This window comes from Manacus candei, unplaced genomic scaffold, assembly GCF_025592945.1.
Source record: "Manacus candei isolate 608988 ecotype Guabito, Panama unplaced genomic scaffold, ASM2559294v1 h1tg000028l, whole genome shotgun sequence".
Lineage (NCBI taxonomy): Eukaryota > Metazoa > Chordata > Aves > Passeriformes > Pipridae > Manacus > Manacus candei.
Window position 1 is genome coordinate 42,266,771 of NW_026138076.1, and position 1,121,704 is coordinate 43,388,474.

At 39.5% G+C, this 1,121,704-nt stretch overlaps 11 protein-coding genes and 1 long non-coding RNA gene across 34 annotated transcripts; 5 read left to right on the forward strand and 7 right to left on the reverse strand.

The window, feature by feature from the left end:
* The first annotated feature begins 47,331 nt into the window (after positions 1-47,331).
* NR3C2 (nuclear receptor subfamily 3 group C member 2) lies at positions 47,332-252,972 on the forward strand. Of its 7 annotated transcripts, XM_051790912.1 has the most exons (10): positions 47,332-48,022; positions 51,304-51,372; positions 52,766-54,530; positions 164,927-165,066; positions 197,643-197,759; positions 217,581-217,919; positions 218,323-218,467; positions 235,470-235,600; positions 239,800-239,957; positions 249,213-252,972. In XM_051790912.1, exons 3-10 carry the CDS (start codon positions 52,768-52,770, stop codon positions 249,366-249,368), a joined length of 2,949 nt encoding a protein of 982 aa, XP_051646872.1. In that variant the 5' UTR covers positions 47,332-48,022; positions 51,304-51,372; positions 52,766-52,767; the 3' UTR covers positions 249,369-252,972. The 7 variants fall into 7 exon arrangements, with proteins under 7 accessions (XP_051646872.1, XP_051646874.1, XP_051646871.1 ...); XM_051790914.1 differs by lacking the exon at positions 51,304-51,372 and having other exon boundaries at positions 52,862-54,530; XM_051790911.1 differs by lacking the exon at positions 51,304-51,372 and having other exon boundaries at positions 47,333-48,022.
* Positions 250,706-404,785, reverse strand: ARHGAP10 (Rho GTPase activating protein 10). 3 transcript variants are annotated; one of them, XM_051790925.1, is made up of 23 exons: positions 404,339-404,784; positions 362,035-362,130; positions 361,882-361,943; positions 349,412-349,483; positions 346,093-346,194; positions 342,748-342,858; positions 340,708-340,812; positions 336,466-336,595; positions 335,066-335,172; positions 333,311-333,405; positions 329,571-329,652; positions 328,414-328,456; positions 327,050-327,115; positions 320,686-320,760; positions 315,430-315,517; positions 314,050-314,108; positions 311,411-311,516; positions 310,627-310,786; positions 296,721-296,871; positions 281,522-281,684; positions 270,992-271,123; positions 269,440-269,531; positions 250,706-258,302 (listed from the first exon to the last, which is right to left on the reverse strand). In XM_051790925.1, exons 1-23 carry the CDS (start codon positions 404,490-404,492, stop codon positions 258,214-258,216), a joined length of 2,340 nt encoding a protein of 779 aa, XP_051646885.1. In that variant the 5' UTR covers positions 404,493-404,784; the 3' UTR covers positions 250,706-258,213. The 3 variants fall into 3 exon arrangements, with proteins under 3 accessions (XP_051646885.1, XP_051646886.1, XP_051646887.1); XM_051790926.1 differs by lacking the exon at positions 349,412-349,483; XM_051790927.1 differs by lacking the exons at positions 250,706-258,302; positions 269,440-269,531; positions 270,992-271,123; positions 281,522-281,684; positions 296,721-296,871 and adding an exon at positions 297,663-310,236 and having other exon boundaries at positions 404,339-404,785.
* A 5,183-nt stretch (positions 404,786-409,968) lies between these two features.
* PRMT9 (protein arginine methyltransferase 9) lies at positions 409,969-429,790 on the forward strand. The gene is made up of 14 exons (XM_051790916.1): positions 409,969-410,129; positions 410,360-410,439; positions 410,999-411,202; positions 411,727-411,875; positions 413,060-413,296; positions 413,803-413,970; positions 415,067-415,169; positions 417,117-417,223; positions 420,731-420,923; positions 424,465-424,648; positions 426,732-427,443; positions 428,578-428,731; positions 429,131-429,253; positions 429,461-429,790. The coding sequence occupies exons 3-14, from the start codon at positions 411,026-411,028 to the stop codon at positions 429,674-429,676; spliced, it is 2,523 nt and encodes an 840-aa protein (XP_051646876.1). The 5' UTR covers positions 409,969-410,129; positions 410,360-410,439; positions 410,999-411,025; the 3' UTR covers positions 429,677-429,790.
* A 2,296-nt stretch (positions 429,791-432,086) lies between these two features.
* TMEM184C (transmembrane protein 184C) lies at positions 432,087-442,580 on the reverse strand. 2 transcript variants are annotated; one of them, XM_051790966.1, is made up of 10 exons: positions 442,280-442,580; positions 440,421-440,551; positions 440,287-440,323; positions 439,005-439,210; positions 438,154-438,228; positions 437,314-437,407; positions 435,962-436,074; positions 435,156-435,255; positions 434,312-434,483; positions 432,087-433,881 (listed from the first exon to the last, which is right to left on the reverse strand). In XM_051790966.1, the coding sequence occupies exons 1-10, from the start codon at positions 442,394-442,396 to the stop codon at positions 433,589-433,591; spliced, it is 1,338 nt and encodes a 445-aa protein (XP_051646926.1). In that variant the 5' UTR covers positions 442,397-442,580; the 3' UTR covers positions 432,087-433,588. The 2 variants fall into 2 exon arrangements, with proteins under 2 accessions (XP_051646926.1, XP_051646927.1); XM_051790967.1 differs by lacking the exon at positions 442,280-442,580 and having other exon boundaries at positions 440,287-440,355; positions 440,421-440,529.
* Positions 442,581-442,730: 150 nt separating this feature from the next.
* Positions 442,731-823,174, forward strand: TTC29 (tetratricopeptide repeat domain 29). 9 transcript variants are annotated; one of them, XM_051790953.1, is made up of 15 exons: positions 442,731-443,387; positions 447,560-447,623; positions 547,878-547,948; positions 628,423-628,675; positions 700,448-700,544; positions 704,289-704,372; positions 718,181-718,404; positions 728,477-728,662; positions 746,283-746,495; positions 751,163-751,248; positions 766,106-766,197; positions 771,727-771,850; positions 774,427-774,658; positions 821,822-821,895; positions 822,270-823,157. In XM_051790953.1, exons 5-14 carry the CDS (start codon positions 700,453-700,455, stop codon positions 821,857-821,859), a joined length of 1,371 nt encoding a protein of 456 aa, XP_051646913.1. In that variant the 5' UTR covers positions 442,731-443,387; positions 447,560-447,623; positions 547,878-547,948; positions 628,423-628,675; positions 700,448-700,452; the 3' UTR covers positions 821,860-821,895; positions 822,270-823,157. The 9 variants fall into 9 exon arrangements, with proteins under 9 accessions (XP_051646913.1, XP_051646915.1, XP_051646919.1 ...); XM_051790955.1 differs by having other exon boundaries at positions 442,731-442,859; XM_051790951.1 differs by lacking the exons at positions 442,731-443,387; positions 447,560-447,623; positions 547,878-547,948; positions 628,423-628,675 and adding an exon at positions 695,814-697,349 and having other exon boundaries at positions 751,166-751,248; positions 822,270-823,166.
* On the reverse strand, positions 465,268-497,377 carry EDNRA (endothelin receptor type A). Its single transcript, XM_051790969.1, has 8 exons — positions 497,152-497,377; positions 493,822-494,305; positions 481,255-481,382; positions 475,683-475,881; positions 471,788-471,940; positions 469,534-469,667; positions 469,051-469,159; positions 465,268-467,136 (listed from the first exon to the last, which is right to left on the reverse strand). Exons 2-8 carry the CDS (start codon positions 494,221-494,223, stop codon positions 466,996-466,998), a joined length of 1,266 nt encoding a protein of 421 aa, XP_051646929.1. The 5' UTR covers positions 494,224-494,305; positions 497,152-497,377; the 3' UTR covers positions 465,268-466,995.
* A 19,055-nt stretch (positions 823,175-842,229) lies between the features above and the next one.
* On the reverse strand, positions 842,230-844,036 carry POU4F2 (POU class 4 homeobox 2). 2 transcript variants are annotated; one of them, XM_051790978.1, is made up of 3 exons: positions 843,933-844,033; positions 843,744-843,788; positions 842,230-843,305 (listed from the first exon to the last, which is right to left on the reverse strand). In XM_051790978.1, the coding sequence occupies exons 1-3, from the start codon at positions 844,031-844,033 to the stop codon at positions 842,354-842,356; spliced, it is 1,098 nt and encodes a 365-aa protein (XP_051646938.1). In that variant the 3' UTR covers positions 842,230-842,353. The 2 variants fall into 2 exon arrangements, with proteins under 2 accessions (XP_051646938.1, XP_051646937.1); XM_051790977.1 differs by having other exon boundaries at positions 842,230-843,295; positions 843,740-844,036.
* Positions 844,037-874,268: 30,232 nt separating this feature from the next.
* Positions 874,269-1,021,352, forward strand: SLC10A7 (solute carrier family 10 member 7). 3 transcript variants are annotated; one of them, XM_051790982.1, is made up of 12 exons: positions 874,276-874,488; positions 877,856-877,938; positions 882,876-883,012; positions 887,570-887,645; positions 923,905-923,943; positions 970,266-970,301; positions 982,891-982,974; positions 993,467-993,632; positions 996,465-996,516; positions 998,035-998,108; positions 1,014,213-1,014,358; positions 1,017,634-1,021,352. In XM_051790982.1, exons 1-12 carry the CDS (start codon positions 874,389-874,391, stop codon positions 1,017,676-1,017,678), a joined length of 1,038 nt encoding a protein of 345 aa, XP_051646942.1. In that variant the 5' UTR covers positions 874,276-874,388; the 3' UTR covers positions 1,017,679-1,021,352. The 3 variants fall into 3 exon arrangements, with proteins under 3 accessions (XP_051646944.1, XP_051646943.1, XP_051646942.1); XM_051790983.1 differs by lacking the exon at positions 923,905-923,943 and having other exon boundaries at positions 874,274-874,488; XM_051790984.1 differs by lacking the exons at positions 882,876-883,012; positions 923,905-923,943; positions 970,266-970,301; ... (4 more) ...; positions 1,014,213-1,014,358; positions 1,017,634-1,021,352 and having other exon boundaries at positions 874,269-874,488; positions 887,570-887,644.
* Positions 1,021,353-1,025,872: 4,520 nt separating this feature from the next.
* LOC127472559 (uncharacterized) lies at positions 1,025,873-1,029,001 on the reverse strand. The gene is made up of 3 exons (XR_007905051.1): positions 1,028,883-1,029,001; positions 1,028,657-1,028,767; positions 1,025,873-1,027,428 (listed from the first exon to the last, which is right to left on the reverse strand). It is a non-coding gene; the product is annotated as an uncharacterized LOC127472559 (long non-coding RNA).
* A 198-nt stretch (positions 1,029,002-1,029,199) lies between these two features.
* On the forward strand, positions 1,029,200-1,038,547 carry LOC127472538 (acrosin-like). The gene is made up of 6 exons (XM_051790960.1): positions 1,029,200-1,029,315; positions 1,029,571-1,029,777; positions 1,030,133-1,030,398; positions 1,030,632-1,030,777; positions 1,031,245-1,032,761; positions 1,038,446-1,038,547. Exons 1-5 carry the CDS (start codon positions 1,029,245-1,029,247, stop codon positions 1,032,016-1,032,018), a joined length of 1,464 nt encoding a protein of 487 aa, XP_051646920.1. The 5' UTR covers positions 1,029,200-1,029,244; the 3' UTR covers positions 1,032,019-1,032,761; positions 1,038,446-1,038,547.
* Positions 1,038,548-1,041,205: 2,658 nt separating this feature from the next.
* Positions 1,041,206-1,050,065, reverse strand: REELD1 (reeler domain containing 1). Of its 2 annotated transcripts, none has more exons than XM_051790939.1 (7): positions 1,049,045-1,050,065; positions 1,048,677-1,048,897; positions 1,047,873-1,048,095; positions 1,046,106-1,046,278; positions 1,045,118-1,045,391; positions 1,044,378-1,044,441; positions 1,041,206-1,041,811 (listed from the first exon to the last, which is right to left on the reverse strand). In XM_051790939.1, exons 1-7 carry the CDS (start codon positions 1,049,242-1,049,244, stop codon positions 1,041,227-1,041,229), a joined length of 1,740 nt encoding a protein of 579 aa, XP_051646899.1. In that variant the 5' UTR covers positions 1,049,245-1,050,065; the 3' UTR covers positions 1,041,206-1,041,226. The 2 variants fall into 2 exon arrangements, with proteins under 2 accessions (XP_051646899.1, XP_051646898.1); XM_051790938.1 differs by having other exon boundaries at positions 1,045,118-1,045,409.
* Positions 1,050,066-1,058,420: 8,355 nt separating this feature from the next.
* On the reverse strand, positions 1,058,421-1,064,749 carry LSM6 (LSM6 homolog, U6 small nuclear RNA and mRNA degradation associated). Of its 2 annotated transcripts, none has more exons than XM_051790993.1 (4): positions 1,064,641-1,064,749; positions 1,063,582-1,063,694; positions 1,060,092-1,060,205; positions 1,058,421-1,058,593 (listed from the first exon to the last, which is right to left on the reverse strand). In XM_051790993.1, the coding sequence occupies exons 2-4, from the start codon at positions 1,063,673-1,063,675 to the stop codon at positions 1,058,559-1,058,561; spliced, it is 243 nt and encodes an 80-aa protein (XP_051646953.1). In that variant the 5' UTR covers positions 1,063,676-1,063,694; positions 1,064,641-1,064,749; the 3' UTR covers positions 1,058,421-1,058,558. The 2 variants fall into 2 exon arrangements, with proteins under 2 accessions (XP_051646953.1, XP_051646952.1); XM_051790992.1 differs by lacking the exon at positions 1,064,641-1,064,749 and adding an exon at positions 1,064,482-1,064,500.
* Between the last annotated feature and the right edge of the window lie 56,955 nt (positions 1,064,750-1,121,704).

Sequence of the window (1,121,704 nt, forward strand, 5' to 3'; positions counted from 1 at the left end):
GACTGGCTTATAATACCCATATGTAGTGAGAAATGGTCACCTAACTCCGGATCATTACGTCCATTTCCTGTGACACTAGAACATGGTCCACCAGATGGGAGACACATGAAATTTTAAAAAGATACTAAACATGTACTTTAACTTTAGGCAGAAAGCCAAGGCTAGTAGGAGCACGGTCAGGCAGCTCAAAAGGAGGACTGAGGAGGTAAGAGTTCCTCAGCTGAAATCCGTGGTTCAAATTCTGTGCAATGCAATTTTTATATCTGCTAAAGAAAGTGCTTTCTTTTATTTTCTTTTTTTTTTTTTCTTTTTTTTGGCTTATTTTTTTCTTTTTCTGGTATAGGGAGCAGTAGAAGAGAGCGAGAGAATTAAAAATGGAAAGCTTTAAAGCACAGTTCAAAATGTTAAAAGATAAAGGAAAATTCTATTACTTTAAGCTAAGAGAGACAGAGTTTTGGAAATAAAGATTTTTCTTTTTTTTTTTTTTTTTAATTATCAGAGATTTTCCTGTCCTTGCACAGACACCAGGCTGCTAATCAGGGGCATTCACAGCAGTTAATTCCACTTTGAGTAGGATTAGCCCTAATATTTAAATAAATAATCTCCACGGCTTTGCAGTTTTTGGGTGACAGGAGTCTGGGGAGGAGAAAGTTGGTAAGAACAGAAAAAAATTAAGTATGTCCTCCAGCAAATCTGGAAGCTAAGCAGCAAAACTGGGGGACATCTCAAAGGGCTCCACAGCCCCGGAGAAAATTTCAGAGGAACTGGTCATCTAGTTGCAATAAATATAATTTTGGGTTGTTCTTGGAGGAGAAAAGATATTCACAAATATCTCCATGTCTATTAAGTCTTTCCAGAAAGAATACTTGTTCATAGGGAATAAGAAGTCTCCAAAGTATTTTTGAAACTGTATATAAATACTGTTTCGACTTATACAAAATCATCTGTGGTGTGCACTGATTTTCTCCCTTTTTGTTGTCAGATGTACACAGTACCACAAAAATACTATGTTTGTTCAGTTGATTTTCATATTTAACGAATTATTTACCACCAATTTAAATATTTTTACCAAAAAAGTCACTTAAATATGACTTGGGGTTTTTTCCCTTTCTGTATAGAATAACTTTTCACTTCTGTATGTTTTGAACTTCTAACAGACCATCATAACAACGTTTTCAGTACATCATGGTCACAAGTAGAAGTATTGCTGCACTACTGCCTTTTATAATATAGACTGATATTTTATGTAATATCCTTTTTCAATCGCATGAGAAAGATATTCAACCCGGTTTGGAATCAGAAAGGATAACCCATTTCCTTGGTTAATTGTAGCTTACTTATAACAACAGGCTTTGAGAAGGAAGTAAATTTTGGTAGCAATTTAAATGGAATGCAAGATTTTGCAATAGGAATTTCACCGTCAAGATGTTTTTTTAGAACAATCCTGTTAAATTAGAATGAAACATAAGCTATTGCAAGAAGGGAACAAGAAAAGTTGGGTCAAGAGAAGTGACCAGAGCTTATACTTACTCAGGGGTCATCCATCCTTAACTGGCACCAGCACAAGCTTTGTTACAGCCTTGCACTGTCTCCAGGGAGGGATCATAGCAGATTAACCCCTCCCCAACCCTACTCCTCGCTGCATGGCCCCACACATCAGTGGGCTCAGGGGACAGGCATTTGCAGGAAGGGGTACAAGTGAGGGCATAGACAGTCCTGCCACTGCCACCAGCTTTTGCCTGGTTTGCAGACCTGTGACCTAATACACATTCTTAGGACAAAGGGTAAGATTTTCTATTTTCGTCTGTCTGCTTCGAACAAAACTGGGAAAATGTGGAGTGCTCCAAGCTTCTTAGCTTTCCAGGACTGCAGATCCTAGGAGAATCATCCTAGAGGGAAAAATTCTCGTTTTTACTGAAGTCTCCAGTAAAGTACTCTGGGTGAGGAGTCACAGAACTACTGATGTCAACTACAGTTAGATTGGCTCTTTTGGCATTACTAGAATGAAGAAAAAAGAAAGAAAGAGAAGCTGACTTCTAGGTTGAAATTTGTTGCATATGTTCAAAAAATACAAGTGACATTTGCTCCCATGTATCGCAGGCAGCAGTAACAGAAATTTGACATGTCAAATAGAGTACATGCCACTTAATCTTTCCAGCTTGAGATCTGGAACACAGTGTGTTACAAAGACCTGAGGAAAAAAAAAAAGAAACACTAAATATATGTGAAATGCTGTGGGAAAAAAAGTGTAAATTCTGTTTTTCAGCCCCCAGCTTCACAATTCTTTCTTTCTGATGTAAATAGCTTCCAGCAGAAAGATTTGGGAGTGCAAATTTGTATGAAATGTTGGCAATTCAAAAAAAAAAAAGTTGAGAGAAATGACATAGTTTGCTTCCTTCAAAATTTCTAAAGTTCTTTTTTTTTTTTTTGAACTATCAGGAGAGATTTCATAACAGGTCAGAACTAAACCTCCCTCAAATGTGTGCATTAGCTTTCTCTTCTGTCCTTCAACAGAACAAGGTGGCACAAAAATCTAAAAAAAGTCTATATTAAAAAAAAAATTTAAACTAATTCAAAGAGTTAACAACCACTGCAGATAGATTTACTGTACTTCATTATAAAGTTAAAGTAAATTGAGCATTTAAAAAGAAATAACAGATGCCATCATCCTGGATGGATAATTAACAGCAGACTCTTTAACACTTATATTTAAATGGGACTGAAACATTTCAAAAAGATTTTTTTTCTGTTGCAAAACATTCAGATGTAAAAAAAAGACCATTCTCCTCCAACAACCTCCCTAGGGAAATGAACTGAAGAAAACTGGTAGAACACTTTGGCAGTCCAGGTTTCCACATTTTTTGAGAGGAGCGTGGGCAGCATGTTGAGTTCCTGGATGTAGAAGAACACTGAAGGTAATACCTAACCCACTGCCATTCCTTTTGGGCAGAGTTTACCCTCCTCAACCTTGCAGAACTCCACAATCCAGCTTCCCTGCCTCTGGTGGGCTTCCCAGGGCAGCTCTGCCTAGCCTGCTCTGAAACAGGTGCTGACATAGAGCCAAGATGACACTGTCACCTTCTGCACCATCATCTCAGGTACAGCTGCATGGAGACACCGTCCTTTAGCAGGTGCTTGATAACAAAAATAATATTTCATTTCCATATGCATTTTTCCTCTACCTTCGCTTGAACAACTCTGCTTTTTTTTCCATCCCCCTGGTTTTGCAGAGATGCACAAAGCCAAGGTTTGCTCAAACCTATTCATTACAAAACTACACCTAGTTTGCCGTCACTTGGCACCTTTTTTTGGCTGCAACAGTAGAAAAACTGGCTCACGCTGACAGAGAGGTTGGAACCCTCCTCTGTTTTCTAGAGGTGATCTCTCAAGGTAAGGATTAACACATTGTTCAGACAGTCTGTGGGAACAAAGGTGCCTTTGCCGTTCTCTGTGCCATTTCAAGGCATCGGATAACACCTTTCGCTTTAATTTTGAGGAATACAAAAACCTTTTAAAAGACAGCAAAACCATCAGCTGCCAGGTTGTGAAACTTGCTCCAAGTTACCTCCTCTGAATGTTGAAACTGGTGTGTAATACGTGGCTGCCCAGAGGCTGGGTATATACCTGGTAAGGGTGGGCAGTCATCCAGGCAGGATATTTTACTCCCATCCTGGGTGTCTTCAAAACATGGCACGGTTCAGCCATCAGCTACCTCCATATATCATTTCAGGTTATGAGCATACATTGCCTATAAAACACAGCCTTTCAGATAAACACAGGTTTCTCACTTTCTTTTTTTTGTGTTTAGCAGACTGTATGTGTTACAGATTATTTTCTGAGTCAAGACACACAGATGCTCTCCTTATTAATGTGAGAAAATAATAGTGCCAAGGGGCATTATAGATCTTTTCATTAAGGTGGGGGGAAAAAGATTACACAACGTGATGGAGTCAGACAAATACCAGGAAATTAAGGACAGCCCCTCCCTTCAACTATTCACTTGTCAAATTGATCTTAAGTTTGAATATGTGGTCTGCATATATAGTCTCTGTATTAGCAGGTGCAAATTAATAATTGAAACTTTTGACAATCCTAGCATTAGAAACTTAATGTACGGCAATAGCAAAGTGTGTAGTTTGTTCCTGGCTTGGTAAAAAAACCGAACCAAGACTCTGAACAATAGTTAAAAACGGGCTCTATCTCAGAATCAGAAACAACTGGGTTTGCCTGTTCCTACATAGAAAGCAAAGCTGCAGCTCGAAGCATGCAGAGGGTAACTGATGAATATGAACATCCAAGAACTACGATGACAGGAAGTTTACATAATGGTAACAGTATCTGTCATACTTTGCGATTCTCCCACATGTGATATCTGATGTCTAACAGTGACTCATGGGCCATGGCTCTCATGTGGCTGCTCAGTTAGGTATGACTAAAAAACAAACTGGAATCATGCAAACGGCATGCACGTGTGCCCCGATGCTGACAGATCTGTGGGTGTTTATTGGTGCTGGTGTCAGACACCTGTATGTGTCATCAATGTTTAGAGGAAGGCACACGGGCACTAAATTGCATCTTTTACATAACAGTGATTTTGAGTTGTCTGGGAAGAGAAGTGATACTCAGAGTCACAGCCTCCCCCCCCCCCCCCCCCCGATAAGTCGATAAGTTAGCATTTTTCTCTCATTTTCATTTTCCCAAACTTCTACGTGTATGAAATTGCTATAGGCAACTGCCCAATGCCTTTGCATCTGCTAGAGCTGTTAAGTAGCTGATGAGGTCTTTTTCACAAGATCTGGCTTTTATTTAATTAATTATTTAGATTTTCTTTTTTTTTTTTTTTACAATTTTTGAAGATATAGAATCTGTTTCAGCAATATGGCTAGTGCAAATGCTCCTATTGGAGATCTGCTGATATCCAAGAAGATGTCTTAGTCCTGCTCATAAAATTATCTTTTGAGTATAAAAGTGTGAATAAGTACATATAGATATATGTGAGGAAAAGGGATATTAAGACACATAAATATCCAGTATCAGAGATTTGTCTATGGCTCCCATGACAGAGATTCATTTTAATGGAAATTGCTAAAGAACAGTCAGCTTCTTCATGATATTGATATTGAATATCAATATATTCAATGATAAATAGAGAAGGCAGTGGGCTATATTCAGTCCTTAGTGCATGGTAAATCTACCACTGAAATTGGAAACTCTTGACTACATTCAGTTAACATTGATTGCATTAGTTGATTACATTTAGCTAACTTGAAAAACCGGAGGAAAAAAAACCCCACATTATTTTTCATAGTTAGTGGGATTTTTAAAATATTATTCATAGCACTTTCATGACTGGACGGCTTCCCAGGAATCCTATGAATTGTTATAAACAATGTTTCACGGATATTTTCTCACACAGGTTTAAGTTCCCTGAAATGCAGCCCGACTTCACAGGTTCCTTCCTTGTAAACTTATTTGTGAAGGGAGGATCTCTGCAGTTCGATGGCTGTCTGCTGCAGATGAAAGTGAGGTAAAGCGCTGTAAAGCAAATAAAAAAGGGAGGGGCAAGATCAAAGTACCTCATTAAGAGCAGTACATTACAGCCTTGTCCAACCTCTGCCTGCAGAGATTGGATATATCTGTCCTCAGTTAACTGATAGCTTGGTTCTGACAGGGAGGAGAGGCTGGAAGCAGGAACACATGGGTGCTAAAATTACCTGTGCTTCCCCACATGAGCTGTATTCTGAGCCATCCTCTCAGCAGTTAGATACAGGGGCCAGCTCCCTTGCTTGATTTTCGAGGAAGTTGTGAGGCTGTCTGTGATGTTCTCTAGCAGCTGAGTTGCATTTCTACCTGAGTACTCCTGGAGACATACAAAAGATATTGAATATTTATCTTAACAGAGATTCCTAATTGTGTTTGATTGTGTAGGCCCACATGCTTACACTCTTCCGACAAGTGCATGTCAAGGAGAAGATCTGTAAATTTCTGCATCTACATAATTTCCCGCCCAAGTCAGCAACTGAGCACATGTGGCTGAGCTCTGCCCTTGCCCTCATGTTTTGGCTGTCTCTTGTTAATGCCAGGCTGCTCCCCAGCAGTGATATCCAGCCACATGTTGAACTTTCCATGATGAGGGCCTCCTCACATGAGCGTGAGGGTATGGCCTGCCTTTCCTTCTCTGCACTGCCAGAGCCAGGAGGACTTCGGACCCATCCTTCCTGCCTGACAACTGTTTTTTATTTCTGAACAGAAGCCAGGAACTCTTCTGAGCTGACAATTCCTCTGGGGCAAGTTTCACACCCAAACCTTGTGAGTGCTCCTCCAGGCTGGTATAGGCTCCTCCAGGCTGTCACGTGCCCAGTGGAGCCCTTAGGAAGGAGGATACATGCCTAGGACTTGAACTATCTTTCCAGTAGTGTAGCAATGCTGGTCTAAGGAGATCCAGGTGGAAGAGGCATGTTGGGATTTGCTCCTCTGTTGAAAAGAGGTAATCAGGAGCAAAAGCAATCGGTTTTCCATTGTGCTGTGTGAACTAGCTTCTGTCCTGCCTTGTACCAGGACATCCTGGCTGCTTTGCTGCCTGTTGAAATTCCCAGGCATTTGGTTTGGATTAAAAGAAAGTTCAGTAGTAAGTAACCCTTGCCTTCACTGCCTTTCATCAGGCACAGTATGTCAGCACAAGAGGTGATTCTGCTGTACCTCAGGACACTTCAGCTACTGCTTTGGGTGATGTGGTACTGCCTGAGCAGGAATAACTGTGGCTTGAAAAGGGTTTTCAAAGGCTAATGACCCTTTTGCACAGCTTACACGGGACACGTCTGCTACAATAAGTAATGATCTTGTTGCGCACACTGGCCTGACGAGGTGTAGTCACCATGGTCTCCTCTCAAAGCTGCTCCACCAAGGAGATAAGAGGCACTAGCACTAGGGCTCTATGAAGGGCTGGATGCTAATCATCCTAAGTTGCAATGCTCTGGGTCTTTCTTGGTATTTTGGATTTGACTTGAAGATAAAATCTGTGTCGTCATAAAACAACAACAGGGCAAGCTTGGCAATCAGGCCCAGGGTTCAGATGTGGTAAGCTCCTTGCAGTAAAGGTAGTTCTTTAGAAAAGACCCTGTTCCTCTCATATTTCTAGTGAAATGTGCCTGTTGCAGCATGTGGGTTTACAGCACAGCATGTCATGAAGTTACTGGTGAAACCGAGTCAAACACCTGATCATCTGCTCAGGTGGCTACAGCCCTGGCCATAAACTGGCTTATGTGTCCCTGTTCATCATTTCCCACACTGCAGGTATACAGCATACATCAGCATACCTCAAATCCTCTCTGAAACACAAAATTCACATGTCCTTATGCAGAAGAAAGGCAAAGACAATGGTACAGCCACCACCACAGCAGCTGCTCACTGCCACATCCCAGGGGGACACCTCCAGAGCCCCGTCCCAGAGTTGCCCAGCTGGATTCACTGCAGACCTCACATGGGTAATTATGAATAGATTGCAAACAAGGAATCTAGAGGCTTAGAGACAGGAGGTGGATTGCCTTAGGACTTGGCTGTTGGTGTGGTGATTCAGCAGCCTTGGCTGTTTGACACGTGAGAATGGCACTTAGGTTTCTCTGCATGTTTGAATGTTGGGGTGCTGCTCTCCTTGAGATGTAGGCTGATATTTATTTAGACATCTAGCCTTGGGCTTGTGGTGACTATGGAAGCAAGAGAAATCACGAAGATAAATTCCTGCCAAAGAGATAGATGACTAAGCAGTTTTAGATGCCTAAATTGCTAAGATTAATCATATCCTTGATGCTTCCTAGACATACTGGTTGCACCTACCCATGGCTCCTGAGCAGAGGTGCAGCAGGCCCTACATCCCTTCAGAGACGAAGGCAGAGTCTGTCATTTCATTTTACGCCCTACCTAAGACATTGTTAACCAAATCACAAGTGATGCCTTGCAGACTATATTGTTGTATAAATAACTACTAATAACAGTAGTTCAAATATTTGTCAAGCTATAAAATTCTCCTTGCCACACCCACAAGAACACGATCTGATTCCACTGGAGTGACATCTCGCTCCTAAGCAATCAGCCTTGGCAGGTTTGCTCTTCCACGGCAGCCGTTCACCCGGCCTGCCTGAGCAATGAAGACCATGACACCTCTGTAGCATGGACTCAAGGAAGTTCATGGCTGATCCCTTCTTTTTTTGTTGTATTTTTGGTTGGTTGGTTTTGGGTGGGGTTTTTTTAATTACTTACTAATTACCTACTAATAGCCTTACTAAAAGCTCCACTGGTTCTCCTCCAGCTGGATAAGTCAGTTTGTAATGCAACTTACGAGAATTAGGTCTTCGATCAAAAATGGGAAAAACAGATGGTCTCTGCAGTAAAGAATTTAAAAAGAGGGTGAGTTACACTTTTTAGGGAATAGATATGTATTGAGGATGATTGTGAATGCACTCTCTCCCCCTCGTTATTTTTTCTCTCTCCTGTCCCCGGTCAATCCAACTTCTCCTAGGAGACAGGAACCACTTGAGGGCATCTTCACATCCCGGTGGTGGCTGTAGCGCAAGGTGGCACTGGAGTATTTTTACACCTTTTAGGTGACTGCTGGTTTCCTTTCTAGAAACTAGGATTATTCCCATAGGGAATACAAACAAATTAGTGTACCATATAAATAATTACCTTTATGTAAATGCATGTGATAAGATAAATGGAATCTGAAATGATTAACTAACCTTCCATTTAACAACATTTCTGACATTTGATTTGAGGAATGAAGTCCAACCAGCTTTCCTGCGCCTTTTACTGGGGAATAGCAAGGATGTGTAGTGGGCATTAAAGTGACTCCACCGTGCTTTGCTCTTCTTTCTCACACAGGCTGAAAATATGAAAAATGAGGAGAAAAAATTAAGGAAGCAAAAAAGTCAGCAATTTCTGATGTCCAACCAGAGTCAGCTGCCACTAGGGGAGAAGCACCTTCTTCTCCATGCTTCATCTTCATCAATTGTTTTCGATGTGTGCTTCAAGTTAGACTCAGGTTGACGCGAAATCTTGAGTCTCAGCATCATCCAACCAGCGCAGCACCGCATGGTGGCCAGCTGGGAAGCTGGTAGTCCAGCAGCATTTTCCCAGGGTTGGTCTCGAGCTTACTGAAGCTTGCTGGCAGTAGCTCCATGCAAACATGGCTGTTTTGGTTCAAGGTCTGGAGCTAGATCGTTCAGCGTTCATCTGGGGATTTCTGCACCACACCTTCCTGCCCAGTGTAGACATGTCCCAGGTCTATCATGATTTTCATCTGCCAAGCATTCAGACAAAATAATTAACTTACCTTTGCTGGCACACATTCTTCACTCTAAATAATTTGTATCAAAGAGCATTATTTCACCAAAATCTTTATATTTAAATGATGAAAAAAAAACAAACATGAGAAGACTCAACAGTAACAACAGTGATTAAAAATGTACAAGGAATTGACTGCGTTTTCTAACACACATAGATAAGTAAGAGGATTTTTAAGGGTTTTTTTTTGTACCAGGTAGAGATTTAGTGGCATTTTGTGTTAATCACCTCTAGGCTGCAGAGACAATACCACTGCATAGAGCAAAATAAATGACCAGAAGGCTTAATGTTTTTTGTGATTTTATGCAAAGTTATTTCATATTGCAAGCTCATGCCAAAAGGTTCATTTGTTTCTGAGTTTCTGGCTCTGAGGACTGTTATCCACACTGTGAATGTACCACTGTTTGTCCACACAGTTATTGGAGTGCCTGTGAATAGTTTGCAGGTGCCATTCAAGCTTGTCTCTTGTTTGGTCCCAAAAGCACTTTTTACGGTTACTGATCAGTTCATTTTAACTACCTGCAATGTTGTATCTGCTGTGAAGATTACTGTGAAAAAAAAGTCTCTTATCAGGCTACGAATATCTTTTGCATAAGAGCATACCTGCTGTAGGAGTGTTATACAACACCTCCTGCAATAGGTGGAGGAGTCTTACCAGTCACTTCCCTACACTGTGAATTAAGTCCTAAATCGCTTGTGTAAGCTCTTTTATACATGAGTGTTTTGAAGGAATCATTCTTTTTATGTTTCCCAGCTAGAGTTTCAACCCCTTTTCTTTTTATTTCTGTACATTATGTTCTCACACCAGGATTTGATGCCTTTTGCCATACGCCTCTTCTGTTGCAAAGTTCCCAAAGGGGAGCCTGAGACACCTTTGAGTAAGACACAAGGTGACATTAGCCACAGCCATCCAGATGGTGTTGTTGGAGGCTATTACAGTTGCAAAGTCAGATACACAAATTTGAAGTATTTCCCAAGTGTTTGAGAACCCCAAGGATCTGTGCAGCTGAATGTGTCACACTCCAGCTTCACTCCTTGGTAGCCCCCTTTTCTTTGAAAGGCAGCAAGAAACTGTGGCTCATTCTTCTGCTTTCAAAAGTGGTAGGGGAGGAGGCACCAAAAATTTGGGGGTTTGTGTTACAGGTTCATTATTTCAGGTCCTTCTGCTTGATGCCCTGCTTGTTATGCCAACTTTCCATAAACAAACTTTGGGAATCCTTGTTCTAATAGTATCTTTCCATCTTCTTAATGGCTATGTTTTTTCACTCCATATGGCCACTTCATCTGCATTAAGCCTCCTCACTTATAACAAAAAATCCTTCTGTCGCTTCTGTGTTTAGCCAGGTCTGTTGCTCAGATGGTGCAACCACTGAATGCTTAAACTGAGTCTGTGTAAAATGTTGTTTCCCTAGCTATAGGCAAGGTTAGAAATAAATATATTTGGTACCATATCTATTTAACTGAAAATCTAACTAGACCTTCAAATCTGTGCACTTGGTTGCATATGTTAGAAACAGATCCTCTATGAATCGATTTGTAATAGCCATTCCTAGCACCACCTCCTCCTCCCCAGAAGCCTGACTGCTCTTGATCATCTCCTAATTGTGTCCAAGGAAAATTGTCTGGATTGAGTGAGGCTGAGAGAGAAATTTAATGCTGTTTTAATTCCTTAACCAAAGGTCCAATAGCTGACCTGTCATTAGCTGACAAGGAATGTAAGTAAAACAGATAAGTGCAGTGGAGCAGAGTGAACCTGTGACAGTGCTTCTCTATACAACCTTCTCTGTTCCAGGTATCTCTGCCCATTCTAAGCAGTATAAAATGTTCTTGCACATATAGGTCTTCCTATCCCATGTGTCTTTTTGATTACTGTTCTCCGTTTCTCTTCCAGTTCTGCTTTATTTTTTATGAGAAAAAGATCACAACTACACGTGGTAGCAAGACCAGGAATTTAAAGTGACAGAAATACATCTCTCCTCTTCTCTTCTCTCTTCTCTTCTCTTCTCTTCTCTTCTCTTCTCTTCTCTTCTCTTCTCTTCTCTTCTCTTCTCTTCTCTTCTCTTCTCTTCTCTTCTCTTCTCTTCTCTTCTCTTCTCTTCTCTTCTCTTCTCTTCTCTTCTCTTCTCTTCTCTTCTCTTCTCTTCTCTTCTCTTCTCTTCTCTTCTCTTCTCTTCTCTTCTCTCTTCTCTTTCACTTCACTTCTCTGCTCCTCTCCTATTAACTCTAAGCTGAATGTGTTCATTAAAGACCTTGCCCAAATTACCTTTTGCTCATGAAAAAGGTTCCCATTAACTTAGAAATGAGTCAGGTGTAGGATTTCCTACTGTCTGAAGATGGAACAACAAAAGCGTGAAAACACATTGTTGCGGTGAGCCAGTTGAACAAATGTAGTATCACACTCACTTTATTCTGTGCAGTGGTCACACCAGAAAAAGCCCAATCCATAAATCTAACAGACAAACCTGGATTTTATGATGTTAAAAAGAACCATGCCATTGATTTCATTATGGTCAGGCTCTCTCTCCAGGTCTTTATTTCCCTCTAAGAGTCAGGAGTAAAGTCATTGAGTGCTGCAATGCTGTACCTATGACAGCACCCTGGTTGCCTCAGTCCCCAGATGACTGGACATGCTCTCCATCCCTGTAAAGAAAACCAGAATATTTTAAATTCATTGACAGATTAGCTGCAAACAGACTGGTTATTTTGTTGTGGCACTCAAAGACTTTTTCTAGGTAGGGAAAGACTATTTTTATTTTGAGGTGATCATGAGTGATTGTCTCTACTGTATAATCTTCTTTTTCATCTTTTAAAATGTTGTCTTATATCTTTGTTCCAGGCAGCCTTCTTTTGCCTAAAGTCATGCTTACTCTTGACACCTGTGTCTAGAGAGACCTGTGGGACTTTTCTTACAGAATCACAGAATATGCCAAGTTGGAAGGGACTCACAAGGATCATTGGGTCCAGTTCTTAGCCTTGCACCCAATAGCAAAGGAAGATGATTCAGCTGGGGACTGGGAAGATGTAGCAGTAGTTTGGCTGTTTCATGCTCAGAATTCTTCTCTTGGGCATTATTTCTGAATTTGTCCTTGCATGCTTTCTCTTAAGAATTCCACTTTCCAACATTAACTCACACTTTCATTACCTGAGAGCCATAAACATGTCTCCCGCAGCCTCCATGGCAAAGTGCTGCTGCAAGGCATGATGCCTTTTTCACTATATCACCAGGTGTGTCTGGAAACTTTGCCTCCCCTTTCTACCCTTGCCTTCCCTCTTGTCAGGAAAGCAGATTTTTCAATCAGAGTATCTGGGCAGCCAGTTCAAAGGCAGGCTAATTCTTCAGAAGCCCTATAAATAAGCCTGTCTCTCTCTGCTCCTCCAGTTCAGTAGCTCAGGCCTCCTGGTACCATAAAAGTCACTGTCATTGGAACCTTTGCTCCATGGCTGCACATTTTTGGGCAATAGGGCATGTAACACACTTTTGAGTCTTCATATGCCAAGATGCAGAAAATCAATTTTAATGTCCCTACCCTACAAAGAAGAACTACTGAAGCGAAATGCTATCAATATTGCCAGACACTCTCCTGAGCTGGAGGTATGAAGAGAAACACTACAAAAATAAAAATCAGTGCTTTCTTTAGCCCATTACTGTTGTGAGAGTGATCAGCTGTATAACACTCAGGAGTGCAGGAGAATGGAAGTGGAAAATTAGTGTCTTCTTCACTGTTTCTTTAAGAAATATTTGTGTCAATAAAATGGGAAATTGAAGGATTATGATTTCTTTGCCTATTATCATAGAATCATAGAATCATGTAATGGTTTGGGTTGGAAGGGGCCTTAAAGATCAACTAATTCCAGCCTCCCTGCCATGGGGGGTGGGAGGAGTCCATTAGTAGATTTTATTCTGTTCATGTCAGCACCAGATCAGTGATCAAATGAGAAAATTGAAAAGCTTCATCTAGAAACCTACAGTGCCTAAAGACAAAGCATTGAGAAGAATTTCCAAAGACAGAAGTAATTAGATAGTAAAGTAATACTACTATAAGTATCTCCTTGTAGTTTTAATTAAAATCTCTAGTTCATGTTACTCAGTAATAATTAGCTTCATTGTATCTTGTTGCATCTGAGGCATAAAACTACCCATATCTTGATTTTTTAAACCCTCATACTAGATTCAAGATTCATAATGGTTGAAATCCACAGATGAGAAAATAGAAAGTGAAAAGCAGAGAGAGAAAAAAATCAAAGCAATCAATTAAAATATAACTGGTTTTTATACCAGCTGAACAGTAAATGTCTTCAGAATGTTTCACTTCAGGTTTTTGACAGAGGCAAATTCTAAAATCTTGGAATACACGGCAGAAAATAAGTCAACAGTTTTGCCAGCAAGTAACACATAAATGGGAATTATTTCAATCATACGAGAATCTTAACCTTTGCAACTGTGCCTTTCTAGGGATATTTCGAGTTGAGCCTGAACTGACACTCTTTTGTATGTTCACACAAGGCATGTTCTTGTTCTTCCAGTTTTCTTCGACGCGTCTGCTGCCACTAACCTCTTCCTTCCCGACTGCATCCTGAAACAATTTCTCAGTGCAGCCTGAGCATTGCACATGGTTATCTGCTGGCTTTATTTAGCAATGGGGAAGAGTTGTGCTGTGCAAGTCTTCTCTGTTAATGTGCAAATACCGATACCCACAAAATATTAGCACAGCATTTGGCAGAGTGAAAGTCTTTTCAGGCTGGCTATGTATCTAATATAAATGTATGTTCAACAGGTGGATTTAGCTGGTGTTTTCCACTAAATATCCTCTTAGTAGCAGCATCATTTAAGCAACTTCAGAAAGAAATAATGTTGAGTGAGAAGAGACAAATATATTAAAGCTGTGAGAAACATGTTCACACAGTGCATTTAAATTTGTACTGGATTGTAAACAAGGTGATTCCACAGAAACACCTACAACGAAAAAAAGTTTGGTGTGAATAGCTCTTTCTATTATGAACCAGCCCTTTGCAGAATTTTGCAGGTATCATTGTGCAACACATTAAAAAAAAAAAGAACAACATAGCTTGAGAAAGATTAAAAAAGAACAAGTTTGAGGGATTATATCAGAAAAAAATGCTCAAGTAAAAAAAAATAATTGTAAGCACACCAAACAGGGACCTAAAAGCACTTAAAACACAGCATCCTATAGGATAAAAAACATTCAAACATGGCATCAGAAAAATAAGTCAGGCATTTTGAGTGCTGCGCATCCTCAAAATATATAAAGTTGAAAATAGATATTAAATATGTAATGCAAAAAAATTCTGAATTATTAAATGCCTGCTGTTTTTCTCTGAGCAATGCTTGCTTATAACAGCTACTTCAATGAAGCTTACTAAAAGTACTGAAATAGTCACAGCTTTTACTACATTATTTCATAAAATAATCATAGCTTAGTGTTTTGATGTGGCGTGTGAAATAATTTTAATATTCGTACCACTGGAAGACATGGTCAGTGTTCCATTACCACAAATAGCTATATTTTATTAGAAATTCGCTGGTGATAGGATGATTGGTGGCTGTGAATGCATGTGTAAATAATGTACTCAGAGTGCACAGAGCTGTCAGTTTCTGGAAATAAATAAATCACACCCTGAGTTATTTTACTAAATGATAGTGTGTACATCACTTCGATATGCAAAGTAATATTATATTTCTATCTGAGATAGAGAAAAGTTTCCCAATATTTATTTTTAAATATATATTGCAAAATATACATATAGACATGAAAAACATTCTGAGAAACATGGGGTAGTTTGGCAGAGATATTTTTCCCAACAGTAGGAAGAATTCATATCCCTAAAATATTGCTTTTAAATACAAAATCCTAGGGAAGCAGGGAGACAAAACTATTCTGGGAAAATCAGATAGTTTTGGAAGTGAGAGAGAGCAGCCATCAGCTCTTCCTCCAGAGTGAGAAACATGCAGAGCCTTGCTGGCACACAGGTACCATTGATGCCCAGGGTGGGAGGGCTGCCCCAAAGCAGACCCTCCTGGACAAGCATCAGGAGTATGCCGCCCTGTGAGAGGACAGGGATGCCCAGGGGGTCTCCCAGAACCTGTCACTCACAGTACAGCCACCCCTCGGTGGGACCTGGGGTCATCACAGCATTCATGCATCTGCTGCAGTTCAGCCTAGGTTCTAGCAAGGGTTTAACCTCTCTGCTTCCCAACACATCTCCGTTTTGAAAAATATGCATTATTTCCATTGGAAAGCTATTTCTTGTAAAATTCCCAGCCAGTTGTAATCAGGAGTTATGGCTATTTCCTTCCAGAGTTTGTTTTCTACAACAAAGCAGTACAAGTTGCAAGGCTTCTGAGAAATATGTCTTTAACATCAGTGGCATGCCAGGCAACTGCTTTTCATCTGTGTGTGCCAAGCTGTGCAGGATCAGGTGCTCGTTCTTCTTATGCCCCATTTTAAAAGCAAGTGTGTGAGCTATTACTGCAAAATTCACCTCTGTCACAAAATAATATAATATAGTAACACTAGGAGTGTCACTGCTTTTCACACAGTATATACATACTATTATGAGGTTTTGCTCACTGGTGAAGCCAAACTAGTTTCTGATATAAATCTACAGACCTACACGCCTTTTTTGGTTTTGTTTTTCTCACATTAGGAAAAAATTCATTTCATGGTGTTTATGAACTGTTGAAAATAACTATACCTACTTTTCTCCTTTCTACAGTCTCAGTTCTCTGCAGAGGATACCACAAGGAAATACAGTGACACAAATCTAGATGAACCTGCAGATACATTTATTCTTGATGCATTTTAAGAGCTTAAAGAACAAATGCAATGCAGCTCATTAGCTTTCCTTTCAGTGGTCCTGAGGCATATAGCAATAGCTTATTATACTGATGTACTATACAGCTTGTTTTTTGCCAGTCCTCAAAAAACAAGCAGGCCTATACAAACAAAACTTAAATTATAACTTTTTGATTCACTTCTCTTTATCTTTCTACTTGCAACATGTATGTACTGCAACATATTTGCTCTAATCACTTGGTATTTATCAGCACTGTGAATAATTCTTACCCAATTTGTGTATTAATTTGGGTGACTGGCAGAAGCTCTAGCTAGCATGTTTTCAGGTGTTCAGTTCAGTTAGAAATGCATCCTGTAGAAATACCTACCAGCACTAATCTCTCAGGGCATGTACGTATGACTATGGGTGCAGGTAGGATTAAGGTTAGCTATTTTTTGACTCAGTGGCATCTGGCAGAGCATTTCTTGCAATTCCATGTACACCTGCAAGACTAGTTAACATGGCACAAGAACCAGTATAAGTGTGAGATTTTTGTTAGCCTCTAACTTAACATCAGTTACATGTTTCCAGAAGCCTAACTGAAGTTAGGAGCGAGCTGACTACTTACATTAAGAAAAGAAAAAAATCCACCAAGGTGGTATGTCCTTTCTTTCATATTTCTCCTCTCTGGTCGATCAAGTAGTATTCTCACCATCAGTGAGAAATAGTGGCCATAATGTTGCTCTAAAGGAGCAAGAGAAGGATTGGAAGAAGAGAAAAGGCAGAAATTTAGAGAGTGCAGAAGACACACACCTTAGTGCAGCCTCTGCAGCTGTATGAGGAAGAGAATGGATGGAAAATAATTTCAATCCCAGCTCCCTTTTCTTCCCACTGGCTTTCTTTTCAGTTTAAGAAACAAGAGGTCACAGTGCTTTATTCAAAGCTTTTCAAGTCATCAGACAGCTGTTTATCCATCAGGAGCCTCAATGCTCTGACAGAGATCAGTGAAAACAGTCACCATCCTCCTATTTCCTTCTCAACCTGAATTTGAGAGCGTTCCTGATCAGAGGGGTAAAAACCCTCTCTAAGTATTCTGAGTCACAACCCTGCATTCAAACAGCTCCTTTCAAAGGTGTAGTATATTTTTATATAGCAAGAGACTTTGATTTGGAAGAAGCTACTTTGGCTCTAGAAAGCACCACTGAATACTTGTCCTACATTGCTCCCTGAAAGGAAGCATTTCAGCTGCCACTGAGTCTGAAGGACCAGGGATGCTGCAGGATGACTGCCAAAGGACAGTAAACATCGGTCCAGTGCAGGACAATTACAGCACCCTTACCATCCAGCATGGATACCTGTGCATCCTGTCCTGTGGCTTAGAATATTAGAAAAATTGAAAAATCCCTCTAGACAAGCAGTTATTTAGAGAAAGCCTCCTTCCCTGGGTCTCTCTCCAGGTCTCATTGCTTCATGCCCTTTTCAGCCACTCCTCCTCCCTGCCTAGATACATTCCTTCCCATCCCCTCCCACACCCCAAGCCAAGGGCTTGAGAGCCTCCACAGGAGCCCTGGGTTCCTTGCATGACTGAATGGCTACAACATCCTCAAATATGGTGACTCCCATACACTGAAAACAGTTTTCTTTATCCTGAGGGAAATATTATTATTTAGATACGACTTTCTTAATGCTTTTATTCCTCTGTTTCCCACCTTACAAACAGCAAATGAAATAAAACTCTCAGACAGCTGTTGATTTGGGAGAGGAAGAGCAAACACTGATGTGTATATACACACTTCTGGAGGATCTGCCTCTTATTTTAACAAAAACAACCTTCTGTTATTCAGCCTTAGTATGCCTGGATGATTTGAACAAAAGGTTTGCAGCACTGCTCCTTCTTCCCTAAGGGGAATGTGAGGAGAGCAGAAGCCTTCCATGCATCTCTAAATCCACAGTTAAGGTTTTGTTCATCCAAAGGAAGAACTCAAGCACACGGGGGAAAAAACCCTAAAACCTTATTTCCAGAACACGGGCTTTTCTAGGCATTTCCCACAGGGTCCATGAGGTGCAAGAGACATAGCTCAGCACCACAGCATGGTTGCAAAGCAGCTCATGGGGGAACTGAAGACCCCGAGGAGACACCATCCTGCAGGCACAGAACAGCAAAGAGCCACTCTTTGGACACAGCCCAGTCACTGAAAAGGCAAAAGTTGCCCCTAGACATCCTTATGCCACTGCCACATATAGGATGGTGTAGGATGACTGCAAGCATTTCCCTGGAAGCCTCTTCCCCAACCAGGGCAGCTTCCCAAGCCCCACCATGCTGGGCGTCTCCTCTTCCCACAGGCCCTTGCTCCAGAGGGCTGTCCATGGGTGTTGGTTTTTATTTTCGAAGTTGAAACATTTCCTGAAATGTCAAAACTTGTCATCAGTAACTAGGTCAGACTGGCTGGAGCACTGTGTAGGCTCCTCCTGAAACCTCACCAATGCGTCTCAACCAATGTCATTTCATTCCTGGTCTTTTTTGCCATGTTCAAACTCAAGCCATACTGACGAATAAAAGTTAACTCTGAAACTCACTCTAACTTTTGTCCTAATGTGGCTTCAAGCCAAAGGCAAAGAGTTAGTGCTTTAATCCACTTCACCATCTCTCCCTCTGGGGGTTCATAACTCAGCCATGAATGTTTGTTTTGAGCTGAAACTTGCAGTGCAGGTTCTCCACCGAAGAGCCGCGGCGGGGTGGAGGGCAGCTGCTCTCCGGCAAGCACTGTGGCACCCCGCAGGGAAAGCAGCGAGGGAGGTGAAGGAGAGGAAGGGCAGAGCCCCTCTGCAGGGAGAGAGGTGGGAAGCGAGGCAAGGTGCAATCTGGAAAGGGAGGGAAGGAGGGAAACACTACAAGACAGAAATGCAACAACACATTCATATTTGACTTGCGTATTCTTGCTTTGTTATGGTTTGTTCACCTCGACTTCTCAGTCTGTGCACAGAGGCTGGGACTTACTTTCTCCTGATCCTGATTAGGTGTTGTTGGTGTCAGTATAATGCTCTGAATCATCATACCAAAGATAATGTCAGTGTGACTGTTTTGTATTTCTGAAACAGACCCCATTTGTATTTGTGAGCATACATCTCTACATTTCTGCAAGTTTTATGCAGATTTTTACAAGATTGAAACAAAACTGCACTTTATCTGAGATCCTACCACTGGACTGTCTGCATTTCTCAGGCTTTAGGGTATGGGGGTTTTTTTTATAATGCCCTGAAGAAGAGTGGAAATGCTACCTCCGTTTTACAGAAGAGGAACTGAGGTACAGAGAAACTAAATGACTTCCCTGAGACCAGGTAGGATGTCTCAAGCAAAGCACAGAAGGGAAATGTTTCACGGAATCCAGATTGCTGAAGTCCTGTGGTGGATTTCCAAGCACAGGGGTGCTGAGATGTGAACTCTGACCTTTACTGACTAAAAAATAAAATTAGACATTCTCTTATCAGAACATAAAGTACTTATGTATGCCATGTTTACCGACAATTTTCTTCGATCTTGATTTCTAGAGTAACATCTTTCATCTCTTTAATGCAAAGCTTGGTGGAATTATAACATTAATGGACCTAATGAAAGATTTTCCATTTCTAAAATCCTTTTTCTGTTCTGACATGAACCTTCTAAACACATCTTATTGAGCACCTCTCTTGTTTTTCTTATGTAGCTACTCCTTACTCTGAAAATCTTTCCATAGGTACAATTAGTTAATCTGCATTTTGAAACTCCATACGGAAAACAATCTTTATAACCTAATGTCATCTATTTATGGGTATACCTACCACTATACCTCATGACAGGTATGCCACCAAAGATTGTTGTGGATGTAAGCACATTAAATAGTGTTTTATTAACACATTTAACATTTATTTAACAGGGGCACAGTCACTGAAGCCGTAAACTTCCTGAAAACTTTTTGATTGATCTAAGCTGTTTGATTTGCAGCAGGGACCAAGTTTCAGTACAAAAGTATGTTGGAAAACCACACTTTTAAAAACTACTGACAAGTCAGTGTGAGGATAAGCATGATTAAGCAAGTGAATGAACATGAAGAGATGAAAAGCTGCAGTGTTTTTGGAAATGCAACTCTTGGTGCACAATGCTGCAGAAAGATCTGTCCGCTTAAATCTGTCTGAGAGAGCGTTAAATGGTCAGTCAACAGCTCATCCACACCTCCATTTACCTTTAATGGAGAAAGGGACAGAGCTTGCATAGGAAGAAGAGCCACCTCCTCAGACAGGCAGTTGCAGAAGCTGAGAAGCTGGACGAGGAACAGTTCTGATGGGAAAAGCACATCCCAGTTTCCCATGGTACCTCAGTTTCATCTGCAACAAGATGTACCAAACTGAATGACTGGCACAGCTTACATAACTCTGTGCTTTGTACAGGAAAATGGCCACAAAAAGGTGTCAAAGGAACACAGCAGCCATAATCGACCACCTGCACAGGCTCTTGCAACAGAATATAATCAGCAGGTTCGCAGTCCTCTTTGTTGTGAGTCCTCATCACACTCGCATCAGTATGCAAATAACAGCACTTCATCTGTGGTCATGCTGATGAGGCATTGGCTCCGGGCCATCCAGCTACATCTCTGACCTTCTGACATCAGCAAGCCCACTTTTGCCAGATACATTGCACAAGCACGGCTTTTGCCAGATACCACTTAGCAGGTCAAAACCACAACAAGTGGTCACTCCCACATCTTGAGCAGCTGAGTCATTAGCAGGAAAAATAGGCAATGATTCACCATATATGCATAGGATGGGTGCATTGCAGTGGCTACGCTGTGCCTGGTTTACCAGCTGGCATACCACAAAGAGAAATCTTTGCATACTTTCCAAACAGTATTTCACTATATGCTAATGACATAAAAAGCCAGAAAGCTTATTGAGACATCACCATTGAAGACTACAGATGACCCAGAAGTCTGGGACTTGTAGATCCTTATCTATAGGTACTTTGCACTGTAGGCACATACAGCAGTATACCACCAATAAACACGGATTTGCACAGAAGAGACATTGGAGTCATTTTAGGAATATTAACTTAAACTTCTTGAAAGTCATGCTCGCATTTCAAGCACATCTAATACCTGTGAATACACGACTGATTCCTCTTCTACATTTTACTCTGTCCCACTTGTGGCATTACAAAAAGTGGCTCAGCTTTGTTCCCTAATGTATGCAATGAATACTTCACCTGCACAAGTGAGAAACTGAGCCTGCAGGCGGGCAGAATAAGGCATTACTGAGGATTCCCTTTGAGATGGAAAAATGAACAATCATCAAACCCCAGTATTAATGCAGGATATCAAAAGACGCCTCAGCGGAGGTCATGCAACTTACCTGTCTTCTCATTTCCAAAGCCAAATTAGCACAAACATTCTTTGAAGTACCAGTGTTTACCCAGGAGCTGTTAAATCATCGCTGGGTACTAGCAAAGACCTAATGACTAAGCATAAACATTTTGCACCTCATTTCACCTGTGCATGCTGCTTTGAACACGTGCTGTAGTCACAGAGTGTGCTCTGGTCCCCCAGCGTTCAACTGCAGAAAAGGGCTTGTGGTCCACCAAAGAAAAGACTGTTCTGGGAAAGTCTTCAGACCACAGGATCACACACCGGCAGTCATTACTCACCTGCCAGCACAGGCAGCATGTCACCTACCCCCTTTCTCACCTGTGTTTATCTGGCAGCTGGTCTGTTTTTCATTAAATAGCACGAAAGCAATATAAGTTGACCTCCTTGCACCCAGTTCCTGGAGTTGTCTGTTTAGTCCTTCTCCGCTGCCATGTTCTCACAAAAGAAGTAGAAAAAACCAACCAAACAAAAATTCTTGAGAGAAAGAGAGACAAGGAGACAGCTGCTTGTGGAACATCCTATCTCCCCAGCTCCCAGGAACTAGCATTTGCTCTTCCCAGAGTCCCTCTCTGGATGCAGCAGCACTGGATGACATACAGTGGGATTTTGTGCTCTGGCTTTTTTGGTGCTTTTTCTCTTTCCTTTGGATGATTATTAAATGTGTTCACTTCTCCAATATTTGTCTCTTTGGTCTAGAAATAGAACAGAAATAATATTTCAACTGAGTGAGAAAATGCTGACTTCTGATGTTTTCCACAATAGATGGGTTGATGTGAATATGAAAGATGATGTACTTGATTTGCTTTGCTTTCACCATCCTCTAGAGACTTTAATCTATCCAGAAAAGAAGTGTCTGCTTTTCTCTTCCTATGAGACTGGCAGTTCATCATCTTGTAAGACAGAGTTATTCTAAAAACAAAAAAGAATTCATAAGGCAACTTGATGAGTTTGACTCATCCTCTTTGTAGTCAACTTCCTCTATGAGGTTATGATGAGATATGTTTAATTGGCCAGCTACCATCAAAAAGGTGACACTGGATTCAGTGCTCAAACTTTGAAAGAAAGGTCTGTTACCAATTTGTTGAACTGAAATGGTCAAGTTCGGCTCTTAAAACTGGCCTAAAGCAACACGTTAACTTCATGTTTGATTACGAATGTAAGCATATTTGCATACTTCCAAATATTTGGTTTTGCTCATTTTGTTTCCCAAAGGGAAGAAGAAAATGCTTCAAACATCATACAACAAAATAAATATTTCTGAAGCCATGTTTTCTTATTTTCATAAAGCTTTTTTTAAAATTCTCACAGTAGGAAAGTTATACATATTAAATGTTATTAACAAGGATGTTCCTGATTCACTTATATATGAGGATAAGTTTGACCAGCACAGAAAAAGCTGTAAGATGGTGCAGAACAAGAGATCTCTTGCTCGATAAACACCAGCAGACATCCCCCAGAGAGCCATGGCACCTCCTTACACATGACAACCTGTCCTTTACCTGATGGAGCACCACTTGCAGCCATTCAGCTTTAAGGTTTTCCATCAGCAAAAAAAAGCAGGAGACTTACTCTTCAGTTTAGTTCCCGGTACCTCTAGCTCAAATTCTGGTAAATACAGCCTTTCCCTGCTTTTATCGGACACACAAAGCCCCAGGTGGCACAAAAAAATATGTAAGGGCATAAAACAAATGGATGTTGAGCAAGAGCTTCTGCTTTTCTTCCCTAGTCATATGAGGATAAGGTGACATTCAATTACATTAAAAATTGGCAGGTTTGACTAAAGGAGGTCCTCTTTCACATAATTAATGGATGGAAGTCCTGGCCCCAGGATGTCATTGAAAAGAAGTGCTACTGCTTGACTCCAGTGAATCTGCACATGCTCCAAACCCAGACCTTGGAATGCAGTCATTTCCCTGGGACTCCCCAGGATCAATAGTCTGCAAGACCCAGAGATGACTCTTTGAAAGGATTTTACAGGAAAAGAACCAGAAAAAAAGGCCTCCTTTGACATGTCACTAAATGTTTGTTACATACAACATCTGTACAGCAATTCTGAAGATCTAATTCATCAGCAGCAAGTAGTAACGTGTAGCTTTTCACAACTAGCAGAGTACTGACAGTTCTGCCAAAGCTAGGGGATTCATTGCTAACAATTTAAGAATTTAAGATGATTAGTGCTTTTGGACAACCTTTATCAGCTACAAAATCTTTAGAAATTCTACATTTTCATTTTCATCATGGACTGCATTTCTTCTGTTGACATCGATGTTTATTTTGATGACCTAAAATCAGATCAGACATCTGCTTCAAGTAGCACATCAGCAAAATCAATAATAAAGTAAACAAATGTCTCCTGTCAGGTGGATAGTTTTTGAAGGAATACTGAGTATACCCTGTGACTAGGGACAATAGGTAGGTAGTCCCGGTTCCTTAGTAACCAGCAACTTTTTTGCCATGTTTTTAGCAAGCATTTTCAGACACATCTAATTGCATGATAAAAGTAACATCTTCAAGGGGTTGGAAGACACCCGTGAAGCTGTCTGATTTGTCTCCCCGAGACCTAGAGTGGTATGAATTGGGTATGTTCTGCAGTAACACAATAGTCTTTCATTTCAAGTTTTATTTATAACAGAAGGAGGTGCCTTTGAGAGTGCTGGCATCCAGATAACTAATGGGGAGAATGAAACAACAGGTGGAGCCAGTATCTGCCCAAATTGCAGCACAAGTGCACCAGAGTTGTTGACAGGGTGTCCTTTTCAGCGTATAAGAAATACCAGACTGGAATTTAATTTTGTAGTTCAAGTAACATGAAAGTATCGTACATCACAGCTTGACTAAGAAGAGGGAGAGATTATGTTGGATATCTTTACTAGATACTGCACCTATAAAAACTGAGGCATACAAACAGTTTTAGTAGGTAAAACAAAGCTGTGTCTCACTCAATCTTCTACTCCCAGCTCTAGGAATGCCCACAGAAGAGTAGGACAAGCAACAGCTCCAGTACAAAGATGTGGTAGCTTGTCTTAGAAGACCAGCTCCTGAATTTCTGTACTTCAAAGTAACTGTTGGAGCAGGAAGATTAAGGACCCGCTTTTCCTCAGAAACACTCATGAGAAGTAGATACACAGAGAGAGATGTCATTTTCAATGCTGTAACCCAAGTAATTTGAAATTAGTACAGCTATATTGTTTGAGGTTGAAAGGGACACATGATTATTAAAAAAAATCAGCTTCACCAAACCATTTATCTTATTTTCTCCACTTACAGAAGATAAGATCATGACAGTGTGATGAGGCAATTGCTCCTCTCTCCTTGCAGAATGTCTCTCCAGGTTCTTTTGGACAGGAAATAAAACTGCAGAGAGGTGCAAGGCACTGCTACCCCTGATGCCAGCAGCAGGCACCCACAAACCCACTGGACAGCCCAAAACTGAAGCAGTCTTGGGAGTGTTGGTGAGCTGGTCGCATTTGTCCCAATGATCAGAATACTCCAAATACCAGCTTCTGTGAGAGCCTTTAATCCTTACAAAAACTTTATGTATATAAGAAGGGATGGAGAATTTAGGCAGAGCACCTAAATATTATTTTAATTGATATTTGCCCTTTGTAGCAATTCAGCCCAGTGCCTGAAGTGCTAAAATACCAAACCGAAACGCATCTGACATGCCAAATACACCCAGTCAAGATAAGCACCTGAAAGTTAGGATTTCCACCTGAATTAAAAGCACTTTATCTATCGAGGTTTGCAGTTCACTATTTATAGCACAGCTAGGTGGGTCCAGGTTCTTGCAGCCTTAAGCATATGAATAGTTCCATTCACTACCATTGCTTAGGAGGGCAAGGACTGTAACAGCATCTTTCACTGTCTCCTTCACCATTAGCAACTGCCGGTGCCAAGGCTACTGAGCAGATGTGTGATAACCCACTACCCCATCTCAATCCCAGTTTACGGTGGCAAACCATGGCTAAATCCATGGCAGTCGCTGCTGTTATGGCAGGAGTCAAACAGCTGTGAGTTAAGTGGCATCAGGATCAGATCATCTGCTTACAGCCTCATATGTTTCCACAACATTCTCTGATGGGGCTGAAATTTTCCATGATTGATCTCTGGCCAAAGGCAACTTCTCTTTTTTTGTTTGTTTGTTTTCTTTTAAGTATAAGTAAACCCTTCATTTTCAAGAGAGAAGATGTTGGAAAGAGGGCAGAGCAATCCTGTGAGGAACAATTCTGTAACCCACAGCCTTTGTATCCTCATAATGAAAAATATGATTTATTACCATAAGACAGCTAACTACTAAAAAAGGCCAGAAAAAGTGCTATTGGACTGTTTTTATTGTGCTTCTTATAGAAGAACAACTCCTGCATATATTTTTCCTGTAATTGTATGTATTGTGGAACAGTGGAAATCAGAAAGTAATCACTATACAGCTTTAAACAGAATGGAAGCTAATAAACCTGATTACAAAACAAATAAATCTTTCTCTCTGTAGTTCCAAGAGTGTAAAAGTATCCTTTATTTTGCAGAGCTTATGCAGGGGTCTAACCCCCTAGTCCCACATCCACGAGAAAGAACAAACTCAAAGCTAGCCATCAGAACAGACCTGAAGAGAAGGCCAGCTCATTTGCAAGTGAACAGTTTACACAAACACCAAAAAGTGCAGACCCATTTTAAAAAGTGGTATAACTGTTAAAAATAATTTAAAAAAGGAAATCTATGAATGCATCTTCTACCATTTGTTGCTGACTTTTGGATAAACTATCTCTTTACTAACTTGGAGCAGAAGATGGAGAGCCTGCTTTAGTTTCTCCAGGTTTTTGTTTCCAGCTCAGTGGTTTCTGTCTGAGCGCAGCCCAGATTCCCCGCGAGGTCAGCAGCCATTCAAAATCACTCCTGCTCCCGAGGACCAGCCAAGCCTCATTATATTTCTGTGCAAACATCCTCCTGAAATCACAGCTCCACTGACAAACAGTTTTGCACAGCAGAAAACAACGGGGTAAATCACACTGAGCTACAAGTCGCCACTTTAGAGTTCCCAGCGAATCTATAAAAAGCATGTAAGAGCATAGAGGCACAAAATCTTTAAACATGACAAAAGCAGGCAGTGCCTGTGTGTTGGTCTAAGGAGATGTTCAGGAAGCATGCAAGGGTCGATTTGATAAGATGGTCACACATCTAATGGGTTCCAAATGCACACAGTGCCCTGGCTCAATAGCAGCATGAGTTGATCAGCAAAAAGGCTGGTCTACAAGGGAGTCTAAGACAGAAGGGGAAAAAAATCCCCTTAGTTCACAATGGGAAGATATAGAGCTGCTTGAAGGGGAGGTCTCATTTCCTAGAGATGATAGTAGGCACTGACCCCCTCCCATGCTTCCTCTGCCTCCATCTCTCTCTGTTGGTGTTTGTGGTCCCCATTAAGTCACATCTCCTTCCCACACTTGGAAAATGAAGGATGGATTTTGTTGGATTTCAGTTATTTATTGTTTGTATATCCAAAGATAGAAATTACATTACATTCATGGCAAACACAAGTGGTGTATAGGTATACCATGACACAAATGTCATCTGGGCAGCACCAGTGAAGCAGCCTCAAACCTGGCGAGTTACCTAATCAATCACAGACAGCCTGTGAAGTCTCAGGCAAATCACACACCTGCAGTACAGGATCCGGCAGCAGGACTGTATCAGATGCCTGTATCCCCAAATTCCTGCCTCACTGTCCTTTAAGGGCTATTTCTACACAATCCCAGACTCTTTCAATAGTGCTGATATCTCACTCTTAAGCATCGCACAAGCTTCTCCTCAGCTCCCCCGACAACTCAATTAAATACATTTCACATTTTAATAGTTCTTTAAAAAGAGAGATCAAGTGAAATGAGGATTTTTCTTTCCACCCAGGGATGCCATAAACACCAGGCTTCAGAGTCAACCTCACTGACATTGGACATCTTTGTCTCTGCACTACATTGCTTCAGCAAAGGCCGTGGGGAATGCAACCTCCCCCAGACCCTACAGAATCACAGAACCACAGAATGGTTTGGGTTGGAAGGAACATCATAGATCATTTAGTTCCAAACCTCCTGCCATGGTCAGGGACACCTTCCACTAGACCAAATTGCTCAAAGCCCCATCCAGCCTGGTCTTGAACACTGCCAGGCATAGGGCATCCACATTTTCTCTGTGCCAGCATCTCACCATCGTTGCAGTAAAGAATTTTTTCTTAATATCTAATCTAAACCTACTTTCAGTTTAAAGCTGTTCCCCCTTTTTCTATCACTACATGCTCTTGTAAAAAGTCCCTCTTCATCTTTTCAAGGTTGGAGATTCCAGCCCCATAAAGCACAGGATGCTCTGAGACCAAACTTCCTTCATTAAGGGGGAATGACATCCAAAGACACTGTCTTTCTTCCCCAGCCGAAAGGAAAGAGCTGACCTCCAGGTGGAGAGCAGGAGTCAGGACTTCTTTCCGCAGGGGGCTGGGTGGCAAAGGCTGCCAGGGGCCAGGGGGTGGCTGCTTGGTCAATGTGGCTGCTGACTGCAGTGCTCTGTGTGGACAGCCAGTGTGAGTGGGGAAAGCAGTGGCTGCTGAGTCTGGCTGTGCTGGGGACATGGGGTGCTGCTCCTGTGGTGTGGGTTGCTGCCAGAGTCCAGAAATCACACTCAGACCTTGCTGCAGCAGCAATGCTGGGTGGCATTGCTGAGATACAAGTCTTTGCTGCTGACTTGTATGACTAATGTCAAGAGAGGGCTTTGGTTTATGATTCTGGATTTCATCAAGAATCCTTCCTAAAGTCTAAATTTAAGCTTCTGCCTTCTGTCGGCAAGCTGGGGAGAGCTGCCTCCTCTGCCGCAGGGACTGCGCGCTTAACGCGGGTTAAGGAAGAGAGGCACAAAAATAGTGTGGCAATGAGTGACCACAGAAGCACCATAGTTAGACATGGTTTCTTTAGTGCCAGAAGTATGCAACTCATTTTGCCAGACAAGAATATTCCTCCCAGAGAGGCTCCCAAAGAGCCTATCATCAGTTTTTTAAACTGTTTGCAGTTTGCTGGCTGAAGCTTTCCAGTGGAGTTGGTCTTGCCTAGGGGCTGTAAACTTGCAGGGTTGGAAAACACAGTGTTGATGTATTCTTGCCAAATCCAGCTTGTTCCTTGGATTGTTTCCTTCCTCTAATCACTGTTTATCTTTACATGGGCCAGATTGGCCCATTTCTTCCACTCTTTCACTAGTCTCTGCAACAGATATATGATCTCCGAAATTCTTTCTTTGGCTGACCACGATTCATTCATCAGGGAATAAATTTATCCTCTTTTTTAGAAATTAATTACCACTGAGTGAATTTCCAAAGGCAATTCTAACACTTCAGTCACCTTGGATTTCCAGGTGTCACACAAGCACTACCCTGTGTGCATCCAGGATTTCCTCTTTTAGCAAAGCATCTGCCACCAACATCCCACAAAAGCCCTAGACTCCAGCTTTAGGAGAGGAGTCAGATCCTGTGCACTTCCCCCAACTCTGGTAGGCACTGAAAAGAGCTACCCAAAACCTGCCCTCGGCTGAGTTTCTAAGCAAGGATTTTCACTGAGCCAACTGCATTTCTGATTTCTACTTTCTTTCTCATGATATTTGTTTTGATTCTTTCTACTGACCTCTGTTGCTCCTATACTCCCATTTGCTTAATGTTCTGTTATTGTTACTTACATTTCAGTATATATTCTGCTCTTAATAGGTAAGATAGATGAACAAAAGATTATCATCCCTTTTGGCAGATAAACAAGTGAGAAAGTGGGAAAATTAGGTTGTTCCCTCACAGATTGCAGCACAGTCACTAGGAGAGCCTCAGCCCCTTGCATTTGGTACACTGATCCTGATTATGATCCCATAATTTTCCACCTGAACCCATTCCAGCTTGTACTGATTCGGAAGAGATGAGTGTTCTTTAATGGTACCTCTAGCTGCCTGGGACAGCAATACTTTTATACTGAAGAGAGGGGAAGTAACTGGCCACTAAAACAACAGGAGGCAGATTCAGCCCTCACATAAGTGAAAGCAACTCTGTTTTGCCAAGCCTGAATTTGCCTCCGTATCCATAGCATTGCATTTTTTAAGTTCCTCTGGCCAGAATGAAAAGGGGTTTGGTAACCCAAAGAAACCATAAAGCCCAGCTCTGAACTGGCTATAACACAGCCGGCTGCCATCTATGACAGCTGGAGATCATTGGGCTGCGGACGCGGTGCCAGCGTGCAGATCCATCACCCATTGCCCCCCGCAGGGAAGCGAGGACCATCGCCAGACTATTCCCATCTTGCAGCCAGAACCATGAGGCTGAAGCAGCTCTGCTGCCATCTCACGCTGTGCTTCTTCTGGCCTGCCTCCCCCGAGAGCCTGCTCTCCGCCGACGGGAGCGGAAGCCGGGGCTGAGCACAGCAGTGCTGCACAGGGCCCCGTGGGCCACACCGTGGGAATTTTCACACATTAGCCTCTGCAGAACTCCCACTTAAGAATAGAAATCGCAAGTTTGGGGCAAAAAGCCTTTGCCAAGGCCCCTTAATTGGATGAGTTTGTATTCAATTTCCCGGTGGCTGTGAGGTATATTTATATACCATTTCCAACTTCTTTCCTCTTGAGCACATATTAAACATTTGGGTGAGCAGATCCTTATGGAAGAATTGATATGAAGAATTTATGAAAGTCTTGTAAATACTGCCCGTGTAAGAGGGCACAGAGAGGGGTGATGTCCAGGCAGCTGGAATAAATGGGTGGGTTCCTGTCATTGCCGGAGTCATCTCTGCCAGCAGTGAGTTAGACTTCATTCAAAACAGTGACATCAACTTGCAGGTAGTAAAAGCATAAAAATTTCTCGGGACTTCCATGGCAGTGTTCAAGGCCAGGCTGGATGAGGCTTTGAGCAACCTGGTGTTTTCAAGGTTTCTTTAGGTGTCTTTAAGGTCCCTTGCAACCCAAACTCTTTTATGATTCTACGGCATCTGAAGCTGTCGTGAAATGCTTATGATATAATTGTGTTACCCTACCTGTGCTTTTTTCCATGTAAATAAAATTACTAAACTTACTTTTTTAATGTAATCTTCTTTCCCATTAAAAAAAAAAAAAAGAGAGAGGCACAAATGCAGCATATACAAATGCAACAGTATTTACAAAATGCAAAGCTCCAGCAAACATAAGACAGTGATCCAGAATAACTGATTCTCCAGAGAAAACAGGAGAAATGAAAAAAAAAGATGATGATCCCTGTGATGCTGAGGCTGGCCATGAGCGAGAAGCAACAAAACCTCTCCGCTGACCTTGGTGAGAAGTCCTTCCTGTCCTCTTCCCTACAGCAGCCTCAGCCAAATTCAAAGATACCACAGATGGCAACATACCCCTTGTCCACAGCTCATAGCCAAAAGGCTACACCCTTTTGTGGTCTTGATTCCATTGGCCAGTGTGGTATCTCAATTTAGGCTCTTAGAGCCTTGTGAAAATTGTGGAAGGTGACTGCTGCACGTAGGAGGAATTTTCCTGTGCCCCATTTCCTCTCCAAGACACCTGCACTATGGAGAACTCTATAAAAGGCCACCATTTCATTTAAGAAAAAGAAAAAAAGAAAAAAAAAAAAAAGAAAAAAAAAGTAAATGCTTTCAAGAAAGGGTCTAATCAGATTCAGTTCCTTCAGTGCTTGCTGGAATAATCATGATGAACTCTGTCAGTGTTAATGGGGGTGTTATAAGTATCTGTGTAGGACTGCCTCTGTAATTCAGCATTAATTAGCTGAATCATTATTTTAGAGTGTTACTGAATTATCTTATAATTACTACCTAACTTGGTGCTTGTAAATGAGGCAACAGAAGGAAATGGCAATTCTTTTAAATGTACTTAAAATTAAGAAGGCATAATAAACACTCCATTCTGTCCTTTTGAGAAGATTTTTTATCTTCTGCAAGATGTAAGGCTAGTACAACTGCTTTCATCTATGCCTTGTAGATTTATTACAATCATTATAACAAATGGAAATGAATATTATTCAGGTTTATTACCCCATAGTATATCTTTATGAGCATGCAGGAAACCATGTTGCTTCTTTATCCACTGCCTATAAAGAGAAAGAAAAAAAATCCTGCCTGGGAAAACAGACTATTGTGATTAAAAAAAGATCATTTGATTCTCCTAACATAACTGTTTTGCTAATAACTTATCTGCTCTGATTCCCAACACAATCAGACCTAATTGTTACTCACTAAGAAGCCTCATTACAGCTTGACTGGGAAGGTAGTTAGGAAATACCATGTACATTTTTGTTGTCACGGATTCTTCTCTGGAAGTGCTAATTCTGTGGTACAAAGTCTATCTCACCGTATTCCCCGGCCTCAAGTGTGCCGAAGCAAGGGGGAAGAAAGGGAATATACTTGTCACCAGGCAAATCAGAAAAGCTTCTCACACCTCACTGGTTTGGGTTCAGGAGCTTGGGATTGTCTTTGAATGCTGGGGGCAAGCACTTTTGCTCAGATTGTCATATGTTCCCAAAAGACTATTCTCCATAATTTTTCGCAGGATTTTTCAATGCCACAGACACATGTTTATAAAGTCATGAAGAAGCATGCCAAGCAAACTTCTCCTTATTCTCAGGCTTTTACTGGAAAGTACTTTTCGTAACTTCTCTGCTCAGACTCAAAGAGATTGTCCAGGTCAACAGATCTGAGTTCTGCAAGACCAAAGGGGAGTCAATGTTGTGCAACCAGTTGTACCAGCAACCAGACATTTTTGGCGTGCTTTAGTTTTTCAGGGTGTATTCAGAAGTTTGCAGCAGGCACTCACAGTCTGCATTCTCTTACCACATACTTCTTATGCAGGACTCACAGCATACCTATAACCTCCATTTTCTTGATATTTTGCTGTCAGAGCTTGGGGCATGTTAGTACTTGAATTCTTTATCATCTAAGTGGTTCTAATCTGAAACAAAAATCAATACATATACACATATATATACATACATATATATACATACATATATATACATACATATATATACATACATATATATATATATATGTGAGGAATAGAGATACTTGAAAAATAGAGACACTGTTCACTTGTGGTGAACAGATTTCCAGCCTGACTATTCTCAAATGCATTGCTTCTGCAACACTAAATATTATATGCAGTTTGAAATAGTGTAATAGTTTATTGTGGATGATTGCTGGGAGGACGTTACTGATAGAATGAAGGTATGAAACATTAAATCACACTTAACTTTTATATCTATGAAAAAAAGATGATGTTCATACCCTGGCATGTTTACTGCTTTGAGACGCAGCCTGTTATTTATTGGGGTTCACTCTGTAGTTCTTAGAAATGGCAGAATATTACTATTGTGATCGTTCTTCTTGCTCGAATCATGATGATATTCATGCTCTATACAGAGCAGCTTAAATCATGGGAAAAATGCATAACATGGTTAAACAATATGGTGGCAAACATAGTCCACAAATAACCACAACTCACGTGTAGTACTCTTCAACACGTGAAAGGAGAACATTTTTCTTTCCTTAAGTTTCTCAGCCCTCTTATCAAAGATCAGTCGATTAAAAATGTGTATCATAGTTGGTCTTCAAAAGTAACCTTCTAAATAGGCAGCAGCGGTCCATTATTAGGAAACACAACCTGAAAAGTAGAATATAAAACATTTGAAAGTTTAAATGATGGAAATATGATGGAAAAATTTTGGTTGGAAAAGACTTTGGGAACTGATCTCATTCTCAGTGCAGGACTAACTGTAACGTTTTGTTAAACGTTAACTAACTTCAACGTTTCGTTAAGCATTATATGAGACCTCAAGATCTCACATAAGCAATTTGCCTACTTCTCAAACTTTCCAAAGCTCCAAGTGGTAAAATGCATCTCTCTGTTCAGCTTACATCCAGAACAACCCAGTTTGGGTGCATTTAGATTTGTGACTCCTACCTGCACTGCTAATATCAGCACAGCAGCAGTTTTACATATTAGTAAAGCTGCCAACCACCTTGAAGATCCCACTTCCAATCGTGTATGACATTTCTGAACACTACAAAACATCTCCACAGTGAGTGAATTCTTCTTTTTGCTTTCATTTTAAAATACAAATTTCAGCTGAATTAGCTCAGCTGTTTCTAAGGAACAGACACAAGAACAAGCTTTCTGCTGAAAAACCTAGTACCCTCCCATAACTCTGGAGCAAGGACAAGAAACTCTGTCAAAGAACAGTTTCTCTGTGCAGTTTCTGTGCAGGTCCACCCACATTTTGTTAAAGGATGAACTCTATAAAAATTGTGATTGAATCCACTCAGTGTGGGCTTGTTAAACTTTAACAGATACTGCCTGTGAGGATGCCAGACTCATGGGGGTATGTCTGAACCTCTCTCCACTTTTATGGAGAGAGTCAGGGTGGGACTCCTGCACAAGAAAGACAGGAGTTGATCTGCACACCAATCCCTGCTGCCAGGGGATGAAAGCCTGGTCACAGGGAGTGGCCAGGAGTTTGCTGTCACATGCACCATGTTGGCTGCAGGACATGGACACTAAGTGGAGGATGATAGAAAGTGGGTGGGGAGCAACTGTGGCACAGGGAGAAGGAAGCCTAGGACAAAAGTCCAGAGACTGCTACTGGTGGAACCAGAAGGAGCAAAGCATGGATGGGGAGGCTGGAGAGGGAAGAGAGCAGGTACTGAGCAAGGAGCCTATGGCGGGGAGTGGAACCTTGCTATCAAGCCTTGGACCAACCAAGTGGGCAGAGTCCAAGGGGCCAACACTGAGAGAGGGACCATGAAGTCAGGAATGAGCTAGAAAATACAAGGAAGGCAGAATAGTTTGCTCATGGTGCTCATCACTACCAGTCCTGAGTGCTCTACAAACATCAATGATTTCATTTTCACAGCACGCTGTGAACTGTGGTGATGCTATTAACAACATTTTAAAAGAAAATCTAAAACCTGGGGAGAAGGAGTTCCAAAGTTTCTACTGTTCTTGTTGTCTGTTCTGAGTCATTATTTGTTTTTCTCAAAGCATTTACCACTACATATTTCAGGTGTTCATAGTTCATTACAGATGTAGCTGCTCATATGTCTGAAAACCAGAAGCCACAGCCAAATGTCTGTAAAAGACTAAATTAAGGATAACCTGTGAAAAAATAGGTACAAGCAACTACGTAACATCCTAATGGGACTCTTTGGTAGAGCTGGAATAGGAACCAGTTCCCACAGTGCAACGCTCAGCTGAGGCTCCCTGTGCTCCAGACTTTCTAGCACGCCTCCACTTTCAGTTGGGCACCCTAGAAAAATCTATCGTAGGCTGGTTTAGAAGAAGGAATTTTTCAAGATGGAAAGATAATTTAAAAAGTTATGAGAAGAAAAAAATGGCAGGAAATAGTATCAAAATGTTGACGAATATGCTTAGTTTTCCCTACTGCTACATCATCTCACTGCTCGGTCTGACTTGTGACTCTAACTTTCTCCAGCAAAGGCAAAACCCAGAGAGCTCTCAATGACATCTTCCCTGCTCCCATAAGCTATTTAGCCATCCAGAATAAATCTCCTGGGAGGTGTTTTTCTTCTCTAGCCCACAATTAAATGACTTCTTCTTTACTGCCTCTTCCTGTTTATGCATTCCTCCTTCCCAGTGATTGGGCTCAGTGGCTGAAGCGTCACGTCTTTCTGCAAGGGGTGACATCCTTCCTTCCCTCCCTCCTGAAAGTCACTCCCTTAAATTTTCTGCTGTGTATTTTAATTAGCACATTGCCATCTTTAGGCATCAGGACACTTTCTCCTACTTAAAACCTCCCTGAAATACAGTCACGTTACCTTGCACATTATAGAGTATGAAAACGTTTAATGATGAAAGCTCTTTTTAAGGTTTAGTCTGTTGAACCTGATGAGATTTTTCAATACCCCGCTGTGTTAAATCTCCATGTACACAGACAAATGGAACAAAAGGTTTAAGAACAAAATAGTCTAGGCTGCACAGTCGACATCTCAATTTGTTAGATTAGGGAAATGGTCTTGCACCTGCCCTGATTTTAGCACTGGGAGGTTAACTCTAGTTTCAAGGCATTAGCTTGAAAGCAAATAAAATATGTTTACTCAGTTAGGTTTGAACATGTGTTACCTCAGTTGCCTGATAGCCTACCATGACATTTATAATCATGTTGATTCTTACTATTAGGTTAAATCTTTGTACTGTAACTTTTGTGGTATTTTTTTGTGTGCAAATGCCAAAGGAAAAAAAAAAAGAAAAAATATGCAGAAGTACAGTATGTTTGATTTCTCTTAGATTCATCTAGTGCTCAGATAAAATGGTCTTATTTCCTCTTGGGTTTCTTATTAAGAATCTCATTTTAGGAAACATTTTACATCCATTTCACACTCTTTCAGGCATGAAACTATTTGCCTGTGAGCTGGTGCCATCACTGAAAAAATCTTAATTCCTGATTTCTGATGATCTTTTTGTTGGGATTTACTGACAGCAGCCATTGCTCATCTCAGCATTCCATTTCTGCAGAGTAGGGTAGCTCTTTGTAGCCCACCAGAAGGAGGCTCATAGCAAAAGTCAAACAATGGTTACTCTAAAAAAGTTTGTCTGACAGATCCTCATACGTCATTTCTTGGCATCTATCTGTCAAATTATTTGGCAGTTCTCTCCATATGAATTGTAGCAGTTTAGCTGTAACAATTTCCAGATCAAAGCTGTCAATCACTAGGCAATTCCCACAAGGACATGGAAAAGGACCTGACAGGAAAATTAGCTAAAGCTGCAATAATCTAGAAGATGTGAAAAAGGTTGGAAAAAATAATTCCCAAGTTATACTGATTGAAGTTCAATTACTGTTTTCCTTGGTACAATTTAAGACAGTGAGCTATCATAGCCAATAGATCTGCAGGCAAAAATCTAGAAAGTGAATTGCAATTCATCTATTTCCTTGGCATTCCCTCCTTTTCCAATTAAATATGCTTTTCTTTTCTTCTCCATTATTCTGAGGAGGCAGTAAACCTCAGTCTAAATGAGCATTTACATGAAAATCAGAGCTCTCCAAGGCATCCACTGAAACTCCTTTAATACAATATTTGCTTTAATTTGATTTTCTTTCTTGCTTGTGGGAGAGTTTTAATCACATTTGGTATGATTTATAATTGTATGCCCCCTTGTCCTGCAGAGGTCATTCCTTTCCTAAAACTGCATCATTTGACTAGAAAGAATTCCTTTTACAGCTCAGCAATCAATACTGTCCACAGGTGATAGCGAGCACAGTGCATTTTTTTAAAAGAGTCTCTCAAATGTCAAAAACCTCATTTTAATCTCCAAGAAATATAATCTGTTTACATCACCTGCAGCCTCTTGGTTGTCTCCTTCAGGAAGACTTTCTTGGGCTCACTGAATAATCTCTTCTACTTTATTTTATGAAAAATCCAGCTTCATCATACATATTTCAAGCAAGCTTTACCTTCCTGAATACACGTGAATCAGGGAATCATATTCTGTGATACTCCTTTATTTATCTCTCCAAGATATAAAACCACATACAAAGGGTTAGGATGCAAGCATCTTCTTAGAGATATTTAATCCTGCTTCCATGATATTGATCTCACTTTGTTTTATTAAAATAATCTGCCACATGCTATTGAAACTGTCTTTCAAAGAAACAAATACTTCTAAAGAGGGTACATTGAGGAAACATATTGCTCAAGTTATTAAAAATTAGCATTTAGCATTGTATTTATACAGATACACTAAACCTTTACCAAGCATAGCATGATGTGCAACAAAATAAAAGCTAAAATCATCAGCAGAAGAGTCAAATTCTAGTATAAAAAATAACTAATTTTTCTATTGCTAATCTATGCTATGACATACCAAAGCACTACCATGCCTGATGGAATACTGAACTCAAAGTTAAAAAAAATAATTATGTAAAATACATATTCTGGGTCAGATTTTCTGTCCCCACATTTATCTCCACATATTTTGTTGCATGTCTGCATGGTATTACATAAATATTTCATTAATTCAGTAAAGTAAGCACCTAGACATCTCTGCATGTGTATCTTCTGCTGAGCTGTGTGTGGTTGTGTTCTTACTGATCAGCCATATAACTGATAGAAAAATTAGGGTTCATCTCTTTCAGTCAATGTGTATCCACATGATCTTGGAGTCTGAATTTTGTTAAGTTCCTCTTCCTTACAATCTGAAGCTCTTAACAAGTCATTATTTATCTCCTAAACCAAACGATTTCCATTATTCACCTATCTCAGCTTCAGGACTTAGAGCTGTGGGAAACCCCAGATGATTTCTACATAGTTCTTTGGCTTCTTCTGGGGAAATTTGGGCTTTCTTTCAGAAACAGTGTGCATTACCCAGTCTCAGGTCAGCTATTCCATCTGAGTTATTCACTGGCTTAAAAGTGTTTCCCTCCCTATGTTGTAAATTATATCAGCCTTTCCAATTTTTTTTTTCTCTTCTTGCTCTTAATAGAATATCCTTACAAGAAAGACAACAAACTTTGCATGAAAAAAGTAGTACACAGACAGTTAACCTTTCTCCAGAAACCAGGTGAGGGACCAAAGTATGGCTCCTCATGAGTTAACATAGTCTGTAAAATAAATGGATATGCATTTCTGTAATGTATGTACTCTAACTTGTTCTACTTGCTTTTAGAGTGGCTATAGCCCAGTTGTGCATAAAGAATATACATATATATTTGCACACTGCTGTTTCACTTATTAAAGATAAGGTAGAAAACCACAGAGAAAACCTGCCAAGCACTGAGACAGAGTAAGAGCTGCAGCCTCTTGGGCTTGCTGTGCTTGCAGGAGGGGACATTCCCAAAGAAATTGCAAACATTTTCCTAACCAGAAATCCCCTGCACCGCTCAGGAAATCCTGCCAGCCAGCAACAAAACACCCAGAGCCACTGGCAACTGAAGAGGTGAGTGAAACCACTTCACTCCATGCCAGAGACACTATCTTACCCCGTGGTTCTTGGGGAAAGGTAAAACTCCTGCAGTCCCCTTCCTAGGGATATGGCTTTTGGCTGGACTACTCTAGCTGACAGAACTTATCAGTCACATTATTGAGTGGGAGACCCTGAAAAATATCATTCCCAAATCAAAGTTGAGTATCAACAATATAACTGTCCATATGCTGCTCAGAAATGAACGCTCACACAGATGGTGCAAAGATATTAAGGGGTAAATCCAGAGAAGTAGTGTCCCCCAATTCTCTGAGCCACCAATTTAGTCACTGCCTGTCCTCATAATGCACCCCAAAACCTATTCCACCAGAGCATGGGATTTACTTTAAGGCTTCCAGTCTAACTGAAACCCTATCAGTCTGCTCAGCATCACAATCTCAAAATGTCCCTTTGTTTTTTCATCATCCTAGTAACGTGAAGCTTCCTGTTTCCAGATGTGCCACTGCCCTGAAAGCAGAAGGCACCTTATGGATCGATGCACAGTCTCTGTTCCTCTGTGAGGATACAAGAAAGTTGTAATGCTCTGTGAGGATTACTTTGTTGCCTGACAGTAACTTCTGCTGTGCCTTCGACTACCTTTACCAATGCTTTTATGAATGTGTCTCCTGTGATAAGCAACATTTTGAAGAGTGCTCATTTCCATCTATAGGCATTAGCTGTGGGAAAAATCTGGTTTTGCTTATAGAAAACCCATTGTCCTTGAAAAAAAAGAAACCCATTCACCTGAACCAGGGTTATGTCAGAATATTATTAACTTTATTCCAACGAGTAAAAATAGAAAGGATGCACACCAATAACTGGAATCATATTTAATATTATGTTCTAGCAAGCCCCAAAGCAACATAATTATGTGGCCACTGCTGCATCAAACAAGGAATAACCACGGAACACACTTGAAGGCATAAACTGTCATTTACAGATGGGCTTTGGATAAGATTTGCAACATGCAAGTCTGAGTCTCCCTTTCAGTTATTGAGGTGCAGGGAGCTGGGGAAGCAGAGGCAAGGGAGGATGATGGAGAGCCAGTTCTCTGATTTTGATCAACTCTCTTATCTTTCACCTCCAACTAAGGTTTCTTTGAACTTCTCTCTCTACTGGTCTACAAAAACAGTGGAGTGTCGTGTTTTATTCTTCACCAAGGTCACTGGACAGTGTTGGAGAGCCTCACCTCAAATGCTGGCTATGAAGGCACCTTGTAAGAAGCACCTTTCTCACTTCACGTGAACCATACAACATTACCTTCCCGAGAACTGATATGCCTTTGCCAATCCTGTCCCACCTTCACGGAAATAAACTTTCAGGATGGGAGTTGTGAATGATTGCCCCTCTGTTACAATCCCTAAGGTGGTTCTCAAAAACCGCTGCCAGCCTCTTCCCACCAATCTGCACCCCTGAGGCCCGGACCCAGACTGAACTAACGGGAAATTATCAAATCGATATTTCAAATGAAGAACATTTCTGCTGCCCCCTTTTTCCAGTTCCACCTTCATCCTATTTTGACCACCACTGTTCTCAACTCTCTGTCTCCCCAGGGCAGCGGTCCTGGGTCACACACTACAGAACTCTCACCCACACTGTACTTAGAGCTTTGCCTCACCATTGACTCTCCATCTGCTGCAGGTGAAAGGGGCTCACAGGGAGAGGGGCCAACTTGAGACTGTAGACATCCCCTTGCTCTCCCAGTCAGAATGCTGAGCCCCCCACATCAACACTGGCACTGGCTCTCTTTCAGTTCAGGGCCTTGTAAAAACAGAGTCTCTCCTCTCCTGAAGGAATGCTCCAAGCCTCCCACATTTCATTGGTCAGATTTTCCAAAGACTTCTGGTATTTTCCCCAGTATTGCTATCCTTAGTATACATAATTAAAAAACCTCCACAAAGACACAAATGGAAATAGAAAACATCAGGCTTTTGTTAGTGTGCTTCAAATGTTCATTATCTTCTTAATTTTGCTTTTGCAGCCTAAATTGTAGTCAACTTATAATGTCATTACTGGTATGAAAACCATCCTGTCAGGTTTCATGTACTCTATAAAGGTCATAGATACCCATTAATTTATACCACATTTCCTTTTTGTTCTTAATTACCCAAATACTTTCCGGATTTTATATACATGCTTTCTGGGTTATGTGGCACCAAATTACTCTTCACTGTCCATCAAAAGGAAATGCATTCTTCATATTGCCCTAAGTATTAGAATTTTTCATATTAATCTGGATTACCTGCAATCCCTCCCTCTCTTCAATTTACAGATTATCAAGATAGATGGGGAAGTTTTTAACTCAGTATCTATTTTGGTTTGTAAGGCAGGAGGTTGCATCATCTCTTTTATGAAGTATTACAGTAATCTCTGGATTCAGAAATTTCTTGCCTGTGTCAATTTGTCTTCTTTTTTATTTTAATCAGAACTGGCATAGGGAAGTACCTTAGGTTGTTTTGACCAATTACACCTTCAATCCTAGAAATCATATTTTTGGCATGTTTGATTAAAATGGATCGATTAAAGGGGACATTTTGCCATTCCTTGACATGAACTCCTCACTTTTGATCCCATCCCCTATTTTATTTCCCAAGAGTCACGGCACAATTAGAAGATTTTTTTTTTTCCGTAATCAAACTGTAATAATTCTTTTTATAATGGTGCAATTATCTACTCTCATCTGGTTTCACCTCAGCTAGTTCAGTGAGTCATAGACCTTTACATCTACTGCATCTACGCCCACTGATGATCAACAAGGAACGACAGTCCCTGGGACTCATTTGCTCTCCACAATGGGTTTACAAGGAAGCACTTGCTCAGAACTAGACACCCTTCAGTATAAGCTCTGAAATAAAAACGTGCACGCACAGTGTACTGCCTACTTTATTTATCCATTTGTTTATGATCCCCAGTAAAAGAAGGTCTAATTCTTTCTCTCCTGACAGTGTAAATCTTGTTACAGTCACTATTGTTGCAAGTATATAAAACTAATATAAATACTGTGAATTCAGCTGAGCATCCCTACTTCCTTAACAATCCTGTGTCTCCTTTCACTGTTCTTATGCATTCCTTTTACAGAAAAGCATAAAGGTTAGGACTTGAAAAGTGAAGCAACTCTGCAGGACCAGCATCACAGTGACAGTGTCTTCTCCCTGGAACAGAACCAAAGGAACCAGATTGAAAAGATCAGTACCTGCTCTTACATTATAAGTAGTCATGTCTTCCATGCAGCTGTTGAACATGAAAGATTTCTGATAGGCTCACGTTGTCAATTTTAAGTCACGCATAGAGGACATAACTGAACCACGCCAGAAGAAATTCTTGTTTGCTAAAGCCTCTGTCAGTCTTGCCCTGAACCAACTTTGACTCTTAAACAAGCAAGATTTCCTTTGAGTCCTGGTTGATCTTCCTTTAGAAATCCTGAGAGGGCTACATAGTTTCTACTCTGTGACTGTCTAACCAGAGCTTAGAATGGAATGCAAAATGAATAAATAAAGAAAAAACATATGAAATTGCTTTCATTTGGTCTTTTATGCATTTGCTTTCCCTGTATACACAAAGGAGCGAATTTTGTTGTCGGAATTACTCACGAAAAGCACAGTTCAAAGTGGTGAGTGCATGAACAGCATGCATAGAAGCCAAAATGTAAATGTGCATGTACAAGAATGCGTGCCAGAAATTCTTGCACATTCATGGAAGTGACTCTTCTGACCAGGTTCGAGCAGGCAAGGTAACGTCAATCTTTAGCAGCTGCTGCTAATCCATACAATAAAAGCCCTGATAGTATGGGTTTTCTAAACTCATTTCAATAATGAATACATTCAAACAGACCATGGTGCATTTTCCTTCCCCAGACAACAACCAAATGTGTTTTAACTTTACGTCACTCATGCTCATGCAGCAATTTCGGGAAGGCAAGGGCTGAAAAGGAAATCTGGCCCTGCAATGAAAGGCAGTGAGTGAGCTGTGATTTGGGAAGTACTGAGCTTTGCACTTTGTAGCCTTCTTAGGGGACCTGACATAAATCCTGCAATCTCTTTATTTCTCCACTCCCTGTCTATAAAATGGTGATAATACTTCTCTTCTTTCCAGAGCTCAGAAGAAATACATCTGTGTGGTACTTGGATGCTGCAGGCGCCAGGATTGTACAAGCACTGATAGAGACAGCACTGTTTGTGGAAACCAAGCTGAGTGATTGTCACTTAAACCAAAAGAGAATAAACCATAGCCAGGCAACTGGGTTGGTGAGGTTATCAACTTTCACCTATGAATCAGTCTGTGTATTTACATATCTTTGGGTTCATTAGGGACAAACCCATTCAATGTGCCAAAATTTCTGTCACTCCTGGCTTGTGGGCCAAGTATTGGTGAGTTCAGTGGGAAAACAATGGAATACATGACCTTTCATTACCAGATATTTAGTCTAGGCCAGAAAAACTCTAGTGTGACCTTTATCTTCAAAGCCAGGACACTTCCTCAGAATGCTAACTTATGGTTCCTTGTGACAAATCTGTATAAATCAACATGCACCTGACAAGGACCAGCTCTCTATGTTGTATAAGATTAACTGTCCAGCTTAGGCCCAGGTGACACATGAATGAGCTCCTTGAGTGGGACCATAGCCTACACAGGAAGTGAGCATTAAATATACAAAAAAAATCAACAAAATAAATCTATTTAAGTACTGCAACTTCCACCAAAATCAATAGATTTTTTTTTTCCTTTTCTGTCTTGGCACATGTTAAATTAACACTTTTCTTGCGCATTCTCTTAATTCAGGTTCATAGCAATGTTCTCTTTGGTAGGTTCTTCACTGTACACTTCAGGGAGAGCCCAGCCAAAATCTCTCTTCTCCTGGAAATAAACATTTTTTAAAAAGTCAGAAAACAAAGGTCTTTCAAGTCTCAATATGAACATGATCTTGCAGGTTAATACCAAACCATCTCTCATTGCATAATATCTGAGAGCAGGTAATTTTAGGATTATAGAATAATCTGGAAAATTACATAAAAATTCTCCTTTTGCTGTAGGAGCTTTAAAGCTGCACCTTCATTCAATCAGGAAGATAATTTTCTCTATGCAGCAAGTTTTGAATTCTGCTTATGACCTTGGTGTCATGACAATTTTGGTATTAACTTATTCCACACTAAAGTATTGCTACTAGAACTGTGAATAATCATCAAAATTAACTAGCCTATAGAGTGATTAAATAATTTTCTCCAATTTGCATTTGATATGTTTATTAAGTGCTGGAGGGTGCTATTTGCACTCTTATTTTTACTGCTGTTAAACACTGCGTCTGGATTTTTGGCATAGGTGCAGTACTATTACGGTTACTACAAAATTTTTATCAGATTACAGCATGAGTTACCATTTGATACTGTAAAAATGCCAGCAGGTAGCAGATAAATATTAAGATGCAATTAGCTGCCACTACCTTTCACTGCTTTGAATTCATTAATATCAAGATAAGGCTGCATTCTGTGGCAATGATAATTTTTTTACAAATCGCATTTTCTTACAAGTAACAGTGCAAGTAGTAAACAAGAGAGGAGTTGATGACAAACAGTGTAAACATATACAGCCATATTAAAGCCACAAAAATACAAAGTACTGCCTATGTGTTATTCTTTACGCTTTGTTTGCCCTACCATTGTCTACAAGACCTATTACCCACAACAAGTAATTCTTTGTGAGATGACTTCATTTTGAAGTGGATGAAACTATCGGTGCTAATAGTCAATAAAAACTGTGATTTTTTAAATGTATTGGAAATATGTATTTTTAAATGCATGTTTTGGCCCTTTACACAAGCAAGTGGTTGCTAATGCAAATGTGTATTAGAAATGCAACTGTACTATACTTAGATGTGGTTCAACCACAGTTATAACAGGGCCATTAAAGAGCATTAAAAAAAAAAAAAGAAAGACAAAAGGTAGAAAAGAAAGAATACAGAATACAGGTTAAAAGGGAACATGTTCTCTTGCTCAGCTAAAAGATTTATCTATAATTAGAAAAACAAAATTGTTCAACATTTGACTAGATAAATAAAATATTTATATCTCAGAGAACATAAGCATACCATACAGAAAACATGCTTACTTACAGTTTGTCTTGTAAAGAACTCTAAAGACTTTCATCATGGCTTGAGAAATTAGCTTTAACACAATTAGCTGGTGAGTTGGAGAAAACTGTGGACTCCTCTCTCAGAAGACTCACATCTGCTAGTCAGGGAAAGTAAACTCTCATCTGTCATCCCCAACGTTTTTCCAGCGTCTTCCCAAAATGCAACTACTCCTGACAAGCCGTAAATCTCAAATAATCAAAACTACATGAGCTAAATGGCATAAAAATTAAATCTCCGGTGAATAATGTCAGGTAAGGGAATAATATGTGTGACCATGTGATTGCCTGCATTCCTGGGCTGGAGCTGGAGAGAAGTGGGAAATGCCCAGCTGCCTTAGTTGGAACCAACTCAAAACTTCATCCGCTTTGGTTCAGTTCTCAAAATAGGGCACATGACCTCTAAGTAAGATAGTACAGTATGCTGCTTTTACACTCCATTGCTGCTCCTGCAGCCCCTAACACCAATTCACTCACTTTACCAAGCATATGAGGAGGTAAAATTTGACACTTGCTGAGTTTCAGCGTTATCTTGTTTTGTAATGCATTATCCATAGCAAATTTACCACTATCTTCAGGAACAGAGATGACATCTGCTACAGAGTGGCTTACACTTGTCTGTCTGCTGCTTTCAGTGTCATGTGTCTGACATGAGTTAACCTCTCATAAAATCTAACGTGAGGGAAGAGAATTGCTTGTTGGAGGTGTCCATGCTGCTCCTCTTGACCTACTTGGAAAACTATGACTCGACTCTTTGCGGCTTCCCCCATCGCAACACAGCTGCAGAAGGCAGTAAAACAGGACCACTTTTAAACGAATCAGAAATGTGCTATAAATACATTGTATGCCTTTGAATAACATTATTTCCAAACCTTGCAAAGCCCTTTAGTTACTTTATCAAGCCCACTACAGATCCTTTTTTCCCCCATGGAATTGGTATAATGAGAAAAGATAGCCTTTTCTCTTCACAGATAAAGATCCAAATTGCATTTTATAATCTGACAATTATGTAGTTTGATTTTTTTTTTTAAATAAAACAGATAAACTCTCCTCCCTGTTCAAGATGAGATCTTAGTTGTTAGTGACAGCTGTTAAAATCCTGCTAAAAATAGATATGGTGTCAACCACTAAAAAGCTAAGTGCTCCTGTTAACCACAAGCAGAAAACAAATGAGGTTTCTACTGAATTTGTGGAAAATCTGTGAGCATCTTGCATGTACCACGAAAGGTGCCTTATTCTTCCAGCAGCCATCGCTGTCTGTAACACAAGGGGAATGGAGGGGATCAGACGACTGGTATTAAGACAGAAGAATGGTATATTCCCTCAATTTTATTTTCTCTCTTCTTTTTGTCCCCAAAAATATAATAAAAAAGATGATGCAACACAAAGACTGAGGCTACCTCCAAGCATTTCAGATGTCTTTTTCATTTATACCTTTGCCCTGAAGGAAAAAAAAAAAATCAGGAAGAGTAAAACAAAAAAAGTGCAACCAAAACCAAGTACACTGATACTATAAACTAACAAAAAAATAGTTGTTCTGTCTACATCAGTTATTAACAGCTAATAGAGCAGCTAATGTACATAGGTGCTTTTTTCGTGGCTGTGATTTGCCAGGTTCCTCACAGAGTTGTGTGGAACTTTTCTCTGCCTTGGAATTGCAGCCTCCAATCCGTCCACAGTAGCTCTGTTCAATTAATAAATGAGCTGTATTCTAAACCAGATGCATGACATGAAATGAGTAAAGAGAGAGAGAACAGAATTGTTCACATTCAATGTTATAATATATCTCAGTAGGTTCCTCCTTTTTAGCTACATTATGGCTAAAAATAGAGCACTAGTGTAGGCACAGTGAAATATGATTTGCTTCCAATAATACAGTAAACTAATTGTGAAATTAAGCTATTGAATGTGCCGTTATCTCCGAGTCTGGCCTCACCAGCACTTTCTGCTTCCCTGTTTAACATTTATCAAGTTACCCACAAACTTTGACGGATGCAAACAACAGCTGATAAAATATCACCTTTTCCAAGGCCCCGATCCTACAGAGACTTCGGCACAGGTAAAATTCCCGGCGAGCAGCCCTTTCCCACGTTTAAAGACTTCACTGAGGGTATTAAAATAGGGCCAAGTTTTTCCTCCCTACAACGCCTCGTTTTTTCCTTAAAGATGTTTAAATGAAGAGACATTCAATGCCTTGATCTTAAAACACAATCGGTTTCAAAAGACTTCAGCCACAAGTGAAATATTAATTTAAAACCAGCATCGCTGTTAGCACCGATTTTTTGTGGTTTGTTTTTCTTTTTTTTCGTTGATGCCTGAAATCGGGGCAGATTTGCCCCACCGCAGCCCGGCGAGTGCAGCGCGGTCGCTCCCCCTTCCCACCCGTACCCCCGGGACCCAAGGGCACGGCGCGGGGCAGGAGGGACCCGGTTCCCCCCGCCTGGCAGCAGCGGGGATGAGCGGGACGGAAGGCGCAGGCCCGGCGCGGGCGAGGGGTTGCAGCCTCCTCCCGCAATCCTGTCCAGGGGCGCTCCGCTCCCCGCAGCCCGCCCGGGGGCCGAGCGGGGCGGTCGGAGCGGGGAGAGGAGGGGTGTTCCGCCGCCGCCGCCAGGGCCGGGAGAGACGCTCCGCCTGGGGAAGGGCACGGGGAGACACTCCTCCTCCCCCGCCGCCCGCCCTGCCGCCCGCCCTCCTTCCCTTCCTCCGGCGGCTCCGCGAACCAGGAACCGCGGCGGCGGCGGGCTCCGTGCGTGAGAAACCCCGCGGCGCCGGGAGCCGCCGGGAGCCGCCGGGGCGGGCGGCGCGGGAGGGGGCGGCGGGGGCGCTGCGAGGGGCCGGGCAGCACCGGAGGGGGCGGGAGGGGGGGGAGAGGAAAAAGTTTACACCCTCGCCACTCTCCTCCCTCCTCTTCCTTGGTGGCGCAGATGGGAGTTTTACCTGGAATGACATAAGTTTGCTTTTTTTTTTTTTTTTTAAGGGTCTGTTTTTTAATTTTTTTTTTTTTTTGGAGGGTATCTCCCTCCCTCTCCGCCCCCTTTTCTCTACTCTCCCCCCCTCCCCAAAATCCCCTTTCCTCCCTCGCCGGTGCTGGATCCACCCCCCGCTCCCCTCCGCCGGCGGGCGAGGGTGTGACCCGCGGGAACACCCACCCACCTAGGCGTCCATGGTGGGAGCTGTCCGCCGAGCTGAGCCGAGCCGAGCCGCGGGCACCCCGCCTGCCGCCGCAGCCCCCTCCTGCCGCCCGGCCGCGCTCCCGGCGCTTGCTCCGCGTACTTTTTTTTCCTCTTTTCTTTTTTTTTTTTTCTTTTCCCTGGGTGGTGGTGCGGGCTCCCGGATGGTTCGCTGCCAGTAGCCGGGGGCCGCGCCTCCTCCCCCCGCCGCGCCACCATGTCGTAGGGGAGGTGAGTGCAGCGCGGAGCCTTGCGCGGGGCGAGGAGCGGCGCGGGGGGCAGCGGGGTGGGTGCCCGACGCACCGTCCGGCGTATCCAGGTCACGGCCAGTCCCGTCCCCATCCGTGAAAACTTCGCGGGAAGGACACGTCCATTGCTCGGCAGCGCCCGCGGGGAAGCGCGGCGGCGGCGGCTGCCGCTCCGCGGGTCACGCCGCGGGCGCTGGGAGCCGCCGCCTCGGCCCGTGAGTGCGGGTCGATATTTGGCAGAATAGGAGAAACGAGAGGGGCACGTGACACCCCCAAATCCTGGGGATGTTGGCGCTTTCGCCGTGACTCTGGGGTACAAACCCCGCAGCGCACGCAGGTCCCTGCGGGCGCGCACGGGCGATTGCGGGAGAAGGTGCGCGGTGCCCGGCGCTGCCGCTGCCCGGCGGGCTCAGCCCCCCGCCCCGCTCCCGGCGGCGCCGCTGTCACCCTGCGGGGCTGCGGAGCTGTCCCCGCCGGGCCGTGGGCGCACCTGGGGGCCGGGAGCGGGGCTCTGAGGGGCCGCTGACCGGGGGCTGGGGGCGGTATTTAGGGAGCGAGTTGGGAGCGCATCGCCTGAAAGTTTGCTCGGCGGCTTTTTTCTTTTTTACGCTTGTCTCGGAAAAGGGTATTCCTGCAGCCGGGACGCGGGCGCCGAGGGGGACACCGGGGAGTGGGAGGTGGCAGCACCCCGGAGGCAGGGGTCGTCCCGGCGGCGGCTCCTCTGATCGCCCCTGGGCGGGGGGAGGCAGCAGGCGGAGGCGCCCGGCGGGATGCGCGGCTGCCGCGGAGCGGAGCCAGCCCGGCGGGGAGCGGAGGACGAGTCCTTGAACCCTCCCGCGCTCCGCCGCCGTCGCTCCGCTCTTTTTTTTTTTTTCCCCTCCAATTATTTTTATTAATTTTTTTTTTTTTTTGTTAAATCACCGCTGCACCGGCACGGTGCGCATTCACGCGCCCGCTGACAGGCGGAAACCCCGGGCGGGCGGAGAAGGCGATGCCCGGCCCTGCCGCCGGCTCGGCGCGGGCACCGGGCGGGGGCGGCCGCGCCCCGCGCACCTCACCTGTCCGCGGGGGACCCCCCGGGCCGCCGCCCCGCCACCCCACCCACGAGGGTCTGCCGGTGGCGGGCGGGGGGACCGCGGCGTGCGGCGGAGCGCGGGGGTCGCGCGGCCCCTGCGGCTTTAAGGAGATGCGTTTCCCAGCCTGTGTCGCAGCAACTTTGTATCAGTCATGTCGCCCGGCGGGTGAGTGACGGCGCGGCCCGGCCAATGGCGCGGCGGGACGGGCCCGGCCGCGCGCCGCTCCGCGCCCCGCCCGCCAATCGGGGCGGGCGGCGGGCGGGACGTAAACTTGAACTTTATGTGGGCATGTGACATGTTTTTAAAGGACTTGGCACCTTTTCCCGTCCCCTCCCGGGTGCCGCTCCGTGTCACCGGGCGGCGCGGCGCGCCTCGGCCGGGCGGGCAGGCGGGGGAGGCGGGCGGGAAGCTGCGCCGCCCGCCCTGCCGCTCCGCTCTGCGCCGCCCTCCGCTCCGCTCGGCTCCGCGCCGCGCCGCGGGGGCGCGGGGGACGCGCTCCGCCGCAACAGGTACCCGGGGGCGGGGGGCGCCGCGACCCGCAGCGGGAAGGTGGGGCTGGCGGGGTGTGGCGGGAGGCTCTTGGCGCTGGGAAACCCCCGCTTTGGAGGTTGGGGGAGCGGCGTTTGCACGGGGCGAAAAAAGCGCTTTTCTGCATCGCTCGGGGGTCGGGCGGCGAGGAGAGAGCGCAGGAGGGGCGGGCTCGGCCGAGAGCGGGTTTGGGCTCTGGGATCCCGCCCCCGCCGCGGACTCCTGGGATGGAGGGAGGGAGGGAGTGGGCTCCCCCACGCGTGACAGCCCGGATTGCACCTGCGGGGAAAGCAGACAGGGGCGGGGGTGGTGGTGGTGGTGGTGGTGGGAAGGGGTGCAGAGCGGTGCCCGCTGCCCGGGAGCTGCGGTGATGCTCCACGTAGCGTAGGGTAAAAATAGGAAAATAAGCGTGCGCGCTGCTTGCGTGGGTGTTTACACGCGTGTGTGCGTGTGCCTGTGTGTGCGAGCACGGGGGGAGCAGCCCCCGCCGCGGGGACCCGCGCCCGGCGCCGCTCGGGGTCCGTGGGCGGCGGTGCCGGGGCTGCCCGTGCCGCCAGCCGCGCTCCGCTGCCCTGGAGAAAGCGGGGGAAACCCCAGCCCGGCGATGAAACTCTGGTCCCCTGGGCAGTTTTCTGTCAGCGAGGTGGCTGGCAGACGGTGAAACTTAGAGAAAATTTCGTTTACAAGCACCGAGAAATAAGAAGTGTGTGGCCGCTTGAGCCATCAGTTTATTTTTTTTATGAAACTGGGTTTACTTCAGATTTTCCCGTATCTAGGTGACCTTTTGGTTGCAGGGATACCAGGTACCATTTGATTTTTTATTTGGCTGTTGCTGTGAGACTGGTTTCATGCCTGATTGATTGGAGACCTGTGCTGCAGAGGGCTGTGTTTGTTGATATGTTTGGGGTGAAATACATAACTCGGAGTGTCTAAGTAGTTCTTGGGGGAGGGAGTCTGGAGAACCTGCTATGCTCATAATATATCTTCCTTTGCAAAATACCAGATATAGATAGTCTTGGTTCCAATAAGCTTTTGTTGTGGTCTGTGGATGTTTTAGCCCACCGTCAAATTTGTTTAGTGAAAGTTAGTAAAAAAGGCATGTCTGTGTAGTAGGTGAAGTGTGGATACCGTGGATAAATGTGCGAGTCAAGTTGGAATAAGTTCTGCTTAAAAGAACAAAACCAAACCCTAATGCCAGCAGCAATCTGTGAGATGATTAATTCGGTTCTGGTATCCACTGAGGCGCTTGGAGGTGACAGAAACCAGCACTCCTAAAAAATCTTTTTGCTGCTGCATTTACGTCTGTCATTTTAAACAGAACTTGTATCAGGCCACAAATAATCTCTGCTGGTTTTTGGTCCTCTCGTCTATATTTACCAGCCTCTGGAAGTGCAGGATCAGGGCATTTTCCAATTTTTTTTTTCCTTTGTGTGACCCAGATTTTTATTCACTGAAGTCTTAAAGTATGCTCACCTATTGATTATATATGAAGTTCGAATTTTACTGCCATGGGAGAAGTTGCTACAAAGCTCAAGTACTAGTGTAATGTTAGGCCTATAACTGAGATTTCTTGGTACACAGTGGTTCTGCTGGTGTTTCTGAGGGTTAAAATTCACTTATATCCTAATTTTAAACCTTAACTAAGTTTCCTGGTTTTCAGAAATGCGGGTCACTCACAGCTGCAATTGATTTCTGTAGGAATTAGACTTGGTCAGCACTTCAATCAGGGGTAGGTGATTGTTTGGGAGTGACTTTATATGAAATTAGGCACTTTTGTCTGAAAATTTTAGACTATAGGAATGTGATTTGATACACACTATGATGTGAGACACATGATTCTATGTTCTAATAAAATTTGTGCTTGAGGGGAATGTAGGCATAGGGCCATAGTTCTAACTAAGGGCAAAGAAGTATTTAAGTAATTCATATTAAGGTTCTTTGTTTTTATAATTTTGCTTAAAATAGTGTTGTTAAGTAGTGTTCAGTAAAGAGATTAAACACTGAATTAAATATTGAATACATTCAGAAAAGAAAAAATATTTGCTTGATATTCTAGCTGCTGGCACTTGAGTTTCTACAGTTCTAATGATACTGTGAGCCAAATCCTTAAAAAATTAAAAATTGTTGTTACTTTTATGTGATTTTTAGATTATTGGAGACTAGGTCATGCATTTTGCACCCTGCCTTGAGAGAGTGGTAGGTGGGATGGAAGGGATTTTTTTTTAGGGTCCATTTTAGAACAAGGTTTACTTTTCTTTATCTATTCCTCTTGCCATGGAGGTTTGCAGAATTTGCAGAATTATGGATCCACTTAACAGCCAGGCATCCCTGCCTAATCTGGTCCCCTTCCTCTGTGGCAGAAACGTTTCCTATTCAACTTTTGCTCTACTTCTCTCCCCTCTCCATGTCTCCTTGTATGAGGAGCTAGTATAAGAAGTTTGTATAGCTGTGAAGGGGCAAGTCAACTCCCAGCCCCTCAGAATCGCTGCTTCCTTCTCAAGCATCTTATGTTATGCTGGATGATGAGGGCTATGAAGAGAAACCCCCGTAGCACACCAGCCTCCCTTGCTTTGCTGTCCCTGTAGCATGGCAGTGGAAGGTACTTGGAGGAGCAGAGCTGTGATGAGCAATTTCCACAGGGTTTACATCCCACCACCATGTCCTCCTTCCAGGACCTCTCTGGATCCCCTCCTTCCTTTTTACTCCCTTCCTTTTTTTCCTTCCGGGTCTCTGGGTGAGGGACAACCCATGGTGCTGCTGGCTCTGGCCACGGGGCTGCAGCCAGCGAGAGTGGGCGGTTGTTGTGCTGACCTTGCTGAGCTGTTCATTTTGGGGCAGGGCTGGGAGCAATAATTTGGGTGTTTCCTAACTGCTGAGCGGTTTTCTCTCTGAACCCATGGGGCTGTCCTACCCATGAGACCTTTCCCCTCAGTTTGATTGAAATTGGACAAATGCTTGAGAGATGATGGATGGGGCAGGAAAATGGGACTGGCAGGCAGACAGAGAGGATAGACAGAGAGAGCGGATACGCCTTGTTTCCTTAGGAAATTAGGAAATTTCCTTAGGAAGTCACACTGTCCTGTCATTTATTAATTTTACTTTTTTGTATATGTCTTTGCTAGTTATGGAGACAAAAGGATACCAGAGCTACCCAGAAGGCTTAGATATGGAGAGACGGTGGGGTCAAGTTTCTCAGTCTGTGGAGTATTCTTCCATAGGTGCTGGAGAGCAGACTGATGACAGTAACTACATGGAGATTGTCAACGTAAGCTGCTCCGCCGGCTCTTTTGCAAACAGCAGCACTCAAGGAAACAACAAAGAAAAACCTGAGCTACTCTCCTGCCTGCAGCAAGACAACAGTCAGCCTGGTCTTCTCCCCTCTGACATCAAGACTGAAACGGAGTCGAAGGAGCTGTCAGCGACGGTGGCCGAATCCATGGGTTTATATATGGATTCGATAAGAGATGCCGAGTACCACTATGATCAGCAGAACCAGGGGAGCCCGGGAAAGATCTACCAGAATGTGGAGCAGCTGGTGAAGCTCTACAAGGAGAACGGCCATTGCTCCTCTCCCCTCCACAGCGCCAGCAGGCCCTTGAGGTCTTTGATGTCGGACTCTGGGAGCACTGTGAATGGTGGTGCCATGCACACGATTGTCAAAAGCCCTATCATGTGTCAAGAGAAGAGCCCTTCGGGCTGCAGCCCTCAGAACATGGCCTCCTCAGTGTGTAGTCCTGCGGGGGTGAACTCTGTGTCCTCAACTACTGCAAACTTTGGGAACTTTGCCATGCACAGCCCCATCGGCCAGGGAACCCCTCTGTCGCGCTCGCCGAATGTTGAAAACCGGGGGTCTATGTTGCACAGTCCTGCACACGTCAGCAACGTGGGGTCTCCGCTTTCCAGCCCTATAAGTAGCATGAAGTCACCGATTTCTAGTCCTCCCAGTCACTGCAGCGTGAAATCTCCCGTCTCGAGTCCCAGTAATATCACTATGCGGTCTTCTGTGTCCAGTCCTGCGAACCTGAACTCCAGGAGCTCCATTGCCAGCCCTTCCAATGCCAATAATAGGTCCACTCGTTCTAGTCCAGCGGTTAGCACTGTGGGATCGTCCATCTGTAGCCCTGTAAACAACTCCATAGGATTCCCAGCTTCCAGCACGCCAGTGGGACCTAGCAGAAGCCAAGATACCGTTCCTAGTCCAGAAACAAAAGACAAGGGTCCTCAAGAACTCACGTTTCCTAAGATGGAGGAAATGGAGAACGCCATCTCCAACAACAGTCAGATGAACCTTGTTCAGTTCATAAAACCTGAGCCAGACGGGTCGTTCGGCAGCGCCTGCATTGGTGACAGCAGCAGCAAAATAAACTCAGATTCCCCCTTTTCAGTACCAGTGAAACAAGAGGCAGCCAAACATGCTTGTTCTGGTGCCTCTTTTAAAGGGAATCAAACAGTAAATCCTTTCCCCTTTACAGATGGCTCATATTTTTCTTTTATGGACGACAAAGACTATTACTCTCTTTCTGGGATTTTAGGACCACCCGTTTCTTCATTTGACGGAAATTGTGAAGGTAGCGGTTTTCCAAATCCAGGCCTACGTGTGGGGATTAAGCAGGAGCCTGACGATGGCAGCTATTACCAAGAAAACAGTATACCATCCTCTGCCATTGTGGGTGTAAATTCAGGTGGACAGTCATTTCACTACAGGATCGGTGCCCAAGGCACCATATCCTTGTCGCGGCCGGTTGCTCGAGAGCAGACATTTCAGCACTTGAGCTCATTCCCTGCCGTCAGCACCCTCGTGGAGACCTGGAAGTCGCATTCAGAGTTGGCATCCAGAAGAAGTGATGGGTATCCAGTTCTAGAATACATTCCAGAAAATGTGTCCAGGTGAGCTGGCAAATTTCTTCTTTTTTTTTTTTTTTTTCCCCTTTCATCTCCTCCATTAAACAAACAAGGCATGAATTAAGATGGGGACCAGGGTGGTATTTCTCAAGCTGATGTGTAATTCTTGGTTTGAATTTCAGTTATTATCATTAAATTTGTTGCTATCTTGCTGGTTTTTATTCTGCCTTTAATAAAAACAAAGTGCTGGCTTTAGTATTTAAGAAGAACATATTATATTCTATTGTTATTAGGTTTGAAGGTATAGCTTTAATATGTTTATGAGCTCTTACTACTACAAATGTTGTTTTTCCCATAATGAGAGCTTAGTAAAATTGCTCTCTTGTGTCCTATAATAGTTATTCTTCCTTAGCTAGTGCTTGAATGTGTTGTACCTCAGATGAAATGTTGAGATGAGGATAAGAAAATGATAGTGCCAGGAATCTGTTTTTGTAAAGAAGTATGGTTCTATGTTTCCACTAGACTTTAACTGGTTAAGTTTAAAAAAACCAAACATTACAAGCCTGTGGCAATGTATTATTTCTGTATTTTAACTGTAGGAACATTTGGTTTGTATATATAGAAAAATGACTCCAGAAGGAGGAGGGCTGTTAAAACTTGATGCATTTGAAAGGGAGAAATGGATAAACTAATCTCCTCACTTTTCATGGAAGAGAAATATGCAAGTGTCATTTGATTTTGGGTTTCTTGGCTGATTCCTGGAAGCACGTACCTCTTCAACAAGCAAGTGTCCGTGTATCTTACCAGGGAGTTTTACTTTCATAAACCCTGTAGTTTCATAGTCAATATTACAAGTTATTAGGCCCTCTGACAGCGTGACAGAGTTGAAATAGTTACGTAGTCTTTTCGTGTATCCAACAGGGTCCTGAAGGCTTTTGCTAAAGCTCCAATAGCCGGTAACAGAGTTGCATTTACCTTTCTCAAGTATTTTTTTTCTCCTCATGAGATGTGCAGGTGCTGTCAGTGAATGAGTGGAGGGGAGTGGAAGTGGAGTGGAGTGAAAAGGGATGCGTGGGGTTTTCCGTATTTGTATGATACTAAATATTTCTGAAAATACAATGTCAGTGAAAAACATAATATCTAAAACAATGGTGCTTTTGAGGAGTAAAAACAGCCACTGAGGTAAAAAAAGAGTTTAAATGCTTTATCCTCATGTCTGTCCAGCACTTCTAGAATCTCCTTATCATTTTGCAAGCCATACCTCACTTTTTCTTTGGTCATTTCCAGTATGGTCTCTAAAAATGCACTTTTTAATATATCTTTCTCAGGTTTAAAGGGCTGTATCCCACCATCATGCCGAGCTTTGCATGTAGCTGGATATTTGTTATCATCCAGTCTTGGCTTAAATGTACTTTCTTGGATCAAGGAAGATGGAGTTACTGTTTTCTAGTTGCTTTACCTGATGAAATTATTGTAAATTGCATTATTTATATAGTGAGAAAAGTTCGCCAGAAGACTGATGGAATGCCTGAAAAGAAGGACCCAATATTTTACTGCCTTTGTGGTTGAGCATTGTTGCTTGGGCAAGTAGCTCCTGCCAGCTGTGAGAGCTCTTGTGTGACTAAAAGCTTGCGCTCAGTCAAGGTTGTCATCCATTGCAGGGGGAGGCACAAGAAACAGGGAGATGCAGGTAGAAGCAGAGTTGTCACCAATAGCTGTGTTTTGAGTGACAGTTTCTCATAAGGCTTTTAAAGGAGTCTTCTGGTCTGACATTAGTCCATGGTAGCTCTAGACCATGGCTAATCTATGTCATCAGACTTGGTGATGACACAGGCTCGATATGATACACTTTCCTGTCTTTGTTCTCTAAGCTGGTATATGTAGGGTATGCAGGTGAATGTAGCTGTTAACTTTGCAGGATTGAAGTCCTGAAATTTTTAGTGCTCAGAGTTGTTACGTGTGGAATTCTGTTTAGGTGATGGAGATCTTCAGGATTGCGACACTTCAGGCATCCTGATCTGTACTTGAGATTAGGACATGTGTCATCCTTTCAAATCTCTTAACTCAACCCCATTATTTAACTAAATGTTGTTCTTAATCTGCTTGGCAATGGCTTTATGCCAACAGTTGCAGCTGGTCACCTGTGCAAAGCCCTTAAAATTTTCAAGGTAAATTGATGTAGAAGTTGTTTTAGCAGTGCAGATTTGAATGCGGGGGTGCTTGCTTGAGTTTGTCTGCTGATGAGACAAGTCATAAAGAATCAACGTAAGATGTCACGCGTGTAAAAGCTCGCTCTTGCTGTTGAACCTCAAACTGATCTTCACTTATTATTTTTGTGCTGTGTTCCAGCTAAAACGGAGGAAATCATGCTCAAGTTAGTTAATGCTCTAAAGTGTTGTATTAAAACATGCATAGTTTAAAACCATGTCAGATCCAACATCCCAAGGTGGGTTTCAGCTGTCCCATGTCCACATGGTAGTGGGATTCCAAAGTATCTCTTCCCTTCATATGTCAAAACAGCAGCATCAAGCCTCGAGATCCAAATCAGATCCTTGTTACTTCTAGTCAGGTTTTTTCTGATGTGTCAAGCATATCAGGCATCATACATTTTGCAGACTTCTATAGCATATGATTAACCCTTTGAAATCTGCAATATTTTAAGGTTTCTAGTATTCTAAGTCTTCATCTTTTTTCAGGTATATGGATCTTTCAATATAAATTGCTGTAAGCAAAGATTAGGTGAAGGGAAAAAGTAGGCCACATGGTTCTCTAAAGCCAATATATAACCAGCATGGAATATATCTTGTTAAAGCAGCATTATTTTCTAAACCTTGATGTCATACCCTTTCTGAACTGCTTCAGACTTGCAGTTTACATGGTGAAAAGAAGTGAGTGGCCAAATGAAGACATCTTTTTATGTTGAGAATGACTCTTTAGAATAGTACTGTAAAAAAAAAAATATTTTCCTATGAGGGTATCACTTTTCTTCAATCAGTTACATTTACTAGTAGTGTCTAATAACCGTAGCTGAGCATTTAAAATGCCTTGCTACCTTGTTGACTGTGCCAAGCACCCACTGTCAACTAGAACATTTATCTTTTTCTCCTTAAGTTACTTTTATTAGATGTACACAGTTATGGTTTTGTTCTTTTTGAGTTAGTAGTAACTTTGTTTTATAACACTACAGCTTTTGGTGTTTGGGGAGTGAGAGCCTCTTAAGCAAAACCAAGTTCCCTTTTATTCCCTTTTAAATTTTTTTTTCTGCTAATACACACGCAGAACATGTCTTTGTTTTTGAAAGATTTTTGCATGTTTAATTTTTAATAAAGGGTGAATCATGCTTGTCTGTCTGTGTGTATAGATTTCCACTCTCCGTGAAAGGTGTTTCTAAGAAATAATGGTTTCCAAACTAAATGATAGCAAAGTGGTCTTGAAAAAGAAGTTGTGTCCAATTGTGTGATGTCATTGATGAAAAACCTACACTAAGAATTCAGCTAAGATTTCACTTCAAGGGGATTAGTGCTCATCTGAATCACGGTACTAGCCTAAACCTCATGGTCGTGCCAATGTGATTTTCAAAATGGCCTAGGAAAATGTCATGGTTGCTTGAAACAACAGTAAATATTGAGGAGGATGACCTTTCTGCTGCATTAGCTCTCACCTAAAGCTTCTTCTGCAAATGTGCCTTTTCCCTCTAATTTCCATATTAACTCATGTATGTGCACATACATACTCGCTTTTCTCAGTGGTTGTGGTGGAAACAGAGGGCAGATACTCCTACTTTCATTTTTTTCCTGGCAATTCCACTGGTGTAATCCAGTGTGGGAAGAATTCACAAAGTTTGAGCTGTTGTTATTCAGAAAGTTTAGTATTTTAACATAAATTGGGTATGTTTATTTATAATTGTGTTTCAATTGTTGTCATTCAAACAAGAAGATTTAGAATCTAATTTATGTCTGTTAAAAGGAGTTGAAAGATTGTCACTTCTTGGGGTTTATGGTGAATTTTTTGATCAAACATTAACAATATTTTATGGACTTCTTATATCTATCTGTTCCTGAGCCATTCACATGAATCAGTATTTTTTTCATAGACCCTACTTGAAACAGCTCCCAAAAAACCCACCCCCACTCAACCAAAAATCAGAAAGCAACCCGACAACATGATCTTCACTTACCTGTAACCTTTATTGACTTGAATAATTGATTCTGGTTAAAATCAGATTTCAGGCTATTGCGAGTATTTTTGTAAATAAACTTTTATGTTAAATATTATCTAGAATAGTCACTTATCAGAATTATACCTGCCAGGAAGATAAAGGTCTGGTAAATATTATTTTTTGAATTTGTGAATGGCCTTGACCTCTGTTTGTTTGCTGACGGACTTTATGAGAAAAGGACCATGCTGTTAAAATATTCTCCATGCTTGGCAGGGCTCTTTTCCCCTTTAGCTTCCCTCAAATTTACTGTGCAAACTTCTTTCACAAATGATTCTTTAATGTCATAGACCATAGCCTTAAATCTGTATTTTTCCTTAATTTCAGTTTGGGAATTAATTTCCTTAATTTCAACTTGGTTTTGTAGGTTCTTGTATAATTTGGTGTAATTTTTTTTTTAAACAGCTTTGGGTATAATCTTGACGTAACAGAGACCTCTGCATATTCTTTATTTCTCACTGAAGAAGTTAGGAGTCTGTATTAATATGTCAGGCAAGGAGGTTGAAAGGTTCTCCTTGGCATACCAGCATGCATTGAACAGCCTCAGACTTTCTACAGCTTTCTTTGTTGTTATTTTGGTGAGGGTGCTGGGTTTTTATATTGTTTTTTATTGAGGAGTTCAAAGTCTGTGTAAAGTATTTTCCCGTAAAATGTGACTGCTAATGATGCCTTATTTTCCCTTAAAATTATACACATCAGTTGACTTCTGTGCTGTGACAGCAAGAAGTCCACATAACTGGAAAACTGTATTCCATAAATGAGTGGGTCTTCCAAATCTGAGGAAATAAGAGCTCTGTTGTCAGTCCATGTGCTTGGGCTTGATTGTTTCTTTTTGTGTGGGGGTGAGTAATGTTATATATTACCAAAACATTTTGATTGATGGTCGATATCACTAAACTTTGCAATACTTGGCTGTTGGAAATCAGTTGGCCATATTTCATTCTGATAGTAGCTAATAGTTTTTGCTTGGTTTTTATGTCGCTTTTGGTAGCACGGAATCTCACTATGATATCTTCTTTTGATGGTGTTCTGAAAAAGGGGAAGGTGGAGTTACCTTCATGCACAGAATTTAGCAAGCAAAAGAAATTTTGATTATGCATTTTTTGACAGTGTACAGGGATCAGCCCATTTTCATGAGGACTAGAAGACACATCAATATGTACTGTATGAAACCATGCCCATCCTATTTTATGGGGTGTGTGCTGCAGTTAGGCAGGTAAGCATGCCCAGGGGTTGCTGCAGCAGATTCAGTACTCATGCAGTACTCCTGTTGTCTGCAGAGGGAGTAAATTGTTAAGTTGTGGTTCAATAACCTGTCCTTACTCAACCAGCACTTAACATTAATGGAGCTACAACCTGCTGTGAAGTGCTCTGCCCAGATGAATCAGATTTCTAGATACTTATTGGTGCTTTGCTGATCCCAGGCTTGAGTAGTGGTTGCTGTTGGGTATCATTTGTAGCTGAACAGTACATTGTTTGCAGTGGTGAAGTACTGTGTTGGGCCCTGCCTTGTCTGCTCTCGCTCTGGTTTTGCCCTTTGATTGGGTGTGTTGTATGTGAGAGCCAGGTCTGGTTCCTGATCCAGTTAATTCTGAACCTCTAAAAACCAACAGGACAGTGAAACTTGGTGAGCAGTGTGATGTGATCTGGATATGGGAACAAACTGAAGGGATGGAAGGAGAAAGGAGCCTATGAAATATCCTAAATGCACCTTTCTGCTAAAAGATGTGTTGTCAAGCCATAATCCTAACGCTTATATTTTCAGGGTACAGTTTTAAAAGGCGATTTCTCTTTTTTAACTGTGTGTCTTGAGTCATCGAACAGAGTTGTAGGGGCTGGGATTAATGAGGGACTTACTTGACCAAAACTTCTTGGAAAACAGTGGAATGCTGTGATTTCAGATTTAAGATCTTAGAGGTCAGAAAATACCCCAGTTTAGGATTAATATAGAAGCATGACTTTTTCTCTGGAAAATGTGTCTTAAAATATGGCCGTATAAGAGTGATAAAAATGGTCCAACGAGGAAACTAAAAAGAGCGTGCGAAAAACAGGTATTAAATCCATCTAAGTTTAGTACTTTTATCAGCTTTCACATGCAGCTGGTTTCTACACAGTGCTTGGTGCTCAGCATATGAATTACTTGACTTCAGTTTCCTCTGAGTGAGAGATCTGTGGAGGAAAAAAAAAACCGAGCAGTATTTCCATCGTGTGCAATTGACCAAGTTCTTGCAGCGTTATTGGGCACGTTTGAATGCACCCTAAATAGACCATGGCATGATTTGACTGCTCGCTGCCCTACCAGTGTAAACTGCAGGGGAAGGTCGCTGTCTGATGGGTCCTCCGAAAGCCCTCTCCTGCTGGAGCCACCTTGGCTTGGTTGCTGGAGGAGACAGGCTGACCTTGGAGGAAGGCATGTTTTTTGCTTTACGCTGCAGAGGAGGGGATTGCAGGTCAGGAAGTCCCTGTTTATCCATGCCAGCAGTTCCCAGTGTAGCCTGCTCCAATACCACTGCTGGCAAAAGGAGCAGCAGCATCTCTCTCTCCCTCTCTCCTTCTGCGTGGGAGGAGGCACTCCCTTCTCAGACTTGGAAGCAGGATGCGTGCGCATCCTTAGTAATACATGTCTTTCTCTTCAGGAACCCTGGAATTCTACAAAACCCTGAGGGTTTATGTACTTTCCAGACAAAGTTTTCAGATAAATTGTCTCTTTAGATGGGAAGCTTCGTGACCTTGTTTGGGGTTGTTTTATTTGTTTTTGTTGTTTTGTTTGGTTTTCCAGCTGAGGCTTATTAATGTGGTTTAGCAGAGCTTTGTGATGTGTTTTCTGAAAGGAAGTGATCTGGGGGTTTCCCTTTTTCTCTGATTTCTTTGCTGAAATCAATGCTGAAGGACTTAGAAGACAAAAAACACCCCCACTCCCCCACATCCCCCAGAACCCTCTCCCAAAGCAAACAAACAAACAGAAGTGCAGAAAACCAAACCCATGCCGTTCATTCTGGATTCTTAAAAATATAGGTAACACTGGTTGTATCTATTCAGTATGTGAACAAGGATTTTTGCAAGACACTGTTTATTTAGTGAGTTGTATTATAGCAAAAGTTCCCACGTTGCTGGGTGGTCACAAGAAAATGAAGTAGAATTTTATTTCTTTATCTTAAACAGTGAATTAAGCTCCTGCAATTAAATTAGAATGTGTTGTTAGCTGGTTGCTAAATTAAATTTTGCAAAATCTGCAGTCTCTAAACTGCGTATTGGCTTCCTGAACAAATTGATAACTTAAATTTCATATTGGGAGGTGGGGTAACTTAGGCTTAATATGGTATTTTTTGAAGAAGAAAAAAAGTAAACTTTGGTTAGAACACTGGAGCAGTAACAGAATCCAGTATTTGTGGATAATAATGTAAAATGGCTTATAGGAATTTGTACGCTCCCCTAAGATGCATGAGTACACTGCTGATTGTGGTTAGTGATAATAATAGATCAAAGAGTTAGAGCCCTGAGGTTAGAAAGCAAATTTCAGACTAATTGCTGAATGTTTCTGACAATTTTTATATCACTTCACTCGTTTCCATTCTCTCTTCTGAACAATACTTTCTGCTTGCATCTGGAGGTAAAATAACTTTTTGAACGGGCTTTCAGGCTAAAATTTGGACTCAATATATGAGTCTTTTCTATTGCGCTTTTCATTCCATGTCTGCTTTCAAGAGGTGTTATCCCAAGTTTCTGAAAGTGGCAGCTTTATAAACCAATTCCATAGCAATTAGGTTTCTGGAAAAAAAAGCAAATAAAAAACCTTTCCATGTTTAACAATGTTTTCTGAATCTTTTGGATTTGTGAGAATATCTTAATTCCATTTTTGTGTATGTGTTTGACCATGTCAGGTGCATGTTCAGTTTTGAGTCTACAAAACAAACACTTATTTTAGAGGTTTTCTTTTGTGCAGTGTAATCTGTCTGTGGTCTTTTAATCACAGGTCAGAATTGGGAAGTAAGTAGCTGTGTTTGTCCTGACCAGCATTTTGCCTGTCCCAGCTGCTGAACTGTAGGGTCTCACTGACTTTTTTGGCAATGGTTTTCTGACTACTGTGTTGTGCTGACATCATGCAGTCCTGCAAATCCTGTTGCTACAGTACTTAATTTCTTTTGTTCTCTTCTTCTGTACCTGCCTCAAAGGATGGTGCAGGGAAACTGTCCCGGTCTCGGCTTGGGAGTTCCCCAAGGAGATTGGAGCGGTTACAAAGCAAAGCAGTGCTCTGCTTAATAATTTTTTACGTCATGCTTTGCTTCTTGATGGTGGATTCAGGCCATAGAGCGAAAGGGGGCTGAGAAGTCTGGCTGGCATGGGAAGGACCCACGGCCCTGCCATGCCCCTCATCCCCGCCCGCTTGCGCAAGGCAGCCGGGTCCGTGTACCCGTGTGAATGCGTCACCTGGCGTGTCCTTACCCAGACCTGCGTTCTCCGAGCCCTTTGGAAACCTGGTTTCACAACTGTCGAGACCCAGTTTACTCTGGCAGTGTCTCACCTTGAAAAAATCAATTGTGTTTGTGTCTTTAGATCTCTCTTAGTGCTGCTGCGGGTAAGAGAGTGGGGAGGGGACTCTTCGTAGTATCATGGAATGGTTTGGGTTGGAAGGGACAAGAAAGATCACCTAGTTCCAACCCCCCTGCCAGAGACCTTCCACTAGACCAGGTTACTGTAAGCCGTGTCCAACCTGGCCTTGAACACTTCCACAGGTGTGGCATCCACAGCTGCTCTGGACAGCCTGTTTCAGTGCCTCACCACCCTCACAGTAAAGAATTTTTTCATAATGTCTAATCTAAATCTACCCTCCTTCAGTTAAAGCCATCCCTCTCCCCCCTGCCCTCCCTTGTTCTATCACTGCATGCCTGTGTAAAAAGTCCCTCTCCAGGCTTTGGTAGGTGGTTCACCACATTCTCCATTCACATACAGCCTCTTGTCTGACAGGAGCAGTGCTGGAGGTAGGACCTGGTCTCCTAGTCAAGCTTCATCTAGGTCACTGCCCTCAGACTAGGAGCAGGAAAGGGATTGCTTCTGGAAGTACCTTAAGGTTGGGGCATCATGACAGCAACCTTTCTTTTCTCTCAGGAGGCATGAGTTCAAATATGAGCTGCTCCGAAAGGTCGGAGATCTCACTTTTAGTGCTGCTGAAGACTTGTCTCTAGAAACCTGTCATGCACTTCAGCATTTTTGAAGACTGGAGTGCCAGGGACCTTGCAAATGAAGGTGGGCGGGAAATTTGCACAGTTTCCAGGCAGACTATCTGAGCTGTCAGCTTCATTATTTTAAACTAAATTAAATTTGTGCTAGAGAGTGCAGTATGTTGGAGCAGTTAGAGAGCTCTTCCTCTAATGGTAGCTTTGGAGATACTTTGCTAGACATAACTGTGTTAACTTCCAAACTCATTTGGATAAAATAAATTAAACAACTAAAACCTTGCACAGGTGTGGGTCCTGGGATAGGGGAGAACTTCCTGGAAAAGTTCAAGAGTCTGTCTTGAAGACAATATACTTTTATGTTTGCCATTTCTAAGGCTCAAGGTCCATTCTTTTTTATTGTTTGGTAGAAATTGAGCACGTGGCATCGCTTCTGGACCACTGCACGTGTCGCCTGCCATAACTGGCAAGAAGTCTTGTCCCAGACTTATGCACAGTCCTTTGTTTATGTGTCTGTCCACGTCCTTACATTTGGGTAGTAAACCCGCTCTCTGAAGCTGTGTATGGCAGTGGACTCTCTGGGCACCCTGAGCCCAGCAGGGAGAGAACAGGATGCCCTGGGCTGCAGTGAAGGTTCTTTTCCCCCATTTCTTCAGAATTGCCCCCCAGCTAGTAGCCTGTTTGCTTGGATTTAGGGTACCTCATGTTTGGTTTTGAGCACTAAGGCTTTCTCAAGTTAATAATTAAAAACAAATATTGGCCAATAAATATTCCTCAAGGATAAGAAAAAGTTACTGAACGAGACTGGCTTGTCAAAATTCTGCATAGAACCTTTGTTGCAGACTACCCTGCTGGAAAATGCATGAAGTAAACCCACATTGCTGCAGAATTAGCTCTACGAACCCTGCACAGCTTTACCGTACTCTTCCTTCAGATACACAGTGGCAAAGCAGAATAATTCCAATTGATACCATTAGGATTTTTAAATCCTTATTTTAATCTGAATCTGTGTAAATTAGCTGGAAGATGAACAAAGTGTGTGTGGGGGGTTAAACGTGTCAGCTTCTGCTCAGTGCATGGAAGTAAATGTTGGAAGTGGTCCAGAGCTTTATGACTGCTGCCAACTAATGACATAAGATAATGTTGCAATGAAACAATGCACTTGATTTGCACTTGTTTCCCAACTAACCTTTCTGATTCTTGAGACTGCTTGAAATTTGTGTTTCTGGAGATTTGACAGTAAAAAGGAGATTAGGCATTGAAAATTTTGACTGATTAAATATGCAGTAATGACAACTTCAAACTGCACATGCAGATAATAAGATAAAGAACGGTTACTCGCTTCATATTAAACCCATTTGGTGAAAGAAGCAAGGAGGATGAGTGTTTTGGATGGACATGTTATCTTAAAAAGGGAAAAAAGTCAGAGGAGCTAATGTATATAGAAATAGAAGTGAAAACAGTGAGTTGCTGATTTCCTTTTTTTGTTTTTTTTCTGGAACTAAAACTGCATCCATTGTGGGTCTTTCCTAACATAAACACAAATTAACTGCAGAAGGTTACTAATAGACTTAGTAGGGTTTTGTTAGCATTTTTTAATTGGATGAGAAATGTGCTTTTGAAGCGAATCTTCCAGTTGCCACCTTCTTCTGTGCTGTGGTTCACATCATGGGGCAGCTGAGAAGTGAAAAAACAGATACTTCTGAGCCAGCAGGGGATGAAAAAAGTGCTCCAGGAGCCACCCATGGCACTCCAGCCTCTACTGGCTTCTGTCCATGGGACCCCACTGGAGCTGGCCTGAAGCATAACCCTTGTGACACCTATAAATGGGTGGTGGATACTCAGGACCGACCACTCCTCTTGATAGATCTCCTATCACGCCCTTCTACCCATAATGTAGGTGCTGCCTCTGTGCTAATTGCATTTTCACCTGTTAGCTCAAGCATCTGTAATTGCAACAAGATCCAGGGTTACCGGCAGAGGAAATTATTCCACAATAAAATCGGAGGCACCGTTTTCAGCAGATGTGTTTGTTCATAAGTTGTGTCCAGAATGAGCAGAGTGCATACTTAGTCATCCTTCACAGCACTCTAGAAATCCTAAAAACAGCTGAATTAAATCCTGGAAGTAGGAAGTGAAACTGAAGTGACAAATAGGCTGTATGCTTTTTTTTTTTCATTAAGTGAATTTTACTTCTCTTCAGCTAGATATGGTTTAAGGATATTCTGATATTTATTACAATACTAATCTGTAAAGGCAAACAAAATTGTTTTGATTATGGGCAGCTGCCTTAAGTATTTACAAGCAGCTGTAACAGGCAAACTAATTTAACAACTTACAATTGTAATTTTGGAGAAAAAAAACTGCTTTGTGGATCAATAATTTTTTGTAAAGTAAACCTATTGATTTGCAGCTAATTGTATATTGTAGATGTCTGATAAATTAATTTTAATATGAGGCTAACTGAGTTGACTAGGTGATGTATTTGTGGTTGTAAATGACTTACAGTCGTTAAGTCTATTTATAAGATAGCTACAGGAAAAAAAGAGTTATAAACCTATCTTAATTTCGAATGAATCAGCACTGTAATATCAGGATGCAGATGAGGTTTGAGCTTATAAGAGGGACTTCATGTTTTTCTTCTTTTCATACCCTCCATACTGTGATGAACAAGATACTCCATGTCCTCCACTATTGTTCCGTGTCCTTCCACCTGTATTAGCCCTTTCCATGATCTCAAGATGCTTCAGGTTCTGCTTGCTTCAGCACTAACACCTGATATTGTGCTTATTAAAAGAAAGTCTCACTAAGGTTATAGCAAGGTCCATGAAGCCGACTCTGTTGGTGCACAGAATCCGGGTCCTCCATCTGCCAAGCTCCTGTTCAAAGCTGGAATGCTTCAAAGCATAAGGAGATGGCAGTTCCAGCCGTGGTTTTGGGGGGATAGCAGTGATAGGGATCAGTAGATGTTCCTGGGGACTTCAAAGTCTACACCAGTGCCCGCAGTGTGAATGTTTATAGTTCTTTCTAAATTTTGCTTGAGGTACCTGAGGCTTCGAGCTTGTGCTGTGTCTAACTCTGTAAGAAGCAGAGTTGCTGCTGATTGGAATGTATATTGGCTTTTTTCCATCACGTGGCGTATCCCAAACACAGAGGTGATATTGATTTTGGCATGACTTAAATCAGTAATTTAGTACAAGTGAACGCAATTTTCATGCTGAGTGAAAAAAAATTATTGGAGACCAAATAGGAATGAGCTTGGGATCAGGAATGCAGAGGAATAAGAAATATGATCTAATGGAAAAGAAGAGAAGGATTATAGGAGCAAGGAAAATAGCAGGCACAAGAGGATATAAGCTTCAGCATAGTGCAGTAGGTCCTAGGAAAACTTTTGGTTTTGTCTGACACGACTAAAAATTAAGAATATTCAGCATCTCTGCTGATAACTCATAACTGATGAGTTAGGTTTACAAGAAATAGGTTTGACTGATTTTTACAGATATATTTCATGGAATCAATTTGAAAGACAGCAGTAAATACAGAAATGTTTCCCATTTATTGATTTTGGTACAATCTAGCCTTTTTCTGATGTTTCTCTGTACTAGACATGAGAGTCGATGGTGAAATTTGTTAAATTACCCACTGTTCACAGAAATGTAAAAATAATCTGTCATTTGTAGAAAACTTTACGTTAATGTTGTAGCTTTTTTTTTTTTTTTTAATTAAATACACATAAACACAAGCAGTAGAGCAGAACTTTGTTACTTTCTTTGCACTGCCTGCAGTGTCCAAAATACCCATGCTGTTACAAGTCCTGCAAATGTAAGGTAACTACATATCCAACTCTTAATTATATTTCTATATTACATCAGCTCTGTGGATTAGGAAAGTGAGATGTCAAGAGTAAATTTAGGTTGGGGCTTCTCCGCCAAGTCTCCAATGCTCCCACCAGTAGCTTAGTATGAATGAGTCTGTTTCTTTAAAGGCTTGAAATAAATATTGAGTAAGGTTTCCTAGCAACATTTGTAAGGTTAAGTAAAAATCAGATTTGCCAGGTATTGCTTCCAAAGTGCACTAGTCTTTCTATTTCAAAATTTATACTTTTGATACATTATCTGCAGTGTGAAATACTGAACAGAATCTGGTAGGATTGCAAATAGATAATTTTTCAGAATCGTATGTTCAAGGGCAAGCCGGCTGAAATATTGTTCTTACTTTGGGACACAGATTTTCTTTTGCTGTATATTCGTACTGTACTTAAAGTAATGGGGACCAACCTTACTTGACTTATGCAGGTATTGGCTATACATATATGTGTGTATGTATGTACTAAAAATAAAAGAATAAATGCTAGTAAGTATTTTTACTGTTTAAACCTGCTAAAAAAAAATAATTCTTGTTTATGGTTGGTTTTCTCACAGTAAACAAAGAAATTATAGGCAAGTCCAAACTGGTCTGATGAGTCTGCAGAGATTTTAGGTACAGATTGTAAAATCTCTTACAGAAATCTTGATTTTTCTTCAGCTTTGATTTATAGTGACAGGAGAGAAGATCATCCTGAATACTTTCTACAGTGACATAAAAGTAGAGGTTTCATGCTATTTTAGTCTGTTCAGTAAATTGCATGCAAGGGTCTCCACAGGTGCTTTGGGATGTGTAAGGGGGTTGTGTTTGGCTGTTGTATACCTGTTCTGGGTAGGATAGTTAGGATAGAGAAACACATAAGGCTGAAATTTAGGGTAGCTGAGGACAGACAGATAGATAGGTAGATAGGTAGGTAGATAGATAGATAGATAGATGGATAGATAGTAGAGGGGAGAAAGGAATGGAAAAATTTGGTTGGCTGCTTCCAGTCCTAAGTTTTTGAGTCTATAAATAGAGTCTATCAGAATATTTCTAGTTAGTTCTGGGGAAAGTCAGCTGCTGTGCTGAGGATTGGCTGTGATCCCAGAATGAGGAGGGGAAGGGAAGGGAAAAAAAAAAGTATGATAGGAGGCCTATTGAAAATCTACCAACTGACACCAGTGAAATTGAGAAATGGGAAGATCCTGTATTTGGGCTTCAGTTTATTTTTCTGCAGCCTGTGTCAGTGCTGGATATTCTGCAGATATCTACTTGCTCTGTAGGCTAATGAGAGCCTCTGAGTTTTCCGAGCCCAGGAGGCAGGTCCATGTGCAACACCCGTGAGGGTTCAGAGTTCAGAAACCAGGACTAAAGCCTGATATGAAGAATGAGCATGGAAATATAAGGAAGCAGCATATTAGCCTCATTTCATGCTGCAGTAGCAAGCCTGAACAGCCTGCCCTCTCTCTGGGTTAGGTGCATTATATAAAGGGAAACAGAGAAGTGGAAACAAAAGCTGAATTCTGACCTAATAAAATTAAGTTATCATGTAAACTGTGACTCTCTCAAATAAATAAAATCTTATTGATAATGTAGCATGTAAACTACTTGAGGTATATTATGATACCAGAAATAGACATTTAAAGGAGTGATGGTGAGCCTTGCAAACAGTTCTGATGCTTTCTAGGAAATGTAAATGATATACTTGAAAAATATTCTGAGTTGAGATTCAAGCACAATGTACAGCTAGTGTATAAACAACTATTAAGTAAAAAAAATACAGTATTTTTAGAAGTTTCTTGCAATAACAGTAACAGATAACCTTTCAGCAAAACTCCTTCTACCCTTGTGCCCCCCACTCCCGCCCCCCAGCCCTCTAATCACAGAAGGGTGATCCTTCATATTGTAAGTGGAAAAAGTAGCTTTGGTCAAATGAACAGCTTTATGCAGGTAAGCTGAACCAGAGTACTCAGAGGAGCATTTATTCACATGTCAGAGTTCATAGGAGCTGAAATTGTCTGAGCAGTAAATGAGCTTTTCCAGCGCTGAACTAATCCCACAAAAGTCTGTGCTCATGTTGAGAATAAAAGTGTTCATGACAACGGTTTTGCTGCTTAGGCTTTACTAGCAACTCATTTTTTCCTTCGTCATTTTTAGAGATATTGTGAAAAGTGGTTATATTGTATGTTTATGGCAGGAGGAGAAGGGATAGAGCAGTCAGTCTTTCCCAGAGGTGCATGCTGCCTTTGAGATCCATTCATGTCATGTGCCAATAAGATGCTTATTTGCTGCTTCTAGATTTCCATAAACATTAGATAAAAAGGTCCCATCCATGTTTCTTTGTTTCATTTTTATTATTATTGTTTTGGGGTTTTTTTTAATTTAATACCTTTTGTTCATCTTTGTGTTTGTAATATATCATGGAACTTATAAAGCAATTTTAACTCTGTTTCATCAGTAGGTGCTGCAACTTCTCTATATTAGCTGGAATAAAATCTCACACTAACTGACTTCCTCAGCTTTCTTATTAAGCTTTTTTGATTATTTAAATATTAATAACAGTAGAACCATTTTAGACATTCTCGAGTGATTTTAAATGGATAAATGTAGGTAAGATTTTCGTCAGACACCCAGAAAAAGGCAAGTATTTTGTTTTTGAGGAAATGATTTCAATAAATACTATTATTGGCAGCTCTTGAAGAAAATGAAGTAAAATGGTAAAGAACGATATATTTTTATCTCATTAGGATGTGGGAAAACAGCTCCTTAAAAAAAACTCGTTGCCATTAACAAGGAAGAAAATCTTTCAGGAGGTTGAAATCTGCCCTCATGGGAATCGACGACTGTTCCCACTCACTTTCCATAGGGTTAGTATTTTACTCAGCATTTCACCAGAGGATGGCTGTGGGAATTAAAACTCTAATTCATTGTGACCATGTACATTGCCTTGAAGAAATGCTGAGGAGCAGTTCACCAATGGAGGTAGGAAAGGAAAATCAACCTCTGTATAGCCAAGGTAGATTTAACTTAGAATAATGCGCTAAATTTGAAAAAAAAAACTAACAATATCAGCTATCTGTGTTGGAAAGGCTCAAGGAATATTTCTACTTACAATTCCGTTTGTCAAAATCTGAGAAATTGGAAACAGAAGATAAACAACTTATTGTATTTCTTTTTCAGATAAAGTTCTGTCATGTATTTGGAAACTTTATTGAAATATTGGTCTCATTAAAGTAAGCAGCTCAAAATTGATGTTAACTATTTATTGTGCCACTTAATAATTTAGATTGTGCAAACCAATGTGATAAACTGATCTGGAATGAAACTGGAATAGAGTTCTAAAATGATGCTTGTAAATAGGTCTGATGACAGTGAATGTTTTACCTCTTTCCAGAGCAGTACATTTAAGATGTATGTCACATATCAAAAAAAAAACCAAAACAACCAAATGAGGCCCCAAGCTCCCCAAACAAACCAAATCAGCTCTGGATTTAATGGTGAATTATAATTCACATTTTCTGAAATAGCATCTGCTCAAAGTTTTAGAAGCAGACAGAATTGTGTCTTTAGAGGGAGGATTTGATCTCGCATCATTTAAAGTCCTGACAGCTTCTCCTGACACGTTGCTTGATGCATGGTCTGGCAGACAGGCTCCTGCGTGGAGCTTTTCTACTTGCAGCAGTGGCCCCATTAAAATCAGTGGGACTGGCCATATACAAAGACTCTGCTTAAGCTGCTGCAGGTTGAAAGTTTCCAGTGTTTCTAACTTATATCAACTGGTTTATATTATGCTTTTTTCCCCGAGTTGTTCTGGCACTTTGATTCTTGTCATGCACAGCATGCATCTTTTCACACTCCCAATCCCTGACTGTGATCGCTTGAATTCTTCATTATTTTGTGATTAATTGTAGAGATACAAACATTATCAAATCAAAATCCCCGAAAGGCCTTTTTTAAAGGATCAGCCTAGCTATTTGATTGAGCTGCCCCACAAATTACTTATCTGGTGGCTGTGTGGTTTTTAACATCCTGCTAAATTTGGAACAAGTCCATGAAATACTTTCTGCAATATCTGGGGAATAGAAAAGCTTGATAAGTTATTTTGTCCATTGCTTGGGTTAAGCCTTTAAAGAGATGGCAATACTGTGTTGAATCCATTAAGTATGAAGGGGTGGGTGCACAGGATCACGATTTGTATTGTCAGGGATTGTGTTAGGGTGTTCAGTGCAGATTTTCAGATGCTAGAAGTCCAATTTTTGTCTTTCAGATACGTGTAAACTCATAAACTGCAATTGCAACTGTACAGGAGAAAATTGTGATGCAGGTGAGAAATAGCAGGGCAAGGAAAGCACTTTGCATTAGCTCTTTTATGCGTTGCTACGTGTGGTGGTTTTTTAAAACAGATTTTATCCCTTGGGATCTAATAAAAGCCTAGAGAGTTATTTGGTTTATAAACCTATGTGGTATATTATTTAGATATTCAGAAGGAAAAGGTCAAAGAATGTCTCCTGTGTTATCAATTCCTCAGTGGGAAACTATATTAAAAACTTGAAAATATAATACTATATAATTTAGAAACACAATGTATAATGTGGGTTGAGAGACAATTACTGTGTTGTATTTCTCTGTATTTTCCATTTTACTGAATGCATTTCAGCAACAATTGGGTTTTGGCTATAATGCTATTTGTAGCAGTTTCATGAAGCTGCACAGCAAATTACTGTGGTGTACCAGATAAAATCAACTCCTCACTTCATTCGTGAAAGTCTCATTATGAAAAGCTCTTACTACTTGCTCATGTAGGTAACAGCAGGTTTTGTCCATATTTATACAGTTTTGTTAAATCCCCATTATAAGTTTTAGAGCAGTTTTAAGATAGACATACTTACATATCTAATCAGTCATATTTTTCAAAGTTTTTTCATTTAGAACTGCCTAATTTAATTAATGCACAGACACGTAGAATGTGTCTGTTTCTCACAAAATACTGTTGCCTGGGATGCAAATGTATCTCAAGTCTTCAGCAGCTAAACCTGGCAAGAAATTAAAAGTGTATTGGGTATAACTGTTTAAAACTGTTTTCTGTCTGTAGCCTTCTTGGTATTCGTCTTCCTGTACCTACGTTGGTAGGTATTTTCCTGGTTTTGATGACCAGTCTTGCAATGCTAAATGGCTCACACTGCCATGTTAGGAAGTTAGGCAGGTTGAATTAAAAAAGGAAGTTTGGGTTGCTGTCAGGTGCTGCTTTATTCCAGGATCTTGGTATTGCATCCATGGCATGTGTCCCAAAGAACTAACATTCCACTTGTGTGTGGTTTGGGACAAAATGGGATTGCAGGAGAGGGGTTAAAGGAGTTAAAGTTTACTTCAAACAAAGAAGTCAAATGGATCCATTTAGAGAAAGAAGGCAGATATGTTAAAGATGTATTGTAATGAATGGCAGTTTGCTGCTTGCTTGCTGCTTAACACTGTTGCAGGAAAGTCTAGGAGTAAATTGTTTTTCCTTACTAGAAGTTCATGCTGGGCATTCCCAGTGACATGCTGAAGATGTTTGGGCAGCAATTGTGACCAACCATCCCCATCCTTGGTGTCCATGAAGACATGAACCCTGCTGATGAGTTTGGGTTAGTGGAGCAGATTTGGCTGCTGGGCATTACTGACTTCTGCAGACATGTGAGAAGTTGTCCACTCCACCCTTTGGAGACACTCAGAAAGATCTAGAAAGGCTGGAAAATGTTCTTGGTGCTCCCTTCTGAGGGGAGCAGAAGTTTTGGAGTCAAAGAGGTGGGACACAGTTTTGACATAGAAGATGTTATTTACATCTGGGCAAAGGTCCAATGTTTATTTTTGGTGATGGACTCGATCATGGTTTGATTGAAGCGGGCAAACCAGATATAGGAGATTGCTGATGACTGCAAGTAGCTCAGGAGAAGGGATGCTGAAATGGGAGTCCATATTTATTCTGTGATATGTATCCCAGAAATTTACCTTTTTTTTCCTGTCTGCATATACGGATTTCCCTCTTTTTCCCTCTGCCCATTCACTGGTGGCTAAGGGTTGCCCTCAGGAGTGTCCACATCTTCTACCACATGAAGAAGAAATATGAGGACTCCTGACCAAATATGGCCTTGGTGAATGGAGTTCCTTATTGTCATCTTCACTTAAGACTGTGTACGTTCCCACGTGTGTTCCTTCAGGTTTCACTACTGGATCAACGTCCTGATGGCCTTTTAATTAGAGCAACAAGGAACTGGTCTGTCCAGATTTTCTGGTCTCATCAGGAAAGCTTTAGGACACTTTCTCTGCAAAATTTCCACATGACCTGGATCTGAAATACACTGTGGAAGTGTATTCTCCTCCGGTAAAGCAAAATACATGCACAGAAGTCTCCTGCTGGCCATGAGTCTGAAGTTTTTCTGTCTCTGTAGTCAACAGGAAATTTTGGATACAAAATGTGATTTTTTACAGAGAGATTCTATGTTGAGAGGTGTGTGTGTATGTTTAAAAGATATTCCTATCTGTCTTCCTGGCAGGAGTGGGATGGAGGTGCAGCCATTCTGTGCCCCAGACCAGTCTAGGGTTCATGGGCAATGTATCCCCTTTCTGTACTTTCCCAAACTCAGCAAATGAAGTTTTAAGGTAACTAGTATGCAACTTTTGTTTTCTGCCCAACCCAAATTTTATAACGTCATAAAATCAAAATTTATCTGATCTAGGGAATTAATTTTAATTTAGAATGGGTTAAAATGGATTTTGCTGCCACTTTTGTTTATATAATATAAAACCAGTGTAGTAATGCTTGTAAATAATTTCCCCTAATATGTAAACAACTCACTTTCCTGGTGATACTGACCTGTCATGAAACCAAGCCTGAGTGGTAGGGGAAAGTTTGTCTTGCAATATAAATTTCAATTTTTCTTGCTGCTCAAAGTATATTTTCATGCTTACCAAGGAGAAGTAGAGAGCAGTGTTGTCTTTTTATTTTAGGACCTTCTGGGTTTAATTAAAATTAATATTTTTTTTAAGCATTAGATAGAGTTTGACTATTCATTGTATGGAAATACATGCTCATTGTTATTTTTCTTCATGCGGAATTCAAAGTAGCTTAAAATTATTTTTAATATTTGTATTTTTAATACTTAGCCTTTTATTTTCTATCTGTTCTTTCTCCCCCGTAAAGGCAGTCCTTTTTCAATTTTTATAAACCATGGCATCACAGATGACATGTCTTCATGTGTAAGTTTAGTTCAGGAAGTGGGTATATTTTGTAAGAAGAAGGGGAGAGGCAAAAAAAGAGTTAACATCAATTTTCATGACATTTTCCATTTTTTTATTCTACCAAAATGATTTTGTATAAAGCACATATTAAACCATTGCAGATTTGTTGTTCCATTCTACTTTATTCCCTTTTTTCCTCTTCCACCGTTTCAGTACAATACACATACATATTTCCACTAATGAAATTTTAAATGCGGAACCTATCTCAAGTTGTTGATCACAAAACAGTAAACGGGCTTTTCCTCTCTTACTCAAAAAACTCTTCTAGCTAATTTCCCTTGCGTGTCTTGTGAATCCCCAGCAGGGCATAAATGTGTATGGCCACATTGAAGGGTAAATTAAGAACTGCAGATAATACCAGTCTAAGCCTGCCCTGTTTGTACAGCTCCTTATTCCTCCAGTAAACCTTGGGGAAGATTTTATTTACTTGCTAGGAAATCCAGGAAGTGTAATTAAATGGCAATTAAAGCATGGAAGTTATTTCATGGCGCTATCGCCTTGTTTGAACTCAGTGAGTTTCTTTAAGAAAATACTGAAATACTGTGCTCGAGTGAGCTGCTACTGCAAATGAGACAGGAATAAAAATTACTCCGGCTGGCCAAGGGAGGGATGCAGTTGGTCGAAAACTTGTGTGGTTTTGTAGGAATACTGGAGCAGATGAATGCAGACACTCAAAATACCGTCGTTGGAGGGATGGTGTGTAGGGTCCCAGGTTGAAGCTACTGTGAACAGAATTATAAATAGCAAGTATGAGAGACCCATTAATTTGTGAACATAATTTATGTTTTGGAAAATAAAAACAAAAGCTAAAGTTTAAATGAGATTTGTCCTTGAATTGGTAATAGCATTCAAATGGAAATCCTAGCAATGTGAGGTTGCTCTATGGAGCATAAGAGGAGCTCCAATGAATAATTAAACAAGTGATAGCTAATAAAATATACAGCACATTGCTTCAAACTTAGAAATTGTAACTCTGCCTAAGGGATGAATGTTTTTCATTACTTTTTAATTGTTGCCAGTGTTGACCTTCAAGGCCTTTTTCTGGCAGATAATTTGTTATGGTAAGGATGAGATCATTAAGTATTTTAGCACAAGCCGCATGATGCAAATAGTTTCCTAATATTATAGAATGCTGATGTGGTAAGGGTTTGTTTTCTCAGGAATTTGTTCTCCATATTTAGTGATATTTCGGATCACATCTTAAAAGAGCAATTCTACTGTAACCCTGCAGGACTGGTTGTAGGTAGTACAGTAGCAAACGTCAGCAGTTTCTGTGGCGAGATTGTTGTGACGGGTTTTGAACTGTAATAAAATGGTATTACTGTAAAGAGTCGGCATGTTTTTTTGGCTCCTAATGATATTTGTATATTACAAGAACAAATAGTGACTCTAGTCTTTTGCTGGGTTCGTGAAAGCATCCGCATAGCAGCCTGCAGGTTTTCCCCACGCTGAAGTGAACCTCTGTTGTTCCAGGGTCCATGTGCAAGGAATTAAGCATTACTAATTTTTACTAGTTTTGTAGTGTAACTCTGTTTGTACTATTTTAGTGTTTGCATAGGTAGGCACTAAAAATATGTATTGGGTAAACATCAAATGCTATCAGATTTATGTTGACAAATTTTAGTTTAAATTCTCTACAAGTAAATGCTTAGCCTTAAACTTTTTTTCTTTTTTTGTCATAAATGACTGCTTAGAGCAAAAATGGCGGTGGGGAGGAGCAAGGCAGAGTATAATCTCTTATCTATAAGTTTGCTTGCTGATATTATTTTTCTAGCCTAAGGTGCTTGGAACAAACTGAAGCAGTTGTTTGCTCAAATGTTTGTTGATAGAAACGTTTATTGGTTGCACAGTCACAGATGGAAGATGAACAGAGCTATTGTCTTGTGTTCATCAAAGCTATGGGAAGTCACTTGCAGGAAGTCTATAAATAATTCTTAGCATATAATTTACCTTGGGACTCCTCAGAATCTGAAGAGAAAAGCCTGGTGACGTGTGGGACTGGGGCAGAGGGCTCCGGCTTGCAGGTCATCCATCTGCTGGCAGCTCCCTGCAGAAAGGACTCTCAGGTCCAGCCAGACTGTTCCTAAAGAAGAGCTGGAAGGAGGGGAGGAAGGGCCACCAGCAGAGCCTGTACTTTGATGGATAGGTAAGGGTGACCAATGTGAGCTGCTTGTACCGTAGGGAGAGCACAGGAGTGGGCTGTGGGATGGGTCAGTGAGCTGGGAGGGGCTGGCCAAACAGGGAGTCCCTATGGAGGGGAGCGGGATTGGCCTGAGCTTTCAGCGCAGGAAGAGGGCTAAATGTCAGGAATGGAGCCCTTTCCCACTCAGCCCTGTCCCTGTGCCCACCCTGTGCCAAGGGCTCACTGGGAAGTGGTGAGCTTTCCTCTGTGCCAGAAACAGGGCAAAGAGAGGTCCCAGCTCTGTGCTCAGGTGTGAGCTGAGCAGCATCTTTCAGTTGCAGCCACACGTTGTTCCAACCTCAGGTTTTCCTGCAGGAAATGCACTGCCATGGTTTGAGGTGGTTGCTCTTGGCCAGCCTTCTCCTGTACTGGCTTTCATGTTTGTGTCCTTCTAAATCAAGGGGGAGCCCCAGCAGGAGCACCTAGCCCAGTTCATCCCTATTTCTGTTTAGCCTGGTGTTGCCCCTTACTGAGCTGCATGAGTAGCTGTTTTATGGAAATTATTTGAATGTTTTAAATCTGCCACATCATGTAGATTGGAGGGGAAAAAAAGTCATTGCTGCAAATGGTAGTAGTTTGTCCTTTGCTAATCTGCAGACTCAGTAATTTTTCACATGAAAATATTTTTCCTCTACTCTTTGGTGATTGAAAATCCTGCATGTAATTTTCTGTCTTCTTGTGCAGAGATCCTAGAATCAGATCTGTCACTAAGACTTGTGAGTAAGCCCCATGCCCTGTAGGGAGCTCCCTGTTTCCAAATCAATAAGGTTGGGATGTTTTTCCCCAAATACTAATTCTGGAGAACAGTCCAATAAACATAAGTGGATACAGGGGTCTTTTGATGGTGACCATCAAACACATTCTAGCATTATCATTGCAGAGAGAATGAGCTAGCTAAGGGGTCTGAGGGGCGAAGGGAGTGGCGGAGCTGTGATGGTGCGGTCATCTCTGGAGCGACCTGGGCAGTCATCAGTACTGCTGTGACATGCACAAATGCACATAACTTGCACTGAGCACTGTGCACATGGATAAAGTGAGACACCCAAACTGGCCAGTGATTTCCCTGGCAGTGAGAGACCTTTTCGCTTACCTGAGGTTTGAAGTACCAACTCCCAATCCTGACCTTTTTTCATTCGCCTTCACTTTTCAGAGCAAAGGCTTTGTTGGTGGATGTAGATGATAAGAAGCACATTAAAAGAAGGTAGAGTTTTCCAGTGCTCAGAGGTGTACAGCAGTGATATAAGGTGATCTGAACATGTAAATTGTGTTGTTTAGTTACTTTCGGCTTACTTTCGGTGATTTCCCACTTACATGTGTCTCAGAAAGGTTAAATAGATATTTGTCTAACTTTTTTATGATCAGAGTGAAGACTAGAAGCCATAGGATTGTCAAAGTTATTGACAGCTTTAGAAGAGGAGGTATTGCTGATTGAAATGAGCCTCCTTTATTACAGAGCTCTGGCAAAGGACAGATTAACACTTGCAACGATATCAGTGTGTTGTGTCTGCTGAAAAAGGCAGGCAGTTTAGCCATGGAAATACATTGTGTGTATTGGAGGCCATACAGCCTCCCTGCTGCTCTAAAGATGTCCTATCTCCCCAGGGACTGGAGATAGGAAAAGCTGGGTGAGGGAGATGCCTCTGGACTCCAGACCCTCTTCCTCTAGGTTAGTTGGAAAGGAAACCAATGCAAAGGGTTGTGTTGCAGCTTAGTAACTGGTTCCATTGGACCTTTTCTACTGCTGTCAGTACCGTAGCATCATTGAAAAAGCAGAGATGCAAAACAGTGATGAAATAGCATTAATAGCTGACTGTGACTTGGGATTGCTGGGTATTCAGTACACCATCCATCTTCCTTCCTGCATTTTTGACTCAGCAAATGGCTACAGTAGAGGACAAGAGTAAGAACTGGAAAGTAACAAGCCTTGAAGACTTACATTGCAGTTTGTTGGTGTATGTTACTTGTCATACCTTCCAAGGGTTTTCTTGTTGTTGTCATTCTTGTTGTTTGCATTCATGATCTAAATGTGATGTGTGTTGTTAAATTCAAACAAGGATGTCTGAGCCCATCAGAAAATGTTCTTTTTGGAACATTCACCTCAAAAAAAGTCAAATGCTGACTTTCAAGAAACTTATGGTTTTGAACCCAAATGAATCAGGTATTTGAATAACATATTCTGGAAACATACTTTCTCAAGTCAAGTAGGGAAGGTGCTGCTTGATGCAGCATGCATAATGGCGAAGAACCGAGGGAACTATCAGGAATGCAGTCTCAGAGCTTGAGCAAAATTAAGCATCATCTAACCGAATTATACACCCTGCAAAACAGTAGATTAGAAATGATAATTATTATCAAAACTCTCTTTGGATTAAAAATAGTATTAACTCGTTAAGAGGAAGCACTGTTAATCAACTTGTACTCCAACAAGGAATTCAAAAACACTGGCAGATATTTTATTGCATGCAGAAAATTCGCTACTGCAAAAATCCAGGAGCATAAGACAATGATTTGATATAGATTCTTATGTGGTGGAGAATTTAGATGCCTCTATTTGTTGCTTAACTTGAAGTGCACTTCATAACAATGAACTTCATGTTGTTCCTGAATTTATTCAGAGGCGAAACTAAAAAGCACTTAAAAAAAATCAACCCTAAAATGCCATAAATGACACACGAGAGCTGAGACTCCTTCAGAAAATAGTCAGCAGTTTTAAAAGTGTCCCATTGACATGTAAAATATTCCCTTTACTTGTGAAGTTGTTCTGTTAGCCCACTGACAGTCCCTACTGTTTATGCATTTATTTCTCAAGCACTGCAAAGAACACTGCTAAATCAGAACTGTGATTTAGCACACTGCAATTAATTTGTATTATGGTTTTCATACGAAGGGAAAAAATTTGCCAGTTGTGTGTTTCCTGGGCCTGTTAAACAGTGTCTGGTTTACTAAATACAATTTCCTTTGCCTATGGTGTTGTAGGAGAGTTATCGCTTGTATTTGTCTTGCAACCTTGGTGCCCTCTTCTCTCCCCCACGTTCTTTTAGTGGTAGACCGACTTAATTTGTAGCTGCAGTCTAATAAATCTGTGTTAGAGGATGTAGCAATGATGCCCTTTTATGAGTTTTTGCAAATAGTTTATTATTTGTGCTTATGAACTGAAATGAACTCTGCTAGTGTTTACTTACATGCATGTATGTCTATATGTATCTATCTGGTGTCTGTGTGTGTATATATATGTATATGTACTGCAGCGTTTAGAATTTTTTTTCAACAGCTAGAGTTACGTATTTTTTTTCCCAGTTTGTGTAATCCAATAGCTCTTTACTCTAATAAATCACAGACAAAATGCTGTGTGACAAGGGAGGGAACTGCTGCCTCTTTGGAGTGCATGGTGCATGTGCCTGAATTCCTTCAGCATCAGAGTAGCCCGCACAGCAAAGGCTTCACATTGTCTCTGGTTCCCAGCTGAAGCAATTTCTTACATTCCCCTTATTTTGAGCTTTGGGTATTTGTACAAGATGAATGCTTTTTTTCCCCCCCATGTGTTTATATCTGTAAAGTGGGTGTAGGGAGAGCAAATGCCTGAAGTATCAGGAACTGAAACGGGATGTCTCAAGGCTGGCTTAAGGCCAAGATGAAATGCATCTCTCTTGGCAGCAGGGGTGCTTGAGACAGCCCTGTGATACTGGATAACTTATTTTTTTTAATCGGTTAGTCCCGTCCCTACCTCAGCTGACCTCCTTTGTTGGGCAGCGGGCAGGTCCATGCTCGGCCGTCAGGGCCTCACGTGTCCCTCCTGGTGTGAGAGCAGGAGGAGAGGAGGTGCATGGAGTGAGCAATGCTCTTGGCGTGTTTGATGTTATGTCTGTGGTTCTCTTAGAAGATGTCCCATGTACCTGAGGATGGACCAGCCAACACTTGGCCCAGGGAAGCCGCCGCGTGCCAGCGAAGGACAGAGCAAAGCCTGCTGTTGCCCCCTACCTTCCATGGTGTGCTGACTGGAAATGGTGCCCTCTGGGTTTGTGGTGCCTGCCCCGTTGGGCATCCTGGAGATGACCATGTTCCCCCATGCCACTGTGCTGTCTGTCACCTGCGTCCCTGTCGGGCACCGCCGAGTCCTGCCGAGCTCTGTGCCCGGCTGGCTTGGGTGTTTCGGTGTCAGTGACAGGCAGCAGCTGTCAGAGTGTCTCACCCCTCCTTGGGATGAGTGTCCGCTCTGCTCGGTCGGGAATGCATTTATAGCATGTTTTGCTTTCTGTGCCAGAGACAATCAGTGAGGAATATGGTTCAGGTTAGTATTTTCATGGGGACCTTTCCAGAGAAATGCGACATATGTCTGCTGGCCCAGGGGAGCTCTGCAGCCCCTGTGAGCCCTTCAGCTGCAAGGAGCTGTGACAGGCCCAGGAAGATGCTTTTCTGAAAATTTTGATGAGGCAGAAAGTAGAAGGAAGGATTAGTGTCAATAAGTGGCTGTAAACAGTTTTCAAGGTTCCCCCTGCCAGCAGTAGAGCTGAGTGTCCAGCCTATATGCTTGGCACCCTTCCTCTCCAGGCTTTGAAAATGTTGCTGGAAGTTCATGCTTCCACTGCTGATTTTCTTTTTTTCTTTTTTTTTCCTTTTTTTTCTTCCCCCCCCCCCCCTATTTTCTACTTCTGCATAGGGATGCTGGCAGGAAGGGAGATTCAGGTGAAAGCAGGAAAATGTCAACACAAGACAAGTCTCCTAGAGAGAGCAGGGCGGAGGTGCCTGGGAAGGCAGTAGGGTCCTCATCTTCAGCAAATCCAGAGGTTCTTGACAGCTGTTTGTTTCTGCACTCACTGCTTGCTGGCAGGAGCATGATCATCCAGCCCTTAATTACTATGCGAGTTTCACCTTTCAGTTGTAAAGGAACAGACAGTGGTTTTAATGCCAAAAAAAAAAAAAAGGTGGGGCAATCAGGATATTAATGAGCTGTTGCATTAAAATGTTGATAACTTACTGATTTTAATAAGTTTTTGAATACTTCAGAATAACTGCTGCAGTCTCTGTGCAACACAGTCATGCACGTGGTAGAACAAATGGGGGAGAGAACCTAGTGAGTATATTTAACCAAAAATGTGAACGTTTTTGCTTATAGCACTTTGTTGCCTAGGGTGAAATCAATGGCATTTCATAAAATATCTAACTGAAATAATTAGTAGGGTAGTTAGAAGTTTCAATGTCTTCAAAAACATTTCTCATTGTTTTATAATGTCTGTAGAATAATACTACAACTGTCGTATAACAGCAAAATACATATAATTGTTTAATTGTCTAATTGTATAATATAATAATGTGCAAGATGCATTGTTATTTAAGTTTTTCCAGCTCCTATTTTTTAAAAAATGAACTGTAGCATTTCTACCTTTATGGAATTCTACAAACAAAGATTTAAAGGTTTAAAGAAACTTTTTTTTTCCCATAAAGTTTTCAACCACAAGAAGTACAAGTAAAAGATTTCGTGTTTCAGACATAGTATAAGTGGAATTTTTTTAAAAAGTAAAAACCTGCTTTCATTTGACAGAACAGAAACATTCTGGTTTGTTTAAAGAAACGTTTCACTTTTATTTAATTGACAAAAGACTCAGTAGAAAGAGAGGTGCTTAACCTGGGGCAGGATAATCAAAATTGAGTGCTGGTAAGATTAAGTGTGTACTTTGTAAGTCGTTTGTTTGTATAAACAAGAACCTGTTGCTATAGCTGATGTGATTCCAAAGAATCTTAAACCTTGAAAAGTCCAACAAGAGTAAAAAAATGGTTGATTTCATGCATTTCCATGGTTTGATGTACAGTTCCTTTCTCAAAGCTACCCAGGTCAGTTCTCTGGCAACCTGATGGGAGGAACGCTGAAATCAACTGGAAGTAGGCTGTTAACTTTTAGTATGTTTTGGATCAGAGCTCTGGTGAATTCCTTTGTTCCTTGTAGGAGACACTTCAGCGCTGTGTCAGAATAATTAAAAAAAAAAAAAAAAAGGAAGAAGAGTCTTTACAAGGTTTATTTTATTTTTTTTTTTTAATTTAAGCAGTGAGGGAAATTTGTAATTGGACATGCTTATCAAAATATGTAAAAATGGTGCCTAAAAATGTGTTCTTATCTCATGTAATTGCTCTGTAATTGTTGGGGAGGGGAATCAGATTAGGGAGGCTAAGTATTTCCAATGCCGAAGTTAATGTATTTTTGCAAATAGTGACTCTAAGTCTGCATTCCTTGAAGTCAGTGGGAGTTTGGGTGTTTTGCAGAACTGGCGCTAGTATCTGCAAGTTCTCAGCTTTATGTAAGGAGGTTTGTGGGGTTTTTTTCAAGGAATAATAAAAACTTTTAATCAAAGGATTCATTTATGTTTAAAATATTTTTTGAAGTAGGAAGTGTTAATCTTGAAGACATAATTTATTTTTTTCGTGACTTCTCTTTCTCTCCTACTCTGCATTAACTCATGTAAAACTAAAATACAGAAACACTTCCATCAAGCTTAAAAATCAGTAAATTAGTGAATTTTTTCATGCATACTTTCTTTTCTTTTGTTTTGTTTTTTTGTTCCTCGAGTATGTTGTTATGAAACTCACCAGCATTTGCTGCATTTTGTACCTGAAATTAAAATATTGATGTGGCACATTAATTGTTGAGTAGCTTTAGTGATTTTTTTTTTTTGCCAATTGCTACCTTTAAACTAAAATTTTGTGTATGTAAGGTTACTTTTTTCATGTCAATAACTTCATTTGGGAGAATAAATTATTCTTTAATGCCAGTAACTTTTCTATACTCCTCCAAAGATAAAAATAGCAGGCAAACACATCAAAACTTGTGCTGTAGGTTATAGTCTAGATGAAGATTAGAAAGGTAAAACTGACCTTCTGTGGAAGCTATGCTTCACAACCATTATGAAACTTCTGAAAAACATACAACTTCCAGCAAAAAATTGTTTCCTTGAATTTGGTAGAAGAGCAAGTATTTTTTCTCCTGTGGAAGCTGGTTTAGTTTTGTTGCCATGCTAACCAAGTTTGCACTTCACTTGGCACTGCATGTGGTGCTTCTCTGTCCCCTTGCTGCTGGGTAACTGCAGCAGTTCTAATATACGTGTAGTAGACACTGTGTCTATGAGGTACTGGTGTCCTGAGTCCTGTAGTCTGCTTTGAAAGTCCAGGAGAGTTCTCGAGCAAGAGGAAGTCTTACCAGTTCTGTGAATGCAGAAACGGAGATGTGGTTTTCCTAAAACCATCCAGGGGTGACCTGCAGTTTGGGGACAGAAACTGGCCCATCATCCTAAGCTGACACCTGGCCCCCTGCTGTTCCCATCAGCATCACCTATGACTGGTGGGCACCTGCCAGCTGAGCCTCCCACCTGCCCCAGGAATGGGAATGGTGCCCCTGTATGGTGCTCTGGTCTGTGCCTGTCCCAGAAGGGCACATAGCAGGCCTCCAGGAAGCAAATGTGTTTGGTCATCTGTTCAGAAATCCTGTTTGGGGGAAAGTGGAGCTTGGGCTTCTTTATCCTTGTTAGGGATTGTTTGTTCTGGAGTATTTCGGTATTTTTGTTGTCCACTTGTGCGGTCTGGGAAGGAATTGGCCACATAATGTGCAGAATTTATGCTCTGTATCGAAGCAGTTTTGCTGTTGGCATCCTTGACTTTTTGTGTGAAAAGGAAGTGTACTTATTCTGTACTTGCCAAAAATCAAATACTTGTTACAGCAAGATGCATGTCAAACAGTGATTTTCATATCTTTGCAACCTTTACTAGTATCTTGCAGAATTGGGATCTAATGTGAGACGTTTAGTAAGATGCAAAGGTCATTTAAACAAGGCTGTTGCTGACTTGCAGTACTTACTCTGGGCAATTTTACGTTCTTAGCTGGGGGGGGTGGGGTGGGGGCGGTGATGGGGAAGACTGTCAGGAGCTTGAAAATCAGTATTTCCAGCCCTTCCAGGACTGGAAGCAAAAGCTGTCTGTTTTATGAAAACTAAAAATCCCTCCATTCTCTTCTATTTAAGCCGAAAATTAATGTTTAGACTAGAGAGACTTCAAGATAGCAAAGTTTAAAGATTGAATACTATTAAATTCAGAGGTAAAAAAAGCATTTAATTTTTGGAAATCGTGCACGGAAGTCAGAGAATCCGATAAAAATGCTGCAGTTTGGAGAAAAGAAAATAACCCTGTTCTGAAAGGAGGTTTTTGTTTGGTTTTTTTAATGTCATGAAGCTTATAGGAATATTAAGAATGTCTCCAGACATAATATGGGCAGGGTAGGAGTGGAATAGTCGGAAATTCACAGAAAATTTCAAGGCTACATAATAAAACAAAGGCAGGTCACATGGATGTTCACTTCATGTAGGTGGAAGCAGTGTTCCTTTTATTTTTGTTTTAATAGTGGAAGGAGCATTCAGGCTGTACGAATTTATAATCGTTGATCCTTAACTCTCATCCATACTCTCTGTATTTACACATATGTTCTCCCTCATAATGCAGCATGGCTGTTTTCTTTGTCCTTTAATGACTTGTTTCCTCTTCAGTCATGCTTTCATTCACTTCCTTTTGGCTCTTTCTATTAACTCTAACCTATTCTAATTCCCTCTTGTTGCTGGTTTTAACCCTGTCTTTCCTTTTCTCCCCAGCCCTTAATTCCTCCCATCTTTCTGTTCTTCCTTCCTTCCTGCCTCCTGCCACTGGCTTGGATGGTTTTGAGTGACCGAGATGTGGGAATATTGCATGACGCGTGTGGAATAGAGCAGTGCACTGAGAAAGTTGTCCTCAGAAGTCAGCGCTCCTTTCAGATTTCCCCATTGCTGGCAAACAGCTGCTGTTATAGACTAGGAAGCCTTAGGAATGAGCCCTCGGAAGACAGGGTTCCCTGTGGCACAGTCCTGCTGAAGCCCTTCTGTAGAAGTGGGTACTGGCATCTCTACAGCTGTAGGAGTCATGAAGCAGTAATGTGCACTCGTGCCTTGAGGAAATAGAAATATGGACCAAACTGCTTAACCCAGCACCTTATACTTCTGCTGGAGTAACTTGATTTAGTAAGTTAAAATGTCAGTGCTGTGGCTGTAGCACTGCTATTTCCTTTCTCTGCTTTCTTGACGATGGTACTACAGGGCTTTTTTAAAAACATCCACCAAAAGAGGAAAGGATCACGAAAAACATGCTCTTAATTGCACGCAGTTTTTAATATTCCTGGGATCTGTTTTGAAGGGTACATTTGACAGAGAGAAACCCAGCAGCCCCACACTGAATCCTTTGTCCTTCCTGCGGGGTGAAACAGTAGATAGCTTACTGTAAGTGTGGCTGCCTGCCAACCCGTGGCGCAGATTCTTTTTTTAATACTGTAAACTGGCAAGAAATCAAGAATTGCTGTTCTTCCTTTTATTTACTTTCCCTTCTGTATTAAAGAGCTCAGTAAATAAGAGAAAGTTAAATGTTGAGTGAAGGTTTCATACTGATTAATCATTAAATAGCAAAGAGTTATCAGCTGGGGGGGGGGCTTGCCCCCTTTTTTTCCATTTCTTTTTGGTTGAAACTGGAAATATCAGTTGCTTCATCTGGAATAGATTATCGCAAGGAAAAGTCTGTGCAGAGTTTGAAATGAGGACAGAGCAGAATGCATCCATCATGGATAGTTTAAAATAATCTGCAAGACTGCTTCTGATTTGATTCTTAGATGTACTTCCTCCCGATTTTCTTCAAAACTTGTGTTAATAATGAGTACTCTGTCTCTAGAAAAGGCTTTTTTGTAAAGTGTACCCCCAGCCTCTGCTTGTAAGTATTTTCTTATTTGAACAACTAAGCTTCCTGAAATAGCTGCTGAGTTTTTTGTTTTGCTGTTATATTTAAAAGTGGTAGAGGGGTGTGGAGTTCCTTCTGCTGCTTCTCAAATCCAAGGCATGCCTTGCAAGCTACTTTGCTTTAACGCTGGAAAGGGAATCGGCATTACTGTTTTTCTGATGATTGTATCGCAAAATTATTGGCAAAATAATCCCCAAGGAAAAAAATGATGTTGATATTGATATTGTGCACATTTGAATGGTTTATCTTGAGAGAAGTATATTTCTATGTGAATGACACAGAAGGTCAAATTAAATTTAAAAATTACTGTTGCTGTTAAATTCGGTCCTAATGTGAAAAATTAGCCCACAACAGATTGTTTTAAATCCCGAAGCGTACTGTGGTTCATTCAGAGGTCAATCTTGCTTAAAACATGTTAAACATTTAGTAATATCAATGTGTATCTGACTGACGAACCTACCATATAGGTCATGAATGTACTATTAAAGGCATTGTTGAAAGAAAGCATGGATTCACGTTTTGTTTCTTTTATACTTCATGGCTAATTGGAAGTTAAGGTTTCTGGAAATGATAAGGAATATTTTTGCTTTAAAAGCAGGGGACTGTGACTGAAAAAATCTGGACTTGATCTACCAGATTTCTTGAAATAACTTGGTCAAGTCCTGGGTTTTTTGGGGGCTTTTTGTTTGTTTGGTTGGTTGGTTTTTTTCCCCTGAGTTCTTCATCTGTAAAATGGAGATAATCCCATTCCCTTACCAGACGGCAGTATGTTACAGATAAATTAATGAATGTTTGTGGGACAAAGCAGTAGTACTTAATGTATTCAGCATAAGTATTCACATTAATGATTCATGTTAAAGAATAATTGAAAAACTGCATTAACTTGAAATTTGGGAGTATGCTCTCTCAGAAGCAGAGGCTTAGTTTCCAATCTGAAATACCCAAATGAGGGACACAAGACATATTTATGCAGGAAATTTAGTAGTTTACAAGTTTCCTTCCTTTGGTTCCTTCCTTCCTTTAGTTAGAAAGAATTTTTTTTTTCAGACTTTGCTGGGCAAGTCAGGATTTCTGAAGTAAAATATGTTCAAATATAAAACAAATATTTTTGTGGATGTTTGTGTAGGTGACTTGGCACAAAATTTAATGAGTAAATAAACTATTTCAAGATGATTAAATTTGAGACATGTTCTGATAAATTTGAGAGACGATCCAAAGAAATGAGAACAACTTTTCTAAGCAATTATTAAAAAAACCCAATTCTCTCCTGCAAAAGCACAGATCAGAAAATATCCCATTTCAATCATAGCCATCAGAAATCTTCCCCCCATTCTCCCTTTTCTTTTGAAACTGTATTTTGAGCTGATTCAAGATATGTAGGGAAGTTTCCTTGCAAAGTGACAGGTAGAACTATCACAAACTTGTTACTATTTTAGGGGTGTTGGATAAGATGCATAATTATCTTGAATACAGTTTCGATTTTGCTGCCTTTTCAATGTAGCATGCCACAGGGAAAGCACAAATTCAAGGATCTTCAAGGAAGAAATAAATAGGTAACAACTCTATTTTCACTTGTGTTTTACAGTCTTTATTTTTTATAAATGTGGTTGGTTATTTTAAGTGTTAGTGGCATTAGTTTCATCCCTGTCTTATCCACATTGAGGGAAAATAAAAAAATATCTGCACAGAGTTTGAATTATAATGTGGCCGTGTGACTTAAGAGGAGTCTACTAATACGTGTTTCTCCTTTGATACTTTGAGTACATTATCTGCAATAACTAGCAGATTTCTGTATATATTTTTAAAATGCAGGAATAAGTGCTTGATATAAATATTACAGTGACTTCGTTTAATGAAGAACAGTGCACTGCAGTAGCATTTCAGAATTACTCTTACCATCTTCAGATAGTTCTCTTGTGGATCTCAAAATCTCGGGTTTTGTGATTCTTTAACTATATATTTGGGAGAAACAGAAAATGGTTTTATCACTTGCTTCCTACTGACATACTCAGTTCTTACAGTAACAATTTTCCTTGGCTGTTGCAGCTGTGCCAGGAGATTGCAGATCCTGTATCTGTACGTAGACCTGATACCTCAGAAACCGTGTTTTATCCGATATGCCTGTAAGGCAATTACCATGAGTCAGATGAACCTTCCACCCCAGGTTCCTTGTTATGGGTCAGGCCAGAGCAAGACCTTTTCTGGTCAGGGAGCCAGTCTGTGAATTAATGTCAGTGAGAATTACGGGTAAAATCCCCAGCCATGGCTAGCGTCCAAAATCGGTAGCAAGACTGGTAATTTAAATGTCTGCCCCTCCTGGACAAAAATAAGCTGCTTGCGTCTCGTTCTTTCTCTCATCCTAACAAGACCGTTTCAGATTTCTCCAAATAAAACCAAGCAAATTGAAGTTGAAGGAGGAGGAAAAAGTGTCCCTTCCTCCTTCCCTTCAGTAGTTTCATGTCTGTCCATGTTTTTTCCCCAGCTCCTTAAACTGGAGGAAGGATGTCCCACTCATTGTCTCTCTCAGCAGGTCACAGCGTAAGCTGCTCTCTGTTTTATCCCTCCGGCGAGGCCATGTACCACTCGCCGCATTCACTCTTTCCTTTCCTTTGCCATGTCACGTTTGATTTTCTCCTCTTGAATAGGGTCAGACCAACCACAGACCTGGCCAGCTCCCCACTCCCTTTGCAGAGCCAGGGGGTGCTGGGCAGAGCGACGCTTGCGGCCCCAGGACCTGCTTCGCCTCCCTGGCTGCCTCCTCTCCGCAATGGCACCTGTGACAGTATCGGCCACAAAGGGATTTTCTTTATTGCATTAAGCTTGCGAGAGAAGATTTAGTAGGTGTGTCACAGTGCCATTAGCCCTTGTGACCCGGTGTCTCAGCAAATCCTTTCGTGGCTGTGAAGAATTTGTTTTAGTTTGAGCAAATTCAGCTTTAAGTATTAGAGCCATTTTGAGGGAAACTTTTCTCTACCCACGGTGCCATCTTCTTCATTCTGGGTGGCTGGACCTCCTGCTGATATTGGAATCATTATGCCAGTCTTGAGTAACATCCCATCTGGCAATGGGAAATTCAAAAGTACAATTAATTGAGTTTCCTTATATCATAGGGTTGTGAAATCTTTTCTAACAAACTTTGACACAGAAACAGAAGCCTTATGCTTGTGATAATAACGTTCATAAAAAATGTTTTGGCGTAGTCAGTGCAAAGTAACATTGCAACTTTTGGAGGACAACCACAAAATGTATTAAAAAAAATACAAACATGTTGGCAGACACATAGGCAAAGGAAATCTATCTTTGTTGATGTTTGTATACAGTGCAGACTAGTTAACGAGTTCCTTCCCTTCATGAATGAGCAACATCTTTTTACAACACCTCGATATTTTTAAATAACTTAAAGGCTCTTTTCTTTGATGTGAAGTTCACTTTGCAACACCTTGGTGCCAGGGATATTATTTAATTATTATCTTTATTACAGGTATGACCTGATTTAAATATCTGCATAAAATATCTTGTCTTTGGCACACTGGTGCTGCTTGAGCACGTGTACCTGTTTACATGAGCCACCTTCAGATGGGACATGCTCAAAATGAAGAACAGAAAATGTTTTACTATCCTTCAGATCCTAAATGGAGCTCTGCTGAAATGTCATTGGAAGAGATGGAACAATCTGGGCCTAACTTGGGAAAAAAGTGAACAAAATAGGATATTTAGGTAGGATGCAGGGAGAAAATGCCTGCACAAATACAAAAATGGGACCTGCTGGTTGCTGAATTTCAGGTGACAGGGAATAGAAATGACTTGGTCTGGGTCTTTTGGTGTGAAAATCCCTGTTTCATCTGTGACTGCAGGGTTTTGTTTTGTTTTGTTTTTTTTTTTTTCCTAGGAATTGCTCATTCTTAGAATCATGGGTTGGGTTGGAAGGGACATCAAAGATCATCCACTTTTAACCCCTCTGCCATGGACAGGGATACCCTCCACTGAACCAGGTTGCTCAAAGCCCCATCCAGGCTGGCCTTGAACACTTCCAGTGATGGGGCTTCCACAGCTTTTCTGGGCAACCTGTTCCTGAGCCTCACCACCCTCACAGTAAAGAGTTTTTCCTTATGTATCATTATACCTGGGGTATTGGATTCTGCGCAGATATACAGGAGAGCTTTCTAGTGATCTTTGGAAAAATCATCAGAGGAAGGGATATCAGTGTCTCACCTCAGTAAGACCTACTGCCCAGTATTGGGGTCTGAGGTCCAGTCACTGCCTTTAAGGCATTCCTGCATTTTTTCACAGGTGAGCATCCAGGGTCTAGTGTCAATCCCAGAGCAAGTGCACTTGACTGAAAGTAATTCCTTTTGATCCCATAAATCTTTATTTAGGCAGAGGCAGAGACTTGCTCTGGCCATGTGATCAGGAAAGTGGCTCACAAGTTCCAGCTCCTATTCCAAAGACTTTTCATAAACCTGACATGCATCATGGCTGGGCTTCGCGAACGAACATTTGGGAAGGGCTCTACCCACGTTTGTTGCAAGCGTGTTGGTGGCTAAAAAGGCCAATACGAGACAGGCATGTCCAGTTGCAAGATACTTTTGAGAAAGCACGCAGGATCACCCTTGAGGAGAAAAGGCAACGCAGAAAGAATCGTGCCTTGCAGAATATACCATCCAAGGAGTCTTTCTGCTGTGCCTTTTGACATGCATTGGCTATTGGATAAAATGTGGACCCAAAGAGAAAGGATGTACTGCTAAGATAATTTTAATTGCCAGATGTGGGAAGGATTTAAGACCTGTTCCCAGCATTTTTTTCTCATAACAAATGCACAAAGCTTTCTACTTAGCTTGATAATTTTGGGGGATGTTACTCTGAAGTTTTCATTCTCCTTGTACATTGCTTAGGAAGAATAAGCACATAACTTTTGGCTATGGATGCTTGTTGGAATTAATGGAATTTAATGCTGTTTAATTGAGATAATCAAAAGGTCAAATAATCTCGTGAATTGTTTCATCTTTAGTTTCATCTTTAGTACAGTGACTGTGGTCCCTGGGGTTGTTATGGTTCTTTTACCATCTGGCACTGTGACAAGAATACCCTGTCTTGTATTGCTCTACATGATGAAAAAAATAGACAAATAAATAGGATTTATCAGTTTTCTTTATGAGGCTTTTCCACAGGGCAAGTGATTTTATTTTAGCCTGTACAAGACAGACCAAGATAAGAAAAAAACCCTGTATTTTTCTCTCTTGCTTTCCCAGATCGGGTGTAAATGAAACAAGACTGATATGCACTCACAGATCTTTAAAATGCTTTAACAGTTTTTCTTTGGCTTTCTGAAGAGAAGATTCTGGTCCTGTTGTTAGTTCTGCAGAAGGAATTTTTTTTTTTTTAATAATTTTGAATGCCCTTGGGCCCTCTTACATAGAACTCTATAATTCTTCATGACAAGAACCTTGCACAAGGCTTTTTGAGGTGGGAACCTTTCTTTTTAATTAGGTTGCAGATAAAGCAAAGGTTCAGTTTAGTCATGTTAATCTGTTGGAAGTTTCTTCGGTGACTTTTCCCATCAATAATATATTGTATGTCAAGGTCAAAAGTATCACTGTTCTTCGAAAATGAACATATAACCTTTTGTTTAAGGAAGTAGTAGTCTGCTTTAAAAGAGGCTTATACAAAAGATTAAATTGGTAGAACCAGGAATTCAGGGTAAATCAAAAGGCTTTTTATCCGTGTGAAGACATTCCATTTAACACTCAGATGAGGTTTTCCACTTTGCATGATTAGGCAAATGCAAATTGAGTAACAGAAGTCAGGATCAGACACATTTTGAAGGTTTATTTTTAAGGTGTATTGTTCTTTCTAGGAGAATATGCTTCATATAAATACCAGATCTGTCAGTAAACTGCAAAATCAACTTCTCGTCTTACTTAAAAGATGACTTTGTATTAAAGGCAATATAACAGCATTAAAACAGTGTTTGCCATAAAGAGAAATGCGATGTCATGCTATATTTAACTACTTTGTAAGAGTCAAGCTGTTGTGATGAGAAAATTTCAATAAAGTTTCTAATATTAAAATATATTTTGCAAGTCTGTAACCTTCTTTGGCATCTATCAGTTGGAATTATATACTGGTGGTCTTCTTGGAAAGAGGCATGGAAGTTTTTAATAATTTTCAGAATATGGATAGAATTATAAATTTCTTATTATAAGAAGGGTACCAGTTGCATTTTTTTAGTGTAGAGACAGTTAAAAGCTGGTCATCACAGATCAGCATATATGTGTATTTGTGAGGTGAAAAGTAGCTGTTTGCTACATGAAGGATATTAAGGTTAGAAATGTGCAGATGACAGTTTCCTTATGTCTATAGCTTTATGCTTAGAGGCCTAATTCTGTAGTTGTACCCAGAGAGCAATAAGCAGAGTGGGATGTAGCTGAGAAGATGCTTCAGGACCAATCCCGTAGGAAGAGCTGGTTCAGCCCCAGTCCCCCTTTGGGGCATGGCACGTTCTGAAAGGCACATGCTGGATGCAGGAGGATCGCCGCTTCAGGAGAGCGGTCAGACTCTCAGGCGAGGGTGTGTTTCGCTGGGCACAGGTGTATCTGCGGGAACGTTTCGGTGTGGGTTAGGAGTGTACTTCTGAAGCAAGTCCGCTCATTGTCCCCGCTTCCTGCCGACGTGCACATCTGTCCGAGCGGGCTCCGAGTGCGCAGGCAAGTTTCGTTTTGGGTGCTGCTAAACCAGAAGATGTTCTCAACTTCAGCCCATTCAGTCAGCGGGACCGGTCTGGTTCAAGCTGAAAGTGAAACCATCTGACTGAACTGTGGACTCTGGGTGTCCTATTTGTCCTCAAGGTCAACTCCTGTGGAGCTGCATGACTGGATGTTGTCATAGCCTATCCTGTCTCAGCCAGGGACTGGCAGCAGATGCCTAGTGAAGACAGTAAAAGGCAAGCATGTAATAGTGCTTTCCCAGTATATTTTCCCAGCTTTCAGCAATCTGCATCTCACAAACTTCCTGAAGCAGAGATGGTATCTTCAGTTTAATAGCCCTTGATAGATTTTTCTTCCATTAGTTTGTCTTATTGTTTTTAAAACCATGTGCATTTTTATCATCCACAATATCCTGTGCAGTGAGTCCTAAGGTAGAACAATATATGTGTAAAGAAGTACCTTCTTTTGTTTTGAATTTACTACCTGATAGTTTCATTTGATACTCCTTTGTTCTTATCTTGTAAGAGACAAATGATTCCTTACCCACTGCCTTTATGGTGCTCCATTTATCACAGATCTCTTTGATACCACCTTGATTGTCTTCCAGGCTGGAAAATCCATGTCTGTTTAGTTCCTTGATCAGAACCCATTTCATACCTTTGATCATCCTTGTTCTTCTGTCTGCCTTTCCTTGTTCTGTTAGGTCTTGCTGGGATTGGAGGACTGTGTGCAAGCTAGATAGCATATTCAGTGTGTGGCATCTGTCGTTTAAGTGCTGGCTTAAGGGTGTATTCTGTGGTGGTCTACATTCCTCATAATTTTTAACAATATTTGATTTATTTTTTATTAATACTGCTGAAACTAAACCATCATTTTCTTATGTATGTCCCTAATGAAGGCAGGATCTTTCCCTGTGGTGGTAACAGCTCACCCAGAGCCGGTATTGGATACATAGGGTTGGAGTTGTTTTCCTCCCCACCCATCCTCCCCACCACTCCCTACAATTACTTTATACCTGCCAACACTGAGATTTGTCTTCCATTTTACAATTTATTCCTTTGCTATATGAGATCATTTGCAGTTTTCTCAGTAAGCCTCCATCTGTATTGCTATGAGTGACTTGGTATCAGTAGGGTACTCTTTCTGCACACCCTTCTTCCATCTTTTCCAACCCATTTATTCAACAGTGTCCTGCAAAACTCCTGTGGACCACTGGTAGTGACCTACTTTTATAGAGAAACTGAATGTTTAATACCATTTTTTTAATTTCCCATCTTTTAACTAGTTAGTTATTTGTTTGGAAATCAAACAAGTGGATTGATTGGATCATGTTTGTCCTCACACACATTGATTCTCTAGCATGTTAATGGATTTATGAAGCAATTTTTCAAATGCTGTGTGGACTCTTCCCCAGCATGTGGTATCTAGCTCTCTGTTCTTTGTAACAGTTCCTATCAATTTGCTCAATGTGTACGTCAAATTAATTGTTTTGTAGTTTTCTGGATCCTCCTGAGAGCCCTATTAGGAGATTGGCAATGTGTGTGCTATCTCACACTTCTCTGGTACAGAGATGGGTTTAAATAAGATTACCATGAGCAGTAATAGGTCAGCTGTGTGTACGTGAGTTCCTGTGAAAGTCGAGGGAACACCATCTCACGCTTGTGGTCTGTTACCTATCGTTTTGTCCGTATTTCTCTGCTGACTTTTATCACTGGTGCTTAAATTTCAGGCTGATTCTCAACCCACAGACAAAAGAAATCCTCCACTCAGGGTTCATCTACCTAACCTCTTTCATAGCAAGTGCAGAGCAAAACAGTTGTTTACTTTTGCTGTTGTTGAATGAGGTTGGGTTGGTTTGGTTTAATTCTCTTTCTGCTTCAGTCTATTTAACTCTGTGTAGATTCATAGGCAGACCCATGCCAAAGTTTGTTTTCATATAGAGATATGTTAGATTATCCAGAGACAGGATGGATAGACTTTGCTCCTCTGGTACTGTCCATCAGCTTCCTGTTCCCTTTAACCTCGACAAGAAGACAAGAAGGGACCAGAGCAGAACTCAAGCTGAAATCTGTGAGTGAACCTCCTTCGATAATGCACTGGTGAGATGGAGAAACTTGAAAAATTTCTGAGTTGTGTGGGCTTTTTCTGTTGTTCATTGCTGTTTGTGTTGAGTGGGGTTTTTTTTCTTTTGGTGGTTGTGTTTGGTTGGAGTTTTGGAGTAGGTTTTTTTGCCGTTGTTGTGTTTTAATTCTCTTTAATATTTCCTTTAAAGACAGCTAGGAAACTAAACATGGCAGTTATCTTAGTGCAACATTATGATTTCATAATTAAAGTCACAATGGCAGGAAATGCAGAAGTTTAGGTTTCGGTAGCAATATTAGCTACATATGGACTGTTTTCACTTCCTGCCTTTCATAATCAATTCTTATTTACGTACTTTGTGACCTACATTAAGAGCTGAGAGTCTGGAAAAACGTGATGATTTTTATCCTAGTGGTGTTCCTGAGAAGTGCTTGTGTGTAAAATCAGTTTTCTAGTAAAGAATTCAGATGCGAGAAGTGTGAGTGAGTTACTGTATTTTGTGTATGAAGTTTACGGAACTTGGAAGTGAATGCAGACTTCTGAGTCCTCCCCCAAGGTTAAAATGCTTGCTTTTATTTCCAATAATATCAGTAACTTTGCTGAGATTCTCAGTAAGAAACATCCCTGTAAGCAGTGTAGAGCAAGGAGGAGGTGTTTGGATTATGAATGACTCTCCAAGAAGGAGATCTAAAGGTTGACGAAAGGGTGAATATTTTGAATTCCCTGGTAGACAAGGGCATGTCTTGAGAGAGGCTGGAATTATCTGTAGGGAGACAACAGGTGACTCACAGATAACTATGTGGAGCTTTGTTTGTCAAGGAGACTGGGTAAAAATGAGCTGCCATCTTAGGCACAAGGTCATTTCAAACTATGCTAATAAGTTAGAGATCATACGCTGCAGGAAAGCAGTGTATGAAACAATTTAATGTGCCCTGTGTGTTAAAGCAATAGGCATGAACAAACAGGGTGGGAAAATAAATGGGTTTGAAACACGTTTTTTTTTGTTTTCAGTTAGCTCATATAGAGGAAGCCTGTTGGGAATCTGCATGATGGGAATTTTAGTTGTATTGCTCTCCCCTAACACAGGTGACAGACCGCAAGAACCTGGAAATGGAGAGATTTGTGACAAACCTAGGGCTGAGGAGTGAGGCAGAGGAGCAGCTGAAGACTGGCTTTGAAATCTTCAAAGTTCAGGGACTGTATAAGAACTAGGGTTAACTTCACCAAAACCACTAGAATTTTTCAGGACTGGAAACAGAAGGCAATGATTTGAGAAACTGAAGTTACAGGTTGCAGACCAAGGATCTTGGCGGATACTTGTGAGGAGGGTCTTCGTGCCTTCAAATATTGTTTATACTGCGTATGGTTGTATCCTGGCTGGGATAATCAGATCACTGTGGGATTTTTTTTTATAGTTGTCCCACAGTTGTAACTCAGTAGTGAGTATATGGTGTGTAGAGCCATTCTTTTTCTGTCTTCTGTCATTTTTCAAGTAACCTCAAGTGTGACTCCTTTATAATATGAATGGTATATTTTTCCAGTTGTGATGTAATGGTTTGGCTAGTGGCTAAGATAATGAGCAGAAGGACCTAAGTTGATGATCTCATCTTTCAGCCTGCCAGCCTTTCTGAAATTTTTTGCTAATCACTGCTCATACATGAATACTCACTCAACTAGAATATTGCTTGGTACTTCAAAATTTTTCGTATCAAGCAGGGGGTGAATTTTATAATGATTCAAATGAGACTTTCTATTATTTGAAAGAATTTTCTTGTACCTCCCTTCTTCACTTGATAGCTTTAGAGAATTTTTGAGCAGTGAAGGTCAGGCACAGTGTTCGATGGGAAAAAAAAAAGATTTATTTCTGAAGAGAGTTTACATCTGATTGTGCAGAGCCTCTCAGTGTGCTAAAACTGCTGTATGGCGTATTTCATAAAAGTAATATTTTAGTAAAGGAGGATCTTGTATGACAGTGGTTTTCATCTTTGTTGAGAAACAGTGACGTTCCTCTTTTGGGCGAGAGCCACAGCAAAGATTTGTGGAATGACTGTTTATATACTCAGAGTATTCGTGCACTTGTTGGGTTTTTTTGTTCTTGTTTGTTTTTCCAGAGTTGGCTGAATCAAATTGATTTAACTCTGCATGTAATATGTAGATGTTTTGGTAGGTATATTAAAGGTCTGCATTCATGCCACAGACGGATTTTTGGACTATACTGAGGCATCCAAGCTAGCGATGCAGCTGCTGTGGTCTCTATCTGTAATCCATAGAAGCAGGGAGGTCCTGCCAGAGGGTAATTTGCAGGTGCCTTTGTTTCTGTTCTCAGCGCACAGATAATGAAGAAGAGAGCAAATCACTTACTTCCCTTCTTTTTTAATTCTGAAGTACTGTCATCTTTTCAGCAGTGGGATTTGGCTTCCTACCTCCAGAGAGGTTTGCTCAGTCACAGCCTAGTCTGTGTAGGATGCTGTTCTCATACTGTTGTTTTTTCTTGTTAGAGCTTTGATAATGTGACTGTCAGGTTGGCATCTTGCTCTGTTTTGTATCTACAACGAGCAGAGCTTCATTTTTGCATCTCTGTCATGTACTAATGAACTGAGTCTTGAATTCTGCTGTTGCTCCTTGAAAACTAAGTGCCAAATTTGTTTCCACACAAAGCTCCTTCACTCAAGATGTGAAGTAGATTCAGATGTGCTAGCATATACACTTTGTAAAGTTTGTCTTTCCCTGTTTTCTGGCTACTGATGAAAAAATTTGATTGCGAATCACTTTCTGACTATGCAGACTTCCTCCATACAGAGGTTTGTAAGAGCAATGGGATGGATTTTTATCACTGGTAAATATTCTCAGGAGCATATGGCACTTGCAAACTTTAAACACTAATAAAATACAAACTTTAGAAAGATGCCAATATAAGGAGGGATGTTAACTACCAAATAATTTTGCCCTTAAATTAGTTCAGAAATTGTAATATTCAGGAACAATGTCTTTACTAATGGTGTGTTATGGATTGCTTTGTTTGTGTTGTGCTCTACAAACCTGGCCGTATGATATTTGTAATGTGACTGGACTTCTGTAATTTTGCTGCTCTTTCTAAAATTGAACATTGAAAACACATTAAAGGAGTCTGCAAATAGCCTTGCTGTTATCAAGTGAGAAGTCTGGTGACAGTCTCTGATGCTTTTTGAATGAGCTGTGGAAGGGATGACGTGGCTTAAGGTCAGCGTTTTGGATGAGTGTTGTTAGAAGAGTTGAGCTACAGAACATACTAAGATTTTTTTGAGATCTGGGTAGTTGATCCATTTCAGGGGCTACATCCTCAATACTTAATTGGAAACCAAGTGCTGATCTTTTTGGATACAGCAGATTGCCCCTTTTTAGTGCCTTACACGTACACTACTTATGTTTGTTTTAGCTAAATTAACAGGTGAATTTTGCCTGCCCTTTTTGGTCACCCACCACTTAAACATACTTCCACTTAAGTGAGAGATGCAAGGGTGGAGTATTGCTCTCCTTATGTTGCCTGTGCTATTTATGAAAGTGAATAGCCTCGATTCCCCAATTTCTGACTGATTAAATTTCTGTAATTATTTACAGTTTTATGAAAATCAAACAGTATGAGAGGCCTAATCTCTTGTAATACAGTCAGTGCACTGGGCACAGGAGCCAGCCATAAGGCAATTATTCAGCTGTTGGATGAAGAGCTTTGGTTTCTCTTCCTGGATCTTGATACCAGGGTAGGGGAATGTTTATGGTATAATGCAAGTGCAAAAGTTTGCCTCTTGGCTTGTGACTGAAGAGGTTTTAATGTAGCCCTTTGATGGGTAGAGGAACAGAAAGCTTTATAATTTTGACAATGAACTTTTATCAGTTTTTATAAAAATGATGACAGGACAGGATTACCTCTAGTAGGAGAGAGCTGAGCTTGGTTACTTGAAAGGTCCCTCCAAGTCTTATGTTTTATGTTTTTGGCTAGAGAAGAAAGATGACCTGCCTGCATGAAGGAAGTTCATGTTGTCAACAGTCATATACCTGGGGGGAGCCTGTGAGAGGAGGGGCTTTTCTTTGCAGAGGAAAATGGAAGTTTGTCCACAATTCCCTACAGTTCCCTACAAATTTTTCCTACAAGTCGGCTTAACTGCAGCTTACTTTACATAAATAAGAGTTTGAGACTGTTAAAATATATTATTTTATTTTATTTGTTTTCCAAGGATTTTTATTTGGTCCTGGATTTTATTCTTTTATAGGTCAGTGAAAGATGTGGTGAACTTTGGAAGTTCATTAGAAGTATTGTTGTTAGGTTTCCTATGCTTTAATTCAGATGTAAATCTCAATGGGAAAAATGGTGCTTCTGGTATAATAGTGATATTTCCCAAAAATGAAAGTGCCTCTTAAAGGTCATTGATTTTATTAATGACTTATTGTTCTTCACACATGCACTTTTCATTTCATTGACAGGGATCAATTAGAAGCTGAATTTTGCCTTGAAATAAGAAAATGAAAAATATTTTGAGTGCTCTAAGTGGCACTTTTTGTTATGTGTATCCTTATATATTCCCATATATTTTATAGCAATTTTGATATTTTCTGCAATAAAACATAAAGAGACATGTCAAATGATAGGAAACAGTAATACATTCAAGAGTACTGAGTAAACAGTCTGTGTTCATCAAGTAAAGGGAGGAATATATGTGTGTAAAAGAGATCTTAAAACCTTCGGGCAGCATTTGCACTGTTTTGATTTCAGTGAAAGATCCAAGTGAGTTTTAAAAGAAAAAGTTCATAGTATTTACGGAAGTGTTGATCTTAATAATGGAATGCATTTGCGTAGTTTGTAAAATCCATTCTTTATTCCATTGAATATTATATATTTAGAAGTATAAAATACAAATGCATTAAGAAAGCACACAATCAAAATGGTAGGAAATACTGCTGTTCTGGGTAAACTAAGAAAATATTTGCATTCTCTGCTAGCCAAACATCACCCTTTTACCAATACAGATGAAAACATATTATCTGAGTCATTGTACTTCAGTTGCTAATTCAACATTTTTCATTAAAATGAAAGTGCTTAACAGTGAAAATAAGAACTAGGAAAAGGAACGTCACGTAAGGGTTAATGAGATTATTGATAAAATGTTAGTTCATAATGCTTTTTCTATAATATGTTCGCAGACATCCTTTGATATGAGAAAAAATAACTAAAAGTTAATCTAGAATTTCATCTGAATAAAAATGCAGCTTTGCTCCTTATCACTTCAGTAAAAGCATTTTAACAGAATCTTTTTTTTTTTCTTCACGGAGCAGGGGGAGCTTAGGATATACTTGGAGATGATTAATTTTCCGTGGCAAAAGCTAAAGTTGAAATAAATATTTTGAAAAAACCAAGGGCTAACCAACATTCTTGGGTTATGTACGAGATATTTCAGGGTATATCGGTTTGGTTTTAGTTCAGGTTTTGGTGTGTTAGTTGTCTCTCCTAAGTCGTGTTCGCTCTTACTTACCAGCTGTGATGAAAGACTTAAAAGTTCAATATGCTTCCACATGAGAACTTGCTGGCAAAATAATAGCGGTCTTTGGCCGGAGTCTGAGTCCCAGCTGTTCAGTCATATCTAAACTCATGGGAGGAAAAAAGTGGAGGTCAGTTTTCAAAATACTAAGAACCCATATAATATGTAAGATTATTAGTTACTTGTCTTTTAACCCTTTTGAAGTAGACACACATTTTTGGAAGGATTTACTTCTTAGGAGCTCCTCTTGAAACTTACTGAGCAGTAGAAGGGTGTAGAAAGACACTTAAAACACTGTGCTTTAAGGCTGCATTAAATACTTCACTTGCAAAGAAAATCACAGAGAGAAAGTACCGACCAGCGTGGTGTTTTCATGTCGTTCGGTCCCCACATGCATACAGATACTGCTCTTTCTCGGGTTAATATTTCTGATGTGCTTTTCAAAATGGAATTTAAATACTCCTGGAGTATTTTCATTTTTCATGCTGTTTCCTGTGTCTAATCCCACGGGATGGGATGTAGAGCCGCTAGTAAAGTTTGTTTGTTTTTGTAGGCTTAGGGGGGTAGGTGGGGGTTAGTTGCATTTCCTTAGGCATTGTTAACTATGTGTTTAAACATTGGAGCTGGGCCAAGAAGTTCCACCTCATAATTACATTTGTGGTTTAGTGGCAGGACATATTACCACTGCCTTTAATAGCAGATAGGGGAGAACACACAGAAAAACCCTCTTATAAGTCTGTGAAGCACAGACCTCAGGGATAAAGACCTGGTTTTGAATACGAAAATCACATTCCTAAATTTACTTTCAGTGCTTAAGGGAGATAATAGAACAAATGGTTGATTAATGAAGTGATTTTATGAAAGATTGTTTGAAATATCTTAATTCCGAGTTACAAAGTAATATATTAGAGTAGTAATAACAAGAATGAGGATGTGTTACAGTAGGCCAAGTTGTTGACTTTCAGATTATTTGTTCTATTTCGACAAAAAAGTAGCATCATTACAAATACTGGAAGATGTGTGTTCAGAGCAGTCCTCCTGAAGCCCTGATACTACTACTAAATATTGAAACAAGGGTTATTTTTCCTTTATTTCTTCATATTTAATTTCTGGACATTGTAATCCTCTACATTCTGTGTCTCTAGCATAGCAGCCGTAGGGAACACAAAATGTCAAGCCACCAAAAGGAGTTTTCCTGCATTTAATGTGCTAGTGGCTGTCATGCTGCATTCAGTAGGACCTCCCCAACTGCTCTACCAGAAGAGGAGCTCCCAGAGATGTGATCTGACTCACCTGAGAGTCAGAGTTCTTCCCTTTTCTGGGGCCAGCAAAGCTGACACATACGTAATAAAATACAGAGAGCTGTGCAAAAGCAAGGGGGCAAATAATCCCCTAGTATATATTAGTTGCACAAGTCAACTAGTCGTGGATGGAGCCACTCCTTAGCACCAGGAGGAGGAAATTAGTAGGTACTTCATTCCTGTTTCTACAAACCGAAACCAAGAGGTGCTGTACCTACAAATGAGAAGGGGTCTTTTTGTCCCAGCATGTTCCTGTTCCAAGAGCCCAAGATGCAGCAGGAATTCAATGTTCATGGAAAAAGCGGATGATAAGTTATGTTATTAGTTATTATTTTACTGGGCTTGTCTGATGAGTTCATCACAGGTAGAACAGTTCCCTCTTCTGTCTGGGCATTAGAAAGTGTCAATTAGATACTTCTTAAGTATCTAATAGAAATTTTCATGGGCCTGTGCTAGCATTATTTCTGTTAACATGCAATTAAACAAGTCATTCTTCACATAAGTTAAGTCTCTATCAGAATTAATGAAAAAAGAAGGGACTTAATGTTATCCCAAGTTGGTTAATGTTTTTAGGATTATGTTGTTCTGTATTTGCACACCTCAAGCAGATCAATGTCTTCACCTTTGTGTTGGTTCAGCAACAGTCTTCATCACAGTTGTGTCCAAGGATGAAATCTTAGGGTCTAGATTCTCAAGGTATGCAGACACCTGCAGATGACAGCAGTCCTAGTCAAATTTTTTTAAGTTATTTATGCAGAGTGGATGGGCTTACTAATGGTATAGGCATCCAGCCCATTTAGACTTTTTTATTCCCTGTATATGAATTTTGAGGTATTGGAAAAAACTTGTAAATCCAACCCTAGAGACCCCAGAGAAGCACATAAGCTTTCTAATCCATATTTGTTACATACTTCACTTTTAATAGGGAGCAGCATCAGTTTTTGTGCCTCCCAAACTATTTGGCCTTGATCTGGGAGATGGACTAGATTAATCTCTCTGCTTGTGAAATGGATGTTTTAATAACAGCATGAATTTAGTTGAGAAAGCACAAGTCACTATTGGATTTGAGGCATAGTTTACCCCAGTCTGGGCTTAATTCAGCATGTAATTAAACACATTTATAACTTTAAGCATATGAATAGTTCTAATTAAATTACCAGGTCTCAATGCAGTTGCGTGATTCTGCCTGCCTGAAACAGACTACAGGATTAGGACCTTAATTTAAAGATTGTGCTTTACAGAGTGCCAGAGTTCATCCCTGTTCTTATTAGAAACATTAGACTATTGTAACATCTCAGAATCAATATTCCTGTTGCAGAAAAAGATAAATGCCAGTTTGTTGTAGCTTTTCTGAAGATTTTACCTATTTGTTTTTACATAGGGTTAGGAAAACAGCACTGATAAGTAATAACAAATGTGGTTTTGTGGTTTCCAGTCTGCCACATCAATGTGTTCTCCAAATGAATTTGGTTTGCAGCAGACACTGCAGACTGTAAACTGTTTCTGAGGCAATATTTAAATGCATTTCCCTGGCAGCACAGAAATATAAATAAACATGCGGTGTTAACTTGTAATATTATTAATCTGAGTGAACTTCAAAAGGAGCTTACCAAAACTGCAGCATTATTTTTGTTGGATTTCAAAAGAGATGTGCTGTACAGATAGCAATGTTTTATCAATCACACAATGAAATAAAAGCGGAAACAAGGTTTGCAAAAAGCCTTGTAGAGTTTTGTACTGATGTGCTAATCCATTCAAATTTTATTGTTAACATCTGTACTGAGTGATTGGAAGAATTACTACATTAGGGGCCCTTGAGACAAGTATTATTTACATTTGTGTCAATGAATCTGATAAATACATTTTAAAATGTAGCGAATTGGGCAGTTAAGCTATTAATAAAAGTAAAATAATATTAAATGTGAGAAGATGATACTACTGCTAATCATTGTTGTTGTTGTTATTATTATTAAGATAATATTCCAGATAAACATCCCTATGTTGTTTAGCTAGAGCTTCTGCATTTGTTAAATGATAATGGTATTTGTGAAGAGCAAGGAAGAGTACATTATAAATTAATTAGCAGATGATGACCTTCCTCCATTTCAACCAGCTGCATAGATTTGCTGTCCACATCTCTCAAAGCTGTATCTTTGCTGCTGATACAGTTTTCCTGGTGCATCAGGGAATTTGTGGCAAACTGTTCTAATGGTATTTCCCTACACATGGTGGCAGTGTGGAAGATCTCACCACACAGAAACAATACTTGCTCTATTTGCTTTTTGTTCGATAAGCCTCAGTATAAAGAAGTGGCCTTCTTTTGTTGTTGTTTTGGGGTTGGCATTTTTGTGTTCACGCTCACTGATGAATAAGGTGACTGTTGTCTGTGTGTATTCGCAGCATGCAAATATAACTCTGCTGTCACACTTAATAGAGGTTGTTTATGTGTCGTTGTGATGTTTCTAGTTAGCAGTGTTACCTGACCAAGTAAGTTAGGCTTAGAGTGATTAACTTCATAAACATTTTAAGTGTGTGTGTACTTCAAAGACAAGTCTATGCAGTCCTCCAGTCTCTTTAGAAATAGCACGGTACTGAAAATCACACACACTGGGTAGAAGGAAGGATTTCCACACTGCTGTTTTGCAGATGTGGCAGTGCATTTGCAACATTTGCAGTGCATTAAGAAAAGTGCTTCACTGAATAAAACTAATAGTAAAAGCTGTCAGAACTTACCAAATATTTTCCTCTTTTTCTCCACCACTTTTGAGTGTCTCAAAGACTAACCTTGCTGACATTTTTAAATAAAACGAAGGTATTCAGTGGAGAAAATGCTAATTTATGCTACTTATGCTTTATGTAGGAAAGGGTATTTCTTTCAAAAGGTTACATTTACCAAAGTCCTTACAGCAGCAACCTTTTTTTGTATTGCTGTACAGGGTGAAGGCAGGGGGAACCCCAGGAGGGAGCTGTGCAGCTGTTGCCAGCTGGGTCTGGGAAGGTGCCACATCAGGCAGCACTAAGACAAGGGATGTGCACTACCCTCCTCCCCATTAGTCTTTCCACCAATAAAGTCATGGCTGGCCAGAAATAATCGCCTGTAACACAACAGCAAGTGATCCAAAAACTAGATGGATTTCATAAACAGCTGTAACAGTTACAGCCGTGTTTCTATGTTTGGTGTTGTTTATTTGTTTGTTTCTGTTACTAAAAGTCCAGCAATTGATGCATATTTTAAAAAAATAAGCTCTTTAAAGAGAAAATGTCCATGGCAAGATTAAAACACTAAACACTTGTACTGTGATATAAGCATAGCCTTCTGATTTCAGCAGACTCCTCCCTTTGACAGATGTATTCTAACAAGAGCTATCCAATTAAGAAATCTTGTGGGTTTTCCAGTAGAATTGGTTTATTTTATTTTATTTTATTTTCAATAGGGAAATGAATGTATTTCTGTGGGGGTTTTTATATAAGGGTGAGAAGACACATGTGCCTTTTCTCAGAAATCTTCTATATGGCTTTGTGAGAGTACTGTTTGCATCACATTGGAATACAGAAATAAAATGTCTTAACAGTGGAATTTGGTCTTGGTGCAAATATCTGCAGACCAATTATGTTTGCAGCCTACCCTGTATTTCCTGTGGTCTTCTGTTGTTAAATTATGATCTCTGTCATGTAGTTCAGAAGTACCAATTGCTTTCATATGGTAATATGGAAAAGAATCATAGTTAAATAAGTTGCTTCTTTGGTACTTACTTTTGGAAATACTTGATTGTGTAATTCCTGGGTAAGTTTGAGTTATGTCCTCAGGTATTCTAGTTTTTCTCCTTTTCTGCACTGTTGAACATCTCGGTAATTTACTGCTCTCACAGCCTCCTTTTCAGCCCAGTAAAGCTGTAGATCCTGCCTCCTTCCACGCACCCCTGTGTTTCAGGCTACTGAATAATTGACTGTTGTGCAAATGTTTTTACCTCTCATGCTCTTAAGAGTCTTGCAGGCAGAAGCTGGGACAGAAGAGCCCCAATTTCACACGAGGAGCCTGCCCTTTTCTCCCTTACCCTCAGCAGATCTGAGAACTGGGCTCACAATAAGGTTGAGAAGGAACTCAGTGATCTGAACTTTTCTTGCCTTGCTCTCAACTTCTTAGATCTGTGAAGCTTACTTTCTGTAGTAAAGATGGTCTTAAAGACTGAGCATCTTGAAAGTAGGGCATACCTTGCTCCTGGACAGAACCCTTTGTGTACATGAAGGAGCAGTGTAATTAAATCCTGCTCTGAGTCCAGTATTGAGAATTACTGAAATAGCCAGCACCAACTTTGAAAATTACTTTGTGTCCTAGAATTTTTAGCTGTAGGAGTTCATCAGCCTATGGGTCTTGCCTACTGGCATCTCTTAAATCATTAACCCCCAGATCCAGCATCTTTTTGCTCTGTAGAAAATTATTCTGTAAGCGTTTGATTACTCTCTGCAGAGAGATTGCAAGCTTTTTCCATGAATGAACAGATACAAATGATGTAACAGATATTTAATTGTCTAAAAGCTCACAGAAGGTTTAGCAAACTACCAAAAATTCAACAGTGAAATAAATAACTGGAAACATTACACTTTGGTGCACCTGTTTTATTTGAACATAAAGTTACTATTTTGGAGAGTTTATGTCTGTAGTTTGAGTTGCAATATGTAAAAGTGTTTTGTATTAAAAACAAAACAGTACAATCTCACAAACTGAGGACATTACACCACAACTTTGACTAAGCAGTGATTCACAGCTATCCTCAAAAAACTATGTTATAAGAAGTTATAAAAAAGTATCCTACAAAGTTTCATTTGGCAAGCAGAAGTAGCTCAGCCACATTAAAATTTGTTTCTAAGTTGTCACTAAAATGTATGTGCAGTGTGTTTGTAGCATATGCTGTAGTTCAACTGTATTTTTAATAGCCGTGTAACTGTTTTTCTCTCTACTTCACCATATGAATTCTTATCAGTTTGAAAACTGTTATGCTTGCATTCGTCCCAAGAAAGGAATTATTTTGGGAAAGTTGAGAAAAATGTGTTTAAGCATTCTGTGGAAAAAAAAAAGGTTATTTTGAGTCCTTAATGGTTGTAATTGAAAGTTTCAGGAAATAAAACCAAATCCTCTGTCTGTCCTGGGCTGGGAGGACATGGCAAGAAGCACAGCTATGAATGTGGCAGAGCTTTGTTCCAGGTAAGGGAAGTTCTTCATATGCTGTTGTAGGATGGACCCTCACCACAGCGATCTTGATTTCCAGTTCTGAGAACAGGCCAGGATTGTGAAAAGCATTTTGCTTAGCGTGGACTTCAAATGAATTAACTTATCCCACCTTTTTATGGGCTGAGATTTGTGAGGAGAGATTCCCTCACCACAAGGATTTCTTGTTTTATGTGCTGTCATGCAAGGATATAGGAAAAACCTTCAAGAATCCAAGGAAAACCGAGTTTGGTCCAGTGGTCGTGAATAATTAAATCGGTAGCTTCTGAACCACCATTGGGTCTTTTTTTTTTTTTTCTTGTTTTCAGAATTTTTTGGACGTTTTTTAAGGCCCCTCTTATAAGACTCTCTGCAGTCAGGAAAAGTGACTTAAATTTCCATGGGAATTTCACTCCTCAAGGTTCCTCTGAAAGCTGATGTCTTTCACAGCACCCCAGGGTACCACTGCCCCCCATCATGTGCTTTGACCATGTTGCTGATTAAGCTTAAGCAGAAAAGCCCGTGATAAATACACAGGTGCAAGGACTTCTTGTGGCATCTGATGGCTTTAGCTCAGGTCTGCTGTCAGCCTGTTTCTCTTTCATGCTTTCAATGTACCTGGGGGGGAAGAAGTGTGGCTAACTGAAAGTAGACTGCATAGGGGAAACACTATAATGCAGGAGTTATTGCTTTCTAAATAAGGCATTTCTGTATCTCTTGAGAGAAATTAGGAAAAGGACCATAAAGTTTCTGTTGGCCAGCAGAAGAGAACCATCTGCTGGAGTTAGGAACAGTTGACTGCATTTAATGTCCAGTGGTTGATGGTCCCTGCTCTAACTAGGAGGAATTAGTTTATTCAATGCACGTGATTGAAAGTGTAGAATAACACACCAGAATTAAGAAAAGGAAAAAAGAAAAGCGGATAAAAGCTGTTTAAAAACAAAGATATGGTTCCACAAGGACGGTATTTTTCTATTTCAGGTTTTTTTTATTGTAAATTTCTCAAGTCATTAAAAGACACTTGCGCATGGTATGCGATGATGTTGGTGAATCATTAGCTTCCTCTTCAGGGAAAATACGGCATTTTGGCACTTCCTTTTCTTTTTCCTTTCTTTCTTTGTGGTTTTCCATTTCTATTCTGCAGACAGTTAGGATGAACTAAAGCTTTCTCTGTTTTCCACTAGGTCTCATTTGCTACAGCTTTCTGCCTTTAAATTACTTCTGAACCACAGAATCTGGCAGGGCTCATTGGAAGGCATTTGAGGACAACTACTTGATCTGGAGTACAGCCATGTACGGTACTTGAAGGCATAGAACAAAGCAGTATAAATTGAGATTATTTTACTCAATGTTTATGGCTCTTCCAGGACAGCCAGCAGAATTATAGAAAAAAAATCTTAATTAGGGCATAGCATGTAAATACTCCCTTTTTATTGCATCAAGGAATGCTTTTACCTTCTCTGTCTTAAAACAAAGGCCTGTTTAATAGATTTTCCTTAGTTGTGTCCCTAATCTAACATTTCTCATTTAATTGTTGGAGATCAACAACATGTAAAGCATTGCTAACATCAGGGGCATTGAATAAGTGATTTAAGGAGGACTGGCTGGGATAGTAGATGAATCACACTTCTGCAGCTTTGCAGCCCAGTTTAAGCTCCATACTGAGGGGGGAAAAAAAAGTAATTGCAAATTTTAGTAATACCTAATAGCAGCCACACAACCTCAGGAGATCCTGTGAACTCTTGCTGTGCATTGCAGGTACACGTATGCAGAAAGTGGATACCTCCAGTCATCTTGAATGAATCAGAAAAAGTAACTTAGTAGAAGTAATGATGACTGACAAAGTCTAGCAATACCATATTTAGCATCAGAATAGAGAAGGTTTTACACTGTATTAAAAAGGAATGCTGTCCTTGGAGAAAGTGAGGCAGTGGGAAGGGAGAAGTAATGCACTCAAAATTGCAGGGAGAGTTGGACTTGAGGAGGTGTGACTTGTGTGCCCAGCTTCTACCTGTTCCTCTAGACCATGTCATCCTCCCCTGGCAGTGGACCAGTCAGTCAGTCAGTCCTGGAGGCACCACATTCGATGTAATTCTGACTGGGTGGCTGAGAGAGGAAGAAAGAGCTCAGTAGGTGGTAAAGCAAAATTAAAGGTAAGATTCCCCTACCTTGTTTAGCTGTTGTGCAACAGAGAAATTTAAGCCATGCAAGGTGTTAGGTCATATTTTTCACCTCTTGCCCGTTATGGTTTATGTTCTTCCTGCAACAAACTCTGTGTGTATTCAAGAACTTTAAATATATAGAAACATGTTTCCAAAACTTGGCTAGTTACTTGAGTGCAAATAAGAGGGATCAAGGTTTTTTATATAGTTTTCCAGAGGCAAAAGAAAGTACCCATGCAAATAATGTAGATCAGGTTATTCCTAGGTGGATTCTAATCTGCTCATGTGTTACAGGTTAAAAATCATGAGTACAATTGGAGATTGGCTTGAACTCTTGGGGGATTTTGATAAATAGACAGTACTGCATTTTCTATGTGTAAGTGTTATTTCTTGTTATAAAAGGAACAAGTACATGCTTAAGGGAAATTCTTTCATTTTAGCATTGAACATCTTTGGTTTTAGTATTAAGATGTATCTGTTGCTGGAAACAATACCTTTGTATTTAAAGCACGCTTTTTAGGTCTTTACTAACAATGTGGTTATTTAGTGTTTTAAATTCATTATACTCATTCAATAATTTTGTGGCTTCCCTGCAATTGGTAATAATGCAGTAATAAAAATGATATGCGATGCTTGAAAGGTTAATGCTACCAGCTTGATTAAAATACAGCAATTGTGCCTTAGAGATGGATGCTGTTTCTTTATTTTCTGTGAAGTTTACAGTCCTCCAGCTGAGGAGATGCTGGCTTGTGAAGTGTGCCATCAGTACCTGAGTGTTCCACCCCTCTGGTCTCTATAGTTTTGTATATTTGCCCCAAATTGTATCAAATGGCTTTTGAAGGGTCTGAATGCTTTCTCTTGTTGTGGATTTAGTACACACAAAGCAGTACCCAGTGTGAAGCACCGAAGGTACTCCTGGGGTCATGTCCCGGGTTGTGAGAGTGAGTATTTGGAGGAATGTTGCCTGTGAAATCATGAAGACACTTTGCATATGTACCTGTAGCACTGTTTTCACTTGAGAAAGGCCAGTAATGAATGTTTTTGTTCTGTTTTCTTTACGCTGTGAGTTCTGGCCAAAGGCAAATGCTGCTAATGAAAAAAGTAGGAAGACATATTGCTGATTTTAATTCACAGCCATGCTTTTCTACTTTAATAATGGCATGTCCTACAATTCTGTTTCTTTTATGCATCTTGTTAATGAATAGAATATTTCATGGAGAAGCAGAGTTTAGTTATCTTGTAACTAATTGGGAAAAAATTACTGTTGTGTCAGTGTTATTTGTGATGTAGCGAGGGTTCACAGAGAAGGGAATCTGTTTTTGCTTTAGTAAAATCTAGAATGCTATTTTTCTTACTCTCCAAGAACAGGTTGAAATCCTGTGTGTCTTACTTCATTGGGCCAAATGTGGAATTTATTTAGATCTGAATTAGATACATAGTAACACATTCACTTTCGGCAGTAGGAAATTTCCCAGACTACTTTAAGTGATGCCAATTAAGTTCACAGCTACATGAGTCACCTAGAATAAAAAAGAGAGGAAAGTGACCAAAAAAGCACATAACCATCTTTGCATGCCAGAGATTTAGGAGGTATGTCTGAATGTAAGAAATATGTGTGAATTTTATTAATTTTATACTCTAAAGTGCCAGTTAAATAAATGCTGGTGAAAAGCATATTGATTTTGAAAGGTAAATAGCAAATCCAGATATATTCTACCAGTATTAGAGACAGGACACTTAACATGCATCAGACTTCATTTTATGAAACAGAAGGCAAGACAGCTAAATGCAAAATTTTCTGGAGTTGTTCCTTCTTTTGAATGTGCTGTCCAATGAGCTGTATGTAAAAAGAATTCATAATAAGCATAGAAGTCGCCAGGTAAGGTTTGCCTCTTAGCATAGGCACTTTGGAAAAAGGCTGTAAATGTTACATGATAAGCAAGTTTAGCATAAAGAAGAAAGGTTTTACAAAAATACCTCTTTCTTTCTGCCCTGGTTGAAAATTCATCCTCTGTGCCACTGGGATTGACTATGAGCTTTTCTTTGTTCGACTTTGTGTCCAACTGCCCCCTTCTGCTCAGCATGGCATCTCAGTACTTTACAGAAAGTAATTCTGCTTGGGAAAAATAAAAAAAAAAAGGTGCGAAGGTGATTTCTACAAATCCTTTGTATTTTCTGTAAAAGCAGAGAGCTGTTTAAGTACCAAGGAGAAACTTGGCAATGTTCAGTGCATTCCTGATTTCAGTTGAGCTGCAAAAGAATGAGAGGGAGAAGGGAGCAATATAGTGGCATTATTAAAGATATTGCTGTCCTGTCTTGATAGTGTGATACAGTGTCAGTGTATGACTCAGTGTTAAGGGAATGTGATTGGAATTACTGTATTTGATGTAGTATACTTCTCTGCAAGATGCAGGCATACATTTATGTATACTGGCAAAATATAGACATGGGTAGAATGTAACTATAAAGCTACAAAGAAATGTGCACATTGGCTACTTGGAAAGCAAAAAGGGAATGAAACACTTTATGAATGGAATAAAATAAAACAGAAATGAAATGCAAAAGCAGGAAAGGCCCAAGTATTTTTGTTGTCTGCTGTGACCTTGTTGGGGGCAGGATAAAAGCCACGTGGGATGTAGTGGATGACTGTAAGTGAATGTGTATGTATGCACGTAAAGGTGAGAACCAAGAAGAGGAATCAGGCTGGAGAAAGGGAATTCCAGACAGATGAGGCAGCATATGCTGAAGGGCAACCCCAGCTGCATGGTCATAAGAATGGGACAGGGAGGAATGCATGAGTGGGCAGTAATGGGATGATGGACACAAGATTGGAGAGGACGGATGGAGGGGGGCCAAAAAGAGGTTTTGAAAAAACCCAGGATGCTAAATATAAATAGGATTCATACATTAACTGTGTCACAGTGATATAATTATGGCTGTTATATTGTTTTGGTCTGGAAGGACGCAACTTCAGTCCTTAAGGTTTCAGGTTACAGGGACTGAGCGACAAAGTTGAGAGAAAGAAAAAGTATGAATGGAGACAGGAAATTACAAGACCACGAGTGGTGATGTAGATGGAGCAGGTTGCTAATGAATTAAGTAAATAAATCCAGTTCTATTTAGTTACTTAGTTTTAAATTTAGAGTAATTTGGAAAAATTCCAAAATAAATTTTCGAGCTTTTTCTAAAGATAAAACTGAAAAGATTGTTTTTTGTTGATAGTTTTTTTTTAGATTTTCATATTCACTGATGTGTTTTCAACATATCTGCTAACTTAAATGTGTTATCTCAAAGTCCGTTAATTCATTTAAAAAACTGTCATTCAGATTCTGTGATGTGAATGTGTTTTAAATCCCTAGATGGGTTTATTAGGACAAATTGCATTTCAAATCTTGGACAATCATTGTCTTGTATTTATTGACTGGAGAAAAAAAAAAAGTGTTGAAATACCTGATTACTTCTGGTTGAAAAATGTACCAATCTAATTTTCAGGTGGTAAAAATGTACTCATAATTGAATTTAAAACTAGTCAAGGCACTTACCAGATACTGACTTTTCATGTACACAGAAAATTGTGCAAATAATGAAATCAGTTATCTCTAATATTTTGTAATTGTAGCCTGTGTTCTCCTTCAAATGACAGTTGGTTTGTTTTTTTTTTCTGAACCAAGTTCACAGGTGTCTTACACTCCTCTGCTTGCTCTATACAGCTGGGAGGATTTTTTTTTTTTTAAAAACTTTTAAGGGTGGTACTGCAGACAATTTTCTAAATCCTCAGCAGCTGCAAGGCTGCTTTGTGCGGAGTGAAGTGCCCTCTCTCGGGGTGGGCTGGCTCTGCTGGATGACCCGCTCCAGTTGGGAGGCAGGAGGTTGTGAGAGGGTCAGGGAGATCAGTTACGGCAGCTGTGGGATGCAGGCAGACTGTTGATAGTGGGGGGGAAGTCTGCAGCCTCCTCCTCACAGAGGCTGCTGGATCGGGAGCAGTGCTGGTGGTTATCCTGAGCTGCGATGGACAGGTTAGTAATCTCTCCATGGGAAGACTTGGAAAGGGTTTTTGGCAGTGTATTGGATCTCTCTGGGCTGTGGCAGGGGTCGGCAGAGCACTAACTTGACAAAGCAGCAAAGGAGACATGGTTAAGGTTAGTCTTGTTCAGGCAACCGCCTGCTAAAACTAATACTTTAGATTTTGAGGGCTGGGGAGTTACCACTTTTTTTTTAAAGGAGACTGCTGACATGCTTGCACCTCTTGTGGGTGGTCAATGTGTGCAGCCTTTGAGCTTCCAACCTCTGATGGTCTGTTTCCACTGCTCCTCCCCTCAGTTACTCTGTCCAGTAGAAAGTCAGGAGGATGGTGGGATTTTCATTAGCTGGCGACACATTTGGTAGCTGCAGTGCCATGTCTCTGTATGGGAGAGCAGCTCTCGAGCTGGGGGAGCAACCTGGGAGCAATGCCTTCCCTGAGGTGGCTGGGCTGCCATGGGAGTTCCCATCCCTGTAGAGTAGCAGGTCCTGTTGGGGCAGAATGAAACTCCAGCACTACATTACCAGATTCTTTCATCAGTTAAAGAATGGATGTGTTGATATATTGATTGACTCAGCAAATGCTGCTGGGAAAATAAAGGTGATAAGAAATTACCCCTGGGACTGCAGTGCTGGATCATGGTATGAGGATTTCTCTTGGCCCTGCTGTGCAGCCATGCTGAGCTGTGTTGTAATTCTTTACTCTCTCTTATATGAACATCATATTTAGGTTGGAAGCTTAAGACAGAAAATGTGTGGGATTTTCTTTTTTCTGTAAGCTCCTAGACAGAAATCCAAAATCAGATGTGACGTAATACAGCACTGGGTTCACTATGGGCCATGGGCTCTACTGTATTCCAAATAGTAGTTGAAAGTCAGTGTGTTCTGGTAGCCTGACAAAAGACTTTATTACTCTGTACTAGCCTTTCCACTGACAAAATTCTAGTTTTGGTTTTCTGTTAACCTTCTGAAAACTTGAGAGATAAGCACACTCAATTTGCCTGCTCTTCCTGTGATAAAGATATTTTGTCCATTAAAAACTTTGCCAAACTACTTCAAGTGGTTACATCACAGAAGTTACATCTTGCCTTTGAGGGGGCAGGTTGTTAAATTTTACCTTGTTATTTATCCTGTTCTGTTTTAATGCCACTGCAACGTTACCCCTCGGTCGGACTGGAGAGCACTAGTGTGAGGGACCATGGCCTGGGAGAGGACTATGAGGAGGTTGTTGTTAATGACCTTACAGAAAAAGCAGGTTGGGTTTTTTGTGGCTTTGTTCTTGGTTAATTCCAGGTTACCTGCGGCCTTTGTGAGCTGCTGTGCTGTTGTTGCTGTCTGATCTCTCCTTATATTTCTGCTGCCTTAAGGTATATGTTTATTTAAGCAGCAAAAGGGTGGTAGTTTTTTATGGCACATGGGTGTGTCCCTGTGCTAGCTCAGTTTAGCTGCTGAAAATAACATAAATAGCAAATATGCAGGGACATGGGAGTATTAGGCTGGTACTTAGGACGTGGGTGCCCCGGGATGTTGGTACGTGTCCTGGCTGCCAGTTGTGGCCACTGCTGGCAATCCTGTGGAGTCATGCCTGCTCTCACTTCACTGTATGGTGTTGGTGCAAGTGTTGGTCTGGCACTCCTTTAAAACCATAATAAAGTTATACCACTCCTTCTCTTACTGTAGATGTGAACCTCTCTGGTTCTGCCTCCCCTGTTTTCTTCTCATCCCTTCGCACTTGTGTGCAGTCACCAACAAGTCTGCTGCCCTTTTTTCTCACACCTGTGATGATACTCCTTCGGCGTTTGATTAAATTTAGTCGATATGCCGATGGGTGCATTGATTAAATACTCCCATTGGTGCCAAAATACTTATCTCCGCTCATCAACTGGGCCTTGCTTGCTCTTTCTGAAAGAAAAGTGTGCTCATGATTTTCAGCTTGTTATGGTGCATGCCTTGCTGCTAAGAGCTGGTGCCATGGCTGAATCTACTGTAGCGATCTGGTGCTACAGCAGGAGGAGTCTGGAGTGGTTTTGTTTAGAGTAGGTTACTACAAAGTGAGCTGCTTGAGGAGGGCAGGCAGCCTCAGGACAGTATCTCCAGTGACTGATTCTTTTTCAAGTCAGTTTTTACAGAGGCCACTGTTGTGTTGCTGGCTTGCAAAACAACCTTTACTTCTCTTTCCTTCTTTCAGTGATGCCAGTCTGGAGATGCTGTTTGATTGCATCCTGTGTTTCTTGAATCATGTGCTTTTTGTGTGTGTCCTCCTGCAAAGAAGATGTGAATCAAAAAACACATGGAAATGCATCTCAGTACATTGCCCAATCTGCTTGTATCATCTATGTTTAGCTTCTCTTTTACATTATCACTTCTATCCCCGAGGCAGCCTTAATTTTTATCTGTTAATTATTTTTCTGCACCCTAACATGTTGAAAGAAGAGAGACTGAAAACCCAGAAAAAGGTGCTAAAGTGGAGATGAATGAGAATATCTACTCTGCATGTCCAGAACTTAAAATGGAAGCAAATAGAAACAAGTTCTTCGGGATGTTATCTGCCTCTCTTTGTATTTCTAACTCAGTGCTGAGGCATCTGATGACATACTTTGAAAAGTGAGAATATGTAAGTGTCTGTAAATCACTGTGGCTTGACATATGAGACTACTCATGTCTTTTGGTTTGTAAATATGATTTATATTATGTTGCAGAGGATTTGAAAAGTCCTCCCTAAGCCAAAAATGAACAAACCGTTGGCATCTGCAGTTTTTTGGCTCACCACTGCACTTAATAATACTCACAGTTTGGAATACTACGTGTTAATGGTTTCATGTGTGTGAAATGCCAGTAAACTTGCTCTTCTGCTCGTGGAAAAGACCTCAGTGTTGGGAGGCTATTTGATGGGCCTTTTTAGTTAAAGAGTGGTGCTGTTTCTCACAGGTGTAAATTCACGATGTGTTTGTTTCCCTACAACTTGTGATCCGTCCAGTAAATTGCAGCTGGCTTGTAACAGACAGCAGAGCGGGTGAGTCAGCCCATGAAGGCACTCTCTGCAAGCCCTTCTTGGGAAGGCTGATGTGCCAGCACGGCTGCTGCCGATTCTTGCTACAGACAGTCTTGAGCTGGAATCAAGAAGTAACATTGTCCTCTTGACACCATTTATTATAATAGGCTTAAATGCGTGTGACACCTATTCAGAGTTTAAAATCACTGCAAATACTTCTAAAGGCATATTGGCCAGAGCCACTGTTGCTGTACATGACATGCCTTATGTCTGGGTGAGTGTTTAGTCCTGTCCTTGTGGCTGGAGCTCATTTCTTAAAAAGGTCTAAAGTTTTTTCTCTCACTGCAGGGTTTTTTAGAATTGGTAGTGGAAAAACCATGTATAAATGCATAGGAGTACTTTGGGGACTGTTGGTGTCTGTATAACTTGTAGTATCTTATTTTTTCAGCCTTTTTTTTCAAAAGTACGCCCCTCATTCAGGCAGCTTTTCTGAGATGAGTGTGATTTTGGGCTACTTGGCTTGTGTGGCATGATGAGGGCTAGACACATCTGCTGAGGCTCCTTGGTAGTGCTTTTCTCTGAGTGGGGCTTTTCTCTGAGTGATGGAGTACATGGATATACTATAGGTCACAGGACTTTCCTGTCGCTGCCCAGGAGTGGGGGAAAAAAAACAAGTAGGTATTATAAGACAGAGTTGAAAAAGTAATTAAGGTGCCTGAGTATGTAATTCCGCATATGGTAGGATTTCCAGAAACACCCACCATTCCAGATGCACAAACAAGTTACAGTTCATCAGCTATTTATGGTAATTGCATGTGCATTATTAGCCCCTGGCAAAAGCAGGGTCAGTTGAGTTAAAGAGCGTGCATGTGCAATTACTGTGCTTGGCAGTTGATTCACAGCAACTTGTTATCGCACAGCGTTTGAGTTTTTTTGGTCTTTCCCAACTTTCAGCAGAGGTGGTGGTGTATTTAAATAAAGGCTTTGTGAACCTGGCCCAAAGTGAGTTTCCCACCGGGTGCTTCCCCTTCACGGGGACAGGCGGCCTCCTGCACCAGGAGCTGCAGCTGCATCCGCCATGCCAGGCACCGCCTCTGTCCCACCAGAATTATTTCTAGCAGAAAAGTCCATATCGCTGCAAACAAAGTGAAAACTTGGCTAAGCCAGGTTTGATTACTGCATCTGTTTTTGGACTGTTGGCAATGGCACGCAGGCAGTGAAATGCTTGTTTGTGGCATTGAGCGGCTACGTTTCCACGGATGGGATCTGAGCCTGTTGGAGGGTTGGGAGAGCACGACGTTGCCCACTTCATCCTGGGAAACCACCTGGGTTGAAGCCAGCTTTATTGTGTGTGTTTTTTTATTAAAAGCCTCCTTTATAATTTCTTTTGGAAAATAGAGGAGCCTTTCAGTTCATATATGAAGAAATATCTCTGAATGGTTCAGTGTGTCAAACTTGGAGCTTCTGGGATGCTTTCTGTTTTATACATGGTGTTTTAAAAACAACTTCAAGAACAGTGGGAAAAGCAGCTACAGTAAAAGAAAAATAAATTTATTTGCTGTACCCTGTCTTTCTCTGCTGAGGGCAGTTAATTCTGTTCCTGATTCTTTAATCACAAGAAAGTTACATAAAGGCTTGAGTAGTATGCAGAGTCCTTGTCTGACTCTACCATTCTTGAGAGGACTTCAGTGAAAGTATAGGCAGAAATTATGGCATGAGGCATGAAGATGTATTACTACAGTTGTGTGGTAAAAGTGCATTCAAGGTGTTGCATGGAGATGTTTATATAGTGCTCAGATCAAGAGCCACACGTGGCATTATGCTTTTGGGCCATGTGGGAGGCAGATCACTAGGGATGATATCCAGTGCCAGCTGAAGTTGCATTTGTTCAGTATCACCAAGGGAGTTAAAAACCCACAAATTGAAATTTTTAGTTAAAAATTCAGCTTTTTTTTTTTTAATTTGACAGGCCATCAGCAGTCTTCATCAAAGCCAAAGCAGAGAGGAGGATTAAAAAAAAAAATAAAAATCATGTAATTGCATTGCTTGTTCTGATGAAAGTTGTTTTGTTTTGACATCTCTGAAAGCATTGGTGTTTTGTACCAGCTTTGTTGAGTTGGATAGAAAGCTATAAAATAGGATGTGCTAGAGGAATAGATTGGTATATTAAAAATATTGTAATGACACCATGCAAAAAGCAGTTTGTACCTGGATCCGTATTTTTTACCTATATTACAAACATGACTAACTTCATAAGTGATCTAAGCAAGCTTCTTGAAGTACAACAATAACATAACACACGAAAACAGAATATATAAAAATACTTGATATCCATGTGGCTTCCTCTTGGTTGACAACTCTGCAGCCTCTCAGCTGGGAAGGAGTCTGGGAAGCAGCCCTCCAACCCTCTGTATGCTCAACCCTCTGTATGCTCAGAGGAGCTGGGGCAATGATTTTCTCGAGGGTTTGCCTTCTGTAGAGGGGAGGTCTGTCAGCAAAAGGTTGTTGAGAGGGCTGACTGAGAGCTTGCTTTTCCTTTCTTGTACTAAAGGGAAACCTGGAACCTTTGTGCTCCTGCGGGGTTAGCTGGGTAGGCTTTTTTGGTTTGGTTTTTGGTCTTTTTTGGATGCTGTGGTATTTTGTCTGAGAGATAAGAATTCCTTACTAATCTAAAATTAAAAAGGGGAAGAAAAGGTCATCTTTACAAGCAAATGTTTACTCTGCAGCTTACCTCGAATCTGTGCTGGGTCATTAATTAATTAATCACTGTTAATTTTTGCATCTTTAGAGAATTTTTACTCTTTGGACTTGTTACTCCTGCATTTATTCTTTCAGTTATTGATGCCTATGTTCTTGCTACATATGTAAATTAGTTTGATTCTCTTTCTAGGTCTTGCCTTTGCATAGTACATTTGGCAGTTTCGCTTTGCAAATTAATAGAAGGCACAGACAGAGGGATCTTAAAAGGCCCAGAGCCTGCAGAAGAGTGCAGATTGTAGTAAGAAGTGGTCTTCATCAGGTTGCCGTTAATTTCTTGACGTATTCTCCTTCAGAAATAATTGCCTAGGCAAACTGTGAGGCAAGGAAAAAAGACCAAAAACCAGCACTTTCACCTTTTCCATGTTAATCATTTGGCAACTAAACTCCAACTCAAGTGAATCTGGAAAATTGTGTAGCAATACATAGTATAGACACTACAAATATGAAAATACCTCTGAAGAATTGATTGTTCTTTGTTTGTATAAACATATATATACTGCCTTCATGTACATTATAGAAATAACTCATCAGAAGGGCCTAAGTCAAGAAATGTCATCTGATGATGTGACCAGCAGGATTGTGATGATAAAAAGAGGGATACCTTGCTTTGGGCACTGTTGGCTTGTTGGGTTTTTTTAAGGGATATTCCACATCAGAAGATTTTACCAAGTCAGAAGGAGGGATTCTGTTGCTGCAATTGCTTGAATTTAATTGTGCTTTCTTATCTCCTGTCTCAGTCTAAATAAGACATCTGTTTATTTTGTGTCAGTAAAATAATATTTTGGTAGCAGAATGTGTCCGTCTGGCTATGTCCTGATTTGTAGGGGCTAGTTGGCAGCCAACCTCTAGCTAAAGAATGTTTACAGAGTATGTTGTAAAGCCTGAATACAGTAAATTTAGGTCATACTTGAGTTGTAATTTTTTTTTTTTTAAACTTACACAGTTTTTAATAGGGGTTTATACTTCCAGAGAAGCCTGAGCTGCATATTTAAAGAGTTTTGTTCTTATTCATTCTGTTTTCATGACATTTTTGTGAAATACTTTTGCGTGGATCTCCTTGAAGATCCATCCACTGTTGCTATGCATTTAACTTCACAAGTAGAATAGCATCTTTTTGATAACTGTTTTCAACAGTATCCTATAATTTGTTTTTTAGCCCTTTCTAGAAGTGCAGTGAAGTGGTTTTTTTTTTCTGTTGTTGAAGCCTATAACTAAACAATTCTTGAACTTTTTTCTACTCTAGTAATTTGGGTCAAGATTATAGGCATCCAGCAGGATGACTGCAAAAATCTTTCTATCTGATTGCTTTGAGAATTTGAGATGCAGAAAGAGTTTATTTGGTTTTTTCATATAAAGTCTACAGGAATTGTTAATTTCTTATTTGATAGAGCAACTAATATAGTTTGAAATAATGTAGAGCCAAAAATTCCTTCTTTTTGACTAGTGTGTGGAATTTCCCACATGCATCCTTAGTGGTTTTGTTATATTTTAAGAATATATTAGAAAAGTCTTTTATTGAAACAGTAATATCAATAGGTTTCTGTAGCACCTGTGCATTTGGCAAAAGTCTGTGAAATGGTCATTATTTTTGGCATTCTAATTTAGTTTCACTTCCACCTTGAAATAAAACTGTGGAAAGGTTGAATAGGCTTCACTGTATACTGTTCACTGTAAGAAAAAAAATAAAATTGATACCAAACTGTGTGGTGCAGCCTGACATGCTGGAGGGAAGGGGTGCCATCCAGAGGGACCCTGGGAGGTGGACTTGTGTGAACCTCATGAAGTTTCACAAGGCCAGATCTTGCATGGGGATTGGGGCAATCCCAAACATGGATACAGGAGGGGTGAAAAATGGGCTGGCGGCAGCACTGGGGAGAAGGACTTGGGGATGCTGGTGGATGAGAAGCTCAAAATGAGCCAACAGTGTGTCCAGCAGGTCAAGGCAGGTGATTCTGCCCCTCTGCTCTGATGAGATTTCACCTGGAATACTGCATCCAGATCTGGGGCCCCCAACATAGGAAGAATATAGACCTCTTGGAGCAAGTCCAGAGGAGGTCATGAAGATGTTCAGGGGACTGGAGCACTTCTCCTGTGAAGACAGGCTGAGAGAGTTGGGGCTGTTCAATCTGGAGAAGAGAAGGCTCCAAGGAGACCTTACAGCAGCCTGTCAGTACCTAGAGGGGCTCCAAGAGAGATGGAGAGGGACTTTTTACAAGGGCATGTAGTGATGGGACAAGGGGAAATGGCTTTAAACTGAAAGAAAGCAGGTTTAGCGTTAGGTGCTGGGAAGAAATTCTTCATTGTGAGGGTGGTGAGGCGCTGGCACAAATTGCCCAGAGAAGTTGTGGGTGCCCCATCCCTGGAAGTGTTCAAGGCAAGATTGGATAGAGCTTTGAGCAACCTGGTTTAGTGAAAACTGTCCTGGCCCATGGCAGGGGGGTTTGAACAAGATGACTTTAGAGGTCTCTTCCAACCCAAACCATTCTGTGGTTCTATGATACCTTTTACCACTGGCAATAGCTTTCAAGATGACTTAAGAGTACTTAAAACTCTTTTTCCAACATATCTTCTAGCATTGGAAAAATGTTATAGGCAGTGTTGCTTTAACTGTTGCTTTAACTGTTGCTGATATACCTACAATGCATGTTTTACATGTATTAAGAGCAATTTGGTTATTTCCAGAGATCTTTAACTTCAAAAATGTGCTTATTGAGGAAGCATAATAAAATAAAAGTCTGAGGAGGTTGTATTTTAGCGGGGGTTCTATTATACTGCTTAGACACTCCGACAATGTATAATTTGGTACTATTTATGTTGGTATTTAGTCACACTTTTGGAACTCAAAAAATGCAGGAAAAAGACAGACATGTACTTATCCACCGGGTGCCAAGCTTAGAGTTGGAAAATGAGAATATTCAAGCAGTTGCAGAGGGTCTCATTTACTTTGTTTTAGCCTCCGTGCAATAATTTCATATACAGGTTCCTCAAGCTTCTTTTGAATTTTGCAATGCAGTTTCTGCCTTATTTCTGACTGTTTGATTTTTCAGTTTGTCTTGGCTTCTCTTCTATCAGTTTTGGTTTTGAGTGTTTAATTTTCTTGCTTAAAAGTCACCATTTTGGCACTTGAAAATCAAAGGTCAGTTGGAATCCAGACTCATAGAGTCACAGAATCATTAAGGTTGGAAAAGGCGCTTGAGTCCAACAGTTAACACAGCTCTGCTGTGTTCACCACTAAACCATGTTCCCAGGTGCCACATCCAGACATCTTTTGAACGCTTCCAGGGATGATGATTCTTCCGTTTCCTTGGACAGCCCGTTACAATGTCTGGTAACCCTTTTTGTGAAGAATTTTTCCTAATATCCAATCTAAACCTTCCCTGTTGAACTTGAGGCCATTTCCTCTTGTCCTATCGCTTGTTACCTGGGAGAAGAGACTGACCCCCACCTTGCTACAACTTCTTTTCAGGTAGTTATAGGAAGTGATAAGGTTCCACCTGAGCCCTTGGTTCCCTCAGCCACTCTGAGACTTGGGCTCTAGTTCTTTGTTGCCCTTCTTTGGGCACACTTCAGCACCAGAAGCCCATTTGGGGCTTGGTTAAGTCTCCAAAACCAACCTGTTAGGTTTGGGATTTTTTTTAATTGAGGAGAAGAGCAGGAAAGGTTTAGACATAAAGGGAGAAATTGTGTCTCTGCTTCCAAACAAAGTGGAGAAATCGTTGCAAAAGCAAGAACTCATGATGGTGCCTGTCCTTGCATCAAACACTAAGCTGTTAACAACCTTTATCTTTCAGAAAACTTATTTAGCTCTCAGTTAAGGATATGTGGAAATAGTGCAAGACAAGATGAACAAAGATGGAAGCCACTGGGTGTTTTATTCTGATGAGTTGCTTGGGTATTTAATATTTAATTCAGTCAATATTTTCTTTTGAGGTATGTTTAGAGGGTATTGTGAAAATGAGAACGGCAGTTTTGTGCGGTTGCACAAGCAAAAGAGAATCGTTCTCATCTTTTGTTTTATTTTCAGCTTTTTTTTTTTTTGATAAACTGAGTTTTCTAGACAAGTGCTTGGTAAACGCACAGTGCCTCAAAATACTAGGGATCTATACAGAAAACCCTTAAAAGCAAAAATAAAGCTTCTGAAGCCATGCTCCAGTGGGTTACAATCTATGCCAGTGCACGAGAAACAACTTTTTGTAAGCTTGTTGAAGGAAAGCAAAATGTACTTCAGTTTTGCTCAGAAGGCTTTTTCCAACTTCTAGGCAGTGGATTTTTACTACGCTTGTAAAAGACATTTCTGTAATAAAATTTTGCTCCACACACATGTGCTGGGAAGTTGCTGAAGGTCCCCAGGGCTGAGTTGGACAGACCAAGCTCCACGAGACTCTCTCTCCCATGGTGTCAATAGCCAGCTCTATAGGGCCCCTCTTGAAGGAGTCCATCCCAGAGGTGGTCTCTTACCACTGCATTTTCTGCCTTGCACATCACCTCTCAGCCTGCCTACCAGTCTGTTTTAGTATTTGCTGGTGCTTTTTTTTTTTAATCTTCCTATTTTCTTAATCAAGATGTTGTGCGGAACTGAGTCAAGTTCCGTGCAGAAGCAGCATATCTCATCAATGCTTGTCTTTGCAGCTAAAAACACGTAAAAAAACTAAAGTTCTGTCAAAAAAAATTAATTAGTTTGACAGGACTTACTTTTCATGAGCTTGTTTGATATTAATTGCTTTAATTACTTGATGCTTATTAATTAAAGTCTTTTTTAATAAAATCCTAAATCAAACTTCTCACTATTTTGGATGGGCTCAGTATTCAGATGACAGGCTATCATAAAATTATTCTCCCCAATTATCATTTTAAGTACTGCAGCAACCCTAGTTTTCTTCCAGGCTTTTGGAACTTCTCTGCTGCTCTAGGACTTTCTGAAAAGGGGTATTAATAACCTAGAAAAATCTCTTGAGTTTTTGTTGTTACAAGTTATTTGAACCTAATGATCTCAAAGAGTTAAATGTTAATAGCCACTGTCTAACATTGTTTAACTCATCACATGGTGAACAAAAATATCTCTTGTATGTCTCTGCCTTTTTTTCCCTTTTTTCTGCCTTTGTGCCTTTTTTTTTTCGCTATTAGCAACAGTTCTACAATTTTAATATGGCTATTGGTTCCTCTTTTTGCTTGTTCCAGTAAAATTAAATGAGCCTTTTTCTTTTATTCATGTTAATGATGATTAGTACTTTGCCTTTCTTCTGTTTTAACACTTCTAATTAATAAAACTTTCTGTTGGCTTCCATTTTTTCACATGTATACCAGGGTGAGAAGCATTGTTGGGAGCTGCTTTTTCTGCTACATTTAACTAAGTTGTTTTTCTTACTAATTTTGCAATGCAATGTTTAGTATTAAAAGTTCCAAGTTACCATTTGCATCCCTAATTATTCCTTCAGTAGTGTTGTCTCAGAACTCTTCTCATTTTTACAGAACTGCGTCTGGTAAGGCACTGTGTATGGATTACAGGATTGGATTTATTTTGCTTACTTGTACTTGATCCCTAATTGTTATAGTATGGGAATTGGTATCTTAACCAAGGTGGCAACTACAATAAATTTTCTGTATATTGATCTTTAGGGTCACTTCCAACCCAAACCATTCTCAGATTTTATTATATTTGCTGAGTTAGAAAACAGGTGCCCAAATATACAGGGATGTCAAGTAGTGCTATTGCTTGTAGCACTTAAATTCCAATTAACACATTATTTTGTAAAAGGTTAAAGCAGGATTTTGGCCTTTTCTCTGTAACAGATGACAACCTGGATCTGAAGGAGATGGTCATACCGGACTGTTATTGTGTATTTTGGGAAGGATGGGTGTGGAGGGTGTTTGATCTTTATCAAATGCAGCTCATGTTTGTCTCAGCTGCTTAGATCGAGCTAAGCAGTGGAATCCTGTAGAGGCCCCATACTGTCTGCTGCTTTTCTGTGCATCACCTCCTGAGCAGTCTCCAGCCGTTCCTCCTTGCCATTCCAGTTGTGCCGTCCTTTGCAATATATAAGGACTTCCCAGCAGCTCTCCTTGTGCCCTTTCCATGTTAAGAATCAGGCATTTGGGTTGAGAGCAAGGAGATGATGCTGAAGAAAAGATGAGGATTCAGACCCTGGGTGATGAGAACTGACTTAATCTCCTGGCCAGGAAGAACTTTAGGTTGCTTTTTCTTTTTTTTTTTTTTTTCCCCTCCTACAAGCTTTATTTGGATACATTTTTTTAATGAAAAAAAGTATTTCTGGTGGGTTTGTCATTTTAATGAGTTTACAGGGAATTTTCTTTATTTTTTTAATGAGCAGTAAATCCATGGAGAATATTTTTACAGAGATTATTGTTTATTTGCGTGTGGAAAGAAAGACTTATAACAATCCTTATAGCATTCAACACCTGAAAAGCTTTATACCACAAGCAAAGCAAAACTTTGCAAGTAGGCTAAAAACATAGTCTTATTTTTATTTTTTTAATGACATTTACATAATGGAGGATTTAATTCCAGAGAGGCGTTGAGATGTTTTTCCCCATGTGCTGAGTACCATTCTTAGCAGAGTGAGACCACGGTCCAGATTTTGGCAAACCCTTAAAGATGTTGCGATCCTGCCTTTATAACTATAACAGAAACCTAAGAGGATGCTGCAAAGCAAAAGCTGACATTTGTACAATGTTCTGCTTCGTCATCTGTTGTTTGCAAGGTCTCCCTTTTAAAATACGAAACAGGTTTTTTCATATAAAAGACTCGCTTGACTGTAGTTTGTGCTTTACTTCTGCAGTTGAAGGGCATTTCAAGGACCAGGTGTTGTGCAGGTAGGGTTGGAGCACTGAGGAAAGCTATGGGAATGTTGCTGTAAGACTTGAAATGTCTTTTGCAACTTTGACTTGTTCTAATATTAAGTTATATTAAAGGGGTAGAGAATATGTTAATTAACACCATTGATAGTGTGGACTTGTTTTCTTTGACTGATACTGAAGCTATGTAACCTCCCTGCCAAGCCCAAGCATGTGCAGAAAATACATGTTGGGAAGCTATTAGCCCTGCAGTTTCAGGGTAGTGTTTTGGGATATGCCTGGATCTGCTAAACGTGCATCTCTGAAGCATATTTGCTGGCACAGTGACACTTTAACTTGTGATACTTAAATATTTTTATAGCTCTGAAGAGAGCATTGCTGCTGTCTTGTGCCTTCTCAACTTCCCAGGGCTTTTGTAGAAATGTATCTCATGTGGCCACTGCTCACCTCTCACTTTCATTTTCTTTGTGTGACTGACTCATGTCAGTCAATAGGCAAACCAGCAGGAAATGATATTTCTCATAAATATGTATATGAACATCCACAGTAAGTGTTCAGGGCTGCTCATATTGTGCAGGGAATATTTATGTTGAGGCAATATGAATTTTTGTCTAGGTCACAACAGGAGGATTTGACTAAGTTATTTATAGTATATTCATAAATAATAATTCTCTCCCATTTAAAGATTTATCTCCTTAAATGCTCTTTGTTATAGAGGCTCTTTCTCATCATTGTGATGTTCTTTACAGGAAGTTCTCCTTAAGCTATTGAAGTATATGGAACTGACTTATGTTTCTCTCCATTCCCAGATTTAATGGCTGAAGAAAGCAAATGAAAAGATGCTGTCATTTTTCTTTAATGTTAGGCTGTTGTTTTCAGGTGTTTTTTTAAATAAAAAGCTGGATAATATTCATTAGGCATGAATATAGTATTCAATAAGCAATGCTTGCTGTACGGAATACCATCATCCAGTGAATTCTCCAAACTGAAACTATCTTGCAAAGTCTTATATATTTTATTTTAAAAAGAAAATATTTACAAAAAAAAAAAATTCAGACTTTTTTTCCTGTTGCTGCTGTCACCTAAGGTGACCTGTCAGCATCGTGACTCGGAGCTCAATGGGGATGCAACTTGCAGATTTTTGAGGAAAGATGTAATTTAATGTGAAGAGCAAGGATTCTTGTGCTTTCAAACCAGAATTTCTGCGTTTTAAATTCATGAGGCCGTTCTTTCCTGCACTGCAAGGAGACCAGGGTGAAGCTGTTTCCCCTCTCAGCCCATGGTGCCGTGACAAGGTGCTTTCCAGTGGCGTGGGCCACCTGCACGAGTGGCAGATCCTCAGGGCTGGATTGTGCTCTCCTCTGCTGAATGGAGGGAATGTGTGGCAGGAGGCAGGTGTGCATGAGTGCCTCTTCTTTCCTAATTTTGTTAAACACTTCCCAGATTTCCACCTGTGCCAGGTGGAATTGAGGTTTTGAAAAACTGATGGGCAGTGTGGCAGATTTTGGTATTAAGGAGTCTGAGGTTGGGTAGGCATCTGGTGAAGGAGGCGACACTGTAGATTGCACTCTGTGTGCCCAAAATGCTTTGGTTTTGGTTCTTTTTGCAGACCCACTCTTAATTTTATAAATACATGTCAATGCTGTGAAAATTGAGTACAGTTCCACTTAAAAAATGTTCATAACCCCAATGTGGTGTTAGCAGTTTCTTTCATTTGACTTCCTCTCTCTTCAGCTAGTTGGGTGATGTTTTATCTTGCTGCAGTCCGATTCTGAGGTCAGAAAGTCAGGTTTCCTTCCTGCGGTTGGTGCTTCTTCATCAGCAGTATGAATTCTTTAGATGAGCCTTGTCCCAAGCCAAGTCTGGGCAGCCCTTCTGTTTTCAGGTTGTGCAACCCTTCAACACAGATGCATTCAAGCAGGTATCTGGGACCAGATGAACAGGTCTTGATGTGAAAAACAGTATTTCATTTTTTTCTGGAGAGGCTTTGTCCTGCGAGAATAAACAATAAGATGTTTCCGGGGTTAATTTTAATATTTATTTTTTTTTAATCTACTGGTGAGTGATGTTATTTGTGGTGCCCACAGGAAGCTCAGTTGCTGGGGTCAAGGTTTGTTTTTTTTCTGAATGAGGTTTTTGAGACTCAACTACAGTTGATGCATATGTACTTATTTAATGCATGTAGATGTGTTTTATTTTAAGGAAGTGTTAGCTTTAAATTAAATATTAGCAGTTAAATATTCGTTCTACAGCAGCAAATACACACTGGCTGCAAGTTTTGGTTGGTGTTAGAGCATCAGCAAGTAATTTCAGCCATGCAGTTGAAGATTTTAACCCTTTGTAGCTTGCATGAGCTGCTGGCAGGCTAAGGAAGAAAAGACGAGACATCAGTTTTTATGGAAAGCTTGTGGACTCTTAATTGGAGATCGTTCCTGATGGGTTAACATTTGTGTATTGATCCCATTTACTGAAAAGATGTTTCCCAGCTGAGGATCTGCATATGGGCGAGTACAAGCTGGTGATTGCTTTGGGCAAGCCTGTATGAAATGCTGGTTAAGCCTCAAGAACTGTAACACGTACGTGAAGCGTTTTCCATTGAAGCAGCTTCCTCTGTGTGACAGTGCCTTACTTCTCTGAAACACCATTGTGACATCCTGGGGAACCAAGAAAAGAATTAGGAGGAGATAATACAGTGTAAATTTTTTTTATTATTTACATAAAAATATTTAGATCGTGTTTTTAATATTAGAGTGGGGAGACATGGAGAGACTTTGCTCATGTATTTGCAAGTCCCAACAGGAATGCCTTTGTTGAGGAAATCTAACTTGAAGCTTTTATAGTACCTTTCTGTTGTAAATTATGCTTGAGATAGCCAGGCATGATTTCCCACTTAACTGGATAGAAAAAGAACAGTGTCCATGATACCATGTGTGAAATGATTGCAAGAATTGTTTCTGCTGTCTTGAATGGAGAATTCACCACAACACAGCCAAGAATGGGGATTTAACCCTACTCAGAAGAGGGGTGTACTCTTGGTATACGCTTCAGTTTCTCTTTAGCATTGTGAAATAAGCTCATTTATAGCCAGTTTCTTAATGCTGTCTTTGAAAAACTGAGAAATAATGAAAGTTTAGCAAAAAGTTTTTTCTCTGCAGAGAGAGGACCAGCTTTATGAATATTAAATTAACATTGAATATGGCCCTGTAATATGCTTTCTTCGTGTGTGAGGACTCTGAAAATAGTGTTCATGTGTCTTTATTTGTCTTCTGGGTAGAAACAAAGTGAATAATAAATTGGGAGTCATCTATTTTTTCCTTTTCCTTTTTTATTTTCTTTTTTCTTTTTTTAAGAAAAAAAGAAAATTAGGTGACCCAAGCAGCTTAAGCCAGGAAAAAACCCTGTTGCTTCCATGATGTTAACTAAGGTAAAATAGCTGAAATGGCATTTTAACATTTAAAGAAGGCTATGAGCCCAGAAGAAATCAGCCTTCTAAAAGGAGGTGGGGAACTCAAAGCCTGTGTTCCCAGCAAAAGGAGTTTGGGAGCCTGATGGCAGGTTTTTCAGATCCTGGCTGCTGAATTCTGCCTTCTGACCCCACCACTGTGCAGCACTAAACTCAACACTGCATGCTTAAACAAAAGCACTTCTTTAGTTGAGGTATCTTCCAGATGAGATCATATGTCTTTTTTAGAGTATAATAAAAAATGGAGGATCTACAGCTTCCCTTCCTGGCTTGTTTCTGTGGTTTATTACCCTGCCTGTTAAAAGCTTTTCTCCTGATTTGGTCACAAATGCTTGTTTAAAAGCTCTTTAAAAGTCTTTTGAGTATGTAGGGTTTCTCTTAAGAAAAGTGAAGTGACCTATTTTTAAATTTTCTGTTATCTTCAATCCTCAAATAATTCTTTTCTGCACCTTTCCCACAAATGTGTTTGCTGTGGAAGTTTGTATTGTGTATTGACTGTTAGTTTGCTTTCACTCATTTCATAATTGAGTACACTAAATAAATATGTCTAAAGATTACCAATGTGTGGTTTACTCCAGCAGGTCATGGTGACCTCCTTTGGAGTTGCTCTTGCCCATTTTAGCCACCCTAAAAAAAGACAACAGCAAAAAGGAGGGAGAAGAGAGAGAGAGGCAGTTCCATGGGTGGCACTCCTTTATAAATGGGTATCAAATGGCAACATTTATGTGTTTGTTACCAGTCCAGAGAGCACTGCCATGCTTATGCTGTATCCTCTCTCAGTCTTTAAATTCATTGTTAATCAAATATCCAGGGAAATATTTGTGATTTGAGAGTAAGTACAGTGCAGTGCCAGGCCCAGACGCCGAGTCCTGCAGAGCCAGATGTGGCAGCGTGCAGTGTGGCTCCCTCACCTGCAGCTGCCTGTGGAGATGGCAGCCTATTATTAATCTGTTGTGTAATGAGTACTTTTTCTGGTTTGTACACTAAGTTGAAGTATCTTGAAGAATAAGAGAATTCATTTTTCAGAAACCTTGAGTCCATATTTACTTGTGAACTTTTTTATTTATACTGAGCCCCCGACAGTAATGGATTGTATGTGTGTGTTTTGAGGCTTGTCTTGCAACAGCCTGGAAGCTTTTCATTGCATTTCTTTCTTTTTATTGGCTTTTTCCCTAAACTTCTTTTAAAGCTATATTCTTTGGGACAGATCTTAGTCAAACTCCTGAATACGGGCTTCTTACAGCCTAGTCAGGGTTGCTAATTTCAGTGTGCATGTCCCTAACAGACGTAAATTAGGAGGATGCTTAAACAACCAATGGACTGGAAATTATTTGTTGCCCTCCTGTGATGCAGGGCTCTCATTCTGGATCTAAGTAATCTGCTGCTTTCTGTTCAGCAGGTCTTCTGTGCCCAGTTGTTAACAACTTACCTAGCAGTGGGGCTGTTCTTTTGGGATTTTCCTGGGCTTTCTGTTCTTATTGTCAGTTTTGTTCATAAAGCATGTCATCTGGGGAAAATTGGCCAACGTCTTTATTTTTCCTAATGAATTTCCTATTCTTTTTTGTTCTGTCGCTTGTTCCTTGGTATCCTTCATTTTTCGGTGCGGCCTCTCATTTGTTACCAAACCAACATGGGCTTCTACCCAATGTCTGTGCCATTATTTTACAAAGTGGAGCTGTGAATTGGAGTCCCTATCTGGCTGATTCAGAGCTGGTTCCCTATCTCTCATGGCCTGACCATTGGCAATACCAGCACTATGCTTGCTAGAGCAAGTCTTGCCAGTTCTGAAGGGACTTACCAGGTTGGGCATGACCCTGCAGTTAGCATTTGGGATTCCCAGTTGGGTTTGGATGACAGAGAGGACTGAGCAGCTATTGTCTAGGTATGGATGTGCAGAAATGTGAGTGCCTGAGGGATGTAATCACCAGTGGGCTTACTGGCACCTGTAAAGCCTGTAAACTGTCCCCTTAGTATTTTATTTTAGACAGGGGGCAACAAAGATGGCAGTTTAGCTGAGTGTTGGCTCATGTGTGTGACCTGACACACATGAGCAGTGATTCTCTATAGACAATTGCTGGTTACTAATGTGGTATCTCAGTTGCTTATTTTTAGCACTGGAAAGCAACCCATGCATTTAGAAACTCAGATGGATTGTTACAGGCTGTAGGAAGTCTAGAGTATGCATCTTCAAAGCCGAGGACTTCTGTTTCTGCAGCATAATTCTTTTCATTTATTTGCTAGCTGCTTAGTTGATGACATCCATTCTCTAACACAGTTGGATCACAGACTTCTCTCGGCGCCCCTGTGCTTCAGAGAGTTAGCCTGCTGATCTATCCGAGTGCAAGATCCAAGTAGGCAACTGAGTCATCCGCATATGTAAAACAGAAAGCGAGGTTTCATGTAAAATGTCATGTGTGTCTCATAACCTGTTTAGGAATAGTAGAACCTATGTCTTTAATGTGTGGAGGATGTGAATTATTGCGCCCCTTTTCTCACCCTATTTGTGTTAATACTTCTCTAAAGGAAGAATTTTCATTTCTTTTTTTTCTTCCTTTTAGCCAAGCACCCTGCACTGGTGTATAAGCAAGTAGGGAACAGGTGAGGAGAATGTGTTAGTATTTTCAGCAGCATTGCTTTGTGTGTCACATAGTTTGTACCATAGCTTTTGCCTTCGGTCTGAGGTCCTTCTGGCTAGTCAACTTAATCCTCAACTGGAGAATTTAGGAATACTGGAGATGCAACCACAGAATGTATCTCATGCCATACTCATTTTGGTGCGAAAGAGTTGACTATGGATTTCAATCAAGAAAAAACAACAGACCTCAGTCTGTGAAATACGAGTGGTTGCATTTGTACTGCTCCTTTCCATGCCTAAACTTCAAGAAGTGGTTTAATATTCTCTGTTGCAGTTTTCTTTTTTAATTTTAAAAAGGAAACATTTTAATCACTTCCATACATGTGGTAACTTGAAAGGGTAAAATTATTGCATCATCATTTTATAGCACTTGGCAAAGATACTATTCTTGCTAATTTTATCCCAAATCATACCAACTTAAAGCACTTTTCATGCAATCTTGATTTTTTCAGTACATTTTTTATACTTAACGCACAATTTAAATGCTCTCCATAAAGATTCAGAAGTCTGAATGACCTTGTCCCTGTTTGGATGCCCTTCATTTTATCTAGTGCAGACTGTCAAATGTAATGTGGTGGCTCTTATGATGGAGTAGTCCCAAAAGTGATGGTTCTGTGAGAAAAATCCATCAGGATGAGAGTGGCAGACGACAGAGAGAAGGAACTGATTATAATTTTTCATACTGAAAAATGCCAAATGGCCCCATTACAAATCCGCTTGTAAAAAAAAAAAAAAAAAAAAAAGTTGGGGGAAGGGGAACATGCCTCTCCAGGAATTGTTTTGAATTCATGAATTCAGTTTTGATTTGCTTCTTTTTTCTGTTCCTATGATTGCAGAAACTTTCCCAAGAAGAAATAAACCTTTGCTTTGAATAGTTCAAAAAGTAGCTTCTGATTTGTAGAAAGTGGGGTGCAACATTTTCCCACTCTTCTGACTGTAATAGAACCCCCAACGCTTTCAAGGTACAGAGGGCATATATATAAAACCGCTCCTGTATGGGTTTTTTGTTTGCCTTGAAATTTACCGTGTCCTTTCCCTTCCTCGGAAAGGAACTTCCTTAATGTCACGTATTTAAAACCAGCCATAAAGACGGAGCAGTTGGTGCCCTGTGCTGTTTGGAGCGTGTGTCTCACGACCAGACCTGACTGGTTTCTGTCCTTGCAACCAATGATGAAAATCCGAGGCTGAAGTTCACCAAGTTGGCTGTGCTGGAAAGGGTTGCACTCAAATTTATTCTTGCTTTCATTGCTTCTGAGTGAGGTAATGCAGCTTTTTATACACACTGAATCTATGAGTTTTCTTGGGTTTGATAGAGACATTAATGATTTTGGGGAAGTTTGGCAGCACATTAGTGCTTCAACCGCATATTTCTTCCTGGTCAGTTGTTTTATTCCTGTTTAATTTTTGCAATGGTTTTATTTAATTTCAAATATCTTTTTAACATAAACCTTTTATCATATGAAGAATAAAATCCTGTGCCAAAGAACGAGTGAGAACACTTTCATTTGAAGCAAAAAGGTGTTCCCAGTGCTCAGGTTTCCATCCTTCACAGGGAAGTAAAAAATGGTCATTTTGTTGTTCATGCACTGCACTTCATGACCTTCCATTGTTGAACTTCAATAATTAATAGTGTTTAAGAGAACTTGTAAACAGATCTTGGGCATGAGTTTATTTAGTCTGTCAAGTGGTAGAATCTTTTATTGCATATTGCCCTGAGCATAACATGCAGATCTCATAACAGACATGTGAGCTATTTGTGTGAACTAGAAGACTATTAGCTCAAAATTCTGTGCCTGAAGACTTGTTTCCTGCAATGAGTTTTTCTTCTGATTTAAACCCCTGGTATATTATATATTTGTATCTGTGGGGGGAGACAGAGCAAAAGGAAATAATTCCTATGTGAATCACATATCTTCCTTCACTGGAGAATAGAATTAATAAAACGTCGTTTCTTGCTCTTGTAACCGATGCAGGTGAAACTCATGTATGTGTATTCATTTAGGTAACCTCCAGAGAAGGTCTTTATTACAGACTTCTTGTTTGGAAGCAAAAGTTGCTTGGAATGAAATTTATCTTTGAAGAAGTAATAAAATGTAGTCATGGTTATTCTTAGGACTGCTCTTCCATTTGTGTCCTTACAAAGTTTTAGGGAGCTTTGTTGGCAGAGACCTTCATGTTGCATCAAAATCAATGGGCTCATTCCTTTTTTGATTTCAGTCCCAGATTGGAGGAAGAGGTTTTGCATATTTGCTAATGAAATTAATGTGAAACCTTTGCCATAAATATTGAACTTTGAGAAACAGAATGCATTAATCCCCATAACTACAAGCCTACAAACCTGAAGTGCATCATACACAAAGCACCAGAACAGCATTTGTTGGAAAAATAGGCAGATGCAAAGTAATTGGAATAAAATGTTTGCCAAAACTAATCCTACCAGACTAAGACAAAAATTCAGTGGAGCCTTTGGTAGAGTGGCAAATTGAAAATGTATGACTTTAAACTAGAGAGGAGTAAGAAAAAAGGAGAGATGTTGGATTAAGCCTGTCTCATGGGGAGACACAAATGGGTTGTGCTAGAGAATGCTTATTAGTAGATACAAGCTGGTCTTTGTCATTTTCTGCTGCCCAAGCTTATGACAACAACTAAGAGTCAAGAACAACTAAATGCATGATCTTGCATTTCCTACATTTGAGCCTCATCCCACTTCTATAATTAGGTATTCAGTGCTTGTACGTGACTCTGATCCTTTTGTGTGGTGATGATAATCCTCAACAGTGTGCTACGGGAGCATTTTAGTAGAACAGTACTATTTTTATGAAAATGTGAAGAAGAAAGACTTGGGACACCAGTAGACCACATACAGGTGGTGTTCTGAAAATAAATGAGAAGCTCCATGCTGTAGGGATTGTATGATGTTTACTTGCAAGCTGAGAAGATCAGTCCTCTTATGCCTTGAGGCTAGAAAAGCAGGTAATATCTGTCTGAAGAAAGGAAGGCTGAGAGAATGTATGGGGAGTGTGTCGGGGGTTCTTTTGTTTTTAAATAAAGCTTTTAGAGGGAGTAAGAACTATTCTAAAATGTTTTTGGTGGTGGTTGTTTGTTTTTTTTTTTGAAGGTGAAGAGTAGCAATGGTGGGACTGGGATGAGTGCATACAGTTTAGGTTCTGTGCATTTGGAGATTAAAAGTCTTGTCATTGGAAAGGCAGCATTCAGAAACAACTCTTTGGAGGGAAGTCATAAGATCAAAATACTTGATTAGTTTTAAAATAAGGCTTGGCAATTTATGAAAGGGGTTACCTTGTGAGATGGAGGATGGCACAAACTGTGGAGTCTCTAACCAGAGCTCAGTGGAGCATAGAACAACTTTGGTGCTATAACAGAAAGATAACCTGTCTGCTCATTTCTTTTGTGCTGATATAAATAGGGAAAAGATGAAATTCAGTCTTGTCATTCGTTACAATTCAATGATGGAAATATCTGTTTTACTTATCAAGAAAATGCCCCAGAAAAAATCTACTCTAGTACAATATGGACAATTCAGTTATGGTCAAAAATGTTAGGGTATGTTTATAATCTGTTTTGTCTAAATACAGCTTGCAAGCCACATAATGAAACAGTTCAGGCAGTCATACTGAACAACCCTACTACAGCAATCTTAAAGGAACTTAAATAGAATTTCAGAATAGTTTAATGATTGCTGTATTACTATTTTTTCCTAACATCCTACCTAAGATTAGTATTTTTAATCCCAGACTGAACAAGGTAATTTCTTTATCATTTCATAATTGCTTTTAATTTTACAAAGGCTGTAAACTGTGAGTAGGCACTTCTTATGCACTGAAGCAATGTAGCTGAATCTAGTGCTTCAGTTTTGATTTCAGAAGATTTCTTTTTCTGGATTACTGCAATGACCCAGCAGAGATTGGAGGGAAAAAACCCAACAGATTAATTTCATTCATTTTACTTCTGTGTTTTCTGTGGTAGTAAATTCTGTGGTTTTGGCTTGGTGCAGGAACATGCAGAATTGTATTTCTGGGTAGATTATCAACTTATTTTTTTCCAGTAGGAACTTGAATTAAAAAGATGAAACTTTTAAAGACACTTGAGGAGCAAGGTTGAATGTGTATATATGAGTCTTATTTTTCTGCAATGCAGTTAGAGGGCTGTGCAGAGAATGTGGAAAACCCTTGGCAGAATTTTCAGAGCAGAGTACTCGTGCTGAATAGAAACTAAGCAGTCAAGAGAAAAAAGAGAACAAGAGAGTAAAAAAAAAAATTGCCTTCCAAATAGAGTCTGGAAAGCTAATGAGCATATGACATCATTTAACTAGTTATAAAAAGATTACAGTTCCTCTGATCCAAGAAACAGACCCTCAAGGTTTCTGATGTTCTCTAGATGAAGGAGGTCTAGCGTTGCACTGCTGAAGTTTGTCCTTGCCAGGAACAAAGCCCCTTGGTGCTGGCACAGAGGGCTGCTGCTGGTTCTCCTTAGGAGCAGCACCTGTTCCTGGGGTTGGCAGCAAAGGGCTGTGGCTCATCTCAGCTGGGACAGGCAACAGCAGCCCGACATGGTCAGCCAGAAATAGTCCTCTGCTCTTGGAGTGCCTCCATCTGTTCTCGGAGAGTGGGAGTTGCTGGAGATGACCTTGTGTGCAGCTTGCACACGTGCGTGGTTGCCCATGAGCCCCTTCAGGGTGCTACAAGTTGTGCAGGGCCGAGAAGGGCATGTCTGCTATGGGTGCAGCACCCACCCCAGGGACCCTTGAGCCATATCCTCTGCCCCCAGTGATCAGAGTGAGCACCTGATCCAGGGTGGATCACCTCCTCTGGAACCCAGAGAGCCCTCCAGCAGACTTTATTCATGTTGGCTGTGCCACTCCAGTGAAGGGGGCAGGTCCCCAAGGCTGTAGGTGAGCAGTCAGACAGCAGCATTTCAGATAAAAGCCAGCACTCTTTGCACAGTTGTCAGCTCTTTCTTGGTGCTGTGCATCTTCCTCCATCCTGATGCAATGCTGCTGCTGCTGTTCCCTTTGCATTTCCCCACAGAGGCTTTCTTCCGAAGGCCTCCATGTTTCAACCTAAGAGCTACTAAAAACCATGGAAACACCATTTTATTTTTTCATACTTAATAATTATATTTCAAGCAAAGAATGTATTTTTAGGAGGGGGGAAAAAAAAAGAAGTTATGTAACTCTTGATTTATTGCATTGGCTTAAAGAGCCAGCGAACCTGGGATTTTCCTCTCATCTCTGTGCTGTGAGCATTTCCCTTTATGGCAACAGGGAGGCCGGTGGATGACTGTTCTCCAGAGCAATTAAAACTTTTTATAAATCTGCTGAACGTGTTCTTCTCCGTCACGTCTAGATTGCATAGCGGGAAACAGCCACTGCATCAGAGTGAACCTCGGAGTGGTGACGTACCTGGATGTGAAGGGAGCACCTTGGAAGGCAGGGAAAGCATCTCAGTCCCTCGTTCTGTGGGTGGAGGTAGTTTCAAGGCAGTAGGTAGTTTTGTTCCAAATTAGAGAATTTTGAAATCAGTTACGTAGGAAAAGTGCCCTTACCTATAATGTGGGTATGGAGATATTTAGGAGTAACTCTGCGGAGAAATCCTGAAGTTGGACAATGTGTTGGAGCCAAGACAGAGAGAAGTGAATTACGGTTCTGTAAAAACAAAATTGTAGGTTAGGAAGTGCGTGTCTGTGCGTGTGACTTGTTGGGAATAATTTGCATAGTAGAAACAACTTGAGAAAAGCAGCATGGAAGTTAACATGCATTTTGTCTGCTTCAGCTGAGATTTGCTTTTATTCTTGTCCAGCAACTACAAACCAAAGAAAACTTTCAGTGTTCAGAGAAGAGACACAGTGGGGGGGGGAACTACAAAAGAAAAATAAGTACTGGATATAATTCAGAAAAGACACGCAATCAAACTGAACAGATTGCTCAGGAAAAGATCTATTCTGTTGCTGAAATCCAAGAAAATGGGGGAAAAACAGGAAATAGTGAAATCTGTTATCGACCATCTGCTAAGCCTAGGAACTTGAGAACCATTCCCATGACAAAAATACTAGATTGTGAACTTAATTTATATTTCATAATACTTAAAGTATAGACACAGAAGTCCTATGGAGAGTCTAGTATTACTAAATGTTTAAAAGATATTTAAAATTCTACTTATAAATTAGAATATTAGCAGGCTTGAATCTTTTTTCTGAGATCTTTATTGATGGATCTTAAAGATCGTGCCTTGTAAGGACAGGGCAGCCTTTTCAAACTTTCAAGAGGAGAGGTGAAACGGGCAAGCTGAATTTTCCTTGGAAAAGGAGACAGTGGTCTTTCTCTTTGAGCTCCCATCGCCCTACTGCTTTATTTCTTCCTCCTGAGTGTTGCCACATCTGTGGACATCCAGGGAGGACCTCGTAATCATTACCATCCAGCAGTGGGTCATGTGGCTGCTCAGCGGGAACTGTTCGCGTGCTCTGATGTTCAGGAGCGGCGTGCTTCCCCTTCCCAGTGCCGCCTTCGTGGTGGAGGCCGTGTTTGTTCTGGCCTGCCCTCCTCTTGCCTCTCCTTTTACCTGGCAGAGCTGGAGAAAACGCGGTCCAAAATAATTCAAACAGTTTGGGGTGCTGTAAGCAAGCCATACATTCTTCTGGACTCTGTGCATTTGCAATTACTCCATATGGTAAAGGTGTAAGCACTGTTTTCTGTAAGCATTTTTCCAAGTATGCAGATGGATTTTAATTGCAGAAAATTGTAATCAATGTGGCTATTCAAAGGCTGCTTTTGTAATTAAATTTTCAGTATTAATGAACTTGGTGCAAAGTTTGCAAATTGCCTTAAATGTAGGCTATTGGCTAGCTTAACTTTTTGGAGTCTTTTCACAGTTCAAAGATAAAAGTGAGAGAAATCTTTGGCAAAAGCATGCGTTTTCATGAAAAGTATTATTATATAGCATGTGGAAAAGTTATGATAAATTCAGGTCTTTGTAGTGATACTGTGCTTTCTTAACTCAGATCAGTCATTTTCTGCCGAAACTTTCCAACCTCATTCAGGTTTCTGAAATGAAGGAGGCACAGTCTTCTTCCTAATGCTAGATTTTTCCAGTTATAGAATATACTTGAGTTTGCTCCTCCAGATTTGCTGTTCAGGTAATGGTTTGTTCAGCCAGTGCACAAAGCAGAGTTGTAGTAGCTAAGGTTGCATACAGTCACAAAGCTGTACTATCACAAGCACTTCTGAGACCTCTTAAGAAAGTAGGTGGAAATGAATTCCATTTCATGGAACAGCATTGCCATCTGTGTGGCTCATTGAACCTTAAAAATGGACCTTGCTGCTTTTGCTAACAGACTTGCTGTAGAAAGAGGCCCTAAGTGGTAAGAAGGTGCAGGGAGATGTTCATGATGTCATGGAGTCTTCACCTCTCCACCTAATCTTGTACTCTGTTCTAAATAACCCTATATTTCAACCCACGTTGCTGCAGAACTTTTTGTCACTCTTCCCAATAGTCTGTCTCTTCTTTTCTTCTGCTTACAAGGTTTCACCTTGTGATACTGCGTTTACATCCACTTGTTGCAACTCAGCAGACTCAAGTAAATATAATTGCATTGCCTGTCCTGGTCCCTTTGTGTTTGGGTTGGGACCTTCCCTACCTTTTCAGTCTGCATAGCAGCAAGGCATTTGCAGAGATGAGATGGGATTTAAGTGCCCTTCATCTCAGTTCAGGTGCGGCAGTTCACAACAGCAAGAATGAGCATCTGTGCAGGGGGAGGAAGGGAGAAGAATGAACTTTGTCCAACCCTCATCTGCAGCTTGCTCAGTGTAGCTAAGATGGAGGGAATGCTGCTGCCAAATACTGCAAACCACTATGGAGTGCATGCAAACACTGCTTTTAGGAGGTGGGTTTGAATGGATTTTCCCTCTGCTGGAAAAAGCACCACGTTTGACTCCAAGGTCAATTCAAAGTCTGCACACTAAAACATGGAAATACTGGTTTTCAAAGGGTCAATTGTAGGAAATATGAAAACTGTCAAAACAGTGTTTCCCCCTCACTTTGTTTTCTTAAGGAACACCTATAGCATTTTTGCTGCAACACAGATTCTTTTGGACTGAAACACACCCATGCTTAGTTTTAAACAAAGAACCAACTTTACTTTTTCTATTAATAAGTGGAGAGTTGTTTGGCAACTTTAGTTATCTTTGTGTTCCACTGGTGTTACTTTGCCACAAAATTAAAAAATGCAAAATGGGTTTCAGGAACAGTTAAAGTATTATCTTTAAAATTTTATGGTATTTTGCAGTTGTAACTGTAGAACATGTCATCAAGCTGAGCACATACCAGATGTTGGTTTTCATGAAGATTTGGGGGTGATGGTGGTGTTCTTTCCTTCTTTCTTCTAAATTCTTTCAACAGACCCTAGTCTATCATACGCTGCCCACAGGAGGGCAGGCGACCACGCAGGGGTGTCTGCAGGGATTGCTGATTCAGTCAGGGAAACTCTGTAATGTGATAAACTTCTGGAGAGCTGTGTACCAGCATTATACAGTTTGGGTGCAGCAGGGCCTCCATGCAGCTCCTGCCTCTTGGCAAGTTGTGTCAGAGCCTGTGCCCTAATGACATTTAGCTTCTGGCTCCCAGCAGTGACAGCTTGTGCCTTTGATGGAGAAGTAAACTTTGCAGACAGTTTATTTGGTGACATATCTATATATGGTGTGTGTATACACATACATACGTATAATTTTAAAAAGACTTAGATGGGGTTCACGTGCAAGCTTTGTCACACTGCGAGTGCTTACCTTGCTGCTTGACTCTCATGCCAGCTGCCATGTCCTTTAGGAGTGTGGAAGAGATGGAATAAAACATCATCTCTTCCACTTCAACCCGCTGCCCAGATGTACAGTTATTACAGTTCCTCTCTGCATACTCTAAATTATAATCACTGCTTAACTATTCCCTAGCTTCAAGTAACACTGAAATGTGTGTGTTAAATAAACCTCTACCCTGAAACCACTTCAGGCTTTGATTTTGGTTTTTGTGGTGTTTGTTTGTTTGTTTTCATTCTCCAGCTCTGAACCAGAAGAAATTACAGTATGAAGGATGGGAATATAACTAAAATTAAGGTTAAAAAAAAAATAAAATCTTTGCTCCCTTGACCTTGAAAGTTTAGGGGGATGAGGAGGGAAAGTATGTGTAGTTCACTAGTATTTAATATATTTAAGCTTATTTTTACCTAATTGCAAAAAAAAGGCTCTTTTGTGAGGATAAAATTTCTGCCAGGGGTACGTGTGCCTCCTGGCTGCTTACTTGAACATTGCTGATGTTCTTGCTCTGGCTTTGTGGCTAAAACTTTCTCAGAGTTGGTTTGAGGGAAGGATTTCATTGTAATGCAGCCCAGTAGCTGGTCTGGCATCCTATGTCAGTCATAAAGTGAATTTCTGGCCCACACTAAATGGTAGGAATGTTCTCGTGGCTCATGGTCAGATCTGAGACTCAGATCTTACTGTAAGATTGTGAAACTAGGACTTAAATAAGTGCTCAGAACTTGCTGAAATTGATTCTTTGTATTTAAGTTGTATTTTTTTCTCTTGTATTAGGTTTTTTTGTATGATTTTTTGCTTTTTCGTAATACTCTTAACTTTTATAGTTTGTGATTCCTGGTGGATTGACAAGTGTGTTCTCTGGATTTGAGTAGATGGATATAAGGCTTTATAAATACTGTTGTGTGAGCCTCTGAATTTATGTGTGTTTTGTTTTGTTTTTCAACCTGCTGTGCATCTATGTTGATGGTAGTTAAATTGGTCTTGCATTCTGGCTGGATGCAATATAACTCTACTGAAGAGGTTTTCCTCTTGTGATCTTCAGAGTTTGGGTATTCCACAAATAATAGCAACCTGGGCTTCATCTGGACTCAGAGATTTTCCTGCCCATCCAGCTACTGGATCAAAGCATCTGAGATTATACACTTATATTGCTCACCTCTGTGACGCCTCTGTTGGAAGCAGTGGTTGGCCCCATAGTGGAGAGTGGCTGCAGAGGCAGAGCTCTGGGTTTGCTTGTGCTAACAGTCCTTGTAAAACTAAAATCTTATGTGTTTAAATTAAATATTCAATTTAGTTATAATTGATAGCTCTTTAATTCTTAGGCTCAGAGACCAGAGTACCCTGAGTCGAAGCAGGGCAAATTCGCATCACCATAAGCCAGAAATGGAAACGTCTCAAGACTTACTTAAGCTCGAGACTTACCTGTCACTTTCTTTGGCTGATAAATAGAAATACGAATCCTTGCAGAAAAATTTCTAGTATTGTCATAGAATGGATGATTTGGGATTCTGTTTCTATTCTTAACTATACCAATGGCTTATCCCATCTCAAAGGATGTCCATTTGGCATGGAGGAGTAGTGTTCCTTCAGAGTTCACAGGTGCTTCACAGGGGAAAACAGTTCCCTGACATACAGTTTGTTTGACTTTCTGGTCTTTCTGTTTCTCCAGGAACACGTTGGTAGGGAGTGCTGAATGAGACGAATTCCTACAGCATCTAGGCTGTATTTGTGTTTGAATGAGATATTTGATTTATACAATATAGGGAGACAGAAAAATACATGATGAAGGACTAGGTGTATGTTTCCAGAATTTTGGTCTGTGTTTCTCCATTTGGGTCAACCCTGATTGTTGAGGACTGATACTGCAGTATCTTCTGCTGAACACAAAATCTCTGCAGTGTTCTCCCTTGTCAAGTTCTCCTGTTATGCCATCTTCCATGAAATGGCCAGCACAAGACCCTTTCCAATATACTTAAATGTTGTTTTTTTTCTTTCTTTCTTTTTTTTTTAATGTTTTATTATTATGTATTTCATATCTGGTGAGGTGGGAGCACATCACTGTCAGGTTATCTAGTAGCTATCACAGACCTTGGTAAGGAGTCATTGTTTCTGTGCCCGAAGTTCCTCATGATATTTCATTGTTATCTCTCTATTTGGTGTCTTAGTGGTCTGTTTCAAGATGGAGATTAGGAAAAAAAAAAAAAGGAGGAAACAGACTCCATATTTCATAGACACTTAATTTGATCATTATTCATGGAGTAAAATGGCAGGATTGAATTTATAAGTAGTGTAGAATTGAGTTGATTTAAGATCTTCTGTCCACTGTTAATCTTCAAGGAAACCAATAACAGAAAGGAAATATTGCTGTCCCACCTGTCTCCATAATTACTTTTTTTAATATATTATATTTTCCTCATTCTGACACCTAGAAGTAAATGGTATTGTACAGTAAAAAACCCAAACAACTGTATGGTACTGTATCTCCTATATATGTACATATTTATATTTGCTGTTCTAATAATAATTTTAATTACATAGATATATGTATATATTGAGTCTGAACGTGATCATCAAACCCATGACACTAAGGCAAAGCAGCCTTCATTGTGCACATGGTGACTTTGTCACATAGAACCAGTTTTCAAGGCCCTGTGGACGTTGGTACCAAGGCATCCTAATGATCCTCCATCCAACGTGGCCTCCTTACCTTCTGGACTGGCCTTTTAAGTTGCTGCAGCAGGCTTGAGATGACTTTAATTTGCGATGAGAGATGATGTTAAAAATTACCTTGTCTCCCTCGTTGAATATACAAGTCACTTGGAAGATTTGCCTCACCAGTCATCTGCATGCTCTGATTTTGCAGTGTTATGAGATCCTCTTAGGAGCACTGTACCCAGGAAACTGTGTTAGCATGGCTAACTACAAAGTTGTTGTGATGGCATCAAATCTGATTTTTCTTGCTTCCTCAGTCTTCAACTGCTACTTCTTAGTAAGCGAGTTTGCAGAATTTTGACCTTGATTTCTGTCAGAAAAATGAGTTGCTGGTCTTCGTTCCCCAAAAATAAGTCTGACTATCCAAGCTAGATTTTTGAGATACACATGTAGTCTAAGTAGTATATTTGCATTTATCATTTAAAACTGTGAATTGTGAAGAACTGACACTATGTTGAATGTTGCATGTTTATAGAAATATTGCATAACTACTTTCTTCATGGATGCCTGAAAAGCAGTGCCCACCATGGTGACCAGGTTAGTTTTAGATGTACTCTGTTGGGATTTGAGGAAACGTTTAAAAAGAGGTAAAAATGGTGGTGGAGTGGAAGTTGTCTTTTTTTTTTTTTTTTTTTTTTTCCACCAAACTGATATTCTAACTTTTCTAACCATATCTCTTGATATTTGATGTCTTATAAATTTCAAACATCTTGCCTGGAGGTTGTCCTACTCATTATAGTTTTGTTTTTTTTTTTTTTTTTGAAACTGAAAATATTGGCATTACTTACTGAAACCAATCTCAGCTCTTTCAGTATAGGATTTGCAAGTACAGGATATTTTTGCCGGCCCCAGCTCCAAACAGTTTACTTAAGTATCAGGTTGTTAATACAAACCCAACAGGTGCTGCCTCTGAATTATGGATGATGGCAGAGTCACTTTAGTTTGAATAAAGGTCTGGGATAAAATGCTTTGGGTTATACACAAAAGTAATCTTCAGCAGGCAACCACAAATGCCAAAGACAGTTTTTTACTTTAGTGCAGGCATTGCGTATATGATTTCTGACTTAGTTGGGAAGAGGAAAGAGTAGCTCTGAGTTTTGTATTTATATGAAAATATTCAGAAGAAACCTGGGAAACCGTATATGAACGTGTAGTGCAGTATATTCAAATTTAATGATGACACACCTTAGCAAAAAGGTCAATGAATACAACATTTCTTATTTCACTGTAGCCAGGATTTTCAAGATGTTGTTGCTGATAAAAGAGAATAAAACTTGAAGGCAAGTTTCTGCCTCAAATACACTTATCTTTGAAATAGCGTAATGTGCCAATTCTGCTCTTAAAGGAAAAATAGTTTACATACCTGACATCTGAGCCCTTTAAATCCTACCCAAAGATGTGTTTAGCATGCTGAAGTGTAGAGGAAAATGTCTGAATCTTGAGAGAAAAGCTTGAGGAAATAAGGAAGGGAATACAAACTAAGGCAGTCACAAGGGAAAAACTCTTAAACTGAAAGCTTAGAAGTGAGAAGTATATGTAACTCTTCTAGTCTACTTAACAGATTGAAATTGAATGCTTAAATTATGCTATAACACTGCAGAAGAGGTAGTTCAATCTAAAATAATTAACAGATACTGACCAAATACTGGGGATAAGTTTTAAAAGATTTTGTGACTTCATCCCTAGCCATAATAGGGAGATGAAAAGAGAGCAAAGAATTATTTGCAATCTGTGAAATCCCCTCAAATAATTGGAATATTAGCTATAAAAGGAGTAAACATCCAGTGGAGAGAAGGGCTTTCTTGCCTGTTTCGGTCCATATATAAATTTTCAGAAAAACTTGTACAGAATTACAGTTAGTGCTTGTAACTCTTGAATGGGACATTCAACCCCTTTCTCAGTTGAACAGACACATTCAACTTCTAGCACTTGCAGAAGTATTCTGCATATCAAGATAGCATCCTTGTCAATTCATACACAAATGTCTTCATAGAGCACACACGGAGCAAACAAGTGATATCTCTCTCCTGGGAAACCAGTAGTCCTGTTTTGTGCACGTATTGACGGGCTTGTTTGGAATGTCACCAAGTATATTTAATCCAAAGTAAAATGGAGTTTTGCCATGGACTGTCGTGAACTTTTACAGATTTGGTATTTAGCATCCTTTCAGATCTGTGAATCTCACTGTTAGGGAAGGGAAAAAAAAAAGAAGACCATACAAATTTCATGAAGTATGCATTGTATAAAGGATAAATGATTATAAGCATATGGTACCTTTCCATGAACAGACTTGCATGAGCACAAAACTTTCTTTAGAAGTAGCCTTGGAAGCATGTAGAGCTTCCAGTATATCATTTAGACCACTAAATTAGACTATCTCCCCCCCCTTTCCCTTCATGTTGTGGTAAAATGGTAAGAGATAGGACCAGATATACTCCTTAATTTCTTGCTTCCCTAAATTTTCCCTCTCTTCATCCAAGAAATTTCAGGGAATCATTGTTAAACACTGACACCCGTTTTGGCTCCATTATGCATAAAATGTGAAGAGATTACCTTCAGCTGAAAGGCAAAAAGCTAGAAGGTTATTAAAAAATATAGGAAGAGAATAGCTATATAAATAAACTATATGGTTGTACACTAAGGAGCTGATCACACAGCTCAACACTAATTTTGTCTTACTGGGAAAACCAGGAGAGAGCAAATATTTTTATTATTATTTTATTCTTTTAAGGTGGTATCTGTATGACCTATGCTGTATTTCGCATACATTCCTTGTAGAGAATTAAGGAGGTTTGTGGTGAGGGAGGATCATGCATGTCATTTGTCCTCTGCTCTGTTAGCTCCCCTCTGGAGGCTGGCAGGGAACTGTAACAAAACTCTGGAGCAGCTCAGAATTTTGTTTCTGTATCTAATCTGAGGCAGTTTTGAAGCTGGCCCTAACAGGACTGGAGTTAGCAGCATGTAGCAGCTGTAAATGTCATACTTTGACTCTGTTGCTGGGCTAAGTCTCGCTGTTGCCCATTGTTATTCTTGCATATAATTTTGTTTTTAGGTGGTATTGTTTATGAGGACATAGAGAAGAGAGGTGGGAGACAGAGAGGAAAAGAAAGGCTGTTGGACTGTCAACTTTAATGTACATAAGTAAGCTCGTGAGGTGTTGGATCCCTAGAGTCATCCTTGGAGATCTGGACATGTAGGGGGGTAAATGTTAAGATCAAGTGTGAGCAGCAAGTTAACAATGAAGTGTTAGCAATTTACAACAAGGTTTTTCATTTATGACATTTTCGGGTAGTGTGTCCTCACACAGATGATGGTTATTTGCATTCTTTGTTGCAGGAAAATGTTATTCTGATAAATTCACAGCAGGGGAGGATGCTGCAAAATAACGTGAGAGCTTGAGACAGGTAAACATACCAGACAGCATTTCTGATGGGCTCCATCATCTTATTTTCCAGGAACAAATGTGTGGGATGCAGGAGTATTTTAAGCAACAAGCTCATTTGGACTAAGAAAACTACATGTGTTTGAAACAACTGGGTAGACAGTAATTTAAAAGGTGATGTTCAGTAACAATTTGACAGGTCGTGCTCTAGTGTCACTCATCGATCTGATAATTAAGTTATGAAATATATCAGATAAGATGGCTTCTTGGGTACTTTTAATAAGGAAATTGCAGAAAACTGGGAATGAAGGGCACGGCTTCAAATATTACTGATTGTTTTACATGTGTAAATTTCTCAAAAGACTTAAGGAGTGCAGTAATACAGAAGTGATGTATGTAATCTTTCTGTACTATCAGTAATAACCAGAGCACCTCAGAGCACTCTCAAGAGTTTAGCAACTCGCTGGTTGGTAGAGTTGATTGACCAGGACAGGTTTGCCATATTCCCTCATTCTCCCCCTCTTTTTTTCCCTCTCCTCTGCTTAGCATAATCAGGAGAGAATAATTTTGCCACTTCTTCACTTAAATAATTTAAAATTTTCTCCATTTGATAGAGGAGGAGTTTCAGCTTAGGAGTGCAGAGTTATTTCCAGTAGTGTTGAGGATGTGAAGGGAAGCTGTAGAAGAGATTCCCTTACAGGAGAAGCCACCTGGAAGTAGCACTCAGTCCCTGCTTCCCTGCCAGTCTTCAGACTCAATGGAAGCATATGCGTGCCCGTGCCCAGGGTAAAAGGGCACAGAAGTAAGAGATGGAAAGATCTGCAGGACTGTCTTAACTACATTTCTGTCAATGAGACATTGTTTCCTATAATACAATCTTAAATCCTTTCTTCATTAAAATTTTAAACCACTCAGCTCCAGAGTAAAATGCTTCGGTTCCTCTTCTCCTTAAAAAATAATGTGCATGTGCCTACTGAAATTGCATTGTTATATTTAAAAATACCTTAACAGGCTGCTTTCTAATGAGCAGGTTTTTTCTGGTAGCAGTGCATTTTTTCTAGAGCAGTGGAACAGCTCATAAATAGTTAATTGGGGTGATGGCTGTACTTGTGCACTTGAGTAACAGTCTTGGTGGGTAACTTCTCAATCATGTATACAGGCCACTGTAACCTTATCAGGAACAGCAAAAATATATCAAATTTTGAAGAGGAATAGGAGACACTGACAAAATTTGCCATCTAATTCTAATTAAGTATAGAGCTGAAGTGTATTTGCTTAAGACAACAATATCCAAAGTAATACATATTTTTTCTGTAAACTTTTTTTTCATGACATAATGCCCATTAAAATAAATTTGGACTAAGTTAAAATGTTGAAGCCCTTTCTTTATAGATAAGATTTTGAGTTTCTTTTATATCATCTGGATTCCAGCTATTTAGTTTATCCCTGTCATCTCTTTCACAGCATTGGAATTTAAATATGTATATCATGTTTTGTTAATAGTATGTCAGTGAATTGAATTACTCTATTTTTAATGAAAGCTCTTCAGGTTTAATGAGTAAAGAAACAATGTAGAATATAATAACCCAAGACTTAATATTTTCTTGATCACAAGTCAAGCCTTCTATATAATTTATTAAAGTAGCATAATGTCCTTAAATTCGAGGTCAAGATTTTGCAGGCTTAGCAGAGATTTTTATGCATAAGGGAAAGATGAAACTTCAAAAAAATATTATTTCAGCAGTTTCATAATTTAGGATTGTGACCTCATGCTCTAAGAATAATTATGGCACATCATGATCAGCAGTTTATCAATATTCATTCATAGACTTAGACTCTCTTCATACCATAGTTTGTAGGGTGTTTTTTTTCTTTTCATGCAACCATAGTAACTTTAAAATAGTTAGTAAATGCCTTTAGGAGCACAGCCAGTTGCATTATTTGGGGGTTGTGCTTTTAGCAGTATCTATAACATTTATGAAAGCCACTTTTATTCTGTTCTTTTCCTGAATTTTAATGTAGTTGTTATACCTTCTGCTGCCAGGTGAGACCAGTGTTTCTAAGGAGCTTTCACAGTGATCACAGGCAACCTATGGCTGCCTGGTAAAAGCTTACCAACTCTGCTTTCACAGTGGCCACCATGAATTTGTTGTGGTTGCATGTGCGATTCCTGCGAAAAACAAGGGCAGGGGAGGTTTGCCGTTGGTTTAAGATGTAACTATAATGGCAGAAAAGGCATAAGAACAGACATGAAGTTCTGTGGCTGCTTAAAACTAATCTGTGGCTGTAAATTCAGTGGTGTTGCATCGATCCATAATCAAAATGATCAAACACTGAGAGCCAGCTACAAGGAAATGCCGAATCAATGGAGTGCACCAATTTATTAAAATTTCTATCTAGCATCTCTAAGGAAGCATTGAACAAAGTTTTCCGACCTACCCAGCCAAGAACAGCAGGCAGCAAAATAGCATGGACTCTTCTGTCTGTCCTGTAAATACCCTAAAGAAGGGCAGCAGGTGCTTGTGGTAATTCTGCCAGAGTAGATGGCCAGAGAGCACCACCTGGCCTGACAAAAGCACAACTGTCTGCAGGCATCAGGGACTAGAAGATGATTCCTCAGGAGCTCAGGGTGGAGAGATTCAACTCTACAAAAAGAGTAGAGCTCGTGCTTTAGAAAATGGTGTCATCGTTCACTTCTTGCAGGAAAAAGAAACTTCTACCTTTACTGGAATAATTGTCAGCAGACTGGAGGTTTGTTTTGATTGAGGAAGAGCTAATGCAATTTTTCAGCCAAGGACATCTTAGAAAATTTGAGAATAAAGGCCTGTACATTTTCTTTGTCAAGTAAATCAAGGCCTGTAACACCATCAGTTTCAAGGAGGTTTCTTTAGGATTTGGTAAAATTCAGCTGTTTGGGCAAGCTCTTGAATTGGCAGCTTTGGTGAGTACATTCAGTCAGACCAGAACATCACAGTTTTCCTCTGTCAGGAAGACACGGGGCTTTTTCCCTGCCCTGATCTGCCTTGGTGTCTTGTAGGCAGGGCTGCTTCTTGACAAGTTTGATGACTGCGGTAGGTGAAACTGCCTTCCATGTCACAGGGTTCTTGGAATTTTCAACTTCAAGCGGTTTTGCATCAAACCAATGTTGCGCAGCTGATAACCTGCAGCCCACTCCATGCCAGCGACTGCAGTTGGTTCCCAAATGGTGGAGAGCAGGAGGGACTGACTCTCCAGATTATCCTGCCAAACAGCTTGGCCTGAGTATTATTGTGTTGAAAACTTGAGGTCCTGCCTCAGCCTCGCTCTGCTAGAAGACACCACTCATGTTGGTGGTGTAGGCTTGACATTTGTAGGCGATTTCTGCTCCTCCTGCAGCAAGTTTGCCTGAGTGCTGTGCTTGACAACACAGTCACGAAAGGGGATAACAAAAGGCAGAGCAGCATTTGCGAGATTAAAGCAGTGTTTCTGGAATGAAAGAAGCGTTGAACTTCAAACAAGTGCTTGGTATGCATTTACTTTTATTAACATTCCTCTGTGTGACTGTGAAATTTGGATAACAGCCTTGTTTCTTCCAAGCATTAGCGGGTTCTTCTTGGGGTGTCTTTGAGTCCTTCCTGGTGTAAAAAGCCTGGAAAAGATTTTAGGTGTCAAGTTCTTGCAAGTGTTTTCAAATAGTTTAGAAACACTGTTTCTGTAGATACAGGAGCACAGATTTTTGAAGAGGAGGATGGACAGTGTGTTGCCTGAAGCTGCTTTCTATGGGCTCATTAAAATCAGAATGGCTCTGAGGCAAGCCCAGGAAATATTGCTAGGATGTGTTCAAGGGAAGTCCACGTTTGGAGTGCAAAACCACACAAAAGACAGTGATACTATCCACTGCAGGCAAGCTTTTGGAAATTCAGTAACCAGACATCTATAGGTATGTGCAAAACTAGAACACTTTACTTGAGGAAAACGAACAAAAATAGGTGAATCTGGTGAGTATCTGTGACTGATAACGTGCTGCAAACAGTTAGAGCTTTCTGGTAGCAAGTCCAGCAGAACCCCAGACAGAGCCTAAGGAGATTTTTATGTAACTGAGCTGTCTGTGTGTTCCCGCCTAATAAGTTTTGAATGTCAGCCAACTTCAACTAAATTTGACAGTGGGTAGCTATTACAGCTATTCAATTTTAGCTGTTATCTCTTACCAGTTCCATTAAAAGAAGTGACTAGAAGGAGGAAAGGCACCCAATTAGTGGCCCCACTAAAGGAAAGGGGCTAGTTAGCATTTTTCTCCTATTAAACGTTGCAAGCAGGAAGGAGAAAGACTAAGGAAACAAGGTTTCATTATTCCTGCTCCTGAATTAGAACTTAATAATTTTTAAAAATGGCAAAACCATTTTCTTCATATACTTTGTAGCTCAGCACTTGCTTTATTCTGTGTATATTATTGGGGAATACAGAAAGCAAATAGGGAAGTAAGAAGTTGTCTCTTACTGCTTCGTGACAGTGGTGGGCTCCCATGCCAGGAGTTGCATGGAATGAAGTGGTCTGAAGCCTGAAGGTTTGCAAGTGGGGATAGTGGGGACTTCTTGGACCTTCCAGCCATGTAATAAAATTAAGTTACACTGTAATTGCTGCAGCATTTGAAACTGTGGGTGCTCAAAGCTTACTCTTCGTTGAGTCATCTTTTTTCTTCCCCAAGTGCTTATTCTGCGTATTGCACACCTGTTTTTAACAGAAATAATTTTGATGGCTACAGGAGGGAAAAAGAAGCAGATTGTTTTAGAATAGGCAGAAATTCAAAGCCAGGTTGAATGGGGCTTTGAGCAACCTGGTCGAGTGGAAGGTGTCCTTGCCCATGCCAGGGGGGTTGGCACCAGATGATGTTTAAGGTCCTTTCCAACCCAGTCCATTCAGTGGTTCTATGAAATTGGTTAATGAAGCAAAGAGTGTATGTCATCAGGTTCTTTCTCTTTGGTTTTAATTGCGCTCCGTGTGGGACCTGTTGTGTCAGTGAGCAATATTTGTGGTACAACAATAAATGTAAATATTGTGGTCCTTGCTAAATGAGATTGAAAGTCTGTGCCTCAGGCTGCATAAATGAGTTCTGGGGGGTGATGGTTTAGCAAGTAATAATGTTTGCTCACTCTGCTATACACCTTGATTTCTATATAAATTGTGTAAATTTATGCATAAGCACATAATTATGCACACTTAACTGCCAGTTTGCCTCTGCAGTAATGTGCTTTTGCTCATAAACAGTTAAACATCCTTTTCCTGAAATGGGAGGAATGGTGGTGTTTTTAATTATTGTACCAGCTCTTATTCCCACCGAAGTTAAATTCAAGCTGCCTTCCAAAATCAAGGCCTGCTATATATTGCAAGAGAATTTTGACAGTATGTAGCAGAGGATTTGGGAGATGAACTGGGGCTGTGTTAGTTGTAGAACATAACTTTCCCGGTCGGTATTTTGCTTAGTGTTCCCATTTTCCTTTAGTTTTTGCTATATGGATTTTGGCTATTCAGCCAAGAGAGAGTGGTAGGTACAGTACTGTATATCATTAGTATGTGAGCAGTAGAGTGAATTTCAGCTGAATAAAAATGAATTCTTTGACTTGCAATTGTGAACGTTTCTAGTTTGCCTTGACAATCCTGTCAAGACAAATTTGAACTTTGTCAGCAATTGTGATTGCTTGTGGGAGAATTACCAAAAGCCTTTGCTCTAGGTATCAGTCAGTGATTGCAGCCCTCGTCTGCTATTTGACCAAAATTTTCCATGGCACTCAGCAGGCTATTACTTGTCACTCTGACATATAATGGAGGAGTATTTTAATTGATTTAAAAGTTAAAATTTATAGTTATTTATTACAGTATAGCTGTATTACATGTCAGCAGTTACGCTTGCTGTGAAAATAGGGAAAGAGGAGTTGAAAGGACTCGGGGTTTAGAATATTTTAAAAACATGTGCAGTTGAGTTTACCTTCCGCTTCTACAGGCTATCAATAGAATTTTTATTTAGTTAATGGGAACAGAGTTTTCCTATTATGTAATACTGTGGATTTTAAAAGGGATTCTTGAATGTTAACTGTGCATCTAGTTTCTAAAACTGTTTCTCCCATGTGCAATTCTCCACTTTCATAGTGAACTCTGAACAACTGCCTTTTGGATCTAATGCTGTTTTGGTTTATGACCTAAACCATTCCTCTGTCATGGTCTCCAGATGTCTAAAATAGGTATAATTATACCCAAATTGAAGGGTTATGTGAAATTAAAAATTGTGAATCGCTCTTAAGGCTGTACAGCATAAGTGCTGTTGGTGCATTTGGAGGTTATGTGTGTGCTGGAGTGTGAGATCAGATGCTCTGGCAATACTGTCTTCCTGATTGCTCTTGTGGATGCAAGTGTCTTTCTAACTGGTGATGATTAGTCTAAAGAGTCTTTTTCTGTGTGCCCATTTCAAAACAAGCTCTTTGGCAAGAAAGTGAAGAGAGGAAGGCACCACAATGATGAGTGGCTTGCATCTCTCTTCTCTCCACCCTGCTTATCATTCAGCTTACCTGACTTTCTAAGTTAAGAAGAAGGATGGAAAGAATATCTGCATTGCATCTACAAGAATAGGATGGGAAATGGGCTTGTTGTATACTCATTAATGTACCCCTCTTTTGGCCTGTACTTCCTGACCCTCCACATAAACCAGAGGCAGGGGAAAATGGGGGAACTTGAAGTGTCCAAATAAATGTGGTAATCAACAATATCACCAGGATCAGGATTGACTTGGTGTAAATAGAAGAGTAAGGATCTCTGCAAATTGACACTTTATGTAGTGGAGGTGGCACAAGTGAGAAGTGATGTCCCTGTCTGAACTGGAGCTGCTGCTTGCCACGTCCTCTGCTAATCACAATTTTTAAAAGCAGATACGAAGCCCAAGAAGGCTGTTTCTCCTGTGACCAAATTCACAGGTTGGATTGGGATCATTATTATTGGAGGAAATCCAATTGCATCCTGTTGGTAAGCATCCTGAGAGCCAGAGAGACTGGGAAGGGAATCAGAATATGCTGAGTTGGAAGGGACCTTTAGCCCTGCACAGGACCATTCCCAAGAGTCACGTGTGTGCCTGAAGGCTAGATTGTGTTTACAGTAGGCACAGGCAGAGGCCACTGGAGATGTAATTGGCCGAGCAAAGAAGCCACAGTCAGAAAAATGAAGGATTGCTGCACTAGGGCCAGCTTCACCACTCGCAGAGATAGGTCTGCCAGAATACCCATTCCTATCCCATTTTTCCTTCTTTGCTTTTTCTCCTTATTCCAGAAGCTGATGGATATGAATCCCACATCTATTTGCCTACTTAAAGCAGGTGTATCCTGCTCACAGTAATCTTGCAGATTCCCCAAACATCATGACTGTTTTTTATTACACTGTCTAAAGGTAGCAAAAGCCCATTAAGGGAACAAGAGGGGAACAATAATGGAGACAGAAGTGGAAATTGCTCTGGCTTTTCTACCTTATAGTTTTAGGAGGATATTTGGGTTGGGCTGTGGGACCAGGAAGGTGTCAAAGACAAATTTCCAAACTACCTCAGTATCTGTGTACGTAGAGCTGCAGGAGTTGTCTTATTTCTTGTATCAAGTGATAGTTGTATGCATTAAAATGCCATGAACAGGTTGAATTTCTTAAAAAATGAAAAAAATGTTAGTGAAAATGAAGCCTTCATTATTTCAAATAGAGGTTTTAGAAGTGACAGAAGATGTTTCAAAATAATGTGACTATTTGTCTTTTAAAATATCTGTTAATCAGAGATGGTGGTAAAATTGGGGTTTGTCTCTTACTGTATCATCTGAAACAAGTGCCAAGCTGGAAACTTCCAGTAAAAAATGTAAGCTCTGTGCTTAACCTTATTAAGGATTATTACTTTTTGATTAGTGAGATCATCTTCGGCAGATTATTTCTTTTTCCAACCTTCCTTTTACAAATATAGACAAAACTCCCTGCATGTTGCAAGATACTTAAGTCTGTTCATGTTAGGAATTTCCCTGAAAAGCTTATGTGCTACAGTCCTATTACTTAATTCTGTGTTGGTAACTTGTACTAAATAATACTGTGAGCTGTCTGTTGCCTTTCTTTTTTCCCTGCCTCCTGTTTATGAAGTTTAGGTTTTGCAGACTTTCCTACTTCTATTTTCGGTTCCTATGTGGTATTGTAATGTAGCAGACGCTGGTACAGTAATGCTAATACGCTTTCAACATCCATACTAATTTTGTCTTGTTGGATGGGGGGCATAAAGGAGTTGAAAGGCCAAACCCCCCATTCCATCCTCCCATTAGATTCTTTCAGCTCAAGTAATAATTTTACATGTTGCCTTTCTAAGCCTGTGGGATTGCTCTTATGAGTAAAGGTCTTCCATACTGGGGCTATTATGTGACAAGTTGGAAAATAGCCTTTGTTCCCATGGTAACCTTTTTTTTGTGCCTTGGTGCGTTTTTTCCCTATGGTTTCATGGTTGCTCTGGAGGTTTTTCTGTTGTGGTATTTTAATCCCCAGTAGACCATGGATGGCAGTGCAGTTTACTTTTTTTGCTATTATGAAATAATTTGATTTTTTTAAAAAATTATTTGATTATGGAACTCTTGTAAACTTTTTATATTGTGTGGTTAGGGCATTAATGGTGTGGTGACTTTCTCTGGGAGCAGATCATGCACTCAAAAGTTAAAACAAACATTTTGTAATAGGAAAGTATGTCCAACTGGACCAAACTGCTTCTGTTATAAACTAATATCTTTAATATAGGTATTCTTTTAGGACTTTTGGGGCCAAGCCCTTGCCCGATGTACCAGGTAGATTTTTGTCTCTGCAACAGAATGACATTTCTTAAGGTCATTAATGGTCAATACTCTGGTCATCGATGTCATTTCAGGTTGCTGTATTAAGGGTTTCATAAAATAAACCTTCAAGCAAAGGCAGGTATTTTTAGGAGTTGCTTGTTTAGACTCTGAGGGAAGAACTTGAAAAAAAGTAGTGAGCTTTCGTTTGAAATTAGGAGGCTTTTTAAAGATATGTCTTATTAGCATCTCCCTGCTACTATGTCTTCTATGTATATTTTTCTTCTTCCTTTTTTGTTCGCTATTTCTTTGTCTTAGAAGTCTTCAGTAGCAGAGCAATATAGTCACATGGTCTTGTCTTGCCTCTATCTCCTCATGGTAATGATTTCCCACTGGTGGCCCCATCCAGCAGGTGAACCTCACTTGCACTTTATGCAGCTCAAAATATTGCTGACTGATAAAGCAGCAGACTCACCAGGTAAACACTACTGTGCTCTCCTAAGAGAGTTACCAGGATGCATACTGGTTCACATGTTTGCCAATGGTGAAAACTGGGATGGTGCTATGAAAAATTGAATTTTTCAAAGCTGTTTGTCTCCTTTTATTTGTGGCAGGTGGGCAGGTGCAGGAAAAGAAAGAGTTAAACGTACTCCCTGCCCCCCCTCAAGTAGACTTTCAATAATTAACTAGATAATTTTCCAGATAAACTGTTCCTGCCTTATCTTGCTATACATAGCAGTTTATAATCAGCACCACAAACACCAACATTGCATGCATTTAAACTGCACTAATTCTATAAGTGGACAAAATATGAAAAGTTAGAGCAAATGCACTGTGAGGCTTACTAGTATTCTCTGGCTTCCAAAGCTGAAGGCTTATTCCTGATTGGAAACTCCCTATCTAGGTTAACCATTCAATTTCAATAGATAACTATATTTATGTACTAAAAAACCTGCAGAGCAAGTAAATTTTATTTCCCTGGGGCAGTTGTGGCTTTGTACCTTGTGAGAGTAGTTAGAAGAGAAAAGAGCATTGCAGAGGAATAGTAGGAGGATGTTATAGTTCTCTGATCACTAAATCAGTGGGTAAAAACTAGATTTATTTCCCTGGGAGATAAGTGCTCTTCAGTTTCAGTCCACCACAACACACTTTTGTTTATGCTTAAATTTATATTTTTCTGTAGTCAACGGATTATTGGGAGGTAAAATTTGGATAGCCAGCTGTAGTTGTTACCAAACGATTTCAGGAGAGAAGGTCAAGGAAAAGTCAAGGTTTACAGCTGGATGGAGGAAAATGCTGGGTCCTGTCAGCATCCACTAAGGTAAATGGGAACTGAAGGAGCATAGCACACTTGCTTCATTTTGTAAAATCAACATATGCCTTAAGGTTAGACTAAATACAGGAACCTGTTCATTGGTGACTGCAGCACAGAACCCATCAGCTTCTATTTGCCGAATAAACATTGGAATTTAAATGCTTTTTTAAAATCCCAAGTGCATCTTTTTATATTTGCTGGGGCTTGAGAGGAAGGTTGGAGCCTTTTCTATTAGTGCACGTCAGAGTTTGCTTGTTATCATAATTAAGATCCAGGTATGAAAGGTGGTGTATGACCCTTAGGCATCGCTAAATAAAGTAACTTAATGTGAAAGCTGGAGTTGCTGAGGAAAGAAACCATCCAAGTTCTCAGTTTGCTTTTTCTTAACTAAATGCACTTTCCTCTCTGATTCCTACATGTTCCATCATACTAAGCATTTCCTAAGATTAAATGTAATATCACAGCTGCTGAGTTTTCTCTTTGTTGTTGTTGGGTTGGGGTTTTTTGTTTGTTTATTTGTTTGTTTGCATTTTAATTTCTTTGAAATATATCCTCGAAGTTGAAAGTGGCAAAATAAGTTTATCTTGGTGACACAGTGGTCCATTTTTTAAATTACAGTGGGTAATAGTGGAATGCAGGGGTAGTTCATCATCAGCTGAAACAAAACAAAGGTGAGCAAATGGTAATCTAAGTATGAGCTTCAGGATCCTGAAGTTTGGGACATTTCAAAAATAATTGATTTATAACACAAGAAGATGCTATTTTCTAGGTAGATTTTTGTGTCCTTAATTAAATTTCCTGAATATTTTACATTGGAAATGTATTTTCAATTTGTATTTTTTGTTATTTATGTTATTCTAGTGGAGAGAAGACATTAAAGGAGTAATTAATTCTTTCCCTAACCACTTACATTACTTATGGACTTAGACAATACTCCAGATGTCAGAGCAAGCGTGCACTGATTCAGATGTTATGCTTGGCAACTATCATCCATAATACGCACTAAAGTACATAGTTAGCTTTCCTAAAATATTTAAACCTTGTTCAAAGTTTGAGTTTAAAACTTTTTGTTTGTTTGTTTTAATGTTTACTCTTAAAACCAGTAATTTTAGCCTTTTTTTTTAAGGTTGAGGGTGTAAGGGTTGGTAGTGGCCATAAGAGTCCTATTGTTTTATGCAAGGAAACATAATTTCTGTATTGCTTTTATAATTTCTGTCTTCATCTCTGTAGGCCCTGAGAAACTCAGGCAGCATTATTTGCAGCTAGGTTATTTATCAGTTTACCAAACTTCAGAAGGTAAATGTTGCTCCCCCTGCACACAGGAGTGTTGCTGCTGAGGCTCAGGGGTGGTTTGGTTCCAGCGGTTCTTCCTTAGCTCAGCGTTCAGGAGGTCCCACGTGACTGCCTTCCCCTCCAAAAATCTGGTCGTTTCATCTCTGCACATTTTCACTTCTCTCTGCTTTCTTGGTCTGCTGACAAGAAGATTGGTTTATATACTCTGACATTTAAGAAATACCATTTTCCAGTCTGCTAATCTGCTTTATTCAAGTACTTATAGGAGAGAGCCAGGATGCCTTCCTGCAGTGAAGCTTTTTAAAAATTTGTGTTACACAAGCAGAAACTGATACTGGCCAAACATTAGTATTGACAGTTAAAATGAGCAGCATGTAGCAAAACATGGGAGATGATGAAAGGCACTGGTGGAGGCTGTGACTAACATCGTTGTGCAGTGGTCAAGTAATCTGTTGGACATCTTTTGACCAGTATAACATTTTCCAAATGACTAGTAGAGTTATCTTGGGCAATGAAATTATTGTTTCTATGTGAATGTGCACAAAAATAACAGAGGTAATGTGAAGAGGAGATGGTTGTGCTGTCTACTCTGATAGCTGAGTTGTTGATGAGTTAAAGAAAGAAAGGTACTTAAGAGCTGCTAAAAGAACTAAGCAGTCAAAAGGAAGCACTTAAGGATGTAAAGATTATCTGTGGAACCAAGAAAGAATTCAGGGACCTATTTGGAGGGGCGAAAGAGTATATTTCCGGGGTAGCATTACCTTCATAATAATCAGTGTCTTGATTTTAGTGCCAGGTGGCAAGGAGCTGTATTGTTGTTCATAGTGGGACTTTCTTGTCTCCTTGGGCATGACTGACTGGCCTTCTGCATGGAGGTTGGTGAAGGCCAGGCCATGTGAGTGTGCTCCTGCAGCATCACAACCAGCTCTGCAGCTCTTGGTGGGTGGCTCTTGGTCAACTCCTGGCTGCCTCCTGACCGTCTGAACCTCCTCGCGTGGGAGAGGTGGGCCCAAGCTCTGGTCTCTGTGCTCAGCCAGACCAACCACATCCTGGTTGTGAAATACCATTTGAAATACACAGCTCTTGTTTTGGGCCACAGGGAGGGTAGTTTCAGGATTTCTGTGTGCAAAGTTAACTATCATGTTTTTGTCTGCCAGTCCCCAGTAGAAGATGACTCTTGCTGGAGAAATGAGGTGAGCAGGTAGAAGTAAGCTGCAGGCAGCCTTTGCATCTTGAATATCCTAACTATTCTTCCTCTTAGAAGTTGGGGCTTTTTTTCCCTGTGGTAAAAATATGATTTGATGATCTCACCTTCTTTTTTCCTTTGTTTTTGCATCACTTTATTTATCGAGGTGTACCCAGGTTCCTTCTGTTAGTTTTACTGCCAGAGAATTTCAATATGAAAAAGAAAAGTCAATGACGTGGAATTAAAAAGGACTCATCTAGATCTCATAATAATAAAAGTGCTTGGAACAAATGAGTTTGGAATTCATATTGTGGCTTATGCTTCTTTGGAGCGCTTTGTTTTATCATCAGAGAGGCATCATTTGTTTAAACTGTGCTCCTGTCTGACATCTGGTTTGAAAAGCATAATAACCTATATAATCAGCTTTTAAAATGCTGGATTATCTGTGGGTTTATTGACTCTTCTTTACAAAATCTGTTATTTCTAATTAATTCTCCATATAACTATTACTAAAGCCAACTCTCAGACACACAAATGGGCTTGATGGCAATGGCTAGTCAAGGTCAGCATTTAACTGCCAGCATTTGCACTGTTGAGGATAATAAATCAGGCTTATTCTTAATCACATACCCCACAACGTGACGAATGTTAGCGGAGCCATCTAAGCAACCATTTTACAAATCATTTAGAAGATACATTTGGCACTGTTAAACTGGTCCATGCTGCCCTTGGCTGTAAAAGCATTGTGATAAAATATGTATGCTGTGTTAGATCTCCTTTGTTTGAATCCTGCAGAGTCTGTGTGTGTATGGGGATGTGTGTATGTGTTTGCTTATTTTTTTCTTTGTATTAGAAATAACAAGAGAGGCATGAAAGTAATATTACCTAATCAACCTATGGAAGCCACTGGCTTCTGAAAGTGGGGATGAGTAGCCAGCTCTGTGGCACTATTTTCTATTTCTTGTGTTTTTCATTAGGAGTTTAGATTGAGAGTAGCTTGCCACCCACAAGGAATGTTCTGGGTCAAAAAAAGTCTATTGTGTGAAAATTTTACAAACCCCTGTTAAATATCAGAGCAATATGTTTTAGGCACTAATTTGATTTCGGGCAAATGTGTAAATACAGTGTTTTCACTTGATCTAAATTTTAAGACTCAAACCTGCTGTGACCCACAGATGCCATTAGATTTAGCATGTCATAGCTATTTGGCAATAGGCTAATTACTCTCCAGGGAGTCAATTGTAAAGTTTTTAATCTTTTTTTATGGTATTTGTTCTTATATGGACCAGCTCTTGTATATTTCAAAACAGAGAATGACTCAATTACTTAAGTAACTTTGATTATTTTAACTAAACTTTTCATCTGGAGCCAAAAAATCAAACTGAACTCCAGAAAAACAGCTAAAATTAAATTAATGGAGATATCTCTGTTACAGTCAACTGAATTTAACACTGAGTTTTTTGCTTTTTAAGTGTTACCTGCCTGTAACTTCTCCCAAATGCCAGTTTACATTAGGATTACTTGATAAAAATTCATGGCATGTTGCTGTAGAAAATTAATGCAAAGGGAAATATTTAACTTGGAGCATGCATGAAAAGCACTTTCAATGTGGGGGGTTTAGTGTAGGTTTTCTGCCTGTACATACTATAGAATACAGAGCTAAGATGATTAATGAAAGAATTGGTTTAATAAAAGTAATGAATAAGTAAAGTGTCATTCTGTGTCATAAACACTGGATGTCTGGCCTTGAAATAAAGGCTTGATCACGCCTCAGATCTTGATGCAGGTCTTGTTCACAGTGGTCAAAGTCACTAAGAAAGGGATGACAGCCTGAACCAAGAGAGATTTAGGAGGAAAAAGTATAACTATCTGTGTGTACCTTGTTGAGAAATAAAAGCTTCCATGGAGAGAACGACTTAACCTGAGGTTTAGCTGTGTGGTTTGAGCATGTTTTTGTGCTCAGGCTGTTATTATTTGCAGGTATGTACAAACACCACTCTACCTTTGTATGAGGTACTATAATAACATTTTGACTTGGCAAATGCTCAGGTATAGCATGGGTGAAAGAGAACATGAGAGAGTTTAAAAACAAGCCAAACATTGTTTATTAGAAGACAATCATAGCTAGAGCTGGCACAAGGTGGCGGAGATTTGAGTACCAACAGCTAATATGAATGTTTCTTTGCAATGAAGTATTTGAGAACTGCTCCATGTTGGATAGTCCTGTTAAATGACAATACCTCGTTTGTGTTTTAAGCTATTCCACTTTTAAACTGATTACAAGAATGAGTTAATTGAATTTCATTCCAGAATGTTAAGTTTCCACCTGTGATGATGTGGCTGAGTAGCCGAATACATGCTTTGTATTCAAACTTTACCTCTGCCTTTCAGCTGCATTCAAGTCTTTAGTTTAGAGAAACGCTGTATAAAATATGCTGTAGATTACGTCTTAAGTAGGCATTTAATAATAGTCATGGATCAACTGGTGTCTCAATGTGTCTTTTTGCTGGCTTTTTTTACCTAATAATTCTGTGTAAGTGCAATTTTGTAGGGTAGCTTGTATCTAAAAAAAGGCTCTCCCACCTTGTGCAAATCCTACATGACAATTTATTTTCAACTAAAAATAATACATAATTATATATATATGCAATATGTATATATAGAGAAGCATGTGTGTGCGTATATGTATAAAAATAAAAAATCATGCACACTGCTGTGATACCCTGGAAACTTCCATTTCTCTACAGGAAGAGCTCTCTTAACAAAATTACCTATTTTTTTTTTTTAGATATGAAAAATATACACTGACCTTTTTCAAGGTGGAAAGACTAGGAGAGTTTTTGCTAGTCTTAGGAAGAAATGGGAACATGCAGCATCAAAATTACAAATCCCTGGAGACATTTTTGTGTTATGTCAGAATGGAAATGTTACCTTCTTCAGCAAAATACTGACATATGCAATGAAAAAAAGAAAAAAAAAAGAATTTTCAACGGTAGTTTTCCAGGTTATTGACATTTTCTCTAGAAAGCAGATACCTTTTGAAGAATTTTTTTTAATGAGAGCTTAATTTTTTTTCGTGTAGTAGGGAACATGCTGGAGGGAGAAAGTCCTGTTCTTTGCCTAAACACATCCAAAAGCAGAGCTGAATACCAGCACAGCCTTGGCAAATCCTGAAGAAGTTATCTTTCCCTAGGGTAGATTAATGCAGCATGCACAGGTATGACTGTGACTCGAGCTCACAGAACTTATTTTAACATAAATTTGGTGAGGCTTTCTCTTGAACAGATGAGCTAATGCCATCACCTAGCAATTATCAAGTAGTGTGATGTTATGTAATGAAAGTATAAATAGCACAAGGGCTAAAACTAGTAAATCTAACAGACTAGCGAGCAGACAAGAGCAGGAATACTATTTGGAACATTTTGATTAACATCTGAACACTGTCATTTAAAAAGACATTTAGATTTGATGTTACAGTAAAGCTGTAGGCCAGGAGAGTTGCGCTCCTTCATTTGGAGTGACGTTCGAGCTGTGCCCCCTGGATAAATCACTTGGCCTCTGTATAACTCCTTAAAGGAAGTTAGAAATTTGGAAAAAGGCAAGAGTGCATACTTGAAATTTCTTAAACAGGTTCGTTGTCTTATGTTTGAATTAAGACTGCCTGTGCACTGTGTTTTCCCGATGTCTGATGGACAAATAGCCTGTGACTTGCAGTTTGAACTACTTGATTATTTCCCCATCAGTGTCTTTCAGGGTTGTTTTTGTAGTTGTTTGGCAGCGTTCAGAGGGATAATGGGTAAGAAATGTAAGAGGTCATGTTTACCTGGAGGAGAGAGGTTGTGTGGAAGGAGAGACTCTCTCCAGCCCTACGGAGACATGGGAGGGATCCAAAGCTTTCATCTCCTTCAGGATCTGGCATGTTTCTCCAAGCATGCTGATTACACTAGGGTGGCATTTCCAGTTCCTGGGGGAAGAAGGGAGGGAGGAAACTCACAGCATCTTGAAATGTGACTTGTTTTTGAAGATCACTGTCTTTTAGAGGTGCCAATGGAAAATACTTCCTAAAGCCACTGTTGGAGAGTTATGGCTTAAAAAGAACCAACCACAGAAGTGCCCTGTCATTTAAGAAGGCAGTAGATGATTGAAGTGGGGCTTGCAAGGTGTGTCAGTCTGCAAAACTTTGGGATGGTCTGAACGTCCAGTGCTGCTTTTCTGGCACTCACAGTCATATGGAAGGGTTTTCTGCGCTTGCAGAAAGTAAAAAGGCTCCAAAACTCTATAGGAGGTAATCTGTTAAATTACAGAAATATTGGAAATATTTCAAGGACCACTGCAGTGATAAGCAGAAATATGGACAGGAGAGTGCACTTTGCTGTGTTACTTTATAAAATGGCCTTTGAGGTTTTTGTACGGGTGTTCCTCAGCTGTGAAGGCTTCAAACAAAGAAAAGGAAAGAAAATTTATAGCTACCAGGTTGCTGCCAGAGTGGTTGGTCGGTTTATTTGTTGTTTATTTTCAATTTTAATCATCTGCTACCAATAAGTTACCACTGCCCTTGTGGTAACTTCTCACATTAACATTGATATATTATGGGTGTTGTTTTAAAACAGACAATAAAAATGTTGCACTTACTAATTAAAGCAATTCATGTATCCAACCAGGCACTGCCAGAAAGAGTTGTGGTTTCCTAATTGTTAGGTGCCTTGAGCGGTATACCTGTTATAAATTCTTAATTGAACTTTGTATTATGGCCAGTGTGATTTGAAATATTCATAGCTGCTTTGTTTGATTGTTTTTACTCCAGCTCTTCATTGAGAAGTGTATCAACTGGATCATCAAGACCTTCCAAAGTGTGTTTGGTGTGTGGAGATGAGGCATCTGGATGTCATTATGGCGTGGTTACATGTGGCAGCTGTAAAGTTTTCTTCAAGAGAGCAGTAGAAGGTAAGAAAACACAAAACAAAAAAATGTCAACACAAAAGAAAAGACAAAAAAAGTTGAATGAACTCCAATTAAATTTGGTATAACTTAGGTAGAATGTGCCAGGGTGTTCTGCAATGTACATCTTCTAAAAGATGCATTGTTTTACTTTAAACCACTGCTGAATCAGGCTGCTTTTCCACCACTTCAAGGGGATTTTTGTAATTTTTAGTTCACAAAGATACAATTGATGTAAACATACTCCTGCTTCTCCTGTACTGGAGGATGAATACACTTGTCTCATCATACTTTGGCAACCTTACATGACAATGGAGTTCTAGTCTTTCCTGGGCATCTCAGTAGAAAGAAGTTAGGATTACTCAGTAGTGCTATAGTACCTCTAGTAGATGTCGTCTCTTGGTGACTTGGTTTATTAGGGTAAAAGAAAATGTTTGATCTTTACAGACTTTGTAAGCCACTTCTTCAAGTGATTAAAAAAATTAAGTTTTTAATGTCTGATAATAAGAGTTCCTGACATGCAAAGGAAGTAAAAACGGTGTAGGTTTTTTTGAAGTCTTTGCTGATGAGTAGATGTTGTTACAACCACGGATGGAGCAAGACATACCTACTTAGTGATTTATTTTCATGAAGAAAAACCTAGAAGGAAGAAAATAGGCTCTTAGTATGGTGTCCACTGAGAAGAGTGAGGCAGTGTCTGATGTGATTAATTTCTTCTGTAATCATTAAATCTACTGCTGATGGCAATAAGGATTTAGCTCTTTGTTAAATAGACCTGGAGGGCTTGTGCATCACTGAAGTCAAGACCTTCATGTAATATCTCTCTATCAATTTATCTATCATTGAAAGTGTTGATCTAATTGAAATGAACCTTCCAAAGTTATAAGGACATGGAAAAGGTTTCCCCCTGCTTGAAAGCACTTTCTCGTGCAGTTCTGCAATAGCTGACCTTGATGCCTTCATTCCCCAACTTCTTCCTTGAGAATTTAATTGCTTGATGTAGCACATGGACTGGAAAACCTTACTTATAGTCACTGAGTGATTTCCTCTGTATGATTCCACACCACATCATGGGTGGGTCTTCAGACATCCATATCTAAGCTGGTCTCTGAATCATGAGGATCTATCTTTTGGATTTATGGTGGATATACTGTGTGAAGTGACAACACCTTTTGTTATCTTCCTTCCTCCTTTCCTGCCTCCCAGGAAAGCTTTCTTCCCATTCTTGAATCACTATAATTTCAAGGTGCTACGTATCTACGTTTACTGCCTTCCTGTCTTTTGATGTCTATTCTGATATGATGTCCCTATCCAATTTTATAGGAATTTATGAGAAAGACTATGTTTCTGAGCCTCAGAAGCCAAAATTGTTAGGAAAGGATCACTCTCTGTGATCAGGCATAAAAATACATTTTTAAAGCGTAATTAAAAGTGATCAGTAATTACTGAAAGTTTACAAGTTAAGCAAAAAAAAAACCTCAAAAAAATGAAAGACAAAGCTACCCTGTCATCCCTAAAAATGTATGATGTCTTAAAATTAATGTACATTTTTTGGAGTCATTATATTAACATACATGTTCCTACCAGTGGTATGTGAGCACTGTCTAGACGTCTGCTTGGTATGCACGAGACTGAGCTCTTGATGCTACCACTACCGTTGTTGTTGTGCAAACACTGAAGTTTTGTCTTGGCTTGCACTTTTATGTTTAGATATATATAATATACATACATAAAAGTACATTGTAGGGTATTAGCCACAAAAGAACATAACAAAAATATAATATACATTTTGGCTTCGGGTATACTGAGACTGTAAATATGAATAAAATTTTATGGGGGTAGTTTTGTAACAACAAGTTTATTGTGGAGTCATCATAAATTTTTCAGTCAGGAACATGACTAGTAAAGCACCCTATTCTGAGGTTTCCTGATTGAAAGAAAATATTTGTAATAATTATTCTGTGTCATATGTTCAGGAGGATGTTTTTAAAACTATGGTAGTGCAGAGCATGGTATAAATAAATAAATAAATCAAAGTGGAAGAACTGCTTTAAATGTAGATCCTGGGCATGCATGTCTCAGCACTACCTAAAGTTGTGTTCTTTAGCAAAGGTGGCAAAAGAAGTTGTAGTCTTTCAAAAATGGCCTCCTCTTCCAATTGTTATTTAATACAGTAACTACAGCTGGTGTCATTTTCACAGAACCACAGAATGGCTGAGGTTGAAAGGAACTTCCGAGGGTCATCTGTGCAGCCCCCCTGCTCAAGCAGGGCCACTTAGAGCCAATTGCCCAGGCCTGTGTCCAGATGACCTTTGAATATCCCCAAGCATAGAAACTCCACAGTGGGTCTAGGTAACTTCTGCCAGGGATTGGTCATCCTCACCATAAATGTGTTTCCTGGTGTACAGATGGACCATCCTGTGTTGCAGTTTGTGCCCTCTTTGAATGGAACAACTCCTCCTTTAGTCGTTGGTTTCTGCTGATTAAATGCAAGTATTATTTAGTTTAATTTAGAGAGTTACATACTGATAGTTCTTCAAAAGAGGTGGTGGGGTGGAAAATCATGGGAGAGAACACATGGTATTCAGGTGGAAGGAGGAGGAGAAGTGATGTAGTTGAAGATGTCCTGCTCTTTGCAAGAGACATTCCATTTAAGGGTGCATTCCAACTCAGCCATTCTGTGAGTCTATAAAGTGGGGAGACAAATTGTGTCAAAAAGCATGAAAGCAGAGAGAAGGGGGATTTGAAGAGGGGGACCCCTGCACACCACTCAGTTCTTTGGGTCTGGCTAACGTCATCAGCCCACCTTGAACAGCTTTTGAGTGCCAATTCCTTTGTGCTCCTTTGAAATATTATAAAACCAAAGCGATTATAACAGAAAATAACAACTGTATTGGAATTTAAACACAAGAAACTAACAAGAAACACAAGAACAAAGAGACTACAGCTTGCATTTCCAATTATAAATCTGGTAATTGTATTCCCAGTTCATCGTATCTTGGAACTTGCAGGAAATGTCTAATGAATTTATGAGAAGGAAAGCTGTAGACCAAAAAAGTATTAAAATGGGTTTATTGGTGAAATTTCAAAAGTAATTTCAGATGGAATTAATTACAGGGCTGTAAATTATCAAAATACAAGTTTTGATATTAAGTAGGCGTGGACGTTTTGCTGACTGACTTGATGAACAGGAATCTGATCTGAAAAAAAGTGATTTTGTCATTAATGTAAATTTGATCTGCCTTGCAAACGCTAAAGTCCTTTAACTGTAAAAGTTTTGATAACTGGTGTCAATGCAAAAGTTAAGATGTATATATTTAGAATACATTTTTACGTAGGATAATTGTCTGGGGCTTTTTTTTCTGAATTACAAATATGGCAAATCATAAAGTTATCCGAACTTTAATTTGTCATCATAATAGAGTCATATGATGAAAATACACTGTACTTTGAGGGAACTTAAAGCACCTGGCTAGTCTTGTCTTCTCTTTTTCCACTGAAGCAGCTTTCTCTAAGGAGAGTAACAGGCTTGAAGTCAGAAATCACATCTGTTCTTGCCTATGCTTTGCATTTTCAATCTTCATTTGTTCAAGTTCCAGACAAGTATGAGGTAATCTCTCCTAAATCAAAATTTATATTGTCTCTTAAATTGCTAATCCTTTATTCTTCCTTTGGCTTGAAGGTAGGAAAAAAGGAAGGCACTTTTTTGTCTCCATATGGGGCTAAAGACTGCAGTACAAATGACCATTTTCTTCCAGTTATTTTACAAATTTGCTTGGAAATTTTTGGCTACTTAAAATGGGAGAATTAAAAAATTATGTTGTTTTAGTTATGGGTAAGCTTGTCCTCTTTTAAAATACAAAGATGTGATATTCAATAAACATCAGATTCTGCTGTTGATTTCTGCTCCAGGAGGTTCACCTTGAAGCTAGTTCTTCTATTTTAAGTCAAAAAAATAGATTTCTCTTCACTTCTGAAGTAGAAACAAAGTCACAGCAACAAGTTTTTTTTTTTCCCCCACTTGACCTTTTGCTATTTGCTGACTTAAAGTGGGGGATAATTTGGCTGAAGGAAACCTCAAAATCTGATCTGATGCCTCCTGGATATAGTAAATGTGCTGTGCACCTCGGTGAGCAGCTGGTAACAAAGAAACCCTACCTCCACTGGTGTTCGAACAGCAGGTTATCCAAGAGTTGGCTTTAATAGTGGGAGGGATGAAATTTCTTGTGTAGCAACGTGCAGGGTCTCAGCACAGCTGTGGGAGCTGAGATTGCCTCAGAGACAGGGTTACGGAAAAGTGGTGCCATCCTCCCTCTCCCTTTGTGCTCGGCTGCTCTGAAAACGCAGACACGGAACAGCCTGGGCTGCAAGACCAGGGGTCCAACCCAGCAGTCACCTTGCCAGGCTACGAGGCCAATCCTTGTACCATAACCAAGAGGATCCAGCAGCTTTAAGAGGCTCGGCTTCGCGTGAAGGGTTAAAAGCTATTGCCAGGCTGAAAATCCAGTGGTAGATAAATCCAGTTCTTTGGCAAGCAGAGGCACTGTGCGACTGCTTAACAAGGGGTTAGATGCATAATATCCCAGGGATGCTCTTGGTTTTGGGTGCTTTGGTTTTGTTTTTTTTTTCTTTTGGAAGTATTCTGTAGTCTCTGTGTCCAGTAGGCCACACAAGATGGAAAGCAATATATGTAACACGTTATTTTCAGAAACAGTTAATCTTCCTATGGTTTTCCTATGCACTGTAAGTGAAAGAGCTTCCCAAGACTTTACAATCTCCAGTAGAAAATAAAGAGAAACTAAAGCCTCTGTGTGTGCCTCATTTTTTTATTTTTTTTTTTTCACTTCAATTGAAGTGGAAAAATTATCAAGGTATGAGAAATACTGACATACCTAACTCTTGAATGATTTTCTTAATTAGCCTAACTTAAATTTTTATAGAATACTGGTAAACAGGGAAATTTACCTTATTGATAATTTAAGGAAACAATATTTCTTTATGCTGTATGAAGCTGAAATTGATACATAAGACAAAGGCATTTTGCACACCATTTTGCAGTGTGTGCACCCATGAATTTTGTAGGTCTGTATTACTATAATTAATTATACATACAGTTCTTCACTCTCCACTCTTCTGTTCATTCACTGTAATGGAGTCAGTGTTTTTCTGTAACAGGCTGCAATTTTCCTTTTATCCACTTTCATAAGGTCAGTGGCCTCTCTAAATTCGACATCACTCAGTATAGATGTCCATATGTTTTCATAGAAATTTCTGTGTGGGATTTGAAGTTGACTCTGTTCCTGACCTGTTGCAAGAATCTGTTTTACAACCTATCAAACAGAAATATTAGGTGAAGAGCAAGCAGATGGGTGATCTGCTGAGGGCAAGTGAGCTGGTCAAATTCATGTAGCAGCTGCTACTCTTACTTGATATGCTATGGTTAATAGGTGTAAAATCAAATTTAAATAATTAAGTCATCATAGGTTTGAAGCTGCCACCAGCCTTCCATGCTTTCATAGATATGTAAAAAGGAGTTTTCCTGATTTTTTTTGCTCTGCCAGGCAGTATTGCCTTGTGAAATGAAGTCTTCATTCCTCCTCCTGGGCTGGTTTTAGTAGGGACTCAGAGTTCAGGAGACTGGTAGGGGGAAGGAATTAAAAAAGTTTGCAGCGTGACCCCAAAAAGGGGAGCAAAAAATCAAGCAGCAAGAAGTGCAACATAAAAAAAAAGGAAAGAATAAAGGGTAGAGCATATATTACAGTTGAATATTTTAACGCTGGGGAGAGGCGAAGCATGAGGAAAATCTTTCCTTGAAATATGTGGCCTGCACAAAAAACACTGCTTGATGCTCAATAAAATAAAAATGCTGGGTGCATGGTAAATGTGAAGTGGAACACTAGTAGACCAAGCATAATGTGGTAGCTTTTCAGAAAGGAGGGCGTAGATTTGGGAACCACCCAGGCCATACGGTGTCGTGGTTGGAAAACAAGCACAGAACGGGTGGTTTTAGCAGCTGCAGTGCCACAAAGAGCCCTAAGTTGCTTAATAGATGTGAAAACTATATGAAAAAATATTTTATATCAAGGAAACTAAAAATCCACATTCATTCCTTTCTGAAAGCTTTAAAAATTTCTTCCCTCCCCAAGACTTTCCAATGTCTGCAGTTTTTTTGATTGTAACTTCTTTACCATGTAAGCGAGTGTTGGTGTAGAGAGGGACAGATAAGTTATGAGGATGAGAATTTACATATGGACTGCTGTCTAGCTTTTAAAAATGCATGCACAAGGCCAGAAGGACTGCATGCAACTATTCTTCTCCTGCACTCTACTGTTTGTCTTTCGTTCTTTGTTTTATGAATACTAATTTCTAGGCTGCTTCATCTATAAAATAATATATTCAGTAGGTGGTACCAGTCTGAACAAGCTCAATATGCAGTAAATGGAACATTGATGCAGAGGTAAGATTGGTTTATCTTGGGTAAAAGCCTTTCGTTGCCACAAATTCAAGCATCACACAGGCTTTGAAGGGCTTACCTTCTACATTCTTATGAAGGGGAGGGAAGATGTGATAGGGAACTCAGTTGCAGTAATATTTTATTGTTGTGGTTTTCTTTTTTAGCACATCACAGGGTAATATGCCAGCAGGTCAGTCTTCATGGAGGTGGGATGGTCCTGTGAATGCAGGCTGAGTTAACGTAGCCACAAATACATGGCTAACAAATGTTCAAATGTCACAGCCATTAGTTTAGTGTTTTCTTGAGTATGTCAACTGCCTTTTCTTTAAAAAGGAAGTTCCAAGGTGGCTGAGCCACTTGCCCATATATTGTGTATATATTTGTTTAACATGGTCACACAAAATCAGTATGTTTGGATGCACCAAGTATTTCAAGCAATCGGGGAAGTATTCACAGCATCATGGCACAAATGGTGCTGGGAATGCTTATCTGGAGTATTGTATTTACTTCTGGTCACCAGTATGTTAAAGGCAGTTTGATTCAGAGTCGCATAAACACACTAGGAGGGCTCCTAAAATGATCTGGGGAATAAAAATTTATCTTAGGTCAGGTGACTGAATGCTTTTAGCTTTTTTTAGCCTACTCAAAAAGAGTCTGAGTTGGGACATGATTGCTGTCTATAAATATTTCACAGTTGAGGAATAGACAACCGAGAGGGAGGAGAACTTATTTTGAACTAAGAACTGTACTGAAATAAGAGCAAATGGGTAAAAATTACATTAGTTAGTTTGCTATTTTGAGAATGCTGCAAACCACCAGAGGAGGGACTTTTAGGGGCCCTTTCCTGAAAAACATCAAAATGATTTAAGTACCTACTTTGAAATTGAGCATAAGAGAAGTAGCTGATGTATAATATAATTTCGTTATCTGTGATAGTAAAGGATAAACCAAAGAGGTCTCTTTTGGTTAATATTGCAATGCTGGAGAGTTCAGCTGACTCCAAAAATGAGGGAAGTAGGAGTAATAGAGAGGGTGAACTAACTAAGACATTTTTAGAATATTCCATTTGTAATGATGGTGAATGACTAAATCTTCACAGGGATTACAGAACTTCAGTTTTTAAAAATTGATGTGAAGTGCTAAGATCTTGCATAGGGCAGAATTGCTTTGTATTTGTACTAACAGATGAATGTCTGTCTCCTGCAATGACTTCTCTTGTTTTGAGTTCAGAAAAAAGCTCAGGAGAGTGAAGTCCTTTTGAAATAACTCCATCCTATCCAACTAAGGCTCTGCAGGTACCCCCAGACCCCATCAGGTGACCTCACGCTGGTTACATTCACCTGTAATCCCCTCAAGCAAGGGCCTGGCTACTGAGAAATTACCTGTCATTGAAGTATAATTGATCTGGCTTCTTGGACACTGTGCTGCTGGGTTGTTGGGTTTGTTGTTTTTTTTTTTCTGATGCCTGGTAGAATACAACTGAATGGATAACTATAGCGTGAACAACTGGAATTTGCAACTGGACATAAATATATGGACAAGATCTTCTATATCAAACAGCATCAAGCACATCATATACCATAAAACATCCTTAATCAGATGCTTTAGCTCCTTGTATGGTACTACTTTCTAAAATGCTGTTATCTGCCTGCCTTGGCAGCCTCTAGAAGCAGTGTTATAATTTTCACTTTTAGTGGAAAATGGCACTTCTCTTCTACAACCCTCAAGGTTCAGAGAATTTTCAGAGCCTGAAATGGCTCTTCCAGTCTCAGGTTAAGTAGTTAAGAGCCAAAAGGGGATAATGCTGCAAGGTGCCTTTAACACCACAGTGTTAGAGATAAGGGATTTTGCAGCATTGTGGCTGAAAGAAATTCTTAATAGATAAAACTTCAAAATAAATATATGAATACATAAATCTAGAAACAAAGCATCTTTTTGTACCTCCTAAGCCTGTTTTAAATAAGGATATGGGAAAACAGTCTCCAGACAAAAAAAAAAGATATAAAATGTACATACAGATCTGTCTGTTATAGACAGAGGGAACAAGGCATCTGCTAGCATCTTGGATATAAATAGAGTGGGAAAGGTAATGGCAAATCTCCCATTGCCTTGAATGAAGCCAGGATTTCAGCCTTTTTTTGGAGCACAGTTTTAGGTTGTTGAAGTTTGGGAGTGCCTTTGTTAGGTTTAAAGTCTAGACTTAGACTGAAGCATTTTTGTCAGGCTTTTTAGGAACAGTAGTGGCCTGTGGTCAGCATTGAAACCCACAGCTCTTCATTGTTTAAGCAGAGAAAATTCTGTTAAATAGAAATATTACCTGTTTTTAACCTTCAAAATTATTTGGTGCCCTTTCTCACAGTCGAGTTGCCAAACCCAGGGCCCTAAGAAAGAGAATATGGGATATCCATTCCTTCCTATTTCAAGAGTGATGAGATGTGGGGCTTTTGTATGTACCTCATCCATGCTAAGAGCAAGCAGAAGCAAGCAGTTTAGAGCTCCTGTGTCCCCTCTCACCCCTTTCTGCTCCTCTTTGTGGGTTCTTACGGTGCAATGGTGGGTTTCAGGGGGTTTGAGCACTTGGGTTTTTTTCAGGTTGGTATTTTTAAAATACGTTTGGGAGAAAAAAATTAAGTTTGCAAAATCATAACTAAATATGAAAGTAATGAATGTTACTGGCCCGCGTGCTCTTTGTTCATCTGCACCACACGTAATGATTTCTAATTCAACCTTAATTACACAGTCCCATACAACTTTTTCCATTACACCTCTGCCTTGCTCATTGAACAGATTGGATAAGGTTCAATTAATGAGCAGCTATTCAATATCTTGTATTCTTCTCATTGCTCCATGTATGGTCCTGTGCCTTCACTGCTGATTACTATTCATCCCTTGCTCATAATACATAATTACTCAATTCTTACAGAGCTTTTTTATGGTGCTCACTACTAATATCTAAGTGCTTTACAAACATTGTTTAATTTGTGAGATGAGTAGTTATAACCCTTATTTTACAGCTGACGAGTTAAGGCGCAGATTAAGCTCAGACCTATCCACTGATTTGAGGTTCATGATTTATGAAATTTAGGACCTCAGGAAGCAGAAGTGCTTGGCATTTTACAGTATTTAGTATATTCAAAGTGCAATATCCATTGATTTTACTTATGACCATGGTCACTTAAACCACTGCAAATCAAACTCTGGATCGCAAGTTGGATACTCAGAAAACAAGAAGGATAATTAGTGTTTTTTCTTACTTATTATAAAGTATGTCCATAGCAGAGGAGGTGCAGTCCAATTCTCTGGGGCACTGTTCAACTGCCTCAGGTATTGAATTTCTCTCTCCTTTCTCTCTTTCTCTTTCTTCTTTAAATCCCCGTAATCCTTTGTGCATTTTGTTTTCAGTAGCATGCCAGTGTGAACTCCAAGGACAAGAATCCTTTTGACTTTGGTCCTGATTCATCCTAAATCACCATCTACGTTGTCCCCAGAGGAGGGTGTAGAAGTAAGGCAAAATGTAGTGAGAGACATGGAGAGTCAGATCAAAATTCAGGTTTTGAGGTGTTGGGAAGTCTAAGACTTCTTACCTGTTCAGCAACAGCAACTGGAGCAAGGTTCCTAGGTGGTCGTGTGCAGGAAACATTGATGGTGCTTCCTAAGAAAGGTACTTGCAGATAAATAGTGATAAGGTGCCTCAAGGTCTTAGGAGCTGTGCCTAAACCATTTAAACTGAGGTGAATTTGGGGAGACTGTAATTCAGCTTCTCTAGTACATGCTGATACTTGCATTAGTGGGAGTTTTTGTTACAGCTCCTCAAATTCATCCTTCCTTACCTTTGTTCACAAAGTACATCCCAACATGTTTAATGTTTTAGTTTGAGCCTTTCCACTGTTTAAATTTTCTGCGTAGGTTATCGAAATGCATAATTATGATGTGGTTAATTTACCACCTTTTCTGAATATTGTGCAGTATAATTTTTTTCTTTTTTGGAAGCTTCACTTTTCCTGTTGTTTTGTTTTAATCTTCCTTGTGTAAAGCTTTGTTTGAGTATGGCATTTCTTTGGTATGGCAGATATGCCTTAATCACTTTGTGCCTTCAGCACTATTAAAGACCGTGCTAAGGTTCATGGTTTATGAAAAGAGCAAATTTCATGTGGATTAACTTTGTCCAGGTGAGAGAACGTTGTCACAGAGTCACAGAATTGCTGAAGTTGGAGGAGACCTCTGGAGCTTATCTGGTCTAACCCTCCTACTTGGAACAGGTTGCTCAGCACTTTGTCCAGATGGGTTTTGGGTATCTTAAGAGTGGTGGTCGTAGGGCAGAGACTCCATATTTCCTCAGGGCAACCTGTTTGACCCTCCTCTCCATTAAAAAAGCGAAAGTATCCTTGCTCTTCTTGAAGACAAAAGTGACACCTGCATCCTTCTAGTCCGTGGGCATCTTGATTACCATGATCTTTCAAAGATAATCGGGAGGGATCTTGGTGAGGTGAATCATCTCCCTCAGTACTCAGGGGTGTAGTCTGTGATGTTCCATTTGTTATATGCTCCCTAGGCTGATCCTTCTTTTCTCAGGGTGAGTTTTCCTTGCTCCAGGCTGTCCCTCCACTGTTGCTTTTCAAGGCAAAAGGAAGTGCTTTGCATCTGGTTGATTCTCATCTAGAAAACAGGACATTTTTTATTCTATCAAAACATTGCTTTCCAATGGGCATTGCAATCTATTAGTTGAAAAGTAAATAGCTCTGACCAAAGGAAGTGTGTTGGGAGAAAACCAGCCTAAAGTTACCCTTCTGGAGGTTGGCTAATTGTTAGAGGAGCTCAGGCTCATGCCCTGACCTATCAAAGACCTCCTGCTGACTCACACTGCTAGTTAATATGAGTTTGTAAATGGGAAACTCAGACTTAAGAGCTCTGTCAAGTTTGAATGATATTTTGCAGTTCAAGATTGAGTCTCATGATTCCTAACAGATTTTTTTTTCTGATTTATTAAGTCATAATTTTAAAGAAGGTCCAGATGACCAGTAATAAGAGCAAAAGGCTGTAATGGAATTACTGTTTTAGACTGTAGGTTTTTATGTTTAATGAAATTACTCAGTGCCTCTCGCCTGGAAAAGAATGTCTGAAAAAATTCAAAAGGACTAAATAAATGCCTCAGAAAATAAATGTGGAAGGGTTATGTTTTTGAAATGTATTCTAGAGATGTAGAACGTAGGCTGACTTACAAGTCACAGGGTGAGAAAAATACCAAAATGGGAATAGTTCTGCAATAGAAAGACAGATGCATTATTTTAAAACACAATGTGATGTCCATAAAACAGAAAAAGAGTATAACAGTGATTTAAAAGAAAATTGTGTTTCTTTGAAACTTTTGGTACTGTTCTTGCAAGATGCCAGCAAAAGGCATTGCTGTTTGTGTGTCACTGAACATTATGATAAACAGAATATTTTGAGTTCTTATAATTTAATGTTTCACACCTTTTCCAGAAAAGGGGTCATTACTTTCGGCATTAAAGCAGTTGTATCAGGTTTCTACATCTCATCTTATTTGCCTTTAATTCTTCTTGATTCTTGCTGAAAACCATATCCAGAGTAGTGAAATTTTCTCCACACCTTTCCTATTCGTGGTGTATTTGGATTCATTTGAGCTATCAGGCCTAAGAACTAGAGCATGATTGTCTCATTTGTACCCACCCATTTATTTTACTTCCTCTGGAAATCAGGTTATGTTGCACTTTAATACAGAAAAGGCCTGGACCTGATGTTTTGAACTCACTGTTGCAAAACCTGCTTCCTCATGTAGCAAGTAACTAACAGGGACTGGTGTTGGAAGGAGACATATGGCAAACAATTCTTGCGGTGTCAGAGCAGGGTGATAGATGGCATTAAAAAAGGTAACTTTACTTTCTTAGGGAGAGACCGAACGATACGATGTGTGGGAACAGAGCTGAATAACTGAGCTGTATGGTTCTTCTACCAGGAACAAGTTGAACCGTGGTTTGAAGGTTTACAAACCTTTTCCATGCTCTGCACAAGTTCTGATGAGACTCTTCTTGATTAGGCTGGGAGAATGTTTTTAATTTAAAGCTAATGCCGGTGGGGAAGAAGTGCCATAGTTCTGTACTTTCAAAACTTGGGCTTTTATGCAAGTTTTCTATAAACATTTCAGGAATCCAACTATATCATTCCGTTTCTGAAAGGGCATTTTTTGTCTTGGGTATTTAGCTGTAGATGATTATTATTACATGTATTTTCACAGACTCATGCTCTAATTTTTTTTCTAAGAATAATTATATATTTGGAGCTAAGCATTCAATTATTTATTCATCCCTTTTACCACGTGGACGTAGCAAATGGACTTGTGTTAGCCTATACACCATATCATGCATGCAAATTCCACTCTTAACAATACTGCTTGAAATTATGTAAGTGATAGGTGCTAATTTTCTCTGATACAACAGAATGATAATGATGGACTATTGGGAAAAAATAATAATAAGTACTTCTTAGGTTGTGTGCACTAGCATACTAAACTATTCATAAAAATTAAAAAAAGGGAATGAAAAGACACTAACCTACTTAAAAATTATGTCTTTTACTTTCAGTCTTTTTAGTAATAACAGGAAGACAGTATTCCTACAGTGATAGCACCATATTCCTGAATGAAGCTATCAGGTTGTACATTCATTTCTGTTTGGGGAGGGTGGTTGTTATGAAGGTGCACACAGACAGCCAGTTGAATATTAGATTTTCAAGTGGTTTAAAGAGTCCTGAGAACTACAAGTGATATTTCATATTCTGTACTTCTGCAATGTCATCATGCAGGTACTCTGTGCTGAATGTAGGGCAGCAGGCAGTCTGTCAAGTACAGTATATTTTAATACAGCAACATTGCATACAGCTTTATTAAATAAATTAGGGTGCTGGATAATAGTGCAAGCACTTGGATACAGTGGACGCACCAAGCTGTATCTTTTTCTTGTTTTACTTCTGTTTTCTGAAGGAATCCACTTCCATGTAAGAAGTTGAGACAGAATACCTAGCAATTATTCCTTATTAATTATTCATTTCAAAGTAGGAAGAGGAAATATGACAAGGATGAGTTCTTTCACTGACTGTTTAATAATAAAAGATCCTTCGTGGAAAGCTTATGAAAAAGTGAAGGACATAAAAGCACAAGCAAAACATATGTATTAGTTCATGCTAAAAGAGTTCTGCGATGAGACAGAACAGAGTTGAGCAGCAGAAGGTTTTTGGACAGTATTTAGGTAAATTTGCTTACTTGAGCATCCCTTTTTTCATTGAGTTAGAAAATGTTCCAGAAATAGAGAACTGAAGGACAGTATCATCTTTCTGACGTTCATTTCATCCCTTCCTATTGCCATTCTCACACTCGCTGTATGTTCTGTTACCATTCCACTATGAACAGGAGAAAGGCCTTGTTACTGTCACTATTCTTTGTGTCCTTGAAGCCTTCAATAACAAGCTCACTATGCAAGAACACCCTTTTTTTTCCACAGTGGAATAAGGTGGGAAATGCTGTGTTTGCTTCTGCAATCAAAGGTGTGCACTTAGATTCCACAGTCAAAGATAGATCTAAAGTATTGCCAGATAATGCAGGTGGGGCTAATCCGAAATCCATATGCATGCACGTTATGTGGATTATGCAATCCATAATCCAAAATCAGTATGCATGTGGATTTCTTGGAGGTTTCACTTAAAATGAAGGTTGTCAATTGAAGAAGTGAGGGAAATCCTTAAAATTAAACTATTCCCATCCAGTTATGGGACAAATTTAAGATTTCAGCTGAAATCAGATCAGAAACAAAGGTTTAGAAAAAGAGAGGAGAAGGGCCTCTGGCACCCAGGAAGGGGCACAGAGCAGGCCACAGCAAAAAACATTTCTCCCGTTCCAGGCATGGAGGTCACGCCTTACAGTGGGTCTTGCCAAGACCAATAAAGGAAGATTAAATTTAAAGTGAGAGGAAGATACTTGTTCAGAAAAAAACCCTGGTGCTCAAGCCCATCACGTCTTTGTCAGAGTCTGAGCTGGCATGTGCTCGTGTGCATGTTTGGCTTGTGTGTCTCTGCTGTGCTTTTTTCATTTGCTCTGTGTGCTTCCTCAGCTTTCTGGGTCTGATCGGAGAAGGGTTTACAAACAGCAAATGCATTTGGAAACGTGAGGAATACGTGTGATAAACAAGGCCTGAGGGACTTAGGAGCCATGTAGCTGAGTCTGTAAAGGGGTAAAATAGCAAACCTGTCTGCGTAGGAGGGCAGTCAGAAAGGATTTCCGAAACAGAGGTCTAAACAGAGTCATCTGCAGCAGTGCAGTAGCTGTCCTGGAGCATGTTTTAGAAGATTGCTGAAGTCATCCTATTGCTTTTCTTTCCCCCTGGACTTTTTCTCAGTAAATATGTGCAGTGCAGGTATTATGTTTATTCACTGTTTGGTCAAATTTATTGTATGTATTCATTTTCATTAATCAGCCTGTCAGGGTTTGGACTTTTTTGGTTTTTTTCCATGGCATGTAAACATACTGTACCTTTTGTTTCCCGGGAACCCTTGACCCTCAGCAGAACCGTGGCTTCTCAGTGCTCGATTAGCTGGGTTAATTTCATTTTGCACAACTGTAACTAATGGCCATTTAAAACTGCCAGAAGCCCGCCGTGGGTTTCTCCTCGTGCCTGACCCTATTGGTGAGCAGCACATTAATCAGCGCTCTCTGTCATGGTTTATTGCTTAATGATGAGGGTTAACTGACCACTTCCTAGGAATAATGAAAAACAGAGGTCAGCAGTCACTGACTGAACAAAGAGAGGAGCTCTTTCGACTTGTGCTTCTACTCTTTCGTCCTCGGGCAGCGACAAATGTGTCTGCTCCACCACTTAAACGTGAACACTTATCTTTAAAGCTCATCTTAATTATACATCAATCCCTGTCACGTGTTTACCCAATTGAAACAATCAAAACCACTGAGCCAGTTACCTAATTAAAGTCAAAGCAATCATATGTGCAGGAAAACATTGCTTGGTTTGGCAAAGTCGGTTCTAGGAGTTTAGAACAGCCATGGTGTAACGTGTGGATGCAGCACTGGAACTCCCCAGACCAAACATTTTTATGATGGTTCAGTAATCCATGTCTCTCCTAAGTGCTGTACTTTAATTTTTGCTTGCAGATACAGAAGCTGCCATAATAACCCTTACTTGCAGGTTCTGATGATACTGGTTCACAAATTCACGTTAAAGGATACTTCTAATTTTCTTTTTCTCAGGTTTGTGGTTTTACTACTGGCTTTGGTTCGTGCAGGCTTCCCATAAATGGGATATCACTCTTGCTGCTGTGGTGGATGGCCTTGCTGGCTAGTGGGCACCCATGGCGAGGTGGGCAGAAGTTACCCCCTAGTTGAAAGGGCTGGGCAGGGAGTGTACCCTGGGAGAGAGCCCACATTCCTCTGCCCCCCTTCAGCTATAGGGTGTGCTTGGCTCTGCCTCCCAGCCAGAGGGGGCAGGCTGGGACTGCACAGCAGGAGTGGGAGCACAGAGCCTGCTCCTACAGAGCTGCTCTGCTCAGTGGTTAGGATCTTAAAATCCCATTTCCTCTTCCTGTGAAGTTTTAGAAAAGTAGAGAACATAAATTAAAAGTCAGTGGTTGTCACGTTTTCTAAGGTTATTTTTTTAACTTCTGAAGCTGAACTTCAGATTATGAGGGAAATTTTTCAGTCCCCTGTACAAGCACAGCATATCAAGTACTGTGGAACTGCTGTAACGTCTTCTGCTCTTCTCAGGAGCACGTGGGTCAAAGTGGGAGAGGTGAAATGGGATATATGGGGAACATCCATCTCTTGGTGTAGCACTCGCCTACTACAGCAGCATGTGATAGACCACTGTGAGGCCATGTAGAAGTACCCTGGGGGTTACTTCTGTTAGAAGTCTCTTGGGGGCCAAACAGTGATTCTTGAGGTCTATCTTGCATCCTTAAGTTTCTGTGGCTGCCATTAGCTGTTTTCCCTATGCTTACAGAGAGCAGCAGAGCATGGCATCAGGCTGTTTTGGGCTTTCCCCCTCAGACAGGCTCAACAAATGAAGTCCCAAGGACCATGAAAGCTTGTGGGCAGAGCAGCAGTTGTGTGCACGGGCACCTGGCTCCAGTTGCCTCGCATGGAGATCAGTACCCCAACCTGGGGGTAGTCAACCTCCTTGGAAATCAATCTCTTTTAAAAATCCTAAACACTCAGAAGAATCAAGTTGTGGGTGTGACAGATCAGGCTCAATGCATTTAGTAGACACTTATTTTTTGCCTTCCTCTTTGCTTCCCTTTGCTTTTGCAACCTGTGCCTTATTCCTCTTTCCTCCAAGGTTTTCCCTTGCTGCGTCTTGAGAGTGTGATGGGGATTTTCTGCATGGAGTCCCTGTGCCAAAGCATTGCTTGGCACATGGAAGAGGTGGCTGGAGCACTAGCTCAGCTCAGACCCGCTGCCCTGGTCCATGCTCTTTGCAGAAGGGAACTTTGGAGGTTGGCAGCCAACCTCCACCAAAACCTTTGCAAATCATATCACGTACAAACTGCAACTTTTCAGTATTTTATACTGTGATCCGTTATAATTTTAAGTGATAATGTATGAGATGGCAAAAGGCACATCTGTGGTATCAGAGCAGTGATGCTTCAAAGGGTCTGTCTCAAAGTGTGAAGGCTCTTGAGCTTCTCAAATATGTCTGTGAAATATGTAACACGGGAGAAAACCAACATGTTCCTCCCTACCCTTATTCACAAACTTACTTTGCACCGAGCTTGGGGCTTCTAGCTGATACATTCTTATACTCGCAAAATAAAATTCAGCCTGAGGCAGACATACAGCATGGAAAATTTCAGCCCCAACTGCTAATGTGTGGTAAAGTTATAAGCAATAGAAAATGAGGTCTTAAAATGAGAAGTGTCAGGCAAGCTTAACTATATGTAGACCTACCATATTCACTGATGATAATTTGGTTTTTGACAGATTTCAACCAATTTGCAGACTCATTTTGACATATACTATACAAAGAATGGGGAAAAAAAAGTTCCTGGAGTAGGACTCTCAGGCTTATAGGTATCACTTTGTAAGTAGTGAAAGCAATGATCAACCACATAGTCATTTTACCTTCTGCCAAACCTTTAAAACTGTATTGCATTAAGTCCATACAAAAAAAAAATCATAATATAAAATCAAGGCACTGATGCACTGAAGCTGAGACCTGTTGACTTTGTGCCAGTTCTTATCTCATTCTCATAAGTCTAAACGTAGGTTGCAGAAAAATGTTGAATTATAAAAATGTTGCAAAGCTTGCATTACTGCATAAACAAAAGCCTAGGCTAGCATGCTATTCAGGTATGCATATCCAACATAATTTTACTAACAAATGCTGACTTTCCAGAAAACACTGCAGACCTCTCTTTTGCCTTCCATAGCTGATTTTTTTTTCCTCCCCATTTATGATCTAAGAATCTGTCTAGGGTATTTCTCCAGAGTGGAACTACGAACTTCGCTTATTTGGAGCATCAAGAAGTGATTTTAAGACCAAACTAGGGGGCTTTGGATGAGGAGTAGGGGCACAGGGTTACCTTTAAGGTAATGTTTCTGGGAGGCCTTGTCTATCGGTTGAGAGGCTCGGGAATCCTATGGGCCCAAACGTGGCATTGGTCTGGAATGTTGTTTGGGGATTATATAGCAGGCTACATCCCAGCAGGGTTGTTTGCAGACTGCCTTCAGCTGGGCTTTGCTTTTTTTTTTTTTGGTTTGTTTTTTTGGGGGGTTTTTTTGTGGTTGGTTGTTTTGAGGAGTTTTTCCCAGGTGACATACAAAACGTGTGTGAACGGTAATCGCTCGTTCCCTGGATCAGGCCCTGGCAATCACTACATGACTTTTAAAGTGTCTTTCAGTAGAGCCCTGCTGACAGCTCAACAGTTATATAAAATGCTGCCTTCCTAAAAATCACTTCCCAGCAATGTCAGTGTGTGAAGAGCTAGGTGAATCCAGTTACTTTCCTGCTGGGATATAATTTGTTATTTTTCAGAACCATTCCATCTGGCTTACACAGTCTGGGGTAAAAATGTTTGCCTAATCGTATCTCTTTACCTGGGCAGATTAACTTGATGCTATATGTTTGTGGCAAAGTCTTGTGTACATGGGTAATGCTGTTCATGTTGAACAGTCCTGTTGTTTCACGGAAGATAAACTTTAGATGTGAATAACTCTTTTCACTCTCAACAGTAAAATGTGAAATTTGAAGCAATCTCCATCTTTTATGGTAGCTCATTTAGTCATAATTAATTCCTGTGAGGATTTCACTCGTATGTAGCCTAAATTTTTTTTCCTTCTTTAATCTTATTCTCATCATCAGGTCAAAATCTTTGTGTACTCTGCATTCTTAAAACTGGGCACATGCTTAGGTGCCCAAGGCAAAAGGGCTTAAAGCACATGACTGGAGACTTGAACTAGGCTGTTATCATTTCCCGTCTCTAATTATCAGAGAAGTTACAGGCGGGCAAAGGGCTACTTTAAATTTTCTTGGTAAATCAGTCCCTCTGGCTTCTAATCATTTCCGTTCCACTTCTCTGGACTTCCTCCAGTTTGTTTATATCTTCCAATAATGAAGTGCCTGAACTGCATACAATATTCCAGGTGTGGCTGCAAAAGAAATGCATAAAGAGAGCACTGCCATGCCAGGCTGCTCCACTGTGTAATGCTTCTACAGAAAGAGCCAGGGGTATTATTGGCACTTAATTCTCCTCTGCCGCATTGCTTCTTACATGCAGGTTATCCTCTCATTCCTAGGTGTCTTTTGATGGTGATGCTTTCCAAATTTTGCATTGTTACTGTGCCTTGTTGTTAACTCTTTATTTTGGATTTCTCTCTTGGTACATGCCGCAGCATTTTTTCCAACTGCAATTTTATTACTTGTTTCCTGTCTTTGCTTCCAGTTTCACTACACCCTTTTGTATTATTTTTCTCTCCATACTTATGCTGGCAACTCCTCCTCCTTTCTTCCTACTTCCAATGAAAAGATCAAAATAAGCAGTAGTCCCTCTGATACTTCACAGGATCTCTTCACGGTGTGATAAACTGTTTGAATCTGGCTGTCACTTATTCTCAGTAGGAATTTGCTGTAGAAGTTCCTAATGACAGAATTGGTGTAGGGTCTTTTCATCCCGTAAATCTTGCCAGATGATAACAGTGAAGTGGATTCTAGATTTCTTACTCGCTGTATAAACAGCTTTTTCAGGTGAGGAATAGGAGTAAAGAGAGGTTAGTGGATGAGAAGTGTAGTGGTTAAAATGAACTGGGCATTGTGCATCACCAAATAAATAAAATACATTTTCTGCATGGGTGCATCTCCCAACGGTGTTTCCATATTTGTGTACTTCACCCTTTAAAGTAAGTATTCGTGACCTACTGGGTGGATCAACATCTTCAGGGACCATTACCTTAGAACTACAAGGGGTAAGGATGCTCCTAGAGGCAGCAAGAGTGTGCTGTGCCCAGGAGGGAACTGCCAACCAGCACTATATTTTTCTGAAAAGAAATGGTGGGTTTTGTACACTGACGGCCTGATTTCCCCTTTTACTTGGTGTAGACATCTAACCTTGGGAAAAACAGAGGTAAAACACTGTCACTCCTATCCTGCAGTGTCTTCTGCTTGACTGTACCAGGTATAAATGGCTTTGTACTCTTGGACTAGTTTCAACTTTACCTTACCAAAAACACTAGTGCAGGAGAAAGTGTGGACCTTCAGGCAGCCCTAGAAAGCCCATGGGGATGATGCTTTGCTTCTTTCAGAGGAGAAGCTTTGCTATGATCATCTTCTACACTTTGTCTCGTGTTACAGCTACTTTAACTTTGGTCTTCTGGTTAACTGAAAGTTGGTGTGTCTCTTTGGAAACCCCCTGAAAACCAGCAAAGACCAATCTTTCCACATAACTTCTTAATTATTTCTGCATGTGAGTTTTGGCTGTGCTCCAACATTGAAATCATTATGCTGTTTCAGAGTGTAAATAAGTGGGACTGGATTAATAAATTGTATGAAACATGGTGCCACACTTCATTATAATTCACTTATCAAAGTGGAAAAACCTTTTAGTACATAAAGTGCATCTGCTTTCAATTTTCATTTTGATCTTTTCTTCGTGTGTTTTCAGTGTACCTTTTCAGGGAGGTTTTTAATGCTGTTGCCTGGCAGTTTCAAAGTTACTTCTGAAGATGGCAAAACAGAGCCTAGCAAATTTGGAATGTATAAGGAAAAGCACAGAACTGGATTATCCTCTCATAATTATAAATTGGGATGCAATACATCACAAGGAAATATGGCACAAGTAGAAAGTAGATTGGTTTTTTTATGTTAGCGACCTTTTTAAAATTTCCTTTTTCTTAGTGCAAATTTTATAATTTTTTTTCTCACAAAACATGTTTCAGACGAGTGGATTTTGCCTTTAGTCACTATCATTTTCCCAAGATAAAACAATGGCTTTTGATGCCAGTAGTGAAACCCACAATTTATAGAATACAAAAATACGTTGGCAACCACGAGAACTGTGGTTAAGCTCATACTATGGCTTTACACCAAGTGACCACCACCCTCATTATCCCTCTCCTTCACTGACCTCCCTTGCAAGCCTTAGATCCAGCAGCTGTTGCTGAAGAAACTGAACTCTGGCAATGGCTGGCTCCTGTCCCTTTAATGAGAAAATTGCTGTGTTTTCTGAAGATTAATCCAAAGTATTTTTGTGCTGTTGATACACTTCTTGTAAGCAATGACATTTCAGTTCACGTGAGTTTGTATTAAATAGCTACTTGCAGGAAACTAAAATGAGTCCAATCTGCTCGACACTACAAGGATTTTAATTATGAAAATTGAACTAGAACTCTAAGAAATCTGTGTTCAGACCTGCCCATTATGAAATTAATTGTGAATAGACTGAGGAGTTTTCTGGTTTGTTTTTCTTAAATGTACTGAATGCAAGGGGTAAGGATACATAACGTGGAGGGGCAGCTACCCTAATCCAGGGGTGAATTCTGGATATAAATGAAATATTAATTGTTTAGTTTTCACCAAGCACAACAAATTTTGAAACAGCAATTGCATCAATTCAGCAGAATGATATTTGAAAGCAAAATAAAAAAATTGGATTTATGTCTTGGTGGTATTGTATTTATGCCCCAAGATGCCTTTTTTCCTGTGGTCCTATGCCCCTTTTTTCCAGTTTTGTTTTCAGTGGCTGACGTCATTTGGACTGAAATTTCACATATTCAGTTTTACCTGAATATCCGTTCCCTTCTAATGAAAAGAAAGTTTGATCCCTTCAAGATGTCACTCTGGCATATGAATTGTGTGTCTGAAAAGTTTTGTGTGCTTCAAAAGAAGATGACTAGTCTATTTGTTTTTAACTTCCTGTGGCAACTTTATATGTGTCAAAAATGTCAGATGCAGATCAAATAATCTATGGCTTCAGTTGCTCAGGACCTAGAATGATTCCACTATGAAAGGTCACTTTCTGTGGCAAAGCAAATTGCAATTCCTGTTGAAAAGGTGCAGTAAGGCAGGCATGGGTCCGGCACCCGGTGTGGCAGCTGCCACTGAAAGGCAAGCTTTGCTCTTGCTTTGAGGTCACTCAGGTGCTGGTACCACGGCTAAGGTGTCAGATCCACCATCCCTGGCTGAAGGGGGTCCTGGGGCATCACTTCTGAGATCATCTCCAATAAAATTTGGGGTAATTAGACAAACCTTTGATTCATCAGTGTTTTTGCTGCTCTGTGATACTTTGCTCAGCCTCTGGAGGTCAGATGAGTAAGGCAAGGGTGAAGGAGATGTTTCCAGGTCCCGTTCAGGGGTTTTGTGGACAAGGGCCTGTGGCTTCCCAGCCCTGAAATTCTGCACCTGCTTTGGGGAGTGGTACTTGGAAAATCCTGCTCATCCAATTAAAGATGGAAATAGCAATCATAATTGGTGTAATACCCTTTCTGCTACTTTGCACCTTTTGTTTTAGGTGGTTGTAGTATTTTAACAGTAAACATACTGTGAAATTTCATTATAATTGTCAGATCTTCTTTCTGCTATCCCCTAATCCTCTTCCTTCTGAGTATTTCTTCAGATTCATCTGGATAACAGAGCTGAGATTCCTGATAAAAACAAACAAATGGAGAGAGAAAAAGAAGAAAATAAATAGGCAGACAAGTACCTATTGCAAAGGGTAAAACAGACCCCTTCTCAAAAAGTCAGCAAACAAGTACAGAGAACTTTTAAGTTCACTTTGGTGAACATCTGATATTACTTTGGTCAACATTTCTGTGTTTGGGATCTCAATAGATACTTCTAAAAGGCTCTGTTGTGATAGTATTGCTTGCAGCCTTTAAAAGAAAATTATTACTGACCAGGGTTCTAGAAGAAAATATTTGTCAACGTATGTGCTGGCAATATTTTAAATCGCTGCTATTATACATAATAATATTCATTATTATAAATTTAGCATATTTCCAGACTGAGCTGTAGTAAACTGTACATGAAAAATGCAAGAGAAAAATATGCTTTGAAGATAATGTGTCATTCACACAGAATAAAATTTATGATCTGCTGAGCATGCTAAATGCAAGAACATAGCAGAGTTGAGCTTCAGAATGTTTGCAAAAACCAAAGGGTAGCTAGTGTAAAAAAAAATTAACAGAACATTTTTTCATGGAGATCAAGAGTTGTGGAAAGTTTTACTTTGTGAAACAAACTGCCTATTTTTCTAGTAATATCTTATATAAATAGCATGCATCTTAGTGGAGTCAGCCTTGAATTGCAAATTATAAAATGGAGTTGAAAAAACACAGAATAATGTCGTGCATCTTATTTTTGTGTCTGTCCTACGAGAAGTTCTCTCTTAGTTTGCCTGTTCTGTATTATTGCTGCAAAGACATTTTGATACGTGAGAGTATCAGCAGGATGGTGGGGCAAACTAAGCAGTTTGAAGGAATGAACAGAGGGTAACAGGCTTCAGCCTCATGTGTGCTTACAAATACAGATAATTTTGTAGAGGTGAATATTTTCAGTATAGTATTCACTGAAGGATCATGGCTCAGGGAGCCATAGAGTCATTCAGAAATCCTTACATTACGAATTAGCACTCCATATTCCAGAATACGCCCCCCACACCCTCTCGAGCATTTCCTTGAATGAACTTGGTATTTCACACAAATCTGATTTTACACTGTGTACTTCCTGAAATCCAGTTGTAACAGTGAGCTATTTGTAGAGCAGGTTACTACATCGCGTATGTGAATGTAGCAGATTGGTTGGCCACTTTTTATCAGCAAAAACGGAAGGGCATTTCAGTTGCAATTTAAGACTTTTGCATGATGCTTATTTAAAAAGTCTTTCCAGACTTTTTAGACCATCTCCTGTGCGTTGAAATTTTCCACTAAAGTGCATTGAAATTTGTAGCATGTCAGGAATGCCTTATCAGATTTTTAGCATGGGAAAGAAAAAGTGTACATCATGCATGCAACATGATCTCTGTCACATGCACTACTCTGCAGATAACAACATCTAAAGACTTCAAAAATATTCAGTTAAAATTTAAGCTAAAGTGGAAATTTGGAAACTTGCTGTGAGAGGAAATGCTGTAAAGCATTTGATGTGTGATTTTTGTCAAAACAGCATCCTCTAAAGCTCTAATTCTCACTCTCGGTATCACTGTATCCATTATAATCTAAAATCAAAAGCAATTGAACTGAAAACTAGTTTCAAAACAGAAACAAATGATTTCTTTCAATAACATGATTATTCTGGTATTTGTAGATATTTTTCCTTGGTTTTCCTTCTAAACAGATTTCCAGTGCTGTGTGATCTCACTGAATTGGAAATGCTTTGCAAAGATCAGATACTTTTCCTATTCCTTTTCTCTGCTGTCTAGCATCATTCAGCATTTCTCTGACCACATGAAAAGGGAATTATCTCATAGTCCATCATGCGGTTGTGTTCAGACTTCCAGCAAACTGAACTGGAAGCTTACTTAGGTCTTCCGGATTTCAGGAGGCCCTGGTTGTCCTCTGTGACCGATTGTTGATACGGCTGGTTGGCATGAGTTCTGCCTTCCGTGGAGATGACAGTGGGAGCCCTGGGGATGGTTTCAGGACCAGTTTGGGGCATATCATGTGGTGGTGGGCTCATTCTGTCTGGATAAGAGGATGGTTGGAGCACCAGGCACAGGCTTGGAGGGTTTTCAAAATTCTGCATTGTATTTTAAGCATGGCATAAGAAAATGTGCCCATGGACCTCAAATGTGATGTGTATACAAATACTTTCACGATCACTTGTCTCGCTGTCGTTAGCAGGTTTCGTCCCTGCTGGATGGTTTCTCCTGCAGAAAATAGTAGCCTCTTTTGGGCTACATCCCATGCTACCTTGCCAAATTTCCTCTCCCTCCTTGATCCCTCTCATCGGTGCCCTTTCAGTCTGCTTAAAATAGTGAGTGAGAACCATTTTGATGACTTCTCGTCTCCTTTGCCAGGATCACCAGACCGTTCCAATTGTTTTTGTTAACCTGGTCTCAGCCCAGTGTGAAAGCAAGTTTCAGGAGAACGTGAAGGAGCAGGAGACAGTCTTCATTTCAAAACTGGCAGAAAACTGGAGTTTGTGCTCTTTGGTGTACATAGGAAGGGCATAACAATATGGTAATTTGGAAAGTGTTATGCTTATTAAGCATCAGGGAACACAGCCCTCCTTGCTTCAGTTCCAGAAAAAAGGGGAATCAGCCTTATATCTGTGGTCACTGTCGGAGGAAGCTCTGGTAGTTCATCTGTGAGCACCAACGGATGTGCCTGTGCTTTTAAATAGGCCCAAACTGGGGTTTCTAGACCCTGCAGGAAATGGTGCTGTTAACACTCTGTTTTTATCCCTGTCATCAGTAATTTTAGTATACTTTGCTTGGGTATATTAAATCAGATGTAGCCATACCTTTTACTAAACTGTAAATGTACAATATGAAATTACCAGTTACTGGCTGAATGGAGGAAATAATACATTTAGAAGGTAAACGTGAAGACTGAAGAAAGAGTTTATAGAACAGGGGAGGGGTAAAAGTCTTGAGGATGAAAGTAGGTAAAGAAAATGGTTGGAAAATAAATTTTATTGAAGGAAAGAAAAAGGAGGGGGGAGTAGAAAGTAAGGAGACTTATGAAAATATCATTAAAATGGTAGCTAAAAAATAATCCAGTAAGATAAAAGGGTAAAGAAACTGAAAGATATCTTGGGATCTAGAAGTAGCAGAAGGTAATTTAGAATGAGAAGCAAGCAGGAAATATCCCAGATGTGATGAATATTTTGCCAAAGTAAAAGCAAATTTTAATTAAGCCTCTAATTTATTATAAAGGAGGTAAAACTCTAAATTCTTGTTTCAGGGAAGGATTTAGTTTATACCTATGCTATAAGCATAATGTGATAATGTTAATAATAGACCAGTATTGTCAGCTTGAGTGATTGTCAGATCAGCCTTTGTCTGCAGCCAAAAAGCATGTTGTCTGGGAATGATAGAGGCTGTGGAGTAATAAGGGAGATAGACCCTGAAGTCAGACTGAATTTTGGGAAACCCTGAGATTCAGTATCTTAAATACAAACCCTGAGCATTTGCTGTATAAAATGAAGGGTCAATGTTCATATCTAAGTTCTGTACCATGGCTGTGGCATTTATAAGCCTATTCTGAATTTACACATCAATCTCAGCATGAGGAATCAAGTTTATTAGTTTGCCGTGGTCAGACTGGACTGGTTTAAACAGAGCTGAGGAAGTTAATTATCCAATGTCTCAGGTGGGTCTAGCAATAAGTAACTAGTTATGGAGAGAGGGACTGGCCGTGGGTGCAGCCTTTGGAGCGGTGGTGGGGGACAGGTCCCGCCGTTGCACGTGGATGGATGGCGGACTGGGAGGGACTGCCCTAATCTGTTTCCCAGGTTGTTCGAACCAGTTCAAGAGCAGTAAAACAAGGTTATGTAATTGACATGTGATGTAGCCTAAAATAGTGACTGCAAACATAGGCTGCTGTTGCTGGGCAGTTGTCAACTGCTTAAAAAAAAAAAAAAAGAAAACAAAAAAAAAAAAAAAACAGAAAACACTCCCTTAACTGTGTAACAAATGGGCCTTTGAAATGAAAATGCAGCTCTGATTTCCATTGACTAGCAGGCATTTTCTTTTTTTTTTAATTGCAAGAAATAGAGGCTTTGTGAAAACTGAAATTTGAAAAGAGATTCATCATCGTGCTTATCGTGCTGATCTATCTGAGAGTACCTGCCTGCTGCAGATGGGGAAATAAAAACCTCAGGTATATGCAGTTTGTTTCTTGATAGTGTGATACAACTCCTGTCAAATAGGAAATCCTTTTCTGTGTATGGAAAATAATTGTGGCAAGTCTTAGCAGTAATTTTGTTTGTATACTGGCCATTAAAGGGTAGAAATAGTTTATTTTTATTAATTGAAAGAACTTATATGGATACAGAGGCAACATCCATTCCACAAAATCTGCGAGGGTTTTGGAGCTGGTTGAAAGGAACATATCACATCACAGTGAGCACAAACGAGAGGTTAGGATGTGCAGATTATGTGATTTCTTGCTGTAGGAGGAAAAGCCCTTGATCTGGGCTATATAAGAAAGCAGAAAAACCTGATGTTAAGTTCTGTTTGCTGACCAGATATTCTTGAGGTGAGAGGCTTCCCTCAGAAAATCCTGGTGATTTTCTGCAGCATGTTTGCTTTGTCTTTCCTTTAGCAGGGAAGGTCTGTAGCTCAGGTTGGAAGGGATGCACAGGCTCGTGCAGTCTGACAGGCTGGTGGGTAAAGGGAAGGGACAGTGTTAAGAAATAAGAAATATTATACATATACATTATTGTGGAGATAATCTTCCCAGTTGGGAAATATGGAGAAACTAAGCGCTTATTCCAGCCCGGAAGCTGCTTTTGAAAGGGATTCTAGCTCTTAACTGCAGGTCTGCAAAGCAGGGCCTGGAGGTGGCTTCCAGCTCCTCCCTCCTCAAACCCTGGAAGAAGGCTTGGCTTTCTGGCAGCCTGCAAGGAGAAGACAATTTTGCCTGCAGTTTTCTGAGTCAAAGGCTTAATTCTCATTGTGGAGGAAGAAGGAAAATTTTACATGCGTTTTGATGCGCTTCAGTGAGACACTATTTTAAAAGCTGAGGTTTTTTTTTCAAACTACTTCTGCTTCATTTGGTCCTCAGCTGCCACTCCTGTTTTCTCACTTTCCTGCCCTTTTGCGAGGCTTCCTCAATCATGTCTTTGTCTTGGGACCCACAGGCACACTCCCGTTTCAGACCTTGTACGCGGAGTGGATTTTGGACTTTTTCCTTCCCTCTCTCAGTGGCTTTTGCAGTGAGTGTGTAGCTCTAGCAGAGGGGCAAAAAGAGAGTTGCCTGCCCAGGTAAAATCAGGAAAGAACGTGTGGAAGGCAGCGGTGCCGCAGGAGAGGCGCTGGTTGTTAGTGGCACACAAGTGAGCATGAGTCAACAGCCTAATGCCATTGCCAAAGGCCAGCTCTGGTCCAGGATTGCATTAGCAGGGCTGTTGTGTGCAAGATGCAGGAAATAACCATTTTATTGGCCTTAGTGATGGTGAAACTCGGCAAGAAAAATGCTCTCTGTTTTATGAAAGAAGCTGGAGCAGAATAAGAGGGATGACGACAGATTTAGAAAACATGACCTATGAGGAAAGATTGAGAGAACTGGATTTGTTTAGTCCAGCAAAGAAATGGGGAACATAAATCTTTTGATAGGCAGGAGATTGTTCTGAGAAGGTGGTGATCTATTGCTGTGTATGTCTTAGGGGAAGTGTGAACGTCTCTTTCAGTTGCAAAAAGTATTCCCATTTGGGTGAAATTTAAAGTTAAAACTAACCAGTTTCAAGTATGGCTAATCACTAGCCTAATCATGTAGGAAAGTTGCAGAATACCTTTCCTCAGATTTTAATACAAATATAAAGAAAAGAAAAACCCTGCCTGAACTGTGAAGCTAGTCTTATCATGCTTCCATGAGTGGGCTTGAGTTAAACATTCTTTGGATCCTCTTCTAGCACTATACCTTTTTTCCTTACGAAATTTAACATTTGATCGTAGTAGTTGCTATTTTAACAGGAGAGCAGAAATGTAGAATACTAGTTAATGACTTGCAGTTCCTGACTTTGACTTCAAAAACATGGGGGTGAAAAAAAGGATTTTTAGGAGGAAGATAAAACATGTGGAATGTTTCAGAAATTTCTGTAATTTTCTAATTTTGCCATAGACAGTAACAGAAATTATACTGACAAGAAATATCTATATCCTGCTCTTTTTGCAGCCTTACCTGTATGGAAGTGTGGCCGCCCTTAAAGAGTGCAGCAGTGCTCTGCACATGTACATAAGTTTATCTTAGCAAGTCAAGTTTTGGGACTGGTGGCTCAGTCACTCTGGTGGAGTTTTAGAATGGGGAAAGGCACAACTTCTGCTGTAGCCTAATTCATCGGCCGAATAAGAGCAGCTGCTTTTCTCCCCTCCTTTGCTGCTGAATTTTGCTTATTCAAGAAAATGCAGTAAGAGGGAAGGCTGGATTTCATGACTACTTCCTTTTTGTTTTCTTTTGTAAGCCTATAAAAAGCAAGGAATTAGAGAGTCTTCAGAGGTGAGAGAGTTAGAAACATATAGTGTTTTTGTGTGTACATTTGGATGTGTCATTCCATAGTATGCAGTGGCACAGTAACCTGGAAGATGTAAACTTTAATTTTCCTGTAGCTCTACTGCTAACAGGACAGATCTCCCTTTCTTCTTAGTGTGTAACTGTGTAGTACCTATTCATTATTTATTTTGAACAGAAAATTTTCCTCCCATCTTTTGTAACTCAGTATTTTAGATGGAACAGGAATTAGCTCATGTAAGTGCACTTAATGATGGCATATATAAAAATTACTTTTATCTTAAGGCATTTAGCACATGGGAGATGAAAATCAATACCTACTCTGTCACTTTCCAGCCCACTTGTGGGTGATTGAACAGGATAAAAAGAACAACAGGATTAAGCTAAACACAAACCGCACAAGAAGATCGATACAACTCTTGAAAAAGTCGGAGATCTAGCACCACAAGAACATCACCCTCTTTTCAGGATGGTTCCATCACCTCATTGAGATCCTGAAGAACCCTAGAGGTCTTAAGAGTGCTGCATCAGTTTCAGATATGTGGGGTTTTGATTTGATTCTGAAGTTGAGGGGCCTTGGAGAGGTGCAAGCTACACAAATGGGACGTACTGATTCATTATGAGTGTCTTTGCTTTTACTTACTGTACAAAATTGATTTTATTTTAAATATTCCATACTTGATTGTGTGGAAATCTGAAGCCATTTTTTTCATTATAGATGACAAACTTTTTAACTGAAAAATTGTCTGTTATTTTTTTTAGCTGTACTCTGCATAGAGGGTTTGCTGGAGTGTTGATCCGTTCTGGTTTTTTTAAGGGTTTTCAAGTTACTTCCATTAATGTAAGCTTTAAGATGACTGAGATTATATAATTTTTTTTTAATTAAAAAAATTGAATAATTGATCTTTGCTTTTTAGAAAGCAAAAGAAAAGAATCTGATACCTACTCTGTCAAGATTTTGAACCATACATTATTACTCAGAGGTGCATGATTCAAAAATTGATGAACCTTTGCTAAGTTATGTTTTCTGAAATTGTCTGATCTAGAGTTGACAGACCAGAAAGCAATAATTGCAGGCTACCTAAATCATTTGAAGGGAGACTTATGGAATATTTTGCTATTGTGGGAATATTTCTTATAAAGTTACACAGTGACAGTATATGAATCAAATAAGCATTTCCACAATATTTAAGAATGCAACCCGAGTCATTATTCTGCAGTACATAAATGTTAACTTCTTTTTATTAAGCCCATTAGCTTTTTAAAGCAATAGTGAAAAATGTTGACTTAACAGGTGTACAGTTTTGTAGAGCAAACTGCTTTCGGGGTTATTCTGCAATAGGGTTCATTTTGCAGTGTTAGATCTGACTTGTCATATTAATAGCCTGCACCCGCCTGTGGAAACCTAAAAATGGTATTGCAGTTACTCTATGATGTACAAAGGACATTGTACCAGCACTGAGAAATTGTACCTGCATTCCTGGCAGAAAATAACCGTTTTTTCCCTCATTCCGCCCCCCCCCCCCCCCCAAAGAAAAGATAGTATGCTAGTATTTCTAGGGGCATATAAACCACCTTTATGCTATATATCATCATTTTAAATGCTTTTGTTTTCTCCTTTAATGTTAGTTTCATGCTGTCTGCATGATAGTTCTTTGGGAAATGTGCTCAAGTCAGTACAGAGCAAAAATGCAAATAGGAATGAAGTTGACTCTTTCTGTGTGTATCTTGATTTTGTATAGATCACATCATAAAATAAACATTGTGTGATGAGCAGGTTTTCATTTTGTGATTAGCTGAGAACTTTGTTTTTCTTGTTTAGCAGGCCTGCTTAAAAACCAGCTGATAGATACTGGTGCTGTCACTACACTGTATTATTGATTTTAAGCCTGATCTAACTTATTCATTAATTATTTTGCCTAAGTTTTATTCTTTTTCATCTGTGTCACAGTACTAGATAAAGTCCCTTAATAAAACCCTTATTTCCCCGTCTGCTTGTTCTTTAAACATCTAAAGCATCATCTAAATGATGATACCTTTGTGATACTACAGTAACACTTAGTTTACTTAAATAAAATTGCTTTTCTTTGTGGGAAGTGCTCAGTGAAGAGGTTCAAGAAACAACCCAAGCTTCAGTTCGTCGTCTAGATAGATAACATTGGGTAAGGGGAAGGGAAGTCAGATGCAGAGATGTAAAACGACTTATCTGAAATTTTAAGGCAAATTCCTGAAAGAACCTAAAACAGAAGCCAGGTCTCCTGTGTCCCATGAATATTCTCTTTGTCTTTCCCTGGGGAAACATATGTGTATTATGGAAAATATCTTGGCAGACATATTTTATACCTCTTGTCCTACAGCAGCTCTGTCCCTGTATCAAGCTACATCTTTGCTCCCCCTCCCCGCACACATTGGCCCGTGCCCATTACAGTGCAGCTCTGATCCTGAGCTCTGCCTGGACTTCTCCTCCCCTCCTACAGCTCCTACTCCTTTCGGTCATTGGCGTCAACTTTAGCATTATTTTCACAGCTCTGGGGTTTCTGCACATTTGTTCTGGCCACCCCAGATCCCTGTGTGCCACCTCTGGATCAAGGCGCCTAAAATAATCTTTTCCTCTCGCTTCTGCTGTCACACTACACCAACCCCTCCTGGCTTCCTTTATTCTTCTGCATCAAATTCAAGCACTGAGCTTTGAAAAGTCCACGTGGGAGTGCCCTTGCCTGAGACACTGCATCCGTTTGCTCCACCTGTGTTCCTCCCATGGAGTGAAATGCCTTTTGAGTCTGCAAGTTCTCAAATGCCAGCTTATTTCCCTGGTTGCCATGTATTTCCCTTCTGCTAAATGTTGTGCATTAAATACCTGCTGTTTCTTCAGGAGTGCTTCTGTGGGGCTTTACATAAATGAAATAATACAGTTGTGATTTAAGCCTGTTTTGGTAAACCATTTAGAAACCTTCTGCTATATAGAAAGTAACTGATTAAATCAGCAATCAAGTACTTGGTGAACTGGTTGAAGAGAGTGGAATATACTGGGAAAGTTAACCCCTGCTATGCGTTTCTGCTTTATATCCTGAACTTCTTGAGCATGAGAATGTACCAAAATTTAGAGTTGTCAGAGTGCTTTGTGATACAGTACATGTAAAAAGATTTGAAAAAGCTCAAACTAATAGTTTTTTTTTCACTAAAAGAAAAACTCCAGTGTTGTGTAGAAAAAAAAGGTAATGAGATCTCTCTTGAGAGTGACACACCAAAACTTTTTCCTGAATTAAAAAGGAGAGATGCTCCTAGTAAAGACCTGTGACAACTCACCAAGATCATTTGGAAAGGCTAAAGAATGAAATTTGAAATGTCTTCATTAATAAGAATCTTTAAATGACTGCAGAACAGCAGAGAAGAACAAATTTGAATTCTGTAAATATATCCTCTAATAATGCATTTTATTTTTGGTCCATTCAGGACAGCACAATTACCTGTGTGCGGGAAGGAATGACTGCATAATTGATAAGATTCGAAGGAAGAACTGCCCAGCCTGTCGATTACAGAAATGTCTGCAAGCTGGAATGAATTTAGGAGGTAAGCAGAATATTAATAGTTTGGTCTCTTAATTTGATTAGGCGAAAACAGTGGAAATGTGCAGCCTTTTTACGGTTCTGGCAGCTGCATAATCTCAAAAGTTTAAGGTGGAGTTATCCTGAAAAAGTGCTTAACAGCTGATAAACTCAATTGCCATTCTAAATCAGGTTTTGGAGATATATATTTTATGGCCCAGAAGACAAAAAAGAAAAGTGGGTGTTCTATGATGACAGTAATTTTAGTGGAATGTCGTAAGCTAAAAGTGTTAAGGTTTCAAATATTGCATGCCTTTTTTTTTGTGATGAGCATTCTCTTGAATTCTGAAAAACATTTTGCGCTATCATGAAAGCAAATAAGCACATGGTGAAACTTCTCAACTTTTTTTGTTGCGTATTTGGAATTTTTGTGGATTTATTTCTCTGACTGTTAGGATATGCAATAATTTTGATGATGTTACTCCATCATTCATGTACCAAGAAAAAAAGGCAAAATTTTTCTTATTAATTTTCAAAAGTATTTTGAAAACAGCATGATAACAAAATCTTTAGTAGTTTTCTCTGTTATTTTAATTCTTCAATTGCAATGTCTGCACCTTTCTGACTGTGCTTCAGTGGGCATCATGTTTCAAACCATCATCTGAGCAAATGGTAGTATACATCCCTTTTTCCTACCACTCTTATGTTTATTATGTTGACTGTGAACAGGGATTTGGATACTGCTGCAGGTCCTTTCTCTGATGCACAGAGTAACCCTTCCCTTAGAGTGTTTTCACTATACAGAAAATTACAACATGGATATATTAATTTCTTCCTGTATCATTTCCTATCTGACAATTTGCTTTTTGTCCTTCTGGATCTGTTCTCCTAGCAGCTCAGTTTAGTTCTACAGACAGATTTAGCTGCTTGTCTTTCATAGGTTATATGCAAAATCTTGGTTTCTGCCTGCTGCCTGGTACCTCTTCCTTCCTTGTAGACTTCTTTTTCTGTCTTGTCTCCTGGCAGAAATACTCAGACAAGCCACACCTTACTTTTTGGGGGAAAGTAGCCCTGTTAAGATCTCTTTCAGCCGCTTTCCCAGTTTTGAGATACTGCCCTACCCTCTAGGCCCCTTGTTTCTTTTTCCCAAGGGAAAACAGGGCCCCATTGTGCCTGCTGGGGAGGTGGCAGCTTTCCCTTAGTTTTGACCTGGACTATTGAATCTAGGAAGGGAAACAGAATGCACCTTTGTTTGAGGAAGCAGAAGCTCCATGGTAGTAGCTCCTTCATCCCAGAAAATAGCGCTGAAAATATGTGTGGAGCAGGAAGGTCAGCTCTCTGGAGTGCTGGAAATGTTACTGCCTCCCACCAGCAGCTGGTGCAGGGCCTCCTCCCTGGATGTGCCCTGTGCAGCACCAGTGGAGCTCCTGCAAGATCTATATGTGCTTAGACCTTCAGCAGAACACAGGGCTGCCATTGGACTTGATAACCTTCCAAAACAGCAGCACGTGACACTTTGTCTGCAGCGTCATGAGTTCATCGCCGTGATGTCCTGGTGTGTTTTGAAAGACGTGTTCACACAGCATCCTCTGCAAGAAAACAAGGCAGGAGGGAAACTTTGCTACAGGGGGTTGCTTTTTTTTTTTCTTTTTTCTTATATTGACTGGAATGCTGTAAATGAGGAATGCATTGGAAAATCTTCCCTTGTGTTGGAGCTTGGTAGACTGCTGGAAATTGTAAACAGTGATGTGCCTTTAATGCAGTTCTGGGTCCCTCACTACCAGAAGGACATTGAGGTGCTGGAGTGTGTCCAGAGAAGGGCAAGGAGGCTGGTGAAAGGTCTGGAGCACAAGTCTGATGAGGAGTGGCTGAGGGAGTTGGGGGTGTTTAACCTCAAGAAAAGGAGGTTTAGAGGAGACCTTATCACCCTCTACAGCTACCTGAAAGGAGATTGTAGCAGTCGGTGTCAGTCTCTTGTCTCAAGTAACAAATGAGAGGATGAGAAGAAATGGCCTCAGATTGTGCCAGGTGACATCTATATAGGATATCAGGAACAATGTCTTCACTGAAAGGGTGGTCAGACACTGGCATGGGCTACCCAGGAAAGCAGTGGAATCACCATCCCTGGAAGTGTTCAAAAAATGCATAGATGTGGCACTTTGGGACATGGTTGAGTGATGGGCTTGACAGTGCTGGGTTAATGGTTGGACTTGATGGTCTCAGAGGTCTTTTCCCAACCTCAGTGATTCTGTGATTCTATGATCTGGAAGGCCAGATCTGCCTCTGCAGTGTACAGCTGGCATGTGGTTGAGCTTTACAGTTTAGCTGTTTCGGTGATTTTCATCACATAGAGAAAGTGAAGGTGAAATTATCAGTCCTGATTTGACCCCTTTATGCCACATAAAGGAGCTAAAATGGCATGAGAAGGTCTTTCCAATCACTGCCTTGAATGAGATAGCGGGGAAATGGTTCTGGGTGTCAGTGCAGTGCCTTCTGTGTGGTTGAGGACAGAAAGGGCAGGTTGGAGGCAGAGGGAGAGGCTACCAGGGAGAAGTAAAGCCCCTGCAGCCCAGAGACACCATTACTGTTTAGAGAATGAGAACCCCAGGGGCTGCCAAATCATACTGATGGACCTCCCAGCCTGTGAGCCAGTCCAACTCTGGCAGGAAATGCTGATAGTTTAAGGACTTCTACTGCTTAGGCCATCTGTCTCTGGTGGTGAGCTCTGCACTGGACATCCATGGCATCTCAAACTTAGTTTTGGGACCTTCTGTGTGCTGTTGCAAGGGATTTCTGATGTGGTGGTGATCAGCGGAGGTGAAAAGGAGGTGGAAATGACAAGAAGAGGTATTAATGGGTACTTGAAAACAGTAATGTTCATATAAAATTCCAAGGTTTGATATTAAATAACATTTTTTCATAATTAGTTTGAATAGAATGAGTATGGTCGTATTATTATGAAGTTACATTGTGGATTGTAGTTTCATGTGGTCAGCCTAGTTTTGCCAAGAATATACATTACTCCAGTGAAAATGGGCTTTTACCTGCTTCTAGCTTGGACTTATAGGCAAAATGGGCAAGTATTTTATTAGGCTGTGCGATCAGTAAGGAGCTGGAGAAAACTGAATTTATAAATGCAATTTAAGTCCTCTTTGTAGTACAGTACTGTAACAGTAGCTGTGTTACAGTGCACGGTGCTGTGCTCTCTGTGCAGCAGATCTGAGTTAAGCTCTCACCCTCCAAAGGGAAGCACATGTAAACATACACCCCAAACTGTATCAGAGGTGCCAATGTGCTTTGATTTGTGAGAAATAGAGTAAGATGATATGCAAAAGGGTCATCAGCGTAGCTCAGGGCTGAAATGTGTGCAAGCTGCTGAAGCTATGGACATTTATTTTCCATTTGTATATAACTATGATGTTTTATCCACTTCTTTAAAAAAGGAAAAAAAACAACCAGCCTCCAGTTGATCAAGAAGAAATGCTGCCTTAGGGAACAAGACCTTGTCTCCCTTAGGCTGGAAAGGAACTTGACTCTCCTTTGCCACCCTCCCCATGTACAGGTGGGAGTCTTAAGACCCCAGGCTGCCACCCACCCAGCTCCTCCCAGTTACTGAAATAGGGGGGGTTATGAAGCAAATTTTGTAGTTTGACGGTTTGAGATTGTCTTCCTACTGTTACTGAAGATACTAATCTCCGTAATGGAAAACTGCAAATCGGAAATAGTGTTTCCATGTTTCCTGCAGCAGATTTTTACACTATTTCTGATTAATCTGCTGATCTTTTTCTTAGTTTTTTTTTTCTTTTCTCTTTTGATAATGCTCTTTCTCAATATTTTAAAAACAGTAAAATAGAGTGCTTTCGTATTCTGTCAAAGTCTTACGGGTTTGTTTTGATGGCATATCTTCTACTTCCCAGCATGCTAAAATTTTTTCTAAATTAAAAAAAAGACTATTTTGATAGGTGGCAGCATGCCATGATTAAGCACCTTGTAAAAAAATATGTGCAATACAGTAATACAAAATACACCTTTTCATGAATGCTCAGCCAAAATAATTTGGCAGTTTTATTGTTTACCTCCTCCTTTTGTTTGCTGAAAAATTGGAGTGTTTTCCAATCTCTTATATCCTCTAATAATCTTTAGAAAATTATTCATCAAGTCAGCAAATAATTTACCTAATTATCTTATTTTCTCAATTTTTGTTTTGATTTTATAAGAAGCATCTGCAACCTGTAATTTCTGCAAAGCTGAAGTTACCAAGTATCATGTTAAATCATCCTCCTCATTCTAGAAAGTATGTGTGTGCGCTGCAGACAGACGTACCCCTTCAGCAAGTAGGGCTCAAACTTTTTTGGGAATCATATTTTGTTTGTTGTTTTGTTACCTTTTTTTTTAACTCCAGTGACATATGCTAGGCTTAATTATTGGAAGAGATTCAGAGTGAGCAACTGCACTATGAAGGTATGCTGGCCCATTTTTGGTTTCTGCTCTTTTCAAGATTCTGTAATTAATTTTCAGTTAATTATGGACCAGAACGACTTCACGAATTGGGAAGTTTCTTCCAGCATACACTGTGATCGGACTTGGCGAGTCTCTCGCTTCCGCACGAGACATTTTCATCTGACTCCCACCTCATGCTGCTGTTCCTTAGTTGTGTCTGTCCCCATGGTAACGCTTGGGGGGGTGTGTCATGGTGAGACCCCCAGCCCCACACTGATGTGGGAATGGTGTCTTATGCCACCACCAGCAGCATCCCCTAAGGCAGCAGTCCCTGGGATGTATCGCATGGCAACCAGGGTGGCACAGAGCCTCCTGTGTCCTTCCTGCTGTGTGCCACGCTCTGTGCTGAAGCCTGGAGAATGGAAATGATTGATAGGGTGTCACTTGAGGGGACCACCACCCCCTTTTGGTTGGAAGGTTGGTCCTTGCCCTTCTAATGTGACGTAGTAACCAGGCATCCCTCCCTCTTCTGCTGCGTGATCAGAGAAGATCTCTCTTCTGCCCTGTGATGTCCCATGTGTGCAGAGGGGATGGAAAGTGGGGAAAGGTCAGTAGCATGCAGGACTGCAGTCCTTTCCTGCTTCAGCTCCCATATGAAACACCACTGAGACTCACCAGAACTGGTCTCCCACAACAGTAAGAAGCAGCTTGCTGAAGGACCCTTTGGATCTCGAAGGGACATAAAGTAGATTTCACCTTGCAAATTACATAGTTCATCATTCTGTCTGCAGAGATTGCCTGTGAAATCTGAGTCTTGGGTCTGCATACATTTACATATGTAAGACACTTCATGCACAACATGCTGTGTGTGATTTGTAGTCTTCACTTGCAGATACCCTTATTTTTTATACAGTAAAATATTTCAATAATCTGAAAAACAGGTTAAATGAGAGAATCAGTAATAAGATACAGTACTTCACCTTTTTGCCAGCTTTCTGTTTTCTGTTTAATACTCATACTAGTAGGGATTTAAGACTGCAGTATTATTTTCAGTTACTGGAGCTTATGTGGCTTTTATTATCATTGTTCCTATCTTTTTGAGAAAAAAGAAAGCAAGAGGGAGAAAAGGAAGAGGGAAAATCTGAGTATTCAAAAACTGAAAACTAAGAAAAAATTAAATACAGCAAAAATGCATCCTCTTGGTTTTCTTTAAACATTTCTGCTAACCAAGATTTCATAAATTTTAAAGGAAAATAAACCCCTCTGTGTAAGACACAAGCAACTTGGTGTATGTGTGTTTAACTTTTATGTTTTCATTTAGGCTTTAACTGCAAAGTATTTTGAAATGCCATTAACTTTAATGCATTTTTATTTGCATTTATTATGTAGCATTTTCTTCTGAGGGAATCTAGTCAATATTCTTTTTAACTTGAGCATTCAGCTGAGTTTGTGTCAGTTCTTCCAAGAAATTTCTATCAGCAGTATATTAAAGTAATTTGTGGGTTTTGTGAAGCAAATGTTGTAAATTTTTCTTGCATTTTAGCTGGACAACTTAGTTGTGGTACTTGTAGCTGCCAGTGTCTAGATTATCATTAATATGCATCACCACCCCACACCCCATGAATATATTTAAAAAAAAAAAAGAAAAAGAAAAAAAAGTGAGTCCTACTGCTTAAGATCTTGTAGCAACCAATGTGTTCAGCAATGAACTTTTCCTATTCTTTTGTCCATCTTCCATGTTATACTGCTCTTGCCCTGCTCTCAGTGTGACCCTCTAACTTTTCAGCTTGAACCATCTTCACGAATAGGATGTTTAGATTGGATGTTAGGAAAAATACCTTCACCGAAAGGGCTGTCAAGCATTTTAACAGGGAAGAGGTGGAATCACTGTCCTTGGAAGGGTTCAGAAAACATGTAGATCTGGTGCTTAGAGACCGTGGTTTAGTGGTGGACTTGACAGTGTTGGGTTAATGGTTGGACTCGATGGTCTTAAAGGTCTTTTCTAATCTAAATGATTCTGTGATTCTGTGATTACAGATAATTGAGAACAGTCACTCACTACAACTATTAAGAAACTATTTGTGAATGATGATTAAAAATGTAGAATTTTGAAGAGGACTGGTAATGTCAGAGTAATCTCTCGGGCATCAGTTAAAAGCAATATTGAAAGTGTGTCCTTATACTTGGCATTTGGCTGATGATTTTATTTCATATGTGAAAGCAGCTTGAGAAGGTGCACTGCACTCCTCTGAAAGCACACAGCTCACATCCAGCAATCCTTGATCAAACTCCTAATCAGGTTCATGCTTTGTTTTTGCAAGTTTTCCTGGTTCCAGCTCTGCCTTCTGCAAGCACCCAGCTGCCAGCAACATTTGTGTTTGCTCCCGGAACAGCCTTTCAGGCTTTTGGCGTGGGTCTGCTGAACTCCAGACTTCCCTGTTTTATCTGCTGGACTCTCCATCGTACCATTCACGGTGTAACACCCTTGGTTGCCGGCCTTGCAAAGGAGCTGCAACTTTCCAGGGCTCCTGCTGGGAGTGCGTGTCCCAGCCTGCCTCGTGTCACATGGCAGTACAGTGCATGGAGGCTCTGTGGGGTGTTGTCTGGTTTTGGTACTGCACAGCACTCCGTGTACAGGCTCAGAGGTCACTCTTTCCCCAGCGCTTCAGATTCTGTACCATGGTGTCTTGCTGTGGTCCAAAACACAAGATGGAAATGGGTGATTGCAGTTTTCTGAGAGGAAGGTTCAGGTCCTCCCAGAAGAGGTGCAAAACTGTCTCCCACCATTGTGCTGTTGTTGGGTGATAGGACTGAAGCATAGCAGTGGCTCTTGTTTGGATGCCTTCTGCCAGACATTCCCTGACAGGCTTGCCTGGGCCCCCTGTGCAGTGCCTATCAGCTTTTGAGCTTTTCTGTCAGGGCTCCAGCTTTCACCTCCAGGAGGCACCCTGGGGTAGATGAGATTTGTGACCTCTTGACTCCCCAGAACCAAGGCTGACCCCCCTTTTTCCTCTCTGCAGGATATTTAAATTTAACAGCCTGTTTTCCTGAGGATCTGGAATGAATTTTTATTTAGCTTTATTCCTCATACAGATCTATAAAAGCAAGCAAACCCATAACACTGCTGTTTATTGCTTTGCCTCATCGTGCTGGAATAGACCAGAGCGCTTCAGCATTTCCAAAATTTGTTACACACAGCTCTTGGTGATATTCTGTTTTTCCTGGAATCACCAAATTATCATGCTTTGCTTCCACAGTGCTATAAGTCCATATCCTTTTCAGTCTTCCCCACAGTTAAAGTGGAGTCCTTGCTGTGAAAGCCTGCCTCTGTCTCCCCTTCCTCTTTCCAGAGCTTCTGGTTATCACCAGAATCCTTCTGAAACCTCTCCCTGTGGTCTCCGGTGGTTCGTTTCCATTTCTCGCTTCCCTATCACTGTGAGAAGCTGTAGGAGCAGGAGGAACTTGTCCTTTTAGCTTCTGCTGAGCCATTGCTTGACAGAGTTTCCACCTGAGTAAGAGGGCATGGAAGACTTAACTTGCCATGCTTGACACAACCTTGGACAAAGTATGGTCTGTGTGCTGAATTGTGGTTTTTGTTAAAACCCTCATTCGTTGCCTCCAACAAGTGGACCAATTCAGGGGAGCCTGGAGTAGGGCAATGAGGGTGATCAGTAGCCTTTAGAACTTAACTGCTGGGGACAGATTGATTTGGTATTGTTTAGTCAAAAAATGGCTGGAAGGAGGGTTGAAGAGGAGGACAACAAGTTTTGCTTTATCAACAAGCGTTGGTAAAGAGAAGAGGGAGATGATCTGCTTTCCATGTCTGTGAAAAGCAGGACAGGAAGTCATGAGCAGCAAGGAAGATGCAAGTGAGGAGATGGGAAAGTACCTGTTTCTGTAAGGCCAGGGAAGCACTCAAATAAATGGTCTGGGCAAGATTTGAAGTCTGTCATTGGGCGTCTTAAAGAGCAAATAAACATTTGAGTGAAGTGGTGAGGGTACACTTGGCTCTGGTCTGAACAAGAGGATGGATCGTGCAACTCTCCCAGGTCTCTTCCAGACTATGATTAATGTCAGGTAAGTGGAGTTAAGCTAGATAATGTGTGTGCGAATCTAAAAATAAAATAAATTTTTAAAAAAGTGAAAATGTTGTTTCAATGTACAAAAAGCCTTCTTAGATTTTGACATCACTGATCCTCATTGTATGAGCTACTCTGTATGTCTATGCTCTGTGTGAGAGTACGTTTTTGAGGAAACAGTGATGCTAAGGCTGTGCAAGCTGTGCTCTTATTCTTCTGACATTGTGTTGCTCTTTTGATTGTCTGCTACTTTGGCAGTTCACAGGTTTTAAATTGACGAATTGACTCTAGAGATGTGGTTTACTCCAGCGATGTCACAAGGAAAATTTATTCAATCACAGATTATGCCTTAGCACATGAACCTGTTGTTCTTTCCTCTTGTCTTCTCATATGTCTTCACAATTACCTTAGAAACTTGTATTTTGTTTTGAATCTTGTTTCCTACTTTTTCCTCCCCACCAATTCCCAAGTGGACAGCTTTCCATTTTTAGTATCTGTGTTTTACTAAAATAAGTGTGAGATGCAGCAAGCATACCTGACAAAAAGCAGCCTTTGCAGTTCTCTGCCGTCAGTTTTTCCGGATCATATATAAGGGTAACGTTAGAGAATTGCATTTTCCCTGGAAAAGTGGCTGATATCACATACAGGGTGTTTTCAGTAACATTCAAGGAGATTTATTAAAGCAGGAGATTAACATGGTTATACTCCTTTTTTCTTTTTTAATGACTAATCATGAACTAGATGGTGAAAAATATGGCCGAGATGACTGCAGAAGATAAACAGCCAGCTTGTATTTCAGAGGTAGCGTTGCTGTTCTGGGAAGCGGGGCAGATAATTTCTAGAAGATGAGGGACAGGCCAGCAGCACTGAATGTATTTGGAGTAAGGCCATTGGAGAGAAATCTGAGTTAATAAAAACTGGGGATATAGAAGTCATACAGGTGAGGAGATTAAAGGATCTCAAAATGTTTGTTACTTGGGGAAAATTCTGGTGGGAATATGGTGCGTTATGGCGTAACCAGAAAGACCACAGAGGGAAGTATGACACTTAGAAAGCTTAGTTCTAGCAATAGTAGAACAAAAATGAAGCGTTAAAAACATGGCACAGTCTTTAGCATAGAGTGGAAGCGTGAGCACTCAAGATATGGAATGAGAGGTGCTGTGGCAGAGTTTGCTTGTCGATGCCTTCAAGGAACTCTGAATAGCTTGTTGAGAACCCGTGTCTCCAATGCAAATACAAAGAGGAAATTTTATGTATGGTAAGTGTCTACAGGACTGTAACAGGGCAATCAAGATGTCTTTGTGTTGCGGGATAGGGATGAAAGGCACATAAATAGTGGAACAGAGTTAGCGTTGGGTATCAACCCAAATAAAAGCAGGAGAGACTTGGATGAGGAACTCTTGCAGAAGGTTGGATGGGAATGGGTGTCTTGGGAGGGAAGGTTGTCACTTGGCGCAAGGCAGAAACCAGTAATCATAGCCAAGAGTATTCAGTCTGGTACAGTGGAAGATTTCAAAATCTGTTCTCCAAAGTTTCCTTAACTTTGTTTTTAATCAAATTATTACCAGCGCTTGCAGTTCAAGTATTTCATTGCTACAGGTGTCATAGAGTTGTAAGTGACAAATACTGGAGCTGTAAGTAACCTCCTCTTCATGTTTGTTTTGGCATTTTACTGCCTGTCTTTAGATCTGTTTGATAAATAGTCAAAACCACTGATGCATTTGGTAGACAACGCTTAGCTCCAAAATGATTGAATTTGCCATACATTTGAGAAATGAATAAGTAAAAAATTAGTTTTGGGAACATCTGAAAAGGACTGATTAAGATTGGCTTTCATTAACATCATTAACAATTTTCTTTTGTGAGCTTTTTTTAAGGCTTTGTTTATTGGATGATTTAAATATTTAGTAAATACATTTCTTTTGAAATTAATGAAGAAATACAAGAGGGAGTTTTATATACCAATAATGTTAACTGTGAGATTCTGTTATGCCAGTTTGGGATTTTATATGAAGTATATGTGAGGAAAATTTTCATACTTCATCCATTTCTCATTAAAAAGCTTTATCAAAACCAGCTTGATTTGATTTTAACAGGAAACCACTAATTGGCATTTGGTGAAAGTTGTTCCCACACAGGGAGGAGTACCCCTATGAAACTGTTATTTTTCATTTAATTATCACTTTGAGGATTGCTGAGAAACAAGCAAATGTGTTAGACATTTTCCCTGACAACCTAAATATTCCTGTAAAATGCACTTTGGATCTCAGCTTTCTTTTGTCACTTTTGCCTGCTATCTCTTCACAAATGCCTAGCCTGAAGCTCAGCAGAACTGAAAAAAAGATTAATTCCCTCTGTCTCTTACCCAAACCCTCCTCAGTGCCTTGCCTTCTTAATTTCCATGGACATCACTGTCCCATGTGTTAGACCGGTAGGTAGCCTGAATCGAATCAGACCTCAAAATTCACAATATTTAATCTAGGCTTTCACCTTAGTTTTTTTGAGACAATCGAGATGGCACCTCCTGTGCCATCTTCATGCTACAAAGGCCATCCCTGCACGCAGATCTTTGTGGCTGTGGATCCACAGTCCTGAATCCTGTGTGTACAAGGCAGTGCACTTCAGAGGAATAGCATCTGTTCCGTGCAAGCACTGGTGTGAGGTGCCACCTCCCTGTAGGTGTTTGTATTTCACCACTCAATATCTCGAGCCATAAGTATAATCAGAAGGAAATGCAGAGTTCTCATTAAAATATTATAATATTTCTCATTAAGTGGCACATAGTTACTGAAAACAGCATTCTTCTGAAGTAGGTGTGAGTGGTTTGTTGTTGGACTGAAAGGACGTCTGAGGTAGGGTCCTATTGGGGTTCATTCTTGGTCTACTAGTAATTTTAGTAATTACATGTATAACAAAGTAGAGAACAAATACATAAATCTACAGATCTGGAAATTCTCCTTTGTGGACAGAATCAGAACTCAGAAGCATCTTCAGTTCTAGTGTCTGAAACCAGCCAACATGATGGCATTTTTGGTGCAGTGCAGAGGGTGATGTTGAGAAGTGCAAGTGGAGGTATGAAGAAATGAGATACCTGAGAGCAGCTGTTGAGGGACTGCAGTGAAGAAAGGAGCACGGTTGTGTGATGATTTTAAGTTAAATTTAGAGTCAGCAATGTAAAACTGTTGCAAAAATAGGCAAGTCTTGTTTGATACCAAGGAATTATTCTGTTCCTTGTCAGAGCTGGCAAGTGTGGGCCTGATGATTGTGTCTGGTTTCAGCACTTCTGGACAGGGTGGAGGGGGTGGAGGAGCCTGGCAAAATTGTCACCTACATTCCTGTCCTGGTTAGTGGGATTAGTAGTGCCTGTGTCCTTCCTAAAATGAAGGACACATCTCTTAACTCTTCTCAGAGTTGTTCAGTGTGGAAGTATCTGCTGTGTCCCTTGATAACCTATTCCATTTTTTCACATCAGAGCTTTACATTTAGAAAGGTTCTCTTAACATCTAAACTGAATCTTCCTTCCTGAAATTTCATATCATGTGCCTGAAGAAAGGTGTATACAGACTAGAGACCTCCCAAGGAAGAACAAGGATAATAAGAAACTTAGGGGAAAAAAACCCCAAAAACATATATCTGTAAGGAAGAACTGAAGAAACTTATTTTATTGTGGTGTAGAAGGGAGAAACATATTAAGAAGACCATGATACCAGTCAATTCAAAAAGTGGTGTAAAATGGGACAGGAGTGGTAAGTTCTTTATGGCCGCTGGGGGAATGATGAAGAGAAATCAACTTTACTGCAGAAAAAATGATGCAAAATTGGGAGATATTGGGAGAAAACTGAGTGGTTAGATGTTGGAGGAAGATTGGAGATATTGTGGAATTCCTATTATTGGAGATTAATGACATACTGACTTGGGCAAAGTACGGCTTATCCTGCTCAGGGCAATAGGATAAACTTTTTCAGATATATTGTTTCTGTACTTTACAGTCCTGTACTGGAGCAGCATTGCACTGCTTCATGTACTAGAATCTGTTCCAAACAAAACAAGATGCAAACACTTCCAAAATTGTCCTATAAACAAGCAAAGTAATAAGCAGGAAATATTGATCTAGTTACAGTCTAACTTTTATTAGCAGTTTAAATTCAACTTGAATAGAGAACCAAAATACATTTAAGTGAACACAATGAAAATAGTGTACAATTACGTGGATTAAAATGTACATTAGAAGCTCTTTCTTCCATCCGTGCTGTGCTTCCCTTTTTGGTATATCAAATGTGAATCAAGAACAAGAATCACATTTCTGGATGGGCCTGGATCTTTGCAGAGTCTGACCAAAGGCAAATAAAATGTAACATTTCCATAGATCAGACTTCATGTTTATTTCTTGTCTTTAGGTTGTCCAATCCTGTCAGATTAACGTGTTACTTATTAATTAGTAAACAGTTGTAAATGATGTTGACAGTACCAAACTATGTCATTGTTTCAGTTATGCCTACCATTTCATTCTGCTGAATTCAGTCATTGGTTTTCAGCTTATTCTCCAGTTAAAGCTTGCTTCTGCTGGCAGAGGATAAGGAATTGGGAAATTTTCATTGCTTTGTTAATTAGACTACTGATTTCTCAGACTCAACAGCAAGTGATAGCATTTTCTATCACTTTCTATCTCCTCTGGGTCACAGTTGTCAGAAACAGATTTTAAAATTTATTTTGCTGTGTGAAGCCAGGAACCTTTGTTTTCTTCCTCACCAGCTGCAGTCTTCCTTTCTTTGCATATCTAGGCAGACTACTTGGTCGCTTCAGCATATCCCAAATGCCACTGTAAAAATCACCCTTGAAAGGCCTCTGCTTTGCAAGAGTGAAGTCCTCTTGGTAGTCTGTCTTACATGATAAGGTGATCTTGTGCTCTCCTTTTCAGTCCCTGTACAACTCGTCCCCTGCTTCAGTAGCTGCTTTTCATTTACTTCCTCCCGTTGGTTTATCCAGTTAAAGCAGTGACTCATCCACTTGTCTGTGTGTCTCCCAGATTTGTACCTGATCCTTGCTCTTACATATGGCACACCAGGAGTTGGACTTGAGGATCCTTGTGGGTCCCTTCCAACTCACGATATTCTATGATTCTAACGCTTAGGGTCACATTTAGAGGTTCTTCATCCACCACAGCTCTACCTGAAAATCAGTGATTTGCTTCCCAGAGTGTGTAATCAGTTTTATGGAAGCTTTAGGATCCTGTCTTGCTCATTTCTTCTGTTTCCTGAATAAAGGTGTATGCCTGAGTGCACTTTGTAGGGTGAATGGGATGATGCTGTAAGATCTCGTTTTCATTCCTGCTTTGCACTTTATTCCATGTGTTTCCATGCATATGTGTGTCTGTGTATATATCTATATAAAGTCTGTGTTATTGTCTAGAAATTTCTCAGCAAAATCTCATTTCCCATTGTGCTAGACACTTAAGTGAAAAAATGTCTGTACCAAGATAGCTCAAAATTTTCATATATGTCAAGATACAACAGATTGGGGGGGAAGGGAAACACTATTTGTGGTAGCAGTAAAATAGCTAATGAGAACAGATGTCAGTTCATTGAAGTAAGTGAGACAAAGTCACCAGGCAAACACGATGAAAAGATTCAGAGGAGGAAAAACTGGCATTTTAATGGAGCATTTATCTATACAAAGGTGGAAATGCTTGGTGAGGGCTCAGAGGAGAGCCTGCCCAAAGGCTGTTACAGCTGCCTCAAGGGGAGAATTGGCAGCTTTGTACCTTTGGTAGCTGTGGTGCAGCAAGGTGCTGTAGGTTGCTTTTGGAGAGCAGAGGCAGGTGGCAGTGGAAGGGTGTGCAGGAAAGCTCTCCAGCATTTGGCATGGGGTGGAAGGGAGAAAGCTGACAGCTGTTGAGGTTGGAAAGGTGGTGGTGGTTGTAGCTCAGCTGCAGTGCTCGGGCACTGAAGTTGGGACTTGAATGGAAAAGCTCACGTATTTGAAATGCAGATGTACACTGGCATGGCATACAGAGCCAGCACAGTTAAAGGTGGTCAGAGTTGGGTTTGTTTTGCAGCATATTGTCTACCCTCAGGCTGCCTAGACCACTAGTAGTGTAGTGCATACTTTGAAATAATCCCAAATTATACCTTGTTTGAAGTAATCTTTTTTTCCCTTGTGTCTTTTACGTTTTTTGTATTTACTCCAATTGCCACTTTCTCTTCTCCTCTTCTTTTTTTAAACCTCCATCACTTTCTGTGTCCTGTGCTGTGTCCATTTTGGTTTCCCCTTTCCTTCTGCTTTGCACTAGAGGTAGCATATGTTCTTTTAATGTGCTTTTGATATCACTTGCAGATCCAGGTATGTCCTGCAACATGAATAAAGATCTGTTGGGTCAGGATCAGTTTGGTCCTGGCTCTGGCAGAGCTTTACACATGTGATAAAACAAGATCTTTGTAATCAATATTATGTCTTTAGCTATACAAATAATAAATATCTTTTTGATAGACATCAAGGCAAGCTCTGAATATCATCTTTAAAAAAAAAATCTGATTCAAGGGCATTATCATTGCAAGTCTTATAATTCCCTCTACATAGAAATATGACTAATTTTCTAAACTTCACATTTCACTTTAAAGAACTGGAAGCCAGCATGAATTTGCAGAGCATTTTACATTGTTTATTTGCTAAATTTGAACACTGATACAATTCTACAAACAAGATATTACTCTTTTAAAACTACTGAATTAAATCATAATATTTACAGGGGTTTATCTACTATTTGATAGCATTTTGTTCTCTAGCATTTCTGGATCCTGTATTTTTAACAATAATACTGATGAAAACTATTAATTTTGAGCTTATGAAAAATAGTTATCAAGTGTCTAGATTCCATAACTTCATTTGTGTATATTGTCTGGGCACAAAGGGAGTATAGATTAGCTTCCTCTAGACCCAACTTGTATAGCATGTGTAAGTTTACTATGATATTTTTAAAAAGAGAGTATAGTAATTTACCTATCTTGTAACTACACTTCCAGGTAAATGTCTTGTTATTTGACTTAGAGTAGCATTCCCTGAAGAACAGAAACCTATTTAGTGTTTTACACATGGCACAAAAACTCTCAATCCTGAGATCACAGACCTCCTTGTGCCTCCTTGAGACAGGAGTCTTTACATGTGAAGGATCAATACTAAGGAACCAGTTGTCTGTCACTTGTGGTTTATTTCTTCCTCTATTATACTGTAATTTATTGTTAGAGCTACAGAGGAGGTCTTTTGGAAGTGCCTTTTTAAAAATCCAACATCATGACTTTTCAAATGCTTCACCTTATTTTACTTTTTTTTAATTATTTTTATTGGAATGTACGAGACCTTCTAAAATACTTATTCAACCAAAGTCGTGTCAGATTTTTGAAGTATTAACCTCAGGTATATAGGCAGTGTCTTTCATTATTGGATTTTTCCTTCAATTACTATCTATCTCAGGTGATTTAAAGATACAAGGATTATAATATGATATCCTGGCTGCAGTAACACTGAACAGGAGGGGCAAGGCGTCCTGCAGTTATAGATAATACACAGTCACTGCTGTGCAGCCATTTGGATGAAATTCTTGTCCTAACCCCAAACAGGCTTCAGACTTCAGCTTTGTCACGTGAAATGCCCCATGCCTGCCCCATCCTGTGGTCTCTGTGGAGAGTCAGAGCATTTCCAGGGGGCAATCCTGATGAACATGGCTTTTGCACTCAGTTTTGCCCCCGATTCAGAGGTGGCTTAGTCGGTTTTGTAGTTGGTATCGCAGTTAGAGAGGAAATGTGAAAAATAGCTTCTAAAGACCGACTTGGAGTACGTACTGCTCAGAGTTTGTATTTAATCTTTAGTTGTTGGTTTCTGTGGGAGTTACCAAACCAGTTGAGCTACAGCACTGGCATAAAGCCAAATGAAAAATACAGTTTTCTTCACTGTAAACATGACTGTCAAGCAGTAATGTTTTTCTCAGCTTCATTTTAAAGGCATTATAATGGAAGAAAATGAAACTAAAACACATTTTAATGCCAGTTTTATATGTCGAAGAATGTTATTTCTTTTTTCTTTTAATGAAAAACTCTTGAAGAATAGAATATAAAAAATTATGCCTAAGTATGTAATCAATTATATATGTTGCTAGATACTTGATGGGGCTGGTAAACCAATACATTTTTTTGTTATGGTGTAGTTATGGCATGAATGCATTTTTTTGCCTCTGCAAACATGAAAGATATGTAAAGTTCTTTATTTTTAGTCCTGTTTTGATAACAGAAAAAAATAGTGCCTGATAAACTTAATGAATAATAATAGCAAACATCAATCTCTATCCACTCCTTCAGGCTTATTTTTAAACTGTTTTCAATGGCCAATGGCTCCGTTAACTCATCATCAGACATTCTGCTGAACTTGGCCATCCTTGCTTTGCTTTTCGGGTTTATTTTGTTGAAAAATCTGTAAATTCTGCTTTGCCTTTCTAAGATAAATGTAAACTGTCTTTAATGATCACAGTGATTTCACCAGGATGTCGTCATATAGGTACAACCGCACCAAATGGGGAACAACAGTATTTTCACATACTTTTCAGGATTAAATTTGTTAGGGTTGCCTGCTTTGCCTGTAACTCTCTCTGTTTTATTTTGCAGAGTGAGGAAAAGGCTTGTTTAACAAAATGTTTGATCAGCTGCTGCTTTGTAAGATGGCTTTTGGGTGCTAGTATCAGAAATTAGATCTTGAAGAGTAGATGCCATATCCGTCTAACTTGATGCATCAGAGAATAAAAAATCCTTCAGTTCTGCTTCATTGTTTAAATGAGCTTTTTTAAGAGTTTCATAATAGAAAAGTAAGAAATAGGATTTGAAGGGACTTTTTAGAAGGATCTTCTCATCTGTCCTGTCTCTTGAGACAGAATAAGGTACAGTGAAACCTTTCCTGACAGATACTTGTTTCACTTCTTCCTTATAATCTCAAATGACAGCTATTCCTCTGTAACCTGTGCTAACACTTCCAATAATTAGGAAGTTTTTAAGTATGTGTGGTTAGTTGAACAAAAGAATTTTAAACTAAATTTTATTAGGACCAGCACATCTTTATTTGCATATTCAAACCTTTTATTAAAAAATTTAACCTGCCTCACTTGGTCTGGATATCTGCAGGCAGGGGGAAAATAAGGAACTGCTGAAAGCAGACATACATCAATTAATGAAATTAATTTCCTTCAGCTCTCTGAAGGAAAGGCAATGAAAGTTACACAAAGATCTCTGAAGTTTTCTGTAGGTCACCTGAGGGTTGTTGGTGCTGAGATCAGCCGTGAAGATCCCTTACAGTGTAGTGGAAACAACACCAAACTGATGTTGAGATTTTGGACTCACTGCTCCGTGCAGTATGTGCTGCAGTACTAATGAATTGTATTCAGGTTTTGAAGACAATAGTCAAGGAGCATCTCTTTTTGACTGGGCACCTTCAAGATCTTCTGTATGATTAGTAACATTGCTGTTTTCTGTAGCAATGTCCCATGTTTACCCTAATAAATAAATTTTTCTGTTGAATCTTGAGATGAACCAGCTCCTCGGAGTTCAAGGTACTGTCCCAGCAAGGAAGTGTTGAAAACAACAGGCTATTGTTGCACTTGGGTGTGCATTGTCCTGGACCCTGGGCGTCTGTATCCTGCCTCACTCATTCCCAGCCTCTGGCTCTGGGCAGGCAGCCCCAGTGTCAAGGAAGCAGTAAAACATTAATGGCTGCTGTCACCAGCAGTGGTCTGAGAGCAGTAGCAGCTCCACTGTTGAAGAGAATTTTCTTAAAACAGTGGTTTGTAAAAGAGCAGTGAGGTAGTTCTGTGGGTCTTACTGGGGAGTTTTCTGCACCGTAATAGGAGGAGCAGGAACAAGCACATAGAGCAAGCTTTGAAAACTTCCCAGGAGGCAGTGGCGTGGCATGTTGAGTTGGAGTGGAAGTGAATGTTTTGATAATGGAGAAGAGAGGAGGGATGAGATGGAGGTTGGCCAGAAAGGATCCTAAAACTACAAAAAGGTGCTATATTTAAGGAAAGATGAGGGAGGGGAATTGATGGCACGGAAAAAAACTTGAGGAGGTAGACTTGGGAAAGGACACAGACTAAGAAGGATATTTGCAATAGTATTCCAGGTAGGAGTGAGATAGGCTTCCTTTTACTGATGCCGGTAAAAGGAATGTTGTAATAATCAAGAGACAGGAAGATAAAAGTCCAGAGAAGGGTTTTAGGTGTGAACAGATAGATAAGAAAAACTGTATTTGAGAGAAGTTAACTCTGAAAGAGCTGCAAACATTTAAATTTAGTTCATTATTTACTGATTTTAAAGATTTTATTTTTTTTATGTTTCCCTACAGTGAAAAGGGTGGTGGTGGGTTTTTTGTTTGGTTCTTTATGTGTGTTTTTTTAATTGAATTGTCTTGATTTTTAATTCCCATTCCTCCCTCATGCTACAAGATCATTTTGCTGGGGCAGGAGCAGAGCTTTCTGCTGGCTTTCATATCTCTGATTCACATGGCAAAGTTGGGTATGCAGCCCACAGAGAATGTCTGGCGTCTCTTCAACAAGTGGAAGCACCGTAGCATTGCTGTCTTCTAAGAATACTTAGTAAAGAAAAGTAGGAAGGGTAGCATTAAAGAAAAAAAAAGGAAATTAAAAGAAAAGGGGAGGCAAATCATCTGAGAAATGTTGATAGCAGTGAGAAAGGTGTTACACAAGGCCCAGTTGTTTAAGTGGGTGGATATTTTTAGCATTATTTCAGAATTACTCAAGAGAAGGGGCAGAAGTCTTATGGAAGTATCAAAGAGGCAAAAGCAAATGGACTTGACTAGCTTGGGCTGTTCAGAATAGGTTGACTACATTTCCAGCTGAGGCAAAAGCTTAGGAATGCTCTGGATCTGCTTATTTTTGGCAGATTTCTTTTGATGGCCAAATGCAACTGAGAACACGAATTGCAGTCTTGTAGGTGATAAGTGATTAATTTAAGCTACAAAACAGATACAGTTCTGAAATTTTTAGTTGGCACCGACCACAATAACTAGAATGTTTTATGCATGTCTGCATGGAGACAGATACTGGACATTTTGTCATCTATAAAAACATCCAGTAAAGCAATGAAAATGAGCTTATAGGTTTGTTTTGGTCATCTTTCCAGTGTGCCAATGCTGCAGGCAGTGAAGTATTTCTTAAGGTTCCGCACCTGTTTCTCTTAAAAACTTTGATAGTATACTTCTGCTTCCATTTTCTATAAAGCCAAGGGTTTTGCCGGCTTTCTGTACTGACTTTGCTCTTGCACTGCTCATTTTCACAGCCCGGAAGTCCAAAAAGTTGGGGAAATTGAAAGGGATGCACGAGGAGCAGCCACAGCAGCGGCAGCAGCCACCACCCCAGAGCCCCGAGGAAGGGACGACGTACATTGCACCTGTGACCGAGCCCTCTGTAAACACTGCACTTGTCCCCCACATGTCTGCTATCTCACCAGCACTTACTCCCTCTCCTGTTAAGATCCTCGAAAGCATTGAACCGGAGATCGTGTACGCAGGATACGACAGCTCGAAGCCAGACACAGCGGAGTACCTGCTTTCCACCTTAAACCGCCTGGCCGGCAAGCAGATGATTCAGGTGGTGAAGTGGGCAAAGATACTTCCAGGTAGGACCATGAGTCGTTTGGTGAAATGTCACTTGACTGTTTCTTTTAGGTCAAAGAACTATTTGCTTGACAAATTGGGTCTTTAATCTATGGAGTCTGTTTGAAAAAATGCGCAATGGGAGGTGCAGGATGAACATCTGAGAGAAGATTGTTGCGGGTTTTTTGATTTATGTAATGTTTGTTTCATATGTCTGTGACTGATATTTAAAAAGCTTTCATTCTGAATAACAGTCTCTTCGAGTTCTGTCACTGGAATGAAAAATTACAGATTTGTTTTTTCAGAAGTATCCTTTGTGGGAGCGTTGCTCTTGTTTGTGGACTCTAGAAGAGTAATGAGCAATGTATTCAGTGATGGTTTGACCAACCTTTGTTGTTTATGGGTATTTTCTGTTTTCGTCTGTAGGATTTAGAAACTTGCCTCTTGAGGACCAAATTACTTTAATTCAGTATTCATGGATGTGTCTGTCGTCGTTTGCCTTGAGTTGGAGATCATACAAACACACAAACAGCCAGTTCCTCTATTTTGCTCCAGACCTGATCTTCGATGAGTAAGTATTCCTTAATGGCCCTTTCTGGTACAGGCTGGAAGGTTTCCTCTGTCTTTATTTGGTTTTCAGGCTTAAAAAGTAGCTAAATTTTGGGGGTTTTTTTCAGTGACTCACTTTTCAGTTGCCAAAGCTTTGATACTGCCATCCACTTCTCCTTATGTATGTGGATGTGTTTTCAAATTAGGACCATCCTACTGGCTTGAAATATGACTGATACATGACCAAGATTTATAGGAAAGAACATTTTTTGGTATCTACTGGAGCTTGGAAAAATGTCTAACTTCTAGGAAATGTGAATGTTTAAATTACTGGGTTTTTCAGTGCAGTCATATAATGGTGCTTTTGTTAACAATATACAGCTGTTCAATGTGTTTTCTTGACAGTCTTAATTACCCTTCTTTGCAACCATGAAAGAAGCCGAAATGTTTTTTTCAGTAATGAAACATAACTTCTTTTATGATGCATTCAGACAAAAAGAAGGATCAGACATTCTGTCTGAGTATGTGTTCTTTCATATTTTAAGTTTGTGTGTGTTTAGTGCTTTGCTTTTGATGACTATAATTTAATTTCTGTTCCATTCTCCTAGTGTTTATTACAAGACAGTAAAGTCAAAATCTAAGTGAATACACAGGCAGTCAAATGAGGGTCGCATCATTTTCTTATCCCAGAAGGTTGAGGGTTTTTTTCTAGAGGTAAAAATGAGACATAATCAATAAGATGTGAGTGTACTTGAAGGAAAAAAAAAAAACAAACCAGGAAAAAAATTATCAAAAAATAACTTACCACTCAATCCCCTAAAGCATTCTGAAATCTTTTTCTTGGAGAAGATGCTTTGTCGCTGTCCGTCTTAATAGTCTGTCTTTGATTTAGGAATTCCTAAATAATTAATGAGTATGAGATTGGTCCCCAAGCAGTGAGCAATATCAAAGGAGGATTCTTTGGTTTGGTTTGTTTTTAAGAGGGTGGACTGGTGATTCATTGCATGTGGTTGAAAATGTAATGTCAGCCATTTTCCTTGTTGAAAGCACCTCCATTACGACTCGGACATTAGAGAATTATCACAGAAGAAAAATAGTATCTGCAGCTAAAGCTAAGTGAAAATGTGAACTTTGAAGAGTTTAGTTCTCCTGGGGAAATGCAGACTAAAAGTTCAAACACAAAAGCAGCTTTCCCTCATCTGAAGAAAATCAGTCAGGGGGTCAAAATTTATTGGACAGGGAAATCAATCCTGCTTGCAAACAGACGAGTGTGTGCATTGCTAGCATTTGTGATACTACAGATAGAAGCAACTTCCAGAAGTTGAGATCAATTGTGAGTTTTATGCTGCAAGCCTGGAATGGAGGTGCCTGCAGAGTTATATTGAGGTTGAGGTTAGAAAAAGGGAATGCAGTGTCATCATGGAGTGCAAAATTAAAACATCCCACATCAGATATATATATATATGTAAGGTAGTGGTCTGGCCTTCTACATATTTAGTAATGTACTCGTTGCAAAGCTCCCAAAGGGAGCAGAAGGCAATTGCTTCTAAATAGACAAAAATTCACTACCAGGAGCTGTGAGAAGGGGACAGGGGCTTTTGAAGTAGCTAATCAGGGCAAGAAATTTCCTTGGAGATAAAAGAGTAGGAGAACAGTGTTTACTCCGAAACAGTAATGGCCACATTGCTGGAATAGGAGGGGTTTTTGTCATTTTGCTCATGTTTCATACTTGATGGGAATCATAGCTGATATTTGTTCTCAGTTTCTCATGTTGCCACTCAGGATGGTCTTTGGGACTGCATTTAGAGTCCAAGTTTTGGGCTCTCCAACCAAGTTGTTTTTGGAAGTTGTTGAGAAACTGCACAGAGCCCGTGGAGGTTGGCCAAGGTGGTTGGGGGCTGACTGGGACAGTGAGGGATCTGGGCTCATGCAGCCAGGAGAATACTGTGCTGGGTGCAGTGGGGATTTAATTGCAGTCTTCAGCTTCTGGAGGAGTTGTTGTAGAAAAGATGAAATCAGGCTCTTTATAGAGGTGCTCAGTGGAAAAATGAGTTTTTGATTGCAAGTCTAGCACAACAAACTGCCTCCTGGGCAGCAGGAGAAGACATTTCATAAAGAGATGGTGAAATAGCAGAGCAAGTGCCCAGAAGGACCTTGGAGTCTTTGGCTTAGAAGATGTCCAAGCCTTCACTGGGCAAAGCCTGTGCCAGCTTTGATATTAGCCCTGCTGTGAGCAGGGATTTGGACTTGAAACCTCTAGAGGTCCCTCCCAAGCTACTGTGTCATGATTCTAAGTTCAAGAGATGCAGTCCTTTTCCCAGTTTTGAAGTAAAGTAAGAGAATTGCTGGGATTATGCAAGTTGGCCAAGACAACTCAGTGTAGAAAACATTCAGATAGGCAAAAAGCATAATACTGTTTGTGAAGTGCTTTGAGGGTTTGCTCTGGAGTTGCTGAAGGCTAATCTTACATTACTTTTTGAGTACCATCAACTTGGAAATGTAATGTGTAGTTCTAAGTATTGGCTTCTGTTTCTGTGCCACAAGGTTTTATCAGACCTCCCTAAAGTTCATTGCGTGCCACTTTTTGAGTGTTTTACTGTCCTCAGCATTTTAGGACTGTATTAATTGATGCAGAATGAAAGGGAGATGCTTTACAGTGACTTTTCCTTCTGCTGGCTTGAGTGAGTAATCTTTCTGTTATCACCTGGCCAAGATTTTCTTGGTATTTCTTCATATTGTGTCTGCAGAGGTCATTTCCCGTCTCCATGCAAGAAAAAATCAGGAATGTCCCTGGCCAGTAGCATACACTCAGTGCCCCAGAGGGTTCAGCATTTTCTTCAATGAACAGTTAAAAAAGAGTGAAAGTAGAGGTTGGCATTAGCAGAATTATGTGGCTTTGTTTTATGTTAAATGAATTTTCCGTTTACTCTTAACTACTGTGAATAAAAGGAAGTCGTAATGTTTCTGGAAGGCCATGATATATGATCTTATTTTCTTTCTTATTCTGAAGGCCTGTAAACAAGGCAAATAAAAAATGAGGATCCCTGTTGTTAATAGCTGTTAAATGTAACTTTGATTGTATAAATACACTGCAAAATGCCTCCCTACTCATATGTGGTTTGATTTCCTGTTAGGCTTATGGAAGGCTGGAAATATTTGTCCGCCTTCATTTAGTCATGCTACATGTCTAATTAAGTGTACTGTTTGTCTCTATGGATCAGGCATATATTCCATTGATTTAATTGGGTTTAAGTAAACATGCAGATTTCAACTGAGGGATAAGAAAATGGCTGCTCGACCTGTTGCAGAAATGCCTAAAAACAGCTTGAAAAGAGGCATAAAACAGAACAGTGTATATTTTATGTTGTGTTTGTGTAAGTTATGGCATGTGTGGTTTTTTAGTCCATTTCTTTTGTAGCGTAGTAGTTGCAATCAAAAATATTCTGTAGGCACAAGCTTTGGGTTTAATCCACAGTAAATTGTTAAAAAGACTGTTGTATACATGACACCGCATAATTCCTATGGTGGGTAAACACTCTTAAAGAATGATTGTTGCATATGTAATAACACTCAAAAGGTGTTGCAGTTATGTTCCTAAAGCTGTGCAAACTCAAATTCAGGAAGTTGCAAAATTCCAAAATTAAGGTGGTCCACGAAGTCATAGTTTAAACCTTTTGGGCACATGCATTGAAGAATGTATCCCTAACCAAATCCTTAAGTTATGCTACCCCATAATATTTTTCTCATGTGACTCCTTTGATCAGGTTGGATGAAATGTAGGGATGATACAGGATTATGTAGTAAGAGACTATTGGTGTTTTTCTTCATTTGTTACCGTTGAGGAAGCCTTACCTTGAATGGATCTAGGGATTTGGGAGAACAGAGGGATATTAATGGGGAAGATTTTCTTAAGACGTGGCAAAAGACTGTCCCTAATTCAAACCCTGAGCTCTGAGACTTTTCAGATTCTTACTGCAAAAGTAACAGAAATCCTACAGAAAAAAAAAGTCTGTTGTTTATTTAACTCGTGGGAGGGAGAAAATTTCTCTTTAAGGCTTAACCAAAGACTTTAGCTGAAATTTTCTAATCTAATTCAACCTGAGGCAGGCATATGCATGGACAATTTAAATCCAGAGCATTAAATGGGTAGAATTACCCACAATTGAAAGCAGGAAACTGAGCGGTGCTGCCTGGAATGGGTGCAAGAACAAAGCAAGGGATGTAGCAAAACAAAATGGTTTGTAACACTACCTTGTTTTCAGGCATTCTGACTGAAACTATGCACAGTACACTGTTTACTACAGGGAACAGCCTAAAATGTGATTTTTAAGATATGGTCCTTTAAGGCAGGGAAGTTAGTTGCGAATTCCATTCGTCTTTCCCTTACTGGATGGATTAATCAGTGAACTAATAGCTAAGTTAGTGGCCTTTTGAAGGAAAAGTCCTCAACATTTTTGAAAAGAGGTGGTGTGACAGTTCATGTCTAGAAGAAATCCAGTCTTTCAATAGTAGGAGCTTGTCTTTGCAGTTGAAAAGTCAGATGCCTAAATTCCAGAGAAAGGCAAAGGATGGTTCTTCTTGCTCACGTTGTAATGGGCTCAGACACTGCTGTCCCGCCGGCTAGTGGTGGCAACATCCCAGGTATCTGCTTCCACCCATACATTAAGTCAGGGCATTGGCTGGCAACCTTTCAGAGGCTCAGGAAGGAATAAAAACCATTTATGAGTGCAGCACTGCCAACAGAAACCTGACAGGAGCCAAGACATGGAATGGCAGGGATCCTCGCTCCCACAACGTGGGAAACCAGTGGGAGCAGTGGGACATGGGCTGCCTTTGGAGCCATGGCTTTTGCTCCCAGCACGTCTCCTCCTCCCAGCTGGAAGCCAGAAACTGCATCCCTCATGGCAAACTGCACTGGAAGAGGTATGGTGACTTCTTATTTCTCCGTTGGGCAAAAACCCAGCTGTGGAATTGCTGACGACTGTTAAAACTCAAGCCCTGCTCCTCTTTGGCATGTGTTGGTTTCTGCTGGCTTAAAAACCCCAAAAGGACAGCCTGACCCCAGAGTTCCCCCACAGGTCTTGATATATCTTTTGATTTTAAGTTTTGCATGATCTCTTTGTGGATTTCTGAATCCTTGGGGACTTCTGAAGAGGCTCAAGATTCCACGATCATTTACTATGTTTAGAGAATTTACCCTAAAATTACCTTATTTACCATTCCAGCCTTATCTAACTGTAAAACAGCAATGATGTGGGATACTGGCAGAATTCAGTAATGCTGAGACACACCATGTTGAGACTCTTTAGTACATTAAAGTACAGCATCAATATTTCAACAGTATTTTGCAAATGCACTGAATGACTAATGTGCTGTGTGTTTTCTTTCTCCTTTGATTTTTCTTGATTTGTCATCTGCAGCATAAAGAATAAATCATAGGTGCATAAGTATGCAGGTTCTGAATTTCCTGGCCATTGTACTTTATTCTGTCATTGTTTTTTTTTACCCCAGTCAAGGACTTGAGGATTTGCCTGATAAGAACAGCACTAGGAATTGCATGAGGTACCTGAAAGTATTGAAGTGAACTTGAAAAGCTGAGTCTAAAAACTGGGACCAGTTTTCACAAGCATTTGGATCAGTGATGTCTCTTTTCAATCTCTGAAATTGTTGTATTAAGTCATATGCAGCTCAGTCTTTACAGTAAAAGGGTTTCAGTAGAGGCTGAATATTATGTACAAAACATTAAGAGCAGAATATACCAATTGATATATTGGTTGGTGTTTTTGACTGATAAGGTGAGGCTTCAGGCCATGGATTTTGAATGCAGAAGTGGCTGTCCTTTCATTATTTCCATTTCAGGCAATTGTGACATTACTGGCTATTATAGTTTGTAGTGCAGTACGGATGGATTTTTTCATTACAAAATTCAATCATCTACTCCAAATATTTTTAAATAATACATACTATGTATGTAGTGTAGTTTAACAAACTAAGTTTATTACAAATTAATATAAATACACCCTTTAAAGTGCAAGATTTAAATTCAGTAAAATCAAACTGTAGTATTTCAAGCATGTCTCATGCTATGCTTTTGATAATTGTCCCAAGTGTGAGGTTTTAACATTTAAAAGGAGACAGAGGTTGATATTAGCAATAGAGTAGAAAAACAGAGCATACATTTTTCAAATAAGAAAGTTGTTGTAGAGCAAATGAGGTAGAGAGAGGCAGGGAAAATAGCTTCAGTACATTGGGATTTCTGAGAAGTTTCTATGGTAGTGTTGTCATGGGATGTGGATGGGCAGAGGATTTTGTAACATTGAGGAAAGTCATAAAATTAAAGTGAGAATTAAGATGTAGCTCAGCTGAATAGCTAAGATTTTCTTTTAAATCTACATTTAATAACTATATTTTATTAGTAAATAAAATGTTCATCGTCTTTTCATTATGTTTCTAATATCCTCTCACAATATATGCTTGTGGAAACTGGGACCATTAGGATTTGGTATTGCATAAGGCAGTGCAAGGATGCAGCAGCCTCTCTGTGCCCTTTCTGTGCTGAAGCCTGTAAGTCTTCCTGGTATTCTGATTTCTATGGTAACAGCAGGAAGATAGACGTAATAAAATAAGCTGAATATTTAAGAACAGCTTTTTTTTAACCTTATATACCTTGAGGGTTTGAGGGGGGATGATTACTTAGATCATCTGTGAATAGTGATAAAACCAATAAGTAACTTTTTTATTGCTTAAATGATTACTTTTTTGCTTTTATGTTCTGCAGGATGGTGACTGTTAACCCTTTTGGCTTCTTTTGCAATCTGTTAATCCTGTAGTTTCTAAATTTAGGTACATATTTGTAATCTCTTTCATCTGGCAGTCTCCAAATCCCTCATTTTTAATTAGTGCTACCGGAACAATGGTTGATGGGAGTTGTCAATGTTCACTCTTTGCTAATAAATTGTGTGTGTGATCCCTGATCTTGTTAAAAGGTCATCAAGCACTCCTTGATGATCCTCCCTGCATGATTTTTGTATGCATATATTATTTTGATGAGGAGTACTGCATTCATACAAACTGTCAGCGCAGTAAGAAGTATCTTTATCAGTATTTTTTTTATATATGTTGTTACTATTATTTACTTTTTCATTAAGTGCAGCTTAGTTCCCATCCAGAGATGTACATGAAAGGATTTTGTTACATGGCCACCCCACGATAGTGCAGACACAGAAGGAAATTTTGAAAAGCTGCTGTCATAATGGATGTAATATGCTTCAGCTAGATTTTCCAAGTCTTTATTTTGCTTTTTCTTTGTAAGCAGGTCATTTGTTGGGCAAAGCAATAGATTTGATTTCTTTGCATAAATTTCTAAAGTCTCTGCCTTTTAATGCCTCTATCTCTAAACATTTCCTAAATTTCTAGAGTGTTTTTGTTCAAACTGTGAAACTGTAAGGGAAAACAGGAGATGAAGTATTTTTAAGGAGATCTGTAAAAGTGTGGAAACCGCTAGAAGAAAGGTCCATCTAGCACAGTTTCTCATCCTTTAAACTGGCCAGTTGCAAAGAAAGCTTAAGATCAGGACAAGGGTAAAATGATACTTCTTCATTTGCCTGTTACAGCAGTCAGTGATTTGGGTACTTTCTGAATGTGAGATTGCATTTGGACAGTTGTGCTTAATAACCCTTTTGTACCTTTCTTCTGTGAATTTGCCCAATAACTTTTCGAATGCATTTATAATCTTGACATCTAAAATGTTCCGTGACAGTCGCTTCTGCAGTTTAATCATGCATATTTGGTTGTTGGAGATGTTTCTAAAGCAGGTGGCTGATAATTTCATGGAGTGCCACTTCATTCCTGTGTTTGTAGTAGTAGTGGATATAATCCTTCTCATCCTGTGTGTGGCATTCGTCACTTAGATCACCGTCAAGTCCTGTTGTTTCTTCTATGAGCTGAAGAATCAGGTAGTCAGTGTAATCCTCCCTTGTATATCAGTTGTCTGCAATCCCTGACCATCCTCAGCTCTTCCCTCCATGCTTTTGCCAGCCCATTGTATTAATTCTGGGAGGAGACCAGACTGACATGCTGATTTCAGGGCACAGTGGACGCAGTAGCAAAATTACAAATTCTGTCTTGCTTTTGACTCTTCTCTCACGTCTTCACTTTTTTTTTTTTTTGACAAACACTGAGCAAACATTTTCAAAAGGCAGAAGCCCCCAGAAACCTGTCCTAGGTTATGCCTAGATCTCTTTACTGTGTGATGTTTGTTAATCTTGTTGTTTTGTATGTATGATGGGAGGTCATTATACTGTCTGCATTGTCCATGTAGTGGTTTTCACCTTCCATTTTGTCAGCCAGCCACACAGACTTGCAGGATTTTTCAGTCTTTCACAGGCAGCTCTGGATTTCATTACCTGGAGTCATCAGCGAGCCCTATCACTTCCATAGGTCTGATTTTTTTTTTTTCAGGTGATATATGAGCACAGTTCTCAGTCCTTGCCCCAGCGTGTAGCTCTGTGAGACTTCCCTGGTAACCTCCATTACTTGTGGAAGATGTCCATTTGTTATGACCCTCAGTCTCCTATTTTTAAGCTGCTAATAATCCCTGAAGAGACCTCCTTCTTATCCCTAAGCTCTCTTTAAGAGCTTTCAGGAGATCTTTTTAATAGCTTTAAAATCCAACCTTGCCAGGATTGCATCCCCACATACCTCTTCATGCAAAGCAGTGTGCAGGTCCTAGACCAGTAATTACCCGTGCTGGCACACTGACAGATGGTATTAGAGCCCATACCCACGATACACGCCCCAGTTTCCTTTGTGTGGAAACCAGGGCAGAGGAGAGGAGGAGGAGAGGGTTGGTGTTTGCTTAGGTCTCACCCCATATGGCTGTGGGATGCAGCTAGACCTGGCATGTGCAAAGCATTTCCGTCGTACAGACGTTGCCTGTATCCACGAGAACATCCTTGTGCTGTCTTTGGAGTGCTCTTACAGATTCGTGAGACGTGACCTCTCTCTGCCGAAGTTCTGCTGACTTTCTTCCCGTACAGCATATTTATTTATCTATTCATGCTTCTCTTTCAATCGTTTTGCTAGATATAGAAACGAGACTTACTAGCCTCTGGTCTCTGGAGTGCTCCCTTCCCACTCTCAGACCCATTTTAAGAAATCAGTCACGTTTGTCGCCTTCCATGACTTTTATAAGGGCAATTTAAGCAATAAGCTGCACAGCACGGTTAGTAGTTCAGCAATTCCGTATTTAAGTTGCTTTACAGCTCGTGGATGGATGCCATCTGGTCTTGGTGATTTATTACTATTCATTTTACTGCTTTTTTTTTTTTCTGGTCTTTCTAAACCCTCTTTTACTTACACTTTAGTCTGAAACTAGTTCTCATACTTTGCTTACTGAAAAGGCTCTGGTGCAGAGCATTCCTGGACTCCTCTATGGAAAGCACTCATGCAAAGATTTCATTTAACTTTTCTGATCTTTCTCAAACACTTCTTTTTCATCTTGATCATCAGTTGGCCCAGTGAATGTTCTGGCAGGTTTCCGGCTTGTGATGTGTTCAAAAGGATTTGACTGTTACTTTTTATGACTTTAACCTGAAGACTTGCCCAATGATTTTACATTTAACATGGCATAATTATGCTCTCTTAGTATTGTCTCAGCATGATTTTGGGACATCCACAAGCCTTTTTTGGAGGGTTTCTTTTCACTTCTCTCGAGGTCCTTGGCCAGGAGGATTAGGATAGGGGTTTGTTCCTTGCAAGTGTCTCTCTGAACATGGTGCTGCGTTAATCTTTCTACACATCGATGAGTTATTTGCTGGCATCTCCAAATGCCTTTCACATGCTTTGATTTGCTACTTCCTCTGTAGAGTTAAATGTGATTTAAAGAAAAATTAGGAAGTCATTTTTCTAGGCTGGTATGAGATGAAGACATGCCTCAGTTGACTTCCAGAAAATGCCAGGCTCTATGTGACACCATGAGTAAAGTCTTGATTTTTGAGGCATTGTTGGTGTAAGAGGAGAATTGCCTCTGCATGTGGAATTAGCAGTAATTTTGTTGATGAACCACTGCAAGTGGCAATGAGCCCTGGCAGAATGGATGTATAAAACAATACCTGATGAGCACCTTTTCTGGCTGTCAATACCTTTCTCTGATGAACTTTAAAACAGAGTATTTATTGTCATGTGTACATTTTCATCACTTATTATTGAATGTGGTATTGAAAAAGCTTTTTGGTAAAGGCATAATTATGTATTTTCTAATTAAAACTGTGGTTTGTTTTTTTTGAAATGCAAATGCAAATCAAAAGAGAGTATTTGGTATCAGCATTCAGCTAACTGCATAATTAACTGTTAATACCAGCAGATACTTGGGGGTTTTTTTGCTGTTGATATGCTTAGGATTTTAGGGTTACATAACTTGGTGATTATTAAGTTGGATTTTAGCACAGGTTCTCTGTTAGTGATTGCGAGCTGAAACTCTCCTTTGGCAATCATTATCCATGGGCTGTTGCCAATTCCTTTGTTGATAGGCATATAACAGGAGGACACTTGGCTGAAACTCTTAAAGCAGCTCTAAATTTCTTAGTTGTCTGGGATGGTATTCTGTAGGATCACCATGAGGATTTTCTTGGGAGAAAGCTAATTTTCAGACTTGACTCCTTTAAGTTCAGTTTAAAATTGCCAAATTGAGTTTAAAAATTGCCGGTTGCTTTGGTGGCTAAAGCCCACAAAATACTAGCTCATGTCTGCAGATCTGTTTTAATATGAAATGATCCTCCTTGTCTGACTGTCAGTGTTCAGCACTGGTAGTCTAAAGTCCAGTCCCTGTTTTTTGTTCTGGGTTTGGCAGGTTCTCCTGCCAAGGTCATTGTAGTGACCTTGTGACGTGTAGTGCTGGTGCTCCCAGGTACACACCCCTCAGTCTGCAGCAGCCCTGTCACCTGGGGAGAAACTTGTGGGATTAAATGATCCTTATCAGAAGGAAGAAAGGTTGCTGGTGGTGCCAAAGATGGGGTATTTATTTCTAATGGCTTACTGACAAGTTGCAGGGAAAAAGGACGTGACCCAAATTTCTCTCCGGTAGAAACTGATGACAGAACTGCCATGAATTTCAACGGGCTTGAGTGCCTGCATTTGCCATTGCTGCAAGGTAACAGGTATTTTTGCCTTCCTGGAAGGAAATTACTCTAAAGCTTTGCTTTAAGAGTTGAAGGCAATGTGTTGAAGTGAGTATGTTTTGTCTCTTTCTGCCGTGGCTTGCAGAGTAAGCAGAGATTAGAGAGTGCTGAATAAGACATAAGTACTGAATGAAAAGTCATAATTGAATTTTACCTGAATTCTGCATGTTTTTTTTTGCTTGGATTTTGATCAGTGCAATAACTTAATGATGCTGCTCCAGTACTGCTGACTTTGGTTGCGTTTATAATGGCTTCTAGATGGGAAACAGGTGTCTGTGTACAGTCCATTGTGCAGAGTAATGCACAGTGTGTCCCAATGCTGCTGAACATGCAGCAGTGCAGGGACTGCCCCTTTGCATGGAAGAGTTGGTTCAGTTTTATTCTAGGTGGTGTCTGTTGCCCCTGTTGGAGCTGTTGAAGTATAATACTCCCTCAAGAAACAGTAAATTGTTGTGAAATAATATGTCTATTTTTTTTTCTTTCTCCAAGAACCTCAAAACTTTTTCCAGTCAAAGAAGCCCTCTCAAGGCAGGTAAGATAATTCAGGCCAAGGGCTTTTCTGATTAGATGGTTCGAGCAGCTGAACAAGGGATGCTGTGATCCCACGTCCCTGCTATTTTTCCCTCTTTATCCACAGCATCTCTGCCTTGCCCTCAAGGTGTCTGGTGATATTTTGCTCCTCTCTCTGCCAAGTTCAAACTGACTTCTTCTGGCATGGGGGAAAGCGTAACTTGTTTTCTGAGGGTTCCAAACAAGTTTTGACCTTCAGGCCTTTGGCAGGTTTTGTTGTTGGGTTGCATTTGTTTGATTGGTTATTTGTTTTGTTTTTGTTACAGTATAATGTGCTTTATGAATTTCCCTGAAATAATTAAAGTGGTGGGCAACCTTCAAATGGATACAGGTTTTAGTCTAGCAAAGGAAAGGCTCTTGGTTATAAAATTGGTTCTTACAGTGGTAAAAAGTGTAAAATCAGAAAACACAAAAAATATCTTTGACATCAGATTTTTTGCTACAAATCTTGCTTGGTCTTCTCCTCAGTCTTTTGAGCTGCAGAGGCCAAGGGACTAAGTCAGCTGCATGTTTGTTCCTTTGAGGTGCTGTGAAAAGGGATGACTTGGCTCATTTTTTTCTTGGGATTATCAGCAAGCCACTTAAGTCCTGATGAAACTTCAACACACCCACCACAGCTTTCCCTTTCTTTGCTTTCCTGTCTTAATTTAGGAAGATGCCTTGTGCTGCAGCTTTGAATAGTATCCATGAGAAAGTAAATAAAACATAGTATCATGTTTGGTTTGGGGCTGAGTTTCGCCTGTCAGTGAATATTTTGTGATGCGTGGTTCCTCTTCTTGGTTATGGTCAGTGGAGTTGCAGTTTCCACCCTCAACACGGAGATTTACGATACTAGACTTTGTGATGACTTCATAAATGATAATTTACTTAGTCATAGCAAGTTGTTTCTATTCAGCATGCCTTTAGTTTCACAGTTTTTGATGTGGCTATTTGGTTTCCATGGAGGTCACATAAGGGTATTAGTGAGATATAAGACTGGTTTGGTATTTAGGATGCCTTATCTTAAATAGTTTCCTCAAACCTCCCTCCTCTCACGGTGTGACTGCTCAACTCCTTACATATCTGTTGTAGTTGAGTGGTTCATCCCTTGTTGATGTGGATCATCAGTTCCATACCAGCCAGGTGCTCAAGCCATTTGTCTCGTCACTCATCCACAGAGCAGGGGAGCAGGAGGAGCTGGGTTGGTCTGCCACTTTTTCATCCATGTATTCAGTTCTCAGTGATTACATCTTGAGAAGGAAACAGGGTGAGGCATTGGGCTGGTACCACAGAGCTGGTCTCCATGCAGCCTGCCCTTGAAAGCAGGATTGGAGATCTGGAGTCAATTTGATAGCAGAAATGAGAGAGGTGAGGATGTAAAGTTCACATGGGGTGAGGGGAAGATCCCAGATCAAATGGGGAGAAAGAAAAGACCAGGGAAAGTACGAGGGAGTCTCTCAACTAGGAATGTGTCTGGTGCAGTTCATGGAGAGAAACCCAACAGCAGGAACAAAACCTCTCTTCCCACCAAGGTGGAGATGCCTTGGAGGGCTTTGCCAGCAGAAGTGCCCACCTTGTCTCCTCCTGAGGGAAAGGGGGAAAATGCAGCAGCAGTGGGGATGTGATGAGCAAATCAGTGACCAGTTAACACAAGGTTCCCGTGGTCAGAGAGGCTGTGCAGGAGCAGGTGGGAATTGGGCAGAGCAGTAACTGGGGGGATTGGGCTGGTGGCAGCTGCTCTGCCCATCCACAGGGCTGCAGGAAAGGTCAGACAGAATGTGAGCCAGGCATTAAATTAAGCCTGTAAGGAGACACTTGGGGAACTTAAGATGGATTAACTTAAGGTGTAAAGTTTAAAGCGTATTATTATGAAGGAGGATTAAGCTAAACTGAGCTAATGACACCACTTTTGAATGCGTATCCATGTAGCGGATTCAGAGCTTTGGCTCCATGCCTTTTATTACTTAAATGTACTTACCTTCTTAAATGTCCTCATAAAGATACATACCCTTATATTCCAGGTCTTCATATTCCCCGTTTTCGATGTTGAGAAGTTTAGATGTTGTGTCAGAGGCAGGACTGGGTTTGGTTAGTTGGGTTTTGCCTTTTTGTTTTTTCCCCTCCTCTTTTTTAAAAAAAAAAAAATAAAGGTAATGGGGAAGACAACATAGAAGATTGTTTTAAATTTTCCCTGTGATGGTAATGGCATTTGTGATGACTTGATGATATTTATTCTTAGATGATGCATTTGGGAAGGAGGATATAACTTTGTTCATGTTACGTTGACATCCCTTAATTTCTCTGTGCTGCTTCTCTTTTAACATATTCTATTGCTTTATTTTGTTGTTACTCTCATGGTATTGGGGTATCTGTGATGTCAGCATCTGAATTTTTCAAAAACTCTGTACCCTCTTATTTTACACAGTGTGGGTTAAAAATCAAATGCAAAGTTGAGTACTATGAACTCCCACAAAATTTTGCCCTAAACAGAGTCATGAATTAACTAACATAATTTATAGTTAGTAATAATTTGTAAATAAGTAATAAATCAACTGAATTGATTTTTCAAGAGGGAAAATGATTTGAAATTACAAGTTTGCCGTACATTAAACAAACCACAAAGTAACTTGTTCTGTGTATAATTTTATCTCACTATTAACAATGCCATCAGGTTTTCCTTGAGGGTAACCTAGAGATCAATATTTGTAAGTAGATGAAAGACTGAATATTTTAAAGGTAGACAGAAAAATAACTAACCAAAAAAACCCTATTACTGAAATTCTTCTGTCTAGGCAATCATATAAAAGCAAAACAAGTGCAAAGAAAAACATAAGGTAGAAAAAGTAAAATGTCAAAAAAATTGCAATGCAATATAAAAAAAGGTTTTGAGTCAGAATACTTTTATGTTGGCTCTCACAGAGACTGTTTAGCCACACTGTTTAGTGAAAGCATGAGAAACCTGAGATAAAGCATCAAAATGTTTCATTTTATTTGCTATGTGGTTTGTGGTATCTGATGAAAGGTCTGGCGCTTCTCCTCTCTGTGGAGGTCAAACACAGACAGGGATGGTGGCAGCAACTTTGTGTTCTGAGGCTGGAGAAACTAACCCTGGTGTCCTGCAAAAGTAAGGATGGATGTAATAGACTGTTCTTATTTTGAATCCTTCTGTCTTTGGCAGCCTGAGATATACCTTAAAATTTATTTTTTAAAATACAAGCATTCATTATTAATCATATGCCTTTCGACTTCAGTATGTATCCCTCTTAACCTCCTGGGAGAGGTCAGTTAAAAGCCACTTTTACCTATGTCCTAGATGTGCATTTAGTAAGTCTGAGAAGAGGGAGGGAAGGAGGAGGAGCAGGAGGGAGATCACTCTCTGGGGTTTTTCAGGGCCCTTTTCCCCAGGTGTGTTTGGGGTCAGCTCAGAGGTGGCTGCAGCCATTTGTTCTCTGGGCAATAACAACCTGTCAGGCAGGAGGACCTGGGGCTGGTTTAGGGGAATGTCCCCATTGGGGAGTGGGCTGTCCTGCAGTGACCACAAGAGAAGGAGCCCCCATCCCTGGCACACTGGCCCTCCATCCTAAGGGCACATTCACACACCATGAGAGATCTAGGTGCTGCTGTGCCCACAACCCTTGGCAGACCTGGGGCTGGAGCAGGACCAGCAGGGCACAGCAGCTTCAGAAATGCCCATGTTATGTGTATCTGGTGTCTTTTAATTTTGCAAATCCTTTTCTGTTCCATCCAGTGCCAGTTACTCTGGGTCACTCTGTTTATATGACACCACAGGCACTGAGACTCTCTGGGCTTGTGTGCATCCAGTCTCTCAAACAGAGCACCAAGTGGCATTTCGGCCAGCATCCAAAGCATTCAAAGACTATTTTCTATTCATTTTCTTCCGTGCAGTCCATGATGCATTATAAAAATAAGTACATATGGCATTACAGCTACTATATTAAATTAAAAAAAAAAGCTGGAAGTTCTTAGTCTCAAGAAAAGGGTGGAGCAGGGTAAAAGTGCAGAACCCATATAACAATGGGGAGTCCACTTTATTAGTATTAAGGAGGAAAATAAAATCTGCTCTGGCAGTAGTGAAATGAAACACCAGGAAGATTATGTCAGTCTTTGTTTGCACACAGTATGATTCTTCTCTTTCACCAGCCAATTTGTATATTTGAAAAGGCAGTTGCTTGGTTAAAATAACGAGCTGAACTTCATCCAGTTCCATCCAATTCCCCAATTATGTGAAAAAAATGTTAGAATATAGACAATTGGTTTTGAGAAATTAAAAAAAAAAAAAGTGGTGGTCAATGAACAATTATAGCACCTCATCTAAGTACCCAGACAGATAGATAGATAGATTGATATGTATGTATCACAGTTTCAGTTGAGATGGGCAATTCTCACTGACTGATTGCTGTAGTTGTTGTGGATTGGGATGGCAACTTTAGAATTTTAGCAAAAATTCTAACTAATTCTGCCCGAAACTTCAGCAGGATAGGTTAGCCTAGGATTATGTCAGAGAAGAGAGATGAGGTCTGAAGCTAAATTTATGAAAATGAATTTAAAGAAAAAAATAAGTTATCTAGGATACAAGTCATGTATCCTAACTAGTTTGTGATTTAACAGGCAAAAGTCTGTGTTAATAAATGATTTTTTTGTCCTTTATTCCAGATTATTTTAGATTATTATTTTGGAAAAAAAATACCCATTAGTTTTGAATATTTCAGTTTGTTCAGTTTGAACAAGATATGTCAACTGATGGGAGAGTGTATCATTTAGAACATGTATGCACTGGGTGTAGGTTCCTCTGTTGCACCACTTCTGACCTCTTCAGCAGGCATGTTTCCATCAACCAGGGCAGAGCTGCACAAGCACTGACAATTCGAATACATTTTAAAACATTTTTGCCAGTTCATTGGCATCAACAGTGTATAAAACTCAAATTACGTTTGTTGCTATTCCTTTTAGGGGAGTGGATGTTAATGTTGCCTTTGGTCTGCTGGGTAGTGAAGTGAACTCCTACAGCATTGCACATGGTGTAGGAGCAAGGTGATGCCCAGGTCTCCCAAAGTTCACAGGCACTGGGGGCACAGGGACCAGGCAACCCTCCAGGGATGGCAGGGCTCCAGCTTCTACTCCGTGTTCCTCAACTCCTTTACAGTGTTTCCTCCTGACCTCTGTGTGATCAGCTCTTGGTTTCTAGGTCACACCTCACTTTCCTCGTGCGTGACCTCCCCCACGCATGTTGTGCTCTCCCATATTTATCCTCTGGATTTTGTTTCTCTTTCTTTGCAGGGAGCGGATGCGCCAGTCTGCGATGTTCGAACTGTGCCAGGGGATGCACCAGATCAGTCTGCAGTTTGTCCGCTTGCAGCTCAGCTTTGAGGAGTACACTATAATGAAAGTTTTGCTGCTGTTAAGCACAGGTAAGTTGGATTCGTGGTTACATGGGAATACTTGAAAATATTCCAGTTCACAGAGAGATGCAGTGATTTTAACTATGTGATAAAAGTGCCGAACTGTTTCCAGCTGGGCCGCAGGAATAAGCCTAGGTTTATGTCTTGGGGTTTATCTGCAGTTAGCATGGGAAGTGTCTTTGCAATTTGAATGTGTCACACACGTTGGAGGGACAGGAGTGGACAGGCACGGGACTTTGGCCCTCTGCTCCTTAGGGGAACCACATGAGTAGACCAGACATGCCAAGAAAGTGCTACAGCTGTGGGGACTGAGGCAAAATCCCTGCTCAACATTCAAAGCCACCAAAGTTTAGCTGACTTTGCATTACCTTCAAGATCGAAAGATGTGCATTGCCAGTACGGCAGAGCAGGTGATTTTGTAATGCCAAGTGATTTTAGAATGGTAAGCTCTTCTACAGGCTTCTGAAAGTTTAACAAATGACAGTACCTGCTTTATTTTTTTCTTGAGCGTCCTGCTTGGAGTTTTAAGGTACAAAATTACATCTTAGTGTTTGTTACAGCACCGTGTAGTAATTAGCATGTCTCTTGGTCTTATCTTACCGAAAATATTGAAAAACTCCTGTCCCAGTACAATTGTACAAATATACAGGCAGTTAGTACATTACTTTTCCATCAGTCTTGATGAAAAAGCCAGTTACTTATAAACAAACTTTTCTCTGTAGAACCACGTTCCTTTTTGTGGGATCCACTTGGTGACATCATGATGAGCTAACACATCAGTTTGATGGGCAGATGTTCATGATGTCACTTCAGTGAACTCACCAGGGAAGAATTCCCCTGACAGTAGGAGGCTGGAGGAGATCAAAGGGGCCACTGCGTTTATTCTGGCCTTCATTCACAAGCTGTCAGCAGCGGGACACGGGGGCCAGGGGCTGCCAGGGCTCATGTTGCACAGAGCACCTCCCTGTTTGGTGGTGAGTGGAGCCCTCTGAGATCCCGCTGCCTTCTCCCATCACCTGCTGCCAGAGATGAGGGAAGAAGCAAATGGCAAGCAGGAGGCATGAGTTGTGCAGCACTGGCCGGTGCCCATCGCTGAAACCACTAGAGACCAGAGCAGATGGGTGCAGTGGCAGATTTAGGCGCCCAGGAGCCTCCCAAGTCCCCATCCATGGCATGGGCATGTTGGCTGCAGGAACAATTTGGTGCCTACAAAGGGATTTGCAGCATCCAGCAAAGCTGAGTGGCCACCCCTTCGGGTGAGGTGCTGGGATGGGCACTTTCTCCCTCCCCACAGTGCCTTTTGCCCATCCCATCGAGCTGGTAGCTCTGTGGTTAAAGTACCTGCCCTTGAGGGAGGTCGTGAAGCTGCAGTTCCTGTCCATGCTGGAGGGGATTTGCATCAGCTAACAGAAACCTCTTGGAGCTGTAAGTTTTTTGGACCCAGCTGTCTCCCTCCCTCCTGATTGAAGCTGTTCCAGCTCGCTGGGATGGGGAGAGACACTGCTGGTTGGGGAGCACTTTCTGTCCTGGTCCACAGAACCTGACCTCCAGGTCCCACTCCACCAAGGGGTGGAGGAGATGGTGTGCCAGTGAAACAGGAACAGTGGGGAGTTGATACACTCCTGGGTTGCCCTGAGGGGTAAGTGGGCTTTTTTAAAGATTGCCACTCAGGGTCTTTTCAGAAGCAACTAGCAGTGCTTAACGTGGATGTGCTCAGGGGGGTTGGCTCCCAAAACGTTCCTGAGAGAGTGTCTGGATTGGAGATCTGCCTCTGCAACTTTTTAATCAACCCTAAAGGGGGAGAATCTTTAGAAAAAGAACCTGAAGGCATTCTAAAAATGTAGCAAAGTGTCTTTAAGCTAGGTATTTATTATTCTACCCTCTTGAGAGCATAAACTAATGAGTTATTGCAAGAATCTGTTAGGCGAGATCAGCCTGGCCAATTAACATCAGTGAGCTGGGTCCCTTTGAAACACACACCACAGTCACTAGAAAACCTGCTAAAAATAGTTTGTTTTGAGAGAATCAGGATATTTATGAGAGAGAGAGAGAGAGAAGAATGAAATGGAAATGAAGACAGTAACAAAACCCAGAAAGTGTCATGTGAAGGGCAGCAAACCTGTTTTTGAATGATTGCACCTTTGTACAGTCTTATGACAGAAAACACCAGGTTTGTTTTTATTTAATTTTTTTTATTGAGTCATGTGATGAGCAGAGTACAGGTTATTCTGAAACTTTCATGGTGACCACATCAAGGAAGTTTCACTCCATTTACATGTGGAAGAAACCACACATTACAACTCAATTGTTTTCTTGCTTTCCACAGACCATAGATTTTGGGAGCTTGCCAACAGCATTGCTGCATTTAATAAGTAAAATCAGAAACACTGGGCAAATCTCCAGAATTTCATGTTTTGCTTGAGTTCTCTTTATTTGTGGTCTTTCTTTCTTTCTTAATAATCTGGCTGGGGTGATGGTATAATAATTTTCAGACAGAACAGTAAAATACATAGTAGTAGACAAAGAAAGAGTGGCTCTGACAGTCTTTAAGCAGCATGTAGGAATACAGGCCTGTAAATATTAAAGGAACTGTAAAGCCCATGTAGATTTGTGTGAGGGCCACAGAATGCCCTGTTGGCTTTAGTCATCTTGATGGGTGCATCTGTATTCCTCCAACTTGAATTGAATGTATAGATTTGTTCCAGACAGTTTCTTTTATCTGTCAACTGTTTGCATCTATAATTTAAAAATTAAATATTATGTTCATTTAATATGAATATACAGTGTTTATATTGTGATTATATAATATAAATATATAATATTTACCAAGAAGTAGTCAGAATGGTGTATTACCTCCTAGGCTTTTTCTAAAGATTCTTTCTTGTGCCCCCTTCCAGCACTTGATGGTCTCAAGTCCTTGCTGTTCTTATGGTGGTACAGCTCCTCCTTGTTTTGCATTGCTAAATCGCTCTGGGAGATATTGATGCTTTTTCTTAAAGCTTCAACTCTGGAGCTGTTTGGGTGGTTGTTACATGCTTATAATGTGGTTTCAGTGGGACAGAGGGCAGTTAACAGGATCGCAAAGAGAAGGGAATGGATGAACAAGACAATTTCTGTCAAGATGTTAAGTCAGGATAAGCTAAATTGGAAGATCACCTTTTTTTTCTTTGCTTTTTTTCATAGATAACTTCCCATTTAGCTTATTTTGACATGAGTTTTCTGGCTTGCTTAGGAAGTAAACTCATTCCTGTTACAGTGTAGTATTATATCTTCTTTCAGTGGACTACCACTGGGAGATACAGAGAAAAAAACATTCCATGGTCAAGCAGTGTTCAACCAATTCAGATACTAAACACCAGAACATATTGAGTAATGTTATAAATAACCTCTTTGGGATTTTCATAAGGATCTGATCCATTTCTCTTTGGGGCAGAACCTGCTGGAGTGCAACAGTATTTGCAGCCTGCTTTTGCAATTAGCCTTGCTGACATCAGTCACAGTAAAAAGTATCAGAAAACTCTACTTTTAGCCCTTCTGTGAAATGATGATTCCCTGATCCTGATTCCATCTCCCTCTGGCAGATGGAAACTTCATTAGGACACTACAAATGCTTGCAACTGTATGTTGTGGTCAAACACTGGGTCAGGATGCCTGTTTGGAAAACAGTCTTCTGTTCTGTGCAGAATAATGGCTCTGTTTGTTCTAGGTGGTACACAGATGCTTGCTAACATTCAAGGAAATTTTAGATCTTACTTGATGGCTTAAAAATGTGTCACTTGGTCTAGCATTTCTGCAGATAACAGCTGTAGTTCTGTACTTTCTCCTCCTCTGCCAAGTGTGGAGAATCATTCAAGAATGATAAATCACGTCTTCAACTTTAAAAAAAAATATCCTTGATCCATCTGCCTTTTTTATGTGGTTGGATTGTATTAAAAACAGTTCAGACATGAGGTTAGCATGTGTCATATTTCTGAGATATTATCTTGTCCTCTGCCACAGCTTCTGCAATCACACATCTGGAGAGGATGCCTGAATCGCTTGAAAATCTGTATGATGTTGTTGCTCCCTTACCAGTGTCTATAAAATTATGGACTTTGCTTAAAGATTTAATTCCTTCATCCATTAACTTGTGTAACTGTTTAAGTATGCACATCAAAAGAATAAGCAATGCAGTTAATATTAATTTAAGACTGTCTTTTCAATGACAGTTCCCAAGGATGGTCTCAAAAGCCAAGCTGCATTTGAAGAAATGAGGGCAAATTACATTAAAGAACTAAAGAAGATGGTAACTAAATGTCCAAGTAACTCTGGGCAAAGCTGGCAGAGATTCTACCAACTGACTAAACTTCTTGACTCCATGCATGATGTAAGTATAACTCCTCAGGGAGTGCAGAAAAGTTAAGCAAAAAATCTCTCCATTAAGGTAAACCAGTAGTCTTTAACTGTGTTAACTGATAAGGAAGAAAAAATTGAAATTCTTTTTTAAAGGAACATCTGAGAGAAGTTGTTAGATGAATTTAAGGACAAGTGCCAAGTAAAATAAGAAGATATAAGTCATTAAGGGCTGGGTCCTGACGCCTTCTCCTAAGTTAAATGGTGGCGTGTTCCTCCAATGATTCACATAAGGTCAGAGCTGTTGGTGGGGCCACAGGCTGTGCAGCAGGAGAGGTGACGTGAGCTGTGATCCTCTTGGACACAGCGCGAGTGCGCCACGTGGAGTATCCGTGAGTCGCTTCCCAGAGAAAGGTGCCGGATTGGTGTCACGCATCTCACATGCCTGATGTGCTAACAAATGTTCATTTAATTTAGTCATCTTTTACAGCTGGGATTGTAATAAGGATGGCTTTCAAAGGTGTATTAAGATCTTGAAGCCATCTTGGGTATTTGAAGCTTTATTTAAGTTTTTCAAGTACAAGATTCCTTGTTAGGTTATTTCTACTCTGATCTACCTCATTCCAGTGCAAGGTGCTTATTTTACATGTGCCAGGTGTGAGGTGTGGTGAATGACATGGGAAACGAAAGCTTTAGTCTCAAAGCACCCCAGCTGTTGATGCCTCCTCCCAGAGTGACTCTGAGGGGCTGTGGCAGATGCATGGAACCAGCTCGTGATTTCAGAAGGGGTATCCATAATGTTGAGCTGTTTAGTAGGGAGCAACCTGGTTCTAGCCAGGTAAGGGCAAAGATTTACCTTTCCAGGTGCTTTGAGCAGCAGGAGGACTCTGTGCAGTCCCCATAGAGGACCCAGGTGCTATGGTCTCCCCAAGCTGAGGGGTTTTCCCAGTGCCCCCTGAGAGTGCCCTGGGGACCAGCCCATTGCCTGGGCCAGCAGGGCTGGCACCCATCCTCTCTGAAGCTGTGCCACCGTGCAGCAAGTGACTGGAGACTCCTGGGGCCAGTGAATGTGACCTTTAGTTGTGTTTGGGTACATGAGAGGAGGGCTCCTGTGAGCAGAGGCTGAAGCCCTGCAGCACGGTGATCACCTCCTAGTAAAAAATGGTAAACTGCAGCAAAAGGGAAGACTGTCCCACTCTACCCTGGGTGGGCAGGGAAGGAACTTTTCTGCATGAAAAACCTACTGCACAAATAACCTACTGCTTATAAATGTATTTCTTTGTACTTGACTTAAATTTCATTTTGTAGAGACGGTACAGTACAGTGCACTTCAGGTCAAAGCAGTATAAGAGCCTGAGGTCTGTTTACAGAATGTACATATGGAATTATTTTTCAAATATTGTTCTGTTGTTCATTAAAACATTGCAAATCTTAGTGGGAGGCAGGGAGAGTATTATTAGTACTGCAGTAATAGCTCATTCTTCAGAGATCAGGTTTCACTTGCTCGGTGCCAGCAAAGGAAGTTGTAGTGTTTTAGTGGAAAGAAAAGGGGTCAGTGATAAAATTGTTTGCAAGAATTTACATCTGAACCTGGAGGCAGCATAACAAACCCCTGCATTTATGGAGTTTTCTAATCCTCTTCAGGATAGGCAGTGTCTGTGATTTGTTATTGTAATGGGTGTGTTTGTGAGGTTAAGGTGACTGGATGACAGACTTGCGCTTACTGAGAATGCTACCGTGTCCTACAGACATTTTCCAAAACACAGCATTAACCATTGGGAGCTGAACTAACCAGAGGAAGCAGACTGCTCCTGCATTTTATTTAATTTTTAATTAAGCTATTTTTACATCACTTTTGTTTTAATAGAGCACTTTGTTTCAAAGGACTTTTTAAAGAAAGTCCCATTGTCAGCATTCTCCGTTAAAAAGGCTGGTTGTCTGCACAACAGTGCTTCCTTTCAGAGACGATGCTGGAGACTTGTTCAACAAAGGCGCTTGTTTATTTTTTCTCTTTAAAACTGATTTTTGGCTTTTTTGGTTTTGAAATCCATCAGAATAAATTTAGAGTAGCAATAATATTAATGAGAAGTGAGAATTATTATTCTCTCACCACTGCCTGTTAGTGCAGAATTTCTCCGTTCAGTTGATGTAAATGCAAATGCTTCTCAGTTCCTTAGTACAGGAGGAGTGTGTTTTCAGCTGTCACCTATGTATTTTTAACTTACTCCATTATGATTTTAGAGGATCAGTATATATTTGGTGCTGAGCAATCTAGCTGGAGCTGAGGGCCCCATGTTTACATGCTGCTGTGGCCACAGCATTGGCATTTGCAGGGCAAGCCTGAAGGGACTGACTGGTGCAGAATTCATGCATGCTCAACCCTCCTGCTGCATCCAGCTTTTCCATCAGAGCAGAGCAGCTTCTCATCACTCGTGGAATTCTCTTTACCTGAGTGTAGCGACAAACAATAAAAAAACCTTCTCCTTTGCACCTTCACACTTGCTTTCATCGACCTCATTTTTGAGTAGTCTTTCTGAGGACTATGTGAAACAAAGTGCATGGAAATAACAGTATGCTTGGCTTATGTAATATGAGGAAGAAAAAGAAACCCAAACAAGATGGTTTTATTTTACATTGCTCAGTATACGAAATCACTCATCCACGCAGTGAACATATGTGCAGGTAGAAAAGTGCCGAGCTGAGGAAAAACAGACATTTTCAAGAAGGCCAGGTCTAGGCACTTAAGTATTTTAAAACATCAGCAACTTTATTTAATGATCCATAAAGCCTCAAAGCACCAAAAGTGCAACCGAAATATAAGAGATCGAAACCCATCCCGAGCAGACAAGATGAACAGGGTTTAGCGCACATGTGTGTGCACACCTGTGCTTGCCCCTAGGAGCCCTGGCATCTGTGTCATTGCTGCCCTGCACCAAAATGCTCTTTATTTGCACGATGCAGTGTGGAAGCAGTGGTTGCTGATACAGCAGGCACAGGCTGACAGCGTCTGTCCAGTTGCACAGCGTGCCCTTCCTCTCCCTCGGCACGAGGTGACAGGGAGGAGGAGGGTGTTGCTGTTTACTTGCTATTGTGCTGTGGCTCAGCGTTGATTGGGTGGTTGGACCCCAGCATGAGTAGCTTCTGGGAGCACTGAGGGCAGCAAGGCAATCAACATACCATCCCTGGAAGCGTTCAGAAAACACACAGATGTGGCACTGACGGACATGGTTTAGTGGTGGACCTGGCAGTGCTGGGTTAGCGGTTGGACTTCATGATCTTTGAGGTCTCTTCCAACCTTAATGATTTAGTGATGCCGTGTTTCCTTCTTGTAGTGATTGTATTTCTTACCACTGTGGCTGGCTCACGTGCATCATTTCCCAAAGCAGCCTTATGTGTTAAAGAACTGCAGCATAGCGAGGACAACCCACCTCTCTACCCAGAACATAAAGGTTTCAGTCTTGTGCCCATGAATGGCCATGGGCATTTTGGGGAGAGATGCATATGCAGCACTTGGATGTAGGTGAACTGCCTTATGGGATCAGACAAACGGCATGCAGGAACATTAGAAACAGATGTACTGCACATGGTATCAGAAACTTCATTTGGATCCTCCTCAGCATCTCCTGTTAGCTTTGGCAGGGAGGGTTGTATCTTGCATGGCAAGCCTCATTTCATATAGAGACCATAGTGTATGGTTAGGCAGTTTGCAGAACAAAAGCTGAATTTGGTTTCAATCTGGCTGATGCTAAACAGACTTTGAGTGAAGAGGGCTTTTGTTTCGATGCCATGACATTAAACCCTAATGTGAACCTTCCCCTTGTCTTGGCAAGGCAGCACCCTGCGCTGTCATTCGCTTGTTGACATCTTCTGCCAAACAAAAATAAATTCTTTAAGGCTCATGCTGCTGAATAATTAATTTTTTATGGTTCCTGAAGGGAATACTTTATAGCTGAGGTAGATCTTTCCATAGGCTGAGAGCGCCAGGATTTCACTCCCTGAAAAAGCTGACAGTGGGAAGAAGGGCACGGATCCTCGAGGGGCAGGTTTGCAAAGGCATGCTGTGCTGGATGCAAATGTGCCTCTGCAGGTGCCTAATCCTGCAGATAGGAAGCTGCAGATGAGCCCCTCGGCTGTCACCAACACCTCTGGGTGCACTTACTTCTGCTACTGATTTGCTGAAGTTGTGTCTCACAGATGATGAGCTGTTTGGAGCCTTGTTTTAGTCCCAGTGCCTGAATTCTCAGGGTGAGCATTTTCTCTGTTTATTCAGAGGATAGATCCAGTCCCTACTCCCAGTGTGGCTCCTAGCAGAGCAGCAGCAATGTAGGAGTGTGCGAGGTGTGTGTTGCAGCAGCTAATGTGCATCTGTTAAGTAAGAAGTTGATTCCCAGCTCCCTAATGTAGACAGAAGCTACTCTGAGAGGCTTCTTGCTCTGTTTGTGATGGTTGGATCTTTTTTCCTTCATGTTAATAGGTGTTTGTTGGAGAAGGGCAGAACCCTGCTACTGTTGATAGAAGAGCAAGGGAGACTTGGTTCAAAATGTGCCTCGGCCAAGGGCTGAGGATGCTTCACTGCTGTGTGATGCTCTGGGTTTGCAAGCATCCTCTAGGCATACAAAATGAGTTTAACTCAGGTTCCCTTATGTCATGTCCAGGTGTCAGGTGCTGTGGTTTCAGCGTGCACGTGTTTATGAAGAGAACTCAAAGACATGAGTGCAGTTCCTCAATCAGAAATGCATTTGTCCAGGCAGAACTAGGGTTCACACTTCCTCTGGTCAGATACTGTTAGTCCCTAATCCATTTTATCCACCTTTTACTCCTTGCTAGCATGAGGTAAATATACCGCATAGGTGTGATCAGAGGCTTCACCCCTTGGTCTTACCTTGTGTTCCCTGTATTTGTGGAAAGTTTTACTCTTGGGTTAAAGATTTCATAGGCACTTAGGAATTGGCCACTGTGGGCAACAAAGGACATAGTTACTTCTGAGAATCAGCCTGGGAGCCATCTCAGGAGGGAATAACTTTATTCATGAGTCCTCAGAGTAATAATTAATTTACATCATGGGATTTTCATAGGACTAGGAGCAAAAAGGAATATAGTGGTAAGGGAATAATCAAGACCTGGTTGGCAGTGGTTTTCTTTAACCTGGTTGTTAAATCAGGAGCTTTGTATCCACTGCACAGAGGGGAAATAGCAGGAAGTGACAATAGTCCCAAACTCACCAAGGCCTCTTTGCTGGGTGAACAAAGAGCTGGGTGGGCAGAGACCCATTCGTGAAAGGGACAGAAAAAGGTTTTGGAGTGGTTTTTTTAATATATATATAAAGGAGAACACTGAGGTTTCTTACAGTAATAGCTGTAGCTAATAATAGGAAGAAATTACTCAGCATTGTGTTGTTACCCTAGTGCTGTCTTAATTGCAGTCTCAGTAGGCTTAATCACAAAGATGCTCCTGATAGAGAAGTGACTGTGGGCTTTCATACCTCACTCAGAGATTGAGAGAATTTGAAGTCAGAAAACTAAGCACAGAAATGTGCACCCTTGCAAATCCAACAGTTCTAACCATTTCTGGAAATGCAGAGGCATGGTGAGATTTCTAAACTAAAATAACTTCGTTTTGCTCTAAAAATTCTGCAAGTTCTCAAAGGTCACTGTAACTGTATTAACTTCAGGGACTTCATTAAAGGATTCATTTTTTTTAATTATGGAGAACAGTATGGGTGAGAAAGTCCATTTTATGGAAACCCCGCCCTAATAACAGAAAATTACGTTTGATTAATACTCCTGTTTCTCAGAGGTGCTTAATACAGCATACAAATGCAAAGATTGATTAAGTAAAAATCTCAGAATTACTAAGACTGCTCTAGCCTTGAAAATGTTTAAGTGCAGCACACTCTCTGCAGGGTAGTGATGAGAGAAAGCTTCATAATTAATCACTGAAGTGGTGAAGGGTTACAGTGAGCAGCTGATCTGCTTGCTGGCAGAAGAGCTGTCATGTCTTGCAGCAGTCTGGGTGACATGGATGCGATTATTCTGACCTGTGTTTCTCCATCCCCCCAACCCAGCTCATGCTAACTTATTTAGTGGTATTTTCCCACGCAGAGAGGCTGCAGTCTCCATTCTGGGAGCCCAGCACTGCCCACCAGGGGCAGGCAGTACCTGAGCTCCCCTCCCCTGCACTGCTCTGATTCTACCATGTGTAGAGCGAGGCTTGGAGTGCTGTCAGAAGGTACTGAGCCATGTTTCATTGCCCTCTCCAAAGAGAGTTGAACACCTCCCTACTAAAGAGGTAAGAATAGTGTCCTGATTGCATCCCAGGGAAACAGGAATTGTTTAAGTCGTGGCCTTAAGTGCACTGTCTGCGCTCTGCTAGGCTGTAGCTCTTCAGAAGTGTGCTTCAGCAGCTGAAATAATTGAGATTGTAAAAGCAAATATGTTTCTAGTCACTACTTTCACTGCTTGTGAAAACAGTGGTGCTTTCGCTCTTCACTGCTTAATTGGAGTTGTCTTTTATGCTGTTGGACTGGAGGAAGTGTCAGCATTTTAGGTATAAACTACCAGAAGCAGAGAGTAAAAGAGATCAGGTAAAGTGTAGTCAGGAGTTCTTAGAGCACAGGGCTTTTACAAGCCTTTAAAAAACAACCAGAAGTATATTTGATCTAGGAAATCCATAAGCCACATTTAAAGGTGCTGGATAGCTTGCATTACCTTGCTTGTAACTTGTGGTGCATCAGTCGCTGTCACTGCAATGACAGAGCTTGTGTATTCCAAGAGAAAACAAAGGTTTTCATTTCCTTACTGAAGAGAAAGCTTCTCTTTTAAAGCAAAAGACTAGCTAAATTATTTACCTGTTCAGACAGATGTTGCTTGGGATGCAGAGGCAGGGACTTAAATTTCAAAATTAGTATTGCCTGTGGAACCTGAATTTTTCCTCCCTTTAGTGCATCTTCATGCCAAGGCTGCTGGGCTGGCAGGGAGGGAGGATACCTTTGAAAATGTATGAGAACACGCCTGCAGTAAAGAGCACTGCTCATGGCACAGTTTTCAGCCTCACAGCTTTCTCTGTCTGACCTTATCTTAGTGTTTACGTTTTAGTATTTCTGAGTTGGCCTTCAATTCTCCCACATTCGTTCCTCTTTATTTTAAAATAATGCTTCCCCAGCCCCAAAAGCCATGCAGCTTTTAAGGGTGAAATTAAAAAGATCCTGACCGCAGCCCTGTGTTCCTGGTGACACGCATGGTCACATGTGTGACACGCATGCTTCCTATTACTCCCATTTTCTTTAAGTGGATGATTATTGTCAAGTATGTTAAAGCTGCTAATTTACCTAAGAAAGAAAAGATCAAATGTTTTAGCAGACTAAGTAGGTATAGAAAATATATTATCTTTGAGGCTTCAAAGCCAAGTGTTACATGATAGGAGGGTTTTCTTTTAAATTGTTTTGTAAACTTTACCTTTTTCCTCTGTGGTGAGACTCATAATGTGCTATGCTGTGAGCATATCCATGATGGCATCCTGGTTTTCACCCACTGGACTGCTCACTCATTTATTGAATAGAATAGATTGCACTTCCTTCATTAATGTTATTATTCTTCATTTCCCCTTGTCTGCCTACTCACCAGATACCTACTGGATACTACTAAAAGCTTGCAAAGAAGTCAGAATTAGTAATTTCTACTTAGGCTTTCCTGTAATCCCTGTCTCATTGCATTCAGAGGCTTCACAGGAGTGCGGTGAGGCAGGAATTAGCTTGTACTGCACAGAAGGTGAGCCATCAGCACAGTAAGGATGGTTGGCAGTGGGACAGAGGTGACCCCAACAAGTTTAGGAAAAGCAGCACATTCACCAGGTCATTGTCAAGGCTGTGTTGGGGCACAAAGCTTACTTTGCTTAGGTTCTGGTATTTGATGCCTGAGTGATGATTACACCAAAAGAGTTTCCTTTACTTTGGTTTCGTGTTGTTTGGAATATTTCTGGCACGCAGTTACTGAATACAGTAACAACTTCCTCCTAATGGGTAAAGTAAACCTTTGAACATCAGCATTTTTTTCCCTTGAAAACCAGATTATGTCTGTGCTACTTATTTAGGCATGCATCTGTTTAATTAATTAGCATTGCTTCATGACATGCCAGATCATCGGGAATGAACTAAGCCACAGCAGACAGACTCACATAGTGCTCAATAGCAGAAAGTCATGTATTTGAATGATCTCAGCACTTCTCTGTGTGTTCATAAATTGCTTACATGTTTGTGAGAACAGCTGTGAAAGTCCTGAAAATAAGCAATCAGGTATGGAGCTACAGGATGGTAGTGTTGCTGTCCATATTTTTTTATTTATTTCTGCCTTCCAGAAGTCCACTTTTATTTGCTCTCTCTTTAATAGGGGCTTTACAGCAGAGTGCAAATCCACATGTTAAGAACTGAAACGACAAACCTGTGTTTGATAAATTACACCAGCAGAAGTGGTTTAAGTCTTTGCAAGGGCATAGGCCACCAAAATTAAGCTGTGCTTAACTTTTGAATTTTTAAACAGCAGACACTCTTAGCTTTTCTTTAATCACACAACACAGTGATTTGCTGAACTGCAGTGGAAGTTCATACACTGAAATCTGGACGCACCTCATTCACGGGTACCTCAGAAGCTGACGTGCCTCTGCCTCATGACTGACGTGTTGTGTTTTTCTTAAAAACACAACACAACACAGAAAGACTGCAAAGAGTCCAAAGTACTGGAAGGCTTTAGGAGGTGCATTTAGATCACAGCCACAAAAAAAACGTGTACACTGTGATGGTGTAAAACCTGAAATGCCACCATGTGACACAGCATTAGTGTTGTTGAGCTGAAAACATCAGCTGCTCTGGCAGTTGTAGGTTGCAGGCCCTGGAGAATGCACTGAAGTTAAGCAAATAATCTGATTTAATGAATGTGTGTCCCCCTGAAATCTAGAGATACAACAGTTTATTGCTGATCTTTTCCCTCTGGGCAGAAGGCTTTATTTTCATAGAGAGTGAGTACCTAAAGTTTTCATGGTGGCCAGTTGCTATTAGTGAAATGAAAAGTGCAGTTAGGCTGAAAAATCAAATCTGTGGTATCTTGGTTTTCCCTAGTTCACTGATTTTTAATGAGTTAAATAGCCCTTTGGCACTGGAGTTCTTTTGTTTGCTTTATAACCCTATAAATGGACTGCCAAGTCAGATGCCATGTCTTGAATCAATTATCAATAAGCTGTTGTTTGCATGCAAAAATCTGTGTGTTTTTCCTAAAAAGTGTTTCTTTCTGTATTTCAGCTTGTTAGTGACTTATTGGAATTCTGCTTCTACACCTTCCGAGAGTCTCAGGCACTGAAAGTAGAGTTTCCAGCCATGCTGGTGGAAATCATCAGTGACCAGCTACCAAAGGTGGAATCTGGGAATGCCAAGCCCCTGTACTTTCACAGGAAGTGATAGAAAATGTCTTAAATGGAAGAACTTTGCCTTAAGTTTCCCTGTGTTATTCCACACCCATGAAGGACCCAAGAAACCATATTTTAAACATGCTATTTACACTCGTTCAGCAGTCTCTGAATAGTCTAAAATCATAAGAAGGGTTTGGGGAATGGAAAGCAGTTGACTTGGATTTGGCAAGACCTAGATGTTTGGAAACTACCCCATAACCCTAAAACACTTAGAAAATGTTCCTGTTCCTCTGGATGAAAAGCCATATCTAGTCAATAACTCTTTGATTTTGATATTTTAACAGATGGAGTTTTAAATATGCCATGTAGTTTCTGGTATTGTTTGCTTGTTTTAAAAGGGTTCGAGAACTAATGAGAACTTTTTAAAGTTACCCTTGGTTTGCACATAAAACGTAAAGTCAATATGGGGCATTAATATTCTTTTCTTGTAAAAAAAAAACAAACAAAAACTATATATATACACATATATACACACACACAAACCCTAACGTGTAAAGTAATAACAGAACATTTGGTGTGGAATACTCTGTTATCCCCACCTGTGGCATTTGTTATCCCATGTTATCCCACCATAGATGATATACACTGTGTTAAGTGTCCATTTACTATTTAATTAAAAAGGATAAGATGTGAAAAACAAATGCCCTGGTATCGATTTATAGTATCTATTGTGCTGGCTTTACAAATAATTTTTTGCAGTCTTTTGCTGTACTGTACATTGCTGTATGTATAAATTGTGAAGGACCTGAAATAAGGTGTAAGGAACTTTTGTAAATGAGACAAAAAATCTTTAATGGTTAATAGGATGAACGGGAAAGTATTTTTGAAAGAACTCTATTTTGCTGGAGACTATTTAAGTACTATCTTTGTCTAAACAAACAAGGTAATTTTTTTGTAAAGTGAAATGTTCTGCATGCATAATGAACCGTTTACAGTGTATTTAAGAAAGGGAAAGCTGTGCCTTTTTTAGCATCATATCTAATTTACCATCCTACAGTATCTGTTGTAAATAACCACGCTTAACCTTTTCAGTTGTGTTTTAAGCCTTTCTATTTTCCTCTATATTTTTTCTCCCTTTTTGTCTCTCTTGCAAAGCGTATGTGACTTGAGCACATCTTAGAAATCCGTAGGAAACTACACTATGTTGTGTTTGCCACTTTACGGAGGTTTCATTTAACAAGACAAATTACGGTCTCTCTCCAAAGCTTTTGCCAGCCTAATGACCTAGTGAGTTCTTGCCCTCTATTCCCTTTCTCTCTCAGGGGAATGGGGGTGAGCAACGTGTTGAATGATTTTTCTTTTTTTAACTAAGGTTTCCCAGATTGATTGTTTTTTTTTTTTTTCCTTTGAATACTGGATATATGAAACATCTTAAAAGGTCAGATTATTATTTCAGAGAGGGGAGGGCGATTTCTGATTGTGATGAAGGGAACATGCAGATCATTACAGTAAGTATGCCGAAGACGTTTGTACTGGTGAGAGGGATGGTAAGGTATTGATATGGGCAGATTAGCTGAGTAGAATTTTTAGTGACAAACTAAAAAGCATGTACTTTTCTAAGCACTTTTGTAATAACCAGAATACATCTGAGAAGACAAATGTTCACACTACAAGTTCAACTCAGTTGGTCTGATTTTGTCTCAAAACTGTTTTCTCTAGAATAAGACTGCAAAGAAAAGAATTTTTGAGGTGATTTTCACTATGTCACAATTTATAAGCGAATACAAAATTTTGGAGTAGAATAGAGGACAGGTGAACTTTTCTGAGGCACAACTGTTGCTACCATATGCTCATGTTTAAATAGAATAGTTTTTCAGAGTCCTAATCTGTAGTGTTCTCTCTGGGTGCCACTGATATTTTTGAGCCCTAGTGTGTCCCTTGGCCGGTCGGAATGTAGCATTTCTTGTAAATGGTGGTCAAATTAAGAATTCTACACCCTTTCTGAACCCAAATTTTGAGGTGCACTTCGGTGCACTGAAGACAGTCAGCGCTACTTGTCTTTTTAAATGACACCTGCCTTATGCAATGGGTAATCTGTAAAGACTGTATTCAGAGAGGTTTTTTATATATAAATATATACATACATATATTATTTGCATTTTGGAAGTCTAATTCATAGGCAGATCTTTAAATACTGACCTGCACAGCAATATGAAAGCCAAACTTCCAACGTGAGATATACAGCATGCAGACTGGTTGTTTACAGTAAAGACACAGTCATACATCCATCTTTTAATTTACTTTTTTTTAAAAAGTCTAAAATAGAAAATTTCAAAGCCAGGTTCTGGGTGAATACAGTCTGCAGCAGCTTTTTATATTAACAAAGTTACTGCCTCCTTTTCTGTCTCAGAGTAACTTTGCTTGACTAAAATAGCAAAGCCATATTCTACACTTCACTGTTAAATGCCTGTCCCAGTCCAAATTGTTGTCTGTTTTCTCCTATTTTTGTACCTTATTACTTTTAATCTTGGTTTGGTACAATTCATAATTCACAGAAACTTCATATAATTAAACACACTAAATTAGTTTTAAAAAGCAATTTATATCTTTATGCAAAAACGTATGTCTGTCTTTGCAAACAACTGTAAGCAGATTATAATAAATCCTTTACTTTAATCACCTGTTGTTTATGAAACCATTCATTGATTATTATTTTTTGCTAGAGATCATTGAAGTAATAGATACAATTGGATATAGATGTTGTAAGAGGCAGTATTCTCTCATCAAGGACACTTAAGCAGAATAGCCATCACTTTTTTTATCTAAACCTGTGTACAGGAAAAAAAAAAACAAAAACAAAAACAAAAACCAACCCTAGTTTTTAGCTACCGGGAAGTTAGTTACGTTCTTTTGAATTTGTTTAGAATGAAATAGGCATTTGTCTCCTGCAAAATACAAGACAAACTATAACAGCTTTTAGAGGTGGGCTTCTGTTCATTGAGCTAAATTATTTTGTTGTCAGAAGGAACAGGGATATGCAGCAAGAGCATTGTATACACAGTTGAAATGTAAAATAGTGTTAATGTACTGCAGTGGGTATTTCAGGAATACTACACATCGTGCAACTTGAGCAGTTGCACAGAGTAAAATAGAAAAGACTAAAGTTTGCAATATCAAAATCTTATTAAAAAGATACTTTACAATCAATAATGCAAAAAGCTAATTCACAGGGTGGTGTTTTTCACTGACTTGTTTAAACATTTATGAAATTAAACAATTCTACAGTTAATGCACTTTTAATTGTTTATTAAAGATTTGACTTTTTTTAGAGCAATGTTTTCAGCTGGAGGTCAATGACTTGATAAGACAGACAGCAGTTCTGAGGCCAGGAAGCTCAGAGGAATGTTTAAGAATTCTTGGAGTTTAAATAGATTCCTGGATGAAAAATAAAAGCAGCCAGCAGTATGGTGTAAACAGTAAAATCTATGCATAATGATGCATTTATAATTAGGGGTTTGCTTCTGTATGTTTAAAGCTTTTTAAATAAATAGAAAATATTGTTTGGTCTTTATGTTAATGTCTGCAAGTACCTATTTTTCTTTTTTTTATACAAATTGTACAAATATACATGAATTAAACTGGTTTGATTGCAAGTATTTCTTGCATTTTAATCTCAGATAGGTGCTGGTGCATTGCTATCCTTAGAGACAAGCTTCTGCTCATCTAGAAACAATACAGAACCATGGAATGGTTTGGGTTGGAAGGGACCTTAAAAAACCATCTAGTTCCAACTCCGCCAGCCATGGGCAGGGACACCTTCCACTGGACCAGGTTGCTCAGAGCCCCATCCAACCCAGCCTTGAACTCTTCAACATAAAGCAACCTAAAATGCAATGTAACATCTTTCTTCATACATATAGTGTCTTAGTTTCCTCAAGCTCTATTACTTTGGATGATGCAGCACGTCCAAGGGCTTCAGCCAGGGAGCGGCTACTCACACTGTGGAAAAAGGAATGCCCAAGGGTGAGGAATGTGGTTCACTTCACCTGGGTAACTGTGCTTGACAAATGACGTGCTGGCACTGTTATGGGCACAAGCTACATCCCACTAAAACAAACAAACCCAGCAACCTTCAGCAGCCAGACCAGTCTGGCTTCCAGTTCCCCTTAACCTATGGGCTGCTGTACCCCTTGTCCAAAGTTAGAATCTCTCTCCTGGAAAGAGGTATTCCCTATTTTATATATGCAAGGTCTCCCTAGTGACTAATCAAGCTGCCTTCTGAGGGTCAGACCTTTTCTAGTTGTAATTATAGTAAGACAGAAGGGGAAATAAAACTCCTGCTATCCTGGTTTGTTCTCTGCACTGCCTATCTCAAAAATTCAACACCAAGTTCTGCGCAAAGCCAGGTCTGCGCTGTAAGACCACCATTAAATTGCATTTTGTTCTTTTAATAACGAATTACATAAACTTTTTATTGCCGAAAAATCCTTGCACCTGCTTTCTGTTTGCTGAATTGTCAGAAGGAAAGAATAGTAGAGGATCAGCAGAGTTAAGAAAAATTTCCCATATGTTTACAAGCAGATGTATCTGTCATATGCTGTTCTAGAAATAAGACGATGCTATCTCTACTTAAAAACATAACCAAACTTGTAATCTGACCTCAAGCTGGGTAACTGCTTTCTTTCAGGTGTCTTCAGAGACTGGGAGTTTATGATGAGTACAATATTACTAAGGTAGAAAGGAGTGGAAAAAATGCCCTTTCATGTCATAGATTTTCCTAGGTAAAATGTGCCATGTCGTAAGGTTTTTAAGGTGCTCTTACTTTAATTGTAGATGTTGATAGGATGAAGTTTCTGGAGCTTACCTGTGGCTACTGCAAGGACAGATGAGGGCACAGTTGGACTCTGATGTAGAAAACAATGTCCAAGGCACATTCAGTTTAAAAGGTGACGCTCCAGTGAAGACTTTCAGTGAAACCCAGTTTAGCACTGGTGCATTTCCAGTGCTAAAGCCCTCTGTCATAAGCCCTCTGTCAGCAATTTCTCTCTTAAAATTGCAAACCAGGTAAGAATTGTGAAATGGGTTAAGAGAACAAGGAACCAAGCATTGAGGAAGGCAAGTTTCTGCCCAAGTGTCTTCTGTGACACAATTACAGAGGCTCAGCTAGCAAAAGCTGCAAGCAGTATAGCTGGAACACTTATTTTCATTACAGAGCAGATAAATCAGCTAATGAGATTTTTTTTCTTTCATTTCTGATGAAAGACAGCATCAGAAGGAAACCTGCCACGAAGATCAGCTGGGACAGCGCTTAACAACATTCAGCAGCCTGAAAACCCCGGGGCTTTTCACCCAGCAGAGTGAAAATGCTGCCTGGCCAAGGCGCAGGGCTGAGCACTGTCCAGTGACTAACACAGACTATAAATTTCTGCTGATCCCAGCTAGTCAGGAGTCTCAGCTTTTCCATTAATTATTCAGCAAACACATTCGACCTTAATCCCCAGGCTGGGGGATTCAGTCTCGGGCCCCATAGTGATGGCAAGGCCAGCGTCATTTTGCATAAAAAGCACATTTGTTTTCTTGGGTTTGGGTGGTGGTGGGGGTTTTATTCCCTAATTCACACTCTGTAATTTCCAGCCCATGTCCTGTGTTCACTACCAAGCAGTCTTGGCTTTTGCAAACTGACAAGTCCATGCCCCTGTGCACAGTAACCAGCACAGAGGAAGGGAGGGGGAACCCAACCTGAGGATTAAGCTGAACCAGTACCCACAGCTGTGACAGGAGAGCTGTGAGAGGATGGAGTTAGGCCAGACCCACGGAAACGACCACTCCTGCTGCTGGGCCAAAAGAGAAGAAATCGTCAACCAGCTTCCTCCACAATGGACTCCCTGTGCTTCCTGCCCCAAGTTAACAGCATGTTACTCTGCTCCTCCCAAGTCTACCAAGCCACGGAAAAGACAGACAAGAGGCATGTCCTAAGGCCAGCTTCAGGAAAGCAAGCAATCTCAAAGGATGGGAAAGGGGCCTGACTTTCTTAATATGGTTTTTTCATTTTTAGCATCTTTGAATCTCTACTTCCAAGCAGTCAGTACGAGGCATTGTTGGCAGTGCAGTTCAGCAGTGAGGGTGAAGAATGGGCTGCTCAGCTGGACAAGTCTGTACTCAGCCTTAGTATAGCTGGGCTGATGTGGAAACCCACATGGTGGGTAGCAGTTCCCACAACTATATTCCTAACAGGCAGTGTGGTTAGCCTGAAAGCCAGATCTGATCTGGCTCAGCTCACACCACTGCCTTCAGACAATGTTTAGGACGTGAGAAAGTTTGGGTTAGTATTACCTCTGCTCAGCTGTATCATTTCTCAGTAGAAAAGTTTTCTCCTTCTTTGGGCTCTACATGGCCCCAGGAGCAACAGGAGTCTCAAAACATCTCACCTAAAGGCAAAACAGGGTCACAGGACTGGATGGAATAGGCACTAAGTCTTTTATTCCTTGTCTATATATCTACCTTTTTAAACCGCTTCAGTTAAAAGGAAAAAAAAAAAAAAACAAACAACCCAAACACAGAGCTAGAGCTGAGAAATATTGAGAACTTTGGAAGACAGAAGCCAGAACAAGATCAAACATGCACTGCAGGTTTAAAACAACAACAAAACTAATGGAAGCACCTTCCAAAGCTTGTCAGCTTCAAGTTATCAGAGCTTCACTATCTGACAAGCCAGCATACCTCGTTGCCACACCTGTGAGGCCAATACCAAAGGTTTACATTCCCCCTCTTCTTCCAGCATTTTCCACCAACTGGTAGCCATGAAAACTGAGTTTGGCACACAAAAACCATCCTGCTTCCTGAATGACTCCAAGACCACAAATGAGTTGATAAATCTGCAGGCAACAACATGATAAATCTGCAGGCAACAACATGATACCCAGCCAGAACAGTAGAACAGTGCTTTGCCACATGAACAAATATGAGCAAGGAAACCTTCAATCTGGTGCCCTAGGTATTGGTACAACTATTTCCTTAACACTGAGCGAAGGAGCAAATTAAGGAACTTTGTCTCCTTCACAAAAGTCCAAAAGTCATCTCCAGTGCTTGGGTCACTTAGCCACTATGCCAAGACAAGAACTGCCTAAAAGCTGTATGGCAGAGAGTCACTGCTCAATACCAGGAGAATACACCAAATGAAATTCCTCCAAGCAATGAGGGTTAGTGCTGGAGAGCTGTACTGACTTGGCCCACCATTGCTCCATCTGGAGATGATTTGTGTACACTCCAATGGTCTGTGCAGTCTGGGCAAAGGAACAAAATAATACTGTGGAGTTAAATCTTTGGGGGGGGGGAAAGCCATTCCAACCTTAAAGCAGCATTAACCATTAACTGGTTTACTAATCCCATTTGTTAGAAAAACTTGCAAGCTAAGTAAATTACTCAAAATTCACAGAGTCCAATTTAACAAAGAAGTGAGCCTGTATTGTATGTCATCCTGTCATATTTTCCTGCATCCTCTCCACTGCCTCCCAGAGGGTCTTCCTTAAAGGAGAGAAAAATACAAAGATTAGTGATAAATTGCATGTAATGTTTGTTTTTTTTTTAAAACACAAGCTACGTATTTATAGACCACAAGATTTCTGGAAGCTTTTTCTATGACCACAGATAACACTCTCACTACTCAAATAATTCTACAAATTTTGAGGCAGCTATTGAGGATTCCAATACCTTGGTGCATCCATAAGACCTTACAGTTGACAAGAACAGGGAAGGAAGAAAGGCAAGGTCAGTGACCAGCTAGACAGACAGACAACAGATAAAATACAAGATGCCTCCAGGATGCAAAAGCCAGAGATTCTCTTTTCCTTTTGGCTTGAGCTTGCAGAGTTACCTATTTTAAGTGAGGAAAGGTCCCCATTCATTTTGGAGCCTGCTTAAGATTGACTGCAAACAGCTGCCAATAATTATTGCATGTCACAACTTTCAGAAGCAGAGCAAAATATTCTGCAACATAGGAATGACAAGTCAAATAGCAAATAACGTTTTATTTCATTTACAGTGATATTTTTGAGTAGCGAAGAAACCATGACATATAGGAGCCTGTAATAAAAGTTCATGTGTCTTATCTTTATAAAATAAATGAAATCATACACACAACATAAACGAATGTGCTCTTTGAAGACATTTGAAAAATGTCATGTCTTAGTAACTATTATTTTACTTACAAATGTCTGTTCCGTACTGGCTATTCCACTTTGAAATATAATTTAACTGTCAGCATGATAGCCTTTTTTATCCAGCAGTATCTTCCAAACCCAAATTATCATAGAATCATAGAATGGATTGGGTTGGAAGTGACCTTAGAGATCATCTAAATCCAACCCACCTGCCATGAGCAGGGACACTTTCCACCAGACCAGGTTGCTGAGAGCCCCATCCAACCTGGTCTTGAACACTGTCAGGGATGGGGCATCCACAGCTTCTCTGGGCAACCTGTGCCAGTGCCTCACCATCTTCACATTCTTTTAAAAAGGCTGGTTATTGAAGCATAATCTCCAGGACACTAAGTTGAGTCACAGATCAACCAAATACTTGACTTAAAATGCTAATTATTTTGCAAACAAATATACCACTACTGTTCTTTACAATTGAAAAAAAGCACCCTATTAAAAAATTAATCTATTCCTCCATCCCCCTTACTTGTCCCCCCCACTCATTCCAACCCTCAAAGAATCTTTTTTTTTTTTTTTTGTAATTCATATTTGGCAACACAATATCTTTATACAGATTAGGATCTTCAATCCATAGTCCAGCTCTTCATTGATTAAAAGCAGTCACAAAAGTAGAGACAAGTGACTAGAACAAAAATCCATGGATACCATGTACACCTTCTTGGCGTTCAATGCACAAAGCTATAAAAACTGAACATAATTTTGTGGAATAAGTCCTCTCTTGCCATTTAACGTGCCTTCTAGCCATCCTGGTTCTCTGGAAAATTGCACTGCAAAAGAAAAAGAAAAAAAAATTACTGCATCTTTTTATATTGGAATTAGTACTTTTTAGTTTTAGCTCTGTGACACCAGGCAAAGTATCTATAAAAACAACCCATCATCTGCAATGGCCAGTTAAAGAATCTGGCAAGGAAAGATAAAGATGATTATTGACTTAAATACTTCATAATATTCTGCACAGTGTGCATGGTGAAATAGCTTTTAGGTGCAGGAGACTTTCTTAAGGAAATGGTTAATGGAGCTTAGGACAGATTTATAAAAAGAAAATCTGTGCCTTCAGGGAAAAGTCAGGATTCATATAAAAACAGTGGAAAACAATTTCAGTAGGTGGGGCAAAGCATGACAAAGACCTGTCTTGAGCAGCAGGGGTGAATCTGGAATCTCAGAGCCAGAGAAGAATGGCATAGGGCCTTACTTGGCATGAAAAGTAAGCATGAAAAGGATTATAGGGGAAATAGAAATGAGCCAGATTTTGCTCCAAGTATCATCTCTTCAGAATAGAGCTGCTATTGGAAGTGACCAGTGGACAAAATCTGAATCATTCTTCTGGTTAAATCCTCTCTCTGAAATTCAAATACACAGTGCAATTAAAAAAAAACAAACAACCAACTAAGAAAAAGCTTGAAGAGTTCCTTGTTCCTTGTGCCATCCTAAGGGTTTGCCATCAGTGTTGCTGATCCAAAATTTTATGCAAGAGTATCCATTAATCTAAAATAAGAAATATCAGCTTGGACTCTCAATGCCCCACAAGTTACTCTGTGAGCACAGCTAATGAAATCTGACTTCCTATATATTTTTTCATAGAATCATAGAATCAGCTGGGTTGGAAGGGGCCTCTGAGATCATCAAGTCCAACCCTTGATCCAACACTGCCATGGTTGCTAGACCATGGCAATAAGTGCCACATCCAGTGTCATCTTAAAAACCTCCAGGGACAAAGAATCCACCACTTCCCTGGGCAGCCCATTCCAATGCCTGATTATCCTCTCTGTAAAGAATTTCTTCCTAATAACTAACCTAAACCTCCCCTGGCACAGCTTAAGACCATGCCTTCTTGTCTTACTGAGAGCTGCCTGGGAGAAGAGACCAACCCCCACCTGGCTACAACCTCCTTTCAGGGAATTGCAGAGAGTGATGAGGTCTCCCCTGAGCCTCCTCTTCTCCAGGCTGAACAGCCCCAGCTCCCTCAGCCTCTCCTCATAGGACTTGTGCTCCAGTCCCTTCCCCAGCCTTGTTGCTCTTCTCTGGACCTGCTCCAGCACCTCAATGTCCTTCCTGAACTGAGGGGCCCAGAACTGGACACAGCACTCCAGGTGTGGCCTCACCAGCACTGAGTCCAGGGGAAGAATCACTTCCCTGGTCCTGCTGCCACACTGTTCCTGATCCAGGCCAGGATGCCATTGGCCTTCTTGGCCACCTGGGCACACTGCTGGCTCATGTTCAGCTTCCTGTCAAACCAAATTCCAGGTCCCTTTCTTCCTGGCTGCTCTCCAGCCACTCTGTTCCCAGCCTGTAGCACTGCAGGGGGTTGTTGTGGCCAAAGTGCAGGACCTGGCACTTGGCCTTGTTGTACCTCATCCCATTGGAATCAGACCATCTCTCCAGCCTGTTCAGGTCCCTCCAGAGCCCTCCTGCCTTCCAGCTGATTGACACTCCCTCCCAACTTGATGTCATCTGCAAATTTGCTTATGGTGGACTCAATCCCCTCATCTAAATCATTGATAAAGATATTAAACAGAACTGGGCCCAACACTGATCCCTGGGGGCCACCACTAGTGACTGGATCCCAACTGGATGCAGCACCATTCCTGTTTCCACTCCCCCAGTCTACTTGGTTTGCTCCACCTACCTGATGGCAGGAGGGGCAGGGCTTCACCGTCTCCTGCTGAACTTCTTTTGGGGGTGAAAGGGTGTGACTCCACCAGTCCATTTCCCTTTCACTTTCCCTAATGCTTCTTAGCCTCTCTACCTCTTCCTTGAGCTCTGCCACCAGGCACAGCAAATCATTCACCTGCTCGCATCGTACACAGACCCCACTCACACTGTCCCCTGGTACTAACGCCAGGCTCAAACACTCTGTGCAGCCAGAGACCTGAACAGCTGCGGCCGTCTTGGTGTCCTTCTTGGGGTGTTCCGTCTGTGTGAACACACCCCTTGTGATAACAGCAGCACCAATGACTTTTGCTTTTTTGGAAACCATTGCTGGCTTTCGTTGAGTTGTGGGGAGGAAAAAAAAAAAAAGATCACCTGAGAGAGCTGGGAGGTGGCTGTGCCCCGCCTGCTTGCCCTTCCTGCGCTAACTGCTGTCAAAAAGTGCCACGTGAAAAAGTGTCACGTGAAAAAGTGCCACGTGAAAAAGTGCCACGTGAAAAAGTGCCACGTGAAAAAGTGCCACGTGAAAAAGTGCCACGTGAAAAAGTGCCACGTGAAAAAGTGCCACGTGAAAAAGTGCCACGTGAAAAAGTGCCACGTGAAAAAGTGCCACGTGGGGAAAGGTGCCACGTGGGGAAAGGTGCCACGTGGAGGGAAAAATGCCACATGGGGGAAAGTGCCACGTGGGAAAAAAGTGCCACGTGGGAAAAAGTGCCACGTGGGAAAAAGTGCCACATCAAAAGGTGTTTGTCCGCTCCTGTTCACCGCGCTTCGGGTCGCTGGCGCTCCCAGCAGCCATTGAAATCCCTCGTGGATGGGCTGGGTTCCACCCCCTAGTCAGCTGATTTGCCTCGCAGGAGATCTCCAGCAGACCACGTGCAGCTCCAGCAGCCCTTTAAATCCCATTTGACCACATTTGACAGGAAGTTGAAGCACAAGCCACATTTCTTTGGAAAACAGACCAAGAAGTCCTCAAATTCCCTTATAAGATGTCTTATGAGGATATGATACAGGTATCTACCTACCTATGTAACTGCAAAATCCCACACTTTTTAGCAACCTACGATACTCTCTACTGTATTAATTTATCCTCACAGTGCTTCTGAGACAGACAGTATTTAGGGAAGAGATCAGACAAATGCTGAAACATGCTGCCAGCCATGTCAGTACTTTATTTAAAACACATTAACACATTGGGGAATGTGATATTTGTAGCCTTCTACATATCAGGGAAATAACAGCTAAGAGAGAGCAACATGTTAAGTCTCACTTTCAAAAGCATTGTAAGGCTCCTCTAAATTTGAGCACTTAAAAAACATACTTTCCCCTACTTTTTTCCTTGTGTCCTATTATTGTCAGACAGCGAAGCTAGAAGCTTCAGAAACCACACTTTAAACAACAGCTATTCCTCCAACAAACCCAGAAAACAAAACTGCTTTCAAGTGATACTGATAGTTTAGATTCAGAACAGAAGTCTGGGCTTACACTCGTAATGAAAGTGTTCGAGAGAAAGATTCCAAAGGAAAAACACACATAGAAAATTACCTTTTAGGATCTCTGCACACACAGTAACTTACATTACTATTAGTAATTAGCAGGCCCTCCTCTCCCTTTGTCATTTTTATTCCACAATTACAGAGTACACATGCATTTGAAACCGCATTGCTGACACCACCACAAGCCTCCCTCCGGCAGTGGAGCTGTAATTCTGCTCGTTCCAGCAAATGTGCCAGCAGCCAGCCAAACCTCTCCCCGAAGTCTCCCATACCTACTGAGCACATCTGTATTACAGGAAACAAAACTTGAAAAAATGACAGGTCAGGAAGAAAAATAACTAGAAAACCTGAAAGTAGGAAATTTCTACTAGTCCTCTGGAGCTCAACCTCAGTTTATATTAGAAAGAGGATAGATATCACTGGCATGTGAGTGTCTATAAATCAAAGGCCTGTTCAAAATGAGGGAAGCCCTAATCTAAGGGGATCACACTGAAATTTAAATTCACCTAAAATGTACCCAGGGAGGAAATGTTCAGACTATGCTGAATCACTTGACTCTACACAACAGCAAATTTCAAAAAGAAATATTTTCTAAACAAGTTTGATAATAGTAAACTCTGAGACAAATACCATTTTCAGCCCAGAAGATGAGACATAAACGGTACAACTGAGCTCTATGCTTGGGAAATTAAATACCCTCTGTGCACATCCCACAGCTCAGGGTCTCACTTGTTGGCATAAGTTTCTTTTAGACTCAATGAAGACTGAAAAGATAATTATCACTCTGATTACTCCTAAGATCACCATTTTTTAGAGATCAGTCTTTATTTAAAAAAAAACCACACTAAAAAGTAATTCCTAATATTCAGCAGCTGTGGTGACACGTCAGGTAAGATTTCTGCCCCCCGTTCAAATCACCATATGCAAGAAGGGTTAAGGATACCTACGTACATCACTGACTTCTTATGCAGGTACATGATACTAATCAGGATGCCATCCAAGTGTCAAGCTGCTTTAAGCTCCAGTGATCCTGTTTTCTTTGCTAATCCATTTCCAAAGTATTGGGTACAAGAGCACGCGTTCATTTAAAATCAAAACCACTTAACCACACACAGAAAAAAGAAAAGCCATTTTTCTATCGTGCACAGCTCTTCTTAAACCCAGGACACAGGCTATTTCTGAAAAAATACCCTGCTCAAGAGAAGATGTTCCATAGTGTCCCCTTTCTGTCATTTCTTCTCAGTCAACAACGATTACAGTTCTTAGCACTTTCTCAGGCCTGCATCATATAAAAATACCTTGCTGCAGAAACTACACATTTGGCCTTAAAACTACAACTCGTTACTAGACCAGTCATCCCATGGGAATAAGTCTTAAGTCAGCTATGGACAGGAGGAGTGGATACTTGTAGTATAAAAGGTACAGAGCAGAGAATTAAAAATTAAGTATTCTCAGCAAGGTTTAATGAGTGTATAGCAAGACTGAACAACAAGACCAATTATAGAAACACCACTAAAAGCTATCACCTCCTAGGACAGTGGAAATAGCAGCAAAGTTGAAAGCTCAGAGTGGGACATTGGCTTCCTCAGTAGTCTCACTATAGTGGAGGCAAAGGGTAGAGAAGGAAGTTGTCTGACCATCAGTATTACAAGCAAGTGCTCTGGAACAATCACTCAACTCAAATGGGAAAAAAAAACTCTACAGGCTTGCAACTTGTAACGAGATCTTTAAGTAAAAGCTTTTCCGATTTCACCTAATCAAGAAACGCAATAAAATCAACTTGGCATTTGCAGCACTTCTTATTTTTCTGTATGCTCCATAGGAAATAGCTTTCATATTGCCAATGTTACAATTATCTAACTGCAAATACATAAAAGTTGCAAACAGCAGTTCACAAAGACCCAATGCTACAAGCAGACCTCGCTCTGCTTTGGCAGCTCAAACATTTCACAGCTCTCAAGCACACATGACAGCAAGACTCATCTCCACAGCACTATTAGTTCATTGTCTAGGTGCCACTAACTTCAGCAAGATCAATTCAGACACTGATTCACACTTGATTTCCCCATCTTTGTGGAAACTAGCAATTTTGGGAAGAAATCTAACATGCAGGGTGCCTGGCACAAGAAGATCTCCCTTTCTGAAGGACTATTTTGCCAATCAGAGCAATAACCCCAAAAAACTACATAAATGAGGATTCACATTCTGAGAACAACAGAAATCTCACTGCTAAAACCACAACAGCACCAGAATTCAATTCCATAGAACTCAATCACACTGGCCAAGTTTTCATTAGGAAATTAAATTAAAAAGACAATATATGTTTGCAAGCCTTCTGTGTTTAGAAATCCCTCTGGGTTTTTCAAACAATCCCTATGGATAAAGCTGCTTGGAGAAATACAGAAACATTTAGCATGCTTAGGGTTAGCATAGAATTTGGAATTTCAGAACTTGCTGTTTCCCTTAATTATGCTGTGAGAAGCAGAATTATCTTGTGGACAGGACAGAGGGCTGGGAGTCAGGGGATCTTCTTCCTGACCTGCCGAAAATTTACTGTGTGCCCACAAATAAAACAGTCTGCCCATAAGGGTTCAGGCTTGTGAACAAAAGCAAACACACTGATACACCATGACAAACTAGTGAAGGTGGAATTCAGCTTACAGACTTCCCAAGTGTCTATTACAGCTGGTGGAGATCTAGTCAGTACGATGAATGGAGTGTCTAAAGAATAACTTGGCTCACTCTAAAGCAGTAAATGGTTGGTCAAGCTGAGTTCCTGCAATACAAGTTAGTGACCTGTGTCACCAACATAAAACCTCACCAATCTGTGAGACTTGGGGTCTTTCTCCTGAAATGATTCCCACCCACCCGACAGCTGAACATGTCCAACAGTCTTGCACACACACCAACTACAAGGTAAAATGCATCAGGTGTAACATCTTCCACTTTAACATTTCTCTCCTGAAGATCACTGCTTCCACAACTATTATTGCAGGAGCAAAGTCAGACTGGTTAAGGTCAAACTACCTTCAGTGACATGTAAAAACTTCTAGCAATGTCAGTAGGGATTTGGTATTGCTCATCTGGTACTTGTTATTGGTGAAGGAATTGTAACTTTCAGCAGCAGTTTGAGATAACTACCTCCAAAAGGCATGGACTTCTCTGAAAAGGAGAACATCTGTCCACAGCCTGTACACCCACAGTTTCTCCAGATGTAAAATGAAGATAATTAATTCACATGAATGTTTCCAAGTGCTTTGAAATCCACAGACAAAAGGTACACAAAGAAGTAGCTCTATCCTCATTTTTTACCTCAGGAAAAGAACAATTTGCACGTACAAGGAAATACAGTATTTTGGGAGCACCACTTCTCTTTGAATGAATCCTTCATTTGTCAGTACCATGAAGACAGACAGTCCAGAAGCCACAGCATCAATTAGAGGGCAGAGAGTGCCTTGGAGTCAAAACTAGGGACATTAACTAAGCCTGGCACTTTGTTACACTAGGAGAGATAGAGGGGGATGACAACGGCCATGTGAACATGGCTTTTTGTGTTCCTTTTATACTTGGTAGGAATGATGGGTGCCCCACTTTTCCTGAGGAAAAAAACATTTTCTCAGTTTTCCTCATACTTCCTCTCCCCTAAAACCTGATTTTAAAAATTGTAAAAAGCCTTGATAAGAGCTATCTTGACAAGCTTTCAGGAAGCCTTCCTGCTAGCAATACTGCCAAGGAATTTTTGTTGTGTAAACACCATTTACTCTATCTAAAACACTTCTCCCGAGTGAAATTCCCATTTACTGAATTTTAAGCAGTCTCTTTCAAGAACCAGAAATTTAATAACACTTGGCTCCAAGGCTGGCAAAATTTCAATGCCAGGCAGTCTGATTATTCTTTCCATGGTTATTGGGAATATCTGCCTCAACAACAACAGAAATATACAGCCAGCATATGTCTCTCTCAATCTCAGATCATACTCTGCTTCTTCCCATATGTGCCCTTATCCAGCTGCAAACTCTTCAAGCTTTGCCTCTAACCACTTGAATTATATTGTTATGTGCTGTCAATAATACAGCCTGTAACAACTGGGAAAGAAAAATATTGGCACAGCCTAAGGCAAATTGAATTGAAGATTTTAAAAAAAAAAATACAGTGGATATTGTTCAGATTACATTATTCATTTTCTTACACAATTCAATTAAATAGAAAACTTTGCCTTTTCTTTTTAACTTACCAGATGGTGCCTTAGCATTTATATTCTATGTCACTAATGGAAAGACTGTGGAATTCAGGGTAGCACAATGTACATGCACTAGTGAAAACTCCTGAACATGAAAATGCTAAGATTCTATACAGATTCCTATCAGGTGACATAAAGTTGAATTTAAAATATTAGCAAATCTAACCTTGGAAGAGTGAGACAAACAGATTTTTTTTCTCATTTAGAAACAGGAAATGGCGATGGGAGCAAAGGTTAAACCCTTACCTTCTTGCACCAACATTACCAACATTACATTTAGCAGCTATGACAGATGCAAGACTGTACTTCACTAAATGCCATTATCCTGTCTGAGGCTAGAGCAGCCAGAAGGACTCATCCAGAGTAAGGACAGGTAAGAGAGAACCACTGCAATCAACATCCATGGACCAAGAGACACAGACCAAGAAGAACAGGGAAGGGAAAAAAAAAAGAAACAAAGCAGAAAAGACAGGTAAGAAAAAGGAAAAAAATTCAATAACCAAATAGTGAGAGGTGAAAGAAACAGGATTAGAAAAGTGAGACATGCAGGGTGGAGAAGGGAGAGATGGATAAAACCCTCACTAATGGAAGCAGCACTTTTTAGTAGACATTAATTTAACAGTTACTTTAATGGTTGATACTAGCTGTATGTCAACTTGATTGATGCGTTGTCACTTTGATAGTTAAGGTTATTGGTAGAGCTGCAGAATTGATGTATTATTACTTTAATTCTTCATTTGGGGGCTTTATTAGGGCATATGGGAATTTAAATTGAGTAACTAAAGAACCTGAATTGATTCACTGGAATCTGATTCCAGCATAGACACAAGGGTGCCTAGTACAAAAAGAAACAGAGGTTTCAAGTGTGGAGACTGGTCTGCACTCTGCACGAGAATAACTTTTCATATTGACAGAGCCATCCATGACATAATCTATTGGGAACCATGTGAAATGACCATGAACTTATTACATACATCCAGTTGCTGCCTTATTACTTTCATGCTCTCCCTCTTTATTCTGCCAATCCACAGCCTACCCAATCACAGCAGGGTGAGAGCCCTGCAGGGCAAGGACAACACCTATAAAATAACCAAGATACAGTGGAACAAATCAAAACAAATGTATTTAAGGAAACGTGATCTTTGCCATTGGAAATCTGCAATTAGGTTTTCAAAATGCAATCCGTCCAACCTTTTCTCAAGCTTCCAACCTTACTTGTAGGATGAGCTGGAAAAAGAGTCTTACAGTTGAAATAGTTTTCAGCACATGCCAGAGTCAAATTCCATACTTGTTCTCGGACAATCCAACTCTCCAGTTGAAAAACTCAACTGAGGCTGTAATGCAACAAATCACAGTAGCTTTGCCACCACTTCTAGAGATCTCATTACACAAGAAGAGAATCCTGGCATTGCTCTCACACAAAACAACTGTTTCTTGAAAGAATTTCTTATCCCATGCCAACACAACAGGTGTGCAACCCTAGATGTTCTGCATCAGAAATGCCTCTCCTAGACATCAAATATTTTCCACCATGCACTTGATTTTTCTTTCCTGTACACAGTTTTATGTCTGCTGAAGATCCCTATCAGTCATGTTTTTAAAAACTTAAATTAAAATAGCTGGTGTTAAGAACTTCAAAAAGAGCAATCACTTAGCTAATTCATCTTTAAAAGGTTTCCCACCTAACTTGATTCAGACATGATTTGCCTGCAAGGCAGCTCTAATAGGAAACATCAAGAATGATTTTGTAAAGTGTGTGCTAGTAGGGAACAATCTAGTGGGCAGCCCAGACCACTTTATGCTGCAAAAAAATCAGAACTGGAGCCTGGACCAGGCTTGCTACTTACTTGTCTGGGAGGAGGCAGAGGACAAGATTGTCCTATGCTCTGCCTGCTTTAAAATAAGCATCACAAAAAAGGGGAAGGAAATATCTATGCCTGTGCAATGTTTTCACTGTTGTTATACACACTAAAAAAATAAGATTTTTGCTGAGCTTCCCATTTGTTTCATCTTGTGAAACAAATTAGGAACATCCTATTGGAGTTGAAAAGATTTTCACTTACGAGAAAAACTTTCCCCCCACACACTTTTGATCCAGTGCTAAGAGTTAACAGGGTGCATTTTGGGAAATATAAGAAATACTTAGTTAGCTTTTTAATGCCTGCAGGTTGATGTTTTCCATCTGTGTACACTTTTTCCCTGCTGGATGTAAACTGGAAATTTGGAATACTCCTTCACTGGGCATGCAACGAAAGATTATCACATAGTATTTGAATGACTGGGCAGTACCTCCCCTACGTGTGTTTGGTCATGCTGTATTAAATACCTCTTTCCCTCTGGAAATCACATATCAGATTTCTGACCTGATAGCAAACTAAAAGCTGACAACGGATGAGAAGAGTCAGCACTGCAGAATTTCCAGATTTTTTAAAGATCAAGATGACTCTTACTGGCCCCCTGCCTCTAGAATGAAAAACTGAAATACTAAACTCAGAAGGTCCTTAGGGACAGAATTCTCAGATCACTTTGAATTCCCCAGTCTGCACCAAACTTGGATGAGTATTTGGCCAAATCTAAGAGTCTTCTGGTTTTCAGTATGAATGTAATTTTTTACCAAGTTCTTCCAATTAACAGCAGTCGTACCCTGCTGCTGCTAAGAACTAATTTCTGCTTAGAATTATTATTAAACTGCATTAAAGTAACAAGAATTTCTGAATTTGTCCAGCTCATGTTGAGCCATTCCATACTATCTGTTTCTTATATTAGGAATTTCCTTGTGAGAAGAAGAAACTGTAACATTGCCTTCAGCATCTTCAGAGTTTGTATTAAAGTAGGCATAAGGTTTAAAACCTAAAACTTTTCCTTTGAGTTTGAAGTGCCTGTGAAGTTACTGAAGGATAGATACATGGAAGCTCACTAAGCAACACAGTCTTGAGCAGAGGAACCACTCTCCAGGTGTTCATATGTAATGCTATATTTGGGTCCGTAGAAATCTTTAAACACAGGTCTTCATTCTGCACCTCAGTGAATATTCCTTTTTCTACAAGTACATACACACACTAACACAAACCTTGACCCAAACAGCAAGCACTGTCTTTTCTCTCCAGTGTTCACTTGATTTACCTAGCACTCTGATTGAAAATCCTTAAATAGTTATTTTTAATTTAAATGAAACCCCACATGTTATTTTACAACAGTAGTTCACATTTTAAAAAACACATTTTCATAGGCCAAGATGTTCTCTTCTATTACTGAATAACCTTTTTTTGGTACAACACATTCAAATGATGCTGAAAAATTCAACCAATTGAAAGCTCACCCAAAATCAAAAGCATTGCCTCACAGAGCTAAGGATATGTTAAATAGCTTCCTCACACCAGAAAACATCTCCATCACCAACTGTGTGCCATCAGTAACATTGGCAGAATAGCACTCAGACTTGTATTTTTATCCAAAGCCATTTTAGCAGTTTTGTCAATTTGTTTTTCATTGCTTTATATTTACTGAAGCAGTACTTACCATCCTCAAATATTGCTCCTATCTGAAATGACAATTCAGAGCTGTGTTCTGCTTCACATGGATAAACTGCTCTTGCTTTTCGGTGGGCAGCACTGAAAAATGAAATTATGAATTACGGCGACTTTTTGCTATTATGAAGACACTCTCTCAACCATTCTCTTTCCATTCATATTTGAATATGATTGAAAGTTTAAACACAATTTCACATGCATCCTTAAAGGCTTGTAATACATACACACAGCCAAAGCCAAAGCTTCACACCTTACTGCTGGTATTTCTGAATATCATACTCCTAACTTCATGCACACTTATTTTTATGACAAACTAGACTTTCAACTGCAGTTAAAATTTTTTTAAGTGTTAATCAGCAAAGAAATCAATAGTAAGCAAAGCATATGATACTTAATTTACAGACTAATCATCGTTATATCTTCTGAAACATTTTTTCATGAATCTTGCACTTCAGCTTTTCACCATCACTGCTCAGAATGCACATTTTATGTTTGTTTACAATACAACATTACTAGTCTACCAAAGATGGTGTTTTTTCTTAAATTCCTCAAGATTTCTAACATCTCAGGCAGTCTTGTAGAGGTGTTCTCAGGATGCTCAGTAATAAGCCCTCAATATGAATTTCTCCACAGTACTCATTTTCTCGAAGTACCATAAGCAGAGATCTTTGAATATGTAAATATTATTGGCATGGCTTAATTAATCATGCCTTTGCAAACTGACAGTCTGCTGCTGCCCAATAATGCTGTGTTTAGACACAGCACCCACACTATTAAATCATCTTTTGTTGAGCCCAGGCAACAACAACAACTACACAGTAGGAAAGATTCTTCCTGCCCCAAGGAACTTGCAGTCAAACAGACAATGCAGTTGTGGTGCAAAATGCAACCAGTACTGAGAAATGGGATTTTTGCTACAAAGTGTTGGGAATAAATTGTGAATACATCCAACTACTTGAATTAGAAAAGAAAATATTATTAATAAATAAAAATATTTTCCTTCAAATATTACGAAGGGAAAAGCTGAGATGGTGAAGACCTTCAAAGGAAAAATTGAGAATACTTCAAAAGATGGACAAAAACATGGAAGGAAGCAGAAACAGGATGGAAGGAAAGCAGGACAAAAGCGTGAAAGAAAAGAATGAAACAACAGAAAAAGGTAAAAACAAAGGAAAGTTTCAGAGGCAAGTAGGTTAGAAAGAGAAACTTACATCTGACAAACGTGGCTACAGAAAAGAAAGAATCTGTATTTTAAAAGACACTAAGAGAAACACTGTGGGAGAGAGACACTATGAACTGCCCACCCTGCTTGTAGTGACCAGCAAGCCACTGGCTCAATCTGTCTGCCTTCTACCAAGGAAGGTGTTCAAAGGAAAAGTAAGACAGACAGTGATTTTATTCTGTCAATATTGCTAACACTGCATTTCCTGATTTGAGATAATCATTCACATAACACAGGAGACGTGCATTAGCTATTTTTAAAAACATACAGAAAAAGGAGGTAAATAAATAGCCAGCAAAAGTTGTAGTGTACACCGTACCTTTCCACTGCTCTCTCACTCCCAGTGGCAGGGTTGGGGAAGAAGAAAGTGGATAGTGCAGTATTTGTGGCAGCTGGGTTAGCAGATGGAACATTCATCCACGAGACCATCGATGGGCGGCTTTGACCGGGGCTAAGAGGAAATACATTCAAGGCAGAATTAATAATGTGAATAAAACTTATTATTTTACCAAAATGTTTGAATCTTTATAACTAGACAACTCGTTAGACCTTCAAATTCAAACCCAAAAATATTGTCGAGTTGATTTTGCAGAAATGGCCACCGTATGATTCTGCATTTCCTCCTTGAAGACCTTCCTCCTACATTCCCTACATCCTAAGCTAAGACAAATTACCTGAGAGGTATGACATAAGCAATAAAAAGGCAAAATTCCCCATTCCTTATCTAATAAAGACAGATACAGTGAAACTGCATGTAGCAGGCTATTATTTGAGCTGCCACTTTGCCTTCACAAGTTTTGACGAATCTATTTAAAAACCTTCTCAGTGCTATACTAAGGCTGGGAAGATTTCTAACGAGGCTGCAGCTATTACAACACTGGGATCACAATGCTGGCTCTGGATTGAGATCTCATTCTCATAGCTGGGTAAATACTGCCTCAGTGGCTGCCCTCACCAACATGCTGCTCAAATAGGCATTAACTTAATGGCTGAGCACACAGTTGCTCTTCTGGAGGAGAAGAAATAGCAGCCAAAATTAAAACTTTTCTTAGTCGCTGAAAAACACACAAAGTCATCCCTAACATAAAGGAGGCTCCTAATTTCCCTAAAGAACTAAAACGTTTCAGGGTTGCACGGACAAAACAACAAACAGTCCAAACATTTAATGGCAGTATATCTTTGGAGCAAAGAGTTGGACTTCAAGCAGTTTCTAAGCAGAAACAGAATTAAAATCATTCACAAACAGCATTCAGGCAGGAATCATCACTCAGAAGTACTGACTTCACAATACAGTGCTTATGAGTTCGTCTTATTCCAATATTAACCTCTCAGATAACATAAATCTGCAAAATACCACCAAAGTCTAGGAATTCAGTCAAGATTTTTGTGGAGGTCTAAATTCACACCTAATCAAGGTGGATTGACTGAAAGCAAAAAAGGGATCAACAATCACCCTAGTTATAACTGTAAATGATTAAAAGAAAGCAGGAAACCTAATTCAGATAGCTGATTTTAATCTGCTATTAAAATTATTAAAATTAAATATCTGGGATATTTGTTGGTTTGCATAATGTGGTTTATAATCAAATTCAACTTTCACAAACTGTTTCTCCTAGCTAATATATCTCATAGTCATTCTAGCAATTGCATATTTAGCAGACATTAATTTTGATCGTTAATTTTTAAATTTAGTACATTGTAAAGTGGTGAATGTCACATTCCTTACTTAACAAGACAATAGCTTTTCCTTTGGATCTGTGTCAGGAAGCATTTGGATGAAAACTGGAATTCACAGCGTATGAAACAGCATTCTACAGTTAATGCCCCTAATAAAAATGAAACTTCAGTGTGCTGAGATCACAACCAGAAGGGTTTATCAAAACATGCTCTGCTTTTAAAAATTATCAGATTTACCAAGTAAAGAAAGGAATCATAAGTATTAAGCTGAATGATGAGCTGGATTATGCTGACTATAACCATATTTCATGCTTAACTTTGGGAAGAGAATGAGTAGTCTTCTTTACTGCATGTGAATCTTCCACTACACAATTTTTTACATTTTCCAATAATGACATACCTTTGAAGAACAGCACCTACATAATTTAGGGTTTTTTGCTTTTACTTGAACTTGTTCTCTTCCTCCCATTTTTATAATAATTGAAAAATTTTCCTCAGATAAAACAAAATCCTTCTGCTAAAAGTGACCTCATTCAGAGACAAAAACGAAAAAATGAAAAACCAGCATTTGTATCCTTTTCTCTAAATAATGAGGACAAAAAAATTCTCAGTGGTACTGTAAATTTTATAAAGTTAGCCAGAAAGCAAATTATTTCTTCACCATTCACCACACCTAATGTATACATGCAGAATTAATTTTAACTCAGTCGGTGAACTTAAGACAGAAGTTTTTCAAAAGTGAATTTAAAAAAAAAGTATCCTACTTGAATAGGCTAAACTATTCTATGTAAAACAACTCTGAGACTTAAAGGAAAAATATTTTCCTTGTGTTCCTATTTATTAAATTCAAATTGATTAAATTCAAACAGAAGGGGGTTTGGAATGAGATGGACTTTAAGTTCCCTTCCAAGCCATTCGATGATTCTGTGATTAAGATTGGTGTCAGACTCATTTCTGAAACCTGTGAAGCTATAGAAAATAGGAGAATAATATTCCAAGCATATCACCACCAGAGTATTAAAATATCTCTAATGCAAACTAATCACCATTCAAGAATATTCCACCAAGTGGCCTTCTCGTGCCTACCTCAGATGTATGCTGTTTGATTTTCAGCAAGTGAATATTAAATCTTCCACTTAATAAATGTTTCATTGCTACATGCATCACTTTAATCTATGCAATTTACTTGATTGTCTCTAGAAAAACAAAAAACACCTGCACCTAAGATACAGAATTAACAACTTCAAAGATACTCAGAATAGAGAAGACACAAAAGGAACTCTCCAACCCAGGAAAGCAGTGGTCATTCATAAGAATACTTGTAATAAATAACAGATGGTTTCTTGCTGAGACTTGGAGAGGAAAGAAAAAAAAAAACCACAAAAGAAAAGGTGTGCAAGTAAAGGAACAGAAGATGAAATAAAATCTTCAGATCCATGTCATGGCATGTTTATTTCTCAAGTTACAGAGACTCAACAAGAAGTGTTATCTATCAACAAGTAAGACTACACTGTCCTGTACCAGACAGCATTATACAAAAGCATGTTAAAACTGGCAGGTTTTCTACAAATTCTGAGCCACTCCAACAGTTCTAGTGGAAAAACACTCCAGAAGTGCAGGTACGTGGAGTGCCAGGCTGTTCCCTTCCCCACTTTTTTGATGAATTCCCTTAATACATTTCAGCTGTAGGGAAAGCACTGCAGCACGGCTCCTGAATTCGCCTGCCACTTTAGGCTCCTGGTTACCCAGCAAGAGATCATACCCTAGGAGCCAGCAGGGAAACAAAAAAAACCCCTCTTTTCAACAGCAATAGATTCACCATATTAAGAAGGGGGAAAAATTTATAGCTTTAACTACTAAGCACATTCTAGAATTTATGGGTTTGGTTTTGTTCTTTTTTATTTACTGTACTTGGCTATCTCAGGAACCACTTAATTTTGTTGTTAAAACAGAAGGTTTTACTCAATAAGAAAAATAATTTCCAATGTTGTGGTGTGTAAGCAAGAAACTGGCTAGATTTTACTGTTTTTTCCTTGAAAATATTCTTGTGATAGCAAGACTATCCTGCTATAAAGCTTTGCACACCTTGTTTATCAAGATGACGACATATTAGAAAGTATTGCACACCTTATCATAGAGCATCTCAACTTTAAGAAGGTATCTTGAAGAAATCCTTTCTCCCAAAGGCTAAAATGAAGGAAATGCATTTTCCTGAGGGTAGGGAAAAAAGAAAAAAAAAACAGCCTCACATAACCATCTCTGTCTGAGGAAAAAAATGTTATTGTCTAGCATACTGAGCATTGGGAAAAGGGAGGAGGGGGAATAGCTTTACTGAAAATAAGCTAGAGATTTTGCACTGATACTCAGAAACAAACTCCTGAAAACAAGATTTTATTGGATGTTTATCTTGCTGGTTCCTAAGGTAACACAGCTAAAGAGCAGTCTCTTATCTTGAGAGCAAGGCAGAGACTCTGAAAAGAATCTACATGGCAACTCCTGAGGGGAAAAAAAAAAAAAAGAAGAGTTGTTTCATAGACAAGTTTGGCAGCCCCATGGCTGTCGTATCACAGCGTCTGGCTGACAAACTCAGTGAAGGTGTTCTTGAAAGATTTCATTGTAAGACAACAGCGTATATGAAAAGGTTCAGCTATTTCTGATTCAATATGCAACTCAGTACTGTCCACCACCAGATCTTCCTGCAAGTTAAGAACCCCTATGCCTTGGTGAGCGGGGAGGAGAAAAATACACGGGCAAAATTCTAGAAATGGTCGTAGCTGCAGAAAAGCTGGAGGCAAAATAGAAGGACGGAATTTCCTCAGCTTTGTTCCCCCTGAAAAGAAACTCTATCCTCAAAATTTAAAGTATGTGACATGCACACAACATTCCAGAACCCTCATTTATACAGAACACATCAGTCAGCAATGAAATAGAGGTTTTGTTAAACTTGGATTGTGAAGTCTCAGTGAAGCAGCTAACACATTAGTGAAATGATCTTTCACGCCAGTCTGGTAAATCCAAAGCTAATGCCTACAGCAGCTGTCCTAAGTTAAAGCATTTTTAAATGATAATGCAGACAAAGCAAAAGTGAAGTATGTACATCTATAAGCTTATGGCACACCGCTGTTTCCTTTAAGGAAAAAAAAAAAAAAGAAGGGGCTGTGTTCACTGGAATCATGCAAAGAAAATAAAAGAAAAAGAGAGGAGAAAAAAAAACCACAAATGACAGAACTTTAGCTCATCACAGTGGTTGCATCCACATCATCCCCTGCCCTGAGCACACACACAACTTATCCTGTGCTCACACAGCAGTGCTGCTGTCAAGCCCAGTGGAAGACAAGGAGATGGCAAGGACTATTTTGTATGAACCACATGACTAAGTTACATTATGCCTGTTTCAAAGGAGCTGCAAAATGAGGGCTCTTGCTCTGCTTGCATAATAATAGGGTACAAAAAGAAGTGCCTGCTCCGCTAAACTGGCTCCCAAACTGCTGAGTCACCGAAGAGGTGGTAGTTGAAACAAAAACAAACTGCAAAATAAGCACAATGACCGAACAGCTGTTAAAGCACCTTCTTTTAATAAAATAGGATGATGACACTAGATATTATAAGAAGTTTTCAAGACACCGAAAGTGAAGTCACTCATCATTTATGTAAAGTTGCAAATTCACACCACTGCCAGAAAGTAAAAAAGAAACTACTACAATTTTAAGGAGACTACATGCAGTCTACTGATGTAAATATAACAAGGCTGATGGGAGTTCAGTCAGCAGTCAAACAAAATTAATAACTATGTCAAAGGGTTCTGTTATGTTCAGAGCATCACTGTCTCTGCCCTCCCTTGCCATCTGATGGTTCTTTTAATATCAGTGTGCTCACCAGGAATTTGAACAGCTTGAGATTTCATGAAGAATGAGTAGCTTCTTTCCAGCCTGGTCACAAAGACCCTGAAAGCGCTCAGGATGCTGCATAGCACAGCTCTCATCACCATTTTAAAAGCCTCTGTGGATATTAAAATCCAAAAATGATGCCCATAGTGTAGCACTTACATACCATTGAGCTGGGTAACAGAATACTTTAGTATCACGGGAACTAATAAAGAAAAATGTATAAGAAATTAAAGAAAGACTCGATTATTTATCTGCCACTGGCCCCTTGCATGTTCCTGAAAAGCCATTTACATTGGTGCTTCTATTTTTCCTCTGGTCTTTGAGCACCTTCAGCATTTGGGCTGTCAGGACTGTATCTTGCATGCTCCAATAGCAGCATCCAAGGTGGGATTCAGTTTGGAAACTATGAATCTTACTATTCTTAGCCCAGAAATGTAATTGCTTTAACAAGCCGTGCACCCACCCACACACACTCATACACACGCTCAGTGAAAAGGTTTGAGGGACAGGAATGCTTTCCATCCCCTCCAATTGCAAAATCCCAAAGGCTTAGAGAGGGAAAGAAGAACAGGCAAGGTAAACAGATACTCAGACAGTATCATCTTGAGGAAGGCTACTCCACATCCTGCATCATACCTCCACCCAGAACAACCATCAGAAGTCACCATGTTCCACCTCTCTGGGAAACCCAGAGACCCTGAAGTCTCAGATCCCAAAAATGAACTCTCCAGCTGAGGAACAAGACAGTTTTCATGATGTGAATGAAGAAGTGATCATGCAGATAATGTAGGGGACTTGCAAATGAAAAGGAAGACTCTGGCCCAGTTCTGAAAACCCAGCACCATGAGGGGTAAGTCTGTAAGGTCTGTATATACACCCTGGCATAGGGCATTGTACTGTAAAAGCACAGAGAAATCTCATGACAACAAGGGACCAGTTACAGTAACAAATCTTTCCTTATCAGAAAGAGGTCCACAGAAAGATTGATTACAGCACATACCAAGTCCAGGGAATACCAAGTGTTCAGGATTTTTTGGTTCATTCTGAGGTCAAGTGAAAACAGACCAAAGGCATCCCATAGTATTTTAGGATGTGATTTGTAATCCACCTTTTGATAAATCAGTCATTGCAATAAGGGAAACCTGCCCTAATCCTTTGGAGGTGAGCTCCCATTATAGTCAGTACTCTGGGAAAGGCTAAATAAGACAGACCTCATGTCAATAAATGGTTCCATAAGTAAATTCTATAATCAAACCACAGCAGCTGCTAAGAAGTTTCCCTTGCCCTTTTTTAATTTTATTATGTGACTCCATGTCTGATGCTTCATCGTTTGCACTACCCCCTACTTCACTACAAGAGGACTTTAATGGAAAAAAAATGTTGTCTTTTACAGACTTTAACTTACACTGTATCTTTACTTGCTTAGATATATTTATTGGACACTGATGTTTATATCTAGTTTAGCTACCACTGTTACCTTTTACATGTGAAAAGCCATAATATAGAGTGAAAGTCAAACCATGCATCGCTGAGTTTCAACTGCATGTAAAAGGGCAGACTGACTATTGTTCGTTCCACAGTTCAAATGCAGTTTAAGAGCTATCCATATCCCCTTGTAATACATATCTCCAAACCCAAGACCATCACCATTATCAAAACAGTTTGGGGACTAGCTTAGAAAGGCTACTCAGCTTCTTCGCATCTGAAATCCTGAACTCCTCTTTGGAAACTACATACTTTGAATTATTAAAAAGTTGAGTTTTGTACACCACAGGAATAAAAATCTAAGTGACTAAGGCACGTGTTTTTCAGTGCCAATCAGGAAGGCAGAAAGCAATGTCAGGGTCACATCCTCCAGCAAAAAGATATCAAGCCTCTTGAAAAAAAGCTTTGGCAGATTTATTTACTTTTTGGGCAAATGCAATAGAAAAACCAGAAACTGAGTACGACAAGAGTCTGCATAGGTACTTTCATCAGAGAGGAAAATGAAAGAATGCAAACGCTTTGGTTAACATTGAGATTGTCATTGCTGCTCTGCCTTAAAGGGAAAAAGTGCCCAAACTAGTGGAGAGCCCTCCAAGGGAGCAATACTCTACACAGCTCACAACCACAATTATCAGTTTATGTCTGAGATCAGCTTGTGCTAAGCATCCTTGGATAGAAGGGGTTTTCAAACAGTATATGTTTGTGACACAGTGCTTCATCAAGTAGAAATGGCAATTTGTCCATCTTAGGTTATCTGGGGTTTGAATCTCGCATCTACAGAAACTACTCTGTAACTTTGTCATTGACAGAGGAAAAAAAGCTCTCTATATTCTACCATAGAGTGTATGCAAAAATAAGGCATATTTATTTTTAGTATTTGGCTCTAGATGGAAGCGTGAGGTTAAAAATAACTTCAGGAAAAAGGTTAAAAAAAGTTTAGGGTGCAAAATAGCCTTAAAGCAGCAAACTCAGGTCTCCACTGAGAACCACCCCTGCCCTGGGCAATGAGAACCAACTAACGCCCAACTCTCTACTCACCCCTACAGCAGTACATGACAACACAGGACATATGTCTGATCCACACAGATCTTTCAAAGAAAATCTAGCATCAGGCACACACACACTTATAGACATGAAAACCAACAGCTTAACGGGGCTTCAAAATGACACATATGTGAAACATCACCTTCGAGTTACACCGTATGCACAGCACATCTTTAAATACTGATATGACAATTGAGCAGTCAGGGCTTTGTGAGATATTTAAGACTGGTGGTATAGCCCTTGCCCTCTTAGCTTCTTTAACCACTCTGGCCATGTGGTCCCCTCCGAGTGCCAGTCAGGAGGTGAGGGTGTATTTGCCATGCTGGAAGCTGTAGCTCCTTTTGTTTTTAAAGGTGGGACAAGGAAAGGGCACGCATCACAGAAAACCCTGCCAGGAAACATCATGGTGACAACAGCTATCATTCCGGAAAAAGCAAGCTTTTCCTTTCTTGGAAACAAATACCACAAGAAGTGTTCTTGCTATCCATCACGTACTCTTGCTTAAAGCAAACTACTGGTATAAATGAGCCTTGGAATATCTGACACATTTTGACCCACAGTGCAACATCGCTCCCCCGGGAAACAATGCAAGAAACTCTTCTACCACAAAGAAGTCACCGTCACCTTGTTGACTGCATAACTCCAGAGTGATCGATCTCTGACAAGAGTAACACCCATGTGTTATAAACATCAGCAGAAACTTGAGAAACCGGATCCTCCTGTATATTTTCATTTCCCCTAGACTCAGTATGGCATTTGCTATATCTCAGTGAAGACCTGCAATACCATTTTAGAGAGGATACTGAGACTTTAGGAATTGATTTTTTTCCAATTTGGCACAAAATACAAAACGTTTTGAAATCCTGCACAAACAAAGGATTGTTCTCCACCTAACTCTGGGATAGTCCGATTTGTGAGAACAGTCTATGACCAAAGCAGAGTTCAACAGCCAATGCCACATTTCCTGGAGCTGTGAGAGCTACCAGAGCTACACGAGGTCCAGTCAAACACAGTCTTTCCTTGCCCACAGGACAATGTGGGACCCCCTGATGCACAATGATTGCTCAAGTACAGCAGGTACATTCTCCACTCCTCTGCCATCAACACACTGGGGCTGTTCCAGGTTGTGGTTTGGGTTTGGCTTTTATTTGTTAAGGCAAGGTCCTCTCAGTCATCAGAACTAGAAGGGAAGAGAAGCCAGTTTGGGGTGAGAAAGTAGAGGAAAGAAAGAATGTAACATTCACAGACTACTCTCTGTCACTGTCCAGGCTTGTTACAGAGGTAATTCCTAAGCAAACTTCACAGACAAGCAAATGGAAGAAAGAAACTACTTTTGACAAATAATCTAAATGCACGTACCATGCACCCTTTTATTCCTTCCAAAGAGAACTCTAAGTACTGTTTCCAACTGAGTAGAAAACTTCAAGCCATCAAGAAAAATTTCCAAAACAGCAGTACAGTTTAATTTTTCATGAAAATCAACAAATGCAAAACAATGCAACGTTTCTTCAAATACATGGAGTTCCCAAACTCTCTGGATAAAATCAAAACTCCTTCTTTTATTCTCTGAAGTGACATTATCAATGTTCTGCTAACCCTGTGTTTCTTAATTAGCTATGCTTGCTTTTACCAACAGTCCAGTTTTATACCAGCTACAGCATCTTTTCCACACATGCACCTCTCTTTCTCCAATACAACTTATTGCTGATTCCACCCAATTCTAGAGGACAGTAACAAGAGGAATAAGGAAAGAGTAACTTCAGACCTCTACTAAAGAAACAATATTTATGTACAATACCTATAAATCTGGAATTATTTCAATACATACAAGAAAAAAAATTGTTCTAGTTAATAAGTACTCTAATCAATTATTTGTGTGTGCATTTAGAAATATAAACTCATTATATGACTATCTGTATATTCTCATGTGTTACATACATCTACACACTTGCTCCATCAGCAGAGCAGGCTACTCAGAATGCCATTATGGAAAATATTTGTAACAGATCTTTTCTCCAGACCTGCTTCTTCAACTCTTCTTGGCACTGAAGGCTGGAAAACTTTGACTTGATATTGGTTAAAGTTTGTATGAATAGCAAACCAGAGAATTCAATTCAGGTTCAACTCTGATTTAAAAACAAGTTATGGTCAGTTTTTTATGTATCAAACCTGAATTTGTATTACAGAGAGAGCAATGTCAATTTTTGCTAAAATAAAGTCATGCTTAAAAACTGAACATCCTCAGAATCTACTGAAAGTGACAGACTGAACTTTCATTGGAAAACAGGCCTTTAATTTGTTAAGAAGAGATTAACAAAGATAATGTTCTTAGACAACAGGATCTGAGCACATACTTATTACAGTGTTTGTCCAAACTCAAAATTTGGCCCATAACCTTAATAGCATGGCATCTAAGTGTAGCTTAACAGTCTTGAAATAAAAGTAGGGTAATATATCATATAGAGAATAACTTAAATATTCTTTGCTTAAATAAATAACATTTAAAATTTTATAACAGGTTACAGGAAAATGAATTAGGTTTCAGTAGAAAAATAACATTTCTTTCTCACAAGCATTCAAGTGGTCTCTAAGCTCCACCCCAACATATAAAGACATATCTTTTTGAAGCAGAAGGAAACAAACACAATTATATGCAATTTCTAATATTCACTCGTCACAAACTGAAAAGGAAAAGGTGTTTCATGTGCACAGTCATACTAGTGGAAAAATTGTTACTTAATATTCAGGTTACTTACAGATTTGTTGTCCAGCCTGCAAGATCTCCACTGTCCATGATAAGGTGATTTCCATCCAAGAGCACAGGTGGGCTGCTAGAGAAGGCAGGTGTTGGAGACTGGGAAGAAAGAGAATCTATGCTCCCAGTTGGGGTGTCTTCTCTGGGAAAGCTGTGACTGTCAGCTATAAGAGAGAGCAAAAGTTAGAAGGAGAGTCAAAGAATCTTCTCATGAGCCAAAGCATCTGCTTTGGTGATAATGTCCTGAAATATATATGAGAAGAAACTTTACTGCCCCATCTTCACAGGATATTTTGTAGGATAAGCAATCTCCCAGTATTTTCCCAAAAGGTATCACTGCACAATTTCTCCCATTTTTATCACCAGGCTATCTTCACAACACAATGTATTCCCAGTGCTTTCTGCAGCATGTGTTTTCTGTGAATGAAATGCTAAATTTTGGGGGGATATTTTTAGACAAAGGCATCATTTCAGATAAGAAAATAGTTTAGGCTATACACATTTGCTTGTCTCTCTAAAAACACAATCTCTAAAGATAATGTAATACCCATTTGAGGATTGCTCTCAAGTACCGCAAGCACAATCTTACCAAACATGAAACACTGACATTTAGAAAGGTCAGAATAAGCAGGAGATTTCTAACAAACACACAATACCCAAGAATGTTAAACCTTTTTAATGGTGTTACTTTTAAGGGAACTCATCATATTTTGATCTACTACTCATTTTCACAAGCTACTCTTAGAATATCATCATTCAGATATGATTGATTGAGAAGACATTAAAGGAACACCAATCCTATCCCAAGGACAGTAAGATAAAGTTACCAGCGTGTCACAGCACTCACTGCAAACCATGCTGACACATCTAGCCAAACAGCACGTTCTGCACTGAAAAACTAACCTTCACCCACATAGCTTTTCCCTTCCAAACTTTCATTTAAACATCTTACAAATTCTAAAAGAGGTGTACAAAATGAGGATGTTCGTAAACAATAAAGTACCCAGGACAGATAAGCCAGCAGTCTCAAATGGGGCCTCTGGCTGTTCTCAAAATACTAATATTTAACTGTAATAAATGTCATTTCCAGACACCCTTTACAAGGTTCCCTGCATCCTTTCTTCTGTCCATCCTACTCCCACTAGCACTCGTGACCATGGCCCACAGGCCTGCCAAATAACATCATCACAAAAGTCTAGAGTGGATTAGATATCATTGACCCCACAGTCTTTGTAAAAGAGTTCTGGTCTCTTAAGGACAACAGTTTTGGGAGAAAAAAATGAACAACCAAGTCCTAACACATCACAATAATATGATCACAAGCTGCTAAAGTATCATGCTTGCTTGACAACCTGTATCTCCCGTGTACAGTAATATACAAGATGAAGTCCTGTACAAGGTTACTTTCCAATTCTAAACAAATAAGCATCTGCTCAATGAAAAATTGAGCTTAATTCTACTCCATTGAGGTAAGCAGTACTATTGCATTGATTTCTTTAATTTACTTTTTTTTTTTAATTAATTAAAAGTGCAACAATAAAAAGACATGGACAATGAAAAGGCACCCTCACTGGATAAAAATCCTTCTCACAACTTTATTACTGCCTCAACCAGCTCAATTCCTTCTGCTTCAAAAGCAGAAAATTAGTAAAGCACTTGCCTGCTTCCCCAGCCATCTCAAACTCACCCCCTCCCAACAGCTCTCAGAGAACAACTTCCCTAGAGAGTAAAATGACATACAACTAAAAACAGTGAAATGATAAAAGTGATCATCTGGAAATTTCTCCCTAAGCAGCTGCTAATTTAAGGATCTAAATTAGCCCATAGTAACAAAGTGTGATAAGCTCTGAGGAGGAGAATGTTAACCTGGGAAAGTGAGTCACTCACTGTGGCCCAATCCTGCTCAACTCACAGCTCCCCACTGCACCCAGGACACGACGCTGCCTCTCACATTTACATGACGTGACATGAGAATTGCAGGAGTGTCAGGTAAAAACTAATTAATTACATCTCGTTTGCAGATGTATCTGTCACGATGATAAACATCTAAGAGATTAGACAGTGATACTGCAACCTTACTTCATAAGTTCCTTAAAACTAGACTTAAGTCCTTTTAATCCATCATAGTTTATTTTCAAAGTAGTACTATTAAGACAACCAAGAATATCAAACCACATACACTACCAGAAGGCCACATTTACCACAACCATTCACTTAGCATCACTAAAACACAGTAGAAATCTGCATTAATCTGTTCATTAATATTATGAATATGACCAACTCACTGCACCTCCCTACAGAAAGCAGAGGATTTTCCATTGAATTGTTTCTCAGAACACACAGAAAAAGTAAAAAAATATTAAACGCTTCAGTCACGCACAGCAGAGTCAACACTGGAGACTGTAGTACACAGGCAATTACATCTGACATTATCATAAATTAAACTGTGTGTTAAATCTTTCCTCAAATTTTACTTCTTCCTTCCTGAGTCAGTGTTTTCTCACAGTCAGTACTGCATTGCACTCTCAAGACTAAGATTGGGTTTACAACACTAAAAACAAATCAAGTATTTAAACAGGAAAATGCCTGCTAAATTCTAAACACCCTCTAAAAACGTACAAAGACACTTGACATTCTGATTTCTTCAATTATCTCCTTTTGTAAAGCAAAACAGTACTTTTATTGAGGAAGAGGCAATTGTGTATAACTGAAAAACAGATGACTAATGACCATCTAGCACATTTTCATTATTAAAAACAATATATGCTCAAAACCTAAGTCTTGGAAATATGGGGTCATTGCTACGATTTCAACACTACAAAGATTTCATCCTTTTTGTTGGTGCCAAAAGTTCTGCTAACTTCAGAAATTACAGTGACACCTGTACATGGCAGAGGCCATAGAACTGTCTCATTATCTCTTTATTACGCTTAATAACCTGCTTTTGATTAATGCTCATCTCATGTTGGGCCAAACTGCATCTTCCAAACAGTCATTGTCTCCAGACTTCAGTAGATGATAAAAGGAATGGAGAATCAATTGGCTGCTAATTAATATACTTGCCAACAATTACCTTCACTTTGTTAGGCTTTATTTTCAGGCATGATCCATTTAATATCCCTTACTAATTATTATATTATCTCTCATATCCAGTTTTTGTGTTGTGTGAAGGTATTTAAACGATCTCCTTTTTAAGTTTAACACTGAATCTCTTACTGTAAGGGATTTTGCAGCTTTGGAATCATGCATCTGTTCTATAAAACTGTTCTATAAACCAGTATTTTTTCTGAAGAGCATACATCAGATATGATTCTATGATTTTTTATTGTGGTCTCACGAGAACCACATTAAGTGTTAAGCTCCACCACTTACTTCTATTCATTAATCCCCTGTTTGTACTTCCAAGGCTGGCACTTTTTTTTGCCATTGCTTTAAATGAATAATATGATGAGCTGATTGCCCACCATGAGCAACAGACTTAGAGTCACCATTTCTTAGGATGTAGTGATCCATTCTGTAGCTATGGGCTACATCTTCCCTCTAAAATCTGTAAATTTATTTCTCAATACAACCACATTTATTTTATTTGTATGGGTGTGTCTTAGCACATGAACACAACTCCTCCTTGACTGCCTTTGTCATTATTTGCAATTCCTCCTTTGTCCCATGTGTAAATATATCATCAAGAATTTGTATTTACCTTTCTAAATATTGCTACTCCATTAGCATTCCTCCAGTTTCTTCCCACTTCTTCAGCAAGCTACAAGATGTTTTCAAAATTAACAGTGCCAAGCTATGCAACCCCTTGACCAGAAAGCTTTTTTAGGACAAGTTAGGTGGCTTTGCACTATTCAAAGTATTCACCTAACAAAAGGCCTACCTGTGAACATTTCTGTTTGATGCTGCTGATCCTAAATCCCACATCGATTATCATGACTAAGTTCCTTCAAACGCTTCTTCAAAACCTGTAAGATACAGTGACTGCTAGATATTTCTTCTTTTTTATCCCCCTGCCCTCTTCCTCTGTTTTGCTTTGTAGAGCCAGTAAAGGTCCTAAACTGCTGGAGATTAAAAATCCTTTTAAGTTTTCACATGCTTTGTTTGTTAAAGCGTGCGTTAAGGACATTGCTGGAATTGAAACAGCTTTAAGGGTTTCATCATACCTCAGAATTCAGGGACTCTTAATATTGATAGTCTAATATTTTTTTAATGTTTCTCTCTTCTGACTCCTCTTTACCTCCAACATTGTTCTCCAGTGAGCAGCATTGTCAGGTTTCCCACTTCTATGAAAAAGTTGAATGCCACATTGGACTGACAGGTCCTTTCGAAGAGGAGCTCCAGAAACTTCCTATTCTTTTCTAACCACTTGAATTCTAATGAGCTCTTACATTATAAAACAGGCAGGATGTGATTTCCTTTAAAGCTCATTTATATTATTCTTTGAGCATACAGTTTGGTGTTCTTGGGGCCTTCATTTTCTCCTTCTAAAAATGGCAAATCTTTTTTCTCCCCTGTTACACTCATCTTTGGGTGCCAGAACAGATGAAGGACATGAGGGTTCTCAGTGTAAAAGCAGCAAATCTGTATGACATCTCACAAGTTTTTGTCAACACTCCAGCCATCAGCTCTTCACCTTTTCTTCTTCATAATTGTGGAAAGGCTCTGAGTGCCTTCAGCTTGGCCATCTTTCTAGAGTTGCCATCAAGCTGCTTCTACAATTCATCTCCCCATCCTACGCAAATAGGTGTAAGATCCAATTCTACTCTCAAGAGAGTTAAAACTTGTTTCATATTCTCACCACCTTTTGCATACTATTTAAATTTTTTGACTGCTCCGATCCTTTTAAACTGTCATGTAAATCATCTTCTTGTTTCACTGATCTAATCACAACACTCATCCAAGCCTTTGAGCTTTCACTGTGCCTCTGCAACAGATACCTGTGCTTTGCCTTTATGGCTGTTTGTGGTTCAGACCAGCCCTATCTAGAAAATTAGATAGCTTAGGCTGATCCTAATAATTTACTGGTGTGTCTAGCTGGTACTACTTACCATTCACTTTCTAACCCAAATCTCTTTCCTCCCTCCCCATCTCCCCGCCTCTTTACACCCTTTCTCATAATAACAAATCCCCACAAAGTTAAGTGAGTAGCTGTATAGACTAAGACCTACCTCATCCAGCTTTTCTCTGTGTAACCCTCAGTTCCTTCTCCCTTTTGTTTGGATGAGCCTCAGATAATAAAGGCTCTCAGATCCTCCATACCAGAAATCTGAACTCAGCTTTTACCTAACTGAACATGACATGCCTCCCCATCGCCTTTTTTTCTCCTTTTTCCATCTGGCTAGTCTAAGAATATTTTTTGTTGGCATCCAAAGTTGAAAAAAAAAAAAAAACCTGAAATACTTTGGCAGTGTCAATAATCAGATCCTTACTTTACTCCGAGAATCCTAAATAAGAAAAAACATTTGTAATAAGAGTGACAAAAAGCAGAGAGCTAACACTTTTAGTTACTTGCTTAGGTGACAGAGTTGCCTTCCAACTTCAGCTTAAGTAAACTAATGAATTGCATGCTTTAATGTTAAAAGCAAGACTAATCTTTAAAGTCAACACTACAACCAACACCTATAGTTTGAGGGTAACCAGAGAATTAAAACAGTTTATGAAAATGACTGTTTCTGGAGTAAATGAGAAACACTTATGACTGTTTCTGTTCAGATACGTAGAATAGGCAGAACAGAACTGTCATACAGGTTTTAAGTGGTCATTGCATACACAAATAGTGGTAAAATAAGAGGATAAAAACCTATGTCTAATTCCACTTTGACACAGTCAAACAAGGGATGATGGAGAGAGTTTCTGAGGAGAGTAGATTAAAGATGCTGCAAAATCCCCATTACCACCTTCAAGCTTGACATTTTTTGCATCATGAGATGGGGAAGCAGCAGCTGCACTGCTGTGCAGCCACCCATCCTCCCCCATCAGCATCACAGCTGCATCCAGCTCTGTGATAACAAACACAAATAGCTAACTTCCCACAATAATAGAGAAGTTTAACCAAGTAGAAAGTAGCTTTGCTTTTATGTTAATTTGTGGGTATGTACTATGTTTTCTTTTTAATAGGAATCTCATATATTAATATCATCTACCAAGCAAGAACTTAGTTCCGTGTGCTAGAGCTTCAGCATTCATAGAAAACAGGCACGAAAAACATATCAAAACATAAGTTGCCTCACACAGTTAATAAATCTTGAAATGATCCCAGGAAACAACATTCCACTCTGGAAAGGATTCAGCCATTCCTGGAAAGCTAGAAGTAACTCCATTAGAGAAAGCTTTCTGTGACAGTCAGTGTGATTAGAGGACCCTGCAATCAAAAATAGCCTTTTCTAGATGCAGGGCTGCACCCTTTGTTCACTACTTACAGTACAATTCACCCTGTGGTAATCACACCAAACACCAGATAAACTCAGACATTCCTCTACTCCTCCAAATTTTTAAAGTTTTCTGAATTAATGAAGTAAATTAATAAACTGTGTACTTTTGTTTAACACACCACCGAAACTGGTCAATTGTTTATTACTCACCTTCAGACCACATAAATTGTGCTATTTAAAGACATTTCCAAATCAAGGTGAAAGCCTGATTGAAAGCTAATAGTGACCTATTCTTTGGTTAAAAAAATAATCATAGATAATGCTAGAACTAAACAAGAGAGTTACTTCTTCACTGCTCCTGAATACTGGGTATATTGGAGGGTAGATTCTTGTAAATGCTCAGAAAAACAGATTTGTATCACTGCATTTCATTATCAAAAGGTACCCATTACTACCCTCAATGTGTAGCAAATCCTTTGCACTGCAGCACTGCCTCAGTAGGCAGTCAGTTCTTACATAAATCTAGACATCATAGCCTCATACAGCCCGGAGCCAGTGCAGTTTTCGTGGAGCAAACGGACAGCAGACAGCCCACATACCCATCAGATTCATGCTGCCTTGAAGAACACACACAGTAAGAATCAGATCTCTATGCCAGCTATTTTTTTCTCTCAGACAAAATAATTGCCACAATTATTAGAGTTGACTACAGTTTTTCCTAGATAAAGAGCAACTTTGATATATTTCTCAGATTTGTGCATGTACCAGCATGTGTATCTTGGGCACGGAGGAGCTTTCCTGGAGAAAGATTGTTTTTCCCAACTCCATAATGATTCAAACACGTCAGAAAAAGAAGGAAGCTGCACTAGACAGAATTTGCCTCAAGACTGACTGACGCAACTCAAGAGTTGTATCCAGAAAGCTGGGTGTTTGAGCTGGGGCTTGGAAAGGGAAAGAAATGTGCTCATCTGCAAGCTACTTAGGGGTTAGCAGGGTTTGGGGACCATGCCCCTGCCCTGCCCTCCTTCTTTTTCACAATTTTTTTGTTTATTTCTAAAATGCAAAGTTCAATTTCAAACAAGTATCTTTCTAGATATACACTTACCCTGTATTATTATGCAATTAACTTGCAAAAATTAAGCAGTTATTTAAAATAATACCTCCCTTACTGCAGGTCATCTCTCAAAATTCAGGAGAAATACTGCTTGGATTATTTTACATCAATAGAATCCCAAAGATAAATAGCCCTTTGCTGAGCAAGCTAAAACTAAAATGGGTAAAGAATCCCAATTTATTCCACAAGTTGTGGAAAAACCACTTCAAGACAGAACCACTGATACGATGTTGGGGTGCTAAATTATATTACATAATTAAATTTTGAAACTCAACAGAAATCAGATACAAGCATGCAGAGGGGTTCCTCTTTTGATTTGTGTTACACAACGATAACAAGAGCAGTATCAAAACTCAAAGATTACTCATTTTTTACCAGAGTTTGCTTGGCAGGAAACCACATATGACCTCCAGCCTTACCAGGCTGGCCAGATGCCACAAAATTTCATGGCTGAAAAATGCAATGATGAACTGAAGCCACTTCCTGAAAACTCTGACATACAGCAAGATAAACAGACTGTCCCACTGCTTTCATATTTTTTTTGGTAGCACTGAGTGTTTTGGGTTTCCACCAGTCCAGACAACATTAACCTATGGTCCAGCCCTGTATTGGAACACACCAACAAAACAGCTCTAGTCTAATCAATGAGAATAAGAACTGTGAAAAACCAGAGCAGATCAAAAAGGGGTACAATCACCAGGGCTAAGAGTTCCCTAATTCAGCAGCACCTCTTAAATGACATCAAAAACTCCCAAGTCCATGAAAATATTCTTCCGTGTTTCCTTATCTGTTTTGCTGGCAATTCAGCCACCAGTCACCTGGAAAATGTGTCTGTAAGGGTCCTTCCAACCCCAAAAGGTAAGATGTTCAAAAAATCTTTCCCTGAGCTGTCAAACAGAGATAATGTCATGCTGTTTTCTCCTCTTCTCTTGTATTTAGATTGCTTCACTGGCAATTACTTCCTATGGCTTATTAAAAGAAGACGTTTCTTACCAATAATTCCACAACCCACGGAGGTACTTGGATAATGACAAAGACTAACTGCTACCACACTGGTTATGTGATGGGTCTCTTATAAGAAAGCCACTCTGAAACATTTCCAATATGCTGCTGACACCTGGCTGTGCCTCCTTCCTCATTTTGTTCACCTCTCTCCTTTTGCCATAACAGTGACTTCAACAGAGGAATGAAGGAAGCAGGATGCCTATGGCTTACTAAAAAAAAAAAAACAAACAACTGGAAACAAGCTAAGAAGCCCTTAAGGAAATTTTGTCAGCTCTTTCAACAGAACATCCAGGTGACACGTTTGTTGAGGAACCTCCTAATTTCCCCACTGGTAGTTTAAAACGCAGTAATTAGGAAGACAGACTTTGCTACTCCAATGTAGTTAAGTCAATATTGTCTTCCATGCCTGGATTCTTCTACCACTATCCATGAGGTCTCTGAGGCTAATTTGCTTAGCCCCAGTCATGTAGTCTTAGATGAGACTGCAATCCTAGCCAAGCCAGTCCCACTACTGTTACTTCTTGTGATATCCCCTAAGTACACCTTCAATCTCCCTCTTGGTTCAGCAACTCGCAAGAACAGTGGGAAGGAAAGAAGTGGTAGTAACGTGATTCACCTTGCACTGAGTGCAACTTTCAAAAGAAGAAAACAGAAAATAGGAGAGAGAAAGAACAGCAAATAAGACAGAGAATTCCAGAAGCTAATGGCAGGACACGAATACGTCTTTTTCTGACAGAATGAAAAACACTGATGGAGGGGAACAAAACAGGAAGAGGAATATTCTCTAAGTTGCATATCAGCCTTCCAGGAAGTTCATCAGCTCTCTCCTGCAAGATCTTCTCTGCTATTCTTGTCACCAGTGAAGGGGAGCAAGAGTGCCCCACATGAGGAAACACCTAATTCAGTGCAATGCACACTCTCATCCGTAGGAAAGTGACTGGAGAGCTGAACAGCTATAAGTCTTTGTTTTTACTTATACTCTTGTGTGCTGCTGGGTGAGAGAATTTTCTTTAACCAACAGGGGTTGGCCAGGGCACAGCTGGCACACAGCAAAGATACATCAGTGACTTCCATGCCTGGGATTAATGGCTTTTAGCATGCCAAATTGGCCTTCTTACAGTATTATGTGCCCCTGCATGTCTGTGTGCAGAAGGTAGAGAATTAAAGAGATGAAGGATTATTACAGGAGATCAGAGGTTTTTAATAATGTCTGGCCTCAAGGAAAGACTGACCCTTTCTCCTGAACTCCTTACTCTTTCTTTTAATTCAGATTTTAGTTTAAAGCCTATTTAAGTTCCCTTTCCCTGCCCCTCTGACTCCTGTTCTATGCATGTGTGTGAACATGTGGATGTGTTTACTTTGAACATTTCTACAGCCTCTAGATTTCATACACTGAAAGCAGACAAGCACTGGCAATGATACTGAGGCAATTCTCACACCAACCATGAAGATCTGACACACCTCATTCTAAAAGATGTAAAATTTAGATGTTTACTACATCATGACACTTAAATTTGCTTTTTGATAACTGTGCAGCAAGTAGGCTGCAGCAAGTAGACTACTCACAGGGATAACAATGGCCAGACAATGTATATTGCATATACAAAGTATGGACCCAGATTATTTCAAATCTCTGAGAAAATAAGTACCTTGTATGGACCCAGAACTTTCCAAGCAGAAGACGATTATCTGATAGGAAAGTAGGCCCTCTATACATACCCACTATTACATAAGAAAAAGCTTCACCTTTACTGACAGTAGCTCAAAAGCGCTTTTAAATCTGTATAGCACTCATCCTACTCGGAGCCATCAGGTGGAAAAAGCTGTGATAGATCACATAGAATCATAGGAACTATTCTTGCAGCAAGACGAAATACAAACTGTCTTAAATTCTGCATGGCAAACAGCAGTCATCCTGCCTGATCTCCCCCTCATGACTAACATTGCTGCACTTATTTTGTGACAGCGTAGCTTGTGTTCTGCTCAGCTGTTAACAATAGCTTTGTAAGCAAGTGTTGCAAGCCCTTATGGCTTTTTGATATGCCTATGTAGCTGCTTTTCTTTCCATTTCCCCTACTATGTGCCAGGTTACAGAAACACTTCCAAGCAGCAGATTCAGAAATAGAAAGAGTTCAAGGCCAGGTTTCACACCTGCAACCTTGCAGCTCTGGGCTGTTCCAGCCCTGAAGACCAGTCTCCTTATAAATCCAAGGCTTTCTCTAACATCCCAGGTTTATGTTCAGTAATTCCAAATGAAGTTTATGATTTTTTTACTTATGTGTTTGGGGCAGGAAGCAATGGGAGGGGAAGGGAGAGGGACTATTGCATGGAAGCCATGTAGCCATTACGTGTATCATGTTTTACTTTGATGAAGTAATGTAATTGAATTCATGCAAATTAATTTATCCCCCAAATTAGGACGCTGTCTCACTCCAATTCCCACAAAAAAATCAAAACCAGCTACTCCTATTCAACATTAAATTCCATTCATACTTATGCTACCCTAAATACTTCAAGGGTAATATAAGTTAGCACAAAGTTTTAAAGGGTTAAGTAGCAGTTCTAATTCTTATTTCTTTTAGAATTCTTGACAAATACCTGCTTTCTAAATCACTATAAATACAGTATTTAGCTTAGAGCAGCAACAAAAAGCTATCACAAAACACCTCATATGAGTTCCAGAGTGGGGGGATTGGACATAAATGCCTTAAAAACAGAACAATGCAGCCCCCCCATGATGCTGTTGTGCTGTGTCCACGTATGTGCCAATGAGAAACTTTGACTCCTAAAGTGTGTTCAAATAGAATAAGGCATCAGCAAGCACTGTGGTTTAAAAAGTATATTTTGGTTTGTTTAGAAAACAAGTAGTTCTTTAGTTGGACAAATTGCTACACGAGACCCATTTTTTGACTCCAGGTGTGATTTATGCAACCTGTGCTGATTCTCTCTTCATCTTGGATGGACTGCATTATTCTCCCTACCTTACACAGGACTTTTCTCCCCATGTTGTTCTAGTAGCCCTGCAAAATAGTTTAATAATCTCTAAGTCTCTGGCACTGAAAAAAATTGCATGAAACAACCAAACAGAAAAACCAAAACAGAAAAACCAAAACAAAACAACTCCCCCCAAAAAACCCAAACCTGTTTATTTTGCTACAAGATGAGAAAGGTATACAAATTTTAAATAAAATTGTAAGGGAACGAAACTAAAATTCTGCATTGCCCTCTAGAAGAAGTATAAACAGAGCTCTCTTCTGATATATATTGACTGTCCAAATGGAAAATAAAGACATTTTTAGAAGAACAGGATAAACATCTCCCTGTTCAAGCTAATAGTCCTTCCCTCTCTGCATAGAGAGACAGAGAGAGAATGAAAAGTCATTTGTATACAGTTGAGACTGTAAGCCACGGGAGTTTCTGCATTGCTACTTAATTCACCTAAAATTCATTCAGATAATGGGGGGGAGGGGGAAAGAAAAAAGCAATTTCCAAAAATAGAAAAAAAAAGAAAAACCAAACCAAACCAAAAAAAATCCCAACAACAAAACCAAAAACCAAATCCCATGTCTCCATTTTAGAAGACTAGAAAGCTCTGGAATTGATCCTAATGTAAATCTCAGACAAATCTGCAATTTTCTGAAACAAGAACTTTGGATTTAGGCCATGTATGAAAGCAGCTCAGAGTTCCCCATTAGGTCTAGTTCTACTTGAGACACAGGGATGTCGAAAAACTTCAGAGTGAAAATTTAGTAACTGGTTTACCACAGAGGAAAGAAGTTGAAAGAAAAACAGACAGTATCCTCTGTGACTTGGTCTTTCAGGAAATGAAGACCCTTTTGGTAGTAAATATAACACTTGAATTGTTTGCAAATAGGTTTAATCATCTCATTTCCATATACAAGGAAGGAAAATCTATGTGTTATCAGAATTCAGTACAGCTAATTACTAGAAGGCAAAATAAAGATTTTTATCAAACATAGTGTGTGTTCTTCAGTTATTGTATCTATCAATATTTATGTCACTTACAGCTCTTTCTGGCTGGTTGCTGCATACGTTTTGTGTGCAGTCAAGAAGCTTCTCGACTGCAAACGTGCTTTTAAAAAGAAACCTGGCCCGAACCCTGCATTTCCAATTCAAGCAGTGGATTCTGAAGCCTGTTAACTCCCTGGAGCAGCTGATAGCTAAAGACTTGTTTCCGCTTTTCTAACAATTTCCTGGTTTGCATAACAATCCTAAAAGAAACACACTCAAGAAGTTTTCCAGCACAGAGAGATTTTTGTCTCCAACATACTTCTAGTTTCAAGGCATAGAGAATATTTATATATAATTACAATAACTTTAGAGATACATTTGTCTACAAATATATTTATGTATAAATATGTATCAGCTGCTTGTTTAAAACAAGATTATGATAATTTTGCCATATCCAGGAAATACAAAACACTGACTTGTGCCTGGTGCTTAACTCATGCCATTGTGAATAAAGAGGGGGGGGAGGGAAGGGGTTTAATGTTTAATTTCCTGTTAAAAACACACACAGGATAAAAATCTTCCAAAGAGCAGTTATAAAACATGCATTTGTTAGCCAAGAAACTAGGTAAATATGGAATGAAGCCCAGGCTCACTTTTATTCCTTCCCCCCCTCTCCAAAGAACAAAGTAACTGAAGGCCACGAAGCGTATTTGGAGGCACTGAGCTCTACTCAGTGACTAGATAATTCATGAGCCTGGATATTTTACAGACCCTGGATCCACTGGGGTAGTTCTTCAGACCGTGCAATGGCACAGTTGGGCTCAGGGTACTGCACACTGCATGCATATGGCACACGTGCCAAACAGCCTCTGTCCTGACTGCTTCCCACCTCACTGACACAACCATCTGCCTAAACACAAGTCAAATGAGCATCAGCCTGCAGTCAGGACCCACCAACAGCCAGTTTCTAGCAACAACAGACTGAGAACACTGGTACCTTCAGCGGCAGCTTCAGAGACTACAGAGGACATTTTTTCCCCACAGTTACAAGGGGAAATATTATCATCAGATCCCACTGAAATTTTACCTGTAGCAATTCAGCCTTCATCACAGTTCTACCACGGAAAATGACATATTGGGTTATTCTGCAATTCACCCCACTAGAATTCCCAGACAAGTACCAAAGTTCTGTATGATATATAACTATTACAGCCTTTAGCAATCCCAGTTCTTCTCTTTGTCAAGATGCCCAAATTGGACAAGAATATGGACTGAATTTAGGAGAAATTGAACTTTTATAACCATTTTCAACAGTAACACTGTATTTTTGGCTCTTAAAATAAATTAATCCATCAAATACTTTCTGCCCACTGTGTTTGGGTCACAGCTGTGTTGAGAGGTCCTCAGTGCACACCTTGCAGCATGGAATTGGAGTAGTTGTGGTACTTCTTGCAGTCTGCTGGGATTCACATTCAAATTTAAATGTGAACAGCTCTGTGAATGGCTTCAATTTTGTTTTGTTTTTCAAATGAGGATAAATGTATTATTGTAGATATAGCTCAACAGCTTTCTTACTTTTGGTAGCATATTATTCAAATTAACACAGCTTAAGCTTTTTAAGTAGCTACACCTTAAACATCTTCTAGTCAAGGCATTTAGTTTCATATTTCATGCAAGAAAGGCACAGAGATTATGTATCTCTCTGGTGAATTAAATCCAATGGCAGGAATGCTGAATTTCTTGCTGACTCCTTGTAAAACTGGCTTTGAGACTATAAACAGTCCTGAGTTTATTTCTAAAACCTGCACTTAATATCTGTTGTAAGTATTTGTGCTCTTTCCTTACAAAATCCAAAACTGTTGACCACCAATTTAATGACAGTTCACCAGTGAATCTCATACTGCAGCAGGAGTTCAAAATCTTCCTGTTTATTTCCACGTGCTGTTACTGGACTTTGTGCCCTGATCCCATGGTTCTTCATGTGAAAAGAAATTCACTAAAAACATTAGGAGAGGGAAAGGGAATAGGGTGGAGAAAATCTGTAACACAAAATGAGCCCTGACTTGCCTCCTCAGTACTGTACGTACCCCCAAGCAATGATATTTCAGGAAAATCATTATGTTTCTGGCCAACAGTCAGAATACATAAGATGTTATACACCCTTTGCCTCACTGTATGTTGCTGCTGCAGACTCCATGCAAAAACAAGACCGTTGTAGGTTTTTTTTCCCCATTGCTTCTCAACAGAAAGGCAAGTTGACAAGTATTTACTGCTAGTTACAGCAAGGTATTAAAGATTCAAGTGAAGTAGTGGTATTCTCCAGTGCAGTGGTGACCTGAGCCTTTAATCCAGATGAATTTAACTGTAAAGTGCATTAGCTCTTCTCATAAAAGATTTGCTTTAATTTTAGTTCTCTCTCCATTTATCTTATGGCTGTGTAATCTTCAGTAGAGGTCAAAGAGATTTCCCCAAAGAAACAAGAGCTGCTTCTTTTTTAGAGGAGAAGAGCATATTTAAGACAGTTCGTCCTACTTTTAAACATATGTCACAGGACAGCACTCCCTGCTCTCCTTTCTCTGGAGCTCTCCTTGCTTCTCTGCATGTTCCAAAGCAATTAAACAAGCATGCATGTGCACGCACACACGTATACAAATTGAAACATGAAATGAAAACACCTTCTGTAGATAGGATACGCAGCCCATCTGATGCAAGGACTGAAATTATTACTAACATCTTACCATCATCCAACTCAAGGCAGAGATTGTAAACAGCCAGAGGCCTCTTAATACGTTGTCCTTGTCTTCTCGACTGCCTTGGTGGGGCATTTGGAGGAGACACTGACATAGAGATTGGCTCAGGGAAAGTGGTATCAGGCAGGGTTTTGAAAATCTGCAATCAAGAACACAAAGGGTGTTAATTATTTATCATGAAGAGCAACCTGTGTAATGCAACTGTAAACCATTATCAAACAACATTTGTTTTGGATTTCATTCAAAGCAGACAGGAGCCAAAAAATCCATTCCTTCAAGTTTGGGAGTATGCCGTGGGTTTTTAATGAGTGCTTTTAAAATAAATAAATAAGTAGATAAATAAAATAACCAAGAGCACTGTCTACACATTAACCAAGCTGCCAGTCAGTTAATTCAAAGACAAAATATTTGCAGCCACATTTACCAGCCAGGATGGAGGGGAAGGAGAAAAAGAAGGATACTAACTTTAGGAACCAGTAACCAAAAAGCTTCATAGCTTTAGCTAAAACTTATGATTTTGCCAGAATATCAATTTTAATTTTCAAAACTTGTGATATCATTTTATCAGCCATTTTAATTAAGGAAAACACCATACTCTCTAAGAGAGCAAGGGGAAAATTTTGTGGGCAGGGGTTTGCAGTGAGAAATACCATAGTAACAAAACATGTGAGAATTTATTCAGTTAACTATTGCATATTGAGACAAATTTATATTAAATGCTGACATCCACAAAGATGCATATAAAAAGGATTGCATTTCTTGTCATCATTTTATCTTTTGAGCCATGACCCTTAGTACATCACCACTCCACACAAAATACCATGACATTTCTCTCTGAATGAATTAACCAGCAATGCAGATTTGCTGTACCTGATAGCACCTTTACTTTAACTGACACATACAGTCTAATGATGCTGATTTACTTGTAGAAAACCATCAGTATGCTTATGCACAATTTAAACAGCAGCCTTTTACAAGTGATCATGGCAGACTCACATGAACAAACCAACTTAATATGTATTTCATCAAAGACAAAGCAGTAGATTAAGAAAAACACAAACAGAAGCTGTGTAAGAAAAGCCCTGTGTCTGTATGGCACCTCACAACACGGTAATACAGCAAGGTATAATGAAATATTATATGATGTTCTTGCAACTTTACATTATAATATTTACTATAAGGATATATGACAAAGAAGAGAGTTGTAATGAATCTTTGAAGGAGAAGCTTTTCATGAAGTAGAAATTCATGTGGAAAGCATAAAGAGACAACACGGATAACACATTTTTGGATTATCACAGCACATGTCAGGTGCAGTATGAAGCTAAAAGCCAGCCAGGCTCTGTACAGGTGAGAAAAAAGTGCCATAAGCATCCTGTACTAACGCACTCAAGACATCATGTTAAAAGTACTAGAAACTCTAAATATCATCATATCCTGGCTTGTTAACCCTGAATATCAATGTGAAGGAATAAGATGACCCAAGAACCCACATACATGCTGATTTACTTAATCATCATTCTTGTTCTGGCAGGTACAAAGTAATCAAGAAATCCCACTTTACTGTGGAAAAGTTAGCATATTCCCAAAACTGGGCAGCAGCGGGCCAGAAGCCTCTATACAGTGTGCAAAGAAAACCACCAGCGAAAATACTACCTTCCTTCCCAACAAGTGAACGTTGCTGTGCGGGAGGTAAAATGATGTCATCTGAAGTTGCCCATACCAGCATTAAGAAAACTGTCTCTCCTTCCTTCACATGCCTGTGAACAAGGGATTACGAGAGGGCGCCAAAATAGTGCAAGGAACTCTCTAAAAACAAAATGTTTACAAAGAAGAAAGGAAACAGTCCAACCTGGTTCTCCCCAGGACAGACACGGCAGCACTCTCAGGCAGTGACAAAGCTCTAATTGTGCTCAGAGTTCTAAAGCCATTTCTTAAAACATGATGCAATATATAATAACGAAATCCAATGTGCACCTACATGGCACTTGGCTAACAGTACCACACTGCCCCCTTATGTGTAAAAACAAGGCTAGATTGAGCAGTTTTAGGGATAAATATTTGCTTCTGAAAAATTCAAAAGTACCAAAACTTTAAATGCCATCTTTTCCACGGACTAAGTGTTGCATTTGGGCTCTCTGGCAAAAAACTCTCTGCCAAGAGGTTTCAGCATGTTGCTTACTATGTCACATTCCACAGCTGTGTTTATTTGCACAGCCTTATCCACAGATCTCTGCTGAAATTAATGATGGTGAGAAGAACAAGTATTCCCCAGGAGTACTTTATAAGAGATGAGCTTTCTTGTGTGAACTTAGGTGACTTGCACAGGTTGCAGTGAAGTTCTTCAGTGCTTTTTACTTGTCTCTCACAAATAATGCAATAGACTCCTCCAAAAGTATTAGCATCAGAAACTAAGAGTCAGAAAAGCAGAAGACAAAAAGACTTTTTGCTCTTTCAAGCACTGCATAGCTGTGTTCATCCATACTTTGGTATTTTCATTTTGTCTTTTTAGTAGGAAAATCCAGTCCAGCCCAGCCATAACTAGGCCTATTTTTTTTCAGTAGCAGAAATCTCTTTCTGTTGCAGGCCAAAGCCTCAGCAGGTACCAGTTTTGCAAAGGTGAGCATCTGAAAAGCAAGCAGAACATCAGCCTCTGCCTTAAGAAGTGCACATACAGCATTCAGCTTCTCTTTCTTGCTTCATTTTCATTTAAATAGGCAAGCACTTTTCATCATTCCTTGGGTATTTGTCTGCTGCATTGACAGAGGTATTGTAAGGTCTGCCTGGGAATGGGGGGATAGAGACCTGCTTTATTTCAGCAGTGGGGAGAAAAGTTTTTTTGTTTTATTAAAATTTACTTTTAGCCTTATTAATTATTTAAATGTCACTGAAATATAAACGTTTCACAGCTAATAAAAGATACCTGCTGTCAGAAGCCCACTGTTTATGCACAGAAGACTGAATTAAAAATCATACACACACAATACAAGCACCTGAAACGGTACCAACACTGTTGTGTGTTGACTGACTAGCACAAAAGCATGGGACCACAGATGACCAACTTTCAGAGAACCTGCTTGCACTGCAGATGCATGGCGAGGCAATCACACATATCCAATGGGAGTGAAACCCTCCCATGGAAAAACAGGATTGCAATGTGCTATTTAACAGATGATCTTTTTGCTACTCAAAAAAACCCCTCCCTTAAAGTCAGATCCACCAGTATCATTCATCTGGACTGCAGAAATTACCAAAGCTTGGATTAATGCCTGTTATAAAGCCAAGAACAAAGTCCACTCATTGCATTACGTCACTCAAGAAACAATAAAAATATACTAAACCAACCTCAAAGTTTAAAAGATTTCACAGTCACATCCAGTGTTACGGTTTTTGAGACTGTGGCCAAACTGCATTAGAACTGCATCAGTTCTCTACAGTTTAGTTCTTAAAAGCACTGGCATCCTGCTATCCACCTAACTGGGGGCAAACTCAGAAGATAAGTGTAATAATTTAAATCTGGGAGAAGACTAACGCATGTAGCACTCAAAATTTTAATCAAGCAACAAATCCAACAGTTAGTTGGATGAGTTAGTCAGTCCCAGTTAGCCCACTATTATAAGTGGTTCTTTAGGTCTAACCTTACATGAAAGCAGAATCTCAAAGTGCACACTGACTGAAGCGGTGGATTAGTGTCCAAACCTGCAGCGTAAAAGTTACAACAAAAAAGATCAAGCTTTTGTGGAGCAATTTAAAACACGGGTAAGTCTGACCTATTTCTCTCTATTCAGTAGTATAAAATGCATATTGGGACTAAACAAACCACAAACCATCTTGGATATACAGCGCTAATACCAGCTCTGTCTAGAGCAGTGAGCCCAAGACCATCCCTACATATAACCATTCCAATTCCTAAATATGTATCCCACAAAGTCTATGGCAGCATTTCTTGAGGGTAATGAGCCAAATTCAACATATTATCGTACTGTATTCTACCAGCAGATCCACATGGCAGCAGCCCAAGGAATTTTGCCAGATTCTCCTTAATCTGCAACAACAGCGTTGGACTCTAGATCCTGAGCTCTTACTAGAGCTGATTTTAGATATTCAAAAAACCCATGGCTGGGAGGATTTAACTTGGCCTAGTCCACAAGTTTATGACTAGATGTATAGCTGTACACAGAAATGTAGATTAGATTCTGCTGCTACAAGAGAATACTGATCTGTTCTTTCTGGTCTCAAGCAGAACTAATTAATGATTTTCAGTATGTTTGCCAGGAATCACTTTAGGAAAAGACCCAGACATCAGGTCATCTCTGTCTGCTTTGTTTCACTGGGGTAATTAAAATTTCCTCTAAAAATCAGTGGGAGGCAAACAGCAAGGACAGAGTGGGATGAAAAAGAGGGGAAAAAAAAATGGAGGTTTAGTAATAGAGCTAATGAGGATAAACTTATAAAAAAATCATTAACAGCTTAAAGCTGTACCATGATTTTGTTGCAAGACAAAACCCCTATGACTCCCATAACACCTGCCATACAGGACATGAATCTATTTCCTTTGAAGATACAAACACAAATCAGACTACCAGAAGTCACTGTCTAATGCAAAGGAGGCAAGAATGTGCAAGGTCATTCCAAATTCTTTGAAATTTGGCTAGTGGTTTAGCCTCCACTACTACAATCATATGTTTTAGAGGACTGTATTTCTCATGACAAAAATAACATCCGTTCAGGCGTTTATTTTGGTAATTTCCCTTCAATACAGACTTGATTTGCCACTGGTAAGGAAAAGAAACACACAGACACTTCAACTAATGTTTATTGAACATTATAAGACACCTTTCACCTAGGCCACATACACTGCTCTGCCCTTATACACTTCATGGCTAGGTACTCCTTGCATTTCCATGACAACTGGCTATAATATATGCTGATCAAAGAACATTTTATAAGTTAACTAATAGGATAGAGCAAGAGAAACTTATCACCATGGTCTTTCCTTGACTTAGCTTCTTTTCAACATAACGCAAACCCAATTCAGGTTAAACCCAGCAATCTGTACAAAACCAAAAACCAGATATCTAGAATAGAGACAAAAATGCTCAGAAAAAGAGGTCAACTGTCTTCCTGGTTCACAGTGTGCTCTTACTCTGATAAATTTTCTAAGCTTTTTTCCCCGTAAGATAATGAAGACAGTGGTTTTACCAGTCTTTTTTTCACTTTCTGCAAACATAAAGCAACAATGTATTTTATGTCAAATTATAATTTTACTGTTGATATAGGCATTTCAGGAATTTCAAGGTGAAACTAAGCATTGTAAAATACATTGCAGTAGCTCGGCCACTAATTATTACCACTAACCACTAATTGTACACTGATTGTAATCCATTTTTTAACAATAAAACCCACATTCAATAAGAGAACAGTTCTAGGGTTTTTATTCCCTATTTGAATGGATTACATAAGCTAATGGGAGGTATTAAAAGTTTAATAATATTAGAAATTACAAAATATCTACTTCTAGAGAGCTAGGACAAAATTTTTATTTCGAAACTGATTTCTGCACCAATTCTAACAATTTTATAAAACTTCTAGAGTACTGAAATCTCTAAAAAAAATAATCCTTTGTCACTGTGGTTTCTTACTGGTTTACATTTTTACTTTACTACGGACAATATTAGATCAACCTGTTGCATTTCTGGTTTTAGTCGACATGATCTTTTTTTTCCTGGTTCTCAAACACGATTCAATAAATAAAAAAGACACGTCCCAGAAATTCTTGACATTTAAACAGAATCTGTGTTCAGTGTGAAAAATATGATGAAGTTGATTATTTCTAAAAATTAATTCAATATTTTAAAAATCTTTACAAAATCTTCAATAAAAATTATCAAAAATGTAATTAGAATTCTTAAACAACTTACCTCCCTCCAAGGTGTGTCCACTCTAATTCAGGTGTTCCTGCCTCAAAGTAGTTATCCTGAGTTTTGCACTTTAGCACCTATACACTGTAAAATATGACTTGCTGTGCACTGGCCTATATGAGATTGCAGAGGATGCAGATTTTCTGAGGCTTTGGATTTTGAGGCTTGAATTCCACTACAAACCACAAAAAAACTTTGCACAATATTCACAATCCCTATATTGGGAGGGGGGGAGCGCAGAATCAGATCCAGAGTGAAAGCTCCCTGAAGCCAAGTCTCTAGAGGGCCACCAACAAGAAAGCATCAATAATGCTCTTGATGTTGCCTGGCACACACTGTTGGATTACAGTGCAACAGGGGAGGCAGCCTGGAAAGTAACCAGGTATAAGTCAACACCAGAAACAGGAAACATCCTTGGCTGTGAGCCAGACCAGAGAGCTCAATAAATAAAACTTACATCCAACCAAGACAGCCTTTTCTTCATTACAAAGATATCATTTGCTGAGACCATCTGCCTAACAGCCTGACTACCCCTAACTAAATGAAATATTGTTTATAGGGATTTCTGGACACTGGGAGTCTCAATCTCCTACTGAGACTGGAGTATCTCCTATCTGCTCTTCTTATACAAAACCTACAGATCTGGACAATCTGCAAACTACAAGAGTGACAAAAGAACTGAGGGAATTTTCAGACAAACCTGATGTATCCATAGACTCTAATATCCACTCATTTTCCCTGGCTACCTTGAACCGTGTAGTTCACATTTGAGATTTAATGAAGAAACTAAACAGCCTGCAAAACACGACATTACAGTCTGGAGGACAGCTGTGAAAGGCTGGAAGGAAAAAACATCCCAAGGTCAAAAACGTGCGTCCTTTGATCACTTTCGAATTATGAGTTTGTTGACTCAGCCTTTCTAAAAGTAGCACTCCTGATACAAAGACTGCAGCTCCCCCTGTATCACATCTCCCTCCATCTTTTAACAATTCATGAGAAGAACACTCCTGATGGCAGCCCATTTACTGCTGTCAACCAAGCCATTTTATTCATTGAGGGAAATGAGAGAGTTAACCATATTTCCAGGCTTGGAATACTTACTCATTTGTCCACTGCACCAGCAGGAACACCAGATTCACCTTCTCTTCTGTGCTCACCTACTCTAACTCACACCAAGGAGAGTATTCTAAAAAGGTTGTCTTTTCCTATTACACATAATAGCTATGTGTATCTTGCTGAGTTGCAGGAACTACTTAAAACAACAGAAAAATGCCTAAAAATTAAAAGATTGAATACTCAATCTCATTACCTAGCTTTCTAAAACATAACATATCCCTAAATAGAAAATAATGCAGAAGAAGAACGTTTGCAGTATCTTCTCTTACAAAGAGAAGATAAAAGATGGCACTTGGAAACCTAAGTCAGGACCCAGCAAAAGCAGCAACCATGGCCAAACACAGCACAGGTAAACATGATCTCCCCTTCATTTGTAAGAAATATAAATATATGAACATATATACAGTGTGCGCCCACACACACACAAACACAACTAAATATATATGCCACACCTAGTTCTTTACAAATTTTATAAACAGAAATATAAATAATGATATATTGAGAATAAAAACCTACATCTGACCCCTTGTCATTGAGCAAAGCATCAGAATGAAATGACAAGATCTTCAAGATCTTTGCAAATGACACTGTTCCAACTGTAGCCAACCACATAGCCTCACTAGCACCTTCTTTTTTTCACAGATTTCCTTGCTGCCATTACATGGATTTGCCCATTATTGCTTTGTAGATTATTTTCTGCTCTTTGTTCTTGTTAAAATACATATTTTTTATCTTACATTATGACTACATGGTCTTTGGAGGCAAAAGAACATACTTATTCCATTGTAAGTCTAAATGAAGTACTGATGCTTTATTAGTCTAAGTGGCATGCACGCAAAAATATTGGACGTAAAGTATTATCAGCTGACTGCTACATATTGTTTATACAAAAATCTGTTTAATGGTTTGAAATACACTAACCTTTCTGGTAAGGCAACAGCCTACTAGAATTCTAAAGAGTACATGCATATACATAAGCACATATTGTACTATTATCCATTACCAATGATCATACACGATGACATTCAGGTCAGTTTGGCCACTATAAACAAAAATAAGTTTGTAAATTCAAAACTTCACTTGCCATTGAAAACTGTGATATGGTATAGTTCTTACATAACAGTTTCTGCATAAGAATTTACTTTTTAAACTCTTCAGAAGCACAACAACTTTCTCCTCTCCATGCCCCTTGCAACATTTTATAGAATATTTTCTTTGACTAACAAAATTTTATTTAAGAGCACCCACTTCAGCAGTTTTCATAAGGACTTCTCCCTTGCTGCCTTCTCCATCAAGACTGAAGCAAATATTAGTCAACTAATACTGAATTCCACTCCCTTATCATCCTTTCTGTTTACTTACTTGAGAACACTGCTTGTGGGCAGTGGAAGATGAGATCTGTATCACTTGGAAATTTCATATGAAGTTGAGGGAAGTTTCCCCAAATTAATCAGAAATAAGGGAAATCGAGAAATCAGAAATCTGTGTATTATTTATAGTACAGCACCTCAGCAGACCTATTCTATCCCTGAGAACATGACTTTTTTTTTATTTTCTTTATTAATCTAATATGGTTTCTCACAATACATGTTTTGTTTCTGTTGGACCAGTCTAACAGCATACCAATCCAGGTATTGATCCAGACTCCTTCTAATGTCATCAACTGCAGCCACAAACGTGAGTAGAGATTTGATATACACTCTCCTTACTATGCATAAACTATATTAAGACTTAGAAAACTACAGTCTTTTAAACAAAACAAAACAAAAAAACGCAGTCAGTTTACCAGATCACATGTGTGTGTGTGTCACATGGAAGGGCTTTCTCCAATCCACAGGGCAGAGAAAGGGTTTAAAGAGCTTGCACACACTACAGTGGAATGAAAGAGCTGCTCTGACTCCTACCAGAATTTCTTTCTTGTGCCTGTTGCCCTTTCTGCTTCAGATTCAGCCAATCATTAAGGCATGTAATTAGAATTAAGTTCAGGCATAGTTCCAATGACACTTGTGATTAGTTACATGCTTGAAGTCTAGCACATGCTGAATAACTTCCTGAACTGAAGCTCACGTGTCTTTTCACAGACTCTGCCCTAATGGAGATACTTTAATGTAATTTTTCCCCCCTCCAAGTCAAACGCTTGTTGACTTGAGAAACATTCAGCTTGGGGAGGTTTCAAATTGCTGCACCACAGCAAACCACCACAATTACACCACATTGCTTCTTGGTCCTCCTTTGCAGTCAAAGGCAAAGCAACAGGAAAGCTGAAACAAGCCCTCTTCAGTACTTCTCGTGTCCCTTCAGTGTGCCTTCAAAAGATCTGCTGTGTTGCCAAAAAGTAGCCTTAAGTTTACATGATTGCAGGGCCACTTTCCCCTAAAGCATTCACCTGCAGCAGAACTGCTTGATTGCCATGTGGAGACACCTGACTGTGCTGCTTCCATACTCTAAAACAAACAACTGACTACACCTGCTTCCATTTCTTCTCTTTCACCAATAGTGCATGTATTATGCACTGTAATACATTTTAAGACTAAAGATTTTTCAGGGATTGCTACATGAAGTTGATGTTGGCTTAAGGTCTCTTCCCTTTAGTTTAAAAAAAAAAAATCATACACGTGTCCAAAGTAAGAAAAATTAAAACATTTATTTTTCCTTTAAAAAATTCAACATAAAACTGTTTTGAGCAAATCAAAGCTAAAAGAAAGACATGTTTTGTCTAAAGTACATAAAATATTTCCCCTTTATAAAAAGATTAATAGAGAAAAGTGTATCAGCCTTATATATAGGAACCACTGAGCTTTTCAGAATTAATGTCTTTGAGAACGTTTTGCCCACAGGTTGTTTGAATTCTAGAAAAAGGTATCTTTCACCAAACTTATTCCCTTTCATCAGACTCTCAGTCTGCAGAAGGGACCTCTGTCTAGCCCCTCATTTTTTCTTCTAATTTTCTTTCACTGTAATTTTCATCTTCTTTCTGTTTTTGTAATCTTGCTATTTGTACTCACTATTCTTTCCTCCCCCATATGCTGGTTTAAATATTCCAGTCCCACTGAGATTTTTATTCCAACCTCCTCCCTCATCTTCTTTCATTTCTTGGACTTTTTTTATCCCGGTGCGGTTTTTTTTCCTTCTTAAAATAATGTTCAGGGAATTGAGAAACCAAAATGGCTCACATTACCACTGAGACATCTTTACATGACAAATAAATAAGCCCTTTGAATAGTGACATTCATTCTAACAGGGTGCCAAAACATTATAACAGCAAAATGAACATGTGCATGCTCTTCATGCTGCTGTGGAGTGGACCACCCTTCTTCCTCACTGTGAGTCAGAGAAAAGACCAGAAGAGCAGATATGTCCCAGATTTCCAAACTGCAAAATCCTTGAGAAGAAAAACTAATTTAAACCCTTGAAACTCATGTTGGGGAGGCAGAGAAATCAGAACCTCTTTAGGGGAGGCCAAGTTGACTAATTAATTAGAGGATTACCTAAAGGCCAAGATTGTCCCAAGCACTGCACAAGCACAGCTGAGCCTGTTACCTCAAAGCAAAACGAACACAACGATGAGACACAAACAGGAATTTCTTGAGGCTTTTTTAGTGAAGGGAAAGATATGGGACATAAAAATTAAAGGAGACCAGACAGACATGGTCAGGTCATGGACAAGACAGCCCAGTAGGAAAGGACGTTGACCTCAAAGACCTGCAAAGCAAAGGGAAACAAGAGTGCTGGTACACACAGCCCAGCCAGCACAAAACATGAAAACTCCAGGCAAAACTATGGAATAATCAAACCTGAACATGCTCCTGCTTTACATGGCATATCTGGCTGGCCTTCCCCTATAGCTGTATGACAGCTCACAGGTCTAGTTTTCATCCAGACTGGCCTCACTTCCACAGGTGGTTCTGAGGGTCCTGGGAAAATATTGTCTCAACTTGGGTCTAGTTTTTTTCCTTCTTTCATCTGCTTCTACAGCTCACCTTCTCACTGGACACTGAGAAATACTCTGCCTGGAGGAGACTTTTCCATAACTGACAAGAAAAAAAGGTAAACAATTGTCTCCCTGATGCTCTTCTATTCCCTTCCTAGTCTTAATCATTGTGTAATTCTAATGCCATTTAATCAACACATCAGGCTGCATGATCTAGTTTCAGTATTCCAGTCTTGGCATTGGTCTGATTTTGCAAAACATCCCCTCCTCAACCTACTATAATTGGTTCACAGGCATGGTTTGGGAGTATACATGCAGCCTGTAAACAAGGTGAGAGTGGTACTGACTGGTTTCTAGCCATTAGGAAATAAATGTACATACCAACAATGCTTAAAAAAAATCCACCCTAGCTTATTCACTAGGCATTATATTCTTGTCTCAGGGCAAGTCCTCATATTCAGGTTTCCATACAGAAACTGCATAAAAATTCTCTAATTAGAACCCAGCAGAGTGATGATAGTGGAATGACTGCACCAGGATTTCAAAGCTAGTAACCTAATTATGTCTCCTCCTAAAACTGAAAAGTGAATCTTGTTCAATAAAGCTATCCACATGAGACATAATGATCATCAATGAAATTTAAAAATATTTGAGGAATCATAACAATTTTTTACCATTTCGCCTACCGAGTTACTGTATTTAAACTAGAAATGCTGACAGCTGTTGCTTCTGCAGTTTAAAAGTTTGTTAGTCATTTCATTTGCTATAGGGGAAAAGAAATGCCTCACTGCAGAGTACCAGAGCCATATTTATGCATGCACGAAGTGTGAAGTGTTGCTTCAAGTCTGTTTGTGTCAGTGTACCTCCATCTTGACTCCCTCACTCTCCTACAATTCCAAACTTTACTTCTATTAGCAGAAGCCGCTAAAAATTAGCAGAGGTGGAGCAGTGGCTGAATGAAGTATTTTAAAACATTTTAACCTACAGCTGGTGACTTTTCCTAGAACTTCGCTAGGGCTATAAATAAAATATCTAATGCAAGTCTCTCAGAAAGTCTGAAACACATAGAAATTCAAAATAGCAATATAAAATGAACATTAGACTGCCAATTACGGCACCTGCCTTTTAAAGTAAGTCCTTGGTCTGCCCCAAATCAAGGAGGCTCACTGTAAAAGTAACATGTTCAGTTCTACTATAAAATTTTTGTAATGCCTTAACACACTATTGCCTTTGTCATAAATACAGAGGTCACACTCGGGGCTGCCTTCTACCTTGGAAGCGGTGCTAGCGTGGGAGAGGTTGCTGCAGGCAGACCACTGATGGCAAGTTCACTGTTAGAAATGGCAGTGAAATGAAAGAAATCCCTTAAAAATTACACCCTTCTAGTTCTAAAAAAGGCATAAAACCAAGGAATTATGGAAAATGATGCAGTATTACATTGATGTACTTTCCATTCCCTGCTTCTCTACATTTTCAGAGGAGCAAGAAAGGCCACTAAACTGATGTTTCAAATGTAAAATTGATGTCCAGTTATTAAAAACATGTGACTGAGCTGGCATAAGAAAACAATGGTGATAATCTGTGGTGATCCAGTGATTTGAATAAGCATAAGTCAACCTCCATATGTCATTAAAACACCCTGGCTCTGATCGCTCTCCCTCTTGACTTTCTTAAATTTATGTGGTCACTGCAATAGCTTTAAAATCATGAGCTTATTGCAAGGTTTACTTTCATTTATAAGGTCTAAAATTAATAGCATGGGTTACAGCTCTTGGAATATTTATTGCTTAGAACCTGAGCCACATCTGCAGCCCAGTATTTTTCCAACAGAACAATATCATATCTGCTCAATGTGCGTGTGAGGACAGCATTACACCCTGAGTCAACTCAGCCAACAAAACCCACCATGTGGACACAGCTATGCCAACAGAAGCTTTGTCCAGCCTGTATCAATCAGGGAGGAAATGTAATTACATTGTCAAGAAAACTTGAGACATATATTATTTTCAGTAGATAACACTTGACTTAGATAGCCAATTTCAACAATGTTAACCTTTAAAGGAAATAACTATTTCAATGCTTGGAGTGCTTAAGACAGACAAGAGGGAAAAGCACATCTTGGGATTTTTCCAAAGCACTTTTTTTTGACAGTAAGAGTGAGGGAGATGCTTTCCATCTCCCAGTAAACAGTACCTCAAACATCCAGTTACAGAAGTCAGCTTAGACCCAAGGGACTCCCAAAGGAGTCCCCAAATAAAGAGACCAATAAAGGACTTTTTAATTTTTCTTTTTAATTTTAGATCCTAGATTACATGCAGTGATATTCTGGACAGCACCTTATACATGCAAGGCTCTTTAGCAACTGGCAACTGCTACAGCAGCAACAACAACTTCTATTTTCAGCATTACCTCAAATACAAAGGCTTAAAATAACACACATTCAGCTGAAAACAAAGGAAATGTTAATACCTGGCTCTCTGATAATGCTTTTTACACATAAAATTCACAGTAAAGTCTTCTTTTTACTCTGTGAACTCTGAGAAAAGATGAAGACATAAAACAATGAATTCAAACCCTGGTCAAAGTACTTAATGGAAGAGCTAAAAATCAAGCCTGGGCTTTCTATATCCAGTTTTGTATCACTTTTGCTCATCAAAAAACACATGCAAACATCATAATGTAAATCTATTGATGTGCTATACACACATAAGCACTTACACGGCCAGAAAATATGCATTATGAAATGTCAGTTCACCTATGAACAGGAATAACTATCAAGTATAAACAACCAAAAGCATACAGTGTACAGAGGATACTCCTTAGAATTAAGCTATTTGTAACATCATCCTTAACTCCACACTACACATTTAGGCTAACAGATTGGTTTAGACAATTCTCAGAAATGCAAAGATGTAGCAAAACTTACCTTCTCGTGATTTTCTATCAGGATTTCAACCACGATATTCTGAAACTTCAGGTCCATGATGGCTGCTACAGTTTCTTCCTGCGGCCTCATTAAGGTTGGTCCAAACACTACCCCTAGGTTTGCCACAGTCATTAGATTCCTCTTGGCATGCTTTGAAACGCTTTTGGAAAAGAATTGAAGGAAAAAACAGGAAATGGGTTATGAAAAATTTCCATTACTGTTGGAAATTGCAGTCTACAAATGAAAACATTACGTTTCCTCAATCTATGTTTTAGAAGTTTGGTTTTTTTGCGGAGTTTCTTCAAATAAAGTATTACTAAATTCTGGAAAACTGAAAAGCCATTCTTCCACTGGCAATTTAAAAGCCAAACCAGTCTCTTACTGAACTTAACTATATAAAACGCACTTAGCCTTGGACCAGGGCAAGTGTGAAACCAACTTAAATTTGCTAACAGATCTCCACTATTCCCTTTGCCAGAATCTGCAAAAAGAAAGTATAATGTTCCCTTTCTCACTTCAATCAAGCCCTCAACTGCTGGCAGGAGTGCTAAAGTAAATACTTATATGGCTTCATTAAGGTATTAGATTTCTGCCTTTCCCGCCAAAACACACACAGCATGAGTCAAACGTCTTGTCTGCTTTTGCACGTTTGGTTCTTGGTATTATGTGTGACAGCATCAAATTGGGCTCTGGCTCCAGCCACACTTAACTAAGGCCCTTTGTAGTTAAACTGAGGCAAAGACAAGAATTCTGACAAGGTAGGAAAGCAGGTCATAACACTCACTTGGCTAAATGTTTCACCAAGATTTCCAGCATCTCTTTGTTCTTTTCTGGCAGTTTATGGACCAAGAAGTGAACAGCATTGACTCGAGATTCGGGACTCCCACTTTCTACGGGACAGAGAAATACATAACTATCTCAAAAAATAAAAATAAAATCCCCAGAAACACAATCCTTCTCCCACCCCTGCATGGAAACATACTGCACACACTTTGCTTCACCACTTATGTATCTCCAAACATAGCAATACTGAACATATGTGCTTTGTTTTCACGAGTAATATTGTTCTAGAATTCTCAACTTATTTGCTTATTTTGAGAACTCATCTTTCAATCCACCTGCAAAAGGATGCCTTTGTTCATCTATTTTTAAAAACCGACAGACACAGCAATTGTTTTGCTGCATTGGACTCATCTGCTTAGAAACCTACTGCAAGGTGAAATCTACTGGGGGCCACAGAGAGGAACTGTACTACTTTACATTTTAGCATCATTAACTGATTGTCCTCATGATTGGAATTCAGTTTTGTTGGTACTGTGCAGCTAATGATACTGCATTTATGTTACTTGCACTGGAAACTGCATAAGTTAACACAGGCAAAAGATTTATATGCTTAGAAAATCTAATTACCTCTGAAGACACAGAAGAATAAACACGCAAAAAAACCCTACTGAAATTACTATGACAAAGGCTCTGAATAACAGTGGAATCCATCTCTAGTACAGTACAAAAATAAAAATAAGCAAAGAGCTTTTTATTTTTGTCTGTTGCAAGTAGAATAATTTTGGCCCCGACAGGTTTCACTGTACACAGATGAAAACAAGAATCTGTAAAAGATGAAAATAAACCAACTTCCTATTTCTCAAAGTTGCACTAAATCACAAAATTACATCTTAGCAGTGGTTACAATGAGAGGAATGGAAGTATTTCCGTTTACTAGAAGGCACAGAAAGAGAAAAATTTAGAACCTATTCTGAATGCAAGAAATTTTGACACCAGGACCACTGACCAGGTCCCATTTTACTGTAAAGCAAGTTTGATTGCTAAATGTATTTCATATAAAATACCATCATATTTCTTCAGTGCATATTGCTTCATTCAGATTTTTTTTTCTTTGCACATTGCTACAGATTTTAGGGCCGTGTTTTATTCTTTTGCAGTGAACACCCCTGCGCAGATTGCAAGAGACAAGGCTCCCAAAAAGCAAAACATTTTACTTCTAGTGAGTTAATCAAAATTCCGACAGCCAGAAAAATGTAGGCCTTCTTTAAAGCAAGACTATTTCACAAATATATGTGAAATCAAAAACTCTAATTAAAGAATGGCTAAGCAACTTAATCACAAGATACAGTCAAAGCTCAAATAGTTTCAATCTGGACTGATATGTATAAAGAAAACAAAATCGAAAGAACGTTTTAATTTTGGCTCCTCCCCCAGTAGCTTCAGAGAAAAGGATATTCCTTACTATTTCCAGTGTTGCTGGTTTTTTATAGCCAAGATAGGAAACAACATTGACTACCTATTTTTAAGTACACCGTAACTCAGATCTGCAATGCTGATTAAATTTCCCTCCCCAGAATCAACTCCCCTACGGAATTGTTTACTACTTATGAACACTGCACTGTTTGAAAAAATGTAACTTCAACTGAATTCCCTTATTGAAAGAGACTATAAAATAGAGAAAGAAAAATAAACTGAGAAACTGCTGGCAAAACTTCGTAAGTCAAGAAATTATTTTAACACTTTCCAATACAAACGAGAAGACTCACCACCTAGGTAAGGATGTTGAATTTTGTTTAAGCACTTGGCCTCTCGCATGTGCTTTGGCAATGAATTTCCTGAGCTAATTCTCATTTTGAATTTAGGACCACAAGCAAACACATTCTGCAGTCCTGGAAAGTCATTATAGCAATCTGAAGATGATAAAGCAATTGTCTCAAAGTTTATTTTAATTTTGCTTTCCACAGTTTGCCAGAAGTGCTACAGGCTGGAAAGAAAATCAGCTAAATATCTGTTTGATACTTAGCCAAAAATTTTCTTCCACAGTTTCCCTCTATCCTCTTCCAAAAAAATTCCATGTACACTAGATACCATGTACAGCTACAAATGCTGTTGTGTCTTCTCCAAGTCTGTATTTGAACTACCACGGTGTAATCTGGTTGGTTCTTTTCTTTCTTCTACTAATACATGAGGAACATTCAAGCCATCCTGAATACAGAGCTAACAAGGCACTGAAAACAAGGGTCAGGCAGCTGTGCTCTAAGGACTCAAATGAGCTCAAATTAGTGTATTTTCTTTTACTAAGCTTCATACTCTTTATAAATGGAAGGCAAAAAAAAATATCACAGATTAAGTAGATGTTCATCATTACACAATTAAGACAATAAGAATGAATGTTTACAATGGCTATCCAAAATTCTTCCATAAAAATTAAAACTGCTCTACGCCGTCCCATTACATGTGACACATACTAGAACTGAAAACTGCTTAAAACCTACATATTTTTAAATAACTTATTATTTCTTGTTCCTGTATTTTTACTGTGTTGAGGTATTTTTCTGAAATTGCATTTGCAGAGAGCTCCTAAGGTCATAACAGTACAACAGCAAAAGATTTCTATTTGAACTACAGTCATTTATTTACTGGCAGGAACGATGAATTCTCCATGCAACTCATATGTCATCAGTGGCTCTGGAAGGCTTCTGTAAAACAAGGATGACATAATAAATTTAACTATATTCTCTTCTATCTTTATTTACTCTAAGCAGGAAACCTTTTTAACATTCAGTAGTATAATCCTTGTACTGGAAGTAATCATTTTTACAGGGGCTGTTGAATGCAGTGGTTTCCAGCACAAACAGAAAACTCAGTATTATCAGGAAAATAAGACTAAATGCATCCATTCACCTTCCATGAGATGAAGTGATGCCTCCAGTCTATCATAAGGTACCTTTCCCAATTACAACACCAAGGCTGTTTCTCAACTGAAGAGTGTACACATATACTGTGCAATTAATTCTTCACTAGTGTTTCTAAAATATTAAGATTCACAACTCAATGCCTTACTGGAAAGACACCAAGGTCCTACAACAGTTAAGCTGACTTAACAGCAGCCATCCAAAATTCTAAAGTATTTCAAATAGAATAACTGAAATTGAAAACTTCAGTCCTCAGTGAAAATGCATTGAATAAAGGAAATCAGAGTTAAAACATCAGAGTTAAAACCTTTAACATAACAAGAACCCCCATCACTACCAGACTTGAAACCATTTATTAACTGATGTTTATGAAATATTGGAATAAACGCTCAGATGGGAAGAAAAAACTTAATCATGTGCACTTTTTTCTTTGTTTTTTTTAATTCTTTTCTACACTCCGTAAGACTTGTTCTGCAGAATTCTTTGATATCAGTTGTAGTAATATTTTCTTTTAATAAAAATAGCAGATTAAAAATACTGTATTTGTGTTACACTACAAGAGATACACAAAACTTCTACGTTTTATGATCCCAGGCAATTTAGGAAAATAACTTGATCGGGAATTGGCAAAATAATTTAAATAGAGAACACATTTAAAATTCTTATTTAAAATATTCAACACTCAAAATATTATCACTATTGCAGAACATCAGAGCAAGGGTCAGAAGGGAGAGGAAAATATTAAAAATTTCCCAACCTTTTCATTCTACCACACTGAAATACAAAAAGGCAAAAATTTTAACAATCTCAGCTAGCTTTCAGCAGCAGCTCTTAGCAAGTTGACTAACAATTCATGTCTGAACCATCAGTGAAATGCTTATATGTCTAAGACAAAAATATCTTGGGGCTTGTCTCGTGAACATGAGTACCAGTGTTTCTACATAATTTTGCTTCCCTCAAGACAAATAAAAAACTGGTATTTGCACAAAATGAATTTCTATTCTAAAATATAGGAAATATAAGTAATATAGCATAACACAACGCACAGGAGAATTAGAATAAGAATTCGTAGTCTAAAAAATGAATAAATGAGAGAGAGACTTACCGCAGATATTGCTTCATAGCACTAGTAATTGTCTTTACTTCCCAATCTACAGGGTTTTCCAGGTCAACTTCATTGCAGGTTTTTGCATCTAGAAAATAATCAGAAAGAAAAGAGGGATGTGAATAAAGGGAATTCTAAATCAATATGCCCTACATGAACAAAAACACATTGAATTTGAGCATGTATTTGCTCATATAAACATAGAAGCAGTACATCCTTTTTATTATTAATACTAAGAAGACTTAATATCCAAACCCCTTTATATACTCTATTTCCATATTTTGTTCTTAGAACTATTTACTGCTAATTTTTTTCTTTAATGAAGGATTAAAAATCTCTTCCATGTAAGAAGATCTCTATAGCAATTGAAATTTTCACACCTTTAATTAAACAGGCCCATGCACACAAACACAGAAAGATGTACAAAAATGGTTTAGAAAAAAAAAAAAAGACCCTCTAAGCACAACTTATCCTTTCCTCCTTTCTTTCATTATTTAAAGTGCAAGTACACTAATAAATATTTTCAAATTTTCTCCATAGTTTTGCTTGTAAACTGTCGATGAAAACAGTTTACTGCCAAAGTGCAGTATGACCCTCCATATTGCGTGAAAACCTTTAAGAAGAGGTGCTTCAAAAGTAAAAAAAAAGACTCCTTGCTGTCAGTAAGTTTTGTCTACAAGATGGCCTGAATTTTTTCGCCCACAGGACAAAAAAATACTCGTTGGCTTGACCATTTGTCAGGTTCACAGAACTCCCACCTTTTACCAGGTTAGTTGGTAGAGTCTTGTAACAAGAGCGGTCAAACTGAATAGTTTGTCTGATTGACCCATAAGGTTAAAGAGTTTTTGACAGAAGACAGAAAACAACACAGCACACTGGAATGTTGTGCAATCAAAAAAAACCCCTTTTTGACCTCAAAACCGCAATCAAGAGCTAGCTGACGTGAGAGGATCACATGTATACGGCCAGACTAGCCCAGTGTATTTGCTAACTTAAAGGGCTTGAGCTTCTCTTATTATTACTGCTACATATTTCTGTCAGTCATTACAGCCAACTGCAGCAGTAGCTGACACAGATTACGTGTTGACCAGTTCATACAATTCAGAATTCATTTGTTACTTGGCTTGTCAGACAAACGACAGACCCATCTAAAAAATCAAATTAGGATCCCTGATTAAAGGTGCAGTCCTTTTACTGGGACTAAATAATTTTGTTCTAAAAGCTGTGCCAAGCAATTATTTCTGTAACTGAATATTCTCCCTCATTATATCAATTATTTAAATCTCATTTTAAAATACAAGTCAGATAACATTTTCTAGCAAACTGTTACTAGACAACCACCACCCAAACTACTCAAGATTGTCACAGGAATAAGCTTCTTTTTCCCTCTTTTTTAGCATGCTAGCTGTTTCCATGTTCAAATTCTCTTTTTTGAGAAGAAAACCTGTCTACTGAATTGATTAAACAAAAACTGCCATCACATCAGAAACTGGCAAAATCTATGGGGATTTTGCCACTGAAACACTATGTAATATCCATTTTTTAAATAGCTGCTTCATAATGATCAACCTCCTTTACATTCAAAGTATGTGCTCTGTTCATTGAAATTTGTTGATGAATTTCGAGAGGAAAACAACAAGCATCTGAATTCCAAAGCAAGCCTCTTGAAATAAAAAATAGAAAGTATTGTTGAAACATTTCATTATCTCTTGGTGAACAAAAGAAAACAACAAAAAAACCCCTGGCCCTACTACCAATCCCCAGGAACCCCAAATTGACTGTAGAAGCCATAAAGGCTTAAAGACTTTTTCCACTTTGGGTTTGACAGTTGCTCTGTGCCCCACCACCCAACGCATTTCACTGTGCCTGCTCCACTTTTCCCCCTTACTTCAAACACCCCAGACCATTATAAGAACTGGATCTTCAATCAGAATTTAAAAAAAAAAACCTACTCTACTAGTTTTCATGTTACTTGTTCACATAGCAGCCGCTGTGCACTGAATGGCAACTTTACGCATATAAAAATAACTGTGCACATTTATGAAACAGCTTCTGACAGATCAGCTCTAAATTTTATGCAAATCTTTCTGACAATAAGGGAGCCAGAGTTTATAAAAACAGTCCAGTTCACTAAACTAGGTTAGGAGGAGACTCACTCTGCTTTCATATGCAATATGCCCCACTGTAGGTCTGTATGCACTGTCATCTACTGTATATAAAACAATAAGGAATTTGGTGTAATTGTTTTGGAATCTGCTCGTTTTGAAAAGGCAGAAGCACCTGAAAAGTCTGGCAACACGACAAGTCTGGCATTTTTCACGCCAGAGAGTATCAGAAATCAAACCTGAACTCATCAGTAGAAACTGCAAGTCCTCAGCAGTCTCTTCCCCACAAGCGATGGGCTGTATGAAAGCTGACCTATGGAGTGGTTTGTATGAAATCTGTGTGGGCAGTGCATGAAATGAACCACATCAGATCTATAATCAGATCATAGATCTAAATCTATAGATCACAGACGAAAGAGGAATCCATCCCTGACACATTTCCAAAACTGAGACTCCTGATGGCTGACAACACTCTCTGCATTGCTTAGAACAGATACCCAAAATACTGGAAGTTCTAACTCTGTACCTCTGTTTACAATGAGATATTCCGTTATTTTAACATTTTCCCTTAAAAAGTAATTACTGTTTTCCTTAGCAAATGCCTCTCTTAAATTTAAACCAGATCATTGCCACAAAATAGATCATCATAGCACAATGCCAGTTACAGATAACTTCAAAAACTAAGTTAATTGAAAAATTAACCTTTTTTTAAAAAAAAGAAAGAATTCTATATTTAATTGTTGAGCCTTTTTTTACAGAAGACTAAGTTTCACTAGATTTTTGCATTACAGATGAAAATCTATGCAGTCCTAGTATTAGAAAAGCATACATTGGTCTTCTCAGACTCTCTTGACTCTTCATGTACTTTCCAAAATTCTATAGAAAGTATTCTGAAAAAGAGACAAAACTAAATGCTATTATGTCCCTGGTTACCTTTAGGAAGACTTTTTTTGCACACTGGGCCTTTCCAACTGTGAACCTCATGGTCAATGACAGGTAGCTTAAAATACTTTGAAATCTTATCAAACATTTTAAAATATAGAAAGTTAATATGAGGTTTTTATGATTCTGAAAAAATCTTTCATATAAAAAGGTATCTAAGAGTATGCCCAGAGACAAAGGATTAAAGATTAATCAGTCATTTTAAATTCTCTGTACCACTGTATATCAAAAAGAAACCCTCTTTATTCTTCTCTGAGGACAGACAGATAAAGAACACAGATAGGATCACTTTCAACAAATCATCAGAGAAGAGCACCTGCTTGCACCCTAACTTTTTCCTGTTCAGTATTTTGCCTTGTCTTGATACCACTGTACTCTTCCTATGTCAAGTAAATATATGAATCTTGGGAACGACAAAAAAAATGGTTTTGATTTAAAAAAAAAAATAACTAAAAGCAGATGCTGGAATCCCCAGTAAACTCTTCCAGCTGCTACTGAACCACTGGCAACCTGAGTATATTTAATTTGGATACCAATAATGGCAACAAGGAAAATCTTTCTGCCAGACCTGCATGCCCAAGCTAAGCCAGTAAGTACAAAACTGAGAAGCACCTTATTATACCAAATACATTTAATCGAGTCTCCCTGAGTGACACCACATCAATTCTTCCTATGGTCAGTGGCTAAAGGTGGTTATTGTTTACTGAGGCTAACTCCAACACAGGGCCAGGAGCTGGACTTGATGAACCTGATGGGCCCCTTCCAACTCAGCATATTCTATGAACTATGAGAATCTGTTATAGATCAGTCATTTTTATTAATCCCAGTTCGTATTTCCAAAAAGAGCCTTTTTTCTACAATACTTTAAAGATATAGGCAGGTTTACGTGCACTAATGGAGTACTTCAGGGTGCTGTTAATATTGATTAAAGTAAGACATCATAAATTAATATTTAGCAAGGTCATTATGACAGATTGATATGACATGCAGGTCCTCAAGCCTCAAGATGTCTTATCATTTCTGAAGAGACAGCCTGTTTGAAAAAATAAAGGAAGGAAAAGAAAAAGTCTTACAGGTGGCACTGAACTGACAGCAGCATATAATATAAAAGCGCTTTGTCATTCACATAATGTCTGGGGTAATGAAATGAATTCACTTTCTGGCTTCCTCCAGTTTGCAGTGCCAAAGAACACTGTGTTATCAGCACAGATGGAGCATGCATGGTTCTGGAGAAGAGCCTGGTGCAAACTGCAAACAAGCTTCTTTGCATACCAATGAATCCCTGAGAATCAGACCTTTGCTGTCAAGTGACAGGTTTGGAAGCTCTATAAAAATGAACTAATCCCAGTGGTCTTGTCTGACTGCATGTACTGTCAGTGCTCAGGACAAGAAATGGGGAAACACGGCACATTTTGCAGTCATGGCCACTACTTTGGTGAGAGATATCAGGCAGATGAGGGATTTCATCCAGGTGCCAATACTTTTTTTTTTTCCCCCTAGGGACAGCAGAGTGGTAAAAGAAGTACAGTCACTGGGATTGAAGATGCATCAAAATTTCCAGAAAAAAAGGGAGAAAAAAGTCGCTGAGAACTATTTTAGCTAACTAGGTACATAAAAGAGCCTAAGACTAACCACACATAAGAGTTAAGTTTATAAAAACAAATCCTTTCTCCATCTGTCTCCTGCCTTGACACATAGTTATTATTAATACGTATATCATATTCCTCCTCTTAAACCAAAGAGCTCTTTGCCAGTGGGCTTAAACTAAATGTCTGATTTTGCACAGTGATTAACTAAAGACATGCACGGGCGTGTACACCTGTACATCCTAGACAAGGGAGGAGGAAGGTGGGAACTTCAAACAATGAAGCAATAAGCTTCAAGCTTTCTTGAATGGGGTGTTTTGAATTTTCTGTTCAGTCTTCAACTTAGGTTGCTTTAATCTCACTTCCATCAACCTCGCACGAAGCCCATGATTTGCTCCTGCAAGTCCCATGGCAGTTCTCTGAGTGTATTCCTACCAACTGATCTAGGTCTTTCTAAACTAGGGGAACTTAAAATGATATGGTGATTATTTGCATGGACTAAAGCAAACTAGATTTGGCACATATAAAGAACAAGTACTAGTAGATGTTTTAAAAACTAAATATTGACAGTGAAACAGCATGAAATAAAATATTGAAAAAATATTTGTAAAATAGAGGCATACCCATCAACAAACTCAGAAGTCTCTGGACCTTTGAACTCACCCCCACAACTCTGTACAGTCCTTGGTCATTTATACCTATTAAGCAAAGGGAGAAATAAAAAAAAAAAGGCATGAGATCAACCACAGTCAAATTTAGCATTAAAATTTTTCCCCAGGCAACGAATTCTCCTCAAAGACAGACAGACTAAGCAGTAGCATTAGCAGTCCTGAGAACAATGTTATAAATAAAATATTACAAAAATCCTTTCGTTGTTCTGTGTTTTTAAGATAAGTTCCTGTTATGTTTTGATAAAGGTTTCATGTGCCTCGATTACACTTCAGAAACTAGGAGTAGAAGTAAGCAGGGATAAACCTTTGCTTGAAAAAAATACATAAATAAACCATTGTCTGTTTTCAAATTTTTTAACTTACATTTTGGATACATCAGTATCCACATTCTGACAATGCAAGAACTGAACCAACAAATGCTAAATTAAGATTTCTTTAATAAATTTAATTTTACTTCTTTTTTCCCCCAATATGTGGCGACAGAAAGAGTTTGGATGAAGAAAAATTTGAGCTTATTCTCAGTCCTCAAAACCAATGCTTTTTCAAGGTTGTAAATGCTTTCCATTTACGATACAAGGCCTCATTCCAACCCACTGTGGTCCACACAGTAGTTACATCCAGAGGCACCACCACAGGTTACTGAAAGCAGTACTTCTGGTTTTGTTTGGGATGAATAGAGTAGCCATAACCAGCATAGTATTTTCAGTCCTTTACTCCCATTCTACATGGACACTGGACCGCTTTCCTGTCATTCCTCTGAGCCCTTCTGTCCCTTTTGCACACCCTCACTTCTCTACTACCCCTTTTCTTCCCTTGCTTTTGCTTTCCTTTACAACACCCAGTTTTATCCTCAGGGAAGTAAAACTATGAATATAAATTGAAGGAAAATGAGAGGGAGAGAAGGGGCAGGGAAGAAGAAGGGCAAAATAAGGTATGTCTTTGTCTGATGCATTTTTTCAGAGCCCATATAGTGGGAGGTAAAATACTGCAGTCCTGAAGCTGACACAGATGTTTGAGAGGCCACATAATAAGCAGCCAATCTACAAACCCAACCATACTCTACCTTCATAATCACATTGGCCTGGAAGAGTAGAAATGACACAAAATACCTGTGTTTCCACTCCAAGGAAATCTTTTCAAATAACAGATTATGTGGTATTCTTATTCAAAATATCCTTCAACAAAGGAAGACTTGTGGAGAATTCCCAGCTTCAATACCAAGCTGTTCCGACCCAGAGAAGGAAAATTAAAACCAGTCATATGAGAAAAAGTTTCTTCCCAAATAAATATTAGATGAAGTATGTAAAAATCATTAGCCTTTTAATGAATTACTGTCAGACACAGCCATAATACACAGCAATAATTCTCAATACGGTAGAGGGAACTTGGCATTTTTTACCTACTCCTCCTGCCTAGCCATGCTAAATCTTTTCCTTCTTCTCTCTGCAGCCTCCTCAGCCATCCCGGAACTTTGAGCCTGCTGAACTAGTCCTCCCTGTTAGCACTGCTCCTTCCTCTGTCCCAGCAGGGAGCTGACAGGCCAAGGCTGCAGCTTGGTTGCTCCACCTGGGCAAAACCAGCCCTTTTCTCTCCCCAGGATGCAGGCACCACTGTAGTGGTGCTGAGTCTTAAGCTAGATGTCATGTTCAGAGCTGGCTTTATTTTACCTGTGGTCATCAAAAAACACAACCCTAGAGTATGCTCGTAGTTTAGCTGTGCACAAAAGAAAGAACTGAAAAAAACCCAGCTCTGTGGCCACAGTATTCCTCTCAAAATATGAAGTTATCAACCCAAACAAATAAGTTTTCCATTGATCCCTAGAACAACTGTTATAGCATGCTATACACCACTTGGAGACACACACGAAAAAAACCCCAAAACCCAAGACCAACAACATAGTCCTTAATACACTCCAAGGATGCACTTGAAATCTGTCCTGAGAGCAGCAATTACTTTTTACTTCAAACTTCTCAGAGGTGTCCAGGAAAATTCTGGTACCAGAGTAACATCAAGCTTTTTAATGCTTTGCCAAAAGGCATCACACTTTTTTTATACAATGACACCACAGGACAAGCCTTCTGCATCATATGCAAGATGCTAAAAAGCTGAATAAATACTGTCACACTCAGCTTTTGCTTATCTAGGAAGTTGATTCGTGACTTCCTGTGCTTCTAACAATAAAACTGGGGGGAACCAACTGTGCTGACCCCAAACATACATTTACGGGCTTAAAAGTAATTAGGTCAAACCACAAAAACTAGTGCTTGGTATTAAAACAGACATGATATGCAAAAGTTTCTGAAATAATGGCAGTATTGAAACCAAGACAATCTTCCAGCAATAATCATGAGTCTGTGATAGTGATTATCAGATAATTGATCGGTTTCAAATTCATCAACCTGAAAAAAGCACAGCTAATTGCTAGCAGACATCAAGGAGTGCAAAGAGGCATTAATATTTCAACACAGTTTTAGATGATACCTTTAAACATACTTTTGAATGATGTTTTATTTAAAATATACAAAGCCGGGTTTGAAACGGAACTATTTCTGATTTAATCTGCACATCTCGGATCTTCAGCACATCCAACACTGATAGTGCCTGGCATTTACAGAACACAATTGACAAGATGACTCATTGCGAGGAATAGCTCACCACTGACTGAAACGCTGAAGGGTTCAGACGCTGTGTCTGCCGGCTCAACCACTACTGGCAACTCGGAGCGGCAAAGCCCCGCAGCACAGTTTCCTTCATATTTACCTTATCTCAAGATGCTTGGCTGTCTGATACCGGAATTTGGCACAGGTACACAGTTTGGGAAACATGCTTAGAAATATAAGGTATTGTAAGCAAAACAGTAATCTATACCATTGTAAGCAAGGTATGTAGGCAAGTTTACTTTGTGACTGGCACTGTACATGAGGCTGACACGGACTTGTAACATAGCTGCAAATACAACTTTTTATATCAAACTCCATAGCACGGCAACAGCCATACAAGTGGCGCTCTAAATTCAAGGTAATGCCAGATATTTTTTTTTTGATTTTTTTTTTTTTTTTTTTTTTTTTTGTTATGTGTAAAGGTTTTCTACTTCCTCCTCACCGTCTATTCTCCGCCTCAGGAGCAGACAGCCTGGAGACTCAGCTCAATGCTGCCATCTCTCTCTGCAGCTCAGATTAGCAGCTACGGTAGTTCTGAACTCGACAAACACTGCTCTGGCAAACACTTTACCTACCACATCCCCACAGAAGGTGCAACCAACTACTTGCACGCAAAAACACGCACAGAGTCTTTAACACCGACATAAAAAGCTCCTCGATGTTTTTTAAACATTTACCCAATTCTCAGTAGCTAATTCTAAATTAAATACTCCAAACAGAATCCCAAAATGCTCTCTCCAAGACAAAACATAGGTGTGCATCCAACCAGCATTGTGTTCCATACAGGAGAGACAGGATGCATATCCTGGTGCCTCAGCATCTCCTACCAGGTAAAGCACAGCCAATGTCTTATAAGGCAATGCTGAACCAGAAGCTCATATGCATTTTAACCAAGGCACTGCTTTTGATGCTTCTAATTCATTCAGAGCAAATAATTTCCTTCTTGGCTTTATTAAAGGGAACATAACCCAGAAAAAAATTATCCAGCCATTGACAAGTTTGTGCTCAATATCTCTGCTATGCTCTTCTCTCTCTGAATACCAGACTACTTCTGCTATGACATGACAAGACTATTCTCAGTTTCCACCCACACTAGACTGTCCTCTCTTTCCACCCACGCCAACCTCACACCCATTATGATTAAAAGAGATAAAAACATGGCACACAAGCACCGTCTCTGAAGAAGCATCTGTCCTGTTTTCTTCTGCTGAACATAACTTGCCTTTGATATATTATCATTAAAGTAAAATAACCAAGTAAAAATTGTTTTTAAGAATAAGTACAGGTATAAAATCCTGCACCCTGAAAGATGGATTTTCTTCATCGTACAATTATTTGGCCAAACTCTTGAGGCAAACAACTGAATGCTCTCCTGGCATTTGTTTAGCACAGCAGACAGCAGCAGAAGGTCCTCTAGGGGTTTTTTTGTTTTGGTTTTGGGATTTTGTTTGTTTTGGTTTTAAATGCAGTTAATGTTAAGTTCACAATCAGTAAACAGAAAATCATCAACAACTGTTTGGAACGTAATGGACAAATCAAGCTTATTGAAACAGAGCTAAGTGGATACTGAGTTCCTGGAAGATAGTACCTCACCTAAATCCATTCTTGAAACCCTGGGAAAAGAAATATTAATCAAACGTGGATTGATGTTTATTTCTTGAATACTCCCCAAAACAAAGTTAATAGGTAGAAGTCTTTTCCATCGGAAGAAATTACCACACTCTGCTAACTGCAGGCCTCCTTTGGTAACTTTAATTCTCTTCCAACTGTGCTGAGAGGCAGATCCCACTACAGGGAGACATGTCTCTAACCCATGAAAGCTCATCATCTGTCTTGAACAACAAGAGGGTTACACATAAATTTTGCATCTTCTTACATGCCCCTAAATGAAGGCATAAAGGGCAGAGTGGACTTAAAATTTCCACTCAGTTTAGCCTACCTACCCACAGCCAAGAGAAAAAAGAAACAAAACATATTTTCAAATAGTCACTTCATGAAAAAAGTGTTCACACAATTTCCACAGTTATGTTCTTGTTTTTCTTTCCTTGCAGGGTATCAGAGAAAGAAGGGGAAAAAAAAAGACTACTCGAAGAAAACTATAGGAACACACAAATAATAAACCAAAATATAGTGTACCATAGACCAAAACTAGCCTTTCGTTACATGACCACATGCAAGTCTTTCCATGAAATCTGCCTCACCCACTGCAAAGAGAAGATCTATATTGAAGCAGGGCTTTACAGAGAAGGCAACTTATCTGTAGGACACCAGCTTTATCTGCAATGTTTCCCTGCTGAAATATTCAGATTGTAAATGCCAGTAACTGAAATTTAAAGTGATGAGACAGGCAAACCTTATCTGAAAAATATTCAAAAGAACAGAATGAACAAAAATAACACCAGACAGAATATGGTCTAATCTGGAATAACATCTTTAATGCATCAGACAGGGCTGATACAAAAAAGCCGAAGAGAAAAAGGATTTCAGATATTTCTTACTGTTTAAATGCAAAATTCTCAGTATCACAAAGGCTGCTTGGCCTTACTAATAATACTGTATAGTAAGTGTATACATAGCAAACACTGTTTTTCAGTAATGCCCTGCACTGACAGCAAGTATGAACAAACCATTCTTCTGTTCAGCTACCTTATTTAAGCTGGACAGTGATACAAAGAAAGATATAAGTATTCTGCCCTGTGCAATGTCAGATCTCTAGGAAAAAACAGATACAATTCCTGAAAAACCCTCAGTCTCCCCTTTGGGAGTGGAAAGCAAGGTCGGCATTTTAGGAGAAAAACAAAATGCACACAGAGAAATTTCAACATCTCTTTTAACAAACTAAGAAATATACAGCAACCAACTACCTATTTTCAGCTCTTCGCCTCTTTTTTTTAAACAGACACAACAAAATAAGCAGGTTCTCCACACAATACCGTGTACAATGCAGTGAGCCTTAAGAGTGGCTGGTCACCTCACGTTTCAACATGTCCATACAAGGACTGTTTTCTCCTCACAGGGCAGTGATATCAAAAGCTGATGTCACCCAGTGCCCAAGTTACACAAGGTCTGTGACACAAAGCCTGTCCACAATCAATCCAAACTACTTCCTGAATACTGTCTGCATACTAACCTCTCTCTTCCATCTCCTAATTTTGGGAGGTACAACAATGAGGATATGCAACAGTAATCCTGGCAGCATGTTTGTCTCTGGTGTGATACTAACTCCACCAAAAGGACTTCAATACTTTTTGTAAGTCACTTGCCTGCTCAGCTCCTGTTCTTTCGTCTTAAAGCAACTAAACAGAAATGGAATTCTAAAATAACTTAGTCTGTTCAAACGCCCAGCAAAGGTACTGTGCCTACAAGACACAGGTTTCTCTTTTGTTGCTGTTGCACACAAACATTGGCTGCCTTTGTCAAGAGAGGTGCTATTTCCTGCTTATGAGCACTTCTTGAAAATACATCTCTTGAGGGAAAGCCATACACAAAAGGCTGGAACTGGACTCCTGACCTGGTCAGTGTAGTCAGTGAAATGTCTACTATGGAAAAGTCTTTTCCAGAGATCTACAGGACACTTTATCACACAAGCCTTCTTCAAAGAGCAGACCCTTCAAAGAGCTTCACCCTCTTCACTAACAGGTTGGGTTGATCATTACCTCGTGTTTCAACAGCACTGATGCACTTTTTGATGACAGTGAATCCTATTTTATCCAATTGTGCACCTACAAGACAGAAAAAAAAAAAAAGGTTTGAACAGTTTTAAAGCATCATTGCAATTACGTCTTTTCAATGAAAATAAGGTTGGACTTTATCATATAGCTAATACTTCTGAAGCAAAACTGTAAATATTCTGGAACAGAAATACTCTATCACTTTTTCTAAAAAATTCTGCTTTCTCCTTCACAACCCTGCCTAGCCCAGCTAAAGGCTCATTCTTATGGTAGTGGCTTCACTGAATCTGTTCACAGCAGCATCCTTTGAAGAATGGGATCTCTGATTAGTTACATATGTTGGCAGATGCAAAATTGAATTTAACAGTACTTACTGCAACATCGACAATATCTGAGAGAGTTCACCAAATGGGACAAGGAAGTACTTATGATGAAAAAACATAATCATCAACAGAAGGGCTTTTACTGAGTCCTACCCTGAGCCAAAGAAATTCCCACACTAAAGATACAGGACACATGTATATAATTTCACAGCAGTTAATGATCTGACTACATGGAAGCAGATGCATTAACAGGACAACAGCTGAGCTCCAGCATTCCTTTGTTGTTCCTATCTTACACTTTTTCTCTACATCAAAACTTCATTTAAATGCTTATATTGCAAAACTGCCCTTCCCCCAAACATCTGGCCTTCTTGCTCCTGGGGACCTGGTCTTGCACGATGAAAAGAAAACTCTGTGGAAAAAATTCTATTAATAACACCATGATCCAGCTTTAACCAGTAATTTAATTACTTTTTTTTTAAAAAAAAAACAAGCATAAATTCCCTGATAATAAAAGAAGGATACCTGTTTTCATTCATTCACTTAGCTAACAGAAGAAAGCTGATGTCTAAAGAAAGCCTTTTCTTCTACTTCCATTTTGGTTTATATTTTAAATGCATGCATTCAGCTTTTTTGCTGACCTTTATGTTCAGCCCCAATTGCTTTTAAAAGCACACTTACACATTCTAACAGATGTGTGCACACAGTCTGGATTAAGAAATTGTGATGCATTTACATACAAATTCAGCCAGTTTTGAGTCGATTTCAAGCATGAAGTAAATTGGCAAAAACAATCAGACTGATTCTCTAGCTTATGTCCAGTGCTATAATTCTTATATATGCACTAAACTGAGTAACTGTGAAACTCCATTAATTACAAAATCCCCAAATATATTCAGAACTCAAGATTTAAGAGTAAAATATTTAATTAAGTTAAATCCACTGGGGAAAAAAACCCCTACCTTTGCCTTTCTCAATTGTAAAATGTTAACAGAAATCAGCTTTAATATTAATCTAAATACTTACTTCCCTCTCGTTTTGCATTTGGTTTATTCAAATTGATGAACAGCTAAGACAAAAAGAGTAAAAAGACATCAATTATTTTAAAACTTTTATGAAATCAGTTAAAAGGCATCCCCAATCTTAATCCTCAGTAGGCACAAATACAGCTGTTTACAGCTAAAACGTATCACCTTAACTGCAATGGCTCTAACAGAGGTCCATGCCCCCTCAGATAGTAGATAACTGCACGTTTTAGGGAGTAAAAGTTATTAAAAATTCCCAACAAATACAGTTCCTTGGGGAACAGAACAATGTTAGCTACAGCCACTGAAATTAATTGTGATTTACATGCTCCACGTTCCTATGTTTTTTGGCAGTTTAATTTCCCACAGTTGCAAGCTCACTCATATTGTTGAGAAGTGCTTTCATGAATCCTGGGACTTAATGTCCCAGTTTGGCATTCCCAGAAGTTGTAAACTTACTGGGGAGTCCAGCTCAGACAACGTGGCATGGTAATAAACACCTCTGCAAACGAAACCAGATTTAGGTAACAATGATGTCAATAAAACTTCCTGCTAAAATTCCCATTAGCCAACTACTGGGGACAGGCATGTGGCTGTCATTGTCTAGAAAACCCCATTCTTTCTGGCCCACGAGACCAATATATTTATGATTGCAAGAATAATCTACAGAGTGTTTCCATTCTACAGTTCACATCCATTTCCTTATGTGAGCCAGAAATTAAGCAAATTCAAGCACAGCCTCAGTCCCATTGAGAAGAACTGTTTTGATCTAGTTTAAAAAAAAAATAATACCATGTAACTCACTCAAATTTTGCCATTGGAATAAAGTATGCCAGCATAAGACTAAGTGAACATGCTTATACTAGACATTTTCTAGAACACCAATATCATCATTGCGATGGGAAACCTTTTATAAAAATTGATGCTGTCATCACAATGAAAAATATCTCATATCAGCATTAGCAGTTATCCACATTGAGCTTTACCAAGTTACTCATCTCTCCTGAGTTTTATTTCACTTTTATTCTTTATTCATTGAATCTATCATTTTGCAAACTACATAATCCCAGTTTACTAAAGTATAAATGGGATCAGAAAGCAGAGGGTGAGAGAATTCTCCATTATACTATTAAAGAATATTTAAAAAATGACAGTTACAGCTTCTTTTCCATCCAAGGCTTCCATCCATAGCTTCCTGTCTTCCTCAGAAAATGCCTGCATGGTCACAGGAACTCCAGGCCTGCAAATGTACCAACAACACAGAGTAACTGCACTCACCAGCAACCAAAAAATTCTTGTCAAAGTCTACTTCCAACTACAAGCAAAAGCCCATTGTATTAAAAGTCAGGAAGTTTGTTTGTTCATTTTTTGCTCAAGAACTAAGCACTGCTCACCTTGAAAATAAAAGGTGTAGAAGGGATACACACTGTAGGAAATAGGGAGAACAGGGAAGAAAGAGGAAAGCAAATGTAATCTGCAAACTATTTCAAATAGCTCATTGTTGATCACTTGCTGATTCTGACACTTGCTAGGAGTTACTGAGTTTTCTGAATTGTAAATAAACTTGGTCTTGCATTGCCACTAGATAAAAAATTTGTTAACTTGCTCAATACATGATCTTTTGCTTTAAAGTAGCAACAATGATTGCACTTTGCCACTAAATATCTTATAAAAATAACCAAGTCAGTGCAGGATCTCATTACAAAACTCCACTATTACAACTTTCCTAAAAAGGCAGGGTACCTGTGGGATGTAGGAATTAGTGGAACAGACATTAACAGAAATCTACTTTTGAGTTTATATCATAGAAAAGTAAACAGAGTAATTGTGTGGTTCAGCATAGCATACAAAGCAAGGAGAGTTAAAAGCAGAACAGGCTATTTGGGTAATTATTTCTCTACCAATTAAAAAAAAATCATTTTATTCAGCCTGCCAGTACTTTTGGCAAATTTGTAAATCTCATTATATAGAGATGGATAGAAACGAAGAACTAAATCATAACATTTTCTCTCTTTTGTACAATATCTATCTTCAAGTAGCAAAATAGCCATAGGGGAAAATGTTGTATGAAAATAACAGCACAGAGAAAACCAGCACAAATCCCACTTTTATGTAAAACTGTAACAGTCTACACACCACATTCACATTTTTACAGCTAGAGAAACTTCTAGTTCATTTTCACCTTGCTATAAATTTTATCAAACCACAAGATTTAGTCACAGCATAGAACTCCACAAATACAAATACCTCCTGCTCAAAATCTCCTTTCAGACAACATGTGATGACATTAATTTCTGCAATTAATAACCTTTAAGACTAAAACAATGTAATACTGGTACTAGTAATGACAGTAAGCAAGGCAGCTTCTCAAGCCATACCAGTTTTTTTCCAGTGGGAATGGGTCTGGCTGCAGTGCAGAACTGCAGCCATCATAAACATGCAAACTTAATCACTCACTGAAAAAAACATCCACAGTAAACTAACTAAAAAACCCCACGTGCTCATTTGTTTCTTTCTTGTCTACTTCCTTTTACTAGTTTAAACTACAACTTATGCAGGGAAAATATTCCTTCTTTTCACTAAATTACAACAGTCAAAGTATCCAAGAGTATCACTTAAAGGCAATACCTCAAACTCAATATATGCTGCATGAAATACTATTTACTTGCCTGCAAACTAAAGTCAAAAGAGACAAAGCCTTCCCTCCTCCTTGTCCTGCATTAGAAAAATTAAAATCTAAGTAGTATTTCAGCTCTTCATCAATAGAATATCTTTTTCCTACACCAGAAGACCTCTGCTGTCTCCTTAAGATTTAAATTTCTCTACATTTACCACTAGTCACCTTCAACTAAACATGATGGAGTAGCACAAACAGAACAAAAACATCACTTCCCAGAGACCTAGCCCCTCAGAGCTTATAGTCATAAGTATCAGATTTTAAAACAAAAAAAAAAAAAAACAAAACAAAAAACCATCTCAGCTTTCCTTTTGAAAGAAAAATACGTAAATTTTCAGCTAGCTCCAAGTAATGCTCAAGTCACACACAAGGCTGAATGTTTGTTACTGAAAAGTCTTTCCTAAAATTTTATGACCTTGCCTCCTTCCAAAGTACAGTAACAAAGAAAACCCCATGCCCAGCCATCAATCTGTATGTTATTTTTTAACTTGGACAAGCTGAGGGATAAGTGTGCCCTGAACTGATACCAAGGAAACAAGCTAATGGCCTGCAGCACAGAACTAATCTCCATGGGAACACCTCAGTACTACACACATATATTATTAAAAGAAAAATGTCTGATATCAAGGTCACAGTGGACCAGTTGTGTCTATTATATCTAGACAGAAAGACGAATTAGACTTTTCTCACTTTTACCAGAGAAAAAAATGAGAAAATGTTTTGGAGGATCAAGGAAGCACTGCTCTCCATCCTTCTCTGTTTAAACTTGAGGTACCCCATCGAGCAGATGACGCACGGGGTGGGGACAGACTAAAATTTCTCATGCTACTTTTTAACAACTTTAGCAGACTCAGTTTGAATTCTGTTATCCAAACTGACCAATAGACTGACACAAGAGGAGCTGCTTCCAAGAGTATAAATCTTTACTCTCTTTCCTACTCTTGGAACACTGTGGTAGAATAGTTAAGCCATATCCTTCTCAAGTTAAAAATGCAAGTTCAAACCATGCTGTAGACTGGTGGCAAATGCCACCTGAGCTGTAAATGAGTATCTTGTCATCTGCCACGTGAGCTAGAAGTTTTCTGATGCAGTGGTAGTTTGACATCCTTTGACCCATTGCTTGTTATAGGAATGGACATGCCTCAGGCAAGCCAGTCTCACTAGGCATAGCCTTGGATCTAAGTTTGTGCTCGTGCACATCATCCTTATCACAGACACATTCACAGATCACTAGCAGTCATAGGAGAGAGGGGCCTGACAGCACTGGCCACTTCAGCCTTTGAAGTGAAAAGCACTAAGAATTTGATAGGAAAAAAACCAAACAAACAAAAATCCTACAAAGCTTGAAGACCTACTATGCTATAAATTAGAATATAGTTAATTGGTATAAGTAAAGAGCAAATGTATACATTAAAAACAGTTCAGAGCAGAGGGGGGTGGAAATGTTAAAACACAGTGACAGTCCACTAGTTTATATCTAGCATTTAATTCTAGATGTGATCCATTTCTGCATAAATACAATCTGAATCAAGAAAATGTAGCATTACCACACCTGTATTTATTTGCAGTGCCCTATTAAGTTGGATTCTCTCATCTTCATAAATGAAGGAGACTACCATGCCATTGAAAACAAATATTTATCATATTTTGAGAGCCTCTAGTGAAAAAAGGGCACAATTATTTTCTTTTGAAATAGAGCAACAAAATGGTGGTGCTTCAGAACAACAGTGGCAATGACGTTCAAGATGCAGTGGATGATTATACCAGCCACAAAAAGCCTCAAAATCTTATTTTCAATCTGAAAATCCAGCATTTATCTTTAGCACCATATCATTTTGGAAAGCGGGATTGTAGCACAAAATGGTCACGATTATATGAATTATTACTGTGACCTCAGTCTTTCATCAGAGCAACACGTATTTCAATTTAAGCCATATATCTTCACTACCATAACAACAACTCTTAAGAGTTTCTCAATTTTTTTTCAGTGTTTTTCTTTCATGCGAGCTCAGAGGACATCTACATTTCAGCTTAATTCCTCCCTGCTTCATCTACACACAGCTGAGGTAAAATTCAGTAAGCCATGGCAGCGCTTGTCTGCCCCTCCAGTGACCATTTCCCACTGGCAGTCTGAACGAGCACTGAGGAAATCAGAAGAAAACACAACAGTAATTTTACTGTAGCAGTTTTAACTACTTCTTAGTGTGTTTCACAAGCTTACCTGTCTGAAGCTTCTAAGTCAAAACAGAATCGTCTGTCTATTGTATCTATATTTCTTTTGGTACAGTAGGTAAGGACAAACAGCTCCTCATCACCCTGTGAAAAGAAAGATTTTATGTGCTTAACCTAGTAATTGAAAGCTCCAATTAGCCAGCTGTACAAAACAAGTAAGACAAATTTATATTAAAATAATGGTAAAAGCTATGCTGAAAACTGACGCTTGCAAAAGAATTCATTCATGTTTGCTGTTCACTTCTCTGCACAACAACAAGTTCTGTGGCCATTTATGGGACATAAATGCAAAAGTATCGAGTCCATTTCAGCTGGAACTTTACAGCATGACTCAGTACCACAGTAAGTTGAACTAACAAAAACTATTTTGCCACAAAGATTTTGCACCTGTTACAATATAAGCACACAATGAGTTGTAAGAGACTTCTCCCATTTTTTGTCAGACACAGTGATCAGTGCTTTCTGTAGTAAAGGTTATTGCTACACCAACTAGAACAGTGCTCTTTACTATCTATAACCTGTCTTACAGAAGCATTTCTCTCTTCAAGACCAATCAGCACTACGATCTTTTTTTACCCAGAAATCACATAAACTCATCTGTGAATGAGTTGTATCAGATTTAATCAGGACTAACTGTACATTTTAATTATTTATTGTCTTTTTCAGCATCTCTGACACAGAAGATTGTCACTGAAGGAGTAATTGCGTTGTGGGTTTCCAAATGGGAGGTCTTTTAATATAGCAAAAATGGCTTCAAAAGTGTTTCAGAATGCTGAATGCTTAGACACATACTATATATTATATTAACTAAAAAGGCTTATTACAATTAGAGTAAATCAGGATAAAAAATTCATAGAAGTACTGATGTGATTAAGGAAGCCAAATACCACTAATTTTCAGTACATCAGGTTTTCCAGAGCTTTTGAAAGGTTCTTCCAAGTTCAATACATGTGTAAATATACACGTCCTCAAAATGATGAAAGCTATCTCCCCTCTGCTCAAACTAATAAGATATAATAACTTGATAAAATTACAACAACATGATCTTCATCCAAATTTGAAGACAGGACAAGGTGCTGCATCTACAGGTATATTGACTCAAGCATTATTTTCCAGCTTCAGATATCCTTTTTCCTTGCAACAAAATGCATTTCATCCATATTAATGCATTTATTCAATGTGTCATCTCTGAAGGTGCTGAGTGCCATCAATTCCCAACTACTTCAGAAGGAATTAAAGCCATTTAAAGATCAACAAAGTTTCAGGTCTTGAATATTTCAGATACTATCAAAGATACCTGAAATTACATTCAGTTATCAGTATGAATTATATCCCTATGAAAATCCATTTTTCCAATCCCACTTCTACTTCCTACATCTCTAAAAAAAAATAAAAAATCTAACTGGAGCATGTAAGAAAGAAATTTTTAAGTCTATTATATTTTCCTGATTTATACTTTCATAAGTTAAATGCCTCATGAATAAACCAGATTCTAAATAGTGAAACATTGCATGTTATCGGTACCATGTCCTCTGGTCTTCTAAAAGGAAGCAGCTGGAAAGTCTACAGAATTCCCATCTATTAACCCATCCATAACTTAAATGGCAGAATGAATTGCGTGAGGAAAGAAGAAAAAAAGGGGCAAGGAGGGTAGAGAGGGAGATTTCTTGACACATTTTATCTGACACATCCTCTGATCTTGATACAGGACGAATATAAGAGTGGAATACAAAAATATACTCACAACTTTCCCTCCTGATCTGTGTTCAAATGGGATCATTGTGAACTTCTTTGTCTCTTTCCTATACATGCAGTAGTGCTTCACCCAACTGGAACCAAAGGGAGCGGGTCCTACATAACACAAAAGCATTAAATAAGATGTATTTTTTCCAGCTCCTGTGTTTTCTTCTCCCACTTTTTAAAATGATACTTCAGAGCCTAACAATTAACTCCTAATAATGCAGTATTTAAAACAAAGGTATGAATTAATAATATAATACAACATAATACAAATGTTAATAGGTGCTTACTATTCTAAAAACTGATAAATGTAGTATTTCACATTTATGCTTAATGACAATTGTAAAGAATTATTACATATCTTTGTTTCACTACTACAGACAAAATAATATTTCCCTATAAAATAAACACCCCTTGGAAACTTTATTTAGCAGAACATGGAAAGCTAGATTTACACTTGGTAACTTGAAGCTAAATAACCACAGATTGCAACCTGTGTTGCAAGTTCTACACTATCTACCGATTAATCTACTGATTAAGGTCTGATCACAACTTCTGAAACCTAAAGTCACTTCTAACTACTTAGCAGTGCACACCCTACATAGAATATACACACTTAAGAGCCCAGTTTACTGCATGGAGTATTGTTGAGATTTGCATCATGATGTTAACTGTTCAAACTTGGATTCTGACCCTACTTATCTGCTCACTTCTATCAATTCCCTTTTCCTAAAAAAGGTCTGCAAAGGAATCTTCTCCTTCTATAAGGGCAGACATCTTAAAAATATGACTTAGGCAAAATGTTTAAAAAAAGATTACTTTGTTGTCATTCCTTGAGCAGCAAGTGCTCTGCATTTGGCTTTTTTACTAGCGTGAGAAAGATTTATAATTGTTTGAAGTATTGCCAGGATATTATTTGTGAGACATACACCTTCATGGCAAGATTTTTAACAGCAGCTACCTAACATATGGCCTGCTTTATTTGACTTTATGATCACAATTAGGTACTGAGAGCATATCACTGAATCAAGGAAATGACCCTCAATTTCAGCATACTAAACTAGCCCAATTTTCAGTGGCTCATTTGACAACTCATGTTGTCTGACAAAAAAAATGTTTGATAGTTCTAGGGGAGGTCATTAGTAGGGGATTAAAAATAACATGAAATCCATTCTTTGGTCAACTAAAACTTCCCCAAATTCAGACACGTTTACTAAGAACTGTCACACTTTCAGTTCCATGTCCTTTTTATGAGCCACAGTAACACTTGATTAGAGGCTTTGAACATTTACTGGGATGACTGTTTAATAAACTGTAAACACTTTGCTTCTTTCTGTTACCTGTAGAAATAAGACTTGCCTATATGCACAATATGGGCACTATGGAATACAAAATACACCTTACTTTTTTCCTGTACATAGAGGTAGCCTTCCATCGTGAAGTGATTTGCTCTTTTATGCTCCTGAGGATTCCTTCTGATCTTGTTCATCAGCTCCTCTACCTCTGACCTTGTTCCTTCAAAACGATTTCGTGTCTAAAAGACGACAGCAAAAGCTCTTTAGTAATGAGAGTGGAAGAAGGAGTTACTCTTTCTGGCAGATAGGAGTTATAATCATGAAATGGGTTTGCATGGTAAGGTTTTGGTGTGCAGGGGTGCTACAGAAGGGGCCTTTGTGAGAAGCCGTCCCCCCTGCACCACTGAGGGGGAGAAGGCAGAGAAAATCAGCAGTAGAGCTAAGCTTGGGAGAAGGGAAGGGTGATGGAAAGGTATATTTAAGATTTGGGTTTTATTTCTTGTTACCCTGCCCTAATATGATAATAACTTAAACTGACTTTCCCCTGTCAAGTCTGTTTTGCCTGTGATGGTAATTGGTGAGTGATCTCTCCCTGTCCTGATCTCAACCCACAAACTCTACAGCTGAGGAGGGGAGTGACAGAGCAGCTCTGGTGCTCACCTGCCATCCAGCCAGGGTCAACTCATCAAAAATAACTATAAAATGAGAGAATGACTCAGGTTATTTTAGGACAGTCAGTGCACAATTTCCATATATATTTACTCTCTGGGTTTTCTGATATGCTTCAAAATTAATGTATGGTTTAGATATTGGCTGCTATGACTGTGGAAAGCATACAAAAAGTGCCAGAGTAGATTTCTAGAACAACGTGCTGACCTGTTCAGAAAGAAGGGAAATACTGAATGCAAAATTAATTTGAATATTCAAGTTTCCTTACAGAAATATTACTACAGATACTGGCTTAATTCCTGATATTCTTACTAGTTCTCAGGAAGTAGAGGATTTTCTGTGGTTTTTGAGGAAGAAAAAAAAATGATAGGAAGGTGATCAACATATACATGCCAAATGTTTTGAGCACACACATGCAGAAGCAAAAACAAATCCAAAAAAAACCCTGAAAGTCCAGTTGATTATTATTTCTGAATGTCACTCCCAAAGTCAGCAGGCAGTCAGAAAAGATTTATTAGAACATTAATAAAAACAAATGGAAAGTAACCATACAATCCACGAATTATACAATGGGACTACACAAAATAAAAGAGCAGTGCACACCTCACACAAGAAACTCTTCAGTTTGCTCTGAAAAACACTGATAAGTGGCCAATGAGCAAATAAAACCAAAACAATCACTGTAATAACTCATTTTCTCCACATATGCACCTGTCCAAACAGCAAACACTGAAAATACACATTTAAATTCTATCAGGTACTCTGCCCAGCTGGTACATGTGTTTTGAGGAAAGCACATACTTCCAGATGTATGCTTATGTGTCTTCTTGTTTCCTGAAAGCACCTTTACTTTTCTGAAAACGGATGAGCTTCTGAAGATGTTGCCTCACCTATTTTATTTTTTCCCCAGGATAAGGATACATTGACACGAGTATAAACAAGCCTCAGTGTTTGTATATAGACAGTTCCAACACCATACTCCTGACTGGCCATCTGTACATGCAGATTTCAGATTTATGTGTAGAAGTTTATTCATGGGCACAAATACAGTCTATGCAAGCAGATCTGAGCAGCCACCCATATCCACATGTTTTACAGAGGAAAGCTGAAGATATTCGTTAGGTGATGACTAGAGAAAATGGCCTATCTTATCTCCAGGCAAAACAACTGCTCTAAACTCTTCCCATACCCATCATCCCAATTTCTGCTCACATCTGCTTGCAAATTTTGGAGTTAGACCCTGCCCATAACTAATTTCCAAGGTTCTCAACAATTTTATAAGCTTCTTTTCATAATTTCCTAGAAGAGCTGCATCAAAAAACACATTCTGTCCACAGGACAAAGGCAAAAAAATTGATAGTGACAGACTATTCATACCTAAACCTTCCTGACTGAGCATTGATCACTTCAAGGTTAGATACTTTAAATGATCCTGCCAGGGCCTTTGTCCAAGCTGTGCAGCAATCACAAATTCAGATGTGTAAAATGCATCCTGGGAATGGTGGGATGAAGCACCATGGGCTCCAGGAACCTGAAGGAAATTTCTATCTTCCTTTTGTGCTATGACAAAGCTGAGCTTAACCAGGAGTCAACCACAGCTGCTAAACCAGTGTGGCTATGCCCCCTCTTCCCAGGGAAGGTTTTTTAGCAAGGAGAAGTCCTGATAGTGCAGCAGTATCTAGTTGGAGATGTGGGGTTCTATAAAAGAAGACTTTTGGAAGAATCAGCTTTCTAGTGCTTGGGCTGCAAGGCTGGGGTGGGTCTTTTTGGTTCTTTCATTTGGGGGGGCGCAGAGGGGCAGTGAGGGGAAAGCAGGGTATGGGGCAGCGTGGGCAGAGGAAATCCACAGCATAATTCTCAAAGTAAAGACAACCTGAAAGAAAGGGAAGGCAATTACTAGAGCTACACTGGCAACTCTCAAATCACTCTCCATATCCAGTTAGGCTCTCCATGCTGAACCTTGTACCCTTCAATTTCTAACACATCAAGCCAGTGTTCTGCCAGCAGCTCAGCTGTACCATAGCCAAGCCTCAGCTCATTTTTCCCTTGGGAAGTTTTGTTCAACACAGCGGAGAATGTACCGTGCCCTCTCGTGATCTTTTCAGATGCTTCCTTCTATTCTCCTCTTACCTCAAATAGTTGTTAATCCTTGTCCTCCTTTCTTTCTACAGCTTCTTTCTATCTATTCAAAACATTTGAGCTGTAATGTTCAACCTCTTTAGAATTTGCTGGGGCACACTGTAATACCATTCAGCCAATTGGAACTGCAGCTGTTGAGATTAGTTTACTTTCTTAACGCTCATCACTTCTTCAGATCACTTCACTGGCTCTTTTCCATCCTTAATCTGAAATCTAGCTCTTCAAAACCATATCACAGCTTCTCTCTCATGTTTCATTTCTTGCCCATCTTGCATCACCTCCCCTCTATCCACTGCAGCTCCACGCTGCTCCTCCCTCTGTCAAGCTAAGCATACAAAAGAAGCAAGTCTGTCTTAAACTTTCCTCCAGAAGCATTGACTTCTGCCACAAAAGTCTGCTTATGAAGTTACCACTAATCAGTTCCCCTTCCCAAACCAAACAACAGCTCAAAAGGAAACTTGAGACTTAAACATATGGGAAGAAAATTAAAGGAATGGTACCATGACACATGAATCACGTCACTATGTGTTACAACAACTGTAATCCTCTCTTCCGCCTTTCCGCCTCCCTGCTAGTTAAGCCATTTCTAAAAACAGACTGCCATCTCCAAGAAGTAGTTTCTGTGCCCAGATGCCCTCAGAGGTCAACAAAGCAGATGCACTATCAGGAACTGATTGTTTGCAGTAAGGTACATGGTTTGCTTCGTACCAACAGGCACATGCGAGTTCCTCTGAGAAAGTCTTATTCTTCAACAAATCCCAAGGAAGAATATGGACCACCTGAGTAGTGACTCTGTCAGTCCCATTGTTTCAGCCTGTCACCTTGCTCCCTGCTCTCCCATTCCTGACCAGATCACACTGGGCAATCTGGTAGGAGGGTACAATAAACTAGCAGTGGCCCCCTTTAGCCTGCCCTTGAAGGAACACATCGTTTTGTCACAGACATCACGGGTGCTAACACCAAGATGTTCCTCGCCTGAAAGGGCAGCTGCAAGACAAATAGAAACTCCAAGTCACACACCTGGCAGAGATACCAAAAAAGAAAAAAAAAAAAAAAGAAAAAAGAATTCTCAGCTATTTTTCTTCTCTTTTCTTAGCTATGGATAACAGAGTCCTATCAAGGACTTTCAGACATCACCACCACACACTCGATTTCAAAACACACCTAAAATACTGAAAATCTTGGCATTTCATTACCCAGCCTCTGAATTCTGCAGTGCTGCATGCATTTTTACAGACTTTATCCATTTTTCAACTCTTTCATGATAATCCTTGTGCTATTTCTCTATTAAAAAAATAAAAAAAGGAGAGGGGGCCTTTTACTTGGTGCTTATTTATTTACAATACTATTAGAAATGACAAAAGAACTCGCTGGAATTAGCAACGATTTGCTCAGTGATGTGGCTGATTATCCAGGAGATGGCACCATATCCCCAAAGTTCCCAAGCAATGCACTAACACCGCGGCAAGTATTGGCAGTACAGATACTGCACATGCAGCAACCTTAGAGGGTGATTTTACTCACATAAATAGACTCAACTTACATTTTGTATATTTATCTGCAGGGCCATTTTGTAATGATTGAAGTCTTTAGCAAGTTCATATCCCTGATGATAGAAAGTGAACAAACCCTGGAAAAACGACAGCACCTGAAACAGAAATACAACTTGTTAGAACGAAAAACTCCATTTCCTTGTATACAATTGCTGCATACAGGCACTTTTGGGCAGTCCTGCCTCTGGAATTTCACAGCTGATCTCTACTTTCCTTTTGACCACAGGGAATGTATATTCCTTATCTCCCAAACTTTCCTATTTAACGTTTTCCTACAGGTGGTCTATACCAATGATGTCTGGAATAAATGTTTGTGCACAAGGATCATCCTGTCTTTTAGTCACCATTTGCCTGGTCATTCCTCTCTCTACTAATGACCATGTGGAGATGACTTTCTAGTCAGAGTCATCTGGCTTGTTCAAAGAAGGAAGCTTTCCATCCAGTAACTCCACCCATCACTGCTTTTTTGTGCACAGGTCTGACCTCCTGTCAGCATCAGCAAATGATCAACTTTGCAGTTTCTGACTTCAGCACCTCAATTTAAAAGAAAGAATGAGTTATACTATGCTGGTACAACGTGCAGTCCTGTCTAACTCTCCCATTTGGTTCAGGCTGTTGGAAAGAAGCAAGTGACACATGAAGTAACAACTCTCTAAAGAGAACAAACCAAAGAACCTATTTAATAAACTCTGAAGTCATATGCAAATAAACAGTTTTCAAAAATGCTAAAAACCACATAAAGTATTATTAAGGGAAAAGGGAATAAGAATTTGGTACTAAATTTCAGCTTACTACTCTAGTGTAAACTGTAAATCCAAATTAAGCAACATGAAGTTCAGCCCCATCCAGAGGGAGTTTTCAGAATTGAGAAGGGAACATGTTTCTAACACATCATTTGAAGATTTGTTACTCTAGCGTGGCTCTGAGGAAACTTCAAATGGTTTTTAACATAATAACCAAATGAAAAACTATTTAGGATTTAAAAAATCTTTTTTTTTAATTAACAAATAAAAATCCAACACAATTTTTTAATGCTTTTTTAAATGCTTATTTTCCACAGCATTTTTCTGTTCCTTGAACAATGTTAATATAAATACAGCAATTTATTCCCCCTTAGGGATTTTAGCAATTTCTTCACACAGGGATAAACTATATCAAAACAGACAGTTCTTATAAGCTCCATAATGACCAACTACTTTGACTGGAGTCATTTGGAACTTCTTTCATTATTATGCTAAAGTAATTGTATCAGAATAAAGGACAGACTTGGCACAAAAAAACAGACTTCAGAGCATGAGCAAATTAAACACTTATACAATCCATCTCCCCTTTATCTCAGTATTACACCTACTGTTCTCTTACTGTATGATAAATTTCATTTATACTACAAAGCTAATGCACATTTCAGAAAATTTTAGAATAAGCTCTTCTCAGAGATTTAAGTAAGTCTGGTTAGTGCACATAAGATTTTCACCTAATTCAGTGAAACCCCTTGATTTCTACCCAGATTCAATTGCAAGTGATTTTTAAACATATCAGGCTACCAAATAATGGGCTTTCTATAAAGCAGCATGCTCAATTAATTTAAATCTGCAGTTCTTCCCTAGCAGGTCTCTAAGTCCTACATTCATACTGAAAATTAGATTCCTTACATTAGTCAGCAATTATTATTTCATGGGTAAAAAAAATCCCAATGCAAGAAGCCTGATACCAACCTAATCTTGAACCCTCTGTCCTATCACACATGGTAAATTGAGGGGTTTGCAGTACAGCCAAAGGTTTCACACATTTTCTGACAATCTGCATCAGTGGTTCCAAATCCGCTGTAATTACTGAGGTAAGCTTTGAGGTGCCTGGTTATCTGTATCTATACCAGCAATTTGTGCAGATGTAACAAGTTGCTTTAAATTCTGCTAAGTCACACAATTGCACGTGTTTTCCAGAAAACAGAGCTTGGCTGTTGCCCACTTGCATTCCTTCTCAGCCTACCCCTATGAAACACAGTGTAGGCTGAAGTCACTGGTACTTACAGGTTCCACACACTCAAATTTCTTCCGCTCCTGTATCTCTTGCAACTTGCACACATACTCAAGGGACAGCTCGTAGAAGTGTTTTCTGTTCTGCTCCACTAGGTTATCAGCCTGCACACAGAACACATCCAATGATGTTTCAAAGGCATTTGCAGACAGCTTCAAGATGACACACACAGAGCGTACAAGTGGCAAGCGGATAAGATAATTTTCTCCAAATTGGGATTTGTTCCTTTACAATACAGATAATTCATTTACTTTGGAACTGCAGCAGCAATTCCCTTTTACTAGGTAACATGTTGTTTTGAATAATGAGGCTAATTTTTTTAGAAAAGTTCCAATAACACCTCTTTAAGCTTCTTTTCTATGGAATCCAAGCCAGATATACAAGAGCAGGAACTTGTGCACTGCTTTAATAGCATTGCAAAAGTCCCTCCCTAAACAGAGAGAGGGAGCTGGGAGCATCCTCCATTATAAAAGGGAGAAATCATCTCTCCAGCCAAATTAAGGAAGAAAATATTGTCTTTGAAAACTACATTGCTGGTACTGTAAGTTTTACTCTATAACCCAAATAACTGCTGTAAGTAGCTATAATGTTACTGTACCCATGCCACACCTGTGCCCACTCTGATTGGCAAGAAATGCAATAGAAAAAAGTTCACTTTTTGGTACAACACAAGTTTCCACAGAGCATCAAATATTTTAAAATGCAGCCTTTACTAGCTGCAGCTGATACTTAGCACAGCTTGGCTGGAATGACAACATCATATTGATGGTGAACAGTTACTTTTTCAGCTGCCATCCATCTGTACAAAAATATTTAATTTTCCAGCATCTATGTATTATTTTATGAAGTTATTATTAAAGGTACATGAGGCCCTTCTTAAACTTAAATTGGGTAATAGAAACTTTTATTAAAACACATTAAAGAAAGGCTACAAGGGGTTACTAAAAGTAACTAACACTTAGTCTTTGCCAATGTAATGATACCAAACGTTTCTACACTAAATTACAAAAGGAAAAGGAGAAAGGGTTAGGTGAAAGGACCAGACTTACTATCATGGACTCTCTCTTAACTGCTGAGACTATATCCTTCAGGCAGAACAGTGACTGCTAAGCTTTAAGAGGATAAGTCAAATCAGCTTTAAGACAGTTTTGCCTTAAGACGTGCTTGGCTTTACTGCTCTGTGCTAGAAGTCTGTCAGCAGTTAAAGGGGAATAACCACAAATACCATTAAAAAAATAAAGCTCTGATATATATATATATCAGTAAGCAAATGATATATATATCAGTAAGCAAGCCATGCCACTTCAATGTATTCTATAAACCGTGCACCTCGGCAATTGTTTGAGTTGTCAGCAAAGCTTCTAATGATATAAACATGATATACATATATATGTGTGTGTATATATGTATATATATATATGGCCACGACACCATAGAAAAAGATTATAAAGTGGGTCTACAAGGACATTTGGCTCATCAACTGGAAGACTGCCCTATATACCCCAAAGCCCCACGTAAGTCCGTTCCTGTCTCTCTTCTTTGTTTTTCAGCTGTGTGGTTTGGTTGCCTCCCCACGCAACCCAGAATACAATATTCAGCACAGCCATTTTATTGCTTCATCTCAATTCCCCTGTAAATAAATTATCACACCTCTCCTCAGTTTTTTGAGGCACAAGCCTCGGGGTGCACCCAGCAAGTTCACTCACTGTTGCATTGTACTTTGTGTGTTACTGAAGAAACACACAAATAAGACACAATAAAACAGAAATAAGACTGTGTCTCACTGAAATTATAGGAATATCCCTCCACCAACAGAGTCAAAGACTGTGTTAATCTAAGACACACTCCAAATCATGGCACGTTATTCAACAAATTTTTGTCAAATTTATCCCTGTATCCTTTATTTACTCCAGTCAGGAACTGACACAACCAGCCATATATAATACTAAATTAGGAAGCTCCAGTGCAATTATATACACCTATTCTTTAAGCTTGAGCAAGAGAGTGCTTTCTATTTAGCACTCTGACAACATGCTGCAAGGGCCTTTTTTTTCCCCAAATGCTTATACATTTATACTCCAAAATTAAATGCACAAATGAAAGAGCCTGACTGAAGACTTTAAAAATTTTTGTTCATGAAACTTTCAAGGACATTTGAAACAAATCTATTTGCTTATTCTAGACTTTGCACAGACTTTAAAGCTTCAGACCATATTTTATACGGCTTCAAAATGCCTCTTGCAGGTATTTTGTATTTTTCCATTGAGGTTAGGTCTCATTTTAGATTTGATATTGAGAACCGTATTTCATCAAGATGTCACACTTAATCCTTTATCATTTTTTTCTGCATCAAGTTCTTTGGCAGCTGATCAGTTTGATAAAAGTACAGGTCCTGATGCATAAGCAATGCCCAGTAACTTCACCAAGACAACTCAATTCCCCAAAAGACACTTGTTTACACATCTGAGGGCCTATGTTACAAATGCAGTAGGGCAAAGTAACATCCTAGTGAAACTTGAGAGCAATCAGAGTTTTTAAGTTCTTAGATAACTTTGTCAGTTACATTAACCATTTTTATGAAAAATGGTATAGACCATTTGGGATGGGGTAGAGGGCAGGGAGAAGTGTTATCTCTGAGGAAGACATTGGGGTTTTTTTATAGTCTAAGCATTAATAATTCTGACATAATTACATTTATCTGGGGAAAAAAAAATCCTTCTGGCTACAGCAAGTCTCTGCAAGATTTCTCTGCAGTCTTCTCACACACTATTTGTTGTTGTCCCAGCAATATAAACTATTACAAGTAAGTATGACGATAAAAAACCCAGAGGGACAAAAGGAATGCCAGGCAAAACAGATCTGGTTTTAAGTTATAAATTGCCAACAGATTTTTTTGTAGCATTACTCAAAAATTCCCCAAACAAATCTTCAAAATGTGAGAAAAAGCACAAACCCACTTTTATTCAGGAACAGAGGTCTTGCTGTGCTTTGCATAAAGTATTATCACAGGACACTTAGTCAATACACTTAGCCAATTACATCCATGGTAAAGCCTGATAAGAAATATAGAGTTTTTCACCATATGTTTGCATTTTGCTATTGCCTTAATTATACATAAAAAATAACATGATGTTCATTGCTTCATGCACACACAAAGCCCTTGATTCAGAAAATGGCAGGGGTACATCACTAAGTTCAGCATATACTACTGATTTTCTCACCAACCTTTCCAGTGGAAATTTATTTTTATTTTACCACTATGAATGCTGGTTTTACATTTGCTTATTATACTTATTCAAAAGCCTTTAGCTTGAATAAAAATAGAGAGGTAACAATACCTCTTGTAATTGTAGCTCTTTCTTCTTAGCTGACAAATTCAAATGTTTTTCTAACAAACTGTAGTTCTTCTCTGTCTCTTTATCAAACTTCTTCTTTTCCTCCTACAACAGAAACGAAGTAGCAATGATTTATATATAAAAAATAAGACTCTTTCTTTTAAAATTCTAGTTAATCAGAAACAAAGAGAAAAAAACTATCATAGCTCCGATAAGTAAAGGAAGGGATGTTTCCATCTCATTTAAAAAATTAATTTAAAGGCTAACTTGAAATGAAATCCCATTGTATCATTATGGTGTAGCTTATCACACAGATGCTTACATCTTTAAAGTCAAAAGAGCAAAAAACCAGACCTCTTTCTGATTTATTGCATTTTTCATTACTTTCAGGGATCATTCACACCACCTTGTTTTTGAATAGAGATCTTAAATGGAACTATTGGATTCCCTGAAAAAAAAAACAACCAAAAAACCTTTCTAAAATTGACAGGGGGAAAGTTCCAACAGTTCAAAACCCAGAGAAAATACACCTCCATATTCCACAGGATTTCTTGACTTTAAAGCCATACAACGACCTCTCCGCTGAATTCTTGTTCCTACCAGTTTTATTGTGCACAGGACAAAAAAAAAAGACTTTTTAAAATAAAGAAAAATATCCATAAAACATAAAATCATACTAGGAAAAGAAAAATTCTCACAGACACATACGAATATCATTTGCACATGCAAATCCATTTCTCTGACCACCAAAAGCAACATACTGGAAGAAGGATGGTCAGCAAATATTTCTAGGAAATCTGAGTTCCTGGATCTAATTTAGTAGAAGACATTGTAAAACAAATTGTTTCCTCAGTTCTAATTTCCTAACAGTGTGTAAAGGTAAAAATCAGTATTGATGAATTCAACCAACCAGTTTTGAAGCTATTTTTACTATATCTAATTGCAGTAGAAAATAACCTCAAATAAGTAAAATCAAGCACTACGTATTCAAGAACTGACACAGATTTACTCATCAGAAAGGTACCAGTTCAATCACAATATTTTTCTGTCAACTGTAGTTTTGGAATTTAATTTGTATGTATTCTACCCAAAATCCTGGTTAAACTAAACAGACATACTTGCTCTTTTTTTTTTTTTCTCTTAACCTTTCACTTTTAATAATATTATATATACACTATAAGCAATACACATTTTTGTTCTCTGAACCATTAGATTCTGAAAATGGCATTTTATTTAAGGGAGATGTAAGATGTTTAGGATTGCTTCTCAGAAAGTGCTTTTGCAAAAAATGGTGTTTTTTCCCTCCATTATGAGTCTAAGACCTTCCTGTAAAAAAGGAGCCACAATACTAGTTATCAACTGAGAAATATTAAGATATATAGATGATATCAGTGTGATCAGACATAACACATTAGCATTTGGAGAATTAGGAAGAAAGTAGAGTGTGGGGTAGGGGTGGATCTCTGTGGTTTCCATTGATATGGTGAATATTTGAGTGCTGCCAGAAAAAAAAAAAGAGTTCTCTTAACTTTTTAATAGGCAAAGCCAGAAACTTTACACAAGTAGTTTGGGATTAGAGCAATAATACCTTTTATTGAGGGGTAATTGAATAAGATATCTCAGCTTCCAGCACTATGGAGTTAAACTTTTATCTTATTCTTTTTCTTCTTAAGCCTAACTCAGACCATTTCATCAGTGGGGGATGTAAGATACAGGAAAATCTGAGGCAGTACATTCAGATTTTAGTTTGTAATGGTAGCGTATAAATCTTTCCTAAAGTAAATACTGCACAATGTTCCAGATATATTTCACCACTAGGTGCCATAACTTCGTTTTCAGAGCTAAGTAGTATTATATTTCCAGTGTCAGTGCTTTGATTATATTGAATAAATATTCAGTTAAGAATATTCCAAGAGCTAAATATTTTTAAAGGATATTATACAATTATGTAAGACTGTTCTATTTAAAGGTCAAATTCCGTCAAAAAAAAAAAAAGATCACAAATAATAGCTACAGCTTCACAGAAACAGCAGGGACACAAGGAATGAAACATCCATCCAAGAAAATGGATCCAATGTCAATGTAATTTGCCTTAGAACCATCAGGAACAAAATCCTGACTAGGAAATGAGTGAAGATATGAGATAATTTAAAGCATTAGGAGTTCTCACACCCAAAATAGCAATGCTCTTTAACAGCAAAAATACTGCTGAAATAATCCATTCATTAAACAGCTGCTTCTGTGACAATAGGTTACATTTAGAATGAATTTTTTCTTCCCTTGGTCCCTCACAGACTAAGTTTTCATTGTATGTTGGTTGGGTCATCTAATATACTTCTCTCAAGTCCATAGAATTACACAAAGCTCGTTGTATTATTAAACTGAAAGGATTTATGCTGAACAGAGCATTTTCAATTCATGAACACTGAAATCATATGCAGAACATGCTAATCATTCCTGCTAAACTCAAAATGTATACTGCTCTTGTAATTGAAACATTGTCTTAGCTATTAAATATCACTGGTAATTACATCATTATTATAAAATAAAACATGTGCAGGTAGTTTGAAAATGTAGTAATTGAGTTTTGCAACAGAAAACTGTAATAAATAGCTGGGGTTTTTTTCTTTTCCTTTTTTTTTTAATAAGCATTTAAATTCCTCACTGCAAGAAGGAAGATAGGTACGAAAAGGTCAAATTTGTCCTTGTTACTTTTATCCAAAGCTAGTCTTTATTTAATACATGAAGTTTACTGTGCCATTTTTTTAAAATATACACAACTTCGTGACAATCTTAAAAAAACTACCACTTTCACCAAAAAGAGGAACTTTAAATGAGATCTCATCTTTAAGCTCTCCATCCCTATTTTTTCCACTCACACAGAGACAATGAGTTATTTATGCAAAAGAAAATAAAAATAAAATAAAGGCAGTTTTCACTTTTCAGGTAGCAAAAATGCAGTTAAAGGTACATGATGAGCAAGCTCCTTTAGGTAGTTAATATTTTTCAGCCTTTGTTGTGCAACTGCAAGCAAATACAAGGCAGAACAGGATTACCCATTAGGAAGGGGGGCAGGTTGTTAGCAGGATTGTTCCTATTCCAGACATAAGAGATAAGAGAGGTGACAAGAAAGAATGGAGAAGACACATTCTTCTCTTCTTGAAACATTCCATTTGTTTCTGAAGCAAGTTCTCAAAATAGAAACAAAAAAGTGTGAATACATGAAATCTAAACAGTATGTTTCTGCCAATTACATGTCATTACTGCAATGCAATCCAAGTAGAGAAATTAAACAAACTTATAAAGGCAACAAGGGACAAACCTTTACAGCTCCTAGCTGCTCTTTCCTAAATCTTTCCAAAGGTTTGATCAGAGTTTCAGTAACACTGAGTGCCTAAAGAAAAAAAAGCATGGGTTAGGTTTCCATAGCCAGACTGACAAGTCACTTTAGCATCAGCAATAAAAAGAAAAAAGGAAGCAAGCTCCAGGGTAAAATAACAGAGAAGCATGCAAGTTAGGAGTCCTAACTCAAAAAAAAAATCACATCTCTTGAGTTCATTCAAGCTTTCAAAATTTCAATCCCTTATTTCAATCCACTATCAGGAAAATTAAATCTAAAACAAATGCAGGAGTTTCAGAAATTTCAAGGCTGCAGCCAAACTTCAACTGTTTTCTTTGTGCCACTCTTGCAGATCAGGTTGATGGTCTCAGTGACTGAAGATCAGAATGAGACGGAGGACAAATCACTTTCATTTGGTTTCTGCAACAAGAAGCACTACAAACATGTTGAATTGAATACTGAATAGCAAATAATAATCTCTTCAGACACAGTTAAAGCCATTAGGCATTGATATATATTTCCAAATATTTACAGTTCAGTACATTAAGAAGACCTTAAGTTAACCTAAGTTACAAAATCAAGAGATTCAAAGTCAATAAACAAGAAGTTTATTTGACAGGGTGAGCATTCACCAGTGCACTTACAATATGTACAGCCTCATAGCCATACTAAAGAGAAAGAAAAAGGACACTATTCCATCATACCAATGATGCCTAGGACTGGGCTTAGCACAGCCACTGGGCTAAGATGCCAGGAGTTCAGGCAGAGTTCCTTGCAAGCTGCCCTGAGATACAACAGAAGGCTTTCTCTCTTTTTCATCCCCTTTCCCCCACCCCTTCATAGGTGAAAAGCTTCAGATAAAACATCACAGGCTTAATCTAACCTTCTGGAACACTTCTGAAAAGTTTTTATCATAAAACACACATGGGATGTACTGGAGATCTGGCACAACACGAATCTGCACACCACTGTCTGCTCCCACCCAACCCTGGAGCCATGCAGGGATTACTGTGGGAGTCATCCTGCCAATTCACTGTAACCAGAGCAATCCACATTTTTCAACAGCCAGGGCAGCTCACTAACCTGTAGCTAACTGGAAACCCAAATATCTGGCAAGTCTGGGCCAAACTGGGTGTTGCACAGTCATCCCTGTAACAGCTATGTCCTAACTTCAGAGTACTTCTCCTTATGGCCCAAATTTTTTCTTTCAGCATCCATTTCCTAATTTTGCCAAAAACACCCAAAGCACCCCTCAGCACACCCTTGGTGGGAGCAAAAGGAAAAGGAATCCTGACAATTTTTTCTTTCAAACGCGTACAAGCAGCACTGGCCTAACCACGACAGAGGAGACCCTTGCAGTAAGCTGGAGGGTGGAGAAGGACAAGCAGCTTCTGCCAAGTCTCCAGTACAGCCAAGAGATATCCAGAAGAGTCCATCCCAAGGCTTTGTGAATACTCTTGGCAGCTGGAGAACCACTAATTCCCTAAACTATCTCCAGTCCCACCAAACGAAGACAGCTGAATGCCCCAAGCAGGAGCTGAACTGTGGTTCTAGGAAGGATTTAGCCCACCCAGCAGCCTGTGCAATATGTACCCTAACTACTCAAGCAGTTAGCAGGAGTCTCCAGGGCAGGTTTTAGAATATTCAGATTTTTCAAATTTTTTCAGAACTTTCCTAGGGGCTGAAATGAAAGAGCAATTTGGGTTTATAATTGGATCGAGCACCAGAAACAGGTCCCTGGGACACAGCACCTGAGGACTGAAAGATCTCTTCTTGCTGACTGCAAGAGTTCTCAAGTCAGAGTGAAGAACTGCTTGTGGAAATCAAAGAATAGTCCTTCTATACTGGAAAACTTCAAAAAGCTTAAATTGGTTCTGCCAGTTTCCCCTCTAGTAACAAAGCAAGGCAGAAAGCTGTGAGGCCTCCTCAGAGAAGAAGACACGAGCTGCCAGGAGGCAGAGCAGCACAGGTACTAGAGTCATTTTAAAGCATTTAAAGGCAGCAACTGAGCACTTAAATGGTCTGAAGGTTAAAAATAAATAACAAACGACAAGTTGCTTATTAGTTGTTTGAACTTTTACTCAAAAGAGTGACACGTAAGATTAACGGGAATTGAACATGTGCTGAACACAAAGTCCGAGTCAAAGAAAACCACAGCACCTTGATGTGATGAAGAAAAAAAGAAGAGGAAAACATTCACAGAAAAGGCTGTGCTTTATAAACCAGCAGAGCTGTCTGTAAATCACTGCTCTGCTACTCCTGTGCAGTACTAACCATGGGAACCACTACAGGAATTTGTTTGAAGCAGAAAATAATCTTTAAATCAAAATGGGATGTTCTCTTCAGCAACTGCCAAGAAACAGATTCCACTGCTGCCAGTGGTATGATATGCCAGTAATTCTTTCATTAAAAGAAAAACAAGCTCCCCCTCCTTCCAAAAAAGACATTTATCATTTTGTGCAACTTAAACTTTTGTTAATAGATGCATCCCCAGATGCCTTCCATACAGGTATTTATGATTTGTCACCCCCTTTGCTTTCTGTGCCTGGGTTACATAACAGGACTCTTGATTATTTCAAGAGGGTGGAGTGAGATTTTGCAGATCTTTGGTCAAACTCTCATGGAGCTTCATACCATGCTCAAACATAAAAATACAAGACTGGTAAGTTCAACAGTGAATTACAGAGATGTTCTTCTGACTGGTAGTGATAGTTAAATATGTCCAATACAAGACTAAACAGAGAGGCATTCCCACTGTTTTCCAGTACTTAGAATCCAGTGCTCGTCATGAAAAGATACAAAAATATGTGTATTTATTTATAGAACAAAAACATTATTTACGCTGCTATTCATTCTTTGCTTATTTATAACTTGGCAACTCAAAACAACATCTTTTTTCCTTTTTTTTTTTTAAACCATGGATAACAGACTAGAAAATAGGAAATAAGCTAAGGATTGCTTGAATATGTTTGTAATTATCACTTGTACCCTCCTTAAGAAATAGGATCATGTTAAAATGTAAAATTTCCAGGAAAAGTTATATTAGGTATTTAAGTTAAATATTCATTAATACAAAATTACTTGTTCCTTCACTTGTTCCTTCCTTTTTCAACTTCTGTCTTGATTCTTAAATTAATTTTCACCACTCTGCTTCTCTAATCAGATTATGACAGGAATGCACTATTTAAAGGGCACAAAAAATTCCTTTCTTTACTTTACATCTCTGATCTGCCTAAATCCATCTGAAAGAAATATATATATTCAATTATAAGGCCTGGCAGGCAAACTATGGCATGTAACTAATAAGTGAATCAATATAAAGAGGTCATGTCTCAGGTAACAGTATCTTAACCAGCTTTATGAATGCCAAAGTCTCAGGAATGCTTTAAGAAATGTTTAACCTGATGTGCACACGTGTCCAGGCAGACAGTCTGGAACTGCCTACACTATTCCTGTTCTATCTGCAACATCTATGGAAAGGTCAAAGAATTACCTTAACTTGAACATAAACCTGGCAATAGCAGCAATAAAATCATCATTGCCATCATCACCCCAGAAGATCGCTGTATCCAACATTTCCAACAACACCCTAAAGCAGGCTTTCAGCTTTGTGTATATCTCCTTATTTCAGATGCCTTCAGGAAACTCCACCTGCTCAGAGAAGTCATATAAAATGGTGCTAATCCTGACTTCTCCAGCTTCATTTCTTTCAAAGAAATAAGCAACAGGCCATAGATTAAGGGGCCCAAACCAACATTTCCTAGTGCAGACTAGGAAAGGCACAGACTAAATCCATCAGCAAGCTCGTTCACAGCTGTTGGGTACCTCCAGTCAAGTCAACAAGATCCAACAGGTCACCTACCAGTCAGCACCAGTCCCCAAAGATGACTCCATTTAGACTGTCACTTCCTCCCTTCTCAGAGGAGTTCAGGGAGACACTGCTTCCCCAAACTCCTCCTACGCACTGCAACCTGACATAAAAGACCATGCTCCAGCAATCAACGCTCCTCTTGCCTTCTCGCCCTCCTGCAGTAGGCAGGAGCACGTCCTCTAAGTTCCTGCTCTCTTTGTAGGGGAGCTTGTCTACTTGTCTTGCAGAGGAGCAAGGCTCCTTGTACAGCCTGCAGAGGAGCAACCATCCACAGGAGTTCTCCCAGTTCAGTCCAGCCCCTGTGGCTAAAAAGGCTAGACCAACCCAAGTTAATCAAAATTTGCTTTTCTTATTAGACAAATGCAGCACTGGCCTCACAGCCTTCACCCTAAAAATGTCCTTAGGCCTCAGCCCTTACTTGAAGCACTGGAAATTACACACTGCTCATCAACAACTCCAGTGGCGAGGTAAATACGCATCCTGACTCTGCTCCATTCTGAACCTAAGCATTCTCCCATAAAAGACAGGTTTACTGAGAAAGAAAAAAACCAAAGCCATAAACATACACCTTCCTGCAAACTGCACAGCAGCACAGTTCCCAATTCACATCCCAAGAACTGGAATGCAGATTGGATGCCATACCTAAACGAGGGGGTTTAGTTTCCCAGAATACCAAGTGGAAAGGTTTATTTGTAGTCAGGGGCAGGACTGTTTCTCCCCTCAACAAAGCACAGAGAGAGGCTGCCAGTCAGTAGGGCAAAGCTCATGAAACTAAGTAAGTGTCAATGAAACTAGATCTGGGAAGGAAGTGTTGCCTTACTGAGTGCAACAGAGAATGCAGAAAGGAAGACATACCTACCAGTGATTCAATAACACAGTAGTTAACAATGCTGCTAAATAAAGAAGTTTACTTTCTAATAAAGAAATTTAGCACCAACAGCTGCACTTCTACTTACAGAGGACAGAGCTCTTCTGTGGTTTTTTTCTAAGAAATTGCAACATTCAGCTTAATAAAAAAGCCAATTCTGATATCTCCAATGCTGGAAACTTATAAAGAATGTTATGTCCTCGAAAAACCTTTAGTAGTTTGCATAGTGATTTGCTACTGAAATTTCTCAAAGAATTAAGACCCATGCCTGAAACCCTGCATTATGAAACTTTGAAGATACAATTCCACTACTGAGGACATCGAGTGTTACTTATGAAGCTTTATCCTCTATTCTCTCTTTTCCCAAGACAATATGGTTTGCACTTACAGTTAAGATATGCTCCCAGTTGGCTGCACGGCCACTTCTGCTGCCAGCAAGCCCTGCAGATAGAGGGGTGCATCTCTAACTACTTCTCACCACTGGTTTTGTATTTAGGTGGAGCACTGTTGACTGCAGGCACTGCAGTCCACGCCCAAGGGTCATTTGTTTGTTTTCAAATCATATTTTCTTCTAGTAAGAGTCTGGATTTTCTCTCTGCACTAGAGTTTTCCCTGTAGCTTTACAATCCTAAATAATGCAAGGCCTCAGCCACGCATTGGGCATACAGACATGGGTGTTTGAGGGGTTTTGGGTTTAAGGTTGGAACCTATAGACTAAAGGATTTTTAAGGGGGTCTCATAGCACATTAATACTTGTATGTCTTTGCATGTGTGCAGAGGCTATAAAATAGAAGTGATGTGCATTGCTCTGTATTCATTTGCTGTGGAGGAAGCCATCTGGTAACAAAAAAGCCAGGTGGACAGGCGATACATCTGTCTTAGACAACTTATTTTGTGCATTTCTGAGGTACCAGAAGTACCTTCCTCTTAAGTGTTCCAGAAAACTGCTCCCAGGATTTGGTAAGACAACAAGAAGTTTCTCAAATCGGTTCCATGGGGAATTTCCCAGACCATTGATCCCCTGCAACACAAGTTGCAACACAGGGAGGATCCTGTGCCCTGCACTTGCTGGCTCTTTCAAAAGCAGCAGCCTTGCCTTACAGACAATACAACAGCAGGACTCCTGAGTTCACTCTTTCAATCAAAGGTTATTTCCTGTTCAGTGGAAGTTCATGACTGATCTAAAGGACAGAGACAGCTAAAAGGGCCTCCTATGACCCATCTGCTAAGCCGTGCTCTGCTCTGAAAGGCTGTCTGCAATGATTCTCTTGCTATGAGACTGCTGACCTCAAAAATTAAATTGGTATCATTAGCAAATGACAAATTATTACACTTAAAAAAAAAAAGGTGAAGACAGGCAGTGAGTGTTAGTAAAGATTGTTTACTAAAAGCTATTTAATAGTCCCATTTCTGAATAAGTTTATTCTTACGAAATACATTCCACTAAAAATATAAAAATACTACAAAGCCATAAACATAACAAATAGGAAAACAAAATAAAGAGAGTGACTCTCACAAACAGTAACAAATCAGCTTTTCCCCAGCTGCAGTGGAGGAAAGCTGGGGATAACTCCTCCAAGGAAGTCCTTCCTTTAGCAAACCCAAAACACAAGAGTTGAACAGTGTAACACACCAGAACATTGCTCTGGTTCTCATACCAGCAGAAAACCACTTCCAGTCTACCCTGGTCACATAATGATCCTGACAAGGCAAAAAGGCTCCTCAGAAAAGAAAACAGCATAATGCCCATTTTCTTCCTGCATGGCAAAGCTCACCAGGGAGCAAAAAGATGCCACTGAAAGGCGAGGACTCCAACAGCAAACAACGGCTTCAGTGTTCAGTCAAGAATGAACTGCTCAATTGTCAGCGCCTTCCTCCACAAGAAACAGTGGTGTTATTAACAACCAGCAGAATCCAAACTGGTGACAGTTTTACAATGCAAATTCCAAACATTTCCCATTGATGAACTAACAGAATGAAAACTCTCCAGTGAGTTATGTTGATGCATGCGAGACCACAGAGTTATCTGGAAGTGGAAGCTCTAGTGGTAACAGAACATGTCAGCCATATTCACTCAGAGGTGGGAGGAACACACCCAGAATTGGCTTTGCACTTTTTTTTTTTCTACTCTATAGACAAGTCACTTTTATTTTAGAGATTAATGCACACAAGTTCATAGATGACTCACAAAACTATTTCAGAAAGGCTGTATATGACATTGAAAAATAAACAAATAAACATTTGATGTCAGGAATCACCAAAACAGACCAAAATGTGCCTGAAATAGTCATAGTTCTACATTCATGTTCCATATTCCAATAATTTAATGACTGTCATCTGGTCTCATGCCACACAGAAGAAAAGTGAAGGCTGAGCAATAAGACATAGCAGCAATTGTTCTGCTTGTTTCTAAAGCTGGAAAATGTTTTATTAAAATGGATAATTTACACAAGAAAAGGATCTAGATCCTGCAATTAAGGAAGTCAAGTGTTGTTCCTGAAATATTTTATCTATGCCTCTATCTCTGCATCTGAGATGTTCAATATGCTGTTGGCAGCCTAATTTTTCAAAAGTGATCACCAATTCCATCTTTTCTACTGTCCTGGCAGATATATTTAGTAGCCTGTGCTGTCAGCAGACTTAAAAGGATCTGAACATATGGAGTACTACATAATGCCTTGAACTCCTATTGAACAGATCCTGAATACACCACACACCCAAGGCTATGGGGTACTTTTTTACCCTACATCAGTGAGTAAACTGATTGCTCCTTCACACAGATTTCTTCAGATTACTGTCAAGATAGATTAAGACATAGAAACCCTTAAATACCCATGTGCAGAGTGCCAAAGGAAAGCCCAGAAAAACTAATACCACCATCTTCACAGCAGACTCAACTAGTGTAAACTAGATACAAAGAGGCACTGAACAAAAGGTAATAGAGTAAGCTATTCAGGAACACTGTGTGTTAAGTGAGCACTTAACCTGTGAAATAAATACTTGTGCACCTAAATACTTCATTGTAAGAGGTAAGTATAAGTAAGTATAAATAAGTGTATGTACATATTTGTACAGATTATTTAGATTTTACCTCTAACCTTTTTGAGTGCATGCATTTGAACCTTAACAACTTCTCAACTTCTTTTAACTGAGGAAACCACAACTGGAAACCCTCTCCTCCATCTTTCTTTTTTTTTTTTTTTTTTTTTGTTTTTGTTTTTGTTTTTGTTTTGTTTTGTTTTTAAGAGGAAGAAAAGGAAAGACTAAAATAGTGACTTGACTGAGATATTTTTTTAAAAATCCATAGAGTAACTGTTTCTTGTGTTCCTGATATATGCCGGGAATAACTCTGCTTTTCAGAGAGAAGCTAATCTGGATTCAATGCTGCCAACCTGGTAAAACTGACAAGGAATGCAAAAGGATTTTTGAGAGGCCAAAACCACAAAAATACCTTTGGTACAAGAAGTAGCCTTTCTCTTTTGCAAAAAAAAAAAAAAAAAAAAGTAAAAAAGGAGAAAAAGGACTTAAAAAATAACTACATAGCACGCCTTCTCTTAAATTATCTGAAGGAATAGAAGTGTGCAAAAACTGTAGCAAGAAATAGAAGAGAACATATCAAAATAAACCAGTTAATTTATATTGCCTTTGGGAATGACAGGAAATAGAGTAAGGTGAATATAATTGTGTCAGAAATCTTATACAAAGAGAAATGTGATGGAGTAAAAAGGAAACAACAAGTACTTCAGGGTAAAGTTAGAAAGACAAAGGCAAAAGCACATTTTATTTGGCAAGGGGCAAAGAAAACTCTAAAGAAAAGAGGTTCTTCATATATATCTCCAAAAACAGAGAGGAAGGAAGCTATAAAACCATTATGTACTGGAAAGAGAGTTAAAGCAACAACGAAGTGTAAAACAACAGCAGATTTTAATAATCTTCACAAAGGAAAAAAACCTCAGTTAATTATAGCAAATTATCTGACAAAGTGGAAAAAAATGGATGTTAATGGAAGCAAGGATTCCTTAAGAGCAATTAGATGTATTCCTACATTACGCAACTAAAGAATTAATTGCATTCAAGTCAGAAGGGGTTTTGTTTCAAAGTAGTTTAGGAACTCAGCAAACCAAACTAAAGAGAGAGCAAGCAAGGCCCCAGAGGATGATAGAAGAGCAAACACAGCAGCAACTTAAAAGGGAGAAGAGAAGGAGAAAGCAAGAACTGAGTAAGTTATAGAAGAGACATAGCAACTCTGATACTCACAGGTCCTGGAACTATAGAAACTTAAAGGCTACTCTGCATTTGTTAAGAACAACATCCAGCTTCCTTTTTCAGATCAGCACAGTAGCTCACCTCCTCAACAAAGTCTTTGATGCCAACCCACATAGCATTCTCAAAAGCAAAGGTGGTGACCTGGTCTTAAATAAATTGTAGGAATAATGAGAGAACAACATCCTGGTTGCAAAACTACCCTGAAGAATACCTGTTCAGCTAAGAGGACATTTCAAGTACCACCCAGGAAACAACAGCCAAGTTTCCTGCATGATTCAGTTTTCAGAAGGAATTTCTGGAGTGACTTACAAGTAACTCCATCACACTAACATACATGTGGAGCAAATCCAAGCCAAAATGTCAGCGCTTTCATAAAACAGGATTAAAAATAATTTTGACATAAAAGAGAGAAGGTCTAAACTCAGTGTAATTAAATTGAACAAGGAAAAATACAGATGTTAAATACCACTATGAAGGAAAAAAGAGTTTTTCCCCGTGACTACTTCAGAAACATTCTCTGAGATTCACCACCTTAACTTACAGCAACAGCAAACTTAACTTACAGAGACTCAATATGGATATCAGGTGAAAAAAACCGAAGAATAAACATTGGAGTAAAGAGAAATCCATATTGCTGGAACTTTTTAAAGAATAGGTTAGACCAGCACTTGAAAAGGATCATCGAGGTACATGTGACACTGCTGCAACTCACACCCCTGGCAGAGCTGGAGGTAAATGCAGCCAACTCAGTCCTGGCATAGGAGCAAACAAACCCAACAGGACATGAGACACTACTAAATAGGACCTGAGAGCTTGCTGGACACTGCCCATAAGTGTGAGAGACGCTGACAAGAGTTACAGGCAGTGCCGTGAGGGCTGACTGGACTTCAAGCATGGTTAAGGAAGAGTTATGGGAGAACCTGCTTTCTGCTATCAGGGGAACCAGGGCTGAGAGGGAGGTTTGGTGCTCGCCCTGGCAAGCAGGAGAGTGGCCAGGTAGTGGGACAGAGCATGGGAGCATGACCACATTGAGCCTCGTCCATCCCCACCTTTTCAGACTAGTCTCGCAAAGTTCCCTTTCATCCCTGAACTTCCACAACACTTGTGTAATGCCAAAGGAGCAGAATCAAAGTCCTATGATTCCACTCACCCTTAACACGTGAAAAAAACTTCCAGAATATTCTCAAGGACAAAGTCATCTATTTCGTGTCTGCCCTGGGGAATGTCACCAAGCTACCATGCTATGGAAAAATTAAAATGCATGGCAGCATCTGAAATGCCCTCAGTTCTGTAATTCTTCATTGATTTCCTTAATTTTAGTTTATGTGACTGAATTTTTTCTTCAATTGTGCATTGAAACTGAAGGGGGCAGTTAGAAATCTTCTGGTCATCTTTGAAATAGTGAGGGGAAAAATTCTCAACAGCAAGCATTCTTAACAAAGAAGACTGAACGCTTTTGAAAAAAATCCTGCTGTATACTTTGCATCTTAATGGAAAGTCTTTGGATCCCTGACCTGATTCCAAACATCTGTGAATGCAACATGCCCTAATATTCTCCATGGGAGTATCCCTAGAGCTCATGCCACTGTTAAAACATCCACTGCGCAGTCTTAAAAAAAAAAAAAAGTCAGAGCAGCAGACGTTGAAAATGATCTTTTCCAGTCACCACACAATCATTTTCTCAGAGACTTATGGCCACTGTTATACTGACTCACTCCAGAAATGATACATAACATTTGCTGGACTGCAATTCAATAAAAGGCCACGTATCTGGTAACTCAGAGAATATATTCTGTTTCTATTTGGTATTAAAGATTTGCCCCTTAACATTTTATACTCCCTGTTTTTTCATCAAACTGTCACTGTTCTAACAAATACTGCATTTTATTCTTCTCCTACCAAGAAATTGACATTAATGAGCTTTTAGTGAGACAACACCTTCTGTGCAAGCATGGACATCATACCAAAAAAAATAGGTAATACTATTTCATGGCATTCAGTTTGAACAACTGAAGTGTTTTACTATGCAGACAGACAGCACTGGATTCTCCACAGCCTACTGTGCTGGTAATCTATCCCTGCTGAAGATCTGTTGATACAGCCACTGAAATGTGCCACATAATTCTGAAGTCCTGAAGATGACATCCCTAAAAAGCCTGATATTAAAATAACATGACAGTCCATAAAGTATTTTTTGTTTTAAGACTTCCCTAAGATTTTCGCTAATTAGATTTATGCAAATTCATTAAATAAAATACAGTTATGGATGGCAAGAAAAAGCAGAAGAAAAACTATATTGCAGAATTATGAAAAACAAAAGAAGTATTGAAACATACTTGAGCAAATCCCTAAAATTTGGCAAAACAACTCAGGACACTGAAAAATTGTCTCTACTATGTAAAGAGTACTCTTTAGGAACGTGTGAGGCATCACACTGACCCTAATTCAGACCCAAGTGTGGTTCCAGATCAGAGCAACACACCAGAACATAGCACACACAAGAAACCATGACTGTTAGTGGGCTCAGGACTGCTGGAGAGAGGAACATTAAAAAATAATGGTTCATAAGTTCTTCTCTCACTTATCTACATACTCCTACACTGCAGGCACAGCTTCTGGCAGAGAGAAACACAGAAGACAGATAAGTCTCAGCTTCCTGTCAGTGGTGCCAAATGGTCACTGATTTCCAAGAAGACAAAGATATAATCACACGACAAATACTGAGAAACGCAACTGCTATCAAGGCAGATCTGAGCACACTTCCTAGATGCAGAGCCTGACAACACTCAGATGAAAACTGGGTACACAGCACCTGTTCTATGAATTCCTGCTCTGAAACAAAAGCTGGGCATGCAGCTGCTGAGGAGAGTCATAGTACCACCCAGAAAGAAAGCCCCCCTCCTCTGGAAAATTTAGGAAATCCAGATAGCAAGGTGCATTGAAGAGCTCTCATGTGCAGACAACATGTGCAGCTCCAACCCTCCACCAGGAAGTTCACCTACAAAGTAAAGGTTTCTAAGTCTGCTACTACATACAGACAACAGATTGCATCCCAGATTCACAGAGGCACTGAAGCTGGAGATACAGTGGACAACTGCCAAACCTTGGGTGTGCTGATGCAGCATTAACTCTTTCAGCTTCCTTTTGACTGTAAATGTAAACAACTTCATGGTGGTTTTCACCCCAGCCATACTTCTATCAGGACACTATCATTTTAAACCACATAGTACTTATCAACCCCTACAATACAGATTTCTTCTTTAATGAGAACTAGTTTCTGTCTCTAACTCCAGACTACAGAACCAGAGGCTGCACAATGAGAACTCCCCCTGTTTAGTCAGTGATATAAACATCTTGGTGGTTAACAAAGCAGTAGGCAACTTCAACTAACTTTGATTTTATTCTTTGCTAAACGCACAGCTTTTTAAATCTTTTATTGCAACTCACCAAAATTTCTCTTTGTTCTTCAAGATTTTTTAAAAAGTTTGAAAACTCATGAAGTGATGCATCTGTAATACAAAACCAGAAAAAAAAAAAGGTTTAATCATGTTGCAGGATGGCAAGGCAAAATGTAGCCACTTATAACCATTTCTTACCTACCTATGTATCTTTCATCATCTGTCTCTGCATCACCAATGAATTCAAATTTAAAGTCTCTCAGAGAATGGGCAAATTTTCTCTGGGCTGCTGAAAGGTCTGCAATGACAAAAAGGACAGGTTGAAGGTTAGGCTATCTTTTTAAGTAGGCCAGAAGGTCCTCTATCCGTAGAATAATCAACTTTTACAAGAAACTCTTAACTCAAGTCTAATGACATTACAAGACATCAGGTGTTGTTTAACCCTCTGCTGATCACATCTGGGAATTTGCCACACAGATTTCTTTATGCAAAGCTATATAGTAGAAAGCACATGTGTACAAATTAACCTATCATTACACTTCCCTGTAAATTAGGGTACAGGCCATACAAACAGATCTGTAACTACAGAAGTTACAGGCACAACACTCAATGTAAACTGTGCCAGTTTTCTCACTCTGCTAACCTAAATTCACTAGTACATTCATCAGCACAAATACACTCTTAGAATTTTCTACATAGTTAGCTCTGCTAGTGAAACACTTATACATAAGCCAAATATAAATATAAAAAATATAAAAGAATTGTTGCACTGGAACTATAAAGTCCATAGAGTTAAACTGTGCCAAAAGGTAACTAAGTTAAACGCACAGAATTCAAATTAATTTTATATAATAATTCTTTTATAATAGCTCTAAAACATTTTCAGCAATCCAATTTTTACCTATTAATGTTAGACAATTTGGAGTTGGAGAGTGCCCACTTACATCCCTCAGGAAGTTATCAGACTCCATGTCCAGCCACAATATCATCATTATAAACTCATATTAAAATTCATAAAGCTGTAAATAAAGAGTGTACACACACTTTTCTGTTGAGCTGGCATGTGCAGGTTGGCAATGTCACAAGCTCTGGAAGGATGGAATTGCTCAGTGGAAAAAAAAAAGGATGCATATCCTGGTACACCTCTACCCGGTAGTAAAGGTTTTACTCGCATTTTTGTTGTCAGTCAAAGTTAAGGATGATTTAAAATATTTAGTTAATCTATAATCTTTTTCTTATCACATGCAGTTCTGAGGGGCTAAGAACTACGCTTTTAACAGACCAGCTCTTTAATATTAACAGGCACTAAAAGATTACCAACTCGAGCTGGTTTTGTTGTTCTAGTTTTGAGGGGGTTTGTTGTTGGTTTGGGGGTTTTTTTTGAACCAAAAGCAAACAAAAGACTCCCCTCCTTTATTATAGGTCCCACATCCAGCACATTATGTATTTTACTATGTGTCATAGATAAGTACAACTTTGACATACAGTGCTGCACTGAAAGTTCGGTTCAACCACTTAAAGGGTTAAGTCACAAATGCTGTACAAACAGCAAAACACTGTCTAAAATGAAAAGGAAAAAAAAAATGCTTTCTGTTCCTTGTCACTTCTTTTTTTTCACCCTTTTCCCACCAGTCCTTTCCTCAAGCTGTTGTGTAACAGCACCAGTCCCTGTGATGCCGTGTTGCCAGGTACTTGCTTCCCTTTTGCAACTTCTCCTTCAACACATGATGGAGCAGGATGCTGCACAGGGTTGAAATAATACGGATAAGAAGGCTGAAGGAAAAAGTAACGTAATTCCCATGTGAAAGGAAACATGAGTGTTTTAATTCAAATGTCTTGTGGGCTAAACAGCTGCTCATAAAGCAGGCAGCAAAAGAAACAGGGTCTGTTGGCCGTGAAAGGCTTAAATATGGAGAATAACATAAGGTTCTTAACCATCTAATGTTACACTTATTTGTGAGCCAGGTCACAACACAAGGCTGAAGACAGTTTATTTATGGGAGAATGGCTCCAACAACACACACTCTCCCAAACTTATTTAATTTTCTTGAATATGATAATTCCCTACCAAAGCCCTGTCACATGAGAGGTAGCCCCAACGCTGGAAGAAGGAATTGTTTATTATGTTTTCTCCCACTTGTAGAGGTGAAGTATTCAAATAATGTTGAGCAAGGTACATGTTATGAGCCACATGCAGCACCATACACACACACACACAATCTTCTTTTCCCTTCACAGATTGAAAGGGTACTGAATTTAGGAGCCTTTCTAGAGGGCTGTGAAACTGCCTCCTGCATGGCTCCATATCCCTCCTCTCCACCAAAAACCACCTCTCTGGTCACAGTGACAGCAAACAGAACCTATGCTCACAACCAGACTCTTTCAGTGCAAAGGCATCTTCTGTCAATTTGAGAAGAGGCTGAGCTAAAACACTGAGCTTCTCACAGCATCAGAAATCCACACTGACGCCTTTCTTTTTACTCAATCTGCTCAGGGATTGGAAATTACTGACCAAAGGACTGTGTTACTGCATTAACACATTAAATCTAGATTTGCAGAGTTCCTTATTAAAACCATAAGGACAAATTATACTTTTGCAACGTCTCTCCACAAATAATTTCTGAAACATTTAAGAACCACTCCAGAAAATTTTGGAAACCATCAGTGGGTGCAAGGAAGTTGGGGATTTGGGTCACAGAATAATGACCGTCTTGACCTGATGGGTCAAGAAAAGATACTTGGCTTTGAACCATCACCTAGAAGAAAACACAAGAAAATAGGAAGAGATTTTCTGAAGAATTTTAAGAACTTGGCACTTTCAAAATGGGTGAGAAGTCACTGGAGCAAAATAAAAGCCAATCATAAGTTGCAAGATGTAACTGGGATGAAATACATCTCCTGACTGGGGGAAGAAGACTTCAGTCATATGGTTTAAAAGACTGCTGCAATGACCTGAGTCCTAACTGTTGCAGAACAAGAGATTTTAAACCCTGCTTAGTCAGCAGGTGTTAACTACAAAATTCACTTTTCAATGTTTATGTATCATCCATCACTCTTGTATTATTTTAGCAAAACTTACATTTAAGAACACATTCTGTTTTCATTCTCTACACCAAAACAGTACTAGTCTAGCACAAAACTAGCACCTTGCTAGGCAGAACTACTGGTGCCCAGCTAGTCACAGGAACGAAAGTCTGAACTGGCTTTTGCTAACCTAAAAGAACAAAACTGAGTAGCAAGTAGAGATGGAGGAAAACTTCCTCAGAAGGTCAGAGCAAGAATTTTTTCTGCTACAGCACAGGAAAAATTACAAGGATGGGGGTTGGACACAAAAAAGATAACATAGCCCTATGCTGGATTTTCTTGCCACCTGACAAACCATAGCCAGAGTGAGACCACCTGCAGTCAAACCTCCCACTGTGAGACAAACAGCATGAAACTGCTCCAGTTTTTACCCTGAGAAATTCCTCGTAACCTACAGTACATATACAGAAGTTCACACAATTATAAGCATTTATAAAAGTCTATAAAAACAAACTAGGTGCTGATATCATCATAAGTACTATAGTCTCTCACTACTGTGTTACAATGTAAATGCTGAGCTTGGTTGCTTAAATTGGAAATTTCGTAAAGGTAACTTGGCTTTCTTCCATGCTGTGTCAGAAGACCTTTACTACGGTGAAATTATTTGGCTGGCACTGACAGATACATCCCAGTATTGTTCCACACCAGCACTAGAGCTTGCAAGACCAGTATGGTGTTATGTAACAGACTGTAAACATATATGGATTTCAGTTATGGACATTAGAATAAGACAGCACATGAGTACAGTATGTATCAAACAGCATGACCAGTGCTGCTGGTTATGTGAATAATGCTGTATAAGGTTTATATGAATAAGGTTATGTGAATAATGCTGTATACTAAAAACCAAAGGATTTAGGGGGCCAGAAACTAACTATTTTACTCTCTTTAATCTCTGCATTCTACACTGTAACACTAAATAGAAAGATACAGAAAGCAGCAACAGGACTGTTGCTCCTGAAAAGCTACTGTTATCATTTAAAGGGAGGAACAGGGCATTCAAGATCAAAGAGCGTTTTAAATATCAACCAAACACTAACACTGCTGAATACAATGGAATCCTGGCAAACCCATAAGGCAGAGTCATTTCAAAGACTCACCTAAAACACTAAAAAGAAACCAAGCATCTGCTAAATGTTTTCAGCAAAAGGCTGAAAACACATTTCCAAGGAGAGACAGGAGGGACATAAAGACACCAGGGCTTTTAATTTTCTCTCTCTGCCATTGTTCATATCAGTACACTGTACTTGTTTGATGTTTGGATGCAACTACTTAAAAACACAGTAGAAGAAACACGAGCAGCTGCCTGCTTCCCCTCCTCTCGGGAACACTTCAGAAACAAGAGCTCCTGTGAGTTTGTCCTGTGCCAGGTGCACTGCCAGTGCCCCACACAAATACCTCAATATTTTTTCCATTTGGATTTGAAGGAAAATACTTTTGTTCCTTATCTGAGTTGAGCTGAGCCAACACAACACCATTAGTTGCTGGGTGGTGGCCAGGCCTGACTTATAGGACCAGACTCCAATCTCTTCCTTTAAGATTAATACTAACCTCAGTGCTAGCCACACAAACTAAGTCTTGCACAAAGCCAGACAATATTGCTTCCTAAGGCTATCCTAGATCACTTGTGGATGGTAGAAGAATTACCCATTTGTTCTGTATTAGTGTTAATATTTTTCTACAACAATATGTAGGTTTCTGCATCAAGCTTTGAAGAAGGACTGGAATTACATTGCCATTCCTTATCCCTTACTACAAATCTCACTGACTCTAACAAAATCTCCAGGAATGACAGCTTTCTAGCTGCTTTATTTAACATGAGTTAAAACTGCTCTGGTTTCATTGAACAACATTCTCCCCAAAAAGCTAAAGGGTTAAAACACCACTTAGATTTAACTGCAAATTTCATCTTCAAGCTACATTACTACATTAAGGCCTAATATTACACTTCTCAATGTATTTTCCTCAGAATAGGCCAAGATCAGGCAAGCTACATGCTGTCATGAAACAGGAAAGAACAAGCTGAGTGAGTCTTGGCCTCTCCCCTCTCCTTCCCAGGCATCAATCTCCTTGCAAGAGCTAACAAAGCAGCTTCAGAGGAAGCACTTAAAATTAGTTTGTCCAAGAGCTGCAGTACAGACTTGTACGACGTTTTGTACAAAACATGCTCCATCTCAACACTTAAAAGTAACTTCGTGTTCCTCTTCTGTGTCCAAGGTGGACAATGAATCTAATATAATCCATGACACTGAGAACAGAAACGGGATTTAGTTACTACCTGAGTAAGGTGGATAAAACAGGATTTACTTAGTAACTTAGCAGATGCAATCCATGGGACAGAACTGTTAAGAGCACCAACATGTTCCAACTCCCTAAAACCAAATAAACTTTTTCAATATATTTGTGAGATAAAAATGAATATTAAGAAAATTTACAATAAAACTAAAATACAAAGTTATTAATTTCCATCCAAAACCAGAATGGAAATCAAGTTCAAAGACTAAAAAGCTTCTGGAGTTCCATTTTGATAATGTCACATTACCCATGGCAGCTCATGAGTTTCTGAAAGCTTAGCAAATTCGGGTATGAGGATTAAAAAGCAATGTATTACTGACTTGTCAAGTACCTCAACCTCCCTGGGCCCCAATTCCCCAGCATAATACAGTGTATTTGGTCCATCCCACACCTTTAAAACAAATAAGGAAAACCACAACCTCTCACCATTTCAGTTTAATTTAACCGGCATTCGGCTCCCGCTGGCCCAAAGGCACCTTTCCAATGGCTCCCGACTGTCCAGCAGTTCCCAGCTTCACACTCTCCACATTCATATATTCCCAGGTCTGAGACACCTCCACACCAACTATACCAAAGTTAGGATGTGATTTATTATTTACAAAAAACCCTCAGAAATTTGGTGTCAGAATGACACCAAGTTGCTCTAGATCCAGTCTCCAGACACATGTGCACACTCAAAAGAGAGTTTAAATTTTCAAAGTACAACAAAAAAGAGGAAGAGCTAACAAAGAGCAGAAGCAATATTTTAGGTAAGTCTTTCAAATTTTAACATGGAAGGGGTTCTGGTTACCAAATTTAAAAAAAGAAAGAACACACATCAAACCAAAAACTTGGCATTTCAGTATCAGAGAAAAAAAGAAGACTGCGAGAGTAAAATGAAAACCAAACAACCCTAGAGTAATTTATGTGTAAATACAAGAAATCAATAACAAATCTTAATCTTAGGAATCTTAATCTCTACTGGAATTTTTCTTTTTAACTTGTCATAGGTAGGAACTGATGCCATTCTACTATTACACTTAAGTCCAAACTTTCTCATGACTCTCCCAGTTAAGGACAACAGGAAGTGAACACCTAGAAGCCAAAACAGAAAAGTATGTTCTTATTGTTCATGTTTTTACTTTTCAATCTAAGAAAGAGAGAGAAAAATAACTACTGGGGCAATGAATATCATTGCAGAACAGTGCCTCTGTTAGGAACTCACTGGTCTTAAGTTTTCTTCCACAGTGTTGGACATTCCCTATTACCAGTTTTACTGCATGCTGAGGTCATTAATTGTGGCATAATTCTGTTACAAGTAAAAACCAGCTCTTTAGCCTGAACAAGTCATGTAAATAGCACAACAGAGTGATTCTAACCTCCTCACTTCTTAAAAGAGAGAATCCAATTCTTGCAAGTTTCTATTTCATAGGTTATTTCTGTCATATTTTATGATTTTCCTTCTTTCAAATGCATAAACCCATTGTCTAAACACCACTCACTATTCACCGTATCAATCAAAACAGGCAAGTTGAGAAAGCTTTCAGATTTTAGCAGTCATTTTTTTCATAGATATGCAAAATGTTTTAGATGCCATAACCTCCAACCATTGTTTTCTCCTCTAGAAAGTATGCAGTACAACAACATAAAATGCATATCATCTTATCTACCTTCTCTGGTTCTACAACTTTTATCAGTGAAAACAGACTTGACTCATTTCTCTTCTTTCCACCCTTGCCAGTGAAAGGGTACAAACTCCACATTCCCCCACATCAAGAAACATCTAATTAACATGTTAATTACCATATATTAAATATCACAAAGTAGTATCTTATGCAAGTATGGGCAAAGTGCCAAATCTTGTTCATATTGTCCCTGAGCTGCACCACACCTTTCTGGGCTCTGGTTATTTGCCTTTTTAGCTGGATCTTTGAAATTGGGCAGCCAGCCCTACTGCACCCTGCCAAGGGCATTTTCCTCTTTGCATCACAAGCATTAGGCAAAACAGCACATTTAGTATCTCAGCAGAGACTAAGGTTCTCCTAGAGCATTTCCAACAGCTCTGACAAAAAGGTACATCCCACTGTCAGCTCAGATGGTGACTACATCTTTCAGTTCTGCTCTCCAGGAACACAGCATAAAGTCACATCATGAAAGAAAATGACAAGCTCCATCCTAGCCCCACAACCCTGCCAATAAATTCACTGCTTCAGGGGTGGAGAAACATTCCTGTAACCACCCTGATATAAGTATCCCAAAGTCTCTGCAGAAGGGTCTTGCAACTGTGGTGGAAGTTCCTGTGGAGTACCACAAAGATAATTTGTCTTCAAAGGAATCAAAACCATCTTCCTAATCCTTACAAACTCTGTGTCTCTTACAACAAAAGACCAAAAGAAACAATAAATTAGAAAGCAAGCACTGAGAAAAACAAATTTGCAATGCAGAAAATTATGAGATCATTCCACAAAGTTTACTGCTGGTAAAAACCAGCAGTTCAGGATTTGCTGCAAAGGTTTCCCTGTATTATCCTGCACCAAAGGGTGGCAACAGGGACACCCAGGTTAGGTATATACTCTGTTCCCAAAAGAAAACTCTGCATCAATCCAGAAGCAACAGTTGGAATATACAAAAGCAAAACAGTTGTACAGTCAAAGCTTTCACTGGTAAATCTTTCTACAATACCTTCAGCTCTTCAAGTAGCACAGACCAGGGGATTGTCTTCCAGAAGTGACTGAATTAGAAAACATGAGATGAAAACATATCTCTTCAGAAATCAGAATTTTACTATTCCTAAAGACATATGAATTCAGAAGATAAGATTACACGTCTAGTAATGAATTTTGAAGAAGAAAATTAAAACTGATTTAAGATGTTTATAAGAAAACTCTGATCACTAAATAGAACAAGTTTCCAAATTTTGTATTCTTCAATTATAATTCCTGTCAAACACCACAGATTTGAGGGCCTTCCTGCATTTCTGCTGCTCAGTAGCAAGTAAATCAGAAGCTTAAGGATGAAAAATTGTGCTAGTTAACTGAAAACATTCTCCTCAACTGGGAAACTCTGCAAAAGACAAAAAGAAGTTACAGGAAAAAAATGTGATTATTGTACAGATACTTATCCAATGTCAGCATTCTGAATGTTTTAATTCTGGAGTACTGCTTTCTTTCCCAGACTGATTTCCCAGACAATAACTATAATGATTACATGAAAAATACTATATTGTATTGAAATAGTATTTTCATTGCAAAAGAAAATAACAATTCACTGTTGGCCAGAAGATAAATTTTGCCATTTTATTCTCCAAATTATAAAAGAGTTTTGTGGTTGGGAGGCAACCTCACATAGTAAAATCTATACTCTACAGGCAATGAAACATTAACCCCTCACAACTCATCTTAAATGAAATACTCTCTGAATTCAAGGTATATTTTTTAAAATCCAAATAACTGACGGGACATGCCCACCTAATTTCTTCAGTCATGAAAATTTGCTCATGGCAGTCAGGTAAACTTGTTACATCAGCATAGGAGAGGTCCTGACCCATCACCAAGGCACGGAGATTTCCCCCTTCCAAGAAACAGGACTGACTTCATCATTTGAAGTCTATTGTCTTCAAAAGCACACAGATGACTGCAACTTCACCTGGTTGAGCAAGCTGGAGGGGAAGCACAGCCCATCCTGGGATGGGAACATCACAGCAAACACAACTTGCAGGTTTTCCACATGCCACATCTGCTGGCATTGGGCATGACCATCATCTCAGAGTTCATATCCAATACAGATTTTCAGCAAGATCTTTTTTCCTCTACAGCAGCAAGCAAGGAAGGGGGGGGGGGGGGGGGAAACCAAGCCCCAAAAAATCAACCTTTTCCCCTGTTTTTAGTTAAATGAATCCTGAACAGGATTTCACACAGGAAAGGCCTTTTCCCAGACAGAGCTCTCTTGCCTGCTTGGTTCCAGTTGTTTGGTGGTGCTTTTCACAAGAAGTCAGATGACAGCTCCAGAGAGGGAAGTGGGCAGCCAAAACACAAGAAGAACTGGTAGCCACCTCCCTAATGAATGACTAGAGCAAGTTTTTTTATCATCTTTAAAACCACATGCTGTTCACTGACTGTTTGAAATGTATTTATGAGGCTGGATATCAAGTCTGCAGAAATGTCAGCATGAAACACCTCCAGAAAACAAAAATAATTCACAATGTTTTGTGTCTTTAAAATGGCAGATATCTCAAAACTCTGTCACTTGTATGGAATTACTGCCTAAACATTTGCATATATAGACAAAAACCCAAAAGGAGATCAAACTGTGCCTTCTCCACAGCAAGATATGTCCAAACATGCACTCAGCACAAGCGCACACCTAAAATTAGGGTGTTATATGAAATGGCTACCAAATACTTTGTCATCAGTAAGACCATAAAAGGCTCAGAAAATAAAGTTTTATTTTCACCAATTCCTCTGCTCATGAGTCATGAAAATTAAGTTAATTCTTCCAGTGGGAAAAGACCTCAGACAGTACAGCTTTATTTTTCCAAGTGCAAGAGGATTCAAGTGGGAAAGGACAGAGGAAAACAATCAGAAATCAGATAAATAAGCAGCTGAGATCTATAATTCAACACAGAGTCCAAGTGCCCAACCTTTGGGGTACTTATTTATTTATTTAAAGGTGAGAATATTAGTGTATTTTGGAAAATACTTGACAATTTAGTCTGTTTCTATTAAAAAAAAACCAACCAAACAAACAACCCAAACTCAAAATCCCAATTAAAAATGCAGAGAATAGGAGTTCTGGCAAGATTTGCATTAAACTCCTTTTATTGAGGTATAGACTTTTTTGTCCACTATAGACATATCAAGGTGAATCTTCAGCATCAAGAACGATGGGATGAGCACACCAGACCCCCAAAGATGGAAGAGTTCAAGAATAACTTTGCTGCATCTTGACACACAAGTGAAACTAATCCAAGGTTTGATAGAGCAAACAGCTGACAGCAACTGTGGGGCAGAGGACAGCCTGTACTTACCTCATACATAGTTTCCAGAAAAAACACCAGACAGCATAGCAGTGGGTGACTTAACTAGATGCTCCAATTAAAAAAAAATAGTTTTACTCTCCACTTTTCCAAAACTGTCAAACGGACACCAGAGAATATTTCAACATCCTTATTCTGATTACAGGAGTCCATTAAATAAATAAAACGGACAAAAAGCACTGATATATGTCAAACATGCAAGTAAAGGATGAATTTTACACTTCCCTGTCGCTGCTCTCACTGTTTGTCTTTTAAAGTTATTGCTAGAGAAAGCTCTGATGCTCCAACATCATTTCACCTGCCAGCTTCTCCAGTTATTGCAATTTATTTGCTTGGGCAGAAGAATAAAGTTATTGCTCCAATTACTTCTGAGAGAACTTAACAGGAAATACTTATTTAAATAGTCAACTATGTAGTACAGTAAATGCCAAAACAGAAACTTCACTCATCTCTGGTCTGGATATTTGTGCAACAGTTGAACTCTACGCATAAAGAAATGCTGTAAATCCTTCTGACAGTTTCAGATTAGAAATTTTACAAGAGGCCAATGATTCAATTGTAAGCTAATACTCTGCATTGAAAGGAGACACCCAGTCAAACTCACTGGCTCTGACTGGGAAAAAACTTTTGATCCTAAAGTTTCTGGCATACAAGCACTTGTAAGCCTCACTGCTTTGGGATTTCCGTACATTTCTCCAAAATGAGTTTCCAACCTAGATATCAGTGGCAATGTGTCCCTGAATAAAAGATCAAAAATCAAAACAATTGAGCAAAAGCAATCTAGGATAGTCAAGAACAATCACCATACCCTCATGCAAAGTACAGCATGAAAGAAACATCTTGCAATCCCACACAGGAAACAAAAAATTCTTGTTTAGTCTTCTAATGCAATTTCAGATCTCATTCTGTTTTCAGACAAAAGGAAGACTTACAGTATATAACACAGGAAGAATCTTTTTTACATTACTTACATCCTTTATGCTTTGACACAAGAATTAGCTTAAATTTACCATCACAGATTTAAAGAAAAGTCAAGCTGGTTTTGTTTCTAAATAAGCATAACATGTAAAATTTCTGAGTGGAAGGACAAGGCTATGTAACTTCTGGATTTTTCCTTCACTTGACCTGCTTCAGCTGCATTACTGTGCACTCTGCATGTCTGACACAAGGCACTCTCAGAAGAGAGTAGATAATGCTGTTCCTTGCATAAGATGAGCAATAACCACAGAAGTATCCACAGTTTCCCTTAGAAACTACTGTATATTTCCTGCAGTGGAAGTGACTCTTCTCACCACCCTGATAATATGAGGAACACTTTGTATGACAGACTAGGAGTACAGAAGTGCAGCACTCGGTTCAGTCATGTTTGAGTTTCATTCGTGCAAGTGAGGAAAAAAGAGCGAGTCAGCATTTCCAAATAGAAAGCCATTTTCTAAAATGTTTGGATTTTTAAATTTTCCATTGCCATTTCTGGGGTTGAGGTGTTACTAAGCTTGGTAAAACAGGAAGTATTGATTTTCCCTTTGTCTCTTTTCCCTGGCCCCAACAGTCCATATTCAACTACTGTCCCTCCTTATCATCAGCCAAAAGGATCCACAAGCTTGCCTTGCTAACCCAGATTTATTCAGTACACTTGTAGCTTTAACTACACATGTCAGAACAGGTAAGAAGCAGACAAAAAGGGAGTAGACTAAACTGACTGACAACAAATGTTGCTAATTGAGTATTCTAGACATGGGTTCCCTTCTCTAAAACAAGACAAAATGAAAAAAAACTATTTTACCAGACTAATAGATAAAATGAGGAGCTGCTTGGACTGTGACAATCTATGTTATAAAGTCATAGAATCATTTTGGTTGGAAAAGACCCTTAAACATTGAGTCCAACCATAAACCTAACACTTCCAGGTCCACCACTAAACTGTGTCCCTGAGTACCTACACATCTTTTAAATGCCTCCAAGGATTGTGGACTCTACCACTCCCAAGGGCAGCCTGTTCCAATGCTTCACAACCCTTTTGGTGAAGAATCTTTTCCTAACACCTAATCTAAACCTTCCCTGGTGCAACCTGAGGCCATTTCCTCTTGTCCTGTCATTTTCTATATGGGAGAAGGGACTGACCCCCACCTGGCTACAACCTCCTTCCAGGTAGTTGTAGAGAGAGATAGGGACTCCTCTGAGCCTCCTCTTCTCCAGGCTGAACAACCCCAGCTCCCCCAGTCACTCCTCTTAAGACTTTTGCTCCAGACCCTTCACCAGCTCTGTTGCCCTTTTCTGGACATGCTCCAGCACCTCAATGTGTTTCTTGTAGTGAAGGACCCAAACTGAACACAGGACTGGAGATGCAGCCTCACCAGTGCCAAGTCGAGGAGAATGATCTCTGCCCTGGTCCTGCTGGCCACACTATTCCTGATATAGGCCAGGATGCCACTGGTCTTCCTGCCCACATGAGCACACTTATATGTACTATACTCACAGAAGAACCCCAAATTTCAAATTTTGGGAACGATAAATATATCAAATAATATATACAAATACGGGATGATAAATTACAGGAAAAGCTTCCTCTTTCATCAGTGAGCACACTGCATCTGTACTACAGAGGGAAGGGACTCACAGACAGCATGTACACCTACCTACACTGAATTGTTCTATGAGGGGAAAGAAACACTGTGTTCTGCACTCCAGCTGTACTGGCTTCATAGCTCAAGCTTTTAGCACTCAGTGGTACAAAGTGTCCTGGCTGCTCACAAAACTCTAGACAGGCATGCCTTTTATAGCTGATTATTTATTCATAGATCAAGCTTGGAAGCAAGCAGAAAACAATCATGATGACAGAAGAAGGGAAAGTAATTAACTAATAATCCCTGGACACCAAACAAAACAAAAATTTGAAAAAGGTACCACATGTGAAATATCATTACAACTGCGGGGTATAATTGCCTGACTAGGTCCATATTTTATCAGGCTGCTAGGGAAGACTAAGTAATTGTCCTCTGTTTCTCTGACCCTCTGCCACAACACACACTACCAAAAAAAATAAAAGATTAAAATGTTACCAGTTAACACCATCTTTCAACTTGCTCAACTGTCATGTGGTTCACTTCAGCTAATGCATTTAGAGTATAAATCAACAAGAAAACAATTTGCTTGGCTGACATTTCAGTGAAAAGGGCTCTTTTGTAAACAATAATCAGATTTAAACAATTTTCTGTGGATCACACTAAAGAGGTGGTGCTTAAATACTCTCCAATCTCCAGTTTGGAGCAAATGAAGAGACTCAATCTCAAGTGATCAAGCCTGTGTATTTTGAAACAGAAGGAGACAAGACTACTCCATGGAAACTACTGATTTCTGGGGGGGTGTGGAAGAACCATAGGCTGCTAATAAAAATATGCACTTAAGTCTATGTTTTTATAACCTTTCTTCAGGATATAACAGGTATTCAGAAAAATAAACACTTTGTTTATTTGAAATAAGCTAGGAATTACCTTGGACAGTAGAAGAAACCCCTTTCTCCTTTTCTAAAGCTCTTTAACAAGTGACAAGAATGGTCACAGAGGCAGAGCAGTGTATATTTTCATATATTCCTAAAAGCATGTAAAAGTATATTAGGAAGAATGGATAGTATTGCTAGAGAGTTACTTATAAACATTAAAAATAACCTGATCTTGGTGACTGGGAGGGGGGATGGTTTGTTATTTTTTTAGTCCTTTTCCCTTTAAGATAACAAATCTGAGTCTTCCCTAATGCAACACTCCTTGTTCTCTCATAAATTTAATATTACATTTATTCCAGCTGCAAAACCAAAACCTTTACAAAACGAACAAACTATGAGATAAGAGTCATTTGAGCAGCGAAGAACACCCTAAAATTAACCTGGGTAATAACATTAACGCCACATTTCAACAGATATGGGAGTGGCAGAGTTATTAGACAACGTAACATGCATATTTCCCAAAATTAGACCTTTGCATCTCACTGTTCAGTAGCCTGTTTCTTCCCACACTCAAAGGATAAAGAAAACCTACAACTTGGGCTAACATGAAAGAGGCACAGACTTTCCACATATTCAAAGTCATAAGCTGAGAGCAAGACAGTGAAAAAGAGACTGACCATGAGTGCAGTGATTACTCAGTTAAGTCAGTCACAGGACAGCACGGGTTTTACCTACAACACAGTATTTTTCCCCATTAAGTGCCTAGCATAGTATTAAAAAAGATGTACTATCAAAAATATCTTGTTCTGGAGAACTGAAGTAATTGTATTCTCCTCCTTTACTCCCTCAGAAGGATAAAATCCAGGAGAAAGCATTACTAGAACTACTTGAACGAGTTCTGTAGCTGGAGAAACATCAACCAACCCCAACACCAGGCATAAAAGTGTCCCCTCAGGTTTTGGCCTCTGGTCTCCCCACAACTATGCTCGGTCTTGCTCCGCAGGTAACAGTTCCTGAAGTGGCCACCTGAGATGCAGAATACAAACTAGGGATTTAATCCCACCCTGCCTTTCCAAGTGTCACTGCAACCTAAAGACCTTCATTTTACATGGCACACAAGAGACACACACTGTATGTACAGCTACACAGTTACTCTGGTTGGACATCCCGCCATGCTTTCCACATAAAAAACCCAAACCCAAATGAACCAACAAAGAAAACAAATCCACCAGGAGACAACGCAAACATTTCACAGTTGGGCTCCTTAATGGAAGATAACCATCTATTAGCATACTTGAAGAGGCTGTTCTTTCCCCTGAAGAACCACCATGAATGAACACAGTATCCTTGGATCCAGCTACAACTCACGGCAGCCTCTGCTCTACAACAGGTAAAGCCTGCTCCTGAAATTCTGATCCTACTTTTCACAAGTAGTTTCAGCTGGATAACCAGAAGAATCCATGGAGAATATTTTTTTACCTTTGGAAACAGTTCACTTTGTGTATCATCTGGAACATTACCTTTAGGAAAATAACTTCCAAGCACCTGGAAAAACAGCTATACATTGCTGATGCAGAGCAGTAACACAAATGGTCTGAATATCAAGCTCATTCTTGCAAAAATGGCATGCTCAAGAGCTACTCAACACACATGTATTTAAAAAGCAAACATAATTAGTAGAATATTGTGAAGCAGTTATCCCCTGGTAAGCTTTTGAAAAGCTGGCAGTGGTTTTCTGATGAAAGAGAAGAGTCTGTCAGGCAACAAATCAAGTATACTTTCATTTTCTCAAACCCTGTTTTGAATAATTCCCAGCTCCTTTGCCATACAGACCAGAAGGAAGGAGTCGGGTATCCCAGCCTTGGGAGATGCAGCACATCTCACTTGTGCTGCACAACTGCTCTGTAAATGTAGGACTACACTTATCAATGAAATGTCAACAAAAAACCCCAAACAAAAGTCAACAAAAAGTCTGTACAACAAAGGAGCTGGCCTCATTCAATCTACCACATATGGAAATAAGGCAGTAAAATACTGAAAACCCCCAAGTGTTCAGTGAATGCATTTGCTGATGACAGCTGGAAAAGAAATTTGCTAATTTCTGAAGGAAGCAGGAGATTCCAAACCAGTCCTAATGATTTAAATCAGAGCAGTTTGACAAAAGTTGTCCACAGTTTGTCCTCAGAACCACAGTGAACAACCCAATGTGCTGTACTGCTACTAGCAACTATCCTACTAGGTCACATCATTAACTACACTTTTACGTTAGCACAAGGGAATGAGAGATGCATGCTTAGCTCCCCTAAAGAAATAATAGTTGAAATAAGCATTGAAGACAGTGTCAGTTCATGTTTTCTTGCTTTTTCTTCGGCTCCTCACAAACAAAAGCCCTTTATGAATGCTGCAAAAAGCTGCAACATATGTGAAAGACCCCACGGTCAACTAATGCATTTGCTTTAAAATTCTTTGTTGAGCTCATTTTCTAGTCCCAGTTAGCACCAGAAAATAACTCCTACGCTAAAAGTTCCTCAGTGCATTTCTCCCTTCATTTACTAATGTTTCTTCTCATGTCCAGGTTTTGTATCAAAATTGCTGCTGAAGCAGGGGAAAAGAAGCCCCGTTTTAACACATCGGCTGGGATATTCCAAAATAAATTGGTTTCTTAAGCAGGATTAGGCTTAAAAATCAGACTACCGTTTTGTGCCCTGCTCACTTTAACTGGCACTTTGGCACGACTCACAGGAAAAGGTGCAATACATTTAAAAACACAACTCAGTGAAAAGCAGCCGTGCAAGGTCGAGGCTGTTCCAGCCTGTTCCATGGCTGCTCTGAGCATGCCCAGGACAGACCACAGCAGCGGACAATTAGCACCTTCCACACTCTGGGAAAGGGAGAGGCAGATGAAGCAGCCCAGTGGGGCTCAGCAGCACAGGTCAGACCACTAATAGAGCCACAGTAGGTTGATACTTGCTCTTGTTGGTATCACGATAATTTAGGAGTATCTGCACTTTAAAAACACTACAATATCACGGCAGCACTGTTTCTTGCTGTCCTGCACAGACAAAGGCCAGGCTGGCACGAAAATCTCAGACAGGATCAGTCAGAAGCTAGTAACAAAGAACATTAAGCCTTTAAAGATGATTAGCTTCAGCAGCTAAGGCTGCTTTACTTTTGAATTGGCACTTTCAGTCCCAGTTCACCCTGTTGTTAAAGCTTTAGAGCCAGTCTGCCCAGCCTATGCTTGTGATTCTCCAACTGCAGTCCCCTGGACCTCTAGTAACCTGCAAAGCCTGTTAGATGTGGTTCAATGCGACTCCACACAATTATAAGCTCCCCTACCTTTCCATCCAAAAGACCAAAGTCCATGAGAAATTTTGAGGGTTGACACCAGCCAAAACAAACGGGGGGGGAGTTTTTAGAGTGGCTGTATATGATACAAACTCCACAGGGAAAAAAAAAAAATAAAAGAGCATGTGCAGACCTGTAAGTGCCACTTCATCTTATGACAGAGGTGTTTTGCAATTCAAGAGCAGGAGTGTTCAACTAAGAGAAATATAAAAGACTCTCTGACTTTTATTTACCTTTCTTCTTACTTTTGTTGATGGAGAAAAAGATGAGAAAATCCAGAAAATCCACGTGTCTGCTGGAGAACAGATATCAAGGATATTTGCTGGTCAATAATAAAACTTTCCATACCAGCATTAGATCTCCAGAAGTAACAGATCTATGGAGAAAACTGACTGTAAATTGTTGTATTGGTTTGGTTTTTTTATCAAATTCATTCTATCAAGTCAGGATATTTACAGCTATACCAGAAATCAGTATGATACATAGCTAAGACACAGATATTTTGTTTGAATCTCCTAGCTTACATGTCTACAAGCATTTCCTAGTTATCAACAAAGGTGGAATCAGAACAAGAACCTTTCACTGAATAGGAAAGTAATCCTGACTGTTTGGACTACCTGAAGAAATTTCAAATGTAATAGAGGGGGAATAGGGAAGAAAAAAAAAATGAAGGCAGGATACACAAATTTGAAGAGTGTTGGCCTGCCTCAACATGCAGATGGCTAGTTTTAATGATATATAAAAATGTACTGCTGGATACACAGTGTAGTCTATCCATAATATAAACATGCTCAAAGCAGACCTTTATGACTCACTTTTTCCAATTCTGTAATCTCTTTGTTTCATTATGCACTCTAGAGCATCGTGATAAGTTATGCTTCATATCACTATCACAGCATTATACTTCACAGAGTCATAGAATGCCCAGGGTTGGAAGAGACCTACAAGATCCCTTGTCCTATGGTGAGGGACACCTTTTATTAAATGAGTTTGCTCAGAACCCCATGCAATCTGGCCCTAATCACTTCCACGGATGGGGCATCCACAACTTCCATGGGCGACCTGTGCTAGTGCCTCACCACCCTCACAGTAAAGAATTTTTTTCTAACATCTAACATAAACCTGCCCTCCTTCATCTTGAAGTCATTCCCCCCTGTCCTGTCACTACATGCCCTTATAAATAGTCCCTCTCCATCTTCCTTGTAAGCTCCCTTCAGATACTGCAAGTCTGCAATTACGTCACCTCAAAGCCTTCCCTTTTTCAGGCTGAACAATCCCAATTCTCTCAGCCTTTCCTCATAGGAGAGGTGTTCATCCCTCTAGTCAACTTGGTGGCCCTTCTCTGGACTCAATCCAACAGATCCATGTCCTTCCTGTGCTGGGGACCCCAGAGCTGGATTCAGTACCCCAGGTGGGGTCTCACCAGAGCAGAGTAGAGGAGCAGAATCACCTCCCTCAACCTGCTGGACAAGCTGCTTTTGATGCAGCCCAGGATACTGCAGTCATCAGCATGCAGACCTACAATGTGCCTGTGACCTAAAGAAATGAAACTTAATTTTCTCATCTTATTTTCATGGCACTGAAAGATGCCACCTAACCATGAGAACCACTGAGATAAGGCATCTGGAGGTAACACAAGTACAGTGTTGCACTGATCAGCATGTTGAACTACATTTGCACCACAAAACATCAAAGAGCATGTCGCTCCTCCCCACCTTCCTCCACCAATTCATTCAGGTGAAAGCAGGCCTGTAGCCCTGAAGAGCAGAACACAAAAGTCCAGCCAGCTCCCTTGCTTCCATGTCATGAAGTAACAGGAAATACAACTCCCCTCACACAGCCAGTTCCCACTTCAAAACCAAACACTGATGACCTGTACTTTCATTAACTGCTGTCATGTTGATCCTGGAGCATTTAACACATTCAAAAGACAGAACAAAGTTCAAACCAGGATGATAACCCCTGCACATGTGACTGCTGAGTATTTGAGCTGGAAAAACGCCAACACAGAGAAAGAAAACTTCTCTGCCCTGGTTCTCCAAGTATTTCCAAAAGTATATTGGGGAAAAATTACAGTGCATTTTGTGGAAACAAAAAGAGCAGTTAAAAACGCAGAATTCCCTTCTCAGAGGGCAGAGACATAATTAGCAGAAATATATGCACAAAAGTGGTTCTGCAGTTAGCATCCCAAACCAATATTTCATAATATATCTCAAAGTCTTTGTATCCATCACTCCCAAGCCTGGTAGTAATGTTAGAAGATGATGTGTGAAATAGATTTAAAAAAACCCAAAGAACAATTTTTCCTTTTCATTTCCTTTTTTTTTTAAACACTGAGACACTATTTTGTGACACAAACCCTGTACACGTAACATCAGCGGGACTTATTTTCCAAAAAAGACTATATGTTAGAACCAGTGAGTCGGTAATTTAAGGAAAATAGCATGTTCAACAGACAGCACTGGAATCCCTGATCAATGGACAGCACTACCTTTATTTCTGCTCCTTCCCCCATGTGCAAATATAACTGCACAACTAAACATGCAAACACCCACCCCTGAGCTTGTGTAAATCCTGCACCCATGGGAAAAGAACTGCCAAGGACACACAGCACACACGGAGGAAGCAACACACCACGCTCTTCCTTTTAAAAACCACAAGAGCAAATTGATGTGGCAACACTGCAAGGAAGACTGGATTCAAACATGAAGCAAGTCCAACCTGCTGCTGGTTAAAGACAAGTCATGAACCCGCAGCAAGACACACACAAAGGATGACTCTGCTGATATAATTTATATCATTTGCAGCTGGCAAATGCTGCACACATCCGTGTCCTGTGCACACACCACATGGCTGAGAGTCCCTTGGCAGGCTGCAGCCTTGCCATAGCACTGGGACACACCATTTTAACTTGGGAAGAAGGTATCTGCATGCTGAGTGTCACAAAAGTCTCTCAGCATACTCCCAGCTGCAAAGGACCTGCCTAGCTTCCATACACCTGTCACCATTGGAGCATCCCGAGCTCAAAACAGCTGTGGTTAGGCAGGAATTTTGAAGGGGCAGGGAGCAATGATTTCAGGCTAGTGAAACAGCCTGGAAAATTAATTAAATAAATAAAAGTAGTGCGTGTCTACCACTACTCAAGTATCTTGGCATAAATGTTTAAAAGTAGAAACAAATATATTGAATTAGGCAAACTGACTTCATGCACAAAGCAATAGAATAGGGCTCCAGAGACTTTGTTTCATGTTCCAGCCCTTGAACAGACTTTGACAAAGTCACTGACTCACACTGTGCCCCAGCTATTACACAGGAAGGTACCTCAGCCTCTTATCAGCAGGATAAAATCTATTACTGAATAACATACTCAGCTATTCAGGTCATTACATCTTACTCTCACCACTTCTGCTACAGGTAATGAAACACGGTACAGCTGTTTCACTAGAGTATACTCATGAATCTTAAACACCTGAGTTTTAAAACAGTGGATAGAATGTACACTGTTTACATGGCAAAGGGAATAGAAATTATTCTTCAGGAAAAATGATACACAAAATCACAATTAAAACCTTTGAAAAGAAATCTGTACAATGAAAAAAACAATCAAACTTTGAGGATTGAGGGATCTATCTTTTCAAGCAAATCGGACTACAGGCACTGGAATAATCCCAATGCAACCTGGAGGTAGAACCATAACAAATATTTAATCAGATCTTCTATTTTAAGAGATAGACACCCACTACAAATCTTAACCTTGCTGACTCGATATAGCATGGTTAAAGAAGCAATAGCTTCCACTACAGATAAAAAATTAGTATCCTCATCAGTACTCTTCACTCTTTTTAAATGTCAAGTGAACCAAACTTATAACCTGATAGTAAGGCAAATGTCTTCATATATAATTTTGTTTGATTTCTTGGCTGTATTTCACAATAACATTTTAAAAGAGTTTTTTAAAGGTCTTTTCAACACTACAACAGAAAAAAATCCTGATGATGCTGCAACTCTACACTTCTACGTATGCACAGAGCTGTAATTTACAGCGAAGATCCACTGCATGGTATCTGTCAACGGTTTGAGGGTTTATTATCCAGATCACCACATTCATATCTGACCCAGATCACAAGCAACTAAGATGATGTTTAATCCTCTACCGGCCAAATTCTTCATCATGCTGTGAAGACATGCCCATCAAGCTACATTCACATTGTGCAAATATGTGAGATAAAGTTTTCAATAATATTGATTGATTTAACAACTTAGCAAACAAGGGATTATTTTAGGAGCTTAGGATTTCTGAAAGCTGGTAACAGTTTACTTTGCTCATAGCCACACCTGAACTTCCGCCAGCATTTTCTAAGTATTAGTCTTTCACTAGAGACAGAAGTTGTCACTGTTTCCACTCTTACATACCATGCTGTGTCACTGGTTCACTATATCCTCTTTGACAGTTAAAGGACATGTGGAATGTTGGGATTCTCTTCTGCAGTACTGATACGATTGAAGTAATTGAGGGGAGGGAAATTTCATTAGGCATCAGGCAACGTTTCCCTATCCATTCTGCTCACCACCTTTATGGTGGACAGTTTAGCTAAGTATGAACTGGCAAAACCAGAAAGAATTACAGTACTTTTCAGGATATCTAGCCATCTTCAGGAGGGGGAAAAAAAGTGTTGAAGTTTGTATAAATAATATTCTAACATTTTTATAGCACTAATTCTCTCGTGGATCATTTCTTCACTTCTGCACCTAATATTTACGTACTAGTAAGAAACTCCCTTTCCCTGATAATTTTGCTTTATATTCAGCCAAGAAAAGAAGTTTAACAACATCATAGAAATTGGAGAGAAACAAAAAGACAACAAAGGAAACAACAAGAGAGTGAGCAATACACTAGGGGAAAAAAAATAACATCACAGTACCAATTCCTGTGACGCAACTTAAATAATATGCTGTGGAATGGCCAAACAGACCAAATAAGAATAATATACAAACATTTGTTCCAGTTCTATTTATTTGAAACAGCAATGGGGTTGACGACTCAATAAACCAGAATTAACACTTCTTCAGTGAAGCTCAACTATAACCTCCTGTCAGCTGGACCAAAGGAACCTTTGGCTGCTCATAGCACACAACACTGCACCAGAGCAGTCTAGCAGCCAGATTTGTATAATAAAGAACAGGGTGTGACAAAGCCAGGCTATCAGTTGGAAGTTGCTTTAGACAGCTGCAAACCTAGCTTTTCTCTGGTATTCTTCATGCTTTCAAAGGGGTTCCAGCCACAGACACTCAAGTTCTCTTTGTGCCCAAAGCTTGACCGAGTTTGATAAAGCTGGAAATACCAAAGAAAAAAGGAAACTACACATAATGCAAGTCACAAGCTCACCACCTTTTTTTTTTTTTAATTTGTGTTTTGCATATTTGAAGTTTCATTCAACTCCAGGAATTTCATATTCCACTCTGTGGCTCCAAGCAAAACATTAACAGGCAAAGTTGTTTTGCTCAACTTATGCAACTCCTGCTACCTGTAGGAATGTGCAATTCAGAAAAATGCCAGTGACTGTTCCAATTTCTTCTTTCCTTGAATTGTGAACTTTTCTTTGGGGCTAGAAAAGAAGGAACAGCCAACCAAATTTAAAAGTGGAGGAAAGAATCATGGGGATAACTGAACAACTGGCCATGTTTGGTTGAAAGCAACCACAACTATTTCTGACTATATCCAGTTAGCCTGTTTGCCACAGTAATGCAGAAAGACTTCTCCTCTGATAGTGGGAAATTAAAATTAAGTAAGTCTTTGAGCTAGAAAGCAACAAAACACACCCATGCAAAGGTCTTTTAAAGGAAAGGAGAAAAGACTCTTTATTTCAGGTTGCATCATGCACTTATCTTCCCAGCATCTCCCTTAGGAATTTGCTTACAATATAAATAATGAAGCTCTCTTATTAGCAAGCTAAATATATTTTCATTTCTTAATATAAATGAGAAAATTTTGATCTAAAAATCACAGAAAGGCAATATGGGAACAGAAAATAATACTTAGTGCTTTTTCTTAAACTTAAAAGCCAGGATTTGCACATTGTATATTTATTCTGGAGAAATGATGCCAATAGAAATCTCAGGTTGCTGGAGGATTATTTTATCCAATGCAAAAGTTAAATTATCTTGGTCATGTTATCTACAATTTCAGCAGTCATGCACAGGGACACTTCTGCACACTTATGCTTTAGTTGCTTTCTATTTCTAAATTGCTTCCCTCCCTTGCCATTTAAGAAAGCAACAGCAGCCCCTAACACATTGCATGACAGTTTTACTTAATCCAGCGCTATAATCCATTTAAAAAAAAAACCACAAGCGAGGAAACACGAGGTCAAGAGTAAACTAAAAAGATAACATGGTTAAATGTTGCTGCACCCCAGCACTGGGAAGGATGGACAACAGTCACAGGATGTGCCTATCGGATACTCCGAGTCAACCTGTTTGCAGTCCTTTACAACATCTGCACAGCTGCTTATCAAACAAGGAATGTTCTTATGCTCTAGTCAAATATATAAATAGCAGTTTGGCGTGGAAGAACGATAACCTTTTATTTCAGCACAGAATGGACCGAGTATCTACAGAATTTTTTCTAGATGTTCTTTTATGCAATGCTCCCTTCACAAAAACAACACAGGCAGCTCAATACAAACACATTCGCTGCTGACAAGCCATGATTTGGCCACATGACTGTCCCGCCTGTGTTTCAGGTATTAGCTGTGTCAAATCTAATTATCAGAGACAGCTTGACAAGGTCTTTCACAGTATTCGGGAAAGGTGCACTTGCCAAAGCCCTAGTGGAGGCCATGGTGTATTGCAAATCCAACCCAGCTCAACCGAGGCTTGTAGTTTTGCTGACAGTTTTTCCCCCAATAAATTACATAAATAATCACTGACCAGCAAGCCTTTACAAGGACTGCCAGGAATTCAGTGACCCATGATGTATAAGAAATACTGCCTGTCGTGTTTACAATCACATGTATGAGGTTGTCTTTCTACATGATGGCTGCTACAGAAATTATACTGGTTTTAATTGTACCAATTACGAAGGCTTCTGTATTAGTTTGACAGAGTGCTTTAGGCTATTCTGCCCTTACCTTTAGATCCTGCAATTCAAATAGCAACCCTGTCTAGGAAGGGACAGCATATCAAAGAAGGTATATGGACTGAATTACAAGTTTTTCTAGTTAGTGGGTGTTTGCTCCTTTCATTACCTGTCATGGGTGAAGGGTACACAGATACCAGGATGCAACACACAAGTACATGTACAAATACCAGTGGCAGCTCATAGGAACACAATATGAACATTACTCATACTACCCGAAATACCCACCCAAAACAATTAAATGTTCAGGCAGTATTTTAAGCATAAATGTCTATCTTAAGAGTACAAGGAAGATTATTCAAGGAGAAGCATATTGGCACATCTGATTTAAGCAAGGATCCAGTGTAATGGATACATGCTGCAGCCACACATGCAAGAAGGGAGAGCACAATATCCACTTTCCTCAGAGACTTAGAATAGTTCTGAGATAACTTATACTTCAACTCCTTTGCTTCAGTGTACAGAGGAGAGATTATACAAAGAATTGTTTAAATAGAAATGATAGCTGTATCTTACAGGAGAAGAGGCAGAGCAGGCACAGAAAGCAAACATTCTGCAAGGACACACGAGAGCAAAGAGCAGGAAGCACAGCTCTGCAGTCCTTAGTCACGTACAGGTTGTGTGAGATGCCCCTACATCCAGGGTCTAATAGCAAACCTATTTGTGCTAACAACAGGTGACATACCAAGAGCGTGGCGACACTGAAATTCAAATGTATACAGCATGGGAGCCATTAAAACATCCAAACTATCATCACACCCAAGATACTGTGTCACTAAACCACACACAGAAGGCCTGAAAGCCAAGGTGGGGATGTGGGTGGAAAAGTGTCAAGAAGGAAGAGGGAGTTGCAGTGCCTGAGACTCCGGCGCAGGACAAAGTCTCTCACAAGCAGGCTCTGGGCCTTACAGAAGTTGTGTTAACGAGAGACTAGGGAGGGTGCACTTGCAGCAAGAGATAGTATCTAACCCCAGGCCTAGTTCTGTAAAGCATTATTAGCTTTTCCTCTGGAAGCTCCAGCAGGGCCTTTCTATCTTCTGCCATCACAGTTTCACACATAGGATGTATAAGACTTGGAATACAAATGTGCATCCAGATGAACATAGGTCCTTGGTACTCTCAAATACTTGTTTCTTTTTTCATCTTCACTTCTTAAGAGGCACATTTAAAGCTGGGAGTCCAACTTGTACTAATATATGTTGCTGACCACAAGAATGCTCACAAGTGTTGTATAACCGTGGGGTGATGCAAGAGAAAGAAGAGATGCCATGGGATGTCAAGAGACAGAAATCTGAAGAGAAAGAAATCTCTAAAGAAAAACAGAAATAAGATAAGATTCACTCCTTTGAGAAGACTGCTCTGTTCCTGTGGCCAAAACCCACAGCACAACATTATGGCTTTTCTCCAACACAGCCCACTCTTTCAAAACAAGTCATTTGATCCCACATTTATTTAGAGTATAGAGTAAGCAATAACAGACACAAAATAAAACCAAACATAAGTATCACAAGCTGATTCCCCACAGTTTCTACATCTCAGCAACCTACACCAAAACAAAGTAAAGCACACCAAAGACTAGTGCAGGAACCTCAGACAAAGGTAGTACAGTAAGTTTTGAACAGTGCTCACAGTTGCACAGATTATATAAAACTGAGGACAGAAAATAGACAGTGATTTCCTAATTACAGCCTGGTAAACGAAGGGAGTTTTCTCCACAGAAATTAATTTCTCTCAGTAAAAGATACATAAAGTCATTATCTAATCCCTCTGTATTTAAAACTTTAAACACAGTGCCATCAAGACAGATGAGACATAAAATTGGCTATATGGATACAAATGGAAAGGAAAAGCACTTGTTTTCTTTCACATATAAGGTTATGGGAGGGAGGGGGAAGGGAATCTTCCCTTGCTATCTGTCTCAATCCCACAGCAGGCATCTGCAAATGGGAACCTCTGCATAAATAGTCTTCTTGCATTCTTGGTCTGATGTCAACTCAGAGCACAACTATCCTTTTCTCCTTATTAGTAACAGAAATTAAGAAAATGCTTTATAAGGCACGTAATACTAATACCAAATTACCTTAAAAATTGAAAACTTTGTGACTATTGGCAACTTACAATTAAGCTGATTGTTGCTCATGAAAAATCCAACTCACTTCTGATTCTCATTTTGTCATCTTCTTTCCTATTGGTGTAAACACACTGGGTTTACAAATATTTTATAATCTTCACTTCTGTTTTCCAAAGATTCATGCTACTCTAAGACATTTGTCTATAATTAACCAATGTAAAACAATGGAACCAAGTTTTAGTTCATGCATCTTTTAGCAGTTCAGTGGGAGCCACCTGCTTTGTGTTAGGGCAAGACTTGAGCTAGGATTCACTTGCAGGGTTGTCAGATAATCTTTTTTTTCTGTTATTAGTTACCACTGTCAACACACAGAAAAAGAAGGATCCAAGAATTCAGTCAATTACTTTTAGGGCTGGGTAGCAGCCAGCAGGAATACTCATTGCTAGGTTCAGCAGAGGTTTGCCAGATGATGACATTAGCATCAGCAGGGAAAACTTCCTTTCTTGGCTTGTATCTGCTAAAGGCTGCAGTCACCAAATTAGGACTAAGGATGGGTCCAGAAGGAACAATTTAGGGCTAAATTTAGGACTGGTGTCAATAGAAACCATCTGTTAAGACAGAGACTAGGTTGGGTAGGGTCACTGACATAGGAAGAGGAGAAAAGTGAGCCACAGCTGGCAGTGAGCTTGAAAGGGTGCAGCTGGCTATGGCTGTGTCTGGGGCAGACTGTAGCAAGGAGCAGTGGGGAGGCAGGACTAAGCCAGGGGACACAGCCAGGACCAGCAGCAGGGTCAGCATGTGCACAGGGTGGGACAGCCACCTGCACCTTCAGCCAGAAAGATCTGCCAGGCACAAGGCAAGGTTTGGATAAGCCAAGCCAAAGCCACTATACTATGACTAGTACAGTTTCTATAGACTATTGCCTGACTAGATGTACCTCTGGAACCAACTGCTAGATTTGGGGTACATTTCCACCCACCAGAAGCCTGCACATTCCCAATTCTAACATGGCACCAAGGTAAGCACAGTCCCACAACCTTCATATTCCAGAAAGTGCAAAGAATCAAACAGGTGCATTCACTGCCTCACTGGAACATTTAACATGCAATAAAACCAAGCATTTCAAATCCAACATCTTCAAATCCAGTCATCTTCAAATCTGTATGCACCTACACCAAACCAGTTCTGATTAGGGAATCACTGGTTAGGGAATTGAATGGGTAGTCTGAAATTGTCATACAATTCCCAATACAATCCCAGTGTCTCCAAGTTATCTTACAAAACAAAATCATAGAATCAGCCAGGTTGGAAGGGACCTCTGAGATCATCAAGTCCAACCCTTGATCCACTACCACTGTGGTTACTAGACCATGGCACTCAGTGCCACATCCAGTCTCATCTTAAAAACCTCCAGGGATGGAGAATCCACCACCTCCCTTGGCAGCCCATTCCAATGGCTGATTACCCTCTCTGTAAAGAATTTCTTCCTAATATCCAACCTGAAACTCCTCTGGCAGAGCTTAAGACCATGCCCTCTTGTCTTACTGACAGATGCCTGGGACAAGAGACCAACCTCCACCTGGCTACAACCTCCTTTCAGGGAGTTGTAGAGAGTGATGATACGATGAATATGCTAATGCACAGGCAATAAGGTTAAATGGCAGGGCCTCCTAATAACTAACTCCATCTCCAGTGATGCCTCGATGTGCAATCCTATCTAATCACTTGGCCTCTCACTTCACCCATCTGTAAACAGAACCAGCAGCCCAACCTACTTCACAGCATGTTGAAAGGCTACCATCCAAAATGCTTCACACACTTTGGATTTTTTTTTAAGTGCTATATAGGTTAAGAGGTTTGTTTGTTTATTTTTAAGACTAATCTCCTATTAATGTGTTTTAAAGTGAACATACTTTACCTGACCAAAAAAAAGCAATGCTACAAATAGAACACCGGACGTCATTACCAGGACTTTAAAACGGGTTGTGACTTGGCTGATCATAAGCAAGCAAATTCACCTTTCGTTTTCCTGATGACATTTCTTGCACACAGATCCTACTACTGGGTTTTTTTCTAGTGGCAACCCTAAATAAGCAACCTCTTGCTATCAAGAGTCCCTAGCACACCAAGCTGTTCACTGCAGGAGCATAGGGCAAAGCAGGAATTCAGGTCCAAAGAAAATGCTTTAATTATTTCATATCACTAACAGTATGCAGAGGGATTAGTCATTGCCAGACAGACGTGCTTCATTTTACTTAGACACAGAACAACAACTCTCAATTCTCTCCATTCACATTCATTATCCACTTAAAACAGTAACTATGTATCTTCCTGAAATGAAAACAAACATTAAACCAGCTCACAGACAAACATCATTATAACTTAAGAAAACAAACAAAAATTAATTGAACTGTTTACTGACACCAAGGAATTCTCAGCTCCCAATACTGCACATACCAATGAAACATTCCCATGGGCTTTGATCCAAAAAGTATGAGAAGTCCACACAGCATCAAAAGGCAATTTGAGAAAAGTGACTGCCAGAAATCAAACCTAACACATTTAAGCAAACAAAAAAAACACATGGGAAAAGGAAAACAAATGCACAAGTTCACTCAATAATGCTCAATAAATGAATGCTACCACAGCATTATTACATAACGTTGTACAAAACAGTATAGTTTTTTTTTTCCCTGGAAAAAGTTACAGAATCCTTTCCTCTGAAAAGGCTGAGGAAAACTGCACTAGAGAGCATCATAAGGAGTCCCTCTCTTAAAGCAAAGCAATTGGGAATAAGTAAGTGACTTAAAAAAAAAACAAAACAAAACCAAGCAAGAGAGAAATCCCAGCACCCCCCTCCTTAGAAGAGAACTGACATGCTGTCTTTCTCTGACATTACTAATTACTGACATCAATGTATTCCATCTGCTATTTTATAGAGATACAAAAGCCCTGTCTTTTTCTCCTCTAATTGTTCTCCTGTGACTAAAAATTCAACTGACATTGGCAACACTTAAGGTTTTGTAAGGGAGGGATGCAACCAGGAAAGATGGCAGTTTACTCTGGGGAAAAAAAAAGAAAAATAAAACCTGGGAACAACATTTCTACTGGTTTTGTCATTAACTTGCCAGCAGAGAATCCTCTGCTCTGTAACATCCATGGCCTGTGGCAATGCTGTGGCAACCACCAGACAGTATTTATTCTGCTCTTGGTCTTTCAGTAAATTATTCCTACTCAATAAACTCTAACCAGGTAGGGAAAAAACAACGGTAGATGCATGGAAACACAGGAAAAATTATTTTAAAAATCCAAACCATAATTTTCCAAAGCCTAGCAAGGAATTAGAAGTTCCTACTTCAGAGAGGACTTGATTCAGCCTTTGTTCTGCCCTACAAGTTCTGTTCCAAACACTCTTAGGAACCCCAAGCATGTTTCCATGCTAGCAAGTGCTAAACCCCATGCCTATTGGACCTTTCCTGCTCATCCTTAATACTCAAACTAGAACATTCACATAAATTTTCTTTATAAACTTTAACCAGAACAGGCAGCTAAAGACATCAAATGAGGTGAAGCAGACAGCAGTTTCTGGTGGCTACAGCAAGACTCATCTGAAAAGTCATGCTACTAAGACCTCTCAGAAGGGAGACAGAGAGAAAAGATAGAATCACAAACCACTGAGCTAATGTCAACTATTTTCCAATCAAAAATCCATCCTGGCATCCCCCAGTGTCTCTACTTGTCACTTTGTGAATGTCACCCCAACACACCCATCCAGGCAGTCAGAACAAAATTCGGCAGCTGCTCATATCTCTCTCGACTACTACACTAATAATAGTGTATAGGAAGCAATGTTCCAATAAGGCCATTCAATAATATCCTCATGAAACGTGAGATCACCTCCTCACCACTATTAAAATACAGGAATTTTCTATATTTAAAAGAGAAACTGAAAGAAAGGGCTTCAGAGGAAAAAAAAAATCTATGAAGAAGAGCATCCTTACTCAAAAGATAATGCTCTTTACACTTAAAGACACAAATTTCCTTGACAGGGATTTACTATCAAATCTGAGACATCAAAAGCATACAGTCCTTTTTGTCTGCTCACAGGTCTTCAAGATCTTAAAAGCAAGCAAACCATAGCTATCACTACAGGAACAGAAAGCATACACAGCAAACTTTATTTATAAAGGGACTGAAACTGAAATAAATATTGATAGAATTATTTGGGGGTTATTTGACACTTTTGCAGCATCAGAAGCTTTTGTTCCAGGAGAGGCTTTGATTACTTGTTTCTGTTACATGTTGCTTACAAACCCAGTTAAGTTCCATTTAGAGAAACTTTTTCCTGTACCAGAGAGAAGTGTCAGGGAGATACTATCAGATTAATTGCTATGTGGTCCAGTTGCTTCCTCCATCCAAAAAAATGCTGCTACTTTTCTTGACTGACATCTTAATTCCTAACTGTATTTTTAAATGCATTAATGGTAATAATGCCAAACTAATTTTCAAGAAGGTATCAAAGCCACCTTTCTTGCAAACACTTTCATTTAAAGAACTACAAACAAAAGGTACAATGAGGGAAAATAAAAACTTTTCAGTGAAGCAAGCTTTGCAATAACTTCACAAATCTGAAGTGGCTTTCACCATGTCCAGAAAGTGTTATTGCAAGGTTGGCATACCTGTTTTTCTTCACATAAGGATACTTTCTATAAAAAAAGTGAATTATGATATGCTACAAACCTTAGAAAAGCCAAACTGCTGACTTAAATTTCCACTTGAATAATCTGCATGTCAAAAGCAGAACAGCTGCTTTCTGAGCTCAGAGTGCCACACCCTCCATACTGAGATGTCCAACACGAGTGTAGGAGAATATGGTACATTCTCCTACTGGATTCTATATTATGTTAATTTACTTGAAGAGGATACAAGAGGTTTATAACTATTGCTCAATTCAAATAATGACTACAGAAAAAGAGCAGTGGGTGCAGTCTTCCCTAGTGAAGAAGGGAATGATACAAAACACTTCTCTGTGATATTCCAATATCCATGAAATGCTGAAATCTGAGATATAAAAAGGTGAAGGGCTTGCCCAAAGCTGCTCAGAAAATCACTTCTCTAGACAGCTTGCCTCTTTAGTTCACACCATAAAACTATTCATGTCTGTGAAACAACATCTAAGCTTGCAGACACGAAACATGTCCACTAGAGCAAGATTCTCAGGACTGACCTGAGGAGGAAGCTATAGCAGCAATTAAAAAAAAAAAAGGCCCCATATACAATACAAACTATGTTATATCAAAATATAAAGTATTTTTGTAAATAAAAAAGAGGAATTTATATCTAAGACACATTCGAATTACAGATATATGAAAGTTGTTAATAGAGGCAGGAAGGGAAATTTAAAATTTCCAGATAAGTAAAAAGAAACATTTCCATTGAGTCTCAAAGCTACATTTTCCAATAATATTTGCATGTAGGATATCACATACTACATGTATTGTGTAATAGTTGCATACGCATGACAAAATGCATTTTCTGTTAGGTCAATCAGACCCAACCTCTCATGGATCTTCCAATCCGCTTGGCATCAGATCTCAGCCCTCCAGGAGGGCATTTCTAGTCATCAGGATCTTCAGATACTCACTGCTTGAGCACTATCTAGAGAAAATGGCCATCAGTCCTCAGGTGCTTGGGCTCTGCAACAGATTGATGAGTCAGAGAACACACTTCAGTTCTTCTTAAGCCACAGTATCTTGTCTCACTGGATTCTAATGTCCTTCAGTTTTGCTACAGGCCTTCAGTAAAGCTCATCTAAACGGAGAACCAAGTTCCTACACACGACATTCAAGGACGTAACACAAATATTTGTCTAGTTCATTATACTAGCTACACAAAAACTTTAGCTGCATGTCTGGAGCTTAGCACCATTCCTCCACAAAACATTGCAAAAAACTCCAGTGAGAGAAGAGAAGCAGGTGCCAACATTAAATTTCCATGCTCGACTAGTTAATTCCCTACCCCTCAGGATGGCAGCCTTTCCCCTCAGGTGCAACCCTACAAAACCCCACAGGACCAGCAGTAATGGAAGACACACAGATGTGTCTTGTGAAACAAAAAAAAATGGTCATGGGACAGAGAAGTTTTCCTAGATTCTTTTTTGCATAAGATTCTTTTACTTTTTGTGTTGTTTTTGGCTGAGATAGTTAAGTTTCTTCACAGTGGCTGGTATGGGGCTGAGTTTTGAATTTGTGCTGAACACAGAGATGATAATGGAGCTGTTTTTCTTATTACTGAGCGGGGCTTACACAGAGCCAAGGCTTTTTCTTCTTTTTGTACTGCCATGCCAGCAAGGAAGCTGGAGGTGCATGGAAAGCTGGGATGAGACACAGCCAGGACAGGTGACCCAAGCTGACCAAAGGGATATTCCAGATAATATGAAGTCATGCTCAGTATATAAAGGGGGGGGAGGTTTGGAGTGATGACATTTGTCTTCCCAAGTAACTGCCACGCATGATGGGGCCCTGCTCTCCTGGAGATGGCTGAGCACCTGCATGGCCATGGGAAGTAGTGAATGAATTCCCTGTGTTGCTTTGCTTTTGTGTACAGCTTTTAGCTTCCCTATTAAACTGTCAATATCCTAACCCACGAGTTTTCTGCCTTTTACCCTTCTGATTCTCCTCCCGATCCCACTGGTGGGGGAGTGAGTGAGGAGCTGCATGGGGCTTGGTTTCTAAAAATAAAAAGAATAAAATAAAAAAAAATAATAATAAAAGTCAAACAAAGAAACAAAACCTCACAAAAAAAAAACCAAACAAAAAACCACAAAGGATGCAATACTTCCAGGTTCTTTTATTTCCAGGTACTTTTATTTCTTATAGCAAAGATGTTTAATCTGTTGGAACAAGGGAGCAACTAGGCAAGAGGCACAACAGAAATTTGAAACTGTGCATTTTGAAATGACTGAAAACAAAGAAAAATGAAGCACAATACAAGCGCAGTAATATTACCACAGAGCAAGTGTTTAAGAGCAGACTAGACAAAGTCAGCTTTGTTCCTGAAAAGCTTCCAGGTCGAGAAGCTGAACAGACAAAAGCTTTGGAAGAACAGTCATCTGGCTCATGACTGAGTTTGTCAGTTGGTCCAGGCCTCTTCAACAGCAATAGCTCACAACCTGATATCTTAACAGGAAAAAAGTATGGACAAGTTATACTGCTTTGTTCTCAGAGTGCTGACGTATTCCAAAGGCTGAAACTGTGCAGCATTCCCAGTCTGCTAATCCACATAAACTACAAGCTCAGCCCCATGACAGATTTCTAAGAACTGCAACCCACTGTCAAAATGATATTTCCAGAAGTTTTTCTCAGGTCCTTAGTGACCTGGTAGCCTGTTCCCTCCACCTGTTTGCAAGATAGTAGGATTTCTTTTGAAGAAGCATAACTATATTAACTTAAAACTGCTACAAAATTTATTTTTTTTCTTGTTCCATCATACCCACATTCAAATATTATTAATATTTTTCAAAGCATGCAACTCTTTCTAATGACTGACAAAATAACAGAAGAAGACAAACAAAAATAAGGTGCTTGGAAAGAGAGCACAGCTTTTGAGATTAGATACATACAGTCCAATTTTTCTTAAGGCTGAAATGCTTGAAGTGCAACGAGCTTCAGACTCTTCACCATTGATTCATTCATCATTTCTAAGCCTCCACACATCAGCCTAATGGAGGAAATGGAGAAATTTCCAAGCTAAAAAATGCTCATTAGCAACAAAGTGGCTGAGAACCTACTCCTGTCCACCACACACACTACAATGTCCTTCAAGGCCCAGGCCTGGTACACAGCCCAGCTCAGTTTCATCCTGGATACTCAATTTTCCCTGCCAAATTAAACAAAGCATTGTTTTTCTTCTTCAAGGACATGCAGTCCCAACCAGCCAGGTGCATATACAAAAGCTGAGGAGAACTGAGAGAAGCTGTAAAAACCAGATCTGAGAGGCGAAGCCTCTCTCTGACCTATTTATTGAGCAGATAACCCCCACCTACCCAGTCCTCTCAATTAAAGAGGTAACAACAGGACATTTATTCAAAGGTGTGGGCTATTAAACCACAGTCTGTTTAATAACACTGTGATTTTCCATCTCTGTAGATCATTTTTTCCCCCCACGCTGCTCCTTTCCCACAGAGGACAAGCCTAACACGAATGATTTACAGGAACTTCTGATCTGGCCTTGGCCTGTGATGGCCACATTGCTTCTGAGGGCTTGGATGTTTTCTCTCTATTTTTATCCTGAAAGATGAGCAAACACACAGGATGGAAAAGAACAACAAAGGAAGGAAACAAAAACAGAGCAGAAGGAGTAACAGGCATTCACAAAGAACAGGGTATCTGCAAGAAGCTCCATCCATAGTTACGAGCTGGTATGGAAAAGCAATAACACGACATTGAGGCTGTCAAAAAATCCCAAAAATGTCTGTTTAGAAAAAGAATTTGAGGATAGTGTAAACTCAGCCACAGACTTCTCTTTCCAGTGTCTTATTTCCCAGTGAGATAGCTAAACATGCACTTTGGACAGAAGGCACACATCTATCCCAGATGTATAACATGGGGCATTATAAATTACTGCCCTCTCTTCTATCAAAGTCACACCCAAAGGGCAACAACAACCTCCAAAGGAACTGCTGGGATGGAGCACATGAGCTTGCCTCACTCAACTCATTGCAAAATTGATGGCTTAGTTTAAACTTGGCAAAGAAGATGAGTTTGACTTAGCAACAAGGCAGATTTTGGGTGCTGATTAAGACTGACAACTACAGTGGGTGGCAGCAACTACCAGCAGAGAGATGTTAAATTCCCTGAACTGTAGTTTCTTAAAACTATTCTGCCAATGTTGTGCCCAAGTTTATTTGAACATATATTTTACATTCACTAGATATTCCAGAAAGCATTCAACTTTGTTCAAAGTGCCTTTGATAGCCAACTCAAAATCTTGAAGACATTTAAAAGATAAGCAAAACACTGGGAATGTTGTAACATGTTAAGAACCACTGTCAAAGAACAACAGTAAGTCTGGTCTCGAAACTTAAAAAAGTGACATTAAACCCAAAAGGAAACCCTAGCAGACATAAGCAAGTCATAAAAATTATCTAAAGAAGCCACAACCCACACTATCAAAACATTAAGCATATTGCCAAGATTGACACACTGTGGACTGTCTCCCTCCAACAGCCAAGCCTCTGCTTTTTAGATTAACACATTAAGTGCTGCAGCAGGGACTGAAGCTGGCATTGTAAAACAAAAGCACTGAAGTCAACGTAAACTATAGACATTAATTACGTAATGTTAAAAGACAGCTGGGGAGGAGGAGAGAAGCACTGGGATGTAGTTCTTCAGTGCCATTCCAAGCATGTTTCCACATGCTCCTTTCTAAAACCAGGGCAGAACACCCGGCCTGTTTGCTACTCCCCTTGCTGTACACTAGGGGAAAAATAAATAAAACGAATAAAAGTATCAACATAGCACTGTCCCCTCTGCCACCCTGGAAAAAGAATCTGTGTCAATCAGAAGGAGACGTTCTGCCCCAATAAAACGTTATGAAGTTATTTTAGACTTGATTTGAGAACTGTTATCAGTGTCATAAGCTCTGCTTGTTAAAATTTGAAACATTTTTGCAATACACAGCTGGCAAGCACAGGATAATTTTAGGTACAGCACACACCTGCAGCCTTAGCAGTGGGCCTATTTTTCTTCACTTAATTGCAAGCAGGTGTTTACATTTTACAGACTGTAAGGCAAATCCACCCTTTATTCCAACTCTTTAAGACAGACTGAGATTCCATGTAATTCTAAAATTACATTTCTATAACATTTGTTGTTTTTAAAAAACAAACAAACAAACAACAAAACCCAACAACAACAACCAAAAAACCAACAAAAACTTTTCAACATGATCAACCAGGCAATTTCTCTAAAAATTACAAATTTATTTCTGTTGGTTTTGCCCTGAAGACTGACAGCTACACTGATCGCTGACATTCTCTTTAATGACTGCTTACACATTTTATCTAGAGCTGAAAAATGATGTGTTTTCCCCAAAAGATTAAAAGACGTTCATTTAACAACAGCCTGTCACATCCCTCCAGCACCAAGAACATCCATATAAATTCATGAAATTTCATATTATTTCATATTATCGTGAAAATTTCATATTATCTGACATCACATTTTCTAGCTCACTTTTAATATGGAAAAAAAAAAAAAGAACAGTGGAACATCTACAGGACAAAGATGGTAATGGAGTCAGTAAGTAAATCAAGCTGAAGAGACGAGATTCAAGATGACAAACTGGCATCCTCCACAGAATGAGTCTGACACTTTTTATAGCTACTGACACAGTAACGAATGCTTTACTTGGGGTGGAGCTAAACACAATGTTCTTCAGAGTACTTTCTCAAAAGAAAGCACTTGCCTGATCCTTAAAACAAGCAACTTTTTTGACAAGCAGAGGGGAAAAAAGAAAAGTACTGCCATAGTTAATTAGGCCCCAGCTGTGGCAATTATCTTGAAGGGAAAGCAAAAGCAACATTCTATTATAAGCAGCTCTTTCTTAAGGGAAAGCTTTATCAGATGGGCCCCAAAGTACCTGTTTGCCTTAGTTTTCTAATGTTTCCATTATTGAGCTTAATTCCAATCGAAAGTGGGGGGTTTTTTTAAAGGTACATCTTACTCAGTAGTCTTTGCAACAGTATCTAGTGCTGTCCTGGTAGAAATTTGTATCTAGCTTGGCCCTAGCAAAGTATATTTCAGATTTAAATCCCAGAGTGTTCACTAATGGCATTGATTTGCTTATGGTTATGACACCTAAAGCATGCCTTACAATAGAAATAAAGCTTGGGTTTGAGGTACTAATTGAAAAATAAAATAGCTTTCTAAAACACTAAATGTGAAGATCTATTACTTTCAGAGCTGTCACTGAATTCAAGGTGGATTAATCAGTGTCCTAAATAACCACAGTTGATTTAAGAAACTTTCCACTCAAGTTCAACTAAGGCCCTCTCACAATAATCCCCTCTCCCCTGGAATGACATTAGTTTTTACTCAGTCTTTAGATTCTTCCTAAATCTTTAGTGAATGCCCATTTCTTCTCTAGAAGTTATTAATAAGTTATTAAAGCTATATTAATAGTTTTACCTTACTTCTTTGACATGTACTAGAGTGTAGCAGAACAACATTTTTGTTGCAGAAAATTCCTAAGACTGAGAGCTGGCACACACTGTACGTGGTTTTGTAACTGCAGATTATACTAAGGAAAGCTTTAAAAAATGGACAATTAGTCCTTAAGAAAAAAAAAAAGCACCATGGTTCAAGTGATCTGAGAGGCTTTCATGTGGTGTTATTATGTGGATTACCACAGCCTTTACATTTACATAATAATGTACATTCCAGGTCAGACCAAAACCCTACTGTAGAGCAGTGTCTGAAAGGTCAACCACCACCACACACTAAGAGAACTGGCCAAGAAAAGAGATTATGGGGTTGGACAACACAGACATCAGAGTGGTTCTTGAGACTGGATTAGGTTCTTAGTCAACTTTGTTAAAAGAAAGATTCAGTATATTCTCCTAGGTTGGAGATGGGACTGGGAGTGGCTTTATTCCTCTTGCTGACAAGATTTCCTGTCTCCTTTACTTCTTGCTGGCAAACCTGTAAACAACCAATGACTAAAAACACTTCAGAGGAGAGGAAAGAGAACTATCAACTTTTTTTTCTCTTGAATGCAGATATACTCCCTGAAGTAAACCAGCATTCTCTAGTAACAATTAGCAATAACTCTTTATTTTCCAACCAGCTCTTTCGGTAGATTAAATAAATATAGTTCTAGTTTTGTATTCTGTCTGGAAGAATGCAAGAAGCAACTCTTCTCTGAAAAACATAAAACAAAAATAGCAATAAAAGATAGTCATCAGAAGTCTGAGCACATCGAGCTGTCTGCAGAGATCAGAACTGGGTAGCCAGGATGCCCACTGCATCAGATACAATGCCTAAGACACCACAGAACCAAGTTTACAACCCAAAACCTCAGGGTACAGGAGGAACTACCCTGCACTCAGCTCAAACAGAGACAGCAGTGGAATGAGAGACAGACCTGCTCCAGTGACAAGCACACAATGGGGCCGCTGGGTAGCAAGTTTTGCAGGATGCAAGCGGAGGGAGGTGGCTGCTCTGCATTCTAGCAGGAGTGACAAGAGTATTTGAACACTGTGGTGTCACACAGCAGTAGTTGATCCTGACTTGATGAAAGGCCAAGAGGCCCATGTGAGGTATCCTTCCCCATCAAACTTCGTCTAGGCTTCCCTCAGATGGGCACTGCGGACAGGACACCTCTTGAAAGCCTCCTGAGGAACTCAGCTTTCCTGTTGTCTTGGCTTTTCCATCCATCTTCCATCTTCACTAGCCCATTATAAAATCACTGCAGTTGACCCACACAGAATTCTGCTCTGATTTGAGCCTAAATCCAAGAATGGGGAGGCTGTGCTTTCAGGCATGTGGAATAGCTGTGAGCACGCACTCACGAGTATCCTTTGCAAACCCCCAGTGAGATGCCCAGGGCCAAAACCTATTCTCCTGCTGACTCTTCCTACTCCACCCTGATGTCTCATAAGAAGTGGCAGCTCCTACTACGGGTTTAGGGAAAAGTCTTACCTTCAAAAAAATATCTTCAAAAAACCCAAATAAATCTCACACTCATCAAGAGACCCAGAGTTGGACTAATATAGAAGCAAATACATAGTGTTTGTACATAATATCTAGTGTATCCTCTAGCTTCAAACAATTTGCATCTCAGATTTTTAAGAGCTTAGAACTAAGAGCTCAAGTTCCTTTCATGATTCAAAATAAGAACTCTCTGATCAGGCATCTTTAAATTCGGTTTCTCTCAACAGAAGCCCAACTAGCTCCATCCAGAAGTTATTTACAAACTATTTTGATCCTAACTTGTTTAACTGAACTGGAATCCCCTGAGAAATACTACATTTCTATTTTAAAAAGCACACCTGTATACCACTTGTATTTAATGATTACTAAGAGTGGCAAAAAATCTCTTTCTGTACTCCTTGTAAACGTATTTAACTGCTGCAAAATAGAGAAAGAGCCACCTATTGTTTATTCATTTTCCAAAATGAAGGTTGAACTAGACAACTCAGTGATTCAAACCATTACACAGGAAACAGACAGCTTTGAGTCAGTCTTGTTTATCTTTCTATCACATTCTTGAAACTACTGAAACTTTAAAGTGCAAAGATACACTTGAAGTATGCTTCACTCTGGAAATTCAACAATTAAGAATGTAAAAGATCCTCCTTTTTTCATTGTCTCTCTTTTTTTTTTTTTTTAAGCACCATAGTCCTGTACAAACAAAAATCAATTCTTTGGAGATTCAGGTGAAAAGTACAATCCCATACAACCGAGGAGACAAATGGAAGAGAGCTAAAGAGAGGATCCACATCATTATACTCTTTTGTCCTGTGACACACTGACAGCTCCTGTGAAATAGGGGGAGTGGTAGCAGTATCTGCTTCCAGTTGTCAAGATGTAACCCAGTGCAGCACCAAAGTCACTTACAGGGCTGTCTGTCAAGCAGGAAGTGGGATCTATTCAATTACATCAGTTATTCACACCTAAAGAATCCCTGCAACGTTTGTTGTAAGTGGCTGCTTTACAAGTGAAATAAGGAAAGCACTAAGGGGGGAGGGGGAGAATGCAGGTGGTGTCTATTGCAGTCCCTTAATTTCCCACAAATTTAAGAACAATAGTGCACCTACCACATTTTATATTTTACAGACCATTCAGAGAACCTTATTATGCTCAGAAATCAATTAAACCAGATACAAATCCCATAATCTACCTGGTTCTAGAAATAGAGAAATATTTTAGCTATTGTTAAGATGACATTTTTTGTTCAAAAGACTAAAACAATTTTCTAAAAGTTGTAATCAACTGTTGTCTAAGAGGCAGTCACCTAAGCTTGCTATGCCCTGCTTTATTATCACATTCTCTAAATTGCAGTAAGCCTGTCTTTGTGCAGAAAATGCAGTTCTGACAGAAGTGAATAGCTAGCTCTGTGTCTAGACCACTTCTCAAGCTTGCTTTTTTGGATCAAATACTAATCCCATTCGGTTTCCTGACAGCAAATGAATCAGGCTCTTCAAAGAATTCAGATGCTGATGTTTTCTTCTGAAAACACAAGAAGGACCAATACCCTAACCACTGGGGTTCTGGAGGGTTTTAACTTCTCCTTGTGTTTCCTCCGGTTCAATTTATATTTAATGCCTGTTGAACTGTGGCAATGCTTCACCAGCACCAGAGGAAGGTATCTCAACTTCAACCCCGTCACTCAGGGCACTGTAAAGGGGAGAGACAACTGCAGAAAACTGAAATGTAAGGAAGGGTCCATCCTGTTTCTACTTTTCAAACAAGTATGATGAGGCACACGTTTGTTAGAATAAGGTACAGCAACTACACTCAAGAATAAAACTTCTGACTCATCTCAGAAAGGAAGGCATTGCTTAGACCTGAACACAGGGCAGGGTCTCAAATAGCTTCTCGAAATATTTCTCACCGGCTAGCCCTAAGTATTTCATCAAGCACTGTCAGGCCAGGTGGCTCTGGTCAGCACACTGACTCCCTTGGATGCCAACACACACAGGAAAGCACATGGAGCACTGCACTCAGGGCCAAAAATTACCAACGGAGGATTCTGCTGTGGCCAGGAGGCTCATTCGAGTTAGGACTTTCCTCACCACCATCCCCACTTTCCAATTAAGTTCTGTATACGTAACAATACATGAGAAACTAAGGGCTTGGGGCAGTTGCCAAAATACTCTCTCAATGCTTGAGAAATAGAATTGGAATGATTTCCCTCTACTGTTCTTATCCAAGTTTAGGGACACTTTTTTACTTTTTTACTTTACACTCTAAGTTAAGATGATTTATACCAACACTTCAAGTCACAAATTTCAAATGATGCTCTAAGATCATGATTTGCAATAAGTGAATGTAAATTGGCCAAAGAATAACAGCTACAAATGAGTGAAATTAAATATGGCATTTTCTACCTTTTTATCCAGGCATACCAAACAGAGGCAGCAGCAGTAAATGATGTTTCCTTATTTGCACAAAATGAGTTAAATATGTGTTTTATAATTTCACCATATCTCAGCAGCTACACTGCTCAAACCATTGGCCAAATGCCTACCAGTTTAAGGGAAGTATCTTGACAGCATTGTTGCCCACTTTCAGAAGCTTACCATGATACCAAAGATGCTGCACACTTTTGAGAACACAGTGCCAGAGCACTGTATTAGTGTTTTAGTTGAATAATCTGTATAGACGATCATCCTATTAGATATTTAGGGGACTACACCACTGTATCTTAAGTTAAATGGTAAAAATCATATTAGTACAATACTCCATCAAGAACGTGCATTAACATGGTCATTCAAGGAAAAGGACATGATTCTTACATAAACTACAGCAGAGCTAACCCTATATATACAGTATACACATATTCAACGAGTAAAACACAAAATTAACAAAACACTACCACAAATTAAGAGACCAAAACCATAGAATTGGTAACTACTGCTGTCACCGCAGCACTACAAGTCTGGTAATTCCCGACCACACGTAGACTTCTGACAAAGGGGTATTTTTCATCAGCCTCTTCACAGACTGCAAATGCACATACACGACAGGGTTACGTTCAGGTATGCCATTCACAGACGCTCAGCTTGCAGCGCACCGAGAACGCCTGAAATCGAGTCCCCCCAGGGGATTTCACACGGCAGCCGGCTCGGGACGCGGCACCGCCGAACACACAAGCCAGGCCCGGCAACAGGCGATACCAAGGGAAATGTAGCCGCCTCTGTCCCCTATCCCCCCTCCGCGGCGAAGGGCTGGAGAGGACCCACGTCTCCGCAGCTGCTGACGCGGGACCCCAGGCAGAGGCTGGAGCACGCCGGTGCGAAGCCCTCTGGCACACCAGCGAGGCAAAAGCGCCCGGCGCCGGGCCCCGCGCCGCCGGCAGCCGCCCCCGCCGCTCCCCCGCACCCTCCACTCACTCTTGGTCGCGGCGATCAGGTTCTTCCCATCCTTCAGCAACTCCTTGATAAACTTATTGGTCTTCTCCAGCTCCGCCTCGTGAGCTCTCACCCGCTCCCTGAACCAGGGGCTGTCCAGGTAGCAGTCGCTAAACTCCAGGGGCTGCAGCCCCATGGCTGCTGCTGCGGCGGCTGCTGCTGCTGCTACTGCTGCTGCTGCTACTACTACTGCTGCTGCTGCTGCTGCTGCTGCTGCTGCTGCCGCCGCTGCCGCCGCCGCGCCGGGGCTCGGCTCCCCGCGAACCGCAGCACCGCCGGCGAGCCCTCAGCAGCAGCAGCTGAGCCCTCAGCAGCAGTGGCCGCGGCCACAAAGAGAGAGCGGCAGCTCGGTTCGCCCCGCACGGCGCCGGGCGCGGGCACAGCCAAGCTCGGCGGAGCCGCCCTCCCCGCGGCCGGGGACGCCCCGCTCCCGGCAGCCCCGCCGGGACACGCCCGGCCGGGCGGGGCGGGCAGAGCCCCGGGCCCGCCCGCAGACCGCCCCTTCCGACCGCCCCGCGGCGGCGGCGACACCGTGCGGGTTGGGGGGGCCGCGCCGGGGCTCCCGGGGCTCGGGCGGAGCTGCTGCTGGAGCACCGCGGGCGTCCCCGAGCGGGTAAGGCGGGCGGGCACTGCCCTGCCGGAGAGAGCCCCCTGCCCTGCAGAGGCACGGCAGGCAGGCAGGCAGAGAGGTGGGCAATCGCCAGCCGTAGTTTAACAAGGGCGAGTGTCGAGTTCTGCACCTGGAACGGGGCAACCCTGGTTGTGTGTACAGGCTGAGGGATGAGATGCTGGAAAGCGGTGCCGCAGAAAGGGCCCTGGAGGTCCTGGTCGATGGCAAGTTGAATCTGAGTCAGCAGTGCCCTGGCAGCCAGGAGGGGCAACAGTGTCCTGGGGGCATCAGGCAAAGCATCACCAGCTGGGAGAGGGAGGGGGATTGTCCCGCTCTGCTCTGCACTTGGACGGCCTCACCTTGAATATTGTGGCAGTTTTGGGCACCGCAATAGAAGAAAGATATTAAGTTATTAGGGAGCATCCAAAGGAGGATAATGAAGATGAAGGGCCTTGAGGGGAACCTGTATGAGGAGCGGCTGAGGTCACTTAATCTGCTCAGCCTGGAGGAGACTGAGGGGAGACCTCGTTGCAGTTACAACTTCCTAGTGAGGGGAAGAGGAGGGGCAGACACTGATCTCTTCTCCGTGGTGACCAGTGACAGAATCCAAGAAAACAGCATGAAGCTGAGTCAAGGGAGGTTTAGGCTGGATATCAGGAGGAGATTCTTCACCCACTGGGTGATCCGGCACTGGAACAGACTCCTCAGGGAAGTGGTCACAGCACCAAGCCTGACAGAGTTCAAGAAGAGTTTGGACAATGCTCTCAGGCATGTGGTGTGATTTTTGGGATGTCCTGTGCAGGGCCAGGAGTTGGACTTCATGATTCTGATGGGTCCCTTCCAACTCAGCATACGCTATGAGTTTACCAGCTGCCAGCCCCCCTCCACTTCACAAAAACGTTCATGGGCTTTAGGAAGGGGCTGAGCAGGCTCTCACTGGGAGGATGCACAGAGCTGCACACAGGCTGCTTGATCCATAATCGGCCATGGTGGTCTGCTGGCTGAGAAGGCTGGCACTGCTCGCCTGCCCCATCCTGCTTCTGTGTCTGGCCGTGAAATGCTCAGTACAGTAGAGGCAGACTCACCTTTATGTCTTCATTCAATAAACTAATACAAACAGTTTTTGTGAACAAGTACTGCATGCAGCGAGAGCAAGACCTTGAGAAGACAACTCAAATTATTTCAGTTCAGAATGCTGGGAAACTCATGAAAAAAAAACAGAAGAAGGCTTGTAGTTATACTTTTATTTATACTTTAGCTATAAGTTCATGGTTTTAATGTTTTGACCATAGTGCAATTCATAGTGCCTTGGTGTGACCCTATTAGAGGATTGGGGGGTATATATTTTAAAAGTCATAAATGTATGTGATCTCTCCATTTGAAACAATGAGCTTTGGTATTAATTAAATGTATTATTGTTGAGCCCACAGTTAAACCTAATCTGCATGTCTGAGATGAAGATAACTGGCGGTGTACCTATCAACCCCTTTCTGTATGACCCCAGGCACCGACCTGCAGAAGTCAACTATGGAAATAGGGGGGCACATCATGAATCTCATTTTAAATTAATCTGCAAGATCACATTGTCTGCTGTGACACTTATTTTCTAATATTACTTAACTGAGAAACTATGTTATTCAAAACTCAGTTTAAAAATAATTAAAAAAAACCCCCACCCTAAAGAAATAACAAACAATCCTTATCTCTGTTTAGATTACTGGAGCAGCATTTCAAGAGTAAGTATGCCTTCCATGAATAGTTTGTTTACTTTGACCTGTAGTTGTCCTTGGCATTAGTTGGAATAATATTTTTCATGCTTGTTTATAGTTACTGTAGTTTTCCTGTTATAATTTCACTAAAGTGTTGTGAAGTAATTGGATCCCATGCTTTGTGTGGATTTCTGTTTGCATTCAAATTAAAAATGGGGGGGGAAAGAATGTTTAGCTTAGTACTGAGCTTTTTAGCTGGCAAAAAAACATCAGGTCTAAAGTTTAGGTTTGTCCTACCATGACAAGCCCATTAAGGAAAATTGGTCCACCTGGCTCAATCATGTAAAGTAAAAATGTATTTCATTCTAGTTGCACTTAAAAGGAGCAGTTGTAGTCCGACAGAAATACATACATAAACATAACACATTTTTTTCCCAGAATAGAGTTAACTTGTTTTTACATAATAAAGCAAGGAACCAAAATCACTATTAATTATATCAATATTCTACACTGTTTATCCAGTGTTGGTATCCAGACAACATTTTGGATTCTGACCACCAAAATTATTAAATATATCTTTTCCTAAACCTGACCCACCAGTCAAACTCTAAAACTGCAGAATTGTGATTTAAAAAAAAAAAAAAAAAAGATGGCAGACTAGGGAGAAATACTAACCCATTTCTATATGGACAATTACATATCTAATGAGCAATAAAAGGAGTTGCCCTTTTGTAACTAAGGCTTGAAGTGTCTTTATAGCAGCAGTTTAGAAAAATCTCCTCTCTTCTGCCTTTCCCTACTCAAGGTCATCAAATTTTACAGCCTTATTGTAGCCTCTTTTAAGAGACTCTGACATAGGTTGACTATGTGAAGCCCTAGAAATGTCTTGTCCATAAATAGCATATTTATCTTTCCTTTGGCTATTTTTCCTTGGCATTCATTGCATGCATGGTATCAGGAAATACCCTCTTCAAATCATTTTATATGATAGGGATACACCAGCATATATGTTTTGTTCCATCTTCCCTTCCTTATGTTCTTGTCTGATCACCATTCTGATTTTCATGAAAGATGGTATTCTGATCTGTGGCTGATTGTGTCTCCAGGCTGTATGTTATGCAGAGATGGGTTAGAAATGAGTGAATTTAACTTTCAGTTTTATTGACATTTTATTAGAGAGCAGTGATATCAGCTCCCAGCATTTTCACAGTTGTGTTGTTGAAAACTTCATTAGCAACAGCATCTTTCCAAGGAATTATAGTTTCTTTTCTTGTCTATGCACTTTTAGCTCTGTTAGTCCTGTTATGAGTTTAACAGAAATTTTATAGAATTTCCTTCTAACTCCCATCTTGCTTATGACTGTGACATCACTGTTGGCTTGCAAGATCTTAAGGGTCTCATGCATATGTGAGGTACCACTGGGCTGCCTGTTCCCTCTGCTCTCATCCATCAAGAGTGCAAATAGGAACTGACTGATCTCTGACCACCCACGATGCAGAACAACATTGTTTATTCTACTGTCAACCAATTTCATTATTATTATTATAGCAATCATATATATATCTGATAAGATGGACATTCCTTTCTGGCACTCCCTTACAGCAAAATCTTTATCCAACAAATTATTTTAGAATGCAGCTCTGTGCCTTTTCTGTGTTATAAACATTGTATTCTGTGGCCATTTTTTCCCTGAAGTGTTCCACCAAAAAGCAGTATGAGATTAACAAATATCCTCCCCAGCCTTTGAACTGAACTGAGTCTTGCGAATTCCAAGGATTTTACACTGCTACTTTTTAGTAATTGTCCTCCACAAATGGGTTGAATTAGCACACGGTACTACTTCATTTATGCTTAAAAGTAGGCACTGTAAAGAATTTATGCTATCCGTTTGGCATTTATTTGCTCTGACAAAAAAAATAGTTGAACTAGTTTGGAGAATCATGGAATGTCACAGATACTTACTCATTACAATATTTGGTACAATCTAGCTCCTGTTACACCTTACTGTCTGCAGGTGATAATTGCCAGTAGGTTTTTTTAAGTCTTTCCCCCTACAACCCACAGATGCTAGTATTTTCTTTTCCCCATACTATCATCCTCTAGCTGGAAAGCATAATTAAGCTAAAGTCAGAGAAGGTTGTTCCCTACCTGTAACTAATTTAAAGTTCATAGCTTTTTTTTTTTCGTCAAAACTGGAGGAAGGCTTTGTTGGTACCAGTTGATTTAATAAGATATTATATCCTCCTTTAGAGCTCAGTCCTCATATAAAATATGTGATGCTTTCTGATACTAATGGTTGCACATCCTCATGGACTTCAGCCCAAGTGCTTTGACCAATTACTGAATGTTTTTTCTAGCATGACTTTCCTCTATCAGAAGTTGATTCTATCATCATTCAGTTTGCCTGTTCTGGGTTTTTTCCTTTGGGTCACTTCTCTCAAAATGTTTGTAGACTTGCCCTCTCTTACAATATCATAGAGCAATAATGAAGTTTGCCATGGATTACAGCTTAACTACTATTATGTTTCATCTAGATTCATGTTCCCACTCTGTGTGTGCTATTTTAATCTTGTTCAAAATGTTGGCCTGACATTTTTAGATGATGCTCATTTGTTTCTCGAAAGGGAATGCGCGTACAATAAATATCCACAGCTATAAAAGCCTGGAGGAGCTGCATTCATGCTTTAGAGCACGAAAGTGAGGATGAGCAGCTTCCAGACATTTCCTAATTAGTGAACAAAGCCGTGGCCTGTTCTTGTCCCAGAAGTAGGACATGACCAAATGAACTCTGCCTTTTTAAGAAAAGATGTGCGCTCCGGGGCTCTGCATGGGGCTGTTTCCCCGGAGCAGACAGTCTGCCGGGTTCCACAAAGAAGGGAAGTGGTGTCCTAAGCATGGGAGGGAACGAAATTAGGGACTGGAGACGCTGAGAAAAGCTCTAAATTTTGCTCCTTGCAATCTCTTGTTGCAGAGCGGAGTTGTTAGACAAAGACAACTAGGCCTTGTTCGTGACTTAAACCTGGCGTCGTGAGCGTTCTCATCTGTCGCTCGTTGGATTTACCAAGAGTGGAATTACACTTAGGTTTTAGGAACAGCCTAACTACAGTGTGTGCGCAGCGTGCAGCCCTCACACTGCAGCTGGTGAACATTTAAGGTGGCGCTGCTTTCGTGGTGGGAGCGTAGACCCGAACAGCACGGACGGGCAAGGGACTGGATGGGGAACATCGCTGGGAATCACTTCCACGGCCCTGCGCTTGCAAGAGCTGAATTAACGCATTTTAAGGGGCTGGATGCGGGTGGAGGAAGAGCGCGGATAATGAAAAGCACCTTTTTTCCATAGCGCCGGCTCCCGCCGGGCACCGCCCAGCGCCTGCGCGATCCCGGCACTGGGATGGCGGCGGCGGGCTGGGAATGTTGGTCCGTGCCCCGCAGGGGATGGATGGCCCTGGAGCAGGTGATGGATGTCCCCAAGGCAGGGGAAGCCCCCCCCAGGTACCCCGCAGCTTCCCGGGGCGGCGGTCCCGGGGTTGCCTGCCCCGGCCCCCGCATCCCACGGCGGGTGAGGGCGCCCGGCCCGCCCTGGCTTTGCGCGTCCCTGTGGGCGCTGCCGGTACTCGGTGGGTTTCTGGATTGGAATAAACCAACAAAACAAGCCTTGTCGTGATGGTGCTGTGTTTCTTGCAGTCCCTCTCCGTGTAAACTTCGTGTTCTTCGGCTTTGGGGACTCATCTGGAAATACCGAAGGCGGTATTAGCCCTTCTCGGGTAAGTAGCTTTAAAAGTTGCAGCGGTGACCGAGGCAGGTATAAAAATGCGCATATTGGTTCTGGTAACTCTTTTTTTAAGCAGAAAAAACGTCACTCTACTCTCTGTAAAATAAACTGCGAGCTCATTGGTTCGCTTTGCTTTATGGAGATACTGTTGTTCAACGAGAAAAATTTTAACCTGCAGATTTTGTGGTTGATTTTGAAATTTATGAGTGCACGAACATCTAGTGTGCAAAGCTGTTGGGTCAGAGACGTGATAAAATGTCTATTACAGAAATACATATTACAAAGAGAAAAACACGATCTGTTTCCAGGACCTGGTCTAACACAGACATGATGCACTCTTGACTTTTGAATGGTGAACACTGAGAGCTGATGGAATTATCAGTGTCACAAAGATGAGCATGTTCTCGAGTGTTTAGGATTTGGGCGAGGGAGGATGTCTTTACAAACTCCAGTGAAAATTTAAAGTGTTTTTTGATCTGTCAACTTTGTGTACAAGCTTTTTGGCCTACAGTATGCTGTATGTGTGACTTTTTTGCCTTTTTTTTTTTTAGGAGAAGTGAGTATTTATATTCTTCAGAATGCCCAACTCCAATGCCAAATTTCACAGAGGTGGTCGGGAAGCCAGCAGGCGGGAGTTGGTTTCCAGATCTTTGCAGAGTGCTCAGCATTGCTTGGAGGAGCACGATTTTGGAACTGCATATGCTCACTATCTCCTGGTACTAAATCTGGCTCCCGAGTTAAAAACTAGCGTCAAAGTGAGTGCTCTTTGAATTACATGAAACAATTTTATGTATCCTATTCCCTTGAGGTCTTTGTGACATGTTTTGTACTTGTGATTTGTTGTATGTAACTGATTTCTACTTTTATTTTGAAGACAGAATTGGAAAATTAGTAGTGATGGAGATGGCCAGTGCCTTGTTTAATAAGCTCTGTATGCTTATATGAAGGGAATTCATACACTTTTAGTCCCTGTGTGTGAATCAAGTTTAATAAAAATAGGGCCCTGTTAGTATTGGAGCATGCATTAATATACACGCAGGCTCTTAGTAAACACTGCTGGGTGATGATCCTCTTGGTCCTCCTCAGATATCAAAGAGCTTATTTCTACTTCTTCCAGGTGAGCCAACTACCATTTTATGATAGCAAACAGTTGTATGCTGCTGCTTAGGGAGATGAGGATGTTCAGGTGCATGTCAGGATACTTCCAGATGTTTTCAGGGCTCCCTTCCCTGCTTCTGGTAACTCCCAGCAACTCAGCGGTATATGTTTTATTTTCTAGGAAACATTTCAGTTTACTCTCTTCAAATGGGCAGAAGAGCTAGATTCTCTGGCACGGATTCAAGATCTGTTTAACTGTTATGAACAAGCACTTGAACTATATCCAAATGATGAAGTGATATGTAATAGCATGGGAGAACATCTCTTCAGGTTTGTAGTAATGTATATTCAGTTTTTGTAAAGTTCACACTGTAAATGCAAGCACATGCTTCATGCTGTGTAGTGGGTACTGTTGAACTTAAATCTGTTTGTCAGCTTAAATAGAGTAGCCAAAGCTAAAATATAAATGTTGGTAGTCACAGCAAAAGTAAAATAAAAAAAAAGAAAGGTACTTTTACTAAAGTAAAAAAGTTAAAAACAAAAATGCTGTCTTCAAATATTTTCTAACAATTTATTTAGGAATTACTAAACGAAAAAGAGACCGAAGTTGTTCAGAGTCACAATAGCGGTTAACGTACAGTTTTTGAAGTTCTTCCTTTCTTGCCTGTTAGATCCCATCAGAATTACAACCTCTGAATGCTGTCTCTTAATTCTGGTCCTTCTTGGGGTGACATATAACAGACCTTTGAAGTGAGGAGAAGCTGCTTGTGTATCTTGTACCGTGTAGGGCTGTTCTTAAATGGTTTGAGCTTATGCTTGTGTTTATTAATGTAAAGCAGAAAAGTGTTTTCTGTTGCTCAACTCTTTGAGACTGAAATCATAGGTCATAATTGAGATAGTTTTCATTAGGTTTACTTTTTGTGATTACTTTCTTTGTTTCAAAGGAACACCCCTCCCAACATTGTATTAAAGTATATATGTATCTTTGATAGTTTTGGGGCTTTTTTCATTGCTGTCTGATTTGAGAATATGCCATAGGTATTATAAAAACTTGCTTCAAGTTCACAATTTGGTTTCTTTTTAGTTTTTTCCTTTTTTTTTTTTCCAAAATTGGCACTTAATGCAAGAGCTGGCAACTCAAAATTTGATAGTTTTGCAGTATGTTCCAGTTAAATATGGTAAAGCACTTTTGAGGTTTATGGCATTCTCTTGACTTGAACATCTGTGAGACTGGATTGCAGAGTTGCTGCTGTCATACTGTTGCAGCAAATTCTTGTAAAACCTGTTTTACTTCGTCAAAGGCTGCAGTAGTGGATTGTTGGTGCACACAGTGGTATTTTTGGACTGCCTTTGCCTTTTACAGTGACTTGATGTAAAGCTGTACATCATTCTTTTTCATAAGGCAATGCCAGTGTTTCTAAAGATAATCTTTCCAACTAATGGAAAATACTTCCACAGACTCACAGATACAGCTGAAGGCATGCTTTCTATTTATTTGTCATTTTTGCTCTCAGAATGGGCTTCAGAGATGAAGCAGCTGGGTATTTTCACAAGGCAGTGAAGCTCAACCCAGACTTCGCTGATGCAAAGGAAAACTTCTACCGTGTTGCAAACTGGCTGGTGGAACGCTGGCACTTCATCATGCTCAATGATGCCAAGAGGAACCTCACCTACCTGAAGGCCATTGAGAATGCTGTCCACTCAGGGTGCAGCTCTGTCCTTGATATTGGCACGGGAACAGGAATTTTAAGGTATGCCACAAGTGCACATTTTTAACTTGAGTTTAATAGAAACATACTTGTTGTCTAACAAAATTTGATTGCTAGCAGAAAATATAATTACTTTCATGCCTTTATGGGGACAAAACTAAAGGAAGAAACCAAAGTTTTCAGAAATCAGTGAGTCTGGAGTTCAGTGTTTAATAGTGGTTTTTGGAACCTTTTTTATTATTTGTTGCAGATACTTTTTGTGCCAATAAGTGCCGTATAAATTGAATTACTCATGTTGGTTTTGGAATTGTAATGCCATTTGTCCTGTCTTTTGAGTCTGAAGAGTTACTTAGCATAGCTGAGGGAGTATCCTTATGCTAACTCTGGTGGTTTCTTTGATATCCTCTTGATATGCTATCAACAACTTGTGCGATATCAATGTTCACACAATAGATACTAATTCACTTAATGATGATTTTTAGACTTGAGCTGGTAGAAATATGAAGCAGATGTGGAGGAGGGGAAAAACCCTTATTCTTGTTTTTCAGTATGTTTGCAAAAAAGGCAGGAGCGTCGTGTGTCTATGCCTGCGAATTATCGAAAACCATGTATGAACTTGCCTGTGATGTGGTGGCAGCAAATAATATGGAAAGAGAGATCAAACTTCTGCATTTGAAGTCACTTGATATAGAAATTCCAAAGCACATACCTGAAAGGTACGTTGTTGCTTTCTGTTGTGACAGTATTTGAATTTGCTCTTAATTTTAAGGAAATGGTAAATGCTTTGTGACCTAAACAGGAAATAACACTGCTGTGGTATTACCCAGAATGTGAGAAGGTTCTCTGTGTGTTTTGTGCTTTTATAGAGCAGTGCAGAAATGACAACATTTTCTTCAGATTGTACTAATCTCTATGGTAGATCAACAGTGTCATAAATTAAGGAGTTTAATTCTTTGATGGTGGGAGCTTTGGGGCATATGTAATTATATTGCAGCAACAGGAAAAGAGAGATTAGATTACTGTGTAGATTACTGTGTCCTAAAACTAATTTTAACACAGTTTTATACTTAACAACTTGTGTCTCACTTCTGCAGCCTCTGAATAGGATGGAGATACAAACATTTATAGTAAAGTGTCTGGTGATGGTACAGGCTCATGATGGGAAATGATGAAGCTCCTGTGGTTTAGCCACATGGTTTAGGCCAGTCAAGCCTTGTATAATTGTGCCAGCTGAGCTACAGTAAAATATATGTCCTTTTAATTTATATAATGAGTTACTAGATGTCGCCTGTCAGGAGTAAATTCCTACTGTTCTAGAAATGTCTTCTCTTATCATACTGTATGCTTTTTTGGTTTAATTCCAGAGGATTTAGGATTTTAGTGTTTTTAATCTGTGTAATAATTTTATTGTGCTCTGATTATAGCTTTGGGATTTTTAATTCCTTTTTATACACATGCATGAATGCATACTCTTGCACAAAATAAATATTCTGCAATATCACTGGCTGTGTGCCCAGGCTGAAACATCTTCCTGTTTTGGCTAGATTCTTCCCACACAATTTATTTATAAATGCTGAACAAGAGGCTTTATGGTAAATTCTTGCTCAATATTTATTCTCTTTTATCTGCATCTTTAATAACTTCTAGCAACAATTCAAAACATTTAATTTTTTGGAAGAACTAAATTACCCATCTGTATTGAAACATCAGAACACTGGTAAAAGTTTTTTACTCTGAGCTACATTAAAGAATGATTGTTAACAGGAACGTGTGTTATACATTATATTTCATGGTGTTCTTTTTCTTATGTAGGGTATCCTTGGTTGTCACAGAAACAGTAGATGCTGGTTTATTTGGAGAAGGAATTGTGGAGAGCTTGATACATGCTTGGGAACATCTACTTTTACAGCCAAAGGTAGGTGATGTTGGTACATGTGTATATGTATTTTTTATATATATATATATATATATGTACACACACACACACACACATAGTAGCACATGTGTGTGTGTATGAGTGCATGTGCACACATTCTGGACCTATGTGAATGAGAAACTTTTGTAGGTATTCCTTTTGTTATGCTAAAAATGAGTGGTCTGTGTTTGTTCCATGAATTTGGTTTTGGTGAATGGCACTGAGGCAGCAGCACACGTTGTCCTTCTGTGAGCTCGTGTTCTGAGTAGACAGGTACTTGGCCACAGCAACCCCCTGCAACACTACAGGCTGGGGACAGAGTGGCTGGAGAGCAGCCAGGCAGAAAGGGATCTGGAGTTTGGATTGCCAGGAAGCTGAACATGAGCCAGCAGTGTGCCCAGGTGGCCAAGAAGGCCAATGGCATCCTGGCCTGGATCAGGAACAGTGTGGTCAGCAGGACCAGGGAAGTGATTCTTCCCCTGTACTCAGCGCTGGTGAGGCCACACCTGGAGTACTGTGTCCAGTTCTGGGCCCCTCAGTTCAGGAAGGATATTGAGGTGCTGGAGCAGGTCCAGAGAAGAGCAACGAGGCTGGTGAAGGGACTCGAGCACAAGTCCTACGAGGAGAGGCTGAGGGAGCTGGGGCTGTTCAGCCTGGAGAAGAGGAGGCTCAGGGGAGACCTCATCACTCTCTGCAACTCCCTGAAAGGAGGTTGTAGCCAGGTGGGGGTTGGTCTCTTGTCCCAGGCAGCTCTCAGTAAGACAAGAGGGCATGGTCTTAAGCTGTACCAGGGGAAGTTTAGGTTGGATATTAGGAAGAAATTTTTTACAGAGAGAGTAATCAGCCATTGGAATGGGCTGCCCAGGGAGTTGGTGGATTCTCCGTCCCTGGAGGTTTTTAAGATAAGACTGGATGTGGCACTGAGTGCCATGGTCTGGTAACCATGGCAGTGTTGGATCAAGGGTTGGACTTGATGATCTTGGAGGTCTTTTCCAACCCAGTTAATTCTGTGATTCTGTGATACTTGCAGTGAATGTTTCCCCCGTGTAACCTTCTGTCATACAGAGATGGTTCACTCTTGATCACTGTTCATTTATTTTGGTTTAATCCTTTTTTTGTCCCCTGACTTTTTAAGTAACACCAAAGGGGTTTATGTGAATTTTAAACACACTATTTTCCTGCAAGTTTGATTACAACCTGGTCATTCTGAGATACCAACTAGTAGCAGAAAGTCATGTCAGTCTAAGCAGAAAATGCTGAATTACAGAAGAATTATTTCTCATTGTGACACTAGGGAACACTCAGTTATAATTTTGTAATTATGCCATATGCTTCTGCTCTTAATTTATTTTTGCTGATTTGAACCTTTTTGGGAGACTGAACAATTCCACTGAGTCTTGGATTTTACTTTTTACTATATGTATTTTTCATTTTAGTTACCATACATCAAGCAAAGTAATATGACAAGGAGTTTTATACAGGTTAACCTCTGTTAAATCTTATGAAATAGGGGGACTTGCCTTTATTTTGTCGTTGCTTTGATTCTAACTAATTTTAAAAGGTTTTAGCTGGCTTAAACCTATTGTATTGAATTGAAACTGATGACCTCTAGTGTTAAGTGTAGGAATGATGCATAAAAGAAAAGTCCTCAAATGTTTCAATATACTCTAATAGAATACAAATTAAAAAAAACATGTTAGAGTTGCACAAGGGAAGTAGTAGACTGAAAAGTAAAGCTGAAGCCTGGATATATTGAAACACTGTATTTAAGAAACTTCTTTCATGGTCAACAGAATACCAAAGACCAGAATCTTTACTAATCACTAAGAACTTAGTGGTGTTCTGACTGTCACTTGAATGGCTCACTAATATGTAACCCCTAGGCTTTTCAGTAATGGTAGAAATAGGTCACCATCTCATTGCATGTTCCTGTTCGTGTTTTCACAGCCTAAAAATCAAGAGGTCAGTGCTGGAGACTATGGCAGAGTTATTCCTGCAAGTGCCACAGTATTTGGGATGGCAGTGGAATGCAAAGAGATACGTAGGCATCACAGGTATGTGATGTTTGAACCCATATTTGTTATTTGGGAAGAGAAACCGGTTGTTTTTATTGAGGATTTCTCATTTACTGTTCTCTTTATTTTTTGAATGGCTGATTGTCTGATTAACTAAACAGATTTTCTGCTCTCACTCTCCCCACTCCACCCCTTTTCCAGGCTTTTTTAGTTTTTTTAACACCTCCCTACCTCTTTGAGGTTCAGATTTTCTGGATCACTTAATCAGAAACTCCTGATTTACACTTATGCTGAAGTACATGCCTCTAATACATCCGAAAGAAATTAAATTCCTTAATAGTAAAATTATGTCTCAATTTCTGTATTGTAGATCCTTGGATTAACACTTAGCCTTTAACCTCATTTTACCCCCTTTATAATCTACTTCATACCTCACTGCTGAATCTAACCCTTCCAGAAGATGAGGACAGGATTGTGTAAAGCCTAAGTGTTGATAACCCCAGCTAGCATTATCTGTCTGAATATGTCCTTTGCCTGGCTGTGAACTGGCACAGAATAAGGTTTCTTTGCTGAGACCAGCTCTCAGACTTCTTTCATATTTCATATTCCCCTCATTGCTTTCATATTCATTTTTATTCTCCTCTTTTAGAACAGTATCACTGTATGAAGACAGTCCCTGTCTGAGAGGTTTGGATTGATGTATTTTGTTTAGGATTAATCTTGTTGTACATTAAAGAAAACACTAACTTCTACAGGAGCTTCAGTGCACAGTAGCCAGGCTGCAATCAGCAATTTTTCTAATGTGCTAGGCCAGGACAGTGGCCAGAAAGAGACTGAAGTTCCCATGGTAGATGGTCACAGAATAATTTCTTGTAGAAGTTAATTATTCATCAATTAAAAGAAGTTTTGCCTTGAAACAGGGCATTGACTGTTCCTTACAAAATTTACACAGAATGCAAGTTAATGTCCTGCTAACTTTGGATTGTTGAGTTGACATTCCATTTTAATAGCTTGAGATGACTAGCAGGACTGAAGTGATTGTCACAAATCAATTATATGCTGTTGAAAGAGGAAAAATGTTACTTTTAAATTTCTTGCCTCTGTAGTTTGAGATCCCCCTTTGCTATTGTAAGAATACTTAAGTCTATTTTAACAAGTGCTGTTAAGTTTTATGTAAAACACTTCTTATCTCTTCTCAGAATTAAACTATCCAGGTCTCTTTGAATTATTTTGATGTGCATGTCTTCACATTACCTAAAGTGTTTTCACCATCTACAGTAAAACTTTGGGGTTTGGATGTTTTTCTTCTAATGAGCCTAATGAAGTAGCAGTGTGAAAGTATCTCTTTTCTCATGCTTTTTATATCATCCTGGACAGTTTCTGTCTTGTACAGTTAGTACAGCTTTGAGCTTTTCCTCATGCTTTAATTTTTTTTGAGTGCTTAGAAGTAGATGTAGAGCCCAGAATTGTATGAATACTTGAGGGTTTTTTCCCTGAAGTACATTTAAAAGGGTGTTTAATCTATCATCAAACACTGATTCATCTTGCTGAGAGGGGGAATCCATTTTGAGTCCAGCTGTTGGTAATCTTGCATATCACAGTCATCTATCTGTGTTTGATCTGAGCTTCTACTTTGTATTCTGTCCCATTGTTTTCTTGTGCTCTGATTATTTTGGGTTTTTTTCCCTAGGATATAGTGAAATTCTAGATAAATCTTACCAGTTTTCTTGTAGTGTTATTTTTTGGTGCACTTAGGCCAACTTTACAAAAGGTTTTGTGCTGATTTACTCCTTATTGTAGCTTTATTACTTGATGTTTTAGTGACATTTGTAATGTTTCTTTGCTATAACTGGTGCTGCTTTTACCTGCTGCTTATGTTCCCTAGAATGACTAGGGTCTAACTCTACTGTGGTGTTATGTCAGTTTTTAAAATATTTTTATGGCATGTTTTAATTTTCTCCTGAAGTCACTGTAAGAATTGCAGTGATTTAGTACTTCTTTACAGGTTTCAAGTTTTTTTAGTGTTTTATTTTTAGTCAGTCCCCAGAAAGAGAGGCAATAGAGTGACTATACCTCCGTGCTTGTGTATTGAAGCCAGAAGGGCTCATGATAATATATCTGAATAATCTTCTGAGCTCTTCCACAATACAGGCCTTGTACAGCAGCTGATCTCTTTTAGTGATAGTATTTATTTTAAAATAATACATGGATTCAGTTTCAAATGCAGGGGACTATGTTCTCATCCTCATTGTTAAAATATTTGTTACTTCACTGAGCAGGTGAGAAGACTGCAATCGTTGACAATGTTGCAGAATTCTTTAGTATTTATTGTGAAGTACTTACTACTTGTGCTTTCTATTGCTGTGGAATCTGCTCCAAAGATGGAGTCCAATGTCTTTTAGCTTTGCATAATGGTTAAAATATACTTACCTAAGAACATGACAAAGGGCAACTTACTCAATTCTGCAATTATGAGTTTCAAGGACATGACCATATGTGATGAGAATATTATCAGACAGCCTGTCTAGTCATGCTTAGTTGTAGGGAGATCTCTTGCAGGGAGAGGAGGCTCCTGAAAAAGTGATTTAGAACTAAAAGTAGTTCTAGAAATAGAAATTTAAATAGTTGTTATTTGAACTGAATACAAGATCTCACTATAAGAGTGTAGATTTGCTGGATAGCTGTCACTTAAATGGGAAGCACTAAGTGCTTCTCAGGCAAATGTACTTTTTCAAAATAATCTAAAATGTAGCTTGTACAAGACTTAGGTCCTGACTCATACTTTGAAAATGAGATATATTTTAAGTCCTCAAACCTAAGAGATGGACAGTGTGAGTAATTGTTTTAAAGCAGTTTAGCAGTTGTCTTTGAAGTTTTTTGTATAAGGTCATTTCTAAAAATCCAGATGATCTTCTGTCTTACAAGAGAGGATATATGTGTTCTGAGTTGTAAAAACATTTTCCACCAAGAAATCAGCACTGAGGCTTTTCTTGCAGCTATGTAACTGTGAAAAATGACATATTCTGCATGGATTGTGGTTGATAAATACATAAACATACTGCAAAATGAAAGGTTACCTCTAAGAGCCTCCCAAAATGCATCTTCCTGTTGCATATCTATCTTTGTTCAACTATTCTGTTCACCTGAAAGAAACACCTTTGTTATCTGTGCAGTGTAGCAGAAGAAAAGCTTTATTTGTTCTTATTATCACAGGATTTATTTTTCTTTAGCTCTCTGTCAAGACTCAGTGAGTTGTACTTAAAGGAGCAAAAGTCTGTGGCCTTTGACAAAGGACACATTTGGCTGTTTCTCAGTTTCTGGTGACAGATTTCAGTTCTGATTCTTGAAAATGATGTGCATTTTCTGTGCTTTGGAGCTGCTCTGAATACAAAAAAACCCCCACAGAATTGTTTTAGTATTTTTTAGCTTTTCTATTCTAACGCTCTGTACCTTTTAAAATACTTAGCCAGCCTAGGGAGAATTTCCTTCAGGTTTTTGATCGAATGACTTGAAGTTTCATTTCTTCTCTTTTTGCCTTCACTCCAGAGTGGGAATGCAAGAAGTTGCTGGTGTGTGCTTGTCCAGTTCAGTGCAGTTCTTCAGCCCAACATACGCTTTTGCTGGTTCAGAGGACACCGTCGAGCCTTACACCACTGAGAAGCTCAGTCGTATTCCTGGAGGTTACATCCCCCTGACAGAACCCTGTCAAGTAATGACAGTAGATTTCAATGATCTGCAGGTAATGTTTTTGGGGGGGGTTTTACATCCTTTATAAGTAATTGTTTGATGAATAGCAAGAGTGCCTTATTTTATTTGCTTTCGGGTTCAACTTCACAAGTGCGAAGGTGGCAGGGCTGCACTGAAATCCTCTCCTGTTTTTGATGCTTGTCTGGTTGTGTGATTCATCAAATGACATTTTCTGAGTTTTTGAAGGTGAAGGTTTTTTGTTGGTTGGGCAGAGTTTTGGGAACTTCATAAACTACCTCACCATAAGATCAAACAGCTGCCAGCCTCAGTACGTAGAGGAGGAGGAAGAGTGCAATAGACCCATCTTAAATGATTTATGCAGTTGTGGAGCTGACTTAGTTTATTCCTCTAAAGTTAGAGTCTTCAAGAAACTCTTGAAGACAGGAGAAGGGGTGTGTATTTTACATCTGGCATAAAAATGTCTCTGAGTGCTGATGGGTCAGTGTAAAAGAGAGGGAGATGAAGACGTTATCCTGTTCAGTTGATTCCACCCTTCAGCTCCTTTGTACCTTAGGGTATTTCTGTAATATGGCATTCTAAAACATAGTAGCATTATTTTGTGTATTTAACACAAACTACATTTGAATGCATATGGAAATAGGCCTGGACTGTAAGGCAAAGACCTCAGCCACCCACAGCTGGGCATGCTAAAAAGATGATACATCTGATCTCTGCTGTGCTTCTTGCTCGTTGACCTGTGGTGAGGAGTTACAATTGACTCAGAGCTTAAAATAGATTCTGTTATATAAATGAAATTATTCTTGGCTACTGCTTGGCCAGGAATTGCAGTGTTTCTGAATCAATAGCTTTTCCTAGTTGGCTTGTCTGACATCCTGAGATTAAAAATGAAATAAGACAAGGCTCTTCAGTATACTACTGGGAGCAATCTCTCTGACCTAATGTTGCTTCTGCTTCTAGCATCAATAAGAAACTATTACTCTCATCTGAGAGATGTCTGTTCTTAAGCATCTGCCTGCTGGCAAACATGTAAAGATAATTTGAAAGAGTAAAGAACAGTGTTACTCTTTAAATCATGTTTCAGAACTGCTCCTTTGAAGTTTCAGTTAGACTAATGGAGTGTTCTGTCATGAAACATTAAGATATCATAAGTAAAAAGGGAGAAATGCCACTGATGTGAATCACTGATGTGGTTGGGAATCGTTGGTTACTGTTTGTTGTTATGTTGTCACTGGGCAAATGTGGCAGTTCCAGAGCAGAACAGCAGAATTACCTACTAAAGACTGAAATTCAGATAAGAAATCACAGAGCACTAGTAAGGTAATTTCAGAGACATAATTCCTAAATTCGTATTTTGAAGACTGAGAGGGATGTTGCATTTTTTCTCCTTGTACCAACTGTCCAGACCTAAACTAACAGAACTGAGAACCAGACTTAAAATGTGGAACAATAGTGTTTGTCAAACTGAGTTGTGGGAGGCTTCTAAGACAAATTTCTAGTGCAAATAATAAGTCAAAATAAAACAAATTAAAAAAAAAAAAAGGCAGCTGCTTTATGCTGATGACTTTATCACTGCTCTTGTTAACAGCAGCTCAGTTCCTCCCAGGCAGGGGAATGAGGTGTGGCTGTAATTAGAGGCTGCAGGCACTTGTACCTCACCAGGTCCCACCTGTGTGCCTGTTTGCTGGCAGCAGATCAGTGCCATTGGGAGGGGAAGTGAGTGTTTACCTCTGCAGCCAGTAATTAAAGCTCAATCTCACTTTCAGGCCCTAAAGGAACTGTGCTTTTGCCAGCAATTACAGATACTGGCTCTTTGTAATTCTCACGAGAAGTTACGGTGTGGAATATTTGAGAAATTGTGGATCAAGACATAGGAAACTCAATAACTGCATTCTTTCTGTAGTTTTGCCTTCTGTTTGTCATCCCATTTAGTACTGTTAATGCAAGTTATCCTTTTCTCATTCAGAGGATATATGTGGCATAGCATCATTTTGGGGTTTTACTGCATATTCCTGCATCATTGCTTTATTTTCTATGCTTTCTCTTTAATAGGACTAGTTGATAAATTGCCATCCTTATGTGGTAGGGCTGTTCAAATTAGTAATTGTCATAAATGATAGAAAAAAGTTTATAAAGTGGCTAAAAGAAGAATAAATGTGGGTTAAGCAGTATGACAGAGAGCAGGGAAGGCTTAAATAACTGCCTTCAATTGTTTTTTTAAGTGATGAGGGTGTAACACTGCAATTACTAAAACTTAGCAGATAAGAACCTTGGGCCTGCTGTTCTTGAGGGATGATCAGGAAGAATGTTTTTCATGTCAAATATACTTCTAAACGTCTATAACTTCACAGAAACAGAAGAAACAGATGCATGTTTGTGCTCTTGCTGTCTTGCTTCAAGGAGCTTGATGCTAACAAAGTTTCAACTTAACTATTCTTTTCCTCTCCAGCTGAGGACGTACCAAAAATGGTTGGCAGCAAAGCACTTTTGTTGAAGAGCAGTGAGATCTTCCTATGAACTTTGTTGGCATCCAGTAATTTTAACATGTGCATTGTTCAGCCACCTGTCAGTTGTGAGAAGAGAGGTAGACCAAATTTTGGAGGACACAATGAGAATGAAGAAGGGGAAAAAAAAAGGCAGCATGTGGAGCTACTCATGTTCTTAGAGTGCAACTTCTCTTTTGCCCTGTGTATTTTGAGATTGAAACTTTAAGAGTACAAGTGTTGAGATAAGCAGATCAGGAAGATGATAAATGTTTAGGAAGGGCTGTTACTAATCAGAATGGTTGTGACTAAGAAAACCTTTGGTCTTTTGTGCTTGACCTCCTGGTAACTGGCTTATGCCGGAACTAAGACATTAGAGCTGGTTTTTTTACATTTATAAATGTGGGTAGCAGGAGGTAATTCCTGAGAAAAATAAATTGTACATGGAAAAAGACATAATTCCTGTTACATATTCAAAACTTTTTAGGAGTATCAGAAGATGTATAATTGATTCCTTCTGGGAGACCTTAGTTCTTCCCAGCAGTGCAGTTGCATGTGTCTGACCTTTTACACAAGGCCTATAGCCCGAGGTAGCAGAGAAAACATCCTGAAAGGTGTTTGATTTTACTGGTTTTATAATGATTTTTTTCTGAATCTCTGAGTGAATTCGGTGCTTGCACGCAGTATTTCCAGAACTCATTGAACACAGGTTTAAAGTGAAGCCTGTGCCTAAGCATTGGCTTGAAGCCAGCTCAAAAAAATGGCTCTGATTTTATTACTTCTCACAAAGCAAGCCTTGCCAGTCTGAAGTCTTTCTTGATGTTTTCAGTGGTTTAAAATATGTGTTCTTAGATGTAGGTGTTTGCTTCTGTGGCTAATGGATGCAGATTGTTCGTGTGGGAAGACAGTTCCTAGGCTAGTGAGTACTAATGATGGTGATTGGTATTGTAGAAGCTCATTAAGTTCAAGTTTCCATTGGGTGCCCTCATGGATTGGTGCTGAAATTTTGGGTGATTTAGTTTAATAAAAACAATTTTTTATTTATGGAAGTAAACTCTCACACTTTTTTTCCCCTCTTTCCGTTTTGCTCAGGAGCTGAAAAGCCTTGCAACTAGAAAGCCCTGGAAGCTCAGCCTACCAGTCACTGGAGGAGGAATACTGGATGCTATTGTGGTGTGGTTTGTACTACAGCTCGATGATGAACATGCTCTGTCTACAAGTCCCAGTGAGGAAACTTGCTGGGAACAGGCAGTTTATCCTGTGCAGGGCCTCCCTGGTACGACCTGTGGCTTTTCTTCTTGTGGTACATTAATTGGGTTTCATTTTGATTTTGAGCTGATTAGGTTATGTCAGAAACCTAGGAAGTGGGAGCAGATAGGATTAGGAGAAGTTCAACAGCAAGTAGCTGTGAGATGGTTCCTGGTCATGTTTCTGGTCTGTAGTGCATAGTCCCTGCATCAGGGCTTGTTCTTGGAACTCTGCTGTGAAGCAGATAAGGCACCTGCTTAAGATCTGGGAGAATGCTTTTCATGAAGTTGTTTTTTTTCTCTATACTGAATTAAATACATTGTGGAGTAACTCCAAAAAGTGGGCCTACGGTCTGGCTCTGCTTACTGAAGATGTGACTTAGGAAAGGGAGGTGGGAGAGGTGAGGTAGGAATTGCTAGCTGCTACTGCCACAAAACCAAAACTAAACATTCCCACCTACCCCTCACCCTCATTTTGGGCCCAACTTGTATACTGTTCTCCACATACAAGCATTAGTAGTGCCATTTTCAGCATCCTCTACTCTCCAATCACCGATTTTTTATTCTCCTGTTTCCTAGAACATCTTGAGTTGGAAGGGACCCATAAGGATCACAGAGCCCAGCTTCCTGCTTCTCACAGGACTACCCAAAATTAAATCACATGACTGAGAACATTGTCCAAATGCTCCTTGAATTATGGCAGGCTTGGTGCTGTTACTACATCCCTGGGGAACCTCTTCCAGTGACTGATTATTCTCTGGGTGAAAATCTTTTCCTAGCATCCAATTGAACTTCCCTGACACAGCTTCATTCCATTTCCTCATGTCCTGTCTCCAGGACACCAGAGAAAGTTGATCAGCACCTCCCCCTGCACTGCCACCCTTGAGGAAGTTGTAGACTGCTATGAGGTTTCCCCTCAGCCTTCTCCAAGCTGAACAAGTCGAGTGATCTCAGCCACTCTTCTTAGGTCTTGCCTTTCAGGCCTTTCACTACCTTGGTCACCCTCCTCTGGACACACTGTAGTGGTTTGATGTCCTTCTTATATTGTGATGCCCCAAACTGCCATAATATTCCAGGTGAGGCTGCAGCAGTGCAGAGCAGAGCAGGACAGTCATTTCCCTCGATCAGCTGGCAATGCTGCCCCCCAGGACACAGTTGGCCCTTTTGGCTCTTGGGGCACACTGCTGGCTCCTACTCAATTTGCCATTCACCCAAACCCCCAAATCTCCTTCTGCAGGGCTGCTCTCCAGCCTCTTGTACCCCAAATTGTACATACAACCAGAGTTCCCCCATCCCACGTGGAGAATCTGGTACTTGGCCTTGTTAAATTTCATAGGGTTGGTAATTGCCCAGCTCTCTAGTTTAGCCAGAGCTTTCTGTAAGGCCTGTCTACCCCTGGGGTAGTCCACAGCTCCTAATTCAGTATCCATAGACAGTAGGGACAGCTGTGCCACAGATTGGTTCAACTGAAAGCATAGGGGAGGGAAGAGCCTCTTTTAGCTTATGTTGCCATTGAAAGAAATGTTTGTCAAACTATAACAGTTTTGTTTTGAAATTCTGGTCTGTATCCGTGGATTTACTTTCTTGGAATGTACACACAGAGTATCCAAAAACCATCTTGAGCTGCACACCATAAATGTTCCAGTAAAATTTATTTTGAATCCATTACCCATTCTAAACTGTAGCTGTTGTTTTCCATCTAACTACAAATTTACCTTTGATTACAGGAGGTATTAAAAGGTTAAATATTTAATATTTAGCATTTTAAAGCAAAAGCAGTTTCTTTACCAGTACATTTTTTTTCTGCTCTGCTATCAGCATAACACTTAAGCATGTCTATGAGAAAGAGATATTACTTTATTTTGAGAATAAATGGATTTTGCCTAGAGTGAGGCAGCTTAAGGCAAACGTTAATGCACAATGGCAGATTTCAGCTTGTGGGTACAGACAAGAGCAGCTCCTTCATACACACTAGTAACAACTGATGAACAAATGAGATAATGGGTGGGTGGGTTGGGTGGCTTGTTTGTTTGTTTTAAGCACTGTATGGCTGCTTCAGTGATGTTTGTGTGGAGTGACTGACATGACTTTTTTTTATGCTCCTTTGCCAAGATTATTCTGTGAAGACTGGAGATACTGTGGTGATGGAGGTTTGCTGCCAAGATTGCTACTTGAAGATCCAGAAGATTTCTTCTTTGACTTCAGAGTGTGGGATGGATTTCAGTGACAGAGACAACACGCTGAGTTTGGGCAATGAGGCTGAATTATGTAATGCTCTGGCTGGACTTCAGACAACCAGCAAACAGGCTGGCAGCAGTCAAGTGTGTGTGCTGGAATCCACAGAAATAGCCCTGCTGAATGACGTACCCTACCATGAATGCTTTAAAGCTGCCATGAGCAAAGTGCTGCTGTCATTAAATCCAAGTAAGGACTTGCAGTCTATGGATGTTGATGGACATGGCAGTGGGATAAACCTCCAAGAGAATCAAAACAAGGGCTCTCTAGATGAGGCTCCTGACCCTTTGTACATTTTAGATGTATCTGAAGGCTTCTCCATTCTGCCCATTATAGCTGGCAAACTTGGACCAGTCAGAGCCTACAGTTCTGTTGAAAAAGAACAGCATCAGGCAGCACTGAATATCATTTCAGAAGCTAACCATTTCCCTAAGGAAACATTGGAGTTCTGGCTCAGCCACTTAGAAGAAGAAAGTGTGATGCTGCAGAGACCCAAATCAGACAAATTGTGGAGTATTATCATCTTGGATGTTATAGAGACATCAGGTTTAATCCAGCAGGAGGTGATGGAAAAGGCTGCAATATCCAGGTACAGTATAAATGAACAAAATTATTTCTAGGAATCCGTAATTATCTGAAAAAAATTGAGAATATTCCTTCTAACTACAAAATTACGGTCACGTTGGTTCTGTAGAGCAGAAAAAGCTGCTTTTCTTTGCATGGACTGAACCTCCCAGAGCGTTTCTGGCATGACCATTGTATACAATGTACACAATGCTGTTCCCCACGGCAGAAGGGGTGGGAAAGAAGGCAGAGCAAGAGCAATAAAATAAGGGAAATGGGCAACAAAGTAAGTGTGAAATGAATTTATCCCCTTTTGTGGTGCTAGGGAAGCTTCTCTGTTAATCTCTGTGCTTAGTGAGGGCAGAATATTCCAGACAATTTATGCCCATTACCTTTTCTAAGTTTTGAATAAATCTTTGGATGACTTGAAAGATTTTTTTGCTGCAAGAACAAATGGAAAAATTACTCTTGACTTTTGTCATATGACAAGACTCAAATTTGTTGGCGTGAAAACATGTTGAATAGTGTCCTGCTTAGCTACCCAATTCCTGTGATGAGGTCTGCTCCAGGAAAAGGAAACCTAAGCCAATCTGTGTTGAATTGGAGGTGTTTGATACTGTGCTGAATGAAAGCTGCTGTGGTGTTGCTGCTCTCAGCACCATGATGCTCTATAGCGAAAGACCAAGCAAGGCTCAGGTGTTTTCTCAGGAAAAACTGTTATCCCCTGTCTTGTTGTCAGTTTTAGTTTAACACTTAAATTCTCACAGGGTTTTGTTTCCTTATGGCTATGCTGCCTCCTTAACCAGTGCCTCCCAACAGTATATGCTTCCAGACTTCCAGTTTTATTCAGCATTTCTGCCAGTCCTTCAGTGTTAGATGATGTTGCTATGAATAGACCCCGCTGTCTTCATTGTGAAATATCACCATATCCAATACTGTCACTGAGAAGAGATTATATAGTTTCATAATTTTAGTACTGTGTGACAAGTTTCCCCTTTTTTGGTATGATGCAGCTGTTGGTCAAATGGGATCAAACTCAAATGCTTAGGAGCACATGACTTTAGGGGAAGAACTAGTGTACCTTTCTTAAATGTAGTTAATGTTCTTTCATTACTGCTGAACGATATGCTTTACAGGTGAAATCTCTCTCATTTTACAGATGTTTACTTCACAGTGGAGGGAAGATTTTCCCACAGTATGTGCTAGTATATGGGATGCTTGTAGAGTCGGAGTCTCTGTTACTGGAGAGTGCTGTTCAAGGAACAGAACCAACTCTGGGGTTTAATATAGCCCCTTTTATCAACCAGTTCAAGGTATGAAGGTGGTGGGTGTCTCCCAGGCACTGCTTCAAAGCCTGCAGCTGTCTAGCTGTTTAGATTTGGTGTAAACTGAAAGAAAACATTGTTGAAGTTATCAAGAGAGGTTTGTGTGACCAGACAGCAACCTTGAGATAATCTAAAATGGGTGACACTGGTTTTAGAACTGGTTTGGGTTTTGTCCCAGCAATGACAGATACAATGTTATTGCACAGAAGAGACTGTGCTGTTATTATTCCCATCGTTACCTTGTATCCCAGTGGTGTACCTTATATTTTTATCTGTCTCTGGCAGGTATTACAGTAATTCCTGGCAACTCTTATGTTATGATTAAGTTTTCTAACTCTTCACTTTTTAATGGTTATTGATGCCTGAAGTTCTGGTATATACTCTCAGGTACCTGTTCGTGTGTATTTGGATCTCTCTACATTACCATGTGTACCCTTGAGCAAGCCAGCAGAGCTTTTAAGGCTGGATCTCATGAACCCTCTGTTGAACACCCCCAGCAGAGAACTGAAGGTGAGTTGTGTGTACAAGAAGCCCGAAGCACATTTTTAACTGCTGCTCTGCAGAGCTGCCCATTAAGTGTTCACCTGGGCTGAAAATTTCAATGTGGAATTTACTTGTGTGCAGGTATCTCTGAAAAGGATTTAAATTGTTTGAACTACTTCCTTTTCAAAGAAGTAAGAAAACAGTATAACTGATGAATATTTTAAATATTTTCAGGTACAAATCTGTAAGTCTGGCCGAGTCACTGCAATTCCCTTCTGGTATCACATCCATCTAGATGAAGACCATACCTTGAACACATCTGATGAGTCCTCACACTGGAAACAAGCTGCAGTTGTTCTTGATGAGCCCATCCCAGTTCAGGCTGGAGATGAACTTGTGCTTGATGTTCAACACCATAAAAGCAATATCAGCATTACAGTCAAGCGGTGAAGAATGTCATGTGTGAGCAGCCTTGGGGTTAATTACCTGTGCATAAACTGACTGTTTGTAACATGACTGCTCTTCCTTTGTATTAAAGGCTAAACTTTATCTACTGGTCAAAAAGGCTTTTTTGTTGCTTTAATAATTGATACTTAGGTTCCACTGGTGGACTAAAATTTGCACTATAAGGGTCTTACCAACCAGCTGGGGAGGTATTGTCTTCACTGCAGCAGAAACTTGATTGCTAGTTAGTATACTGATTACAGTAGGGATAGACTTCTGCTACTCTGTTAACTGTAGTAAGAAAAAAAGCATCCAGCTGCCTGTGCCAGAAATAAACAGCTGTGGCTGTGTGGAACAGAGTCCTTGTTTCTCAAACTGTAGTTGCACTTCTCCATTGCCAAAGCCTCCTCCTTCAGAGTATTGAGATGTTAGTCTGGTAGTGGGACTGTAACAGCATTCCAGTTGCAGTATCACAGGTCTGTGTTGCACACAGACAATCCTAAAAGGCTGTACAGGAGTGCTGTTGGATAACTCAGGTTGTATAGTGGAAGACAAAGCTAGGAAACTTGTTAGAATTCCCCCCAGAATTATTTCCGGTAATACAATGGGCCTGAACTCTCGTCTGTATGAAAGTTGTATAAAACACATCAGTCACCACGGTACTCCTGAATATCTCTTACAGCATGGCATCTTAGTATAATGCAGGTAACAAGTTCCTTCTATTATATTTATATCCAAATGGAAGACTAATAAATAAACTTTGACCTCAGCACTGACTCTACCTCTGTAGAGAGAGGAGGAAGACTGTTAGCAAGATATTTCTGTAGCAAAGCTGCTTTATACTGTGCTGTCTATTCAGTGGAGAAGAGGCACTTCTATGAACTTTCCTTAACAGCAGACTGTATAAAGAGCCATCCACAAATGATTGTTCTAGAATCTCAGGGCCTGCTAAAGTAGTTTTGTACTCTTCGTTGGGTCAAATGTTCCAGATGGGCCCTCTCAGTTTAAGCTGAGGGACTGTTGGAGCTGTGGTTGTCCCAGCCTGCAGCTGAACCCTGCACCTGACAAATTGCTGTAATAAAGCTCCTTTTAGAAGGGTGGAGGAAAGCTCTCCACTTTATTTGTTTTTCCTAAACAGTGGTAATGACAGTGTCAGGTTTTGTGAAGATAAAGTACGTGGATACCATCCTTCATCCAAGGGGTACAATGTATAACATAAGTGAATTAGAGCAGGACAGAGGCTTTTCATACTACACAGAAGACAGTGTTTCTTAAAAACCCCAAAAACATGATCCATAAAATTGAAAGTTACTGCCTGACCCAACTAAACCTAGTAGGTGCATGGTAACTTCACCAGAGTGCAGTTTTATAAAGAAGTGTTTAGGTTTCTGGTGCAGGAAGACCTCTAATAAAAGCAAAAACTATTAAGAGTGGGTAGGTGTATTTATTAAGATTCTTAGTAATTAATATGACAGCAAAATGACTTAAGAGAAAAATCGAAGACATATTCTAGTCTCCTTGAGTAAGGCAAGAGCAATACTTAAAACTTCTTATTAAAAAACTTAGGAGAAGATTGGGCATAAGACAGAGGAATAAATATGGTTAAAAGGAAGATGAACTGTTTGTAAATTAACTTTTTGTATAATCCTGATAGGTCATGCTGTGGAATATTGTGGTAGTAGTTTTCAAAAGCCAAGGTAGGTGTCACTGCAAGATTTCCATTTGTTTTGGAAATTCAGTAGCAATTTTTATGAAAAGGTATGCTCATATAAGCTACTGCAATGAAAAAATAACTTTTCTCCCAGAAAAAAAAAAAAGCAAGCAGGAATATTGTGCCAATGGAATAACTGAGTAATAACAAAAAAACATAGTAGCTTTCCAGAAACACTCTGAAAGAAGACACTTAAATAGCTGCTCTCCTATCAAAGTCCCTTCTGTACCTTATTTAAGTTTTACACCAAACAGCTGTATTAAAAAACAAATCCCTTCAGTGTGAGGTTATGAAAAGCCAGAGCACAGTAGCTACTCAGCTTCCAGCAGCTCTGATCCTTCAGATATTACTTCTGCCACTGCCCCTTTTTTTACCTGTGTGCATGCAGGAAATCAGATTATTTATAGTGGGGGCTACAGTGGGCACTGAAGTCCCAAGAAATTGTGAACTTCTACAAGTTGTTTTGTTGTAGAAGATAGCTGTTACATGGATGATACCTAGAATCAAGCATAAATAAGTAGATTCTCATTCTTCACAAGCCCAAACAAAAACTCCCTTTTCAGTATGAGCCATATAATAGTGAAAGCACAAACTCCTGTAGGAGTTATACTTAAGATCCCCTTCTTCCCTGAGGAGGACAGTTGTAGCCATGTGTCATTCACACCCTTAAGTTACTGTAGCAGCAAATCAAATTGATACAAGGTGAACAGTTTAAATAAAATCTTTAATTGCTTATTTACAACAAAGGCAATGACTTGGCAAATTGAAAAGTATGATTTTCAGTTTCTCACTAACTTCAGATACAGCAAGTACATAACTATAAAATATGCAGCCTAGTGAGTAAGGCGCCATATTTACATCACACTAGTACTGCAAAAAAAGCACTTAAGATGAACTTACTGACAGCCAGAAGTTAAACATTTATCCTGTAAATGCTAACAATGCTGAAAAAGAAACTTAAGATCTTGTCATTTGAAAGGTCAGTGCTCTACTGGTTTGGGGTTTGTTTGGTCAGGTTGCAAACATGCAGTAGTAGTAAAAATCTGATGAATGGGACAAAAATGATAACCGTCTGACACTGTCAGTTTTTGCAAAATAACGTTTTGATACAAGTGTACTGCTCCTTGGTCTGAAATCTAATGCTAGTAACTCCAGTATTAGATCAGCTACATAGTTTTACCTTGGCAAAGGTCTTCTCTGTGGTGGTGGTGGGAAAAAACAGCTATTGCATTTGAATCCAGGCAAATGTATTATATACTAGAAGCATAACACAATCACACACAGACACAAATTTAAGAATACAAATTACTACAGACACATTGCCAAGAAATCCTGCTTTAACAGCTTAAAAAAAACTTAAGTGTTAAAGAATTTACTGCAGCCCAAAATAAATCGATTTTGTTTTCTACTTCTGTTTTTTGACATCCTTTATTCCCCCTCCATGTATTTTAAGGTAGGAACCAGTATTCTTATTTTGGAAGGGTAGGAAAAAAAGGAGTCAAGGTATTAATCCAAAACTTACCATCCTGGCTGTCTCTTCTGAATGTAAAAGACTTACAAACTATGAACTACAAGGACAACAGATACGCCAACCCTATGATCTGGGCATGGAATTTGATAGCAAGGCCTGTAGGGAATGCTTTCTTTGTACAGATTCTTTACTGATGCTCTGTAGTTACTATCTTCATGAAAGAGCTACGCAGGAAAGGGAAGAAGATGACATCTGTACAGAAGTTACCACTTCATTCACACTCCATTCAGCATTGGGGTATGGAAGTTAACCATCATTAAGAGGACAAAGTTAATACAAACTGTTTTTGTTACTGCCCTCCTTAAATTACATTCTTGAAATGTAGTTTTCCCATTGCTAGTAGTACTTGCATTTCATTTTTAGAAGAGCAGAGTATTTTTTCAAATGTTTCTTTTGAATTAATGGAAGTCACTGTAATTCTGATATGATGTGGAAGTGTTTAGCAGTTTAAGGAGTTGACTCTTCCATTTATGCAGAAACCTTTCCAGTGTGCGTGTTTTATATCCACGGGGTGCTCACAGATCCTCACATCCATTATAGGTTCCAAATTCAGATGTCAGTTCCAGCCATATCCTCCTCCCATCCACGCAGCGGCTTTTCCAAGCCTTTCAATCTTCATCACTAATAGTACATGTAAATAGGACACATGTGGCAAATTTGCAAAGAAAAGCTGAGCTTAACTTTTATCCAAAGCTCTCTCTGATGAATCGTGCTCTAGTTCAGGTGATTCCTCAGCATCCTGAATGGCAGAAGGGTTATAAATGCCATCGACTGCAGGGGCTGTCGTCGGTGTTGTGAGAGGTGTCACAGTGTGTCCAAACCCCTGGTAGTGACCCATGGGGGAAGATGGCATTGAAGAAGCATCAGAAATTGGGTCTTGAGTAGATGAAGACAGTAAACTTGTATGCTCATTTTGTTCATGATCCTCAGGAAAAAACATTTTCCTCGGCTGGCCCAAAACAGTCCTTCCTAGAATTAATGAAGCCAAATGAAAATATTTTTTAATCCTTCCAGCACTGTACTGGTCTTTGAACACACCAACTCTAAAACAGGCATGTTAAATTAGAAGATAAGTCTTTGTTTTGTGTCGGTTTTACATGGGCATTGTTAGTTTTAATAAATAAAAGTATGTCTTTCCATCCAAAAGAAAAGCAGAAAGTACCTCTCTTTACATAACACATCTGAAACTTTTAAAAGAAAAATTAAAAACTAGACTTTAAATCAGTCAGGAGTACTGAAAAGAGCAAAGTGCCAAATAAGCCATGAAATTCTCTAAAGATGCAGATGCTACTAATTTGGTAATAGAGTGTTCTCAAGATACTACAGAGATGAAGCTGGAAATATATACAACAGATTAATAGATTGTTAACAGATTGTACAAGTCTCATCTGTCACTTACCAACATTTCGAACCTGTTCTGATATATCTGCCCTTAGATCAGAAATATCCCACATGGCAAGAAAGGAGTCAAAGCATGACCCTTCTTCAGCTTCTTGAACATAAGGTTTGTAGGAAAAACTGTAGTGATGGGCAATAGCAGCCAGAAACATCTCCACACAAATGATGAAATCCTGCAGCAAGAGAGACACTGACTTAATCACTCATAACTGGAGAAAAATAGTTCTGGGTTTCTTCTGCAATTGCAAGACTGCAATTGCCCTGGGATGCTTTTCCACCAGAAGCAGGATATTCATGGCAGGCTTCAGAGAGCCATATGTACTACATTCATACAGGAACCAGCGCCCTGAGGGGCTGTAGGAGACTGGAGAAATTATTACTGGCTCAAAACAACTAAAGTTGGGGTGGGGGGTGGGGGAAAACAGGGTAAGTTCTGCATACGTGGGGTAGGGCCTCTGGTCCAGCCCTGAAGTGGCTACCACGCCATTGGCACACAGACCAGGGCAGATAAAAAGGTCATTGACATGGGTGTGACCTGATAAGACCCACTACCTTGGGACCTCACTGGATCCAAAGTGGTGACTCTTTATCTTTCTCTCTCCCTCTCTCCTTTTCCTCTCTCTCTCCTTCTTCTCCTAACTTCTTGAAATCTGGGTAACCTAAAGTTGGACGCGTTAGAGTTTGCTAAAACTCACTCGGGTGACTGGCTGAAACTTAGCCCAACTCAAAATAAAACCAGGACTAATCTAGCCTGTGTTAATTACAGTGAGTATGATAATAATTGCTTGAGATCACCTACATTATCTTACATATAACCATTCCTCCCCAAAAGTAACTGCTCTTACCTGTAGGCCTGTAGCCACAGCTTCCACACTCTGCCATTCCCAGGTGTGTTTCTCAGAAATAACACCAACTTTCACCAACAATGCAATGAGGACAGCCTGCCTATAAAGATTATTTATTATTATTATTATTATTATTATTATTGTAACAGTAGTGCCAAAAAAATCTGCAAGCAAATCTGGTAAACAAGGCCTGTTCATATGTGTACATAGGAAGAATCTTATAAAAAACTTACTGTTTATATATTTAGATTTTAAGAGGAAGAAACAGACTTAAAAAGAGAGGTCATTCATCCATGACCCTGAAGACCAGCAGAATCAACAGAGAAAACAACTTGGTTGCTCCAGTCAGTCATTAGAACAAGTTGCTTCTCTTTCATGGTATTGCTGCAGCCCACAGAGTAAAGGTCAGGTAGTCAAATACACTCACTCAGCAGCAGATAAGTGTGAGCAATGCTTAGACAGCAATTTGTAGTTAACTTTCAGTAACTTACTTTGAAAAAGTAATTTTTTTACTTTAAAAAGTAAAAAAAAAGAAAAAAATTAGTTTTGAAATAACTGCAAGTGGAGATTCTAAAATAAGTTATGTTCTTGAGAATCACCTTACAAAACAGCAAGTCTAAAAAATAATCTTAAGTGAACAAGACTGCTCTGTCCAACATACTGGTTCCCTTTTCCCTTCACTGCATTTCACTAAGATTATGGGTAGATTTTTTTAAGGCCTCTAACTCCAGTAATAAGTCCAGCCTTTTTAGCTCTTTTATGATTCACCTTAAGAGCAAGAAGTAATGAGTAAATAATTCACTTACCAGAAGGAAACAAAAACTACCATCTTCACACAAAGGAACTTTCCAACAGGTTGGATAGGGTTCAGTTCCTCACGTAGTACTTTATAAAACAGCACCAGACAATACATAGCAAACTGACAAGGAAAAGAAAATGAAGGAAAGCTTTCAAATCCTTGTTTATTTTGTGAGGGGTTGTTGTCTTCAGTTAAAAAATGTATCACAGTATGATACAAACTTTAAAAGCTATCTATTTTTAAAAAAGAGGCTTTGGATTTATGTAATCTTTGCCTTAGTGTTTTAAAGCACTCTTTTGTTTGCCTGACATTGTATTTCTGAAATGCATGGTATTGGCAGAGACTGAGGTCACCTATCTACACACTCTACAAAGCATAGGAAGGTGCCATGAAATCTTTTCAGTGCCAAGCTCATCTCTAGGGAAAATGGCATAAAAAGCATATGTTCTTTCAGATTTCTGTTAATAACACCTATTTAATAATAATGTTGCCTCTTTATGAGACTGGGCAATGAATGCAACCTTCACTGCAAATCTGAACTAATGCATAGCCAAACCTAAGGAATTGAACTCCCCTTTTTACACACATTCTCCTGCTCTCTTAATAGTAAGTTTCTATAAGGAATCATGTCAACCAAGACACACAGAGGTACATGCTGCTGCTGGGATTGTTGTCCCACCTCCTTCCATACCAGTCCCCCATCAAACACAGGGGTGGCAGTGGGGGGAGGACACAGTTTCCAAGTGATCCCAGTTGTTGTGCTGTTCTGATTCCTGCTGCTGTTGTCAAGAGATGTAAAAGCAATCCGTGACCTCTAAAATGAAACTTTCCATTTTAGGGGCTGACATCTTACCCTGACATCATCTGGCAGCTGACCCAACAAGAAAACATGTTAGGCAGGCCAGAATCTTTGCACTGCACACACCGTTTCCATTTTTTCCTGCTAATGTCTTTATCATCAGCTTTGTAACACAGAATGTTTAACATGGTCACTGTTGATTCTTTGTATGTGTGCTGAGAGGAAGCTGCAGGGGCAAGGGAAGTCATCTCTTCTGCAGCTCTAATACCCGGGCCATAACCACCTCACCCATCAAATGACATGGGGTAGAGAGGTGGGACACTTCATTGCTTTATGGAGCTTTCTAGTAAAACTAATAAAAATGTTTAGATTATCTGTTTTTCTAGTGTTTTTCATATATAGTACTTAACAGATAGTAATTTTGACTTACAGTGGAAAATATTCTACCCATAAGAATTACCAGACATTAACACAATTACTGTCAATAGTTCACATAAAAAGTTCACACAATACTAATAAGATGACTTAAAAGAGCAGAAAGATGTATTCTTGATACTCACTAGCTGTGACATGTTGTTAAGTATAACCAAGTAAGTCCAAGCATTGTTGAAGCTGAAGTTTCCTTCATCATACACTCCCACTAGTTCACAAATCCTGAAAGAATTTTTTGAGTTAATCACTATGTGGTAACAGATCATGTTCTTGGAGTGCTACATATTCATTACAACCCTTAGAATCCAAGACCTCTTTTGGTACTCAAATATGGGCACTGGGGGCCTGCACAAGCATTAGTTTCCAACAGCATATATATATCATATATAATATAAATATTTATATGGATATTCATTGTGAGTAGCAACTTTTTCCACAGTCCCACAGAACTAGCAGCAACACAAAGTTCATGAAATTAAGCTGTCTGCATCAGCATGCAGAGCTGCCTACTATTCCTTTAAAACCACAGTCTACATGATATGTATGAAGGCTCACAGTCAACCTTGTCACATGCAAACTTTAATAAAATTTTAAAATTCACGTGAAACTTGTCTTTAAAAACACCCAGTTTTTGAAGGCAATGAGAGAAGGGAGGAAGGAAAAATCATCTAAAAATTAAAAGATCATAAAACTGTCTTTCCCACCCTAACAGTACTTCACATTCTCTCCCACAGATTTCAGCAGCAGGCATTAAGTATTTATTATTTCAATTCTGTAAATAGTAATTTGCTATAGAGAAGCCATAAAGAAATCATAAGTTGGATCAAATTGTCGGGACCCATTTAGTATGTAACACGAGTCTGCTTTCAAACTGCCTTGATCCAATAAAAAGGGCATGAAAATTCTTTCCAGTGTAACTCAAAATTACATCCTGAAGATCAATATTAATTATTCATGAGCATACTTACAAAGCAATAATAGTAGTAAATGGTCTGACAACAGTGTACTGCAAAACACCCAGTTTACATCTAAATAATAAAACTCTGCAAGAAAAACACAAAATTCATTGTACAAGGATTTAAATACAATTCACTTATGGAAGTTTCCTGTTCTCAGTAGATTCACTAAAGTAAATTTTTATTTTATGATAATCTCAACTTCTGCTTCCAGGACTTCAGATGCTACACAGTGTGTATACACAAAATACACAAAAGACCTGAACTTTTACAGGCACATAACAGGAAATACTCAATGATTCACTTATTTTAGCCATGAAAAGTTTCTGTCGGGGCTACACAAAGATAATGCAATTTTTGCCATATTTGAAGATGCTTAAGAATGACTTAGATTCATAGTTTAGTCTTCAGCATTTTATCAAAACCTCTTGAGAGATTTTACCAGTTTAAGCATGCAGAAATAGTTTAGATGCATAAAGCCTTTCTTCCCTCACCTGTGGAAGTAAAAGCAACAGGCTATCTGGCCTACACGCAGTTCCACGTGAGGTTTTTGGCAAATATGATAGCAAAAGAAGCAAATTCAAAGGTCAAAGAGACCTTTTCCCAATATTTTCCAAAAATGAGAAAGTTTCCTTCAGCATCATTTGAGCCAATGAATGTTAGTAACCAAGTGCAATTCACAGGATGTAACAATTTACAGATGACAAATGTGTTCACAACCACTTTCAGCAGAGGTCCGTGGTGCTTACAAACCATAAACTGACTCTTGTCAAGCAACAACAGTTATGCTGCTAAATATCAAACCAAAATCTTTGTATCTGACTACCCAGCCTAAAGCTATAAGACGCCATCAATATACTCACTCTCCCATAGCCCAGGAGGGACAGCAGCACAGAGGGGGCAGATGTCTCTGCTGATCTTTCGCTTCTATTATTAATACGAGGTTTGGGTACCGGTTGGTTAGATAATTTGAAAGAAAAACCATAAAATTATAGATGACATAAGCTTCATAGCATTCTCGACATGTATCCACATATATTGCAATGTTGGGGTATTTCAAAGCTATCCACTGCAAGAAGAGAGGTACACAAGAGGTTACGTGCAAGAAAGACGAGCGATTCCAATGACAACACTGGCTGGGTAGTTCAGCGAGCAATACCTCATGAGACAGCAGGCACTAATTAGACAGGGCTTGAAGCATTGGCTACTAAGAAACCAATGCTACAGCTAGAAAGTAACATTCTGTAAACATACACACAAGAACTCCAAACTGCACCTCTGCCCCTTCAACTGGAAGCGGCTCAAAGCAGGGCACAAGAGATGCTTTGTACCTTTGATAAGACAATTCAGTCTTTCACTCAGAAGTAACCAACTGTGTGAGTAACTACACATAACCTCTTCCTGTTAGGTGGAGACAAGATAAAACTGTTTCCTGAAATTCACATATTCATTGTCAAGGTGGGTTTGAGAAGTTTTAGTCCATAAAGTTGATTTCCTTTGGTATCTGATGTTGTAAATGTTTGCTCTGACATGTTCACAAAATACAGAAGAAAGAACAGATTAGCCTTGAAGTGGTAGCCAACTCTCTAAACCATAATTTCTGACAGAAGAGGGATATTTTTTAGCAAAACTGTGATTAAGGATCAGCTGTCAGAGCTTTCAATTTCTGGGTGTCACACTGCTTTTGCACTGTTCAAAGGACCTCATCCTTTGCCCCCTGAAGCAAAGAGGAATAATTTTAGCACTAAACACAACTCAGGAAATAATTTTAGTTGTAAGCCTAACTTGGGAAAGAAAGGTAAGGCATTGAATTTGAGTCAGTACTTGGATTAGTCAAGTTTCCAGTTCTGCTGTTAAGATGGAAGGATCAAAAGCAGGCTCTTGTCATACCCCTTTCAACATCTGTCATAAAGGATACTCCAGGACAGGGTTAAGAAGGGTTAGCAAAAGCAACCCCTGAAGCTCCACAGGAAGAATATATTATCCCTAGAACTATGTTTCTGATGTACTCCATAAACAGGAATGCCCAGAAGCTTCTAGGACTACCACTCTCCCTGCAGTATAGTTTCTGCTGTCACACTGTTTTCCCTCACTCCCACAGCAAACAGAATTTTATTGAGCTGTTAACAGTAAGAGGACACTTACACTGTCTAAACTGTAAATCGGCACCATCCATAGAATCCTGTTACAATAACAAAAGAACATTCAATATTACTAGAAGTATTTTTAGTCTGAATTAAATTCAACATTTGTAGCACAGGTAAAATGTGAAATGTTACCTTATTATTGGTTTCTGTAATTCAGGTTGAGTATAATGGACTAAGTGTTGTAGTATGCCCCAGAGAGATATTGGTATAGTCATCAGCAGAAATATCCCAGCGATAAACCATGCCTTGGTATGAATTCCAACCTTGTAAAGAAGAAGAAAAATGCAAGATCAAAGTTTCAGTCTTAATACTTTAAAGTATTTTCAAGTACACAAAACATTCTACAAAAACAGACCAACGCACACTACTGAATTTACTGAAACCCACAACAGATTCTTTGCTTTAATTCTGGAACCTGCCTCAGTTCAGTGCTGCATTATAAAGTTTCTGAAAGCTTGTGAATTTAAAGAGCTTTTAGCTTTAAAATCGAGTTCCAAAAAGTAATCAATTAGTCTCATATAACAAACTCAAAATACATAAAAACATAATGTCAGCTAAAACACGGGGCTGAAATTTTAAACCAAAGCTCTCTGAAAAATAACTACATTAATAACCCTAAGTACCAAAACCTGAGAAACATAGTAGACTATTCTCTGATTTTTTTGCTGAGAATTTCTTCTCTGATCCCCTACATCAACATCACATGTTTTGTGTTGCTTTCCAGTTTTCTTCTCTACAAGTATCAGACTTAATGGTATGAACTTTAATATAAACATCCATTATGCATCAGAACAGGATTTCAAAAGCAAAAATTTTAAACATGCTCAAGACAGATCTTACTGTCACAAATTATACCGCAAAAAAAGCTTACCTCCAGTGGCACAGGCCTGTATCACATTGAACAATACATATATTTTAAAGTTAAAATTTTATTTCCTGTTAGAGAAGCAGTTGTATCACATGAGTGTGCAATTCATACATCACTGTTGCGTGAGAAAAGAGTTTTTCTCTATCAGTAGAGACGCTCTACTCAATTCTCCCTGATCAGACAGAATCACCTTTATGAATGCCACTATTACTGCTAAGTTTCAATGCATAAATTCTGGGATGAACTTATGGAGAGAGCCAGTCTCTCCTTGGTGGTGCCAACCACCAGGACACAAGGCAAGGGGCAGAAACTGATGCACAGGAACTTCCACCTGTACAGGAGGAAGAACTTCTTTACTGTGGAGTGGAATAGATCGTCCATAGAGGTTGTGGAGTTTGCATCACTGGAGATATTCAAGAACCATTTAGACACAATCCTGTGGCATGTGCTCTGGGATGACCCTGCTTGAGCAGGAAGGTTGGACCGGGTGACCCACTGTGGTCCCTTCCAACCTGACCCATTCTGTGATTCTGTGACACTTGGCTGATTTCTTCAGCATCAGCATCCTGTTCAAACTGTTCAGACATCAACTACTACAGGACTCCAAGAGGAAAGAAATCCTGCTCTGTCCCACTGCGCTTTGATGGGGCTTGAGCAGCAGGACAAAAGTGCCCAGCAGCACCGTGGCACTTCTTCAGCCTTTCCTTTCACAGGGTCACAGAGCGGGTCACGTTGGAAAGGACCACAGTGGGTCACCTGACCCAACCTCACTGCTCAAGCAGGGTCATCCTATAGCACATGCCACAGGATTGCGTCCAGAGGGTTTTGAATATCTCCAGTGAGGGAGACTCCACACCCTCTCTGGACAATCTGTTCCAGTGTTTGCTCATCGGCACAGTAAAGAAGTTCTTCCTCATATTCAGGTGGAACTTCCTGTACCTCAGTTTCTGCCTGTTGCCCCTTGTCCTATCGCTTGGCACCACTGGGAAGAGGCTGACTCCACCCTCCCGCACCCTCCCTTCGGTTATGGGCACTGATGAGGTAACACCTTTCCCCGCCGGGTCCCCCCCGGGTCTCTCCCGCGGCCCCAGCGGAGCGCACCGGGCCGGGCCGCGCCCCTCACCTCCAGCTTCTGCAGCTCCCACACGCAGAGTGGCACCACCACCAGCAGCCCCACGATGTAGAGCAGCACCACGAGCGGCCGGATCCAGCGCCGCCAGTTCCCGCAGGTGCACGGCATGGCCGCGGCACCGCCGGGGCGCTCCTCGCACCCACCTCAGCGGGCCGGCAGCGCCCGCGGGGCGCGCATCACCGGCGAGGCCACCGCCTCACATCAGCCGCTGCCGCCTCGCCTCGGCTGGGTTTAGGTGCGGCTCAGGCACTGTTTAGGCTCGGCTTAGCCCGTCCCGCCCCAGCGCTCCCTGCCCTGCCCCGCACACGCCCCCGCCCCCGCGGCGCTTCCGCCCGGCACCGCTTCCGGCTGCCCCGCCCCAACCCGCCGGCCGCGCCCATTGGTCGTCGGCCCTGCCCATCACCGCTGCCCCGCCCACCAGGGCACGGCGGAGGGGGATCGGCGCGGCCATGTCACCCCCCCCCCGCGGAAGGGTTGGTCTCTTCCACCTCCCCGCCCCGCGCCCTGCCCCGCCGCAATGGTCTGTTCCGCGGGGGGAGGGAGAGGTGTTTCCGCGGTTGGAGATTGGGAAGTGCGTGTCAAGGGAGCGCGTGGGAGTGGCGGGAATAGCGGGAAAGGCAAAGGCAACCGGTCTAACCGCACAGCTGAGCAAAGCCCCTGCCTCCAACGCCTCCCCTGAGGGCAGCCCAGGGTGAGCGATCCCCTGGAGGGGAGACGCCTCACAGCGCCCGGGAGCGGGTTGTGACGTGGAGAATCCAGCGGGCATACGAGCAGTGCAAAAACACGTGTTAAACTTCGAGGATTTGTGGGACGAATAATGGAAAATACGTGTTAAACTTCAAGGATTTGTTGGACTGCCCCCCTCCCTCCCAGCCGCCACCACCCACGCTGTGTAAAAGCTGCTAAATCGCCACTTAACTCCGCAGAGGTCACTTGGGAAAACCCAGGACCTCGGATGCGGGGCTAAATTAGGACCGCAGGTGGTATAGTCTTGCCAAATATTCAAGGGACTGCTGCTCTTTGGAAGGAGGCAAATGCAGATTTTAGTCAAAGGCCTGACTGAGTCGTGTGTACTGGAAGAAACCCCATGGAGTAAGAGGTAGTAAGGAATAGGGTCTCGTTTTTCTCTCTAGTGATAAATTCCTGAGGGTTTGGGGGTTTTTTCCCTCCCCCCACCCCTCCCCTCGCTTCCCACCATGAAGTTACCAGTGGTGCCGTGGTGTACTATTCAAACAGTAAAGCTACGCGGTTTATTGAATAGTTGCTGTCTCTGTATTGTGGGACTGACTGGAAACACGTTTTCATTGGATGTATGCACGGTTAAAGGAAGTTTCCCACTCAGAAAATTCCAAACCCCCAGAACTTGTCAGGCTGCTTATCCCAGATAATCGGTAGTATGAGGCCAGATTCCTGTTTGTGAGACCTTTTCCCTTCACATGCTGCACTGATGTGGCATCCAGTACTCCACAGGATGAGGCAGGAGCTCCTCTTGGAAGTGTTCAGGAGTCTGAATCTCAGCAGCCCTGACCACCTTAAGTTAAAAGTCTGATACCCCAATTGCCATTTCTACCATTTTCTACCAGTCAGTGAATTAGCTATAAATTCAACATTAAAGTTTAAGGGTAAGAAACATTTTAAGGGAACTGAAAGATCATCCCTGTGTTACATCAAAAACAGAAGTTCAGAAGGGGTAAGTGATTTGCTAGAGGTTATGGCAAGTGTGTGAACAGAATCTTATTCACTGATACTGGCACTAAAGAACAGTTCTTCCCAAACTGTTTTGAGCTGAGATACTACATTTCTATATTGTATTACCAAGTCAATACTAAGATGGCTATTCTATTCACCTTTGTTCTTTGTATGTGACCTATTCTTGGCAAGATGATACAAGAAACAGGCCAATTAGAAGCTAACAAGCTCAGTCATATTGAATAATAAAAAGTACATGCATATACAGTACATACATATAAATACTTTTTTCAAACAGGCACAAACACATATGATGGTAACATATCCATAATTAATATCTCCAAAATGACAAACAACATTTTACACCGTTACTGAACAAATACAATATTTTTTTAAAGTTCAGGATTTTTTAATTTTTTTTTTTGATTTCACCATACTTTGGTTCAAGCACTGGTTTGGTTTTTCAGTTTGGGTTTCTTTTTTTTGTTTTACTTCCCTGAGAATATGCAGCTGAGAGCTGGTTCTTAGTGATGTTTTTGATGCAAGTTCTTGCATTGTTTATATGACTCAAAGGCAATAGAGCTGGTGAAGGGTCTAGAGAGTAAGTCCTATGAGGAAGAGCTGAGGGAGCTGGGGTTGTTTAGCCTGGAGAAAAGGAGGTTCAGGGATGACCTTATCACTCTTTACAACTACCTGAGGGGAGGTTGTAGCCAAGTGGGCGTCAGTCTCTTCTCCCAGGTAACTAATGACAGGACAAGAGGATGTACCTCAAGCCACACCAGGGGAGGTTCAGGTTGGACATCAGGAGGAATTTCTTGGTTGGCCAGCACTGCAATGGGCTGCTTAGCAAGGTGGTGGAGTCACTGTCCCTGGAGGTGTTTAAGAAAAGACTGGATGTGGCACTTAGTGCCATGGTCTGGTTGACATGGTGGTGTTGGGTCAAAGGTTGGACTCGACAATCTCAGAGACCTTTTCCAACCCAATTGATTCTGTGACTCTGTGACTCTCAGGCATTCTTCACCACTGACTGCCCTAAAAAATCCTTGGGGAGAACTTCAACACTTCACAAACTGAAAATCATTGTTTTGAGCTTATTCAGTCTTTTTCTGTCTACCAGTGGTTTGTGTGCTTGCCTTGGGCTCCAAAGGAGGCACCTTTGCCAGAACAAGCTGGTCTCTTTGTAGTTAGATTTCTTAGAAAGCAAAGCTTAACACAATTGTGTCACTTGGTTACCGGCCTGGCCTCCTCCTCTAGTGAACTCGAATCTTTTGGACAATTTCAGCCAAATCTGAGTTGAGAGTCAAAGCCCCAACCTCCAAAACCTCCTTTAAGCTGTGTGAAGACTGGTAAAGGCTAAACAGCTGAACTAGTGCTCACCTCTTCCCTCCTGAAGGAAAGAGCCTCATTTTCTTGATGCTGCTTACCACAAGCAACTCGCTGGCCAGCCACTGTAGATTGTTTTTAAATAATATTTCATTAGAATAACTTTGGACTAGAAAACCTAATAAATCTTTTCAACCCTGCTGTCTTTGATTTTCTATGATGCTCTAGGGGATTGATACACTAGCCTGAATCTATGCAAGAAAGGTAATAAAGTTATTAAATTGAGTACTCCACTCCAATGGCACTTGTTACATAAAGCCATACTTTAAATAAATATAAATCCTGAAAAAAATGCATCTCTCTAAATATATTGTTTTGAATACTTTCAGAAAGTTTTCCTACAAAAGTAGATTTTTTTTTTTTAGCATAAATCCAAGGCTCTAGGGTATTTTAACAATCTAGAGGGAAAGCAGGTTTTCCACCAACTCAAGTCAAAATATGTGAGCAAGTAATACTCAGGTAACTTTGGAAAGTGCCAGCACTGTACTAGGATATGTAAATAAAAGTTTCTTTCACGGGAGAGGTGAAAAAAATATCATTCCATTCTACTTAGCATTGGTAAAGGCTGACTGGAAAATTGTGCATTGTGTTAAAAATACAAAAAAAACCAAAAACTGTGTCTGCTGAGAAGCAACCAGCATGATCAGAAGTTAAAAATGGGGACTTTCAGGAAAGACTAAAGTAACTGTATTTAGAGAAGATTTCAAGGAAACATGATAAATGTGTATCAGCACAAGTGTGCTGAAACTGTGACAAGAGGAATTGTGTACACTTAAGCAGTGAAGTAGTTTGTGGTTTCAGTGATCTCCACTGTTGAAAGTTCTTTTGGGAAATCTTCCACTTCATGTCCCAGGGAAGATTCTGGGGTTTGGTCAGAAGAAGCACTGTTCTGATTTGTGAGGTTCTAGTCTTGTGTTAGGAAATCTCCTTTTTCATTACTCTCAACTTTTAAGAGAACTGAGGGCACGTTCTGTCTCTGTTGTGCCAAGCTTCCTTTGTCAAGGACCAATTCTGCTTCTAAAATAACTTCATAAACAAAAACTATTTTGTTACAGAAATTAATATGAGTTAATAACAATATGACCCTCAAATGTAGCATTGTTGTGAGCTGAGTTACAAATATTCTTGTTTCTCAGTTGTGTTTCAGTAACACAGGAAACAACTGTATGAAATCTCATCCTCACACATAGATTCATGATCAGGAATTTATAATTTTTCCAAGTATTTTGCCATGAAAAAGTCACCACTGACACATAAGAAAAGGGATTGTTTTCCAAACTGTTGTATGGGTTGTCAGTGAACTATCAGCATGTGTGGAACTCATTCCATCTCCAGAACACACGTAATCTTCCTTGTTTTCAGCAAGAAGCCACATGTGAAGTATTGGTGAAAACCAAACTGACAGAGTTCACCTTCACTAACTATTAAGGCTTCTAATACTGGAGAAAAGAGTAACAAAGCTACTTCCCAGAACTTGGAGATAACAGCTGTACTAGCAGCATTCTCTGCTACTGGAAAGACTGATGTGAATTATTGTTGATGTCAATCATTATGTACATTCTGCTCTCATGAATTTCAGATTTATTTAAAAGAGAGTTATGTCAAAAGATAATAAACTGGGATTATTCCTTAGTATATGGAATCCTATAAATAATTTACTAAAGTAAAATGGCAAAGAAAATAGGGTATTTTATAATTGTGGTTGGAAAACTATGTGGTATTTATTATTCATGAATTATATTTTTATTTGTATGCCATTTTGTTTCATAGGTTTCCTCATCTTTTGTTCTTACTTTGTATTATGCAAGTGATAACTAAGTGATAACTGGGCTATCCATCTTGACCGATCAGAATTTCACTGTGAAGTGGACAGCAAGGATTAAATTCAAATTCTCATATAGTGAAAATCACAGATTTCCCCTCACCTTATGGTGGCATTACTATCAGCTCTTTGGGATGCACATCCAACAGCACACAGCTGATTAGTTCACACTTCACTCTGGGGTTGCTCCAGCAACCTTTCTAGTGTGTTTTTATTTCATTTTATTAAAACTTAATGAGAGTTAAAATCTCAATTTAGTTTCTTTTTGCCTGTCCATCATCAATTTTCTGTCAGAGCGCTGTCATCAGTTCTGACATTGACCTTTGCTATGGGAATGCTGCCACCACATTCTGATTACTTCCTTGGTTCTTTTGCAGATGATCATTGAAGGGAAAGGCTGTTTTTTGGATCCAGAAGCATCTGTGACCAGCAGTTTGGATGGTAACTTTTCTGGTGTGGTTTCTTTGTTTTTATGGTTACTGAGATTTTCCCATGTTAGCTTGCTGGGGACTTGTTAGCTGCCTCCCATCACTGGGCTGGTTGGCACTTTAAAATGTGAGCTCCTCTTGCAGTGAAGGGAATTAATGGGCATCCATCTTTGCTTGACAACGAGTTTTATTCATTTATTTTATGTGTGATGCCTCAAAATATATTTAGCAACGTAACAGGGTCTGTATAAAAGGAGGTAGTGAACATGAAATAATCAAGTGTAAATAACCCTCATAAACAGCTCCTCAGATGGGCACATCTATAATTCACATGAAAGAATGGAAAGAATGTGTGCCAAGTGTTTGGAAACTCTGCAAGATTATTCTGAAGTCTTCCTGCCACTTGGCTCTCAAAGGAAGGATTTCCCCATAGAATTCTGTAGTATAAAAACCTTCCCAACATTTTATCAGAAACCACTTGCAGTAAAGAACAAACAACACCTAGATTCAGTTTTAACTGAGACAATACAGCTCTCTGCTAAAAATCCATGCTCCAGGTGAAGGGCAAATCAAAATTCACAGAGTTTTGAGATGTTTTATGCAAACAGGAGGAATGTCTGGCATGATTTGTTAAGGAAGCACTTATTTAATGTCAGACTGAGCATTGGAACAGGTTCCCTGGAGAGACTGGAGTTTCCATCCTTGGAGATACTCAGGACCTAAGTGAACGTGGTCCTGGACAACTGACTCGATGCAGCCCTGCTTGAGCAGGAGGGTTTGGACAACATGACTTCATAAGTCCCTTCAAACCTCCAGTTATGGCATTCCTAGGAATAAAATCGATGTCAGAATAATATGGTGGAAAAGATGCTGCTCAACACCTTCTCTACAACAAAATTTTTCAATTCTGACAAATATATAAAAAAATCACTCCCATATCCCATCAGCTGTGAAGAAAGAAAACTGTCATGTGGGCCATGACAAGAGGTCTCTTCCAACTACAGATTTTTTCATTAAGCATAAAAATATATTTATTTATTTATTTACATAAAAAAGCATTACCTGAAGAGCATCTTTTCTACTGAGAAGTTATGTGCCTTTCTGTTGAGCAGGTAACAGATTTTTACTGACAACTCCTTATGTTACTGTTTTGTTTACGACAAGGATTCCTGAACTCTGGTAAGTTATTCCAGAAGATGATCTGACCTGGTAAAGAAGCAGGCAGTACCATTGTTTAGGTATTTGCTGTTACAGCCACTGTCAATGCTCATTTAGAAAATGGTTGGGAACTGATAAAAAACCCTCTCTGTTATCTCTTGCCTTGCGGCTACAGCTTTAAAACACGGTGTATGTACCCATCTGGGCTTGTTAACAAAGGTGAGACTGCTGGAGCCTCTCTCTTCTTTTACTCCCCTTCTTAGGAGAGAATATGAGAGACCTGCATGTGTTCCTCAGCATTACAGTGAGTGATGGATTCGCCTGTAGATGGGGCACAGGGACTATTTCTGGGCAAGTTTTCATCTCAGCCAAATTGAGACGTTAGCACACTGCCAGTAACATATTGAGTCAAGCAGCAGAAGACCATGAAGCTAAACTAAGAAATGGGGATCCTTTTTAACTGAGTTCTGATTTTTGAGCCTTTGGAAAACTCATATATTAGTAGCAGAAAATGTGTTTCCCTAATATAATGATTATAAACAGTTTGACCATGAACAAAATATCAAAAATACATTAGGCAAAAAAAATTACCCTAGAATAACTGAAAGTAATTCGAGAAGGGGAAAGAAATATGTGAACCCAAGTATGAGGGAAGAACAACATGGAAGGGTCAAGTCCATTATCACTACTTTCCCTCCTTCTCGATATCAGGTTCTGCTGTAAAAGTGTGCTTCCTTCTGATTATTACTGCCACAGCAGGAGGCTGATATTCAGCAGGAAAATGGAATAGAATAGAATGGATTATTTCACTTGGAAGGGACCTACAATTAACTCCCTGATGACTTCAGGGCTGACCAAAACTTAAAGTATGTTATTATGGGCATTATCCAGATACCTCTAAAACAGTGACAGACTTGGGGCAACTCACTAGGAGCCCTGTTCCAGTGTTTCACTACTCTCTCAGTAAAGAAATGCTTCCTGATATCTAGTCTAAACCTCCTCTGATGCAGCTTTGAACCATTCCCACATGTCCTATCAGTGGATACCAGGGAGAAGAGCTCAGCACCTCCCTCTCTACTTCCTCTCCTCAGGAAGCTGTAGAGAGCAAGGAGGTCACCCCTCAGCCTCCTTTTCTTTCAAACCAGATAATCCCAGAGTTCTTAGGCACTCCTCATAGGGCTAAGGTCACTTGGTCTGTTCAGCCTGGAGAATATGAGACTGAGGGGAGACCTCACTGCAGTTACAACTTCCTTGGGAGGGAGAGGAGAGGCAGACACTGATCTCTGCTCTGTGGTGACCAGGGACAGGACCTGAGGGAATGGCCTGAAATTTTGTCAGGGAAGGTTTAGATTGGGTATCAGGAAAAGGTTCTTCACCCAGAGGGTGGTTGGACACTGGAACAGGCTCCCCAGGGAAGTGGTCACGGCACCAAGATTGACAGAGTTTAAGAAGCATTTGGACAATACTCTCATGCACGTGGTGTGACTCTTGGGGATGGTCCTGTGCAGGCTAAGGGTTGAACTCGATGATCCTTGTGGGTCCCTTCTGATTCTGCATATTCTGTGCTTCTTTGATTCTGTGATATCCCTTCCAGACCCCCTTTCACCAACAATTCAGCCTGTAGAGCCTGTCAAGGATACAACATTCCATTCACAGGTCTGCTCCTTTAAGAGATATACATGTTACCTGATATTTCCTACAGAGAAGATATAAGTTATAAATATGACTATATCAGAGAGTGAGAAAGATGCTGAAAAATCTTGCAACTATGCAAAATTGTGAACTTGCCTGGGAGAAAATATCTCAAAGTATGTGGATATCCCGTATTTCACAATCTTTCACATAAGAAGTCATTTAAAAATCTCTAAATGGGGCTCTTACAAACTGTAACATGGTTAAGCAGCATTTTATTTCCATTTTCTCTTGATTTCTGTCTGCTTCAACAGACAGCTCTCTGATTGTGCTGCATACTTGACTGACAAAACCCCACATTAAAATGCTATAATAGATGCATTTTTGATGACTAAATGTGTAGTTTTATTAACTAAGTACTTAATAATGTGTATAGCCCTTTGCTCATATTTCTCAGGTAAAGCTGCCCAGATGAAACTGAATTTGCTTTTTCCTATTAGCAAATGAAAACAAAAGGACAAACTACACTACCATTCATTGTATGTTCTGCCTAAAAGCAGCTAAAATTATACATATCCATAAGCACATTTTTACTTTAAAGATGTATGGAACCAATTTTAAATTATTCTGTGTCCCTGAATTATCTCAGTTTTATTAATTGGCACGTACTTCCAAATTCCCAACCTCATTCTTAGTTGTTCCATATAAGGAAAGAAGAAAAGTGCATGCACTGAAGGATATCAGGAGAGTATTTATGCAGCTGTGATTGGGGGGTGTGTAATCCAAACGTGGAATTGTGTGAGTACCCACTAGGATGCGCTGTCGGCCTAAAATTGGAGCCGTGGTTTGTGGAGACTGAAGTTTCAAAATTCTCAAGTGTGATGTAAACATAACCCCCGGGGTATTCTCATTTGGAGATCTCAGAGAAGAAGTACAAAATATAGGGGTTTGTAAGGAAAGGCATGCAGTGGTTGAATGATAGGCAACTTTTCCTATCTTACAATTATCCTTAGCTGGCATACTTGAAAGGAGAATTTACTCAAAGAGTGTCACAACCATGACCATATTCAGTACATTGAATATCTAACATTAGAACTTTTATTGCTGGAAATAATTGTTGCAAGGTGTGATCTCTGCACTAAGACCTCCTGTGTGTATCATATGTGCAATACATGCAACACCTTTACACAAAAAGACATTACGTGTGTTCTATAACAAAGTACTTGTGTTGCTTGTTGTGAATGTAAACATATATTAAACAGCATTCAGCTAAGATTTGTGGATTTAAACTGATACACTGAATTACTGGCTGTAAAACAAGGTACTTTATCAAGATGTAGAGTTCTGAAAATTGATAGGATGTAAATATTTGAACCATGGTCGTTCAAGTTTGCAGTTTGTCACGTCAGTTATACTGATGTGTTTTGTTGGTTTTGATACTTTACCCTAGAAAGGATTTCATATGTTAGAATTTTCCAGCACTTGTGACTTTATAGTGGCTAATATATTTTTAAGTTGGGTATGTAGAAAGTAGATTGATAAGCCGTGCAAGAGAACCTCTGGAGGGATCTGTTTGAACTGTTCAAGCACAGAATGTGAAGGAGTTGGTAGCTGGCACTCCTTTCAAGACAGCAACAGTTCTTGTATAGAATATAGTTCTTATAGAATTCCTTCAGCAACGAAAGGAGAAAGAATTCTACTGTTTGGGTTTTTTTTCTTCCGGATTTTCCAACTTAAAAACCATAGCAGGAGCGTAAAATGTTAAAGATTCCTAAAATACCTCAATGTCTATGTAGTACAGACAATGCTGCCACTGGTAGTGATTAAGTGATCTAGCAAGCCTTTTCTTTAATTTGAGTGATTTCCTAACTGATGCATCAGGCTTGCATAATATTAAATACAGTCTTTCCAATCATTGCTTTCTAAAATCAGACAAAAACTGAGGTTTACTGAAGATAAGTTTTGGTCATGCTTTCTCAGTTATTTACCTATCAGTGTTGCTAAGTCTAACAGAATTGTAAGGTAATGCTGCAAAGTTTTGTGTATACTTTGAAAAAAAAAACCCAATCTACAACTTTGAAAGAAAAAGTCTTCAGTCAATTAAAATGTGTCAACATAACAACTCTTTCTTCTGAAGAGTGAGATTTTTACTCCTTTCTTCTGAGAGGCATGAGCTAAGTTCTAGTCTGAGAGCCAGGAATTCCTCCATTCTCATTCTGATACTGACTCTGTTGCAGCCTGTGGCAATTTATCACAATTTTTTGTGTATGTAAAATGGAAATATTTGCCCAGGGGCAATATGAAGATTAATTACTTAATATTTATAAATTGTTCTGAAAATCAGCATTATGCAGATATTATGATTATTTCTGAGCCATGGATTCTAATCTGGGATGAGACCCAGAAAAGGACATAGCTGATGCTCAAATCAGGTGGAATTTAGATGCCCTGGGTCAAAATTGCAGTCCTAAAAATGTTTACACATCTGCCATAAAACCCTGGAGGTACATAAGGTTGACTGGAAGCTCAGGCATTTTTTATTATGAGGTGCATAAAATACTCCAGCAGTGCTCATTCGTGCTCTCAAAGGTACTTAAGCCTTAATAGGACTAAACAGTCTTGTAATTAACTCAGACTAATGCCCAGTAGGTGTCCAGAAGTGAAACATTCCCTCACATGTCTCCCTGGAGAGTTCAATCCAGTAGGTGAGCTCTGAAAATGCAACAGCTGGCCCCACAGCGGAAAACTCTGTTTCCCTTCAGACTGTAGCTCAGGGCTTAGTACAGACAGAAATATGGATGAGGTCCAGGTTCAATTCCCTTGTCTGTCTGAAAGGATTCCACCCCTCCTCTGGACCATGCTTTAGTCAGCAGGCAGAAGACTTCTTAGAATGTGGGAAAGATTCTCCCATCCTCAATTCCCTTTTCCGAAGAAGATACTCACTGTTCACTGTCAGCACTTAAGTCTTGCAGTTGTGGCACATTGGTGAGAAAGAGGAACTGTTGTGAAATTTTACAGAAAATAGAGAAATACTTAGTCCTGGATAAGTACCAAAATAGTTGTAGGAGCAGGGACTAGAGCCTAGGGTAAAGTGCTCTTCAGTGAGTGCCTGCTTGATTAGTCTGCTCCTTATACAACATGATGACTTTTGTGGGGGCACCAAATGCAAAAGCCTTTCTTCATGCACTGTATGAAGATTCTAAACTCTGGATTCAATTATGCAGGCCAGGAAAATGAAAATCAGATGGTGTGGTACTTGGGAGTGCAGTGCTTTGTCTTTTTCTAGATCTCTCCCAGGTCCAGCAATAGGGATCTGCCAGATACAACTAAACAAACAGGATCTTCCTCCCTTTCTCTCTTGCTTCCTTTCTGTTTCTCTCCATGTTTGTCATCAGTCCTTAAAATGAACAGATAAGAAGCATAGTCTGAGCCTGATCTTCTTCTTCAGAAGTCAAAGAAAAAAATCCTTGTGATGTTAATTATATTAAAATTAGGCTCTAAGTATAAGTGGAAGAAGATTTTTTGGAGAAGTTTCCTGTATAGTACCCATTATACCTAAAACTAATGCATTTCTGCTGGGATTTGTCAAAGCTGCTATTCCTACCAAGTCAACATCTGTCGCAATACTTTAAAACAGATTAATTTAAAAGGAATTTTATAGTGATTTAAACTCAAATTCTCTGAAATATGGTCTGTTAATTGACTAAAAAGACAACTAAAAAGGAGAAAAATAAAAATAAATATGCTTTTCTTTCCAGAATACGTGCATGTTTTTGCTTTTATCCTTGTGAGGATATGTTTAGCTAACACATTTGTAACAGCTTGGGTATATGCCTAGGCAGTCAGTGTGGCACAAAATTGTACAGACAAAGTTTTCACTTTTTGAGAAATGTTGGTATAAAGAAACATGAAGAGTTGGAGATGAAATGGACTTTAAACCCTTCCAACATGTAAACAGTAATGTGACTGGAAGATACTTTTCACACTAAATAAATTTCTGCATTTCTGCATACAGATAGCTATTAACTATTAGTGCAAAAAAACCAGCTTTTCAATAATCATGAAAAACTATAAAACCAAAACTTTGCCTTCTAAAGCAGCATTTTTGTTTAAACATGATAATATTAAAGGCTTTTTTTTTTTTTTTGTACTGCAGCCTAGAAAAATTCATGAAACAGACTGAAACCCCCTGAACTGGGCCCCTGGAAAAAAAAAAAAAAAAAGCTTTTCCATATTTTAAAGTGGCTTTTTAGGCCTCCCGAGTCTTTCTGGCACATCATTCTCAGACCCTTATGGACTGGGATGCTGCCAAACAGCTTTTTTCCCACAAAACTTTAATAAACTTTGAGTGCTGGACAGAAGAGTAGTGCAATTCCCAAAGAGAGATTTCACTACAGGATTCCAAAATGTGTACAGTATAGAAACTAGCCTCTGAATGAACCCAGCAAAACTTTTCCTTGGAGTTCTTAAAAATGCAAGAAATTTGGTTCTGTGTCTTACACTGGTTTAGCATTTTGCTTTTCTCTTACCAGCAATATGATTCCTAATATTGTTTTATAAATCAAATGTGCTTATCCTAATGCAGGTATACTTTCTTTTTTTTTTGCCAGACATTAAGGCATACTTACATTTACTGACAACCATATGAAAATATTTCTAACTATGAAGTGTTTAGAACACAGTACTCAGGAGAAGAAATGTACGGGGGACATCGTGGGCCAAGTTCAGCTCTTAGTTACCATGAGTAGAGGAAGTGAATCCAAGCAAGTCTGTAGCATTTTTCTGGACTATTATCCACTGCTGGACCTTGCCAAAATTTAACATCATCTAATTTTCTATTAGAAACAAGAATATCACTGCCATTGAAAATGAAGCTTTTCTGTATAATTGCTTTTTCTCTCCTACACTTGCCTCTAACTCCTGTGCTACCTGGTGTTTGGGGTTAGCTCATTTCATGTTCCAGATAGGCATTTGTTTGTTCTGTGTGTGCTTGAAGTAGTTCAAAGCTAAAGCATTACCAAATTTCCTCTGATGTATTTTGGAGGAAGGCCGTAGGAGATGGGGAATAGAGAACTACAGCAAAAAGATCCACATTAGTCATCTCAGACTCCCCGTCAGTGGTACAGCTGCTATTCCAGTTGTGGGGCAGCAACCCTGAACTTGATTGTTTCAGTTAATTTGTAGAGTGTTCATATATCAATACACATGGAGCATTTCTACATCAGGGGGTCATTGTCACAAGCTTGGTCCTGTGTTCTGAGCCAGCATTCCCAGGTGCATGTGAGCCAATCTGTGGATTTGTGTGGGAGCTGCTTTCACATAATTTAGAACAAAATTTTGAGTCAAATGGTTAATACAGTTCTGAAAGGCACTCAGACAATACCTGAAAGAAGACATCAGCTCGTCTCTTAAGTATCTCGTCCTTACCCTGCTTACTCAGGCAAAGCTTCCACTGATTTCCAAGAATACAGTTCAGTATGTAAAACAGCAGTTAGTTCCATCTGCTGTGAGCTTTGCTAGAGTAAAGAGAACATAATTGTCTTCCAAATTATATACTTCCCTTGCAAAACTGTATTTTTATTTACTTCCATGATTCTTCAATAATACATTTTGTAGACAAAGTCTTCCATGCTTTGTCATCCCTGAGCTGTATCCTTTTGGAAAGCTTAAAGGAAAATTTATTCAGCTACGGTTACAGATATAGTTTAAGAAAAAATATATAATCAGCTTCAGAAATGTACATTTCTGTGATTTTGCAGTATTCAGAAACCAGTCACTCCTAACACATTTACACCTCATAAATTGAAGTAAGCAAGGAGAAATATCTTTGGTATTTGAGAGACAGATGCAAGGTCCAGAATAATTTAATTTATGAGACTGTGTGCAATTGGGAACTTACAGAGGCAGGTGTGAACAGGGTACACATGTGCTCAGTACATATATAGAATCATAGAATGGTTTGGGTGGGAAGAGACCTTGAAGATCATCTAGTTCCAACCCCTCTGCCATGGGCAGAGATGCCCCCCAGTAGACCAGTTTACTCAGGGGTCCACCCAACCTGGTCTTGCACTGTGAAAGGCCTATTACTCTGAGTATTATCTGAGTTTAAGAACCCCAAATACAGAAGTTTTAAAAGGAGTTACAGCAAAAAACCTCTTCCATCTTGAAAATAGCACAGACAAAAGGGCAAAAGATGATCAATGTTAGGAAACAGCTTTCATACAACATATGAGTTAGCAGACTAGTCAGCCTGGAAAAGACATTTGAATCTATAAACTCATGAGTAGCAACGTAATGAACAGCAATTGTTTGCTGTCTCTTAATGCAAGAACCAGGTGATATTGAAGGAAATGATCAAATGGCAAGTTCATAGCATAACCTCACACAATGTAAGTTAAATCCCTATATTCATTCCTCAAGATGCTATGGATTAAAGGATTCCGTAAGCTCAAAAAGATAAATTCATGGAGGAATACCTATCATTTACCCAAAATGTACCAATTCTCACCTCAGTTTGGTCAAGGCTTAGGCAGTCTACCAATGCAGTGCTATTGTATGCTTATCCTGTCCTTCCACCCTTCCCTGGGTGTCTGCTGTTGGTCACCATGGGTGACAGGAAGGTCTGACTCAGGAAAACTGCTTTAGGTTTTTAGATCCTTTTGATCATTAACACAAAGAAGGACTGCTCATACATATACCAAACAGAGGTGAGTCTTGTGCTGGACAGAAGTGTCTTAATTTTACATGGAGAGTTCTAATCTATTTTTATAGTGTTAATTTTTCCTGTACCATTTTTTAAAAAAACTACATTTGCTTTTAAAGGACCTCTCAAGAAACAGGCTTGTTCACTGCCTAAACTATGTGCTACCAAAACTGAATGTTTCAAATCACAATTGTGCAGTCTGAGTGCAAGTATTTCACATACAATCACACCACAGTCACATATTAAATCCATATCTTCTGACACTTAATGTCTTTATGTATTAATCCCAAACTGCATTTCACTTTCTTGGTGCCATATTTCAAGTGCAGGCACATCACTTACTTGGTGATCACAGTCACTTGGAGGTCTGTTTCCATGATTCCATCTTCCCATTAGAGAGTAGTTTCTGATTATCTTCTTTAGATGAATCCCTTTCCTTTTTTACAAATTGATACCATTTATCTTCTGTCTGTATTTATCTTTTTAGGGTTTAATCTGTTCAATGAATTTATTATAAAATTAAATTGATTTACTGTCTTGTTTATAGTAAATCCATCATTTTCTAAATCCTTTTGGGTTTTTTTAAAGTAATACTTTTGAAAGGTGTCAGGCTGATTGTCCTAAAACATAAATTCTCTATCTATGCTGGCATTATGAACAATACAGCAAGAGCTGTAAACTCCCACACTGATAAATTCCACACATTACTCTGTTAATACACTTCAAGTTTGACTTGAAAGGGCTTTTTCTAGGCAGTCTTTATATTGGTCAATCTTTATATTGGTAGAGTTTCTTATGCAGCACCCTTTCAACTCCACAGATAGAAACAAATATTTTAGGTTTGGGTTTTCTTTCTTTTTCTTGTAAACATGCAATTTTGGGATAAAAAGCTAGTTAGCTTCCTCTTTAAGGAGAAATTTTGTAATTGGAGTCCAGAAGAGATTTTGTTTTCTGGATCTCTGTTTCTTCCATAAAATTCATAACAAAAATCATGACTACCAAAGCTGTGCTTGATCTAGTTCTAAATAAATTCATTTGGGTACCTGTAACCATTAAATGTGGTTGTATATCATATTGTTTGCTGTGCTGCTGAGCAAAGTTTGGGCTGTCTAGGCTGAACTTTCTGTCTGTGTACTGAGATTACAAATACTGAATCTAGATTAAAATTACTTTGGCTATTTCTGTTTATATCTGTAGTTTGACAGTTCTGAAACTAATCCATTGCAAATTGGACACCAAAGACCTCTATACTATGTATATCTAAAAGTTTAAAATGTTGTTTATTAGTTTAGTGTAAGGACTGCATAACACCTTTTGGTTCCTTGATGTGAGTCCTAAGCATTCATCTTTTTATTGATTGTGATTCAGAAGAGGCTTTGAGAGAAAAGTTGTGGAAAATTCATAGAAAGCTTCTCTTGAAGATGGAAAACTCATTTCAATACCAATATTTAATTGCATTTTCCCCCATTAATTTTACACTGTTTCCTATAATTGCCTGCCCTAAAACTGTTACATTTTAATCACTTTCTCTTCAGGAACTGCATGGACAATTCAATGTTCACACTGGAACTTTTGGTATAGGGGAGTAATAGCTTAGACCAACTTTACACCTGGATAACACTGGCATTGGAAGTAGTGGAAGCAATCAAACATAAGTTTATAAGTTCAACATAAGTTAACTCATCCTGCTTATTGGCACTGATAAGTCATGGATGAGAAAGTATCTCAGAAAGAAGGACAGGATAATAAAAAAGATGTCAAGAGCAAACTGTAAGCACGGAGTCAGAGAAACTGGAATTTGGAAATTTTCAAATCAGATTTTCAAATTTTCAGTTTAGGCTCAATTGTCAAATCCCAATTTCTCTAACTTGTGTATTAGACTATTCACATAGACTGGAATTTTCAACCTCCAATTTCTGTAACTTATGTATTAAGCTGTTTAGAGAAGGTTTCTTCAGAGTTGTCAGGGTTCTGTAGAGTTTGGATAATGAAAAATAGTTAACACTCAAAATGCATATCAGTACTCATCATCAAACTTGTAGTACTAAACATTATAAAGTTTTGGTTTTAGTGGTTCATAAAATTGCTATGCAGCCTATGTTGCCCTGGGCTTGCAGAGCATAGTTTTGGGAAAAAAAAAAATTATTACAGTATTTATACAACACGTAGTTAAAGTAGCATTTGGAATAGATTTTCAACTCCCTGGTGAGCTCAAAATCATTCTTGAATTTCATTGTTTGTTTGGATTGGTCTCTCCTTTCCATTTTCCATCTCGGCACCCACTGTGACAAATTGTTGTTAAAACGTCTGGAACTGTGAACCAGTTCTATGGGTAGCACGGCAATTCGGGTTACAAAGTCGTGCTGAGGTAACCTTGCTTGAACTAAGGCATAAGCAGTATATTAAATTAGTTATCTGTATTCAATTTTGAGACTCAATATGGAAAAAGTTAGCCAGTTATCCAAAAAGTTAAGCATTGTGTGGCATTCTTGCTTTCGGTTCAAGGGACTGATTATCAAAATTTATGAGCAAATCAAGTCAAAAGTGATCTACTGTTACCAAGTGGATCTTTATAAGAAGTATGTCAGGTTGGCTTAGATATAGAGAGCTCCTTTTCTTGTAACATCTAATTATTTTTCATGTAATACATTTTCCATATTATTTTGCTTATTTTATTTGCATACACAACAATGTTTACGAAATCCCATATCCGTGGCAAAAAAACTGCAAAGTGGGAATGACTGTACGTGACAGTTCTCATGCAGTGCTTAGTTAGTGCAAACTGTGTTTTCCCAGAGCCTAGAAAATACATCCTTAGAACAGCTAAATATGTAATCAGCTACAGAAGATGAAGTTTTCTGAAAGGAGGCAGATCCCAAAGGTCTGTATATGAGGAGAATTGTAAGGGTTTTCAGGTTGAGTCAGCAGGGTAAACCCCCACAGAGATATCTTTCTCTTGTATATATCAAATTCTTGGAATACAGCATGCTACATCCCCTGCAGTAATAAATATTGATCCCGTGATTCCTCTGACATAGGATTACTTTATTTCTGAGAGATAAGTGCTCACACTATAATATGTCCACTTTGATTTCAGTCTCGGCCAGAATTGTTTCAGTAAAACTGTTCTGCATAATTGCAGTGGGCATGTCAGGGATCCACATTGTTAGGATGTTGCAGCCAACAGTACATGCCCAATATCTGCCTGAACTGTGAAGAGGACACATGCAATAAGGGCATTGACACAGATCATTCTACTGTTATATGTGCAATAACTGGTGTGAGTTACACCTTGGAGGAAGGATAGGATCAGGACAATACTCTGGATCTTCAGAATAGCAGTGTTCTATCATGCAGATTGTTCCCTACAAGTAGACAATCTTCCTGTTGTCCTGTTCTGGCCACCTGGCTCTGTTGGTGGGGTGGTGTGAGGGGGGAACCCTGTTACCCCTTTCCATTAAGCTGATTTTATGGGAGAAAAAAATGTGCCTAAGCTTCTTCCCCCACCTGAGCACATGAGATGATAATTTCATAAGTATTCATCCAAGGCACACAAAATCTTTCACTTTTCTCCTGCTTAGCTATGGTGGGCTTGTCCACAGTGCTACAGTTACCATTCCAATGGGCTCCATCAGACATTCTGACTGAAACCCCAGTCCTACTGAAGTGATGAAGTGGAAACTTTATCTTTTACTTCAGTAGGTTCAGCATTTTATCCCAAGTTACTACTTGAAACCTGACATTACTTTAATGTCTAGTTTTAACTTCAATTGAGGTAATACCTTCAGCTGACAAATAAAATAGCATCCTTCCTAGTTTTTTTCTTATTTCAATCAGTGTAGATACATTCAATTCTTTTGTGAATTATAATCTTGGGTAAGTAAAACTAGACTGACTGTCTTGACATTTTCATACTTACCAAGCAGATTATATAAAATAAAATAAAACAAAACAAAATTGATAAAATATATGGAAGTCCTTAGCTGGAAATATGAATTAGTTGGGTATCCCATGTCAGAAATACAGTTCATATTTAAGACCAATTGTAGTCTGAAAAATTTGACAGTCTTAAAAGTGAATTTGATCTTTCTTTAGCTCCATTTTTATACTGAAGTTGTAGCCCATGATTTTCTTTGTAGATCAAACTCATGCCTTTATCCCAGTGGTATTTCAAACATAAGCTTAAACGACTTGGGGTGTCCAGGCCAAAATTCTTGTATTTGTCGTCAAGTGAATTTAACCAATTTTGAAATTATATACTGTGCTAGTCTCTTCTCTAGAATATTGAATATTGAACAAACTTTGATTGTTCTGAATGTATTAATCCTTTTCTATTTCTTAACAAGCACTTTTATGTGAAAACATTTTGGTATTTGATTCACATCTTTGCTTATCACAGTGTACAGTCATATGTGGTATGGAAGTGCTCATAGTTCAATTACACTTTTATTTCTGTTTTATCTCTAAATAGCTCACATTTTTAAAGCAAATGGAAGATCAGTTTGCTGGGGTTTTTTTATATTAATGAACTTTATATGGAAGAACAACTACTGGTTAAAGTTTTGAATTAACAAAAGTGATATAGTTTCTACTTTTTCTACTAAAAAAATCAATGTATTTTCCACCAGTAGTACTGAACTGTAGTGTTCATTTGTCCCAAGAGTAGTATGTTAATTTTGTGTTTAAAACTACTTTTCTAGTAGTGTGCTTTAATTGTGCTTCTATATTGGAATATACCATGTATCTGGAGATGAATGCTTTATTCATACTGGGCAGATATTTGAAAAAAAACTAATCCAAATGTATACTTTATTCAGAGTCAATACCAAGGAGACAACTGTACAACAATTTTAGAGGGAAAAGACAACAAAAATTTTAGACACAGGCAGTTCAATAAATATGAAGTGTGGCTACAGGTTTGCACAGTGGTGTCTAGTAATGATGGATTTCTAATCTTCCCCTCAGTTAAAAATATATAGCAGAATGCATGTTCTCTTGGATGGCTTAGAAATGCTTCTCATTAATTGTTTTGGATGCTTGATTCAGTAACTTGCATATTCAGTCTTTTGACTCCCAAGGACTAAGGCAGTGTGAGATTAAAGTAAAAGCCTTATTCTGAGATGCACCAAGTTATTTCCAAGTCACTGACTTCAGAGCAGTTTGCAGACACTCAGTTTCTCTGAGAAATGTGGGCAGAGTGCTGCTGAACTACAGATGAAGTTCTTTTTTCTTATCAGTTATAACACTTATTATGTTGAGCTTTATTATTGTAATAATAAGCTAGTGTACTAATAGGACTAAAAACTGTGACAGAGGCAGTGGTTTCTGAACAGGGAAAAAGCTGATTCTAGATGAGATACCAGAGGTCAATTAATTTTGTCTTCCTTTAAAGAAACTGGAGATGACCTACATTTTTTTATTTAGTTCTTATCTTCCTTTCCCACACTTGGACTAATGATAAGTTGTGTTTCTTTCAGAGCCACATTTTAAACATGTCTGGTTTTGGTTGTTTGTTTTTTTTTTTCCTTATGCAACTTGAGAGCTGTTTCTGGTCTATACACTTTTTATGTATCTTCTTTTACTCTGATTTCGGAGATAATTGCCTTTATTTAGTCCCTGAAAGAGTGAGGAGCGGAAATTAGGAATACTTTGCTGAGCCAAGCTTTGCACAACTGATTGTCTGGAAGAAACTCTGCAAGGCAATGTTAGCAGGCAGTCCCGGTGTTTCTTCTAATGAAAGCAGATACTTTGCCTCGGGGGCATTTGAGCAGAAATCTGTTCATAAAAGTGCAGCAGAATTTGAATTTGTACCATGTCTTCTCACAAACTGAAACCCATAAGGCTTTCACAGAATCAAATGATACAGTCACAAGATTGCAGTGAATATGTAAATGATGAAAGAGAAACAGAAAAAAAATAACTAAAAATTTTAAAAGTAAGTAATTCTACAAGCAACAGAACTTACAAATACTGGCTTCCAAGGATTTGTGTGTTGAAGTTTGATTCTCAGATGTCTTACAGGTTGCAGGCTCTGGTCAAGGCTTTTTCTGCATCTGTAATGTTCATAACATCTTTCTATCAAGCGAATTTATTCAGTAGGTGTAAACTACATTTCAGAAATTTCTGCATACAGCACAAGTAGAATTTTGTTCTTCCACCCATCCTGCAGTTTTGGTGAAATTCTCTGTAGCTTCATAGTGATGATAACTGTTCTGTAAAATGGATTGAAATGGGATAGGGGTCCATAGTTGTTTTTGAAGGATGCAGGGAAAGACAGGTAAACACCTGAAACATATTCAGATATAAAGGTTGCATAAGTATCTTTTCACAGAACTGAGCTAATAGTTCTGTCAGGTGAGATTTATGATGAACTACATAAGCACTTTTTTCCAGAGCACAGGAGCTGGCTAGGTCAGGTCTGAAGCACAGTTTCCTGTGTAAATAAATAGATACAAACATATATAGAAGTGAAAACCTATGTATGGTCTATCTTTGAGGCAAATAGGTATCAAATATATCGAAGAGGAAATATTTACTGAGGTAGTTTGCAAAAAAAATGCATAACGAAAATGAGGAGAATAGCTGTATTCTAAAATTAAAGAAAACTCTGCAAAGTGTTTGAAGTTAGGATATGAGACTGCCAATGAAATTTTACACTGATTGGACTGAAAGGAGTTGTAAATTCTGAAGTCCACAAAAAAAGATGAATGTGGTAGTTAAATGGATTTTGATTACAATGAACAGATGTTACAAAAAAGCTTATAAGTTAATCTGTCAGCTGCGGAGAGAAGCTGAACTTGGTTTAGCTGAGAGGAATGCAAACAGCAGGCATAAAAACATCTATGAAAGTAAGAGGAGGATGGAAGGATACTTGTTGTGGAAAGCTGTTCTGATGCAAAAGAGAAAGCAGCTTCTGTGAATAACAGAGGAAAATCCCAACTAAATCTACATTGGGTTTGATGCACAAAGAGAAGAACCGGAGCACCTTTTGCAGAAATTGGCTGCAAAAGGAAAGGTTAAAATTCAAAAAGGTTTAATTTCAGTATTGTGGAAGACTGTTGGTTCTTTTGGAAAGGCAGCTTTTTCACAGTACTAGGAGGAATATTTAGTATTCTGAGTGGAAAGAAGAAGAGAGAATTAAGGAAGTAAGTACCTTAGCAAGTTTTGGAGAAACAGTTCCCCCCTCACCACAGCTGCCACATCATAACACCCTTTGTCCTTGTGAGTGGGAGCAGCAGCCACCACTGAACATACAAGAGCAAACATGGCAAAAAAGAGTATGACACCTCCTAAGACCTCAATTATTACTGCTATTTAGACTCTTTCTGTCCTTCCACAGTCTGGAGGAGGTGAAATGAGGATCACTAATTGGTTTTTGCAGGCTTTGATCCATAAGTAAGCTTAAAAAAATAATTCTAAAGGGTTCTAAAAAATACCTCTCACAGTATATATCTACTCTCTTTACCCTCTTCTTTCCTTTAAAAAAGTTTTGTATTTTACAATGCTGCTGCTAAGGCCAGTCAGCTCTTTGGGGAGTAGGAAGCTGGTTTTTCCATCTAGGCTGAACTGGTTTGGAGTATGCTTTGTGTGTGCACATACACGTATCTTTGCTACATGAGAGAGCCAACTATTGGGTTGAAAGCAATAGCTGTTGGAATGTTAATGCTGGAAGGAAAACTGTTTGATTTTCATGACTCAAGGTTTGCATCAGTGCAGGTAAAGCATAAAAATGGGCTGTTTCAGGGTCTGAAACTTTCAGGTAGGTGGGATTTTTTTTTTTTGTAGAAGAGCCATGAAGTTTCTGACCTAGGTTGTCTCTACTGCTCACAGGTAGAAATATTGTCTCTAGCAATCACATGATTAGTTTGCTGGTGTATGATTTTTTTGCTTTATCCACCCATCAGATAGATAGCAGAAAAGGGGAATGGGCACAAAACTTCTTCCTGCTTTGAAATAAAGAAGGGGCAATTTGCAACTTAAATCCATTCCTCGTGTCTGTTTTCTATTTAGCTTTTATCATCTCCTCAATATGCTCTGTCAAAGAAGCAGGGAAGGTTTCAGGGTGTAAAGACACTCAGTAACTCAATCTTTTTTACTCATTTACTATGATTTTTTGATACAGTTTGAGGATGAAGTGTTTTGAGTAAAATTCAGCCAAGTTTCATTCCATACCATGCTCTTAGGCACTACCACAGAGCACTGTCAGAAAACTGTATTTAGGTTTATAACATATGAACATAGATTTATATGTATTTATACACGCATATATGTCACAGAGACAAAAGCACACAAAAATACATAAACCAATTTAAAGAACCTTTTTTTAAATACACTTTGAAAATTTGTGTGAATGTAAACATTGGGGGAACTCGTGCAGCAGAAGCCACTGTAGGTGCTAGCATTTTGACCTCTTAAATAAAAATATGCAGGATTATATCTTTCCCTTGAAATGAAACGGATGTTTAAGAATTTGTGGAATTTTGATTACTGCTTTTTAGCCTAGCACAAAGGATGCTGTAAATTGCCTAGCAGATTTGTGCATGAGGCATATTATATATGACATCATGCTATTTAATTCCACTTTTTAGTGAAAGGCTACATATTAAAAATTTTTATAGCCAAACAAGGAATCTCTTGCCACGTAGTCTTAATTGATGGAAGTACTAAGGAAATCATCAGTTTAAGTGTATGCAAGCAATAGTTTCTATATATTATTAATAGCATTTGTATGGTTAACAATGCTGATAACCTACTAAACCCCCTTAAAATCTTTGAACATTGTGTAGACAAAGAACTCTGTAAGCAATAAGGCACAAAGTATCCTTCTGCACGTCCAACTGTTCTGGACTTCCACAGTTCTACATTCACTAAGACTATAACCTCATGTTCACAATATGCAAGTGGTGTTGTGCATAGTTGCTCTGATAATAACTGTATTCTCAGAACTCTTTGGACAGCTTTAATAATGCTTCACTCTGTTCCACTGACCCTCATTTGAACTTAGATTTAACACAGCTATAGTCTAAATAGATTAAAAGGTTCATATAGTTTAAGAATTAACATGGTAGGTTAATTAAAAACACATTGTAAGGTGCCCCTCTGTGAGCATCTTTCATTCTTTTTGCTGATACAGATTATGTTTATTTTGTACAGAGCATTAGAATAAATAACACAGTATAGTACTGTATTATTAATACCTTTTTTTGGTATTAATCTGTGCTTAAGTGCCAAATGTTGATGCTATTTAAATGGTATCTTCCTATATTTGAATACTGAAGTGCTACAAATGTGAACTGCCCAGGTAATGTCCTGACCCATTGTAACATAAGTAAATAAAATGCTGCTGTGGACTAAAACATTTTACGACATACACCTGAAAAACGGCAACAACAACAACATGCAAAACATACTGGGGTTTTTTCCATACTGGTGCATGGAATATATCCACCACACAAATGAAAGTTAAAAGACAAATGGGCAGAGAGAAAATATAGTCACAGATAGATTCCATTTTGATATCTTCTGAAAAATTCCAGAGTGATTAATTCTAGGTGACAATCAGGTGAAATGATTGTATTCTACCAGTCACAGACACTGGACAGTTCCTGCCTGGTTCAGAAGAGCAAACCACCTGTGCAGTTCAAGCCAGTTTTTTTGGTGTCATAATCACATCAAAATCATTTCCAAAGGCAAATTCATCATCCAGTGGATCTCAGTTCCCAGAACATCACAGTTATAGTCAGTCCATCTACTCAGTCACCTCTAGAATTAGGTACAATGGTGCACATGTCTGAATTATTATGGAACAGTCACTGGGCTTCCTGTTGCAACAGCTTCGTAGTGACTTTTTTTTTCCTGTTTCATTCCAAAATGGTATGAGAGTCCTTAATTTTCAGTTTATGCTGTCTTTATGGCTGCTTCGATCTGTATTGTGATTGTTTAATTCTTGATTTTTCCATTGAATGCTTGTTCCATTCATAGGCATTGAAGTCACCAGACTCTTAGATTGGGAGCAGCAACAGCAAAGACATGACTGGAAATAAATTTAAAAATAAATAAATAAATAAAAGTTTAAGACAAATCTATCAATTCTATGCAGATAGCCAGCCATATTTTTCATTTAGAAATGAAAAGACAATTCTAGCTGAAGAGAGTGGTAGCTGCATTCAGAGAAATTTTTATCCTAGGATGCAAACAATTCTTGTGTTTAAACATCACAAATGCAGCAAATTAGGCCCAGCCTGTGCCTCTTATTTAAGAAAAACTTTCACAGTATGAAAATGGAAATTTGTTAGACTAAAGTAAGTAGATTGGGAACTGACAGAATTCAATGCATATTGTTAAGGGCTGCGTTGATGTTTTTTCCCCCTCTTTATCACTGTACTTCAAGCTTGGGGATCAGTATGCTGCTTAGCATGTAGGAGAAAAGAAGAAAATTCCCCAGCCTGTGACTTGGGTCTCTTCTGACATCTTAGAGAAGATAGAATTGTTTAGGAGAAGGGACAGTGAACATACTGAGGTGTATCATTTGGCACAATTAAGAACAGAAGGCCATTCAGGACCACACTCCCAGGTTGTTCACAGGATGCTGTGTTCAGTTGTGTCTTCTGAAAGGAGCAGAAAGGATTCCTCAGCTATCCTCCCATCCCTTCACAAAAACTAGGGCCTAATTCTGGGTAGTTGGAATCTCTGCTTGAGGGGAAGGAGGGAGGGCCTCAGAGGAGCAATGCCAATAACAGCAGCAGATCCATGGCTTCTGTGAACTCAACGAGAAGGGGGTGTTGCAGAGAGGTAAAGCCAGACTTAAGATCTAGGTACGATCTATCTATGGGTGGGTATGTAAAACAGCAACAGAGGCAGGGTGAGAAACACGAATACAAAACTGAATTAATGACCTTGATACTAGGAGGCAAAGGGAAAGCTGTAATGAGAAGCTGGGAAGGATTAAAAAAATTGCTGAAAATTCTTTAACTAGAGTTTTTGGGTGGCAGTTATATTTGGAAGGACAAATGGGAAGAATGAATTAACATCATGAAGAGCAGCCTGATAATACCCTCTGTTACTTCTCCCTTTCACCTGAGGACAAGTTCAGGCCTATTATCCTCTCCACAGTTCCCAAATGAAGTAGGGGACAGTAAAAAGCAAAGCTGACTTCTTATTTATCATGTAAAAATACTCCCTTAAAATAGTTTGTAAATCTGAGCAGGCTATAAATAACAGGTATTGCCTAGTCTAGAAATTCATTGTTTTTTTCAGTAGCTTGGGTTCTGCCTATTCTCAGACTTAAAGTTTAGTGCTACAGTCCTGTCATCTTTTGTTTTAATTTGTGGGTAGTTATTTTAGTCTTCCTTTTCTGTTTCATTCCTTTCTTTACCTCTCATTTTTTTTCTTCCTGTATTGCCTTTACTAAGGGGACAAGGACTCGCAGAGAGGCACATTGTCACAAAGAAATTGTTTTAGCCTTAAAATATATTTGCATGTGTAGGAACTGGAAAAATACAAGTAGAAGACATAATGTGTATTTAATTGCCAAAGTCAACTCAGGTACCAGGTTTGGTACCTGGCATTCAAGGCTGAAAATTTTAGTTGTTAATGGGATTGTTTAATGCAGGCATCTTGGTGTCATCGAGAGTGGAAAGTATGTTATCAACCAAATTCTATTCCATGTAACAAGTCACACTGCAGTATTTATAAAAGCATGTCTATCTCAGTTTACATGTTTGCATATGAGGACTATGTCAAACTTATTTATTGGTTTAGCATTTCACATAAGTGGATAGTTCCTCTTTCAGTTTGGTATGTGTGCTATGTGAGCTGCTGAACTGGACAATTTATAATCTTTCATTCCTTTGCATGCCTCTTCTCCCAGCTGTTAGAAATAGATAACAACTAAGTGGTTTAATACAGTTAGTTAACTGGACATGAAATCTTATCAGGAAGATCTTACCTGGAAACAGTTTTTAAACTTCTTGCTCACAAAATACAGAGCTATGGGGTTTATACAAGAGTTCATGGTTGCCAGGTTGATGCTGATATAATCCAAGGGCAACAAGAAACTAGGAAAGAGAAAGCAAAACATTTAAACAGCTCATATGCTACAGAAGCATCCGTGCTCTTTGTGGTTACAGTCTCTTCTGTCACAGAAACTAATTCTCTCTTACCTAACTCCCTCAATCTAATCTTGTACCATGCCACATCTATAATAATCTGTCTCACAGAACTTCAAAGAAGCCAGAGGAAAGTGATTGAAGTGGTGACAGACAACATTTATTGAAATTATGCTACCCCATTACCACTGAAACTGCTGAAAATGGCTGCAGCTGAAGATCAAAACCACGGTTGCAAGCACAGTGACATCACTCGTATCAATTCCAAGTAGGCAGCATTATATTTTTTTCAGTATTGACTGTTGACACAGAAAATCAAGTACCTGAGCAGTTCACATCTGCTGGGGTCTTTTTCATTGTATACCATTTTCTTCAAAATTCGGCTCAAATGGAGAGGGAACCAGCAAAGAGCAAAAATCACCACTAAACAGAAAACTGTCTTTGCAACTTCTCGCCGCTAGAAAAAGAAGATAACAGTGTACGTTGAGTGCCTAATTCATATTGGCAGGTGATTGTAGTGTAGGAATGTTGGCAGCAAAGTGAGTCATCTCGATAAAGCATGCAAGATTCCCAAAATGAAGCTTCCAGACTACCTGATATCTCTGAGTTCTTTTTTATAGGACTTGTCCTGTTCTTGATTCTGAGCGTCCTCAACGCAGCCTGCTCATCACTGGAGCAGCTGGAGCACACAGGTCATTGCCAGAGCATTGTAGAAGTTAGCCCAGGAAAATCCATTGCTGGTCTTTCCTGAACCTGATTACTTTGCCAGTACTTCTTATTCCTTTATACTGGATTAGTTTTCTGGCAATCCCTCAGATAACCTTCTTTTGTCAAAAAGATACATAACCTGCAAGAAAACCTTTTCATGCGTGAGGCAGCAGAGTTCACACCTGCTTGATAAATGAGTTGTACCTAATCCTTGATGTGGGGCAATCCATAAACCCGAGGCACCTAAATCAACTTGCAATAAAAGTTCCATTCAACCACATACCAAGCCAGGATGTCAAATTCTCCTGATATATTCTTTTTTATTTAATATGTATAGTGTTACATAAAGGGATACTACACAGTATATTAATTTTGTGATCCTCACTGTGTGATCTTGATGTTCTCAAGCAAATAGTTCCTCTACAAACAGCATTTTAGAAATGTCTGTATTACAGCTTAATCTCGTAATACTTAGTCAGGAACTAATTTCGATTTAATGGGTATTTTATGTGGCTCTAGAGAGTTACAGATGTTTTAGTGGACTCTTGACAATGCATACCAGTGGTGTTTGGTAGGCATGGGTTTAATAAAGAGAAGCATATGAAGGAATAAGGATACTACTTCTGAAATTGCCACTGTAATGTAACAGTAAAGCACTGCAAGACTGTCATTAAAAAACTTAAAGTCGTATGTGTGGTTACAGTCTTGTTAGGCTTTGAATACGACTATTATAGTTTCCTCTTTTTTATAAAAGCAGTTTTTATCAAAATATGAGAAGTATTGTGACTAGACATTACTGTGGACAAGGCTGGAGGGAAGGTAGGAAGGAAGGAAGAGGGGCAAAAGGCGATAGTTAAAAAGCATTTGTAAACTGTGGCATAGAGTCATCCTCCAGCACCCAGTGTGAGTGGCTTACTGGGCACTGCACGTCAGATGGGAAAGCTGGAGGGTGGATTTCCCCACCTCATACATACTATTCTTGTTCTAATGGGTGGAGTAGCTCGTGTGTGGCCCTGGGACAGACTGTGCTCCGGGCCCTGGGGCCTGATGAGGGGAAAAAGTGGAGGAACTGCACAAGGGGAGGATTTTCCGGTCAGCCCTGGTCTGGAATGAACCAGCAGAGGAGGAACCTCTGAGAGAACTCACTCTGATGCAGAGAGGACAGCTTTAGGGATTCACATCCATGAATATGGCATTTGAAAGAAAAAGTGGGATCTAAAGGGCTGATGTTATCGCAGGGAAAAAGCTGTGGATTGTTTTTTAAATTTGAGTTAGGCACTAAACATCAGACAGTGCTGCAAAAACAGCAAAGCGAGGCCTGACGGGTCTGTGAGCGACTTTGTTCTGTGATCGTTTGTTTGTGCTGTTCTCCCGCTGCTCTTTTCAAAGCAGCTACAGCAGTGCCACTGCAGCAGTGCAATAACCCTGAAAAACAAAATCCACTCTGTTCTAAACTAGGTTATTGCTTTTTATATGAAACTAAAGTTACATATCAAAGACTGCCAAAAGGAGGGAGGTTCCACAGAGTCATATCTTTATAAATAAGAAGAAACATTTTTTTGGCAAATCTTTGTAGTTAAATTTCAAAGCATTTAGCCAGTAGGGATTTGAGGTTAAAGAGCACGACTGTCATACATAGAAAAAGAAAGAAACTGGCTAGTTTTCTGAGCATACTGTCTTCAATCCCTCCTTATACTGCGATTTAGTCTTTTGTTCCAGGTTTAAATAGATATTTAACATCATAAACAACCTACATCCTCACTTTCCACTTCTGTAGTTTGCTGTATTCAAGTACACTTTGAAACATTTCTAGGCTAACCCACAGAGAGAAGAACAGTATGTTCAGACAACGGTGTTTCTAATATTTACCTGCTTAAGGTGTTCACTGAGAGCAATTCTCAAGTTGCTGTTTCTTCTGTTTAACATTTCACAAGTCATTAACGTGTAAAAGATGGCAGTACACATCAGTGGCATGCAGAAATAGAAACCAAACAGCCACCAATCCTTTGCATCTTTGTAAAACTGTAGATAAAGTAAAGAAAAGAGAAGATATTTTCTTATGATTCGATACAAAATACCACAGAAAGGTCCTGGAAAGCGTGACAGTGCACTTTTATCTGTCTGTTTTCTTACTGTTGATCTGGTTTAGACCAACATCAAAATGAGGATTGTGGCATTGTAAACGTTAACTTACAGATAGCCTGCTTGTACTTTTGTAGCAGTCTGTCTGTAGTTGGAATTAATTTTTGTTGGTTGTGCTTTCTGAACATTTACGCTCCTTCATGAAAACTGGAATCCAGTTTCATGAAAAAGACATGCCCAAATGTAGACAGTGTCAGTTTGAGATAACAAACCTTACTAAAAGCCTGTCTCAGGAAATGCCATTTACCTCCACAGCTTCTGTCCTGATTCCAAAAAAGGAAAATCCAAAATGTCTTGTAAGTTTAATCACCTTTTGTTATCAGTGAAAAGGTTGGCAGTGGGTTTGCTTATGTACTGGGCAGATAGGAGCCACTTCATAAGTGCTTGTCTGATATTTGCAAAGCTTGGGGTGGCTTCTGGTGGTACAGTTACTTTTAACCCTTTGCCTGCCATTCATACCATCTGATAGAGTGGTACTTGACAGAATAGCAGTACTTTGCTGTGTAATTTTAAGTATTAGCTGTGACATCAGCAGTGCTGTAACTTAATACGTTTACATATTGTGGGAAATACTCCATTTGACCAAACATGAAATTACTGTTTTCTGTAGACTTTCGAAAATATCGTATCTTGGTTTTTAACTTTTGTGCTCAGCCAAAAGTTTGCACTAAAATATGGCATTTTAAACACTTCCTGTCTGTGTTATTAGTGTAAAAGGGATGTGTCATACTCTTTCCCCTATCTTGTTTATTCCGAGCGGATGTGCTCTGGTAACATCTCAGTTCCCACACCAAATGTCAAAATGCTTATGACTGAGGATTTTATGAATCCTCTTTGAAAAAGCCAAACTTTTGACATCTTGTTTGCAGTTAAAACCAAACAGTACTAAACTTTGAAAGATGAAAAAAAATCAATGTGATTCATACAATAGTATATGTTAATTTAAAAATCCACTTTAGTTATACTAGAAAGTTGATTTACTCAGAAATAGGGAATGCTTTTGATTTTTCTCCCTCTGCCCCAACACAGCTGCATACAAAATTTGCTAATTTAGTTTATGCTGCTGGTGTCTAGGCCACAATCCCACCTCACTTTGGGACACTGCCTCGAGTTGATTAACTTGTTTCCTCCTCCTCATTAGCCTCCTCCCTGAGGAGGAGCTGCAGTCTGCTGCATAGTTGCACTTTCCTTGGGGGCAGAATTTCCCCTACTGGGAACGGATCTTCTGCCAGCAGAAAACTGGAAAACAATATGCCTTGTATTTGAAGAGTTTGTACTGAGGGCAAATGTAATTGCTGCTCCTTCTGCAGAGAAAGGGATTACAAATACATGGAGACAATTATATTTTCCGTGGCAAATTCTTCCAACTCAGACTAGAATCGTATTGGCTGGGCAGCACAAAATGTGTACTGCATGAATCCATGCCATGTTTACAAGGAAAACTTCCTCTCCCATCAGTCTGCCAGGCTGCATGGGCATTGCCTGTCTGTCAGGAAAACACACACTGAGGTCTGTGTCACAACCCTGACCATCAATTCTGGGTGAGGACCTGGCTTTGTGAAGTTATAAAACCTACTCAAAAATGTCTGTAAATGATTAATTGTGGAATCTGAGTTTCACAAAGCTTACATCAAAGCACAAAAATGGGTTGATTTAAGAGAAGTAGACATTCTTTTGTTTGTCTTGAAAGCCCACATGGAACTGGTTTTCTACAGGAAATGTGCATTTTAAACAAGTTTCCTAGTGCACTCAGCCTCTTGGGACTCATGGTCTAGCATGAATCTTTTGAGTCTTTCAAGGATAGTTTTAAGCAGAAATAAAACTCCTACTAAAAACAAAAGTTAATAATAAATCCTTCCCAAAGTTTAGTAATTGTTTGTTGTGGTGTTTGTGGTAGTAAATACTATAGTTAAGGTTAAAATGGTATTCCCATTTTAATCTCATGTTTGTACTTGTTTGCAAAACCTTGAAACACAAAGCTCTCCATTTTGACTGACACATCCAACATTTACTCTCAGCTTGGGCATAACTGCTGGTTTGTTTCCTTGAAAATCAAACCGGTGTGGGGAGATTTGGCACTTTTGAATTATACTGGGCAAGTAAAAGATATTAATTCCTACTAATAAAACATACCACACTATTCAACTTCCAACATTCAGGCCATTAAGTTAGCATGCCTGTGGAAGACCTGAACTATAGTGCTTTTGAGGAGAGGGAAGAGAAAACTGTTCCTTTTCTTAGGCAGAGTGGAAATGAAGATTAAACCATTTAATCCAGGTGCATTTGTGGAGAAAAACAGCCATTACAAAAATGGAAATTTGCTGCAGTGAGCATTTCATAGATCAGAGTCTAATAACTACACTATATACAGTCATATAGTCTGTGGAGTTTAGAAACAAAGATATAGTAATTCCTGAGCAATTCCACTCCATCTTCACCTGCATTAATTATTTCCATTAGGGGATTCCTTTTGTCTTCTCTTGCAATTGTCTCTTGTTCTTTCTGCCATTCCTGCAGTCTGTGTAACCCTACCAAAGTGGAGGATGTTCCTCCGAAAAACACTAACCATCCACACTTTTCATCTTCCAAAATGCCTAGCTCTATTTTGCCCTATCCTTCCCAATTCTAGGCCAAGCCATGTTCTGTTCACTAAAAGGAGAAGTGCCAGACGTTCAAAAAAGAGAAACTTGCACTCTATCATGAAAAAAACTAGTCTAGAAAAAAATACAGTTTGTCTCAAGACTTGAGACCTGGTGCTATCTGCCTTCTCTGCAACAAATCAGAATATTACTCCTTTTGTTTTTTTCATTACTGGGTGAATGGTGCCTGGCTCTTCTGTGGGTTCCCAAAGAAAATATTAAGATTTTTTTTAGTGTAAGGTAGAAAATCACTGTCCCCCTATGCATTAATCTATTAATTCTAGAAGTGACTTCTCACCTGACTTGCTTTGAACAAGCTAATGTGGGTATTGGCAACTGTTAAGCTGCAGGAGTCTAGAGGATGAGGGCTATGAAACATGCCAAAGCATCCTGGTGTGTCTCAGGCACTTCTCTTGCTCTTGACATGCTGTATGTAGATGACAGCTGACAGTGCACAAGCTACCCAAGCTGGAGATGTGGGTCTGTCAGCTTTGTAGTCATGATTCCTTGTAAAGGAAAGGATTATGTTTTATTTGACTCTGTTAGTGTGTACAGCATGGCCCCACCATTTTCATTACGTGCCAAAAGATCTGGCTACTGCCTGTAAAATGATGGCTAATCATGGTAAAACGTGTTTTGACAGTTACAAGCTCCAAGGCGTTGTACCTGGAAACTCAAAACCTTCCAAGGCTCTGACTACCCTGATACATCCCCGATTGTACTTTCAGCAGTCCTTAATTGCAAATGTCTGTATTAAGAATCCTTGGTAGTGAAGAAATGAAAATGTTGTAAAGTCCCAGTTAGTCTCTCTGGCTAAAAGTAGAGACAAGTCACTGTAAACATAGGATCCTCTTTGCACCAATATACACTAGAATACATTTTGCACTTTTGTGCATTAATAAAACCTATTATAATCCAATATCTTAATTGTCTGACCTATATATACTGTGGATTGCAGAAAGAAAAGAAAGGATGTTACTTACCAACATAAAATTATTTGTAGGCTTGAGCATACAGGTAACATAACTTTCATCCTTGTATCTGAAAGGTACCACAGCAAAACCAATTGCTTCTGGGATAGCCAGTATGAAGGACAGAAGCCAAATGGAGAAAATTTCAATAGCAGTGATCATAGGGATTCCAATTCCCTGAACACGGCTCCAGGAGGCAACTGCTCTGTACCTGGAAGAGACAGGCATTAGTTTCTAAACTGCTTATTTTACTTCCCTAAAGTAATAGCACCTTCCTGTTTGGAATTACAGTGCTACACGGATATATCATGGCATCCACTGGCAAAATAGTCTTCTTTAGTTGAGGAGAAAAGTAGTTAAGAAAGGTTGTTCAGCTGCTTTAAAAAAACTGTCAGAATAAGAAGTCACTGAAGTAGATTAGAAATTGTAAGGACCTGTGTCATTTAACTGTCCTGCAAGTATTATATTCTTCCTCAGGCATGCCCTCATTTTCTGCCCCCTTAAATCCTGGCAGATACTTTTGGATATGTGCAGATGCCACCTCTATTCTTAACAACTTCCCAAGATGTGAGCCAAGATTAAAGTCTTCAGAGAAAGGCAAATGGGGTGGTGATTTTAGTGATGACAGCAGTGTGGAGTATGAAAGGGCACCAGCAGGCACAAGAAGGTGAAAGGTGTGGGGAAAGAGATGCCCTCAAGAGACCAGGAGGATTCAGCTTGTAAGTATGTGGCTCTGAAATGCAAAGATGTGTGTGAGCTTTGGCAAGGCAAGGAAAGAAGGGGAAATTAGAAGGCTTTAGGTTGGAGGATTAGGTTGTGGAAGGATTAGGGTGGGATGGTAGAGAGGTAATAGGGCAGAGTACAGAATTTTGGCATGGGTTTGAAGGATTGGAGATAATAAAGGTTTAAGGAGTAGTTAAGGACTCTGGATTAGGATGCTTTGAGTGTACTGGGAAGTATTGGATTTTGAATTTCTGAGACGGAAGGAATGAAGAGCTTCCAATGGAAAAAATATTAGTTAAGGGCTGTAGGACCTAGGCTACAGAGATCAGTAAAATTTAGCTATTAAAAGGCTTCCTCACTCTTTCTTTAACTAACACACTAATATGGGATTCACACACAAAGCATTTCTTCTCATTTCTTGTATCACACCCTTTTTTTGGTTTGGAAGGATGCTTATCAGCTGGATGGAAAACTTGTGAATTGAATCCCCTGTAGCCTTGGTGTTGGAGGAAGGAAGAAGGGATGAAGGCAAGTCTGTCCAGGCTGTAAGCCCCTCACAAAACCTTCAGAAAGCACTGTTACAGAACATCACTGGAAGGTGTCAGAGCCTGGTGTGCCATCATTTCTGCAGTAAACAGAGTAGAAACCTTTGCTTTGATATCTATAGCAACACCACGTGCAGCACAGGCACAAGTGTGTACTATGGAGAGGCTCTCACTACAGAAATGTATGTATAAATACTCTGAACGTGCTATGGCAAACTAGAATTTGGACTTGCAGATTAAAAATAAAAACATTTTCTAAAGGCATCCTTATCTTCAAAGAATATGAAAAAGAAGGAAGGCAGTGGTTCACACATGGAAAGGAGGTCTCTGAGATTAGAATTTTGAGACCATCTGAACAAATAAAACTATACTGGGAGAATTAAGAAATTAATATCCAGTATCATATCTTCTCATAAATATTCATATTAAAATCCAGATTTAATTTTAAGTAATTTGTCATCCTATCCTGTTTCATTTTGCCGAATACAAAATTTTGGCTTTGATGACTAAACGGAATATTCAGAGAAACTTAACCTTTTACACAAATGCTCAAATATTTGTGAACTTTGGACATTTAACAATCAGTTTGAAGTTTACTTTCTACAGACTGGCAGTATTATGACTGGCCCCACCAGCTGCACAAGGTACTGTCCCTTCCTTGACTGACTGATGCTCTTGGCAAGCAGGGACCTGGACACCGTATATATTTTTCAAGCAGCAAATGTAAAGTTTGTGTTGTGCCACTGGTGTAACTATGTAAGTGACAACAAATAGGTTGCAAATGGTGAATCCAGTTATTTTCTTTCTTGCAGTTTTGTACCTGTTCTTTTTGAGTTGCGTCTTTTTGAGTTTTGCACAGGAGAAGATCGGTATGCACAGCAGTAAGGATCTGGGTGCCATATGTATTTTATTAGACTTTTTTTTTCAGTTCACGATTCAAATAACTATCAGATAAGGAATTATTAGCTGAATAGTTTTATGACTGGTTTCAGCTAAAGCGTAAGAAGCTCAATAATTAGATCATAATCTGCTGAATGCATATTAACCTACAATTACTTGGTCTCTTTACTCTCCGCTGTAGGAGTAATTTGAAAAATAGTGGTAGTATAACTTTTCAAGTGGGTGTTCTGTGAGTTATGTAATATATAGGATCTTTGTCTAGCCACAAACCTCCTGTAATTAGGAGTGAGAAAATACTGCAGGGTTTATTTCCCCTCATACTTGGAAAATACAGGATGTCTTCCAGGGAACTGGCAGAAAATACACGCATAATGCATTACATTTAGTTCCTCGATCTAAAATCTGTGTGTGATTTGTGTAACTTTTCTTTTCTTTCTGTTTATTTCCCTCTTTTCTCCAACCTTATCTAAAATACTCACATTTTCCCCAGGTCACTTCCTTTTCTCTGTTTAATGTTGTGGCTCCTCTTTTTTCTCCCCTTTTCATTTTCTATTGCTCATGCATGTGCTGTCAACTTTAGTATATTGTGTCCTTCAACTACTCTCTCCCCTCTGTTTTCTTCTTCTCCCTCTTCCTCTGTTCTTAGCTGCTTATTCCAACTTGGTTTTCAAGGACTCTACAGTCCCTCCTGCTATTTAGAGATACACAGTGTTTAACAACAAGGGATCATTACATCATAAGTATACATATAAGCAATTAAATATAATTAGCTGTAATTTCCTTAAAGCATTTCTTTCAGAAGGACATCTTGTCTGGAGCTGAGAACATCAGTAGGTGCTTTTGCTTTCCTGTTCCTTTTAACTACCTTAGAAAATTAGGTGTTCAAAGCACCCACTAGTATAACATGTTTCTGTTCTGCAAGTGTCATCAGGCAGTAAGAGTGAAAAGCCACGCAGGGAAGATCAGAGACTAGATAAAGGATCTAAGAAGCAGTCACTACCAAGATTAGTGTCAGAAATGTTCCTAAATGGCACTAGTCTTGATGGTACCAAACTGTTGCACTTCATTATTAGGGATCACAGCTGTTCTTCATTTTAAAGATAAGCAGTAGTGTGTTGATTGCAAAGCTCTTAATTCAATAAAACTCTTATACTTTTGTTTTGGTGGTGAAATCTTCACTTATACACTTGCTGGAAGTTGGTCCAGATGAAAGTATCTACCCTGGGATTACTGTTCTATGCAATTTGCCATGCAGAGGAGGCAAGAAGAGGGTGTTTACACATTAAATGAGATCCGTATCTTCACTCTTCTTAAACTAATTTCTTCATCAAAACTATTATGCTCGGGACATAGGCAAGAGTAAAAGCTCAAGAAGGAACATATCTTTAGTTTTAGTCACAGTCAGGCACTGTTTAGAAAGACAGTCACACTGTTGTCACCAGCATGATCTAGAGTTTAAAAACGCCTGAGAGGCATCTGAAGCAAATGGGAGCTTCCTCTGAAGGGTGAATGGCTGGTTTTTAAAAAACAGCCTCTTAAAAACCTCTCCACGTGTGAGTGGACATCATTCCTCTTGGGCATGCACAGTTAAACCTTCATACCCTGTCAGGCCAGGTCACTTTGTTTGAAGGGCAGTAGTAATAAGTGGAATCTCCAAATAGGATGTAGTTAAAGCAGAGAACTGTCCTTGTAGGAAAAAAATAATCCTGATCTGAATTAAGGTTGTAGTCTGCAAGAGGGACAGACAGTCAACAATTATCAAAGCTATGGAGCTCTGAATTCATTATACCAATTGACTCCATCTTTTTCTACATGGTAGAATGCAATTCCACATATAGACACCCAAAATAATTATATATTTTCAGGAGCTTTTTTAAGCAAACATTAAGTTGCCTATAGATCAAATACAGTCCAGCTGTGACAGCACACTCATTTTCCATTTAATGGAAATTTTATTTCATTCCCATTATTTACTCATTTTCCATTCTAAAAAGCAACTATTTGCTAATGTGGAATTTTGTACTGATGTGACTATGCCACTTCCAGTGCCCAGTCTGACTTGTTGAAGGTGCTCTCAGATTTCATGGTGATTTAACTTATATTCAATTCATGCTAGCCAGTCTCAGAATCCGGCTGTTTTCTAACACATCCTCTGCAAGCATTTACTAGAGTAGTACCAGATGATAAAGAATATGTCCTTGGCAAAGCATGTAAGCTGGGGGAGGAAATTAAATAGTTTAAATCTGATCCCACACAAGACTTTATAATCAAATGGAAACAACATTTGCTTGTTGTGAGGATTAGCAAATCACTTCTTGTAAAAGTATATATATTCATACACAAACAGGTAGCATCAGCTGAGTTACTTCCAATTTATGAATATGTATATACAAGTAGAACTTCATCTGCTGAAAAAACTGCAGTTGTCAGAATTTATCTAACAAACAGTCTCTTTCGTGTGCTTGACCTATGATTTATTCCTTAGAGTAGTCCATGGGATTTTATTTTATGGTGGGCAGATATTGTTTGAAAAATAGAATTCTTTTTATAGTTTGCAGACTCAAAAGGGGAAATAGAACAGTTGCCTGTGTTACATTTTTTTGTTTCTGGCTTTGGCTAATGAGGTACTAATACAGTAAGGAATTGTATTTCAGGTGTGGATACTAGTCAGTGACTCATCCATTGTACATTACCTTTAAAATTAACCAAAATTAATTTTAAAGTTTCTTTTAACTTTGCATCACGGTACTAATACACATAGTGCATTTTTTTTTACAGTATCTTCTGTATCAGAGTTACTGATATTTTGGAGTAGAACTTGATCAAGTAAACTCAAGACCAATAAAAATAGCTTTTACAGAACTCAAGTATTCATCTGCTATTGCATTATATGTATGAAGAAAAAATAGCAGAGGAATTAATTTTCAAACTATCAATGTCAATCTATCAAAGCAAGTTTCCAACATGCTTTTAAGTACAACACAATTAGTTATAAAAGTTATCAAAATAAACCCTGTAATTGTGGTCTACAGGCAGGGAGTTGAAAAAATAATTTTTAAGACTAAAGATTATGATCTTATTCCAATACAAAACAAACATGAGTTCATATGAAGGAAAGAAGTCTGAATACTCAGTCAAATCCCAATAAATTTTTGTCTGGTAAAGGAAGTTGAAATAATGCTTTACTAGAGCTTTTAAATACCTTTAAAAAACATGTAAAGTTCATTAGTCCAATGACTTAATATTATACTTTGAGCCACAGATGTGGTGCTTTGTTATAGCGAGGATATCAAAACCCAGAATCTAAATTGCATCTATACTGTAATCTGCCTACTGAGAAGACCATACCAAGTGCTCCCAGTTTTAGGAAAACTGCAAGGGCAAGAACAGTATCAAATGATTCAAATATACTGTACCTGTCCACACTAAGGGCACAGAGGTTAAGGACTGTGATTCCCACTGATGCCTTCTGGATAAAGGGAAGGAATTTGCAAAGAAACTGTCCAAAATCCGTATCTCCAAAAGGCCACTTCTGAGCAAGAAGCTAAAGAGAAGATATGAAATAATCAGAATATTTAAACAGTAACCTAGCAAGTATGTCACATTTGTAGTTATTTCTTAGCTTAGACACAGCCATTGCAACCTTGAATTCTCCATACCTTAAGCATATCCTTAGCACCCAGTGAATCTGGGAAGTGACTGCTACTACAGAAGCACAGAGGGTGAAACTTTAAACTTCAGTGTTGACCTTGCATTGTTAAAAGGTTTTTTTTAATTATTGTGCATCATCCACCAGTACTGAATGATGAAAATCCAGCTCAACCCTGTCATACATGGTTGCAATTGCAGTGTCCCAGATCCAAGCAGTGAAAACATAACTCGGTGTTCATAAGGCAATACCTCGGAGCCAAACTCTGGTGCTGCACGCAAGCAGATTCTTTTCATTGTAAATGTACCACTGTGTAGCTCATGACTATTCACTGCCAGATTCTTAAATGTGTGAAGAAAATATTGTGCAGACATAATTTGTTCCATATTGTGTTTTGGAGGACTAGCATCATGCCTACGTGTGGGCTGTACTTCAAGGCAACAGAAAGGCATCCATTGGAAAGATGTGAGTGAGTGGCTGGGATTTAGATTAATATTTCTAAGGAAGCATTTTCATAACAAATATGAGTACAGTGATTCATGTGCATAGTTGTGAAGAATTAGTATATAAATAGTAGTATTTCTAGTTATAACCATTAAAACTTTGATCATGCCTTTGAACAAAGCTTTGATAGCACGTACACGTGCAAAATACAGGATAAAAAATTATTCAGGATAGTCAAATCTGCAACTGGCTGCAGAGTCACAGAAGATCTCCCTTTACTGGTGCTGACAGTAAATTGGCAGATTACAATCAATGTAAGTAAGTGTAATAAATGAAAAACTATTGAGTCCATACAAAGTACTGACCCCTAATTTAGCTATTTCCACTCATGTAAGGGGTGTTTCAGCCACTGTGAATAGTTCTTTTGAAAAACAAAGTCACTAAACCTTCTCAGTCTTGCACTACCATTTTTTTCATCTTCCCTAAATCTGAGCCTTTCTCAGGAGTAAGATACAGGATAAGAGGTCAGATGAATTCCTTGTATTATATGGCACACCAGTTCTTATAATCTTACCAACTTCTATTAAAATGGTTGTGAATAGAAAGCATAACATTTGAAATGAAAATATTAAATGTTTGAGCCAGATACATCACTTTGACAACATCAAAGTTGGACACCTCAACTTTTCATCAACATCCTAGTGAATGCTGTATCCCCTATATAGCCAGGGGGCACATTTTTAAAGGCAGCAATAAATAATAATTGACTTGCTGGATGACTGACTGTTTATACCATGCAGTCATTGGATTTACATTAAACCTTACTGAATGAAGGCTAGAACACAGAATATTTTGATGGTACTGTCAAATTTGAAGATATTTTTATTTGCTTCAGAGAAAGACAGCAAATGATCCGCTAAGGAATAACAATTATAAGCAAAACCCAAGCTTATCCAAAGCTTTTAAAACCTGATTTTGCTGAATTGTTGAAGACTGTTGAATCCAGACTTGGGACTGTTTGTGGAACTAAAATTGATTTAAGCTTCGCAACAGTTTTATTTTCAAGTGAATCAGATGGAGGTAAACTGATGGCACAACAACCATTCCAATAAATACAGTTTGTGCAATGTGGCACAGTCTTGCTGCCCCTGGGCAAGAGTGCAACATGGAAAGGAGAGAACAAGGAACCATACTTTCATCTGCACAAAAGTGCTGGAGGGCTGATGCATGCAAAAATCAGTTGTGTTTTTTCAATGATAAACACAGCCTGTGAATCGTGTTTTTAATATTTTTACAGTTGAAACCAAAAAAATGTGGAATATGATTAAATCAAAATTGTTATTTCTAGAGTTTACTTTTTTGCAGACCTGTTCTGCCAGGCCCTCTTCATCTTGGGCAGACTTCTCTGCTTACAGGCAGTCCATGTTTTGAGAGTTAGCTCTGCAACCACAAGGACTAGAAAATTTTTTTCAGTAGAAGCTTAGGCTCTGGAACACACTCATTTAGTAAGAGTGGGTGGATTCTGTCTGCAGAATTAGAAAAGCAAATTATGGTTGTAGCTTGGGATTACAGAATGCAAAGTAAACGTTTTATCTATTTAAATTAATGTTAAATTGAAACATAGTAATAATCACTACAGTAATATAAATATTAACTATGGGAAGTTCAAATTCACAACTGTCTTTGTCTCAGTTAAGGTAGGAGTTACCTTTCTGTTTTCTCATAGCACGAGTTTTCCAAAGTTTAGCACTTTGCTGTAGAGTACAGGGTGTTTATCACAGAATGCCAAATTTGTGGGAATTCATCTTCTTCTCATAGTCCTGCCTCGGCTTTTCCACATCCCTTCTGTTTTATAGCTGTTCTTCACAATGCTGAATTACTTGTGTTTTTTCCCCAAATGATACCTCAAAAAATGCTGGAAGCAGCTATGTACTACACATTGCCCATGTCTCTCTAGGACCATATTAATACATTTGATAACTTGTATTTCAAGACAGATTTTAGCAATTCACAGCTTTCAGCCAACGAGGTGCTGATACTGTGAAGCAAACCTATGTGTGCTACTGCTTGTTGAACAGGAAAGATGTTAGCTGTTATCTGCATTATTTTTTCTCTCCAGCTGAATAGTAAAATGAGATCTCTCAACATAAGCTATAGGATCAATCCCCATTTATCTACTTCCTGTTTCTTGAGTGTTAGAATATCCTCCACATGTGGTTCCATTTGCTCTTGTTCTGTTACTCTATGTTGGTTTGTATTCTCTGGCATATTGAGAGCTCTCACCTCCTCTCTCTCAAGGAGAGCTGAATATCTTATTTACCATCAAGACCACAGCAGAGACACTGCAAGCACCTTTGCAGTGGTTTCCCAGTTTAGGACAGTCATATTTGATGAAAGCAAATCCCCCTTTTGCCAGAAGGTTAGGAAATGGATCACTAGGATTGGTGATTTAACTGTAGTTAGTACCTTCAGTAACAAAGGTGATAAGTTGATGTCTGCAAGCTCTTGATTAGTTCCTCTGATTTTATCTTTGTTTACAGACTGTATGCTTTAATTATAGACTGAATGAAATACAGTGAAAGCACCAGAAAAATTATTTTCTAGATACATTTGCAATAGTATAACAAATGTTTGCAGGGTATATTTTCGCCTTTTGCCTAGAACTCGTGTATGAAGCTTTAGTTCATGTAGAGCAGCAGAAAAAAATGGAAAAAGAAGGGATGATCAGAACAAATGGTAATCTGTCAATCCCCTGTGCTGAGGAGAGCCCCAAAAGTCATTTATCATTATAGATCACACTTTAAAAAGGCAACTGAAAGGTTGCCTATTCATTTTGGTGCACCTATTCATTTTGATGCATTGACTGTGGCTGCAGCATATGCCCAGCAATGGAAATGAACAAGCACTTTGTAGTGACTGTGAAACTCTGTTACTACAAGGCAAACATTAGCTTCAAAAAGAAAAGTGTTGCACTTGAAAAAGGTTCATTAACTCATTACTCATGGCAGGGAAGCGTTATCATGGTTCCAGCATGTACTCTTCTTCCCCACACCCCAGGAAGCTCTCCTTTTTTGAGATTAAAAGTGTTTCATTCTTTTTGTTTCTTACACTTTCCACTAATTGAAGTAATATCAGTACCAAATCATTAGACATTCTTTTCAAGTTGATTTTAATCAAAATCCCTGGGATCAGAATTACGTTTTTTCATAAGATTCACTTTGCAATCGTTTCTGTGGGTGTACTCCATTATCACTCCACATTAGCTATGCATTCATTACTTCCTCTTGGATCAGGTGCCAGGTTTTTTTCTTCTGTAGATATTTTTAGTCAGCAAATCTGATCCTGTCTTTGGTTTTACTAATTTTTACATCAAAACAAGTCAAGTGCCCTCTGTTCTGCCCTGACATGGTGTAGAAACTTCAGAGGGAAGTAACACATGTATTTTGAATTAAAAAATGGGCCCAGGAATTTAATTGAACTAGTCCTGATTTACTTAGGTACAATATAAGAACTGGAACTACAGGCTCTGCTCTTCAAGTGCTTTTGCATATTTTAATATTCAAACAAAATGATTCTAAAACGTTAGCAAATTACATTTTCTCTCAAGGCACTGGGATAGGAGAAATCAGACTGATTATCCCAACTTGTATCCCAGTTCTTCACGAGCTGGTCAAATGGATTGTGCTTTTGCAAACCCAGAGTTACAAAATCTCTGAGGTTTCAAAACAAGACATGCAGCAAAGGAAATGCACTTTTTCCCTTGTGCAGTTTGCCACTTAGAAGTATTTCATACTGTGGTGCAATTCCTGAGAAAAGAGCATAGTCAACATGTATTTTTCCACTGAAATTGGAAAATGAGATTTCAAGATTCTACTGCTGGTCTTAAAAAGCTCAGCAAAGTGACCAGACAGCCACAACTTCCTTGAGCATCCCCCCTTCTCTGCTGCTTTATAAGGCCTCTCTGCCCTGACACTGCAGCTTGTAACAAACAAGACATCAGCACTGAGAACATTCCTTTGCAATGATTTTTAAATGTCACTCAGTGGATTTTATTCTACTGCTGCTGCTATTTTCTAACCCCCATCAGCGTGGTAGCTGATGTACAAAACATGAAGTCCCACTGTGCATCCCCAGCAATTTATAGATGGTCTAAAAGAGAGAATGTTGTTGAATGAGTATTCACCAGAATATGCTCATGTGCATCCACAGTGTTTATCTAGTACTAGGCTGATCCTGTGTGTTTACAGGCAGATGGTGACCCTGGGGCTCAGCCCAAAATAGATGGGCTGGTTTAGGTGCTAGATATGAACCAGCTCTGAGCTGCTCCATCATACTGCTTTGGTTCAACGAGTACAGGTCAGGAGGTCCTTGCTCTTTGCCCCATGGTATTGAGGATGGAAGCAAAGGTTTCATACCTGCCCTTTCCTGCTCTCATCTCATCTTAGTGCTCTAGAGACTTTCTCTTCCTATATCCACTTGGGACCATTGTTGTGCTGACACACAAGATCTGCTTCCCAGAAATGGAAACACGTTCCTCACAGGTAGTGCTTGCCCCTCATGCCACCCACATGCAGGATACTCTCCTGAGTTTCATGGCATTTAAATGTTCAGAGATACTGAGGGAACAGCTCTGGCACAACCCTGGGAGTCAATTTCTGCTCTGTCTTCAGCAGAACAAACAGAAATAACTTCTTTATTCTGTGACTTAAGTTAAACACTTGTGCAGTAATGGAAAAAGGGACCAAACCAGCAGATTTCTGTCTGTATAAATAAAATCTAGTTGTATAACTGACCAGCACCTCCTAACCGGGGATGCTGAAAACCAGTGTAGGCTGTGGTGATTTTCTTTCCTTGCCACATGGTCTGGAATGAAAGACAAGAGAAATTCCTCTGTTTTTTTTAAATCAGCACATTTGGCTTTTGTTGTTGGTTTTTGTTTTCCTATTGTTTTTTTAAAGGCTAATTTCCTCTAGGAATCGTTGAGCTGGCTTGATAAAGCTCTGTCTGAAATTGTGTTCTACAGTTGTATATGCCCTTGTCTGCTTAAGGCATGGGCCAAACATGGTACCTGGTGTTTTGGGTGAATCCAGCTGAAATCTGACTGAACACAGGAGTGTTGAAGGTCTGTACCACTGAGCTGTCTGCATTAAATGACAAAAGCTGATGATTCTGGCTGAAGTTTCTCTCCTATCCCTGCTCTGTAAGACTGTTTAGTGTAGGAATAAGGGTGTATTGAGTCTTCTGCTCTGTTATTTTGAATGTGGTGACTCAAACAGGACCCTTCTGTCCTCATGAAAGAAGAATTCACTGCATGCTCTTGAGCCTTTATCTTATTCCTAGAACCATATATCCAGGAGAGAATTGCATTGCTGGACAATCCTCATCCATTTCTTGCTTAAGAATCAAACTTGCTCATCCCATGTATGTAACTCAGCTGTTCTCTACAACTTTGCTGGAAAGAGGAAGAGCTGTAAGGGTAGAAAGATAACCTGTCTCTACTCCTTCTCACTGCTGAAGTGAAAAACCTCCAATTTTGGAAGGATAGTGACTAGAGGAAAACAAAGAACAAGGTTAGCTTTTATCATGCAGGGCATGAGACCAATACTGAGTATATCATGGTGAGATGATAGTTTAAACTTCTTCCAACTTTGGTATCATTTGTTTATTTCCTTATACTTAGATTCACAATCTTGCCGTGGTAGGGAAAGCATGCTGCATCTCTTCAACTCTTCTTTGCAGGAAATACATTCCTAATTTTGCTACAACTATAAGAACTGTCTTTTTTTCCACTTGGGGTGGATAAAAGACTGACTGGTTTTTTTCCTGGAAGGAAGAAAGGTTATGTGGGGATGCACAAGAACCATCAAAGACATTTTTTTACTCTGAATTGCCCTACCACAGCTTTTTCTACTCTTTTGCTCATCTTAGCCCAGCTGAGTAAAGCTAGAGGTAGCAGAGGGTCTCATGCCATTTACTGAATGCTTACAGTCTTTTTCTCCTGGTTAGGCAGCTATGGAAGGGAATGTATAGTTCTTACACAAGAGAAAATAGTTTATACTTCAAGAGATCCTGAAAAGTAAGAAAACGGATGCCCTTCAACAAATGCCAGCTGAAACACTCTATCTCAACTAACTGGTAAAAAAATAAATGCTAAGTTTTACATTCTTGTTAAAATGTTTATATTTGTTACAAAAAATCTACTTAGTGGTAAAGCATACCTAACAACTCTAGACATCTGCCCTGTGGTATTTTTGCTGTTTACAAAGTAGGATTAGTTTTTTGTTGTTCCCTGGTGTTGGCTGTCTTCCCACCCTTTTAGGTAAACTGTTTCTCAAGCTGTGCTGCTCTTCTTCGTGGAAATGAGCTGCAAGGTGTGCTTATGTACATGGTGATTTGTTGAAAGGAATTTTTTTTTCAATCCCTGGGCGTAGTCTGGGCGTAGTATTGCTTTTGTTATTCTTCCAGCTCTGTTGTCTTTTGTGTGTTGCTAAAGAGAGTGACAGGATTGTTAAGAAGTTACTGCAGAACTGGTAAACCCTGGATATGCACCATCTAAACAATTCCTTGTCATCTGTAGAGTTCAGCTGACTGAAAAGTAAAGGGAGCAAACATACTAAAATATTCTCTTAAACCCAGAGTCTCTAAGACCTGTCCAGTATCTAGATTTCTTTTATGTATGAATACTACATGAAGACACACACCCAAATAATAGGTCATGCTTGGAGCAGGTTGTATGGATTTGTGCATCCAACTGGAACAGCCGATGTGTTGCTTCTTGGAATCACTGATAAGAACCCATTGAAAGCCAGGATGCAGTTGTTAAGCTGAGGCCTCAGAATTTCCTACTGGTGTTGGTACTTCGTTGAGAAATACATATGGCACATATGAGAAATTTTGGTTTTAAAGGAGGATTTCTTCATTAAGTGCACTTCATGTGTGCTGTGGGCTTGGCTTTATACTCCTTTGGCATAAAACTATAACTACTGCAGATGCCACTTGCTCTATTAGCTACAAGATCAGTGCCAATGTGTTTAATTATCCCTTTTAAGGTACAATACTAATTCTGTTGGTAAAGGTATTCAGATATGCCAAATAATTTGTGGTTTAGAATGCATTAATCTAACACTTGTGCTCTGATGTTGAAAAATGTCCCTGATTAGAAATGCCTCTCCTAAATCTTCCTTTACTGATAACAAAATGGCTGAAGATGTTTCCTCACTGTCAGCTACCTTATATATTTGCATTCATAATTTTCTAGGTGGACTACTCAGATTTAGATGTTGTTGCAACTAAGGTAAGTATGAATTTATTGACAAAATCCCCCCTTAATTTATTAAAGAAAACATTATCTTCTTGAGCTCTCTGGACAGTGAACACTTGCCTGTTTTTTCTGGGTCGATGTCTTTCACTTTATACCAGTGAAATAATTAGGAAAATGTTTTTATTGACCTTTAAAGAAACAGGGTAAAAGCTGGCTAATTGGCTTCATCTACTTTTATAAACTCATGGTTTAAGAAGGTAAGCATATTATGATCTAAGGCAATGTAATTTATGTCAATCCTAGGTAGGTCAGTTTTCAATACATAAACATTTAAACATTTTTCTCTAAAGTGCATAAAACTGGAAGCAGAGACAGCTCAGGACTTCCCAATAACATACTTAAAACTGAATTTTGCCATTCTAAAGGGGAGAGCCTTGGTCTAGAGTGTTTCAAGCTCCATAAGCTCAGGAAAGAGCTCTGGACAGCGTTCTCTGTGCTGTCCAACAACCCTGGGGTTGTTACTGTTGCTCTGCTAAGCTTTAGCCAGCGACAGCAGCAACAGCCATAAGGGCTTTCCAGACCTTAGTGCAGCCAAGACAATGGTGCTTCTATGGATATTCTGCTGCTGCCTATGCATAGCCTCAGAAAACAGTCTGGTTTTAGTAGGGAAATCAGCCCTACAGAGAAGTTTTCATGCACTGCCTCTGAACTTGGCTTGTTTTCTGCAAACACCCGTGGCAGTGCTGGGTAAGGCAGGGGATGCCACAGCTTTCAGTTGTGCTAATGCCACCTAAGACTAGAAAAGGGACCTGTCTCTTCAGTGCCTTAACCCTGCCTCAACAGTAGTGTAAAATATAAAAGTTCTTCTTCTGATCTTCTGTTCCCTGGAAAGAAATTGTTCTTACTGATTTGGAGCTATAGGCTTTGACATCTTGAAGATGTGAGATGGGCGTGTTTTGGGTAAAGAGGAAACTATTTGGGTCCAGGTGCTGTAAAAATGTGATTGAAAATTAAATTATCTTAGTTTGGTCTATTAAGGCTGGATTCATAACTGGCACCCTTCCTATAAAACTCAATTTATTAAAATTTTTAATATTGATTTGATATTACAAGTGGACATACTAGTGGTAATTAATTATAATGGGGTTTTAATACATCCAGAATATCTTCAAAAGCAGGCTAGTGAATATTAGTCACATTTCAATCCATTGAACAAATTGCCAGGGGGAACCTACTGTATAATTACAGTAATTGGAGAAAGTAAGGGGGGAATTTCTGAGCCTACTGTACCGTGAAGATAAAAATGTCAAACACCTGTGACCACATCTTTAGTTGAAGTAAATTACATAATTACTTTTTTCCCCGCATCACATCTTTGTTAATTGTGTAAGTGTGTAGTAGAATGATGGACTTAATTCTCCTGGGACCTTACATTGTCAATTACTGTAATCTTACAGCTGCTTCTTTCTAAGGATTTGTGGAATGGATTTGAGCATCAGTAACATTACCTACTTCTCTTTTGAAAGTAGTTTCAAAATAGTTAAGGCCACCACTATGTTTCAGGAAAGTGATTCTACATATTTCTGATATTCAATTATAATTATACAGTATTATGTATTTTGTTCTATACAATGGGCCACCTTAATACTCTGCTATTTGTTATTTTAATATGCAGGTGAATGCTTGTTTACTCTAATTCTAGTTTCAGAGCTGTTCTGTCCTCCTAAAAATGAAGATCTGACCTGAAAGTTATTAAGTGCTTGAAGCCACTTCTTTATATAGGGTACTAATATAGGGTTCAACATAAGGCTGACTCTAAGGAACCTTTTAGCTAAAGCTAAAAGAATCTTTAAAGTAAAGTTCAGAAGTAAGTTTATAAAATACTTTAAAATTTAAACTTTAAAACAAAAATTAAAACACTTCATTTTTTTTTCCTTAGAAGACTATCACTTCCATTCTCCATTTGGGGTATTTCCAGTGGCCAGCCTTCATAGTGTCACTCAACAAGAGGAGCTAAAAGGTGACACAGATTCCAGGATCCCTAGTGATACAAAGAGGAATGACATTTAACAAACTTTAAAATCAAGTCCTAATGTAAGCAGACACATTACTGAGTGGTTCCTATGAAAAATGGACTATACAAAATAATTGCATTTCTTATCAGAAGTACTACAGCTCCCTTGTAAATGCTATAAAGTGCTTCCCTGTATCAGAATGCATGCAGCTAACCTTAGACAACAAGGTGGTTCTATATGGTAATTTTAAAGTAATTTATTTTGAAGGTTCAAGCATTAAAAAAATCTCTAAAAGATAGAATTATGCTTTAAATGTGATTTTAGTTCTGCCTTCTTACATGTGGGAATTGGCAGACCTTGATGTCAAGGGCTGCAGTTTTGTTCACAGCCTTTTTTTATCAAATACTTCTCTGCAGCACAGAAATAAATTTTCATATAGGCTAAAGAAATTTGATTTGCATGGAGCTATTCAGGGCCACAGTTCAGCTCAACATATAAGATACAGCAAGGCAGATGAACCTGTGGAATGCCAGGCAAGTGCCAGAAAATTAATAGAAAAAATGTATTGCAAAATGATAAAGGGAATATAAAAAATATTGTTCATTACTTTTAACTAAACTTCTAAAGAATTTTCAGAAGACCATCAAAAGGGAATTCTGAAATGCAAAATTAATTCCAGCTTTCCATTCCTCTTTGTGAAAAAAGCAGCAGAGCTCTTGAAAGGTTAGAAAAAACTGGGTAATAAAAATACTTGTTCTTGCCCATACTCGGCTCTGAAAAGAACTTATGCCATTTTTCCTTAAAATTTACTATCGTGTATACCACAAGAAGTGAGAATACTGCCTTAGCAATTATCCATTAATGTACAAGGATAAATTTACCAGAGAGGAAACTGTAATGCATATTGGGAGGTGCAGTCATAGAGTCATAGAATCCCAGAACAGTTTGGTTGGAAGAAACCTTAAAGATGATCCAGTTCCAACCCCTCTGCAGTGACACCTCCCACTAGAGCAGGCTGCTCAAAGCCCAGCCAGCCTGGCCTTGTGTAAGTGATGAGTCCAGGTGAGAATCCCAATCCCATGTCCCATTAGGCATTCCCACAGCTATGGAAGATGGGTGAATCTCTAATCAGGCAGACACTAATCTTTCTCAGCAACTACTTAATTCAAAATATTCTACAGATACCTACTATCTCATCAGCAATTTATGATAATTTAATTTTCCAGGTGGAATATTGAAAAGTGTAAACTTGAATTTCCATTAAATCACATATGTTAGTATTGAGTCATTATCCTAGTTTCAAATTCATATTATGTTGAAACCAGGTAAAGTTAAAAGAATTATCTGTAATTTACAATACTGGAAGATCAGAACCAGGTGCTGCATTTTACCACAGATAATATGCCTCTGGATAAATGTAATATATGAACATATAGATATTTTTTATCCATTAATTAATTCAAATTTTATGATCTTGTCCTATGAATACCTGTGTTATAAGGCAGTTATTATGTCAATAGTTATACATATGCAAAATTCATCACTACTTCTTAAATTTTAAAATCCAATTTGAAACCACAGGACACCAGTTATTATAAAATTATGCATTAAAATGATTCATTTAAAGCCAATGTAAATAAAAGGTAAGTCTTTAGAATCACTGAGGGCCAAGAAGAAGAACATTTTTTAAAAATTATAATACTTAGTGTTCTATTTACTGCCAGAAGGACATTATGTTTTTGCTGAAAAGAGAAAGAAGTCTAATATCCTATCAGCTATGCACCTGTGTACAATCCACAGAGACAGACACAAGCTTACAACATTCTTTGATGATTTTCTAAGATAAGCTAATATCAGTGAGCTGTATTAAAAAAAGGCCTTAGTTCTCTTTATTGGCTTGAATTATATTAGTAAATATATATGGCATCAGAAAAAGCACTTCTTTATGGTTTTGTTTAATTAAAATGGAAAATCAAAAAACTAGGACAGGATAAATTCCTACCAGATAAAAGAATTGCTAAGGAGCCTTTTTATACTTTGACAAACCCAGATGAAATTTATTGTTTCAAAAGTGGTCTGTGATATAACTGATTTTACTAACTCTGGAATAATTCTGAGAATCTGCTATTAATGACTGTTAAATGAAAACCTTAAGGCTCAATTTAGCTGACATAATCTCTCTCTGCAAAGCCTTAACACGAAGCCTGCATATCACAGGGAGTATTTTCTGTCAAAATATAAAGTAAGGGTAGGATATTCCAAAAATAGCAACTAGTCCATCAAGAAGAGAACAGTTTATAAAAAGTCTCCTCTTATAAACTCTTCTGCTAGCTCTAGTAGCTGTAATAAATGAAGAGCTCCTGTGAAACGCCCAAGGCCACACTTGGGTTAAGAACTAAGAGTTACATCATCTTTAACAGGAGATACACTTTTTCTTGATGGAGGTGAGACCTGAGAGCAAGGATTTTGTTGCAGAACAAAAAGGAATTGTATTTTCTCTTAAGTGCACTATTCATTGACAAAAGGGCAGCAAACAGACAGAGGAGTAACCACAGAGAACAGACAGTGTACTTGCAAGGCAAGTGCAATTAGAATGCCTGGTGTGGTGTCCTACCTTGTACACGATGATGGGGATATCAATGACAATGTAGATAAGGTCTCCCAGTGCCAGGCTGGCTATCAGTGCATTGGGGCCGTTCCTCATACACTTGTTCTGGTAAATGATCCTCAGCAGAGTTGCATTCCCAACCATTCCAACGATGAAAATAGCACAAGATACCACGGTGTTAATGTATTTAAAAGTTTCAGCGATCTTGGTCTGCTGGGAGCATTTGACAGTTTGGTTGGACACGGGGGGCTGCACGGTGGTGAGGAGTAAGCTGGATTCCATCCCTGAGAAAGTGGAGAGGTGGTTTTCCAGGTCACTCCGATTGGCATCGGATCTGGCAGAGCTGTCGCTGAGGACAAATCCCGGAACCAGCAGCAGCAAGGAAACTCTTAAACACAAGGCTCCCATCCTGAAGTCCCCAAAGAGCGAATTCAGACAGGGTTTTTGGGTTTTTTTCAGTATTTCAGTCGGGTACTTTTCACTTCTTCACCTGTAGAGAGAAACAGTAAGTAAAAATAGAAAACAAAAAAGAAATACAGAATAAATACAACAGTTAGACTAACACACCCTGTTTCACACTTAGGAAGGGTATTTGAATATTCAGTCTCTGAAGCTAATAGGCATAAACACCTGTTTATACTAACTGCACTACTCTGAAATCTAGATTATCCCCATTAACTCTCTGACAAAAGGCAAACACAGAAAATTCCTTAAGTAATCGATAGCTTATACAAATAAGATTCTACAAAACCCTTTTAGCTTGATGCAGAATTTGTATATGGATGGAAAAAATGAGGTGGATGAAATTCAGTTTTAAAATACTGTCTTGCAAGAAAACTCAACCTACCTTGGAGACTGCTGAATAATATTTTAGATAAAATAAGAAGATATTCTTTTATATTTGAAAAAGTAGGGTAACAGCAATGCATCAATAGTTAAAGGTAGCAAATCTGTTAATTTTCTCAATATTTTTGATATATTGCAACAATTAGCCTTTATCTATTTTTATCTGATTTATTAACTGGATTTCAAATGAAGACTGAAAATACATGGATTTCAAGTCAAATTTTTTACCAGATCCAAAGTCCCTAAATATTAAGAGGAAGACTTTTACAGTCTAGGTCTAGGTCTACCTTTGGCCAGGAAAAGCCCTTCAAACTTCTATGTCCCTTGGTTCCTGAATGTCATTGCAACTCATGTGCAGTACTTAGCCACAGTGAAGCTAATTATAAAAATTTAAGCTCTTTTAAAGATAAAAAATGCTGATTTAGTATTCTAAGCAACAAGTCATGACACTTCCAGTTAGGAAAGGAAGCATCATAGCATTCTGTCCCAGTAAGAGGGACTGCCTGTGTGTAACCCCTGCCCCAGTGGGTATAGATACCACACCTCCAATGAAACCAAGGACGCCACTCAAGTCCATTTCCTTGAAGCCTAAGTTTAATATAAGATAAAGATTTTTTTTATTTTACATGGCTTACGTCTGCAAAACAAGGCAAAGTTCTGTTGACAAAAGAAGAGCAGAAAATAAAGTATTTATAACTTTCTGATTTCTAGGGACTCACATGAAGTATTTGGAAGGATCCTTTTAAATAAATTAATCTTAATTCCATTCCCTGTGGGGCTGTTAAGTCAGAGTTTATAGCAAGAAATTTACCAAAGAAGGAGGGAGACAATTTACTGATAGTACTTCTGGAGCAGGCACAGTATAAATATTTACTACTATTGAGGCTTCTGTTGTGTGTGGTCTGTGAAGTGTGTGTGTACCTATATACAGCAGCAAATGCCATATTGACCAGAGTATTTATTCCTGTCTGGCATGTAGAGTGTTATCCCTCACAGAGCAGGGCTCCACGTTTACAGTCCTTATATTGGTGTATTCGAGATGAGGATCTGACCAATTGTGAGTTCCCATGGACTTGATTTTAAAGGTGAATGTATTAAATAGTAAATCCTTCTTTATTAAATGCTGGATACAACAGTATCCCAGGACAGTCAGCAGCAGTTTGCAAGATGCAAGTGCATTCACTTCAGGTTTCTAAATCAAAACCAGCAAAGATATTTGACTGTAACTGTTTTCAGGCAAGTATTAACACTTGTATTATTTACTGTGACAATGGTGCCTCAATTTACAAATGAGAAAACTATCACTATTAAATAACTTTCCCCAGTAAATGCGATACTGCTATGAACAGAACTCACAGCCCTATGTTTCAGTAGTTATATTAGTATCCTCCTTAATTAATGTCGTTTTCTTGTGAAAATGGGATGTATGTATCCTATGAACGTGGTGGTGGCGTGGCAATCGTGCAGTCAGCATGCAAAGCTTGGAACAGAATTGTCATTTACCATCTCTTCCCTCTCCTGGAAGAAACTTTCCCCTAAGAAGCAAAACTAAAAAGTTTTTGATATACAAACTTCTAAGGATTTTTTTTTTGTGGATTCCCGGCAGTCCTTCCTTCCTCTGTGCATATTTTCAAAGTATTTGTCTTGTTACAGAAGATGACATGCAAACTGCCTCATATGAGTGACATCCTAGGATCTGTAGTAACTTTTTGCAATAAGGTAATCTAGTGTTGCCCTTCACACGCAGCCTGGAGCGTGTGATGTTGCTGTGTTAATCCGGGGTCCGCAGGCATGTGCCGTGCCTCTGCTTCTGCAGCGCTGCAGAACCAGCCGCTGATGCAGAGAACGGAATTCCTGACTTGCCTGGGGTAACAAGCCAGAAAAATTCCCATGCCGAGGTTCGCCAAGAAGAGACCGTACCAGTGGAAACGGAATTGTTCCAAGTATTAAAGATGAGCTAAAACGTTATCAGTGATGGATCAGCCTGAAGGCAGCTGAGACGTGAACAGGAGCAGGGCAGGAAAAGCACTGAAGGGAACAAGGGGGACTCCTCCGGGCTGTTCCCAGCCCGGCACAGGCAGGAGCGCTCCGCGCTGCCGGGGAGGCTCCCGCTGCTCCTCCGCTACCGCCAGAGGAAACGCGCTCCCTGTGCCACTATCAAGGGATCGATTCCAACGTGCGCTTGGCTAATCAGCGCTACCTCCCCTGCAGCTTGCATAGCGAGCCTCTGGCGAGAGCTATATATTGTTAAACTTTATTTAATAGCAGTTCCCCCGAGCTGCCTTGTGCCTGTCTCGTGTTCTCTCTCACTCTCTCTCTCACACCCCGCTCTCACACACGCACACTGAGATGCGCGGCCGTCCCCGAATCCCTCTCTGGGGCGTTTCCGAGCGGTGCCCGCGGTCGGGGCCGGGCCGTTCCCGGGGCGGGCTCGGGGCTCCCGCAGCATCCCGCGCACTTCCCCCCGCCGCGCCTCCCCGCCAGGCTCACCCTCATGCTGGGGCTGCTGCCGCCGCCGCCGAGAATTTCCTCCGAGTGGCTTTTCCTGGGATAGTCTCACCAGATCCTCCTGCCTGCGTCTGACTGGGTGGGATTGAAAATCTCCACCTCCGCTAAATCAGTGAAAGAAAGAGACGGACTGAAGAAGTCGGAGCGTCCCCTCTTTTCTGCCCCCTCCCCCAATTAAAACAAACCTCCAGCCCGAACTGAGCCCCTGCCAATGTTAAACACAAAGGCTGCCTCCCGGGCACAAGGGAACGCTGAGCTCTTTTAACTGTTTCCTGGCTGAAACTGAGCTAAACTACTTTGCTGGACTCATCTGAGACACAGCCTTGGGAATCCACTCCTGCAGCTGCCTGTGCCAATAGCACACAGCATTCTCAGAAGGTTCTCTATCTGATCCCATCAGACGGCAGAGGAGCCAAGAGCAAAACGGTGGGAAAAATCCACTGATGAAATATACCATTTTTGCTTTGCATTCCCCTCAGGTTTGGCCAGGATCAGAGTCTCTTTCTGAGACAATCAGTAAAACTCTATGTGTGAGAGTTTCCAAAATGCTGGATTCATAAACAGAGACTGTTCCTGAATGAAAATTTCCTTGGTCCATCTGGGAAACACCTTGCTAATACCTCTTAGTCTCATTTACAATGATAATAAGAGTGTGGCATTTTCTGTCATTCCTACATTTCCTATCACTGTTCTTCTGTCAAGGTAGTGGTGTGAAAAAACTTGTGCAGAAAAAGTGGAAAGCTCTTTTATAACTAAGGATATTTTCTCATGATGAAAGAAATGCCAGTGTATCATGGGGAGCAGCTTGTAATGGAAAGAGTTTCAAAATCCCTTCATGGTAGCAAGTTTAAGAAATTTTGAGTCCCTTATTGAATCATTCCAGGTTTCTCATTTCCTGGCAAGTTTCCATCTGTCTGAACCACAGAAATTATTTTCTAAACATATTCAGGCTTCTTTTGAATACAAAAAGGCAGTCTTCCTAAATAAGATATAAAAATATGTAGTGCTAAAACAGTAAAAGCAGACAAAAGAACAACAGAGAATGAGATGCTGGTGGCCTGCAGAATTAAAATATCTGACACTTAATCGTGTAAGAAATTGTTTTGAACTGTCAGTTTTGCATAGTTAGTTAAAAGAATGCTTCCGTAGCGTGTTTAAAATCATCTGATAAATCATGTACAGGAAAAACCAGCATCTGGATCGACTGGAATAGCAATACTTTATTACTTCTAGAAAGTCATCTCAGTTAAATGAAGTGTCAAAACATAAGATCTTTGAAGAAATGTATATGTTCAGGCTGGGAATCACAAAGAGCCTACTGTTTGCAAATTGGGTAGAAACGTTTAATTCAAAATCTCAAGTTGCCCTGAAGTTGTATAAATGCTGATAAGCCACTAAATTGTCCATATACTAGTAAAAGTAATTTGAATCCTTTACATTTTGGTCATAGATGTGCAGTATTAATGATTTGCTTTGTCAAGAATCATCTATATGGTAACTTGTTGGAAAAACTGTTGAAGAGCTGGCAAGGGTGTAGTTAAAGACCATGTGGACTTTATGAAGTGCTTTATTGAATGCAATTCTTAAATCTCTTGTGTGTTCTCTAAACATTGTTAAGACCCAATTCCTTTCCTGGGATCATTTGACCTTCATTTCTAAGCAACTAGAGTTGTAAAAATAAAAAGAACAAATCAAAAAGAAAGAAAATTTATATTTCTGATCTCATTCAAACGCACTTTTGTTCTTCTAATTCATATTCCATATGTAACTATATTTACATTTAAATGGAATAAATTCAAAGAAATAATCGAATTTACTAATGCTGTTAAAAATCTATTTCAAGAGAGCCTTTGTTACAGTTGTGAATGCTTTTATTATTTCAACCTAATAAGTAGTATTAATTATTAGAAATTACTGAACTGCTCAGTTCTGTGTTCTTTATTATTATTACATGTTGCTTATTTTTTAATTGGACCTTTGTTCTGCCTTTAATCTTTTAGGTGTCTAAAGCTGAGTTTCATTCTTGTCTTAAACTAGGTTAAATTCAAAAATTATATCTAATTGTTCCTACTAGGGGTTTTTTACTGTGTTCGGGAAAGTAACATAGAAAAGGAGGTTTTCATGGATGAATTATGCAGAAACTGCAGTTGCAAATCCAGCTGATCTCAGCTACTAAGAAAAGTAAAATAAAATACAGTTCTTTACACTAAAATGTTTTCAGCTGTTAGAGACACTTTCCCCATCACTGTACAACTGCTTGTGTACATGCTTTTTTGGAAGAGTTCTTGACTGAGGACTCTGTCTACCAGTTTCAGCACAGTGAAAGTGTTTCCTCTGACCTCTTCTGTTTTGTGTCTTCAGCAAACTACTCAGCTTGTCTTGCATAACTTCACAGATTCAGAGTAAAGGTAACATATTAATCTCATTACAACATAACCCATTACACTTCAGTTTTAGGGATACCTGGATTTTGCAGCTGGACTCAAGAAGGCTATCAGCATTTTGTAAAGCTATTAATTTTCCTGGAGCCTTCAGCTATTAGAAAGGAATACTTTATTAGCCTGTTTAAACCAAAGCTCTAGTGCCTTTTATACAACTACCTAAGAGGCAATAGCAGAGGATCAGGAATGTTTGAAAGAGTTAATTTTATTTGATTGAAATGGACTTTTAGTGAATGTATTACCTGTTAAGCCACTTACCTCCTCAGATTTGGTATGAACTAAGAACATATGTTCATCAGCTCATGGAGTCCTAAATTGCATTCCTGAGATTCAAATGACCAAAATCAAAACCAGACATTGTCCATAATTGGCATTTTCACAAGCAGCCAGTTGGTGTGCTTATAATATGTAGCATTTTCAGAAAATCAGAAGTTATTCATGGCAAAAGGTATAATTATCTAATTATTCTGCATTCTTCCACTGGATTTCTGATATAGTTTTTATAAGAAACAATACAAAGAACAATTGGACTGGATGATCCTCGTGGGTCCTTTCCAGTTTGGCATATTTTTTTGATTCTGTGATTAACTGTTTCACTTTCAATTCAATATCTAGATTTAATGAATAAGAACTCAGTAAATCCAAAACTTCTCATAGTAAAATGCTAGTTTGAAAAACACTTGTTTGGCAGGTTTCTCAACTTTTACTACCACTGGTTCAGTCAGAAGTTCATCTCATTGAGCAAAAGGCACATGGTGTGTGACTCTTGAGGATGGTCCTGTGCAGGGCTAAGGGTTGGACTCGATGATCCTTGTGGGTCCCTTCCAACTGAGCATATTCTGTGATTTTGTGAAAGAGACAAATCATCCAAAGCATAGACAATATTTCTACCTTGTGGAGATTATCTGTTCTTCAACAAGAGATGCACCTATGTAGTGACTTTAGGATAATTCAGTTAAAGAGTACCTACCAGAAAATATAAATTCATTGAAACTCAGGGTTCATAATTTCCAGTGATCATTAAACCAGTTATTTGCTTCTGTTACATAGCATTTCTGTTTTCCCAGTAACTGCTTTATTTAAATTGCATGTCTACTTATGGCATATCTATAACTCTCTTTATATGCTTAGCACGAATAAATCCCTCTTCTGGCAAAGTTATCTTTCTCCTTCCTCCTTCCTCACTCCTTTCCTCCCTCCATCTCTCTTTTCCCCCTTTCTCGATCTCTTTTCTGTTTCCTTCATGTTACTAGAAATGTCTGCATTTTACAATATGAATTCGTAATTCAAAGAGAATTATAGTGAGAATACTTTTATATTATATCAGTTTATTCTAATAATTGGAAATGTATTTGTATTAAAACCACTGAAATATTCCTGCCTTTGGACTATGGGAATTCGAAACTGGAAGCTGTGATAGAATCCTAAGGGAAAAAAAGGTTGAAGTTTAAATCGACCACGGTGCAAACATTTAACACAGGAGCAACTGCAGGAGCTATTGCACCCCAAATGGGAATATTAGTCAGGAACTGTGGATGGGGTGTCTTTAGATTTTGCAGAATCTCAATGGAAAAGTTTGTTTGAGACGTGACCTTCCTGGTCCTTTAGTGTGCAGATTGGAGAAATAACAACATATTGTTAATTCCCTTCAATAACTGAGCATTTTAGCTTCCTCTGGGGAGCATTTGTCTACTGTGTTAAATGCAATACACTAAGAACATTTCAGGAGAGCTTTTCTGGGAGAAGGTATGTTGTTGTTCTTCATTTCCATAGGTGGAAACCCTAATTTTCAAGCTCTTGCTCGTAGAACCTGGCAGGAGTGCACCCACGAGGGCTGAGGGAGTTGGCCAATGTCATTGCAAGGCTACTCATGGAAAGGCTACTCGTGGAAAGGAGTTGGGAGAAAAGGACCTGGATTTCCTGGTGGACAACAAGTTGTCCATGAGCCAGCAATGTGCCCTTGCAGCCAAAGAGGAGCATGTGATGTGCAGCTGCATGAGGCAGAGTATTGCCAGCAGGTCAAGGGAGGTGACCCTACACCTCCACTCAGCACTGATGAGACACATCTGGAGTGCTGTGCCAAGACAAACATGGACTTAGAGACATGGGGCAAGTCAAAGAAAGGGCTACAAAGATGATTCAGGTGTTTGAGCATCTGTAATATGAGGAGAGGCTGAGAAAGCTGGGGCTGTTCAGCCTTGCAAAGAGAAGGCACAGGCTGGATCTTAGCAGTGTGTACAAACACCTGGTGGGACGCGGTAAAGAAGAGCCAACCAGATTCTTCTCCAGGGTGCTCAGTGACAGAAGAGGAAGCAAAGGACACAAACTGAAATAAAAGAAATTAAATTTAATCATAGGAGAAAACTATTTTCGCTGTAAGGATGATCAAAGAGTGAAACAGGCTGCCCAGAGAGCTTGGAGGATCTCCATCCTTGGAGATATTCAAACCCATCTGGACACAGTCCCCCGTAACGTGCTTTAGGTGGCTGGGCTCTGAAGAGATGTTTCTAAGGATCCCTTCCAATATCAAATGTCTGCAGTTCTGGGATTCTGCAATTCAGATCAAACTTCCATTATGTCAAGAGTATTTTGGCTTGAGCTCTAGAATTCTGGCGTTCAAAATTGTTCAAGTTATGTTGTTTGTGTTGGAAACTGAATTGAGCATGAGCTAAAAAAAAAAAAAGAGGAGTACTTGTAAGTTAATATTCTGTGGCAAGTTGGATATTGTCCAAAAGGATAATGTGTGATGCTTATTGAAATATTTATCAAATATGTATTTTTTTAATGTTAACTCTATGAAGAAATTATTTTCTTCTTCTCTTTTGGGGCCAAGACAGCAAAACGACTGACTGTAAGGGAGCATTTGGGGATATTCATCTGTTCTCATTCTTCATCCCCATTGTTTCAGACAACCCTGAAACTAGCTGTGAGCTAAGGGAGTTCAACCTGCTCCAAAAAGACCAGTCTTTAATGGTAACACATAAAAATATTTTTACATAAAACCCTAACTATGCAGTAAAATATATACATAAAGAACAACAAAATAGCAATATGTCACAGAAGATACCTGTGACATAATCATGCAGCGAGTGAAATTATGCACTGAGAGGTTATAAGCACACTAAGGAAAAAACTGGAGGAAGGGAAAACAGATATGAAGACAAATTAAAAATTGATGTAAAGAACGCTAAAAGGAAGAGAATGTATTAGATTAGAAAATCTTCCCTAACTTAAAAAAGTAAGTTTCAATTTGCATTTGCAGATGGGAGCCTGTGCAGAACACACGTTCTATGATAGAGGAATGCTCTTCTGCTGCCAGATATGTCTTTTATTATCTTAAGCACTAATAAAATTATCTAGATAAGATAGTGAGATATTAGAATGCCATTTTATCTTAATCTAAATAAGGTTAAAATTATTTCTATTGGCTCCTTTGTAGTGAAACTGTTCTTCATGAAAAACTCTGACCCATCTCTTGTCTTTCTAATGCTTCTAAGTTGTCTAATTTTTTGTTAGCCTAACTAAAACTAAATTGAAATAAGCTGTTAGTACCTTTACTTTGACAAAGTCCCTTTAGTATATTATTCAATATTAAATGGTTAGCATATACTATTCCACATCTTATCTTACTGTAAACCATATGTGTAGGCCTCTTTACAGACTTAGAATTAAGTGATAGGTCTACAAACTTCTGCATGTTTTTATAGAGGTAAGGAATTCTCTGCAATGCAATTTTAAGATAAAGACTTTTCAAATGATCAAGGTATCTGGAAAACGTTTCACCATTCCTTTCTGTGATCTAGAAAAGCATTATTTATTGGAAACCAAAGCACACATTTAGGTAACTTAGAGTAGAAAAATCTAGACAGGTGATACTTGAGAGAGAAAAATTAAAGTCCTTATGATAGGGCCTCAAGTTAGTTCTTTGCAGTTGGTGCCTAAATACATATTATGTAGTTTGTTGGTTTTTTATTTGTTTTTTTACTTCATTCAGTAAAGAAATATCAGTAATCTCATTAAAAAATCCAGGAAAATGTCTTACTAAACCTTTTTATTAGATCAAAATGAGCATTTTCTGTATGACTGATATAAAACTACCATAATCCAGGAACTTCTCAACAGTCATATACAGATCCACAATGAATAATAACATATTCCTATTAAGGAACTATTTTGAAATCCTGCATTTTGATCAGAGACATAATCCAGAGTGATATTTTGGGTGATTTCCATAAAAATATCAGATTGATTCAACAGGATTCAATATCACAAAATTCTCCTGTACAATGAAAGTGCCGTGGGACCCATTTTACCACTGGAGATTGTTCTGTGTCTCTTGAAGTTAGACAGTATGTACAATAAGTGCTTTTACTGGTACTTGGCTGTGTTAATAAGTTTTGGAATTGTCAAGAAATCTGAACTTGTCTCGAGGATTCAGAGGGTTGGGAGCCAATTAACCTTGGCTGCTTTCATTCCTCTTCCGTCCCAGCTTCTTCATGGAAAGCCTCATCTCTTTTTCTGTATTCTTTCTAATGAGAATTCCTCATCTCTTCCACATGTTCCTGGTGGACACTGGACACCTACAGTTTTCATTAACCTTTATCCTTTTACTGATCCTTGTCCCACACACGGTTGATGAGCTACCGTAGTTTGTCCAACAGTTGGGAGCGTGCCCATTTCTTCATACGCTAAACACTGAACAGTTGAATTTTCCTATTTCACCCTCAATCCCAGTCACAGTGCTGGGGTTTGCTCTGGTGAGGAAGGACAGACAGACAAGCAAAGTGGGAGGATGTTAAGCCTCTGGCTGGCCAGGCCCTGCCCTGCCATCTCTGGCATCCCCCTTGGCTGCTGGCCAGCCCTTGCTGCTTCCTGAGAGAGGGAGGCTGTGCTGGATAGAAAAGAGGGAATGATTTTATGTGTCTTAGTCCAGGTATCCTAGGCAAAAGGTCCAACTCAGTTCTGCTATCTTTGCACAGAAATATTTCTTTCTCTGGAAACAGCAATCTTACTTTGCCTTATAAAATAACCCGAAACTGAGATGATTTCCATGTGTCAAGCCACTGAGAATTAATCTATGTCCTCTCAAATAAAGGGAAATTATGGAAACATTAATTAATCATTCTGTTAAAATATGCCAGCATATAACACTACACATGTATTACTTTCTTTTTAATTATTATTCTTGTCACGGTTAATACTTACAGATTGTTCTGAATGTGAAATGAAAAGGAACAGGAGATATTCTTGTCAGTCTCCCTTTCCTGTCTGATATTCCATTACACTTATAAGGATTTTCATTTTATAATGCTGGATTTTTGTCGTAAATAACATACAGAACCAAATCTACAACAAATCCTTTGTGTCAAGCTGTTAGACTGTTTTGTTTTTATAGATTAAAAAAATAAAATTTGAGACCTGTGCAACTCCTGGGCACTGTCAGGTTAATAATGATATTAGTTTTCTGCAATAATTCTTATGACTATAGCCAAAACCAAGCTATTGTCAATAATTAAATAAAATTATCTGTTTTAGGCAACAAGAAACAGTAAGCTCTGATTTTTAGTTTTTAACTACTAACTATCCTAGTCACAAATTTTCAACAAGGCTAAATTGATTTAATGTGCTGTTCAATTTAACTCTTCAGGAAGTAAGTTAAAAAATACAACCAGAAGTTTATAATTTACATCATACTTTCCTAGGGAAGAACATCTGCAAAAATGCTTTCCACTTGCTTATGGATGTAAAACTCATATTTTCTAACCCATAAGTAAATGGTATAATGCTAAAACTTAGTCAGATCTAAGATGGTGGGAATGTAATGTTCTCTTGTGGGTGATGAAACCTCTCTAGTTATTTAGAATAGTGTATGAATATTTAGTATATGAATATGAATATATGAGTATATGAATATACTCAAAACCATGAATATTGTTGTGAGACAGATGCTGAAAACATGCATATCAAAGTTGTGGTCATATGTTATTTACTTCAGACCCACCGAAATCAAAGATATTTTGTGGGACTCTTACAGCACTGTTAGATCAGATTCTAAGCTGGCATAAGGAAGTGTAAAACTCTTGTTGGAAGTAGAAATACATTTACTTGTATTGTCAAGAAATGATCATAAATGGTGTCATTCTTTCCTACTCACATTAGTGTACTTTGAAGGGAACCATGCCATCATGTGCATGTATCTCAAAATATACTTGAAACTGGGCAGCTGCTGCAGTTTTCTGCTTGTTAAGAATTTTGATAAATTTTATATTTTTTTTTCAGTACATCCTGAACTTTTTATGATTATTAATTTGCTAGCGGCTATAATAATCTAGATTGGTAAGTTTTTAATAACTGTTGAAAAAAAGTTCAAAATCAAATTTTGGTTCTGAAATAATTTGTAATCTGAAGCATTCTTGCTAGAAATGAGGTTCCTGAGAGTGAAAATATTTAAAGAAATCTACATCCAAACAAGATTTAAACTGAAATAAAAATACTTTGTATTGACACTCTGAATGGCCCCTACAGCTTGAGTGAGGGCTTTTTTAAAAATAATTACAAATAATGTATATGTATGAAATCATATTGTTCACATGAAGTTTATAATCAAAGATGAAGTTATTTTAAAAATTTAAATGGATTATTTATACAGCCATATGAAAATCAAATGAGTGGGCAAAGCTGGATTCTTGTAAATAAAATAGCTTAGCTGTCTGGCACATAATCATGGCAAAATATCTGGATCAAAGCATCAGCAACTGCCTGTGGTTGATTTATAATCTACAAGTAACTATCTCCTTTTTTTTCTTTTTTTTCAATAGGTGATATTTAAATCTCACCTTTACTATTACTTTGGAAATAATGGCCAAGAACATTATAAGCTTTACAAGAATTATGAACAATATAGGGCAGAAATGCCTTTTGGATTTAGATCTAGAATACGATAAGAGTCCAGCAAAATGCAAGATGGACTAAAAACCTGTTTCCAACTTAGCTTAGAACCTTTACTTTATACCTTATATTAAACTTTACCTGAGTCAGGATCTGTGTGCTGACTTTTGAAAAAATGAGGAAAGCTGCACCAAAAGCCTCAATATTATTTTCTGTAATTTCGTGATGCGTTCTTGAAATTTTGCAATATACTGAAATACTTGAGGGAGTTACCTGTGGAAAAAATTCTGCTGAGATATTTTGGTTTCTGCAGCCTTTTTTAGTTCAGGTTTAAAACCAAATCTGTGAATATTGTCCTACCTCTGAGAAACATTTGTTAGCTCCGCTAACTGCACCTTTATTCCTAGATAAATGTCCTCAGATTAAAGAAACTTACCCACCTTTGCAGTTCTTTGAATACACGTGCCTGTACATATATATATATATATCTCAGATACAGAACACTAGAAGAGCTCATTTATTGTCAAAATTCATATATGCAAAAAAGGCTTTCAAGTTATGAAGAAGTAGGGAAAAAAATGTGTATGATTTTTCCTGCTAGCACTTGGCGAGACTAAAGGGAAATGAAACAACCAGATGTCCTATAAGCTGTCAAGACCTAATAAGTCTGGTATTAATAGACATGTCTGGGCCAAAAGCTTGCTAGAGATAGGAACAATAATTGCTGCCTCCAGATAGTCACATGCCTCGTCTCTGCCATTTTCTACAGGGTTCGAATTCTCAGTTGTTGGGTTCTTAAATTTTTTTTAAATTAATCATTACTTATTATAATGCTGCCTGTAGATTTCAGTTCCCACCCCTAATGAGGTGTCTCAACACGAAACAAAGTTTAAGGGTTTTCTTAGTGGTGAGTAGGAACTGATAGTTTAATTCTTTTTGCCCTGGGGGGCTGGGATGACTTGGTATATTAAGAAATGCTAGTTTGAACAGATACATTTGGCAATTTGTATCAGAATGATGAGACTTGGGTTCAGAATATCTCCTTGTATAAGTTTGTCCCATTATAGCACACCTTACCCTCCCTTGCCACCTGATGATTCTGTCAACTAACACTATACTTGACTGAGCATCTCATGTGCTCAGGGGGGTGGGTGAATAATTCTTTCAGAGACAGTCTCCTTTTTCCTTACGACTTTGGACGTGAAATGAGAGTAACTAAACTCTTTTTTTGTTATTTCTTCTGGTATAGTACAGGAACTTGTGGTCTTTTACTTAACCACTGTCAAACCATTCATGTGAAAACACATAGGCCTAGTGTGATACTTTAGTTTCTTATAGAAATCCCAACACTCCTTTATGGCAAACATGCTCAGAACAGTTGTAAATGCAGGTAGATAGAGGGGGTTACATAGAGCACTATTTGGCTCTAACATTTACCCTAGCTGGGGTTGGCACTGTTTGCCTTGCTAAACAAGTGATGACATCAGCCAGTCACCATCTTGGGAAGGATCTTCTTCAAAGAAAGCAGCTCTCTCTTGTGCTTTCTTATTCTCTAATTTGCCTGTGCATACTTATAATATTTTGATACTTATAATATTTTCCTTACTTCACTTGATTATGTGCCGTATCATGACCTGCAGTATTCTACAGGCTAGACACTGTATTTTAAGATCTACATTTAAGTATATGTATCACTCCACCCAGTCTGCTGATGTACTGCTGCAAGAGGTACCATTGTTTGCTTTAACTGAGCTTAGAGGTCATGCACTTCTGAAAAGATGTTCATTACAGACATTCCTTGTGACTTATTTACGGTGCCTTGTTTAGGTCACCTGTTTGTAGAGCACTATACTTATTGTTAAGGTTTTAAGATTAATTGTTTCTGCTAGAAGTTCCGAAAACTTAGTCCTTGGGATTAACTTTGAGTAATGAAGAGCTGAGATAGGCCCAAAACTCTAATGAAAACCCCTGTTTTGTTTGGGAAGACAGGACACCTCATGATATGCATTGCATTGATCTGAAGGGTGGGGGATGTGTTGCCATTTTCTTTGTTTATACATACATAATAAACCATACTCAGAGAAATAGTCATAGACTGTGTTTATCCTGGCAAGTGTTCAAAAGACTGTCAGTTTAACCAGATCTTTCATTAAACATATTTATTTCTCTCCTCTGTGTACTCACAAACATCCGGAGGAAATAAAACTATCAATATTTTTTTAAAAAAATGCACTCTTTGTATATAACATCACTGTAGATGCATGTGAAATTCTCTGTGGCAGTCCTGTGGGGTTTTTTTTAAAAAAAGGATTTTATTTTTTTTTATTTCAAAATGTTTGAGTGCAATGTTTTCAACCACCTAATAAAAACAAGCTGGTAGTAAGCTTTCAAAATGGCTGGCACGATTAAAAAATGTTTGTCCAGAAATGGGAACATTTCTGCAAGTTTGTGGTATTCTTTTGGGGTTTCAGTAGGAGGAACTGGTATACAGAATCTGCTCTCTGATTGCTTTGAAGTAAAATAGCTCTTCTCTCCTAGTTCAAAGTAAGCCACAAACAGGCATCTTCTGAACATAGTTACCCAAATTTCAGATGGTGCTACCCATCCACTGCTTGTTACCAGTCAAAAGCTGAATGTATCCGTATCATAAAGCTCTGTTAGGAGAAGAAATATTGCATGTGTTTCTAATTCTCCTCATGCCAAGTCCACCTGATGCCAATAATACCTGATTGCCCTCAATCATTAAACTAGCACAGCTGAGTTGGTCTGAAACAAATAAAAGGGAACCTTGGGCAGGCTCTTTTTGTAGAGAAGAATTGCTGAGAGTGAGCAGGTAATGTAGAAAATGCACATCAGTTGGTACCTATGACTCCAAAGAGTGATATAAAACTCAGGAAATTTTCCATTTTTTTTGTGTCAAAACTGCAGAGTGCTTCTGTTTTGTAAGGTTGCTGATACTGTTAATTATTGTGTGCTGGCAGTTGTTAAGGCTTGACCTTTATAGTCAGGAGGTAAAATTGAAACAAACTGATGTTTTAGGTAAGTGCTTTTGGCTTCCTGGTTAGCACAATTTGACTTTTTGTTGTATTTTTTCTTTCTTATTACTTGATGTGAGCATTGCTCTGATTAACCTGAAGTCCAATCAGTATGTATTTTGCTGAAGACTACATGAGAGTGCTGATAGTTCTCAGTTTGGCCATTTATATTGTGATCAATTGATCTGAAAAAGTTCTTTGACTCTGGAAGGCATTGTCTAAACAGAAGGAAAAGCTATAACTTTCCTTTATCTCTTATTTTCTTGTGATTTGTATTTGTTATGATGTTATATTACTTTGTCTTTCTATGCTTATATTTATTTTATTCCTTCAGTATGCTTTCTGAATAAATGCTGAAATAGAATGACAGATTCATGCCTAGTCAGCATTCAAGATATTCAGATTATAAAGCATTAAATTTACTTTATTTATGACTGCACTTCTTAGGCGAGAGACAAGTTTCATTCAAAGTGTACTTCTTGAAAGGGATGCTCTAATTGCTCAGCCAAAATCCATGAGTAGAGAGCTATCCTATCCAACAGATATGAAAAAATTGCCCCAACCCTAAATCACACAGATAGCTTATAAAAACAACTTCAGAAGTTGCAGGTTTAAAATCTGCCTGGACTAAAATGTCTAAATGCTTTGAATAACTACTGGGGAGCAAAGAGATAATCTTTCACTCTTTGCATGTGTATTTTACAAGGTGAAACCTATTTGGAATCAGATTGGAAAGACTTTTCTCTTTCCACCGATTTGTGCCAGAATCCAATTATAGAACACATCACAATAAATAAAAATTATAAGAGGGGAATGAGGAATGCGAAGGCATGCTGCAATTTGTTGTTGCCAAATAAGACCCTTTAATAAAAAGCCTGGGTATTCTCTTTAAAGTGACATTTCAAAGGTTTTCTTCCCATTTACAACTTAAGAACTGGTATACTTCCAGCATCTTGGTGCATTTGAAAGTTAACTAAATGAATCATATTTTTTTACACTTCAACAGCTTCTTCTTCCTCTGAAAAAAGTATCTGAAGCATATAAGGAATGAAATCCTGACCACTTTGAAGTCACTTGGAAAATTCTTTTTGTCTTTTAGCGAAGCTAAAATTTCACCCCAAGTGACCCAAATCTTATGTTATTCTAAGTTGCATTTTAGAGACCAGTCTTTTTGTGAAGGAGGTTAGATTGCCATTTTACATCATTATGCTGTTTTAAACTTTAAAGTAAATTCTAACTGGCATCTTGCTTGAACTCAAAGAAGAGATTATTCTGTTCAGCTTTTCTACCTACTGGTGGAGGCCCGAGAACCAATATGCAATATCAGCATTTTCACACTGAAAAACAGAAGGTCACGTACGTGTTCATGCTTCTGTGGCTGTACAGTAAAGAATATGTATATGCAGAAAGACTTCCTTTGAAGAATTAAGAATATTAGCTGCATCAACAGAAAAACAGCAAGTCTGGCAGTCATGATTCTAGAGAATCACAGCAGCCATTTCACTGACACAGCATTAGGGTTCCTCACCACTGATGACAAACCTATTGCAGAATAGGGATGGGGCACATTTAGACTTTTACTTTGTGCATTTCCAGTGCTGATTACTTTCCCTCCATTTATTTGCTACCTGTTCATTTACAGTCAAGGAAATACAGTGCTTGTTTTCTGATGGTAATCACCACAGCACTCAAAATTCCGGGGGTTGACACGAACTCTGCAGACATAATGAGCTCCGTGTTGGGAGGGATGCTTAGTGAAGTCACAGCTGTCAAAGTGCTAACTTTAGATACCTGCTATCAGTAGGACTTAAAAATCTCAGTGGTTTTTATGGAGCTTTTGTTGTGTTTTAGTTCTAAACCTTTTTCTGTATGTGTCATAGCATATACTGTGGATACAGAAGTAGTACCTTGCCTTGGACAGATTTAAGGGTATCCTGACATGTCAGTGTTACAAACAAATTTTTTTTTTATTTTATTTTTTGTTACTGTGGAAGCAACTTGTAACAATTCTGGAAATGTACAGGATAAAATATTCCACTGAATATAGATATAAGAGAAAATATAGTAGACACTCCCAGAAAGAGGGTGAAAGTCTCAGGATATGTCTTGCCAAGAAATATTGTTAGTATTTTCAGAACTACAAGAAGGATAGTGTGTTTTTCACTATAAATCCAGTCCAAATTCCTTTCAATAGAGAGATGTACTGTAGAGCATATCCAGTAACATAGTCCATAAATAAGTGTGACTAGATTAAGTAAAACTGGTAGATAATAAATGATAGCTTGTAATCTATAGAACAAGTTAATATTTGAATGTATGGGAAATATGTAATCCCTGTGGAGGTGAACAGGTATTTTTATGCCTGTACCTGGGTTATTGTACAAGGTAAGCTGCTTCAGCAGAAGATGCCAGGCTCACAACCATTTTATATTTTCCTTTGCTTCCTGTCCCTTCCTTGTTATTAGGAAGGAAGCAGATTATGTAATTAAATTGCAGATGTATATTTTTCAGTCTTACATGTATGTTGACTATGTCACTGCACATACCCCATGTGTGCAAAGTTTCTGTAACCGGATTAAGAAAAGAAAAAAGGATTTTTCTTTATACCATAAAAACAATGTAACGTAAAGTCAGTTTGAACCCACGATGAAAAAGTTTTTAATGTTCTAGGATCATATCTCAGGTTAGTCCAGTAGTGCCAGTGCCCTAGATTGAAGAGATAAGATTCTGCTGTGTGAGTTGTAGGAAAAATTTGCTTTCTTGGAAGTTTTCTGGCACTTATGTTCTTTGATTTTTTGAGAAGTGTCATAGAATCATTCTATGGTTCTCTGATTCTGTGACGCTTCTTGAAAATGTATTGCCTATTTCTGAGATGAACTGAACTTTAAAGTTTTCTTACACTTGTGTTCTGTCACTGATTTTCAAGAAGCCTCTGTGCTTCTGAGAAAGCCATAAAATCATAGAATGATTCTATGATGCTTCTCAAAAATGTATTGCCTACTTTTGAGATGAGCAAAACTGGTCTGGAAGCCTCCAGAGACCAGGCTTTCTTGGAAGTTTTCTGGGACTTCTGTTCTGTCTTGGATGGAAATGCCATTCAGACAGTCTTTCCCACAGAATTTTAGTGCTGTGAGACTTGGCTTTGTCTAAAGAAGCCTCTGGTACATTAAAAAACTTAAATTACCAAGTCTCAGACAGGGGCCGATGTTGAGAGTCAGTGAAATTGGTTTCATTTACATAGAGTTGCCTCGTTCACAGTAATACTTTTAAAATGTGTTTTCTTGAGGAGAACACTTATAAATCCAAAGCAACAAGCATTGTCTGCATGTAAATTAAGGGTTTTCAGTAGTTCCCTGGTTTATCTACTGTGTGCAGTTTATGTTGCATTTCTACAATTTTTTAATTTCTTGGCAAGTGCCAGATTCTCCACGTAGAGCTCACTAATTTTGCCTTCCTCTGAAGAATTCTTGGATGTGTGCATCTGAGCACCTCTTTTCCCCTTCCTGTCCTTTAAGTTTCCTTTTTCTCTGGTTTGATACGATCTTATATTTTCATTGCCAAAAAACAATTTTAAAAAGGAGGTATTTGTCCTGTACTTCTTGAACGAGTAATATAGTAGCTCGTAAGGGATTACTTGGTCATTAGCTTCAACTTCCCTGGTGGATGTTGAAGGCAGAAATTAATTTCATTTCTGATCATAAATTTTGTGGTGAATTTATTATTTTTAATATGAGTTATATTTAGTCTCATCAATATAGCTTTTGCTGGTCTTAGGGCAGCAATCAGACAAACCAATTGGAAATCTAAGATCTAGAACCTCTGGATGACTGGGATCGGGCTCTGCTGTTCAGACAGCCACATCATTTAGTGCTTTACAAGAATTTCAGTGAAACCAGCTAGGTTTCTTGTCCCTCCTAGTTCCTAATTAAAGGGTCTTCCAAGATATAATCTTCCAATTTTTGGCCTAAATTTATTTAGGGTTTCATAGAAACCTTCAGGTTTTCTTAAGAAATTTCTCTTACGATAACATTTTATTTAACCTAGGTAGTTTTTCTGCCTCACTCTTGTTTAGAAAGAGAGAAATAATTTCTCTTGCAGAGCTGATTTTGCTTGGTTAGCAAACTAGGTTGCCTTATACATCTGTCTTACAGTAGATTAAATGGAATCTATCAGTCTTCTCTGTCTACCTCTGCCTGACTGATTCTTTCCTGACAATGAGGAATGAAAATTGTGCCCACATGTTTCTATTTTAAACCAGGACAGCCAGAAAGGACCAAATTAAGAAAGATAGGAGTATTTAGTGATCATTTGACTACAAACCATCATTTTGAACCAAATCATAGACTCATAGAATAGCTTGGGCTGGAAAGGACCTTTAAAGATCAGTGCAGAAAATACAGTGTTGAGATGCAGTGGCAGGTTAGGAGCATTTCCCAAGGATGCAGGGAAGCTCTACTGACATTTCAGAAAGCTCTATTGAAATCCTCTGTGTTCTGTTTCAGAATGTATGTTCTTGCTGTGTATATGACATTTAAGTCTGATTTGTTTGCCTCTCCATTTAAAGGTTATCTGTTCTCCTTCTGAGGTTTTTATCTATGGTGACCTCCCGAATGTCCTGATTTGTGTGATCAAGCAGTGTTTTTACAGCATTTCAATGTAGGCAATGAACAAATAGAGGTGATGGTATTCTTGCCACCTAATTGATGAGCCTGAGCTGGAAGGGTCATCTGCTACAATCTTTTCTAATCACTGGGGAGAGAGATCTTTTCATCTGCTGTAAATGCAAACCTCTCACACAGGCACCTAAATGTGATGATTTAAATACCCTCCTTTCTGCCTTCAACCATCTTTATTAACATATTCCTGCTTTGTGTAAGAATTTATTTGTTCAGTGTCCAACTTGGTGAGAAAAGACTTTGCTAGGTGTGTCTACTAACTCCTAAAATTCCCAATCCTAGCTCCAAAAGACTTAGAGCATTTAATGGGGAAGAGGGATACAAAATGAGGCACATGTGATGTTACCTACTTATAGGTACTGTCAGTTTTAAAAGTGCCTCAATCTTGCTATGGTTAGGGAGGTGACCTTTAAAGAGTTATTGTGAATTTTGTTATTGATTCCCACTGTGGCTTGTTTTTCCAGAGAAAAATTTGCAAACACAGAACAAAAATTTTTGTGAGCTCTAATTGGTATATGTCCTCATGGCTGTTTCATGGTAACATGAACAGAGCTTACCAGGAAAAAGACTTGTCTTTCTCTGTGCTCTGTGCTTTGTTCACAGTTTACATATTCTGAAGTGTCCTTGGAGGAGAGTTGTACTTTAGATGTATCTCTCCAAGATGGTCCCAGTTATTCTAGTTCATGCACAGTAGCTTTAAACACTAAAAATTCTGCTGGAGTCTTCAATATAAGCATACCAAAGAGAATGTGTGAAACCCCGTACCTGCTGGCTATATATTATTGCTTTCCCTATATATAAAAAGTTAGTTGGAAGCTAGTCCAGCACCCTATTCAAATCCTTCCAAAGTTAAATGGATTCTAGTCCCTGCCATAAACTTTAGAGGATGCTGTATCATTTTCTCCCTCCAGTAACAGTCTTTGGATTTCCATTGTATTTATAAGGTGACTTATGTGCTATATAAAAATGCTGCTATAAATCACTGCTTTCTCAGTTTCCTTCCTGATTGAATAAATCTAATGTTAGGAAAGCTCATAACTGTATGAGGTAGGGCAAATATGAATATCTGTGTGTGTCTTTGTGGCTAAAGAGTGGAAACTGAAGTATATTTGAAATAGAGCATTAATAGTTTTAAATGCAGTCTGTATGTGAGATTCTGGTTGCAGTCTCACTGGTACAGAATGTGTGAGTAGCACTAGCTCTGAATTTACAGTGATATCAAATAGATTAATTGAAGCTGAAATGAACTAGGTCAGAATTTCAGAGATGATCAGTTAAAATCAAACTTGAAACTTAATATTAGGTATCATGATTAAATTACTTAATACCAGATGGGATTAACTTCTCATAATTATACTGGAGGTGAAAATTATCTATGCTCAACATCACTAAAACTTAGGCCATGCTGTTGTAATTCTTAGGCTGGCTTGTAGAACATAACATTAGTTAAAATAACTCTGGAAACTTAGCTCAGTGCAAAATATGACTATGTTGACCAATAGGATGAAATCAAGGGCTGCAAGTACATTTGATTTATTAATTCAAAATACACCAGGGTTTCTATAGTGGTTTTACCAAAGTAATGTTATCTTTACTTAATTTCTTTTATTCTGTATTAGTACAGCAGGTAGTAGAATGGGGCTATTTCTGTAATAAAAACTCTGGGGTAGTACAGTAATACAGTTGCCTGCATCAGGTGCTGCCAAGACATTGCCAGATCCTCTAGATTGTAAACACAGGTATACATGGAACATATGTTTATTTTCTTAGGAAGTGTAGAGGCTTGGCATGTTGAATATAATTAGTCTGTTAAGGTGTGTTACAAACATTCTGTGTGTGCACTTCTGAAATTCCCACCTCCTACATCCTCTTCTCCAGACAGTGTTGCTTTTGCTTTCCTTGGTGTAAAGCACATCACATTGCTCACTTTCATTTGTACAGCAAAAATTCCACTTTTTAAAATTGCCTATTTGTGTCACTAACGTTATCTGCCAGTTCTAATACTGAGACTGCAAGGCAAAGACTGTGTATGGTGAGCATGCAGAGCTATATAAATGTGTTTATTACAAATGGGAAGGTTTTAACTCTTCCTGTGGTGGTTTGGATGGGGTTTTTTGTTTGTTCTTGGTATCCAGGATTACTCTAGCTTTTGTTTTTCTTACCATTCCACAGTGATCAGGCTACACCAAAACCCACTGGGAAATGTGTGCATTTCTGTGAATACTTCACAATACCTTTGGTTAGAAAGAAATGGGTCACTGGGGTTTAAAAGATGTCAAGGTTGAGTCAGCTTTGGCCAGATGTTTTTGCCCTGGAAGTTGAGCAAGAACAGTCATCTTATGAATTTTTATTACCTCTCTGTGTCAGCCAGATGAAAAGTACTATGAGAGTAACCTCTCTCACGATCTTTGTCTCACACATTTTTTTTTTCTTGTGTTTTACTTCAACTCTTGCATATTCCTTAAAGGGGAAGGCTTGGAATGAACAATAGATTACTTTGGACCGTGTGTAATGAATGCTTTTGGCTTTAATTCTCTAGGAGCACTTGTATGAAGTAACTTTGCCATTTATGAAATTCTTTCTTCCATCCCAATGTGGATGTGAGTCAAAATTCAATGCAGGTATCTGAATTCCAGTGGGATGTGGGTATCTCACCTGCTTGTCTTTCTGAAAGCTGAACTCAAATTTTCCCTGCTGAAGGTCCTTTTTTTTTAAAATTGATTTTACTGTGCAGTACTATATTGTTACTCACTGTATTGAGAAAATAGTGCCAGCTTGTACTGTGCAGTGTCCCAGTTACAAAGAGTGGAAAGCTAGTTTGAAGTTTGTAGCATCAGTACATAGAAAGAGGCAAAATAGGTAATAAGAGATAAAGAGCCCAAAAGAACAATAAAATGCTATTGGTTAACGTGATATTCAGAGCATTTTATTAGCAGCATAACCCAAGAGAGCCTTGGAGAGATTTGTGAGATCACTTTGGATGATGCTGGGGAACACTACCCACATGTGAATGGCAGCAGGATAAGAAGCCAAGTGATGATTTTTTTCAAATATAAGAGGTATCAGAAGATATCTGTAATTGATTATCCCCATTCATTACCCAAATGTCAGCTTACAATTCTGACCAGTGTGGAACAGGTCACTGAAGGAGGGTCATAAAAAGTGAAGGATCTGATTGTTGGTGAAGATTAAGGACAGTACTGATTCTAAAATTTGCACCAAGGATCACTAGGGGTTTCAATGACTGCAGATTCAGTGGTGATCCAGAGGCAGGAGCAAGATATGGGATATATTGAAGAAGGACAGCTTTAAAACAACAGCTTTAGGTAGTGGGACTAGTGGTAAAACTGGGAAGGGATATATATAGACATACTTGAAAAGTGTATAAAGATGGGTGTTTTGTGTTTGATTTTGAGCCAGTTAGATGCCAAGGAACATTTTTATTGTGAAGGATAGAGCTGGAGAACACTAGAGAAATTGAAGAGGAATAATTTCTGTAAAACTTCAACTTAAAAAACTAATTTTTCTACCAAAGCTACAGAATACAGCTTTAAAAAATGTTCTCGTAAAAATTGATTCTTCCTGAAATCTTTGAAATCACATTTTTGAAATATTTGGGTGTTTTTCATTGATATTTTCCCAGTGAATAAAATTCCCTTACTACATTGATATCAGCTTTGTTATCACTTCTCCAGACTCTTTATATTCACGCTGTCTGGATGAAAGGATCATTCATAACTGCTTTCAGTTCAGAAAGTGTTCGCTGAATTCTCAACTCATAAAGGACTGATGTCAGACTTCTTGTCAACTACTTGTTCATCCTGGTTGTTAAAAGTTTATTTGAATGCTGAGTCAAATGCTTTTTTTTTTTTTTTTTTAAACTTCCTATTGCTCGTGGTAACTTTAGGTCTGCACTTTTTATGTTGAAACATGAATTATGTTTCCCAACTTTCAGATGACACTTATCCTCTTGTTTACAGTAACTCTAAACTAATGTTATAAAACTACTGTTGGGTAATAATACAAAGAAATTATTGAGAAATGTCCAAATCTATGAACTAAAAATTCTGTCATTAACTGATGTTCTGTAACTGAAGTTCTGGTTCTCTGTCTTTTTCTCTCTCCTACTCCTTATTCTTTAAAAGGAACTTCATATTGAGAATCCATTTATGAACAGTAACTAATTTGTTATTAAATAACTGGATTCAGATGTGTTTTCCTCTTCCATGCCACTGCTTGTGAATTACTGAAGAAACAGAACACCAGTGCAAATTAAATCACAGGTTTTCAGTAGCATTTGCCAACTGTCATTTGTACTTGTACTGTGTTAAATACACACAATGTTCTTTAAAGAGTTGGGTTCAAACCTTTGTTGAAATAAGAACACTGAAGAGTCATTAGCAATTCTGACTGAAAAGGCAAGCAGGGATATTGTGCCTGCTGTTGCTCCTTATAAAAATGTAGGATGTGGTGGTATTTAATGCCATTTTAGAAGAGGTGCCACGTGGGCAGGGTGATACATGTGTGTGTTTATGCAGAAGGCCAGAAGGGTGAATTTTCCTTTAGAGATGCTCACATAGTAGTTTTTGCTGCAATAGTATGCTGTGCTTAGCCATCAGTGAGTCATGCTGAAGTTGCTACTCATGTACAGAAGTTATTTGACTGATTAGTAAACAGATAGGTCATGGGAGTCATCAGACTAATCTCTGCCTGCCCTTGTGTGTAGATGGTACAGAACACAGAAAGCACAGGGAAGAGGAGAACCCATGTTCTCTCTTCATTCTCCACAAATACGTTTGAACAAATAAAGGCATATCAAGGTTTGTTACTGCTCTTGAGAAGGGGTTTCTTTTGATGCCTTAGGGAAAAAGGTGATATTCTGGGGTGGTAGGAAGACCAGGCTATTATTGATTCTGTACTGTCCTTATAACTAAAAATAGACCAGGCCTCAGTCTCTGTGGATGCATTTGGGAGTTTGGAATAAAAGGGTAGGATGAAGGCTGTGCTGTGGTTTCTTGGTCAAAAAGCCAGTGCATAATCTGAGCATGTGTGGAACTGAACCATGGCAGTGGTCCAGGATATGGACTTTTAAGCACACTGATTTCAGTTTTATAAACTTGTAAGAGTGGTGCTTGCTGCTATGGCTTGCTGTCAGATCACTTCCTCGTGCTGTTGCCATGGTATTCATCTGGAAGCAAAATCACTTGTACAGGCTAGCACCTGGAGAACCCCCCAAATTCCCCATGCCAGGGAAGGAAGGGAAGCAGTAACCAAGTGGTCTGTTGGATTTGTGCTTTTGCGTTGCTGTAAGGCATGAGAAGGACGATGGATTATCTTGGAAGGATGGTGAGGGGGGAGAAACACTTGATATTTCTCATGTCCCTCTTGGATGCACTATGTAGACTCCTGTCCACGTCTGCTACCAAGTTTGGTTCAATTCAGAGTGAATGTGATTATGAACCTGTATTAGTATTAATGACTGGGAAATAAGGCCCCAGAATGAAACAAAGTAGCAAAGCTAATGCAGCTGCACCTGAAATCCATTGAAATCTCCCATCTTAGTCAGTCTTTCTCCCTTCCTTCAGCCATCTCTGATTTCCTAGAAGCTGGTCCATATGTGTGCAGACCACTTAAGCCTTCCAAAGATTCTAAATGAAGGAGGATTTTCATGAATTGTCATCTACAATTCATCATGTGGTGCTGGCAGGTCCTGAGAGAGCTGTGTGCTGCTGCTTACAGTGTGGAGAAAGGGTGGTGGTTCATTTTTAGATCAGGCAAACTGAAAGAGTTTTTTTTCTTCTTTCACTGACAGCAGAAACCCAAGGAAATGAAAAGCAAAATATGCACAGGACTTACTTTCTCATGTTTTCAGCCAAATCACTTTAAGAACATTAGACAGCTTAGGACAAAGTAGATGAAGTGTCTGACCACATTAGACAGTCAAGACTGAGAAGTATCACATACTTTGCAGCAATGCAGAAGCAGGGAAATCATCCAGCAGAGTGGAAGAAAGTGACTTCAACCTGCCTCTTCTTGCACTTTTGCCTTGTTATTTGGGTCTTCCCATGTATACATCCTGCTGAAATACATGACACCCTTCAACCATGAGGATGGAATTGTCTTGTGTGGGCAGTGCTGGATAGTTTGCCCTGTGTGTGAGCCTAGAAGTGCATGTTTGACTTGTGTTTTATCCATTATAGGCCCATGACCTCGTGGAATTTCTTTTTTTTTGAGCTGTACTATCCACTTCTATTTTGTCCTTCAGAATTCTGACTTGTTTTGACTTAAGTTCAGACTGCAATAGTTTTGGGGGGTTTTTTTAATGGATTTGTCATGATTTTGTATCAAGAAAGTTTTCAAAATGTCTGAAGAATTACATAAGCTATAACTCATTTTTTGTACGTTACCACTTGTGGTTGTTTTGTTTTAGAAGAATATGGCCTTTAAGTTGATTTTCTCTTTTCAATTATCTTTCTCTTGTTTTTTGAGTGATTAAAAACAGGGTGCCAAATCTCGCTCCCCTGCATTTGCAATTCTCAGAAGTCAGTCATGTACTACAAATTTAACTGAATGAGAATTTGGCCTAAATTGTGTAAAGCCCCAGGGAAATCCTATAGCTGTGTGGGAAACATCTTACTTTCCTTGTGTTTTCCCATTCACTGCTCCTCCTCTTTCCTGTTTGGCTTCTGGGATGCTCCCCAAAGAAACCCACCATGTGTCTCTCTCTTAATAAAAGTATACAGAGCATAAATTCAATGAGGATTTTGTGCCTCTTGAAAGAGCAAATGGGTGTAAGTTCCAATTATTTCCGGTTCATGTCCTGGTATTTGCTGAGTTACCCGTTTTTATGACAATAAAGGAAAAGTCATTCAAACAGATTATGGTTTTGCCCCTATAATTTTCAGTTGGTTAAAAGATCAAAAATAAGATGGTGCGGGTTTCGAAACAAACCAAAAAATGAAATAGCAGATTTTGTTCTTTCAGTCATCTGGGAAGGCATGGTAAGTTCTGAATTTTCCCAGAGAATGTCAGTGTTATAGCTCAAATTAATGCTTTGCTCTCTGCTCTTACTTGGACATGCTGTACTTCATGTTATTAAACTGTTTCAGCTTGTGATCAAAGTTCATGCTACCACAAATCACCAGATGGCTGCCTGAAATGATATGTACAGTGGCTGTGGGATCCACAGGCTGCAGCCCACATACATTTCCTACAGACTTCTTAAATTCCTTTCTATCACTGTTCTGGAAATACAGAGGACGTAGCAAAGAGAGTCACATTACACATTTCTAATAAGCACTAAAAAAGATAGATGCATTCTATAATCATCTGAGACTGGACACTAAAAATGAAGTGAGCTTTATAGGGCATAGTTACCTTCAGATCTGCTGGGTTCTCCCTGTGTTTTGCTCTCATGCTCTACTTTTCAGTTTGTGCTGTTAAGGCATTTAGTACACTGGCTGGAAGGTAAGTGAAAACACATGCAAAGTAACTTCAGATCCTGCCATTCAAATGACCAGGGTCTGTTGCATGTCTCCCACATGGTCGTGTTTCTGATCCTACTACAATAAAGTAGTTTAAGAAACTGCTTTTTTTTTTTTCTTTAATTTGGGGACTTTGTGATCTTCTTTACTTACAGAGATACTGAATTCTCATTCCCATGTTGATTTTTCTTTTTTATATATTTTCAATCAGCAATTTCTTTCCCTTCTGTGCTATATCCACTCTGATCAAATTACCATATGTATAAAATTCAGCTGCAAGATTTCTGACTTGCCCTGGGTCCTGGGAACATACCACCCTCATTTTGATCTCTCTAAATTAGCTTCCTGTACAATTTCCTGTCAAACATGAGTTTCATGAGATTTGTCCTTGAATGTGTGTGTGATCATCCCTTCTCACTGTAATGAAATTCTGGCTGCCTAACTAGCTGGAACATTTTCACCAAGCCTGTTTTTATAAGAGCAAATACTAATGAGATTTACTTTTATTTTTTTAAAGTAGTAACTCTTGAAAATGGATCTGCAGAGATAATTCAGGTTCTCAAGTGAGAATTTTAAGCAGGAGTATCTGATAGTCATGTGCCTGTGTGAAGAATCTATCCCCCTGCATGTTCTAAATTACTTTTTACATTATTTATTATGATCTTAACATCACAAATTTTCTTACATCTTGATAAAATAAAATGGAGGAAGAAAGCATTATCTGCTAGCTAATACTATTGCAGGAATAGTTTTTATTGCAATTTGATGTGGCACTAAGATGACATTAATAAGCATTCTCAAATGCAAATGTTATTTCCTGAGGGATAAATCCCAACAATGTTTTGTCTCACTGAGTCAGCTTCTGCTGCAGGATGCGTGTATCTCATCTGGAAAATCAGATAAATGTGATTTTCTGTGGGTCTAAAATCAGTAGCTCCTTTTAAAACTTTTTCTGGGTTTTGTTCTTTACTACTTTCTTTCAGGTATTATGAGCTTTAATTCTGTGTGTGGAGCAGGGTTAAAAGTGTACACACAAAATTTGTAAAAATCTAGTTCCTCACTTCCCAATTTGTTTCTCAGCTGAATTATCTAAGGAGTGTGTTCTCAAAGACTTGCAGGGCATGAGGCTAATTATAGCTCTGCTTTTGGCATGGGATGCTTTTTCTGTTGACTGCCAGACATAAGCAAGAAGTTAAAAAAGTTCAAAGAAACATCTCTAGCTAAACCTGAAATCAGAATATGTGATTGTTAGTAGTTTGCTGAAAACACTGATTAAGGAAAGAAGCAAATGATTGTTTTGTTTTCTGTCAATATTTGTAGGATAGGATTCGAAAACTCAGAAGAAAAAATTCTTAACACTGCAATTTTCATGAAGTTATCTAATGTTAAGAAATAATGATTGCTGCTCAGTGTTTTCAGGATGAATTTTGCTCTGACTTCATTTGTTCAATTGCAAGAATACTTTGCACCCACAACTGGGAAACCCCAGAACAAACGTGATTTAAAGGAACAGTTCCTAATAGCAGAGGACTTCTTTCTGTAATCCAATTATTGATGTTGCATGTTTACATGTACTGAAAGCAAGGTCACCCAATTTGCCACTTTTTTTTTTTTTTTTTGCATACTGGATTGAAACTTTAGTGGAGTGATAGGATGTTGAATGATTGAATGAGTCTGATCTTATCCTTCAATACCTTCTTGTTACAGAGGTGAAAACATTCTTTGTTTTCATAGCTTCTTGCTTGTGACCGTTCCTTTTGATTATTATTCTTCCCTTGATGACATAACTTATGAAAAAATAAGTTTGTGAACTTCTTTGTAGGTGTTAGGGATAAAAGCACAAAAGAATTAGGATGTACCCTCTGGCACTTTTGGTATACACTTAAAGGTCAGGAGCAGTTCTTTTTTGCTCTCTAGAACAGCAGCCAGTATATGGGGTCTTGATCTTGCAAACTTGAGCTTTAGAGACAGCAAGAGTCATGAGGGAAGGGGTTAGGAGGGAGATAAGAATTGTCATTCAAGTCTGTGTTCACATACCTAGTGGCTGATAAAGGATGCTGACTTCTGAATTTGGGTGTCACTTGGCACAGGCAGGACATGCCTGATTATGTTGAAGTATGGATCTGCTGGGATCTGTGGGACAAGATATGTAGGTCCCTGATAGTTTGACTCAACCTGAATTTTAAAACAGAGCTCCTTCCAGCCCCTTGTGGGGAAATAGCCACGAAATGGCTGCAAAACCTGTGGAGGTGCTGCCTTCACCTACCCTGACAGATGTTTTTGATCTTACCAGCCAGTCCCTAATGATTTGCCATCTATACTCAGTCTAAGCCCAAACAAGTGTGCAGCCCTATATTTCAGGCATGCAGTCAACAACAGCTGCTGATTAGGAAATAATAAGAAGTCTTGGTCTTATGCCACTACTCCTCCACTCCTTTCTTTGCCAAAATCTAGCCAGTCCTTGCAGCCCATACTAGCCTGAATCCTAAGCCACCAATTTAACATGCCACCCTGCCCCTGACTCCATGAACAAGAAGTCAGAGGAGCTGTTGCTAACTCTCCTACATCCAGTTTAGCAGCTCTGAGGAAGTCCTCTTGTAGCAGCAGAGTGGCAGGAAAGTTGAGGGTGAGTGAATGCTTCCTGGCCTGGTCAAATCTGTGTGAGAACCTAAGGTCTGGCTGAACTTCAGGGATTATGGTTTGGGTTTCACTTAAAAATGATTGGAGGTTATTTCAACCTTCTTTCCCTTAATGGCACAGTCTGCCAGGTGCCTTGGTTGGCTGCATGGGACCTTTTTTAATTTCAGGTTGTGAGAGGGTCATTGAGCCATGGCTTGTCAAGGGAAAGAGGATGGCATAGGTAGGTTGTAAAGTCTGGTATGCAGACTGGTTGGGAATAATGGTGTACAAGGTATATGTGGGGTCATAAACAGGTCTTTCATGTGAATTCTTGACCATGTAGGGGAAGGATACTACACTTTGTGTAAGAAGTAAGGTAAAGAAGAGCTAAATATGGAATTAAGACTTTTTTTTTTAAATGAAAACTTATCTTTAGAGAGGTTTTTTCATGCATCTGGGTAGGGCTGCTTGTCTGGACAGGGCTACTAGTCAAGAAGTGCAGTTGAAGGAAACAAGTAGTTTCCAAGAATTTTGTTGAACTGTTCTGGGAGGTCCTCCAGGCTGCTTGGGGGACTTGGCTGGGGGTTTTGATGCATTGGTTGGAAAGAGGAGGAAAGTATTTGGATTCTCAGAATGGGTGGCAGGCAAAGTCAACAGCTGATGCTGAGAAAGCTTTTGTAACCTGAAAGGAGAAACTTGATTTTTATGGCTGGTTAGAAAAGGGATATATGTAAGGTACAGGAATTAGAAGTTCTGCCTGGTTGTGAACTGTGATCCACAAGAACTGAGTAGTGGGGTCACTTCATTTGATGCCTCCTATGGAAGTAGCCACAGGCCTTACTAATGTCTTAGAGTAGTGGTATGTGATAGCTGCTAAACAGGTTTTCCTCTTGTAGTTTGCTGTGAATAAGACTTTTTTTATAATTAGAAGGCTTAAAAGAAGTTTGTCTTCACTGCAGATTCTGTTAGGGCAATTTAACTATTGACACCTTGATAGAGAGTAGAGGAAAGGAAGGGTTGTGTACAAGGTTCAGTCAGTCATAGCTGTCCCAAAGAACAGACATATTAACTGGCTGCCCAAGGCAGCAGTTCTAGGAACGAGCAAATGGTTGACCTTACTTATGTGTAAGGAAACAAGATTTGTCAGACTGAAAAACTAACCTCTACTTCTTACCCTTGCCATTGCTGCTGACATAAAGCGTATGTGTTACAGCTGTGCAGATAACCTCTCCTCAAAGAAATAATCACAGCTCCTGTGTTCTCTCCTATCCATGGCTTTTTCAGGAACAGAAAGCCTTGCAATGTGAGATTTTCCTCATACCATCATCATACCCTGGCTCCTTCCACCTCCCCGTGCCTCAGCAACAAACTGAAATTTACCTTTTTGTGGTAGGGAAGACATAGGAGCAGCATCAGAGAGAGAAGGTTTCAGTTGGTGTCAAGAACAGAAAAGCAGACAGATGGGGAAAGTATAAGGAATATGGTGAACACAAAATAATTTCCAGCTGTATTTAATTTACTGAAGGCAGATGGCAGGAATTGTGCCCAGTTAGATGTGGAAAATACATATATCAATGTGCATTTTGAGAGAGAGCAGTTACAGCTTTACCCTCTTATCTTTTGTCTCTGAAGTGTATCCCTTTGTCCCACTCTATATTTAGCAGATGCAATGTGGCAAGTGTTAGAAGAGGAGCTGTTAGTTATTGGGTAATCCCAGAACGTGCTTCAACCCTCTTATGGGTATGTGTCCAAGTACCTGGAAGCGTATCACAGAGAACTCTTCCCTCTTGTTCCTACCTTTACTTAGAAGAGAAATTTGCCTCAGAGATATTGTCATTCATTTCTGAGTTACAAATGTGATTTAAAAAAAAAAAGACTCATAGCTCCAATATGACATTGCTGCATCCTGAGTAGCATATGACAATTATTTGGTAATTCTAGGTTAGATATTGGATGTTTAATGACTGCTGTTTCAGAGTTTCTGAACAAAATGAATATACTTCTGTGATCTAAATTTTTTCTAATTTGCCTGCATATAGCCCAGGATTTGTTTCTTATTTACCTCCACTTTACTGATTGCATTTATGTGTCATGAACAACACACAGAGCACAGCAATCCAAAAGATCAGTTTTCATCTGAACAAATCTACTAGGCTGTGGTTTCTGACATGGGGCAGAGATTCCAGATTTTACACTTCTTGATGCCTGAAAGTGCTACTCAAATGTGGAAGCTGTTCTAGATAGTGGTGACTCTGGATATGTACCTAATTAAGATTACTAGCAAACCATAGAGGCTTAGTAATGCTTAGATCTCTTGTGTGAAAAAGCTTTCTGTAGTTTGACCTCAATTCAACTATCTAAATTCTGCTAAAACTGCTCCTCAGATACCTGCATCTTCTCTTTGGTCCTTTAACCAATTTTTATCTCATTTGGTCAATGAAAGTAGTAATATTTTTCTTTTTAAGGGATAATTTTTGTTTGTTTAATCTGCAGATAATCTGGTAAAACAGGTCATAGGAATACTTTGACAGCTAATAGGGGCAGTAATGTGATTTCACACAAGAACAGACAAGACTAGAGAGGTGAAGCATCAGGATAAAAATTGTACAGAATATTTTTGTGGTACTGAAAGTAGTACTTGCACACCTTTTTATTATTTTCAAGTTGTAAAAAGAAAAATCCTGTTTCTTTTTTTTTTTTTTTTTGACTACTGCATCATTTAACTTAGGAAATTGGTTCAAGTACACTAAAGTTGGCTATCAGCCCAAACATTCCAGGAAATAATTATCACTTGCAGAACAATGTCACATCCCAAGTGTATCCTACTCAGGAAACAATAGCAGGTAGCTCAAATGAATTGGTGTTTCATTTGAAGAAAGAAGCAAATTATTCATAGCAAACATGGTCAGTCTCATTACTTTTTTACAGTCAATCATTTGGAATCCATTTTAGAAGGAAAGAGCAGATAGCAACTGTAGTGAGGTTGTTGACATAGAAAATCAAATACTAATGTGTTAAGGAAGTGATGGTGTTATTTACTAAATTAACATCACTACATGGTGTTCTGTTGTCTTTTTCTTTTTCCCTCTGCTTCAGAAAGGAATTAAAACACAGGTTTGGGTTTGTTTGTTTGTTTGTTTGTTTTTTCATTTCTTTTGAATTTAAGACTGTAGTTATTAGCAAATAAGAGATTTTTTTTTCTGATGTAGTAAATGACTATACAATGAGCAAGGAAAGCAAAAAGCTGTTCTGAGAACTGGAAGATTAAATACATATGAGCTCATGATGGATACCCTTAATCTCGGGAGATGCTCTGTGCTTTAGTGGGAATCCAAGGCCTCTTTCCTAATGGTTGGCCAAGTGCCTGGTAGGAAAATCAACTTTTTAACTGTTAGATGCTGTATTTACTTGTAAGCCATCAAAATATTTAACTTTAAAGTTAGATTAGAGGTCCCTTCCAACTGAGCTGATTCTATGATTAAGAGAATATCTGCTCCAAATAGTCCTGAAGGTAGAGGTTTCATAGTTCTTTAAGTTGAATCATGGTCAACTATTATTTTTCCACACTGTCGTTGTAATGAAGACTTCTTGGAGAAGAGGAAGGGGAAGAATGTTTTGTGAGGAAAACACAGTTGTCAGAAAATGCAGAGAAACCCTGGAAGTTCCTACTGAAAATTAGCCAGCTAAGCAAAATTATCTGTCTGTAAGACTGCTGGATTTCAAAAATTATAAAAGATATTGTCCTTCTTCTAAAGTTTATTTTGTCACTTTGTTCCTTTGGAATAGTCAGCACCAACTTGCAAAACACCAGCTTTAATTGTTGCTCAAGAGAAGTGCAGCCAATGGCTCTAATGAGTTGCTTCATTGACCCTTCACTAATGTGGTCTGATTTGATCTCAAAGATCAAAAAGTTTCATTGCTTCCAGAAGACTGAAAACCATTTGCTCATCCAGAGGCAGCCCTCCATGCAGCTTCCAGCAAGCTCATTTGACTTTAGCCTCAGGTTTGCCACTTCAGAGTCCTCGTTCCTTGACATCCTGGGGACATGTTGCTCTGGCCAAACTCCAACTCCCTTCTTGGCTGACTTTCCTAACAGCAGCTGCTGAGACCAAGCCATACCTACCAGCTATTCTCCTTGGTTCTCATTCTGCTCATCTAGTCTCTTTTCTCAGTTTTGCTTTCAACCCTTTCCTTACATTTCATTTAAGTAAACCCAGTTTTATAACTGAAAAAGAACACTTAAATTCAGTCCTGTTATCTTTTGCTGTGCATGTTTGCAGTTAAGCCTGGAAAAGATAATTTTCTAAAGTGACACTGCAGCAAATCCCAAACTGTTGTGCTTAGTGACTATTATCACTTGTTTAATCTTTGTCTGTTTTTAAATGGTAAAGCCATCTGAGCCTCTGATTTATGAGCATGTTTTGATACAAAAAGATTCCCTTCCCCCCTTGCCTCCAGAAAGCACTTTATCCTCTAATACAGTACAAAGCAGGTAGACAAAAACCTTGACTTAAGCATTAGTGTACTTGTATTTGTGGTGTCAGTCAGTTTGAATGCGTACCTATCTTAACCTGCAGAAAGAAGGAATTTATGAACGTGAAACCTTGAAACTTCCCACTGAAATAATTCATTTTAAAACAACAGCCAGTTTATCTCTAGATTTATGCAAATACAGAGGGAAAGAGAAGAGATGGCAGAAGCATTTTGCATTGGCCAGAGGTGCCCTGCAGAACAGAACAGGCTGTCCTGTAACACAGTTCTCCAAGTACTGCTCAGCTTCTTTGGTTCCACGTTGTTCCCAAATCAGTTTGGGCTGTTGTTTGCATCTAAATCTAATCCTGTCCTTTCAATTCCCCTGAGTTTTGAAATAAGGGTGAATTTTTGGCAAGAACCACTCTTGGCAATTTAACAACAGCCCGGCAGTAGCATATAGTCACTGTATCTGCTGGGTTATGCAGAAGGGCACGGTCAGACCTGCTCTGAGAATTTTCAGATGCATCCTTTAAAACCTATTTTTCAACCTTTACTTAAGCACAGTCAAGTGCTGGCCATTGCAGCTACGTTATGGTTCACATACCTATAACTTATGAAAGGCTTCGGTGAAGCCATTAGTTGACATTCTTCTGAAATCAGTGGGGAAAGGGGGGAGATTTTCTGTTTACTGTTCTCCTTGTCTGATGCAAAAACTTAGTCCAGCTGCCAATACTGAGGCCTGGCCACATCTGCTAAAAGATAGAGATCACTTTTCAGAAGGGAAAATTTCCCAGTATCCAGAAGGTTAAAGCTCCTCTTGTGTCTTGTGTTTGTAAGGAGTTTATGTTCTGGTGCTTTTCACATTGCTGAGTGCTTCAGGTTACTGGAAACTAATTCCATGTTGAAATAGAGTGTGTCTTTTAGAAAACTACCTATGCTTGATTGGGGGGGGGGGGAAAAGGTAGGTTATTCCAACAGGACCCTATCCCGAGTGTTTGAGAAACAAACAAACAAAGCATGCCTTATTTTTGCCTTGGGATCATCTGTTTTGAGTCCTATTCATAGTATCTCCCACTAGTTTTGAGGTTGAAATACCTTATGTAATGTTTCTGTTTCCTGGCCAGTACTCACAGGATGGACTAAGTTGCTCCTTCAACTAGTTATGGTTAGACTAAACAGGTTGCACTCCTAGGATTTAACATGATTGCCCATAGTTCTTCTGATCATCAGTTACTTCTATTTCCTTGTTCAAAACTGTCTTTTTGTTGTCAGGACCCTCCTTAAAGCCTGGACATCAGACCCGGACATGGTCTTCCGTAAGCACAACACCTCTGCTAAATACTGGGCTGTAATAATTTCCTATCAATGCTCTGGGTTCCCTTGTACCCATTGATTACATTTGTCATTTTAGATCCCACCAGCACACCAGGCACTTCGTGGCTAGCTAATTACCCTCTAAAATTTCTAGTCCTATCTGCTGTTATAGTCTTCCAAGGCAACATTTCTTTTGGGTATCTGTGCTTTTTTTTTTTTTTCCTTAAAAATCTGACTTAACATATGACTTAAAAAAAGCCACATGCTGCTTGCTTTGTACTGAACAGTCATAAGAAATCCAAATCAAACTGTCGTTTTTACCAATCCTCCACTCTTCCTATAATCATCAAACTAAATAATCATTTTATGTATCCTCGATAGGATTGATAGATAATTAGCATAGCATCAAGCAATGGTTATGTGATTTTGTGTGTGCTGGGGAACACAGAAAGGATGGGTAAATGTGCAGGTTCTGGCCACATCTACCATTTCTTCCTTCACAATAGTTTATAGAAAGCTGCTGTAGAGGTTGGGGACTCTGATACACTCAGGGTCAGTTCCAAATGTGGTGAAAGAATAGGACTGCACAATGAATTTTGAACTGCACTGGCCTCATGGTTGTGTGCAGCCTAGCTGATTCCCTGGAAATGTGCCTGTTTAGTTAGGAATTCTATTTTGACAGCAACCTCTGGTAACTTTGATCCATTTAAATGTGTGCCATATTGGTTTTAGGTTGTTCTGTTTTCTAAATACAAATGGCTACATTTACAACAAGCTGAGCTTGCTTTGTTTCTCCTCAAAGAGTCTGTAGCTGCTTTCTCTCCAAATATACAATTATCCAACTCTCTTGGATCTGTGTTCAGTCTCAGATTCACTCTGATTATTAGGCAGCACTCAATAGCAAAGACTTTGCAGATGGAAGTTTGAGTCGGACTTGGAGCTCAAGCATTTCCTGCTCACATGTGATTGCATTAAAATAATTAGAAATATGACACTACAGCTATCTTCCTAGTCCCTTTTGAGGACCATAACCATGCTTTTTGCCCTTGATTTTGTCAGAGCAAAGTGGAAAATTAGCAGGAACAGTAAGAAACAGTCTCCCATATTCACCTGCAGATCTCTCTTTCAGAGAGGACTGCAGAACACTTGCTCCATGTCCTACCACTTACCCCAGGCCACAGCATCATTCTTGCTGTTTTCACTTGTTTCTTTTACTCTCTTTTAAAATAAAATGCAGCCTTTAAAACCAGTGACTTGACTGAACTGCTCATGATCTTAGTGTTTTTCCATGACTCTTTCAAAGCAAAATTCTCCCTTGCTGGTTGGGTTGTTGGGTTTTTTTGGTTTTTTTTTTTTTTTTTTTAAGGAGCAGACTTTTGTCTCCCTGTCTTCCCCTCCTCCTTCCTGTCTTTTGGCACAACTTGATGTGTGAATTGTGATGCTTGCCACTGTATGACCAAAATACTCTGAACTATGCTCCACAAAAAGCAGCAGTGAACTTGACAGAGAAAAACATGAGCCTATTTGTAAGACAGAAACAACAAGGACTTCACACTTTGTGATCCTGATCTTTGTTTGTTCTTTATCTGCTGTAAGAACTCATTTGGTTTTGGTTACAAGCCACTGGGATATTTTTGCTTTCTTGCTTTTTTAAACTGATTTTCTGAAAAATATTATATAGGAACAATTCAGTTTTCCATTGCAGATATGGAGCTTTTCAATGGGAGCAAGAGTAGAACAATGTCTCTAAAATTGTTACCCAGACTAATGGTGAGATAGGACAACTTTGATTAAACAAAGCTCAGGTGTGGCAAAATGTGTGGGTTTGGAGCTTAAATATAATGAAAATGCAATGCAGAAAAGATAGTGGCAGCTACTCCAACTACTGAATCAATACAAGAGCATATTATACAAGTATACTTGTGTTATGTAGGTTTTAGCTGTCTCACACAAATACAACTGGGCTTTCCCCTTCAAGGAGTTTAAAAATGTTCTGCTAAGCACCGAAACTTAGAGAATAAGTTAAGCAACTTCATTTTTAGGATTTTTCCTGTCAGAGATTATTTCTGTATGTACCAAATATTTACAAAAGCTTAGTGAAAAGGAGGTACTGGTAACTATGGCTGTGGTCTGAAATTAGCTGTTCCTGATATTGTATTTTATTGGCTATACTGGGCTGAATTACTGGAACAATGTTCTGAGAGAATTTACAATCAAAACCAATGTTTTGACAAGTAATATGTGGTGTGAAACTAAAGGAAAGGGCCTTTTCTTTTGCTATCATTTTATTCCCCTTTTGATTTTACATATATTTCATGTGCATTTCTCTTCTAACTTGATGTTTAACTCATCTACTCTTTTTAGAAAGGCATGAGTGAAAAAGGAGGCTTTGTGTTTCTGATGGCTTTGGAGAGCATAACCTTAACCCAAAATATATTCCTCCTTCTGGAAGTTTTACTTTTAGTTGGCTCTTTCTCCCCTCCCCAGCAATGTGCTTTTCCGAACCTATGTCCATCAAAATATTTCTAAACAACTTAAGAAGTTCTATAAAACAACTCTTGGACATCAAGTTCTCTAAATTGTTTTTCCAAGATGCTTTTGGTTGGCACTCACTCTACAGGATTTTCCTCTATTTCTGATGTGAGTGTCTCTTGCCACTTTTTTCCCCAACAGGCAGCTTATTATTTGCAAGCTGGTTGTACAGATGCTGTGCAGGGACAAAGGATTCAAGAGGAAAAATAACCAAGAAGGATTTTGCTAATGCTTCTTTCCATGTGACATAGACATTCAAGTTACTGATATGCACACATCTAGAATCTGTTCCCAGGCTGCTGCAGGAAAAGGACATACAAATTGTCTAACTTCCCTGTTGTTTTATCAAGTGAACTTGTTTGGGTTTGTTTGTTTATAGTTTCTGGGAGTTGTACGATAACTGTGCATTTTTCTCTCTAGTAGTGTTTGTCTCTGATCTACTTACAGCTCCATATGATTGCAAAATGTACATGTATTGCTTGTTTCTGAACAGTAAGGTCACAGAAGATGGAATTTTAAGGACCTGAAGTGGAACAAAAGTATGTATGTGCATGTGTAAAATGGATGGTGATTTTTTTTTTTTTTTAGCTATATCTCAGGTAACAACTAATATCTTGGGCATTTCCATGTGGTTTTCTGGTTATTTTTCTTTAGCTATTTCTATGGCGCCTGTAAATATACTCCTAAAGTTATTAATAATAAAAAGAGTGCCCTTAAATCAAAGATATTTTCAATATGAACTCTAGATGTTATTTGGTTTTGTGATGTGTTAAATTCTTCCCTTCCAGTTTTTTAAGTATTTGTATTTAAGATACAATGACTATTCAGGTTGTTGGGTAGAATGAGCAGGATTGGTGTGATTAAAGTGTTGCAATATTTTAAATACTTCTTTGCCCTAAGAGAATGTTTCTGTAGTGAACTAATAACACTGTAAGAGCTTCAGTGAATGAAAAGCTCAAATCCAAGGATCTAATGTTGATTCATGTATTCAGCTGAATTGAAAGTACTTGATTTAACTGTGGCCATACCTCTGTTCTTCATCTTACCTGAATTAGTAACATTAATCTCCTATTTAATTCTTTATGCCAGGCCATTCTAAGTTCAAATGTCCTTGATCTTTTCCATCACTTCTGAAGAGAAGTAGTCACCACAGACATACCTGCTGCACTGAGATAAAAATGTACATAAATGCTTGAGCAGAAGTGAAATTTCAGCCATAGTGAAGGAGCATTCTGGATTCTCTACTGTGAATCAGAAGACATCATGTGTTTTGTGGTTATACACAGCCTCAAATACCTACAGACTTAACTTTCCCCTGGGATCATTCCCAGCCCCAGCTGACTCACTGGAGTGGTCCCAACCAGGATGTTTTTGCTTCCGGTGACGATCTGTTCTTCTGGGATGCAATACATGTGAGTCTTCCTCACTGGTGCTTTGTTCAGTGACTGGACCCATGGTTACAGTTCTGGTCAGAGCATTTTTGCTGAATTAGGCTGTTCCTTTAGTACAGCTGTGTCCTGTTTGTTGCCTGAGCTGATTTCAGTCTCCGGATCACTTTTTTGCTTCCTTTTTAGTTCTGCTTTTTTTGCTAGGATGGGTCAAAAGCCAAGGGATGGTACTATGCCTCAGTCTGTGTGTGGTAAATTTTGTCCTGAGGGCCATGTCAACTAGGAACAAGAATCTGGGGTAATATTTTCTCTCAACTGTTTCAAGCACAACTCTGGACCAGTTGCCCAGTGTTCACAGGAATCGTGTCCTCTCAATACTGTTGCACATAGAAAGCTGGGGCTCCAGATGTTTCCTGCCTTCTGCTTCAACTGTCTTTTCCCATGCTATTGAACATTTTTAGTAGGCATTTGGGAGCAGAGAAAGTGCTGTGATAACAGGAGAAATAGTGCTAAAAGTACATGTCTAAAGCCCATCTTCTGCGTGCACAGCTTGAACAGCAGCATGTCCCCAGCGTTTGTCTGGAGCTGCTAAAATGCAGCTGGTGAGAGCAGAGCCCAGGCAAATCTGAAATGATGGTGTAGAACAAAGTGCTTTTCATAACTTGCTTGTTCTGTATTTCCTTCCTCTGTTTACAGCAGCTGCTTTCAGATTATTACTCTGGACACTGGTTTTTAATTATTTGGAAGCTTCTCAGTGGTTCCGGAAGCTCAGTAGCTTCAGTGCTTTGCTGGTTCCATCTGTGATGACTGAGAAGAAGGTTCTTAGTTCAGTGGAACACATCTAGCAGAAGTGATCCACACATGACCCTTGGGTTTGGCTAATGCATCAGGAACTTGTGCTGAATGCTTGTATGGATAGGAACAAGTGTATCAGAAGGGACCATGGGCCTTTCAAATGCTGTGTAGCTTTTTGACCACCAGCAGCCTCTTGCTTATTTAGGAGAGAAAGGGAAATTAATTTTTTTTTTGAAAGTCTGAAGTGGAAACACCTACATTCACTTTAGTTGTTGAATTACTGATAAGTAATTCAAGTTCAAGACTCCTTTATGAATAATTACATACTGTCATAAGTATGCACAGATCATCTAACCTTCCTTTTCTGTGATTTTTTTTTTTGAATGGGGTAATTTAGCTGCATTTCTTAGCTGGGATTTTATTTGGCTTATTTGTTTAATACTTTGAGGAACCTTGCAAAAGCTGCAAGTGTGAAGGTGTATGGCACAATTTCAAAAAAGGCAGGAATGTGAAATAGTCATCCTTTTATGGTGGTCAAAGGATAAAAGTAGGTCTTTTCACACAGCAGAAAGGTATATGTATTGGGTCTCAAGGCACTTTTTAGCTGGATAACAACTGGCTTTCAAAGGTCTGACATTTGTTTTTCTGAGCCAAGTGTGTATGGGAGAAGCCTACAAGGTCAAGAGAAAATAAGCAAAAGTCAAAGACAGACTTCTAAGACAAATAGTAACATCTGGTAGACTACTTTTCTTCTACATTTGTAGAACTCTTGTTTACTGCAGTGAATGTGAAATGTTTTCCTTGGCAGGATTATGGGATTAAAGTCCACCAGTCTGGGAATAAAGTTCATACAGGTTTATAACATAAGTAATATCCAGTAAAAAACCGCAAATGTAGTTGCATTTAAAACCTGTATGTCATAAAAAAATCATCATTAATGGTTAGAAAATACATAGGTTTCATTACCTTTTGAGGTTTTTGAAAGGCATCTTGAATATTTCTACTAGTATATAAAATGCTGTGACTGTACCCTGTGTCAATTGACTGTCATGTCAATCCATCTTTGTGCTAATTAAAGGCCCTTTTTCTCAGTCAGAGAAACAATGAGGCAAAGCAGCTAAAAACTGCTGGTGGTGTAGGCTGAGGACATGACACAAATGAAGTTTTGTGTATCTGCTATGTCTTGGGACCCCCAAAAGGGAAAAATATTGCTGGAAAAAGGTAAGGAAAAGAGGCAGAGCTGATCTGGTTTGGTGAATTTCTGATAGTTTCCGCTGCTATCCGTCCTGACTGAATATTCAGGGAGAAACAGTCATGCAAACAGTGCTTGATTTCTGTGGGAACTGTCTTCTCAGATGAATGTTTTTCTTCTATGAGGAAAAAAAAAGGAGTACAGATTGTATAATTTTTTTATAGCATGGGTATGGCAAACAAAGAACTTGCCCCTTCTCCCTCTCCCCATCGTCTTTCTTTCTAAGACTCAAATTCTGCGGAGGTTACAAAAAAGATCAGGGTCAGCTGGACTCCTCAAACAGAAGTTACAGAGGTTTATTCAGTTGTAGGAGTATTTCAGTGAGTTCATGTAATCATCTCAAGTTTTATTCTCTGAAAATTAATGTTCCTGTGGTATTTTGCATTGCTTGGACTTTGTTCAATGCTAAATAGTTTAACTGGAACAACAGAAATGATCCCTTCTGAGATCAGGACACTTGGATCAAATGGAAACTGAAAAAAATCCACAGGGCTTGCTGATTGAAAGACTAAAATCAGTGGTTTATTCTCAAATGCATTATGGAAACTTCTTTGTAACTCTTAAAACTTTTAGCTATAATATTAACTGGAGTCTCTAAGGCTAGGGAACTGAAGATTTCTTTTATGCTTGCAGGAAACAGAATGTTGAAAGAGAAAAGAGTTGTCCACGTAAAGCACTTTCTGTAGATTTTTGTAGAGATATGTTTCTAGAACTGTTCCAAAAGCCATGATTGTAATTTGGCACTGTATATGTATCTGGTATCAATTCACACTCGCATTACTTGAAAAGTCATGCCAGTTTCTAGAGAACAAAATGTCTGTGTTGTCAAAATTCTTGTTCGTTGCCTTCAGATTATTTATTAGTTAGTTTTCATGCCAGTATACCAGTTTGGCTGCATTGACTTGAGCACAGTCTCTCCTGATTTAAACCTGTGTGGTGGAACCGGGCCCTTTGCATTTATATTTATGAAGAAGTCTGTTTACTGTCTTTTGATAAAAGCAGAAGAACCCAGTCTGTTTGAAAACCAGTGTGAATTGTTCAGCTGTCCTTGTAAAGAGGGACAGTTGTATTTTACTATTATCTTTTGATTAATGTGCTCTTCATCACTACATGTCTTCCCTACAGACTTCACCAGCCACATGTCAGCAAGTGTAAGAGCCAATTTCTTGCCCTTTGTAAATCAGGCCAAGGGAAGGTCTTGGGAGCAGAGAGCTGTAATGGACCATGGAAGTCTGAGAGCAATTATTTCTAACTAATCAAACACAAGAAATAGCAGGAAACAAGGTTTATTTATGGAAGACATGTCTACTAGGAAACCTACAGTTTTTATTTACTACTTCCCAAGCAGATTACTAGAAAATTAACAAAATAAAAGCCCAGTAATATCTGAAAATAAAGACAGCTTAAAAATCAGTCAGAAGAGAGAAAAATCTCTGGTGTATTTAAAAGATGCAATTTCATTGTTTTGTATCTGCTTCCTAAATATTATGACTTATTTTCTTTTTTTTTTTTTTAAGGTGATAATGTTATGAGAATGATTAGGACAGCAGACAGTGGATGTTTCAAGGTGAATCAAGCTTAATTTATTTTGAAAGGTCATAGTTAATGAAGATTTCAGGTGTAGACTGAGGCAAGTTATTTATAGTCTGGATTCAGGCCAGTGCAGTGCTATATCAGCCCCTGGGTAGCTCGGGGCAAATTTCACCTTAAGAAGGAAAGGACTTCATTTCTCTGTATAGTGGAAAGCTGCCCAAAGCTACCCCACCTCAGGGAATAATAGAGTACCTACTTCCAGAATACTCTTGTTCTTTCCCACTGTGCTACCATATTTTTCTCTTTGGGGATGCTGGAGGGGACAATTCCTCCCTGATGTTGCAATAGAGCAAGTGTGCAAGTGTCCCATCCACTTGTGTAACTGCTTGGTCCCTGAGTAGATTTTGAGTGGATTGTTCTTGGTATCCACCTGTCCCTTACGACTGTCACACTCTGGGTCTGCATCTGGCACCACCTTGAAATCAAATGTAGGCTACTTAGGTTGGCTGCAGACTTTTATTATAAAGTCTTTATTATAAACACTGCCTATTTTGTTGTGACAGCTGTGTCCTACATACCTTCATAACAATGTGTTTGATGTGTATTATGGATTTATTTGGTGGGCTACATTAGGAGTGTGGTGGTGCTTCCCCTCTACTCAGCACCAGTCAGACCATGCCTGGAGTGCTTTGTGCAGCTTTCCAGCAGGAGAAAGAGATGGAATAACTGAAGAGAGCCCAACAAAGGGTGGCTAAGATCATTCAGTGACTCTTACATGAGGAAAGGCTGAGAGAGCTGGGACTGTTCAGCTCAGAGAGGAGAAGGTTTAGAGAGGATCTTATCCAAGTGTAGAATATCTGAAAGCAGGCTGCAAAGGAGATGGAGCCAGGCTCTTTTCTGTGCCAGGACAAGAGTCAGTGGGCTCAAAATATAACAGAGGAGATGGGGTCTGAACAGCAGGAAACTTGTCTACTAAGAGGGTGACTGAGCACCAGTGTGTGGAGTCTCCCACCTTGGAGATACCCTTAAGCCATGGACATGGTACTGGGAACTGGCTCTAGATGGCCCTACTTGAGCAGGGGGGTTAAAACAGATGTCCTCCAGAGGTCCCTTCCAACCTCAACCATTCTGTGATTTTTGCAAAGGGTGAGTATTTAGGCCATGTACCTTAAATAACCTTGTTTCCAAGCTCCTTGGGGTTCTCTCTTTCTTAGAAATCTACACGGACCCACATCCCACAGTCCCTAGAATAGGAAAGAGTCTCCCCTGAAAATCCAGCCCTGTTTTTTTTTCATCTCTCCTGTGACCATCTGCTGACACTAGACAAGCCATTTTAATACAGACTCAACTCTGAAAATATTTGACAAAAATCTCCACCAACCAGTCAATCATAGCCTGAAATAAACATTGAAGAGCACTAGAATGTCTTGGCCCAACTGTCAGACATATCTGGATGCACTGGACCATTGTTCATTGTGCATAACTGTGATTGTGACATAGGAGCAGTCTGCCCAGATTATTAAAGAAAATAAAAAGAAAGCCATCTGTTTATTATACTTGCAGGTCATTTCCTGCGTATGCAGTTCTTGGAGATAAATGCTGTGAAGTATGAAGCAGTGCCTCTTGTATGTTAAATTAATTCAGGAAGGCATAGTGGTATTTATGACATTGTAATTACATAAAAGGGAAAAGAGGAAAATCATGCCTTTAGGTGAAAAAAAGCTGACCAAGAAAAAAAATTGTGTGTGAGCAATTGAAATGGCCTTATAAATAAAAAAATATTTTTATAACAAAGTAGACCTTCAGAAAAATATGCATTACTTGCTAAATCAAAGTTTGTTTGGTTTGTTTTTTGGGTTTTTTCAGTTACGGGATGTGAATGGAAAGATTCTGCACCTTTCCTGTATATCTGTTTGGTAAGGTTTCTGTTGGGCTTTAAATGCATGGATTTCTCTGGTAAATGCATCACAGATTCTGCCCCATTGCTGATGATCTGATGTACTGGGAAAGGGAAAGCAACTTTAATTGCTCTTTGGTAGCAGATTATATTCAACATTTATCTGTGATCTGTGTTAGGTGGAAGAACTACTCTGCTCTGCTGACAGTATGTACTGCGTTTTTATACTTGTTTCCTGGGAGCTTCTGGAAGCCGTTGGACCAGATCCTCAGAAAAGATGAACAATTGCAATTATACTGGGTTTGGCCTCTGGGGAGCCATTTTTACCAGCATTTACAGTTATGAATGGTTAACAGTTGCATTTTAGTTTGATTTAAACAGAGTTTGAGCAAAATCTTTACCTCAAGGACAAGCTGCAATGGAAATCAATGTATGTCAATCTTCTTTGGGCATACATTCTTTGCTGCACCATAAGGAAGTATCTGCAAAAAAAGCAATTGCACAAATAACCTAAAAGATGTATCCATGGCATGTCACTGCTTTCCCAGAAGAATAGTATGTGGGTATCTTAGTGTCATCTAACATTAAGGAGCATCAATGTCTTTTTTTGGAAACTTGCCCTGGACCCTAAATAGCCTTGACACTCTTCATCCATAATAATTCCAACTTTTGTAGCCCTTGGAAATACAATTAGGAAGAGTTTCTCTGCTCTTTCCTCACCTGCACAGTCGTGCAGAGGTGGCACAGTTTTGCCAATTGGTTCCTTTGTTGCTGGCAGACAAAAAAAAAAAATCAATGTTGCAACCTGCCTTTCCCTTTCCTTTTTTAAAAGTTTGCTTAAAAGACTAAGACTAAGATCAAGAGCTTTGCAGATGTATCAAGAATTAATGACTCTTGTGTAAGTCACACATTCTGTGCCAAAAAAATCTACATCCCAGCTGAGGTGATGAGTACAGAGACAAACTTTGACAGGGAGTATGTCAGGGGAGTAGCAACTGTACAGGAACAAGTATTGGGAATGACTTCTTACAGGGAAAACAAAAGACGATTAGGGATTCATAGAAAGACATGACCAAGATGTCCATAAAAATGAAAGCTGACTAGTGTGACAAGTCTTGGATTTCCAAATTTTGTTGAAGGTATATCTAGACCCTAAAGGATCTGATTTTTTTTTTTACTGTCTTTTATGGCTTTCCTTTATGTTAATATGAAACAGAGGTATCCTCTTATGCAGTGACTCCCTTGAGCTTCTGCTACTTATCTGTCTTTTAATCATAGTGAAGAATACAGGCCTTTTGATACGATCCCCTGTCGCAGATGAGGATTAACTAGGATGAGAGGAATTGCCCACTCCATAGTGGGCAAGGTTGAGATGTAGAAGAAGGAAAACACAGTCATGGAGCTCTTTGTTTTTAGCATTTTTTCTGTGCTGTAGACCTTTTATAGAGAGAAGTAACGCTTTCTTCTGAGGAAGTGATTCTGAGCCATTATTCAGCCAGTGTCAAATTCAGTTTGGCCTCACAAGGGACAAAAGGGGGGTTGCAGCCTGTGGGACAGACTCAAAGAGTGTCTGGGCTGTGACAGATGGGGTCATTGCAAGGGAGAGAGGTATTAAGTCTTGATGTAGTGTCTAAAACTGTTCTAAGCTGTGTTTAAACTCCTCATGGCAAATGACAGAAATGGTTCAAAATTCTTATATTTTTGCCTGTGCAGGAGTGTTGGGCCAGGTCAAAGTTCTGTACCTGGACCCATGCTATGGTACCTTCTGCATCAGGCCTTAAATCAAACCCATATAGGTCACACCTATCTATGCCCTTGAATAGGAACAACCAGCACTGCAGTATAATAGTGATTTATGTGATTAAAATGTTTAGAAAATAAAAGACGAGATGTGAGTGTTATAGTTATAAGGCAACCCCTCCAAACAGCAAAATATTTTGGCAATATCGAGACGAGTACCAAGAAAAAGACATTGCTTTAGTGCTGTATAAAAATTTGTCCTCGTTTTAAATACTGTATGTAGCAATTGTCTCCCCATCTGTAAAAAGGGAGACTGGAGTTAAGAGATACAGAGAAAGCAAACTAAGCTGGTTAAGAGAATGGGGCTGCAACATCTCAAGGAGAGACTGAAATGTCTGGAACTCTCAAATATGAGGAGGAAAAGGCTGAGAGAAGTGGAATTGATTTTTATAAAACTTCGAGGTAGCTAGATCCAAATGCAAGCTGTTGCTCACCAAACCCTGTATTATAGGACTAGGACCTACATAATTTCTTTGGCTTTAAATCGGTAATATACTAGTTTCATAAATTTGCAGATTGCATAGTTAACTTCTGATCTGTGCTTCCACAGGAGATTGTGGAAGCAGACAATATTAACAGATCAAAAAAAGTTAGACAAAACTGTGGCTTGGAGGTCCATAAAGCAATACAGAAGGGATTTGGCAGGAGGATTCTGCAACAAGCCCAGTACAACTCTTAAGGGAGAGATAGAACACTTGGCTAGATGAACTCCAAGGTTTTTTGTTTTTGTGTTCTTAAGGCTATCATATATGGTGCCTGATGAAACCAAAGGCTTAGAGGTACAGGTGAATTCTTTTTTCAGCAGAATTCAAAGGGTTTTTTTCTTATCTTCTGGATAGGCTACTCCATCTTATGCTGTGTAATACATTGGTCTGCAGGAAAGTGTTTTCTTCTTTCTGTTGTCTATAAATGTAACCCTTTCAGCCTCCTGGAACAGAAAGTTTTAGTTGGTTCTTTTTCTTAACTTTATTTATTTATTAAATAAGACTTCAACCAACTACTTGGAGTTAAGTACAGTTACACATCGAGTAGGGAGAGGTGGTGGAATTATATTGTGCAATTATTTTATTTTTGGAAAATAGTTTGGAACTACTTGTTATTATACTAAGTATTGAAAATAAGTATAAAAACTCTGAGAAAATGTGTTTCTGCAGCTTAATATAATTGTGTGATATTCAGTAATGACTTGACTTTTGTGTCACTTTGCTATTCTCAACTAGCACATGTTATTTTTTGATATCTTGAACAGATGAGCTGCTAGGTCTGACTAAAATTGGCAGAGTTGATCCTTTTTGGTATCAAGTCACTTTATTCTAGATTTGAGGTTACTTCTCTCTTCCTTTTTTTCTTCCTTTCAAGTAGTATGTTACTGTCAGGCTTAAGAGCATGGAGCTTATTTCTCTGCAGGCCAACTTGATATGAGACTGTCAGTGCAGTTATGTTAAGCAGCCTTTTGGATTAATCTTTTGCCTTTGGACAGCCACACCTTTACTGTGCTTTGTGCTCTCTGAGGTGGCTTAAGAGAAGGCTAAATTATTTTGAACAGTTTATGCACTCCACCAAGAGTTTTCAGGAAAATAATTACTCTGCTAAGGTTTGTGAGTTTTAGGGGTCAATAAACACCTTATTTGCCCTCTTAATACCAGCTTAAAACCAATAGAGCAAATAAATAATAGCACAAAGGGAATATTTCTGCACCAGAATGTCTGCAATTGTATTGTTTTTTTGTGTTACTCCTTTTAGCACAAGTCACAAGACTCTGCAGAGTCTTAATGACACACCCTGGGGTGGCCAGTTTCATTCTGCTGTTTCCTTCTTTTCTGTCTCATCCTCCCCTGGAAGCATGACAGGCCTTTCCACACTAGTGTGGGAGAAGAATAGGCAGAGGGAAGTCTGTGCTCCTTCCTTCAGTGTCAAATATCAACTCTTCATCTTTTTCCCCATAAAATGCCAGAACACTTTTTTCTGAGATAAGCAAATCCCAAGCAAAGAGTGAGCAAAGGAGTCTGTGCTGAGGTGCAGGATCTGGCAGTACAGGAGATGAGAAGGAGTGGGCCTCTATCCCAGTGATGCTTCATGTACCTTCCACAGTCAAATCCTTCTGCAGAGGTCACAGACTCTTGTGCAGCACTTCCCAGTAAGATCAAATTCTTTGAAGCAGGAGACTTGTGAAGAAAAAGCCCCATACCTATCTGCAGATCCCCAAATGGTTTTGCACTTGTTGGTTTTGCAAGGATCACAATAGCTGGTGTTATCACGAGACAGTCCCGTTTTGTGTCGGTAACCCTGGGGATTGCAGCAGTGTCACCTCTGTCACAGCCATTATCACTGAGGCACTTACCCAGCCAAACTTGGCTCACTCTTCAGGGCTCTGGGGGGAGGTGGGGAAACAGAGCTGGTGTTTGACAGCCTGCACCTGGGAGACTACATGCACCCTTTTATACCTTATCACATGGCTGCACCAGCCAAATACTTTGAGTGCCAGGAAAAGGTGCAGTGACAGGAGCTGGCTGCCAGTGTTTAGCAAGAGTGGTTCAAGGAGAGAATAGGATGGTTAGTTAAAGCTAAGATGTTAAAAGATGTAGTTCTGTGAGTCTGGTATTTGATGTGACTATGATGAAAGAATCAGTGACCTTTGCAGTAATGGATCACAGTCAGGTCTTAGGCCAAGTGTTACAAAGCTGAGGTTGTAGTGCTTCTTACACTGAAGAGATTTTTGAAGATTAATGTTTGGAAGGGAGAAAATTACAGGAATATATTTTCAGAAGTCCTATTTTGTTGGTTTTTTTTCTCATTAGATCTCAAACAGCTTTGAAAGACTCAAAGTAGCAAACTGAGGAGTTTATTTTAAACTTTCACCAATGTTCTCTGACTAGGCAAATGACCCCACAGGCCTTTAATCTCTCTATTTTTTTTTATTTTTTTTTTTTTGTGCTCACTGGTGGCCAGGACATCTTGCTCTTACGAAGACTTGTATAGTTTGCCATGGCTTAGGGCTGCTTCAGTTGTGAGCTTCACAGAAAAGTTAGCTTCCATGCTAGAAAATAAACACACATACACTTAAAATCCAGTGAAAATCAGGCAAGGTCTTTCTAGGGTTTTTAATTCTATTGCTACAGCCCTGCTCAACTAGGGAGCCTAGAGAACAGCTAAAGAGTAGAAGGAAGAGTCCTGCCTGCCTTTCATGTAGAAAAACCTGGCTTCTTCATCCTTTCAAGGCAACAGAATGTCAAGTCAGGTTGTGTTGCCTAAGGCTGCTATGCAGTAAGGGGATTTAAATGTAACCTCTGCATACAGAAAAAGGAAGTCCCTTAATTCATTCAATATTTTATTAGAAGTCTCTTAATGCTGGTCTTATTCCTAAAGGTAAACATCTCGGAGGCTTTTCAAAGCCTGTATTTCATTATTTAATAATCTGTTTTCACTAACACAATTCCCTAGGTCTGAGCCTGTAACTAAGTCCACAAGCTGGAAATATCAGCAGTCCAGGAACTGTTAAATAATTAAGCCATTGGTGCCTGTAAGTGTTAGGGCTTGAATCACTCACATTTTATTTTCACAAACTGCTGGGAAAAAAAGTGTCATTGCAAAAAGATTACTTACTAGTTCTTTTAAAGGACAAGGTTAGTTTTTTCCTGCAGAGGTATGGCTTGCAACTGTATGAATTTTTGTAGGATGACATTGAATAGTGAGCCTGTACAGACCCAGTTCTTTGTGTAGAGCAGTTTCATCTCAGATCCAGAGTTATCCCATCTTCTGGACTCACTGGAAATCCCTACCTTGATTCAGAGGCTTTTTTTAGGACTGGTAAATGGCAACCTTTTTTAAAGAGTTTTGTGTGAACAGCCATGGACTGGAAAACACAAGGCAGTGTTTGGCTGTGGAACAAAAAAGCCCTACTCAGTGTGTGGGCACAAGGGCTTGTTCTGTGGGCATATGTGAACCCAGGGACACCTTTGCACGTGTCCTCTCTCTCAGGTGGGGCAAATGTCTCCGAAATAACTGAAGGCCAGATATTCAGGCTGCTCATTTTGGCATCTCAGACACTGAGGTGGATGTGGGCTCATTTTGAACACAGAGGATATGACACAAACTGCTCTCCCACTTCAAGCAGATGGAGGCAGGTCAGTCCACTGAGGGAGTTGCTCATCCATGAATGATAGATGTCATGATTTTTCTTCATCAGAGAAAACGAGACTGGTTTTATCATAGTACTATATACCCTGGAGGAGGAAAAAGTAGTACAATCCTGGATATGCTGTAAGAGAAGAGGAGTTCAAGGAGGGGTAACAGAGGGCTTTTGAGTGCACTAATAACATGCACTCCCTAATTTAGTCCAGGCAGAAGACATTTGAGTGCCATAATCCATTATGGCACCAGCTTGCTTTCTTTTGTAGACAGTTTGAATTCAGTTGCTATGTGGAGTGAGATGGCTGGAGAGAAATGAGGGGCTGGTCAGGGAAGGGGAGGAAAATGAGATTTTGATGAAATGTTGTAGGACCTGAGATTATTTTCCTTGTATTGCTAAATGGAATTCTGCACTTAGCAGTGCAAAAACCAAATTAGTACAAGGCAGGAAATACATATGGACTGTCTTGAGTACTGGGGTTTCTTTTGTTCTGTTGCATGATGATGTGGCAATGCTACTGTTCTGTTTCCAACATCGAACACACTTAAGCTAAAATCTAGAAATAAATGGTTTGAACTAATTTTTTTACATTGATTCTATTTGTTTACTTTGGCTTTTTGAAATATCTTGTGACTCTTGTGATCTGTAATGGGAAATCTCTCTGCATTCCCTTCAGAGTTTATTTGCTGTGTTTACAGACTTAGACAGTATTGACATAGTTACTAAGAAGGAGCTGTCTTTTGGCAATGCTGGAAGCTTTAGCAACTTTAAATATACATGGAAAATTTAAACATACAAACATTAATATAAAAACCTCAATTTTTAAATTATTTGATTTCAAATCACTGATAAATTATGCAATACTAGTATCAAGCTCACCTCTACAACCTCTGGTAGACCCATCTGTATTCTGTATGTTCATTATAAAACACTTGGTAATTTTTGCTCTCAACATGAAAATATTTTTCTGATAACTTTGAGAAGAACAAATTGCCTCAAACATGTAAATTACGAAACCAGGAAGCTTGCTTTTCAGATCACCAAATATTTTAAAATCATTTTCCTCTTGGCTAGGATTGACTGGACTCATTTGCAGCCCTGATTTAAACATCATATTGACATCTTGTTGTGATTTGCTGCAAAAAGAATGTGGAGGTATTTGTGATTATCTTCATGATATCCTGTGGATTAAGCAGGTTATGACTTTTCTGCAATTGAAAAATGGTGAACACCAGTTCTCTTTGAATTTTTTTTGTGGATGTTACAAGTGAATGAAAAAGAGTTGCTGTTATTACAAAGACATCCTGTTTCTTTAATAGCTATAGTTTGGAAAAAAATTCCTTTGTAATTAAACTCTTACCAATAATTGAAAATATGAGTACTAAAACCAAAGAACTTCCTTTCGTTGTATCCTTTTGATTCTTTTATAAAGAGCAAAACCCTGTTTATGTTTAATTTTATGAAAGCTGAGAATTTTTAATTAGTAAAAATTTATGCAAAATCATGTTTTCACCAAACACCTCCATATACCATATCCTGGAAAACAACCAGAAATATATTTTACCTGATGGTCACATGTACCTTTTCTGTGTCAGAGAGGGAGAAAATAACATTTTATGATTCTATGATTCTTTCAAAAGGGAAGCCTCTAGAATGTGGCTTAAATATCAAACTGCCACTTTCATACACAAAGTAATAAAGTATCTTCTGCTGTCACTTCTTTCTTGTGGCCCAAGATAGTTTTCTTCTGCTACTTGTGTTTCTCATAGATCATTTTTTATGTCTTTACCACTAGGATTTGAGAAAATTGCTCGAATATACTGTAATGTACTGAAGTTCAGTGCCACTGTTCTTTTGAGTCACTACACTTGCTGAGGTGGGCAGGTGATCCTTTTAGTGCTAAAACTTGCTGATTTGTCTCAGTGAAGTAATTCAATGCTGTAGCAGTGAGACAAGATAAAACCAACTGCAAGACATAGCAAGTAACTTCTGTTTCTGAAGGACTTAGTTTATTAAAATGAATGTACATGTATGGTATTTACGTCTAACCAAGAGGATTCTGGATCTGATATGATGTTGTGTTCTATTAGATTGGGGGTTAGAGTGCAGGAATCTTATTTTTTCTCTTTGTCTGATACCATGACAGTATATCTTTTAGTTCTTCAGAGGACCTCTCTGAACTTCAAGTGCATATTTTAAAATACCAACTAGGCAAAAGACAGGATGGAAGCTTAGGACTGATTTTTATTTGAGACTGGTACTCTTTAAATAACACAAACATTTTGTTTTGGGGGTTTTTTTTGTGTTGTTTTTTTTTTTTTAATTTTACAATTGCCAAAGAATTGTGTCCCCAGCCATCTCCCAAAAATGAATCATACTAATTTCTTGTATGCCCTGTATTATAACCACAGCAGATGACTTATTTTAAAGATATTTTATCCTTTTTTTTCAGAGGAGCAGAAGCATTAGTGTGAAGGATGAAAGATCATTTAAAATAGGAATAAGATACTTCTTCAAGTCCAGGTAAGCAATCTCAAATTTCCTCAGATTTGCTTGCAACAGGAGAAGCACATGTACAGACACTTAGCACAGAGCTGCTGAAAAGAGGTAGCTTGTCAAATTTTCTGCCATGTTCTTGCTAACTCTGTGTTAAGTGCAACTTTCCTCCCTTTTTGTCTTCACTCTGGGGATATGAGGGCATAACAGCAACATTAAGAGGCTTCTGACAGGTTTTTTTCATCAGTAGGTAAATTCAATATTCTTTGGGGTATGTATGTCCCTGAAGAACAGAAGGAAGAAATAAATAGCTCATCTTGAATGAGTATTCTTACAATAAACACTTGTGTAAATAGGAATGATGTAATACACACATTATTCTTTAGAATTAAGATTTCCCTTTGGAGTTAGCAGGCAATTAAGTGTCAAATTTGAGGCAGGAATTGAACCAAGATGCTAATAGATTTTGGGGTTTTTTTTCCCCTCTGTTGCAACAACTCTCATTTCCTTTTTCAAAGCCGTTTCAGATGTCACAAAGGGGCCTGGACAAATAACTGTTAGGCCCCTGCATTAATCTTGATAACTTTGTGGTTTACAGCAAGCCAACAATACCAAAGAGTCACACTGTTGTGTGTCGATCCACAAAATTAATCTTGACACCATTCTGCAGCTTGCTTTAGAGGCCTCTCTGAACAAAAACAAGTTTCAAGAATCCATCAGTTGCACCTGGAATTCCACTCTATCCCTGAAGGAATGGGAATGGAAGTCAAATGCAGCTTTTAATACTTGTTGCACTCAAAACTTACTGGATTTCATTACTTAGGCTTGTGTTGTTTTTAAACTATTTATTAATGAATCAATTAATTTAGAATGAATTTGAGAGAGTATTTAATTATTCAATTATTTGATTTAATGAATCTATTGTATAATTATAATTTTGTGTCAATTAATTGGCAATTAATATTAATTATTCAGCTCTTGATCATTAACTTTCAACATACTATGAATTTCCAACAACAGCTGTGCTTTTTCAGTGTTCTCTACTTTATTGGTAACAGATCTGGCATTTTCTTCAATAATGTGTTTTTATACCACTTGGGATTTTTTTTATTGTTTATTCAGAACAGTGTTTTCTTACTGTACAAATTGTAAACTTTTTCTCTACTCCAGTTTCAATGCTTTAGCTCTTGCTGTCATAAATGCTGTGCTATTACCTTTCCTCTGAAACCTTAGTGATGCTTTTAGGAAAGCTTTACCCCTGCAATAACTTGTTCAGAATAAATATGTCTTGGAAAAGGCCATTATGAAATGAAAAATTTGCTTGCATATGAATCTCTTAAAGCTTTTGCTTTTACAGCTTTATTAAGGAGCAGAGTTCATGTTCAACTTACTATTTCAATGGCAGACCAACCAAAGATGATTCACAGAGATCTGATGGAATTGTCCTTTAGAAAAACATCTTTATGGAAAATATGCCCTTTCTCTTTTTATGCTATGGATGACCAAATTTCATTTTAAGATTTCAGTGAAGCACAGAACTATTGTCTGTTTTCTAGGTCTTGAATTCTCTTGCACGTTGGCCAGGCCAATAGATTCCACTTGTTAAGCTTTTGTTCATTTTTTTTCCTGGCTGTCTGGAATAACCAATAAGTACTTAGAACATATTTGATTGAATAGTGTTTGAAAATGGGAGGGAAAAGTCATGGATTTATGACTTAGCTGTTAGCTAAATTCCACACAGCCTCTTGCTCACTCCCAGTCCCCTGGTGGGATGGGAAGAAGAATCAGAAAAAAGGTGAAACTTGTGGATTGAGATAAAAACAGTTTAATAATTTAAATAAAGTAAAATATAGTAATTGTAGGGAAAAGGGAGATAATGAAAGGAGAGAGGAAAAACACTCAAGAAAAACAAGTGATGTACAATAAAATTGCTCACCACCCACTGACCAATGCTCAACCCATCCCTGAGCAACAATTGGCACTTCCCTGGTTCATAGACTAGGTATGACACTCTATGGTATGGAATATCCCTCTGACCAATTTGGATCAACTGTCCTGGCCACACTCCCTCCCACTTTCCTGTGCACTTCCTCACAGCCAGAGCATGAAAAATACTTGACTTTGGGTGAAAACTACCAAAACATCAGCATACAGTCAACATTATTCTCATACTAAATCCAAACCCACATCCCTGTAGCAGCTGCTAAGAAGAAAATTAACCCTATCCCAGCTGTAATCAGGAAAGAGAGTAGTGAATGATATAAAGAGGAAGTAGAAGGTTTAGTGTATCTGATGTTGCAGGCACAGACTATTGGACAGGAATGGGACACCCATAGTGTGGATTTTGTTACTGATGCTGCTGAATCCTAGCTTGTCAAGGTGAGATTCTGCTGGCCATAATCTCTCCTCACATGGGCTTGTGCAAAGAGCCTTTGCTGGAATGGCTTAGATGGGAGGTACAGCACTTGTGAAAGTTCTTATCCATCTTATCATGCCTATTCTGGAAATTTGAAAGTCATTAATGTGGGCATTTGACCCAAGTATTTAAATTTAAACTAATACCCTCTCCTCTGAACATAATAGAGCTGTGAGGAGAAAAACTGCTTTGGGCTAGTCATGTGCTTCAGGTACTGCACGAAATTTGCCCATGTAGGTGATAAGATGTGTTTTGTCTCAAATGGGGTACATTGTCCTAAACTTAGTGCAAGTATATTATGAATTTTATCCTCCATTTGCCACATTTGGAGCCTATCCTAATTGAGCTTAAGCAGTCTAATAGGATTATTGTACTAGAAATGTGGCATTGGAGATTTTATTTTTTTTTAATTATGCTTTTTATCTCTGTTACCCTATACCAGTACAAACACAAATACTATCAACCTCTCTGTGGCACATCTACTTCTGTTCAATTGGCGTGTTTGCATATTCTGGAAAAGAAACCAAATTATAAATGACAGCCCACAGCATTCCCTTTTGGATTAGCTTGAATGAATTGAGTAGGTTATAGAACTATGTTTTCTTATGACTTTTGGGTTGAGAGAAAGTTATTGGTTTTGCCAGATCCTTGACTTCTTTTGTATGAGGCAAGGGGCCTCTGCAAATCCACGTGACCTCAGGGAGAGTTTAAAGAACTCACCAGTTCCTAGAGGGTCTGTTGCTGGATCAGCCCAGTGGTAGACATAATAGGAATGCAAATTACTTCCATTATACAATTTTAATAAATATGATTCCAAGACAACTGTTCCTGCAGCTTGTCCAACAGAAAAAAAGAGCTAAGGCCAACTGCTACACAAATATGCCAGTAGCTGTGATGAATTATAATTCATTTTGGACAGGAAACAAAGAATATATGACCTAAAGGAAAACTTCAGGCAATGTAATTAGGGGGGGAAATCCCAGTAGTAGTATGAACTATGGATTGAGCAGGAAACTCTCAAGTTAGAAATGAGGCTCTTCAATTGTTCAAAACCAACCTTGAAGTGCATACAGGAAGGATGCAGCAAGTCTTACAAAGGGTGAGGGTCTCCAATAAGTGACAGTTTCTGTGATTCTAAATGCTCATCCAGAGAAAATTCAGAAAAAGCATTTTATTTCACAAACAGCCTTATCAATAAGACAGTCAGTACCCTATTACAGTAGTGTTCTTGCCTACAGAAGATGGCTAAGCAGATTTCTGCTTTCCTATGCTTGAAGAACCTGTTCAGTTTGAGAGCTATTAATCTGTTCTTCTGGACCAAAGCCCAAGCTCAGTGTAATTTTCATAGACTTCTGCCTTTTCCTGCATCTTTTCTGCTCTCTCCTTTTCTAATGTAGTTCCTCTTCTTGTTTTCCTTCTTACAAGATATTTCTTACCCTCTAAGTCCATGTGAAACAGTCCCTTGTATTCTCTTCACTGTCCTATTCCTGCTGTAGTAGAGATCCTGTGCCTGACATGAAACTTCCTGTCATAAAGTTCAAATCTTGGGTCACCCACCAGTTTCTACATATCCATTCACTGAGCCATTCCTTCTTCAGGGCCATGATATGTTTTTTTTTCCCTCCCTGTTCAGACCATGCCACTTTCCACAGGACTAAGATTGCTTGTAAATCACTGTTCTAGGGCCTCAATTTATAGCTGCAGTGCCATACAAGGCAGCATAGGGTTCTTGCCAATACTCTGCCAGCCTCAGATCATAGGATGAAAATTAGTATTCAAAAATGGATCCCTGAGAGTCAGAGGTAACAATGCTTTAAAAGCTAATTTTGTTGTTCACCATTTCTCTATTCCTAATCTCATAAGGTTGTTATTTATCTTCCATAATTAAAAAAAAATAATGTTATTACTGGATTCCAGTAAAATTAATACTATGTGTTGGATTCAAACCAATCTTAACTGTCCACTGGCAGTGAGACCTACCTCTACTGATGTGTACTGTTTAAAGCAGTACCAGACTCAGCAGAACTCAATGGTGTGGTCTGTCACTATTTCAGATGTACATAGGCTGCAATTTGAAGTTGTCGGGTTGGTTTTACTGTATATTCCTCATGTTACAGTATAAAGACTGCTGAAACTCGGAGAGGACATGCAGTAATAAACACTCTGTGTGTTATATACTGCTCTGGGGTCCTGGTTTTGTCTCTAAATGGTGAGTAAGATGAATTGTGCAGAATCTGGGAGTTGCAAAAGCTATTATCAATGTGTGGGAGTGGGGCTGTGTTGCTGTGCCCAGATACATAGCAACAAACAGCACGCAAAATATTACACCGGAATGAAAGCAGAGGAGTGGCCTTTGCTCTGTTGACTGCCAAGCCCAAGCTCTTGTGGACTGATGAAAGGAATGTGCTCTAGAGGTGAGGCCATAGTTGCTGAGATAGCTCCTTCATGATGCTTAGAAAGTTACAGTGGGAGACAGGGAGCATGTACAGTCTCCATTTGATGTTTGCTCCTGGTACTGTTAAATGCAAGTCTATGCCTGGGAACCAAGGTTGTATCTGTGGGTTTGCATGATCCTGCTTGACACCAGTGTACACCAGGAGTTGTTTTTGTCCCTTATTAGTTGTATTTCAAAATAAAAGGCTTTTTGAAGTACAGTTGAAGTATGGAGGGACAGTACAAGTGAGTGTGTGCAGAAGTGAGTGTAATGTTTTAGGGGAATTCATCACTGTTAGTGCCCAGCTGGGCCAAAGGATCCTGTCTGGGCAGTCCATGAGTGACTTCTGGTGTATCTGTTAAGTCTTGTCCATCTCCTGCTGGTCTTGTTCCTTCCTTAGCCAAAACCAACCTGGAAAGTGCAGAGCACTGTGCTGGACAGCTGTGTTCCTCTTTTGTGAGGGTGGCAGGAGGGTTGCATTACTTGCTCTGCCATCTCCAGCATCTGGCCCAGGAACCCAGTTAGAGGCGATTAACTGGTGTCTGCTCAGTCTGTTACTCAGATTAGTGAAAAACAAAAAAGTGGCATCTGAAGTTCCAACTATATGATTCTGGAACTAAAAACTCTCTGTTCTGATCCAGTCAGAAGAAGGGACTTAGCATTTAAGTGTTGAATGTTAGATTAAATATTAAGGACCTGATTCTTCATTGCATTGCACTGGTGTTATTCCAGGATCAGTATTCTGACTGAATCTTTAAATATTGAATTTCTTCTGACGGGATGGAAGCTGATATGCAACCTCTGACATTAGATTCCCATGCTGTTTCTTATGTCACAAGTGATGACAATTGCCAGAAACAGTGACTAGCAGCAACAAGAGACTCTACAATATTCACCTTAATTGCATTCTATATTTTCAGACATAATTTACAGTTTTAAAGTGTTGAAAAACTCCTGACATGAGTGCTCAGTATCCTGTATCAAGCTACTGGGAACAGGAAAGTTTTTCTTTCAAGCTTCAACAAAAGCAATCCCTTACTGTGTGACAGAAACAAGCAGCACCAAACCTGCCAATGATTCAGCATGTTTTTCTTAATTCAAACTGGGCTGCAGCCTAAAGTTTGCTGCAGAGATTTGAACCCTGCAGGGAAACACCAGAGGCTCAGGCTTTTCTCCCAGCATCCGTCATGGTGCCAGGTAGGGAACCAAATGAGTGGCAAAACACTCTCTGTACTAAAATAGCATAACAAATGGCTCCAGGGCACACAGAGAGAGGCCAATATGCAGCATTAATTATCCTAGAAGTAATTAGCAAAATATTGCTCAAAAATCTTCAGTGGCACAACTGATAGCTGGATGAGTTTTTGAACTCAGGAATATTAAAATCCTTGTGCAGTAGCTGTGAATTTGATGCACACTGGGAGGTTTCAGTGTCAAGCAGACCATTTTGACTGGAAGAGCGAAATGCAGTATAAAATATAATTTGCCGTGGAAATTAAAGGCTTTGAATGAAATGTAAATATTTCCAGCCAATTCTGACCTAAGCAGGACAGGGAAGAAACAGACATTACTCATTACTAGAATTAGTCACATTAATTGCAGTGAACATTTTTCTGAATTTAGCGGTGTTTTGCTAGGTGGAAACTGTCTTGAAGTGAATAATTAATTCATTAATCAAAAGTTTTGGACAAATAGTTATTAGATTAGATTTCAGCATATGGATCATGCATGAACAGCCTATTCTTAGTTTTACTTACTACATTCAGTACTTAGTATGACATCTTTCAGCTATGTGATTCATCTCATAAATCTTAATTTTTAAAATTGTCCCATTTTTCAGTGTACTTCTGCTCTTGACCGGTCGGAAATGAAGAAGATGTTTATCATACTTCACTAAGCACAGGAGTCTGTTTAGTCTTCTCTATTTAGTCTGAGCACTGAACAGAAATTGCATGTGCCAGAAATTAAACCGTGTTGAAAACAGCAGAAGAGCTTGGAGAGGGATACATTTGAATGCCTTAAAAATGCCTAGGCAGCATGTAAAAGAATTTGTCATGAATTACATGAATGGAAGTTCAATTACAGTGGCTGCGTAGACATAAGTAGTTGGCAAAATCAATCATGGCAAAAGATGTTTAAAAGGGAGACAGTACCTGAGTTTCAGGATGGACACAGAGACAAACAGCATCTAAAGGAGATGCCTAATCTACATCCTGGGAATTTTGGGTGAACAGAGTTGTCTGCTGAGCCAGCCCTGCTGAGAGCCTCAGCCTGCCTGCTGAGGCAGAGGTCTAGGGAGTGTTCAACTCAGAGGGGTTTCAGTAAGCTGCATGGGCTGGCTTCCTTGGGGTCTGCTGTATCACATAGACCTGCCACTTCTGGAACACCATTATCCAGTCATCTATGAATCAATATGTCTTTTACCACAAAATAATGCATTTACATAAAAATTAATGAAACAATCTTCTAACCCCCTAACAGCAGCCACTTTTTCTCAAGTGTTCCTGTTGTCATAGAAGTAGTGATATACCTCCATCCAAGCAATAAAAGTGGTAATGGTTGTCCAATGTTGATGGGTATTACTGAAAGCAATTTTATTTACGGATTTTTCTTTTTCTGGGAAGTAGTAGAATTCCTCAAGGAGCAACTGACTCCTTTCTATGCAAAATATGGAAAGCTATGAGGTACTCGAGTGCTCCGATTTTTGTTACATGTTAAATGCTCAACCTATGAGATCTAAAGCAGTATTTACACTGGAATATACTGAGAGACAGGATATTTAGATTCAAGAGCTTCATTTTACTTCTGTTGAAAAGTAGAGAGGAACAGCTATTTATACAGTTTGTATGTAGGGTAATATTTGGATTTGAATTACTGTCATTATTTGTGCATTGAGTTTTCAGTTTACATTTAATCCTAAAAACAAGTCCAGCTAAATATTTTTCTGTACAAATGTCATTTATTTGCACATGAGATTTATCAAATCTTTTCTGACAACGGTGGAGCAAATTTTTTTGCTATTTGATAATTTTTAAGTAGCATGATTTAAAATATACAGGTCAGTATTTGTGTCTGATTTTAAGCCTCAGGCAACATTTTTGAATGAACAAAAACCTATAAGGTATTGTTCCTGCAAACATGCAAAGCACCTATGTAATTATACCACTTCCTGGCACCTGTGACCTAAAAACATTTGCTGAAAAAGATACAATGAAAAAGTGCAAAAATAAACAAAATAGTTGGCATTGGCCAAGGTTTTGTGTTTTTTTTTTCTTTTTTCCACCAAGACTCTAAAGCTCTTCACAAAAAAAAAAGCTTGAAAAAGCTTGACCTCAAAGCATCTCTCCTTCAGCTGCTGAGTAGAGATTTTTTTCCATTTGAAAAAAATTGGGTGGATCTGTTGAATTACTGGAAAAAGTGAACAGATTGTGTTAATTGCTGTTGATTAATGCCTCTTGCCTCCACAAACTTTCCATGTCCGTAGGAAAAAGGCTACTGGGCTGCAGCTGCAGAGTGGCTACTATCCTTATGAAGAAGGTAGAGATAGCATCCTCCAGGGCATAGCATTGTGACCTAAGTGCTGGTTATGTCCTAAATACATTGACAGTAGCTGTGTCTAAACCAGGGTGGTCCAGTGAACAAAGATTAAAAGTGGGAGAGAGGAGAGTTTTTTTGCTTCCGCTCCCAAATCTTTCACTGGCTTCTTCCTGGACTTAAGTGTGTCTCTCTCACTTAGCATTGTCCTTCTCCTGTAACTGGTTTATACAGAATGTTGTTGATTAAGACCTTGGTTTGAACTCTCACAGAGTTCAGTGGCTAACAGTTTCTAATCCCTCCAGCTGCTTTGAGCATTGCACCCCCCTGCAACTGGTCTTGGCCTAGAATCAACTTTATGTGGATTCATTACCATTTAAGCAGACTATAAAAACGAGATGTCAGGGTATGGTATCCTTAATATGGGTTAATAAACTGAGTAATACAGAGTCGTGTAGCCCACTAGCATAGATTACTGACACTGCAGATGTACATGTATCTGTTCTCTGCTCTGACTTCACACATGGTCTTGGTGACCAAAGTTCAAAGCTTCATTCTTCCTTCTTGAGGCATTCAGTGCTCTGATCCCAGTGGTATCCAAGACCAAAACCACCTCTCTTCTAAAGACCTGAGATGAAGATAGGAGTTTCTGGTTCTGCTCCTTCTTCTGTATGACTGTCTTTTTATTTTTGGGATAAGGTTCTTTCTGCTCTCTCTAGACAGCTAAAGTGTCAAATTATTCAACCTCTGATCCTGGAATTGGGGAGGACAAAGAGACTAAGTTATGGCATCATTTGAAGTGAGAAAGCCAAAAACATTGTCTGCTGAGGATTTCTTCATGTGGAACTAGGCTGTGGCTTGACCTAAGGTTTAGTCCATGCTAATGCCTGAGGAGAGACAAAGCTTAGGGCTGCAAGTAGACTCAATCTGACTGTAAATGGGTTGCTAAAGAAGGGGAGAAGCTGCCAAAAAAGTTATCCCCAAAAACTACTTCATGTCAGGCTATGTTGTGTAACTTAGGCTAAGGCTCAGCACCTGTATGGGCCTAAGGCTGGGGCTGGGCAAGAGACCAAGTGTAGAGCTGTAAGTGAAGTGAGGCTGTAAAGGTGCTGCCAAAGAAAGTGGCAGTCTGTAAGCAGACTTTTCCCTTCAAAAGTTATTATTGGGTGGGAAGGCTGTGGGGCTTCCTGTATGTCTCAGGCAGTGCCTAAGATTGGGGTTGGTAAAGAGGCAGAGCCTGAAGCTGCAAAGGCACTGTCAATGGAAGGAGCAAGCACTGGAGAAGGATTTCTCTTGCAAGAACTTCATTTGCATTTTACAGCTAGAGTTCCATTCTGAACTATATTATTCTATGATTATGTATTTACTCTGGGAAACAATGTGAAATGAAATGCAAAAAAAAAATATCTGTGGCTGCAGTTCAAGTTTAAAAACCAGAAAATTCAGGATGACTCTCCCATAGTCTTCTCAACATGAAAGAGTCTGATGCAGCACTGCACTGGCTACAGTCCAGTCTAGTTGGGAGGTAAATTGGAATCCTCCTCCTGGAATCCAGCCTTCACCGCCAATGCCCCCAGCCCCTCTTCTCCTGAGAACTGAAGTCAGCCAAGTGGAACCACAAACCCTGCAAGAGTCTGACATTCACAAACCAGTCCTCCTACTTTTCTACCTCAACTTTTCCCTCTTGTTTGCTGAATTTCCTTGTTGGTCCAGACAACTCCAGGCTAGACAAGTCTTTGCTGTGGCAAACCATCTAACCCCTTTGGGCATGGAGAAGACAAAATGTATTTCCTGGCTCCAGCTTGCAAGCAGCTGAGACTTCATCATACCAAAAATTCAGCTGTTGATGCTAAACATGTGATGCTTCCAGCACATATGGGAGAGAATGCCTGGGAACTGGGAATGCCATGTTTTGAATGGCTGAGCTGTCCCTTCTTAGGAAGGCCCTTTGGGAGCCAGCTGACAGGTAATTTTGTGGGGCCATTCAAGTAGTCAGTCTGGCATGTCAGGCCTATGAGACATCAGCCAAATTTACTGCTCTCTTTCTGCAAAAATCCCATGCTAGCCCTTAGAAAACATCATCTCTCATAAGTTTACAGCTCTCTCTATAAATCAAGAAGTTTGTAGAGATAAGGGCCAAACCATATAATAAAATATTTCATTGAGCACTAAGTGCTAAATTTTAAAGCATTGACCATTTCAAGGGCCAATTTAAACAAGACAGGATTACACTGAGCTGTTTACCTTCCTAATGCTGCTCACTATAGCATAATAAATGATGGGGCCATAAGCCAAGGAAGGCGACTGGAAGAATGTTTTGTTTAGACTACTACAATAGCCAATTCAACATCATGGCAGGAATGCAGTGTGTTAGGAGTGATCTGAACTAGCAGAGCTACCATAAGAGCCCTGAGTTACTGAAATGTCTGAAGACATTGAATTTATGCTTTGGATTTCCCCAAACATCCCTATACTATTTAAAAATTTTGGAAGTGGATGTTAGATGTTATTTTGTAAAGGGAAGTGAGAAGGGAAGAGATTATCTTTGTCTCTATTTTACTCTAGGTTCTTTTTCTGCACTTGTTCTGCATGGATATTTACTTCAGACTGTTTCCAGTTCTACCACTAGCTAAGTGCTTTTTGAAAGTCACTTCATTCCCCATACCACTGTTTTTCTTTCTGTAAAACAGCAACAGTGCTTCCTTCTTTCTCTCTGGAGCCTCTAACTCTCCAAACTCTCTAGAGAGCTTTCATTATATTTTTTTTTTTATTGGCAGCAGGACCAGCAACTTCAGAACTGCATGGAGAACAAAGCAAATTTAGTCTGTGAAAGCACTTGTATCCAATTCAGTGAGAAACAATCTCAAAGAAGCATTTTTCTGCAGGCCTAAGGAGGCTTGTAACTGGGGGGTGAGATGAGAAAAGCAGCAGTGTGTCCTCCTCTTGGAACTTCCTACCTTTTTATCATGTCAGAAAGCTGCTTTCATACTCTTTTCCAGCTTTTTATTACTCCTTTAAAATTATTAACAACTGTTGGCAAAACTGAATTTTTGATAGTCTGGTATCCAGCTGTTTCTTTTCCTACCTTTAGCTCTTATTCTGAAAGCAAGAATGTGAGAAAACAATAGAATTATGCAAATTAAGTGAGATTTTATATAATTCTGCATGTTAAAAACTGTGAGTATTTGGCCATAGCTTGTAAAACCCCATATCCTAGTTCAAACAACCTATGTCCAAAAGAAGGGTAGGGTGAAGAACTTGCTTCTGAAATATTGAGGCGTTTTTCAGATTTATCAAGAGAAAGTATGAGGAAGAACTTGATTCTCTCAATTTTTGCTACTGATTGCTATTAAGTATAAACTTGTCCCAAGTGGTGTCTTTATACCTGTATGCATTCAGCACTATCTTCACAAATCGAGGCTTAGATCAAATGACTATTAGAAGATTGCTAATGTACAAAGAGGAGTTTGGGAGGCCAAAGTAGTTTAGGTGTAATCCTTAAAAATCTCTTATTTCTTTACTAGGATATCACTGGACATCTCAACCGAATATACCGAGATTTTTTTTCAGGGAAAAAAAAATCAGAAGTACTTAAGACTTTCAATGAGACTAAGATTCTGAAGAAAATAAAGTCCAGGTCTTTAAAAATATTTGATACTTTCCATTAATTTCTCTAAGAATGTGGGCTAGGTGAATTTTTCAAATTGAGATGTAAGGATAACACAAAGTTTTATTCTTGATGTCAGAATCTTTCTTTGAACTTTTTTTGGGGGTCGCAGCAGAGTCATAAAAGAGAAAAACAGTGAATTCACAAATCTGTAGTGAAAAACCCACAGTGTAAATAAAATGAACTAATAAGTTCTCATTGCATATTCTTACTGGTGATACTGCAGAAGAGACCAGTGGTAATTTTACTTCTTGCTTAACTTGGGATTTCTTGTAAAGCTCATTTTCAATCCTGCCTAAAAATGGAAAATAAAACAGTTATTGCGGTTAAAGATCTACTTAGAGGTTAAAAAGTTATTTTAATGGTATTTAAGGATTTTGGTAAGTTTTTCTCATGTCTCTCTTTTTCACCACAGATTTAACCAATTTTCCCTCAGACTAAAACCCAACCAACCGAAAAAAAATCATATCTCAATTGTTTATTGTACTAAAAAACACCTTTAAACTGTGTCACTGATTACTACCATGTAGTCCACTACCTAATGTAGACAGGTTAGCATTTGTTAAGTAACTTAAAATGATAATAACTTTTCTTATGACTGTTACGAGGATTTTCACCCATTTGCTGTCTTTGTGAGGATTTGTGAGTTGAGGTGTCTGAGGTCATAGCAGCGACACATTGGATATGTATTTTTCTAGTTCCTTAAATGTTTAAAGAACGAAACAGATTTTTATGTTTAGAAGTATTCTTTTTAAATTCTGCTGTGACCTCTTTGTTGTGGCTAAATTCTAAGCTTCCTTTTTTGTTTTGTTGTTAGAAGACTTTCCATACAGCAGTAATTGGTCATCCAACTTCCTAAAATGGTCCAGTGTTTTTCTTCTGTACTCATGACATTCTTCTACCAGAAGAGCTCTGACACTTCATACAAAGCTGGACTAATAAGCAGCTTTTGAAGTTATTAGACAAAGCAGAACCACTGCAAGAGCTGAACAATTTGAAATGGTGAATCAAATCAGCTTTCTCTGGGCCCTTTGAAATGAACCAGCAGAGTGTTTCAGCAGGTCTCCTGAGGAGTTTTCTTTGTCATAAGTATTGATCTGTATCATCTCTGCCTTTTGGGGTTTTTTTTCCAAGATGCATTGTTTGAAGTGCTTTTAAATCATGTTTAGTATTCTAATAAAGGATACTCTTATTGGGTTCAGACTCTGTTGTGCTGCTGCTCTACAAACCCATTGGAGCAGTGAAGTTGTTGCAAAGAAGAGGTCACAGTTTAAATAGGTGAGAATAAGATAGAATAAAAAAAAAGGTGGCTATGTGGGGACAGTAATTTGGTCGATCTCCAGCAGACACAGCTGGAAATACAACTCAGGCCAGTGCTTGTTCTGACACAAGGCCATGTGTTTCTGAATGATAAGGATCTGAAGTTAAGAAGGAACAAAATTCTGTGGTACAAGTCTTGAGTTAGTCCATTAGTCTGAGTGGATGTATATGACTCCTTACATTCAGGCTATTCTTCTTTGTTTAGAGACTGTAGTATTACACCAGGACTTTTTTTTTTTTTTTTTTTTTTTATAACAGTGCCATGACATAACACCATGTTCAAAGCAGTTCTTTTCTTCCTTTAGTGTTTAAGTACTTAGGGTTCCATAAGCTTAGCAAGTGGTAGATTAACTTGTATTTAATTCTAGTCTTGATCTTATTTTGAAAAATCATAGATCAGATAGTGCTTTCAAACTTCACATAAGACTTTGATAACAGTCTCATTTCCCTTTTTTTATTTCTTACATGTGTTATATTTAAATACAAGATTTTTTTTTTAATTTGAAAGGCAACGAGTTTGATTGGCGAAGGTTGATGCTTTCTCAAAGCCTGAAGTCATGTTATGTTTTTCTGTCCTAAAATTATTGTCCTAGTCATTTAATCCTTTGGTGTCTGTTAAAAAGACTCAGCCAACACCATTTATTTGTGGAAATAGTAAGGAGCATGCCCATGTAGGTTAGATTAGTGTCTTTGCTACTTTGAGGGTGCCTTGTGACTCTTGGGGACAGTCCTGTGCAGGGCTAAGGGTTGGACTCGATGATCCTTATGGGTCCCTTCCAACTCAGCATATTCTGTGATTCTGTGAAATTTCTCAAAGGCCCCTCAAAGTAGCAAAGACATTAATTTAAATTTGGTCACTTGTGTAGCACTTGTATATAATGCAAAGAAAGCAGTACAGCTCTGTTTTTCTTAGCTAGTGGATTAGTATCACTTAGGAATAATTCATCCTAGAATAGCCTTCTCCCTGTGGGCTGCAGCTGAACTGAAATAGGCTGGGACTGCTTCAACTTTGGAATGGTAACTTTGCCCACTGAAGAATTTAAAACACAGGAGACAGGCTACACCATTTAACTGAGAGCTGGAATCTGGGCCAGAGTGTGCAGAAAGAGTTTTCATACTATGAAGGTCTCTAAATTTGTGCATGTCAATTGGTCGTGTGTATTTATGCCCTGCTAGCCAGCACACTGGTGTGGACTCATCAGAGATCAAGCATACAGCAATCCACAGTCTTAGTTGGCAAGAGCAGAAGTATTTTAACTCCAAAACAAAGTGCAAATGTTGTGGAAGATCTTTACACAATATCGATGATTCTAAGTTTGTGGCCTAAGGTAGGAACCCAGTGCAAATAGCACATCAAATTCTGACCCTGCTCTATTCCAAGTCAGATCCAAATATGGATTTTATTTCAGGATGAAGAAAATGGAACAGAGAAGGCATTGTTCAGGAAATAGTTACAAACAAAAGCAGGCATGGCTTACACAGAAGACAAACACATTTGCATTTCAATTCATTATTTCTTGGGTAAAGAACATGTTATGGCCAAGATATAGAAGACCTGGAAGTTTTTGCTGTTTAAGTGCCAGTTTCTGAGGATGACTGTAAGCTGCTTGAACTTCTTCACCTAACTTTGGGTAAATGGTCTCTTTGTTCTCATAAATCCATGCAGTTTGTTCATCTTGCACATCTTATTCCCTTTTTTTTCATTATCTTGTGGTGTTCTCATTTACCACCCGTGACTTTCACAATTCAACAGTTTTTAGTGTGTGACATTAATATAAATAATATGTAGACTTTTTAGTCGATTCCTGCTCCTGCTGCAGCTGCATCTGGTTCTACGCTGTGCTTACATACTTTTTACATGGTTATCCAAGTCACAGCTATGACAACTATACTTCTTGCAGAAGTGTAACATCTTTACCCCTCCTCATTAAAGTCTTCAGTTTGTCTTATTTTTACTTGTCTTCTGGTTTCAAACTTCAGCTTGCTGAAGAGAACTTTCATTTCAAATGAAAGATGCCCTTCCTGGGTATGCATTTGACTGCAAAAGCTGTGGTGTTTGTGGGAAGAATTTTATAAATCTGCATGGAAACATGAGAGTTGGCACCCCTGATTACAGGCAGAAAGTATTGCTGAAAGACTCCCTGAAGTAATGAACCAAATGGTGGTGAGCTGTGTCTCCACTCCCTCTACTTTTCTTGTGCTTTTCTGAAACTGTCTAGACACTTACTGGAAGAAACTTCCCTGGGACAAATAAACCATAGGTTCAATGAATTGTGGCAGAAAATTAATTTGGAATTCACCAGTAAAAATACTAGTGTATTTCTATGAGAAAGCTGGCTGTAAGAGTTAGGAATTTAATAGGTAAATCATAACATTACCATGTGATTTGCATCAATCCAGCCAATGTAGCACAAACTTGAAAGCCTCTTGTTCATTTGTTGATAAATTATAAATCGAGTGTTGGTACACGTCACTGTGAAAGTAATTGTTAGAGAATTAAGAAAATCAGTAATGGTTTATGCTACTCACAGGATAAAAGGCTGCATTTGCTGAATCAATTAGTGTATGACATTTGCTATTCTCTAGTATGAAAATACTTCAAAGAACAAAGGCTTAATACAACAAAAACATCTGTGTCCAGTTGCCATATTTACTTCATTAACATTAAAAGAGCTGGAAAGTCGCATAAGCTAGAGCTGATTTCTGTATTCATGGGGATATTTTCATTGATTCCCAAAATCAGTTGGATAATAGAAAGCAAAATTCTGCATGCTGCCACAAGGGATGACCAGGATTTACCATCGTTTCCCTTTAGGCCTGTTTTCTTTCACATCAGCCAGGAACATGGACGTTGCACCTTTTATTCCCTTCTCTTATTTGCATCCTACCTGCTGGTCCAGACCTCAGAACTTAAGTGTTTGGTTGCTTTTTTTATCATCCACTCACATTTTTCTTTGCGATAGCGGTTCTTTGGTTTAATGCTTTTATAGATTAACTAAAAATTGATTCGTTGTAGATTTCAAATAACTTTTCTTTTACAGTATGATGTGCCCCTTGACATAGGAGAAAGCAGAATGCATTGCAGGAAAAAAGGTGTTTTGTGGAATAAATTGGAAGGTATTTCTAGGATGGGATACAAATGCTGAAAACTGTAAGTCTCCATGAATATTCGTGAAGCACCTAAAATTACACCAAACGTTGCCAAAAGGGAGAATACAATTAACGGGGTTTTTCTGTTTGTCTTGGTGTAAGAATGATGTAAAAATGATTTGACATTGCTCTGGTGAAAAAAAAGAAAAGAAACAGGAGAAACAAGTTTAACGTGACTCCTTCCAGCTGGTGGAGTCATGGTGTGGCAAATCACATTTCTGTATGATATTATGTGATCTATACCTTTCAAATTTCTGTTAAAATCCAGCTGCATTATCAGTTTACCATGACCATTGTAGTCTTTCTACCTTATTCATGCTGAGTGATATACCAGAATTTTCTGAGATAGGTTTTTTTACTTGACACTTTCTATGCCTGACATCAACCACAATGTCCAGTCTTCAGAAATATTAAGCAAATTATGCTCAGCTGTTTTGAAGGCAAAAGTTGAGGCAAAGATATGGACTTCATGTGCTCCAAATGACACCTCTGTGCTTTCGTAACTCACACAGCTGCTGTTATAAATCTTGAAGTAGGATAATTTCATCGTTCTTAAACTGGAGTGAAAAACAAGCTGAAATTCAGAACTCTGGCTTCATTATTTCAAAAGCTGACATTTTCAAATGCACAATAGAATGTCCTTTTTTTCTTTTTTTTCTGGTTAACAGAATAATTTAAGATCTTACACATCAACAAATAGTGTATTAACTAAGACCATCTGAGGTACACAGGCAAATTCAAGTAGAGATGTCTCAAGACTTTAATTCAGCATTCTTAAAGCGTGTGCTTTAACTTAGGGTATGTTAATTGAACATGTGTTATTCAAAGGACAGTTTATTTTAAAAATCACATGCTTCATTTTATGATTTTTTTAAAACCAAAAATCTTTTTTCAGTGTTAGATGTGATAAAAGGGATTAACACTGTGACACTGAAGCACAGTGTACATATTCAGAAATAAAATAGCTTTATTCAGTTTATCATAATAAAATTCCTCAGTGAATTAGGATAAACATATACTTGCCAGGCTGTTTAAAGATATTCTACAAAGCTATTTTAGATGTTTATTGAGATAGTTTTCCAGATTGTATATATACAAAAATATCTTCATTTGAAATGAATTAGGTAACTATATGGAGCAATTGACCTGTTCTACACTTTCATTGCTTTGTCTATGTGATCACATGAAGTTTAATTGGTGTATCTGCTTCTGTGTGTAGCCCTATTGTTTTTCTTAGTAGTGTGTATTTTACCAGTATCAGCAGAAGAAAATGTTGCTAAAACTACAAAATCAGGAAAGAGCCCATGTATATACTTCACCAAAAAAAAGTGTCTCATCTTTCATTATAGATAAAATTTATATTGTTTATATGTCCTCAGGTTTTATTTCTCAAATAGTTTAGGAGCACAAAGATATTTTGTGTAGTCTTGCATTTGTCTTAAAAGTTAGAGAACATAACTTTTAAAACTTTTTTTGAGAAGATTGAGCCAACAGATAAAAATGCTGGAATCAGGGTTGTCTATCAGTAAAGTTTTCTGCCATCCACCACTATATACATTTCACTAAAAAATCTGAGCCTTAGCTGCTTTTAGATACTTACAAAAATAGCATGGAATTTGGTAATGCTGTTTTTTCTCTGTTCCATATAGAATGGAGGCTCTATAATATTTGGAATCCCCCCAGAGTCCGTGGTTTGACACTTTGCTTGACTTTAATGTTTTTTTTCAGCACAATAAGTTTAAAAAACTGAAGCCAAGACCAGTAATAGCATCTCTCCAGACCTCTTTTCAAATTGATTGCATTTTAGATTATTTTTCTTTCACAAATGTGTTTCACAATAATTTTGCTTTCTTATCTTCTGTGGCACTCTGTAAGCATGCCTGTGATACATGCCAGTCTTCTGCTGTGAAGAAATTAAAATCTAAGGTAGATCAGGTGTTGTGTAAGAAGTGTATTTTTCCTTTTAAGTTTACCACTATCCCTAGGAAAGGCAATATCATTATGGAGACACCTGCAGGGAAAGCTGACACCAAGAAAGCACTGTTTACTCTTAGGTTTGGGAATACTTTGGGTACAAAAGAATGTTAGTTAGTTGCTTAATGAGAAAACAAGCACCAGTGAGCCCGGCTAAAGTGATAGTTACAGTTCCCAAAAAAATCTAAGAGGTACACACAAAAAAAATTCAAGCCCAGAGTTCATCCATTTTCCAGGGCTGGGTCACTTTTATTTGTCACTTTTATCAAATTTGGCACCTTGAGAAAAATGTAACTCAGCTGGCATCCCATGCATGTGCATACACTACATGCTGAACACAGCCTAATTTCATGTGATATATGTAAATTATGCTCTATATAATCTATACTCTATTTTACCTTCTTCTATTTCCATAGTGCTCTCTCAGAGATGGATCTTAACTGATTAAAAGCGTTGTGCAATTTCTTCTGAGTTGCTGTTTTAAATAAGTAATGAAGGCAAATTTTGTGTGTGGTGGTGTACGACTTCTGAATGTTGCCTATTTAAACAGCTAACTGGAGGATTCTCTGACATGTTCTTCAGGTTAATTTAAAAAACCCCAATGAAATAAGAAGCCTGAATGCCAGGCAGTGGTTTTTGTGATGTATTAGGGTTCGGTTTGTATTCTCACAGTCAGCCAGCCAGCCTTGATTCAAAGCATTATAATTAAATATCAATGTTTTATCTTTCCTTGTAAGCACATCATAACAACTGCCCCTATGGCATCTACTACTTCTTTGGTAGTATCCCAGTAAAGATTGTGGTGCTTTTATGCTAAATATGATTTGTGGTACATGAAAACTGAACCAACCAGTACCAATAACCCACCCTTCATTGGTGTAACAGAACCTAATCCTTTATCCATTGCACTCCTGCTTAGAATCTCCTAGAAAAAGTGATGCAGAATTCACTTACATGTTTTTCTCACAGGGAAAAGCATGGCTGTGTTGCTGGTTTTAAAGGACATAAACTCTCTCTCAGACTTCCCTTCATCTGACTCTTGCAGACTGAGTGTATATGTCAAATGCTGCTCTTGGCCTCATGTCTGAGAAATCTGCTGCTCCTGACATATTTTCCTAAGGGAGTTGGAACTGTTAGTACTTGTCCTTTGGCAGCCTAAGATCAGAATATTTTAATTGCCTCCCAACAGTTTTTAAATGTGACTGGCTAGAGAAGCCCCTTGTCTTTGCTTGGCCTCCTTCTTCTGGAAGAAGGTCTGAGTATTTTTGAGGTGCTTTGAAAGTGGCTTCCCCAACACTGCAAAGCTCTATATTTTGCTCATTGCTAAGGGCTATCCAAAGATGAATTTGAGGATAGAAATTCCCATTTGGAGATGCTGTGGAGAATTAAGAAATAAAAGAATTCTGCTCTTCTTGAATACTGCTGTATTAGTTTGAGTCTGGGCAGGGACATAGTGCACAATAAGCCACAGTTTGAATTTATACAGCACAAGCAACCCTGTCAGAATTTGCTGTCTGGATATTTATATCCAGTGATTATACAAATGAAACTACTACAGCCATTCAGAAACTGGAAATTTTTACTTGATGGGAGAAAAACAACTATGTATTTAGAATGTCTGTGTCAATTCTCATCCTTTCCTAGTAAACCTTATTTTGAAAGTCACCATCAACGTTGCTGATTACCTGCTGTGGTTGCACGCCAAGCAATTCTGACAGGAGAATTCATTATAATTGGCAGTCAGTTTATTAGTTTACAGCTTTTTTAGGCATTAGTTTTTATTTAATAAGGTTGTTATGAGAAAGTTCTATGGTAGAGGTGGCTGTTTTGTCGTCTAGGAAAGATTTCAAAAGCTACAGGCTGCAGCAGGGGTGGAAAGGTCTTTATTACACTGCTGCTGTCTAGCCAAACTTAAAAATGAGACATATTTGCTCACAGACTGGAGTTTATCAGGCAGAAAGAGTAATTAAATTTGAGTTGTGTCAGCCAACTACCTTAAAATGAAGAGAAGTCAATGTATGTTGCTCCAAGGAGAAAGAAGGAAATGATTAGTTATAATTACACTCAGTGTCCAAGAGAATTTCTTTACGCCCCTTGAATCTGTTGCAAAGGGAGGAAAAAAACCTAAGCAAAGTACCTTTAAATCTTCTCTTAATGTCTAAAATTTCTTGAGTTCATGATTCCCTATGGAAGCTAGAGGAAACCAGATACTACTGAACCATAATATTCTAAGGATTGATGGAGGGACTGTTTGGTAGATGAGGAGTTGGTTGGATTGTTGCATCCGGACCATCAACAGTTCACAGTCTTGATGGACATCAGTGTCAAGTGCTGTCCCTCAGATGTCCCTTGGGATCAATGCTAATTAATGTCTTCATCTATGACACAGACAAGGGGATTGAGTGCCCCTCAGCAAATTTGCAGCTGACACCAAGCTGAGTGGTGCTGTTGACACACCTGAAGAATGGAATGGCATCCAGAGGGACATGGACAAGCTCGAGAAGTGGGTCCATGAGAATCTCGTGAATTTTATCAAGGCCAAGTGCAAGGTGCTGCACCTGGGTCAGGGCAATTCCCAGTATCAACACAGGCTGGGGGATGAAGGGATTGAGAACAGCCCTGCAGAGAAGGACTCTGGGGAATGCTCGTGCATGAGAGGCTGGACATGACCCAACAATGTGCACTTGCAGCCCAGAAAGCCAGTTGTATCCTGGGCTGCATCCAAAGCAGCAGGGCCAGAAGGGTGAGGGGAGGTGATTCTGTCCTTTAGTCTGCTCTGGTGAGACCCCTCCTGGAGTGCTGTATCCAGCTCTGGGGTCCCCAGCACAGGAAGGTCATGGACCTGTCGGAGTGGTTGAGAAGGAGCAGGGCCACAGAAATGATAAGGAGGCTGGAGCACCTCTCCTGTGAAGACAGGCTGAGAGAGTTGGGGTTGTTCAGCCTGGAGAAGAGAAGGCTCTGGGGAGACCTTCTTGTTGCTTACTTAAAGGGGGCTTATAGGAAAGATGGGGGCAACTGTTTAGCAGGGTCTGTTGTGATAGGACAAAGGGTAATGGTTTTCAACTAAAAGATTAAGACTTTTATAAGGATATAAATAGGGAAGAAAATTTTTATGATGAGTGTGGTGAAACACTGGCACATGTTGCCTGGAGGGGTGGTAGGTGTCCCATTTCTGGAAACACATATAGTCAGGTTGGACAGGGCTCTGAACAACCTAATCTGGTTAAAGATGTCCCTGCACACAGCAGGGAGGTTGCACTAGAGGATCTTTAAAGGTCCCTTCCAACCCAAACCACTGTGTAATTCTATGGGCTCTCAGTAACTGAGTGCAATCAATGAGGCTCAGGTAAAAATACACTTAAAATAAAGTGGCTGATTTTATTTTAGTTTAGAAACTGTTTAGCAATAGATCAGAAAAGATTTGCTTTGAAACCTTGACTTGCAGTTAATCTGGAAGTGCCTTCATGAATCATTTGCAGAATGTCACACAACACAAAAAGGTGGTCCTTTGCTGAGAAAACAAAAGATAAGATTATTTTACTATTAAAATTTGAAGGTGAAGCTGGCAAAGATGGCTGTCATCAGAATTACCTAACACATTCCTTTATGATAGTTCATATAGTTTATGGTTTTTTTATGATAGTGTATAACTTGAAAAACTTGGATCTGAATTCTCCATAGCTACGATCAGCCGTAAGCTGATTTTTGGGGGAAAGTTTCAGTGGACAAAGAACAAATTTAAGGCAAAACATAGTGTACACAATGATTAAAACAAGTCTTATAACCATCTTTTTGGGAAGCCTGTGGTCAGGAATCTGCTTAAATCTGGCTGTATCACAAGCCTCTGAAAATTTCCTACTGCCTAGTCTCTTTGGGAGCTTGGCAGCAACATTCCCCAGAGACTCCATCTGTGCTGGCCATACTCTAGAGCCCAGGGGATCTGGGCTGAATAGGATTTTTCTTTATGTTTGACCTCCAGATCTCCCTGTGGCTCCTGTGGTTTGTCTGTTCCCACTTCCTAGCATCTTTGTGGCTCTATTTTATTAGTGCTGGACCAAGCAGCATTGATCTTAAGAAAGGCAGACAAGACTAGTTTGCATCTGTGAAGCTGGATATTCATGGCACTTTGGATATCAAGTTTTACTGACAGTGATAGAGGGTATAGAGGTCTGGAGCTTTTTGGAGGAAAAAGCATCAGAATTTGGAAATTATCCAAATGTGGGATTTGGAGGAAAGAAGAAAGAAAAAGGAAAAAAAGCAACCTAAAAGATTTAAGATAAAAGCGAATTTTTAAGTGACTTTGTGACAAGAGTGAAGAGGATGGACTGGATTAATTTTTTGTTAAGTTTGAAGGTGTGGTGTCACAACAGAGTAAATGGGTGGAAGAGCACAACTGGAAGGGGACAATTAGAGCATGAAAGAAGGAACAGATTTTTAAGTCATTGATGTTTATAAGGTGAAGGTAAAGACACTGTTGTCAGTTTGTTGGCCTTTCAGCCCTAGAGACAAGGTACTATATTGAGCCCCACATTAAAGAGATTTCTGTACTTTGTACAAATGCTTGACTGGATAAAACAAGCAGCTTGCAGACCTGTGGGACTCCTTGTCAAAAACTGTGTACCTTTTACCTGCACAACATGGATTTAAAGGGAAAAGGAACAGGTAGTTGGAAGAGACACCTATGGGGGTAACTGAGAAGGCAAACCACAGGAAGCTCAGAAAATGCCCTAAATGGCTTCTGCTTGGAGGCTGAGAGATTGTACTGGGTGAGGTGGACTCTTGAGCTGAAATAGTGCATCCATTCATATACTCTTCAGATGTCACAGATGGCATTTTTTGGAGCCCAGGATGCTCTTGTACTTGCACAGTGTTAATGTTCAGGGGCTTCAGGAGGGAAGGGAGAAGACCATTTTAAAGTTTCCCAAGCTCCAGACAGAGCTCAGCTGAGATATTTAACAGGATTTAAAGGTCTTCCAGGGAGCTGTTTGCTGACCCCTGGGTTACTTTCCTGTACAGTCTGTCATCTATCCCTTGCACACTTACATTTGCTGAGTGTAACTGTTTGGAGTACTTCTTTATTCCTCTATATAACCTTTCATATAGCATATAAATCACCCTGTGTCGTATTTTCTTGAGTCATGCCCTCCAAAGTAACATTAACTCTTTAATTTTATGAGGTAAATTTTCTTTCTGAAAATTACAGTATTTTTCCAGGTGTTTCATACATACAGAACAAAAAAATCTGTGTGTTGTTTAGAAATTATTAGTTGCAATAAATTGTGGAAAAAGGGCACGCTTTTCAGATTTGTTGTGTAAAAATTTTGACTGTTGTAATTTGATGTTAGATGGGAATACTGATGGTTTTAGAAATAATTTGTATTTACTCTATTTTTTTTGTAACAGTATCTTACTTTTAAATGATTTTTATCTTGATACTTTCTCATTATGTTTTTGCCTCTTGGCAATGTGGTATGGGGGAGGAAGAGATCAACTGCAGGACAAGCTCCCTCTTTCCTTGTAAAGAAAAAGGCAGGTAGACAGGCAAAGAACTGACCTGGTACTTCATATTGTGAATAATAGTACAGGGAAGAAGCTGTTGCACAAGTTAACTGAGCAAAATGCACATGAAGTTCAGTCACAAGCAGATTGCTCGTGGTCCTATTTTCAATAAAGCTTTTGCTTTCTAGGTTGCAAAAGGTCAGAAGGTGTCCTGAGTAGGGACTCAGTATTTTTGGTCACCCTGAATAAAATCACTGACATAAAAAGTGCTTTCCTGTTAGTTACCATAACTCTGGCCAAAAATCATTTAGAGTTATCAGAGATGCAGGTGAAACGTTTCACTCATGACTACAACAGGTGTTCTGTATACTAGTTACCTCCAAAAATTCAACCTCCAAAAAATTTGCCTAAGAATAAAGTAACTTAATTAAAATGTAACTTAATTAAATAGTAACTTAATTAAATAGTAACTTAATTAAAATGTATGAAGAAAGGAATTAAGAAAGGAATAACTGAAAGTAAATATGGAATTCTATTTAGGTGTTGGAAATGAATCAGTCTGAAGAAAAAAAATTACAAGTTTTCATGTCTCTTTCTAAATTGTTGGTTTCCTTGTATCATTTGTAAAATTAAAATTATTTCCAGTTTTAACTAACATCTCAACTGTTTACTTACACACCTGCACTTTAGAATGCTCTTTAATTGGGAATTGTTATGATTGATTCTGGAATTGTTGGGAAAGGGAGAAATTAGAAGGGACGTGTTCAATTAAACTTCTATTCATTTTTCTGAGCCGAAATTTCAAACAGGAGATAGCCCAAGAAAATGTTTTACCCTGGATTCTTTTTGGCTGTAAACTACAGATGAGCCAGAACTCACTGTGACTAGTGTGACAAAACATTCACAAGGGACTTAGTTATTTTCTCCACTTTCACTTACTTAAATTATGTCCCAGAAATTAATACCTTGGAGGTAACAGTTCACATAATTTTATTCAAAATATGCAAACTAGTGCAATTTTCAGCCCTGCAGTGTAAGCACATAAGGATTTTGTAGCTTTTAGTTATTTAAAAGCTATTTAAATATATACAAGTGTTTTAAAGATAATCCATTAGCTAAACTCTCCAAGCAAAGGTTTTACTAGACAGCAATTCCTTGACCTTCTCCTAACCCCCTTTTTTTCCTCCACAGAAGACCATTTTATTTACTCCTAGATTTTTATTTACACTGCTGCATTCCCCAGCTCAGCTGAAGGCACTGACTGGGAGGTAACTGCAATCACCTGAGCTCAGGGTGTACCCTGGGAAAAGCACCTTATTTTTTTTCCCCTCCTCCTGCAGGGGGAGAAGTACCAAGGTGCAACCTCTTTCTTCAGCCATCTGATTTTCCTGCGTGGTATGTAATTTATATTTATAATTATCTTTGATAATTCAGTGCATCTAATGAGATTGTGTAAGAGCATATTCATTCCTCTTCAAATATTTTTTCAGCTTTTTTTTATTGTTGTTTTTCTTATATTACTGAAAATTTGGGTTTAATTCTTCAATTTCTTGGTCTTTTCAGCCTGTATTTGTTTTAGTGGGTAATGTATAAAAAGGCAATAGAAGTTTTCCTGAGTATAAGATGGTCTCTCCAAATCTCACTAAATTATTGCTCTTAAAGGAAAAAAACCCCTTTTTGTGCTTTGTGCAATTTGGATGATTTTACTGCTGACTTGTTAAGAAGTGCCCTTGAAATGGTACACAGGAAAGATTTTGGGATGGCAGAAAGTAAAGGGATAATGTTCTGTGCTCTAAACAATGGTAAGCTTCTGCTGGAACCTGAGAGTTTAGAAGAATACAGGATTAGAATGGATTTCATTTTCGATGGTGTTGTCAGGTGGGGTAGGAAACTCCTACTTTTTAATTGTAAAGGAGAGAAAAGAGGCTATATAGCCTAAGAAAGAAAGGAATAGTATTGCAAAAGCAAATTTAGAGTGAATTGCCTTGCAAAATAAAGTGAGCTTTCTCGTGGGTGCAATTAGAGCAGTGTTGCATGATGATGGAGGGGTTTATACCAATACTGCTTCTGCATTTGATTTTCCCTTAGAAACGTGGAAGTGTGTTGTAATAGTTGCTTTGAGGTCAAAAAACCAATTAGCCACTACAGTGCTGGTTTTCATGCATACTGGGGTGGGTTTTGTGCATGCAAATGGACATACCCATATGTTTTTCATGTGTCAGCTCTGGCCTTCATCATCTAACAAATATGTTTCAAAATGTTGCTGAGTTTCATGCAGTTGGAAAGAACAAAGCATTAAGGACAATAATTTCATGCTTCGTGCAGTATAAACAAAAAACCCCAGAACTTTCCATGCAAGGGAAGGGAGTGTGTCAGAGTAATCTATAAAAGTCAGACAAAAGGACTTTGCTTGGAAAAGAAATGCAGGGTGGTTTCAATTAACGTTTTGCTTCAGGTCATGCCATGTTCTTTCAATTAGGACTTTGGTGCAAGAAAGACTGTCTCTTCATAAATGCCTTTACTCCATTAAAGGGAAAGACTTGGTCATTTTCCAGAGATGGGGGAATGGGATACTTTCAGTTGTCTTTAGTTTGGGGGAGTATGGATTGTGATTCTCTTTCAGTTCTGAATATAATCAAGAAGAGTCAGGATCAAGCAAATTTAAGTGTCTTTCTTAAACTCTTCACTTTTCCTACAGTTCAGCTCTCTTTCTTCAGAATAATTTTCCTTTGCAAAACTCTGACATAAATAATTTCCCTTGATGTTTTAATCACTGTTTTACTTTGAGGTTCAGTGTATCTATTTAATAGTTTGTCTGCAGCGTTTTGCTAGAATGGGAATAAGCTTGTGTTGTCATTCAGTTTGCAAACATGTTGCTCCTTTCTCATTTTAATAACTTCTTTTTTTAACAGTAATGTGTTTCCTCTGTCTGTGTGTGTGCCCTGCAATGGATCCCTTTTGTTTCTGACCTCCTAGTTCTGGTTGGAATGAAGTACTGAGGCAAACAGGAAGGTTTGTTGAGGAAAGACTTTCGTACTAATTTCCCATTTGGTGTCCAAGGTATCTCTCAATTCCAGCTGATGCACACAGAATGAGCACCAGAGTTTCCATCGTACCTGCTGAAACCAAAGCTAAATAAACAAGAAGGGTAAATTAGCATGTTTCTATATCTACAGAAGACTTACAAAAGAACGGTACAAATCTTATTTGTCAATATTTCCCATGTCCCCCACAAGCAGTTTTGCAAGCACTGTTAACAAAGCTGCCCCACACTGCCAATCCTTGGGCATTGCCATCCATCATTTTATGTAGTAAGACCCGGTTTTGGGGGGAAATAACATCTACAGCAGGATGATGTTGCATGAGTTCAGTCATGGGGTCATATAAGTATCAATCTAGGTCATTAATTATGTACAATCATGCCTTCCTTAGCACTGAATATTGCACTAGTGGAGGAGCACTGATGTTACCAAAATTATACTATAAACTGTAGATTTGCAGCAGTGTAGGGTATTTCTTTTTAAAACTACTTATTTTTTTTTCAAACTCAAAAGTTCAGACATTTGAAATTCAGAACTGCCCTTGCTATCTAATTTTACCCCTCTACATATCAGTCCTACTCCCCTTATGAGGCAAAAATTTTGCAGAGAAAATTTGCAGAAAGGCTCATAACATCTTTGTATAAGGACATATAGGTGATTGTAAATCTACTATTTCCCAGCATCTGGTTTAGCCTTTTAGACAGGGAAAGCTATTTCTAGAAACTGCCTTTGAACTAGTTTTTTTTTTTTGTTTGTTTGGTTTTTTTTTTAGGAGAGGGAGGAAAAAAAAAAGCAAATTACCTTGACACTCCTGAGTGCAGCATGCACAGCTGCTGCCCCAGCAGTGGTGTGAGTCCAGCTCCTTCTTGTAGTTAGGGCCATCTCTTTCTTCTGAGATGTCACCAGCATCTTTCTGTGGGATGTATGTGGCAGGGGATATAATTGTTTTAGGCACATCACTCATTTCTAAGAAGGGTGCCTTCTACACGTCCTTTGGAAACAATTTCAAATGCTTAGCGAGAATAATGTTGAAAATTCTCAGGCAAAGGTCAGAGGAAGTTTTAAGACTGAAAGGTTTGGCCTAAATATAGGACTAGGCTATGAGGTCCCAAAATAAATGAAAAAAGAAATTGGTCTCAGTAGTGTTGTACAACAGAATGTACCTTTGCACTGGTTTGAGCTGTGGTGCTGGGCAAAAGCTTGTGAAATACTTTAACTTGTTAACAATAGAAAGTGAAGAAAGTTTGGGTTTGGTGAGAAGGATATTATATACAAAAATGTAAACAATGCTGGCTTTTGCAGCCTATTAGCATCAGTTGTCAGAGCCTGACATAATCTAATAGGCATGTCATGATACTTCACACTGTTATATTTACAGTCTGACATACTTATAGCAAAATAGTTTGATTTTTTTTGTAAATACTGTCTAGGGATTCCCCTGTTATTCACAGCATCAAACGGTAATGGTCAGTGCCTACTCAAGAGTTGTGAGCTCCCCGTGAGTTTGCTATTTCATATGTTTCCTTCAGCTATGTTTATTTTATTTAAGCAGCAATGAGCAGAATTACTGTGTTATTGTTCTCTGAGTACTTAGGCATTTACAGGCATTTGCAGCCTAAGCTGGATCCTATTTATTTTTTACCATTCAGCTACAGAATACTGTACTTCATTGTAAGTGAGACTTGGACATTAAATCAATTTGTTGAAAGTGTTTTGTACTTTCTAGCCGTTAGGAAACGCAATATGTTATTGGTGTCACGTCTCAGCTCATAGGCTGAGACAAGTGTATTGAATTAATTCCAAAATGGTTGTTAACAATGCACAGTGCTGTGGCTTCAAATCTGTATGTGTTCACTTCCAGTTTGCAGACTCCTTCCAAACCATTGCATGCCTGAGTCAGCTGGTTTGTCTGGGCTGTAGGAGTTACCATTAGGTGCACAGAGCTCTGGTGTGTTATATATGCTTTTCTAAACAGGCTGCATGCATATGTTAGAATCCCTTTAACTTTTCTATTAAGAACCACCCTGCAGGGGTGGTTGCACAGGAATCTCTAGCATTAGTGTGGCTGGAAAAGGAGAAGGTAGAAGACAAGTGTGTGGTTAACTACAGACCCAAACACATGTAGTGGAACTGCAGGGCCCCCTCAGGAGAGGGGTGAGAAGAGCTGCCAAGGGGCTAGCTCCAGATCCAGTCCAAAGGGTGGGAGGCAGCAGAGTTTAACTCACTGGAAAGAAGTCACATCAGGCCCCTTGCTCAGAGCCAGTACTCTTGAGAGCTCAGGAGAGATGGCAAGGGAGCTTGACCCAAACAAATCTCAGTCCTCTCACTGGGCCAGCTTGGCCTGCAGGGAAGCTGATCCCTGCAGATGCTGGCATTGCATAAAAAACCACTTTGAACCAAGCTCAGCACAGAGAATCTGCACAACTCTAATTGAAACAGCCATTTCTTTTTGGGAAAAGAAGGCTGCAGAAGGGATGGTAAATGATGAATCCTTTCCTTTTATTTGGAGCCCACCACTGGCTTGCTAGTGTTATACAAAGAACATTCTGCACTCCAAGTCCATTTGAAATTTAGTCGAGCATTGCAGTAAATGATGTAACTCACTACTGGGAACTTCTCCAGACCTCTACTGTTTTATTTGTTAGTAAGGCATGTTTAACAGTGAAAATTCTTCTTTTCTTTCTTGCCCCTTTTTTTGGTTTTTTTTTTTTTAATTTACAGATCCTACATCTGTTTTTTTCAACTATTTCCTTTAAGTTTTTGCTTAAAGCAATTCTAATCAAATGATTGATTTAATTAATATCCTTAAATTATGGGCTTGGATCTTTTTGACATATAATAATGTTCCACATTCATTAAAACCACAGTTCTTCAGCTTTAATAATTGCTTCCAGGCTCTTTGGGGCCTGGACTCTTCCATTTGACGCATTATTATATTCTTTACTTGGCACATTACTATATCCTTTATAATGAGCTGTAATCCTTACTATTCTTTCTAGTCTTCTGCTTTTATCATTCTAAATACTTTTTGATCTCAAGTTTTACAACACAGTAAATTAGCTCAAGGGTACACAACTGAACTTTGACCTTGTGAAGACGTTCAGTCAGATCTGTTTATACAGAAATTTAAGATTGTTTGTGGCTTTTGAAAACAGTTAGGAAACTATGTCTTTCTTTTTTCCTTCAAGTTACCTATAAAGATTCAGACACATGTGCCTGTTTCTCTATGTGTAAGAAACATGCTTACCATTTTTATGAGAGAAAAAGTTAGATGAATTAGAAACACTGAAGAAAATCTGCTCCAACTTTCTCTTCTGTTGTTGCAGTTTTCTACAGTAATCTCATTGCAGAACCAAAACCATGGTTTGAATTAACTAGAATTTAGGGGCAGATTTAACTGGTTCTTCTTTCTACCAGCTAAATCAGCATGTCCAGCTTAACCAAAAGGACTATGAACTCCAAAAGGGACACTCCATAGCCTATTTTCCTCACAGGAGATCAACCTTTGAGTTCTAGCTTTTCTTGAATGATGTGTGAATATAAAAAAAGTAGTCAGGCCTTAAGTCACTCCTGGTCATGCTTTGTTTGTGTTCAAACTGGTCCCAGCAGCCAAACTTGTGGGAGAAATCTCACATGAATCATCCCCTACAAGAATCCAGTCTACCTTACCCAGTCTCTCAGCTTCAGAGATTTTGCAGAGCTTTGCTGATCCTCTTCAGCCTCCCTGTATCTCCTGAAGACACCAAACAAGAGATAATGGGGCTGCAGCAGGCAAATGTGGAGATAAGAAGCCAAGGGTTATGTTGTCAAGGTGCAACGTTTTGCAGTGTATCTGAGATCTGGAAGGCGTTGGCATCTCTGCAGATCCTCTTGAGCACAACAGAATATAGTCTGCATGTGACTCACCATCTTTTTCTCTAAACTTCCTAATTTCCATGACTCTTATGACAGCTACAGAAATATTTGCAGCGGGGAGGATTCCCAGGAGTATCTTTAGTTTCCATTAAGGGTCGGGTTTTAATGTTTAATAAGCTCTTACCAGAAAATATGTACTTGGTTTGTATTTTTTTTTAATAATCTGATAAGAATTTTACAAAATCCACCTGGATTTTGTTGAGTTGACCCACAGAAGTTCTATTCATAAGTATATGATCATGTAAAAGCTGTGTGGTGCCTCAAAATGTGGACCCCCATATACAAGCAAGTCTTGTCTTTGTTTTAATTCCAGGTAGTTTTTACAGTACTTGACCTCCTACTGGAATAGATTGGATCAGATCCCATGGAGGGATCTTTGCAGCTGGCTGATAGATGTGGCTTGTGACTTCTGAGAAAACTTGGGTTGGAAAAGTGAAGATTTTTACTATGGGTGTCTCTTGGTGTGATAATGCAGCACCTATATATTTGTATACAAATTACTGTGACTGAATTCCCATGCTGTTCCTTTTGTCTGAACAGGACTGGTTTGTATTAATATTATTTAACAAAATAATATTTTGTTGCAACTGTTATTGCAAGAAGGGACTTTTCATTAAGGGCCATAACAGCAAGAGCTGACCATGGACCAGGACAGGAGAGGTATCCCAGTTGTGCTAAGTGTGGTAACATCTTGACTAGAATAGTGTGTCAGGTTTGGGGGTTTGCAAGTCGGGCAGAAGTGGGCCCATTGGATGGGTTACAGATGGGGGCAACAAAAATGGTCACAAGTCTAGAAACAAGGAGCTCCAAAAAAAGGTCAGAGTCAGCTGCTTAGTCTAGAGAATTTTGGGGTCACCAGTGTAGTCATTGTCTAATAAAAAGCTTCTGCAGTAACAGGTGGTGACTTTTCCCCACGTTTGCGTGTGAGTAGGACAAGCTCTCCAGGTTGAAACTGGAGCAAAGACAGCTTGGATTGGATTTTAGGAAACCTAACAAGACTGTGAATCACTGGAGTAGACAGCCATGCAAACTGTCTGTCATGGGGGAGGTTTGAGAACAAACTAAGCAACTGTTGGTCAGGAAAGACACAGGTATAACTGATGCTGTATATGGTACACTCGTGGCAAAGAAACAGGCCAGATGGCTTTTTAGAGGCCTTTTTTAATTCTGTGCTTTCTCTGAGGACATGATTTGATTAAATGACAAGATTCTCCTTCTTTGGAGATCTTCAGAAGCTGTCTGGACACAATATTGAGTAACATGCTCTAGGGGACCCTGTTTGAGCAGGGAGATTGGATTAGATGACCTCCAGTGGTCCCTTCCAGTCTTGCCCATGGCTGGTACCTTTCCAGCATGACACAAACTGAACACTGGCCTTTATTGTTTGCACACTTGTGTTTTAGAGCCTGGAGATTTTCAGAAACATGCACCCCCTTATTAACCAGCAGCTGGCACTGCCTCCTTCCTGGCTTCTGAGTGAGATGCTGCTGAACAAAGGGAGCAGGAGGGTCTCTGATCCCCTGCCTGTGCACAACCATAACACTCCAGGGTTCAAAGGGGAAGGGAGCTGGAACGCTCTGTGTTCAGATATTAAATATTGCTGTCTAATAAAAATTGACTGGAAACACATTTTAGGGAGTTCAATCTCTTCCATTGGAAGTAGTGGTTATCAGACCATCAGTTTGATGCTTGCCCAGTTAATCTATGCCTGCTTTAGCTTATCTGAATTTAAGTCTTTTCAGAGAACGCGGCTTCTCTCTCAATCTTTTTAGTATCACTGCTCTTTTCTTCCCAAATAAGGAAGCTTTAACCACAGTGTGTGCCTGCCAAACTTTAGCTTTGTGGAGCTGCAAATCTGAAGCAGGATGCTATCTGTTTTTATGAGGTCTTTCTGTTATTTCTATAATCCTCAGCCAGCCAAGAACCCCTCATTTATCCTCCTGTTCTAATCCTCCTGTGTAAACAAAAGGCAGATGCAGTCTTGGTTTCAACTCAGCTAAAAATTGAAGCCACTGAATGTATAAATATAACTTATAGATGGACCTATTTTCCAGAAATGTGTATTTCTTTAAATAAATTGTGTTACTGTCCTCTATTGTTTGAGAAACACCTGAAAAAAAATGTTTCTTTCTCAATTATATTTTAATTGGCTTTAGAGGAGAGTCCAGAGGCCTCACTTACAATTAAGGTTTCGTTATGCCAGATGTTGAACAGTGCCAATGCTGAAGAATTTGTTTACTTTAAAAACAGATTAAGGGTTGTCAATGAAACTCAGAGGATGATGGTGAAAGACTTTACAGAAACACTGACTTGTAATGGAATTGTCATATTTGTAAAATCTGCACAACTGAAAATGGATAAACAAAAACAAACAACCCCTCACACACACACACACACACAAAATGCTGACATTACTAAATCTCTGATTTGTTTGTTGTGGCCTAGTCTAACATAGGAGACAACCTGGAATTAGTTCCTACTAAGTAAATGAGTACATAGGCAGTTGAAAAGCTCTTATTTTCTGGTAAAAACCTCTGTGTGCTCTTCTAAATGTTGATGCTTTCCCTAATTTATCAGCTTGTTTAAATGCAGGGCTCTTTAAAATGTGTTTAATGACTTTATGGTACAAATTATAAAGCCTTTGGCTACTTTCATAAATCAAGAATTTTTGGCTCTTCCTCAGACCCTTAAAAGTTGCAGATGCTAGGCTGAAAATCTGACCAAGTCAGAAGTAAAATTTCCATTAACTTCATGGGGGATGTTGCTCCATCAGTATTCATAATTACAAAAGTTACATGGAAATTTTTGTTCTGTAAGAAAATAAAGCCTTCCTGTTCTCAATGAACCTGTCTGTGAAGTACCAAGAGAATTTTTAACAAAGCCCAGAGTGAGGCAGGTTATCATTTGTCAGTTGTACATTAGATTTGATCACAGATTGTATTAAGGCCATGAAAAAATTATTCTTTTGTCTTAATTACACATCAATAGTGCATTGTTGTGGTTTCCCCAGTTCCTTGAGTGAATTTAAAGTAACATATCACTTAATGGAGTAGAAGGGTAACGTTGGTTTTGTTTTGCTTTAATCTACAAGTGACATTCATACTGATTTAAAAACACTGATATTGCAAGGCATCTTGTTATCATAAATTTGTAAATGAGCAGTAGATATACTCTCATAAAACTAAACAGCAAGTTGTATGAAAAACGTAAAGCAATATAGTATGTGAAGTAGCATCCTGGGAAAAGGTCATAAAAATAACTAAAAATAAGACTTATAAATGAGGTTGATTCTTATATTAAGACAACAAACTTTGAGATAAAAGATATCCTAAATCTTTCAAATCAAGACAGATAGGACACCATCTGAATAGTGAAAATTTTTTAAAGTTACACAAAATCAATGAAAATAATCAACATGTGCGAAACTTGGAAACATTTGATGGCATAATATTTATCAGTGATCAGTAAACCCTTCTAGTCCTCTGTCTTTTGATGACGTTCCAGAAGCTACACAATTTCAGTAGTCCCTGAAATCTTAGGGAAAATATTTTTATTGGATCTGTTTTCTACTCTTCATAAAGACTTTTAAATGAGTAAGAGTTCAGACTTAAATACATTTGTTTGCTATCCCTTCTTCTTAAAGGCACAGAAGCTAATCTTTGGCTGAATTAAAGCAGAGTTGCTTTGCAACAACATTAATCCTATGCCAGTTAATACCAGCAAAGGATTTAAAAATTCATGGATATTAAAAGGTCTCACAAGTATAAAAATAGGTTTAAAACATGGTCAAAGAATAAAGGTAGACTGAGATCCACAAAAAGAACAAAAACTAGTTTGGAAGTAGTTTACTACCCAGCAACTTGCATTCAGAAAACAGCAGATAATACACAGATCTTACGTTAATACATGAACAAAACCAAAATGAGAAGCAAAAAACCACAAACCAAAAAGGCAAAGAAACACTAGAAAAGGAAAAGAAGCTGGGTGGATAAACCCACTGGATAAATCGTTAATCTAAGAACATGGCTTTTAAGAGCCAGACTAATTGCATACATTCCTCAAGCAAAATGACTGTGAAAATGTGAAGATTGACAAAAATCAGGACAAAATGAATCCAAAATATCAATAAACCTATTAAGAGCCATGTGAGAAGCTGATCGATAGGGCAGGCAGCAGGGCACAGCTGCTGAACAGTCCACTTTAATGCCATCAATAGCCCATGGGGACAACTCAGCCTGTTGGCTTGGGAACATGGAAGAAAAAGATTTAAGGGAAAAGGAAAAAGAAACAAAGTAAATTCAGTGTTTTGGAGGGAAGGCATACTACTTGCAAGAATTTAATGTATTTATGGTTTAAGACAAGTGTCTGGTGATGATTTGAGAGATGTTTATCATCTGCACCAAAATTTAGAGGGGAATGATGGTAGATTGTTCAGAAGTCAAATGACTGAGTTCTGGTCCTCCTCAGTGTCAGGGGAAAAAAATCCAAAAACTGCAGTTAAAGAAGAAATGGATGAACACTTGGCTCTGCAGTGCTTCTTACTTTTTTTTTTTTTTTTTTTAATTGTCATGCAGCAACACTGTGGGTTTCTTTGCTAAAGCACTCTTGGAAAATTCCATGTGTCAGAATACAGAGTTTGCATTTAATTTAAAATCTCTGTGGAAATATTTTTGAGGCAAACACACTGATGGAGCTGGGCAGGACTTGTCAGCATTGAAGTGGGCAAGAAAATGGACTTCACAAACATGGCATGTTTCAAATGTGCCTCTCTCTATCCAGATAGTTTCTATCACTGCCAGACACTTTATTCCAGAGGTGTCCTCCTTGTAGCTCCATAGGAGCACAACCCAAACCTTTCCTCCATCTGTGAGTTCTACTAATACTGGAGCTGTTCTGTTATTGTTCCAAGAGGCGAAGCTCTCCCTGTGCAAACTGTAGATTTAGGAGTAGTTGCCATACATCCCTGCAACTTCCTTTAGTACTGTGTTGAACATCTTCCAACATCAAAACCACGAAATGATAGAGTTTGCAATTCTTGGTGAAGTCAGGAAGGGTGTCAGCAAACTCTGTCTTGTACTTCTGGAGGTGGGCTTTGGCCTATTCAGGTCACTGCTTAGGAGAGTCCTGTGGGAAACAGTTGTTAATAACAAAGGAATCTGGGAAGACTGGACATACTTTTAAAAAGAAATCTTAACAGGCACAGGAGCAGGCCATCCCTATGTGCTGAAAGAGAAGCTGTCAGGGAAGAAGGCTGCCCTAGCTGAGCAAGGAGGTTTTGTAGGAACTTGGCAGGGGGGGGAGGAGAATTTATGATCTTTGAGAAGGGCAAGCAACTCAGAAACAGTACAAGGGTGTCGTTAGGTCATGGAGAAAGAAACTTAGAAAGCTGGAAGTTCGGCTAGAACTCAGTCTGGCCATCACAGTGAAAGATAATAAAAATCTGGTTTTTAAATACATTAACAACAAAAGGAAGGCCAAGGAAAATCTCCATCCTTTATTGGATGCAGAGGGGAACCTTGTAACCAAGAATGAGGTAAAGGCTGAGGTACCTGATGCCTTCTTTGCCTCAGTCCTCAATAGAAAGACTGGTTATCCCCAGGGCAGCCGCCCCCTGAGCTGGTAGAGAGGGATGGGGAGCAGAACAGAACATCCTCTGGGTTTCACTGACACCCCTCCACAGAGGGAGTGACCTGCTGTGCCACTTAGACACTCACAGGTCTGTGGGACCGGATGGGATTCATCCAAGGACACTGAGGGAGCTGGTGGAAGAGTTCAACAAGCCCCTCTCCGTGATTTATCAGTCCTGGCTCACTGGGCAGGTCCCAGATGACTGAAGGTTGATTAGTGCCACATGCAGGTGATGTCCCCCACCAGGAAGGCTCTGCAGAGGGATCTGGACAGGCTGGGTCAATGAGCTGAGGCCAGTGGTATGATGGTTCAATAAGGCAGAGTGCTGGGTCCTGCACTTCATCCACAACAATCCCATACAGGGCTACAGGTTGGGGGAAAAGTGGCTGGAAAACGTGTGGTGTGGAAAGTTGGACTTGATGATCTCAGAGGCCTTTTCCAACCCAATTGATTCTATGATCTGTTTTCAGCTTTATTAAATAACTGCTCTGATACAGTAAAATGTGATATGCTTGACTTCCCAAACCCAGGCCACTGAGTGGAAACCAAAGTCAGCTTTCTGAAAAAGCAGAGGGCAAAACCAAGTCTGTTTCATTGCTGTGGGCAGCCTAATCACTGCAGAGGGTCAAGTTCCTAAAAATCTGATTATTCCTCTATAATAAGGAGTTTAATAGTTAAATGGCAAGATTATTTTTGCTCTTTGTCAGTTAAAAACACTGTTTATTTTAATTCTGTACCTCTCTTGCTGACACCCACAGCCTTCAACTCCAAATGTTCTTTGTATATCAGATATCCTTGGCCTTACTGGCTAGCATGTGATGCCTAGGCCTGGGATATTGGATTTTGACCTTACATAGCTCCACTGTCTTCTTGGGCAAAATCCTGCAGTTACTGATTTGAGTAGTGTAACTTTGCTGTCATAAAATTTTAAATTTGCTCTTCTTAGTGACCTTTTCCCCCTCTTGCTGAACAAATGCCTGGGACACACCTTCTTGCCTCGCCTCTTACTGTAAGTGTGCTCTGCTCTTTTCCTGGCATTATTCTAACCTAAAACTCACCTGAGCCTCATGAATTATGTGCTTAATGCTGCATGCAAGTGTAACAAGAGCATTATCATCATCAAAGTGCTGTCTTCCAGGTCAGTGGTTGATTCCTAGACATAGGCTTTTTCTTATTTTTTTTCCCTTGCCTTTAAACTCCAGCATAATGAATCTTGTTACTTGGCCATAGTGTGTAACCTCAGTACGTCTTTGTTTACAGCCTGAGTTCAGGGATTTTTTCTTCTCCAAAAATTTAATTTCTGTCTTTTATACTTTGATAGCTCCTCAGCAATTGTATTTCAGTGGATAGAGCATTATATTTTCTCCATAATATTTATCAATTGTTTTCTGCATCTCTGGTTGGCAACAGAATGTGAGCCTTTCTGCTAACTTTGCATGTGTCTTTCCCTTAAAATTTAATGAAGGATAGAGAATATTTGAGACCATCTTGATCCTACATCTGCATCTTTTTTAGCAGTCATGATTCAGTTTTAAGTCTTTGATTCCCTCTGGCCACCACTAGATACTACTGCTGAATTTATTCTGGATTTTACTTTTAATATTAAACTTTTTAATTCATATATCAGTGGCAATCAACATAATCTGGCACTGTTCTGTTGTTTTCAAACACAGAAAATAAGTTCATATTGGAAAGCTAAGGGTTTATTGTCCCTTTGTTTATTCTTGCTTATTTATTGTCTCCCTCAGGAGAAATCCCCAAGTTCTTTGGTTTCTCTTATATTTCCCAATACTTAAAAGGTACTTACTACAAATACAGTTTTTCAGTTTTTTTTTTCTTTTAAATCTATTGTATGTATTGTTACATGAAATCCCAAATTTGACAGAGGCAAAAGTCTCCAAAGTTTTGGAAAGATTATCTGGAGGAAAAAGATTTCAGGTCACTTCATACTTCTTCAGTTTCTACCAAAATTTATTTTACTTTAATAGGGTTTATTTCAAATTAAAAAAAAAATCTAACCTATATGAATATCAGAACAAAGCACCCTGAAAATTAATCTAGGTCATTAAAAATAGAATTTTATTTAAATTTATTAACTTTGTTTGCAACTTTAAGTCAAATAGAATTTAGTGGCCAAATATGATTTAAAATGTTCTGCCAACTCTTGCTTCTAACCAGTAGAAGAAAGAACTGCAGTTATTTTTTTATCTTGTACCTTAGTTCCGATTATTGATATATATATGTGTGTGTGTATATATATATATTATCCAAGTTATTGACTTTGATAATAAGATGTCAACAGCTGACACACCTAGAGGTATGAACATTTCTGAGTGCAAATCACCTTGGACTTTCAGGTCATATCCCAGTTGTGCTTTTTTGTCAGTGCTTGCTGCTTTAAACAAAATGTGTTTCATTGGATGTCTTAGGGTGCTTTTGTTTCAACTGGCTTTGTATTTCTGTTAATATTAGTGCAGCATTTACTTTTCTAGGACAGCTTTGCTGTAGAGAATCCTAGTGTCTCTGTCTTGTTTTGTCTCTTAAGTTTGGTTTCCAGGGTTCTCTGTTCTGATAAAGTTTGTTTCCCACAGCTGGAAGCTCTAAGTCCCACAGGACTTCATAGCAACATCAGCAAAAGCACAAACTCAATTTCTCATCACCAAAGTACTCCAGCCAGATCTATGTGTCCCAACTCCCTCAAACCAATTCTTTATTTAATTCACATTTTCAATCTCCCTCCCACCTCACCATTTTTCTGGAGATTACCTAGATTTAGGTGTGGCTCTAACTTTGACGGTGTGTGCAAGCCCAACTGAAGGTTAAAGCTCTTTGTGCTGACAGGACACCCAATGTGTCAAACGGCAGCTTTGGCTGTTCTGATACACAGCCTGCTGGTGAGAGCTGCTAAAATAGCTGGGCTTATCAGGGTTCCAGCCAAGGGGAGGGTGGCATTCCTGGGACAGGGAGCCAGCACCGGGCACTCCAGACATGCCTTTCGTCACTCTCTTTTACTGGGATAGAACCGGCGTTCCCGTGCCCATCAACAGCAATTTTGAGCAAGCATCTGCTTTGCAAAACCCTCACAGTTGTTTGGCCTGATAGCTGCTGAATTTATTGTGTACTAATCAGTTGTGTTATGACACTCTGCAGTGAAAGAGGCAAAACAGGGCTGGAGTAGTGCAGGCAGTTCATGGAATTAGTGTGTGTGAAACCAGACAGCTATAGCGCTGTGTGTCACTGGGACCTGTTTCCACTTGGTGAAGCCAAAACTGGCCTTGAAACAGAAGGTTCTGTAGGGTGTTAAAAACAATGACAAACCTGGGGAGAGCCAGGAGCCTTGAAAGATGGTAGTTGTCTCCATTTCCTATTTAAATCAAAAAAGGATTTGAAGGCAATTAAGATCGTAACAGAATCGGTGCCCCTATAGATGATGTAGACTGTATGCCAAATCAAAAGTGCAACTAACATATTTGTGTATAATTATTTTATGTATTTATTTTTTTTTTAGCATTAGGAAACTTGGACACCCAAGGAGTTTTACATCTTCCTTTCCATTCATGCACTGCTGAATTTGCACTTTCTAAAGCCTCAGACAATGCAAATGGCAATGGCCGTTGTTGCCTGGGGCACATCCTGAGGCCCTGCAAGGGCCAGTGAACACCCAGCTTGAGTGGTTCAAATGCAAATGCCACTTACCAAGAGTGCTGTGTAACTTAGTCTAGGGCATAGTTTTGTAGGGCAGTGGAGTAAATCCAGGATTGTGACAGTGGTTTCACAAATAGGTTTGAACAAAACCTATGCAAGTTCCACCTGACCTCCTCCAATTTTAATATTGAATCTTCATGACAAGGAAAAATGATCACATTTTATATATTTATATATATATATTTTTAGGGTGCTTCCTGCTTTGGCTGCGTTTATAAATAGAGTAAGGGCAACCTAGCTGAAGAAGAGAAATATGCATCTCACAGCAAATACTATTTTCAAGAAATTAATTTACCATCTCTACTATTGTGGTACTTTGAATAGATCTCTACTGGAACCCAGACACTTAAATTTAATAAATTTTCTTTTTTTAATCTGATAAACAGAAATTTGTATGGTTTTCTTCTAGATGTAGTTGGTACTTTAGGGATAAAAATGTGGGAAAAGCTCTCTACTGTAGCTACCTGATTCTCCTGAGAGAATCCACACTTTACAGAAAAAGACCATAGAAGAAAATAGAAAAACAGAGGATTAATCAATATCTAAATTTGACTTGACTCTGTTCAGCTTCTCAGGAGAGAGGAACTGCTGTGGGGAGCTGAATATCCTCTCCTGGGAAAGGGACTTGGCTGCCTCTCACGCAGGGGCTGACTCCTCTCTAGCCACAGGAGAGGTCCTGGTGCCAGCTACAAGAGGTCACTGCTCATTTGCCCTCTGTCTTGAAATGGAAAAAAGGAAACGTAGCCAAAGAAGAAGGAAAAAAAAAAATTACAACGGAGAGGAGGCAGTGTGAGGCCAAAGGCAAAAATGTGCACTGTTGTGGATATGCTGGAGAGGAAATGGCTAGAAAATAAATCTGACTAATGGGGACAGGGACTAAACGTCCTGGGGCAGGATCGATGGTCCTGGCAGCCAGGATGTTGACAAACCACCCTCTTACAGGAAAAGATCAGATGGGGCAGAGAGCAGGGAAAGGGAGGGAGCACAAGAGCCATGGAAATCTTATTTGATTATTCATCTATTGCATTGCAATGTGAACAGCATTGCCAGAGAGGGAGTGCAATACTGTTTCTGGGTGCCTCAATACTATGTGGGATCCTTAGGCCAGGGCAAGAGAAGCTGTATTGAAACTAAGTTTTTTGAAAAAAAGAGGGGCCTAAATTCAATACTTAATGAATCTCAAGAAACTGGTTGTTGTGGCAGTAAAATCATGTGTCCAAGAGCACCCAATGCTCTGTGCTCTGGGGAGGCAATTTATGAAGCTTCTGGTGCCTGGCTTTGAGACCGGAGAGAAGACGGCTCTGAGGGAGTAAAGTAGATTAGAAAGACATTGGTAAGGAGAGATAATAATGAGTGAAGCAAAATGGGCAGGTGACCTGTCATCAGGCCTGGGGACCTGAACAAATACCACTGTCAAGTTCTGTCTTATAAGGTCAGTCTTTTCCACCTTTACTGTGCATATGAAGAATAAAAGCCCGGCTTTGTTATTGTCTGCCCACGTCCAGCCCCTGAAGTCCTCTGGGCGGGCAAGTTCTATAAATATCAGTGGTATGAACAAACTAAGCCTGTTAGTATGAGCTACATATCTACTTTGGGATGGGCTGGACTGCGTGTTAGCAGTGCATATTCCTTCTGTTGACTGCAAAAGGAATAAAGGTGACCAGCTTGGATGTGAACTTCTTAAACTGCTGATATCTCAGCATCTGTTCGTATGCCCCAAGTCCCATCTGTGCCATATTTGACTGTCCTCAAATGTTCTGGCATGCTGCAAAACCATGATGAATGATTAGCAATATCCAAAAGTATCTGATAAAAATGGAATGGATGGGGGGATAACTTGCACTAGTTTTGTTCGGCCTTTGGTGACTCTTGGTAAAGTGTCTTCCCGTGGCATAAGAATTAAAAATTAACAACTTTTAGCTTACATTTGGAGACTACTTGTCACTGAAATTAAACTTCTAGAGAGACTTAAGGTCTGAGTGGGTTTATTCTGGGTTTCTGTTTGGGTTTCCCCCTCGCTTTCCTGAGTGAAGAAAGACTTGCAGGCAGAGGTAATAACTTTTCCACCCCCCCAAGCTATGTGGCATAACTGAGCAATTGAGGGAAAAGACAAGGTTGTGGATATGCCATTCTGAAATTAAAGCAGTGAAACTGAGCTATTGTCAAAATGATTGGTTTTCCTATCTTTTTATAATCCTATCAGTTCTGCCAGTGTGGCTGTGCTGTGAACCAGGTCAGGGAACAGGACTCATTTTCAAGAAAGATTTCTGAGGGAGTGGGAGGGAAGAGATGTTGTAAATTGTTACTGAGCCAGGTCAGCTCTCCAAACTGGCTTATGAAATGGCCACCCAAATAGATATGCAGAGGTGACTGGTGGTTTTGGGAGGCAGCTGGGAGGAGAAAGTGGGATGGACAGGGCAAGAGCCTCTTCAGCTGATATTGCTGGCTGGGGAATGTCTCCTTGAACTCAACCTTAACTCAAATGCATTTCTTTCAAGACAAGAGGGACTTATAAACTACTTGGTCCTATCTGGTTCCAAGGGATTCTTCCTGCCCCCAGACTGTCCCTGGCATCAATGTTTGTATAGCTACATGATAAACAGATGGAAACTAATTGAAAAATACTCTTTCTGTAAAAATAAAATTATGTGAGTTCTAGGCAATGCAGAGACTTAGAAACTTACCTGTGCCAGAGCTCACACAGACAAAGCTGTGCTAGAGACAGCTAAAAATTGATAATCTGAGCTCTACCTACCACTTCTGTCACCCAGCTTGGAGGATCATGCTTGCATTATGAATGTACCCAGGAGGATAGAGAAGGAAGAACTGCAGAACAAGCAGTAGAAATTGAGGTTTCCCATCATATAGAAATCTCTCAAAATGGGTCAATCCTTGCTATGCAAGTATTGAAAAGATGATCTTTGAGAGAACCCAGAAGATAAAATACAAGGCATCTGAGACATAAGATGAACAGGAACATAGGTTTTTTTCCTTTCTGCTCTGGATGAAACCTAGTGGCATTATTCACCACAAAAGTGTTATGTAGCAAGGATGACTCAAGAACTTGCTTTCTGTAGCAATTTGTCACTGCAGCAGAACTCAGAAAATGATTGCATTAAATTAATCTCCAGGGTGAAAAATCAGTGAGACTAGGCCATGTATTTTGAAATCCAATGTTAGTTGGACGAGTTTCTTAACCCAGTAATCATAATTAAATGGGTGAGAGAGAATTTTTATCTCTACTCGTGTGCACTGGCTTATGTCAATGATTTTAATGCATTTGAAATAAAATCAAATCTATGTGTAGATTCCTCCTAGAGAGGGGGGAAAAAAGGTAAAAAATCTGTGAAGGATTGAAACCTATAAATTCTGCAAGCCTGAAACTACAGATTTATCTGAATATCAGCTGTGATGCGATGACTACTTAGTGTGTTTTATTGCTAACAAACCACTGCGCTGTGAAAAAAATCTTAGACCACTATGAGAGCAGCAAATGGACAAATACCAACCATGTGAATGGGTGGTAATGCATCATGTATGGCAAGTTGCCTGTTGATCATAAAGCCTTGGTGATGCCTGTCTGCAGAGTGAAGAAAACAAAGAGAATCTCTAACTAGGAAGCAGTCACTTTGCATAGCTTCTTAACTTGATTGTGAAAAGATGCCACTTGCTGTTTAGTGTTCCTGAGACTCACTGTGTGATCTTAAGAAGCCAACAGGCTTTTTGTCCTGCTTCAGTTTGTTTCTGTCTTGTGAAGGAGTCTATTGATTCCTCCTAATTACAAAAAAAAAAAAAAAAAAAAAGATGGATTTTCTTTTTCCTGCCCTTTCTAAAACAGTAGTAGACTCTAAAAGCAAGTAAGCACTGTAATGTGTTTTGCAGGGGCTCCAAAACCACACCAGGGCTCTGAGTCATCTTTATGAATACACAGCTGAAATGCAGAACTTGAAACATATTTTGCCTTCCAACCTGCTTAGAGCTGTTTTTCTTGGAAATTCCCACTTTTGTGTACCTGCACAGATCCAGACAGACTCATTACACTTTTGATCAAGATAACATAAGAACATTAGCTCCTGTTGCTGTTCCTTAAATAGACTTCTACTGAACTTAAACTCTTACAGTATCAAAGTATTGAGCTAGGTAACAAGGAGGTAACAAGGCTGCTTCTGGTGCAGAGGAAGAAGCTGTCTGTACTTTGAGCAACCCAAAAATGTTGTGGATAAGGTTAGCACAGTACTGAGCCCTAACAAACAGTTCCTGGGGACAGGATGAGATTACATGAACTTGTAGCAAGATCGTGTCTGTCCGCGAAATGCTGTGCTCCTGGAGATGGGAGCAGGAACAAAATACACAAAGCTTTTCTTCTAAAATGTGGCTGTGAACTGTAGAAGTAACACACTGGTAATTTTTTTAATACACCCCTATGGCTTTCTTCCATGACTAGAATGAATTTTATTTTCTAGCAGCTAAATCTGGACTCTGCTGCCTGTTCAAACTTTAATGGAACTAATCACGGCAAACTAAGTGTTTTCATGCAATGTACTTTAAAGTCTAAATTGAGTACAGGTGTCCACATAAAAATTCTGTGAGGATTCTCTGTCAAAATCTTTCCCTCAGGCATACCCTAGTATTCATTCATTGTTAACTTGAGGATAGATAAGAATGTTTCAATACTTAAACTTCTCAAAATATCAAGTTAACAAGAAAACATCTACACATGTTCCTGAGTTGATACTGGAAGACCAGAATTATGCTCTAGTGTAATACTTCAGGTTACTCTGAGTACTATATAGGAAGAATAGCTTTCCAAATGAAAAGATGGTTTGAATATGTCCATTCATATATGCTCACTAAGATTTTTTCTATTTGAATTAAGGTGAGGTAAAGTTGGAGTATGAATTGTTTTAGCTGGAAGAAGAAGTAAAATGGGATGTGTGCGTAAATAACCAATAGCACTGGAGGTGAAGGGGATGCAGTAAAGCATATAGAGGTTTTTTTTTCTCTGCATATTTCTGTGGATTTTGACATTTGAATTGTCAATGTGCAACCTGAACGCAGATATTACAAAATAAATGTTGTGGGTTCCCTCACCCCTGGGGAATTGTGCATATTTGAATACTGTATCAGGAATCACAGGTGATATTTTCAGTCAGAAATTTTGAATTCACATAATCATAAACCCTAGAAAAACTTGCTGCTTACAACCATAGTATCCTCTCATGGGGAATAAGAGCAAAGACTGAATCTTGGATGTTCCAACTGTCAGTTCAAGTCTTTGCTGTTCAAATTTGACTGGTGACAGATGATCTTTAGCTCAGCTGGAAAAGGATGTTATACACACTGTCTGCAACAACTTAGGTAAGTAATGGTTTGAAAGCAGCAGTTCACAGGAGATCAGACTCTTGGGTCTCAGCCATGACTCTGCAAGAAAAATGTGACTTAAAGATAAGGAATGACATGGTCACAGAGTACCCAGAAGCAGTATGAATGTAAAGGTGCAACTTGGTCTAGAGACCTGGAACAAAATCAGAGGATAATTTTGGCAGAATCACATAGTCAAGATCAATATTTATTAGAAGGCTTTTGGGGTTTTCTCTTGTATAGTTCTAAGAATGGAGTACATCCTGCTATGAACAGCCCTGTTATATCTTATAAACATCTTCAGAGATGAAAGTAAGAAAGAAAATAGAATCTGTTCTGAAAGAATAAAATCTTAAAAATCAGAAAATGGCTAGAACAGGATTGCTTTTCAGATCCAATGGCTTTGGTAGAAACTTCATAATGACCTTTACAGCTTTAGGGCAAAATTCTCTGTATGGTTGACTTTGGCATGCTTTTTCTGATTTTTGTCATTCCTAATATTGGTTTACAATATTGAATTGAATTGAATTGAAAGCAGAGTTTGCTCTTAGTTGTGGAGATTTCTATTCTGAGTATTCCAAGGTGATAAATAATTTCACAATTTCTGAAGGACATATTTTATTGCTGCTTAAAGTCAGGAAAACTTGATCCCCGGTGCATTTCATATTTCTATTTCAAAAAGGCTCTGAGTAGATGCAAACTGAGATTGATGTGCTCTCTTCTACCTTGCTTGGAAAGTGCAGCCGTTTTTGGATGCGGATATTAAATATTTAAATGGATTTTATAGCACTCTGGATGGTAAATATTTTTCTGACAAAGGTGTCAAAATTCTTAGAAATAAGAATTTTGTTCACATCATGCAATGAGTGCATTGAGTGTTCCAGTGAAACCAGGATTCCACCACTCTTCCCACTGTGTCTTAGTAAAAGACATACTCCACTCTTAATTTCTTTACTTTTAATTTGAGCACTAGTTTGTTTTAGTCACACTTGTATGTGGTGACACAGATGCAGTGTCTCCATACTCTATACTTGCTCACTATCTCCTCAAAAGTTTGTTCTCTGTGTACATTTGTCCATGTGTATGCACTCCATCACACCTGAACTTGCATTTTCAGTGCTCCTCATCCCAGCACAGGCAGGCCTGTCTTAGCTGTCCACTGTACACTGGCAAAGAATCCTTTCCATGGAAAAATTTTCTCTCTAAAAAACCCTCAAACATTCCTGTGAAGTCACTGAAATTTAATTTGAACTTAGAAGACAAGGTACGGCAGATCCAGAAGTCTTAACGAAACATTTGAGGTATTTGTCTAACTCAAACATGAGAGTTAAGTCTTAAAATTTCACAAGGACACTCCCTTGATTAAAGCTGCGGCCTCTTATTTATGAGTACATGTAACTCAGTAACGTTGTTTTTCCTTTAAGAGCATACTTATGAGAGCCAAATGAACTGTTTTTAAATCCTGCCTTTTAAAGAGGGCTTTAAATTAGGATATGAGTTGGGGGGGTGGTTTTTTTTTTTCTTTTTTTTTTTTTTTTTTGAGATGAGGTAACATCATCTTTTATCTGATCTGGCTAAACATGAACATCAAAGCTTTATCAAGGTAAGGAATGTGATACCCGGATTATACGAAGAGAATGTTTGCAATAAACCAAATTATTTGGTGCAGGCACTCCATCACACTGATAGTATCTCTCTCTGCTAACAAACCCACTGCACTGCACAGCATCCTGCTGGTTCTAATCTACTACAGTATAAGCTGTTATTACTGTTATATGGCAACCAGTCAAAATCACCATCTTTTTCATTAATTGGAAAAAAATCTATTAGCTTTGTGCTCATGTTTCTGGTTTGGAACACGTTTAGATTTTTTTCTTTATACTTTTAGAAGGAACACCCCTCTGTGTTCTGGAAGGTGGGGCCAATGGCAGCCCTTACTGCTGTCTTTAACTATGCAGTGAGGAGTTACAGAGAAGGCAAAGCAGGCTCCGTGCTGATGTTCACCAAGACCAATGTCTTGCTGATGTCACATCAACAAGGAGAGCACAATGAAATTTTTTCTTTATAAATATAACAGCTCTTACTGTCAAATGAGTCCCTCCACTTCCAGAAGGGCTTGTCATCATGCCCTGTAACTACAGCCTGTAGTCTAGAAGTTATAAATCCACGTTGGAATATTGGAGTTTAACTGCTGTATATCAGGAAGAAGTAGTCTGCTTCTTAATCTAAACAACGTGAATAACACAGAGGGGAGGGAAGGATGTCTAAAGGAAACCATGCAGCTAAATCCTGAGTGTCCTGTGTGTGACTGATTAATTTTAAATTGTTTTCATCACCCTGAAAAGTGGTCTGGTCTGTTATGGCATAAGGAGGGAAAACAGCTCAAATTCAGGAGATAAGTAAGTTGTTACATGGTCGCTGTGGGGACTGTGGCTTTGACTCTGAACATAAGCAAGCTTTTTCCTCATCGCTTAATGCTGTAAGGCCAGTGTGGCTGTTCTAAATGGGAACCATGTGTACAAGGTTAAGGAGGCAGCTCCTAATCTGACAGACTGATTTGTAGGTATGTGATGTTGTCTGATGGCAGCCAAAGTTGCATATACATGTTGCAGGGTGGGGGTGGTTGGGTTTCATTTCCCTTCCCCCCCTTCTCTGGGCCTGAAAACTCCGCCTGTGTTGTTACTTGTTGTTCAGAATTATGTGTTTGGGGAACAAGAGTCGTTTTTACTATTCCATCTATGTGCCAATACCTTGTAAAATCTTATTGTACTCTTTGCCTTGTGCTAGTAGTAGAGTCCTGTGAAGTTCTTTGGCATCAGGAAAACTAAAGCTGGCAGTTTTGGCTCAATGCTTAGAAGACAAATTCCTGAAGTTGCATACCTAGACTTTCCTTGTGTTTGCCTTGATTAAGAGGCTATACATAGCACAAAACATAGCTACTAACCGCTGCAAGGAGATCTGAAACTTGCCTAAAACTTGATTCCTCTGTCTTAGTTATAACTTTAAAAATTCTTCTAAACAAGGACCAAAATGGGCAGGTCAGTTGGTGACTAACAAACAGATTTAAACAGTGCTGTTCTTAAGGGGGGATCAGCAGAGCACTCCTCTGTGTAAGGGACAAAATATAAGGAGGAGTGTGGTTATTCCTCCTTGCATTTGAAGGGCATTAAAGAGAATACGATTGACTCCCAGCTGAATTACAATCTGGAAGTATTTATTTTCACTGGCTCTCAACTCATTTTGACTGCCAACTATGGAAGGTCGATTGATTTCCCTGCAAAGTTTATAGCCAGCTGCTTGAAAGGAAAAGTTTTGAAAGCCTTAACAGTCCTAGGGGGGATTCACTCCTTGCCTCCACGAGAAGAAAATGTCAACAGTGGCAGAATGCATTATCGTGGAACAGCAGTTTTCCCAGGCAGAACTTCTATGAAAATGAGGGGCTCAACACATAAGGTAACCCATGAGAATTACTATTAGTGCTCCACTGCACAAATGCAGTGTTCATGTTTTATCATTTTACTTGCTACAGTTAGGCAGGTTAAGGGAGGCAGTTCTGAAAATTTTGAGTCCACACAGCTGCATATGTAATATTAACCCAAATTTGCATGTGTACCTAATAAACAAGTAGGTTGTCAGGTAACTAATGGCCACTTAGACATCTAACTGCACCACAGATAACCTGGAAAACCAAAAATGTAACTTGGAATACCCAAACTGCAGGGTTTAGTTGAATTTTTTTGTCTCTAATAATAATCTTTAAATGGCTACATTAGTGTAGTAGTGTGGGGACAACCCCCATTGTCCATATTGAAAAACATAGTTGACTGTTTATTAAATTTATACTGTCTTTGAAATCACGAACAGGTCAACAGCATTCATGACATCCCTCAAGAAATATTAGCATTTCTAGTAAAAGGAGAATAAGTTATTTACCCCAAAACCAAAACACAGAGGTCTAAAAGACCAAGGTCTCCACACTCTAAGGGCTCATTTCCTTTTCTTAGTAAAAAGTATTGTCAGAGGCCCAAGTAGATGGAAGTGATACATTAACACTCAGAGCTATGAGTTATAAAACACTTCTTACTTTCAGCAGTGTTTGCTGCACTCGTTGGTTGTTTATACTGTGATAAGGCCTGGAGACAACCTGTATTAGCCACATGGAAGTATGTCCCTGCCCTCAGGATTAGGGAGGAATGAAACATAGCAGATGTCCAGGACAAATGTGTGTGTCAGAATACAGAATGTCAGAATAAGAAAAATACTGTGATACACAGCATCTCACTTGTCAGGCTGAAACATCACAGCTCAGCCCTGGTCATGTAATGATTCCAGTTAGTTGTGTCCATAATGGAAGCTACGAGACAGGGTTTGATGGAAAACACAAGCGACTTTGCAACATCGGCTCCAGTAAAAGCGCTGTAAGAGAAGACATGCTCGTGGTGCTGAGGTGAATGCAGCAATTTGGGAACACTGGTGATAAGCCTCTGTCAGGTGTCACCAGCAGAACTTGCCACCTGGGTCTTTAAGGATGTTTACCTTGTGTTGTCTTGGTCTAAAGTGCCTTTAGGAATGGATGTTCTTAGAGGATGAGTTGAACTGGCTTCTAGAAAAGGTTTCACTGATGATATTTTCTACCTGCTTGAACCAGGTGTTCCCTGGATACAGTTTATCTCAGAGGTTAGTTCAGTACAGATATACAGAAAGAGAGAAAACAGGCCAATAGGGTCATAGTCAAGTCTTGTTCTTCTCATGCAAGAGAAAAATACAAAAGAATAAGCAAGATGAAGGAAAACAATCTCTTGACAGACGGAGTTTTTATGTGATTGGGGGGTTCTTTGCTTCTTGCTGGAGTTATCAGATCTTTTCCTCTTGTAGCTATGCTAACCATCTAGAAATGGTATTTTCAAAGGTTATTTTTTCTTTTAAATTCAGAGTTTGTTCTGTTTAACTACTGACACAATCCTCTTTTGTCCTTTTATAATATCAACTGATGATGTCGAACACAGGAAAGAGTATTCTATATCTTTATTCCTAAAAAGGAGTGCCAAAAATCAAAATGAAGCTGTAAAGAGAAATAAATAGTCTCCCAACATTTCCTCTTTAGTGAAACCAAGATATGTGAACTGAGTTATTAAAGGGCTGAGAAAGGAATACGTTATGCATCATGTCCTGCAGGATACACTGCAAACTGAAGTACAGAATAGGTTTGCCTGGGATTTTTTGCTTTGTTTGAACAGTTGATGTGTACTGCTTATTCCTTTTGCAAGTCTTCAGCTAAACATCTCTCTACAAGTGTGGTATTTGGTTGTTTGCTCTGTCTAGGAAGACTGGATTTATGTTGCCTTTCTTTTTCCCATTATGTTGAAATTAGAATAGTACTACGGGGAAAATAGCAAACTGAAAATTGCAGGAGTAGAATATTTATGTATCTAATGCAGTGGTCTTTTCCTGTGGGCTTTCTGATTAAGGTGGGAGGCCTAATAAATGTACTGGTAGGACTGGACAGCCTGCGTTAAATGCGTCTTTAACTGTGTGATGAAAGCAAGGCTTCAGTTTAGTCCTATTCTCTTAAAAAAAAAAAACAGAGAGAGATCATGGTGATATCTTAATAATTTTGCTCATTTCTCTAGTTTGGTTTCTTTTCAAGAACAGTCTTTAATTTGTCAAAGCAAATAAGAATTTTGATAGCGACTGAGAGAATAGAACTGAGCATTGTCCTTGCTCACGAGGTCACCCTTCCAGACACTGTGGTGTGATGTCTGCCTGACATTCATGTCAGAATAAGCACAGGACTACAGGTGCCCTATGTGTCTTCAGATGCAGGCTCTAGAAAGTGGCTTGGAACTCTCTTGGACTAAGGGCAACACTGGCCTTGCATCTCCAGCTTGTATATGGAGTTTTCCCTCTGCTCATCTGTTCTCTCTGTGGTGATCTGGCCCTTCACAAGATTTCTGTGATCATGTTGATGTATATTTGAGATGTGGTCTGTGCACAGTGAGGGGCACAAGCCCTTTGGGGCCCTTTGCCACCCTGCCTGATCTCTGCATCTGACCCCTGCGTGCACTAAACTTTTATTGTTGGATATTACTGGGATCGTACATATTTAGACGAAAATAGAATTTGTTTATTTCTGTCAAAACTCTTGTATTGACAACAGCCTGTCTTCTCCTTGTTTAGGCCTGTGCAATGATTTCCACCCCAGTGGGGATGGCCAGAGCAAACAAAGGTTGAGTTTGGTCCTAAGTATACACAAACTATTTGGGTAAATTGCTTGTGTGTGTTATGAATTTATTAGCTTACCCAGTGGTATTAGCTGACTATAATGCAGTTAGATTTTCATGTCTAATAACTATCAAGTGATTAAGTGGTTTTCATTACCATAAATACCCTGCTTTTTGCATTTGTGTCAACGGACCTGCAAACCACTTTGAGACAGCTCAACCTTTGGTAGCTCAGCCTTTCACACAAATGGCTTATTCCCTTTTCCCACCTCTCCAATATGCTGCTAGGTGAGAATATTTAAATGCAATTGCTCCATGTGCTTCCTTGCTCTGATTCTCTCCATCAGTAGTTTTAATTTTTGAAATGCCACAATTATGGGCATTTTCTCTGTGATAAAGCTTAGGAAGTGAGCCTTGAGGAACTGAGGAAATTGGTGGGGTTTTTTTCTGTTAGCTGAAATCTAATTGCTGTTTTCTTAAAGTGAAATGTTATTTATATAAATAACATCAGAGATTGAGTGAACGAACAGCTCAGACTTTTTATTGTATGTATTGCATTTCATTTGATATAACTACCACAAGACTTTCTGTTGGTATAAACAGTAGAATTCCATCAAAACATTGTTTTCAGAGTCTGAGCTGTAAATTATTTATGAATTTTTTTCCTGGCAATATACATACGCAATCATATGGGATGCTGCATCAGGAGCAAGATACCAAAATGTGACCAAATTATGCAATAGGTAGGAAAGTGAGGATTACAGCATAAATAAGGGATGACTTCACAATGTGTTTCAGTTATAGTTGTCAATATTAAGTAAATCACCTAAACTGGAAGATCTTTGTAATGAATAGTCAAAGGAAAGTATTGCAGTAATACAAAATACACTTTTAAAAAGCACTGACAGTGTTATTTATTCTGGTATAGCCCATCCTCAGAGCATTTAAGTATGTGTGATGGAGTTTTGAATCCTGTCTGCAGACTAGGTTGAGAGGGATATAAGCTTTTTCTGACACGCTTGAACAACCAATTCCATGAGGAAGTGGTTTCACATGAGGATCTGGTGATGATCTGTGTCTCTATATTGAAGATTAGTGTAGAAACTGAAATGCAGAACAATTACTCTGTTATACTTTACCTAGTCAATGAAAGACAAGCACTTTCAGAAACATGGGATAGTGGGATAAGTGTGAATGGATGGAAATAAGCGTGGCGTTAGAAATAATACTGTAGAAAAGGGTAACGTGAACTGGGGAATGTCACATAGCTCCATCAAAGCCAGAGCCAATTAGAGCCCACAATAACTTACTCAGCAGAAATGTGTTTGCCTCTGATGTCCACTACTTGGAGCTAATAGCTGGCAGTAAACATTCCATGTGCGGTCCTGTAACCTCCTGCTGACATAAATGAAAATGCTGCCTTTGAGCAAAAATGCCAAAGCATGCCCTCACTTACTGGATATTTGTAGAAAGATGCTCTTGAAAGATGAAATAAAGAAATGAAGAAAGAGACAAAAATAATGGTTAAGGAATTTTTAGCAATATAGGTTTGATAGTTGGCAACAATTTGGAAAACATACCATATGGGACCTTTAGAAGGGTTGCTCACAGAGGTAAAAATATTAATATAGTGGCTGGGCTCTTGGCCCAGGAGAGAAGCTCACGCTACTTTTTGCTGTGCTTTGGTAGCAAGGAAAGTAAAAAGGTGTAAGACTGAGGAACAGAGAGCATCACTGTACGCTAAGCATGGCTGACAGAGATGTGGGGACGAAGGCCAAACTGAGCTGCACTCTCTCTGCAGCTGGGTGATTGCTTCCATAGGCATTGCCCAAAAGTGCCAGTGGGCCTGTTCATGTGGGCACCCACGCACTGCCATTCCACTGAAATCCTGGCAACAATGCAGGCCTCCATTTCACACAGTGTTGTTCCAGCAGCAGGAGTTCGGAGGGTACGTTCCCATCTCGGTTTACACTGGCAATGATGACAGTTGCAATCTGCATTATATTACTGCTGCTTTTTATTCTTACATTAAAACCAGAAAAGTGAATGTCTGTCTGCTAATGCTGCTGTTCACAGCTCCACTGCAGGTGAAGAGGAGGCATACAGTGGAAAAAGCATTCCTGGCCTTACATTTTGGTGCTTCAAGGGGAGACGTGTCGCAATCCTTTTCTTTGCAGACATTTCTAGGCAAGAATAGGTATATTTTATTTTTTCACTAATGAGGATATAACTTGCATATTGAAAATTTCAGCCTAAATCTGTCTAGCAGTTTAGTAGCTGAACTTTACAGTCTACAGAAGGGACTCAATGAATTAGTGTTTGACTAATTCAGGAGTACTGTATTTTGAACGAACAGGGCCCATTTGTCTTATCTCCTGACAAAGGTTCCTTAGTAGAAGCACCCAGCAAGTCTTTCACATCAAGACTGTCTTCCCTACGTGCACAAACGCACCAGAGTGCGTTCGTGAGAGCATGTCAAAGTGTGAGCAGGAGTAAAATAACACTGAACAAAAATACATTTTGTTGCATAATAATCTGTTATTTAGTTTGGGGTTTTTTCCTGATGTGTCTGCTCACTTAAGGGTTGATTTACAAACCTTCTGTGGCTCACAATAGGACGTAAAATCTGTGTCCAGTAGAGGGGTTTCTGGAGTAGTATATTGTTGAGACAGCAGTGTAGAATGGAGACATCTGTTTCTAATCTCAAAAATCAATGGTGTAGGATGGCCCAGGGCTTTCAAACATTACTTTTCAATAGATGGCTTTTTTTTTCCTTCTGTCAATTCTTAAGTGATTAAGAATCTTATCTTTCTCACACAAAACATGCATGGGTGAAAACATGTTTGCACTGTATAATGTGTGCATTGGTGCTTTTGAAAACAAGAAATAATTTCCCTGGAGTTAAATTTGTGAGACTTGCCCCTTGGCATGAGCAGTTCACTTCCTGCACTCCAATTCTCAGAGAGCACAGAGCTGGAGTTGGATATTTTTTAATATTTTTTGAAATAAGCCATAAGAAAATTGATCCCATGTGATGTGAAAACTTCTCAGCATGTTAAATGTACTTATTTCTTTAAAGCTGAAAAGGATTGAAGTTAACATTTGTTTCAGATTTCCAGCAATACCATCATTGCTGTGTAATAGCTGAAATGGTTCCATCCATCCCATTATGAAGTTTCTTTATTTCTTGACAAGAAGACATTAAGTACAAGGCAAATTGGGGGTGGGGAGAGTCAAGACTGTGTGAATTGTTTAACCTTCCACCACAGTTCAACGAAGTTTTGTTTTTTTTAAAAAAAACCCTTGGCAAACTGCCTAGATTTTGTAAGGCCACTCATGCTTTGTAAGCCCCCAAAGATCAGAGTGTTTCTGGCTCAAGGCTGAAATCCCATTGAGCCAGGGCTGAAAAAGCTTTTCAGTCGTGTGGAGTAAACACTTCAAGAAACAACTTTCTGTCACGATGCTCCTAAATGTTGTGTGTAAGCTGACTGCCACATCTTGGACAAAGATGAACAGTCACCATGAATACATTGTTTAACATCAAATGCTTTCAGAAGTCATGGCTGCAGTCAGTGTTAGGTGGAATAGGGTCACTTGTTTCTGTTGGAACTGTGCTGGACAAAGGAGCGGAATGATGAATTCACTAACTGCACACTAATACTCCTTAAAATGTAAATCAAAATGAAAAAAAAATGAAAGAAAAGCTTATGCCTATAACAAAATTTCTGATTCGAACACCCAAGTTTCTACTTAAGAGCCTAGAAGAAATCATGTCTCCAAGAAAAATACTTTGGTTTGAAAAATGGCCCAGCAGTTTTGGACCATTGATGAATTCAATGTGGAGAACAGCTAAGAATGCAACCAGTGTTCTTCTATTTGTGTGTGTGATTTTTTTGTGGGTTTGTTGTTTTTTGTTTTGGAGGAAGGGGGTGTTTTGTTTTTCTCTTGTGTTTTTGTTTGGTTGGTTGGTTTTTGTTTGTTTTTGTTGTTGTGGTGGTGGTTGTTTTGGTTGTTTTGTGTTTGATTTGGATTTTTTTTTTGTTTGGTTTGGGTGGGCTTTTTGGTGTGGGGTTTTTTGTTTGTTTTTTTTGGTTGGTTGGTTTTGGGTTTTTTTGTTGATTTCATTTTGTTTTGATTTTTTTTTTCCTTCCAGATTCTAGTGGATGGGTTATGATCAGCACGAAACTTTCTTAGTGTAATTTCCAGAAAAGCTGAATCAAGGCTTTTGTGCACAAATAATATCTTTAATTATAACAACCAATATCACTAAGGGGAAAGGAAGTTACTGGACGAAGGATATCAGTGCCCAAAGCTTCATTGTAGGTTTTTTCTGAACTGTATTAATTTCACTGATGAAAAGATCATCGAATTGTCACGGTTGGAAAAGACCTCTAAGATCATCAAGTCCAACTATCAGAGGTCTCATGGCAGAAATGCTGGCAAACTCGGGAACAAACACTTTCAGTGTACCCAGTTCTATGGGTTCAGGCACCCACAAGACCCTCTTAGCCTGTGCAACACTTCACAGAGCTAAGACACTGTTCTTTTGCTCACTGTGACGTCTTCAGGCCACCACAGCTGTAATTTCAGTTGTATTTTACATGATTAATTTATAAATTAAAAAAAAAAGAATTCATGCAATATTCAGTGCTTGAGGACAACCAGGGACAACGAAGTCATCTGATCATCAGATGACTTTTGATATCTGTGCAGTTAATTTGCATAGCATACTTCAAGATTCCAAGAAATGAGTGGTCAACAAGTTTCACAAGCTGTAGTGACACCTCAGACTCCTGTGTGCAGTAACATAAGTAACTTATGGCAAGTACAAATAACTTATAAGGCAAGCATGACACTTTTTCATAACACTTAAAATGAGTCCAGCATACTTAAATACCTAGCCTTAGATTATAGCCTATATTTAGTAGCATCCCTCTCCTGGCTTTATGTTTGATATGGTAATTTTATAAATGGATTGATTATCCGTGCTCTGGAAATCTCTATCAATCTCTCCTTAATTAGAAATACACCACCTCTTCCACATAAGAAGAACTTTGTGTCATTTTAAAATCAAGAAGCATGAGGATTTGTTAACTTTTTGAACTTTTCTTTTTGTTTAGTTCACATTTCAGGGTAATATTTGAGATGGCTTGTGTTCAGTCCAGTCTTGTATGAAACTAGAACATTATGGACCCATTCCTTTATATCTTGCACAAGGAATGCAAAGTTGTAACACTGGAGCACCTGACAAGGAACAAGGAAAGAAGGGCTGAGAGTATTTCTGTTTGGAAATGGAAGCACCTACTAAATTTAGATTTATTGACAGATTTACTGTAGCTAGGGGTAAAATTGTCAGATTTGTTCCTGCAGCATCAGTGTGAGATAGTTTGTTATATTGCCATCCACTTCCAGAAATAATTTGGCTAGTTTAGGTTCAGGCAGTATTATTAAGGCAAATGGTATGAATTAAAGCAAAAGGGGGATGTTCAATTAGTTACATCTCAGAGAAAAAAAGAAAAGATCAATTAAGTGAACATTAAGAAGCTTACAAAACTTTGTGTTTTATTCATCACATGGAAAGCATGCTGGTAATATATATAGTGGAGTATTTGATGTTGTAATAGCTACATAACTTGGTACCACAAGTATTTGGTCTTCAGACTCCCTCAGCAAAACACTCCTGAATCCTGCTGCTGTAACACTGCAAGACACACCTTGTCATGTGCTGTTACTGAGAATCCATGTCATTAGAAAAATGTTTGTTATTAGCAAAAGTTTCTACAGACAAGTTTCACCATCCATTTCTGGTCCACTTCAATTTAACAAGAATTTTATGTTTTGCCCATAGGCTGGAAAGCTAAATTTGTGTCAGAGATTTCTATTTTAGTTGTCATAGTCCGAAATGAAAATTTTATTTTAAAAAGAACTTGGAAGAATTATTGTAAAAAAGGAAAAATGTAATTTATTTTGATATTTTTAAAAACTAAGCCCAGTAAACAAATAGTTGATTTATGCTGTACAATAAGTATTCAGTTTCATAGCAAATAGCTAAAGATGAACTTGACAAAGTGCATTGTTTTTATATTAAGTTGTTATGGTGGTCATAGCAACGTCAAAGTTCTTTATTAGATTTTAACTTTTTGTGGACTGCAGTCCAAGTTTGTTTTCCTGGATAAGCTCTGTATCTGCTGTGATTGCAGGAAATAATTCTGACACCCAATAGCATTGTGGAAAAATACTAAGTGTGGGAAAACCAGTCATACATTAAATATGTTGTCAAAGATGTGCTGAATCAGTCACTTTTACATAGGGCTTGCAGTAAGATTAATGATTTTGTCTGTAAACAAATACTGGAGTGTCTCAACTTTATACTTAATAATGACAAAATTGATTTAGAGCATGCAGTCTTTTCTGTTTGAAGTGGTATGGATTAAAACTTGTGATATATATGCACAGAAGACACAGTGTACAACAATATATCATTAAGTTTTGATCGCTGGTGATTTAACATAGGTACATAGTTAAAGTTCAGGGCAGGTATGATTTGTGGGTGTTAATGTAACTGATGCACTCTGGAAGGCCTTTGTCCTCATTCCCATAACAATCTCTGACACTTTCTTGAGGTTTTCTGCTTTTGGACTAAAGCTTCTCATGTTTCATTTGAACTCTGAACATTTTGGACAGAGAAAATGGAGCCAAGGGAATGTAAACGGGTTAACATGTTGATGTTCCTCCCACACATCCCTTCTTTTTAATGCATGTGTAGGAGGAATGAAGAAAAAGCTATAATTTCCTTTGCTTGCTACAGCTTTCATTTCCTTTCCCAATGTGGAGGCAAAGACGGCAAGAAATAAAAAATGCTCTGCACCGTTTGTTGGGATTTCTTGTTAAAGTTTTAGTGTTTGGGGTTTTTTCCCAGAAAACAAATTATGAAATCTTGCCTTTATAGAAAACACACTCCTAAATCAATTTTTTCTTAGTTGTCAAAGTCTCGTGCAAGACTGTGTGTCTAACTCTAGGAACAAGCTTAAACATTTGGCTAAAAGTTTATTGAATTGCAAGTTGTATGAATTTTGATACAAACATCACTCTGTGTTTGGTCAGGCAAGCAGGCAATTTTATTAAGACTCTCCATTCACCTAAAGACATAGCAAAAAGTAAAAACCTTACTGAAAAATAGCCCAGAAGCAGACCTCATGAGATCACAGTCAGGGCAGGCTGTGCTATACCTGTGTCATTCCTGACAACATTTCCTTCATCTGTTCTTGAAGCCTTCAGATGCCAGAAACTTTATGACTTTTTAGGTAATCTGTTCCAGAGCACTAATCATGCCATGAAAAGGTGCTTTTTTTTTTTTCTTCTGCATGCCTGTGTAAGTCCACTATTTCTTTTCTGTCTGCCACGGACACAGCCAAAAAATTAATCTTTTTATTCATTGCAGCTGCTTGTCTGCTGTTGAAGATTGTTATCTTGTCTTTGCTAAGATACACACTCATTATTCAAAGATTTTTCCAGCTGGTATTTTCAGCAGTTTCCAGAGTTTTACAATCTCCTCTTGAATTCCATTTTTGGTTTTTCAGGAGGGATGATGGCCCTCTTCCAAACAAGTAAATGTGGGAAATAGATCAAAAAGTACTTTCAACAAGAGAGTAGAGCAATCTAAGAAGACACCTGCCATCCAAATAGTTTGCTATGGAAGCCAGCCAGCTGGCAGCCAGGTATGCCAGGGGATGAATTTCAGGTCCTAACTCTAAGATTAGATGCCAGCTGACCACTGAAGAGGCCTCAGAGAGCAAAACTAAGCTCTAAATAACCAATGTCAGTTAAACAGAATTGAATTGTAAGGAAAACCTTATAAGACTTTAGCAGTTACAGCTACTTATTTTAGAAAAATAAGTAAATTATATCATAGAAAAATTAGCCTGAGCATGTTTTTTCTATGTAGTATAGGAGGCTCAAAACACATAAACCAGTGCTGGATCCTGAAAGTCTTGGCAAAGGTCCATTAGCAGGTAAAGGCACATGCATACAAGCATGCTGTAGCTAAAATGACTACCTCTGGTGGACTATGTATGAATTTTTAGTACTGGATGGTAAGCCTTCTTTTACTCATCTGACACATAATTCCAACCTTGTGGCTAGTCCAGTTGAAGTCAATAAATATGGTTATGGTCTGCATCCTGTCAAACAAACAAACAAAAAAATCCCAAACCTACAAGTTTTTTCTTAGGAATAAAAGATAATTAAAAAACCCAATAACTTTTTTTTTTTTAAATGCACCTCCATATCTTCTGTATCGAGAAAAAGCCATTTCCAGAAGAAGTTATTTTACTTTCAAGTCTCATTTTAAAGAGCTTTCCTTGCAAAGCCCAATCTTTTCTCTAGAAGTCTGCTACCGGCGCTGAATGGGGAGTCTTCCCAAACACTTCTTCCCTGTGGTCTTTCCTATTCCTGACTATTTCTGACTCAGCCACTCATGCAATCAGTAAACCCACCTCCTAGTTTTCCATTAAGTCATTAAGTGGGGGGAAAAATACAGATTATATACCTCAACTCTTACATAAACCTTGCCACCCTGATCCGTGAGCACTGCCTGGAAAACTGTTGTTTCCATTGTCTTTAAGCATTGTGTGTATTTAGGCATAATATATTTTTAAATATGCAGCTCTGGGAAATGTGCATCTGAGAGCTTTAGAACTAATGGCTACTGCACCAGTTTCTAGAAGCCAGCCTACTGTTCTAACATTCTGCCTTCTTCCTTAGGCAATGTATTATTCAACCTAGGTATTTTAGTGCCTGTTAATGAAGGCTGATGACCATAAGTAATTTGTGATACTTAGCCCTTTGTCAAGCTTTTGCCTTTGCAACATGTGAAACTTGGTGAGAAAGTATTGTTAAGACTAAGCAATGTGTGATATGGGCTGTCCTTCAGCCTAAATGAGATACACTTGTCAGCCAGGAGTCTTTCTAGTGGGCCCTGTAGGAGCTAATTCTTGTTCCTCAGCTATTTAATATTTAAAAGCAACTAAAAGATAAAAAGTAAAAGAATAGGGACTTACAAGCAAGGAAACAGGTGGAAATGGATCAGGAAATGATTGGGATTGCCGTGGTCTAGGCAACCAAAAGATATGGCATACAACAAAACAGATATTTAGGAGCTAAAACTGTTTGCTGAACTCAGGGTGTGTGAGATTTCTCCTCCGAAATAATTTTATGTATCATAAACTCCCTGCCTTCTTCAATCAGTTCTGCTTAAGTTCCAGGAGGACTTAGACCAAATGCGTATAATAAGCAGTAGAAATTCTTGTAAGAATGAAGTGATAAACATTACTGTGTTTGGTGCTAGTTCAGCCACTATTAGAACACTGTGTTACACACTGGGAGCCAAACTCCAAGAAGTATTGCCATAAAATGGAAATGGCTCAGGGAGAAAACTTGACAAATTCTTGTAACTTGAAAAAGATGGTGGGTGGTAAGTGGTCACATTTGCTCATGTTTCTGTGTGCAACAGGACTAGGCAACCAAATGGTCTTACATTCATGTGATTTATTTTTCCTAACAATTTTTTCTTTCACTGGTTGTGCTGGATTGGATCCAACAAGGTGGTTTGGTTGTTTTTCTGAGGGATCCAGACAGAGGTTATCCTTCAAAGATAGTTCTTCCTTTTTTGAAAACTCTTTGCAGTTGTGGAACATCCCCTTTTGACACCAATCCTCAAGTCATCGCTTCATCTTAACTGTTCTGTCCTGCCTTCCTGCTCCTTTTGGAGAATTGAAAAATATCCACAGAAAATTGCCTTAGCCTTCCCTGCCTTACACGTATTCTTCATCTGGTATCATTGCTTTGTTCCACTATCCCACACAGATTTTTCCCTTAAAGTGGTCAGGAATTTTTGCTTGAGTTCATCATTCTTTTCATTATTAGAAAATTTTTTTTCTTCAATTTCCAGCTTTGCATCTTTTTTTTGGATAACTTGTGTCTGTCCTTGTGCCACTCTCTTCCTTTAGTACATATAGTTCTTCTCTGTTCCCATAAATTACTAGAAGTTATGTTCCCTCACTCAGGTTCTGGTTTAGTAGGATAAACAAATTATTTTAATCTCTTTCATTAGGCTCATCTTGGTACTATGGGTGAAATGGGCTTGTTAGGTCAGTGATCAAAGACTTACTTGTGCAGAAACACTCCATTGCCACATATAAAAGCACTGTTCCTAAAGAAGGCATAAAATGTATCTCGAGATATTCCACACTGGAAATTCAGTGTGTTCATTGACAATATGACTGGCAAGCAGCTTGGTGCTAGGGGAAAAAAAAAATCCTTGGTTATAGTTAATCTGTACAACACACGATGTCCGTGGATCTGTATTGATACATGCTTTCTGAGAATTTATTGGGAAGGGATTAAGCAATGGTTTTTAAAAAATAATAAATTTCTCTTCACAAGGGGTAAATTTTTTTAGTAAATGGTTGCAGCTGCTAGGAAGTTCCTTCTGATTGTGGGAGGAATAGTGAAAGAAGTGGTATTTTTTGTTAAACTACCTTTACTTTGTCTTTAAATTCTCATGCTCATTAGGGGAAATTAATGTTTTCATTTCCAGGAATTCTTGCTTCAGACTTCTCACACGTGTTTGGAACTGATCTTAGAGCAGCAGAACACAGAAGCAACAGCTTAATTCAAGTCTTTCGTTGTTTAGGTAAAATTATTTTTTGAAAGTATGTTATCTGGGTCCCTGACTGATTAAACAGCAAGAAGGAACTGTTCTCATAAGAATTTGCTAGAAGAAACTGTGAAGTGAAAAATTAGCTTTTGCTGTAGACAATATTAAACCTGCCTCACTTCAATAGCAGGTCAGCCCAGCTGGTGAAGGAATTCTTCCTGTGAATTCAGTTCCCTGGGCCATGTGGTCATCCCATTAAGCCACTGCCACCCGTGGTCTCTTCATATTCCAGCCCTTTCTTGGTACTGTCCATGTTCACTCTGGCACCCTGTCCGTTCCCGTGTGTATGTTTTAAAACTTTCATTCTCATGTATATCTGTGAAAGTGGGGGATCTTTTTACATGAGGGTGTAAATCCTAGGATAAACTCTATTATTGACTGCAAAGGAAAACACAGCTGGCTAGAATTAAACTTTCTGTAATTTAAAGAAAAATAAGATCTTATGCCCTCCTTTTATTCTTTACCGAGCTGTATATGCAGCCTCATAAAGCATGTCGGACAAAGTTTCAGTTCAATCAGTAGTTTCCACTGCAATCTGTAGGAGCTATGTTGATTTACTCAAAATAAAAATAAAAATGCTTATTTAACCTTAAAAATATCAAGAACATCAACTCATGACTTGTCTGTTTTTACTGGAGATTCCTCTCGATGACTGGAAAAAGTTGTTCTGAGTTAAAAAAAGAATAACAGGGAGAGAAAGCCAAGCTAATGCCAGAGGAGAGTTTAAAACTGTTGAGGACAGATGTTTAGTGTGTTCTCTGGGTCACTTTGGGGAAAAATATGCTGCTGTGACCCCTTCAGAAATTCAGTTGATACTGACAGTCTGGTTTGTTTCTGGATAAATAGAAAAGCATCATATCAGTTAACAGTAGTAGTGGTATTTAAAATTTGTCTACTTAGTCATGATTAATTACATCATTAGTTTAGTCAAGATTTAGTTTAAACTGTGGGCAATCAGAAATTAAAAAAAATAATAATAAAAAGCAAAAATAATCCCTGGAAGCTGGCACTTATTAAACCAGATGAAAAAAAATCAAGATATTCTTTAAAGTTTTTTACCAGGACAGACAAAGCCCTGTGAACACATTCAAAACTTCCCTGTTAAGATTTGGTTAGGCCCTGCTCTAGCATGGGCTGGACTGCATGTAAGAAGTGTGGGTGAGGAATATGACTTGAACAGAGAGCACCTTGGGGGCATCCCACAAAGGGCCCCGTTTTTTAATCCTGTGCTGAAATTGGTAATTTTTAGCCACCAGAGCAAAGTGTGCTGCCTTCAAGGACAAGCACTGTCCCTATATGCACTTCAACATCATACCCAGTGCCCTCCTTTTAATAAGTGTCAGGTATTTCTGGATTTCCCTGAGTCCTCTATGAGTGATGTGAAGGTGTAAGTGATGGTAGAGTAACTTAAGTGTCAGAACTAGGAAGAAGTAAGATAATTGTGTGGAAAAAGAGATGAAGCAGTTCTCATTACAGCTGGCAGTGCACACAGGGCAGAAGGAGGAGCCTGTATGGGAAGGTTTCAAGTTTTTTAGCAGCTCAGGGGACAATTGGCTTGAGTTCCTCAAGGGGCACCCTGTAGAGTGACAAAAATATATTTGGCTGAAGTTACGGCAGCTGCAGAGCACTGATGGGTTGTCTGGGTTTTACAGAGGCTGGGAAATGAGCCTTGGAGCTGACAAAGATGAGAACCTTCAAAAAGGCTTTTGTGCTCCCAACAGATGTGCTGGGGAGCTGCAGCTGTTGGGAGTCAGGGGATCTGCTGGAGCTCAGCAGCTCAGTCTGTGAGCTGAGTGCAGAGCTGACAGGGATTCTGTCTGGCCTGTGGTGTCTGTGTAGGTTATGCAAGTGCTTAATACGCAAACGGGGAAATTGCCTCCCTCTTCCAGGCTCTGCATGTGGAAGCAACATGTGGTGCTGGGCAGGGCTGTCCCGAGGTAACTCTTTAATGTTCAGTAGCTGTCCAGTATGTGGCCTGGAAAGTGCTGTCTTCTCTGTGGGGGAAAAAGGTGCCTGGAGAGCGAGTACCTGGCCCACAACTGGACTGTAAAGATTCATCACATTAGTATTTAAAAATAAATAAATAATAACACCTTATTGACAGGTATTTGCCACCTCTGATACCTGGAGAGCCATCTGTGAATTACTGTTGGCACCAGAATGCACAGGTTAGAAGACAGGCCACAAGCTAATTATCAAGAGAACACGTATAGGGCTATGTGTTTATAGCTGCAGTCAGTAGTGCCAAGGCTCCTGCACGCTGGTTTGGGGAAAGAGGAATCTCCAGCATTGTCACTAACTTCTGGCCCACCTCCCCTAGCAGACCTGAAGTTCACTGCCTATAACTTACAGCTGTAGGATACTGATCTTCCAGGATAGCATCAGCTATTCTGAATCATGTCACTATGTTCTGAAAGAGTCTATCTTTCTAAAGCTTTTCCTGACATTAGTCTTTCCATACCTGTTTGAAACTTCTTTCTTGGTAATGGTTCTTGGAAGGCACAAGCAGAATTAGTGTGGAAAAGAGCTAAATGTTTTCTGACCAAACTTCTGGCAATGTGGATGTGCATCTACAGCAATTGCACCTTCTAGACCAAAAGCACTTGTGATCAAAACTCATAATGAGAGTGAAGGTGCAGCCTCTATTCCAAAGTAATGGATATCACATTCACCTGGGAGAAGGAAACACTGAAGCAGAAGCTTTCTAATTATCCATGCAAATTTGACAGCTTGCACAACACAGTGCAAAAAGCTGGCAGAACCCAAACAAACTCAAAGTAACCCTGGCAAAACAGAAGATGCCATTAATTCCTTATCATAAAATGTATTTTCTAATGATGTACTGAAGCTGCAAGTTTTCTTCCTTAGCCTGAAAAATCCTGAATCTCCTATGGGATGATGCTGTATAACCTAAATATCATGGCTGCAAAACCCATCAGCACTATCTTTAGGGCTGCCTACATTGACTTCACCAGTTCTTTTAGTTTTCCTTAGAGAAATGGCTCTTTGATGAACATGTCATCTTCAAACTGAGGCAAAGCACTTTCCAGACTACTGTTGACTCCTGCAATATGAACTTCACGGTTAAGTATATTCTACTGTAGACAAGAGTATAGACAGCACAGACTTTGCCTTAGAATAAAGGATCCAAGGAGACTTGTTAACTTATTGATTTTACAATATAGGGCACAGTTACCACATTTGTTCTTTACTTTGACACTCCAGATATCAACCACTACCAAGAAGAGAAATAACTGTAAGAAGCTGATATTTATAGTGATACTCTGCTCTGTCCAAGCAGCAGACTCCTTTATCATGGAACAATGACCCCTGCTAAAGCAATTCATTCGTTGCTACTCTCTGGAATAGCAGCTTCCTCTGAAATACACAGTTCCAAATGCTATAGTTCTGTATGCCACAGAACTATGAACTGCACTGAGACCAGTTAGGAGGAAATGGCATCCATGGAGGAATACCCTTCTTCATCCAGGTAGTCACTGTGACATGGGGATACCCTTTGGAAATCCTAGTAAGGTCTTCCTGCTCCACTGTGCAAAGCAGCTTTTCCACTGGGTGACACTTGAAAATCCAGAAGCATTTGCATCTACAGGAATGCCATGGCTTTCCCTCGACTCACTTAAACTCTAGGAAAAATACCTTGAAAGGGGTTCCTTTGTGTAACTTGAGAGTATAGTTTAAAAGGGGAAAGACTGCTCACAGCTGTGAGTGTATTCTTACCCACCACCCTCACCTGTGCTCAGCACAGAGTGCCTGGTTTGTACCTCAACCCATATAAATAGACTCCTGTTATCACAGGGCATGGCAAACACTCCAGTCATATCAGTACTGCTGTGGCTCACCCCTGAGCATGCAGCTCAGTTGCTTTTATTATTAAATAGACATTGTGCTTAACCATTTCACTTCCAGTGTTGCACAGCTCTCCTTTAAGGGACCATCTGCATGTTTTCGTAGCAGTTTTACAGCCTTAATTCAAAGCTGGTGATAAATAAAGCCATTCCCAAACTTAGAAATGCCAAGAGCCAAGAATCACAGCTTATCAAATCTCCAAAATAAATAAAGCATGTGTCAAACTTGCCTATCCATTGGCAAGGGAATGCCATGAACACTAGTATCTGATTGTTGATAAGGCAATGTGAATGTTGTGAAGTGTTGACTGATACAGCACTCAAGGGAATGGAAAAGAGAAAGTTGTGGAAGATGCAAAAATGTGTCAGCTGATATCTCAGTAGGACCTTTTTTTTCTGGTTCAGTGAAGATAGTGTCCTTATGGGTTGCAGACGAGAATAACTCCCAAACTTCTGGAAAAATCAGTTTTAGGACTTTTATTCTAGTGGTTTTGTGGTGTTGCTCTGTGGTGATGGACAGTCTGAGTAAGGTGAGCAAGTTTTTTTTAAAGTTCATATCAGGTCTGGTTCCCTTGGCTTTTGTTTTTGTGGTTACAGATACTTTTCACCTTTGACAAAGTATACATTTTTTTATCTTGATTAGAACATCCAAGAGCTGATGTAACAGAATTGATAGTTTGGTCTTTGGCTTGTTCTTTACTCCATTTATTCATCTGTAAGTTGAATAAATGCAGTTGCATTCAAAGGGAAACTTTTTCATCTTTTTTGTTTTGTTTTGAGTACCTTTCCATGCATCTCAAGGCTTCTCTCTGCTTTTCAGTACTTTCTCTCTAAGAATTGTACTTCTTGTTCTTGTAGGGTATATCAGTCACTCAGTCTGTTGCTAGTAAATCAGCCAGGATCATTTCCAGTAACAGAGGCCAGTGTCATGATGCACTAGCACTGGTATCCCACAATTATAAATAGATTTTTGCATGGACCTCAGAAGGATAAATAGACTTTCAGGGTTACTGCAGTCATATAGGAGAAGAATAACAACTCCAAAAACTAATGCCAGGACCCAGTGTTTGGTTATTCAGAGGGCTGTTTTTGATCTCAAAGGGCTTGGCTTGCGTAGCTCTTCAGACATTTTTTAATTTTTTTTTAAGTTTTATTTTATTTGCTTCTCTCCAGCACGTGGACAAACTGCTGCTACCCAGCATGTGCTTTACTGTTGTTGTTAGTTTTTAGGAGGGAAAGGGAAAGTTTCGCTGTTATGGTTATTTTTGGTTTTCACGTGGTTTTGTCCTTTTCCCAGCTTCTGTCCCCACATAAGCACAGATCTGTGATGTGTGTGTAAGAAGCCTCCCTGTATTCTGTGTGTAAGAAATCTTCTGGTTGAATCAAGCAAGAATCATTTCATCAGAGGGACCCAGCAAGTATTTGAGAATACTTCATCGGGGCTTCCTTGAGTGCAAGAGTTTTTAGCATTGTATTAAGAACATATTTTAAGGAAAGAGTTGTATAGTCAGAAAACAGTACTATTGGCTGTGATGTACATGCTAAGCCTCATCTCCCTCCTTGCCATCTTTTAGGATACAGCAAGGCAGGGGGGAGGTCTGTAAAAATTTCACAGAGTTTTTTGACTTGGGGATTTAACAGACAGCTTCTGGTGAATCTTGATATGGTACCTTAAACTCTCTCCTTAACCTGCAACTCTTTGCTGCATCTCTGCTGGAGGTTTCTGCCTCTAAGCTGAGTCAAGGGAAGTGCTTGAGGTTCAGCCATTGTAATGTGAAGCCCAGCGTTTTAGCTTTAAACACTGATGAAAACATGTGTATCCTCTCCTCATAAATCACATTTGGAAATAATAGGTTTGGAAAGATGCAAAGAGAGCTAGTAGGCATGTGTGGCTAGGGCTCAAACCATCACATCACAGGTCTGTTTGCTTTTTGCCTGTAATTGCATAAGCCTCCTAAACTTTGTTCTGCTACAAAACCAAAAAGAAGCAGAAGCCTCACTGACTTTATGGATGGTAAATAAACACAGGGTCACGCACTCACAAAAGTTTGGGGTTGGCTAAAGAAACTTCCTGTGTCACATTTCCCAAGGACTTTATGTCATATACTAATGGAGGCATTACATTGAATGAATCTTCAGAACATTTCTGTCCTGTAAGTGCTGTTTCCCATTTTTCAAGGGTAGTTCAAGGTACTGAAACATCATTTCCTTTTAGAAGTTTTGGGATGACTTGCATGGGTGTAGTAAAACATCTGAGCTGCAAAATAGAGCACATTTGATTTGATCTCCTAGTCTAAGCTGTGGAAGTTTTGGAGGACTAGAGCACAAAATGACCGTGTTATGCCTGTGTGTTTGCTCAGCACTCCCACTTGTAAGGCTCTGGTTTCAACTGATTATTGCGTGCCAGGTTTTAACCATTTGGCCTTGGCACTTCCATGGCATGTTTTCCCAGTAAGTGTCACTATTAGGCTGAATGAAGCTTTCCAGAAACAGCAAAAATGATTCAGCTTTCTAAGATAGAAAGGTGTAAAAATATATTTTGGCCATGTGTCCAGAAAACACCTCATAGTCTCTTCGTTAAGTAGTTATTGATATATATTTATTTATTTATTTTGAATCTGACACATGAATTGCTGTGGTGTCAAGGATTTCCTTATTTTTTCTGATCTGGGAAAAGAAGTAAATTTTACATGTGTGCTGACTGGAGCCTTGTTAGAGTCTGTCATATTAAATTGGCATCTATGGACAAAACAGAGGCTACTTTGAAATGCCTGAGGGATGGGATGCCATCCAGAGAGACCTGGAAAAGCTCAAGAAAAGGACCCATGGCAACCTTATGAGGTCCAACAAGGCCAATGCTGGCCCGGGTTGGGACAAGCCCCAGTATCAACACAGGCTGGGGGATGAAGGGATTGAGAGCAGCCCTGCAGAGAAGGACTTAGGGGTGCTGGTGGGTGAGAGGCTGGACATGACCCAACAATGTGCACTTGCAGCCCAGAAAACCAATTGTATCCTGGGCTGCATCCAAAGCAGCGTGGCCAGCAGGGTGAGGGAGATGATTCTGCTCCTCTAGTCTGCTCTGGTGAGACTCCACATGGAATGCTGCATCCAGCTCTGGGGTCCCCAGCCCAGGAAAGAATGGATGCAGAGGAGGCTACAAAAATGATCAGTGGGCTGAAGCACCTCTCCTTGTGCTTCAGGCTGAGAGAGTTGGGGTTGTTCAGCCTGGAGGAGAGAAGGCTCTGGGGAGACCTTAGAGCACCTTCCAGTACCTAGAGGGGCTACAAGAGGTCTGGGAATGGACTGTTTAGTAGGATCTGCTGGGACAGTACAAGGGGCAATGGTTTTTGTGCTGAAGGAGGGTCGACTTAGACTAGATTTGCTAGAGGAAATGTTTTACAAGGGTGGTGAAACACCGGAACGGGCTGCCTGGGAACATTCAAGGTCAGGTGCGACGGGGCTCTGAGCAACCCGACCTAGCTGAAGATGTCCCTGCCCATTGCAGGAGGCTCGGACTAGGGACCTCTGAAGGTCCCTTCCAACCCTGTGACCACCGTGTGACTGTGTGAAACGTCTCTGTGCCTGTCCCCGTCTCACCTGAGGCACAGGGGAGCGCTCCTTTACCTGCAGCACCGCTCGGCGGCACGGCCGCCCTTCCCCGGGAAGGTCTCCCCGTCTCCTCGCTTCCCACGGCGCTTCCCGCGGCGGGCGCGTGCCGGCGCCCCGGGCCCGCCGCTAGATGTCAGCGTTGCTCTTCGCCCGATTTTCGGCGCCCGCACACCCCGAATTTCCAGGTGTTCCGTCCCATCGCAGGACCTTTCAGGTTGAGATAACACCTTTGAGATCATCGAGTCCCCCCGTTAACCCCGCGCTGCCGAGCCCACCGCTAAACCATGTCCCCGAGTGCCACATCTGCGTGCCTTTTAAATACCTCCGGGAGTGGTGACTCCCTGAGCGGCCTGTTCCAGTGCTTGACAACTTCCATGAAGATATTTTTCCTGATATCCAATCTAAACCTCCCGCGGTGCAACTTGAGGCCATTTCCTCGGGTCCTGTCGCTTTTGACCTGGGAGAAGAGACTGACCCCCATCTTACTACAACCTCCTCTCAGGTAGTTGTAGAGAGTGATGAGGTCTCTCCTGAATGTCCTCTTCTCCAGGTTAAACACCTTCAGCTGTTCCTCACAAGACTTGTGGTCCAGTCCCTTCACCATCTGTGTGGCCTTCTCTGGACTCGCTCCAGCAGTTCAATGTCTTTCCTGTCGTGAGGGGCCCTAAACTGAACACAGGATTCGAGGTGTGGCCTCACTGGTGTCGAGTACAAGGAGACGATCACTGCCCTGGTCCTGCTGGCCAAAAAGCACACCCAGGCGTGTCTGACACAAGTACCCATGCGTGGGGTAGGTTTTGCAGAAGTGTTCTTAGGGTTGGTTTTATCTGGAACTGAAATGGTTTGGAAGGAGTTCTCCTGCCTATGGATAAAACTTTTAAAATCCACATCCTGCACGGAGTACACTATGCCTGAAGACCACAAATGGAAATAATGGACTTACTCGAGTCTGTTCTTACTGGAACGAATTATGATTGTCTCAATGCCAGAAAATTAGTCAATATCATTTAATTAAGTTTATCTTTGACAGAACTTCGCATTGCCATTTGTTCTAAAGTAACGTGTCAGGTTACAGTTCCCAAGCTGGTACAAAATCATAGAATCATAGAATTGTTTGGATTGGAAGGGATCTTTAAAGGTCAACTAGTCCAAACCCTCTGCCACGAGCAGGAAAAATGGCTTACATTTTAATTCAAATTTTGAGGGTTTGTCTCTTCCCTATGAATTCTGAAAACAACATAGATGAGTTTATAACATATTGCATTCAAAAATTTGGATTAACAAAGCGTTCTTAAGGCTGAAAAAATCAAGCACAGATGCTGAAGGTAACATTGTCTCTGCATCCTGTGTTTTTTCTACAGAAGTAGTAATACTATGTGTGCAAATGCACTGCTTATTTTTGCCCTGTGTATTCTTTCATCTTCAACTGGGATGGCCTTTACTTCATCATCATTCAAAACTTTGTTTTATCTTCACTGAAAACAAGAAGGTATAATATTCATATCCTGTGATGATGGCTGAATTAGTAATTTCTTTGTGGACACTGTTGTAATAGTTTACAATATCCATATAAAATCATGCCGTGTTACTGGGCAACCTGGACAGTGTTGTGAGACAGAGTTTAAAATTGCCAAACTGCCATTCATTTTGGTGGTCACAGTGAGATGTCTCAGAAAAGCTTTTCAAAGCACTCTGGTTTTATACTATAGTAGGTATTCAGAAAGCCACTATAACACATTAAACTTTGGCTGGAACTGTGAGTACTCAGAACGCTTGGCCAGATGTTTCACATGGGATGTGTAAGAAGCTAAAACTTAGTGATGACCAGGTTAGTTAAGGTTTCTGTTGAGTCCTGCCTTGTGTTACGTACAAGAAGCAGATATGGTATCTCATTTTTTAGGCAGCATGCAACTGTCTTGATGCTAAGAGTATACTTTCTTTTTTTCCCTGTAGTGATCTCCTTAGTTTGCCACCCATCTTCTGCATTATTGAAAAAACCCCAAACAAAGAACAACAACAAAAACAACAGAAAAATAAATGTGACAAAATTATAAGGCCAAGAGCAGTTGTGATCACTGTAGAGCAACGTGCGTGACAAGGAGCATGCACAGAAGAGAGCACATTAAAAAGGGACAGGCATTTGTAATTTTGATACTGCTTATCTTAATAGTTTCTTTACTCTCAGGCATAATACTCTTTTTAATACTTTGTGTAATTCCCTAGCTTTTTAGAAAAGCCAAATGAAAACATTAAACTAGATTTTGGGGAATCATAACACCCCCCCCCCCCATAGGGGTCATCAGCAAGATGATAATCTTTGGATGCTTCTGAAAACCATCTGCTACTTGAGCTAACAGGGTCATTGACAGCAGTAGCAGGAAGTTATTTTTTAAACTGTCTGTCAGTAGAAAGGAAGAAAGGGTGTGCATCCTATGGGTTCCCTAATGTCTTGCTGGGAGTCGAGAAATTTTCCCATACCATCCAAGTACTTGGGAAGGAAGTCTTGGCTGATTGACTGGATCCTCAAAGACTGAACCTTCTCCCTGCCATTGTGTTTTGTCCCACTATTCTTCTTCCCTGAGTCCTTCATCTCATTTCTCTTTGTCACTAGTAGCTACCTTAGTGCTGTCTCCAGTTTTCTGGCTCACTCTTGATTCAGCTTTCCTTGGTTTTCTGTCTTCTGAGCCCAGTCCTCCCCAGTGTTAGATTAGATCAGCTGATATCCCTTCCAAACCTACAAGTTTCCCGTTACTTCCTGATGTCCGACTCTTATCCCAGAGTCTGGGATGACCACACTGTCATTTCTTCCAGCTCCAGTAGTAGTTTCTCTCATCCCATTCTGCACAACAGGGTCCATTCTAAGTCTTGGAGCCCTTGACCATAGGGCATTTTCCTGAATGTGGCCTCACTGCAAGCCAAGTTATTATCCTGCCTGTATTTAAGTTAAGTAGGTTTTATCTTCCAGATAAACTTTACCTCCTTTCTTCAGTGTACTCTGCCTGAAAGATTTCAGATAAGATGCTTCCTTATCTGTTGAATGAGAAGCAAGTGTAGTCAAGGACTGTTTTACATTTTGTCTCAAATTTTGTGGTTCAATTGACTTGGTCTTATAAGGAGACAGAAAGTGGACAGCATGTCTTCCAGCTCATTCCCCTCAGTGTTAGGTGTCCAGATGATCAGATCATCTTGTTTGAACTCTTACATGCTGCAAGCCCCTATTTTTCACTCCCATAATGCATATCCCATCCGATAAATTGAATTTTGACACCAAGATGATCATAGTTCCTTAAATGAGAGTTGGAAAGCCTGAGGAAAAACATGCACACACACTTGGACGAGAAACAATGTGAGTTGCTGCCTTTGTCAATACAATGGTGTTTTTCTGAGAGCTGACATGGTGGCACTGTGTAATACAGTTATAAACCGATTAAGCAGATGGAGTTATACTATGTGATGCTTCTGTCATGTTTCTTGTTGCAGGGTTTTTTTCACTATTTTCTTCTGTTTTCTCTCAGTCCAAAAAGATGTAGGACATGAAAATTCTACTGCTACTTTGAGTAGTTGTGCTGTTTTCTTTTTTATACAAGCAGAAATGAGGAGTAAACTTAATTCTCATTAAGCTGAATTTTACTTGATCCTCTCCTAAGTAGAATTGAGTGCCATTTAAATACTCCATTATAAGCCTACAGAAAGCAAATAATGTCACTGAGGATATTAGCTGAAAATGCATGAAAGTTAAGGATTGTGTTGAGTAACTTAAGTTATTTATTGTTTGTCAACTTTTATTGACAATGAGAATAGGGGTATTTTACTTGGAAAAGCCTTATAATATTTAGACATTGATGACTGGTGAAAGTTAATCTAAGGAGGTCTGATTTATATGGTTTTATGCCTCATGCCCAGACAACATAACCAATTTCCAAAATTTATGTTCTCTTAAAGCTGTATAATGTTTAATTTAGAAACAGTTTCTCTAGTACTGAATGCATTAGTACACAACATTATCAGTTCAGGAGCTGGGGTGTTCAAGTATTTTTGCCTTTGAAATACCCTAATGTTTATGAACTCTTTCAAAAACTTTCATTTTAAAAAACCCTCTTCTGAAACAAAGAAGAAACACACAGAAGTTTTCTGGCTTTAAAAAAAAAAAAGTTACTTGAAAATTCTAATTAGGGCCAGCAGTTGAGATGTATAGAGGAAGGTGATAACTGTGTTTGGGTTAATATTATTATTTCTCTTCTTTTGAGAAAGCACCTGGAGACCCCATTTGTGATCAGCTCCCCACTGGGTATTGTATATACACGTAACAGGCTCTGGTATGCAGAAGGTCAGACGAGAAGGTGTTCTAGTCCTGTCTGGCCTTTACTCAATGAATAATAGAAGACATTTGCTGCCCAATGTTTACAATGAAAATAGACCTGGCAGATGGTGAGGAAACATGCAGGTACTGTGAATTCATACTTTATAGCCAGCTAACGGAGACTGATAGGTGACTCGCCCAGGGTCACAGAGAAAGTTGAGTTAGTACCAAGAGTTAGATTGAGCACCAAACAAGTGGCTTGGAAGAAGCCTGGCCTTTCTTTTGCAGTGCCTAGTACTTAGGGACTTAGTGCAGAAGCTGGATGCCATTGCCAGCTCCTCTTTAGTTCCTTTGGAGAAAGTAAAACTGCTATGAAGCAACCTTTGCTGTCTCCACCTGGAAAGGATGTACCAAGGCCCACCATTGGAGTGACTGTAAATGTGCTGGAGCAGGACTTAGCAATTAACTTCTTCTCAACATGCTTAACGAGGGCAGGAAATAGCCTCATGCTAAGCAACTGTTTTCTATTTTCTCTGTAAAGATGATGGATTCATAAGTGCATTTAGCAAACCGAATAAGCTGACTTTAGCAGTGATGGTTTCAGGTGTAAATTCTCATCAGGGACTTAGAGTTCACTGAGGTGCCTGCCCTTTGGACTGCCTGTGTCCAAATTTTAAATCTTTGCAGCATCTCTAAGGATTCTCACTATTCATAAAGTTGGAGTTTTTTCTGCCCATCCCAGCCCCTTTGCTTTGCCTTCCGTTGTCCTTAGAGCAGACTCTGCAAAATACATGAAAGAGGGAAGAAAATGCTGCTTCAGCTGCTCAGTGGTTGTGATATTTGCCCAGAAAAACTGGGGTTTGGTCTGACTACATGGGTTTAGACCTATGTCCCAGAAGAATGCTCTAGTTGCTAAGCTCTAACTCTCTGGGTTGGGGCTGTGCTTACTTCCCTTTATTTGTCACAAAACATAGTGGGGGTCCTGCTTATTATGCTGGGCTTTTTTTTGACTCTCATTGCAAAGAGTCTAGGTTTCTCCACATACTAGGATGAGGGACACAGCAGCACTTCACAAGGAAGATCACTTAACCCAGTACTTGCAGTCTCAATGGCTTGCTTGATATGACTAAACTCCTGTTGACGGAGTGAGCTGCCCAAATTCGAAATGGTCTAACTGAAAACTAGTGGCCTCATGTTTGCTGATTTTTCTGAAGTTTCTTTCCTGAGAAGTGCAGAGAAACCAGTGAGTGCCCTTAAAGAGTTTCAAAGCATGAGAGAGAGAGAGCACAGAGGTGAGGGCTGATTTCCTGCTGGCTTGTGCAGAGAATTTCCCATGCCTCAGGTTCCAAAGTGTTAACTGGAAACAATACATCTCACATGGGGGAAGGCAGAAAAGAGGAATATTTGTTTTTCTCCCACACATATGCAAATCTCAAATAACTGTCTGGAGAAATGAGCTCAGTTATAATAGCTGTACTAACCCAAAATGGTTTTAGTTATTTCAAGTTCTCTTTCTGTTGCAGAGGAAGGAGAGCTACTGCTTCCTCTCATTTTATATCCTAATCTTATGTGATGCAAAGCAAAGATGTAGTGAGAAGTGAAAATGATGGTGAAATTTTCCAATATTCCCTCATTTGCTTTTCCTGGATCGAATTGCATTTGTTACTGCCCGAGTTGTACGCAGACTCTACAGCTGTTTTTTCTCTTGTGTACTTATGATCTTTTTAATGTTCGTTTCTCAGGTTCCTGGGAATACTTATAAAGGGACAAAGTTGAGATGCAGTTAGTGGGGGGTTATTTAAGGCTAAATTTGGTGTCAAAACTTTGCACATCCCAGACCATAGAAGTAACCAGGGTAAAAACTTCTTTCACAATTTCTCTCACATTTAAACCACAGAAATGTCTCTTTATACCACAGTAGCAATGAAGCCACAGTCAAGAACTCAAATGAACAAGTGCTCTAATTTGCAGTTTTGAGTAATCTGGGTTTGGAGGGGGTTTTTTTTAGGGGCTTTGGGTTGGGTTTCATTTTTTTCTGGTTTGTTCTCAGCCGAAATGCTGAAGCAAAACCAAACCTTTTTGTTTGAAAAAGATGTGAAGAGTTGTTTTGCACAAACAAAAATGGTTTTATCTTGTCAGTCTGTGCACTGAACAGGCACTGGTCTTAATGGATAACATATTATGGGATTTCTTATTTGTAAAGGAAATACTAATACTGCAAAAAACACTAAAATCCATGTGGAAATCCCCTGTCATTTTTTGATGTAGTCAAAGATGAATAAGCATTGCACTGAGCTACTTGTCATTTGATTCCAGGTGTGTTTTCCTGTTTGCTTCACTGGAAGCATCGAGTTTACTTTATTTTGCTATCATGGAAGTTTGCATCTATAACAGATTGTGTGCTACATGAGGGATGTAGATAAAAATGAATAATTTGAAGAATACAAAGATATAGCTGCAGTATGTACAGGTTTCTGTGCATATTACATATTTCATACCTTAACTCTGCTTAAGACACAGGCGAGTCAACCACTGTGAAGCTGGAAATAGTTTGGAGCAGCGATTTAAAGTTCACATACTGTTGTTCTTCACTCCCTTGGAATGCCTTTGGGAAAATACTGTACATAATTGAACTGACTGGTGTGGTTTCACTTAGATCTGGTTAGTCTATGCACAGTTTATCCATGGGCCTGGATGTCAAAGAAATGTGGGTGGAAGATTAGCATTCAATTAATACCCCAAAAAAGTCTTCATCTAAATAATGTTTAACATTTTTTTTAATCACATAGTTTTGTGTTTCAAAAACTTTGATGCAATTCATCAGCAGGCAGTTTGAGGGGTGTTAATATTTTTCAAAACTGTGTGATGTTGAGATGTTCAAGATTGTCTGGTTCTTAAAACGTTAAAAAAAAAAAAGTACAGCAACATTATTGAGGATGTGTTCCATTTCCAGGAGAGGGCAAAAAAAAAAAAAGTGGAAATCTATTATTTAAGAAAGAAATACAGCCAGTGTGATAAAAGTGCCTCCCCACGTCTTCTGGCCAGGTGCTACGTGCATATAAATGTTTCACGTTAAGCTTTAAGATCAAGGAAGAGTCTGTGGGGAACCTTGTTTCCTGGAGATCTGCTTGCTAGAGTAGCTCCCAAGTACTGACTTCCCATTTTTTATTTGGTTATTAGGGATGAAAGGCTACATCGTTTTCTGGAATGGCGTTCCTTGCATGCCATTATCTTTGTCCACAGCTATGAAACATGCATTTCCATAGGTTCTTGTGGATACTCAGCCACTATCACGGCTGCTTTATGGAAGTTTAATTCAAAGGATGGCCTTTACGTTGCACTGTGGACTGAACAGAAGATATGTGGTTTCATTAGCTGAGAAACTCTCTTTTTTACATACAGCTGAGTATAATGGGTCTCCAGCCTATTTGATGCAGGGCACTCTCTGTTACCACTGAAAAAGAAACTTTGAAAGTCTAATTTGCTGGCATGATTCACTCTGGGCAATGTGTGTGTGTACATGCAGCCTTACATGTGGAAATCACTGGTATGAAGTTTTTCACGCTATCAAGTGTATACAGAACAAGTAGAAAAAAAATGCAATTGAAATCCATTTGTACTCGGTTTGCATCAGCAAATCGTCCCCAGGATTAGAAATTCCAGCACTTACTTATTCATCACAGCTACCCTGCATAAATATGCCTGCCTCAAAATCCAGGCTTTTTTAAAAAAAGGCTGGCATGATTAACAGATGTTTGAAATATAACAAGCTTAGCAAATAAATTTTTTGGCTTGGAAAAAAATCCTGGCTTAACTACTACATTTTGTTATGTAGCTGATTTTTGTATTTCTGATAAATGCTATCAACGGGAATGTTTCTGAAGTTCAAAATAAGGCATTTGCATTAACTCTTCCAAAAAAATCACCTTTAAAAAAGTGTAGTAAACAATTTAAGCTAAAAAATTATTGCAAAATATTATTACCAATATAAATGACAGAAGTTTTTAAATGTTTTTTAATATTTGCACCAAGAACATATTAAGGAGAAAAAGGAACATTCATTGCAAATAAACATACATGGTGAAGCTCAAATAATAATTCCAAATATTTTCTGGTTTTACATGCAGACATTTTTATGTGGGGACTTCATGAGGTTCATCAAGGCCTGCACAGGGGTCGGGGCAATGCTAAGTACAAATACAGGACAGGTGGAGAACCAACTGAGGCCAACCCTGGAGAGAAGGACTTGGGGGTGTTGATCGATTAGAGGCTGGACATGACCCAGCAATGTGCAGTCACAGCCCAGAAAGCCATTTGTATCCTGGGCTGCATCCAAAGCAACGTGGACAGCAGGTCAAGGAAGGTGATTCTACACCTCTGCTCTGCTCTGCTGGGATCCCACCTGGAGTACTGCATCCAGCTCGGGGCCCCCAAGATAAGAAGGACATGGACACATTGGAGTGAATCCAGAGGAAGGCAACAAAGCTGCTCAGAGGGCTAGAACACCTCTCCTGTGAAGACAGGCTGTTTATATCAGACAAAACTTCCTATTTAGAGTTTGGTCTTGCTTTACCTTTAACATAATACAACATGTGCAAAGCAAGCATTATCATCAACTTTTAAAGCAAAATAAGTGGATTTTTTAAAAGTTGCTGTTTAAAAATGTAACGTCTGGGAAAGTTTCACTTTGATTCCTAATCTAAGACTTAGCCAGCTAAAATGCTCTGACTATAACCCACTTCACCCAACCTGCTGTGTTTCTTCATCCACTATTATTTATGCCACTTCCATGGAAAAGCAAACAAGCTCCATTAAGAAAGTGACTTCAGGTGGAAACAAGAGGAAGGACTTCCAAGTAATACAAGATAAACATGTGATTTCAATTAGTTTAGAGGATAAAGGCAGATAAAAGCACAGTAGGCAGGAACCTAATATCCTTGGCAGAGGATGGAGACAGAACCTCTGCAGGGCCCATGGCCAGCATCTCTTTGTCACAATAGGTACTTAAGTTTGAATACTGTTTTTAGAACATTTCAGTCACTGAGAGTTTCTGAAACAGTCTAGGAGTAAGAGTTCAAAGAATCAACACATTTTCTCACAGATTTCTTAGACTTGGAAGAGAATATAGTCCATCTGACGCAAACAGAAACAAACACTTATGCTTCTCATTTGGCCATACATTTCATTACTTCCCTGCCTCCAAGGATGTGTTTGAATACTACATTGAGGAACACTTCTGAACACCTTTACTGAGGAGAATTATGCATCCTTAGAGTTGTGTTATCAAAGGAGCTTGAATTGAAATCTCCAGTACCCTCTGTTTTAATATATCTCATTGTCTTTGTGTAGCATGTCAGAGTGTTAGAAAACCTAGCAAGAATAAACCTTTTCCTAACTTTCCTGTAAAGCATGGGGGTACGGTGTCTGAAAGTTTTAACCTAAAATATCTCTTTTGGGGGGGCCTAAGATACCACGTTCTACTTTGCTCTCTGCCTCAGACATGTTATTTTGATCCAGTAAGCATTTTGTTTACTTAAACTCTCTGTCATGTATTTCATGACCTGACATGAACTGAATATCTGGTGAGCAATTCTGATTGCTCATAATTCCATATTATGTGAAGTCTATGTCCTTCTTTCACACCTTTATATTTTTCCTGTCTGCATGCATTCTCTTTCTAATTTCCTAGGTTTCTTCTGGTTTGTTTGGGTTTTGGGGGAAGTTTTTTGGGGTTCTTTTTGGTTGTTTTTATTTTTTTTCCCTCCAGAAACCTTTTTTATTAACTGTATTTAACATTTTCCATGTCTTCCCAGACTTGTCTTAATCTTAACAGAGTCATCAAAGGGAAAGGGAATATTTTTATTTCTTGTATTTCCTTTTTCTTACTAAACTCTTCCCCTCTTTTTCTTGTTTCTAATCCTTTACTTTTGATTCCATCTTCTTTTCTCTCTGTCTCATAGTCTGTCATCTAAACTTTATTTCCCTTCTCTACTTCTCCTCTTTCTTAATTTATCTTTAGTTACTCCTATAGTGGCGGTGATTTTTTTTTTATTCCTCCAAAATATTGAGTAGTTCTATTTTTTTACTAATTCAAACCTGAAAAATAGTTGATTTGTTTGGTTGGTTTTTTTTTTAACTTTTTAGGCTCAGAAATCCTTCTCAGTTTTCAAGATTATAGAGGCCCAAGGTGGAGTCTTATACTTCTGAGGACGGATATACAGTTGCTGCCACTTGCCCTCTCTGAGGAATCAGGATCTGCACTCAAAAAATAAAAAAGTAGAAAAAAAATCCAAAGTGAAGAATCCTAGAGGACCCCCCTTGAGATCTGAAAGCCACCCATCCCTCACGTGAGAGACGCTCCTCTGCACTGTTTCTAACAGGTTGCAGTTACTGTAAGGTAAGCCTTGCTTATTGGTAGTGGGTTTTTTGTTGCTGTTTGTTTGCTGTTGATTTGACAACGGTTTGGTCTGTTTGTAACTATGAATTTCAAAGCTGTGCACTGGAAGGGAAAGGGAAGTTTTATAAAAGTGGCTGTTCCTGCTTAGAAAGTGTACTCTGACATACCCAGAGCTTGGCTCCAGCTCGGTGTGTCTTCGTGCCTTCCCTGCAAATCGAAGTGCTTGGTCATTATCACAGTGAGTCACAGTAATGGGTTATGATCTGATCTGGCATTTGTAAGGAAATAGAGTGTCTAGCCTTGGATACCTCTCCTCCAGGTCATTTGGCCTAGTGATAAAGAGAGTGCTTGCTCCCCAGAGGAAGCAAAGCCGCCCATTCTGTCAGCTCACACCCTGGAAAAGGCTCCTGATTTCAGTGCCTCTGTTTGTGATGTGCTCTCTAAACGGGGTCAGTGTTATAACTGGGAGGGGGGAGCAGTTTCAGCTGTGAGTGAGTGCTCAGAGAAATGGTATAACTGACTCTGTCAGAGATGAATAAAAAAATGTAGACAAGCTGGCTTGTTTTATATTCACTTTTTTAAAAAAAATACATATATAATGATTTGTTTTCTGGATCATTGATTTATATGCCAGACAGATGAAAAGCAAAATTTCTATGATGCCTTTATCATTATTCTGACAAGGACTGCTTTTAAGTTAAAGACTGATGAAGAATGCCAACTTTTGACATTACTAGAACAGCCCTATCAGCTTTAATTTTCTTTTGTTTTCTTCTTGTCAAAGAAAGGCCATTAGAGATAAATTATGATCTCAAACTGGTTAATCTAGTGACGTGCATTTTTTTTTTTCCCATAAATTGCCCTAGCCAGTTTTATAAGGCATTATATAACCTCTTGGAGAAACAAGGCACAGAAAGTAGAAATTGCAAATATCAAATGTCATCAGCCTTTAGGCCAGAGGTTCTGAAACCACTGGAAGACCACGGGTGAGTTGTCCACAGCTGAGCCATTGTGTCATATTGCACAGTTAAATGTTTGAACACATTTGTTCTGTTTGGCTGTACTTCTGTGTGCACAGTGTTCCTGGCGTGGCAGAGACCACTAGAGTGTGCTCAATTATAGCTCTGCTCGGCAGCACACGGAGGGGACTGCAGAGGGGGTGTTCAGGGTTGCTGAAAGTTTATTTTTTCCACTAAATTAGGGAGCTAGTGCTCTTGTCGTTATAGATCAAAGTTAATTGACCTCATGCCATTAGCATCAGTGGAGTTACAGCACAGAGTTTAAACAGAAAGCTGCGGAGTTTAATTTTGACCAGGCTGTGTGTGTACGCTGAAGTTTCACACTGCAGGTGAGGAGCAGCAGTGCAGACTATGAAGATTTAATGCAAAAGTTTGCTTCTTTGGATCACACTGGGGCTCTAATCTTTTCTGTTCCAAACCTGCCTTTTCTCACTTTTCCTTCTCTTTTCTCTGTTGTCTTTCCAGCAATTTACTAGTTTGATGAGTGTTCAACCACGAGGTTTTCTATAAAACATAATTGACAGCTAATAATAATTTGCACCTCTTTAACCTGGCATAGTGTTTTCAAAGCCTTTATAAACATTAGCTGAAGCAAGCATCACCCAATCAAGAAGGCCAGTATTATTCATGTATTTTGACAGGTAAACCAAACTAGAAAACAAAATCAGACAGTTTCCTTGCAACCACAAGTCTGTGCAAAAGCCAAGACAAGAACACAGATCTTCTTACATCTATTGCCATGCTCAACCATAAAATGTTTGGATTTTTTCAAATGTGTATATGATTAGCATTATGATTAAAAGGTTATGATTACCATTCTTTTGGGAATAGATAATATGACTTCTTTATATTTATACCAGAAGCTTTCAAGTGTAATATAACATCCTGAGTATGTTGTGATAGGACTGACACAAACAGAGTTAACTAAAAAAATCCTCCCTGCAGCTCAGCTGGGTGTTAGCACAGATATACAAGGCAATATGTGAAGTGAAAGAGAGAAACAAAGATTGGAGAAGATGTGAGAAGGTGAGAAAATGCTGGTAGAATCAGCAGAAAATATAGAGAATGGCAGAAAAAAAGAAGGAATTAAAATGGGAAGAAAGAGAAGCCGGGCTGGAATTATTTACACCCAGGACTAAATTGTATGTAATAGATACTATGCACAGGATATAATAATTAGATTTTATTTAGTAAAATAAGAATATAGAACCTAGATTCACACAATTTTGAAATAGAAATAAAGATCATGTTTCCTATCACAGTATGTAAAAACTCTGCTGTCAGTCTACTCTATTTTTAATGCAGAATTGTAAGGGAATAGAAATATTCTGCATGCTTCACTATCATGATGTGATGTTATCTATCAGTGTGTGTCATAGCATATCATATAATATATCTATGTGTTATCAGTGAATAGAAAATATTTTGAGAGAAAATTAATTTAGCATCGAATAGTAGCATACCCATAGAAGGAGAGAGCCCCAAATAACAATACCATGCAGAGAGTTATTGTAAATATAATCACCCTAATTTTTTTCTTGTAGTTTATATGTTTGCAGTATCCTCTTTCAGGGCTTTGGTATCACAGAATAACCGTGAGTGTTTAGCCACTTTCTGCTCCAGTGATTCCATCTGCTGGAGATTCAATTGATTTTTCAGATCTCAGCATAGGAAGGCCCAGACTGTGCCCTATTGCCTACGAGTGTTTGGTGGCACCAGCAGTAAGGGATGTCAAGACAAATGCTTTTAGGACAAGAGCAGTGAAGATGGAAAAGCCACAGTGAGCTTTACGGTTTCATGGAACTGCAGACATTTCCTTATTCTGAGCAGTTCAAAATGTGGATTTGGAAAGCAAGAGGCTTTGTCCTGTAGGATCTTGCCTTCTTATTGATGTTTAAAACAAAAAAAAAAAAAAAAAGAAGTGTGTTACTGCTTCTTAATTTGAAGCAGCACTCAGCTCCTTTTACAGTTGAATTTAATGCTCAGCTCTTTAAGCATGAAATTAATTCATATTGTTTTCCTAATCCTATTAAAAGATACTCCTGGGAAGTATATCTCTCTTGGGAAGACCAGAAGGTTAGGGACAGATGTGGGGGCAAGGAGGTTGATGCTATATTGGCTGAGATTTTGCCTACTTAGTGTGTTGTGCCACTCGACAGTGTATTTGTATTAACTCCATTTAATTGCTGTCAGGGCACTTAAAACTTCTGAACAGACTGAGAAGAATAATAGGTTCTCCCTGAGTCCTTGCCAGGCTCCTCTACACCTCTCTGATCTTACAGTTTCCTAAATGAAGTGATAATAGATGGAGGCCAATGGGACTGTAGTGGCAAAACAGGTACATAAAGAAGTGAGGACATGGAGGCCCATTGCAAGGACTGGGGGGTGGATTACTTCTTGGGTTTCCCCTAATGGCAGGTGTAATCCCTCTCTGCACATGTGATAAAATATAATGTTTGTAAGCACTGCTTGATTTTATATGTCATTCCCATAAAATCAAACCACATTTGGTTCATTTGAATCTCATGAGAACCTGACTTGGCCTCTGGAGAAGGTAGATTCAGGCCTTTTGACCAGAATCCTGAAAAATCAGGGTGTGATGCTCTTACAAAGGTATAACAGTGTTTGGCCTCTTTGTTGCATGTAGGAATTATGTTTCTATGCTCAAAGAAGGAAATTCAGTTAATTTACAGGAAAGACTTTCCTAGGCTGACAGCAGACAAGACTGTTAAAACAAGCTCTAAACTAGGAAGCCAGGAAAGAAAGCTGCTAAAATTTCTTAACTACTTAAACCTGCTACAGACAGTGAAAGGGGATGAGGCATAGTTGCATGAAGATGAAATTAAGAAAACAAGGGATGTTTAACAATGACAAATTAGTACACTGGCTGCATCGCTGGAACTGGCTTTTCCTCCTACTGCTGGAAGCCTGAACAATAGGATGAAGGAATTAAAATTCCTAGTACTGAATACAACACAAATCTTGTAGTAGTGATAGAGATAGGGCAGGCAGGTAGCCATTATGTACTCTGGATCAAAGAACTGAAGAGTATAAACTGATTAGGGAAGTGAGAAATAAATACATGGGCCATGAGATATAATTGTTAGTGAAATAATAAATGGGACCACCAGGAAGAGGGATGTTGAGAAATATGCAAGCTTTGGAACTGGATAATAATAATATGCATTTTGATGTCAGACAGGGTGGTGGGGGTTAAGGGCAGCAAGTAGTAGTGGAATTTATGTGATCATGGAAGTCTTTAACTTACCCAGACTAAACACAAAAGATGTCCATTGAAAAACTGGACTTTCGAATACTGTAACTTTTTTTCCCAAATTTATTTTCTGATGAAGTCAGGTCTTGGGTATTCTTGGAAGTAAATGAAGGTAGATTTTTTTTTCCCCCAAACAATCAGTGAACTAGCAAAAAATAATGATGTGTTATGCATTCACTGAACAGCAAGACCTAATGGGTCTGGACATAAAAACTACACTTAGAGCAGATTCAATTTTGTCCAAATCTCAGTCTGAGAAACATAAAAGATGAATCTGTGCTTCTGGGGCCTTACAAAGGCAAACTGAAAAACTGAGGCTATTTAGTGAGTACTGGGAAGATTACATATTTGAACGTGGAGGAGGCATATAATAGCTTTGAATCAAAAAAGTTTTAGCAGCAAGCAAGATGATACTACTGGGAAGGAGTATAGATCTCCCTGGAATGAGAGTCATCTTAAACTGTGTGTTAAAAGTAAGAAGAGACCCCATAAGGAATGCAAAAGGGGATTGATTAGGAGGAAGGATTATGCCCTGGAGGTTAAAAGATACAGAACTGAAACAAGAATGGCCAAAAGCTATGTTAAACCAGACTTTTCTATTCATTTTAGTTCCCTGCAGAGTTCTTCAGCTTTGCAAACAAAAATTAAACAAGGAGGAAAAATTCTCATCCTTTGTCTTTTCAAGGTGCATGCTCACAACTGTTATTAGAGGGATGATGGCTTTAAACAACACCTCATACACCTGAGAGCACATTCCTTGTTCTTGGGAAGTGCTGAAAGAGGAGCTATTGTCCCAATACTTCCTCATGCTTTCTCCCTTTGTTGAAATCTGCACCACGATGCATTTTGTAAGAACCTCTTTAGGGGGCTTGTTTTATTTGATGGCAGAATATCAATAAACAAAGCTTAACATAAACCCTCTGGCTTGCCCTTCAGAGAGTTCGACTACAGGGGACTTGTATGGGGCATGTGCCATGGCAGAGGGGGAAAGTGTCTCAAAAAAACAAGGCAAGAGGAGAACTGTGTCTCTAGGACTCCTAGCTCTTTTACTGTCCCGTTTGGAAAGAGTGTAATAAATTCAGCAGGAAGTTACAGGACCAAAAAAACAATTATCTCAGAATCACTGAACATGAGGCTTCTTCTGTAGAATTCATTTCAATCTCAGCATTGTTTAGAAGATTAGTGCACATGACATTTTGACTTTAATCACTCTGATTCTTAGTTCTCCATCTATAAAAAGAGAATAATAATAATTTTTCTGCTGGTGGAGGCTTTGTATGTGAAAATTCATGCATTCTTGCTGTAAAGCACAATGAAACTGATGACACAAAAATGGATAATTTTATTTTCAGTGCAAGAATGTGGAGTGTGTGAGAATATGGTTTGGAATGATCCATTCACTGAACAGTATTTAATATGGAAATGTTTGTTGAATAAGGCAGTGATTTTGTAGGGAGAAAAAAAAAAGAGGTGATAATGGTGTTTAAGATTGTACTATAGTGGTGTTTCTTGAAGACACAGAAGTTTGTACAAAGAAACTTAAGACCAGTGTTTCCTATATTTCTAAAATAGTTTTGTCAGTTCTTGAGTGATGTCTTGGCAGTCTTTATGTACTTCAGACTTAGTTTATAGAGTTGTATTAGATATACATATACCAGAAAAAAATTATAACTCTTAGGATAGGAATAGCCTTGTGTTACAGCCTCTTACCCAGGGAGACACAGCTCCACCAGTGGGATGTCTACCAGTGAAATAATCACAGTAACCAACCAAACCATTCCTAGGCTGAGACTGACACTGTGTATAAAGGAAGAAAATTATGCATGGAACATCACAGGTCATGAATGTCCTAGAAATGAATGCTGCTGGCATCGGGAGGTTACTGACAGTTTAGGACTTGGATTTATCTCCTGCAACAAAGTCCCGCAGGACCACCCAGCAAGGGTTCCACACAGAGATGAGAGATTGCTGCGTGTGGAAAGTCCTGCCCACCCCTACGCTTGCTTTTTGGCACACAGACACGTTTGTGAGGGGATATAGGAAGGAGACTGACAGGTAGATTTGACTGTTGACCATATATAGCATTTCACTGCTAAAATTCCTAATTGCTGTTTCAAGGACAGAAGTTAGAGACTGAAATACTGTTTTACGTGGGTGCCAGATGACACACTTTGGGGGCTGGGAGCTCATCCCATCCGTAGGGGCTTTCTGAGTGGGAATCTGTGGGTGTGGGCAGAATTAATTGTTGTTGCAGTTACTCTAACACATGAATAAAAGCTTTGCCACTGAAACTATTAACTTAAAATTTTGATCTTTATTTTACATTACAGTGTATTGTAAATTCTAGTTGAGTGAAAACAGTGTAGTTAATAGGCTGCAAGCTTTGATAAACCATGAGCAAAAAGAGAAGTTGCCACTATTTATATTACGTATTATTTCTATAACATTATTCAACAGTATCTTCATGTTTCTCTTGTACACTCTGCTGAGTGTACACCTCAAGTTTACAGCATGATTGTAAATTCTTTTAAGGAAGATGCAGCACTTCAGCAGCTCCCTGGATTTTGTGATATAAGCAGTTTCTTCAGAACTGGTTCTTGTGTCTGTAATGTACTTTTGCTGCACATCTGAAAGGAATAGTGGATTAAAGTGAACTAGAACTATGAAACATGCTAAACATGCTTTGTAAACAGCATTATTTCAGCAATGCTGCTCATAATGTTAAAGCCCAGAGTTAGGGGGTTGTTTTTCTTTGTATTGTTTAGGTATTTGGGGGTTTTCTTTTACACAAAAGATGAGCTTTTGAAATGATCATGCAAATATCGTAGATATTCCAGTATGGCTGCCCTTCCTTAGTTCCTGTTTCTCTGAGATTCATATAAAATTTCACTGCTTTTCCCCCTTTATTTTCTACCTTTAAATATTGTAAATCAAACACTCAACGCATTCAAAACATATCAGTCCTTTGAATCCTCCTGGAAGACTCCCTACTGTGCTCTCTGAATTTTTAAGCTTTTCAGCATCTCATATGACAGGTATGTTTTCTTCCAATGGACACGTGCGATGCACAGTCTGTCGGATTTTCCCCAGCGCTGTCGCTCAGAACAAACTTCAGCTCTGCTTATATCAACTTGGTTTTGAACGCTGGAACTGTTCAGGTCTTTCCCAATGAATCTTGTAACCTTAATTCTTGCGCTGGAAGAATAAATACAGGTTACCATAGCCCCTTGGTTAATCTTTCCTCACATTCAGCTTTGCTTGCAGGCTGGAGTCACCAAGGCAGTGTGGTTTTTTTCTGTTTCAGCCTTGCTTTACGTGCTTCTTCCAGTGATCCACCACGTCAAACGTTTCCTTCTGAGGGGGAAGAGCTGGAATTTCCCAGGTGTCTCACAAAACGTTTAATGAAGTGTGTAGCACAACCATTTCATTACAACATATTGTGTACTTTTGCCTTTAATAACTGCATTCCTCATCTAAGAAGTCTCTATAGCTTTCAAAACTGAATTACAGTGGTATTATTTTTCTCAGAATATATTTTGCCGTGACAAGAATAGCACTTTCCTAAACTATTGTATTTATTAGCAACCTGTTACCCTCTGACACCACTGTCATTTTCATCAGCCTTGATAAAGTGAGTATCATTTAAAATCTCTCTAAAAATTATTAAACCAGTTTACTGGTTTCTTATTTCCTTTCTTTTTTTTTTCCCCACTGTGCATGAAGTGAGAAAAACAAGAGTCTGTAAAAAATTAGAATTTTTATTCTGATTTGATGGCAGTCAAAAAAATCAGACTAGCCTGAGGGTGAAATAATTTCCTGTGGTGATAAGAGGAATCGCACTGTCCTGATGAAGAACAGGCTGACTTAGAAAGGTGTTCTCCATCTTCAAGTCAAAGTATGGAGTTCAGTCCCCCTATTCCTATGTGGCTACTGTTTCAGCTTCAGGAAGAGCTGATGCTTTTGCTTCTTTGCTCCTTCCTTGCTTTTCCACATGCCTATTGCATATTCCTATTGTCTACTGCATTTTCTCTGTCCACCGAAAATGCGAAGTTATGCATCAAGGTTATCTATGGATGGGGAAGAAGATCTGCTGCTTACTTTGGTTGTGTGGCAGGTGAATTTTGCCCTGTTAGAGGGATATCATAGAATCACAGAATGGTTTGGGTAGGAAGGAACCTTAAAGATCATCCAGTTCCAACCCCTCTGATGTGGCAGGTCACCTTCCACTAGACCATGTTGCTCTGGGCCCCGTCCAACCTGGCTTTGAACACTTCCAGGGATGGGGCATCCACAGCTTCTCTGGGCAACCTGCACCAGTGCCTCACTACCTTCACAGTAAAGAATTTCTTCCTAATACCTAATCAAAAATCTGCTCTCCTTCAGTTTGAAGCCATTCCCTCTTGTCCTGTCACTACATGGCCTTGTAAAGAGTCTCTGTCCATCTTTCTTGCAGGCTCCTAATGATGGCATCAGGGAATTTATCCCTTAAAAAAAGAAAACAAAACATAAACCCGATAATTTATACATTGACTTCCTGTACCTTACAGTACTTCTGCTTTAAGTAATCATTCTTAACTTAATAAACAAGTTTTTAACAACAGCATAGTTACCAGGGGACAGAGCTGTGAATTAGTCACCACTGGCACCTCTTAGTCTGTGGAATTAAAGGCAAAGAGATTGAACTGCCTTTTGATCCGAAAGTCATCCTTCTGAAATATGCTCTTGCATCTTGGAGAAATCATGTGTGACCTAGTTGCAGTGGACAGGGATAGGATGCCTACTACACCCAAAGAGATCCTTTCAACATGGATGTTCAGTCCCCTGTAATAAGTGTCATTATGAAAAGCTTCTGTCCACTGAAAATGGACCCCTGTTGTGTAATTCAAAGGCATTAGAAAAGCTGTGATTGAAATAATTTCATTTCTCACATATTTGCATAAAACCATTAGAATAAACTATTTCGTTTTTTGAACTCTGGCTTTATTCCCCATACTGGAATTCTGTCCTCGGAGCATGACAGAGTTTGGTTTCATGTTCAGTCCTTGACAGATATTTGAAACAGACACTTCTATTGTACACACAGCAGCAGCTGCAGCTACAGCTCAACTTCCCTTGTTTGTAGTGGGAATGCCATCCTATTCATTACATCCAAATTCTGCCCTTTTTGGACAACCTTTAGCTTCCCATGAACTTTGGCAAACTCTTAGTCTGTGTACAGCAACCCCCAGTCATATGCCAGTGTCCACATCTTAATAACTGCTTGTTTATTCACAAAGCACAGTGTACAAACTGCATCCATTTCTTCTGGTGCTAGCTCAGTACTTCTCAATTTAATGGGCACAGGCTCAGGCCTTTTATTTTCCAGCAACCAGGGCATTTAAATGAACTATGCCTTGGACAGCAGATTGGATACCTGCTCACATGGAATCTTGCTTGATGTGCAGTGTCTCAGATAGGTCCAAGAGGTATTAAATCTTATGTGCATGTGTGATTGACCTGTGCATGTGCAGTGAATCTTATTGGTCCAGGGGAAAAAAAAAAAGTGATATGTAATTATTTGGTTAGCAACCAGCAATTCTACATTGAAAACCGCCTATAGCAAAAGCAGCTTGCAATTTTAGCCTGACAGCAAACTTTGTCCATGGCTGTTGTACATCAATATTTCCATACTTGCTGCTGATGTCTCTCTCATTTAATTCCTGCAATTGAAGTAAAGAACCTTAGTACATTTCCTGTCATTAGGAATCAAAGAATTATGTCAAGCAAAGAAAGAAAGAAAGAAAAGCTGGCTTCCTTGTGCAAGCCAGAGACAAGGGGGATGTGAAATCTCTGAAACATTCCGGATCTACCAAAAAAATGTAAACTTGCTGAGTGGATTGTTCACATCAGCTAGAGATGAGCGTCTCTAGAGATTAATAGGCAGAAACAGTGACTTCTTCTCATGCAGGGATGGAGGTAACAGGGCTGAAAGAGACTTCCATAAACTATAAATAAAGATGACAGCGTAGATAAGATCTGTATATATTAAGTTTTTCTGACCGTTTGTTTGAATGCTTCATAAAAACCAAAACCAAACCAAAAAATGGTTTTTAGTTATCGACTGGAACAAGTCCAGCAAACAAAACTGCAGAAATGCATCTGAAGGCAGTGGGCTTCAGCAAGGGGGTGATGGAGGGGAAATCTGATCCAAAAGGAAGGTTTACTATGAGTACCAAAATGGATCCAAGCATATCTTCTCTATAATCATGACAGAGCTACTCAAGGCTGCTTTTTTTTCTTTTTTTTTTTCTTTCCAAAATGGAATTGTGTCTTTATTTTCTCTTTCCCTATATTAAATTACCTTTCCCTACATTAAATATTTCTTTTGCACTACTTTTGATCTAGGCGGCAGTTTGGTGGTTTTCAGCCTGTGTTTGGCATCCCAACTGCTTTGCCAAGAGTGGTTGACACTCCTCTGCAAATCATGAGATAACTAATACTGAATCTTCTTTCCTCATTTGTGAGCTGAGTCCAGAGAAGTTTTAGTGAAAGATGAATTTGTTGAGAATGTAAAGCCCATGCTTCGATGTATTTCAAGTAAGATAAAGGCAAATTTATGTTTTAATGTAAATGTAACCTTGCCTCCACCCCTTCCCCCAAACCCTGAAACCAGGAAAAAATAGTAAAACAGAGGGGCTGATCTTAAGAGTTACATCAGTCAAATGGTTCTCCAAAGCAAGGGAACAGCTCAAATAAAATTTTAGCACCTCTGCCTTTCAGAACTCAGTTGGATGTAATGTCTACATCAAGGAACTGACAGAATGAAGCTAACTGGTGTGAAAAAAATCCACTCCTTCTGAAGAAGCTTCTAAATACCAGTTGTCTAAATCTATTGATAAGCAGGGATGCATTATTAATGAAGCCTGCAGCCTGCCTAGTGCTGCTCAGATGGTTCAAGCATTTAGTAGGAAATATTTCTGTGAAGTGCTGCACGGAATAATGACAGTGTCTGTCTTAAATTGAACAAATGACTGTAGCAAGCTCTGGGGAGGCTCAGAGCAAGCAGATGCTTTCCAAGTGAAAGGCAGTGGGGTACCACCTGCTGTAGGCAGGCAGGCAGGAACAGTCCACTAAATATTGACTTGTTAATAATTCAAGACAACAGGAACCTCCAGCTCCTCATGCATGGCACTGCCCCTTCATCATGTGGCTTTTCATCACCCTAATGAGCTACTTGAAGAATCAGATCCTGAAATGTCTTGCAGATATTCCCCAAAGGGTAGGACTCAAGCTGCCATAATTCTGAATAAGAAGTTGTTGGCGGTACACGAAATCAAGAGAATTTTAAAAATGGCAGGATCAGTGCTTTAGCTAAATATTGCTGCTTGCTACACATTGCTGTGTAGTGACTCTGCCTGTGACTTGTACAGCTCCTGGGGCAGAATGTCTGTCTTTTGTGACATTTCTCTGGCTAAAAATAATTGCCATTCAAGTTTATTGATAGTTTTATTTGCAGCAAGGAAAATGTACAAGAGATTACTTGCAACTGGAATTCTCAGTTAATACTCTCTCAAAAGGATTTTGGTTTCGTATTAGTATGTGTTTGGGACCTTCCACAATTCCTGCCTTTCATCGTGGATGTTAAATCAGCATTTTCAAATGAGTGTTCTTCAGTTGAAATATTTGAAATTGAATAACCCTTTGACAATGAATAACCCCTCAAAAGTTAGCAAAGCTTCTAGGCAGATTTTATGGACTTCTTGGTTTGCTATCAACAGAAGTTTGCCCAGCTTGAGTACTGCAGTTTTATGGTGAAATGTGGGAATTCCTGTATTTGTAATGTATATCCTGGTGATTGTTGCTGTTGCATCTCTTTCAAGATGCAACCTTAACAGAAGCTTCCCATTCATTCCCTGTGGTTTTGAGCCAATATATTTTTCTCCCCCAAATATCGAATTTTTCATTTATTTTTGAATGATAAAATAAGATTCTATTATGAGGTCTTTCTTGTTTGCATGATTTTCCCAGCTGTCAGACTTATCACCCAGCTACCTGACTTCTTTGCTAACTTCACTGGGTAATTCGTTGCATCTAATCAAGCTGACTGGGCTTCACTGTATGAACAGTCTTAATAATTCCAAATGGATTATAGTAGAGTGTTCATAAGACAAGTGATTATCTATGCTAAGGAAATTAAAATTACAGCAAATTGGCTAGTGTTGCTCTGGAGTGCTTCCTCTATGTCTCAGTAAGGGAAAGTGTCTTGTGACTTCCCAGCACTGAGCACAGAGTTTTCTTTAAAAGAGCCAAGAGTGTGTGTGGCTTTCTCTGCTGCACTGCTGAGCTTCTGCTTATGGCCTTCCAAGTTTTTGGTCATCTATATGCATTCATAAAGTTCAAATTTACCAGGAGTTAGAAAATTACTTGGGCTCCCTTACTGAGCTAACTGAAGTTGCCCCCACATGTCCACAAGCATTATGGGTTTTTTTTTTTTCCCCTGTCATTTGTGTTTTTAGAACATTTTAGTAATCTGAACTGTTCATTCAGTGGTGGCTGGTGCTTATTGGACCATCGGGAGGTGATGTGCTTGAAATGGGGATCTGATTCAAATCTTTTGGAGGTAGCCGCAGGTGCTTATATTTTGTCATTTGAAAGCTATTTTATATTTGAGAAAGCCAAGGAATTATAAGCCTAAATCAGGACTTAGACTACAACAGAATGCAACTAGGTAACAGCAGGTCACAGACCTGTGTAAGAAAGGGAGCTGAGTCTAGTTGGTAGCTGTCTCAGCAGCTCATTTTCTTGGTGGGATCAGCTCTTGCCTTTCTGTCCTCGCTCCTCAAAATTGAGCCAACACACAGGAATAAGAGCCCATCAGTAGGCTGCAGTGTACCTATTTTTTATCTCAAGCTCTTTCTCCTCTCCTGACAAGAAGAGAGGTTGTATTTTTCATAATGGCAAGGATGAACAATCATGTAGGTTCCATGGAAAAATTGCACGTTTAGTCACACTCAGCTATGTTGTACAAAAAGAGAGATAAAATAGCTTATAACTAATAAAAATGTGGAAGATGGAGACAAAGATTTCCTGTCTGAGGTGGTCAGATAGTGATAGAAAGGTGCCCCCCAAAGGAGACTCTCTGAACTAAAAATAGCTAGTGATTACAGCTTTGGACCAGCCTTGCTGAGGTGGGTGACCATATGTTGGCCCAAGTTGTAAAATTGATTTATCTCACTGAATGTTTTTACTTTGTGCTAACAAATGCAGTATGGATAAAACATAGGTGAGGAGCTGTATGGCCAACCACCATTTGTGGTAAAGCACCTGGCATCTGCCCATAGCTGCCTGAATACATCCTGCCTTTGCAGACAGGGAAGCAAGCAAAGCCACTAAGAAATTTTAAAGACAGGGACTGAAAATTTCATCCCCAATTTTATTTTCAGATGGCTGTTACTTTCAAAGTATATGACTACAAAGTGGCAACTACATGTTTTTCTTGCCTACAACGGTATTACTAAACACTGATCACTTTTCTGCTTTCTAAATTAAGTGGTGGAATAAACAGCAATCTGGTTTTCTCAAAATATTGCTGTGTGTTGTCAGATTCTGAGATGTCAACAGCATATGTGACACTGCTGAGGAGCTATAAGCATGCAGTTTGCATGTTTCAATATGCTTCATGAGTAGAAGCAATAAATTGCCAAATTCCTCACCAACACTGCCAAGTAGACAGGATTTAAGGAGGAGAACATAATAGGGTGATTCAAGAGCGCCTTTGATCACGAGAAGCTTAAGCTTTTGAAATATCTTGCAACTGGCTAGCTTAGAATGAAATTTTTAAAGGCTGCAAGGATCTTAAAGCCTTCAAAGGTGTGCTTTCTGTCAAAAATCAGTGTGATTGCTCTGCTCTGTGAGGCTTTGCTAGCAGGAGAAATACTTGCCTAGTACATCAACATTAGCATCTCTGACTGCCAGAAGTACTGTGGGTAAATGAGTTTAAATGCCTGTTGAGCTCTGTAGCCATTGGCCAAGTAGATCTGTCAGGGCCCCATCAGTGCAGCTACCAGGCAAGGATGTTGAGGTAGGTGCTGCCAGGGTCTGGGGGGTGAGCACAGCTGGAAGGCAAGACTCCATCCACCACTGAACAGCTCTTTGGCGTCAGAAATTGCATAGGCAGGGGCATAATTAAGTCTGAATGAGGGATTTCTTAACATTTTTCACTGTGTTTTTAACCAAGCAGAAAATAAGGCCCTCATTTTCCAATAGCTTTAATATGATCAGAAGTAACACTCCAAAAAATCTCCATCAAAACATCAGAGGAATCCCAACACACTCTTTGCGAAAGGGAAACTTGCTGAAAAGGGAACAGACTAAAGTATGCCTTTTTACTAATTCAGAATTTTTCTGTGATTAAAATTGTAGCTAGTTTTCCTCTATAAAACCAATTTTGCTTCATCTGCAGTTACTCATGTGAGTCCTTCTTTCACAAAGGATGAAAAAATTGGTGGGAATTCTGCATTGTGGTAGTGCAACAGATTACATCTCCTCCAGTCACACTTAGTACCCTGTTGCAGACTACATCTGTTACTCCATTTTAGAAGTCCCTATTCTGCCCTTCCTGACATCCCTGATGATTTTATTACCTTTTCCCCCCTCTAAAGAGAGAATAGTGCTACAGGTTAGGAATGTATAGGCATATATTCAGTGCCAGATCTCCAGCTGATCTCATTTTTCCTTAACTGTATATCTAGCCTCTCCAAATCCAAACCCAAAAATATCCTCAGAGCTTACACCATTAGATGTGCAAACACCCGTGCTGATTTTGCAAGTAGGCTGACTACTAGGCTGAGGGATTTTTAATTGGAAAAGCAATGAGTTGTTCTACTAGGACAGCTGGAAGAACAGTCCACCCTGTTGGTAAAAGAGCCATGTCCTACAGCTGACTTGTCCTATGGCCTTGGACATGTCCGTTCCTCTCTTCCTCTCTCAGCCTTCCAGGCATAGGGCCTCATTTAAATTATTTTCATGGAATTAATTGCTTAAATGCCCACTAAGATGAGAATCTGATTTGCTGACTTTGAAGAAATGAATCCCATGAAGTGTGTTACACCAGGCTGCTGTAAGAACTCATTAGGAGGATGTTTTGCAGGGATGTTCTGGAGGAGTCACCTGCTCTTGTATCGTGATCGGGACTTTTTATACCTATAGGCAGAAGTGCATTATTGTACATCAGAATCTACACCAGTCATTCGTGCTCCATATCTATCAAAATACTTTTTCTATATGCTATGTTATTTCAGCTTCCATGTGGGAATAATATTTTTCATGTCCATCTTTTAACCAGGAAATAAATAATATTGTGTAGTAATACAACAGTGTAACAGAATGGTACAGCATCCTTTGGAATGTGAGATAGTGGTGCCACACAGCACACGAGTGGTCTCTGTCCCCAGGAACCTTGTTTTAACAAATGTTTCTTCCACACAAACTCCTCAGATCTGGAAGGGTGAAAAGACTGAACAACCACTAAAATATAATGCCCACATTTTAACTTGGAGAGAACTCCAAACTTCTGACCTGGTTCTTCCCCCCATACCATGCCCCTTTTCTCTTTTGTTTTTTGTTTTTTTTTCTTTGTTAATAATAAAGGGGCAAATACTGAAATCTTGTCCCAGTTATTTGAATTAGCCAGGTACAGGCCATACAGAGAATATAATGTCAGCCCCTATTTCTGTCTCACTGAATATGAGTAACTGTATATGACTTTAATAGGGTCTACCTGTATCGTGGGCCAGGACAATAAGACCCAGGATTCCTGACCAATGCAGATAAAACTATGTAGGTGGAGAAGATACAGTCTTAATTAAGTTAGAATATTTATGGTAAAATTTACTTTTTTTTTTCTTTTTCATATTTGTTAGCACTATGTGCTACTGGATCTCTTTTTTTATCCAAAAAGAGCAAGGAAAGTTATGTGGACCAAAATTCTTGGTGAGAACCTTCACGGGACTGAGAGTGTTACCTTGGGCAGCTTTGCAAGAGTATAACATGAGGAAAACATACAAGACACTGCTGTACCTATAGAAAAAATAGGCTTTCAGAGTCTTTCAGCCTTTATATGCTGGCTAACAGACATATATGGATATGAACTATGAAGAGAGCAGAAAGCCATTCCTACACAGGTGTCTGTCAAGGGAGGAAGGGTGGAGAGCATGATGCAGTGTAAGCATCATACAGAATACATCAACTTTAACTATAGATAAATAAGTTTTTCGTGAGTGCTGTTCCAGCTGTAATGGTCTAAAAACAGAAATGAGGCAAGGCTTTAGGAAAAAGAAGTATCTTCCATTAGGTGTCCAGTACAGAGAAGCTTTCAGATGCATGAACCTCTTCCTCACACTTGGTTTCCTTCTGTAACAAGGTAGAACCATCACCCACCCCAGCAAGGGCTGGAGCCCTGAGAGCTTCTGGCTGGTGGGGAAGATCCTCTTTTAATGAGGCCAACTTGGACATGACAAAGGGAAAGAAAAAACACATGGGCAGGGGTGGGAGACTTCCATGCAAAAGGAAACTGAAGCTCTGTACTTGGAAAGATGATATAAACCAGGATGAATGCTTTATTAAAAATATTTTTACTTTAAAAAATCTAAGGAGATGTCTCCTCACAGTGACTTTGTAGTTTAGTGGTGTTGGTTAGATATTCTATCACCTCAAAATCATGTTGTTTTGGTTTGGGAAATGCTATTTCCTGTTCTAGAAAATTACTTTTATCTTTTTCTGTCATTATCAAATCACTGCCATACCATCACCTTCCCCCTCTGCTTTTTAAACAGTGTATGGGTGGCAAACTACCTTAGAATGCAGTAGAAAACTTACTGTCTCATAGAAACACTTGAAGTACTATTTTCATGATACAAGAGGGAAAATCTTATTCTGAACTCACATCAATTTTTTTATATTAGGCCTGAGATCACATTATGTTAATTCTCTCTCTTTCTCTCCTCTTTTTTTTCTTTTCTTTCTCCTCTTCTCTTCTCTTCTCTTCTCTTCTCTTCTCTTCTCTTCTCTTCTCTTCTCTTCTCTTCTCTTCTCTTCTCTTCTCTTCTCTTCTCTTCTCTTCTCTTCTCTTCTCTTCTCTTCTCTTCTCTTCTCTTCTCTTCTCTTTTCAACTTTTGCTCAGAATTGTCACTTTATTGCAACTTTCAGAAGTAACTGGGTACTTTTCTCAATAAACTGACCTTTCTAAATGATCTATTTTAATACTGCTCTTCCTTTCATTAGTAATATTCCATGTTTGATGTTAGTTTTAATAATATGTTGAGAAAGAAAGTTTTAAAAGCAAAGGCAATTGGTCAGCAAGAAGACAGCCATGGTATTTAACCTGGTTACATGTTCCATTATAAAATATTCTCACCAGGAAAAGAGATTTTACTCCTTTTTTTCCTCATCTTCCTTTTAAAGAACTAGTGCATTTTTAAATATGTCTTAAATAAGTTTGTGATTTTTGGCATCTTAAGGTGCCAGAGCAGAGAAATGAACTGTAAATGAGAAACATCAAAAGTAACTTAGAATTTTTTAATATTAAAGCGATGAATCACAGTCCAAATTAACAAGTAAAGGATTCCGCCTATAATGAAATCTTTTTTTCTAACATAACACTTCATTATAAAGGGAGTTTTTCTATAATAGTAGCAAGTGTAATTACATTTTTATATATAATTAGGACATTATTATCATTTCACCATATCAAAGTTCATTATAAGACATCTCCAATGCATTTTTCATAGAGCAAAAATAAAAAGAGAACAGGGGTCCTTCAATTAGACTGGTATAAGGACATCCACAGAGACTGAGGGAAGCTGATCAAACAGCTTAGCCCAAAAGGGACCAGGTAGAAACTCATTGCTTCTCTGGCACAGGGAAGTTGCACTTTTACATCTCCTACTTGTTATTAATTATGCTCTTCACCCTCTTCGTGTACCACTGCATTGTTCGGGAGACAAAAACGCTTTTAAAGTTGTGAACCACCAGAACTGAATATGGAAGATATGAAATATCTGTATTCTATTTATCTGAGTCATGAGATCTCCTCTACCTTCTTGTGCATGTGGCTGGTATGCCCAGGAAGACACACCTCTGTCACCAGAAGGACATGCAGATGGAATCCACGGAAAGTGATCCATTTTTTTTAGATTGGTTTCAAAGTGTTTAGGTTTTGTTTATTTTCTAATTTAAAAAACAATTTGACACTTTCCTCTTTCAAAAATCCCTTTTGTCCTGAGTAAAGTGAGGAGTAAGGAAGTGAGAATTACTACAAGAACAGTCAAATGTCATGTTGATTATTAGTTTGTACATTCCTCAAACATTGATAAAACTATGCATAATTTGATTATGCCCCACTTAGTTTCCTACTCCTGGAGGATTTTGTTTGCTGGTCCACCCACACATGTAAATCCCTGCACACTTTTCCAACCACTGTAAGAGGTGTGTTCTCTTCCTCCTTTAAAGTGCATGTAAAAGCTGTCTGGTAGAGCCATAGGATGGGCAGTGTTAATTTGAATCAGCATTAGGCTGAGTATAGTACATCCCATTTATCTGTTGGTCTAGAAGCAGCAGATAGGCAGGTTAAATCACAAACCCAGTAGGAAATTGATTATTTCTAATGCCATTTTAAAAAAAACTGCAGTCATTTGCAGAGTTGAGAATAAATCATAGTGGAATTCTGAAAATGTGGCTTTAGATGCTGCACCTGTGTATGTGTTCTGGGATTTAGAAGGGGAACCACCTCATGATGTTGGACTGTGGTAAATAGTGTTTGTCAATGTATACATGTTCCTTCTCCAAGAATGAACTAATACACACATAATGCTCACAAGTATGTGGCAACAGCTGGGTGAAACAGATTATGGAATACAAAAATACTTTAAATCATTACAGGTAAAATTGTCTGTTCATCTGAGAGGTGCCTAACTCGGGTGCTCTGCCTGCTTTGCAGGCTGAAAGCACCTCAATGGGTGATCAGGTTTGGGCACTGGGCAGTGCCTCTTTGAGGCAGTTCAGAATAGCACAAGAGGTGCTTGGTACAGAAGGAATGCACACCAAAAAGAGGGGAGCTGTGTTCTCATGCTCAGTTCTAGGCTGCTGCTATGCTAGGAAAAATTCAAACCCATATTGAAAGTATTCTAAGGAAGGATGCCATTCCAAAAAAAAAAAAAAAACCAAATCAAAAGTCTCCCCTTTATTTTAACCCTGTAACCTGGCTGATAAAAGCAGATTTAGAACAGATTGTGGCTACACAATGACCTCTGCTGACAAAGCACCACCTGCTTTAGTCAAAGCTTGGTCCTCACCACACTGCTCCCTGCCACCCCTGTGCTGACAGCTGGCTATAATACAGACTGGCTCAGGGATAAGTAAGAGGGAAAATGTGTGGAAGACTCACCTGATGAGGAAACACAAACATTTTGCTATGACTCTGTTCTAGAGATGGTTCATATTTAATATATTTTTAACAACAATAAGTTTTTGTCAGATTACTTTCTGCATGTGAACTGAAGAGAATTGGGGTGATCTCCAAGTCTTACTAGCTTTACAATATTCAATGATGGCCAGAAGGTAGATGATTGATTGCCTACTCAGGTGGGAATTTGCAGAGAGCTGACTCTAGTGATTGGCATTTTATTTTGCTCATCTCAAATGACACCTCTGGTTGTTAAGCAATACATTTCAGACCTGCATTTTGGAGAACACTCCCGAATAATTTTCGATCTCGGGCTGTTGTAACACTTCATTGTGCTCTGTATCTGGCAAAGGTTGAAGGTGAAACCCCATCACACACTGCCCACAGCCCTTTACTCACCTACAGGAAAGCTGACAGGTAGAACAAGCTCAAGGCTTTTTTAGAGCAATAGTATAAACAGGTATAACATCCCTAAATTAAACCAATGTTCTTCTGTTCTTAGGTTTCATTTTTTCACTTTTTGACTTTCTCCTTTCTTTTCCCTAATAGCAACTTCAGTTAATTATTTACATTTAGCTTGGGATTATCTGCTGGTTCCTTGTTTTCCTTTTCTCACTTCCACTGGAATTAAAACTTTTCTACGCAACCATCTATAGGCAGTTATATTATCCTCTATATTATATAGAGGATATAATATATAGCTATATTATGATATATATTACATATTCTATTAAGCTATATTATAATATAGAATATATATAGGATATAAATATAGCTATATTATCCTATATATTATTTTCTGGTGATATTTGCCAGATATCACCAGAAAAAAAAAAAAAGTCATAAAAATATGTGAAACCATGAGAGGAGGAAGAAACTTCCACATCATTATATTCCTTTATTTCTGAGAGAGTCAAGCAACAGCTGATGTTTAAGATACACCTATGAAGTGTTTGCAACAGAATGATACGAGCCTCTGTCTGCAACCTGGGCAGCTGAAACCAGATGATGACATTACTGTAATGCTCATCCTCCCTGCAGAGCCCATTGCCCCTGGGTTCATCAAAGCACTGACCATGGCTGTAGGACTGAGCTTGGAGTGATCCATGCCTGATAAACTCAGAGAATGAGCAAAGTAGGCTCTTGTTAGTTTGAAAGACTGTAGATGTCCCCACAACCATTCAGCACTTCAGAGTCTGACTTTCAAAGTATTTATGCAGCAGCTGTTTGCCCTTTGGCCTTTTCTATAAATTACTTTTTTATACTCACATAGATACGTGGTGACAGCACTGTGAATTTCTGGTGCAGGAGTGCTGAGCTGGAGGAAATAAAATCTCAAAGACCTCACTAAGATGCTGAGAGTCCAGTTTCTTGCACTGAAACTTTTAACACTTTTACTTCTACCTGATATCATTTAGTTTTCTGTGGCACTGAGCACCGACACAACTCTTCATAGCTGCAGTTGTGACAGGCCAATATCTTTTAGACAAAGAAGGAGCAGGAGGAGAACAGAAAGAGAAAATATAGACTCAGGCATCCAAAATGCAAGGGACCTAAAATGAAGAACAATAAAAATTATTAGTCAAAATTTCTGTCTTGGTTTTGCCTCTCTGTAAAGGCTCTTAACAGCTACATCTCTCAAAAACTCATTTTAGGGATTTTAGTATTTGCTAAAGTCCTGAGGAAATATTGTCTGTTCTCTTTAATTAAGTTCTTGGGAAGAAAGCGAGTTTAGTGTTAGCATGAATCTGTCTGCCTTTGCCTTCTCTAGAAATATTCCTGTCCCCAGTAAATGGTCCATATTGCACTTAAAATACAGCAGGTAGGGCAACATGAAATTTTGTCTGTGGGAGCTTTGCTCTTTTTATTACTGTATTCTTGCAGCAAAATAGATGTTTGTCCATAGAGGAAAAGAAATACATTAATAGGGGTGTGTTTTGTTTCCTACTTCAATTTAACCTTTGTTTTCAAATATGGGTTTCAGGCCCATGAAATAATATTGCCATTTCACTCAAGTCAGTGATTGCAACAGAAAACGTCTCCTTGGCACTTCTTCCACCTCCCTTCCTGCTGGATAATTCCACTGCTTTGGTACCTGGGCTCTGGTGCTGTGGCCTTCACACGCCCTGACTTCTGATGTGGGAAGGGAGTAACAGGAATAGTCATTTGTGTCTCTTCTCCTCTTGAGGGCTAGTTCTATTCTCCTCTTACTGGGGTGAGGTGTGCTTACCATTTAAAACACTAAGAAGATAAATAAATGAGTTTTTCTCTCACACAAATATTAACACAGTTCTCTGCAAACTTCGGCACATATCAGAGATTTTATTTAACTTAGAGCATGCTCTGGAACTTTATGACCAGGAGTGTTAGAAGAATTTTATTTCAACAGAAGTGTGATTCTGCTGAGCTTGCAGAATTCGTGAACCTTGATTGGGAGGTACAGGTCTGTAGTTCTTCCTATAGCCCCAACTGATGGTATATCCATCCTCAGGAGCTGCTGTTCTCTGTGCAGAAATACTCCTGCTCAGGGAGGGTAGGATCAATGTGGGAAAGGAGCAGCACAGAGAACCCATCATTGCTTTGTCCACTAGTTAAACCTTATCTCTGACATCAGCTTCAGTCAGTTAAATTTCCATTGTATTCTTTCTTTTACTAGCCTTGATCTTTAGGCAGTCTGAACACAGCAACTTCTATTTTTTGGAGGAGAGAAAGTACCTTTTTACATCATTAAGGCCAGATGTATCCCCTACTGTTGGCATTCTCCTTTCTTAGGAACAGGTTTCAGCATGAACTGATTGTTTTGATGTTGACAATAATGTGCTTCTAGTGATGTACTATCCAGTACAACCAATCTGCCAGTGCCCATCCAACGAGGCATTTCTCAGAAAATTCCCAAGCATGCTGCAAATGCATTGGCAATTGTAATACTGTTTGAATCCTCACCCTAGTTTTGACCAACTGAATCACTATTCAAGTGCAGGGTATGCATTGCCTCAGTTATTATAGTAGGACAAACAATTCATAAAATAAACACGGAAGAAGAAATAAAATCAGTCAAATCAAAATATGCACCCCAGAACAAAGCTATTAAAAGATTACTGAGAGGTACTTCAAGGACTGTGATGTCTGTCAGATATGTAGTATTAGAACTAGATGAAATGATTCAACTGATGCATCAGGTGTTTTCAGTACAAGTAAGTGGGAAAACTCAGTGAGGAGACACAGCCCTTGAGCTGGGTAAGCAGCATGACAGCTGGTGGAAAAAATGACAAAAACCATTTGCATAGAGCAATTCATTTCTACAGGATGGTACTGAGATAAACTCAATCAAAGTTGCCTGCAATGGAGGAAAAAATATCTGAATCGACTGGCAAAAGCACAGACTGCCTCACAAACACTCAATTTTGTATTAAACAAGCAATTGTTTACCCTAATCTCCACACTACAGAGTGTAAATGGAAGGCTGAGAGACAATATAGATTAAATTTTCTGAAAAGAATATTAATGCTGCCAGCCAAAATGCTGACTCCTTGAGATAAATATGCTGTTGATCAGCATGCTCAGGTCTAGTAATTTGAAGTTAGCAGAAACTCAAAGTAGATCGTGTCTGCAACATCTTTTTGCTTCTAAAAGCAAGCTAGGGAATTATAACTAAAATAAGGGAAAAACAAGAGAAGCAATGAATGCCAAGTGTTATACAGGGGTCACTTGCTCTCTGTTATGAGTATACCTTAAATCTGGAAAGGCTGAAGCAATGTGACATCCAGCCATACCTGACATATGCCTTCTTCCTAGTGAGGAAGGGCAGACTAAGAGATTATTAATATCTGTAAGTTTTGTGAATTAAATTGCCTCCAAGTATTTAAGGTGTCAGTTGAACAGAGATGCAACGTGGACATAACCTGCTTCACTTCGGTACTGTGGTGGGGGAAAACAGGTGTATCCTGTACATCACCCTGCAGCAAGTGACCAGAGGTTTCATGTACAAATGCTGGATTCAGAAAGTAGGGACAAACAGATAACATGGTGCCAATGAGAAAGTGTCTGAGCCATCTGAGTCCATCAGGTAGCTTTCACATCAAACATGCTGTTATGAACAGAATGCAAATTATGAAAGTAATGAATTGGCTTTTTAAATACAAAATTTGGCCAGTTCAATCTTGCAATTTGACAATTGCAAATAAATTTGAAAATGAGTGAAACTAGCCATAACTTTCCTGAAAAACAGTAGGAGTGGCTTCAAAATACTTTCCATGCATGCAGCTGAAATATAAACATTTGTGTTATTTGTATGCCACTAATATGCCCTAATTTAGATTAATCCTACAAGGTAAAGATTATGGTATCGATCCAACCTTGAAAACAGCAGAATTACAATATTGTAACAGAATATGTCTTAAATTTTCAACCTACAAAAATAGAAAAAATGTTTAAAGTCTCCAAATCTACCAACCAGACTAGTTATGAGACAGTTTTAAGAGTCTGGAAACATGCAAAGATGTAAACAACAAGAAACAACTAAATGTTTATTGATCTGTCAGTGTGGCCAAACATCAGGAGCAAAGGACCTCATGTACATAGTGAGTTCAAAAAATAAGAACTATCCCAGTAACTCCCTCTGATACCCAGGCCACTGAAAACCTGAGCTCTGAAGAAGGAGAACACATCTCAGATAGAAGTGTGAGTGCTCTGAGAGTTACCACATGCTGGCCAAACATCACTCAGGTTAGCAGCAGCCTGAGAAGGGAGAGTTGCCATTACCAAAGGAAAAGCTGCCAAATCTGTATTTTTTTCTGGTGTGAAAGCATAAGATAAATATAAGAGCAAAAGAATACAAAACCAGGCACAAAGTCCATGAGATGTTGAATCTAAAAGGGAGGTCTGGGCAGATTATTCCACTGCCTCTTTGCAGCCTTGCTTTCAGTAAGAAATGTTTGGTTCTCAGCTGTAAAACTGTTATTGTGTATTTTATTATAACTACAGGTTTCTAATTATCGTCATCCATGGAGCTAAGCTGACATTTCCTAATTACTTTTTTTTCCCAGTTATCTGAGCAAGTGTGGCAGTGCTGTTTAGATTAGGTTTGTTCTGTTTCACCAGGATATTTTAGAACAATGTGATTATGCATGGTTGCACCTCGCTAGCTACTACTATCATGACAAGTACAGAAGTTAAATTATGAAGCAAACGTAAGCTTTGAAGAAATTTTTATTTAATCTGTATTCCCCTGTTTCATCTGCTCATCCATCCAGCACAATCTGCATCATTATTAACCACACCATATTTCTAAAAAAGGAGTGTAAAAAGTAAGACATCTGTGTTATAGCATTAATATATTCAAAGGTTTTTACTTTCATCTTCCAGGCATTAACACTGTGTAAGTGCAATGTAGGCGCAACTTACAGCCTCGATGAGATACCACAAGAAAAACGTACTAAGTGTCAAAAAAGAAGGAAAAGAAGATACAAGTAGACCAAGTATTATGCAAAAAGAGGACTTTTATTCATAAATAGAGCACTTTTGCCTATTGCTCCTATATACATTTATTTCTAATTGCTACCACAATTTTTAAGGCACTGAGGCAAGCCTCCAGCAGTGTGCTGAAGGTGTGTTTGTGCTGTTATGCCCTCTGGCTTTGCTGCCAGCCTATTCCCTTAGATCAGAGCCAGAAGGCAGACTGTTTTCGAATACCGATCACCTCACCCGGACCTAATCCTTTGAGTTCTCTTTGGCATCTATTCCTTCTGCCAGTTTCCTCTTCTGTTCCTCTCTTTTCTTCTGAAGTTGACAACAAAGACATCCTCAGGGCCCTCCTTGATGTAAGACCACTCTTGATGTTGTTACAGTGTGGTTTTTTTTTTTTTTGTACCCTAAAGTTGTGCTACTTTTATATTCAGCTAGCACAATATTTGCACACCAGAAGATAAAGAAAATGAGAATATGTTACACAGAATGATAGTTTCTTTTTTATTTGTACACCTTGGTCCTTTCAGTGGAAACCTTTATTCTTTTTCTGTCATTCATCTACATACCTGATCAAGAACCTAAAGGTATCTTTTTACAGGCTGTGCTGCTTATATACCTTAAATTGGCCTGACCTGCCACTTTTAATTTTAAAAAGATGGCTGTATGGGATGTGGATGAATATGGAATTTCTATGAAGCACAAAACTTTTGAACGGTTCCTGTCCTCTGTGATAGTGAGTTTTAAAAGGGAAATCTCCAAAGAGCTAATTAGTAGACAAGTAGAGCTCAGGCTGAACAAAGCTGAAAAGATAGCAGATAACTAAAAGGACCTGGCCATAGCTGACAAAAATCAAAGCACTGACAGAGAGCTGGCAGTAACCTTGGGCTGCTAACTGACAGGGACAATAAAAAAAGCCTCTGAGTGTGGCAGAGAGTGACAGCCACAACCACAGGCTCTCTGAAGGGCCTGAAACCTCCACCAAAACGAAGATATAATCTGCTGCCTGGCAGCACCACACACTTTTCCCTCCCTTTCCAAACTGGAGCTTGTCTAAATAATTCTGCTGCATGAATGTGAACTGAGAATGGAAACGTCCAAGACTGGCGTGCAAAGTTTAGTGGCAAACCTGGGGTCTGAGGGGACACGTCTGCAAAAATGTAAGTTTGATTGGGGGACAGTGGAGGTTTCCTTTGCTTACCCTGACACTTTTGCTGGAGCAGCCACATGGTTGTTTGTCTCTCTGTAAATCTTCATGAGATAAACATTCAGCACAAACTATGAAAGACATTTATGCTCCCTGAAATATAATATAAAATGGAAAACACAATTAGCTTCTCTGCAGCTGGCAGAGCAAGGGAGATGCTCATTGCTGCATTGTATTCATAGAGGAAAATGTGCTTGATCTGATTCTAGAAGTCACTTACATGTCACTTAATAAACTGTGGCAATACTTCGTATTTGTATGCCCTCACTGATTGTAAACATTTGCACACTGTGATCAACAACCTGTGAAACACTGTTCAGCAAATAATCATTCACGAACTAAGACACTGAGGAAATGCACACGTGTAGCAGGTAACAGATTGGACCAGCAACCATGCAAATGAGTTATGCAAAAAAGCCATGGAAGTTATTTCAAGAGACAGCAGAGTTGGTAACTACAGGGAAACTAAGGCTGTAGAGTGCTGAGAGCTTTTAGGAAATAGTATCATCATTCCTGAAATCACCATGAGAAGAGACTGAGTGTTGCTTTTGGGCGTATTAATGTTAAGACAGAGATTCTAAAACTAATCTTGGTGTTCTTCCTGCAACCAATTTTACTTCTTTCATGTAGTGAAACAGTGACCGACCATTTTCAGAGGTGGCCAGTTTCTTTTATCCTAAAAGCTATACTGAGCTTACTAAATATCAGCAGTCCCCCCGAGTTCTAGAAAACTAACACAATTACTTGGGAAATCTCTCTTGTTTTGTGGAAGGGATGGAGATGATTTTAAGGTTAAAGAAGAGCTGAAATTTCCTTTACGCACTCCAGAAAATCACAACAGCACTTAATAGTTTTTGTCCTAAACCCATCAATATGGCCCAGTGTCTGGATGTGTGTTTAACTTGGTCTTTCAGCTAAAAGGTCAGTTATGAAATGTCATGCATGTATTTGAAGCATTAAATATGGCTTAGAAGTAATATCTGCTCCAGATATGCAAGAAAAAGTCAGTATTGTTATTTCAATTTGTTTAAAAACTTAAAAATGTCTAAGTCATTTTTTAAAAATTAAGACTGCTCTTTGATAGTTTCCATCTATCTGCAAGCCAGAGCAAATCCAAAACCTTATAGAAATTGGCTAAAACCTCATAAAAGAGATAACCTTTCACTTCATTTTTACCTGTAACTTAGCAATCTCGGGATTGGGAAATTTTTTTATTTAGAAGTTGTAGTTCTAAACCAGAACACAGACAGGTGGCTTAAGAGATCCTCTGTGTGGTGGGACAATTCCATGCCACAGGACATCCTGCAGACAGCCCGTAGTTTACATATGCAGTCAGAGCTATGCTCTATATAAGAATCTTGATTAAAAAGACTGTCATGGGATCCTCTGGTTGTTAATATTCTTTAAATTTCATTCATCCTATTTGTCACCTATTTTCATTTTCTGTTTCATAAGACCAAAGCAGCCTTTGACTATGCCTCATTTCTCCTTCTTCTAAACCATGCTCTTCTTAGTCTTTGGCCTGACCTGTCCCCCTAAGATTTCTTTTTCCCTTCTTTCATGCTACGTGTTCTTACAGTCTCTTTTTAAGCCTTTGAGTTCTTCTTCATGGCTCCCACTTTCTTCTCTGCAGGTGTCCCTCATTCCTTGCCTACATACATTTCACTTTCACCCCCTGCACAGGGTACATTTCCCTTCCCTTTCTCTCAGAAAGGAACTCTGCTCTTCCAAGTGTGTATTCTTTATTCAATTTATGACACAACTCTGGAAACACATATGAACCAGAACATAAAAGGGCCAGCAACAATATGGCCACCTCCTTTCTTGAACTGAAGTGTTTTTCTCTGTTTTACTGCAGCCACCCTTCCTTCTCTGTTCTTACGCTGATACAGCTGAAGAGAAAAGCTTTTAAAATCCACTTTTGTTAATCTTTGTGCTTTAAATTCCTCACTGACTAAAGGGCTGGTACAGATTAACATAGACATATATATACTAAAGCCCTTGTAAATTGGTTTTGGAAGGTAGCACTGTACTGCATTATACTCAATGCATTCAAAATGAATACAGTTATAAGGGTGACATTCATTTCTAGTAGCAACTGAAACAAAATTGGACCAGTTTAACTGAGATTGACATTAATATATCACTGAGCAGTTAGTTATATCACATGAATTAGATATTATAAATTCAAGAATCATTTGTTATGCTTTTAGTACAAATTTTCCTGACATAAGTGAGATAGAGACAAATAGCCAGTCACAAAGATGTCATTTGGTCTCTTGGGGCTATATTGATGATTCCTGCTGAGAAACTCTAGCAGTAGTTTACTATGAAATAAAAAGTGGAACAGCCATCCAAGTTTTTGTAGGGTCCCTCACTTTTTAATATTGATTTTTATGAGGAGTGTATGTTTGTGTGTGTTTTGGCAGAAGAAACACCATTGAGAAACTGAGTTTTCTCCATTTAACTAACATTAAAAGAAATGTCATAACGTAATGATGAGTTCTACTTCATTGCTTCTTCCAGCAGAAGAAGAACAGCTTTAAGCAATGAGATTTTATTTTGAGTGTTACTTAGATAAGTCTCTACTTTCTTTTTACCAGAACTACTTTGCACAGCCCTTCTGGTTGTCAGTGTACTTACTCACAGCTCTAGTAATTACCTTCAAACTGTGGACACCTAGCAAAAAAGTTAATGGTTATTATTTGCATATCCTACTTTTATTTTTGTAGGTTGCTTCTGTGTTGTTACATTATGTTGAATTGTTCAAAATCTTTCCTCCCTGAGGTTTGTGGGAATTTAGTAGCAAACTTAGAAATGCTGCCTCCATATTCTGCTTCAAGACAAAAATTCAGAAATGACAGAATTTTCTCTCGGGTAAATATTCTGTCTTCTAATTCACCCAAACACTGACACTGATCTGGGCTCAGGCTGTGTAAGCTTTCTCAAGTAGTTTTTTGTGACTTGTGGGCAGCACTTGTGGTCAGTGAGCATTTCTGATCCTTAGAGCCAGCAGATGGGATCTGTTTGTCTGCGGCACTGTGGCAGCTGCAGGAGTCGTTCTTGAAATGTTAAGGCTTCCTTTCTTTAAATAAGAGTATCCACTGCCCAAAAGATGACTGGTGAACATTATGCCCATTTAGAAATGTCCACATGGGGATGTCTGTTAAAGAGCAGCTCTTTTTATTTATTGTATTCTTGCTAGCATGATTTGAGTCTTCCTGTTAGGCTGCCTTTTAGCCAGGTCTGTAGAGTGGAAAGTGTCCTCTCTGAGCCCCTCTGTGCACACAGAACCCGTTGGCACTGATGAATAACTAGATGCTGCTGTGAGCCTGTGAGGACTGGGGCCTCATGGGCCTCATCTGACTCTTCTGAAACTAGTTCTACATTGCAGTGATGTAAATGAAGGCTCCCCTCGTACAGTAGTGAGAAGCAAGAGCTTCTTGCTTGAAGTGCCTTTTCTTTTAATATGCACATTCCTTGAATGCTGCCTGAAATGACCAACAGCAGAATGTAAAAATGAAAGCTGAAGCTTCCCCAAATCATCTGTTACAGCAGGACTGAATATTTACTGAAGAAACATAGTCACAAAATTAAATTAATATGAATGCTGCCAACACAGGCTCGCAGAGAAAATGTGGAGAAATCTAAAAATCTCTTTTCTCCTAGTCATACTACACTGCACATCCTTCTGTAGTTTTCTTTTTTTTACACATAATAAAGCTATCACACACTGCATGCGTACTATGGTCCACTTTAGAGATTTTTTTGGAGCCAGGGGTATCTTTAAGCAGCAGCTACAAAGAATTATTTTGTGTATATCTGGTTTGTGAGAACTGTGTCTGGAAAGTGAATACAAAATTTTCTCTTATTAATATAATTTTGAAGCAGTTTCTGTTGCATTAATTGAATAGGATCTTTTTCAGTCTTTTCTTTAAAAGAATTTGCTTTCTTCTTCATAAAAAATTTTATTTAAAAGAAATCTTTTATTTAAATGAAAATCAATAAAACCTATGTCAAAGCTATCGCTGCTAAGTGCATTGTAGAGAGACAACAGACACTCTAATGGTTGCTGGAGTTTTTGGTTTCTGTTATGAGGAAATGGCTTCTGGTAAAATATACTTGCTGGAAATATGCGTGCAAACTGTGGGTTTGCCTATTTTTGATGGACAAATAATAATATCTGGAACCATGGATGTTTTCTTCCTACATTTATTTGGCAAAGAACAACAGAAATTTTCCTTTCAGAGATTCATCTCCCCCCTGTAATGCATTCAAGCTGAGCTAAATCTGGAGTCTCTCCATGTCAAACAGGATGTGTGTGCTTGCTGTGGTGGGATTGCTCACAGGGAATCTTGCAGTTGCTTCCAGATTGTTTCCAAAATATATGAGTTTTATGGTTTGAGTTACTGATTAAAGGTCACTTCTCTATTTGTATTCTACTTTGACACTTCAGATGAGATGAAATTCTTGAATTATAAAGCTATTTAGGCAGCTATGAATTGTGCTGAGCAGTGAGAGCTCAGAGTTCAGCTCCCTGCTGACTAAAAAAGCCCCAGGTTGTTCCCCTAGAAGCTTCAAGGGCTGATTTTTTGAGGAGACTTTGTTGAGACCATAAACTGCATTTGTGGAGCAGTCTTTTAATTGACAGTGGCTCCATTACTCTAATATATTTTAATACACTACATAATTTTAGTTTCATAAGCATATTTTATAAGTCAAAAGGAAGATGTGCTATTGTATTCAATGTAGTTAAAGAGAATATTAACACCATTTAGAAGAACAAAATAGACAGCATATGGCAATATGTATGAAATAAAATTGGGATTACACAATAACCTCTTCGCACTAAAAGCATTACTGATTCACATGAAAAAGTGTTAATTGCATTTAAATGTAAACTCCAATTAAGTATCAACATACCCTATTCTTGTCTGTTCACTGACTGCAGTAAAATTATTCCTGGAATGACTCTGGCCTGGTGACACTGGTGACACCTGTGCCTGATGATTTTAAATGACACTTTTGATCTTAGGTCACCAGAGCCTCATAGGGCAGGGGGCTGAATGACTGTGGGACTATCAGAGCTCTCACTTTGCTGGGCTTGTATCTCTTTGCCTTCCCCAAGGGTTCATCAGGTGAAAATTGATGGGAGGGTGACACATAGCCTCGGCTATGTCTTCAAATCATAGAATTTAAATTCATTCCGTGTGTTTTCATTAAAAGGTTTCACTCCATTTCTTAAATATTGGGCCATCACAAGTTTCTAGCATACATTTCATTGCGGGGCGATGCAGCCAAATAGCTGTCAGAAAGCTATTTGCTGGAATTTCAGTTGTTAATATAATTATTCAGTAGCAAGGCTGCAGATTAACTGAAGTTCCAGTTGTCTTCCCTTGCTTTCCCCAAATTACATGTGTGAAGAAAACACAGGAGAATTCTCCCACAATATTTCAGGGAGGTGCTTGCATTGCTCCGGTGCAAGGGAGACAAAAATATGCCCTGAAGAGTCTAATTCTACACTTGTCTGGTATTATGGCTTCTGGCTGCAGAATCCAGGAGTGTTAACTTGACTCGTGCTCCTGTGTAATGCTAAAACATGATGTGTTGATTCTGCATAGAAATTTGCAGTAAAATCTATTAAATGTCAAATAGATAGAAAATGCAAATGGCTAAGTACCAAAGCTGTACAGTAGTACATGTGGCTTTTAAATTTTACTTATTGCCTGTCATTCTAACTGTAAGGTAAGGACAGTTGACTGAAATTACCTGTTGCTAACTGCTCCATTTTAGTGGGAAAGAAAAGAAACTTGCTGCAACTTCTTAATAATTTCCTGGGTCTGCAAAGGCAAGGAAACAACATATTCAGATTGAGCAGAAGCAATAGGAAATACAGGAGTTGCAGTTCACTGTTTTACTATGTTTTTATTGACATTTATTATAAAGGTGACGTTTATATATTCTGATCCTTATGATCCTCAAAGTTAAGCTTTCAGTAGGTAGAGGCCTAAATGACACATACTAGGGTAGTTGGTTGTTGTTGTTTGTTTTTTTTTCATTTGCAAAGTGGCTGTTCTGTTTCAATTAGGCTAACTCAAAGTAATTTGAATTCAATCTGGAAAGGCACCCCAGCTAGGTAGAACACTTCTCAATCTTTAGGAGTTTATGAATTATGATAGCCTTTGGCTAACCATTTTGCAAGATTTATAGCCATTGCATATTCAGTTGCTGACTATCAACCTTGCCAGGAGACAGAAAAACCAACAAGATGGAAGAATCTGCTGCTGTCAGTAGCTTTTCTCCACTACCCTCAGAACAGGGCTCATGATCAGAACAGTCAGAAAAACACAGAAGAGCCCAGGAACCAAAAATACTTTGAGTGAAAGCTTTGGTCTACTCCAAGCGACCCTGTCTAACCATTCAGACATCTCCTATGATGAAAAAATTGCACAACATAAAACTTCAGATCACCCAAAGGTGATAGGATTGTTCATCAGAGGTGTTACAGTGCTCATCTACCTGTCAATAGAGACACAAGAGAATTCAGCCCAAAAGTCTTGGCAAAATATTGACTTAAACATTCTGCCTTCCACAAAGACAATACTAGTGATATTCTATTGATCTGCCAAATACCTTTGACAAATAACCTGGTGTTTATTTTCCACAAAGTTTTGTATATTTACCATAGGCAATGTATCAGCAGTTTAATGGTCAGTATTGAAACCTAGATTAAAATTTGAAGACTTGGGTCAAAAACATGTTTTCTACAAAGTCGTAAAATTTGCCTGGGAGGGCAACCACATCAATGAACTAATAAAATACATTTCAAAGAAAAGCCTCTTTTTATCCACAAATAATCCAACAAAAAATGTTTCACAGCCATCAGACACTACTTCTTCAGCTCCATCCTTCCAATCACTAGAAACCTTAGTGATAGTTGCAAACAGGCTATATAAAGCAGAGACACAGTGGCACCTGCCACTTTTAAAGCTGTTGAGTTGAAAATCAGTCTTCCATCAGTCTCTAAGTATTCCAGAAATTGTTTGTCCCCTCAAAAATCATCCCCAATACAGACACCCTCAAATATATGCAATTTAAGGGAGACTTCTAAAGACATAAACCAAGAAGTGTCATATTAAAGTAAGACAAATTGTTCTTTTCCTCCTCATATAATGATTGAGGCATTATTAATTCCATAGCCAATTTTATATCTTTTCAGGTAGCAATTTAGTGTCATATGTTGTTAAAGCCTTCTATCAAGATCAGGAAATTCAGCCTTTCTCATAGTCCTATCATAACTCATCAGTATGAAGACTAAATTGTCTTCTTCTACTTCAGCTCTCTATCAATAAATGGGGATAGCAGTGCATTTCACAACAAACAAATTGGTGGAAATTTACTGGTAAGCCTGATACTCACAGGCTAAAAGCATGTGCTTTAAAAAACATCTCCCTTCTTTGCTACCGTTGATCACCCTGAGAAAGGGTAACAAATGGTTTCTTTTTATTTCTTAACTTTATGAGAAAGTCTTAGAGAAATGTAAGCTGAGGGGCAGGGGAATTTCTAAACTGCAAGTAAGACTCATGAAAATAATAGTTATTAAAGAGTGAATGGTAAATATAATTGCATAAAGGAAATGAGGTAGGCTGCTTTCCTAAAATTAATCCATGCTTTTTAATTTCAACTACAGATTGGTCTGAGCAGTTTATGCTAAGCTATCTGATTTCAGATTTGGTTACCTATAAGAGAAGGTTTCAGTTGCTAGATGATTGTTGGAATTAAACATGCAATGGATAAGCATTTTTTAAGGATAGAAAATTACACCCTTTCCCTGATACTGCTGCAAGCAACTCCTTCTGGAGAAAAAAAGTGATGTGTGCTCCTTGCAATTCTTTTCTGAGAAATCCTTTATTTTTAAGCAATAGGGAAAATAAATGTTTCCTCCTAAATACCCTGGGATTTGGGGATAATTGATTAAATTAAAAATAGTAACACATTTCTCTAAAGTGTTCTTATGTATTTACAAATAAAGTGAAGGTTATTATCCAAGTGCAACACAAAAGGAAACTAAGACACTAAATGTTATGTGACATGGCCTCACTGACTTGAGTGGGTCATGGTCAAGCTATATAATAATAAATAACATATGTACCATGTATCAAAATCTATCTGGAACCTCAGATCACAGAAATTTGCTATGGGAAAAGATATGAGGTTATCTGTTGCCTCTTGCCTAGTTATGTCTCTTTACTACTTTTGCTAACAGGTCCAAAGTCTTTGTGCTTTCTTCCTCCATACCTTCACTTCTCACCCTCCATCTCAGGTCTACTTCCATCTTGAACCTCCTGCCTGTGCCTTTACACACTTCTCCCTGTGCTAGATTCACAGTTCTGAGGCTTCAAAGGAATCTTCCCTCTTTCCCTACCCAAAATACTGAAAGGCATAGCGTGGTGGTACAAAGGAGGCATTGTTGGGAAAGGGAATGGGAGGCACAGAGCTTAATCCAGCTTCCAACACTGTCTCTCCATTCTCCCAGGCTGCAGCACCAACCCACAGCTCTGCCCATGCAGGCAGTTTGGAGAGGCAGTCACAGTGCTGATTTTCTCTTCCTCACTCTTAAACAGTTCCCATGTAACAAAATTAAGGAAGATTTACACAAAACCAGTTCTACTCTCTTATTCTCTTCCCATGCACCCTAGTAAGACAAGAGAATGTATGTGCAAGTGTTGTTTTGCTAAAAATATGAATGTTCCGTGTCTTTTTCCAGTCCCTTCTCTGTAATTATTCCATTCATGTCCAGTGATGTACATGTCTCAGATCCGATTAAATGAATTTTGGAACTGTAAAGCAGAAAGAGATATACTCATGTGTAGGATTAAAAACCCTGCTGAAGTCAGGGGCTGTTCCACACGCAGTGCAGAGCCTGCACGCTGAACAGAACAGCCAACCCAAAACCAACAGGGGCAGCCCAATGTATTTAGAGCACTTGGACACATGCAGGGTTTGCCTGTACTGAGCTGCTGATTTATTAACAATACTTTCAGCTGGAAAGTTTATGCATACACCTTTCCACAAAATGCCCTTACAAATTTAGCTGATGTACTGGATGCACCTCATATTAACTTTGCTAACTTCATTGACCTTCACAGTTCCTCATAATGAAGCAAAAACATTTCATATCTCTTTTTTAATTAACTGCAGCTATTACTCCAAATAATTAACCTCTATTCACTTATTTCTATCAATTATCCAACAGAAAGCAGAAAATAAGAGCTATAAAATAACGCTGAAACAAGATACATTATTTAAACAATGAAGCTTGGGGCTAGAGCTTGAATTTTGGTCAAGTTTTGAACTGAGGTTTCAGTCTACAGCATTGCAGAAAAGGCTAACTGCAAGTTTAGAACTAGCATTAAAACTTGGTATAGTGTTGTTCACATGACTTCCTAGGGAAAGATATAACAATCCATTCTCATTTATGGAGATGTATTTTATGGAATTTATCAAAATGCGAAGAATTGACAAGAACTGAAATACTGTTTTTCCTCTTTTCTATTTATATATTTGCTTTGTAAATTCAGACAGGGAGATTACATTCAGAATTTTAAAAGAAACAATTTTTCCAACACCTTGTCCAAATTTATCAATTTAAGCATCAGCTGTTAAGACACTTAATTCTTCTAAGGAAGAAAGCAAGCAAGTCTTTCTCAGCCTTTTTTTTATTCTGGAGGGAAGATGTACTCCCTTCCAGGGTTTATTTTTACTGTCCATTCAGAAGGGTTTATTTTGAATGATTGCAGGTGATATTTCACTTATACACCTTTATTTAGTTATTTTATTTAAATTAATGACCCCAACTCAGATATGAATATCCCAGAAGTGACATTAATTTTGTAGGATAAAGCAGCCTCACTGTACTTGGAACTAAGAAAACCCACCCATGTCTCTTGTCCTACAAGCTCTGGTGCAATTTGCAGGTTTTCATCCCTCTGTTCGCTTGCACACCTTGCTGGGGCAGCAGGTCAGGGTCTGTGACTGTTTCTCAGCTGCCTGGTTTCTTAAATGGCTGAGATAAAAATATTCATGCTGAGTTGTTGACCTGTGAACTGATGCCCACCAAGAATAAGAGGTCTATATATTCTGTATTTCCTGCTATTCGCTGCTCTTTGTAGTAAAATTCTTGTTCTTTAAACACAGTATCTGTTGATTGGGGAACATATTGCCTGAAAGTTTTACATTGTCCTCGCACACCTGCCATGGTCTGTTCACAAAAAAAGGTAAAGGAACTTTAAAGGAAACAGTAGCACACACAAACATATATATGTGTGTGTTTTGCTTGTCTTTTGCCTTGACAGCTTGTCTAATTTTCAGCCTCTTGAGATAGGAATGATTTCCTTTCTTACCTAAAGCATGCATATAACAAATAATTTTTTACAATCATTCTTATCCTGCAGGCAATTTGTTAAAATGCTTTACTGAGTTTTTTAGACATTGAATGAGATCACATGCTTACTATTTCTTCCTTGGCTGAGAATAATTTGTAGCCAAGTTTCTGGTGCAAATACTAATATTTAGGAGTCTGCTATGTCCGTCAAAGTTCCTACCAAAACATCTGTGGCACTGAATTTCTCAGCTGAAGAGGGTGGGAGAAACAATTGAAACAGATTTTATTGCTTGCAAGCATAAATGTCTTTTCAAAGTTACTTACACTTATTTCTTTAACCAACTGTATAATGCCTTCCAGTGTAACTGGAAGAAAATTAACATGTCCTCTGACACGTTCCTCTGAAAGATTAGATTCATGATGGAACACAGCATTCCAAGGAGCCTATACCTATGGGAACACACCAAATTTCATTTCACTACATCTGGAGACTTATTTGAATATAACCCAATGCACAGTTTTCAGCAATCCTAGACCAGCCAAAATAGTGCTGAGTAATTGTTGATCGGAAGTGACCAGATAAAGAACACTTGTATTTAACAAGTTTGTGTGGTTATCACCCGAAAAACATGCTGAGGACAGAGAACTTGGGGAATTCAGCAGCACAATGGATAAAATTGGAAATTCCTCTAAGATTTTCATTGTTTTCCAAAGTAACTAGGGTACTCTTTGAGCAGAGATGCAGTTATTCATTTGCAGTCCACAGACTCACATAAAATGATCCCCTTTTCACTCTCCATTTGGATGACAGTATAGTGCAGAAGAAACAAGAATGTTTGCCTGATGGGCTATATGTTTTTATCCATGCATATCCAGAAATAATGGAACAAGTCCCTCAAACTTTCAAAAAATAATTTTCATCCAACAGAGACCTAAACTATGAAAAATTTCACCCGGCAGCCAGAAGTTTTCAGAAAGTTATGAGCTGCTGAAAATGGGGATAGCATGGAAAACGTCACACAACCTGAACAGTAGTAGTCATTTTCTCTCCTACTGTAATATGGAACCATATAATTTATTCATGTCCCAAAATACATTAGGTAAAAGGAAAGAATTCTTAGCGGTGGTAGACTTAACTCAAACCCTCTAAAAGTCAATAGAGTTTCTTGTGTGTACGATTAGAGGGGAGGCTCTGCCTCAATTAATTGTTTTCCAGTTGCACTAAATGAGCAAGATTCCATTTTGGTTGAAAATACAAAGTGCTTGTCAAAATGCCATTTCCTACTGAATTTCAGTTTCCTGCCCTGGGAAAACAATCCCTAATAGCTTCCCCCTGCCTCCATTGACTAGCTCTCTTCATATTTTCCCTGCTTTTTGAAAAAATTATAGCAATTCCTAAGCATAACGTTGCTTACTTGCAAAGTGTATTGTTTAAATTTAATTCTTCAGGCAGGAAAGCTATTCAGAAATTAAAACAGACTGGTTTTTAGCTGTTGGGCTGTAGTGCCTCCTCCTGCTGTTTTTCTGATCATCTCCACTTTTCATACCGAAACGAGTTTCTTTTGTTGTTCATTTCACAGAATTCCATGGCTTAAGTTTTTTGTTGGTTTATTTTTTTACACAGAAATTGAATATTTTTCCCCTATATAAAAATCTGTATATATAGAATCAGAATCAGGGCAGGGCATGTATTTAATTACACAGTATTTCTTATCCTTGGAACATTAATGGGCAAAGACAAAGTTTACCTTCACCAAAAAAAGTTAAGTCCCTAATGTATTTAAATCCTTTTGAGTTAATAGGCAGCATTCACTGCAGAGTTTGTTTTTAAACTACCTTTTTTTTCTTGAAACCATCAGAAATTTCTGTTTTACAGTAAAGATTGCAGTCTGTTCTAAGCGGGCCAGGACTTCCAAAGCATTATTTAAATGCCTCAGCTGAATACCAGCATTCTTTCATCCCATTTCACACACTGAAGTACTAAAAGGGTAAATAACTTGCAATATCATTTTTGACTGACTTGGCTTTGGAAAAGGCACAACCTACACAAACAACTGAGCAGTTGTGAGGTGCTTAACTGGATCTCTAAATGATCCCACATGCTAGTCTGCTAATGCCGATAATGATTATAAACACCTCCGTTCATCACATTAATGAGTTACAGCCAATAGAAAAGGACAAAATCTATAACTTTTCCACAAACTTAGTTAAATGTCAAGGTTTTTAAAGGCCTAGTTAGCAAGTATATTAGATGAGATATGTCAGCTTCCCAATTTACGACTCTGACTTGTCTCTTGTGATTCCTTATAGCCTCTAGCCATTCTCCTCTTACCTGAGGCATTCTCTGGCAAAAACCTGATGCTTCCAGTCATTCTGCATTCTTGTGTTCCTTCAAAAATAATTGGACAGGCACCTCTCCATAAACAATCATCATTAGTCACATAAGGTACACAGATAAGAATGCCATACAAATAAGTTTCAATCGAATGTCTTGAGCCAAATAATAATAATAATTTGGCCAGCATGCTAAAAATGTGATTGACAGGGAGTTAATGCACTTAACACTTTCCCAGCAGGCTGTTAAAATTAGTTCCTTGATGCTCAAAAAGTCCTGCTCCCAGAAAAGTGACACCGACATTGACCAGTGAGTTTGTTGCTGTTCAGTAACCTGCTCCATTTCCAGACTATATGATTAAAGTCATTATGGGAACTGTCAGTGGGAGGGAAAAAAATGAAAACTGTCATAAGAAACAACTGTTGGAAATTCTGGCATTTTTTTATAATGCTAAACTATTTTAAAATATTGTCTGTAATTTTATTATCACGATATCCAGCCATATAATAAGAATCCGTATAATAAAATAAATCCTTTGAGGTTATGCCTTAAATGGTATGCATGACCATCTTTATTACATATATAGTAGGAAGGAAATTTGTCATAAATTTCCTCTTACGTGAAAGGAGTGAATTAGCTTACAAAAAAAGAATCCCTATTTTAAAATATTAGTATCGTATTTAAATCCTTTAAATTAAATAAATAAAATTAGGGAAGGGGGGGGGACCAAGAATTCACAATTGAAGGAATTTTCTTTAAAAAAAACACCAACCTGCCCACAATGTAATGCTGCAGAGCCAATTAGTTGCCTCATGAGAATGCACTACATTAGAAAGATAAAAATGTCCTAATTTCAACTTGAAACTTTTGTAAATTTATCTTAATATTTGATGCAATTATATAGTAATAATTTTACAGGCTATTTTACACTCTTAAATATCCACTAAGTTCTGCTTTAACTGACCCAGCAAATGCACTGTAAATTGTTGTTAGTTAGACAGAGATTGCAAGACATGTCATGCATTGCTCAGACATAAATTATAATATTTGTCTTGTTTTGGAATTTGATTATTTTAACAAATTCACAAATACTTCAGTCTTAAAGCGTTTAAAAATTAGAGGGATTTTCATATCAACATAAAGATCTGACCCTTTCCTTACTTATGTTTAAAATATTTTTATAGATCCAACAGGGTGCATAAGAAGATAGTGTCTTTAATACAATAATACCAACACTATAATTTTCTTATATTTATTTTTCTTTTCTCACCTGCTACGCCTAGGTTTTGACTTTAAGAATATTGCTTTTGATATTTTTAGCATTAAAAACCACTTTATGCTTTGGTTCCATTTTACTCCCAGTCAGAAAGATCAGAAAAAGCTCAAGTCACACAGTGAGAAACTTTATCCACTGAATGAGACATTATCCATTCCACCAGACTACAAATCAAAGAGTATCTCTTAGGCTGCTTAAAAATTCATTTTAAAATCTGATCCTGATTGTACTTTTATGGTAATTTCATACCATCAATCATCCTTTTACCTTTAGTCTCTAGGTCCACTGCTTTCCCCATAGATCTCATTCTCTCTACCTCATTATAATTCTTTAGGTGAGAAAACAGGGTAAGAAACCTTAACAGAAAATGAGAGAAAGATGTAAATTTCTCGAGAAAAGTCAAGTTCACTAAGAAGCACAGCTAATGATATGTTCTGATCTATGTTTTTTTTGTTTCTAAATTAAAAGATGGAGGGGGATAGAATAGAGTGGAAAACATATTTGCCACGAAAATAATGTGTTTGTAATTTGCATTCTAACTCAGCAATATCATTTATACAACTAAGCTGTCAAAATACCATCTTAGATAGAGTTCCTTAAAAAAAAAAAAAAAGAGAGATTTTTGGAGCTCCACAGAACTTTTCCTAATTAAGTGCTGAACTTCCTAAAATTCTGTACTTTCCATTACAACTAAGGCTGACCCCTCTTTGCTTACACTATAGACTGTGTAAAGTGCAGTAATCAGGGAATGGAACTAACTGTGGAGTGCTAGAAACATCCTGATCAAACACCCTTTCTAGCACCTAAACTTAACCTACACCAGCATATGGAATGAACATCTAACCTTGTTTGTGTCTTCAGCAGTACTGAAGCCTTCACCAAGAAGCAGCTGATCACAGAAGGGAAAGCTGCTGTATATTGTTCTGGCTACCTGTTCTCTGGGGCAGCTACAATTCTTGGAAACAATCCAAATCTGGTCTATTTGTGGTGGTTTCTACAAGAGTCATACTTTCCCAGAGACCAGTGTTACAGTTTCACTCTTTTCATTCGAAACCTGGCCAGAATGGAAAGGTTTTTTTTTACAGCATTGGGAGATATGACAAATAATGAACCCACTACTCGAGACATCTAGTGCAGAAGAAAAACTATTGTTAATCACAAGGGAAAATGATTTTTCTAGTACTGTGGGCTCGTCCATGTTACAGTTCCTAATGTCTTTAACAAAATGCAGCCATAAACCTCTGAATGCTGGTAATAGCAATAATCCCTCCAAAATGGTTTGTTACCAGCAGTTAGTGACCAGTTTCTTAGTTAATGGCCTGAGGGGAAAGGCTTTAAAAAAGCTGTATGCACTGTTTCCTCTCAGGCAATTTAACTGGCTGCATTAAACTGTATTTTCATTGAGCTTCCTAACATTTGTACTCTGATAAAATTCTAGTCAGGGAAGGCAATGAGGTGGTGGTGGAGTATGTCATCACTGTACTTTGTAACAGAAACATTAAAAAAAAAAAGCTCTTGAGTGTCTTCCTACCCTGAATTATGTTAGGATTTGGTACTGAGAGTAATAATAAATGTTGAAGTCTTTAAATATCATGTAAAATTAAAAGTAATTAGCAACTTTATCTGAAGAAAGATGAAAGAGTCTTCAGCTTTATGGTATGATACGATGCCCTTGAAACAATCAGGGAATACAAGAAAAAACATTATGTGCTTTCATGCAAAATCAAAATGCTAATCTGAGATGCTCATTTATTTTCATAAACCAAGTAAAAATAGTACCTTATTTGGAGGAGTATCACATGCTAGCATGATACTTGATAATATTAAAATGTTAATAAAACATGAGTATAGGAGGGCTTATAAAGCAATTAATATACAGTTTTCATTTGTATTTTCCTGAGTTAATACATTGTTTCATAAAGTGTTTTCAACTATGTCATTGATGTACTGGCTTATGCAAGTAGGAATTTTTTTTAAATATACATGCTTTATCCATACTTTATAAAAAACATTTTCAGTAGATGAAAATATTGTACAGCACAGTGCTCTATTAAAAGGTAAAACAAGAATATTCCTTCACTATTTTAGGTGTGTAACAAGCTGTAAGCCAGTCAAACCCATAAACAACACTGTGCTGATTCCTCTGCCTGTCTCCACAGCTCACTGGGCTTAAATGCCACCTCTTCGTTTTCTGCTCGCATGGGTAAAAAGACTCATTAATCAGGAACTTTTTCCCAAGTATGGCAATAAAGTCAAAGGGATGATTGGCATTACACAGAACGCTCTGTAACGTACACACAGGAATATAGGCTCTCATTAGGCACAGCATATTAAAAAAGAAACCTAAACAAAATGCTGTACATCTTTGCTTGCGCTATGTAGGGTACAGGAACGATAGGGGAAAGAACCACGCGTGGTGTGGAGGGAAGTGGGGGTGACTGGAGGGGATTTGAGGCTTCTGGAGTCCCAGCACGAATAGATGGAATCATTTCTGAGGGACTCTGGCAACCTGCCTTACAGTTTTGGTGAAAGGCTGTAGATGGCACAATCCCAAGTGAATCCACTTTTGTGTTGGAGACTGATGTGAGGGTTTGTCAGGACAGAATTATTCCGTTCGTCCACAGCCTGTGTGAGGCACTTGAGCAGTTGGTACCACTACCCAGCTGCATTGTATGTGGCAAGACTTAGTAAAACTGGTTTTTTCAGGAACCTTGCTTTTATTTAAGTGCTATTGGAGCATTTTTTGCTGTCAGGTCTCTCTACCACCCACCATAGGGAGAATCCTATTCCCAGCAATTTTGGATGTACCGTAACTTCTATATGCAGCAGACTGTAATTTTACAGAACTATAAGTGTTTTAAAACAGCATTCTCGTGCTGAGGGGGACTTCTAACTGTGTCATCTAACTATAAAGTCAACTGAATTATGATGAGTAGAATGAACTTCACTACAGACAAAAATTTAGAAATAAATAGACGTGGTGCTTGTTGGAAATACACTGTTCATGCAGTTAAATCAGCCCTAGAATGTCTTAAGTAAATAAGTAGTGCTAATAAGCAGAATTAAAAACACTGAAATGGAATAATTAGGTAGCAACACTAGAATTTCAACACAGGTAAGTGGAAATGTGAAAGGGACAAAGAAAACTAGCAAGAAGTGGAGAGAAGAGCTTATGCTTTGAGACGCAAAGGTTTTCATGGGAAGTAAAGGCTGAATACCCTTGGGAAAGGTCCTAATCAAGAAAGGTACTTATTTTAAAGACTGGACTTTATATGTTGTAATTTACAATTACAACAAGCAGAAATATTTTTCTTCAATATCAAAATAGCAACTGCACTTTTTTTTCCCTCTGTGTGTTTTATATATAAGAGGAGCTTGAAAACCTTACATTTTTTGTGGTTTTCTCTGCCTTCTTAATCCTCAAAATATCAGGTGTTAATTTCGGTTTTGCTGGAGGACATTTTTGTGGATGTACCTCCTGTACCTTAATTGAACTGATAAGAGAGAAGGGACTGAACATTTAATAATACATTCTTCCTTCAAAAAATTAATGAAACAAGAGTATGAAACATTAATGGAATTACTTCATATTAAACTATCCAGAGAAAGTGCTAAACATAAAGGGCCTCGTCATTCAGGTGACCGTACAGGTTAAGCGCTGTGTTTGGATAGAAGGAGACTGGGGGAAATCTGGGCTCCCCTGGACATTGTTTCATCTCTCACCCCTACAAGGGGCTGAGCTGTTACATCCACTTGTCTGAGGCCAGCCAAGGTTTCAAAACATCAAACTGAAGTTCCTTTGAGCTGAGAGACTTCTCGGTTCAAAAGCTGAGCAGAGGAAGGAAAAGGGAGTGGATTAAAAGCAAGGGAAAGAGATGAGATAGAGGAAAGACATTTTCTTGGCACCAGAGCTGGTTCAGTGGTGTCCGATTTGAATATTTTGAAAGCAGAATTACTTGTGTTCAATTTGTATCATCTCGGTTAAAAATAGAACAGTTTGTGTTCATTTTGAATACAAAGACACCCCAAAAGCTGAGGCATTTCTCTTTTGTCTGTAGAAGTTTTAAAATCACTGTAAAATCCTGATTCTGCTATGACTTTGGATGCAGCAGTATTTGTTTCACACTGCGCTGACAATTTCTGTCACGTTCACCACAAAAATCATCTAATGGAGGAAAAGTTTCTGGGTCTCATAGTCTTCATAGCAAGAGTTGGACTGGCAATAGCAGCTTGATTTCTAGATAATTTTCTTCCACTGATGATGAAGTAACAGCTCATGAATAAGGTTGGAATTTGAAGAAACTGTAGGTGGTGGCTTTTGTGTTTAACAGTAGCGTGGCAATTTACACAGATACACAAACCGCCAGGTACAAAAATAAACATTTTAAAGTTACTTTTTAAGAGCATTTTGTCATAAGGATGACTGTATTCCCCACCAGTTATTTTGCAGAAAGTTGTTAGCTCAGCAGACTGGCAGACGAGTGCCCCGCTGGTGCCAAAGCAGTGATTCCTTACTTACTTGGTTTGTTCCTGTCATTCTCCGAAGAACTCTCAACTTGTTTCTCTTCCCAATGTTTTATTTAAATCTCAGCGAGATGATGGGGCATGGGAAAAGGCCTCCTGTTTCATAGCTGAGCCTCCTTTCAAATCTGCAGGCTCAAACAGAATTGCATAGTATCATGTGACCCTTTGCACTGACTGTTCTGTCAAAGCTTTGGCCTCATCCTGCCCAAGTGGTCAGTAATGAAGAGATCTCTGCAATATTAGCAATGGTGTGAAAATACAGCTCTTCCATTAAAAAAAAAAAGGAAAGAAAAGAAACAGAGAAACACACAACAACTTGGTTTTGCTTAAAACCTTTTTCTGCTTTACTCCTCATGCTAATACGTTTGTGACAAATATTATTTTCCCAGATGACATTTGTACAGTAGGTCTATAGGAAATGTCAGCCAGAGGAAAAAAAACTCCTGCATTAATCTGCATTCTGAAAGCCTTCTCATTATTTCTCATCCAAACTAGGAGCTTACTAAATAACAAAATAGAATGCAAATAATAAAATAATGCAATTAAGTCCATATGAAGCTAGAGTTGTCCAGAAATAGCAGAGAAAAACTGCACATCATATTTATGTGTGTATGTACATTCATTATGAAAGATGGGGTACTGATTTTATGCACACTTTATATTCTCATCATTCAAATCATGTGGTGGAAAAAAAAAGAAAGGAGAAATTAAGGTGATGCTGTGCTGTGGAACATCATACAGTGATGAGTACAATGGAGTCTGTCAGGGGTCATCTTCATGGACCCTTTCAAAACAAATTTCTTTGTGGGAACTGCAGCGGGGCCAAAAAGGAAAGTTCAGAAATATCCCCAAATGTATGAGATTTTTAAAATGAATGAGGGTGATTTTTTTATCTTTTTATCAGATTAGATTACATCTAATATTTGCAAGAAATTAATTCCCAAATTTTTGATCTGAACGAGGAGATAATGAGCTATCTTTCTTTGACCACTTTCTTCATACTAGTAATGATTACTGGCCTCTATTATTCCTCCTTTCTCAACTCTTTCTAGTCTATGTGAGTCTTTCTCTCATAGAAACTATTCTCTACCCTCAATTGCCTAGATGATTATGCACAGATCCAAGGACAGACCTCCAGGGGGAATGTCATGGAGAACAGGGGAACTATTAACACAGTATTAGTCCCCTAAAAAATGATGAGTGTCCAGTATGTCCATCCAGTCCATCCCTGCCTTAGGAATATAAAACTGTGCAGTTTCATCAATGTGCTGGTCCAGAAACTGGAGCTCAGTATGACACATTACAGAGACTCTGAGCAATTTTCTTTAGCAAGACAAATTACTGTAATTTTTCTTCATCTATTATTTTAACGAGGAAGGTTCAGAATGTTCCTAATACCAAAATCAAAAAAGGGTCTAAGGCAAGAAGAAACATTCTTTTAACTGCCTTAAAAACAATTCAATTTTAAGCTTAGAGCAGAGAACAGAAGATATCCAGTTCAAGAGTTTACACTCATCCCCTCAGGGAACAAGGAGATGTGTGACCTGGATGGCCACTTAGAGGGAAGAGTCCTTATAGTTCAGAAACCAGACAGAAAGTAATTGCACAGCAGCTATTGACAGAACATAATAAGTAACTTTGTGTAAATCATTTGAAATAAGTTAGAATACACCTGCATGTGGCCAAGTGGCATTTATCTGAAGAGTGGGGGCCCTTTCTTAAGTCAAGTTGTACAGTTCGGGCAGTCATAAAACACCAAGAAAGGAGTCTTGGACTCCTTTCTTATAGCTAAGAATTTAAAAATAATTATTTTTAAGTTAATAAAATGAAACAAATTAAAAATTCAGATAACTTTACATTTAATCCTTAGTCTATTTAACAAGTGAACACAAATGAAACTCTGTACAATTACAGGAATTAGCAACAGACAGCATATCTAAGGAAGAAGAAATAAGCTCTTTCTCTAACATGCTACAGATGATGAGAAATAGCCTTAATTTTAAATAGTTTGAAGGGTGTTAGATGCTATAGTAGGGAACAATCAAGTAATAAGACACAATTTTCTCTGCCTTCCAAAGGTTCCTCTTTATCTTCCGTATCCTCTTCCGATTCACTTGTCAGATCTGACTGCAGCATTCTATTTTCAACCAGTGCTTTATATCCTGTTGCTCTTCACCATCCTGAGAATATTTTTATTCTAGCCTAGTATTAAGGACTTTAGAGAGAGTGTTTTGGAACTTGTATTAAATTGTCTTTTGTTTCTTCTTAATTTGTGATATTGTTGACATGATGAAAGCACGTTGGAAATTACTTACAGGTATTTATAAAATGAATTTATTTTTCTTTAACATACAAATAGGCATTACTAGCAACGAAAACCCCCTCCCTTACATACCAAGTCACGAGCAAGATGCCCAGAACATTTTAGACATTCCTGAAAAGTCCTTCAGAAGTCTGTGGTCTACGAAGAGTAGGCAATTCTGACATAAAGAGTGATCTCTGCTGAGGAGAGCAACACAAGTGCTGCTCATAATCGTGAGGGCAACTTTGCTCCTAAAAGCAAGTAAAGCAGAAGACACTGCAAGTTACTCACACGGAGTTCGCCAAGGTCCAAGTGTGCGTGTGACACACCCCCTCTGCTCCAGAGCAATGGCAGCAGTGTCAATGATGGCCAGCCAGCCCTACGTGTCTGCAAATCCACAGAAGAGAATGCTCTGAAGAGTCTTGACAAGCAGTGCCCTGGGAGTTCCTTTGCTTTCAAGAGGCTGACTGCATTCTTTGTGCTTTCGGCAGCGTCGCTAAAAAAAAAAAAAAAAAAGGCATTCTTGGATCTCAGTTTTGTTTTCTATTGTTGAAAATTGCTTCTGAAACCAAAAGGATATAGGTTTGCATCTGTTAGATGGGAACTATGCTGTTGAAAAGATCAAAAACTTATTTTGGCTGGTAAACTGAGCAAACACAGTATGGAAGTTAAAGAGAAAACATCTATAGAAACTCTTCTTTTAGATGTTAGATTTTCGAGAGAGGGCACGTCTTAGTGTAAAAGACATTTAACATACTTTTCCATTAAGTTTTTTTTTTAATAATTTTTAAATTCTCTGTGTATATTTTGGGGTAAATTCAAAATTTAACTCAAATTTGAAGAATATGACTACCTTGTTCTGTGGTGTATCTACCCCCTCCCTTTTTTTCTTTTTATCTGTTTCTCTGGTTGACAAAAAGTCAACAACTTTCAGTGTAGTATTTTTCTAGTGTCACAAACGTGACCTTGATCACCCCTTCTTCTGTTAAGTCTTCAGAACATTCTTGTCACAGAGAGCCATACTTTTCCAGAATAATACTAAACAGCTTGAGAATTTATTCAGTCTTCAGTTCTAACTATATCTTTTTCTGCTCCCTCTGATCAATCTGTCTTGAGTGCTGCTTTACCCTGGTGTATTGTTTTCTTTCCTGCCCATATTTCTGAACAAATCTATTTAGATAGTCTGTTTCATCAATTTTAACATCAAACTCTATCATTACCTGTTTTACCTTAAAAAAAAAATAAACTTCCTGGAATCCCATAACATTCTAACTTCAGAGCAGCTGTCTACCTAGTGAAATAAAGATGTAACTTCATTATCATGTGTCAGCATCCTTGGTTAGCTAAACCCACCTAGCACTGGAAACAATAGCCCAAGAAATAAGTGTGCAGCACGAGTTTTGTGAGGCAGGATCCACAGGATCCTTTTCCTAGGATTCTTGGAAACATTGTAGTTGGTGGTGGAAGGTCAGCACAGCCCTTGATCTGACCACATAAAATTAAAGAACTACTCTTTCATGAGGGCCTTATTCAGCGTTCTAGACTGAAAACTTCTTTCTTCCTAATTGTTTTTAATTCATGCACTGCCTCTGCCTCTGCAGATCCCACCAACTGCCCTAAAAAAAAAAGCAGGAGCTGTGAGTATGGTCAGATACTTTGTCAATAATTATTTTTAATCCCAAAATACCACATTGCAGTACCACAATATTTTACTAAAACATTTTCTTCACTGTTTAAATAATATCACTCATTTATCCTCATTAAAAGGATAAATACACCTGCCAAAACAGGCAGAAACAGATGTCCTCTCTTTCTGATAACATTTCTCTCACCTGTAAAAAGGCATATGACATCTCAGTGCAGAATTATCACAGTCTTCCCTATTTGAATGTTTCCTTCTCACACTTCTGCTTACTCTTGGTTTACACTCTGAAACAGTTACATGAAGTCTCTACACCTTTTCAAAGCCAGATAGAGTTCTATGGTTGGGTACAAAGCTTTTTCTTTTTTCTTTTTTTCCTTCTTTTTTTTTTTTAGTTTACTATTTGCTGCTCCATTTTAAAGTGCTGTTCAAATGTGGTACAGTGATGAGCTGCTAGAATTATTATGTGCATATAAAAACACATATATATTTATGTATGCTAATCCATTTAGAACACCCCTTATTTAGGAAATGTATTATTAATTATGATCTCAATAACTGCAAAACAATGAAAAATCAATGCACTATAAACCATTCTGACAGGAAAACTATTGTATTTTCTAAAAATACTCTTTAACAGGCATAAACTCTGAAACATCTGTTTTTCGAACTGTTTATTTAGAGAATAATTGTAAAATTTCATTAATTTCAATTTTAATTTAATTTTTTTCTATTTTCATGGCATGATAAAATAAGTGAAAGGAGGTCATAGTCCATGTTGTCAGCTGGTAAAAAATGGCATAGTTGACTGAGAAGTCCTTTATGCTAGCTGAGAATCTAGCCCCACATTTCTAAACATTACTCATTTCCTATTCAAAATATATTTTTAATTTAACGAGTATAAGCCAATGAAATTTGGAATATATACATAGAAAGCTGGGAAGCATACTGCCTGTAATTACAGAAATGAAGGTCAGATTATACCTAATACTAGTCTTTGCTAAAATAAGGGATGTTCCTTCTAGACAAAAGGAACACAAAAGATTTCCTATCTGAACTTTAGAATGGAACCTAATACAGTGCTACATGGGAGTTATTTTTTGCAGTGGAATTGATACAAGAAATCATGTCGGGAATTCACTGAAGATGAGATGGTGACATACTGTGTTGAAGGTTGAAAGAGTCAAGCTAAGAAGAGGCTGTATATAGGATTCACAAAGTAGTGGTGAGGGGGCAGATCACATGTAATACGTTCAAAAAAATGTCTTGGCAATTAGGAATTAATGAGTCGAAGCTGAGATGAAGTTTTAAACGCAGAAGGATCCAAATATACACATAAGAAAATCACCCTGAAGGCCGGTCTGATTTCAGTGACATTCAATTTAAAATGACAGAGCACAAAATAATCTATTTAGAGTCTAAATGTGGAGAATGTTTCTGCAAGACCAAGTTAAACCGCTGAGTGAGTTCAATTTTCAGAATTGCTGGTATGTAAATATCTAAAGCCCAGAGAAAGAAGTTGTAGTACGTGGGAATGACACATTTTAGTGACAAATTTGGTCATGAAGTCCAGGGCATGTGGTGCAGGAGCACAAGTTCCTTCCACACATAACAGGGTTCTGACTAGAATCTCATCCAAGATCTTGGACTAAAAGGGATTTATCAGCGTCACATTATTTACACTTTTCTAAGTCACCTTCATCTTAGATATTCTCATCTATGGCAGGAAGAAACAGGCTGTGTCTGCATTTGTTCACTGGTCTGATTTCCTCTTGTGCTCTGGCAGTTAATACCACGCCAAGACGTGAGATTTGTAGGCCTTGCTTTGACTTACTTTTCTTTTTTCCTGACAAAACAGGTCTGAATAACTCAGCTGAGCAGTCACCGATTTTCAGCTACAAATCTGGCTACCGGGTTTGTGTGTTTGCTGGAATGTTCTTTAATAACATCATAATTTTAAATTTTTAAATTTAATTCCCCTACCAGCCATAACTGACCGTATTCTATAGCAAAGAACCTATACAGTGGTATAAAGTTTCTTGCCACACCAAAATCTTATTGGGATTCTTAAACAGAAATTCTCTCTTCTCCTCTAAATCTACCTGCTCTGTTGGAATTTCCTTCTCAGATAAAGTTTCTTCTTCCAGCATCTCCTTTATCTCAGCTCTTGCAATGCTGCAGAGAAAAGGTGAGCTCCAAGCAACACTACTTTGTGTCATTCTCTTGACTGGATATCTCTGTTAGATGAAACAGTGCTAGTTTCTCTTCTTGCTGAAGTGGCTTAGGAAGAGCCCCCTTCTCCATTTCAGAGTCTGCTGCTTTCCTCCCTTTTTTATTTAGAAAAGAATGAAGCATAAACATCAGCACCTTCTTTTAATGTGGCACCAATTCCCTGGTACCCAAATATATAAATCAAAGCCACCATTATTAATGGTTTTTGCAACTGAGACTATAAGCTATAAGGATACTTCATGTTCCTCTCCCTTAAGAGAAATGCCAGATAAAACTGTTATTCTGTTTAAATGGTGCCTGACTGAATGTCTTGTTAATATGCAGAACAGAAAAGCAATAGGAAGGTGCTCCTTTCATCAGGATATTCCCACCTGGCAACTCAAACCTATCCTACTGGAACTAGCTGAGAATGGGAAGTCTGTTTACACGTTACATCTGCCCTGGATATCTCATTTTTCTTCAAAACTGCCAAGTGCTGTGCTTGGCAACCCCAAGATCAGTCCACTGGATATCCAGCTGTATTTACCTACATTTTCATTCTTTTTTTTTTTTCTCAGACAATATCCAGCCTGACTGTATTTTTCATCTCATTTTCTCCAGAAGTTTATCCAACAGGTTTTTAATAACTTACCTTTTTCCACTAAAAAATGCCTTCTTTTCTTCACATGCTAACTACTATCTTTAAATCTTTCATCCTCCCTCACACTTCCTGATCTTTCTTCGCAAACCATTTGTATGTCTTTGAACTACCTCTTTCCTTTATGAAGTTTTTTCTTATTTTCCTTCTCCTTCAGTCCTTATCTCAATGTCAATCTTTATTTCAATCCTTATCTTTTTTCTGAAAAGTCATTCTCATTTTCCACGTACTTCCTTTTCAAAAAGATTTCGAAGTCTTAAAGTGATATCCCTTTCATTTTTCTGGAGATTATTCTGCACTCTTCAGTTCTTCTTATTGCCTGGCTGTGTTACACCCAGCTTGCACTGAGCTGCCCTGCTAGATACCTGCAGCAGCTGTGAGTTGTTTAGGGCAAGCCTACACATACGTGTTGATGTGACACCCAAGTAGCAATAATGCTCTTGCACACACACATAAAACATTTTCAGCCTTGCTAAAGGAGTCTAACAGGCAGAAAGCAGCCAGGAGCCAGGGCTCTCATCCTGCAGTGCCACCATTTAGCTCAGGGAGAGGCAGAGCTCTGTCTCACACAGCTGTTTGTGTGTGCTCACATGCTGAGGCTCAGCTGGGAATGAAAAACAACTAGGACATGCTAAGGGCTTTTGTTTTCTCCATCTTTTGGCTTACCTAATGGCAAGCTTCAGGTCAGCTCAAAGCACTGATGAACGTCTACAACTTTGCACTAAAATTACAGTCTGTTCCAGTCAATCTTTTGAGTGTTGTAAGTCCCTTCTTGCTTAAAAAGTTCCTGTACTATGTTTAACTATAGTGCTGCAAAGAGGCTTAGCATGAACTGACAGCAGTAGATGTAAAGGCAAATTATGAAGCAATGGCTTCATACCTTACACTGGTCTAAGGATATCTTACAAAAAGCAACCTGGACATCTCCCCACTAATAACTAGCAGGAACTCACCTGTCTAATTAGAGAGCAATATAGCCCCTTTAAATTTAACTACTTAACATTTAATTTATTAACCATCAGTATATATTTTGTTTTTTAAGTTTAGGTTAAATGAGTCAGTTTTACAGTTTGTGGGTATTTTATAATACAATAAAATTCTGGTCAAAATAAGCACAGAACAAGGTGAAGACACTGTATCATAGTAGAAGGAGCCCTCTACCTCAATGAATAATTCATTTGTGAACCATGGAGGTGACAAAAATCTGAGAACAACAAATAAATGTAATCTGCAGCACAAAGCTTGGGAGTGCTGAGTGGGGGTTAATCACTTGAGCTCAAAGATAGTGGTAACAGTTTGGTTCAAGCTGCCCTGCTGAAAATGCCAGGACTGTTATCTCCTATGTTAATATAATAAAAGCTATGATCAGATCCCTTCAACCTCAGGTGCAAAGAAAATACTGCAGCAGAAAAGCAGCTGTCAATTGTTTCTAAACCAACTGAAGAAAATAAGTAGAACATGTTCCTAATCCAAGCTGATGACAAGAATGTAGAAAATTAAGAGACCTTTACTCCAAAAAGATCTTCAGTGGCTGGAGGCAGCGAATGTAGGAAATTTACTGTGGGCTATAATAATTGCTGTCTGCCCTGGGAAATGGCATCAAGGCCAGAGCAGTCATGGCTCCACGCAAGCACATCCTCTAATTATTGAAAAACCTGTGTAGAGTCTCAATGTTAATCAGTCTCTCAGAGACTTCAGCTTTATGTGGTTAGTGCAGATTTATGGCATTTTTCTTTTCTTGTTATTAAAACTGATCTTTCACAAGGAAGAAACTATCTCCAGACAACTGTTAAAATGCAAAGTTTCAGTCATAAAAGAGAACTGCAGAATTATTCTGAGACTATTCCACAGAGAACCCAAACAAGAAGGGTAAGAAACAAAACATCAAAGGCACATGGAAAAATGGAAAAAGATGAGACTTTAAAATATTAACTAAAGATGCAACAGTTGGCCTATAGATTCAAGAGGTTATAGTGTAATTAATTAAATGCTTGTTACAATTAGGGAAATAAACAGTGCATATACTAATGCAACATGAATAATACATAACTATAAAAAAAGTAAAACAAATTGAGAGGTTTGCATAGTCACATTAACAGAGTGATTTGCATTATTGTATTAATGATGTCCTTAGAAAACAAACACACAGCTTCAAAAATCTATTGCAAGGCCACAGTTTGCTTCCTTTTATTAGTGCTGCAGTAATGGTGTAATGTACAATTTCTGATTATTCTACTGCAATGATTTTGTAATATATTTTGATCCATAATGCTGAAGCAATTTTGGAATATTATACACAGTGGTGTTGGACAACTAATATGTTTAATCAATAATATGTCAGATTTTCTACCAACCGGGTCTGCAAATTTCTGGCAAAGTGGAAAAAGTTGTGTGTCTCAAGATCTTTTCTCTTACTCTTACATATTACATCAATCCCTACTTTCCAGAAGTACCTGCCACTTCATAAATAGTAGAACCCTGGGAGAGTTCACAGGAACGAAGCCATAAAAATTGCGAACTTCTATGCCACTGACAGGATTTGAGAAGGGCTTGGGGGTGGGGGGGTGATAGATGTGTTACTCACATATCATTTAGTTGTCATCATTTTGAGAAATACAAAGTAACAGATCTGATTTGTCTACAGGTTTTAATTTACTGCTAATGACTCTCTGCTCTTCAGTGGCCTAAATTGGCATCACAATAATCTTTCTGGAAAGACATGCACAAATACTGCATAAAAACTGACCATAGATTGTACTCATAACCCAAAAGTGGCACATTTACTCTGCATAGAAAAAGGCTGTGCAAGATACCAATTATCTGTATGGGAACAGGAAGTTCAAAAGATGTAACTGGAATAAGCAGTGGGAACAGAGCACAAGACTGGAATCAAAAAAGGTTATGCAAACTGACACCTGACATCAGCTCTTTATTCCACTTATTATGCTAATACTTTAGAAGAAAAACAAGGACTAAAATACCATGGCTATCCGTGCAGGAAAGATGCAGAATTATCTGAAGTACAAAAAATTACTGTAAGCAAAAGCAAGCAATGTGTTCAAGTACCCTCTTATCAGTGTAGAAAGCTCTTAGATATAAAGGCATCTGAGACACTATTTTTTACTAACTTACAGTCCATAACTTTAACTGTGATGGTGTGATAACTTAAATCATGTCATGTGCACTTGAAAGTGAATCACAGGTGCAGTTTTTACTACCCGATTTACTCTGAAGGTACAATCAGTTACAACAATCAAGAAATATTAAAGCAGTTAAGTGTTTTACCTTCTGTAAAGATTATAACCAAGTCCAACTCGACATCAGAATATATATTTCTCATTTTGAATTTGAATTTGAACAAACACCAGCTAATCCTGGGAGCTAAAACATGCAGTGGGACCAGTATTTTATTCCCAGAATGGTATTTGAAAAATGAGTCCCCTTGTGAAGTGTCTTGGCTGTTACCAGTGCAACTAATAATGCAATAATCATTGCAATAGCAAGTAAAAATAGCAGGAGAAGCATGGAAAACCGTGCATGCCAGTGTGTTTGTGAGCCAGGCTTGCTGATTTTGGCTGGGATAGAGCTAATTTTCTCCACAGTGGCTGGTATGGGTCTGTACTTTGGATTTTTGCTGAACATGGGGTTGATGATACAGAGATGTTTTATATTGCCATGCTGGCAAGGAAGTTGGGGTTGCATGGGAAGATGGGAAGAGACACAGCCCAGACAGGTGTCCCCAACTGACCAAAGGGATATTCCATACCATATGGCATCATGGACGATATATAAAATGGGGAGAATAAGGAGGAAGGGGGAAATTTGGAGTAATGGCATTTGTGTTCCCAAGTAACCTTTGTGCGTGATGGGGCCCTGCTCTCCTGGAGATGACTGAGCACCTGCCTGGCCTTGGGAAGTGGGGAATGAATTGCTTGTGTTGCTTTGCCAGTGTGTACAGCTTTTACTTTCCTTATCAAACAGTCTTTATCTCAGCCCATGAGTTTTCTGGCTTTTACCCTTCTAATTCTCTCCCTGATCCCACTGGTGGGGCTGCAAGTGAGCAGCTGTGTGGGGCTTGGCTGCTGGCTCGGGTTAAACCATGACACAGGCAAAAGTAATTAGACTGATGATCACTAATTATGGATTATAACTCAGATGTCTGTCAAAGAATAAAACCACTCCCTAATACTCGATGTTTTCTATATAGCAGTTTAGATCTACATATTCTTACTTGGGTATTTTTCTGTTTCTCAGCATTAGCTACCACTTTCTGCCTTATTACTAAGATCCTCATCCCGAAAAATTTGAAGGCTTTCTCACCCTTTTATAGTAACATCATGCTGAAATGCAACTGTATGCAGATTATATAAAAACATACATGGAAGTCTAGATTTTCACACTTGTTTCTCTATCTGCATAATTCTGTCTTTGCACTTTAATATTTACATGTTTACCTTACAGCACATTAATTTTAAAACATGAAAAAACTGGATTTTACTGGGTGAAATACGATGTGAAGTGTCACCTTCATAAGATACAGCATTCTACAGTAATTACTGCAAACTGCAGTATTGCTATTGTTACTTATACTCTCAAATCATTACTAGAGAAATCCTGTAGTAATATTTTTAAAAGGAGGAGAAATGCTTGATTTGTACAGGTAAATATAATTTGCAATCCCAAAACTGTTTTAACCCACAAGAAAATTAACAGTAGTTAATTTTCAAATGACACATACAATTATCAGCTAGATTTATCCTCTGCTTCAACTATGAAAGAATAAAAAAGTATAACACCTCTATTTATTCTATGATACATTATTATCAATTAGTGAAAATACAGCTGACAGCTTCAAAGATATAAACAGAAAGTAAATTTTGCTAAAGACTTGCTTCACTGCTTTTCTAACGTGCCAGTTATTGGCCTTATAATAACAAGAGATTATTTCACCTTTTAAAACTAATACAAAATTTTTGGATAAGGAACTATGTAACTGAACAGAATCTTTTAAGACCCATAGGGTTGTTTGGTTAGAGCATCTTCACTTACAAATGAAACAGATACTCTGCAAAGATTTCAAAACTTTAATCAAAATTGTTCCATTAAGCCATCAGTGACTGTATATGAGCACAGGTGTGATTTTCATTTTATTTCATTATAAAATGAATTTTGCTTGATTTTATTTTATAAGCCATCCACAATTTTATGTTGATATCCTATCTTTGCCACTACCTGTACCACACATTGTAAGCGGTGTCATGATGTGTTTTCATGTACATAGATGAGTGATCAGACATGAATGTTTCTTGACTAAATCTTCCCTGGGAAAAACTAAATACATACCTCTTATTTAACTTCCTTATGGATATGACTGTGCCATAAGCAGCATGACCTGCATTTCTGGGCATGCCTGCCACTGTTTTTGCATGTTGTGCTGCCCTGGTTGCCTACTCCCTATCTGTATGGATAGAGAATTTTGTCTTCTTCAAGAGAAAGATATAAAACTACTGAGAAAAATATACTGAGATAAAGACAGCAGAAATGACTGCTCCCATAGGAAGAAGGTCCATTTTGCTGTGACTTCAAGAAAGAACCAAGAATTAGCTGTAAATGAGAGAAAGAAACACCAATACTTGAAGGAAAACGCGAGGCACAAGGAAGGATAATCACCAGCTCTTTAGAAACAAGCCAGGTAACTGCCTCATACATTTTTGCCTAGCTCTGTACATTGTTAAAATCGAGGCAGGATCTCTGCAATGCCTGTATTTCATACATTTCAGTCATCAGATTCTCTGCTATGGTACTTTAAGAACCCATGCCAATTAATTTGCAACTGAGAAAAGAAGTACTGAGTTCGTGAAAGCTCCTGGGGAGCTTGTCTTTGTAAAGAGTCCTTCCTGGTTGGATAGCAGGGACCAAGCTCTCAGGGGAGTGTGCAAGACAGGGAAAGTGCATGTTAGGACTGTATACAGAGACTGGAAGGCAGTGCCTAAACTCTGCTCAGGTTGAAAAGGGTAAGGATTCACTGTGAGGCCTTAGTGAGAATTCAGATGCGAAGTTCACATGGTGGACAAGAAGGTGGCTGTTAAAATTACCAAATTAGATGATTATAAGATTACAATGTAGGTGATTATAAGCCTACATTATGCAAAGTTGTTAACGCTGAACTCCTAAAGTTGCCATGGCAGAAAAGGCTGGTTCTGCAAACCAGATAGGAGGAATTTTGTTGATTTCCAAACTGTTATCCAATGCCACTCTCCCAAGCCATTTTTCTCTTCCTCCTTGGTTTAGCAATGCATTCATTCTGCTGCCAGTTCCAAACATGCAATCTGAACCCTTTCCCCTCTCAGACTGATCAGCCCTAGCTAGCTCTTTCCATTGTGTCCTCAGCAATGGGATGCTCCGTTTTTTGGGTTGTCGTCCTATGGCTTTACCAGCTATTACTGGCCTTCAGTGAACAGAGACACAGGTACATCCTGGATGAATCCTCTATACTGGGTTTTGGAGACCAGAAATTCCTCTCAACAAATCTAAGACCAAAGACAGATGGGTGCTGACATTACAGAGTATCATCCAGGAGGAGATAATATGCAACTTTATTATAAATATTAGCTTCCAATCTTTCTTGCAGTAAACCTCAAGTATTATCTTAAACAGTGCCATAATCTATCTCCCAGCTGAGCCAAATTGCTAAACTACAGTTTTGGTTCAGCTTGTTTCTAGACAGAGATACTATGTACTTAGCTCAAAGTGTTTAAACAACATTGTTCAAACAAATTATCATTAATCATCCTGAAAGAACACATATCTGGCAACATTTAAGACAAAGCTGAAGACTGATGTTGCTATAACACAAAGGTAGTGAATTATTATGAAGGTTTTGAATTCATAGTCAAGTCCCAAGAAAAGCAGCCCTTAGCATCATCCTCTATTCTTTCTGGAGTTGAGAGATTGAAAATTCAGAGCACCTGTAAATCTGTGGGAAATGATGGTCAGGAAAGGTAGACAATATGCCTGAATTCTCTGCACCTGAGGATACTGGTGTAAAAATGCTATTTGTATATCTACTACAATTACAATAGTGTGAAGTTTGTCCACAGAAGAATGCCAAGAACATCTGTTTTGAATAAACAGTGTGGTCTCACAAAGCCTAAATCATAAGAAACTGTCTGACACAAACTTCTGTTTCACATTTAGAAAAGAATGTGACTCAACAATTTTGGTCATGTGGCCACCACAAGGCAAAGACATTTACGTCAAAGCCTACTGCAACTGCACGTAAATCCAAGTTCAGCTCTTAGCATAGCAATGCATCTTTTTAAGGATTTGTGGCCCTAAACTGTGATTTGCAAAGAGTGAAACTTGATAAGCAAGCAGAAAAAGGGTAAGGCTAGAGTGGACCAATATTAACTTGAGTTAATTAACCTAGACATCCCTGCAGACTGAGGGACAATAAATGTCACTGCCATCTGTGAACACTTGGATTTGAGGCAGATCCATAAAGAATGAGTGAAGCTGTTCTGCCAGGGACACAGGGAGAGTGGCTTTTGCTGGGAAACTCCTGCTTCCCTGTTCTGGACATCTGGCAGCGAGATTGCATGCTAGTGTAGAAAGTCAGGCAAAAGTTTCTGTTTCCAGGAATGTATCATTCCAACAGCAGTACTTCACTGAATTCTCTGGCTTTATCAGTTCAGTTATTATTTTTGTATTATCTGGTAATTTAGATACAGTTATTGTAGATTCTTCAGCCTGTGTTAGATATTCTCTGTACTCCCCAGAGTTTTGTATCCTGTTTTATACTTCTTCTCTTGTTTTTATCAGTTGTCACCTATTGTGCCTCAGTATTTTACTCTCGGGTGCTTCAATTATATATGAATGTGATGTGCTTCACAGCAGTGAGTTTCCATTTGCCATCTAAATATCTTTGTACATGAATGTAGTAACCTACATTTAACTTCACAGGCAGTTGTGCAAATCTACTGTATTTCAGCTTTTGGGTTTTGGTGTGCTTTTTTCGTCTGCTTGCTTTTATTTGATAATTGATTTCTAGGTCTTTTCTCCTCTGCTTTCCTAACCAAAAATAAAATGGGAAAAGGGAAAAATAGAAAAGGTTAGGAAATAAGTCACACAGTCTATCTCTAAACTTGAAGGGAAAGAGGCTAGCTTGGGATATTAAAGAGCCCCTCTCACCTAAGAGGTTTAATCATATTGGGTCCCTTTGTGGTGGTACTTAAATTCGGCAATTTTTTAAAAAATAATTCTATTATAAGAAAGAGCAACTTGTCTGGTTTTAATGTCTTAGTAGTAGCAGTAATTATTTGCAAAGTGTTGGTAATACCTCACCAGACTGATTTTCAGAAGTGCTTTCATCTCACAATCAAGCAGTAACTGTTTTCCCAGTACTCTAAAACATAAGATACTTTGAAAACAGAGAGGCAAGATCCCTGCTCTGTGAGTATTGTCTACACAGACAAAAGCCAGGTAAAGAGGGTGGCATGCATATGAACTGGCATTAACATTTATATGAATCTCCTCTGACTTATTTTCAGAAAATATTTGCAATATCTGAGACAAAAATTTGTTTGATACTTCTGTAATTTTTTTCCATAAATATAAATACACTGAAGGAAAGTCTTCCTAGGCTTCCCTATGCTCCTTATACAGTACCACAGGATAGTGAAAGAGAATTTAGTATCATGTTCTTATAACTTTGAGGTTGAGCTCTAAGTTTTTAAATCATATGAAATGTGAATCAGTGCACTGCATTATCAAAGCCATTTTTCTGTTTACCAGGTTTTTATTTTTCTCACCTATTTGTCAGATTTCTGTGCCTCAGTCTACATTATTCAGAAAATGTATGGGTAGAAAACATATGCTGAAGAGAAATAACCTGCCCACAAAGCTTATGGCTGTCCACAAGTGTTTTAAGGGTGTTCTCACTTTTTAAAGTTACTTCACAGAGGAGATAATGATCTGTTCAAACTCATGGAAGGTAGGGGGGCTTTTATAGCTAATTGGATTTAAGACTCATGTAACATTTTCTTAAGCAGCCATCTTGCTGCTTGCATCTAAACACACATTTAACATAATGCCAGTGTTCAGAAAAACATATAAAACAGTAAGGATGTATTCTTGTAGGAAAAAAATAAATCTTGGTAATAGAACAGAAAATAGCTGCCTTGGACAAAAATAATTCAGAACAGAAGCCTTCAATATATAGCAATATAACATCATATTTTTTTGGATTTTTGCTTTTCTGAATGCCATGAGCTCTAAACATACCTTTTAGACTATTTTGAAATCTTTTTAAAATCAAATAATTTGGTAAGACTTTTTAAATCAATTGTCAATCCATGATTTGAGTGGCAGTCTCACTAATCAGGAAAAGAGCATGAACAAGTGGTAAGTAAATATAAATCAAAACACATCAAGAATTAAATGTCTGAAAAAAAACAGTAATGCACTAGGGAATTTTTTTACTTCAAATCTGTGCAAACACAGATTGAGCTTAAGATGTGTGGTTATTGGCTAAACAATTTTTAATGAAATATAAAGACCTATGTGCTCTTAAATGGATAATTTATGTGCAATGTTATTGTCTCCCAAGGTTTAATTAAATGTTTGCCTTGTGGCTAATCAGCTACAATTAATAAATGAAGCCTATATTCATGTCACTTATAGGGAATGTTAAAATGGCCTCCATTAGAATTTCAGTATCACTTTTGTGGCTGGTTGATAACAACAACCTATTGTATCAGAAACTTCCACAAATTAATTTGGTAAGGGCACTATGACAAAATTACAGTAGAATAATGCACAGGTTTATCACAATGCATAATTTTAAGTTCACTTTGGAGGTAAGTACCTAGAAGTACTTAATATGGAAGTGTATAGCTTACAAAGTGCTTTTCATCCCTAAAATCTCCAAAATTCAATTTAAGCATCTACTATACCAAAAACAAGAGCAACATTTCTTAGCCTTATGGATAGAAAAGAGTTTACACAGTAGAGCATAAGCATCCATTAATCACCTGACACACTGAAGCCAAAGGATTGAACCATCTCTGGCATGACACAGCTAAATGTTGTCATAGGACTATGCAACAACAACAACACATTATTTTCCTAGACATGACCTTTCCATGCCTTTTTCACTCCTGCTACTTTAAGCTATGAACCTCAATAGGTAAGCATTTAAAATGTAGCTGAGCTTCTCCCAGCTGGGTACTCTCCCTGAATACGTTATATAAATCATAGGCTACAGAGAACAGGCCAAAGGCAATGCTGACTCTCACTGACAGTGTTCCAGAAGCCATCTAGAAAGAGAATTTAAGATCTCCTGACCTCAAAAGACATCTATTCTATGCAGCTAACATATTGTTATTTATCATTTACGCTGCAGTAGTGCACACAGGCTCCATCATCAAAATGTGACCTGTAAATAACATGTAGTTGCTTGTCTGCATCAGTTCTAGATGAAAGGCAATCAACAGGTGTGACCAGAACTAGAAAACAATAATGACAATAGCAAGTCAGAATAAACGATATTCAGAGACCAAGTGCAAAACTTTAGAGTTTCAACTTACTGGGGAAAAAAATTATTAATCAGCCAGCTTAATGTGAGCACCTCTTGCTGGTAGTCTTTCTTATCAACTCAAATTATTTTTTTCACTAATTTAAGCATAATCTCTCATACAAGAAAGAGAACTGTACAGGATAATTTTATTGTCGTCACTAAAGTAAATCATTTTGATTGCACCTCCTTTGATTTAGTTACATTCTCATTCAGCCACAAGTCATGCCATGTACAGCATCATGAAAGTCACTCAGAGGAATCTGCAAGGCTGTAAATACTGTTGTCTTCTATTAGGATAAGGAAAGGCATAACTAATTGCTGTACAGTAAGGATATTGGCGGCATATTTTGTCTCAGGAAATGAAAACTTATTTAAGAATAACTTATTTCTCTTGGGGTTGTAAAGACATCTTTATCTGTATGTCACTGTGCTTTCACACAGGCTTACATTTATTACAGAATGAAGACTATACAAATGAATGTATTAGATGACCCAACATACACCAGAATAAACAGACAATGACACACTGCATACAGAAAACACAGCAAAGTTTTCTAAATGTGATTACAGTGGCTTTTTCTAACAGTTACTAATATCAGTTCTACATATAAAACCTTTTTTTTAAATGCTCTATAGGATAAACAGTCATAACCTAATTCTGATTACAATTTCCCATTCAATCATGAAGGAGACCTTCAAACTCACTTGCCTGAGGCACTGAGAAGCTCCAGGTCTTTGACGCTCATGAAAGAAAGATAACAATCACTCTTCAGGGGAGAGAGATTTTATTATACATACCCTGTGGGTTTTTTTTATCCTTTATCAAACTGCACCTTTGTGGGACTTTAATTTCTTAATGGGTTGTTTATCCTTTCCCCCATAATTCAGGATGATAAGCTAGATGTCACAGAGATATTGTTATGGTGATGAAAAAGTTGTACTGATGGGCTGAGTCAGTGATGTAGTTTGATTAACTTTTTATATAAATCTTTCTAGACAGCTTTCAAAAGAAGGCAAAACAAGTAAGTTGACAATGTTACAAATGTTTCAGTAGGTGAAAATCTATCTGATGCAGACCTATAAATCTGTGAGTACTAATGCCTGAAATAAGTAAACATTACCACAGAACCAGGAGGAGATATTGATGGGATAAATTTCGGTTTATCATAGAGGGAAGTGGGAAAGGGAGTGGGGGTAAAATGCATGCTGGGGCAGTTTTTTTGTAATGCACATAGAATATAGGGCCTACAATGGCATAATATAACAGACTTAAGAGCATGAGTGTTGGAAAGCAGCACTACTTGCAACTCCATCATTCATGAGTAAGTTTATTATGTGCTCTCAAGCAAATGCCAATAAAACCTTTGTACAATGCCACATTTGCATGTGCTGTACACGTTTCTCAGGCTAAGGAAATACTGATTTAGACACTTCTGAGATGTGTTAGGTTACCCTGAATCCAGTTATGCCGTCAATGGAACTTGACAATGATCTAGTATATCGATGCATAACATGTATATCATGAATAGCAAGACTAGGGATCCTTATAGTAATTTTCATACTGTAAGTTTGTTTGATCTTCATCAGCACTGCTGTCTCTGTCTTGTCACTCAAACAGAAAGCTGAAAAAGGAGATACATGATGTAGAGACACTGCTGAAGTTGGTTAAAGAGGTTGCAAGTGCTGCATTAGAAAAACAGTTGAAATCTTTAGTCAGTATGATACTGGTTATTCAGATCAAAATATGCATTTTCTGTTAAGAAAAAAATCAGAGGCAAGTCCTCCAACTTAGTTGTGTATTCCAACTGCCTCTGAAAGTTAAAGAGATTACTCTTGTGGGAAAAGTAACTTCTCTATTCAGCTATAAAAAAGAGCAGTACCAGATCTTGCCTGGTACAGCCTTCCTTGGCTAATTATTACTTGCACCAGAACCCCTATTTGTGAGAGCTCTGTTCTTACTCCCCTTCCTTCTTCAAGTCCTAGTTTCGTGCTGGTAGCTGACCAGCAAGTTTTGCAGCATCACCAGTACCTACCAACAAAGCAGCTGATCCACACATGGCAAGAAGTGGGCTCCATGCTGATCCACAAAATCCACAGGCTCATCTCAGAAGTCCAAAGCGTATTATGTGCAGAGTGAATATGAGTAAGGTACATAAATATGGTTTTGAAGAATCTGCTCTGCAAGAAAAACATTATAATGTACCTGGGGAAGTGTCTTGTGTGTGTGAGAGAGAAAACCACTTCTGGTGGTACCTGGCCCATGATAATTACTTGGAACAGTGAGTACCTTTCACTACCATAGGAACATTAGAACGTTAGAAATGCTGTTTGCCTGTCACATGTATAAGGAAAAGATGCATAGGAAAAAATGTGTCATTTTATGGAAAGATAATCTGTTTTATGAGATGACAGATTTCCTATTATTTGGCTTTAAAGAAACATCACACAAAACATTGAAAATTGACTTTAGAAGTATTGACTGCAAACCTTACAGGGTCTGTCTTCATAAATTCTCTGGTTTTCTTAGTTTTTGTGTATTTCCCATGAAAAACAACCATTGTGCCACAGTCAACTTTTGATTAAAGTTCATGCCAAATCAGTATCTACCTTAGTATGGCATCCAGGGTCTCAGAGAGTTGCAGAATCTTCTCACTCAGTTCCTTTTGACACTGGGTGTGGTGGAGGAGGGAACTTGACTAAAGAAATCCTGGCAAGTTCAGGGATTATTTCTGTTCCACCAGCCTGTCATATCTTCACACCTGCTGCACACAGCTTTTGTATTTTTTTGTGCAGTTTGTACCTCTTTGTACACTGATGGCTGCCTGGTGGCATGCTCAGTGTTGCCACCCTTCAGTTCCTTGGGTTTGTATTTTTAACATTTTGACCTTATCTGCTTTTTTTTTTCCCTTTCATATTTTTCTCCATGAGCACTTTAATTTTCATCAAGCCTCTCTCTCTTTCCTCCCCTTTAAAGTGGAGGAGTGGGGACAGTTTAGTTTTAGGGTTTTTTCTGCAGTGGATATGTTAACAAGTTATAGGAAAATCAAAACTACCAAGGACCAAAGATGGACAGCTGGGCAGGAGTCAAAACACTTTCTTTTTTTAAGAGCAATGTTCAAGTATTCAGTATTGAAGAATATCCAGATATGTTCTGGTAAGTTTTGGGCATTGCCATATTTAAGCAATTTATTTAGCAATTTTTTTCTCACATAACCAAATGTGCACAAACACATTTCCTAAGGGTACCAGCTACTCAAAATGATCAATACATTGCACTTTTTGCCTCTTTAAGTTACATTTTTGAATATCCCAATGTCTGAGAGTCAATTTTACTCAAACAAATTAATTCTTCACATAGTTTTTGCAAAATGTATCTGCTATAAAATATTACCCTTCCTTGGACATTATCACTGCTTACAGAATTGGAAGAGAAGCTCCTCTAATTATAGGAATAAAAAGTGCTAGCAATTGAATTTCTTTTTCCATGCACAGAAAGCCTTTCCCTTCAGGACTTGCTGGCCAAACATTTCTAGGCCAATTATACTGATGTTACAACACAGCATTGTAATAGGAGTTGGTTTCATCCTTAACCACAGAAAGGCTACTGCCTCTTCATATTACTATATAGATGTAGAATGCCTTTGATTCTTTGCTAAAGAGTGTTCTCTCTAAGTTACATATTGTTTGGCATGCAGGATCCTTTGAACACATCTCCATAAAAAAAAAATCTTACTTTGCTTCCAAGTCAAATGAATTATATATGTTTAACACAGAAAATGTAGCCATGGTGTAAATGTCTGCTTGTGAAGTATTTCAGATATCATTCCAGAATATTACCAGTAATTTTAAATCTACTGGTTTATCTTTTCAGTTATTACAAGTTTTCTTTGTAAGTTTATGTACAGGATACAAATAACTGTGTTGTTGCAGTGTTTCTTCCAAAAAGCCAAATGATAAGTTGAATGCCTTACTGAAATCTGATTAAATTACATCAACAAGCGAAACCTGCAGCCTCATTAAGAAAACAAAGTCTGTTTGCCAGGCTCTACTTTTCTGCTAGGATATAGAGTTTTTTTAGCAGAAACCCATGCTAGTTAGAATTACCTGTCTTCTTTTAAATTATTTGTTAACTGAGTTTTATATTGGCTATTCTGCATTTTGCCTGTGACCAATGTCACATTGGTAAACATTGGCAAACTACTATTATCCCATTTAATCTTTTAAGGTATTAGAATAATACTAGCTTTATCCTCCTTAAAAAAGTCTTAGTGTCCAAAAAACTTCTGAATAGGAATATTGATGATGCATCCAACTTCATGACATATTCATTCCAAACTCCCTAATGCCAGTTTTCTTTCAGTAACTGAAGTTGAACCATCCTCCTACATTATCATTTGAACAGAAAACAACTCTTCAATACCATACAACATAATTACAGCAGCTGCCATCTTCCCAAATGCACAGAAGGAATATGTATATATTTAACATTCAAAGTTTGTCACTAATTATGGTTAAAGCTGTCAACTTCATTCCTTAATAGGGTCTTCTTACTATTCAGATCCATTTTCTGTGTTCTATTTGCAAGAAGCTTCCATTTTTCTCATTCTAATTCTGTTGACCATATGTATATTTCCCTCATAACCTTTTACTTCCCACAGTAATTTTCTACAATTCCTAGCTTTCAGTGTACATGTATGATACCCCATTCTTTCTTGTTTCACAGATGTTTGCCTTGTAAACTACTCTGGATTTTCAGCAAATGTATTCCTTAATTGTGGAATTATGGCTATGTGAGTATCTGCACTAACATCCTTAAACCGTTTCCAATTCTCATTCTCCCACTTCAGATTAAATTCTTTCTCCCAGTAGAAGTATCTTATAGTAGTATTCACCTTTATAAAATTAGCCCTTTCGAAGGATTAAGTATATATATTATTGGTTTGGACTTGATTCTGTTTGCACATTAAAAATGTGATCAAATCATTATCAGTTACACCTAAGCTATGGCTAATTTTTAGTTCTGTGATCAATTCCTTTTCATCTGACAAGATTAGGTCTAATCTAGAATTCCTCGGTGTTGGATGCAACACCTTTTGAGTCAGGAAAATGACATTTTAAATATTTTGAAATTCCAAGTACATTTTAACACTGGCAGCATGAGACCTTCAGCATATGTCACTCAGATTGAAATTCACTCGGTACAGCAGTGCTTTCCCTGTATGTTGTAGGTGGGTAAGGCATAGGTCATGCTGCTCTCTAGTGTGATTTGATATCAGCTAAGTACCCTGTCAGCTTCTGACTTATCCATTAGAACACTGACCCATAAACATTCAAGATCCTTTGCTTCCAATTGCCATCAACTCAGAAAAGGTAATGCCACTTTTGAAGTGCTTTCTGTCCACTTGATCCTTCCAAAATAGATAATAACAATTGATTTTGACATTTTTGTTTTCCAAACAGTTTTAGCAATAAAAACTAGGTCAAATCTGTGTTAAAAAGTGGTTCTTCTGTTGGTGTCAAGTTTCCAACATGAAAAGAGAAGTTACTGAAAAATCTCTGCTCTTTGTGTTCTCTTATAGTTTTGATTTGCACTTAGCAAAAGCTCGTTGGTTCCTTCTCAATATTTCCACCTCTGGCCAGCCCCTTGACTCCAAGGAGACCAGTCACTTAGAAGAACAGCTCCTTTTGGACATTTAATTAAGCAGCAGGCTCTCATCAACAGAAAGTGACAATGTTTTCCACAAACCAAACATCTTCAGGTCATGTCACTTACTCAGATATTCAGTCTAGTATTTCTTCTACTTGCTCTTTCCCCCTACTCAGAAGTCCTGAAGGATGTTGGAGAGGATCAGAGGTCCTGAAAGGACAGAGGGCAACAAAGATGATTAAAGAACTGGAGCATCTTTTTTACAAGGAGAGGCTGAAGGAGTTGGGCCTGTTCAGCCTTGAGAAGAGGCAACAGAGAGACCATCAATGCATATATGTATCTGAAGAGAGGCTGCCGAGAGGATGGATCCAGGGTCTTCTCCGTGGTGCCAAACAATAGGATGAGAGGCAACGGGCAGAAACTGATGCACAGGAAGTTCCACCTGAATATGAGGAAGAACTTCTTTACTGTGTGGGTGACCAAGAACTGGAACAGATTGCCCAGAGACATTGTGGAGTCTCCCTCACTGGAGATACTCGTGAACCATCTGGACACAATCCTGTGCCATGTGCTCTGGGAGGACCCTGCTGGAGCAGGGAGCTTGGACCAGATTGACCCACTGCGATCCCTTCCAGCCCGACCCATTCTGTGAAAGAAGAAAGCCTGCTGTCTGCAGGTGTCCATGTGTCATCTATGACACTGCCCACACTTCCTTAGGTATCAGTACAATATTGGCCTGGCTCTCTGCTTGCCAACTGCAGAAACTCGCTCAGCCTTGAGGGATGCTCCCTTTTGAGACAACTCATTCCAACTGAGCTCCCAGAAAGCACACCAAGCTCTCGAGCCGTGCCGATTTCTCCCAGCTCCCATATTTTCCTTGGGATAAAGCGTACTTCGGGGCTCCCGGTCCCACCGCCCCTGCCCTGAGGGGATCACCGGGCCGGTTCCTCCCTCCGGCCTCCCGGAGGCTCGGCCCCCAGCGCCGCCCTCCCCCCAGCGTCGCCATGGCGAGGCCGCGGCGTCCCGGGCCGCCCTGAGGCGCCGCGGGGAGCTCGTCCTGCCGCCGCGCCATGAGCCCAGGTCCGTTCCCCGGGGCACGCCGGCTAATGTGGTTTATATTTTATTTGTAAAGAGGCCGAGGCAGTGCCGGAGCCAAGGGTGAGGGTGTGTGTCGTACGGGGCCGGATCGCAGGGGAAGGGAGAAGCTGGAGCGTCCCCGGCGGAGGGCGGCTGCATTCCCGGAGCCAGACGGACGGGGCACGTTGGGGCCGTGGCCTCGTCCAGCTTACTAGGAACAAATAACATCCATCACGCTGGCTATAGGTTTCAAGAAAAAAATTTTTTAATCAATTTACTTTATTACTTTCAGTAATAAAGGACGCTCTGACGTCCTTTTATCTTGGAAGGTGCCCGCAAAGACGGCTGCGTGTAGCCACTCCTCGGCTGCTTCCAGCCCTGGGAAACCTTCGGCCTCCAGTCAGGTCTGAGCACGCCTCGGAAAAAAATGTGTGGGAAGGGCTGAGAGGTGTCCAACAGGTTTACTGAAAGGTGCCAGGAAAGGCACAGCTCCAGTCAGCTGGCGTTTTTCCTTCAGCTTCAGTACACCTTGGAGCGATTCCAGCCCGTGGGGAGATTCCCTCCATCATGTGGTTAAACAGAGCACTTCTTCAGGAACAAACTGCACTGCCTTGTCTTCCGTGAATTCCGTGGGTGTTTGATTAAGTAAATGAGATGTGGCTTGGGCTTTATAATAAAGGAGTAAGATGTAAAAGGGTTAGCAGTCAGCGACGAAAATCTACATGACTGTAGATTGTGTTGCTGATGCCTTCTGCCTTGTGTCTCTGGTTGTAATTTACCTGTAAGAATCACAGTTACCTTGGAAATTAGGGAAATGCACCCTCCATATCACTCTGAAAGCAACCTCCCACCTCTAAAGTAAGAGTTAAATTGGCGTTGTTATTGCGCAGGGTGTTTTTTTTCTTTCCCAAGCTTTGAGTTTGAAATAGGAGTCAGGGCAGTAGATTTCATCCTCGTGAGGCAGTAATGTAACTAAGTAAAATGTCTGCATTTGTGCCTGATGTTTGTGTGAGACCTGTGTGCTAGACAGTCCGTTTTCCCAGAGACTTGATTTCCGTGGGGTGGGAACCTGGAGCGCGTGAGCCAGCAAGGAGATGTTGTCTGCTCCAGCCAGGTGCCCTGGGGGTGCAGCCTGGAGCCTGTGACAGGCCAAAGAGTACAGCTCCCCATTAATAGCTTTTCATGGTTATAGTGGCTCTACCGGGGTCTCCTCTCAGCTGCTTCCCCCTGCCTTTCCTGCCCCATGGCTGCAGCCAGCCAGCCCCCCTGACTTGCTGGCTTCATCAGCTGCCATTAAGGCATGTATGTTTTCTTTTTCTCACTTAATACCTCAAAACAAAGAGGCTTGTAAAAAAGCTTTGCATCTTCTCTGGGCTTCATTATTGTTGTTCCAAAGTTTAATTACTATTTCTCACTGAATAGCATCTTCCCAAAAAGGGGTTTTCCTTTCTATATAGTTCCTGTACACAAACCTGTCATTTTCTGTAAGAAGTGTAATCTTTTTTAGTGATGAATGACCCATATGTTTTTATTCTATTGATTTTTTATTTTCCATGATGCACTTCTGTAAAATATTCTGTCTCTGATTGCAGATTAGATTATTTATAAATAATATTCTTTCTGTAACAAATGTTATCATTATACTAGGTCCAAAAAGAATGACTTAAGAGAAATATCCTATCCTGTCATCTTTTCAACCTATAATTGTCTTTGTTATTCAATTCTAAGTAACACAATTTAAAAAATTACTTCATTATAACTGCAGAAAAATACTGCATCAGTGAAATGGCTTTTGATCCCAGAAAGGCTAATATAAAATATCTGCTAGTCTGATGCTGATCATTCAGTAACAAATTGATTCATATCTAATAACTATTTCCCATAAAATAAGTTTTGTTTCACTAAATGTAGCAAATAGTTAAATTTTTCCCCCCCTTCTTATTATATTCTGTTTTTCCATCCCTATTAAAAGTTTGTGCCTTCAGGCCTACCAGCAGGGCATGCAATACCTACATTAAACCAAATTTAAAAGTAAGGGTGCTCCTGCTGCTAACGTCCTCAGATCACAGACATGCAAAATGAAGGAACTGGCAGCTGAAACTTTAATGGTAGGAAGTGTAGACTGAATACTTGGGGAAAAAATACAGTAGCTCCATATGACAAAAAAGTCCTATTAGCATTTATGTACTTCAAGATGACAAGCTAGACGATTCTACATAACTGTGGGGCTTTGGGCTTTTGTTTTAAGTAAAATCCTGTGTTGTAAGTATAGCATTGCTTACATTCTTTCTTCAAAAGACTGTTACTCTTATGATTATGTAGTATTTTGAACATTAATACAGTGCCTGTCGTTGCATTGCACACTGTATGTTCCATCATTTGCTCACCTTGTGTATTAATCTGAAATATTGTTAATACTTGGACCTAGATAGCTTGAGGAAGCACAGGGAATCCCATGCAAGTATGGTTCCTGAATCAGCTGTCCCTGTGCAAATCAAAAGCACCTCAGTGAAGGAGAGAAAACCATTGAAAGTTAGATCATGACCATTCCTATCTGTTGTATCCTACTGAAGCAACGCTGAGGAGATTTGTGTGGAACTGGAGGTGTGTTTGACATGTAGTCCACTGGAAATAAAACAGTGGACCGGGAAGCAGCACGAGAAGGATGAGAAACTGCATTGCTTGTCTGCCTTGAAGACGTTGTTTCAACTAATGTTGGTTTTGTTTGTTTGTTTCAGTTAAAATGAATGTGTTGCCTCAAGCGATCCTACAAAGCCCAGGGGAGCATCCCCGGTTCGTAAAGCAGCCTGTTTGCCCCCCATTAGACTTTGCAAGGTATGTACCTCTTTTCTTTCAAAGCAGCATTTTCACTGTGAATAGCTTCAATCAGCTGTGCCGAGGTGACGAATTCTGTTTGCTTTTCTGCAATATTTAAAACTACAAAAATCAGAGGCAAGGAAATTCTCTCTTAGGAAAGTTTCAGAATTAAAAAAAAAAAAAATATAAAAATAAAAAACGTGTTCTGTTTAAGGTAGGTATTTCGTCCTAATTCTTCAAAAGCCCTTTAAAAGCCACAGAAAGTTATTTTCATTTAGCACTGATACAAATGTAGGTCATTAAAAATGTACTTATTTCAATGAAAAACCCCAAGATTCTTTTGTTTCATTCGTGTACAGTTTTGCATCTCTCAAAATATAATTAATAAGGCTGGCTTGAAAAACGTTATACTGTGCTTAATAGCTGAGAGAATTAGCAGCAGTGGCATAATACAGTCCATCTTCTTCTTGCACATTCCTGTGTGTCTTCCTGTTCCATTGCACTCATTTCCCCTTTTTTGTCCCCCTCAGTGAGTACTGGTCTCTCAGTTTCTCCTCTGCTCTTTTTCCTGGAATTGCCTCCATTTCAGAAAGAATTATGGTTATTTTCTCCTTCCTCTTTTTTTTTTCCTTTTTTTTTTTCCCCCTGATCCTAGCATTCCCCTTAGCCTTTGGCTAAAAGTTCTGGGACATCTCAGATAAAGCAGCTGCATGTCCATGTCTAAAAGCAGTAAGGATCCATAAACATCCTATCCTTGTGCCCAGTCTTTCCGAGGGGCTCAAACTGAGACGTGTCCTCTCACTCACTGATAGAGTAAGGACATGTCTTACTGTTTATTTTTTTTTTAAATCTTTTATGGCTGGAGCTGTGTTCTACAGCCATCACTTCTTCCAGTAACTGCAGTGCTGGAGAACTCATTCCAGAGGGAGGCAGGAGGCTTGTTCAAGGAGATCCTTCTGTGGGAATCCTACTGAGGTTGTGCCTGTTTGCATAAAAGAAATGTCTGATTCTGTAATGGCCTAGACCATGCTGTAGGTGCCTAGTGATGAGAACAAGACAAGCTCTGTAAGTTTGTTTTGTAAGAGATTTTGAGGAAGCTGGAGTCTGAGTTAACAGCATAGGCAGTGGGGATAGAAAATTGTGTGAGAATTAGTTTGGTCCTTTATGCGACTCCGTTCCGTTATTTGATTAAAAAACAGATGTATTTATCATTAAATTTAATTTTAGAAAAAACACCGGTATCTATCTTTTTCCTGTGGAGACTGATAACAGAAACAGTTATAGGAAGACATGGTGAAAATGTTAATTCTGGGATAGGTGCCCGCTGGATTAAAATATATTTGTCTTTATAAGTGAGTGATTTAAAATTAAATAGGAGCAAATTTACAGGTGAAGTGGACTTTTTAAATGCACTATTTATGAAATATAGTGAGTCATTATGGAAACACTGGAGAACTAAGGCTAAAACAGCTTGGAAAAAGCAAGTGACAACCTGTGGAAGAAAAGAAAGAATGCCTTTTAGCCAGTGGTATCCTCACCTCAATTCTCTGTGAAAAAACAATGTCCATTCCAATTCACAGTCTGAATTCTTCACATAAATTAATTGTATTGGTTTTAATTCTCATTGCATATAACAAGCCATTTTAAATAATGATGGAATTTTCTAGTGTGTTTTTTCTTATGTATCATCTGCCTGCCTTTTCTGTGTTATTGTTACATTAACATCACTGATAATAACAGCCAGGATGAGATAAGTATTTATTAATTTCAGTAAGTTCAATTCTTTATGATGGGTGACCGTGTTTGTAGTTGCATCAATCCAAAACAGGTTCTTGCAGAACTGATGTAAACAGTAATTAGGTTGCAAGTTTTTGCTTATGGTTTTTTCCCCTTGGCTGTAGTTGTCTTTCAGCTTGAGGGCGTAACCAATAAGAAGTCAGAAATTTATACCTTGGCTATAAGGCAGGTGACATTTTAAATTGTATATGCTTCTGAGGGCTTTTCCCATGAATTTTTTTAGTTAAAATACCTTTGTGAAGACAATGTCAAGGCAGCAGGCTTTCCTTTGTTCCAGTTTGAGGTGGTTTTTAACTGTGGTGCAGATAAATTTGCACCAAGGTGATAGTGATGCTTAGAAATTGCCTCTTGTAGTTGACTGTTTCAGTTTGGGGGTTTGGACTTCCACCCCACCAAATATCTGATGTGTTCTCTCCCGTGCTACTGATGTGAAGAAATCTCATTTTTGCAACCTTAAAGTACAAAGGTCACCCAGGGCTTTTATTGTGTTGATATTTCATATTTATTTGCCCAGAAATATTGGTTTTCAATTTTTCAGTTACCTCATACAAACTTATAGTATCTTGAAATATATTTTACATCCGTTTAAAATAAACAATAATTACCTTATCTTCATGATCCAAACATTACATATCTCTCTAAATCGTGGCTATTTTGGTGTTAAAATTTTGATACTGCTTATGTTTTTGGTATTGATGATAACTGAATTTTTATGGCAATATCCCTAAGGTGTACATGTAGCAAGATGAGCAGAGCTCATCTGGACTGTGTTATGTGCAGCCTGGAAGCACAAGCCTCTGCTGGTGCCTCTCAGCAGTAGCAAATTCTGGAACAGATTTAAATGAACTGTTTGTGACGGAAGTTTTCACTGTTACATTGTTTTAAATACAGATATGTCAAAATATCTCTGCTTTGCTTAGCTATTTTGTTTTCATTTAAATGAACTTCATGAGGTGTCTTTGGTATTCTCAGAGCAATAAGAAGTGTGATGCTTATATTAGCTAACATTATGAAAAGAATTTACTCTCATCACTGTAATGAAAGACAGCAGTGTAAATACAGACAAGGAAAGAGGAAAGTAATAGATTTATGTGGAACACTAATGTTGAATTTCTTTTATCTCTGAGTGATTAACCAGACAATCTTCATGCTCTTTTACAGAAGAATAAAAATAAATTCACATTGCTTTTATAAATATAATATCCTCTACAGTCAGGATTTCTGATTCTATTTAAATACACTTTATGGTCAGTAAGTGCATATTATCCTTTGAAGGCATCTCTTGTGTGTCTGAGTGGAGATGCAAAGTGATGATGGCTGAAGTGAAAGGGGAAACGATGCACAGTTCAAATATTCAAATTAGATCCATGCATCCTGAAATTTGCTCTTTATTTTAATGCCTTTTGGATCACCCCCTTAGTGGACCACCTTTTGCAATATGCTGCTCAAACTGTGGAAAGTCAAGAGCAGTATTAAAAGATTGCATTGCACCAAGGAAAACATTTTGAATTGGATTTGGGAATTTTTTTGTTGATTTGTTTTCTTTTTTTTTTTTTAATTTTGAAAAAGTTAAATATGAAATAGATTGGACCACCCTGGTCCATACTGATAATGCAAAAATGTAATGCTTCTGGTTTTAGGAAGCAGTTTAAATATGGATAGCTTAATCAATTTTTATTGATTTAGCTAATACACAGTTTCTTCTAGTTCAGACTGAAATATCAGATAACCAGATCCTTTAAAGCTAATACCATCTCTGTTTTCTTTTAGAAATAAAGATTTGAAATAGCTACAGACCAAAAAATTAAAAAGATATTTGTATGTGTTTATAGAATGTCTGATATATTACTTTGTCAATATTTCAGTATTTAGCTCTACTTGGCAATGATAATATATTATACATGCTGCAGGAGTCTATGTTAGCACCTTACAGTGTTTCTTTTAATTTTTTTCCTTTAAATTTAGGATTCATTTGATCAAAGACAAAGATGGCATAGATGATTATTTGGCGAAGAATATCAAAGGGTTGTCAAAACAAGAAGCTGCAGCGTAAGTTGGCTTTTTCGAGGCATTTTAACATCCATAAGTTTATTGTTTCCTTTGTTTCTAGTCATCATAATCATTTAAATTTAAAGTTCCCTAGGCCCTACCCTTTTTAGTTGAACTTGGCATTTAAAAAATTGAAGTTGGTATTAAATAATGATGGTTCATTTCTCCTGATGTTAAATATATCAAAGCGTTTAAATATCTCCTTGGGTTTACTAATTTGGGTATTTACCAATTATATCACATTTGTAACATTATTGTTAAGATTATGTCAGTAATTATATTTAAACTTGTGCTGCCTTTTTGTTTTGTCTTCTACTTTTTTTCTGAGCCTTTGTGAAATATCTCCTTTGGGGTGGAAGCTGAGTATAGCAACATACACGTTCTTGTCATTTTGAACTACTATTTAGCCAAGCCCAAGTGCTGACTTCTGTGGTGAAGCATTTAATACCCCATTAGTTATTTAAAAAACCAGTGAATGAAAGAAATCTAGATAACTTTTGATATCTTTCAGCTGAGGTATTTACATTTAGAAGTTACGAGAGACCGTGACTGAGTTATTCTTCTGCAGTCTTTTAACAGATCTGGGGTTCAGCACCATCAAAATTAATGAAAGAATTCTAAAAAATCTGGATTGCTGGTTGCTTAAGTGAGCTGATTTATTTATTCCAATATTTAAATAATAAAAGGATGCATATACAAGGGCTCTAGGCACCTTAACAATTAATATTGCAAGATCACCCTTGCTGCATAAAAACTTTCTATCAATCAGACAGAAATTCAACCAGCTAGTTTCTTGCAAAACATGCTTCTTTTCTACTTCCTAGCCTAGGAATGTGCCTGCAAGCCTTTCCTAGGAACTTTCAAACTAAAATCTAGAAAATTACCAAATTTGAGTTTAGAGGTCATAACTTCAGTGGTGTCCTAAAATCATAGCATACGACACTAAGCCAGCAGACACCCTTTCCTTCTTTTGGGATACATGTCCAATTCACTTTTCTTTTTACAATGTCAACATGATGAAGCTAATAAGTGTTCTGACAGTGAGTACAAAGATTGTAATGTATCTGGTTTGATGGACAGCAAGCTCATACTCCACTTCTTTTATTTTTGAGCTCAGACTAGGTTCAAAGACGGTAGCCTAAAGACTAGTTCAATGATGGGGTTGGGCAGGAACTTGTCAATACATCATCCTAGTGTGTGCAAAGTTCAGTTTGTTCCTTAGTTGCTGTAGGAGAGACTGTTCTCACGGTCACAGTCTGTGGGAGAGAGCAGCCCCACAGTGTCAGGGAAGTGCATAAGGTGAGGCAGTGGGAAGTGCTGCATTGCTGCTCTGGCAGGGCAGGTGATGGATTTGGGACAGTTACCTTTGATCAGTCATGCTAATGGTGCTGGGTGTCAGAGCTGGTGTAAATACTCCCTGCTTAAAGGGGAGAAAACAAAGATTGCTCAGGTGACTACTCAGTTCTGTAAGGAACAGCTCCTTCCTGAGCAAATACTTTGTTGACAGAGGTCCCGGCCCCTGAATTAAAGGTGGTGTAGTTGCTCTGTGAGGAGGGAAGAAGTGTCAGACCTCAAGGAGCAAGCTGAGAACTGGGTACACTCATTGTCACCCTAGTCCCACAGCAGCTCTGCAGGGCTGCTCTGCTCAGTACTCTGCAGCAATTGTCTCAGGCTGACTTGCCTTCCCAGGGAGCTGTCTCAGTCTTCAACCCCAGTGGGCTTCTACACACCGTGCAAGGGACAGGAGTGTTCCCTCTGTGGTGATTACACAGGAAGTCACTGCTGGTTTAGGAAGGCCTTGGGGCTTCAAAGTGCATTTTGCAGCTCTGATTTGATCAGGTCAGCCTCTTACTGCCATTAAAAAACCCAAATGAACAAAAAAACCAACACAAAAGGTCCTATATGGTTTTTCTTTTTATATCCAAACCCTGAGTCTGGAGGTCGTGGAAGAGGAAACCAGGAAGGACATCCACAATGCAGTGAGAATTTTATCATCTGTTCTGCAATGCCTACACAAAGTGGGGTGTTCCCTTACAGTTTTGTAATATGCTGTTTTTCAAAGTTATCAAAGTTATCAAAACCTCTTAGAAGATTAAACTGAAATATCATATGTATTCTGGTTTATTTCTATGGAGATTTTTAAAGTACCTCTTCTAAAAGGTTATGTTCATGTTCTGTATATTTAATTCTTCTTGAAAGTTTAGCTTTTGATAATAGGACAGCAGTGATGTAAATGATCTTACTGAAATCAGTGTAAAGTCTAGTATGTATGTCTCAGCAGACAATGGATGTTTTCATTTTAAAAATTATGAGAGATGGCTTATGATATGCTGTGTAGGGTTTTTTTTTTTATTGTGTCCATTCCAGAAGTAGATTATTGCACTTCTTTACAAAAGGACTGGATTTTCTTCTTTTGCCACCTATATTTTTGTTAACTTAATATGTCAGTGATTATTTTGTCAAGACAAGTTCTTGGAACCATACTCCTGCTTAATATTATACACCCTTTTTTTTATATGTATGTTAGGCAGAAAACAAATTTATTATCTTCTAAGTTAAGGAATGTCTGGGTAGTATCACGTTTATGGAAACAAGCCACATTCTTTAAAGCCCTTCCCTAAAAATTGTACCCTTCATAATATTCTTTAAAATGAAGATAAACTAGTTTCTTCATAGTTAAAGGGAAAAAAGGTTGCAGTTATTCTTGTATTGTACAGTATTTGTTCCAAACTTCATCAAAAGAGAAGAATTCCATTAAGTGTGCTCACGATATAACCTCTTTTTTTTTCCTGTGGAAAAAATGTGGAGTTGTTTTTCAGGGGTTTTTTTGTTTGTAATAATTTTTTTATCCCAGGTTGATATGACAGAAGTGGGAGAAAAAAAATAGTGCTTAAGAAAGATATTACTTTAATGATATTAAAACAGGATATTGCTTTGCTTTTTCATTGATTTTGCTTTGCTTCCTTCTCAAAGAGCTTAACTTGAAACAAGAAGCGAATGTGGTGCAAGAAGGTGGAAATGGAAAAAAAGTAAAGTTTCTTGTTAATGCAGAATGTGAGTGCTTTCTTGCCACAGAACTGGGCTTCTGTAAGCTTCTGAGGAGGTTGGCTGACTCCACTGGCCTTTAGTGTGCTCTCCCTGATACCTTCTGTTCTTAGTCTTGACTCACCTTGGCTCAAAATCGGATTGCAGTAAAAATTAAAAATATTCCTTATGACCGAACTAAGAGTCAAAAAGTTCACAGTGAACTGTGAAGTAAAGCATTTTTCATCAAGAGATTGATTCCAGAGTTCAGTCTTCAAATGAGTTTGGAGCCTAGAATGGGCCAGAATTTGATGTTGTCGTTGCTGCTTCCTGATCTTTTTGTCAGGGTAAGAAAGATCAAGTAACAGTTCTCTTTTCTTCATCCAAATGAAAATTGTCCAAAGATGACCATATCATTAAAAAAGAATTAAAGACTAGAAAGAGAGACTTTGAAATCTATTTAACGAGAGGAACAGCTTTGCTTAGCAGTAACAAAAACATATTGCCTTAGTGATGTTACTAGGTGTATTCTCAATACGTTTGAATTGGATGATTGAGTTGTACTGTCCTCAAAACTCTGGTAGTCAGATGGCATCTGATTTATTTTACAGAGACAGTAAAGACTGACCTAGATATGCAGAAAATTTGTCTTTGTGTTTTCTGTCTCGTGAGTTGTGGATTGGTGTGTTATGGAAAGCTTGCCTTGGTAAATTTGTGTCAGTAAAGACACATGCCGAGATGACGTTATTCAGGCAGGAGACAAGATTATCTTACACTCATTCTGTCAGATGTTTTTGAGATGTAGTGAGTTGTCCTGCTTAGAATTGTCCAGTGGCTGGTCCACTTCAAGATTAGCTGGAACAGAAAAAGGCAAGTGGGCTGTGACCCCCAGAGCAGCTGTCAGCCATCTCTGCTAATACGGGAATGTCGATCATTAAACTACTTTCCAAATTGTATAGTGCTAAATGGAACATGACATTTTTGCTCTAGCAGTGATGATTGATGAATATAATAGCAATGCCTTGCTTTCATAAACTTTTTGTCCCTCCCTGCAGAAGAGCAAAGGCATTTTCACCTAAGTTTAACTGATCCAGAGGACTAGGTCAATCACCCCATATTATAAATGGAGATAATTAAGATGAAGTAATGCAATTAGTGGAGCTCCATCTTTTAAGATTCAGAAAACTGTTTTAGAATAAGATAAATGTAACTTTTGAAGCACCTATTTTTCTCCATTGCTTATAGAGAGAGCTCAGGGTGACCAGCTCAGATGTAGACATGTACATTTACCACTGAATCCCACAGTGGAGAACTATAGAATTTTGAAAGCTTTAAAAAGGATGGGCTAGAAGTCTTAGAGTTGCATTCTCTTATTCTTGAGGGAGCAGTTCTGCAGGAAGCTGTCGAGTCCAGAACAGAAGTGACCTGGCAACCATTTTAAATCTTCTCTTGGTGCCACCTGATGAAAGATTATGTTTTCATTTCCCAGTCAGAGGATTAAAAGGGGCAAATTATTTAGTACCCTCCCCACTGCCCAAGTTTCTGCTGTTTTGAGGGTCAGTATGTGGGGAAATCTTTGAGGGATTAAGTGTTAGATAAGTTCATGGAAATAAATTATTTAATTCCTACATCCTTACACAGTCGACCTCTGCATATGTCCTCCAAGGCTAAAGAGGGAGAAAGTTCCTCAGCTGTTTAGAGGCCAGAACGCTCTGTAGAGTCCACTGAAGGAGAAGAATGGGGTTTGGAGAGGAGAAGACCTAGACTGAAGGGTGTTTTATTCTGTATTTTCATCATAGCCATGATGGACTAGTAAGCCTTACTATTAGACTGGGCTTCTTCTGATGTTGTCCTGTGTTTATAAGGTATTTAAATCATGAGAGTTTCAGTGCTCAGATTTATTTGCTTCTCTGTTTGTTCATATTCTAGTCTTTTGCATTGACGGACCAGTTCTTTAAGGAAGCAGAACCCAAATAAGCTGATTGTGGATTGGATAAATCCATACTTTTTAGTAGCTGTCACCCCTATCAAATAAATTAGTGAGGTGACTTCTTAGGTGATCTGTGAAGTCTTTTATTCAAAAAAATCGATTGGGACCTTTTTTCATTGACATCATATTGCCATGTTTTCTTTTTCCCAACCTGAAATCTTTACTGGTGCTTCCCAATTTGAACATGCTTAATTTAGGCTTGGGACTTTTGTGTTGTAAGGTGGATCTGACCATTCCTGTGTTATTAAGTGAGGCTCTCGAGGGATGGGGAAGGGGCTCTGCCAAGAATAAGAGTTAGGAAAAATATCTTATTGGTATGGAATTAAGGTAAGGAAGGAAGAGGGGCAGCTGCTGTTGCTAAAAAGCTTGCAAAAGGCAATTTCAGGCACAGACAGATAATGTGTAGGTGCAGATTCTGCTTTTCCTTTGTATTTCAGTTCTCAGTTGCATGGTAATTGGTTCTAGTGATGCACTGATCTGAGCTGCTTCCATTTCTTCTGTGTATAACACTATGAAGACAGAGGGAGAGAGGAGAGCTCAAGGCAGCTAAAGAAGGATGTAGCAGCAAACAGAGAAAGAAATAAACTTCCTTCCCTTTCATGTTCAGGTCTTAGCAAGATTTTGCTCTTCTTCCTACTGTCAACCTTTGGATAGGACCTGTAAGCACCTTGTGACCCTCTCTGTTCATATTACTCTGGTTGAGAAATGGTGGAATGATGTGTCAACTCGTTTACATTGTATGGGGATATTTCTTCACTTTTAGATACTAAAAACTATGGAAAAGAGTAAATCAGAATAAAAGAAATGTATCCTTTCATAGTAAAAGAAATTTTAAATTAAGGCACTCTATCCCAAACTCCCTGCTGGTTGTGGAAAGGGAGATGGCACAAGTCACTTAGTGAGCTAGATGATAAATTTTAAATTTCTTTCACAATATTATTTAAATATGTATTTTTTTCTGTCTGAATAATTCCTAACAATCTTGCTTGCCATGACCAGGATTCAATGTTTATTAAACAACTTTCAAAAAGAGATTTTAGCACTTAGAGGCACACATCCTTTTTGGTCAGATGAATGATCTCTGTAAATTTTGGGCCTGATAAGCATATTATTTACTGTAATTAGGCAGTGATCTAAAGAACAGAACTGTGTAGGAAGCAAATGATTCGCCTTTCCTAGAGAAACTTCTCTGTGCATTTGTGTAATGTGAAAGGTTTTTCTTGAAAAGGTTAAAAAAAGTTCTAATCAACTTCTGTACATTATGTAGAACTTCATTTTCTAAACTCTGCAAAAGAAAGTTTCATATTTAATGGGAAATCATGAATTATTCCATTTATTATCTACTTCCTCCTTTCAAAGACATGATCTGGATAAAAGGCGGGGTGAATAATTTCAAAAAATACAATACATTTTTAATGGGAAGGTGCAAACTACAGATTCTCATGACTATTAGCAAGTATAGAGGAAACAGAATTTTACTTGCAAAAACTCATCAAACTCTTGCAAAGATAAAATACATGACATACTTTAATAAAGAAGAACACAGCCAGCTGAAGTTTTTCTTTTTTTTATGTAACTTGTTGTTTTTACTAAGTTTGGTCTTATGGTTTTCTAGTGCTTTCATTTCTCAATAGTTCAACAATATTTAGTACTGAAGATAATATACCAGCAATACACAACTGACTTCTATTTTTAAAACACTCCATAAAGGTGAAGCATCTCTAACACACAAAAAGAGTCTGAAATAAAGACGGTCTAATCTTCCTTAGTACAATCAAGACTTCCTAATAATTTTCACAGTGAAAATTATTCTGCCTTCTGCATTGTGTAAAATCCTCGCTTTTCCTTTCCTCTTAATCTCCATGTGGTCTGTTTATCCTTAGACTCCTGAGTAAGTTCAGCTGGGGACTTGGATGAGAGATATCCTAAACAAAAGCAAAAATACTGTGGGAATTGTTCACAGCAATGCTGTAATAATGCATAGCCTTGTATAGAGTTTTATGATAATTCGTAACATCAGCTTGAGAAGATACAGAAAGTAAATAATTATCATTATCTGTTTTGCACACTGTGAAAGAAACTTGCAGAAAAATTTAGCAACTTCTTTTATATTGTGCAAGTCAAACAGAAAGGGTTCCAAACTCACGTTTCTAGCTCTCAGCCCACTAGGTCAGCTCTGAAATAAAAGAGGAAAGTTGAAAATACTTCATTTTGATAAATAATAGTCCATAAAATATGCTTGGAATTACTTTTTCTTAAGGAACATTATTAATTTAGAAAGAAAAGCAGAAATATTAATGAAGATAATGGGGTTTTTTCCGATTATGCTTGAAATAATCACAGGTGTGTGTGCTTTTGTATGATGAACATTTTTATAAGGGTAGCACTTTCATCTTTATTTTTAGTATTTTCTTTGCATTTATGTTTAGGGACAGAATGTTCCAAAAGTTCACCGCTAAATTTATATTTCCATTTTCTGGGTTAATGAGGATTCTTAATTGTTACAGTACTTACATCCATTTTAAAATACTTTTTTTCTGTGTCATCCTTTGATGTTTATAATTGATTAATTTTTCATTTTATGTAGCTTTGAACAAAAGGAAGTGAGTTCAATATATGTGTTCTTTGCGGGCTCCTACTGACAGGTTATGCATCCCCCTTTGATTGCATGATTTAGGTTAAAGTGTGGTTTGACAACAGTCAGTGACTGTGAGGCAGTAGATAAAAAATACTACATTGCTTATGCTGAAAGTTATTGTACCTGCATATATGGTATAAAATACCTCCTTTTTATATACACTTTGTTTTCGTCCTTCTAATAATAGTTGTGGATACATAGCTCTATAAAGCTTTTCCTATTTAAAAAATCTGAGTTGTTACAAAAGTCTGTTTCAAGTGATGTTTCTCCCCTCTCATGATGTGTACAAATTTTCATGCAATATTTTATATTTGTAATTTAAATAGGAAATTAAAAAGCATGCACCCCATCCCAATATAATTTAATTCTCAGCCTTAGCAGTAAAAAATTCTAAAGTGTAAGCTAACAGTCTATTACTACTTAATGGCATTTACTGTACTGTCATATCTTTTTTTAATGACATTACTATAGTCTACAATTTAACATATTACCATCCAGTAAATATTTCATTAAAAGAAAAGTATTTAAACGGACGGTCTTTAAACTGGGATTGAAGAGGCTGTGCCCTGATGCAGCTCAACAGCCTTGTGTCAGTAGCAGTACGTGGTGAAAATGTGCTGAGTGCCTTGACCATCTGAGGGCTTGACTTCCCAAAGTGCTTCTGCAGATAAATTTTCCCCCAGAGCTGAGACACTCACATGACTCAGGTGTATTTTTCAGTGAGCTGTGGCCCTGCTTCTGGTGGATTGCAGCCCGCAGACACGGCAGTGTAGCCCTCAGCAGTGTGAGGACGTGGTTTACACCACTGTGACCTGGGGCACTGAAAGCAGTGGGCAAATCTTCAGCTTCCATATTTGCCAAGTATTTGCTCAAGTGCTTTCTGTGTTCAACAGTTCCCTGCAGAAATTTTAACTAGATTTTAGATGTGGGTCACCAACGGTGTTCCCGAACTGCTCTTGTTTTTTGGCTGTCCAGCTAAAATTAAATAATAATTCCTCTTTCAGTTCTTAGGCAGAGAAGCCTGAATTTGTGAACTCTTACAGCATGTTTGGCTTTTTTTGTGTTTTGTATAGTATATTTGATTTTACTTAATGCATATATTTTTCAAATTTTAGTGAGGAAATTCTGGCGGCCCCCTGTTTATGGTTTGTTTGTTTGCATATAGGTTAAGCAAAAAGTAGCAAAATGTTCACATACTTTATGTAATTTTAATTTACTTGTAGATTTATAGACAGGAAATGTGGGTAAAGTAAAATAAATTTGTTTAAAAGAACTTAAGCAAAAATATCTTGATGATTTTTTCATAATTTTGTGATGCTTATCTAAGGCATTTATATCAAGTCATTGACTTGCCAACTGCAGAAGGAAATCCCAAGTGGATGAAACCTATTTGAATACAGTTTTTAAATATTATAATAATTGGTAGAGTAATTATTTTACACTGAAAGTACACTTTAATATTTTATATACTACCGTTGTTTAATACATGCCATTTTGTGCTTTACAAAATGGGATTGCTACAGTACATTTGTATTGTAATCAGCAGCTGGAATTAACCAGAAGTACTAATTAAATCCTACAAAATCTTAATATCTGAAACCTGATATTAAATATATATCTATAAATCTGCCATCTGAAAATAGTAGATTTTTGGACTTATTTTGCATGCCTGTAATTGGCTACACCAGACAGGAGGCATGGAGAATTAAGCTCATGATAAATGATTCTGTTATGCTATACTGACTATTTTGATTATTTCTAGCACCAGTACCTGCCTCTTGGCCTCCTAATTTCTTTTTTTTTTTTCTTTTCCCTCTTTCAATGTAAAGGGTGGAATGCAAATAGCCTTATTATGCAGAATTTTAAGGTAATGTTGTATGGTGCTGTCCTGATCTCCCACCATTGCATAAGAGTCTCATAAAAGTATAATACCTTAACATAGGAAGGTCCTTGGGACTGGAACAGTGTCATTTCATGAGCCTCACTTGAGGGTTACTATTTATTTTGCACTGGTAAAAGCAAATTAGAGTCAGGTTCCTGTGATTCCTCAGCATGACTCTAGATCACTTTATAATAGCAATGATAATAATAAAAAGAAATCCATATAAGAAAATTACATAAGAGTAGCTCTGTAGTTTAAGGAAAAAATTAAAATGCCTGTAGCAATATCCAGGTACTCTTAAAGTAGAGTGTTAACAACAGCAGTGCCTTTTGAAGCTCCCAGGTCTGCGTTCGGTAAGTAGCTCCTTCCACCCGTGTGATATTACACCACTTGAAAACCATCACCTATACCATGGTGCCACTAAAATGGCAACTTTAACTTTTGGTGGTTGTTCATTTGGTGCTAAAAATTCTTGTGACACGCAACCCGCCCATGACACAGAGACAGAAGCTCACCGAATTTTTCAGCACCTTATGACAGAATATCACATCACAAAAACTGCTGACGTAGGACAAGTCTGGTGACACCTCACCAGATCCACTTGGACCTCATTTCATTGTGTTCCCCAGCCTGTGTAAATAAACATGTAGCAACATCACAGGGTTTCAGCAGTGACAGAGCTGACTGTCCAGGCAGAAGATTCTCAGTCTCGGCTGGGTCTATGATAAGCGTTGTGGTTCTCATCTGTTGAATTTCATGGATTCAAAAAACCCAAACCAAACCAAACAAACAAACAAAAAAAAAAAAACCAGCTCTGGTTTGAATTAAACCCAGATTAATCGGTAGCTTTGTTTCAACCATAAATACAGAGATATGCTCCCGAATTCGTTAAGAAATTAGTTTGCTTTAAAAAAAAAATCCATCCGAAATCTCTTTCTCCTGGCGTGCCCACGCGATCACGCGAAAGGGGAAGAGGACTTCGCGTTTACATTCGCATCACGGTTCGGTTTTAAAATCAAACACGCTTAACATCGCGAAGCCGTCTGCTCGTCCTGGTCCGACTCCTTTGCTCGCTCGCCGGCGGCTGTGCGGGCAGGACGAGCGTGGCCGTGTCGCGGTGCCCCGTGCGGGGGCACGGCCGGGGGCCCTTTGTTCTGCCGCGCTGCCGGCGCCGAGCTCCGCACGTCCTGCCTGCAGTTTCCCGCATTTCCAGTAGATGCCCCCAGAGACCATTAAACCCCTGGAACGGCTCCGCTCCAACCAGAGGAAAGGGCAGTCTTTTCCCATTTCGCTCCTGGAAGTAACATAATTGTCCAAAGGAAAGCTGAAGTCGGCGCGGAAGCAATGCGGAAAAACAAACTCGCTTGTTTAATACTAAATCTTAATTTATTAGGTTGTAAGGTTCAAAATGCTTAGTATAAACGATCTTATTACGGTAGTAGAAACATACCGTTAACAGTTGGATTTGATAAAATAAATCATAGATCATAGAATATCTTGAGTTGGAAGGGACCTTAGTGATCAGTTTTTGATGTTGATATCACAAATCAAGTAATCTTTGGTTATCCAAAACATGAGGTGCACTGTTTAACTCTGGATTTCACACGCTGCATGACATCATAGGAAGCAGGATGGAAAGGATTTCGAGGATTTATAGTTTATCACAAGGTATCATGAAAAGTTTACTGCTGTCACCTACATTACCCCTCTGTTCAAAAGAACTGTTTGTTGGGGGGAAAAAGGGCACTGGAATTTTCATCTGGAAGCACTTTGTAATGATTTCAGAAGTCATTGCCATGTCGAGCTCTCTTAGGTGGCACAAATACCATTCATCCCCATGATATTATTAATCTCTTGCCCTGTTTTATTGTTTGTGTGTGATCAGTCACTTGTGTCTTATGTATTACAGAAACTTAAGGAAATAACTGTAGTAATGTTTTCTGTTCATAGCTGAGAGATTACTTTTATTTTTATGCTACTAAATTTGAAGGGTTAAACAGTAGATAGCTTCATTGCTTGTGTGCTAAAATCAGTTCTTTTTGCCTCAGAAAAATATGTGCTCTGTACAGTATGATTACTTCAGCATTATTTCAATGTCTTCATTAATTGGGATGGGATTTATTAAAAGACTATTGACACTGATTTTTAAAACTGATGTGTTTTACTATATGCTTTGTTTCCCTTTATTGGTTTGTTAATAATGCTTTCTAGTGGGGAAAATGTGCTTTGAATTCAAGTAAAATGCATCAGTCTACAGAAAATAACATGTTACATGGGCACAGTTTTTCTATTTATACGAATCTCAACGCTGTGCTCAGTGAGTATGCAGTGAGTCATAAAAATTAACTGAATGATATTGTGGTTAGTCTCTGTTAAGATCTTTTAGCATTGCTTTTTTGTTTACTTCCAATATATCTAATGATCTAATGCATGCACACATACATATATAGATCCCACTGTATAAATAAATATGCATGTATGTGTGCCTGCTATGCAGATTGTTATTCCACTGCTCGGAGTTATATTAATGTAGGATCCAGTCCTAGGCCTTTGGAAGTTGGTAGGAATTTTTACTTATATTCTTCGATCTTTTGTAAGTTAGGTAGAATTTTAAAACAGAAAAAAAAAAAAGAAAGTATTCCATGTACAGAATAGAGAATACATTGCACGGTATTAGCATAATATCTTCACAGTATTTTTAAGCTATATACTGTGCATTTGCTGTATGTCAAATATAGTGTATTCTGGCAAATTAAAATTTAAATGTTTAAAGATATTTCTCATTTACTTTTCTAAGGTAAACTTTGCAAATGTTTTCTGGTGCAGAACAGTTTTATCTTTTCCCTTGACTGTTTGAGCTATGTGTGCTTTTCAGTCGCAAAAACCATCTCTTTATATATTAAACATAAATTCAGTATTATCTAGTCTATATCGTATCAGAATTATTTAATATTTTTATGTTCAGTTCTGCAACTGAAATGTAAAAAATACATTGTGAAGGATTAGTGTGCATCTGTGTAGTACGAGATTTTATTTTGATTGTGTGAAATATGAAATAATGCAGATTATTTGTTTCTTACATCTTATGTTGCTGTTTATTTCATTGCCATCTAGCTAAAAAGTTTTTCACATCACTTCCATCTTATCAGCATTGTTGAAGAACTGCAGAGGCTCTTTTCAGGCTTGAAGTATTAGTCTCATTAGGCTATTATTTAGTATGAAATCATCTGAATTTATGACATACACTATAAATCTCAGTTTTCAGAATTCCATATTTATTTTAAAGCTGCTGAGAATTTGAATTTAAATAGATTTTAGTCTAAAAAGACAGTCTTGAAAACAGTTTGGAAACTTAATGGAATATACAAAATAGAAATAACACATCTGGGTCCTTGCCATTTTACTGGGACAAAGGTTTGTTTTCCCACAGTAGGTACCTCTGCCTGCAAACCTTTACATCTGTACCTTAGTGTTGCAGGCAGTCCCATTGGACTCGTAGTTTTCTCCAGAATAGGACACAATGATTGTTTCATGCCCTGTAAAAGAAATATTTTTATTATTTCCATAAATAATACCTCAAAAGATATATTACCTCTTGAGAATATTTGATTACATGACTTTTTAATATGGATGTCTTATCAGTCTTTATGAATGAGCTAAACTTTGATATAAATTCATCACAGCATCATTTGAGTGTAAAATTAGGGAGAAATTATCAAACTTTTGCATCAGTAAACCAGTCCCAGCTGAAGTTATATGCTAAACAGAAGCAAAATAACATCTGATGATTATGTTTCTGGCGTAGCATTTGTTTGACGTTTTAAACCAAGCCATCATGTCCTACAGCAAAACTATTTAACATGTACGTTGTTTTGACATGTGGAATGTGCCTCATTTTTCCCTGTGCACTGTCTTAAAGCAAACTAAGAGTTCATTGTGTTTTCATGAACTAATGTAAACATGGGTGGTTTTTTTTTCCCATCAGACAGCCTTTTTTACCAAATACCAGCTGAAGAATACCAGTGTAATTTTTTAACATGTTTTCACAAATATATATACAGGCATTTATTCATTATTGCCATATTTACTTCCCTGGGGTATGGTATCGTATTATAACAGATCACTTTTTGAGTGGGGGAAATACATACCCATTCCCTGCTGCTGAACTGCAGAGGTCTCTTCTTGAAATCTGTTTTAGTTATCTGTACTTATTTGGCGAGGTGGAGAACAGAATACAGGTTTAAAGGCTTACAATCTCTCTTTCTTATTCCCAGTAACAGGAACTCGTACACGAAGAACATCTGCATAGACATGCTGCGACGGGGTTATCACAAGTCCTTCTCCGAGCTCTTCACTCTGATACAGAAGTGGAATGCCTTGAGGGAGGCTGCAGGGCCTGGGTCAGCCATATGGCACGAGAAGTCCCTGGAGGAGCAGCCTGATAAGCTGGATCAGCTTTACCACTTCCTGACCAGGGCTGAGGCAGCCCAGCGAGCAGGTAAATGGGGGGATTGTGGGTAGCGGAGCAGCGGGAGCCGCAGCCGCCAATGCCTGGGGGAAGCTTCCGAATTGTTTCATGTGTGAATTTGAAACGTTGCTGCATCTTAGCACATTTCAGCCTTAGTCAACTAAGCTGTATTTCTAGAACAGATGATTAGGAGCCGCAGATATCAGGAGAGGTTTTGTGAAGGAAACGAAGAGGGAAAAACATGTAGTGTGCATTATGACATCATCAGAAATGTTTGATGTATTTATAGCTTTGATGACATCTCAATTATTTGCTAATAGTTTCATTATTTGTTGGGGTTTTTCTCTACTGATTTGGGTAGCTGGTTTTGTATTAGAAAAATTTAATAGGTGAAATGCTGTTTCATACAGTAATAGTTTTATAAATCTGATTTTATTAAATACCCTGCTGACTGTGTTTGGATTTGTGACTGACTTAAAAAGGACTGTGAACATGTCAAATAAAATACAGCACACAGATGTAACATGCCACCTGTGAATGACTAGATATTAGTGAAGACATAACTCCAAGTTACTGTATTTTCTCTGTTGCCTACTATTTACTAAGCATTCATATTTATAATTTCCTTTTACTATAAATAGTGACATAACTTACTCCATCCTTCTGTGTTGGAATAGCTATAGGGATGGAGGCAGATAAAGTTCTAACTGCAATCCTGTTTCTGACTGAGTTGGTTTCACTGTAGTTGGCTTGTTTCAAGTTGCATTTTGATAATTGCAAATATGAAAATCTACAAAAAAAGCTTGTGAGTTTGGACCCTAAGTTTTTTAACTGAAATGTAGAAAAGGACATTTTTATTTAAAAAAGGAACAGCAGAAGAAACCCTTTCAGCTCTTAAAAAAAATGTTCATTTAAAAATGTTTATTTTATCTGTGCCATGAAAGTCAAAAGTTGTGTTTCTTTATTTAGTTCCCAATAATTCTAGACAGGAAGTCTAGCCAGCCACGACTGGAAGGAATCTTCAGATTTGTCTGGGCTATGACTAAAACCTGAATAGGTACCCCCTAATTTGCAGAGCATAGGAGAGGAGTTTTGTGTTTGGACTGCCCTGACAGAAGTATTCTGCCAATACTGGTGGTCGAAAAGTAGTGAACATGGCTTATCTTGGTGGGCCTGCTTTGTGCAGCTGCTTGAGGAGAACATTTTGCCTTCCTTCAGTGCATGATATTTTTCACAAACTGATGTGTGACGACAGAGTTGGCAAATGCACTCCCAGAGAGTCAAGGTGCTGCTGGCTGGGCAGTTCCTGCCACTAGGAAAGGCAGGGCCCCTTTCTCTCACTGAACTCAGCATTTGCTGTGTAATTCTTTCACCTCTCACAGAGACAAGGTACCACCAGCTGTCTGACTGGTTGCACCTTGCCTCTCCCAATTTCACCTGTTAAAGTTGGCTAAAACGAAAGAAAAGAAAATCATGACAAAACATACCAATAGAGTTGGCAAGTGTCTTTACTGAATTGCTAGGTCAAGGTAGTTTTGATTTTTTTTTCACCAGTTTCAATGCAAACCTTTGCACAAATCCCTTGTCTGTATGCAATGAGGTGTGAGTCGCCTGGCACAGGAAGGCTTGGATGCTAATTCATGTTGCAGGTCTGAGAGCTCCTAGTGCTGTGAAGATACATATGAATTGTGCAGCTCATCAAACACTAATTCAGTAGTTCCACTAATCCAGTTACTCTCTGATTCTAATCAGATTGCTTGGGGCTCTGGCTTATGATCTCCTGACAACTCCAGTTGACACCATTTAAGAAGCATTCAGCAGTTCACCTCAGCTGGAACTTGCCATGATGTAGCAGCCACTACACCAGCTGACCTGAATTTGCTTTTCAGCTGCTACAGTTCAAGCTTAAAAGGATGAAAGTAACATTTAGGGCAGCAAATTGTGAGAGATTCATAGTGTGGTTGATGTTACTAATATTAGGCAAGCTGAAAGTTTACCTGTCTGAAGTATGCTGTCCTGAGCTAACAGTTGTGCTGGAAAAGAGGTAGCAGATATAAATAATGAAAATAAAAAATTCATTACTTTTAAGTTTATTCATTAATTGAAACTTAGTGAAATGATTGGTTTTGAACCAGGAGTGGTAAGTGGAAAAGAAAACTTCACTTACTCTGTCACTAAATAATTTTCTTATTTGTCATTTGATTTTTCTCACCTGATATTTTTGGGTCACAGAGTGTTGCTGTCTTAATTGTGAATATACCTAGAACTGCTAGGTTTAGAGTTTTAGGGTACTTACAACAGTGCACAGAACAATCTAAGTGTTCATTTGCTCTCTATATTTATTGCTGGAAAATGTTAATGTTTTAATGGTTTTGATAGTTTATAGTTATAGGATGGTACAATGCTGGACATAAATTATTTGCTTGAACAGAATCAGCACCATCCACAACAAAGTGGAGGCCGATATCAAAGAGCAATTACTTTCTTTACTGCTGGGTTTTTCAAAACAGTGACATTTTGTTTACCAGCATTACATTGTAGAGACCGATTACCTTTATATACACCAGTAAATGTTCCCTCTGTTTTCATTTTCACTGTAACATTTTGATTAAACTTCAAATCATACAGGAGTTGTCTTTTTTTAATTGCCAATTACCAATATTTTACTGTGTGCAAAGAAAATACCTCTCTTCTGTCCAACTCAATCTCGTTGTTGTATTTGAATATCTCCCAAGTATTTAAAAATACAGAGCTAGCATTAATTCTTGCAGCTTCTCAGAAAAAGAGCTAACAGAATTATGTGGCCCCAGGTACAGCATTATCCTAAAAAGACTGGCAGAAATATTGGCAATACTTGACTGTACTCCTATTTGATCTTTTTTATACAAATAACGTAAATGTTTCTGACCTGAAAATTGAGTCGTTTTTAATTAGTCCTTGATGTTCCATCATTATCCTGGACTAACCTCTCTTTTTGCTAGTTCTGGTTTCAGTACCTTACAGGAAAAAAAAGAGGTAGCTGTTTAAATATGTATAGTTGTAGGGCTTTTTACAGAGGAATGCAGGATAAATGCCAGAATAATGTACCTGCATAGCTCAGCATTTGATGTATACAGTAATTTCTTGTCACGTTTATGAAAATGTTGAGGGCTCTTTCAAAAGGCAAGTTTTATATTTTGAGGCCATGGAATAGCCTGCCTGATTGCACTGTTCAGAGTAATTTCACTTAAAGCCATAACTGCCCTTGAAAGGTGTAACCCAGTGCTGACAAGTTGTTGCTGCTATCCCTTTGGAGAGCCACAGCTCCCACTGTAAAGTGTACCTGGGACAACAGTTCTTTATAATGATGATGTTACTGTTCCTCAGATAAAAATAGTTAGAAGTGAAATTAAAACCTTTGAGCTGTTACTTGCACTGATTTACCATATAACTGTAACTGATTCTTTAAATCATTGCTTGGCTGCTGCAGACCATCTTATTGTTTTAAAATGCATTGCCAGTTTACTTGTTGTGTCTGTACGCTTATTAAGCTAGTCCATTGTTTGAATCATCTCTTCAAGGTATTGTGTAGCTCCTTTTATTTAGTTAATTAGTTAGGTAGCACTGATTCTATGAGAGGAATGACTGACAGTATGCAGGTATTACTGTAGAGTATCATTTGCAGCCAGCCTCTTGGTGGAGGATTTGGTCAACCTAAATGTCAACTGGCCCAGTATTATTTCAGAAACACTTGGAAAGCATTGCTCTTGAGATTACATCTGAATTACATATTGAATGTATGTTCAGGTCCTTACCTTGGACTAGCAGAGGCCTTGAAGTGCTGATGTGATCAGTACTTGGTAGAGCAAGCTGGTTCAGTTGTAGAAGTTGAAGGGAATGCAAGGCAATTTACAGTTCAAGAACAGTTAAAGGAAGAGATGTGTCAGCTGTTGACTCTGCTTTGCCAGAGCAGGAGAGCAAAACCAGGGAAAATGCCCCAGTTCAGTGGCTGCAATGTGCTGAGCAGTCAGCACTGCTTGGCAGATCACTGTGCCAAAGCCAAGAGATGCAACCTGTGCTTGGGTATGAACATGCCTTCAAAAGAGCAAGATGCTGCTCGTTAGCTGATCACTGGGGCAGCTGCTGAAGAGTAGGGCTTAGGACCTTGAAGCTTAAGGCCTTAAGACCTTTCTGAGATTCCATCTGCTCCTGGTTCCTGACCCCATTCAACCTTTATGATATGCTGTATGCTAAATGCTCCATCTCTGTATGTGCTGCAGGCTGCTGACTCTTGTTCTAGAGAGTATCAGGCACACAGAATTAGAAAAAAGTGCTAATTTGGCTCTTTTTTTCCTCACATCAGTGTAGAGGAAACTTTTGACAGTATGAGTTAGCATTTGTTTTTGTTATGAAAGATGTCTTTTCATAAAGTATATGAAGAAAGCGTGAGTATTTGATGTGTTTGCAGTGGATAATCTTTCTTTGTCCAAAGTACTTAAGGTTGAAAACAGTTTAGCATTTTACAATGGAAAGCTTTTCTGTAAGATTTCAGACTTATGCCTTAGGCTGCACTAGAAACATTGCAATAACCATATTACCCATGCTATTTTGAAAAAAAAAAGAAAAAATGGAGAGAGGTCATGCATTAAAAGAGAGAGTATAAACATGCCAAACCCTCTTTTAATATTTGCTTGGATGAGGCATAGTTTTGCTTGGTTTTGGGGAAATGGGGAAAGGAACACTGTTTAATTTTCTAAGCAGGTCTGTCGTTCTCCACTTAATATTTTATCACAGGAGAAAATGCAGCAGTTGCTAAAGACCAGTGGATTTTATTATTTTTGTAATTATTTTACAAAAAGTTGAAGTGATTCTGTCCAGGAAAGAAGCCAAGCCATCTCAAAATATAGCCAGTTGTGGAATTAATCATTGACTTCAATGGAAGCAGCATTTCTTGGAAAATTTCTGTAGTGTGTTTTCATTGCCAATGGCTTGGAATCTCCATTTAGCTTTCCAGATTACCAGTTAATTGCCTTATGTCATTATCACTAGATAGCTTTGTTTCTACTAGTAAAATTGTTTCCTGACCATTTCCTTAGCATCTTTGTACAGATTGTACATTGATTTATTATTTTCCCTTTATGTATCCAGCAGTACATAAATTAGAGGGAGCAGTGTGCTCTGTGTACACTCTGGGAAACAGGCTCTGCCTGAAACTGGATAGTGTCATCCTGCTAACAACTCACAGAAACCTTGCTTCATTTGTTCTTTTTTTTCTTTTTCCTGGTAAAAAGCTTATCCATTTATTAATAAATTCTGTGGAAAAAAATGAATAATTAGGTGGGCCTCTACCTGTAGATATAGAGGCAGGATTGCCTTAGCAAGCTAATGGGACTGATTCTTTGCCATGAATGTTTATTTCCATGGAGGTGGAAATAACTCAATTGCAGCACCATGTTCTATTGCAGTTTATGCTTCTTTTTGATCCAACAGCCTCCATCCTGGATCTTTCTTTGTGTATGAATTCTTCAAAGCATCAGCTGTCTTGCTACTAAGTCACTGGTCTCTCTGGCAAAAGAAAAATGAAACTTCCAGCGTTAATAGTGTCTCATTCTGACATCAAAAATTACTCCTAGTGACTTAATGGGCCTTGGGGCACTCCTTTATATGTCTTCAAGAGTGAATGGTCAGTTATAATCAAGTCATACTCACTTAAACCAACCAACTAAACTGGAGGATGAGTGTTAACAGCTGTTGACAAGCTTCCATCTGGCCTTTGTCAGGAACAAATAACTGACTGGTGGTTTTTGAGTGGAAAATATTGAGCCAGAAATGGATGTTGAAAAATTTCTTTCCAATACTTGTATTTTAAAAATGAGTGCAAGTTCTTGTTAATGGAAAATGGGGCTACTGCCTCTTTCTTTTATTCTTCAAGGAAAACACCAAGCCAGGATGTCTTTATGATATTTTCATCAGTTCTCTAAAGACCTTTGTTGTACTTCTTTTCCTTTCTTCTGTTACATCCTGTCACAAAGATTATACAGATGTGGCAGCAGTTGTACTTAAACCTCATAGTATGGCTTGCAGACCTTCTGTACGGTTTTTTGCCCTCATTTTAGCTCTCCTGGGGTTATCATACTCAAACTGCACCTCAGTGTTCCTGTGCATTGCACTACTTAGCAGTTGTCTGACTGAACACAACAAACATGCAAACATGGATTTGTTTGGATCCTCTGTTCCGTGCACACCCCTGCTTGCCAAGGGAACAGTTTCTGAGAAGAGCCCAGGAACAAACAAAGATTTTGTTCAGTGGGCTAATCAGGGCCTGTGGGTTGTGCACAATAAGGGGAGATGCCACTTGGCAGTTGAGGTGCACTTGAAGAGATCCTTATACAGAGCAAGAAATACCATGTGTGTTTAATATACAGGATTTCAGTGGAAATAAAAGTACTTTGAAATGTTCTGATCAAACAAAATGAAAGTCCATTTTCTCTAATTTATATTCGGTTACAAACCCATAAAAATATTAAAATGTTATAAAAGAAATACTGCATAATTACATGACTTCTAATTTGTTTTCTGCTTAATTTTTGTGAAATGTTACTTCCTTCAATTTTGCAACTTTGTACTGAATAAATGCTCTATTGAATAATTACCCATAAGATGTGTTTTCAGATCTTCAAATCAATCTAAAACTGTTAACAAACAGGCTTCAGCATCTGCTCCATCAAGTTTCATTTGCTCTGCGTGGCTGCCATTTTTGGATAGACCTTCTTCACAGCTTTCTCACAATCCTGTGGCTGAAGTGTTCTGGAAGACCTGGATTTAGTTTCCAATGTTTTATGAAATTAATGTAATTTTTGAAGGATGAATGGGATCCAGCCATTGGACCTTTTTCTATGTGCTTTCTTAATTGTTTCTTATATAAAAACAGGAATTTGTCTTGCAGGAACTGTTTTACAATTGCTTGTGTGATTGAAACTTTTCTCTCTGTTTGTTCTGTGATACAAACTTTTCTTTCTGTTCATTCAGTATCACATGCCAGTGCTGTCATTCCCTCTCTGATAAATGGTGCAGATAATTTTTTTTTGATCAACAGATACATAAATATGACTTGTCTACATGTATTCTATTATCAGTTGTAGAGAACTTTACAAAATCAGAGAGTTCAAAGCTTTTAAGTCTAAACTACTTCTTGGAGATTTTATAGAAGACTGTATTTACCTATTCTAATGTTCTTCTCCTGAGGAGGTAAAAGTTCACTTTTACCAAGTCTGATGTGCTATCTTTGCCACTGTCAGAATAACCTCAATTAATTTCTTGATTGGTAAATCAGACTTTGAATCCAGAAGACAATATGACTTTCAAAATCTGGCTTTGGGAGTTCATTTTATGACCGACATATCTGGTCAGCCACTGCCCAAGACAATGACAGAGAACTGGTTGTCTTTGTGCACTTCTCATTGTTATTCACTGGCAGGGTAGTCATCAGAGGGTCACATTAAAGTTCATTCAATCAAAGCTGTGGCAGTAGCTATAGTCTGCCTCAGGTCACTTCCATCTCCTGGGATTTGTAGGGCACTACCTGAAGTTATTTGCGTAATTTTATCTCGCATTAGTGCCTTGATGCTTCGTAGCAAAGATTTCAAAGGAGCAAATCTGTATCTTGTGTTTTACCCCAATGAGAATCCAATTATCTCTTCTCTTTCTGTGTTATTGCAACCATTTGTATGTATCCTCTGGTATCTTCCGAGTTCATTTTCACTTAGCTGTGATCTGTATGTAATATGTATTGTTATCTTTATGTTAGTGGTTATAATTAGGTTTTGTATTTCTCTCTTCATGTGGTTATTTGCTTGTGTGCTTGTAATTGTCATGGGAACCTCTGTCTTTACTTATGAGATAATCTCTGAAAGAACTCCCTTGTGCTGCAGTAGTTGTTTAAGTCAGGATGAGATGAATGGATCTCAGCCAAGAAGTAACTGGTTTTCTTCATTGAGAATAAAGGGATCCCAGATAACTCGTATCTGTATCTAAATTGGTTAGTTTGTGTGAATCCTAACTATGTCTTAACTTTTTTATCTGTATATGGTCCTGGTTTTGGCTAGAATAATTTTCTTCTTAGTAGATGCTACAGTGCTGTGTGTGTCATTATCTATATTATATCTATTATAAACATATATAAATATAGGCATGTATATCTGTGCACATGCACACAGATAAATATATGTATATTAAACCCAACCCAGTTTTGTTACTTCCATTTCAGTATCATTTGCAGAAATTTTTATGAGGCTATTGTACAAAAATTGTCTTAATTTCTCATATTTATATGTTTAATTTTTATATGATGTACACTCCTGGATGTTCTGAAGAAGAGGTACCCAAGAGGTACTTTTTTGGTCTTGAGGGGAGAAAAAAAGGCATGAAAACTCATTGCTGTGAAGAATGTTCTGATAAGGAATACATGAAGTCTATATATTAGTAATTAATTCCTCTCAAAGCTAAATTTCTAAACTTAAGCTGATATTTTGGCATGTTTAGTGTAAAACGTTAGACACAAATGATGAGATGATAATCTAAATGTAATTTCTGGGTTATTTCTACTTTAGTGACTGTAAAGAGATTGTGAAACACTCATTTCTTGAAAGAGTTATTTAAAATACAAGAAATGGAAATGTATATAAAACAAAGTGGTTCAAAAATCATAATTTTATATATTTTAATGGGAGCTATAGAAAGGAATATGATGTTACCACTTCATAGAGGGGAAAACTCTGAGAAAATAAATAGGAAGACAAAATAATAAATGAAAAACAAAAAACCAAAAGCAACAAACAAAAGTATTGTTTTTTTCTTTTCCCCCTTTTCTCTCTTCGTTGAGCAAAACTTACAAATGGCAGAACTCCCAGAAGCAAATCAGTTCTATTCACACATCCAGCTTAACCAAAGAGCCTCTCACCTGCCACAAGACCTGTGGTTCTTAACTCCTTTACCCAACTACACAGAAATTCTTTTAAGAACTGGCTGTTTGGCTTGCATTCATTTGATAGCCACAAACACACTAAGTAGCCTACCAAAACTGCAATGGAATTTTAGCTAATTATTCCATTTCACATCTGACATGAGCAGAGTTTGCAAAGAAAATTAATTTAGTTTAGTCAGTGATAAATTTTGCCGTGAAACATGTAAGTTCATGCTGTACTTTATTATCTGATAGATTTTTCAACATCACTTAAGGAATAGATATTTCAAATTCCCTTTAGGTAGAAACAGTATGATAAGATTTACCAGGAAAATTTTAGATCTCTACCACAAATTAATGAAGTTTTGGAATAATTCAAATCTTGTGGATTTCTTTATTTTTTTTTTTTGAAGGTGATTTTCTGAGAGAAATAACTCTAATTCTGTTGAAGCTATCATTCTATAATTTTAGATTGTGAATAATATATTTGTGGATGATTTTGTAATGCTACTTAGATTTCAGACTGGCAATGTTTTTGTAAATTTTAGGGATAATGTGTATTCATCTAGTTGTCTGAGATGATAAAGAGCGGGGTCTAAACTTCAGATCATAGAGAAGATTGGTGACTTTCAGTCTCCCCTGCTTTCCACATTTGTTCTGAGAGCAATACCTTGGTGAACTGTGGGGTTTTTTTCAGGGCAAGGTGTGCAATTTCAGTTTGTCCTTAATTTCTAAGAGTGGTAAGGTACTAAACATGGGAGCATACATGAAAACTCAAAGACTTTCTTGTTAGTCTTACTTTGAACATTTAAAGTTCTAAGAATTAATGCTTTTTGTTTGCAGAGTGTGGGCTTTTTTAAGCTCACTCTAACTTCTAACTAGCCAATGTCTTATCCAGGGCCTGTGTGTTGTATTAAACTGAATTTTGGGTTTGCACACAGAAATGGGAACAAAAATGTGTTTTCAGTTGTGCCTAATTTGTAAGGTTATAATTTTCCTCTTATATTTCTTTGAGTGGACGTGTAGGAGAACTTGACGGTGTTTGAATGGTGGATGTATAAATAGCTCTTCATTTTCACTACATGATCATTGCTATAACATGCAAGGTTTCTGAAGGCTGATGATAATCTAATATTTTGATTGTAATTTTTGTTTTTGAAGGGCTCTACGAGGAGGTGTACGATAACCAGCTTAACTTGGCCTGCTCTTTCGAAGACCCTGAGGACAAATGGTTAAGAGACTACTTTTATGAGCAGTGCTTTAACACTGCTCAATTAGTAAAAATTGATGGTGGGAAGAGAAAGGCACAAGCACATGTAAACATGGGCCTCATCAATGAGGGACACGGTAAGTCACTGAGATGATAAAAGTGCATTGTATCAGCCTTGAGACAGTTATATTTGGCAATTTATGTTTCATCACAGGGCACAATATTTCAATATTAATTTGTTTGGGAACCAAAATTTAAAGTAATTTTTAAAACAACAGTTGCAATTTCAATTTTTGGAGCATCAAATAAGAAGGTAAAGGAGTCTGTAATTATTCACAGATCCACTTCCTCTGACATTCTGTCTGCAGTTGAAAGTACTCCATCAGATGAAATACAAACACAAGTTTAAAGGGAGCATTTTTTTATCACAAGGGTTCTTTGTGTTGGACATTGTTTGTTTTTACTTGTTTTTGACAAGAGGCTGGTAATGCTACTTCGGGCCACAGGTATTTGAGTAGGATGGCATCTGCAATTACACAAACTGGGCTGATTTAAGAGGTAATTCAGTTTAATCCTGCTTCCAATTTATACTTAGATAAACAGTATATATTTTTGTGTACTTTTTTAAAACTTCCTTCTGGTTCTCTTGACTGAAAATGACACCCAGTTTGTTTGTATGTGACTGCCACGTTGGTGTTTGCTTCAGACTTACACCTTACCACAAGCTCCATTTCTCCATCTGTGCATCTGTGTCCTGTATCCTGAAACTGGGAGTTTCTGAAATTAGAAAATATATCGATAGAAGTAACTAGAATCATAGAACAGCCCAGGCTGTTAGGGACCTCAAAAGATCATCTAATCCAACCTTTCATGGGAAAGGGAGTCTGGATGAGGTTATTTTAGCACCCTGTCCAATCTCATCTAGAAAACCTCCAGTGATGGGGACTCCACCATATCCCTGGGGAGACTTTCAGTGAACAATGGCTCTCACTGTAAATAATATTACTTTCTTATATCAAGATGAACCTTGTTTCTGTATTTAAAAGCACACATTGCCTTCATGGCAGAGGGGTTTGTGTGTGTATAGCAGTCTGAGTATAAAAAAAGGTGTTTTCCTCTGTTTGCATAAAATCCTTTCATGTTGTGGGAAGACAAGCAATAAGTGAGCCTCAAGTAATTGAATAAAGCCTGTCTTCCAGTTCCAATTCCTAAGTGTACTGCATGCCTAACTACTGCTTAAAATATGTGATTTGTGTAGTCACTATGGTTTTGTTTCTAAGTTTGACTGTGAGTTGAAACAATTCCAGCTCTAAACTCAACTTGTCGCTGGTTTCTCAAATAGAGTGGCTTTTCTTAAACAAAAGAAGATTCACAGCAATTTAAATATTTTGTGGAAGCAGTCTAATTCCACTAAATGACAGATTGGGAATGTTTTGAAAGATGTCCTAATTTCCCAGCAAAAAACCTGGACATAAAACATAAAGCATGCAGCCTTTCTCAGTTTTGTTTTGTTTTAATTGAAAGGTTATTGTCCTGGTTTTTACCCATATTCTCTTAAAGCTAAAACATCACAACTTTTTTAATACTTTCTCACATGTTTTCTAGACTACTGGTCATTCACACTGTTTTCCTGTGAACTGTTACCATAACTTTCTTGCTTGCAACACGCAGTCTTGGATTCAGTTTTAGAATTTGAACTAATTGAACTAATTTAAACTAAAATTTGAACATTAATCAATAAAATAGAAGGATTACTTTTCTTGTACGTTGCATTTTTATTTGTGTCTTCAGGTATGATATCTACATTCTTTGTTTCAACATTAACTGCATACTCATATTTGGTTCATGACCTTCAGTAATCTCTAAATTATTTTCTGAAGAACTGTTACCTGACTGTCCTGTTCTGTGCTCTGAGATCACCAGTTAGCTGTGCCTAAATGCAATTTGTTGCTTTCTCTTTGCACTGAGTTGCATCCTTGTGTTTTGGTGGTGGTTTCTAGAAATTGTCAGGGTTGCTTTGGTTTTTGAAGTTGTCCTTCAATGTGCTTTCTCTTCTTCCTGGTTTGGTATCATTTGAACATTTAAAAAGCGTTTTTCTGCCCTGGAATTCAGATCCTTTAATGAAAATATTAAGTAATAAACTGCTTATAGCTTTTTCCATGCTGACAGTGAACTACTGATAACCAATGTCTGTATAGGATTTCCTAACTAATTTGTGCTCACCTAACAGTAGTTACAAGTGAACTATGCTCCCCTAATGCTTTACACAGAAGTTATGTGACAGTGAGAAAGAATTTATTAACATAAATGGAAGATTGGTTAGATGACATTCGCTCTTGATATATTGACATTGGCTGTAGTATTTTCATGTTTTCTCCAAATGGTTGGTAATAATCTGATTGATTATTCATTTATTCCAGTGTTGGTTTTTTCTAGGTATTGAAGTTAAGCTAAGTCCACTTTCCCAGTAGATGAGATAGTACTTGCTTAAAGCCCACCCAGTCACAACCAAGTTATTTTCATTTTGAGTGAAAATGCTTAATTAGTTTATCTGTCTCTTACTCAGTAGAAGAAAACTATTGGATTTGCTGGTTTTGGTGGGTTTTTGCAACCTTTTTTCTTGGTCCTTCAGTTACTAAAGTAAAATTATAAGAAGGTGCAGAAAAGCAAACATTCATATCTACTCGTAACTTCAGAGGCACATACTGAGTGTGACTCACTACTGTTATCCAACCACTGCCTAAAAAAATTTTAAAATTTCCTACTTTTATGATATGTTAAGAAAAGATTATTGAATACTTAAATATGTTGAAGCCTATTACAAAAACACATAAAGTTATTAAATATACTGAGATGATCAGAGGAGAGGAAATTTTTATTTTCCTGTTGTAAAATATTAGAAACTTCTAGAAGAGAGGCTTCTTATTAACTTTAGTAAAGAGAGATTAAACAATATGCATTTTCACTGCCCAGGTTAAAACTCCACTTTATCTGTGGGGTCTGGCTGTTGCAAATATTTTCTTTCCATAGAGAGGGAGAGGTAAAAAAAATGAAGAAGCTGAGACAGTAAGCAGGATTTGCTTTGAGGCACCACTGAGAAAAAAGACAGCAGATGTATTCCATGCACTTTGTATTTTCAAGGGTGAAAAATTGATTTAAGGGTGAGTTCTGATTGCAGAAAAAGTGTAAGAGCAGATGTTGGGTTGGCATTGTATAAAACTGCATGAGTGTTAATGGTGTTATAAGTAAAAAGTTTAAACATACTATTTTTATATTAGGACAGAGACTCAGCTTTGTTTATAGCTTTTCTGTTCAGTTATCTAGGATGCTGTAATCTAATTTGTGATCTGAGTCATATGCCCACTTCTAGGGAGTTATATACAGGAATAGATACACATGTATAGACATCTGTGTGTGCATTAATGTGTATGTAAATAGGAATATGTACATCTACCAATACAAATAGATGGATGTCTGTGTAGGTATGTGAATGATTCCTAACATTTATGAGATACTCATCTTATCTGTATGAACTGCCTTGATTAATAGTGCAGCCAGGAGAATAAGCAAATTTGCAAGAATGAAATTAGTCTCACAGACATATGTGTGTGCATCCTTTTAGCTGTAAATATCTCATACCACTTCTTTTCAGTTCTCTCATCCAATAGTGTATTTTTCATTACTTGGGAAAGGAAGCTGTCTATATGTGCTTAGGACTGATTGCTTGGGAGTATAAAGTTAAACATTTACTTGTAAAGATTGTTGTTTGCCTTGGAAGAAAATCAATAAATTTGCTGGGTAATTTTTGTGTAATCAAATTTAAAGTTCCTTGACTTTCAGCCTGGTCCCTGTCCTAGGGGCTGGATATAATCTGATGTTCATTAATCTTCAAAGCTAAATATTTGAGGTGTAGACTTCAGTCATGATATTTGGATGCAGACGATTAGTAGCTGCCAGGAAGGGAAAGAAAACAATAATAACTGAGTAGCCTGCTACAGACACAAATGGAACATTCTGCTTGGAGCAAACACGATTTTAGTGGAATTTCTTCACAGAATGAGATTTTTAACCCCTTCCCTAAAGTACTCTGTTTGTAAAATAAGGTCTCTGTTTACAAATGAGATGCTATTCACTGGTTATTGTAGGAGTCTTCAGCTTATGATACTGTTCAACTAGCTGTGCTCACCCCATAGTTTGTCTTTCCTATGAGGGCTGATAAAAAGTTGGTTTATTACTTTAGTTACTCATTATTCTACTTGAGTTACTCATTTATTACTTTTCTCATATAGTTCTAAAATGTGCTGGTGTCACTTTAAACACGTTGAAAACACAATAACATATTATGTTTTCTCACGTTAAATCCAACATTACTTGTCATCTAAGTAAGCACAGTCTTTGTGACAGATTTGCCATTAAGTAAAATCAATTTAAAAAAATATTTTTCCTTTTGTGCTTTGAATGTGTTTTCAGAAGTAATATCAGTCATTATAAATGTGTGCATTTTTCTGCATATCAGGGAGTTGTGAGAGTTAGATTAATATAGTGTACTTTCTGCTAAAGTTAATTGTGAACATCAGGTTTATGCTGCTGTATCTTGCAGAAGAAACATTCTGAGTGTACTGATAAATATAATGGCTAATGCTAGGTTGTGTAAGTTATCACTGCAATATTTGAGTGCTTTCTGTTTTGTATTAAATGGTTAACACCTATATGCATGAAGTGATATGCACCATAGATACATGCATCCCAAAGTTTCAGACAACTTATGTCAGTAAAAGGAGCAGTCCAGGGGCAAACAAGGAATTTGTACTTGTAGTGACTATTTGCTTCAAATAGATTATAACAAAATTAGATCTATTTCTATATTTCTATGTTATTGAAAAGCATAATAAAAACAGACATCTGAAAGTGTACTTGTCCTGAAAGCAGCCCTCAAGAGCACTGAAAGTACTACAGTGTTTGTATAAATGTATGTATGTACATGTATGTACACAGCTACATACACATGCATATATATGTACACACACAAGTACAGCCAGTACTTTAGATGCCAACATTCTGATCTCAATGTCAACCAATTCTGCATTTGTGAGAGAAGCTTAAAGGTGACTGATTAAAACATCTGATGGTGTTTTTCTAATACAGATGCATGACTGTTCTTTCCTTAATTTGCACCCTTACAAAAAGATAGTTTAATGGCACGTTGTCAGTGGGGCAGTGGAGCAGGAAGAGTGGCATTGAGGTCTCCGCAGGAAGGAACAAGAACATCACCACTATAGTCTTATAAATATCTATCCTCTCAGCCTCAAATGATGTTAGGATCTCTGTGCTCACCTCTCAGACATTGGCAGCAAAGGTGGATGTTCACAGGCCATGGTTGCTTTTCTGCACGAGTAAATGAAGCAGTGCACCAGGATGTCTGGGAACATTGGAACATGCTGGTGCTGAAATGGTGTTAATAGTCATGCACGTGCTTTTGGCTTGTGCTAACTTGGCCTTCCTGCCCTGCAGTTGTTTATGGGCACAGTTTGGTAATAGGAGTGTTGCAGGGACTGCTGCTAACAGGCAGTTTGCAAGCAGCCACACTGTTTTGAAGGATAAGAGAGTTTACTAGGCAATCTGTTGGTTACAGTGCCTGGAAACATTTCTGGATACATTAAAATAACTAGTTTGAGAAGGCATATAAGTATCACAGTAGAGTCCAATGAATAAAACTTTCACAATGAGTTACAAAAGTGTATCAGTGCCATGCCAGAAACTGCATCTCCCCCGGTATGAGAGCTGTGAAAATTATGCTGTTAGTCTCAATGCAGTGGTGACTTTGAATTAGTCATCAGATTTATATTCTGCTGGCACATAAGGATCAACAAAACTGGAGGTAATACTTCATCTGAAATTTTTAAAGACTGAGAAGATTGGAGGCAGGCAGAACTAGTGAGAGAAGGGGACCAAATGCAAAGCAAATGGCAGGGTTAGGTATCTCAGTACTGATTCCTGTAACATACAGCTAATCCATAAACCAAATTTTGTCCATTTTTGTGTGTTTTTTAGATTGCAAGTCTTAGGAGACCCTGATAAAGAATTCTTTTAGTCCTTTCTAAACTAAGCTTAGACATTTCAAAAATCTGCCATATTCTGCAAATTAATGAAGCATTTTGAAGTGTTCGGTTTTCAGTGTTCAGTCCTAATCCCGTTCTGCCTTGATTATAAGCAATGTTCAGTTCCCACTGGTCTTCAAATAAACCAGTGTTATGCCAGAGCTGGTCACTTTTGGTCCTTCTGCACCCACCCCAAGCTTATTAATAAATTGGGCCTGATTTATGAGAAAGTTATAGTTGTTTTATCTTTAATCGTGGATAAAATACGGTCTATTTCATATGTTGAAATTTGATATAAACTTTTCTGGTTGAAAAACCAGGTCATAACAAGGGACTTTAATAATTTGTTATGAAAAACAAAACCACCACAGGATTCTTGCAGACTTCTACAATGTGGATTAAGACTAAGGTGTAGAATTTTAGCAGTCACTTTATCATACTGTTGAAATGAATGTTTTTAATCAAGGCATTGCAGAAGTTGGTGGAAAGATTCTGATTGTGTTTAATGGGCATTTCACAGAATGATTAGATTGGAAGGGACCTCTGAAAATCATCTGGTCCAACCCCCCTGCTAAAGCAGGTGTACCTAGAACAGGTTGGCACAGGATCGCTTCAAGCTTCTGAAGCTTAAGTGTTAATTAACAGATATATTTGGTGAACAGCAGCTTGAAGACAGTTCAGAATATCTTTTTGGTTTGGAACATAAAAAGTCTAAACTTTTTATTTTCTTGTTGTTAACCAAGAAATTATTTTTATTCTTACTAAGAAATTGTTGATTTTGCATTTTGAATTGTTTATGGCAAGTGTTTTTTAATTGAAAACTGTAATGTATAAATAATTGAGAGAAACTCAGCATACATTCATGAGGATCTATGCAGAGGAAATATGCACGTTTAAGCAGAATTTCCCCAATTGGTTTGCCTTCAGGCAGAAATAATTTATATGCAGATATAAAAAAGAGAATGTTAATATTGCAAAATGAAGTACTAAAAAGGTTTAAAAAGGCAAAAGTTAAAATTGCTTATGAAATTTCATATGCTTTTGTGTGTGTACATTTTACAAGTTTATTTTAATTGCATAAAAATGTAATTTCTTTTACTACTAGGAGATTCCTAAGTATACCCAGAATAGAATTCATTGGTGGGATGGGTGTTCACCTTCTAAATTAATATAACTTAATATCTGTGCTGCAAGTCTGCCAAGCCCACCTAAGTAGAAAATCCTCATTATGCTGTATAATACAGAAATGTTCTACTTTATAATCTGATTGCAATATTGCAGACAGCTGATAAATAAAACAAACCAGAGGAACAACATTTGTAAAGAGAGATTAATTTCTCTCTTACTACCTGTGGAGTGCAGAACTGTTACTGATAAACAATATTGCTGCATTTGAACTATCCAACCTGCCTGTTTTAGCAGTGTCATGTTTCCACCATAAAGTGTATAACCAGTGTCTAGAGGTCTCCATTCACAAACCTGGGTCTGACACTGGTAGAAGGCAACCTAAAATGGATCCCATCTCTTTGTTCAGGAAGAAAAGCAACTCACATTATCAGCTAAAAGCCACCAAGGCCGTTCTGGTTTTGTCTATTCTTATGTCTGTGCTGGAGATTCCTTTTTGTAAGCAACTTCTTTCAGTTTAAAATGATACCTACTTAAGTTTGTGATTTTTGATAAAATATGAACCTCATAATTATTTTTTATAATGGCATTTGTCATAGTGTGGAGCAAAAAGAAGAAAGAGATTTAAAGATATAAATTCCTATGTAATTTTTTTTTCATAGGAAGCTTGAGTACCACTCAAAACATGGCAGTGGCCTAAAGGAGAGTTGCAGTTCTAGATATTTAGAGACTAAATATCCTTTCAGGCAGGAACCACAGTTTTGTTGTGCTTTTATACAATAACATTTCCTGTATGCTTCCATAGCATTTGTAAGGTTCAGTTTGGTCTGGGATAAACTAAAGGGTAGGTGAGAACATGCTGCTGACTGGCCAGCACTCAGTTGCTGGCTGACCAGACAGCATTCTGCCCTCTCCAATGCCTACAGCAGAGTTCAGCCTGTCTTTCTGTCTGTTTGGAATTTGGCTCAATGTCTATCCTCAAACTATAACTTTCCCTAAAGTGCTGGAAACTTACTGTCCTACTGACTTCTTACCACATTTGGCTGAAGTTCACTCCAGAACTAGTTGGAGGACAGGATGATCACATAGGCTGTGGAGACTAACCTAAAAGTGTCTTTTTGTACTGTTCACTGTTTGGAGAGAACATATATATTTATATTACAGACCACATCCAGAAGTAAGCAAATACCATTGATTTATCATCGTATTCCTCCCTCCTCGCCCCACGTTGCATATCCCAGACTGCTAACTTCTAAGATTTATTCCTAGTTGTGATTATTTATTCCAAACAGCTTTCAGAAAAAGATGTGTAGGAATAGCTCAGACCTGCAAACATATTCACGTTTCCAAATCCCATACCTCTTACTACATAAACCTGTTGCTAAATTTTAGGTTCATGTAGAGACATATAATTAAAGAGAGTCTCACATCAGGGAACTTTAGAGACAGAAAGAAGCCTTTACTTAATGGGATATGGAATTCTGCATGCCCAGTTGGACCTTTTAAAACATTTCCAGTGTTTTAGTTGATAGATTTTCGTCATATCAACTGAAGCTAATTCTCCTTTGTTGTGACACTATCACAAAGTGGTTATATTGGTTTCTCCTTGCTTAGGAATGGAATACATAAGTTAATTGTGAAAAACTTGATTGTAGAGCATAATTTAAAAGTTTAAGCAGTAATTTGCTAGGAGATAAAGTCTTTGGATACAATGCTTTACTCTGTCAGTCAGTAGCAGTCAGAAGCAGCCATAAATCCTAACAGATTCTTGGGGAGGACAGGTTTAAAAGGTTTATGAAATAATTGAACTCATCCACCTGCAAGTGCAGAAGGTGGTTCCCCAGTAAATAACAGGGTTGTTACTGTTATTGAACTAGCAGGTACTGTCTTGAATTGTTGTTATAGAAATTAGGAATGTTTTTACCTCAAATTAGTATAGTCTTATGAAAGTCTGCCTGTTGAGTTAATAAAATATTCTTCATATAATTATTTTTATTCTAATTTTTAAAAGGTATTGGTAGGCAATGAAGATGTTTTGAATAAGAGAATTCTGTAGCATTCTTATTTTCACTTCTGAAAATGAATTCAGTGAAAATGAAATACTTTCTTCATGTTTTTCCTTCAGTTGATTTAAATCAAGGTTTATTATTAAGCACAGGGAAGTAATAATGTTCTTTACACTACGGAAAAAGTGAGTTTTATTAATCCTTTCACTGTCACTGCCACTTTCCTAGCCTAATTCTTCAAATAGGGTGCCTTTCAGTTCTGATATAACACTTGGGGACAGGTCTGTATTCTTGCTTTGTAATAAGGTCTTCAAAATATTCACAGCAGTGCTAATTCTAAACTGTCATTTGCATTTTCATTAAAATTTTCACATATGAAAAAGATCTTAAATTAGTTTCTGTTCTCAGGTATTTGGTGATTGTAAAGTTCATTTTCAACTAAGTCCAAACTACTAAAAAAGTATTGCCATTTACATTGAACTAGGAGAGGTGTTGTATCAGAAACGTTTTAGAAAAAACATTCTGTGTATACTTGAATACAATGTGTAGCACTCAATTGAATTGTTTATGTAGACACTTCTGTAAGAATCATGCTCTAAATGTTTTTGGTATCAAATGTTGCTCTGTTGGCTTCATGTGCATGTTCATAAGACTGTGACATTTAATGAAGAGATCTTTTTAAAGTATTGATAGCCATGAGTAAATTATACTATGTTTGATCTGTGTTAAAGATTCAAAGTCCAAGATCTTTGAATAGAACTTAGAATAAAAATGTAATTAGGTTACATCCCTAAAGTCTGATATATCTTTAAACAAGACTGCAAATGAAACTTTATTAAAACTTCAAATGAATTATTTCTTTGCTTTTTTAAATTCTTTTTCCCTTCTCTTCTCTTTCATGTCTATTACTGACATTGCTGCTTGTATTTTACCTGTCTTTTCCAGGGTACTTTAATTATTTACTGGTTAATGACTAGTACTGAGATGAAGCTGCCCGCTCACTTACAGACTTTTTTTTTTTTTCTTGGCTTCAAAGCTTTGCAAGGTTTTGGACAACTGTAGCTGGACCAGCAGTTGTCATCATAAACTTTCCTGGAGGCAATGTTTCCTTTTAGTAATTGATAAAGGAGATTTTCTGTTTCTAGAGGTGCCTTCCCAGTGTCACTGAGAGCTGATGGGGTTGCATTTGCTCAGCCATTACCAATAATCTCTAGAAGTGACAGGTAAAACAAATATAAAGCTGTTAATAAAAATATACCTTACTCTTCAGAGGATCATTTAGGTTGGTTGGGACCTTAGCAGGTCATTAGTCCAGCCTGCTACTCAAAGATGCTTCTGAAGAAAATCATCTGCACAACAGAACAGCTCCAGTGCTGGAGCGTTGCATCTGATATTAAATTTGTTATTGGAAGCTATGAAAAGTAAGGGAAATTAGGTAGAATCTGAATAAAATGGAATTACTGCAAATAAAAAAAATTTAAGCTGAGGCAAGTATTTGACATGAGTTAGCAGAAAAAAATAATTTAGTGAAACTAATCTGCTCCAGTGACACTGTGTTTAAAAGATAATGATCATATTAATTATTGAGATTAAATACTAATATAACTTGTTTTCATTTAGTTCTGTTGAACTTAAAAAACTCTCAAGCCCTGAAAAACAGAACTGCAAAGTATGTGCCATTCATCATTGAGTTCTCAGCTCCCTTCCCTCTCTGCATTTAGATATCCACCTACAGACATTGAAATATTTGTGAAACCTGAAATGTGAGCGTCCCACTGAGTGTGGGCCTGCTCTTATCGAGAGCCTGGAGCCTTATAATGTGAGCTTCCTGAATACATTTTGCATCTTAGGTAGCCTTTGCATATTGAAAACACTTTGATGCTTTGCAAACATGAAAGAAGGCTTGAATGTTATCATGAAGCAAGAATTCCATTCTCTCTAAAATGGGTGTGTTGTCATTCAGCTGATGTTCAACATTGTTTGCAATCTTGTCCTCTAAATTAAAATTTATATATATCAAAAAGTGTTTATTTATATATAGTCAAAGCAGAAGAAGGCATCTGACAAATATGTTAACCTAAGAAGATAAAGGAATTTTAATTGTAAAGCAGAATTTTGTGTGTTCTTTCATTTGAATATGAATGTAAGACAGACAAGTAAGTGGAATTTTCATATGGGACCTGTTCAATTGTCAGGTTTTGTTTTGGTTTTTTTTTTTTGCTGGTCCACAGTACACTATCCCCTAAGCAGCTGTCATTTCAGCTGCCTGTGGGAAAACCTTCCTTCTTTGCAGTTCAGTAGTGCTGGCAGCAGAAGGGGAAGGGATTAGAGAGCAGGCAGGCAAACAACCAGAGAAACCAGCGTTACCCCCAAGTTCCGAGGTATCTGTTAGAGAGCCCTTTAAGCAACCCCTTTTCAGAACACATTTAATATTACAGTGTGTTGATGCAGTGTTATAGCATACTGTGGAGTGTCCTACTCTGGGTGCTACAGTCTACACTGCCCTCTAGGTTTGTATAGGTATATTTTGAGTATTTGAGCTTTAAGGAAAGTAATTTAGGTCCTCAGAGGACAAGACTTTGTATGCTCTAATGCTTATTGGATTACTGTAGTTAATTTTTTCGTTTCAAGCAACACATACTTATTTAAGTAATGTGAGCAGAAATAATGTATCATCCTCTAAATTGCAATACTGAAAATTAGCCCAGTAGTTCTTGACCCAGACAATGGAAGATAAAATACTATCTTTTTGCGCTGCAGTATCAGTCCACCAATGCCATATCTCAGGTTGTGTAATGTTCAGCTTTCCTTTTATCTCTCTCTTTTGTGTCCTCAAGGCTTCTGCTTCTCAGGCATGCTCTCAGTTGGCCTTAGGCAGCTTAGACTCCAAGTGAGATCTACTGTTGTATTGTCAAACTGGGGAAATGGTCATTACAATATTCTTATGAACTTCTTGTGTCATTTTGCTAAAACTTCCTGTAGAATCTTTCTGAAAAAATATTATCAGCTCCTGTAAATTAAATTAATATAAATTTTTATCCATTATCTTAATACTCACTTTGATTATTGTCTGATGATTAGTTGTGTTCTAGAGGGATCTTGTGGAGTTATGGAACCACAAATTTTATCTTAAATCCCTTCCACAATTTTTTTTGTTGCTTTTCAGCTGGCACATACAGTCAGGTTATTGCAACTGAGAGCTGCTCCAGTGACTTCTGTGCAGTTCATTTTACCTCAGTAGTCCAAGGTGGTTCAACTATTTACTGAACAAGAGCCTTGCTTTGTGATTCCTGTGAATACACGTTTGTTGTAGACTTATAACAACCTCTGTAGATAGTGGCTCACACTGGAAACTGTGACAGATTCTTATTTCAGCAGGAATAGTGCTACCGTAATTGTCATAATTGAACACAGGAACTGAGATTAATACAAGTAGTCCAAGCAGTTAGACTGAAATGTAAGCCTACATCTTTTCAAATGATAATAACCTTCTTGGTGTTTTGCTGCTATTAGCTGCTGCTTCAACCAGATTTTATGTTCACATTGTACAGTGAAATAACCGACAGCAAAAGATGTTCTAGTTTTAGATTAAAACATACTATAACGTGCTCAAAGCTTTATTGTCCCTTTAGGTTGTTGTTTTAAGCTACAGTGGAATATTTTCTGAAGTCCTCAACAACTGTTTCCAATTTAGAATTAAATGTGCTTTCTGCTTATAGTAGTGCTGCTGAAGCAGTGTACCTAACAGGCCTGTCACTTTTCTTGGGCAATTGTTTCTGTAGCAGTATTTTCATTGGTAAATATATGAGCTGATAGCAAAGGAAATCATTAGCTGCTCTCAGTATTGCTGAGGCATGGAGCTAGAGCAGGTCAGTCACTGCATTTTGCAGATTGTGACATTTTAAATTACCTGTACGCTACTGGAAGCAATCTGTGGGCCTAATTAACATCTCACCTAATTAAAGTTAGGACCGTATGTAGGGAATTCTAGATAGTTTTGCACTGCCTTTATTTATTAAATATCATATTATTCAAATTAGCATCTTTAATTTCAGTATTGAAAACTTCAGATTTGTGTGCTGTTTTCTTAAGTGGGAGTAACTTTTTTTTTTTTCTCCTTCAAGTAATCAATGCACTGCTGAATGAGTTCATTTTAATGCACTCAATCATGCCTCTAATGTTTGTAGCTTACGGGCGCAAGCATCAGTAATGCAGGAATGTTATATGGCTTTAGTTTGGGCCATTTCATAAAATATTCATGGAATCAAAAATGTGCATCAAAATAGCGGCTGCGAGAATTACATTTATGTGCCTGCTTTTATGGCAGCTTCACATTTAAACCCATTTGTGTTAATATCTAGTCAATCTTTCTACTTAAAAAAAAAAAAAAAAGGCAAAATAGTAGTCTCCATATATACCCCTTTTGGTTTGATATCTATTTTGATATAACAAATGTGTGCTTTTGGATTGGGTTTTAGGAAGGGGAATTATAAAGGAAGTTTTAGAGAATATAAAAACGTTTCTCTTCAGTATTTACAAAATTACATAGAATTATTTTGCTTGAATGAGTAGATTTATTTTTTTACTTTGAAGCAGCTCAGTGAAAACTGTAGCACAAATCTTTGTGCATACATATATGTAGTTTCTATGAAAATACAAGGAATTTCTAAAATTTGAGACTGTTGGAGCTGAGTAATGTCTTATATTCATATAATTGTTTAAAACCATTTTTTTGCTCCCAAAATTATATTGTGACAATGTTTGCCTCCCATATTTAAGATTAACTATTGCTGATGGGGCTTCTTTTGTTATGCCCTGAGTTATATTAAACTATACAATTTTAGTAGTGGTAGTACATATGTTGTAAGAGTTACCTTCCTGGTTTTTGATTCCTTTTATAAGAAAGGAAGAGATATATCAGAGATTCTCAAATTCCATTTAGTATCCACTGAGCTAAATTCTGCATGGCACTGTGAGAAGAAACACGCAATTGCTGTTAATGTTGCCAACTTTAAATAGCTTTACTGCTTGATGTAACATTTTGCAAATAGATTTTTCAAATATAGACTTCCTGGAAACACCTTCTGGATTTTCTCTTTGAATTACTAGAGATAAAAAAAATGCATTTCTGCAAAGTGTTCCAAGTGATTTTTCCTGCTCCATTGTTTTTCCTCTCATTTTACTTTTTTTTCTCCTTTGTTTTTTTTTTTCAGTTGATAATAAAAGTAATTTAAAACTCTGCCTTGTCACTGTTCAAGTGAGATAAAAATGCTCTTACTCTCAGAAATGTTCTGCAATTGGCTTATTACTTTCTTTTAATGTTTTTCAAGATTTTCAGGCAGCATCTACATATGTCTGCATATGTATGCCAGCAGTTGCAGTAGTTCAGTGTTTAAAAAGTGGATTGCACAGGCCAAATCAATTCCAGCTGAACTGACTCATGACAGGGAATAAATATGTCATCCCCCTGAAAAGATTGTTTTCCCACAACATTTGAGTTTCACATAAATAATATGGATTAAAGAAATAGGGTGATATGTCATTTGCCAATGGCAACAAGGGATTTCAGATTATTTTCATGGAATTCCAAAGTCTAAAATGTTTTACTGTCCATGAATTTGAGAAGTTTTATTAAAAAGAGTCTTCAGTAAGCAAATTTGTAACCACATAAGGGCTTTCAGGTCAGTAATTCCATCTCTTCCTTGTTTAGGGAACTAGCAAGTGTTTTGGCTTTTGGCTCAGCATTTTGTTTTTGGTATTTCTGCAGGCAGATTGTTTTACTTTTTACTTCATAATCATGGTAATTCAGTGAAGCCAAATGTATTATAGGTCCATTTGACTATTACCGAAAAGATTATATTGCTTTTGTATTTTGAAGCTTGATGTAGATGGATTCTTTCCATAGAGGTTTCACTGAGACCTGGTAAAAAGAATGTCAGGTCACAGCTCTTATGGTTTGGTCAACTCTTGAGAACTGTGGAGTACATGGAATGTGTAAGTTCGATTTTTTGGTTGGTTTTTTTTTTTTTTCAGTCTGACAGGGACTTTCTCAGGAGATACTGCGAGCGAGAAAGCATAGAAAAGATCTACCATACCTAATAGTTCTAACAGTCTAAATAATAATTCTTAAGGTTGCAGGTATTATTTACTTAAATGATGTGTCCCATTAAGAGATTCTATTACAGAGTTTTAGGAGAAACTCAGATACTTTGTTCAGCTTCAGATTAGACATCCAGGTGATATCACTCATTTGTTTGCTGCCTCCCATTCATGCTAAGAGTTTTTGAGTAACACGTGAATCAAATTATATTATTCTAAAGAATCCATACACATGTAGTGGATCCAGATCACTGACATGTAGGAAAATACCCTTTCAAAACAACAATCAATTCATTATTGAACTTTGGGAAGAATTTCAAGTAGGGGTGTGTATGTGCTTGTGACTATACAAGTGAACAATGTGCTAGATCTAGCTACTAATGTTAAATTTCAACTCAACTTTCTGTCATTTGTCACAAAGCCAAAAACAGCTTCTTCAATCAGTATCTTAAATCTGCATTTGCTGACTTGGATAACTGAAATTCCGAGTTGATGGTTCCCTACGGAGTTAGCTGGACTGGATAGGCAGAAGCTCAAATTCAATTAAAAGCCTCTAAGAATGGACAGGAGTTTTCATCTGGCTTTAGCAAGTCCATATCTCTATTTCCTGTTACATATACTGTCAGTGAGTCCCTAAACTGCTTCTCCTGGTTGTGACAATTTCCCTTTGCATTTCTATTTGTTCAGTCTGATGTCAAGTATGTGATATTTTGGAAAGAATGTATAGATCTTCTCCTGTTTTCCCAGTGGTTTGGGCCACCTGTCCCTAGCTAGAGCACAACTGAATAAAGCCTGCTGGGTCCCCTTTCACCTGGCACTTCACTCTTCAGCACTTGTTGTGTCCTCTGGGACTCTTATATGAATCACAGGTTGTACAGCCTTAAAATAATTTGTCTGTGAAACTCGTTTGATTCGTTGCCTCGTTGAAAGAGAAGTTTCTTCTGCTTGTCAGTTTTAGTTGAACTCATTTTAATCACCAGAGAAGCTTAATATGAAAATAAATTTAATTCTAATAAAGATGAGTTATGTTTTATATTGCAGAGTTGAAAGCATGGTTATAAAGGGGTAACATATGCAAAAGACAAATCTAAATTGAGTTAATAAGAGAAATCTGTCATAGCTGTTCTGCTGCCTTTAGGTTAGCTAGAGGCCTGGGGAACTAGCTTCATTTTCTCTAGGAATGCTTAAAGAAGATCATTCTCCATGTTTTTCTCCCTTCCTTTCCTACAACTGGGAAACAACTTTTCTCCACCCTGGTTGTTTTTGCAATTTGAATGCAGCACTGTAAAAAAACCCCTGCAAAACAGTGATAGTTCCTTATGAAGCATGTTTCAGAAGAGGTGTAAGCCACGAACACATCTAAATGAGCTTAGTTTATGGTTTGTTTCAGCTTTTAATAGAAATAGCATTTGATAGTATTAATGATCTATGGAACAAGATTCCTCCATCACACACACACAAACTCATGAAGGCAGGGTCACATTCACCAGTTCTCCCTACTGTAGAATATTCTCTGTTAAACAAGGTACTGTGACCAGAATGTGGGGGATTTTAATTATTTTCAATGTAAATGGTCTCACCTGCTTCACAGCAGTTTTTCTGTACCCATTATGTGTGAAGAATATGTTCTTTCTGTTCTTTGAATGTCCATTGTCCAGAAAACACAGAAAGCTTCTCGACTGAACTGTATGCACAGAGATAAATCTAAATGAAGGTAGAAGGAAAACTACTTGCATGTTAAAATGAATGAACTCTATCGTCAAACTTTTCTTTGCCTTAAAGATATTTGAGTAACTTATTGAAGACCTTGAAGTATATTACTTCAGGCTCAATAATTAATTTATCAATGGTTAATGCTCTTGCAGTAAATCTACTAGATAAACTCACCAGAGCTGGCCTGGTAATAATTGTTGAATAAATTACTTTGCATAATAATTCTTTTTTCATCAATTAATTTATTTGAATAAAGATTATTATTTTTTTTCCCCACAGTTTTGGTACTTTTGTCTTCCACATTTCAAATCTTTCAGCATAGGTTTTCATTATGGAAAAAGAAACTTAAGGAACGGTTTCAATTGTGATTATTTATGCATAGATGTAATTTTAATATACGAGAACAACAAAGGCTATATTCATGAATATAGAATAAATTTACTTTCTAGAAAATCCTGACTTTGCATCCTTGGGATCACACCCCTTTAACATTGTAAATCTACAAAGGAAAGATCATTTAAAATGTGATAAACTGTAATTTTAGCATTACTGGCCACTGTGAGATTTGGCAATTTTTTCCAGTGATCTGTGAGTTACATATTGAAGATTCTTGAAAAATCTGTGAAATGTTTGGCTGCATAACATTATTATAATCTACTGACTTTTAAATTTTTTTGTTGATTGAACTAATTTTAATTATGAATGACGTTTTTCAGGTCATGTCATGGAAGCTGCTGAGCATTATGAAGCATTTTATCAGCTAACAGAGGGATCATCATGGACGGATGAGACAGGCCATACTTACAATTTACTGGCATGTGAGCATCTCTGGAGAATTTATACATTACTAGCAGACAAAATGCTAGAAAATAAAGAACACCAAGAGGCCATCACAACACTAATAAAAGCTTTAAAGATGGCAAAAGAAGGTAGGTGGAAAATAATGCTTTCCTATCCCTTTATTCTCTGTGAATGTCATGATGTTCCCAAGAGTAAAGTAGAAATTGTAAAGTGTTTGGGTGATTATTTCCTGTGAAATTCAAAGACAAATGCTATCAATACACTTGCAGATCTCACTAAGGCAGAAATGCCTTCCTGCTGACAGCAAAGAAACTTTTAGATTCCTCAAAGCTTTATCTCTAAACAAACCTGACAATCTTGTGGGAATAATAATGTAAAACTGTGAACCCATAATCAGAAAGTGAGGTCACTGATGGAAGCTTAGGTCACTGATTTTGATTGGCTAGTCACTGTTGATTTGGCAATTTTTGAGTGATATTATCTGCCAGAAAATGACCTTTTCTCTCTACATAGTTATTTAGTACTTGCAAAACACCAGTTTTCTTCTTCTGAATATCTTAATGTACATAAATACTCTGAAACCTGAAGTAACAAACTAGAGAATCAGAGAATAGCGGAGGTAGGAAGAGAGACCTCTGGAAATCATCAGGCTGGCTAGAGCAGTCTGCCCAGGACTAGATCAAGTCAAGATTTTAGTATTTCCACAGCTGGAGCCTCCATAACCACTCTGGGAAACACTTTCCACTGTTCAAACACCCTCGCAATTACAAAGTGTTTTGTTGAGTTCAGATAGAATTCCATTTTGTACCTTTTGCTTCTTGCCCTGTCACTGAGCACCACAGAGAAGAGCCTGGTTTCCTCTGCTTTACTTATGCCAAAGAGGTACTGATAAGATCACCCCGAGCCTTCTCTCCTGTGGTCTCAACAGTTCCAGTTCCCTCAGCCACTCCTCCTAGGAGAGATGCTCCCAGTCCCTCAGTCATCTCTGCAGCCCTTTGCTGAACTCACTCCGCTATGTCCCTCTCTCTCTTGTGCTGGGGGGCCCAGAATGGGACACAGCACTCCTGGGGTCAGCACACCCATGTGAAGTAGTGGCAAAGGATCACCCCCTCCATAACCTGCTTGAAATGCTCTGCCTGATGCAGCCTGGCATCCCGTTGGTCGGTTCTGCCATGAACGGGCATTGCTGCCTCGTGGACTTGCTGTCCACTGGGAAACCAATGTCCTTCTCTGCCGAGGTCCTTTCCACCCGGTCAGCTCACAGCCTGAGCTGGTGCCTGGAGTTGTCCTGCCCCAGGTGCAAGACTGTGCATTTCCCTTTCCTGAACTTCATAAGGCTGCCAAAGTCCCTCTGAATGGCAGCACAACCACCTGCCTTCTGGATCAACCCTTCCTCCCCAGCTTTGTATTGTCCGCAACATGCTGAGGATGCACTTGGTCGCCCCATCTGGGTCATTAATGAAGATACTAGTCAGTATTGGTACCAGTATTGATCCCTGAGTACTCCACTAGTGGCTGGCCTTCCACTAGACTTCATGCTGCTGCTTACACCCTGTTAAAGGCCAGCAGCTCCTCTACTTTCACTTTACCTCCCTGTCTATCTAAGTGATCCTTCGTCAGAACCCATATGAAGATGTTATGGGAGATGGTGTCAGAAGCCTTGCTAAAATTGAGACAAGATTATCCACTCTTTTACCTTCATCCATCAAGCCTTTCATCTTATCATAGAAAGCTATCAGGTTGGTGAAGCACAAATTTCCTGTTTGAAATCCGTGGTGACTGCTCCTGATGCTGTCTTGTTCTGAGTAATGGTTCTGTGAAGCTTTGCCCATTTTGTGTGGATAGGTTTAGGACTGGGGGAATTAGAATAGCATTTGTATGCTACATGTATTGTGAGATGCTGATCAGCTAGAAATACTGTGCTCTGGAGCATTTTTTACATATGAGAGGAATGGAAAAAAGAAAACAAATCTTGCCAGTTAACTTTATGAAAACACACATATTTTTCCTGATTTTTTGGGGTGAAGCTTAATAATGCTTGTTTCTCAAAAGATACTGTTAATGGTCCACTTCTACAGAATTACTTTTTCTGGATGATTTTCCTATATGATTATTGGAGGGCTTCTCAGAAGTAAGATAGCAGTTTTCCAATAGTAACCTTTTTCCATGCACAGCAATTCAAGAGCCTTTCATGGTATTCCTTAAGGGGCATATTTTGCATATGAATTGCACATACAATTAATATATAATATTAATTCAATATTTATAACCAGATACATTAGATACATTTTTTAATTTAATAATGTATGCCCAACATTAATCTGTTTCCGAGTCTTTGAGTAATAGTTGGGATAGATAGAATTAAAATATCAAATAGGGCCAAAAAAATTTAAAATATTTTCCAAATTTTAAAATAAACTTTACCACAAATGAATATGTGACCATAAAGGTAGATAGTATAACATAGCATTCCATAGAAAAGTATAAAATGTATTCAGTGAAACAAAGAAATAAAAAGAAATACCTTTATTAGGCCTATAGATACTCTTGGATAAAATGGAACAAGCTGGAAAAAATGAACAAGCTTTTGGGCATCCAATCCTGTGTGAATTTTGCTGTTTATTATTTTTAAAAGTGCTAGCAAATTATTTCTGTTTCAGGGGATTTTATTCTATAGTCTTTGACTTCACTAACTCTAAAGAACCAAAATTTCTTATCTTGCCTTATCTCACAAAGGATAATATTTTAAAACACCATTTGAAATTTAAATGCTTTTCTGTTGTAATTTTGGGGAAATAAACTGAACAGGACTTGGGGGGCAAGGATTCAATTCTTTCCACACTGAATGTTTAATTTGTGAACTATATGATTGTATTTGGCTGTTTTTTTCTTTTAGTTAAATCATTAAATAATCTATTTTTGGTTTATGTACATTTTAGTAGATCTGTTCCGTTAGTTGCCTGTTTAGAACTTTTCTCTTGGGAGAACGTACCCAAATACTGAGAATGCCAATACAATCAAGCAGCTGAAGAAGGATACACGTACCCAATAACTTCTCCATTTCTTTCAGCTGCATCTGTTGATCAAGTACAAGCTTTCAGCTTTTTTTATAACTGTTGTGTCTAATACATGCTTAAATCACAGCTGGAGTAAAACTGCTGCTGCTAATATTTACTCTAGTAGCTATAAGAATTGTTGGTGAAATTTCCCATCAACAACTTCTTATTGCTAGTGAAAACTGCTGGAAATTAAGAGATTGTCAAAATGGATCTGATGTCTTCCACAACTTACTTTGACCAGGCAGATGTTCCAGTACCATTACTTCAACTCAAGCATTTTCAATAGTTCGTAAGACATGTATAAAATATCACTATGCACAGTATAGTTAGTGGTTTTCTCTTTAAATTTTAGAACTTCTTTCTGAGGAGTTCTCCAGTCCTCATTCCAGAGCCATACTGGGTACGAGATGCCATCTCTAATGTCCATTCTGTCCTTCTGTGGTTATGTATTTTGTGAATTAGAATTAGATATTACCCACTTCAGACTCTCAAACTATTCCTGAACGAGGAAGAAAGTATTTTACATCCCTAGCAACTTTGAACATTATTCTTCTGCAAAACTGTATTTTTGTACCCTTTGGCCTTATTAAGCCTTTTAAGGGATACTGAATACTGGGGGAAAAAATGAGGTTTTTGATTTACAGGCTTTTAATAATTTTAAGTAACTTATTAAGTGCTGCAGATAGAGCACTGCTGTGGCCTCAGCAATTGCTATCAGTCAGAGAGTTCCAGAACTAGATGTAGGCTTCTATGTGTTTGGACAGAAAGAATTAGTCTGACAATTGTAAGCAGGTGATCTCCCTTTTCATTGCAACTATATTAATTTATGCATTTTACAAACTACCCTGATATGCAGTTATGCTTCAGGTTGATTTTTCACTGTTCAATGTGTTCAATGAAGTAGACTGATATTGAGCAAAAGAAAGATTTTTGGCTATTTTTAATGTAATTTTATCTACAAGTTTTTTAAATGGATGCTTATGTTCTGGAGGGAAATTTCTGAATATAGTGTGATATCGTAAGAACTTCTATAATTAATGTATATTTATTTCAGTGTTGAATTGATGTTTTTCTATTGAGGCTAAAATAGCTAAAAAAGACCAGCAAGCAGTTTGTTAGATCAGTATCAGTGAAACAAAACCTGGCATGGAAAAGTGTGATGTACCTCAGTTAGCAACTGCCTGTGCAGAATTTTCTAGAACTACTACTTGCAAGAAGAACCTACCTAATTTTTAGCTATTTTAGCCTATATTAGCTCGTAAAATATCCATGAGAAGAAGAGAGATAAAACTGGTCTGCTGATGGTTCTCTCATGGTGTTTCACTAAGGTTCACGTTAGCAAAGTGTGTGGATCAACATGTATTTTGTGTTTATATATTAGGGTGTATTACATACCTGTAGCTACTTTTTATTTTGAGTGATTTTCTAAAGTGAAGACACTAGGACTATTATTGAACACTCAGTGACAGAGAACATTTCAACATGTTAATTAGATTTTACTTCTTTACTGAAAGATATTTTCTCTGACTTTGCTGAACCTTCTTGTTGAACTTTGTCTCTTTTTAATTACCACTGGATATTTTTTGATAGAGATAAATGGCAGGAGTAAGGAGAAGGAAAAATTCACTACAGTATTTTAACATCTGTATAGTATATAAGAACCTGCAAGAACTGTCTGCACTCATGTCATTTAGTTCAGCTTATGTTGGTAACTGTAACTTTAATCCTTTCTTTAGCAGGTAATGTGAAGATGGAAGGAGAAGCTGCATATTGCTTGAGTTTGGCATATCATTTTTCTGGAGAACAACAGGCAGCATTATCAGTAAGTTTATTTTAAAGTTGCTTTAGCTTTCTCAGTGCCTTTCTCTGCCTCCTTGGCATCTTAGGCATTTGGAGAGTGGAAAAGACTTGGAGAGACTTGGCTCACAGACCTTTTATATCGAGTTCTGTAGGCAGGGATCCACGTGGCTTAAGCACTTCTAATTCCAGTAGATTCCAGAACTGATGGAGTCCAGGTTTTCATACTTGGATCTGTAGAAATAATATAAATTGGCAATTCAGGTTATATGTGACTAGCTTTCCTTTTCCTGTATATATGCATATATAAATCAGTTTTTATTTAGATAGGGTCTTGTAAAAACACCTTTTTTTTGCAGATTAGTTTGATACAGTGTATTTTTGAGCAACAATGAAAAATGCATCGATTCACATGTTGAGTTTGTCAGAACATCAGGAATTTAGAAGAAGTATGAATTGCTTTTGGTATGAAAAACTGTAATGATGATGCAATACCTTTTGTTGATACTTGAGTTCAAACTACTGTTCTCTTGTTTCCCTTGAGCTTTAACAATTCTAAGACAATGAGAGTTCTACATGTGGAATTCTTGTCTGGAAGGAGGGTTTCTCTAATTCCTCATAGATTCAGTGTGAAAGGAAAGATAAACAGCAACTTGATTTGTTTGTGCCAGCCATCAGAGAAGTCACAGTCCTCCATGATCCTCTTAGAAATACTCTGTGGATATTTAATTTGTTTGAATATTTTGTCCTTGATTATTGCAATTAATCAGCTGGAAAATTATTATTTCTATTTGTTCCTTTAACTGCAGAGTGACTCAGTGTTCTATTAGTGAGCATGATTTATAGAGATCATTCATTGTGGGTATTTGTTACAATGGTTTATTTTTTTTTCAGAAATAGACCACTAGAAATCACAAATGAGTTCAGCATACATTTCAATACAATAGTTGCAACACCAATGAGAATATGATATTTTATCTCTCCCAAGAATACAGTATGATAGTCTAGACTAGAATTTTTTGTACTGCAGTTTATCTGCAGTTTTTTGACTGACAAGTGTGTTGGCATTCTTGCCTGAACAACTTTTCTGTTAATTTTCTGAGAGTCACAATACAGTGTTTGAATTATGAAGATAAGCCAATGTGCTAAATAGAGAAGCCTGCATACATGCTTGATCTCTCCATCACAGGAGAAACTAATCAATGAACAGGACTGCACAGTCTCCTGGATATACAAAGGATCAAACTACCCTTGAAAGTGTCAAAAATATTAGGTGTCCTGGCATTATTTCCTCAGGATCAATTGTGTCTACATTTTATTGCTACTCCTTTCCCTTCATTGCTCCCCCATGTCTCCTGTCAAAAAGTTACAGCAATCATTTGCAAGTTCTATTTTTTTTTGTTGTATGCGGAATTTTTTTTAAAGGAGCTTCTGAAACCTTGAATTTTGTAATATACTGCTTGCTACTATTTATTTAAAATATATAAATAATAGGTTGTGCCTATTGTTTTTAGTCCTACAAACTCCCCTGACAGTTAAGGAAAGCAATGTGCAATTATGTTAAAAGGGCAAGAAGGTCTCTGTAGTACAAAACAAATGATACATTATGTTAAGAGTGTAAAATGTTATTTTAACAGTAATGAAACTACCAATACTTTTCTGTGTCAATAATATAGTGGCATTTCCTAATAGGACGGCATTTCCAATAATAATACATAAGAAACCTATCAAGTACTTTCATTCAGAAAATGCACTGGGACTTAGAAAAAGGGGTACAGTTTTATTTCTTGTTGTCCTATGATCAACACAGACAGCAATAAAGTGTCAGTGGTTGACAGTAGTGTAGAGCACAAGTTGTCTTCCCTCTCCAGTTGGAAATCATTGCCTAAGATTTACCCTTCTGTTCTCAGTTTAATGGTCTCTGTTTCCAAGGGGAGCTCAGATGCTTACGGAGATGAAATCATTGCATCCTGTTCCCAGAGGAGCACTGGTTATCATTACACATAACATGCAGACAATACTGCTTGGAGCCAGTTTGCCTCATGGTAATATGTAGTTCATCACCAGCTTCTGTAGCATGCTAAAGAGGTCTTGCCACACAGCTTGGGACTATTCGGGTGTAGACTCAGGGGTCTCAGCAGTTATTTCCCTGCTTTGCATCAGTTTTCATCTTCTTTATCCTTTTGTGCTGTGGTCCACCTCAGGCAGTCTCCTTCTAGGGGAATCTGAAAGGAGCAGCTGTTACAGACACCATTTCCTCCAATTGTTGCCACTTGGTTCCCTTTGCTCTTTAGCCTGCTGCTCCCTCCCCCAACGTGCACACTCAGTAGAATGCATATGAACTTGTTTCTCTTTCATTCATGTCTTCTAGCAGAGCGGAGAAGCATATGTTCAAAATAGTCATTATCTGATGCAGTAATTAAAGGTTGAAATGATTAAGCTGCAGCCTATTCTGTGAAAAAAAATATGCAGTCACTTTGTATCAAATGGACTAGTTTTGTTAGAGGAGGTTTTTTATTTTCTGGGCACTTGGTGTTTAATCTAACGTGATTTGATTTGGTGTATAATCTGTATAAATTAGTTTAATTTTATTTGATATATATGATTGATTTCAGTGGAGCCACTCAGATGTAAAAATATAAGTGTGTGCAAGTTTAAAAACCTGAGAACTAATTATGTTCAATAGCAGTGGGGTATGTTCATAATATTTTTCGTATCATCTGGTTTATAATCGAGCCTAATGGCTTTTCAACAAAATACTAATAGTTCACATTATATAGATTTTATCTTAAGCATTATAGATTTTGTCAGGGAGAGTTCTCCATCTAGGCTAATTTTAAAGTAAAAGTTACTCTTGTTTTTTCTTCACACTCATTATATAAGCTGGGTATTAAGTGAGATGCTTCTGTGTCATTAGAAATCTTGCAGAAGGTATTGTAATGCAATGCTTGATGTGGGAATGTATTTTTTTTAGACTGGGCTTTCAAGAATGCTTCAAAGTGTGGGGTATCATGGATTTTTTTTTCTTCCAATTAGAATTGCATCCCAAATCATTACTAAAAATCCAATCCTCATTCTTCATCTAAGTGTTAGGTTTTTTTCTAAGTATTCCTTTATTTTGGATATTGAATCCCATGTGTCATATATAGTACATATTTAAACAATGGAGGCAGTGTTCATGAGTACCTGAGATTCATGCCAAACTAAATGTGGTAATTTATGACATAATGCTATCTGCATGAATTGTCAGAATTACGATATACAAGCCACAGGCACAAAATTATCAAGAAAATTTATGAACTTACAAAGACATCTTCACATTCAAAATGACCCTATTAAAGTAATCAGAGGTGATTTATGGCCATAAACTTAATTTCTGAAAAATTCCGTGTCAAAACAACTGGAAATTTTGTCTCAACTCATGCAGCTAGAGAGAATGTAAGTGCAGCTGGAGTGCAGGTATTCTGAACTTAGTATGTACAGTATGTTTTATCTAATTGTATCTATTATATCCAGTTATATAGATTATGCCTGTATGTATATATGTATGGATTTGGTGAATCAAGGAGGAGCTTAGCAAGTAAAAGAACTCCAAAAGGTAGAGTGACTGTTATCCTCTTTTCTTCCAAACGTTGTGGAAGGTGGTTGAGAAGAATGAGCATCATTCCTGTGAGGTTTGCTTACTATTCTAGTGCTTTACTAGAAGGCTGAACTTCAAGATGTGTTTTTGTCAGTGTGTCTGTCTGGGTTTAGTTTTACTGTCTGGGTTTACTGTCACCGAGTTTAGGTTTAAGCTTTCATTACTGTTACCACAAAAAGAAACACTCAAATGGAGACTCACAATACACATTAAAAGATACTATTCAATGGAAATTATTTCAAACTTCTTTCTTTTAAATTAGCCAGATTTTCCTTTATTCATCTCAAAGTGATATTTAGCCATTAGTAAGGAAGTGTAACATTTTCAGCCTAGCAAATGGCATCATGTGCTTGAAAAAACATTTTGGCATACCAGTTTAAGAAAAGGTCTCATCCCTCCTAGAGGCTTCACTTTCATTGAAGTGATTTTTAAGTTGTTCTTAAGGCTGTGTTCATGCAGGAATTTAGTGTTTTTCATATCTGAGGAATGAAAAACCAGACAAAACTGAGTCACCTTTGAAGGTAGGTGCTTCTGATTGATGTTAATACTCACAGTGGATTATGTAAAGAGAAAGGTGTGAACCAATCCTGAAACTGGTTAAATTTCATGTTTCTGAAGGGTCCCACTGCTGCTGGACATTGGTGAAGATAGTACAAACAAAATTATGTGAGAAAGTTAGTATTGGGAGTGAACTTTGTCCTGACAAAATATACTGACTCAAATACTGAAGGAATTAAGAAACTAAAAATTATTTGTATTGAGAATCATAAAGAAGACCTGAAACTTCAGGAAAGAGGTGAATATCTGATCATTCAACTCATTTTTTTATGTTAATTTAGCACTTAATTCTTAAAGTAAAGGAAACATCTAACGTTTTTATTTGGATACGAAAGTTAACATTCTCTTAGTGAAGTAAGGATTTCTTCTGTTGGTTTAATTTAAATAATGTTTTTCCTATCTTAACCATTTTCTTGAAAACAACCAACCAGCCAAGCAAAAAAAAAAACCCCAGAAAAACAGGGAAAACGTTCTGAGTAGCCCTGAGATGCAGTAATGCTACTTTCCTTCCATACTTTTCTGTATACCACACAGATTTGCACCTTGGTGTTATGGTGTCCACTACATTTGCCTTGAAACATGGTATTGTTTTCCTTTTGAGTCTGTGGTTTAGATTGTATTTTGCTCGTTAATGGCATCAGAATAAATTCCCTTAGTAAACTGGATTTTTGTCAAGATAAATGTACCACAAGAATATCTTAAATGCAGTACCGTTGCAGAATTACAGTAGTCAAGTTATAAAAAAATTATAGAGCAGGAGAAACAAAAAATATTAAATATATAATCAATCTATTACCTGATTAAAAAATCAGAATACCACATTTTCTTGTTTTCTCATAGAAACAATGAAAATAAATGCACTGGTAACTTGTTGATATTAACCTTACTCTTCAGGAGTCTCATGTTCCATAGGAATGGCTGCCAAACACCATAAATGGGTGGATTTCCATCTCATCCATGACAATTTTCAATTTACTCATTCATACATCCCAAAAGAGTAAGACAACTGCAGTGAATTGCAGGTATGACTGCACGATCCATTAGATAAATCTATAGCACCTTTTCAGCATTTAGGATTATTTGGCCACTAGTGGTCTCAGGAATGTGCATACAAGTTGATGACAAAACATTTAAAACTCCAGTTTTGGGGGCTATGCCTGGAGGACATTGTTTTGTTTGTTTTTAGTTCCAAAACAGTACAAAAGTTGCTGGGGTTATGCATATTTCTAAGATTTATGCAGCCTCATTTAAAATACATATATTAAACATCCTGCATTTAGAAGTCATGCTATTTAACATATCAAATGTGGTTGCCCAAACTTCAAACTCTGTTTTTTGGTAAGATTTTTGACTCAGGATATCTGCTACAAAATGACAAGTTTTATTATTGCCTTACACACACACACACAAGCACTTGACATGCACAGGTACTTTCCATATGACTTTGCAAAGAACTGGAGGGGACTGCAGTGTAGCACCAGGAAAAGTATATTTACATAATAATAGATATTCCAAGATCAAGATTACTTGTATGATTCTGAATCATTTCCATGAAACTCTTGCTAGCTCTTATGTTTGAACTCAAAAGAAGCAAATTGTAATTGTCCCTTACTGGGGGTTCGCTCAGCTCTAATTTGTTGAAACATTGAGGACAAAGGCATAAAAATTCCTTAGGGAATAAAAGGGAATAAAAATATCTTTGCATCTATTTTCACCAAGGCATGGAGCCTTTGCTCAGGTCCTACCTTTTTGATTAAGTTGCTGGGATGGAACAACCTGCATATTCTCTGCCAGGTATGGCCAGTGCAGATGGCTCTTCCTTATGTTTTCCCAGGCAAGGTAGGAGCCAGACTGTGAACACAGCTATACACTCTGATTTGTGGGAAAGAAGGTCACAATTAGTCCACTTACCCCAACTGAGGTCTCTAAAACTCCAATAACTGTCTTCTGTCAATTAAAAGATGTGATTTAGGCATTTTCTATGTACTCTATTGAAACTTTTTTTAGAGTGGCTAATAAAATATGCTTCATTATTTTCCTTTTTTTCCCCTCTTTTTTCTTTCCTTTTTAAATACGTGCCAATAGAGAAGTTTCTGCTCATTTCATTCTCACAGGCTAGAAATAAAAAAGACAAAGCTGTATGAACTTTAGACTATACTGGATTTCTAGCTTAGGTGTGCTAAACCTCAGCACCTAAATGCTGTTTATAATAGAGGGAAAGACATAGTTACAGCATGTCTAAGTTTGTAGCTTATGTTATCTGAGAGACAGTGGTGTGCAAGATCTTGGGAGCTGTCAGTCCATTAGTGTATATCCATTAGGGAAACTGCTCATACTGTACCCAGGGCTGTAGGAAATGGCTGAAAAACTGTATGAGAAGTTTTCTAATTCCGTTAGATAATATACTTATGGAAATCAGACTCTTAATGTGTTTTGAGAAATGAAACATTTGTACCCACGCTGTACAAATTCAGGAAATTCGGTACTTAAATGCAAATGTATTCATAATCTGGGAGGTTTTGTTTTCCATTGTATAGTTAATTCTAATGAACAGGTTATAAAAAAATATTCTGTAAAGTAAGGCTTTTAAAATTGGATTGGTTTCTCAGATTGGCATAGTTCAAGCTACAGCAATTCACTTATTAAATATATGTTTAAATTTCAATTCAGTTATTCTCATTGACTTCGGGGGGACAACTCATATATTCTGGTGTAAGCAAATGCATAACAACCTTGCTTGATCAGGACCATTGATGGCTAGGTTGGAGAATAGGTCTTGATTCAGCCATTAGGTCTTAAGGAATTTAAAATTCATCCTTTGATAGATAAATAACCTGAGAAGTTAAAACACTGAAGCGTGCCAGTGTAAAACCTAGAGCTTCCTACCTCCTTGCTGGAAGCAATTTGTTTTGCTGTTTTGCTTTCAGCTTATGTATTATTTCAGAGCTGATCAAAAGAATTGGTAGCAAAGTGTGAAATAAATTGTACTTCTAAATAAATCGATTTCACATTCCTTGGTGCTTTAAATGATTTTAGTAATATTAATATTTAAAATATTTCTGTCTGAAATCTTTTTATGACTACACAATATAGCAGTAATGGCCACCATTTCATTCTGCTGTTTTTCATACTAGTATATTACACAGTAAACATTGTAAAAATACTATCTTTTAGCACTGAAATGGATGCAAGAGATTTCAAGTGTCTATTTGCATGTAAATGACTCAAATTTTATTCAGTCAATAAGAACAGTCTATTAATCCTTTTACCACATTATGTGGGTTAAAACTTAAAGAATATAAGGTTTTCAGCTGAATGAGAACTTTTCCTTAACTTCCATATTGCTTGGCAGAAAACTGATGTTTTTTAATTGACTTAAATTGGTTTTATGCTTTCCCAGTTTATCTCTGCAGTTTTTACCATTGTGTCCTGCAAATTTTTAAAGTTTTTTTGTTTGCTTTTAGCTAGGAAAACTTCGTGTAGTTAAAAATATCTGTTCAACACTGGACTAAAGATATTAATGAGGATGAAAAAGAATATTTATAGGTGCTTTGTCTAAGAAGTAATGGGCATTTAAGCATGCACATACATAAAGTATGATATTAATGTCTTAGCAGGCTGCAGTGATCTGACAGCCAGGTACATTCGTGTAGACACAACAATCTGATAAAAGCAGTCCAGACATCTGGATCACAGTGCTGCTATACAAAAACATTTCTGAACGATTCATATTATTGCACTTACCCAAATTTCCAATCTTCTCCACCCCTTTCTCCTTGTTCCTTTCTCCGGCTTTGCCTTTGTCTCTTATGTACTTGCGGAATCTCATTTTTCCTTTACAAGTCACCTCCATCTGCTTATGTGTCAGAGTGGCCCTCGTGCCACACATCACATTGAGGAATTCTCAGGATGAAGGGCTGTATTCACATCACTACTTCTGTCTCAGCACTGTTTCATGCTTGTCACTGCTCAGCACTCAGCGCCACACTGCCTTGTTTTGTCAATAACCATTTATTTGTTGCTGGAATAGTAGCAACCATTACATCTGACCTCCCTGTTTCATCAATTATGAATAGATTATTGGATGTGAACATCTGCAAAAGCTTGCTGTTGAACTTACCTCCTGGCTGGGATTAGATAAAGTATTAAACTGTTGTTTATTGTCAGGCCAAAACTCTACTGGGAAGCCAGGGAATTCCAAGACTAGCAGACTCCCATCAGCAAGCACCAAAAATTGTTTAGTATTGCCACCGTTTCCCATAAGATCGTAGCCATTTATTATTTACACTTATTACTAGTTGTTATAACATACTTGATAAAAGCTCTTGGCAGGCACAGTGTTTCCAGCTATTGTCACATCTGTCAGGATGGAAAGGATACATAAACTGTTTTTTCCTCCTATATGACTGTTAAAGGGTAACAGATGAAGCTTCTTCACTCCAGACTGCTAAGCCATGCTTTATTTTGAAGAAATATGTCAACAGTGGCTGGTTTGGAAAACATTACATTCCCATCCTAAATAAAGATTACAACAACCTTTTCTAGGGCAATGTCTTTTGCAGTAAAGATTTCAAATTGTACAATAATAACAAACTATTTCATGTTTGCCTAGGTTTTTGCTCTCAAGGAGCTGGATGAATTTTTTTAAAAAATTTTATTTATTTTAATAAAACTCTTTATAAGGTATAGGAAATAAAGAAATTATGACTTCATTCCTTCAAAGTTGTTGGTGTAGAGAATCAGAATTATTACAATTATTAGTGGCACAGAAGGTCAGAATTAAGGACAGTAATACAGAAACTAATACAGAATAAATAAGAAGGATGGGAACACAAGTTAATGTTAATTCAATCATCTGTACATTTCATCTCTTTTAAGTTTCCTGTGCAGCAAAATGAAGCATACAGGGTGACCTCCTGACCTTGTGGAAGCCAACAGAAGTTTGAAATTACTCTGGGGAAAGGAACTTTTTCAATTAGTTACCTGTATTTACATATAATCCACTCAGAATCAAAGTAAAATGTACATACTCTGAATATTACGTGAAGAATACAAGTAAGACTTGATACAGGCAAAGAGCCCTAGGTCTTACTTTGATGGACTGTTAAGAAATGAGTGAAATGTTTGTCTTCCCTCCTTTAATCCCTCAAACAGATGCAGACACAAGTAACCTGAAGCATATATTACTGTGCATTTATAGAGCATAAAGGTAAACACTGCACTTGATAGCCAAGTATATCAGGGGAGGGAGGAGTGTGGGCTGGATAGAGCAGTTACCCACAGGGAGAGTGGGAACCAGGCAGCGATGGCCATGTCCTAGCAAGAGCCTGTGGAAAGTCTTGAACCAGGGTGTTCCACTTCGTTGTTTGACTTGGACAGACTTCTGGGAGGATTCTTCTATTCCCTCCCCTGTCCCTAACTCCCTTGTTCCAAGATGTGTGCTTATGCTATGCATTATCAAAATACCCACAATAAAGTCCCTGGAATAGAGTTCTGGAACAGACCAGTTTGGCTAATTCCAGAAAAAGTCCTTCTGTCTCTGCAGGAAGAATGTCTGTGCATTTCTGATTAATTTTTTTCTGTTTATTTATCAAAACCAAACAGTCCAGTGTAACTGGATGGGGCTCAGGGCAAGGAGTTAATATTCACAGCATTTGAGTTGGTGAATTTCAGTTGTGGGAAAAGAGGGAGAACTAAAAGTTCTCGCAAATCAGAGGCTGGTCCCTCTTTCCCCAGTGGGGCACCCAGTCTTTGTATTCCTTAACTGCATGGTTCCAGACAGAATGCTGTATTGCTTCTACCCTGGATGCTCACTATACCTGAGTACATTTAGCATTTAACAAGGTGTGGCCTGCCATTCAGATGGTATTGGTGCAGGATTTTCCTGGGATCAGTGAGCTCTGCTCATTTTGATCAATGCATTACATGAAACAATACAATTTTCTTATTGCTGTCCAACCTCTCCCACACTGTTCTGGCCAAAATAAGAATGCATCTGGGTTTCTGTTGTGAAACTTTTCTTACTCAGCATGGCCACAGGCATGTAACCACTCACATTATGGTTATAAACACTGAAATTTTTAGTAATTTCTAAATATGCATTTCTTATGGAGCTACTGGGCAGAGTTCACTGAACTGCAGAATGCCTATGCATACAGTTCTATTATCTTTTATTGTCACTGGGCTGCATCAAAGTGATTTTTTAGAGACCATCAGAACTATTTGGTTTTTTTCTTAAAGTATTTAAGAAATACTAAGTGGTATGAGGCCAGTAGTCTCACTTCATTGCATTATCTGTCTTGCAACACCTATTGTTGGCTTCAGAAAAATACTGTCAGATGCTGCGAGCCAGGCTGGGCCTTGGCCTGTGTCTGCAGTGCCTGTCAGAAATCATTAGCTGGTGATCTCTTTGACTAATGTTCCTGCTGATTGTCTGATTCATGTTCAAGATCTGTAAATGAGGCAGAAGCATCTTTACTGCTCACCAGCTGTGAAATGGCTCAACACAGCTAGATTTTCAGAAATCAAAATAAAGGTGTTTCCAATAAAGTTTGACAACAATATCAAGTGGAAAGCTGAGAGCAAATCTATGGGTTTGTGTTTTTTAGGTTACAGTATTATAAATCGATATTATCTCATTGTGCTTTTGGCAGAGTAATATATTTTACCAAAACAGTAGTAGCAGCATTAATCTTGAGTTGGATAGACATTCTGTATTCAACATAAATTCATACTTTCGATTTTAGTGTTTTGTCCATTATCCCCAGATGTATGAATGTTTAGCACAACCTCTGTCCTTTTATCTGAGTCCTCAGTGTATACTAATGAGGTGTGTGCATATGTTTTTATGTACATATAAAAGAAGCACAGGTGTGACAACAATAAAAAATAAAGGGTGGGATTTTGGGGTTGGGGGGGCCTTAGGGGAGGACCTGATGTATCTGTTTTACATTAATGGAATAACCCCAGGAGAGTCACGTGGCATAATGCTGAGATGACTGAGAAGTAAATCTGGGCCTGAGATCTGACTAATATTTTTCTTGGCAGAGGAGGTAAATATGAAATTCACCACTAGCTAGAGAATTAGTGCAAGAGCTATACCATAAATAGGCTCTAGTTTGAGGATTTAAGCAGAGCTCATTATTTTATTTTTACACTGTAACTAATTGTAGACACAACAGTCTTACAAAAACCCAGGAAGATAGTTGATTGTATGAATGGATGCTCCCACAGTAGCTCTCCTCCTCCCAGGTGCACGTGCCTCCACCTTTTAGTGCTAAGCAAGAAAACCAGGGAAATTGTACAATGCATTCTAATTTTTTTTTTAAATTTCTATTTTTGAGCCATAAAGGCAACTTTTTCCTTTTTTTATTTTTTCTCTTTTTTTTTTCCCTACATACACCAAAGTAACAGTGGATGGCACGTGGGAGACAGTTGACTATTACACAGAAGACAAAGCTGAAGTCTTCACCCTGCCACCTTCCCACCTCCTGCATGGATGAGAAAAAGGGATCAGAACCCACTGCTCATTTTTGTATTAGACTTTGATTTTCATGTTATTTGGGTTTTGTAAACTATTATTTCCACTGCAGACCCTCAGAAGTCAAAAGTTTGAGATAATCAGTGTGATTGGTCACACAGAGCCAAAAACTAATCCGTGACCTCAATCAGTGCAGTTTTTATATAGGGGTAGAAAGAACTGTACATTATTCTAACCTGTTCAACTTCCTATACAATAGTTTTTTCCCACTAGTTGCTAGAGTTCTGTTTCAAACTCTCTTTGAAACAGAAATTTTATAATAATGTTATGTGTATGATCAGGATAAATACATTCCAATAGCTTCCTTCCTCAGAACTCTTTGTACATAGTTAATTCTGAAAAAAAAACAACAAACCATAACAAAATATAAAGAAAGACCTTATGACTCTTCAGTTACTCTAAATCTCTGAAAACTTTGTCTAACTTTTGAGAAGGAAATACAGCTAAATTTGTGCAATACCCAAGCTCACTGTTTTTAGTGTACATTACAGGTATAGATTCTTATGTATTAACATGTTCCACCTCTTCCTTGGATGTCACCATCCTCTGTACAGATTGGCCAAAAAATATATATATAAAATACCCTTTTCTGGCTCTGCTTCTATCTAAAGGTAGGAAAACTTTCATTGGGAAACTATAAATTCCATTAGATCCAAATTATATCAACTGTGTTAGATGGACTGGTTGTTTGGGTCCCATAAAAATAAACTGGGAAATTTTCTTGTCCATTTGTTGTTTTCAGGCAGTTTACAGATTCTGGCAGCTTCTCTCTCAATTCTGCTTGATTTACCAGAATGCAAGCTCTATAGTTTTTCATTTTAAATGAAAATGAAAAGTGTGCTTTATTTGCAAGAGACTTTGGGTGAAATCCTCTAATGCTTATGTGTTAACTCAGCATTTTATCCTGCTCTCTCTCTTTTTCTTTTTTCTTTGTATCCTGAATATTGAAGGTCAGGTATGCACCAGAGGTGAGGAATCCCTCTTTACTTCCTACACATAAATGGATACTGGGCAGTTGTAGCATACAGGGGCACTACACAGCTCCTTTCCATCAAGCATGTGTCCCTTTCTGTGTCCCTGCATATTTTCTGAAGCTGGAGGAGTCATTTGAAATACAGACACAAAGAGTACACTTTCTAGTGTAATTTATCAAGTTTTCCTCCCTTTTATGTAAATGTTTTACGTATTATTATTTCATCATTGTTTAGAATGAAATATCTGATTTGTGTACAGTAGCAGTAACCTGGGACCAAAATGAGCACTTCTCATCAATATGAATGAGAGGTTTTATTTATTTACTTCTTTCTTGCAGCTGTTGCAGAGATGCAGTGAACCAACTTTTTACTTCAGCTACTCTGAGTATGGTTTTTCCTTGGTTTTATCTGTACTTTTTTTTTGTGATATCTTTGATAGAAACAAAATGTACAGTAGCTGAAGCCTTAGGTGCCTAAGTAACCTTTCTGTGCTAGATAGCAATGACTAGAGGACCTGTGTCCTAGTTAATATTGTAGAGGCCAGTTTGAACTAGTTATGATTTCAGTCCAGTATGTAGCATTTTTGAGACCTCCTGACACTCTTATGGCAGGCTTTCTAATATGAGCACAATTATTACAACAAATGTTGTATGTCCCCTGAGTCAAATGCAATACTAAGAACTGATTTTTTGGACACTTGTGTCCATTTTTGTTACCATCCTGGGTTATTAGAAGGATGCACTGTGGGCCCTGACAACATTAGGTGTGCATTCAGTTTAGGGTGAGTTCTGAGCTGATGTGACAACTTCCTAACTGAGGTGCCTTTTGCACTCTTTTTGTCATGTCTGATGCATTGATAACTCAATTGGCAATGACCTTCAAGTATAGGATGCAATGCTGATGTACATGAGAACACAACTGATAAGAAAGTACTTGAAGGATGATAAATAGGACAGTGCACATTAATAAGTGCTACTTTTTGTCCACATAGGGCTTATACAGCTAAAAAATAAGAGCCATGTCCAGGGATACTCCTGCACGTAGTAAAACTCTTTCAAGAACTAGAAAATCTGAGTAGTGGGAAATAATGATGGAAATAGTGACATATCTAGCATTAGCACACACAGGTTGTCTTCTTTTGAACCATGCACTTTGCCAAGGACAAGGGATGCCATCTTAATAGAAAATGCCCTATCTTTTACCTCAGTATAAATAGGCATCTTGGGGCATGCAGGATACTGTCATATCTCCCTGAGCATCTCCCATCCCCCTTCAGAGTTGGTAAATGACATTCACTACTCCTTTCTTGGAAATGTGCAAAAAGGATTTCCATAGAGAGTCTTTGGAGATTTCCTGTTTTCTCATGTGTGTAATAGATTGGGTCAAGCAACAAAGAGGAGGGGGGAAAGAATAAGATTTAATTTTATATGCACTCTCCCGTCATCACCATTGAAAAAAAAAATGGATGAGAAAAGAAATTCTGCAATACAGGTGATGTCAGTGTTAAATTGAATTAAGATCATATGTTTTTGTGCAGCAGCTGTAAGCCTTCAGTTATGGGAAGGTTCATAATAATAGAGTACATTCCAAACTAATGTTAGCCAACTGCTTGTGTGTGAATAATTACTCAGAAAAATAACAGTGTTATCTACAGTACTTTAGGGCAACATAGATTAAATGTATAACCTCTAACTCCATTTTTGGGCATCTGAATTGTACTAAAATAATTTGTGGCAGATTAAAGAAAGAAAATACTAAGTTGTATTTCAGCATATTGTTCTAAAACACTGTGAATGCAAAGGATACCATTCCTAAAATCTTATCAGAAACTCATAAAAGCACAGGCTCTTAAATTAGTTTAAATCATGGGTAGTGAAATTTATATTGCAAAACAGGTAGTACCTCTGATTTTTGCAAATTGCCAAAATACGGAGATTTAAATGGAATGCAAGTTGCATTTTTCTGATTTGTAATTATTGAGTGGTTTCAAACAACTATAAGTAATGCTCAAAACCTCTAGTCCCGTTATGGCTATTTAGAGAACAGTTGTAGAAGGGGAAAAGCTTTAATTTAGTGTTCCATATGGACAGAGAGATTGGGGGGACAGGGAAGAAAAAAAGTGGAAATTCTTATCATGGTATTTACTGGGTCTCATTTTCTTGTTTCACAGATTTTGAACACCTCTTTAGCAATATTCACAGCACTTCGTGATTCTGCTGGCCTGGGCAGAGCATATGCAGCTGCAGCCAAGATCCTGGCAAGGTAGGTTAGCATATCCTTGTCTGACTGTCAGTGCAGATTCATTCAGCTGTGAAAGACTTAAATTGTTAGAGGTCTGTCGCTTCCCATTACTGACTGCTTAAATTTTAAGCAGTGCCCTTCTTGCAGTAAGTGACCATTTAATCCAAAGTTATTTTAAACTGGTACACATTTTTTGAAGTGTGTGGTCCTAGCTTTTCTTTACCTGTAAACTATAACATGTCCTTTTTATTCCACATTTTGGGGGCTTTTGAAGTTGTTGGGGTTTTTTTTCCCCCCCACAAGTTTAGGAGAGACTTTACTGAAAATAGAAATGCAAGCCTATTTTCCAGGTTTAAAAAGACATGAAGAGTTGAAGAATGTATCCAGCTTCAGTAGGTGTATCAGTGTAATATGTTCTGAACTGTAAGTTTCTTCTCTGAAGACATTTTTGGTTTGTGCATGTGTAACTACATTTGTTGCAAATACGATGCTTGTGTTCAGTATTTTTGTTTCAGCATCTGGCATTAAAATCTTCTTCCAGGTGAATTAGTTTGAAACTACTTCAACTTCTGACACAAATGATTTTGACATCAAGTAGTCTAATGCAATTATCATATGAATCAGGGAAAAAAGAGACTAAAAAGGAAGGTTGCAGCTATTTCTTGATTCATCCTATGTTTGGGGACTTCAGTGCACATGATGCATGATAGAGGTTGGCAAATTGTTTATGGAGAAGGACTTGTCACCAGGTTTGTTTCAGTGTGCAGAGCAAATTCTCCTCTTTGAGTTGGACCCCTTGTCTCTTGGCCTTTCAGAGCATAAAGGGACCAGCCACAGCCACAGTTGTTTTCAGCTCTCTGATACATAATTTGTGGCTACCCGTATTCTGAGCATCCTAAATAAGGATATGGGATAAGATACTCAAAGAGACACAGAACAGACTAAGAATACCAGGTCAAAACTAGTTTTCAACACCATCTTAAGCCTAACCAAGAAAGATTTGGTTGCTAGAAAACCAGCTGTTACAAAGAGTGGCTTTGCAATGAGTACAGCATTGTCTGAGCTCTCAGAAGCATTCATGGGCTCCTTGTATTCAGGGAAAGCATCAGTCTGGGTAGAGGGTGGGTTGAGATAGTCAAGAGAACACTCCTAGTAAACCATGTATATTAATTTCCTCCCTATGTGATTTAGGCATTCTGGAATGAGGGCATATACATTTATTTACTCAGAACTTACAGATTTGGTGATCCTTCTGAAGTCAGTTTGCTAAATCCTTCATCCAATAGACCATGCCAATCCAAATCCTTACCTTAAAAAGGAATGGCTAGTGATTTTTCTGCTGCATCAAATCTGTACTCCACACTTTCTGGCAACATTCTTTAGCTACCCAGGAATGGACAGTCTCACTGCTTTCCAGTTTGTAATTTGAAAAAGAGGGAAAACAGTAGGTAAGGTGCAATAAGAGGGAGTACTAGGAGCAGTAAGACTCCTCAGTTTAGTATTTAAGGCATTCTCCTAGAAGAGGAACGTTCTGATTGATTCAAGTGAAGGAGGAACTCAATTTCATGTATAGGATCAGGGATTTAACTGCTAATCTATTGCACAGGTGAAGACCCAAACATAAACCCTTTCTCTGAAAAATGGCAGTCATATTTTTAAAAAAGACATCTGGTAGTTGTGCCACGAGAACATTTACCAAATCAAACACCTTACATATGTCCTTGCTTTGAAGAGCTTGAGGTATATGATAGGCATTAACTGCTCAACCCTGTAAAATGCCATGATGATTCTCAGCAACTTTCAGTTATTTGAGAAACTTGTATGTAGAAGAGCCTGGGCAGCTTTGAATCATAGAATGATAGAAAGATAGGGTCATAAAATAGTTTGGGTTGGAAGGAATCTTCAAAGGTCATCTAGTCCAGCCCCCCTGCAATAAGTAGGGACATCTTCAACTAGAACAGGTTGCTCGAAGCCCCATCCTGCCTGGCCTTGAATGTTTCCAGGAATGGGGCACCTACCACCTCTCTGGGCAACCTCTTGCCATGTTTTACCACTCTCATTGTAAAATATTTCTCCCTTATATCTAATCTAAATCAAACCTCCTTCAAATCATTACCCCTTGTCCTATTGCAACAGGCCCTGCTAAACAATTTGCCCCTGTCTTTATTATAAGCTCACTTTAGATACCGTAAGGTCTCCACAGAGACTTCTCCGGACTGAACAACCCCAACCCTCTCATCCTGTCCTCATAGGAGAGATGCTCCAGTCCTCTGATCATCTTTGTGGCTTCCTCTGCACCCAACAGGTCCATATCTGTCCTGTGCTGAGAACTCCAGAGCTGGACATAGTACATGTTGGATAAATGCATTGATTTATTCTGTCACTGCGGTTGACTGAATCTCCATATTCAGCTTGTTCACTTTTTCTTTACTTGTATTTGTACCTGATCTAGGCTAGACCTGTGCAACTAATTTTAAATTTTATGGATAATGTCTTTACAAAGAAAAGATGGCCGTTTCACAAAAATAACGTGTTATAGCCATAATGTCTATGAGAATTTGCTCTGATTTCCTTGTGACAGGTTGGAGAAAGTGACTGAGCCCTCCTGAATAGCTCAGAATCTGTCTGTGGCTTTGGAATATTTTGTGAAATCTTTGCTACAGATGTTTCCAGAGACCACAGGAAACTGAAATTCTCTATCATGTGCATTTAGGCATGTCATTTTCCAGGGAAAAAAATCTGACATAATAGCATCATGTTCTTGACTTATTCTGCCAGTGTCCACCATGGTAATGACTTCTTGTGGACATATGATTTATACATCCAATTCCATCACATGAGCAATCCTATAAAAGGTGCATATTTTCATAAAAGTCTAATAGGGGTAAAAATCTCATAGGGCATTTTAGCATGAAACTGGAAAATGAGTTGCTGTAGATGTGTAATCTCTTCTGCTGAAGTCATCATAACTGTTCTGTGGGATCATGAATGACTATATCTTTAGGAAATTACATTTTATGCATTTAGGAAGGTGATGTCTAAGGAGATAGAAAGTATACGGCTGTATAAAATAACATGTAGATTTTTGAAGGAACTATAAAGTATTAGCCCTTTGAGTAGGAAAGACCTGTTTATCATGTTATCAGATCCTGTGCAGGATAAAGTGTTTCAGTAATCCTTCTAGCATGCTTTAAATATCTCAAGATGCAGTGCTCTTGGAAGTACTTCCTTTAAAAAATTGTCAAACTGTACCAACCAATTGCTGGCTGGCATAAGTGAAGTTCTAACAGTGAGAAATACCTTTCTGATATGTATCAAATTGGTTTCTGTTTTCCTGAAAGAGGTTATATGCCCTAGCAATTTTCATATTTTCTATATGTGGAGCATAGGTTTTTATGTGAAATATAAAAAATGGCCAAAAATACATCAAAACATTTCTATTAATTCATGAAATTAAGAAAACCTTTTTACATTTTCTCCTGTCACTGATTCCATTTGCTTTATTACTTTCAGCCTCTAGCCCACAAACTTGGTGGCACAATCAACAAACCCCTTAGTGGCTGTTTCATCTCTGCTCTATTTGATTTCTCCACTCTGAGTAAATGATTAAGTTTTCATGCATTGGTTCAACCAAAATCTATGTTCACTCAACCACATCCTTTATTGATTACTTCTACTGCAAACAGTAGGCCAAGTGTGATATACATAATTGGACAGTTGTCAGGGGATGTGGGTGTTAACAGTCCTGTTTTCCCAATTGGAAACTGGAATCACCTTGATACACAAATATTCTGCACTGTTTCATTCTCATTCCTTGGACCAAGGAGTCCTTTTCCTCAGAATATATGTTTTTAACTCTCAAAGGTCTGGTTGAATGGATTTAATGATTATACCATATAATATGCTCTTCAAGTTGCACCTGTGCACTGCATATAGAAAACTAGAAAAACTGGAATTAATATTTGTCTAACACTTTAACCTTGTCCTTTAACTTATATAAATCATATTCTGTATTTCTGCAGGGAAACATTTGATTTTCTCTTCTTAGGAAAAAAAAAGATTAAAAAATATATGTTTCTAATTCTAAAATTTAGAAGCCTTTTGACATTTGGCAAATGTTTACAGTCCGGGGTTTTTTTGTATTCTCATGGTATTAAAATACTTAAATTAGGAAAATTTAGTAAATCCAAGTCTGCTTATTGACAACTAGGCTTTACAATAGCATTTACTCATTTACTTGAACATTTCAAGAATGTTACTTTGCAATGTTTTAGCATCCTTTTGTAGCAGTCTCACCCATCTCAGTCACATACAGATAGTCACTGCAATATTGTAAATTTGCAGCTAAGCTTTGCTGTATTTCCTGTTTCATGGCAGGCTCTACCCTTTATAATTACTCTGATAGCATAAAACAGGGAATTGCAGACTTCTGCCAGACTTTGAAAGCACATCTTCCTAATATAGTTTATAATAAAAACTGTAATGTAAGTAAATGCCAGGCAGTCATTTGCTGCAGGAATATAACTTGAAAGTGGTTTAAAATGGTGAGAAAATAAATCACAACTCTTCATCACTTACAGAAACTTCTGTTTCTGTGCATTTCTTAATTAAGACTGGATTTTCTGTCTTGCTTGGTGCCTTGACATTTAGCATGCTACGCTCCTACATTAGTGACTCAAGTTCATGGCTAATATTGAGGTCAGCTGGAGTAACACTTCAGCCTTAAAGGGAAAAGAGCACAGTGCCTTACTCACAAGCAACCACAGATGTCCATCTTGCAATCACACTGCCGAGGTCTTATATTGTTAATATGAGTGGCTTTATTAAAAAAAGGGAAATCTGCAAGTGTTATTGTCAAAGTACATTAGCCAATTTTCAGCTTAGATTCAGCTGTGACCTCAGGTTGCTCTAATCTCACTGGGATTTGGGGGTGGCACCTGCAATCCATACTTTATAGGTTTGCCTGTGTGACCCTGGCAACCTTTGATGCACCCAGCCAAAGTGCAGTATTACACTCAGGGAAAGGCTGTCACCCCCAGAACTGAGAGACAGCGCTGTTATGGGGCTGCTGCTGCACCACCAGGGTTCTAGAGCATGAAATGGCAGCTCTAAATGACAGCAGCACAAAAAGTCTTACTGAAAAAACAGCCTTCTTATCTCCTTCCCTTGTTTTGTCAGGATGTGAGGTCCACCTGTGTTGAAAACGTTATCATCTTCTCAGTAGAAAAAAAATTAAAATAATGGAAAATTCAAAATCCCTGTTAAATCATCACCTGCACTTTCATTCTTGGATTTAAAATATGGCCCAATATTCTGAAGAAAAATGTTGTTATATTTTGTTGAAAGGATTCAGTTCTGCCCTCAGACGTTCTGTGTGGACTAATCTCATTGGGCTCAGCACAGGTAGTGCTAGAGGCCATTTGGAAATAAAATTAAGTCATGGATGAGTCATCACAAAGTCAAGTTACCTCAGAACAAAGGGACAGGTCTTCAGCATCTGGAGAAGCCATCTGAGTAAATATTTAATTTTGTCCCTGTCCTTTTCTTCAGTCAGGGGAAGTCAGCTGAAGCTTTGAAGTACTTGGGAGAGTTTATGAAGAATGCTGAGAATGCTCATCTAAGCCAAAGCATGGTGGATGCAAATGTATTACTTGGGAAAGTTCACAATGAAAGAGTAAGTACTAGTTGCATAATGATCTCAAGCAATTTGGTTTACTTCATGGTAAAATACTGATTTTGCTTGTCAGATGACCCAGGAGGATTTGATCGAGGTACTGCTTACAAGAGTTACCAGATGAGAAGGCACTGTTTGACTAAATAAAATATGCCTTAATTTTTTTGGAAAAGGTGGGAATTTCACACCATATTTAACACTTAGGGTATTGTTTTTAGAATAGATGAATAAAACCTCCAAATTCAGATCATGGTAAACCTCCAGTGTTGTGAAAAATCTGTATCCAAATTACCATTGAGGCCATACGTGCCCATAAAGAGTCATCAGTTAGTGCAAATGAAATTTTATTGCAATATACATTAATGTATGATGCATTGCATACTAATAAGCCATTTTTAATCTTAGCTTGATTTCTTGCCTACATTCTCTCAGCCAAATTTATGAAATGGGTACTAGCAGCAAGTAGTTTGTCAAAGGTCTGTGCTAGTAGTGGAAGACCTTTCTCTTCTGTATTACCTCCATGCATCTTTGATTTGGCCTGTTTGAATCAATAGGTGGGCAGTGGTGGAAAATATTAAGCTGGAGGTAACTAAGACACTCCCTTTTTCATAGTGTCTAAATTCTTTTTTGAAGTGCTTCTTTCAGACCCATGTGCCAGTCTCAGAACAGTTCTGTTGGCTGCCTGTCTGGGTAGCATTTTCCATGCTTGCTGCATTCCTTACCGTGTCTAGGGATGCAGTGCTTGCACTGCAGTAGTTCTTGGGTTTTGAAATCACAAGGGTTAAAAACATTACTGCAGAAGTGAAAGATTCATGCTGAGCCCTTTAACACCTATTTTAGAGCTGAAATGCTGCACGAAAATATTTAAATACGGTAAGTAATAAGAATTTGTTCTGCAGACTGGACAATGTGGAAATTAGGAAACACTTTCACTTTGAATAAAATAAAAATAGAAATACCCTTTCAAAATCACCCTTTCTAACCTCTGTTGTCTATATTTTGGTCATAATTTCTATGTGTAATATATTAAACAGACTACTTCCCCTTTTGACTTATACTACCCCCAAATGCTTTTTTTTTCCGGATTCCTCTTACAGAGAACTTCCATCTTTCTCCCCATGCATGCTAATATTTTGTTTGACCTTACCAGATATTAGAGCAGTTTTGAATTTAGGAGAAGCCACTGCAGAACCGGGCATATTATTTCAAGGCGACTTTCCTGAGCCTTAGTAAACTAGAACCCACCAAAAGTTTTAAATAGTTCAGGCAGTATGAAATACCTCTCATTTTTTAAAGAATTCATGTCATTTGCTATCACATAACCACTCAGATAGTATTATTAGGTCCCTGTGAAATTCCTCAAAGCTTTGAAAAAACCCTCCTTTCTTACCCTTTTTGACAAACTTGAAAAAATTTTCATCTGATTTTCTCTATAATAATTAAACATTAGACAAAACCAACACTAGAGCATGAAGCTACTATCCACTGTTATACCATTGTGTAATACCAATGTAAAATGTACTACTTTTCAAGGCTGGATTATACTACCTAGTTTTAGTGAGAGATGTTACTTATTTCCCAGCAATTTAACCTCTTCATCTTTAGATTTCTTCAAGCTTTGTTTTGGTCAGGTGGTATGTTACATTTTAAATTAGAAGCTCGCTCCTCCAGCTCTTCTTTTGACTCCATCTCTGATGCTTACTCAAAGTAGATTCATGGAAAAGAAGAAATATGCAAGAGATGAAGAAATATGCCAATAACTATTTTAGCTTTTCATCCTACTATGATTTTCCCTAGTTTTCTTTTTATTCCCCTTTGATCAAGAATTTGAGAAGGGTTTTTCTCCTATATTTCACATAAAAAATAGTTCTTGTTTTATTTTTTAGTTCTTCTTAATGTATTATCTGCTGTAGTTTATACTCCTTTTTACTGGATTCATAAATGTTGGATTTTTGTATTCTGTAGGATAAAGAGAGAAATTATTTGGGTTTTTTATTTAGCAACAGTTGACATACATTTCTCCTACTATTTCTCTTTTTTGTGATTAGGAGTAATCCCTGGGGTTTGGTATGCCCTTTTCTTCACCCAAAAATGTGTAGGTTTTAATTTCTGTTCTTTTCAGTGCTATAGGTCTGTCACTTAATTGTTCTCTTTCTTTCCATTTTTAGGATTTATTTTCTAAAATTTAGTACCACCATAAATTAGGACCTTTCCTCCCGCAGATATGTTGAATGTAATGAAACAATAGTGATAATTTCTAAATGGCCTGACTGGAATCAGAATTAATACTTAAGCACTGATATACTTGCATTTGTGTGTTCAAAATACTGCACAGATAACCAAGAAACAATTCAGTTCCTGAGAAAGATATGAGCAATGCTCATCTGGATTTTAGGGGTCAAGGAACAGCAAGGGAGAGTGATTTGCTTAATGCCCTACCCTGAGTCATTCTGTGGGCTGAGCTCTCCACTGCAACATCTCTCAGGTGCCAGAGGAGTAGGCTCTAAAGTCAAGATAAAATACAGGTGACTACTAGTTTTTAAAATTCTTTTCTTTTTTTATCTCTTCTTTACTAGGGGAACTATATTGAAGCTTTCGAATATTTCAGTCAGGCTTCTGAGACAGCCAAAACTTTAAACAGTGTGCCCTTGGTGGATGAAACAAAGGTTTACTGTGGCATTGCAAAGGCTCATCAGCTGATGGTGGCATTTAACAGCCATGTAGCAGCAGAAGATCCCGTCAGCCTCAAGTACCTGCTGGCATGGAAGGAAACCAGAAGTGACATGTGCACTGACCCTCTTACAGTCGGTAAGGCATTGGTTATGAAACACATTAGAGCTCTATTGTCCTCAACAGTTAAGTCATTTTTCTTATAGAGCTTTATGAAATTATTTCCTGGGCTTAATCCTTGTGCTGAATGGAGGTTAGATTTACTCCTTTGTGTGCTTATTGTAAAGGCTGAATTAAATAAGTTAAAATACAGGATAGTAGGGAGAAACAGATAGTAGGAGTTGCTCTGGATTGTAACTTACTTTTTTTGGTGCTGTTTGCAAACAGTGATGTATTACTTTAGTCAAATATCATTATTTTAATCTTTACAGAAAATAATAATAATCTTCATTTGCAGTACATTTTTCAGGTGCATCCAAAAACAAGTTCCCTGTTGCTAAAAATTAGAAGTAATTTCTGCTTGACGTAGTTCTGAATCCAGAAGAATGTGCTGGATAATTTTTTGTATCTCTATACTTGACAATGGAGAGGAAGGGAAAAAATAAAAACAACTCTGGTTTTTTTAGTGTATTTCCTTGGCTCAGGTGGAGTAGAGACAAGGTCTCTACTTTGTGTGGAGTAGACCTTTGTCTTCATGGGTTAAATTTTCTTTGCTCTTTTTCCCTTGTACTATATATTAATACAAGAAAAACTGAATTATGCATTATCTCCAAGTACTGATAGTATTAAACTGTATCATACTGGGGAAGGAAAAGGGATAAATGTACTCCACCTTGAAACTTTCTTCTCTGCATTCATGTGACCAGCATGAGTCTGCAGTACTGTGGAAATAAATGGCATCTGGGCCAAAGTTATAATATGGAGCTTCAGGGTTGTGGTGTTATTCCCTCAGGTATCATACTTGTAAAGACAAAAACCTGCTTGTCTGATGCTTTCTTCTGTATCTCCCCCTTTCATAGAATTGGAAAATTAAGTATAACTTTAGTTGTAAATTTTATATATAAAATAAGTGGTAATTAAAGATGTTAGCAGTTTAACAGGGGCCAGGATACCAGAGGCAACACTAGAAGCTACTGAGAATTGTTGAACAAGGACATTCATTGGCATGCTGAAGAGATGAGTTAGATAACAGTGTTTTAAGTTCTAGTGATGGTAACACTTTTACAGTGGCTATATATATATTTGTGATTTTTATCTCAATAAGTGAATACCTAGCACACTCACAGATTTTGTTGACTGTCAGAGTTATTTGGGTGCATGTCTCCTGTGTAGACCTGTAGTGCAGATGCCAAAATTTCCAACAGAGATGGCCAAAGAAGAATCCAATTTTATACTCATTTCATTTGAGGATCACTAACTGTAGCTGATACAAATAGGAGGCCAGCAAAAATCAACAATGGCAACAGCAAAAAAAACCAGGAACCTTGAAGAGAGAGGATGATCTTTGTTATCTCCAATGTGTATTTTAGTTCTTATACCTAACGAGGTTGTCTGTTCAACTTCTATACATTTCTTTCTGCAGTCAGTTGTGAAACTCATTTATATCCTGAAATATGTGCCTCTTTAAGCTCGAGATTCATGCTCCTCTTTAACAGTACTTCAGGGATAAACAGAGTATGGTTAGAAAAGCCCTTTATGTCCTGGCAAGCATGGTACCAGAAACAAGTTTTGCCTGCTGAGATTCTCTTCCTTCTGTATTTGTGCCTGGTTTACCCTCTGTTACTTTCAGTATTGCAGTTTTCATTTCAGTTCCAGTTCGCTCCAGGAACCCTGTGGCTACTGCATATTTAGCAGCTCTTCCAGTTCAATATCATTCTTCTCATTAGTGCTCCAAGCTTACTCTCATGATACCCAGATTACATCCAGGAAAACATAGTGTCACACTGTCAGCACAATCTGTAACATTCTTCATGTTTTGTGTGCCAAATCTCTCGTTAGTACTGGCATTACATTTTTAATATCTTTGTCTGGCAAAACATGACCTGGCACCAATTCAAGATTAGGATTCACTGCCTTTGAGTTTCAGGTACAGCCTTTATTCTACCTTCCAGGAGACTGTCTGTGCATCCTATGATGAACTCATCACTTAGGAAATTCCTGCTGTGATAATAGAGCAGTATTTCTAGCTCTTTCAAACAGCTCAATGTCGATAATCTACTAGATTTTTCTCAGTCTTTTTCAGGATAAAACAGATAAAGACAAGAATACAATGGTAGTTCTTAATCCACAGGGGAATTTAATGAAAAGGAGAAGAAAGGTAATAAGTTTTTATTTCTAACTGTTCTGACTGAACATTTCTCCTGTGACAAAAAAATAAGAGTAGTTTCTGTATTCTTAGGCAAAAGAAATACTTAAGCTAGTGGAGGAACAATTACATTTAAATTCAAGTGCTGCCATACACCTTATGTCTTTCAACCAAGACTTATTTTCTAAATCAATCATTTCAATAACCAGGCAGAAAGAACCATTAATTACTCAATTTACCTCAACATTTATTAATAAAATAGATGTTTTGACCAGAGTTGTCATGGACAAAAGGGATGGGGTTGTCAGAAAACAATGTTTATATAAGTGCAAAGGAGGATGCATTTATATCTATTGCCTTTGACTCATTTACCTGACGTCACTTACAGGAGGGTTATCTGTGCCAGTGTGAGATGCCACTGCAACAACAAATATGTTTTTATTGTTCTTTTTATGTTTAGTCAAATGTATAAAAAACATTATAAGCAGAATCAGTTGGCAAAAAGGCTTGTGACTCCACATTAAAGCCTAAAAAGGAACCCACAGCTTGACTAACATTGTCTGATGAGAAAACATTTCACTGGTCTTTCAATAAATAATCTCTTGACTTGCTGCCTTCTAGAGGAGAGAAGAATAATTAAAGGTGCTGAAGGCAGGAAAATTTTGAATCTGGTTTTGCATATTGATTACATGAAATGCTGACCAGAAATTGTTTTCTGTGAGTCTGGCAACTCTTAGTCCAGATCATTGCATCTGGCAGGGCTGTGCCTCAGCAAGAGCCCTTGGATGCTGGAAACCATTTAAACACTTTTGAGAGTAGACTTAAAATATATTGTTTTCCTCATACTACAAAGTCTTCAATTGTTTTCTTGAGAAATAGTATGTGTATGTGCTTTTGACCACAGTTTAGATTCACATTCTTTGACTTCGGAGAACTTGGCAAAATTGACACATTTTACCATAGGTTTTCTGTGTTTGTTTTGTTGGGGTTTTCTTTATGGTGGTTTCAAATGCTGCATAAATGATTGTCCTTACCCATGTCATGAATTGTGAAGTCTTATGGTCAATGGAATTATCTTGCATCATCAACTTCAGCATGATTAGGACTATTTCTAGCATTCCACACTTGAGCAGCCTTCAACGTGATTTAAAATGCATGCACCAGCTAAACCTATATAGCTTTGGAAAATACAGTCTAATGAACTTTTGTTCTTACTCCCAAATATGTAGTCCCTCAATATTCTTTCTCTAGCTTCCTCTCAAAGATGTAAGGAATGGTACATTCCCTAGTGTGATTGTGTCCTTTTTGTTGTGTAAAAAGTTAAGTTTTCATCCTCCCAATTCACATTTTTCAAAGTGCTTCAAGATGGTTTATAGTCATTTCTCTGTGAAACATTTTTGGCTAGCACAAAATTGCTAATTTGTTTAAATATAGCAATCTTACCAGGTGCATTTTTGATTGAGCTTGTACGTAACTTTGTCATTCGTTAATAAAAGGATTATCCCTCAAGAATGGGAAGGTCAGAAGTGAGATATGAGATCAAAGATTATGTTACACAAATTCAGTTAACATTTCTCTACTGTAACTTACCACAGCTGTGTAATTTATGGGCCATTTCGGTAATAGTGTCCAACAGCAGAACAGTCTGCTTCATAATGTGATAAACTGCTTTTTTTTTACTCTCTCTTCTTTCTGAAGTACACTACCAGGAAAACTTCAAATCTTGTCTTTCCTTCTCTAATAAATTTTGTTGGTTACCTCAAATGCCTACTAAATAAAACTGCCATGACACTGTACCCAAAATGCTTGACTGCAAATCCAACCCTATCTTCATGTGCACTTTGTATTTGCCCAGTACCTGCTTATTGGTGCTTGCAGATTTTTTGATCTCAGAAAATTTAAGATTAAGAAAATGTATGGTTCACTGATCAGAACTAGAAAATAGCAAACCTTTGTACCTTATAAAGATATACATCCATTACGTAGTTCTTATATGATGTCAGTGGAAAGGTAGAGGCTTGTGTTAGCATGTTCCTTTCACTGCATGTTTTAAATCTAAAGCTCTGCCAGAGATTTTGGGATATCACGACACTGATGTGAGACTGCAAGTATTGTGCACGTGTGTGCACTCCCTCAAAGCCCCTGTTTTGTGTCTGTTATATTGTTTGGATCATTTGTTAGTCAGTAAGTTCTATTCTGCAGTTAGCAAGCACAGAAGGCAAATATCTAGGCTTGTGTGGTGACTGAAATTAGCACACAGTCTTAGTGTTTTCTTTTGGCATGTTTCTTCTTGATAGTATATTAATGGATTTTGTAACTAATTTGTCAAGTAAAGATCATTAAATGTATATGCTATCAGTGACAAAGTAGCTAGACTGAGTTTGAACTGAGGCCAAACTGTGATTGTTCTTCTCAGTCACTGCTGTAAAGAAGATGGGAGTGATTCAGACCCTTGATTTGGAAGGCAGCCAGGATGCCCATGCCTCCAAACGATCTTTTGGGCACCCCTTCCCTCTCAGAGGTCTGTTCACTGTGCAAGAGTCTGGAGATAGGATCTGCAATGGACTCTGCTTCAAGCTCTGTATGGTTATGGATTATGTCAATAGTGAGTTATAAAAGCTGAGAGTTTATTTAAGTTTTCAGAATGTATTGTTAATATGACAAAAATAATGAGAAATTGAAAGGTGTTTTCTCAGAAAATGCAACTGAACATGAGGTAAGGAAATTATCCACTTGTTCACACTGGTAAATAAGAACTATGACTTTAAATTATGTAAAGTAGGTGTGTGACCAAGTACAGACTGCAAGGCTGTCCCTATGCCAGAGGCACAAAGGCTCACTTCTTAATAAGCATTTTGAAAGTAGTTCAAAGGTTTCCGTGTCCCCTACAGAAATTCTCAGGATGGCTTCTGCACATTTTTGTGGGGTTTATCAAATAGAATTATTTGATCACTTCTGGAAAAATACAGTGGTTAAAAATGCTGAAATATATACATTTAGGAAACCTAATAGGAAAAAAAAAAGTTGAGAGGTGATTCTGTCATTTGTCTCCTTAAAATTTGCTAAACTTGTGCTTATTCTTATTCATATCACCTAGCACTCATTACTTGCTAAATTTTATCTTGTCTCACCTTTAGCTTTCAAAAGTATCAGTCATTTTTTGTACTGCTGTACCTTTGATAGGAATGCTAGATATCTTAACTAAGTGTTGAAATAGAGCATGCTTATGTATAGATGTTCATGGCATGGAACAGGTGTGTTTCTGCAAAATCAGCTTATGTACTTCATATATCTTTTGTTATTGATTATTAACTGGGATTCGGTTTTTTAAGTATGTGATTAAGTCTGCTTAGTGATACACGCTGATATTTTTAGAAAGTGAGAGTGATTATTGCTTGGACTGCAGAAAGAATTAAGTGTGCAGCAAAGGACTGAAGGTGACAAGGAAGTTTTTCAGCACATTATGATCAGTGACCGGATGCACCAGATTCTCATTGAAGAGCCTGAGAACACAGTATAAACATCTGTGTCAGTTTTTCCATGAGTTTAGTAGATTGTTTTATTTACTTTGATGGCTGAAGTTTGTCTGAAAAAACATGAGAAGGGAGGGCTTGTAGTCAGTGTTCTTGTGCTTTGTACAAATTCAATATCCAGGGGTTTTTGCTGGGATTTCTTTTTAAATACCAGCTTAAATAGTTGGATCAGGTGTGTGGATTGATGGTACCATACTTGGGAGGAGGGTTCACAGAACATTTTCATGTTTAACCATGGAATAATGTGTTAGAAGTTTTTCCGTAGTCTTTGCAAGAGTTGGCAGTTCTTTTATGTCTAAGCGGTGGTAAAGGCTCAAAAAAATCGCTATCATCCTGACTGTGTGATTGTGAATGTTCTTGTCATCTGTAGTTACATAAAAACATCTTAACCAGAGGAGAATTTGGATCTCATCTAGTTTTTTTCCCATCTGATACTTTCTATGGAAACATCTAAATCTTGCCATGCATTTCCTTTAGACACATCCTGTGCTAAACATTGTTGGCATCCAGCTGTGTTTTCTCAGACAAGCTTTCTAGATCAGCAGAAAATGGTTCCCTAAATAAGGTGAATTGTTCTTTCTTGTGGAAAAAAAAGTTGGAAGTGATGTTCAAACTGCAGTATATTGTCAGACCCTTTAGTGTAGCTTTATGCACTGAACTTGTGTAGTCTTGTGCACTGCACTGTTGGTACTTCTACATAAGTGGAGTTCCTTACCAGTTAAAAAGTGAAAATTCTCAGGGCAGGGTCTCAGTCCTGCTCTGATTTTATTGGACTCTTGAATGGTTCAAAAGAAATTGAAGCTCTTGCCCAACCACATTAGGTCACTTCTGGAGAAATCCTTGAATTGAGGCACCTCAAGTTTTAAGTTTCACTGCCAATGAAAGCATTGACAAAGAGAAGAATCATAAAGCAGGAGCTGTTCTCTGGCAGTCCCCTGATGTTTGTAGGGCCAAAGTAGGAACAGCCAGTTGGCAAACTTTTGAAGTGGCTCTAGTGCCTCTCCCCATGTACCCACCACAGGCCCCCTTTCCTTTGCTGCATATGTGAGCAGAGGTGTGTCTAGTGGTTTTATGCTCAAAAAGGAAAAATGGATCCTCATAATACACCAAAGGTCAGGCTTCTGTGCTTTTGTTTAATATTGAGATGGTTGTTGTCACTTAGAATTTGTAAAGAACCTTTTTAGTGTTGTCTTCAAACATGCCAGCCAATGCAGACCTCAGGCCACCATGAAAACAGTTCTCTGCTGCAAACTCTTCTTTACCCAAAGCTTCCCAACAGCCTTGGGAGACAGAAAATCAAAGCCAATACAAAGAAACTGTACTCAGTGCATATTTTCTGTAACAGAACCCTCAGGTCTTCTCAGGAGTCACAGTCAGAGTATCAAACACCTTCCCTCTCCTTGGTCTTCTAAGCCAGTTTTCTGCATCATTGAGAAGGTTTTTTTCTGAAATGTTTCCCCTCGCCTAGCTATATCCTTTTATGTTCCTCTTATGTTTAAGTAACAAATTCCTGTTTTTATTAAGACTCTGTGATCTGAAGACAGTTGAGATTTACATAATTTACATTTGGAATGAGCCAATCTGTAGAAAAAAAGTGAAGTGTCATACACCCACAATTTCATGCATTTATGAAACACTCTTTCTTTTGCCCAAAAATCCACCTCTCTTTTTATTCTTTTGTATAGTCATCAGAGATATTTTGTGATTTTTTTGAACTGTTTCTGAAACATCTATTATCTTTTTGTTTCTCTTCATTCCCTGTCTGTTCTCTTGTTTTCTCAACTGTTCTTTGCTTTTAAATTGCAAATTATTCTCTATCCTTCTTTGGCCCCACACCTTCATTCCAAATGCCAGTTTTATACATGTTTGTGCCGATGTTTAGGGAGTATAAGTCAGATAGCTCTGTACCCAGTAGCTAGCATCTCAACTTATACCCTCTTAGGTATATCTTTTGTGCATGTAGTAAAATCAACAGGAGTTTTTTGAGAGTTTTTTCAGTTTTTTCTTACTGTTTTCATGCTGTTCATCAAGCTCTGTGTTTTTATTGTGTCGTGATCAGAGCATGCAGTGGAAAGAATCACACTTCTTATTGAGTATCTTGATAAGTTGGGTAATAGGAAATTGTGAAGTATCAAAATGTCCTTTAAATAGATCTTAATCACCTGTGTGAATGGATTGACTAAGTTTAAGTATACGACTGGGTGATTAATTAGCTTGAAGATCCAAATGCATGCTTAAGTAGATGACCATGCCTCTAGGCTCACTCACTTGTTTCTACTCACTCAGTTAAGCATTCAATATTATCTATAATCCAGAATATTCCCATTTAAGGGCTCATACAAGTCTTGCCACAGTATTTTCCATAGCGTGTCATACAAGTACATAATTTTGAACATGTAGCTACTATCCTACACTACTGACATTAGTAAATATCAAATAGAGTAATTGATATGGAGAAATTGTTCTTAATCAAAGTTTTTTTTCTTATATTTCCATATTTGGTACAGTGGTTTACTGTGATTACTTTTCCTTAAAATTCTGGCATATTTTTTTAATTTTTGAGATGTAGCTGCTACAGGTACTAGTCAAACACAAGGTAGCTGTTGTCAGCTCCTGTGGGGAATTAATCTTCTGCAGCAGTTTTTGCAATGGGAACTGCAAGTGCCCAGCACCTCATAAGTAAACCTTATGTTTATTCATATGCTAATGACAGTGTCTGTGAAAGCCAATACTCAGCCTGTGTCTTTTCTATGAAGGTGTGTTTTGTGCTGTCTGGTATTTATAGATCACATGAACACAGATATCAAGCTGTCTGGTCATGTCTGCACATCTCAACTGGGCATCTGTTAGTGCTGTGCATTTAACTAATGGCTGATATAAAATTGAAGCTGTAAAATGGAAGATGAGTGTGCTATATGGCAGTCTTGCTCAGCTCATGTTGTACACCCAAGGAATTTGAGGAATAAGGACTTCAGACCGTACCTGAGTAGCCAGTGTCAAGGAAAAACAGAATGTTCTCGTTGGTAGGAACCAGGAGAGGAAAGGCATGTGTGCTGCACAGTATTTACTGACTTCTTATCTTGGGTGCAGCACTTGCAGCCCTCTGTTTATCTGACACTTCAATCTCCTGGTAGAAAATGTCACTTCAGGGTGCTATGGAGCCCAGTCTTTGACTCCGGAGTCTTTCAATCTGCCAAACAGTATCTTGAAATGTGCAATTCCCTGAGAGTGAGCTCGTCCTCACTGGTACCTTTAGCTCAGTTCTGAGAATAATATTAAAACAAATTATATTTTATTTTGTTGATATTCATACAAGTATGCACATTTATGCTGCAGTAAGAAGAGAATTGAGATAAAACATTGGTGATTTCAAGCATTAAGAAATCAATTGATATATTGAAGGATAACTGGATTTCTGCTCTTGTCTTCTCTTATAGATCTTGAAAAGGCTCCCTGTTCATACAGGGGAAAGCAATACTTCAGTTGCTGTATTAAAACTGTTAGTAATGACTGCAACAAGTTAGCTGTGATTACAAGAAAAAAGATAGCTCAGGCTAATGACATGGAATTTGATTTAGATAAATCTAATTTTGCTGTAGTTCAAAACAAAATATTTCTTTCACATACTTTGTTAAGTTTTTCATGATTGTACTGCAATTACATTAGCCATTTGGAAGGTGGGTGTGCATGTGAAGTACATGTACATATATATATACATGTGCCTAAAGGGAGAAACTGCATGGCAAAGAGAGGAGAGTGTTGTATATATGTTATAAATTGTGGGCCAAATACTGCTTTTTGTTATGCCAATAAAATCTTATTGATTTGAGGGGGTGGCACAAGAAAGCAGAATTCGTCCCTCTGAGCTGCATTATCAAAAACTTGAAGGCAAGCAGAGGTTCAGATAACAGGGGGAAGTGCTAGGTATGATATTCATGCTGGAGAACATAACCTAGATAAGAGGGAGGTTCCAAGTGAGGGTATTCTAATTACTGGATTTTAGTGTATCATATTTTATGTTTCTAAAAAGTAGTGTTTGAGCATGTGTGCTGCTACTCACTATTCTTATTTGTAGTATATTTAAGGAACGATCATACAACTAAAATGTGGAAGGTGCAGGAGGAGTCCTAATCCATCCATAGGAAAATACGGGGTTAAAGTGGACTATATTTTAAGCAGCGTTCAGTTGACTTGCTGTGTGGGGAGAGACTGAGCAGCCCTGGCTAATGACTTGTAGGTACTGAATCCTCAGGTCTCTCAGGTGGTTTCACTCGGCCAGTTTCAGCAGAATGATGAAAAGGTTGAGATAAAATAAACTGACAGTTGCTACTCATCGCAGGCAGCAAGCTGTACCCTGGCAGATGAGACCCTGGGAGCCCTCTTTTTTAAACAAAGGCTTTCACTGCAGTGAGCAATGAACTCCACACAAAAAAGGAAAAGGAGAGAGAGATTGGCAGCTGGTGACCGACAGGAGGAGGGAAGGGAGGGAAACTGAGAAACACAGCAATTGTTGGCTAATTAGAAGCCATTCCCACCTACTTAATACCAACCCATTAAGCAGAAAACACTTTTCATCTTACTCTCGCTGCTACACATGACATTATACTCCAATCAATACCCTCCCACTGGCTGCCCCACTGCCCACAAATGAATACATTGCAGTTCAAGAATGCAGTAATTGAGTTGGGGCAGTGAAACTGCAGCTCACAGTCAAGATCTTTCTCTGAAGATACGAATGTAGTGATTGTGATGCCTGGATAAAGAAATCAAATCCCTATATTGACAGCTGTCAACAACTGGCAAATGGGTGAAGTCAGCAATGAATCCATTTTGGTTTTGTATTGAAGTGACAATAAGTGGGTTTTTTCAGAGGTTTTTTTTTTTTCCCATTTGAATAAGAGATATAGAGAGTTTACACCCAGGTGTTTAGATTTTTCAGGGCATTTTGAACTCTGATCTTCAGTTATACCTACAAAATATATATATATATATACACATCATTATGAGCATGCAACAATGCATGTCATCATATTTACAACTGCTTGATTTTATTTTTTTTTATTTTTAGGCTACATTTCCTCAGGCTATTTTTTAATTTCATTTAAGTCTTCCTATGGTTTTTAGGGGTCACCTGAAAATATACAATTTGGTCCAACATAGTACATTGTGCAGTAGGATCTTATATTTCACTCATTAGAATCTTACATTTAACTTCTGTGTTTAGATTCTTGCAATATTTTTTTTCCAAATTAAATCCCTTGTTCCCTGAGCCATCTGGAGTTGGTAATACTATGCACAGTCTGCAGCATAAAGTAATACTGTGCAGACTGCAGTATAATTCTTTCTTCACACCAGTTTTGTCACCACAGAATCAAAACAGCAGGACAATGTTACTCTTCTTCCTTGGATAGACTGAAGAAGATATCAGTGGAAGTCTTTTGAAAGTGCTGGAAGGAAGTTCCAGTGCAAGACACAACATCTCTCCATCCCTTTAAATTCCAGAGTGAACTGAGTATCAATTCAGGAACTAAGATTCCTTACAATGCAAGTTTGAAGACATCTTTTGGATGCAGATAAACTGCATACTGTGACATCTGATATTTGCAGGAGGAGGCAACCATCATGTGTGCTACTCATTGTCACAATAGTATTGTGGCATTTTCAGCACGGCATGTCTTCATATGCTGTTTGTTCAAGTCGTTCTGCATAATTGTGTAATGTGCTGTTACCTTGCCCAAGCTGAGCCTTGAATTCTTAAGTCAGGCTTTTTGGCTGTGCGATAACTTAACCTGCTACTTGGATCTCTAAACATTTAGCAGCTTGTCTGTATCTGAGTAAGAACAGTTAAAGCTGAGTGTCAGTCAATAAGGCTGACACAGTAGCCAGTGTTTTGCATCTTTTGAAATTGTAAGCTAAATAACAACAAACTGCTACTTCGTTGCCTCTTTCCAGTTGTTTAGTAATATTTTAAGCTTATTGGTTTAATTATAACTAATTTAAATTCAATGAATTTATTTCCCAGTATTATAAAGCACCTTGCAGTCACCTTCTCTGAGTATGCTCCGTGGGTTTCTTTTGATGTATGTTAATGGCACTCTTAGAAAAAGATTTGTCCTCAGTACAATCTGTAAAGAGGAAAGAATTGCCTTCTGATGGAGAGATCTGGAATCTTCACCACTTGAGAAGATGCAAGAACCCCTGACACAGGAGTTAAAATGATAAGGAATGGACACAGAGGTTTTATTTACTTACCTGCATAGGACAGTCAAAGCTACATTTAGTTTCCACATAGGTACAATCTGCTTTTTAAAATAATCTGGTTCTAGCATTTGTCTCTGTACACTATGGGACTTTGGTTCATTTAAACACAGAAGTGTACAAGTTCAGTCTCACTTTGACTGGATGCCAGTTAGAAGGATCAGAGGCAGGCTAGGGAAAATGTGGAGAGCAGTTGGCAGTCTTTCTGTTCCTCAGTGCCAAAGCCTGTGGGGTTAATTTGAAGATACTCAAATCACCTTGGCATCATCATCTCTAGTCTTTTCCAGAACTGTGGAATTTAATGAGCCAGGACAATAAGCGTAGGATCATAGAAAAATAGTAATGGAAAGGACTTTAAGAAGTCACCTTCTGCAGCCCTACATAGAAGCAACTGTACTAAAGTAATTTCCTAGAGAATTTTGCTTTTTCTCTTCTTAAAAAAATCTGGCAATTGATTTTCCACAGCATCCATGAGCAATCTGTTCTAAACAGTAAAATTATGGAAAAAGATAGAAAGCTTTTCTCTTGTCTAAAACTGTGTGTAATTCAAACTGTTTATTCTATCCAGTGCAGGCTTCAAATTCATTCCTGCAATCTTTGCAGAAAACTTGGAGAAAGGAATTATCTTATGCATACTGGTGTTTAGTAATGAATTTTATAGTGATTTCTGAAGGTTTAAGGTTATAATGATTACTTAGGCTAAGTATTAATTATATATGACAGAACATAGTTCTTTCTTGTGAGCATGACTGATGGAAGGAGGTAGAAAGCTGATGTAAGGATCCAATTTCCTTTTTATTTATTTTCCAGTTATACTGTCCACTAGGGCTAGTCCATATACACTCAACTGAGCACAGTAGATTGATATCCACTCCAGCAGGGCAGGAAGAACAAGGGCTTCACCTGCAAGAGATAGACCAATGCAGAGGGAAAGGTTGCTGCTTATTTTTAAATGGTCTCTCTAAGTGCTGTGAAGCCTTGTTATTCAAAGTCTCTTACATAATTCAGGATTCTTCTCCTTACATAAGTTTCTGAAGCAGGAAAGCAACTAGATTTCTGAATTCATCTGACTGAGTTAATCCACTCATACTGCAGCTCTTACTAGAGATGCAACTGAACTTAGGTGAAATGCTTTAGATCCTTATTTATGATTGAGGATGTATTTTCTAGAAACCCAGACAGAAGGTCTGAACAGTCTCTTTATCCATTCTAGACTGTATCTTTTGATACTTCATAAACCAGATTGATTTTTCTCCAAGTTCAGAGCTCAATATTTGATTCATATCCTCAAAAAATAAAATTATACAGTACTACCATGTGCCTTCATAACTCTGGATTCTTATAAAGCTGTACTGAGTCCTGTTTTGCCAGTCTTCTGTAAAGAAAAATAAAAATATTTACAAGCAAATGGCTCATCTTTTGAGCCCTTGTCAAATGCTTTTATTTTCTTTTCATCAATTCTTTTTTTCCCTTCTATGGCAAATTAAGGGTTTTTTTTTCTCATCTCGGTTCTTCTTCTGAAACTATCTCCCATAGTTCCCTCGCTCTAGTTTCTCAACTCAAATTCTTTTCTAAAGGTACTCCTGTTTCTATCCTAACTATGATTTATCAATAGCTGCCTCTGTTAGTAAAAGCTTCCTACAGAGAAGGTTCTACCTGAGTTAGAAGCTGGCAAGACTGTTGTTTACCTAGGACTCAGTCATGGAAATGAAAATCTGAGGCTATATTTGTCTTCTGCTGAAGTTATAACTAAGGGAAGAGAGTACAAAAAGCATCAATCTTCAACTAGATCAAATGATCAATAAAACCCACTCAGATTGCATCCAGCAAACACTCTGCTTAAGGAGACACTGCTTTATAAAAATGGCTTCATCACAGTTGAACAGAAAGTGTATCCTGTGGAAGCAGTTACGGCCAGGCAGCAAGCTGATCTTCCCTACATTCTTTCACTCCCTGTGAAATAGAAGTGTGTTTGATTTTCTTCTACCAATTTCAGTTGTCTCACTGTGCTGCGAATGCTCCAGATTGATGGAGCCTCTCTGGAGAAAAAGGATGTTTCTTTCCCCTACTTACAGGTACACCCCACACTGCAGAGGCACGTACTAGCTTGGTTTTTATATTGGGGTTGGGGATGTGTGCTCTTAAAGGAAAGAAGAAAACTGTGAGACTTAAAACTAAATATGTTGTCCGTTATTGATTTCCATAAACTTGAGCTTCATGTTCAAGTTCTTGTAGCCATTGAGTCTCCATAACCATGGAGTGCCTCTCTATCTATAAACATTTTCAGGTATTTGTCTCTAAGGATGCATGTGTGGGACCTGCTCATGTCTGACAGAAAAAGCCACATTTAGTTAAGGGGAAAACTTCTTTTTTTTCCTGACCTTGTAATTTCTGCGTACACAGAACTTTGTGGTCTAGATATTAAGGAGGCTGTTGCATTTTATTTAGGCTAGACTGAGGTTTCCTATGTGCCTGAGAGTGTCAGTCTCCATGGATAAAGCAAGGGCTTAAGAGCTTCTGAAGTAATCATTACTGAGAAGACTGAAGGATTGTGCTTTTACAGCTTTCTGGAAACAGATGAAAAAAGTTTTTCTCCATCAGTGTTGTTTTAATTGTGATTCTGAAGTGTCTGCAGCTGATACGTGTTTGGCTACTGCCAGAGTCAGCTGAAACTTTATTTTTTATTTAATATTTTAAGTTATAGTTTTTATTTTAAAAGGGATTAAAGGGATTCATACATGCACTACACAATGAATTATTTTTTTAATGAATCCTAACTCTTTATAGATCTTTCCTGATTCCAAAGGTGTCTCCATTGATTAATTTTGGTGCAGTCCTCTATGCCGTACTTTGCATGAAATACATATATATGTGCGTGTTTGGCAATTGCCTGTGTAGTAATCTTCCTGAACTTCATACCTACCTGAGACCCATGAGGTTCTTTCATATTTGCTTTGCTTCAAACAAATTTCTCTCCTTTGACATTTTAGCCACCTTTTCGTATGCTAAAAGGAAGATTACCTGACTGTTACCAGCAAATACAATCACCTAAAAAACGGGCTCTTCGAACAATGTCAGATTAAGCCCCAGTGGCTCAGTCTCCGTAGCTGGGCTTGGTGTTCCCGGCTGATGGTGCTCGTCTCTGCGTGCTGTACCTCCAACGTGTTCTTCTCTCTATTGGCACAGTGTGAGACAGAAGTGAGCAACACTCCCCTGTTGCAAAGTCACTCTTTATCCTCGTTTTCCTGTCACATTAGCGGCGTTGTAAGCAGGAGTACTTGAAACTACAAAGCGTGTTTCTTAAATCAGTTTTAACTGAAACTGCAGCCACTAATGGTAATTTTTTATGTATTGCATGTCACTACAAGGGAACTGAGAATGTTTCTGAACCTTCAACAGCAGTCTTTTTGTAAATGTGAGATTGTTTTAAATTTAACCATAAGGTAATTCAGAACTTCGTGGCTTCATTGTGCTCACTGGGGGGATAATTGCTGTTATCATTTAACTACTTTTGCACACAAATTCCTGATACAAACTCATTCTTGTTTACCTCAAGTACAGTTTTATACATGAATAATGGCAAACTTTGACCTGAAAATTTGGTCTATCTTGATAACCAGAGAAAACTTTGAAACAGTTTAAGACAGTACATATATTTATGACCAATCCATCGTATCCTTTTGAAAATCACTATTTTTATTAATCATTATTAAAAGTAAGACCTTTATTAGAAAATTACTTCTTAATGGACAGAATTCTGTGTTGGAGAGTGAAATGTAAGAAATTTAACATGTGACAGTATTGTTCTGAGTGGCATTTTGATACTTTTAGGTCAACTCTTGAAGTAATTGATATAGAAAAAATAGCTTAATACTGTTCTTGCCCCTAATTAAATGAAGTCTGTATTCTTTAACACTGGTACTTTATTTAGCAGGATGTGAAATATGAGAAAAGAGGCAATAATTGTAAGCTGAGGAACAAGGTCCACGAGCATGAACCTTTACAAGTAGCTTTGTCTTATCTAAATGAGGCTTAGAGCACAGTTAATTTCCATTCAGCAGCAGCTCTCAGTCATTTAATTGGAAATATTCTGTACTAAGAAACTGTGTTACAGTAAGAACCACAGGTTACTGCATTCAACTCTGGGGTCCTCAGCACAGGGAAGGTATGGACCTGCTGGAATGAGTCCAGAGGAATGTCGCAAACACGATCAGTAGGTTGGGACACTTTTCATGAGGAAGAGCCAAGAGATTTGGAGCTTTTCAGCCTGGAAAAGAGAAGGCTCGGGGGAGATCTCATTGCACTCTTTCAGCACTTGAAGGGGACCTTTAAGAAAGGTGGGGATGCACAGTTTAGCAGGGCCTGTTGTGACAGGACAAGTGGTAATGGTTTTAAATGGAAATAGGGCAGAATAAATAAGAAATTTTTTACCATTGAAGTGATGAAACTCTGGAACAAGTTGTCCAGAGAGGTGGTGGATGCCCATCCCTGGAAACATCCAAGACCAGGTTGGATGGGTCTCTGAGCAACCTGATTTAGTTGATGATACCCCTGCTCATTGCCAGGGGTTGGATGAGATGATTTTTAAAGGTTCCTTCCAACCCAAGTAACTGTGTGATTCTATGATTATTGAATTTAGTATGTTCACCTCTTTTCCTTGAAACCGGGGGAGCATGCCTTTTTTCTGCACTTTGCTTCCTCTACGTTTCTTTGAAGTTATGATGGAGTCCAGCACAAGCAAGGTGTGACCCTTTACTGCAGGCAGGGGTAAAAAAAAAAATGTTATTCTTCATTTTGTTTCCGCACCCATACCGTCCTGGATAGCAATTCTGTGCAGGATGCACTTGTGAAAGAGCATTCCTTCCTTTCTAGTGTGCTACATCAAGACACCAGGGCAAAGCTGATATTTTTAATACCCCTCTCATGACTATCTACGGTCGTTTTGTTTGCCAGAGGTGATGTAGGGCCAGAGCGAGCCCCGGGTGGGTGGGTGGGTGCCGTGCGTGGAGCCGGGAGTTGTGTTTAGCCTCTAGAGGGTGCGCTTTGATCCCTCTTGATCACACAACAACTTGCTGTGACAAAAGCGACGAGCGGGTGAATGCAGCCACTTATGCGTGAGCAGCAACATCGCACACGGGCACACACTGCTGAGGCGAGGCTCTCAGCTTATGTAATAAACCATTTCAGCTCATGTGTGCTCTGCAGAGATGGAACCTACCTCTTTTTTTTTTTTTTTCCACTGAATTGGGTGTTAGGTATTCAATCAGCATTCAGATTTATGCTTTAGATGCTCATGAAAGAGGATGCTTTCCTTTGCGTGCCTGTCAGCAGTGATGCTTGCATGCAGGTTTTTATATTTTCGGACTTATTTTCTGAAAATACTCGCACAGACATCCTGCCACGTAAACAAATCTGTGGAGATCTGAAGAGTTAAGAGATTTGCAATATAAGGTTTCATTTTACCCTTTGACTTCCTCATAAATCCTTTTTTTTTTCTTTAATGTGAAAGGTGTCTTTAGGAGCATAGCTTATCATTTTCCTGTGATGTATGTGTGCTTTGAAATGTAGTCTAAATTTGCTTGGTGAAAATTGTATTCAGGATCTAGTAATACAGTTGCATTCAAGACAGAATAAAAGGCTTATATTGCTACATCTGATTCAAAACAATAGCTTAATTGGCCAGGAAAATGTAGTTATCAGATGATAAAGATATGAAGTCAAGGGCAAGATATGCCTGAAAACAAGCTTTTTCCTGCCTAAAATTAGGCAAAGTTAATAGGTTAAATTTTGTTTATTGAATAAGAGAACCCAAAGTTGATTGATATAGTAATTTCAGTGTTTGCTATGGCAAATATTTAGCTCATTATCAGTTTTAATAGCATTTTGCAGAACAAGCCTTTTCTTGACATGTAGAAAATACTATTAAATTTCCCTGCATAGATACATTGTTATGACATGCAATAACTACTTGAATATAAAGGGGATTAATAATTTAAAAGGTGTTAACAAATTAGGGCCATCATTAAAAATAGACTTTGAACCATTTTGTAGAAAAATCAGATTGAGGTAATGCTCCGCTCTTATGATAAAGAATTACAGCATTAATTCTGCAAAGTGAACTTATTGCTCCTATTCGTCTCCAAAACCCTGGAGCATTAAAAGACAGGAAGAATGAAATGATCACTGCGTTTTTTCAGGCACAACAGCTCTAATATTTCCATCACAGTTTCACAGCTCAGCTTGCATGGTTGTGCTAGAGGAAAAACCCATAAACGTCACGCTTCCCTTTGTTTTGTTTTTGCTGGTCTTATGAAATCGGGTCGAATTTTTTCAGACAGTTTATATTAATATACTGAGAATTTTGCTTGTACAGCATCTGTGTGGAGTATAAAGCAAACATTTCTTCTGTACAGAAGCTGTTCTTTTCTTGGCTTTTAAGTGTAATCCCCAGGTTTCTTTTGCATTTTGTTTTTCCTTTCTTGCAACAATTGATGACCAGAGGCATTTCAAGGTTGAATTCTTGTTGCTTTGCAAATTATTAATTTGTTTTCTTTCTAACTTGAGATAAACAAAAATAAGAATGCTTCTGAAGCCTTTTCTTCATTGTTTCATATTGCATCCATGAAACATGCAGAAAAATGAACCCAATTTTTTTGGTGCCCATATGAATAGTCAGTTGGGGTCAGATGCGGTCCCTTATTCTAGAAATAGCTCAGCTGAAAGATTTAAACAAGCTTTAAAAGGCTAACCTTTAATTATTGCTCATTTGCTTGTTGTTTTCTTTCAGATGCAAATTGGAGAAGAAAAAAAATAATTTATGGGATTTAAGTAATAAATTTCCCATTTGAAGGACAGAGATACCAGGAGTTCTTAGGTTCCAAAGGCAGCAAAATATTTGTTCTCCCCTTCTCTCTTATTTTCACTTGCCATGTTAGTCATGTCTCTTCATAATATTTCCCTCTCATCCCCCTTCCTGAGTTTTCCCTCCCCTTCTTCTTGCACTTCCTGAGACCACAGAACCCAGATGGTGCCCTCACTGTTGCCAGGCCCTGGGGGAACTGTTTCTGTTATACCTACCTCTCAATATCTGTGCTGAGAAACATGCCAAAAGTCCAGTGCTGAGATATGTTTAATTTTGATATTATTTTCTTTCCAGTGAATTTGTCAGCACCAATTTTTATCTGTGAACTCAAGTCTCTAATGTTGGCAGTGGTACAAAATCAAGTTTAAATAAAACAATGAGTTTTCAGTCATCTGGTTGTGATTTTAGCAGAATCCGATGTTGTTAAAGCACTAATCAATAAATGGTTAAAGCATTGTTTATATAGCACCTCTATTCCTGCTAATACTGAAAAATTCATAACACCAGGACATTTTTCAGGCAGAAGTGCATATCTTGGTGCAGAGAAAAAGTACAGCTCCTTTTATATACCAATATACCAGTGTTTGATTTTTTTTAATTACACAAATCCAAGTATGATGGAGAAAGCAGAACACATAGCAGAGCAGAAAAGACTCATGTTCTGATAAAGTGCAAAATAGGAGCAGCTATGGTAGAGATACAGTTAACAAAGGACATCAAGGATAACAAACTATTAGTACATTATTAGCCAGAGGAAGATCTAGGAGAGTATTAGTCTGCTCTATGAGGGGAGAAACTCTTAATAGATGACCTAGGGGAGGCCAATGTGCTTTAATGCTTTTTTTGCTTTAATCTTCACTGAAAAGGTCAGTTGGGATCATGTGGCAAACAGAGTTTATATCTGCCACAAAAAAAAAAAAAAAGCAAGATCCAAGACTAGAATGGAAGAAAGTAGGCTAGAGAGTACTTAGAGGAGTTAGATCTTCAAATCAGATGAGCCTCAAAAACTCGATCCTACAACCCTTAAAAAACTGGCTGGAACAATCTTGAGGTCATTAGCCGTTTTTGAAAACTTATGGAGGTCAAGTCAGGTTCCAGAGTAGTGGAAAAAGACAGATCTGGCCTGTTTTTAGAAAGGCAAAAAGGAGGAGCCACCAAGGAATTTCAGATAGATCAACCAAGATCCTGTCTTGGAAAAATACCAGAACATACAATCAGATGTTTGATAAACATCTAGGGGAAAACAAGGAAATGTGCAACAGCTAAAATGGATTTGTTAAAACTAATTGTGCCAACAGTTAACAAGCACTAGGACTTCTAGGTAAAGAAGTTAAAATAAGGAGAATATATGTGATATAGTCTGTCTGAAGCTTTTGATATAGTGTTATATGCAACATTTATAAGCAAGTAAGGAAGCCTGAACTACATGAATCTACTATCAAGTGGGTGAATAATGATTATTAAAAGAGCTCCTGACTATTAAAAGCTATCAGTGGCTGTTGTTAGAAATGGAAAGCTGTTTAGCATGCTATTCTACAGGGATCTGAGTCTGTACTATCTTGTATTTTCATTCCTTGTCTGGAGACTGGAACAGTGAGTATGCTTATTACATTTGAAGGGAACACAAAGTAGGGAAGGAACATGAGCATTCTGTTCATGGTGTTGCAATCCTAAAGGATCTTGACAAATTGAGAAGCACGAGTCATGTTCTCAGCATTAGTGTGTGTGTGTATGTGTGAGTGTATATAATGGGGAACAATCAAGTGCATTCTTGCAAAAAGGGAGCAAGTACCAGTTCTGTACATGGGGGGGAGAGGATCAAGACTTGCAGTAGATCACAAGCTGAACCTGAATCAAGTGTTAAGCTGTTGTGGAATCTGCAAACAGCTTACTAGGGTATTAAAAAATGATGACTCACGAAGTAATCCTTCTGCTCTACTCAACACCAATAAGGTCTCAACTTAGTATCACAGCAGTGCTGGGTATCATGCTTTATGGAGTATGCAGGCAAGTTGGAGAAGGTGCAGAAAGGATGAAAATGAGCTAAAAATCATCACCAAAAGAAGAAGTTAATTTAATGGTAGATTTTGAGCTCCTGTGTCTCCAGAAGAGACCCAGGGAAGACAGAATAGCAGATTTGAGATATGTAGAATTTGAAGGGGGGAAGAAAACAATTAACAGTATTTTTCTCTTTGCCCGTGATAGGTTGAACTAAACATAGTGGACTGAATAATTGCAATTAATGGAAGGATGCTTCTGATTAGCCACTGGGAAAAGCTTTACAACTCTTTGAGGAATGGCCTGTGTGATGTCCATTGTAGACACATTTTTCAATGGTTTATGAGTTACTGTTATGATGAGGCTGATTTTTATATATATATATATATATTTGTTTTTTCATATCAGAATATAGGCAGCAGCATAGGGCACTTCTGTACCCTTCTCCACAGAAACCATTTCAAGACTACCAAAATATTGAATCTCCTCATCCCATCAATTCTGGTGGCAACAATATTCATTTTTGCCTACTGTTGAAAAGCCTGGAATCAGCTTCCTATTCAGTTTTAATGAGAGGGAGGGATATGAAGACTGAATCTCTAGCTGCAGTTTATACTCTTCTCTCCTTCCACTGCCCATTTCTCCTCTCTCTGTCTAGAATAACAAACCAGCCTTTTCATCCTGCTTGAACAGCCATTACCATATGTCCTTATCCACTTTCCAGCCCAGGACCATTTCATCTCTTCCCATTAACAGGCTCTGGGCTGCCAGGACTACAAGTAGTAAATGCAATCTTTTGCATTTTCAGCTTTTGTCTCAGTGTTTCCTTCCAGCACATCATCTCTTGGGGCTTAAGCAGCATCCATGACCTCATATCAAGTTGCTATTAATGGTACTTTCATGAACATGCTGACTACGTGGTGCAAGGTTTTTGTTGGGGTTTTTTGGGGGGGGTTATCCTCAGGTACAGACATTTTCAAATGCAAATGTGCAAGTGAAGATATGTATTTTAAATTTGCAACCTACCCTTTTGCTGTTTCTTGGGTTGCATACCCAAAATCTGACAAGCCTGTCTTCAGTGCCTTCAACATCCTTTCTGCATAGAACCTGGGGGCTAACGTTGGCAGCTTGGGCTAGAAAGGGTAGGAGGCTAGAGTGTCTAGCAACAAGTTGGTATATTCCTCAGGGTTTTTTTCACATGAATGGTTTGATTGTAATCAAGATGGAGCTATAGGTATGTGTGCATACATTGGTGAACATGGTTTTTTCTGCCAGTGCTAAAAATGTTCCACCATATGAGAGAGAGGTACAGTTACTTTGCATGCTTAGAAGGCTTTCTAAGACATCTTTGTGCTCAGTCCTAGTATTGTGAGGAATACTGAAGTTCCTAACCCTTGGGTGGGAGTGAGGAAAACCTGAATAAGATGTCCCTGAGTAGTTGGGACATGTGTCAGGGAGGGGTTCCAGTGTGAATCATTCTGGAGAGCAGAGCACAGAACCTGTTTAAAAAGCATTGAGAGCAACTTGCAAGTAGTAATGTTAGAATCAAGAGTAGATGGCAAGTGAAAATTTGGAGTGGATGTTATCTCCTACTTTCTTGTTCTTACTTCATTTTATGAAACTTCCCTGCTTCTCCACAGGCAAGTCAGTCTTGCCTTGATGTGTTTTCCAAATGTATAAGTACATTTTCTTAAAGCTACTTTAAGGTAAAATGTTCTGGTATATCCATTTTGAAGTCCTAGAACCTCTGGTAATTAGCAGCCAAAGGTAACCACATGCTGTAACAGAAATCTCTGTTTCCATGATCTGGTATCAACCAAGAGATACATATTCTCATTCAACAAGCATTCACAAGATTGTTTCTCTTGCTGACAAATCTTCTGATATAGTGTGATTTTCATTAAAATTTGTTTTTCATTTTAAAAATGTTTCCATGTTGATTTAACTTTAGGCATAGGTAACTAACAAGTAAGTTGAATTTGACAGAAATTCTGTTGGATCTGTAGTGTTTTCTCCCTCTTCTCAATATTAAGAAATTAGGGCTTTGAAGGTAAGGTAAGCAAATAGAAAATTGGGGCATGGGGGTGTAAATTGTAAAATATTTAATCTTTGAACATTTCTTCATGTCTTTTGGCCTCTAGAAATTACAAGTATTTATAGATTTGAAATTCAGACAGCTATTGGAAAAATGAATTGTGTGGAATACTTTAAGGTTATACTGTACCTATAATTTCAGTGGTTTCCTACAAGCGATTAAACTATTTGCTTACATTTTGGACGAAGAAGAGAAAGAGAAAAGGGCTACAGAATGATGGAAGTTTTTTCAGAGTCTGACTTAATAAATGTGATGATCAAATATGAGGATTTTTGGAAACAGAGATAAGCGATGCTAGCCTGAAGGCTGAACTTAATGTCAAAGAGGGTGTTCATGCAAAGCAAAACAGTGTATCTAGTAAACTAGAGAAATAGCATCTTTGGAGGAAAAAATCTCTAAAGATTTTATGCCACTTTTAACAGACAACAACAACAAAAAAAGCCCTAACTGTACCTCAGGATATGATCAGTCTTTTTGAACTGAATTTGTTCAGTGCTTTTTTGTTCTTCAGTGCTGTCTGCAAGCATTCCCTGTCTCAGTCATAAGGCTCAGAGTTTGGCAGTTTTATTTCTTTGTTATATTTTCATCATGTGAGATAAAAAGTCACGGATGAGTGATATAATGGAAACAAATGTTACCTGTGTCTGAGCAGGAGAAAAAAGCCCTCAGTTACACTGAATCTGTGCTCTTATTCTTTCATAAAATTGTTTGAAATTTTTTGAAAACGATAGGTGATTTTTTTTTTCTTCTCTGCTCAGCCAAACTGCCTCTCTACAAGAAGGGGGAGTTCAGTAGCCACCTTAGGAAAAGCATTTCTTAGGATAGCTAAGGTTTAGGCTATTGTAGGTATGATCTGTTCAGACGGTAGGAGGGGATGAAGGCTGCATCGCTCTCGAGTAGCCCCTGGAGGTTAGCTCAGAGCAGCAGTACAGCTTTGGAGGGAGCTGTCAGCCCTCTGGGCTACAGGGATGTGCTGTTTTTAATAAGTACATTGCACAAGACAGCACCTATGAGCTGAAGTGCATTTTCTCACAAGGAAGTCTTTTTAAAAATAATGATTAATAAGTCCAAAGCTGCACTGTTAATTTCTGAGAAATACAGTGTGTTCAAAATACCAAGCAGTCCTAGATGTTTTAAATGTGAGCAGAGCCTAAACAAAACGCATTCTACAGATGGGCAGTTCGGTTCATCCGTTGCTTAGAGATTTGAATTTGAGCTCTATTTGTTTTTACCAGTTGTGAAGGAGCTGGTTAGAGATATGAAGATCACTCCTTTTCATTCAGTAGTGGCTCTTCAGCTAAATAATACTTAATTTGATTAGTCATTCATTTTTGTGATGGAGGAATTGAGAGAACTCCCTATTTAAAAAATAGGGACTATCAATAAGTATGCATTTTCTAGATATCAAAATGCCATATATCTTCCAATAAATTGCTTTTCAGAATATGGAATGCAGCAGATTTTGAGTATGTATGTAATTCTTACTTTCATTTCTTTCCTTAGTATGTTGTTATGGCAAATGCTTCATAATGTATCAGGTTTTTTTCAAGTTTAGCTACTTATGCTCTTCAATTAGTTACTGGAAAATTAGTGGTTTTTATTGGACACATATTAAGTTAACATATCAAAAAGTTGCTCGAAAATTAAAATTGAGCATTATCAATTATTATCAACATATTAAACAAAACTCACATGTTCACTACCAGCAACTGAGTGAGCTAAATCAGACAGTACTTTAAATATGAAATGATGTAACAGAGTCCCTTGTATTTTCTTTTACATATTTTTCATTATTATAAAATCTTGTAAGTCTGGGATTCATAGACATGATTCACTCACTGACTTGCTTATTGAATCTGGGCATCGTAATCAAAACGTCCTGCAGACCATCATTGATGAACTGCAAGATTGCCTAGTTTTTTATTTCCAAAGAAATGCATGTCTGCCAGAAATGAAGGATGAGGTTCTGGTTGTCCTAAAGTTATTACGAGTGGGAGCTTATACAGACATATATGGTAGTGATGAACAGAGATCAGAGAGACCAGAACATCAAGGGGAAGGAGAAATGGGAATTAAGAGATCAAAGATTGTAGAGAAACTGGAGGGAGAGTTGGCTTTGTCTTCGCTGCCAAAAAAGGTGTGTTTTTTGTAGTGAAAATACTAACAGTAGGGTTAGTTATTTTGCTGGAGAAGACAACAAAAGCCCTGTAGCTTTTGCTGTGATGTGGCTGAACAAGTTCACCTGCAGAAGTGAACTGTAACACATCTGTCCTTTGTCTCACTTTTTACTTGATAGTAAGATAATTTTTAAAGAATGAACGGTGAAAAAATTACTTTGAATGTCTCTGCTTTATTTCATTGACCACTATTCAGAGAGGAAAAGAGTAATAATAAAGAGCAGCCTAAACTGGACAAAAATTGATGGAGTCTGATTTTCATACTAAGCAACATTTGACACCACAGGAAGGACTCAAACTACCAGGAAAGCACATAGAGAGTAATATTTGGAGAGGACAAGGCACTGAGGGTCGTGCACTATGAGATAGCAGTTTATTTCCCTCTTTGCCACCAATTTGCTTTGTAAATGTTGAAAACTCACTTTTTCTCTCTAATACATCTTTTTTTTCCTTAAATAATCACAGAAGATCACAGCTATCCATTATTCTTCTCTAATCTTTCATTATTCAAGAAGAGAACATGATATGATAGAAACCTAAGGTCATATCTCTTTAATACTGGCTATTTATAATTAGACAGTGAAAGCCATACCTAAATATTTAAAGCAGTTTGAGATGTTGATTATTCAGAACTCCCAATGGAAATATACACTTTATTTATAAGAAGCCTAGAGAGAGAAGGAAATTTGTGTAATTTTGGAAGTTTTGAAAGAGTATGTTAGAAAATCATCTATCCAAAATGATTCAGGTACAGCTGATTCTGATTCTGAACAAAAGTTTTATTCCAGAACCATTCTTTTTATTATCTTTTATTATCTTGCACTTCTTGGATTTCAGTCAAAGACGTGGGATTAAATGCCTAAATATAGCACTCCAGTTTTAAAGATACGTTCTACAAATTATAGCTTTTATATATTTTCTCATATAAAATTGGCTGGGAATTTTAGGAAACATCTACCATTTCCCCCATCTCATCAGTAGTAGACAAGACTTTGACAGAAAGCTTTGTATAAAGAATAACCTAACAATTTATATTAAAGAATAAAGACAGCACACTTATGCTGGGTCATATCCTGAATTTCTTTTATTATAGAAGTTTCTGTGGAAGGAATTTGCACAATCTAAGTATTTGTATGACACCAAATCCAGCAAAAGTAGAATTTCTCATGCTTGAGTTACACTAGAAGCAGTTGCTTCAGTTTTGAGAATTATTTTAATTCTGTTAAATTTTCATCTACAAATGTGTACTGGAAGCCAACGTATCTACCACCAGGTTCTCATTACTCTTCAGAGAATGCAGTATATAATTCTCATTTTTGGTACCTGAAAATGATTAAGAGAAAAATTTCCTTGTCCCTAAAGTTAAAAAGCAATAGTAATACAGCCAAACTGTAATAACTGTATTTTCTGGTCTTCAGGATAGACCTCATGGTAGTATCCTCTTAAATTCACAGCAAAAGAATAAGTTTTTTAATAGAGTAAATTTTCCTCTAGGATTATGTGCTTATGTCTACTGCCTACCTTATCGAGGGACTTGATTCTTTGTTTAGTATAAGTAGCATTGGGATCACAGTAAAAGAGAAGGCTGGCCCCCTTTGCTGTCTGCAGACTAGATTGCCTTAAGAGACATTGAGACCAGTAGAGAAAAAAGAAATTACACTGATCCAATAGATATACTGCTGAGAGGTTTCTATTATATTCTTACATCAGACGTTGCACCACCATTAAATTCACACTTTCAGGCCCTGGGAATCAGGTCAGCATGACAGAGAAGTTTGGCTAAAATGAATCTGCTATATTAGTTTTTGTGAAAATGATTAAGCTGCGCAGGTTCAAGATCAGGACTATTTTTCAAGCAGTCATTGTTTCAAAGCTAGGCAAATAAACCCTGATGTAAAAGGGAAAATGATAGGGAGCCAGACAAAGATGAAATTGAGCATCAGAGTAAACAAACTACCTGGTCTTGAGCAGGAAACAACACAAAGTCATTCATTTGGCACAGTTAAAAATCAGCTGGCAGGCAATTTTTTTTTTAAAGTATTTTAAGTAGACTGCCCATCAAATAAGCATAATTATAATCAAAATTCTTACAACGTTCTCAAAATTCCTAAAGGCAGTCAGCTCCACTCAAATTAGTAACTTGGATAAATCACCATTAATTAGCTAATATAAGCCAGCAGGTGGTTTTGAGCCCAGAGAGATTCCCTGGTTATTTAAATTATGTATACTATACTACACCAAAGATAGAACAAGTGAAAGGGGAACAACAGGCACAAGTCTACTAAAAAATAACAAACAACAACAAATAAACAAAAAAAAACCCTGTTTAGGGATGATACTTAGCTAAGGTCTTCTCCAACTGCTACATCCTACTCAAAGGAATACAAGATGTCTTTGACTCTCAGCTTAGATAATATAATCCAGGAATGTTCTGTATAGTTCCTATTTCAACACTGAAGTATCTGCAGGAAACAAAATCTGCATTGGAAGCTTGCTTGGCAAGGTTAGTTCTAAAGATGCTGTGATTACTAGAAGAATGGAGAGCAGTGACTCTTTTATAAAAATGCATCATTGAAGCCACAGGGATGGCCTTGTCAACACACACATTCATCCCCAAAACAGTGGGTGGTTCTTTTTTGTGAGCTTGTGGTAGGCATTTCCTATGAATAAGTAAAATTAAAATTACAGAATTTTAAAAGATTAATGTCCAAGTCTTCTGTAGCCAATGCTGCCATGTTCAGTTGTGGACAATAACTGTTAGGAATCAAACTGAACAGTTTTGTATTAGTACAGCAGAAGACAATAAGAGGGTTTTTTAAATACTGGTACTGGTAGCTTCATGAGATCCAGAGATTCTTTGGGAAATCTGACTCAAATCTGCCTGCAAAACTATTGCTTTTCAACAATTCCTACTTGTATGGTATGTTACCCTAGAAATCCCAGAGATTGCCTTAAATTTTTGTCATAAATTACTGCCGCCCATAAAGCTTGTGCTTGGTGGTCATGCAAAATTGAGGCTCAACTGTATTTTACAGTCTTTGATTGAAGCAAATGACATTGTGTATGAGTAACAGCAAGATCCATACTGATATTTGTATTTGTCCCAGTGACAGCATCTCTGAAAATCTGAACAGTGATGTGATAATAATACTTTAAAGGATTAAAAATTCTGCCAGGTTTTACTGCAGAATGTGCAGGTCTGGTAGTAATATTTAATCCCAAAGTATGTCCTTGGATCATCTGTGCTTTTCACATTAATCAACTCAGTGTAATGTTCTGCTTACAAAGAACTAAGACTGTGTATCACATTGTATTACTGCCTCTGTGGCTGGCAGACTCGTTGCTGGCATACACTTAGGGCTGGGTGATGTATTGTGATGAACTTGTTTTCATACATTCGTGCAGGTTTCTGGTCTGTCCCACTGTGATAGACGTATTATAAACATATTATCCAGTAGTGACTTAGAATTTTCACTCAAACACAGGTTTCTATAAATTGAATCTGTTGAACACTAGGAAGAAGGTTTTTTTCATTACAACCCAAATCCTGAAGTTGTTGTAATTTTTCTTAACAGAGAAAACGTGAAGCCTGTACCTGCCTAAGTCCTCCCCACTTAGGCAGTAAACACACAGGAATTGGAATTATCCCACATCAACAAGGAGTTAAGGCAGTTCCCAAGTTATTTGAAAAAGCCTCAAGATGTGTTGCAAACTAGTGTGCAGCCTTCACATCAACATTTCAGTTAAAACCACTATTCTGTGGACTGTTTCCTATGGCCTTAGAGACCAATGCTGGATCAAAGTCCCTCAGAGAAGAGGACAGTAGCCGTACAATGCTTGAAAGAATGGGGATAGGTGCATATTGTCAACTTTGAAGCTCTTGGCAGAGACTCAGTTACAAGATGATGTGGACTAGAGATGTGTTCATCTTCCTGTGGACTACTTTACCCATTACCAGTCTCCATGGTCCTTCCACAGTTGCTTTAGGTTTCTCTGCCAGAAATGAGGGAGCCTGAGCAAAGGCCAGAGCACTAACGCTTGGTCAGCACAGGAGTGCATAAAATTTCAAGGCGATTTTGCCTCATTTTTAAGAGGTTTTCTCAACCTGCTCTAGCCTTTAACACTTCCACTGGGAAAGAGAGTTAGGGAGAAAACAGTGATTTCAGGCTTTTAAATGCAAAATATATAAAAGTGGTAACAATTCTGTTGGTAAAATTAATTCCATCTACACACAAAAGTAATAGCACCAGTTTTTGAAAAATATGTCTTGCATTGTGTTTTAAACAACCTTAAAAAATTCTGTTTTTCTGGGCATGGTATGGAAGTATACAGCTGTTCAGGGAAAAAAAGATGCAGACTTGTTGTTCAACACATGCAACACTGCCCTTTGATATCTTTTTTTGGACTTTGTAATAATGCTGTAACTACCGCTGTTCACAAATATTTTATTTATAAAAACTGTCCTCCCACAGGGCAGCTGCAGACGATCTGCAAGCTGAAGACTAGCCTGCAAACTCCACTCACTCTAGGAAATGGTGCTGCTGTTTGTAAATATCAGTGCTTGGGTTGGGATTTTTAATAACTAGTAGTGTGCTCCCAATTTCAGTACACAGAGCAAGAGATCTAGCTCTTGAGTAAAGTCTTGAGGTAACAATTTAGCATCCAATCTTTCCATGATGATGCTGTTGTGTTCTGCTGTTGATAAAAACAGTCTGGATGCTTTTACGTTAGCACAACAGGCAGAATTACTCTTATTTTTGCAAGAAAAAAATAATCATTTGATATCTTGGAGACATCAGCACTCACAAACCATCATTTGTTAGTAGCTTTTGAGTGAAAGCCAAATAGGTGTTAATGCTCAGAAAACGTCAAATTTAATAGAACGAGTTTTAGTCACCAAAAAGATGAAATTGAGAGAGTGACAAAAATCCCCAGAGAGAGTTTTGCAGGAAGTCTTCTTTCCTACATGGAAAATTGGAAGACTTTCTATGTAGGTTTTTTATGTTAACCCTTCTCTAATCTCTGTGATTAGAGATGGTGCTTTTCTGATAGCAACATGATATACTGAAAAAATTACTGTAGTAAGCCAGATCAAAGGCTGTCTAGTCCAGCAGTGGCTAAAAAATTAGGAAAAAATATAAGGACAGGAAATTTGGAAACAATTCTTCTGCCTGGTATTCTCTCCACATCTTAAGCAGCCTGCAAGTTAGGGACTTTCTGAAAAAGAATTTGAATCTGGATCCCACTATACTTAATAGGCTTTTCTGTATTTGTCCATTCACTTCTCCAGTGCGTTTCTTACTGTTGCATGACTTTGGCAACCAAGACACCTCATTGAATTTCACAACTGAAATACAACATCCTTGAATCTGCCCTTAGCTCATTGTTTTGCAGCTTCAGTTGTTGTCCCTCAACTTTGGCTCTATAAGAAAGAGTGAATTATCATTTCTCACTCTTTTTCTTCATGGCACTCATGAAAATAGGTACATGTCTTTATATCCCCCCCATCAGTCATCTTTCTATCAAGCTGAAGCTTGCAATCTTCCAGTGCATAAGAGACATTTTCCATATGTGCATTAATTTGCATTTATCAAAACTGAATTTTATCTGATGCTTTATTGCCCGGTCACAAAATCTTTTTGAAGTTCTTTAAAGTTTTATTTTGATTACCCTGTGTAATTTTGTATCAGCAGTAGGTTCTATCACTTTGCTGTTCACTAACATTTTGTGGTGTTCTTTGGGGTTTTTTAAAACATTTTCTATACAAATTCAGCCTTAGATCCCTGTTGAATTCACTACTGGTGTGTCCTCCTAATGAAAATCAATCCATCTATTCTTACCTTTAGTTTCTATCTTTAACTAGTTGTTAATCCAGAGAAGGTATCTGAAGCATTCTGGAAATCTAATCAACCAGGTAATATTCATCCAGATCTCATGTTTTCCTCAAAAGAAAATAACCTCATGAGATCTCTGCAAAAACTATCTTGATTTCTTTTCCTCCTTATAGCATTTTAATTTACTTATCTATCATTATGTCCTGTATTAGAGTTGTAGCTAATTTGCCTGGTATGAAAGTTAGATTTTTACTGGACTCTCCTACCGTGGCACATTCTTGCTTTTAATTAATGTCTTGTTTGGCACTTCATATTATTTTTGTATTGAGACTGATTTAAGCAATACATGTATATGTGTCCTTTAAACCTCTTGAGCAAATACCCTTTTCTTGCCTGGTTTATTTGTCAGTTTGCTCTAATCCTCTAAGGGTATTTCAGTTTGGGACTGTTCCTCTCTCATCTAAAAAATAAAAACGCTGATGTGGATCTCTGCTGGAGGTCTTCCTTAGTGACCACCATCCGAAGAATACATTTCACCTTTCTGCTGTTATCTTTTATTCCTTGAGTTCTCTTTCAACTTTTTCTTTTTTGTCTGTGTGTTTGTTTTACTGAGAAAAAAAAATTAAGAAGAAACGTGTAATGATTTAATGATGCTATTTCCCACTATTTTATTGTAAGGACACTAAGAGAAAGAGGAGAACAATGCAATTTACAGAGATGTGGTACCTGACATCGGTGCTCTGTTGTCTTTGTGTGGTCGTCATAAAATAAAGTGGACTAAGTTGTATTTTTCTGCCTATACCCTGAAAACTTTCAGCTTTTGTATTTTACAAAATTCTCTCCAGTATCTTGGCATCATGAAAATCAGTGTTAGAGTTCAGTTTAAAACCAGGTAGTCATCAGCTATTCAGAGGTGCAGAGGGTGTCAAGTTGATGTTCCTGGGTTGTAGCAGAGAGCAGGTTTCTGTCTCAGTGGCAAATGAGCAGGATACAAAGTGACTGCAAAACAGCTAAGTTCTCCTGGCTATCCAAGGGAATTTCTGACAGGCCTGTCAAACTACAGAGGCCCTGATTCTACTTTTAATTAAGAGCAATATATTAGAGGCATCTGTACCTTCCTTCTTGCATGTTGAAAAGTTCAGGGGAAGCTTCCACAGTAAGCAGTGTCAGAATACAACCTTATATGGTAACTAAACTTTTAGTGACTTATGGTTTTCCCCTGTATTGTCTTGTTCCTTAATTGTTCGAAAAAAATAATATTACTGTATTGTTCATGACAATTTCCGCTCTTTTTTCCTTCATCCTTCTTTTCACATTTTTGATGTCTTCAGGGATTTCTTCCACCTTTTTCTTGCAGTTCTTTCCTGATAGGGGCTTCTTATTCTCTCCTCACAGCGTTGGCTAAATAATCAGAGATGAAGTTTGGTTCAATAGCAAAGTGCCGTTGTTTGAATTTAGAGATAACAACCTAATTGAATTGAGAGTGGAAAAAGAGGCTCACTCAAGGGATATTGCTTTAAGTTGTCTGCAGAATTAGGCAAATACCACTGCATTAGATATTTGAAGAAAACTTTTAACCTCCTTGGGGAAAAAAAACGGAGAGAAGAGTTCAGTGAAGCTGTCCTAGAAGACTTTGGATACTTGAGATAAAGGGAGAGAGAGAGAAAGGATTTGTAATGCGTAGGTGTAGTGAAACAGTAGAAAGCATCAGCACTCAAAGAAGGAAGGATTTGTATCTTCTATAAGTTTTACCTGGTCACCCAAAAAGTGGGAGCAGGGATTTGAAAGAAACAAAAAATGCAATTTGTGGTCCTTTGTGGCTAATTTTTACCTGATCTTCTGTTTGTAAAGGAGTCCCTAAAGGTTCTAGGCTTGCTAACTTGTTCTGGAAATGTCAGAAGATGCAGTGCGTGTGCTCTGTGGTATGTTGTGCGAGCTTTCAAAGTTATCTTTAAGAGCTGGCATGTTACATTTTTGCCAAACCACATTTTCTCACCAGTGTATGATGTATTCTTGAATTAAGATGTCATGATTTGTTTAAATGTCTGAAAAAAAGAAAGAATGAAAAATGACAAAAAATTCATGTCCTTTTTTCAAAGCTTGACTTTTAATCCTTTACTTTACAGTGTCCTAAGACTGCTGGTTTTTCTATTTACTCTCTTTATATAGTCAAGACTTGCATTTAAAAGAACAATAGGTAGAAGCATGTAGGTAAAAATGTAACCTTTGATTGATATTATATAACCTTTTTGTGTTAAAAATAAACATTAGGGACTTTTCTTAAGGGGGGCGTCAATATTTCAACAAAGAAGATTATATTATATAAATGCTACAGTTGGACTATAAAATTCTAAAGGTATTGATTCAAGCTTGTAAACTGAAAAACTGAGATCCTCAGGCACTCCTTGATGCCTGTGATTCAGTGACTCAGTTTTGGGAGAGTAGCATATGATGCTCTTTATGGCTCCTTTGTATTCAAGGTAATTCTTTATGGTCTGTTTAAAGACTATTGAGTATCCTAGTTAGTGTGTTTTTCATTTCTCTCCCCCCTTTTCCTAATTTTTTATCACAACTTTAGAAGTGAGGTTGAACCATAATCTTAGTATAGCTGGGGAGAGAGGAAATACAAATACAGTTTTAAGATTAAGTTTTTAAATTTTTTATCATTATGATTTTAATCTTAAGATTAATTGTTTTAAGATGAGCCACTGGAGAGGGCCACAAAGATGATGAGGAGTCTGGAACATCTCTCTTATGGGGAGAGACTGCAGGAGCTGGGCCTGTTTGGTCTGGAGAAGACAGAGAAGGGATCTCATCAGTGCACATCATGCCCAGTGACAGGATGAGGAGCAATGTCCATAGACTAAAACACAAGAAGTTTTACCTCAACATGAGGAAGGACTTCTTTATGCTGAGAGTGGCAGAGCTCTGGAACAGGCTGCCCAGGGAGGTCGTGGAGTCCCGCTCTCTGGAGACATTCCAAGCCCACATGGATGTGTTCCTTTGTTACTTGCTTTAGCTGACTCTGCCTTGGCAGAGGGGTTGGACTAGATGATCTCCAGAGGTCCCTTCCAACCCTAACAATTCCATGATTCTGTGATTCTACAACTTGAGTTGCTGACTTGAGTGCAAGGTAGAAGCTTCGATCCCATGTTTTACTGAAAACATTTACTAGCTGTGAAAAAAATGTTTCATTAGAATGAACATGTTTCACTTGCCAGTAGTGGAAGAATTCAGTTCAGGTTATTAAAATTACAGCCATCTAGTACCAATTTCCCCAGTGGTTAATAAAGAGACTTGTGAAGTTGTAGAAAGTCAGGATTCAGTCCAGACCTGAACCAGTAATTTAGCAGTGCTGCAGTTTATACTAGGCTGTTTGTTTACCCTTACTTTTGGTGAATAGGTATGTCCTTAGCAAACATATTATATACAAAATAGTTAGTTAACGTTGTCTTACTGAATTTAGTTGTACATAAAGAGATCCAGAACTCTTCAAATAAATCTCTCATTTCATAATTTAAACTTCTCTACTAAAACTGCTTTTAAAATACCAGTAGCTATAGTGTTTATTTATTTATAAATTATTTTTGTGTGTGCATGTGTGATTAAACTTTAGACTAAGTTATAATAAAATACTTTGTTTTGTTACAGCATTACTTAAAAGCTCATGGGGAGCTAGGTTGTAACTATTTCTCTCTGTGACATGTTTTTCCTATAAAACAGGAAAACAAATTTCATACTAAATTTGCCTTTTCATATAGTTGCTAATTGTGAAGCTATTTTGCCATTACAAACAATAATATTAATGTAAGTATATAAAAGAGATGTGTATTTGAGATGTCTATGCTTTTATTATAGGTGAACTTGGCCATCTCTAAATTAACAATGTCCTAGGAGACCATAGAATGATTCCTCTCTCTGAATTCCACTTAGATGTCCAGAACAATGAATAGCAAGAAAGACTGACCAAAATTCAGAAGTGATTTAGCTGTTTTACAGATGTACCTCCATGGACATAGTCATTCTGGTCTGAATCGGGTAATGTTTTCAGTAACATAACACATCAAAATGAGACCCTCAGTTGTGCTTCAAATCAAAGTCTCATGGTCTGTGCAAGTCACTCACATGTTGCTTTGTCTAATCTGATCTCTCCCCTTCACAGCTGTACCCAGGTATTACAAAGAACTAAACTTAGACTTAAGCCTGGTGGAATTTTCCAAGTCTGAGGTGGTGGGACTGTGTTACTCAAGAAATTCCCACTTTTGGGAAAGATTTAAACTGTTGAAGTCTCACTGTTGAATTACTGTGGACTCCATCCATCTTGTTGAAGAGCAACTTTTCTGTCTGTCCTCTATGTGTTGACAAATCTGACCTCAGTACCTCACAAGCCAGTTTTGGTTCCATGTCTTGGCTTGAATTCAGGCTGTACCAAATCTGTAAGAGTAGTTTCTAGTCAGAAATTCCTTGTATAAAGTATTTGAATATGCCATCTTATACCAACTTTTTGAAAGAACAGTTACTTGGCTACAAATGCCGTTATGAAAGATGAAGATCTTTAGTGTCAGCAAAAAAGTAGAAGAGAATATTCCTTTTAAGGTATTGCTTATCTCCTCTGCACTCAGGAAGGAGTAAAACCATACAGAATTAAATACCAATCATAATGGTATGGTTAGTTTACACGTGAATATTGTGCACAAATTGGTACTTAGATTTGTACTAGTATTAGGAAACTAATCTGAAAGTTGTTTTATTTGCATATTAAACAATTGCATCAACAAATCTGTTAAACAAACATGTAGTTTGAAGTTCTTACCCGGAAGTAGAACGCACAAAAACTAACACTGACTTTGTTGTCTGTTCTTTCAAGAAAATGGACTTGCAGATATTAAACGGGTTCAAAATGTTTAATTTAATTACTGTTAAAATTGAAGTCGGTGACTAGAAAGGGCATCTAGTGAAAATGTGCATTGCAGCTTATCCTAAAGAAAGAAATATTGGGCTGATGAAAGTAACCTGTACAGAATGTGAAATAACAACCATGTGGTGGCATATTAGGAATGCCTCTTCATAGATGTGCAAGTTTTATTTCACATTGTCCTCACCCTTCTCAATAAGAATGACTGATAGCTTCACTTTGTGATTTCCCAGCTTTTAAGAGTCTATTTTTATTTATTTTTTATGACCAACCTTACACTTGTTAAATGTAATTTTTGCTTTATATAACATAGAAAAGAGCACATCTGCAGTATGCTGTCCCATGAATTAACAAGAATGACTGGACATAAGACAAGAAATCCTTTAAAAACATATGTTCACATTAAATATCTGGGCTATCTCAGTAAAGGAGGTCTTATGGGGTCATTTTTGATGCAGTGCAAGTAAACCATTTCTGCTCTTCTGCAATAGTTTCTTTCAGGTTTATATTGAGCTTGTATAAAGGCACATTACATAAATAAGGGCTTAGTTTTTACATTAGTCTTTTACATCTTGGATTCTAACTAAATCCTTGTTTTTACCAACTTGATGCTTAAGAGATATTGATTTCTGCTACGCATGACTATGGTGTTTGTTTTGATATGCCTGGGATTAAAAACAAAATTAACACGCATAATCAGTTTTCTTAGAATTAAAAAGGGTGCTTTGGTACCTCTGGTTACGTTCTTCTGAAGAAAAAGGAGAGTAAAAGAGATGTGATAATAAAGGGATCGATTTATTCAATCACTGGGTATAAAAACATTAGCCCTGGGAAAGGCCCTTCCTCTAAGAGCTTTAGCTGCCCAGTCTCACTTGTGTGGCACAAAATAATTTGCATTTTTAGAGAAGATTCATGTCTTCTGTGAGCTCTAGTGAAACATGAATAAATTGCTTTCTTTTCCTCTTTTTCTGATTTTATAAAGCTGAATCCATTAGGGGCTGAGTCAAACTGTAATGAAAGAAAGGCAACAACTGAGATGATGGAAACCCTGGATTAGATTTCTTAGTAGTCCAAGCCCAGCTGTCACGGCCTGCGTGTCAAGTTAGTGCTCTTCGGGGAGGCCCGACAGTACATGTGAATATTTTTTTTAACTGCTGTGTTACAACAGGTCCCTAAAGCAGCGAGGAATTAAACAGAGGTGCAGAGATTAAGAAATAAATAGAGCCACAGCGAGCAGTTCACTGGAGTGATTTGCAGGCGGGCAAGCAAACCTTCCCAAGGCTGTTATCCCACTGCCATCAGCCTGGCAGGCTCGCCTGTGACCCGCCGTGCTCCCTGTGTGCACTCCGGGTTCCCGCGGGCACCGAGGATGCGTGGCTCCTGTTACCGGGAGCGCTGCTCCGGCACAGCCTGGAGAGTTCACCACCAATCCAGGTGCAGCTCAAACGAAGCTTCGGAGAGAGGTTGGCGTTTTTATTCCTTCCCATTACAAAAATCCTTCTCAGCTGGCTCATCATATAATAGGTACAATCCTAGCAGAACCCAGAAGAAGCCAAAGTACAGTTTCTAGTTTTGTGCCTAGCAAATGAACTTGCACAGCAGGATCAAACCAGGGCTCTGCTGTAGAGAAGAAGGGTGATCTTCAAGACGTGTGCCTGTGAAATATTCCTTCTGTTGGAACAAGGCTTTACTTGGAGACTCTGAAACCTCCAAGTAGGGATGTGTTATCCTAATTTATAGCCATAAATTTTGTCTATTATACCTCATGAGGTTTGCTATGAGGTAGGACTGTGATTTGATCAGAACACACAAATTCCAACATGGATTTTAAGGGGAAAGCTCCAGTATTGTTTTTACCGCGAAGACCTGCTTTCCTATCAAAGCACCAAACATTCATCTGAGTACAGACTGCTGTTAAATTATCAAATTACTGTTACCAAGAATCTTCTGCCTAATTCTTGGAACTTATGCAGCTTCCAAAGAGATACTCATATCCTCCCATGAAAGGGATCATGGCACAGTCAAGGGGTCCCCAATATGTTCAAATAGCTAATTCATATTAAGTTCTACATTTGCTTTATAAATTTGGGGAAATTAGGATATTTTCAAACCTAAGATAATTTCAAAATGGATTTCCTGGATTGTGGGAACAGGGTTTGTTTGTTTTTTTAAAAAATTCTGCCAGAATCCCTATCAGACTTGTGCCCTGGGGAAAAAAAATCAATCTTTGTTTCTCAGCTGGTGACTTCACATGATTTACCTCATTTTAGGAAAGGACTTCAAACCAGCAGCAGCTGTAACCAAAATGGTATCTGCTTCTGCTTCCACTGATGCCTTTGTGAGAGACAGAACTGAGCAGCAACACGTAAATAACCCTGTTTCCTTTTCTCCCCTTACATTGTGGTTGTGGAAAAGATCCAGAAGAAACCAGATCACCCACTGCTGCTCTCAGTCCCTTGTGCTTAAAAGTATGTGCCTCCCCTCAGCCTCATTAAGTGTCTGCCACACTGAGAGTACCTGGTGGTGACTCTCATCACAGCCTTGTCAATGTGGTCGAGGAGTGGAGTGGCAAGGGCAACATCTTTTACTTTAGGAAGACATTTTTTTGCCTGGTGGATTCTTCTAAGCTCTACTGTACCTAGAGCAAAACAGTGTGATTGGTATGGCATAATTCAAAGTGAATTTAAAATTCCTGAAGTCAAATGTTTTCTAAAAAGATCTGTTTTGAAGCAATTTGGCAAAGCTGACATAGCCATGCTAACTTCAGTGAACTGCACTGGTTGCATCACTTGAGAATTGGGCCCAGAGTAGCCAGAGCATTTATTTTTAAATTCTAGCTTCTACTGGCATGTTCTTGAAAGTCTCTGTAGTTCTATAACTTTCTAAAGCAGCTCACAAGTCTTATGCTGACTGCTAATAAAACAGAAAATCCATTTCCATTTTTCAGTGTAATCTTTTTTTCATGCGAATCTATTTCTCATCAAAAGAAGTGGTTGACTGGCGTGAAAGCTGGAGTTCTCTACTTATCTGTGAAGACAGAAGACAAGTAGTGGTCTTTCAAGTTGTCCCATGTTGTCTGGAAGAACGTGGCCATAAATTCAAAAACTAAGAGGGAGAAACCAAACACTCTACATTTCTCTGACCAGTGAAAGTATTGTTCCCAATCCCTGGTGAAGAGAAGTAGGTCTGATCTATGATTGTATGATCTCAGTGAGGAAGGCTGAGACAAAGGACCTTCTCCAAAGTGTCTGTGGGAGAGGTATCTCCCATAGCATTATATCCGTTACACCACATGTGACTGCAAGGACCCTGCATAAATCAGGACCTTTATTTCCAGCAACTGGTTTTTTGCTGGTTATTTTTAAGAGATAAGTAGGAGTACTTTGTATCAGTCTTAGAAGGGGACTTCAGCTGCTACAGGGAACAATATTCTCCCCAGACAACTTCAGTCACAAGAAAACTGATACTTCCATAATGGAGTCCGTATCTTCTTTTTAAAGAACATAATCTTCCAGACGCTTCCCTACATCTCCTTTAGCCAGAGACAATGCACTCATGCCTAAGGTGCACTAGAAGATGTAAAGCTAAACTCAAGTAAGGAGAAAAAAAAATCTCCCTGGCATTCTTTTTTTTTTTTTGTCTTTAGCAGATGCATTGCTGGATTTTCTCTGCCTCACTGGCTTCCATTTCTGAACCTAGATGATACCTTTGGCTAAGCTCTTGGAAGACGGTTTTCCAGGCAAAAACCCCCACGTTATAAAGACCTCAGATTTGTGAGCCACCAGGCAGAGTAGTCACTGGACATGCTGAAAGTCTCAACTGTGAGGAGGTCCTCTTACATCTGATTACAGAAGAGTAGGTACACCTTTAGAGGCCAGAAAACACAGAGCCAAACCAGAACATAAAGAATGAGACCTGCAGAACAAGAAACTCTTAACAAAGCTACATAGAATGCTCATGTGAAAATAGAGAGATAAAGTAAAAAGAACTAAAATCAGAGATACTTGTAGTCAGAGCAGCCTGATACTGTATTTGAACCTCAGTATCCTAATGGCAGGAATTAAGCAAGAGGACATGTTTAAGTAATCTGTGCTCTCAGCTTTCCCTCCCTTAGGACACCTGTGAGGAACCTGAATTTCAGAGAAAGGGGTGCTAAGCACTCTGACAGCCATGTCCTTTGAAGACACACCAAGCTGCATATTCAGAAATAAATATTACACACTGCCAGTGTGTAGTACTGAGCTCCTCTGTTCAGTGGCACATTTTCCTCCATGGGTAGGAGATGGTGTTCACAAAATACAGGTATGAATGTATGTCCTGCTATCCTGTCTTGCAGGTTCTAATTGTGCCTTTACACCAAGTACTTAACAGACAAAATGCACTATGTCTATACGAGTAAAGGATAAAGGATAAAGTTTTGTGTGTAGTCATGCAAGAAAGTTGCATAGTAAGTGCAAAAAGTACATTCTCAAGCAGAGTACTGAAAAGTTTTACAGGACAAGGATTGTAGTGATTTGGGGGAAACCAGCAAGAATTTTTCAGTGTAGTGGCTTTGGCGTGAATTGGTGTCAGAATCATCACTATGTCTGAAATCTGTGTTTTCACATCTACTGTATTGTAATTATTTCCAGAGCACCTGAAATACCTAGCTTTGCTTTGTTTTAAACTGAATAAATGATAAAATGATAATTCTGCTCACGAATTGGCAACAAATATGCTGCTTCTGTTATGATCAGTATGTTGTCAGAAACATCAGTCCACTTAGTGTTTCTTTGCCCTTTGCAATGAGAATAAATTTCGTTCATAACTCCAAAAATACATGTTAAAACTTCTGTGCATATATCACTGAGGTAGACACATTTCTGTAAAAGTCTTTAGGAATATCTCTGAAAATACTGGCAAAAGTTCTCTGAGACTATAAAATAGCACTTCTGTGAGCAAGACAAGGGTTTCCTTTCATAAGGATTTCTGAGTAGCTTTTGGGCTCAATCTTTAGTGATAGCTCATGCTCTCAGCAGAGACAGAGGTAGTAGAAGTGTTTTTGTACTGCTTGTATGTTCTCTCCTCACAAGCTCCTCAGGGTAGCCAAGGGCAAGTCTAGCTTCTCCAAGAGCCTTTGCTCAGAAGTTTGCTTTCTCAGCAGGTCCCTCTGGGACTTGTCCTGTCTTTAGGAGAGAGCAAGCAGGTTCCAGTTGTGATCTTCATTCCGAATCTGGACTGGGGAGGGGTGGTAGTGAAAGAAAAGAAACCCTTCTCTGGGCCATCTGGGAATTCTCCTGTGCTCTGTGGAAACTTTAAATGACCAGCTGGGCAGATGCTCACCTGCTTCGTGTTGCTGGAAAAGTGCCTTTGACTGAGAAAGTTTAAAGACACTGAATTGGAAATATTGTTTCCTTAATTTCTCCCTGCCTTGGGTTGGAGTAGACCAGAGATGAGATGCTGTATTGAAATTTTAAGCTAGTAGTTTGGATTTTATGTAGAATTTGTTGATAGTAAAGGTAAAACTATAAACTAAAAACTGGCAGCTATTTTGTTTGTGTTTTTTTATGTTTGAAGTGATCTTCTTGATGATTGTTTTTCAAAGCTGAATACTCTGTGTCACCAATATCTGTGTAGAATTTTTCTGATCTCTAACTTCCAGGTGTACAAAAGACACAGTGTCATATTTTGGCCTTGAGAAAAATCCTTGGTTTCCTACCTACAGTCAAAAATATGATCTCTTATTTAAAATTAATATTCAACAAATAGTTTGTGTAAAACTGTTGCTATACTATACTGTCCCAAACAAGAGTAACAACAAACAGAACTGAAAAATGTAAGATCAAGAGAGATTTCCACTGTTGTACAAATGTCTGGAACATGCCCAAACTATGTAAGAGAGGAAGATTAATTTGTCTGAGAACTGTTGAATATGAATAAGTAAACAATGGAAGTTATTAGTCAGGGAAAAATTCATATTCCCATTAGGTTTTCTCACCCAAACCAGAAAAACCTGGCACTTTCTTTGTAGTGCCATAATCCAAGTAGGCTCTTCAAAGCATAGGAAATAAATTCTTCTCATTCATAAACTTACCCATCTGTGAAGCCTTTATTCAGAGAAACCTACCTGCTCAAGTGCTTACTGTAGTTCATTAAAGTCTCCCATTTGTACTCATAAAGACTCATTCATTGCTCTGAATAATATATACAATGTACTGAAAGAGAACCAACTCTTGCTGTTACAATCTAAATTAAACAACTTTGTTTAATAAAAGAAGCACTGTCTCACTTCTAACTAGGCCATAAGCCCTAAGGGCCTTGTATGTGCGTGATTATTTATTTATTTATTTTTGCCAAATTGTCCTACAAGGATCTGAAAGCTGAGTGAACCGAGGGGACTGAATTGTTTCTCTTGCTCTGCCCTCTCATGAAAGACTGAGGCCAGCATGGGCATGACTGTACTGAAGCAAATACTCGTCCATAAACTTATTCTGAAATGCAGTTGGATGATCTCCTGTCTTTTTCTCGGTCCCACCTTCTAACCTTTCTAATCTTGAGAGTTCATCTCTATTATATGTGGCTCTTACAAATGCCCATGATTAATAACTGCTGTGATTCATTAGCCTGTGTTGTTGGTATTGTTTCCCCAATGGGAGCATTTGCTATCTAGGGATAGCCCATGATTACTCTGCCTTATGGAACAGTAAGATGCTTTCAATCTAATGTGCTGTCCATGTTTTAGCATAAAATAATATTAAGGCATCCACATAATGGAACCGTCTGAAGATCCATTTTATTAAGCACTGGAAGAAAATGTGTGTGTGTGTGTGTGTGTTTGCATGTGCAAGGGGAATATAATCAGCAAATCTGTTTCACCAGAAACACAATTTCCGTGAGGGTTTCGTGTAAAGACGCAGCTATTTTGAGGTATAGTTCTTGGGACGTGGGGATGAAAAAATACTCTCTAGCCAATATCTTACCTGGTACAATTAACTGACTCAAATTGTATACGGCCTGTTCAAAGAAGGAAAAATAGGGAACAGAGGTAGTAGGTTCATTGTATTTATTCCATTTTGCAGGTATTTATTTTAAATGCAATCTACCTTCAAGTACACAGCTGTACTGCTCTTAAAAGATTACTGTTTCAAGTTACTTCACATACCTTAACAGAGCATGTAACCTTTTTACATTATATGATCAACTTTTTGACAGTGCAGGGCCAGCACAGCTAATGGAATAATAGCCTGCAGGGTCCAGCTAAATGATATACGAATATAATCAACCTTTGTGATGACTATTCAAAAGTAATCCCTTTAGCTTTCAACTGCAACATATATTTCAACCGGGCAAAGCCGTATGAAGAAAATCTCTGCAGACTCCACTGATACAATATGGCCTTCATATCCCCACAGTGTGTTTGCTGCTCACAGTGAGTTTTAAATTTAAGGTAATGGCTACTGTATATTCATGTGAGCATAGAACAATACCTTTGATTTGTTGGAGAAATGTTACATTAGCTACCAAGGGCCCTATTCAGTAAACTTTGACACAACCCTTATATATGGTTTACTGCTTATTCTAAATGGAATATGCCTGATAAAAATGGTTTGCATGCCCAAATTGTACAAATTCATTAATCTTTATATTCATACAACCTCCAAGTACAACTGCCTCCATTCCAAGTGAACCTAGTCAGGATACATGGTTAAACAGGTTGGCCCAACCTGCTTTTAAAAATGCAATTCATCAATTTTCATTTATCAAGACAGAAAAAGAAGTAGGAAGATTGTCTACAAGTGCGTGATGTGCATATTGTTGGCAGTAAAATTATTTTATGCTCTATCTTTGTTCCTACTCCATCATTCTACGGATTACATAACTGAAAACAGCTGCATGACCTTTAAAAATGCAAGTAATTTTTAAATTACAGTAATGGCTTATATCTCATCAGCTCATTACGCCAACATGATAATATGTTGTGATAGTCTTGCTTTCTCTCCCTTTTGTGACAAAGATATTGGCTAATAGTGGATCTGAATATGTGGAATTAATTCTGTTAGAGGAAAATATATGTAATGAAAACACTGTGTTGCCTTGTATTACTACTTTTGTATGTACAATATAGCAAGAGTTCGCTCCCATTAACAGGAGTTGCAGGTGTGGCCTTGTTTGTGTGTGTGCACCTGAAAACATGTAAAAACATAACGGCACTGTTATCATATTTTGTTTGAGGTGTTGTGTTATGTGTTATGGGATTACATGCCACTTGAATAAGTTGGCTATCGTGCAAGAGTAGGAGAGACTATGGGCTTTTCTCCTGTTTCTTTGCCATGACACTTCTTGAGCCAGCACAAAACTTGTGCATCCTCAGCATCCTGCAGCAGGGAGTTCCAAGGATGAGTTGACAACGCACAAAGAAGCCCTTCCTTTGTATCCAAGGCCACCACCTGCTGCTTTCAGTATATCCCACCTCATTCTTTCATTGGAAGAGACAGTGAAAAATGGTTTCTAGGTTACCTTCTGCATGCTACCCTCATTCTTACTTTTGTCATCTCCTCGGAATATTGCCTATTTTTTTTCCAAAGCAGTTTCTGCTGCCCAAAACAATAGTGCTCTTATGACTTCATCACTTCGTGGAGCTTTCAGTGAAATTCTTGTTTAATAGATTCCAGCAGTCTCTGAACAATGCAAAACTTGGATTTAAATGCTCTCCCATTGAATGGGCATGCAAGTTCAGGAACTCAGGTGTTGCCTCTTTCATTTTCTTTATAATCTTTTGAGAGAATGGTGCCTAAAATTCCTGTCCTCTCAGGAGTTAGTTGTAGCTTCAGTCTTTGTAGGTGTACGTTTTGCAGGCTTTCATTCTTTTATATGACTTTTCATTAATTATATCATTTAAAGGTCTCGCAGCCCTGCATTGCTTTTTCCCAGGAACGTGATGAAATAACGGGATTTTTAGAAGTGTAACATTCTTTAGATAGGCACACGTAAACAGCAAGAATAGAGATGCCAATTCTAGCCACACTGAAAATTCGGTCAGACAATTTTAATTATATTTTATCAACAGCAGTGGTAACATGTCAGGAACATTCTATTATGATTAATTGTATTTACATGCTATTAGTACATATTAATGTTTATCTCCACATTTTGCACAACACAATAAGATGGGAGGAGAATGCTTGATGGTGTGATCTGTGATGGTATATATGTATTATCATTATGAATATGAGATGCTTTTATTGTTCCCAAATAGCATAGGCCAAACAAATGCCAAGAAAACATTTATGGCTCAGTATTCCATCAGTTATCCTTGATACCCTTATTATATGCTGAGAGGGCAGAACTGTTAATCAGGCAATAATAGCTTGGTGTCCAAGTGTGAAGGCAAAAGGCCAAAAGGTGCATGAGAAAAGCAATTTATGCTCTAACTCCCCATCTGTCACATACACATCCCCACAGTCTTTTGCATGTGCAAGATACGTCACAGTCAGAGACGCTTTTATGTGAATTTACTTGGAAATACGTGTTACTGTACCTGGTCACATTTTGGGCTTGAATCACCCACTTGTCTGGCACCACTTTTTAAACAAAGAGACTCCTCTAGAAAGAGCGATAACCAGCTGTGCTGGTGTAAAGCTGGGGTGGGACAATGTAGTTCTGACCCCTGTAGGCACCTCTGAACTGCCTGGGGGTCTCGGCTGCTTCACACTGTTTGAGTGCCTAAACCAAACCCAGCACAGCCCCTTGTATTCAAACTGGGTTTTATTAGATTTTTTTTCATTTAGACAAGGTCTGCTAGGAAAAGGAGTTTCCATTGATATAGTTTAGGCCTGGTTTCAGAACATGTTACCTGGAATAATTACATTGTTAAATACAGAGTAAACCACTAACGTACACAGTGCCCTCATACAAAATGAGACTTCATATACAACTTAACACTAATTCTCAGATATTCTTCATAGATTTGCTTATCCTACTCTTACTTGTATACGGCGGATGAAGTGATAGTCAGCAATTATACTTAATAAAAGCCTATGATATGATGAAACAGAAATCTTATTGAGTCTTGAGTGGTCCAGTAGCTTTAATCTGTTCCAAATATTGCACCAGCAGAGACACTGCTTTGAACATTATTTTTCATCCCCACCAGAACTGTGTTAATATATTTACTTTGGACATGAATGGATGCTGTATAAGCACCATTGGTATTGCTGAGACTAAAAGACAAAGTCCAGTTTAGGCATCATGGTACAGAGAGGTAGTGACAAACTGAGGAGGATCCAGTTAAGGATTATACAGAGGTCAGAAAACATGAGTTCCTTTCAAATATTGAAGAGACTGCATTTGCACAGCCTCAGAAAGAGAAGATTAGAGAAAGGAAAATAGTCTCTCAAGTTATAAGGAGTTATTATAACAGAGAACAATGTGCCATTGCTTTTCATGTCTACCAAAAGTAAAACAAGAAAAAGAAATCAGTTTAATTTGCAATAAATATTTATCTTAAGTATTAGGGAAGAAACTGAGCAATAAGATTGTGAAGCACTGGAACAGAGAGATTAGGGATGTTGTAAGACAGCCTTCATCAGAAACCTTTGAGAATAGATGTCAGGATGGACTAGATATATGTGCACTTTCTCCATTTGAGGAGGTGAACCAGATCAGTGGTTCCCAAAATAAGAAACAATCCCCCAGGGGTGGTGTGGCTGTAATGAGGCAGAGGGAGGTGTACTGCCGAAGAGTCACCGGGAATGGAACAGAAAGCGCAGCAAGGAGGTGGGAATTTGGTATGAAAATGGAGTGAGGAAGGAACAAGGGGGAGCATCACAGATCATGGGAGCAAAAGCAGCTTATGGCTGTCAAGAACTGCAGAGTTATGCCATGGCCTCCCAGCCACCTATTCTTTAGATCACATCCCCTGAGAGGTGACAGCCTTTCCTATTCAACCTCCTCACCCTACTCTTGCTTCCTTCACTGCTCACTTCTTCCCTTGCACGGTCTTCTTACTGCCTGCCATCTTTCAGTGCTCTCTTTGCCATCATCTTCTCCCAAATGCGTCTCCCCTGTTGGCTCCCCAGCTGGTCCCACCTGGACCTGTCCTGTAAAATCAGCCCGTTGGAGAACCTCTGCACAGGAGTGCAAGAAATAAGAGCAGAAATCCCTGTCAGTTTTGTATTTCTGGGATTATATCTTATGTGTCTCACCCTTGTGTTGTCTTAGATTTCTTTCTCTTGTGACTTTTTACTGTGTTACATGTTTTTCTAATAAACCTTCTACGGCTTTTTTCCATTAAGAGTCTTGTGAGTCTAAAACACTGATGCACTTTTTTTTTTTTTAAATAACAGAACTTGATAAAGAAACAAGTGCCTCAAAGCCTCTGTGAGCCTCTGTCCAAGACACCAGTTCTAGTTCCTTCCTGGTATAGTATTTGTTCTTAATTCATAGTCTTTATACCAATATACTGATTTTTGCAAGTTGTCATTGCTATCAACACTTAACCTGATTTTGACAGGAAATCGCACATCATCTCTATTTTACTTTGTCCAAATAACAATATTTTTACTGCTCATAAATGAATGAATTCACACTTCCCTCAGATTTTTTAGATGTGTTTTAGAATTTAACTGCCTTTGATCATGTAATTGCTTTTAATTTACAGACATAAGCCTTTGAGACAGAAAAAAATCTATTAATCAGATGCTGAACCCGAGTATAAAATATGTAGATATTGATATATATATACATAAACTTATGACATTTTACTATTTTTCTATTTGCTGTTTTTCATTCTAGAGGATGCCTCCTTACTGACAGAGGAGCTGATAGATGTATAATGAGTACAGGAAGATCCTTGAGGAGACATGCAACAAAGTAGGAATTTCAGCAGGGATTTTGTCATTAAAATGGGAGCACAGTGTTGCAGTACAAACATCTGAGAGCTCTAAGATATATTATGTCTGAAATGTGGCTTCAATGTGTATTACATGTTTTTATCAAAAATAGCTGGTGTTGTTGAAATAAATAAAAACAAAGAGCAGTAGAACAGAAAGTTTATACTTTGTGCCCCTAATGCTTAATGTCTTCCAAAGTGTCAATATGCTCCCATTAAGATATTAAACATCATTTATGCCTATGGAATGGGAATCCAAGCCACTCAATAACTTGTAAGGTCAGTTTCCAAATGTGTCCAGAGAATTTTCTTTAAAGCCCATATAATTCTCCCTTTCAGAAAAACTTATTCATAGGACTACCAGTGATTTTATCATGTGTGCTCAATGGCTGGGGTTCAACTGTAGCTTAGAATAGATCCAACCTGGGTGGCACACTATGGTGCAATTTTGATCTAATCTACAACAGGTTGGACCCAAAACACAACTAAGTTTGCTTAAAGTATGATTGGGTATACTCATGAAACTGTTGGAAGCCTGTACAATCAAAGCATTTGGAATGCAATCAACTGTCTCAAGTGCAATATCAGTCTATATTCACAGCTGAAACAACTGTATTTAGCAATGAAAGTGCATCTGGTGAAATACCTGTACATCACATTTTCAGAACTGAAGCCAAAACTCCCCTTTTAGCAAGGCCTGTGGGCAGAGAAGAATTGTCTGAGATTCAACAAAGGCAAATGCAGGGGCCTGCATCTGGGGAGGAATAAACCCAGACACCAGTTCAGGCTGGGGCCAACCTGCTGGAAAGCAGCTCTGCAGAGGAGGACTTGGGGGTCCTAGTGGACAACAGGCTGTCCATGAGCCAGCTGTGTGCCCTGGGGGCCAAGAAGGCCCATGGTATCCTGTGGGGCATTGGGAAGAGCATTGCCAGCAGGCCAAGGGAGGTGATCCTGCCCCTCTGCTCAGCCCTGGTGAGGCCACATCTGGAGTTCTGTGTCCAGTTCTGGGCACCTCAGTACAAGAGACACATGGAGCTCCTGGAGTCGGTGTGGAGGGCTGTGAAGATGGTTGAGGGACTGGAGCATCTCTCATAGGAGGGAAGACTGAAGGAGTTGGGCCTGTTCAGCTTTGAAAAGAGATAACTGAGAGGGGCCCTCATCAATGCTGGTAAGTATCTGAAGGGAGGGTGCCAAGAGGATGGATCCAGGCTCTTCTCAGTGGTGCCAAGCAGTAGGACAAGAGGCAGAAACTGATGCACAGGAAGTTCCACCTGAACCTGAAGAAGAACTTCTTTACTGTGTGGGTGACCATGCACTGGAACAGATTGCCCAGAAAGGCTGTGGAGTCTCCCTCACTGGAGATACTCAAGAACCATCTGGACACAATCCTGTGCCATGTGCTCTGGCATGACCTGCTTGAGCAGGGAGGTTGGATTAGATGACCCACTGTGGTCCCTTTCAACCTGACCCATTCAGTGATCCTGTGTTTCACACCATCAAGGTAAACTAAAATTCTGCTTGATTCTTTCTGATAAATAATCTGAAGCACTGAGGTTGGACTCAGTGTGGAGAATTTCCCATTTTGAGCTGACGACATTCTGACAGTGGGTTCCCCACATGACCTGCAGCATCTGACTCCTGTGGTCTTCACAGTCCTCAGAGGGCATTTGCCTGCTGCCATCACTGCTGGCCTGAAAAAGAGTTAGAGGACAGAAGATGGCAGGTATCACATTGCAAAATATACATAAAACCAGGATTGAAACCTTTGAATTTTATTTAGGAAAATTGATGCAAGCTTTCATAATTTCATGTATTAGAAAACCCCTTCTTTTAATTATATAAGCAGAGCTTTGTGACTCCCAATAGCCAACCATTCCTTCCTTTAAACGGAGCTGTCCAGATTCAGAGTTTGAAGCAAGGTCCATTAGACCTGTAATCAGTTTTTATGACAGTCTTTGAGCAAGCAATAGCTTTTGCCATAGCAATAACTCAATTCACAGTTTTCTTCAGGATTGCAAACTGAGTAACTGGTTGACATATGACAGTAGGATTTCTCCCTGTTAAGGAATGGTAAAAATGTATCATTAACCAGCTCTTATTAGACTATTTTTGATCAAAATGCTGTATGCATGCAAAGTGGTTACAAATACCTCAATAATTTTATTATTTTATTTAGAGATCTTTATTGTCTGAACACCAAGCTTATTATAGCAATGTCAATTCAGAGTGCTTTTGCAAGGCTGAAAAGTTGTATAGAAATGTTCCTACATGCAATTATGCACACACATAGGCATACAAATCTCTTTACTAGAGTGTTAAAAAGAGCTAAACATTTTATGAAAACCAGGAAGAGAAACAGGACTATGAATTAAATATAAAAGCCATCTATGTTGTTTACCCCTTAAGTTTATCCCTTTTATTTTAATGCTATTGATATGAAATAAGAAAAACATGATAAAACCAACACAATTTTGTAAATAATATCTTAAAAATCACATTAATCTACAAGCTCTTCTAATCTTGAGAAGTATAGCATGACTGCTTGTAAGAGATTACTATTTTTAGATATTTGGAATTTCTTTTAGCAGAATATTGTTGAAAGAAATGACATATTTGAATCTGGCCTTCATAGTAAAAAAAAAATTATAACATGAACCATGCAGACATTCTAGAAAAGACAATTAGCATTTGTCAAGGACAAGTTTCTAAACTCTTAAGGGCTTTTAACCTCACATAAATTTCTGCAGCAACTGAACATTCTGTGTATGTGTCCCCAAAGTTATTGTGTAGTCATATTAAATAGCACCCATGATCATCACTATTTTTTGCCAATCTTAGCTTGTTACTACTTGATAACTCTTGTATGCTTGTGAAAAAATGGTCATGCATCAATCCTCTAGAGCATTAACTCTCCCACACTTTTTAACAACACTTTTTTGTCGTAAAGCTTTTAATAAAAATAAGGGGAAATGTATCATCCTATAATAATGTAAATGTGAGTTCTGTTCTTCAGAGGTAGGAAGCTTTGGGGGCAAATTATGTTTATGGAGCTAAATGTACTTGCCTCTCACCCCAGTAACTATTTGTCTGACGAGTAACCCTCAGTCTAGCAGAGTGCAGGCATTGCTCTGCTCCTTACAGACTTTTTTCAGTGGGAAAATTATGGCTCTACTTCCCCCTTCAAATTAAGGGGGCAAGGAGGTTAGGCAGGATGTTGATCCATACATTATACTTAGGACAGGATCCTGGAATAAACCTCTCAGCTGTTAGAAACTGTCAGAGCTCCGTGGGTCATGGCAGGCCTCGGTGTAACACCTCACATGCTCCAGCTGAAAGCTCAGTGCTCACTGGTACTCGGCTGTGGTATCGACCCACTGCTACTTCAGAAGAAAAATCACCACTTTCTGAATTACCAGTGCTCTCCCAACATTTTTCCTTTGGTGATCTCATGTCAGACATAGTCCTGCTTATAAGAACTGCTGAGATCAGAACTCGAATTAGTATAATAGAACTTTTGTCTTTTGTCTCTTTACATGAGAGGTGCTCTAATTCTTTTAAGGGGCTCCTCATAGGGAACAGTGTTATTCTCCACTCTGCCTCCTTCTTTATCATTGCAATCCTTCCTCCAAGTTTTCCCAGAAAGCATCTAATCCCCTGACCCTTAAGACTTTGCAATCAGAAAGGAGGACTCAAGCATAAGAATTGCAGTTACAAGTTTTTCTGTGCTCTGAGAAATTACAGGCACAGTTGACTTTAATGAAGTTAAGAAAGCAGGCAAATCAATTTAGCCTATAATGCCAATTGTCTGATTCAAACAAAAGAACTTGTCAAACATATTATAGCAGGCAAATCTGTGAATAGTCCTGAACTGTAATACTGATGTCTCTAAAATCTACATTTTGTGGGTACCTAAGGTATGCAAGGCTGGCAATTAAGATTGCTTTTTGAATAGGGTTTTAGTAGGTTTCACTGTGGATATATCAGGTAGTATTGGCTACGAATTCATAACAGAGAGGAAGGATTCTGTTTATAATTATGAAAAGCATGTTTTCTGACCATTAATAGGGTATATCTTGTTAATTATGATGATATATAAGGTGTTTCACCTATGATGCCATTTAGAAAATTAATGTTTGAGTCACAGAAAGGTTATTGCCCTTCTGGAAGGAATCCATTCATCTCTAAATAGGCCATCCAAATATAGACTAAGAAATACACTATATATAATTACCTAGAAATAGATGGAATAAATAAGATTGATGATAGGTATTACTAAAGCCACACTTTAGTTTCCTACTAGGAAAAAGTAGATCGTAACTGCAAGAAACAATAATATACATGTAAAAATGCAAGAAATAGGTTAAAGTCTTGAGCAGTTATGTGAGGTTCAGCTATTATATATGAGGTGAGAACTCATCAGCCTTCAGAAATGGTGCACATGAAGGACTTTGTGCTGAGATTCGGTCAGGTATTTCTGAAGACAGCTCCTACAAAGAAGAGAATGAGGACTTCTTGGGGTTTTTTAATCAACTATGTGTCTTGTTTGACAGCATAACTTCATAGCATCTCTGTATTTGCCACACAAATGCTTACAGGTAGATAGAATGCATGTGCTGTCTTTGAAGATAAACATGTTAATGAATATTTCCATGTGTGAGTCTTCTTTTGACGCAGGCATATCACCGAAGAGTGACGCTGAGCACAGAGGAGCCCAGGAGCTGTGATGGAGATAGACTTCTCTTTCTAAACATTAAAGGTTTAGTTTTTAAAAGTACAGAATAAAAGCTCAGAATGGCTGTTGGTGAAGCAAGCTCTCAAGCAGAGGAGGAGAAAGAGATTCCTTCAATTGAAAGCCTGCTGTTTAATCTTAACTCATCTGTGGGATGGACAAAGTGAGCCCCAGATTCATAGCCACTTGCTGCAATGCTGGCTTGGAGGGATTAATCTCAGTAGGTGAGAAGGCAATTGAGAAACCACAATCCTGACCCCATCCATGCCAAATGAGTAGGTTTGTCTCACCAAGGTTAACAATGTGTTTTGTTACCACATGAAAGGCAGACAGACAACTTTCCAGCACAGCTGACCTGTGTGAGATGGGACGTGCTGGCCATGACCCTGCCTCTCTGGGAGCTCAGGGTCTGCAGAGCCTGAAGAATGACTCAGGCTCTATGTAGGATCCCAGAGTGGGGGCGGGGGGAAGTCTCAAGTTGTCCCAGCAGCTACACATTCTCCAGCTCAGTTCTACAGGTTGGTCACCTGCAGCAGGGATGGCATGGGACAGAAAACCAGTAGACAACAGATTTTCAGTAGCACATGGACAACTGGGGGACTGGGAGTTCGAGCATTCTAGGAGTGTCTGGGAGTGGCAATAGCTGCTGGCTCCCACTCAGCTCCAAATCCATCTAAGATTGCTATCTCCTGCACCAGACAAATGGATGAGAGGTAAGCCTTGTCTCTGGGAGGCAGGTTCCTCCAACACCAGCTCTTGTAACTGTCCCACTTCCTGATCTGGGACATACTTATCCATATACAGAGGTAAATTAGCTTTGAAAGGCTCTTACCTCCTACACTGAGCAATTCTATCCCTGGCAACATTGCTCCCGGGTCTTCCTGGACTGTTTCAGAAAATATTGTCCCATCTGGCCACAAGTTCACAGTTCGTAATTGTAGTGACTTAAATCTAGACTTAACCACAGCAGTGCCCTTAAAAACATTTTCAAAGAGCCCTCCCTGAAGCATGGTGGTCACTGTTATTTTCTCCTGTTTTCTTTCATAAGAGCTATCTGCCTTCCGGCTCCTCAGCATCAGTTGGCTGAGAAAATTAGACACTCTCCCTTTCCACATGAGTACCAGGAAATCAGTTTCCCTGGCATTGCTGACTGCTTTCTGGGCAGAGTGGGCTCTTGCCAAGCTCACAGTACAGATTAAAACAAAATTTATTTATGATAAGGGAAGTCCAGGATTACCTGGCTTCTGTCTCCAGGCCCCTGGTTGCTTCTCTGTCACAGCAACCCCTTTAACTTTTACATTCTGAATTGCAATGAGCTTTCACGTCTGCTGAGCCCTGATACTCTCAGAGGAGCTCTGAGATATTAGAATATTTTGATGAATTAGAGCCTTTGCTTTTACTTCACCTCTACAAACCTCTGTTCTGGAAGAGCAATATCACCGACGCATTCACACTCTGCAGCGCATTTGGCAGAAATGGCCAAACAACTGCTCCAGGTGGGGACAGTTAAGCAGAAAGGGGTGAGGATTTAAGGCACTTAGAATTCCTCCTGTCACACTGAATCCTGTTCATGTGAGAGGGACGGAGGGGTGAATCTGGCCTTGCAGTGTGGGCCTGTAAAACGTGACTGCTCCCGTGCAGGTTGCGCGGGGCTCTAACGCAGTCGGCAGCTCCCTTCGGTGGGAAATGCTTTCTTTCTTAAACGGTAGCAGAGCTCAGGGCCCTACAAAAACAATTCCATCAGTGTTGGCACTGCATACTCTGAATAACTGAGGGGCAACACCCCACCAAAGCTTACTGATGTGTCTGTGGGGAAGGCTCTCATCAGCCAGACAGTTCGTAACCCGTGTGTGAAACCAGCCTGGACCAAGCCAGTCCAATCTCCTGAAACACAAACCTGCAGGCTGGCAAAGGTGACAGTGTCAGGAGCAGGACACATGTCAAGGATCAGTGTGAATATAAGTGCAGTAGGAGCCACTTAAACCATAAGACATGGGAACTGTCTCTAAGATAACTTATGTGTACAAGGCTTGGCACAGTCATAAGGGACCAGGAGTGCTGTGCTGGCACAACCTGTGCACATCCACACACACCAAACCACCTCAGAGTAGGTGGTGCTCAATCAGTGTTGCTGGTTGTGGTCACTCATATCACTCATGGTCTAGGTTTTTTTCCTCTGTGTTCCTGATTAGAAAATTCAGGACAGTGGAACCTGCCTAGAAAATTAGTGAGACCATCTGTGCCAGAAAACTTGGTAGTTTATACAAAGTAAATAAAAAAACAAGCTGTAACTGTGAGGAAAGTAGAAGAATAAAAAAACTAAACTAATATATTTGCAAAAAGCATGCTTGCCTGAGTCACCTGCACTGTTTCTCCCAGATCCCACATCCCACTGTAGGGAGCTGGAGTATTTCCATCAGTGAGACAATGCACTTTTCCCTTGAAAGCTGCTGGGTTTAATCTCACCATCAGATGCTGTGATTCATTTCTGCAGTCCCTGTTGTACGTTTCTTAATATCAGACATGAGTGAAATATCTTCAGGACTGTGAGACTGGAGTTAACTATTTTTTCAAAGGAAAAAGGTGCAGAAATATATAGGTAGTCTTCATCACATCTGAAAGACTCTGTGAAACCAAACCCAGACTCATGTCATGGTACTGAATAAGTAAGCCAGAGGCTCACTAAGTGAGACCTTTGCACCTCTAAAGCAGAGTCAGTTTGGTTCAGTCTCACTTCAGTCTCGTCTCAGAGCGTCTGTCCCAGCACACAGCTGCCTGGAAGTGGCCACACCTGGTGAGTGACATCCACACCCCCACAGAGGAGAAGGCCTACACCAGCTACATGGCTGTGCTGTGTGCTGCATGAATTCATCCTCCACAACATGAGTGGATGAAAAGTTTCATGTAATAGTTTAGGGTTTCTCTCCTATGAGACCAGTGCTTGTATGTAGTCTGCTTTAAATGAAGTCATCATGTGCATTGTCTCAAACTATTGCATAGGTCTAGACTTAGTCCTTCTGAGAACCGTGTTCAATGAAGACAAGATGAAGCTCTTTTACTTTTCCCTCTGGTTTCTGAGCCTTTGAAGACTGTTCAAGGTCTACGCTAAAGCTCCTTCCTGCAACAGCTTTCCTGTAACAGAAGGACAAGTCAGCTCTTGACTCCTGAAGCAAAGGCTTCAAAGTCTCCAAGGTATTGCAAGCTGAACTAAAAATCTGCATGTGGCAGCCCTGAATTATGTGTCATGACACCACTGCTTCCTGATGGCTGTACTGCCTTTTGAATTTTTACCTGTAAATCATCTTCAACACCTTTGAAACACAAGTGTTTGTAATGGTGCCATGAGCTGAAAAAGTTTATTTCATAGTTTAAAGCGATCCTGCCATCTTTAGCTGTTCTTTTGCATCCCTGCATGGTGATAACCCATCTGGGGGTAAGTACTTTCCGTGATTTTGCCTGGTTTGCCATGACCAGTTCCATGGTTGGGAGCCTGATTCTCTTTTCTTGTCATTTTCCACATACAGCATTGCAGCATTTAAAAAAAAAAAATCTGTTTTCAAGTAGGTGGATGTTCACACCAGAACTCAGTCAGAATCTGACTCCCCAGCAGAAAGGCTTTGGGTTGAGACCCAAATACAAATTACAGTAAATCCGAGATTTCTGAGCCTGCTGTGTTCTTTTCCCATTTACACTTTCTTCCCCACTTTTCCTTAGACCTGTTTGCTTCCTTCTTCTACTTCATTCAAAGTCTCCCCTCTGTCTTCACAATTTCAATTAACATTTGGTTCTGCAGAACTCAGTTCACCCACTCCTCATTTCTCCTGCCAAAATATTGTCATGTGCAGTTTCCTCTTTATGAGGAGCCACCATCTCCTTTCTCTGACCACCTGAAACCACTGACTGACCAAAGGTGAGCCACCAGAATGATAGTGGGTTTGTTTGCACTGTGAGGAAAAATGAAACTGTTCTGTACTGCTGAAAAGCGAATGCAAAACTTGGCTTTCTGCACAGGAAAAGTGGGTAAGTTCCCTTTATCTGTGTTTATTCTTGACTTCACAACTGTTTTCCCCTGTTTGTAGGTGTCAGCAACATTTGAGACAACAGGATTTGCTCTGTATTGCTATAGCCTGGATTTTGGTCTGTCTAGTTTGCTTCATAGCTTTCCTTTGGTTTATCCTTGTATGCCTGCCAAATGAAGACTTGATTCAGATGAGAAGTAAAGATGATGAGCTATTTCAAATTAAACTTTGCTGCAGACATCTGATTTGTAAAAATTCCATTACAACCTCAAGAAGAATGAAGGTACTCAAGCCTATATCATCACTGATCTCTGTACACCAGCTGCTGCTAAATGCCTTCCAAACTCTGCCCTTCTGAAACTTGGACCTTCATCTTCAGACCTGGCTGTGGACTGTGCTCGTAGATCTGTGGATCAGAACAACCCAAACAGTTGTAAACTGGTAGTGCTTTTACCCAGTATCATCCACAACTGCCTCCCCATTAATGTTCTCTGCCTGGAAGCACCCTGATGTCTCCTTAATAGGGGTTAGCATTATTTATAGCGATTTACAGGTGTGCTGCTAAAAGATGGAACTGTAAATCACCTCAAATGCTGTTCCGTGATGAAGTGCCTCTACATTATTTAAGAAATTGTCCCAATGTGACTGAACGATGCACAATGGAAAAACTTGCCACAGAAATGTGATATTGAAAAGGCCACAATGCTGCATATTTAGTTAAGATTTGTAATTGCAATTTACGTTCTCCTGGCAGTTTTGTACTCCAGGAGTATTTCCAGCTGCAGCAAAGTGGGGTGCCTCTAACCAGGGGTTGTCAGCAGGGCAATACAATGACTTGTTATGTGACACTGTTATGCAGCTGGCTTTGCAGAGGTATTTGGCACAAAAAATATCCAGTTGCACGTGCGTGTTTTAGTTACAGCTTACTGCCTAGGGTGTAAGGTAGCAATGTGTTTTTACAGTGTATGAGAGTGATTCTGCCTCAGTAGAAAGAAGATTGAAGTGTGATGAAATGCCAGCCAAAAATGCCTACAGGTACCTCGAAATAAAGAACTACACATGTTCTGAGATGTTAGTTTATCGTATTTGCCCTTAATCTGAGCACAGCACTTTCCCAGATCAAGGGGAGGCTTGTAATTTTGAAGTGATGGGAAAGGTGGAGCAACGTCTTCTTCCTAGAAATCCTGGACTGAAAATGAACCACATTCATTGTTATAACGGTCCTTTCTCCCATAATTGCAGGTGATTTTTCCTCCTTCAGATGTGCAGGTACCATTATGTGATCAATGGCTTCTGATTTTTCTCTACTCAACCAGGGACTGTTTAAAGGTTGCCATGCCTAAAACATGCACCCAGTTGAAATCTCACTGGGTGAGGTCTGACACAAAACCTAACAGAGCAGCCCAGTCAGCTACTGATTTCCTCTGGGCAAGAAAACTTGTCTGCAAACACCCATAAGAGCAAAAAACAGAAGAAGAGATCTGGAGGGGTGAAGGGAGGTTTGGTGTCAGTGCTTCCTTCACAGGGATTCAGGGTTTGGAGGTGCATGAGTCAAAGGGTCTTTTTCTTAAGATGAGAAACAAACAGCCCCAGCAGTGCCCCTGTTGCTTTTTAAGGAGTGACTTTATTTTTTCAATTTAACCTTTTCACTTTTCCCAGTTAAATTTTAACACCAGTCAGAGCTCTCTTGATGTGAAGTCCAAGACCTTCTAAAACTATGGGTAAGGGTGTTTAAAATGTTGCAACAGAAATGAGGTGTCTCATTTTTCTGTGGGTAACAGGGCTGTTTGTGTTGATGTTATAAACCCGAAAAAAGTCAGTCCATTGGGATACAGCATTAAATACACTGTCACTCCCCCCCCAGCCTGGTTTTTCCCTTTTCTCCTTGCTCTCTTCCACTGGTTGCCACTGCTACTGCTGTTTGAGACTGTGACATGTATGAAACGGGACTATTGCAGCACACATAAGCCTTGGATCTTGGACCATGTGTTTTCCTTCACAGAGCACCACTGGCGCTAGAAACCTTGTCAGTGATGTGTTTTGCAAAGATAAATAAATAAATAAAGGAGCGAATGAAAATGTCATATACATAAATATGCCACAGTAAGTTTAGTCTTTGGATCAAAGTGCTCAAAACGACACAGCTTTGAAACAGAAAGGTAGGAATCAAAATTACACGTCCCCGCGTATCAGCTCGGGTGCCAGCTGTTTAACTGAGGCGTACATGCTGTGGCTGATTAAATGAAAACATTTTAACAGCTGTCTAAAGAAGTAGAATCCTCTCCCCATCTTCCCAGGGCTGCCTCGTGCACCATCCCCATGGGCTGCCCAGGAGAGCAGCCACTTGGCTCCATCCTGTACCTGCCCTGTCCCTGCTCATTGGCACCCGTGTGGGGGCCGCCGGGCATACAGGGCTGCTCTGGGATCATCCAAAGGACAAGAAATAAGATCCTTGGCAAGGTCTGAACCTCACTGAGCCCTGGTGCCATTGACTGGCAAACCCGCGTGTGGGCAAGAGCCCATGGGCAGCCTGGCTCTAATCCAGGCTGTTCAATGAGTTAAAAGTAATGCTGGCTGGTTCAGGGGCACAAAGCGGCTCAGCAGGTTGAGGGAAGAGGCACCGGTTTTCATACCCAGGCCAAACACAGCCCGACCTCCCCAGCAGGGAAGAGGCTTTATTGAAGAGAGAAAGCTTTAGGTAAGTGGTGGGTGGTCTCTGGTGGCTGTATCCCTGCCAGTCCGCAGAACCAGCTGGGAGCCATTCTCCAGCCTGGGGCCAAGCAGCACTGCGTGACTGCTAATTCCCTTCCTCTCTTCCCCTGCCTCCCCGAAGCTATGTGGGCACAACCAAACGACCTGTTTGGAGCAGATAATGTCCCCAGCCCATGGCCAAGCATTGCATTGGCTCCAGACAGCACTGTGAAGGCAGAGCTATCCGTGGCCAGGCTGGTGTCCTGTCCTGCTTCATTCCCTGGAGTAGGCACAGCCAGGAGGTGCTGACCTGTGAGGCTGGCCCGGGGTCTGGGAGGGCTGTACTGGGTGGCTTCCCAAGGATCCCGTGCCCTCAACTACACTGGGAGGATGGTGACACACTTCTTGTAGTGCAAAAGTTGCCACAAGCCCCAACTGGGGGTTAATGGTGTCCTCAGCAGGGCACCATCTGGGCTGTATCAGCTGTTACCACTCTTCAACACCCCGACCATGGGAGGTATTTCCCCAGCCTTCGTGAGCAGACAAGGGATTAACCTGGACAAAGAGATAGGGACCAGATAGATCACTGCTCCACCAGCCCCAGCCCACCACTGACATCCACCTCGGGTCTGCCTGCCAATGGAAGCTGAAAGGAAGAGTGGTTTACACTGCAACCAGGTGAGAAGGTAACAGGCAGCCACCCCAGCCATCACAGCTGAGCTGCATCCATTAGCAAGGGGATCCTAGCTGAGCCTCCCCCAGGGAGTGATGCCTCTTCTCTGTGAGGAAGGGCCAGTAGGAACAGTTTGTGGGCATCTTTGCATAATGTATTAAAGTACAAGAAACTTGGGAGAGTTGCTATCAAGCACCAGGCATATACATTCACAGTCATTTTTAAACACGCTGCGTTTTGAGAATGTATTCTTAAAGAATCTGTATTTCTAAAATGAAGAGCAATCAGGAAAGAAATTTTACAACTCAGGATTGTAAAAACCATTTCAAAATGTGACATCTTTTCCCTTTCTTTTTACACAGCATCTGCTGTGTGTAAGAGTGTGTGTATGTGTGCACCTGTGGGATGGAGGCTTTTATTATGCTGAGGTTTGCACAGGCCCTCCTCATCACACTTTTCTTTGGCCCGTGGCCCTTCATGCTGCTGCCTGCTGGCTGTTGCCACACTTGTCACTGCCAGAAGGCCCCCAAGAGTCACAACCATGAGCAGGGTGCACACAGGACATGGTTCATTCGCTGATACACATGCACAAGTTCTGCCCACAAAATATAGCAAGAAATGGAACTGCTTTTCACTTTCTTAAAAGCTGCCATCACTACTGCCATAAAATGTTGTCATTGTCATAACATGATTTTCCATGGCTTCCCCCCCCAGCTGGCATGGGCAAGCCTGTCTTTGACACCATGTTTTTAATGGTTTTATTAAACACAGACAAAGCTATCTCCTTGTAAAATGCCCTCCCCAAAAAAATGTATGTACTCAATGTTAAGTTTATCCCACCTACTTTCACAGCTTTCCCTCCAAAGTAATGTGGTGACACAGGCAAGAGAAAAGCTGTGATGGTTCTGAACGAGAAGATGGGTAAGAAAGGGCTTTCCACCATGCAGTAAGCCTTTCTCAAATCCAGCAGGCCACACACACCCCAAGAGGTGTATGTTCCTGGTGGTAATAACTATGGGCACATCTGCAAGTACAATTCAACACGTCGACCTCAGGCTGTCTGGTGGCTCTTCATGTTTTTGCCCACCCAGGGTGGTGGTTTTGCTCATTGTCCTGAGGGCATCAGGGACCAGTACAGTGGTGGTGGCCCTAGGACAGGTCTCATGTTGCAGGCAATGACCCTGCGACGTGCAGAAGGTGTATCCAGCTCTTCAGGAGCAGCCCTCTCTCATGTGGGAGCCAGGGCTGTAAGCACCCACACTGCACTGATGGGGCCCTCCCCGGGCTCACTGCCCAAGAGCTAAGGAGGGTTGGATGTGGCCGTGTGCCTGCTTATACATCACACTCCTGGCAAACGTTCCCACGGGTGTCAGCGTGTCTCTGGGACCGTGCAGGGAGCTAAATACCCGTTTGACACAGGCAAAAGGCCAGTTGGAGCCTCTGCGGGGGGGAAGGTGGTGTTGGGCTGCAGTGGGGTTTGAAAGGCTGCTGATACCTGCACCAGTCCCCTTTGCAACAACCCCCTCTGCCCTGGCCCTTGACCTGGACACTCTGGGGGTTCCGAGAGCAAAGAGGCCTTTCTGATGGGTGGGGAATCCCTTCCCGAATTGCCAGCGCACTCCCCACCGCGGTCCGGGCACCCCTCACCAGAGCCTCGGGGCGGGCGCTGCGGGTCTCCGTGTCTCATCCCTGCGGGGCACCGGCCCCGTCGCACGCCTGTCACCGCCGCCTCCTCCACGTTATTTACATCCGTCTTTAGCAGTCTAATTACCCGCTTTATTGCTTTCGCCCGGGGGAAGCCCGGGGACGGCGGCGCAGGGGAGGACCCTCCCCGCCAGCCCCCGCTCCGCACCGCACCGCCCGGGGGAAGGGGGAGGACACAGAGCTCAGCCGGGCTGCCCCCTCAAACACCTGGTTCTGGCAGGATTTCGGGAGGGGAGGGGCCGAGCAGGGCTCGGGAGGCGGCCGGGAAGCCCTCCGGGGGGGGGCGGAGGGCGCTGCCCCACAGCCCACCCTCGAGGGGCGGCTCCGGCGTGGTGCACCAACGGAGGGGAAAAAAAGCGACAGGATAGATGGATTTTCAGATAAGCAGCGGAGGTAATTTATTGGCCTTTATGCTCTTCCGATGGAGTGGGGGAGAGGTGGCGGAATCGTGTCTGCACATCATTAAACGGGTTTACTCCCCCTCAGCCGAAAGAAGTTCCCCCCCACACACACGTTCCATCAAGGAGGCTCGTCCCGGGCCAGGGCCCGACGCCACGGTGAGGGGCCACCGCGCCGGGGGTGCTGCTCCCACAGCCCCGGGGGGAGCCCCAACCTCTCCCCGCTCGTCCAGGTTGTCCGCGGCGCGCTCGCTCTTCCAAACTCATCTAAATTACATCAATAACAGAGCGCACTCTTTAATGAGCTCTCAACTTTAAAGACTTGAAGGATATTAACAAGCCGCTTGACAAATGGTGCTTAGAAGCACATTAAAGACGCTGCTAATGGAGCGCATAATGACGGCTAATTTTCGATCAGATATAAATTAGAGCCCCAACAGTTATTTGCCTTAAGGACTTTATGTAAATGATCCTGTTCTGTATAAACGGGGAGGCGAGCCCAGCCCAGCCCCGCCGCGCCGGAGAGCGGTGCCGCAGCCCGACGGGGCGCACAACCCCCCCCCCGCCCCACCGCCGCGCAAACAGCGCGGGGCATCCGCGCCCGCACCGCCGCCGCCCTCGTTTCCTGGGGGGGGAGAAGGAGGAGCAGGAGGCCCAAGGCTGGTCCCGCTCTGGGGCTGGTCGCGGGGGGGGGGGAACAGTGCCCAGCGCCCGCGGAGGCCCGGCCGGGCAGCGCTGCCCCCGTGGAGGGCTGGGACAGGGGCAGAGGTGGGGGCCCATCTGCGGGGCCGCATCCCGCACACACACAAGAGCTCCCGGGGCTGTCCCAGCTGCCGCCCGGAGCGCTGCGAGCGCCTCTTTTCTTCCTTCGTTGTTTTGGTTCGGGGGGGTTGTGGCGAGTTTTGGGGCAGGTTGTTTCTTTGGGTTGTTTGGGGTTTTTTTTTCCTATTTCTTGCTTTTAATTTTTTTTTTTTTTTTGTCAACAAGTGCCAGCTGGGGGCCCGGCCCCGGGCCAGGGAAGGCGTGACCTACCCCGCGCAGGGGCCGCGGCTCCAGACCGCCCACTCCCGGCCTTGCCCGTCCCCCGGGATGCTCCCGCACGGAAGAGCCGTGTCAGCAGGTCAGCAACGCCCCTGTCGTGGGAAGGGGGTCCCGGCTGTCTGGGGGAACCCGCGGATTTTCCTTGGGGATTTTTCGGCTGTGATTCATGTTATATCCCCCCACCTGCCCGCCCCGCTGACTTGCGGGGTGTCCTCCTCTTCCCTCCAAAACCCTCGTTTACCTTTGCGGGGCGCGCTGAGCCGCCCCTATGCCGCTATCCCCTCCTGCGCCGCCGGGCTCCCTCCTCCGGGAGGGCTCGGGGGTCTCACCTGCCAAAACAACAACAACAATAAAGGAGGGAGGGAAACGTTGTCCCCTCGTCCTCCCCGGCCCGGTTACCGCGCCGGGACCACAAACCAATCGGGCTGCCCTGAGAATCCGCGGCTGCTGGGGTCAGCCCCGAGACAGGATTTGGGAAGCAACAAACGACGACTCGCTCTCACCCTTAGCAGTGCAGGGACCGGGGGCGGGAAGGGGCGCGGGGGTTGCGCGGGCGCGGAGGGCCGTACTCACCCGGGCGGCCCCGGGGCTGCGCCTCCTGCTCTGTGCTCGCCGCCCCGATCCATCGATTTGTTCCTGGAAAAACGCGGCGCATTCTTATAGCAGCTAGGAGCAATTAATATTGCATTAACCCTATTTAAAAAAAAAAAAAAAAAAAAAAAGGAAAAAAAAAAAAAAAGAAGGAAAGGAAAGGGGAAAACCCGCACCCTGGCAAAACCATCTATTATTAACGCGAGGGTAATTGGAGACCCGAGACGTGGGTGTGTGCGTGTCGTGGGGCAAGGCAGGCAAACACAGGCGTGACAGTGTGGCGGGAAGGAAGGGGAGCCGAGGGTGGCTAATATTTAATTTCAGGTCTGTGGTTTTCTAATTCGAGATTAAAAGCAGTCACGTCTTTGAAGCCAGACACTTGGTGTAAATGTACAGTTAAAATATTCTATTCCACAGTCCCCAGGCAGAGCTCTGCTACTCCCAGGCTTCATTAAATTTTAATTATCATCCCAGACTGGAGCAAGGAAAGAGGGGGAAGACTGTCCACCTAATTGCAATTGATAAAGGCAAAGAAGCCGAGATATTTTTCCTTGCCGTGCACGCACAGCACTTGTTTTTGTTGTTGTTGTTTTAATGCGGGCAAAGCCCGGCGAGTGCAGCGTGAGCACCTCCACCTATAGATCTGCTGTTTACAAAAGATGCACGTGAAGGAAAGCCGGGAAGTGATGCTATAGATGGGTGTTGGGGGGAAAGGGGGGTGCATTAGCTCTTGGAGAAGCTGGCGAAAGATCAACGGAAGAGACAGGAACCCTCTCATTAGAGCTCGTCAGCTTATTGTCTCCCAAAACAAAGCCCGCCAGTGCCTCCGTCTTTCCCTGCCCGGGCAGCGGAGGGGCTGCCCTGCCGCCCGCCCCGGTTTTCTCGGATCCCAGGCACCTCTGCACCCCCACATACCACACGACCCCCTGGCTCTTCCATGCCTTTTCGTTTGTTAATAATGTGCAAGCGTGGGACAGGCAGGTACTGGGAGAAGTCGACTAATTGCCTCAGGTTTTTAATTTGGGAAACTAGAGAGCGATCTATCTCCAGGCAGTAAAAGGTAAAATATAAAACCCACCGCGTTTGCTTTCTAAGCAGCTTCCTATTATCACATCGCCACTTAATTTTATTTCCATTCTCTCCAAGTTAAATAGAAAGCCGAGCTCACAGGGGAGCTGCCATGTGCCTACAGACTGGGGATGTCAAGCAGAGAGACTCACTGTGCAAAGTTAATTTCAATTCCCGAGGAGGATTTCACATTCTCGCTCGCTCTGACCCACAGTAATTAGCTGAGATAACTAATGATTACTTACTTATTCCTTGTAATTATCTGGATTTAATAATTCGCTGTGTAATTTATTAATTCGCCCGTAATAGCCTTTAAGTGAATGGCTCATTTAAGAGGGCGAAGCGGTGGTTCAGGGGCTGTTCGCCTCTTGCTGCCTGCGCCTACTGACGCTCTTGGGGGGGCTCTTTGCTGCTTTCGGGGGTCCTACTGGCCCCTGCCCCCGCCGGGCTGGCTCACCCCGGCCCCCTGACCCGCAGCTTTCCTGCTTCTTTCTGCCCCACCTCCCCTCTTCAGAACGACCCCCGCGGAGGTTGCGCGGCAGCCCAGCCCACGGGGAGGGGGCAGGGTGGGGGGCTCGGCGGGGCGCGCAGGGGTGCGCAAGGAGGACAGCGCCACCCCTTCCCAAAAACAGCTGGCAGCCCCGGCCGCGGCTGCAGGAGAAGGCAACCCACGCTGCGCGCCCGCGGGAGCCCTGCGGGGGCCCGCGGGGCTGAACCGCAACGCTGTGGTGGCAACGACGGCAACGACAGCGACCAGGGCCGGCCGGGGCCGCGGGGAGGGCGCGGGTCGTGTGGATACCGACGGCGACACGGCGCCTGTGCCGGCCGGACCCTGGGACACGAGGCCCTCCTTCCGCGCCCGCGGAGCCGCCGGCACCCTCGGCGTGCCCGGGCGGCTTTGAAGATGCAGCTGGAGCTGGTGGCTGGGCGGAAATATGAATATTTAATAGCGGCTCGTGTATGATCTCCCTCCCCCCCTCACCCACCGCCGTCAGTTGTTGTTTTTTTTTTTGTTTTGTTTTGTTTTTCCCGGCTTTTGTGAGCGCCACGCAGGAAAATTACTCTTTTCTTTCCCTTTTTTTTTTTTTTTTTTTTTTATTTTCGCGCGTGGTGCGTGCGTGGCACCTTTACCTCCCTCTTGGCGCTGGAAGGCAGAGCGGCTCGGGGAGTGGGAGCTCTGCCGGGGCACCCCCACACCCCCTGGTCTGCCCCCTCCCCACTCACAATCGCAGCCGCTCACCCGCGGAACGGAGCGGAGCTGTCCCTGGTGCTGCCGCTGCACCACCGGCGCTCTCCGGGCCACTCCCCAACCCCGGGCTGCCCCGTTGCGGGGTCCGGGGGCGGCAAACCCCCCCTGCCCGGAGGCGGCGTTGAACTCGGGCAGATGTTGGCGGTGGAAAACAAGAAGCAGCCAAACGCGCTTTTTTTTTTTTTTTTTTTTTTTTTTTTTTCCAATAAAACGTTAAAATCCTTTTTTCCTTTTTTTTAATGAAAGACAATTTAACAACATTTAAAAATAAATTAGTACATTACTAGGATAAATAAACCTCCTATTAACAGAACAAAACAAAAAAAAAATCCCTCAAACAAAACCCAACGAAATCATGTACAGAACTTAAGACTTCAAACAGTCTCGGATAGAACAGCAATACAGCGAAATCTGTAAGAATATATCTATATGTGCGTCAACGCCAATGAAATATTTACAACACATACAGGTACCCAACCGAGTACCCTCAGTTTATTGTCGTTGTTCCAAAAAGAAATGTACCAAATCAGTTGTGAATTTACAAGCAGTGCAGTCTCGCTCCCTCGCTCGCTCCCCTTCCCTACAAATTTTAATTTGGCTTTTCTACAAACAGACTTCCAAAAAGGGACTTTTCTCCGTGGAAAAGTATTGCGATTGAAGGTAATAAATAACCGACCGACCAAATAAATAAATAAATAAATAAATAAATAAATAAATAAATAAGCAATCGGATAGATAAATAAATAACCGAGCCGGTCTGAATGCCGTCGCGATACAGCTTTAAAATCGAGAAAGACGGATATTGTGCTGGCAAGAAACCCGAAGCGACAACCCCCCTGCCCCACGCTGTCACCTACGCGGCCACGTCCTTTCTCGCTTCGGGAGCAGCGTGTGGTGGGGACAATATGGGAATCCCCATTAAATATGTAACACGGTAAACAAATACCTCGGACAGTGAATCAGGCTACACAAATAATGTAGAACATCTACTATAGGGTGCCGACGCCGTACGAATAGGAATACTCGCCAGAGAAATACCTTAGGTTCAGGTGGCAATTTACAAATGGCCAAAAGGGACGTTCAGAAGAAAAGCTCACGTTCATAAATCCTACCAACACAAAATATTTGATTCTCACTAACAATTTTTTTTTTTACTTTTATCAAGACTTAGATTAAAGAGGTGTAATTAATTAGAATGAGCACAAAATGAAGTTGCTAGAGAGATAAATTAATAATTTACAAGGGGTTGTTTGGCAGTAATCTAATAATAGCTTTTGAAGACCAGTGAACACAGCAGGATCAGCTCTTTCCCTAAGCGTTATAACTTCAGAGAAGGAAAAGGATAATAACCACAGTAAAAATATATATATATTTATATATTTATAGTACGCAGTGTAAATGCAGAAAAACCTGCCATCTGTTTTTTTTTTTTTAAATCATTATTATTATTATTATTATTATTTAAATCAAAATACTTTTGAGACGTCTCTCGCGGCGCGAAGCCTCAACTCTAGATTCAAGTTTGGGTCCCGAGAAAGCCATGACATCGTGGCCACCCTGCTGCCACCCGGGCGAGGTCTGTTAGGAATAAAAACCAGCGGTACTTGCCGGGGCGGGTCCGGGCGCGGCTCCGCGGGGAAGTTCCCCCCGAAAGTTGGGCGCGGGGCGGGCGATGGGGTGGGCTGGTGTTGTTTGTTTTGTTTGTTGTTTTTTTGTTTGGTTTTTTTGTCTCCTTTCCTTTTTGCTGTTGTTGTTGTTGTTGTTTAATTAATTTTTTGTTGATGACGGTGATGCTGATGCTGTCGATGCTCCTCCGCGGCCGGCTCAGATGCCCGCCGAGTACTTCATGCGCTTCTGCTTCTGGCGCTGGTTGCAGAACCAGACGCGGACCACGTTCTTCTTGAGGTCCAGTTTTTCGGCGATGGCGGCGATCTTCTCGGAGGAGGGCCGGGGCTGGAGGGCGAAATAGGCCTCCAGCGACCGCTTCTCGGGGGCGGCGATGGAGGTCCGCTTGCGCTTCTTCTCCGCGCCGCTGAAGAGCTCGGGCTTGGCCAGCTTCTCGCGGTGGGACTTCTCGGCCTCCTCCAGCCACGCCTGCAGGATGGGTTTGAGGGCGATCATGTTGTTGTGGGAGAGGGTGAGGGACTCGAAGCGGCAGATGGTGCTCTGGCTGAGGGAGCCCACCCCAGGGATCTTCAGGTTGGCCAGCGCCGAGCCCACGTCGGCCTGGGTCACCCCCAGCTTGATGCGGCGCTGCTTGAAGCGCTCGGCGAAGGCCTCCAAGTCGCGGGGGTCGGCGTCCACGTCGCTCATGCAGCCCATGTGGGCCGGCAGCCCGTGGGCGTGGGCCATGCCCAGCGCCGCCGGGTGCATGGGGTTCATGCCGGCCATGTGCGGAGCGTGGCCCGGCGTGGAGACCACGGCGCCGTCGGGGGCCGCCATGGCCCCCAGCGCCAGACCCGGCGTCAGGTGCTCCAAGAGTTCCCCCTCCAGCGCTTGGTGGGGCTGGTGGTGGTGGTGGTGGTGATGGTGGTGGTGGTGGTGGGTGCCCGACAGGGCGGACGGGTGGGAGATGGGCACGGAGGAGGAGGAGGCGGCCGAGGTGCAGGGGATGGTGTTCATGGTGTGGTACGTGGCGTCCGGCTTGAAGGGGCTGTGGTGCGGCGGGTGGTGGTGGTGGCTCTTGCTCGGGGAGACGATGTCCACCGCTGCCAGGGCTTCGGCGCGGGCCAGCAGGCTCTCGTCCAGACCGCCGAATATATTGCTCTGCAATTGCAAATAGAAGGCACACATAACGCTCAGCAGGGAATTCGCCTCCCCGCGCACTCCGCCGTGCCACTAAAACCTTCCCAGCATGTTAAAAGAGAAATCCTGGAGAAGGGAGGGGGGGTGTGGGGGGGAGGAGAGGAGAAGAGGGAGCGAGCGGGGCGAGGGAGCGGGCGCGGCGCGCAGCCGCTCGCACAGAGGAGCCGCGGCAGGCAGGCGGGCGGGCGGGCGGACGGACGGACGGACACACACGCACCAGCCGCACGCAGCATCCCAGGTCATAAAAATTAATACGAGCGGCAAGAGCCGCCGCATGCATAAGTTGGGCGAGAGCCCGGCGGCGCCGGATGATTTGCTGCACGGCCATGAAAAAATCATCAGGCGGATCCGGGGGGCCGCCGAGGGGCTCCCCTTAAAGCGGGGCGGCGGGCGGCGGGCACCTACCGGAGGGGCGGGCAGGCAGGCCCGCCGCATCGCCTCCGCGCCGCCGCCGCTGCCGGAGCCCGAGCCGGAGCCGGAGCCGCCGCTGCCGCCGGGGCCGGAGCCGGAGCCGGAGCCGCGTCCGGCGGAGCCGCCGGTGCCGGTGCTGCTGGGGGAGCTGGCGGCGGGGGCGGCGGCGCCGGCGGAGGGGCAGGGCGAGGCGCTGTGCAGGGCCGAGTACTTGGTTTCGTGGAGGCCGCCGCCGCTGCCGCCGCCGTGGGGGAGGCCGAAAGGCTGCTTGCTGCTCAGGGACATCATCATCGTGCTCGCCGCCGCCGCGGCCCGGCCCGCCGGCAGCCGGCCGCTGGAGGAGGGCAGGGGCGCGGGGCCGGGGGCCCGGACCCCCTGGAAAAGCCACAGGAGCCCTGCGCCCCCACCCCCCGAAAAATTAAAAAAAAAAAAAAAAAATTAAAAAAAAATCCCACTCGCCCCCCCCTCAGCCGGCCGCCCGAGTCCCGCCGGAGACGAGAGGGAGAGGCGGCTCTGGCGAGCCGGGGATGCGCGGGGGATGCGCGGGATGCCTCCCGCCCGGCCGCCCCTCCGCCCGGGCGCTCGCCGCCGTCCGCCGCCGCCTCCGCTCCGGCGCCGGCCCTCGCCTCTCGCGAAGTGCCCTCCCCGCCGCCGCGCCGGTGGGTTTTACTCTCTCCCCTCCCTCCCCTCCCCTCTCGCCTGTCACTACAGCCCAACTCCTCGGGAAGGGCCCTCCGCGCCTGCCTCCTCGGCCCTGGCCCCCTCCTCCGCCGCTCCCTGCCCGCCCCCCGCCGCTCCCACGCCCACGCGTGCTCCCGCACTCACCGCCGCGCCCCGCCGCCTCCCGGAAAGGGGAGGGAAAAAGCCAAAAAAAAGAAAAACAAAAAAAAAAGGGAGGGGAAAGCGACACTCACCCCCCCCGCCTCAAATCCACTCTCCATGAAGGAAAAATTAAAAAAAAAAAAGGAAAAGTCCCGCGTCCGGCCTCACCAGGAATCCCCAGCCACAGTGTCCCGCCGCTGCCCTGGCATCGCTCCGGGGGGAGCGGCAGAGGCGGCGGGATGCGCTGGGAGCCGGGTACTGCTCGGGGCAGGGGAGGGAAAGGCCGGGAGCGGCGGCCGGGGTCTGCCCCCACCGGCGTCCCCCATCGGCGGGGAGCCAGAGGGATCCTCCTGCAAAAGCGCACCGCTATCCCGCCAACTTCCCCCGCCTTTCAATATATTATAAAAAGAAGAAAAGGAAAAGAAAAACTAAAAGAGAGAGAAAAGAAATCTGGGAAAGTCAGTTTTCCTGGATGTGGCCGGGTTTATTTCCATGAATTTCACTTTGCAGCAGAAAGGTTAAAATAAGTGCTTAGGTGTTTAATTTCTCACCTAAACAGCAGACTTGGTAATTTTAAGGGAAATAAAAAAAAATTACATTGTATCAGCTCTCACTGTCGCCAGCTCGGAGAAATGAAATAAATCAAAGTTAAAAGCTTGAGTATCATTTAATTATGGCGCGAATAGCGCTTGGAAAGAAGTAGAACAACATCTCTAAACAAATTATGGCCGGGCCAGGAAGGAATTATTAGATTGAAATTTCATTTAGGCTCGGGAGACACAGCGCTTCAATATGTAATCTGTTATGCCTCATCTGATTTGTATGCTTAATTCAGCTTGACGAATTTATTAGTTTTCATAATAGTAAAAAAATTGAGCAGCACTATGGGCTAATGCATTGTGTGTACTATAAATTGTATGTCACCGTTGAAAGGCTGAAGTCTATAGAAATCTTTTATTAATGACAACATAGGAAAGAGGATTTTCTTGCAAGCCTTTAAGGAGTTCATGCCAAACCTCCGCGCTTCGTGTCTCGGTAGGCTATTAACATATCGTCATACTAATTAGGCTACTTCATGAGTGATATAATTTCAAACTTTAAATTATGTTCTAATTAACAAGGGTTGTCCAATTTGCTTAATCTTCAAAAGGCTTTTGGCTTGTCTAATTAGTCTAAAGCATCGAGCATCTCCAACGCCCAAGAAAAGAGCCATCAGTAATATTTTGCGCGTTTTGAGGCGGTCGCGGGCAGAGCCCACGCGGGGCGCGGCCCGCCCGTGGCGGGCAGGGCTGGCAGGGAGGGCATCTGTCCCCCCGCCTCCCTCCGCCGGGATCCCCGCAGCGCTCCCGGCCGCTCCTGCGCCCCCGCCTCCGCCTCCCCGGCAGCGGCCGCAGCCCTGCGCGCTCCAGCGCGGGCGTGCCGGGAGGTGTGCGGGAGAACAAGGGAAGGATCCCGCTTCCTGGGCGGAAAAAAAAAAAAAAAGAAAAGAGAAGAAGAAGAAGAAAATACCTCGTTGGCGCGGGGAGGTCCGAGGGCAGCCAGCCTGCCGGGCGCGTAGAGCCGGGGAAGGGGCTCTGCCCGCCCGGCTCTCCGGCTCAACTTTGGTGGAGAGAAACGCGAGGAGGAACCCCCCTCCACCCCCCCACGCCCCCCGCTATACATTTAACCCCTCCCGCACTGAGTTTAATTATTCGCAATAGTTGTTCTAATGTATGCTGTCACACGGGAGAATTGAGAACGCATATCGTTAATATGAATTAATCTTGATTTTAATAGCAACTGACAACCGATCTCCAAAACGCTGCGCGCTCCTCGCCGCTCCGATCGGCCGCCACCGGGATGCGGGGCGGCGCGGCCACACTGCTGGGCAAACTTTCCTCGGTGTCGGGCCCGGGGGTGACCCCTGCGGGCCCCGGGGGTCCCCGCGGTGTCTCTGCGCGCCGCAGGGACTCGCCGGGGCTCTGTGCCCGCTGCCGGCAGCGCCTTGCCCGCGGCACTGCCTCCCAGCAAACCCTACCTTCCCCTTTCCCTCCTTTTTTTTTTTCTTTATTTTTGGTGATTCTTTTTGTTTATTTGTTTGTGTTTGGGTGTTGGGGTTTTTTTTTCTTGCCGCCACCTCCCGGTGTCGGGGGGGATGCCGGGGGGAGCCGCAGCAGACGCGGAGCCCCCCTCGCCCCCCGGCACCTCGGCGGCCCCGCGGGCCCCGCAGCCGGCTCTGCGCACCAGTGGGCTGCCTAAATAAAAGGAGAGCCCCCCCTCCAGCTTACCCACGCCCACACCCTGACCCACGCAGACATCTGGGGAGAAATCACTGTCGCCTCTCATGTATCCATGTTCTGATTTACGATTAAAATTTAAAGACGCGCATTCATATTTTACCGAACCTAATGCGCCCTATGAATTTTTAATCCATTAAGATGCGGGCTACACTTTGAGCAAACTCTACCTCTGTTTTGAGTGCAGGGCAGCGCTGGCCCCGGCCCTGCCGGAGGGGTGACCCCGGTGCCCCGCACCGCTCCCGGCCCCCGCCGCCTCCGGGCCACTCCCCCGGGGCTCCGGGGATATGGGGGCGACCTGTCCCCGCCGCTGCGGGGGCACCGCGGCTGCGGACACCTGCAGCTGCATCCCGCGGAGCCGCGGCACCATCGCACCGGGACGCCCCGTCGGGGCAGCCCCGCACCGAGCGGTGCCTCCGCACCCGGAGCACCCCCGCTCCCCGCCAGCCCGGCATCGCTTCCCGCACCGGCTTCTGCTCCTCCTCTCCCCGCTCGGAATCCGGGGCCGGGCTGCCGCCGCGAACCGAGTCAAGTCACGAAGTCAAACTTCAAGCCCGGGAACGATCAATGAAGAGTTTTGCCGTCCGTGGCGCCTCGTGCTTCCTGGCACTAAAATAAATGCAAGAAATCGAAACTTAATTACTTGAAAGAAATCCAGAAATCCCTCTGCATAATTTATCCAGGCATTTTTTTCGTGGCGTTTGTGTTGAACGCACGCGTTTGACTCCACACGCTCCTCTCTCCGTCCCCAGTGCCGCCCCCCTCGGCAGGCGCGGGGAGACGGGCGGGCGAGGACGGCCCGGCGGACCCCCCCCCCAAAACCCCGCATCCCCGCACCCCGCCCGGCCGAGGGGCGAGGGGAGAAGAGGGGAGGGGGGTCTCCTTAGAAGACCTCGTTCTTGCCTCCGATGAACACCTTCCCTTTCCCCCGCTGAGAGCATCCCCCGGGGCAGGGCTGAGGGCAGGGTGAAACCTCTCCTCCCCGCCTGCGAGGTCTGAGCCCTGAGCGAGGCACTCGGCAGATATTTTCTGATCAGTAGTGTCTGGCGTAACAACCTGAGTCTCCTAAGCGTGATGGAAAGTGCCAATAAAGTAACTCGGTTATTCTGACAAACTCCCCATCTTGTCTTTGACGATTCCCCCGTGGCCCCCAAAGCCCTTCTCATGAATAGGGTGTGACACCTGCTAGCTGGGGGTTGTGCATTAGCCGGCAACGCAGCCACGGCCTCCTCATTTGCCATCCAGCCTGGCTGATGAGAGCCTTGCCTGGTGAGCTTTTCACTGAATTCATTAGGACTGTGAGTCTGCTGGCTCGGGAGCAAACTTTATCACAGACACCTCATCGAGAAGTTGAAGTAATGTTATGAAAGAATGAAAAATACATTTGGGAGCTGCCTGGAAACTGAAGTACATTTTGATTTAACTTACATTAACAGAAACCTAATGTAGAAGTGAAAGGATCTAACAAAACCATTAATAATTTAAAAATAATTACAGATAGTCTATCCTTACTATTCATAACCACTCAACATTTTAGACAAAGAAAGCTGAATATTCTTCTTGGGAGAAAGATGTGAACAGACTGCTAAGCAGGAGCCGTCCAGCTCGCACTGCCTCTTCTCTGCTCACATATATTGCATATCCCCTACAGCACCCAGGGCAACATCCCAGAACTGCTTTTCCAAAAGGGAGGGTGAAGGTGGAGGCAGACCCTGTCTTTGTACAGGGCTTTTTGGCGGGCATGAGGTATAGATTTCAACCCCTCCTCTTTGCTGGAGCTGCTGTTTGAGGTGGGCCCATTGTGGCAGTGGAGACCAAGAATGCCCTCACACCTCCTCAGGCTCTCTCTAGGCTCTGCCAGCCTTGGAGGCCTTGGGAAAGGCCTTTTCCATCTGTAGCCTCGGCTAACACCAGTGGCACTGGTGACTCTCCTGCCCCACGCTGTGCCGTGCCATTTAGCTGATATCAGCTGACATCACCTACTTGGCTTGCCATGGCTCTGTGCAAAAGTTATTTTCAATGCATTCATTTTAATTCAAGTTTCCATTGTATGCTTTATAGCTCAGAGGTCTTGAGCACCCTGCAGGGCTGTGATTTTGCCTGTGTTTCTGTTCATTTGTGTTTTGGTTTTGGGTGTTTTTTCTGAGATATACCTGCTGTCCAAACACTGAAATATCAAAGCAGCTGGATATGCAGCAAACTTCACTGCTCTTCCTTACAAATCAAGATAAAAATGTAAAGAGGGAAATTCACAGACATAAGGTGGCTTCTAAAGGAAAAGAAATATTGGGTAATACAAAGCAGATAAGAAATTCAGATCTAACTCTCACAGGAACCCACCTTACAAATAGCCTCATAGGTGGGATCCCTCCCTAACTGCTTCCCCAACAGCTCCTTGCACTGAAAACATTAAGATCTCATGGATCATTAAAAAAAAATCCTATAAATCACATGGCGAATGTCCTTGGGACTCTACTCTTGCTGATTTAGACAAAATCCTGGTATCTTAGATTAGCCTTCATTAATTATTTTCATTAATTTCCCTTGTTATAGATGTATTATCACAAATCATATTCCAAACACATTCCCTAATTAAGCACTGAATTCCTCTCTACCTCCGTATGCCATTTAAATGGAGCAATGAGAGCGCGTGTGTTCAGCCTGGAGGCTGGTGGCAGGCAGGCAGTGCCACAAAAGATGGTGCTTGCATATCAGATATCTTACAGGACTCTAACTTACAGAAAATATTTTGACTTTTCATTCGATCACCGAGATGGGCACGTTCAGAGCTCAGAGCTCTTGGCCCTTGCAAATTTTCAGCGTTCCATCTTCTGCAGTGTTTTCAAGGTAAATCTAAGTTCCTTTTGTCCCCTTTCCACCATGTGAGGTGTTGGCTGATCTCTTTACAGGTCCTCAGGATTCACCAGGAACCGCAAGGCAGCCTTCTCTTTTCAGCCAGGAAGAACAACTCTGACAGCTGATATGCATTGAAAAAGGTGACAAAAGCTTCATATTTCTGAGGTTGTCACAAATGGATAGACACAATTTAAAAAGAATGTTTTAACAGTTGTGCCACTGGGTCAGTGTTTGCACCTCGGAGCCATTAAATAGTGGGCTAGAATATTTATTTAGGTGGACAGAGTCCCGCAGCCCCACGTGAGACGTGTATAGTGTACAGCTGTGGTATTTGGTGTGTGCTGTGCCATGGGCTGAGCTTTCCACAGTCTCCATAGTTTTGGCAAGGTCTTATATGGACTCATCACGCTTTGTGAATGGGTAGTGGTAAATGTCAGTGAATGATTTTGTTTTCTCCCTTTGATTCAATGTTCACGCAATCAGAGCATGATGGGACTCAAACCATGATGGGACTGCTGGGGAAGGCCCACTAGGACTAGCATCTCCTGGAAATATTAGATACGTGCTGAAGCTTCAGTTCCTACAAGACCAGGCATGCTGAGCTCAGACCTCGTCTGCAGGCTCATCCTCCTTGTAAACCAGACTTTAATTCTCAGAAGAAGTATCTGTGCATAACAGCAATGACCATGTTGGCAGCTGTCCACCTTATATGTGGGCATAGACACTTGTGTAAGTTTTATTCAAAGGTAATCACAGATCCTCTTCTTCTTTGTTCATTGAAATTCAGCAGAAATGCATCCCACATTTTGTACAACCTCTGGGCACACATCAAAGCCCTTCCCTTCACACACGCAGCATGGGCAGGTATCCCCCTGTGTTCCCCTATCCCTTTTTATAGATGAAATATTGTACTTCTTGAAGATTGTTAGTGTAATGAAATCAAATTGTGAAATGCATCTGCAGCTTGTATCAACACTTCCTATTGGAAACAGCGGGTTAGGACTAAGTTATCACATATCTTTTGCAGTCCTGAGACAGCCATCGAATTCCAGTGAAATCTCTTACAAAGGCAATCAAGATGATCAATGGGAGTTTTGCCAGTAACATCAAACCCGATTAAATGGTTCTGTGTTAAGAACTGCAAATAAACACACAGAAAAGAGGACAGATCAGAAAATGGAACTATGAAGATAAAGAAAAATTGCAGAAAGAAATGATGCCCAGGAAAAAAAAAAAAAAAGGTAGGAGATTAATAATTGACTGGCTGTATATACAGCCAATCCAAACCGAGTTTAAAATGCAGACAGCTCACTGTATAGCTGGTAACAGAAACTTCTGTAGAAGCATTTATTCAGAAGAACTCTTATCCACACATCCTGCTTTAAATATTTTGCCAAATTGGGATGAACACAAAGAGGTTGTAACTTGAAACCTTTCAAATCACCAAGCTGCTTGTGACTGACTATGTGCCTGTTGCTGTGTATATATAGGAAATATAGCATCAAATCATATTTTTACTTGTTAATCCCTTAACAGTTATGTTGCCTGCTGGGTACCCTGACACAGTGAACTTACTTGAGTAAAATGCATTTCGTTTTTCTTGTTTAGGCCAACAGGTTTCCTTGGATAAGTGAATTTGTTGCTGCCCACCCGTGAGACAGGGGAACACTTTCTAACAGGTCCCAACATCCCTGTCTTTCCCAGTGACCTGGGCTGCCCACGTGCTTGCCTGCCTCTGAAAAATGTTCCTGCTGGGTCCAGCCATTGTAGCTCAAAGCAGGCCAAAATGGTGGGGAGGTTTTTTGGCTTCTGTTGTGGGTTTTAGTTTGTTATGTTTTTAGAGGGATATTTTTTTTTAGAGGCTGTTTTTATTTTTAGCTTGATATCGTTTTTAATAATGTTCGTGCATATTTTCGGTTGAGGAGGTTGGATCTGACAAAGCTTTTACAATCATTAAAAGTTGTCTGCTTTAAGTGCTGACAGCTGTGGAGTGGCTCTTAACGAGGAGGGAGGCACTGAGGATGCCCCGCCTGGAGTCGGTCCCTGCACGCTGGAGATCGGTGGCGTCCCGTGAGTGTTCCCAGGGCAGGGTCGAGACAGGAGAGGAGAGGGAAGGAAAAGGGGAAAGGTGGGGTGGAGCGTAGGGGGCTTAATTACTGCCGCCCCATCCATTTCAGTACAGCCGGGGCACGCCGGGAGTGCACGAGAAGAAATTCAGGGCGGCTTGTGGCAGTGAGTGGATGCTCCCTGTTTGGGTTTTTTGTTTTGTTGGGAGCTTTTTTTTGTTTGTTATTTTTCCCGGTGAGGTCGAGGCAGCCCAGGCGCTGGAGAGATGGGCTCAGGACCAGGATTCCCCCCGCCCTTTTCTCTCACTCTCTTCTCTTTCTGTGGTCCTGGATGATGCTTTTCGGGTGGTGGGGGCCGGGGACAGCCGGAGCTCATCTGTGTTCCCGTGGGTAACACCGCGTTCAGGCCTTGGGGAGCCCAGAAAGTTTGCTCCGGGAGGGATGATTCCAGGCAGTGCTTCCAGAGGGTCGGGGCTGGGCCGGGTGCCGCGGGGCTGGTGTTTCCCGACTGCCTGGGCTCTGCTGCCCTGTTTCTAGGGAATGGGGAAATTCTTCTCCTCACCTACAGCAGAAAGCCAACCCTCCTCCTGGTGCCCAGCAGAGTGCAGTGACCCACCCGCTGTGAGGATCGTTCAAGAGGTACATCTTTGGAATGAGATGTGCTTTGGTTCCCAACTTCATCTTTCTTTAACACCTGATGCCCTTCCATGTCCCTAGTAGGACATTTCATGGCATGTCATAGTATAGTTGCAGTGTGCTGTATTGTGATTTGTATGTAATAATGGGCATGTTATTTTACAAATAAAAAAGACAAACTCCCCAAAGGCAGGACACATGTCAACTGAGAAAGAAGATGGTTTAGTCTGTGCTCATTAATTCCTCAGAATACTTAAAAATGAGTTGGAAGACCAGAAAAGTTTAGGAAGCTGACAAGTGAGGGTTAGATGCTTGGAGGCCAGGGAAACTTGAAGTTCATCAGCTGCTTTAGATACTAAAAGGAGGTTGGTGGGAAACAAATGCAAAACAGGTGGGTAGAAAGAATATCTTGTTGCAGACAAGTGGGGGAAAGAAAATGGTGAAAAGAGTTTTGCTCTACTTCATTCAAAACCATGCCCCAGCTGTGGGTGGCAGCCTGTTCTCTGTGGGCTGGGTGAAGCCTGCCTTGGGAAGGGAAGGAGGCAGGGCTGGTTTGCAACCCTGCTGTTTTGGGACCTTCTGCAGAAGTCAGAAGACTTGTGTAGGGTTTGATATTCAGTATTCATATTGTCGTGTTTTAGCAGGGGTGAGCTCTCCATACACGGATGCTGTTTTCACAATCTTGTAGATAAGCTGTGTCAGCACAGCCTTTATAAATCCCATTTTTACCAAAGATTTATGATGTAGCTGTAAATGTATGCTCTGGACCGATATCTTCCGTAGAGGGTTTTAGTGAGAAATCTTATTTTTAGGGGGTTAGTGCATTTATTTTCTATGCCTAAGATACACGATGAAAAACGTAATTTATAATGTGGCATAATAAAAATGGATGATGTTTGAGGGGATAGCAGACTTGCTCCTGTACCTACACAATATATCTCTTTGGTAACATTTTGATAATGATTTTACACGTGCATTATAGTGATGTGAGATGTGGTGACAGTGCATCAGGCAATGGAAGGAGTTGCTGTGTCAACCTTGACCTTATTAAAACCACTATGCTTGCATAAAGAAGCTAAGCTGGTCAAGGAGGGAGGAGAAAAACACACATTCAGCAAAGGTACATGGCTAGATTTTGCTTTTATTTATTCCACTTTAAGTCAGAAAAAAGTGAATTGGAAGCATCGTTGCTGAATTAATACATGTGTGAATGCTCCAAACATTTCAATGTTCTTTAAAAATTCAACCAGCTTGGGAATAGCTGGGTAGCTCTCTTCCGAGAGCTGAGATACACCACCCCCTGTGCTGCTGTTTGGCAAGGCTGTCTATTTAAAGAGGCAGTCCAATGTTACATCTGTTTTCAAAACAGACTGTAATTCACTATTTGATTCTGTGTGGTATTGCCTTACCTGCTGTAAGGTAAGATTTCACTGTAATCATCACCTTTTCTCCTTCTCATAAATCAAGGTTTCCACACAAAGTGGTGGAAAACAACAAATCTCTATATATCTGAACGGACAGTGGCTGGTTCTCCTCTAAGTCAGGGATTTTGTGCACTTAAAGTTCCACAGGCATCTGCAAAGCAAAAGCCATGGAAATGACAAATGAAAACTAGACTGGTGCCTTTTTGGTGGGCAAAGCTCCAGCCAAGTCAAAGACCAGCCATCAAGTCAGAGTTTCATGTGCATCTAGAGGAGTGACTTAGGCTGTACAAGTAAATGAAAACTAAGAAACTGCAAAGTGCAATTTTCAATCTTGTTTTGGTGGGGGCTTTCCTAGGGTTTTTTTTTGTTTGTTTTTCCCGGTAAAGAAATTACTGACAAACCAGAGACTATAAAAACTTAGTCCTTTATTGTATAGACACAGTTACCTTTTCAAATCATCATCCCTCTTTATATTATGCAAGGAGAAATTCTTACATATGTTAGCACTTCCCTAGTTTGTTATCAAATGTTTGTATGGATTGGACCTGAAATCCTATACTGGCCCACATCAGAATAGTAAGATTTCAGGTTATAGCATTACTCAGGTCAGGGCTATAACATCAGTTCTTGAACCCTTTCCAGAAGTAAAAAAACTCAAACCCCAACTATAAATCAACAAAGAAATTACTTCAGGTTTTGTGATGTTCTTTCCAGCTCCTCTGGTGTAAGGTCCTCAAGTTTGCTTTCTTCCCCTCTTTGATAGTTCATCTAAGTAGAAGCAAGGAAAGGGGGGCATCACCTTTTGGATAAAACTCCCCCAACAGTTTTGGACAGAGCATAAATGAGAAATTTGGTCTTTAACTGCTTATAGTGTTTGAATGATGTTTCCAAAACACATGCTAGTATGATTTCTGTGATTAGCTGAAAGAGAAGCAACTTCAGGCTGAGTTGTCTATGTCTACTTCAGATTGCTTTTTTTTTTTAATCTGCCCCTGATTGCTATAATCTGTCATGAAGAGAAAAGCAGGAACAACATTTTAAAGTAGGTGATGGCAGTGCAGGATGCGAGCAGGAAGCAGATGCCTTCTGAGGGTAACTTTTGTTATTTAGAAAGGCCTATGTTCACACAGGAAAAGCAGTAGAGGACAGCAAGTATTTCGTGCTAGAGAGGTGGGAAAAAGTAGACAACTTTGTCTTCAGGATGAAGGCTTTTGCTTGTCTGGTGTGGTGAGAGGTAGTGCTTTGGGAGATGGGGGGTTTTAAACTTTTCACGAATCCTTGCCACTGCAGAAGGAAAATCTTCCTTTTAGGACTGGTCCAATGCATGGAACAAACATGCCCAAGAACTGAGGATTGATACTTACTACCTTCTACCTCAGGCCCCAATTGCTTTTCTGACTTGCTGATACAAAAAATGTTTAGCCAAAGCATCTAATCTCATGTCCACTGCTGTAACAAAAGTGAAAAAGGAGAGAGCTGTAGAAACATGAAAATCTAGGCAGGAGGGAAAATAAAAATCTCCTGAGTGGTTGGGATGAGAGTAAGTGAGCGCAGTGACCCCATGGTTCTCATTACTTGCACTGCTTTATGTACCCCCTATAGAGGCACCTGCATGCTCCAGCACTGAGCACCCAAAGAGAAAGGAGAGGTCCCACCAAGCCATGGATATGGACAGGAGGTGAGGGGTGTGTGCTCTTCTTGTGTGCTGCCAGGAGCTCAGAGAAGGGCAAGCTGTCAAGGAGTATGAGTTTGCTCAGGGTAAAGGTGGTGGTTTTATTACCATAAACTCAGCTGGTAACAGAGGAAGTCTGAGGCAAGCATGGCTTTTCATAACTGCAAGGGAGAGTCCTGAGAGAAGGTGGTGGGTGTTCAGGCTCAGTCTGTCAGCCACAGTGACTGTGGGTGGTTTGGGTTTGCAATTTCTAGAAACCATTAGCACAACAAAACAAAGCACTGACTCAGTGAGGTGAAGCAAATACACATTTCAGTACTTACTCAAAAGTTATTTTTCATCCCTGCACTTACCTAATGCAGTACAGGAATTTCCTTTTTTCTCCAATCGGAATTGAGTTGAATCAAGATTTTAACCCCATTTATTTCAAGATCATGCTTCAGAAAACCCTAAACAAAGATGCCGTGGTTAGCAACTGACAAACAATGTATTCAGGTCTTAGAAAGCAGCCACTGACAGCTGACTGCAGTTTGAAGTTTCTTGCTGGGCCCAGGTTTTGGGAAGTTCAGGCTATGTAGGCTCAGCTGCCATCCAGCCTGGCAACCAGCACAAACTCACCTTTCCTGTTGTTAGTCCATCTTTAGTACATGTTCAGTGAGAGTTTGACTGCAAACAGCTGAGATCAGATATTAATTCTCTGTGTAGGGTATGCTGGAGCTTTGTGTCCTGGTGGTCTTGGAGTAAACTGAATATAGGAGATTTGGCAGGAGGTGGACTTGATAATTTTTATTTTTGTGAAAAGCTGACCAACCCATATCTGTGCAGGACAATCCCTCTTAGTTATTTTAAATCACTGAGCTGCTTGTTTAGTAACCAGGATGGCACATGAACACAAGGCTGCCTGCTCTTTTCCGGGCAGGAGTGGGTCCTGGTAGAGCCAGGCTCTGCCCATTCCTGGTCCCTGGGCATGGCAGGGGCTCAGCTGTGGGATGGTGCTGTGTTGTGAGCTCCTCAGAGTGGCTGCTGTCCTCTGGTACACATTTATGTGCTGAGAAGCACAACAGTCCTTGCTTCTGGCTGGGGTCTTCAGAGGCCACTACGACACCAATAAGTAAAAGTTAATTGCAAATTTATTTCCACGTAGCAATAAGGGAAAAACACTTGGGGCCAGTTTCCGTTAAAGAAAAGGGGGGAAAAGCCTGTTCTACACCCATTTGATTAACCTGTGCTGTTAATCACTGCCAGGTTTATGAACCTCTATTATAAACTTGTTACTCTAAGGGGTTTCAGTTCAGTGATTGAAAAACAGCTTTAGGGCCTGGGTAGGTAAGAGTAGCGAGAAGTACAAGTAGCAGCACTGAGCCTTTGAAGAGGTGTATAAATAATTAGCAACATATTTCATGTGGACTCTTTCGTCAAGATATACTGTCAGACCTGGGATTTTATCAGAACATGACAAAAATGTAGAAAGAGCTCTACGTTTATTCCGGCATAACAATGTTGATATCTAAAATAATTTGGGGTATTAGAAGCTATATTAGGTCACAGGTGAGAGCACTGCACTGCTGAACTGTGGTATCTGCTGAGGTTTCTTCAGAAAGGAGGTGTCTGAGAGGTTCTTTACACTCTCATGTCTTTTGAATTTTTAGATCCTTATTTTGTGGTTGCAAAACATACAACACAGGCGAAAACCTGAACTGCATCTTAATAAAGCAAAGTGATGAATAAATAGTAGCCCATGTAACTTCAGAAGGCAGAGGGTAATATGGCAGGTAAAATAGAAAACGAAGGTGGTAAATTCTCAAAACGCTCTGGGGTGTGTGTGTGTGAGAAAGAAATCCCCCCAAAAGCAACCTCTAGGACATACCCTACCATACACGTCCCTGCCTGTGGCAGAGCGATTGGAACCAGATGATCTTCAAGGTCCCCTTTCCACCTAAACCTTTCTGTGGTGCCCATGTAATCTCACTTTAAAGTGACAAAAACTTTGATCTTATTAGTAAACAACATGCACAAATCCTAATGAAAATTATGTGTCTGGAAGCTAATGATATTGCAAGTGTCTTAGATACCAAGCACATCACTGGTTTAATCATGGTTTGGTTTAGCATCATTGCAGTTGGTTTAGGTTTACTGTTTATTTCATTGGGGTTTTTTTCCTTTTTATGTGGAAAAACATTTTGCTTTTTAGGGCAATTACTTCTGCTCTCCCGTTTTCAAACACTAATCCTGATTTCTGGGGACAAGCTCCACCTCTTATATGGCTTTGCTCATTCCCACCTGGAGGAGCAGCTCAGTGGGCTTCTGTGTGAGTTTTGTCCAACAAAGAATTCATTTCAGTCTCAACATAACCCAGTGCTGGCTGGTGTGCGTGGAACTCAGATGAGAAACCCATGCACTCAAATGCAGAGGTTATTTTAGCAGAAGAGTGTCAGTCTCTGCTACTTTCAGAAATGCTAATTGGACTTCAGTGAGGTCAGGACTTCGAATTTGGAGACTATAGCAAGGATTAAGTTCAGTTGTTTAGAGCACTTTCTCTATTAACCTGAACAGAATCAAGATTTCCCTCTTCACCTTTTCTACCAAGGCTTTCTGCCCAGCTTTGAAGTCTGGAAGAATAAATCAAATTCTAAGTGTGAACTTCATTTTGCCTCCAGTTCAAATGTTTGGGCTGAATGGTGGTAATCTAAGTGCAAGACCACAGGTCACTGAATTTCTGAGTCATATGTATGAGGCATTTTCTGCCCCTTCTACTTACATTAGGAATCACACAGACCATTTAAATATCGTCTACAGGGTTTTTTTTTTTCAAATAGCTTTGAAACTTGTGTGCATTTGTATATTAAGAGACTAGTGCTTAACTAACTTTAAGTTGTATTTTTTGTGCTTGTCAAATAATTTTAAAGGAATGTGCTGCATTATTCAAACCACTGTTCTCTATTTGCGTGCAAGGTGATGTGAAATGCAATGAGATCTCTGCAGAATAGAACACACAGTGAAATGAGAAGTTGCAGCTGATAAGTGGAAGGAGATAGCATCACACCTAATCCTCCCAGGCTTAGCTTGGCAGCAAATGAGCTCTCGAAGAAAAATGACAAGGCTGAACTGGACCTCATGGGTGAGTGCAGGCACTGCTTGTAACTCTGGCTGCAGTCAGTGTGCAGCTGCTCCCTCCTGCAAAGAGGCACCAGTGTGAGCAGACCAGTGTTTGCCCACCCAAAAAACTCTGCAGGACTTACACTTTGTCACAAATCCAGTGAACCTGGTGGCCAAGTTCTAGCTGCAATTCTGCAAAGCTCTATCCGAGTTAACCTTTCTTACTGTTTAAATTTTCATTTCTGTTCTTGCTAAGAGTACACTACTCTTTTTTTACATTTTTGTCTCTAGACTTGTCTCTGCTACTCAAATAGGAAGCTGTGTGCAAAAGACTAATCAGGCAAAATACCCATATTAGTATAAAGCCAGCCCTTCCCCCTTAATGCAGCTCATTCTTCTCACCCTGGTTTTAACCTGGAAGAAATGCTATACAAATCCATAAGCAAGGTAAGCAATGGAAAAAACAGGTCTGTGTTGTTCTTTGTTGTGGTGTTGTTTTTTTTTTTTTTTTCTGCCTTCAGTCTCTTCTGGTGTCTACTGGAAGGTGACACTAACTTGTGTATTTCATATCCCACAGTCAGACTGACTTATTTGGTAGTCACCTCTGTGGCGAGTTTCACAGTAGCCCATAGGGCAGGAATTACACTTGACAAGTGAGTGGAAACAGTACCACTCAGTTATTACTTTTTAATCTGCTAACCAGGAAAATGAGCCTTTTAAGTGCCTGACTTGCAGGAGGTCATCATTAGTCTGTCAAGGTATTTCTTTATTGCGATCTTCTATAAACATATTTGATATGGCAACTCCTAGTTATGTTGTTTTGAACAGACAAGACGTACTGTTTATGAAAACAGACTTCTTGAAAGCAAGCTGTGGTGGCGGGTAAAAGAGGAGAGGTTGTTTACAATATTTTAAGCCAAACGGTTCCTTTGGCAGGAGGTTTTCTGTAACAAGTGAGAACAACAAGAATTAGCTCTCTCAGCACTTCAGCAAGCAGAGATTTTTGTCTGTAATGAGAAGAATGAGACTTGCTTGACAGAAACTACAAAACAACACAGGAAAGATGAAGAAGGAGGGCAGAAATACATTACTGAAGGTGAGGAGAAACAACTTTGTTCTGCTGTGAATTCAAGATTCTTGCTCATTATAATGTATAATTATAGCTGGCATCATTCCAGAGGAGGAGTTGAAAGAAGGTAGGTCTTGCCAGCTGTGGTAAATCCTGTTGAGGAACTGACCATAGCAGCATCCTACCTGAGTTTATATAATCTGAATGATTCCTGTTTTATTCTTCCGTACCAGGTCCTTCTTTATGCAGAAATGCAAATTCTCTTTGGACTCCTGAGATTTGAAAGCTGATTAGAATTTTTATGTTCCTTCATTAAGGGTAAAAATAGACTATCCCAAGATAGACAGCCCCCCAAATTATATACTGATCTGAGAAATGGGAATAGCTTACTTTTGTCATTAAATGAATAACTACTTTCATCAACCAATGCCAATGACCTGGCTGTGCCTCTTCTGAAATTTTGTTGTCTTTCTGAAATATTTTAGCAGTTTAGTGATAAATTTACCAGTGCCAGATTCTATTTACTTGAAGTGGTGTGTTCATCCACACATCATTACAAAGCAAATCTTCGGTTTGCTCTCTGTATCTAGTATGTGACAGAGAACAGCAGAGAGATGTTGCTATCCTAATTTCCTCTGCAGTCCTTCCAAGGAGCAGAGCTTGAACTCAGCGAAGAGATGGGAATGAAGTTTGGCTGACTGAATGTGTCTGGGTAGATATAAGTCTTTGCAGCCTTTAGGGCATGGTTTTTGCTTTTAGAAAAAATGATGGACCAGGGTACTGTAGGACAAAGTGGATATTTATTGATTTCAAGCTCAGGGTGGTTGTTGGTGACCAGATATTCTATGTATAATGAAATTGCAGGACTCCTATTCTTTCTGTTTTCTTTTTTCCCCACTGTTGAGAACTTGCAAGGCTGGTTTGCATTGCTGGAGTCCTTCAGCTTTCCCACCAGTAAATTACATCATCTAAGCAGTGGTGGCTGTGCATAGATGACTCTGGACCTTGGTTTCCTAGCTCTGAGATACCTGTCCATTTGGTGGTGTGGGGACAAGGATTGATTTTTCTTCTGGTCTGGTTCCCAAAGGCTCTTCACACCTCACATATCCTAGTTATGTTGACATTGTTCTTCTCTTTCCAAGGTTGTCAAACAGCCTCAAAAGTAGAGCATTCACTTTGTCACTTGCTCTTTGCTGCTCTTGTTTGGTGCTTGATGGCAGCTGTCTCAGCTTTGCTCCCCTCCTTGCTGTGGTACATCATGTGTATGTGTTGCTTCAGTTCACTGAAATCTTGGGGCAGCAAACTGGTGAAGTAGCCTGGCTGGAGAGGGATAGTAGAGAGGGAGAAGTTAAGGCTCTGTATAGTGGAAAAAGTGATCTTCTGTAATGGAACATGACCTCTTTCTGTGACAAGATGATCTGCTTAGTGGATGAGGGAAAGGCTGTGGATGTTGTGTACCTGGATTTTAGTAAAGCCTTTGACAGTGCTTCCCACAATGCTCTTCCAGAGAAACTGGCTGCTCATGGCTTGGATGAGTGTCCTCTTTGCTGATGAAAAACTGGCTGGATGGCTAAGCCCGGAGAGTCGTGGTGAATGGAGATAAATCCAGCTGGTGTGGATGGACATGGTTTAGTGGTGGTCTTGGTGGTGCTGGGTTAAGAGTTGGCCTAGATGATCTTAAAGGTCTTTTCCAACCTAAAAGATTCTATGATTCTAAGTTTTATCTATGCAGCTTTCCTTCTGTTTGGACACGACTGTGCGCTGCTTATGAATATTTCATTTGTGTTGCACATGCACACTGCTAAGAATGGTGCTTATCTATTCATAAAAAGGCATTAATAACTGATCCTGTGTGTAGCTACAAGTTTCCAGAATCTTATTACAGAAGTGGTTCTTTTTGCCCAATTTCACTCCAGTGCTAGAGGCTCCACCTGCTTATGCTTATTTTATCTCCATGTCAGCCTATGATTTTTTGATTATGTAGTGAGAATAGCTAAGAAAATCAAGATGTTTAAGGATCTTAGAGCAATTAAATAATTCTTACAAAAGAGTTTAAGAAGTAGTATTTGGATCTATTTATTCCCTTTATTTCCTGTTGGCAATGCTATTTTCTTCACTAGAGACATCTGGGGGAAGTAAAAATGCATGTTAAAGCCAAAGGATTGTGCATTTCACTGCATCTTATCTACAGTCTTTGGTTTAGACCCTGGTCTGCTTTGAAACCATAAAACAGGGTTAATGTGACTGTAATAAGAAATGCAAAACAAGGTTAGGTCTGCTAAGCAAAAAAATGAGAATTATATTGAACTAAAAGTTTATGGGGCTACTCCTAGTTATACCAGGCAAGGAGAAAACCACACACATCTTATGTAAGTATGTGGATATGTATATAGAAAAAAGTTACGAGGTTATATATTATCTACTGAACTTTATTTTTTTGTCTATATGATAAAAGATTTATTAAAATAAGTAAGAGGAAAATTAACCAAGTTTTTTTTGCTACAATAACAATTTCAGATCTATGGTGTCAGTTTAGAAAACAGGGTATTTTTGTTTGTTTGTTTATTTATTTTTTCTACTCAACACTGGTATGAACTGTAATTAAACCAGGTACCCATATGTTTACAGAGAAAGACAAATGGTCTGTTTATTTCAGCAGCTGCTTAACAAGCCACCAGCACAATCAATTAGATTAATCCCAGGAAATAAAACTTGAAATAAAGATGATATCTGAAATCATTTTTATTCATGGTTAGAGACCATGCAGATTCTTTTGACAAGTTGAAAAATCTTATGGGTGATGTTGAAAACTTCAATGTACAAGTGCTAATTCAATTTGAGGGCAAAAAACCCCTGTCTTGATAGAATGGTTTCTGTAGAGATATTACTAGAATAGCAAACCCCCAAGCAATACAAAGGCAGCCTGAGTATTGTATGCTCATTACCTGAATTTTCAAACACTTAACAACTGTGAGAAGTATGAATATGCAAAGCTTCCAGACTCTGACCAACATTTTTCTCATTCTTTTCTATTCTTGGAATGAAAAGCCAGTGGTTTATGTCACTGCATATATATAACTGCTATTAACTCAATTTAAAGTTGCATGTGATAAAAGGTCATAGGTCTCTAACTCAGCAGAGCATTTAAGTAAATCAGCCTCTTCACCAGCTGCAGCCCCTTAAATATGTGTGCGAGTGCTCTGTTGAACTGGGGCTAAAATTTCAGCTCTTATATCTTCACAGCTGTTATGCAGAGGAAATAAAAGTTGGACCTTGCATAGACAGTTCAATATTAAGAATTTATTAAATCGCAACTGTGGAGATTGAAGTATTAAAATGAGAATGAATCCTTGCCTTTAATGCTAAGGATCCTAAACAATCATCCTCATCTCTAGAAGAGAAGACATATAAAAGAGAGACTTACAATGAATGTCTTATATGAGGGAATGGTTTGAATAAGAATTGCTATCCCATGTGGAAGACCCCTTGACCTCCGTGAGGATTTCAGGGACTTTCTGCCAGGTTGAGTCTGAAGGCTGCAAAGGCAGTGTTAATTTGCCTAATTTTAAGTTCTGAGCCAGATCTTGCAAGCTCTTGTTTTCATATATAGCCCATTACGTCTGAATATTTCGTGGCAGCATTTTAGGACAGATAACATTATCAGCCCTGATGTTTTAACTGAAATACCACAAAGTGCACATCACAGTTACACTGGCATTGTTGCCTGACCCTTATCTTTTGCTTTTTCTCACATGAGCAGTGCCACCAAATATTGATAGACAAAAGAACCCTGAGATATTTGAGCATGACTTGGGATCTCGTGCTTACTGATGAATGCTTCAAAGCTTTGACATCTGATCTTGAATGAGACAGTAAAAACTAAGAGTCCTTTTTTTTAAAAGCTAAGATCATGTTTCTATAAATAAAGGACACCAGTCTCTGCAGGTTAAGGCTAACAGGTCAATAACAAATCTGTTTACTTTAGATTGTCTGTTAAATACAAGAAAAACATGTTTTAAAAATAAAAAGCTGCACTGTGTATAACACTGAAGAATGCCACTAAAAAAAAGGCAGTTGATGTGCAATTAATGCTTTTATCTTTTACAAGCCAGCTTTTTATTCAGTACAGGCACTAAAAGGATTTATTCTCCACCTTTTCTTCCAAGATATTTGTTGTCTTTTTCCTCCTTGCTGACTCTTGCTGGTGCTCTTTGCAAGTGACTTCTCAGCTGCTTGAGTCCCTTGATCATAGAATCATTTAGGTTGGAAAAGACCTCTAAGATCATTGAGTCCATCTGTTAGCCCAGCACTGCCAAGTCCGCCACTAAACCAAGTCCCCAGGTGCCAGCTCTACATGTCTCTTAAGTATCTCCAGGGATGGTGACTCTGCCACTTCCCTGGGCACCCTGTTCCAATGCTTTTGGCGAAGAAATTTTTCCTAATACCCAACCTAAAGCTCCCTTGACACAACCTGAGGCCATTTCCTCTTATCTTGCTACCTGGGAGAAGAGACTGACCCCCACCTTGTTACAGCCTCCTTTCAGGTATTTGTAGAGGGTGGCAAGTAGAAAAATATTCTAGGTTATGACAAACATATTGAGATTGCAGGCAAAGAGCTGGGAGCTCCAGGCTCCCAAAGTCACAGTGCTGTGGAAGCTCACATTGATGGGGCCTGTTGGAGTATGTGTTTCTACCTTCTCTTCAGTCTGAATGCTCCTTCTGTTGTCTTTCTGTGGAAACCAAGTGGCCAGTCGAGCACTACTGGGTTGTGTTTCAATATGGAGATAGGTGGTAATGTGCCCTGGGAGCTGGAAAATGCTTCACAGTCCTTAGTGTACGCTAAATTACAGCAGAGGAGTGGAGGGGGAATGTCACTGCAGCCTGGAAATGTGGCTGGGATTTGAAATGAGACTTGCTAAAAGCACAGCTGCTCGCCTGTTCATCGGTGTCTCCACAGTGAATTTTCTCAGTGGATAAATTTTCTACTGAAATTTTTCATGTCTCCATTATTTCAATCTAAAATGTGAAGATAAGTTCAAGTTGCTGCTTAAAATATTGTCAAAAAATGTGTCCACCTACTTTCCCACTGTAAATGTGTGATAATATATGTACCAGCTGACACATGTACTATATACATTTTACTGAGCTCAAGAAATTAGTTTATGATGGAAGTAACCTGGTGGGCTTTAGAGCACTAAATCATTTGTAAAATAAGCGTCTTGTGAATGAAGAGATAAGCACAGGGAAGGAATTATGTCCCTTCTATGTGCCCAATGTTCAGAGCATGACTCAGTCTTAACTATGGAGAGCACTGCCAACTATAGACTAGGGTTTAAGGTTTTATCTGCTGTGTGGCTTCCTAGCTAAGAATTGACAAGTAAATTGAGTAGTAATCCATACGCTGCTGCTTCCTGGAGCTGTACACATTTCCTAATAATCAATTCAAAATTCTGTTTGTCTGTTATTGTTAAAGATGATCAGAGAAGAAGGGATTTGTGAGACTAAATTTCTGTTTAGACTCTGCTATGTCTGACTTGTGCAAAATGATGTTACTTGGTGTTAACTCCGTAGCTTTCCTTTTGCATAAGAAGGCTGGCTCTGTATTTTGGAATGCTGAATAGAAAATTAAAAATGCAGGCCAGTCTTCAGGAACATTTTACTTACTGTTTTAATAAACTTTTGTTTATGCCTAGAGGTGCCATTAAATTACCAGCCAGACATTAATATACAGTACACAAGGGATCTTGTATATAAGAAATGATTATTACTGCGTGACTCAGATGGAGCTTGCTATACACACACAGATAGCTGCTGGACGGAAGGTGAAAAGTGAATAAATATCTCTGGAATAAAAAAGTGACTATCTCTGGATAAAGAGTGGTGGTACTTAAAAAGTGAATGTGCCAGCTGGTCAGTCATGTCTAGAAGAAAGCTATTCTTCCAGAGCAGAAGGATGACTCAAGGAGACAGCAGTCTGTCATGGCAGAAACACCTCTGCTTGCTTTCAAAAAACAGTAGAAGGCAAGCACATGGTGTTGGTGATCCTGGAGCCAAAGGTACTAAGCATTTCCAAGCCAAGTATTGTTCTGGACCCCCTTAAAAAAGGAGTCTTTTTACATCACTGAAGCATCTGTTCAACTGCTGATTCTGAGTGTGTAGGCATGCTGGAAATGGTTAATTCCAAACATGGCTTGCTTTCCAAGCTACTGTGTCCACAGTGAGAATAGCACCTAAGGAAGCAAAGACTGCAAGAACAAGCTGGAGTAAACAGGGGCCATGGACACCGCTCTGCAAAGCATCTGAGTAACAGGGTGGAGAGGTAAAATAAGACAGATGTGTTTTGCTGCAGGATTGCATGCTTCCACAGACAGGTACAACTTCGAATCCAGGACTGCAGGAGTGTTTTAAGTTCATCTAGAAGGAAGAAATTCAAAATCCCTCCAGCTCCTGAAAAAATGTATGCCAATTAATTCTGAATTGGGATTTTCCTTTACATTTGATCTACTTAAGAATGCACCACAAGGAAAGCTTCCTATGAGGAAAGCTTTCAAATGCTCTTAGGGAAAAGGCACCATCGTAACTCTCCCACTTCCTAAAGGGATCAGGGTAGAACTCTGCTTAATGCACATCCTCTTAAGGAAATATAAGGCCCTACCTAATACAGCCTCTTTAGGTTCTGCTGAAAAAAAACTCAACCAGATGATCCCTCCCCATCTCTGCTCTGTTTTTAACAATTTAGTTCCTTCCCTCATTTACTACAGCTCAAGGCTCTGGCATTAAAGCCACTCAGATGGAATGAAATGGGGGATATGGGATGAGACCTGTGAAATGAACAATATAAAATTGCTCTAGGATGACTTGTGTGGTACGAGCTGGATAGATGGCAGGCAGGAAACAGTGCTGTTTGGAAACCTTTGTAAAACCTGATTATGTTGTAGGAATATTTCAATTTCACAAAAGGATAACTCTTTGCTTTCCCCTGGAATAGGAAAGAGAAGGCAGAATGTCCCCGTAAAGGCAAGGGGCAGATGCTCAACAGGAGAGAAGGAAGGAGTAAGAGGGTTTAGCAACTGTGTTGGCTGTGCCAAAAAAAGCAAGTGGTGGGTGTTTGAGTGCTGGGTGTGACAGAGGTGCAAAAGTCTTACCTCCTGGTTAGTGAGGCAGTAGTAAGGGAGATGAATTCACAGTGGAAGAAGAGTAGCATGACAGTAGGCTTGGATGGAACAGGCTTTCTCTTCAGGCTATGTTCCTCGTGATGCTGTTTACCTTGGGATAGTATGTACCCCAAAACTCTTATCTCAGCATCACTTTAATCCTCTGCTCCTGTGCCATCTCCTTCTCTTTGTTTAAATAAGCCGTTTGGGTGGATGCTTCTGGAATAACAACTGCATCCAAAACTTTCATAAGATAGTGCTGACTTCATGATTTGTATTTGATTACTCCCAAAAAACTGAGGTAGTCATGTTTTCCTTCTGTTTGGTGGTTGGAGGGGCTGTATTTGTTTCCGTAGTTTTGTTTTTCATTTATGTCGTTATTTGCCAGCAAAACACAATTGTGTTTTTTGTTTTAGTTCAGCTTTATTCCCTTGTCCTTGTGTGATACTGTTTTAGGCACAAAGCGTCCCAGTTTTTTTAATACTTCATCACTTATTAATGCTGCAGATTGTGGGATGAAGAGTTGTCAGCATCCTCGTTTTTTTATGTATTGACAGACATAATATCTGATTTGATATTAGATTGCTTTTAAAGGACTTATTCCTCTCTGACTATATTTTGCCTAATTATTTAGTGTATTTCCCAACAGCTTATCTCTCTTCCTGGCTTTGCTTTTTTTTTTTTCTTTTGGATCTGCTTTCACATTTGACATTTTTTCACTTAAATGTGAACCTGATCAACATCAGACATATCAGACCCCATCTTATCCCTCTCTAGGAGAGGACTTGTGAGGATGTCAGCAGGAGATGGAGGAGGAGTTTGACTCAATTCTGCCAGCAGGAATCTCCTGACAGCTTTGGCCTGGTGGGCCCCATTTGTACTCAGTCACCAATGGTTTTAATCACAGCAGCTGGTACTAATGAGGGCCACATTAAAGTGAGGTCCATTGTATGTATATGCACTAAGGTTACTGGATTGCAGTGTAAACATGCCAAGGTTTATGCTTGCACAGTGCCTGGTGCGAAGAAGCCTCACAGTCCGATCAGGATATCTGAATTCTGCACTGGTATAAACAATTCAAGAAAAAAGAATAAAAGAAGAATATCCTGATTCCAGCACTGTAAAGGGGCCTAGTGCCACAAGGATGGGTGGGAACATGTACCTTCCTCTCAGGACTGACACATGCAGCACTTGGAAATGCTTCTGTTCCTGCAGGAGCACTTCCTACTCCATTTTAAATCGAGAGGCCAGACAGGCTGGGATCAAAAACTAGATTTGTAAATACTGTGGAATTTACTTCAATGCAGGTAAATGATGGCACTGTCAAGTTATACGATTTTAAGATCCCCTATTTCCCTGCATTTTTGGAAAGGTCTGGCTTAACTGAGGGAAGAGTAGGCAAAACCTTTCTAAATTGGTACCCTAGGATGTATAATATGAAGGTTGGTCTCCATCCCACAGGGGAAATTGGGATGGCTGGGAGAGACTGAATGGTCAGGCTGTAAGTAATGAACAAGTTTTGATGTGCAAAATAGTCACCAGAAGTCAATGTGCTGGGCTAAGCACAGAGGATGTGTCTACACTTGTGCTTTTCTACTGCACATCATGCTGATTCTGAGACTGTAGTCTCCTAACTGACCAAACTATTCAGAGCTCTGTCTGTGGAATGCACTTTGCTTTTCTCCACACTGATGCAGAGCTGGGGCCTGGCCTGTGGTGAAGACAGGACATGGCATCAACATGCAAAGATGCAAGAGGTATGAAGCAACAGGTGCCACAGTATTTAAGTCAAACCAACAAATCTAAGAAAGTCTAAAGTCTTCTCTGGCATTCCCCCTCAGGGAAGCTACTGAATTTGCCCTGTTTCTTTGAACCTTTAAACTCTTTGGTAATATTGAAATCAAATGGGACACACACAAGAGAAACAGGGCTCTACCTTCCATCCCCAGAATATAAAATTTGGAGCATGGGGTGTCCTTTCTCTTGGACATGCCCTGCTACCCCTTCTTCTAGAAAACAAAGCTTAAGGTTTTTAAAACCCAGCTTTCAGCAACCTTAAGACAAACCTTCTAGTAACTGATTTCTCTGGTGGCTGCTCCTTGCAAACTCGACCTTTGTGACAGGTATCACAGCTGGGATGACTGCTCTCCTCTTTTTGTTTTCTGTGATTTGCATGCTTCCCCCATTAGGAGTGGTTAATTACTCTGCAATCATCGTAAAAAGTTTGCATCTGCACACGTGTGCATACACACCCAGGAATAAATCTGCTGCTTCTCCCCTGTAAAAATACAGCAGAGGTTTTTGCACTGAAACTGCTCACGTTGTAGGTGTTTTGTATGATTATTGTAATATAAGAAGGTTATTTTTGTAAGTGTAAGGAGAAAAATGTAAAAGTATCCCCATGTTATCTCTGATGTCTCTTATTTAACAGGTTAAATCCAGTTGTTCACCATAAAATCATTCAGAGAAGCTATTTCCTGTTCTCGCTTTAATTTTTCAGGTTTAAGTATGTACAGCTTTTCATGGTTTTAGAAAATAATTTTTTCCTCTTATGTTTTTGAATTGCAGTTAAAGAAGCCTGTAATTTGTATCAAGTGCACAGCTTTATTGTGCCAATTGCCTTTTTTTTTTTTAATGCAACCTTCTGAGTACATTATGGCCTTGCTGTCTACTGGGAAACCATATTTCTGCAAAAAAAGTGTGAAACATGAACATTTCCCTAGATCTATAAGGTCTCTGGGCAGTCTAGGGGGAGAAGGCAAGAGAATATCATGAGTGGAGCATCAGTAAACCGGGTTCCATTTCTCTGTAAGAACAAGCAAAATTCTAGGAAAGGGATCAGCAAGGTCCCCATTTGTTGTTTTTTAAATTTTCTTCTTAATGCCTGAGATTATCGCATGAAAATTCCACACTGGGCTCTTAAGTAAGAAAAATTGTTTATTTGTTGAATACCTAAATATATAAGAGGACCCTTTATTACAAGTTTTAAAAAAAAAAGTATTATGTATTTAAGAACTGAGAAAAAAAAAAAGGCATTTAAAGTCTCTGGGAAAAAAAAAATCATACCATTATAGAGATAAACCCAAATATTCACAAAACCTTTGATTGTCTCATGGCTTCTATTTAGAATGGCATACCTATAGGTGCGTTTAAAACCCATTAAGTGCTGTTCTAAATTGAACTTGTACATAATTCCTACTACTGCATTATGTTAATGGCGGTGAGTCCTGCAGCTGGCAATACCCAAGCACTCAAAGGCATTCAGTAATATTCAGTAGCAACAACCAAAAGATCTCTTTCAGGTGCCTGAAGCAGTATAAGCAGCCAGGTCAAGACAGAATAAAGACCTGTGAACTCCTCTCCCATAAGGAAATCCAGCTAATGGGATCGGTTTAGCAATCTCTTCAAGCGCCTGAGAAAATCTGAGATCATGCCACTAAGTGCTTGTGAGAAATATAAATGTGTTGTAAACCGTCTCCCATATATTTCCACTTTTTCTCCTCAACTTTCCTATTTATAATTAACACCTCTCTTTATCTTGTTCATTTCTGAGTATCTTTGTTCTTTTCAAGTTAAATTATTTAACACTATCTCATCCTCTCGTTTAAGCTCCCTTTATCTCGTGATCCCCTCTCCTTTATATTAAAATCTCTTCTGTCTAAATGCATAATCAGATGACATCTGCTACTAGGGAATTTTAAAATCCTAGCACATTCCCTGAAATAACTGTGCAGGCATCAGGGTACATCGTGCAGGTAAGACGCTGGGTACACAATAAAAATGGGCTCCGTATGACACAAAGGGGAGACAATGTCTTGGCATTGCTTACAAACTACACCAGACTGATTGTTCATTTCTGTGAAGCCCAGAAAAGTCCAGTCCACTTCTGCATCTTTGCAGACATGAAAACCAGTCGCTGCTCACATAAACAGCCCCATTGGTTTCAGCAGATTACCTGTGAGCACTGAGGATTTGGTGTCACGTAGCTACGCGTGTCATGCAGCTTTTGTATTATGCAGAAGGAAGCACAAGGGCCTTTGGAGGCAGGAAAGCATCTGGAAGCCCTGAGGTATGTTTGCAGTTGAACAAAAACGAAAACTTGGTCATGTGAAATCAGAGGGAAGCTAAATTCTCATTCCTGTACTATGTCTTAAGCCACAGCTAAATATACCCCAAAATGTTTTTGTTCAATTTAATGGAGAATACACATACACATGTGCCAGGCCATTCCAGGATCTGGTTGAGTCCCAGTGGCTAATTAGGATATGTCTATTTTCTGTATGGGAACCCGATGAATAATGTGAAATGTTGCAGGATATAGTTTTGGATGACACTGAATTGTCCCTCTCTAATACTGAGCAAATGCCTCAGAATGGATGATAAATTCTCTTATAGCAACAGTGATGCTCTCTTGTAGACAGATTTAGGATGTGTGAGAGTCCTGCCAATTATAAAATTCTTTCTTCCTGCTCTCCTCTGGTAGGACGCAGCAGGGCTTTCAGAGTGCTCTGTTATTTAAAAGCAGGAACAATTTCATCTAATTAATCTAAGAGACCTACATGCTTACCACAATAATAGCAGAACATCTTTTAAACAAAACTGCTAAAATACCTTTGTACAAGTCTTCTGATACACGGCTGATGATTTTAAAGATTATGCATATGAGTAAAGATCTGCATATGATTTTAAAGATTACAGAGAAAGAGAGCCCCATGAACCCACGTATTTTGTAATTCAGTTGGCAAAAGATGTTTATTACAAACTTCAGATCCCTTGGAAACAAATTTATAGGCAAAGCATCCACTCAAAGCAACAGAGCTTTGTTAAAGCTTATCTTTTAATTTTAAGTATAGACAAAATTTAAACTGTTTCTGTTATATCTGATGACCATTTGGGTTGGTGGGGGTTTTGTTTGTTTGGTTGGTTTGTTTGGGAGTTTGTTTGTTTTCATTTTTTCCTTAACTATTCTAAATCTAATACACAGTGAGGTATCTCATCCTTCTTTAGAGAAGGAGAGACAGGCTTGGGACTGTGCACAAGATCCTCCCCCTCTTTGGAAGGGAAATTGAGATGCATCTTCCAGAGCCTAGAACTGAACCTGTGGTTTCTAACTTTTGCCAGTTAGATCTGCTGTGAGCAAATATCTGAAACCTGTTGGCAAGATGAACCTAGAACTTGAACGGTGGCCAAGATTAGAAATTCGTAAGTAGTATCCACCTGCAAAAAGTGAGGGGCTGGATTAGTACCATGTAAAAACTATGATGCAAAAGCAGGGTGAGACTGCTGTCTTTACTGCACGATTGAATTTTATTGCCAGACTGAGCATCCTCCATACCTGTCCATTCTTTACATCCATCTGCAGCTTCTGCAGCAACTGACTTTCCAGCAACTTCATTCAGCATAAATTTCAGCTGCTTCTAACTTGTGAGTGTATAACTTTTGGCCTCAACAGATTATTTATTATTATGTTTTTCCCGAATTGTGCTGAAGCTGCTTGCGCCTTTTAGCCCTGCTGGTGCAGAGCGAGGCCTCTGCATCTTGCAAGGCATCCACCTGGCTGGAACCATCAGGAAGAGGGTGCAAAGTCTCCTTCCTATCTCTCTTAGGGCCTCCATGACTGTGTACAAATTCACAAAAAACCCAGCTGGGAAACACTGGACATCTTCCTGGTTCTCTGCTGTGTTCAGATCAGGGGGCCTACGCTCTTGCTAGTGTGCTTTCAGAGCCACAAAGATGTAAGCCTCCAATCTATGGATGGTGCAGAACTAGGGCCACCTCACGTGTGAGGGAGTACCCACAGAGGGATTTAATGTAATTTATATGGTAAACATTAACTTTACATCTTCATCTGATTTATCTTTTCTGTGCAGTAATCAAATCCTCCAAGTAATCAAATCCTACGCTCGTTATAATTGCAGCTTGCTCTAGACAAACACCCATTATGCATTTGTTTTCTCCCAAAACAGCCAACCCACTGAGGCTGCACAGGCAGATGCAGTGAGGCTTTGCAATCTGGCCCTTCTATCTGAGAAGTGAGCAAGGACCTGCATGTACTCCAGTAAACTTTAGTCAAGCAGTGAAATGAGTAATCATTTTAAACCGCACGTTTTGGATCCACTTGGGGGTGGGAGAAGGCGTGTTCCCTCCGTATTCAAAAATTCCAGCTATGATGTATCCACGTTTACACAGGTGGACCTCACAGGACACACAGAAATATGCACCTCTTGGAGATCGCAGCTGAGCTTTTAAGCTGTACACATTTATCTCCTCGGTAGCAGAGAGCAGAAAGCCTGTGGCAGGGCTATTCCTTGAAGCCTGAACACATCCACAGGGGCTGTCCAGTATAAACTTGCCTAAATATTTGGGAATCCCGCGGGAGGGCTGCCGTGTGCGTGGGACCTGCGGGACTAACAGCCGCTGATGGGAGCAGCTGGATGTCATAGAGCGTCTCCCGCTTTATCATTTCCTCGTTAATGCGGTTTGGAGGGCGGGGGTCGTGGCCGGGCAGGGGCTGGGCTAATGAATCCGTAGGGCAAGCGCGACCAGAGGGGAATAGGGAATGGAGAGCGCGGGTCGAGCACCGGAATGAGTTTTTACGACATTCTGTTTTAATGGAAATGTGTTTGGCGTCGAGATAAACCAGGGAACCGCCCGCCGCTGGCCTGGCGGGCGCTCCGCGGGACACACAGCGGGCGATGCTGTCGGCATGTCGCGACAGGGGCTTCTCCCGCGGGCTGGGCAGCTGCCTTTGGGGCTGCCCCGAGCGTACAGACAGGCGTCCCCCTCCGCTCCCGTGAACTGCCGTGCGATCCCGATCCACGTGTCCGTGGCCGCCCGGGAGACGGGACGGGCGGGCGTGTGCGCGCTCTGGGGACAGGTGCGTGACACGGTGGCCGGCCCCGCCCGCCCGGCGCTCCCCGCTCCCGCGACACGGGCTGGGGGTGAGCCCGGCTGTGGGTATTTGCACTGCCAGCCCCAGCCCCCGCCCGCCCTCCTGGCGACGTTCCCGGATCCCGATCCCGGCGGTTCCCGGCTCGCGCCCGCCCTCCCGCGCGTCAAGCGCCGGGCGTCACGCGGGCGTTGTAATGTACCAAAGCAGCGCGCACGCACCCGCCGCGCCCGTCCCGTCCCGCCCCGCCGCGCACGCCCAGCCCCGCGCCCGCCCGCCGGGACCGGCTGTGCGCGCCGCGCTCCCCCCAGCCCGCCCGGCCGGCAGCGGCCGCCACGGCGCCCGTCCCGTTTGCGCCGCCGCGGCGTGCAGTGGCCGCCCCCGCCTCGGCGCGGGGGTGCGGGGCGGCGAGGGGGCGGCCGAAGCCGGCGGAGGCGTGGGGGGGGGAAGGCAGGCGCTGCGCGCAGTCGGGCGGGCGAGCGAGCGGCAGCGCGGGGTGTGCGCGCCTATTAGGAGGTGCGTGGTAGCGATGGCGGCGGTGGGTGAGACTTTTCCTGTGAGCGGATCCGGCTGGCCCTGCCGGCGGGCGGTGGGGCCGCGCCCCGCCCCGAGCGCAGCTCCGCGCCGCACCGAGCCGAGCCCACCCCAGCACAGCCCAGCCGCGCCGGGCGGCGGGCAGCGCCATGGGACTGCTGGAGCGGCTGCGGAAGGAGTGGTTCATCCTGGGGATTGTGCTGGTGATCGCGGTGGCGCGGCTGGAGCCCGGCGTCGGCGTCAAAGGCGGTGAGTGCGGGCGCTGCGCCCCGGCGGGGGCACCGGAGCCGCCGCAGCCCGGGACCCCTCGGGACCCCCCCGGAGCCCCGCGGTACTTTGGCTCCTGCCTCCCCCGCCCCGCCCGTGGGGCTCCCTGCCCCTTCAGCAGCTACCTCTCCCCGCCTGCCCCTCGGCCACTGCTCCGCGGGCACCCGGGAGGTGTTTCCAGGTGTGTTGTCCCCGTGGGTGTTTTCCCGGCGCTGTGCCGGTGGCTGGAGTAGCGTCCTGCTCTTTTTTGGGTTCGTGGTGGTGGGAGGTGAGGAGTGACTTGCTGTGGATGTGCCCCTGCTTAAACTAAGTCGCAACTTCCAGAGCTCTGGGCATAAAAGTCCTCGCAGTTCAGCGTGTGGAATTCTGCCACCCGTGAGCTTCCCCGGAGATGTAACTTGTAAATTATTCTCAGGTGCCAGACTTTTACTTTATAGTAACGCACTTGTATTTTAAAGTTTTGGATTTTATTTTTCCTTCTTACTTCTTCACGAAAGATGAGGGCAAACAGTGAAAACGATCCTATGCGAAGTGGAGTCAGATGCTTACAGTGAGCAAAGCAGAAGAAAGATCTGCCCTTTGCTAAGCAGGGAGGTCCTGTTTGTTTCGTGTAACAGGAGCTGATGAAATATGCAGTGTTATTTGAACGTAAACAGTGTATCTTTAAGGATAAATGCTGGCAGCATCTTCTGGTCAGTTTTCATTGGAACTTCAGTTCCACGTGTTTACAGTTTTCAAAGACAAGTTAAATTTTATATTTTTTCCCCCTAATTGTTCTCTGAAGATTTAAGAAAAGGAATGTAGAACACTTGAACAGAATTCCTTAAGTAATTCTATGTTATGTGAGGGGAGGAAGAATCTAGCTGGGCTTTTATATGCATAGATATTTTTTTTTTTCTTAACAGAGCAGAAGTTTGAGGATAGACAGCTTCTTACTGAGGAGCCAGCCTTTTTTCCCTCTCTTACCTTCTGGGAAAAAAAGAAAATTGACTTAAAAAAATATGGCTCTGAACACTTGCTGTGTCAACTAAGGCTCCGGTACTTCATGGAGTTCAGGGTAGGCAAATTCCTGCTGTGCAGGGATTCCTTCTAACATGTGTGTGCTGTTTTGCATAGATGAATAGGACCCACGTGGGGATCTTGCAGGATCCATGCTTTGTTTTCAGCAGACCTTAAAGACAACTTTAAATTGATAAGAGGTGTTTTGTCCATTTCTGGTTTGACTGTCATGCTGATTGTTAACAGCAGTGTTTGAGGTCCTTTTTAACTAGAATAGGAAATAATTTTTCCTCAGCTAACTTCCTGCATGGAAGCACTATGATGGAGCACTTCATTTAATTATCCTACTGCAAAGACGTGTCAGGCTTTGACATGGTATTGTTCCTGGGACAGCTTGCTTTAAAAATCTTGAGAACATTGATTGAAACTAGTGAGCACGTGTTCCCCAAAGTGGTTATACCTCTTCTGGAGCTGTGTGATCCCAGTGTTCTGAGGAAAAAAAATATTTCTTTTTAAAACCAGGAAGAGGTGGGGGATGGGAAATATCCATGTATGAAGAAACCTTAGTTTGTCTTCTTCCAGCTGACATAACCATGCACTGTAATTTGCAGGACCTTACTGAATGGTATGGATGGCCCAGCATTCCTGCCAGTGGCCATAAATAACAAAGATTTGTGTTGTTGTCACCTTCAGGACATAAGCCAAGCCCTTTTTGTGTGCTTTCTTATTTGATAAATGAGCCCATTTAGTTCCTTTGTTAAAAGAACTTTTCTGACCAGGAAATGACCAGAGATGAAGGGGATCTGTTGTGACCAGAGTTCCCTGTGCTCCATGAGTGTGTGGCTGCTCAAGTGATAAAGGTTTCTCCTGTGAAAGGAGTTCAGGTAGCCCAGTTAAAAACCCTAAAAAAAACCCCAACTGAGTCCTGGAAGAACCCCTAAATTAGCCAGACTAACCCACTGCCTGTCTGCCTAGTGTGTATGTGCATGTTCATATATGCTCTAATCTTCAATAAGATTAGAAAAAACATGGAATTGTGTATATAAAATACAGTTTTCTGTATAGCTACATATATTTATGCAATCTTTCTGGTTTTTTTCCCCCTACATCTATTCAGGTGACATGCCATAATTTTGCAATTAGCCACGTGCTTGGTTGCAACTTTAACTCCTGCATTTCCTGTTGTGATTTTTTCCTTACACTTCATATATGTTGTTTGGGTAATTTTTTGGTTTTTTTGTATTTGACACATATAACTTCAGTGTCTCATCAGCAGAGTTCTCACTGAGAGTAGGCTTTAGGTTTAAATGACTTGGGATGCAAATTTGATTTGTACAATCAAATTCCCCTAGTTTAAGGATCATTGACCTGACTCCAGTGTGACCATCAATGTATCATTCATCCGAGAAAGCAGAAAGGTTCTTCTCTTCTGGAACGTCGAGTAAAGGGTTGCTTGTTTGCTCCTGCAGTTTTGCTCATGACACCTTCTGGTCACTTGTAGAGTTAGGATATTACTTTAGTTCTAAGTAGACTGCTAATATTTCCTTTCTAATATAGCATCTGGTTGAATGCTCATGAAAAACCAAGTATATACATTTCGATGGGCTCCGAAGGCAAAGCGTATTAAGAGAATTCATCATTTTTATAGGATTGTAAAAAATATTTTATTTTAATGTCCCTGAAAAAATTATATAAATATATACAAATGTAAGCCTTTAATATAGTGGAACCCTTGGAGGTGCAGGCATCTGCCCTTGCTGATCTCACTGCAGCAGTGTCTGAAATGTTTTATTGTAGGGCTGACGTGATCCATTTTGCCACAGCCCTGTTGTTAGGGAATAGTGCAGAACTGTATTGCCCCGAGGAAATCATTGCAACATATGGTTTGGTTTCCTCTGTGCAGGCAGCCAGACAGGTGTGTGTGTTGTAGGGCAAGAAGTGAGAGGTAGATATGTGAATGATATCAATGGCCTTGTGCAGGTAGCAGCTAATATTTTTATTCGAGTGTATGGTTTGTGTTTGCAGACACAGATACTCTGATGACAGAGCTGTGAAAAACTCCATTTTCAAATTTCCAGAATTTATGTGTTAGATCTCTATGACCTCTAATCACAGTAGCCAAATTTTTATGAATCATCACTCACTCTCCCCTCACTGGTTTGCTTTTATTTAAAAATGAACAGCATGCTTTCTTTAACTTAATAGAAACCCCATTCTTTTTATTAGAGACTTTAATGGTTATATTTTCTCCATATATTTTTCTAAGTATTCTCATTTACTTTGATACAGTATAAGCATATCATTATCTTTGACTATAATTCACTTTGTTCTCTATGTCTATATTTTTTAGGACCCTTGAAACCAGAAATTACCATAACTTACATTGCCGTTTCAGCTATATTCTTTAACAGTGGACTCTCCTTAAAAACTGAGGTACTGTAATTTCTCATTGCTTCATTCTTGTTATGCTTTAAAAAGTTTTATGTTCCTTTTGATCAGGTTTGAATGTAATTGGAATATTGAATGACTGTGCTGTTGGTGGTGGTGCTAGGGGGATGGCTAATAAGAGAAGATAAATTTTAGAAATTTACGGAATAACTCTCCTTGATTTCAGAAAGTTCTTCACAAAGTAATGAAGATGGTGAGAAGGAAAGCGTGAATAAATTTCACGTATCCATAGAGGAGGGGGTTGTTTGATTTGGCAGGGCTTTACCTAAATGGAAGTGATGAGCAAACTTTTGAGACTGGATCTACACCTTGGATGTGTCCCAAACCCAAATTAGGGTGAGGTCCAGAAGTACACTAGCACCTGCTTTCTGCCAACCCTTCTGCACTTTGGCTTCCCTACTTCTAAGCTGAGAAACAGGCCAGAAAGCTTTTGAGTCCTAGGGGAGAATTTGGTAGGGCAGCAGGTAGAGAGGGACTATGTGAACTCTCCTTGCCTCTCTAGGACACGAAGGGAAAGTGTGAGCTCACTGTACCTCAGCTCACCTGCTGGTGTGTTGTCCAGGTAAAACTGTTTAAGCTGGTCACTACTGGATTGATAGAAGCAAAGACCTGGTGGCTTTAAGTTTCCACATTTTGTAGGGACAGGACAGCAGCCAGGACCAGCACAAAAGGGTTCCTCTGCAGGTGCAACACCAATACACAGGAACAAAGTCTTGGCAATCTTTTCCTATAGGATTTAGTTGTGGACAGGAGGATTTGAAGTACCTATGCTCTGCTACATATCACAGGCACTGAGATTTATTTAAAATTTTGTGTCACGTGCTTTTTCAAAGAGGAACAACCTGTGAGTCAGAAGAGACGAAGGGGAGGACCTCTTAGTGCTGTATAAAGGAGGCATGGAGAAAGGAAATGATGGCTATGTGCCAAGAAGAGAAGGAGCAGCCAGAGCTGAAGTGAAACACTGCATGTCTCTGCTAGTCTAGTGTTTTGATTCCTTTTATGCTGTTGGCTGTGCTAACAGGTGATGTTACTCATATGTTGCATGATACTAGTGCCTGAAAGGATCATCACAATGTTGTCCAGTTATCTCCTGGTGAAATGGGATTTGGGTGAGCAGTGTGCACTCAACAAAGATGTTTCTAAACCTGTACTGTGGTTATAGTGGTGTTTGAATTGATGGCTGCCCTCTCCTCCGCACTCTGCTGGCAGTTCTGGCACTAGGACCTCTAGCTCTGCTGGGACACAGTGTTAGTGAAATGAGTAACTTTAGTCAATTCTGCAGCAGTTATTCAGAGCCTTGTGGTCCTATGGGGATGCAGGAAGAACCATGTTATCTATTTGCCTGGGATGGTAATTAATCCTAAAGGAAATAGACTGTGGAGAGGCACTTTCTTCCCCAGAGAAGAGGACCTGAAATACAAACCTGACTAGAATTAATGAGTGGAGTTTTCTACTTTCAGATTTAGGAATCTGTGCATGGGGGAAAAAAAAGTAACATTTCTTTCCCTTTCACTAGTTTGTGTCCTTGAAACTTTGTATTTGTAAAGCAGCTGTGAGAGAAATCAATAGCATTATCAAAGTCTTGATTAGATTCTTAATACTAGTGTACCTCTAACTTTTTCCAGTTAAGGGGACATGACTGACAGTTTCCTGGGCAATATGTCGTGTCCTACTTTGAACTTGCATAACTTCTTTTCATCTGTGGTACTAAAAGCAATATATTGATGTAAATGAAGCTTTTACAGGAGTGGATGTTTGTGACCAGGTCCAGATCTCAGATTCTTTTGAGAGCAGCAGTTAGGGCTGGTGCTGTATATCCAGCTTTATGTTTCAGGAAAAAGCTAAGCCTTTCCTCAATTTCTGCTGTGGGGGTAGAAGATAGAGAGGAAGAGAACCATTTCACTCATTTCACAGTACCTTGTGCTGTTACTTCCTGAAGTGTATGTTAAAACCAATCCTTAAATGTGTTAGCAGACCAAGTCATGATCTTATTAAAATACTTTTGGGGCATGTTTTAATTGTTTAAGGCACAACTTAAAGTTGGTATTATTAGTCAGTTAATACACTTTTTTACTGGATTGCAAATTAAATAGTTTCTGCCTTTGTCTTTATTTATTCTTGATCTTGTGCTGGCTGTTCAACTCTGGATAATGTATTAGTTAGATGGAAACAAGTGTTTGATATGCTTTACAAAAGGATAAAGAGTTGTAGAAGTGTGAACAGAGACCTTCTGATAAATCTGACAAAATGAGAAATAACTGATGCTCTTTTAAGGTTACACTTCTGGTGTTATCTGCTGTGAAAGTGTGTGCTCAAAAAGTTTGCTAATGTGTTCAGAAAGCATTTTACAAAATAATTTCCAACATTCAAGTAGAGCCTGTCTGTGCATGGCCTTGTTATGTTTTCAGAACTAGAGGTGACTGAGGTCCTCTTACACTCGTGGAAATAGTCTGTGTTTAGGAATGACAAGAACATTTGATTCCACCTTAATATAAGGCTATTTCAGTTTTCAGGGACTGGATAGCTTGCTCTTTTAAAGCAGATACCTCCCATAGGGCCCCAGAAATTAAGTCACATACTTGAGTTATCCATTTCAATGAGGAATTTGGCAAGCCACTGAAAACACTGTTTGCTCTGTGTGGGTATTTGCTCAGAGCAGTCTAGCTATGACCATCCTAAGCATGGCTGGAGGGCAGTATGGACCCACACTGACCAGTCAGGGGATAGGATAAACTCCCCAAAGGGTCTGAAATACAGGGGAAGACCAGGTAACCTGTTCTATCTGGTGTGAAGAAACGGAGTCATAACTAACAACTTCCAGTAACGTCTTTGAGACTTCTGCTTTTTTGAGAGCCCTTGTGGATTGCTTAAGAGGAAGAAAGCTGTTTGCCTCAGCATTTGTTCTGTGATCATACAGTCTAAGGTATACTATTAAAATAATAACTATTTTGAATAACTATATCCTCAAAGGTAATCACTAGAGACATTTTATAGACTGTTAATTTGGATCTGCAAGGACCTGTTCCACTAATACAGCATTCCTTCATACGGTGGGTTGGTTGTGTTGTATCACCTTCCTTGCTCCCTGGAAGTTCCAGTGAGGCTTTCCCAAGTTTTTGGTTTGGATTTTGCTTTTGGAAGTATCACAGAATCTTCTTAAAACCATCTGTTTTTAAGGCATTTTCCAATAGTAGAAATATGAAATTAAAAGAGCACTTCTGTATTTGTGACGGTGCCTGGACTGGGGGTACCTTCATGGGTACCCCCAATCCACTACAAAATCCAGGACTGGAGGCGACTTGTCAACTTTGCTGGAAGAAGTCACTTACTTTGTTTTCTTCCAATTGTGTTATTTACTTCTAAAATGACCACTTTTATATAGGTATTTCCAGGTGTCTTTTGTTCCCGTACAGAATGTGTTTATACCTGTAGATGTTTCATTTTTACTTTCTAATTGAGATAAAATGAAACAGTACTACAGTGAAGCTGTTCAAAACACCACAGGTGCTGTGACAGGCTGTGTGTGAAGAAGGCCTATTTTTTTGTGCAGTGTTACTGCCTGCTTAAAAAAAAATGCTGTTTTGTTCAGTTAACCAAACACTGAATGTAACAATACTTTCTAAGTAAAATTTGGTCAAGATGTATGTTTCAGTTCCATGTTTTGTATAACCTCAAGAATAGGATATGTATGGATGTGTATTTTCTTTTCTTTTTTTTTTTTTTCCCCCAATCCGAATTTGGGACTTAATTTTATTATGAAAAGTAAAGTAACAAGGACACAGTGCTGAATTGTTTGTACTTCCAGATGTATAGTTAACATCTGTGGGTATTTGGATGGTCAAAAATGCAGTATTTTATTGTGTTTCATGAAAGTTCAACTGTTTTGAAGCTGAGACAGGGTGGCATTTGAAGATTGGTTGCTGCCTTACTGTGTATGAAACTACACTTTTTAAAACATACATATATATATATTTAATGCATCTGGAGTGTCAGATAGCTGGAGAATCCTAGCAAATTAGGTTTTGAATAAAAGTACCATCAGTTCTTTTGTGTTGTTTACTTGAAAAGAGTGCGAATTACTTTGAGAGAGAGAGGAAAAGGAAATTTTATTCTCAGTCTGTGAGAGTTGAAATGAGCTGAAATGTGCAAGTCTCTTTCCTCATACTCAAAAACCTCTATACTCTTACGCTATTTAAAATTAAATTTTTGTTTGTTGTTTTCTGAGTCTCCAGTGGTGTTTTGCACTTTATTTCTCTGAAATTTATGGCTTAGCTGTTGTTAGCTTGTTATGATCTTGGTGTTCTTTCTTTGCTCTTTGTTGTCAACCTGACTTTTTTTTTCTGTAAATTTCCTACCTGTTGATACAATAAATAATGAGTTTGCAACCAAATACTTTTCTTTTTATGTTTGTTATTCTTTCTTAAAAAAACCCACCACAAGTGAATGCTTGGTAACGTAAACATCTCTTTTTTTTTAATTATTTTTTTTTTACAGTATAAATGAGAATCACAGTTTGTGGCCCTGTTTAGACTAGAAGAACCTGAAATCATGTGTGCACTACAAGTTTTCATGCCTCTTGATATCAGCAGTCAGTTAAGTAAACAGCTGCCAGTGTAGTTAACACAGGTTTTGAAGCAGTGACAAAGTGCTAAGGCTGCCTGCTGAAAAGCTGCTGTTGTGAGAGCTACACTATTATTGAAGTGGTGGACAATTCTTTTGGAAAAATGCCCAGGAACAGATAGAGCTTTTATGTTGTCTGGATGTACTTCATTATTAAAGAGGAAGATCAGATGATCCCTAAAGGTGCCTTTTTGACATGCACTCTCTTTGTATTATAAAGGTGATCCTAGTTTTAAAAGCACAAACGTGATCTTACTTCAGCTGTTATGACTGCAACTTCCTCTCTTCTTTTTCTTTTGCAGGAGCTGACAAGTGCTTTGATGCATGTGAAACTACACCTTTTTGTCCAGATTTTTACACTTGTGTTCTTCCCAACAGCAATATGGGTCTTTCTTCAGCTATTATCAATCACACCCATAAATGAATGGCTTTTAAAAGGGTATGTTTAAGCATAATGGAGTGAAATATGTTTGTAGCTGTCATCTTAAAGGGCTGCTTATCCTGCAGTGGATGTTTTGTTGTATTTTAAACAGATTTTGCTGGTTCATTTTATGCTTCAGCACTTTGCTGTCTAAAACAAAGTATGTGCACAAGATTATCCTTTCAGGAACTTGGTCTTGTTTTTAGAAAGTCTGATCAGTTAGTCTCATATGTGGGGAGCTTGCAACAGGTTGGCTTTCTCTGTCATGAAGCACAGCTGAAGTGATGGGTCTTAAGAGTGATGTGGAGGGAAGAAAAGGAATGGTGAAGGAAAAACAGAAGTCAGTGAACAGTATGTGTATGCCACATACTGTTCTTCTGCTTTTAAATAGTCTGGATTGAGCATTTCTTGCACGTCTCTAGTATCTGCTCCTAGCTAAATATGGGGGGGGGAGGAAAAGTAAAGTTTTTGTAGGAGAAGAACCTTGAGATGAGCAGAAACTATGTTAGTTACTATGAAAACAGTGAATTTTAAATGCTAGGTATACTCTGCCAATGTGTGCTTCCACAGCTGCATTGATGGTGTACTTGTGATAGATTTCATGTAAAATCAAAAAAATAAAAAGGTGGTGTGTTTTTTTTTTTTTTTTTTTTTTTAGAATGGAAGGTCAATACTTAGCACCATGCAGCTATACTGGAAAGTAAAAATCAATTATTTTAGAAAACTACCCATTGTTTCTTACTGCTTGGTGAAACATTGCTTGGGGAGTTCCTTGTCTTAAAAGTTTAATGAAAAAGCTGCTCATGTTTGTTTTTACAAGGCCTAAACCTGAAAGAGCATTTTGTTTTGTTTTAAGTGGCTTCTCCAGGTGTTCCACCAAGTGTGAAGTGGTCCCAGTGATAGTGAGAAGGTGAAATTGAGATGACATCATTTAAAAGTTGACACTGTTTTGCTTAACAGTCTTAGTAAATCAAGGATATAACAAGATTGCTGTACAATATTCCTTTGCATTTAGCTATTTGCAGTAAAGGGTATTCTTTAAAGTAAAACAGTTGTGAAATTTTTTCTCAGCTAGAACAGAGACATGATTTTCCTCAGTTGCTAAAAATCCAGGGGAGTTTCAGTTGCTAAAGTGCAAGGTGAAAGAGGTTTTTGTGGGGTTTTTGGTTCCTTGAAGCAATTCTTATCCCTCCTGTCTGATGACTCTTATGCCACTTGTGTTCTTAGTATTTAAGGGACGTGATCTGTTACGTGCACAAATACAGCTGTATATATATATACATACACACCTGTGAAACTGTGTGTAGAACTAGACATTGTATGTAATTTTGTAAAAAAGAAAAAAAAAACCAAAACAAAAACCCCCCAAATTTTGTGTTTATCTCCCTAAATGTGGAGCCAAAACCATCCTCATTTTTCATGAAGGTGTGTCTGTGTCTTACCAGTGAGCTGGTATACCTCTGCATGTTTCAAGCTACCTTTCAAGCACTTGTTCCTTGAGTACTATTTCTGATTTGGCTGTGTTTTATCTTTTAGTGCATTAACTCTGTTGTATTGAGGCTTCATTCAAAGAATGGTCAGGCTGAGGAGTTTAGTGAAGGTAGCTTGATTGGGTTTTTTTTAATGTTTTTAAGACTACTTTCTTGATAAATACTGTTGTTACTCGCTTAGAGCAGCAGACAGTGCAAAGGGAGCCTGATGGGAGGTGCACCTTCAGTGTGATGCAGGTGCAGAAGATACTGAGCTCTGTCCTAACTCTAGAAAAACATTTTAAAGCAGGTCCCTGTATAAGTGTGAGGAGCAGATTTGAGGAACTGCTTGTGCTGTGGCCACTCTGTGTAACCAAAAGTTCATCCTAATGCCCCACATTTGTAATTTTTATTCCCTTGGAAACACTGATGAAAACAGGAATGGAACAAGACAGGTTTTGGCAAAGTTATCACATGTTTAGCACAGCTTGTAGTGGAAGTTGGTTGATAGCTGTCACAAAGGCCTGGAAAAATAGGCATATGCTCCCAAGGGCATGGAGCACCCTTTGGCAGGGTGGCTCCCTTGGGGACTGGAGTTCTCCACTACTCTCTGTACAAGGTTATGCCTGCAGGGCACAGCCCACAGTACTTTTCCCATCTTGCTTCAGAATGTATGCTGGATTCTCCCATGCTCTGTGATGATCTGTTTTGCTGTGTTATTTGAGAGGCAGATTCAGATGGTACCACTTTTTCATCTGTGTTTCTACAGCTCAGGGATTTTTTTTACCCCCTCCCCCATCTGGGATGATATTAGGAGGTTTGTTGCTTTATAATTATTGGAAATACATAAATTCGAGGAGAAACTGAGGATGATCCCAAGCATCATCCCAAGTTAATTTTTTGGTTAGCTGACTAGATTTTGCATTGACAGCATCCCTTTGAAAAGGAGCATGAAGCAGTTATTAATGTTTGCACCTCTTCTACCACTTTTAGCATATAGCATTTGCAGTACAAGTGGTTAGGCACGAGATGCAAAGACTGGGTATAAGATATGGATTTGAAGCTTCCACATCTACAATGTGTGACTTCAGACCCTACTGCTCAGTTGTCTGTAGTGTTATCAGCAGAACAGCGTTTGGACCCCTGATGTTAGTACTTATAGCATGGCCTGAACCAGTGGAATATTGCAGTTGGTTGGTTTTTATCTGTACTAATCTGTAGTTGGCCATTGGAGGAATCTCTTTATATATTGGTAGTATTGTGTGCAGTTGATGCAAATCAAGAAAAAATTCACAGGTGCATGTTTTAAAGTATTTCCATTTAGTGTGTACCAGGTTTTTTTTGATTAATATTTTTATATGAAGAATATTTAAACCATTGCTTGATACTGATTTTTATTTTTAATTCCAAAAGTGTTATTTTAAATTTGAGAGGGTTAACAGAGATTGCATTATTAAATCTTTCCCTTGTAGTGTGGAAAATCCCTGCCAGCTGAGATGAATGCCCTTGCACACATTTTGTACCTCTCTGGATAACTTTGAGCTTAATCCACCCCTTACTAGTGCAGGTGAGAAGTTCAAGGAGCTGGCTGCCTCACAGAAGAGAGATAACTATCACAACCAGTGTAGGGGATGGATGGCAGTTGCCTTGTGTTTGTCTGCTGTATATTTTCATACATGTTTCCAAATTCTTCCACACCATTTCTTTTGCCTGTATTTCTTTTCTTTTCAACATGAGCTTATTCTGCTAAGTGCTGACAACTCTCTGCTGCCATAGCTTATTTCACTGTAAACTGAAGGTATTATATACTTCCAAGGTGATGCTTGGCACTTTGTGATTGGATTTATATAATGTTTACACTGGTTACCTCTTTCCTTTTCCACAGTGTCTGTAGCTGACAAACTGAATACCGTCAGTGTCACTTACTTGTTTCTTCTCTTTAAGCTTTTTGTATATTTGCAGAGTATCAATTGCACTGTAATATACTCCCTGTTGCCTGGATTAATACTTCTGTTTGCTACAGCTTTTCGACACTCTGTTTCTCGGGAATGGAGTGACATGGTTACAAGTGCAGAGTAGTTCACCACCAGTAATTCATTGTTCTGAACTGGAATACCATTTCAAACTCCAATACTTGAAACCATACGTAGGTTCCATGCTCTTGGGGCTTTTGCAAAGTGTCTTATTCCATGCTTTACTGTTCCTTTTAAGTCAACAGTTTTTCTTCAGAAGCCCTATTTTACTTTTCCCCCCAAATTAATTGCAATCTATTGTGGGATGTTCTTGTCTCTAAATACACTTGATAGAGCTAATTTTTGTAATAACCAGTTTTTGTGGACTGTCTTTGAAAACAAAGGAAAGCTCACCACTCTTTTTCTTACTTTGTAAAACCATTTGCTATCTACATCAATAACTTTGCTGCACAAACAATGCAAAAAAGTGACAATAATAGTAGTAAATCTTAGATTTCTAAACTGCAGGAGAAATGTGGTGATGTTTTGATGGCAGTCAGGTGATTTTTTCAAGTGCATAAAATTAAACATTTGATGGCCTTTTAATGTTCAGGTATAGAGAGCTTAATTGTGATTTTTTTTTTTTTTTTTAAAGGGATTGATAAAAAAAAGTGTAGAGAGAACCTGAAATAGCAAGCCTGGTTACCTGGTTCTTCTACTTTGCAGTAAATGTTTTTATCACTGAACAGCTTTTCAAGAAAATAGGAGTTTACATCCTTATTTCTAATTTTTTTTTTTCCAAATAGCTAACACATTACCAACTTTACTACATCAGAACAAGAATGCAGTTGTCTGTGATAGATGTATAGAGATCTCTGTGAATGGTAGATACAGTACTTAATTGGGGAAATGGAGTCACAGAGATATTAAGCATTTGTGCTTTTTTAAATGGTGACATGACTCTTCACTGCTGGTTGGTAAGAGAAAATCCTCTGTAGAAGTCCTACCAGCTAGTGCAGGACTGAGCTGACTACAAACTGGTTGCCTTGTGCTGGTGATAAGACTTTCTACTCAGCTATTTGGTATTTTAAGGTTTTATGTTGCTTAGTGTTTGTGCTGTGTAAGGACTGTAACATTCTTTTTGTTGTTTTCAGCTTGCAGACAGTAGGCTGCATGCCACCTCCTGTGTCTTCTGCTGTAATTTTAACCAAAGCTGTTGGTGGAAATGAGGTGAGTTTTCATTTTGTCTTTGAATGCTTTTTTTGAAAAGAAGTTTGAACAATTATTTATTTCTGATGAGCTCACGTGGCAAAGCACAGACTGCAATGTGATGCTGTTGTGGTTGGTAAAAAATCCTAGAATTAAAGCTGGTTATTGTGTTGGTGTCAAACGGGAAATAGTGATGTTATCTACTGGCATTGGTCAAACTGAAAGCAGCTCAGTTTTCTGAGATGATAGAAAGGTTTCTGATAGAAATTAACGTTAGGAGATTTCTGCTTGTTCCTGCACTGTAATTCCTAACCATATAATGTTCCTGTACTGTGTGCTGGTTATCTCATAGACCATTAGGTTTTTGTTGAAGATCTGCCCTTGCAGAGATTGTTTGGATGGTATTAAGAGACCCTGTAGTAGGAATTCACGCTCGAAGCTGCAGCTGTAGCGAGATGGAGATACAAACATTGATTTAAATCTTATATTTTATTTGAGACTGCATGAAGTGAAAATTCAGGGAATGTGGAGTTCTCAGACAGTGATGCAATGCAAAATTCTCAATAGGTAGGAAATGTTGGAATTGAAGTTGTTGGTGTAACCTCAGTTTGGTCTTGTTAAATTTCTGCCTTAAAATGGTATATGCTGATGTAATTTCAGACTCTTTCTTTATCCACAAAGCACTTGCTATTTTCAGGAAGGCCAGGTAAATGGCATTTGGGAAATTAATCCAGCTGTGCTAATTAATGGGGTTGTTTCCTTTAGATCTGCTTCCTCATAACTAGTGAAGGTGGATGAGACCTAGTAGGTGAGGAAGGGAGAGAATTAACACTGAGACTGGGTTTTAAAGCCATGGCTGTTGGGATGCCATTCTGAAGGATTAAAGAAAAGTCTTAATTCAGCTATAGAAATCCTGTGTGAGGTTGAGTGAGTCACTTCAACCATGTGTTTGAAATATGGCCATTAGTTGTGAACTTCTCATTTTCTGAGTTCAGACTCTTGGGACCGATTAATGTCAGCTTTGAAAACACATGAAATAGATTGAAGTTGTACTTTGTACTGACAAAGTGCTGTTTAATTGCTCTATCCTCTGAAGAGAGACCCAAAGTATTTCAAGTCAACCATCTCTAATTACGGGCAATCCTGATGCATATCACTGTCTCCTACTTTGCTACCTTGAAACAAGGATCATAAAACTGTCTGATGGAGGTGCTGTGGAGTAGTTCCTATAAGGAAATAATTCAGGTACATAACAGTGATCAACAGAAAAATGAGAATGTTTTTAGTTATGATTCTAGATGTAGATACTGTAAATTGTACAAAGATGCCACGTAGTGAACAGTGAGGATTAAGTGAAATATGGAGTGAGTGCTCATTCCATGTTAGCACTGTCTGTGCTATCCTTAAAACCTGGAAAAGCTCCTATGGAAAAAAACTACAGTATGATTGGTTAGTTGAAAGCAACATAATGCAACATTTCTGTGCGGGAAGGAGAGAGTTGCTCTAGTTTCTTGACCATTAGAATGTACTTTTTTATGGTAACGTTCTTCTGGGGTGGTGAGGGTGTGTGTGTTTTATACCACCGGCAAAATAGATGCTTTCTATTATGTGAGGCTTGTGTAAGTAATTGTATAAATCACTGACAAGGTAAGCTTGAACCTCAGATTCTTCTGTGCCACTCTGATGTTGGAGGAATGTAAAAATGCATACCTTGTAGTGACTTTTACAGACAGCTGCTGACAGCAGAGAGACAGAGCGAATCAAGAATGGGGTCTTGGGAATTGAGAGTTCTCAGTCAGGCTCTAAGAAGGTACATAAAATACAAACACTCAGCGTACACAAAGTGTGTGGCAAACTTACTGCTAAATTTGAACCAGTTTCCAATGGAAATGTATTTTTGAAATTTTTATGCTTCTCTGTCATTCAGACAATTTTTCTTCTGAAGAACAGCAAAATCACATCCCTTATGCTAGGGGAGAAAACAGTCTTGCATGTCTCCTTACCAAACTTCACCTAAGCTGTTATGGATGTATTTGTCTTTATGGATGCATTTTTTCTCATTTTAATTTGAATCCAGTCTGGTATACAAAGAATTTAAACCTGGGAGTCAACTGGTAATATAAGTGATCGTACTGTGAGAGCATTTGTTCATAGTAATGTTTCTTAAACTTCTTTTGCCTCGTGTATCCCTTAGCTAGAGAAATTGATTTGTCCGAGGGTGTATCTACACTGCATAATGTAATATGAAGATAAATGAGCTTGCTCAGAAGTAATGCAGTGAGGAAGCTCCCCATGAACTAATTAATCTGAGAAGTGTCCTGCTGCTACAGAGTACAGGCACACCCTCCGTAAGTGCTCTGGAGACCTCTTTGGTTGCCTCGAAACACAGCACGTAAGAGCTGTGGCAGTTGACTGTGTTATGACAGTATAGAGGGTTTGGGGTTTTCTTTGTCTAGGTAGGAGTGACTGTTGAATGTCAGTTTGGACTTGGGTTATTCTCAAAGACATGTCAGGCACTGTGCCATGGTGGATGTGGTACATCTGGGGCTGAGGAAACACGAACTCTAGTTCTGGCTCTGTCGTTAACCTTTTGGGTAAAACAGAGTGAGGTATCATGTCTCTGGGGTCAACTGTGATGGACCATGGCAACTTTGTGAACTGTTTGAAGATCAATGCTGAAAAACCTTATGTAAGACCTGTGTTTTATTTGTCTGGGACAGGGTGATTAAGTATTTGGTCAAGTGCTTAGAAAGAGAATCTATGTCATTAGAAGCTACTTGTGTGGTGGATCTTGCTGCATATTAATTTGAGAATTTGGATGTGAGATAATAAAAGGGAGACATTTTTATTATCCTTTACAAGAATCTGTTTTTTTACTGATACATGCCCAAGGACACAAAATAAATGTCCTGCTTTTGTTGGCTAAGGAAGATGTGGTTACCCAATCTGATACTAGGAATTCTACAATTCTAAGATTAAACTGTGTTCATCATTGAAAAAGTTAATGTTCTGGGATTGTAAGTACAAACCCAGGTAAGCAAAAAATCCGTATCATTTAATTGTCAGTGTTTAATAACAGCCTTGCAATTTTCTGGTTTTTTTTTTTGGTTTTTTTTTTTCCCCTGATGGTTAAAACACATGGTATATCAAAAAATTGTACCTAAACTTTAAGTTCTCTTGATCTGTGTGTAAGGATGCATCGGCTGAACAGTTACTCGAGAGTGCAAATGTAAAATTGTCCAAATGAAAAATATTTCTTCCTATACACCATTTCATCACCTAGCCTGTGATCTATACCATTTTGAAATTACTAGTTTTAGTAGCTGTTAGGTGTGCCTTTAAAACTCTACCACGTTATCCTTTTGTATTATCCTTTTGTATTATTTTGCAGCGTGCCTGGTAGATGAGCAAGTGGGGGATAGTTTTGATGATTGGGCCATTCCAGAGGAACTCATTATCAAAACTCCCTTGTCATTAATAAGGGAAGACAATCAAGCCAATTATCACCTTTGCTTCCTGTGTCTGTGGCATTATGATGGGGAGAAGCCATTACATTTAGAAGCCAGAAGTCTTCCAAATCTTTTGGTGTCTGAGGGTGAAAATTAACATCTTCACTTAGCTCTGATATGGGAGTGGTTTGGTGAGTTGTTTTAGGGAATTGGAAAGAGCTTTCTTCACAATTCATAGGGATTATAGGGGAAAAAAAAATCTCTGTAGCTTTATAAGGAAGAAATTAAAAGATCTAATTCAGACTACCCAGGAGCTAGTATCATTCTATCCAGAGAAGCATGGGCAAATGAGAGATGCAAGCAGTGGGGAGGAAATCTCTTGGGCGCTCTGGAAATCTTGGATTTTGGAGGAGAGGAAGATGATTTATGGCTATTCTGCCTGTTATTTTGGTGGAAGTAGCTGTTCTTGATGTGTTGAGCAGAAATACAACTTGTCTGATAGGACTAAAATTTGACTCTGTGACTCGTTCATAGGCTTCTTGAAGTCCTCTCCCTGGTCTGATGTGTGGTTTGTTCTCTCAGCTGTCTTTCAACTCTTCTTTCTGTGCTGTTTCTCCTTCTTCACCCTGATTTTCCATCATTCCTCTTGTGATCGCTTCCTATATGTTACTTTAATTAACCCTGCAAGCAATTTTCTAAACCAGCCTATTCCTAGCTTTTTCACAAATACACTGAGGTCATTAGCACAGCCAGTTTCAAGTACTGATTTCAGTTTGATGCGTACAAAGCCCAAATGAACGTGCATATGTTGACTGGCAAAAAATGAGGAGAGGTCACCATTAGAATCAAAATCTTATTTTTAATTTGTGGGTATTTTCTCAATTACTTAGTTGTTTCTGTCAGTCAGTCTCTTGATTTGTGAAAAGGACAGTCCACAAAGTTAAAAAAATTGGAATGGAAAACAGAGGCCTTACATTTGCTCTTTGCTCTTGTTGAACTGTGAAGGGTCAGGATTTTAATGACATAGCATCTGACAGCACAGAAGGCTTTGTTGTGTCATTTTCTTTCAACAAGGCTTGTAGTTTTTCAGTGAAATTATAAAAAAAAGTGTATTTAAGAGTCTGCAAGACAGAGAAATAAATATGTCATCATTTCAAGGTGCTATTAAAAGCTCAGATGTACTCAGACAGAAGTGTTGTAGAGATGCCAGATATTACTACAAAGTATTCAGACAGGAAATGTCATACCCTACTTAAGAATCAAAGTAATGAAGAAAAGAGATTGAAAATTAGATCTATAAGTCTATTATCAGTTTGGGAGAAAAAGCAATTTGTGATGACTTTTATGGCAGTTTAATGACATACTTTTGAAAAGTGTAACATAACAGGCAAGAGCTGTGATGGAATTGTACAGATAAATCGTGGTAGACAGTTCATTTTGTTGAATACTTTGGCTATTTTGCTATCTCATACACAACAAAACCATTGAGGGTTTTTTTCGTTGTTCAGTTAAGCTATGGCTTGTACAAAACCTCTTAAGCAATGTGCTGTTCTATTTTTTTGCAACTTTTATGTGGCTCTGCTATTCCTTTTTGTTGCATATGCGATGCAAGATTTTGAAATATAACATAAACTACAATGAAAAAAGCTAGAAAGACGTTTATGAAATAAGATATAAAGAAAGAGTTCTATTATTGATTTTTAGATTTGTTTTTTGAAGCAGATGTAGAAGATAAAACTGATTATAAATTTACAACGTCCACAGCTATAGTCTTTCTGGAAAAGAATCAAGTGAGAGCAGCAACATTTTCCCAACAAATGATATACAATAGTTTTAACTGATATTTTAAAATACATAACATATGAGTATTTACTGAGAAATGAAGACTGGAAAATTCCTCTCTTTGTGAGTGATGTGTTTTCTTAAGTAAAGATAAAAAAAGTGAATCCTAACACTACTGTAAAGTCACAGGAAAGATATTGATTTCTCTAAAAATATCCGAAGTTCTTTGAACTGTGTATACATGTACATTAACCTTTTAGAAAACAAAATAAAATGAATAAAAAGAAGTACAAGCTCTAATGGTTTGTGATTCATACACTGATGCTCCAGTGTACCATGAGTGTTTACCCTTGGAAGGTAACACATGAACATTATGAAACAACCTAGTCCAAGATCTTCAAATAAACTATGTGTGTCATGATGTTTAGTTGTCTTCTATAATACAGTTTTTCTTCTCTAAATATGTCAGTAGTGTTGTCTAAAACTTGATTTCCAGATTGCACTCTAAAATATTCATATATGTAGAGTTTTTTTATGAAAGGGTAGGTATTAAGTTCTACTGTATTTTAAATGTGATACTGTAAAAGGAAAAAAAAACTATCATGAATTTTTTTTCTTTCCTAAGTAATAAATTTTTTCTGCCCACACAGATTAAATAATTCTAAACTAAAATATAACTAATTCTACCATTAGATACTACACTGAAGTCTCTGGGAAATGTGTGGGTGTTGGAGGACAAATTTAGGCAAGACGTCTGTACTTCACATGTACAAATATAAAGAATTAACTGTGTCAGCATAAACCTGGTATGTACACAGGAGCTGTTGTGCTATTAAATTCACCCACTCTATTCTAGTATTGCAGTCTAATTTTTTATGTATCCTAAGAGTTTACTTTTCCTTTATTGTTACTGTGCTTTGAGCAGATGGTTTTTATTGAACTATTTATTGATACTTAGGGTTTTTTTCCTTCCCTCAGTGGTGAGTGTATTTTATATCCATCAGTGCATAGGAGTAGCCCAAATTATTACTTACAATGTGGATTTCATCACTATAACGTGTTCCAGTCATGCAGCTCCATTAGATATCTCTACAGTTCTCATCGTCTTCTCAAGTCTTCTGTAACCCAAAGCAATTGTGAATCTTCTGGGTTTTTTTCCTTCTCTTGCTGTTCTCTTTGCATTTATCACTAGTAGTTCTAATACAGATCCACTAGTAAAACTGATCAGAGTGGAGGGGATTTTCAAAGGCATTCAGCTCTGATCTTAATTCAGTGGCAGCAAATTCAGGCAAACAATGAGGCTTCTGAAATCCCTAGTCAAGCACTTCACCTCCAGACTCTTCACTTAGTTTGTGAGAGGTTTCAGATTCTCCCAACACCGTTAAAAAGCAACTCATTTACTAACCTAAGGTGTCAGTGGTTGAGTTAGGCTTATGATAAGATTTGATTTTGTCCCTGGTTGCCATTACCTCTAACTCAGGGTCTTTAATATGGCTCATAAGGTGTCCAGTGGAAAAAGCTCCTCTCCTGCGCTCCTGGAGAGGGGGAGATTAAGGAGGTGCAAGAAAATATGTTAGATCTCTCAGAGTACATGAAGTTGTGCAGTTAAGATGTATGACACAGAACTTGCAGCCTTGTGCATGTTCAGCATTTTCACTCTGGAGTGCTTGTAGCAGTTCTGCTGTAATCTAGAGAGTTACAAAATTGCCTGTTTAAATTGCACTAAACTACTTGGACTGGGGCTGGAAACTACTGGGAATCATCATAGGCTTGTGTTTCTGCAGCTGTGTTTGTCCAACTGTCCTAGATCTGACTTTGTAAGAAGAGTGTTTTCAGAGGCTTTGCTGTTGCTATTCTGCAGTACTTGGCTGGGAATATCAGTTTTTTGTCTGCTATGGCACGTTCACTGACCCTGAAAGCTGTTTGTGGCATAAAGAAGCCAGGACAGAAGAAGAGTCTTGCTCTCACGCTTGACAAAAGTGGCCTTTTCAAGCAAGGTGGTTTTGTATTTGTCTTGGTCTGCAGGTTAATTCAGTGTGAAATTATATTGTGCAAGAGCTTCCTTTATTTAGCAGGGAGTGCTGTATGAAATGCACTGCCTATGCAAAGCAAGCATTTTTTACAGTTTGAACAAATCAATAATACTTATATTAAAGTATTTGCAGAGAGTGAGGTCCAGTACCCTATAATCCAGGCTCTGTGTTCTTTGCTATTTAATTTTATGGCTGTTCGAGAGAGAGCAGATATTTTGCTAGCGAGGGAAGTGTTACACAGTCTCCCTACCTCAGCATTTGAAAATAAAGTTTGTCTTTCAGAGAGCAGTGAAGACTGGCAATATTATCCAAGAAGTTACAGGTGATTTTTTTTTTTTCCAGTGGAGTGTTTTATGCAGCCATAATTCCCTTGAGCTCCTGCACGGTACCAGCATTCCCTGTGTGAGGGTGGTTTTCTAATGAAAACCTTTTTTTTCAGCAGAGCAGTGCAGTTGTTTGCTGGCATTGGAACCCAGCGGCACACTGTGTTCTGCTGTCCCTCTCCTGTTGGCTTACAAAGCAAACACTAATTTAATGTTAATGCAATTGGCGTTAAATCGTTGATAGTGCAGAACAGAAACTATTCAGCCTTGTCTGTTGGGTGTAGGTGGTTAATAAACCACGTGCTTTATTGTTTTACCATGAACAATAAAGATGGTTCCTTTGACATCTGTTCATGTATTCACCTGAATCTTCAGACCTGGATCCTCTTGGATGAAGGGATACCATTGCCAATGGTTTAGCATGGCTGTTGGTGGCCTCAGCATTGTGACTGGGAATAAAAGCATGTACCTAAAAGCTAGTATGCAGCAGTATTGATTGTCAGAAATGGAATTAACTCAGTATTTCTTGCTGAATGTGAAGAAATGGAATTAATTCAGTATTTCTTTCTGAATGAAAAGAACATTTGGAGTGATAATGTGTAGAGTATTGGTAACATTTTGAAATCTGAAAATACCTTTTACATATGACTATTTGCAGCTCACTGCAGATAAATCAAAATTAAATTTTCGAATCTATTGAGAAAGCAAATAACCCTTTAGAAATATTTTTAGTGGATTTAGTCATGGAGAGCACTTCAGGTTCTGAACACCGGCTTGTAAAGACATAATCGTACATTGTTTCTCTGTTCTTAATTTTGGTCCTTTTTGTGTTAATATCAAAGCTTCAGGGTATTTCACTCGGGAATTTTTTTTTTTCTATCCAAGCACTTTTTTAGCTGTCATGAATGTTTTTGCTTAGTGGATAATAAGAATATATAGGAAAGAAAACCATCAGGCTTGCAGATTGAATATTTCTGTAATTTCTTTAGCTCTCTTTTTGGGTATGCAGTATTAAGTCCTGATTTGTGGAAATCTAAGCTGTAAAACATGAAGCAGGATTTTCAGTTAAAATTACTATTATCTTTAAATTTCATTTACTTTTCAAGGAAATGAATTTTATTTTATTATCCTTTTTTACCACTATTATTATGAAAGAATACCATGAACTTTTGTCTTCTAAATTGTCTGTCAAATTATTCAATGTGTGTTATGAGCAAGTGTCTTAGATTCTATGAGGGAAACCTCATCTGCGTGAAGAGACAGAACAAATTCCTAGATTACTTCATATACAACTAAATAAGAACAAATCTATTTAAACTGTTTTTTTAGGAGAAGACAGGGTATTTTAGAAGTGCTTCCAGTTTGTACTTTTCTGTTAAACTGATTTTTTGGTCATTTGTTAGTTAGAGCATTTGGCAAAAAACGTGGAGAGCAGTGGAGCAGCAAATTTTCTCTTGATTTCAAAGCATTATTTAGGCTTCAGTTTCTGGAAAATATTGACCCCATGATGGAGTCTGAAAACTGCAAAGCTGCTGATAAACTGATGAAGTAAAACCACATGTTTCCTGGGAACCCTTTTTCAGACGTGCAGTCTCCACACCTGCTCACCTAAGATTTTTGTGTGTGTCCCCTTTGCATATGCCCTTTTCTGTCTGAAATCCAGTGCTTTGCTGCCACTTCTACATTAACAAGGAGGGAGGGGAAACAACAGCACGTGGAGTATCTGTAGCAGAGACTTCAACTCTTGTATGTACATGGGAAGCCCCTATGAGAAGATGGTAATGTTTAGGAAATTTTGAGGGACAGGAGACTGGCGAAGGAGTGTGTTCACTCGACTATAGGTGCCCTGAAAGCACAACAGCCCCTGATTATTCATCTGTGTCATGGGGAAGAATAATTTTTGCCGTTAGATATAACTTTGCCAACCCATTCAGTACCTCATCATCAATACAAGCTGCATTTCCAGGCTGTTTTCTACTCTGGTGTTTCGGGTCCCCTTGCCACCCTCAGCCTGACCTCTCAAGGTCTGTGCTGTCTGCCTCCAAATGCTGCCCTGGGGAATCCTGCCCTGCCCCAAGCCCTCGTACACATCCCCAGGGAGTTAGCACCAGCTGCCTGGCTGCTCTGCGAGACATTGGGAGCCAGAGGCAAAGTGGGAACTGGTTGGAGCCACGGCCGCGCCTGCTGGTGTGTTACCCTTCACTGATGTGAACTCAACACTGTGAGGCAGTAACTATGTGCTTTTTGGCTAGGGCTGCAAGACAGTGCTTGAATTTAAGGTAAATTATGTTTATAAAGGAATTTTCCCCAAAATTCAGAGGAACAAAAAAACTTGCCTTATGTTGGGATGGGTACAGTAGTTCTGACTTTATCATTTTTAACACTAAAGACATGTTTGGTAAGAACTACATGAGCAGACAAAGTAGCTAGTGCATTACTTATCAGCAAAGAAGTCAGCAGCCATACAGTAACTAGATAGTCTTCTGGTTATTCTAGTTAGCACTTCTGGTAATTATGTGGTGCATAAGTTAACCAGAATATTACTGTACTTGAGCTGCATTGTGTTTGAACTGGTAAGTTGGGAGCAACAGTGTATTTCCTGAATTAGCTTGCCAATTTGCATGTATTATTTCCATGGAGTTTTGAAACTCTCTGTTCTAGCATTTATTGTGGATTATTGCAACAGGATTCCCAAAATGTTGAATTTCTCGTGTGTGGATGACTTTGCTTAGTTAGTTAGGCCTTTTTATTGTTATGTTTTGTAGTGATCTAAATTTTGTTTGTGGATACTGTGTAAGTGTTTCAGCTCCAACTGCATATCCAAAACCTTTTAAAAGGAAATCTCAATGAGCCCCATGGGGCAAAGTAAATTATTACATGTGGTGAACTCTTAAGTCATAGACCAAGGTCATGGCAGTGAGAGTGTATTTCAAAAAGGTTTTATCTGTGCTTGGAAAGCAAATGAAATCTCTCATCATTAACTTTAGAATTATAGTTATAAGAGGATTTTCACTAGAGGTGAAAGATCAAGTTCATGGCGGACATAATGGAGTCTGAAAAGTTATTTCTGAGACATAATACTAGGACATGAAACATTCACTGAGGCTTTCACATTATTGATGGAGAGTTTACAGCCTCTAATCTGGATACTGAAGATCAAAATGGTTCTAATAATTGCTATCCATTGTGGCTTTATTTCAACCTTTTTCAGTGGAGGGGAAAAAACCAGCTCCTTTTTTTTTTTTCTTTTGGTAGTATTGTAAAGAATTCTGGAAAAATTTCCTAGCTTTTCCGCTGTGTCAGTCTGTCATAGTGCGCAGGTTACCTTCCTTACATAAAAACAATAATCCTTCTATGGGAAGATTATTTAATAAACCTGAATGATCTTAATGAATCCATCAAAGCACGTGTGCATGCAGTGATATGATCTCTGTCCTTATTTGCTTATAGTTCACCTAAACCAGAAAGAACAAATGTTGAAGGGAAACAGGGCAGAAAAGCGTAAGTAAACCTAAGGTTTTTAGTGACCCAGATTTTCATCCTGTCAGTGGAAATGGATATTCATTTGTCTGTTTATTCAGCAGACTTCTGTATTTTGCTAGACTTTGCATATGTATGTGCATGGATTTCGGTGGTACCAACGAGCATAGAAACCTGCTCAAGAGGATAGAGTATGAACTCCAGGCGTGTGTCTTGGGAATGGTTTTGCAAATATCCCTGCCAATAACAGCACTCACTTGCTCATAGACTTAACAGTGCTCGGTCTATTTGCTTGTAGAAGTGTTGAAATTTGCTGGCTATGTGCTGCATTTAAAAGTAGAGTATTAAACAGCCACTGCCAAAAATGAATCCCTTTGTATTTGTACTTTCACTGTCATGCAGGTTATTACATTTACAGGAAAGTTTCAGCTGTTGCAGTTTTATTTAGAAGAGTCTGTTTAGTCCTGTTTTCCTGCCATTTCACTTCTGGGTTAAAATTCGAAGTTTTGGTCTTTTGTTCTCTTAAATCCTTCCATCTGCTTTAAGAAGAGGTATTTGTTAAAAGGTGCATTTGTTCCCCAAATTACAACTACAGATAAAAGGTACGTATATGTTTTTGGCAAGTGATATTTTAATTTCTTTGAAAATATAAAAAATATAAAGTAATTCTACAGTAAGAAGATTTTATAACTGGAACTACAGGAAGTCAGTCCTAAGAGTGGCTCTCAGGTTGTGTTCTACTTAAGTAAAGTACTTTGTTTCAAAATGAATGTGTTTTTGAGAAATCTTATATATATTGAATATAGGAAAGGTTTCCTTGAAGTCTTTTAAGATGAGGAAGCCTAAGCTGGGTTGATAACTTACCTGTAATTAGAGAAAAGACAACATTAAAATTGGAGGTAAAATTTCAGTTCTGATCTACGCATTTGTTTTATGCTTCCATTTTAAAACAACATGATCATGCCATTTTAGAAAATATATCCACTTACGTTTTTTTTCTGTGATATTAATGTCGTATATGTTATCTCAAAAATACTTGCTGTACTTCGATTATCCAAATGGCCTAGAATGTCAGTATTGAGTGAGACTTTCTATATAGGTTATGTTCTCTAAGGTGTGTAATACTGTAGTCAATGTCCTCTCTCATACCTTTTCAACCAGCAGTGCAACCTCTTTTGTGCAGTTGTGAGGGATTTCTATTTCTGGGCGTAGTCACAAATGTCTGTGACCTATTGATGCTGGGACGTTTCTGCTGTTCGTACCACCCATGTCAATGACTTCTGCATGGCTTGGTTCTCTGCAGCGTGTGATCTGAGACACTCAGAACAATAGATGTTGTTTGTAAGTAGAAAATACACAGAAAAATACACAGCATTGTAAAGTGCTGTCCTCAAATCCCTTCTGAAAATGAGTCACTCCGAGGCATCTCTGCTTCATAAGGGGTCTGCTGTCATGACCCCTTGAGTAACAAATGCATCTGTTGCTACATTTGGTTTTTTGAACCTGCCTGAAACTCCTGGCAGATAAAACTCAGACTTTTATCTCACCTTCTGCAAATAACAACAAAATACCTGCCTTGTAAGCTTGATTTCTTTGTTTTAGTTGACTCCTTAACATATTCTTTTTCAATTTTCTTGAAATTTAGAGTATTGTGTTGAAATTAGTTCAGTTTTATAGGCAGCAGTTTCTCTCTTTTACATGTATACAAATTCGGAACAGTAGTCTCTGCACTAGTTCTGTTTTACATATGAAATCCTAGTTACTTCTTAAATCAAGTACTTTGTGAGTCTGACAACTGTGTTCTCTGAGCTATGATCAGGATTCAGATGTATGTGTTTGTCTTTAGAACATGTAAAATTTTCTTCCTTGTCTTAGCATTATAGTTATGCTTACCACCCTCCCAGTTCTTTGCCCCCTTGGTATTTTTGCATAATGTAAATCATTTTGCCCATTGTAAGAATTCTGTCATATCTCTAAGTAATCACACTGACTTTAATTTCCCTTGTCTTTCAAATCATTAGCCAGTTGTGGTGTGTTCTTTGGCATCTTCCTTTCTAGTATAAAACCACAGTGCAAATCTGTAGGAGTATTTTGTTTCCCTGCCTCCCTGGTCTTAATAGCAGTCAGTGCTCCCAACTTGCAAGAGCTTTTTTTACACAGACAAATCACTTGTCATACTAACTTATCACAGACTATCTTGTGAGGTAGATGGCTCATTTAGCAACACTTCCAGCAGGTTACATTAATGATTTCTTTATCAACTTTTGGGTTTTTTTCCTTTAGTTTGTGAGCTGTGGGAGGCAAGAATGTCTTTTCATACTCTAATAATTTTTTTGCAACCCTAATGCAAATCTGCCATACAAGCAAATTTTAAAGAGATTTCCTGTCTTTCAGGCTTCAAGTTCCTTCTAAATTGTGTGATATAAGGCAATGGAAAATTTCATTTTGTCAGGTTATTTCCTCCTGTAGAGCATATTGTAATATGCTGAGACTTTACTCTTAGCCATCTCATTTCTCAGATGTTTTTACAAAACTAGAAATAGTTGAATTCAGTTTTCCTTCTAATTAGTACGTGCCAGCTGCTACCAGCAAAAGAACACCTGTGCTTCTAGTGAGGGTACATGGAAACTTGGGCCTGATTCTTCTTCTTTATCCTGGCATAAATCAAATATTCTTCTGTTGAAATCAAAGCTGTGGACAGGGTCAGTGTAGGCAAGAGTTACAAAGGAAAACTAGGTCTATGTGATTTGTAGTAGGTGGATTCCAGAGGTGGTAACTGGTCTTTAGTGGTGTCCTTATGCAAAGGTGTGCAGTTGACATAAGTACTAAGTAGATACATAAAAGGAGAGTACTGCATTTTTGTCCACTGAATTCTGATGGTAATTACTGTCTCTTTGAAAATATGGTCTTTGTTTCAAATAAATGAAACTGCCTGTAAATTTAAAATAGAGAATTAAAAGTAGGTATTGGTATTGTTTGTGCTGTAAATACTTCTAAAGATGAAGCTTTATTTGTGTCATTATCTTGAAGTTAGAGTAGTCATACTTATCTCTAGGAAGTGTGTTTGTCAGGAAACATCACTAAGCTTTCCCTCTACTATCTCCTTATGCAGGTATTAGAGGAGTATAAAGTAATTTTATTAGCTGTCAAATTGCTTGATTACAAGATAAGAAACAGAGCTTTGCTCAGAGGAGGAAACGTAGTTCTTCTGTCTACATTCAGAAGCCTATTTCCTCCAGCTTTCATTGCAGGCAAAGGCAGCCTCCAAAACCCAGGAGAATTTAATCAAAGTGGTTTGTGGATGTTTTCTCCTAAGTTTGTTCATACAGACAGAAATAAAATACAGAAATAAAATACCTAAATCATGAAGAACTGCATATTATACATACAGTCAGCAGTAAACTATAGAGCTGTACTGTTAAGTGACAGATTAGGAAATAGGAAAGAAAACGTAGCAGTTGTATATACAGCCTTTCGTAAATGTATTTTGAAATCAGGAATTCTAGTTAGAATTTAGTACTTGGGCAGAATTAGTGGATCTGCTGTGAGATCAATGCTTGAACTATATGCCATTAAAAACACTATTCATTAACCTTTTTTGGTATAGACTGACTGTAAGAATTACAGATACTGTTCATGGTAGCATTGCTAATGTCCAAAATGTCTTTTCCTCTCTCTGTTCCACTGTAATGACAGATGAATGGGAGCCACTCTATTTTATTTCCAAATTAGGAGAAGTGTTAACGTGGATTTTGTTTGAAGACCTTTTTTCTCTGGAGTTTGTTTTCCTATTTGATTTGCCTTTGTATGGATATCTTGGCATTCCTGTCATGCTACAGTGCTTTCTGCTCCCAGCTGTTGAGCTTTTGGAGAGCGGCTGTGGGGAGTTTTATTTACTATTAGAAAACCTCACTGGATGGCTGTAATTTCGTAATAGATAGTGCAAGGCAGCATTAGCTACCAATGTTTGGATACCCATAGAACATAAATCAATACTTTGAGTAAACAGAGGAGTATTTACGTTCTGAAGCATTTGCTTATTTGCTGTTGGAGTCCTGGTGATGGTGTATGGCTTTGAGAATAAACCTGTGTCCAGGATGTAACTGTGATATTAAGATGGTCCTACAAAAATATGCTTTTAGACATAGTGGCAAATGTCTGTTAGAATGTGTATCTATATAATTTTTATTTTTCTATCTTTAATATGTAGAATTAATATGAGATTTTTTTTGCTTTTTTGACTGCCTATTTTCTGTGTATTTTTGTGAAGTAGGTCCTATGTGTTCTTTTGTGGAGCATTGTTTGTTGCTGATTTAAAAGGAGGAGGGGGAGAGGTAAGTGTGTGGGATGCACCATTCAAGTTCTATGGCAGGTGAAGACAGAGGGTATTAGGCATTTACAGTACATGAAATACTGAAATTAAAATTCTACTTAGTCTTCATTTTTTTGTTACTTGTATTAATGCCATCTCCACTGATACAATCACATGCTACTTTTTAAACACATTAGTTTGACCTGTTCTATCTTACAATGCTTTTCTTATTACACTGCAGTCTGGATTGTTCTGCAGTAGACAATGTATTAATAAGTACAATATAAGTTTTTACTGTGATGGTATGGAATACTTTGTGACTTATTCTTGTTTCTATTGTGTACAGTGTCATAGCTACTATAGCAGTCACAGAAGTAATCAATTAAACTCCAAGAGGCTGATATCATAGCAAAGCTTTTAAGACAAACATTTTTTGAGCACATGTTGTATATAGAGAGCACACAAAAGTTTGTTGTCCTGGTGCTGCCAGTATTTTAAAATTTAATTATTTGGACTAATCCACACTCACTCTAACAACAGACCTAATTGGTGAGAAAGCAAAGGAAAATTTGCTTGATTCATAGTTGGAAAGAAATTGCATCATGTCTTTCTGAATACCTCTCAGGAATGCTGAATTTTTTACTGTTGATATGATGCAACTAAAGCCAGTGTTGCACGGGTTCTTTTCTTACTGGTTCAGCTGTTACAGTGCATTAGGAAACTGCTAAAATACTTTGGGGTAACTTTTTAGTATTGTTTCTCCCACTGAGAGGGGAATGTTCTGGCTGGAAGAAAGCAGGATAGATGTGGTGTGAGAAATATGAAGTTTAGCACATGATTTTCAAACTGCTTCTGTCTGTAGCACTTGCTAAAGGTTTTCTTTGGGAGCTGGTGTGATATGACAGATTATTTAGAGCTTTCTCCATAGCTTTGTTCTGAACATTTTGAAAATATCCTGAAATGAGGCAAAGTGAAATCATATGGGCCTGCCCTTAGAAAAGCATTAGAATCTGACTTTATTTAGTGTCCGTTCTTTTTAGCTTACTCTTGCCAGTGGAAGGGAAGAGAAGGCATGGTGGCTGATTTGAAACAAGAAAGATACCCACACAAAAGTGATTTCTTCCTTATTGCTATGTGCCACCCCTGGATTTTAAAAATTAAGCTGCTTGGAGGTATGAGTCTCAGATAATGTTAGTAGTATGGGCATGCTTACTTCCCTCAGAAAAATACATGTGAGATTTTTATTCCTTCCAGGTCTGACTGCTCTGGTTCCTTCTATTGCCAAGTGCAGGCAGTAAGTGGCTCAGGGAACACCTGGCATGTAGGAACTCTGCTGTAGGAAGGATGTAGGAGCATCAGTATAGGACAAGAGCCTTCTGTGTGGCTGCCTGCAGCAGTTCTTGTCCAGCTGCCAATGGTGCATCTGATGTAACCTATTGGATGGGAGTCCGGTGGACTAGAGGTTGTGGCAAAACCCAGGTAGCCACTGATGGTGAAAAGGCCTGGCCTTAGAGTTAAAAACCTTCCTTTCTCCGTGTTTGCAGCCCATTTGACCCCTCTGGGCTCAGAGCATCGTGCCCAGTGTCTGAGCCTGGAGCAGCCAGTCAGGCACCCCACTGAATCTGTTGCATTTGTCAGAGGGTCCTGCTTCAGGGATAACACTGCTGGCAGCTAAACCCTATGGATTAGTAGAAAATAGTGTTTGAGGGGTTGGAGTAATTTTTGTAGTCTTTTAAAAGCATTGCTTGATCATGCTGTGTGTTGACCTTTCAATAAAATCTTCATTAAATCCACCCATTCATTACAATTTCTTTTTTACTTCCGTTTGCCTTTGTCACATGCTCTTTCTTGGATTATCATTCATTAGCTTCTTCAAAGAGATTAACAGTTCCTTAAAAGGGGATCATGTGCATTCTGATGTTCTGTGTGAAAGTGGTGCTCGAGAGCAGAGAAGCTGTGGGATCCCTATAGAAATTTGAAGACAATTTTGATACTCTAGTCCACTCAAAAATCTGCTGATACTCTAATGTTTTTTCCCTTGCCAGGACCCTCCTTGCCTGGTGTCATTTCTTGAGCTCTCCTGGGATGAGATTAGTCTAAAACAACAAAGTAGCCAGATGTCTGGTTCTGAGAGAGTCCCAGAGGCCAGGGTATAGTAGGCAACAGTAATCACTGGGGGCTGAAGATCAAAGATACCTGAGAATTACTTATGGGCACATACTGTGTGTCATTCCCATTATTAACAGTCTGAGAAAATTTGTATCCCTAATTAACCCTTTTGTTGGTTAAATTTTTTTGCCAGTACAGTCCTGTCTGTAGTAACTATTTGTTCTTTTTGATACTGTTACATAAGTACACATTAGTTTAAAAAAAAAAAACACAAAAAAAGGTGCAATATTCTCATAGTAGCAAAGTTACGTAGCTCCTTCAGATCCTTTTTGTCATGGTCATTTGTAAATGTCAGAATTTAGCATGATTTCTTTTTGTTTACTGTGCCATCCCTTGGGCTGGTGTCATTCCTATCCAGAACTGTGTCAATAAGAATAGTTAACTTAGCAGGGTAGTGGTTTTAGTTCCTTGCTTCCTAATCTAAAAAGAAGTAGTATCTAATTCCAGAGAGGGGATATCTGCCTATCACTGCTTTTCCTCATATTGCTGTTTCTAATTAAATGCTAATTAATATTTTTAGTGATCGATGCTTTTTTTTCTATTATACACTCTGAAATAACAAACTAAGATTGGAAGTGCTGACTCCGAATTTGTAAAGTGCTTTAGGAATGAGTGGCTCCTGGAGAGAGAGAGAAAAACCTGATTTCAGCCTTCTGTGCTTTTTCTTTTTTTTTTTTTTTATCCTCAGATGAAAATAGCAAGGGTGAGTGGAATATCTGTTTTACTAAATAATAACATTCTGTGCTGCTGTAGTATTGAAGGCTGAACAATTTTCCCTAAGTTTTGAATCATATTGGAGATACCTGTGGTTTGTTATGATCACTGCAATTTCACTTTCTTTAAGGTGATATAATATTATGTGTGGTAAATACTGCATGTACATGTTTGAGTGGCAGGGTGAATTTCTGGTCACACTAAATTTATTTGCAGTTTATTGTCTATATTATAAGTGTTTAACAATTCTAGTGGCATTTTTCAGTGAGTAGTGAGTGAAGAAAAGATCCCTGGAGTGATTTAAAGGATTGAATTGATTTATCTGTTCCAGTCTTGACAATCTCACTTCAGAACATTTTCGTGGAGCAAAAAGCCCCCAAAGCTGACCTGCCTGAAAGTCTTTTGTGTTTTTTACACTTCCAGTTTTGTCACAGGTGTGCCTGCTGTTTGCATCTTCCAGCACAACCATGACTGCTGCTCTATTGTCCTCATTCCTTTTCAGCTGCACACCTCATCAGTCTTGCTCTACACCCAAAGCTGTGTTTAAAACAAATCAGCATCTAAAGAAATGCGAGGGCAAAGTTTCTGGTGAAGCAGGGTTATTTAACCTATGGCTGTCAGCAGGTATAGCTGATGATCTTATGAAAATTTTAATGAGAGTCATAATAGTAGTAGGATAGAGACAGGTACTGTGCTTCTCAGAGGTGCAAGGGGAGGGAGAGCTGCATAGGATTGGTTCCCAGGTGGTAGCTGTTTCCATATGGGTGTTGGCATCCTGGACTTTGCATCATTTATTGCCATTCATGTGCCATAATCCAGGCACAAGGACCTCACTGTGACTGCTTGGGAGCCGCATGTTGCTCAAAGCTTCTGCCTGGCTATCCTAACGTGAAGAAAGAAGGTCTTTGTAATGTTTTAATTCTGGTTTGCACAACCCTTGTGGATTGGGTTTTTTCCTTCTCATTTGTTCCCTTGGGAGGCATTGCAGCAGTTTTGGTTGTCTGCACTGCTTTCTTGAAGGTCATGGTGAGAACTGAGTGCACATGAAATTGTGTCTGCAGAGGCCCATATGACCTTCCTTGGAGTTACCTCTCACAGGCAGCAGAGTGCTTCCCAGGAAGGTGTGGAATCCCTAGCTGAGGCTTTGGGAGAGCCCTACCAGATGGATTTGCAGCATATCTGAAATAGAAATGCCTTTCCCTTCATTCTCTTTTGTTTTCTGCCTAGAGCTCTTGGAAGCCACTCCACAGCTACTGCTGACAAACAAGAATGTGACATAGTCAGCAAATACTAGATGGGTGTATAAAAGTAGAAACACTGACATCTTCCTGTGTTTTCAGGATGGTAAAACTCATATATATATATATTTTTTTTTTTTGATCACTAATACCACCTCTCTAGTTTACGTAAAAAGTGACTGGGTCAGAGGTGATGCAGCAGATTCAAATGCAGTGCAGGAGCAGAGAAAAGCACTGCAGAACTACTTCTCCCTGACAGGTGTCAGCTACTTTTTATGTTGAAAGATGAAGTTATGAGACACTAGTTGTTATTAAACCAGTAACTGGAGCTTGGAACAGGTGAAATTACTGATATCTTCTGCAATTAGGTTGTCCCCCACTTTCTTGTTCATGTAGCACATTTCTGAACCATGAAAAGTTATAAGGACCCAAAAAACAGTTCTTTATTTTGATTTACAGAAAAACATGCTTTAAAGCAATGTGGGTGCTTGAGTAGACTCAGAAATAGGTGTAAACACCTTATACAAGTATATTGGGCTTGCTTGACAAAGCTGGAGTGGATTCTGTGAGAATCCACCTTGACAAAGGTGGATTCTGTGAGAATCCACCTTGACAAAGGTGGATTCTGTGAGAAGCTGCTAGAAGTTTTCCCTCTGTCTGACGGAGGCAATGCCAGCTGTCTCCAAGACGGACCAGCTTGGGAAAAGTTGCTGCACAACGGGAGCCAGGAGAGAGGAGTGAGAATATGTGAGAGAAAGAGCTCTACAGACATCCAGGCCAGGGAAGAAGGAGAGGGAGGAGATACTTCAGGTGCCGGAGCAGAGATTCCTCTGCAGCCCATGAAGACCACAGTGAAGCAGCTGTGCCCCTCACCAGTGAAGGTCCATGGTGGAGCAGAGATCTGCCTGTGTAGGACCCCACATCAGAGCAAGTGGATGCCCAAAGGAGGCTGTGACCCTGTGGGAAGTCTGCACTGGAGCAGGCTCCTGGCAGGACCTGTGGACTTGTGGAGAGAGGAGCCCACACTGAAGGAGTTTTGATAGCAGGACTTGTGACCCTGTGGGGGACCAACACTGGAGCAGCCTGTTCCTGAAGTATTGTACCCCATGGAAAGGGACCCATGCTGGAGCCGTTTGTGAAGAACTACAACCTGTGAGAAGGACTCATGTTGGATAAGTTCATGGAAGACTGTCTGCTGTAGGAGGAACCCTGCACTGGAGGAGGAAAAGAGTATGAGGAAGCAGAGGCAACATGTGATGAACTGGCTGCCCAAGCCCTATTCCTCATCCCCCTGTGCCTCTGGTGGGGAGGAGGTAGAGAATTTGGGAGTATAGTTAAGCCTAGAAAGAAAGGAGGGGTGAGGGGAAGATGTTTTTAAGATTTATTTTTATTTCTTGTTATCCTACTCCGATTTGATTGGTAATAAATTATCTTTTTTCCCCAAGTCAGGTCTGTTTTGCCCATAGCAGTAATGGATGAGTGATCTCTCCCTGTCCTGATCTCAACCCATCAGTGTTGAGATATTTTCTCTCCCCTGTCCTGCTGAGGAGGGCAGTGATAGAGCAGCTTTGGTGGGACCCTGGCATCCAGCCAAGGTCAACTCACCACAACAAGCTGAATAAATTTGAGTACATTAAGGCGTTATATTGCATATTAATGAATAATGCTTCATTCTGGGTACTTTATTACAAGAGGGTCTTTATGAATTTGAAATAACTTTTGTGAAGGAAAAAACCATAGGAAGTAAAGAGACTACCCCCTAGAAATCTATGGGAACAGTGTTCTTTAGTTAGGGCTAATGGGCATCTAGGGATGACAGGGATGTTCTGCTGGCACAGCTATGTATGGAAGAAAATAGTACTAATGTTCTCCTTTCTGGTATTTAAGAATAAAGCTGTAGGAACTGTGCTATGAAAGAGCAAGGGCTCCACAAGCAGTCAGGAAGGGTGAATGTTGTAAAAGAAAAGAAAATTGTGATTGAATTGAAGGATAAATTATGAAGGAAATTAAAATACATCATCCACATGGATAGTTTGTTGCTTCAAGGAAATATGTGGGGGTTTTATAGTGGGTGCTGCCATATGAAATATAATTTGAACAATCTGTATATATTTTTCTCCATACTGCGACTTTTATATTTAGTACTTTCATAAGTGCTCACTGTTTTAAACAGCCCATCACAACCCAAACTGTATCAGAAGCTTAAGCCACAGCTTCCTTTTACTTACCTGAGCCATTACAATGTTCTGACCTTGGGCTGTGTGAAATAAAAAAAAATTTGACTTAATTGAGTCGTAGGTCTGATCGTGTAATGAAATAAATAGAAAAATCTGCATTTCCATTCATGAGTTTATTTCCGGTCACATGTTCCATTCACAACATTGGAATTCATCGGAGGAAGAATTTAACACTGTAGCTTTCTACATGGCAGCATATGGCAACATGTCTGTATGCACAAATCATTCACCACCAACAGCAAAAGCTGCTTGATGACTTGATTATACTCAAGTTCTCGGTAGAGAATTCTTGCTGTTGAATATCTGTTTTTTTCCAGCATGCTAGGTACAACTTCTGTTACTTCAGTTTGTGGAGTTTTTGACCTATAATTTGGAGAAGAAAGGAATTTAATTAGAACAAACTCTAGAAAGTTACAAGTGTTGAAGGGATTTTTTTTATGATCGCTTGTAATTAAAAATATCAGCTCGTTTTCCTTTTTTTTTGATAACCAAAGTCATTTATATTTAGAGGTGTTGAAGGACAAAAGCTGTAGTTAATGTTCAAAGTGCTGTTCAATTTTATGCCAACAATGATGGTGGAACGATCAGGAGACAGTTGACAAAGCTCTTCCTCTCTAAATTGCAGATCCTAAAAATCTAAATCAACTCATAGTAATATACGAGCTTGTGGTTTTGTAAGTAGACTCTTGACTATACTGAAATATTTTGTAAACTCCCCAGGTTATTCTAGTGTTTTATTGGTGACCTCGTGACCCAGAATAAATTCAATGCAAGGGGCTTTTAACTGCATCCCCTTCCCAGTTCAGAGGGATGTGCTTCTATTAAGTTATCACCTTAGTGGCAGACAAGAATGTCTATGTTGTGAAAATTAATTGCTTGTAAGCAAATGTTTTCAAAATGTGACACAATTTTCACAATGTATACTTTTTGTTACCATTATGGATTCGAGGAATGGTAATAGGCAGAGCTTGTGTAACGATTGCTTTCTAAAATATTTAAATTCTGTAGCTAATGTTACTTTACGTGGTCTTTCTCTGACAGGCCATTGTGACATGGATTACTCTTCTTTGTACTGATAATGTGAAAACCAAGCATTTAAAATGAAATACAGAATTGCTTCTGAATGTTTCCTTCTTTGAGGGGGCTGGATAAATGAAAATTAATGAGGTTAGGGAAATTTTGCTTCACAAAGTGACCACAAGTGATCAAGTAAATCAGGCTTTGTACAGTCTGTAAAGCATTATTTTAACAAGACTGTATTACATTTCTGTTGTGCCTTCCATTGTTAATGGTAATTAGAGAATATGTATGTTTTAATGAGGATAAAATTTATATTAGAACCAAAAGCTCTTCTTCTAGTAGTCTTTGAGATTGTCATGTATAATATGAAGAAAATACTGTCTTTTACTGGCAAGTGTGTTTATTATTCTTCTTGTTAAGTACCTGGTTCAAGCAGCATCTATACTGTAAATAAAAGGGCTTGTAAGAGAACTGCATTGAAATACACTGTGTAATAAATGTAAGCTTTTTTTTTTAAGGACTTAATAGAGAGAACATACAAGTTAGTGTTCTGAGTTGTAGTTTGCTACCGAAAGCATTTGAAATGTGGGAATATTTTTCAGGTATTAAGAAATGTTTGTTGGGAAGAGTAGTACAATTCTAAGCCTTCTTTAAATTGGACAGTTTCATAGGTCTTGCATCTGAAATCATCATTATAGTGTTTCTTTAGAAATATATAACGTGTGTATTTGTACAGCTGAAACCTTGTCACGAGCTCTGTTCCTTAATCAGTAGCCATGTCCTGTGTGGTGGCAGGCCTTGTATCAAAGACTGTGAAATAGTTTTGCTGCTGAAAATCCTCCAGCATTACAAACTGCAGCAAGAATAAGCAAGCCCACCCTAAACTGGTTTCCTTGGATGGCATGGCACAGAGATAGCAAAGGCGTGTGTCTACCTTTTTGTTTTTTCCTGCTCCTTTCAGGGAAGAATCCAGAGGATAGGTAGGACTGAAAGTTGCACCTGGAGAGTAGTACTTTGTATTTGAAATCTTGTTTCAAGGCCTGGATCCTGCTGGAAGCAGCAGTAGGTCCTGTTACAAACCCTAGACTTTCCAGAAGTTAAAAGGCAGGGAGCAAGTCTGCTGGAAACGACATGGCAAGGCAAGTTCCAGTAGTAAATAAGGATGTGCAGCAGGTGCGTTAAGCAGACACAGAAAACGAATGTGTGTCCTTTGTGGGAAGGTAATTGGGCATGGGGGCTTGGCAGGAGCTGGATCTGCTGAGGTGGAGCGACTGCCACAGGTTGATGGGCAGGTGATCCGGCAGCCTCCGCCCCGGCGGCACAGGAGGGCTGCCTAATATGCTGTGTGCCCTAAGGGCCTGGGGGAACACAGTTGGATTATTATGTTAATGCCTGAGCCTGCTGCCCTCTTCCTATCCCAGCTGGGCTCCCTGTTGTTAGGAACTGCTTTGCTCTGACAGTGGAGTAATATACTTCATGATTGAAAGGCCAAAGGGGCTCGCAAGAAAAAAGAGCAGGCCTGCACAGATATGTAAATGAAGGGGGGAAGGCTGTAGGAGGGTTTGTGTGTAGGTGTGGGTAGAAAGTTTATTAGGAAATGAGTAATATAAATCTGCTAATTGAATTGTTATTTACAAGTCCCATTTCCTGATTTGTTTCTTTGTGCATTACCCCCCTCTAATGCTGATGTACAGTGAATTCGAAGTGCTTACCAAAGCAGGCACTTAGGTTGATTTATTTCAAACAGAGGTGCTATAATACACTGGTACCAGTGTACAATGCTGACAATGGTGTATTTTTCAGCACTTTGATTACTGTTTCATGCTCTGCCACTATATTGCTACACTACAGCTTATAGCGGTGATATGATTCTTTTATATATTGTAGATAAGTATATCACTCTGAATTTTGTTGATACTTCTACAAGAGAGATACAGATTACAAGAATATATTTGTTATGGTGTTAGAGCAAATTGAACTTTGATTCAACGAGATGATGGTGACGTTGTGATATTTTTCTGAGGTCTTTCCTGCAGTAGAATTGGCTAAACAGAGACTGGGTTTTAGAATGAATGTATGTGAGAGATGAAAATCTGTTCCATAAACAGGTATGGGGGTTTTTGATGTTTGCTGGGTTGTTTTTTTTCTTTTTGATGATGATATGACCTGATATACTGAGTCTTTCTCTGCCTTTTATCAAGCTTCTATTAGTGGCAAAACTTGACTCGAAATACCAGCCAGACGTGATTTGTAACATGCTTATTTGTCTATTTTACTCCCCAAAGTACTGATCACAGACTAGTCAAAGAAATTGCTGTTAACCTAAATTAAACTTTTTAAAGTGAGACCTGTTTTTACAAAATGCAGCTAATGTGTCAGATATAAAATTGTTTGATAGGTGATGTGCTTGTGCATTAGCTGGTACTTGCTTTTTGTTGGAGATGTGATTTCTGATTGCTTCTAGTGTTTGAGGTGATTTTTTTCTGCTCTTCCCATGTTTGCATATCCCAGTTCTGCTCCTTACCCTCGTGTTCACATTATTGCTACTCTGTGTTGCTATTAAGAAGGTATGTCTCTCTTGGCATCAGTACCTCCTGCTGTGCAGCAAATTTGGCATCTCTCACACTTTTGACCTGGCAGTCGTGAATGCACTTCTTACACAGTATTGTCCACTTCTGTATCATAGGGCATCTTATGTTACTGAAGTACTATGTGGTGAAAACAACTCTGGGTCTTGATCGCTTCTGCACACTTAATTTGGTCTGACTGTGCAGATACAAGATGTTCTGGGCATGGCAGAGACAACTTTGCTTCTATAACCCTTGCCTTGTTGGGTGCCCATGGTGAATAACCATCACAGCACGGGTAGCAGCAGTGTCTGCATTCTGCTGGAGCCTTTGTACCTCAAACAAAATTATTGATTTCTTTGTCAAGTTCTCCTTGAAGTTCTTTGTGGGCAAATCTGAACATGTTGTCCTTATCTTGACAGTTTATCAGTAAGGTGAGAAGATAGTTTGAACCACAAAATGCTGGAAAACAGGTGCATTGTTATAAAGTAAGTGCTTTCTTGTTGAAGGAGTGCTTTTTCAAAAATTTCATTTTTATTTTTCTTTCACTTAGTATATCTGCACATATTCTTTAGTAACTGCTCTAGGAGTGGGAAACTTGGGCTACAAACTATTTCAGATTGGGAAAGCTTCCATTTTCTTTTTTTTATTCCCCCTGAATATGCAATTTGTGGAAGTGTTTCCACTTTCTCTCAGGAAAATCTATATGTAAACATTTTGTTTCAGGTCAGGTTAACCTGGGTCAGTTTTGCAAACAAATCATTTTCACTCAGTCCACAGTTTCCAGTGTAACTTAGGTGCTCCCTGGCTGTATCTTCTCAATGCATTGTAAGAGTTTAATAACAGTGCTGCGTTGTGGACCAGCTGAAAAGCTTTGTGTGGCAACAATCACATCTTCTGCAAGGCATGGGAGAAATTCAGCTGAAAGCAGCAAAATACCAAGATGAAATGGTTAAAAAAGAAAATTTCAAACATGAGGTGAAAAGTGGTGATTCTAGAGGCAGGGACAACTTAGGTTTAAAGCAGATGTTTCAATACTGGAATATCCCTTATGCTGGGTATTCCAATTTCCAGCCAGCTATGGATGCCAATGAAAAGGTCAGTGTACAGTGCCACAAAGTACACGGTTGACGTGAACAGCACGTTTGTGACTTTTGGTGGTAAAATAAGCTAATAAGCTTGTGCATTTTGTGGTCTAACAGCCAGCACAGCTTTTGGTGAGCGTGAATAGAATTCTGCACGTGAAACCTATAGGTTTTAATGTTTTCTCTCCACCTTTTCTTTAGAAAAGTAATGGCTATATGGCATTCTGCCCCATTAGAATAAAGTAAATTACTTCAAGGAAGTAATAAAAGTAGCTTGAGTTGCTATATATTTTATATATTTGTTTACATAACAAATATATACATATATGAATGAAAATTCCAAAGAACAGTTTCAGCATTTCTGTAGTTCATGATGTACTCCTGAGATGGCCAAATAGCTGTGAAACCAAGTCCCTAGACTTGATTGGCATTAATCTTTGCACTGTATAGAGGACTAGCCTCCTCCATCCTACCCCCTTTGGGGATCCACTTGGAAAATGGGGACAACTAACTGATTAGAATTTAGAGATGTTTGGGGCATGTTTCAAAAGAAGGGTGGTGGTAAATACTGACATTGTAATTAATTTGTTTTCAGAGGAAGAAAGCTTGGACCTTCAGTTGTTACTCATCCACTGCTGAATTCCTTAGGCATATTTTAGGGATATGTAATATATAAAGATGCACATTTAGGCACTTTCTCACTCTGTGTATGTGTAAGTTCCGGTTATATGAATTGCTAATATAGAGGATGAAAGTAAGTGAGCAGCATTTAAAAGAATGCAGTTGCATGCATCAAAATTGTTCCTTTTTCACCTTCAGGCAGTGGCTGTTATGCTGGTCTCTTTCATATAGTGTATAACTTTTCTTTCACTCCTCTTTCTACCTCTGCCACAATATTGCAGCGTGCAGAGATTTGCCTGGGCTCATAAAAAGGGAATTTCCAGTACCATATAATACTGGCTTAATGTAAAGCCTGATCTTTGGGCTAGGTTAAAAAAAAAAAAAAGATTAAAAAAAAAGGAAAAAAGAAATTGTTCTTCTTTGAGATATGGACAGAGATGTGTTGATGAGATAAAATCTCCTTATCTTTTCACTGTGACCTGTGATTCTGACATGAGCTCCAGAGCTAATTTTTATTTTACAAATGCTTGAGCTAGGCTTCCCACACACCTGGCTTGCACTACTGTTATACTTCCCATCTCCTGGCATTGCACAACAAATGGTGAAGATGTTACCAGTGGCAGTTGTGACAGTGACTTTCATAACAATGCTACTCTGAGCTGGTTTTGATGGCAGAGCAGTTAAAATGTCTGGTTCTGCTACTAACTGCCCAGAAAGCAATATGACAGTGGGATATTTATAGAAAAATACTGGTGCAGGCACAGCCTTACAGTTAATGCAAAGGGCACCTTTTAAAAAGTGGCCTTGTGCTTTCATTTCACTTCAACAGGGAAGTAATACTCTTTGGAGTTGTGGGATGCATTGTTTAACTAGACCTCTAATCATGTTATGGATGATGTGTCTCCAGGAGAATCAGGGGACAAGACCTTTAAGTGTTTTTATCACAGCTTAAGATCTCAGAAAATGTGAACTTAAATAAAAGTATGTTTGGGAGGTTGTTATTGCTCTGTATCCTTTTGAGGATACCTTCCACAGTAATTTTTTTATTTTTTTTTTTTTTTTTAGAGAGAAAGTCACTTACAGTTATGAAGTGTTTGACCATAAGAGAGGAACAAGTTGGCAGTACTTGTATAGCACCTTTCAGCTGAGCCTCCTTTATTAAATCATTGTTCAGCAGTCCATTTGTTCTGGTGCAAGAGCCAGTGTCTTCACTGCTGAGGTAATAAACCTGGAGTCTCTAAGAAACGCATGATGTCCGTGAGGTTTGTGGGTAGTTTTCCTACCAAAGTGTCAGTGTCTGGTTAGATTCTTTCCTTTTTGTCCTCTAATCACGTTCCACAACCCAAATGTATGGCTTGCTGAGGCTTGTACTTTAGAATATGTAGGTAGAAGGGGGAATTTACCTTGTTTTCCCCTGTTTAGGAAAATGGTGGAAATGGACTTCACATTTGGGGAAAAATACAAAAATTTTGGCTGTATGCCTTCCCAGGAGCTCAGAGATTTCTGGCATGTCAGAACCATATGAATTCCGTGGAGGAGTAGGTCAGATGCTGGAGCATGGTTTTTATGTGCATATGGACTGGTATGAGAAAGCATGTGTTGTATCAAGTCTGCCAGCTTTAAATTGCTGCTTGTGAGAATGTTTACGCTGGCACTGGGCACTAATCTTAATGTTTGCATTTATAATTTTTAAGTAGAGGAGAAAAAAGAGGAACTGACTCTGTTTATTCATGCTGGTATTCAAAAGTGCACTGTAGATGCTCAGGTTGCTGGCCTATTGGGGTGTGTGATGTTGGAACCAACAGTGGAAGGCACTGTGTCTTGTGAGTGTGATTTTGTGTGTTTGTACTGCAGCTGATGGGGGGGACAGGAACATCAGCTTCAGGGTACTGCTGGGCTTGGGGTATGGCTGGTGAAGGACTGTCACACAAGGACAAGGTGAGAGTATTGGTGGCTGTCTCTGCTTACAGCCCTTCTCATCATCAAAAGGAAATGGACCGTGGTTGATTGAAAAAAGTAATCTCTTTTCCCCTTGGCATCCTGAAGGAATAAATGAGAGTTTGCAAAACGTGTGTTGCCTACGTTTGTGTTTCCAAATACAGCCTACATAGGCCTTTACCCCTGCTAAGTCTTTTGAGCATTGCACAAGTTTTGTATGCTACACAGCCACATAAGCGTCTGGTATGGGTAGATCTGTGCCATTTAGGATAAAGCAAAGAAACTATGAACAAAAGCAACAGCACTGAACAGCTGGTGATCTGGGCTAGTCAGGCACAGTGCATTATGTCCCATGAATCACCTCGTCTCTTCTGTACCTGAGACCAAATCTCGGCTCTTTCAATGTGAAAATGGACATTCCAACACTTGAAAGAGGTTCTTTCTTCTTGGCTTTGTTCTTGTGATCTTTCTGATACCGATAACAAAGACTTTTGTTTTCATTCAGCTCAGTTATATAAGTAATTTCAAGTAAAATGATCCAGCCATACAAAGCAACAAAGTGTTGCTTTCCAGCCTTTGTTCAACATGCATTTTCTGTTACTAATCTCTATATTAGTCTTGGTGGAAATTTGTAGCGACACATAAATGTTCCTGAGATCTGAATGACTCATCTTTTCCATTTGAATTGTTAGCAAATGTTTGCATTCTAGTTTTACTCTCTGGAAAAAAAAAATTAATGTGTATACTTTCCTAGTTCTTAGTCTTCATCTCCTACTGCCTCTGAGTGAGAAATATCATGCTGACACTCCAGAATTCCCTGGAGTTATTCCAGTTGCTCTCAGTAGAGAGAAGGTACCATTTCTGACCAAAGGAAGGCAAGCCAGGGTAGTTTTCTTTCTCTGTCTCAATACTGCTGACACTGTCGCTGAAACAGAGAAATCCTTCAGTGGAAAGCACCACTAAATAAACTAAATAAGTGTGTTCAAAAAGCTTTCCTTTTGACATCCCCTTGATAGATGTTTTTGTATTTATGAATATTATTACCAACAGGCAGTGACGGGTATGAGGAACTACAAAAATGGGGTAGTGAAAGGCTGATTTTCAACAGAAAGAACTTGGCTAGTAAGGTGTAGGAGGCAATAACTCTCTGCCAGTGGAGGCCCCAGCTTGTTTCCATGCACTGCTTGTGTCAGAATTCTGTTCCTGGCTGAAGCAGCATGAACTTCTACTCAGGCCATGGCAACATCTGCCAGCCCGGAACAAATCCGTAGCGTGCGCAGCTTTGGGTGGCTCAACGAGCTTTTTAGAGGGCATCATTCTCTGGATGATGTTCCCCTGCTGAAATGCAAACAATGTATTAGTTATTCTGTTTTTTATCTTCTGGTGCCTTTTCTGTGCCATTTCCATAAAACTGATGGTTATTGAACATGGTTGAAATACAGAAACGTTTTCGTTTTGTCAGCACAGCTCTAGAGGTGAGTTGGGAATTAGGTGATATCTTTTTCCCAGTCAACAAATTGTGTTGGGCCACGGGTGACATGGTAATGGATAAAATCATAATCCCCTCCATGCTTTGGTCATTTTTTTTGTTGGTGTTTTGGAAGTTCGTTGGTTGGTGGGTGTAGGTTTTTTGTGTGTGTGGTGTGGATTTTGTCATGATTTTGTTTTTTAAGAGGATAAGGTTATTTACATTTGTATGTCGCTAAAATAAGTCAATATTTTTATAAGAGACTTTCTGAACATCAGCTTACATTTTTTTTTTATAAAATTTATTTGGAGTCAAAATTCAGTTGTTATCAAAATCTGGGAGTTTTTGGTTGGTTTGTGGGGTTTTTCTTGGTTTTGTTGGGTTTTGGAGGGATTGGTTTTTTGTGGTTTTGGTTTGGGATCTGTGTGATTGGTTGTTGGTTTGGGGTTTTTTTGGTGGGTTTGTGTTTTTTTTTTCTTTTTTTGGTTCGGTTTGATTTGTTTTAAATGAAATACCGCTGTTGAGGTGCCCTATCACATATACACATGGTCCAGATTCATGTGTAAGATGCATACTTCAACTTCTGCTGAATTCAATAAGGAGAGTATATACATCTCCACGAGTCAAAACTAGACCCTATTTGTTTCTCAAAGATGATGTTGGATTGTTAAAAAGGCATGTGCTTTGCCTTTGAGGGGACAATTGGGCAGCTAGAGATTTTGTTGAGCAGTTAACACTGCCTCTTTCATTTTTGCCATGCTGTAGCAGGATTTTTATATGCATTTTAACAGTTATTTAAGAGTCCCCATATGCTTAGAAAGGAATCTGAATATATGTGCCTTTTTTAAAGCTGCATCATAACTAGGTTATTCCATCAATACAGTGGAATGACTGGGAGCTGCAGTTGGAACAATATGTAAAAATACAGCTTGTAAAAGATTTCCTTTATTAACTGTCATCATCCACAGAATATATGTTCAAATAAACGTTGTGTAATAACTAAATTTGAGATTAATAGGCCCCTTAAGAAACAGCGAAGTCATTCAGGATAGTCAGTGAAAAATAGCCTGTAAGACTGTAACATGCACATATTGTCCTGCTTACATGCTCTCTCTGGTGTCATTCCCATTTATCAATGTCGGCAGGCTCTGTTCTCATTAAAACACTCTTGCACAAAAGCAACTTAATTTTCTTAAGAGAAGAGGACACCTGATTCAATTTAGTGCTCGAAACCAGGAACTTGAATATATATATATTTTTTTCCCTGTCTGAACTCAGATGAATAGTTATGAACAGCAACACAGATTAAACCTTATTAGGTATATTTATATTCTGTTTGCAGTAACAGTGCTGTGGCAAATAGCTTTCTACAGAGCTGTAACATCTTATTATTGGAAACAGCAGTTAAGACATGAACTGTGGTAACACTCACATGAGATTTTATTTTTAAATAGGAGATTGAAGGAGTTGTTTAAAGGGACTCTGCCAACTCATTCAAGCTACTGCTGATGTCCTGCCTTCTTCTTCCACCTTCTTGAACTACACTGATCTCTTTGGGTAGATAAAATTTCTGTTTCTGTACTGTTCAGTCAAACCATTTCCATCATTTTCTTAGGTTTGTTTTTGCTTTTCTTTCTTGCCTTTCTTTCTTGCCTTTCTTTCTTGCCTTTCTTTCTTGCCTTTCTTTCTTGCCTTTCTTTCTTGCCTTTCTTTCTTGCCTTTCTTTCTTGCCTTTCTTTCTTGCCTTTCTTTCTTGCCTTTCTTTCTTGCCTTTCTTTCTTGCCTTTCTTTCTTGCCTTTCTTTCTTGCCTTTCTTTCTTGCCTTTCTTTCTTGCCTTTCTTTCTTGCCTTTCTTTCTTGCCTTTCTTTCTTGCCTTTCTTTCTTGCCTTTCTTTCTTGCCTTTCTTTCTTGCCTTTCTTTCTTCTCCCTGTCAAATATGAGAAGTAGTTGCATTAAATTTTACAATAATTAGCTTCATTACTCTGCCTCTTTGGCCTTGGCCCTGAAATAACCTTTCCACAGAGCAGGGACCATTCAGGGCCAGATAGACCCTACTGTCCACAGCATGTGCTCCCCCAACCATGGGGTTCCTGGGGGGAAGTGTAGGGACAGTTATCTCTCTAAAGGCTGCCAGGTGACACTCTAAAACCAAATGTTTTAGTGGTAAAACAATATATATATATTGGCAAAAAAGTCTTTTACTTCTTTTAATATGGTCCACATACAAAGCTATGAGGGAGGCACTGTTGTTTCTCTGTACTCTGCAGCAGAGGAAATTCCAGTTGAGTATCAACTCAACAATTTCATTCGAATCCTGCTGATAATGATAAAATGTTGGGGTTTGACCCAGGTATTCCAAATGCTGCCAGTGTATATTTTCTTTAAAGTAGTCAGGCTGCATTATTATCAAAAGATATTCTAGTCTAATAAATTCCAAGATACTTTAGTTTGATACTAAAATAAAAGGCAAAGAAACAGATTTCAGAATGTATTCTGTATTTAATGCTATCAAAACCTAGACATGCTTGTTTGATTTGCTGTCCAGTCACATGTGTGTACTTCTGCTGCATTTGGGTACACAGCTGAGGGGAAGTGCTCAGCCTCTTGGTTGTGGCTTTGCCTTTTTTTCATCTCTTCCTGACCGTTGTTGCTGTGGGGACCGTCTTGGATCTTTTTGCTGTCACTGTTACAAATCTTAACGGTGTTTTCCATACATATGCATTCCAGGATAAGATGAGTGAGAGGGCTGAAGCTTTGTGTTAGACTTGGGTGTGAGAGAAGGAAAGTTGCTGCCAAGTACTGCCAGATAAGTGTCCTTCAGAGGTGGCCTGGTCACTTCCCACTTGGAAGTGCTCCAGGAAGTGACAGCCAGTCCTTTCTGGAAATGGGCACCATGAGAATGTGTGGGTGGCACTGGGCTTGAGAAAACAGAGTTGACTGAAATTGTACCTGCCTAATGATAAGTAAGTTTGTTGTTTAGTGGAGCTAGTTGGGTACTACTGTAAGCTCAAGTGGGGCTGTACTTACTCTTCTGCACTTGCCCTGTTAGGAATACTGGCACTGACTCCCAGCCACGCCTCTGAGTTGATAAAAGCTTGAATAATTTGTCGAGTTATTAGTACTGCTGCTTTTGAATGCGATCTGACCTTACATTTCAATACATGGGTGCGCATTTACCTTTTGAAAGGATCTTGCTATTGATTTTGTAAAGAACTCTCCCTCTTATTAGTGGTAATTGCAGTAAATGGTTTGCAAACATATGCAAATCTGAACTTGGAGTATTCTAAAGACACGTAAATGTTTTCATGTTTCATTGTTTCATTTAAGCAGACTGCAGATAACCTGATATCTGTTGAAGCACAAAAAGAACAAACACTAAAAAAAAAGTTATACAATAATAGTGACTAATAAATGTTTCAAATAGAAAATTAAGAGCTTGGCTGTATCATGTGTCAGCATTAATGTTTACTTGTATCATCCCTCTAAGGATTTTAGAGTGCTTTTTAAGGAGTGAATTAATTTTGACAATGCCCTGTGAGGTATGTATCCCTCTTGATAGAAGGGAGTTGGAAGCACAAAAGTGTTTAAATTCTACAGGGTCATGCTACTAGGTATGTTTAATTACAAATTGGAGCAGTTGATTCAGTTTACTACCAGTTTGTTTAAGCTGAACCAGAATCACAGATATAAGCCCCAGGTTTGTGATTATGAGAAAAATTTACTTCTAAGCTTATTTTGCAGGGGAAATGTTCATAAAGAGAACTGCAGATAGAGTAAATGACATGTGTAAGTCCTCCCTCACTGAGCCAAATAAATGGCTATAGCTTATTTTGCAGTCTTCCTGATTTTTTTTTTCTTTTCTTTTACCTGTAATGAGCACTTAATCATCTGCTATGGATAATTTCTGACACTTTAGAGAAAAGGAATTAGAAATTGCAAACTAGTTTACCCCCGAACCAGTCATGAACTTTTGCACATGACAGGCTGAATAACTGAAGCATAAAATTTGTCCAAGGTTTTTGTCTTAGGATGTGTTACATGCTTGAGAATACTTAAAAATTCCAGAAATATTCTAGATGGATCAGGAAGGAAGAAAGAAAAAGGTTGATGATGGCCAAAATATCACCATCTAGTATCACCACTGTAGAACCATCTAGTATCTCTCCTTAACACCTTTCCAGGTACAGAATTTCTCCTGGAAGTGGAATCGCAGCCTGTTTTAAGTAAAAAATGTCATCTCTCTAGATGTATCTCAAATCAGGATTGGTAGCCATGCTCTAGGTTTGTGTGGATGATTGTAATGTGTCTCTACCTTGCTACATGAGAGTATCAGCTGCACAGCTTCAAATACAGGTAGAAAATCCTGATTTAATTCACACTTGTTGAAGAATTGTTGTTTAAACTACTCACTCTTCCTTAAAGCTATGATCTCTGGCAAGAGAAGCTGTTTGGACTTGTGCCTCTTTTTTTTATGTTCAAAAAAGAAATGCTGATGAGAAAGAAGTGTTAAAATATGTTACTGTAGTTTACAACTGTCAACTATGATGTTTTATTTAGCTGTATCTATTCAGATGCTCCCTCCGCAACATGGGGTGCCATATGCCATTGTCCCTGTCAGTAAGCAAGTCAGCAAAGGTTTCCCAGTCTGCATTTGTTTTTGTATTTGGGCCACTGAGGAGCCGTGGTCCAGTGCCATCTTTTATTGATAGGGCCAGCAGAGGAGGAATCTAATGAAATTATCAAAGCTTTGAATTAATTATGAACTTGAATAAGAAAACTAAGCTCTCTAGAGCCAAGGATCTCATTACCCATTCATTTTCATTGCATCCTCTTATGGAGCAGAAGGCAGGTTCAGCTACGGCTCCTACCCTGATTTTGGACTTTATTCAAACTTGCTAAACTCACTAGCATCCACTTGTTATTAATCTGTGGCTGGAAGTGTCCAGGGTGATTAATTTGACTCTGCTCTAAGTCGGCACGTAAATGGTACATTTCCCTCCTCCCTTTCCTCTTATCTTTGCTATGTGGCTTTTCATCATCAGACTGGCTACCATACAAGAGTTTCTGTTCTTTCTGGTAATTGGGGAAAGCTATGCAAGACTCAAGTTTTAACTTCCTGGAATTTAATGAATTCATATTAAGAAATAATACTGCTACCATATATTTCCTGGATATTTAGGTAAGCACAAACACTTATAAAGTCAGTATCAAAATTGTTTATTTTCTTATTTTAAAAGACTATGGTGTTAAAAAGTAGTGACATTTTGGCCTCAGAAATATGGGGTCATTGTGGTTGTGGGTTTTTTTGTTGGGTTTTTTGGTTTTTCTATTTTAAATTTGTCGGTCAAAGTACAAAAACTTCTCTATCTCTGTGAATACTTTCATGATGAACTATTAAATTAGTTTGTTTGCCTCATTAAGATTGTTAAAAGTGTATGAAAATGCAGCATTTTAGTTAAATCAGATTATGCTCATTTCAATTAATATGTCAATATATAAAAATGTTCCTGGCAAATTAGAGCAAAAGCAGTGAGACCAAGATTCTCTGTAATATCTTAGTTCTTGTGGGTATTTCTCTTCAGTCTGTCGGCAAGGATTTTCTTCTCCTCCTGCTTTTGTCCATTTCAGCACATTATTTATGAATGCATAAACTAGAACCTATCAGTCTTCATAAGTTACAGGCCACTGGCAATTTTTTAAGCAGTGGCTAACTGCCTAATGGTCTCTGTGTGTGTGTATTTGGAGAATCTGATAGCTTGTTGGGCTGGGGAATAACATTTTGTTCTTGTACTGTAGCTATTTTACCATTGGTGATATTTATCTTTTTTTTTTTTATTCTTCAGGCAGCTGCTATATTTAATTCCGCTTTTGGAAGTTTTTTGGTAAGTAATACAGTATTTACAGAAGTGCTTTAATAGTCTTATTTTTAACAGTATTATTGGTGTGTTTGTATTTTTCTCACATGGTTGTTGGTGGAATTCTACCATTCAAATGGCAAAAAAAATTTGAAACATCTTTCAGTTTATGTCACCATGCCATTAAATACAGATATTACAATTTCTTTTCTTGAGAAAAGTAGTGAATAAATTGTCTCTGCTCATGGTAAATTAATAATGTGTAAACACATCTTAATTTTCTCCTTAATGGGTTAACAGTATCTATTATTATGCAGATGTTTCAGACATGGGCATCAATATATTGATTTTTCTAATAAGGCCCATCAAATACTCATTATTTTCTATCAAGAGGCCATGGATTTTGAAAAGAAAACATGACCCAGCTGATCAGAGAGTAGATGCTAATTTACTCAGTGACTTGTCATTTGTTTAGCATATTTTACTGTCAGTGGAGCTACTCAGTGTCTCTGAGGAACACACTAAAATAGCTGGATATGGGAAAGCAATCAATCCAGCTGGAAATATAACTGTTTCTTTAAAAAGCAAAAGCAGTATTTGCGGTCCTCATGGTCTACAAACATTTAGGAAGGACATTGTAAAGAACACTAAATGTATCTATGAAGAAAGAAAGAATAGATTTCTTTTATTGATGTGTTGTTTAGAGAGATACTCATGAATATTAAATAAAAAATTTTTTTATATGTTGGCAAGCTACTATGACTGATTTTTTAATTTATTTAGGCAGCTAATAATTGAATTTGTTCTTATTTACTAAAATTTACACGTTTAGAAGTGTCTGTTTGGGATTCCAGTCTTGTGTCCCCAGAAGGAGGATTGTGATGTATAAAATGAATAATGACAAAAGAATTCAAATTAGGAAATTAAAATCAAAACTGCAAGTACAAAATAACTAATTTTTTTTTTTAATGAAAAGCTGGCATTTTGCTCTACTGCCAAAAGAGAAAGTCACGTGGCATTTTGAAGTTATTATGCTGCTGCTTTTTTGAGGAACCAGGTTAAAGTTAGGAGGGTGGATGTAAGGTTTTTTTGGTATAGGTGACCATTCACATTTTTAAAATATCAATTCTCAAGTACTTGTCCTTTTTGTCACCTATAATCTCCTCCTCCAGTGGGAAGAAGGCTTTTTCTGCCTCAGACTGTGGAATCCCAGTGTTGGAGCAGCTCTTGAGTCTGTGTGTGTGCGTGATATTTTCCCTCGTTGCTTGGCATGAGCTCCAGTTTCTCTGCTGTCCTTGGCTTTCAGTTCAAGAGGTTTGCGTGAATACCCAAAGGCTCAGTTCAGCTGACATTAGGAGATGTCTTTTGACTTAAAAAAAGAATTTAGGCTGCACTGCATCTGACTACAGTACTGGCTCCTAGTAAAGCAACAGAGATAGGTTTTTAATTTCAAGTACCTGTTTTTAGCTCTTTGAAGAAATCTCAGTGAAAGAAGCTGAGCTAGTTCATGTGTTCATGCAATACTTCTGATTTTGATCTTAGTTCACGATTATTGGAAAGTTCTGCTTACATGTAATTACCTCACTTCACTTTTCATTCACTTCATATATTTTTGGAAATCCTGGAGCAGCATTACAGTAAACATTCTTCTTAAAAAAATTTCCAGGCAAGACTTTTCAAAAATATGAAATATCAGATAGAATGAAACCACAGTACCGACTGATCTTTTTCTAGTTACTGATTTTTTAAAAATAAAATTGTACAGACACTGGCCACCATTAAGTTACAAATATGTCTGCACACTTAAATGCTTGTTGTGGTAGTCTAGTTTGAAATCATGGTTATGTAGGGAATATGTATTTGTGACAGAAAACAGATCACAAATACGTTTACTGAAAGCTTTGTTCTTAGAAACTTTTTCAACTACGAAAGGATAAACCTTATGACTGAAAATGCAATGGGACTGTAATAGGTAGTCAGAGTTGTTTATCAGTTTCACAGTGCTGTTGGTCTGCATGGCCTTTAACTGAGTGGCTCCAGATGTGGAACACTAGCATGTGGTCACTTACAAAGTAAGTTTTCTGTTGAAAAACTGGCAAAGCATTAAAAATGTATGTGTGTGTGTGCCTGTGTATGTACATACACACACACTGGTTTGCAGTCAAAAGTGTTCTATAAAATGTAAAAATAATTGGCCTGTTTCTGAGGAGATAACAGAAAGTCCTAGTTGTGGTGGTGGTGTTGAAAATCCATCAGTTTATATTGGTACCTAACTTAGGTTCACCACCTGTAGCCAAACCCTTATTTCTTACATCTGTAATTCGTGATGAATCTAAATCACATTTGCATTTTTTCAACCAGTGTCTGATGATGAGCAGCATGTGGATAGGCTTAGATGCAGTTATACAGGTTTGTGACCATACCCTGACAGTTACACGTGTCCGGGAGATAATTTGGAAGGCTGTGATCCTGGCAAGGCTGAAATATTTCTTATGTTCCTGTTTACAATGTGTAGCACACAGACAGGTTGCTGCACTTGGGGGCAGCCCTGACAAAGCCAGGATAGTGTGTTGTCTGTTTTCAGACTATGCCCTGTGGAGCAGTGCCTGTGTATGACAGTGTGAAACAGGCTGATTTAAAGGGGCTGAAAGATGTGCTATGCTGTTTACTCTTCCTGCACCCCCTGCCCCCCTTTTATTTTCCCCTTAAGAGCAGGAAATGATCCTTGAGAAGTTAAATTGAGTTGTAGAACAAAATGTCTGCAGGAAAAGACTCAGCATAATGTTAGAATTATACTGGGATGAACTTATTCAGATGAAATGGAACACATTGTGATATGCAAAATGTAGAAATGCCAAATATGTCTTAATGAGCAGAAATACACTTAGATTAAGCATCTGGAGGTGTTTTCACCAGTACAGAGATTTACAAAAACTACCAACCAACCCTAAATTAATTCCTTTTAAACTCCACCAAAGCCCATATTCATATAAATATGCAGACAAAACAATGCATGGAATGATACTGTACATATTTATTTTATTGACTTAGCTTAATAATGTCCCAGGTCTAATTAAAACACAGTGTTTGAATGAACTAATTGTTACAGAAAAGTGTTTTTATATAGCTAGATTAGTAATAACTAACGATAGATGAATTCAATTTACATAAATTTCAGCCAAGAGAATATTTAGACTCATACCACAGAGGATTGCTTGGAGTTGGGTAGTTAATATCATTATCTCCTCCCCTCGTTTAAACAGTTTGGTTTACAATAATTGTGTAACATAATAAGTGATTTCAGCTTTTCCTCTTAATGATGTTTTAATAAAATCTGATAGAGTTTTACTAATACTGGCTGGCTGGTTGTCACAAGGTTGCACACAAATGCGTGCTTAGATCTGCTGAGATAGAGAGCACTGAGGTAACTGCTTCCATTTGTAGGAGAGGATGCTTTTGCACCTAAAAGCTAAAGAAATTACCTGGGATGTTAAGTATAAGTCTGCTGAGATTCTTAACATTGTGTGCATTATCATGCTTCCTAAGCATTTCTGTTCTGCTTCTAAAAGATAAAAACAAATGTTTGTTATTGTCCAAACCATAGAGCAATAGGCAGGAGACTGCAAAATATGCTGTGCTGATGGTTGTTCCGTGGTGTTTGCCTGAGTGGCAGCAACTGTGACTTTGTTCACCAAGGCGGAACCTGTCATTGAGGCTGTTCTTGCATTGGAGATGCTTGCTTGGTTGGGAGCTACTATGAGTTTGTAGTGACAATACGATACCAGGTGCATGGAGGAAGGAGAGGACCTAAAGTCCAGAACAGTATGTACTTCACAAAATGCTCTGCACTACTAGACTAGACTAGTCTTGTCTAATCTCTTTCTACCTGTCGTTAATCTCCTTTTTCCTTGAGACAGCGGGCTTGGAAATCTATGAGAATATCCAGCTTGTGATGTGAGTCAGTGTTATCTGATTCTTTGGTGCCTTGAGGTTACGAACAGTAAGTATGAAAGGAACAGCCATCAGTTTGACCTTAAGCAAAGAACTGTAACCAAGATCTAAAGGTCTGTGGTGACAGGAAATCAAGAGGAAAAGAGAGGATTTGGGGGACTTGCTCTGGTGACCATTGCACTCCTGAGCAAACAGCACAAAGGGCAGCTGAAAAATCAAAGTGTTGGTTGAAACTTCCTCCAGTGCTGTCTTGGGTTAGCTTTGCTTTCTCTGTTGAAATACATTAGATGAAATAAGGTATGTGTCCAGCCTACATTAACTCAGTCTGAAGGGAGAAACCTGTTTCAGGTGCCCATCATTTCATTAATCTCCTTTGTCCAAACTAAGTATATGTGGGTTTGTTCTTTTATCTTACTGTCTTTCAGAGAGGATAGAGCTGATTCATATTGTTAAAAAACCTCAATTTTTGGAGCAGCCACATGGCTAATCAGATCAAGGCTAGTGTTTTTATTTACCTTGTCTTCCAAATGAAAGCTAAAGCAAGCAGAGAATAGGAATGTTAGCTTCTCACATATACACAAAGCTTAGTCAGTTAATGAAAATGTATGGAATTCTTATCTAGTCTGCTTTAGCAGGCATAATGATTTACACAGCCTGACAGCACTAGTGCAGCAAGTAAATGCATTAGTCATAGTGTCCATTTTTCTTGCAAATTTGTGACACAGATTTAATTATGGGAATGACCAGCAACTTACAAATCTAATTTTGGTAGGCTGAGCCAACTTTTTTATTTTAATAACAATGGATTTTTTAGCAATGATTTCATTACTATTTAAAGAAATCCAACCATATGGAAATAACCAATTGGCTGAATTTATTTACTTTATTTTACCTTAATGGATGTTGAATGGCTTAGGTTTATTTGGGTTTTTTTTTATTATCACTTTTTTATTTTAGATATTTCAAAGATAAATATTCTTATCTGATTTAATTATTTCTAGCACAAACATTGTAAATATTATTCTAAAATCAGGCAAATGTTTGTATACTCCTTTGTTACCTCTTAATTGTGTCTTTGCAGTAGGAAAAGGGGCAGAACAGTCATCTGGGATTCCCTTTTTACTGTACTAGCTGTTTACAAGAAAATATTGCCAGGAAGTCTGTTCACAACAGGTGCTGAATTCTAAATTCAGTCTTGTTTAATTTCAAAGTGGAGCTGCTTTATGGTGTGCCACCTCACTCTTGGAAGTGGTCTCCTCTTCCTCTGTGAAGCAGTACAGTGGTGCTGCTGGTCTGTGCTCTGAATTTGTTTTGGGTAGTTCTCAAAGTCCTGAGCAAGTTCACCCTTAATCAGCCACTTGGGAAGCCACCTCATCCTTGAAGAATGGGTTTTTGCCTGAGTGGGAGTGGCACATCTCAGCAGGAGCAAGCCTTTGGACCAGATATTATGAACCTGGCTGGGATAGTTTATATTCCATGGAATTTAAATAATCTTGGGAGCCACTCGTGTTGCCTTACTGTAACTTTTTCTTATTTTGTGGCTGGTGTTTGGTTCTCTCGTCATTATTTACCATCCTCATTCTGATTTCTGCGTCTCAATCCTAAATCTCAGTCTAAGGTTGGGTGTTGTTGTCTGTTTCCAGGTTTGCCAAGTAACTTTTCAAAACACATAGGCCTTGTGTGCTTGTGCTTCCAGTTTGTAGCATGCTTGGTTTAATGCCTGAGTTTGAATTAGTTTGTAGTGTTTTGGTGCAAGCAAGGGAGAGTAACAAAGCTCACTGTGGAAGAGCTTAAAAAAAGACCTTGACACGGATACTTGTTTTGAGGGATGACCAGGCATGTGCACCTATCCCAATATTTGTTCATGGATCTTCTCTCTCTTTCTCTAAGCCAAATTGACAGAGTGGGTGGCAGTTAGAATAAGATACAGAATTTTTTGCTAAGTAAACAAAACCTTGCTTGTCTATGAGGAATGCTGAACGCCTTTAAAATTAAAAAAAAAAAAACAAAACAAAAAACAGAGTAAGTGTAAAAGTGTGACACTCAAAGAGAAGTAAATGAGATCTTGCTCCCAAGGGATTGAGAGAAATTGGGTAGGGAGGATAACTGGAAATCTGAGTATTATAACACCTACTGTGTGATCTCTCTGCCACAGTCGATTTGAAAAGACCAATTAAGTCAGTAGGGATTTACACGGTCAGCCAGAGCAGACTGAGAGCCAGTAAACAAATAACAACACTGCTGGTGGTTTTCTTTGAAATGTTAGGGAGAAGGAGGGTAGGTAACAGTAACCAGGAGGAAAGAAAATGTGCTGTCAAGTACTCAAAAAAGTGTGTCCTCTAGAAGGCCGGTGATTAGTCCCTGAATTTTTTTTCCAGTGGCTAAGAGGAAAATGCATTGAAATCTACATAATAACAAAAAATAAAACCATTAGCTGTCGAATATATATAAATTATGTGGGCTGTAGCTGGGCTTAGGGCTTTCTTAGTTTTCCCATTAGCTTTTGCTGCTGATCATTTAATTCATCTTGCTTGGTCTTATGGGACCAAGCAGCCAGTTCTGCCAAAAAAAGTTTGTTTAAAGGTAGCAATAAGTAGGCCATTAAATGTATCTCGTCGTATTATCTTCGCAGCCCAAAAATAATGAACTACTATGTCCCTAAAGATAAATATATTTGGGTATGCTGCTTTCTCCACTTTTCTGCTTTTTCCACTTCCCCTTATGACAGCTATCTGTAAATAGAATTTTTTTCTTGCACCTACTTTTTGGGTCAGCAACCCCATCTAGTGCTCTTGCTTGGCGTGGTACTTGGTGATAGCTTTCCAGAAAGTACATTGAATCCTAACTCATCATTGCTTTTTTTATGGATTAACAGGCTGTTAGGGTAAGAAAGAGCTGAGGGTGTATGTGCCAGTGGCATTTCTTGAGTTAGTAAAACAAGCAGCAAAAGTGGAAGTTGCTGGAGGAAATTTGGAGGCAGAATTCAGGGTGTTTGTTGCAATTTGAAAAAAGAGAGTGAGAACTGAAGCAACTTTATTCTTCCAGTCTGTTTGTCACCTATGAATTGCAAAGTACAAGGGAGCGAAGTTTCAGGAGCTGAGACTGGGCATTCAAAGTACCTTAAATTTTATGATCTGGCACTTTTCTTCTGATCACAGTGTGGGGAAACTGGAAATGAAAGTGCCTATGTGACTATGGTACAGTCATCTCTCTTGTTAATTGAGATTGAATACTGGAAATTTATAACAAGCTTGATTCCATTTTAAATGAAAGCTAACGAATTACAGAACCAAAAGAGATTTACATTTTGATAACTATCATTTGGAGAACATCTAGAGAAGGAAATATAAGTGTTTAATATTAAATAATCAGGTGATTTGTTGGATTAGTATGTAAATCAAATCTGTGCTGATACACAGTTTTAGCATAAAATCAGTTTGTTGTCTAAAATTACTTATGTCATAATTACCAAAATCATAGTCCTCTTTACTGTGAAAATATAATATTTTTGTCAAAAGAATATACTTGTTTTGGGCTATTTTTTCTGGTTCTACTTACTGTTGTTAGTGGTCATGACTTAAAAAAACCCACCAACAATTGCCCCAGGGTGGATCTTGTGTGCAGATCATAAAGTTGAAAGATTCTAGTACTAGTTTGTGATGTTTTCTCGTCTTCTGTTTTGCAACAGTTTCCTGTGTTTTCCCTCCAAATCAGAGAAACTGAAGTTAACAGGAAGAAATATCACTTGTTCTTTTATAAAGTGAGATCAGGATGTCTGACTTGTAGTTAGGTCACTGAACCTTGTGTCATGGAACAGTGTCATATCACTTGAAATTAGTTTTAAAAAAGGTTTACGTCGAAATGCTGCTTTATTTGGTTCTGACAAATACTTGGAGATATATTTGTGTGCCTTGTTTAAAAAGGTGGAAATTTACACTACAAAACTTTGAACAATTTATTTGTAAAACAAGATTTGAAGTTCTTGCAAGTACTTAGTTTTGTCTGTGGGAACCAAATGTTTGACTTTATCGGTCCTTTATGTTAGGTAGGTTGGTGCATGAAGGAGAAATTGAGAAGGGAGGCAGTATGAAAGACAATTTGCTTTTTATTTTGCCCTCTCCGTAGTATCTTTTAATACTGGAAGATGCATTCCTCTGCATTTCTCTAGGGTTGTGGTTGTACACAAACATGTAGTCATTTGGCCTGATTTAAGGGTAAATGTTCCCTGCAGACAGATTTGGAAATGCACAAAATATATAATTTTCTCCCTCACTTTTAAAAAATTCATCAAAAGGAAATGAAAATGTTTTTAGAATCTGCTGTTAGTGTTCTCCCCCAAAGTTTTAGCTGCTGACTTAGAGGGAATGATATTCTTTCCTCTGTGCTGCAGCTTTTAGTCACCTGCATGAGAAAAATGTGTATTGGGGTGAGCGGGACTGGGGAGAAATCATCCCTTCCTTGAGATAAGGATGCTTAAGCCCCTTTTACCTTTAGTTGCCTCTTTGGGAGAGCAAAAATATCCTAAGCACATTAAGTTATTAAGCTGCTTGATTTTTGGCCCAGAACAGGTTAAAACTCTTCCTGGATTTTTTATTGTGCCTGTTCGAAACTCAGCAGTCCATGAATAGGCAGTACTCAGTCTCTAGGGGTGAAAATAAGAGGGATGTCATTATTACTGTAAGTTGTGGGGCTGGAAATCATTCCCCTTGCTGTCAGGGTGACAAATACTGTCTTCATTGAAGTGCCAGAGGTTAGGTCAGAAGCTTTCAAGAAGTCTTTGCAAGTAAGGCATGGTTATAAAACTGGAGTTTCCTTTGGAAATTTGTGTTTATTATTTATTGTTAGCCTTTTAAAAGTCAGTTTTGGGAAACCATCGTGATCCTTCAGTATGAGACAGGAATAGATTAGGATTTCTTTTTAATAGCTGTACTTGTGTTGTTGCTGAGAGGCTCCCTTCATTATTATTTTGCTTTATTTTCTTTCTGAACAACCCTCAGCTTTCGTCCTTAGTAGCACAAATTTGGAAAGACCAGTTACTGTGAAGGAGGGAGGGAAGTGTTTTAGTTTATGATCTGTCATTACCTGCCTTCTTGTAGCACTGTTCTGTCAGTGACGTAAATTTGTCATTTTAATTTCATGTATAAACAAACAAAAAACAGCAACAAAGCACTTCAAAACCCCACCCCAACAGAATCCAAACAATCTTGGAGATAATTCCCTGAGGCTCAGGCTTGCTTACGCAGTTTATCACTTTTCTGCCATGGCATGTGAGCAAATGCACCTCCCAGCATCCTGTTTCCTCCACCTTCATTCCAGTTTTCCACCCACCTACTTCTGGTTACTATCCTGCAATAAGTAAATAGTTTATTTGTTGCTTCTACTTTCTAAAAGAGATTGTATCACAAAGGATTTTATCCTTTTCTAAAATATTTTCTGAAGGTACCATCTTGGTCACCTCCAGTGTAAGGTCTTGTTACAAGAAGAGTTGGTTATGTGATGTCCTTTCCCTTTAGCTGGTGGAAGATCAGACTAGATGATCATCTGACTTATCTATGACAAACTCAGTATGCTGTACAAAGTGAGGTCACACCCCAAAAAGACTGTATGTGAGCTCTGACAGGGTGAAACGTTTGAAACTTTGCTATTTTTTACTTCCCAATGAAAAGAATTATTTTTACTTGTATCCAAATTGGGTGATCAATAGAAAACTTTGTGTGTTAATATATGAAAACGAGATGTTCATATGATCCTCTGTCTTTCAGTCAATGTACTGAAAGCTCAACACTGGACACTTTCATTGGATAACTTTATTCTTCAGGTGTTTAACCTGACCGAGACCATGCATGACTCGGAACAGCTTTTTTGCCGAACATAAATCCACAGGATGAAAGCTGCATGTGGTTTCACTCCCTCTGCCTACTCTTCATATATCACCTTGTACTGTGGTATGATATAGGTGGTAGCATTGATGCCCACCTGAGTGGAAAATTCCAACTTCCACTTCTTCCTCCTGGTGCATTTGAGGCAAGTGCTAATAGCCTGAAAATGCACATCTTGTCATGCCTCATTGCTTAATTGTGGTCTACTTTCTTTCCCACATTTTTACTACTGTATTTTACTACTGAATGTTAACTGTTTGAAGGAGAACTATATTACATAGGATTAGATAACATGAATTATGTGAAAGCCAGGGGTTCTAAAAACCTCAAACCTTCTAATAAAATGGAGTGTCAAATATACGACTATGTCTTTCAAGCAATGATCAAAAAACATGTGAAAAGTTTCATATCCTTTTAAAAGTCAAATAATTATCCACCATCATAAATTTTTTTTTGTTAGATGGACAGTGCAAAGATGAAAGAAAATTTTATAGATAAGATTGCACTTCACAGCTGACTGAAGCAGGTGTTAGAAATGCAGATTAAGTACACTGACTAAAGAGTATATAAATTTGAAGTGAAAATACCACTGGTCTACTTGCAGTGCACTGCACATGTGAAGTTTCAGATAGCTAAATTATTAATTTTATTGTGTGAGATAGTGCAGCAGTTAGGGAGAAGGTCCTTGGGCATTTATGACTTTTTTTCCCCCTCCTGTAATCTGTTTAACGGTATGTGATGAGCAGCTGACAGAATTTGCTTCATTGTGTGAGTTTTTCTGTGGAAAGAAACTATGTAATGCAGGTAGATATATCCACAGTGTAAATTTATCTGCCAATTAGGTGTTTTACAGGCACATGCAGTGCAAACACACAATTGTGGGTAAATACAGTCTCTATAAATGAAGAAGATCAAATGTTAGTAGTGTTGCTGTACAAATCTGCAGACACTGGGACATCTGTGGTTGGTCTTTCAGCACACTCCTGTCAAAGTAGTATAAGGTGGTAATTTTGGGTCTCCTCTGGACTTCATAGGCTTTGTGTGGATATTATGCTCCAAGATGTACAGGTCCCTCACTTGTATGGGTGGTGTGAAGCCTGGGAAGAAGGCACTGGGAGAGGGTTGAGGGTGTTTTCTTTCAACAACTCAGTAACCTGCTAATAAACTGTACTAGCCTGTGAATTTAATTTTGTCATGACTTATCAGGTGCCTGGAGCTAGTAATCAATCTGTAGGAGGTCTAATTCTCAGATAAATTAGAACTGGAAGTGGATTGGAAGATGGAGTCTCTTAAAGAAAGTGAGGAGCACTACTGAGTACCTTGCTCAGCATGAGAGGCAGCCAGTGTTGTTCTTGCTCTGGACTGTTGTTAGAAGAGGTTGGTAGGATCCCCACAGTAGCCCAACACTGGCTGGTGGGGGAGACAAGTAACAGGGATATGGTGCTATTCTCCATCACCTAGAATGACTGCAAAGGAAGGATAGCTTTTGCAGGATTTTTTCTTAGTAAGTAGTTCCTGCATCTGCTAGTTCTAAAAATATGTTGTTGTACAAGAACTGCCTTTTTTCTTTTTTTTTTTTGTTTTAAATAGACAATACTGTTTTGTCCATCAGCTCACAGGGCATGGTATTTATATTGGCAGCAGTTCTGCTCTTGCTGGAGGTCCATGGTCCGTAAATATTCTGTATATGGTCATGAAAACTTGGTTGTAATAAATGGATCAGATATTCAGCTGTCTGTTCAGTGCATCCTGGGAAGCATACAGCTAGCAAACCAGTCTTTTGAAATTTGAAAGGGCTACAAATGGTTGTGTTTTGCATGCATCTACTTTATTTTTTTTCCTTAAGAACAAATAAATCCCAGATGTTTCACTGTTTTCCATGCAGCTCTACCCACAGGCACCTAGACTTAGCTCAGTTTTTCTCTTATTTCTCATAACTTGTGCTTAGAGACACACACTTGTGTTCCTTCAGTGACAATCATTGTATCTTTCCCTGTGCTACAGAATTAAGTTCCCTACAGTGGGTGCAAAATCATATGAAGTATAAAGTCTCCAGAAAGACCACTTGGTGCATTCATAATACAGATTAATGCACTATAATGAAGCAGTTAGCAAAATAAGTGTCAATTTTACTGCAGCCTTAACTCGTGTATAGCATTTCAGTAAGGTTTTTCTGGTCATTGACTTTGAAAAACAGCTTCTATCCCTCTTCCTTACTTTGCAGGCCAATTAACGTAGAACAGATTAATTTTATAGAGTCCCCAACAAAAAACTGTTACGTGAACTCATGTATAAAATATATTTATTACTATTGCTTTCCATATTTTTAGTAGGTAGTTAAAATACAAACTAAGAGCATCAATGTAACACAAACAACTTGCAAAATAATAAAATCTAGATGAGGCCTAATATTTATAGAGTACTGCCTTATTGCTTAGCTTAGTCACTCAATTAATAAAAGTATAAGAATGGTTTTGCTGCATGCTTTCTTTTTTCCTCTCCCTCATTCACGCTTCTAATTACAGTGTGGGCTTCCCAGCAAAGCTGGTCTGTCTGCCATTTTGTCTTCCAGTTTCAAAATCTGATCAATGTGTTATATATTCAAGTCAGAGAACTAAAATAGAATTTCCTTGTTACTATCTCAGTTTGCTTACCCTGAAGTGGAGTTAGTAGAGGGCTGTTCTTCCCCTCATTCATAAAGGTCTGTCAAAATGGAATATGTCACTCCAAAGACATTTGGAAAAATATATTATGAGAGTCCTACTACATCGAACTGTGGCATAATTATTGCACCATAAATGCTTACAAAGCATTATACTGACTCCTTTTTTATTTTTCAATCTGATTTCTCTTAACTCTTGGGATTAAAATTATTATGCTAATTCAGACAACTGCACAGTCCAGTGCCAGCTGAACTTGTATTGAGAACATCCCAAGCCAGCGTTATCAAATATTATACAGAAAACTGTATAGTCTGTAATATATGGGAAGAGGTATAATTTGTTTTATTTGCTGTTTGAATTATTTTATAGACTGTTAAAACCCCTCAACAGCCTCTTCCAATTATTGTGCTTTCTTTTAGGAGCAGGAAAGGACATCGGTGATAGAAGAAACACTGCGATCTTATCAATCTGTTTCATAAAGCTGTTCAAACACCCTGGAATAGTGAGATGTAGATTTAAGACGTCTAGGTGTGTTTTTCTGCAGGGGTAGTTACTGTCCCTAGGCTATCCAGTTAATTTTTTTGTTATATACTTGGTGCATGGATTTCTTAAAGCCCTGTCAGACTAAGAAGTTTCTTCCTCTTTGGAGAAGTAGCAAGGGGGACATCCATCAGTCGTCAGAGTTCAGTCAAGCACTGACATGTCGAAGCAGATTAAAAAGAGGTTTGTGACAGAGCAGGGTTTTGGGACAGGAGAGCCCTGGAGAGTGAGAGGTCTAAATTAAGATGATATACTGGATAAGCGAGAGAGGATCGGCAGATCCCTGGGGAGTGCCTGGTTTGTGCTGGCTTCCGTGCAGAAGGAAGAACAGCAGGTTTTGGCTCAGACTGGACTGGGGTTGTCCTGAGGCAGCCCCTACTTGGAAGCTCCTGTGTCAGGAGGAAGGTGAACACACCACAACTGTCCTGCGCATTCCCCAGGCACGATTGCTGGGCATCTTCTGTCTCTCTGTTGTTCTCCCTACCATGGTTTCTTCTTGACATCAGAAATACAGGAGGCTTTGTTCAAGTAATCATTTAAGAAATAGCACTAACGTAACATGTTTATGCTGAGATGGGAACATGGCTCTTCAGGGTGTTAACATCAATAAAAGCTACTGTAGCGATAAACTTCCTAATTACATTTTTCAGACTGATTCTGTTCACAAATATCCCAATAGAAAAGTAATTGGTTTATGACCTGATGTGATGAAGTTCTTGAACTGAACTCAGAGTTCAGTTTTCATGGATAGTCAGGCAGTAATCTTGTAGAGGCTTTGGACTCTCTCCTCCAGGTTTTACAGGGAATAGCTTAAATCATGGTGAAAAGCTAATCAGCTGGACTGAGATGCTGAGGCATGCCTTGTGCCAGTAAGATTCTTTCTGATCACCTATGTATTTATATTATTTCAGTGGATATTTAGCAAATTAAAGAACTATTTTGAGGTATTTTCATGAATTTGTAAGTAGTGAATTATCTTCTCTTGTGCTTGAGCTTTGTAGGGGGGGACTATTGGTCCTTCTGCCACTCAGGAACTGTGGTGCAGATTAGGTTGTGCATGCTTGGCATAGTGAAGGTACCATGTGGGTACATTAAAAGCATGTGGACGTTTTTAATTTTTTTTTTTTCTGAAAATGTTATTCTAAGAATTAGGGCTTGGTTATGAAAGGAAGGGGGTTTTTTTTGTCTTAATTATTTTTGAACTCTGTTTGAGCTTACTTTCATTCTAGAACGAAAGTGTGGAAAATCACTATGCTACACTAGAACACAAATACAGTGTGACTGTGTCCATACCTAGAGTTACCTTAGATTAGCTATTGCATAAATAACTACATCTACTCTGTATTAGGCAAATACCATGAATGTCTCAAAAGGATGTGTTCTTTCTGTGCTTTCCATTGACATGTACAAAAGGGGATTTTTACACTGTGATCCAGTAGTTGTGCACATAAGTGACTATTTTACATACAGAACTGTTAGATTTGCACTTGAGAGTATAAATATTTCAGTGTAGCATACAGCTTTATCTGCTTAGGCCATAACCTCATACAGTATCTGTGCTGGCAGTAGCATCTTGCAGAGACACCACCACTATCAGGAGCTGCATTGCTGACTTCCCATCCCATTTTATAATGTGTTGAACACCACTGTACAGGCACAAGTAATAGAGAGGGGGAGAGAAGAAACCTTATCAGTATAATTCTTACAATAATATCTTTTTAGAGCTTGAGATTTTTTTTTTTTTATTAGAGATGCTCAGAGGTTTTGTTGTGTAAATTACAGAAGAAACATTCCTGAAGTCCTTAAGAAAGAACCGTTCTTTTCCTTTGCATCGTGATAAATGTAGCAATTGTATGTGTATACTAGAATAGATCATATTGAACATCCCCTGAGCTCCGTTTGCAGACAAGTCCTATCTCCACCATGACAAAATTCCCATAAGAGTTTAAATTATTAATGCCCTGGAATCTGCGGGGTTCAGCAGATATGTTCAGTGTTATTGATGGCAAACTTTATCCCTTTATTCCTAAGACACATAATGAAATAGGGAGTCCCTCAAATAACCGCATTTCCTGTTTAGGCTAATTTTGTAGAGGCCAATGGGCTTTGCCTTAATGTGTGTAAATACAATTTTTTTGTTTTACAGGAGATTGTGTGGTAGCTGAGAATGAGACTGATTTGGCACTAATTTATGAATCCTTCTAGCATTCTCTGTGTGCTGCACCCTGTGCAGGCAAGATGCTCTAATTACACTTACTCTATATAATGAGAGCTTTTAATGACAATTACTGATTGTAGTTACTGATGTTTAGGGACCATTTTTTTCCGGCTTAAGATGATGTATTGACTTTTATAAGAGAAGACTTTTATTTTCACTTTATGCAATATCTCTCCTTCCTCCCCCCCAGCCTTCACAACTGATAGGCTGACTGGTGAAGCTGCTGAAGTATTGCCACAGAGAATTTTTGTTCAGTTAATTTCACTTCAGGAGATATCATTTTTCACTCTTTTTTTAATTTCTGAATTCAAATCGGCACGTTCACATGTTCTTTTTCATAGCAATTTAGTATTTGGAGTGATGTTATACAAGTTGCATTTGTTTTATATAACAAGATAAAACTCCACTTCCCACTGAATATTTCACTGCCATGTTAAGTAAGCCCATTTTCAAAAGATTCATTTTCTCTTAATGTGCTGGTATAAATGACATTTTAATATGAGGGTGTCAATTTTAAATAGGAGTAGGTTTTATCTTTGGTCCAGATTTCAATTAGATTAATTCTTGTGAAAAACAGTGATTCCACTTGCAGTCCCAGAGTGCAAAGTTGCTGTACACAGGGCCTGCTCATTTTTTTAAGTAGGGCTGTGAGTGTGCCTCTCATTGACTGTTGTCTTGAAATATAAATAAAGATTTGGTCAGCTTCCAGTTTAGTAGTCACTTGGGAAAGGGAGATATAAATAATTGAAAGATCAGTTTAACAGTTGTGAGGAAGAGACAGTTTAAAGATTTTGTTTGTTGTTTGTTTCCCTTTCCCTTTCACTTGCTAGTTTTTTGGGGAGTGTAGGGATATCTTTCTTTGCTTGGATTTCTGCTGCTGGCAGTCTTGTTTTGATATGGGAAGTGAAGCCTTCTTGTACTTCCAGGGAAGCAAAAGAAGAGAACAGAATTGCCTCTTCTCCTTAGCAGTGCTGGTGACTGTTCATCCCACACAACTTGTTGCGCCTTCTGTTGTCCTAACACAAGTAGCAGTGGGACTGGGCTGGAAGACAGACCTGGTCTCAGTATTAAAGTCCCCCTTTCCATGTTTGCATGGCTTTCTTGTGCTTTTTTCTGTTTTAAATCCTGACCATGGCAGTAGTCTTGTTTATTTTACAGCTGTCTTAATGAAAAGATGGTATTCTAGGATGTGGGAACAGAAGTTAAAAGGTTAGATGGAAGAGAAAAGATAATGGCAACTTCTGGAATTCATTTATAGGTGAAGACAGAACTTATGTAATCATACCATAAGAAAGATTGTCAGTATACTACTTCATTTCTGTGGTCTACAAACCCTGAGGCCTTAAGTCTGACCTCAGTAGTTTACTAATAATATTTATATGTACTTCACATTTATTTACTAATTCTGCTAATATGGTAACAAAAGGCTTTTATGAAGCTGGTTCAGGTCTTCAGTAGAAGGAGCCAATTGTTCTAGTGTGGTGCATGGTTTTCAGGAGTCTGAAATTAGAGGCTTTATCTGTCACTGTTAGCACGATGTATCATTGCTTCCTCAAAGCACTGAGTAAATGCAGATGCTTTATGACTGAAGCATTGCAGACACTGATGTCTGTTAATTGAGTTCACACCTTTGGACTTGGACAACCAAAAGCGCACAGAGAATAACTGATACAAACAGCCTGGTTAAACATAAAAAAACCAATTGTCTGCTAGGACTGGTAATAGAAAGCGTGAACCCTGTTTCCCTGTGTTCTGGCACTGGTTCATGAACACTTGTGTGACTGGCATACAGCATGTGTTGTGTTTTGCTGATGTCCTGGGCAGTTTGACCTGTGCCCAGGACTAAAATGGAACAGGTCTGGGCTGCAGTCACCATAGGCAGACACCAGCCTACCATGATGGGATCCGGTCCCTGAATCCCACAGGCTTACATACCCCTGAGTGTAGACTGTGTTTGGCTTTGCTTCCTGGCAGAGGATGTCTCAGTTACACATTGGGTTATGTTTGATCTTCTTAAGCAGAGGAAACCTGGGCCCTCGGCCATGGAACCAGAATCTTAATCCAGAGAGCAACAATATACAGCACAGGTACCAGAGAAGAATGTGAGTGGCACACACAAGGTCAAGTGCACGACATCTGGGAAAAGTGTCATCTCCCACTTTCTGTCTCCCACTAACACTCACAATCAGTTGAAATTGCAAGAGCCCTATACAAAAGTAGGAAAGGGACAGAACTGGGCTGCTTCATTTCTGAATAGACTTGTATCTCTGCAAGCAAACTTAGCCTCTGGTTTCATAAGTGGAAATGCAGCCTGAGAGAACAAGGATTTTGGCCAGGCTTAGCCAACCTGTTCTGTATGGTGATCATTTTTAGTTTATCTCTCACAAATATTTCCTTCCTTTATCTTGTGATGAATCAAGGCTTTCATTTTCTGATTACTCTTGTCAGGAACCACTCATTAGGAAAGCAAAGAATCATGCACTCCAGGAAATTAGTTTCTTTTTCAAGTCTTATGCAACAAGACAGTTACCCCTGGAAAAAATTGCAGACTGCAGTTCCTTTGTTCTTCTATCACTGCTTTTATGAGTCTTGCATTTGTACCAAGCCATTTCTCCCGCTTTCATGGCTCAGTGGCCATATTTTTGGCATCGTTCAACTTCTCTTGCTTACAGAAGAACCATCAAAACTGACTGGTTCCCAAGTCTCTTTATGTGCTGTAAATGGGCTGGTGATTTCAGCTTCCACCCTAGGTCCCTTCATTTCCAGTATTCTCTTCCCAAGTCTTCTACATCTGTGTAATTCAAAGTCCATGGCACAATGAGTGGTAAATATGCTGGTGTACTGGAGAGGAGTCCTTCTGCACTGGTGTGTCTTATTTGCTCTGTGGCCACACTGTTCGCATGGTGTTGGGCCTCTGTAGCACAGGGAGGTTTCTGATTGTGTTGGCAGAAGGTGGGGGATCAGCACAGTGGTGATAGCACTGTGGATCATGAACTGAAGCTTAACCCTAATTAACAGGCAAAAAACCTGTATCACAAGGACTACAGAACCACTAGGAAATTACTGTATATGACAACATCATATTTGGGAGAAAATATAATTTTGAAACTTAGATGCTTGAACTATTCTTTTTTTTTCTTGGTTCATAGATGCTTTTCCTCTTAAGGACCACTGAAAATATGTCTGAAAAAGTAAAACTGAGTGTGAAAAGTATACAGGGATTTGCTCTGTGACCAGGGAGAAACACTTTCAGTCTTAAGTAGAATCAGTAAACTACTGGAAATGACATCTTGGATGTCTTATGTCTTCTTTAGTAAGCTGTCAAACTTTTACCTGTAACTGTGGAATGATTAAAAGTTGGTTTTATCTAACAAAGTTATGGTAACCTTTCTGAGAAACAGGTTGGTGAGCAGGTTTGAGGGTTTATCCTTTGCTTATCGGTATAACTGGAGGCTGTTAGGTCAGATATTGTTGGTTTTTATGATGCCTGCCACAGTAAGGTCTTTCTCTGGGGTCCTGCAGGAGACCTGAATGGTCCATGTTTTATTTTGTACAGCCCTGAACAATGATGGAAACAATGGGAACAATGACTGTGAGAGGGGCATTTCATGGGATGCTTTGGATAGTCCAATCAGAGTCACTTTAAGATGAATTTGGGATCATTAGAAATGCATTGATTTTGATAGGTTGTTCTAGGTTCTACAAGTGAAAAAACATCAAGCAGGTCAAAAAACAAACTTGACCCTTTAAAAGAAATGTTATTTGGCAAGTCTCTGTTTCAGTGAGGACATCCCAGCAGGTCACAGTTCATTGCTGAGGCCTGACAACACTGAAGATCACTATAAACATCTTCCTTTGCTTGCTCTGCTTTGATAGAGCAAGTAATGTTGCTTTAAATGCTGCAGTTGTGTGGGATTGTACTACATACTACAAATAAAGGGTATATTTTCCTAACTGTGATTATTGGTGTGCTTCAAGTTAACCTGGTTTTGAGGGTTCTTTTGGTAGACAGGCAGGCTGCTCAGAATGACAAATTTTCTTGTCCTGCAACTGTCAGAGTTTTTTTACAGACACTTTTGACTTTTTTTTACAGCACTTTCGAAAGGGAAGTGTGATCCAGCAAAATAGAATATTTTTTTCTTCTTTTTCTTTATTTTTTAATCTGAGGTGCAATTCCTCACTGACTTTTCTGGTGACAAAGTCAGTTTAAGAGGTGACAACCCTGCTTTCTACTCCTTTCATACTGCAAAAAAAAAAAAAAAAGGTGCCAACATGTTGGTTTCTAGGGCTGTGTTTCAGACCAGAACAGTGAAATGAGCTGAGTTTTAAAACAAAAACCAGGGGTTTATTTTTCTCACTTGATCATGTGTGTGATCCACTGTAGAAATGGTCTTGTGTATGCCTCAAGAAGAGGAGGTGGTTCACTGTGGCCAAAGGAGAGGAGGCTAAGGATAACAATTTTTGCTAGAGGAGATTGAAGTGAAGCTGTGCCTTGTGTATACTTAAAAGGTAGATTTCTGCCCTGATGAAAATCAATGGGAAAGGCTGTTCTGGTGTCAAAGTGCAATGTTTCTTTAATTAGTGTCCTGCTACAAAACAGAAGGATTAGAGGGAGCAGTTGCTTTTTTTGGTGGAATTGTTCTTTTGGGGTTTTTTTGGTAGTGTATTTTGAAGTTTATCTTGTCAAGTATTGAAGTGCTCCAAGCTATAGTCAGAAAAAAACAATCAAACATGCTTCATATTGCTCTCTTATCGACCTTATCTCCCTCTACAACTACCTGAAAGGAGGCTGGAGCAAGGTGGGGGTCAGTCTCTTCTCCCGGGTAACTAGTGACAGAATGAGAAGAAATGGCCTTAAATTGTGTCAGGGAAGGTTTAGATTGGATATTAGGGAGAAATTTCTTCATGGAAAGTGTGGTTGGGTATTGAAACAGGCTGCCAAAGGAAGTGGTGGAGTCACCATCCCTGGAGGTATTTAAAAGATATGTAGATGTGGCGCTTGGGGACATGGTTTAGTGGTGGACTTGACAGTGCTGGGTTAACGGTTGGACTTGATTATCTTAAAGGTCTTTTCCAAACTAAATGATTCCATGATACTACTTTCCAGCCTTGAGATCTGACTGTGGTTAGAAAAGTGGACAAAAGCCTTCTAGAGTACCCCAGTCAGATGGCACCTGAACTCTTCTGCAGTTTGTGTAAGAAATCAGGGGAGAAATGCCCTTTATGGGTACCAGTGATGTATCACTTGAGTGTGGGCTACACTGCTTCATTAAGCAGCAGATAAGGCAGATAAGAGGTCCCCTCTAGAGCAAAGTGGAGGAATCTTCAGTCCTTATTTATTTATGGACAGGTCTTCTTGTTCCCAGAAGGTGAATAAAGAAACAATCTTTTCTGTATTTTTAATTGTTAATACAAACTGTGGCATACATGTGACACAGAGGAGTGTTCTTTGTTTCTAGTAACCAGCTTTATCAAATGCCACCTCTTGCCTTCCTACTGATCAAGCAGTGGCAGTCAGCACAAAAATAATACTTTATATTTAACGCTTCTTTTTAATCCATCATCTTTGCCAGCCTGTTACACATAATTTTATGTTAAATGTTTTGAATGCTCTGGGTGTGCACTTTGCAAAGTGTTGTCTTGTGCTGTATCTCAATACATTGTACTTGAACTCACTGTGGAAATACTTACTCATCCATTCTGCTCTGGAGTGCATGAACAGATAGGTGTGCTTGTTCACTTTGTGCTATCACTGTGAACTTCTGTGACTCTTTAAGGAATTTTGTTAAAAATCCAGATTAAAAAAAAAAAAAAAGCAGGGGGAGGGGGGTGCAAACGAACCCAGACAAACCCCATCATATATCTATCTGTCTCTTGGCTTCCTTTTCCTTCCTCTGGGATTTTTTTAATGTGTGTCTCATAAACCAGGTTATAGACTTTTGGAGGAAGAGGCTGCCTGATAAATACATACAGTTCACTGCACATTGAGTCATCTAACCGTTTAGTGCTATTGTAAAACAAATAATGTAAATAACTGTTCTAGTGCTGAGAGTCCCCTGCTAATTTGTGGGTAAGCACTTATATCTTCCTTTTTCAGGTTTTGTTTCTCCTGTATGTGTGTATGAAGGTTGCATACAGATGAAATAGGAGACTGATTAACTGGCAGTGTAGAAAAATCAGTGCAACCAGCTACTCTGGCAGTTTGACAACCATTTGCATACTAATCTGAACAAAAAGGAGAGGTGCTCTTTAGTCTGTTTCAGTCACAGCAGCCTAATGAATTGTCCATAGCTATGTAAGTTATTAAACATAATTTGTACTTGAGCTTTTTTAAAAGAGTTTATTGTATTCCCTTTAAAGATAATCTGTTGGTGTTGTGGTACAAAAAGGAGGATTTATGTTTTCACTGTACTGTTAAATAATTTGAGCTTGTGCCATTTTAATTTTTTTTTTAACCTACTTGGATAATATTTCTATCTGGCATTTCATTATACAGATAATATTTGAGGTGGATGAGAGTATTAAAATTGTGTACAAGAAGCGCATTTAAGAAACCTCATTCATTTGTTTCATTAACATTTAGTTGCCTGTGCTCTCTCCATATGCAATCGAGGCAACATTTAAGGAAATACTGTTATCAAATATTCCATTTCACAGAGGAAAGACAAAGAGAGTTTGCCAGGGTAAAGGGTGAGGTCATCAATTTGTATTCACTGAATGTGACATATATTGCATAAAGAGAATTTGATCAAACCTTTTTAGTGTACTTTGTTGAAGAGGTTGAAAGGAATACTACTATAATTGTCTACACTGTATTGGCATAAGAAGGACAGATGGCTACTAGAGAACTCTCCACAGGTTTTCCCTTCAAAAAGATTGCAGGTATATGATAAGTGAAACCCTATTTTCGGATGGGAATGCCTTTATACCACTAAGGCAAATGCACATCCATCCATCTGCAGAATTTCACCTAATCCATATGCCCTAATGCAGAATTAATTGATACCATAATTCATCTACTGGGGTTGTTTGGATTTAAAAAAAAACAAAACAAGAAGTTATTATTCTCTTTAATTTTAAGACTAACATGTCCCAGGGTGGGGGATAAACAAATTAAATATACAGATGGCCAAGTTCTTTGTATCTTGTTGACCATGGATGGTCCTACAGTTTGAAAATATACTTTTTATCATGTCTCATTCACAAGGCCAATTTTGAAAATTATGTCAGTTTATGTTTTTCCCTTTGTATATACCCATTAACTACATAGTTAGCTTTTCAGGCCAACTGGAAAAAGGTGTTATGTTTATATTAATAAATTTTCTTTTTCCAAGTTTTCCACACTTCTTTATGAAAGTGAATTTGCATTTATTGAGCACGTGTCCTGGTCATCTGTGATTCTGCAGAATTTTGCAGTGCCTGAAAGCCTTTCCCCATTGAACACCTTATTATTCCATTGGGTATCAGATTTCATTCGACAATTTATTTTTATCTGTCCTCTTTGTCCAAAAGAATAACTATCATGTTGCAGGAGAATCTGGTGCATTTTGCTAGCAGGTCTGTAATACTGGAGTGCATAATTTGGCAAGAGCTTGGGGCTATTCTCCCAACTGTTGGACATTTTACATCCCTCAGCCACCAGCAGTACATCTTGATTCATTAGAACACAGTGGATGGGTAGGCTTTGTTTCCTCTGTAGCCTGGGAGTGTTCATTCTGTGCCTGTTGTGGTGTCTGGGCTGTGCTGTGGATCCGTGGAAAGCGTCTTAATTGCTAACAGAGACAACATCTCTCAAATCATATTCACTCTGACCAGAAGCCGTAGCTGCAGGTGTGCTCGCAGAGGCTTGTACTGTGGAGGTGAGGTGTTTATTTCTAGACCCTGTGCCTGAGTCACTCAGAAGAGAACTTCAGTGGAAAGGGAGATTTTGTGCCAAGTTGGCCTTTTAGGCTATTTTTTTGAACCCACTGTTCTTTAACAGTTCTATCTGCAGGCTATTAGGGAGCTTTCTGTTGGATCCATTATTCTTCAAAGACTTAATTAAATTGTACAGTGTAATTAATCTGTCTTCTTAATTCCTAAAGTTCTCCTAGTCTGTAGGTAATAAAACAACAGGGAGAGATTCTGTGGCTGCTCAGCTGTATTGTGAGTCTGGGTGGAAACGAATATATTCTTTTGATGAAAATAGGTTTATACATGGTTGGCTGCGACTGTATTGCAGCAAACGTAAAATCTGCTGTACTGGAACTGACTGAATATTCCTTTTCTATCAGTGGCCAAGATAGTTAAGGAACACTGATTTAAAGTTCAGAGAATTCCTATATGTTACTTTCCCCCAAAGTTCTCATACTCTTCAGCTCTCTATTTCCTAAACTAGTTATAACTTCTTCATTTGTAATAAATTTCAACAGATTTATCTTCTGTGAGCTTGTCCCGTTTTCTTTTCAACCCACAGATATGCATCCGATTGTAAAAGAAAAATAGTTTTAAGGAAAGAAATGTCTGGGATGAGGGTTCTTCTAATAGGGTTAACCATAAGTTTCTACCATTTCTCCATATGTTGACTGTGCTTACTAGCTGCTACTTTCAGTATTTTATGAAAATAGTAGGGTGTTGATATCTCAGTGACACACACACACTAAATGGAAAATAGATAACTCTTTGAATGCAAATCTTTGGAAATAAAAGAATATTACCTGGAGGATAAAGGCACAGCTGTACTAACTCGATGGAGGTGGGCATCAGAAAAACTTGCATTTGTTTGCTGCCTGGTTAGGACTGTCATTCATGGGGGAGATCACTCACTTCAGGAAACTGGTCTAAAGTTTGGCTTTCGGAATAAGGAATAAACAGAAACTGTTTGAGCAAAGCCTTCTGTATGTAACCTGACCTTACTCTGCCTTTTCTCTTTGTTACTTTGACTGTATCCCTTCTGATAATTTCAGCTGTATATCTTGATTTTTCAAACAAAACCTGTGTGCAAAGGAGTATCTTTCAGTAGTCAAAAGCATGTCATTTCAATAATAACTTTTAAAAAAGTCACATGATGCTTGTGTGCACTGACAGGCTTATCTCATAAGGTTAAAAATATGTGGGGGGTTTCTTTTGTTTTTTTAATGTAGCTATTGATAGCAGAGGGGAATACAAATGTAACAAAGAATAACTGAACAGGCTCTTTGAATCTGACTTCACAACAAACATCAAAGAAAAATGCACTGCCACCTGTTAACACGGTAGGAGAGGTTAGCAAGTGTGCATTGTTCTCTACCAAATTATTTTGCTCTTTTAAAGCAAAGTTAACTAGTTGAGAGATGGCTTTATTTTGACAGGTGGACCTTCTTTTAGTTGCATTACTTCTGACGTTCTTCATGCTGTTGTTGGGCTGGGAGATGCCTTTCAGTTTCATGCTTATTTAGTCTTTCTGGGGCACTATGAGCAAGCTGAGATAATAGGTGAGGGTTTTTTCTTTGGTTTTTCATCTAGTTATCACTAAAAAAAGTAAGCATGGTGCTTATAAAAATCATTGCTGATCCTTTGAGTCTGTGCTCCGTATTTTGAGCATGTGTGTGCTAACAGGACTCATATCTTTGTGATCTCTGGAGGGGGGAATTACGACATATCTGAAATAACCTCACACCAATATAAAGTTTGTTTAGTCTGCACAATCTACAGTTCAAATGCAACTGGTTTTATTTATGTATTTCCTTTGTATCATTATATTGTCAGCACAATTTTCATAACATTACGCTAGACCTTGAAAGCCTGAAGGTGTGTAAGCAGATGTGTGATCCACTACTGCTCTGAGGGAGGAAGCTTTCCAGGAAGCTGGTGTTGGCTGGCTGGCTCTGAGTTATATGTTACAAACCTGTGTGTAACGCTGAGGTCTTTGCAGGTTAAGGGAAGAGTGTCACTGATAGGCAGTGCCAGGCTCAGGAAATACAGGCAAAGCCCGTAGCGTGATACCAGCACAGTGTTTTGGTCCAGAAGAGTAGGTGCCTGGCATCTGTGCAGTCAGGTTAGGAACTGGGATGAAGAGGTGTCCAAGCATTAGAGTTGAGCTGTGGCTCCAGGGCCCCAAGGTTCAACACAAGGGGAGTCTTTATTTCTGAAGAATGGGCAGGACTAAAACTCCCATTACTTTTTGGCTCATGCAGGTTTCCAAATACATAAGGTAGAAGTACTTTCTATTCCACTTCCTGGTGTCTGCAGGCAGGTGCCCATGGCAGCTGAGAATAAGTTATTCAGCTTATACATCCCAAACAGATGAATGTGAACTCCGCTTGTGGAACACTTGTGTTTCTTTCCCTTTTCATTCCTCTCAGCAAGGCAAGGTTGCATCAAGTTCCCTGTTTCTAATTTCACTGTCCATGTGCAGCGGAATGTGTTTGCAAAGCACACAGTGATAAAGATAAGCTGCTTTCTCCCTTCCATGCTGCCCCTGAAGTCCAGGTGGGTAAATCTCTAATGCAAACATGAGCTTCAGAAGCAGAAGGAATGGCAGCTTCTCCCGAGCAGACAGTCAAGATAAGATGGGAACTAACTAAACTTGAACTTCTTTCTGTGGCCACATCGCAGTTTAGGAAGCAAAGTTAACTTGAAACATATGAAGAATATACACTTCTGCTTGCAAACTTAAATTACTTAGTACATGAAAGGATGTGAAAAGTAAAAACCTTAAATTGTTATTCAAAATGCATTAATAGGGTAATGAAAAGAAAAGGTGATGTTTATACTGTGTCTCCAAACTTACCATTGTCTTCTTCCTTAGCCCTATATAATTTAAGGTAGCAACACAGCAAGTTGCATCCTGATTTGACCTTACGTGCCTCACTGTTCAGCTCAGTGGTTTCCCTGTAGAAACAGAAACTGACACTCCCTTGCTTGAATTTTCTTCAATCAATACAGTGTGGCACACTACAAATTATACAGTAGAATAGTATTAAAGAGAAGCTTATCTATTGAAACAGTTGGCTAGAGAAACAGGTTTCTGTTAAAGAGCTTTCAAAGTATTGTTTACGAGTGAAATGGGACCCCATGAAATAAATTGTGTATTTTGTTACTTCTTTTTTAGGTGCAGTTATTCTTTTCAGCTGGTTTTAGCAATCCCTCCATATTAGCCTGTAGAGTAAACGACTGGTACTGTACATCTCAAATGTAGCTATACAACAATATTTATGCCTATATTTCTGTAACTTTTAGAACAAACCCTCAGAGGTTATGTATTGTGTGAGTGCAAGTCTACAGCAGCAAAACTGTTAATTTGCCTGACTAGAAATATTAACCACACTATATCAAATAACTGCCAGGAACAATTCCCCACCATTCCCCGTGACTTCATTTTAATTGATTTTTTTTTTTTAAACTTCCAGCTTCTGAGATTTCGTTTACTCTGACAGAATATTTATTAAATGTGTAAAAAGAAAATTGTTTTGTAAATTGTTTCTGAGAGTGTTTTTATCTTCCATAAATTGGTGGCTCATTTAACATTTTCCACCTACCTTTGTTTTCCACCCCTATGCTCTGCCTCATTTGTTTCCTTATTGGATTTGGTGATTAAATACTGATCAGCTGCTGGTCTGATCAGCTGTGCATATTGCTTTCTTTTAAACATTGTTCATATACACCCTGAGGACAGGGTTGCATACACAGTTATAAACAGGGTGTGGGGGGGGGGGTTTGGTGGTGTCCTTTGATGTGTTTTACAAATGATGGGGAGCTCGACAATGAGCATTTGTTAAACTGGTCACTGAAACAGACCTCTGTGTTACAGCAGAAATTCATGGCACCCAACTGTCCAAAAGGGTTGTCACTTGGTTGCTTTACATTGCAGAGCTGTAGTTTGTGTTCAGTTCTCTGATGCTAAACAGAAAATTAATAATGCTTTTATAAGGTGGTTTTTTTTCTGTCGTGTTCTCTTTTTTTTTAGTTTAAGATACAATATTTCGTTCATAATACTGTACAGTATTGCTATGAAGATTCATGAAGGAACATGGAATTTACATATGAATCTAAATGATTACTTTGAAAAGCAGAGATAACAGGCAAGTGCTATCTCTGAATGATAAGAATAAATCAAGATAGTAAAGGAAATCCTCAAGGATTTAAACTGTACTTCAACTGAAATACCAGTCTGTTTGCTGGGAGATATCATAATATTTTATTTCTGCTTGAAACAGTTATTTCTGAGTCACCACATCCTGTGAAATAACTGAAAGTTTAACAGGAACAAAAGATATTTTAAAAACTGGCATTGTGTACTGTGGATACATAACTTTTTATAGACTGGTACAGCCGGTGTACCAGCCTGACTTCAGCATTTCATGATTCAAATACAGTCCTTTTCTGATCTGAACGGTTAAATAATTCTGTAAAGTGTTGGTTCTTCCAAGGACAATTTAAATCTCTTTATTGCTGGCTTGGGTACAGTAATGCTGGTCTGATAACAATAAGTTCTTTTGCTGTCAAGATTTCAATCATACTTCTTGATACACTGAGACTTTTTGCAGGTATTTGCAGCATGTGAGGTAATGAATATTATTTCAGGAATACAGTTGTCTGTTAAAGTATGCATTAGTAGCTTTTTTGTGCTTTGTAAAGTCATGGCAGGTAAAACTTTTCAAAGTACCTAGTTTGATTTCAATGGGAGTTTCACTTCTAAGCTCCTTACTCTATTTTTAAGTTTTTGTTTGTTTGTTTTAAATATTTCTAGGCACCTCTACCTGTCCTTAGTGAATTGAGCAGTTTTAAAAAATCCAGTTGGTGGGATTTATGCATCTAAGCTGCTTGATAATCTAAGGAGCAAGGTGTGGTCGTGATGAGCATCATTTCACTTCGTTTTGAAGTGCTTGGATCTGTGACAGATGTTCAAAGACATTGCCTGGCTTTTACTTCCAACTGCTGATTATTTTTTTTTTATTGTTTCTGTAAGGTAAGATCAGGTTCCAGAACATGATATCCAGCCTTTGGTAAATGACCTGATAAGACAAGTGCTCATCACTGTGTGTAGAAAGTAAACACAGAGCTGCTCTTCTCAGTCAAGATGGCAGCAGCTGTGGGTATGCAGAACAGAGGAATATTAGGCACCTCTGTCATTTTACTGACATACTGTTTGGCATCTACAGACTTGCTCACACTTAGATTATGAGATTTTTATCAAATACAACTTCAAATTCAGGAAACTCAATTCTACTCTAGTAGCACTGTGGGCACTTGAACAATTATGGCTCTACCATTTGCTCATCTTTGGTCATTTTATTATTTCTCTTTGTTTTTTTCTTTAGACTTTGCTCATGCTGGGATGTTTAGAAAATGCACAAATTCTGGGCAACTAGGCCATATTTGTCTGAAGATCTGTGCATGCATGTACCTTGCATAATGCTACCCAGGCGGCAGTGGAACACAAAACCCCCATTCCAAAAATACATTAGACCTCTGTAGCTATGTCTTGCAGAATCAGTGCTTCTGCATACCCTGTCTGTGTTACACCAGCTAGGCTCATCTAGCCTAGTTGGCTGTTTGTTCTGACCCAGGTAAAACAGGTGAATTCAAACAGGACTGAAAACTTCATGACTTCACAGTTGGACTCGATGATCTGGAAGGTCTTTTCCAACCTAAATGTTTCTGTGATAATAGGGTTTTTCTGTATGCTGTGGGGAGAACCATATATACCATTTAATTTCAGAGCCCAAGTTAGAGCTCTTCTGGACTTCAAATACAAAACCTTCCTAACCTGTATGTTTGAGTTATGTTAAAAGGGTCATATATCTTCCCTGCCAGCACACAGTATTTAATAGAATAGGATCTACCATAATATGAATTGATAACAATTTATTTCACACATAATTAGAGTTGTAGAAATAGGCTCAAATGAATTTGTATATTTTCTATAGTTTGAGCAGCCTTCCAGATTTTTTTCTGCGTTCTTGATTTCTGAGCACAGTTGTGTTTGATAGCTATTTCCTGGAAATTGTTTCCTGCTTTTTGTTTGCCTGGAAAAAACACTAGCCTTGGTAACCACAAGAAACATGTTTGTACAGCAAATGGCAAAACTTCCACTGAATGGGGTTTGTGTCATCAGCTGTCAGGGCTGCAGAAGATGAGTAGTTAACTGAGTAAGTAGTGTGTAACATTACCACTGACGGAACATTTCTTACCATTAAGCCTTCAAACTCTCGTTCAGCTGTCAACACATGGGCACTTTCTGGAGCCAAATTCTCTCACGCTGTGAGCTGCCTGCAGCTCGCCTGAAGCTCAACTTTGACTAAAAGTGTTGATTTCGCTTCTTTTAGCCTTGTTCTCATTTAACGTTAAAACCTGCTTAGAGTCTGCCTTTTATTCTGCAAAGTACACATGGCTGTATCATCCCTCGCACACTTCTGATGTGGAGTTAAGGCGCTCAAAAGATATGCTAGTAATCTTAATGAATAATTGATTAGAAAGGAGTCTGGCAGTGTTAATTGTGAGGTGCAGCTGAGTGAATGCCAAAACAAAAGCTCTTCTAAATGTTTCCGAAAAACCTTGTAAAGTCTTTAGCATTGAGCAACAGGGTCAGTGCACTGAAGTGGAATTTAAAGGAGGTTCTTGAATGTAATGGATTTTGACTTCCCTTTGTCATGTGCCTCAGTGCATCATTGATTGAGCACTCATTTGTTAAATCAGCTGTATTTTTTTGCCATTTGTCAGAGCATAGACACTTACTGCAGCCTTTTTCCTTCTAAACACGAATTTCTTGTCTTAATAAATCACAGGTGTGAATTAGTTTTTATCTAAGGTGATCAATTTTTCAAGCAGAAAGGCATGTGGAGATGGTCATGGGGAAACACATTGTGAGCTTTTATTTTCTTAACTATTAGAAGAAAAGGGAAAGATCAGGGATACATTTTAGCTGAAACATCGATAATTCATGTCTTTAAATTCAGCTCCCAGCAAAACGCTCAGAAATGATTTTATTTGGAAAGCTCTAAATGGTGTGCATTGGAAGAGTAGTTCGGGGTAACTGGTGTTCAGTCAGCTCTCTAAGAAATGAGCAAAGGAAACCCGAGGGTTAAGGAACAAGCAGTGTACTGTGTGTTTGCAGGGATGAGAGATTCTCTCTGATTAGTGGAAAGGCTAATTACCTGGAGTATGCAGGAGCACTGTAGGTGCTGTGCATACCTGATTAGAGTTCTGACAGCAGGGCAGAAGAAAGAAGACCTTGAGAATGTGCCAAAAATATCCCTTTATGTAAGCAGATGCTATTACCCTTGGAAGAGAATAGTCACTTACCCAGAATGGTTATTGCTGCTAATAATAAGTATTCTATGGATGGGCCATCAACTTCTGAGAAATGTACTCCTGTGGTATTTAATACAGCAATTACTTGTCAAATCTGGAAATGTTCATCTTGATACTCTGTTTGCTGGATAAATGACCAAATCAGATTTATTTGCCCATTGTCTGAGCAAGTTGCCAGTAGTTGTGAGGGACTGAAGACAAGCTAGTGTTTGGAGTTATTTCAGTGTTGATACTAGTAATGGAATTAGAAGGTATTTCTTGGTCTCATCGTTAAGCAAGAGTTCTTTAAAAAATATACATATGACAAAAAAATGCAGAGAGCCTCCATGTCCTGCTGGGTACAGGCTTGAGTGTTAGGTACACATGGAAGTCAGCTCTTTGGATTTTACTTTTAGTCTTTTTGGAAAAGATTTTGAGGACAGGAGAAAAAGAAAGGAGAGGAACAGAAAGAGCCTCAAGAAGACTAGGGAAGAGAAAAGCCAGTCATGTTGACAGAAGAATTTAAAGCTTCTCAGTAGCATAGAGTTTAGCACTGTCCCTGCCTAGATGTAATTAGAGTGAAAAGGATGGAGAACCAGTCGTCAGCTCTGACATCACCTCTTTTTTAAAACAAACTTTTCCACAAGGTGCAGAATGTGTTCTGTCTTTGGGACTACCTGTAAATGCTCAGCACTGTCAGGCTTGGGTCCATCATGGAGCAGCATGTAAATTTACCACAGATTTGCTGGTGAGCAGAATGACAGTCTATTGTCTTGTATCTTGGTAAGAAATTAAATTGTGACCGTGTCTTGGTAAACATGCTTTGCTGGCAAATACACTGCAGTGACACCTGCTAACATTGCAAACCCCCTCCTCCCCCAGCAGAGCCCCTTGCTCCTAGACCCACTCCACAGGTAGCTTACAACTTAAGCAGCTGTTTTCACTTTTGTCACTGTCAGGCGCTGGGGACAGCTTCCTTTCTTCTCTCTCTGGCTCCCTAGGCTCTATCAAAAGTGTGAATCTGAAACAAAACAAAATAAAGCTTCAGTCCACATCTTTGCTCAGCCTTTACATGTACATTCTCCTGTTTTGAGTTCTTTTAAACTGCAGCTATCAGAAAGAATAAAACAGTGCAGCACCTAGTAGAGTACTGAAGTGATCATCCGAGCAATTTTCTTCTCCCTGAAGCCAGACAGCTAAAGCTTTTTATTACTGAATGACTGAACTTCCTGTGTCTGTCTGTCTAGGTTGCTAGGCCACCTCGCTGTCACGATTTGTGATGTTAGAGGCTTTTGATGTAGACAAACCAGAAATGCTAATTTAAATACAATATTTACATTAAAAGCCCTCTTACATAAAATATATAAGAAATAACTCAGCAGTTTTATGTCTTGTGTGTGTGTGTAAAGTTCTTGTAGGCATCTGGAAAGGAATCCTGTTCATGTACTGAATTTCATGTACCCTCTCAGTAAAACAGTGTGGTTAAAAATTTTTTTTGAAGTCTTTAGATAGCTTGCGGCTTCGGAACAACCATCCCAAGTTATTGTTACTTTTCACCTACAGGATGGTTATTTTTGCTCTGTATGAGCTAGGCTGATGTCCTTTTTATCCAGAAATAAGAGGAATGATGGCATTGTTGCCTTTTAGTCATAGGGCCTTGATTTGCCTATTATATGCGCTTGCATTGCCTGAAACTGTTCCTTAAAAGAAATGATTTGGTGTAATTGTAAATAACCAAAGGAGTTATTTTTTGAATTTATTACCTGTATGAGAGTATGCAGTAAAAGTTCAGGGGAAAAAACCCTACGAAATTGCGTATTTTTCACATGGAAATTACATTTAAAATGAAAAGGGCTGATAATAAGCTGCTAGTCAGTAAACTGAGTAAGGATTTGCTCTCTGAAGAAACATACTTTTCATACCTAGGCAGACAGGAGGTGCTATATTTCTCATTTGGGAGCAGAACCTGTATTTAAACACCAAGATGAGGCTGTTTAACCCTTCCATGTTATGGATGTTGAAACTGCCCTGTAATGGGTAACTCTTAGTTATTAACAGCTAATACTGAGTTGGGTGATGGGTTGGTTTTTGTGATTTTCAGAATGGTTAGAGCTGGTAGATTGTAGTGATGTGTAATGCTAATTATTAGGCTGCATATTGTTGATTGATGTTAGATCAATAAGGCAAACAATGCATCTGAGAACTACTTTGAAAATCAGGTCAGTTGACAATCTTAGGATGTGTTAGATCTTGCTGCTCTCTCTGCAATTCCCATGTTCAGGGTAGGGGTAGCAGGTGATTTGGTTGTTCTGCAGCTTCTGTGGAGAAGTCCTGTCTGCTATCCACCAGGTGAAACAGTTTAAGAAAAGTGTTAGGCACACAAAATAGGCACAAACAAATCTCTTGTTGGTTAGAAAATCCTAGAAGCCCTCAGTAAAAATCAAAGGCCTTAGGGGTATGTTTTGTCCCTTCAGCTAATGAGTTTCTGTGAATATATGTGGCATGTCATTTAACTGAGTAATTACAAGGGATTTCACTTTTAAGAGGAATATGTTCTACTTGTAGAATGAGAATTATTCTGGACTCAGAGGACTGGAGCCTTTGTAAATTTAAATACACAAATGGTCTAATCCCGTAATATGAACTTCCAGCCCTGCAGTGGTTCTTAGGGAAAAGCTGGGGCAAAGCCTGAGGAGGAGTCAGAAAGAAACCACCTCTGGAGCTTGGCTGCCTGAGGACAGAGTAGGCTGAAGACTCTTGCTCTGAAAAGGGAAAAGTAGAATTCTTGGATAACATCTTTTAGTTATTCTCTTGTTTTACCTCCTGAGAAATAGGGAACACCTTCCAATTTAACACTATCATGCCATTTGAGCTCTTGGGAGGTGAAATCAAGAAAAAGCCTTTCTTGTAGGGGCTGTGAGGAAAATATTTTCTCTTCTTTCGGTTCCAGTCTCACATACCAGCTCCCCTCCCTGCCTAGACAGTCTCTGCTAGACTAGGACTGTTGTTTTCAGAAACAATTTTCCCCCTCTGGAAATATTCTGTTATGTTACTGAATCAAAGACCCACATTTCAGGGCAGATGATTTAAATGCAAAACCAGTACTCATATAAGACAGGGGAAAAGCAGGCTCCTCCTGATGACAAGTTAGAGCAGCATAACCCGTATAAGAAATTTAAGTACAAAGCCAAGTTTTGTTTGCTGCCCCCCCTTCCTTTTTCTTTTTTATTTTCTGGTTTTTGTTTTGTTGTTGTTGTTTTTATGTAAAGCAGTTAGTTCTTTAGGGTACCTCTGCCTGTGTTTTTACCTTTCTACAATCTACTTGCACCAGTATGCCCAGAGTGCACCGATGTTGTCATTCCTGGGTAAACTGTGATATGCCATCGTTGTCAGAGGATGGCCCACAAAAAGCTCCATGCAGTGGATGTGGGCTTCAGGGCTCAAGCTCCCAGCAGTGCCCTGCCTCTCGCTGTCCTGGGTGATGTGGCAGCGCTGGGCAGCCGGAGAGCCTTCCTAGGTGGCACTCCTGGCTCCTTGCAGGGGCAGATGGTAGATGTGAGCCAGGCAGTATGGATTTGTGGAGCTGGGTTTCAGGCAGGTGAATTTTCCTCAGACCTGCCATCTCAAAATCAGAGTAGACAGAGCTCTTTTGATGTCACAGCACTGTAGATTCAGCCAGTTTCCTGCGTGCTTCAAAGTGATTGTCAGTCGCTTCAGCAGGTGGAATGAGCGATTTAGGATGCTGTGCTGAGGGACAGGCTGTTACAAGCAGTACCTTGGCCCTGTTGGTCACCTGTGACTTGAGCAATAGTGTGATACTGAACAAATTCACCAGTCTTTTGTCTTGAATGTGAGATCTGTATCCAGTGAATAACATACAAAAAAAAAATAAATCTTTGAAGCAGATGGATGGAAAAAAAATGTTGCAAGATACTCCAAGGGTCATATGGCATCAATAATGAGAATGGGGTTTTGGCCCATTCTACTACATGTGAACAAAACCCTGCATTTTCTTGTTGCAGATGTGTGTATTCAGCACATTCAAATGTGTATTAAATAGATTGTGTACTCTATGAGGATATTCAAAAACAAGGCAGAAGTTTTGTGCTGCCAACCCTGTGTTTGGGCAGGAGGCTGGAGGAGGGGTGTCTGAGCACTTGCAAAACCACAAAAACATGTCAGCAGGAGAAAAGAAGTTTTTACTGATTGTATAGTATTCACAAAATGAAAGATAATCAATGTAGTCATGCTGAAGTATATATGGAGTTAGAACTGAGAAGCAAATTTTCTACTAGAAGATAATTTTGGAATTCTTTAAGGATTTAGTTTCTTATGTAAGTAAATGATCTTAGTCAGTTAATTTAAATAGAATCACATTTCTATGATTTGGGTTTTTTTAACCTTAGTGTGCTAGAGTATGTACTTGTGATTTTTGAGGCAGTTTTTTATTGTCTGCCCGAGAAAGGTGGTTTTTTATGGTCCTTTTTCTGTATTCACAGTCATTAATAACATATTCAACTCATGAACATTCAACAATTTATGCACAGTGCAGTTCAGCTGAATATAGTAATATCCCACTCTAACCATTAAAAACAGTTATCACAAGATAACATTAGGTCAAAACACAGAGTAGGCTGTTTAAATTGTATTATTGATTGCTGCTTTCTGAAGATTTTCCTGAGTTGTGTTTAAACCATGTCCTTTTATTTGCTACTGCCTTCTTGAAAAGAGGGCCTGACAACATAATTTGAATTGAGATGTCTTGCTTTTGATGCCAGTTGGAAGTTCATGCTTATATAGTTTCATTTCTTATACAAATTATCTCAAATTATCTAGTTCCAGTCTTTTTAAAGACAAGTGTGCACCTTCAGTTGCATCTTCTAAAGAGGAGAATATTTACCCATCTACTATAGAAGTTACTGTGGAAGTTAATGTTTTTACTGATTAAATATATTAATGCAGGACTTTATATATTCTGGAATTTGTGCAGATGTAGAAAGCAAGAAAGATTGGGGTTTACAACTGGGGTTTCAATCACCTTAGTTTGTGTGTGTCCTGTAGACATTTTGTAGTCTGCCACCCACCCTCCCCAGGGAGTGGATTGGTGGTGTACCAGCTGGTGTGTTCTGTTTGTAAAATGTGAGATGATCATTCCTGTAAGGCTACAGTCCTAGTGTCTCTAGAAATGTATTTGGGAACATTGAAAAGAAATAATAGATATAAGAATCACCTTTTTTTTTCCCCTATTGTCTAACTCATTTATGAGCATCTGCATATTTTCAATAATGCCGTTGCTTTCATGGCTATGTTTATATGTGTTTGCATACATTAAGATTCTTCTTCAAGAAAAAATTTTACTTGAGACTGAACTTGCTGGATTCCTAGGAAAACAAATCCTTTTTCTCCCTGTATGTAAACCATGGTATTTGACTCCTCTTGAGTATGTATTCATTATCTTAAAATAGAAACAACCTCTCCTCCCTGTGCTCAGAATCAACATTATTGTTGAATTCCCAGGCCTAGGAGAATACTGGTTGCATTGCCAGCAAATAATTTTCCATTCTGTATGGTGGAAGAAACTGTTCAATTAGTACAAAAAGGGTTAATCATATTACCCTTTTTAAAATACCACTTTGTTTTGCCCTTCCTGGGTTTGCAAAAGAAGACACAATCAAATGGCAAACCTGTGTTTTTGTTCCTTTTCAAAAATCCCTGACAAGCCCATGACACAGGCTACTGCTGTAGCTGTACATTTCTATTCATTATTGATGACTTGGGGCCAGGCAGGCAGCACAGAACACAGGCAATATAGATTACCATATTGGGGGCTGGGTTTTGGGGTTTGTGTATACACATGTGCCTGTGTGCATTTTGGCTGGGTTTGGCCTTTGAAATACTCAATTCTGAGTGGAAATCATATCTGAGAATAATAGTGGAAACAGATTGAATGAGTTTTGTGATACATCTTGCTAAAATAATTCAGGGCACTTAGACTAAAGATAAAAAAAGGAATGTGAGTGAGCTCACTCTCAAACTAATTAATAATAGCTTAACTTTCCAGTGGACTTGGAAACGATCCTGAAAAATCGTGGGGGATTTGGAGGGCATTTCTCACCTTACAGAGTGCAGTTAGCACCTTGGCTGATGAGACTTTTTCCTGACAAAACCAATGTAATCTGTCTAATTAATAACAATAATTATAGACAGACTATTGTTGGTTTGATATGGGGTGGGGGGGATAGTATCTCATTTGATGGATGCCACAGACCAAGCCTACAGTTTGGGTGAGCATGACAATTATGCCAGCGCTCTAATGATACATTTTTAAGTGGTATTTCTGAATAGCAGGTCACCAAGAGACTTTTGCAACGCTAAGAAAGTGTTTTAGTACTACTGATGCATAATTAATCCATATAGGTTTTTATTGGCACAGTGCTGCTGCCATTATGTAAAGTTTTTATTTTCTTGTTTAAGTCAAAGAAGTGTTCAGTGTTTCATTCTTGCACTGTTTGAGGTTCTTGGCTTGAAGAAGTAGGGAGACAGCAGTTAATTTAAACATAGTGTTTATGTTAACAAGGTGTAACATACTTTGGTTCATATATTGATGGCGTCTTTATACAGAAACTGTTCTGCTTAAATAATTTTCTGTTACGTGGATACCTATAGAAGGAAATAAGTAGAATCAGTTTTGATAACTGCTTATAACTTCTCATTTCTGTAGAATTTCTGATAGCTTTTCTCTCAGGTTCTGTAATTTTTCCCTTATGTTTTCTCTCACTCAACTGGTCATCAAGACAAGAAAAATTAATTCACAGTTTAGTTAATTCAAAGCCTATTCTGTTAAAATATTTTTTTAAACATTGAACAGAATAAAATGAAGGACAGAAAAGGCTTGTAGGGACTTTGCTCTGTTGGATCTCTGACTTCAGACTCTCTTAATTCTGTTTTACATGTAGAACTCTTTAAAGTAAGACTGGTGTAGAGCATAAAAACTGCATTGTCTTGCTTTGGGAAGGAGAGGCAAGAAGCCGTTCCAGTGGAAGAAGGGCACTAAGCTACTCCAAAAATCAGTGTCAGTCAAAGCAGAATGTTTCCTTAGTGTATTCCTTCCATTTCTGTGGTCCTGGTTTCCCTTGTTGGAACTTAGTGCTCTTTAATGTGTCTCAAAATATGGAATCAACTATCTGGCTAATTGAACAATACAACTACTTCTGTTTTAGGAGATTGTTTTCCCTGGAAGGTCCCACAGCACCATCTAGTGTGCCATCCTGTCCTACTGTCACATGGGTTTGTGGGAGCAGAGGTGCTGAGGCTGGCATGCTTTGCTGGGAATGGCTTCTTAGTAATTTAAATTAGGATTTGCTGATTACTTCACATAGAACCAAATACAGGAGAAATTTAGATCCTCTTAAAATTTCTTTTACAAGAAAACAGACTTAAAAATTAAGTTGAAAAACAACTTTTCTTGTAAAACATATATGTAGTAACATATATGTAACTGCATTTTTGTTTTCTGTGTACAAAACAAAGGAGAAATTGTGGTGCATCCTTAACACTGTACTAACGTACTTAACATACACCCTGAGACATGGAACTAAGTTTATTGTATCCTTATAACACATTAAACTCTTTTTCAAGAAAGTGCCATGCTTACACCTGTAGACACCCTAATCCTACAAATGATGTGCCTTTTCTCCTCAGTCCCACTGAGATCATGCTATAGGTCTGGGAACCTGCTTATGTCATAGAAATTACAGGATTGTATCCAAGTGATTTTTGCAAAGACAAGGGGATCTCTCTAAAAAGTGGATGAGTGTGGATGGTTGAGAAGTTCCTTTCTCCCTTTTATGCCTCCTCTAGCAAAGGCCCACCTAATGCCAGTGTATAAACTATGCTGACACACAGAATTATAGTGGTCTTGTTCTCTGCTGACACTGCATGAGAATTAAATTTGAATAGGAACAGACAGGGATTTAATGAGCTGGAATAAGGAAAAGGGTTTGCATATGAGGAAGTTTTAGAAGGTTTCATTGAGGTGGGAAGTAAAGGAAACAGGTCTTTGAGGCCAGGAATGAATATCAGCAAAACCAACTGAAGAGGAAATGGTAAGAGGAAAACGTCGCTCCAACAGGCTCAACAGGATCATTGAATGCACTGGAGATGTTAGCCAGATAGCTGAGTTTAATGTGTTGCACAAGAGACAGCAAAAAGTTGCAGTAAGGTGTTACAAGTTTGGTGAATATGGCTTGATCCTGTTCCAGATTTGTGAACAAAGGCCCACAAAAACCTTTGGTCACACACCATGCTGCAGAGCTGCTGCAGCAGTGAGAGGTTGCAGCACTTGGGAAGCATGGCCAGAAGCATTGCCCCCAGCAGCACCCTCCTACCTTTTATAGGAGCTATTCCACGCTCTGCTAGCCAGCTCCCATCTAACTGATGGTTTCAGGATCTTTGATGGAAGCATTCATTTCTGATTCTGACTTGTGTTATGTATTTTGTGCATCATTCCAGATACTATTCCTGTATCATCTGCGAAGCACCAAGAAGTTTTCAGAATTCTTTTAAAACTTCAGGGCTCTTACTACTGTGCTCTGAACTGTTCTGTTGCTGCTCAAGAAGCAAATTTCTAATGTGTTGAAGATGCCCTCTGCTGGGAAGCCAGGCAAACTGGGCTTATCTCGAGTTTTACCTTTCTAAAATACTCTTTTCACACTTTGGGTTTAACTCTTAATATGATACCAGAAACTCACCCCTTAACCTTACTTAAAAAAATGCCTTCTCTTTTTGCTTTTGTTCTTTACACTCCACCTGTGACAAATGTATTAGTGTTACTGCCAGTAGTTCAGATCACTGTATTTGTTGTTTCTGTGTTCTGTTTTGTTGAAAGAACCGAATTCTGGCTACTTGCATTCCTTTTAAATCAAATCCTTTTAAATCATGTTTTTTCATGCTTGCATAAAATGTATGCAAGAGGAACATTTGCAAAAGTAATTATTAATAAATAGTGGAAGTGCTTTTGATTTCTACTATTATCTGATGCTAGTAATCTTTTTACTGTTATCTCATTTTTCTTTTTTTTGTTTAAATTAACATCCTTTCCCACAGTAGAGGCCACTAGGTTGATACAACAGAACAAAGGTGGTACAGTGTCTGGAACAATTCACAAAGCTCTATGCATCATCTCATAGTTGATATGAAATCTGGTTTATTTTGTCCCCTCTGATAAATCAAAAGCCATTTTAACATAGTGCTTCTAATTTTACAGCTTTGTTATTAAAATCCAATATTGGCCTAATTGGATGAGTTGCCACTATTGTTGTGGTATTTATTTTTGATTAAAGTTGAATTAGGGTTATGTGGAATTGCGTTTTCAATTTTGTATTGTAGTATGTTGTCTTGGTGTTGTACAGCGTTTATCAATTTAACAAAAATAGGCTCTTTTCAATATCTTTTCAGATTTTCTGGTTATTTATTATGGGGAGGATGAGTGTATTTAAAATCCTAAAAAACATCAATTCATAAACCTCTGTTCTTCCCAGCTTTCAGAACAGTTATTTGGTATATAACAGGACAATAAATAGCCAAGTTACATATTTTATTTTGAAGTCCTGCAGTTGTATAAGCCTCCTCAGAACCAACAATGTCATTGGAGTAGCTGACAGAAAAGGGATGTATAGAAGGAGTTTTACACTTGAAATTATTTGTAAAATAATTAAATTGGAAAACAAAAGGCAAGCGATTATTTGGCACCAGGAGCTTCTATGATGTCTATGGGGAAGCAACACAGGGACCCCGAAGTTGCATCATGGGGCAATGACTGAAATTACAAGCACACCAGAAAGTTCTAACTTAATCTCTGAGATAGCAAGAGATAAACATTTATGTCATTTATGCAAACATGAAGTTTGAAAGCACAGGGGAAACATAAGTTTTATTGTGGAAATCAATTTTAACATTTTATTCAACAAAAAATTGTCATCTCCACTATTATCTTTAAGTAGGTCAAATTAATAGCATAGTTTGTATAGCCATGCTTACAGAAACTGTTTAAAGAACCCATAAAAAGGTTGTCTCAAGGAGGCTTCTGCAGCCACTGGGTCCAAATACTAAGGAACTGAAATGTTTTTGAAATAATTTCTCTTACAGTCTTGAAATTGTCATGTTCAAATGGTTTACTACTTGAAAATGGAGACATGAAAAATTCACAGTTGCCTCTGCAACCCTATTATCAGACCCTTTTCTGTTTTGCCCCCTCTGTGTTCAGTGCCTTTCGCAAGAACTTGCCTAGTCCAAACCTGACTTGTAGTGGTTTTGCCCTTCTGCTTTGGAACCAAGTGTGTATATTTAGCATAGGGGCTTTTATCTTGTTCTATGGAGTCTGTCAGGAGATTTTGCATAGTTCCAGAGTTATGTGGGAACAGGTGGAAAAGGGGAGAAGGCAACTACTTTTGAGGATTTTGGTATGTGAAAGCCATATTTCAGAAAAAGGAGTAATTCTGTATATATTTTCTAAAATTAGGATTACTGCAAAGCAGCTCATCCTGGGACTATACTTTAAATCGTTTTATTCAAGAGGATGAATAATGTGGTATCACAGCTCATAAGCAATGTTTTAGTCAGATGTGATGCCGTGAAGTGGAATTGTGGAGCTGGGACCAGTCTGAGGGGTGAGGATAGTGAGTCTTGTGCTCCTTCATTTGAATAGACTGGGAGTTGGCTTTGAGTGCTGCCATGGTCTTTACATTCTCTATCATGTTCTTAGAAACATTGAACAATAAGCTTTTTGACCTTTAGGAGTGCCCACTTTTTTCCTTTGTGGTGGTGCCGGACTTTTTGAGAACATCCCTTTATCTGTATTCTGTCAGAACTTTGGCACTAGCTGTCTTAGTGCTCACAAACATACCTAATGGAGACCTAGAAGCACTTTTCCAGAGGCAGGGTTCTCTTTTTGAAATGTAAAACATTATGAAGTTGTCTGCAAACTTCTTGGAAAAAAAAAAAAATTAAAACACACTTCCAAGCACAAAACCAAGGAAACAAAAGACATAAGAAATAGAAATAATACATGTTTTGAGGTGAAGTCTCTCTCTTATATTGTAATCATAAAAACTACAGGTTTGCGTTTGGGGTTCTTGTATGTTTGTTTGTTTGTGGGTAGGGTGGAGTATGCAGTGCAGGCTGGGATTTTTTTGGTTGCTCTTTCTTTTTCAAAAAATGCTAGAAACTCTTGAAATAAAACCACGAGAAATAGTGCTGTACACAGATGAGGACTGAGTTTGAGTTTTCATTTATGCTTATCTTCCGATGAAATTATCCAGAGTTCAGAGCCATTTTTTTCTCACCTTACTCTATTAATAACTATGGAAATGCTGCCCAGTTAACTTTTTGCTAACCTTTATTGGCCTTATCCCATAACATGGCTTACACTTTTACTTCTTTTGTATCCTGCTCTGATAAAGCATTCAAGAACATCTATAGCATTAAGCATGAGTAGATAATTGACTTCAAAAAATACACATTTGTTCAAGCCTTAATTACAACCCCCTTTTTTTTTTTCTACTTCTTCTGCACTACTTCTTAAGACAAATCAGATGTGACTTTGGTTAAGGTTTTTCTCACTAGTAATTGCCGCATGTGTGTCATACTGATGACCTGTAAGAATGAAGAAAAATTGTGTGGGAAATTTATGGGTAAGGGAAACGAAGGAAAGTTCACATGTATTTCATGCCTCATTACAATAATCCCTACTTGTCTTCTACCATGTGTCCCTCTGGATCTGTGCCCACCTTCCTCTTCCTATTTGCATAATTTCATTCCTAATGATTTGCCATCATAGTTTCAAATTAATTATGTGACTTCCCCTTGCTGTCTGATTTGGCAACCAATTCCATGTATTGATTCTGTATATTTTTTTGGAGAATAGACACCTCTTAATATCTGCTCTATAGCAATATATAAGTTTCTGGATGAAACTTATATAAAATCTCTTAAGGTCTTTGTCTTTACAAGGCAAATAACAATTAAATGGATCTCCAAGTACATCCTTACTGTTAATATGTGTGTTTATGTACATGCTTCCACACACAAACCTGTATTTAAACTCTCTTAATTAAGATAGGTTTCATTATCCTTACTGTAAAGAGAGATGTGTTTACAGGTATCTGACTATTCAGATTCCTATGTTGTATCAGTGTCTCAGGTCAGGCGGAGATTTTATCTGCCCTTTCCACTAAAATCATTGAAATATATTCAGTCAGTCTTTCACATCAGAGGTGTAAATGGATTTCTTGAAAGTTTTTCTGCAGATAGCAAACAGCAGTCACTTTACAACTTTGACTCCATTGTGGGCAGCAGTCGGAAAGCTTAACACTCCACCCAAACTTTGAAGATGCTAAAACTGTGTAGTGACCTTGCATTCTCAAGGGCAGATGCTCAGCTTCTGCTGGAAGTGCTAATCTACAATCTGTTTATCTCCATACACTGTGTATTTGACAGCACTTGCCTGGAAAGCAAGGCAGGGAAAAGGATCGTCAAATTTAGTTACTTTTTCCTCTCTGATGGTGTTAGTGTCCAATGGACTTAGAAACCATAGTCTTTATTTTAATTTTTAGCTTCCTTTGTGCTTCTCAGCCAGTCATAGTTTTAGAAAGCAGCCACACTGCCACTGTCAGGATATGCTTGTCTTTGTGAAACCTCTGCTGGAGCATGAAATGCGCTGTGTGGAATAACTGTTCTCTCCCACCTTTTCTTTATACTTAGTGAACCAGACTTTGGCTTTACCTTCAAAATGTAAATTGTCACCCGTATTTTCTGTCAGTAGGCTTTAGACTCCATTTATTATTCTTTAGTAGGCATGAATTGAGATGCATTACATAATGCTTATGAGCATATTGAGGAGCATGTTTCTAATGAAGAGGTAATGTGTTGAAGCAGGGTGGTGTGTGTGCAGGGAAGGGTAATGCCTTTTGTTAGACAAATACACCATAGTATGTAAACCCTTCTTCAAATGTGAGGCAGAAACCTGAAGGGAAGGGCTTTTGCACATAAAAGCGGGTCAGTATTTTTAGGTAACATATAAGTGGGCTTTACATACCCAAAGTTGTTGTTTACCAGCTCCATCAGTCAGTTGGGTAACAGAGGTTCCTGCCCCTAATAAATCTTGCTTTGCCAGCACCCATCACCACAGCACAGTCACCACAGCACTACTGAGTGAAAAAAAACCCTTTGGTTTTAATGTAATCCCTGTGGTTTTTCAAACTGGCACTCCTTATCAAAATAAAACATTAACATCAAATTACTCTGATTCAGCAACAGCATCTATTTTTTAATATGAACTTGTCTGTTCTGTCAGGTAATTGTTTCACTTCCCAGGGAATTGTGTATGTGTTGCGAATGGGAAAGTTCAGCCTTGTAAATCCTTTCTGTGGTGAGGCAACAGGAAACTCGCTTCTGATTATTAAGATCACCAGGTTTAGTAGCAAAATTTAGCAACAAATTGCTAGAATTGACCTTTTGAACGCTAGATTTTCAACATGCTCAGTCAGGAATCTCTTTATGATGTCTAGCAGGATTCTCTTCCTCTCCACTTACAGAATTATGAAGAAGTGTTACTGTCACAGAGGTGCCACTTCCTTTTGTGACACATTCTTTGAATTAGCAGTGGCTGTTGCTCATTGTGATAATATCACCAAGCTTCTAGAGTATATATAGCAGGTCACAGCTCCCATCCTAAAGAGTAAGGACACTATTTATCAACAAAATAAAGGGGAAGTTTGGTTTGGTTTGCTTTGGCTTTTTACCTTTGCATTTTTTTTGGTAGTGTATAAAAGTGCACTGAGGTGTGAGGCGTGTAAGAAATTACTAATGGTGCTGAATCAATGAGTTCCTTCAGATGTAGAGGAGAGCTGGCTGTACTCACCAGCTGGCAGTGTGCTCTCTTCTCCCTACACTCGATGCTCAGTTGGAGTATGGAATGCTTCTGGTGTGTCACCTCCCGCTCCATCCGTGCTCTTCTTGGCTCATGCAGAAGGCCGGAGGTGGAACCCTGCTGCAGTGGCGTTCTGCCATCCCAAAACTAAGGGATCCCAAAACTAAGGCTAAGGGAATACTCAGGCACTTGGTAATATTAGAGGTGTACAGTGTAGTTGTTAATGGGGAAAGGGGAAGAAGAGGAAGGTCTGGCTCATGTATTTTTAGTAGTAGTCCATAAAAGCATCACAGATGCTGCTGTACACATGTGTCAGTTCAGCTCTTGGTGCTTCCTCCCTTCCTTAACTTTTGTTTCTTTCTCTCCTGCTGGTATTCTTAAACACCTATATTTCTTCATATCTGTTATCTGCATTTTGGTCTAGTCCTCCTGTAACGGAAAGTGACTCCCTGAAGCAATTCTTACTGCTTCTACTTCTTCTCTTTTTAGTCTCCTATGATCTATCTCAATTGTGACATTTGTAAAAAGATAAATTATTATGGATAGCTAGGCTGTGGGGCAGTCAGATATGGCATATATTATTTATTTCAAAATATGTTTTTAAATTCTGCAGAGCCTTCAAGTTGCACAGCTTAACTGTTGCCTCCTTGATCCTTCCTGTCTGCTGTAATTTGTGGCATTTATTTGTTGCATTTTGTTTTAGGAACACAATAGGAACTCTCTGTGGCTAATGGTCTGTCTGGATCTGTGATTTTTTGTGAACCCAGAAAGCAAATACAAAACTAGTGATTTAAGGTTTTTCTTAATATTAGCTTCCAAAAGATTGAAGTAAAGCTGTGTTACTCAAGGTTAAATGAAAAGTAGGAGACAACTGCTTTTTTCATTCAATTGTTTTTCTACTCATAGCTAAAAAAACCATAAAATAAGCATCCTTTTAGATAAATGTGAGCAAGTTTTGGACCTTTGTCCTTTAAAAATAAAGCTTGTGAATAGCTGAAAAACTAGCTATTCTTGAGACCTATCTGGATGAAGAATAGTCTTGGCTTAGAGAAGTTCCAAGCAAGCTCTGTGAATTAGCATGCATTAAATGATAGAATCATTTTATTGAGCAATAATAAAATATTGAAGTCAGATGGAAGGATGATGGGGAATTGCTATTTGCAGCTATGAAAGTGATGCATGTCATGTTAACTCCCAATCCAAACAACTCATTCTAAGATTTGCTCTCATGAAACTTAAAATCCTCTGTTTTGTCCAATCATCAGCTTTAAACCTGTTCCTTGTCAGTGAAGACAACAAATCTTTTTGCTTGCATCTGCCTGGGGGATGTGGAAAGCTGAGGTGGTCCTGTGTGATTAAATTAGATGAAAGACTTGCCTTCTACCAGTGAGACATGAAGTCTAATCAAGTGAAATGAGTTTTGAGATCTCAGCTCGTTTCCTTGGGGAATATCTGCTTACATTACACAGTCACGACACCTAATTCATCACAGTTGATGCAGCTTTTGCTCAGAAGAGGACCTGGGACTGGGTAGCAGGGGACTTGATCACAAGTCTCCCCCTCAGGAGGGGCAGCTTAGTGAAGTTAAGATACAGCACAGTGAGCGAAGAGGTTTAATATATTTTTTAAAATAAATGATCTGTATATCTACGTATCAGATCTTTTTAGAATAGAGGGGATTTGGTGTAAAATGGAGAAAGCTAGAGGTGAAAAAGGCACTTTGTACTGAGTGTAATTTATAAAATGATTGACATACAAATGTTAAAGAACATACACAGTGAAGAGCGAAGTTGAACTTCTTGTTACTTAATTACTGTGATGTTGGGTGATGTTTGTGGGTTTCCATGTACTAAGGTACAAGGAAGTAAAGCCTATTCTGCTTCCCTGACTAACCAACTGTTTTTGTTTGTTTCTTCCAGGGCATTGTTATAACTCCACTTCTGCTTTTGCTTTTTGTAAGTATTGTGATCTTAATACATCTTCTTACTGGGTAATCTTGCACCTATTAGGCAGTATATTTAAGATACAAATTTGGGTGATTTTCACTCCGCTTAAAAAATGAAGAAGATTTTTCTGGTCAGTATTTGAAATAAGCAGTCTCCCAGGAAGGCCATCAAAGTGTATCACAATGAATGTAAACATTACTTGCACCTCATTCTAAGAGGACCAAGACCCATTGTTCTTGCAGAATTGCAAAACCATATGATATTAGTCTGTATAAAATCAAACACGTGCCAGGTAGTATGATAACTCGATTAGGAGATCTCTTGGAGAGCTTCCACATGTAGGAGCTGGACAAGATCATACTGTATGACATGTATGACAGGCCAATTGTAAAAGCAATTCAGATAAACAAAGACTTGCTGTTGGGCAACTAAGCCCATGGGTATATTTGCGCTAGAGGTAAGCAAGACAAATTACTGAAGCTCCTGTGTATCACTACGTGTGATGCTGCTTCATTCCTGTTAGTTCAAGATTTCTTTTCCAATCATTAGTCTTTAGTCAGGGCCTTGGATCCTGACAGTTCATGGTAGAAGAAAAGGGAGAAAACCAAGTTTTGTCTTCATGCTTATAAAAGAAGAGGCTTTCACAGATAGGTAGTGGTGCTTCAGTAAATCTCTTGTCAGTTAGGAAGTCTTGGTGCTTGGGGATTTGCTGGCACAAACAGTGTGGTGTGGTGCAAGTTACTGAGGACTGTGGCTTTGTGAAGAGCAGGGAAAATAAGCTGAAGCACTTAAAGGATTTCAGGAGAGGTATACATTGTCTTTTATGTTTATCTTAGTAATGGCTTTGTATGTCAGCCAGCACACTGGAAAGGGTAGAAACAATTTGTAAGTGGCATGCAAGTGGTGCACTGTTTATGGTAGGGATGCTTAAGCAGCATATGTACTGTACACAAATATAGCAGTGTAAACTGGGATAAATAGTACTGTGAGAGTGGCTGTAAGATTATCAACTACTGCTTCAGTAAAACTGTGTGGGAAGATTTTTATTTTACTACAACAAATTGGGATTTATCTGACATAACTGTGTTTACACACAAACTGCTTTGACTGTATCATATATATATATCGATACACACCAGCAAAGCTTTCAGATATACCTGGGACCATAGACCTACAGGAGGTTGAAAAAGATAACTGCTCTTAAAAAAAAAATGGGTGTTTTGTTGTTCTTCCACTGAATACATTGATTCTGGATGGTCTACCTCACTGTTTTCCAGTTTTCTTCCCTCTTGTATGGAATGGGGTTCTTCCATGGGCATTCATCCAGAGACCTGTACCTTTGTTTCTCAGTGACTGAAACGTCAGCTGTTTTTTGGTTTTGTTCACTGGTAGCTTTCACCCTGTTATACCTTATAGAGTTTTAGTAGTCAAAAGGGGTATCTTCTGTAGAAACTGAAATGTTAAGGAAAGATCTGTACATCTCTTCAAGCAAGATTCCTTTGGTGTCTTTATAGACAGATAACAAGATATCCTGTCCCATAAATTGCGGTTTTCACTGTTACTTCTCAGAAGAGGTGGTAAAACTTCATTTGTGTAAGAACAGGAAGGCAAAGCATATGTGTCTGTTCTTCCTACCAGCCCTGGAGACATTTGTATGAGAAGTGTGTAAAATGCACAATAATTGTTGGGCGGTTTGTAACATGACTCGGGAGTTGTTTTTCTTGAGGAAGATATGCACATGAATTATTTTTTCATCAGAGTGATAAACAAACTAGTCTGGGGATGAGGGGAGTTACAAAAACTGCATTTTTTTGTCACAAGGCCCAGAACTTGAGCACTTCTCTTGGGGTTTATAAATATTTAAAACTTCTTGAGGTCTTTGCTGAGGGTTTCAGACATGAAGAGCAGCATTCAGGTCAGCCCAACAGCACATCTTGCTTAGATGAGATCTGCCTTCTCTGAGGGTTCAGTTTATCCAGTGGTATGTATTTGGGAGAGCAAACTAAATGTGCATACCCTGATGCACTGTTCTTGTACCCTGACAGTCTGTGGTTTGGACTGCTGAAACCTTTCTTCTCTCACGAACCTCTCCAGTTTTCATTTGAGTTTTCTTGGTGCATCTGGCCTGGCTGAGATGTAGTGGATTCAAGCACACAGTTCACAGGTTTCTGTTTCCTTGCTTACAACCTGCAGTTTGATCATTTCATGTGGTACTGTGGATTTACTGCAGAATGACAATGACTAGTAATTTCCTGGTTATCTTTTCTGGACCATTCATTAGTTTAGTCATGCAACTTATCCTTAGTGCTTAATTAATAAAGGGTGGAATTTTCAAGTTTCAAAATAAAACTCCTTTTTACTTTAACAATAACTGAACTGGGCTTCTGAATACTATTCATAGACCTTTAAAGTCAATGTCATCAATGAATTTTAATTCCTTGGTCTGGTACTCACAAGCACTAACTCTTCCACAGAGTCATGCTATGATAGTCTGAATGCTATGTTGCATTAGTGATCATATTTGTTAGTCTCCCTGTTTACAGTACATAAAATAACCTTAGTGCTACCAGAAATTAAATACATTGTTGTCTATTAAGTTGGTTTTGTTATATAACTTAGCTTTTGTTATATAACTGAGGTAGCAGTTATCGTTTATATTTTGCCCTATATGCACCAGAGAATATAATGTTCTGAAATACCTTTCCTGTTCATAATTGCCTAGTAATGTAAATATAAACTGTCTAAACAACATTGATAAAGGCATATTGAAGCTATAATAAATAATGCATTAATAGAAATAATTTATTATCTTACATGGATGGTGTTGAACACAAGATCATCAGTTACATTTCGGAAAAGTGTATTTCTACCGTGGAATTTTTGGTGTAAAGCTTACTCAAAATTAACAGGTTCTGATTAATTTAATGAAACCTTAAGTACTGTGCATGTAATTACTGGACTGTATCTTTGTGAGGATGCTTAGCTAAAGTTTATGAAGAGCAACTGACTTTGCCACAGATACCTCTGATTAACATTTTACCTGGTAAGAAGCTATTGAATCTGGCTTCCAGCTACTTTAATCAGCAATATCATCATCCTCATGTTAACCCTTGTTATTAACAGTTAATATGTCATATTCCCAACAAAGATGTTACAAATGGGCAATGTCCCATAAACTATATATAATTGATTAGAGTTCATATATGTGGTGAGCTGGAATGTCGAAGCAAAGTGCTGTAAGTTACATCAGTTTCAAGTTAACATGAGGTTATGCTGTTCACATTTCTTTGCAACATTCTGCAATGTTTCATTAATGATGGTTAGGAGGCTGTGTACCAAAGCATTCAGAGAAGGATGCTGTCTGTCTTCCTCTTGTCAGGTCGTATACTTAGCTGAAGCCAGAGGTGACACATTGATCATGGAATTGTTTAAAGTAGAGAAATAAGTTTCATTTTATCAAAGGCATCTGGGGGGAAAAAAAGCCCACCAACTAGAATAAGTGTAGACTAAATTTTGCTTTTGAAAATAACTATATTGCTATCAATAAATAATGACTACGAATCGGTTAAGTTATGGCCAAGGGAGTAAGGCACTTGGGTATGACTGCCCATCTTTACTTATCATATAATTTGTTCTCTGTGTTCAGTGTAGTTATTTCCTTCAGTATTTCTATGATTCCTACATACTACATTCCAACATTGTATGATTCCTAATAACAGTTTATGATTTGAATTCGTAAGTATGCTGCATTTGGGCCCATTTATGTTACTAAAAGACAGTTAAATGAAAGGTGTCATCGTACTGTGAAGATAATAGTGCTGTAATCTCTTTGATAACCTCAAGATGTCAACACCTTTTTATGAAGTCTCATTTGCAATACACTATTTCAGGAGCACTGAACTCTGCAACAGTGGCAGCTGTATCATGTCACTAACACGCCCTTAGACTGTAACTTTAGTCATGGAAAACATGAATACGTATGAATGGAGGTTTATTTTCATTGTGGGATTTCACATGCCTTTGTATTGCACAGGATGGAGGCCAGCCTGATGCCTCAGCAAGGTAATGTCTCTTGGATTTGCCTTGGAAGCAGCATGAGCACAGATATTGTACTAACACCTAAGGGAATAATGCAGTTACCTTTCTTGCTACTTTCCAGCCATGCTGGGATAAAGTTGCCCTGTCTGTCCTTAAAGCTGGCTGAGCACATGGACTGGCAATTTTACCAAGCCACACAAACTTATGATTTTGTTGAATGTAACAGGTATAAAAATAGAAGCAATCAGTCATCTGCACCTGTTGGAGCCAAATGTGATGCTGTGGTATCCCAGCTCTACCACCTTCTTGGTATTACCCTTCTCATGACACTCAGTGCTTGACAGATGTGGTCTCTTCAGTTGCTGGAAGCACAGCCAGTTAGCTATCAAATTAACGAACATCCAAGTGTATGAATCTCTGTATTTTTATCGAAAGACTTAAAAAAGTGTTAGAGATAAGTCAGTATTTTACATTTTTATGTACTTTACATTCTTCAGAAGCATGCCATTTAATGTGGAGTGTTAAAGAGCCAATGCAAAATTCATATGTATTTTTAAAAATACACTTGGCAAAGCCTCCATGTAACTGTCAGGCATTACTCCCCTCTTAGCTGTTTTACCAGTGAGGACTACCATGACATTTGTGTCAAAATGGAATCTTCCCAAGGCTTTATCAGCTTGCTCCTGCTCTTGATTTATTCAGTTATGTTTTCTTTTCTGATACTCTCTCAAATTCCTGAATTTTATAGTGGGTATTTTTATGTTGGCATTGTAGTGGTGATGCTGTAAGTACTAGCAAGTAGCACTGCTGAAAGAATTCAAGAGTAGACAAGTGAAGGAAATTCAGTGCAAGTATCACAGAGAAAAGTGAAATAAAGTGAGTGGTGAATAAGGACGTGAGTGAAATTAGAAGCTGATAGAAATACTGAAAAGCTTTCCCCTGTACTCACAATCTTTAAATTAACACACGGGTTTAAAAGTTGTTGATACTCCCCAAATTTTTGCCAAGTCTTCTCCTAATCCCATGTAATTCAGATTAATCTCTTTATTGAAAGGCACTGTCAGTACTTTTTTTGTTTTTAAACTGGATTTCTACACACTATGCCTTATTTTTTTCCTCTCAAGCACTTGGTAAATGAGAGTTGATACCAGTCAAATGAATCATTAAATATGCAAATATTTTAGTAGCTGAAAAGCCTTGGAAGTTGATAAGGAAGTTGCAGCTAATGGATTTCACTGGTATGTGACAAAAGGCTGATTACAGTGAGGGAGAAAGGGAGGGGAAGCAGCACAGTGCATTAGCTGTTAACAGATCAACTCATTCATGTAGAAGATTGAAAATGCGTCATTATTTCTACCTGGTTAATTATCTCACAGCTTCCTTTCTTCTTTAATCATTGGGAAAACAAAATTCTTTTATCTGATCCAAAATTTTTACAATTAACCAAAATTTTTTAATGACTGCTGTGAAATATTTGCGTAATCATTTTATTCCGTTTTTCATATTCACCTTTTATGGCTTTGTTATTTAAATTGGAAACAAATAAGAGAGAATAATAGGGACCCTCCCTGTTCCTGACATGCACACAAAATACTGTAAATTTTTCTAGGTAGAAAACTCTAAATATGTAATGTTTCTGTGGAGGACTTGCTCTTCTACTTGTTACTACTCTTGAAATTTTCATCTGTAGAGTACTTGAGGAGCCTTTCGAGTACACAACCTGCTTCAACACAGCAGAAGCTAACCACACACCTTAGCAGGATCATAGAACCAGGCTACCAGGAGGATCCCATCCTAACTCAGCCAGTCCACCTCTTTTCCATGCTGTGCAATTCACTCAAACCTGAACATTAGCTAACTTAAAAGTAAGGATTTTTGTTCTCCCTCCCCCCTTGCAATACTAGAAACTTGTGTCTCTGACCAACAGAAAATTAATTTCCAGTAAGTATTGGTGGTAGGTGTTTTATACATTTTTCTTTGCTGTCAATGTTATCAGACACCTGAATAGCACTTCTCTGAAATTTATCACCTTGGCTCAGGCTTTCTCTTTCCCAGTCTTCAATCAGCTAGGCTGAACAAGTCATACATTTCTAGTCTTTAAAGTGTAAATACAAAAAACATTGCTAAAACAAATCCCTTTTTCTGAGGTATTTTGTGCACCTGCTCCAGTTTTAATTCCTTCTTCGGCCCAGGTAATACAAATCCTGCACAGTTGCCCAATGTTCTTCACAAGGTCTTTTCTAGGCCCTGTGCAATGTCACAAGTATCCCCTACCTCTACTGATTTATTTCTTCTGGTACATCACAGTATTCATGGTTCTTAATTACCATTTATTTACTAATCTGTGTCTTTCCAGTTAGTCATCCCCTTGCTTTCAGCAGAATTTTCAGATGCTAGTCCCTAAGTCCCAGCTCTCCAAGGGTATTAATCATCTAATTCCCATTTAGGTGCTTTTGGGTTGTAAACTTGATCTTGTTTCTTTGCATTAGCCCTCAAGATTATTGTACCATGGTGAAGTGGAAGAGCAGCTCTGGCGTATTTCAGATGAAGAATGGTTATTTTTACAGCTCTATAAAAGGCTTTAAAATCGACAGCTATGTTTGGATTGGATTGGTATTTAATGTGTCACTGGGGAACCCAGGCAGGATCAGGCATCTGTGAGCACTTTAACAAGGGAACCCCAAAATATACAGTCTCATTGCCCAAGCTGGGGGGAAAAAAAAAAGTCAGATTGTCAGCTTTTCCTTTTCTGTACTTCTGACTGTGAAACTTTGATTTTTTTGATTTTTTTTTTTAATTTGGAAACAGAACTACAGGGTTTATGTAGGCAGCTAGATTCTTTTATATTTGTGCCAAATCAATTCCTGCAGCTGCACAAGCGTATAGAATATGCAAGAATTTGAAGAATATACCTAGTTCTTTAGCAGAACAAGGTATTTATGTTTAATTTTTAAGAATAACAATGAAAGGTCTGTTTGTTAAAATACATGGCTGCCAAACCATTGGGTGTGATCTCTGTGTAGCTTAGCCCCCTTCTGAGAGAAGAGACAACTTGCAGTTTTTTCATAGGCATAATTAAAAGCTTTGTTTTAAAATTTAAACCCATTCTGTAGAAACTCCATTCTCAGTGATATGTTTCCCCTTCCCTTCCCTCCCCACCTATTCGAGGTGAACTATTTCAGTACCAATGACTCCTGGTCAGGGGCTGGGATGGCAGCTCTTGGTCAGCACCTTTTACACAGCTTCTCTGCCTTACTGAGATATTGGAATGCTCTGCATGTGATTGCCTTTAAAGCAGTGGGGTAGGAGGAACATCCCAGTGATCAGCTCTGTTTAGATTGATGGGAAATGTTCTGTAGGAGGGACTGCTTCATCTCTTTTGACCTCGTACTTGGAACTGGGAGCTGGGTACTGTGGAACTTGTAGGAGTACATCAGCGCTCTTCCCACTGCTTCCAACTTCCCATGGCAAAGTATTCACTGCAAAGTGAATATTTGCCACATACCTGGGTTACTGCGTATTTTTCTGCTGTAGCATAGCATGCTGCAATGACTGGGTCAGAATAAGGGCTTGGCAAAGAGTCCAAAGCAAGGGAGGTCATAGTTCAGCTGGTCACTCTTGTTTGTTGTGAAGGCACAAGGCAGCTGGATCTGGACTGGGTGAGAGTAACCAGAAGCAGTGACAATACAGAACTGAACGCCAACTTTCAAGATGGTTGTCAGAGTAGCCAGACCTGAAGGTGGAAAAGAAAAGCTTAAGGTGAATACCTCCCGTCAGAGAGGAGCCAGTGCCCCTCCCCACTGGTTCTGCCCTGTTTTCACCCCTGCCTCACTTCCTCCTCGGTGCTCAGCAGCAGAGGAGTCTGAACCTGGCTGATGGTGTGTGAAGAGCACAAAGACACAGCCTGAGGAAGCCTGTTAATTGCAGGAGAACACTGGAAGAGTAAAAGCCACCCCCAAAGGACAACTGCCTCCAAAGTGGACTCAGCGTGTCACTGGGCTGTAATTTGGTGTGACTGGTAGGACGTGTGTTTCTTCTGAGTCAGTGGCAGCATAGACACAGGAACACTCTATGTGATACCTGCCTGGTCTGCCAGAAACATAAGAATGGAACATCTGGCTTGTGGAGGCAATCTAGGCTTGGGAGATGGAATTGTCTCATTTTTATGCAAGGAAGATTGGTTTTTGCCCTTTGTTTTTTACCATATCCAGTTAAATATAGCCTTTCAATTAAGGACAAGCCAATGTTTCTGCCACAAACTCATAAAGAAACCCACTAAATAATTTGTCAGGGTTTTTTTTCTCTCGAGAAGAAAGGTCTAGGACTAAATTAGCAAGAATGCTGCAGGTCAGGTTTGAAGTACTGCGTGGTGACAGAATTGTTTGGGAAGATTTGCCTGGAATTCTCTTTCTGCTTTCTGAGTTGTCCTGTTGATATCACTCTGATTATTTAAGTGTAAAGCGCCTTTCCCCAAGCAAGAATTTTCAGGGTCTTTTTTTCAATAGTGAGTCTATTAAAGCAGGGTTGGCTTATTAATAAACCTTTTACTGAAATGCTGCTATCCAGAACAGCACATAAGAATCTCTTCACAATATCAAACTTCTTTTTAAAAAATGTTTTAAAGTAAGCATAGACAATATGGAGGCAGCATGAAAATTCGTGTGATTCCTGTTTAATTAAATGGTGCATTTTATCTTCCATAAGTCATCCCAATCAGGTGTTTGGTTTTTTTCAGCTATAAATCAGCAGTTTGATTCTATGATGTTTTTACCCCAGTTCTTATAGTACTTCTGTTTGCCAATGAAAAAAGGTTCATTTTTAGGCCTGGATATTATTATAACAAGGATGGCAGCCAAATATAATCAACCATTTTAACACAGTGCTAATTTTAGTGCAGTGCAGATTTAGGTGGCATTCTTTTAAAAAAAAAATTGTTTCATGACAGCAAATGGAGCACAAACTTAGTTTGATCCAATTAAAACCTGAGCACTGGAACAGGCTCCCCAGGGAAGTGGTCACAGCACCAAGCCTGTCTGAGTTTGAGAAGCATTTGTGCAATGTTTTTAGGTACATGGTGTGATTCTTGGCGATGGTCCTGTGCAGTACCAGGAGTTGAACTCAGTGATCCCGATGGGTCCCTTCCAACTCATCATATTCTGTGATTCTGTGAAAATCATTTTCGTTCATTTGGACAGGCAATGCCTGAGAGTCCATGGGACAGCTTAGGGTTGTGAGACTGATGATTTCACATGCTACAGATGCTGAGAAGATCCTGATCAAATTATGCTTCCATTAGCTGTGCGTCCTTTAGCCTTTTGATTTTTCATCATTGGCTACTCTGTCTCCAGAGTCTGGGTTAAAAAGTTTTGTTCTTCTGTGTGATAGAGAAGCTCCTGCCTTTTCTTCAGCCTTTATCTTATCTTCTGTGTCTTTCCCAGGGAATAGATTAGGGTTAAGATGATACAAGACTTGATAGACATTATCTGACAGATAGATTCTAATGAAAACCAGTCCACTGAAGTTATTGTCAAAATACACAGCAGGGAAACCAAGCTGAGAAGTCTGTTTGAAGAAGTAATCTCAGTGCCACAGGTGGGATAAGGAAGTCTAACACACTGCAGTGCATGAAGGGAGGGCAGAGCAAACACTATGCCCCAAACCTCTGTGTCCAAGTGAGTTATAGCAGAGTGTCAGGACCTCCTAAGGACCCCAGAAAAAAAACTATGCTGTACAAAGATCCATGCTATTCTATACGAAGTAATGGGAGGTGCTGGAGACTGGCAGAAGAATATGATTCTCAAGTATCAACTGAAAGAGGGTCAAAAATACACAGATGGTCATAGAATCGTGCATGGGAGGATTCGTATTATAAGCAGAAAAACTTGTCTTTTTTTACAAAAAGGAGAGGGTTTTTCCCTACAAACCAGATGTAGTTGAAGAACTCATTTCCTCTGGGCAAAAGGAAAGTTGAATAATTTTCTTTTTTAGTTATTAATTATGACATTTTGGGCTGATATGTGGATTTCTGTTTCATTTAAAATGTAATCAGGGTGAGAGAGTTACCTGAAATGTCTGCCTTTTCGTGGCCCAGGTAACACTGAACGGGTAAGGTGGAGTTAACAGGGTGAAGAACCATAGGCTGATATCCTGATATAGAGAAGTGTTTTTTTAAATAAAATAATTTTACATTTCTGAGGTAAATTGGTTTAGTATCCCAAAACCAGTACCTCTAATTCAGTTTCTAATTATGTAAAAATCACAACAAAACAAAACCCAAAAAACCCCACCACCCAAAACAGAACATATCCTTATGTATACAACAAGTGCTTAAAAATCCACAACAGCTTGAAGATACTACACTTGAAGTAATATTTTAAAAAGCTGGCAAGACTATGCCTTTTTCAGCAGTGTGTTATGTTGTTGAACAGTTTTTCATTCCTGACTTAGAAGCTGATTATGCATCCACTGAGCATAAAACTTAAAAGTAGTGAGCAAAGTCCAATCAATGTTTTTATAAAAATGCACAGGAGCCACTGCCAAAGTGTCATAGTTTTGTGAAGCTATGCAGAGCATGCTGGCATGCAGACTGCTTGGTTAGATTCATTCCTCTGTGGCCCAGGCAGATTTTAAAGTTTAAAAGTCTTCACTTTCACTTGAAGAGACTTCCTTGAATACATAGTAAGTAATGCTTTTAGCTCCTCAGCACATAACAAAAAATAAATCCAAATACAATTTGAAAAAATATGAATCTTTTAAAATTTCAGAAGCTCCTTACAAGAATCAAAACAAGGAGATCATGAGTGTTATGATGGAGTTCTGTGCTTTCTGCAAGGAATCACGCAGAGAACCCCGTGTCCCTGGAGAATGTAGCTTCACTGCCTGACTTTGAGTACTCATGTGGGTGACTTGAGTCTTACCCTGCAAGCTTTTTACTTCTCCTTCTTGACTCCATGGGAAATTCAGGCTCCTTAATCTCAGTGCTCTCACTTGCACCTTACTTGCAGACCAAAATACTCAGCTGTGACCTCACGTTCAGGTCCCTTCCAATTGTCTTCTGTGCCCATATCGTTAAAATTGAAGGTGATGGTGTCGAGATGCTGTAATTTATTAAGTGTCCAGACTGAGATGTTGCCAGTTAAGGTAATACATAGGAAACAACCATATCCTGTACATTCCTTCTTCCAAGACTCTTTAACTAGAGTCTATTCAGAAAGACGTGTTCACTGATTTCCCAAGCAGTGCATGTACAGAAAAGCGGTGCTTATACAAGTAGACCGCTTCAAAAGTGGTATGTATAATTGGTGTTTTCTCATCAGATTGTTTTCTGTAGGTAAAGGTTGCACTTGTATATTTCTGCGTACTTCAGTATATGAAATCTCTGATATTCTGTTTTTTGAATTTATGAAGAAACTCGTTTTATGCCAAACCCACTTTTATGGCCATATGTTGATTTTTCAGGGCAGAGTTATAGAAAGCTACTAGATTGCATGATCACCTTGTCTGTCATGCCTGCAGGTGGCTTTGAAAGGAAGATAAGTGTCAAAAGTATAATGTAATGAGAGTCTAATTTATAAGTGAAAAATCAGGATATTTAGGAAATCAACACCATTTAGATGGAGCTGAAACGATTCTGAATTCTGTCATCATTCTGAGGATCTTTGAAGTGAAGTAAAAAATAATGTGGATCTGTGAAATCCTCAATGGTGTGTCATATACCTCTTCATGAAGCAAATGGTTGTCTATGGAAGCTCTGACAATGCTATTCAGTCTTCTTAATATATATTCTTAATGCATATTCTATTGCTGTTAAAGAGATGTTAACTTACATTAAATGGAGCTTTTCATTGACCTAACCTAAAGCAAGTCCAATCAGAATGTAAAAAAACCCTGATATTTTCCTAAGCATTCTAAAGTAGGTTGCAAAAATCCCACTGACTGGTTGTTCACATTTTCTACCTGCATCTTAAAAGAAATACTTTTAGCATTTACAGTCATAATTAAAAGAAATCACCTATTTGAAGACTAAGCCTGTCGCAGTTCAGTTGTCTTAAAGAATAGTGATATACTTTCAGTAGATCTCTTTTTTAACAGCTTTGAAATAAAACGTGAATGTCTTCACTATTTTATTTTTTTCATTTATTTATTGAAATAACTACACTGATTTTTGTTACTTCATGTTTAAATGGTTAAGTAAGTTGAGCTAACTATTTACTTAGGAAGATTCACTCTCTGTCTCTTTAGACTATCATCCTACAAATGCTTATATAATTTACTTGGCATATATGTGTAGCAGGTTTTCCATTAAATGAATATTGATGGAAATATTACCTTAGGTTATAAAATAATCAATCAGAGATTGGTTTAGTTTTGTTCTTGTGTGATGCCAAATGCTTTATTGTGACTTAACCATTAAACACGTGTGCACCTACTTCCAAGTTAGGGCACATACTTCCAAGTTTTCATGTGTAAAATAAAATGCATACCAAGTGTGATGTCTGTGTATGAAATTTGCAGATACTAAGAAAAAGTACAATGTTAATGGTATATTTTTGTTTTTCAGCTTGGATCATCCTCCTCTGTGCCTTTTACATCTATATTCTCGCAGCTGTTTATGACTGTTGTAGTCCCTCTTATTATTGGACAGGTATGTCTTTTAAATATACATTCTTATTTTAAAAAATAAGATAAAGAGAGCTATCTTAAAGACAGACTGGCAACCTGATAAGCTGCCACATAGGAACAGCCTCAGGATAGTGAAGTCTAATATCAGAGAAAAGATGCTACAGTGCTCCCTGGAGTCACATTGATCTTTGTTGAGATTGAGCAGCTGTCCCTCACTACCGCAAACATACGCTACTGCATATCGAGGAGGGAGTTTGTGAACATAAAGTGGGAAAAATGGCATCCCAGGCTGTAAGAAATTCCAGCCCCATACAAATGAGCTTTGAGAATACTATATGGTCCTTTTGTCCCGTGCCCTTTGCCTGGGTGATGGAGGAAGTTCTCCCCGTGTGGTGTCTACTAGAAATTACAGGAATAAAAAAATTCTCAACGTTAATAAGCATATAAAGGCTAAGCAGTCAGAAGTTAAGAAATCATAAGGCTGCACGAGCCATTTTGCATGTGCTTTAAAATAAGGGATTTAGTTGCATGATTGCAAACTATTCTTTCTGCATGACTCCTCTATCATGTTACACTGGGTGGAAGATATTTGTGGAATGAGCAGTTGTTCAATATTTAATTCTATACTCCTTGTTCATATTGTAACACAAAACCTTATTTTTTCCGTGGCATATGATAGAGAACTTCCACTGAATGTAAAAATACTAATTGCTTATATGGGGTTTTCTATGACCCTTGTCTCTGTAGTGTCTTTTTTTTTTTTTCACAAATGTTAATATCAGTTATTTTTTCTCCCATGTCAGAATAGTAAGACCAAAAGTTGTCAGAAGTGTCCATTATACTTGGACACTAAAACATCTTAAGTCTAATTCCTACATGCTTGTTGTTCTCAGACATTGAGAATGCACAAAGGGAATATCAGTGGGATTTGCAGTCCATTCTAGCATCCAGTTTAACTCTGGGTTCAGCTAAAACTTTAGAATTTTGTCAGCTTAAAGCAGACTTTGAAATGAAAAGCGTGGTTAAAAAGCAAATGACAACAGAGTCTGTAAAGGAGCACCCTGGACAAGGTTAAGAGTATCTGTTATTGCCTGTGCTATGTAGAATAGTCAATCATTCTTGCATCAAACTATAGTTGCACATTTCAAAACTGGCATGTGCTGTAACTCACCAAATTCCTAGTGAAGTTTGTTTCTTTTGAGCAAAAAAAGTCATTGAAATCTAATTAAGAGGATAAGCATGATAAACATGGCAGTAGCCACCAGCATCAGTACCTGTGTAACCTGGCTGTCGTGATATTTCCACATATCATGTGGAAAATGGACATTACCTCTGTGTCCCTGAAGGTTGTTGAATTGCTCACATGCTTTGAATATGTGTATATAAAGAAATTGATATGTGAGCTAACTTGTTCAGTTGGGTATTCTTTCAGCTGTATGAAATGAGCAGGAGGCATATGAAATAAATGCAGTGTATGATCACAAGTTCAGAATCAGAATTCTGACAAGACTTAATTGAGATGTGATTTAGGAGTTGTGATAAAGACTGAAAGAAAAAATAGAGAATCTTAGAACTTGTGTAACCTGATGACAAATTAAGAGTTTGGTTTTTTATAAATACACTTCAACAAGAAAGAGGATGATTCTTCTTTAATAGTGTTTGATGCAGTTTCTGGAAATGAATGGTCAACCAAAATAGCTCACACTCCTCTAAGCATAAAGACTTTGTTTCTGAAATTTTTACACTTGACTATATCTGTTCAGAGGATCTGAAAGAGAGGAAATGCTAATAATAACTACAAATCAGAAATGCCAGGGGTAGTTTACATTGATTCTCTTCATTAGGTAGAGCTGTACAAAGGTAAACCAACCTGCCCAGATGGGAATAGGAGTAATATTTGAAGGTGGATACCCAAAAGTAATGGGCAGTAGAAAGGGGAAAAACAATAAGCAAGAAAAGGATACTGAGAGATCCAGTGATAGGTCTGCTTGCCCTTCATCTGGAGGTGGCATGGATCTGTTCCAATTAAATGGTACGTTCTCCCCTTTGTTCATAGACCACTGTGCACTCATTACTGAACTGTTGCACAGTTCCTGAGGCACAGGAGCCTAATGCTGCTTTGTGGATCACAGGTTGCTCGCTCTGGGATTCCAGATGTGTTAAGAGATAATGGCTTACAATTCATGAATGACAGCTTCAGCAATTACTTCTAATTTATCATTTCCTGCCCACAATGTCAATTCCTTACCATGCACAGTCATACTGTTCAGCAGAAAAGTCAGTGGAAGAATGCCTGGTAAGGTTACCTGGTGGCAAAGAGCTTGATTGGGGAAAAAAACATGCTTGAAACCTGCCTGCTTGGAGGATTGCCTCTCTTCAGCCTTCCTAACTCCTCTGTGATCAACGGAAGCTTTGTACTCAAACCACAGCACTGTAAAACAGAGAAGGCTCCTTAAAGGAAGCATTCTCCAAGGGCTTTATTTTCCTTTAAAAAAAATCTTGCCTCTGGGAAAACCTGTGTTGCCTAAATGCTCATTTCCTGAGCAGGCTGCAGAGCTGACTGAGCAGCCCCTGGGGTATAAGCAGAGTAGATGAGAAGGTGCTTTTAGATTTGTTTTGTTTGGGTTTTTTTGTTTGCTTTATGGCGAAGTGTATCAAGAGTTTTGGTTTCTTGGCTGACTTGTCAGAATTTTTAATGATGGCTGGGACAAAGAAGTCACAGCAGTGTAATTGATGCTTATTTTTCTACTATTTCTTGAACAATTTTTTCCAGTGTTGCAAGAGTTCTATTGACAGGAGTCAAACACGTGTTTCTAGCTGCTGACAGTGAAGTGTGTAAGGGACTGCAGGTACAGGCTCTTCTCAGGTGGTGGCTGCCATTTGTTAGGGAAAGAACGAACTGTTAAAGGAGGAGGAAAATATTATGTCATCAGAGAGGCACCGAGTCTTACAGATAGCAGTGACTGATAGATGGTCTTCAATAAGGAGAATTACTCTGTTCCTTGTCAGATATGTGCAGGTTGTCTAAACTTAAAAAATGTTGTAGCCTGTGTCCTCTGTGTCTACAGATGTGTTTTGCTAATTGACAGTATGTTACTCAAATCAGTATTGATAGGATAATATTGCATTTGTATTTACAGAGTAACAAATAAGACCTCTCTGACAAGAGGTCTCAAAAAGAGACATAATCTATAGTATTTTATGAAGATCTAATTTTCTATAAGCCTTGAAGATCTTTAGCGAGTAAGAGCTTGTTATTTGTGCATCGCTCTTGTATACCTCTAAGGGGAATTTGAGAATACTTGTTATACGATAAACATGGTAATAGATATTTCATGGAAAAGATTTTTGAATTTGCTCTGGCAGCTTGAAGTTGTGATTATTTTTTATCTGGGTAGCAGAGTCCTGGTAAACCCTGCTGCTCTTGAGCTGTTGTGATTTTGCTAAAATCATTGTTTCCCTGTCTATAGATGTTGGTAATACTTTCAGCCAGCAAAATGTAAGGTTTTGAGAAATATCTAAGCAGTTTCTTCATGACCAGTTGTGAGATTTAGCTGAAGACTGTTGTTTCTTTGCTTATTTTTTTTTCTTCTGAAGTGACAGATAACAGGAACAGTGAAACCCACTGCAATGTTTCCTTTCCCCTTTTTGCAGACTTCCTCCATTCCCTACACCTAAGTGCTTATGACAGACTTTTATTTTATGTTTTATATTAAAGAGCGATTTATGATTAAATGTTAATGAAATAGAATTTTCACTGTGCTTTCATTATATTCTACTAGTTTGAACATTTTTCAAAGCAGCACACCAAAACCCACTGTTTTCTATGAATAAATAATAAAAAGCTTGTCTGTACATTATCATTCATGCATTCTCTAGTTACCCCATTGGTAATTTGTCTGCCAGCGTAAAGTGGGCACTTCACATTAAACAGATCTTAACTAAAGCTAAAATTAATGTTATGATTCTGTGTAGCTCTTCTTCCCAAATCTATAAAAGGAAACCAGTTGTATAGAAATCCTCACTGAATCTAGTCACACACAAAAAAAATCTCAGTGTCCTACAAGTAAAGGATTTTAAGTGCTTTGTGCGTCGTTGCGCAGAACGTTCCAGAGGAACCCTATCAGCATTTGAGAGGTGTGCTTATAAACATGAGTCTGAAAGGGTGCTATGTTGCAATACAAGTTCTCAGTGAAATTGAAACTAAAAAGCTTAATAAGGTATTTATTTTTAAAGAATAAGAAAGGGAAAGGGAAAGTTAGGTGGCAGTTGATAGGGAGTAGAAGGTACTATGCAACTAAGCCTAATGTTGGTTTATAGTGGCGGGGGAAACAACAGTTAATGAAACTGTTCTCCAAAGGGAAACAGTGTCAAATCTTTTTGTTCTTGTAAATTAAATCTCCGTGGAAGTAGCCCTACTTTCTCTTCAAAGTCCAGGTGAGCTGCAGGGAGGAGTGGTATCCTGGGAGATGAGTTCTTCCAGGATCTTGTTGCAGAAGACTGAGAAGGCAGATAAACAGCCCTCAGACAACAGTTCGCTCCCTTCTGATGCTTAACTCAAACAGGGAACAGAACCCAATCTCCATGGAATACAAAATATGAAGAAAACATGTACCCCTGCTGCAGGCACCCTTTACATTTTTGCATTGTTGCACCTGTTCATAGGGTTTTAAAGCAACACTTGTAAATTGCCCCAACAAGTGAAAGTTAATTTTGAAATTGGCCTCGTGTGTTTTTATAAAGCTTGCTTTAAAAGGCGTTTCTGTGTCAGGAGCTGTCTTTTGGGGGTAAACTGATTGACATAATGGAGTAAGATAGCTTTTAGGGAAGTTTGGTAAGCTGAGGGAAGAAAACAAGATGCTTGTAAAAGAAGATTATTTTTTTTACCCCAGATTGCAAAAATGTTTTTTTTCATTCCATCTTCAGAAAGGAAACATTAGATTGCACAGTCCATAGCATAAGGAGAGAGTTGACATTTTTTGATGTCCTAGAAGGTATAGAAAAGTGGATGCACCATCACAAAGTTTGAAACTTTTATAGCAATATTCAGGAACAGGTGAGAATTCATGCCTTCACATAGGTACTGTCCCTCTAAAATTATTAGGACAAGGTCTGGCTGAAGTGATACAAGTTCTGCTTTGGAAAAAGGTTGGTACATTTGAACTGCAATGCAGACCTTGTATATATGGTGGGTAGCTGTGCTGTATAGAAATCTGTGAAGGATGTTCCATCTTATCACCTTATTTCATTTCTACAACCAAATTAATCTCCCTTCAATTCTAGTATCTGATTCTTTCTACTGGTTTTCACAATCACTGTCATCTTAATTGATTTTATTTCAATTTTCCCACCTTTTGTGTCTTCCAGGCTTCACTGCTGTAGTTCTCAATATTCCATGCAGTTGTCTGTTTTGTTTTGCCATCACTATATAAGAAGAGGTATTGAGAAATTATTGAACTGTTGAAAATATCTAATCAGAGTCAAAGATTTTCAAAAGAAAATTTTACATTTTAGAGTTCATTGCAAAAGTCTGTTGCTGTAAGTGGTAATAATATTAATTTAGGATGAGTTAACAATCTTACCTTAGAAAACAAAGTAAATAAGGTATGCTGCATTTAGGTATGGTGATAATTCAGCATGGTTTCAGATTGTTTCCTTGTGTGTTTCAACACAAGGAAAAAGTGACTTGTGTTTCTTTGTTTAAATGGTAAAGCCCCAGGTGTTGTTCCCAGGTATTTAGAAGTACACACCAATACATAATAAACCAGAGGAGCAGAAGTGCAGTAAAAACATTGTAAATTCTGTTAAAGATTAAATCAGTCCAAAAGGGTTGATAAAAACAGGAAGAATCTATTTTACGTAATGGTGTAAATACTAAGAGACATGCGTGTGTGTATAATGGAAACAGAAAAAGTGACTTCCTAACCATTTCCTCTGGTTTGGTTGTTGTTGTTTTTTGTTGGTTTTTTTTTTTTTTCTTTTCATGAGTTTAAAAAATATTAAAAAAATTAAGTTGAAGATCTAGATAATTTTTAAAAGATGTACTGTATTACAAATGTCGGAAATTATTTCGTTCCATATAAGGGAAGGGAGCTCCTTGCCCTGTATAGTTCAACTAATAATGAACATTAATGAATTACCTTGCTTATTGCATTTTTTATTTTGTATGTCCAGCACTTGAGCAGACAGATGGAAACAGTCTAGCTGTATTTTACTGCCAAATTTCTCTGCATATACAGTGTGACTGTTATGAAGGTACAATTAGATAAATGAATTGTTTTTCTATAATATATCTACTGCTGTTTTCATGTGTGATCTTATAAGAGATGAGTATTGTTTACCTGCTTTCCTGGAACAGCAGATTGTGTTTCTTTGTACAGGAATGTTAAGTGAATTAAGCATATGATCAGTAAGCCTGTTTGCTTAGGGAGGCTGGCGTTTAGACAAGGAGGTTATGGCAGGATACAGAGCAGTCTGGAGGAAAAATACTGTGGATGTAACTATTCTGGTAGAAGAACTAAATTGAAATGGGGACACTACTGTTAATTCATGTGTAATTACATTTCTTTGTTGTTAAAAATTAAATCCTGGCCAATAGGAAAGTTTGAGCCTGAAACTGTGTTTTGAAGCAAATTTGAGCTGATGCCTTTGCAAAACCTTTGGAGATTGCCAGAATGTAGTCACCAGGAGGTGGTTGCCTGATGGACATGTTTATGTTCTTTTATTGTCTAGTTTTTCTGTGACTTTATCAGCATCTTTCATCATGCAGGTTATTTATCAAATATCCCCTACTACAAAGTTTTACTTCTCTTCCACTTTCCTCTTGCACTCTTCTCTCCAATAAACCACAGTTTGAGAGAAGGTTCTTTCATGTGTAACCTCTGGGTCAGTCATTCAGTGCTCTTTGGGGCTGGCATTTGAATCTGCACAAAAATCTTTACAGTTCATCATACCTAATGTCATCACTAGTATAGGACCAGATGTCTGAAGTCCTCCTCACAGAAATAATTCTGCAGGAGCCTCAGCAGGGGTACGGGTTGCAAGGACTTTGTACCTTAAAAATTGTGCATTGATCTGCAGCATGATAGCAGCCTGCAGCGTCTCCCCACTAGAGTACCTTTTAAAATGCTTTTATGTTTCACAAACTGAATATTCATAGAATGATAGTATGGTTTGCGTTGGAAGGGACCTTAAAGACTGTCTAGTTCCAGCTGCCCTGCCGTGGGCAGTGATGCCACCCACTAGATCAGGTTGCTCAGGTTGCCCTACCCAGTAGACCTTGAACACCTCCGGGGATGGGGCATCCACAACTTCTCTGGGAAACGTGTGCCAGTGTCTTACCACCCTCTGAGTAAAGAACTTAAATATTATCCCAAAGACACTATCACCATTGTTGATGGGCTCAGCCTTGACCAACAGTGGGTCTGTCTTCGAGCCCAGTGGCATTAGCTCCATCAGACATAAGGGAAGCTTCTGGCACCTTCTCATGGTAGTCATCCCTGTTTCCCCTCTGTTACCAGAACATTGCCACACAAACACAATACATCCCCCTTTTTACTCTTTTCCATCAGTGTGATACATCTAGTTTGGATGCCAGTTGTTCATATTTCTGCTCCAGGCTGTAAGTTCGTCTTTCCACAGGATCATTAGTTCAGATGTTTTATCAGCTGCTTGTTTCTCTGGTGCTTTCCCTCCCTTATGCCCCGTTGTACTGATATGTGTCTCAAACTACTGGACTTCATGATTTCAGCTGAGAGGTGTCACACATTGTGGTGCCTGAGTCTGACATCCTTCGTACAGGCCTTACCATCCAAAAATGATTATGTTAGCTTTTGCTTTAACATTTCAGCCCAGGCTCTGAGTGTGTGTTGTCTTTATTGTATTTGTTGGATTTATTGTTATTTCGCTACAAATTTTTTTTTAGTTCCGTGTTTACTCTGAAAAGTTGTAGAATTGGGTTAAGAATTAAGAGGCTTTCAAAGTATCCTTGTCCTGAAGCAACTCTGCTGGGCATGAATAACAAAGCGATTGTTTTTTGGTCAAAATGAATCAGCTGACAGGAGCTTCTGTAAGGTTATATTTCTCCCTTCCAAGTTATACAAGAATTTAGGTTACTTCAAATCAGGGATTATAGGCTGAAGTGACCTCTGAAATTACAGATCCTGTTGAACCTTGTGAGAAGATCAAAATATGCAGGATTCTGTGTTAGAGAGGATGTATTTTGTCTGTGATTTGTACATATTTAGCATGACACTGGATTGATTAGATGATTTCCTGAAGCCAAAATTTAGTTCTTCAGGGTCTGACTATGGAATTTTTTTAAAAAATACCATGTGCAGTAAGAAGCTGTGCTGGTATTTATCGTTGTCGATTCGTGGTAATTCCAGACTAGGTAGTAGTGGATATTTAAAGAAACTATCACTCAATTTAAGATTTTTAGGAAATACTTGCAGTTTCGTTTTTTTAAATGTGTTTTTTTCCTTATATGTCAGTCCATGATAATTACGTGTATAATGTTATTATTGTCATGTCTTTTGTTATTATTAGACCTTGTACGGGCACAAGGTTTCTCAATAAATACCTAGAATATAAGTTGTACTGTGGCATAATGAATCATCACTTTTCTTTTTCAACATCTCATTACTTTCAGTATAAATCTTCTGGAAGGACCATAAATTAATAGCTGGTCTTAAGTAGCTTTTCTTTTTCCTCAACGTGACAATTTAAAGGATAATAGGATTTTTTTTAGCTTTCTTAAAAAAAACACTCACTTTAAAAGTGAAAGACTTTGCTTTTTGCTTCTGATAATTAGAGTCCCAAATCTGCTCAGATTAGACTAATCTGGACTACCCGTTTGATGTCTTTCACACTGCTCATTACATGTCTTCATTCAGCTTTCTTGCCTCTCTTCCATCAATGCAGCGTGTTATTCCTACCCAGTGGCTTGCAGGAGATGGCTGAAGGAGCTCCACCAAACTCTTTCAGAAGTTTGACCTTATATTTTGAGTTATGTTCTCTCTTTAACATCTGGCAAGTGTGAAATTTTGAAGTTCAGTGTTTTCACTGGGGCGCTGAGCATTCCCTTACATGGTTTCCTGCAAATCTGTTATTTTTCCCCAGCAGAAATGCTGGGACATAAGTGCTGGTCTTCAGCCTGCTTAGCTTTGTGTGAACCCCATGTGCCAAATTTGTAGTGTGTGCCCTGTGGTCGATGAAGTCTGTTTGCTGTGGTGACTGGGATAGCTGCTTCCAGAACTTCCCTACTGAGAGACTTGCAAACAAGCTGGGAAGGCAGTGAGGAAAAAATGACAGCCATGAGGTCAATCCCGCAGCTCTGGCAGTCAGCGTGTGAAAGGGTCCTGTGGTAGCATTGCTGATGATGCTTTGATATTAATCTTGAATACCTCTAAGACGTTCTGTATTATTAAAGTGATGGTGGTGATGTTTATTAATGGTACTGCTAAGGGAAGGTAACGAGACACCTTTGGAGCCCTCTGGTAGAAGTGCTTCGGGATCTCATGCTGTTATTTCCGAAAGAGCATGGTAACAGAGAACATCAGGAGGTCTCAGGAGAAATTAGGCAAGATAATGTGATTGCTGAAAAATTAACACAAGTTGCAGCTGTATGATAAAAGCTTTAAAAAGTTTCTCCAAACCATATAAAGTAAACAGAAAAACTAAAAGCAACTCCCCAGGCAGGACTGAAATAGATGCATTGTATCTGCTGAGGCTTAGTGCCGTGTTATTCAGCATAATTTGAAAGTTACGTTAAAATTTATAGTTGTTTCCAAAAAATTCTTGAAAAACACCTTCAGATTCTGTTTCCTGAAAGTGCAAAAGTTCTGCTAAGTACAGTAGGTTTCCTTGTTTTCATGTGTTAATTCTGGTATTCTAAAAGCGTGCAAATGGCATTTGTCTTTGGATTTACAAAAACTCTGGATATTCAGAGTTTGAATTATTTAAACTCCCACAACACATGCACTTTTGCTTTTCAAGCTTGAGTTATAATTTAATTAAAAACTTCTGGTGCATCGCTAGCTATTTAAATATTAAAATGTTCCATGGATCACTTTCGATTATCTACCGTCATGAAATTCCTGAAGATGTCAGATTTTTAAGATTCCCAAAGTTGCACTTGGAATTGTCTGTTGATGCAAAGGGGACTGTGATAATTACATACATCCATTAGTATCAGCAGAGGAGATAAACTTTGGGGAGGCTTAATGGGCATGTCTCAGTGACAGCTAGCAAAGAACATTTGGCATGATTAAGGATGGATTTGAATGTACTTGAAAATATACTCTCATTATGGACGCCCAGTGGAAGTTGCACTACAAATGTTAAATTCCCCAGAAGAAGAGTTGTGTGGCAGGGAAGCTTTGAAATCCACTGTGGCCGTCATCCAAATTACTCTCTTCTCTTTGTGTCTTTCCGCTGTCAGATTCACTTTGTGATGCCCAACTTGGCTCCCTGCATCTTTGAAAAGAGGCAACCTGTTGGTTTCTGTGTTTCAGATTGTCCGAAGATACATCAAGGACTGGCTTGAAAGGAAGAAGCCTCCATTTGGTGCTATCAGCAGCTGTGTGCTCCTGATGATCATCTACACAACGTTCTGTGATACTTTTGCCAATCCAAATATCGACCTGGATAAATTTAGCTTGATCATAATAGTGTTCATAAGTAAGTTCAGCCTTAAAGCATCTCTTTGTAATGAGCTGTGTGCCCATGTGGAGCTGTGGGGATACTGTCATGGGCATAGAGATTGTACTTTTAAAGCATCTAGTAAACGAGATTACCAGACTTCCGAGGGGCTGGATGCTTTTAGGGGATCAAGTAAGCATTCAGAAAAGGATGAACCCTGCTATTTAGGTGTGCCTGAGATTGCCCAGTGGTCCTTCCTTTCTAAACAGGTAAAGCATTACTTTGGAAAGATTTGGGTTTGAGCTGTTACTCTGAAGCACTGTTATAATTTTTAAACAGTTCTTCCCTAGTATACTATAAACCTAGAAACTAGTTGCAAGCCTGAATGTGTTGATATGTTTCTGTTTCTGTGGATGAACGCATTGTTTACAGAGCTTGTTTTAGAAGCACTCTAGTCATTCAGCCTTAAATAACATACACATGAGAATAGCCTGCTGGTATCCTTGCCATCAGTTAAAAATATACTTGCAGATCACCACCTCCCAGGGAAAGGCAGTGGTATACAGGCGCTGCCTCCTCTCCCAGTAGGGAATTCCCATCTCGCTTTAGACTGTCCAGAGACAGGAGTTTCAATTTGCACGGAGGAGAGGTAACTACAGTATACTTCAGTATAAATCACATCTCATACTCTAAAACTGTTAGATTTCAAGAAATCAGTGCATCACCTACCTTGAAGCGTGTTTGTTTGCACATGCTTCTGCCTAATAAAAATAATTTATTGCTACAAATCCAACTTCCACTGAAGTCACTAGAAAATTTGCCCCTGCCCTTTGTGCATCAGGTCTTAATTCTCTCCTAATTTTGGCAGTTTTTTTGATTATAAAACACTATACATGTGTAAAATAGTACATGGGATTATAAATGGTGTTATATAAATACTTTATTCTGAAAGTGAAGAAGTAGGAAGCAATGCTATGGAGCTTTTTTTCAAAATGGATGAAATACTACTTTGTACAGGCACCTGAGAAGGACACGTCCCAGATGCACTTAAATAGGTGCAGAGTTGTCAGCAAAAAAGGATGACAGAGAAATTTTCAACTCTGACTTAACATGCAGAGAAATTCAAAACTAAGTAATTTTACGTTACTGTGCTGACCACTACTTTGGAAAAAATTATTCTTTTTTAGTTAAAAAGACGTGTTTTTTCTTGAAAAGTTGGTGTAGAGTGTTGCTTCCATTGCCCTTTTTGGTCTTTATTGCTTTTCAAGACAACTCTGCATTTGTGCCATGTGTAATTATATGTACCATTTGTCATGCAATGCCCTGAAAATCACTATGTATACATTTACGTTGCCATTGTGCATAACTGGAATTTCTTAGTAAGAATATTAACATAAGCATTGAATCTATTTGGAAGATATTAGACAATTGGTTTTTTTTCCCCTAAAATATTTATAAAACCAAAACCCGAGGAAGTTTTGGAGATGGATATGCACATTGTATTCTAGAAAAAGTTTCTGTATCACCTTTGGATGTGTTGGCTGGATGCATGTATTGTGTTACACCAGGAAGTGAAATTAGCATGAGGAGTTTGAGATGAAACTGCATTTTTTAGTCTGCTGATTAATGTTTTTGTGTAATTTTTATATTACTATTCTAGCTACGGCATGTATGCACAAGGACTAATTGGTAGCAAAACATGTTTATTGCTTTACAGAATTATATGTATTAAGGGATTGGTTTTTTCTGTGCCTGTTAAACTAATGTACTTAGTTGCAGAAAAATTGTAATTCAGGAACAATGGATTGCTTCCTAGTTCTTGAAGGAAGAATTAAGTACATGCTGAGGTGACATTTATACGTTCTAGGAAATGTATTTAAGAGAATAGAAAATGTCACTGGTAATAGCTAATATCCCTGCCATGTTTCCCAGTTGTAAACTGGGGTCAAAATCAAATGTATTGTCCTGACTTGTGCTATGTTATGGGATACCTTAGTCTTATTGCATTCACAAGTTTTGCAAGGGAAAGGGAGAGGACCCACCCTAGATTCTACTGCAAGTAAAAGCCCTTCCCCCATAACCCACAAACACACAGAAAAGGTTGTGCAGGTCACAGGGTTTCTCCTCCAGTTCTGTGGGAGTTCCTGTGCTCTGGCGTGACGCTCAGCCTCTGCAGTCCCAACTGCACAGCGGGGAAGCCACTGGCTTCTCCCCACGTCTCTGCAGTCCAAGGGTGGGCTCTGTGCATCCCACAGCACTTGTGGGTGTCAGCAGAGCTGGCAGAGAGGAGAGCTCCCCTCAGGACGCTCAGAACTATCTGCACTTACAAAGCTGACTGAGCTTGAACGAAAGCTGCTTTGTTTGATGTGCACTGCCCAGTTCAGGAATTAGCCTTTGTCTCAGAGAGGATTAAAATGTCTGTGATGATCTTCTCTTACCCTCACCATGGATCATGATTAATATACCCAGGGTTGAGAGTATTTATTTTGATCGCATTTACACACTGTACTTCCTCCTGTAAGATGGAAAGTCTAAATAACCAGCATCCAGAGCATGTCTGACAGATTTTATGATGTCAACCAATTAAGCAAAGCTAGTGCAAAGAGATGTGCAGCATTGCACTAGTGACCTTTCCTACCATCAAGAAATACTTGATTCAGAGGAGTTAGCCCAGGAAGAAAAACATTAGTTCTGGTTTTCCTCCACATAATGATACATATTGTTCTTCCAGACAGTTTTTAAAGGTTTTCTGTCATTGGATTTCTCTGGATAGACTTGGTCCAGCCTTGCTTCTGACCTGTACTATGGGGACAAAAGGCATGTACACAGCAATTGCAATTGTGCTCTAATTTTAACTTGTTTCTCTTTCAGTATTTTCTGTTCAGATGAGCTTCATGTTTTTGACTTTCCTCTTCTCCACAAGGTAATTGAATGAGCTGAATAACAACCCTTGAATATTTCTTTTGTGTAATATCTGTAGTTTGGGTGATACAGTCTATGCAAATATGTAAAGGCAGGTTTCTGAATAGGGGTGACCTCATTTTGGTATTTCATATTGTTCTTACTGCATTTTCTCTGTTAGACTTTCATAGGCTAAGAGAGCAGGACCTGAATTCTGTCCTTTCTCATGTGTTAATTACAGAGTTGTTAAATCTCAATCAATCACTGCTATACCTCATCCACTGAAAAAAATGGATTTGCACAGATGTCACTGAAGGTATAATTTGCCCTGCAGACATGCTGATGACATATGAGAGAGAGAACTCAGTTTGACTTTTTACATCTCAAGATACATTTGCTGGGCTGGCAATTCACTCTTCTGTGTATATGTCAAATTTGTTACATTTATGTGGTGATTCTTAAAAGACAGTTGTCCTGAGCTAATGTTTGGTAGAGCTATTTTTTTTTCCTTTTTAAATATCAGTAAGGAAAGACTGTCGTACATTCACTTCTCAGAAAATAGTACTGTGAGAATGATATTAGCCAGTGGCTTAGTGCATCACTTGGGCTGGTTGGAGTCTCCACCATTGTTCTCTCTCTTAGACTTACTGGAGTATTTGTCTTAACTGCACTCTGCTGAATGGAAAGTGCCACAATCCAGACATATACTTTATATAAGTTACACAATATCTGTAAGGGAGAATCACAAAGAAGAGTATGATGTCTTAAAGCTATTTGGGCTTTTTTAGTGCCACAAGAAAATTCTTCTGTGGCAAGATAATATCCTGGCCTTAAAAGGCATTTTTAAGTAACCTTTGAACTGCTAGACCTAACCTAGGGGGAAGTTATGTCCGAACTGTGAAATCTAAATTGCCATAAGTAGAAACCAAGTCAGTATGGGAGATATTTAGAATCTCATAGAATTACTCCTAATGTGGACCAAAGGGTGATCCATTGGCTAGTTATGTATCTCTCTCACTATGTCATTTTCCCACCCTTCCTGGCCTTAGTCCCAATGAGTTAACTCTTAGATGCAGTTTTTCTCTGAAGTAGAAGCTAACTCCATATTCTAAGCAGTGCTCGTAGTGTAGACTCAATATGCTATCTAAACTGAGTATTTTTTAAATATCACATACTAGGAGAAGAAATTGTAAGTCGTTCTCTCTCTTTTTTTTTTTTTATGGAGTCAAGCTGGCTATTGCTGTGATACAGCATAACCTTGGCTGGAATAAAGTTGTGTCCTACACACCATGTGTTCAGAATTCCATTCCTTCATATGGGAGTGTATTCATTAGAGAGTTTGCCACAACTGAGAAACAATTCTACTTTAAAAAAATAAATCAAACATTACTGTTCATTTATGGGTAGAATTATTTCTGTCACTAGACCTGATCAAAGTGATGTGAACGTGTATATAGATCCTCAAAGTAATATATTTGATCGATGTTGTTTTAAGAAGGTTTTTGTTATCAGAGGTTATTAAAACTCTTTTATTTTCTAGGAATAACTCTACTTTCACACCAGCAGACACAGTGGCTATCGTCTTCTGTTCCACACACAAATCCCTCACCCTGGGTAAGTCAGGAGATAAGCCTATGAGCAAAACATCAATAACATTCATACCTTGCTTTGTTGAAAAAAATAAGGTTTTAGTCGCTGTTTTTTCTGCTTAAATGGTTTTGGTTTTAGTGTGACAAGTAATGCTAACAGTATGATACTAATAGTAGGATAATATTCTTGCACAGATAAAATAACTGCTTATTACAGGGCAGAGAACAGTCTTCTCAGCTGAGATTTTAGTGGTAATGGAGTAAGACCATCTTATTTGTGGAAGGTGGATTTTTCATTCTGTTTTTATTCTGTTCTGTTGCCTAATCCAATATTGATAAAATTTCAGATTTGTTACTGAAAAGATTGTAAGGTTTATCTGCCCAGTTTCACAACAACATCTTACACCTTAAACCTGAGATGTGTAAGTGAATATCAAAGGATATAGTGTATTCAGAAATCACAAATAGACAATACTTTTGCTTAACATGAGCAAAATGTATGTGTTTAAGTCTGCAGATATTTTGGATAGTTGTATTTCTTAGAATTCATTTCTCAAAACATCACTGAGATATTTGTCACTTATGACCCCTTAGTGATAATAAGATGTTCTGATGTGTATTCACAGAACACTGTTAATCAGATACACTTACAGCCACTTGCTACTGGTTCATCCATTATGTTCAGTCAGTGAAACGACTGGACTGTTTTTCAGAATATGAAAACAAACATTTGGTAAAGCATATATGACTCAATACATGCCTTTTCAAGACTGTATCTGTCAAAGAGGAACACACCTAGCGTTGATAACAAAGGTAAGAACTCAGCCTGAAGCAGAGGAAGAACAAGCTGGGACTTAGGTGAGATGTTTTCCAAGCCAGTTTGATACAGCAAAACTCGCCTCAGGGTTCTTTGCTTCAGCCAGGCCTGTGCTGCAGAACTGTTAGCAAGTGCCTTTGAAAGTCTGTGAGAAGTGAAGGAGTTCCTGGAAGACAAGTCAAACATAATGCCTCTTTTTTCATGATGGAAACAAGGAGGGGATGAGGAAGTATAGGTCAGTGAGTTTAACTTCATTGTGTAGGAAACTGCTGAACCAAATAATTAAATAAATTATTATACCAGTATAGGAAGAACAGGAAAATGAGTAGCAGCCCCATAGCTTTGTCAAATGCATATCATACTAAACTAACCTAATTTCCTGTCACACAAGGTCCTGTGGGTTGCAGAGAAGTAACAAAACTTGTATGACTTGAGAGTGCTACAGCTTTTGACATTTGCACAATGTTTTGGGCTCCACAATACAAAAATTATGTGGAATAACTGGGAAGAGATCAGAGGAGAGTGCCGTGAATGATCGTAGACCTCAAAAATGTGAACCCAGAGGAAGATTGAAACAATTGGGATTGTTGAGAGAAGACAGCTGAAATGCAGTAGTGATCTTCAAATGCATTAAAGGTTAATGCAAAGAAGGAAGAAAGTAACTCTGTCACAGTAGACTTTGTAAAGCGAGTGACTTGGTTAAAATGATGATGATTTAAGTTAACCATCAGGGAAACCTGTCTAATGCAAAACAGTTTAGCTTTGGAATGTGTTGCCTATTGATGTCTTCAATCTCCTATCATTGTAGAGAAGCCTCAGACAGAAATTAAATAGTTAGAGTCGATCCTGCCTTGGAGCAGAACACAGATTAAATGACATTAGATCTTTTTCAGCCAAACTGAAGCTTCCACTAATAAATGAACTTGTATTCAGGACAGTTACACTTACATTTGTAGAAAGCAGCTGCACATGTAAGTCATAATGTGCTACCATGCTTGGTATTTGGAGGTTTATATAAACCTAGGACACAACTGTGATACTACAGAACAAAGACTGGAGATGCTGGTTGTGTTTAACAGCACATATGTTTAAGTTTCCCCTTCCCTCCCCAGTGAAAACAGTTATATATATGCTCTGTTGAATATTACTGTAGCTTGTCATGACACTAAGAAAATAAGCAGAAAGCCTTTTTTAAAAATTCAAGTCCTGGAGGAGGCTTGCCATCACCCAGAAAAAGATGAGGACTGTTCATTTCTTTTACTCACCCTGCCAAGCATTCTCATGCAGCCTGTCTTGACCTGAACTCTATGCACACAGCTGAGTCATTTCACTTTTCTTCTGCCACTATGCTCCATTTTTATGGTTTTTTGTCCCTTTAGAAGAACTTGGTTCAAGATTCCTATCTCCCTTGACTTTCTGGCTCACATTTCCCCAGTTCTGAGCTACTGCTCTCATTAGCATAGCCCCAGGAGTCAGGTTTTGTATTTTGCACCTTTCTTTGCCCAAGTACACCAGCAAAAATACTTTGGCCACCTTGACTTCAAGGCGTCCTGCAGCTTCTCCCCAGCCATACATACTTTTTTCCCTAATACAGATGTCTCATGACTAAGTGTGCAAGTTGAAGTGAAACAGGTAGATGCTGGAATGCAGCACTGCAGGGCTGTCTCTTGGCTACAGACCGTTCTGTTTGTCAGCTTCAGGACAGACTGCTTTACAGTCATCCTGGAAGAGGGATGGGGAAATGCTCCTTTTGGCAGTATCTAGGAGCCCATCCTTGGTAAGCCTGAGGTCCCTGCCACTCCTGTATGCACCCCTACACCATGTATGTGCTATGTAGGTGTGCCCACTGTGTATCGGATTCAGGCTGACTGGTTTTGGGACCATTAATATTTTACTCTGTTTGGTGTTAGTACCAGTTCCAGATAAGGTAGAGCTGTATGAGGACACATTTGTAGGAAAATAAGGAGGATCGAGTTTTACAAAGCTGCAGAGTGACACGATGTGCCCCCAAAGCTGATGATGTCAATAGGAATGTTAATCAGAGCAGGTAGCATTTTTTCCTTCACTGAAGAGTGGAAGTGGAATAGATCTAATTTATTTTTAAGGCTTAGCCATTTCTGAATGGCACTTAAATCTTTCCACAGAACACTCTTGTCCACCCTGATCTCAGCAGCAACAAGACAAACACAGGCATTTTGACCCTTACTCTTTTGTTGTTCTGGCACATTTCTACTTGTCCCTAGGTGTTTACTATAAACCATGCAACAAGAGATGTCCTGTTCGCTTATAGTGGAGAGAGCTTTTCCCTCTCCCTCTGTCACTGCAATGCTTGAAAGCACAAACACGGCTCAGGGTCTCATTTCACATCCGTTGTGGAGCGTGGTAGTGTCTAAGTGACCGCCCAACACTCGTTCTTTCGCTTTGCAACTGATTTCTCTCAGCTTGGCAGGTGAAACTCCAAATAGGTACGTCTGGCCCATTCCCTGGGGAGCTTAGAATGGCACAGACTAAAGTGGGAGAAGAGCTGACAGCTTTAAAGCTTTAGAAGTGGTAATAGGAGAGGCACGAGAAGACTTTTGTAAGTCACTTTCTCCCACACCATATTATGAAACCAACTAATTCCCATGCAGTGCATGCTCATGAGGCCAACTGCCACTTCCACTGTTGAATCCATGAATAAGTGCTTGCTCTGCACGGAGATGAGTGCTGGTCCCATATGCTGGGTTTTATTTTGTAGACAGAAGAGTTGACACACTTTTTGTCTCAAAGATCAGAGTGCAGGGCGTGTTTGTGTAAGGACAAATTACACAGGGTAGGTGCCTTTGTGTTCCTTAGTTAGGAACATAAGCTGTATTTCTGTGTAGAGGTGGGGGCTTTGGCAGGTTTTTGAACACAGGGCATCACATATGCAGAAAAACTAATGTTTATTTCTATTTCACCTAATGAGTCGAGCAGGATATAAACTTAAAAGGAGCCAGGATAAATACAGTATCCACAATGCCCTCTGGCATTTTCACCCACACTTTGTTCTCTTTCTCTCCCTCTCCCTGCTCACATATATGCACAGTACATGTGAGCACACACATATGCGGACATTTGATGCATGGCTTTTATTAGTGCATTTGCCATTGATTGATTAGTACTTAGTATTAGTACTTCTTCTATTGATTGATTGCAGATGAAGTGACTATTTGACCTTTAATTATGAGCCTTGCTATTGAAAATGACATTGAGCTATGGCTTCACATAATCCATCTGGAAAGCCCGACATGATGCCATTCCCTGGAGTTCATTCAGTGAGAAAAGAAGAGGCCTCAAGGAAGTGCAAAGCTATCACTGTGGCTCATTTAAAAAATACTGCAGTTGTTGCTTGCACTTACACAAAAGTTGCAGCCAAATACAGAACATTATTTTATTTTTTTTTTCAGAGGGTGAATTTCTGGCTAGAAGTTACAACTCTAAAATACAGGATTGTCAAAAAATATATTCACTTTAAGTCTTGGTATTTACTATGTAAAATTAGTTTATCAGCAAAAATCAGAGTATTGCTACCTGTTTTGGCTATCACAAGGGCAAATATTAATACAGTACATAAGATGAACAGCAGATTGGTAAAACAAAACAGAACAAGAATAATAACCCCACCTTATAATAAGATCAGGGTATTGTTTGTGATGGAGAGTGTATTTTTCCTCATTTGGATTTAACAAAGTAGCAGTTCTTTCACCATGGAATTCTGAAAGTAATGCAATCAAAGTTTCTAGGCTACAAAATACTTTCAGGAAAGAATAGAGTTCATTTTAGAAATAAAAACCAAAACACTTACTTTCTCTTGTGTTGTTTTAATTTAATTCAGATTGATTTTTTTTTAAATACTCAGCTTCTTACTGCATGAGTAGACAACTGGTAGTATTTGAACAACTCTTAAAAGACCTGGTGTGCTGCACAAGTAGGTTCAGAGACAACTCAATTGTCTGTGAGGAGTTTACAGCCCGTACCTTCCCCCAGGCTCCCCAGCTGCACAGTGTGTCAGGGTGCATCATGTTCACATATAGCTCCAATCTGCTCACAGTTACCTGTAGTTTGCTCATGCTTTCTACAGATAGCTCCATATAAAATTTTTCAGGATAAATAATATATTGAAATGCTGTACTAATCAAGTGCGGGCTCTTCTTATTGTGTTGTGATAATCACCTTTCACCTTTAAATAGAAAAATGCCAAAATGTTCTAACTCATGTTAAGATAAAAGGTGGATAATGTTGATTTTAAAAAGGAGGCATCTCTTAATAATTCTGTAATAAAAAGTGAGTTGGCAGATCGGATACATTGCCCTGAGTATTCAGGCTATTCTCTGGTATTCTTGAAATATGGTAGTTTTTCTCTGCTCTTGGCAGAGAACTGTTCTCTAAGGCAGTTATTCATCAAGGTACTAATTGTGACAAGCTATAAAAGTGTGAATAGTTCCTCTGACTTTTACATAAAGCTATAGAAAATAGTCACGGTTATTGCTCTCTGAAAGTTTTCAAGAGTAAGACTCTTGATGCTGTCTTTTACTTTCAGAGCTTTCCTATGAGTGTTGAACAGCAGACATGATTGCTGGCATCCTGTTGTATTTCTTGATGTTACTAGTGCTTGAGTTTGCATATTGTATCTTTTACAGACTTTTAGTCTCATTGCTTCCCCAGATGTCTGATAGGGTGTTGTATGTAAAAATGATCTGGCTACTCCTCCACCTAGAACTGGTGGGTGCTGGCCCTTGGGGCAGAAGGGAGGCTGATGGGAGGAATATGCTTCAAAAAATTGGTGTCTTCTGAAGGCTGTGTCTGTACCCCTCACCACTGCCAGAGAGTTAGATATTCTCCCATTCCTGCTTCTGGGATCCCGCAGAATTGGGCTTAGTGACTTAGTTTTGATACAGGGATTCTTTGGGCCAATATGAAAACTTTTTGTCATCACTTCAGTCTTTGCCCAGCACTTGCCCGTGAGGAGCAGCAAGTGATTGGCTGGGCTTTTTCCTCAGCTCTGTAATTCCCCTCTCTGTCTCTGGAATATAAGAACCCAGGGATTTGTGTTACATGAGAAATACAGTGGAGAGAGCAAAAGCAAAAGCACCTGGATCTACTGCACTTTCTCTCTCTTTCTTTTGCAGGACAGCTTGAGGACAGGTGGATCACATTTCCTAGCTCAGCAGTCTTCTAGAACCAACATTTGGTTATTACCAAACAGTATTATTATTTAGGTTATTACCAAGTAATTGCCATGTCTTCTTTCTCAGTAGACCCCAAATAATACCTGGGAAATGCTATTACCTTTTTTCAATACAGCTGCAAAACCATGGTTTTATATATATAGTTTACTCAATATATATAGCTATGTAATATGTTATATAGATATGTTTTTATATATATCAGAATATAAGCAAACTGAAGTACAGACAGAGGATTTCTGTAACTTGGAATAGGGTGAGTGTTCTGCAGAGACAAATCTGCTCTGAGCTGAGATGCCATCTTCATGTGTAAACATTTCTGTAATACTTAATCCACCACTTACTTTGAGGGGGCTGTTTTCACAAGAAGTCAAACTGGCCATTTGGAGTAGGCTGGGGTTGCTGGGGTAGTCTGTGCCAGAGCATCTCTAATATTTTCCCTTGTTACTTATACATGGCTGGCCCCACATGATATTTGCCTCTTTCAGACCGGAGCATCCCTAGGGGCTGTACTTTCAGGAGGGAAATGTGCTGGCAGGCCAGTCTGGAAGCAGGAAATGGCATAGTCCAGTGAGTTACAGTGGCATAGAATACCTGACTCTCCTTTGGTTTTTAACCACAAATATCACAGTCTAGTATATCTAATCTGTTGCAGTTTACTCGATTTTGACCTCTCTGTGATTCAAGAAGGGGAAATACTAGAGTAAATTAGGGAATCTCCTTTCTTTTCTGACCTGAAACATATGTTTCTTTGATTAGACTTAGAATGTGGCAAGAAATTCTGTACCAGCTCCCAGGGCTTCCTTTTCATCTGTATAGGTTTTTTATTAATATTTAGAAAGTTTGCCTCCAGCAGTACTAAAATGTGCATCAGAGGACAACAGTTGTTTACTGTGTTTGAACTGAAGAATCTCACCCAGGAGATCTCATTCACTTGAAGTTTACATCTCTCAATCTCGACTTGCAGAAAGAGATCGATGAATAACAATTGTCATTTCAGAGTTGCACCTCTCCAATTATTTATTTGGTTGTGTGTCTTTCCAGATGTACACATAATTGGATCAGACACTAAAAACCAGATTGCAGGTTTTTAATGACAGCAAGCTCATACCTCTTTATAATGAAATAAAAAAAAATAAACACACATATCCATCTGTAAAATGATAATGACACAAGAGCTCTCCCTCCCTACCAAAACCAGTTAAAGTTAATTTATCTACTTTAAGAAACTACATTATATTCAGCAGATAGCTGACAGGTTACCCTTGGGAAGATCCATGTTTGGACATGACTCAAGATATTTTTTTTTTACCTCAAGCTGGCAGAGGCTACAAGTGTCACCCATACTAAAGCTGGTGAGTATTGAAGATGATGTTGAGTCTCCCTGAGAGAGTTGCATCTACATTTGCTGCTCTCAGTGCACCTTCTGGCAGCCAGTCTGAGCTGCTGACTCCAGACACTTCCAAAGCAGTGGGTGCGAAGATGTGAAAAATCAACAGCAGGGGCAAAATTTAGAAATCTCCTGTTACAGGACAGTTTGGTAGTCTGCAGGAGGGATCCACCTCTAAAAGCTGCCGTGACCACTGTGAACACGTAACACTTGTCTGCAGAGTTTTAGAATAGGAAATAATATCCCTCAGTGTTTTTAGGAGGGAGCTGTTTTCTCAAAATGCCTTCCCTAATGGAGCATTAAGCTTTTCTGGCCTCGTATCTCCTTTTCTTGGCCACAGAAATCAGATGAAGAGTGGAAAAATTATGCTGGTATTCCTAACAAATGTTTTTTTCTTTAGGAAATGTTTTCCCTGTTTATCATTTATAATGAATTTGTGTTTCATGTTTTCCTTTGCATCAAGGTTTCAGGTGGTAAAAAGCTTTAAAAAAAATATAATTAAAAGATACCATGAAACAGGTTGTCCCTGCTTACAAATATAAGAACAACTATAAAGCATGTTTTTACTGGCTTTTTTAACAATATGTTTAAATAAAATCCATACAACCAAAACTTTAATGCTGAGAAATCTTAGCCTCAGCTCTGTGTGGAGAGGGCAGTAATGTTCAAGGAAATAGTCAAATTAATGTTATCTCAACTTCATGTTTTTAGGACACTTGTCAATCTTTGTCCAGAATTCCTTTCATTAGTAGTTCTCACCTATTAAACCTTCAAAAAATGTTGGCTACAAGAATTATAGAGAGAAGGGAAGGAAGTTTAAATTCTGTTCATTTGAACTTCGATAGTCAATTTGTAATTTACCTTGTGCCTTGAGTAAGTGATGTGTATGAAGAGTGAGCTGATATCCAAGCAGTAATAAAAGCATTGAAGTGTGAGTATCAGCTTGCAACATTGCTATGCCCACATTGTGATGCCAAATTAAGGGTAAGTCACATATAAAATATGACTTACAATGGTTCAAATAATTCTTGAATTCCCTGTTAAGTAATTGCTACTACCATCATATTGTCAGACAGGTGGAGGTGTTTGGAGTCTGAGGCACTAGTCTTCAGTTGTTGGTGTTAAATGTTTCATTGTTAGCAGCTGGTAAGATTGCCTGTGTTGTTCATTAAACATCACTTCCAATCTGAGTGCAGCCTTTGAAAACCCAGAAATAGACAAACTCTACTTTCTTTCTTTTCCTCCCAGCTTTTACAGTTTTACTTACTTAAAACTTTGATAGTATCAAGATGTGCTGTTCCCTGGTAACTGTACTTACGTTGCACTTGAATTACTGATCTCTGTGATGAATATAGTGAGCCAGTTACCTGAAGAAAAAGAATTAGTGAGAGCATTCAAAGCATATTAGATTCTCCTTCTTCACTTAAATGTTAGACCAGTCCAGTTTCGTATAACATAGTGTAAATTCTTGCATCCCAGCATAACTATGGCCAATATATGACCACATCACTGATTCGGTGCAGAGCCTTCCCAGTAATTCTAGTCCTGCAAAAGAGGTAAATCACTTAATGTAATGCGAGGGCATGATGGATATTCAGATAAATCATTATTCTTTCCCAAGGAGAAGGATGAAGGTGAAAATGTTTTTGAAGATTAGGGTCTGTGCAGACCTCCAGACTGAGCTGGGACAAGCCTCCATTTTGCAGTTTTCCCCTGCATTTCTTCCAGACTCCCTTAATGTCTCACAGTCCCTTGTGAAATCTCCCTCTCAGACGTTTGTTTTTACCACTTTGTGAGCATGTTTTTTGCTTTCCATTACACTTGTCACTGACCTGAAATATGAAAATGTACTGAAAAAAAAGTCTTTATTCCCTGAAAATATTTTAAGCACAAGTCTTCCTACAGCATGTATGAGGGCAAAAAGACACAGTTTTCCCTCTACTGTAATGGGATTTCCTGTTACATTGGAAGGTACTTTCTTTGGTTGAAATGGGAATACTCAGTAGCAAGCAAATACTTGTATTGTTATGTGTTATCAAATATTATTCAGCTATTCCCATACCTGAAAGAAACTGGTCCTGAGGGAAGCACATTCAACTTGAATTCAGGGCATGCCTTGGGGAGGGCATAGATGGAGGAAAAAGAATCCATAATAAGTTAATCTGTCAAAAGCATCTTCTCCTGTCGTGATCCCACTATGTCGTAACAGAGTCTGAATGGGGGCAAGGAACATCATCTATCCCTCGTTAGCCTTCACTGAGGGCAGGAATAGTGTATGAACTTCTGTCTTCTTAAAACTAACCATAGCAATGATTTGTCTGGGAAGAAACAGGAAAGCCCTTAAGAAAGGGTTAGAATGAGATTAGCAGCAACTTGCTGTTCTGGTAGCTCTCTGCATGAACAACTTTTTTCTGATCCTCTAAACTGGACTTTACCTGACCCTCACCACACTTTCCCACCATGCAGTCACTGGGCTGCATGCAGTGCTATTCTGAAACTTGGCAGTAAAATTTCAGATGCTTATTTGGCACTCTCTTTGCATCCTAAGTTCAGAACCCCCCTGCTCTGGCAGCTCAGAGGCAGTTTAATGCAATATATGCCCCTCTTTACAGGCCTTTTCTTAGTTGAAAAAAGAAAGAGGTATTTGACCAATAACGTTTTCTTCACATCTACCCCTGAGAGGATCCTCCAGAAACAGAGTAGCATGGAGAGCATCAGAGAAGCTGCCATCATACACTTGATTCATTTTGTATATTGCACCTGGAGATTGTGGCAATTGAGAGTTCTGAAATGCATAGATGAGTAGAAGGAAGAGGTGAAAATCCAGAGGCTAAGGCTTTTCTTCCAAGTATTTCCACTGCCTCTCTGTGAGGGTTCTTTGGTGTTCTGATTCCTGAATGCTGGGTGGTTCCACAGCCCTAGTGATGACCTCTTTGCTTTGCCCCAAATCTCTTTTCCTGAGAACAAATGCTGCAGCATTTTGTGTTGTGGAATGTGTGTCAGTAATGTAGGCAGTAAAGTTTTAGGATAAATTGTTATGAAGACACTGAAGAGAAAAAACCTATACAGTGAAGTATGTAAGTAGAGCATCTAGCAATAATTCTGCTTTGGGTGTGAGAGATAATGGCCTGTGTTTCAGTGGTAATAAAAATGTTCTATTAAGTTCTCTGAACCCATTGCAATGTGATAGAAAACAGCAAATGATGAAACAGTGCTTTAAGGGGAGCTTACACATCCAGTGAGCATAAAATAAACATATTAAAATAGAAAAAAACCCCCTGATTTCCAGTACTTATTGTTTTATCACTTCCATCATGGGTATAGGATAAAAGAAAACTCTTACTTGCTTGTTAGAAGAAGAAAGCTCCTACTTGAAGTTCTTACTTGGCAGATGTCAGTTGAAAGCTCTGCTAAGGAATATGCTGCAATGTCAAACTCTGTTGGGTAATTTTAGACAAATGTGTCATGTGTGACATGGAAATATGGCATGCTGTACATTAGTGATTTCCCAAGTGTTTGGATCAGGTAGTAATGTGCTGAGAAAGTGCTCTTTATCTCTCCACACTGTGTACTTGTATAGCAGTGGGGAAAGGCTTTTGGTAGAAATTACTTTAGTCAGAAAAAGAATCCATTTACAATATGTGCCTTCTAACATCTTTCAGACAATGCATTGTATTAAAGAGGCATTTTTTGATTAATGTTTTATAAACATTTTTCAGCATGACAGCTTAAAGTCCCTGTAAAATTGTAAATGCGTGCATAGTGCTCACTTCCATAAAGTCAAATGCCATCTCATAAAGTCTAGTTGGATCCTGTCAGTGACAGTGACACAGAATCAGTACCTTGGAGCATTAAAATTAATTTGCTTCATTTATATTACTGCGGTGATAGCTAGATGAAAAGAGTCCTATATTTAAATTATCTTAAAAATACCTTCAAATATTTTAGGGTTTTTTATTATTATTATTTTACAGTTAACTAAATGTAGTGAAGCGCAGCATAATATTTTCATGGGCCTTTTAAGAAGGTGACTACGAAATGAGAGAGTAGCAAAGGGGAAAGGGGTGGATGTGGGAGGCTATACTGTGTGCAAAGCTGGAGGAAGGATTAAATGGCTCTCAGTTGTGCAGGCTACTAAAGAAACAGTGGCCTTTGGCCAGGGCTGATACACCACAGCCTTGGAGCCAAGCTGGAACACCCTGGAGCAATGGAGAGCAAAGAGGGCTTTCCTGTACTGGGCTGTAAGAGCAGTCCTCTCACTCTTCCTTGCCCTGGCTGAAGGTCACGGGTACACAGTGTTTCTCTTGCTAGTTGTTCCTCAGGTTTGCAAAGTGCTTATGTGAAAGAAGGAGCTGAGTGACTATGCAAACAGGGAGAAAAATGAAATGTACTCTGTATCTTCTCTTGGCTGCAGTGGGACTGTGATGTCAGTGCCCGCTGCCTTTAGTGGAGCTTAGTGATTTTAGTGGAAGCACCCAAAATTTACACTGCTGCAATGACCTGAATCAAAGGTCTTGGGAAGCAAACTAGAGGAGGCTGGAAACATGGGAGTGGAGAACAGGAGGGAAGAGGAGGAAAGAAGAAAATACAAATGGAAAAAGAGCCAAAGAGCAATGAGGAAGATGGGAACATGCACTGGTAGGAGAAACATAGCCAGGCAAAGGGGAAGAGGGAAATTTGGGTTAAAAATGCTCTTGTTTGAAAGGGATATCTATGGAATGATCTCTGTGTTTCCTCCCTTCTGCTACAGCTGTCTGTATTCCTGGTCAGGTGAGGTGCTGCTTTCTAATCCAGCTGGATACCACATTCCTTCTTTCTTTGGAGGAGGATGGAATACAAACCTTACTCGTGCCTGTCATGATGTTTGGTCAGCTCTGATCAAAGAGATGGACACACATTCATGCAATAAAGCTCTTTAAAAGATTTTGGCAACTCAATAGCTTGTTAAACCCCAATTTGAGCAAAGCTGCCCAACTTGGCACCAAACCATAGAAAAAAACTTTGTCATTCAGGTCTCATGATATGTTGTGAGAGTCTTTGGCAGAGGAGTTGAATTAGGCTGCTGGAAGCCCGAAACTTCCTAAACCACAGCAGCATGAATGGGTGTTTGTGGCATGAGGCATGAGCCTTCAGACCATGGCAACAATCCTAAACTTAAGGAAATGATTATCTGGAAACTGATAATGCCAGTGTTCCTTCTCCAGTGCCAATCAAGATGAAGACCCACAGAAGTCAGTCCACTTACCCTGAAATGCAGATAAGTGAAAACAAAATCCTTACAGGCATTGTTCTTTATACATGTGAATGCAGCCTTAATGCTCCAGATGGCAAATAAATACCTGAGTAATATTGGGGCGTGGGGAAGCTGCCATGTACTTTTGAGGAAGCTGAAGCCTCAAGTAGTGGTCTGGGTTTTTTAATGTATGTAACTTGATCTTGTGCAGAATTTTACTTGCCTTGGACTCAGTGTAGCTGTCACACTCCATTGGCACTGGAAGCAATATGCTATAAAAGATGAGGAAAAGAGCAGTGAACAGACCAAAATAAGGATAACCATTTTGCTTAGCACCTTCATTCATCAAAGATTTAAACAAATTTCATTTATTCTATTAGTTCTGTCATAGCCATGCCTGCTCATGTTACTCCTGTTCCAGTCAGTGTTTTTGTTATAGCTGCTCCTAGTGCTAGTTCATAATCTCAGCTTGAAAATGCATAATGGGCTAAGATTCAGCATACAACATCAGCCCAAGCATTACAATGTCACTTTTCTTCCTTTGGCTGGGATTTGATTTTCCTTTAGTTTGGGTTTTCTTGTTGTTTTGTGTTTCATTTCTTTCCCATGTGTTTCATATATATAAGAAAAATATAGGTTTGAGGTTTTCTAAGAGAAGGGAAAGTAACTATTAAAGCACTAGTTGGATGTTTGCATGAGTTTTATATATTTGGAAAATATTAGGAGTCATACTGATGCTTTCAGTTACTACATATTGCTACTAAAAAGTTTGTACAACATTTTAAAAAATAGATAAAATCACGGCTGTTTTGTTTTAGCTTTATGATAATGTTACTGACACAAGCATTTGTGACTATACCATGCGGATCTCTGTCATGAAATATTTTCTGAGAGAGTTGCAGACTGGCTGAGTTGGAATTAAAAAATCAGAAAGTGCCTATTGAGGCAACAGGGCTTTTTCAATTTCCATTGAACTATTCCTTACATGCAAAAATGATTATTATTTCTTCTTTTCCCCAGTTAGCATTTCCTGGTAAATAACAGGAACTTTAATTGCACATTTAGTAGCTTACAGGAACCTATTGTTGTGACATGTATTTAAACAAGCTGTGAATTAAGAACCTCTTTCCACCCAGTGATCTAATTATATTGTCACACTAATTATAGTATTTTGTATTTATATTTGACAACTTTAATTTTCTTTTCCTAGTTTACTGAAATAGCTTTTCTCTAGAGAATTTACCTTTTAGGCTGGAATTTCTTATCTTTTCTTTCAGAAAACGTACAGTAATCTAAAACGTGTCTCAGTCACTTTGGGTCCAATCTGTTCATGTCTCTGCCATTAGTTTTCTGTGTGATCTTAGGCTGGTCATTGTAGTGTTTCTGACTCTCTGTAGGAGCCCCGTTCAGCTTAGTAAAGTGGTTTTGGATCTGTGGATGAAATTGCACTACCAAAACACCAGGTACCGTCTTACACACATAAATATAGCAAGTTCATAACTTGAGACTCTCATATATTTTTCTGAGGTTAGATAATGGGAAAGGACCCACAAGGGTCAAGTTGAGACTTGGAAACAGGCAATAAAACCTTTATCTGTTTGAAAAAAAACAGAATGATGGGCATATGAAGTAAATTATGTGTCTTGGTATAATGAAAATGCCCATTTAATTTCTATCCAAATACTATCTATTCCCAAGCCCCAGAAATTACTGTTAATAATAAACACCCCTATGGTGTGATAGGTTCATGATGTTTTGAAGGTAATTATAATACTGAAATTAAGCATGCAAACCCTTATTTATTTGATTTGGTCATTCCCTGGAAATATCCCCATAAGTAAAGGCTACTAGCATGGGGATGAGATTTTTAGTGGTGTAATGTGATGAAGCTAATAAAAATAGTTACAAGAAATGGTGCTGTGGAAACATGAAGATTTCAGCAAGCCTAGTCATGTGTCAGCAATAGTGGGGCACTAGTCAAGTGGGAATATTCAACAAATAAGCTGTTTGCTCACATAGAGGGGAGGCAACTTTCACAAAGGGAAACCTGAAAGGGTGTTGAGGACGGGAATCTATCCAATATATAAAGAAAAGTTAACATGAATGTGGCAACTTTGGCTGAAACATCTGCTAATGGGGAAATGGAGGGGCATGTGGCACAAAGCTCAGCTTTTTGCCACTGCTGAGAAAGGAGACAAGGCAAGGCCAGGTTGGATGGGGATTTGAGCAACCTGGTCTAGTGGAAGGTTGTCCCCTTGGCAGGGGTTTTGGAACTGTATAGTCTTTAAGGTCTCTTCCAACCCAAACTGTTCTGTCATTCTATGGGACATTCAGATGAGCTCTGTGGAAGTGGTGTTTAGTCTGCTTCACTGCAAGGTTGATGCTGGCAGAAAATTCCGAGAATGACGTTTAGGATGAGGGAGAAAATAAGGTATGTTCTCAGGAGGCTCCTGAGGAATTCCAGCTACTCTTGTTGGTGACGATGCAAATATCTGGTCAGGCAAGACAGAGCTGGTTGCAGGTTTTGCCCACACCTGCACTTTGTGGAGCATGGTAGCAAAAGTTCCAAGATTTAAACAGATAATTTTGAACAATACAGTGTTCAAAGTAAACCTAATCGGTTTCATTACTGGAAAACTGAATGACATTTAATTTTACTTATCATATCATCAAGCAGGAAGATTATGCATGGAGTTATCTAAAAAAATTAGCACTGTGAAGTGCAAATTCAAGCTCTGAGGAAAAATGGCCCATCTTTAGCTCTCAACACTCACTTCCTTCTGCATCTGCCAGCTTCGTACTGCAGCTGCTGCCTAACTCTTCCCAGGCATGAGCACTTCTTATTGCTCACTCAGTTCACTAAACCTTTTCTCTCTTGTGCTCTCTCTCTTCTGAAACACACAGGTAGAGCAGAGATGTGAGCACTCACCTGCAGAATGCATGAATCAGTCAAAGCAGGGAAGGCTGTCATTTGGGTGCTCACCAGCTGGCAGGGAGTGTGCCAGGAAAACATGACCCTTCTCCAGTGGTGAACAGACTGAAGAAAGGTCACAAGCAGGAGTCAGGCAGGTTGGATGGAGGACAGTCATGCAAACACAAAACAGCACAATGTGAGGAAGTAGTAAATAAGCAGTAGGGAACTATGCTCAGCAACTGAACAGTCACGCTATAGCAGAATGTGTTGTGTGTGAAGCCTGCAGCAGCAGTTTGACAACTATTAGCATAGTTAGAAAAGATCTTTTATGGCATTCCCTACTCCTCCCTTTCCGCCACAGAACTTTCTCTGCTGTGTATTTTTTGTGTTCATGTTCTTGCTGGTTTAGGTTGGATTTTTTAATATATCAAACTTCTGAGTCTTCATTTGGTTTCTTTTGGGTTTCTTTCTTTTTTTGGTGAAATGTCAAGGTAACATAAAATGCTTTGCTTTTATCTGGAGCTCAAAGACAGAGCTAAGTGTCTGTCTCCTGTTTTTCTGCCTGCAGGGATTCCCATGCTGAAGATTGTATTTGCAGGTTATGAGCACCTGTCCTTAATTTCTGTCCCCTTGCTCATCTATCATCCTGCTCAGATTCTTCTTGGCAGCCTGTTGGTACCAACGATAAAATCCTGGATGGTTTCTAGGCAAAAGGTAAGAATTCCTGGATTTCATTTATAATGGAAATTGTACTGTGGGGAAAAAAAAATACCTGAACACAAGTCCTAAGCTCCTCAGGTTCCTTCTTGGTGAAGGGATTTTTCTGTTTCTTTGCTTCCCCTATGACAGTGATAGTCAGAGCAGTATCAAATTAAAAGTGCTGAACTTTATTCCCCTTTGAAAAGGGGGCTGAAAATACTCTGAAAAAATTCAAAGCTTGAAGTTAGACCTCTATACTTAATTCAAATTAAAAATTCATGCAAATTATGAATTCAGAATATGCCCCATAAAAATGGATCCACCTTGAGCTAATTGTCACAGCTTTAGATCTCCTTTATGGAGAAGTGACAAAGAGGTGTCCACTGTAATGAGAGCTGGGCAAATCAGATAAAATGAGGGCACTTTCTGAACTGGATTGAAGTAGGATGAAAACACCTTTTAACTTGGGTCACCCTTTTGCAATAGCAAGAAGTCTACAGCAGTCTAGTGCATCACATTTCATGCCAAAATTATGACATGGGATAGCTTGTAGGATTATAGGCTATAACCTAGAGGGTTTGGCACCAACATCACTGATTCAAATTATGCTTATTTCAGTACAAATTGAAGGCATTGATATCTGAAAGCCATTCTGTGATTTATATGAAATAATTGCAGTGGTTTTAGTTGGATTCTCAGAATAGTAGTAACCACCTTGCAAAAAGCTAGTCCATGGAATAGATTTTAATGCTGTCTTTTTAATGTTCCGAGTTAATAAAGATCAAGCCGTGGCAACTGAAGCAGCCTTGACAGCCAGTTTCGGTGATGCTTCATAGTGTGGGAAGCCCAGCTTCACCAGTACCCCACATTCTCCACTTACCAGTGTAGAAATTTTATTTATAACTCTCATATTTCCAATTTTCAGCAAAACCCAACAGGCTGTCATTTTACTAGCTTCACTCCACTAAAGTAACCTTGCTAATCTGAATGCTAAAATTCTAAAAGTCAGTGATTTTCATGTGTTAACTGAACTGTACAAAGCAGGAAAACTCAGTTTTCAGGAACTGAGTTCAGAAATCAGACCTTTTTTTAGATATACTGATCTTAGCCTCCAAAAATGGAAATTTGAGAGTCAAATATCATTTATCCAACCGTCTGAAAGTCATGGGTTTTCTTTTAATCAGAAATTATCAGGAGGCATTTCAGGTTGTATAAAGAAAATTCCATGCTATTCCTGCAGAAAGATAACCTAAAGTTGATTCAATGACAGAACAATCCCTGCAATGATGACTTCTCTTCAGCATGTCACTGCTCTCTACTGCCAAAACCAGGAGTGGAGCTGGAGTTCATCCAGACCTCCCTGATCCTCAGGGCAGTAATGGCCTTTAGGGGCTGCTGTCAGCTGCTGCAAGTTAAAACAGCCTTTAAACAGAGCATCAGAACAGTCAACTAGCACTGGAGAGATTTACAGTTCACCACAGTTCTTATTCATTAAGCATCAAATAAACCTCCTTTGCTAATCAGACTGTAATGCTACTGTAGAACCACTTTGGGGGATTGTTGTTCTGTTGCAGCAGTTTCTTCAGTTGGTCTTCTGTATTATTCACAAATGTTATTTTAATTACTCTTTGAAAAAAATCAATGAGGTTGGGTCTGGTACAGTTGCAATAAGTATAATAGAAGTGAATGTTTTGACTGGATAATGGTCTCCCGCTTTGAAAATAAACATGTCATCATCACCCTTGATGTTTATTTTCTACAAACACCTTGGCTTCATTTTGGCATCTCTCTTGCAGGGGGAGACGGTTATCCAGTCACAGTACTCAACTGCAGTGACATTCTTACTTAATTACGATAGTACATGTGATCTGGTTGTATGAAATTGAATTTAAATATTTAGAAGTTCATCTACACTAAGGTATTTCTAGTTTGTAAATATGGCAGCAGAATCTGCCAAACTACAAAGTTAAAAAATTGTTTCCCCAAACAAAATGTGGAATGATGTCTCTCTCCAAAGTCTCTTGCTGAATAATATCCAAAAGACTAATCTCAAGTGGCTGGATTTCACAATAGTTAAATGCTGGTTTTTCTGAGGGGAATATAGCCTATTTATTTTTAAAGGTTTGGATTTTTTTTTAAGGGTTTACATTTTACTGGAGTGATTTTCAAGCAGAGCTTACAAGCTTTGAATGCACAATATTAAAGGTTAATATCTACAATAAGAATCCCCATCAGACATCTCTCAGACTGAAAATTGCTTGTTTAGCCAACCCACTGGAGATGAGAAGTCTCGCCCTTGACAGACAAATGCCAGTTTGTCAGGGCTTTTCATCCAAAAGACTTAAGGAAAATGGAGGTCCTAAATTTTAGGAATTTGCAGATGTCAGTGATTTCCCTCTCACTCAGGCCAATTCATCCTGCACAAGAAAGCACCAAGTTTTTTTGTTGCAGAGCACACCAACAGTCAGCATCCTTCAGAGTGACCACATTGGTATACAGGAGCAGCTGAAAACCTAACACCTTTTAAGCCTGTCACATTTCTCTCCTAAGTTAGAGAGGCTGCTTCCTCCAAACTGGAAGCATGATCATCTGTCATTGAGTTGAACTTCTGTCTCACACTGAATAAATAGCTTAGCTACCGCAGTTAGCCAACTCTGTGGGGAAAACAGAGCTGGACCCTGCCATCAAATAAAGGCATGGGGTTTTTCTCTTCTTCAGCAGCACTAGACTACAGCTACAAAATCATCAGGTGTCCCCTGGCATAAGATCACCTCAGGACTGGTGGATCTTGGCTTATTCCTCAGGAAGGAAGGTATAAACGTCGAGGTGCATGGCGTCCACCACTGCAACAGTGACTATCCTTTCAGCAGGCTTCGAGCCATGTGGAAGGAAGCCAGGGAACACAAAGGTGTTGGCAGAAATTTTCTTTGCACACTTTCCCTAAACGGGTCAGAAGCTCTGTGCTGCAAGTAGTTTGAGTGGGCTCCAAATAGTTGCTTTCTAAAAGGCATCTGAGACCCATCTCCTCTTCCATCTCTGGTGCTATAGGCATAGCCCTTGTGGTTCCTCTCTGAAGGCTGTCTGAGTATGTGGAGGTTGGGATGGGCTATCAGAGACAGAAACATCATCACAGACCCCAGAGTGGCCTGTCAGCTCCGTGCTGACTCCTCTCTCAGCCTCCCAGAAGCACATGCAGCATTTCGTTGCCCCTTATAAATGAAAATCTTCTCTTGTGCTGTTGGTTGTCTTCTAAAAATATAAAGAGTGACTGTTTTGTTTGCTGTTCACAGGCACTGAAGTTAACCAGGCAGCCCAAAGCACCCGTGAAGGTATAATTGTGGAGATGGCCTGTGTCACAGTGAATGTATATATGTACTATACTGTACACATGGACAATTGAGACAACTGGGTTTTGTGAATGTTGCTTCAGTGCATATTTTATTTTTATATATATATATATATATATATATTAAAAGATACCTGTTAAGTGCCTTACAGATGCATTTTTGGCAAAAGCATTGTTTCCAGAAGCCACTGCGTTGGTTACTGCAAGAGGTTGTACAGTATTTTGGAGTCTTTAGTTTTTTATTTTTCTAACCAAGTGAATGGTCATGACTGACAGCTGTTTCTTCTGTTGCCCCTGCTGTGAAGCCAAGGTGCACCAGCTGTAAGTCTCTGTTTTAAACTAGCCAAAATGACCAGAAGCCTATCCTACTGCTGGCTTACCATGGGGAAGAGCTTTCTGAAGGTTTTTTTCTGAGATTGACTTGAATTTCTGTGTGACTCTGTTACACTCCCTAGTCATATGACTGTGACATGCCTTTTTCTTCTGAGTTTGTGTATACTCAGCATGGGGCCATCCATTGGATAGAAGCTGAGAAGCATGAATCATTTGCATTTGTTGACACAGTTGTCTAGACATTCCTTCAAAGTTAATGGTTTCTCAAGAAAATTCTTTTAATTCCATTGTATGATATTGTGCCATTGTATGTCTTAAATGCCTCATAAGCTTCTTCAAAGAAATGGTCTGGTGCTTGGGATCTGAGTGAAGTATTTGTGTTTGCAGCTAGGAGATCTTTTTGTAATTTATCCCTGAAGAAAACAAATTTTTTGTTTCCTTTTTTTCCTTTTCCTTCCCCTGGTACAATGCATGGAGACCTGCAGTGACAGAATTTAGGATGCTAATATTGAAACAGAGCCTTTATTGTAGTATGCCAAGCTATGTTTTCTTTATTGCTGCATTGGTAATGAATAATACCTTGTGAGGACAAGAAACTTGACAATTTTTTTTTTTGGTAATTAAAAGGATCCTTAGAGTAACAGAAATGCTATCTTAGCTCATTTGACAATCAACCACAACTTTTTAAAAATTATATTACTCTTTTTAATAAACTTATATAACAAAAGAATACGAAATACTATTTATAAGAGAAGTGTTGAAGAGAAAGGAACCCAGGCATGTATTTAAACATATAACCAGCAATGCCTCTTGTCTGGATAGATTTCAGAAACGTACATAGTCCAGACCGGGAGCTGTACCCATGTGCAAAAAGTGTGCTGGCAATGGTGCATTAAAGTATTAAAAGTAATTAAAGAAATAGGTCAAACTTGGATCAATATAAATGCAAAAGTTCCACGTGTGTCATGGTTAACACTGCAGCTAATGGTGCAACTGAGTGCAAACACCTTGGAGCAGATCTTTAGCAAATATAAATTACTGTAGCTCTGATACGGCTGAAGCCGCTTACACAAGCTAAAGATCTTTTGTGTGACAATAGGCATGTGAAATTCATATCCTTTTGCCTTAGTGAAAAAATATTGTGCTTGGTTTACCCAGTCTGTTATTTCTAGTCTGTTATTCCTGTGAAAAACAGGAAAGTAATCTGGTACCAATCCTCGGTGCTTTACCAGACGGTCAGTCTGTGTTGCCGTCTGTGTGAGAATCTACGGGGTGTGCTGACAGCATCACCCTGTTCAGAATTGTCATCACCAGTAAAACGACCATGTGACAAAGGTGTGGGAGGTGGCAGCATGTGGAATTCTTTCATTCCCTGGAGGGGGATCGAACTCTCCCCGCTGAGCAGGCAAGAGGGCTGAGGGACGCTGTCCAGCGCCCATGTCCCCCAGGGCTGTGCTCTCTGCTCACTGGTCAGTGATGAGATGGGCAGTGGGCAGTGAGCTTGTGGATTTGATCAGTGCATTCCTAGATAGCACAGGCAGATCCACCTCTGGGGAGCTGGAGAGAATAGCATGCATGTACTTGGGCCAAATTGAAGGTTCCCCTTCCCTAAGCATGTTAAGTGGTTACTGGCTCCATATGGGAAAAAATTCCTTTGGGCTTAAAAACCCTGCTTGCAGCAGGGGTCTGCTTCCAGACTCAGGACAGTTTCCTTTTGTTCTGTTTCCATAAACCTGAATTTCCAGAGTATATAAAGATTCAATCCCAGTCCCACTGAAACTGATGATTCTTTCTGTTGGTTATGAAAGGCAGAACAACAGGCCCAGAAAGAGTGTTCACTTCTTCAAAATATATGGGAAGAGTTCAAGCAGACAGTAACTGACTGTGGCTGTGTCAATGCTGAATAGTCAGAACACTGCAGGTACCCCTACTGAGCTACCTCTGCGTACTGAATCTCTGACTTTCAGTACATCCAACAACTTGCTTATTTTCCACTGAACACATCCTTTGTTTTTTGTTAATTTTTTTTCCACATTTAAGAATATTTCAAACTGTTTTGTGGTGTAGCTTTGTTGGAGTCTTTACAAAGTCCTTTTTGATTGCTCGGAGCAGCCTGAATATTGTGTATGAGCGTTGGAGGTGTTGGTCTAAAGGGAATATAAAGCAAAACTGAAATATGTATTTTAAATCCATACTTAAACTTAATTATGCACATGAATTTTGTTATGTTTAAAGACTGTTGAGATGTTTGTTTTATGACTTGTTATATGTCTTTAATAAACAGAATGGTTTTGAATTTAATTTTGTTAATAGGAAAACAAGATAAAATTACTGATCCTCTAGGTCAAATTTTACCTCTGTTATCTATGTTTCATTCTGTTCTGGGTGAGCTTTTAAACTGTTGGCTTGTTTAAAAAAAAAAATCCATGAACTGTATGGAAATATTTTATGAACTTGGGGAAAGAAAGTCCTCAGAATATTGCCAGTTGTCATCAACTGAAAATTAATTCATTGAACCCAAACAATTTTTCAGGAAAGAATTAGAACAGTTCTGAAGTATTTTCCACTTCTTGGCTTTAAATTTAATCATTATTAAACATAATCAGGCAAAACGAGAGCTTTGCCCATGTTAAAACATGAGGATTTTCTTGAGCATCAACATTTCTTATTTCTGCATCTCTACAATCCCATCTAATGATAGCAGAGGTAAAAAAACCCACCCAAACAAGAAAACAGCACTTCAGAGGTCACAGGGAATGTTAGCACTTTGTGTTGAGTTACTCAAACATGTTATTTCCCTCTTTTGTGCGCTAAATTGAAAAGCTTTTGGTGACTCCAGTAATTTATCTTACCAAGATAAATAATTTTTAATGTACTTAAAATCAAAAGTGTGGCTGTGTTTTTTCTTATAGATCCCCTAGTTAGTGTGAATAAGTTATATGACAGAAAGGCAGTCTCAGCAGAAGCTGCACAGTTGTGCTTGTTCGCAGAGCAGAAGGAGAGTAATCCAGCAGCTTGGTTTTACAGAAGTAGTCCCCTATGTTACTCTGGCAGTCAGGGAAAAAAGGAGCTGTTAGTTTTATTTGTGTACGGTTTTCTGTGGAAATATCTTGACAGCAGGAGGTTAGAAGGCAAGATGAAATATGGTCTGTCTGCAAGCACATTGATTTATGTGCAAGTGCATACGTGCATAAGAGATGAGCAGTTATATATGTAGAAATGACTAGAAAGGACCAAGTCCCTGGTATACATTTTTTTGCAAGACTGCATATGGAGAAAGAGCTACTTTTTTTTGATGTTATTCTGCCATTAAAAGTAAAATTTCAGACACTGAATTGTGTTTTGTGTTGAATCATAATCTCATACAGAAGCTTTACCGCAGACAATCGCAGCTTTGTATTTGTAAACTAGACTATTTTGCACTTAAATAGATGTTAATGCGTTTGGGAATTACAGCACAGTAAAGGGCTAAATCATAGTTTCTCCATTTCGTTATAATCCAAAAGCATTTTTATTACTATTATTATAAAGTGCCAGAAACACAGGCAGTCCCTCGCAAACACGTTAAATAGACAAGAGACTAAATTCTGCCCTTGGTTACACTTGTACATCTCCAGTGCAAGGTTGTTAAGCTGCAGAGCCGTCTCCCCAGGGAAGCTGTTTGAAGAGCCCTGCCATTGTTCTAACAAAGCTCAGGGATGATGTAGCACATGATGAGAGTAAATGAAGAGTACTTTACTTTAGATTTGGTGGCCTGCCCTCTCTGGCATCTTGCAGACTGAATCTCTATTTCTGGCTGCGTATTTCCATGGATAGCCCCGATCTCCCAAGCATCCTGTCAGGACAGTGTCAGACAAGGGATTTTGTCTCCTCTTTGCCATTTTCTTGCTTCAACCACGTTATCCCTTGTGATAATTAGACCATGCCTTCTTTGAGGAGGCATTTTGATTTCAACTCTTCAAAGTTTACATGAATGGTTCCTGTAAAATTCTCTCATTCAACAGAGGGCACCCTGCAGGATGGTAAGTAATCTTCTGCAGTCACATGGACTAGGACTTACCAATGGCTTTAGCTGTGAAGAACAAGAGAAAGCAATGCTGAGAAGTGCAGATGTGAGATGTTGCTCCAGGCAGGTCTGCTTCCTGCTGGATTTTAGGTGTAGCAGAGGTCATGGAAGCAGCCTCTGAATTGTTCTCTTGAGAGAAGGATGGAGAGTGAGGTCTTCAGTGAGAAGTGAAATCAAATTTGTTGGTGATCAAAAGGATAAGAGAGATGCATGTGTTGGAAACAACTGGTGCCAATGAGGTCTCTCGGCTCCTCCCCTAAGCAAATTGCAGTCTTGGTGGAATATCAGCTTCTCAGTCCATCAAATTGCAGTAATCAAGTCTGGAGCTGATCGGAGCATGAGTCACCACTTAATTTGCTCATCAGTGGAGGCCAAGTTTTCAAAATGCTTTTAGATGCATTTCCACAGAGATTTCTGCGAGCCGGTGACCTATAGAGTGACAAGAAAATTAGCAATAGCTGCTGCTGAATCAGCCTGTGCTCCCTGCCACTTACCCTACTGACCACAGTTTTGGGCAGGGAGGGAAGGTAAATCAAAGGCCTTCAGAATTGCTATGCAGAAAAGAGCCCTGCTGAGCTGATCCCAACACCTGGATTTGTTGAGAAACAAAATAACCTGTGAATTTTTAAACTATCTGGTAGGTTCAAATGAACCCTGACTGTGTAGCTTGCCCCGCAGAAGCAGGCATGAGATTAGAAATTGGTTGTGATCCCTGCTCAGAGAGGCAGCCAACACCCAGCAGCTGTAGCACACAGAAGAGGCCACACATCTCCTGAGGATCCTGTGCTGGTGCGTATTTATTGCCCACTCTTTATCTGTGTTCAAAATTGCTGCATGGTGCAACCATTTTTCACCCAGTTAGGAAGAAGGAAAAAAGCCTCTGGGTGGTCTCCTCTGTGAGTGGGCACCATCTAATATAATAGTCACAAAATCAAAGTGTTGCAGATGTTCGCATGGTGGGGTTGGTTCATCTCTGTAAGAGAAAACTTAATATTTGTGGTCAGTTTTCTTATGAAGCGATTCAAAATTCTAAGGGAAATCAGCTGCCTTGAAAGGGAAGAAAATGGCCTTCCTTGAAGGAAAGACAATTTCATTGATAGGATTAAAAAAATTATAGAGGTCATGTGAGAGCTGGCCTTTTGCCAAAATAAATGCAGGAAATAAAATTTGAGAGTCCTGTGACAATAACTGGGTATGAAATTCTATTGACGAAAGCTTTTGCAGTTCTGTGCTCCCGCTGTTTCTTAGCACCGTGACTGCAGTCCTTCCCTGTTGGTGTCCTTTGTCTGCTGCACTGCCCATCCCCAAGATGTTACAAAATTATTTTATTTCCTGGTGCCTTCCCTGTGTAGTTTTGCCACTTCTCGTCAGCACTGTTTGATGAAACACGTGATAAAATGTCTTTTTACCTATCATCAATCTAAATCCCCCCCACCTTTTTTTTAACTTCTCCCAGCTAGCTGTCCCTAACTGAACCTCCTTGTGTCTCACCAAGATGATGCTCTCATCTGCTCTCCGAGCTCTCTTAGAGACTCCATCCTGTAGCCAAGAAACCAGGGAAGCTTTCCAAGATGCTACTTGGGGAAGCAGAACTCGGCTTTTTGTGCTGACACTGAAGAACAGGAACTTTGCCCATGCAAATTATCGTTCCTGTGTTCTTCGTTAGGACTCGCAGCTCCCATGGAAGGAAACACCCGCATGCACATGGGCCTGCAGCTCACTGCTGTATCCACTGTAGTCACTGTCAGTCCTTTGGGCAATCCCATACAATTGTTGATACGTTTTGCCAAGTTCTCCAGCAAATTCTTGCTTGTTCCGTTTCACAGTATTGTTTTCAATTAGAGACATTTTGGGAGAACCTCTATTTTTCTGTATAAAAATTGCAAAAAACAAATTTTTTTAATCTATTTTAGGTCACTTTTTGTCTGAAAAATTAGCTGTAATTTCCAAATAGTGACTTAGCACTAAAAAAGATGCGTGTACTCTATTTGACTCATACATTCACTCTACCCCTTCCCCAAACCATACACTCTTTCAGGTACCTCACAGTGAGTTGCCTAAAGCCCTTTTTAGAAAACAGCTACAACATCTGTTTAGGTCCAGTTCTCTGATAAATAAAATATATCCCAGAGGCATAATAGCATACTAAAATAAGAGTATGACACAATTTCAGCCAGCTAATATGGTAACTCTCTTTGATGCAGCTCACGGAGTGTTAATGTGAGAAGCCTGTATCTTTCCAGCTCGACTGTCTGGGAGCATCACGCATGGATCTCTCCCTGAGCCGGAGCCAAATCCCACAGCGGCGTGAGCAGCAGCGTGGGAGCAGTGCCGTGCCACCCTATGCTCACAAACTCCCCACTTGCTGGCCTCTCCAAATGTAAAAACACAGTGGAATTGTGATACGTGAAATTTTGCCCGAGCCAGGGGAACAGAAGAGAAGTGTTGTGGTCTGCGGAGCCTGACTGTTATCATGTTTCTGTTCAGGTAACACGTATTTGTGACATGAAACATTAACATGTAACCTCTCTGATTACAAAGAGCATAAAGAGCTGTGTAGAGCTATACTATCACACATCAATGTTCCCAAATAATCCCATTTTAAGGATCTATTGGGACATTCTTCAAAAAACAAGTAAACTCAAATCTTGCTGGTATCAGTTTTTTGAAAGATTTTTAGATAGTTGTTTTTAAAGTAAGGCGCATAGTACATGTAGAAAAACTCTTTTCCATGTGTATCACAATGTATGTTAAGCCATTACTTTCTGTGCTCTATAATCTAATATTTTACAAATATTTAGGAATGTATTTTTTATCTAACACTCCACTTCCAATAGCAAACTGCTATTGCTTATCTGCTAACTCTCATCCCATTTGAATTTTTAGCTTTGGTAGATGTAAAAATATACTTCAGTGTATTGCCAGCAGCAGCTTTCTATGTTTAAAAAATAAATTTAATGAGAAATTTCAATATTTTCCAATACTAGTGAAAATAAAAATTAGTCTGTTAAGATGGCACAGTGGTATTCCTTGAAAAGCTGCTGCTTTGGATGTGCTTGGAATTTTTTGTCAGAAGCCCCAGTTTAGGAGTTTATTGTCTTAGTAACAAAATACTAGCTCTGAACAATCCCAGAAGCATAATACATTAGCAGAAGGAAAACAGTATTTATAGCCAATAATTCAGCTGTTATAAATTATGACTGTAAAGAAAGAGAAAAGTGGTCCTTTTTAAAACTTGCAGTCAGATTCTGGTTTCAGCGATGCTGAGTAAGGTAAGTAATGTTCTTTTGATTAACAGTCAAGCCTTGAGTGGTTTTTATTTAAAGAAGACTTTATTAAGCTTTTTTCTCAAATTCATCTTTTTTGTTCTGTTTTGAGCAGACTTCCACCTGAAGAAAACTCTCAATGACTTTTTAGCCTACATTAAATCCCCACTGACAAACAGATGAAAATTATTATTAATTTGCTCGAAAAAGAACTAATAGGCTTTGCCAAATAAATCATGCAGATCACTAAGTATGCTATTCATCTCTTCTGCAGATTATTGCTTAAAAGCCATGATAGTTGTCCTTTAAAAATCAAAAGTCAAATAAGTCCTTTGACTTGAAGTAAAAAATTTGGACTGATGGTTGTCTTGGGCCTGACTATTTTTTGGTTTTTTGCAGTTTGGAAAATGAGAGGGCTGGTGAGCACGGGTTCTTGGTGAGTGTGGATTCTTGGCTTCTAAGAGACTCGACCACACGTGGAGACTGGAGGTAACTGGTGTGTGTTAATGAATGGTTCAGTTATTTATCCCTGACCAGTATTACGGAGAGCCCCAAGTCTTCTGAGAAGCCAGAAACCACCAGCAGAGGTGGAAAGAGCAGAACTCTTTCACATCACCTTTGCCAGTGCGTGTCCATGTGTCTGTCTGTGTGTCACAGTCCAGCGCCCAGTCCAGGTCCTGAAGTATTCAAGTATCTTCCACAGTTTCAGTTCCTTCTGTTTTGAAAGTAGTAGATACTTTGTGCTCCTCTTGTCTTTCAAGAGTACCTTGTAGGTAATTATGTGATATTATTAGCTGTTTGTTGATTTGAGCTTAGTTGGTACAGTCACTTGTGATTCTGCAGCACATGCTTCATCATCTCTTTGGTTTTTTCCTAATTAATTGAAGAGTCTGATCACCCACTTCCAACTAGTTTTTAAGTACCCTCAATTATTTTTTTGTTTGGGAATTGATTTAGAGTGGGAACATGTGTCAGCTAACTGTGAGACATAATACCACAAAGCCGTATGAATTAACAAATACTAATATGTACTTAGCATCTATCCTAGATACCAGTGTTTATACAAACACACAAAGGATGCTGCTACAGGCTGAATTAGAAGCAGCAACAATGTAGTTTATCCAAGTCAATATTTCTCTAGTAAAATTCAGTTCAGCATGAGGCATATATCCCATTCAAACTGTTCAGCATCTTCACCAACAACAGGACTTTCTAGATGACCCTTATGCCAGTAGAAGTTGTGGTTCTACTACTCAATTAACATTCAGCGTGAGGTATTTCTCCAAATGCTTTGACCACATCCTTTTAATTTCTCCTGTTTGTCATTAAAATGACATATTATAAATTCGCCAAGTCATGCAAACCAGCACCATTTTGTTTCGTGGGCACACTGTAAATTTTCACAGGAAAAAATGTGTTTACAAGCACTAGGGCTTTTTTTTAACATTAATTGTTGTTATCTTTCAGTATCTTCCATCCATGAAGTTTAGCTACTTCTTAATATCAAAAATCCAGCTGTACAGGCACCAGAAAACAAACAAACAAAAAAAAAAAAAGTAGGAGAGAGGAGGAGGGGAGAAATCCGTTTGTGGCCTTTGGTGGTTTTTTTACTCAGAATATTGTACCTTCATAAATGATTAAATGTCTCTTACTTTTAAAATATATTGAGCTCTTATTTTTATGTGGATGGGTATTACAACACCAGAAATTCAACCTCTCACTGAGAAAAAAGGTGATCATAAGAATGGAAATACTATTCAGGCAAGTAAGACCAATGCAAATGCAAACCTTTTGCCAACTCCTTGAAAGAGATCTGAAGAAGTGTAAACACATGGGGCCTACATTTCCCAAAATAAGAAATGGTGACAGATGCTCAGCTGGCGCTGACACATCAGGTAACCATCACTCTGGGAGGACAGGTGCTGTCTGGAAACTATTCATTTTTGAAAAGATTGAAAAAAGAGCACTCAAACACTGAGGTGCCCAAAAATTAATTTGGTTTGCAACTACGGATTTTGCCTCTTTCTCAAGTCTCTCATTCTTTCTTCTTTGTGGCTTTTCTTCCTTGCTCTGTCTGAAACCAGAAAAAAGGGGCTAAAAAACCCAATGGGACTAGAATAATGGGTATATACACATATTAGTTGTATATTTCCTTATCAGTCAGCAGGTTAATTTTTAAATGCTGTTTTGATTACATCTTTTCTTTTCTTTGGTTAGTTGGTTAAAGGTTTTCCAGAGGTTTTTAAAATATACTTTACACACAGCAGAGAGACTGCGAGTGGAAAATGCAACTTTGATTCTGCCCTATTCTTCTGGCCACATACCAAAATGCTTCATTTTGCTCTGGTGAGAGAGGCAGTAGTGAAATGAAAACATGTTTTTCAGTGGAGAAAGCCATAGCTTTATTTCTAGTCCACATCTCCCAGCATTGGATCTTGTTATTTTTTTGGCCTCAGGAAGGCTGAAAGATGGCTGGAGATGGACTTAGAGCTCTGGGTAGCTGGATGGGCATTAAAAATGGCCAAGAATATCCTGGATGATGGAAAGAGAGGATTTTGCACCATATTTTTTGCAAATTTTGCCTAGCTCTGTACTTTCCAGCAGCAGAGTGTGTCTTATGCAGGCAGTCCATTGAAAAGCCTATGACGATTTGCCTTAACTTGCATAGTCTCCAAAATTCAAGCTGTAAATTACATGGAAAGTAGGATGCAACTAAGGTATCAAGAGATTGTGTTGTTTTCCAAGAGCTGTGTTGGAAGGCACACTGAAGCAGCTGGGAAGGGGATCTTTGACATTTTCATACTCTTTATCTTACTGTAGTGAAGAGCAGGGATTGCAAGTGGATTTATTCACGGGGACAATGTTATCAGTCTGTGGGACAGCCCTGCAGACTGAAAACTGCAGTAAGCTGTGGAAATTTCTGAGCTACCTTTAAACAAACAGCTTGGGTATCAGAAGCATCCTGGTGTGGCCACGTAGAGCTCAGTGCAGCCTAATTTCATCTGTTTAATTATGTGCAACAGGCATGGAAAGCAAAGCTAGATTTTGTCAGATATATCTCAATGCTTCTTAATAACGTGCTTTCATCAGTGTTTTGTCTATGCCTTGTTCTTTGTAAGAAGTACTTAGCAGTTGATAGTCCTTCAGAGAGAGTGCTGACTGCAGCTGAGGAGTAATCCTAGAGAGCAGTGAAACAGGTATCTTCCATTTTAGATACTCAGGCCCAAATGCCACATATACATGACTGAATGAACTTATACTCAGGTACTACATGATAGGACAAGTCAGTCAAATTTTCATACTTTAAAGAATAAAAGCAAAATTGTCCATCTTGTCAGTTAATTGATCTGTGCTTTCCTCTGCCCCAGGGCCTGTGGACCCTCATTCTGCAAGCAGCGCTGCCTACAAGAAAGCTGGAGAGGGACTTTTTATAAGGGTGAGTATTGATAAGACTCACCTATGAAGGGGGAATGGCTTTAAAGTGAAAGAGGGTAGGTTTAGATTAAATATTAGAAAGAAATTCTTTACTGTGAGGCACTGGAACAGGTTGCCCAGAGAAGTTGTGGATGCCCCATCCCTGGCATTGTTCAAGGCCAGATTGGACAGGGCTTTGAGCAACCTGGTCTAGTGCAAGGTGTTCCTGCCCATGGCAGGGGGGTTGGAACTGGGTGATCACTAAGGTCCCTTCCGACCAAAACCATGCTATGGTTCTGTGATTCTGTGTTGCTCCTGCTCCCTCCCCCATGCCAGAGGCCGCAGTGCCCAGAACATGGAACAGGCCGCTCTGTGACATCAGCCCCAGGGCCGCGAGCGCTATGGGCACCGCGTTGGTGGCCGCGCTGCTGCGAGGAGCCCTCACTTCTGGCAGCTGATGTGTGCTGCTGGTAACTATGCTTCTGCTCTGCCTCCTCGTCCTGCTGGCCGCCTGCGGGCCTGCACTGGGCACGTGGAACACCTGCGGGTACGGAGCCCTGGGCTATGGGAGGGCGTTTGGGCAATGTCTTGGGGGTCCCCTGTGTCCACACCGCAGCTTTCCAAACCCCACGGGGGAGCCTCAGTTCCTTGCCAGCGGCCAGGTGCTGGGGTGGACAGACACACAGCCCACAGGCTTCCCTGGCCTGCTCCGTGCAATGCCTTGTGGGGAGGGCAGATGGCTGAGCTTCAGCCCGAGCAGCAGCAAGCCACGGAGCAGGGCATAATGACTTTCTGCTTACAGGGGGGTCTGTGGGGTCCGGTCCATGACTTCTGATGAGGACCAAGGCAAGACCCGTGTTGTGGGTGGCACAAGTGCCGAGGAAGGGGCCTGGCCCTGGCTCGTCAGCATCCAGGATCCCGAGATATCAGGCACGGGGCACCTGTGTGGAGGTTCCCTCATCAGCACGCAGTGGGTCCTCACAGCGGCCCACTGCTTCGTCGATGCCAGGTAAGGAGGACTAGGGACCAGGGATATCCCCACACCACCAGTAGGTGCCCTGTCGGCAGCACCACGTGCTGCTCCCACCTCGTTTCCTTGCAGTGTGCCCAGTGCCTGGGCACTGCAGACCTCAGCTGAGATTGCTCAGGAGAAGGCTGAGCTCATGCCACTGCTTCCTAGCAGCCTCCAGCTGACATTTCCAGAGCCTGAGGCATGCTAGAGCAGCCTGTTAGACTGTTAGAGCAGTCACAGACTCCGCAGTGCTGCTTTCCTCTCTGCCTTGAGAAACAGAAGCCTGTCAGCTGCTGAGCTGCCGCAGCTCAAGGCTCTGCTCGCTCTCACCCTCCTTCCATCTGCCTTCTAGAAACATCAGCACTATGCGCGTGGTGATCGGGGCCACCCAGCTGACCGAGCTGGGCCCTGGGGCTGAAGTGCGCCAGATCCAGCGGCTGCTGGTTCACGAGAACTACAATGCTGCCGACCAGAGCAACGACATCGCGCTGCTGGAACTGGACCGGCCTGCCGAGTGCAACCTCTACGTCCAGCTGGGCTGTGTGCCCAATGCCACGGTGGATGTGTCAGAGCTGGAGACCTGCTATGTCGCTGGGTGGGGTGCCACCACTGCAAGAGGTAGGTCCCCAAAAAGGCAGGGCAAGCTCAACACACTGGGGAGATGGGTTGGGCTTCCCAACAGCAGAGCCCAAAGCCAGAATCAGGCTGCCCACTCCCTAAGGGCGGACAGAAGGGACATAGTGCTCCAGTGCCTCTCCAGAGGCAAAGCCAGGCCCTAGGGAGGGGGATCACCCACAGTCATAGGAGGAGAACTGGCAGAAAGCTGCTGGATATTCTTTCTGTGCTCACAGCTCAAAAATCAAGTGATATCCTGCAGGAGGCCCAGGTCCACCTCATCGATGTCCAGCTCTGTAACAGCAGCGATTGGTACGCTGGGGATGTCCACACCCACAACTTGTGTGCTGGCCATCCAGAGGGAGGCATTGACACCTGCCAGGTAGGAGCATGTGACAAGCCACTTGGCCCCCAGCAGCACAGGCAGCCCCATCACCACCACCCAAACACAGCCCAATGTGGGCTTGATCTGGCCCTGGTTCCCCACTGCTGCTGTAGCTTCCCTCTCTTTTCCCATCTGTGGGGCCTTGCCCAGTGCCCTCTTTGTCCCAGAGGTCTGGCACTCTGCCCAGAAAGCCCAGCTAGTGCTCTTCGCAGCCCAGAGGTCCAGATCCTGACCCTGAAACATCCATCCTCTGCGCATCCGGGATCACTGTGCAGAGACGAGAGAGCCCAACCTCACAGGCCCCCAACCCACTCCCAGCCAAGCTTCCGGAGGCTCCAGCACCAGTTCAGAGCCCCAGTTCTGTGCTGGGAATACAGCTCTGATAGGGGCTCTGAGAGAGGAGACAGCCCTAGTGCTGACAGGGGCCACCCATCACCACCTTAATCCTCTCTGCTCCGCTGCAGGGTGACAGCGGTGGTCCTCTCATGTGCAAAGACAATGATGCTGACTACTTCTGGGTTGTTGGAGTGACCAGCTGGGGAAAAGGCTGTGCAAGAGCAAAACGACCTGGAATCTATACCTCCACTCAGCACTTCTATGACTGGATTGTTGTCCAGATGGGCCTGCTCCCAGATGTAGGCGCTCCTACGACAGCACGGACGTGGGGTTATTATCCAACTGCCACACAACCCTGGGGTCCGTTTCCGACCGCTGCACGACCCACACAGCCACCATGGCCAAGACCACCCGCCACACAGCCACCATGGCCAAGACCACCCGCCACACAGCCACCATGGCCAAGACCACCTGCCACACAGCCACCACGGCCAAGACCACCCGCCACACAGCCACCATGGCCAAGACCACCCGCCACACAGCCACCACGGCCAAGACCACCCGCCACACAGCCACCATGGCCAAGACCACCCACCACACAGCCACCATGGCCAAGACCACCCGCCACACAGCCACCATGGCCAAGACCACCCACCACACAGCCACCGTGGACAAGACCACCCACCACACAGCCACCATGGCCAAGACCACCCACCACTCAGATACCAAAGCCGCCACCACCACCACCGCCACCACCACCACCACCACCAACCCCCGTTCCGAAGCCGAAGCCACCACCAACACCAGTGGACAAGTCCTGCCCATATCCAGTCACGAAGCTGGTGAAATTCTTCACTCAGATGGAGAAGCTCCTGCAGGCCCTACAGGGAAAAACAGCTTGAGCAGCAGGATGAACAGGATCCAGTTCAGGCTGCATGGGACCATGACCATTTCCTGCCGAGGTGATGCCTGCTGATCCAAAGGCAGCCTCGGTGCCAAAGGCCTGCTCTGTCCTGCCCACACTGCTCCTCTGCATGTACACGAATGCTAATGTTGACTTAGTTGCTGAAATAAAATTGCCTTTTTTCACAGTTAACCATGTTTTCAGACCAATTCTGCCTCCTGGACAAGGCAAGGGCTTCCTTGCCCAGGACCTTCAAAGTGAGACTCTGGGCAGACCACTTGGGCACAAAGGGAAAGAGTCACTGCAAAGTGCTGGAACTGTACCTGGTCAGAGAGGAGGGTGCTCAGAGCCACCATGGGATGGAGAAGATTGGCACATCAAGTCTAGAAAGAGGAAAGAGGAAAAAATAATGCCACACGCAGACACCTTATGGGGGATGCATTAAGGCACACGAGCTGGTGACTAGGGCCTGGCCTAAGCCTTAGCTAATGGAACAGGCCTGGGAAACTCCTGAACATGACAAGCAAAATTGCTGACTGTCACAAAGAGAGGGAGAAGCTGACAGGAGCTACAATGCCCTAAGGAAGAGCCAGATTTCACAGGTAGCGAAGGGGGATTGATGTGTGAGATGGCCACACTTCACAGATGCTCGAAGCATGAGGTGGGGTCATTTTGGGGAGAAGAACCTGGCAGACCAGTGGGACCCAGGAAACTGCATCAGTAGTGCCATGGAAGGCCAAGGTGAGACAGCTAACAGCACCTGCAACACCAAGTCTGTTCACAGGTGGGGCAAACCTTGGAGCCAGAGCGGAAAAATAGGAGGGGTGGGTCCCCTGTTTGGGAGGCAACAAGGGAAGAGAAGGGGAGGAGTGGAGGAAGATGGAGTTGTATGAACATGGCAAATGGAGAGAAAGGAGGATCAAGGAAGCCGTTGCACAGATGCAAGCTGCTGATTCATTTGCTGGTTTGAGTCCTGCCCCTGATCACCACAGGATGGGGAAGAAGATTCTTTGCCCCAGGCTTCCTGCAGCAGAATTTCAGAGGTCCAATAATATCATCATCACAGCTAGGCTTTGCGAATGAAGATTTGGGAAAGGCTCTATCCACATTTGTTACAAGCACGCTGGTGGCTAATGAGGCCAATACGAGATAGACAGGTCCAATTGCAAAAGGCACAGCAGAAAGACTCCTTAGGTGGTATATTCTGCAGGACACAATTCTTTCTGCGTTATCTTTTCTCCCTGAGAGTGATCCTGTGTGCGTTCTCAGAGGCATCAGCAGCGCTATAGATGGTGTGTCTCCAGACCTCCCGATTGGAGGCCAGAGTAGACCAGTTATGGTGATCGATATGGCCAAGGCTGAGATGTTGTTTCAGGGAGTCCTTGTATCTTCTCTTCAGGGCTCCTCTCATGCGGCAGCCAGTGGCAAGTTCACCATAAAGCAGGATCTTAGGGAGGCGGTGGTCCTTCATCCTGGAGACGTGCCCTGCCCAGCACAGCTGTGTTCTCAGCAATATGGCCTCAATACTTGTGACTGCTGCTTGTTCTGGAACAGACGTGTTAGTCACACAATCTGACCAGTGGATGTTTAGGATTGTACAGAGGCAGCGTTGATGGAAACGTTCTAGGAGATGCAGGTGGTGGCGGTAGATGACCCGTGATTCGGATCCATATAAGAGAGTAGACAGCACTATGGCTTTGTAAACACTGATCTTGGTACTTTTCTTCAGGTGTTTATTACAGAGTTTATTATGGAGTTTTCCAAAAGCACTATAAGCCTTTGCTAACCTGTTGACTATCTCTCCGTCAGTCTTACCATCCGAGGAGATGAGGCTACCTAGGTAGTTAAACTGCTGGACTGATTTGAGCTCTGATTGGCCAGTGGTGATGTGGGGATGATGGGGGATTTCCTGAGGTGCTGGTTGATAGAGAACTTCTGTCTTCTTTAAGCTAACTTCTAGCCCAAAGAGCTCAGCAGCGTCTGCAAAGCAGGATGTTAAACGCTGCAGAGCTGCTTCTGTGTGGGCAACAAGGGCGGCGTCATCAGCATAAAGCAGCTCCTGGACAAGATGGTTTAAGGTCTTAGTGTGGGCCTTCAGTTGCCTTGGGTTGAATAGGCTTCCATCAGTATGATATCGAATGTAGATACTGTCCTGATCATCAAGGTCTGCCGTGGCCCTTTGGAGCATCATGCTGAAAAAGACTGTGAATAGGGTTGGTGTGAGAACGCAGCCTTGTTTCACACCATTCATTATTAGAAAGGGCTCAGAAAGTGCGTCACCATATCTGACTTGGCTGTGCTGATCCTCATGAAGTGAGATGATCATTTTAAGGAACTTGGGGGGACATCCTAAACGTTCCAAAATCTGCCATAGACCTTTTCTGCTCACAGTATCGAAAGCCTTGGTGAGATAACGAAGGTTACATAGAGGCCTTTATTCTGTTCCCTACGCTTCTCTTGCAGTTGTCTGAGAACAAATCCCATGTCTGTGGTACTCCTGTTGGCTCTGAAACCACATTGGCTTTCAGGTAGAATTCCTTCTGCTATAGCAGGTATTAATCTGTTCAAAAGTATTCTTGCCAGGATTTTGCCAGCAATGGAGAGCAGAGTAATACCACGGTAATTTGAACAGTCTGATGTAACTCCTTTCTTCTTATATTCAGAGGTCCAATTCCTAGAGAATGGCATGTGGGGCTGAGAGCAGAAGCATCCTTCTCTGTCTACAGCTTCCAATTGCTGCATGTCTTTGGCCAAGCATTCTGAGTGTCACAGCTGCCCTTGCCCGTGCAGAACAGCAGTAGATCTCACAGACAGCAAGGACAGGGAGCCTGCCAGAGGGGGTTGCTGTGGCTGGTGTGGCCAGTGTGGACTGTGCTGCTTCTGCATTTCCCTGTGCTTTGCACGGGAAGGGTGGTGCTGCTTGAATATGTTTGGTTTATTGGGCTTGTCCTTCACTGCTGACCCACCAGGGCTGTAACCAGATTGGCTCCTCCACACCCTGACACGCACATGCTGCCCGCAGGAGCCATGTGCTCTGGTGTGTGTTTCTTGGGGAAGAAGCTGGTGGCAAATGGGTGCAGAGAGCAGAGTGGCAGTGAACTTCCCAAAGACGCGGTGATGCTACAAGGGGTGTTTTCCGGTGAGCTGTTAGCAGGCAGTGCACACCCTCATCGTGCAAGCAGAGGGGCTACAAGAAAGATGGAGAGGGACTTTTTACAAGGGCAAGCAGTGATAGGACAAGGGGGGATGGCTTTAAAGTGGTAGGTTCAAAATAGATCTTAGGAAGAAATTCTTCTCAAGTAGAGGAACTCAGTGGCTTCAAAACTGCTCTCAAACTAAATGTCAGAACCATCTCCTGCTCAGGGATGGAAAAAGCCCGTCACAGTCATTACCGTGACACAGGCACCTACCAGCAGCCTCCAACTGCACGTTCAAATGCCAAGTGACAGGCAGATGTTTGCAGTAAGAAATACAGCCCTCTCAGAGCCTCTGCTTGCATCACCCACCAGGACAGCATTGCCTCAGCCTTCTCTGGCCAGAGCTTTGACCTGCAGGAGTCACTTGAGCTCAGCCGGGCTCTGCACATGGCTCTGACGATGGGGCCCAGACAGACCACATGGCACTGCTGAAACTAGAGAGCTTTGCCTTTTTCCTGGCATAAATGTCTGTGTTAGTAGGAAGCTGGCAAGGAGAAGGAGACATAAGACAACTTAACCCCTCCGTGTTTTTTTCTCAGCAGCATTTGTGTGGTGGATTTATAGAAATAAAATAAAAAAAGCCACACTTAGGAATGTAAAACAGCACTAGGGGAAACTGCATGCTCTGTAATAATATCTTGATAATTAAGATGGACCGTAAACCATATGACTTAAAATTTCCTTGACGAAGTGCACAGGATTATAAAAACAGAGTTAACGTCCCAGGCTCTTTGATGCAGAAACTTCTGCCTGCTTGCAGACGGCGGTGAAGTCGCACCTGCGCTGCCGCTGCCGTGAGAGGATGCGGGTGCCGGGGCAATGGGGAGGACCGACCCCTTCTCCCCCAGAGCTCCCCGCCCCGCCCGGCCCGGCCCGGGCTCCATCGCCGGGACAACGCTGCCCCCTCGCGGCCGGCGCGGGTCGCTCTGCGCTGCCCTTCGGGAATGCGGAGGGATTGCTCTGGCGTGCCGCCCGCCTGCATCTGCCCAGGAACGCACTTAACAGGGCCATTCCTGCCCCGTGCCGCGCGGGCGGCCCTGCCCTTCCCTTCCCGCAGCCGAGCAGCGGCTGCCTCCGGCCACTCGCCTGACACGTCGCGTTGGTGCTGCCTCAGACGCTGGGAATTACGGGTGACACCTCGCTTGACTGGGTTAAATATTTTTTTTCCACTTCGGGCCGTGTGTTTGCACAGTAAAGATCAGCAAGTCACGGCTACTTCCATTCCCTCCGCACTGGCAGCCTGATGTCCTTGGTACCTGGCCACCGGTTCTTAATGTACATCAACATGCACTGATATACAACCAGGCTGATCTTTGACTCGCCTCTGAAACAGCGACACATTTTCTCAACAACAAATTATACTTTGACATTAGAAGGTGGCAATCTGTAATGGATATTGCAATCTGAAGATTGAAAGAGACTATCTGTGATCTTTGTCCTCAGCCGAGTAAGCTGGAGTCTCTCTTCCCTCCTACACGTTATTTGATTGTGGGACATAACCTTGGGATGTACTAATAATCATTAGTCAGAGCTGATATATCCGTTACAGGCCTGCCCTCCTCGGGAAGGGAGACGTTCTCTGGAACAGCAGTAAATCAGCAGAACATGCACTTAAATATACAGTAAAATGTGGTTTGAGACACGGTCCTTCATACATCATATAACAAAATGCTTTATTGAGAGAGTCACATATACACTAATGAGGAAAGAGGGCTGCTGAGATGAGACCTGCGAAGGGGAAGCGATTCTGTGGCGGGAGGGAACCAGGAGAGGTCCCTGAGCAGCTCCTGGTCCAAGGGCAGTTGTGACTCACCAAGTCCTTCTCTGCTCTCCCATAGTTGATGTGGTGTCTTGGAGGAGCTGGTAGGAGAGAAGGGAAGGGAAAGGAAGGAAGGGAGCCCTGCAGAACTGTCCAGGCACACTGAGCCTTGAGACCCTCGAAGGGTTAGTGGAGGGGTCTGACTTGCCAGGAGGAGTGAGGGGTTTGTTCTGCTGCTCACGAACTTTGTGGGTCGGGTCACCGCTTTTTAATTTGTTTTTGCTGCTAAGCAGCTCTTTTTGCAGCTGAATGTTGCAGGAATTGTTAGAGCATCTCCTTTCTTACAGGCATTTCTCATTGTTATTTAAATCTAAGTGAATAAATAACACATGCATCCTTAGCTCTGCCAAGGAACTGGCTGAAGCAGGGGCAAACTCTCAGGGGTGAGGGAGAGGACAAACCCTCACCCCTCAGGAAGGCAGCCCCATCATCTCCCCATGCTCAGTTTGCTGGGGCATGTGCTGAAATTTTTTTTATTCTCTGGGTTCCTGGTCCTGCTGCTTTGCCTCCCTTGATTTGTGTGGTCTTAAGTAGTTGCAGAAACTGTGCCAAAAGGGCTGGCCAAGCCACCCAGCCTGATCTCCGCAATGCTTGGGGCTGGTCCCACGTGGCTCTGGGTGAGCACTGCCTGTGCCAAGAGAGAACCTGAGCTCACACATCCCTGCTGACCATGACAGCTGGGCCCACAGGGCCCTATGGCTTCTTCTGTGAGTCTTATCACTCATTTTGGAGCTGACCAAATCAGTGCATGTTTGGCTTTTTTGGCATATTGGTGACAATCCAACCAACGCAGAAAACGTCCACAATGACTTAACCGTGTTGCTTAATGCAACCTCTCTGCATTACATTTAGTGCCACTAATGTGTTGGAGGGCTGCTGTCCTCTGCTAACTGCTGTCAGAGTGGGCATCTGTAATAGAGCAGGTGCAGCACTTAGTGAGGCAACATCCTCTCTGATGCAGAGGGGGAAGAGATTTACAGACAGGCTTGAGGATGGGCAAAACCTAACTGGTTTCAGATACCATGGAAAAGCAGCAAGAATTAGTAATGGTGTTATGTGCTCAACATGCAGGACTGGTGGCTGTGGGGCAGTGGTTTACATTTTTGGTGCAGCAGAGGGAAAGCGGGAATCATGGTGACACGAGATGGGAAAATGAGTATTCAAGTAAGGGTGTGGTGAATGGGCATGACTATATGCAAGTTATTTCTTTTTTTTATTATTATTATTTTTAGTTAGGATAGCTCAAGCATTGTAATGGCATCAATAAAATGGATTTAAGCTATAAATAACTGGCATTGTTTGATGCCTGTTTGACTGGTGGGGAGATAGGCTTAGGATCAGGTGTTCATTAGCTGCTTTCCACAGCCTTGGTCAGTAATTCTGACGCAAAACCACATCACTTTGCTGAGGAATGGCAACCTGACATGGGCCACAGACAGCTGCAGGCTAACCTGCACTGGAGGAATGGAGATCCTCAGTTCCAGCAGAACATATGTAACCAACACAGTTGTGCACCTAGAGAGGGAAACAAGGCAAGTCTTTCACTTGACTCTTCAGTAAATATTAGAATGGTTTGTGCCTTTCTTTTCCTAATTTTGTAATATTTTTTCCCTCCAAAATCTGTTCTAACTGTGAGCACAGATTAATTTCCATATAAGACAAGTCACTTAAGAATAGGGAAGGGGTGAATGGTTTGCCTTTTAATAAATTAATCAGTGCTCATATTTTTAACAGCCTTAAGAAGAGATAAAACCTCCATTCCTCGTCATGGCAACTACAATAAACGAAGCATCATTCAGAAGTCAAGGAAAAAACACAAGCACTTTAGGTCTCAGCCAAGTCTGCAAAGTAGCAAAACTCATTACTAATTCAAAGGAGCTGTGTCCCTCAGAGCTCACCATTACTGGTTTTACTAGTAATAATACTGGAGCAGCATAAATTTAACAGAAGGCAGAGTCTGGCAGAAGGCAGCATGGTGTTGAAGTGCCACTGTCCTAATCAAACACCTCCATGAGGCCTTCACTTGCTCCAGTCAGGCAAGAAGCCGTGCTGGATTGTGGGGAAAGAGCTGGGGAGGGGAAGGTTATGGTTTTATAGCTAGAGCAATCTGGTAACATTAAACCTAGAGAGACAGTGCAGGAGGCCATAGGTATTTGTAATTTATTCATAAACAGCTATGCCATCATAAGAAACTTTTTAAAATAATAAGTGATAGTTCTTAAATATTTTAAGAGTTTGTTGACCTATTTTCTCAGTTAATTAGGATTTTTTTTTTTTTGGCTGCATTAACAATGACTTGAATGCAGTCTGCTTTAGTTGCTATACAGTTCAGCTACACTGGGTTACAGAAACATGATTTCTTTCTGAGGCACATGACACAGGAGATGAATGCCATTGTGTCTGGGCTTGTACTTAAAAACCTGTAGACTTACTAGGAGCTAGGGCATAAGCTCAACTTATTGAATATAAAACCATTCACCTAACATCCTTTTGAGTCCTAAAACAAATGTCTTTTCAATTACAGTGCTACCCTTGGTTTTTCCACAGCAGAAGGGCCATGGTGCAGTTTCCCTTTTCTTCAAAGTGCAATGGTTAAGACCATCAAGCTCATCTCTACAAGCTGCATTTGTGAGTACACTTCTTTTCTTACTCATTTTTTTGCCCCAGGTTCACTAGGCCTAGAAGTTAACCTGACAGAAATTTGTCCATGTGTGCAGCACAAAACATTATGTAGTATGGTCAGAAACCAGCTCTTTCTGAACACTAATAGAAGGCACTATTAGCAAAAGATGCACTGTGTTCATCAAACGGGGGTTGGAGCAGAGAACTCAGCTATGTCCCACCTGTCTCCTCTGAAGTCAATGATCTTTTAAGGGAGGACATGAGAGCAGGGCTTTGACTGACTATCCAGCATGAAGATGGCCAACTAGTTGGAGATTCCCCCTGACAGAGGGGTAAATTGTCACTAGGAAGGCTGTGTGAGCCATCAGGGTCCCGTCATTATCTGCTTAGCTCAGGGGGAACTGCTGTGGGTTGTGCATTAAGCTGCACCACCAAAATGTGTCCCCCATTACACAGCTTGGGAACCATCTGAGCTGATCCACCCTAGACAAGGACACCAGAAGGGCCAATTCCTGCTCTCTGAAAGGCTCTAAAATGTGTATCTCAAGAGGATCATTATCAGGACTGTTTCTGACTATTTTAAAGCTGCAACAAAATAAACCTTTACCCTTGCTGTTATCGCTTGTCTCTTAGGAGGTGTCCAGGATTGTGATGTTTTCCAAGGGCTGTTTTAGCGGCATCCTGCAGAAAACCACACGGTTGGAGAAAAGTTTATACAAACTCAGAGCACAAGGATGCTGTTAACTTCCCATGCAGCCTTTGCTGCTCCAAAGTGACCTGGGAAGGGTACTTCTCAGTCCGTGTCTCTGCACACAGTGTTACCGAGCTGACTCGGTAAAGTAAAAGACTCAGTAAATGCTGCCTGTCAGGCTGCAACAAGCTTCCTCATCAGGTGCAAATGGACAGGAAAGATTTTCTTCCATTTGCACCTGATGAGGAGGCATGTTTCTCCCCCAAAAGCTGGTATCTGCCACCCTGTGTTTCACTCCCATGGATCAATTCAGCGTCCTTCGAATCAATGTTCTCCACTAATGAGTTATTGCTTTTTTATTTTCGAATTGAAACTTAAAATCTACCGGCAAATATTGTGTCATCCAAGAGATACCAGGTGCACAGAATCAAACCTGTAAGCTCCTAAATGAGAATTATTGGGTTTATATCACGGGTTTGTAGTTCCTAGAGAGAAATATAGCACTAGAAACTTTTGCTGAGATTAAACAGGAGTCAATACTACAGTGCAGAGGAAGAATTTCTATTTTTGGCTACACCCTTAAGGCAGCAGAGGAAGTGTATGTCATGGTTGCAGTGACAGCTAATGAGCAGATATACAATATTAATTGCAGTAAGTGTAACACACTGAACAATCTATCAACTTCTATTTTCTCAACAGCTGTAGCTTAGATACTTTTGACTAACACCTGTGTCTGAACTGGCTGCTTTGAGTTTGTTTACCTACATGGCAGCACACAGAGAAACTAAACCACCACCTCCTATAACCTGTGCCGTGCAGCCCGGGCTATTTGCACACGCACTGGCCGCTGTAGCGCTGCTTTCAGCGTTGCAGATGTTCAGATGATTGTCTTCTTCCCTCTGCTCTGGGGGCTGACCCAGTTGTACTCGGCTTGCACCAGCACGAAGCTGTTTTCCCGGATCCTTCGGAAGTGCACCGCCTCCCGGTTTTCCCTGGCGGCGATGCCGGGGTCCGGCTCGCCGAAGGACACCTCCGTCCGCTTGTGGCAGTGCTGGGCACAGACACAGCGCACGGCGGCTGCCAGCGCCAGGCCCAGGGCGGCCGTGCAGACCAGCAGGATGCCAAGTTGGGCTGCAAGGAGTCGGCTTCCTCTGCCAAGGTCTTCCCCTTTCCCAGGAATAGCAGATTTGGGAGCTGGTCTGGTCACCCATGCCAGGGTATTCCCACCTGCCTCCTCCTCTTTCTCTTCCTCACCCCGGGTGCCGGTCTCCTCTGGCTGCGGTGCCAGCTCTCTTTCTGCCATTTGCCTTGAAGCCAAGGACAAATTGCCAGCAGTGCTGTCATTCCCAAACCAGGCTGTGGTTGCAGCAGCATCACCCAGGTGAGTGTGTACGTGCAGGGCAGAGGGAGATGCTGTCACATGCAGGGAGTCTTTCGAGATGGCCTCGCTCTTGGTACTGGCCTTTGAAAGCAAAAACACACCAAACTGTGTTTGAGGAAGGAAGAGAAAGGGGGGTGATTATGTTCTCACTACCTACATCATAGTACAGTTCAACTCTTGACACGCACATGTCCCTCTGGCCTTAAAATAACCCTTCTCCATTCCCTGGTTACTCAGTACCTTTTAGAAAATGAGCCAGATGAAACCCTGCTCCATCCATATCAATTCCCGTGGGAGGGACAATGCACTGGAGCTGGTCCCAGGGGCAAAGGCAGAGTGGGTTGAAGGGGCAAGGGTGAAGGGCAAAGGTGGAGAGGAAATTCACTGCTTTGCCTAAGTAAAGGTCTGTAGTTCCTGTTGTTGTGGTGGTATTTTTCACAGCCATAGTTATCACAGAAAAAAATCACTTAATAAACAATTCCCACTTTGAGTGATGCCAGGGTCATGCTGAAAGAGCAGCTGTGACCTTCCCAGCCCAGCTTCATGTTTAGTCACGTGGGCCTACTGGGATTTGATATCACCCTTCTGGGGTTGTATAGAGCTGTGGAGCAGAGGGACACAGGAGACTTGGGATGGCCTTTGACATCAGTGGTTTTGGGGCAGTCACATACAATCTGTGAACTCTTCCCAAAGCCTGCCTTGCTATCTAAGCATACACAGCTGGTTTGAAATCGTCTGCCTCTCTGTGTTGCTTAACCACCCATTTTAGTGGGAATGACTGTTCCTGCCTGCTCCTGTTTCTGGGGACTGTCTGGTTCCTTGCACCTTATTTTATCTGTCACAAAATGACAGCAGCTCCATGCCAGTTCTGCAGCCCAGGCTTTGCTGCAGGTGTTATCCAAGACTAACTGGGAAACAATCATACAATTTATTTGAATTTTTCCATTCCCACTGTGCATCTGAGCCCCCATCCAAAACCTGCAAAATGTACTGGAGTTTTTCCTTTGGCTCCAGTGAGACTTGAATCTGGCCCTCAGTAACTGGCACCTCTCCAGCCTGTCCAGCCCAGCAGGCTTTTTCACACTTCCATTAATTACACCAGAGAAACTCTCACCCTCTACCATCATTAGCGATTTCTAAGGCTTCCTGGGAAGACAGTGTGACAGGAGCACAAAGCTGAGGTAGGAGCCCTGGCAGGCTGTGAAGCAAAGTAGTGGAGGGTCAGAGCATCCTTTGTGGAAGAGAGTTTCTGAAGGTGCTAGTAAAGTGCAGTAGTAAATAGAAGACTTTCAGTGGCTGAACTCCAAACTGTAAAGTAGCTGACTGGTGAAGTTAGGATTGCATGTGTATGGATCACTTGCCCTCAAAATGCAAACAGCATACTGTAAGGATATACTGCAGGACTTGGGACTTTGGGATAGAAAATGGAATTTCCTCGCAAGTCCTTGCCCTATCTCACCTCATTTCTCCTTTCTTTTCATGCTCCTTCTCTCCATTCTTGCCTAATTTCCCAATATTTTTATTTCATTGTGCTCTTCTTATCTTACCTTGTGCAATAACTCTTCCTTTCCTTTGTTTCAATCTTCTGCCATTTCTCCACTTCTCTCTGTGGCTATGCCAGGTGCTCATGATACATATCTTTCCTTTACTTGTACCCTGTCCTCTGCTCCTTCCTAAATATTTCTGCCTCATTCTTTGCTGTATGGCCCTTTCCCCTTTTTTCTTCTGTGAGGTTATTTCTCTTCCTCCTTTGGCATCCTGCAATCCAGATCTAATTCTTTATTTTCTTTGTATTTTTCTTCTCTCCATCCTCTGCGGACTTCCACTTTTAACACTGTACCCTGTGTCTCTAAGCTATCCCTGCTTTCCAGCTTCTCCACTAGTTCCCATCTGAGCATCTTTCTCTGTCTCTGCAGCCCTGGTATTCTCTGGTTTCTCTCCCTCCTCTGTTCTCCACTTAATTCCTCAGATGCCCTCCTAGTTTCCACATCTCCTTCCATGCGTACAGCTGCCCCACTGCTCTGAGGCTGCAGTCCTTTCACCCCTTTCTGGGCTTCCTGTCCTGAGATCACCCCTTCCTGAAAGGTGCTTTCACCCACTCATCCTGCCTGCCAGCTCCTGCTCTTCCAGCAGTCTCTGGCAAGTGCACCCCATGCCTGTGGCTAACCCCACCAGCACCACGTCTGCCTTTCTGACCCATCCAGCCTCAGAAAGTACAGACCTACTTTGGGCATCCCTGGGAAAAATTAAGTCTTCGACCTCTGGTGGATTTCTTGGGTGGTATCTATCCAGCACCCCTGGAAAGGAGCATCTCAGCCTTCCACAGGAATAAAACACACATTTCCAGCCCAGTAACACGCAGTAGTCATGTCCACATGCAGGAAAGCTGGTTTAGATTGGTTTTACAGTGAGACTGTTAAAAACCCAGGCAATGGGCTCAAAAAAAAAATGCCTAAAAAGAGATATGAAAACTAATTTCCAGTGAAAGTAAAAAAAAAATAAAACTTTTAACAGGCTCAGCATAGTTTTAGCCACTTAGGTATGTGGGCTGCTTGGTGCTGTGATGCAGTAGAGAGGTTTTATCCTCAGTCTTCTCTTAGACCTTTCTGTCCTTGGAGGAGGCGTCCTCCCTGACCGCACTGCTTACCTGCCTGTGGTCTGTACATGTCAAACACAAGCGTGGGGTGGCAGCGCTGGCATTGCTTCCTGCTCTGAGATATGGATAGAGGAAAGGCAGGGTTAGTAAGTGAGACCTGTCACCATGGCTCACATGGGAATCCCTGTTTCTCACACCACCAAGAAGTGTGCCACTCCTTAGCATTTTTGGAACACATGCAGTCAACACAGACCACACAGGCTGTATTTTTAATAGTGCCTGATCATTTATTCCTATCCCCATCATTTTCACCCACAGGATGAAATGTGGCATGAAAGTTCATGTAACCCAAATCCCCTAAGAGTTCTGAGCAGACAACCTCAAGCCCAGATTTCATAATTGCTTTGCATCCTTTTTTCCTTTTCCCTGCAGATGGAGAAATAGGTCTGCTGAGTTCACTGTTTCATTGAATATCTGCATGCACTTTCAGGGAAATATTCTGGCAGCCAATAGTTTTCATCACATTTTTCTGCCACTTGGCCAGTCCTCCACTGGTCTGAACAGTGTAGCATTGGGTTCTTATGACTTTTGGATTTTCTCCCTGTCACTGTCTGTCATGTGCAGTCTCCAAAGGATTATGTTTCAAAATCCCAGCAAGCAAACACCATCTTGCCTCCCCCCCAGCCGCAGACACCTTCCTACATAGACCCTTGTTCATCTACAGGGAAACTAGTACTATTTTCCTTCCCCATAAGGACTGGAGAAATAGCTCTTCCCACCACCGAGTTTACCCATTGGAGGTGCTGAAGCTGGAGGCATTGTTCTGGGAGAGGAAACCTTGCAAGGCATCCACCGTGCTTGCTTCTTGGGTGGGAAAGGATGGCTCCAGTGCCCGGCCTCTGGACCTGACGCTCCCACCGGACACAGCCCGTGAAGTCCGTGCCGGCTGCTTTGGCTCAGCAATGGGACGGGCATCTGACCCGACACCAAAACCTGGCTCTGGTGCTGGTGTTGCCATGTTGCCAGTGGGGCTGGCAGGCGGTGCTGGAGCGCGCAGGGGGGAGCCTGCAGGAGAGGTGGGACCTTGTCCAACAGGGAGACAAAACAAAGAGCAGGGAGAGAGGAGCAGAAGTCTCTTGTCTTCGGTTTGTTTATTTCAAATCCCACTCGGTGCCAACGCTTGCCAGGAAGGTTTGTAATAGCGAGTCTTTTATTTTCATGTCACTTGTTTTTAAGAGGGAACCCAGATGAAAATTAAAGCAGCAAAGCTCTCTGCCTATGTTATGGTCAAGTAAAATAACTAAAACTCAGTCTTAATGCCATGACAAAAATGCTGAGAAATACATCTGCTTTGGGTATAAGTAAATTCATGGAGCTCCTTACTAACCAAAGGCTGCATAAGTACAACTAAATATATACCTAAGGAGCAATAGTCACATTTAGAGACAAATATGTTCCTCTGCTTAGACAACATTGCTAATTGCACTTCCTTATCTTCAAAAGCTGGGATTTTAGGTAAAGTATGTTTTACGTTAGGGTTTGCATTGAATCATAAGATCTGGCAGCCCTGTTTAACTTGCCGGTACCCTCCTTGTAACTGGCCCCATCACTTCAAGTGCTGGCCCATGCCCTCACTTCAAGGAGCTCACCAGAGCCATCACTGGTCTCCTTGGTGGCCACAGGAGTTAAAACAGGTCCCCCCAGCTTGTTTGGGTCACTTGTGTCGAATGCTTGCCCAGAATAAGCTGTAAAACTACTCTGCAGGAAGCCAACCCGTACCTTTGCTCGCCGTTCCTGTGGGGTGTGTGTCATCTGGTCCCTGCGAGGGCACAGGGGCTGCGGCGTCGGGCTTCTTGCTGCTGCCAGCAAGCGTCTTGTTTTGCCCCCCCTGAGCCACGATGGCAGATTCAATCTTTGCCCAGTAAACAAAGTATGACTGGACTATGGAGATGCTGTTAAAACATAATTAGGCAAGAATTTATTTGCTCTGTAGCATTAATAAAACACAAAGGCTGCTTTAATCTGAAGAGAGAACGGATGCAAAAGTATTTTAAAGGATTAACCTGTCATACATTTGCTATTACAAATGAAAGATACCCGGTCTCATAAGAAAGATTCGGGGTGAAGAATCACCACCCATAATTAAGATCAGCCAAAAATGTGTGGGAACTTAAATAAAAAGAAATAAGAAAAGCTCTATTACATTCACCATGTTAATAGAAGTACATTTGTAAAACTTGGACTAGCTCAGCTTATAATCTTCTGTAGGCAGGGAAACAACAGTGGTATTTACTAATTAAAACAAGTCAATGTAACTTGTACAAACAGCAGAATAGGTAAGGGCAAAAAAAGTCTCTCTTCTCAGTCCTCTGATATTTGAGCCTGCCTAATCCTCTGCTTTTTGTCAGGTGCCAAAACCGCATTGGCCAACCTTTAACTGTTCACCCAGAGAGCCTTATTTAAGCTGGAGATTTTGGGAGAATTTCAGCTCAGATTGCTCAGCTGCTTCTGAGAGTTAGCTAAGGGGAAACCAGTTTGGGTTTTCCTGTGGCAGATGATTCTTACAAGGTGTTTTTAAGCCTAACAAGGAGTTTTTCCAGATGCTGTGTTAGGGCAAAAAGGGAGAAGCTATCAGAAGTCATCTTGGAGGGTCAAAAGCCAGAGGGCAAAGGAAATATTAGAGCGGATGTCTAGGACTAGGTGTTGTTGGGTATTGTTTGAGTTTATTTGGTTGCTTGAGCTTTATGTGGCTTAAATAGTATTTTCTGATTTAAAACAATGGCCAAAAATTGGAAATTCCAAGCAGCAATATTTCTGTTTCAATGAATTTTTATTGAATCACGATGAGGTGCACAAGCCACAGCACTCACCAGGATGCTTATGTTTTGGGAAGTAGCCAAGGATCTGGCCAAGCAGCTTCTAAGTGGTTTTGTAAAGTCAAAAAATAACAATTTAATCTCTTTCAAAATGAAAAGCTGCTGTGCTTCCTCTAAGACAGCCAGTTAGAAGACTTTTTATTTCGTTCCAAATCAGAACCAAACTACTTGAAGAGTTTGGGACTTTGGTACAAAACAGAGACATCAAGTTTTGACACAGTGCTTGCTCTCTTTTTAATGTGAATAGTTCTATTTTCATTTTACTTTTTTTAAAAGTAAAATTTTTAATTATTTTTAAGAGGTTGTATACAAGATTATCCTGTGGGCAGGGAAGTCCTATGGGTTGTGTTATTTACAAAGACAGGCAATATAATCACAGTTCTGTCTTTATGCCTTAATATTTCTATCTCCTAAATGCCCAGGCTGTCATCTTCCAGTGTATTTGTTCTGAGAAAATAGTGACCATGTAAATAAAAAGCAGCACTACCTAGCAGACATTAATGGTGATTTACGTGCCAGCTGGGATACTGTTGCACCATTTGGTAAGTATTTAGCTGTATTGGGTTCAAGATACATAAACAACTTTGCTGGACAAGTATGATGGAAAAATAAAGCCAAGCCTTTAAACTGAGAGGACACAAATTCTGGTTAGGAACCAGCACATCCTTACAAAAACTTGATGTCTCCAATGGGTTGGTCTGGTGCTTTCCATACAAAGGACAAGTTTCTTTTCAGTGATTTGTCCGAGTGGGTAACAGTGTCCCCATCTTCAAAACAAGTCAGCAGCTTGGAACCAGGAGGCATGAAGATGAATGTGCCAGCGATTTCGTTGTTGGACACTTTGCGAGCTTGGAGCATAAAGCCCATATAATCCCGGGTGCTCCTCACTGTCACTGGAAGACAAAACATGGGACAGAAGGGATTTGTCTAATAGTTATGGAGTTAATTGTCTGCAATGGATTTTCCAGTGATAGCACTGTAACTAAAAGAAAACCTTGGGCAACAACACTGAAAACACCTCAGGACCAGTGATGATGGGACCAGGACATGCTGCCAACTGTGCCTAAGAGTCAGGTGAGTCACCAAGACCGCTTTGTGTGGTGCAGAGGAGCAGTGAAGGTGACTTTACCCTCTGGAAGTGCCTCTCATGCCATTGCATGTAATGAGGTCTGCTGTGGTTAAGACACAATTGAGATAAATAAATCCCCTCCAAAGCACCCAAACCTACCAGCTGCCTCCAGCCAACAGTTGGTTTGCAACATGGTGAAAACCTGGAGTCAACCATCACCTGAGAAACCTTAGGCCAAGTGCTGCAAACAGAATTCCTCTGTAAATACGTTCATTTCCTCATGACGAGAGAGGTGGTGTTGCTCACTCAGACCGGTTATCCCTCTTCCCTGACCTCACAAAGATTCATGCCATCACTTGAAATGAGTTGTCATGTATTTTTCAGATGCAGGAAGCTGTTCCTTACCTGGAACCTTGTCACCTGGGAAGTAGAAGGACATGTTGGTGTGGACAGTGACGTAGTTGCTGTTGGGGCTGTGCAGCTGCACTCTGAGGTGCCTGGGCATCATGTCGGCGCAGGCAGAAAGGCTCGCGCCGTGCGAGAAGGCGGCCGCGCAGGAGACCAAGCACAGGGTGGTGCATGCCCAGCCAACAATGGCAGTGTGGGCTCTCCTGCCATCCTCCATCCTACAGCAGAAAACAATGTGGAGGTTCACTTCAAAGCAGTGGCTTCAGCAGCCTGTGAGCCCGTCTGAAGCCATTGATTTAGCTGATCTGCAGAACCACCGTTCCCGCAGGGTTTAAACAAAGGAAAATAGATTATCTTTGAGGCACCTGGAGACACTTTTGAATCCACAGCATTCACATTCTGAAGTAATTGTTGCGGCTGGAAGGGAAGAGGCCTCACAGGAGGATGTATTTCTTGTGAAGTTGCCTGTGGAGGGAGCAGTCAAGGAAGATTTGCTCTGAAAAGTCTTATGGGCTTTAGGAGGAGGAGAAGGCTCTGTACGGCCATGCTCAGCACACAGCACCATTCCCAGGCCAAATGTACAACCTGATCAATGGGGAAAACATCTCTCCTTAGACCTGCAGAGCTGCTGCAGACCTCCATTGCATGTGGGGCTGGTGCCCACAGCAGAGCCTCTCCCTGCCTGCCATCTCAGAGCCATGTCCCCGCACTGACAGCACGTGGCTGCCCCTCACACTGGGCTGGCTGTGACCACTGGACCCCTCTCTGGCCACCCAGCAGCATTTAGGCTTGTCCTTCTCAATCAGGGCTTGCTGTAGCTGACAACACAATAATGATGCTGTCTGTGAAGTCAGTTGGAACCCTGAGATAACTTGGTGGCAGTTTTGGCTATTACCAGGATTTCTCCTTATTCTCAAGTTTTTAATCCAAACTAACATTTTTTTCTTGACACAGTTAAAGTTTAATATTTGGTATGCTGTGTCATCAGTAGCTCACAGCTTTGGTGGCTGGCATAAAACACATTTCCAGATTAACTAGAGTATTGTGTTATTCTGATTTTTCAAAATGCGCTTTTGAAAGTGAAGCTGAAGGATGAGTGTGGGGTATTTGTTGTAATGGATATTGTAAGGCAGGTGGTTCAGATTTTAATATAGTGCTTTCTAACATGTTCTTTCCAACATGCAGCTTTTTGTGCCTTAGATTTCGTTACACTTAGTCAATAGATAGATGTAAATGAATCAGAGGAAACCAGAGGCTGAGGAGGTCTAGTTACACCTCGCTCTTTAGCACTTCTGAAACTTGCCAGCTGACTAACAAACCACCACAGCACATGAAATTGTTTGTGCCTGGACTGAAGCAGCAAGCAGTTTAACCTTCCATAGCCAAGCATCCTGCCACTCCAACCAGTTACATGCCAGAAGATGCTTGTGGGAGTCACAGGAGCCTTTGCTAACTATTCCAGCCCCTGTTGGACCAGCGGCAGGATGCCTCCTCCTCCCGGAGCCAACCTCTCCTCCGGGCACACATAAACCTCACTTGCTGGATAAGATTTCTCACAGGAGCTTATAGAAGTACCCCTGAGCTGCAGCTCTTTCCCTCCAGCGTTTTCCAGGCCGTGCCACCTTTCCCTATCCCACCCCCAGCTGCCCTCCTGTGCCCATCACGGCAGGGGAGCAATGCTCTGCTCCCCAGGGCTGCCCGGTGCCGCCGTCGCTTACCTTGGGACACGAGCGCTGCCGGGCTCGCTGCCGCTACTGCCCTGCCAGCCTGCTGGAGACTCATCCTTTCAGAGATCTTCTTCTCTCTCTCCTCTAATGGGAAGTGCAGCAGCTGTTACTCCTAATACCCACCACCCACAGCAGCTCTCTGCCAGTGCCCAAATCCTGCCTTAATCATATTAGTTTTTCTCTTCACATCCCACCCCTTTTTTTTTTTTTTTATAAATCTCCGAGCTTCTGCAATGAAAACAAAGGCAACTGGGGTGGGGGGGGCACAGCAAGTCACGGGGTTTGTATGGGACACCCTGTTGCTTCCCTGTTACCCTCCCCACACACATATCCTCCCTTCTGTGCTGAAGCAAAGCAAAGCCACATCAGCTCCCTCCATGACCCCAGGCAGTGTGCCCTGTCTCTCATGCTTACATGGGATTAATTTTGGCAGTAAAAGCAGATTTTTGCTAGAAAGGCTGGGAAGGCACATCCCATGCACCAGCCCTTGCAGAAGGAGCCATCAACACCCCACAGATCCACCAAAGCCGGCACAGGGGACTAAACATCTGCTAGGTGTGACTGTACCCCAACACAAGAGGTGTATTTAAGTCCAGGCTGTGAGCCCTGCTCCTTGCTTGAGCTACACTGCAGCTGTCCTGGCAGTCGACCGTGGAGCTGATCCTGTCCCTGGGCTTCCCAGCTCCTCCTCAGATCCACCTCATCACTGCAGACTGCTCTGGTGATCTGGTGATTGGGACTCCCGGCCAAACCCAGCCACTGTCACCAGGCCCACCTCACTCCCTGACAGTGGCTTATTGCTCGCAACAAATGGAAATTAGGGTCCAGTTCATCATCAGAGTTGCCATCAGGAGATGCTGAACAAACTGCTGGCAGCATGTGGCTCCAAGTAGGGCTGGATGAATGGAATAACAAACCCATCAGCTGTCTACCCTTTCTTCAGCCGACAGACCCTTAGGAGGCAGCATCAAGTGTCCCAGGGCCGCTGGCAGGAGGGCTGGCCCTGTGATGCAAGAAGGTTATTTAAGATGGGTGAGCAAAGGAGTGCTTGGGGCCCTTTAGTCCTCCTCCTCCTCCTCCTTGGATAAATATGTGTCTGACGGCTGAATGAGTTCATGCTGGTGATTGGGCCGCTGTCCCAGCGGGACACCACTGCTCTGTCCTGTGCCGTGACTAAAGAGGATGCACCAACACACAGGCAACACTACTGGGTTTTGTTTCTGCAGCTCCAGCAGTGCCTTAAATTGAATCTTGAATACAGTCTGACCAGTGTGGGAGTCTGTCCAGAGTGGACATCCTGGTGACTGCCTAGGGCACTCCCCAGAAACTGGAGGCAAGCTTGCAGATGCCCCTCTTATTAGCACTTTTCCCATCAGCCTGCCCTGCTCTACAGCCTGTCCTTTGGAAGTGTCACAAGACGCTGGGCTGACACTGAGCTACTGCTGCTGACAGCCCAGCTCTCAGCTGTTTAACTGGTTGGAAAATATGGGAACTGGTGGTACTGGGCTCTCATTAGTCAGCTCTCCTCTGTGTTGGAAAGAGGCCTTAAAGTTACCAAAGAATTTCAAGATACAATGTAATTCTTGTAGTTTTCTTTCCTTTTGTCAGTGGAGGCAGAGTGTAGTTCAGGGAAGGGAGGAAAAGTTTATTACTTCTGTCCTAGTTTGTAATTCTTCATATACAGAAGAGAATACCTTTATGCTGCATCAATGACTAATGCTGTCTTATGCTTTTCCTTACTAACCTATTCCTAGGCTAAACCATCCCTTGCTTATAACAAAGCAGTAGCTCCAGACCTCTGACAATTCGCAGGAGAAATGCCAAAGACATTACAGTCATTCTGGCACAGTGGTCAGGTCTGAAAACAGTATTCCATGTGTGGGTCTTTGCATCATGGCACAGTGTTACAGCATTGCATTGTCTTCTTCAGCTGCTGCCCCGGATATGGCACACATTTTCTTTATACCAACTCCAGTGAGAACCACTTCTCCACTGGCTTCCACCTGAAAAGAGGGGGAAAGCAGCAGAGAGCAGACACTGAAATAGCAGTGTTGGATGTTCCCTGGGCTCCATGTGAAGCTATGGGCAGAAGGGAGAAGAGGCTCAAAGAAATGAGGCCCAGATCCAACCCCTCTGTAACAGCACAGCATGCAGGGCGGTGCTGAACTGTCTCTGCTCACTTCGGAGGCTGCAGCAGCCTCTGGCAGGGCAGGATGTGCTGCCGTACGCAGCTTTAGCAGCACCAGTCAGCAGAGCTGCACAACACTGCCTGGTTAATTGCTGGGCTGCTCTGAAACACAGCCCTATGCAGCATTCAAACTCACTGCCTTCTCTCAAGTAGAGGAACTCGGTGGCTTCAAAGCTGCTCTCAAACCAAATGTCAGAACCATCTCCTGCTCAGGGATGGAAAAAGCCCGTCACAGTCATTACCGTGACACAGGCACCTACCAGCAGCCTCCAACTGCACGTTCAAATGCCAAGTGACAGGCAGATGTTTGCAGTAAGAAATACAGCCCTCTCAGAGCCTCTGCTTGCATCACCCCCCAGGACAGCATTGCCTCAGCCTCCTCTGGCCAGAGCTTTGACCTGCAGGAGTCACTTGAGCTCAGCCGGGCTCTGCACATGGCTCTGACGATGGGGCCCAGACAGACCACATGGCACTGCTGAAACTAGAGAGCTTTGCCTTTTTCCTGGCATAAATGTCTGTGTTAGTAGGAAGCTGGCAAGGAGAAGGAGACATAAGACAACTTAACCCCTGCGTATTGTTTTCTCAGTAGCATTTGTGTGGTGGATTTATAGAAATAAAAATAAAAAAAAGAAATCCACAGTTGGGAATTTAAAATAGCACTGGGGAAACAGTGCATGTTCTGTAATAGCTTGATAATTAAGATAGACTATAAAATATATAACTTGAAGTTTCACTGATGATATGCTCAGAAGGATTATAAACCCAGTAACATCCCAGGCTCTTTGACACAGAATCTTTATCATTCTTGCAGACTGCTTCTACATCTCCACATCTCCACATCACGGGGCCACTGCAGGGGTGGCAGATGTGGAGCAGGTGCAGTGGAGATGTAATATGGACATGGATGCAACCAAGCTGGTTGTTTGACAGGTTGAGAAATGCTTTGCTACTGCAGGATAATAATGGTTTTAAAAAGTTAGAAGTCCCTCCTGTTCAACTAGCGGCCACCTGAGTCCCATGAACAAAGTTTGAGGATGCTTAGAGAAGAATGGGCAAGTTGATCAAGTAGAGAGCTTGAAGGTGGCAACAGTTGGGTCCAGATCACAAGGAACTGATCATTAAACTAACAAAGTTGGCAGCACCACCTTATTTAAGAATATTTCAGGTCATCTTTAAAACAAAGAGCAGTGGCCAACTGCAAGATGAGTCATTAAAAATCCACAGTAGGAGTGTGGTGAAAACCCATGGGTAGTCCCACAGGGAAAATGGAGAACAGTGTCTACAAACTGGCATCTCAGGGTTGACCTGGGCATGTCTGCGGCTCTGTATTTGGGGTAAACAGGGAAAAGAGGATGCTTTTCTGATGCTAGTTAGATGGAGGGTTGGCAGAAGTACTGGCAAGTTCTTCCCCTTTTATCCAGATGACTACTCTTGCTGTTCCTCTACCACACTTAGTGAAGTGTAACAGTGATTAAAATGTTGCTACTGGGAATGAACTGATACATACACATGCATGCAACATGTAACGTGAGACTCTTTCCCTCACAAATTCAGCCTAGAGAAAAAACGAGGTTGAGGGATTTATTAAAAAAAACCACCCTTTATTTTATTTGATAACTACTGCAACCTGAGAAGCTGTTCTGCACTAGAGAAGGGGGTTGAGGAGAGGAGGAGAGAGAGAGTACTGGGCCCTTTGTGAGTCTCAGTAAGAAAAGTCTAGCAATGAATAGCTTAACGATTGCTTTAATAAGACAGAGTAAGATGATGAATACAGACAGCAAGTAAAATGAACATCAGATGCTGGGCACCCCACATTCATGTAGCATCAGTCAGAACCCAGATGGATTTTCCCACAGTGTGCTGTGTAGAGCAGATGCAAACCCATCCACAGAGAGATGCTCTCCCTTCCCATCACTTGATCTAGTTTATAATTTCTGTACACCAGAACAACCCTCTACTCTGTAGGATGTTCTCATGAGAACTTGTTGCTGCTCTGTTAGATAAAGGCAAGGCCAGGCAGGTGGGAGCTGCCCGTGAGCTCTGCTGCTCGGGTGAGCTGGCAGAGATATCCTGCAGCCAAGGGGTGTGTGCAGACCTGAAAGCTGTGCTGGACATGCAGCCCAGCCCAACTCGCAGCTGCCATGTGGGTCACTGACTCCCAAACATTCAAGGGTCCGGGTCAGTGCAGCAGCTCAGGAAATGCCCCCTCCCATCTGATTTCAGGCCTTAGAGAAATTTGGCACAGGGATCTGAAGCTTTGAAACTGCTGACTCCACAGTCTGCTTGTTTTCAAAGCCCACAAAGGGCTGGAGCTGGCCACGGGTGTGAGCTGGGATATTAAAGATCAGGCATTGCTTTGGTACCATCAGTCAAACGCAGGAAGGCTGTCACTTTGCAAACACTTCCATGCTTTCTTGCCTACCATGGACGACACAGCTGAAACCTGCAGCTGTGAGGCACAGCTGGCTTTCAGAGCTGGGAAAGAGCCTTAGGAAGTAATGGGCAAGTCATACCCAGAAGGGCTCTGAGTAACTGTTTTGTCATCGTAACATCAAGAAAGGGATAGAAAGAACTGAAATAAATGATGTTCAGGATGAGTTGCATTAGATTCCCTTTGACCTAGGAATCAGGTGGCAACAATTTGTAATCAGGTGCCAACAAATCAGTCATCAGTGTATACCTTTAAGGCAAAACCTTCCCAGCATGCTGTGCTCCCTTTATATAGGGGCACTTGAGGGCTCTACAGGTTCTAGTAGTAACCTGTTTTTTGGCTGCCTCACCACACACAGTGAGTACTTACTTACCTGTTTCTTCCAGACTTGCCTTCTCTAGTTTTCACAGGATATGCTGTGCTGCTGCTCCTAGCCAGGCTGTTGTTTAAGGAAATGTGGCTCAGTTTGTCTTTTCAAGAGCAAGAAACTTATGCTGGATGAGGGGATGTAGCAAATTCACAGCTACTGCTCTTCCTGGGGTCTGTCTGTCAACTGCATGTGTAGGTGAGGGTGGGGTAGTGATTAAATGGCCTTTGCTTCATGATATGCATAAAAGTACTGACTATCTACGTGATGCAGCTTTAGTCTGGAATTTCAGTCATTTTTGTTCTTTAGTTTTGGGTTACTTAATTTTGGGTACATTCTTCTAAGGAAAGTGATGGACAGATGCTTGTAAGTTGCTGAAGGAGTGTTTCATTGTCAGTTCTGATCTAGTTGAGCTTGGTCCCCAAGCAAAGCTGTTTTTAACACAGGTACCAGTGCAAGACTATCAGGTAAATGAGGTGACATGAAGGATATGAGTACTAGTATCTCATACTGTCTTTTGTGTATGAAGATACATTGCTTTTGTAGGAGTGCCTTTGTATCTCTCAATGGGATAACGATCTTACACGTTAGGTTGAGAGTTTGGGAAATATATCATTCTACTTTGATGTTTACGTACATATATAATGTGATGCAACTCTGGATAGCATTCCATGTCCCATTCTGAAAGCTGTTGATTTATTTGCAAATAGAATGTTGTCCTACAGAATATATAAGTCAAAATCTAAAAGATAGGCAGAATAAATCCAATATGAATGTTTTATCCAACTAAAACAAGACTATATCCAAACGCTGGACTGCCTGATTGAAGTCGAGCTTAAATGTCTACTTGATTTAAACACAGGGGTTAAAAATTGAATTAAAGGGGGTAAAACAGTGTAAAATATACTAAAGGGCAGTGATTGTAGGAATTAAATGCTTTATTTCTTTTACTACTTTTGAAATTCAAATATGAATTACAACAGCTGATCTTCAATGCAAATTTTCCTGTCTACCTCCCATAGTAAATAGTGACTTCATGATCTAGAATACATTAAAAAACCCTTTGGCAGGCAAGCTACATAGTATTTTCTGTGTTCAGAGTTTAGTATGTGATTAGACCATCAGAAGTAGCAGATTACACTGAAACATGTTGTATAGCTAGACTTGTAGAAACAGAACTGCATTTGAAAAGTTAGCAATGCAAACTCTTGAGAGTAAATCAAAGTCTGTGCAAAAGGTGTTGCTATAGGTGGGTAGGTGTGTGTGGGGAGAGGAGAAGGAAGAAGGGGAAAAAATTTAAACCTGTATTAAAATAAAATTCTATAAACTCTAAAAATAACCAAACCCAGACAGTCTCCGGGACTGAAAGCAGACAATAACCTGCCAGCTACATATAGATGACAAAGCAAATGAGAAATTGCATGCCCCACTTGGAGGTACATCTTCATTTTTAAAAACGAATTCACTTACAGAAGAGCAAGTTGGTGATTTGTCTTACATCCTGGACCTTTTTCAACCCTTGTCAGAAAATGATAAATTGTTGAAGCATATTGTACAGTAGCAACTCCATTTGTGTGTTCTGTCATGGCTTCTGAAGTGCTTTGTGTGGAAAGGTTAACTACTGACTGAAAAATAATTTAGAATTATTTACTGATCTTAAAAAACGGTAAAATTAAAAATTTGCAGTGTATATTCTCTCCCTTTGATAACTGAGATTTTATTATTCACTGCTGCATTAGAGCTACTGGTACTTGGGAAGAATGGGCCAATGTTACATTCACACAACTCTCTTGTGTTGATCCATCCACAACTAGAAGTATTTTTGTTCCTGGAGGCACTATAAACTGCCCAAAGAATAAAGCAGGACTTCAGAAAACTCAATTTAAAAGATTGGCTCAATAACCTTACCATGAGGTACATTACCCAAACTTACTACTTTGTCATGAAGAACAAGAAATTCTGTGTATGTGGATATTAAGTGCAGGAACACTCAAGCAAAGAAACATATGAATGTTAAGAAGCTTGTTTTTTTTTTTCTTGGCTGACTGCATGTAAAAGGACAAAACATATTTTATAAATCGGAATAAGTATGCATGTAAAATTGAGCTGGATTTACTCGCTGTGCTTTGATTATCTGGGAACATTGTTGAAAAATACACACAAACAAGTTCTGACTCCATTGTTTGCTCAGAGGTTTCCCCTCCCTAATGCATACCCCATGCTATAAGCTTAATGCATTTGTTCTCATTTCTGGCTAGCACATTAGAAAAGAGAATATATAGATAGTACTAGGTCTGGAGGGGAGTGGATGGGAGAAAGACTGAACTGTCTGAAGAGGATACATATGGCATGTTTACAAAAGCTTTTAGATTCCTAGTCTGTTTTCAGAGTAGCTTTAGGTATTAGTTAAAATTGCTTTTTACTGAAGAAGTCCATTGTGTTTGGTAGAGAAGCAAGAAAAAAAGGTCACCGCAAGCAGAGGTAGGGTGGGGGGTACACAGGCAGGAGGTGAAGCAGCTACTCGCTGTACTGACACACCAACTGAGAGCTCTTCACCTCTGACTGACTCCCCAGCTGGCACAGAGCTTTCTTTTCACCCTTAAGGCTTTTCTTCCATTTGATTCAATTCTTTCTCCACCCCTAACTGTTGAAGTGTCACTGTTACATCCCTTGATTCAATCCACAATTCAAGATTTTTTGGACAGCTGAACTTTTTACCCGATGACTCTTACTAGACTGGCATTTAAAGCTGACCCTGTGTTTTCCAAAAGGGACAGGTCATTGTCACCAAAACATTAGCATTTCCCTTCCCAGCATCAGTCAAACTATTGTTTTGCCATCAGTGCAAGGCTGTGATTTGCAGTTATTCCACGCCTGCTTACCTTCCAATCAGTATTTTTGTAAGTGTTAGCATAATTAAACAAGTTGTTGCTTTGAGTTAGACTTGTGGCACTATTGCATGCTTCTCTTTTATTTTATTCTGTACAGTGGGACAAAGCAATGCTTTGACAAAAAAACATCCAGGAAGTTTACACTGGTTTACATTTATTTAAAAAAAATATTTAGACACTTCTGTATTTCACCTGTGGATTATGAACTACAAATCAAATAGGGCTCATCACTTCAAAGAGGTTCACAGGTACAAAACAGCCTCCTTCTGGCATCTTCACATCCTCCTCTTCTGAGTGCTTATGTACAACACTGAAAAAGAGAAAGTGGCATGCATAAGATGGCCCTGGTAAATAAGGTGCAGAAGCCTGTTTATTTAAAACATCTTATTTCCATGGCTTGTAAATTGACACTGTAATGAATCTTATTCAGCATGAACAAAGTCAGTTAACTTTTAAGTCCAGGTTTCAAAAAATGCTATCAAATTTAGACATTATTGCTTGTAGCCAAAACACAATCCAAGAGATGGAGACTCAAGAGAGGAAGAACAAAGCCAGTACCCTGCAGTATTACCAAGGGGAGCATGAGAGACTTCCCAAGCAGCAAAATTACAGGTGTCAGACACTAATGCTGTGATCTTTCAACAAAAGCTGTAAATCCCAAGTACTTACGGCAAAGCTAATGATAAGCTCTGAAGCAGCAGATATCCTCCACCTGCATGGCTTGTGATATCCCCAGAACAGATCCAATCACAACACTAAATGATAGTGCTCCTAAACCTGGGATGTCTTCAGCTCTCTCCTCAGCCTGTTCTTCAGCCTTCTGCCTCTCATCCGTTTGTTATAACTTTCATAATAAATTATTTCCTTAATTGGTTCTCCAGCTGTAATAACCACTCTGCTTCTTAGCATAACAGTCCAAATGCCTTGCAAAAAGCATTTGGCCTCATTTCAAGGATTACTTCTCCACCCAAAACGCTCTTTTACACTGGTGCTACATTCTCTTTGATTCTTCATAACATGGAATTCAATCCTTCTTTCTTTTTATTCCCTCCCTCCTTGCTGACCTCCATTTTCTTCTCAAGTAACTTAGTCAAACTCTGCTTCATTTACCTTCTCTACAAGTCTCTTCACATCTGACTTGTGAACCTTTTCTATTTTTAGATACTCTTCTCTCTGGCATGCCCTGCTATTACAGCCTGATACCAGAGAGTCATTCCAGGAGCCTGGGATTGTCCTTGAAGTGCACAAAAATCCACCTATTGCACTGAGATGTTCAGAGGCTCAGCAGTAAAACATGAGTGATTTTCTTGACTGGTGGTAAAATCTTTACTCAGAGATGAAAATAGCCTCCAGTACTAATAAGTAGCATTCATTCAGTTCTGGACAACTGCCTATCACCGGAAAATATTACAGTGTCACTGTAATATCTGCACTGTTTCATAAATTTATGCAGTAGCTTGCCTAGCAAAACACAAACTTCTGTGGTGCAGAGGCCATCTAAATAAGCAGCAAGTGCAAAGAGTAAGCCTGTCAAATGATAGAAAATAAGCTCTGAGGAAGGCTAGAAAAGAAAATGCTTCTCTAAAATGAACTTCAAGTTCAGAGGCAAAAAAGGCCACAGGAATGCAGAAAAGCACAGACTGTAGAAAGTGAAATTGTAAAAAAGTAAATGTGGTAAGGCTTCCAAGAGGGCCTAAAACTAATATTCTTACAGGTAGCTTGCTTATGCCTCAGCCACCCCTGAAATTCAGAAGTAAATATCAAAACACAATTTCCTAATGAGCAATAACAGAAGCAGTAGGAATTACCATTATTTCCTCGGATAAATGCATCCCCATACTTGTTCTTTAATTGTCCATTTACATATTCTTCAGTCTGTTCCAGAGCTATATTCATATACCCATCCAGGCAAGCCAGGACACCTGAAAAGTGACAGTTTACGAGAGAATCAGCTGAAACTTATTTTAAAATAAACAAAAATGCATTGTGTTTGAATAGTACAGGAAAAAAAACAAATCTGTATCTTTATAACAAACCAAAAGCCCAAGCTTGGCCAGATGTATTCTTCAAATAATTCAGCTAGGAGACAGGAATCTCAGGTGATCAATCTGGTAGTGACATTGTCAATTGATGTAAGGGTTGTGGGGGTAAAAAAGTCATTAAGGCATGACTTTGAAAAGATGGACAATTTTCACTTGGAAAGTTTAAGTTGTCCCCTCTCACTTGTGTTTTAAGAGCTTGTGACATTAGGAATAAATGGATAAGCTAAGGACAAGGCTAGGTAAATTGAGTTATCACCAAACCTTGTGAAGGATATAGCTGAAAAACAACACTTTTCATACAGGACACCATACACACTTTTAGTCATATTTATCTTCATGCTTACAGATCTAGAAGAACATTAGCTGAAAGTCTCTGCTTTGATGTAAACAAAATTGTACATATGTTTTGAAAAAGGGCTTTCAAATGGCACTGAAACGTTCCCACAAAAAAAAAATTACACTGTTTACTGTTTAGTGCAACTAAAGAAAAAATGTCTGTAATATTAGGTGTTCTTTTGATCAGGAAAATATGCATTTTAGTAGCACTTATTTTAGACAAGTATTTATGTTCTCACTTCTAATAGCACCTGTTGAAGGCTGTGCCGTTCACCCAGTACTTCCTAAGTGCTGGCAGCATGGTGGTATTTTTTCATTCAAAGCCCCTCCTCTCTGTCTATGCCCAAAACCATGGCCATCTACAAATTTAACTCACCTGATCAACAGAACTGAATGTGAGGATTAACAGATGTAAAGAATGGCTCAGAGAATGCAACTTGATTTATTAATCATGCACATAATAAATACAGCTTTTTACAAGTTGTTTTATCTCCCTTTTGGATTTTTGTTTCCCTGACTTCATCCTTGCATGTGCAGACAATACTACTAACATTATTTTTTCCTCTGTTTGAAAAACACTCATTTACCTGGCAGTAAAACTTGAAATACAGTATATTGGCTGTACCTGGGGAGAGGGAGAAAACTGAGAGTCCTCCTCTAGGACACATTCTCATTTTTCAGAAGTGTTACTGTAGTATCTTCCATATAGTAATTAGGAATTGAAGTTCTTCTGCCAGCTTCTCATGGTTTAAAGACTATTATTTTCCTCTCTGTTTTTCCTTCCTCTCTTTCCACAGACATAGGAAAAACTGCTCACAAAATATCATGGAATGCACCAAAAAACCTCAACCAAACAAGGGTCAAAACTCTCTTCCATTCCAGTAATCCTGAGTGCTTCCATGCAACAATAGAAAACAAAAATATGTTTGTCCAAAATTAAAGTCGGACCGTGTGGATTTACCAAGGCCCCTAGGCAGTATTTTCAAACTCTCTGTTTCATGGCTGTTTCATTCTCTTCCTCCTTTTCTTTGTGTTTACTCTAAGGCCACTAATGGCATCAAACATTATCACTGCCCATCCTGGCCAGCGTTTTATCTGGTTTATCTGTATGTAGAGATGTTGCAATGTACAAATCCATAGCCACACACAGAAGTGGTACATTAATATACCACTGATGACTTTTCATTGCCCAGGGCATGTGCAGCACTGGGCAATGAATCAAGGCATTTCACAGTTACACATCAACATATGCATTAGGCCACGTTTTGTGTGCATGGTGGCTCAGAGGGTGGAGGTACAGACATAAAATTGGCAACACAGCCTGGGGGAGAATCTAAACGGATCTGCAACAAAAAGCCTGACGTGCTGTTTCTTAAGGCTTTTCCAAGTGTTGGTCACATTTCTGCAGAAAACAAAACAGTGCCTATTTTCTCAAATGAAACCAATACACAGATTTTCAACCACAAGGTCACATCAAGTGGGAAGGATGGAGAGCACAAGGAAATAAGGAAGGAAAGGTGGGGGAAAAAAAATCCAGCAACAAATAAGGGTATTCAAGGAACTATGGTTCAATTCCTCGTAGGTCTGACTGTAGGCATGCTAAACTAGCTCTGTGGAGGGAAAAGCTGAGTAGTTCATCTACAGCATTTACAAATGGACCTTACAAAGCAGGAGATAGCATTGGCCTCAAAGAAAATAGGAAGTGCATCAGAAAAACAAATCTGGTTTGGCCCTGCCTTGTGTGCACCTTCAGGTAAATGATGACTTGCTTTAAGTGACTTTAATGAGCTCTCCCTACATTCTCCTGCAAGAAAGAACAACAGAGATGCAGTGAAGTTTTTAAGACACCAACCCGACCTGAAGCGCTCAGAAAATGTGGTTCTCAAAGAATTGAGACTGAAAATTCTGTCATCTGGCGACACTAAAGAGAAACAGGAAAGGATAAGGAGGCACTGCTTGCTCTGTCAGTGAACAATTACAGTTTAGGACTGTCATAACACACAAAGATTCCCTGTCACAGCACAAACAAGTCTCCTCTCACAAGTGCCAGGCTAAGCCAATTGAAGTAAACCTATCTGAAGCAGTGATCTGTAGCAGAACCACAATGTTTAAGTTACTACAGAATGAAATCTCTAAATTGTGCACAACAGAAGTTTTAATTAAGTCTGGATACTCCTTGGACAGATCAATAATGAGAGTAGGACCAGGACATTTCACCGCACAGAAAAGTTTATAATTTACTGGTTAAAACCATCTACAATCCTACATACAGTACATGAAGGGATACAGATAGGCTAAAGAGTTCTGGAATAAATCTGCTGGACTGTGTTAAAATGAAGAGGGCATACAGCAGCAAAGCCACACTATGCTTTCTCCTCTATCTCAGTGAGTCTTGGTCCAACACAGGTGTAGGCAGTTGTTTAACCACAAATGTCAGTAACTTTCATCCCTTGTGTAAGAGCCACCTTACAACTGACAGCACAGTTAACTTTGAAGCTTTTCTGGACCAAGATCCATACTAGGAATTAGAGAACAGAAAGGTGAAGAAAAGGATAGTTCCAACAAAGGTTGCTGTCAGAGCACTGAAAAGAGGGCTGCCTGGCCATTTCAGGAGTTGTAATGCCAGATGATCTTTATAAATGTCAGTTTAGAAACTCTGAATCACCCCAAGACTCCTGTTGAATCATCTGTGACTAAAGAGACTAATGATTTAGATCAGTAATTTTAACCTCTAAATCCACTGTTCACCTCCTTTGTTTCTCCAGGGCTGATTTTCTATTTTTAATGTCACCATTCTGAGATCTGTATTCACGTACTCCAAGATTCTGGATCACACTGTTTTGCTTTTCAAAATCAATGCATCTATTCCAGCTTCCCCAGTCAATTACTTTACTCAGTGAGAGACAGACAGAGAGCATACCTCGATAATCAACTCCAGAATTTAATTTTACAACAACTGGCCTTCCGATGATTTGTTTTAGGAAGTCACTCGGGGTTTGCTTCCGTAGACTCATCTTGGTCTTCTCTGGTAAGCTGAGAAGTTAAGAGAAAACATTTGGATAAGAAACACAATCCCACATTGTCCTAAATACTCTGCAAAGACAGGCAGACCCCTGATTCTTAATACTTTCAGTAGGAGAGAATATCAAAGGAGATAAAAGCAAAAGCTTAAGGGTGAAGGTGGAGAGACAGAGCTCCTAAAGCCACTGCATTAAACCTTCCCTCTGGCATTTTTATAACTTCTGAAATTAACATTAAGGATCCTTGTTTGCCATGCTGTGCATCTTTTAAACTTCCAACAGTGCCATAGGCCTCATCATCTCTAGCACCTTTTGCTAAAATTATTTTTACTAAATTTAGAGAGCTAAGCCGTAAGTGTTTAATGTCTTCAGGGGGTGGAGGGAGAAGTCAGAACCTGCTCCATCCACAGGAACAGCAAGGGCATTTTGATCTCGGCTCGCAAATGCAAGCAAAGAAAAAATTTGAAAGGATGCCTTCAACTGAATCTGTTAAAGCAGACTAAGTTAAGGCTTGTGATTAAATCAGAGAGAGACCTGAAATGATGATGTGATTTAAAAATCCAGCGCAGAGACATGCGCTGATTTAAAAATCCAGCGCATCAACTTCTGCTCCAGTGTCTCTTTGCCCAGGGAACATTTGTTCTGCATCTCCAGCCGATGGCAGAAAACCCCAGCGCGGTGCCGACTTCTCTTCGCTGTTTCCTGCGGCAAATCGCACCGGGCGATTCCAGCCGCGAATCCAGGGATCCTCGCTGGTTTTCCCACCAACACCCACAGCCACCCGCGTCCCACAGCCGAACCTTTCCCGGACCAAACGTGTCCCAGGGAAGATCCCGGACGGAGCGAGACCGCGGCTCCATGAACACCCAGGACGAAGCCGAAACGAGGGCCGGACGCAGAGGCAGGGGGGGGAAACACGGCACCGCACCGGAGCCCCCTCCTCCTTCCCCCGCACTCACCGCCCGCCGCTTCCCGGCCCCCTTCCCGGCTCTTCCCTTCCCGGCGCTTCCCGCGCCCCTTCCCGGCGCTCACCGCCCGCGTGGCCCCGCCCCGCTACGGCGCGCCGGGCGGGACAGTCCGCGCCGGAACGCGCATGGCGGGGCGGGGCTGTGGGGTTTGGGACGTGCAGGTGATGCTTCGGATCACTGCCCCAAAAACGGGGGGCCAAGCTGCGAGGGGCTCGCCCTGGGATACCCCGCCCTCCCCCCCCAGGCGGCTGGGCCGCTGGTCTCTTCGCCGAGGTGCGTTCTCTTACGTCTTGCCTTGCGGTTCCAGGCGAAATAACGCCCTGTCGGTTTTACAGGGAGAGAAATCCTATAGGAAAAAAAGATTTCTTGTGGAAAAAAATAATGGAATCAGTTAGGTTGGAAAAGACCTCGGAGATCATCGAGTCCAACCTTTGAACACCACCATGTCAACTAGACCATTGGCTCTAAGTGCAGCATCCAGCCTTTCCTTACACACCTTCGGGGACAGTGACTCCTCCACCTCCCTCCACAGCCCACCCTTTCCCTGAAGAAATTCCTCCTAATGTCCAATACGATCCAGTATATAATCGTATTCTGCTCTGATGGGATCCTATTAATCGCCAAATGATCTTGTCTTACATGGGCCTTATCAGAGATTCAGTGACCGCCTCTCAGGTGTCCTGTCCAAGACAGGAAGGTGCTGCTCAGTTTGCTTCACAAGGGGGATTACTGAAGATAGAAACTAAGGTTGTTTGGTTTTTGGTTTTGGTGGGTTTTTTTTCAAGTGTCACCTAGGAAGAATGTGGTACAAGAAGCAGCTGAACTCATCTTCTGTTTCTCCCCATCTTCTCACCTGTCTTTTCTCCTTTCCTGCAGCTATTTTTTTCTTTTTTTTTTAGGGATGTGGTACTGTGATAGGAGTTAATCATCTGTGAAACCTTCTGGACCAGATTTTTTTTTTATTATTATTCCTTTATTGATTTAGTATCTTGCTGAAATTCTCAATTCTCATGATATGAAGAAAACGTACCGTGGCTTTTCAGAATACGGATTGGTATTCTCGCTTCCTTCCAAAGTTGTTTATTTTCTCTTTTTGAACACATGTCCAGTAACAATTTTTTTTCCTTGAAGCTTAGATTAAAGGGCTTTAAGAGGCAAGGACTGCAAGCCCAACCTCATTCACCTGCCTGTCCCAGAGTTCAAGCACAGGCACGGACAGGAAAGTTGGGCTGTATTGTGCCCGTGTTTCCAGGCAACCGTCATGTTAATCAGGAGCATCCAACTGTGTTTGATTATATCTAGTACTTGAAGCAGAAAAGGAACATAAAATAGTTACTCTGGGGAGCAGGCTTGCAAAGTTTTATTTGGCTGCCTGGCTTCAGTGCTTAACGTCCTGATAAGGAAATATCCTGGATTTCATTGTTATTGATCTCCAGTATAAAGATTGGGCAAATAGAATTTTCATGCCTGGGCTGGTAAACTTTCATGGCAGTTTCACAAATCCAAACAGGGACGTTTTATGTTTTGCAAGCCTTCCTTATTGTTTTATTTCTTATGAGTTTGTCTTCAGAGCTAGTATTTCTCCTTTTTTTTTTTTTTTTTTAAGCCATTGTAACCTGATAAGCTATTTTGCTCAATAGCCCGCTTTCTAGCCAGCTAAGGCATGTCCTTAATTACGGATGCTTTGGTTGTCTGCTGTCAGTCAACAAAATTTTTGTACTTTCCTGCTTCATACCCTATTAACCTCACAAACAAATCTAATTTCTATCACAGACAATAAGATTGGCAAATTTTCTATCCTTAGCTCCCCTTTTTCATAGTTTGAGACCAGGTCATGAACCCAAATCTTCGTTAATTTTCCTTTATTTGTCATAGGTCTTGGAGCAGTCTCATGTGCTGTTCCTAGAGGTAAATTAGCCTTCCTGCAGGAAGGTGTACGTTGCTGAGCATTCGGGGTAGCGTGATTTGCACCTGAAAAGACAATTCCCACCTTGTACATTCAGGAATATTATGTCATCACATCAGTTATTCGGCAACCTAGAGAATGTGTTATTTCCTGAGTGACAAAACCCCAGTGACCTCACTTAGGTGGTCTTCAAAGGATTTAAGTAATCTGTACTCGGTGGACTCCTTAAGGATTCCACAGCTTCAAGAGTGAAAATAGAATTCAGATATCATTGGCTAATAATTATCTTTCACTTTTTGTCATCTAGATGAAAAAGGATTTTGATCTAAACTGTTGCATACCTGGCTGTCAGTAGATTCTTTTAAACACTGCATTGCTTTATCCTTTCCTAGTGTACTATGATAGAACTTTTTCAGCTCCGTAACTCATGGAAATCAGTGAGATGCTGCCCTTGCATTTTAATCAAGATGAACTTGAAAGGTGAACGTTGTAAGTGGTAGAAATTATTTATAATTTGGTAATAAAAGTTTATGTCTAGCACTCCAAATTTCACACATCTGCTATGTGCTGGCCTTGAGATATAGAACAATTGCAATTGCCTTTACATTTGGCCTCAGATGAAAGGTCATAAATTACAATGATAGAGTTCGTAGCCGTTCCCAGCTCACAAAATTTCCATATTAACATCTTCACCTCAAACATAAATGGTTACAAAGTTACAAAGAAAAGAGTTGTGTTGGCCTTTGTCAACTGAACTTAATGATGGAAGTCAGTGGTTCGTGTACTATTGCTAAGTGTTAAACATAAAGCATCACAGAATCCTTGTTCAGAGGACTTAATTAAAACTTTACAGTTAACTTTAAAAATGAAATGGGATTTTATGGTCTCTCTCTCTCATCAATGTGCTAAAACCTTCTTCAAAGTTAGGAAGGTTTTTCCCTACCAGCTGCTTGAAATAAAAGCATTTCCATAGAGCAAGGTGGCTACAGAACACAGAATGTGTCAGGAGTGTCCAATTTTTCTATTTCTTGTGAGTTGTACATCGTTTATATAAGTTAAATGCAGATGAAAAACAATCCAGATGACAAAAGAATGTCTGTGGGCCATTTTGAATTCAGCCTAAACAATCCCCAGCTACCACCAATAGATGGAAAAAAGTCACAGTCTTTAAACAGTCCTCACCTGAAACTTGTGTCAGAGAGGACAAACCCATTCTGGCTACAATCCCAGCATGCCCCATGAATTTAACAATCAACTTCAGTGCCTTCTTAGATTAGAAAAAAGAAAAAAATTATTGAAAATTATGCAATAAAATAAGAGGTTGAGTTCCAAATCCACGGAAGCTTTTCCTGTAACTCTGAGAGTGAGAGAGCAGAAGGAGATATCAGGCTCCATGAAATAGTGTCAAGGTAGAGAAGCTCTACAATTCAAGATTAGCACTGTTATTGCAGGGTTTCCTGAGGGCCCTGAAGGAAACACAATAGTATGTTTGGGGTTAGAGTGGTGGAAGGAGAGATTCTGCTCCCACTGGAGCCAGTAGAAGTGTTGCTAATTACTTTTCTGTACTCAGGATGCCTCTGTAAGTTATTGAAAATACTCCTGAGATCTCAAAAGTAATCTGTGTCGATCAGCTGGCACCAAAAATATGACTGTTAGACTGACAGTTGTCACCCCTTGGCTTTAGGAGCTTCTCAGCAATTGATTCCGGTGGCTGGACAATCAGCCAGCCCACTGGCCTGATTCAAAACTCCTCCAGTGGATTTGAGATAAAACACTCAGGCTGCAGATCCTTTCTACCTACTTTGGATCAAGAAAGCACAGTACAAGCTTTCTCCACACCTATCCCATGGGATTCCTAAGGGAGAACCTTGTGACAAGAAAGCTTTTGTTTTTCAGTCCTGAAACAACTCCTATTCCAGAGGAGCAGGGATGGGCTTCCCCCTCATTGCTGTGGTCCTCCAGGCTGTAGCAGGCTAGTGGGCATGGCTGGCTGAGGGCTGTGACACTGTCAGAGGCTGTGCTGTGTGCAGGGCATAGATCCATGCCAGATTTGCCCTTTGACACAGGGCTGCTGAAGCTGACTTCAGGAGCTGTCATAGCCCCCATGCCCTCTGTCCCTTTCTTTTTCCTTCTGGAGCTGTGTTCTTTCACTTTCATCTTCTGACGCTCTGAGGGTGAGGAATAGGACATTAAGGAATTGAAGGGTGCTGGGAAAAGGGAGCAGAAGTGCAACAGAAAGGAAGTATTGGGACCTCTCTCTTTTTCCTCCTCTGCAAATTTCCTGGTGAGCAAGGAACTGTCAGCAGGTCTTCAGGGAGCTGGGGAGAATAACGTGAGAACTCAGCCTGAGGCTTTCTCTCTGTCTCCTAAACTTTCAGTTCTGTACAAAAGAAAGGGAAGATCCTTAGAAGCTTTCAGAGTTCTACTTCAACTTCCTCTGAGTTCCTGGGAGTGCACTCTTTGGCTTCCCAAAGGGGCCAGCTTTTTCATGAGCTTTAAGAGGTTTGATATTCCCCTTTGCTTGCATTTGGATGGGAGAGTTCAAGCCTTTCAACATTTGAATGATAGTCTATCGTGCCTATACAGTAAAAGACCAGGCAGGGTTTTCCCTGTAAATGATGGCTTAGTGAGCCAGCATTGTTTTCCATGCCATGCTTAGATCATCAGAAATGCTGATTTCCTGCCATGTTCTCAATTAAAAATTTAATGCATTTTTAAATTGAACCTTAATCAAAGTGTTGGGTTTGTGCTACAGATCTTAGACAGAACAGCCTGACAAGATTTTGTCTTCTTGAGGTTCTTGCACTGTGATCACCACCTTGGGACGTTCATCTCCTCCTATATGGATTAAGTGATGTGATGACCTTTTGTCACATGTTTGTCTCTTCTACTTTCTGTGCTGTTAAAATATGGTTTGACAGATCCTGTCAAAATTGTGCTTTCTATTAAGTAAAGGCTGGAAGCTCCACTTGGTTCTTTTTGCACCACTTAGCTAGATGTTTTTCCTAAAATATGGTGGAAATGAAGCAAAACCTTTTGTGCTTAGACTTTCTAAAATATTTATATCAAAGTAAATACACGTTCTGTTTTTTTCCATTGTGAAATATCAATTCCAGAAGACATTTCAACGTAAACTTTTCCATAGCCAGTTCGATGTTAATTCAGTACCTCAGGTTGAAAACTCTGGTGTCAAGTTTAAGCACAGACAGGAGCTGAAGTGGTTGCTTTAAATTGACCTGCTGGTGTAAAGCCATCTGTAAGGTTAGTCCCCAGCTCCCCAGGAATGCTTCTGACCTGGGGATATGAAGTAAACATGAGGCAACTCTAATTTGTAGTGTGGCAAAAACAATCCATACCATGTCCTGAAATTCAGTGAAGAGGGAAGATTAAAAAGTGTTCAGACACCTTGCTGTCCCTATCTCTGACCCTTTCCACTTAAGGACCCAGTTGATGCTCTAGGGAAGAAGTATCATCTGATTCATAGGATAATTAAGTCTTTTCTTGGGAAGTGACTGGATCTGCCATCACCCGACTTTTTCTGGCCTCTCAACTCAATTTTTCCATTTTTCTGACCCTCCACAATTATTTCATATATGGGGGAAATTTGTGTTTGCCTCTCCCCAGAAGAATCCCGAGAGCCTTTCTGTGGATTTCCGCAGGCAGTGGATCAAGGATCAAGCCTAAAATAAATTGAGCAGGTTTTTTTCCATCCACACATTTCACTCTTCCAGAAATTTTAAGATGTAAGCCTGAACCCAGCAGTGCCTCTTCCCCTTATGGAGCAGCTAGCACAGTTTAAGTAATAGTTGCAATAGGAGCAAATTGAGTTTTAGTGACACAGACCACAATATATATAAAAAAGAAGTGTAAATAACTGGGAAATCCAAAGCATTTGCTGACACAAACTAAGAAAAAATACTGGAAAATGAAGACATGAAAAAAGAAATCAAGTTTTCAAGCTCTGGACTTGCAAATCTTTGGTTTTGTTGCTATGATATATTTGTCCAGTATGTAGAACCTCCTTGGACATTACGGAAATGCAAGTAAAGAAATAATAATCAAATGTTAGAGAGAAAGTAAGTATATAAAGATAATTCAGTTTGTCTGTGTAAGGAGCACCTTCCTGGATATTAGCCAGACTGGAAGACATGTGTGGAGGTTACCAATCTGTGCTTACTCTGCTGATACACATTACTGTTGTGTGAATACTGGAAACAGGCAAAAATAGTGCCTGTTGTAATTCAAAATACCTAGGTTCTCATATGCCTCTGCCAGAGGCTTCCAGTGTGACCTTGGGTGAATCACATCCTCAGTGGCTTGGTTCCCACACTCAATTAAGAGAAATTTGATTAGATGGAAGAGCTATTTTTATTAGTATAAATTATTTTTGAAGCGGAGAGAAAATAGGGAAGACATGCAGAAAAATCTCAAATATTCCTAGTTTCAGTGATATTAAGTATTTAATGTACTGATAATCCGTGGTGTGAAACAATTAAGTATTTAAAATAGTGGAGATTATGGTATAATCACTGTCTTCTTTCTGTGCCTTTACTAATAGGAGAGCTCAGTTTCTTTAGAAATAAAATGCAATTTGATGTCAATGTTAGGTCACTCCTAGAGCATTTGTGAGCTGGTATTTTCCAATGGGCCCCAATTTTTGGCCATTGACTAAAAAAATCATTATTTCTGAGGTTAAGGGGATGAAATATAATGTGATTCTTTTGTAATGTAAAAACAAAAATGGGTAAAATCAAAAGGGAGGACTAGAAACTGTATATATATGAAATGATCAGTTTTGTTAAGAATAGAACAAAAGCATAAAGTTTCATATTAAGTCAAAAGTTAATTTTTAACGGACTACATTTTACAACTCTCTTATCTTTTTAACTTTATTATAAATTCAGTGGATACACTGGTGAACATAAAGATGCTATCTATAAATATAGATCTGTCAATTTGGTGTGACTGCCTGTGACCCAGTCCCCGGGGCCTGCAGTTTCAGAGGTAGCATAACCTCAAACGTAGTGTTCAGATCTGATTCCCTGGTGTTCACACATGCAAGAAAATATTCCTAATATACTTTAGTCTCACCTGCTTCTACAAGAAAAAAATATATTACTGGAAAAACTATATAAAACAATACTGAAGGTGAGGTACTAACTCTTCCAGATCTGCAATAACAGATATGAAGGAATATTATCTTCTAGGAGAGGGGGATGATGCAGAGCAACTGACTCACAGTTCCACAGCCCGGTTTACACCTTTCAGGCAAAACTGCCATCTGTGCCATCAGTGCAGCTCCACTAGTCCTAGGAATTGTATGAGCTTTAGGGCAAAACCAACACCCTCCTTTTCTCACTCACCTGGTACTACCTAGAAAATTTAGAGGCCAGTAGCATAAAGTGCCTGTAGCAATCCAGACCACCTGTCAGTAAAAATCGCCCCCTTGCTGCTGCTGCTGGCCCTGCATGGATGTTGAAAACGGTGGAGAATGCTAAGAAAGCACTCAGCATAGACAAGGTTTGTGACTGTGGAACTGCAAAGGTTCAAAAGGCTCTTCTGAGCAAAATGACAGATGATACTAAAGCCTGGTCAGTGTGGCTAGGAAGGTGTTGGCAACATTGCTGTAAAATGGATTATAAATCCTTATGACTTGGATCATTAAAGAACTACAGCTCTCATTACTTCTCTCTGCTCTGCTCTACATCAACAGAGGACTACACCCTACAAAGCAGAGGAAGAAAATCCCCTCTGCATTCAGGAGAAACGGGAAGGTGAAGAAGCAAGCTGTGCTCATACCACGCATGGCTTTTCTTCAGTTTCCTGTTTCATTTCATTTCCAGCTCCACTGAGTGACACGTGTTCTTGGCTTCTTCTTTGACATATGTGCAATCCTCTGGTCTCGCCTCATCAGACCATATCCCAACCATGTCGCCTCCTCAGCTGCTATGTTTTTTTCCTATGCATTCACCTCCCTCATCCAAATAATTTTCTTGGGTTTGTTTCTGTTTTCTTGGGAGGGGGTTGGTCTGATTTGGTTTTTTGCCCCATGGCTTTCACCTGGGTGCTAGTCTACTTGGAACTGACATTACCAATTGATTTCACATAACAGAGGACAACCTAAATATATATTTCAGTCTTAGGATATAGGGTTCAGTCATTAAAATCAATGCCTTGGAGGTGAAAGGCTTCATTGTCCATAAATAATTCCTGAGCCACTCATTTTGGCTCCTCTAACAGAGTATCAACAATGGAGTATGGCATTTGGAAGATGAAATTTGAAAACTATGCCCACGTGCTGAAGTTTCCTTGATTGGAGGGAATTCTAATGGAAATGGGGAGTAGCAGTGGGTTAGTATTTTTGCACAAAATGGATAAGGAGAATTTTAATTTGTTTTTTTAAACAAAGAAATATCTGTGATAATTTTAGCCCATTATTGAATTATGAATAATAAATGAATAATCACATGCTGTGTAAACAACTGAGGGTTACACCAGCAAACAATGCAAATTTCCAGTTTTAAATGAGGAAGTTCAAGTGTTGGACAGCCTAGTCCAGAGATCTCTTCTCACTTCTGTTACTGAACTGCTCTCAAATGTTAAGACAAGTCATCTCATCTCTCTGTGTCTCACTTCCTCCTCTGTAAAACAAGAAGAATGATATATCTAAAGTGCTCTCAGATCAATGGATGAAAACTTTATGTAATAGCAAGGTATTATTAACATCCTAATAATGCCAGGAGAGAAAATGATCAATAATTATTTATATTTTCTTCGCTGTTCAGGAGGTATTTATCTACTGACTATATTTCCTAAAGTCACATGCACAACAGCTGACTGTTGTCCCATTCTTGCAGAACATGCAAGTTTTTTTTGTATCTATATGATATAAAGATGAAAAACAGGTTAAATTCCAGTATGTCATTCCTCTCAAGGCTGGAGGACCAAAGTCAAAGGGAAAATCTAATGATTTACTGCATGAACACGTGCAAAATCTATGCATAAATAAATTCTACAGGACTGTATATTCATGCTTTACTCATATTATTTTTTTAAGCTTAAATTTGTTTAGGAATTAAAATAAAAAATAAAGATTGCTCTCAAAAATTGCCCCACATCAAGTAATCCATGTTTAAGGAATCGTGTATTTATTTTTAAAGTAACCTCATTACTACCAGACTACTTTTTCCTTTTGACAGTAGAGCAGAGTGCTTATCTTCCATATTTTCATAATGAAATCTCCCAAGCACAGGATACTGTGGCAGATTTACAGCCTGTGAGCAGCAGAACTGACAGGCATTTTAATATGAAAGGAGATATGATGTCTTTAATGTACAGTGATGTCACTTCTAACAAGGTAGAAGCGTGCTTTTTGCACCGCAATCACCATAAGAAGTGAAACCTGTCTGCTTCAGGAGTCACCTTTTAACCCTGGAAAAGGTCACAAATAATAGAAAAAAGACAGGACTCTGCTTACTCAGGTGGAAGGGCACACTGGTGTTGGAGGAGCAAGGCTATTGTGGATGTGCATTATCTCCAGGAAGTTGAAGCTACAAATAGTCTAGCTAGAGCTAACCTTGAGAACAGAAAAGGAAAGGATAATGAAAATCCTCAAGGGAGTGTTAAACTGAAAGCTAGGTTGCCTGTTGACCACCTTTTTTCCTTTTATCCATCATTGATTGGACCTAATAACTTGAAAGTGATATTGACAGCAATATAGTCCACCATTAACTGGACACATGATTATTTCACTGAGAGAAAAGACAGGAACCCAGTACCAAAACCTAAGTGTTTTGGTCTACATTAGACTGATGAATTCACTACTTTGTCTAGGAAATATTTGCCAGTGATTTTAAAGGCTGATTTAAAATTTCTTGAGTCCTTTCTCAAATGAGCTTCCAGCCCCTGACTGAAGGATTTTATCACTTCATTCTGCAGATGCACCGTTCTTAAACATCATATACAAGAACATTAGATTAAAAGGTCATAAAATAGCAAGAAATCTCAAAGTCCAACTTGTACATTGTGTTAGCATTAGGCTGGTGACTTTGGTTAAAGACAGGAAATTAAAATGTGGACACATATATAGATATAGATACCTCTTCAAGAGAGTTGCTTCCTCTGAACTAAAATTTCAGAAAATTGACTTTGGATACCATGTCTTTTGGTATTTTGACAGTTTGATCTTGAAGAGACTGTAATAAGGAGGAAAAGAACAACACAACAAGTAATTCTGTTGTTTTCTATTATTTTTTCAGAAGTCTGAATTTTAAATGAAAGTGATTTTCAGGAGGATCCAAACCATCATATTCTCCTAGCTGGGGTGCTGAGGCACAGAAGCAGTGATGTTCAGGTAAGGTAAAACAAGGAGAAAATCATAGTGTTGACCAATCTGTATAGTGTTATCCCCAAAACGAAGCATAAATGTCAATACAGCTGCATGTCTGTGTGTCTTACAAAATCAGAAATCATGGTTGACCTCTTGAAGATGCCTGTAACATTTCACAGCTAGTCCTGTATTGGTTTGAATTAAATTTTTATAAATTAGTATATTCTTAATGGTGATGTGATTGGTTTTAATTCACTTTGAAACAGATATCTCTCTTCATCCCTCCTCAAAAGGGAGGGAAGAGAAACTGCAAATTGAGGTTTACGTATAGAAATAATCCACTCAAATTTCTGTAGAAAATGTGAGAAATACTGCCAATATCAGTGAATTCTTCTCCCTGCTTTGAGCCTGTTCTTCTGACAGCAAAGGAATGTTTCAAAGATAAGCCCTGTGTATGCTTAAAGACATGATAATATTTTAATTATATTTTCCAAAAAGTAAAAATACTGGGAAATGAGATACAATGTGATACTGCTGTAGATCCATAGATCCCCGAAAAAAAAAAAAATCTGATGCCATTAATGTAAGGTAATGGTTTGAAAGGTCCTGTAGTAGTTTTTAGAGCTCCTGTGTTTGGAGAGGAAAGCAGCTCGACAGACACAAGTTGTGAACTGCTTCACTTTCCACGCTACCTTATATCTGTCAATATATTGGTTATGGAGCTGTGCCGAGGCCAGTCTCTAAAGGCAGACTGTCGCATTTCTCAAAAGATGAAACATCCCTGAGGGTACAAAGAATTCAGGGACACAAGCTGATAGACAGGAGCAGCACTGCAACTCTAACATTTTATGGCTAAGTTCAACGAGTGAGTCCTTTAACGGATAATTGAATTGATGAAAGGCTTACAGTTGCCCTGATTAAGCTTGTTCTTTCTCCATATGTGAGGCTCAGCGTAGTTTAAGCGAAAATTGAAGAAGAAATTCAGGAGAGAGACATTCACAAGCTCTTTGAAAATTGGTCTTGCATGAAAAGCTTGCCATTTGTTGTGTTACGTGTGCCATTTGTCCACACAAAGAATCCTGTTGCCCAAGAAATGCTATTTGCAGCAGCCTTTTTTTTTTCTTCTAACTAGGGATTTGTAAATATTTTTAGAACATGTCTCGCTGCTTCATGACTCATTCCCCTTATGATCTTTGGTATTTTTCCCATTTGTGATCGTGCAGCATCCCTGTGGCATATGGTCACCTGGGAAAGTATTATTAGGGAAGAAATTAAGGGATTTTAGCTATTTTTAACGGCTCTTGGAAGGTAGAAATATGTAAGAAGAGCCCCATCAAAGCAATATCTTTCAATCTACTGCATTACATCAACCAATATCATTGTTTGTGCTTTCCATTCTGTATCCCTCTATTATATCTTTGTTCATAACTGAATTGTAAACTATCTGGGGAGTGTGCTTTACCTCTGTGCGTGCTTATCCAGTGCCAAGTGCAAGAGGGTGATGGTCTCTGACTGGGATCATGAGATGCTATGATAAAACAATTTTTAAATAATTGTATTTTGGACCAGGAACTCATAATTTCCTTCTGATGAAAGGAAACGTTAATGGCTACATCCCTTTGCCAACTGCCCTTGTTGAGCAGCCAGGAGATGTCTAACCAAGTACTTAGGCAAGCAAGACACACCTTCCAGTGTAACTAGACTTAGGAAGTATGACATAATTCTTCAAGCCTAAACTTGGATTTAACATTGGAAGTATTAGTAGAATGATGCCATGACAGCATGAGGGTACAGTCAGGAGCAGGACTTACTTTTTTATGGCTCAGGAGTAGATCATGTGCTGTGTGAAGTTATGAAAGCTATTGTGAGGTTGCTTAAATAATCTTAATAGAAATTACATTCCACAAACAAAACTTATTATTTAATAACCCTAGCCACGGTTTGGATACTACAGAATACAGCTGACTGATGTAACAACTTACAGATTTCTGATTTGTCACAGGACCTCCAGATTGCTGTCTAGCAATCTAGTGACTAGAGATAGGCCAATTTCAATCCCTGTATTCTTGTTATCCTTCAGCTGTTAAGACAGTAAGGGAAAGGGGCAGTCAATTTATACCTGAGCCTATAATTGATCAGTAGGATCAATAGGATGGCAGCTTCTTATTTTCAACATAAACTACATGGTTTGCCTGTACAAAAGTTTCATTTTTTTTAATATTTCATTTCCAAATTGCACCTCTAGAGACAGCAAGATACCAAGAGAATCTGATGCCGACATCTTAACTTGGCAGTGCCTATTGTTTCGTTTGTTCTTGGCCTGCACAGTCAGACAACATCCTTGCTGGACCAGGACAGTCAGATGTGACCAACTAATCTGCACTAATCAGTCTGAGTCTTATATAAGTAACTTAATATGGCTTACAAGTTACAAGACTTGGCTAGCATGCTTATACTCTCTCCCTAAATATGTGTAGGTATATGCTGAGTATTCTAATAGACTTTTTTAGAAAAAAACAGATATATTTAATTCACAATTTCCTTTTATTTATATGTGCATTCTGCACAATTACACATTTCCATTACTCTCACAGGATAAGGTATATGAAATAATAGACCATATACTTAAATATTTATTTTTTTCTTTAAATAGGGTTGGATTATAACTGTAATTTTTTTTCTTTCACCCAAACTGTTTTTGGAATCCTTCCACACGTGCGGCATCATTCGCCGTTCTGTTTAGTTAACCAGATTGGTGAGAATGTTTGACTTTTTAAAGCACCTTCTCCTTATGGAGAATTAAAGGTTATAGCTGGAAAACTGGCCATCCAAGCTGAGTAATTCCTAAGTATTTTGTTAATTTTTCCTGGTTAATGGTCCTTTCAAATTCAGATTGCATGGTCAGTTCAGACTTGCATCAAACACTCCTCAGAAACAGCAACTCACAATGGGAACAGATAACCTATTTCCTTCAAGCACTGTAGCTTTATCTGTGAACTATAGGCATCACATGAAGATTGATTAAAGTTCTGCTGACACTTAATGCAAAAGAAAAAAAATAAAAATTGCCCTCCTTGCGTATCTCAAAGGATAGCTGTCTCAAATTCTGGCCACTTATCTCTGAGGTCTGTAACTGGCTGATTCTGTTTATCATTTAAGGTGCCCGTGTTTAGAACAACATCCAGAGGATGATGGTAATGAGGAGCTGCAGTCATGGCTCTAGAGGAACACATTAGTATTAACCTCAATGCTAGGTCACACACTACCTCCTTTAATGAGGGATGTTAGGACTTCACAAACAGGTGCATCTTGAGCTGAAGAGGAACATAACCTTTTCTACCTTATCATGTCAGGTGGCAAATTTGAACCACAGTGGGCTGGAAAAGGCTTGCTCAGCACTGCAGATAATTCAATTCCTCAGTCATCTTTCCTCTTTGTCTCCTGTTGACATGCTCCAGACTATAAAACAATAATAGAAACCATGCTCAGATTAATATAAACCTTATGAAGGTGTACGATGGGCTTTGTTCCTTTCCACTTGTTCACCTCTGTGAACTGCAGAATGGGGTGCTGTTGGTGAAGAGGTAAGGGATGAAACCTGGAGTGCGCTTTGGCGTCCACCTGTCTGTGTCTGACACACCACCTTCAAAAGCCTCTGCAACTTTGCCCTGCCTATGTGCAAACCCACGGGGTTTTCGAAGGGGGCTGTTCCTTCTGGACAGGGATATGAGTTTGACCTCGTCCTTTTCTGTGTGGTGTGATTCTGTCAGTCTGTGTTCCCTTGGAGTTTCTATTTTTAAATATTATATGCATGTGTCCAGGAAATTACCTATGTAACATTATAATGAAAAGTTTCCCAGGAACCGCCACCTTGTTATCTGTTCCACAGTGGGTTCACTCATAAAATAAGCTTGAAATATACCCTATTTCTTTTCAGGTTTTGGAGGATAAAAGTCGTTGGTTTCATTAGCCATCAGTCAGGGCAAAACAGCTCATAGATCTGAAAGTGATGAATCCAAGTATCATTATTTATGGTTGGAAGGCAGCATGATTCAGTGAAATATGCTGCTTTCCCCAAGAGTTACATAAGAATTACCACTTTGATGCTGCTTTGAATCTTGGATAAGCCACATAAACATTTTGTGACTCAGCTTCCCCTTTTATAAAATGTGGAAAATGGGACTTATATTGTCACTGTGAACCGCGTGGAGGCAGGGACAGGGCCTCTTTGCTACACCAGCAGTAGCAGTGATCTTTAAGGCAGGACAGCAGCAAGTTGCAGGTGTGTCAGCATTGTCTGTTGTCATGGTTTAACCCCTGCCACCAACCAAGCCCCACAGAGCCACTCTCTCCCAGCTGGTGGGAGGGGAGAGAGAATTGGAAGGGTGAGAGTGAGAAAATTCATTGGTTCAGATAAAAGCAGTTTAATAGGTAAAGCAAAATCCCCATGTGCAAGGAGAGCAAAACAGGGAATTCATTCAGCACTTCCCATGGACAGGCAGGTGTTGGGCCATCCCCAGGAAAGCAGGCCTCCATCATGTGTATCGGTGGCTTGGGAGGACAAATGTCATCACTCTGAACATCCTCTCCTTCCTTCTTCTTCCCCCAGCTTTATATGCTGACCATGACACCATATGGTGTGGGATATCCCTCGGGTCACTTGAAGTCAGTTGTCCCAGCTGTGTCCCCTCCTTGAGCCCCCCCAGCTTCCTCTCTGGTGGAGTGGGGTGAGGCAGAAGCCTTGACTCTGTGTAAGCCCTGCTCTGCAGTAATCAAGCTCTGTGTTACCAACACTGTTTCCAGCACAAATCCAGAACACAGACCCATAAGAAAAAAATTAAATCCACCCAAGCCAAATCCAGCACACCTGCTCTGCCCGAGTGTGGAGACAAGCAAGTCTGTTGAGTGGCAGCCAAGGCTACAAAAGCTTGGTGATGCCACAGAATACCTGTAGCCACTGGGCTATCCAGAATGCTGGACTTCTGCTGCCTCTGGAAGGCCAACAAGATGTAGTGACCTGACAAGTAAGGAAGGGAAAGCAAAGCTCTCTCCTAAGAGCTAAGATCATTAGTGGGTATCTAAAGGGGAATACTTGTGGTGACATTGATTCATGCAGTCTTTTAATTGCATTAAAATAGGTGTAGCCAGTTACATGTTTGCAGTAGAGAAAGCTTTTATGAGGCCAGACTAATGAATGAGCCCCTCTGCACCCTCTAAAATCATTTGAGTCTCTCCCTTGTGTATAGATCGAAATTGCAACAGCAGCCACAGCACAAGTGTGCTGGTACCTAGAGAACAGTCCAGTGCAGGCCCATCAGTCAGTGTCCTATTGATCATACTAACAGAAGGGGAGTAGCAGCATATCATTTCTAAAATGTTGCCCTGGTTTTATATTTGTGCATTTTTCTAGATCTAATTTAATTTCAGTTATATTCTCTAAAATTAAATATTATTAAGAACCATGTGCTTTATTAAATTAAAAATGTGCTGGAAGTGTCAGTCATCTTTTTGCATTTGGTGCAATGGAAAGGGCTGCAGTAGATCCACATGGAGCCCAAAAGCCTGCTGAGAGGGTTTGAAAGAAGTTTCAATTAGTGGACAGATGTCCACAGCAAGAAAAATATGCTGATGCTCTAAACTTCTTTATTCTGACCCTCCCATTTCCTTACACGTTAGAGATAGACCTACAGTGAAGTCACTACTGAGACTGAGGAGGATAAGCAATAGCTTTTCAGACATGATCTATTCCTGGTAGCTGATGATTGATTTTAGACATTTGAATAAATGCACCTACCTTTTTTTTTTGTAGTTATAGAATCGTTTCTGGTGCATAAAAGTGTTGCATTACATCGCCACACTTCCAGAGTGCGGTGGCAGCAATAGCTGTATTTCAGCTGCCCTTCTTAATCATTCAGGTCCAAGAAAAGAATGTGCTTTTGAACTGCTCGAGGGACAGCGTGATTGCCATCAAGTATAAGCACAGCTCCTGTTCAAGCTGTGGGGCTGAGGTCAGTGAGGAACTAGCGCTGATCGATGCCACCCCGACAGAGCTGTCAATAATAAAAGAAATCCATGACAGAAGAGGGTTGTGCCTCGTACCATGAGGTGCCTCTTGTCAGCAGCCATGCTGTGTCCTGAGTGGACAATTCATGGGCTAATGGATGGGATGGCTTCCATTTTTAGGATGATAGAATGCAATCGTTTATCAAAACCAGGCGGCTGTGTGTTTGGTTGTTTTACAACAGCAGTGTCAGGTGTTCTGCTTGTTATGGTTATGTTGTGCAATGCTAGAAAAAGCATAAAGCTGACAGCTAAATTTGTTTTGCTAAGTGTAACCTTTACTGTGATCCAAGAAGTGTTTATCTTGTCCCATATCAGTACTTTGTTCACCATAAAACTACTCTTTTGCTATGCAGAATTACACATAGGCACTTTTTCCTTCTCCTACATCTGTAGAATACTTTACGGAAAGCAGTATCAGCAGGACTGTATGACCAGGATTCAGGAGTGACAGATACCTAGTCTTACCTCTGCTGCTGTAATTCTTATGGGCCTGATCCAAATCCACTTGAAGTTTTTACAAAAGGCTTCCATTTGTTTCAATGAACTTTGCAAGAAGTCCCAAGAGACACTTGCCAACTTTTTAGAGAAGAATTGTCAAATAAGGGGAGTCCCACTTAGGTCACTTAGGGACTGATCCTTAAATGATGGTCAGAAGATTTTTGGATCATGCATCCCTTTCAGCAAAAAAATACCCCCCCTCATACATATAATCATTTATTTACTTATTTATAAATTATATATGTATACTACTGTACTAATAAATTATATATATATTATAAAACATTCACGAAATAGAAATTAAAAAAAGATGAGTCAAAAATGAAATAGATTAAATTATGTTTTAAAAAAGTTTTTTACCAATGGTACACACAAAAAAATTTCCTCCTGCATCTCAATGGGCTGTCTTGTGTACACCCCAGTTTGGAGACCATTTTCTTAGGAAGTCCATTCATTAGCAGTGGCAACTTCTCATCATATACCTTGGAGAAATTTTTTATATACAACTACCTGTACACACATCAGTGTTTGGGAACCACTCATTTCTGTGACAGACAAGTTTGAACACTTTTCAATATTGTCAGTGGCAAAACCCTTCTCAGTTTTTCTGTCTGCAAAGAGGTAAAACCCCCAGGGAATATAACAAGGTTATATAAACCCTGCAAGGGTTTTTTTGAGAAGGTAACTATAAGACTACTACTATTATAAGTCTTACAGGATGCTAAACATTGTAACATATATGTTTCTCAGACCAAAACTATCCTGGACCAACTGTGGACTCTAATAAATGAGCCTGATATTACCCTTTTACATCATAAGACTGGTCTCATAATTATCATAATTTATAATACCAGAACCACACTTCTTCCCCAAACTAAATGATTCAGCAAGAATTGTAATAAAAAGAGACTATCTGTCAGATTATGCTTTAGCTAGAGTTGAGCCAAATTTTGGACTCACTCATGAAAAGCAGCTGTATTCAGCCCTGGTTATATTCAGCTTGGCCTAAAGAATCTTTTGCACATAACCTTTGTTTTATTCCCCAGAGCACATTCTTAAATATATCAGAACAAATTATGTTAATTTTTCAATAAGAAAACCCCAAATAAAATTAATTTATATAATTAATAAGATATCTGAAAAAAAACCAATAATTTCATGGAAGGCAAAATTTCCAAAGGTACAAAATTATTCCAAACATGCACAAAAACTGCTTACCTGAATGTCACTCTAAAATTTTGAAATCTCCTTCATAGTTATCTTTCCTTTCTCTGTTTTATGACCTGAGGACAGAGAACATGTCTATCTAATGTCTACATTAAAATGTAGCATGTCTACATTGAAATATTCAATTACTATGATCACTAACTTCCTCATATCTTGCAACTATATTAAAATTAATATCATCCATTTATCCAAACAAACATCGTTTTAGGTGAACATCCTAAGGTAACATTTAAAAGTGGATTTCTTCTTTATTTTTAATATATACTATTTGCTGCATGCAGACTAAGTAATATATGGAAAAGAAGCACAGCTCTGTGGTGTTGTCACCTTGTTAACATTGCCATAACCAGCTTGCTCAAAAGGGAAAAAAGTTAAAGATAATATAGGACACCACAGAATATAAAGTCCCAATGCCACACAATAAGAAGTCTCATATGTCAGTCACTGAGTTAACATGAAAGATTTCCAAATGAAACCTTGGTGTAAGAAGCCCATCACAACCACAAGGGTTGGAAACATCTTCTCTTGCCATTTGAAAAATGTTTACAGGAGGAAGAGCTGGAGTCTGTCCCACCATCAGCTCAGACATGAGTTCACCACTCTCCAAAGGGGAGTGCAGTAGGAATTAACTCAGTAATGCCTTGTCTTCTGCTATCACAGGAACTTGGTCATCCTACTGGACTTTATCTACCAAATCAATGTGGTGAGTAATCCATATAATAGCAGCTCATAGCAAAGGAAAGAATAGCATTAAACTGCAACTGGTTGATCCATGGCTAGAACAAAGCTTACCTAGAACTCCAGTTCAAAAAATCACCCAAGCAGGAGGGAAAGAAAAGCTCTGCTTGGGTGAAATTAATGAGGCCAATTAAACTCAGAGCTGTGCATTTTGGAAGAAGGCAATGAGAGGTCTCTGCAAATTCTATAAGGCCAAGGAAGCCTCATCTAGAATATTTTTTTTCACTTAAGAGTGTGTGTGTGTGTATTATATACATGAAATATATGTATTTGTGTATGTGATTATATTAAAAGCACAGCATTTGCATACTCAGCAGTAAAACCCAGTTAGTGCAGACATACAGTTAACAAGAAGAAAGTGAGCAGTTGACTTGCTCCTAGCAATGTCATATTTGTCCCTTTGTCAGCCTGGACTATAGCAACAGCCATTTACTGTCACTGCCACCAGGGTCAGCAGATCTTATGGGCAACTTGCTGTTCATTACACACGCTTAGAAACATTAACATGCAATATTAATTTTAATTTTAAAAGCATTCTGTAACTTTAGTAATACATGTAACATTTGCACTTAAAAAACCTTTGCATCTGAATCTAGGTCAGCTCGTTGTCTCTGTCATGAAAATAATACCTAATACCTGAATTTGTCAGGTCGAGGAAACTGATCTTAGCCACGTTGAATCTTTGCTTTTGAAGACAGAGATTGTCAAGTCTTTCTGTCCACAACAACATGACACAAGAGAAGTACCTCTGGCAAGCTGATTGTATTTATCCATCTTACAAGCAGTTGCCCAGCCTGTGGATCTCATCTCTTACTCTGCAGGAGTGTTTTGCAGCCAATATAGACCTGCAGGATGCACAGGCAAAGAGCTGGTAAAGACTCACCAGGTTCCTGAACCTGAAACCACACATATGACAGTAGACCTACCAAAGTAATTTTGACTATTTGCATAACTTAAGGCACATTTGGGGCTGTGCTGGTTCGTATCAAGTTTAATATTACAAAAACAATAGATTAGTTTGACCCCGGATTTTTTAAATGTTGAATTGTGTAATTGAGGTGGTTTGGACAAAAAAGTTTGAAACAACTTGCAATAACGCATGGAAGAGCTCATGCAACTTCAGTCAGAATGAGGAAAGATAACCCACATTGAAATCATTTAGTAAAAAGAAAAACACCTGAATAGAATTTTATTTCAGTTCATCATAACCAGATGATCTGTAGTTTACCATAGTTTCTATTCTTAAAAAAAATTTGTGGGCTAGATAAAATTCTATTACTGTACTTGTTCTCAGTACCAAAAATATGTCCTTGATTAGATAGCCTCAGTCACAAACAGTAACATATATTTTTCTGCTACTTGCTGGTACAAATAGTGCTGCATTAGGACCAAATTGGAACAGAAACTAATTTATTTGTGCAGGCAAATGCAATTATAGTGGAAATTATAGATTTTCAGATTATTTTTCTTTTTACCAAATAAGTACAATGTGAACAACACATCCAAATTCTTCATTAACTTATATTTAGAATTTTTCCTAAATTTTTTTTGCAGTGATTTTGTTTTTCTCTTCTTAGTTAAGGTGGTTTGAGGTGGTCCTGGCATCCCCAGAAGCCTTCATAAAGCATACTAAACAAGACATGTACCTTTCTTGTTTAAAACTCATTTAGGAGGAAAATGTTAGTTCCAACTATGCAGTTTGAATTTTTGCCATGCATTGTTTCTGCTGATGTTATAATAAAAGGGAAAAAAATCCCCAGGTTTCTGACATTTTACAGGCAATTTCAAAATTCCATTGCTATTTAGAGGACATTTGGATTGAGACAAGAATCTTTGTCCTGGACTTTCAGAGGCATTTGAAGTGCACTCTGGAGCATGAAAGAAGAAATGGAAATACTTTCATAACGAATTACTGCCTCTGAAACAGGAATGTTTTGCGTAAGTTTGTTGACATTTGGTGGATTATTTGTGTCTGTCTTAGATTGTCTGCAGTTGGGAATTTTCCAGTATTACTAGACTGCATGTAACACTGCTAGAGCCTCAACTGTAGACAAGTCATTTGTGTCCTTACCAACAGATATCAATTTTTTTCAGAGCAGATTTGGGTGGCACAGTAATATGAATGATCGTGTCTGCTGGGACATCAGAAGGGCTGGAGCCTGAGCTAAGCTGGCAGGCAAGCTGTAAGTACCTCTCCTCAGGCCTTGGATTTTTTTGTGACAGCAGCCACCATAAGAAACCTTGTCACACAGGAAGACAGGGTTAACGTACTCCGAAACTGTATGTATTTCATTTGAATAGAAATACTTGTGCAGAAGCTGTATGAAAAATCTAAGGACTCCTGGACAACTGGTTGAGGGAAAATGGGAGAGTTAGTGGAGTGTGGCCAAGCCTGTGGCTGTCTTTGCTGCCCACCTGCAGCAAATGCCTTCTCCTGCCCTACTTCTCTGGTGTATCAGAGCTTACACCACCAGGACAATGCTTGGACAGCAAAATCATGAGACAGATGTTCTTGGCTATCTCTTGGATTTCCTCTCTGTTTTAAAGGAAACAACTTTATGTTTTTATATCTGTCTGACCATGCAGGGTGTTTGCCTCGCCACTGAGTTATATGCAAACAAAAGTGGTGTACCTGGGACAACAGGGAACCCATCCAGGCTTCCCATACAAACAGCTGTTTCTGAGCAGCCTGTTGTCACTAAGGAGCAAGATCTCAGGGTTATCATATGTCATTAGTGAAAATATCAGCTCAATGCCAAGCAACAAATGAAAAACAAAAGAGAAGGCAAATTACACATGAGGGATTGTTAGAAGTGTCATGGGTGAAGCTGTTACAGTGCAAGTGGGGAATGCAAAGTAATTTCTGAACACATGCTTGGTACTGCACTATGGTGCGTGTTACACAGGGAGAAAGCACCCTTGGCTCCAGGGGAGGCTGAACCATAAATTGTCAGAGGCCAGAGCAGTCAGTCTCTGGCAGCATGCACACCGTAACAAGGACCAGACAGCTCAGTCATTACTCTGCTTTCTGAGCATCTGACCTTGGCAACTGCCCTGGGCAAGGTGGCCCTTGGTCTGACCTAGTAGAGCTGTCTGGTGTTCTTACATACCTACCTTTTATCTCCAATGTGCAGCTGCTTCTGGAATAGAGCTTTGCAGATGTACGGACACCCAGAGCTCAGCCTGGTGGTTGTGCCTGGGTGAACTGCAGCTTTGGCCATTGATACTTGAGGATACAGCCAAAGAAATGTCTTCAGCAGTGTTTCTAGCTAACAACTTCAGCTCAAGATGTCTCAAGATATTTGATGTTTCCTGAGTCCCCAGTTCTCGGAGTTATGGGAGAATGCAGGAATATCCTTGCAGCGGTTCAGGTTACACCAGCTTCTTGGGTTTGTAAGCTGTTTGAGAGGTCAAATCCAGTCAAATGCTTGTGTGGCTTATCTTGTATTAAATATTGCAGTAGTCATCTTATCTATCTGAGAAAGGTGAAGGGTTCAGTGACCCCGAGACTTGAATCTGTGGTGCCAGGCAGTCAGGGAATTTTTCAAACTTGCTGTATTATGCTTATCCTCTTACAGTCTGTCTTTTTTTTAAAAGGTGGTGTTAAAGATTGCGATACAGTTAAAAAGGTACAGTAAAAAAACTCTCTGATTGTATTCATTTGTAAGCCTTGCTTATGCTCTGATCCTACAAAGCACTGAGCTCCTCAAGTAAAAGGGATTTGAACTTCTGTAGGCTTCACTGGGAATTCTTGTACTGTATGCTCGGTCAGAAATCGGAAGAAGAGAGAGAGCTTGAACAGAGTTCAGAAATGTCTTTGGAGTTCACTCATGACAACACTCACAACCTTATCACAAGGTCATGATCTTAAAGGGCTTCTCCAACTCTCAGTTCCCATAGCTGTGGTAATATGAGTATGTTTGCTATCATTATACAAACAAACAAGAGTCTAACCTTTGTGACTGAGAAAAATGTAAAAACATTGAATCCATTTATCTCAACACCAGCAGACCAGCCAGAGGACTGAAATGTCACAGGACTCTGAAATACAGTAATTCTTGAAACCAGCTCATGGTATTTTTTACGTGTTTAGAGTTATCAGTCTTGAGATTGTCAGACTTATTTCCCGTTCCCCCACTGTGTTTCTTATTTTATGTTTTGGACAAAAAAATTCCTACGTCTGTTTGCACGTGGGAGCGAGCTAATCCTCTAAAAATTCTGAGACCAAGACTGCTTGTCTTGATAGGGGTTTTTGTGGGTAGCTTGCTGCGTCACTACTGGCCCTCTTAAAGGTGGTACTAGTGCTACTGTGAAAGGGTAACACAAACCCTGCTATGTGTTACAATATTTTGATGTTTTCTGTATGTCTTCTGATACATTCAAAATAATTTCACAAGCTCTTCCCACAAATAGTGGGATCAGGTTAATGTGAGAAACAGCACCTTCCCTGTGAGCCCTGAGCTACTGTTTCATCCAGGCTCTTCAAATGCTTTAGGGATGGGCAGTATTTTTGTTCAAAGCTCTTGGCTATTCCTTTTGGGCATAAGCGCTCTACCTGCTTAAAACTTTTCCAAGGAGATCTTCTAAATAACACTGTTATGCAAAAAATGCTTTTCTGTTTGCCTGCCTGGAGTATGTAATCTTATATCTGACCAATGTAATTTATTATCAATATCTGAAGTGGATTGCTACAGCTCCCCCCATATATTAATAGCTGTAGCCATTATTTTCTAAAGAAGAATCTCCCGGGCCTTTCTTGTGATATAAGCATTGCTGCTAACTGGGTAGCTGGCTGGAAGGGATGAGAGTGTCCCCTGCTATTATAAATCTAGTGAGCTCACCTTTAAATGTCTGTCTCTGTTCTCCCCTTTGGGCATTGTTCCAGCCACTTTTTGGCCTTTTTATTTTAAAGAAAAATCCTGTCCATATGGTTGAAGGAGGAAGTATACTTGCCCTCAGATTCAGTTATTAATGTGTGCTGATTCTATATATTTTGGAACTGGACTGCCATTGTGCAGGAGATAAAAAAAGAGCCCTCTTCAATGAAAAACTAAATTAGTAGCCCGCATGCATCAAACAAGAATAAAAGCCTGTGCTAGAGGATACAGTAGATCTAAATATGCATGCCCTGATTCACGTAGACACCAAACTCTTTCAAACAGAAACATAATTTAACCTATGAAGTAATTAAAACCATGATTATGGGGAAGGAAGACACTACAGTTCAGGCTGCAGCCGGACTGCTTTCCATTAATAGAAATCTTTATTATTCCCTCCCCCAACACACATACTTAGCTTTAAAAATTATGTTGGCTACAAAATTCCTGTCTGCACTGAAGGCATAGCAGATTTTTTAGGCAAAATTTCAATAAAGTTAGTGTGAGTTTCCCAAGTTATCTGACTGTAGTTTTGGTCCTCTATTATCTGCAAAGAGAAGCTCACTTATTCTGCAGTCTTGCCACATAAATCCCTTTTACCAGATTTTTGAGGAAGACAGATTGGCTTCAATTAAAACACACTTCTTGTTTGTATTCTAGGTAATTCTGAGACCAGTCTCCCACACACCAATATCAATGGATTTTTTTTTTTCTGCTGGATTTAGCAGAAAGAGGAATGCAAGCTGAAATCTAGAAAGATCATGAGAGGGTTTTTTTCGCACAACCTGTGATTAGACTGCGATACTTATTGCTACAGGATTTTGTGAATCTCACTTTGTTATATATATTGAAAATGTACTCAGGCAACTTAATCAGAGAAAAACCAATGAGGGACTTTCAAATATGGAGACAGTAATTCTACTTAAAAAGAATAATCTCTGAATCTCACATCACTAGAGACTATAGGACTATACTGAGAATATGTCACTGCATGTTTGACACTTCTTATTCACTTCCTTAGGCATTTGCTATTGACTTCTGCTGGAGGAAAAGTACCTGGTGACCTGGACCTTTGACTTGATCAATACAGTCAAACAAGGTATGTCAACAAAAAATTAACTTTGACTCAAAGGATTGTATTTTATGATCACTTTTGATAATCATAAGGAAAAGGAACATGGTCATATTTTCAGCTTCTGGGATAAAATACATGGACAACTAAGATGTGATTTGAAACTTTTGCAATATTTGAGGGAATACTTTGTCAGAATAAGAGTCTGAAGGTTGCTGGTTTTCTTTGTTTACTAAGCACTTCCTATTTCTTTGTATTCCTAAAAATTGTACCACTGCAGATTAAAATGTAAGAATCCATAAAGGGCAAGGGTAGTGATTTTTTAAGAAATTGTCATTATTTTTATAGCTAGGCATCTGATCATTTTTGCAAAACTGGTGAAAAAATTTGGGTTTTGTTATTGAGATTTTGAGCTCTGCTGATCCCTTTAAAAAAAAAATCAAAAACAAAACCACAAACCCCCCTATTTCAAAAGTACCTTTGCAACTTGAAAGAAACCTCTAGGATATTATCAATGGCCATTCTCTTCCAAAATGTTCCTGAGGTACAGGACCAGGCCCAGGACTCATGCTTTGGTTCTTCCACTGAAATTCTCCATCCTCCCTAGGCCTTATGAGGACTGTGTTCCTACCACTTCCAAAAGGTCAGACCCATTCCATTATTCCCATTTTCCAATGAGGTAACATGACATCTTGCCAAAGGTCACTAGAGAAGCCTCCTGGAGTGCCAGGAGCAGAAAAGAAGTGTCATAGGCTACATCAACATCCTTGATAGAGCCTCATTTGTAAACGGTTCCTATCTTTCCACTTAGGACAGCTATAAAACCAGGCTAATAATGTTTTTACTTAGCTTTGAAAGGAGCTTTGAGAGCTAGAAATAAATGCTTACACTGCAAAGGCAAAGATTTATTTTTCACATGGAGTGATTGCAACTGAGTAAAAAATGGGAAGAGGATCAAAAACGTTTGGAAGACCCATGATCACAAATGACCGTCAGTGACACTAGATTTCCTAATGCTTTAAGTGCTTTTGTATGTCCTCTAGGGAGGTTAATATATGTCCCAGAAAAAGCTTTGTCATTATGTACCCTAACTTTTTGTTGCCTTGCCCTGACATGCAGTTCCAAACCTTGTTAGGCACAGCACTTCCAACTCTGTGAATATTGAATAACTTTTGCCAACAGGAGAGCAATCGAGCTCCCTCAGAACACTGAGCTGGAAGGCGAGAGCCCTCTGCTAGGTGGAAATTAATTTTTCAAAGGAGCGTAGTCTCTACTCTTACGCAGATTTTGCTGGGATTTAAAGATACTTCTTGTTTCAGGGAGCTACTTCTTCATTTAGGGGAGATTTATCCCAAGAACCTCAGGTATAGAAGAGTTGAGATCCTTGCAAAACTCCATTTTATAGTAAAACCTGTATAATAAACATTGACTCTGGCCTTAAATTAAAAAGGAATAATTTATTGTTAGAATTTGACTACTTTCCTTGAAGATGCCCAAGGCATAAACTGGGCATCTTCAAGGCCTGTTAGGGCAGAGATGAATGAGGAGAAGGCTGGCTTTCAGCCAGCAAAGCTGACCACAGCAAGGGAGAAGGATGATGCATTATACCTTGGCCAGCCCGTGCTGTCCTGACTCCAGGCCATTGTATGGAAGGTGTGTAAGGACAGGGTGACAATTTTGAAGAAGCTGAGGCGCTGAAACTCAGCCAGCCCAGGACCACCCCTGCTTTAAATGCCAGCCTCTGGGAACAAACAAGCTCAGCTAGACACAAAATCAATCTTTAGTTAAAATCCATGATCTTTCCAAAGCTTGTTAAGCCCAGTATAATAGTAGGGTCCGAGAGCTGGCTCTGAGAATGTAAAGCTTTAACACAGAGGTCCAGTTAAAGTACCCTGGAAGCAAAGCACTGGCTTACAGAATGGTTAATCCATCTTCCCTCTCTGTCTCTGGTGCCTATGGTTCCTGCTCGTTTGAACTGTCATATCCTTTCTCCATTATGTAATAGCCTAGAGGTCACACATGTTCCTCTGCTTTGAATAATACATCTCTATGAAGACTCAGTATCTCTGTTTGAAAATTTATTTCTTTCATTTTAATATTTTATCAATTTTGTCCTAAATGGATGACCTTAACTGGTTGCAGTTCATTTCATTTCTTCTTTGCTTAAATATTTTAGAGATCCCAAAGTACAAACATCATTCATGCAGTGTGTAACAAAAATGCTCAGCTTGAGTGTTGGATTATTTAATTGTAATTGTCAAGCTATTATTAAAATGGATTTTTTTTTTTTTTTTTGCAATTTCTTCCCCCCACTCCTTTTCTCCATTTCTAACTTCTTTTGTCACATCCTTTATGCTGGTATTTAGCTACATTCCAGTGCTTATATAAGAGCTATACAATGCATTAGTACCATTACTTGTAAACAACAGACAGGCAAAAGTCAAAATCACTATACAATGGGGACAGGCATTGCATTCAGAAAATACCTCAGTAATGTAATTGATGCAGTACCAAATACAGTATTTTGTGTGTGGTACAAGTAGAGCCTTTTGTCCTGTATTTGAAGAAAAAGGAACCAGAGTTATGTTTTATGAGCTGGCCACCTTGATGCTGTAACCAATCTGGATTTCATTAAGCTAGAAGAGGGTTGTATTTGAATGGTAAATCATCACAACATATACATGTGCAACAGGAAACAAGAGTTAACAAATACCTGGCAGTCTTAGCTCTGAAAACGAGTTGTGCTGCTAGAGGTGCCATTTTGGGCAGATAGGGTTCTTTGAAAGAGTAGCAGTCCTACCCCTTCTCAAGCCTTTTTAAGTAATTAAATTCTGTCTTCATAAATTTCAGTATCATCTGGATTCCTGTCCTGAGCATGTTGATGTCACTACAGGCAGCTTCACACTGACAGTTGCCGAGTGCCTGGTCTTACTGACCCTTCTGATGTATAAAATGCTTTGGGTTATTTAGATGTGAAAGGCAATAAAAGCTAGTGAGCACCATTTGATTTTATGATTGTTATTCTGTGCTTATGCTATGTGAAAGCAGAACTAAGATATGTGCACTTCACACTATAGCATTTTTATTAAAAATAGGAATAACAACACTGAAGGAATCTGACTCGTGTCCTTGAATGATTTGAAAAGAACTGTAGCTGTTCTGTGTTTGCAAAATTTTTTATATTTAAAAGATTTGATTATTTGAGCAGGTCTGCATTTATGCTGATTATTACCTTTCTCATTTTCTTCTATCTTGCTTTTGTTCAGCAGCAATCTTGCACAGCTCTAGCTGTATCAGCAGTGTTAGTAAGATATGGATTCATGTTTCATTTCTGACATTTCTGTGTCATGTTACAGTGTCGTAACCTGTCTTCTGGTTTGTCTATGCAGTATTCCACATCAGAAAGACACATTAAATCCTTTTCTTTCCCACTAAGTCTCTAACTGCCATATTGAGGACATCATGAAAGAAATGGCACCACCTCTCTTGCACTGGCTGTAGGATTTTGTTTCACCTTGTGTCATGTCACCACAACAGATGTCATCGGGTCACTGAAAGCAGGCATCTCTGGGCCTCCATACGAACAAATGGGGATGCCTTGTTTTCATGTGTGATTCCTGGGCTGTGCACAGAGGTGAAAATGAGTGGAAATGAGTGAATGTATAAGCAGGTTGCCTCTTATTCTCTCCTGTGATGGAGATCTGGATCCCTGGATGTCAGCCAATTAGTCCTGTAAGGTTTTTTTGTTTTCCTCCAAACCATAGAGCAGATGTGTTAAAACCAGAGTAAATGCTTTGAATAGTTCTTCAAAGGACGCTTGAAACACTTCTGGCATATTTTTTGCCCTGTACAAATAGCTCTCCTGGTTCCTGAGAAAGTTAATGAAGGTAACCAGCATTGCTTCTGTAGCTACAGGGGTTTTCTAATTCAGGTGGTGCGGCAGGTGAGGCTATCTTGCCTCAACAGGGAGTGTGTTAATATAATCCTTCAGAAAGTTTTTGCAAACAAATCTTCCACATACCTAATTATATAATTAAAAAGTATAAGCATTGAAAATCCTTCTAAATACATATTTAAATCGTAAGGGATCTCCTTAGACTGGAGCATTACATGAGATAGAGAGCTTAGAAATGAGTTGTACTAAGGCCTGATACATTACAACAATTATGAACATGTTCACTTTATTAACTAAATATCAGTAATGGTACTGTGAGTAGTGCACCTCGTACTTAAATTTAAGCAGCTTTAATATACTTGTAAACTGTATTTCTGCCTAGTAGACAAGCCTGACACAACATGGGGGAAGGAAAGAATAGAGTGTACAAGGAGAAGACCAGGAATTGAGGCACAGAGGCAAAAGATACTGAGAAGTTCAGTCTGAGTCCAGTATGTGCTGCTCAGTAGTAGGCAGGCACAGATACCCAAAATACCATAAAAGAACCATGGCATTTTTCCAGAAGTAGGTTTCCCTGAGAAATTTATTGCTTTGGCCAAAGTGAGCACGCACTGCTACTCTTTAGCTCAACGGGGTAAACACCCTCATGAATAGCAGTATTTTTATGTGACTACAGCTGCTCTTTTAACTCCCTGGATAAAGACCTGAATTTTGGGAGCTAAAGGTTATGAATTCAAATCCCAGCTTGCACTTGCAGATGCGTGTATACATTTGGCTGGAAACCACGCTGTCTGTGTGTATACAGCCATGGATCATTGCAGCAGCACAAGTCAATTAGCCTTTGTGACACTCCATTGTCCTGCGAAATAATTTTATGGATACTTCAGGGGATGTTGTCAGAAGGACAGTGCTGAGAACTACAGGACACAAAGGGTAAGGCCGGCAAAATAACCACCTTTGGCACAGGTTTCCAGACGTCTCTGTGTTTACAGACACCTGAACCTCTCTAGGCTTCTTCCGTCTCTCTTGGGAAATACCTAGGATCACAATTAACCTTTACTTATTACCAAGCACAAAAAGCAATAGGAGAGCCTCTCAGGTGGCACGTCTCATTTGAGCATTCCACTGGTGTCTGCAATGAAAGATGTGTCATGGAAGTCAAGATAGGGAGAGCTGAGCCTCCTAATTACATCCATATTTACAGGCCCCGTTTTTATTTTAAAGGCAATGATACACAGTAGTCTTCAGCTTTGTGTAGCAATGGTATGAGATAAATCTCCAGTCATTCTTCAGCAGTTCCATTTCACTGGAAACTATTCTGTGAAATGACTAAAGACTGCAGGTAGTTGCTCTAAATTACCAAGTTAAATTTTGTGTTGGTTTTTCATTTTGCTTTGGTTTTGGGATAATGGGGTGGGAGGTTGGGTGTTTTTTGGGTTTTTTTTCTTTTCTTTTCTTTTTTTCATTTTCTTATTTCCATCCCTCCAGAAACTCTAAATAAATCTCTCTTAGGAAGTACCAAAAGTTTTTTTTATTAAATTAAAGAGAATTCTTGTCTGTTTTTTGTGTGGTTTGGGTTTTTATGCCTTGCCCTTTTTGGAAGGGAAGAGGTGTGCATGACGAAAACCTTTTATTTTCCTTCTAATATGACATGAAAATTAAAAGAATATCAGGCTATTAGTATCTAGTTTTAAAATTTGTGATTTCAATCTCTCTTGCATGAGAGATTTTTTTTTTTTTTAACATCATGGCTCTGTGTTTTGCTTGGTTTTTTAGCTTTTTCTCCCCACTGGAGAAGTATAAAGGGACTGCTTTTCTGAATAAAACTAAGTATAAGTAAAAGAAAGTATAATTTTTTTTTTCAATTATCCCTCCTACTCAGTTTTGAAATGTAAAAGAAAGTTTTCATTTTACAGAAAATTTAAGGGAAATTATAGTGATTTTTATTCACCCCTGTCCACTGTGCTTTCCTTCCCTCTTCAACGTTTTTCACTGAAGATTACCTGTGACCTTGCACTTTGTTAGGAGGTGAAATTAATGTAGAGACTAAGTGTTAGATATGTGGAAGGCTTAACAGAGGGCAGCAGATGAGAGTAAAGTTAGAAGAAAAGAAAATCCTTGAGATATAATTGTTTTGTTACTATTTGACATGTCTTGGAAAGAAATGGAGACAAAAAAATGCAGGATAAAATTAAATGCAAATATACACTAAATCCAAAAAGAAAGAGTATTTTTTAGAAATCAACACCCCCTAGTGTAAGAACTATGCCTTTTCCTACAGGAGGCTGTGGGATACCCCCTGGGCACTGCTCTGCCCCAGTCTCCCAGTTATCATAGATCTCATGGAGGTCAAACTTTAGCCTAGGTTGGAACTGGGGATCCCAACTTTCAAATTAATTCACTTCATGGCTGCTTATACAGGGATCCTACCAACTATCCCCTGCACCCTCACAGCCTTTCAGCCCCTCTCTGAGTGCCAAGCTCTTGCTGTCTGCCACCACAGCTGTGGTTCTGTCCAGCCAGACCTCCCTGCAGGCCTGCTGACTCCTCTCCTCCTGGGATTTAGGCATCTCCAGCTTCACAGCTTAGGCCTGGATATTGCTTACTGACTTAGCTGTGTATTCCTTGACCAGCTTGATATTGCTGAAGCAGGCAGTGACATCTAATTCTGGCCCACTTTTCCAACACCTTAAGATTCATTGCTTTTCACAGGGAATTATTACTGCTACCTCTTCAGCTTTTAAAATTTTACTGAAGTAAAGGCAAACTAAACAACTTGTCTGCTGCACACATACCACAGTCCAACCATGAATGAAAAACAAGACATTAAAAGCTTAGTATTGTACAAGTTTTGATAATGAATCATGTGCAGAGACAAGCAAGGTAATTATTCTATTTGACAGCCTCATTTGTAAGGTTTAGTTCAGTTGTGGTGGCCAGGTTTGAAAATTACCACAGTATGTTGGAAAGAGCTCAATTGACAGCAACAAAAATTCCAAAAGTTAAAAAAAATTAGGCCTATGAAGAACAGTCTAAGAACTTTTGACATGGTCTGGCTATTAAAAACAAGGCTGAAGGGAGATATAATAATTTTAAAAATAGCTAAAAATGGATGTTATAAGAAAAAGAGGGCTCAGACTTACCAGTGAAGAAAAAAAGACAAGTCCAGTCTAAACGGTGGATTTAGGTGAAATGTAGCTGACTCCATCTGAGGGTTGTGCCAGGGAAAACCAAGTAGAATCTTGGATGTTGGGGTGAGGACTTTTTTGGCAACAGACAGTAACCTTCTGTCTATCAATTCAAGCAGGCAGAGGAGGACACCAGGAATTCACGTTGTGGGGCAGGATGGCAACAACACTCGTGCCATGGATTTTTTGTGCTGGTACCCCAAAGTTACCCCTAGCCAGCAAAATCTAATTACCTGGTTTTTGTTCTTATGAATCCACAGGAGATTGAAGCGGTTTTCACCAGGCCTAGCAGGTACAGCTTGACTCTGGCCCCACTGTATTTCTGTGGAACCAGAAGAGGTTGTCAGGGAGTGTGGAAATGGCTGTCCTAGGCATGGATGAGGTGAGACTTGGTATCTCTCTAGTAAGAAGGATTTAGACATAATGAAATCAACTGTGTTCCTTGCAGAAGAATGAAATCAACCTACTAACAATCCTGTGTCACAGTATTGATTCTGTTTTTATATTTTCAGTGCTTTGAAGCTGCTATGGTCCGTTGGTTCATTAAGTTACATTTACAGGTTGTCCCTAAACACTGGCTTTTACATAGTCTGCATTTTAACATTCTTTAAGTGCATATTGATATATTCTGTCCTCTGTGCAAGCCACAGTCAAAGAAATCCCATTTCTGCAATGGCTAATGAGGTACCAGAGTGGTAAAATAAACAGAAAAAGGAATTACACAGTGTCAGGAAACTCGACCAAAGAAATGTCACCTTCAAAGAAGCAGGAACTGAGAAATGACCTTTCACTTTATTACAGTGTGCCAAATTTTGTTGGGTTTAGACAAGGAGCTACAATTACTGAATATTTAAAAGTCTACATTCTTACTCATGAGGAAGCTGAAGAGAGTTCGGGGGCCTTATGTCACAGAAGCATATATTATGAAAGATGTGCTTGACATGCTGACAAGTACCATGACTGAGACTACAGTTGAATTTTGCAATTAGATTTTATTAACTATACATACTATTAAGGATTTTTCGTAACAGAGGAAAGGATGTCAGGGTCCTGGTGATTGTACTGACCTCTTATGCCACTGGGAAAGATGCAGAAAGGCTTTCAAAAGAGCAATATAGTTCCTATTTAATCTTTAAATAAGAAAAAAAGGTCAAGGAACCATTGCTGCTACTTTATTTCTTTGAAGCCTTCACCAAGGAGACATCCCATTTTAATGCACATTGCCTTAAATTTATACATATCAGTAAAATATACATCACTGAATCTTTACCATGCACTGAATTTATAGCAGAACTTACAAAGTGTAGTATGTGCATGTATCTGAATCTTCAAAATTATGTAACTTATCTCTGGAGTTTTCTCACTTTAATTCACTTCTGATACAAAAATTAAAAAAAAAAAAAAAGAAAAAAGAAAAAACCCTCCAACAGATTACTTAAGATCTCCATAAAAATGTCATATCCACACAGATATTCACTTACCATGCCAAAGAAAGGGAAAAAAAGCTTCAATTTATATTTATAATATAGTTTAATTTAAAAATTATATTAATAATTAAAGATAAGTAAATGCAGGTGACTGTGCAGAAAACAGCTAACTCAGGACAGCTAGGGGAAAAAAGCAAACAAAATTGGAAGCACTGGTGTAATTACAGGGACTTCTTTAAGTCTACTAGTTATGCTGCAACTTTGGCAGGAAGCCTAATTGTTCCTTAAAATTTTTACTTCCTTTCCAAATTAGGAGTGACCCTTTCAGAGCAAGTGCAACCCAGTCTTCAAAGGGCAAACTGCTTGACAGCAAGCAGAGCTGGTCCCTTATCACCAGCTTGGTCTGGCTCATTTCAGTAGACAGAGCAGTACAACCTTACCCTCCTGGAGCCTCCATGTCTACTACAAGCAGAAAGCTGTATTAAAAGCATGTTCAACTAAGTTACGGATTGAAACCTTCAGGATTTAGCAAGTGCCAGAGTAGTGCTGCTCCTTATCTCAGTCCTTTGGGAATGTATGCCTTATCTTCAATTATATGATTGTTAATTTTTGCAGTGGGATGCAGCAAAGGAATGCTGATACGTCAGTGGAAACCTGAGTTCACCTCTGGGCAGTGGTCAGCAGCATTCCAAAGGGCACACAGGTACTCTTGCCTGTCTTTAACAAACTTCAGCCCCTGCTTGTTTCACCTTCTGTACATTGTCCTTGTTCCAATCTTGTCACTTTTCCATTAATGGCCTTCATGGCCTTTCCTGTTCTTTCTGCTGAACCCTAACTCACATGCACACACATGAGGCTTCTCATCCTAACCCCAGTCTTTTATCAAGGCAGACCTAGTTTTTCTTCTGGGTCTCATTTCAGAGTCTGCCCCTGACAGTCATGCACCTGTGACTATATGGGATATATTTATCCAAATAAACAAGTCAGAAGTCAGTAAGTCCAGTCCATCAGGACTGGACAGCTTCCACCCAAGAGTTCTGTAGGAACTCAGATATGAAATTACAGAACTGCTGGCTGTGATGTGTAATATAACAACAAAGGGCCACTACACTGGAGGGCAGGTGTGTGGCCATCTACAAAATTGCCAGCCTCCATCTACCAAAAGACTCCAGATGGGATCTTGAGAACTACACACCAGTGAGCCTTACTGTCATTCCTTCATAATAGTGGAGCACCATCAATAGTATTAATAATGATGATGATGATGATAATAGTAAAGCACATGGATAAATTTGACTCGTTGAGAAGGGCTCACGTTGGCTTCAGTAATGAGAAATCCTACTTCACTGGGCTGAAATTCTTTGATAGTGACAATAAGAATATGGATAAAGTGGATGGACTGGACATAATTTATTTGGATTTTCAAAATGCCTTTGCCAAGGTTCCAAAGAATCAAATAGAATAGAATAGTTCCAGTTGGAAAGCAACATGCATCATCTAGTCCAGCTGTCTGAGGTTATTAAAGAAAGTAAAGCTGCTAGACTGGAAGAAAGGTCCTTGCATGGACTGAAAACTGGACAAAGGAAAGAGTAAGGATTAATGGGTATGTCTCAGGATGGAGAAGAATTGGCAGTAAAATCCCCCAGAAAACGGGCCTGGGACCAGTTTCATTCAGTATCATCATCAAAAAGCTAGAGAAGAGAATGAACAGTTTGTCACCATACAAACCCATGATGCACCCATGTATTCAGTACTGCCAGTTCTGTTTTCCACCTCTCAAGAAGGAGGAAAACATTAACTGGAAGTAAAGAATATACAGAGAAGGTCAGTTAAAAAGCTTGTGTTGATGGAGCAACAGCCTTGTGAGGAGAGACAGAAAAGCTGGTATTCTTCAGTTTGGAGAGAAGGGTGAGGGGAGATGTGATAAAGGTTTACAAAATCAGAGATGTGGTGGATTAGCTAAGCCTTCCTAGTATCAGAAAACTCAGAAAGGAACTAGGCAACTTCATGAACAGAATGGGCACAAAAGGGCACAAAAGAATGATTGTGCAGGAAGGTAATCTCTAAAATCTCTACAACAGTGGATGCTGGAGCAGTAGAAGAGGAATGCATTACCAATAGTTGCCAAAATCACATGCTTACCTGAAATAGCTTTTCCTTTAGTTGTTATCCCCTCTGGTTTCTCTGTTGTGGACCAGGCACTAGCAAGCCCTTCCTCCTTCCTTCCCCTCCTTCCCCCCTCAAACTTCCCAGGGAGAAAGATCTAAGAAAAAAGTTTAAAAAATAAAAAGGAGGAAAGAAGCCTACTGTTTGAGGGTGCAAAAACAATTCCAGGTGCAACAGCTAAAAAAAGAGGGAAGGGGTACAAGGGTCAGAACATAAATAATATAGAGATACAGAAGTGGAGGGAAACACAGAGAAAAGCACCCAGGTGTGCCTACCACTCCCTGTAGACCTCCAGGGATGGAAAAATGGAAAGAGTTGCCAGAGGACCCCCTCCTCCCCATTCTTTTCCCTGCTGTCAGAGACACAGTATCAGGCTGGATGGATCATTGGCCTTACCCCAGAGAATGTTTCTTATGTTTAAATGGTCTTTTATTGTAGGCATTCTTGGCCATCCTGGAATTCAAGGAAAGAGTTGTGACAGGTTCTACAGAGACTTACTGCATAATTTGTTTCCGTGTTAAAAAAGAAACTTTAAAGCATAGTCTCAGTTTCCAACTGAAATAGAAAACTATAGGGTATTGGATAGAAGGCAAGTAAGACATGGAAGAAACTACTAAGGGAAATATTTAGGATGGATATAAGAATGTAAATCTGTATCTCACATAAATCAGTGCTTTTTAATCCTTTTTGATTTCCAGTGTAGGTGTATGACAAATTTAACCTACTTAGAATAAATTTGCTTCTTTGAATTTCCTTTTGCATATCCTTTAGTTCTCTCTGAGTTTTGCGGACCACAGGTTGATAACTACTGCAGAAAAGATACCATCTTGGAATTTACCTATTTCTAGATTCTTCCTGCAAAGTAAGAGCAAATCTGCATGGAGACTGACCAGATTATGATACCAATGTTCTTGCTGTAGTAATATTTTTTCTGTAGAGCTGAGTAATTGTACAATGCATAGCTGACTTTGGGGCTTAAGTTTTTTGGCAGATGTTCACCTGTTAAGAAAAGCAAAGAGAAGGCTCCAAATATTCCTTATGATCTCCCCCCATGGTGCATCTCCTCAACTCAGACTTGCAAGGGTTGTCATCATCTGTGAAAGTGGGTCGCAAACAGAAACAAAATCCTAGACTGTGAGGCTTACATGCCAAGAAGTAGTTTTGTATTTTTTGTTTCTTCAGGGCCTAGTAAGGATCACTGTGCTTTTCCATCTTTGTGGTTCCTAGGTGCTAGTATCCTGAAATAATGACTGAATCTGTTTCTCTGTGTCTGATAGCAATCAAATGTCACCTTGTTAAAAAGATCTTCAGCTACAATAAATCAACATAGGTCTGTCAAGAAAATTTCATTTACAGAGGGTGAGAATTTGGTTCTGTATTTTGTATGTGAGAAGTAAATGCCCTCGTTAAAGACAAAAAAAATTTAAAAATAAAATAAATAAAAAAGGAAAATCAACCCTGTATCTTTTGCTGTCCAGCAATTATGCAAATATTTCTAATAAAATAATAGAAGATTGCTGCAGAGAATTTGGTAAAGAGAAGAATTAGATAATAATTTGACTCTAAAGCTAAATTACATAAAGACATGCCACACATTAATTATTTTACATCACCCACTTTCCCCTGATTGGAGCACGTAGGTCTAATTGTGAAAGTACTAACATACAGTCCCATCAGTCCTCTTAAGAGACAAAGAAAGAGAGATCTGGTTAGACCATTTTTTTCATCTTAATACTACTGTCTGATCACTTTATAATTTTTAAAATAAAACCTTCTAAGTGAAACATTACCACACCGCTAGAATAAAAGCTTCCAAAACTATATGATCCTGATTCCCATCTGTCTCAGCCCTTCTGTAGTCATTTTGGCCCTGAAAAACTTTATAATCATTATACCTTCTTTGTATAAGCATTAGTGTCCTCTCCAAAATCAGATGGTAAAATTAGTTCCCATGGTCCCATTTGTTTCTATTATATATTGAAAAGGGGGGGAGGGTGTGCATGAGTGTGTGGTGTATGCCTATGATTTTTGAATACTAAAATCAACATTGTAAATTGTGGAGAGGGGGGAAATTCTGCCACTATCCTTGCCACTCCAACTCTTTTCTGAGCTCTTTTGTTTCCTTTCTTTCCACCACTTTTATTTTTATTCTCTGTGCTTATTTTTCTCTTCCTATTTCTTTCTCCATAGCTATCCTGCTCTTACCACTTAGTATTGCAGTTGTTTAGAGTAATTTTGAAACTGGACCATATGCTCACTATTATATCTCAAATTGATTTCATTTAAGACCCAGCTCGGTCACCACTGAATCTGAACACTCCCTTGCCTTACCAGGGCTGAGGAATACAGCACAACTCTGCATGACTAAAGGTATTGTAATCTGGGCCTTTGTGCTTAAACAATTATTTTAAATTTTTTTCATATAAATTCAGATTAATTGTAATTTGTGTGAGAAATTTTATGGACTGAAAATGAATAAAACACAAAGAATGTTATAGAGGGCTAATTAGTCACAGCCCTTCCCCTTGTTTCATACATCAGCATACACCTTTGGTAATTAAATATATGAAATTCCTTTGAAATAGCACGGGCCAAGGAGTGTATCCCTGAACTGCCTGTCCAGGAGCACATCCTGGTAAGTGAGGTAACCTGGGACTTCTGCAATCCAGAGAGGTTTTTTTGTACATGCTACTGACTGGGCTGCTACTATTTAGCTCTCAAACCCTTTTTTAAAGTCCATATTCTTTTATTTTACTCACCCTGAAAAGTACCTTAGCTTTACATGAGCTTGAAGGCAATTCATTGCCTGTGGGGAAGTCTTGAAGCAGACACACAGAGGCTGGGACAGAACTGGCCAGTCTGTGCCTTGAGCTGCCTGTGGCTCTATAACTATTTAAGCACAACCCCTGTGCTGGCTGTCATGGGGGCTGTGGCATAATCCCTGCTCTCAGAAGCAGTGACTCAGCAAGTCCAAGGCCGATATTAGTGGATGTTCCTGGCCTCTGCCTGTTGGTCTAGCTGAGTCTCATTCCTCAGGTGAACTCTGCAAGGCCATGTCATCACCAACTGCCCTGAACCATTCCCATGGCCTCATTGCTGCAGAGCAGGATAGGTGTCTTCAGGCTTTCAACGCAGGGAGGTTTCTGATGAGGTGTTAGGAGGACTGGGGAGATCAGAGATCATGGGAAAAGACTGTGAAATAGTCTGATAGGTTATGTTTTTAAATTATTTCTTTTCCTCATATGATCCTCAGATTACCAATACAAATGGGAATAGAATTAATAGCGGTGCCCTATCTTTATAGGGAGCATCACATTTTTTGTGCCAGGAAGGCATACCTTTTATTCTATTAAACTGAGCAAAAGTCTTCTCCTGGGCCTCGTCTTCTCTGCATGGTGCCATCTTTTCAGGAATACATCATCATCAGAGTGCTTTGTCCCAGTGATGTATTACACTAATACATCTGTTGCTTTAATGATATATTAGTGTAATACCTTATCAGAGTGATGCATACCAATGATCTATTACTCAAAAGGTGGTGCCATTCAGGAATGAAAGAATTCACGGACACAGCCAGTATAATTATAGAGATAACAGCCAACATACATTACACTGGAAGCTGCTTTCATGGAACCAAGAACACCAGTATTATTCTAACCTGTTTGGTGCCATTTTCTAGTGCCATTGCACTAGATTTGTAATGCTGAGGTTGTTACATCTCTTTTAAACCCTTTAAATATACTAAGAGCAACTACCATTAACCTTGGGTCACTGTGAAGCAGACTGTATCCAGTTACATTATTTTTACTATATAGTAGTACAGTACTCACTTACCCGTAACCATATGAAACCAAGTAACATTAACCTCCAAATAGTCTGAAGAACATATCATATCTCATTATAATAATCTGGGCTTCATTCTTTGCTTGACTTTAATTATTGTCCATTCTCAAACATATTCGATTACATGACAGTTGAACTCCAACCTGTCATTAACTGTAGGCCCCTTTAATCTCAACCTTCATTTTCTTTACCATTACAGTTTTTCATTACTTTAGCCACTGAAAAACAGATGAAGTCAGTCTGATTTACATTGTTTCGTGTAGCATGTTAATTAAACATTTCAAAACATCAGCCAGAGATTGTGGCAAAAAAACCCAACTTCTGTTTTTTAAATCTTTACTGTAAAAAAGGGAAAAAAATGTAAACCAATAATTTTAAAAACTCAAAACTCGAATCTTTTCCCCCTCTGTCTTAACTTCCTCATTAATTGGGTCCAAGCTTCCTCACTAATTGGGTTTCCAAAGAGAAAGAGAATCAGAACCACATTTTGACTTCTGGTAATTTGACTGAGGTATAAAGCATTGATTAGCTTATTTCTATTTCCTCTAAATATGCCTTACACCAAAGTGTGAAGAATGTTGCATAGCAGAAAATTAAGGCCTCCAGCTTGTTTCAGATCATCAGAGCAGGGAAAGGTGTGTAGGTTCCTTTGGAATTTTTGCCAAATAATCCAGCACAAAACACAAATGAGGGAGAAAGGGACAGGAAAAGTATTTTTAGTATGTAAATAATGGGATTTTTTTTTTCTCTTCACTTTCTCTTCTGTTATCTTCAGCTTCATTACTGGTGACAAGTATCATTTTAATTTGCAGAGAGGGTTGCTAAAGCAACTTTCAGGAAGGTATTTAATCAGGTGGCAAACGGAATTCAGAGAAGCTGTAGTGGGGATACAGTATGATGGATGCAGTACATCCTACTCTTTACATTCCTACTTGTCCAAGATCACTCAGATGACGTGTGACCTTCCAGTTTAGAAACTGCTGACCCAGATCCTTCTCCTGCCCCATGGGAGGATGATGGAGCAGAAGCTGTCTTTGTAAGGGTCTGATGCAAGAAGTAAACTGCATTCATTGGGAGCAAGACTGAGTAGTAGAGCTTGTGTAGGTGTTATGGGAGGGCTAAAGCAGGAGGTGGCGTAACAGGTTATAGTACAGGGTGAGATCTGTGGCTGTGCAAACCAGGCAGCAAGAGACAGACCAGTGCAGAATGTCTGGGGCACCAAGTGGCAGTGACACTGATGGGGGTCAGAAGGTTAGTCACAGCCAAACTGTTTGTAAAGTACCAGGGTTTGAGAGGAGTTTGCTATAGCTGAGTGTCCCAGTCATTGTCCTGTGCAACACTTGGTACTTGTTCTTTTATTTCAGCTGGGAGGGGGGGGGTTGTTTGTTTGGTTTTGTTTGGTTGGTTTTGATTTGTTTTTTTTTTCTTTTATAAGATAATCTCATCTATAATCTAGAAACTCATGGGTGGAGTCATGCTACCTGATCTCTGTCAGAGGTGGAAGCAGCCTGCTAGTATGGCAATGGAGGAAGTATGGCTGCAGTGAAAAGTTTCTTCAGCAAGAATCTGTGACAGATTTATTCTGATCAAGAAACCTGCAAGTTACCTAATCGCATCTTGCCAGCGATGGAGGGGGAAAGGCTGAGAAATGGCCTGAGAAACCATAAACCTCAGCAGTGCTGACCTCCAGGGCCAGGCTAAAAATTGGTATTTTACATGAAAGTAAAAATTGCTCAAGTCACTGTACTAGGATATTTGCAAACTTTCCTACACTTCTTCTCTGAGGAAACTGGTTGTTTCAATGAGTGTTTACTAGGATTCATCAGTCCTGGAAGTCTTTGCTTTCCATAGTGCTGGCCTCCTGGTTGTGGTGGGTCTAGTACGCTCCTTGTAGAAGTCTGGCCTATGACAGAAGCCTTCCAGAGTGTTATTAGGAAACACAGTAACAGCTAATTCTGATAAATTGTCGGTGAGCAAATAGACCTTTGTGTTACTTGCCTTGTGTGCTGAGCAATTGGAAGGGACAGATTTGGAATGGGAAGAGAGACTGGCGGGTGGGCTTCTGATACTGTTGCTCTTCTTGTGTACATGCTTGCAGAGCTTGTGCAATAACATACACATTAACAGCTCATGACGTGTAATATATTTAGGATCAACAGTCAGTAAGGCAGGGGGTGTGTTAGTCTTTTCTTAAGAGATGAGGATCTGCGTGGAGAAAGAGAATAGAGTGAAATGTTTAATAGTGTTCAATGGCCTAGGGGACTGCAGGCAAAGTGTGTGGTCTGAGCTGGCGTGGCTTTAATGGCCATTCAGTCGTAGGCAGCTTTAGAGGTGCAGTTTGTGGGGTCTTTGGGACCCATCTGAATGATGAGTGACTTTGGGTTTTTGTTTTCCTGAGTTAATTTTAGCAACATCTGTTGTCCAATCTTGTTCACTGTGTGCTGCACAAATGCTTTTGCTAGTGTGGTGCAGAAAAGGAGGAATGATAGACAAGGTGGGTGGCAATTGCTTACATTTGCTCACTCTGTACTGCCACTGAATGTCAAACCACACCATGTTACTAGGCTGTGTCAGATTGTGTATGATGGCTTAGGACACAGCACTCCTGTTAGTTAAATGCCATCCATTTTAGCTAAATGGCATTCCTTCTAGTTAAAGGAATTATAATTGATTTTTAAAAGTTGTAGTTTGCCTTTAGGCTGGGTTTAGGAACATACACATCTGATGTTTTGAGTTGAACCAGTCTTTCAGTTCCCTCTGTAGCAAGGCTTGTCCAGAGAAATTCATCCAACCTTCCACAGGATGGGGAACAGTTGCCAACTGGTACTTCTTAATTCTCTCTTTTGACAACAGGTAACCTAGAAATCTAGGTTACATTAAATTACTGTCTCTCTATCATATTGAAGATTAGCAGAATTTGTATTTCTTATCTACTGCTTAAAACTCCCCAAGCCTGGTATCTTCCATTAATTTCAAAAAGCTTTGAAACAAAACCTGACAATGTCTGAAACTCTCTCAACAGCAAAGTGGCTAGATTACCTAGAATTGGTTTGAGAGGGGAGAAATATGAGGTGACACTCAACCTCTGACCTGTGTTCCTTGAGTACAGGCTGCAGTCTACACAGCACAGTCCCCAGCAAAAGCTTAGTGTATCAACCTAAGTTTTGTGTTCTTGAACTAAAAAACCAGCTAACCAAAAAGCCTTTATACAATAGGATTTCAAATCTGAACTGGAAATCGGTAATGCAGAAAGTGAAATCAACAGAAGAGAAGGAGGAGGAGGGGGTGCCAGGGCATCAGAAATGGGCCAGCAGCCACTTAATCAGGATCAGGAACAGCTAGCTGAGTTTGCCTGACTATGTCAACACCGAGACTGCAAAATGTAGTGGCTAAGGTGAAGGTATATGATTAATTCTGCTGACTCTGTTATGGAAAAATTGATTTCTGGCAAAGGGATAGAAAGAGCAGTTGGGGGCGGTAAAATGGCTCAAACCTTGGAACAATTTTCTTTCATGCACGAGAGCTAGAATCATTAGCCTCCATGAGCAAGACCCCAGCTATGAGCAGATCAGTGAGGATTTTGTCATTGATTGAACTGGGACCAGGATTTCACTGTAATTACTAATTATGGCAAATGTGCAACAGTTGGGTTTCTGCTTAGAGCTGAACTGTTTACTTCTGGGTAAGGTTTTCTTAGCTTTTCAGCATTGAAAACAGGGCTCATAAATCCCTTTGCTAATTGCTTTTGAAAGGTGTAACTTAAAAAGTAGAATTTGGCTGATGAGGATGGATGCATGGAAGGGCTATTCAAGCAAATGAATGGTGAGTTATTTCCCCTTCAGGCTCTCAGGCTGACCTAAGTGTACTAAATAACTGCATAACGTATTTATGGATATGTAGTCAGGTACAGTAGAAAAAGCTTATTAAAAAAAAAAGAAAAAAAAAAGAAAAAAGAACTTGTAGCAGAAAAGGGTCTTTCTATAAATGCTGGCATTATGTCAGTGATAAATACAAACCTTCTCATGTTGACATGACAGCCATTTCTGGTTATGGATACTTCTCGGGGAGAATTTTTTTTTCAGAATAGATCTCTTCTGTCCCCAGTCTAGCTGGTCTCCAGAGACCTGTGATAGTCAGTGAAAGATATATAAGCCTAGAAAACAAGTTCACAGAGCTGGCTGCTTCATTAAGACAATTGGAAAGAAACTTAAAAGCTGAGGTTATGCCTATTAAGTAGTCTGAGAAGCAGCTGTTTTTCACTTGGAAAAAAAATACCATTTGGGAAAAGGGTGCAGAGGACTTTTGATTTATCAGGAGTCAGTTTTCTATAATAGTGTTCACTTAGCTGACCAGCAGAATACCCCAAACCAAGTTATATAGGTACTATATAACTATATATGGGCCCATCCTCTAAAGCAGAACACGAACATACTTGTAGGATTTCAATATCAGGATTTGATCCACCTTTGTCCCTAGCCCCTGATCCTGAAGCAGGAAGGTCATGGGGGAAAGAAAAAAAATAAAAATGGTTGGGATGTTCCACCAGAGGGAGGAAACATAATACTTTGATCAGCTGCACCTGTAAGTCTTGATCAGTGGAAAAGCAGCCTGGCTGCCACCTGAGTCCATCTTGGAATGTCCCAGAATGTCTTCTTACCTACCTGGTTTCCTTCAGAAGGAAACTCTTATGCATGGAGAGGCAGAGAGCCTGGTCACTGGGAGAACTTCCCTGAACTGAAGAAGCAGACTAAAACAGACTGACAGGAAGGTAGCTGAAGACTAATTGCAAAATCCCATTACTTTAGCTCCTTAACATTCGTCCTATACCTTTACAGGATGTTTCCATCAAACAAAAATATTTTCTACAAAATAAACCAAATTGAGCTGAAAGTGGTGGTGAGGAAGATGCAAGGAGTTGCCCCACACTTCTGCTGGCCAAAACTGTGTTCAGGGGTTAGAGTTCAACAGTTGGTTTGTTTTGGTTGTTTGGTTTTTTAAAAAAAAAACAAACCCAAACCTACCCAGCCTCCTCTCCCCTAAACTTTACCTACATCTAAGACTGTAAATAGGGGAAAAAAGCCTCAGGTGTTGTTTAGCTCTGAAAGCACTTAAACTTACCTTTCATTGTTAAAAGTTCTCCAGATTCAAACTGAGACTGACCCATAACACACAGTTTGACCAGTAAGTGTAGTTTAGCCTAATCTGAATCAAAAACTTCTCCACCAGTCCCCATTTCTGAAGGCAGTCATGAGAATTTGGGCTGCTTAGTAAAGGTACTGGTCATTACTGTTTTCTTCCAGATCAAAGGAGCAGAGGAGAAGAGAAGAAGCTAGAAGAAGGGTTGATGACACACAGTCTTTCATACTGCTGCCACTTCTTAGTGAGCTCCAGGAAACAGGTAAGCTAAATTCAATTTCTTTCTTTCTTGAAGGAAAGCGTGCACATACTACCTGGTATTTGGGTATGTCAGATGGGGAAACTCATTGAGGAAAATGCACAAACAACTAGTAAGAGTAATATCCATTTATACTAGCCCTAGGCAGCTTCTCAGTGTGTGGGTTGGTCACACATTCAGTTCTGAGGCACCTACAGTCATGAGCTATGTGGGGACTTGAGTTGCTAACACAATTCTGGATTCTGCCCTAAAGGTGCGACTACAAAGAGATCGATTTTTTAACCATTTTTTTCTGTATTTATGCATTGTGTGATGCTTTCTCTCACACTCAAATGTGACTGCATCAACAGTGCTAGTACTATGGGCAACTTAGTAAAATCAAATGAACAAGTAGAAGACATGAAGAAATCATTCTCTGTTTTCAGTGGTAAAAGTAGCAACTTTCTAGATGCTTAGTAAATGGTCATCAAAAAGATAATAAAAATGGTAGAACTAAGAAAGGCTAGTAGTAACAACTGGAACCTTGGCTCCTAAATCCAGGATGAGTTGCCAGAGCGACTCCTTTATTTCCAGTATGTGTCCTCCAAATCTGAACTCTGAAAACCTACTGCCTTAGGATTGTACTATCAGAGAGTACTGAGTTACAATAGCATAACGAGGTAGCTGACTGCATGTTTTTCCCCTTTCTGACAGATTTGAAGTGAAAGAAAGGTATTTTAGGCTAACACATTGTACTTGCCATTACAACAGTCAAAGAAGGGTGCACAAGAGCAGTTAGGGAAGCTCAGCTGATCGGCGGCAACTTATTAAATCACAATAACTTACCACGTGGACTTATCTATATCCTAATTTTTGTGTCTAACTTTCTCTGATGCTGCTATGGAGTGTGTGCATTTTTACAGCAGTTGTTCTCTGTGCTTTCCTGGTGGGTGATGACACTGAGGAATACCTTGTGAAGAAAGGTCTCAGATAGAAATTGCAGTGCCAGAAAACTTGTTTTGGCAGTTGAATGGTTAACAACATTAGCATTTACACATATGACTGGTTTGAGATTAATGGGTGAAATTCATAACTTCTCCAGGGTCTCATTTGCATCTTCTCTGCTAATTCACATCTTCTGCATTAATAACGAGCAATTCCACAGCTAAACCCACATGAAAATGGCCCAAGTGAAAGCTACTGCTCAAGCAGCAGGTCTGACACAATATTGGATTCGGGAAGCTTGTGAGGTGAGAAGGCATCAAGGGACAGACAACAGTTTTGGCTCGCCAACAATCTAGTAGAGTATGTGAGGAGACTTTAAAAAGTGCAGGTGGACATGCTGTTCTACTGTGTCATTTTCTTTAAAACATTGCTACTTATGTTGTAGCTTTAATTAAGCAAAAGGGAGAAGTTGGCTGCTAAACAGAACACCTTTAAGCACACTGAGCCATGCAAATACACTACCAACCAGCTTGGGTTAGTTTTAAGATGGTATTGATGGAATCTTCTGGTTTGTTGGTTTTTGTTGGAGGATTTCCCTCTAATTCTTATGTTAATTTACTCAAAAACTGACACAACTATATGTTAGCTAAAGGCCTGCCTGAAATTTTGCTTTAATCATCTAATTTTTAGTGATTCTGCATATTTAACTTTGAGGAGCAGAAATAGTAATGTAACAAACTGCTGTACCTGTTTCCAGGTGACTTGGGTTTTTGGGGATTTTTTTAATGGCGCTTTTTTAAAACATAAAGGAAACTAAGCGTTTCGTTTGGCTGTCATCAAAACCCTGTTAAGAGTCACTCTGCAAGAATCCGAGATAAAGGCAGAAGCAAGAAAAGTTAGGGCCGGAATCTCCCAGTAGGCTCCAATATCACAACAGAGCGGGGTACACACATCCTTAAACTTGCTTCTGAAGGTGCTGTCCCCTGTGTTTGCCAGAGAGGATGGACTTTGACCTCTCCGTCCATCCCCATCCTGTCCCGATCCTCCAGGGCGGCTCTGGGAGGGTGCACGGCTGCCCGGGATGGGGATGTGCCCAGGGGCGGCTGGAGCGATGCCCCTCGGTGCCCGCAGCTCCCACCGTCGCCGCCTACCCACCCTCAAGGGCAAAGGCAGGAGTCCTCCTGAATTTCCCTCCTGGAAAAGGGACCCACAGAGCCAAGGGAGAGCAGCACTGCCCCGAGCACGCTGTCTCCGCTCACCTGGTGCCAGTTTCCTTCTGTTCAGGCTCATCACGGGGGTGTGGTGGGTTTCAGCCCACAGCCGTGTTTTGGGCTGATTGAGCTTGTCCTTGCTTAGAAAGATGCATAAATCATTGAAATCATGCAGGATTTTTAATTCCTGCACCCATAAGTAAGTCACTCTTATCTTCAGTATTCTTAACGTTATCACTAGGAAACAAGTATTGGCCTGTAACCTAACCTTTCTGCACTGGTGACTTTGCTGTCCTCTCTGTATTGGCACAGCCTTTTCCCTCAGCAGACTCTCTTTTGTGAGTAGGTTTTTGACTACAGGCCTTAGGATGTTGCTGGTCTTAAAGAACTGGTGAGCAAGGCCTGAAGAGTTGCCTGGCTTTTGGATGTGGACCATGAAAGAAGCACCTTCCTTCCAAGTGTCTGCTAGCATAGGTGCCTCAGCCTGGGGTTTGAGCAGGTGCAGTCCCTTAGTACAGACCTCTAGGGGCCCTTGAGGTTTCTTTAATTTTATTTTTTTTCTTTCCTAATGCTGTGGCAAAATCACTTGTTGCCACTTTGTCTATAAGACAGTTTTAATGTGCCGGTGAAAACCTGAGGCTCAGTTGTACAAGGAGCAGTTGAAATGAGTAGAAAGCCTCACTGGGGATAGTGCCACTGAGGTAATTGGAGATTTTAACAGGACCTGGAGATGAGCAGTTTATCAGGGAAGGTCGGTTTGAAAAGCATAGTCAACTCATTTTGAAGGACACTGGACAGAGAAGTCTTCCTGCTGCAGGAATTTGTTGAAGGCATGGCAAAGGTGGAGATGGGAAGGAGTTTGGTAAGGATAGTTGATTTTTAATAATGAATCAAGATATAAGCTTTGAATTAGATAGGATGGTCAATCAGAAGAAGAATATAAAGTTTAGGCGTTCATGTAGGTTAGGAGAATGTTCTGGGACAGGATGAAGAGGAGGGATGTGCCTCAATTGTAAAGATAAAATGGGAGAAACAGGGAGATGCAAAGAATTGGATGAGGCAATAGTTCAGAGGTAATTTGGGGAAGAAAAAGGGGCCCCCCAAGCTTAAAAGGTTCATAAGTTAGATATTACATGATGGGGTGATAATTTGTCAGCTAAAACATTTGAGCTCTCAAGCCAGAAGTCTTCAGACTTTCCTTGTAACCTAAAATGTCTTCATCTTTTCAGCATCTTTTGGAGGAATTTGGGTGGGTTTGGATGGTATTTTAGTTTTGTTTTTCTTTTTTTTTTTGTTTTGTATTTTGGAACCTGGAGTATCTAGTTGTAGGTAACTTGCCGGACTTTGTTCTTTTATAATAACTCAGAGGTACTGAGAGCATAAAGCAGGACATTTGGTAAAAGACCATGTATTGTAAAGAACTCCAACAATGTCAGCAACGGAGGATGACAGTCTTCATACCTTTATAGTGAAGAGTGTTTTGAGTTCTCAACATTTTTAGTAAGTTGTTTAAAAGCTATAGAAGAGAGGGAAGTAAGTGGGGGGTCAGACTTGACCCAGCATCCTTGATTAGTGTACCCAGTTGGGCAGCAGAAGTAATTATATCTGACATGATATCACAGCTGTGGGGACTGGAGGGTTGTATGAATCATATAAACTTAATAAACCCTGAAAAGGAGAGTTTCTATCATATTTTCTGCATTACTCTTCTCCACTGTGCAGACTTTCTTTTTTTACACTAGAAGATGAGAAAGACGTTCCACAATCTTTCTTCCTAATCTCTGCTCCATCGTGGTACCTTCTCCAATGCTGTTTTCTCTTGGAAAGCTGCACTTGAGTACCTTCTTGGCCCTCTTCCCAATTGTTTTGCTATTTAGATGATGATTTAAAAGCCACCAACTTCAGGGGTTTTTTCCCCATGTAAATGAAAAGGTTCATAAGGCAATTAAAATGTTTTGGTTATGGTGGACACTGTTCTTGACACCTTGGGATAAAGATCGTCTAACTTAATGGTTATTGAGACCAGGAAGGCTTACTTGTTTTCTTATTAGTAGCCATTCAATATATTGGAATGAATAAAACCTCCAAAACATAATAAAAATTTCCAAGAAAACTGGACAAAAACGTCTTAAATCTTGCACAAGTCTGTGTCCTTGCTGGACCTCTTCTCTAACAGTTGTTCATTTTGATTCTTCCCTTTTATCCCCTGCTTGATGACTTCCCCAAGACAATGTGGGAGATCCATACCTTCTCTGGCTAGGCAGGGAATATTTACTCTTCAGGCTCCTACCAGCTTCCAGTGATCTGGCTTGTGCAAAATCACCACTGTGTAGGAAATATGAAAAAAGTACTCCTCTATTTAATTTTCTCACTTCCCCTTTTCCTTCTTTAATACAAAAAAATGTGGAAATATTTGTTGGGGGCAGCGAGGGGGGGGGGATATACAAAGGGAGAGACAGATTCACTCAAATGCTTTCAAGTCTATTCTTCCATTTTTCAGACCCTCAAATCTTCATTCATACAGTTGCTTTTCGAGGAGGGAAGCATACAGAGGGGCAAACCCCCTGCCCCACAACGCCTTCATTTTGTTTGTTGCTATAGTTTTGGGGGGGAAAGAGATGTGTGAGAGCATGTTCCATGGGACCGTGACTCCCTCTGCAGGCAAGAGCACACTACTCTCTGCCGACAGCCACCATGGCCTCTGTGCGGCATCGGGACCCTCAGGTCTTGAGTGACATTGCTGAAATCAGCTGGTGTTCCTCAGTGTACAGCAGTGTCTGTATCCATCTCAAAAGCCAAATGAGAATAAGAGTAAGAGCAATAAGAAGTCAAATTATATAGGTATCTCATGAATCTTACTTCTGTGACCTGGGAACCTTTAGTGCCAACAGCCAACATATATGAGGAGTTGTATGAGTGAGCTTGTGCGCTTAATGGTAAAAGGAGAGAGTTGCACTAAGGAAGTATGGCTGCAGGTTAGAAAGAAAAGCAATTAAATCCTGTGGCCACAGCACCTGTAATATGCCAGGTATGTGTTGATGATAATGGTTTGCTGGGAACAGCAGCCTTAAAATTCTACATCTAGCTTTGTTGGTGAACCACCACAGGCAGAGTGCATGTCCCCAACTAAAAGGTGGAGGTAATGATGCCTTGCAAATGTCTAAGAAAAAGACATCAGACTTCCAGTGCTTGCATTATAGAGGTATTAAAAACACAGTCACTCTTCTACCTGCTCTGCAGTTATAGCTTCATTTAGCTGGTATAATCTTCAGGCTAGGAACCATATTGAGGGAAGAGTGAGGGAGTAAAACACCAATCATGGTTTCAGAATGATCAGTGAATGTTTTCTGCTAAGTAGCTCATAAACGAGTAAGAATTTTAAGAATAAGTATTTGGACATTAAATGGTTCTGGATATCGTAAGGGTGTTTTTGGTGAAGAGTCGTACTGTCTAAAAAAGCCTAGTGGAATACTTGTATTCTGTAAACTACTCCCATAAAACCAGACATGAATACCATGTTTAGGAAACAGTAAATGCTCATGTTACAATACTTTCACAGAACCATTTAGACTGGGAGGGTCCTCTTGAGATCATATAGTCCAGCCTCACTGCTCAAACAGGGTGAGCTAGAGCATTTACTGTTCTTCAGGGAACCTCTCTGAGCAGCCTGTGCCAGTGTTTGACCATCCTAATGGTAAAAAAAAAAAATTCTTTTCCTGTGTTCAAATGGAACTCTGGTGTTGTTTGGTTTTGTTTTGGGATGGGTTTTGGCTTGGTCTTTTTTTTTTTTTTTCACATTTGTATCCATTGCCTCTTATCATGGCAATGGACACTGCTGAGAAGATTTTGACTGTTCAACTGAGTTCCTGCCCATCACACATTTGTACAAATGGATGAGATCCCCCTGAGCCTTCCCTTCTCCAGACCAGACAGTTTCAGTTCTTTCAGCCTCTTCTCATATGGTAGGTGCTCCTGTCCCTTAATCATCTTTGTGGCCCTGAGTGGAGGTGCAGGATCACTTCCCTGGACCTGCTGGCAACAGTCTTCCTAATGGTGGCCTTCTTGGCTACAAGGGTGCATTGCTGGCTTGTGATGACCTTGCTGTTTACCAGGATCCCAAGCAAAGCTGCTGTCTAGCTGGTAGATGCCTAAGGATATGCTGTGCCTGGGGCTATTCCTACACGAAACACTTTGTATTTCCGGTTTTGAACTTCACTATATTCCTCTCTAACTGCTACTCCAGCCTGGTAGTACTTCTGAAAGATGGCACAACCACCTGTTGTATCAGCCACTCCTTCCAGTTTTATATCATCTGCAAACCTGTTTAATGGTGCACTCAGCTTTCTCATTGAGCTTGCAATCATCAGCTTTTTTGTGTGGAAATGTAAGCTGCTTCCCTCCAGGTATTACGTCTTTTCCTTTCTCCCTACTCATGAATTTTGTGCTACTCCGTGTGGTTTTTCACTATTATTAGTCTATTTCTTATGGAAAAATATTTTGCCTCTTACTGTAAACTACAGTCTTGAAAACACTGGGTGGCCTTAGAGTTGCTGAGAAGCAGGGGGTAGAAACAGTATTTGCATCAAATAGTGTTAGCAGTGGTTGAGGAAACTAGACTTTATTGCTAGTGTCTCAAAAGACAAATAACCTTTTCCTCTGCGTTGCACAGTCCGATGGGGAAGTGCCAGTGCAAGGAGATATTTCCTACTGGAGGGGACTGGCTGCATGACTTCATGCTCAGCAGGCAGCGGTGACAGGAGGCTGACTTGCAGCCCAAACCCTTCTGCCTGCCAGTGGGTGAGGTCTGATTACTGAGAACATGCAGTATGGTTGAGTACAGCTGACTGCCCTGTGAAACTCATCACACCAGGCAGATGAACTCTGCTAGAAGCTTCCTTTCCACATACCCCTCCTCTCCCTTGCCTTAATGCATTTCTTTTCCCTGAAAACGTAAAATCTTGGCATCACTGTGTTTCCTTGTCTCCCAATTGCCCTTCTATCTCTTTAAGCTGTTAAGGTATTCCATAGCTGGCATCAGTACCACCAACATCCCCTTCTTGCCTGCCTTGCTCCTGCTGTGTTTCTGGTAAGGTGCTGTCAGAGAGAGAGAGAGGAGTTTGGTGAATGCACAGCCTTAGATGGTAGGTGGGCTTCTTGGACTCTTGTTCGTTCTCATGATCCAGCGCAGTCTCAGTATCACTCTAGTGTTTTAACAACAGAAAACCAGCTAGTTAATTGAGAAACCAGGATTGATTTCCCTGAGGAATTTGCCACCTTGCTGGTGCAGCAGAGACTCTACCTCTCAACGTACACGTAACAAGATGTTCAAAAACTTCGACACACTTTCATTTAGCAAACAGCTGTGGCTTAAAATGCTATTGCCTTGTTACTTAACTAAGCTGCAAGATTTCACATTGAAGTAAATAGGAGGCCAAATGCATTCTGTTTTGACAGTTTGGTGGTGGTTTTTCCAGGAGGATGGTACTGTCTTTCACCATGGCAGGTGTTTGCTAACGGAACTGTGCCTAAATTTTCAGTTAACCAGTCACTAACAAACTATTAAGAAGTAAAATGATAGAGTTCTCTGGGTCTCACTCTGATTTAACTTAGACTATTCTTAAGGTGGGATAAAGTTATTGATTTCAATGCATTTAAATGGAGAATATAAACTGGTGCAAAAAGATCAGGACTGGAGCAGATATTTATCCTTTTCTGTTTCCACATTTGTAACTGTAATAGCCCTGAGCTGAGTGTTCCAGTCCTCAGTTGACTAAACAAATTCTTTTCATCACTTCAGAAACTGCTTAGTGCTTTACGTTGTAAAATATTAATTTATTTTTTCTATATTTAATCTGTACTGGAAAGATGTTGCTTGCTTGGATTTGGGGGAGAAATTCTGCGTTTCAGGTATCTGTAGACTTAAGTCCAATAATCCTAGGCTCTCATGACTGGTTGGTTGGTTGGTGGTTTTTTTGTTGGGTTGTTTAGTTGGGGTTTTTTTTTGTGAAACAGCCCTACAGAAAAGGGCTGTGAAGAGGTGGTATAGTGAATTATGCAACTGAAAAGCCAGTTGCACTTATGGTAAGATAAGAATCATGAAACCTCTTTGGTAAATCTGAAGAAGCATCCTACAGTATCTGAGTAACAACGAATGCACGTGGACACTAATGTGTGATCCAATGCATTTCTGGCCTGTAATGTCTAGTATTGTATATCAGCATGGGTTTAAGGCTGCCAGCTTTAAGTGTTGATTTTTTTTTTTTTTAATTGAAATTAGGAGCTGTATCACCTTTCCTAGGTAGTGTGCTACACATTTATGCAGTTAGTACAGCTGAAAAATATAAAAACTATGGTTCTTCTGAAGAAATATTAATATGTTAAATTTGCATTTCAGTTAGAAGCATTTTGTGTTGAAATTGTCTTAAAGTTATGATGGCCAGTAGGTTTATCAAGATTTAGGCCAGATACTGAGAAAGCTGGTTGTGGTTTAGCGAGGTTAGGTAGGTTATATCGAACTCCTCCTCCCTGATGCCTTTCCACTCTGAGGCTGTGAGGTTGTAGTGGAATTCATGAAAATCTTGGTCTTTAAGGACATTTCTGATTCAGTATGTTCACAAGCATGGCATAGGGAGCTAAACAGTTGGGAGAGCACTGTCAGTGATTTTCAGGGTTGCAAAAAGAGGTTTTACCTAGAATGGGCTGTGACACTTTCATTTTCCTTTCATTTTAAGAAGGAAAAGGTTAAAAATTTTGGGGAAAGAGAACTTCATTGCCTTTTACAAAAGCTAGAGCCCTATGTCTGTCATTTAGGATCTGCTGGTTATGCAAATGCATCTCCCACTTATAATGGTTTATGAGTTCCAAGATGATACTCATTGGACAGCAATGGTTTCTGATCATTGTTCATTGGCCTTTGAGGAGTTGGTTGGTGGCCTTGCCAGTCACTTGTCATTATTTATTATTATTGCAAACCTACTAGTTAATGTTATTTGCTTACAGAGCATTTGCAAACGTGGCTGATGGCATCCATGAGCTGTTATCCTCTGGATTTGTTCATCCCTTTGCATTTGCCTTTTAAATGCTTCAGAGCAAAGAGAAGTTTATAACCAAATCTTGTTTGCAGGATTGGATCATAGTTACTGCTAAGTAGAAATATTGACATCAATTAAAACAGAAAAGAGAAGAAGACTGTTAAGGATATCCTGCAACAGGTGTGAGAGAGTGATGGTAATTTCAATGAAAACCAGGAGGCCTCATGTTGCACATTGAAGATACAGAGGCTGTAGGCAAATACCTTCTGTGTTCAATAGGAAATTAATCCAAAGATAGGAGTACCATTAAAAAGAGCCCGTGGAGCCTGAAAAACTCTCCTCTGCATGCCCAGGGGACACGCATTTGACCTGACCATCATTTTGGTAGGCTATACTTTAAGTAGAGGTGGGCATAGTTTGGTTTGGCGAGCTCAAGAACTGGTGAAAATGGTCCCATTTTTCCACTCAGTACACTTCTTTAAAAAAATCTGAGCCTGGGAACAGAACTCCTTAAAGTTTCAAAGAATAAAGCAAGGATGCCAGCTAATTTTTCAGTTTCTGTTTAGAAAACCTTTTCAAGTATTTTTTACTCTGCGTAAAGACAGTTTGGATGCTAGATACCCTGCAAATGTTTTAAGAATGTTACATCATTTATTACTGTTTAAAACCTTATTTACTCGATTTGTTTCATTTTTCTCATGTGTAAGTGAAGAAAATATTTACTTTGTTCGAGAGTGGATTCTGAAGCTGAACTTAATTCATATGTGTAACTAGATTTGGTGTTTGGAAGGTGCCATACAATCATTACTTATTAATAGAAGGACCTGCAGAAACGATGCATTATTTATATTATGTTATCTGTGGAAGAATTGCAACTATTTTCTTGTGTTTGGACTAAAAATGTTCAAAAGTGTGGTCAGCCGACTTAATTCTTTTTTGTACTATATCACCAAACACATAATGGAAGATTATTTTTTAAATGGCATTATGGCCTTAGTCATCTTCCTTAAACCAATGGGTAAAATAATTCAAAGTTAGCACTGATGTGCCTATGATTTCAGTGTGATGGCTGGATCTGTTGACTAGGACAATATGTGGAGTAATACAATTAGCCAGGATAGATATGAGGAAGCAAGTTATTCCCAAATGGAGTATTTCCAGGTGTGGGGTTAGAAACCCTTCAAATCTTGAATTTATTAAGTTTCTCCCTGATAATTCATTCAACCACTGGGATTTCTTTCAGTGCAGAACACGCTTAAGTATTGGCCCACTAAACTCTCAGGCAAACTTTTGGGGTGTCTATAGAAGCCAAGGTCACCCTTCGAGAGATTTAATGCTGCTCTATATTGTGCCAGTCCCCATGACCCTCTCAGAGAGCTGTGTTCCCATAGTGTCTTTGCTGCAGCCACCTCAACCCCGCCTTGAGGGGTTTTCAAATGATGGAGGGGAAAAAAACTCGCACAGCATATTGTAAATTAATGCTGACAATGTCAACATTAATTTACGTGCCAGAAACGTATGAGGAGTAGAGGGTGGAAAGAGTGACAGTGCAGAACATGGTATTTCCTATGTCTTATTCTCCTAGAGCACCTGAAGGAGGGCTGCCACAGCAGCTGTGGATCATATCACAGGGCCAGTACTCTTTCCCTTTCCAAAATGGCTACTTTGTGGCCTCCTGCACTGGTAGGGTCATTCAGATGCTGATCACAAAGCTGGCTTAGTTTAGCACAATTGACATTAGAATGCATTTAAAAAATAAGTAAGTAGGTTCAGCATTGCAACTCTTATTAGTGAACAAAGTTCTGTTGTTAGTCTCAGGCATGTTAAAGTTGAGGTTAGTGAGCAATGGTAAAGAATGCCTCTGATATTTTTGATTATCACTACTAATGCTGTACAAATCTCTAAACCCAGTATAAACCGGAGAACTGAGGGAAAAGACAGGACCTGAATATTCTGAGGAATTCTGACTCTGATACTCTTGGTCATGAGCAAGAGTCAGGCAGCTGTTTGGACTCATCTTTCCCTCCAGAAATCTCTAGTACTGTCAGCTATACACCTTGGTTTTTACTTCCGGATTAAATATAAGCAAATTTCTCCATGAAAATGAAGTATTTTAGCTGTATTGTGAAGTGATAAACCAGCTGAAGTCAGGAGTCTGTTTTGTCTCAGCAGATGTGTACATGTGGGTTTGAACTCGAAATTGCACACGCATGACCTCAGCTTGTCATACATATAATCTTTTAAATCTTATTTAGATTTTTTTCCTGTAGAAAGGATAATTGCGGCTGTGAAATGGGTATAAGATTATGTGAAACCATTCTAAATTGAGGTGATTAAGAGTGTAAGTTGACTGTTCTAAAATATTTAGGTTGCAAATTTGCTGGTTTGTGTTTTCCTAGGCAACTGTTTATTTTAAAAAAATTTTTTGAAGTTAGGATAGAGGATGGTGTGATAAAATGATGAGTCAGGTTGTCAAAAGCAAAAAAATTCTCACAGGTATACATGCTAGAATAATGCATATTTTTAAGTTTTGCAACATCTGACTCATGATTTCTATTATGTATTCCGCTAAGTTCAAAGTTTTCTTACACAAAGAGAGAGCTATATGAAACAACCATGCTTCAAATAATTTTACTTCAATTGTAGTAACAGGTTTTGGAGTTTAAACCATTAAGAACCTCTGTGTTAACTTTTATCCAAATGACTGCAAGTCACAAAGAGAGCACTTCTCTTTCACGGAGTACCTTTTGTGCTTTAGTGAGACCCAATCTCTCTTCTATTTTTTTTCCCCACCTTCATGTCTGTCTTTGAAGAAAGATGTGTGATTTGTGAAGTAATGAAAGTATGTATCAGTTAATGAAAACTGCTATCCTGGCTTCATAGTGCACACTGGAATCGCTTCAGGATAAAGCTTCATATACCTGCATTATAGCAGGGGGAAAAAAAAAGTAAATTTCAGAAGTCCAGTTTGCTGTGTGCACTGTAGAAGTATCATGTAGCAGTTAAATCAACCATTAGGGGTGACCTAATCTTGATTTCCTCCCCCCTCCACACACACACACATACACACTCTCAAGGAGTTGTGATTTTCACGCTGCTTGCATTCTTCCCACTTTTTAAAACCTGCATTAGAAATCGTCAGAATACCAACTTGCCCACCTTCCCTTCTTACTTTGTGTGCTTATTTTGGCACGGAGGGGGTCGTATATAAACCATTCTCTCCTCCTCCCTCCACTGAACTGAAGTTCGGCTGCAGCAAAGCCCC

What these genes read in the sequence shown, in the direction of transcription:
- NR3C2 (XM_051790910.1), top strand. Translation starts at nt 49,396, where the DNA reads ATGTGGGCATGTGACATGTTTTTAAAGGACTTGGCACCTTTTCCCGTC. An exon ending in AGCTGGAATGAATTTAGGAG is followed by an intron (nt 197,760 to 217,580) that starts GTAAGCAGAATA and finishes TCATTTTCACAG; the next exon opens with CCCGGAAGTCCAAAAAGTTG. An exon ending in CCAGACCTGATCTTCGATGA is followed by an intron (nt 218,468 to 235,469) that starts GTAAGTATTCCT and finishes CTTTCTTTGCAG; the next exon opens with GGAGCGGATGCGCCAGTCTG.
- ARHGAP10 (XM_051790925.1), bottom strand. Translation starts at nt 404,492, where the DNA reads ATGGGGCTGCAGCCCCTGGAGTTTAGCGACTGCTACCTGGACAGCCCC. An exon ending in AGCAGCTAGGAGCTGTAAAG is followed by an intron (nt 346,195 to 349,411) that starts GTTTGTCCCTTG and finishes TTTCTGTTGTAG; the next exon opens with GAGGAAAAGAAGAAGTTTGA. An exon ending in AATTTGAGTGTGTGGAACCT is followed by an intron (nt 340,813 to 342,747) that starts GTAAGTACCAGT and finishes TTTCTGTTTCAG; the next exon opens with GTGCTGTCGTTTTTCCAGGG.
- PRMT9 (XM_051790916.1), top strand. Translation starts at nt 411,026, where the DNA reads ATGCCCAACTCCAATGCCAAATTTCACAGAGGTGGTCGGGAAGCCAGC. An exon ending in TCCTGTGCAGGGCCTCCCTG is followed by an intron (nt 424,649 to 426,731) that starts GTACGACCTGTG and finishes TCCTTTGCCAAG; the next exon opens with ATTATTCTGTGAAGACTGGA. An exon ending in CTTTTATCAACCAGTTCAAG is followed by an intron (nt 428,732 to 429,130) that starts GTATGAAGGTGG and finishes ATATACTCTCAG; the next exon opens with GTACCTGTTCGTGTGTATTT.
- TMEM184C (XM_051790966.1), bottom strand. Translation starts at nt 442,396, where the DNA reads ATGCCGTGCACCTGCGGGAACTGGCGGCGCTGGATCCGGCCGCTCGTG. An exon ending in CGATTTACAGTTTAGACAGT is followed by an intron (nt 439,211 to 440,286) that starts GTAAGTGTCCTC and finishes CTCTTCTTGCAG; the next exon opens with TGGATAGCTTTGAAATACCC. An exon ending in TTAACAACATGTCACAGCTA is followed by an intron (nt 436,075 to 437,313) that starts GTGAGTATCAAG and finishes TTTCCTTGTCAG; the next exon opens with TTTGCTATGTATTGTCTGGT.
- EDNRA (XM_051790969.1), bottom strand. Translation starts at nt 494,223, where the DNA reads ATGGGAGCCTTGTGTTTAAGAGTTTCCTTGCTGCTGCTGGTTCCGGGA. An exon ending in TGTGCCCTTAGTGTGGACAG is followed by an intron (nt 475,882 to 481,254) that starts GTACAGTATATT and finishes TGTCTCTTCCAG; the next exon opens with GTACAGAGCAGTTGCCTCCT. An exon ending in TCAGTGAACACCTTAAGCAG is followed by an intron (nt 469,668 to 471,787) that starts GTAAATATTAGA and finishes TTCTTTTTCTAG; the next exon opens with CGGCGAGAAGTTGCAAAGAC.
- TTC29 (XM_051790950.1), top strand. Translation starts at nt 697,199, where the DNA reads ATGTGCTCTGGGAGGACCCTGCTGGAGCAGGGAGCTTGGACCAGATTG. An exon ending in TTTAAAGATGGCAAAAGAAG is followed by an intron (nt 746,496 to 751,162) that starts GTAGGTGGAAAA and finishes TCCTTTCTTTAG; the next exon opens with CAGGTAATGTGAAGATGGAA. An exon ending in GGAAAGTTCACAATGAAAGA is followed by an intron (nt 771,851 to 774,426) that starts GTAAGTACTAGT and finishes CTTCTTTACTAG; the next exon opens with GGGAACTATATTGAAGCTTT.
- POU4F2 (XM_051790977.1), bottom strand. Translation starts at nt 844,036, where the DNA reads ATGATGATGTCCCTGAGCAGCAAGCAGCCTTTCGGCCTCCCCCACGGC. An exon ending in CCTGCCTGCCCGCCCCTCCG is followed by an intron (nt 843,296 to 843,739) that starts GTAGGTGCCCGC and finishes TTGCAATTGCAG; the next exon opens with AGCAATATATTCGGCGGTCT.
- SLC10A7 (XM_051790982.1), top strand. Translation starts at nt 874,389, where the DNA reads ATGGGACTGCTGGAGCGGCTGCGGAAGGAGTGGTTCATCCTGGGGATT. An exon ending in AAGCTGTTGGTGGAAATGAG is followed by an intron (nt 887,646 to 923,904) that starts GTGAGTTTTCAT and finishes TTTATTCTTCAG; the next exon opens with GCAGCTGCTATATTTAATTC. An exon ending in CACTTCTGCTTTTGCTTTTT is followed by an intron (nt 970,302 to 982,890) that starts GTAAGTATTGTG and finishes TTTGTTTTTCAG; the next exon opens with CTTGGATCATCCTCCTCTGT.
- LOC127472538 (XM_051790960.1), top strand. Translation starts at nt 1,029,245, where the DNA reads ATGCTTCTGCTCTGCCTCCTCGTCCTGCTGGCCGCCTGCGGGCCTGCA. An exon ending in CACTGCTTCGTCGATGCCAG is followed by an intron (nt 1,029,778 to 1,030,132) that starts GTAAGGAGGACT and finishes TCTGCCTTCTAG; the next exon opens with AAACATCAGCACTATGCGCG. An exon ending in GAGGCATTGACACCTGCCAG is followed by an intron (nt 1,030,778 to 1,031,244) that starts GTAGGAGCATGT and finishes GCTCCGCTGCAG; the next exon opens with GGTGACAGCGGTGGTCCTCT.
- REELD1 (XM_051790938.1), bottom strand. Translation starts at nt 1,049,244, where the DNA reads ATGGTGCTGTGTGCTGAGCATGGCCGTACAGAGCCTTCTCCTCCTCCT. An exon ending in GGATTCAAAAGTGTCTCCAG is followed by an intron (nt 1,048,898 to 1,049,044) that starts GTGCCTCAAAGA and finishes TTTCTGCTGTAG; the next exon opens with GATGGAGGATGGCAGGAGAG. An exon ending in AGCTTCAGCACCTCCAATGG is followed by an intron (nt 1,044,442 to 1,045,117) that starts GTAAACTCGGTG and finishes TCCATATCTCAG; the next exon opens with AGCAGGAAGCAATGCCAGCG.
- LSM6 (XM_051790993.1), bottom strand. Translation starts at nt 1,063,675, where the DNA reads ATGAGTCTACGGAAGCAAACCCCGAGTGACTTCCTAAAACAAATCATC. An exon ending in TTCTGGAGTTGATTATCGAG is followed by an intron (nt 1,060,206 to 1,063,581) that starts GTATGCTCTCTG and finishes GTCACTTTTCAG; the next exon opens with GTGTCCTGGCTTGCCTGGAT. An exon ending in ATTTATCCGAGGAAATAATG is followed by an intron (nt 1,058,594 to 1,060,091) that starts GTAATTCCTACT and finishes TCTCTTTTTCAG; the next exon opens with TGTTGTACATAAGCACTCAG.